This window comes from Sturnira hondurensis, unplaced genomic scaffold (genome assembly GCF_014824575.4).
Source record: "Sturnira hondurensis isolate 20B ecotype Veracruz unplaced genomic scaffold, ASM1482457v3 Scaffold0022017, whole genome shotgun sequence".
Classification (NCBI taxonomy): Eukaryota; Metazoa; Chordata; class Mammalia; order Chiroptera; family Phyllostomidae; genus Sturnira; species Sturnira hondurensis.
Window position 1 is genome coordinate 311,256 of NW_028094648.1, and position 1,153,433 is coordinate 1,464,688.

The 1,153,433-nt window shown below is 35.7% G+C and overlaps 1 protein-coding gene and 3 pseudogenes across 10 annotated transcripts; 1 reads left to right on the forward strand and 3 right to left on the reverse strand.

Annotated features, from left to right (window-relative positions):
* Nucleotides 1-42,470: 42,470 nt before the first annotated feature.
* ADGRL3 (adhesion G protein-coupled receptor L3) lies at nucleotides 42,471-804,212 on the reverse strand. 10 transcript variants are annotated; one of them, XM_037034102.1, is made up of 29 exons: nucleotides 802,813-804,212; nucleotides 802,377-802,486; nucleotides 629,185-629,253; nucleotides 534,479-534,699; nucleotides 512,685-512,888; nucleotides 444,763-444,976; nucleotides 366,005-366,114; nucleotides 322,773-322,787; nucleotides 319,846-320,646; nucleotides 266,867-266,947; nucleotides 192,104-192,406; nucleotides 189,910-190,013; nucleotides 181,322-181,507; nucleotides 178,302-178,340; nucleotides 156,910-157,093; nucleotides 155,896-156,018; nucleotides 150,988-151,196; nucleotides 150,132-150,308; nucleotides 130,180-130,389; nucleotides 127,598-127,818; nucleotides 114,797-114,863; nucleotides 113,143-113,234; nucleotides 85,216-85,242; nucleotides 82,468-82,636; nucleotides 75,998-76,123; nucleotides 70,736-70,832; nucleotides 51,876-52,004; nucleotides 47,191-47,208; nucleotides 42,471-45,308 (listed from the first exon to the last, which is right to left on the reverse strand). In XM_037034102.1, exons 4-29 carry the CDS (start codon nucleotides 534,531-534,533, stop codon nucleotides 44,509-44,511), a joined length of 4,761 nt encoding a protein of 1,586 aa, XP_036889997.1. In that variant the 5' UTR covers nucleotides 534,534-534,699; nucleotides 629,185-629,253; nucleotides 802,377-802,486; nucleotides 802,813-804,212; the 3' UTR covers nucleotides 42,471-44,508. The 10 variants fall into 10 exon arrangements, with proteins under 10 accessions (XP_036889997.1, XP_036889998.1, XP_036890001.1 ...); XM_037034103.1 differs by lacking the exons at nucleotides 47,191-47,208; nucleotides 51,876-52,004; nucleotides 85,216-85,242; nucleotides 802,377-802,486 and adding an exon at nucleotides 68,046-68,087; XM_037034111.1 differs by lacking the exons at nucleotides 51,876-52,004; nucleotides 85,216-85,242; nucleotides 802,377-802,486 and having other exon boundaries at nucleotides 44,846-45,308; nucleotides 47,157-47,208; nucleotides 192,104-192,391.
* LOC118978587 (60S ribosomal protein L29-like) lies at nucleotides 456,003-456,595 on the forward strand (annotated as a pseudogene).
* A 95,874-nt stretch (nucleotides 804,213-900,086) lies between the features above and the next one.
* LOC118978591 (high mobility group protein B1-like) lies at nucleotides 900,087-900,770 on the reverse strand (annotated as a pseudogene).
* A 77,288-nt stretch (nucleotides 900,771-978,058) lies between these two features.
* Nucleotides 978,059-979,206, reverse strand: LOC118978570 (keratin, type I cytoskeletal 18-like; annotated as a pseudogene).
* Between the last annotated feature and the right edge of the window lie 174,227 nt (nucleotides 979,207-1,153,433).

Below are 1,153,433 nucleotides of genomic sequence, written 5' to 3' on the forward strand. Positions count from 1 at the left end.
TATCGTCCAAATAATTCTTAATCTTGTCCACTTTACTCCTTCAGAATTGCCATTTTAGGATAAAGCCACACTGTCGTGTTTCAGTCATATGTCTGTAATGGGCTCCACACCAGCTAAATCAGTCTATCTCCAGTCTTGCCATTTGCCCTTTTTCCATTGCAATATGCGTGAAGAATAATTGTGCTGAGCCTTCATCTTAAAACTAGCACCCCTCTTTACAGGAGGCCCTTTACTCTTTATATAAAAGGTACACTTATTAAAGTGAATCTCAAGTTTCTCAGACGCTGGCTGACCTCTCCTGTCTTCTCTCTTCCCATTCTCCTATCATACCCAATGCTTCAGTGAATTTTGCTCAGAACTTTACACACGCCATTCTCTCTTTAATTCTCCAAGTCTTTGTACAGGCTCTTCTTTCTTCTTTAAACACTGCATTCTCCTTGCAGTCATGAATCCTGTCCTCTCTCTGTTACCGAACAAAGGGTCCGAGGGGGGGGCAATACTTGGCCCACCGAGGGATGCCAAAAACTGCTACAGAAAACAGGGGCCCCTCCCAAGGACGATACTCTAATATCTATAGGGTTCTTCTGTCCGCCGCCAATCGGAAACACATCTCTCAATGCCAGAGATTTGTGAAAAGGAAACAAAATGTTTATTTAATGCTATTCAGGCCTAATGCCTTCCTTAAAATATTAAAGTCTTTAAGGATATACACCTACACACACACACACAGCGCTCCCTTCTCCCACTGTCCCAACTCCGGGTACCGTAAATCAGGAAAAGAGCACACGTCCGTTTTTCTCCCAGGCCGCTGGCACGTGAGCTGTGTCGCCTGCCTGTCCAGGCAGGATCTCCAATTAATCCAAAGTCATGTGGCACCTTTCACTGGCAAGAGTTCTTTGTACCAAGTTCTAGTCAAAGTCTCTCCTGCTTTCCAGGCTACTCAGCCAAAGGGAGCACGCCAAAGCCGTGTGGGCCTCTTCTACCAAAGCCGCGTCTTTCTTCTTCACCTGGCCGCAGGGATCTCCATTCTGGCAAAGTTGCGTGGTTTTCTCTTCCACCTGGCCAAGAGGGGGTCTGCACTCTGCTGAAACTGCATGGCTCTCCCTCCTAATGGCTACAGGGGTCTACATCTTTCCAAAACAGCGTGACTCTCCCCCTCACCTGGCCAAGAGGGGGTCTTCACTCTGTTAAAGCCACATGGCTCTCTCGCAGGCACTCACTCCGAGAAGCAGCCCCAGTTCCCAATTCCAGCCTGGTTAGCCCCCACTCTGCTAAAGCCACATGGCTCTCTCTCAGGCACTCTCTCCGAGAAGCAGCTCCCAATTCCAGCCTGGTTAGCCCCCACTCTGCTAAAGCCACATAGCTCTCAAGCAGGCCCTCTCTCAGAGAAGAAGCCCCAGTTTCTAGCCTGGGTAGCAGCCACTCACTTCTCCCTAGCCCAAAACTTGGCCACCGCTATTTTACATATCTATGAAACCAGTTAAAGGTTATAGATATGTTAAATGCCATTCCAGAGGTTAGCTACAAAACTGCTCTCAATGGCCCTGCTCCATTCATCCCTTCCCCCAACTGACACCTGGGGGTGGGGGTGAGGATATCTTAATATTTCCTCCAATATTCCTGTACACTTTGAGTTCTGGACACCATTCCAAATCTTTCCTGGGCACCCCCTTGGCTGCACCCTGTATCATCTCGACAAACAAAGTGTTAGTCTAAAGAGAGCTGATACTGCAAATCAGGGTCAGTAGTCTCTCCTATTTGTTTCCATCCATAGTAACATGAATATCATAATTTTGGTTATACCACCCTGAATTATAATAACTTATTTGGGGGTTTTGGAACTTATAATACGTAATACTTCTTGGGCAAAGATTGTGGCTCTCATGTTCATCAGCACAGGCCTCATGTACATGAGGTGTACACTAGGTTTTTAAATAATTAGGCATGTCCTGACTCAACAGAGAAATCACCACATGTTTGGCAAAAGGAAAGCTTTCATCTGAATCATCTGTTACTGAGGCAGCTGATGGTAATGTCCCCCCAATTTAGCTTAGGGAAATTTCCTTGAAGTGCCTTCTGAGGGAAGGCTATGTCATTTATATGTTAATTAATCAAAGAGTGTACAATATAAGTAAAAGTATAACAACAACGACGAAAAGAAAAAAATAGATACCTACGGGAAGAAACGGGCTCAAAACTGGGATCGAATCATTGGAGTACTGATGACAGAAAAGAGTATGGCATCTCATCCATGTCTGAACACTAATGGTGAGCGGGACAAACCCAGTTGTCAGGGACAGAGCTGAGATGCATTGTGCCAAAATGTCAGGGACACAGGAAAAGGCAAAGGTGGACATTTTTGCAGATCAAAAGATCAAGAGTGAAAATCAGAAAAGAGCTGAAAGAAGATTTAAAAGCTGGTTATAGTGTGAAACAAAGTATCATAGAATACAGAGGCATCCTTTTAGGATCATGTGAGGAAAAGAGAAATTTGGGACGTGTCTGAAAGCCCAGCTGCGCCACTGTGTGAGGCTCAGAGACAGGTAATTTTGATCTGTGTTGCTCTCATCATCCACATTCTTTGAATGACATACTATGCAATGGTGTGCCTTTGAGAGAAGAAAGTGATATCTGTGTACATAACTGTAACTTGGCCATATTTCATAATAATATATTTGTTAGCATTTTATTGAGCATTTACTGAGAGCCTGGCAAGATACAAAGTACGTTATGTGAGTCAACTCATTTGCTTTAAACTGGATAATGGCTCCTAATTATCTATATTCTAATCTCCAGGACCTGTGACTATTTCCTAGTCTAGTAATAAATAAATAAATATATATATATATACATATATATATATATATGTATATATATATATGTAAGTAAGTAAATAGACTTTTAAAATAAATTAAGTAGCTTGATATGGAAGATGATTGTGGATTATCTGTGTGTCCTAAATATAATCACAAGAAATGCAGATGGCCACTAGAAGTTGAAAAAAAGCAAACAAACCAACAAATAACAACACAAAAGACCTTCCCCTCAGAGCCTCTGAGGGAAAAGCACCAGCTCTGCTGACACCTTGACTTTAACCGAATGGAACTGATTTAGCACTTGCGAGTCTAGAAGTGTAAAAGAATACCTGTGTGTTGTCTGATGCCACTTCCTTTGTGGTAATTAGTTACAGCAGCAACAGAAAACTGAACCACTATTTAGTTCCCGTAATTACAAACTATTATTGGAAGCACAGTAAAGTTAAGTAAACTGACAGCAGGATCCGATCCAGATGGTCTGAGTCCCATCTCTTGTTCACCACTACACTGTACTCCGTGGTGGAAAAACTGACTTGCCCAGGGTATATCTGTGGTTGGTCCAACTACTTGTGGGTTTTTGATTAAACAATACCATAAGAATTCAAAAACAGAAATGAGCATTTGGGAAACTTGGTTTGGAAATGGTTTCAGCTATTCTTGAGCTTCAGTTTCTAGCTTGTCTACTATAATGAAATAAGTATTCCTTCTATTCTATTAAAGATTTTGAAAAACCATCATAAAACATAGCAATTCATTACCTATTGTAATCACCTCATCATCACCTTCTCAAAAACAACATGCCCATTAGTCATTAACACGTGACTCCATTTCTCAGGGAAAAGGACTTCAAGAAGGTTCAAAATGTGCATAGTTGTGTCTTAGAGACTGGAACCCACAAGCAAGTCTTAGAGACTTGAACCCACAAGCAAGCAGATATGGATTTCAGCAACAGGTTTGTTCCTCGGAGCATAACTTGTAACCTCGTCTGCTTCCTTGATCTGTAGCATGTGGATTTGGCCCTATCAGCAGCCATGTCCCTTTTACAAGATTCTGAGTCTGTGAGTCGGTTTGTTCCTCAAGCCTGTCAGTGACACTGCATTTTTCCATATAAGATGTTTCATTTGCCTTCTCTATAACACACTGCTTGAAGTTTGAAGCTTGTTTCTAAACAGAAATTCATCCCTGTGTTGTATTAAAAGCTCTTCTGGTCTAGTGGGAGCTGTGATTCAGTAGCAGCTGAGGCATTTTCGTGCACGACATTGCCTATAGAGCCATTTACTGGAGGCAGTGGGAGAACATTTATTGAGTATTTTGTATACATCAAGTACTTTTGCATATCATCTTTTTAATCCATAGAGTAACCCTTCAAAACAAGTGTAGCCCACTAATTTTATATTGAATAGATGAATAATTTGTCAGAGACACTCAATTTTTCCACAAAGATTTTTATGTTCTAATTCCAAATCCTTGTTTTTTCCCTACAATTCCATACCATATAATATAATAGTGATAGTAGCTAATATATTTGAAGCTATAAGAAGTATAGAAGACTTTGTTTTCTCACTATGGTCACATGAAATAAACACCAAATTCAACGTGTTCTTCCCATCAAAGGTGGGGTTCCATGGTATCCGGGTGGGAACTTGGTGCTTTAACCAACACGGTATGGCAGAATGATCTTATGTGTTCCAAGACTAGGTTCCCCAATGGATGCAGCTTCCACTTGGCACTCTCAGGACACTAATGCTTACAACCCATGGGAGAAAGCCTAAACTAGCTGCACCTGGAGACATTCATGTGAAGAGTTGCTGAGAACTCCAGATGGCAGGTAGCATCTACTCTAGGTGGACGGGTTGATTGCTTCAGGTAAATCCAGCCTCCAATTCCAGGTCTTCCAGCTAGGACCAAGGCCATTGCAGAGCAGACACAAACTATCCCCACTGTCTTCTTTCTAAATTCTAAGCTCACTGAACCCCTCAGTGTGTTTTAAACCATTAAGTTCGAGGTGGTTTGTTTGGAAGCCCTAGTAACTGAAATAAGTATGTATCGTATACACAGTAACTGAAAAAGTCCCTATTTTACAGAAGTGAAAATGAACTCCAAGAAACTGACCCCAAATTGCAAAATTAGTGTATAAAGATATTTGGATTAAAACTCAGGCTGTTTTTGTTTTGTTCTTCAAAACCCATGCCCCATTCATTATACTATACTATCTCCTATAAATATTGCAATTTGGAAGTACTTTGCATTTTATGGGTAAACTAACCAGCCGATGAAATACACCATGTTTTAATATGATATTGCATTCATGACATTTGATAAGTTTGAGGCCATTCTGTATCTGTAATCTGGTACATCAACAAACAAAAGCACAAAATGTGCTTTTAAGAGACCACATTATTTCTAGGTCATTTATATCTTTCACATATTTTATCAGTTTCATTGACTTTAAGGTATATTTTTATTTTGCTATCTTACATTGAAAATAGTTTTTTTTTAATTTTGAGGGTTTTAGCTTTCACAAAAAATTCAGCAATTTTTTAATATATTACTGAAGCATTGCAATATAACATTGTAACTTAAGTTCAGTGAATAATGTGACTACATTAAAATTGATTTAACAAGAGCGTTTGGAAGTCTGTGTCGTTGGTTGCCTCTCCAAAACCATCTCATCTTCATCCTTTTTCTCAAAAATCTGATTTGGTCAGTATTTATCAACCCACTTCCCTGCTTGGGATAAACGATTTCTTAAAGTAAAATGAATTTTCCTAATTTGTTTTTTGTCTTTCAGGAAAAAAAATCTTTCAAAGAAATTATAATGCACACTTTTTTGCTCCAATTTTTGAAGGAAAAATAAGGATGTACATTATACATGGGTATAGTAATTGTATACTATGGATATAATAATGGGTATAGTAATCCAATGTATAATTCACACAAAACATGACAGACAATAGACAGAAAACTGTACTTGAAAAATAATTAAATAAATTTAAAAAAACATGGGTGCACATCAAACACAAGAGCACATTATTCATTGCAAAATACATATATGGTATTACTTGGGAGAAGGACTGCACTAGTAATATTTTAAAGTAAAACTTAAAATCACTCTAAAGATTAAATATATGCCTGGTCATTTATTGTATTCTAAGCTCAATCATTTTAAAATAGTTCTCAGTCTTTTCTTTTCATGGCATTATTTTTATAATTTGTCTCATACTTTAAAGGTAGTTTATTAAACAAGTCTTCTTTTTAAAAAATGAAATTACTGAAACACTAGGTCAACCAAAAATGAATATGTTGTTCTTATAATTTCTTTAAAATAGTCTTTCATAAAATGCCATTTTCATTTATTTTCTAAAGTCAGGCAATTTAAAAATTGTTTTAAAGTCTCTTTGGAAATAGCTCAATGATTTTTATTAAGATTAAATGTTGATCTTAGTTGTTTTAAATGTGAAATAGAAATGATAGCATATAGACTCTCTAAAACTTTTCTATACCTTCTCAGTTACAATACACAGGCTTTTTTAAAGAGGAGAATATTCTTCTCAGCATAAATCAAGTGTTTTGATTGGTGCAAAGGATATTTGAGATTAGTTTGAAGATGTTGTGCCCTTTAGTAGTAATTTAATATATTCAAGTGCCAGCTAACTTCCTGAGAAATTTTTGTCAATGATAGAATCTGGCTTACAATGAATGAAATGGTTGGCGTTTTTAAATCAAACATATGTTTCTAATAACACTCTTGTGTATTCAGCGCAGTGCTTTCAATGAGATGAGGTACTCTGGTGACATCATCCTTTAAATTCCCTTTAGGTAAACCAGATGGTTGAACGTGAGTGCATTAAGAATGCTGTTAAACTGTCCAGAGTGAATAGTTTAATCATCTTTAAGAATGTCACTAATACCCAACATGTGTATTTTAAGTGGATATTTATATTGGAAAGAACTGATGTCCCTGAATCTGTTTCAGACAATTCTCAATTAAACTAAGTGATAAAAGCTACAGTTAAAAAAAAAGTCTTGGAAACCACAATTAAGATATAATATTTTATATACTAGAAACTAATTTTGTTACCTATTACAAAATCAATAGCAGTAAAAGTTGCACCATACCACAAATAGAAGGGTGGGCAAATGTAGGTTTATAGTTGTTTATATGAAAAATAATACAATAATTAATAAATTATACAAAAATAAACTTTGTGTTTCATGTACTTATAATGGTAAACCTATTTTTGTCCAACCTTGTTTAAGAAAAAGAAAAAAGGCTAAAAAAAGTTTGTAGTTGGAACAAATTGGAAAAGAGAAAATGGAGGGAAAACAGAAAAGGAGAAGGATAACTTAAGCTTCTTTGTCCACTCACGAAAACTTAGAGCCTAGAGATTTGAAAAACAAATCTTGTTTCCAAGGCTTTCTTATGCATTCCATATACACAGTGTCACAGGAAGAGATTAGCTTCTTACCGTGCTGTATAACTCAAATTGGGGTTGGAGATGGAGGAATCAAAGTGGAGTTGATACAATGAAGAGAAAAAGTAAAAATAAATTTGATACTTGAGATTTTTTATCCATGCAATTTCATTGCAATTAATGGTTTGCTTTGGATCCTACCCAGTGAGCTTCCTCTAACCCTAGAACTATTAAAACATTAGAAAGTTAAGCAAAGGAAAATACATGAACTTAGAAGAGGTTTAGAAAAGAAGGCACATCCTTAATTGTCAATGATAAAAGGGATTTAACAGTATTTTATTACAAATTCAAAGTTCAAATATGTTTGAATTCATAGTTCTAAGCATTGGGCTAAATTTTACTTTTCTGAGGATATTACAAATTCTCATTTAATCTTACATAAAATATGAAATAATAATTAAAACATTGCACATGAACAAATTATCATTAGTTTCTGAAAACTACCCTGACTGTTACAATGCTATTATTTACCAGTGCCATAGTATGTCTTCAATTCCACAGCAATACTCAAGTTTTGTGGCATCTCACCTTGAGAAAAAAAAATGGAATAGCCCTGGCTGATGTAGCTCAGTGGATTGAGCGTGGGCTGCAAACCAAAGGGTCATGGTTTGATTCCCAGTCAGGGCACATGCCTGGGTTGCAGCCGGGTCCCAGTGGGGGCCATGTGGGGGCAACCTGACATTGATGTTTCTCTCCCTCTCGTTCTCCTTCCCTTCCCCTCTCTCTAAAAATAAAAATAAAAAGAATTAAAATATTTTAAAAAATAATGGAATAAAACTCAAATTAGCTTCATCATAGAAGAAAGAATGTTTTTTCTGATGATGACTCTGGAAGAAAGAACTGAATGTAAGTCTTTGGGTAACTTTTGTGCTTCCATTTTGTCTGCAAGAGGCATGTGTTCTGGTGTTTTTGCTGTCTCATTCATAAAGGGGTGGGGAAGATGTCTGGTATATCAATTCTGGAACTATGTAATTTCCCATTTTTAAATAAATTTTATTTATTTATTTCTAGAGAGAGGGGAAGGGAGGGAGAAAGAGAAAGAAACATCAATGTGTGGTTACCATTTGTGCACGCCCAACTGGGGACCTGGCCTGCAACCCAGACATGTGCCTTGACTGGGAATCAAACAAGCAACCCTTTGGTTCACTGGCCAGCACTCAGTCCACTGAGACACACCAGCTAGAACGTAATTTTTCATTAGTGAGGTGAGTTAATCCAATACAGAGATGGATTACTAATAAGTCAATTTACCCTTCTATCTAAATTCATCTTTTCCAATTAGTAATGACAGAAGTGAATATGACATTCTGTTCTTTGTTTCCTCTAAGGCTATCTCTCAGTTGCTTTCTAACTTGAGAAAAAAAAACAAGTGAATAAACAATTGACAAATGGATAAATAATTCAGTGGTATTATGTGAGATACATTTTACCTGAATTTTCATCTTATAAAATGTATGAGAAATAATAAAACAAAATATTGAATCTGAATAATATTCTCCCTAACCCAATGTCATACAGAGACATTAAATGATATTTGCCAAGTTCTTTAAAATCAATTTTTATGAGGTTAAGGATTGCCTTTATGTTTATAGGAAGGCATAAATTTACCACAAAACTTCTAACCTGAGGGTTCTGACCTCTAAAATGCTGCATGGATTATCTGAGGCAAATCTAATACTGGATGAGGAAATGAGGAAGCTAAAGTTCTATTTATGGAAGGAAGCACCACAAAAATATCTACAAACGGCATCAAAGGCTGTCATCTATGTTGATTTTTCCCTGCTTACCTGTTTCTGACATAGTATATATTCAATAGAGTAAAACTACATGAAATTAACCTAAATGAAGGATCAAGTTAAAAACTACAAAAGGACTTTACAACCAAATACAGGTAACACAGTATTTTCAAGAAAGAGACCTAATAGCAATAACCCTCTCACCGAAACCAGCCACAGGCTGACTAAAAAATAAAGCTTTTCTCCCCAAGTGGTCAGAAAAAATAAAACTGCTTTCCAAAAGCAACATGAGAAAACTTGTCATGAACCAAATGAAATTAAGGATGAACATAAAATCAGGTAAATAACTATAATAATAATTGATCTTTACTGATGAAAACTCTATGCCAAGACACATCAATTTTCTCTTCTAATTCTCGCAACTCTGTAAAAGAATTGTAATTATCATTTCCACTTTTCAGAGGGAAAACTGATGCTTAAGGAATTGATGTAAGAAGCCCAAGTATATGCAACTTATAACAGGCTGAACCCAATTTCAAATCCAGGTCAGTCCAACTCCATAGCCCAAGCTCAAGTGGTAAAATCAGAAAAGAAAACCTAGCTAAAAACAATTATATTTGTAAAAATTTACTTATGGTAGATCATAATCTGCACACAACCAAATATGAACCAGAAAAAAATCTATGTGAGTTCCTTAGAAAAGTTTTAGGCATTGTAATAAGCATTAATAACATTTAACTAATAATATTTTATTTCATACTATATGATTACATAAAAATTAAAGTATGATACCTAAGAGTTGAGGATTTTTGTCATACACATCTTTATCAAAGTTACCTGGATTAATTGTTTCATCTGAGATGTCCAATGAGCCATATTTTTCGTAAGTAATATAAATATGTCATAGCAGTAAAATTTAGAAATATTACAAGTACATTTCCAGTGGATTTATTATACTATCCTTCATATATGAAATTGGAACTATTGGTTCAGATTATTAGAATATGAAGTGTAAATTGTTTGATTTTTTTCATTAGTGGTAATGAATTTGCAACGATCTATACATTCTCAGATTGCCTTTATAAACTAACATTTTTTATATGTGTGTATGTGTGAATATACATATATAGAATGAAATGTTTGTCATATGTATGACAGTTAATAGGGATTCTGCCAAGGATGCAAAGGGTTAACACAGGAAATTAAAGGATTATGTCTGATTAGGAGTAGAATGAACCTTGAAATCAGACCTATTTTTTATACATCTGGCCTTGACTTTTTAACAGAGCAGAACCATGTTATAATATTTAACATGGACACAAATCACCTGAGGATCTTCTTGATTTAAGTATTAATTCTTAAGGGATAAGGTTGGTCTGAGAGTCTAAATATCTTTTTTTCTGTTTTTTTTTTTTTTGTATTTTTTATTGTTCAAGCACAGTTGTCTCCCTTTGCCCTCCGCCTCTCTCCCCTGCCCCACCCACACCCACTTCCAAACTTCAATCTTATCCCCTTTGGGCTTTGTCCATGGGTCCTTTATACATGTTCCTTGATGACCCTTCCTCTTCTTTCCCATAATACCCTCCTCCCACCCCTCTGGTTACTGTCATTTTGTTCTTTATTTCAATGTCTCTAGTTACATTTTGCTTGTTTGTTTTGTTGATTATATTCCATTAATAGGTGAGATCATATGGTATTTCTCTTTCATCAGGCTTATTTCACTTAGTATAATTCTCTACAGATCCACCCATGCTGTTCCAAAGTATAGGAGCTCCTTCTTTCTTTCTGCTGTGTAGTATTCCATTGTGTAAATGTACCACTAGTTTTTGATCCACTCATTTACTGATGGGCACTTAGGTTCCTTCCAGCACTTGGCTATTACCGATTGTGCTGTTATGAATATTGGGTTGCATAGGTTCTTATGGATTGATGTTTCAGGGTTCTTAGGGTATAATCCTGACAGTGGAATTGCCAGGTCAAAAAGCAACTCCATTTTTAGTTTTTTGAGAAAATTCTGTACTGTTTTCCACAGTGCCTGCACCAGTCTGCATTCCCACCAACAATGTACTAGAGTTCCCTTTTCTCCACTGCCTCATCAACACTTGTTATTTGTTGATTTGTTTATGATGGCCATTCTTACTGGTGTTAAGTGGTACCTCATCAGTTTTAATTTGCATCTGAGAGTCTAAATTTCTAGTAAGCACCCTGGTAGTACCAATGTTGTTGTTCTATTACCCAAATATTGGGTGACAAAGAATAAGAACTGCAGCCTCTGAACATACACAAGAGACACATATTAAACCATCTTCTAGGATCTCTTTCCCGGGAACATTCCTCCCTCTCTCCATCAGCATGTCTACAGTGGCAGCTATCTTGATCACACTTGATCCTCATTCACACTGGTGGTGAGCCCTTTACTCAACCAGTTGGTTCCTTTTCAAATATTAAGAACCGAGACCCGAAGAGAGTCAGTTCAGCGTTTCTCAATTACTTCCTAACTCTACATAAATTCCAGAGCAAGTGTTGGTTGTCATTTTCTACCTAGGGACAGGAAAAAGAAAAACTGCTTTGCAAATAAAGGAGAAAAAGCACCTTATACAGAGAGAAACAGACATGAGAGGCACCATGAGAGTAGCTTAATGCATTCTTTAGTGTGTTCCCTTTCTAATTCTCTTCTCATGGCCCAGGTATGTTGTTCAAGTGGAGCCAGTTTCCATCTCTTACCACCTCGGGAGTGTTAACTTTATACTTTACTTTAAAGTATAAAGTACTTTACCTCTGTGCATCTAAAAACACATGAGTTTGGGAATCATAATCACAGCCTCATTTATAAAAAGTGCTAAAAATCTGTGCTAAGCAGGCGCAAGTATATACATAATAATATATTGCACACATGCACATTATTCTAATGAAAATTTGCATCAAGTATATTATTTAAGTACATCTGTTACTTTAGAATTTGATTCTAAATAAATAAAGATAGCAATAATTAGACTTACAGATGTGCAATGACAGAAAAATCTATTAAGTGACATATGCGTGAATATTATATATCCATACTCTGAGAAAACTGCCTTTTAAAATCATTCATTTTCCTTTCAGAAGCTCGGTAGTTAATTATAATGATGAAAAGTCTTATATTAAATACATATGTTGATTGCTAACAAAGGCACCAGAATGACATTTTCCCGGAGATAAAGGTAGTTTAAATTACTCTGGTGCTTACATTATTATGCACACAGTGTCCATTCATATTTATCTGCTAAAGGTTTAGCCTAATTAGGCAAAATGTTTACAAATAAGCACTCTCATTGAAACATACCCAGTTTTTGGGCTCTGGCCAAGTCAACTTCCTGTAAACATTCAATGATGAATTCTCTAACTGAATAGCTAACAGACCCACCTAACCTTAAATCTTAAACTGAACCCACACATTTGTAGCAATCAGATCATTTCAGTAACACAGGTGTTATAAAGCTTTCACAGAAACGAGGAGCTGAAGGAAATATCAGGCTTCCTGTTACACAAGTACGTAGAGTAACTTCAATGAAAACTTAAAGTCTAGTTGTTAATCCTGAACACAACCAATAGCACTGTTTAAATGCTCTTAATGACAAAAATTGAAATAATGACCATTCTAAGAGAAGGAAATGGACACAAATCTAGGCTTTGTAAGGGGCCAGTTTATTTAATTTGCAGTTCTCTAAGAAAAACAAGTAAGAATAAATTAAAATTAGGTATAAATTTTAAAATTTATTAGAATGAGAGAAGAAGCCATAACAAAGTACAAGTTTCAAAAAGCTGATAAACACCATTATCCAAAATAAATAAACAAACAAACCTTTAAGAAATTTCCTTTGGACACACCTATATCATACAGTATTTGCCTAAATTTTTTGCTGCATACTTTTTTATTACTCTCCATGCAATAATAATTTTGAAAAATTTTTAATAAATAGAGTAGAAGTACAATTCCTGTTTGTAAAACCTGACCAATATATGTTTTTAAATATTGGTATTAATGAAAGTTCTAGTTTTATGTCTTTTACTAAAATGTAGATTTTTTAATAATTTTTGTCAAAATTAGAAGAACTTTTCTGAATTTTTTTATATATGAGCTGTGAGACTTCAGGGCATTTAAAAAATACTTGTGCAGGTAAATAATATTAAATAACAGTGTACTCATTAACTGAATTATTGCTGATAGACTTATGGTATAGTATATTTTATGACATATTCACTAATGTTAGTATTTTGGATCACATCAACAGAAAAGAAATGTTTTTAAATATGAACCATATCATCTGGGACTTAAAGGACAAGATACATCAAACATACTAACATGTGTTCCCATACATCGAGGTGCAAAAAACATAAAACTGAACACACTGATATTCTGATTTCTACGTCTGTAGGTTAGTGTCCTATGAAACAGGTCTAACAGGTTGTATCATGTAAGACACTTTTTAAGAAACATGTGTATTTAAAATCATACATATGAATTACTAAGTAACGTGAATTACTGAGTCAGTGATTTACCTGATACAAGAGAGCTTCTGTTTTGACTAAGCATCAAAAATAACCAAATTCTCTGGTTATAATGTTAAATCTCTTTGATTGGAAGAATTTTCCCCAGATGAGTTATTGCATTTATACTTCTCAGAGCTTATTTCGCCTCTGGTTCACACACACTTTTTGTGCTGGGCACGGTGTGGCAAGCTCACACAGCAGTTCCCCTTCAGGGCCCCGAGTTCTGTGCCCTGATGCAAGGTGCTTCAGCCCAGTGCGCCACCCACAGGCTCCGACAAAGCGTTCCAAAGTGGCAAACTAGAATTAAGTATCCAGAAAACCATGTCTATAAACCACACTAACGCATTCTTTAACATCTAAAGTACTTACCACATTAGCTGAGCCCCCCATTCCCACAGCCGCTGCATTGCCACGCAGCAAGAGGGAACGTGTGGCAGAGAAAACAGTGGAAAAAGTAGTGATTTTAAACATTTACCATCAAAACACCTTATACTGCAAATTTAACCAAACATATGACCAATGACTGTGTCACTATGGCCTTTTTAAGAGCCTTGCTACTTGTAAAAGAAATATATTGAATTGGAAAACAAGAGAGTAGAAAAAAACAGGTTTTAAAAAGTTATAATGAGACAAATCTTTGTCGAACAAAGCTGGCATCGCTACATAAATACTAGACAAATGACCCTCAAGTCGAAAAGTACAGGCAAAGATGATTATTAATGGTAAAAGGTACAACTCGTCAAAAAGGTATAGCCATTTAAATTTTAATGAAATTTTACTTTAGGTGTAAAAACCTAAAATGTAATAGGAAAAAATAAATTCACATTGAGGCAAATAAAATTTTCTTATAAACTTCTGAGGTATAATTCTCATGTTGCAAAAAAATATCTCGTCTGAAGTATACAATCTAGTGGTTATTAATGTTCACAGAATTTTGCAAACATAACTACTATCTAATTTCAAAAGATTTTTATCACTCTCCAACAAAACTTCATTCACATTAGCAGTCACTCTGAATTTTCCCCTTCCCCTGCCTTTGGCAACCATTAATCTACTTTCTACTTTTATGGATTTACCTATTCTGGACCATTCATATAAATGAATAATATACGTAGTCATTTGTGACTGGCTTCTTTTACATAGCACCATAATTTTGAGGTTTATTTATGTTGTAGCATGTACCAGTACTCCATTAGGTTATACGGCTGAATAATATTCCATTGTATGAATATACCACATATTGGTAAAACATTAACATTAACTCTAGGTATTCATTTCAATGAGCAGGATGCACAGGATCATCTGAAACCATGTAAAAATTATTATATTCTAATTAAGACTGTTCTGTTACTTGAGTGAATGTCTCCTTGTACTGCAAAGCCACCTCCTGCCAAAAGCCTTCCATTCAACCGAGAATAAGGCCACGTGGCATGTCTTCCTCTTAGAGGCAGTGCTCATGCACACTGGCATGAGCGCCACAAGTTCAATTCCACTAAAGTAATGAAGTAGGAATGTCAGTACAATTATCTGCAAACAGTTTGTGTCTGTTTAAGTTGTTCCACAGTTCAAGGTAATAACCGCTGCAGGCTAATGGAATTGCTCTGTGCAGCTGCTGCACGATGTTTACGTGGGCTTTAACCCATTGCTGCCTTTTTCTTCCAAACAGAACCTCAAAAGTTTACCTCCAAGATAATTTGGGTCTCAAAATTAGTTATTACCAATGAAATAGATTTTGTCCAATTCACAATATTTAGAGAGACTACAAAAAACAACTTTTTTTCCAGTGTAGTAGTGGTGATCATGGAATTGGAAATAGGCTGTCAGCTTTTACTAGATGTATGACTTGGATTCTCTGTGCCCTGGCGTCCTCAAATGCAACAAGGGGAAAAGGGTTTTAGATTCTGCCTGTAACCTTGTGCAAATACTAAATGAGGTAAAACTTGTGCAGCATTTAGTTCTGAACTAGACAGACTACTAAGATGATCTCTAATGACTCCTGCTTCCTGCTATTCATGTCCTTTGTATGATACCCTCCACTTTCCCGCGAGATGAGCCCAGTGACCTGCTTCTCATGAATCGAATACAGCGAAGGTGATGGGCTGGTACTACTGAGACTAGGTGAAAATCTGACTGCCATTTACTAGTACACCCACCTCTTGTCTTCTTGCTTGCTAGCTCTCATGGAGCAAGCCGCCATGCTGTGAGGTGTGCCATATACAGAGAGGTCCAAGTGACAAGGATTGAGGGCAGCCTCCGACCAACTGCCAGTGAAAAACTGAGGCCCTAAATTCTGTCATCCACCTGGTGACTGAGCTTGGAAGCAGTTTCTTAACTGAACACTACAGTGACTGTGGACCTGGCAGACATCTTGATTGATTACAACTTGAAGCAGAACACCCACTTCAGCCTCACTTGGATTCCCGACTTCCTGAAACCATGAGATAAAAAGCACTGTTATTTTATCCCTGGCTGGTGTGGCTCAGTGGATTGAGAGCCGGTTTGGGAACCAAAGGGTTGCTGGTTCACTTCCCAGTCAGGGCACATGTTTGTGTTGTGGGCCAGATCCCCAGTGGGGGCCACGTGAGAGGCAGCTACACATTGATGTTTCTCTCCCCCTCCCTCCCCCTCTCTCTAAAAAATAAATAAAATCTTAAAAAGTATATATTGTTGTTTTAAGTCACTTTCAGTGTAACAATGTATGCAGCTGTAAATAACTATTATAGGGAGAAAAGATGTGAAACCTGAGCCTCTTTTCTAATACATCAAATAATATTTAGATGGGAATGAGGGAACATGAGTTAGGAGTTAGGACTTTTATGTAAGAATTCCAAATGCAATTGTTCTGTAGAAGACATTACACTTACTGTTATTTTTAAAATGTAAACCTTGCTTCTATTCCTTTTTGAAGTATTCATCTCCTATAAAATAGTTGCAGCCAAAAATTATTTTAGGTATTGTCTCTGTGCCCAATTGATATATTTATGATATTAAAAAGGACTACTTTTATGGATTTAAAAGGCTTTATAAAGGTTTAAATATGATTTTCTAGAGGGAAATTGGCAATAAAAAAGGATAACAATAAGATATTAAGCCATAGCTCTTAAGTCCAGAACAAAGTAATTTATCTTTGTAGCCTTAGCACTTAGCACAGAATCTGGCACATATGACACACCACAGATTTATTTTCCTGCTGAATGAAAACAATTGGATTTTTATAAAAGAGGAACTATGTAAATAGAGCATACATTTTGAGTAGATTTTATTTCAAATGCTGCCTCTACCCACACCTAGCTACATGACCCAAGGGAACCCACTTGTTAACTTTGAACATGAAAATTATAGTTAAATTTCTATATTAAAAATTTAGAAAAATGTGTTGAAAGGGATATAGTTTTATAGATATTAAACCATATTATAAAGATAGTAATTTAAAATGAATAGAAGAGCAGACAGTTCAGAAAATCAGAATTGAATGTTCATTAGTCAACCCTTGTCATTACAAGGACACTTTTGTAATTTAAGAGTGAGAAATATGGGATTTCAAATCACTGAAGAAAACAGAGAAATTTTAGATAATAGAATGTTTAAATAATAGGCTATTTACAAGGAAGACATACTTATATGAATTACTATATTAAAATTCTCTAAATAATCTGACCAATTTATTAATATATTAAAATAATAAACCAACACAAAAAAATCCACCAACCTGTTAGAAATGTGTTCAAAAGATATAAGGTATTCATCCATAAGAAAACATACATAATTGTTTCCTACATCCATGATAATAGCTCAACATATCTCTTCTTTCTTAATTTGCAATCACAAAAGGCAACACAAAGGAGCTGTTAGACTCCAAAGATGAAAAGTAGTGATACTATCTGAAGTTAGCCATAGTATGGGAAAATGAACTGTCATAAACGATGTGTGAGAGTACCATGACTAAGGTTTTACTGAGGAATATTTGTTACTATCTATTAAAATTAAAAATCCACACACTCACTCTTCTAGAAAATTCTGTAAGATGGCTATATTGGCATAACATTGGTTCTTCCCAAATTCCAACATAAAAATAGACACAGAAACAAGATAGCAAAACCAAAGTGTCACAGCTAGCAACTACAATAAAAATGAGAAAGAATCTTCATGGACTCCAAAATACAAGCAAAAGGGTATGAATCACCAATAGCTATAAAATTACATCTATTGGAGGGTTAGGAATAAAGCAAATGGGCATCTAAATGACTTGAACAGAGGAGAATCCCTGAATTCTAACAGATCTTCACCAGAAAGCACACCCACTGAAAATACCGTGAAAGGTATTTTCATTGTTGTACATTACATATCCTGGGTGCATGAGTTGCATGGTGCGTCTTGACAGGATAGCTCAGTCTGATTGCTGTAAACATTCAAAACTACCAATCAAAACTTCCTTCTAGGACAGAGTCCCACACTGAGAAGAAACTGGTGGGAACAGAATCCAAGTTGGGTAGGCAGGGATGACACAGGCAAAGAAAAGGGAAGGTACAGATAAAAATAGAGGGGGACCAGGCCAGGAAGGGTAGAAGGGACAAACCCATAGTTATTAACTATAAAAACAAAGAGGAGTCCTATGAAGCTAGAAAAAATACTCTGACCCACTTCTTTCTAAAAGTTCAGGAAAACTTATTTCACATAGATATGGACTTCAGTTCATGATTAGTGTGAAACCCAAAGAGTTCTTGGAAGTAGTAACAGAATGTGGAGCGGAAAACCTTCTGTAGACAAGAAAGAAGCTAAACATGCTCAAAAAATGTGAAAATTATAATCTAAAGTTTTTATTTGAACTCAAAGACATAATAAAATGATAGAAGTTATGAAAGAACAATATATATCAGAATTTGAAAAGTTCTAATAAGGTGATTGAACTTAGAACAAATTCAAAGAAAAAGAATATGCAGTAATAAAAAATAATTATAGAAAGTATCTGAGTGACTAAACTCAGATAATTTCTTCAAAGAAATACAATGAAAAGGATTTTTTAAAATGGGAAGAACAGATTAATAAATGTTGAGGGAAAAGACATATAAAATATACAGAGAAATAAGTTTCAGTATATCTTTAATAATATTTGCTACACCCTGGCTGGTGTAGCTCAGTGGATTGAGCACAGGCTGTGAACCAAAGGGTCACACGTTCGACTCCCAGTCAGGGCACATGTCTGGGTTTCAGGCCAGGTCCCCAGTGGGGACCTTGTGAGAGGCAACCACACATTGATGTTTCTCTCTCTCTCTTTCTCCCTCCCTTCCCCTCTCTAAAAATAAAATCTTTTAAAAAATAATATTTCTTGAAGAAAAAAATACAATGAAAAGACAGTAAGTTTCAATATATGTATAATAATGTCAATAAGCAAAATCAATACAAAAAAAGAATACTAAAAATTATAGTTCAGGAAAACTCTCCTGAAATAAAAACAGTAATGAAAAATTATACATGCTGAAAAAGTTGACCCAGAACTGCCGACACTGAGGACATATTTTAATGATGCCACAGGAATTTGAAGAAAAAGAAAAAAAAACTATAACTATTAAGACAAAAAGACCAAGTTGTTTATGAGGAAACAAAAATCAGATTGCAATCAGATTTTCAAAAGCTGCACTTTATGCCAAAAGAAAAAAGAGGTAACATATTTACCATTTTACATACTCAAGAAAAGCAAACGTAAATTAATTTTTATAGCCAAACTGGCTTTAAAATATGAAAAGGCACAAACTTTTTAAAACATCTATGAACTCAGCAACAACTGTTCCTGTGGATCTTGCTTGACAAATCCACTAGAAAAATAAGTTCTGGGTAATGAAAATGATTGGAAATATATTGACATACAGTTTGACGTGTTTATCAACATGATTATCACTGGCTCCTAATAGCGCATAAAGGGAGACCGCCAGGTATCATTTGGTTCCCAGTGAAAGCAAACATCACCAGTGAAGAAGTCTTGCCAAGCAATTGGACCTGGATCCAACTGTTATTGTAGAGATAATGTAGAGAATGGAAGAACCTGGAAATAAATATCACAGTGATGCATAAAGCAAAATCCATGTTGTTCTAAATTGCACAGGGTAAACAACATGTTTTTTTTAATAAATAAAAAAACTAGAAAAAGAAAAGACTTAAAGAGACCTAATCAGCCTTGGTGATTGAACTACATGTGCTTCCTGATTCCAAAAAAACTATAAAATAATTGGCAATTGAAAATATGAACACTAATTAGATATTTGAGAATTTTTTAAAATAATTTTAATTTTAAGGGGCACAAATGATATCAGTTATGCTTAAATAAAAACAGTTGGTGTAACATAGACATTCAGATATGTGTGGATAAAATGACATGATTTACTGAACAAAAATTTAATTCATAAAAAAATTTCTTCAAAATAAAATGGGAAGGAGATTGATAGGGGTATAGAGAAGACAGTCCTGGACAATTGCTCGTAATGGTTGAAAGTAGAGAAGATTTTATATTTATCTGTGTATTTTAGTATGCATTTAAAATATTTCATAACAAGTCAAAAATGCACACACCTTTGACTTGGCTATTCTACTTGTAGAAGTTTATCTACAGATACACTAATGTAAGTATAGAAGATACATGTAAGAATAATACCAAAAAAATAGAATTAACTTAAACTGGAAGTTGAACCTGCTTGAAAAACATACTGTTATAAAAATGATGGATTTAATGAACAAACTGAACTAACAAGCAAAATAGACAGACACAGAGCTAGTGAGCAGGATGACTGTAAAGATGGGAGGGTACGGGATAGAGATGTTGAGTAAAAAGGAAAATAGACTCATGGACATGGACAACAGTGTGGTGATTGCAAGAGGGGGTAATATAGGGGAATAAGTGGTAATAAAAATAGTACAATAAAAATGATATTAAAAATAAAAATTAAAATGATAGAAATATTTATGTATTGGAGGAAGCTATCTGTGGACTTCTTGTAAAAATCCATTTTCATAAAAGTATTTTTCATAAGTAACATTACATCTGTAATAAAATGTAGTTTAGCAAAAATATATGATTATAAAATGTGTATATATAAATACATGTAGTCATAGATATATGTGGGTATAAGAATATACACAATCAAAAATATACATTGGCATATCCCTAGAAAATTTTTAGAATATGCACCAAATTGGTTTTGCTAGCAAATTTTACAAAATGCTATTTAAAATATTTTTATTATTGCTTATCCATTCATGTGCTCATTTATTTAACAGATATTTATTTAGTACCTACCATATGTTATGTATTATTCTAGGTCCTGGGAGTAATACATGAATGAATGACGCAGGCATAAATTGCTACTGTCATGGAAATGTAACCTGGAGAGACAGAAAATATGTCAGATAAATGAATTAAAATTAAAATGTGACAAGAAAAATTAAACAAAGAGTTAGGAGAAGATTCCTGAATTTTTAGAGGGGTTGCCCATCAGAAGAATCCCTGAGGAAATGTGGGGAAGCAGCCGGGCATTTTCCTGGAAGGAGCTCTGCAACAGAGGGAACAGCAACTGCAAGGTCCCCTGGCAGGAGGAGCTCCTCTTCTCTGAGGACCAGCACGGAGAACAGTGTGGCTAAGAGGAGAATGAGGGCAAGAGTACAAGACATGAATTCAGAGTGAAGAGGGGAGTCTGATCATGTCCTAGTAAGGACTCACTTTTTACAATGAGTAAGATGGAAGAGGCCATCACACGGTGTTCGTGGTTTTTGCAATACTAGCTTTGGGAATTGTTTTTATGTAGTTGTCTTGTTGCAGTCTTTAAGTGGGTATTGTTTTCATATGAACATACTTATAAAAATATGTCTACAGTTGTCCTCACTTAACTTGGATGTCTGTCCATTTCCAGAAAAAGTACTAGCCCAAAGTACTAGCATGACCGCAATGGACAGTAATCTGTTTAAAATCTATCAAATGAAACCCTGAGTCATTTTTAGGAATTACATGTTTAGCTCTAATAATCTTCACTTTTTTTTATGTAAACCACTTGCTAAAACTAGTTTCTTCACCTGCCACTATACCTAATTATATTCTTCTCATTGGCTTTTCTTAATTCCAAGTAATAGAGGTACCTGTATGTGGGCAAAAGATGGAGAATGTAGATAGGTACAGAAATGTCCATCTAAACTATATTTTACCAAGTGATTTTACCAATAAGATAACCACTCTTCATCTATAAGTGGTCTATACTTCTAGTCATGGATGGCACCCATTACTTGAACAGAGAGTTACATTCTACTAAAGTCTTACAGTAAAATAAAATGGTCTTATCAAGAGAAATGTTAAAGGAGGTGATGGTCACCTATGTTACCATCGCCTCCTTAATAGGATCATATAGGGCATTTGTTAACTTGCTCCCACTCGAGGTGTGTTTGCCATTTTGGCCCTTGCTAGGCCTTATCTCGTGCTGGTTTCTGACTGAGAAGTTAAGAGTTGGCATAGACAGGTTTTATGCATGAGTCAAGAAAGAAAAGAAAGATGTGTGTTGCTATCAGGTTTTAATTGAAGCACATTTTACTATCTTTTGACTAAGTACTTCATTACCATTACCATAATGACTACAACCTTGAGGAAACTCTTCTGAAACTGCAGGCTAGTAATGGGAAATTATGCTGTGGTGGAACAAAAGGAGAGCTGCGGTTTCCCCCATAATAATGCATAATCCATGAAGAGATTAAAATTAAATGGACGTATCCTGTTTTAAGTGGTCTGAAATGAGACCTTGATGCAAATTGTCAGTTGAATGTTGAAATCCAGAGCCTTGTCACTCTTACATTTAAAAAAATGGCATTATTATTACTTCTTCCCAACTTGGCCAAAAAATAAAAATAATATTTTAATTGATATGCTGCTCTATCAATTAGGAATTACATTTAGTTGCATGTGATGAAAAACTCTAAAAAACAATAATTAAAATAAGATAGGAATTTATTTTGGTTCAGATAAGTAAGATCTGAACATGAACAATTCAGGGCCACCCAGAACTGGCACACTCAGCAGAAACCGATGTTCCAATGGGTCTCTCAGCTTCAACATCTTTAGCATATAGAATTTTTTTCAAGGTTGCCTGATGGTGCAAGATGAAGGCTGGAGTTCTGACCATCATCACTCTATTCCAACAAGAATGAGGAGTCCAGGGAAGGAGTATAAAACACACACTGCTAAGCTGAGGCAGCCCCCGTCTAAGAAGACTTCCCAGCAGCAACATTATCGATTATTTCTACCTATAGCTCACTGGTCACCTTTAGCTACAAGAAATGATTGGTCACACAGACTTTTAGATTGGTCATAAGGACTTTTAGTTGCAACCTTAAAATAATATCAGAGTTTTATTGGTAACAATACTTTACTATACACATTGTATATACATCAGTCACATTTGTGTATCACAAGCTCTGAGTGATTTCCACTGATTAACTAACATGTTATCATATGAGGTAGATAAAATTGTTATTTATGTTTTTCAGATGAGGAAACTGAGGGTTAAATTACTTGCCTGAAGTCAGCAGTGAAGCAAGATTTGAAACTTCCCTTTCTGGTTCTGGAGTGTGTATCCCTAACCACCAATGCAGAGTTTGCCAACGCTCCCTTAAAAAGGACCAGTTACTAAGTATTTTGGACTTGTCAGACAAAAGTCTCTGTGCATGTATCCAACTCTACCCTTGTAGTGGAAAGCAGCCATAGATGACACCAAACACATGGGCATGACCATTGGGACAACAGCTACAAGCCATACATTGTCCCCTGCCTCTCTGAGAGGGACAATGATGACTGTGTATGTTACTGAACAGAGGCCCAAGGGGGGCAATATTTGGCCCACCCAGGGATGCCAAAAACTGTTACAGAAAACAGGGGCCCTCCCCAGGACAGTATACTAACACCTACTGGGCTCGTCTGTCCTCCGCCAGAGGAAAGACCTCTCTCAGTGCCAGAGGTTTGTGAAAAGGAAGAAAAGGATTATTTAAAGCTATACACAGATTTAAAGTAGTGACCCAGTGTCCCCATTAATATATCAAAATCCTTTAGGATAACCACAGATGCCCACAGCACTTCCTCCCCCCCTTCCTTAATTCGGGGTACCGTATCTCAGGAAAAGAAGCACATGTCCATGTTTCCAGGCCACTGGCACCATCAGCTGTGTCACTGTCCAGGCAGGATCTTCAATTAATCCAAAGTTATGTGGCGCCTTCTCGTGATTTACTGGCAAAGAGTTCTTTCCCCCTTCCTCCAGGCAAAGTCTCTGCTGCTTCCCAGGCCACCTGGCCAAAGGGAGCATCCCAAAGCCCTGTGGGCCTCTTCTACCAGAGCTGCAGGGGTCCGCACTCCACCAAAACTGCGTGACTCTCTCTCCAATGGCTGCCTCGTCTGCGTTTAAACCCCCAAACCAGTCCTCCTTTGCAGCCCCATTTCCGACTCTTCCTACAATCAGTTACACCCGCCAGGACTCCCACACCCTCCCAGCTTTATTTGACTGCCATAGTGAGTCTGGGCAGGTGTGGCCCCATGGCGTGGAGCCAATCAACTCCAAGCTCTCACACAGGCGCTGTAACTCAGGAGACCAGCCTTCAGTTACATCCCGGGTAGAAGTCACTTCCATACCCCTGGCTCAAAGCATGGCCACAGCTATTTAACATATCTATGAAACCCGTTAAAGGTTATAGTCATGTTAAATGACCATTCCAGCGGTTAGCTGTGAAACTGTTACTATGTAAAACAGCTCTCAATGACCCTGCTTCATTTGTCCCTTCCTCCTTGGGTGAGGGAGGTGAGGACATCTTAATATTTCCTGGACACCTTGAGTTCTGGACCCCATTCCAAATCCTTTTTTAGGCACCCCCTCCTGGCTGCACCCTGTTACATGTAGGCAACATGCATTGTTTATTCACCAAGCAGTGAGTCACTCCTCTCCAGCATCTAACTTTTAACATTGGCCATGATTAAGATCCTGCTGATTGGGAACTAGGTTTAGAAATCAATGGGTCATGGATATAGCAATGAATCTCTAATGTTCTCTCCTGTTTGATTCCCTTCTTTTAAATCCCATCATTTATCCTCTTCATGTTTAGTTGATGCTTTCTTTGAAAAGACTCAAAATAAAGGTCAGTGTAGTAGAGCTTCTGTGAATCTTGCAGTTAAGAATTGTGTTCAAATTTGCTTAATCAAATCTCTTGGAATTTGTTTGACACACAGAAGTCCCCCTCCCCCTTCCTCACACATACAATATCTCAATGAACAGAAGCTTGTCAATGATTTTGGGAAACACTGACTCAAGTCTTGGAGTCACTGCTTGTGTTTCATTGCTGCAGAAATGTCATCACGATAGACATTATTTTGAAGCCTTCGTAACTTTTTCTAACCTTTTTTTTGAAACAAAATTTGTAACAAAAACATCAATTTACTGGGGAATTTATAAGTTTGGTTTGAAATCAGTAGATCATTTTTTTCTCTTTTCCTTTGAGGAACTACAAAATGGAAATAGTTTTCAGAAGGCTTTTTTTCCTCCAGTCCTATGTGCCTCTGTTTTTAACAGTCAACATTCTCTTGCCCAGCTTTTGGCAGAGAAGATAATCCTGCAGGATGTGAGAAAAAAAAGACAGTGTTGCTTATAAGCAACCCTCTACATTCTTCCATTTCTGTCACTTTCTTTTCCCAACCTGGCTTAATGTAGATTGGGGATCAAGTTAAAGTTCTAAGTGGATCACTATAAGCTTTATTGTAAAGAAGATCAGATAAAAGCAGTCTAATAAAATGCAGATGAGGTCATCCATCTTCTCATTAATATATATATATATATATACACACACACATATATATATTGAATGCCTATGATGGGCAACTCATTGTTCTGGGCATAGTGTTAAGTGATTGGGAAATAATGGGAAATAATTAGTTGCCTAAGCTGTTTCCATCTAGCAGTGGTTATGTATTTATTACTCCACCAAATTGTAATAACATATTGTATACCGTAACTTAATATGTGGTAGTAAATAAATATTTAATGGGATAATTAAAATGCAATAGGAAGTGATTGCTGAGTAGCTTCTAAAACACTGGGGACACCAGGTCTTCAGCTCATTTAATCAAAAAGGTTTCAGTATTTGCATAGACAGCAGTTTGCATTTTCCCTCTAAAGAATGATCTTCACAGCACCTCTTTTCTCTAACAGCCACATCAGGATTTATTTGTAGTACAATACTCTTAGTTACAGTAGTCTGGAGAGTTATAATCCTTTTAAGCACTTGTGTCTCTTGAAGTCATTTTCAGACACTTTGGGCATTCGAATTATATACGCCCCGCATGTGACTTAATCTGGTTTGTTCTCGAAGTTGTTATTCCTCTGAGAGAAGTGAAAGTACTGCATATGTTGACTTTGTATGCTGTTAGCATTTATGTAGGGTGAGGAGAAATGGTTGATTACTCTATCACCTTAAACATATTAGGGTCCTGAAATTAGGCTTTACTACATTAATATAAAGCCTTTACACATTAACAAAGGAGTAGGAATCTTTTTTTAAATAAATAACTTCTGTAATTTTGAAATGCAGGTTTTTGCATCTAGTATACCTTCAGCAAAGTAATATTATTCAATTAGAATTTACACTCTGTAAAATTTAATCTTATCTGTAATTAAATCAAAATTAAGCTTTAATTATCCTAATGAGAGATTTGTAGCATTTTCTTATGGTGATCTCCCCTGTAGCTCGTTTTAAATTAAATCTACTGGAAATAATTTCTTCTGATGTATGTCCAAGTTTCTGTATCTCAGCCTTGAAATTATTCAACATATTTCTCTTTTTTTAATTTAAACTCCTCAATTACTTTTAACATTTATCTAGTTTTTAATATTTGTGGAAATGTTTAAAAAAATAGAATATTAGTGTAATTTTTAGTTTGTTTATCCACAAAAATCTCAATAACCATACCCACTTAGAATAAAACTGAAGGTACGAAGAAATAAAATACAACTCTGCATACACAGAGATCATGGAGCACAAGAAGCCAACATGTAATTCTGTCTTGCTTCTGACATTCTTCTGATAGCGCTGGAAATCCTATGGCATTCTTATATGAAGACCTGGGACTTCTTGGCCCAAGGACGTGTAAGACCCCAGGGTATGTTCCATAAACATTCATCCTCCAATCTTTGTGAACTTGGCAGGAAAATGCTAGGATTCTTTTTTTGCTGTTGCTGTTGTTTTGTTTTGTTGCTATAATTGTATATATTTTGTTCACCGTTTTCCCTTCCAATAATTATGTGTGCGTGTGGGCATGTGCATGCATGTATCTGTATTGGAAGACCAGGCCAGCCATTCATACTCGAATAAAATACGTAAGCGCAAATTGCATACCTGGAAAAAAATTCCCACAATTCTATCTGAAAGACTGTTTCAAACTGGTGGTGGCATTCATTCTTTCAAATGTAACTGTTCTATTATTTATTTGTATGTGTTGTAGTGGAGTGTATCCTTCAGCTCTAAGCCTTCAGGCTTGATAAGAATAACAGCTTTTCCGGCTATCTCTTGCACTAATCCTGGATTAAACCTAATAACTTTTTTACTTCTACCCTTTTTTCCTTCAAAAAGAGTTTTCATCAAAACCAATTTAATTATCTTTTCAAGGACACATAAGTGTTTAGAAAAAGTGGTGTTTCTCTACTTGCAATTTTCAATCTTACAGACTGAAACGCAGGACTTTGGTAAGTGGGAGAGAAGAGTAGAAAAACTAAACATTCAGTTCTGATTTTCTAATATTTACCACTGAGGATTATCAAGGAAAGGATCGAGAGTAATTGTAGCCAGTAGAAGCCAGCTTTGTAATATTGATTGGATTGTGAGGTTAATACTTGCTTTTGATTAACATTTCACTGATGGGATAGAAATGGATCTGAGTACAGATAAACAAAAAGTTAAGGTCAGTTGGATGGGCAGCGTGGTTTGGATATGAGACAGTGAATTTTATGAGGCTCATGTTTCAGACAGACTGGGCGAACTGGACCATTGCATGAACTGATACTTACACAGATGTGTTTATCCACCTTTCTCCTTGAGCCAGATTCTGTTAAGACTGCTGTCCCAGCTGTAGACATATGATGAATAACCTAGGATATGCCAATCCTGGTACTCAATCCCCTGGGCAAAACTGGTATAGAGTCAGGTTAAGAACCAAGCATGAGCCCTTTCTGTGGTAGCTCTAACCAGAGCGTTCTTTCATGTTTTCATGGAGCTATTTGACTGCATGTCCATAGCTGCTGCCAATACGATTCTGTCTACAAAAAATACTGTCTTGTTGCAACAATAAGAATAGGACACAGTTCTTGAGCGTTTATTATGTGTCAGGCACTGTTCTAAATACTTTAGTAACTTATGCTTTTACCTTTATTATCTCAATAACTCCATTTGGTTGATTTTTAATTATCCCCATTTTACAGAAGAGGAAACGGATACGAAGAAGAACATGCTCAAAATCATAAGACAAGAAAATGGGGGGAGAAAGCTTCTAACTCATGGTCTAGATTCGATGTTTAGATATTTGACTGCCATAAAATACCACCTCGCTGTAGGAAAGAATCAAACTAGCACACAGGGAAAAACAGAAGTCAGATATGTACAGGGTGCATGCAGAAGGCAGGGAAACTAATTGATGTTTCTCTCTCACATTGATGTTTCTCTCCTTCCCTTCCCCTGTCTCTAAAATAAAAAATAAAATAGAATTTAAAGAAATTCTGGTTAAGTGCTGAGGCCAAGGCTGACCTGGGAATGTTAAGAGAAAGAAGGCAAACAAGAAAAAGGATTGACTGATGAGTAAATCTCAAGACCAAGTGAGAGAAGATGTTACTGATTTATGGAACAAATGAAAATCAGACAGAAAACGAATGACCTGTGTGGAACACAGAAACAAAGAGGGGGGGGGAGTGTAAAGTTTAGAATAAACATAACAGGGAGACTGAGAATGAGGTTGATAGGGAGATTTAAGAAGAAAAAAGAGATCTCCTATTTCTATGACATGGGATGGCGTTTAGTCTGAACCTGAGGGAGATGGGTCATGGATGTGGTTAGATGGAGGTGATCATTGGCTAGAGGAGAGGAAAGTTTAATTACAGCTTTGTGAAAAATAATAGGAAGGAAAATTACCCATGCTTAACCCACTAAGTAATATACAGCAAGCTAAGCTGGGAGTTATATTGAATAACTTCCATTTATTATTTATTATGCACTTCAAATAATAAAAAATATCCTTCATCAACTCACAGTTTCATTCTATGGCATATAGGCAATTACAAAGTGCAGAATTTTGGATAGCTGTGACATTGTATAAATGCCAAGTAGATATGCAGTCTGATAAGTTAAAGATCCAAGGACAAGTTGTCACATCTTTTGTTCCATGTAAATAATTCCTGATATCTGTCTGTGAATCCTGCCTGATGTAAAATGAATAACTGACTTCTTTCTAATATGATAGTATTCATGCACCTTGAAAATGGTGACAGAAACCCACAAGTTTTGAATAAGATTTTTTTTTTCAGAGTTCAGCATTTTACTAAATGTGCTACACAAGAGGTGTAATAAAAAAGACCAAAGCCCATGTCATCATCAGACTCCTCAGATGCTTCTTGGCTCACAGGTTCTTTTCCTCAGCTGGGACAGGTCCACTGCCCTTGAGTTGTAGTTGAAGCTCCCCATGTTGACATTGGCCAGAGCCTTTGTGAACAAGCCTGGCCAGCAAGGTTCAACATTTACACCAACTGCTTTAATGAAGGCATGGGTCTTATTCTCCATCACCATCACCTCATGGTCTGCAGGACACGGGCTGAGTAGATGCAGGCAAACTCCGCAAGGAGGCCATGCGTGAGTGCTAGGGGGGCGCTGCTGGGAGTGGTGCTAGTTCCCGGATGAAGTGAGGGCCTCACCCCAAAGCAACCATGGCTTCAAGGACAGGACTGAGCACCTTAGCAGTAGCTATGAAAAGGGGCTGAACAACAACTTTTGCTCTATGATTAAATTGTGAAAATATGATTTAATAATTCAATTGATTTTTATTTGAGCGATATATAGTATTTATCATTTTAAATTAGGAGAAAACCTTATTTTAGGTCATTAGCTAGAGTCATCTGAGGATAAGAAATTTTTCTGTATTGGTCTTTCCTATATATCTTTCATACTTTAAAAATGTTTTACAATATGTTGAGAGTATTTAAACATGATTAGTGAAAATATTTACTCAATATTTCATAGACAGTTAACTCTGTGATTGTCAGCCCAAATGGTGCATTGAATTACCTGTGCCCTTTAAAAACTATTAATTAGCATTACTGATACCTGGGTGTCACCCCAGAGTTTCTGATTTAATTGGTGTGGAGTGAGTCATAGGCTACTTTTTTTTTGAACACAGTTTATTTGAGCCACTGATGTTAGGTAGGATAGATAGCACACAAAGGCAGGGAGGAGGAGGGAGACATGTCCCAACCCCTGACTCAGCCGTCCTTGACATTCTTTTACATTATCTGAGAAAGTTAGTCCTTGAAACTCTGCTTTTTCCATTTTCTGAGAAATACAGTCTTTGAAACTCTGCTTTCATTCCAAAGCCTGAAAGGCCTGAAAAGGCCCATAGAGCCTAAAGGAAGAAGCCCATTCATACCTTTGGATGTTCATGACTGCCCCCCTCCTGGAAAGCTATATGTAACTTCTTCATCCTGCCCCATGCCACCAACAACACAAATCCTCGGGACCCAGGATCATGTTGTTTGGCACTCTTGGCTCTCTGGCTCCCTGGCCAGACTGTTCCGGCCTCAGGCCCCGTGGCCTCTGGCAACACTCCCACTTGCCACCTGGCCCTCACCACCCCTATGCTTGTTACCCTGGCTTTTGGCCACCCTTACCTTTGCACCCTTTACCCTGCTTCACCCTGAACATATGACTTTTACCCTCTCACCCTGACCTTAGGGAGGCCCACTCTCTTCCTTAAGAACAGATCAATAATAAACTGTGCCTGCATGCTAATAGACTCGCTGACCATTAATTCTTTACAGTATTGGCAAGGAGAACTGAGTTGCTGAGAGTTTCTCCTGGAACACGGACAACATATGCTAGGGAGCAAGATCTGAAATGCTCCAGAGAATAACAGTTTTATACCTTCTTTTATGCATTTAAAATTAAGGAGGGAGCCTAAGGAAGATTACATGGACGTAGGAGCAAACAAGGTGGGGACTAGATTACAAGACAGTTAATAAAATTATATGCTCTCTTGAGGGTGGTTGCAGCTTATTTCAAAGTTGTGTTAGCCTCGATGCACAGCAACAATAGCCAGAGCTTTCTTAAGGCAAAAATAAGGATTTTACTAAAGAAATTATATGTCTGGGGAATGACCATTACCATGACCTGCCCAGTTATGAATTTATAATCAGGTCATCCTGTGAGGTTACTTTCTACAAAACCCACTTTTTTCATCCACAGTTCCCCCTTTTGGCCTTAAATCAGTTTGAAGCATGCATTGATGACCAACCATTTGGTCAAATTGTGGCCTCAGGGCCAGGCAGTTTCATTCCTAGGAAGTCTCAGTATTGGTATTACCTTCTTAACAATTGGAGATGGGGAGATACTGTAACCATGCGGTCTGAGTTAAGGACCCAGTTTTCAGAGAAGGGAAGGACAGGCAAAAGGAAGGCAGTCGGGTCTCATGACTTTCACTGTGAAAAAACAAAACAAAACAAAACACCCTGGATGGTTGCTATCCTTTGAACTATCATGATCCGAGTTTTGCCTTCTATCTCATTTCCTGTCTTTGGCATCTTTAGTATTATATTTACATAAACCAGGGAATGAGCATTAATACTTACTTATGCATTTTCAGTAATCATAAAGAGTTGGACTATATAGAAAAACCCGAAGAACAAATATAATGATTATTGTGACTAATATCATTAGCAGACAGCTAAAACCAATCAGACAATTGGCTTCCGAGTTCAGTGTTAATCTCTGAGGTATACAGGCCTCCTAGATGTCTTCAGATAGCTGTCAAGCTCTGATGTCAATGGCTTCTCATTCTCCGTGAATCTTTAATGTCTGTAGACAGGGGTCGAAGTCCACGTGCAGTTAGGCATCTGATAAGTTTCTTTCCAATGAGTTTAGTGAGTGTCTTTTATCTGACGTCCTTTCCCATAAACTTAATCTTCAGTTGGCAGTCAATGATCTTTAAAGTCTTCCTTGGTCTCGGAAGTTTGCTACGAAAGGAAGAAGTTACCAGCTTGACATGTTCCTGAAGTGAGTCTATCAAACCTTGGCAATAGGGTAAGATGTCTCCTTTCAATAATGTCAACTCATAAATTCCTTCACCTAAGTCCAGCTAAATGCACTGCAATGCATAAAAGAGTACAAAAAAAAAAATAGAGGGCCGTCAGGAGCAGGGAAGAACCAAGTAGCCATCTTGGGTTTCCCACAAACTGACAATTTGTTTAATTTACAACCATTTTTTTAAACCTATACAATATACCCTAGAAATTTTTATTGCTTGTTTTACAATCTTTGCCATGCAATTTCAAATCTTTTGAGGTGTTCCAGGAACACTTCTGAAAGATCACAATGTTATTCCTACATGTACTGAAATTTTAATGCTTAAAAATCTCAATGTCAATTAAAAATGAAGAAGTAATCAATAACTATTCATGGCATATTTATGAAAAAATTTATAACCTCTAAAAACATTTCTTAGACATCGAGTGAATAATTAACATGGGCTGAATTCAAAGACGTGTCTGTTTTACTTAAACCAACAAACTTAAGCTAGTTTGTATTACTGAAGATTAAATTTAGATCACATGAACTTAAAATGCATTTGAATAAGTTTCTATATTTCTGAGAATTTTAAAATACCCAATCCTTACAAATTATTGCCTTTAAATTAATTTTAACAATACCATCTGGAGGTAGAAAATTGTCTCACATTTACAATGTATGTATATAAACCTACATAGAAAGACACACACAGAGAACATTTGGAGCCAAATTCTCTTTAGGAGGCATCTTACAATTTATATCTGTGCTTAACAAGTCAAGTTCCACATGGCCTTCCCTGTTTTAGAACCAAGACTGCCATTTTAAATACCTTAAAGAACTGAGTTGACACTTAAACCACATCATAGATAGATTCAGTTATTTAAACTCTTTATCTCTCTATCTTCTTTATAATAATAAATATTTTTACATAGTCTCATTTTGATCAGGGGAGAAAGCCTTTTTAACTTCTGAGACAGTTTTTAATAATTTTCTTTCTATTAATTCTGCATAATTTTATAACCAGCTTTTTCTAATTGCACAGGGGGATAGGCTGTGTTACTCATCTCTGCCACCTCCTATTTGGGGTCTGAAACAACTGTCATCACCCCATTGGCAATTCAGGATGAAGAAGCAAGTGTCCTTTTCCCTCTAGCTAAAGAGAGTTAAGTCTCTCATTTAATCAGCAAAGACTTTGCCCAGACTGTCAGCCAGCAATCCAATTAAAAGTTGAAATGAAAATCAGCAACCCATTTTTTTTTCACCCTCTGGGTTATTCCACTCTTATCCACCTTGAGGATTTTCTAAGAACAGTTCAAGGTCATGCCCCGCTACTTAAAACAGGAGGCCTGTAACACCAAGAGAAACTCACTCAAGTCCACTCCAGGAAAAGTGAAGAGCCAGTGAGGTACAGTGGGCCCTTACCTAGCACCAGGTCTGGTCCAAAGGGTGGAGCTCAATGGGCTTCTTCAGAATCCTGCTGTCTACACCAAGTAAGTATCCATGTAAAAACCATGCAAACCTGTAGAGAAGTTTTATGAGTTTATTTCAGCCAAACTGATGACACATGTCAAAAAACAATATCTCAAATACTCTCTTTAAGAAAAAAATGCTTTAGATACTTCTTTTAAAAAGCCAAAAATGAGAAACACTGACCTCATTATTCCATTGGCCTCACAATAGCACATGAAAATGGGAAGATAAGTTTATTCATCCTCTTTTCAAAATAAATGAATAAAACATAACACTGGATTATTGTGTTCTTCACAGAGATTTAAATTAGTCTTCACTCCTCAATTTTAGATATTTATAACATTAAGTTTATTTCAACCTGAAGTTTTAAAACTGAAAATATCATTAGTTATTATAGTGAATCTTTTAGTCAATTTATGTATACATAGGTTACAACTGTAAAACAATTACCATTAATTTAAATATTTTATATTATGAAAACAGCATGCTATACTTCAAAATGAAAATTTAAAATAAAAGACTAAACTTACAAAGGAATTTTGTATTTTTTTCAGTTTGAATCTATCTCTTCTCTGTTTTTCTGAATTAACTGAAGTAATGGAATTCTGATTTTATCACTTACAATGGAACAGTGAAAATTAACACAAAAGGCTTTCCAAGATTGTGAGAAATGATTAACTTTAAAAAGTATAACATTCAAGACAAGGAGCTTATATTTTAATATACCTTATCTTTTTCCCAATACTTAAAAACAACTGACAATATTTGGGAGGGAGGTGGGGAGCACTGCAGGGGGTGGCAGGGCTGGGAATATAAGACAGAAAACTGTACTTGAACAAGAATTAAATAAAAAAAACTGACAATATTTGGAATATGGCTTACTTGGTAGAATTAACATTATATACTAAATATAAAATACATTTTCTTACATATTACATAAGCAAATCATACATTTCAGAACATAAAAGAGTTTTAGTGAAGTTTCTTTCTCCAACCGAAAATGCACAAAATTAATATTTTGGCTATTCAGACACGAATCTTGTTTTTAGAGAATTGTGATTACCTGAAAGATCCCATTCATGTGAAAGATCACATGAATTAGATAATAAGGATTATCTAATCCATAACTATTCATTTTTTAAAATATTGAGATGTGTTTTGACTCTAACATACAATCACCAATGTGCACTAAATCTTGTTTCAGTTTATGCATAAAATTTTCAGAACACATTAATGAACATTCTTGATACTTCATTATTGATACTATAAAACATGTTTAATTACTAGGTTTTGGGGGAAATTTTTGAAACAGGAGGAGGGAGAAAGAAACATTAATTTGTTGTTCCATTTATTTATGCATCCATTGCTTAATTCTTGCATGTGTCCTGACTGATGATCAAACCCACAACCTTGGTGTACCTTGACAATGCTCTAACCAGCTGAGATACCAAGCCAGGGCTAACATTCTTCATACTCTCAACTCTGACATGTATTTTTTTCTGCTGCTGTGACTGGGAGTAAATCCTGGATGAAGTGCTTCAGGTCAGCAGAGAAATGCAAGTTGACTTTTGTCTTTCCCTGGCAATAAATGTTGTAGTGTTGTAATGAAACACATGCAGCAGGTACTTGTAGGCCAGTTTAGATTGAAGTCACTTCATATAACATTGATGAGACGCCATAGGAACTTAATTCCTGTCTATGTCAATTAGCCTTTGGTAAAATTGGTTTTGTTCTGTCGTTTGTCTTAAGGTTGCAAAACCTATTGATTATTTTAGGTGAGAATATACTGCATTTAATTATAACACATTTTTAGAAATGGATTTATCAATAAATTTGAAAATACTGTTACTTTTTTGGAAATTCTTTAATTTTTCATTTTGCCATGATCTATGTGATCATTCCCTACTTTGCATATAAACAGATCAGCAAGTATCTCCAATTGCCATAGTAAGATCCTTCACATACTCAAAAATTAAATTTCTCTAATAACTATTTCTAGTGTGTTTTCAATGGGTGTCTATTAGAAAACTATCACTTTGCTAAAATCTTTCATAATAAACAATTTAATACACCAAATGAAAAGATAAGGTGTATTAAAACTACATATATATATATAGTAGTTTTGCAATGTATAGTTTTGCAACTATATATATAGTTGCAATTATATATATATATAGTTTTGCAATGTATAGTTTTGCAACTATATATATATATATAGTTGCAATTGCAACTATACATATATATAGTTTTGCAATGTATACTCCGAAATCCTACAATAAAAATTAATTTTGTTTAGCCCTGGCCGGTGTGGCTCACTGGATTGAGTACCGGCCTGTGAACCGAAGAGTCACCAGTTTGATTCCCAGTTAGGGCACATGTCTGGGTTGCCGGCCAGGTCCTCAGTTGTGGGGTGCAAGAGGCAGTCACACATTAAAGTTTTTCTTCCTCTCTTTCCCTCTCTCTATAAATAAAATCATTTTAAAAATCTATTTTGTTTACCCTGGCATCACCTAAATATGTTTAACTCAAAACCATTTTTTCCAAAAAATGAGACCTACTGAATACTTACAAAATGCTGCATTTGAGCACTAGTAGTTGGTAAAACTGTTGTGTACAGATAAATATTAAGAAATTGAGTACATAAAGACTAAGGAACTTGCAGTTATTATACATCCTCTAGTAATGAAATGAACCAGTCATACTTAAAAGGATTGAATTTAAACTAGAATTTGATTTAGAAATCTACTGTTATTCTTTAACTATTATGTGTATGGGAGTGGGGGAGTGTAATAATAGAAACAAGAAGATAACATGCACAGAGTCCATTTAATACTGAAGCAGAATCTGTTTAAGACTTTTCTGGATGAGAATTTCATGTCTGCCAAGTGCAGTGTATATGGCATACAAAATAGGTATTATATTTACTTTAGATCTGAGTAACACTATTCTTACAAAAGCAATTTATTCAAAGATATAGAATTGAGTGCCCCTCATTCTTTCTCAACTGGCTAGTAAAATACACTTTAAACTTTGAGCTCCTTAAAAGCAGGCTCGATGTGTTTTCAATGTTTCCTTGAATGCCAGTTATTTTCCCTTATTTAAATGAAACGGGATGGGCTAATTTCTTATTTGATTTAGTATAAGATGGTTAAAAAAATAAAATGGACTTTAGACGGAGAGATTTGGGATTCAAAATTCACTATCTCTATGATTGCAAATCTGAATTTAAATTTCCTCTGTAAAGTGAGCCTAAAAATTTTAATGCGTCATATTATTGGGAATATGAAATGAAACAATATAACACGCCAGGCACATAGCAGGCGATCGAGAACTGCTGATCTCCAGTATTTCAGAATATTAAGCATATGCTGTCTGTCTCTGTGACCCAAAACATGGACTGGTACTTACTGTGACCTTCATTCGCAGAAGAGTGGCATGCCATAGCACCAATCTCCAAACTCCCCTTGGGAGTGGAGGTTCAATGATGACTGAGGGACCTCCTCCCCAATTTGCGATGAGGAGAAGTAAGATCAGGCAGAGAATGTAAGATGACATTTGCTTATACCTCATTAGTGGCCAACTTTAAGGGCAAACATTAAGTTCTTAATTTAACTTCCTACCTTCCTGAAATGAACAATTAGCCTTGTATCACAGCAGTTCTCGGAAAACATAATTTAGAAAAAGACCTCACTTTTATTTCCAGTGTGCGAAAAGGACTGTAGTAGGGTGTGAGGAAAATGAGGAAACATGTATTAGGAGTCCAACAGTTGGAAACACTGTCCCAAAAGCAAAACTTTGATACTGCCATATAATAAGAGTGACTACATCACTTATTGTTTACTGACACTTTTTATTGAGATTTGTAGCTCATGATTTTACATGTGATTGTACAGAGCATTAAAGGGGAAAAAAAGTTGGAAAGATTGTACAAGGAAAAAATCCAGTAGATTGAAATCTGTAGGTGTATAAGATTAATGCCATGTGTAAATATATGAGAATACTAAGAGACCAAAGCCTGCAATAGCTATGTTCTTGTTCCTAAAAAGTTATTTTTCTTATCAATGAGAAATAGCTTAATTAGTTATTAGTTTTTAAAATAAACTATCATTTTTTAAAAAAGATATATTATCTTGAATTAGATTTAATGATTGGCGAGTGGGAAAGCAGTATGAAAATCTTTTCCAAATTCCCTTTCTACTTTCCCACGCATTCACAGAGGCCAAAAGAAGAGAAACCAAGCTCTTTCTACAGTTCTGCACAATCTGATTCTTTCGTTCATTAGGCAGAAACCGGTGTTAGAATATACAAAGAGGACTTGTTTCCGAAGGAACACGGTCTGACTGTCCACAGCTCTGCTCTGAGACACATCATCCTTTATTAGTTAGGATGGGAAAGGAAAGCTTTATTCTCAAGTGAGGCATGACAACCAACTTTAAATGTTTTTCTTCATCTTTCTTAATTCATAATGGCATTCAAAACATAAGACATTGTGACAACTTGAAATTCAAGGCATTAAAAAATGCTCTAGAGGACAAGACAGTGGTCAGCGTAAGGGGACACTCTTCTCTAGGCATCGCGAAAGAGTTGATGACATTCATGAATTTTGCCAAACATTTGTAGAGGTCCATGGTATGTCTCATTTTGAAGCCAGGATCATTTTGCCAGTTTTACCTTGAGAAGAATCAGGGGATTCTTAAACTTTCAAAAGCCACTTTAGGTATGAATTTTAAATCTATTTTCTCACCAATGGAGTGTGAAATTCTGCAGTGTTGGGCTTGTTGAGACAAACTTTACACCTTTAAAATTTAAACTTCTCTGATATTAGATTAACCATACATCTTTATTAACCTCTCCCTTAGATCACAGAGTAAAACATTCTAATTTTCAAAATTATTTGTTCTGAATGACAATGTGGATATAAATTAAATCCTTAAGAGTTGGCTTTACTCTCATCTTTCAAGTTCTTTCCTTGTGTATTCTAGAATGAAGATAATTGGGAATACTTTTAGACACATTTGGATTATGGAGTACTCTGATAGCACATCACGTGTACAACTGTCTGCAGAATTTTATCAATTGACTACAACAATTGAATAGATAGGACTTGAGAGCAATATTTTCAGAAGTGAAAATTAATTTTAGCCTCCAAGTAATATTCACATATATAATGAGTTACCTGGTCATATAAATATTGTTTGGCTATGAGTTCTTTTGCACAATGTACATAATTCCAAGTTAATATTAATCAATGTTTATTAGAAAGATTCATAATAAAGCTCTAAAAGGTACAAAGCTACAAGTAGCATTAACTGTCTTGACATACAATAGAGTAAGCAGATTAGAGAGTGAAGGTGAATTGAGGCAAAGATACTTACATTTAAGTAATATTTATAAAATATTTATGTTTCCTTGAGAGAAAGTATAGCTAGACAAGAAATATTTAGTGTTAAAAGTGTTTAGGGTTTGCTGTGGAGTCGGCAGGATAAATTTATAATATGGTAAATTCCAATTTTTTTTCAGCACACCAATAGAATTTCACACCGTGTTTAAAATTTTTACCACTCTTAATTATTTTATTATTTCTTTCCTGGAATTTTTTATCTGAAACTCTAACTTAGGACCTGCTACCTTACTGTAAACTTGCCAACTTGATTCCACCCTCCTTCTGCCCATATTGTGACTGAAAAGACTTGGTTATCACAATAGTTTTTTTTTCTTGTATAGTCTTCCTTGACATCTGCATATAAATCAGAGTTCTCTCTCAAGACTTCTTAATAGGCATACTTTGCCTTTAACCTTGAAGTACTCTAGTGGGGCATTTAAATGAGAAAAATCTGCATGACCTAATATTAAAAGAAAGAAACATCAAAACATAGTTGAAATGAAGACACTTGAATAATAACTTAAAGGTCTTAAATGTTAAAGAAGTGCAGACTTTTAATTGTTTTTTTAAAAAGAACAAACAGCAATAACTTTATTCCAAATGACAATATGCAAAACCATAGTAACTACCTGTTTTATTGCAAAATGGTAAAGTTCATGATATGTAAATAAGCTATTTCCTCTGCACTCTAAAAGGAAACAGAGTAGGTGGATGTGTGTAAAGTTGAAAGTCAAAGATCGATTTCTTTTTCAAAGCAAAGAGGAAGTAATCAGGTTAATTAGCAAATAGAAAAGATTCTTCTTATGGCCTAAGCAGGAAAGAAGCAGCTATCAGCGCTTTTTAATTTCTACTAGCCTAAACAAAATTTAGATATTTAACAATATTTTTCAGATGGTTTAAGAAGACATAATGGCTGATTACAAAATTAAATTTATAGCGGGGATCCGTCAAATCTATATTATGAGCTCACAGAGGCTTCTTGTGCAGGGTTCATCTGCACAAAAACGCTTCCACAAACTGTTTGGTGAGGTCGCTGCTTCACTGTTGTGCTTCCATGCTCCCTAACTGACTCATGGAGGTGCAGAAATCGAACATCCGTTTAAAATGTTAGGAGTGCATAGTACTTGTGTGTGTTTTAAGTTATAGTTATGAATTACTAAACATGAACTACTTAAATTTAATATCTTGGTACTACTACAATATTCTGGAAAGATCATACATATGGTTATTTTATCTCAAGTATTTTTGTTAAAGAAAGGATATTATGTCAGTATTTTCAGAATTGCTCAAAATCAAATTAGGGTTGGGTACTTTTTCTCGCTCTGAAATTGAATTGACATGCAGAGTAGGTCCGTAGTGTTTTATTTTATTTTTCTCCCCAAAACATCCCAAACAGTAGCACTTTGGTACAATAATGATAGGCATCTTCTAGGAACTGATTTCTCTCTTACTAATAGGAGATGATTATTGATTAATTTGAAATTAATGTTTGGACAACCCAGAAAATATTTTCCCCTCCCTTTTGGACTATAATAATATAAAAAGTCAGTCTTTAAAGTTTTTAATATATTTTAAAGTGAACAAACCAGCCAAAAGGTTTGAACATATGTGGGGAAAGGGCCCAAAATCATTGCCCAAAATTAAGTTTATGGGTTTGTTATAAATATTACTAATTTACATATATATGCTTATCTCCATTATTATGAAAAGTCTCATCACATCCATTATTAAAAATAAAAAAACTAAATTAAAAAGATTTAATATGTCAACATTTTAAGATTACTAGGTCTTTAAAAATACAGATCATAAAATACATTTTAATTTAGAATCAATGTAAATTTTTTTAACAGGAAGTTAAGAGTACTTCCATTACTTGCATTTGATGAATTTTACTGATTACATTTATTTCAATATAATTATTCTCATGCCAGGATTTTGGCATTACCATTATTTTAGTATAATAGTTTATTGTTCTACTATTGAGTTCTAAACTTTAATAACGTGGAAACAAAGAGAGATGATAAAAAAAATTAATTGGATTTCCAACCACTTTCTCCTTCACAAAATTTAGATTTCTCTATAAATATTATCAATTAGGAACATGAGCTGTGCAATATTTCAACAGTTTTTGAATCAACTAAACATGCAGTCAGTCCGTGCCCTGATGAATTTGCATGTGAAATAGGCCTTAGAGAGAAAAAAATTCAAGTGTAAAATGATATAAAAACATTATTTCACTAAGAAGTAATAGTTTGTTTCATTGACATCACTTTTATAACTCTCAGATAATGTGTATATCTGTTTATGCAAATTTACTTCTTAATGGAAAATCAGATATACAAAAGATATATGCAGATAAGGTTGTGAATGTCACAGGGTATTAAAAATAAGAGTCAACCAAATGTAGTAATAAGAACAAGACATTTTTCAAAATTATGAATTTATCAATAGTTACATATGAAAATGCATGTAAAAAAGATTCAAGTTCAGGAATTCAACCCTTGCTAATGCAAAGGGGACTGAATAACTATATTATAGATATACACAAATTTCTGTTGAAATGGATATAGTTAACTCCTTTATCCAGTTTGTTTTCCTTATCTTTGCCTAAAACTTGGGGGAACAATCTTTTCTTGTGAAAGTCTTGGGATCTTAAGTATCTCAGAAAGTGCACCAGTTAATAATGCATGAGAGTTCCAAAACCTTACCCTTCCATCTTAAGATCTTGGTCGTAACTGAAAGTACTGAAAGGCCTTCTGCACCAGTGCATCTGTTCAAGAGATTTTCTTCTACTTGGTCTATGGAGAGCTGGGGAGTCTACCTGCTTCAAAGTTCCATACAATGAAACAGAAAAGAATAGTGGGCATGGAGGTAGCAATATCAGAAATTCAGAATTGGCAGCATCAGCAAACTGAACTGAGGTAGTTTCCTCACTGAGCTGTGAAACTAGCTTTTTTACTGAGATTACTACTCGATTGGCAAAACAAGCTTAGGTACTCAGCACCCACAGACCGCACTGCTGTTTTCCGAAGTTATCTTCAGTACGTCTAAAAAGGCTTTCTTTCATTGCCAAATGGATTCTCTGTTCCAGACAAGCTAACCATCTTTCAGGTGCTAATATTACCATAGTGTCATGTGAGAAATCTAATATCTGCTAAAGTTTGTGGTTCTCCTAAACTTTACCTTTTAAAGAAAATCTGTAGACAAAAATTACTCATGTCAAGGGACTAAAAAAAGAATGATGTGTACAGTATTTTTAGTTGATAACAAGGTTCTGATGTACTCTGACCCAACACAAAATGTTTTCTTTTGTTATATATTTTAAACTATATATATGTGTGTGTGTGTGTGTGTGTATATATATATATATATATATATATACACATATATAAATAATTGGCAAGTCTCTAAACTACTCCTTCCCATCTTAATTTAAGAAATCAAACTTATAGGTGGATGGTGTTTAGATTTCTGAGGAATGTAAAAGAAAAAGAAAAGGAAATCACCAAGATATTCCATACTACAGGAGAAATTATAACTTGGCAAATTCATTCTAGCTTTGCCCTAGGGGAGCCTCCATGCTTGGGCATTGCTGATAAATGTTCTTTACTAATGGAGATCTAGAAAGTTTATCTGAAAGGACATTTTTCCTTCCATTTTTGCCTTATATATACATTAAGAAAAATAGCATTAAAATGTCTTATACTATCTTTATAAACTGGATATTCACTTTGCTCTTTTGCTTGCAACATTTTGCCAATTGCGTGAATTTAAATTTCTAGCATCAAAATGGAGTTTACAAGGGAGGAAAAACTATGATCTACCTCCACTCCCCCCAATTTAATACTTAAATCTCTGATGAGAGTGGTTTTTATAGTAAGCACATGGAGACTGCAGCTAGTTTACAAATAACCACATAGTAACCTATAAATTAACCTGCTAGTAAGTAAATTATGCATCTTATTTCAGCCAACATAAACATGCCCATCCCATTTTTTCTGGCTTAATCCATCTGCAAAAACTGTATAATTTTGTGCTTAGATTATTCATTTAAGCAGATTGATTTCTTTTTCATACCTCATTTGGGCCATAGAGGATTAAGTAAGTTTATGTACCGAAAACAGAAGGAAAGAAAGGTGAGAAAAATAAAAAGAATAATTAATCATAGAGTACATACATCAATACAATATCTACTAAATCTCAATCAGTTGTTTATTGGTTGGCAAACAAGTTTCACTTTTACAACAAATATTAGTAATGAGGTCATCCAACTTTGAGACCATACAAAATGGATCATAAATTTAAAAAAAAATTATATGTGCTGCTAATTTACCTCTTGTATTCCTACATTACTTAAAATCCTGTCAAATAAATAAAATTTCCTGTTAATAAACAGAAGAGGTTTTTTCCCCCCCAAAAAATCACTTCAAAATAACTTGACCTTGATTCTTACTACAAGGGAGTGAATTTCCTTTAAAAAGTGGTAGTGCAGGTACCCACTTGGGTTCAGACTGAACATCCAGTACTTTAGTGCCTATAGGATACCATATTTCTTTTTCACATGCAGAAGCCCCACTAGTTCTATTGATACCTCTTGACTTCTAGAACCATAGCTACCATCTTGGTGGATGAACTGCTTGCCGAATAACTTGCATTACAACAGATGTGCACTGTAAACATAAAAGTTTGTCCTGCTCTAATTTGCAAAAATGCTCTTGGAATATTCTGATTGAATAAAGATATATAGTTAGGGAAGTAAATCTAATTTTATTTATTTTATTTTTTGTAAAAAATAATTTGTTTGTATTACTAGAAAATGATTCTTATAAAGTGATAGTTTTATTTATTTATTTATTTACTTATTTTTTGCCAGGTGACATTTTAAAGAAATAAGCAAAAAAAAAAAAAGAGAAGATAAAAAAGAAAGAAAAAGTGAAGAAAGAAAGAAAACAAAAAAAAGAAGAAAACTTTGCTCTCTTACTGGTAGACAAACTTGCAAGACCAGCACGAAAGAAAAAGAAAATTTCTCTCTCTCTTTTTTTTTGCACTACATTAACAGGACTCAAATTCTGGAGGAACAGAAAGCAGACTATATGTGCAATGCTAGTATCTGTACATTACATAGAAATTGTTCATTTTTTTCTGCCATTAGTTTTATCATCAGTTAATACAGCAAATCATTACATATGCATTTAGCATATAATCCTAGAATTCCCTTCCATTTTGTTATTAATTTTGTTGTTTTATTTTGTATACCACAGCTTTTACCACTGTGATGAATTCAGGTTGAGAGTGACTAAAAACCTCTATGTGATACAGTTTTGCTTTGCTTTTATGTTTGTTTGTGCAGCATTCCAATCTAGATGCAGCATTGTTACTAATTTCCAACAACTCTTCTGGCCTTCTAAAAATCAGGTCCTCGTAATTATAGTAACAGAGCATCAGAGATGTTAGAACAAACACAACATAATTCAACAAGGCCACAATGAGCGCCATTTTCTTCATATCTCGTTCATTAACATAATGAAGTCTCCATCTGAGCGGGGAAAGGACAGGAAAGGATAGGGTGCCGGGGAATTTCAGCAGTTACCTTTCTCCCCTGGGCTGACCTAAAAATCCCAGTTGAAAAAAAAAAAAAAAGAAGTCTGAGAGTTTGTGTTTGTCATTCAAGAACAGCATAAAGATTTAGGAGTACACATATTATTACCACTGCTTATAGCAACTCAGAACAGTCAACCAGGTGTTAGCAGTTTTGTTGATTTAAATTTCTCTTTCATCTTCTATAGACTTGTGACCAAATGAGCAGGTCCTTTTGAACTTCCCTCTGGGGGGGTTCCATCTTTGTTTGGAGGAACTATAAATCCATCGCTGCTACCGCGACCTAGCTGGTAGTAGGTGTGCAGCTGATGGATGTGGTTTCTGGAGCCTAGGTTTGGCATGCTTTTGTAGTAAACATCTTCGGCATCACCACATTTGGCCGGTGGGGGTTCGGTCTGGGTGCTGGTGGTAACACTCTCCGCGGGAGGCACGCCAGCCAGTGCCGGCATGCTGGTGTAGCGAGAGTCCCTGTGGGGCGACTGGAGATCTTCCGTGTGCTCGTTGGTTAGCAAAGGGAAAAAACTTTCACTGTGGTCTTGGGGGATCCGCCTTCTGGTGTAATGGTGTGGCTGGTGGTTCTCCGTGGAGTAAATTCTTGGGGGCAGTAAGGGAGCATCCGATTCCTCATGAATGAGTTCCAGACCCAAACTCTCCTCGTGGCTAAAGGAAGTCGCATCATCCAGGACAATGGCATCATCTTCACTCCCACTGCCGAGGTTATTAACCAGCTTGTTCATCAGATTCCTATTCTGTTCACAGGAGCGCTCGTGGTTGTTCAGGTAGGAAGGTATACAGTTGGAAGTGAGTTCCTTCAGAATCTTTTTTTCTAGGGCGGTCTCGTTATGGTTATAGCCTCGGTCTATGATTTGCACACAGTTGCTCAGGTATTCGCCGCTGGCAATGCTGTAACTATTGCCATGGTTACCATTCAGTGGTAGAGTATCCATGACACTTGTATCCCTGGCATTGTTCAGAAGCCCCTCTGGAAAAAAAATGACAAAACACTATGACATTTATATCCAAGTACCCGAAGAACACATACAAACACAAAAGCAAAAACAGATGACTGTGAAGCATGTATAAATTGCTAGCATTTTAAATTAAGTATAAAATGTTTGGAAGTAAACAAAAAAGACTATTAAGTCTAATGTACATATCTATCTATATATTTGGAAAATTGATAGAAATCTTATAAATGGAAAAGATGGGTTTTAAATAAATGTTAAAAACTATGAATTTCCAATTTATAAACAAATACTGCCTAAAATTATTTAAAATCTATTTCATTAGAAGTTAGAAAAAATAATGCAAAATGCGGTTTCAGCTTTTAATTTATACACATCAAAGTAAATGTAATAATTAATTACCTTTGATTTAACATGTTGTTTTAACATTGAAGTAGATATAATAGTAACATAATTTTTGTGTGGCACTTTAAATATACTGGTCAAAGTAAAAGAATCAAGCAGTTTCTAATAATTTGATATATAATTTTATAATACTAAAAATAATCCCTACATAGAAAACCACAAAAGGATTACTTTTAATTTGTCAGAATGATGTAGTCATAAAATAATATTTAGTCAAATAAATGGCACATAAAAATAATTTGCACTAGGAACTTGCAAAACAAAAATATTTGTTATTACTTTCTACTTTTTTTCCTGCTACAAGCACTTTGATGGCTATTTTATATTAACCCATTAGTAATTACTTAGGGTCATTAGATAATACTACAAAAGAATGTGTAAAGACACAGAATTTGATTTCTAAAAACATAGTGTTTCCATTTCATAATGAGTGATGACCTTGTGTATATATTAAACTTTGGGTCTAAAAAGAAAGAGATTAAACATTGTATTTTGGGAAGGAACAGCTGTAGTGAAACAAATTTCAACCCATGCTTATTCAAGTTTTTTTATTCTTTTAAAGGAACAGAAATCCAAGAATCTATAATAATTCCATAACTCATTTCAAATGCAACCACAAAAGAAAATCAAACAAACATTCAATTAAGTAGTGGTAAATAAGCAAAGGTATTTCTTTACAGAACAATTAATTGAAGAATTCTATTAAACCTCTCAATATACTACTAACTTGTGAAAATACAGCATTCATTCTATGTCTGTGATGCAATGATGTTTATCCAAACTGAATAGGTCACTGCTGGTTTAAATAAAGTGCCCCAAATATGTCAATTTTTACATACACTTCTGATGAGTACTCTGTATTCAAGTCACAGTTTTCAAAAACAGCAATGCATAAAACACACTAAAAAGCAACCATCACAGACATAGGGTGAAGCAATTTATTTTCATGTTATAAGATATCTTGTAGACAAATCCACAATGTTCAGAAAAAAAAGGAAATGCTTTTTAAAGGGCCGTATGTGATGGGTGATTGTTGCTGCAGAGTATGCTTGATGGTTATGGTTGAGCGACTGATGCATTGAAACATTTTTATCTTTTCTGTTGTCAATGCATTAGGTACAGATTGAAAACAGCCATAGTAAAAATAAAGTGGGCATGTTGCATATGACATACATTTGTGTGATGGAATGCACCAATAAAAATTAAAAGTTTGTGAATTCGCAAAAATAAATGCTTAATTTAAAAACAATTTAACTCACACAAACATTACATGAGACTTAACAACTATGTTGATTATGTGACACAGTAAAAGAATCAGACAACAAAAGCGTCTAATCTCTATTAACATATTAATATCAATCGGTTTATAGGTTCTTTAGTTTTTAAATTGTGAGATGAACTGTTTTTAATAACTACATCATCTATATGTGATGCAATAAAAGTGAACTAAAAAAAATTACATTTGATATGCAATGTTTAGCTTTACTCCCATACTTGTCTCTCTGTAGGGCTCTAAACGACAGCATGAAGAAAAAGAAAGAAAAAACAACAAGTAAGCTTACAGCGACAGTAGAAGAAACATGAGTAAAAAGCAAATTGATGATATGCAGAAAAAAGAGTCAAAGGAATAATTTTCACTGTCCCAAAATTTATGAGTCTGTGTTACATGGTTTATCATAATTAAAAATACTGAAATGTTAGTTAGAAATAAGAACCCCCCCTTAATACATGCTAATAAAATGAATTTTTAATAGCATTCCTGCAGTTTGTAAATTTCAAACAATACACATTTTTTAAAGACTATCATACCAACCAAAGAGAGTAAAAATATGAGGGCAAGTCATGACTATTTCCACAACTATATTTTAATATTTTATATATATATGTATATATATGTGTATGTATGCATGTTAGAAAAATGCCTGCTTCTAAGAAATGCCATTAAATTGAAAAATTTTCAGTAAAATTATAGTCTTCAGCTTATATACAGACAGCAAACTAGAGTTGAAGGTTTTCATTTTTCCCATATGTATCTTCTCTTTCCATTTACAAAGATCATTTTTCTCCTACTGTACTTCTACAAATGTTTTTTTTCATTTGTGAACAATACTGATCAATACTGTCACTTCCGGAGCTCACATTCAAGAGTTGTTTAACTATGAAGAAAAAAAAGGTTAATTCCAATCATTATTCTGTATCGAGAAAACGTGAGGAGGGGAAACATACCACCATCGATACTGATTTCTTCTGAGTAGTTGCACAATCATATGCAATCAAACTTTTTTGAGCTGACTTACTGAAAACAGTCCTAGCAAAATTATTTTTTAAGCCCCATATTTTAATCAGGTCAAAAGAACTGCTCTTGCTGATTTTGTTTACAGGAAGGTAAAATCATTCCCTTCCCTCCAAGAAAACCCCCAAAACTCCAGAAAAGTCACTGGGCTAGATCATTTCAAGAGATTCTGACTTGTTACAATTTAACCACTGCTTTTGAAATAAGGTGTTTGTACTTTAAATGTTTATTTGCTTCTCAGCAAAAGGCTAACAATATTTCAAAATGCAGAGGGATTTCTTTATGTTTTCAAAATAGCTTTAAAAAGAGAACTGGAAATCAAAAGCCAAACAATAAAGCACAGAAGAAAATCATTTGCTGATTCATTATGGCTCCCTCCTTAAAAGACAGAGTTTTAGAACTAAAAGTGCATGAGAGATAAGAAGTTCAATTTCTGCTTTTCAGAGATGAGGAAACTGCAACCAAGAGAGGCTAAGCCTTCTCTAGCACCCTGTGAATAGTGTCAGAAGTGGGGTCAGACAGGGAATCTTCTGGGTTTGCTCTGGGTACTATCTCTTTCTCTTAACATCTGCCTTAGGCTTTGAATATTTATTTATATACTTTATAATGTAACCTTGTATTCTTACAAACTATAATCTTTAATATATTTATCACTCTGTCCCATCATAAGGATATGTGTCTAAAATTTTAGAATTGAATTAAATTACTTTAAAATATAAATTATTTTATGAAATTTTGACTTCCTCCTTATATCATATTTTGTGAACAAGTTTATCTATAATTAAACTGATCTTACAAAAATGGAATTGTTCCGTTTCTGCAGAAGATAATGGCCCAGAAATACTATGCATGAAGTTTTAAATATTTCCACAATGTAAATCCAATATGATAAAAGTATATTATTCATCTTCAATCGTAATTCATTACACTTCAGTAACACTATAAACACAGCTTTACATATTTTAAATAAAGGCCCTACAAATAAAAATGGATACTTTAAATCTGAATGCTTCCCTGCTTGATGGCATTGGTGCAACTGAATCAGAGGACCCATAGAACAGAACCAAGTGGCAATTCAATATAAACCACTCTAGTACATACCGAGCCACCTATATTTCATGTAAGATTTCACCTTGCCAGTAAGAATATAAATGCATTCATCTGAAAACATAAGGTTAGTATCAATATGACAATCACCAGTTAATTTTTGGATCGGTGGTAAAAATAGTTATTTTAAGCACTACCATAGTTTAACATCTTAAAAATATTAAAACATCACATAGCTGAACCACTGCACTTCTGACTCTGAAAAACAATAATAAAATTATTTACTATATTTAAGAAATTCGGTAAAATTTATTTAATTTACTGGCATAAACTACAAATCCATTCACAAGAATCCTTTGAGTATTAAATGGTAGTCTTAACAGCAATGTCCAGTAATAGTTCCATACGAATAAAATTTTAAGTCTATATATTATTATTTTAAACTTTGCATCACAAAAATTTTAATTTGAGAGTGTTTATAGAAATGTTCCAACCTTAGAAAAATCTACTAATTTAGAATATCAATGAAAATAAAATAAGACAAGAAGGTAGGTACTGAATTAGAAAAAACATATAAAATGGTAATTGTTAATTTTTATTACATAAACACTAAAATTATATCAGAATAAGCAAAGAAGCTGACTAAAATGTAATCTAAATTGATTACTTGTTTTAAAACAATTTCCAACAACTTTTTGTGTGAATACCGTAAAATGGTTTCAATTTGTGGATATGCTATAAATCTTCATTTAATATCTCTCAAAACTTACTATGCCAGCATACTTTGAAATGTTTATGATGATGCAAGTAATACCATTTGTCTCATACCATTTTTTATAAAGTCCATTATAAGGTCTGCTAAACTGTTCTGTCAAACCATGTCTGGTGCATTGTGTAATGTACAGTTTGTTGAAGGACACAATGAAATTGGGACATTGACAAATGAAAGAAAATTTAGGGGAGGGGTGACCATGAAGAAAGACCTAGAAACTACCTCATATGGATGCTACTGAGGTTATGTTGTTAGGGACATGGAGGACTGAAAGAAGACAGGTTAGCTGCTTTCAAATATTTAAAGGATGGCCAAAAAGAGCATAGTTCTTTGCTCTTTGCTCTAGAGGGCAAATCTTAAGTGTCATGACCAGAGGCAAATTTCAGCTCAGTGGAAGAAAAAAATAGATATGCCACAAATGGAGCATTTCAACAGCTGAATGCAGTTGACCCTTGAACAACGTGGGTTTGCATTGCATGGGTCCACTAACACATGGATTTTCTCAATACATACTGTAAATGTATTTTCCCTTCCTTAGGATTTTCTTCACAGATTCCTCTAGGTCTACTGCAAGACTACATTATAAAATACATAGAACACACAAAGTATTAACACATTGCAAATGTAATCGATAATGCTTCTAATCAATAGCAGACTATCCGTAGTTAAGTTTTGGGAGAGTCAAAAGCCGTATGTGAAGTTTGGGTGCTCCTATCCCCTGATATTCAAGAGTCAACTGTATATGAAATCCTGAGCTGGCAAGGGTCCCATTAGAGAAAATACTTTAGCACAGGCGGACAGAATTCCAGCAATGTCGTAAAGAAGACCCAATGAGCTCCGCTCCTTCTTCTGATTCTAAAACTCTGATTCCTGATGTGTGGGCCTTAAGAAGGCTGATCAAATTTAAAGTTGGCTTAATTGTGCTATCCTATTGACAAATTACTGACTTTGGTATCCAGAAATAATTTAAAATCATCCTTTGTATTTGGCAAGGTATCAAGTGGAAGCTCAGATTGTTTTAGATAGCCAAAGGCCACGTTGAAGCAAACATGCTTTTCCAGAATAAGGATTCACACCAGATTTTACAATCTCATGTCCCTAATCTTTTACCTCTGACTAAGAAAGAAAAACAAACAAAAAACTCCTTCAGACATTCTCACAGAAGGTAATGGAAATTTATTCAAAACTGTCTGGAAATGTAAAATACTGCTAATCTATCACATCCAAATAGAAGGAACCTTGGAAGTTTCTATATAAAACTTGGAAGTTTTACATAAATATTGAAATATTTACAATATTATAGATTTAAACCATATGTAAATGTTTTAAAGAGATTTATGCTTACTTGTTTCATGGACAATTAAATTTTATATCATTTAAAACCAGAGGATATAGAGGAAGCATATTCACAAGCATTGTTCTGAATACGTAGACACAATAAAAACCAGGTTTTTTTAACCTTCCTGAACCAGCTCACATGGGCAATGGAAAGCTGGGGTAGATAGAGCCTGACCAGCTACGTCCTGTTCACTCGTCTTTGCTCCGTGTTTCAGATCAGTGCAATGCTCCCTGGAGTCAGTATAAATGCTTTCCTCAGTACTGATGTTTTGTGTTGAGAATGTGCTTCATCGTATAATAGTACAATTATTTACTTGATCTTGGAACATTAAGACTAGTGGCTCAAGTGTTATCCTACTTACCTTAGGTAAATATCTCATTTCTCAAAATAAACGCATAGGTATTTATTATAGAAATCAATCAACAACAAGAAAAGTATTGACAAGTCACAACACATTTTGTAACATTACAAAGAAACAAACGCATATTGATGAAACGAGTATTTGTTTATCAGAAGGAAGGACTCCATTTCTTGGAAATGGAAATGGAAAGCCTAAGGAAAATGGAAAATAAAAGCACCAAGAGGGATGGAAAGTGAAAGAAATCTGTGTGTCTGCTTCCAAAAGAAAGAAAAGGCAGGAGGAAGGAAAGAAAAATAGAATGTGGCCATAAAAGCTACATAAAATGGGACTCTCACTTGAAAAAAAAACGAGATAAAGTCCAGCACACCTTGTGCGTTGTACATGCTGGCAGAAGGGTTGTTACAGACCGCCGGTTCCCCAAGCAATGTATTATAGGGATTGTTAGTACCATGCGGACGAAGCAGAGCATTGCTTATAAGATGATTAGCCATGGCTCCTGGAGCAGCCCCATAGAAAGACAGAGAAAAAAAAGGTCAATCAGGCAAATGTGTTTGAAAAAAAAGAAGGAAACATTTAGAATGACAACAGTTGATATAGCCCTGATTACAGGCAGGCAGCTAATTAGACTAAAAAATACAGGCTGCTAAAGCACACGTTTCCAACAATGCACATATTCGCGTCGATGGGAAAGAAATAAAATGATTTACAATGTTGATTAAGCCACATTTAGGGTGTTCTCTTTTCCAAAGTATAAGCAAGAGTATATTCCCATGCTTGCTAAAAATAAAAATTTTAAAAAAGCAGAGTCTTTCACACAAACAAAAGACAAAACACAGAATAAAAGTTGAAAAGAGTTAAAAACGAAGAAAAGCTAAAATTAAATAAAATATACCCTTATTCACAGAAACCACTGTTTTTTTTTCAATAAAAGTAAAAAAGCATAAATAGCAACATTTACGATCAGACACTCATTTGGAGAGCAGTTGTTGACACAACAGAAGATTCTGACATATTTAAAAATTGTATGAAGAGTAATTATTTAAATTAAAATGAAATAAAATATAATCACTCTCATTAGTACACCATAGTAAGCATACTAATTAAGTGAATATACAAATCTCATAAAGTGATCATATGGATATTATTTTAAAATACTTAAAATAAAATATTAGCTTTGTGGTATCAAGCAAATATATATAATTCTATTTTCCATTTTCCAACTGGTTGGACTTTGGCAGACCAGAGTTACAAAGTTAGATTATTTCATCTCTTGTGAACAGAAGATATTCTTATTTTCTAACATACCATCAGTATGAGTTGCAACCTCCTACCCTTAAAAGCTACTTAGTCAAAAAGCAAAAAAAATCAGAGGAGCCGTTTTATTAAATATAACTAGGGCAGGCATGGAAATGAGAGACAGACAGAATGTATTAATGTTAGATGATGAAGAAAGAAAAAATGACTGAGGAAAAGAAAACACATTGTATAGAAACAAGGGAACGTACTAGTAGATACTAATTTAGAAAAGAATGAATATATAATCTATAGATGAGATGAAAGTATTTGAAAATTACAAATATTTGCAACCAACGAAGAGTTAGTATCTGGAATATAGAAAAAAACTCTCAAAGTCAACAATAAAAACCAACCAACCAAACACACAAAAAATTTGCAGTTAGAAATTGGGCAAAGGCATAAACAGACACTCCATGGACGAGCATGTAAAGATGGGAAACAAGCTCACGAAAAGAATTTCTATTAGCTATTAGGCAAAAACCTTAAAATCACAATGAGACATCATTACATAATTAAAATAAAAATGGTGATAATGGCAAGCAAATGCGGGCAAGGATGAAGAGAAACTCGATCCCTCAGATTTTGCTGGAGGGAATGCAAAACAGGATAGCTACTCTGGAAAATATTTTAACAGTTTCTTATAACACTGAAAGCACAATTACCATACCATCCCCCAATTGTACACTTGGATTTTCATTGGAGAAACAAAAAATTAATGTTTACATAAAAGCCTGCAGATGGATGTTCATGGCAGATTTATTTGTAAGAGCACATAATGGGAAAGAGCCAAGATGTCCTTTAACTGGTGAACAGTTTAACAGTCTGTGATGCACTCACACCATGGAACACTACTCAGTAATAAAAAGTAAACACCGAGGCACATAATAGCCGGATGAATCTGTAGAGAATTACACCGAATAAAAGAGATAATACCAAGGTTATGTACTGTATGGTCCAGTCATTCATCCATCTATCTATCTACCTATCCACACATGTATATGTATATATGTAAGTACACATATACACACATATACATACACACATGTACACATATATATATTCTGAAAATGACAAGATTATAGAAATGAAGAATATGTTGGCTATTGCAAGGGGTTAGAGATGAAAGGGGGAATAAGGGGGTTTGGTCATAAAGGGCAGCACGAGGCATCCTTGTGGTAATTGGAACTACTCTGGATCTTGATTTTGGTGGCATACAAGGTCTGTCTGGGAAAAGTCCAGCCGTTGTTAATACACTGAAAACAGTTTGTGCAACATCCATGTAACCTGGCAGTCAAGGAGAGTGGACTGGAATGTGCATGCACGAACAATGACAACTTCACTTTACTTTTCAGTGGGAGCAGTAGACACTGTTGAGTGACCACATATACTACGTGGCCATCATATTTAAAATAACTAAGCAAACAGAGCAAGGAACCTGCATTAAATTTTGTGTTAAGCTTGAACATTCTTGCCCAGAAATGATCTGGATGATTCAGAAGGCTGCAGCTATGAAGCTGGTGGTTGGTGGCTTCATCATGACAATGCTCATGCATCATGTCTCATGCAAAGTTTTTTTGTGAAACATAGAATCACTCAGATGACTCAGCCCCACTACAGCCCAGATTTGGTGCCCTCTACTTCTGCCTTTTTCCAAAACTAAAATCACCTTTGAAAGGGAAGAGATTTCGGAACATCATTGAATTTCAGGAATATATGTCAGGGCAGCTGATGGCAATTGGAACTGTGTGAGGCCCCAAGGTGCCTACTTTGAAAGGGATTGAGGTGTCATTATTCTATGTACAATGTTTTTTGTATCTTGTATCATATTTAATAAATGTTTCTATTTTTCATATTACATGGCTGGATACCTTCTGGACAAACCTCATATATTACAAAAACATACTCTTGTGATAGAACTAAACACACAAATAGAGATAAATATTTTAAAAAGTGAAGAAATCTGAATTAGATTGGAGAATTGTAATAATGTCAATATCCTGGTTGTGATATTGTAGTATAGTTTTATAAGATATTTTTGAAGGAAACCCAGTAAAAGGTAGATGATGTCTGTATTATTTCATATGACCGCCAGTGAATCCACAATGATCTCTAAGGAAAATGTAATTGATATTGAATAAATAAATAAACATTTAGTCATTTGTAGAGTATGTTAAATAAATGAGAAGAAAAAATTTGTCCTGGGAGTAATAAATTATTGAAATCATAGCTTTTTGCTATATGGTAAATTCTCAGTCAAATAACAAATATTTTAACCTCCAATCTGTGTAGTTAACACTTCTTCATTTAAAGGACAATATAACTTGTCAGATCTGTAGAACTGGAAAGCTTCAGTTCAGAAAAAAAAAAAACATGTGTTTGCATCTTATACATCTGACAAGAATGAGCATAAAACTAGAATCAAAAATTTTAATATGTGCTAATGACTATTGGCTGATATTGTACAATATTTTTATACATTGCAAAGGAAGATCATCAATTTATCATATAATGGATGTAACAGGATATTATTTCCCATTAGCAAGTTAAATATATAAAAATTAATACAAAAAGCTACAAAAGAGTTGGCTATAGTGCCTTTCACTTAAGAAATGAAATATTATAAATCTTAAACATATATTAAAATTTCAGATTAATTATTAGATATAGGATTTTGTCTGCACAAAATTTTTAAAAAGCAAATTATATAAGTTATACCTGCTACTTCATATTTATTATTCTGGTCCATTTTGCAAGTAAAAGGGAAAGTTATTTTCTAATATAAATCTAACATGACTTAAGCATTTTAATAGAAAATGAAATATATGAGTAACAATATAAACTAGGGTAAAAACCTTAAAAATATAAAATAGTTCATATTCTTTACAATCCATCACAGATCAAAAAAGGGGCAAAATCTCTGTGGCTGGGATTTATATACACATCTCTATATATTTCTCTTCATCACTACACATCATTTCATTTGAACTAATTGGAAAACAAACAGTAGGCTGAGAAGATTGCAGGCTACTTTTTTCCCCCTTTGCTTTATACAGTTTATAAAATAAAAGATTCCTTTGTTTTATATACATTTTTCCCATGCTGATGTAAAGGAAGGGAAAGAACACTGTAAGTGTTCTCATCACAAGAAAAGAAATTTTGTAACTATGCATGATGACAGGTGTTTACCAGACTCATTGGTGTGGTCATCTAGCAAAATAAATATGGAATCATTATTTTGCATTCTTATAACTAATATAATGTACCTCAATAAAAATAAATAAAATATAAAATACACTTAAAAAAAGATGATAATCTGTGCTTTAGAATAAAGAAAGCATTCAGTTGTGATGAACCAAGCAAAAGCAAGAAGCTGGTGATTTAATGCTTTGGTTTTTGTTTATCATTCAATTTATGAAAATCTAAGAATAGCAGAACAATGGCAACAACAAAACGTAATCATACCAAATGGAATAATAAAATTATAGTGAAGCTATCAACATTGTCCTACAGAACCAATCTGGTTATATCTCTTACAGCACAAAATTCCTTTTCAGATTTTTCTAACTTTAAAAAAACGTTTGGGGATGTACTTTAAAGTACTTTTATCTGTGAAACTATTAATGTAGGAAGACAGTTTTTTTTCCCCAAACATGATCTGAAGATGTTTTTTTCAAGTGACCCTCCTATTTTGTAGAACTGTGGGATGACAGAGCTTCAAAGTTCATTGTATCTATGATCAGTCCCCGGTAAGGCAGGAAGGCCAGCAACAACGGCAGAAACACTATGGGCACACAACCGTGCCATGACACAATGTCGGCAGAACGGAACAATATTCAGTCTTGGCGACATGGCTTCGGTTGTGTGCTTCCTCAAATCTAGGTATGACGCAGGATCAGTTAAAACTTAATGAAACATTGTCCTCTTTATCCTTGGCATTGAAGACCTTTTTCCAATAGAAAAATAATCATACTTTATTTTTTACTACCACTCACTATTATACACCTTGTGTGCACTGTCTGAAACCAATGCAATTAAGGTTACTGAAACTAACTTCAGTCCTGCATATGGAGAGTTATAATTCAAGAGAGGCCTCAGTAACAGGAAATCCAAAGTAAAATGTTGAGTTTGGTGACTGGTGTTTTGCATGGAGTATAGTTACGGAAAAGCTCTATGGGGTTTGTTGGTTCTAAAGAAAGAGAGAGATGAGCCAGTAGCCAACCAATTGTTCATTCGATTCACTTGTTGAAAGAAGTCAATTCTTTTTCATGCTTTTTCTGGACACTCAAGGCTTGCAGTGACTTAGAGAGATCATTCTTTTTGTTATTCTCCAAAACAAGTGCAATTTTCCTAGAAGTTATTACCACATGGTTCCTACTCTCCCTATTCACCTTTAGGCATTTCAATCATACCTTGAAAGGTGGCAATCACTGTGTTGAAAAATAAACAGCTTGTTGCCAAAGCCCAGGTCTTTCACCCCTAAATTTGTAAAGAACCTGTCTTCCTCTGCCTTCTATGTGTACTTACTTTTGATTTTTCTCTTGAGCTACACTGCATTTCACTTGCCTCCTAAATTCTGTTGTGTTTATCTCTGGTTGTCTCACAGTTTACTCAGGACTCTTTGAATACTGATGCTGTTTTCCAAGATTCTGTCCATCTTGTCTATTCCACTTCCCTCCAACTAACTTCTGATTTGAAAAACTTTCCTTCTAATAGCTGTGAAATTGGTGATGACTTCCAAGATCATTGTTCACAGACCACCTGTCACTGTTTTTCAGGTGCAATGTTAAGTGTACTGGTTAGTCAGTGTGAAGACAAAAATAAATTGATGCTGGGGGTGGAGAGGAAGAAAGTTATAACTCTACATCGTGAAAAGAATGTGTGTGTGCAAATTTCACTAGAATGTAAGCTCCAGGAAAACAGGGAGTATGTAGGGTTTTTTTCATTGTTCTATTCCAAACATCTAGAATACTTGCTATAGCTCAATGGGTATCTGCTTAATTAATGAAAAAATCTTAATGTGAAATCTATGGCATCAAGAAATACAAAACCAAAACAAAGTCATTTTAATCAACTATGAGTAGTTATATAATTTGAGCACATTTTTAAGGGTGACTATTGTGCAATTCCTAATGTGATTTATTTTCTTCTAACATTATACCAGGTCTTATGATAGTGAAACTTTTAAAGTAGAAATAAACAGTCAATACTAAATGTAGTTAATAAGTAGGGTGAAAACCATGAATCAAAATAAAAAGCTCCAATTGGAAAAAGAGGCAGAAAGTGAAAAGCTTGAAGTAGATATGTAAAAATAGTCTTTCCTTAATGATCTGAGTCAGTAAATCCTGTCTGCAGTCTAGTGATACCTGCCTATTAGCCATGGGAACCAAGGGTGAGCTCCACAGAAAAGGAATTAGCATCGAATTTCATTATGTGTGAATCAATTCCAAAGTAGTCGACAAAAAGCCAAATCGTGTAATCTTTATTTCTGGTGAAAGTGTGATACAAAGCAAACGGGGTTTTCATATTTAATATGAAAACCTTAGGAATATTTTTCTGACAATTACTTGAAAGTCAGACCCTAAAGATACTGAAAAAAAAGATTAAGTGCAAAATCATACTCACTTAAAAAGTCTTTTTCTTTTTATGTATTTATACCTGAAGATGGAGAATGATATAAAAGGTTTTCTTTTTTTTCAATATTTCATTTATTCATTTTTAGAGACAGAGGAAGGGAAGGAAAATGGGAGAGAAACATCAATGTGTGGTTGCCTCTCATGCCCACTCCCTACTGGGGATGACCTGGTCTGCAACCCAGACATGTGTCCTGACTGGGAATTGAACAGATGACTCTGTGGTTCACAGGCTGGTACTCCATCCACTGAACCACACCACCCAGGTCTGATATAAACATTTTTCAATGAGAGAAATGTATATGGAATAATAATGACTATGCTGTTTTTGAATGTACAGTTTCACCACAACACTGTTATATGTTTTTCTGCATGGAAATAAAATAGGTGTTTTGACATTGGAAGGCTCTGAATGACAGTACTGTCGAGGCCAGTTCACTGTGATACATGTAATTGAGGACTGAAAAAAATAATCTAAGGCAGATCAGTGTGCTTTGAAATCATGAAGTAAAGAACAGATCTGAAAAAAGCTGACAGTTGGATCCCACTTGAGTCTGTATTGTAGCACTCAGAAACATAATTCAAACAACGTTTCTTCCCGACAGCAGGCTAACAAAAGGGTACTGCAAAGCTCTTAAAATAACTTGAATTGTCATTCTGCTCTGCCTCACACACTTCTCTTTTAAAAGTGTACTACATTTAAAAAAATGTACTTACATTCTTATTGATCATATCAAATGGCAAAATTCTGTATTTCAAGACCATGGTGATCTAATGAACCAAATTAATACAACCATTCCTGAGCAGTCACGTATCAATATACCTCAATTTTCAAATTCTCGCAAGGTATAAACACACAGGATGGTAAATGTTCTCTTTATTTTATCTCAGTAAAACACATTTAACTAGATAGTTCTTTCTTCCTTAATATGCCTCATAATATACTCCATCCTCCATTCCATTCACTCTCCCTTGGGAGAGAGATGATTCTCTCTCCCTTGATTTGACATATTTTTTCATTTATGAAGTCATCTCCACACTATACACTGACTGACATACATAAACTAAGAGATATAGAAACTAAGCAGAGTTACTATTGATTAGTGCCTCCCCTTTTGATTTCACACCTTCATTTTGGTCCACAGTGGAGACTTCATTTTGTGCAAGTAAATACAGGGTGGGGCAGAAGTCAGTTTACAGTTGTGAAGTGAAAGAGTTCATTCCTGTATTATTTATGTATTGTATTACTTTCCATACAGAAAACTGTAAACCTCCTTTGGCCCACATTGTAGAGTGTCACCAGTGATGGTGTTTTCTATAGAATTAGAACACCAACTTCACTGTAAGACACAAGGCATTTTACCGGGAGACAGCATCTATGACATGAGGAAACTGTCACAACCACAGGTAAAATGCATTAGGTATATGTGTTATATAAGCTGTATAACATAAACAAATAAAAAGAAATGCAAGTATGTAAAAAAAGGCTTCCAGAACTATGAAGAACTGATTCAATAGGCATTGCCTATTTTAAGTATGTTGTTGCCTATTTTTTTTTGCTTTCCTGTGTAACAAAACAATATCAGGAAAGACAGTTCAGACAATGATCCACTTCAAAGATCACTTTATTTACAAGAGACAGCGATATAAATCAAGACGCAGCTGTTCATAATAACAAAACTAACGGAACCTGAATGCTATACTCAAAAGTTAAATAAAGTAACTTTAAAAACCACAGACACCATAACTTCATATTTTTTTTTACTCTTAGTGTCCAAGCAATCAATGAAAATACAAAATGTCAGGGAAGAAATATTTTCTTGAAAGCCAATGACTCTTTCATCATTTTTTTCTAAAGTCATAAATTGAAGAGCTGACATCTTGATTTATCACACTGTGTACTTTTAATAGCCAACACGTTTGCTATTAAAATTTAATCAACCTGCCTATTAAATTTCTTTCAAATGTTTCTGAGATACTTTAGGTTCTTTTAATAGCTAATTCATTCACTGTGAATCTATTAATATGGATTTCAGTGACATGTTTTCTCCAGAGTACAGATTGGGTTATTGTTAGTTCAATAACAAATGAAACATTCTTAGTGGAGAAGTAATGCCTCCATTTTAATATATAAATTAAAAGATTTAGAGTTGTGAACCCTAGATTACCTAGTTTATTCCCCCCTTTTTTTGCATTAACTGCATTTATGTATGTTTTGCTGTCCAGACACATGCATTATTCTACAACACATACTGTACTTAGAAATGAAATGACTGTCCCCATTTTCAATGTCCTACATATGTCAAATGCTGCCGAATGTGTCTGTGCCAGTTCACAGGTCCATGAGCAGTGTAGGTCTCTCTAACTGTGGCCAGGACTCACTACTGATGGGCTGACATGTTTGCCAATTTGATAGTGTTACATGTTGCATTTCCCTGATTACCAGAGAGATGGGGTAATTTTTTTGCCTTTTTATTGGCAATAAGGGTTTCCTATTCTATGACTTGCCTGTTTTTATCTTTCTCCCACATATATGTGTATATGTTGGTAAATTTTGTTTACTCAGTTTTAGACATTCTTTATACGATAACCAACTAACACTTTGTTGGTCATCGTGAGTCGCTACGCCTTCTCCCAACATTTCACCTGTTATGAGTGGGGTTTAAATTTTCAGAAAAGAACCTTACATGCCTTTTTCTTTTAGGTATGAATTTTATTTTGTTTTTTAAGAACTCCGTTAACTAAATCTAAAATATTTTCTTCTAAAAGCTTTACTTTATTGTTTTTATATTTTATTAGATATTTTTGTGGCCATGAAATGCAACATGATTGCATTGCAGATGAAGAAATTGGTGCAATTATATAGCCATTGTTATATTTTGCATAATTAGCTAAAAGCAAAGCAGCTAAAAGGTTTTTAATCTTTTAATTGCTCAAGCCAACACAGGTGGAACTGGAACACAGAATTCTTGGTAAATCATTGCTTGAGAACAGAGGAAGTTGTTAGTCTGAAGAAGAAATAATGACCTATACTAGACAGTCATTCATCTCTAAGAGTCATCTTTTGTGGTCAAATGCATGTATTTTTATATGCCATTAATTTGGATATTTTGAATACATTGGCTTAATTCAAAACAAATAATACTGAACCTAAACCAAACAGACCAAGTTTGCTTCACCACAGGCAATACAGTAGTAAATCACAGTTATTTTTAGGAAGAATACAGTATGTAGTGTTTTGTACATAGTGAAATAAGTTACATGTATTTGTAAATCCCACGTTGCTTCTGCATATTTTGCTGAGGAAAACAAAACTCAAAACAAAGAGAAGTATAATAACTCTCTAACAGTATAAAATAATTTACCAACGTGAGGAAAACATGACTTTTCATATTAGTCTCTGCCCTATATTAACGTGCTTTCTGATATTGTGCCAATTATCTGAGCATACATGCAGAAGATCTATCATGACTAAAACTTGAATTTTAAATTTGGCACCTACATTTGAAAAAAGTAGGTCTGAGCAAAGCAGGTAAGAATTCTAAAAGGTTTCTGAGAATAAAGATATTCTTGACAGTGCTGTGCAGAGAAGACTTACATCATAATCATAATCAAATCTGTTTTTAGACTGAGGCTGTTTCAGGAAAGTTATATTGTGTCTACTTTTCTAGATCAAGATTAACTATCTTCCTTCAATCTGTATATCCTCTCAAATCTTTCTTAATTCACCAGTTGTTTTCTGGGGCTGTAAATTACTTTTTGTCAATGCCTTAGTTCTTAAAGCACTGTCATTCCTTATAATGATAAATTATGAACAAAGCCTATTATGAAAATTGTGGGAGAACCTATCATATAAGCACTTACTTTTAATATATTTTTAGGGAGAGGAGGAGGAGCCATGGAGAGAGAGAAACGTCAATTTGTTGTTCCACCTATTTATGCATTTGCTGGCTGCTTCTTGTGTGTGCCCTGACTGGGAGCAAACTCACAAACTTGGTTTGTTGGGATGATGATCTAACCAACAGAGCTATGGGGTCAGGACTAAACACTTCCTTTTACCTAGCATGCAGTATATAATAAAGTTGAGTTATGTGAAATGGAAGTCTTGGTATACAATTCAACATGTCCTATTTTAATCAGATACCACATAATTACTGGTAATAACAATTTATCTTGTCTTCTAAACGTAGATAATATTCTTGCTAAATGCAGATTCCCCTTCCACATTTTAATTTGTCATGCAATTGAATTATTTTCTATGCATTTTCTAAATATCAGATATAAGTTAATATGATCTATTTCTTAGAAAAATAATCTGAAAAGTGACCATTAATTATTATATATTGCATTTTATATCATCACAAGTTTTATGTTTATAATAGAGTAGGGATATTTTTTCAGATGAGAGGTATAGGTAAGTTTTGCTTGTTTCTAGATTTTGAATTATAAGACTTTTCAGTTTTTGTTAAAACCAAATTAGCACATACATGTAATAAGAAGTTCAGTGTATAACATCATCACTGTCTATATAAAGTCAGCTCAAACAGATTTTTTACTTGCTCTAGGCATCACTCTGTTGTCCTGACAGAGAACATAGTTTCAAGGAATATCAGGTTCAGGAGTACAAAGATCTGGGGAATGTTATATATTTGGTTTTATTACTAAGTGATTATAGGCTGAAGTTATTTGTCTGATTTATTAACTAAAATTTTCCCAACTAAAATGTGCATCCTTTTACTGAAATATAAGAAATTACAAATTAATATAAAAGGATTTTACCAATAAAATACCTTGAGTGCTTCCAGGAAAGAAGAATGATTATAAAATTTTTCTTGCAACTTAAGTGTTACCAATGAACAATAATCTATAGTAATTCAGCATCTTCCATATCAAATAGTTTTATAAAAGTCATATGTATTGGCAAGTCTATCCCCCCATATAACCACAGTATTTTTTCTCGAGTATTTTATTTTTTAAAGATTTATTTATTTATTTTTAGAGAGGGGGGAAGGGAGGAAGAAAAAAGGGAGAAACACATCAATGTGTGGTTGCCTCTCCCATGCCACCTATTGGGGACCTGGCCTCCAACCAAGGCATGTGCCCTGACTGTGAATCAATATATCCACAGTATTTTTAAGTTTCTTTTTTCTTTCTCTAAATGATTAGGATAAGCCCACATTAAAGAATTATACTTAGGAAATAATTAAGGAAAGGAAATAATTAATGGAAGAAAAATAAGTAAATGTATGAATAATTATGCTGTTAAGAATATCTTATATTCATGCAAGGTGATAAAAATCATTTTGAAATAATTCTTGGAAAACTGTCTTTATTCTAAGCTTTAGCTAGATTCATGAAAAACATTTAAAAGAACAGAATAAACATTTTTGTTATCATGAGTAGGGCTCTGTGGTCAGAAAATCTTATTTGGATTCTAGACTTTGCCATCTTATCTTAGACAAGTTAGTAAAAAAACAGCTTCTTTATAGATATAAAGATAATGGATAACAAATAATTAATAGTGTGCAATAGATAAGTGGTGGAGAAAGGAGAAATCCCAAGTTTATGAAGAACTATTAAAGGGGCAATTGTATTCTATTAGAGAAAGGAATACCAGCAATTTCTGATCATAAGTTGGAGTATCCACATTAAGTTCTAAAAGAGATGATATTTTTAAATTATCACATGCTTAGCAACTTATATGAAACAAAATAAGTGGTATCTCATTGTAGCTGTTTGATGATAAAGAAGTAAGAAATACTTCCAATTATATAAGGCAATAATATAATGAATGACAAAATAAGAAATTTATTCTACATAGATAAAGAAGTCTCTTTGTGAAGAAGTCTATGAAAGACATAATAACAACAACAGCAATAATGATTCTCACTATTGAATAGTTGGCTATGAGAGGCTGGACACTTTGAAGAATTCATGTCAAAGAGAATATTAAAAGTAAAGCACCGAAAGGCCTCACTGGGTAAGCATTTAAAACTTTTTATTTTTCAGTTCCTGCTAACAGTTTATAGCAAGAACATTTGCCTCTGACTGACTAGAAATCAGTATTTAATATTTTTCATTTTTAAAGGAGAGTTCATTCTGAAAATTATTCAGTCTTCTTGAGTTAGAAATCAGGTATTAATAGCATTGTGTAATTATCTATTTGGCACAGCATCTCACTTAAAATCTGTGCCTATTTTCCTATTGTGCCGTTGAAATGGTTTTCCTAATGCAGATTTTCTTATTGTACGTTTTCTGACTCTCTTTCTTGATGGCACGTGCAAAGGAAAGAAATTAACAGTACTGTTGCCTCAATCATGAATAAAAAATATAAAGGTAAAATAACACTAGGCATAAATACAATGACAAATCTCAAATGAAATATTTATACATGCTCTAACATACTATATTTGCACTCGTATCTTCCTAGTGCTTGCTCAGAACAAAAAGGATCTCATCATAGAGGCCACTCTGATTAGTCAGCTCTGCAAGGACTCTCAGGCACATCATTAACTGCTGCTAAACATTTCACAAATGGGTGTCTGATTCTATTAGGACCTGGTTAATATTTACAAACAGTGATTTTACAATCCTTCCTAACAGCAAGGCTTTGGGGCTGTGTGACATATTTCATGCATATGAGCCCAACTGTATTTACTGACATTAATAAAGGGAATGGGCAGGAGTGCTTCACCCTAGTGGCTTTAATTTATAGAAATAACTAATTATAGTAAAACACCACTTACATGTTTTCATTTGCATTTTTCCTCAAAAACATAAAAACAAAATAGGCTTAGCAGCTTGAATATTAATGAGGTGGCAGGTGATGTATTGTGGAGTTTCTTCTGTCCCAGGGACCAGCCCGCTGGGAAAGACAATACAGGCTCAGAGTTTAAAATGGGAATGAGTCACAGCTCTGCTCCACTATAGAGCTGGTTATTCAGCAGGGCTGTCTGAATCGAACTAGTGTTCTGGAGGGCAGGGTAAGGCCTGAACGAAAGAGCAGAAGACAGGGCTCGCTTATATCATCGTCTGAGGCAGGAAAAAGAGATAGTTTACCTGGGTTTCCTACGTGCTACAACAGGGTCGCAAATCAGAAGTGAAAAGTGTAACTAAGGCAGATGATTAACTTCTGATTTAGAAGAGACAGTTCAGTTTTATTAGTTTGTATCTTTTTTGTTACCATCAAGGGTAGCAACACTTTAAGTAAATTATTTCTTTTACTTGGTATTCATATAACAATCTCATTCATCTTACCTATTAGTAGAAAATTTAAAAAAAAAGGAAAGGAAACCTTCAGTAGTGAGTGACAAATTTTAACATCTGATTACTTAAGATCACTGGCAAGAACCAGTTTTCATTTGTAGAAAATTTAGGTAAACTTCTGAATAAAATAATGACAATAATGTTTATGTTCCAGGCACTGTTGGAACCAATTAACATACATTAACTGACTTAGTGACCTCCAGGTGCCCTTGAAGTGGGAATTACTTATACTCCTATTGTAACTTGGCTGCTAAGAAGTTAAACGGTTTACTGATACCTCTGGGTTAAACTCCATTCTCAAAACTATTTATTGTACATAAGTCAACTACTTGCAAATGTCTACTGGATGGCACTTTCCTTCTTTTTATTTACTATGTTTTTAACAAGCAAGATCACTTTTCAGTAGGTAATGTGCCACTGAGAATCTAAATTTATCCTTAAAATTTATGAAAAGATGGCCAAAGGCCATCATAATTTTACCGATTGCATGAATTTACTGAGAATGCAGGTACAGATTAACATGACTCTGAACCTCCAAAGGAGAATGCATTAGTGTTGATAAGTAAGTGCTTCACCTCTACAGGTAAGTCTTCTGCCACAGAACATTTAACTCGGGCTTATACAAGTGTAGCATTAGTGGTCAGCTCGCCATGTACGAAAATCCACACTGTACTGTGTGGGAGGTTGATGAGATGGACGATGAGAGGTAGAGGGAAACAAAAGTCCATGATGCTGGCCAAGCCATCCTTCCAAAAGAAGAAATGTCTTTTTCTTAAATCTGTCACACAGGTGGGGCATGGTTTTGCAATAAATCCACACTGCAGTGCAGGTGGGGAGCACCTTTTTCTAATTCACAAATCCATAACATACTGATGGCAGCTACTTAGCAAAACTTAATTTTATACTGAAATTTTTGATATCAATTCAACTAATTAAATAAAAAATGGCTTTCGCAATTACATTATTCATGATGAAAAAAAAGCCTAATAAATTCTAATTTTACAAAACCTCCCAATTTCTACATAGATCCACAAAAAAGTAAATTTATTTAACAATTGAATGACCAGAGAAATTTCTCAGCAAATGATTGATTCGTGGGTCAAACTTGAGTTTTAGAGGCAATGTTAATCAAAACCGTTCAAGAGGAGATTGGGCCAGCAGGCATTGTGGGTAGGGAGTACAGACGTGAAAGATTACTTTAATTACATATTGTTTCTACTTCTACCACAAAATTGGAGCTACTAGATATTTGGATTAGATTTCCAATAGACCTGAAAGGAGCTTGAAGATTGAGGAATGACTTTGAGGTGTGTGAAAATAGTAAATATTTAAGTGAACAACTGAATAAACCCTATGGTGGGGTTTGTGAAACTCGGCTTACTTGAAACTCTGTATTTAAGCATCACTTTAGGTCTCTTGCAAAGTGCCTTCTACCTGTGTGTACACAGTGGCATAGGAGAAGTGAACCTGGTAGTCGTCCTAGGGTATTGGGCTTGGAGTTCTGGATCTGTGTGAGTGTGTAACATAGTAGCAGACAAGTGAGCAGGGGGAAACATAGTTGAAAATGTACAGGAAACATCTGGAAATCACGTTCATAAGTATAGATATCCTAAGGGCAGATGCAATGGAAGGTTTTAAGGGGATGAGATGACAAGTAACAAAACTCCAAAGAGAATATATAAGAATGATTACACAAATAGAAAATGATCAATAATCTTCCAAGGTCTCCTATGATTCCAAGGAGTAAAATCCCAATAGTAATAAAGTTTATCACATTGGGAAATGTAGACAGCTAATCTGATACATAAGAAAGCAACAAGATTGTTCAAGAACAGAATAATAGAAATGGTTTAAAAAAAAAACTACTGAGAAGGAATCTGCACTGCATGGTAGATACTTTATTCTTAATGGATCCCAAAGATGATAATGATGATTTCTTTTTCAGAAGAATAGACGATACGCCACACAGAACTTTGAAACAATCACTCTTTTGCTGAATTAAGCGGTGGCAGGAATAGGAAAGAAAACCTGCAGTGAAAATGGGAGTAATTTTTAGACAATGTCTTGTGGTTTTCAAAGGCCAGATCTGTTCTAATGGCAAAAGTAAGAGATTTAATATAACCCACTTAGAATGTAAAATGGTGTTTGAATTTAAAAACATGCTAGCTGAAAGAAACTAAGAATGAATGGAAAGTTAAAACATATGCAGATGTAAAGATGCAGTACCTAACATTTTTATTTCAATAATAGAGAATATGATCTGTGGAATAAACAGAGGTGCATAATTATGTTGCTGAGGTGACTGACGTGTTTATCTGGAAAGGTGAATCTTGGATGCCACATACCTAAATATGAAACACACGCCTGAATGCAGGGAAGATAGGACCCTGGGAAATAAGACAAGATTAAAGAAGGAGGTTAAAGACTATCTTCAGAGATATAACATGAAGAAATAAAATTTTAAAGTATTCCACTCATCTAAGATAAAAATAATGAGATGAGGATAAATTGGGGAGTTTCTGAATTGGGGAGCTAGAAAATTGGTGCGGGAAATCAAGAAGATCGCGATGATGTCCATCCCCATTGAAGCCACTGGGTGAAAGGAAGCATCTACATGCTGAAGGGGCAGATGGCGGCCTGGACACACTTCAGTCATACATTCAATTTAACTCTCTCCCGAAGTCATCATTAAGGGGACTTACCAGATGTCACAAGAAATGTTATACTTTCTTCACTAACTTTAAGAAATACCTTTTAAAACTAGGTTTTAAAAATAGATCAGTTAATATCTTATTTTCTATAAATGTATTTCAAATTGATCAGAGTCATTTGCATTTTATATATTCCCAGTTGATAAAATTCTTGAGAAGGGTCTAAAAAGAGCTCAGCAATATTATATAATGTGATTGACCTTAAAATGAAGGTCATAAAAATTACCATTTAAAATAGGTTTTGCTAAATGTATATACCTCATTATTTTTACAATAATTTAGATCATTTTGCTAGACAAAACAATTTTACATATTTTATCTATCATCACAGTAGGGAAATAAACAGTTTAAAATCATATGATTTCATTTTTGGCTTAAACAATAATTATTCTATGTGTTCTATAATCATTAGATGCAAGTTACTTCTGAAAATAAATCTTATTAATAAAGATAGTTTCTTTCTAGAAACATACTGTAAATTTTCTCTCTATGGGATTATCTAAAACAAAGAAAACCTGTCACTATAGAAGTCAATTAGTTCTTAATTTTTTGAGGCATTTTTAAGTAATTTGTTCTCTATAATTTGAAAGTTTGTCAAAAGTATTCATATTTAAATAAAATTTTACAAACTAACAAAAAAATTAAAACTAAATGTTAAAAGAGAAGCATATTTGACTGATAGTATGTAAATCAAAATATTCTAGCAAATAAAAAGATTAATAATAAAACAAAATGTAAACAGAAAATTATTTATTTTACTATATTTTCTTCATGTTTGGAGGTACATTAGTATTCTGTTCTCAGCTAAGCAAAAGTGATTCCAACTATTCAATATCATCATCAGATGACTGTAACTCTATCACCACCCAAGCAACATGAGGTTGGTTATATATACCCCACCTCATGGGTATATATACCCAAGCAATTAAGGTTATATATAACATGGACCCCTGTATCAAATTCAACTTGAGATGCTACATGTCCTAACTTCTTTTATGCAAAGAAGATACAACTTATTTGAGTAAAAGTAATTCAAGAGCATGAGCATGTGAATCTTTCTTCACCATAAGCTATAACTTCATTAAATTATTTATTTGCGTAATTTTTAAAAATATTTTATTTATTTATTTATTTTTAGAGAGAGAGGAAGGGAAAGAGAAAGAGTGGGAGAGAAACATCAATGTGTGGTCGCCTCTCTTGAGCGTCCCCTACTGGGGACCTGGCCTGCAACCCAGGGATGTGCTCTGACTGGGAATCAAACCAGCAACCCTTGGACTCACAGACTCATGCTCAATCTACTGAGCTACGCCAGCCAGGGCTTTGTTTGTATGTAGAATATTTTTAATGTAACAAGAAGCTGACAGACACAGGTATCAGACAAACTGATAATCATAGCTTGGTAAGAAAAAATGACAATGTTGATCATAAAGTAACTTCTGAATATATGCATCAAAAATGTCTCTTTTAAAATGGTGTGATTGGAATAAACATACGAATACCACCTTCCTAGATAAAACTATACCATATTCTAAATATCTGCCATCACTGACTATAGTGTACTCTGGTTCTCCACAAATAATGCCTCTATGCATTTTTATTGCAGTAAAATTAATTGTAATCTCTCTCACACACACACTATAAAAGAGTAAGAGAGAGAGAGAGAGAGAATAAAACATAAATCAACCATAAACAAAACAGAAACAAAATAGCACATTAAGTGAACTCCATTTAAAAATACTGAATTATGCCCTAGGAATATTTTAATTGAAGCACATGCACACAAAAAATTATAACATATATGTATCTATAAAGTATTTTTCTTTTAGATCTATAAATATTGCATATTTTCTGAGTAAGTCTTTTAGATATGCAGATGTGACTTTTCTCCCCAAGTACACAGGTTGCCTTAAGTATGTATTAGACAGTGTATTTGTACTTCCACAAAGACTATGAAATTGCTCAATGTGTGGGACAATGTGGAAGTCTATGATGCTTAGCAGACTATATAGCCACATAATTGCCCATTTTCATTGCTTCCAGCGAGGCCTGACAGCTCATCAGTTTATAGCAGTGGCAGATAACTAGAAAAAAGAAAGTTCTTGTTTTCTAACTTCCTTTCAGAAAAGATTTCCTGAAAATTCAGGATTGAAAGAAAAAAGGCTTATGAATAATGGAACACACTGCTACACTCAACCAGGTTTTATATCCTTGCAATATTCCTACTACATGCAAAAAGGGCCAGAAATTACAAATAAAGCATTGAGTTTAAGAACTTCTTAAAGTAATCACAAAAGTAATAAATATGAAAAACCGTTTCTAATTACCTCTGTTGAGTGATGCTGAACTGTTTATATCCCCAGTGATGAAGGAGGACTCTGACTGCTTTCGGACTGTGTCATTCCACATTCTACGGATCCGGCTCTTGATGGGGGGGAAAGGAAAGGGAAATCAACTCACAATGCAGAGCATTTTGACAAAAATCTTTTTTTTTCTTCTTGAATTGTATGACACCTTTGTTTATTGCATCTGGAAAATATACAATTTCTACATGCTTGCAGTACAGGTGCATGAGAACATTAGAAACTAAATTAATAATAATTGGTACTTATTAAGTATAATTCTAAATGCCTATACCCAAAACAATTGTAATTATAAAAAAGAATAAGTGTAACTTTCTAGTAATTTAAACATGTTGAAGATGTACAGAAATGTACATTATTCTATAGATAGAATATATTCTATAGGCAGAATATATAATTTTATTTTCAAGATAAAACAAATAACTTTTATTGTACCCCTCATGAGAATGGTATATTGAAATATACATCAAATTATCAGTTTTATTAACACAATATTTAGTTCAAGAATTCAAAACTTGCAAGGAAGAGTTTGATGAGAAAAGAACATAGAATATTATAAAAATGCTTCTGAATTTAATTAACATTTCCATTAATTTGTAAGAATACCAATGTTATTTTATTGATTTCATACTATTTTGACTTTTCATTTTTTGAAGATGGAAAGAGTTGATTTATTCTTATTCATTGCTTCACAGTTTTATAGAGAACTGAAAATTCTTCCATAGGTATTTGTATTCTCAAAATCAATATTCTAAGTGTTGGACAATTCAAGAAAGCAGTGAGACATTTTTCCATTTGGGGGGAACTATTTTTCTGGTTAATTTTATTTTGCCATTTTGTTGAGTTATGGATCAAAAGAGTATTAACAATCTTGTGAGGAGGAAACAGAACCTTTCCAGAGGTTTTTTTCAAGGATAAATAGTTATAAGGACTATCCGTTACTACTACCAATAGTGAAACCAAGCTCACAAATGGGTTTTGCACAAGTATATCTGAACTGTTTGAAAAATAGGAGTACCCAATCTAGAAATCGGTTTTATGAATCACGGGACATGTTTATCCTTCAGGAACACTGTCTATTTTGTTATGTTGGGCAGCAAACATACACATACACAGCAAATCCAATAAACAAAGGCACAATAAGAAAACTGGTATAGGATTAGAGACACCGAGAAATTGAGAATTTTTCCACTGAAAAATATTTCAAAGCTTCAGAATGAAATACTGGGAACAAAGCTTCAAACTAAGATGTTGAGAGCAAATATTGAGAACATCTGTTTTATTGTTAATTGATGAATTAAAAATATTAATTAACTTTTACTATATACCAAATACTAACCTTGGAACTACAAAGGAGAAAAGCAAACCCAAAATGTCTAATAATGTGCAGAAATCCCCATAGAAACATTAATTATTACAACCCACAACTATCAACAACCCAAATGACTATCAATGGTACAAAGGATAAATGCATTATAGAATGATTACAAAGCAAAAAAAATTTAAAAAAGGAACATAGCCTCCTGCAGCAATGTAGATGTCCAAGAAAGGAAACACAGTAAAAAAGAACATGTTCTGGGTGGTTCTATGTGAATAAGTATCAAACACATGAGAAACAAAATGTAATAGCAAAGGTTGAGACAGTCATCCTGTTTGGAGGTGGATGATTGAGAAGGGTTCAAAGGGTTTCCAAGGTGCTCCCAATATTATGTTATTTAGTGAGGGGAGGTGTAATAATTCATTGTGTCATAAACTTAAGTTTTGTGCACTTTTGCAAATGTTTGTCATACTACATAAATAAAAATTTTAGCTAGTGCACACAAAATGGGATATGTCCTTGTCTAGACATTCTGAGGATACTGCACAGAAGAAGTGACATTGTAACTGAGAGTTCATGAAACTGTGATCTTGTTAGGTGACATTTATGTGAGCTGCCCCCATTACCTCATTTTCTATTAGCTTCTCCTACCTAAGCTAGCTACACCTGTTCTTTTTCCATTCCTTAGCTTGCCAAACATGCCTCTACTGCAGGGCTTGGCACACTTGTTTCCTTTGCCTGGAGTGCTCTTTTGCCATATATAGGTGTAGGGCTCCTTAATCAGTTTTAAGTTTCTGTTCATATCTTCTCCAAGAGACCTAACGAGGCTACCTTATTTAGAATTGTACTGCATACACTCAACTCAACTATATCTCCATTTTCTATAATACCGTATGTTAAAATAATGAACTTGTTTCTTATATTTATATTTAATGTTCAATATCTAATGTCTAATGTCTGCATGATACAGGGAGCAAAAGTAAATATGCAGTTATTCATATGGAAATACAGCAATTAATAAATGATACAAGAATACATTCTGTTTTTTGTGTACTCACAACTGTAAATAGGCTCTTGCCTATCCCTGTATTTGAGGGTATATACAAATAGATTTTTGTCTTTTTTTTTAAAGATTTTATTTATTTATCTTAGAGGGGAAGGGAAGGAGAGAGAGAGGGAGAGAAATATCAATGTATGGTTGCCTCTCATTTGTCCCCTGCCGGGAACTGGGACCGGGGAACTGGCCTGCAACCCAGGCCTGTGCCCTGACTGGGAATTGAACCTCGATCGTGTGGTTCGCAGGCCTGCGCTCAATCCACTGAGCTACACCGGCCAGGGCCGGATTTTTGTCTTTTTTTAACAGAGCCATCGCACCACTGAAATAATGCCTAGTACATGGCAAGTATACGTGGTATATATAATGCATAGTTTATGTCAATTTTTTATGTTTTCTAGGTCTACAATACAGTCATACCTTGATACTCATCAGCTTCAGGACGTGTTGAACCTTGTACTCATCATGATTTTATGTAAAAAAAAAATACACTAGCATTCAGCACTTGCTCAGGACTCTTGCACTTGCTGGAATTTGTATGAGTCACACAACACCGGCAAGAGAAAATGCTTCATCATCGCTACTTGTCCGTTTTGGCACTTGTCACTGGTTCCAGAATGAATTAACAATGAGTACCAAGGTACAGCTGTTGAGGTTTTTATGTATTCATTTCTTTTTTTTTTAAAGATTTCATTTATTTATCTTTAGAGGGGCAGGGAAGGAGAGAGGGAGAAAAATATCAGTGTGCGGTTGCCTCTCATGGGTCCTCTGCTGGGAACTGGCCTGCAACCCAGGCATGTGCCCTGACTGGGAATCGAACCATGATTCTTTGGTTTGCAGGTCCGCACTCAATACTGAGCTATATTAGCCAGGGCTGTATTCATTTCTTGAAGGCTCAGAAATACTCCCTGAAATAGGTACTCTTTTCTTCATTAGCCATCTGAAGTTCAGAGGCTAATTAAAATGTCCCTTGTTATAGAGCTAGGGAGTGGAATAGCTCATATTTGAATTCATTTATTTACCTCATGTTCTAGGAAGTTAACAACTCAGCTCTCTCTACCACATAATATAATAATTAAATACGAAAATAAGGAAAGGGAAAAAGTATTGCCAGCAGAAGAAAACCATATATAGTATGTGGCATAAAGCCAACACTTAAAAATTCATGGAATGAACCAGGGTGAGGCTTAGAATATGGAGGGTAAAAAAAAAAAGCAAAGTACAGAAGACTACACATTATAAGGTATTACTTAAAATTAAGAATTAATAATGGTATACTAATTAACATCCTTTTTGGAGATGGAAAATATATTAAAATAAGTGGAAAAAAAAGAAAAACAACAGAAGTTTTTCTCTGGTGGAATGGCATATAGATTGATTAGGGAGAAGTTTCAAGAAGGGAAAAAAAGGCCCTGGCTGGTGTAGCTCAGTAGATTGAGCGCGGGCCTGCAAACCACATGATTGTGGTTCGATTCCCAGTCAGGGCACATGCCTGGGTTGCAGGCCAGTTCCCGGCAGGGGACACACCAGAGGCAACCATACATTGATATTTCCCTCCCTCTCTCCTTCCCTTCCCCTCTAAAGATAAATAAATAAAATCTTTAAAAAAAAGGAAGGAAAAAAAACAGACTTCTGGAAAATGCTCTCTTTTGTAACCTGGATGTTGATGCACAAGTGTTCATTTTATTACTATGCTTCTCATTTAATAAATGTTACATGCATTTAAAGATATCAAATATCATACAATAAAAGTAAATACACCTAAAAAGTCAATGAAAATAAAAGATGAATGACAACAATTAAAGGAAGGCCAAAGTGGGAGGACAATGCTTCACACATAATTTTTGCACGCACACACACTCATACAAATCCTACACATTTCCTGGTAAATGAACACAATTGTGTGATTATAGATATTGCCAAACTTTAAAAAGTGATTAGACAGGGAGTAAGTATAGAGGAGCAACAAGTGGACAGAACTTTCACTTTTTAGTCTTGTTGGTAGATTTTTCTTCATTATATACATAGTAGGTATGTGACTTTTATTACATGTGAATGATATCCTGTCACTTCCTTTTTTTAAAGCCATCTCACTTGCTTTCTAAAGTAATCAAAATAAGATCTATTCTTACATCCTCTTACAAATACTCATGGATCTGTCTTTAGACTTTTCCTTTGAATTAGTCTCCCATTCATTTTCTCATCTACTTAACCAACGACATTCTTTCTATTCTGGAATATGTAAGTACTTGCCTGCCTTAAGGCCTTGGCAGGAGACGCTCTAGATGTTCTGTCACCTCGGAACATGGCTGCCAGGTTACCTAACAGTGTACAGACTCCCTGGTGAGGGATAATGTGGCCATTCTATCCAGTGCTGGGCTGATAGGAACAGCATTTAGACCAGTTTGAACAATAAGCTGCTACAGTATCCTTTACTGCCCTGGCTTGTTCTCCAAGTAATCAGTGAACAATATGGTATGAGTTATAACTGTTTTTACTAAACATACCATTTAATAAGTAAATATTTTCAGTATGTGATACACAATCATTACACTGGCTAAAAGAAGCAATTAAAAGCCACATATATAAAATGTTAGTTTTTTATAATTTGGATTGAAGTGCTAAATTCCTTTCCTGACATAAAACTCACTCAACTGAACCAACTGATTTCATTACTACACAGATGGAGACCCTACATTTCATGATTTTATTGCAGATTGGTTTCTTAAATGTGTATTATTCGGTTGATGTGTAAACACTTGGGGTAAAAACTAGGGCTGATCAAGAAAGGACAGCAATCCATAACAAAATATAGGTAGAAGATGTTTCATTTTAATTAACAACCATGGTTTACCTGTGAGCCTGTGGAGTAGCGTCCAGGAGTCCGAGAACCAGATGTTTTCCCTGAGCCGATGGAACTTTCTGTACTTTTGCCGCTACAACAATGTGTCCGCAGGCACTTCCCGTACTCTTTCCTTACCTAGCCAATGAAACATTAGCTCTTGTTAGCGAGTCATTCATTTCTGCTAGGAACTATGGTATAAAATATATGGGTTTCATTTTTAGATGATATAATTAATTCCTTGCCCTACAGAAATAAGAAAGTCTGTTCAGCATATTTTTACAATATAGAATAATGATATTCATACCATCAAGCATGAAATTTTGCATACTTTATCACACACACAAACATACACACACTTCCAATCATACCACAATACTACCTCTTAGTTCAAAGAACCAAAATGTACGAATCCTCTGGCCACTATTTTTAGGTTCATAAATTTAATATGAAGTGTCCTATTGGTCCATCTGACTTTACACAGGAGTCAATGAGAAATGTACAGAGAGAAGTAGGGATACAGAAAAGGAGGGAGCAGTGAGAGAAAAAGAAGAGAGGAAATATTTAAATACAGAAAAAAAAAGAATGTGTTGGGCTTAAGCGTTTTTTTAAATCTGTATTTCTTTGAAGTTTACTTCTTTTAAAAGAGATCAAAATTGCAATTTCAGAATATAAGATTAAATATTTTACATTTGTTTTCATATAATAGTTTTTGATTCAGTAATCATAGAGAAATGTGATTGTTTTTCTTTATAGAATTGCTGGTTAAATTCTTAGTCATGGTTACAATATAAAATCACAGGAAAAGGGAGATAAGCATTTTTAGTGTATGTTTTCAACCAGGAAACTATTACATCTACAATTTTGGGATAACTTTGGTCATATTTAAAATTCATATTACTGCCTATTTGATCAAACAAGATGTAGAAACATAAATAGTAAGTGAATTAAATCATACCTTTACTGTCAACATCAACAAAAATAATCCTAACCACAGGTTCACAACCTGAAATTACGTCCTGGAATATGTGGTCATTTGGCTTCACAGCCATAACTTTATATTCATTATGAAGTAACATTGTACAAATATTGTTCTTAGCTTTTTATACATTGATTTCATATGAGTTTATACTTCCCACAACAGAACAATGTAATTTTATTTCAAATTATGAATAGATGCTTTTTGAGGAATGTTATTTCTAATTAAAACCAAAATAAAGTGTGAATGATATATTAAAATTAGTAATCAAACCTAAAAACTTATGTATTAATATCCTAAAGCTTAATCTATTAAAGCTACAGAAAATTAGAGACCTAGCATGTTCAGATTTATTTGAAGGAGTTATACATATATTGAGTGGTTACTCTGTGACAGGGACAACCACAGGGAGTCAGGCGAATCAAAGCATGGAGGAGGGCTTGCGGACAACAGGCAGAAGGACCAAGAGAGGATTCTCAGAGAAAAGGACTTTCGAGAGAATCTTCAACAGCTATGCTGGTATTAGCCAGTTCAGAGGATGGAGGTAAAAGAAGACATTGACAAGAGACTAGAAGGGATTCCAAGTGTTCCGGACAGCATGAGCAAACTGGAGAGGCATGATGTACCCATGTGTGAGGCCTTTTTCTGGGATGGAATGTCAAATTATATATTCTTCAATATATTTAAAATGACACTGATCTGTTTTCAAATTAATCTCTTCCATGCTACATTTATTACTAATTAGAAATAATTATTTACAAGCCAATTCATGTTTTGTTTATTGTTTAAAATAAATAAGCCTGACCCACATGCATGTGCCCGGGATATGTGTGAGTTTGGAAGGGTGGTAGGATAAAGAAACTTCCAATGTTTGATCATGAAGTCACAGGAATTATGCTAGGCCCTGCCCTCATAATAACTCTGGAAAATAATTATTACCTACATTTTACAGATAAGTAACAATGAAAAGGTTAAGTAAGAAAAGTAACCTGAAAGACAAATAGGTTAAGCTATGTGTCTTATGTGAATAAAATCCAAATTTCATAGATGCTTTATAATCAGAAAATTCTTTCTCAGAGACCATATTTGTAATATTAATACATGACTGAATAAAGCAGCATGTGTTAATACCATTATTATTAAAGTAACCTATTAGGTTATTTCATTTTCTGTATCTGGAAGAAATAAGGACTACTGGTTTAATTAGATTTGACAGAGTTTAAAATAATCTCTCCTCAAAGGTAGGTACTATCAATTACAATTTAGAATTTGTAATGAACTCACGAGAACCTCAACTTTGATCATAACCTATATCCTACTTTGTTTTCCTAATCTACTCAACAAGGAATATTCTTTTTAAACGAGAAAGTGTTTTTTAGTGAAGTGATTTAAATCTAAACAAATATTTTAGAAGAGAGAGAGAAGAAAGAGAGAAGAAAGAGAAAGAGAACCACTTCCCTTCCTATTACAAAGGCAGCAATATTGAATATGTCACAGGAATTCATTGTGGACTATTTACATTTTCTAGCAAAGTTTAAATGTTCTGAGCTGATTATATAAACAGCCAGCAAATCAAGATATCTAGTGATGCTAAGTCCCACATTAAACTATTTTACTCACTGGACCATGACCATGAGATATTTATCACTAGATTACAATAAAAGTTATTGAATTATTCAATCATTTGTGTATTCTAATCCATCTGATATTCTGTCTCACCCCAGTCAGGTATAATATATTATTCTTTCAATACAAGGTTTTAGAATAAGACGATGGGAAAGAAAATATGCCTTACCAATGGGACATTTCTTTTATATACTCAGGTCAGAAATAAGATAATCATAAAACCCTCTGAGATGTAACACATAATTGAACACATAACAAAAGAACAACAGACAATTTTAATGTCACCAGAGGAAATACTAGTGACACAAACATGCGTTCTATACTTTGATAAATGACAACTCAGATTTTGATTTCAGTTAATGAGTTAGCTCCTATAAACCAAAATATCTAACAAAGAGAATATTTTATATTTCTCTAATGAAAACATATGAACAACTACAGTAGCATGGGCATACTGCTGAAATTCAATCAGATTGTTTAAAAAAAATCTGCCTAAAATAATTTTGATGTTAAAGTATCCTTACGACCCAAAGCCATGTTTAAGATTTAAAGCAATACAAATTTCAATGGTATTTTTCACAGACTTAGAAAAAAACCCTAAAATCTGTACAGATCCACAAAAGATCCTCAATAGCCAAAACAATTCTGAAAAGAACAAAGCTATAGGTATCATATTTATTGACTTGCAAGCATGCCATAAAGCTATAGTAATACTGCATGGCATTGTTACAAAAATAGGCGCATGCGACAACAAAACAGAGATCCCAGAAATAAAACCTTGTGTATATAGTTAACAACTGACAATGAACCCAAGAATACTCAGTAGGGAAGAAATAATTACTTCAATAAATAATGTTGGGAAAACTGGATAACTACATGCAGACAAATGAAATTGAACCCTTATCTTACACAACTCAGGAAATTTAAGTAAAAATGGATTAAAGACTTAAACATAATACATGAAACCATAAAAGTCCTAAGAAAAAAGAAAACAGAGGGAAAAGCCCCTGGACATTCGTCTTAGTAATGATTTTATGAATATGACATTAAAAGCATAACAAAAAGCAAAAATTAAAAGTAAAATTACATAAAAACCAAAATGCTTCTAGACAATTAAAAAAAATCAATAAAAAGAAAAGGCAATCTACACAACAGAAGAAAATATTTGCAAATCATGTATCTGATAATGGGTTAATATCCAAAATTTATAAAGAACTCATACATCAATAGCAAAATCTCCAAACTATCCCGTAATAAAAATGACAGAGGAAACAAATAGTTATTTTTTCTAAGAAGACATACAAATGGCTAATATGAAAGATGCCCAAAATCACTAATGTGAGCAATGCAAATCAAAACCACAATGAAATATCATCTCACATTTGTTAGAATGGTAATCTTCATGAAGACAAGAGATAAGTGTTGGTGAGGATATGGGGAAAAGGAAGCCCTTGTGCACTGTTGGTGAGAACAAAAATTGGCACAACTATGAAAAACAGTATGGAGATTTTTCACAAAATAAAAAATGGAACTACTGTATGATTTAGCAATTCCACTTCTGGGTATATATCCTGGAAATAAAATCATTATCTTGAAGAGATACATGCACTCCTGTGTTCTCTGCAGCATTATTCACAATAGGCAAGATATGGAAACAACCAAAGTGTCCATAAATAAATGAATGGATAAGGCAACATGCTACATGTATAGAATGGAATATTTTTCAGCCAGGAGAAAGAAGGAAATCCTGTCATTTGCAACAACATGGGTAGACCTGGAGGGCATTATGCTGAATGAAATAAGAGACAAAAAAAAAAAAACCCACCAAAACTGTATGACCTCACTCATATGAGGAATCTAAAAATGTTGAACTCATAGCAACACAGTAGAATGGTGGTTACCAGGGGTTTGAGGTGGGAAAACGTGGAGATGTTGGTCAAAGGGTATAAACTAGGTCAAAGATGAACAAGTTTGGGAATCTAATGGACAAGAGGATGGTTATAGTTAACAATACAGTATAATATATTTGAGAGTTGCTAAGAAAAGATATTTTAAATGTTCTCACCACCACAAAAAAGTAATTATGTGAGGTGATGGAGGTATTAGCTAACACTCCAAGGGTCATCATTTTGCAACATATATGTGTATCAAATGAATACACTGTAAACCATAAATTTATAGAATGCTATATTTTAATTATATCTCAATTTAAAAGAAAAGAATAAAAGAACACTCTCCTAAGACCATCTCCGCAATTTTAAAAAAGAAGTACATTTTCTTTTTGTTGAAAAAAAGGAGAAAAACAATTCTGTGTTCTTCGTGTTCTTTGATTTAGTCTGTGTTCTTGATGCCAATAAAAATGTCACAAAAATTGAAAAATTCCAAACACAGAATGAATGGAAGAACAATATGTTAATATGTGTTATTATAAAATATAAAAGTAAGCTTCTATATAAAAGCTTGGCAATTTTTTTCATGAATGGCCAGGCAATCAGTATTTTAACCTTTGTAAGCCAAGAGGCAAAACTAAGGATCTTGTTATATACTTATTTAAAATTTTTAATGTAACCATTTAAAATGTAAAAGTCATTTTTGACTAATAGGCTATAAAAATTAAAGGAGGCTGAATAAATTTGTCCAAAAAGCTGTAGTTTGCTAAACTTTGTTCTAAGGAATGAATAACAAAATTGAGTTTGATTACACATTTTTAATTTTTTTCAATTATGTTAAATAAGTTACATATACTAAAAATATTAGACTTGGCTTTGGATCACCGTCCTGGACATCAAATACAATCAAACTATACCAGTGGCATGAATTCGTAGGCACCCTTTCAACTTTTGTTTTTCATGTTGCTAGACTCTCAAACCAAAATTTTAAAGATAGAGGGACATCTTTCCCCTTTTTCCTTTGTGTTAAAAAAATTAAGTATTTTTGTTTATTTTTTAGAAAAAAATGTCCACATTTTGCCATTTCATTTTAACAGCCACCTCTTAATATCTCATAGTTACTGCCCCAGGTCACACCTGAGGAACCTGGAGCATAAAGGTGAGTTACCTGGCCAAAGGCACTTACACTTTAAATGGAAAAACTAGGATTCTGACCAGACCATCTTAGCTAGGGGTCTATTTGATCATAATTATGAATACCACATTTTTAATAGAGTTAAAGAATATATCTTGAGATTTAAAAATGCAACAACAGTATTTAGTTGTTAAAATTAACTTTGACAATGAATAGTTTTAGGTCCTTGTAGATGTGAAAAGTCACAAAAGTACACTAGTATAAAAATTATTTATTGCATTCTACATCACCCAATACCTACATTGTATAAAAGATGCTTTGGAAGAAAAATAGAGACTATTACTAAGACCATTACCATTCATTCAAAAAATAGAAATGAGGTTATCATAAAATGTTTATAAATATATATTTTCTAGCATATAAAAACTAGTTTTAAAGAAACTAATATATATTTTTCTTATGTCATGACACATATATTTATATATAATTTATATATAATGTTTATATATGTATATACCATGACTCCAAAACATCTTAGAAAAGCTACTTCCTATTATAGCAATTTGAGGTATCTTGCAATAAAAATATTAAAGACTATAAGTTCAAGTCTACAAGAATATAATTTTTGTGCACTGTCCAAATAAACAATATTTTGATTTTGTTTTCTTAGGTTAACCACATATACCAACTATTATGCTTATATTTTGTGTCTGTTTTGTCCTTACTATTTTAAGATCAAACCAATGATGTAACTACCTCTTAGAGACAAATATATCAGGAATGGTTTTGTTGTGGCTGCTTTGCTATCATGGGAGGTAGGTCATTTATTCTTAAATAGAGGAATCCAGCTTACCTTCTTTTGTAGAACACAATGGAAAATGAATATAAACATTCCCTGTAGAGAATTGAAAATGGTGAAGAGATACGCCATGATGACTGTGCTTTCATTAATATACATGAGTCCAAAGGCCCAGGTCAATCCTAATAGGCAGAGGAGAGCTATTGCACCTATAACCCACGACCTGCAGAGAGAAGAGAAAATTAAAGGTTATCAAATAATTGGTCCTTAATTAACAGAATCATATCATACCAAGATAATTGACACTAAAAAAATAATGTTACAGTAAGTTTTATCCACAGAAAATGTAACACAGGTGGTAGTAAGTACTTTAACATTTGTATGGGGATGCAAGTTTTTCAGTGTGAGGACACATACACGAAAATGTTATGAAAACAGAAATTCATTTAAGCCAAAGCAGATTTGTGCTGTTAAATTACTCATGTATTTGCAACACACATGTAAATGATATGGAGGTGTAATTAGGGTGCATGGCAAGGGAAACAAGTCTACAAAGCTATGAGCGTCTCCACTGGTCTCATTGGTATGATGACATTTGCTTGATTGGTCTCTTTCCTTTAGTGCTTCAACTGATACCCTTTTACCCCATTTTTCCAGATTTCCTCTTTTCCATACAAATTTTAGTGTTTACTGATAAAAACAGAACTCTTGAAAGAAACAGTATATATATGGAATACATAGATGAATTTTAAAAGTTCCATTTGATACCATAGTTATGTAGAATGTGTGAGGTATAGTGAATGGGGGAAAAATAGCTCCATTCTAGGTCATGATCTGTGTTCTTTCAGCCTTTGGATTGATTGCTCTCTCTCTGCATATACATGCACATATATGCATATATGTACATACATATATGCGTATATACATACGCATATAGTCATATATACATAACTAAATGTTGGACTAGACTTTGGAAATCAGGTAATTGGCAGCTCTGTTGAACAGGAGCTCAAAGGCTCAGGGCACCTTCACCTCTTTGAAGTGTCTGTATATTCAAGGAAGAATATGAAGCTGAGAATGGGGATGGAGTGGTATGAACAGAGTAGTTTAGAAAGGAAGACAAATTCTCAATTGCACTCCATTCCCCTAGTTTCCTCCAAGCTGCCATTCATAATAGCAAACAACCAGTAGCAAAAGTGTATATATTTGTGATTATGCATTATGTATTTACTATCAATATAAAATGAATATTCCCAATAGACAAGAAATCAATAACTGAAAATGGAATACATCTCAACTGTGAAGTATATAGGCGAATAGGACCAAACCAGTCTAGATTGCTATACACTCATGAAAACACCCCACCTTTGCTTTCCCAGCCACACACCGTTCTTGAATAGGGTACACTAATGTTTATTTTCACCAGGCTACTATCCTCCACTTACACTAAGGGTGAACTATTTATGGGGATTTAAACTTTGCAAAATAAAGAGATACAAAATCACATATGTTTGCCATAGTTGAAGCTGGGTTTAATAAAGTTTTCAGAGAGAATTACATCTTAAGAAAGATATGGTCCCAAAGTAGTCAAGTATTGTAAAAGTTATTCAAATTAATCTCAAATATTTACCATTTTTCTTTTACATGAGCCACTGTCTTTCAGATTTAAAGATCCACTAAAGTTGCCATGTGTAATTTAGAACATTAACATTCTTGAATAAAGGATACCTAAGGGAGGCCTGCAGTTGTATGTCGTATATTGGCTTATGTTTTGGAAAACATCTTGGATATTCATATTTTATCCTAGAATTTAGATCCAAATATGGGAACTTTCCTGGTAAAACTCTCAGCTTCTTACAGACATTGGAAAAAAGGAAAACTGGGAAGAATCGCCATTAAATCAGACAAACTGCTATTATCCACTAGAAAATGCATTATGGTCCCAGGAATTAATAATATAAAACTTCAATGAGCCCAATTTCTCAGAAAAAAAATAAGCAAGTGCATGAAAAAATAAGTGAAATGGCATTGGGGAAAATGAAAACAAAGGACTCTTCACCAGAAGAACAAACTGAAAGTCTAGAACAAGGTCACCCAGAGGTTGCCTATCTTAAGTGTTTATTGTTGCAGGACATATAATTTTAAAATGCTTAAATAAAAAAAACAAATATTAACATTAATGTTCATTTTTATTTGATTAGTACAGACTTGTATCTTTGCTTCAGAAATTTAAAAATACATTTATAAACAATTAGATAGATAATTAATCAAGTGATCTGTCAAACAAAGATAATATTAGAAATGCAAATTTTAATTTTACAAGGAAGCATGTTTCCCCTTTTTGGGTATGTAACATAGAAAGTCATTAATACCAATTGTAATTGGGTAGTTTCATACCCATAGATCACTTTGAAAATATCAGAAAACAACTTTAGATGATGTCCAACCGAACAACAGAAATGAGGACATAATGCAGTACAGAGGAACACATCACAGCGAAAGGAGAAAGTTATTAACAGTGAAACCAGTCTGTACCACATGAGCTGCTAATATTGTGGCGATGAAAGCAGGTGATGTCCAATGAAAAAGGTAAAGCAGAATTTTTTTAGTAGTACACCTGCAGCATATTAATTCTGCAAAGAAGTTGTATGCCTGTTGTTTTTTTTTTTTTCCTGCACAGTTTGCTCTTCTGCCTCTATGTGAATGACAGAAGCTCTAATGACTTTTTAGTACAGATCTGACAGCTGGTTCATGGGACCACACTGATAAATGGAATTTATCAGCCATTCAGGTCATTCTTACTTGATGAAGGGTCTGTTATCCTCATAGCTAAAGAATGCATAGACATAAAGACAAGAACACCAACATTAGCATTTTGTGACAAAGAATTTCATATGAAAAATATTCTGGTCTCCAAAAGCCTCTGATCCCCACCTCCCTAAGAGGCAGCATAACCTTCCCTTTATACCAAAAAGGCAAACCCTAAAATGAGCATGAGAACTTAAATAACAAGGAATAAAGTCAATTTTACAAAACTGTAATATCCCTTATGAGAATAAGAAATTCCATTTTTTCCATCATGTGCTCATATTACTTGTGACTTGACAGAGACATTTATTTCTTTGAGATTGCATTTCTCTGGAGAATGAGAAATCTTATGAGCAATCTGGAAAAGGCTTAGGGGCATACTTAAAATGACAGATTTCATGTCACCTTACTCTGTAATATTAGTAGGTGAGATTACTTAATTATGGACAGTATGCTTCTAAGTAATTTTAACTTCAGATAATTGACCTGAGTTAAATTCAAACATTATAGCCCTTTGAAAATAATTGATCCTGACTACTTCAGAATTCTGTTAGTTTACTGAGAAAAATTTGAATAATCTTTAGTAATAATAGGAGCAAACATACAGCACCTGTTCATGATCACTCATATTTACTAATTTTCTTAGTATCACTCTGATAAAATAAGATCCCAGTGCAAACAAAGGTAAGGGACATGTTAGATCATTTTTTTTATAAACACAGATGCTGCTCAGTGAACTGAGAGAAAAGGAAGAGAAATTGCCTGCTCTTTTCTCTTACCTCTTGCCAGAGGCAATGGTTTCTGACATTATGCATACACAAATAAGCTTTCAGAAACACCCCACTGTGATGGATTTTGAATAAAGAGAAGTACTGATGAAAACCTCACTGTCCAGAATGATGAGAGAGTAAAGAATGGAGTGAGAGCTTGAGATTTGAAGCCAGTTTGCTTGGCATTTATACCCTAGCTCAGCCACCTACTAGCTATTTGATGTAGGCAAAAATTTAACCTGTGGTTTTGTCCATTTATCTATCTACAAAATGGTGATAATTGTAAGTTTCTTGTAATAATGAAATGATATGTCACATATAAATGGCTAAAAATAGTGCCAGGCATATATTGTGTTCAGTGAATATTACATAGTGATTATGTTTTTAAAGCTAGAATACAGTTGCATTGAAAATACAAAATTTCTCCTCCTAGAACTAAAGCACCGAATCACAAACATTAAGTATCTAAATTCATTTGAACATGTTTCAGGAGTAATATTATGCAATAAAGTAGATATAGTGGAAATAAGTTTGTAGATGGAGCAGGCAGTGACTAAATGTGCTGCGTGATATGGTGACTACTGGCCACATGGGTGTATTTAGAATTAAATTCACTAAGATGAAATCACGTTTAAGGTTTAGTTCCTTAGTCACTCTAGTCATATCAGAAGTACTCAAAAGCTTCCACATCTACCATATTGGTCACTGCAGTTCTAGAACATTTCTGTCCTCACAAAAAGTTATATTGGATAGTGCCTGACTAGGGCATTAAAAATGTTTAAACTAGGAAATGAAATTCCAAAAGATACTTAAATAATGCAAATGGAGGTGTGAAAGAGAAGAGTTTCAAAGAAATGATCATATTTAACATTGTGAGCTGTGCCTAGAAAGAAAGTCTTGTACACATATTAACATTAAAAAGTTATATAACATGTGATCATTATTTCATTGCATGCATTCTTATTTCATCAGTATATCACATCTGTGACATCAAGTTCATGATTGGAATGACTTTCTACCTTAATTTGAATAGTACAATATCCAGTAAAGAAAGTTACCAAAGTTAGCATACAGAAATACATGCTGAAATGCTCTACAAAACTGTACTGAGCTGTCTAAATGTTTCAAACTATAAAATACAGTCCTTGCACTATAATTGCTGAAGTGAGATGTTTCACCTTTGACGTGAAATATCAAAAAGAGAGATATCAAGGTGTGACACAGCAGATTTTATTGGCAACTGTGGGAATCAGCCAGTTGTGCCAGTCAATAATAAAGATCGTAACTTTGCTCCCACTTACAGTTAGCTATAGCCATGTGTACAAACAGTGTCCATTGGGATGTTCGGGGAAGTGAATTGTGACATTTCTGGGTCTTGCCAATTAAACAGTTGGAATTGGGCTTCCCTTGACCATTTTTCTCTTCACTTTTGCTAGGAAAGTGACAGTAGAGCCTCGGATCTATAAATTGAAGCTATTTATTGACATGGAGCTAACACATTAGATTTACACCAACTCCTAGATTCTTATATAACAAGTTTAAGCTCCCATATTTTAGAGTATTTTTATAGCGCCGTAGCCTGTGTCATAATTAATAGAGCACTTAATTTTACCTTTTACCAGTTCATGTCCGAAATAAAACTTCATGTTAATGAAAAAGAACCTTTCGTTAATTTTGCTTCTAGGATGACATAAATAATATACAATGGTTCAAAATCCAGACATCACTAAAGATCATCTGTAATAAATCAGTCCCTTCCGTCATTTTGTCAGGTTTTCCCCACTGGCTTAGAGAATTTACCTCTTTTTCAATGTCTCTCCACAAATCCAAACTTAAGTGATTGTGATGTTGCCACCAGTGATGCTGGGAAGGTTATGGACTCTTGATTCATTATTTTAATTCTAAAAAAAACCAATCTACAAAACTAGTTTCTAAAGCTAAGTAATTTCCATTCTGACTTACCAGTGTAGGCCTACTGACACAAAATCCCATTCTAGGAAGTAAGACTAAACCAATTGTTTTGCAGCTTCTAAAATATTTTATGAAATATGGACTCAAAGGCCTAAGGCATTTTTGGCAATTCTTAACAAACATGTTATCTTATGATTTATAATAAATTACATGTTGAAAACAAAATTATTTGTACATAAAATTTTGAAGGAACAAATAATAAAATGGGCCCTCCTTTAGTAAATACATTTTCCTTTTGTGAAATATTTTATTATTTTGTTCTTACTAACATCTAAAATTAATAATAATTTAAATATTAATGTCACATGATTATATTTAAAAGTGATCATTAGAAACAAAATTAAATTTTATGGATCTCTACATAGATAATAATAATTATACAGATTTACATATATTCGATAACAATTCAAAAGCACAAAAAGGGCTATTAATATCTAGTCCTATAGAAGTGTAGCTCAAAACACATCTTCAAGAGAATAGATTTCCTGACAAAAATATTAATTTATAAATTAATGTTATGATGTAAAGACTCATAGTATATCAAAATAGACAGATGATGAATGACAAAGTCAAGTTAGTTATAAAATATGCTTTCTCTAACTTTGAGCCCAAAATAAAATATTTTAATCTAAAATTTAATATAAAGGAGATAAATTCTTTTAAATGGTATAAAACTTTTCCTTATATTTTCCTTCTACAAGGTTGGCCAACAAGTCCATTTAATTTTTTTTTCATAAAATAAAAGACACATTTTCATTTTCACCAATGACTTTATTGGATTTGGATATTTTGAGTATGTGGGCTATCTCCTACTATTGGCTTCTGGTGGGTAGGGGCCAGGGACGGTGCTAAACATCTTCCAGTACATAAGGCAGTCCCACAACAAAGGATTATTTGGCAAAATTTTAATAGTACCAAGCAACTTTGCAGACCACTTTTGACACATTTGATCAGTCGCAGCATCTTCTACATACACTGTACAATTTTTTTTGCTCTTCCATTGCATTTTTGCCTTTCTTAAAATAATAAAGCATCATATGCTGAAAATGTGTGTTTTCTTCCATCTTCAATATTAAAATGGCTGCACAAAAATGACCCATTTTGGTGTTTTTTTGTTAATGCATGCTGATATGAGAGCTGCCACAACACAATCTAACAAAATTATTTTGAATGAAGTTAAAGACAACTAAATATTACTAGGGCCAGTGCACGAAAAAATCTAAACAAACTTTTTGGTCAATCTGGTACTATATTTAGATGTTATAGAATCTTTTAAAATAGAGAGATGGGTAAGCTTTGATATAAAGAAAAATGAGCAGATAAGAGGCATATTTGCATATTTAAGCTGCAAGTTAAAAGACCTCATCATTAATAAATCACCTTTAAGTAAGGGAAATGAATGATTAGGCAGAATTGTTGACCCCATCAGTTTAAAGATTGATTCAATCTGGGATCCTCTGGAACTGGTGGGGAATTAGCCAACTGGCTTGTTGACTGAGCTCAATGTTTAGTGGTAAGAAAAAGAATTATCATGCTGTATATCCCAATTAGTATACAATTATTTCCAAGTACACTATGCAGCTACATTTACTTTCCCTGGTATAAAACTAATTATATCAAAGGGATAGATACTTTTCCCTTGAATTTGGTTTGTGTTACTGTAAGAATAATGAACTGATGTGGGTGAGCTTCTCAAGATAAAATTATTCTTTATTCTTCAAAGAAGGAAAAGAGGTAATAAATACTTACATATCTGCATATTAAGTGGGGGTTTCCCTATTTCCCTTCAATCAACAATGAATCTCTCAAGCTGAGGACTAAGAAGACTCAGTTAACCATATTCTAAAAGAAGTCAAGTTAATTGGCTTCACTTAGAAGTGATTTCTGAGACTATGTTTTGCCACAGTACTAGCCCAAGGGTCACCAGTTTTTAAGACTGGAATGGTAAAGACAAGGCCTGTAGGACTGCAATGTTCACAGAATACATGAAACCGTGGAAGCAGGAAGGAAAGAGATGCCTTTACTTAAACCAATGCTCCAGCCACAAATTTTAGCAGGCAATGGAGGAAAAATGTTTTATTTATTTATGTTTTTAAAGATTGTATTTATGTATTTATTTAGAGAGAGGGGAAGGTAGGGAGAAAGAGAGGAAGAGAAACATTAATATGACAAAGAAACATCCATTGGTTGCCTCTCACAGGAGCCCCATCTGGGGCCGGGCCAGCAGCCCAGGCATGTGCCCTGACCAGGGATTGGACTGGTGACCTTTTGCCTTGTGGGACAATTCTCCAGCAACTGAGCCATGCGGCCACGGGCTAGGAAGGATGTTTTACATGGATGCTATTTATTTTTAAATTAATCAAGCATTTACTAACCAGAATAGACTGGTAAAATACCAACATCTAAGGTAACATTACAAAACCTACTAACCAGTAGTTAAGTAAGAGATATTTAAGGTATAGTAGGTATTTATAGTAAATATTATAGTAAATATTTATAGTAAATATCTTAAGGTATTTAAGATATTTTCTGTGACCACTACTCTTGTAGTATAGCTACAAGAATAGTGATCAGAGAAAAACCTAAAAATTTTGTTTGTACCTCACTGTCAGGAAAATGCTCAATTAGTAACATTGTAGAAATCCTGACTGATTTATATTTCTTTCAGATGTAATATATATTCCTGGGACCATACTATCATAAAAATTATATTATTTATTTCCATCTTGTCTCTGTTTTTTGAACCATTATAAGAAGAATAAAAGGAAAAGTCATGAAGAATTTAATTCAACATTTCTGAGAAAAATATAAGTTATATTTCACTACAGTTACATATTTAAATTACTATTAAATATATAAATATATAAAAATTCTTTAAAATATTAAAGTCATGACATGAATATAAAATTATGAACAACAGAGATGATTATTTTCCAATTTTGGATTTTATCGATATTAAATATTACCACCATAAGCCACATATTGTTATGTTTTGTTCATATGAAATTTATTAAGAGGAAAATGAAATGAGGCAAATATATAAAATTAATGATTTAACATATATCAGAAACATTTTCATTTCCATGCCTCAATGTCCCAATAATAATACTATAGATTTCAGAGCACACACCAATATTAAAATTTTAATCACAGGTTTCACACTGCTGATGAATTGAATATGTGAAATTAGGCTGAAGTGAGTATAATAAATTAAGATCAATAAACATTAAATCAATGACTGAAAAAACTTTAATTCTATTATCTCCACAACTCAATGTTATGCAATTTTTTTATTTTTTAAAGATCTTATTTATTTAGTTTTAGAGAGAGGGGAAGGAAGGGACAAGGAGCAGGAGGGAAACATCAATGTATGGTTGCATCTCATGCACCCCCTATTGGGGACCTGGCCCACAACCCAGGCACATGCCCTGACTGGGAATCAAACCAGGGACCCTTTGGTTTGCAGGCCCACTCTCAATCCACTGAACTACATGAACCAGGACAATGTTATGCAAATTTTTTACCTGTATAGAATATGGTCAAAGAACTTATTTATACACATATAAAAAGGTATCGATTATAAGAATGAACAATGAATTATATGGTACACAGACAGCCACAACACATCAAATTTAGTACCTCTATCTATTATAAAAATGTAACAGTAGGTTTCATGAAAATAAGGTATACATTTTTGGAATTTCATATTGCTAGTAAATAATATCACTACAGGATTATTCCTATTGATACAAGAAAGCCCAGTTTATCACAGTGACTGGATGCATGCACTTCTGCCTCAGCCTGCCTGAGCATGAATGCCTGCTGAGCATTCGCAACCCTGGGATAATTATTTAACCCCTCTGAGCCTCAGGCTCCTCATCTGGGCAATGGGGACAAATACAGAACTTTCTTCATAAAGCTGCTGTGTGTATTCAATAAAAGGTTCAGGTTCTTTATATTTTGTTTAAGTGAATTTTATAATGCTGGGACCATACCCTTCTAATGCCACGTTACTTATTTCCATTCTCTCTTTCTTAACCACTATATGGAGATTAAAAAGAAAAGTCCTTTTCCTTTTAAAATATCCAAAGACACAAAAAATTAATATATTAAAGCACTACATAAATATTTGCTGTTAAAATCGATGTTGTATATTGAGCTTCTGAACTCAAGAAAGGGGTCATAGGGCAAATACAAACACAGCACTACACTATATTTGCCTTTAAGTGTTTTATAAATTCATATATTAACTAGAAATCCAAAGAGAAGGATGAAGTCATCGCCGCTTTCTGAAATTATCTTTAATATTTACACTTAAAAAGCCTGTTTCTACAATGTTTCATTTTAAGATTTCTTGAAGCTTAGTAAATGCTAGGAATTTTTATATTTTCAATTGAAATGTGGTATATGCAGATTCCTAATGAACATTAAAAGAGAAACCTAGATTTCTGTGGATTACATGAGAAGCTTAAATTTAATTCCTAAATACAATATACCCTCAGTGTCAAAAACCCAACTAAGTTACTGTAACATTTCACTAGATGTAGTCACTGAACCATATGTTAAAATAAAGACATAGACTCATACAGAAAATGTTCATTAAAGTTCATTAAGAGATATACATTCTAAAATTAAACTTCATTAATTTCTTTTCTTGTAATTTGAAAATTTGAAACTGTGAATATGAATGATCACATAATTGACAATGTACCTATGTAAAGAGAAAGTTATATTTATTTTCAAAAAGTTTATCTTATAATCAAATAAAACAGTTGCTTTAGTAACATTTCAAGATTCATAAAATATTAGCTACAAGTTAACATATTCCATTTATTGATACTTACAATTAAAATCACAATGTTTCCTGGCTATCAATGGGCCAATAATTTGAGTCTCAGAATTCACTGACCCTTTAAAACATATGACTGTAGAGCTGGTAAATTCAGGTCATTGGGATGCAGAAAGATGATGTACTTTAAAGAATATATTACAGTCTCTCAATATTCCTTTTTTCAACTTAGAAGACGTACAAACTTTTACGGTTAAGAAAAATAATTCAGGAAATTAATAACTTTTCAATGTACTCTTGCCAAATGTGTTTTGACAGGTTGAATTGCTGTTACACTTTCTCATACAACATAGTATCATCATCTCTCCTTCCAACAACTTGCAACAGAAGAAACATTCATCGTACTCCCTCTGTGAATAAATACCTTATTATAAACTACTTGTAAGAATACCTAAAATATAAAAGAGCATGACTACTTACAACATGTCTGTACTCACTAAATATCCTAATAAATGGGATCAAGGGAGGCCTTTAAACACAGTTGGGAGCAGACAGGTTTTATTTAATTTTGGATGAGTAGCTAAATCTTAATAAGCATTAGTTTACTCACTTTCACTATGAATAAATTAATCTCACTAGCATCTTTTTGGGAGTCGAATGAAACCAAGGAAAAACAATCATTCTATGACTTGCTAGGTATCAATTAGTAAGAGTATTGATGAGAATTCTGAATTCTTGAATCTGTGACTCACATGGAACAGTGAAAGGCCACTGGAGAGGAGTCACCAGGCACAGAGAGTGAGCAAAAGCCAGGTACTTGCACAGTGAGGAAGCCTAATGAGAGGCCCAGGGTCTCCACTTCAGGTCTGCTTTAATACAGAACCTCTGTGAGATACTGTTCTTAATTAAATGTGTTACTGCAAATTTAAATATAATATCTTAAAATTGTGTCAATGAGAAAAATTAAGAGATGTCATACAAAATTTAAGCAATATAATAAGTAAATTCCATTTTGTTGCTAAATACAAATCTCTAAGTAGCAAAATAACAAGTCTTAACTCTCACATTTTAGGCCAAATGGCAACCTCAATAAAGTACTGAGAATTGACATCAGTCAGAATATATCTCTGATGACAATAGAATTTAATTAGAAATCAATAATAAATATGCATACATATCCATCTGCCACTACATCCCAAAAAAGTCTCCAGCCCCAAAACATGTTACAAATATGATTTCTAATATTCAAGTAACAAATAATCCTTTTTCTTGAGCGCGGGCCTGCGATCCGCATGATCGCGGTTCGATTCCCAGTCAGGGCACATACCTGGGTTGCAGGCCAGTTCCCAGTAGGGGACTCACGAGAAGCAAACATACATTGATATTTCTCTCCTTCTCTCCTTCCCTTCCCCTCTAAAGATAAATAAATAAAATCTTAAAAAAAATAATAATCCTTTTTTCTCTAAAGGTTAAAACTAAATAGAAAAGAAGAAAAATAGTTTATGAGATAACTATAACTTACCAAATAAGTACAGTGTATGAAAATTAAAAAATAAGAATATTTTACTTAAGAACTTAATAAAAATCCTATATAAGCTGCTAAGCAGGAAAATACGAGTGTGCATAAATACCATGATTAATTAAAATATACTCCAGAATTGTAAGAACTATATCAGAAGAGCTTTAAAAACTGATTCTGAAATTTATGTGGAAGAATAGTAAAAGTCCATTAGGATAATGCAATTTTGAAAGAGGTAATCAAAATAGAAGGACTTACTCTAGAAGATTTTAAACATGTTCTGGTACTAATGTGTTAATAGTAAAGGAACAAAGTGTATGTCCAAGGAACAGAATAGAAGACACAGAAACAGAGATTTGATGTAGGACAGCACAACAGCAAAATTCTGGGGAAAAAAAGGATGGATTACTTAGTGAATGATGTTGAAAATTTGGATCATTTAGTAAAGAAAACAAAATGTCTTCCACAGAGATAAAAGAATTTAAGATCTTAATGTGGATTGTAAATCTCTAGGACTAATAAAAGATAATGTAGGAAATAAAAGGAAATAAAGGAAAATATAGATTCTCTACTCTTAGTTTAAAAGGATTTCTATTAAAGGATCTCAAAAGGAGACAACTATAACTGAACAACAAAAACAACAAAATTTAAAAAGACCTCAAACTCACATACTACAGAGGGGAATACTGATGATCTAATTCAAGCAGTTCTCTTTAACAGAGAAAAAATTAAGGGTCATGACACTCTGGAAGAAGTTACACACAATGGTAAAGGAATTCAAGTTGTTTATCAGCAAGTAAAAGAAAAAATACAGAAAAGCTAACAAAAAATGAAAACATTAAAAAAGATAAAAATTCTAGGAGAAACAAATGAGCATAATAATTTTATTAATAGATGTCCTGTGAACACTGAGATGTTGTTTATTTCCTGTTTCGTTATATTGCCTTATGAAAGTTATAGAATGAGAGATCTGGCAATTTTAGAAACCTTTTTACAGTTAATTGAATGAAATATGATAAATTCAAAGAAGGTAGAAAAATCAGAGAACTGCATCGACAATGACTATTACAGAGAAAATGTGCTATTTTTGACTTGGTATATGTAATACATTAATAAGCAAATGTGCTGATACATTTTTAATTTTCAGGCTCATGGCTGTTTTCTTAAACACATAATTAAAAAGTTTTAAATTATAACTTTAGACTATCAATCTCAGTTCTGGAATTGAGAGGGGTTTTGTGTTAGCACATTGAAGTGTCTGATTTAAAATATCAGTTTTTGGCATTCTTCTATATAGAATACATACTCACACAGCACATTTATAAAAGTGCCAGGGCTTTGGATGGCAGACCTTTTAAAAATAGATAATTAAATGCAGTGGAAAAACTCAACAACTAGGACCTAGCCAAGAGAAAATTAGATTAGGAACTTTTCAAGTGCGGATTGAGCAGATAAAGACATCTACCATTCTGCTATACTGTCTGCACTTTTTAACTACACATCTAACTATTTTTAAAAAATATTTTATTTACTTATTTTTAGAGAGAGGGGAAGAGAGGGAGAAAGAGGGGCAGAAAAACATCAACGTGTGGTTTCCTCTCACATGTCCCCAGCTAGGGCCTGGCCTGCAAGCCAGGCATGTGCCCTGACTGGGAATCGAACCAATGACCCTTTGGTTCCCAGGCCAGCACTCAATCCACTGAGCCATAGCCAGGGCCAAGTCCAATAACTTAATATATTGTTTTTTAATGTAAAGTAACTATGGCTTACATGTTTTCACCAATTTCAATGAGGTAAAGAAAAAATATTTTAGCCCTGGCTGGTGTAGCTCAGTGGATTGAGCACGGGCCTGCGAACCAGACGATCACAGTTTGATTCCCAGTCAGGGCACATGCCTGGGTTGCAGGACAGTTCCCTGCAGGGGACTCACGAGAGGGAACCATACATTGATATTTCTCTCCTTCTCTCCTTCCCTTCCTCTCTAAAGATAAATAAATAAAATCTTTAAAAAATATATAAAAAAAAGAAAAAATATTTTATAACAAAGTAACACCTGTTAGCACTCCTAGAAAATATTCGGAGAATGAGTAAAGTTGAAGACCAAAATGTATTATCTTTTTGTTGTTTTTACTTAAATGGAGTATTCCCTTGGAACTGGGGGACACTAATATGCATCCAGGGTAAGTTAAGTTTTTCAGTCCATTTAGTTAGTTTATTACCTTAATTTGCCAATCACTGGCGATCTACTTAGTACCTTTAATCTCAGAGCCCTTTAGTTTCTTTTAAAGAATTGGGTATAGCTTGAGCTATGAGTCTTATCTCCGTAAATTGGTTTTTACCAGAATTTGGGAAGAACATGTATGTCTCCAATGCAGAGTCTAAATAGTGTTGCCATCTTTCTAGGGGACTTTTCCATAGCTACTGGGTAGGACTCTATTGACCACAGTGACAATTGACCGTGAAAAGATAGTAGGTAATACACACGGACAACAAAAATGGTTACAGGTTATGGCTTCCATTTATTCCAACTTTTCTTTGTACATCTCTTTTCTAGTCCACCTTTGCACCACTTCCCTTCTTCTCTAAAAATTCCATCCTGTCCTTTAAACTCACAGTGCAGTGTCAACCAATCCCTCTAAGTGAAAATGAAGATCACACAAGTTCTAGTATTGGTTCTATCACAACCTTCAGTCAGTAGAGCCATTGCTAAGTCATGATTCACCCTTTCTCCAAAACCCACTCTTTTGACGTTCATGTCATCAGATATTCGCTGTCACCTTTTATTCCTTGTTACCCTGTTTACTAACATCTCTACATCTTCTGTTCTTCTCTCTCTCCATTTTCCACGACATATCACTCTCTTCGTGTTCATATTTTCCTCCTTGGCCAGACTAGATCCTATGATCTCTTACTTTCTAATATCCTCTTTCCCCTTGTACAATTTTAAAAACCCCATCCCTGGATATATGAACACCGCTCATATAATACCACACAACTATGATTACCGAAGACATTTTAAATTCATGACAATGAATTTCTAATGGAACTCAGCAGTGATTGATAAGCCAACTCTATTTCCCTAGCACACAGGTTCTCCCATTCTCCATAAGGATTATTTCACCTCTCCCTTTAATCCAAAACCTCCTCCTCAGCCCAACCCCCCTAACAGAATACTGTCTCCTGTTCCCTTAAAACATTAGAAACAACTGGACAGCTGCTGATGCATCCGTGCAATGTCTGGACATCACAATCCCTTGTACAGCTTCTGAACTAATTCTTCCAGCTACTAATTCCAACTAATTCTTACCTGTTAAAGGCTCACCCCTGCGACCTACACATGATTGTCCTTGGGCACTACGGCTGCCATTCCCATACAGCCGGAAGTGCTTGGGAATTTACATTTCACCCCCACCTCCAAGCAATTCTGCAGTCAATTACTAACAGGTATGGAGTTACATCATCCCAGCCCCTTTGTCCCAAAGATAGACAGCTCCAGACTGTAATTTTCACTCCACAGGTCCCTTTAGGATCAGGGTCAGTATGAAACTTCACACAAAATCACAAACTTGCATAGCTCCTTCCTCTTACCTCTCCCTCTCCCCTTATTTTCTTACTGATATCTTTTAAAAGCATTTCTTAATACACTGCATTGAATTCTTGACTCACGGTCTTTTCTGGAAGAACTCAACCAGAATAGTGGCAGAAACGTTCTCATCTCTCCAACAGCAAATCTATCATCTGTATTCAGCAGCACTCACACACTGCCTTCCCTTCTACTATAATGAAAGAAGGGCCTTTTCACAAGGCCAGCAGATCCGCATCCTGATGCTTCTCAAGAACTGTGCTCACGCAGTGATGGTTCTCTCTCCTCACTCAGCACTATCTCCCTCTCTCTGGCTCAATTCCATCAAACAAACAGACTTTAGTGTTCTTTACTCTTATAATCAAACAAACCTTTTTCCTACATCCCATAAATTCCCTAAGAATCCTGTGTGTATTAAACATTTACCAAGGGTTTTCTGTGTTTGTAATCCATACTTGCTTACTTCTTTTATTTTTTAAATTTATTTAATTATTTTTCAAGTACAGTTTTCTGTCTATTACTCCCATCCCATCCCACCCCCCGTGCTCCCCCCCTCCCATTTCCACGCTTCTCAGTTGTTGTCCATGTGTCCTTTATATATGTTCCTCTAAATCCCTCCCCTATTTCTCCTGAAATTCCCTTCCCTCTCCCCTCTGGTCACTACTTCTTTTCTTAAAAATTACTCTATTCAGGTATGATTTCCACAATGCACCTCTCATTGCCAAAGTGTTTTGTTTCATCTCCTCACACTTGACCACTCAGCGATATTCTACAGGTGACTGACTACTCCCTTCTATTTTTGGCTTTGGTGATATACAGTAATGTTTTTACATTTACCTGGCTGACTGTACTTTCTGAGTCACCATTACCAGAACAACATTCCTCTTGGGTAGCAGCATTCAGTAGTTCTGAAATCTTTATCTCTAATCCTGAAAAGACTGTTACAACATGAAAACTTCTGACAATTGCATTTTGCTAGCCTGACTTTATAGTTCATAACTTAAAGAATTACAATAATCACAGGGTTTTAAAAATGGTGCCCTTAGTAATAATGTAATCCAGTCAATATTGAGATTTAAAGATTAAGCATGCATTCTGTCCAAACTGATGCATAACTAAAGATGAAATTGTGTATTTTTAAATTAAACAATCTAATTTACTTACAGATGCACAGTGTGATAGGACAAGGAGTACGTAGGAATGGTTAAGAAAATGGACTCTGAAGGCAGACTGCCTGCTGGAATTGAGGTTCTGACACTAACTAGCAGTGAAGTCTCAAGGTGAGGTAATCCCCCTTTTAGAAACCTCCAATGGCTGTAGCAAAGACTACATTTCCACTCATAAAGGACTGAGAATTGTGCCTTGCACGTGGTAAAACTTCAGTAAATTAACTACTATTTGTCATTGTTTTTTTTTACGTACTTTTAACAGAAACAACACATTTAATTTCAAACTGATGTTTGATTATGTACAGCAATTACAGTTGGCTTGGGGGCAGAACCAGGAGTATCTATCTTTTGTTTCAGAACCTATGACTAAATTTTTACTTCCAGTATTTGACTCAAAATACAACATAATATTTAACTTATTACCCAAACAACTTTATTTTAAATATCACCAGAAGGCATGCAAAACCTGAGTTGATTAGGAATTGGGGGCTAAGATCTTTGCTGCCCAGTATTTCTTGTTCAAAGTTTCTTACAACCAAATCGGTAAGTTTTGGTCAATTTTCAGAAGATTTTATAAACGTATAATCATTGTGCTAAATAACATTTTTAATGAAATTAATTTCTATTATTTGAAACAAAGCTATGTTAGCAAAAGTGTATTTCTAGTTGTTTCTAATTATAGCATCTAAGGCAAACTCGCTAAAACCACAAGAGGATGGTATCAATGAGATTCCCTGTGCACTTCACTCATTTAAGCCTCCGAAAAATTATGACCTTAAATAATCACTGGGTAGAAAATGGCTTCTATATTTTAAAATGATCTGCCTGAAAATAATGAAAAAATGATTCAAATTCCTTTATTTATATTTGGATTGTAAGTTCCCAATCTACTCATTCCTTGTGTAATTATTTATTAGCTGAGACTATATTAAATTAAATGTTAAAAGTGAATGAAATCATTTTAGGATAATATTTTTAAGTTTCACCCATAGTGTGTAAGATTTAATTTTACCAGATCAAATTAAATGGTATTATTAAAGATACATAGCTGCTTTTAATCTTTAGTGGAATGTTTAAAATCCAAGGAAAATAAATAGCAATTACCTGTTAAAAATAAACAAAAAATTAAAACAGAGTAAGTTTAATTTTGTTATCTCGAAATCATAACTATTATGGCTCTTTCATTAATTTAAAATATTTTTTTTAAATATTTTATTTATTTATTTTTACAGGGAGGGGGCAGGAGGGAGGGAGAAAAAGAGGGAGAGAAAGATCAAGGTGTGGTTGCCTCTCAAACGCCCCCTACTGGGGACCTGGCCTGCAACTCAGGCATGCATTCTGACTGGGAATCCAATCAGCAACCTTTTGGTTCACAGGCTGGCACTCAATCCACTGAGCCACACCAGCCAGGGCCCATTAATTTTAAAAATTGTATAAATAAGCAATTTAAAACACAAGAATGAGTTATACCTCACAAAGAATTTGAATACAAATTAATAAATTAAATATTCTCATTTTCATAAGATTTCATTACATTTTCATTATATAGCTACCCATAGTACCATATTCACAATAGAAAATTAGACTTGGTTTTGTAACATTTTTTCAGGGGTTAGTTAGAAATATGGGATAATTCAGAAAAATGATATTCTTCAATTGTTCTCTATAATATGTTTATGAACATAATGGGAGGCAAGCCATTTTTCAAGAAAATCTTACATTCAGTATACCAATGTCAAAAATTCAAAATTGCTGTGGTACAATCAAAATAAACATTTGGTCTTTGTCCTTTTTTTCTAGCACGGAGCTCCTAAAACACTTGGCGCTCTCCTGAGGGATGACAGTGTCTTTTACATGCTAATGAGAGAATGGAGGGGTAGGAAGGCTGGGGAACGTTGAGGGTAATGGAGGGGGCTTAGTAGCTTCAGGATGAGGGCTGGTGTCTGGAAAATCAAGCCAATATTAGAGGATTGCAATTTTCAGGATCCTGTAAAGCAGGGTGTCAAACTCATTTTCACCAGGGGCCACATCAGCCTCATGGTTGCCTTCAAAGAGCCAAATGTAATTTTAAAACTGTACAAATGTAACTACTCCTTAATAGTTCAGGGAGAGCTCTGTCCTGCCGCCAGGTAGAAACAAGGTGCTGGCCAGATAAAACAAGGTGATGGACCAGATTCCACCTGTGGGCCTTGTGTTTGCCACCTGTGCTTTAAAGTATGCATTCACGCACAGATAAACCAGTGGGGGAGTGAGCATTGAGACATACCCCACAGGCCCCAGTGGTGTAAGCAGCAGATGGGACTGCCATTGCTCCTCTTTGACCCCACCCCCACATACAGTGTCACAACCCAGTGACTGAGTTGCCCCGTCCTGGTGAACACCTAGGGCTCCGCTCCTCATACATAACAGGCACGAACAGTCCAAAATATGGCTCAAGAACTCAAATCCCCAGAGTTAATAACTCTAAGCGACCAAGAAATAGCGAACCTTTCAGATGCACAGTTCAAAATACTGGTGATCAGGATGCTCACAAATCTGTTTGATTTTAGTCACAAATTAGAAGAATATATAAAGGCTAAATTAATTCAAATGAAGGGAAATGCACAGGAAACCAATAGTGACAGAAAGTAAACTGGGACTCAAATCAACAATGTGGACCAGAAGGCAGAAAAAAATGACCAAAGAGAAAAATATGAAGTAACAAGAATTCAAAAAAATGAGGAGAGGCTTAGGAACCTCCAGGATATCTTTGAATGTTCCAACATCCAAATTATAGGGGTACCAGAAGGGGAAAAGAAACAGCCACAAGTGGAAAACTTATTTGAACAAATAATAAAGGAGAACTTCCCCGATCTGGCAAGGAAATAGACTTCCAGGAAGTCCAGGAAGCTCAGAGAGTCCCAAAGAAGTTGGACCCAAGAAGGAACACACCAAGGCACATCATAATTACATTAGCCAAGATTAAAATGAAGGAGAGGATCCTAGAAGCAGCAAGAGATAAGGGGACAGTCACCTACAGAGGAGTTCCCCTCAGACTGTCAGTGGATTTCTCAAAAGAGACCTTACAGGCAAGAAGGGGCTGGAAAGAAGTATTCCAAGTCATGAAATCCAAAGACCTACATCCAAGATTGCTCTATCCAGCAAAGCTTTCATTTAGAATGGAAGGACAGATAAAGCACTTCTCAGATAAGGTCAAATTCAAGGAGTTCATCATCACCAAGCCCTTATTATATGAAATGTGAAAGGGACTTACCTAAGAAAAAGAAGATGAAAAATATGAACAGTGAAAGGACAGCAAACTCACAGTTATTAACAACCACACCTAAAACAAAAGCAAACTAAGAGGACAGCTAGATCAGGAGCAGAACCATAAAAATGAAGATCACATGGAGGGTTAGCAACAGGGGAGTGGGAGGAGAAGAAGGGGGGAGAAGGTACAGAAAATAAGTAGCATAGATGGTAGGTAGAAAATAGATAGGGGGGAGGGCAAGAATAGTAGGGGAAATATAGAATCTAAGGAACTTGAGACAGGTGGTCGGTCATAAACTAAAGGGGGGGAATGGTGCAGGAGGGATGTGCAGGGTGGAGGGGAATGAAGGGGGGGAATAGAACAACTGTAATGGCATGATCAATAAAATATATTAAAAAATAAAGTATGCTTAATAAAATTGTATAATATATAGGTTTATATTGGAATATAGCTAAATAAAAGACTGTTTCTAAGGTATCAGAGGTATCAAAAGAATAATCAAGTGATTATTTCCTTTTTTAAAAGATTTTATTTATTTATCTTTTAGAGGGAAAGGGAAGGCAAGAGGGAGAGAAGTATCAATGTATGGTTGCCTCTGGTATGTCCCCTGCCAGGAACTGGCCTGAAACCCAGGCATGTGCCCTGACTGGGAATCGAACCATGATCATGTCACAGGCCTGTGCTCAATCCACTGAGCTACACCAGCCATGGCAAGTGATTATTTCTTAAAGAAAAAGAAAATTTTTTTGCTTGAATAATTTTGTTAAAGATTAATTCTTCTCCAAACTGTATAACCTATTTTTGTTCCTTAAATTCATGAAATTATACATAAATATTACTAAATCTGTTTGAAATACAAAACTTTTACTTGTTAATAAAGTCTTTGGACATTTGCATTTATGAAAAGTATATATTATATAATATAGATACATACATGTGTAGATATGGGTAGATCTTCTAAGAAGAATATTAAGTTTACGACCTGTGTGTGTACACACACATACACATATACACACAAAATAGAGAATCGAAAATTCCTATAATATTACATTTTTTAAGATTATGTAACTTTCCTTCCAGGTAGATGAATATTTCTGTACACAATAAACACTTGCTGCTTCTGAGTCATGATAATTTATCACATGGCTTTAAAGAAAAATATCTACTGCTCAATAAGTTATTATAACTCTGTCATAATTTCATCACATAAAGAATGAACTGTCTTGTCTATTTGTTCTTCTTCTTATTTAATATCTAAGACCAGTCCTCACTTGTACACTAGATCTCACCCTCCCTTGCCTACTCACCTGTAGACACCATGCAATTGTCCCTTCTCCTGTCAACATCAATTGCCCATTTGTACAAGATTAAAAGAGGCTGTATTTTGTCTCTCATGCTAAAATTGAACCAATCAACAAAACAAAAACAAAAAACTAAAGAGTCTCTTGACACAGTTTTTTCTTCCAGCTACTATATTTCAACTCTTATTTACAGGAAAAAATCTGAAAAGAGTTGTTTTTACATGTGCTGTTTAACATCTCTCTTTCCATTTTATTTCCATTCTAACCTATTTTATTTTTAGGGACAGAGCTAGGTAAATGGTTGGTTCTGTTATAGCAAAGATATCAAAATAATAAGGTTTCATCACCCACTCTACCAAAACAGCTCATTGTCAAATGCAGAAAGCATCCTGTTGTGAAATCCAGTGGTCAAGCCTAAATCCCCATTTTAATTAAAATGCTCGATTCACCTAACTTCCAGATCAAGCTTTCTTTCAATTCCACTGGCTACTCTTGCTAAATCTACTTGGCAAGCTCTTCAAGATCCCTAAAAGTTAGCATCACCAAAGATTTCCATACTTGGTATTTGTATTTTATGGTCTATCTTCAATCTCTTTATTTTGCCCAGTCTCATGCATTTAAAAATAAATCTACCCTGACCCACTCTTCCAAGAAAATAGTTAGTTCCCACACTCCTGTAGCTGAAGAGTAGTCAAGGAACAGCTGTTTGTGGGAGGGTTGGTCAGAACTTAGCTATACAGGCTGAAGTGTCCATATCAGCCTGCCTGTGTGTGAGGCCTCACCTGGTGTGGGATAGAACTGGGGGTAGGAGGAGAACGAAGATGGGTATTGAACCAGGGGCCACATCCTGGTATGAAACTGAGGAGTCCAAGGATTCCAAATTTAGACCTGATCTTCCAAGTGCTTTTTAAGGTTTATCTGTCAGAGTAGGAGATTAGAGCCTGTTTTATTTACAATTTTGTACTCTTGCCCTGAGCTCTGAAAATGTTGAGATTGGCTTATTCCTTTCCACAGGGGTTTGAGCCTGTTCCCTTTGCCAGAACATGCTCTCTTCCAAACTCTTGCAATGACAGGTGGTGATGTGATCCAGGTATGTGACCTAGCAAGGAGCTTCTGGGAAGTATTTCCCACTGTGATCATGGAAGAAAAACCCATGAAGAAAGGCTTAGGAAAGGAGGCCTTTTTTTCTCTCTTCTTTCCTGCTTGTGGATTAGGCTGAAGGAATGATGCCTGGAGCTGAGGGAGCCATCTTTGAGCCATCTTTGAGCTGACACAGTGAATGACAACAGCAAACATGGAGGGGAACGATAAAAGATAAAAAGAGCTTTGGTCCTCATTGACACCACTGAGGCATTGAACCAGCACTGGAACCACCTATCTTTTGACTTGATGTTCCATAAATCATCAGCATCATTGTAATTCAAGCTACTGTATGGACCAGCAGGGACCATCTTCACAGAAACATATACTTCAGTCAGAGAAACAATCTGGTGACAAAGTCACTCTCAATTTTTTGCCATATTTGCACACTGCTTTTACTATTATTACTTTTTCAATTATCTCTGTGTCAGTTTTTAAAGGAAATATATCAGTCATAAATTTAAAAAAAAGAATCATTTCCCATTATAGAAGATGATAAAGATATATAAAATGAAAGCAACACTGAAAATAAAATATAAAACAAACACTAAATACAAAATTAAATCAGATCAAATTAAATTTATACAGTTGAGGACTCCAAATTTAAGTCTCCAGCTTTCACTATTTCAACTGCCTACTCAGCATGTACAATGCAGTGTTTATTAAGTGTTTGAAAGTTATGTTTCACTCACTCCCTTCTGATCAACCCCTAATATATTTTGTCCTACAATTTCGCACATTTCAGTAATAACACTTCACCCTCCCAGCACTCTGAACCAAAAATCTTGAAATCACACTGCGCTCCTTTCCCTTATTGCCCATGTAAATTAAATTAGCAAATTCTGTAAATTCTCTTCAAAATATACTCACAATCTTAGCATTTCTTATTAAATAAACTAATGAATAATTAAAGGATACACAATAAAATCAAAGATCATAAATTAGAAAATTAAGTAAAATAAATGTCTATCAGTAAATGAGTAGATCAAAAAACTATGGTTCACTTACATAATGGAATACTAAGCAGTAGAAAGAAAGAAGAAACTCCTACCCTTTCTGACAGCATGGATGGAATTAGAGAGGATTAGGCTAAGTGAAACAAGCCAGGCAATGAAAGACAAATACCATATGATCTCACCTATAAGTGGGACCTAATCAACAAAACAAACAAGAAAACAAGATAGAATCAGAGACATGGAAATAAAGACCACACTGACAGTGATCAGAGGGGAGGGGAGGGAATAACAGGGAAAACAAGAGGATGAGGCAAGTCAAGGAACATGAATAGAGGACTCATGGGTATGAACAATGGGGGGGATTGGCATGGGAATGTAGGAGGCAGGACAGGGGAGAGCAACAGGAAAAAAGGAGGGACAACTGTAGCTGAACAACAGTAATCCAAAGTTAAAAAAATAAAATATAAATCATTGTAATGTAATGCCATTTACAGTGGGAAACTATGTAAGTAATATGAAACAAATGTTATATAGTCACAGTTATTCTCATATGTCTTCCACTCTTATGAAAATTACCATGTTACCATTTCTGGGGGAAAAAGCTAAGAGTCCTATGAATAGTTAGTTTAGATTAATTCTGCTGTGGTGTATACAATTACTTCAGAAATGTTGGTTTCATAGAAAAAACACACAACCTGATTTTCAACCTTTCCTAAAGCCTGAACTTACATTTTATTTTGGATATAAGGTAATCTGAGCCCAAGCCAAATATATAGAAAGAAGGAGCTGCTAATTTTTGTTTTTATTATAAAGAAAAATTATTTTTCCCTTAGGTATTCTTTCAAGCTTTCTCAATCTCAGACTAAAATTGATTCTCCTAAGTCTGATATAAATCTAATTATGCTGACGATGAGTGAAACTATTATTTGATCTCAAGGTATAATGCACAGCAATTCCAGGGTGCCTGTGACAGTCATCCTTCAAACTTGTTTTCTCAAATGTCAGCTCTCAGTGCGTGAAGTACACTGGATACAATGAACGACACATAAAATGCTGGTTCCATGCACGAGAATTTAAGTGCATGTTAAAGAAAAGGCCCCCCATTTTACATTTTAGAAAACATAAAGCTACAACCAAATAGCGTAATACAATGAGATTTGCAGTAAAACATGCAGAAGGCTGAGATTTGTGAATTGATGACTCAAATTTATTTACTAAAGAAATGATTGTTAAATGCTGGAATTAAGTTAATCAACAAAGGATTAACTGCTACCTAAAGAAGCTCTGAACTTGTCTGAAGCAAATCTAGTGATAGCACAACAACACAGAGAGCTTCAAAAAGTGTTGCTTGGATTGTATTACACTGCAAGTGAACCTGAATCATTTTGATAAGGTTACGATGCATTTCTGGTGTTATACACCCATGGACCGAGGGTATGGAGGAAGGCTGGAGAAAATGAGAAAACCGACAGATGATATTCATTTGCAGAATTTCCTTAAACATCGTTTTACTTTATTACAATAAATATAATAAACCTATTCCAGGTCTGACTCTTTCCCAGAATTGAAGGGTTTGGGGTACATATGGGCATGTGGTAGTATACAAAATTTTTTGTAAACACATCTTTAGAATAGTTTGTCAACCTAATAATCTTTTTACAAGAGAGATAGCAGTGTTCAAACACACCTCTAAATATTGAAATTAATTTGAAATCTCTAAAGTTTTCATTTTAACTTAGTGGTTGAGTGGTGAGACGTAAACTATAACACAGTCAATTGAATGGAGATGTAAGCTAATGTTTATGGATTATATGACTATACTGAGCTTCCTTTTTGAAAATGCAAACTAACATGTCAACATTTTATATTATTAGTTAATATTCTGAAAAGAATGGGGATTTACTAAAAATAATTTCTTCAAAACATCCAGAAAATGTTGAAGTGGATGAATATTTTTGTTAACACAGCTCAGAAATAGATATATTGTTCTCAAAAAGGTTCAAACTCCTGGATATTGCTCTAACTACAGTATAAAGATGACACCTTATAAAAAGAAAGCTATACATTAACATATCATTTAATAGTATAAATGATCATTATTAACCTATTATTATAAAGTAGAAAATTTAAAGGTAAAATATTCTTGTGAGATTACTGCATTTTTTATGGTTGTATCAATTTGCTTTTCTAGAACCCTACAACCCTTGATTCTGGAACAGATTAATATAATACAGCTAGTCAAGCTGAATGAAATTCTGACTTAACTATTTCTACCAATATTTAGAAACAGTCCTCAAAATGAAATTTACCTTCTAGAGTAACAAAGTAAGTTATTATGGGTGCATTTTGTATCTTTCCTGAAGTTATTTAGAAGACTTCTTTGATTTCTTTGCATGTGGTAGATGTCCAAGCTCACTGAAGACACTTTTTTCCCCTTCAGAACTAACTACAGAACTTGCTATTTGTTAGTCAAATGAGCATTCCACTCCTGAAGCCAATTCTTTGTGATAGTTTAAGTTTGACTTTAATAAAGAGTTTGACAGAATCATGTCATGCAACTTCTTAATTACATCATACGGTAAACAGAGCCAATAAATTTTAATGGGATTTTAATAAGAGGTTGAGCAAATTTCATGATGAAAAGCACTATGGACCAATTGCAGCAATATATTTCCACACAGAGTATTAAAAATAATAAAACTATTCTATATGGGCATTAAATTATGTGCCATATGCTTTACATGTATGATTGTACCTAATTACCACTCTACTAGGAGCATGTAGATACAATTATTCCTGACACAGAGGAGATACTGAGACAGACAGCCATAATGGAACAGAAATTGTTATAATCCTTACAGGACTGAACAGAAATTGAACCCCAAACGTGTCTGACACTGTAGTTATTCCTCCTCTCTAATGTCTTCCTTTAGCTGCGAGAACCCAGGGAAGAAAGGAAGTGAAAGGTGTTTGTTCAAACCATCTGACAATGTCTTTGCTGACCCATCACTCAGGTAAAACCTAAGTTACAGGGAGGGATCAGATCAAAAAATGACCAGGACAAAATCAGAAGTCTGAATGAAGTCAGTTCACGGGAAAGGGAAGAAGGAGAGACACAGGAGATAAAAATCGAGTACATTCCCCAACCCTCCATACAGGTACCAATTTTCTTTCTTAATCTTAAAAGCTTTTATTATTACTTTTTAGTTTTCAAAGTACTTATGATGTGATTAAATACATTTTCCAAAAGTAGATATAGTTAATAAGTACAGAAACATCATTTACGTTTTAAAGATAAATGTCAAGATTGTCCTAAATGCTGCTCAAGAATTAAAGCTCTATATATCATAATATTTCAGGGATACCATAAGTTAATTCTGTGCTGGTAACATGTCAGTCATTTTTTTAATTCACATTTTCATACATATTTTCAAAATTAGGTTATAGTTCTGTGATGATTACTGTAAGCTCCAATTTCAAATTATCAAAAATTAAACCAAAAAGTTTAAATGATTGGAATTATTTTCTTCTTTCAAATATAATTACCAGTTTTGATGAAAAAGAGACAAAGTACAAGTAAACAAATAGCAAGTAAAATATATTATTTAAATTTAATTATTTTCAGTAAAATTTAAAAACTGTCATACCTCATTTCCTCTTTAATCATATTACATAATTCACTTTATTCGTTCATTTTTTCCAGAGTATAGCATTAATACAGTAATGAGCAAGCCAAATGTGTACTTGAAATCAAATGTGTTTATAATGAGTGATGTAAATTTGGAATTAGAATGTAATTCAATTATTTTTTAAAATGATCATTAAATTGTGGTCAATTGGAGTCAGCAAGGTACAGGATTAGGGAAGAGAACATCAGTAGAAACACAGCAGGGATAGAACACAAAGCCTAAGAAACACATCTAGACCTGCCGGAGGGACACACGGATTAAAGAGAGGCCGATGAAAGAACAGGACAATCGGATCACGAGCAATCATTAGCCCATCGTGGGGCAGCTGGACATTCACGTAAGAGTAACAGGAAGCCACTAAAGAGTTTTACCAAAGAGAGTTGCATGGCCAGATTTAAACTTTTGAAAAGATCACTCTTGCTGATCAAGACAGGGGCAGGAATCAATATGGGGAAAGCAGTGAGGAGACCACGGCCATGGCTCTGTAAGGAGTTGACAGTGGCCTAAAAGGAAATGGTGGCAGTGACTTAGGGAGAAGCAAACACGTTTCCAGTGGAGGACATTTTTGGTGTGAAAGAACATGTATAGTAAAAGCAATACAGATTTTGAAAAATGATTGTTTTAGAAAGACAACAACTTCTAGAAAGTCTTATATGGTATACTTTTCTTTTAATAAACTGAACAAAGTGGTCTGTCTTATTCCTCACTTTATAAAATTACAGAAAAACCAAAGCAAGCAAACATTATTAACTTCTGTGCTCTATCTCATGTACTAAAAAAAGTACATGAGAAATGTACTTTTATACATTTCTCCAGAGAAATGTATAAATGATTTTTATACCTTTAAAAAGAATATTCTCACACCACATATGTCATTTAAAAATACTAATATTTATTTTTGTTCAAAATTTTAAAATGACAAAATTTGTGCTTTGCTTACTGTTCAAAATAATTACTAGTTTTCTTAAATTCTTCTTCCCTGATCAATTATGCCCTATTGATTTCTTTACAAGCACTTCTTAAATAGTTAACACATTTAAAATAAAATGAAATGTCCTTCAGATTCTGAAAAGTTCTGAGATATATTTTCTTCTTTACTATCTCTCTTCAATAGCCCCATATATCCTGTAGATGACCACCTTTCCTACTTCATAGAGAGGAATAGACAGAAATCCCTCAATTAACTGCATTATGCTGGTTTGAACATCACACTTATTTATTTTATACAGTCTCAGTGGAAAACAGTTCTCCTTCCTGGCTTCTGGTAACTCTGGAAAAAGGTCCTTCATGAAATCTAATGTAGTACAGTTGCTTTACTATAGTTCTGGCTCTCATTTCCTATAGTTCCTCAGGTCACAAATGTAACAATAATTCCTTTTCTTAAATTTCTGCCCAATCTAATCCTTGTTCTTTCCTATTTGCATATCCATCTTCATGTCTCCTACATCTTAAAACTACCTTCTGTACCTTTTCTGATAAAGTACCCAATTTCTCTCTTTGTCTTATTGACTTTTTAAAAAGCATCATCACATGCTGTTTGATTTCCTCTGCCCACTTGATGCTTGGGTAGGTTTCATAATTATGCCATTTTAAATAGGACAGGAGGCTCAGTAAGGTTGATAAACTTCCCAAAGTTTCTACAGTATGGAGCAGTTTACACAGAATTCTAATCAAGATTTTCTTATTTAAGGCTCTGATTTGAAATATATAGCTTGATGCCATCCATGCCACTATGTAATTATTTCCTTTTGTATATTTGTTTTTCTAAATAGTAAATCATAAAGAGTTATTTCATACTACCTAAAGAAATGTATATGAATGATGAAAGAACAAATCTATCTTTTAAAATACATGATTGCACTAAGTAGATGACCTTTTACTGATTCTGAACATGTTGAAAGCTAGTACATAAATATCAATGTTTTATTTGCTTATTTTTGGTAGTACTTTAAAAACATGACAAACGACAATCATTATTTTTATATTGTTTTATACTAAAGAATAAGATACTAGGGTGTTGTAAGTATACTAAAGTGAGTAAATGTACATTGTGATAAAGAAAATATGTCATTTAATTTACCCAATCACAGTTTTACCAGGATCATATAGTCCAAGGAACTAAAGCTACATATTTTTGTTTTTTAAGTACATTTTATTTTTTAAAATAATTTATATGTTTATTTTTAGACAGAGGGGAAGGGAGGAAGAAAGAGAGGGAGAGAAACACCAATGTGCGGTTGCCTCTAGCGTGCCCCCAACAGGGGACCTGGCCCGCAACCCAGGCATGTGCCCTGACTGGGAACTGAACTGGTGACCCTTTGTTTCGCAGGTTGGTGCTCAATCCAGTGAACCACACCAACCAGGGCTGTTTTTAAACTACATTTTAAAAGGGCAGTGTAATTGTACACAAATCAACAACATAATGACTATTATCTCAACTATTATTAAGACTTACAAAAGACTATTACTTGCAGTAGATAATTTTAAGTTTACTTCATTATATTATTATTTTCTAATTCCTCAGCTATCCTTCTCAATTAATTTAGGCAGATAATTGATTCAATAAAATGAATCACTTAATGTCAATATATTTTTGTCACTAAAGTCTTTAATGTATTAATTTATTCTGTAGACATTCGTTGAGGCTTTACTATGGGCAAGGAACTATGTCAGGCACTCAGTGTAGAAAGATGGAAAATGGGTGACAAAGCTGCTATCTGAGTAGTTCAAGGAGAATGTCAGCAGCATGTGAAAATCACAGGTGACCTCAGGAAATTTCAGAAAGTACATTCATTTCAACCCAAACATTTAATCAAATTAACACATAGACAAATTATACACAAAGGCAATTTAATACACAATATACATTAATGACTAAATATATCTGAACACATTTGTCTTTCTCAAATGTCATAGACTGTAAAGGAACAAGATAGATATTTTGGTTATACCAAGGAACTATATTTTTTTTTCAGACAATGTAAATTAGCTTATGTTTTCTGTGTATAGAAAGGAAGTACTACTAGGGTAGAAAGTAATGTGAATATTTTCATACATCTGCATGGCTAGGGTTTTTTGCACATAGACAAGTGGGATTTGGGTTAAAAGACAAACCTGGGAAGCTAAAAGATGATTTAGTGACTGCGTAGATTAGTGATAGACATCTGGAGGGATTTACTTCCCATGAGGTAAAAAGGTTAACATTTCAAAGGTGAGAGAAGGCAAAGCCTGGAACCATACATTTATGTTCCAAATGATTTTATATCAGGGAGTTGAAATTTCTCCTCCTATCTCAGGAGAAGAGATAGGCGTCTGTATAACAGTTCCTGTGCAAATGCCCAGATTAATACTTAGGGGGGTCCTCTCTGCGGTGTAGAATCCCCCTTCTGGTACTCACAGATGCCACCATCTGGCTCTCTTCACATAGTTCTGATGGGGACATGGAATGTGGAGAACTGATGCTGTTGTCACTAAGAAATAATACTCTGCCTGACCCCAGAAACTTCATATTTGCTTTCAGAACAAAATAAATAAATGTATATATTAAAATCTTCTCATGCTGTAAATCAGAGTTGGGGGTGTTTCCTTGAAAACAGAGCTTCGTTGGACCCATCAGGCAGATCCAGTTACCTTAATAGTCAATACATGATTTTATGCAGCAAAGACAACACACTGATTTTTATCATTTTGTTATAAGATTTCAATACAACTAAAAGCAAGGATAGCTTAGTGTATCAAAGCAAGGTAGCTTAAAAAAAGGAAAGAAAAAAGAAAAATCACTTACTTGATATTATCAAGACAGCCCGATTCAGGTTTCAGAATGGCAGTATGATGAAACATTTTATACAAAGCAATCCCAAGGAAGATTACATTAAGCTGAAATGTAAAAGGTACTGTTATGTACCATAACTGGAGTAAAGTAAGTCTATTCAGCATAACAGATGAGCTGTTCTGGGAAATTAGCTCTCACTACACTTTTAAAGAAATTGGATCATAGATGATTGCCTAGTCTTAGTAAAGGCAACAAGCCAGTTTGGGGAATTGGAATATCAATGAGGTACAAAGCACTGTTATGCCAAGTACACACAAATACTAAAATCGATCTAGTTTTGAACCAACAGATCAAAAGGGTTATAAAATTCTGGTTAAATTCTGATGTTAAAACAAGCAGGATTAAAGTAGAAGGGGCATGTGACGAGGCTGTTACATTACTGAAGTCAAAGAGAGTATATGATTTAAAATAATACAAAATAAACACTTCCAGTGTAAATTCCATATACCATATATATGTAAACTGTAGAAAACCACCATGTCAAATTGCCCTTGATCACCTTAATTGTTTATACATTCCAGAATTTGGGTTTGGGGAAACTAAGAAAACCCAATACTAAGTCCCACAGAAGCTCTTTAAGTAATATAGGGTTGCAATCTTTTATCACATTCAAAAAGCATAAGAGAGTAAAAGTTTAAAAAAATTCATGGGGTAGTCAAAAAACTTAACCTGAATGAAACCCAGTTGGTGGGAGACCTAATTTGAATGGACATAGGGCTCTTCATGTCTTTATTTTAACTTTTCACATTTTTTTCCTGCTGAATTATTAGTGTCTGGTTGCAGACTCTTGCCTAGTCGCTCCTGTGAGTACTGGCTGATATGTTTGATCTGGGGTGACTGCTTATTTATCACTAGAAATAATATACAATATGTAGTACATGTACCTTATTACCTGTATAAAGTCTGAAAAAAAGGTCTGAATTTCAAAATATATCTGGGATTTCAAAATATAGCAAAGGATTTCAGAAAGGGACTTTTGAATACTTTATTCAAAACCAAGGTTATTTTTTTTCAAAAAATGGATAACAACTTTATATTTTTAATTATCAAATCTGCAAATGATACTAACAATTATGTAATGAGGATGAATAATTCATATTTCAAATCAAGATATTATGCATTTAAAAATGACAAAAAAAAATGACTCCAGAATGCTTGCTTGTGGCATTTTTACATGAAATTGTTTCAAATTTTAAAATTTCAAGATTTATATTAAAACAATCAATAAGCTCCTTTGCCACCTTTCCAATTTTTGGTTCAATTCATATTTCAGATTATCCATTTGGAACTGCAATGTTGGTCAAACCTAAGTCATCACCATTCAAAAATTTACAAAACCAAACGGATTCTGTAAACTCAGGCTCCTCAGGAGCCACAACAGTGCATAAACTTGCAAATGAATGTTTTTTTCTCCCGGTGGTTTTGGTTAAGTATTTTACGAATATAAAAGTAGACTATAATGAGTGTCTAATTGCTTGAGTTATGTAGGGTCAAATAAGTATAGGCTTTACTCAAATTAATCTATGTAAATTAAACATAGTCAGTACAGGGATAGTGAAAGCTTTATTTCTTGACCTGGAAAACATAGTTAATTAGGAGTTCTTACCATAATTATCAAGGTCGCTGGTCCTATAAAACTCCAAATGAAGTAGGTGTCGAGTCGGAGCCAACATCTGCAATGAAACACAAGGGAGAGAGGCATTCAAGGACTGGTTATGGGATATACATCAAGAGTGAGCCAGTGACAGAGAAGAATGTGAGCTGCAAAGCATTCCACTGGGAGACAGGAAATATTACATTGCTTGTTCATTTAAATGCTGAATTACTTGCCCAATTTCTGACAGCACTATTGATGGAGTAAGATAATTACCCCTGGAGGAAGCAGGAAAAAATGGCACAGAGCCTATTTGCTAAAGCCTTTGTCTGTCATAGAAACCTTAAAAAAAAAAAAAAAAGAAAAAGGAAGAAAGAAAAAGCCATACACACAGCCATTAAATAGAGTAGCTTTAAGCTATCCTTTTCGCTCCAATTATGGTGCTACATAACCTGTCTCTCAGCTGTCAGGCAAAGTGACATTTTCCTGTCAAGAAGATCTCAGGACATTCTGTACAAAGAAGAAATAAATTTGCTATCAGAAGATTGAAGTTTAATTAGGTTGGGCAGCCAACCTTTGAGAGTTCTTGAGTCTTAAAAAGTGCATTGTTACCGCTAGCGCTTCTGGGGTCGCAAGTGATCCTTAGCATCCCATGAAGTTGATTCATGACCCAAAGTAAATTATTAATCACTTAATTTCAGCTACATTTAATACTCCCCGATTCTTAAAGCCTCTGGGAAATTACATTTTCATTCTTCGGGATGACAGGAAGACAAAATGCAAGTGACTAGTTAGGAGAAAGATTAATGTAAATTTTGAACAAATTACATTTGATGTTAAAAATCATATCTTGAATTATTTGCCATTTTGCTATATTGGAGGCATAATTTAAAAATAAAACATCACCAGCTGAAACTCTTCATGGGTGACTTGCTAAGTTGTCTAAACCTTATATCTGAAGTATGTAAATATACTGCTTTTGAAATAAAAATGTTATTTAAATCTTGGGAATAATGGAATACAAAAGAAGCTATGAAGAAAGGAATTCATAAATGTCCATCAACAGAGAAATAGGTAAATAAAGTGTTTCCAATTCACATGATGTAATGTTACGCAACACTTAAAAGAAAGTAGATCTTTATGTCAGTAGGATTGATCACCGTAACAAAATTAAGTGAAAAAGTAACATAAATAATGTATACCAAATACCTTTGAACTGCATATACACATACTTCAGGTAATACATTTTTGACAGATACATGTGTGTGATTTTTTTTTATCGAAAGAGGGAAAATAACCAAACTCATTTAATAGTTGCCTCTCACTTGGGAGTAGGAAGGATTAGAAGTGGACCAAAAGGGCTTCAGCCATGTTTTATTCTAATAATTCCTGAAAGCAATGTGCCAAAATACTGATAGTTTTAACATGATTAATAGAAGCAATGATAGTTATGATTTTTTAAAACTTCTTTGTGACTTTTAAAATTATAAAAGGTTCAAAGTCAGGTTTTTAAGCAAACAATTCCCATATTACCTGAAAAAAATTATCTCAAGTTGACAAAATGTGGATGCCATCTAAGTTAAACATATATAAACTAATTTTAATAGAAGAATAATATTTGTGCTCGAATAAGAAAGTGACTACAACCTCATGGTTTTTACATGGACAGATGACTTCTCTTTATTCACAATAGACATAAGAATCCTATTTGAAAAAAAACACTACTTGAGAGACAATTGATACTTAAACTATTAACCATTAGGTTAATCAATTGGTTATCTTTTGTTGTGCTGTTATTAAAAAACTTGGTCATGGAAAGTAAGACTGTGGTGCTGCCAATAAGCAGAAACAAACTGGAGATGTTGAGGTTGCAATATGAACACTGTCTTCATTCTGACCTCTAGAGTAGTTGGAATATTCATGGGTCTCTCTAAGTTCTCAACAAAGACCATATTTTCCCTCAAGATAGGAGGAGTAAAGGACAAAGCATAAAGCATGGACATTTTCCCAGATCAGAACACGCACACACACATACACTTCCAGAATGTTGCTGAAATTACAACATGGTACCCTACTAATATTTCATTTAAGAAGGAATGTTAATAGTACAGGCCCTCTTCTTTTGTAGGTCAAACAAGTTTTTGAAACCCAATCTGAGAATTAAAATAGGCTTGCAGCAAATTCTTTTTAAAAGAAAATGCTTCAAGAACTTCTGAAAATGTTGCAGCTTATGAACTTCTTGAGAAATAATTTAAATTGCATTATTATAGGGTATCTTTGCCTAAGTAGGGAATTTCAAATTATAAATAATCTTACCAAATATTTTCTTAAAATAAAATAATGAAAATTTTAATAAACTAATTAAATTTTAAGATTATAATGTTTTACATCTTTTAAAACAATCTCAGCTTAGCAAATGCTTTATTTGGAAATTAATGTGTTTTTGGCATAGTTATCTCTGACTGTGGATGTGAAATCATTTAGAAGTTACTAATTTTATTCTTTAAGAAAATTCTTCAACTTCTGCTTGCTGCAATAGATTTAAATTCCCTTCAGATTTGAGCACTGAAAGAGGCAATATGAAACACTTAAAATGTACTAAGTAAATCATCCTTCCCTGAGAACTGCCTGGACTTGACTGTCTTCTGAAAGGCAGTGTGGCAAGGGTCCCTTGTCTAATTTGATTGCCATATGGCCACACCTGCTGTTGTTTTTGGCCCCGTGCTGCTTTCTCAAAGCTTCTCGTATTTCTTCTCTTTCCCATTAACCAACTACCTTAAAAGATTTTTCTCTCCCTGAGTTCCCTGTGTGGATGTAACAACAATTCTCTCTGGTTTAAAGACGAAGGTGTTGTCTATTACATGTATGTTACATCATACCTGGTACAGATTACATGCCTGGGCACACATGTCCCACTTCATAGTATTCTGTAACCCCTGACTATTCAATGTCACTTAGATGCAATGCAAAACCACTGGTTAAGACATGGACAGATTAGAAAAACAAATACTAGAAGAATGACTTATTGCACTAAGCACAATAAAGTCCAGCTCACAAAAGGTCAGATAGACCTGCTATTGAAGAACAGAATTTATTTTGTTAAATAATTGATTTTAACATGCTATTCTTGTTAATTTTTAATGTGCCTTTCTTTTATAAGTGAAATTTAGTCATATGTGTATAATCTATAATTTACGTTTACAGTAGTACTATAACAAAAGAGATTACTTGAAATTCAAAAAGCAAGTGAATTCTGACCACACTGCCTGTTTATTTGAAGCAATACTGAAAAGAGATTGTAGTACAACAGAAAGATGTGTTCTGTAATGCAAAGGAGCACTTGTCATATGCCATAAATCTTGAGTTTTTAAAAAGTTTATTTAATACAAAGATGTTCTTAAAATTCTTTTAGTAACATTTTATTTAAATTATAAAAGCAGCACATAGAGCTATATATGAGAGATCTGTCAGGGAAAAGCTCAGCCATTATTAACATAACAAGAACAGTGTGCATGAGATCAGTGTAACCTGGAAGCCAAGGAGAGTGGACTGGAATGCACATGTGTTCAGAACGACAACTTCACTGTACTCGTCGGTGGGGTGGTAGATACCATTCAGTGAGCATGTGTGCTATGTGGCTGCCTCGTTCAAAATGACTGAGCGAGTTGAGCAACACTCACAGTGAGTCGAGTACCAAATTTTGCATTAAGCTTGAACATTCCTTTGAGGAAACTTTAGGGATGATTCAGAAGGTCACAGCTATGGGCAACTGCTGACTGGCAGCTTCATCACTAAAATGTACCAATTTTTCATGCAACCTACCTGTTGCAGAATTTTTTAGTCAAACATCAAACTGCCTAGGAGATTGAGCATCACTACAACCCAGATTTAGTACCCTACGACTTGTTTTTTTGCAAAACTGAAATCACCTTTGAAAGAGAAAAGATTTCAGACCATTGATGAGATTCAAGAAAATACGATGAGGTAGCTGATGGTGATTAGAATTGAGTGAGGTCCCAAGGTGCCTACTTTGAAGGGGACTGAGGCGTCATTGTCTTACATACAATGTTTCTTCCATCTTGTATCTTCTTTAATGAGTGTCTGTTTTTCATATTACATGGCTGGATACCTTCTGGACAAACCTTATGTAATAAATTCTTACTGCATTAATACAAGTTTATGAGCTTAACACACTGAAGAAATGGAGCTAATCCATAAGGATAAATTATTAGTGTTTTCCAGAATTATTCTCTTCCAAAATATAAGAAACATCACTACAAATTAAGTGGTAAAGATGTTGATATCTCGATAAATCTCCCATAAAAATGTAAATTACTAACCCCATAAAGACCGCTTTCCTGTTTACTCAAAATGGAGCAAAATTAAATAAACCAAATTAATTTCCCCAAACAGGGCAATAGAAAATTATACTTTTAAAGTTTATTCTCTTCTACTAGTAAACTAGTCATCACAATTTCATTATCATCAGTCATTTCTAAATCTGTATTTAGGAAAATAGTTAGGTCAGGTCAATTGCCCATGTATATAAATGTCACCCAAAACATACATTTTAAAATGCTTTTAGATACCAGTAACATGTAGTTCCCTATTCAAAGTTAGCGTGTTTAATGTAGTACTATTAAGTTGGCTTGGGACATTGTATTCGCCTGCCTGTTTAAAACACTCTTATCAGAGTAGACATCTGACTAATAACAGATTTCCTGAAGTAATATAAATTAACAATGAATATTTGCTACTTTTTCTAGAGGACCCTAAATCAAAGAGTAAACTACCTTTGCTTTCAAACATAACCAGTAAACACTTTCTGGCTATTATTAGGCAATGGAATTTAAAAGAGTTAATTATATTAGTCTGTTTATGAGAGTTTGTAAACTATGTGATCTTTTTTTCTGTAACAGATGCAAGTGTCCATTTGTACTACATACATCTGTCAAGATTGGGGTGAGAAAAGAGGAAAAGGGACTGATACATACTCCAAGCATAAAATTACTTTAGTTCTAAGCTTATTGAATAATATATCCATTAAGAATTTTAAAATCCCATTTTCATCACAGCATACTCAGACATCTCATCTTGAAATGATTTGTGAACAAGTGCATGAACTGGCAAAAAGGGTTGGCAAGTGATGCAGGAATGGAAAGTGATCGGCTGTAGTCAAGACCGGCATTCGTGGTCCAGCTACATGGGTGGATCTTGGAATTCAAAACTAGCTCCCACACATCAGATATAAAGGATGTTATCTTCATGTCCCAATACGGTATTTTCTCAATAAAGGTTTTGCTATTTTTTTCAGCAAAATAGCTTCTAGGTTTTTATAGTGGATTACAAAGGTGAGTATAGCACTATCTGTTATAAATTATTAAGACTAAATATTGGAATCATTCCCATAGTCCCATGTTGCCTAAATTAATAGGAAGCGATTGTGTAAGAATTGTAATCACTACTCGTAAATGAATGCTTTAAATGCAATTTATTTTAAATTTCATTAAAATTAAAACTGTACTAAATATAAACTTTGCATTTCTGCACTAGTGTCAACCAAATAATAGTACCAGTAAATATAATTCTAATTTAATACATACTTGTATATGTCAGATACATGACTAATAGTTGGTTGAGACTGATTTCATTCTAGTCTACATGACTCAAAAGTGTGTGGGGCTACTGTATGTTTCTCAAAAAGAATAAAAATACAAATTATACAATAAATAAAAACTAGTTTTGTTGAAAATTATATACTTGCAATGAATGGATGAGATATTTATTTGCTGTGTATAAAACACAGATTGTAGAAACATGTCTCCATTATAAATATTAGATCTTTCTGAATATAAGGCCATCATCTCTTGATAGGTTAGTACAAATTTTAGTACTTTCATTTTAAGTTTTGATAGTTTAAAACAGTTGTACTGTAATATCCTGTTGGCCTAAAATGGAGCAGGGGCTGGGGACACTGCCCCTGTGCAGTCAAACATCCTTATATAACTTTTTGACTCCCCAAAACTTAACTGCCAATAGCTTCCTGTTCACCAGAAGCCTTACTGAAAACATGAACAGTGACGGACAAATATTTTTATATTATATGTATTATATCATGTATTCCTACAATAAAGTAAGCTAGAAAATATGTCACTCAGAAAATCATAAGGAAGAGAAAACACACTGGTAGTATAAATACCATATGATCTCACCTTTAACGGGAGACTAAACAACAAAACAAACAAGCAAACAAAATATAACCAAAGACACTGAAATAGAGAACAGGCTGACAGTGACCAGGGGGGAGAGGGGAGGGAATTTCAGGGGAAATAGGGGAGGGATTTAGAGGAACATATATAAAGGATACATGGACAACAACTGAGAAGGGTGGAAATGGGAGGGGGGGCAGCGCGGTGGGGGATGGGCTGGGCTGGGAGTAATAGAAAACTGTACTTGAAAAATAATTAAATAAATTTTAAAAAATTGACACCTCAAAAAATAAAAAATAAAAATATTTAAAAAAAAGAAAAAAAATCTGTTTATACTTGTACATGGGCCTACACAGTTCAAAACCACAATGTTCAGGGATCTGTTCGTAAAGTGTACAACTCAAAGGCATTTAGTACATTTACAGGTGAGTAATGATCACTGTAGTCTAATCTGATAATACTTTCACAGCACCCAGATGAAAAAGTGGACCCACCTACAGTCACTCTCCCCAGTCCTTGCCACCATTTCATATAAATGAGATAATATAATGTGTAATCTTTTGTGACTGGATTTTTTCATTTCACAGAATGTTTTGCAGACATATCCACTTTGAAGAATGTATCAATGATTTTGCTTTGTTTATTTTGATTTCCAAATAATATTCTATCATCTACAAAAACCATATTTTGTTTATTTTTTCTTTAACTGATGGGCAGTGGGTGTTTCCACTTTTTTGCCTAATACCAATAATGCTGCTATGAACACTGTGTACAAGTCTTCGAGTGGATTTATGTTTTCATTTTTCCCAGGAGTGAAATTGCTGGGTCATATGATAAGTTTGTTTAACTTTTTGAGTATCTACCCAACTGTTTTACAAAGTAGCTAGCTGCACCATTTTACAAGGCCACCAGCAACATATGAGGATTCTAATCTGTTTCACATCCTCACCAACATGTGTTATTATGTGTTTCATATGTGTTATTATTGTTTGAATCTTAAATAAATAATATTTGCTTATTGCTTGAATCTTAAATAAATATGAAGGGTTTCATATGTGTTATTATTGTTTGATTGTAAACTTCTAGTAGGTAAAGTTGTGACCTAAAGGAATCTCCAGCTATGTAAGTTATCATACTCTTTTGGTTCCAATAAGAGCTCAAGTCCAATATTCAACTTCATATGTGTCAATACTTCCTCATTATCTTATATTTTCCCACAGACCAAGATGGAGTTGAAGATATCTGGTGATAATGTACCAACAAGGTAGAATATTCACCTCAGTGAAATATTACAAGTAAGAATATTTTACAACATCAAGTAATATTATGTTTAAAAAATATTCCAAATATTTTAACTTTCTCTGAGTGGTTTGCAGTGCTTAGAAACTATGAAATGTGTTAAATAAACCTGTGCACACAACTTGCAGATAACTATCAAGTTCAATGTTCCTCGGCTAGGCTCTTCTTAAATAAACTACAATGTAGTATTTTAAAAAATCAATAATCACTTTTATACCCAAATGACTAATGCCACTTAGGCAATGATGTGAAAACAAAGAACTCTTGGGGCTTTCAAGCAGCAGGGGAGAGGCTGCCCCTTTTAGTACTGGCCTTAATCTAGCGAGCTGGGAGACAAATCTGACTTAATAGATGATTTATACAAATTTTCAGATCATAAAATTTGATTTCAATTACTTTTCTGAGCTTGGCTATGCTTTTAGTACTCAAGGATGTTCTGATCCATTATAAAGGTTCATAACCCAATCCACATCTTCCAGAAACCCCTTACCAATTTCCAAGCCTACACACTTGAACTCGTTGGCTAATCTCTGGGCTTTGCTCCTTCTTAACATGCTGCCTCCTCTGAAACCAACTTCCAATCCTTTTCCAATCTACTCATCACACAAATTACTAGTCTTTCAGTTATGTATTAAGATTACAAGGCAAGTGCTATAAACTATAAATGTGACTTTTTTCTTGAAAAAATATCAGCTGTGCAAACTTTGCATTTTGTGGTAATACTGAGGTAATTAAAATTTAAATGAAAAGATTAGTTTCAGGTCATGATATCAAAGTATTTAGCTCTGAATTTCCAAATCTTTCCTGTCTGAATCACTGGAAAGTCAATGTCTGCCTTTATCTTCTGACAGTATCATATTAGGTGGCCTCACTAAATGGCCATCTATAATGATGTAAATGAAGCTAAGGGAAGATACACAAATAGATAAAATGGAATAAATGCCAATTGTTAACACTGCAATTTAGACCTGTGGCCCACTTACTGGGTGTTAGTATTTTTCAAATGACTCCACTGGTCTTTAATCGAATTTTGTATATGTCTGATTATTGTGACTAAGTGTTAAGTACATTCTCAGTAATAATGACAGTACAGATAAAAAATTTTTATTAAGTAACATCAGAAAATAATAGCAGGCCTCTCTTACAAGCATTGCAAATTGATGGCAAACTGATTTTTTGCAACTGCTCAAAATCACATTAAGTATTCTTCGTGTGTGTGTGTGTGTGTGTTGTACATAATAATCAATTTAATATCCCTAATAACATTTCATAGTAAAACAAATCCCAATCCATAAGTCACATGGAATATGATAGTTACCACTATCTGTACCAAAAATATTTATTTTACCTACCAAAACAATTTTTTCTCTTACCATTGATATAATTTTCTACTAGAAATGTAAGCTATTGCTATTATTAAAGGTTTCAGAGATCAAACTTCATTGTCACTATAATAAAATACAGCCACATAACTTAAGAGGAGAAAAAAGGGAGCCATATCTATTTGGATCACTGTACTATACATTGAATGACTTTATTCTATACACATTCTACATGTTTCAGACTAAGGAGTAAACATTTGATAATGATGAGGTTCCAACAATAAATTAAAGATACTGCCAAGGCATAAAAATCATTGGTCTTCAGAAGAATTTACAGAAAATCGCTGATAATATGTGTCCAAATTCTTGCTAGGTTTAGTTTATTTAAGACTGTGATGTTTACATATTTGTATTAAAAATTTAATATGGCACATGAGAACATGGACAAAAGCAAAAACCTTGAGATAGTAATGTTTTAAAAATCATGTGGTGATGAATGAGCAGGAAGAGGGAAATGCCATTTGAAATAAACAGAAGAGGAACAAGAAAGAATTTTGATAATAAGTAACAAGATATGCATGCAGCCATCCTTCAAGTTGTGAAAAAATTCATTGCTTACATTTTTCTTTGGGAAGATATCTTGATTAAACTCCTGATGGAACATAATCTTCTCATTTCAGCTTCTCAAGTAAATAAAAATGATGGAATGAGTTTTCTTTTTTCAATACCTGCTTTATCAATGGGCAAACAGCATTGTGCAGCTATTGGATTGAATGAAGTCTCATAGAGTAGAAAAACATTTTTTCCATGTATTCTAATGGCCCATATGTGGAAACTTTATTTAAAACATATAAACAAGACATTAAATGTTCTATGCTTGTCTGTAATAGAATTTTTAAATACTCTTTAAAAATGCATTAATTTTACAAACAGAGAGAGAGAGAGAGAGAAACATAGATTTGTTGTTCCCCTTTCAATTTATGCATTCATTGGTTGATTCTTGTATGTGCCCTGACCGGGGATTGAACCTGCAACCTTGGCATATTGGGATGACATTCTAACCAACCGAGCTACCCAAGCCAGGGCTATGATAGAATTTTAATGCAATTACCCTCATCCTTTTCTTTTCTCTACCATCCCTTTTGTCTTTATCTGTTTTACTTCTCTTTGAGTTCAGAAAAACCGTGGTTGTGAAACTGAACTATTATTAAAGATTTTTTTTTAAAATCAGTGCCTGGGAAATAAATTAGCCTCTGTTCCCACAAAGTAATAATGTCAGTAAATGAGAGTTTCCAGTTATGGTGCAGGAAATTAAAGCAATGATGGCCAAAGCTTTAACAAAGTCACAAGGGACTACACATTATTGATTCTAAGAAAAGATAGATTCTTACTACCCAGAAAATGACATGTGTTTCAAAATAAATGACTAAAACACAAAGGAAAAAACTTAAGTTGATTCCCTAAGAGGAAAATTTGCAAATATCTAAAGAGAACAAAAATCAACATAAAATATAAATAAAAACAAATAAGGAGCTGCAAAAGAGCAAAACAAAACTGCTACACACAGTATTTAAAGTAGCATAAGGTCACACATAAGTATGACATTCAATTTAATATCTTAAAGAGGAAATGCTTTAATTAAAACATAAAATCCTATGATCTGAAGAGAGTTATTTCTCACGGGTTTCTTTTTTGGGGGTGATGACAATGTTCTAAAATTAGATAAAAGTGATGGGTGCCTAATACAGTGAATGTTCTAAGAATGATTGAAGAGTGAATTTTAAAGTATATGAATTATATCAACAAAGATGTTATTTGTAAAAATCCTATGATCTATCTAATACCTCTTCCTTAAAATGTTTTTAGAGGTAACGCTAGATAATTTTTTATGTATTCCTAATCTGTTCCACAGTTGTCAGTGGAATCCACAAAACAGACCACAATTCACAATGTTAGATTGAGAGTAATTACTACTAGTTACATTTAGACAAAGGGCTTTCTGCAACCTGTCACTGTGCTCCAGAAGAATATTCAAAAAAAGTGAAATAGTCTTTGAATCATATACTTGGTCTCCCTGCACCAGCAGGTATTCTATTTTAACTATCCCCGCAATAATTCTGGAGTCCTCTTCTTATTGTTTCCTCCTCAAGAATCGTTTCGTGCGGGAAGCGAGCTGCTGCATCACCAGCATATTCAGGCTGCTGACTGATGGCGGAAAAGTCATGAAATTTGGCCTATTAACTCCGAGACAAATGGATGTTACCTAACCTCACCCCAGCCTTCACTATTGCTTGGACATCTTTTTCTTAATGTCTAATGAGCTCCTTAACACATTTTCTGTAGTCCTCATTTCAAAGCTTTCAAATCTCCTGTGCTATCAGGATGACCTCACCTGAGGACTCAGCAGAAGACAGCATTTCCTCCTCGATGGAAAAGCTCTTCCACTCCAAAATTTACCTTACAGGATGGAGCAAAGTAGGTTTACAGTTCTTTGTGTAGAAAAATAATAATACGATATTAAGAAATAATACTGCAAAAATAAATTGTTTCGTGGACTCACCACTGTAAACCTACTTTTGCTCCACCTTGTGTGTATTCTCTCCACACTCATCTCAGGAGACAGGGGGTATTTTACCACCTCGGGAACATCACAGTGTGGTGGAAATAAACATGGCTCGTTTCATCACACACCTGCCACTCTTTAGGTCTACAGTCATATAGGCAAGGCAATGAATACATCTGGAGTTGGTGGATACTAAAGACACTTCAGTACTAAAATCAAGGTTTTTCTCATCTTACATCCAATATTAGGCCTTTCTACCCTTCTAGAAACTTCCCTTTATATATATATATAAAACACATGAGGCATTTTTCTCTGTAGGATTCTCCTCCTTTCAGCTTGATGCTTCACAGACTAGACAAGCTCAGAGCTCCATTTTTTTAATCCTTCTGTATTACTGTTATCTTGAGTTAATATTTTCACTATCTCTCAATCAAATTTCCTTGGGGTGTAGATAATACTTGAACACTACTTTTTAGTGACTTATCTCCTTCCACACATTCTAATTTGGCCTTTGCTTCTAGCATTTTATCAAAATAGTTGTTGCAAAGGTCAAACGATTTTCCCTGGGTGCTTACCTTGTTTGAGTTAACTTTGACAGAAAACACTATGGTTCTGAAACACTGTCTTGAAACTTTCTTCTCACTGACCCCAATCTGGTAGTGCTCTTTCCAAGGCTCTGTTCACCTGTTCTCTCTCCTATATTTATTTTCAGTTTTCAATCTCCAATCTATGTCCTAACTGTGGCTCTTCATCTGAGATCTATCCTGGTCACCTCTAATCTTGTCCTCTTGGATCTTTTATTCATTCTCAGGGTGCCAAATGTCATACTGAAGTGGATTACAAAACTGTTTTTCATGGAGCTCCTTAAGAGTACATTGGGCAGCTCCACATATATATCTCACCGATTTAAAGTTACACTGAAAATGGAAGGTATCACTATACCCCAATACCCACCTGGGGAAAGGAAAGAAAAAACACACATTCCCCACACTCCTTTCTCTCTCTTAATGACGAATGATCTCACCAGGGACTAGAACTGACACGTCTGGAAGAAGAGAAGCCGTTAGGGTCAGGACAGCACTGTCCTCTGAAACGCAGTTTTAATTCCCATTTGACACACACCTCAATGCCCTGAAAAATATTAAGACAATCATCTCTTCCTAATTACTCAGGGTTATAATTAAGATCATGAAAAAGCGTGCTGCTTGAAAACAGCATCAGCCTGAGTCTCAGCATTTCTTTTTTCTTTTTGCGTCATAACAAAAAGCACAACCATGAATTGAGTTACCCCATTTGGTTCTCCAGTTCCTTCATTAATCGCTGTGATTCGATAAAAAGACCTTAGCTATCAGGAAAATCCTAAGCTTTTATTTTTAGTAGATTTAAAAGTGAGAAAAAAAGACTGAGAACATCTACTCACACTTTATCTGTCCCGTAGCTCCTATAGTCCACTGCGGCCGACACCGCCACGATGAGCGCCGGCATCCCATAGCCGACCAGGTAGAAGTACTTCCTGCGTGAATGCTCACTCTCGAACACCTCCACCAGCATGATGTAGAGCTGCACGCCCTCCAGGAACATCCAGGTGAAGGCGGCCAGGAAGAAGAAGTGCAGGAGGGCGGCAAAGACCGCGCAGGCAATCTAGCGGGAGGGACAGACGATTTAGTGGAACAATCCCTCCATGAAACAGTGCCAACCACCGTAAAATGAAAGTAAATATTTATCGAGACTTCAGTAAAAATATAGGTCTGCAAAAGAATAATCTGCATGAAATTCTTAAAATTCAGATGTTAAAACGTATTTAAATAAAACCTGTCTTTGAAAATTATATTTCACATTTTATTAATAATGGCTGGTGGATGACAACATAGCATTTGGAAAGAGTTCAAAGAGCCTACTGATACTTATTGATGGGATTAGTCTAAAGGTTTTACAAATAGATCTTGGGGATTTTTTTTCTTGATCATATCATGTGTGGTCATGTATTAATTATTAGTAAATAAAAGAGAAATACTAAAAGCAAGAAGTTCTTAAAATTAAATAATTACAGTATTTTATAATAGATAATTGATCCATCATTACTAATTCTACTTTATTTCTGCCCTGCCTTATTCCACAAAGGATATAAGGTGTCACTGTTAAGGTTCACACTACATAGATATAAAGTTAGATCTGATTAAAATACAGCATTCCAGATGTGCTTTCTCCCTTAATTTTGTGTTATTGTACTAAATATTGTTCCAGACAAGCTTGGTCAGAAAAGGTAGCCGATAGTTTAAAACAGTGTGAACTATTTTGTTTGGCATATGTTATAATGTACTACAAGGTCCAGCTGACCATATATTAATTTTTTCATGTTAGTTCCTCAAATGCTTACTCTTTTGGGGGGCATTTTCATTTCTTATAAAAAGTCTCAACTAAAATCTATAGCTCCTCCTAGAAAGGGGAGACAAATTTATAGGACTTATCAGATTAGTATGGATTCAATGACTCATGTGATCCTTGAGAAATGAGACAAAAGAGATCAATTTCTTTGGTTTTGAGAGATGATGGGGAGGGGAGGAAGTCCAAGGTCAGAGGGCTAGAGAGAAAGCAGAGCCTGCCCAGCATGTGATGCAGAAAAGGACACCTGTCCAACGGTGAGAGGAAGACAAGTTGGGCTGGCTGCACTCTACCCAAGGTTTTCATATCAAACATTGTGACTTATGCTCTTGTCAGAAATTAGTTTTGTACAGCATGCAATATTTGGTGTGTAACATCAGGAAACAAAAATGAGAATAAGGTTGCTGAATGAAAAGAACATGCCATTTGAATTGCTAGTTAAGAAGAAAATAAAATGCTTTCCTTTTGAAACATAAAACAGTTTTCCATTTCTTGGTTTTTAGTTAGAATTCCAACTATTAATTCTTATCAGAAGGTTTTACTTTTGGGGCAAAAAAATGTGTACTTTGCATATTCATGTGTGTGTGTTTATGGGAAAAGCTGTCTGTCACATTTGTATATGATAACCAATTAAAAGCATAATCAGCATAATTGTAGCCTTTATAGCCATTAATCATGAATGTGTAATCACAAACACAAATGCAATTGCATGTTTATTGTAAAGTACTCTATACATAAGGACACATACTAGAAAATAGCATTAAGTGAATGAATTATTCATTATGCCTACAAGTCTTTTAAAAAAGAAAGTTTTCATTTGCAATTTTAGAGATGAGAACAAACTTCACTATGTTCTTGAGTCTTAAATAAATATGAAGGGTTTCACAGAATCATAACTGGGCATGGCCTGTGTAATATGTGATCTATTATTCACATTTTTGGTATCATTTTACCAAGAATAGTTAGCTAGTACTGTTCCTTCTCTCTCTCTCTCTCTCTCCCTTCACCCCTTCCTCTCTCCCTCACTTTGTATCTCTCTTAATATGATTAAATGCAGGTACCAATAATATTAAAGTATGAAGTTGGCACTTAAAGATGTGAACAGAACTTGAACAAATATAAATTACCAAACAAAATTTGGAAGAGTTATATATTCAAAAATGTACCTGCAGTTTGATCTATTTTCCAAAATATGTCAATTCGAAAAACTTATTTAGGCACACCTTTTTACATCATATCCACAGGTTTTAAACAAAGCATATTATAAACTTCAAAAAAACAATTATATCTATTAGAAAAGATACTACTCCATTTCCCAAAATATTTTATTTAACTTTCTTAATATTCTGCTCTGTAGTTTTTTTCAAAGAATGAAAGATCTAATACACAATTCTTTAAAAAGATTTATAAACAAATTTCTGAGGAAATGTACATTCATACATCCATAACATTTGCTGCTGCCTTATGACAATGGAGCATGACAAGGGGGAAACTGAGTAAGATTTGAAAGTATCAATCTTGGATAACTGGGAGAGAGGGTATTGTCCAACTTGAGTGTTGCCAGCACCGCACAGCTGGAGGTGGAGAAATTGTCTACTCATATCAATGTCAGTTGCTTACCGGTTGGTCAGTTCGGTTGATCCCAATCAGGAAAAGCAGTTCTGCTACAAAGAGGCTGATGCAGAGGTTCTTGTGGATGGTGTTACGGTCACTTTGGAGCCCGCGGAAAAAGCAAAATGTGAAGATGCAAATCAGGAGACAAACAAGGGACAGCAAAATTCCAACCCACGTGATCACATCCAGGAGGAGGTCATGGACTGCATCACTGTGCTGGAAACACAACCGAAAATCCATAAATTGCAAGTATGCAGTGTAACCAGTTATAAAGAGTGACAAGGGCCTGGATTCATGAAGCACAATTTTAATAATGTACTAAATATTCTCCACATACACAATGAATATGGTAATTATTTGGGTTTTCTAGTCCATAGGTAAAATATTTTATCTTTTCTCTGAGGCATTACACCTTTGATATTCAGGGATGTCAACAGTCTCTGCACCTTGAGTAGCTACATACATTTGCACAATATAAATATTTGAAGCAAATCCACTGAAATCTGGACAACGATTTCAAGAAATGTTTAACCCATATCACTTCTAGGCTAATTTTTTTGACAAGTACTATTATGGAAATACGTCATTTAAAAATTAAGCTATACACTTAGCATAATGGTATTTCAACTGTGGAAATGATTTTTGAATGACTGGGAGATTTTTATGAAAATATAATTCTTTTGCCCTATAAATACTTTGTCAGAGTTTCCAAGGTCAAGTTATAAAAGCGTATATTTTTGTAAAGATACCCAGTTAATTCTGATGGATAGCCATATATTCGTACCATTTATTTAGTGGGGGATCAAAAAGAATGAGGATATTCCTGGATTTATATTCATATTGAATGGCTTCAGGAGATCAGGAAGTTTGAACTGTGAGGGTTTTGCATGAATAAATCCTGTTAGACACAGATTCAAAACAAGCATTTAGAATTACTATACCCGATAACAGCATATAGAACTAAGAAAAAGCTCAAGAAAAGTTCTGAATGAAATTGTGGTTTTTTTCCTGTTAAAGTAGTCATGTGAACTCCATGCCTGCCATATTCCTTGGTCTGTCCACTATCATATTTGTCCTTGTTCTAAGATTCAGACCTGGATTTCTGCCCCTACGGTTCCGTGGTTTTTGATTGGAGACTCAGAACCACTTCTGTGAAGCTTCAGAGTTTACAGTGCGCCAAGATGTTGGAGCAGAGTTGAGAAATCATCTGTAACTGTCCATTCCTCTTTTCTTTCTAGGTTTTTTTAAAACAACTAAACACCTAACTTCCATCACTAAGGGAATGAATAAACTAATAATGATTAATTTGTTCTAAAGAGTAGTAGAAAATCAGTATTCTGTATATCTACAGTGGGACACATGGATAACTTCTCAAAAGTCTAATTTTTCAAAAAGATTTGATCTATTTATTTTCAGAGAGAGGGAAATATAAAGAGAAGGAGGGAAACATTGATGTGAGAAACATCGATCGTTGCCTCTTGTACAGACCCCGACAGGGAGGGAAAGTGCTTCCCAGGCACAGGCCCTGACAACTGAACAAGCAAGCTTCTGCTTTGTGGCACACCACCCAACCCACTGAGCCACATGGGTCAGGGCCTAATATTTAATTTTTTTAATAAAAAAACATGTGTACAACAAAATAATATCTATATAAAATTATTAAAATGCAAAAATCAATGGCATTGATTTTTATGGATATGTGCCTAAATACTAACAGTGTAACATATGCATGGACAACTTTTTAGTAGAAAGTAAAAAGATGTGTTTCTAGTTGATGCCTTTTTAACTATGTAAATCATAAACACTGATTTTTAATTTAGGAAGAGAATTACTACATTTAGTTGTTTTCTACAATGCCAACTTTCCCTAAAAATACATAAATATCCAGGCTTTTCATTTTTATTTTTTTATTCAAACATCACACTTTTACATTTTATATAAACCACAGTATTCTGAATGTGAAAATTCTTCTTACAACTGAGGTACCACGCTGTAACTTGAATCACAGCACTTCTCATATTGCCAGATATGACTTCACGGTTGTTATTTGATTAAAAAAACTCTGCTAGAACACTGTCAATGAAACAGTTTTGAAATATTCCTGCATAACTCTAGATATATTTCTCAGAAGGAGCCGAAATCATGAAAGAAAACCACACAAAATTTTGCTTTAACAGCTTTGTTCTCCAGGGGATACCACTAAAAGTAGTGTTGGGTCTCTGATAGCTTAAATTACTTCTACTATTTGAGAGCGGAGAGTGGTTAGTGCTACCTGGTTCCCTGAACAGAGGGCTATTTGCTCTCTGCTTTGACTCAAAGGAAAGATGCTGTGATTGAGTATCAAGCACCAACCTTCAGCACAGCAGTCTTCCGTAATGGGAAAAATCGCAGGCATAATACATTCTCAAATGTATCCTAAAGACCTAAAATACTAAAAGGAAAGACAGAAAAAATAGAAGCAAAAAATCCTGTACTTCTCTGGGTAGTCGCCTTATTAGAGATGTATTTACTTTATTTAGCACCTTCACAGGTCCTTCCAAAACCCCATGCAGAGTTATTAAGAGGAGAATGCCAGATGTCAAAAAACAGCATAAAATGTGCATAGCACTCAAAGAAAACAAAAAGTCTAGTGATTAGTTCACCTTTCAGATATGACTGTGCAGCTCCAAAAACACCAATGCCAATATGTTGTGTATGCTGCCCTGTGACAGTTGTGACTAGTTGTGGGATACAACCCACAACTACAATTTTATCAGTAACATGAAGGGATGAGGACAATGGAGATGAAATACCAGTAAGAGCTGTTAGTACAGCCTTCTTTATAATGGTCTGCCTCTGCCACACTAGAACTTCCAGGGGACCAAGCCATGTAAACAGCCAAACCTCCTTCAAAAGGATGGACAATAGAAAAAAACGCCTAAGTATAGTTTTAACAATGTGGTCATGGACCAAGCATTCCTATTTCCAAAGTCCCGCATTGGTGAGTACCATGCAACTCAATCACCTACCACAAGAATCATATACCATTACGTGCCTTGAGAACTTTTAAATCTTATACCTTTATATATCCATAACTTAGTACTGAGTTTGACACATAAAATTTTTAATAAATATCTGCTTTTGAATATTATAATAATCCCACTCAGAACAAATCACCTTAAAAAGAGCTGACCCTTTTTATGTCAGTATGGCTTTAACATTCATTTAATCTTGACTGTTTAAAAAGGTATCAAAGATTATAGGTCCAAAACTGAGCCCTTCATCCTATCCGATTTCTCCACTCCCCACCTTTCCAAATCTGCTCTTCCCTCTGTTTTCTCCATTTCAGGAAATAGCAGCCTCATTCTTTGAGGTGTTCTGACCAAAAACTTAGGCGTCACAGTGATTCCTGTTTTCCACACACTATGATCAATCCATCAGGAAATCTTGTAGGTCCTGCCTTCTGATTCTGGCAGCCTCTCATCACCTCAATTGTACCAAATTAGTTTGAGCCACCTGATTTTTTTAGTAGTTTCCTAACTGATCTTCCTACTTTGACCCTCATGTTCCCCTTCTACATTCATTAGAACAGTTTCAAAAAAGTGTGTGTCATATAATACGACTCATTGATGAAAGCATACAGTGCCTCCCATCCATATCAATAAAAGTTAAAAAAAAGTCTTTATAAAGGTCAGCAAAGAACTGTAAGCTATGTATCCCTGTGTGTCATTGCCTATTTTCCCCTTTATTCAGTTCATTTCACCCTCGTTGGCCTGCTCTGTTCTTTGAATATGTGAAGCACATTCTAGCCTCAGAGTTTTTGTAATTGATGTGCTCTTGGCCTTGAATACTCTTCTGAAAGATACCTGCATGGCTTACCTACTGTCTTCAGTCCTTCATTCCAAGGTCAGGCCACCTTCTCCCAGAGGGTTTTCCTGATTCACTCTACCTAAAACTGTAAACATCTCTCCCCATTCTGATTCTCCATTATTACTGAACTGTTTTTTCTCCTTAGCACTTGCCTAAATTATACATTTTGTTGATACTTATTTATTGTCCACTAGAGATACACTCTAAGAGAACAAGTTGTTTTACTGCCTCTGATTACCAATGCATCCCTGTTTTCTTTAAAAAAAGTCTACCATAGTAGACTTTTAGTAGATAATTAATATGTTGATTGAATAAATCAATTTCTCTTTAATTATTCTTCTCTTCTACAATAGATTTAGATTATAAACTAGAAGTTGCATCATAATGCCATTGCACCGTTTTGGGGACTCTTCGGTTCTTCAATCACTTGCTCTAAAATCTTGATTCAAACTTTCAGAAAATTAGAACTGGAGAATGAAAAGCTTGTTATACCTTACTATCTTGTCAGATGATTATGACAATGGAGGTTAATTATGTACAGAAATAAGAGAACAATGAAAGTAGTCTTAGCATATACAGACATGAATTTGACCTTGTCATTCTAATTTTGAGTTATTACGTGAACAAACTACTCATCTATCAGAAGCCTCATATACTGAGAAATAAAATAACTCAGGCTTTAGGTTTCTGTGATGAGTAAGTAGGATAATATATATGAAGGCAAAAAAAAAAAGTCCATGCTTCTTTCCTTTATAATCTGAAAATATTCTGGATTTTTTCATGTTTGACAGCAACCTTCATATAAATAACTAAAAGTCTGTATAAATGATACAAGATGAATCAGAAAAATAATAACTGTAATAAATGTCAGTGTTATTTTAACTAAGGACACAAAACACTACTCCAACTAAGTGTTACTTATTTTCACTTTATAACATTGATGCTTAGTTAACATTATTAATACTACTTGTGCTACTGGTAAGTTTAGTCCTGTAAATACCCAAAACACATAAAGGAGGCAGATTTTAACTTCAGAAACTGAATTTCACTTTAATTCTATACAACTGTTTTCATGACTTCTAAATAATAGAGGACTCAATTTCACCTACATGTTCTTCCTTAACTTATAAGAAAAAGGCAAATCAAGACAGATATATATTTTAAAATGTTTCCATAGTTTGTATGATAGACTAGTATAATTTGTTGCAAAGAATGCTTGGAAAGCTCACAAAAATAATAAAAACAGGATTTTTAAAATTAATTTAAGAGAAGATGGGGAAGTATGAGGGAATTTAAGATACTTTTAGGAAGTTCAATGATTCTATATTCTCTATAATATAACTTTTTATTAAAGCAACATGTGATTTTTAGGCTTCCTATAAAGTTTCTATTTTTAAATAAAATGCCAGGCATGTTGTAAAAATCACAGAAAATTTATGATTTTCCTTTTTTATTTTGAAACCAAGGACTCTGCTTCGTTCCATTATTGTGGGTTACCGAGTAACGCAAACACTGCGTAAGGGTGAACTCCGCATTGCAGGAAACCACATGGCTTCTAGCACTTGGCTATTGAAAATTGTGCTGCTATGAACATTGGGGTGCATAGATTCCTTTGAATTGGTGTTTCAGGATTCTTAGGGTATAATCCCAGCAGGAGAATTGCCAGGTCAAAAGGCAGTGCCATTTTTAGTTTTCAAGGAAAGCCATAGTGTTTTCCACAGTGGCTACACCAGTCTGCATTCCCAACAACGTACTAGGGTTCCCTTTTCTGCACAACCTCATTAGCACCTCTTGTTTGCTGACTTGTTAGTGATGGCCACTCTGACTGGTGTGATGTGGTATTGCATTGTTACACTCTATTAGGAGGACTTATTTATTTTATTAGCATATTCAACCCTATAAAACACTACATGATAATACTATTTCCAATTTACACATGAAAAAACAGAAGCACAGAAAATACGTAATTTACCCAATATTACTGAACTAGTATGCAGTAGATACAGAATTAGTGGTAGGCCACCGACTGCCTGGGTTTGCTCAAAAGGTCTTTGTTTCAGTAGTTAATTTTGCATCCTGGGATAGCCCTCTCTAAGACATGAACAAATTTCAGAGATCAGAGATGGGTGTAGAAGTTTAAAAGAAAAGTAAAAATCCATATGAGAAAACACAGGCTGGAAGCAACACTATTTTTAGTCACAAATGGATTTAGTACCAATTATTCACCTTCCTTAGTGACTGCTGCTGTTTTTCACCCTGGCTATATTAATGTAGGCAGTCATGCCTACATTGGACATTCTCAGTAATGGATCATTTATTGTTGCACCACTCTGTTGTGATCCTCAGTTCCTCTTTGACTTTGCATTAACTGTTGTGTTTTATATCAAGACTGTGCTACTTTAATTTATAACACTGTGAATACTGTAATCACATTTTCTAATAGCTCGATGAAACTGAGAATGATATAACATAATAAGGTGATAATACTGAAAAAGAAGGTGAACGTGTTTTACTTTTAAGGACTCGTAGAAGGACATACAAAACTCAATTTGAGAGAGAACCAAAACACAGCATACTGCACAACATGCAGAAGTGATTCTGGGGCACTGCATGACAGCAAAGGTTGTGTGAATGTGGGCAGGGAGGCTGAGTCTCAAAAGTCTAGCATAAGACAGGCCATTTTTTGTAGAATCAGAAGGTTTTTTTCTCATAATCTTCCCATAAAAGATACCAATCCTGAGTTGAAATGAACAGTTGTAGAATAAGCTTGAGTAGACCACAAGAATACACATGCATTATTGCTTTGTTTCTTTGTGCATCAAAGTCAAGTCACTTTTCCTAATTCAGAGGATACAACTAAAAAAAATGTCTTGTGAATAAACAAAAGGTGGAATTTTTGAAACCAATAGTTTGGCTTCTTAAAATGTGGAGCTGATTTTGGCAGATCTTTCTAAAGATCCATGCTTTCTAAAGTATTTCAAGTAATGTGTTGAATCATAGCAAACAGAATAATGTTGTCCTTAGTTCTTGTGTATTTTAATTTGAAAAATGGAATTTCAAACCACCTTCTTGTTTTTTATAAAGATTTTAATGAAACTTCAGAAGACATAAAGAAAAAATTGACAACTTGATGCAGTATAAAGCAGACTTTTCTCATCTATCTGCATATTCAACAAACAGTGCAAATGTAAATTTTGGATAAGTCCACCCAGTATGTATATTTCTTATATAAGAAAATGAACAGTTCATACCTACTCAATGTCCTGTTCTGGAGAACTAGGACAACATCAGTGTGTGGTTACCTCTCAAATGAGACCCCCACTGGAGACCGGGCCCACAACCCAGGCATGTGCCCTGAATGAGAATCGAATCAACAACCCTTTGGTTCATAGGTTGGCACTCCATTCACTAAGCCACACCAGCCAGGGCGAGACAATATGAATTTTAAAAAAGAGAAGAGAAAGATGGAGGCATAGGTGGAAACACTGTGCCTTCTCCCACAACCAAGTTTGAACACAACAAAGGTCTGGAGAACTAGGACACACCCAAAGACCAGAAAACGGAATTATACGGAGTCCGACAACTACGAACCATTCAACGGGGACGGTAAGAGAGGTGGAGCCAGCAGCGGAGCTGGGTCAGGCAGGACAGATCCCCTGACCTAGGCGCGCAGACACTCTGGAACCAGTCGGGGTGTGGGGCAGACTGACCGTGGTCGCACATCTGTGCACAGTGAGACGGACCACACAGGCCCCAGGGGGCGAACCCAGTGGTGGAGGGCTGACGGCGGTGGCACACTCATGTGCAGTGGAACGAAACGCGTGGGCCTGGTGACGGTGGTGGTTGCGGCGCCAGGGCGGCAGGCGGCAGACGGCAGACCGGAAGCCATTGTCCCTCTTTGACCCCGCCCCCCCATACAACGTCACAACCCAGCGACTTAGTTGCCCTGCTCTAGTGAACACTTTAGGGCTCTGATCCTGATATGGAACAGGCACGAACAGCCCAAAAGATGGTGCAAGAAGAACTCAAAGTCCCAGAGCCAATAACTCTAAGTGACCGAGAAATTGCCAGCCTCTCAGAAGCAAAATTCAAGACACTTTATCAGGATGCTCACAGAACTGGTAGATTATAGTCACAAATTAGAGGAACATATGAAGGCTAAACTAATTGAAATGAAGGGAGATGCACAGGAAACCAATAGTGATGGAAAGGAAACTGGGACTCAAATCAATGGAATGGACCAGAAGGAAGAACAAAACATCCCACCAGAAAGGAAGGAAGAAATGAGAATTCAAAAAAATGAGGAGAGGCTTAGGAACCTCCAGGACATCTTTAAACGTTCCAACATCCGAATTATAGGGGTACCAGAAGGGGGAAAGAAACAGCCACGAGTGGAAAACGTATTTGAACAAATAATAAAGGAGAACTTCCCCAGTCTGGCAAAGGAAATAGACTTCCAGGAAATCCAGGAAGCTCAGAGAGTGCCAAAGAAGTTGGACCCAAGAAGGAACACACCAAGGCACATCATAATTACATTAGCCAAGACCAAAATGAAGGAGAGAATCCTAGAAGCAGCAAGGGATAAGGGGACAGTCACCTACAAAGGAGTACCCATCAGACTGTCAGCGGATTTCTCAAAAGAGACCTTACAGGCAAGAAGGGGCTGGAAAGAAGTATTCCAAGTCATGAAATCCAAAGACCTACAGCCAAGATTGCTTTATCCAGCAAAACTTTCATTTAGAATGGAAGGACAGATAAAGTGCTTCTCAGATAAGGTCAAGTTCAAGGAGTTCATCATCACCAAGCCCTTATTATATGAAATGCTAAAGGGACTTATATAAGAAAAAGAAGATGAAAAATATGAACAGTGAAAGGACAGCAAACACACAGTTATTAACAACCACACCTAAAACAAAAGCAAACCAAGAGGACAGCTAGATCAGGAGTGGAACCATAGAAATGAAGAACACATGGAGGGTTAGAAACAGGGGGGTGGGAGGGGGAGAAGCGGGTAGAAGGCACAGAAAATAGCATAGATGGTAGGTAGAAAATAGATAGGGGGGAGGGCGAGAATAGGGGGGAAATATAGAATCCAAAGAACTTGAGACACGTGGTTATAAACTAAGGGGGGCAGAATGGTGGGGGAGGGAGGGTGTGGGTGGAGGGGAATGAAGGGGGGAATAGAACAACTGTAATGGTATAATCAATAAAATATATTTAAAAATAAAAATAAAAATAATAAATAATAAAAAAATAAAAAAAAGAATTTCTCTAATTTTGAAATATATGACAGATGAGAACGAACAAAAAGATTATAGTAAAAGAAATGTATATGTTCTTTCTTTAAAACTGTGTAATAAATCCCAAACAGGCTATAAGGAAAAAAGATGAACTAACTCTACTTGAGCTGTATGAAGTTGTGCAGGTTCAGGACAAAAACTCATACAGAGAAAAAATGACTTATTTGGGGGATTTAAGATTGCTTCCAAAATATAACCAGAAAAGACATCAGATTAAATAGGACTTCCTCATTTCTTTATTAAAACTATATCTTATTTGAAATTCAGTACAGATTCCATAATGCAAAATTACCTCAGGCCTTTAAAACTATCTCCCATGATAGTATTTTACCTAGTGTTGACATCCAATATGCTTGGAAGTATTAGAAAACAATGATCATTTTGGACGCTGGAAGCCTATATGATGAATTCACAGGTGTGAAAGAACTGATTGACAAACAGCTGATCCACCAGAGCAAGCCTATAGGTACAAAGTGGGTGGCCATTTTTAGAGAGCTGGGCACCCATTCCTACAATCCTAATACTACGAATTGGCACTGCTAAGAAATAATAACACATGTGCATCATTACTTGTTACATAATAAATACATTTTTGATCGCATGCTATTTCCCAGGTCCCTCTCTGAAACGTTGCTCACCCCTACTGGTAGCCACATGCTCCATGCTCTAAACGACTTAGTTCTCAGTGGGGAGGACCACAGATCCTCTTCTGTATTACCTTGTGTGACCCAATTACATCAAGCCTCTTACAACTGAGCGGAGCTAGGGTTTCATGGGTATTTCTTCACTATCCTTTGAATGCAATAATTAAACCCAGTGGGTTTTTTTTTTCTTTAAAGTTCAGTAGGGATCATTTAGGAGACTTGCTGATTCTCAAACAAAATGGGTAATTTCTAATACAAGTTTGCTAAATTGATTCTAAGAATATCCATTTGATGCCTAACATGAGTCAGGTACTGAATCAAATAGAATGTGAATATATACACACATGTGCACACACACACATGGACACACAACCGATTTTTACTCCAGTATTCCATTTTCATTTGGTTTTCTTAGCTAAAGCAGTTTCAGGGGAAAAAAAAACAAGGAAATATTTATTATATTTTTATTTTTCCATCCTCTTAACTAAATTTATTATATTTCACACAGAGTAGGGGTCTTCCAGATAAAATCCTTGGGATCTATAATCTCACAGGCCTAGAGATAATAAGTAGGGACTAACATTAAATTTTACAAAATTATCACCTTAAAAGTTCTAAACTTCCTTGAATTGGACTTTTAAATTATCAAGTAATGGACCATGGAAAATCTTTAAATAACAATACTTATGCTTTTAAAATATTTATATAAGTTGATTTTATTGCCTGTCTTAGAAAGTTATATATATATATATATATATATATATAACTTTTGGAAAATGTAGCTTAATTCCTCTAGAGTACAGTAGTTCTTTAGTTTTATCACTGTATTTACTAGACACAGTGGAATGAAAAAGGCCAGGGGAAAAGAAACCACAACAACATTGAATACTATCAATGTTTTTTTTAAAAGGCAAATTTTTGTGACCTGAAACAAATAGAGTACAGTTAGTAAACACATCAACTTAGAACAATTCAATTATTACTGAAAGCAATATAAGAAATTGTGAATATTTTTAGAACATTGGAAGAGAAAAGGGGTTTTATACTTGTTTGCTTGGTTGGTTGATTATACTGTATGAAGCATGGGTAAATTGGGTGAGTACTGCCATTATAGTTAAAATAATTAAAAAGATTTTACTTTTTAGTTAATGTTAAAACCCACCTCACTAATTAAGAAGCAACCCAATCAATGAAAATGTTTATGTACACTTAGTATAAACTTATGATTATATTTAAAATTGAATTTGGAGGTGTTGACATTGTGGGATTCTGCAGTGACTATGTAAACAACCTTTCGGAGAGTTGGGAAGTTATGATAATATCTTGCTATAAATCCATTATTTGATACCTTCAATGTGAAGAAAAAGTCCTGCTTTATAAAAATAAGGCAAAACACTATCTTCAATTTCTCTTTTCAGAAAAAGCTTACCTGGACAGAAGTAGATCAATGATCACTGGTTATTAAAATCTCGACTATTTTTGCCTTCACAGTGATCCTTTCCCCACCCCCTCCAGTATCAAGAGCTCAAGGGCTTTGAGGAGAGTGAAGCAAATAGTGAATTTAACCAATCATATTTGTAGAAAAGCTTATAATTCTTAGTAGAATTTTATTATTCAGTTTCTAAAATAATCCTAAAATATGTTAAAATTTTAATAGAGTTATCTAACTGATTAATAATGAGTTCATACAATCTGCCGAAGAACAACAGGCAATTAAATTATTTAAAGGACAGGAATCAGAATCTGGAGTCTCTTGACTTTTTATTCGTATTCTGACTACCCTTCAGATTACAAATGAGGCATATAAATCATGGTAACATGATTAATAAATCATGGTAACATTGTGTTGTTTTGGATTAAATGAGTTAGTGTAAGTAGACATTAAAAACTGATATTTAATCCTATTAGTGGACATGCTGGGCCCTTCTGAGGGTTGAAGTCTTCACCCAATCTCTACTTTTTAATCTCCATACACTTGGTTGCTTACTTCTAATAAAATATTTCTCACTCTAATTACAGATGCATATCCATCTCTGATTTTAAGTCATACTTATTTAATGAAAATTATTTAAAAACCTAAAAATTGTAAGGATAAGGACCCAAGCTGCATATAAGACTACAGGTCTTTCTCTATTTAAAAATTCTGCTACAAGCCAGAAATAAAAACAATCAGCATTAGAATGTTATTGATACTAAGAAGTATAAAATTTGTTAAAAATAGATGGCAAAACCATAAAACTCTGGCCTTATTTCATGGTGCTTCAACCCGGACACTCTTTTGCTTTAGCGGTTATGTCACTCCAACTACTGCACTTTCCCTGACCCTCCAGGTCAGTTACAGCTGTTCCCCAGGTGTTTCTGCATCATCTTCTACTACAGCAGTAAGACATTTCTCACCAGATGCAGATTTTGCAGATTACTTCTCTACGTCACTAATTAGACGTATGCTTTGCCTGTGACACAGATGGTACTCAATTACTTAAGGACCAAATAAAGGGTGGGCTAAGTATGTCACATTTTTAACAACCTCAGGTGGCTCTTAATTACAAAACATGCAATGTTCCTGTAGAAGGTAACTTTAAGCCAGCAATCAAACTCAGGAAGAGGCCTCACGGTGCAGTGGGAGGTATGCAGCTTCTCCTACATCATATGCCAAATATGTTTGACCTGAATTGAATTATGAAAAAGCAATCAGGAAGATGGCAACTGTGGAACACTCTACAGGACAAATGACCTGGATTCTACAAAACAGCATTTTCATGAAAAATTACATGCAGGAAGGCTTGTACATTAAAGAAGACAAAAGAGATCTGGCGACTAAAAGATATTGGCCCTGAATGGGAAAAACAAAGGTTATAAAGACATTATTGTGACAACTGGCAACTTTTTGTATGGATTGTAAAATACATAATATAACATTTATTTAATTTTAAATGCCATGTATGTTGATAACAGAAGAGAATATCCTTGTTAATAAAACATTTCCTGAAGGATTTAGGAATAAGTATTATAAAGTCAGCAATTTACTTTCAGGAAGTTAAACAATATAGCAACATATTTTGCATCAACATACCCAGAAAAGTGGCAGGCAGTCAAATGTGTCAAAAATTAAATGTAAAGTCAGAAAAAGGGGTAGATGAATGTTTATTGCACCACTTTTCAATTTTTCTACAAAATTCTATAAAATGAGTGATAGAAAAAAGTAATAAATAATTTTTAATGGTTTATACTTATCCAGATCCATAATTTAAGCTGCTCTCTCCCTATAGCTAATTTTGGATATGTCTTTTCCTTTCATAAACTCAAGAAGACATAGTAAAATCTAGGTGCCAGTTTCTCTTCTGAAATACAGATGAAAAAGAACATCCTCTCTACCACTAAGTAGGTTACTTTTCCTCTCTTCCTTCCTGCCCTGTACAGAGATAAGCAGAGGAGAGAATCCATAGAACTTTCTTCTTCTTCCTCCTTTAATAATTCCCCCTACTCATAGCAACTTGCTGGAAATGAATCAAAAAAGGCTGTAGGCAATCCCTCATCCACGGTAGCCTGGGGGGAGGAATATGGCCTCAGCATCCTTTCTTCATGTTATCTGTCAAAGGACAGCAGAGGTGAGGTCTTGTGGTCCTCTGGGGGCCATGGTGGTCGGGGGGAAATTCTCCCATTGCATCAATTCATATTTTGAAATACCTGTCTTATTCCTATTACTCAAAAGTGATAAAATTCTAAAAACTCTGTCTGGAAATTAAAAGGTATGTATTTGCAAGTTTCTGGTACAGGGGAAGGGGTGGGGACAGATGAAGAAGGTGGTATTTGTCACTCTTTTATTAAGTAAAATGGATTGGCGCTTCTCTTGGTTGTCTAGACAAAAACTTAAGCAACTCGAGAATATCTTAAATTGTTACAGACTTAGTTCTAGGTATTTAAGACCCCAGAATAAATACACCGAATGTCTCAGAGAACTTAAAAGTCAGAGAGACTAAAATACATAAAGATAAACTTTCTTGCAAAATACATATTTCTCACTGAAAAATATAATTCACACTTTCAGAGAGTGTATATTGCGTTGACCAAAAAACTTTTATTTCCCATAAGATGTCTCTAGTAACACTTAGTTGTCTTTAACTTCATTCTGAATAATTTTGTTAGATGGCATTGTGACAGCAGTCATAGGGTGCATTAAAAAAAAAAAAAAGACAAAACAAAACAAGAGAACTGGCTGGTGTGGCTCAGTGTACCGAGTGCGGGCCTGTGAACAAAAGGACTGCTGGTCCAATTTCCAGCCAGGGCACATACCTGGGTTGTAGGCCAGGTCCCCTGTAGGGGGCATGCAAGAGGCAATCACACATTGATGTTTCCCTCTCTCCCTCCCTCCCTCCCTCCCTCCCTCTTTTCCCCTCTCTCTAAAAGGAAATAAATAAAATATTTTAAAAAACATCACATTTGGTGAATTTTTATGTAGCCTTTTTAATATTGAAGATGGAAGAAAATAAGCAATATTTTCAGCATAATACACTTGTACAAACACAACAGAAACACAGAGAAAAGATCTGTGTGGTGTATGAAAAGGTGCTGTCACTGATCCAATGAGTTAAAAGTGGTTTGTGAACTTTCCTGCTGGAGGTTTCTCACTGGATGGTGCTCCACGGTTGGGTAGACCAGTTGAAGTTGATAGCAATCAAACTGAGATATTAATTGAGAACCATCAACATTCTACCATGTGGGAGACGGCCAACATACTCAAAATATCCAAATCAATAAAGTTATTGGTGAGAGTAAAAAATGTGTCTTATATTTTATGGAAAAAAAACTAAATAGACTTTTTTGCTAACCCAATATATCACTTAGAGTCAGGGCATGGCTGAAGTTTCCTTCTAAATAAATACATATCTCCTGGTAGATCTCCTTAATAAATGCATATCAAACTGCTAGATGCAAAACATTAAATATATCACATATGTATATGGCAGATAATACGGCTCCTCTGCTCAGAGCTCTGCACTGAAGTAAAATCCACATCCAAAGTCCTTCTGACGACCTACAAAACCTCTTGTCCCAGACCCTCTGACTTGTTCTGCTAACTTTCTCTCTGTTTCCATTCTCATGAGCCTGTTCTCCCTGCAATTCCTCGGAAACATCAGGCTCACCTGAGGGTTCACCAGGGGTCAGGGGTTTGTTTTTATTTCATTTTCTGGGAAGAATCTTTCCCCAGATGATCTGCAAGGCTGATTCTCTCACATCTTTCTGCTCTTAACACTGAACTTGGAGTCTAGTGGAGGTGGTAGCCAATAAAAATTCACACTAGTAAATAAAGAATGTCAAATTTAAATAAATCTATGAAGGAAATGCATCCTTATAAAACTATTCAATGAGAAAAATCCAAGAATAGTTCTTGGTTCGAGAAGGCTGTCAATTGTTTAGTATAAAGTTATTCAAGATATTTAATATAACAAAATACTTCAATTTGACCATTTTTGAAACTACTTTGTTTTTATGAAATAATTCCATATTTAGATGACATTCGGATCATCAGTTATCTAATTTTTCCCTAAATAAATACACTGTTTAAAGCACTATATACCAGTTATGATTTTTAATCTCTACCTTCACCTCAAGTCTATTACACTATAAATGAAAAAATATAAAATTAGCATAAATATTTTGGAATAGAAGTGTATAACCTTTAGCATCATACAATAGACATTTCATGTTTCACTAATAAAGCATTTCTTAAGCTCAAATAACATTTCTTTTGAACTTGCAAGTATAAAGTTATTTTCTTTTAAAAAAATAAGTACTTTCATGGGAATCTTCAAAATCTTACAAGGTAAAAGCACCTCATGTTTTACTCTAGCCTAGACAAAATCTGTCTATGAAATTTTTGACACACTGAATCTATGGTAGAGATTTAAAATTTTTCAAATCGTCATTGTTTGAATCAATACTAAATTAAAAAATCATTTAAGGCAATGTTTTTAAATAGAAAATCAATGCCTACACTTAGACAAGCATGAAGTTGGGGTGGAAGCAATAAGATATGCTAAGCTAAAGAGACAGAGAGAGAGAGACAGGAGTATAAGCATTAAACTAGAGGAAGTGAAGCCTTTTAAAGATAAAAATCAACATCAAGTTAAACTGACAGAAAGGAGTAGAGAGACTTTCTATTTTACTGTCTCCCAAAGAATTACAATTTGAGTATAGGAAAGAGGTGATATAAATTGTCAGATCCTTTTCTAAAGCATTTACCTATAATGGTCTACAAAACCATAGTAGAAATGTTAGTCAGTTTGAAATTTATGCTCCTGTGAACTAAAATACTTCTACAATTGGTGTTCACAAGAAGAATTACTAGTAAGAGAAGAGATACCCATTTCAATTTAGTGTGTGTGACATTCTGCCGAACAACAGAAAAACAAACCAACCTGTAGATCATTCCCAACGATGGAAATATTTTAAAATATCATGAATATTATCTGAGTTTAGTATAGAATCATATTGCCTAAATACCTGTAATGATTAGATCTCTCTCTCTCTCTCTCTCTCCCCTCTTTATTTATAGATAGTTTTAACTATATATATATATATATAGTTTTGTTTTGTTTTGTTTTTTTTGCAGAGAGGGGAACCGATGAAAAGTGGGAAAGAAACATCACTGTGGGTTGCCTCTTATGTGCTCCCTACTGGGGGACCTGGCCTGCAACCCAGGCATGTGCCCTGACTAGGAATCAAACCAGCAACCTTTTGGTTCACAGGCTGGCACTCAATGCACTGAACCACCCCAGCTGTAATGATTATTTTTCTGTCTACAAGAAAAGGTAGTCATGTGTTTCCTTAAACAGTAGACAGGAGAGACCTGGCAAGTAGTTAAAACAGCCGGGTTGGCATTTTGGGACAGAAGCATCCCCCTTCCCTTACCTGCCTATATTGACCTGGCTGTAAAACTCTCTCAGCACCACACTCAAAAATCAGTGGCAACACTTTTCTGCATTGATAAACTATAAATTTGCTGAGGCCAGGGGCATGGTTTTCTTTACTCCCCACAGTCTTTTGTTCGGGTGTGGTGATATGGAATTTTTTAAAAGACAGGAAGGGAAAGCATCTTTGAGAAGGTGACACAGGAGCAAAGACTTTACCGAAATGGCTCTTAAGTACAAGACACCTGATGTCTTTGTGGAAAGGCAATGAGACTGGTGCAGCTGAAGCCAAATGAGCAAGGGGAAGTAGGAAAGGAGGTCAAGAGATGCTAATCCTGCCAGGATTTGGAATTTTGCTGTTATTGAGATGAGGAGTCCTTCAGATGGGATCAAAGGTCTGAACTACCTAATTTGCATCTTAAAGGGGTTACAGAACTGCTTTTTGAGAATGAATCAGAGGGGTGACACAGTCTGACTCACTTTTTAACAGTATCCTTCTGGGCATTATGCTGAGAATAAAGTTCAAGGGACAAAGAGGAATGAAGGGAGACCAATTAAGGGGCTGTGGCTACAAAGTACACGAGAGAGATGCTAGTAGCTTGAATCTCGGTGATGAAGATGCTGAGAAGCTGACAGATGCTGGATCTGGCAGTACACACTCCTAGGGCTGGATGTGAGCACAAGTGAAAAAATACAAAACAAAGCAAATCAAAATTTGGTTTTGGGGCAGGCCATCTGGAAGGCTGTTACTAAGATGAATAGAATCAGATGAGAGAATACCAACAGTGTAGTTCTACAATTGTGACACTCCATAGAAGTCTAGGTGGACGTGTGAAGTTAGCAGTTGAATCTATGAGTCTGTAGTTCTGAGAATCATGAAATGCTGTTTAGAGTCATGTGACTACGTGAGATCACCTAGGGAGAAGAAACAACTTATAGTGCCTAGACTACATCTAGCATAACACTCAGGGTCAGAGCAGTTTTGGGAGATGGAGATGAAGAGGAACCAGCAAAGGAAGCTAAGAAGAGTGAGCTGCTGAAGAAGAAACAAGAGAGAATGGTGACTCCAAGGCAAAGTGAAAAAAAATGTTGTAGCAATGTGGTAAATGCAAATTGTCCAAAAGTTACCTTACAAAGTACATCCACCCATCCTTCAGAGAAGGGTACTTGTTTGAAAAGCTCTGTTAGAGCAGTCCTGCCTTAGTTGGATCCGCTTGTGTCCCTACAGCACAGTGTTGATCCCAACTATTATACTTCTCAGAGTCATGAATGCACCTTCACTTTCACCTTTGCCTTCTCTTCATATATGAGCTCCTTGAGGGCCAGAAGCTTCACTGCTATGTGAAATCTAGAAATATCTCTGGCAGACGGGAGGGGGGAATTATGTTGAGAACACACTGTATAGCAGGCAACTTGTCAGTACCTCTACTCAGATATTAAAACAAATGGTAATGCAAGAAGGAAGGAAGTGCTGGAAGAATAGCAGAGACCACGCAGATGGAAGATGAGGGCAACTCAGTACACACGATGAGCCCTGGAGTGAAGTTCCACGCATCGAGGAACCACAGCTTAACAACAATGACTCGAGGTTAGTCAGCTAACTCTTCTTGCTCTTTTCCCAAGATGGTGAACCAAAGCCTCCAAAATAACTTTGTTTCTATCACCAATTTACTTGCAGAGTTAGAAAGTGACAACTACAAACATAAATAACTGTTCCAACTACCTGCTGTATTTCTCACTGTGCTTGAATAAGTTAGCCTTCTGTTTTAAACATCAGTGTACTGAAGGTTTGGTTATTAGTGAAGTCCAAATTGGTTATTACTTGGACTTCATTGATGTAATAAAGTCCAACTCTTTGGACTTCTAGATACGATCAATCTGCTTGCTTCCTGTGGTTCAAGAGTCAAAATCATGGTATAAAATCAAAATGGGACCAACTGAGGTAATCAGGAGAGTATGTGATACAAGAAATGCAAGACATGCATGCTGTGTGGCTGACTGGTCAAGGCAAATATTGACTTCCACTTATAAAGCTTGTTGACACACAGTAACAGTCACAGTCAAGATTCTTGTATAATAGACTGGGCAGACGTAGTTCTGAAACGAACTGAGCAAAATGGTATTTGTTGTTGCTTCAAATGTGATCTGTTGTTTTTTTTTCTGAGTCTGAATTTATTCTCCAAGCTGAAAAATAGGATCCCAGAGCCATACTAACACACGCCAAGTTTAAAGCTAACATTTGTTAGTACGGCCAAATTGCTAAGCTAGATCAATTTTCAATGCCCTGACAAATGTGTTGTAGTCCTTTGAAGACAAAGATTTGAACGGTGCTGACATAGCGAAGGCAATTTACTCTTAAGGCATAACTGGGCTTGCATTTGGTCTCCCTCTGGGACTCTTGTACCATCTTTAACTTCAACAGTGTCAAAGAAAACTTTGGACGGGTATATTTGGATCAATGACAACAGATAGATAATACTTTGCTACAGTTTTCCCTCTTCTAAATGTGTTACACAGTAATACTTCCTGTATATTTATTGATACTAGGGAGATGAGAATTCACAAGTACCTAATTTTTTGTTAATGACTCATCCATCAATCTCCATAAGCATGTTCATCAGAATGTTGTATTTTTATGTCCTGAGTATATCTAAAATCTAAATCCTCTTCACACCCTCTACAATAGCCAGATCCATGCTGGGAAAAAACTGATATTGCCAAGTCAGTGATGTCTCTGACTTTGGAAACTAGCATGTGGATTTTTCCTTAGGATAGTGTCTTCCTGGATGGACAAAGTCCGTTACATTACGTTAAAATTGCTAAGCCCTTTACATTACTATGCATTTTGCATTGTGCTCAATGACTGCTCTCCTGAGTTATTTCAACAGAATTTAAACCCACACGTAGTTCCTTAGTCTTCCACATACCAGAACCCAGCTCCTAACCTCACCACATTGGCTTTTGATCCTAGGGTCCTTTCTTGCCCTGTTCTTGAGGTCTAACATTTATTCATAGAATATAAAGGCAGGGGAGAGACTAAGCAAACTTCAGTCCTAGGAACTACGTTGGCAATATAAAAAAGAGTTCTTTGAATCATCTAGAAGTATATGGGTTACACCAGAAAGTTCCTGAATAAAAATACTATGGAAGTAGAAAAACTCCGAAGTGAGACATGAGACCAGCTCAAAGAGTCAGGACTTTTTGCAGTGAGTGTCCTGGTTGCAGGCATTTTCATTTCACGGTATGTACCTCACCTTAACTTCCACATGTGCCATCAGCACTGCAAAATTGGTCAGGTGGTTACAAGAGCATGTAGTGTGCGTCTTGTTTGTTGTCAGAAGCCGACAGCCTTGGGTTGACCAATAACCTGTCATCGTGCGCTTGGAGTAGCTCCAGAACGAGCAGTTCGGGTTGAAATTTTCCTCGGACTGCTGCAGGGGAAAAAATCAATAAAACCAATAACTGCTTTATGATCACATAAATTAGGCAGACATATTCTCTATATCAACACAACTTCATACTCTGTTACAATTTCTCTGAAGATGTCTACCGATGTTTTCCTATTAAGTGGGACTCATCATTTCTAAGCAAATTCCTTGTTGTCTATTACCCTCCACTTATTGGTAAGTTTATATTTAAAAAAATTGATATTTAAGTCATACTAATACTAATGTCTCAGCATCACATCAATTAACTTCAAAGTCTCTTGCAGAGTAGAGAAGTCAATTGCTCTAAATGATAAACTTCCTAAAGGATGGTCTTTAGAAATCTGTGTTCAGTTTAGAACATAATCTTAGCACGGCACAAAAGTATATCTATACACTGACATAATTACTTGTAATGTCCTATGTGAAGCCATGTCCAGTTCTACTGAACGTATTGCTATTTTTTTTAATTATGAAGAGGCATTTATAAATCTATCTCTCAATGTTTTTGCCATAAAGCATTTACATATTCAGAAACATTCTCCTTCCTCACTTCAGAAAAAACTACCACTATCATATACTAGGTTTTGAATTGCTATATTACAAAAAAATAATACACTTTTTGTTCATGCTATAACAAATGTAGATAATGAGGGCAACTGAACTTAACATGCCATTTTCTTACCTTAATGTGTTTAACAGTGAACACCACAGGATCAGCCAAATAAACCTTATTGCTGAATTCCTTGTTTATTGCTGCTGTAATAACAGGGGAATTGACAATAACAGAATGATTGGTGGACATAGCTTCTGTTCCCAACTTCATGCTGGCATTCTCCGTGGATAAATAAGGACCCAAGTTGTTATACAGAACAAAGGCCACTCTGATTTCTCCTAAAATAAATGCAAATATGAAATATAAATTGGGGAGACACTGTGATCACTTTGTACATTCTACTTAAATTATATAGTTCTAATTAGATTGTAATCAAATTGGATAATACATATTCACAACAAAAGTTAAGTGTTCATTTTAACCAAAGTGCTAAGTCATTCATTAGAAAAGGAAAATCAAAAGACACTGAAACAACTACATATAAGTATTAAAAGAAATAAACTGCAATCCTTTTCTCACCCCACACTGAAAACTTAATTCAAGATCGTTCACAAACATGAACATAAAAAGCAGAACCATAAAGCTTCTGGAACAAACTATAGAATATCTTTGTGGTCCTAGGGAACACAAAGATGACTTGGTTAGGACCCCAGAAACATTAATTATAAAAGAAAAGAATGGTAAACTGATTTTTACCAAAATTGAAAACTTATGTCTATCAAAATGCAGCAATAAGAAAATGAATAGGCAAACCACAGACTAGAAAAAAATACATATGTGAGTCATAAATACATACATTTCTGTTAATCAACAGCAAAAGAATAAATATCAGACTAAAATGACAAAATACATAAACACACACTTTAGAAGAAAAGATAGATGATAGGCTAAAAGACATATAAAAATGATCAATATCATTAGTAATGAGGGAAATAAGAATTATAATCACATTGAGATACCATTTCATATCCACTGGAATACCTCAAATTAAAAAGGCTATTCACACTAATGTTGATAAGGATGTAGGAAAATTTGAGCTCTTATACATTGCTGAAGAAAGTATAAAATGTTCAACTATTTAGAAAAAAGCTTGGCAATTTCCTATCAAATCAAACCTATATCTACCTTTCCTAGATCAGTGAACATATGGAAAGAAAAAACTTGTGTAAGAATGGTTATAGCATCGTTATTCATAATAGCACCAAACTGGAAACAACTCAAAAACCTATTAATAGGAGAATAAATTATAGCATATTAATATAATGGAGTATAATACGCATCGATAAAGAAAAAAACTACTATACTGATTAATGGAGCATCATGATTGAATCCCAGTAATATTGAGTTAGAGAAGACAGAGAGAAGAGTCCACACTGTATGATTTCAGTTATGCAAAGCCTATGATTTCAGTTATAGAAAGCCTCAGAACAGACCAAAGTTGGCCATATAATAGTAATGAGAAGAGAGTAGTTTCATCAGGTGGGGACAGTGGGTGAGAAGAATTGAAAGAGGCACCAGGAAATTTTCTGGGTAATACAGATTTATAGCTTATGTGATAAGGTATTGTGGAGGATATGTAAAACCATCACATTCACCAACCTAAACACTTTCAAGATATGTGCATTACATTACATAAAAATAAATATCAGGATTCAAAATTTTTACCTGTCTTAAACCTCAGTTATGTTATTTTAAGGTCACTATCTCCATACATCCTCCCACCTTATTTTTTCCCTTATGATAATCTCTCACAGATAATCCTCTGGAAAAGGAACCATCTTTTAACACATTTTAAAAATCATCTTTCCTTTCTTAAAGAAGTCAAGCCTTCTATTATGAATTTACATTGCTCTAATAAGAGGTACTGCCCTGACTACTATGGATATTAAGATAAGTAAAGTCACAGTTTTTGTCAATTAAATTTTAAAATTGAGGGGGAATTCGGGCAAATAAATTATATATTTTTGAGGAGGGAGAGGACTGTCCAACATCTAAACTGTGTTCCCATGTTCGGGAACTGCCACACTCTTAGGGATTTAGACACAAAATTGGCATGGACTTGCTTTCCCAGACTGCCATGCAAAGAGGTTGCTCTGGGCCCCTCAGCCTGATGCAGCCAAGCAGATGCCCTAGCCTCAGACTTAGGATGAGGATTTAGTGACACAGGAAGCAGGGGGTGGAACAGCAGCAGCCTTCACTTGTGACACTGGTGACAGCTATGAGTCTGGGCCATGGTACATGCTGCCATTAGCATTCTTGCTTTTGTGTGTTTTGGGGCCTGATTCTCTAGTCCTCTCAGTGATTCTATGAGGCACGTACATGAGGTATCTATTATGAAAAGGGATACCTAAAGGAAAGAGACATTCTGTAACTTCCAATCCACATCTGTTCACATAGTGCAGAGCAAACAACAGTAATTCACCCAAGACTTTCTGGGTTCTTACAGAACTGAATTTTAGTTCTTTCCTCTAGATTTAGCATAAAAATGCTAATTTTTAGAAGGCTAACAGAAGACCATCTATGTATTTTCCTTCTTGACTATGACAACTTTTATTTCATTGATTTATAAGTGACTGATATTCATACCAATTTCCACTTGAGGGATGGTGTCATGTTGCTGTTACTGTAGGCAGCAGCCAGAAATGAGAGGCCTGAGGAAAAATAAAGTAGGGCCCCCACCATTACAATCTAATAGAGGACTTAAAACAGGAGGCTGGAAACAAAAGGAAGTCATATTTTGCCAATGAACTCAGCAGCACTGAGCCTGGTCCAATAAGATCGCGAGGTGATCCGAACATTACAACCAGGATAGCGCATGAGGAAGGGAGCCCTTGAGACTCTGTGCTGGGAAAGGGAGCCTCAGTAACAATTTCACTAAGACAAAGAGCCTTTACTAACTGAGAAAGAAAGCCTCTGTAGCTGTACATCATTCCCAAGGTTTGGAAGGGGGAGAGAGGGGGGAGTCCAGAAACTGACAATAGTATATAACCCCTAAACCCCAATCGTCAGTGTGCTCAGATCAGTTCTGTGCCCATTTGCAGCCTCGGCTCAAATGTATAGAACAAACTAACTAACAACTCTATTTCCTCTCAACGTGGGGCATTTAAACTAGTCAGGTGCCTGCTTCAGCTTCCTGCTCCTATGTGTCTCATAAACAAATTTGCTATCTCATTTCCATTATGTGTCTTGTCTCTCGCTTGAATTTGTCTTTTGGGAGACAGATAAGAACCTAGAAACAAGCAGGGCTCGGGAGTCCTGACTTTGATCTCTCCTCTGTAACATGACATCTGACCTTATTTTAACAGTGCCTTTGGTGATTTGAGCATATATATCTCATATATAACATATATGTATTTTAAAAATCCTCCACTCCAAAATTAATGCTTCTCTCTCTCTCACATGCATACACATACACACACACTACACTAACTTGGTCAATAAAAGAAATGAACACAAGACATGATACGATTAATATAGACATATATTTCAATCTTCATTGGTTTTGTCTCTGAAAGTTCACATATTTATTTGATAAATTTTTAGTGAGTGGATCCAGGCACTAGCGTTATATCAGTGAATAAATTAGAAAAGGTCTCTGCTGTTATGGAGCTTATGGCTTAGAGAGAGAGTCAGATGATAAGCAGGTAATAATAATAATAATAATAATAATAATAACAATAACAATAATTTTATATGATGGAAAGTGGGTAAGTGCTATGAGGAAGAACTGGCATAAAAATGGCTAATGGAAGGAGTGTCTATCTTTAGGGAGATAGGGAAAACCTTCCCAAAGAGGTAATATTTATAAAGAGCACTGAATGATAAGCAGCTTCTGTACAAAGAATTGTGAAAATTGCATCCCAGGAAGGAGAAAAAAAGCACAAAAAGCTGACACAGGGACAATCTTGGTGGGTTCAAGGAACAGCATCAAAACCAGAGTAGGGAACCCTTGTGCAGCGTTGGTCAGCGAGTAAATCGGTGCAGCCACTATGGTAAGCAGTATGAAGGGTCCCTCAAAAAATTAAAAACAAAACTACCACATGATCCAGCAATTTCATGTTTGGGTATTTATCAGAAGTGGAAACACTAACTTGAAAAGATCTATGCACCAGACCTTCACAGTCCCTGAAGCATTATTATATAAGAGACGAGTCATGGAAATAAGCTAAATGTTCATGAATAGATAAATGGATAAAGAAAATATGATATATACAAATACAATGAAATGTATTTGAATATTCAACCATAAAAAAGAAAGTTTGCCATTTGTGACAACATGGCTGAATCTTTAGGACATTAGCTAAGGGGAAATAAGTCAGACAGAGAAAGACAAATACTGTATAACCTCAATGATGAAGTCTTCCCAGAAAGTATTCAGCCATGTAATATGAAAAAGACACATTTATTGAAGAAGATACTAGAAATGTTGTACATAGGACAACGACACCTCAGTCTCCTTCAAAGTAGGCACCTCAGGACCTCACACAGTTCTCCCAACTGCAGCATGATATTCCTTCTGCTGGCAGAAACCAAGGAATGAACTTGGAATGAACTTGGTTGATTCAAACCAAGGAATGAACCAATATATTTCATGCCAAGATCCTGTGTCAAAAGTCTCTGACACAATAGTTTTTGAAATCCTCAGATCAGCATCTAGTCCTCACACTGTGGGTCCTTTGTGGATTGCAGCTGCACACACTCAACACTCTCAGGTGCTCTGCTCATTGCAGGCCTTCTAGAATGGGAGTCACTGTCAACAGATCTTTGACCATCTTTGAAGCATTTGTATCACACTTTTATTTGCAGGACATAGAAAGAAGAGGAATATCAAGAGAATGAGAATGGTGGAGCAAAAGCAGACATAGAGCAGATGACTTGGACATCATATTTTGAACCACACGCTTAAAATTTTAAGCCAAGAAGCTCTGGGATGCATTGATGACAGGGGTGATCCTACCAAGCTATCCTCTGACATACCATTTCGGCCATTTTGCTTCAACGTATTTGCAGAGAGCTGGATAGTGCTTCCATGAGCCATGGTTTCTGGAAATTTTAAGTCTTCTAAGTTCCCTTCTGTGCTCAGCCTTGCAACTTCCAACTCTGTTAATAGCAAAGAGATATGAGTGCTTGTTTACAAATATTACAGAGCTAAGGTAATTTCCTAAATCACTGGCATAGTTCTGAAATCAAAATATTGAAATTAATCTTCTGTTTCTTATGCTTGCAGTAGTTCAATCTTTTATTTAGAAAGTATTCTTTTACAATCATAAGTTTTTTCGTAATAAAGCAAACAAAAGCCATGAATATTAGGCAAATAAGAATTCAAATGCATCAGTTAGGAGTTGAAATTTAAAATTCAAACTCAAATCCTTATGCTTTGTCATTGACTTAAAGTTTATTTTCAAAATAATATCTCTAGTTTATGCATTATATAAAAATACTTTCATAATCTAGAGCTGCACCGTTTTATCAATATTGATCTATCATTAAATCTAATAAGTTGGAAACAGCTTTATCAAATCTTTTGAAATAAAACTGTCAACTACATTCTTATATACAATAAAATAGATTTATACTCTTTATGAGCCAATAACACAATTATCAAAAATAATTTTAACCCCTAACTTCAATAACTGATTTCTTTACAGTGTGTAATTCAAAGGTACTCCTGTAATAACTGAAGTGAATCATAAGCCCTGAATTATGGAGCTTATGCCTATCAAAAAATATACATTAAATACTAAAATAAAATTAAATGGACCTCACTGTAAGTGATCTCAGGCTAATACATTCAATATTGGCATGTCCTAAGAAGGATAACAGAGATGATCATGAGGGTTTTTTTAAGCCCATGACAAGTGATATCTTCTTAATTATGGGGAAAGAATAGAGTATCATTCATATTATCTAGGCTGCCATAGATACTTTTTTCTTTTCCCTCTCCTGCTGTACAACGGTCTTTGGCCCTTCTATAGAACCAAGGCCACTTACGGATATTGTCTGTGTTCTCTCTGACAATGTCAGTCTTCAGAAGGTTATCAGCCAGCACGAAGGCACTTTCCTCCACGGTGTCCAGCAACATGGTGGCTGCACGCAGTTGATCACTTGTCGTCAGGTCTCTCCACGCGTTCAAGGCTTGTGGCTGGAGGAGGTTGTTAACTGTCTCGACCATTGCCTAAGAGAGGATGAACAGAATGACAGAGGTCTCTAGTGAACCCACCGAGCTGTCAGACATCCAGGTGTACATGTTGCCGAGCAAGCAAGGATCAGCAGTGTGCACGGGTTCAGTATTGTCCCAGCCTCCCCTGTGACATGCCGCAGCAGAAGCATTCATTATTTTGTTCTGTAAAACCTGAGCTGAGACCTTGCAAGGCAAGAGAAAACCCTGCTTTTGTTTGGAAGGACAAAAATATAGCCATGCTTGTTTCTTAGAATGAACAGCAAAGGCTTCAGTTAAGACTATAATCAGAGCTTTAAATTATTTGGCTGGTGAACTGCTGTCAAGTAATTTAAACCAATACTTTTATTATATCATCCACAGAAAATAGTTTTTTTTCTATATATCACCATAAAACTAGATGCTGAACACAACAAAAATTAAAAGGATGTCTATAGATAGGACAATACAGGATTTTTTTGACAATAGGTTGAGGCCTTACTCAGCAAACTATTTTTTATCTTAGCCAGCTGGTGAAATGTCAGAATGGGGAAAATATCAAAGCATACATACTCCCAGGAGCTTTGGATATGTTATGTGTGGAGAGAAACCTTCACACTGTTTACTGTTGTGGAGGGGAATAAACAGTTGGAACTTGCTACTTATGGCCCTCAGGTGTTTTTCCTTAAAAAAACCAGCAGTAGGTACACTCACATGTTGAGATAAAGCACCACATTTCACATTGCTTCATCCAAAAGAATCATCTCTGTAGTCATATTTCCTGTGGTTAGCTTTATGTGCCAGGTTACAAAGAAAAAATAGCTCTCCAAATAAGGCCTTCTTAAGGTTTCATTCAAACACAGAGAATTGCAAAATAGAAAAATACAACATCTGAAGTTTGAATGGAATGGTCCCTGAGCCCTTTGATTATGAAATACCCATCTTTTCCAGAAATGAAGTTGAATAAACAGCCAACACAAGCAACTTCTAGGCAGCACATAGGGTTTTAAAACGGCATTCACATTATTGACAAATTGGTAGAGGGACTGGGAGAGACTGGAGAAGTAGACAGTACACTGCAATGTTTCCTTCTGGTTGGTGTTTTCATAGTAACCAAGTAACAGCTCTTAACCATTCAGCTTCATAATGAAACACCTTGGCTGACAATTAACGCCAGCCTCAAAAACTAATTTGCCTTTTGATAAAAATTATTTTTCTTGAGATTTTTCCCAGTTATTCCAAGTTCTGGCCAAGTATCAATTTCACTGAACTTTTATGTAAAATAGTCTTACTTGGAACTCAAGGACTTTGCATCATTTAAAAAAAATCTTTCATGGGTCTAATGAATGGGAGTTAAACCATGACCCAGAAGCCAGACAAAAGAATCTCCGGATCACACCAAAATGAGCTGCTTTCCAGGAAGCTCTCTATCGGGGTGATGCCAACAGGGTAAGCCAAAGGGTTGGTGCTGGACAGAAAACAAACAAACAAAAGTTTTGTTATTTTCTAAAGCCAAATAAAGAGCACCAGTGTCTTAAATTCAAGGAAGTGTTCTTTCTGGGATTAGATGATCCTCTGAGTGTGTTGGAAATGGTCTGAAAATCCCACTTGCCACAGGAATTATGCCTGTTCTGTAAGGAACAGCCAATTTAACAGTAGTCAGTAATCTTCCATTCATTAATTTTAACCTCATCCCAGGGAAAAAACGTTTTGAGGACAATACAATATTTATGTCCTGGCCTTTATTACTTTTATTTTTTTTAATTAAAAAAAGAAGAAAAATAACAAAAAAAGAAACAACTATGATCAACCCTGCAAAGGTTCTAAATAGGAACCTTTTTATAGGAGACTGCTTTACTTAAAATGCCACGTCTTTGAATTGATAGCAATGAATCAAAGGCACCCCTTACTAATCTATCTTACTTGTGCAACCAAAAATGTATCAAGGGCAATATTCCTTCATAGTTATAAATTATGAGCACATTTCAACTACTGCATCTTCCCCTGAGAGACAGTCTTTAGAGAAATCTTCCACTAGAGCCCCCCAAATTTCCAAGGATATCACAGAAACATCAGACGTAAACTATGGTCCTAAACTGCCTTCTTACACCACGTACAAGAATAAATTCAAAATGGATTAAAGCCTTAAATGTTAGACTCCAAACTATGAAAATCCTAGAAGAAAATACAGGTAGCAAAATCTTGGACATTGCTTGTAGCAATATTTTATCAGGTATATCTCCCCAGGCAGGGAAAACAAAAGAAAAAATAAACTACATCAAACTAAAAAGGTTTTGTACAGCAAAGGAAAATATCAACAAAAGAAAAGACAACCCACAGGATGGGAGAACATATTCACCATTACACCTGATGAGGGGTTCATATTCAAAATTCATAAAGAATGTATAAAACTCAACACCAAAAAATCAAACAACCCAATTAAAAAATGGGTAAAGGACCTGAATAGACACTTCTCCAAAGAGTACACACAGATAGTCCAACAGACACATGAAAAGATGTTCAACATCACTAATCATCAGAGAGATGCAAATTAAAAACACAGTGAGATATCATCTAATACCTGTCAGAATGGCTATCATCAATAAATCAACAAAGAGTAAGTGCTGGTGAGGATGTGGAGAAAGGGAAACCTTTTTGCACTTTTGCTGGGAATGTAGATTGGAGGAGCCACCATGGAGAGTGGTAAAGAGTTACCTCAAAAAATTAAAAATGGGCCTGCTTTTTGACTCAGTGATTCCACTTCTGGTAGGTAATATATATCTGAAGGAACCCAAAACACTAATTCTGAAGAAAATAAGCACTCCTATGTTCATTGCAGCATTATTTACAGTTGCCAAGACATGGAAGCAGCCTAAGTGTCCTTCAGTAGATGAGTGAATAAAACAACTATGGGACATTTACATTTACTTTTATTTGACATAAAAGTCTAGTGGAATACTATTTGGCCACAAAAAGGAAAAGATTACCTTTTGCAACACTATGGAGAACATCATATTAAGTGAAATAAGCCAGTCAGAAAAAGACAAATACCATACAATTTCACACCTAAGTGGAATCCAATGAACAAACTGAACTAACAAGCAAAACAGAGACAGACTCTTAGATAGAGAGCAGGAAGAGGACAGCTAAGGTTGTGGGGGGTTAGGGGGTGAAGGGATTGAGCAAAAAAGCAAAAGGACTCATGGACATGGACAACAGTGAGGTGATTGCAGGGTGGAGGGAAGTATAAGGGTACTAAATGGTAATGGAAAAAATTACAATAAAAATTAAAAAAATAAAGAAAATAAAAATCCTTTGCTAAATCTTAGATAAATAAAAAGTTTTTGTTTGTTTATTTGTTTTCTATGAGAAAAAACATGGCCCTAAAATCTGGGTGGGTAAAGACACAAATATAACATTTATTTTTACTATAAAAACACTTGTGATTATTTAAGTATAATTGCAAGGAAATGTCAATACAAGGCTTGAGAGATAAAGTTCTGTAGAATGAGAATGTGGGATTCGGAACTGTATCTGCTGAAATTCCACCTGGACTCTGCCACTTACTAGTTGTGTGATGATGGGCAACTTATCTAACCTCTCTGTACTTCATCTGCAAATTGGCAATAATAACACAATCATTGCAAGGTTACCTGGCTCTCCTAAATAGTTGAAGAGTAATCTTCATGTTAATTTGACATAAAAGTCCAGTGTGGGAAGCAAGCACAAGTCCTGCCTGATAATCCCAAAATACTCCATCTGAAGTGAGATGTGAAATGCATAACTCTTGTGCAACAAAACCTTCATGAGCAGGCCTTACCCACAACTTAACTTTAAACACTATATACACTATAAGAGCTTTGAGGAATGGGAGAGTATAGCAATGTGTGCATTCAATAGTTAATAACATGTGTTCAAAAGGTTTGAGCAAACTAACATGTTTTCTGCTACTGAGACAGCCCAATTAAGTCAATCTTGATGATAAGTTTATAATGAATACAATTTGTTTAAGCTTTGTAAAGATTGCTGGCATGTTTCTGTTACCAATGTAGTGAAGGCCAATTAAATGGTCACAACTTCTCAATGATAAGAAAAATATATCTATATTTTTTCTTATACATTTATGCATTTGTACATTTTCATCCACAAATGATGACTTCTGATTATAAAATATTTTTGACAAATTGTTATCTACATGGTTTTCATTAGGTCAATACCATCTTTTTAAAAATAGGTTGATTTTCACTTTATTTGATTATAAAGAAATGAGCTTAACTACATGTAGAACAAGGTTGAATAGAAATGTACAAGGAATTTGAGGTACTTGGACATCACTTTAATGTCCATCAGCTCTCAGTGATTTCTCTTTTCTGCTATAAACATTTTTCTGACCTAAAATTTACATTCCAAAATTGTAGGAAATTAAGATTGGTCCTGAATTTATCATAAAGAAATTTATATTCTCATTACAATGTGTTAACCTGGAAAGAAAAAAAAGTCACCTAATGATTTTGACATATAAAGATTGAAATAATCTAAAATTTTGAGACCTGACTTTAATTAACAATGTCCTTGCCAGAATCTGAGTGGTAACTCACTTAGGTAATCATTTTTAAATTATTATAAATTAAATAGGATATGGGCACTGGAAATTTGCATTCTACTTCTGCCACTAAATTTCAGTGTGCTTTTGGACAAACTTATGTTTTCTAGCAAATCGATAAAGTCAACTAACTACACACAAAAAAATGTGTCATAATGTGTCACATGAGGCAAGATAGGGACATCCCATTGTTAGATTACACTCTTCTCATTGTATAGTCCATTCCCTAGACTCTGAAGGGACTTGGGACTGTTTCTAAAAATGAAATATAAATAAAAAACTGTCAAAAGTCACTTAGATTCATACCAGGGACATGGACAAAGCATGTCTTTCTGGACATACATTTACTTTACATAACATTATTGGGTGTCTTATAATTAATTATTCAGACCTTAAGTGAATTCATTTGACTAGTTTTACTCATAGTGTATACCGTATTTTTCGGACCATAAGTGCACCCTCCCTCCACAATTGGAAAGGAATAATGCTTGTTAATGCTGCTGTTGAGTTGTTTACATTTACATTGGTGAAATATTATGTTATTTGTGTCATTAAATATTTTACCACATTCTTTGCTTCAAAAGTTTTTTTCCCTATTTTCCTCTTCTAAAACTTAGGTGTGTCTTACGGTCTGAAAATATGGTAATTGTAGTATGTTTGTTAAAGATAGTGTAAACTGTATAATCACACTTTACATATTTTTTTAAGATTTTATTTATTTATATTTAGAGGGGAAGGGAAGGAGAGAGGGAGAGAAATATCAATGTATGGTTGCCTCTCATACATCCCCCACTGGGAACTGACCTGCAACCCAGGCATGTGCCCTGACTGGGAATTGAACTGCGATCGTGTGGTTCACAGTCCCGCGCTCAATCCACTGAGCTACACCAGCCAGGGCTCACTTTACATATTTTTAAAGGGAGGATTTAGTTGTTTTACTACTGTGAAAATTTTGGGGACAACCAGTTGTCTATATCTTTCCAATAATAACATTTAAAAAATGTTTCTAAGGGCATGTGCTTGTGAAATAGCTTAGGATGCCTTAGCAAGGCCTTTTGTGTATACAAAAGGATCAAGGGTGAGAAACACATCAATGTCAACTCTTACCCAGGAGAGCAGTACATCTCAAACTAGGTAAGCAGAATACCTGGAGAACTTACCTACCCCTCCTCCTTCATTGAAAACCAACAAAATAAACATCCAAATCAGATGAACGCCGTGTGAAAAGATACATAAACTTATTACCACTATATTTTTCAGAAGACAAGCTTTTCAATCATGAACTCATCCAGGTTTTAGCTCAAGTTATCAACTATTCAAAGAGATCTTTCATTATCAGAGTATCTAGGAAGAATGACCCCACTATTAGATCTATTACCTGGTTCGTTTTCTCCGTATCATGCATCCTTATCAAAATTTTATCATATAAAATTTATTTACCTAAATGACTTGACTAGACCATGATGTCCGCAGGGAGAGATCTTCCTCATTTGTGTTTCCCCTGGGGCAAATTTTAGTACCTTCAGATATTTGGGGGTATTTAATAAATGCCCATTAAACAGATAGCCTATTTTTACTATCAAATCATTAGTGACCTTATATAAAGGAGAAAAACTGAAAGCATCCTCTTCTAGTTCTAGAACTTTTTGCCATGTCTTCCAAGACATCTTCTGAGAGACTAGGTGCTCAGATACCAGTATGAAATGGGAAGAAGACAGGCTGAGTTAGAGGGAATTAAGAAGATAATCAGAGTTCAAGGAGAAAAGCAGAACCACAGGTTATTGCAGTGAATGCAGACCACTATGCATGACAATATACGTCTAAATGTCACGTGGGCCAAAGCCCACTTTCCAGGAAACTCAATGAGGTTTTATTAGATATGAATGATAGGCAAAGAATTAAGGAATTGACTGCTTGATGAAAAAAAAAGAAACATATGGAGTCTGCCTCACTTTGCCTAAGGTCCAAGGCAGAAGGTAAGCCCAGAATAGAGGTAGAAACACACAGCATATAAGACGAAAAGTAACAAATTCTTGCTGAGAAGATAAAGAAAAGATCCCAGAAGCTGTACAGTTGTGAGTGAGACACTGAAAGAGAAATACTTTCTTTGATTATGATGAGCAAATCTGAGGCTAAATTAGGGCAGAATTAGCAAGGTGATGATTTTTTAAAAAGGTAGAAAATGTGTACGGTTTGGGATAAGGAAAATATGTTTCGTGGAAAGAATGTTAAAACATCAGTATCCTGGGAAATGGTAGGTAGAAGTCAGATCACTGAAGATCTTCAGTATCATAGAATTTTGGGCTTTATTGTATAGAAAATGTATGACCATTAAAGATTTTTATGGAAAGGAGTTATATGGTTAGGTCTCTTTTTAAACAAAATTTCCTCTGAAAATATATTAAAGGATAAATGGAGAAGAGATATATAAAGCCAAGAAAAGTAACAAAGTAGGGAATAAATTCTATGTAAGTTCACTTTGTGTTAAAACAAAACAAATTTATAAATATGGAGATTATTGTTAGGCAGCCCATCAGAAAATTAAGAGCAATTATTTCCTATGAGTAGATAAATTTAAATTAATAAATAGCTTTCCTGCCGGTGCACGCTGCTGAGTAAGCATCGTTGAAGTCTCTCCCCCTGCATTCGTCATGTCTAAGTCAGAGTCTCCCAAAGAGCTGGGACAGCTACAGAAGCTGCTTATCGAAGGTTTGAGCTTTGGAACAACAGATGAGAGTGTGAGGAGCCATTTTCATCAATGCAGAATGATCACAGACTGTGTGGTGATGTGAGATCCAAACACCAAACGGTCCAGAGGCTTTGGGTTTGTCACATAGGCCACTGTGGAGGAGGTGGGTGCGGCCAGCAAAGCAAGGCCACACAAGGTGGGTGGACGAGTTGGGACCCAACGAGGGCTGTTTCAAGAGAAGCTTCTCAAAGACAGGGTGCCGACTTAATGGTGAAAAGATTTTTTCAGTGCTATTAAAGAAGACACTGAAGAACCTCATCTAAGAGATTATTTTGAACAGTATGGGAAAATTGAAGTGATTGAAACCATAGCTGACTGAGGCAGTGGCAAAAAAAAGGGGTTTGCTTTTGTAAACTTTGATGATTATGACTCTGCACACAGATTTGTCATTCAGAAATACCGTCCTGTAAATGGCCATACCTGAGAAGTAAGGAAAGCCCTAGTCTAAGCAAGAGATGGCTAGTGCTTCATCCAGCCAAAGAGGTCGAAGTAGTTCTGGAAACTTCGGAGGTGGTTGTGGAGGTGGTTTTGGTGGGAACGACGACTTTGGGTGTGGGAGAAACTTCAGTGGTTGAAGGGGCTTTGTCGGCAGCCTTGATGGCAGTGGATATAGTGGCGGTGGGGATCCAATGGATTTGGTAATGATGGGAGCAATTTTGCAGGTGGTGGAAGCTACAATAATTTGAGTGATTACAATAATCGATCTTCAAATTTTGGAGCCATGCAAGGAGGAAACTTTGGAGGCAGAAGCTCTGGCCCCTAGGCTAGTGGAGGCCAACACTTGGCCAAGCCACGGAACCACGGTGGCTCCAGCAGCCCCAGCAGCAGCGGTTGCTATGGCAGCGGCAGAGGGTTTTCATTGCGGCCAGGAAACAAAGCTTAGCAGGAGAGGAGAGAGAGAGAATGGACAGGGCAGCTACAAGCTACAGCGGATTTAGGACCTCAGCCAAGCACAGTGATGGCACAGCCTAGCTGCTACAAAGAAGACATGTTTTATTTGAGACAATACTCATGTGAATGGGCAAAAAAATTGAGGACTGTATTTGTGACGAGTTGTGAAACAGGTTATTTTAGTTTCTGTTCTGTAGAAGTGTAAAGCATTCCAACAAAGGATTTTTAATGCAGTGTTTTGGGGTTTTTTTTTTTTTTTGCACTTATGCTGTTGATTGCTAAATGTAATAGTCTAATTATGGCACTGAATAAATGTGTCTTTAACAAAAAAAATCAATAAATAGCTGACATTTTTGAAATTGCCTAGAAATACTTTACTATTTACTTCCACATTTCTGTATTTTGATACGTTCTGATAGTAATATTTCTTTATCAATATATACTGTAATAATTTTGCTGAACATTGTTGTTTTAGTCTTACTATATGTTATATAGAGTTATGTTTAAATATTTTTCTTCATGATTAAAGATCAGCAAACAGAGAGAGATAAAAATAAATTTTCAGGTCTGCTCTGTTCTCATCTCTTGTTTTATGAATATATTTATGTAGCTAGTTTATAGTTAGTTATAATTTTAAAAAAATAAGAACTCCAAATCTTTATTTTTGTCTTCTTGATATGAAATTTCTCAGTTGAGAATAAAATAAAATAGAGTATAAAGTTAAAATCACACTGAATAGGGAACATGTTCCTTATGTTTGGATATTGACCCAAATCAAAATTTCAAAGGTCAAGTGTTATAAGTCTCCAAAACAGTTTTGAACTTGCAGGTTTTTATTAGACGTCAAGTTAAGTGACTGATATTTACACATCTGATCAATAAATCTAAATTTATTTTTTATAATCACTGTCATTTAATATTATTAAGCATATAAACACTACTAATCTCTTAACTCCCCTTTGTATTACAGTGAAGTGTTGGCATTTTCAAGTCTTAATTAAAATTAGATTGGATAACACAACTGACGTTAATATAGTAATAGGAACCTCTAAGAGTGGAACAAGATGAAACTAAAATTTCATATAAAGCACTCTGTCCCTTTAAGGGACCACTTGTTGTTTTAAAATGATTTGTTTTTAGCAAGCTGTTATTGACTTATTTTATAAATTTGATTGGTAGTTAAATAATTGAACTGTCCCAAATAAATATCTATTGTGTTACAGGAATTAAATGGAGCTACACACTTAATCAAACTTCTTTCTAACTCAACATTCATTCAGCAAATATTAACTAAGTAACTTCAACAGGCATGCTGAAAGAAAAATAGATACATTCATCCTCCCTCAAAATGATGACAATAGCGTGAGGCCAGATAATTAAACAAGTAATTAAGATACTACATGAGAGGCATTATGATAGTGGAAACACAGGATTCAAGCTCTGTATTGGAAAGGTTCCATCAGAATAATTCCAGGCTTAAAATACACATTGACTAGACAAGCAAGGGATAGAACATGTGCTTATGGGTACACAGGGGAAAAAGAACATGCACCGTGGAGGAACTGAAAACAGTTCCTTATGGCAGAGCAGAGTGCAAATGGTTCAATGGCCAGATTAGTGAATGAGTAAAAGCTAGTTTTCAAAGAGGCTTGTAAACCATGTTCAGTAAGATATCTGAAATTCTTCCTGAAGGTAACAAGAAGTCAATGAAAAATGAAAAGTAGGGGAGTGATGTAAGTTATAATGGTTAATAATTATTGAGTGTGTTCTAGACTCTCATCTGAATGCTTTCTATCAATTTCTTTAATTTTGACAATAACCCAGTGAGGTAGATATGATTATTACTCTCATCTTGCAGTGAGAAGATTGAAACCCAGAGAAGGAACTTGTTAAAAGATAATTAGCTAACTAACATAAGGCAGAGCCAGGGTTTAAATCCATAACTTCTGGTTCTGGGAATGGAGAAAAATAGAGATTACAAAGATATTTAAAAGGAGCTGTTGATTAATTAAAGTCAGTTGGTGAGAGAAATAACTGCAGTGCACAGAATTTAGAAATAGGCAATGAGGTGGCACTTAAAATGTGAATTAAGGAAGAGAGGCAACTTTCTATTCATTAAAAGGTGGATGGTATAAATGTATTTGTGGGAAGAATGTGCTAAACATGATAAATTCAGAATTGCCTATTTTGAATGCAAAATACTTGAATGGCACCGATTAGAAAGGTTTAGATAAGCCTGGTTGAGGAGAAAAATTCTTTCTTCTACCTTGTTAGGCACTGTGACTGGTCCTGAGAATTAAACTGACATAAGAGAGATTAACAGGAGAAGAGCACAAAAATTTTACTTGATATTATTTGCACTGAGGAACTTTCATAGGGAAGACCTGAAGAAGCAGGTAGCACTTAGAACCTATATCCTTTTTAAAGAAAAAATGATAAATTTGTGGTGTGACAAGATAAAGAAAAATGGTTTAAGCTTCTAGCAGCAGTAAATTGAGGGAAAGTGACTAGAAAATGCATAGTGGAAACAAATGGAAGATAAGAGTTATTTTAGCACGTTCGTTTGCAAAGATCCATTTTGGCCTTGACTGACAGGCTCTAGTGATAAGAGTGTTCTTCTCTGACTGGTACATGGAAAATTTTATGGTCTTGCTTTTAAGCAGAAAGGGGAAGAACATCTACTATTTCTCAATCACCCTCATCTCAAAATAATCAATATGCCAGAGTGGTATATTTGAGGGTGGCATGTTCTTAACTCCTTCAGCTTGCAAGTTATGCAAATATCCGAAATTGAGGTTCAGGCATCATAAATTTACATAAGCTCATGGGAGCCACTGAAATGTCTGACATTGCCCAAATAAAATGAGTACAGAGAGAAAAACTGATGGCTCAGAAACACTAACAATAGGGGAGAAAATGCAGAAAGAATAATGGACAACGGAGATGAAGAATAAGTAGCTAGAACTGTGTGGCAGTACAGAAATAAAGGGAAGTGGGCTACCATCAGCTTCAAAATGAACTCAGACATAAGAGCATCCAAAAGGACCTTCTTTAACTAAGAATAACAATAGATTATTTTTCTGGGTAAGTTGTAGGATGGTTAGAAAATTAAGAGAAAAACCAAGGAAAAATGCTTTTGAAGAATAATCAGTTCAATATTGTAATTTTTACTTTGAAGTAGGATATGTTTCATCAATAAATATGTATTTAGCATTTAATATGTGCCAAAATTGCTTTTAATACTTAGGATACAATTTAAACAAGGTAGAGAAAAGTAAGCCCTAGAGAAACAAAGTAGAGAAAAATAAACCCTGAACTTTCTGGCAAGGAAATGAAAAAATAGATGAATGGTTGATAGAAACACAGGTAGATACATAGGTAGGTAGGTACCTAGGTAGACAGATGCTAAGTACCATATAAAATAAAAGCGAATGTGATAGGGAGACAGACCTAGAGTCAGGAGTTAGGAGTAGGGTTGGGGAGATGGTGGCTTGTTATTTTAAGTAGAACAATCCAGGTGGGCATCATTGAAGAGATAACAATTCAGAAAAGACAAAGTTGTTGAGGAAGTTAACCATGTAGATATTTAGAGGAGATATTCCCATCAGAGGGAACAATCAGAACAAAAGTTGCCTAGTAAGCACATGCTTTGCATGTTCCAAAACTTGAAGGAGGCTGGCCTTTGGAGCAAACGGAAAGAAAACAGTGGGGTGGGATTGAACCACATGTATTGAGAAGGTGAAGACTGAACATAAAACTAGGTGCGGGTAAACATTAAAAATTCAGTTATGGACACATAATGGTTGAGGTGTCTATTTCTCAATAAAATGAATATACTGAGAAGTTTGCTTGAAAATTAATTGAGGAGTTTGGGAGAGTAGTCTATGCTGGAGATAGTATTTGTGTGTCACAGCAGGGAGGTGGTTTTTAAATCAGGGAGATTGTCAAGGGAGTGACCTTGCAAAGAAAAAACAAGAAGATTAAGTACTGAGCTCTCTGGGCACGCCAACCTTAAGGGTTTGGGTGAAAAGAAGGAAGCACCAGAAAAGACTGGAAGAAAGCATCAAAATAGGAGGAAGATCAATGAATGGAATGAGTTTTCATGATCCAAGTGTAACAAGGAAAAGAGAGTGATCAACTCTGTCAGATGCTTCTGATTGGTCAAATAGGAGATTGACAACTGACTATTTAGTTTAGGAGCATGATGTCATTAATGACCTTAACAAATGGAGTCACAGTAAAGTAGTGGGGGAAAATACTAATGAGGTGAATTTAAGAGAAAATGGGAGAGAGATGGCAACAATGAGTGTAGAGACATGTTCTGAGGCAGTGGACGTACTAGTAGGCAATAGGGAATACAAGTCTGAGGCTTCATTTAAATAGTAAATATATAGAGGTCACTTTGTATGTGCTAAACAACAATTTAAATGGTCTTGAGAATATAGAAATAAAAGTGGCCCTGTTCTTTCCAAGGAGCTCAGAGATATAAAGTGATGAGATATTAAAATACAGGCTGATAATTACTATAATAAGAAGAAAACTGAAGGTGTTATAAATTCACATAAGAGGGCATTTATCTAGACTAAGTGGGACAATGAATGTTCAGAGTAATTGACATATAAAGTGGGTGTTGACAGATTAAGTCAAAATTACTGAAATGAAAGGATGAGAAATGAGAATAAATCTAGAAGTAACTCAGGCACAAGGTATTATGACCACAAAGGCCTAAAGACATGAATCGCAAGTACTTAGGTGGTTTCGGAGTGGAGAATCCAAGGATGTGGAAGGGGATGGTTAAAAGTATGGGGAATCAGCAAAAAAAGAAAAGAGTCAAATTCTCAAACACTGTAGTCCAAAAAAGGAAATTTTTTAAGAGAGAAAGAGAATAATGAAGAGTTTTCGAGTAAGATCAAGTCACGACCAGACCTGCATTTTTAAAACACTATTTAGCAGTAGAGAGAATGTATTAACAGAAGTTCTAAATGTGTAAAGTAGCTGGTTAATATTTTTGAGAATCACCTACATAAAAGTGATAGCTGAAGCTGTAAGAATGGACATAAGAAGAAAACTAACTTTGCAACCAAAATAATCTTGCAAAAATATAACATCCCATCCCTAGTTAAACTTTTAATGGTATGCAGAATCTTGACTCCCTTCCATAGTTTCCCTGCACTTGTGCTCTCCTTCAACGGACAGCTGCAGGATGTTGTCCTTCTTTCTATTTTCAGAACTCTCCAAACACTCCTTAGATGACCTTGTTTGGTCTGGGTGACCTCTGATCACGGAATGCTTTCTCTCCTGATAGGCATATATATGGCTGATCTCATACTGCCAGGGCTCAACTTAATTGTCATCTTGTTAGAATGTCTTCCCTGATAAACACAATCTAAAGTAACCAACTAGTTGCTTGGACTCACATGACTCTTCATTCTCTGCATAGTATTTCTGCCATGATCCTATTTTGTTATTTTGATTGACTTACTGTCTATTTCCTTTCCAAACTCCACTCTGCTGAAATAGGCTGTGAGCTCTACAAGAGTAGAAATTCGTTATGTCCTTACCCCAGAATTGTTGTACCTGGAACAGCACTTGAAACATGTGACTGAATCAATAAATACTCTGATGCACTTCTTAAAGTATAGAGGTTAATTATTTTTAATGGAAAGTATATTTTTCTGAAATTAAAAAGGCATTCCTATAGGAAAGTCTAAAAAGTTGTCATAACTAGAGGAGCCCAAAGAGACACGACCATTATAATATTATGTATGTATGTAGGTATGTGAGTGTGCGTGTACATATGTATGTATGTATATATATAATGTAATGTGGTACCCTGGATAAGATCCTAAAACAGAAAAAAAAACAATGGTAAAAACTAAGTAAATCTGAATAAACTAAGCACTTCAGTTAATTATATGTCAATATTGATTGATTAATTGTAATAAATGTACACTGTGATAAATAAAATAAGCTATATTAAATATAAATACTAATATAAGATTTAATAATTAAGCAAAGTATAAGTGTAGAGGGGAAATATGGGAATTTTCTCTAATATTCAGTCAGTATTTCTGTAAATCTAAAACTGTTTGAAAAAATGTTTTTAGTAAAAAAAAATTAAAGTGAATGCTAATAAAGTTACAAAATACAGACATATGTTAATTACCACCTCAAAGTTTATGAAATAATATCTCCACCTCGCCCCAAAGGAATCGCTTTGACATTTTGTTGTAGTTCCCTCCAGACTTGGAAATATTTACACATACACACAGACAAATGTGATCATTATAATAATGTTGTTATCTGTTGGCTTTTGCTTGCTTGCTTGTTTTTACTTCCTGTCACATTCATCTTTCTAACTCAATACAATGGCTATCTTATTCTTCCTATGGCCCAAGAGTTCCATCGTTTATATAGCAGTTTATCCACCTGGTTCCCTACTGATGAAGAATTAAGTTGTTCTGTTGATAGAAACCATGATACAAGTCTACCTTGTGATCAGCTCTTCATGCTTGTTCTTTTCAGAAGCACAAATGTGCCTCATTTGCCACAAGCTAATTCCAAAGTCTTCTTCTTTAGGCAAGGAGAGGAACACTGTTTTGTGGCTGTAGGAGAAGACTCATAAAGAGACATGAAAACATGAATGTGACTTTGAAAATTTTCTCTGTTAGGATATTTAAAAGGCTGATTACAGTGACTGCTTTGAGGAGAGCTGAATGACAGAGAGAATTAAGATGTGAAGTTGCTCTGTGTTGCTCCAAGTGGAGACCACACAAACACATCACAAAGCCAGAGGCGTGTCCCGGAGTTAGGAGTGCAGCCTCCCTATCTTCTGGATTTTAATCCATGTGTCCGTATTAGCAATTCAAAAAGTTACTTGAAAAAAAAAATGCTATCTGAGAATAATTTATGATAATTGTTTCGTTGTTTAAATAAAATGATTGCCCTCAGACTATAACCAACAGAACAATCAGAACACCATAACGATTGTTGTTAGGGTTCAAGTGTAACCATGCTACTGTTATAAATCTATGGTAGGTTTTCATGTGCAAACTAGATGAAGATATCAATGTTTACCATTAAATAAGAATAAAAAGTATTTCTGGTTGCACCTAAGAATGCTAGCCGCTCAATAACTCTCTTACTTTAGGTGCAGAATCACTGGACACTATGCCCAGTTGCAAAACTACATCAATTAATGTAGTGTTTAGCTATTGAGAATGGCTAGCCCATACAATATGGTCAGAAGTATTTGGGTGAGACTTCTACAATGCAAGAGATGAATCTTTGGCTACTTGTCTTTCTTCTGCCTGTTCAGAAATTAGCATGAAGTGATGATTAGAACCTCAGTAGCCACCTTGTCATATTGAGCTCGTGTGCTAAAGCTTATAGCGCAGAAAAACAGATGAAACCCTGCTTTTTTGATGGGGAGTTTTCATGCTAATCTGGGACTGTCACATCTGCATTTCTCTTTTATGTGAGAATATAGCCCTGGCTTGTTTAAGTTACCACAGTTATGTTTCTGTTACTACCAGCTATAGAAAATTCATACATTCGATAAGGGAGAATAACAAAATTATAACTCTGTTGGGAGCGGTACTAAAATATCATTTGTTTGGTTCCAAGCCATCAGGCAACTACTTCGCTGCAAATTACCCCTTAAAATTTCCATTTCTTTTCTGACCTGTACCAGAAAAGTTAATGATACTTCCAGAAAGTAGGATCTTAAATCTGTAATACTACTTTAAATATCTTTTTCCTTCTGGTTTGCTATGTGATCATAAAACTGTTAAAGTAATAGCAAAATAAATTGATGGGTATTCTCATATTTGCATAGAATTATCTACTTACATTCTGTGGATTTAAATTTGTTCTGAGGGTAAACTCATGTTTAGAAAGCAAGGATCATTTGAGTAGACTTTACATTAACAATTTTACAATTAATTAACGACCCAGGCTTTCATCGGGGATTATAAAACAGAAGAGACTATCACTTAGTAAAATAAGTGAGAAAATACTTTTGTTTTCGATGAAAACATTTTAGTTAGAAACAGAAGGCCTTTTGTTTTTTTCATCCTCATTAAATTACTTCCGGAAGCTTTGGAAAGCCAGTACACACAACACAACAGCCAGGGCATTCTGCTTATTTAAAGGAAACGTGTAAAATAGATGAGCCAGTCATAAATGACTTTGCGACTCTGCCATCTCTGCTAACCTGACACATTAACTGCAGAGACTTTGAGGGATTCCCAGAATGACTCTCCTTGCAATGTCAAAGCAGGATTTCCTTTATCAACGTCTGTCACTGTCCTTTGGAGGTTTTTGAATCACTACGTTTATAACCTGACCTGTCTACACTCTTAATACCTGTATAATTTACTCTGCTTACATTACATATGGTTCTATGGACTTTTCAGTCCATAAATAATAACTATAATTTACAGAAGAGAATTCTTATAACTTCTTGATCTAAAGAAAACTACTCTGAATTTGTAGATAGAAGTCCCTTTCTTTGGTCCCAATGTCTTTTAGCAATAGGTTCAGGACACCAGAAACATGCAGGGTACAGATTTGTATTTTCTCTCTTACTGACACAAATCAACTGCAGATTTATCAAGCTGTGAAATATATTAAGTTCGCATGGTTTTAACAAAGGGTTACCAAACCTCAAGAACCCGCTGTGATTCAAACTACTTTCAGATGTCCTTTTAATTATATTAAATGAAAGTTTGGGTTGGCTTTGATGCTTATGGGCAAACATTGAAATCTCTTGAAAGAGCTGCTAAAAGTACTCCCTGTTGCTGTAGTTAATACGCTACAATTTATGCACACTGCTCGCCAATTTATTCTAGCCACTTTAACAAGGATATCCAGCCTGACAGGCCACACAGAAGAGTATCACAAGTCAAGCAAAGCACGAATCATTAGAGAACTCCGAAAGTTGTTTGACATGCACCACGGAGCTCTTTGTCACACAGCCAATTAAGTGACCAAACAAGGAGCTCGAAAATACTCATTAATTTCTCCGTAGCAGTATAAATGGAGGTTAGCATCCTTCTTGTCTCATATACCAAAAGCACACAAGTAAGACTGGCATAATTCAATTTGCACGTTGTCAAAGGTGCAAGTAGCAACGTTGGTTCACAAAAAAGTCTGGATTCAAGACAAAAAAAATTAAGGACTAGGTAAAAATGTTTAGCTAAACCTATAATAATAAATATCTGGACTTTGGAGTTTTTTAAATCAAGTAATGACTTTATTTTTATCCTTGAAAAGCTGCGTCAGTATTTCAGCAGATTCAGCAGCACTTGACATCATTTCCTTCACTACGAAACCTGAACTTGAGCGGACTCCTGGCTGCTTTCCTCTCTAGGTCTTCCTTCTTTAAAGCTGCTCTATCACTGGTTCTCTCCTTCTTCCTGATGTCTCAGTGTGACAGTGTCCTGGGACTCAGTCCTAGACTCTTCCCTCTCTAAGCTCACCGTCTTGATGGATCTATCTACAACGTGGGTTGCAAATGTCACTTAATGTGAAACCTGATGAAATTATTTCAAGTCTGACATCTCAACTGAACTTCAAGCTTGTGTATCTCACTGCACGTTTAACACCTATGTTGCCCATCTAATAGGAACCTCAAAGTTAACACGCCCCAAATAAATGTTTCTGTCCTGTCCAATGGGTCACCAATTAGATCATCTTAATAAATGGTGTCTTCATTCTTCAAGATGCTCAGGCAAAACACTTTCTGTAATTTTAACTTCCGACACTTCACATGCAATCCCTTAGCAAATCCTGTTTTTCCCACTTAAAAAAAGTCCTGAATGTGAATAATCATCTCAGCATCTCATTTTCTATTATAAGGGACCATTATTTTTTTCTTTTTTATTGAATGTATTGGGGTGTCACTGGTGGATAAAATTATTTAGGTTTTAGGTATATAGTTCTATAATACATCATCTGTATATTGTACTGTGTGTTCACAATCCCAAATCAAATCTCCTTTCATTGGCATTTATTCCCCTCCTCTACTGCTGCCTTCCCCAACCCTCTTTCCCTCTGGTAATCACTGCACTGTTGTGTAGGTCTTTCAGGGCTTTGTTTTTTGGGGGGGCGGTTTGGTTAATCTCTTCACCTTTTTTACCTAGCCCCATAACCTCCCTCCTCCTTGCCCCCACAGCTGTCGATCTCTTCTCTGTATATATGAGTTTGCCTCTATTCACTATTTCTAAACTGTAGCCTTGTTTCAGCCCTTAGTTTCCCTGCTATAATCTACCCCTACTTTTTCAATTAATTAGTTCATGTCATCTCTCTGGTCAGAAACCTACAGAGGTTCACACTATCCCTCTGAATAAAAGCCAAAGTCCTTGCAATGGTCTATCAGATCTGGGCCCTTGCCCCATTGCCACCTTTTCCTTCATTTGGCTCCAGTTGCACTAGCCTCATGGAGTTTTTAAAATTTCATTTTACTTATTTACTTCCTTCCTTACTTATTTATTAGTCAGAGGGCAAGGGAGGTAGAAACAGAGGGAGAGAAACATCAGTGTGTAGTTGCCTCTGGAGCACCTGCCACAGGGCCCTGGGCCCTGATTGGGGGTCAAACGGGTGACCCTGTGGATCCCAGGCTGTCACTCAATCCACTGAGTCACACCAGCCAGGGGTCTTTTTTTCAAATTTAATACACAAAGTTCTTCAAGTGTATTTCATTCCTCTTTTATAGAGAGTTCAGCACATGCTCTGAACATAGAAACAATAGTGAACACCAGTGTTTAAAATTCAAATAGACTAAAGTATTATTCACTCTAGATATTCATTGAATAATTCAGACTAACAGAAGTAATGCCATGTATTAATGAACAGAGCACTTTCTCTTCACCAATATTCTGTGTGTATTTGGTGTTTTGAGGATGTTTGGTCAATAGAGGAAACATTTACCTACAGCCAAGCAATTATAACAACAGGAAATCAGCCACTGAATAAACCGTGCTATTAATTTTCCATCTAGGGATTTGTGTTTGAATGACCATGCATTTCATAGATTTACATACTGAAAGGCTAATTATCTCCAAGGCCCCATGGAGGGGTTAGCACAGATTGCAATCAAAAACAATTCTAAAATTGCTCAGAAATGATCTTCAGCTTTCATTGCTGGAGAATACTTTCATTACTCTACTGCACATACTAAGAGGAGAAGTATATATATATATACCTCTAACACACAAAGATTCACTATTTCATAAAGTAAAATGTAAAAACTTATCTTCCGTATCTTCTGTTTGATATTCAAATTATTCCTTCTTTCCTTTTAAATGACTCTCTCACAAAGTACCCTCCCTGTGAATAAACTGATCAGATTTAATTTCTGTTGTGCCAAACTGAGAACCAACAACGTTGGTTTCTGAGGGTATCTCTCTTTATATATGCAAACTCGCCTTCCTCTTTAATATAATATACACAAAGAATAAAGTTCAGAGTCACAGTGTCATATTTTTCTTTCCTTCCTGATGAAGGAGAGCATCATACAGCACCCCAAACTGTTCACTTTGACATAACTTTGAGCTGCAGGTCATCAAGACCAGCAGACTCAGGAACATTTTTACCTCTCCCTTAACTACCNATTTCATAAAGTAAAATGTAAAAACTTATCTTCCTTATCTTCTGTTTGATATTCAAATTATTCCTTCTTTCCTTTTAAATGACTCTCTCACAAAGTACCCTCCTTGTGAATAAACTGATCAGATTTAATTTCTGTCGTGCCAAACTGAGAACCAACAATGTTGGTTTCTGAGGGTATCTCTCTTTATATATGCAAACTCGCCTTCCTCTTTAATATAATATACACAAAGAATAAAGTTCAGAGTCACAGTGTCATATTTTTCTTTCCTTCCTGATGAAGGAGAGCATCATACAGCACCCCAAACTGTTCACTTTGACATAACTTTGAGCTGCAGGTCATCAAGACCAGCAGACTCAGGAACATTTTTACCTCTCCCTTAACTACCCTTAAAGAATTTAGATAGGGAGCCTACATCAGAAAAAGAACTATTACCAGAAAAGTCATTTTTAAAAAAAATTTGAAAGATTTGTCTGCTTGGCAGGGCCAGCATCTGTTTACTGAACATCTGTGCTTCTCATTCTGTGCATTTCCCCCCTCCCCTTTGAAGCACCAGGCCCCATCCCTTTCCATAGCCTAGAATGGCATATAAACCCCAACCGCACCACTGCCTTGGAGTCTCCTGTCTTCCTAGGGCTCCCACACATACTTAAAATTCTTTTTTTCCTGCTAATCTGTCTCACATCAATTTTATTATTAGACCAGCCAAAGAACCTAGAATGGAAGAAAGAAAAATTTTCCGCCCCTACACTGCCTTTCTTCCTTTCTTGTAAAAAGAACTATACAGCTTATTACTGGGATTTTTTGTTTCATACATAACTCGTAAATATTGAAATGGTTTTAATCTTGCTTAGAAACAGACTGCGCCATGTTAACTGCAGAAAAGTTACATTTACTTTGGGATTAATCGCAGCCTTCCTTGGACACGGCGGTACAGAGGCACAGGATAGCAAGTATCCTGGACTACTCCTATCTTACATGACTCCAACTGTCATTCTGATGACTTGCTACTCAAACATTAGCTGGCCCAATATATTAATGAAATGTTTTCATACACACCTCTATGAAGAAATCAGAGAGAAACACATTACACCCAACTCACCTTTTAGTGCTGATCACAGTTCTCATGCCCTAAGTTGCACCCCCTTCTTAGCCTTTGGGTGTCTTGTACGATGGAACATCGGCATTGCCACATCCTTCCAGCACATACCCTTTCAGATGGTTCCTCCATTCCCACCCTTGGGGCCCTCCCTGAAATTTCTTTAGTTAACAGCGTTCACCACAATTTTTTTTTCTTTCAGATGCCCATACATGCTATCACCAGCACAGACAATTCAACAACTTAACACATTTATAAAAACGCAGAAAGTACCTGGACATAGGCTCTGCAAGAGCGCTCTCTTTTCTGAAGCTGAATCCATTAAGACAGCAGATTAAACACAGAATAGAAAAAACAAGTTAGTGACAGAAGGAACAAGAAAAATAAAAGAACACATCTACACAAAACACCGTATTTTGTTGTGCGCTACTTTCCAGAAGAGAATGAGAGCTAAGCAGCAGCAAAATGTAAGCCCTGGCTTGAAAAATAGTGGCCAACACACTTTCCAAACAACCCAAGTGGAAACTTGATGGTGTGAAGCTGTTAATGATGGAAAGAAATGTTGGAATAAACTTAGTAGAAATTAGTAAAAATCAATATACTTCATTCATTTGAAATGATACATTTCCCATCGTGTTAGTTGTTAATTCATGGGCCACAAATGAAGACAGATGAAGTTAAGTAATTAATGACAAAAATTTGGAACCCACTTTTCAAAGATAGGATGTCGTTTGTGGTTTACATATTATATAGATGTTTAGCATGCAACCACAAACTATGTGTTCAAACATACAAAAAATTCTGTTTATCAGAAAAATAGAAGTGCTCATTCATTACATCTATTTGATTCTAAGGGACAAATACCAAGAGATAAGTAACTTCTGATTAAAAGACTGTAAACAATATCCTGATTTACCACTACTTTTATTTCTTCAATAATTCCTTTTGACAGTTCTGAGCAAATAAAAATGTATACATTTTAGAAACTTCTGGGGGATAAGAAGCCTGTTTTTACTTATATATTTGCATACACAAAGATGTTTTACTGAACAAAGATTAACAGCAAGTCATGTTCAGTCCCAAACAAACATTTTTTCCAATAAGAAAAAAGAATAAAAAAGCTTATTTGCACTATTTCAATAAATCACCCCAAATTACATACATTAGATTGCGGGTTTCCTACGCTTTCTTATTTTTTTTTCCCTCCATAGCCTTGATTGTTGCAGGAGAAAATGACTCAGTTTTGAGAAGCAGTCGCTGTGAGGCCTTTGGTGTGGCTAACACTCTCCCAACTCTAGTGCAGGCATTCTTCAGTGGGCAGTTACAATGAGCTGTTACTCCTCTAAAGAATCAAGTGAGGAATGAGTGCAAGAAAATTACCAGCAATGTCATTTGGATCACTGACTTGCATCTTGAGTTCTGCAGGACTCTAAACCCTCCAGAATTTCAACATGGAGCACGATTGATTTGTAAGGAGTTGACTTTGCAAATATGATGGGTTATAACTGTTTCAGGGAACAGTGCAAACCACAGGAAATGAGAACAAGCCAGCAAGCAGGTGAATAACCTTTGCCCTCCCATGTCTTTACCGCACCATGCAAATTAACATATGACAAACCACATTATAGAAACAATTGAAAAGAGCCAAATGGAAAAAAAAGAGAGCATTAAAAAGCTTCACAAATGGAAATTTGCCCATTATGTAGTTATTTGATATTCAGAGAAGGCAAGCTGATTAGCTGTAGCCAGTTAGAATGTGACATTAATTGCCAGCTTTACCTGATATTTTCAGACATCAGCACTACTTTTAAATAAAGATACAAAGTATTGCTATAACAAGTAATGTTATGGATATGTAACATTAATAGAAATTACTACTTGCAGTACATTATGATAACAATAGCTGGCAGCAATATTCATTAATAGCATCTAGTCAGCCTGCATAATAACATTAAAATCACAGCACGCCCAGATTACTTAGGCAACTGTAGACTATATTCTACCAAGGGCTTGGCTGATTTTATCATGGATTTAACTGACAAAAATAACTACTTTATGCTCTGTAAAAAATAATAATGTTATCTAAAAGATAAAACTGAGTATGTTTTCTGAGAATGAAATTGCAACAAAAAAACTTGCCAGATAAAAATCAGGCTTTCTTATGTCATACCATCACTATTTAAAAAGTTTCTTCCATCTTAATGAGTGACACCCTTAGTTTAATAATGCACAAAAGAAATATATCTATCTATACACACACACACATACCATGCTGCAAAGTCGTTTTTCATTTTAAAAGGAAATGTTCATTTAGTGAATTCCATGAAGGACATTGTCAGTGCCAAATTCTTACTGTTTAAGTAGTAAGATTATCATGATAGTCAGGCTTTAAAATCCAGTTTTAATAACTAATCATAAGTTATTATCATCTTTAGCACACAATTACTTTTCAGAGAACATAAGTCATTTGATGGTAGCAATTCTAATGTATTTTTACCATGAAGTTGATTCACCATGTGATATGTTGTTCCATAAATTATATTCATTATGAATGTATAAAATACATTTTATATATTTATGTAAATAAGGTGCTCGTATAGTATTATAGGTTATACACAATAAATATAAATGCTTATATGTGTGTATAATGTATACATTTGCATTTATAAATATAAATAAAATATATAAAATGTATGCTTTGTGAAGCTTGAATTATTTACTATTAAATTTGCCAAAATGCATTAAACCTTTTAAGTTTTATTGTAGTGATGTAAAATCTTAGTAATTTAAATATCAAAAGGAAATAAAAATTAACACCTAGTTACCTGCCTGGAGAGTTTTTAAATATAATACTAATTAGATTAAATTATTTCATTTTTTAAATACCTAGAATGAATTGCTAATATCCTTTCTCATTGTTTATATTTTCTAAATTTCGACTTATTGATTAGACATTTGTTTTATTATTGATCATTTTAATATAAACATTTGAAAGGAAAAAATAGAAACAAAATAAATTACATTTACTGATCCTGTCAGAATTTAGCACACAGAGCAGAGTAAACAGTATTAAAAAATAGAAGTGTAAATTCAAAACATATATGGAGAGATTATCATTTTGGGGTATTAAAAGCCAAACAGAGTCATAATTATAATGAGATAGTGAAACAAACTGACTAGGTAACTGGCAGTGCTCTTTAGAATGATCTGATTTTATCGGAAAAAGAAATTAACCAAGGAAGTCTCACTGACTTTCCTGCAACTTAAAAGTTCTCTATCACTGAGGTCTTTACCTTGTTCAAGCTGCGTGCAGCACTGTCTTTTCCACCTGGGGTCAAGTTCCGGAGCTGGACGTCCAGGAGGCCTACCAGCTGATCCATGGCACGGACAGAGTAGGTGATGTCGCCAGCATTCAAATGATTCCGTGTTTGTTCAGCCAGCTCCCTAGCAATGTTGGCAGCTGTCTCTCCAGATTTCAACTGCAATTTTGAAAACAGAGTAAGAAGAAAAACCATCTTAAGTAATTTTATTGGTCTCTGTGGATAACTGTTTTGCATATAAGTATAATCATTGAGCCAAGAAATAGTTATGAAACTCCATCTTCGTCTCGAATACATTCTCTGAGTTTTCCTGTTAATCCATTTTTCTCTACAGCACCTGATTTGAAATTCATGTCTTTATGAAGCTCTCCTCCTGAGGAATCTAACTGCAAAAACTTGTTCGTGCCTTAATTATCCATTTGGGTGGCTAAGTCTATTTGCCCTATGATTTTTCTAAGTTTCTAAATTGGATGTTGATGAGGTTGCATTATGAATCCCCAACCGTATTCTTAGTTCTCGGAGGCAAGTACAAATTTTCCATTGTGCCTAATTCAGCACTTAGTATACAATGAGTACACACAGCCTGCTAAGCTCCATGAAATGTTATTCTAAATAAAATCTCAGCTTTTCAAAGTGGTCTTCATCCTCTTAACTACTAAATAGATATTTTGCTCCTAGTGCCCTAGGTAGCAAACTATTGCTGTTTCTGGCATTTTTCCTTTTCTGAAACTGTATGCTGATTTTTCAAGTACATTCTACAAGAATATATCAAATGCCAAAATTCCAAAGATGTTCAAAGAGATAAAGGCTAATCCCATAATCACGTGAAGAAAGCTCATGGCTGTGGATAATAAGAAGATAGAAATACGTTGCCCCATTATAACTTAAACATATTATTGTCAGTATTCAGCAGTTATTTTTCTTTTTTTAAGTCCAGTGCAATATAGAACTTAGGGTCACGAACAGAAAAGTCCTCTCTTTTCAATGCAGTCTCGCTCATGGGTATTCGGAAAGCTCTTAAAACCGTAACTAACACTCCTCGTCAAGGAGGTCGTCACTATCCACTCGGGGATGTTCAATGAATGCTTGCGGCGGGATTGAATATCAAACACGTGAATAAACTGGAGTGACGTGAATATCAGAATTGTTACTCGCCACATCCTCAAGTGCATAGAACAGTTTCATTCACAACATTAAAACATTTACTAACATTAAGGGTTGGCAAGGATTTGGGGAAATGTGTATGTCTCTCAGAAACTACTCCTGTGCGTTTGCACAGCCCAGGTGGAGCAAATCATCAGTTTAATGTATTTATTATATTTTATGTGACATATATAAAAATAAGTTTAATGTTTTTGTAGAATCATTATTGTTTTACTTTGTGAATCACTGTGGTCTTGTGTAGTTGTTTTATTATCATTGATGTTGTTGTTCTTGTTATTATTACATCGTTTTTTTCCATTGATTACCACATGATACTGCACTGACTTTCATCACACCTATCAGGGAACATTGTGAAAGGCAAATTAGTTATCAAACAGAGGAAAAAAAGAAATAATAGCACTCATATTTTCATAATCTAATTTCATTTTTCCTGTTTAGATGTACATCGTTTTTGTTATTAATTATTACAATACCAGGTGGAACATGATAAGCTAGAAAATAAGGCTTATGTAATTCCTTTATGCAAAACTTTAAACTTTTTTATATATACAGTGAGGAAAATTGAAAAATGTAAAGAAAAATGAAAAGATTACTAATAAGTTAAAATATAATTGTTCTCAGCTGAAAAGATAATGATGCTGACTACATATGTATCAATAGCAGATAAAAACAGTGAGTCAAATATGAAAATTACTAGTTCAGCATCTGAAAAATCATAGCTACATGGCAGCATCCAAGAAGTACTCCTTTATGAAGAATAAATCTAATTAACTCCGCAAAAGGACTCTTAAACTCAATATGCACCAACAAGAAAGCTGTAAAACATATCCCCAAAGTATAAATTAGTTATAAAACTGTTTATGATAAAAAATATGAGAAGCGTGTTTTTAAAGTAAAATAAAAATCATGTAACCACTCATCTGGATCCCATTTTTCCTCTTATGACTGAAGAAACTACAGTAAAAATCTTTCGTTCACTCAGTGATCATTTGGGCACTTGTTATTCCTTGGGTAAATGAAAACAAATGTTATATAGCTTTTGTATTCAGGAAGCTCACCCTCTGCCAGTTGGGGTTGGGGCGGAGCATGAAGAGGGTAAAGACATAATATTAATTCAATAATGCAATTTTTAATAACAGGAATGTGTAGGAGGTATTATGGAAATATAGCATAGGGGTAACAAACACCTAGAAATGGGGTGGGAAGGCAACAGCAGGTAACAACCAGTGAAGCCGCAGAGGAAGTTGAAGGTAACCAAGGAAGATGGAATACTGTTCTGGGCCAGTGGAGAGGAAGCCAGGCATCAGCTATACAAAAAGGAAGCTCCAACACAAGCAGGGTTTGGGAAGGCAGGCTTTCCCACACCAGAAACATGGCTTGGGAAAAATACATTTATTTTTACCTTCAGAATTCCATATTGATATCTACATAGCATAAGTTGTATAGGTATGTAGTAAATATATATTATACCCAGTTTTTAAAAAAATAGTATGAAAATCTCTTTTTCTACCTTTAATTTCAACAATTATTTATTCTGTCTATATGTTCACTTGCCTTTTAACCAAATTTGAATTTCTAATAGAATTGTGCTATCCATAACTTCTAATAGGCTACAAAATGGTTCCCAATAACATTAGGAGCTGACACAGCAGCATGGGAAAGTGCTGTTAATAAATCGCTTGCAGAAGTATTTAATTTAAATTTTATGTAGTGCAATACAGAATCTCAGTTTAAGGGCATTGTAACCTGGTGTATGAAGTCAGGGAATAATTTCAGGAATGCCTCTCTAAGGAAAGAAGAAATTGGGTTGAGATGAGGGTGGGTGTCTCCAGGTAGAGAGAACAGCTTTTGTAGGGGACACTATAACAGGTTTAAGCAGCTGGGGAGCTGAGCACGGAGCGGATTAAATAGCCCTTCAGTTGCTATGAAGATTTTGAGATCCACGCCAAGAGGCAGGTAAGGCACTAAAGTGTCTGACTGACGAGGAGCGGTCTAATCAGATCAGCCTTTGAAATAAAACTAGGAGAAAGAGTTAGAGCAGTGGTCTCAACCAGCTGGCACCGGTGTGCCACAGAGATTTTTAAACCTGCCATCCTTGACTATTTAGTCAGGGGCACTGACCTCTTTTCCCTGACACTGTCAAATGAAAAAATGAGAACAGCCAACACAACAATAGCTGTCCAGTGTGAACGAATCAAGTTTGTACTTATTATTTTTTGTCAGACTGGGAGAAAATACAGCACATGTTTTGGAGAGTTGCAGAACTGTAGTAATTAATGTGTGCCGTGGCATGAAAGGGTTGACAACTGCTGAGTCAGAGGGTTCAGGGAGTGAATGAAAGGAGGCCTGTGGTGAGAACAGGGAGACAGGAGCTGCTGTGGGTCAGGGTGGTAGCAGTGAAAAGGGGCCTGACAGGGAGAGACTCGCAAGTTCATGGACAGGCTTGCCTTCTGATAGGGAATGGGGGAGGAAGGAAGGCCAGGCCCAGGCTTCTTGTTTCTGTGAGTCAATGGCGTGCCCTTAACCGAATTCTCCCACAGCCACTGAGACCTCAACCTTCAGGGCTCAGTTATAGGCTGCCTTTCCAGACCAGGCCTTCAATGGCCATATTCTTTCCACTGGCGCCTGGAAGCTACTCTACTGTCTTTCCGAGACGGTGCGATTCCTTTTTATCCCCATTGTTATCATGGACAGCAATTATCTTATTTCCAATAAAAAAATATGCATGTATCTTTAATCTGCCTCAAGTCTTCTATGCAGAGGCAAGATCGAAATAGTTATCCTACATTTCCTAGCTAATAGATCTTGTTAAAATGTCTATCTCTAATATTTCTTTTACCAAATTCTACTAAAATTATTTCTGAGAAATAAGCACATGCACGCCGAGATACTGCATGAGTCTTCTGAGGGTTAGCAAATTAATGCCTATATTGAAATGGTGGGATTGCAGCTAAGACTCAAATAGGTGAGGGGGAAATCCTGCAGCTTTACCCAAGGAATATAATCGCGACAGAGATGGATATCTCAACTTAGTTACATTTTAACTTTAGACAAAAGTGAAAACAATTTTCTTTGAAATAAGCTTGACACTTGATGAGGTTTATTACATTCAACATTAATGTGGTTTCAAAACAATTCATGAAGGATTTACTCCTAGTGTTTAAGTATATGGTACTATTTCACTGAAAGATCTACCTATTTTGCTATGAATCTGAGCCACATAGATATGTAAACAATTAAATGCTTCTTTCTTACACCTGAAAGGAGGTTAAAATAAGTCTAAAGTCTTGAAAACCCCACCAAGTTCTGATAACATTAAGAAGTAATTTACTTTCGTATTATATTAAAAAAGAATGGAGGAATAAAAATCTAGGTAGCAGAATTGAACCTAGTTTTCCAGGGCAAGTAACTGGCTTATTTCACATTGTAAAATGGCAATCATATTTTCTACATCTACACATCTTTCCTTTAAAATTGCAGGAAAAACCCTACTTCCCTCAGAATTTGTCAATGTCTTATGTGCAAACAAAAGAGACAGTTCAGTTTGCTAGAAATAGACTTTTTCTCAGTGACAATTCAGGTATTTCTTTTCCATACAATAGTTGGACCAGGTAATGAAGTAGGAAGCATACCTCACTTTACATGCAAATAAATATGAACACTATTCAAAACTATAATCACACAGAATTTTAAATTGAAACAGAATGGAAAGATTGTAAAATGCAATAAAGTCTTTAAAGGTACGCAAACCAGAAAATATAAACCTTTTTTGAAAATATGACTCTAAGCAAGAGATCAAGCTGAAGCTGGAGACCATAATTTTAGTAAACAGTCGTTAAGAAAGGTGAGAAAATAGAATATTTTGCCCCCTCATGTGTGTTTGAGAAGACAGAGCTCTGGATTAATTTGTTGGCTTTCAATTAAAACTTAGAAATATTTGTAAAACATTAACATGAAGATGTAGCTATCTTCTCATCCTTCCATTTATTTTTACCCGCCTTTCCTTCTATCTAGCCTAACATCTCTCTATCTACCCCCTACCAGCTTTTCTCCCTCTCTCTCCCTCCCCTTCTCCCCTCTATTGTTGCTGAGGTAAAGGTCCCTTTGTGCACAATTTTTGCCTTTCCCTTTCTGTATAAATTATGCTTTTAATTTAATTTCATCACTCTGAAAACATTCTGGCTAGTTTGTTTATAATAAATTTCTTCACAATAATCTGATTTTTAAAGGCTTACATTTCTCTCTAGTAAAATGTAATCTACTCTCTATTACCACATGAAATTTAATTTATAATGCCACCACTATAAAAGTGGCCCGAATTCATCTGTGAGTCAGAAGCCATCAAGATTCTTTGCCTGTTTTCTCCCTCCTGGCTTGACTACAGGGGAAAAATCATAACTCATTTCTTAGGAAAAATGAAAATATAAAGTTTGCTCTTCCCCGCTAAAGTAAGCATCCTGATCCATTTATTTGTGTATACTTCCTGTCTACAATGCCTGACGTACGTGAGCAAATATTATCGATAATGAAATGAATGATCTTCCCATAGTGCAGACGCAGGCTGTGACCCAGAGCTGTCCTTTCTTTTCAAGCCCTCAGAAGTACTAGGAAGCCAGAAAGGAGGTGCCTCACACTTCAGGGTACGTTCATCAGCAATTCCTTGCAGAGTGGAAACTGAATGCGCTGTTTCAAGAAGAGAACGTCCCTCTCTTTTCTTTTTTCACCTATGCTTTCATGGGGGTAAAAAGCATTCCTTCACTTTAAAAGTCTGAAGTTCACAGAACTACAGTGGAGGAAGGAGGGGAAGAGTGGCTCATTGAGGATTTCTATTTCACTTTAATTTTCCAACATGGCATTAAAAAAATCCATTAGAGAAAAGGGTGGGGGAGGCTAGAGCAAAGGGCAGGGGGTGGGACAAGGAAAAGGAAGGAGGGAAGTTGGGTGAATGAAGAGAGAAAGGGAAGAGATGGGGATGGAAAGAGAGGCAGAGTATTAGAACAGGAACTAAAAACTGAGACACACTGGGTATTTTCCCTTTCCTAGTTCAAGGCCACTTTCTATCCTCCTCCATCGAGTTCTCTGTCTTAGCAGGAGGCCTTACATGTACTTAATATTAAGAATGTCCCTCTTCTCTGGCTTCCCTTTGGGTTTGGCCAATGAGGAGCTTGGGAAGGCGAAAAAGCAAGGGGGAAAGTGAGGTCAGGGATTTATTACCCTCGATCTGTTTTTGAAATGTTTCCTGAGCCTATGCTCTATCTCTTGTCTATACATCATCTTTCCTCTCAAGGACACCCTACTTTCAATTTCTAGTCATTCCTTGGATCCGGCAGCCACAGGCCTGAGTTTGGGAATAGCTTTACTCCCGTTACTAGCTCTGGATTCCTGATCGGTCTCTTGCAGTTCAGCCTCACTCCTCGAATTCACTCCTTGAAACTGTAAACAACCAACCCTCTTACAATGCTCTTTCTGACTGTTGTTGAGGCTCTGGCACCGAGGGAGGAAATGAGCAAATGTACAGATTTGGAGGAAGATGCTTTGGGGAAGAGGGAGAGAAAATACAGACAAATAATTTTGTGAACATTGCATACTAACTCTCTTTTAAGAAGAAACCTGTGCAAATGCCATTTACATCCAATGAGTAGTATACATATTTATTGGTATGCGGGACACACCAGGCAAAAGGGTGGGAAGAAGTGAAAGAGACTAGGTCAGTGAGTATGTGATATAAAGATATAAAGGCAATCATAATCTATTCCCAATTAGCCAGTGTGGGGGCTGCACATGAGGTCGTGATAAAGGCGGACCCAACTAAGACACCAGCTCCAACACTGACCATGGGTTGGTTACATAAGCCAATCCTCTGTGCTCTGAAGACTACTGTTATCCTTTTGAAGATTTTATAAATTTAAGTAATCATGCAAAGGTATTATTATAAGTTCCAATAGCCTAAATCCTAGAACTTTAATAAAATTATAAGAGCATAATTTTACCCTTCTACAGTATTAAACAGAAATGCTTGGGAAGAATGGAACATATTTGTTAGAAAACAAAAGCACCCCATCCGTAAATCAAATGGACAACAACAGCTGTCTAGTCTTTGCAAGGAATTATCTCTTTTGTCATAAGATTAGCAGGTCTGCAGAGGAAAGAAGAGAATTGAGCATTATTAAAGTTGCCCAGTAATTTCTGCAATAAAATAGCTTGACCATATTCAGGAATTGTCGTGAAAACTACTCAGGGTTCTAGGTGAGTTATTACTGAATTAATATTAACCCCTGGGCTAAGTATGTAGGGAGTATTTCTTAAAAGACAGTAATGTAAGGAGATAGGCTACTAATCTCTTAATCTGATCACATCTAGCAAGAGTTATTTGCCCTGGGGTCTGAGCTACATTGTAATAAAAATCAAAGGACATAAAGACTGTGGCAGGAACAGTGCTGAAACTGGAGAAGATCATTATGAATAGCAACAAGTATGGAGATGCATATGTAAGAGGGTAACTAGAGTTAATATAACCACTGCTCTTCCATGATTTAGGGTAAATAGATAGTTATGGCTCATCTGCTAAATGATCTACTGGGTAGATATTTATGGATTATTATACAGTATATTATTGAGGATCAGCCTAGTTAAAAACAAATAGAGGAAAGAGCAAATGGCACAGACAGGCTTTTAGTGAGACCATCATTTGTAATATTTCTCAGGAAAAGTCTCTTTCAGAAATTCCGTAGCATAGCTAATGTGCCATAGAAGGACTCTCCATTTTGGGAGTGAATAAATCCACACAAATTGCTATAATAAAGATTCATCCCACAGCCCTTTTGGCATAAATGCACATCTGGTCTCTGTTTGTAATGAAATCAATTCGAAGCCCCACAGTGCATTAATAATAAAAATGTCCAACATATTGCAACCAAATAAGCCTTGCAAATTTGAGTCTGCAAAATTCTGTCACACATGTGTACACTTTTAACACTGATAAATGATCGGGTTACAGGACATTTATCAAATGGCTTAAATTCCAAAGGTAGACAGTTTCATTGTAATTATTATTTCCACAGGGACATCTCCATGTATGTGTGCTAGAAGCTTTTGCATGCTTGATTTATAGTATCTCTTGGACTTTTTTTAATATCTCCAGTCCACAATACCACAGAAATTTTATCAATAATAAAATTATTATGAGTAATACTGCCTGGCTTAGATAAAGTTCACAAATTTGCCCTTTAAAAAGAACAAAATTCCAGAATTAACTTATAGAATACCAGAGGTTGTCATTAAATTGTAAATGAAATTAAAATGAGATAATTTTTACACATTAAAAAAATCTTGACTATTTTGTTTGCAGACACAGGCCCCAGGTTTAGCAAACCTTTTTAGTCAGTCCCACAACTTACCTTCTGTGTGATATGGTTGACCCAAGGAGAAGAACAGTTGCTCAGATCTGGTCCTTGGGGGTCCCAGATTCCGTCAGGAGCCAGGCACAGATAAGTTGATACTCCTAAAATAATGAGAAATGGGTCTTTAGATATTCAAACCATTTTCCTTACAAGGCCAATAAGCATACGTCCACATTATGCTTTACTATGAGCAAAGGTAAAAATGAGATCATTAAACTGAGATAACGTCTATTTTAACACCACGTATAGCAACTGGCTGTGGAGAAACGTAATGCAACAAACAAAAACACTCGATATTTTGAAAGCACTCGCTGGCAACTCTGCTGGGTACAGGGAACCACTGAATGAACAAAATGGCTGTGGTACCTGTCTTCATGGGCTCCTTGCTTGAGGTTTCGGAGGCAAGGGAGCAAGTGAGTCTTACAGCAGTTTGCAGGTTTTTCAGGAGAATAATGTGGGAAAGGGCATTTGCTGTGGAGGAAAAACATGCTGTGTTTGGGCAACTTCAAGTGTTTCCAACTGAGGTCTTCTGGATAGGAGAGTGGTTTAATGGAGTTGGAAAGGTAGGCAAAGCCAGACTATAAACTCCCTTGTCTGTCTTCTGTGTGTGCTGGGAAATCAATGAAGACCATGAAGCAGAGGAGAGAAATGAGCTCATTAACAGAAACAACTGTGGTGGCCTCATGGAGGATGATTTGAGGGAGCGACGTGGAGGCTGTGGGCCGTGGTTCAAGCAGTCTGGGCCTGAACAACAGCAAGGCAGAAGGGACCAGGAAAGGCAAATGTGAGTCCCTAGATTATGAACAGTCATGTGGGGGTGAGGCCCCTGAAGACTTCCTTTAAATCTCTTCCTCAGTTTTCACCGAAAAAAATCACTTATTTCTGAGGGCAAAGTGCTTTCAAATAAAGTTACCTCACTAACTTTGACAACAAACATCAGACGTAGGGAGCTGTGATACCATCACTGAGAAAGGAACTGAGGCCCAGAACCTTCTAAGGGGACAGTGTGAAGAGTGAAGGATTCAAACTGTTTTCTGATTCCGTTACCACAGAACACTTTACAACTAAACATGGTGTCCCTTCATAAAGGAGGGGTAAATTTCTGAACAGTTTTAATCACTCTGCTGAAAAAACTATAAACATGCACCTTTGTAAAAGCCAATGTACCTCTATACTTCCCACAAGTTCATATACGATGAGATTCAGAATGATGGAACTTTGGAACTTCTCTTAGAGAAGTGGATACTCTTAGAGTCTTAGAGAAGTAAACCAAACCAAGGAAGTAACCAAACCAAGTAAACCAATAAACACTCAAAGATACAGCCTCTTAGAATGCTACTCCAGTGACATGTATTGTGTATTTGTTTTATTTACATACATGGAATAATGCAAATTTTATTCATTGTACTAAGAAAAGTTTCTTGAGGATCAATGCATGTAACAATAAGGAAATCAGACTATTTCTGGTTTAAAAAGTGTACGTAAAATATAATTACCAATTGAGGATATTATGAATCATATCAGTGAAAAAGGAGTGAAGAGGTAGTTAGTTCTTAAATATCCCTTGGAGAAAATGCAGGATTGCTCTCTCTGTAGTGAGTGTTTAGTAAGCAGGACTCTGGCTTCTGCCTGCATGAAATGTGACAATGTTCAGAGCTTCTGACCATTCAAGGATAGCTACCATGACTGGTAAAAAGAATAGTCAAACTTCTACTTTCCTAAAATTTAGGCAGTCTCAGTGCTTGTCTTCTAACAGAGAGGTGCTGAACTTCACTTTTTGCAATTGATATTTGAGGCTGGTAACAGACATGAGCATGAGCCTGCAGAATTCCAGAGCTTTCTCTCTAGCTGTTACACAGAAGAGCTGTCTCCCTGGAGTAGCCTGGACATCCACAGCCTAAGGGTAACTCCATCCACAGACCACACACCATGGGAGAAAAGTGCTGTTCTAAACGTGTGCCCATCAAATTCTCACCTGTTTTCTCTATAGAATGCATTTTCCAATTTTAAAATACACTGCTTTAAATTGACATTTTAGATGAGCCCAGCATTTAAGTAAATGTGAAGTAACCAAAAAAAAAAAAAAGAAAGAAAGAAAAGAAAAGAAAAAAGAAAGAAAAGAAAAACATGTTAAGAAGAGCAAGCCAAAGTGACAACACACCTTCAGCTTAGCTCTGCAGGGCAGACGTACCTATAGTTCCCGTGGGACACGGCTGCTTTGCCATCTGTCCTTGGCGGGTCTTAAACCACGTGATTTCTCGGGCTTCCACAGCCTCACAGCTCTCTTCCTGAGCTGGGATTTGGGATGATGCTGATGGAAGGTGTGTGATAATGTCTTCAAGCACTTCAACAGCTGGAGATGGGGTGCTGGTACTCCGGTTTCTTCTTCCTGACACCGACGGGGTGGTACTCCTGCCTGAGCTCCAAGTTGTGGTCCGAAGGGTGGTACTGGAGGTGGTACTTCCGAGGCCAAGCGGTCCTGAAGTAGAAATTTCTGTAATAAAATTCAAAAGAAAATTCCTACATTGCTTGTTCATAGTAGGACCTCAAATATGTCCTAACACTTTATAAAGCATTTTTAGCAGACAGTACTGTGTCTTAAACATGGGAAAATAAGCCAATTCCAAGGTCTCAGAGTGGTGTTCAAGTACCAGTGCAGCCATTTAACCCATACCTACCATAGGTTTGTTTATGGTTCTTCTCAAATCAAGAAAATAAATTACAGCAGAATTCAGCTCTACAGGAAGTTTCTTAATGTTTCCTGCCTTTTATATAGTTACAGGATTATAATTTAAAGCCCTTTCCTTGGAACTTTCAAACTTGGTATAGAAAGGGAGATGGCATATACAATATTCTCTTTTTTAAAAATGTTATTTACTGATTTTTAGACAGAGGGGAAGGGAGGGAGAAAGGGAGGGAGAGAAATATTAATCTGTGTTTGCCTCTCAAGCGTCTATACTGGGGACCTGGCCCACAATCTAGGCAAGTGCCCTGAATGGGAATTAAACCAGCAACCCTTTAGTTCATAGGCTGGTATTCACTTCACTGAGCCACACCAGCCAGGGTACAGTATTCTTTTACATTAAATGTAACACGAGTATCTAAAGGTACAACAAATAGGAAGAGGCAAAAAAAAAAGGAAGAAGAAATTAAAGGGCTCATGAACTGAAAAGTAAATGCAATTATAGTATTCTTAACACAAATTAAAGTAGCTTGATAGATCTACCCTGATGCTTTAAAGCTTACCCATGTTATCAAAACATTCAAACTTGACATTTACTAATGTGAAATGATAAGTAGTTTCAATTAATTATGTCCATAAATTATTTTTCAAGATTATTTTAAAAGGGGGAGCATGTATTTTAGGTTCCACATAAAAGTAGTTATGAAGCTTGATGAGATAGCATGGGTTATTAAACCAATAATGTATTCAAAGGAATGTCCTACCACACTATGGAAGTAATCACTGTAGCAAATCATTTTTCTGGAAAAATATACTCATATTCTCACCATAAGAATGCAAGAGTACACACATACGTACACTGCATCCCTCACTATAAGATGAGAAACTACTGTAGTACTCATAACCTCAGAGACTGGCAGGAAGTCTTAGGGGAAGTGACTCCAGCCAGATTCAAAGTAACTCAGGTTTAAGGAACTGCAAGGAATCTTGCATTGAGCTTCCTGATGTTTGTTGTTCATTGTCTTTCTTTAACATGCCCTCAACTTGACTGGGCTACCCCAGAAGTGCCAAGTCCTTCACAATGTATTTGATGTACCTAAAGCTTCCAAAAACAGTACAGAGACAGCAGGGGGAAGTGGGCGTGAATTTCCCCGTATAGTGATTCATTGAAATGGTAGCATTTTCCAAATGATGCTATTTGTTACTTGTCTTCTTGCTTGTTCTGTTTCCTTCCCCTTTTCTCAGCTTCCTCCTCTTTCTCTGTGTTCCCTCTCTGTGTGAATGATAATGTGCATAAATATATTTATTCAAAGTTCACACAAGAAGCAGAATATCTTTTTTCCTCTTCTTCTTCCATAGAAGGCATCTGCCTCATTCACTTATTTTGGTCTCTCCCCACTCACCATATTCTGCTCAGCTCACCATCATCAATGGATGAAAATAGCACTTAACCTTTTTGGCTAATGAAAACAATATCAGAGTGAAATGCCAATACTGGCATTTCAATATCTATATTTGGAAAATAAAAATCCAGAATTCATAAATAAAGTACTGACATGAAGCACTTCACAATTCAAATATAAAATTTAACATAACATTTTGAAATAAGTATAATTGAATTCTTAAAATTACATCCAGTAAAAATATGAATATAAAAATATTGTATGCTTCAAAAATGTTTAAGTGTTTCAAAAAGAAAAAACATACAATTAAGAAAATTTAATGACAACTGCAAATATATTAATATCAAAATTAGTTAATAAAATAAATTGATATCAAATAAATATTATTTTTATTGATATTAACCATTAGCCCTAAAAAACATGTGTCAGTGGTATTGTTGTTAGGATATAAGCATGTATTTTGTGCAAATTTTGCAGCTAATGGAAAAACTCTTTGATTTCATACTACTTGATGAAGTATAGTTAGGCAAGAGTTAAAAGTTAACTGCAAGTATTTTTTCTGCCTCCTTTAATTTAAATAATGTCCTATCCCCTTTGTACTCTTGAAGGGGCCATTTCAAGTAATCTGATTTTTGACAGAGGCACTGAACTCTTCACTGATAATGAGCTACAGTTTTGTTTCAAACAGAGCATTTCTAGCTCTTCTTTGTCTTATTTTGTCCTAACACATAAAAATAGAGATTTATTGCAGTTAACTAGATTATTTAACTAATGCTCAAAATTTAGAAAGTTCCTGAAGCACAGTAAAACTATATAATTCACATGCAGTGAAAAAATTTGTTAGCCCATTGTCTCAATCACACAAATCACAGACAATTGACAATGACATATTATCACAAGATTTTTGCTCACTGTGAATTTGTACTTGGACAATTTTGAATAGAGCTATCACTTATCATAGAGTTCATATATATATATACACACACACATATACATATGTCCCTCATATATATACATACATCATATATACACACATATACATGTATGTACACAAATGACATATATCACTGCCCAATATTTAAGTGACCTAGGTTTTGGGCTTTTAAAGAGCACACTATGACACCAAAATGGACTTAACATCAGCACCACAAAGTAAAAATCAATGTCCTTTATTTTTCTCTAAAGTTAGCCTATCCAACCATTCTCTACCTCGTGCCAGAGACAGCTTATGTGCTATTAATTGGAATATGTTACTCACCAGACTTACATCCCTAAATGGTTTCTCTCTGTGTTCCAAAGGCTGGGCTCCTTTTCTCTGCTCCTAAAGCTCTTCCTACATCTATATCTCCAGTTTGTTCATAATACTTCTTCATCCTTTAACTCCACACTTAAACCAAAGCTACCAGTAGTTTCCCAAGTGCACCCTTTTCCTTCTGCCTCAGGCTCTTTGAATATGCTGTAGTGTTCTGACCACGTTTCCACCTACTTAATTACCATTTATTCTTCAGGCTTGGAATGAATGCCCCTTCCATCAAGGGGCCTTTCGAATTCACCAAAGTGGGGTTTTATACGCACGTGTGTTTTGTTCAAGATTATTTCCTGTTAGCCTTGTGCCTGATCAAGAACCAATAAAATCTCATTCAAGACAGGTGAACATCAGGGATGTCAAGAGAGAAGAGAGTGTCTAGTTGTGAAATTTCAGAAAAGAAGGGAAAAGATAAATAGAGAGAAATAGTAAATAGGGTAGCTAAAAGTTCCTACAGTTAATAGGATAAAAAAGTTGCTTATTTATTTATCCATTCTCATCTGAGGATATTTTTGTTGTTGTTGCTGACTTTAGAAGGAGATGGAGGGAGAGACAGAGAGAGACAGAGAGAGACATCACTGTGAGAGAGAGACATCCATCGGTGCTTCCCATTAGCACCCTGACTGGGGATCGAACCCACAACCTAGGGGTGTGCCCTGGCCAGGAATCAAACCCACAAACCTTTTGGTGCATGAGAGAATGCTCCAACCAACTGAGCCATCGGGCCAAGGCCTGGTGAAGTTATTTTATAAATGCATTTTTCTTTACATTAAAAAATCACTAGAAATCTCAGAGAGAAAATAAGCAGGGATGATACTAAACACCCTCTTTCTCAAAATGATTCCATTGTACAACCACCACATTTAAATAGACTCTTTGTAGTCCTCTTACGAAGCACTAACACTGACAAAGAGGATTTTTTAAAAGTCCAGTTTGGTGCGGCATACGTTGTAAGCACTTCATTTAATATAGACATACAAATATTAAGGCTCAGAAAGGAATGCATTTCCTTGGAACAGTGCCACAGAGAGATGTCTACACGCAGGGTCCTAGCATTCTGTTTGAGTTTAAGCAGAATAAAAGTCCATTTTAAAAGTCGTCCTTAATCCCCCACCTCCCCTTTCCATTGACTGCTGTGTAAGACTCCCAAGGGCTCTGCTCAATGCCACCTTTCTGCAGAGTACGTACTCGTGATATTCAAGTTGTCCCCGGTGCCCCAGAAAGAACTTGTGCTGTTGCTAGATGCTGCAAATAAAGATCTAGATTCACTGAAGAGTCCCGGCACCACCTTGGCGAGGCTCCAGCCTGCATCACACACACCTCTCGGGTTTGTTTCTCTGTTCTCCAGCAGTGGAGAAGCTACATGATACCAGCGCTTCGGATGTATACTCTTATTAAATCTTACCTGGTGACATTTCTACTAATAAAATTATATTGTATTAAGTATCCCATGTGCCTGTATATCAAAGAAAGGTCACTGTGTAAAAGAAAATAAGTTTGAATGACCACTTACACATAAAACCTTATCAAAAATTATACAGTTTTCTTTATGATTTTGTCATTGTGCTCATGCCCATTAGTGTTTTCATAAAAGTAACTAAAAAAAATTCAGCTAACATTTTCCTCTCATAATTCACCTTGTTTCCAAAAGAAAATTTTAATTATCCTGTCCCCTGAAATGTATTGCCCATGGCATATTTCATTCTTTTATTTTGATTTGTTGTATTTTTTTGCCTTCAGTCTGCCTTGAAAAGAATAAATATCATTTTGAATACATCTACAGGTTGTAAGTTTGTGTTGTATACTAATAAAAAGCAGTAAATATAAGCAACATTTCTATAGTGTTTTACCTTTTGCAATGTTTTTATTTACCTTTATTATCTCATTGAATTCTGAAAAGAATATGTAGAATAAATGCAAGTATGAATTTCTACTATTACAAATGAGAAAATGTAAGTTCAAATAGTAAATGTGTCATAATCATACACGCAGTAGGTAAACCACTGTTCCCAGATTCCATATTCTGTCATTTGCACAATAAGGCATTGAAATGATATTCCGGGGGGCACTAGCCTGCTGCCTGGAGCAGCTCTCTCTCTGTGGGGCAACCAAGTGGGTGTGGCAATGCCCTGGCCTCCCTTTGCTCCATTGCGGGGAGCAAAGAAGACCCAGGTGACCTAGATGGGAACGTGAGGCAGTGATCTTGCAGTTTCTCTAACAGTTTCATTTCTGTGTTTTATCTCGTCTGGATGGGGAGTTCTGTAAGGCCAAGTCAGACACTGGGCTAGACTCTAGGGAGAATCGTCACATCGAAAGGCCCTGGTCCCTGCCTTCACGGGGGGGGGGGAGGGGGGGGAGATTGGGGAAGGGAGGAACTGAGGCACAGAGAGATTAATTTCACAAGGTCACACACCAAGGTATTAATTTCACAAGGCATTACCATTTTCAAAAGGACTTGCTTAAGACATGGGATTTTAAACTGCAATATCTGAAAATGCCCCAAATCCCTTTTCAAACTTTGATCTATCTACAGCTGTGATATCTTTGGATCCTGGTTTGTCTGCTTCATTTTTGAACCACTATTTGAAAATGGTAACAGAGGCTCCAGTGGTGCCCAGCAACCAGCTGGCAGGGCCCACAGATCTGCCTGCTAAATTTTCAGAAAATTCTTAAACGCTGTTAGACAAATATATTATTACTAGTAAACTTTATAAATTTACAATGAAAGAAATGACATCAAGACAAAGAAAGACAACATTCTGAATTATTTCATACATTTTCTGAGCTTTCCATAAAAAAAGAGATTGAAGAAAGTAATTCTAATGAAACATTATCCTTGAGCACAAAATATATTTATTATTTGGGAGGGACCTTGTTATGGATTTAATTGTTTTCACCCCAAATTCCTATGTTGAAGTCCTGGACCACGTGCAGCTGGATGTGGAGATGGGAACTTTAATGAGGTAAGATTTCAAGGAGGTCGTGAGGGTGGGACCTAATCCCATAGGACTCCTGTCCTTCTAAGAGGAGGAAGAGTTACCAGGGATCTATGAACAAAGAAAGAGCAGAATCCATGGGAGGGCACAGTGAGAAACCTACCATTTGCAAGTCAAGGAGAGGGGCCTCAGGAGAAACCAATCCTGGCAGCACCTTGACCTTAGACTTAGCTGCCAGAACTGTGAGAAATGAATTTCTGTTGTATAAGCCACCTAGTCTATGGTATTTTGTTGTGGCAGCCTAGCAGGCTAATGCAGGCATTTATAAAAACGTGGAATTTAAAACAATATAAAATACAATAAACTTCACAATACTGTTTACCCTCGATTCCTAAAGTGCATGGACTTTCTTCCTGATTCCCTTTCATCTTTTTTCCTTTCCTCTTTAACGTACGTACCTCCCTCACAGTTCTCCCTTTAGGAACCTTTATTTCGTTTTAACTTTCTTCCAATATACCATATTTTTGCTGATTACAAAAGCAGTTCCTTCTCCCCATCCTCCAAGTATTTATTTAAACCCAAGGTCAACTATTCAAGAAATCTTCCCAAGGGCCTGATTGAGGAAATAAGAAAACTAAAACCACAACAACACTGCAAGTGGCTTCTGGCCACCTGTGCCAGGGCTCCGGGCAAAAGACAGAAACTCTGCTTGGCCCCATGGACATCAGGAGGCAGCAGCAGATTTGACTGCACCTCATTTTTGTTTTTGTTTTAACATTAATAGTACCGGTAATAAAATGATATCATTGTTTTCCAAAGACATTTATAGTACTTGGCTTTATGGCCTCTCAAGACAGTGAAAATTCCACGTTACCAGCCATGTGAAAGTATCTGTATTTCTGTAATTTGAGCCACTTATATTTTCTGATTTTCTCACAAGGTACATTCTTATTATAAACAGAGGAAACTATTTTTTCTAACCAACCTGACCTTGCAGGGGCCCCATCATGTAAATTTATAAGCTAAAATATAGAATTTGAGGGCATCTTATTAAAATTATCTGAGACATATTTGGCCTCTATCATACCAGGAACTCTGTTGTATGTGTTATATATTTGCCCTCATTTAATATTCCTAATAACCTTTGAATAAGTATTCTTCATTTTGGAGAGGAAATAAATCAAATTCATTAGTTTTTCCAAGCTTACATAGCTGACAAATGATAAAATTCCCTTTCCATTACAACTGTATGCTGTAGGTAAAAATGTGTGCAAATGTAATGACAGGGACACCTGTAAAACCTCACAATGGATTTGGAAATTAATCTGTCCCAAACACTTCCCACAAACACTTTTAATGGTATTGGCACGGCCCAGACCTGTTGGTACTCATTGACTGCTCATTATGGACTAGGGACTATTCTGCACACTTTCTAGGAACCGGCCCATTTAATTAGGACAACAAATTCATGAGTAGGCACTATTAATTATCCTCATTTTAGAGATGATAAAACTGTAGTCTCAAGAGATTCAGTAAATTTTCAAAAGTTAAAAACATAGAAATAACTTAAGCATTGTTACAAAGACTCCCCATTCTTAACCACACTGACTCGCACAGAATATTGAGAAACTCAGTGTGATCTGCAAGAAAGCAGCCTGCTCACGGCTGATGAGAGGGGAGGGATGCTGTCCTCTTAGGGCTCATTTCTTTCTGCTCATGGCATTTTTCATTCTCTAGAAGTAAGGATTCCGGGCCAGTTTAGAAAACACTGTAGAATCCAGAACACTTAGTACATTTTCAGCACATAACCAGGCAACAAATCAGCAGCAAACAATACTGTGAAACAATAGCTGGCTTTTTTCATGCCCATATTACGTATCAGGAAGTATACTAATGCTTTACATACAATTGAGATACAGCGAGGTTAAGTGAATTCCCTAATTTCACACAGGTGTGAAGTCATTTTTGAAAGTGAACGGACTGCGGCGTATATTATTTGCCTATAAGAGAGCTCAGCTCTGAAAATGACAAGATTATTTCATTCTGTCCATATTTATTAATCAACTACTGTATGTCAGGCACTGTATGGTGAATAAAGTGTTGAGTATAGATACCATGTTCCTTGCCTTAGAAAAGCCTTCTCTACGAGGCTTTATAGAAGTTAATGAAGATAGCAAATAGAAAAGAGAAAGAGGAGAAATATACTAACCATCTTTATGCATTCACTATATATCTTCTGGCGTTTCTCTTATGTTACACTTTGTGCTGGGCATCAAGGATTCAGAGATGAAGCAAAGGGACTTCCTCAGGGAGGTTTTGACACACCGTATAGTAAGGAAGGTACAGCAACAATCATTCTGTGTAGGACTTAGAAAAAAATCTCTGCGAATTTGTCTCTGACAGGCCTTCAACAGCGAGGCACACTCCAACTTAGGAAATGATAAAAGGTGAAATTATGAGAATCTTCAAGTGGATGAAGTACTATAATAACGACAGAAATGTATCCTTATAATAAAATGAGATACATAATCATTTAAAAGAGATGTGACTTAGGACAAATAATACTTCTCTGTGCCTTAGATTTATTTCTTTTTTTCACTAAGTGGACACGTAGGCATACCTCAGATGCTGTGGTTTTGGTCCCAGACTACCAGAATGAAGTGAATATCAGAATAAAGCCAGTCACACTATTTTTTGTTTTTCCAGTGCATGTAAAAATGTTTTGTACTATAAGGTAGCCTATTAAATGTGCAATAGCCTTGTGTCTAAAGAACAATGTACATGACTTGATTTAAAAAATACTTCATTGCTGAACAATGCTAACCACCATCTGAGCCTTCAGTGAGTCGTAATCTTCCTGCTGGTGGAGGGTCTGGCCTTGGTGTTGAGGCTGCTGTCTGAAGAAGGAGGCGGTGGCTGAAGGTCGTGGTGACCGTATGGAAATAAAATAACAATGAAGTTTGCTGCATCAGTTGACTGTCCCTTTTGTGAATAGTTGCCCTATAGCATGTGCTGTTGTTTGAGAGCTTTTCAGCCACAGAAGAAATATCAAAATTGGAGCCAGTTCCTCCAAACCCTGCCACGGCTCTATCAACAAAGTTTGTGTAATATCGTCAATCTTTTGTTGTCATTGCAACAGTCCTCACAGCATCTTCACCAGGAGTCGATTCCCACTCAAGAAGACACTTTGTGTGCTCCTCTCTAAAGAGCAAATCTCCATTTGTTAAAATTTATCATGAGATTGCCGCAATTCAGCCCCATCTTCAGACTCTGCTTGTAATTCTAGTTCTCCTGCCACACTGGCGCACTCACTGAAGTGGCACTTTTAATTTGCTTCAAGATCCTTTCCTTTACAGTCACAACTTGGCTCACTGGGGCGAGAGGCCTAGCTTTTGGCTTTTCCGATGCTGACGTGCCTTCCTTACTCAGCTTAATCATTTCTAGCTTTTGTTTTAAAGTGAGAGATGTATGACTCTTCTTTTCACTTGAGCACTGAGAGGCCACTGTAGTGCTATTAATTGGCCTGATTTCAATATTGTTGTCTCTCCGGGAACAGGGAGGCCCGAGGACAGGGAGAGAGACATGGGAATGGCTGGTTGGTAAACCAATCAGAACACACAATGTTGACAGATTAAGTCTGCTGTCTGATATACTTTGTGGTGTTCCAAGACAATTACGATAGTAATACCAAACATCAATGATCCATATAACAAGTATAATAATAATGAAAAAGTTTGAAATCTTATCAAAATTACCAAAATATGACACAGACACACGAATCGAGCAAATGGTGTTGGAAAAATGGCACCAATGTAGGGTTGCCACAAACCTTCAGTTGGTAAAAAAAATTCATCTCTGAGTTAGCACAATAAAGATAAGTATAATAAAATGATGCATGCCTATAATAATATACATAAATATTAAAAATGGCCATATGAATTTAACAGTACTTGGCAAAGTACGTGACAGAGAATAATGGATTAATAAATGTTTGCTATAAGTAATAACATTGTTATTTATTTCTTAATTCAACCAAGGATTATTCATTGCTCGCTGTGTGCCAGCTGCTATTGCCAATGATGGGGACAGAGAAGGGAATGAAACACCGACAACACTAACAACAAACTCCTGCCCCAATAAAGCTTATGTGTTAGGAGGAGAGCTAAACAATATGTACGACAAAAAGTTAAAATATAATATATTAGATATTGCAAACCGCTATGGATAAGATGAAGAAATAATGCAGGGGAAAGTAATGGGAAGTGTTGGGGCAGGGTCACTGCAATTTTTACAGTGTATCAGGCATGGTCTGGTTGTTAAGATGACAAGGAAGACCTGCTGGGAGGGGCTGAGTGAGAGATATGAGTAACTGGCGGGGCATCCCAGGCAGAGGGAGCAGCGTCTGCAAAGGCTCAGACACAGTGAAGTGGCCAGTGTGGCTGGACCAGAGTGTGTGAGGGAAAAGAGGTATATAAGGGGGTCAGAGCAACAGTGGAAGATAGTAGCACATAGGACTTTACAGGTAATGATGAGGACTTTAATGATAACTCCATCTGGCGTGGGAAGCCACTGGGAAGTTCTGAGCAGAGGAATGAAGTGATCTGACTTGCGTTTGATAAGATCACTTGGCTTGCTGTGTTTAAGAGTGACTGAATGGGAGGAGAAAGTAGGGAGGGCAATGGTCTATTCAACTATATATCTGAGGTTGCAGAGGTGATGATGATGACTAGAATGTCATGGGACCCATTCATACAAAAAAGAGCATAGTGATGACCCAGGAGTATAGGCAAAAATCTGAGACTCTAGTTTATTAAATATTAGAGATGGGAGGCAAAGGCTTTTGAATATGAATACTATGATCCTCACCAGCATATAGTAGATGATCAGTAATTGTTGGTCAAACCGATATTTTCCTTTTTAAAAAACATTTATTTGTTTGTTTGTTTATTTTTAGAGAGCAAGGAAGAAAGACAGAAAGAAAGGGAGAGAAACATCAATATGTGGTTGCCTTTCACAGCACCCCAGCTGGGGACCTGGCCTGTGACCCAGGCATGTGCCCTGACTGGGAATCGAACCGCAATCCTTTGGTTTGTAGGCAGGCACTCAATCCACTGAGCTACACCAGCCAGGGTGTCCCTTGTTTTTTTTTTTTAAATAAAATAAGACTCAGAGTCTTTCTCTTGTAAATTCTCCAGTTCCCTCTCAATTACTGTTATTTATTTAAAATTGAAACAGCCATGTAAATATGTACTTCACACAGGAAGTTTTCTAAATTTTCTATGAGAACATGCCTAAGGATTCCTGACTTACAAACAGTAAAGTTACATTGGTGTTCTCATTACTGTAAAATTTCTATCAACTGTTAATTTATGTGAATATCAAGTAAACCTTGGTGGTGAGAAATCAAACAAACAAATAAGGGCGATAAATTCATCTGAATTTCAGTTTACTGATTTCTTCACAACCAATAGCACATCCAAGAAAGTAAATAGTTGAATTGTTGTTAGTATTTAGAACAATTTCTTACTCCTAGCTTTGATATTGTAATTTATTCCCCAGTTTTGACGTTAATGTTATCTAGTTACTGGAGTTGTTGCCTGATATCTGCAGTGACATATGTCTTATTATTAAGTTGTGAATTGTAGTTTCCCTCTGAAGATACAATGATACTGAGCTATAGGTGTTATGCATGACATTTGCAAGTATGAAGTTAAAATAAATTTTTAAAAACCATTCTCTATTTGGAAATGAAATATTTAAATTGAACAGTAAAGAAGAGCTCATCATTTAAGCTCTTGTTTACTTAAGAATGCAATGTTAGAAACTTTGATTCATTGCAGGTGCTTAAAATGTATATTTGTCCATCCTTGTTACAAATGCAATGGTTTCTGAGAAACTGACAAAATATAAGGCCCTGTTTTAGGGTAGCCACTGTTATTTGTTTTGTTGTTAATAGTTAAAATCTAGGGGGGAAAGGATGATATTATATTTCTTTTAAGTGCCTTATATATTTCTAAAAAATAAAAACAACTCAAGCACCGATTTTTCCTCAAATAAACCTAAATGTGACAAAAAAGAGGAGATCCAACTAGCTGCTAGAATGGGAATACCAGGTTGCACAACACAGGTCCCACTCCTAACAGAGCTGATAAGGCCTGCAGGCTGGTGAGTGGTACCAGCCAAGTGTGGCTGTTCGCTGTGCCCACCATCGAACACTGGTAAGCCAACCAACAATTTGTCAGGTGATCTCAATAATACAGAGCAAAAGAGAGCTCCATATAAATAATTCTTAATTTCAAGTGAAACCACAAAAATATTAGAATTCCTTTGAGATCACTTAATTAACAGCATACAGATTATAAACTTGATAGATAACATCATCCTGCCAAAAATACATTTATATTCTGCAACAGCAATTTTCAACCTTTTTCATCTCATGGCTCACATAAACTAATTACTAAAATTCTGTGGCACACAAAAACATACTTTTTGCCTGATTAAAAGTAATAGGTACAATTTTGCTTGCTTTAGAAAAAATGGTATTAATTATCTGTGGTTTTTTGCTCCACAGTGACTTTTTAAAAAATCAGACACCTATACTTGTGTATATGGATTTCTGTTACAAAAATTAACCAATACAATGCAAACTGATTTTGTGGTATGACCAATCAGATGTAACTCTGTTATATGACCTATGTGTTTATGGTTCAAAATAGGACATTCATGCCAGATGGCTATGATTGTGTTGGCTGTTGTCGTTTTGAGGGTATTTTTTGTTTTGTTTTGTTTTTTTTTTTAGATTTTATTTATTTATCTTTAGAGGGAAAGGGAAGGAGAGGAGGAGAGAAACATCAATGTATGGTTGCCCCTCATGAGTACCCTGCTGGGAACTGGTGTGCAACCCAGACATGTGCCCTGACTGGGAATCGGACTGCGATCGTGTGGTTCGCAGGCTTGCGCTCAATCCACTGAGCTACAGCAGCTAGGGCTTGAGGGTGTTTTTTGACAATCTAAGGGAAAAGAGGTCAGTGCCCCTGACTAAACCATAAGGTATTGCATGCTTTAAAAATCCTTGTGGCACACTGGTTGAAAACTGCTACTCTATAACTCTTCTTGAGTACAGAAAAATTTGACATTCTACTTTGTTTTCCATGCACATATGCTACCTGACATAAACACTCAATAATGCCTGATGGGTAAGTGGCAGAATGAATATCTATCCTGTATTCTGAAAAGTATTTTCAGTATAACTATGTATACTACTGTACCTCAATTACATTATTAACTTAATAAAGTTGGATTGAATAATTTAGTCACCTGCTTCAGATTAAATTTTGTAAGAGGGCTTAATATACTTAGAGTTTCAAATTTCTTACTTACATTATGGCTAAATATCAATAGCCATAATATGAGTATCAGAAGTTATAGACCTAGGCTCTCAGGAAACTTAAATATTTATAGATACTACTAATTCATAATTACTTTCACCTAAAATAAAGGAAAGGCTATGAACTGTCTATGTCGAACTGAGGATAAGTGGTTGAGGGATTTGGCCAAGGTGTTTTCTGTTACAGATTCCGGGACAGAATTTGTGACATTTATCTCTAAGTCAAATGTTTTCGACTAATCCTCAAGTTGAGAATTTAGCAGCTGCTCCTCACTCATATGTGCGCAAAATAACTTATTTTCTTTTAACATTCATGCAAACCATGCCTACCCATCACCTTCCAAATTAATAGAGTAACACAAACCTCCCCATTCTGCTTTCTCCTGATTATTCTCTGTTCAAGAGACTGGAGCTATGCACTCCACAAACAGTGAAAAAGGAGTCTAAGATGCCATTTGATTCTGTGAGGAAATCTGTCCACAAGACAAAACTTTTCATATTTCTCTAGAAAACAACAACAATCATGACAGACCATCCAGACATATACATATGTACACACAAATGCGTGCACATCACATATATACTTCAAATTGCTAGAGAAACAAATAAATAAAATAGATATTGGTTATACTGGACTCTTCTACTCCAAAAAAACTTTGTGTTTGAAAACCTGTGAAGAGACCTTGAAATCTTCCTAAAACAGTTCATTTACTGCATTAATAAAAAAATAAAAGGCAGTGAGGAGTCCTACAAGGAGCATTGATTTTAGGTTCAAATATCAGATACTTATCTACTAGCAAAAGTGTGGCTTTAAGCAAATTAATCTCCCAGAAAGTCAGAATTTCCTTATGTTTCCCAGTGTGGTGATTGCAGCGATTGTGAGGGTGGGGAGAGATGGGTGGGAGGAGGTGGAGAAAGAGGAGGAGGAGGGCATAAGGGAGATAAATGGTAATGGAAAAACTATAATAAAATATTATACTGGAAAAAATATGGACTTCTATATTTACTTTGACATACTGACATATAATAGACATTCAGTAACAATAACATTATTATAATCAAATTTAATTATCCAAGGATGCCATCAACTCTGTTTCAGGAGAGTTATAAATAGCCATCTAACTTAGAAAGGTGAATTATTTTCTGCATTTATATAATAAGAAGGCAAGCCAGCCTGAAGTAAAATTATAATGCTTATCCTTTTCTGTTTTTGTTGTTCAGTTACAGTTGCCCTGTCTTTTTCCTCATTGCTCTCGTCTACTCTGCCCCCACTTCCACAGTTAATCCCCACCATTGTCCATGCCCATGAGTTCTCTGTTTGTGTTCCTTTGCTTGCCCCTTCCTCTTCTTTTCCCCGTTATTCTGCTCCCCTCTTTCCTCTGGTCACTGTCAGTTTGTTCTTTATTTCCAAGTCTCTGGTTTAATTTTGCACATTTGTTTGTTTTGTTGATTATGTTCCAGTTAAAGGTAAGATCATATGGTATCTGTCCCTCACTGACTGGCTTTTTTCACTTAGCATAATGCTCTCCAGATCCATTCATGCTGTCACGAAGGGTAGGAGTTTCTTTTTTTCTGCGGTGTAGTATCCATTGTGTAAATGTACCGCATTTTTTTGATCCACTCATTTATCGATGGACACTTGAGCTATTTCCAACACTTGGCTATAATAAATAATGCTGCTGTGAACACTGAGGTACATAAAATTTATCTTTTTCACCTCAGTCTCTGAAGGACATTGAAAACCCCAGTAGTAATCTACTACCTACTTTACCCAAACCAGTTTAAGAAGATGTGTCATCCTGTTATCTCTCTACAATGGAAGTGACTTGTTTTTTTTAAAAAAATGAATGTAAATAAAGAGAAAAACATTTCTTCAAAATCATTTGCTTGCTATGTGGTATTTCAAATTTTGATATAGAATTTGGAGGCATATAGGGTATAGCATTTTTTAAAATTTAGTATTTAGCATCAAAAATAAAATAGAGGAGGATCCGGGACAGGAAAGGGGCATTTTAAATCAATATTGAAATGTGTAATATGAACAAGACCCAAGTATTGCAGAATTCAAATTATAGATGACCCATATAATTTTGGAGTTCACAAGTGATAACAAAGTACTACCAGTAGTTTGATCTCTTGGAAGCACAGAATGGTCTTTAAATAGAGGAGGGTAGAAAATTTGTACGGCACTCTCCATAGGCCAAACTTCAGAGTCTTTTTGGCAGCCCAGAGGTCTGAAGAAGGATTGCTGCTGGCTTGCTAAGCATCCATCCTCAGTGCCTCGAGCAGCAAGGGACACAGAGGAGATAATTAATATTTTGTGTATACATGCACGCTAGTCAACTTCTTCAATTCACTTCTATTTGATTGTAACAATGTTTTGTAAAATTATTTTGAAATATGTATAATCTCACAGGAAGATGCAAACATAGTACAAATAATCTTTTTCCTCAGCTCCCCTCAATGATGAAAACTTACCAAGCTACAATATAATATCAAAGCCTGGAAAGAGGCTTTGATACATGACTGTTAATTTGACAAATTTTTAATCTTTAGTCTTCACCATTTTTAACTTGTAATCATTTACACATTCATGCGTATATGCGATTTTATCTCATATACAGATTTGTGTGACCACCACCACATTTAAAGCACAGAACTTATCTTGCACCTTTACGTAAGAAATGCCTTGTGCCATACCTCTACGTATCCATCCTCACACCCCCATTCCTATTTCCAGGTAGCTACTCATCTACTCTCCATTTCTATAGTTTCCTCTTTTCAAGAACACTTATATAGTAAAATCACAGGCATGAACCCTTTGGAGACTGACCTTTTTCACTAAGCACAACCCTCTTGAGGTCCACCCAGGGAGCTGCAGCTGTCAATACTCGGCATCTCCCTGCATCATTCCGTGAATACCCAGAATCTGTCTTTCATCTTGGACCTGAAGTGATCTCTGAGAAAAGTGATATGGTGCTGTGGCTTCTTAAAAGCTCCCACCTGGTCTTATTAGAAATTTGAAATCTTTAAACATGGCTTAAAAGCTTGCTAATCCCCATGCTGCTGCCTCTCAAGCCTCCACTTAAGCCTCCCAGCCTTTGCTCTCTCCCTTCTAACCACCAAATTTATCTCCCGTGTCCCAAAAAGGCCCTTTCTCATCTTCAATGGTGCAAATGTTTCTTTCTGAAGTATTTTCATCTGAATCTTAACTACTTTCTCTTCCACGTCACACTCCCCTTGAAATCACTGATTCTTTCAATATATAGTCTATAGTTATCACAAACAGAAAATGGGAATGAGTAAAACTGTTATTCTAGGTTACTCGTATTTGAATAAAAATATATGTTTACTATTTTTAGAGTATAACTTAGAATAAAAACTAAAGATCTTATTATTCCTGGGAGTGACAATTTTTTACACCACCAGCTAGGCAGCGCCACGTGAAGGGGCATCTGCACATGAGTGCCAGCGCCTCCACTTTCTAGGGGAGAAACAGGTACCTAAACCAGGAGGAGTGTTAGTTCTACACAAAATATCAAGTAAAATGCAATTATGAATAATAATACAATATTGTACATCTAGTACAGTTTCTGACACGTATTATGTGCTTAATAAATATTGGGTATACCTGTGAGTATATAAGATACACAAATGGTGCAAATATAAAAGAAAGTTATTTGAAGGAAACAAAAGAAAAATCTATTTGACTATAAAATTTCCATGTTCCTAAAAAGTATGCACAGTGCATACAACTTTCTCCTATGCAAGTGAGAAGCACACCTGGTGTGCACCACAGCAGAATTTCAGCAGTCATCATACATGCATCAAACAGCACAGAATATGTCTTACAGTGCATCTAATAGTGAAAATATCTAAAAAGAACTAGTTATTTTTATATCTTACAAGAACACAAATGGATAAAATTCAATGCAATCATACAACTCTTATTATTCATTAATACTTGTGCCTCCTTGCTTAACGATGAATTTCTTTAATATTTTAACCTTTGTGGTATCACATTCTCACCATTGAAATTAATTTCCAACAATGTAAAATTAATTTCCAATACTGTGTATAAACTAATCTGGTTTGTACAAAAGACAAAGGCAAACACTTAAAGTAAAAGTAAACAGAGAAAGTTTCCCAGCAAGGTTCTAGCAAACAAATTTTGTTACAACAAATTAAATTTAATTTATGGCAGAGGGAAATTCAATACTCATTTTTATGTTATTTAATTCCCATTACTTTTGGTTATTGTTATTCCATTTACCCTATTTGCAACTACATATTTTAAATGTAGAAGAATCTTCATCAGTAGAAATGAAGAAGAACCCAAGATGTCTTTTCCACTTCCCAAGGCCCCAATCTCCAACCCTCCATCTAATGTGGAAATTCTTAGTACAGAGCTAGAAACCAAAAAAGATGGGGGAGTAGGCAAACAATGATAAAGTACAGGCTTGCAGAGAAGCAGGGCACTTTGATGTCAATGCAAATATTCTACACAAATGAAAAAGTAGTGTGACAGTCATCTGTGGCCTCCCCTCTAGATCCCTCTATGATAGTATGCATATTTTACAGGCAAGTTTTTAACAGTCAGCCTATTAACTTTTAATAAATAGCAACAGTTTAAAAAATGCAAAAACAAAGAGACAAGAACCTCCTTCTGGCAGACAGATTTCTAAACATCCCCCATGATCCCTCCCCACTGGTATTCACACTTTTAAAATTTTGTTTACCTTTGCATGTGGGTGAGATCTGTCTTTGCTTCTACCTACAGAAAATGGCAAACATGGTGGGATGTATGTGAACAAGTGCACAATCGATCTCACTTATAACTGTAATGTCTGTCTTGTGAGAAGGCTTTCCCTTCTGGCTTTGAAAAAGCAAGCTGCCATTTTGTGAGTTGCCTGTAGAGACGGCTATGGGACAAGGGGCTGAGGACCTCGGCCAGTAAGACGATGAGACCCTCAGTTTTACAGTCCACCACGTACTGAGCGCTGCCAAGGACCACATGAACTTTAAACAGATTCTTTCCCAGCTGAGCATTCAAATGTGAACTCATGGCATTACAACTGTAGCTTTACAGAAGACCACCTAAGCTGGGCCTGAACTCCTGAACCAAATAATACGTGACATGACAAATGCGCATGTCTTAAATATCAAATTTTGGGGAGCATCATTATACAGAGTGGGGCAAAAGTAGGTTTACAGTTGTTCATATGGAAAATAATATGATAGTACATAATAATACAAGAATAAGCTTTTACTTATAACTGTAAGTTATAAGTAACTTATAAGTTGATCAAGATTAACTCCTCTTGATCCATCCTGCATACCAGTAGATAATACAAGGCCTAAGTCTTTCTAGAGTTTGTGAATTAGAATGAAAAATTTAGGATATGATTTGTATTCCTATCTTTATTTAGAGAAGTAATTCCCAATCTTAATGCAATTAACATTTTGGAACACACAAAGACTTTGCTGGGTGGGTGTGGGTGAAGGGGGTTGTCCTGTGCATTTTGGATACCTACCAAAATCGTTGGACTTTACACACTAGATGCCAATGGTACTACCTCCAGTTGTGACAACCAAAAATATCTTTAGAGCCCTGGCTGGGATGGCTCAATGGATTAAGTGCTGGCCTGCACACCAAATGGTCACTGGTTTGATTCCCAGTCAGAGCACATGCCTGGGCTGCCAGCCAGGTCCCCAGTAGAGGACGTGTGAGAGGCAACCACACATTGATGTTTCTTTCCCTCTCCCTTCTCGTCTCTCTAAAAATAAATAAGTAAAATCTTTAAAAAATATATCTCTAGAAATTGCCAATGTTCTTTAGGGGTAAATCACCTCTGAGAACCAGATGTACAGGCATTTATTTACCTCTACTTTGTGTTTGTTCATGACAGGGCTACTGTATGCTGATAAAGTTTTTAGAATCTTTTAAAGATACATTAAATCTAAACATGAAATGGCTGGATAGTTGCTTTTCAAGCTGTGAAATGCCTCAAAACCTATAAATTAGAGGAAGCTGAATGGCTTTCATAAAACACAGATTATGTCTTTTCAATTTCTAGTGATTCAAATACTTCTAAGACCCACTTCCACAAATCACACATTAATATTTAAAATGTGGTTTTCTTTAGCTGTTTTACTTAAGGACAACATCCCAATTGCATGCTTGAACAGGGTCAAGGATGAGCAAGGGGACTGGTAAGAGAAAAAGAAATTGTAGTAGCTTCATGCTTTCTGATTTCGGCGATTACACTGCACAGAATGAACTCTGCTACTCTGTTGTTTAATAGGTTAAGTCTGCCTTCCAGAGGTGTTCAAATGCCTCTCATGTCCAGTTGCTTTTTCAGTGACAAATCTGAGAAGGAAACTTCTTGCTTCATTGCCACTTCTTCATTCAATGATCACAAACTTGTAGCTTTCACATATGCATACCTCATAGATACGTTCTCAAGTTAAACATTTAAGGGAAGAATCATCAAAAACAAACAAATCTGCTCTCTGAAACCAGTTTGCTTCTTCCCCTTCCTGTTTATTATACACTTGGAGTCACATCATTAACATGCAAATCATACTGCACTACAGTGCATTTTAAACAAAGGATTGAAAGCAGGACTTGTGATTTCTATATGGGTTGACAAAAAAAAATTTACCTTAAGAGCATAAGATAAACTCTGATCCCTTTGTGTTTACATTTTAGAACGAAAACATAATTTTAAAACTGAACAAAGAAAATTAATACTTCTCTCACCTTGCCCATAAACAGTATTTAAAGTTACCCTGATCCCAGTGTGAAAATCTAAATACTGCTATAACCAAGGTAAACAAAAAATACTGATTGTTAAAATGCTGTGTACTTTGTTCTGGGAGGCAAAATGGTTTACCTTGTTTGAATACTACACATTTTTTAAAATAAGGTAAACATTGAGACTAGCAACTGACTTGAGATGGAGTAAGTAAAAATCTGAGCTCGCCCATGGGAAAATCTAAAATAAATAATAAACAAATGCAAATCATCTTACACATTATATATCTTTAGTGTCAATAGCACTTCCACGTAGATGATAACATAAACTAGCATGGAAAGGACGGGAAAATTAAAAGTCTCAGAGACTCCATTCTTACTGAGAGGGAGAGAAGTTTCCTTGCCCCTAAGAAGGCCACACAACTAACAGCGATCATTACCTTCTACTGCTCACTTCCCTTCCAGGGTTCTTCCCTCTCGATAGGCAACACATCCCCTTAAACTCCTTATAGTGCCTATAATGGACCCTTTGTAACAGGACTTCTTTCCTCAACAGCCTTTTTGATAATCACGTCCCATTAACTACCCTCTGACCCCGTTTTTCCTGGTGTCTAAACACACCAGTCTGTCTGAGATCTGGGTGTGTCTGTCCCTTCCTTTATGTGACAGAACAGCATGAATCAGTACTTCATTCGTTTGAACTGCTGGGTTATATTCTATTTATGAATGTACCACATTGTATTTATCTGTTCATCTGTTGATGGGAGTTTGGGTTGTTTCCATTTTTTGTCTGCTATGAATAAACGCTGCTATGAACATTTGCGTGCACTTTTTATGTGAACATATGTTTTAATTTTTCTTGGATATACACCAGGAAGTGAAATTACTGGATCGTATGGCAGCGCTTTGTTGAACCATATGAGGAACTGTCAGACTGTTTCCCAAAGTGGCCACAGTGTTCTGTAATCCCACCAGCAGTGTATGAGCGTTCCATTGTTTCCATATCCTTGACAACACTTAAAGTTATCTGCCTTTTTTATTACAGCCTGCCCAGTGCTTATGAAGTGGTATTTCATTGCAGTTTTAAGTTGCAAGTCCCTGATGGCTAATAATGTTGTCCATTTTAGCATAATATTGATATTTTATATTTTCCTTGGATAAACGTCTATTCAGATCCATGGGCCAATTATTAATTGGGCTATTCGATTTTTTATTATGGAATTGTAAGAGTTCTTTATATAATATTCTGAATACATCTCTCTTTTCACATACATGATTTATGAATAATTTCTCCAGTTCTGTGGGTCTCTTTTTACTTTTATAACAGTGAGATCTAAAGTATAATTATCTCATTTTAATGAAGTCCAATTCATGTATTTTTCTGCTCTGCTTCGACACTCTCTTGGTGTCATATTGAGGAAACTATTGCTTAACCCAAGGTCATGACAATTTATTCTTGTGTTTTCTCCTAACAATTTTACAGTTTTAGCTCTCATATGTAGGTTTAGGAGTTAATTTTGTATTTTATAATGTACGAATGGAACTCCATTCATTAGGATGAGGCGAATGAATTCTCCCGGCAAGATCTGTAAGAGAGATTACTATTCTTTTCCCATTGAATTGGCTTGTCTATAACTTTTTGTGTCTGGTGTACACTTCCTCATCACTCACAGAAATTCAAGTTCTACTCATGCTGTCAACAATCACAGAACTGTGTTGTTTTAAATCTTAAATCAGTGAAATGAGTACCACAAGAACAGAAATTAAATCTTTCTTCCCCCATTTTGAAACTCTCAGTGCCTGCTACATAATAGGCATTCAGTAAATGTTTTGTAAATTAAAGAAGAAGCTTTTCCAGGTTGATCTGGGATGACTGGCAGGATTCTGATGACTAATACTATGAATGGGAGGCATTTAAATTTGGGTGGAAAAGCTACAAAAGTAAGCTGAAGTGATACTTTCCAGTATTTTGATTGTCTCGCTAAGGACTTTAATTGCCTACTAAATTAGCTAGAAACTAAATCTACTACTGAGGTTTAAAAGCAGAGAATGAAGTTCTGTTTTAGGAAGATTAATTTGGCAATATAATACAGAAGATAAGAGAAAAGAGAAAGAAGTAGAACAGCTAGTAGGTTATTACAATAAACAGCAAGGCTAAAGGACAAGAGGGTCACAGTGGCACTGGTAATGGAAAAGGTCGCGTGCCTTTTAAAATGCCTTCTTCTTATTAGTTTGTTATCCAGACAGAGCTATCAAACAGGGAATTAGAAATTCATTACTGGAGCTCAGGAAGAGTTTGGGTTATAAGAGTTTGGGTAGATTTGGTAATAATCTACTCAAATGTGCTAATGATAGATGGGGGCATAGATGAAGATAATGGGGAAAGAAGGAAGAGGGAGAGAGCAGAGAGAGAGAGAGAGATTTAGAAGACTCAGAACTGGAATTTAAGATTTACTGAGATCCAGAGGGGAAGAAAAAGATGGAAAAATGAGAGAAGCTAGAGAATCTTGTTGAAAGGCTTAATCCCTAACTTTTTTTCATATTTCTAGGGCCTTTACAAATCAAAGACATATTTTATTTATTGGCAAACAAAAGGAAAATACACATATCCTTGGAAACATTTATGTTCCAGCTCCTCCTTCTGTTACTTGTACATGTCTAAATCACTGACTGAGCTGGATTCTCCATAACTAACTTCAGTGAAAGCAGGATTTACAGTAAGTTTCAAACAAAGGAATCTGGGCTACAAAATAAGTAACAGCATACAGAGAAGGAAATCCTTTTTCTTTACATTCCTGCGTAAGGGGCACATCGTAAGAAAATTTTACAAAAGAAATCCATACATTTATATAAAGTAATGCGTGTTTTGTGTTGTTACTAGGGAGGAGATGTAAATAATACAAATATGCACAGTATGAGAATCATGTAAGAGGCTTATAGATTATTGCCACTGAAAATGATAAATAGGCAAGTTACACAGAGAGATACTCACGAGTTTGCATAAAACACATTTAAAAAATGTAATAAGTATAAGACCTGACATGTGACCAGTTAGTATTACCATGTAAACACTGAGTAACTGGTATAGCACTGGGATGGAGTATAAATAATAGTACAAAACAAGTACTATTTTACATTTCTGGATTGAGTTACATATATCCGTTAAGTAGTCATCATATTATTCTGCATGGAATGTTTCATGTTCCTTGATTTCATCTCAAGATCCGTAAGTCACTGGGGTATAATTTTTAGTATATTTATAGATACAACTTTATATAGTAATGTTATCAAGAATAATATTAAATTTATCATAGCAGTATGGTATCATATTATAACAAATTATCTTATATATTGAGTCAGAAGGCCCTTAAATAAAAAATAAACCTTACTCTTACATATTGCACTGACCTAAATATAGAATTGACATTTCATGTTAACCTGCATATTATGAAAGCCACTTAGAATGTAAAAGTCATTTTAAAAATTTCTCTGGGTCACCCTTTCATAACATAAGTTAGTTATACTCCTTTTTTGGAATATGGCCCATGTTCATATAAATGCACTATCAACCACACTCTCATCAGAAACACACAAGTAGGATTTTGATTAAGTGACATTTCCTATAAAGAAGAAAAGGTATAATAAATTCAAAACAACAAGTACCCATTATGTCTTACAAGTATTCCATATGTATTTAGTAAAACTCCAATATAATGGTTATTCAAAGGACTTCAAAAAATAAATAATAATGTTCTTCCCCACTGGAACAACTTCAAATAGCAAAACAAACAAACAAACAGACAACTCTTTGCTCACATTCTACCATAAATATTGGATGCATTTGCTAGTTTAATGTGCTGCTTAAAATATTCTACAGCCCTGATGCACCAATCAAGTTCCATTTCACAGCCCCCACTTTGAAGGATGTGCACTATCTGATCTTAGACTCGACTGCACGCCCTTAAATTGAACTTCACTCAGATTCTTTTGTTTGGTAATGTTTCGGGAAAACGTACTTACAATGCCATTTTGGAAGGGCGATTCTATTAACTATCAAAAACAGCTGTATACTTAGAAGTATTTCAGGGAATCGGAAGGCGAATTTTCTCCACTCAGCTGGGAGCAATTTGGTCCTAGGTCATCAGCCAGAATACCCTCTCACAGGTAGGTGTACCTTCTGGGCTTCCTGCCTCTCTTGCTCTCATAATGGTCTCCCCTCTCATTAACTTTTATGTTTATTTAATTAACTATTGGGTGCTGATATGCTTATCTCAAAAAGTCATTTACATTTAGATGTAAGTTTCTGTTGGTTTAATCTAAGCAGTAATAATGTAAATATTCCCTGGCATATCTGTTAGGAAAAAAAAGATATGACTTGATACCATAATCCTCTTTCTGTTATTTTTAACCTAAGAAACAGATTTGAAGGCCAAGTACACAAGAATTTTCCATATTGTAATCAAAAGAAGCTTGAGACAAAGTCAGTAAGATCCCTATAGAATCTGTGCATAATCTCCACTGCGCCTGCACGTGCCTCTCAGGGAGTACGGCTGAATGTCAGGAGCTTCGGAAGAGCTCAGGAGTCTTTCTTTTGTCTTACTTAATTTTGTTTTTCAACCGGCATGTGGAGGGTTGATCAATGTGACACTACTTTTAGTCCCTAAAACAGAATTGTAACAGACATGAGAAAATAATATTCCCTCGAAGAGGGCTGGGGGGTACACTCAGGGGAGGGATGCATTTGAGTTCAAATGCCAGAAAGTGAAAGGAGTCTTTGGTCAAAAGACTAACTGTACAGGGAGTTCTTTAATTATGAGGTTTCAGAAAGCATGCTGGAAAGCTTGGAGGCTTGGAGTGTTTTCCAGCCTCACTGTTGACAGGAAGAAAGAATGAAATAGTTTTGGGCCAGTACCAATTGTACCTAAATTTCTCCTGACACAGAAAACATATATGCTGAAGACAGGCTGACCAGCTCCAGAGAACAAATGTGATGTTACTGAAGATTGAGACCCTCCGAGGAAGTTCACTGCGCTGCTGCAGCCGGTGTGGTGATGTGCCTGTGAACATACGTGTATAAGAAGGGGGACATCTGCCACCACCGAATCTATTAAAGTTACTGAAGGGCTGGGCTGTTTGCTTTTTCCTCATTTAAACCTAATGAGAAAGAATTCATAGGGGCTGAATATGTATTCCCAAATTTGGGGGAAGCAGAGGAAGAAAGGCCAAGATACATTATGAGTTAGCTATAATTCTACTTTACATCGGAAAGCAAGGCTGCATGAGTTTCTCAGGAGCCAGGGGTCAGCCTGGCCTGGAAGTCCAAAGGGGACTTTGTGAAGGTAAAAAAGTTGTATCAGCAGGAGACCTGTACAACTGGATTCCCAGGGGCAGAACGAGGAAATGCAGGTAGACATCCAGCTGGAAAAACATGTATTACTCCATTTTCCATAAAGCACACTCAAATATTCCTCAATGGGAGCTTTCAGTTTCAAAAATCAGCCCAACCTAGAGATTCATCTTTACCCTTCCTATAAAGAAACTTCTTTTTAGTGCCATCTGAACCTATCACATAAGAAATTGCCTGCGTGCCTTCTCTGCCCTGCCTTCTTTTCCTCACACGCCTAACCACAAGGAGCCAGAGGCAATCTGGCCAAGCCTGAGCCTCAAGTGGAGAAATGGACAGGAAGCCCAATAAGCAGCCATTTTACATTACAAGCTTCCCACTTACAGTACTGAGGAGAAGGTGAAGTTCTGAAGAAATTTTACTCTCAATGAACTGCAGAAATCCTGCCACCATATGGAACTGTGCATTGAATTTTAAATATGGGATTATTGTGTGGCAAAGGCTACCCATAAAGGCAGGAAGACTTGTGGCAGGATTAAAACAAAGTCCTTTCATGATTGGACACGGGATCCTTCTCTAACGTGCTGATTACAGTCTAGTTGGTTACACTGTGAGGTTGCAAAGTTGAAGCACAGCTTTGCAGACATAACTTCTGTTTCAGAAACATTGTCAAGAGGATAGCCCTACAGGCTCCAAGCTGGTGGAAAGAAAAAGCCTAATAAATTTTTTGAAGTGACTGGGGTCTGAGATTTAGCGAGTTTGTTTGTTTGTTTGTTTGAAGTAACTTTGTTGGGAGGGTTGGGATGGGGTGAGGGTAGGGAATTGCTGCTGTTGCTATCTACAGTTACTAGTCAACCAAACATGTCTTAGATACTGCTTTGTTCCACAGAAAACTGACTATGAAATTAACCGTCCACCATACTGATGATGTGGGAAAAAAATCTTGTCTAGAAACAACCATTACAAAAAGAAATGTGAATACTAGTACACTAATCAGTCTTCCTCAAATATAGTCTAGGAGTTGGTAGATCTGAATGGGGAAAGGGGCTTCCTCTGGGGACATTTGGCAGTATTTGGAAACATTTTTGGCTTTGACAACTTGGGGAAATGCTACTGCTTTCCAGTGGATGGGGGCCAGGGTTGCTGTTCAACATTCCAAAATGCGGAAGACAGCTCTCCTCAACAAAGAATTATTCTACCTAAAAGGACAAATGCCAAATGGGCACCTGCTCAAAGTATAGAGGCTGAGAAACCCAGAAGCAGCCAGGAGGGGAAGAAATATGGATAAGCTTTTAAGAATTAATATTTTACTATTAAATACAGTTGGTGTTTGTGTCTGTTGTTTCAGGGATATTTGGCAATCTACCTGTTAGCTGAAATGACACAGGATGAGATGCATAAAAAAAAAGTTATCCTACATTAGTAGGACTAGTAAAAACTAATTTCCACTTTGTTTTCTTTGCTAAATATTTGTTGTTTTTGCTTCCCTGGCTTTTCCTCCCTCCTTTTGTGGAAATACCTCAAGTCTCCTTTGAGATGCTTTCCTGCCCCTACAAACTTGTGAAATGCCACTCAAGGTGCCCTGCTCTGCCCTGGTCCAGAGGTGCATCTGTGAGTTAAGCTAGGCCAACCATCCTTCCGGGCAACCTGTATCTTTGGTAACGTGATACCAGGACAATAGAGAGCTACCCTAGGCCCTGAAGAAAACGGTGTCTTCAATTGTTTTTTTTTTTTAATTTTTCTTAAATAGTTTCAAGATTCTCATCTAAAATATTCACTTTATTATTAAGGCCAAAATTTAATTTCATATTTTATGCTTACTTTTATAGCAACCTCATTCAGTGAGATATAAATAAAATACTTAGCAAATTACAAATAGTCATTCATAAATAATAGCTTCTATATTTTATTGAACAAGCCAAAAGTCCCTAGTTCTGCATCATTAGACATTTGAGCCATTCGGGGTCAAAGTAACAAACTCATGACAGTGTACATCCCCCAATCAAAACAATAAGAAAACACACTGAAACCAAACATTACTTACTACGCTTTTGATTACTGCATTTTGTTTCAATGGCTTCACAGTTTTACCAGTTTTTCTAACCTATTCCTTTTATTTGTCTGTGGGGCACTATTCATAGAACTCTCTCAGTTCAAATAAATGTATAATATCTTTTTTTTTCAGTCAGTTCAACACCAGATTCAAAAAATCTTGCTTGAAAATTCCATTATTTGCTCCAGCTTCTGCTAGTGACCTTAGGTTGATTTGTTGCCTCAGAAGTATAAAGTTATTCTAACCACAAATAAAAGGGAATACTAGATCAAAAGCCTGACCTTCCACAGCCAGCATTACTAGAGTTTCTGCATGTGTCTTAGGTAGAAAGTGTCTTTCATAATAACATCTGAAACGTGGCTTTCTGGTGATCTCAGTTTAACCTAAGTATCTGATACTCTGGGGCTTTGAAATGTTCGAGTCAAAAGTAAGGCAGGGAAGAACCAGGATTTCATGCTGAACATGTGAATATTTACTGAGACTCATGAACGGCCTTTTGCACTGAGGAGAATGCTAGTTAATGCCCCTTCTTGCTCTGATTAGGAGTTTGAATTCAGTACAGAAATTATTATTGACTTAGAGAAGTCCTCTTTGTAGATCAGTTTCCAATATATCCTGCCGACTTACTGATAAATGAGAATGCATGAAAGTCATTCACGAGTTAACTGATTTGAAAAGATCTAAGCAGATTACTTTAAGTTTTTGAAACTATGGACTTTAACTGAGGAACTAGGACTCCAAGGATAAGCTGTGGGGACACAGTGTGCCCCGGTAACAGCTCAGAGTACACCGTCTTTCACTTAAATGTATGGGCGCTACTTTCAAGGTTTTGAGAATAACCTGCTAGTCATACAGAATACAGTTTATAAAAAAGTTCGTCTATTTAAAAACCACTTTCCTTTTGCTCTCTTGCAAAACTAGACAGAATAATCAGTGCTGCTCAAACTCTCATATGGATGACTGCAATACAGCATTTCAATCCAAACACCTGTTAGAGCCTAATTAAAATATGCTTTAAAAATCAGTCTTTCCTAAATATGCCACACAAAAATCGATGTTTATGAAGTGATGCTTGTAGAATTGCAATTGATTCAGACTAGGCCTCATGCTGGAAGTGAGGTTTTGTGTCTTTTCTCTCCTTTTTTTTTTTTTGCCAATAGGAACTTACTGCCCTGGAGTTACAAAACATCTAAATTCCTCCCACAACTAATGTGATATATTTATAAGACCTGCATGACATAATGTTTGAGAATAAAGGAATGACCTGTGTACCTATGTGTGTGGCTGTGTGTATACTGCTACCACCACAGATATTCACTTTATCATTCTTCTTTAAAGACAAGGGACAGAAATTCCTGAGAATGAATGACATCCAGACACGACGTGCAGTAGAATGTCTCCTTGTCAATAATGCATTGGTCTTTGTCAGTGAGTTCAGGGTATCACGCATATTACAAATGTCAGAACAGAAAAGGGTCATACTGCGCATCTGGTTCACCTTGCCCTTCTCAGAGCAGAGCTGCACGATGCGAAATGGCAAAGCTGGACTGCAGATGCCGGCCTCTGAAATCCAAGGCCTGTGTTTCTTCACCTATCTTATGTCTCCCCAAACTACTAAATCAGAATCATTATGGTGATGGCACCTAGGAAGCTGAGTTTAGTCTGATCTACGATTTATGTCCCCACCCCACAAAACTTGTTTGTATGCACCCCCAGGATGAGAACCACTCCCCTAGTAGGCATGTTGTGTTGTGTTGTGCTGTGTTGTGCCGGAGGAGTGCTGGAGCAGTGCCTCTCAGATGTGAGCGAACATCAGAATCCCCTGCAGAGCTGTTTAAACACGGATTCCTGGGTCACCTCGCAGTGACTGATTTAGCCAGTCTGGGACAGAGTCCAGAAACTTGTAATGCTCCTAAGGGAGGCTGATGCTATAGTCCTGGGGACACAAGCTTCTATGGAGACTAAGGCCACAAGTGTGTGCAGAAACTCAGAGCAGAGGTTTCTCTACGGGTAGAAGCTACTACATGTAACAGCAAAGACCATGCGTGAAGGGACAACAGTGGGCTTTGTTTCATCCAGGGCCAGATTAGTCAGTATCCTACCAGAGGCCAGTCTCCTTCTATTCTAACTCAATTTGACCATGTCTAGTTAAAAGTGAGCCAACCCAGCTGAAACATGCGAGTGCTTGTGCTCGGGCTGATCTAGATTCTGGCTTGTCATAGATACAGCCCTGCCCCCTGATTTCCATCTTCGGTGCATCTTTCGAATGTGGCCCTGGAGTAAAGAAAGTAATCTGCTCTGGTTTTCCTGCAACTTTCCCAGTTTTAAAACTGAAAGGCTTATGTCATGGTAAGCCCCGAAGTCCTGGGGAAACCAAGAAGATTGGCCACTCTTCCTTGCCATCCCCTGCCATCAAAAGGGAGAGTCTGATTCACCTCCGTTGAGTCTTTGCTGTCCTTGTGACCTTCTTGTACCAACAGATTATTCCTGAAGGGATGCTACACCCCTTGCAGGACAAGGTCGTAAAAGGCTGGGTGGCTGCCGCTGTTCTCTTGGAACACAGGAACACCTGCTCATCTAAGCGACGTGGGGCGTGCTCTTCCCGAAAGCTGACACCACGCTGGGAGAAGCCAGCCCCGCGTGGAAAAGCCACATGTGAGCATCCCAGTTGTCAGTTCTAGGAACGTTTGGACTTCAAGTAATCAAGCCCTGTAATAAAGCTTCCAGATGATTCCATTCCTAGTCATTCAAATCACCTTCAACGTTCAAGTCTTCTCAGCAGGTGGGGCCATGGACATCACAAAGCCAAAATAAACTGATTCCCCTATGCCTTGGATGAATGGCTGACCCCAGAATTCATGAGCAGAAATAAAATGACAGTTTATGTTACTAAATTTGGGGTGATTTACTATGCACCAATAGGTAGTCATAACCCCATCTAATTGAAAAGGTATCATCTGCGTCCCGATTTAGATGTGGCTCTGTGAAGACTGCTGTTCAAGCATGTGGTTTCTCAGTTGAATGCAATCTTTCATCCCTTTGATTCTTTAATTTATTCCAACCCAGTAATCTAATCTTTCAGAATTTTTTTTCAAAACAAACCTTCATGCACACTAACTATTCCTCAGGCATTACTTTAAATCAATAACCTATATTATTCTATGCAATATTCACAACAACCTGTGATGTCTTATTTATTTCCCATTTCCCAGATGCCCAGGTTGACACTTTAAAGCACTGGATTCTGTTTCACTATGAATCCTTGTTTTTTGATGATAATGCTATATTCCTCGGTTCCCATCTTCCCCTGGTCTTTCCCTAGTAATCCTGAAGCTGGTTTTCTTAATTAAAACTATGCCTAAAGAAAAAAAGATACAATTTTTCTTGTATACCCATCCTATTTCAAAATTGTGTCTCTTGCACGCAGCAACACCCTATACCCTCACTATACTAGAAAACAGATTTTAATATTTTATATGTAGAAATACCCGCCGATTTGACATGAACATGTGTGTGCTTTAACACAGTCGTATTTGGTAGTATAATGTAGGGAAAAAACAAAGACCCAAGGGTTAGAATGAACACTGCTCTTACCCAGGTTCCGTCAGGTTTTGTTGCTGAATATGTCACTTTATGCTTTCTTAGACTGTTTCCTTATTTGTAATAAAAGAATGATGATAAAAAAATGATGAAGATAATAACTGTCCCATAATACTACGATCATTATATGAGAAAATACCAAGTGCTCAGAAGAGCAGCTTCCACATGGCAAGCTCTCTCCTTGCAGCTACTAGTAACTTGAAGAAGCTCCGAGAGACCTGATGCAAGAACGGGGTGTTTCAGTGTCCCCCCAGGGTAAGTACTGCAGATGGAGCAGCGAGGCTGACGAGGTTTGTACGATGCTGGCACGCACAAACGGGCCCAGCCGTTGGCGTCCGCACACGGTGCTGACTGCCAGCATTGGAAAGGTCTTCTACTCCACCCAGATACAGAGAGATAAAGGGATTAGTTGGCAGCTGCTATTATCCTATGTCTGCTTGTGGGCAAATTTGTTCATTTTCAGATCAACAATGCAGATAATTCCACATCCCGCTCCAACTCTGATAATGTGATTTTGGACAATGCCAGTAAATAAAAGGGCGGAAGTTTATCTCCACATTGCTAAGGCAAAAGACCAAAAACAAAAAAAAAAGAGTAGAAATGTGGGTCTGTTCTTCAGGTTAACTGGTCTAAGCTGGATGCCGGCAGTTTAGGAAGAAGGAGGCCAACAACCCACACAGGCATGTGAGAACTGCACACACACATACCCACCCGTGTTTCTCAACCCAGAGCTGCATGTCAGGAAGGGCCTGGGAGACTTTAGAAAGGACGTGTGCCGCCACCCTGAACTTAGTGAATCAACACTCAATTCTGAATCCACATGCAATTCTGAAGTGTGCACACTACAGTGTGCCCTGTAGTTGGAAACTTCGCTCCAAAATAATGAACTCAGAGATGCACCTTTATTTCTGTTTTTTAAGGCTAGGATGAGGACTTCTACCTTGAAAACCACCCACTAGCTCTTCGTTTAGTGTTATTAGTCCAAGAGCAATGAGACCACGCATCTCTAACTCAGACAAGCATCAAGAAAAAGAGATAATGTCATTCTATTTCTTCAACATGAATTATCAGGCACTAACTTGCTTTCTTTAAAATTGGTTTCACTGAGGAGCTAACTGAGCCCTTGTCCTGGCTGCCTCTTTCATAAGAATAAGGCCCCTTTAAGACTATGTGCTGCAGAACAGATCATTACTGTAGACCCATTTTCACGGTTATTTCCCAGTGTTTAATCAGAACTAAACGATGAATAACTTCTAATAGTGTTTCTAATGTTTTTGACATTTGAATTTCTACTTCTTACAGAACTGCATGAAGTTACTGTTGTTTCTAGGTCATGCTTTCAAAACCTTACAAACTGGAAAGAGAAAAACGCTTTTGAGGAAATGTGGAATAAAATTCACTAAAATCTACTTAATGGTTAGGGTTTTTATGAATAAATGTTTTTCATTAATCATTTTCAACATCAAGGAATTAGGAAAAACAAACAAACATCATTTAACACCCTCATGACCAGAGTATGAAAAATTTACATTAAGCCACTAATTTGCCATGTTACCATTATTAGTATTTTTATTATTACTTGATCTTCAAATTATTTCAGAGTTCTAAGCATTTCCTTTAGTTTCCTTCCCACTTACCTAAATTAATAGGTAGAAAAAACACACCGCCCACACTTACAATGTTAAACAGTTCTAAACAAAATGTTTAAAACCTTTATTAACCATCCACCCCTTAAATATTTTCAAATGCCAGCTCTATCACAAGCAGCCCAATAAGCACTGAGAAGTACACAAAAGAATTGTTACCAAACAGCAAGTGGGGTCCCACTGCCTGCCACCACCCTCTAGGCAAAATTCTAGAGACAAAGGTTTGGCCATAAAGAAAAGGCGTCTTTACTCAAAAGCTATACAATATTTGAATACCAACTTTCCACAATGCATTAGCCACTTAAGCCTATCTATTAAGGCTAAACTCTTTAACAACTCAGTTTCCTTATCATTCCCCCTGTTAGTGTTTAATTATTATCTCATGGCTACAGGGTTAGTTTACAAACTAAAATAACAAAAGATACAAAAGCTGCACCATTTTTGGAAGAACAGCAGGCTTCTGCCTCAGAGCTCATCCCCTCTGGAACAGCCAAAGAATAAGCCTGCCACCCTCTGCCAGGTCAGCCCAATCCTAGGCTGTGCCAGGAGTTTTTCTCCCATCCAAAATCCATCCAAAATACCATCTTTTGGGAAACACAGGCAGCTGCAGCATGCTTAGCCAGGCATCCTCTAGGAAGTGAGACCCAGAGCCGGTCTCTGTCCTCTTTTTATTTTAAATCTTCTGGCCCATAAATAACGATGAGCCATTCAGCTTCTCAGCTAATCCCATCCTAGACTGTTTACTATCGCCTCCGGCAACCTCTTCCTACGCCTTTCCAGCTCCTCCTTAGTGATCTGATCAGATTTCTCTGTACCAGAATCAGCACAGAAGGGCTAATAATATAATTCATACACAGTAATTTCATACATGTATTTCACACAACTAACATATGTATAGAATATTAATATGAAATTATTTATAACAATACAGAATGGTTTTTCCTTCCAAGTCTCATTTATTGAGTCTTATCCTGTACGTTCTGGCAGTTCCATAACCATATTATAGCCATACTTTCTTCTCCATTAATCCACACACACGACCATATTTACAGTGATCACTTCAGACTTCTCTCTGTATATCGATACAAAAACATTCCTATTTCTCACCCCAACTTTTTTCTAGACCTTGGGTAAGAAATAAAGGACCTTGGACTAAATGTGCCCTGCAAGCTGATTTTGCGCAGTCCATTACTGCAGATTTTTCTAGTTTTTAATGATTTTTCCATTTTTAAAAAATACTTTACTTATTTATTTGCAGAGAGAGGGGAAGGGAAGGAGAGAGGGAGAGAAATATCAATGTATGGTTGCCTCTCATGTGTCCCCCTCTGGGAACTGGCCTGCAACCCAGGCATGTGCCCTGACTGGGAATCGAACCGTGATCCTTTGCTTCACAGGCCTGTGCTCAATCCACTGAGCTATGCCAGCCAGGTCGACTTTTCCGTTTTTTAATGAGGGGCAGAAGAAGACTGCTTCATGATGTGAAGATAGTACGAAATTCAAATTTTAGTGTCCATAAAACTTTATTGAAAAGCAGCCACAATCATTCATTTATATATTGTCTATGGCTGCTTCCCACTGCGACAGAGCTGAGTAGCTGTGATAAAGACCCCACAACACCTTCCCAGACAGAAACACTGACCATCTGGTCCTTTACAGTAAACCTTTTCCGACTCCTGCTCTAAATCATTTCATTTACTAGCCTTGTGGGCATGGCATCTCTGCATCCTATAGGTACGGCAAACTCATATGCTCAAAGTTAAGGCGTTATCTTTTCTCACAAACCAACTTCTTTTCCTTTCAGTAAGGAAGCAATTTGTGACATCTTTACTTTTACCTCTTATCAGTGATCAAGCTCCAAATGATCCTGCTTGGTCAATGTTTCTCACATTAGCGGTGCTAGGGTGACACCGAGTTAAAACATGCCCAAGACCTTCTGATCGACAAGTCACCTTCATGGTCCTTGGTAAAAATGTACTAGAATTACTGATTATCTTACTCCCTGATTTACAACTCTAGTCAGTTTTATAAACACCCCTATAACTGGGCATATGCCTGCATGTCCAGATATTTCTCTTATAGAACCCTTTTTATTTCGAACACCAGCAACTGTCTAAATTTAATGTACTGTTCTAGGCCTGTGACCACACCCTCGGTTTCCAACTATTTTGGTGTGGTAAAATATGCTTAAGCTCTGGAATCACCTGTTCTGCAAAGCTTTTTCCAACTGCCCAGATCCTCTGTAATTGATGAATCTTTCTTCAATGTTCTCAGTGGAGCCAGAAAAATAGTTCCCTTAATTACTGTTATTGATTAAGTGCTCACTGTCCTTTACCGGACTGTAACCTCCTCGAAATTAGGAACTAAGTTTGTATCCCCAGAGCCTAGCATTTGGTCGGCATTCAACAAAGATTGGCAGGGAAACAACAACAACAAAAAAATTAAAGAAAAGAAAAACAAACACAATCAAACAAACAACAACAATACACACAAAAAAACCCTGAAGGAATTAAATCTATCATTCTGCAGTGACTATTAGGTATTTTCTTTATTGAAAGCTCACGACCCTCATACATGATTTAAGATGGATTATTATGTCCCAAAGTGCATTTTATTGGTGACAAGTTGCTGATATCTGAAGGGACATATTTCAATCTGGCATGATACTTTCAACAGCCCACTACAAATTTAAAAGTGAAAAATAATCTTCACTCTTCTTCCCTATCAATCTCAATATTCTTTATCAATAGTCAACTCACTCACTAAACAATGTCTTTTATATCAGAACGCTTATCTATTGAAATGTAAAGCAAATACAAAATGCTATTCAGAGTTACTGGATTTGACTGCTTTTAGAAAATAATCTTCAAAACAAAACTTAGTCACTAGCTTGTAAATGTGAGACTTTTGGTTTTGTAATTTTCTTTTAAATTAACTTGTTACTTTATAATAAGAAAGTGGTTTCTAGCTTATTACATACATTTTGCACAGAGAACATTGCAACAAGTTTCCTATATACCCAGCACTCAGTTTCTCTTATTTGTAACATCTTATATTACTATGGCACACTTGTCAGAGCTAATAAACCAATATCAATAAATTATTATTAACTAAACCCCATAGTTTATTTGGATCCCATTAGCTTTTTCTTAATGTCTTTTTTTTTTCTGTTCTAGGATCTAATTTTACATTTAGTTGCCATTTCTCCTCAGCTTTCTTTATTTAGACTGCGACACTTTCTTGCTCTTTCCTTGTCTTTGAAGATCTTGACAATTCTGAGGAATGCTGGTCGGTCAGATATTGCATAGAATGTCCCTAAATTTGTGCTTGTCTCATGTCCTTTTCTCATGGTAAGGCTGGGAATGTGAGTCTTTGGAAGGATGACTGCACAAGTGAAGAGCCATTGCAATCACATCACAGCAAGTGCATGCACTGTTAAACATCTTATTGGTGATGATGTTTGTGTTGGTCATCTGACCGAGGTAGTCTTCCCCAAGTTTCTCCACTGCAGACTTATTTTTCTTTATCATTTATATATTATATTCTTTGGTGTCTAGTTACTAAGTGTAACCAGCCCCCACTGAAGGTGTTGGAATTGAGTTCCATCTCTTTGGCAGGGGATATTTACACAAATTATTTGGAATTCTTCTTTGCGGGTGATTTGTCTTTCTTTCTCCATTTATTTGTTTAGTAAATCATTTGTTTTTATCAGTATGGACTTGCTGATACTTATCTCAAATTGTAGGTTGCAATTTAAATTTGTGCAATTTAATCAGTTGCACAAATGATTTTAGCTTTGGCCATAGGAGTTCTTTTGGGTTGATCGTTCTGGTCTTTCTTTGATATACCCTCTTCATTTCATTTTTTCAGCATTTCCTTACTTTTTGTTGCTATGAGACTCCCCAAGCTTATTATGTGTATTTTCTGCACCAGCCCAGTGGCGGACTCTGTTCAGCAGAGTTCACCTGTTGTGGCTGACAACAAGAATAAATGCACAGGCAACAGCAATCCTGTGGAGCAAAAGGGAACTGCACGATTACTCTGTCAAGAGGGGAGGGCCCCGACCCTTGCCTAGACACACTTTTATTGTTTTCCTCAGGTCTTACATAAGAGAAAGACTTATTATCTATTACATGGAATATTATTGTCTACATTTTAGGTACAGTCAAGGAAGTGAAAATAACATGCAGAGGGGAATGGCGATGAGTGGATTAGTTCTGTCTTTGGGAAAATTCACACAGGCTGTGGAAATTACCTTGAAGATTGACAATACACATTTGTCGTTTTAGATCAGGGTGATGGAGTTTTAGCAATAGCAAGCCATAACAATCTGTATGCATTTTCTAGGCCTGATTCCCATGGGAAAACTTGGTTTGAAGGTCTGGCTCCTGCCCACCACTTCGCTTCTGTAGGTTTTCCATACAGAGCTGAGTCACATTTGCCAGGCCAAAACAAACCGGTCCCCTACACAGCCCCAGAAGAAGACATGTCTCCAAGGAACCTGGTTCATTTTAGTGGAGAATTGTATTAAAAATGAGGAATTGGGAGCTAGATGTTTTTAGATTTTTGACTTTAGCTTGAAATTTGTGAGAAAGGTATTGACCCATCAACTTTCTGGATGACCATTTCCATTAGATTCTAAGTTCCATTAGAGTCCATCACTCCTAATGAATATGAATACAAGCATATTCACATGCATATGCATTTCTACCAATAAAGAGGCAAACTATTCCCAGATTCTCTGGCTTATAATTATACAAAAAGAGAAGACTTCTTAGAAAATAAACCAAACCACATCTGCAAATGATAACTGTAATGTAAAAGTATCCATAACTACTCAAAAGATTTAATATGCTTTCAACATCAAGTAATCAATCTCAGATATAGACTATAGAAAAGAGGTTATAAAGGAAAACAATTATGTTCAGGAACCATTATAGCTCATACTTCCCATATCTAGCTCTCCGTTGTTAAATTTTACAAATGAGTCTGTCCCTTGGGGCAGCAACTGGGGATCCTGGAAAGTACTAATAAATCTCAAATATTAGGAACTATATGTAAACATCAATTTAAGAAACACAAATCATGCAAAGGTAAACTGCTTCAGCAGGTGGCTTTGAGATTCAGTGGGTGGGAGACAGAAGACACCAACATGCTTTTTCAATGTTTCTAGGAGAGAAAGGTTCTTCTCCTTAAGACATTCTAGAAGAGAAATTAAACTAATTCATGTTTTATAGACATAAAGCACTTTTTAATTTTCCCAAGTATTTCCACAGCCATTATGCTGTTGCCAAAGAAATTTTATATTACACCAGAAGAAAATTACGAAACGGTGGGGCAGTAAACACTGGAAGCTCACTGATGGTTTGGGGAGAGCAAACTATGGTAATCACACTCCACTCTCCTCAGAATTCAAACTGTGGTGTAATAAAACTGCCTTTGGTCATGGTCTTAGTTCCTGGCATAGATCTCTTAACCCCTCAGATAAGGGGGTTTTTGGTTATTCATAATGAGTCTCTATACCACATAGAAGTTGATACTAAAGAGGTGGTGACTCTGGGTGGGGCCCTATGTAAGGCTAGTTAGGAGAAAGACCAAACACGTGCTTAGGGAGTGGAAACTTTCAACCTCACCCCTCAACCTCCCAAGTGGGAAGTGAGTGTCTGGGAATTAGCTCATAAAACTTTAAAACAAGGACATTCAGAGAGCTTCTGGGTTAGTGAACACGCTGAAGTGCTGGCAGAGTGCGCACCCAGCCAGACAGCTCCTGAAGTTCTGCCGAACCCCACCCTCGATTCCCTAGTGCCTTATACATCAGTTCTACTTGGCAGTTCCTGACTCGTACCCTTTATAATAACGTTGTGATCCTAAGTGGAGCACTTTCCTGAATTGAGAGTTCTAGCAATTGTTCTACTAAATTATTGAAACCAAAGTAGGGGTAAAGAAGTCATGGGAACTTCCTGAATTCGTAGGCAGCTGGGTAGAAGTGTGGTCACCTACGCATCTATTTGTATCTGGTGTCAGATGGAGACAGTCTTCTTGGCTGAGCTTTTCAGCTGTGGAGGCTGCTCTTATTCTGGGAGTTAGTGTCAGAATTGAATTGAATTGTTGGATGCTTTATTTGTCAGAAGACACAAACAATATGGAAACAATCCTTAAAAATTAGAACATTTATTAAATATATTAACATTTGGTCCCTAACTACTCTCTAATTCCAGATTATTTTTTAATTTGTGCCTTCAGTTCAGTGGTAAGAAAAACAAATAAAACCAAACAAATTAACTATAGTCATTAATTTGAAATAGCAACTGAGAGATTCTGTTTTTCTTTCTTTTAAAGATAAGATTAGGCACCAATGGCATCTTAAATATGTTTTTAGCAAGAAAGGAGAGTAACAACCCAAGAGTAAAACACTAGGAATATATAAATTTATGTTTGTAGAAATACAAATACTTATTTTTACATAAAATTTAAAAAAACACTGGTGAGGATACAAAGTATTCCCCACCCTGAGAGGAAATGGTGCTATGATGTCACAAAATTTTGAACTCTAAATGGAATGTTAACATGGTGCATCACCTCAAACTTGTTGCAAATTTAAAGAAAAGTATTTTATAAGTAAGTTTATAAACAGGAAATAAGGAATTAGAAAACTCTTAGAAAAGCAGAGTAGGTAAGTGCCTGAAAGAGTGGCTCTGGGGAGCCTGTGCAGGAAGGAACAGAGTAGAACCATCCATGTCCCTTTTTTCCAGAACTGAAAAAAGGTCCCTTTATTCTGAGACTCTGACCTTCCATCATTCTGCTCTTCATCATTGGAGAAAGATATAAAATATCATTTCCTCTTATGAAATGAAGGCAAAAATAATTTTGTTTAAAAATATGTATGAAATGAATATCCTTACTTGGCAGAAAAATTTTTTTAAAAGTGTTCAATCTTGTGTTTCTCAACCCTTATTTATGGATAGATGTATTTTTTGTCAAGTTTTCCTTTAACTTACAAGAAGTCTCCTTTAGAGCATGTAATCTGAATTGTTAGGGTAGTTTGGGTGAACTGTGCGAAGGATAATAGATTAAGTAATAAGCGTGGAGCATAGAGCTAGATAAAAACCATCGGCATTATTTATCACCAAAAAGCAATGCATTCATTCCAGTCCTTGACACTAGTTAATAACAGGTAAATCTGAATGGGGACTGTGGACGTCTGTGCACATCCTTGCCTGGGAAGAAGTGGTCAGTGCCACCAGAGGGTTTAGCGTGATTTAGACCAATGAGGGAGGGGACCTGCCAGAAAACCTGAGAGGATCTTTGTTTGATTTGTGCATTAAAAATCAATGCCATTCTAATGAGAAATAATGAATTCATTGTTTAGCAGATATTAGATGGAGCCTGTAAAATGTATATTTTAGAGCAGTCTGTTTTATTGTTTTGTTTGCTTCACCTATCTTGTGAAAAACCCTTGGGACCTTTACCAATTGTTAAATAAATGGTAAGAGTTTCATTTTAAGGCAAGGGGTTTCCATAAATTCACTTATTAGTTTTGTAACTTTGGGCACATTACCTCACTCTCTGGGTTTCAGTTACCTTGTCTATAAAATAGGGAGAAGTAGCATGTACTACATAAAGTTGTTGTGAGTCTATAAAAACTGTACTTTATAAAGTGTACACAGTGTTGCCTAGCACATAGCACATTTAATAAATAGTAGTAACACAAACTGTCAGTAACAGAGGTAACATGAGAGACAAGAGATAAAAGGGTTACAATTACAAAAATTTCCTTAATTTGCTTACAAGTGCATATTCTGCTTTGCCACCACCAGACTACATAACCAGAATCTCAGACAGATACTGCGCCATGGCAAACGCATCACCCCAGGTTACTATTATGTATCTGAATGTGATGCTCACCTCACCCCTAAGTTGAGACTGGTTTATATTAGTCTCCATGTTTATGTTTCTTTAAGATATATTCATTGCTCAGGGAAATCAGTGAGTACTAGATTATTAAATCTTGTCCTGGAGAGTTCAGACTGTAGACCAGGGATGTAAAGCTCATTTTCACCCGGGGGCCACATTGGTCTCACGGTTGCCTTCAAAGGGACAAATTTAATTTTAACTCCTTAACAGTTAAGGAGTAGTTACATTTATACAGTCCTAAAATTATTTTGGCCCTTTGAAGGCAACTGCAAGGCTGATGTGGCCCCCAGTGAAAATGAGTTTGACACCCCTGCTGTAGATTTTCTGCTAAATAACAATAGGAGAAGAGATCACAGAAGGGTTAACTGCTGGTAGGGACACTCCTCTGGGGGACAAAATAAGCTTCTTTCTTCTACAGACAGAGGCTGGTGATGCAAAAAAAAAAAAAAAGGGAGTCGCACGTGTTTAAAAAAATAAGAAGCTGAGCTTTAAAACAGACTTCTTCTTTGAGCAAAACTATTTACCTGGTAATTCCACACATGATGAGACTTGACTCGTAAAGATTTTTTCATATTTAATTTTATATATTCTAACTAAATGCAATGAACAGACCAAATAAACTAACTATGGCATCTGCACTCTTAAAAAGTTTTTTTAAATTATACCATATAATGCATCAGTGTAACATCAATGTTAACTAAGCAGAATTTAGAGAAAACAAAACAAGCTATTTTCTTTTTTAATATTTCAAAAAACTTCCCTAACAAGTAAATGAAAACACAGTAATATGGCCACCCTCAAATTTGTTATTTTTCATCCTGGGGGGCCTCCCAACATATAAACTTCCACATCTAAGTTTTAAATTGCTTTGGAAAAAGTTATATACTAACATTATATATTTAAGCTATGACTTTTTTCTCCATAAACATATGCGTAACTACAGAATCAGTTTTGGACAAACTAAAAGCTCTTCCATTTTTCTTTCCACTTGTATAGCAAAATAAGTCTTTACTATTGCACATTCAGAATGTCTTTCAAGATTTAAAAAGTAAACCATTGCATCCATTATGCTATGCCAATAACACATAAACAGTTTCATATGTCATTGGAGAGGAATATCTCAAAAAGAAAAAAATAACTTTAATGTATTATTTCTGGAAACACTAGTCTAGAGAAAAATTCTTCAAAAATCTCTACCCAAGTTACTCTGTAGTAACTGTCCTCTAAAATTGACACTCAAATGCATTGAATCAAGAACCTCAATTTGTTATGCACATTACAGGTACCTAATAAATGCTCTTGAAATAAATACATTTCCCTTTCTGAGCTTTACATCTTTGTTCAGCTAAATTACTGCTAAAGGTTTTCATAATTTCTTGACATAACATGACTTTTGGTTAAATAACTATACTTAAAAAGAAACAGATAAAAATTAGAATTAAAATAATATATGTGATAATAGTAGATAACATGATAAAATTATATGTGTTTCAGAATAACAGATATAAAGCATTTAATTCAAATTTCAATTATGAAATTATTAAAAATGCCATTGTGATATTTGAGGGGAGGTGGATGTAAGGGGACTAAGTGGTAATAGAAAAATTACAATAAAGATTAAAATTTAAAGACATGACATTTGGTGCACTTCTTTTTTTAATACATTTTATTGATTATGCCATTACAGTCATCCCATTCCCCCCTTCATTCCCCTCCATACTGCACACCCCCTCCTTCACCATCCCCCCCTTTAGTTTATGTCCATGTGTCACAAGTTATTTAGATTCTATATTTCCCATATTATTCTTGCCCTCCCCCTATCTATTTTCTACCTACTGTCTATGCTACTTATTCTCTGTACCTTCTCCCCCCTTCTCCTCCTCCCACTCCCCTGTTGTTAACCCTCCATGTGATCTCCATTTCTATGGTTCTGCTCCTGATCTAGCTGTCCTTTTAGTTTGCTTTTGTTTTAGGTGTGGTTGTTAATAACTGTGAGTTTGCTGTCCTTTCACTGTTCACATTTCTTGTCTTCTTTTTCTTAGATAAGTCCCTTTAACATTTCATATAATAAGGGCTTGGTGATGATGAACTCCTTGAATTTGTTCTTATCTGAGAAGCATGCTATCTGCCCTTCCATTCTAAATGAAAGCTTTGCTGGATAGAGCAATCTTGGATGTAGGTCTTTGGATTTCATGACTTGGAATACTTCTTTCCAGCCTCTTCTTGCCTGTAAGGTCTCTTTTGAGAAATCCACTGACAGTCTGAGGGGAACTCCTCTGTAGGTGACTGTCCCCTTATCTCTTGCTGCTTCTAGGATCCTCTCCTTCATTTTAATCTTGGCTAATGTAATTATGATGTGCCTTGGTGTGTTCCTTCTTGGGTCCAACTTCTTTGGGACTCTCTGAGCTTCCTGGATTTCCCCAGAAGTCTATTTCCTTTGCCAAATTGGGGAAGTTGTCCTTTATTATTTGTTCAAATAAGTTTTCCACTTGACGCTCTTCCTCTTCCCCTTCTGGTACCCCTATGATTTGGATGTTGGGACGTTTAAAGATGTCCTGGAGGTTCCTAAGCCTCTCCTTATTTTTTTTTTTTTTGAATTCTTGTTTCTTCATTCTTTTCTATTTGGTCATTTTTTCTTCCTTCTGCTCTACTCCCTTGATTTGAGTCCTAGTTTCCTTTTCATCACTATTGGTTTCCTGTGCATTTCCCTTCATTTCAATTAGTTTAGCCTTCATTTGTTCCTCTAGTTTGTGACTAAAATCAACCAGTTCTGTGAGCATCCTGATCACCAGTATTTTGAACTGTGCATCTGATAGGTTGGCTATTTCTTGGTCGCTTAGAAGTACTGGCTCTGGGGCTTTGAGCTGTTCTTCTTGAGCCATAATATTTTGGTCTGTTTGGACCTGTTACATATGAGGGGCAGAGCCTTAAATGTTCACCAGAGATGTGACACAATCTGGCTGAATGGTTTGTTGTTGTTGAACTTCTGTACAGTTCAATTTTCTGTGTCTTGGTTGCGTTTTTGTTACTAAAACTTTGTTGCCTTTAAACTTGGTTGTGTGAGAAGGCACAATGTTCCCACCTATGCCTCCATCTTGGCTGGTAGTCGGTGAGCTTCTTAATATACTTTCATAATTAGGAAATTTGCTCTATCTAAAATTATATTTTGACTTTTCTTGTGTGTTGAATAGGTGACACTATCTAAATAGTATACTGACAAACATTTTTAGAGTTTCCTTCTGTATTTAAATTTCCACTTAAATACAATCTTATATAACATGGAAGGTATTTAATGCTGTTTACAAGAAGTAATAGCGCTGTCCAAATAGAGTATCTATTTTAAGTGTAAAATGCTGCAGAGAAAATGCCATCTAGAGAGATCCCAGGGAACTAGTATTTTTAGGTTTACATTTTATCTGTCGTTAACAATACAATTTCCCTGCACAATCTGAAACTATGGCCTAGAACAAAATTAGGCAAAGGGATCAGAGTATTCCCTTAGTTACTCAAGTTAACTTCATTACCTCACTGAGAACAGTAATAGAAACTGAAGTCTGATAGCAGAACCCATTCTACCTTCTTTATTTCACTGATTATAGGCATGCAGTAAGTTAGATAACAGCATTTAGAACTGGGACAAGAAACTCAATTATTTAATTTACCTGAGATTCAATGTCTATACTTTTAAAATAAAATAATAATAATCAGTCAAATCAGTTGTGAAGATAAAAGAAGTTGAAAAACAGAAGGTGCTTAGCAGAGAGCATATGGCCCGTGGCATGGATTCAATAAATATTAAGAAAAGGTGGACTGACCACCACAATGTTCTGGGTCAAAGAATTCCTCTAGTTATTGTTTTTATCAACACCTGAATCAATGGGCACTGCTACATGCCTATTAGGAGTTAAGATTCTGATGTCTGCAAGAGGAGAAATTAAAAAAATTGAATTATGTTGAAAACCTGCCCGAATATGCTAGATATTATTATGTCATATAAATCAACTGTATATTTTTTCAAATCAATCTGTTTTTGCCAAAGCATTCTGTTTACATGTAATGTTTTTATACCTAAAATACCCACGGCAGTGTTTACTGAAATATGAAAATATTTTAAGCAGTCCTCAAATTAGGAATAAACTAAATGTGTTTGGTTATGTTGATTGCATTTTCTCTTTGTTTATAAGAAATAAAGTTGCAGCTGGCATTTAGATATTAACTGAGTATAATATTTGTAAGAAAGAACTGGAAATTTAAACTAAAGACAATTGAAATCAGAAATGAGAAACAGAAGATACAGAACTGTTTGTAAAGCTTACATACCACTTCCATACAAAATGGATAAAAAGACCCCTCAGAATGCTGCAGAGAGAATGTTTAATGGGGTTACACAGTAAGAGTTAAGATAGGTCAGTTTGTAGCCAATCAAAAAAATCTCACAAAATCTATACAAAATATGCTTTTTTTTTGCCCTGGCTGGTATGGCTCAGTGGATTGAGTGCTGGCCTAAGAACCAAAGCATTGCCCATTTGTTTCCCAGTAGGGGCACATGCCTGGGTTATGGGCCAGGTTCTCATCATGGTGCACATGAGAGGCAACCACACATTGATATTTCTCTCCCTCTCTTTTTCCTTCCCTTTCCCTCTCTCTAAATATAAATACATAAAACCTTTAAGAAAGACTTCTATTTTCTCAGAAAAGCCGAAAACTAACTGGAAGCCATCCTACTGAAACAGAGAGCTTCAGCACCGAGTGAAGCTGGGGAATAAAGACAGCACACAACGTTTAGAAGTTTGTGCCTTAAGGGGGCAAATACTTGGCAAAGCAATGCTAAAAAATCACTGGATTTAAGTGAAATTGGAGCATCTTTATAAGGACACTGGAACTTATACAAATAGCAGTAAGGGCCTTAAGTAAAAGAAAGTGACATCCCATGGTGGGCTCCTATGAGAAAAAAATACAAAGAGAAAAGGATCAATAGAACTTAAAGCAGGGGAAACAAATTGTACCCGTTTAAAATAAATAACTGGTTTACAACAGCAGCTAAGACATTTCACTGGAAGAAGACTGGTTATTCTTATCACGTCTTGAATGTGTGTTGCTAAAATCTGAACTTGTTAAATGCATATACTTCCTACTTATGTGAGTTGGTTAAGTTATTCTGAACTACTTAGACAGCTTCATAAAACATTTCTGTAAATATTGTAATGGACTGAGATCTGAACGAGCTGGAACTGTCTTCACTGCCTTCTGCTGTGAACGAGACACCTGTCACGTCAATAGCATGTCTCAGAAAATCCTCAGTGGATTTTCATTTTGCTGTTACATATTTGTATATAAGATTCTGGAAAAAACAGTGGTCATAGAATGCTAAATTAAGCCTTTTAGAAAATTTAGTCATTCCATTAATATCTCTTTGCATAAGGTCATAGTATTAAAATTATTAACCTATAAGTAAGAACTACTATTCTCTCATTACGAAATGCACATTATAATTTTTGGAATAAAATTTAAGATACAAGAGGTTATGGGTAGGAATGTGTCCTCCGGAAAGAGCTTGGGTGAAGTTCTAATCTTGGTACCTGTAAATGTGGCCTTACTTAAAAATAAGATCTTTGCAGATACAATCAATTAACACCGGTTCATGCCACAGTAGGCTGGGCACTCAGTCCAATGGGACTGGTGTCCTGACATGGAAACACATGGAGAGAAGACAGCCATGTGAAGGGTGGAGCCAGCGATCGAAATTATGCTGCCTCAAGCCAACGGATTCCGGGATTACCGGAAGCTTGACGAGGCAAGGAAGGATCTTCTACAGGCTCTGGAGACATCACTGGTCAGCTGACATCTTAATCTTTGGACTTTAGGGTCCAGAACTATGTATAGAATAAATGTATGCTGTTTGCAGCCATTAAAATATGTAGTGATTAGTTATAGGAGCCCTAGGGAGCTAATATACTTGGCTTCAGCTTTAGAAGTAAGAATTATTGTATCTCATTATGTTACTGGAAGTTGGGGTTTCTGAGTACTGAGGGCATGAAACCGGTTAAAGAAAGTCTTCAAAAGTGTCCAGGGTCACTGTGAGGACATTGAGTTTTACAGCACAATGCCAGGATGCACTTCTGCCAGGGCGTGAGGCCACACTGCCTGGGTAACCGTGCACATGCCTTGTGAACTCCCCAGCCCTGCCACTGTCTCCCTGCTGCTGCCTACAGAAGCCCGGTCCCTCCCACTGAGGCCTACCCCAGTGCTGCCTGAGGAGCCATGCAGTTTCCAGAGTTCCTCTGCTTAGGCCCTTGGATGAGTTGCTCTGGTTGGTGGGTCTCAAGTATGGGCAACTCACTGCATGTAGGAGCTAGGACTTGGGAGGAATGGAGTTGAAGGGTCAAGGGAGTCTCCCCACGCAGCCAAGAGGGTGGCAGGGGGAGGTTCTTACATTGAGCATGTGCAAGGCTGGCAAGATAACTGGATAAAGAAAAAAGCCCTCCCAGCTTTGGCACCAGACTAGGGGTGACACCAGGAGAAAGCAAACATATGCACCATAGAGGTCAAGATGGTGACAGGGGACACGGTGCACCAAAAGGACCTATTAGTATAGCCTAGGAAAAGAAGAAGGAATTGGTTGGGAGGTAGACCCACCTGAAGTGTGAGAAAACTTGGGACTTTGATTAGTCATTTTGAGAAAGCCCCTGGCCTGCACCACACCCAAGCCAATATACACCCGGGGGGACAAAAAACCTTTCTCTCTTGCTTGTGGCTCACTGCTTGGGACCTGTACTCAACAGCACACTGGTCTGTTTTCCCCATGGCCATGGGGCCCATGGCCTCCAGAAGCAAGCCTCTCTTACCCTCTTGCAGACCTGGTAGTACATTTGCCTGTGTGTTTGCATACTGTCCAGCCCAGGAGTACGCCACCTTTCAACCCCAGCAGCCATGGGGCCCATGCCTGCACAGGTTCCACACGCAGCCCCCAAGAAGGGAGCTTGAAATGGGCAGCTGCTGGAACAAGCTAAGCCACCTAAATGACCCGCTTAGCAGCTGCCCGATGGCTTCAAAAGCCTGTGCTTGACTTTGGAGCGGGAGCTCTGGACACTGGCTTTTCCATGGTTTTGCTCAGCAGATGGGCTTTGAGACGAGGAGTCCACCATTCTTCCAGATCCCCTAAACCCTCTTTCCTGTTTCACTAACAACTGCCTCACAGAAGTTTGGCTTTCATGGCCGCGGGAAGCCAACTCCACCCTTTTGTTCAATAACATTAACCAAAAATAAGACTATGATTTATAAGATAAAATTTTAGGTACGCGATTTAGAAATAGTCTGCCCTTCTATCACTATTTAAGTATTATTAATTCTTTTCATTTAACATAAAGTCCTCATTTGGGGCTTTTAGGCAACAAAATCCTATGACAAAAGTGTACTGATTCTTCACACAAAAAGGGTAATGTCTGCTTTCATGTCACACACACACACTCAAACTCACTCTCCCTTTAATATGGCAAACTTTTTCAATGGCTCTATGGAGTTGGTGAGATTTAGGGGCAAGCCCTGCCCCCGCACCAGATACCGCTACTCAGATGGTGAATTGGTATAGTATTTCTGTAGTACAATTGTTCATGAACATTTAAAAAGATGTTACAGCATGTTGCTTAATCTTTAATTGAGAAATTCCATTACCTAGGAATTTATTCTAAGGACACAATTATAGGTATGTACCAAACATACAATCACACAATTTGTGAGAGTATTCACTGCAGTGCTATTTGTAATACGAACTAGTTGGAATCATCCTAAGTATCTCATAAAGATTGATTTAACAAACTACCTATACTCATATAAATGAAATACTACACCAACATTAATAATATTGTAGAAAAATATTTATTGATATGGACTGTATTTTTCATGAACTATTTTACATATCACAGTACAGAGTGATAATTGTTAATAAAAGAGAAGAAAAATATATAATGGAGATCTGACCACCAGTCATGAGTACTTTCTTAAGAGATAGTCTGAAACATAGCCCTGGCTGGTATAGCTCAGTGGACTGAGTGCTGACCTGTGAACTGACAGGTTGTCAGTTCGATTCCCAGTCAGGGAATATGCCTGGGTTGTAGACCAGGTCCCTGGTTTGAGGGGAGGGGCATGCAAGAGGAAACCAATTGATGTTTCTTCCCTTTCTCCCAGCCTTCTCCTCTCTCTAAAAATAATTAAATAAAATCTAAAAAAAGTCTGAAAAATAATAGGTAGGGGGAGATTCCAAGATATTTTATGCCTCACAGAAAATTAAAATGCAAAAAAAAAACCCTATCAAAACACACAGTAATGAAAAAGTTTATTGTACATACTAGAATATATTCGATGACTGTACCTATCCACACAAAATAAAATACATATATATATGTATTGGGAAGTTGGCTTGCTGTAAGAAAAATCCTTTTTTCTTTCCTAATATTTAATGAATAGCTACTGTATGCCTTTTAGACACACAGATGTCCTGTAGGATGAATAGTTCAGTTGCTTTTGACTGACATGTTAGATATAACTGCACAGGATATGGTTAAGTGTTAAAGAGATATAGATACATAATAGCACAAGAGAATGAGGGGGTCGGTAAGAGAAGGGAGAGAAAACAGTCCAAAGGCAGCAAATGTAGTTTGACTGTCTAGAATTGCACCATCGAAAGATGAGTATTTGCAAAAAGCAAGGACAGTTGAAATGGGTACGAAGTCTGCATCAGTGGCATGGTGTTCAAACTATGACACTGCTTGTATTGCCATTTTCACTTTCAGCCAGGGTTTCCCCAATTTACAGAGAGAAAAAAAGTAAACATATAGACTTTAATTATTTGCTCTGAAATATTTGCTATTTTTGTTTTACTGATACAAGTTGCTACAATAAAACTAGCACAGAAAAATATAAGAAGGCAAAGATGGAAGAGAAACGCAGACAAATGAATTTTAACAATTTTCTGTAGTTTGGAGAGGCTGAGACTCTCATGAATGTAATACAGGCACCGTCCACTACTGGCATTATTACTGGATCTTATGTGAGAGTATGATAGGATGTTTAGCTGTTAGTGACAGAAAATCCAACATAATAATGGCTAATTCAAGAGATCACTTCATTTCTCTCTCGAGAGAAAACAGGTTTCCGGGCTACAATGGAATCAGGCATCTTCTATCATGTTCTTTCCTTTCTTTAATGCACAAGTGTCTACTTTGTGTGCTCACAGAATGGCACATATAACAAAGAGCCAGTCAGAATAATGATAATAAAAGGAAAGAAGAATGTCACCCTAATTCAAGAACAGCTCCTAGAAGTTGCACACAGCCCCTCTCTTTATGTATTGTTGGCTAAGACATGCCTTAGCTACAAGAGAAAAATCTCTTTATTCCCCATAGCAAGAGTCCAGCTAGAAACGAGTGCCCCACTACTGAAGAAGGAAAGTGCTAACAGTTAATGGTGGGTGTCTGCTTGTCTCCACTACATGATTTTGCATATCTATAAGTTTGTATCTATACATTTAGAAATGACATCAACGTGACCCAATTTCTAAGAGTGAAGGGAATTAATAATTTCTCAGCATGACAAATACATCTGCCTCTGTGCTATCACACGCTTCCCAGCGAGACCCACGTTTTAAAATATTTGATTCCCTGGTGTTCTGATTCCCGTTTCCACTTGAGTCACTCAATACTTGTATAGATGAGCTAATCGTCCTAAGCTTTCTCAGTTCGCCTTTTTCTTTTCTTACATGTGTTTCCTCATAATTTACTACTGCAGGCAATTTGTAACCACCCTTACAAAACCAAGGCTGGGACACCTGTTTCCAATCTCTAACATATAAACTACATCTCCGGGGCAGACTGCAGGCATTCATGACTAGAAGCCTCCATTTAGCTGATCTTTTTAAGAAAATTATACTGAAGTCATCAGCTATTGAAAACAGCAAATGATACAGCTTCATACAAAACACAAATTGCTTTTGAGTAGAGTTTATATAGAGTCATACTTCTGTTATAGGATTATGACAAAGTTGATGGATTGCATTCACCTGGAATCTATACATTAATAACATTTTGATTTTTAAAAATAATACCGTGAATTATTACTTTTTTTTAAACCAGGAACACCTGAGAAGATGGTTCTTTGGGTAGATGCTTTTTCTCTCTCATGGGAAGATGACTCACAGTGCACAGCTGTTTTCGCGCCTCCGTAACCAAATGCAAAGGAAAACCTAGCTCGCTGGCCTTTCAGTCAACCAGTTACCTAAATCTAAACCCTGAAAGCACTAAAGCAGAAGGCCGAAAATTTTATAGGCTTTAGAGATACCCCTTCAGTTGTTCTAAAAGCAAATAGATTAAAAAACACCTTATATGAGAACAGAATGTAAACTTGATTATACAATTTGCTCCATAGAAAAATCCACAGGAAACAAGAAGGGAGGGAAACAGAGAGTGTAAAAACATCTTCATAGCCAAAATATGATTTTCTTAGTCATCTGAAAACATTTACGTTGGTCTCCTCATATGAAGAATATTTAAACCTACATAATTTACTTTCTTGTTTCTCGGTAAGATATTGCTTTTGGTATTAGAAGGTTTAGATTGCATGGTGTTTTATTCACTAGTACCTTTTAAAAGTCTCTGTATTATGAAATTCTGTCATACATAGACAAACAGATTTAAGTTAGGCTTTGGGAGTTTGCCATTTCATAAGATTTTCCCTTAGGAGTTTCAGCTAATTAAACAAATGATTTTAAAATACCTACCTGTCAACTTCGCTGGCTCTTAACTATGGACAACTAAAGCCCGATTTCAGGCTATGCACGCTGGCCTCTTTCCACGCGCTCTCCCTCACTCAATGGAAGTATGGACTATAATAACAACGTGTGCAAGGGTAAGAGCAAAATCCAGGTAGCAAGGAACTCAGTCAGAACTTGCAGGAAAATACTAGGCAGGTACAAAGGATTTCACTATTCATTCAGTTATTCAGCATGGAAATGACTTTCCTCATGATAAATATTTTTTATCCTGTCCAATACATTTTTCTTCTATTCCATAAATTTTGAAATTATTTTATGGTTGTTTTCCTTTACCTCCTCAGAGAGAATTTGTCCTTCTTTGAAACACACCTGTCCTGTCTTCTTTCACACCTTTTTCTCATTTTGGTCAATGAGTGGGCAGATGCAAAGGTGTGGAGAAGAGAAAAGTCAAAAAGAATTTCTTTAAAAACCCAGGCTATTGTGGTTTTGACTTGAAAATCACATGAGCATATTTGTAAGCCCTAAGGATGTATATGGAAATTTAAAACACTAAATAATTTATATGCAAATATATAAGCGAGCCTCCAGCTTGTTGGAAACCTGTGGTGATCTACAATTTTTTAGGCAATTTTTGCCTAAGTTTTATGATAATGTAAGTTTTCCAGTGTGTACAGTGTGAACGAGGATTTTCATTGTTTTTGTTTAGGCAAAAGAGGAGAAAAAAAGGAGATGGCCTAGTGTAGGGAAGGCAAGAAAAGAGTAAGAGGAGGCTATCTAGTAGTTCATCTTTTAATGGTATGTCTTCTATGAGAATGTGGAGTACGTGATTTTAAAAACCTTTGCGATGTGAAATTTTAATGTACACTGAAAAACTATAGCTAGATTTAATTATTACTCTTGCTTGAGATTAGAGGATGTTCAGGGAGCAATTATTTATTAAGACTTTGAATAGAAAAGAAGGAATGGGAAAAGGAAACAATTCTAAAAGACACAGATCTAAAACAAAAAACAATCTCGTCTTCTTTCACTGAAAACAGAAACCTTTCCCTCAGTAGCATATTAGAATAGATAATCCAGAAAAAAAGGCAATTCTTTTAATCCTTTCTTCCCAAATCCAGATGCGAACTCATGAACATTGGCTGTTTCCAAAAGTATCTGGCTCATTCTTTTAAGGAAAAAATGTCTCATTTTAAGAGAGAGCAGCAAGACAACTAAACAAACAGAAAACAAGAAACACATTTATTATAACATCCCAAAGCCCCAACCACAGCAACTAGTAAAATAAACTCTTAAAAAGAGAAAAGCAAAAATAGAGAATTTCAGTAGTGTTTGACCAGTTAAAGACAGTAGTACACAGAGATGCTGATGGAGTTTTAGAGCTTGAACTCAAGCTTAAATTCACAAAGGATACACTCAAAATGAGTTATTGCCAGTGGTAAGATGTTAGAGCTTCTGTTTTCTTATAAGCAAATAGGATTTTTATATCACTTAATGTGTATTTGTGAAAATTAAAGACACAAACTTGTTAACGGTTAATTCCTTAAATACAAAAGTTAATATTATTCTATTCCATTACATGAAACCCTGGATTTGCCTTTTTTCAGACTAGTTTTTCATATGTCTTATCTACAAAACCTAAAACAAAATCAACAACAACTAACAAAGTAAAAGGAAGGAACGATCTCATAAGTTATAACAAAAAGAAAAAAATTACCACATTAATTTTCTTGTCAATTAATTCAAGAATCACAATATGATTATAAACTTTGTAGTTCTGAAGGGGGACCCCCCCCAAAAATGAAATCAATTTCTATAAGGAAGGCCTCTTATAGTAAAAGCTCCCCCTGCTAGGTGAGTGTTCCAGGAACTCATCAGCATCAGTGTACCAGCTGGTGGTGGTGTTTAAGAGGTTGCATTCAGCTTCAGTGAATTTTTTTCTTCAGTGAATTTTTTTTAACACCCTTGCAATGCATTTGACCATTTCATGATGGGCAGTTTATGAGCACACCTGCTCACATCATGCTGAGTGTTCAGCAGTTTTTGACCAAAAACAAACAATATGATTTCTGTAACTCACCTTCCCTATTCACCTCCTCTTGCCCTGAGTGACTTTGTTTGGCTTCCCTGGATGAAAAAAGTCCTCAAAGGAAAACGTTTTGCCACTATGGAAAAGGGTTACAGATGCATCCAAACTGCATCAAAAACTGTTTTGAGCAGTGGAAAAAATGTCTCCGTAGTTGTATTGCATCAAATGGAGAACACTTTCAAGGTGACTGAAGTTTAAATATGCAATAACAAATACACAATTTTTGATAAATAAATTTGGTTTGGGGGTCCTTCTTCATATATAAAAACAAAGAAAAACATGAGTAGGAACACACATTTTAAATCTACTACATAAAGCAGTAGATAGGTTTAAACACTCCAGCCACCGTCATCCTCTTTTTTTTCATTTTACCACTCCACTCTAACAAATTTCTTGAACAGAAGTCACTCGACCAACACAGCTCTCTGTATGATTCTGAAGATCACTTTTGTGTTAGTTAACTAGCGTTCAGTTCAGATTTCTTAAAGGATCAATTTCATCTGCTCTCCGTGCACTTAGACAAATGAGTAAGAGTGAAAGTACACAAACAGCTTTTAGTTTTCATTAAGTTGAACCAATCCCTTTATCTCATTCACAATTAAATACAACAAAGGGGAAAAAAATAAATGAATCGGCATCTTCAGACCTTGTCTTAAACGTAAAAGGCACAGACTTTTTTTTTTACTTTAAGCTGAAGAAGTTACAGTTTTCATGTGATAAAACTTCACTCAGTGATACAACAAAGTGGTTGATTCTTCAATTTTTCTACTGTAAGATGTGACACACCTAGTTATACATAAAATATCTATCTATACTTAACCAAAGTTAATGGGTTCAGACATTGGCTGTGGATTGTTGTGAGCTTAAGGCAACCCAGACCCTCTGGACGCAGGAGAACTCCTGCCCCTCCCCTAACCACCCGGAAGACTAAATTGGACGCCTTGCCCACAGTAAGATTTATTACCAGAAATAACATTTTTATGACCTACCTATGTGTCAGGGCAAACATCTAATTACTGAACACCTGCTCTTCTTATCACCCTGTAAATTACTGTCTGCCCCTCTTCAGCCTCAGGGCTTTTACCTCATTCCTTGGATAAGAATGTCAGGTGCACCTCATTGCACCTTTCTCTCCCTGCTCATCTCCTGTATTGAGTCTCTGACTCTCTCACACAAGTGGGATCCCCGTATGTATGTATGTAATTAAAGTTGGTTATTTTCTCTTATTGATCTATTTCATGTCGATGTAATTATTAGACCAGCCGAAAGAACCTAGAAGGACAGGAAAAACTTTTCTGCTCCCACAAAAGCAACTCATTTGTAGTGTTCTCACGTAGTTCTCATTTACTTCATACCAACAAATGTGAAGTGTCAACAAAGAGAAGAACAGTCTTGAATTGACCTACTTGACAACTTTATACTAAATAGAATCCTAAATAAGACAAATGCTTAACTACCATGAGAAATCCCATAAAACATTTTCCTGTTTATTTTTGTTTCCTTTTATAGAACAAGGCTCATATTGCTTCTGGTAAGTAATTTTAAACCACTATAAACACATCCTTGAAATAGCTCTGCATTTTTCTGAAACTAAAACATGCGGTTTCTTGATTTAAAATTTGATATTTATCTTTATGAATAATGAGATGGCCAAAGTGGTTCATGAACATTTCTTCCTCTTTCCCCCTGTGGTAGAATCCAACAAGTGTAATTATTACTAAATATTATCACAATGTTGTTTACATTTAGTCACAGATTGGGGTCTGGGTAACTTGACCCATACTAATGAGAGTTTGATGAGAAACAACAATGAAAATCTTTGTCAATAACAACAAAACACAACCTAAAGCTTACTTCTAACTGCATATAAACATAATGACAAATGGAATTCAACTCATTTCATTTACCTTTAAAATAATAATGCAATGCCTCCCCCCAACTCTACCTCTGGGAAACAAAGCTTATTCACTGATAATGATGCATGATCTTTTCTTCCTAGAAGGCTATGGTAATTGTGATTTGTAAAGCTGTTTTCTAAGAGATGCTAGTGTTTCCCCACTGGTACATCATTCACTGACTATAAAAGCTTAGTTACTGCTCAGAATCTGTTCCAGAGTCTTAGCTCTAGCGCTTGATAGCTGCATAACCCTGGACGATGTAACTCATCGTCCCTAAGCCTCAGATAAAGATCTATAATGAGGATAAAGATACATACCATCCCAATTTTTCATAAGAATCAGAAATAACCCATGTGAGGCACCAAACAGTATATTAGGCTTAAAACTGCCGTTCAGTCCGTGGTAACCTTCCTTGTTTTTTATTTTATTTTATTTGCTGACATTTTTAACAATATTTCCTAAATCTTAGATTTCTATTTTTCTCCCTTTATTCAGCCTTACTCCTACAGTTACAATGGGATAGACACTGAGTAAAAGTCATGTTTTAAATTACATGTTTATAAAGGCAAAGATTTTGTGTGACAGAACAAATGGAAATCGCTTACCGATTTCTTTCAATATTAAAAAGTTCAACAGAAGTAAATTTGTTTCATGATAAATGCAGTTATTTAAAAAATGAAATGTTAATAAGTGCTATAATAAGTGCCCATGAATAATATTTTATTCAAGGGAAAATGCTAGCATAAGGAAGACATTTGGGTTTTACATATTTTTGATTTGAAATCAGGGTGCTTCAAGTTCACATAGTCTTCGAAATACACAGTGTCCTGAATCTCACACATTCAAATTTGCTGGGAAAATTAACAAGAGACTATGAAGTTCCATATCCATTCTTTAACACTACCTTCTCTACACTGCAGATCCCACACACACACAAAAGGAACAACTCTAGTGAATTTTACAAAGGAAACACTGCACTTAAATGGTTTCCACTTGGCTCTTCTGACTTTAATGACTGCAAGGTTTCAGTGATTTGCATTACAGATGTCACTCAACAGTGCACACAATAATAGGTTTACACAGTTTACTAGGAACCAGTCATAGAATCTTTTTCTCAGTTATCATAGAATTTTGGAGTTTTAATGTGATACATAGTTTTTCTAGTTTAGAAAATGAAGAGATTAAATCACTTAACTTATGTGAAACATAGAAAAAGAATAAACTCAAAGTGAGGTGAGAAAACTTGGCAGTAGTCTCCCCGCCCCCTCTTATCTACAGTTCCGCTTCCGTATTTTCAGTTATTTTTAGTTAACCAGTCTCAAATATTACATGGAAAATTCAAGAAGTAAATTATTCAAATGTTTTACGTTGTGTGCTGTTCTGCGTCGCATGATGAGGACTTGTGCCATCCCACAAAGTCCCACCCTGGAACTGCGGAAGGGTAGGTCCAAGTCACCCCTCAGCCACTTACTAGCTCTCTAGGTTTTCAGACTAACTGTCCTAGGATCACAGTGCTCTTGTCCAAGTAACCGCTATTGTGCTTACTAATGGCCACGACACACAAGGGCAGTGAGTGGTGCTGGAGATGCCAAAGAGAAGCCATAAATGCTTCTTTTAAGTGAAAAGGTGAAAGTTTTCAACTTAAAAGAAAAATGAATTTCATCCTGATGTTGCCAAGATCTGTGGTCACAAAGAATCGTCTGTCTGTGGAGTTGCCTATTTATAAATTAAATGTGATTATAGGCATGTGTGGATAAGAAAAAAAATATAGCACACATAAAAATCAGTACTGTCTGAAGCTTCAGACGTCCACTGGGAGTCCCAGAACATGTCTCCAGAGGGGCAGCGTGGAGGGACTGCTGCGGGGCATTTTCCTTTAGATTAGATATCCTTCAGTTTCTGCAAATGAACCTAATTATTGTTCCCAAATTCCCAGCTGTTTAATGGATCTGATTTAATAATAGTTCTAATTATACCCAAGAGGAAAAAGAGAGCTGCTTACATTTTAGAATTATTTTATTCCTACTGAACTGAAAGCAATTTACATTTTTGTTGCTCTATAGCTTAAAATAGGTGCCATGTCTCAAAATTTTCTATGAAATTCGGCAAACATTTATTCAATAATTAGTGTTCAAAGTAAGATTTGTAAACACCATTATTTATAGTCTTTTGATTGTGATGGTATACACCCTGAATAAATTATAATTAGGCCATGGACTTCTCGGATGTTGCTATTATAAATTTATACATTACTGTTTATAAATTTATAAATTACTATTTTCTACCATGTGTTATTTCATTAAAATTTAAAAAATTACTCTCATTAACATTTTCTTTTCTATACAAAGATTCAAAATACTTTAAAGTATATTTTCCTGAATTTGCTTTGTTCCTTAGCAGAGGTTAAGCCCAATTTCAGTGAGTAAGATAACTGCATCTAGTATAAATAGGGCTGGAAAGAAAAAGGCAATGTGTTCACCTTTGCACATTTTTAAAAATGTAGTAGAACCATGTGCCCTTGCAAGAATCATGCTAATTATTTTGCATAAAAATCCAGTGTGGCCCATCTTTTTCCTGCCACGTATGCAATATGCTATATCTTATTTTCAAGTCAGACTTGGCATAACCAGCAAAAATAAAGTGAATTTGAGGATAAAGATAAAAATAAATGTATATTTTTCTTCTTATTTTCAGATAGTGATGGTTCTTACTGGTTTTTATTTTGCCCACAAAAATACTCACGATCTTGCCTGCTGGGTACCACAGATAAATATGTGGCTCTGCATGAACCTGATGGTCAGAAAGGTGAGAAATACAATGATTCTGAACTAATCAAGAGATTCTAAAGCCAGGTTTTCCAGTAAGGTCCAAATGATCAAGCTAGATTTTTTTATGTGACAAATCCGATGAAGATGTGAGAAAAATATGCATGCGATAACAGGAAAGGGAGGGTAAATGACCAGAGGTCCCTGCCAAGGACCAGTTTGGTGGTTTAGAACAGGCACTGAGGTCTAGTCAGCTATCTAGTGTTTGAACTTCTCTGTGAAGCCTCCTCGGCAGGTTTTGGAATTTGTCGCCAGCCAACTGGGCCTTGCTGCCAGCTCCCCTTGGATTCTGGCTGCACTTGCCCAGGGATTCAGCTCTGTAGAAGGCAGCAGTCTTGATCAGTTCCCTGGGGAGCCTGCATGCCTGGAGCATCCCAGCCAGAATCATTCTGAGTCACCTTAGGATGAGTTCTCACCAAATAAACCTTGATTTTATTTATATTCATCATTAAAAGATTACCTACTAAAACAAGAGCACCTTAATGGGCCTTCCTGTCATTCAAGTCAATGAGGCATTCTATATGCTAGTGTGTCTACTGACCACTGGTGTCGACACAGAGAAGAAATCAGAGGCAGCTCTGTCTACATGCCAATTACACATGTATCCATGTAGTGAGACTTTGCAGTTAGATTCTTTAGCAGTATCAGAGCTTTTTAAAATTCTTTAGGATATTGGGAATAACTCCCTGTTGTCTCCACCTATCATCTAGGCCTTATTTCTCCTTGATGACATTTTTTAGTTGTGTAAAAGTATATAAAACATCCCCTCCAAAATGCATGGTTTATTTAAGTTTACAACTCCAGTGAAAAAGTTAATAATCCGCCACTGTGTTTCCAGTGTGAGCAATACCATGCACCACACTGAGAGGGAAAACTGGGTGGAAGCCTGCAGGCCCATAACACTATGATATCTGCACTGCTGTCTTGTTAGTAGCTCCAGCCTTTCCAATGGTAAGACAATCCTAATATGGTGTTGGTACTAATGTAGATGCATCCTCACACCATCCAACTCTGTTATCAGCTTATTTAATATTTTCTTGTCTGCATTGTTCAGGTTCCTCCCCCCCAATCTGGAAGGGCTAACATTTTATTGACTGCAAAACTGTCTTTGAAATTTCTTTTCCAAAGATTGGTCCCACCATCGCCCCAGTCCTAAGGACCTCATTAGTCAGCAGCTGAGATAACTCTGAAAGGAACTTTTCCAGATAGTTAATTTGATCGGGAAGCTTCCCAATAACTGAAGCTTTCTCTAATAGTAACCTTGAAAACAGACACAGTGAGACTCTGACTGTATGTTTCTAACCCCAAACAAAAGGGCCAGAAGGTCCTGAAGGGCCATTGCGGAACATTAGTTTTGAAGCGCTCCGGCTCTTCTGCATTTCCCTCAGGTCCTCTCTCCCAAACCTAAGCTTCTTTTTCTTTTCCCCATCTCTCTGGTGGGTATCTTGTTGATAGTGATACAGATGAATATAAACGTGTTTATGTTGTCCAGTGGAGACACATCATTTTATTAGTATTATTGAACAAAAATACATAAAATGAAATTTACTTTCTTCAAGTTTTAAACGTGCACTAAAGCATTGTTGACTACATGCACACTGCTGTACAACAGATCTCTAGGGAGTTCAGTTCCGTTTTCTCCCCAAGAGCATTGTCACTTTACTGAGATCAAATTTAAGTTCTATTTTAAAGGAAACTAAGGAACTGCANTCCCAAACCTAAGCTTCTTTTTCTTTTCCCCATCTCTCTGGTGGGTATCTTGTTGATAGTGATACGGATGAATATAAACGTGTTTATGTTGTCCAGTGGAGATACATCATTTTATTATTATTATTGAACAAAAATACATAAAATGAAATTTACTTTCTTCAAGTTTTAAACGTGCACTAAAGCATTGTTGACTACATGCACACTGCTGTACAACAGATCTCTAGGGAGTTCAGTTCCGTTTTCTCCCCAAGAGCATTGTCACTTTACTGAGATCAAATTTAAGTTCTATTTTAAAGGAAACTAAGGAACTGCATTATGACTGCAAAAAGATATGTCTATTAACACATGAAATTTTATATCACATGTAATTTACATTTGCCCTCTTTTAAAATTTCATAAATATAAACACAATATCTTGTATTCTAAATTCCCAAAAGGGGATGTCAAGTTAATTCCATGTGTTTACAAAAGGGACCAGAATTAGGAGTAGGAAGTTTATCTTCAAAGTGACATGGATGGACCATTCATTTGTATGGCCACTAATTCCATAGGGCAACTGGTCATAAATTAAGTGCCTGACATTCAGTAATAGATGATTATATCTGACATAATGAAGTTTAATGGAAGGTTCCCGCACTGCCTGACTATTAAGTGCCCATTTATTGTCCCTGCACCAGGTGTGATGGTGATAGGCTATACAAATCACCCAGAAGAAATGTCAAAATAGGCTCCTTTGCTGATAAAGCACCAAGCATGTTTATTAATAGAGCAGCTTGTCTTAGAACTGGCCCATCTGCTCACTTAAAACAAGTATTTTTCCTATAAATATGTTAAAGTTAAGGACATGACCACGAGTAATGGTTTTAGAGTAACAGGAATGGATAAGGAAGAAGAGAAAAAGGGGAAGAATTAGAGCTTCAATAAAATAGTATGCTCTTTCCTCCACCTTAGATAGGTTTAACAGTGGACAAGGGATTTGCTTTAAATCGGCGTAGCAAGGGCGCAGTCCTTCAGAAAAGGCCCAGGCTCCGACAGTTGCTGGTGCCACATGGAAGGTGGCAATTTTCACCAATGTTCTCAAAGTACACATTTCAGTAAAGTGCACCATGAGGTACTCAATGAAGAGATTCTCCTGAGTAACAGTTCATAGGCATTTAAACTCATCCCAAAACATTTCTAGCAGGGTAGATTTTATAAAGAAAGATAATACCACAGACTTTTCTGGGGGGAAGATTTTAAAACTGAGGATGTGCTTCTTAAAACCCATTTCCTATAAGACACCAACATTACATTTTTATATAACAGGGGGAACAACAGAAGCAACACTTAAATGCTTGCTTCTTTGTACCCTCCTTTTTTCCCTTTAAGAAATCAGAAATGCAAGGCTAACACATTTTCCAGCTGGTATTCCGTGCTTTTACAGTTTCATGCACAGGCAGGGCAGCCAGCAGCTCTGTGCTCTGTCTCCAAGAATGATTTTCTCTAACAAACAAGTATGCCCCGAGATGCCCTTCTCAAATGAACATACGCATTTGAGATGAAGAAGTAAAATTGTTCAAAAGAGTGGAGCAAAGGAAAGGCATGGGCCACTTGGTAACCTGAGGTGGTTTTCCCTCTATGGCCATGGCTTTATTTATTCATTCATTAACACTGAAATAAAATCTGGCAGGCATGCCTTTCAGGTTCCAGACAAGAACTTCATCAAACTCACTATCACATAAATCCACTAGTCATACTTTTCTAAATAAATTACATCTTGAAGTAACTATCTGGTAACAAAAGGGCTGATTCAATTACCTGCAAAAAGCTAGAGGCCTCGGATACCCCTGAAATTATTTTTTTATATCTCTGATAAACTAAAAGAAAGCAATTTCCAGTCATATTTTAAGTTATTTTATTTCCAAAGAATTAATAATGGATAATTTTTAGTTTGAACATGAAAGTACTCATCTTCCAGAACAGTACCAGTATCTATCCAAATTGATGCAAATTAGAAATCAAGGAATTATCTTTTTTTTCTTTCTCAACATATCCAACCAATCAACAAGATTTTTTCTGTTTTATCTGTAGTACCTAAGACACCCTGTCTTCTTTATTCCCATTGTTGATGTCTTTTAATTTACACTCTCAAGAACCAGTTCTTGAACTAACCTACTAATTCTCTCTGCTCTCAATCCATCCCAAACACTGGAGTCAGTGGAGGTTTCTATGCAGGAGTTATATTAACGCCTTCTGTGCCTGAAGTCCTCTGTGGTTTCCCAATGTCTACAGGATACTCAGAATTGCTGGGCTTAGTACACAAGGATCTGTTATGACCTCAGCTACAAATCCTTTAGTCAGTTTCTTCCTTCCTAGTTCACACCATGCCAGAATGGACACTGAAGCCCTGACCAGTTCCAGAGGGGGGGGCAGACTAACCTGACCAATAAAGTAACGGCCTTCCAATCACCATCTGGGTCTACAACAATTCCTGTTTTAACAGGATCAAACTCAGTGTGCCTAGAATTTTCATCCTTAAGGACTCAGCAGAAACAGTCTTTTCCCTGGTTATCTGCAAGCAGCCAGTACCCTTCCTTCCTGCAGGGACTGTACCTCTAAGGCACGAACTGGAATCCAGGCATGTGTTCCCTCAGATCTTGCTTCTAAAGGGCTTAGCATCCAGCCCCACAGCTATCTGAATTTTACCTGTTTCCAAATTCTCCTGCTGCTTCTGGAGCAGAGACGAGAAGTCACACTCAATGACAGGGCAGTAAGGTGGAAAATGGAGGGGAAAGAAGGAAAGTGAATCTTCAGAGAATTTAACTGGTTAAGAGGGAAAGAATTCCCTCCTGTGTAGGTGAAATTTTAAAGAAAAACCACACCAATATGATGGAATTTACCTCTTTCTAAGCCATTCTCCATTCCCCATGTAGCTAGAGGCATCTTTTAAAAATTGAAATCAGATTATGTATTACTCTGTAAAAACCCTTCAGGGAGCCTCACAGCTCTTAAAACCCCAACTGCTTTTGTGGCCCACAGGCTCACAAAGATTCTCTGCTTGACCAAACTTCAATTAGGCTCCTGAACCTTCTCCTAGGCCCATCTGTGCAGTTCCTTATAAATCCAGTTTTAGCATGACTCTCCCTAAGGCAGTTTAACCAGAACCCCCCCCCCCCATATCTGATTGCCCTCCTTACATGATCTCACTCCTCATTCCCTACCACCCTTTGGTGGTATCTGACCACCCTGCCCTGTCTTCAGCTAAAATCCCATCAAATGCTTCCAGAATCCACTTCACTCCTGATTTTAGTAATTTTCTATCCAGTGACACCACCCCTGCCCCCCCCACACTAAAATCCTTGGCTATAAATTCCCATTGGTCTATGCTATATTCAGAGCTGATGCCCATCCTATTCTACAGTCTCTTTGGGAAAAACAAAACAAAACAAAACAAAACTGTTTTTAATACTGTCTAGCTCTTTTTTTTTTTTTCCTTTAAAAAGGCTCTATATAATCTGAGTCCTGCCTAAATACTCTGACTATATCCCTAGTACCCACCCACATGCACTACGGTCTGGAAATTATCATGTCCATCTATTTGTTTATTTTTATTTTTGTTGATTTATAGTTTATTTCCTCTGTCTGGAGTGCTGCTTCATGTGAATGTAAGTCTAGACAGACTTGCAAACTGCTCAAGTCCATCAAGGCTGACACATAACAGGCCCTGATCATTATTTGCTTAGTGAATACACACATTGACACTTTTGTACTTGGGGACCTTTGATTACTCTAGCCTTCAAATTTACACTTGACCAACTCACTCTTATCTTCATAGTTCAGTTCACTAACCATCTCTCTTGAGTGGTTTTCCTTGATATATATCTTTATATATATATACCTAAACCTTAACTTATTCATAATCTTGATTGTTTAATCCACAACTAATCTATTGGTTAGCTCCCTCCCGGACAAGGCAAAGTCCATGAGGGCAAACGTCTTTTCTCTCTTGTAATTCACTATATTTCCAGTACCCTGCAGAGTGCATGACACATAGTAGTAACTCACTATAGTATAGTCACATGATAATTAATTTGACTTGCATTAAACTATATACATTAAAAAACTTGTGGGGGAGATTTCATTTTCCATTTTACTCAATGAACTTATGGCTGGGGCTGTAGAGATAAGGTTCTCTTAGTTTTATGCCTCCCTACACCACTCATCACATAAGTATCCCTGCACCCATGAGAGATTTGGGATTTTTGTGTGTCCACATTTTCTGATATTATGAAATAACTCACTGCTGGAAATATCATATATTATGGACAATTCAGAGGACTTTTTCAAGTTGGGGTTTGTTTTTTTGCATTTTTCAGCCTTTTCCACTAGCCTCAAAGTCTAAACCATGCCTGAGATGCAACTGCATAGAAAATATTAATTGAATACCGAATGAAAGTTCACCTTTTAGGAGAGCATGGAGAAAAGCCGCTGTACAGTTTTACTGTCTGGTGCACGCTTGAAATTTTAAATGTAGAGACATTCACAGAGAGTATGGTTATTTTTCATATAAAACTGTATTATAATGAAACCAGTAGGATTTAATGAGGATCAAAACATGGCAAACTCTCTTGAGAACTTATTTTCTTGATCTTAATGTGCAATGAAGAGTCTTAAACTAGAGCAATGAAGTGTTGCTACTAAATTATATTAAATAATATTTGTAAAGAATTTGATAGGGTTTGGAGTGCTTTCACATGTCATATGATATCTAATATTTAACAATCCTGGGGAAGAGGTGGTTGTTCTGGCTGTGAGATTTGTCCATGATCATACAGTTAACACACTGCAGTTATCGGGTTTAAGTGTAAATATTACTATTCAAGTTTCACACTGCCATGTAACTCCACCCAGAAGAATGTGATGCCAAGCACAAGAGGGACACCTGCTCCCATGAGGGAAATTGGGTTTTGTTGGACTCTTAAGATCTGAAAACAATTGCTATATTCAGGCTTGTAACAAACAAAGAGAACAGTTCAATTATTGAGAAGGTGAAGTAGTTTTTAGTGTGAAGCCAATGCTGTTTGGGGTGTTATAGGACGGATGATAACCAAAGTCAGCACTTCCCCTACAGAAGCATATACCTTTGCACAGTTGAGGACACAAGCCCTTCATCCTTCAAGTGGTGATATGAAGGTGGATGTTGCATTTGCAACAGTACCAACCCTTGCTGTGCAGGTATAAAAATGCATCCATAGAAAAAAGACTTTTAGCTAATCTCAGACAGTTGAATCCAAGAGGAAATGATATTAAAAAATAAATTTATCAGATATAATTTTTATAATAACCTATATTCTAAATCTATTGTTCAATAAGAATAGCATATTAAAGAATATACTTCTAAATGATGTGCATGCCTGTGCATATGTGTACACCAAGGAATTGGAACCTTGCAGCTGTGAGTATTCGACAGGTAGATGTGAGGGTAATGGTTATTTGGAAGTCAAGGTCAGTTTCTTCTTCACCCCATCCCAGGCTTTGGTGGTGGCAGAAAAAGTGGCAGCAGTCAACAGAACCATTCACCAACTGTCTCTCTGTTCTATACAGTAAGGTCATTAATTTTTCATATACATGTAAAAATTATTTTCTGGTAATTACATAAATATTACCACATTGGGGAGAAACTTAAAAAATAGAACATTTCATCCCAAATAAAACATAACATTTAAGTACACTGATATATAAAATACTATCAGAATGGCTGACTTCTTTTTCTACAGTATGATTTTACTGTCTTTGGAGACAAACAGTAAGACATCCTATGAAAACAGTAAAAGATAACAGAGCAGCAGTAGAATAAAGACTTTGTGTTTTATAAAAGAAGACATAGACACACCAAAAATTTTTTTGCCACTTGGAAATAAATAACATTAGATGTTTAAACTCTTCGTGTCAATTGTGTTATTGAGATGGATAATAAAGATGGTAAGTGATTTTCTTATACTATACTATGGATAGTCAGATTGCTCCCATCCATGGCTGATAATATGTTTCATTACTAATTACTTTCTTCAGTATGGAGTTTTGGAAACTAAGTCAAAGTTCCTTTTGTATAGCTGAAAACTGCCATAGAAGGTTTTTATACATGCCTGAGTCTGAATCCTGTTGAATCTGGTTCTAATATTAAATACTTGTCTGATCGTTATGAAGATAAAAAACAAAAAACAAAACCCCAAAAAACTCTGTCTTAGTTTTTCCTCCATCATTAAATTACTATAATAAACCTAATTTCTTCATGCAATTGGCAAATCATTGAAATAATAATCCATGTCAAGTGTTTAAGTGGAGTTGTATAGATGTTAAATATTAATATATAGCATTCATAGCAAGTCCACTGAAAATGGTGGTATCTATTAAAATGTGCTGAAGAATATTATGATAGGCTGTCTTTGGGAACTGGGAGAGAAGGGGTCCTATATAGGTAATTTTTAGTTTGAACGTATGATTTTAAGTTAATTTGCTAAATAAATGTTAACTATTATTATTACTGACTGGCAATATCTCAATGTGAAAAGTTCTGACATTTAGAAACACAAAATATTTTCTCTTTGAACAAGACAAAGTAGTTTTTATTGTGAATGAAAATAAAGACTAACAGACCAAAAGGAGTATGTCCTGGAACCTAGAGTAACAATATTAGGAGTGGGACAGGGAGCTGGGAAGGGAGGATATGTGAATTTCAGAGAGCAGAACCCTGAATAGCTGCGTAGAGACATCCTAATTCCCATGACCTCCCTTCGCCTTCAGCAACAGTCCCATGGGGAAACCATCATATTCAAGTCAAGGATCATTCTCATGGGGTCTGCCATCTGCCACGTCGATTCTGAAGGATGACTTTCAAATCACAATGCTATGGAGTCTGCATTTAACGTCCTTGGAACACTAAGAATATCATTCCATGAGCCAATAAGGAAGTAGAACTCAAATCTGATCTCTATTCACTCAGGCTTATGGAGAGACTGCCAAGATATGTTGACTAAGAACCTAATGTAAAAAACTACCAGATCACACTACTTCCTAGAATAATTATTTTCAATATATGAGGAGTATGCCAAGTTATTTCAAAAGACAAATGTTGGCGCTTAAGCAATAACAATACATATTTGAAAGTATAATTTAGAAAACCCTTACACTTACTCCTAACAATACTGAATAACATGTTCATTTTACTGTTAAATTTATATCTAAGTTCACTTAAATTCAACCCAATTTCAATGATTACTTCATATTACCACAATAGTATGTTTGATGCTAGAAATACAAGCTATACTCACTTCTTCTATCTTGTAGTTATTCACAGTATACTTTAAACACAGCAAAAATGCTTGGCATTTATCAATGTAGGAAACTAGTGTTTATTTAACATGGTTAAAAAACTCTTCTATATGCAGGGTGTGGTTTTTTTTTATGCCTTTGAGTTAAGAGTGGCTAAAGCCAGGGAATTATATTCTACCATATAATGTCTGCTAACCAGATAAGTTATTGAGGCAGAGAAACACCACTATGAATATTAAAGAACAGGCTTGGAAACTCCTCAATAAGAATGCCAGATGTCTTGTTCCTATTTTATCTTAATCAATTTCAAATGTTTTTACATTTTGCTAGATAATGTCATGTGTTAATACCTCTAATTTGTGATGCTAAATCTTTGGTTATAGCCTATTTTTAATATAGATGCAGCAGGAAGGACCATCTGTTTATTTTAAATGTAAAAAAAAATATTTTCAGCGTGTGGACTTGCTGAACGTAATTCAGTTTGCACATGGAACTTAATGCCTGGCATTATTCTAGCTCGCTGATTATGTGCTAACTAAACAATGTTTGTATTACTCAGTTATTATATAAAAAAGTAAAAACATAGATGTAGTTTTTCAAATGCCTCCAAATATTTTCAATTTTTCCATGAGTATAAATGGTAACTATCAACAATTACCAAATGCATAAATTATATTTAGTATCAGGCTTCTGATTAATTATAAGACCCTACTTAAGAAAAATTATACAGATATCATCCAGATTAAAACAATGCTGTACTCACCAGCTTTACTACTAGCGGTTTACCACTTTGGAAGGTGAAGTGTATCTGGTAACTGTCAATTTTTTTATGTAGCAGAACATAAAGATATCATCTTAGTAATAAAGATGGAGAATGCTTTTCAGAAGTTCCTCTTTTTTTGATTATTAAAAGGAATTTTTCTGACTTGAATTGCTGGTTATGTGATAAAGAATAACTGGGTTCGGTTCTATAATTGGTTGCTAAGATTGTCACCAAATTCTATAGGAAAGCAAAGAAACAACACAAGGCCAAAAACAACATAACAAAGCTGCAACGGAAGGGGAAGCCCCAACTATGTATTTGGTTGTCAAATAATGTCATCATCTCTTTAGGATTCTGAGTCAGCTTCCAACACACAGTCTTGCCCAGCTACCTTCAGTGAGTGATTCTGACTGTAAATAGACACAATTCTGGAGTTTTCCAGGTGAATAGCTGGGAGGCAAAACAAAGGTGGGGGAAGAAAGGAGCGTTGATGAGGGAGGACACAGACCTTCGGAACTGCAGTACTTAATGAGCCCTCCCCAGAACTCCATTGTGCTTACTTACAAATCCACTACATAACTATCGAAGTGGTCTTTCACTTCTAATTATAATATATAAAATTGGGAAATACATCTGAAAAGCATATAGGACTTATTTGCATATGGAAATATATAATCAATCCCATTAAATTAATAACAAAATTGTAACAAGTTATTTTCATAATGAAAGGGTTTGAAAATAATAGTGCTTATAGATAAAGCTAGTTTTTTAAAGTCCTAATTATTGAGACTTATGGCAAGAAGAATTACTATAATGGTGAATGCTGATTCAGGATCTTTTATAAAGTAGTTTATAGTGAGGGCTGTTTTTCTATTTATAGTGGCAGCTCTGGTTAATTACCTTGTAATGTATTGTGACATTAATGCACTAGTAAACTATTGGAATTTACACCCCCATTCAGTAATAAAATCTGTAAATTGAAGAAAACATATAAAGTCACCATAGACATAAATTATGGGACCAAACGCCATGTAGGATCACACTGGAATTAAAGAACAGAATCTCTCAAATTTACTCATCAGTGGGTAAGAGCCACTGAATGGATGTATTTTGGCTGCTTTGAAATGCTGATTACAACATTTTATTCCAGGCTACTTGGTAACAGTACAACATTTTCCATATGGTTACCAAAAGCTTGTTGGCCACAGCTAAAGTGCATAATTCCAAAGGAAAATATACTGTGACAAACAAATATATTAATTTCCCAAAATATTTCCCTAAACAATGAGCAAACCTGAAAAAAATCAAGAAAATTGAAAGGAGGTAGAATTGTGAAACGTGAATTAAAACCAAAATGTTTCATATGCGACATAGAACTGAAAGGGGCAAAAGAAAAAGAAATAAAATACTTATATCTATATATATGTATATTTTTAAGCAATTATATATTTATTTTTCAAGATAGGGCTTTAAAACACAATTTCAATGTTACCAATAATTAGATCATTGTCTCAAATACTCAAAAAACAATCACTATTAAAAAAAATGCTAGGTAATCCAAAATACTTCAGATGAGAACAGAATGGTAAAATACCTGAAGCAATATAATGTGTTATTGTATGTTAAATAGTTGATAATTTCTATTTCAAAGTTCTGTTTGCTGATATTTATAACTATATTAATACACTTAAATTTTTTGGCTAACTTGATAAATATCAAAAAATTAAGTATGGTTTCCCTGTAAAAAGCAGTCAAGACTGTAAAATATACAAGAATTAATTCATAAAGCAATAATTCCCAGAACATTAACAAACATGTGACAAGAAACAAAATACAAACAGCTACAGGTCAATGTGGGAGAGGGAACATCTAGCTGTACCTTTTATATTTAAAATTACAGCAAAAAAATAGAAAAAAAAAGCTAAAATGAGTAGTTAATGTTAGTTTTCAGGCACTTTAGAGGATATTGCTATATAAACTTATAAAAAGTTATTGGAGGTAAAATTCCAAATTATTTAAAGAAACTAATTTATCTTATTGTATTAATTCAAATAAAAACCTATAATATACATGAAAGGTGATCTCTCTCCTCTGTCTCTGTATAAATAGATTTATAGCTAGATATAGATATAGATAGACATAGATAAAGATATATAGATATAGTCTGTCCAGAAAAAAGCCCAGCACTGTTAATATAATGAGAAGAGTTTCCATGCAACATCAATGTAACCTAGCAGCCAAGGAGAGTAGACTAGAATGCACATGCATGAACAATGATGACTTCACTGTACTAGTCAGTGAGGGCAGTAGATGCTGTTGAGTGGGCATGTGTACTGTGTGGGCATAGCATTCAAAATAACTGAGTGAGTAGAGCAATGAATCTGCATTAAATTTTGCATTAAGCTTGAACATTTCTTCATGGAAACTATTTGGATGATTCAGAAGGTCATAGCTATGGGCAGCTGGTGATCAGCAGCTTCATCATGACACTGTGCCCACCCATGCATCACCTCTCGTGCTAAGTTTCTTGGCAAAATATCAAATCATCCAGGTAATTCTGCCTTACTACAACCCAGATTTGACACCCTGTGACTTCTGGCTTTTTCCAAAACTAAAATCACCTTTGAAAGGGAAGAGATTTCAGACTGTCAGTGAGATTCAGGAAAATATTATGGAGCAGCTGATGGTGACTGGGAAAACTGTGTGAGGTCCCAAGGTGCCTACTTTGAAGGGGACTGAGGCATCACTGTCCTATGTAAAAATGCATACAATGTTCCTTATACATTCTCTCTTCTTCAATAAATGTCTCTTTTTTTCATATTATATGGCTGGATAACTTCTAGATAGACTAATATTTTTAAAATATTTTATTTATTTTTAGGCAAAGTGGAAGGGAGGGAAAAAGGTAGGGAGAGAAACATCAATGTGTGGTTGCCTCTCACATGACCCCTGCTGGGGGCCTAGCCTGAAACCCAGGTAGGTGCCCTGAATGGGAATTGAACTGGCGACCCTTTGGTTCACAAGCTGGCACTCAATCCACTGAGTCACACCAACAGGAGCATAATATTATTGATATAGATATACATAAATAGATATACAGTATAGTTTATTTATAGCATTTATAGCATGTAAATTCCAATAACAGTTTACAGTATAATTTAAAATAGTAAATAAAGATAATGGGTGATAGTTGAAAGTTGAAAGGGAGTACTCGTGTTTCCAAGGTAATGGTATTATGCCCTATCTATCCCATTCTCAACATTATTTTAGAAGTAAAATACCAGATGTAATAAAAAAGCGCACATTTTTGCAATGTTATTTTGGTGATTTTTACAAACCTCTTGACCTAATTATTATTGTTTTTTTAACTATAGGACTATAGCACATGAGCTAGTGACTATAGCTCTAATACTATTAGTCACTGTGCAGTTTAGGGGGATCTCTGGGCCAGTGTAAGCAGGGAAGTGATATGAGAACTAGAAGGTATCAAGACAATCATTCTAAAGTCGTGCTGGTCTGCTTGGATCCAAAGCCCAATTTCTCTCCATGTTCCTCCCCAGTGAATGCCAAATTACATAGTAATAGCCACATATTATCTAGGGCCCACCAGATGCCAGACTTTATTCTATATTACCCCTAATCTTCACAAAAAGTCACCGTGAAGTTCTTATTTCTATCTTCTGTGTACTAGTTAACTAAAGAAAATTCTAGGATTCCCAAGTTTAAGTGTATTAGCTCTAAATCCTTTCATTTTATCAGTCAATTTTTGTCTTACTTCATTCTCAATTTATTTTATTCTTTATCTGCCTAATTATGGTCGTTTGAAATGGTCCCCAAATCCTCTCTTTCTGTATTCAAGTTCCTTTGGGTTGTGAAATGGAGTCTATTTCTACTCTCTGAAGTCTGGGGTTGGCTGACTTGTTTTGGCCAATGAGACACAGCACACATGACACAAGCAGAGTCCTGGAAAATGTCTGAATGCTGGGACTTTCCTAGGTATTGCTGAAAATCCTGCCACCATGGGACTATGCCTGGGCGAGTCTGTTCGATAATGAGAGCCATATGGTCCTCAGCCCAGATGACATCCAGTCGACCACCACATGTGAGTTCCCTCCCCTGCAAAACCAACCCGCCTGCCAACTGCCAAACATCCAAGTGAGAGCACACGTGACTGGAGCAACTCTGAGAACTACAGCAAATGTTTCTGGTTTAAAGCTGCTAACTTGTAGCGGATTACTACACATCCTATCCGAGACTTTATAGTACTCTTCCCAAACCAATACTGAGATCATGTCTGAAAAACTGAATTACATTAAGGTCACCCACTTGCATAAGTAGCCTTCCATCTTTCACAGGAACAACACACTGCTAAGAATTAACGTATCGAAGACAACACATCAATTTAGAATTCATCTATTCCTCATGGTGAGGGATTATGTCATAAGCATCCAAGCTGTTAATTAATGTAAAAGCCTGAGAGGCATTTCTCTTTCTTTCTCCAGTCTCTTCAAAATATTCCCCAGAGCTGCCATTGCTGACAACACAGTCCTGCTTTTCCAGTCATCCTCTACCAGTCCTACTGAAACAGCCTCCCTCTGCCAGTCTCTCATCATCTATTCTGATGTCACAGGTATTGTCTCATATCAAGAACTGCTAATGCTCTGATGGTGCTATGATGTAACATCCCACTGACTTAGGAAAAGTTTGCAAAAATTAACAGTATTTCATCATTTTCCCCAGGGTAAAATACAAACTCCTTCACATGTGATACAGAGTCCTTCATGAGCGGCCCTATTACACGTTTCCGGTCTTTTCCTTTGGAACTGTTCCCATCTTACTGTGCATTTAGCGTATTTCCTTAAAAATACCACAGCGTTCACATATTTGTGTTATAGTTCATTCTGCTTCCCTCTTCTTAGGATTCTCCTGTTGTCCCCACTCCCTCTTCTCCTTGAAAACTGATGGGTAAGCCTTCAGAACCTAGGTCGTCACCTTTAATTTTAGCCACTTAGAAATGGTAGTATGAGTGCTTTACTATGTACCAAGCACAGGTCAGTGGCTGGAGGAAAAATAATAATGACACCCTCTGCCTTCAAGGACCTTACAAAAGACAAAGGGAAACAAGCACACTGAAAAATAAAATACAATGTCTTACGTGTAAAAACTGAGCCAAGCACAGGGGGCATTTGAGGAACAGAGGCATTCACTTAGCTCCTCCCTAGTAAATAGTCACAAAAGCTTTAACAGAGGACAGACTGACAGCAGTCAGAGGGAAAGGGGGCGGGGCAGTAGGAAAGAAGGTGAAGGGATTAGTCAAAGAACATATATGCAGGACCCAGGGACAGGGACAATGGTTTGGGGATTGACTGCCTGCGGGAGGAGGTGCTGGGTGGAGGGGGACAAAGGGGAAAAAACAGGGACAACATTAATAGCATAAACAATAAAATATAAAGATAATAATAATAACCCTGAAACACTGGTAAAAACTTAATGGCTATAAAAAAAAAGAGAGAGACTCCTGGCAGAAGAAAAAGCATGTATAGAAAACATGCTCATAAAAATCAAACCTAATGGCTTTATTGCATCAAGTAATTAATACTTCTGAAGGTATAAGAAAATATATTACCTTATTTTAACATGAAAAATTAATCTTAGGATATTTGATATCAATAAAATAAAAAGACATGTCTATATCACATGAGCTTTACTATAAAATGTTTGAAAACCACTACATATTTCTTTTTCTTTTTTAAAAGATTTTATTCATTTATCTTTAGAGAGGAAGGGAAGGAAACAGGGAGAGAAATATCAGTGTATGTTTGCCTCTTGTGCATCCCCTGCCGCGAACTGGCCTGCAACCCAGGCATGTGTCCTAACTGGGAATCGAACTGCAATCCCTTAGTTTGCAGGCCCATGCTCAATCCACTGAGCTACACAAGCCAGGGCTCCAATACATATTTATTAAAAGCAGAATGACAAATTCTGTATATAGATTATGTAATTATAAATGTTATTTCAATTTTTATTTTGACCAGTGTCTTGAAAAAATCTTAAACAGGTGGTATCCACTTAAACTACATGATTTCAATTCACACATTTTAAAACTAAATGTTACTAATACTAAAGTAACTCTTTAAGAGAATAATCATAAGATATAAAATATAAATTTGTAAGGAAAATAAATATGTCAATAACTTAGATTAAGCTTTCTTAATTTATAAAAATATAAGAAAATATAAGAAGAAAGTTCCAATAAAAATGTAATGGTGATCTGCTAATCTCTAAATCTAGGTTGGTCTGCAACTGGGCTTCTACTAGTTGAATCTCTATGTGTCCCTAGTGCTTATTTTGCTTTACGAACATTTCTCAGGACCATATTTCACATTTTAGCATAGTTCATAAATGAGACTCATCTGTCATCAGATTTCTTACACACCATTCCCCCTGCTTTTTAAACAGGTTCTACATGGTAAAATACATATTTACAATTATCTTTGACTTAATTGATTGCCTTCATCAAAGAACAGAGTTCCACTTTCCTTAAATTAAGAAGAAAAAAGAAAAACTCACCTCTAATAGGGGGCCTTTCTAGCTCAGAGTCAAGGTGAATTGGTGGAGAGATGTACGATACCTGTCCATGATGTGCCTGTCCTGTGGACCCAAACATAAACATTAGAGACAGAGCCGTTATGTCCTTTTACGGTTTTCTGTTTTATGATTCACATTATTTCTCTCTACACTGAATTAGTAGCCATTATACAGTGTAGACAGGTCTATCCAAACATAGAAACATTGTGTCGTCCAAACATCAACCAATGAAATCAGTCTTTCTTACACAATTCAGTTTTTGTTGGTGGTGTTGTTGTTGTTAAATTATAATTTTATTGTGGAGTAATATTTAAAAATACAATTAAAATGATTTAAGAAAAATGAAATGGAAAAACCAAAACCAAAGACATACAAATTACAAGTCCTAATGTTTAATTGTTAGATTCAACAAATACTAAATACTCTATGAATCTGTGATACATTTTTCTAAACATTCTTTATTCCTTCACTTATTCATTGCAGACTAGCATCTATGTCAAATAACACTTTGAGTAGTACTTGCGTTAATAACTTTACAATCCTAATTAACTTTTAATTTTAGGATATACTTACATTCTTTAATAAAATATTACTTTTGCTTATGACATTTGATGAAGAAAAATAACCAAAATATAAAAAACAAGTAGACGAAGCCATTCTCTCTTGCTTACAATGCATTCTGCAAGCTCACATGTTTGTAATGTACTTTCTGTCTTATGAGCTAAAGTATTAAAGTTGATTGGAAGGATGAGCATCTTATTAAAACAACTGCAATATCAAAACACCCCCAAATTTTTGCTAATGTTCAAAGCAGCTATAGTTTGTATAATGATGATCCAGCAAGCAATTTAGATTTCATAACAAGAAAGCACAAATGCAGAATCAGTTCAGTTTCTGAAGTTACTTTATATAAAGAAGGTCTGAGTAGAATTGGAGGACCCACTACTTTCTACAATGGGAATATGCAGTTATACTTTACACATTTACTGCAGCAATTTACAGGGCTGTTAATCTCTTTTCCTAAACAAGGAAAGTTAATGATACATAGACTATGATAACAGTTAGAGTAACCTTCCCATTTAAAGTAATATTCAACTTGTAATAAACTGCTGATTCCTCTTATGAGGCACATTTCAAATAATTAATATGGCTCCCTGTTGATAGTAGCTGCTGTTGCTCCCAGCACCCTTCCAGCTAACAGCAGACACGGTGGAGTTGCTGTAATATACGGAGCCCCTCATAATTATAACTAGAGTATCGTGCATGCACTGGCCACGTTTCAGTGGAACAATAAAGGTACTATCATAAAGGAAATAATACAGCGATTGTGCATTGTTAGCAGTATGTGTGTAATATAGCTTATTGAAAACTTCAGATTATCTTAATTATAAAAACATCTGACGCTTACTTATGTTGCATATTTAGTTGCAAAAACAGTTTTGTTTTTAAGTTCCTATGTCATTACCAATGAATTGGCTTGAAACTTTACTGATCATGTAAAGGAAAATAAGAATCATTCACTTTATATGTGTTCACCATAACCTCATCTTATAAAATAATATTGATTTCATGTCTAATCAAGAAACATGGCTTTGTCCACAAATAATAGTAACTGCCATGCACTCAAAAATACCTCAGTTCCTTTTATGCAATGAACATCACTATGAGGATTCAAAGGTAGGTACCAAGTTAACATTTTCATACATGAGAAGGAGAGGAAATTAAGCAAATTGCTCAAGCACATGCAGCTAGTAATTAGCAAGGCCAGAGGCATTTTGACTTTAAGTCTATGCTAAACCTAGAAGAAGTATGTATAAATTTTAGTGATTAAACTTTGACAAATACAGCCTTTGAAAACGCTAGCTCTATGTTCCAGCTGAAGTAGAGTCCCTTTAAGTCCACATTAGTCTCTGGTCTTTAGACAAGCATGAAACGCCGAGTGCTGACCACAGGTACTTCAGGCAGCACTAGATCACAGTGTGCACGTTCTGAAAGGGAAAGGGGATATTAAAGAGCCAGTAGAATAGGGTGGACATTATTGATAATCAAGTCTTAAACTTACACTGCTATAATTTTCATTCTCTCTCCAAGGAGAAATCTAGCAAACTGCTGGGGAGAGGCATGGCAGGGAACTCCACCAGGGGAAGAAATGACTGAAACTGTTTAAGATTTAGAGGGAGGTCTGAAATGCAGTAATGGATTTCAATTTGAGGATGGAAATTTCTGACTGAAGAATAAAAACTAAAAATTACGGACGTTACTGTCAATTGACTATAAGTATAAGAAAAAGCTTTTTTTGGTGCTTTTTTCTGCTGTCAATACTTTACTTGCATATCAGAACATAGATATACTTTTTCAGAACCACGGAATTTGGAGGCAGAAAGATATTGGACAGGGCCCCAAACCCACATTTTAGACTCAGGAAACTATCTTGAGAAACTGGTGACATTCAAGAGTGAAATGAGGTGGCAGCTGTCAATCCTGATGTCAGAGAATAGGAAGAAAGGCAATCCTCTACAGGAGCCTATAGAAAATTGCCCGCAACCCTCATCCTCTCTTACCTTGGAAGCCTTTGTCAGTGAGCCATCGTGTTCAAGGCACGATCTTTCAGTAGTGCCGAGACACTAAAAAGAACCAGAGCTAGTTGTGTATGAGAACATGAACTTTTCCCATTAGGCTTTGTGTATAAACTAAAGGCAGTTTAGCATAGCAGTGCCTGGGAAACATAAATGCCTATGTCAGTGTCTGGAGTGTGCCACTTTTAGCCATGTAACTTAGCCACAGAAGTTAGTCGTTAATGTCAGCAACTATCAAACTGTTTAACTTCTATGTGCCTCAGTTATATAAGGGGATTATAATAGCACTGACCTCATAGGGATGTTCTGAAGACTAATTTTACACTTCTGTTGTAATTAGAACAGTGCTTAGTACTTAGTACAGTACTTAGCAATTTTAGCTGTTATTATTATACATTAATTATTTTCTTCATTAATTCATTAATCAATATTACTTCAGTGCCTAATACATGGCAGGTGATTTTTTAGTTGGTTGACACACATCACAGAACAAAATGAATGATGATCCACATCCTTATGTAGGGGAAGACAGCAAAAAAGCAATTTCCATAATAAATATCAATGATATTATATGCAATGGAAACAAATTAGAATAGGCTAACGGGGACCAGGATTGAGAGGGGTAGGTTGTGATTTTAAATAGGATGATCACAAAAGGCCTAACTTAATTTCCATCAGCAGTATTTGAAGAGTTCAAGAGAAGACAAGAGATGATATCTGACTTTCACAGAAAACTACAAAGATAAAACTATAGATCAGGGTGCAAACCTAAATTTAATAACTATGAGTAAAATAATAAAATGGTGCTGGTAGTGGATGCTTTTTCCTAACAGATTTATTTCAAATTTTACACATATTCATAGTCATTCATGTGACCAGTGAATAAGACAGATAAAATATGAAGATATATGATTAGAAATATGAACACAACTTTTTTTCCTCAAGTAGAAACAAATTTTACTAGCACATAGCCCTCACTGGTTTCTCTGCTTATACCATTTTTTCAACTCATATTTTACTCATTTAGTGTTGTAAACAAGTTTAACAGTTTGTGTCCCTCCTGGTAGATTTGATGCCTTTGTTTTGTTTGTTTGCTTTAGAATTTCAACTTCTGATCTTGATTATATTTTCTATATTACATTTCTCCTCCCTAAGAAAAATAAAGTAGATATCAGATTTTTGCTCTTAGGGTTTTCAATATTACCATTTTCCTTTATCATATTTAGTATGGTAGGCAGTTCCATCTTTACATCTTTGCCCTACTACAACAATCCATGCGGATTGAAGGAATTTATACTAAACTATATTTAAGAATAGCATGGAGAATTTAAAGTTTTTCCAATACTCTGAAAGTAACTAAGCCTCCTCGAAAAAGAGTTTATTTCCTCATTGAGAATAACCTTAGCTACTAATGAAAAACACCAAAGGTCAGTGTCTTGTTTGTGCCGATGGCAAGTTGGGCATGCCGAGCATTATAGCAGCTTGCTTTTTCTGTCTTCAAATCCCAGTCTGACTATAATCATCTGGCCTTTATAAAGTTAGTTTTCAGGTGAAGACGTAAACACCAATCAAAAGTAATATTAAAGAAAAGATTTGTAAAGTTGCCGATTGGATACTTATCTTTTCACTCAGGTTTCCTTCCCCCCTTCATCTTATTACTCATACCTATTTTCAGTGAATTTAGTAAAATAAGAGGTAGCAAAGAAACAACTTCATGCTTGACTTATTGAGGATATAAAGTCATTGATGAAGAAGCAAAGGTCAGTGATGGGCTTCTCCCCAGTGGATATTACTTGAGACACAGAAAACAGGGTGATGCAAAATTAAAGCAACTTTTTTGTGGTGTGTGTGTGTGTGTGCGATTTCAATCAGCAAGTATTTCTTCAGAACCCACTCCCTCTGTGTGGTCAGTAATAACGATACCATATGAACAAGACAACAGAAGTCCTCCACTGAGAAATTTAATTCTAGATGCAAGGTTGGGTGATGACGATGAAGTATGACATGTAGCCTTGATAAAGATGCTAGAGAGGGGCACGGCAATAGCATCTAATTGAGGTAAGTGACAGGAGGAGCAGTACCCAAGGAGGCTGAGCCTGAGGGAAAGGCAAGTGGTACTTCGTGAAAAGCTAGGGCTTGCGGGGGCCCCAAAGGAACGTTATAGGTGGATGCCAATAACATTTTGCTCACAGATACAGGGTGAGCAAAAAGGTGATTAAAATGATAAAAATATTCAAAAAGGTACAAAAACAGAAAGAATGAAGAATACACATGAAGGGAAGCAGAATATGCCACTTGAAAATATGCCACTCTGGCTTATTGGTTATTTTGAATTAAAGTTTCTTGAGAAAGAGCAAGTACAAGAAGGACCCTCTGACCCTGCTATGTCCCCCTGAAAATGGGAAATAAATCTCCCGTGTTAAGGTGCCTTCCCTGTACCAAGAGGGCAGAAGGCATCCTTACCAACAAAGGTAGGGAATTCAGGGCCAAGAAAGACATATACGCAAACCTCGCCACTTCTTCACCCACCTACTTCTCCAAACCCAAACTCCTTTGTCCTGTCAGTTCTTCGAAAGATATGGTTTCTTAGTTTAAAACACATGGAGGGTTAGCAACAGGGGGGTGGGAGGAGGAGAAGGGGAGAGAAGGCACAGAAAATAGCATAGATGGTAGGTAGAAAATAGATAGGGGGAGGGCGAGAATAGTGGGGGAAATATAGAATCCAAAGAACTTGAGACACGTGGTTATAAACTAAGGGGGGGAGAATAGTGGGGGAGAGTGTGCAGGTGGAGGGGAATGAAGGGGGGAATAGAACAACTGTAATGGTATAATCAATAAAATATATTTTTAAAAAAGCCCACAAGAAATTAAAAAAAAATAAATAAAAGCTTCCTGCTATGTTCACTCCTTTGAGTTTCATAGTTTGATGGGTCTCCTCTTCATGAGAAATGAAATCTGTCTTTCTCCTGTTCATCTGTCTAATGTCAATTTAATTATTCGACAAACCAAAGATCCTAGAAGAGAAGAAGATGAAGTTTTCTACCACTACCTGTGCCTACCATCAGCCTCATCAATGGTTGTCAAAATATAGTCTATACTGTCCATGCCCACACCTCCTTCCCCAATTCCAGAATGTGTTGAAGCAGATCCCAGACATTGGATGATTTAAGTTGGAAGTTATTTGAGTATGTAGCTATAAAGTAAAAAAGTTCTTTAAAAAACAATAATCATATCATTATGGTGCTAAGATACATTATGAAAAAAATGAATTTAATATAAAATTTAGTGCAACAATTTCCAGAAAGAAATCAGCAAGAAATGAAACCTTTCAGCCTGCAAAATATCGCATTTGTCCTGGTGTTGAACTTTTGTTGAATGGAGAAATTCTTTATATTTATGGTGAATTTCAGGTGCTCACAAATATAGAGGGAAATATAGTGTATAAAACCATACAAATGCATTTCTTTCTTTCACAAGCATGAAAAATAGACTTGGTAGTCAAATGACAAACACTGCATTTTGGAAGCACCGCTTCAGAACGATCCCATGAAATCTCAAAAACCTCCTGTAGCAAGCATTACAACCATAAATTAGAAGAATATATGGAAAAAGAAGTCAGAGCCTTTATCATACCTGAATTTCTAGTTTTTTATAATCCTTCAAAAATAATCAAGAATGAACACATTGGAAAACTGAAGACCACATTAATAAAATGGCTATTTTCTAGGAGCCTAATACTAAGAAATAGTGTGAGGTAAACACTGCTTTCCATTAAAAAAATAAAGTTACTAAAGCTCCGGAAGGTTAAGTGTATTTTCAAGGTTACACAACAGTGTGGATGGGAATTAGGGTTCAAGTCCAGAGACCATGTTATTAACTACATAGCTCACTGCTTCCACATCCAAGGGGGTGAGAAGAGAAGGAAACTATAATATAATTTCTACAACTTTAAAGATATTTAGTTCTCTATTTCACAGCTACTTAAATTACTAAAAGACTACATCACAGTACAATCGGGATTCTAAGATGATGTTTCTCAATGTATAAAATGTTACATTCTATGAGAGTAAAGTATATGATCCTTTTCTTGGCATTTTTTTTTAAATGGAGGACTTAAAAAAACATTGGGTTTTAACATGTATAAAGGACCCAAGGACAAAGCCAAAGGAGGGTAGGATTGAGGGTAAGAGGTGGGGATGGGTAGGGCAGGGGAGAGTGGTGGTGGGAAAATCAAGACAACTTTACTTGAACAACAATAAAAAGAAAGAAAAAGCATTAGGTTTCAGTAATACAGATCTATTTGAATTATTTTGATTTCTAGAAGCTGGATAAAGGACTTCTGAAGTGGATCTCCCCACCCTCCACACACATACATGTTAACCTATTTTATATTCTTTTTTAAAATCATGTTGAATTTACTGGGACAACATTAATTACCACAATTATAAAGGTTCCAGGTGTACAATTCTAAAACACATCATCTGCATATTGTATTGTGTGTTCACCAACCTAAGGCAAGTCTCCTTCCATCACCATTTATCCTTCCTTTACCCCCTTCTAACTTGACCAACCCCCCTTTCCCTCTGGTAATCACCACAATGTTGTCCATGAGTTGTTTATTGTTCCTTTGCTTAGTCTCTTCACCTTTTTGACCCAGCCCCCTAATCCTCCTTCCCTCTGACAGTTGCCAGTTTGTTCTCTGTATTTACAAATCTGTTTGTATTTTGTGTGTTAGTTTATTTTTTCACTAGATTCTGCATATCAGTGAAACCATATTGTACTTGTCTTTCTTTAACTGGCTTATTCAATTAGCACAAACTCTCCAGGTCCATCCATGTTGCTAAAAAAGGCAAGGTTTTCTTTTCTTTTTTAATGGCTGAGTACTATTCCATTCTGTAAATATAATACAGCTTTTTTACCTACTCATGTACTGATGGACACTTGGATTGCTTCTAAATCTTGGCTATTGTAAACAACACCGCAGTGAACACACGTGTGTATATATTCTTTCAAATCAGAATCAGTGTTTTAGGTTTCTTCAGATATATTCCCAGAAGTGGAATCCTTGGGTCATAAAACAGTTTCATTTTTAATTATTTGAGCTAACTCCATATTGCTTTCCACAGTCGCTGCACCGGTCTGCATTCCCGCCGACAGTGTGTGGGGTTCCTTTCCTCCACATCCTTGCTGACACTATTCAACGAACATCTTTCCTATTCTTTATCACCACTGTACAAAGCCCAAGTTTGTCATATAGTGGAGTAAGAAAACAATAATATTGAATCCATTAATATTAAAGCCTATTCCATTACGCATGTGAGCATTCAGGGTGGGGACCTGTGAAAAGCTGGATTAGAAATATCAAAACTGTTTAACAAAGATAAACCTAATCAGATAAACTATGAACACAATGGTCAGCGATTATAGTTGGTCAATTGGTATGGGACATACAAGGAGCTGTTCCCAAGGCTCCTTCTTGGCCAGAGCAAGTTTGATGTAGGAATAAAAGTTACCTCAAAATTTTGCTTATGACTTATGGTAAATAGATTGATAGTCTGCTGAATATGCTCGCCTCCTAACTCCCAGAATCTGTGAATATGTTATCTCACATAGCAGATGGGACTTTGAGGATGTGATTAAGGTTGAGATGTGGAGATGATGCTTGCTAACTACAGGAGCTCTTAGAAGTCAAAAAGGAAAGCAGAAGAGTCCTTAAGAGGGATGATGGGTGAGTAAAACTAGACAAACTATTGTTGACTCTGAAGATGGAGGGAGGGGAAGAACCAAGGAACGGGACTACTTTTAGAAACTGAAAAGGACAAGGATCCTTCCCAGAGTCTTGATGAAGAACTGATTTTAGCCTGCTGAGACTAGACTAATGTAAGATAATAAATTTGCATGGTGTAAGCTTTAAATTTGTTGTGATTTGTTCCAGCAGAGATAGAAAACTAATACACAACTTAATAACTGGTATTCACTTTCATTCTAAAATTTCTGTTCTTATTAACTGTACTAATTATTTGAAGAGGTAGCAGAAGCACATGGTACATACTGAACTGGAAACAAAATGACAGCATAGAGCCAACCCGATGACCTTCCGCAGACGGCCTCTCATTCCTGTTGCCTGCATGTTTCCTTTCTGGCATTACTCCATGCTCTTAAACAAATTCTCCTCTCTGCCTCTCCTTCTTTCTCTGTCTCAAACATGTATTTATTCATTTGAGTTGTTGCTATTTTAAAACATATGGATATTCTGCAATTTGTCAAGCCTGCTCTTACAGGTAATTCAGACCTTCAATTGCTTATGATGCCTTCCAACACATTTAGATCCTTATATTAAGGATCCAAGAATGTGATATGCAATATTAAGAATGTACAACATCATAAAATAATACCAATAGCACAGATAACACAACATTCTTTTAATCAGAAATAGGAGAGAGTTTCACAAGTCAGTGTAATAATTTGATGACTGCAACTAAATATAAGCATAAAACACAATTATACATATAATGAAATAGTTAGTTAGACAAAACAAAATATCAAAAATGGAATGGTTTCTTTATAAATCCTCTAACTCAACTTGTATAATTTATGAGTAAATAAAGCCAGACAATCCACAGGACACCCCTAAGGTCACTCTCTAGCACAGGGCAGAGGCAGACATAGAATAATAGTTATACAAATCCTAGTAATGTGTTCTTTCCTCTATACTACTCTATTTATTTTTCAAAAACCAATTGTATTAAGCCCTGACTGGTGTAGCTCAGTGGATTGAGCACGGGCCTGTGAAGCAAAGGGTTGCCTGTTCGATTCCCAGTCAGGGCACATGCCTGGGTTGCAGGCCCGGTCCTCAGTGGAGGACACATGATAGGCAACCACACATGATGTTTCTCTTCCACTCTTTCTCCTTTCCTTCCCTTCTCTCTAAAAATAAATACATACAGGGCCCTGGCTGGTGTAGCTCAGCGGATTGAGAATGGGCCTGTGAACCACACGATCATGGTTCGATTCCCAGTCAGGGCACATGCCTGGGTTGCAGGCCAGTTCCCAGCAGGGGACTCATGAGAGGCAACCATACACTGATATTTCTCTCCTTCTCTCCTTCCCTTCCCCTCTAAAGATNCACGGGCCTGTGAAGCAAAGGGTTGCCTGTTCGATTCCCAGTCAGGGCACATGCCTGGGTTGCAGGCCGGGTCCTCAGTGGAGGACACATGATAGGCAACCACACATGATGTTTCTCTTCCACTCTTTCTCCTTCCCTTCCCTTCTCTCTAAAAATAAATACATACAGGGCCCTGGCTGGTGTAGCTCAGCGGATTGAGAATGGGCCTGTGAACCACACGATCACGGTTCGATTCCCAGTCAGGGCACATGCCTGGGTTGCAGGCCAGTTCCCAGGAGGGGACTCATGAGAGGCAACCATACATTGATATTTCTCTCCTTCTCTCCTTCCCTTCCCCTCTAAAGATAAATAAATAAAATTTAAAATACATAAATAAATACAATATTAAAAAACAATAGTATTAAGACTTTACTTTTTTTACAGTAATTTAAAATTCACAGCAAAACTAACAGGGACGGTACAGAGATTTCCCATAGACCCCCCTACCCCAGAAGAGGTATACCCATTATCAGTGTCCCCACCACAGTGGTACATGTGGTACAGCTGAGGAACTTACACTAATACGTTGTAAGCATCACAGGACTGGGGCTCACTCTTGCTTTGTATATTCTATGGGTTTGGACAAATGTACAATGATATGTGTATATCATAATGGCATTATATATAGTATTTTCACTGTCCTAAAAATTCTCTATGCTCCACCTATTTATCCCTGCTCCTTTTAAATCTTTTTTTAATGATAGAAAATGTAGAAATTGCATAACATCATTGGCTAACAAAATAGAGCTAGGAATGATGTATAAAAGTAAGATTCTAAGTCAATTCACTTTTTTTGAAATTATATAGGTAACAGATTTACTCTGAGAATGCAATTAATAGTGAAATAATGATTATTAGTGTCTACTACAGAATCAAGTTTCATCAGATATGAGTTTCTTTACCCTCACTACCCCTTTAATAAATATTTCCTTTTGGGTCATTTCATTGCTATGGTGTGCATTTCAGACAGTTTTAACAAAAATGATAAATGTAAGGAATAAAAGTAACTTTTTAAAAGAATTTTTGTCACCTAATTTTTAGAGAGAAGTTAAGACAGTCATTTTGGGTCAACTTGGAATCAGTCTTAACCATAATTTCTGGCAGTCAAAATCTGACTGTGTAGTGGGAGACTGAAATGTAGGCAAGCTTAGCTATTGCTTCAGAGTTTCTAATATATCAGCTGCATTGCTCATAAATATTCAGATATTTCATGGTGTTTAAATAACACTCTGTGCGGGACTATGATAATGAAGTAGATATGATCTTCCTGATGATATATTTTTGTTCAAGGATTACTCATTCTAAAATTGTAAAATTTAAAAATAAATTATTTAATGTTAGTTTTATAGCAGTTACTGATTCTGGAGCTTGCGGAGACAGAGTAACATAAATCTTCACCCCGAATAATGACAAAAGAGAAAGGAACTATGAATGAGATTTCGTTAATTTCCTTTATTACACTTTCATTCATTAGGACGATATTTAATGAGTGCCTACCAGGTTACTAACATCAGGAATAAACCAGTAAAGTGTCAACTTTTGGAATTTACAATCAGAGATATAAAATTATAGGCTTTAATTGGGAGATTCATTTGTTAAGGTAGGTCTAATAAATATTTGTGTGACTCACAGTCAATGTTCAGTAGATATTTTTATCTATAAAAAGGACAAAAATAACCTTGATAATTGAGAATTAAATTTCCTTGGGTGACTCAGGAAAGGTTGACAGCAGAACGAACACAAGGCTGATGTTGCAATTCCGTAAGGATGAACTTCTCTATTATGTTCACGCTGCTAATTCGCTTGTGCTATTTGGAAACATGATTCACCAGATTACAAAGTACTTTGGAAGAGAGAAAAAGATGAGGTATTGTCCATGGTATTTTATCTATGACATAATTTCATAAAGAACCCAGTGTTGATTTAGCGAACACATATTTTTACTTATAATTCAATTCACCTGTCAAAATAAGTAAACTAATATTTTTTAAGATACCAATTATTTAACCTTTTTCAACATGAAGCATAGACAGCAAATTCCAAGATAACAAAAAAGTGAAATAGACTTTATATTCATTATTTCCATTACTAAGAGTTGTATAATATTGAAAAATTTGTGTTCCCCAGCAATTGTGTTACATGGGAAAATGTGAATAGCAATTAAGTGCATATATTTTATAATGATATTTGTATTTATAGTTATAAGCGCACATAGCTTGGCTTCTCTCAAATTATTCTAGAATTCCTTAAATTTATTTTACAATTTGTTAAAGTTTTAGAAATAACGAAACCAAACCTTCCTTTCACATCTCTAACCTGCCTTTATTGAAGGAGTAATCTAAATGAACACGTTTAGTGAAGATTTTACATAGACAGTTCAGATATCAGAGTCCATGAGGACGGGAGGCATAGCAACTGGTTTCCATGTCTTCTCTGTCATCCTCAGACACACTAAGGTGCATTAGACATTGTAAGAACTCAATGCATTTCTGGTGAATATTCCTACGAGTAATATTAAACACATTAAAACATGTTAAAATGGCTAAAATTTTGGGAAATCTTCTCTCAAAAGTAGAAAGAAATCCATAGCACAACTAATTTTGTTTAAATGGGAAATGTTATGAATTTGATTACTATGATAAGCTTGTCAGCCTCTTCATTTCTAGCAGACAACATTCACCAGGTTCTTGATGGTCTCTACCAAATGAGACACATCCCAATTCTCCCAAATATACTTTAACCAAATGCATTCATGTAAAGTAGATATATTTTTGTATGTTCTTCTAGTGTATTTTATCAATTTCATTTCCCTGAATAATATACTTATTAAGTAGGTGACAATTACATCATTACGATAAACTGAAAAACTTGGATAAACAGAACTGAAAACAGTTGAGGCCATAAAAGAAGACTGAAACTATGTGTACAAAAGAAAGGGTTCCGGTGCTTGAAAAGCAATATTAGAATTACTTCAAAGGAGAACTAGCAGGCGAAAATTTGCCTCTAGAAAACCACAGGAGCAAGCAGCACGAGGAAAAGTGTAGACACGAATATTCACCACAAGGAGGTTTGCTCCCTAGAGTACAGAGCCAGGAAGCTGGCCTGCTGTGCTTATGTTTTTAAAGTTCTGCTTCAAAGCCTATCCTAGCATGCTAAGAAAAACATGTTAAGTGTTCTTCTTCTCCCTGCTGATAGATCAGAAAACATCCAGTAACACTAACTTAAAAAAAAAAAGCTTGTTAAAGGTATCTGACATAGGTGGATAGAAAGAAAATGCTAACACTTCTCCCTAAGCCCCCACTCCCAAGGATATGAAAACCAGCAGCTGGGTTTGATGAAAAACATCATCAATGGAGTAGTGTGACAATATAGAGCTCAGAGTAAAAGCTACTCTTTGCACATTACTTGCAAATGGTGCTCATTGGGTACTTTCCCTCTGGGGTCCTGACCAACACATCTTAGAGAAGAATCATAGCAGGCGTACCTCAGAGAACAATCAAAACTTTCAAATACTTGATATACTCCTGACAGATTCAGTGTGCAAAGAAGTATTTCACATGTATTGTGTTATTGTTAGGGAAGACAACAATCAGAGGAGATTTTTATAAATATACACATGTGGTTTGTGATATTAACTGCTCTTTTAAAGAAAGACAGAAAGACATTTATTTTCCCCACAATTAGGTCAGAATTTCTCCTTTCTTTTCATCAATCCACGTGACCTGTGAGATCTCTCAGGAAGACATCTCAGCAGGACCCAAGCATGCTCATTTAGTTCACAGAGACTAATAGATGCCCCCAAAGCCCTGAAATGAGAAAATTCCTTGCAAACATATTGCATGTATAGGCTGACAAAAGCAGAATCAGAATGACCCAAGCATAATAAGACTAAATTGGCACATGCAGAAATAAAAGGATATGGATATTGTTGCAGGATGATGACAGTGAATTTTGCCATGTAATTCTTTTCAATAAACTCTAAAATATATCATTGCATAGAATAAAATTTCCTGTAGTGAAATTCTGACAGCTCCCTTCTGTGTGCTAAAAGGCTGTCAGATGAAAAATCTGAACTTTTGTGAAAATTGTTCATTTTTGACATTTATTCAACTTTTTTGTTTGCAGTCTGAATCAAAGGAATTTGAAAAAGTTACAATCCAGCTTTACACTCAAAGAATAAGAAGCACTATTAGCGTAATTTGAAGGTACTAGGCATTTAATTTGAAGTTACCTATAAAAAGTGGAAATGTTTATAAAATAACAGTATAGAATTTGACTGATTTTAAGATACTGTATATTAGATATTAATAGAAAATATTTTTCATAAGTTTGCCATTTTATTTGCTAGTTTTATGTTTTTCCCTTTAAGAGATAGAGATACTATTTTCATATTTCTAAAAAGTCATCTTATTTTTTATTGCAATATCCTGTATAGTTAAATGAATCCCTTGGATCCTGTTATATCTCAATGTTGGTGAAAATTTTGCATAGCACAGTCTTATTTTTTTTCCTTCAGACTTCACAAAATAGCATCTGATAAGAGATATTTCACCTTGTCTCAAGTGAGATTAAAGTGATACTAATTATTCATAAAGGATTATATTTAAGATTTCTATTTGGGGAAACAGCAAAGAAGCAATAAATATTATTCCAATTTTATAAAAAAAACTCTGCTAATGTAAACTTAGATGATTTTATGGTATGTAGAATAATATGTCTATTTTCTTTTCCAGCATTCTTTTGTTTCAGGATACATATAGCATTCAATATTCATCCTCTTCAGTTTAAACACATTGAGAAGGCTGACCCTGTCCGGTATCATCTAAATTCTGAGATGTGAGTTCATCACACAGGTTTGCTTACTCAGAGGTTCTACATATCAGAAGACACCTTCAGATTCCTCCCTGGAACTTGCTAGCACTAATAGGGAGAAAAGACACTCGTTCTATCAGAACCTGAGCTCCATGAAGAATATAGGCTTGAAGATACCAGTGGTCATCTGTGGCTATGTGGAAGGAGTGTATCTGGAAAGTGGGACTCTCAGAAGACGGAGAATTTAAGGAGTGATATAAGGCCCTTGATAACAGAATATAAACACTTCCTTTTTTAGGCCTGAAGCAAGCCTTACTTTTTGGATGTCTAGTTAACTGGACATTCAACTCTTTCTTTTAGTGCTAGATAATTTGAATTAGGCTTCTCTTACTTTAAAACAAAAGCATTTCTGCCCTGGCTGGTGTGGCTCAGTGGATTGAGTGCCAGATTGCAAACCAAAGGGTCACCAGTTTGATTCCCAGGCAGGGCATGTGCCTGAGTTGTGAACCAGGTCCCCAGCAGGGGGTGCTTGAGAGGCAACCACACATTGATGTTTCTCTCCCTCTATTTCTCCCGCCCTTCTCATCTCTAATAAAAATAAATTATATATATATGTGTGTGTGTGTATATATGTATGTATGTATGTGTGTATATATATATATACTAGAATATATATACATATATACACTAAGATTTTATTTATTTATCTTTAGAGGGGAAGGGAAGGAGAGAGGGAGAGAAATATCAATGTATGGTTGCCTCTTGTGTGTCCCCTGCTGGGAACTAGCCTGCAACCCAGGCATGTGCCCTGACTGGGAATTGAACCTCGATACTCTGGTTCGCAGGCCCGCACTCAATCCACTGAGCTACACCAGCCAGGGCCTAAATAAAATACATATTTTAAAAATCATTTTAACTAATACCGTGTGTACAAGTGTGTGCATGTTGTCTGGGAAGCAGAAATATTTTCTTACTTTAATAAGTGTACCCCATAAAAGAAAGCTAATTACTTCAGCTTTTTTCCTTTGACTATTCAAAAATTTACTAGTATCATTTCAAATCAGTTAATTCAGCCACATATAATTCAACTAATACATTTTAATATTTTACATTACTTTTTTGAATAAGAACATTTGGAGGGTTAACATATGATTCTTTTAATGCCACACATTATCAATTACTCAAGTGCTTATGAAGCAGTAACAAAATAAAGACAAATTGGAAAATTTAGATAGCAATGTTATAAAAAACTAGAAAAAGAACTTGCTAAATCATTAAATAACATATAAAACACTTCATATGTTAGTGAGGGAGAAACCTTTATGCATATTAATTTACATATATTCAAAATCATGAAATCATCAAGGAGCACTGTTATGTGTTGATAATGCTTAGTGTGGACATTAGGCATCATGCAAGAATCTTAAGACAGCCTGCTATGAGGATCCATTGCTTATACTACATGGGAAAGCTAGACTTGTTATTGTATCCTCCTTCTATATAGAAGGAACAATTGATGCTAAGGCATTATAATTATTTTTAATACTCACCAGAGGACATACTTACTGATTTTAGAAAGAAGCAATGAGAAAGAGGAGAGAGAGAATCATAGGGGAAAAGGGGAGGGACTCACATGAATAAGTATAAAGGACACATGGACAATAATTAAGGTGGGGGGCGGAAATCGGAGGGAGGGAGGGAGCACTGGGGGGGGCAGGGCAGGGAATATAAAACAGAAAACTGTACTTGAATAAAAATTAAATAAAAAAATTTTAAAAAGAAAGAGGAGAGAAACATCGATGTGAGAGTTAAACAGCAACAGATTGCTTTTGTCGGCACCCCAAGCAAGGGACCTCTCCTAGGTGCCCCAATGAGAGACCAAACATGCAACCCAGGCATGTGCCTGGATGGGGAATCAAACCCATGGCATTTCAGTTTACTGGGCAGTGCTTCAACGGAGAAAGCCACACTGGCCAGGGCTCTTTTCCTTTTTGTGTTAAACTGCCACAGGGTTTAGAATGTGGTAGTCCAAAGATCTACTTACAACAAGAAGCTATGGTTTCAATGAAGGGATGTTGGTTTTTTCACTTTAATGTAGTACCCAACACCTTACTTTCATAAAAGTAAAATTCTATCAAAGAATAAAAAAGATTAGAAAATGAATAGAATTTAAACCTACTCTTAGTTAAAATATGTTTCATATTATGATATTCATGTCATTTTATTAATAATATTTTACATCAGTTGCTGCTGGTATATTCAAATATCATTGAGATTCTAAATGCTTAATTCTCATACAAATGCTAGGCCAAGTTAAAAAGTCATACAAAACTATCAGAAGTCATAATCTATAGCCTCCAGTTTCATAATAGCTTTACCAAGTAATGATCAATGATCTCATTTCTAAAAATGAACATACAAGCTCTGTCCAGAAAAAAGTCCAGCTATTTTTAATGCAAGGAGAACAGTTTGCATAACATCAACTTAACCTGGCAGCCAAGGAGAGTGGACTGGAATGTACAAGTGTGAACAATGACAACTTCATTGTATTAGTCAGTGTGGGCTGTAGACGCTTTTGAGCATATGTACTGTGTGGCTCTTGCATTCAAAATGACTGAAGGAGTAGAGCAACAAATCTGCATCAAATTTTGCATTATGCTTGAACATTCCTCTGCAGAAACTATTCAAATGATTTAGAAGGCTGCAGCTATGGGCCACTGGTGACTGGCAGCTGCATCATGAGACAATGCACCTGCTCGTGCATCACATCCTGAGCGGAGCTTTTTGGCGAAACATCAAATCATACAGGTAACTCAGCCCCTCCTATAGCCCAGCGTTGGCGCCCAGCAACTTCTGGCTCTTCCCAAAACTGAAATCACCTTTGAAAAGGAAGAGATTGTAGAATGTTGATGAGATTCAGGAAAATACAGTGAGGTGGCTGACAGCAAGCGGGAGAACTGAGTGAGGTCCCGAAGACCCTGTCTTGAAGGAGTCAGGCTTCATTGTCCTGTGTACAATGTTTCTTGAATCTTGTACCTGCTTCCATAAATAACTCTCTTTTTCATATTACATGGCTGGTTACCTTCTGGACAGACCTCATATTCTCAAGCAGATTATTTTTCAGAAGGCCAAATAGCCTTACCAACAGGTGCCAAAGCAGAAAAGCGATGTCAAATAGTAATGGGCACAGTCATCTGTGACTGAACACCTTGGGTGACTCTGTGCTGTCTTCATGGAAAGTTTGAAGCTATTGGACTTTCTTAACCTTTTTTTCAACCTAATAAAATCATAGCATTAACTGTGTACAAAAGCAGACTTATCTAGATAAATCAGGTACAAAGGACAAGATCTGGAAACCTGGTGACAAAAAATGAATAAAGCAATCGGACTTATTTACTATAAAGGCAAAACATTAAATTGTTATTCCAGAATATTGTCATCACAATATCTTGAAAATATTATATACATGGAGGGATCACTTTCATGCACTTCTCCTCAGGATTTTGCTCGATGGCCTACAATTGGCTCTGATATGGAGTAGGCTCTACAGGAGTTTAGTCCAAACCTGGCTGTTCATGATAACCCTTTACAAGAAATTACATTGTTAGAAAAATCACCAAAAATATTCAAACATATATTTTCTGTTATATTTTAGGATAATTCAAGGAGAACTTCTTGATTTTAGTAGGTTAATTAAAACGATGTGAAGGGTTCCAAATTCTACCTGTAGCCTCTGCTACCATCAATGCTGCTTTGAGTCAATTATTTTCAGTACACAAATAGCCAGATATTAACTTTTTCTGACCACAACTGCACTTATCTTTCTCAGTCCACATAAGTAACTTTAACTATGGTATTCTTATCTAAATACCACTTTGCTTTGTATCAACAAGCAGCTAATGACTTCTAGTGAAGACAGCAGCCAAGGCAGAAATGGCTCATCTCCTCCAACAGCCACAACCAAATTATAATTAAAATATAGCACAATGACTAGTCAGAGCTGTCAGAATTCAAGTTGAATGGAAGTCTAACAATTATGGAATTAAAGAAACCACATCTAGCCCTGGCTGGTGTAGCTCAGTGGAGTGAGCGCGGGCCTGCAAACAAGAGGATCGCGGTTCGATTCCCAGTCAGGGCACATGCCTGGGTTGCAGGCCGGTTCCCTGCAGGCCAACTCCCAGCAGGGGACGCACGAAACGCAACCATACATTGATGTTTCTCTCCCTCTCTCCTTCCCCTCTAAAGATAAATAAATAAATAAAATCTTTTAAAAAAAAAAAGAAACCACATCTAGCCAGACTGGTGGTGGTGAGGGTAAGAGAGGCACAGATGCAGAATGTGTTGGTCCCACACCCATGTGTGGTGGATAAAAAATCAGGAGAGATATCTCAGGAACAAGGAGTCCCAGCCCCACGTCAAGTCTCCCAGACCAGGGTTCCAGTGACATGAAGATATGACCCCACAACTTCTGCCTGAAAAAACCAGGAGGGATTGAATCACTGGAAGAAACTTCTGGAGCCCCAAGCAATTCCTCTTAAAGAACCCACACATGGACTTACATACTCAGATTACTAAGCAAAACAAGAGGAACAGAAAAAGAATTCTGGAAAAGGAGAGCATTCTGATGGTTGCTGGATGGTGGAGGGGTATAGAGGAATGGGTGAGGAGGTGAGGGGATTAAGAAGTACAAATAGTCGCAGAACAGCAATGGGGATTTAAAGTACAGTCTTGGAAGTGGAACAGCCAAAGAACTTATATACATCACCCATGAACAATGGTGAGAGGATTGCCCGAGGGAGTGGGGGGCACTAGGTGGAGGGGGTCAAAGGAGAAAAGTCGGGACAACTGTAATAGCATAATCAACAAAATGTAATTTTTAAAAAAGCAGCCAAAAGACATGCAGACAACAATAAAACCCCTAAAGCAGACCCATGAAAAATCATTTGTTAACAGTTTTTGCCAAGTTCTCTCAGTGTTCAAAAGTGTCACCCAGTATTCCAAAACAGAAGCCATTCCTGCTTAATCTCATGTGGATAGCTTGGGTCCTGCCTCAACTCTACTCACCAGGGAAATGTTATACATACATATAGCCACACATACATGTGTACATATCTACATACATGCATATATCCATATATGTTTCCTGTTTCACTTTCACTTCTTTGCTCACTGTCACTGAGTTGAGATAGGTTTCACTCATTTAATCAAAGTTGTGCATCCCAGAACACATGAGCTTCAGTGGTTAGGTGACATAGTGCTATGGTTAAGAATACAGGTTTTAATTAGTGGTCTTGTAATACAGTTTGGTATCAGGTATTGTGATCCCTCCTACTTTGCTCTTCTTTCTCAAAATTGCAGCTGCTATTTGGAGTCGTTTATGGTTCCATATAAATTTTGAAGTATTTGTTCTATGTCTGTGAAATATGCCATTGGTACTTTAATAGGTATTCCATTGAATCTGTAAATTGCTTTGGGTAATATAGATATTTTGATGATGTTAATCCTTCTGATTCATAAACATGGTATATGTTTCCATTTGTTTATGTCTTCCTTGATTTCTTTCTTCAGTGTTGTGTAGTTTTCTGCATACAGGTCTTTTACCTCTTTGGTTAGGTTTTTTCCTAGGTATTTTATTTTTCTTTTTGTTATATTGAATGGAATTTTTTCTTGATTTCTGCTTCTGCTGTTTCATTGTTAGTATACAAAAATGCCTTTGATTTCTGGATATTGACTTTGTATCCCACTGTTTTGCCAAATTCATTTATTAGGTCGAGCAGTTTTTGGGTGGAGTCTATAGGATTTTCTAGGTATACTATCATGTCATCTGCATACATACACATGGACCAGTGGAACAGAACAGAGAGCCCAGAAATAAGCCCAAGTCTCAATGGTCAATGAATATTTGACAAAGTGGGCAGCAACAAAAAATGAAGTAAAAATAGCCTCCAATAAATGGTGTTGGGAGAGCCGAGAGCCAGACAGTTATGTGCAAAAAAATGAAACTTAAGCACTAACTTACACCATACACAAAAACAAATTCAAGGTGGATAAAAGACTTAAATACAAGCCATACCACCATTAAAGTTCTAGAGGAGAACTCTGTGATAGTTCACAAAGAAAATGTGATAATTCGCACAGCAACATTTTTACTGATATGTCCCCTAGAGCAAGGGACATAAAGAAAAAATAAACAAATGGGATCTCATCAAAATTAGAACCTTCTGCACAGCTAAAGAAAACTGTATTAAAATAAAAAGAAAACCAACCATATGGAAAAACATACTTGCCAATGATACCTCAGACAAGGGTTTAATCTCTAAAATATACAAAGAACTTACACGACTCCACTCTAAGAAGACAAGCAATCCAATTAAAAAGTGGGCAAAAGACTTGAACAGACATTTCTCCAAGGAGGACATACAGGGGATCCAGAGATATATGAAAAGATGCTCAATATCGCTAGCTATCAGAGAGATGCAAATTAAAACCACAATGAGATAGCACTTGACACCAACATCGGTCAGAATGGCTATCACAAACAAAGCAACAAACAACAAGTGTTGGAGAGGTTGTGGGGAAAAGGTGACCCTAGTTCACTGTTGGTGGGATTGCAGACTGGTACAACCACTATGGAAAACAGTATGGAATTTTCTCAGAAAACTAAAAATGGATTTGCCTTTTGACCCAGCAATTCCACTGATAAGGTTATACCCTAAGAACATTGAGACACCAATCCTAAAGAACCTATGCACCCCAATGTTCATAGCAGCACAATTTACAATAGCCAAGTGCTGGAAGCAACCTAGGTGCCCATCAGTAAATGAATGGATCAAAAAACTATGGTACATATACACAATGGAATTCTATGCAGCAGAAAGAAAAAAGGAGCTCCTGCCCTTCACAACAGCATGGATGGAACTGGAAAGCATTATGCTAAGTGAAATAAGCCAGGCAGTGAAAAACAAATACCACATGATCTCACCTTTAACATAAACCTAAACAACAAAACAATCAAACAAGCAAAATATAACCAAAGACACTGAAATAGAGAACAGGCTGACAGTGACCAAAGGGAAGAGGGGAGGGGATTTCAGGGGAAAAGGGGAGGAGTTTACAGGAACAAGTATAAAGGACACATGGACAAAAACTAGGGGGGGGGTGGAGATGGGAAAAGGGGAGTGGTGCTGGGTGGGTGGGCTGGGATAGAAGTAAAGGACAGAAAACTGTACTTGAAAACTGTACAGAAAACTGTACAACCATTTAAAAAACAAAATAAAATTACTGACATTAAAAAAAAACAGGTTTTAGACACAAGACCTGTGTGTACTGATTACAGTGACATCTGTGGTATATTAATCTTAGTGTCAGTTTCTTCATGTGTAAAATATAGACAATGACAATCCCATATCATTGATGGGATTGTGGTAAGGGTTTAAGAAAAGAAAAAATATATATATCTGAAGCAAAGCGCCTGCCACAATATAAGCACCTTGATGTTGAGCTACTGCCATCGTCATCGTTTGCATCATCACTAATTTACACTTGTTTCTTCTGAGGCAATGAGGTAATATCAGCACAGTTAATCAAATCCCTTCTGAGCCATAGGGTATTTTAGCCTGATTAGGAGGTAGTATTTACAGATGATAATCTTAGCAGAGGATCAAAGCACTGTCTTCATTGGTAACAACGGGCAAGTTGGTTGGCCTCTTGGAGATTCCGTTTCCCCATCTGTAACACAGTGATCATGATAGATATTTCATAAGCAGGGGTCAGCCTGTGGTGGGCTGTAGGTCATCAGATGGTGCCCTGATTTTGTGTGACCTGTGACCTAAGAATTGCTACTTTATTTTTTAAAGGTTAGAAGAAAAAGAAGTAGAAGGAGAAGAAAAGAAGGAGAAGGTGGACAAAGAGCACCAGCAGCACCATAGGTAGCAGGCAAAACCTAAAATATTTACTGTCTGGTCCTTTACAGAAAAGATTTGCTGATCCTTATCTTTGGAGTATTGTGAATATTAAAGGAGCCAATATTTGAAATATGCTAAGCAGAGAACTTGGCATAATCATAGTTATTATTCTTGTTACTAACCTTCTAAGCCTTCATCTAAATGTCACATAAAGGAAGCAGTAATTCTTCTTGTGCCACATTTAACTGCTGATGTGGAAATATCTGGTGTTCTAAACTCATTAGAAAGAAGCTTCCAAAAGGCTTCTTCTTTTCCTGCTTAAAGAAATATGCTAAATAAGCAGGGGTGGAGGTATGATGTTATCTTTGCCAGGAATTTTTTGGCAAAAATAAGTTAGATAATTTTGATTGATGTAGCTGCATTTATGGGGACTTAGTCCTACATCAAAGATCACCATTCAGGCACATATACACACAAACACGTACACACAGATAAATTATTGTGGGTGTTGCTTTGTATGTACCTCCTGTTTGCTCAATTTTATCATAAAAGACAGTCACATACTACAAGATGAAGAAACAATAAAAGTTTCAATGTGATTTCCTATGATTACATCTCTGTGGAGTTTTTGAACCTAGTAATTGTTGATGGTCTCTCTTGCTATTTCATTAGTGATCAGTACATATGGTACAAGTCAAGAGGCTGGGAGTTAGTTGCTTCAGAAAATGCTTGCTCCTGGCTTTGTCCATAAGGTACAAAGGTAAAAATGAAACAGCGTATGAATAATAAAGATTGAGATACATTTCTTAAGCATCATTTGATCATGCTAATCCTTCTGTTTGCAAAAACTAATAGAAGGCGATGCCTCCCACTGTTAATAGATGGTGTTCCAGTGACTTTTCTAAAGTCATAAAACAAGTCTATAGAGGTAGATACAAAAAATACAGCAGTAACCAAAATGACAACACATTAATTAGTTAGTGTTAATAATGACATGGGTCCTGATATACCATATGGACATGAAAGAAGAAATCCATTCATTAAAAGTCAGAATTAATATATATGATAGTTAAATTTAATCTAAATAAGATATATGTTTTGGGTTCTTTTCCCTTGTAGATTGAATATTTGGCTAAACATTTAGACTTTTTTGTTCTGATCTTTTATTGGTTTGTGTACAGGTAAAGTTATAACAATAAAATAAAACAATAATAATGATAATGTTGATATTTGTGGACAAGTTAACTCTGTGCTAAATTCTCTGTTTTTGTCCTCACAACAAATCAATGAGGTAATCATTGTAGTTCATCACTATTTAACCAGTGAGAAAACTCTCAGCTTAAATTGTTTTTTACCCTATAGAGTCTGCCTCAAATCTGGGGTAATTTCAGAAAAAAAGATGACCCCCCAAATTAATACTAAGGATTTTGGTTTAGAAATATGCTTTTGTAGGAAACTTAATTTTCATAATTATCTAAAAATTAAATAATTCATATTTTGAAAGTCATCATGCATCATAAAGTTCTAAGACACCAGATTGCTAGCCAAAACTATGACTGTCTTGTTATACAATTACTTTGGTTAGTTTCCCTGTGAATGCAAAGCAATGAAAGAACTGAAAGAAGAAAAGTACCACCAAATTTCCTTTGAATTGGCCACGTCAAAAAAAAAAAAAGGCAAGATCTACTAAGAAATCACCTTAATCTTTTTGAGAAGCAAAGAAGTTTTGTATTTGAGAAGCAATGGTAGATCCATCTTGAGAGAAAATGAAGGCTGTGAATGATGAGTTTCAAAAATTTTAAAGAAAAGAGGAAAAAAACTCCACCACACAACCAAAATGTTCAATTAAAATCCCCAAAATATAGAAAGAGTGCAAAATATTTTTGTTGTTTTTTTTGCATGTGAAATTTGGTTCTATTTTGCTAGAATGAGATCCATTAATGTTAAAGCTATTTTAAATTAAAAAAAATAAAATTTTATCTGGTAAATAACTAACAATGCTATGTAAAAACTAACACTATATAAATATAAAAAGACAGGCATTTAGACTAGCATGAAAAAAAGGTAAAAGAGAAATCAGTAAGGCTATTTTCAAAAGTATAACATTTAATCAAGTACTATTAGAAGACATTCTTTTAGGCCCTGGCTGGTGTAGCTCAGTGGATTGAGTGCGGGCCTGCGAACCAGAGTATCGCGGTTCGATTCCCAGTCAGGGCACATGCCTGGGTTGCAGGCCAGTTCCCAGCAAGGGACGAATGGGAGGCAACCGTACATTGATGTTGCTCTCCCTCTCTCCTTCCCTTCCCCTCTAAAAATAAATAAATAAAATCTTAAAAAAAAAGAAGACATTCTTTTATTAATTAATCAACAAATATTTATTAAAAACACATCATGTGTTAAGCCAGTGAGTCTCCAGTTCCATATACCTCAAAAGTACCATCAAGGCATTTGTAAATATCGTAAGAGCTCTGACTTTAGTTTCTGTTTTGTTCCTTTTATTTCCAACTCAGAGGGAGAGCTATTCTACCTCCACCAAGAATTACTTTAGTAATGAGGCACAGCTACGGATGAGAGGAGAAAATCCCTCGGATACACTGGGGTAAAAAAAACTGAGTTCCCCTATTTAAAAAGTATGATAAGGATTCAAGGGAACTTTTGGCCACAATGGAAACATATGTAGAAACACTTTTCTTCCTTGCACAAACAAACAAACAAACAAAAACAACAACCAATTTAAAAAGAAACCAATTAAAAAACCAAATGGAAGTCTGACATCCAAGATTACTCTATCCAGCCAAGCTGTCATTTAGAATGGGAGGGCAGATAAAGTGCTTCCCAGATAAGGTCAAGTTAAAGTTCACCATCACCAAGCCCTTATTCTATGAAATGTTAAAGGGACTTAACTAAGAAAAAGAAGAGCATCAAAACTATGAACAGCTAAATGACAACAAACTCAGAACTATCAACAACTGAACCTAAAATACAAAAACAGAAACAAACTAAGTAAACAACTAGAACAGGAACAGAACCGCAGAAAGGTTGATTACACACAGGGTTATCAGTGGGGAGGGCGTGGGAGGAGAATGGGGAAAAAGATACAAGGAATAAGGAGCATAATTGGTAGGTACAAAATAGACAGGGGAATTTAGGATAATATATGATAGAGAGAAGCCAAGGAAAATATATGCATGACCCATGAACTAAGGTGGGGAATGCTGGAGGGAGTGGGGATGAAGGGTGGAGGAAGATAAAGGAGAGAAAAAATGGGACAATTGTAATAGCATAATCAATAAAGTGTACTTAAAAAGAATTCAAAATGATTACGGCATAAAACTCTTTCTAAAACATTCCATTCTAATAGACACAGGCATGTATTTTAAAAAAAGTTTACAGAGTGTTCAGTGTCATATCAGAAGTCAAAAGCAAAAAAAAAAGGAAACAAGCATCTCTCTTTGGGAGAAAAGCATCACAGAAGAGATAAGCTCCAGGTGGGTCTTAAGTAATGTGACCATTCTGCCCTGGCCCCACTGACACCTGTTTTCAGACTTCCTGTTTGGTTAGCCCACCTTTTCTTCTCAAGTGTCCCAATTTGAATGGTAAATTACATGATCACCCCAATCTTCAAAGGTACATTGGAGTCTGCCTTCTGAATAAGGGGAGACAGTGTTAAGGTAGCAGCCAGTGCAGAGGTTAATTTGCCTGAAAGAGCTACAAGGACACCAGATTGTGTTGGACTACAAACTGCAAGAAGTTAAGTGGGGTAAGAGATAACAAAATAAGCAGAATCGGCTTACAGCGGTACTTTCAAACAAGGCTGCAGAACAATCTGTTTAGGGAGTCAAGTAAAAATGATCTTTTACGAAACTATTAGTTCGTTTGGGTTTCTCTGGAAATCAACACATTTCTAAGAAATAATGTATATTTGAAAGTTATTCCTTTAAAAAGTATAATAGGTAAGATGGAAAAGTGACTTTTCCTTATGTATACATATGTTTAACATGAATAGCTGAAAAGTATTCATTTGCAGATGGTCATTAATAAGTTGGTAAAATGATCATTTTCTTTATGTATATGCATTTTATTTTCCAAATTTACATACTATGTGTAGTCTCCAGCCAGAGTTAAATGGAAATGAGTTAAAATTATTTTTGTCAAGGTCACATATGAACTGAAAAAATGAAACTTAAGAATTCTAATCAGTACTTGTTCTCTAATCATTCTTTGATCTATCTGTTCGTTTTCAAATCTAGGTTGAGCTCAAAAGATTTTTTATTCTGTTTTAGAAAATAGCTGTTATTGTTTCTATAAGACATACAAAAAGATCCAATGAATAGCTCTTCAATTTCTCCTCAGTGTCCTGACATAAAATTATTCATGTAAAATGCACTTATTTCATAAGAATTTTTGAGCTGCTTAGGCATGCAAAGAGGTTAGGGGATAAGAAGTTATTCATGTGGAAATAATTTTAATGGCCATAAGTGACTTTAGAAAATTTGCAGTTGAGATCTATTCTGTGCTCAAAATGTTCATTAGTTCACAAGCAAATGTGACAGGAAACTGAAGGAGCCATCACCTACCACTGGTTTACCTCATTTAGGCCCTGGGACTCAAAAATGAGCAAGTGCCTCTTAGGACTCTGCTACCCTATTCTTTAAGTCAGTCAATCATCACCAAGTGCATTTGAGTTCCTCTTCACTAAGTATGTCTCCACAGGCAAGTGAACAATCACTTGTCTTTCGTTTCCAGGAACCTCAATAAAAGGAAGCTTCTATTTGTTTCAAATTGGAAGAAACAGACAACTAGAAATGAATCATGGCTATTCAATTAGCATTATCTCAAACTGAATTCATGGGAAAACATAACCCTCATTATTTAAGACGAGACAGGTGTTCCCTTTACAGATTAATTAGTTTAAAAGCCAACCAATTTGGTCTTTTCAGAAAGTGTTACAAGCAGAAATTTCCTTCCGGGTTTGAATATGTTAGTAAATGGCATCACAGAAGTATAAACTCCTGCAGTGGGAAAAAAATACTAAAGACAGGATGTTACGATAATTCATCTCCTTACAACGTCCTTACCTTGCGAGAACAACATGACCCACTTGCAAATGTTCAGGTCGCAGTGATCCTTCCACCACCTCTGGTAAAACAAGTTTATAAGTAGATAAAATAGCTAAATGACATTTTTGTGTATTGTCAACTAACCTAGGTCACATGTTTAAGTCTCTTGTTACTATAAAGTAAATACGACTTATCTGGTTCTTTCAAGGCAATATAAGCTTACCAACTACGACAGTCTGCAAAGCAGGCTTAGCATCACAGGGATGGCACTTCGCATTCTGTTCTGTAAAATAGATTTGCCGTGATTTGGTGTGCTGACCACTCTATATTAAGGGCTTATTTTACGTTCTCTTAATCTTTGATGTATGTAAACTATTTTTACTTAAGCTTAACTTAGTATATATACATATTTAGAAATTACAGGGTGGAACAAAAGTTGCCTTAGAGTTGTGAGGATGCAAAACACAAGTTTATTCCTGTACTATTATTTCTTAATTATTGAATTGTTTATTTTTCATGTGAACAACTATCCACCTAATTTTGCCCCACCCTGTATATAAAATGCATTCTCAACAACAGAATAAATTTAGATGAAATTACGACTACACATTGTTTATGGTTCAGACTATACGTTGGGGTCATATTTCTCATAAATTTTAGAGTGTTTATCATAAAAACAATAGAGAATCAAGAAAATGAACTACAGGATTTAAGTTACTGTTTTGAGTTGTGGAAACATCTGGTAGCTTGAGAACAGCCTGAGAGGGGGAAGCTAAGGGGTATGTTGAGTCTGGAGCCTGAGAGTTCAATATCTGTTGCATAGAATAAGCAAGTGATGTTTGGACCAATACTTCTGGGTCCAACAGTTCTGCTTTTCAGACTCCAAATACTTAAAGGAAAAACACACATGTATGGGAAACAGCGACTCCCACAGCAGCCATTGGAATTACATAATGTATGTTCTAGTGTATAAACCTATTTTGGCAAAAGCAAAAATAATTAAAAACTACTGCAATTACACCTGACTGGTAGTGAAAATATATTCCTTAGAGAATTCTTTCAAAGAAAATTATCATTTTTATTATAAAGTACCAATTAAATACTTAAAGTTTAAACATGTCAGCTAAAAGAAAGTTTAGTATACTATCATGTGGCAATAATACCTCAAGCATAATTAGAAAACCTAAACAAACAGCAATACATTTTTTCTAAAGAAAAAAGAAAGCTTCAAATGAGTAAGATTATTGTAAATGATTTTCCATGTATTTGATAATCCTTAGAAAAAATGATAGTGGAATCTGAGATCTTCCTTTAACAAGTCACAAAACAATCACTTTATTCAGCACATTTGGCAATAAGTGGTCAGCTTTTAAATGTGTCATATAAATCCCTTATATGACAGTTTCTCCTATGAGAGTTTCTCCTTTTGTGAATAAAGGCCAACTTATATCCATATTTTTCCTGACATCATTAAGTAAACACTATTCTAAAAACATAAAATAAAGTAAATAAATACGAACCTTTCATTCCAATAATTGGTATAGTCTAAAATTTAAGGTATAATTATCTTAAAAATATTTTGAAAATAAGTGGAAAAATAAAGTCTAGGTAAGTAGCAACCTTTCATGCATGCATTTTTGCCATAGATATATGAATTTCTAATATAATGGCTCCTATTAAATTTTATGAATGGCCTGGCTGGGTAACTCAGCTCGTTAGAACATCGTCCTGATATGCCAAGGTTGCAGGTTCAATCCCTGGTCAGGGCACATGCAGGGCGCGTGTAATAAATGCTGAATGGGTAGATCTACAAATCTATGTCTCTCTGTTTCTTCTTCCCTCCTTCTCTCCCTCTCTCTAAAGTTGACAAGTAAAAACATTAAAATTTATTAAAATGTTCTTATTCTCTAGCTCAACTTTAGAAGCGAGGAACTGACTCTATTTAAGATCCCATAATTGGATTAAATTTAACTTTTAAAATATACAATAGATTGTACAGATATATAGGGTAGGGGAGGCCTAGTTCGATATTTCACATAAAGAAATCATACTTTGGGCACCTCCAGCAGTTTTCTTAGCATAAACTCATCATGAATCAATAAAGGATATGGACGCTTAAACTTTAAATACACTCTCAGTCTATATTAAAATGGCTTAATATTCAGGTGTAGATTGAAATCCTGGCTCTTAAGTTTTGGAGTAGTTTAAGATTTGCCACTGCAGTTTCTTTACCTGTAAAATGGGGAAAATAAAATTATACAGTTCATTGGAGAAGCTCAATGAATTTTTGTGGTTACTGTTGATGATAGTCAAACCACCCCTACACTGACCACATTATAACTTTACTTTATACCTAGTTTTGAGAATGAAAGTAGAAAAGGAGATAAGTCTGAGAACCATGTCATAAAAGATATGTAGTGGAAAACTAAGGATGCTCAGGCTGCAGAGTACTGAAAAGGGATAATTACTAAATTTGTGACAGGCTAATGTATTTAAAGGAAAGTTGATTTATTGCATCCTGTTTTCAAGGGAAGTGGAAAAAATCAACTGTATGAAATGTACAGAGAAAAATATTGATTCAGTGTAAGGAAGGACTTATTACACTGGAACAATGGAATCAATTTTGAGCAGTACAATCCATTCTTCCAAACTGGAACCTTTTTCACACAATTAGAAAGAGGATAGCCATCTACACAGAAATTACAGCAGATATTTCCATATAAGGAGAAAATCTGGATACAATGACATCTATTTAGATATTTTTAAACTCTTAATATTTGGTAACTCAGATAAACAATTTTTGGCATATTCTCCTTTATAGAAACATTTCCTAAGCATCAAAACTATAGCCAGGTATCGGGTTACATAGCATGCATTTTTAGCCTCATTACTTTCTTTGTTTTGTCTATTGGTTTTCTTAGTTTTTCTCAGTTTTAATTTATATGCTTTTATTTTTTTTTACGTACCAGTGTGAGACTTAGCTTTTTTTCTGAATATTTTGGGAACTCTTCTATGTCTTGATTGTGGTGGTGAATTTATGATTGAGTTTATTGAAAGTTACAGAAACTTACACTAAAATAGGTGAATTTTACTGTACATAATTTATACTTTAATTTTACAATATGGAAAAATTTTTTTAGAAATAAGTTTAGGTCTTAATAAAATAAAAATATGTATTTTAAGGAGTTTTGGAAAGCTTTGGATTGGCAGCACACTGAAAGAAAAATAGAATTGTTTTGAATGATTTTGTTTTGTGTATTAAATTCCATTGGCATCATTTGTTTTCTCCCTTCATAGCAGACCCTAATACTGACATCTCCAAAGACTCTGTGGTGTTACTCCGTTATACGGTAAAAAACACACAATAACATTTCAAAGAACACAGTGCTAGACATAATTGGCAAAATATTAATACAAGTTCACTATCATATGTACCTGTGATTTTTTGTAATTGAGAAATTATTTTTTATTTTCATTTTTTGCTTTTTTATTTTTAAAACATTTTATTATTTTATAATTTTTTGATTTAATTATTGTTCAAGTACAGTTTTCTGTCTTTTACTCTCATCCCAGCCCACCCCTCCAGTGCTCCCCACCGCCCTGCCATTTCCACCCCCCTTAGTTGTTGTCCATGTGTCCTTTATACTAGTTCCTGTAAATCCTTCCCCTTTTTCCCCTGGAATTCCCTCCTGTCTTCCTAAAAGATTTTGTTTATTTTTAGACAAAGGGGAAGGGTGGGAGAAAGAAAGGGAGAGAAACCACAGTGCGTGGTTGCCTCTCCTATGCCCACTACTGGGGGACCTGGGCCGCAAACCAGGCTTATGCCCTGACTGGGAATCTAACCAGCAACCCTTTGGTTCACAGGCTGCCACTCAATGCACTGAGCCAATACCAGTCTTAATTGTTGATCAAGTACAGTTGTCTCCTTTTTCCTGCAACTACTTTGCCCTGCCCCACTCAACACCACCTCCCACCCTCAATCCTTCCTCCCTTTCGCTTTGTCCATGGGTCCTTTATACATGTTACTTATGACCCTTCTCGTTCTTTCCCTGATATTGCCCTCCCCCTTCCCTTCTGGTTATTGTCAGTTTGTTCTTTATTTTAATGTCTCTGGTTATATTTTGCTCTCTTTTTTTGTTTTGTTGACTAGGTTCCACTTATAGGTGAGATCCTATGGTATTTGTCTTTCACCGCCTGGCTTATTTCACTGAGCATAATGCTCTTCATGACTTCTATGTTTATAAAATGCTGGAATGTTTGACAAATAATGTGAGAATAATGGGACAGTTTTACTGAATTCTAGTATGCCCCAAACTACCTGGATACATATGTAATTAGTAGAAAACAATAATTCATCTTGCATGACATATCAATTCTAGAGAAATGATACCTTCTATTGTGATGTTAATGAGTTATTCACAAAATTTGTCATTTATAGCATAAAACAGCAACCCCTTGCCCTTTCCCTCGCCTCTAACAACCTCCTAGGACATATCTAGTACAGGAAATAAAAAAGTTAATACATTTATTTTAATTAATTAATTCTTATGCCAGATTTCTCTTTATCTTTTATGTGCTGATGAATGCCATCAGTACTAGCACACCAATTTTTTGAGAGGTTTTATTTCCTCTTTTTAATACTGAATAAACTTTTATATAATCAGAATAAGACTTCACGAAGATGTAATTTTAGTTATTGTTATGGTAAAATGAGAGTCATTGAATATAAAATGTTTGCTTTTATCAAAAAATTAATAAGCCTCTCTTGACTGTATAGATTATTATGATTGTAACTCAGTGATTATTTTGGGTACCAAAGGATAAGTTCCATTCTGTTTTTCAGAAAGCTAAGAGACTTTCATAGTCAGATTTAACAATGGACTGAGAAAGAATAAATGTGTTAAAGTACAATGGGCAAATGGAATATTTCTCATACCCAAAACTCATTTAAGGTAAAACATCCTATTACTTCATAATTTCTTTTGGGGGAAAGAACTATGATTTTTTAAATTCAATGTTTATACTTTCCAATATGATAGCTTTTCCAGATAAGGCATTTGTTTAAAAAGTAGAAACAAACAAAAACTATGGGAAATGTAATACTCTGTTGGCAATAGCCATAGTAAATAAGATAAGGGTACCTCACCAAATATTTTACATCATCTTTCTTTCCCATGGTCCCTCATATATTTTAAATGTTTGAGTATTATCCCATCACTTTATTAGTTTCCCCCCATACTTTTTCTGTTTGATTTATTCACTTAAAGCCAGTGTTCCCCACTGGACTCCATTCATTTTGGGTAAGAGTCGTAACTTATATACATTAAATGCACTCATTGGGCCCACCAAATAACCTCCCTCAAAACAGAATGATTGAATTAGTGAATCAATGTGTAAACTATAGGAAGAAGAATAAGAAAACTATTTACCAAATGCTAAACCCTGACTCCTTACCAATCACAACTCAAACCTTATACATCTCTAATAGGGAGATATTGGCCTTTTTGAAAACAACAGCTAAGCCACATTGAGTGGCTTTCTGTTAGCAGAATGTAGATATTAGCAATGGGGACATAAACTAAAATTCTACAGATAAAGCTGTAAATATTATCCATCTAGTATATACAACTATCTTAGGTATATAACCTTCTGATTTATCAGAAAAAAACCTCTGTTGTCCAATTACATAATGTTACACACCTAGTATCTGAGTCACGGTGTCAGGAGATGGGGTGACACTTGTTTGTCTGGATTACTTTGCGTGGCCCAGAAATACTGTTGGCTTAGCACGCCTGGGGAAAAAAGTAATTCTCTTTTAAGGAAGTACTTTCCAGAAATACCATTTCAAAAGCACCATGGTTTCCTCATAGCCAGGGTTTTACTCTGAAAATGTTATACTACGTGAATGTTAGCAAAAGAGGTTTCACTAAAACCATTAAGGATAATCAAACACTAAGTGAAGGATAAAGTCACCGCAGTATAACCAGTCACTATAAGAAATCTCTGATAATGCTAGTAACAACACGGCATTGCTGAGATTTTATGTATTCGAAGAAAAAGAGAGACTAAGAAAATGATCGGACTTTGTTCAGATAATGTCTGACAGCGGAGCTCCTGGAACAGACAATGACTTATGGTTTCCACTGTAAGTCAGCTAAATTACCAGTCAGTAGGCAGTCAAGCCTGGACTGGACATGTGCTCAGGCTCCAAATCCTTTTGTTTCCACATTAGGCCTTGAAAATAATTCTGAAATGTGTTCAGATCTTAATAATACTGCTACCTGCTTCATATGAAAAGTGTCAAATCACAAAGTTGTTAATGCAAATTCTGCATCATTTTGGAAATGACCAAAATCACAGAAGGAGAAGAGCACTGTCAAAATAAAATGGACTTAATTAAAATGTTTTAAAATTATATTTTACAAAAAAATTATAATTTGTCTTCACCCTGTGAAGATTTTTTCCCAAGTTTTAAAGATTTTATTTATTTATTTTTAGAGAGAGAGGAAGGCAGGGAGAAAGAAAGAGAAACATCAGCTCATGGTTTCCCCTCACGTGCCCCTTACAGGGTGAAAGAACAGGCAACCCTTTGGTTCGCAGGTCAGCACTCAATCAACTGAGCCACGCCAACCGGGCTTGTCTTCACCCTGTAGTTTCTAACCACTTATTAATGTTCCCTGTAGGAAGAAATGTATGAATACTCACCTTCAGATATTTGAAGACACCTCCTGATTTAGCTCCTAAAGCCTCTTATTTATTTACCTATCAATGTCTATGTATGTATGTATCTATCTTCTATCTGTCTATCTATTCTCTACCTACCTATCTAGCCACTTACGAATTTTTAGCACTTGTCACTTATCACGCCCCATTCATTGTTTTATGTCGGGGCCTAAAGACGGCGGATGCAATCTTTTCAAGAAGATAGCACCAGGAGGGCTTGGCTGAGGCAGCCGAGCCAGGTAGCCCCCACCCTTGGGGGCATCCCTTGATCACGAGTACTAACTACCAATCAAGATGCTGATCAGGCGCCCACCCACCAACCGTCGCCAAGAGCATGCAGTGAGCATGCACAGGACAACCTATCAGGACCACCTCCCCTTTTCCCCTGCCCCCTATATAACAGCCCCGCCTAAAATAAAATTTGCAGCTTGATCAGAATCCTTTGTGTTGCTGCCTTTCTTCGCACCTCTTGTTCCCATCCCTATTCATCCGTTTCAGGTAGACTTGGGACCCCAGTTGACTGTTCCGCGGGATGGAACAGTTTTAAGTGCTTTACAAATATTAATTCATTAACTTTTCTGAACAAATCAGAGAGGTATGCAGGTACTGTTACAATTCCCATTTTAAAGGTGAGGATGCTGAGGCAATCAGAAGCCAAGTCATTCGCCTGATGCCACACTACTAGTGAGTGGAGGAGCCGTTCTGAAACCCAGACAATCAGATTCCATAGCCTTTCATTAAACACCCTGATCCATGAGCCTTTCACCCAACAGAGCCTAGTTCCCCAGAATATTCAACAAACCAGGCATCCTTCACTGGAGGAACCCTCACATATCGACAAACTGGTGCCAAGAAGTTCTAAACCAAATTCTTAGGAAAGGGTTTGCCCAAATGGGAATAGCATGAAATTTTGTCCTTTATTCGCCTTATCATCATCATCTTCCTCCTCCTCTTCATCATCAACACAGTTGAAGACTTCATTCATCCTTACAATCCCAAACCCCAAACTGTTGATATAAATTTAATCTGTGCGCCCACCTCCATCACCCTCAAAAAGCCCTGTAAGCTTGTGAAGATAGGGACTGACTGTTTGGGTCATTGCCTTGCCAGTATGATTTGCAATGACTGACAAAGAATGAGTCAACTAATATGTATTTGATGACTCAGAATGAGCTAAATGTTTTTTTGTTGTAGTTGCTTTTTTTTTACATGAACAACTGCCTAGCAATTTTTTCATTTAGAAATTATGGGATAAGCAAACAAGCCTAAACAGAGGACTCTACATTTATCTATGTTAGATTTCATCCTTTCTGCTTTACATCATTAATCAGATTGTCCAGAACCACTTGATTCTTGGTTTTACCATGTAGTGTATCATTCTCATCAGTCATCCAGCAATGTGAATTGCTATGTCTTCTATGCCTTCATCAAAGTTCTTGATTAAAAACAGTGAGTAGGAAAGAGCCGATGACAAAACTTATTACATGTCCGGAAGACTACCTCCTACACTCTGATAAATCAACATATTTATTTAATCTCATTTGGTAATTCAAACTATTTATGAAGACACTACATTATATTAGTTCAACTCATATGGCGTTGGTAATTTTGTACATCAAAACTGTCAAATATTGGCAATTTTCTATAATTTAAGATACACTAATCTAATCCACACCACTTTATCTTAAGAGTGTTGGGTAAAATTTTGCAAAATGCCTATTTAAATAAAACTAAATCCATGCCAAACATGACTTTGGAAAGATTTATTATTTTATTTATTCATTTATTTATTCATTTATTTATTGATGTTTTTGGCATCCATTTGGTAAGTTTTATTCAAAAAAACTAAAATATTTGTTTATTTGGCATTATGGTAGGCAAACAGACACGAGCAGAGCAAGGAAGATGATGGGCCACGTACAGAAGGTCACCAGGGCTGAGGTGCCTAGCAATGAGCAAAGCTGGAAAAACAAGGACCTCCCTTATCCAGGGTGACCTTTCCTCCCCTAGCATGGTCATGCAGTTTAAACTCCCTGATATTTCATATTGCTGGCCCTGCAGTTTGGACTCTATCCTGACCTTTCACATAACGGGTCATGCAAGTCAGACCCTCCCCTGACCTTTCCTCTTTATGATATTAGTTGTGTAGTAGACCCCTCAGAGGAGGAAAAGAGGGATAGAAAATAGCTTTGTACAATGCCCATACAAGGCCTTGTATGACCACTTCCTCAAGCTGTAAGCCATAGATACAATGTCTAAGCTTCAATTGCATTTCATTTCCGGGCCCCCCAAAACAGCAAAACCAGATGAAGTGATGCCACAGCTGACATCAGGATTGGCTGCATGAATAATGACACCCTCTCCTGGCACTGACCAATGGGTGAAGATCACAGCCCTGAAAGGACACACCTAGAAATAATGAATATTCTATTGAGATCCTAGGTTGGGACCTCCCCTAAAATCCCTGGCCATAAAGCCCTTAGGACAGAAGACCAAGCTTGGTTCCTTCTCTCTCTCTTTTTCTCTTTCTTTCTCTCCTCCCCCTCTCCCATGCCCATGCCTTTCCCCATCCCCTTTGCCCAGGGCATTTTCCTTGCCTCTCTCCCTCTCTCTCTCAAGCTTCAAAGGCCTTTCTTTTGCCTCAGTAACTTGTTTCCTGAGCTCATTTCTGACTTTCTAAATAAACCTTTTTTATAGTTTGAGTCTTAGCTGTAAATTCTTTCTTAGCTAGAACTCAAATACCGAGGTTGCTGAACCAAGTACTAACACCTGGTTCCATTTCACCACCTCGAACGTGACTTTGTTCAAGTGTGCTTCTCTAACTAAAATTTTAAGTTTATTATCTACAGGGGCAAGGCTCTTACTTTATGTCCCACAACATTCAGTAACACATTTTGCACATGATGAACATGCACTAAATGTTGAATAAATAAAATATTTTGAGTGTGGTCATAACTTACAAATAAAAAAATCTCCATTGTTAGGCTTTATATATAATTTCCTGGATCTATCTCTTTTCAAAATATCTCCTATAACCAATCTATCTTCTCTTGGCTTTAATAACTTTTGGCATTTCCCACTCATATGAGACTCCTATCAGGCAGGTACAGACAAGGGAAAATACTTTTTCTCATTAAAATGACCTCTTCAGACCTGTGGGAACTGAATATATACTTAATCACCTAGTCGGCTTGGCCCAGATAGGAAGATACTGCTGATGGTGTACAACAAAAGAATAAGGCAACACCACTTGCCACGATCATAATGAACCCCCCAAATAAGTTATAATATCACACCCTAAGTTACTGTTATAAGAAATGTGTGTTTAATCTGTCTGGCCCTCAGGCAAAATTGATTCCATATTAAAATACTCTGATATTAGCATTTCAAATTATTGTACCAGATACTATATGACTCTAATGCACACCCAACAGAAGTGCATTTTCTGATAACACCAGGTCTAGTCAATGGAGCCTGAGAATACTTTTTTTAAAAATCAAAATCCAGAGTTCTTAAGTGCACTTATGAGACAACAATGTCACTTATAATTAGAGGAATAATATCAGCAGTGATTATGGGATTCTTTCCAATTATGGATTTGCCAGTGCTTGAATTAAGACTTTTTGGCTCTAACAGGAAGCAGACGAACACACTCAGACTATGTCTGTCAATATTTCTGGGCTGGAAAGCTCATATAATTCCAGGATTCTTGGTAAGCTGTCTGCCTCCTTGACTGGCAGTGTTCTTTTTCTATGGGAGTTAATTGATTATTAAAAGATAATTGTTTATCTTCTCTTAAAGTTGTCTTTCATTTTCTACCCATGTTGTAGTTTTATGTTAGGGGGAAAACAGGGAAATTACATAGACTGTCTGGATATGTGAAGGAGTATGTATTTATATGAACTAGTCTTTTAAAATCAAAAGCCAAAGGATTCAGATCCTTTGCCCATCTCCAAGGAGGACACACATAGGGCCCACAGACTTACGAAGAGATGCTCCACATCACTGGCTATCAGAGAGATGCAAATTAAACCCACATTGAGATATCATAGCACACATTTCAGATTGACCATCATTAATAAATCAACAAACAACAATTGCTGGCGAGGATGTGGAGAAAAGGGAACCCTAGTGCACTGTTGGTCGGGATGCACACTGGTGCAGCCACTGAGGAAAATAGTATGGAATTATCTTTAAAAACTAAAAATGGAACTGCCTTTTGACACAGTGATTTCACTGCTGAGAATATACCATAAGAATCCTGAGTCACCGATTCAAAAGAACTTACGTGCCCCAGTGTTCATAGTAGTGCTATTCACAACACCCAAGTGTTGGAAGCAACCTAAGTGCCCATCAGTAAATGAATGGATGAAAAAATGTACATTTACACAATGGAATACTAAGCAGCAGAAAGAAAGAAGGAACTCCAACCTTTTGTGACAGCACGGATGCAACTGGAGAATTTTATGCTATGTGAGAAAAGCCAGTCAGTGAAAGACAAATACCATATGATCTCACCTATCAGTGGAATCTTATGAACAAAATAAACTAACGAACAAAACAGAAACACAGGCATGGAAACCTGGAGCAGACTAAAAGTGACCAGAGGGTAGGGGTGAAAGGGACAATGGTGGAAAGAAGGGGAAGGGGCTACAGAAAGAACACGTATGATTGACCCACGGAAATGGACAACAGTGTGGGAACTGAACTGTGGGAGCAGGGCTGTGGGATGGGAGGAGGAGGGCAATGAGGGAAAACTAAGACAACTATAACAAACAATAAAAAATGATTTAAAAAAGTCAAGTGATTCTAATGTAATTTTTCTTGTAATCTGATGATTTCTCCTATTTGTCTGAGGCTTATTGTGTTTATATGTAGATGACTATTGTAATATTTTTAGCACTACTTATTAAAAGTCATCACTTGAAGCTTTGCGCAATATTGCTAATTTATTTCTTCATTACCAAAAGCATGCTGCTAAGCACACTACTGCCATAAAATTTTTAAATGAATAAGCAAAATCATGTAATATAAACAATGAAACAGCTGCTCATTGTTTATACAGCCCAACAAAGAACAGCCAAGTGCCACAGACTGAACAAGTGAATATCATTCCTACTCATTAATGGAAAAGGAACTCAATTTCATGTAAGCTGTGCGTGTAAAAACCAGGGAGCTCACGTATGTAGGAGGCAGGCAGCGCTGTGCTTCTGCCTGTGGTACCCAACCACACTCTGCCAAGTGATGCCTGCATCCTACTCATTGCATTTAAAACAGTGCAGTCAGTCCACTTTAATACAAAAAAGAATGCCTTTTGAGTTAAAAAAAAATCTATTCTATAACATAGTCATTCTGGTTCACTTTAAATCTTGAGTAAAGAGATGAGCAAAACACTGAGAATTCAGTAAGTATTTGTTAACAGAGCAAACTGTATAAAATTTTTAGCCATATACACAAAACAACTCCACATTATATACTAAAAGGACACCACATTATCTTCTAGAAAATATACTTAGAATCTAAACATATAATCATGGTGGCTATTAGTGAGATAAAAAATGGATCCATATTTTAGATTTTCCTTTTTCCTATAGTTTACAAATGCAAGAACATCCAAGATATGTAAAGCTTTACAACATTTTATTGATTTTACTATTTCATATTATTTTATTTTATTTATTTTTTATAATATATTTTATTGATTATGCCATTACACTTGTCCCATTTCCCTCCTTCATTCCCCTCCACCCTGCACACCCCCTCCCACTCACATTCTCTCCCTTTAGTTCATGTCCATGTGTCATAAATTCTTTAGCTTCTACATTTCCCATGCTACTCTTGCCCTCCCCTTTCTATTTTCTCCCCACCATCTATGCTACTTATTCTCTGTACCTTCTTCCCCACCCCCCATGCCCCTGTTGCTAAACCTCCATGTGATCTCCATGTCTATGGGTCCACTCCTGATCTAGCTGTCCACTTAGTTTGCTCTTGTTTTAGGTGTGGTTGTTAATAACTGTGAGTTTGCTGTCCTTTCACTGTTCATATTTTAAAGAAATAAACAATACAAATATGAATATTTCATATTATTTTAAATATGAACAGGAACAGAATTGCTTTGCATCCTAATCGAAATACAGTACAATTTAAATTGATAAATCAAGTTTGATGCAACCAGAATTAATGACTGTATTTTCTGTTCTAAGCTGAAGAAAGAGAGGGTCAAAGTTTTTAAAATTACAGGAAATTGAACAAAAGGTCTCTGTAATGAGTAACTACCACACACTCTAGTCACCAACATAAGCATTTCTAGAAATAACTCTAATAATGCACACAAAAACAAAGAAGTGAAGCAAAAATTTAACATAGTTTCTCATAAAATGGTTATTTCTTTAAGTAAGACATCACTTCCATGCACAATTTTAATTTAAAAATTAAAAATATATAAATGTTTGAATCCCTTTTAAGCATACTGAGAAAATTCACATCTGAAAACATGCTTTTAAACTTTATAGTCTTATTGGGTCTAAGCCACCAGAGGTTTGTCTTAAGAGAGAAAAGTGAGAGCGGCGGGGGCTGGGCCAGACCGAGTCTCCACACTGGCCTGGTTCAGGGCGGGCGCATTGTCTGGGCTCACTCTGATCTCAGCTGGCAAAGCTGAGTCTATTCCTGCTGGCCTTGCACCACCAGAGTAAATTAACACAGTCAGGAGGAGTGACTGATAGCAGGCATTGGGAAACAGCTCTGCATCTGCAGTGTTTAGGAAAGTCCGAATGGACAGGAGTCATGTGTTATGGCCTATGCTTTCATATACTTGAAAAATTATAAATAAATGAAACATTCGGAAATCTACCTACTCCCAGTTTTGAATATGAAACATATATTTCCTGTAAACTAAACTAGGGAAGTCTGAGGTACTGGTTATTGTGAGAATGAGACTCTACTGGTGACTACATTCCTTAAACTATGTGACAGGTCTAATTTATTTTCTTGCCCATTGTTCACCTTTTTGTTGTTGTTTGTTTTCTCAAAACATGAACAGACCACGAGCAGCTGCAAGGCCCTGTGTGACTGCCTAGTCTCAGCGCTCCTCTCAGCGCGCTAATTCATTCCAGCTATTCAAGGTGAAGATGAATGGCACCTTGCTTTGCCAGGACTAGTCTGAGAGGCGACGTGTCCATCCTCTATCATACTGCTGCTCTTTTCTGTCAACCACACAGGTAGTAATTCTATGAGGACACAAAACAGAGTCATTTAATAAAGCAAAGTGATGCATTTCACTGCCAAAGCAGCCCTAGCCCAGAGATGGGATAGTTGGTATATATCGCTCCACAGATTCTTAATGCATTAAGACAGTATTTATGCTAAGATAGAAATTCTACTGAAACACTAGGGAATCCAAAGTAATGATTATTTCTCAAACCCAGAATCACCTCTTAAAAATACTATCCTGGGGCTTCACTTCACATCCAGAATCAGTATCTTAGGGCTATAATTTGGTGGAATGAGAAAAAGACAGAAAATCTGCATTTTGACATGCTCCTAGGATTATTCATGCTTCTTCTTTGCAGGAGTCATTAGAAAATGTATTGGGAAACACTTATTTAAAGGCAATCAACAAAACTACTTACAGAAATTTAAACATGAAAAAAACAGTTTAATGTTATACTCTGTAGTATATACTAATCTAGTAGAAATTAGGCATTATGGCCTATACAGTAATTCTTAAATTTAGCAGCTTTTTAAAGCAGACAACTGAGATACATCCCAGAGTTTCTGATGCAATCTGAAATGGGGACTGAAAATTTGTATTCATAACAAGTTCCCATTAGAACACATTTTGAGATCCATTATCCTATGTAACCTAGGAATCCGTTACCTATAATCTATTTGCACATTCTTAAGTTTTATTAAAAAAATACATATTTTAAAAGCCTTCTAAATCACTGAAGTATTTAAACCCACTCATCACTAGAACAAAATTATTTGCCTCCCAAAATAATTACAAAAAATATTGTGGTAAATCATTCTAATATTTTCTCTACAAATGTTTTTCAATACCATTTCAATATGAAAATGACCCTTCTCTTTCATTAAAAATAGTCATTGAATATCTAGTTTTAATGGCTAATAGTTAATATTCAATTAACATACTTATCTACTGATTCCCAGAAACATAAGCATGAACATAAAAATATATACCTATATAAATAAAAGATAATATTGAATATTTCAGATGAGCAAACTTATCTATTTTACTGTCAGGATAGAAAGTTTTAAATTTCACCTCTGATTAGAATGGTTGCCTCTCCTTTCACTCAAATTCAACCTTGGTATATTTAAACTTGTGATTTTCGTTTTATGTTTTTCCTTTTGCAATTTTTCTCCTTACAAACAACTGGTAAAAATTGATGGTTTGAACAGTTAAAAGTGAAAATCAATAGAGAGTATCACTAAGCCAAATAATGTAATGGGACATTAGAACTATTTATTAAGTCTCTGGAGTGAAAGATGAGCTTACTCTGTTATTCTATATTCCCATTTAAGAGTAGATTCAATCTTGTGTAACACAATGTAAGACTCTGTAATCAAGGAGTAGAAGTAGTTGCTAGGAACACCCAATACTTTTAAGAACTACAAATATTTCTTCCTTCACAAAGAAAACTACCTTAGAAATGAGAAAGGTTCCTCTCTTACTCTTATTCTCTTGCTCTGGCACTTTCTTATTTGTATGTCCGAGTTACAAGGAGTAACTACGTAGTTAATTAGGTAATTCTCCTGAACAAAATTAGAAGGACCTTTTACATTTGAAATAGATTATCAGTGCTGTATTCTTGATGAAGATTAGGTTAATTTTCATGACTTTGTTTTGCTATTTCAAAAACTGGACATATTCACTTGGACATATGGTAAAACCCAGAAAAACTGAAATTTAAAGTATTCAAGAATACCATTAAACCTTTGGATCATATATATGCTTGTTAAAATAGGTACTCCATGTAATAAAAATAGGCATATCCCAAAGTAATCATTTTAAAAGCATTTCATAGCGATTTTAAAATACAAACAATACTATAGAATGGATAAATATGTAAATTCCAAATCATTTAAACCTAAGTTTTTTTAAAATCAGGAACACATAATAAACATCTGTCATCCAATCATCTTATATCACATAACTGTTTAGTTGCACTGTTGAGACATTTAATAAGTGAGCTAATAATTGTATACACATTTAACGGAAAAGTAGAAATCAATATATTCATGAAGAACATACACAGTGTATGGGGGAAAGTTCTCACAGTAAGTATTGATCTGCACAGAATACCTATGGAACTCTCTTTGCTAATACAGAGGAGTTGCATTATAAATACATTTAATTTACATGAATTCAAATAGCTCTGTTATGAATTAAAAGACTGTAAAATTATGTTTTGTAAAGGCGATTTTTATCACAAGAATTTTACTATGTATGATATAGCACAGAGTAATATGTAATACTTCCTCTATACTCTATAGGAATTATTAAAACTCACTATGTTTTATAAACTATTCAAGGAGTTTGAAAAATTATTTTTGATTATTTAATTATTTAATATAGGACTTCAAGCTCTAACTCCAGTATACATTTTAACTCCACTAGATGATTATTTTTTGTGTTCCTTATATTAATTCTATCCTGAAATTCAATATTTTGTGGCATATACTGACTGACATATCTTGTGACATAAGTCAGTCATATCTTATTGACTGACTGACAATATTTTGTGGCATAATTCTGACTGACTTATCTTCTGCAGTAGTAGTGAATCAGATAAATAAAACCCCCACCTTCATTTACATATACTGTATTTTTGGACCATAAGACGCACTTAGGTTTTAGAGAATAGAAAAAAATTGAAGCAAAAAATGTGGTAAAATATTTGATAACATAAATAACATATTTCACCAAGGTAAATGTAAACAGAACTCAACAGCAGCATTAACCACCATTATTCCACCCAAATTTGAGCCGGGGAAGAGAAAACAAATGCATCTTATAGTCTGAAAAATACGGTACACTTTCTTGTTCACCATTAAGTTTTAAAATTTTAGCCTTTTCATGCTTAAACCTATGTTTGGGAATTTCAAATTCTTAACGCTGGAACATGATCAGCCAAGTCATTAGTCTTGTTCATCCACTGCAGTGCTTTGCCACGTTGCTGAAAGCTTGAAAATTATAGTTACACTAAAAGCTATCACAAGGATTTGGAGTGTATAACAAGTCAATATATTTACACTTAAGGGAAAATTCAGTGAAGATGATATAATCAATGATTTTTAGGCATTTAAATTCTTAAGAGTTATTTAATATATGCAGTAGCTAAAACACATGATAGTTACTATTCCAGTCACAATCAGTTAAAATTTCAGAGTAGAATTTTCCTTTTTGACAAGAAAGGGCTTCTTTTGTTATCAATTTTGTGATTCATAGAAAGAGTTATGGGCAATGAAGGTTGCTGATGCTTGGGAAGTTGTAATCCTAGGTCTGTGAGTTATGAAAGCTAGCTTGATGCCCCGTGGGCCTATATTACCTATATTACTAGAAAAGGGAAATTCCAATGTAAGATCTTTTCTCATCACTTCATAGGTACCAATACTTGACTTGGTGTATTCCTTTCTATGGAATAGCTGATCATGTATAGCTCCCTGTACTCTCCACACTGAGCAGGATTTTAAAATTTCTGGTGCTAGTGCAGACAGTTGTTCATGTATATCTCCTATTTTGGCTGCTTATTATTCACAAACTGTGTTCTGTCTTCCTTCCCTAACCTATCCAGTGTCTTCTCCCCTACTGTGGGGCAGTGGGGCGTACTACATTTTTATGTTATTTTAAAGATTACAACCATGAACATCCTTGTGCAAGTCTCTCTGCACAAAAATATGACTGTTTCTCTTGGGAGGAAAGTTAGAAGCATTTTGCTAGTATATTATGAATGCCAGTAACCTAGACATAGGTTTCATTAGATGTAGCCAATTTGCTCTCCAAAGTGGTTATAACAATTTCCATTCCAACCAGTAAGGTATAAGCATTCCACACTTTGTCCTTAATTTTACCTTTAAACACAGGTAATTAAATAAATCTTGGGAAATAACTTATTTAAATTTTATAGTGTGTGGTCTTTCATCAACTTTGTTAAAAAAGGGGAATCATTCATTTCTGATATTTAGTTTTAGTAAAAGTTTATTTATTTCCATTTTATCCCTCTCCTCTCTGTCTACTTTCTTTCTTTGTTTTACTTTTTCAACATTCTGCCAGGCTTGCTCATGGAAAGGAACCATGAAAGTATTGCCAGCAATATATAAATTAAGCAAATGGAAATAAAATATGTTAAGTAGAATTAAATGTAATTGTACTTTAGAATTTTCTAAACCTTCTAAATCTACTTCTTTTTTAAATTAAATCTAATAAAAAGCCAGCCCCTGAGTCTCTCAAGTACTTCATATTGCTCAGAATTTCTGAAAAATTTTCATCTTCTAATCCTCCAACAATTCAATCTGTTTCTTCAAGCATTACCTAGACACACACACACACACACTCTCACACTTACAAACACAGGCACACTGCATTACATACATTCACCATTATGTCACATTCTATTGTACAGTTATGTGCATATAATATTTCCCATTGTAAATATAAAGTGTTTTGTCTTCGTGATTTAAACTTATATAAACCTAGGTTTCTTCGAAGCCCACACTTACATTTACAAACTTGTATTTTCTGGGCAGTGACTTTACATTTTTGAGTCTCATTTTCTTCATCTACACCCACTGGCATTTTTTAGGGGTTAAGGGGTGTGTGTTCACATCCCAGGCACAAACCGGAGGGGATGGTGAGACCTGTACAACATTAATTACTTTGTGCTTATTCTTCAACTGACTGAAGGTGGGCAGGTCCTTGCTGTCTTGCATTTGCTACCTCAGCTTGCCAGCCTTACTTACATTCTAGTATGTGTACACTATTTTTTCTGTGTCTCTTCTTGCTCCTTAGCTGTGCAACCTATAACCCTTTTAATCACTGATGACATAGACCTTTGCTATGACATGACCCAGCAGAAAGTCAAATTAGGATCTGTTTCCAATAGACTGTCCAGAGTGCCCGGGGAGTCTCGCCCATCAGCCAAGATATTTTTGACATCTCCCTCCTTCCTTTTTTTTTCTCATTTGTTATTCTGTGAGCCCTCTAAGGATAGGATCAATGACTGCCACGATCATAGTTGTAACCGCAGACCATAACATAGTGCTTGGCCTCAGCTATGCTTAAATACATGTTTTTTGTTTTTTTTTGTTTTTTTTGTTTTTTTGAGTAAAGGAAGGAAGAAAGGATGCATGAAAAGAGGGAAGGGGCAGGAGAGAAACAGAGAAAAAGTGTGTGACAGAGTAGTGGTTATGGTAAAAAAAAGAGAGAGAGAAAGAATCATCAATCAACCAACCAACGGCTTCTCACTTAAGCCTAGTTTTGACTTCTTGCTTCTGCTTTCTACAGAAGATCTGAATTTCACTGTTCAGCTTCAGCTTTTGCTTAGTATATTCAATTACACTTCCAAGCTTTTTCTCCAGAAACCATTACCCCTTATGCCTCTTAGTGAGCTCTCTTTTTAAAAAAAAGTCCAAACTTACTCTTTAATATGTAAGTATATATGTTATCATTGATTTTGAACTGTTCAAAGTTTTAAAACCACAGTCTTTTATATTTTTCTTAGCAGAGTATTTTCAAAGACAGTACCGTTTTCTTTTTTCTCAAAGGTAAAAGTTTCTTCAAAGACAATTCTTCTTTTTGAAAAAAAATGGAGTGGGTGGTCATTCTAAGTCACGAAGCCAACAAATGCTTAAACCTTCACCTGCCTTTGTATATTTTTGCTGAAATTAATTTTCTGACATTATTTTTAACAATACATATTTTAAAGCTAAATACTTCTATAGCAGTATAGAAGTATTGCTTCAGAGAGAAAGCACTGAATAATTTTCATTTATGTGTTCAACGGGCTAAGATGCAGAGCATTTGGTCATGAATTTTTACTATTGAAAGACATAAAGATAAACAGCCAGAATACTTATTAAGTGAAAAAAGATATTTTTCATTATTTTCAATGAAATCTGACATGTCTCATGCCATAAAATTATAGAACACAGTAGCTTTACCCTGCCATTTGTGTATCATAAATTATTTACTCATTAATCACTGCTATCTAAGAATTTAGCTTTTCACTGGAAAAGCAGTTATAACAAGGGAAGATACCTTTGTGCTTAAATGCATACTTTCTCTTGTCACTTTATTATTCTAAGGTGCTTGAACACTGTAAAATTCTAAAACAGAGATTCAGCAAATGTTAGCCTTCAGCACGTGATAAAGACAATTCTCACTTTTCTGTGCTAATATGGGGAGAAGTTGAAACATCCTAGATAATCAGAAATTTCATTTTAGCCCCCTTACAAGTATGCTGATAATGTGCCACAGAACTATTTCAGTCCCAGCTGCCTGCCCTTGGATGGGTGTGTTAATGAGCAGGGACATGGCTACAGGATGGACAGCTGGTGTGAGTGGGAAGCTTATTCCCAGGGAACTCATCTTTTTCATTCATTCATTCATTCATTCATTCATTCATTCATTCATCCATTTATCGAGAGAGGGGAAGGAAAGGAGAAAGAGAGGATGAGAAACATTGATGTGAAGGGAAAAATATCGATTGACTGCCTCTTGTACGCACCTCAACTGGGAGCAAGCTGGCAGTCTAGGCATGTGCCCCGATCAGGAATTGAACCATTCACCTTTTTGGTTTACAGGACAACATTCCAACCAACTGAGCTACACCAGTTAGTGCAAGAACTCATCTTTTTATGACTGTGCCTTACATGTAAAATATGATTTTGATTAGTTTTCTCATAATTATACATCAGGGACATTGCTGTGTAAGAAAAAAATAAATAAGTGAGTAACATTTGGGAAATCTCTTTTCCCTTGTATCTTGTCAAATTTATTAGTAAGGTCACCTAGAAGTTAGATTGATGGCTGACACTGGGCTCAGCTGTAAAAGCTAGGTCCAGCTTTGCTTTGTCCATACAGGAATGTGATTTTAATATTAGGAGCCTGAAAACTAAAAAGTATCATTCTGGAAAGGTTTAACTTTCAATTATGAAGAAGGAAAAGTACAAGAAAGGCACAGAAAACATAACACAATTTATCTGATGGTATGTGGCAATGAAACAGCCACTGCAAAAGTGGCAAGTTTTGCCTGTGCTACTTGAAAACTCAGCAGAAGCAATGCCCTTGAGGAGGTGACTGCCACTATAGGTGACGAAGAAGTAAGAATTAGAGAGAAAGAGAGAGGGCTCCTTAAGGGAAACAGCTGATGCATAAAAATAGAGACCAGCACGAAATTAGCAACAAGTAGCCGACTATTTTTTTTTTTTTTTTGGTAAAGTTCACTCAGCTACTAAGACAGATATAAATTAAATGTTAGAGAAAATGTGGCATCCCAGGTGGAAATGTGAAGCATTCATAACCCATAGGCTGAGAACAAGTTTGGTATAAGATCCCACTATTTTCTAGCTCTTTTTGTGTTGAGGGTGCACCGTATTGAACTACACCACTCAAGAAGCAAATTCAGCTACCTGTTAAACATGTCAGTTTCAAAATGTTCAAGATTCTCTGCCTAGCACTCACATTACTCAGCTGTCAAAGTAAAGGGCTCAGATATATAATGTGAAATTACATTTTAACGAGGTGTCATGTGTGTTTAAAGTTCTTATTCATCATTACATAGCCACAGCTTTTACTGGAGACACAGATTCACTTAATTAGCATATTATAAGGACAGAAGGTTCACCTAATCTGCATTGCTAAACTGTTGTATGTAGGCTTTCTGTGGTTATTTTAGAGTCTACTATCTTCAGCACATATAAGAATGGTCACATTTACATGATCTCAAATGGCTTTCATGAAAATGTGGATTGTGTTTGGGAAGCAGAAGAGTAGGTACAAGACAATAGTTACATGTCTTCATCATTGGGTTGTTGTACTCATCACTTAATATGTTTCACTAAATCCCAACCAACAGATTTTTTTTGATCTCCTAGAGGCACTAATTTTAGGCAAATTTTGGAACTAGACTTCTTTGGCTATTCTTGTTATCAACTTGAGCCTATTCCCTCCCTCTTAGGTAAGAAATATTGGAGAACATTTGTATATTTGACAAGTTTATATTTTTATATGAAGAGCCTAGAAACAAATTGGAAAAGTCAAGAAAAATACCTCACCTCACTCCTATTTATTGATGAACAATGAATAGTGAACTGGCACAAGGTAGTTTGAGACAAAGAGCTAAATAGTGAAAGTCAACAGCAGTCACTAACAGATAAGGGCAAGGGTTGGAATCACGTGATTCTCCCACACTCTATAGATCGATATATAAGGCAGCAATTTTCAACCTTCTCAACTCATGGCACACATAAAATTAATTACTAAAACTCTGTGGCACAACAAAAAATATGTAACCACTTTTGCCAACCTGACAAAAATAGGTATAATATCAATTCATTCACACTGAATGGATATTGTTATGTTGGCTGTAGTCATTTTTTTTTGAATTTGAGAATCTATAGGAGAAGAGATCAGTGTTCCTGACTAAATAATGACGTATCCCACGTTCTAAAAATTCTTGAAATTTGCTGATGTAAGGTATGGCTTTTGAATCACAATGCCAACCTGAAAATCACTCAAACCATCTGTGACGTAGCCAAGTATTATTTGGAGGTTTGCAATATATATCTTACAACAGAGAGCCAACTGAAGACAATGATGAATCTATAATTTATATCATATCTTGTAAGATAGGAAAAAGGCTCACTTAAAAGTTCTTTTGAAGAAAATCCTGGACCGGATATTTCTAAATTTGGTGCTCTTCTCTGGAAAAGTAGAGGAAGCACTTTCACATTTGTATCAAACTTGGGTGCCAATGCTTATAAGCACGTAGGTGTCCCAAACTGAATCACCTGACCTCTACACAAAATGTGTTTTTCAATAGAGCACAACGTTTACTCATGTCTTCATATACTATACTTGCCACTTTCTCCCAGTTGAAGAAATTCCTGCAATTCATCAACTGAACAATCTGAGACTGTATCCTGAAGACAAAATTCATTGAACAGTTGCTCACTTTCTTCCCTATTGTTTAATACCAGTAACTTCAATTTCTTCTAATTATTTCTCGGAGAAAAGCGCATTAGGTCTTAATGTGCTTTGGCAGTTCTCCCTGTTGCCTGCTAACCTTCCTTCAGGTTACCACAGCTCACCACAATCTGAGCAAAGAAAGGAAGAAGGTACGTGTGGGAAATGGGGGTGGGAATAACTGAGGTGACTTATAAATCCTCTAGATTATATTTAAGTGTGGGGAGATATAAAGATACATCTAATCTAAATAAAACAAAATTTAGGACTAATTCCCATAACATTCTGAAGAAGAAGATTTCAAACATACATGCATATACAGGATCCAGCACAAATAACACCCCCTTTTTATTACAAAACCTTTTACTACAAAATCTTAAGTGTGTAACATAACAATATCACACTCAAGCACACCATATGACATTTTAGGTGAAATGTTCAAATTAAAACTATAAATTATTACCCCCATATTATTATTACCCTACTAACCACACTCAAGCAGGCCTTATTTCTGTCAGGCCCTGTATATAATTCATTCATTTCTCAAAGTACTCAGCAAATCCTGAGAGATCACCTATTATTTATTAGATACTCACTAAGAATCTGTAAATAATAATTACTAAAACAATATCAATGTGATTGGTTCAGTATCTGTTGAAGTCTCTCTAGTTCTTGAACAAGCTTTTTAAAAATAAAAGATTATTTTATTTGTATATTCTTCAATGCATGAGATCAATTATATTTTTAAAAATTGTTTCTACAAAATTTACAAATATAAACTATGTGTATAGCAATACCAAACAAGTTGTGATTCATTTTCCCACTAATTTCATGCTGGAAAACTTCAAATAAAGCTGGCAAACATGAATTTAAGATAATGCAGAATAACTGAAGTGAATATAATGTTCTGAAAATGCTTTAAGAGTAAAGTGAGAACAAGTTTTAGACTTTTCAATACTCTGCCCAGAAGAATAGGCCCATTAAAGAACTCTAGAATGCAATTCCAGGCAATTATCTAATTGAGAGAACTACAAATTAGATCCGCATCAGTAACCATTCTTTCCACCACTGGTGTCACAGAAGGGAGCAGGAACCTAAAACTGGGCTGCACTGTAACAGATGGAAGATTTCTGACTCAATTATATCCTGGAGTATCTCAGATCCCTCATTTAGAAAATATGGGTAATGATGTTTTTTGTAGGGCTGATATGTAGCTATTAGCTTATCACATTATTTATTATTTCTCTGGAAACAAGTAGAAATTACTTCCTGTACCAATTAGAAGTAAAAATAAACATGCCAAGGACTACTCATCAACAGAGTTTTCTTTGTCAAAATAAAAATTGTGATCAAGAATATCACAGTTCTGAAAAAACTGTTTTCCCACAATACTCTGGATGAATTGATTTTTGCTTAGGTTTTCAATTGAAAGGTGTACTGGTTTAAGAAACCTTACCTGCACAGAGGTGTCTCAGGTGCTGACCTTGAGTTCAGATATTCTAGAGGACTGTGTAAAGAGAAGTTGCTTTTGAAGCTCTTACATAGTTGGGACTTTTTCCATAAAGGCAATTCTAAATAATATCAGCACAGTTGGCCATGGAAAGAATGCTGTCATTCTGAAGCCTCTGAGGCATTAGAGAAAATGCTACCTAATTTGGCATTCTATTATGGTAAGAAATGAAAAGGAATTCATTCATTCATATATTCATTCATTCATTCATCAAAGAGTTACTGAGTATTTTTGTATATGCTACATATTACACTAGTATCTGAGAAGGCAGAAATAATGGTCAAATTAAAATATAATGAAAGGCTGGGTAAGACAAGGTTATTGGACATATGGGATTTTGAATCTAGTTGTATAAGAAGACACATTTATGTGTTGTAGAATTATGCACCTGAAACCTATATCATTTTATATTTTCATTAAATAATATCACCCCAATAAATTCAATAAAAAGAAGATACATATAAAAAGGAACAGAGTAGAAAGCAGATTAGATTAGCTTAATAGTAAAATTATGGTAAAAGCAATAGAGAAAATAAAAATATTAACATTTAAGCACCGAAATAAAAAAATAAACTTTGAATTGCTGTGAATATATTGTGCAGGACTCCTGAAGCATTAATACAAGCCAACCCTTTGATGTTTTCCAAGTAGAGAACACTTGTGAAGGCAAGTCACAGTTAATTAGACAGACAGCCTTCTATCTTAGCAAAGACTTTGTGTACTACACTACACAGGAATTAATCAGCTGATAATCAAAATGCCCTTCAAGAAGGGCTAAATATTGAATTCTAGCTGCTCAAAGGAGAATCAGTTTCTTATACATTTTTATAGCTGAATGAAGGTTAACAGCAACATTTGTTTAGACGAAAAGACAATGAACCATTTTTCACTACATAGGCCAGAAAAAAGAACACAAAGACAGTGAAATTGAAAAGTACAATAAACTTGGTAAGAACGAACTGTAAATATTTTCCTGCTTGAGAACGATTAAAAGTCAAACTTACCTGATCTACTATCCAGAGGTCCAAAATCCAAAGAATATTTCACGACGTGATAGTTATTCCATACGTAAAGCAGGTTGTCTCTGGGGTTGTAATCCACAGCTGCTATGTATTGGTATGAATTGGGAAAGGGTACATCCACCACACTGTCCTTACTTTGATCTGTGTTGTAAATGTAGTCAATCTTATTCCCTGTGGCCTCGTTGTCATCATCCTCATACACAGATTTGACCACATACAGAATCCCACAAATCATAAAGGCGTTGGAAGCTGACCTTTTATCATACGCAGTATCCCATGTCCCTTCGATCCGTAGGGTGTAAGGATTCAATTGACTAATGACAATTTTACCATTGTTTTGTTCTGTTGCATAGATGACCCACAGCCCATTCTCATCCACTGCCAGGTCTATGTCAGATTTGCCTCCCCATCGGTAAGGGGAGGTATCATGGTAATTGGCATTTGCTATGATAGCCTCTCCACTCTTTATCCTAGTCCGCAAATCAAACTTTACTATGTTCCTGGTACGCTCTTTGTTGAAAAACAGAGCTCCATCATACACTACAAATCCAGTACCATCCACCCTGTGAGGGAGCTTGTAGGTTGTAGTTGGCCTTCCAGCAATGAAGTCATCCTTGGATGAGTACTCAGTTAGGGTATCAGTTCTGTATGGTGTCCAGGGCATGTAATAAATCTTGTCAGAAGCCTGCAGAGGGTCTTTGCACCATGCCCCAGATTGGTGGTCAGACTCAAACAAATGTTCACTCTGGTAAACTCCTTTTAGTAGTCCAGGACAAAGAAAAACTGTTGGAAGGGAGAGAGTTAAAATAAGGGATATATTAACTTAAATATTTTGACATTTATTATTATTTTTCAGCAACATGAATGCAACTCTAACAAGAACTACCCACCACCACTTAATTACTTTGCTGCATTCTTCTGAGAACATCATATAGTCATACACATTAATTTTGACTTTTGTTTAAAGTCATTTTGATTTCATTTGCTGAAAAAACATGGCCTTTTTATGAGTAGCTGTGCTTTCCTTTGGTTTTTACCTTTGTACACATGTATTACAATATTTTGGGATATATTTCTACAAATGTGATGTACATATTCCATAGATATAGCAAATGCTAATGTTTACACATGATGGTTTTATTTGTCTTATTTAAAATTTTCAAAAAATATTGTTTTCATTCTGATGATATTCAATATTCATCATTAGGAAATACGTAATATGTAGAAATCCAATACTAATTAAATGTAATAACAAAGGAGGAAAAGCCCTGCAAACAAGCCACTGAGTCTTCTAGCAAAAAAGTTCTTCAAGCTGCTAAAGCACACACAGAGCATGCAACCCAAACAATTAAAATGAGTGATGGATGGATACTGGAAGGCAAAGGAGAAAGGAAGAGAAAGAACAGAAAGAAGAAATAAGGAAAGAAGAAAAAGGTGAAAAGTTACAGAGAAGAACCCAAGGTCTAGATTTTAATCAGTTAAAAATGTCCTGTTAAATACAGTAGTATTGGAACTTAAAAACATGTACCTCTTACTGTTACGTGAGAAGAGCATTAAAAAAACAAGATTACTTGCTGTAATATTTTGCTGCTCATACTTCAGACTGAAATGGGCAAGAATTATCTGATGCAGTTGATTTTTAGCATGACTCAGTAGCACATCGGGTCAGTGGTTGTGGAAGAGCTTGGCTGATTGATCTGTAATGAAGGGGCTATAAAGCAATGTTTCCCAAAGGGTGGTCCTCAAGGCACCTGTTTCTAGAAGTACAGCTGCATGTCACACAGAGGGGAAAAAAAGTATCCTAAGCCACATATAAACCCATGCTGTGTTAAATAGAATAGTGGAGGAGATTCCAATAGCTTAGGTACATTAATGAATCTCCAAAGCGTGAGCAAATTTTGGCTACTACTTTGATCATGACCCTTTCTATAGAGCCTCTTAGTAGTGAAGTATTCTTCTGAACCTGCTGTGGGAAACACTGCTCTGATATTTTTGCAAAGCAAACACACTGAAATACAATCATGCAGTCTACTGTTATGTTTGAAATGGTAATAAGTGTGTTGGGTGGAGGAATTAGAAATTCACAAGGAACTTGGATGTTTACCTGCATTTTAATGATTAATGAAAAAGGTATTATTTTCTTGATATTAGTCATTAGCTCTAACAAAAACCACAAGCCTAGACACAATAGAAAGAGCCTAAAATGAAACTCAGCTAGGATTGGGGGGTTATTAAAAAGGAAAGTACATTATTCAAGTGCCCAAAGTTTTACTTCAGGAGAAATTAAAAGTTTGGGGGGAAAGTTGACCATCGAACTCTTACATAGCAAGGGTCAAGAGCCATTTTCAATTTGTACTCAATAATAAAACTGAGTAGAATAACTTCTCAAGATTTTTAATATGATGACTGTAATTATAAAGGATGGGTAGGCATTGTTGTCAAAATTGCATGTAAATTTTGTTAGTTAATAATCAGCTCTTGGTTATTCAACTGGTTTATTTTAAGGTATTTCAAGAAAACCATCTCCCCTTTCCCTCAACAGTTAAAAAATAAAGGAAGAGGGGAAACCATATCGGAGCTATGGAAAACCAGAATAGAAAAAAACAAATCTGAAGCACTCACTATCCACCACCATCTAATGGATTTCTAACTACTTATTTAAAAATAAAGAAGAATAGAACACACAGGTGAAAAGTTCACACTATTAAATGGTTTTAGGATAAAAGAATTGAACGAGCACTGGTCAGTATAACAAATTACAGTGAAGCTGAGCAGCAGAAGTGGTAAATAAATTTTCATAAATAGATGAGAATTAATAACAAAATTAATTTAACTAAATGTTAAACTGTTAAATAACTTAGCCTATAAATAGATAAATAGTATATAATTTATGAAAGGTATTTAATTACCTTTTTGTTCCACTTCTATTGGAGAAAGAGAAGTAAAGAGAGAGAAAGGAGAAAAGAGAATAGATTAATGGTACGGTATTGGCCAAGCACTTTTTAATCACCTCTTCCAAACGGAAAGTAAATAATTTATTTCACTCATACTTGCTTTATTGAACATTATATGTGTTTTCACAAACCCATTCCTCTAGCAAAATTATTTTTTAAAAACAATCATAATATAAGCTTGAAAATATAGTAAGTATAAACTTGGAAAAATAAGGCAAAAATTAATCAAGCTAAGATTAAGTAAAAATATATATTTTTCAGCTCTATTAATTGGAAATGCAATATTCATAGTAAGACCACCAAAATTTCAATTTGAAAGGCATCTCAGTAATATACACAGAAAGCTTTTAAATTGTTTAGCTAGACTCATTTTTGAAATACCAAAGTTTATACTACTACTTATTATAATAGTATCAATCACATTTTATCCATCTCAGAAATGAATCTCTTCAGAAGAAAGGACTCTGACTCATTTCCTAAGGCCTACGATTTTCCATAGCTTGTCAGTCATATGAGAAATGCAGCTCATGAGGCTACCCATTAACAGGGAATGCTCTCACCATGAAAAATGGATTTAGAATCCTATTGAAGAAACTCTCTTCCTCCCACTCATCAATATTTTATAATATAGTAGAAAAATACTGCCTTTCAGAAAAACCTGTATTAGAAGTTTGATATGAATAACAAGTCACTGCTCTGCCCTTTTCTGAAAATCTTAACTGAGTCTTTCAGCACTCATGTAGGAATAAATTGAGATCCTCAAACATGGTTACATATCTTTCAAATTAGAATCCATTATTATATTTCAGGTACTGATCTATAAAAGTCAGGGAAAATTCTGGGAAACTGTAACATATTCATGAAACTCATCAAGTAGCAGTAGCTTCACTATCCTATAAATATTTGCCTCATCATGGACAATTTTCCTAGATCACAACAAAGGAAAAAAAGAGAGCAATGGAAAAGAGAGGAAAAAAGTCAGGGAAGAATGGGCCCATATTACAAACTTGAAAATTAAAAAGCACAGATCTGAAGTTATAGAAATCAAAGATAATTTCGGAGGAAGTAATAAACTGAGATATTATGCACGACAAATAAATTTAAGGTTCTAGGAAAGTTTCAAAACAAGGGAGAAACATTGTTTTGTGTAATTATATTTGGGTGAGGTTTTTATGTTTTGACTTACACTCATTGGCCTCAATTGTTGTCAAAGTTATACTCACTTCTCTTCATTGATTTTTTGAAACCTCAATCATATTCTTATATATCAAGTTATGCTTAAGAAGTTAAAAATGGGTTTATGTTTTTTAGACTCCTTATCTCACTAATATACAAACCTCATTTTTAACAGTAAATATTTCTAGGACTTTAAAAAAAAACGATTCCACTGGTAAAATTTATCATCATCCTCAATTATTCTTTACTGAGTAACTGCAGGGTTTTCTGACTGTAAGAGGTTTTACCTAATGAAATACACTTCATGCTATGACTGGAATACTAACAAACTTGGGTTCAGACTGGCAACTGGAAGCATAACTAAGGGCCTTAAACAATTATTTAATCAATAGTTTCAAAGGCTTGGACTTGAGGCCCATTGCAATATAGAAGCAGGGAGTAGAAAACCATACTGATATGGACATTTCCAAAGACTACCCCACAAAGAAATTTCTAGATTTGATTTCATTCTTTGAAATAGCTCTAAATACATATCTTTTTGAGAAGTATAAAAAAAGGTATTTATATTCTAAAATATTAAATGTATACTCACACAACTTTATTCTTATTTCAAATAAAATTCTTAGCTGCTCTTATAGTTAAAAGCAAATATCCTAACTTCTTGGTGAGTGGTATTTCTCTTGTCAAGAAATATACTTAGTGGAGAAAATGAAATATGTGATAGAAGGTATTGTTAAGGTATTATAGTCTGTAAATACTGTGTTACACTTTAATGAATCCTTTTTTATTTTTCAAAGACCTTTCACCTCTATTTTCTTAATTGTCATTAGCTAAAAATTTGCTTTTAATTCTCTGAACCTAACCTAATTTCAGAAATATTGGCATAAGCTCTACCATAAGTAACGCTTGCCTCTGTTATTTGCTGGTTACTCAAAATTAAGATTTATTTGGCAGTCCTATTTTGGAGAAAATTATTATGGTCTTGCTTATGTCATGACTGGTTGTAGCTCATTTATCTATCATGTATTTGCTATTTTCAAGATGAAAGTAAAACAATGTCATAATTTAAGTTGAAACAAGCACACACAAATCATATTCTCATAACAAAAACTGACAAGCAAACAGAGTTTGTTGTTGAAAAGCTTAGTTACATTTAGAATTAGCCCGTCATTTGTCCATCATCTAATTCTAGAAGCTTCCTGTCCCTGAAAACAGGCAAACAAACAACCAAACGCTTTGCACAGGTACAAAAAACATGATCACCACTCTATCGTTTTACAACCTCAGTGCCTGGCACATAATAAGTTCTCAGTAAACAGCTACTGAATTAATACATAATTCAAACAAAGATGATTAATTCTGCTTCTTGGTATTTTAAGCATATAGTAAAAAGAAAAAAAGTGGCAAAACAGAATCTGGATTCACTATATCAAACCATATGTGCAATGCATAATCTGCAAAATATCTTTAAATATTTCAACGGTCAAGGAAGGAAGTAAAATGAATGAGCAGTTTGTATCTACAACTCATTAAACAAAAGTGGAGGGAAAAAGGAAATGAAAAAATGTATAGATGGTTTGGGGGAGGCAAGAAAAATGTGTTGCTATAAAAGAATCTGAAATGATCTAAATATGTAGTCCAAAAATACTTCTTTCTCTCCCCTCTGTATTAAGATCATAAATAAATGAATTGTAAGATGTCAATTGTGTTAGGCTTTCTTCAAGACCTCCTGTCTTTTTGTCTGGGCTAATATCCTGACTTCTAACATTATAGCTGTCATTATTCATTTCTAAACCTCTTTGGAAATAGTTTCTCTCTTTCCTCTCCTCACTTTTAATCCCCAAACTATTTTTATTACCCATTCAGCCTCTGCAAATACATTTATATGTTTCCTTAAAGCGATTTTGTTGTTGTCCTTTGTCAAACTTAACATCATAAGCTATATCTTGTGGTTAGAATAAATGACAAATTCAAACTAAGGGTAATTTTACTCTGTATAAAAGGACGAAACAGTAAAGAAAAAGACTCATGCAATTTCCCTTCACTTCCCAACAGTTCATAAAATAAATGTAATATATAGTCATGTCACTGTTTAGAAAATAAGATGTTATTAGTTCTTTCCATTCCTGCACCATATGTACTACTTTTCAATTGCATTCTTTAATTAGAAAAGGTATGGATGAGAGAGCATTGCATACATTGCCACGCGTTTTCTAATTGCACTGAGGATTAGAGTCAAATAAAATTGGTGTGTGCCAAAAATTGTTAGTGCCATAACTAAGACCTATGAAATTGTATATAATTCTAATATAGCTTAAGTTTTCTTTTAAACTGTAAGCCATACTATATATTTTCTTTTTTTTTCTTCTAAGGTATATTTTTAAATTTATTTAATTATTTTTCAAGTACAGTTTTCTGTCTATTACTCCCATCCCAACCCACCCCTCCCTGTGCTCCCCCCTCCCTCCAATTTCCACCCTTCTTAGTTGTTGTCCATGTATCCTTTGAATTTGTTCCTCTCAATCCCTCCCCTATTTCCCCTGAAATTTCCTTCCCTCTCCCCTCTGGTCGCTATCCCCCTGTTCTCTATTTCAGTGTCTTTGGTTATATCTTGCTTGCTTATTTGTTTTGTTGTTCAGCTTCCTGTTAAAGGTGAGATCATATGGTATTTGTCCTTCAACACCTAGCTTATTTCACTCAGCATAATGCTCCCCAGTTCCACCCATGCTTTTGCAAAAGGTAGGAACTCCTTCTTTCTTTCTGCTGCATAGAATACCATTCTGTATATGTACCATAGTTTTTTTTTTACCCACTCATTTACTGATGGGCACCTAGGTTGCTCCAGCTCTTTAAATGTTTAAAGTACAAAATGTTACAATCCAATGATACCTTTTATTTTTGCAATATAAAAGTCAAAAGCTAATTATCAGGAACAAAAGATGGCTATGATACTAAATAATTTATAAACAAGTATTTTTTTCACTAAAAATATAGCAGTATTTTAAACAGAAGCTTTTTCTTTTACATTGGCTTAGACTATTAGAATATATTTGGGTACCCTCATCACAGGGTCCCTGGGCAGCTAGGGAAATGACAGAAGGCAAACTAGTATTTATACAATAAAAATTTAAAAAATCATTCCTGCATGAAAATTTACTGGTGAATCAACCACAGATGAAGTCATCCATAGGTGGATAATCAAAAGCTCACAGTAATAATGTATACCTTTATAGCAGTTTATAATTAAAAAAATGTGTTCACAGGAATACCTTGCTTTAATTCTTTAAACAACCTCGTGCTGTTGTATTTATTGTTTCCGGAGCAGAGATAAGCCCACCAAAACTGAAAAGCTGAAAGGACCAAGATCGACACCCTGGTAGGTGGCAGAGCATCATCCACTGGTTCTCACAACGTGTCGACCCGATGCAACATTGCTGCATTCTGCTCTTCATTTCCTCCCCGTCACCACACCCACCTAAGAGCGTGCTTTAGAGGAGATGAGAGACATCAAAGGAATCTCCCCGTGTCTGTTATAAGAACACACATTTAGCATGCATCACATGCCACATACTGCTTTCAAATTTTGCCTGCAGTACCATTTAATTATCTTCCAGAAGCTTTATGAGGTATGTATTCTCATTATCTTTATTTTTCAAGTGAGGTAACAGGTACAAAGATGCCTGGCTCTTGTGTTCCTAAGTGGTAGGGTTGGAATTCGATCTATGTTTTGATCTTATTCATTATTGCATTTCCAGTGCCCAGCACATAGAAAGTGTTCAATTAATGCATGCCTCCACGCAATGATGACTTGCACTGTGGCTTTTCTACAGAAGGGGCTGAATGTAATACTTCCCAGGGTTATCAACCCTGAGACTAGTGATACAATGCATCCCTCCCAAGAAGATACAATAATATTTTAAAAGGAGTTAGTTACTCATTTCTTTGCCAAGGAAACAGGATATTTCTTATTGCCCAAAACAAACTTAGGCAAATACCTCATGTCCTATTAATTCTTATTGTTCTGAAACAGAAAATTCCCTTTTATTCCATTTCTCTGCCACCAAGAAAATACAGAAGCACTTCAGTAAAGAGAGATCAAAATCTGTAAAGTTCATCATTACTTTTTGTATACTGCATATCAAAAATTCTGACAGACATCTGTCTCCTTCAGTAAATAAAGTGCTAATGCTTTATTTGATGAAAGACAGGGGTAATCATTGTGGCTCAGCTGCTAAATTATGTTTTTCAAATAATACCTGTGCATCAGTGAATAAAAGTGACACTCAAGAACCTTGTATTATATTGACTTTATATAATGTGTTTCCAAAATTAATACCTCCTAATGAATTTCATCCTGGAGTGTGTAGATTGAAAATGTCAATAATTTGTAAAATGCTTTCACTAGCCACAATCTAAATTCAACACTTACATTTTGGTATCTGTATCACCAAAATGGCCATACTACCCAAAGCGATTTATAGATTCAGTGCAATCCCTATTAAAGTACCCATGACATTTTTCACAGATAGAACAAACATTGCAGAAATTTATATGAAACCATAAACTAATAGCTGCAGCAATTTTGAGAAAGAAGAAAAAAGTAGGAGGGATCACAATCTGATATCAAACTGTATTACAAGGCCAGCATAATCAAAATACCCTGGTACGGGCATAAAAACAGACACATAGTTCTGTGAAACAGAACAGAGACCCAGGAAATAAACCCAAGTCTCTATGGTTAATTAATATTCAATAAAGGGGGGGAGCATAACATGGGGTAAAAATAGCCTCTTCAACAAATGTTGGGAGATCTAGACAACTACATGCAAAAAAAATCAAATTCGATTACCAATGTACACCATACACAAAAATAAATTCAAGGTGGATAAAAGACTTAAATATAAAACCAAAAAAGTCCTAGAGGAAAACATTGGCAGGAAAATCTCAGACATTCTACACAGCAACATCTTCACGAATATGTTCCCTAAAGCAAGGGATATAAAGGAAAGAATAAACAAGTGGGGCCTTATCAAATTAAAAAAGCTTCTGCATGGCTAAAGAAAACAGCATTAAAATGAAAAGAGAACCAATTATCTGAGAAAGTATATTTGCCAGTGATACCTTGGATGAGGGCTTGATATCCAAAATATATAAAGAACACACACAACTCTACTCCAGGAAGATAAAGAACCCAATTAAAAGATGGGCAAAAGACTTGAACAGATATTTCTCCAAGGAGGACATACAGAGGGCCTAGAGACATATGAAAAGATGCTCAGCATCACTAGTCATCAGAGAGATGCAAATTAAAATCACAATGAGATACCACCGCACACTGGTCAGAATGGCCAACATAAACAAATAAACAAACAAGTGTTTGCAGAGGATGTAGAGAAATGGAAACCATAGTGCACTGTTAGTGTATATGCAGACTGGTGCATCCACTGTGGAAAACAGTATGGAGTTCTCTCAGAAAACTAAAAATGGAACTGCTTCATGACCCAGCAATTCTACTGCTGGGATGATACCCTAAGAGTCCTGAAATACCAATCCAAAAGAACCTATTTACCCCAATGGTCATAGCAGCACAATTTACAATAGCCAAGTGCTGGAAGCAACCTAATTGCCCATCAGCAAATAAGTGAATAAAAAAACTATGGTACATTTACACAGTGGAATTCTATGCAGCAGAGAGAAAGAAGGAACTCCTACCCTTTGTGACAGCATGGATAGAACTGGAACAAGCTAGGTGGTGAGGGACAAATACCATATGATCTCACCTTTAACTGGAACATAATCAACAAAAGAAAAAAACAAACGCAATATAACCAGAGACATTGAAATTAATGTCTAGCCAGAGGGGAGGGGGGAGGGACAGTGGGGAGAAGGGTTTTCAGGAACTGCTGTGAAGGACACATGGACAAAACCAAGGGGGAGGGTGGAAGCAAGGGAATAAGGGGGAGGGGGAAGGAGAAAATGCAGACAACTGTAATTGAACAACAATAAAGTAATTAAAAATAAATAAATAAAAGGCAAAAAAACAAACAAAATTTGATATCTATAGATGATGCAGAAACTAAGATCGCTTTTTATTTTGTATTAAAATTTTTCATCCATTGATAGATATGTAAAATCTCTCAAACAATTTAGTCTTTTCAAAGAAAATGGTGCTATTAGTAGAATCTTTTGAGGATCTGTTGGTGAGAGCTTTAGTAAAAATAATCATTTTCAAAGTTATTATTGGTAAAAATTAAAGTCAACATTACATTTCATTTAAGGATGTACCTTTCATACTCAGTTTCATCGATATACAACAACAGTGAGGCATTTATACTTGCTAAACAAAATACAAAGAGATAGTCCTTCAGAGTGGATAAGTGTGTATGTGTATACATATATATGCATGTGGATGCATATATATATATATATATATATATATGCTGTTGATTACATTTCTCATGTGCAAGACCCTCAAAGCTATGAATACAGAGACAATAATAAACCACAGTACTTAAGAGTTACTGAACATGTACTATGTGAATAGTTCACCTGTGCATTATTTAATCCTCAAAGAAACTCTGGATTTGGTGGTGCTATTATGAACATGCTACAGAGGACGACAAACTGAGCCCTGTCTTGGGGATGCTTTCAGTCTAAGAATTTGTGATTTTCAGTATACTGCTTTAGCAACATAAGCTATTTTCAAAATCTTTCAAAGAAATCTGTATAAATAGATTAAAAACAGACAAGAATAGACTTGAATGACAGAGACAGGAGGAATAGTTAAGAGAAGCTGAAGTTAAAAACACAAAACAATCCAAAATGAAACTTCTTCAGAAAATGTGCTCCATTTGTTCCTGAGAAATATATAGCTACTTGACTGTGACTATAACTAGATTCTATATACCCAGCTCTGGATATGCAATAAATTAGACATTAAAAATTAACCTATATCTAATAAATACTTTATAATTGATATGCCTGGGGTTTGGGCACTGAAATATATTTTAGGTGTCAATGAGTTCCAGCTGATATTTTACAAATAAAAAATGAAGCCAGAGAATTAAGATATTAATCACAAATCAATTTTTTAGCTTGACAGAATTAAACACAAATAAATATGTGATCATTTTTGATTCACTTAATTTTATGTATTTTGAGGGCAGGAATGACTATCCTAATTTTACTGATGAGATAAACTACAAGCTGAAAGAAGTCAAGTTACCCTACTTCTGGCTAAACATTGTTCTTTTAGCCTTTGCCAGAGCTCTTCAAATATTGTGAATTAATCTCACAATTAAAGGGTCTTTTTTTTACAATCACTTGGTACAAAACATGGAACAAAACACAAGGAAGGATTAAGTAAGGGATCAAACCCCCAACATTCTGAGGAATAGATCAGAAATCTGAGGAGCTACTGCATACTCCGCTACTTGGTAGAAGTCTTCCAAATAGTTCAAACCACTTGAGACTAGATTCACACTAGCCAAAGAGCAGAACATATTTTTATTTCATAATAATATGGTTAATGATATACATATGATTTCTACAACTGCAAATAAAAACCAACACAATTAATTTCAGAATTCACAACATCCTTACTCACTTAGTTTTTTGGCCTTAAATAAAATTAGGATGTGAATACAAATTCATCTAAATAAATTCCAGATTTTAGATTCTTTTCCAAAAGTATTTCTTGTAGTATTCTTGTAATTTTGTGCCTTACTAACCCTATATGCTGACTACATTCTTCACAATGGCTTATTAATTTTTGTGGTATATATTCCACATTCCACACCCAAAAGTCATCCCTCAACCCTTGCTTATATGGTTGGCATGGTTAGAACTCCTCATGTCTCTTATTCCCTAGTTAAGCCAAACTCTTTTTTTTTGGCTCTAAGTTATTATTTTTTCATGAACACTACTTTATTTACTAGCCATATTGAACAACTGTGTAATTTTAACATAGTTTATGGGAGAGTTTTTTTTAAACAATGTTCTAGTTTAGGGATTCACAAAAATTTTCTGCAAATGGCTGGATAGCAAATAATTTAGGCTTTGTGAGCCACATACAGGTTGCGTAGCACAGATGTTGTTTCTTTGTTTGCTTGTTTGTTTTACAGCTCTTAAAAAGATAAAAGGTATTCTTAGCTGATAGGCTAGTACAAAAGCAAACCAGCGGATGTTTATCCTATGGCCCTAGTCTGCCAATGACCTAGTTCATGTCACTTATACTGCCTCATTTACTATTCTCTTGGTACTTGGTATTTTTACCTTCTCTCTGTCTTCCTTCTAGAAATACTTGGAGGTCCTTGCAGGCAAAGAACCCTGTATCACTCACCCAGGCATCATCAAGTGCTAACTCAATGTATTATTGTAACTGCTGGTTATTAAATGTTGGCACAGAGATGCTTTCAAGATCACAAAGAAATGGCTTCAAATATGAATGTGGTGTGGTTTGTTCAACGATGTGAACAGGGAGGAGACGAATCTTAATAATGGAAAGGGATGGTTTTTACTTCTGCTAAGTAGGCACATAAAATCCTCCTGAGGCTCTAACTCTTACCTCTCTATGGAGTCCATTACTTTTCTCATTATCTACTTATATACCTACTCTGCAAAAGAATCATTCTACAATCAACTGTAAAGAAATATTTTTCAGTCTCTGTAGCACTTCTACTTAATGATACTGAAACAAGTTATTTTTGGTCCCACTTATTTAGCATTTAATAACATAAAGGATTTAGCAAATATTAGTAGCAATCAGTAGAACTGGTATTTGAACTTCTGCCTACACTCTGAACCTCTATGCTATGTTCTCTAGCAAATAAAAAAAAATGAGAGTAACTAATATTAATTAGGTACTTATACTTACAATTTTTCTTACCCCCAGAAATGAAATAACAACATTTTGATGACTTATTTCAAATGTCAACAAATTTAAAAAGTAGATTCAAATGCATGATATTTTTTTAAGATTTTATTTATTTATCTTTAGAGGGGAAGGGAAGGAGAGAGGGAAAGAAATATCAATGTATGGTTGCCTCTCGTGTGCCCCCTGCTGGGAACTGGCCTCTCGTGTGCCCCCTGCTGGGAACTGGAAGCATGTGCCCTGACTGGGAATCAAACCATGATCCTTTGGTTCGAAGGCCTGTGCTCAATCCACTGAACTACACCAGCCAGGGCCAAATATATGATATTTTAAATTAAATCTCAAGTTGTAAATTTTGACTATAGAATGTTAAGAAAAGGTTTAGATATTTTAGATTTCCCATGGCATCTTAAATGACAAATCTTTTCTAAACATCAATTCTCTTGTTAGAGAGAGAATTGCATGCATAGCATGGATTCACAAGACCATTGGGAGGTCCCATGCTTGGGAGACCTACAAATTTTGGAGAACAAGAGATTTTTGATGGAAAATTATAACTGCTTAGCAACAAATATAGAAATCAAATGCTTCTTCTAGAAAAGGAAAAACAGAACGTAAAAGTCTGGTGTGTGTCAGTACTATGAGAATGGGGTTTTCCTTCTTTTTGAAATCAAACATATTTTCTTCAACCACTATAAAACATATGTCTTAATATAACATATAAGTTAAGTTTAAGCACTTAGAAGAATCAGCAGTTTTTTATGAATGTTCAGCTTAGTAAACCATACATTGCCTATTTAAATTCAGGACCATTAAATTCTTGCAAAGTGTTTATTGCACGACACATATTATTGGCCCTGTCACTGAGCAGTGCCCTCTCTCCATTTTGTAGCCAATGTAGCATTTCTCCATGGCATCAATAGATTAAAACATTTACTACTAGAAAAAGTATGTGAAAATGGAACAAGTTCCTTTTGCTACAAGCTAACCCAATAAATCTGTCTAGTTCGCTGAAGTTCACTTCCATTTAAAATCAGTGCATGTTTATCTTGAAGTCAGAGAGATAAATTATTTTTCAAGAAAGCAATGCTACATTATTATCCTTAATATATGGCAGTTTAATAGGACCAGATCTATATTCTGATATGCATTTGGAAATATTTAGAAAAGGGTCAATGACGGGTATACTAAGATTCTAAGAGATTCTACTGTTTCTTGAGCTACTCACATCACTTAGAAAAGAAAGATATTTGGATTTTAGGTTAGTTGGATATCTTTCTTAAATTTATCCCCAGAACAACAGGTCATTAACAAACCTATTTTATTTCCAATTGGATAAAATAAAATAAAATAAAATAAAATATATTCCTATGCATTATTTTTAAGATCTTAATTGAGAAATAAACAAAATGTTTGAATATAGTCAGTAGTTCTCATGACAGCACTGTAGAGCAAAAGAATTTTATACTCTGAAGACAAACTCTTGCTTTTTCTAGTCTCTTGTGTCCCAGAGTAAATGGTAGCAGGTTGGGCTTATTAATTGATCCCTTAGAGCCATTCTGACCAATTGATCAAGCAGCAGTATTTTGAATAGACGCTTACAGCAAAACAAACCCTGCTCTCTCCCAGTTCTGTCTGTCACTTTATCCTTGGTTATGACAATACAATGGAAGTGCTGATGTTTATTAGACCGGATTATGCCCACAGCTGTAAAATGCCATACTGTATTATCTACATACCTACCAAGAGCACCAAATATTTCTCTCAGATATATGTCAGACTTTTTATGACACACTTGATTTTACTTCTGAAAAGCTATGTATAAATGAATGTTTTCTTTCATTTTTATAGATTGGTTTATTTCACATAAAATTCCCTTTCTCCCAAGAAAACAGACAAGCTGGTTCTAGAGATACTCTCTCCCTCCGCCTCTTCTGGGATGAAACATAACTCTCTCATACCTGTGCCCCTGCACACATCACTTATGATTTAATACCAGCTTTCATGATCTGCAATACATTGACCTAAGACTGGGTGAAATTCCACTCTTCTACGAAGTGTCCAAAAACTTCCTGTGTGACTCAACTATATGGAAATCCTGCTTTTGAATGATACACCTTGGGAAGAAAGCTTTTCTGAAACTGGGAGACTGCCTTGGGAGATCCGGAGCAAGACATCACTCCAACTAGTACATTAACAAGAAATGCAGTGATCAGTACAATGCCAGAAAGAAGCAGATTTTCTGTAATATCAGCCAACTGATATTTCAAACATGTAAACGTTACTTCACCAACCAGATTGCAGCTGCTCTCCAGGAAGGTAGATAACATATTAAATGTTAAAAGAGGTGGTAAGATTATTAAAATTTTGTCAAACCAGATTTACAAAACACTATGTGATATTTTTGTAACACTAAATAATTAAATAGTTGTTAAATACTCATTGATTGATGATGCCTACACATGTTTTCAGTTGCTCAAATATAATCCAAATATTCCTATGGGTATAGTGTCCTAATATTCCTATGGGTATAGAGCAGAAGGTGAGACGATTTTGATGTGGGTAGTTTATCTGGGAGGTGATCTCAGGAAAGCAGTAAGGAGGAACAGGAAGAAAGGTGCAGAAAAGGAAGGAAAACCACATTCTGTGTCATCACTGAATTTGCCGCTGTCGGCAAGGAGGACCAAGTTCTGCCCACATCTCTGAAAAATGTAATGCAGAGGTAATGGGGCATGAGCCCTTCTTCCTTAGTGTTTAAGGAAAAATTCACTGGCACAAACTCCTCTGAACACAAGCAGAAGGCTGCCAGGCTGAGCAAGTTACTGGCCTTGGGGAAAGCCTTATGGCTGAACATTAAAAGACAGATAGAAGCGGTTTGAAGTGAGAACTGGGTAAATGAGGTAGACCTGACTGCGTATGAAGTAGTTCCAGGTCTGGGTAAAGCCAGAGCTGAGCTTACTCTATGAGTGCCAGCCGCGTCTACCAAGAGGGTAAAGGTGTATGTGTGTGTACACATGTAAACAAAACAGTACCTAGACTTTAATCTTTAACTTCTATAGTCTCATGAAAGTGACTTTTCACATTTACTTAGCACTCACTTCAATTTTAGACACTGCCAGAGATATTGTTAATCTCATAGTTTTTTACATGTCAGCTTTTTTTTACTTTTTCCAATAATTTATTTTTTATTACTGCAATGTTACTACTGTGTTTTTATTATGCCCTTTCCAGGTACATAGCAGCTAGAAGTCTAAAACTTATACATTCCACAGAAATTCTGCTCAAGACCTAGAAAGGGAACAAATAGAATTTGTTGTGGCAGACCTGTCTATTCTCGTGTTAATCCCGGGAATGGGGAAAGAGAAAGATAAATCACTAAGATCATGTATCTTGAGTTCATAGGCAGCTAAACCCAGCTAACAACTAGGGCTTTAGCAGAGGTAATAATTCTTTTCTATCACTTTATTTTACGCTGTGATAACATTCATTAAAATTTAGCCTTATTTGGATAGCCCTTCCTATTTGATAAGAAAATGTGTTTAGACCGACCTCCATCATAAGACTCTATCATAAAACTTGCTAAAAAATGGCCATTTTCTATGTTATTTGCTGGCTTTACATTATGTCATACAAAGTAATATATGTCGTAGAAAGTTACATTAAGAAATTGTCTGCTGTTCAGTATAGTTAAAAGGAGTCCATGATTCTTGAATAAGAAGAATGAAAGAGATGACAAAGAATTGAAATTTCACCTCATACATTTGAATTTACCAACTTACACATAGAAAATGAGCCTTTGCAACATTTAGTATTCTGAGAATAAAATTTATACCTAGAACTAGAACAGGCTCAGTTAATCTAACACAGAAAATTAGCAAGCCATCTGAAATATTTATAAGTTATTTAAAAGCAAAAGAATGTATTGCTATGTTTCAATGAACACAATATACAATAAACACTTTATGACTGATTAACCTAATGAACATAATGATGAATTAATAAAACTGACCTCTGGAGAGAGGAAGAACACGCAGAAAAAATGTGAATGTACTCAGTGCTCATGATACAAGCATAATTGGCTACAAAATGTTTTCTCATTGAAGGAAATTAGCACGAAAGGCCATTAACAACTGGTGTAATTAATATAAAAGACAGGATGTTTATTAAGACAAAACTAGGCTCCACAATCAAGCTGGTGATACAATAATATGCACTCATACTTACATACTTAGATATTGATAACATCTCATCATCACATGTACATATAATTACTGTTTAATGAGTGGGGTACTTGGCAGTAGCTGCAACATTAAGTCCTCATCATTTTCCACATTTGTGGGTATTACACAACTCAGATATGTACCTGGGTTTAACTGACAGGACATCCGGAAAGCATATGACAATCATTTTTGTCCAAATGGCAATCTTAATTTTAAAATAACACATTTCAATGCAGAAACGCAGAACATAAGTGCATAGAGAGAGAGCTACATCAAGAGACAAAAGGAAACAAAACCACAGTGAAGATTCAGGCACTAGTTGCCTCCAGGCAGACGACAGCCAGCTCTTGAATTTCAATAGGTAACAAGTATGCTCACACAGTGGTATCAGTTATGCAACTGTGGACCATAAAGAGGATTTGCATATACCACTGTAACATATGGAGCATACTAAATATTTTAATCTGAAGGGCTGTGAGAAAAAAAAAAAGTTGCAAGAAGAACTCTTTGACCTCCCTCTTCTTCCCTGAAGCAGGTCAAAAGTCCCTCTTTTTGAGAGGTGTCCTACCTATCCTGTGAAGAATGAAGCATCCTCATCTCTGAAGATGGAGGGATACTGAGAGGAATCCAAGAAGAGAACTAAGTTTTCTTCAGTGCACTACAACCCTTAACTCCTACCCTTTGTCCTATCATGGTTTTCTGCAGCTTTCTACTCCACCTAATTTTCTATTCAAACCTAGAATAAAAACAGTCAGGTTTAACCACTAGCTCAGGGCCTGAGCTATAGAAAACAGGAGGGTAGAAGGAAAAATAATGTTTTCTCCTTCTATAACCATAAGTAAAATCTTATGGAAATTTGGATACATGGTAGTGAATTACATACTTTAATTTTTAAATTCTGTTGCAGTGATTTCTGTACACTTGGCATTGAGTTTAATATTTCACAACTCATTTATTCATCTAGTAATTACCTTCATTTTGCAGATGAGAGATCAGAAGCTCAGCAAAGTGACTGCTGACTATGGGTCTAAGGACACATAGCTCACAATGGACAAACTTGGGTTTTCAATTCAGATTTGTAACATTCCAAAACCTATATGCTACAAAATATGCTGATACTGCTATTTGTGGATATACCAGAGGATAGAATGGAATTCAAATGTAAAACATATGTTTTTTTGAATGATCCCTAGAAATCTCTGGAAATGTACTTCACTGACTGTTCAAAGTTAGTGTATTCTATCTGAAGGACTGACTGAAACAGTGGCATCAATTTGTTCTACTATTGCACTGTTATAGCAAAATCTCTAAAAAAATATGTTTCGAAATGGCACTGTCAGTTTCATAGTATCTGCTGTTGCCAGCTACACCCTAACCTCAGCAATGGACAGAAAGGACAGAAAGAAGCTCCAGGAATCATTGTATATTCTTTTCATAGGAGAACTCAATGTTGCAAGTTAAATATCATTTATAAGGAGTGCAATGAAATATATTTTCCCAGTGAAATAGCCACAGTCAAATAATATGTGTTTCCATTTCCTGTGAATGCTGACGGTGGTGCTACAATACGTATTTTGTGATAAAATCGACCACTGATGTAAGAGGAAGCTGTGTGCAAAAAGTTCTGCATCTAACTAGAAGCATCTCCTGGGTGGAAAGGTAAATCGTGTGGAGTCATGAGGTAACACGCGGGGTGTGATTACTCAAAATACTGACAATGCCAAAACACCCCAAACATGCAAACATCAACAAAAATAAAAATGAAAACAGTACAAAACAAGACAAATCAGTTATATTTATTTGAAATATATGACCTCTTCTTGACAAGTGTATATAAGTATAGTAGGTCAGTAAATAGTTATGTTGAGAGGGCAACAAAATAAGTGAATATGTAATGCTGTATTTGTGAAATTTAATTCATTCAACAGAACCGGCAAGAATCCGGTAGTAGTTAGGTATGTTTTAAATATATATACTTAAATATACAAATTCAGGACCCCTGACAGATGCTCTAAGCATTACCTAGAATACCCTTATTCAGTGTACAGCTGACCCTTGAACAACACATACTTGAACTGTGCAGGTCCATGTATATGCAAAATTTTAGTGACTGCTATAAATGTTTTTTCTCTTTCTTATAATTTTAATAATATTTTCTTTTCTCTAGCTTAATTTATTATAGAAATTCAGAATATTATACATAAAACATACAAAACGTGTTCACAGACTATGTTATTGACTGGCTCTTGGTAGCTAAGTTTTTTGGAGATCAACAACTACATACAGGTACATGGAAATTTTCAACTGCACAGGGTTTGGTGCCCCCTAAAACCCACAGTGTTCAAGAGTCATCTGTCATCCTTTCAAAATCCTATTTAGGAATTCAGAAATTCAACAAACTGCGGTCCCATTGACCTGACACTGGAGCAAAAGCATAAGTGGATCCCCATCCACAACAGGAGGCAATGGCTCCAGTGGGGAGGCGTCTGGGATCCTGCAGGGAGGGGCGTGAGGAGAGTGCAGGGGCATCGTGAAGAGAGTACCCTGAAGGCCAGAGCCTTCCCTCCCTGCGTAAGTTTAAGAATATTTTAAATGTCAAGACTGTATCAATGCCCAAGTCCCAGGAATGACTCGCTGGCTTTTCTGTCAAAACCACTTATTGTTTCCAAACAACAAAGTTATTAATAAACTTTCTTTTACAAATATAGAAATACAAACTTCATACAGGCTTTGCCTCCAAAGCCTGGGACAAACCTACCACCCAGGCACTGCCTTCAGAGTTACTTTTAAGGACAGCATCTACATATGTGGATAAGACAAAGAAACCTACCACATTTTCAAACAACCGTAGAGTCACTTCCATTAAATAATTTGTTTTAATGAGTTTTCCATGGTAATCATTTCAAAGCCTTAGGCATAGTAAAGTCAAGTTGGCTATGATAAAAAAAAAAACTCAAAAACATATGCTTCTTTAAATAATTGTTATCTAGATCATAGCGCTCCCACACACTGGTACAGTTCACGGGGACTTAACCAGTAACCTAGGAAGTTGATGGATTTACCTACTTAAACTCTATACTATCATGTAGTTTAATCTCTATCCGAACTATTAACTCTCCTGAATACACCAAATTTGATCGTAATCGTTAATAAAGTTCAAACTAACCATTATTGGCAGAATTCAGATGGATCCATTTAAAAATAATTCATTCAATAATATCTCATTGAGTGGTATTTTGAGGGGTCAGAGTATTGTAATGGTTGAGAAAGAGACTTTTAACTCATTTATTTTCAAATGGGTTCAAATTCTGGCTCCATTACTGTGTAGCTATTGGGTGGGTTATAGAATCTCTACAATTCAGTTTCCTTGTTGTTAAATCGGAGTACAATAAAAGTCCATACCTCCCTGGTTTATTGTGAATTCTTTACTTTAAATTGTGAACCTTAAACAGGGTCTGGCACAGAGGAACTGCTTGGCAATTCCCAGGTATTGTTGCTGGTGTTGTTTTTGTTACTTTATGGAAAATGACTCTCATAAAAGGAGGACCAATTCTAAACACAAAACAAGGAAAGAGCCTTCCTTTGCTCTCATAGTTTTATAATTTTACTAAAGACATGAGTCGTGCTCATTGAAAATTAAATCCATAGGCCGATTAGGCGACATTTAAATGTAAAATAAAATACCCTCTGAAATATCAACTGGGCAAAAATAATGGGCTCGATTTAAAGAGCAGACACAGTGTGCTACAAATGGTCAGTAGGGTATAATACCAAGATCACTGACTCTTTATGAAAGTTCTATGGGTAAAGTGGGTCTTAAACTGAAAGTTTAAGAATTGTTTAGAATTAAATAGGCAATTGTTAACTGTGATCAATTTTTATGTTAACTTATAAAAATACAAGTAGAAAATATCATGTGTTTCTTTGAACTTTACAGAGGTGTCCTATTCCTACTTTTAAAAAAATAGGTCTAAGAAATTATAAATTTTCAACTTAAATTTTTTTCACTGAAAATGCATCAAAGACATTAAGATGTTAAACAACAAGTAAGTTAGTAAAAAAAAAAAAACATTACCTTTAAAAACATTAACAATCTTCAAAGCTTTCTTGCTAATGATATAGAAAAAAAAGGAAAAGTACCCAGTAACTACAATTAAGGAAAGGAATTTGAAAGGTAAGATTTATGGCTTTGATACTTTACTTAGAATGAGACGATTTATTACCGTTCTGAATCTCCCTGCAGCCGAAACGACACTTACTGTTGGCACAGCGACCACTTTCTTCCAGCGCCAGTGTAAATTCACATGGTATTTTTCAGGAATAAGCATGAAAGTGTCATCGGTGCTAAACAAAAAGGACATGGCAAGTTTGGAAACAATCCAATACCTCTGCCAAATGACCCACGAAACTCAGATTTCCGAAGGGAAAGTCTAAACTATGGGTAAATTGAAGGCAGCATTCTGAAGGACCTTTCGTTAAATCCCACAGTATAACCACGAAGGAAAGGAAAGAATAAAAGTGAGACGGGATGACCCACACAGAGTCTGAAATAGATTAATAGAAGCAGTGGCAGGGTGAAGTAAGCCCTCTGCAATGCTGGTAATGGGGTCCTTTCAGGCTTGCCTCCGGTCTGCTAGCACATATGGGCCTGCCATCAGGGGGTTTCTGAGCAGCAGAGCATCCTGCGTACCACGGAGGACGTGCTGGGATATACGTGAACAGAGATAAGTACACGAGACTCTGGGGCTTTCATTTCTTTTCATTATTCCTCATTTGTTTAAAAGTATTCTCGGTGCTGAGAGGTATTGCTAGGTTCTGATTAGAAGACTAAAAATGTCCATGTGCTTGAAAGAGTTACACTCACATAGCTTTAAGGAAATCAAAGCCAAACACACACATTTAAAATTAGTTTAATAGATAGAAGTATTAATACATTAAAAGATAACAAATATTAAATTTTAACTCAAAACTCTGACTCTGTAGTTTACCTTTCTTTGACGGTATTAATACTCAAAATAAAAGGGCACATCCCCTGGAAATGCTTACTTATTGGTAAGTGGAGAGACTATGATACATTTTTTCAATGGATCTTAGATTTCCTGTGATATCAAATAACAAAGCCTGGGCAAAGGTTTTTTTAGCAATCGTAATTTTTGTGCCCCCATTAAAATCCTTCAGCAGTAACAGTGTTGTCCCATGAAGCACTGTTAATTAGATTTGAAAGACTGTTATACACTAGGCCTCTAGAGAGCATAGGTACTACCCCAGAGAAAGAGTATCCTGTTCAACATTTCTGAATTAAGTGATTCTGAGCCCATACTGACAACTGACCACCTTCTAGAACACAGATCCTGTTCTTCATAGGTTCTCCATTTGAGCCTCTAAACAAACCTTTTTTCATGAAAAAGGGAAGTGATTAAAATAGACATCAAAGCAGAGAAACAGCAGATCTACCATAAAGGAGCATCACACAGCCAGGTGGAGGAGGGGGTGCGTGATGGCGGTTTGCTCTTTTTTTAGCACCACTGTCTCTGTCATCTGCCTCTCTGAGTCACTGCCCAGCAAGACCGTCCTAATTCCCTCTCCCTAACAATGGAGATGACAGTCTTTATGTCTATGTCTTTTACAAATTGGTCCACTTTCCCTAAAACCATACTCTATCTTTCCGATACTGGGAATTTTAACTTCAAATTCGGAAAGCTATTTTCAGATGTTGGATGAATCAACAGAACCCTCCATTAATGCATATTTTAACTGCATAGGTATCTCCCACAAGCTGTTTATGTAAAAATAATTAAATACTAAGTTTGCAGCATAATGCTTTTTCTTCTCAAGCTTAGTAATGGAAAAAAAACACACTTTTGCATTTATCAACAATTTATAGTTCCCCAAAGCACTTTTCCACTAAGGTTGTAAATTAGCTTGACTTCTTAGTCAAGACTAGGGTAATAAAAAGATAACAACCAAGATTTATTAAGCTTTTACTTTGTGTAAGATATAGTCTAAGATTTAAATCCTTTAAATTCCCACAACAGTTTTATAAGGTAGATACTGCAGTAACCCCCATGTTACTGATACAGAATCTGAGATGCAAAGAACGAGCAAATTACTCTAGAATCCAAAGCCACTGTGATATACTAATTCACAAATAAAAATAATAAAACAAAGAAGACTTACGGGGAAACAAAAATACAGGCAAATGCTGTTTGTCAAAAGGGAGAAAAGGTATGTTTGGAAAAACATACTTGTGATACTAGGTTAAGGCACTAGCAAGATTCTAGAATGAATGAAGAGATGGCCACTAAGTACCCAAGTATGAAAATAGAATCAGAAATTACATCAAATTAATATCACTTTCTTTACAGATAGAAAACCAGGAAATGCAGGAGCATAAAGATTTCCCTGGACTCCACATGATTTTGACGAAGTTTATGTTAGTATATAAGTGGGCAGATTGTAGAAATAAAAGCAATAGTGACGATCCATTGAAGAGGACTCAGAGTTGTACGCAAGGAGCTGAGCACAGGTAATAACTGTACCCAAGGAGATTCCCAGGTAAGATTCAGTCGGACAAAGATTTGAGTGGCTTGCAGCGAACCGGTCATTATGAAAGGCATGACAGTAAACTCTCCCATTCCCACAAAGCTAGGGGCTCTGATGAAAAAGAAGTCTGAATGAGGATCTGTAGTCTTTAAAAGCCTGGCAGGAATAAAGGGCTGGAAGTAAGGGAGCAACAACACAAATGCAACACAAAAGTTATAAAATAACCTTGAAAAGGTGTTCTATTCTCGTGCAAATGTTGTATGGTCACTAGAGGAATTATACAAATTCACCTGAATCAGATAAATTGACCAAAATTCAAAGGAAACAAGACCACATGACCTCTTTTCATCGTGCTGTCAAAAGAGATAAACCACACAGTGTGGAGGAAAAGAAAATGGGAGTGCTGTTTCCGTTTCTGAGCAACAACATGTTCTCAGTGCAACATCATCGAGGTGGACTAGTCCAGAGATTGATACAAGACAGGGGTGGTGTCTGGAAACCATGAAAAAAAAGGGCTGGAGCAATTTGCAAGAAGCAATAATTCAGGCCCTGGCACTCCTACCATGCCCTCTAGTGCATCTATGGTCAGCCGGGTACCCATCCTGGTTCTGGGGTAATTCTAACACACACTGTCACTTATCTAGTGGTCTTTCTGTTTTATTCTAATTCTGTAAAACCACAATTCTCAGTCTGTTTCATGACTTTTCTTTATTTTTTCCTCCAATTTTTATGCTCAGATTTATGCTTTTCTTTTATCTCCACACTATTACCATTAACATTCTTCAGATCCTGGTAACTTGAGGAGCCTTTTATCTGATTTTTCATCCTATCCCTAAATATGATTATTTTCTTAAAAATACGTTCAATTCTGTAATTTATATGTTAAAAAATAAGCAAAGATGATGCCTAATCTAACATGGAGTCAATGCCCTGACTTAATTAACTCCCTGAACCTTAGCGTGCTAATGCGTGCTGTGATTCCAGAAGATTAGAGGGAAGCAGCACTGGCAGCTTATTATTAGGCTGGTCGAAACGTTCATACAAGTTTCTGCAAAATAAAAGACAAGTTTTTCATTTTTACCACTAACTTTATTGATTTGGATATTTTAAGAATGTCAGCTGTCTCCCACATAGTATAACGTTGATTGTTCTCAATTAATGTTTTGACTTGATCTCTATCAACTTCCACTGGTCTGCCCAACCCTGGAGCATCATCCAGCAAGAAATCTCCAGCAGGAAACTTCGCAAGCAAACTACTTTTGAGATGTTTGATCGGTCACAGCATCTTCTCCGTACACCACACAAAGCCGTTTTTGCCTTTCAGTTGCGTTTTTAGCTTTCTTTTCAACAATAGTGCATAATATGATGAAAATGTCGTGTATTTTCTTCCATTTTAAATATTAAAATGGCTATACAAAAATCACCAACTTTGATTTTTTATGCAGATATATGTGACAGCTGCCAAAATAAGCTAACAAAATTGATTTGAATGAAGTTAAAGACAACCAAGCATTACTAGAGCCATCTTACTGTAACAAGTGAACTTTTTTTGCTAATCCAGTATTTCATGTCTTGCAAATGTAATCGGCAATAAAAGGAATCTATTGCCCACCAAACATATCGAGTGGCTAAAAATTCCATAAGTGAATGTGCTTCTTTTTCTTTAAAGTTTTTTTCCTAGTTTTTGTGACATTAGGTTCTTTCCTAGATTTTGGTTGCGCTGCTTTGAACCTTGACATACCTTCTCCGTACACATCTTCAGCTCGTTTTCCTTCTCCAGACCTGCAACTTAACTAAACTTTTGCTCTATACCTTTTGCTTAGTTATTTTCAGATATCCCCACAATTCTCAAACTTTTCATACAAATCATTCTCAAATGCTTCCTTCCTTCCTCAGTGGCAGCATGTGAAACAGGTGTAATCACTCTGAAGGATATCGAACCGCAGGTCTCCACTGATTAGCTACAGGACGTTGGGTTTAAGTAATATTTGCTCAAAAACTTTTGAGAATTGAATTAGGTTGCAGATAAGATGACTCAAATACTTCACAGCCATTATTCTTCTCTCCCAACCCAGCCTTTCCCTGACCCCAGGCCATCAACACTGTTGACCCCTGTATATTTCACCAGCACCTCAAACCCATGAGGTTGAAGGCTAACTCCTATCACCACATCACACAACTTTGTAAAACAACGTGTCTTGGTTTTTCTATTTTAAATACTGGCATCAGCACTTATACAATCACCATGCCTCAACCCATTACTGGATTTTTACTGCATTCGAGTATTTGCTGTTTCTGTCAAGTTTTCTTCACTGCCTTGCCCCCATCTCAGTTCTTCCCATCACCATAATCAGTGCCATAGGCACACTGGAATTGCTCAGCGTCTAGACCGTGGCGTTCATCTGCTAATTCATTTGCCTATTCTTTTCTAAGAATCTAAGTCACTCTAAAAGTAATAGTATTCTCTGAAATTGTTCTGGTAATACTGTTGTCTTCTTTAAAACCAACAAAGGAAGATATTTTTTCTTCTATCAAAACTTGCTATCTTAATTTCTACTGTTTTCTAATGTACAATCTACATAGGTTCTATAGTTGAATTAAATTTCTTCTTTCATATCCCCATTTTGTGGTACTTACGGGACTATGTCTAGTACTAGAGTTTTCAGGTTATTCTTTCTTCTAATAAACCATATGCACTTGAATGCAGAAACAATGTTTATGTCTATACACTCTATTACTTTGCATAATATTTGTGAAATGACACCATATTTGTGAACTTATTTGTATACATTTCCAGAGATTATTATCTCATGTTAGACTCTCTATTATTGATCATTTTCTCAAGGGATGACTTCTTTTCAGAACTCTTATAATATCTTATCTAATAACACAGGAAATAGATACATATAACACACGTATATACATATTCTTATTAACTCAGCCCATATCTGAACTTTCTTGTCAGAATATAACTTCTTGGAAGCATGACTTTCCCACAATACTTTCAAGTTAAGTATTTTTTAAGTAGTTCTTGAACGAATGAAATAGTATATTTTATTCTAAAATGTAATACATTGAACATTGCTTATTTTCGTATAATGGAATGTATTTCTGTAAGTGATTGTTACTTGTTTGGGAACCACTGAGCGTTCAGTCAAGAGATAAGAGCAAAAACCACTAATATACAATGTTAGAAGTAAAAATTGTAATGAGTTTTTTTCTGTTCACTCTCTTAAATCCCCCATTTCACATTCAATGAAAAGTAAGTTTTAAAAAATAATCCAAAACCTGATTTAAGCCTTTCACCAAACTTTCCATATTCCTTTGGAGTACATTTGATATTCAATTTACTCCTATCCTGTTTTTCCGTCATTTTTAAATGCTTATGACATGATATCTTAGTGCCCTCTGAAAATCGCTTTTGGGGAATTCCGCTGTTCTCTTTCACCTGATCTTTCCATTTGTAAACCTGAAGGAATCCTTCTCAGCTTGTGACAACATCTCAGATGTCACACATATTAACAAGGTCATATTTGAAAGTGCTCAAGACTTCTTTACCCAAAAGCTTTTACCAAATATAAGATTAGTAGGTGCCATTACTGACAGGACTGCATTCTGAATGGAAACATATAAATAGGAGCTCCTAGAGAAGTACACGAATAGTTTAAGACACTGAAATCTCAAGCTAAATCAAGTCAGAGCTCCAGAATTAAAGAGAAAGTAAATTTAACTGGATTAAATAATGCCACCCATTGCATGAGAACAACCTGGCATTTAAATAAGATAAAATTTTAGAGTGGATTTTCTAGAAGTGTATGTAACACACAATTATATCAGTTTATAAGCTGGGACTGGAATCAAAGAAAGTGATACCCAATGACTTTGGAGAATTACACACCAAAATCATTATAATACATAATCACACATGTTTCTTAAGATAAACTCACCTACTACTAAAATTCGGTAAATAATTTATTTAATGTATAATTAGTGGAATTTTAATGTATAATTAGTCACCAGAACTTGAGTGGCTGTCATAAGAACTTAAGTGCAAATCTCACAAGAACTCTTTTCCACTCTGTAAGATCAGTAACCAACTATTTTTTCATATCAGCCTTATCTTTTCACCTAATGCCTAACACACAGAGCACTGGAGATTAGCAAAGGTATTTTGAACAAATCATGGAGTTTAGAAACATTAATACTATATGACTCCATTGGAAATAATGTTACAAAATAAGAGATGCCCAACAGAGAAAACTAAGATGAGTCACATTCTAATTCCTAAAGGTACGAAGCCCCCTGAAAACTATTTATGTATTCAAAATATTACTCCATACCTGAGAGATAAAGGTATAGGTTAGAATAATCTGCTATAGCCTAATGATCTCTCCTGGGCTATATGTGGCAGAGATATCTTTGTAGTTTAGTGGTAAATAAAGCAGGTAAAGTAAATTTCATTTGCTTTAAATTAGTAAGTGAGGTTCCATGCTAATAGCATAGGCCCTCTGAGAAAGAACTAGTACAAAACTTTTCTACTTCCTTTGTGGATTTCCAAAGAAGACAGTAGCTCAAGTTCAAAGACACAGCAAAATCTCCTAAAGTTAACCAAAGGCCAACTCCTGGATAATTCAGAAATGAACAAAAATCCAGATGATAGTGTTTCCTTAGTAATTACTAGGGCAACTCCTGAAGAATTATTATTAAGCCAACTCCTGGAGAATTTCCTATAGGGCTCTCTCTAATATTTCATTGAACTATTTGATGTCCCCATCTACTTTTGTCAATTTTTAAATAATATCAAATATGTCTGATTCAAAAGGGTTCTTGAGGCTCATTTCCTAACTCATTCACCACCATTATGTGTACCTCAAAATCTTCATTTATATTTATATTTTGAATATTTCTCTCAACTTCTATATATCCTGGTACATGATTTTTTGTTGTTATTTTACACATTTAGCACTATAGTAGTTATTTGTATTATTTCACCTATTTGGTGATAAACTTTTTAAAAATATTGAGGTAATCTTTCTATTTAGTTTTCAATTAAACATTTAATCAATCCTATTTAGTGTCTGCTATATTTTGGATAATGTAACACATAATGGGATATGAAAAAACAAAATATAGGTTTCTTGACCACATAGAACTTGAGGAATATAAGTCATTCATATGGAAGGTACTTAATAAATATTCATAGACTGTAGATGAGAAAACTTCCCTCTCCCCACACCCACCCCTGTGGCAGTTGGGATTGTAAGATACAGCATCTGTTGCAATTATAATTAAAATATAAACTAGTTGGACTTCAATTCTACTAAATAAATTACTGAAATGTCACCTAAATCCATAATAGCAGTGGTAAAAAAAGAAAGTAGATAATTAAAATAACATTTAATATACTATTTTTTTGTCCTGGCTCGTGTGGCTCAGTGGACTGAGCGCCAACCTGTGAACCACAGGGTTGCCAGTTCAATTCCAAGTCAGGACACATGCTTGAGTTGCCAGCCAGGTTCCCAGTAAGGGGTGCATGACAGGCAACCACAAACTGATGTTTCTCTCCTTCTCTTTCTCCCTTTCTTCCCCTCTGTCTAAAACTAAAATAAATAAAATATTTTTAAAAAATATACTATTTTCTTAAGGAAGAAAAATTAGCATGAAGAATAAATATCACTTGTAGGTAACTGTCAACTTCTAGGCAGGCAAAACTATGTCCTAGAAATTACAATACTTTCTGGAACAGGATATCGCCCCTGACTTTGTAGACTGAAGTCAAATATTGATTCTGAAATGATAAATTTAATCATTGAGTGAATGTTGAGTGAAATAAGTCAGACAGACAAAGAAAAGTGTCATATGATTTCACTAATATGTAGAATCTATAAAATAAAATAAACAAGCAGGAAAGAAGCAGGCTCCTAGATACAGAGAACATTTTGATAATTGACAGATGGGAAGGTAGGTTGAGGAGGATAAGAAAAAAAAATGAAGGGATTAAGAAGTACAAATTAGTAGTTACAAAATAGCTATGGGGATGTAAAGTACAGCATAGGGAATATATTCAATAACATTGTAATAACTATGCATGGTGCCAGATGAGTACTGGATGTATCAGGGTGATCATTTTGTAAGTTATATAAATGTTTCATCACAGAGTCATACACCTGAAACTAATATAATATTGTAGGTCATCTGTAAGTGAAAAAATTTTTTAAATAATTAAAAATTCTACCCCCCAAAAATTACCACCCAATGCATATGTTTTTTTACCATTTCCTTTTTAATTGTATTTACCATAAACATAGCTGATACTTGTTTGTATTTAATGACTTCGTACTACACTAGGAAGAAAATACTGTAAGGGCAGAAAAATGAGGTGATCACATGATGGGTGCAAATAAAATTAGATTACAAATAAAATGTGCATAGAAAACATACCATTCTGAAGTCACTATCACTTGCTTTGTTCAAAAATAATATTGAGAATTATATAAGGTATACATTTTCCCCAATAGTTGAAGTAGAACACTACAGCTTATCAAAAACCAGTTAGAAAATGCATATCATACTTAAGACCTACAGACATGATTTAATTTTCTAACTTTAGGAGACTACAGAAATTATTAACTATCTTGACAAAACTTTTGAACTTGCTAATGCTCCTCTAAATAGACTTGCAGTATATCTGTTTCACATTACTGTAGATAATCTTTACCAAATTTCACAAGATGATATTTAATATTAACCTGCATAAGCTGACACCACCTGTCCTTCCTTGCCAAATACTGGAAAATTGAATTAAATAGACATTTGACTTCAGGAAGGCAATGTTGAAAACTAAATAAACTTTATCTTTTTAACCTTATTGACTGACCAAAGAAGCATGGAAACATCAATACCTCATTCGCATTGAGAACTCACAGTGGATGAACTTGGTCTCTGTCAAGGATATGATTACTAATGGGGCTGGTGGAGCCAGACTTAAAATCAAATTACTCTGATGTGACAGCTTAATCTGAGACTTAACTTAATCTTTATTTTACCGCTTTGAAACTTCTTGGTGACTTAATGATACTGATTTTAAGGGTCTAACATCATAAGCTTTGGGCCTGCCAGTTAGCATTCTGGCTTGTTATACCTTTCGGTTGTCTAAAACACAAACGAAATAATTGAATAAAATTATTCAATATTTGGTTGAAACTAAAGTTATATATTTCCTTTGAAGCTTTAGAAAACTGAATATGATAGTTGAAAGGTTAATCTAGTTACTTATTGTAGGAAACTAAAAAAAACAATGGATAATATTTAGTTAAAGCATGGTAACAGAGTACAGCAAAAAGGCACCTTTTCTGTTATTATTCCAATCCTTGCTTTTCTTTTCACACAAGTGAAGATTATTAGATCTTACAAAGCTAAGAATGAAAGAATTTTAAAAAAACTGTCCTTAACTGTAAGTATTCTTATTCATGAATTTTGACATTTTCTCTTTAGTTCTAAAGTACTTTCCCACAGGGTAGCATTATAAAAGATAAAATTATACGATAGTTTGGGGATATGAAAGGATGCTAAAGATCAAACAAATTAGAGCATAATCATTTTCAAGAGAAGAAGTCACATTTTCCATGTGACTAGCCAGGAACATGACCAGTCAGAAACAGTATGACTGAAGTTTTCCACTGTTTGTTGAATATTAGGATCATGGAATTTTTCAAAGAATAATAAATTTAACAAAGTAAAATAATAATTGTAATATGAGATTCAATTAGGAAGGGATTCTTCAAAATTGAAAAAAGTGTTGACACTATCAATATGAGAGACAGAGAGAACAACGGAAAGAATAATGATCAGTTAAAAGGCAAATAAAAGTCAACAATCTGGTCCCTGGTTGTACAGTTCCTTATATGGGGTTTGAGGACAAAGAGGAAAACAAAAGGAAGTGAAGAGGATAGAAAAGGATTTCCAAAATGAAATAAAAAGAAAACTGAGAGGTGCAATTAGAGAGACACACACATAGAAGATAATATTTTTACTCAATGCAGAGGAAATGCTTGGTAAAGGACAAGAGGGTGAATGGTCATATTTACTGCAGAGACACTAAAGAATGATTTCTGTAAAACAAAGTTTGAGTCAACGGAACATTTCAAATGATTTCTGATAAAGTATTATCAGTAAATTTGTGGAGGAAAAAGATAGACTGCCATGATGTACCTACTAACTGCTTACAGCATAAAATTAAGATAAAAACCAAAAAATAAAATCAAACTTGCAGCCCTGCTGTCACTGCGGAAATGAAGTCATATATGCAATGGTCCTTCCTTCTCTGTGTAGTTCAAAGCCACCTTGAGTAAGTGAGCTGTACTACCTGTGAAAAATGTTATGATACTCCCAAAGTTTATTAAATAAAACCTCTCCAAAGCAAGTGACTGTCCAGATATTAAAACAAATGTCTCAAACATTGGCAAAGGCTAAGAATTGTCGAGGGTGTTCGGTCAGTCACTCTGGTGAAGAATTAAAGGTCACAAGTTCAATCCCATTCAGCTTTACTCTATAGCTTGCACCATTAGCTCTAGTCAGCAGACAGGTTCTCCTGTGTGAAGTGCCTCACTGATGTTTGAAAAGATGAAGCAAATGATTCTTAGTAAACCAACCAAGACAATCTTTCTGGAAAATATTTAAACATTAACCTTATTCCATACAAAGCTAAATAAAAAATCAATTTCCAAAAAAAGAAGAATGACAAAATATCATCTACATCTACATCAACCTGTAAGCTAATAAAATTCTATTGGCTGACTTGTGTGAAATTCATAAGATATTGTACAGTGAGAAAAGCAAGATGTATATATAATATGATCAATCCTGTGTTTGTAAATGCTTACACACAAATCTATATGCAGGCAAAGGTCTCCAAAGAGCACTTGAATACACAGAGAACTGTCAAGAATATACAGTAAATTGTGTGTGGGAGTATGTGTGTGTATAAATCCTATTCTTGTAATATCACACTTTGTGCATGAATGCATTAAGGCAGGCCTAAAAGAATGCTCACTACTAAGCTAGTTGAATTTATCTACAGTGGTAAAAAGTCAAGTAAACTTCACTGCCATCTTCACACAAATTTTTGAAGTATTTTTATTTGGTTATTTATTTTTTATTTATGTAACCAGAAAAAAAAGACATTTTACTGTACAATAATAAGGCAAGTGCCTTGGATTGAATGTAATCCATCAGTCTGAAATCAGCCATGAACTGCCCATTTTCTCCTAAATATTCATATACTTATTAAATAATCACTGATAACTCAGTTATCAGATATACATCCTCATTAAAAAACAGAGCTTTACATGTGTTCTCTACTGAGTTGTACTTTTTAAAACAAAATTTTTACTTAATTTAAACAAATCTGAGATAGGCTAAATAAAACCCTCCCAACTGTTCATGTCTTCATCTCCAGAATGTGTGAATGTTGACCTTTCCTGGCAAAAAACACTTTTACAGATGTGATTAAATTAAAGACTTTGAGCCCTGGCTGATGTGGCTCAGTGGATTGAGTGCCTGCCAGCCTACATACCAAAGGGTCACTGGTTCAATTCCCAATCAGGGCACATGCCTGGGTTGCTGGCCAAGTCCCCAGTAGGGGGGCACATAAGAGGCAACCATACATCAATGCTTTTCTCTCTCTTTCTCCCTCCCTTCCCCTCTATTGAAAAACAAATAGTCTATGGCCATACCACCCTGAACGCGCCTGATGTCGTCTAAAAATAAATTAATAAAATATTTTAAAACATTAATGACTTTGAGATGATCCTAAATCACCCAGGAGGGCAAATCTAATCCCAACATCCTCAATGAAAGGGATGCAAGAGGGTCAATGACAGAGAGGTGGTGTGAGAACAGAAGTAGAAATTGGAATGAGGTAAAATGAACTTGAAGGAAAGGGAGACGTGTTGTAGAATGCCGGTGATTTGGGGAAGATTAAAAGACAAGGACTTGGCCCTGGCTGGTGTGGCTCAATGGATTGAGTGCTGGCCTGTGAGCCAAAAGGTCACTAGTATGATTTCCAGTCAGGGCACATGCCTTTTGGGCTAGGTCCCTGGTGAGGGGTGTGTAAGAGGCAACAACACATTGTTTCTCTCCTTCTTGTTCTCCCTCCATTCTCCTCTCTCTAAAAATGAATAAACAAACTCTTAAAAAAGAAGACAGGGACACAGATTCTCCCATGAAGCCTTCAAAGAGAAAGGCACCCTTGAGAACACCTTAATTTTAGACTTTGAACTACTACACCTGTAATAGTATAAACTTGTGTTGTTTTAAGCCACCATATTTGTGGCAATTTAATGTAGTAGCAGTAGAAAACTAGTGCAGAAACTTCAGAATTATTAATTGCAAAAACACCTTATGACTAAGATTCAGTTCAGGGCAAGGGTTACAGAATGAGTGACAGTGATCACTGTCCTCATCAACTGTAGTATTTCTGCCTCCTTGTTTCAGCATTAGGTTCCTGACCATGATCACTACCTTGTGATGAAAAATCAAGCTAAGTTCTGCAGTCAAGCTAAGTTCCACAGACTTCTGCAGTCAAGCTAAGTCCCACAGACTTCTGCAGTCAAGCTAAGTTCCATAGACATTTTAGGCACCAGGCCAGGGCATAGTAAAATATTTTGCAAAAGATAGGTGTATAGCCTTGTTAATTCTCAGGCAAGAAGATATTTTATCTACTTTCTTCAGCAGAATGAAAAAGAACAAAATCACATGAGTCACAGAGACTTGCATGCCATTCCTGCTATTTCCACTTGCCACTCCTCTAAGCATGGGAACTTGGACAAGCTAAGGACTTAACTAATATTTCCGTCTTCCTTATTTTGCAGTGAGAACAAAATGCTATTCTATACAAAGAATTTAGCACAGCGTTAGCACTTGGAACTTGTTCAAAGAACAGTACCTACTTTTAGAAAAATGCTCACATTTTTCCTCCAGAAATTTCTCTTTCTTTTTTGATTTTGACAAAGAGTTAAGAAAATCAAGTGAAGAATTTATAGTCTATTTTTATTAAATACCCCAACATATTCTTTCTCAATCAGTTATTTTCTGGGACATCAGCTTCAAAGTCCCCACAGTTTCCACTACAATCAGAGAATAAGCTTCTAAAAACTTAATGATTAATTTGCATCAAATCATTAGCTAGCAACCATCACTAATATAAAATTAGACCTGAGTTTCTATAAAAAATTCTATAATCTACTAAAAGAATACTGAGTAATGTCAGAATTTTTACTCTTAAAAACACATCTGGAATATCTCAAGTGCTTACATAAGGAGTGGACAATACTTTTTATAACTTGGTATTCAGAATTTTATGTTTTAGTGTCTTCAACAATAAGCTACATACTCTATCCAAAATGTATGAAAAACATTAAAATAATAATAGTCAAGTTTTATAAAGCACTAATTCTGTGCTAGAAACTATTTATTCTGTTCTGTATATTATTTATTTGAATAGTCAAACATTTTGAAGAAAATGCTTGCATTAAAGAAGTAAATGAATCACATTCTGAAAGCATTAGATTCATTTGGCTATTTCTAGTAAACAATGAGACTCTTCATCCTCTTATCCATGAAAGAGGAAAACAAGGTCCTGGCGTTCAACTACTTGGGTAAAATAAAATGGCCATTACAGGTTGGTCCCCACAAGCTCCAGATCTCCAACACTTTTAATACTAATGATAACGAGATTTTTAAGGGAGAGTTTTTACTGTATTAAAGCTACTTCCTGGGGACAAATAATGTATTTCAACATTTTAGAAAATACCATTTGATACTTTCAAGAAGCAGCAGCTGGTAAAATTCAATGAAATAATATAACTCACCATAGACTCTTAAATTTTGCATTAGAATCAGTGCTAATCAGAAAAACAGGCCAATATTGAGACATGACAACGATTGCCAAGTCCTAAAGACACAGAGTAGCATTATATTTCATGCTTTACACTTTCACTCATTCTTAAAAAGGGTAACATGTGCCATCTGTTGTAGAGCATGCTATTCATAATTTATAAGACCCAAGCTTGGATTAAACTCTCTTAATATTAGCATTAGTAAATGAATAATAAGGCAGAATTAGGATTCTTAGAGCTTTGCTTCAACAATATGCCCAATAATACTCTCTTACTAGGTAGGTATTTTATTGAAGTTAAGCTTGATGAGTCTGGATGAATAGCTCTTCTTGAGTAACACATAAGGGTAAGACCGAAATACTGTCATAGAACACACTTCCTGTTGGACTCTGACATACATAAGCGACTGGCTACAAGTTTTGTCACAGCTTTAGCAAACAGAATGAATCAGAAGAACAAAAATGAAACCCTTCTTGCAAAAATAAATGAACTCTGTTTCCAACAAATTTGAATGTGATCTTTCTTTCCAAGCCTTCCCTGTTATGTTGATAACACAAATGGGCTCTCTAATTGGTAAGGAGAAGGGGGAGAGAGCAAGTCCAGGGAATGGTTTCCTACCATTCACAGAAAAGTAAGTGGTAGGCTCTCTCCCTTTTGGGAGAGATTCATTCTTCTTTCCATAATTCCATAGGATTTTTTTAAACTGCAAACACTTTTGGAATCTGAAATATCGGTGTTACTGAGTACTGTACTTATTCCAAGCTACTCTAAAAACTGAGACCAGAAGAGAATTGCCACACAAATTTGAATGCATGTATGAAGGCTTCCAAAATAAATGGTTAATGTGAAGATAAAAGCAAGCTGCATATCTCAACTTCTCTAAAAGGTTCACTTATTGGTAATTGTGAACTAAAGTTATCAGCAAGGCCATAAGGTTTAAAATCAAGATTACTCTTTCTTGCTTTTTTAAATTATATTTTGTTGATTATTCTATTACAGTAGTCCCAAATTTCCCCCTTTGCCCCTCTCCACCTGGCAACCCCCACTCCCTAAGACAATCCCTCCACCTTTGTTCATGTTCATGGGTCATGTGTACAAATTCTTTGCTGCTGCATTTCCTATACTATCCTTTTCTTTCAAAATATTGAGAAAGTTGTGGGGTTTTTTTTTCTGATATCTCAAAATTCCATCATTAATTTCACTAATTATAAGGAATATTGAAGGCAAACAAATACCAAATAACAAAACAGTCACACTAGTGTCATTTTGAATCCTGAAATCTTTATGGAAGAATTTGAATTAAAATGAGAAATTGAGTTTGAATGCCAAATGTCAATTAAAGGGAACATATTACAATCTTTTTTTTTATCTTTGAGAGTCTTAACCACTCCTTCCATCTCCAGACAGTGGTAGAGAAACTCCTTTGAAATTTNATAAGGAATATTGAAGGCAAACAAATAACAAATAACAAAACAGTCACACTAGTGTCATTTTGAATCCTGAAATCTTTATGGAAGAATTTGAATTAAAATGAGAAATTGAGTTTGAATGCCAAATGTCAATTAAAGGGAACATATTACAATCTTTTTTTTTATCTTTGAGAGTCTTAACCACTCCTTCCATCTCCAGACAGTGGTAGAGAAACTCCTTTGAAATTTAAAGAAACAGAAAAACTTGTTGGAAAGACAACTCAACCAGCAATTAAGAGTCATTGATTTTTAACTATATGATCACTGACTATTTCATTTATTCCGAGTCTCAGTTTTTTTACCTATAAAAATTAAAAGATGGGTTTAAATTTCTTTATAATTAATTCACTGTTACTGCCTAAAATCAGCATGTGAAGACTCATAAAGCAGTTGCTCCACCATTATTTGTTGAGTGAAATAAATGACATGACCAGAGTCCACCTGGAAACATTTGAGGAGACTGGCAGCTTCTCATCTATTGCTGTCTAACTGGAGAAATGGGGTCGCAGATAAACCAGTAGTAAATGCTAACACCAGTAGGGAAGTTCATGTTTAAACTTAACAGCAGGCTTGGGTGTAATTCATGCAATTACCATTACCAGCAGGGCAAGTCCAAGGGGTATGCAGATTAGGGAATGTAAATGAGAAGAGAATCCACAGAAACACAGTGGATTGAGTGTGGATTCAAAAATTTGCCTGATCTGTCATAGTATCACTAGGCATTAAACAGAACAATCTCTTAAGTGAGATCTGGAATGAGCACTAAATCATATAGAAAATGCCCTTGTGCCCTGCCTGGTGTGGCTCAGTAGACAGAGCTCCAGACTGTGAAGCAAAGGGCTGACAGTTCGAGGCCCAGTCAGGGCACATGCCTGAGTTCCAAGCCAGGTCCCCAGTAAGGGGCGCGTGAGAGACAACCACACATTGATGTCTCTTTCCCTCTCTTTCTCCCTTCTTCTCTCTCTAAAAATAAATAAAATCTTTAAAAAAAAAGAAAATGCCCTGTGACTAGCTCTGAAAAAAATTCAGAATCCAGAGGTGGTTCAAAATAAAATAAATAGATAAAGACTTAAGACAGAGGTCTTATCTGCAAAATTATACAAATAGTTAAGAGCATTATACAATGCTTTGATGCCTGGGGCTCTTCAAATCCTGGGATAAGTTAACAGTATTACATAATTCCCATCCCCAGTGCACAATAGCACTGATTGTCAAAATACTTCAAAAAGTGTTGAAATTCAACAGGCATATTAATTTGAATGGCTGTAATATACTGAGTGTTGCTAACATGAACATCACTGTACAGAGCTTTTTACATATATTTAATTTTAATTGTCATGGAAATTGTGTGAAGTGATTATCATTCCTATTTTCTAAGTGAAGAGACTCATTCACAGAGCAGTAAAACAGTTTCATTATTATAACACAGGTGGTAACTTCAAGGACAGAACGGAAAATCTGAGGCTCTGACTCTTAACCACTATGTAACCCGTTCTCAGAGGCAAAGAAAGGGAAAATGTGGCAGGACCTGACAGAGACTCTAACCAAGAATTAGAAATATACCTTTGCCATAGGCACGTACTTAGAAGCAGCCACTTCTTATTTCTCCGTGTCATTTACTGTTCTATTCTGCATTGGTTGATGTTGTCATTGAAGCAACTAGTGTAGTGAGAAGAAAATATATACTGATAAAAACTAAATACTATTGACTCCCCTTTCCTGTCTTTGATTTTATGTTAATCTGATTACTTGAAGGATGATAGAATGACGAAGAGATTACGGGTTCTTGGAAATTAGGAACCAGTCACATCTATATCATTTAGGGTATTTGGACGTTGTATAATGTTTTAAAGTTAACTAGGTCTTCACTAAGTGCTGGTAAACTAAATCAAATTACTAGATATGGAGCAGACTTGGAAATCCATAAATATGGACTCCGTTCAATGTTTACAGGTCAGTCATTGTGAGAAATTCCTTTATGTTTAAAGATGTAAGGAAATGTAAATGGACACTCACTACATTTATTCATCTCAGTTACCCAGCTCATATATTAAAAATCCACTTTTTATTTTCCCATTCACTATTTTAGCTGCCTTATATAAGTGGTAGATAAATGTAATATAGTAAAATTGATTTTACTAAACATTCCCTTGACTTGGGTTTGATATACTCATAAAGATAATTAAAATGACTTTTGCCTATAATGATATATTGCACAATCTACATCCAGCCGGTCCAAGAGAGACTCACCCCCATCTTAACTGGACTGCATCAGGTATTAGACGAGGCCAACCTCTTCCCAATCTCAGGGTCTTTGGAAGTGACAGTCTCTCCTCTTCCAAAGTTCTTTCCAAGGCTCCTTGCCTGAGTGTCTCATTCTCATTCGTTATGTTTCAAATACCCTATCTTATAAGCAGACTTTCATTACCATACCTAAGTTGCCCTTTCATTACTCTCAAGATCCAATAATCATGTTCACTTGCTTCTTGCATTTTATCACTGATGAATATATACATTGGTTCATGTGGTTATTATTTGCCTTAGCCACGAGACTGCCTGCTCAAAGGGCCCAAATCTGTTTCTCTCCAGCACTTAACACAGTGACTGACCCATAGCAGACACTGATAAACTTCTATTGGCTGAATTATTGTTGGTGAAAGAAGTTACTGTTATCTTTTCAAATTAAAAAAATATATGTAGTAATGATTCAGACTGCTTTTACACCTATTAGCATTGATTAGATCCAGCTCTAGAACAAGAGTTGTAAATGTGTCTTCAGAAGCCAAGAGACATTTTAAATGATTGTGGTGCACCAGATATAACACAATAAGTGCTGGGAAATACAGCAAGTAGCAAAGAACAGGCCCTGTTTGAAAAGGGCAGCACCTCCTGAGCCCTAGCCTATCACTGCCCAGGAGAAAGCAGGCTCAGAGCAGCTCCAGACTTTATTTGACTTGTAGCTATCAGGGAGGCCTGAGGAAGCCTGTGCAGGCTGAGTCTGGCCCAGAGTCACCAACCTGCACTCCTTGCTTGCAAATCCGCTGAGGTGCCTGAGGCTTTCTAATCACTTGTGAGCTCTTTGCCAGTCCCATTCTCCTTCCTCGGAAACAACACCTCATCCTGGATCTCATGCAGTCTCAATGACCCAGCATAGATCATTACAGGAATTAGATTAGAGGGAGCAATTTGAAATTCATCGCAACACGAAGTCCTGAAGAGACTGTCTACCACATGCTTCTTGCTCCCTAGATCTCTGGACAGCAATTTTTGGACCTGGTTTTCACCTTTCTTTCCTTTGATTCTAACTCCCCCTTTGAATCTGCCCCCCTCACCAACCTCCCACTGGGAAAATGCTTTTTGTAACTTAAATTAGTCAAAATTGTTTTTTAAAGCTTTCCAAACAATCATCGTATTAATATGACGGTTAATTACATTCAGAAATAGTTTCTTGTCTCTGTGCAACACGCTGTGATGCATAGTAAGTCCCAGAGGAATCACGGCATGCAGGAAGTTTATGATTTCCACCTTGAGTTTTCTATTTTATACAGGCAACAGACTGCTCTGGTTTTACATTTACCAGCTTCTTATCTCACATTGTTCTGACTGCTAAAAACGACTGTCCAACTCACAAAAGTATACTCATTAAGATTCAGCTCAAGGGTCATCCGTAGAAAATCTTCCCTGAAGATTCCCATACAAACAGCCACTCTGGGATGTCTTCTCTGTAAACTGCTACTGCGAAACGTTGGATTGCTTTGCTGAGCTAGTAACACGGTAACTTTGGAACCTAGAGACCCATTTGACTACATTCCTTAAGAGCTGAATCTTCTACTCTAATCTTTAGCCTATTTCCTCGTCTGCAATAGATGTTGAGTGATGGAAGAAAGATAAGGTGCAAGGTATTGAAAGCAAATGATATAATGTAGTTGAGAATAATTTTCATGATCATTTGAAACAGCCAGCCGAAAGTATGAGAGAGTTTAGTATGAGAAACTCCAAGAGAATAAATATAGCCCACCTACCCTTCCTGGTTTCTAAAGTGATGAAGGCAATTTCTCATAAATACATAATATTTTGGGAATAAAACATTTAAGTTAAATACTAAGGAATCACTGATCCCTTTGCAAAAGCTTTGTGGATTGTCTTTTAGGTGTAAGATATTGTAAACTAGAAACTGTTTGACAGAGATAGAAAGGAACTGGTGAGAGAGAAGAAGGAGAAAACAAATATTGCTCCCATTGTTATAAATATTCTAAAATAGAATAATTCAGATACTGACACTGCTCTTATAGAAGGGGTGATATTTAAGGGCCAATACTTGCTATATTAGATGGAGGTATGTAGAAGGCTATGAAAAACAAATTGTTTGCTAGCAGCACTGAAGAATATAACCACAATCACCAAACAACTTGGAGAAACTAAAATTCATATCATCTGCATTTTTGCAATAGAGCTTCCCTTTGGATTAATAAGGTCTTGTTTGTAGATAAGGATTTCTTATATTCATTATTTTAGTAATGGATATAATACTTCTGGAGCCATTTAACTAAAGTTCTGTTTTCCTTCCAATCATGCAATATATATATGTATTTAATGTTTTCTATATGTCAGAAACTGAAAATGATATTGAGGTGCATTGAGGATCAGTTTATATCTTGCCATTTGTGTGATATTTTATTTATTTATTTATTTTTTTAAAAAAATATTTTATTTATTTATCTTTAGAGGGGAAGGGAAGGAGAGAGGAAGAGAAACATCAATGTATGGTTGCTTCTTGTGCATCCATCCCCTGCTGGGAACTGGCCCCTGCCAGGGAACTGGCCTGCAACCCAGGAATGTGCCCTGACTGGGAATCGAACCTCGATCATCTGATTCGCAGGCCCGTGCTCGATCCACTGAGCTACACCAGCCAGGGCCTTTGTGTGATATTTTAAATATTAAACATATGGTTTCCTTTAAGCATAACACAGTTTTAAAATATGTAATTACTTATTTCTAGAATAAAAACCAAAGTATGCATATATTAAAATATGCACTTATTTGAACTTTATCTGTAATGTAGTTATTTATAATTATTTAAAGACTTTTGCCTGTTTTAAATGCTAACAATACATTTTTTCTTATAATTAAGAAGCTAACCTAAAAGATCATATATTTTTAAAAAAATATTCAACTTTAATAGTACTTATTTTACACATCTTTCCGTAAAGACAATCATCCCCATAACTCTTCAGATGGCTAATATAACTGGTGAGAAAGTCCCCAAGTGCTATAACATAAGAGTGATTTAATCAAACACTGCTTTTTAGTAGCTCTAAAAATTGAACGCTTCCTCCCTCCACTTCTGAAGAAAATCCATCATGATAGAAGGTTGTTAGAATAAGTAATATGTGCTTTGTATTTCTGAAACAAAGAAACAAAGAGTTGAAGAGAAAGGCATGATTGTGAGAGAAGATGAGCACTTTCTGAGTTTAATGTGCGTGAAATTGTATGCCTTGGAAGAAAGACAAATTGTCAGCAGGATACAAAGTTTCTTTGCTCAGAAATACTCCATATAGGTGGTTAGTTGTTTTATTGTTTTCTCCCTAACAGGAGTTATTTCTGTAAACTGGGTAAATGAAAGAAGCTCTACTTGAAGGAGCCACAACTTCAATCCCAAATCTCACCAGAAGGGAGCAGGGTAGAATGAGAAGGAGGAAGCTAGGAGAGCAGAAATGGGGCATTTGTCAATGCTGAGGTTTAATTCCTGGAATATCTGTGTCATCTCCTGGGGAGAAAATATCACTAAGGAGAAAAATCAAGCCTCAAAAAAAAAAAACACACACACACACACACACACACACACACACACACACAAAGTCTGGAAGTCACACTGGAACTAAGGTGTGACAGGAACAGAGGAAAGTATCCATTTGTCTGTCCCAAATTTGGTCACAAATTGGGTATCTGTGAATCCAAACAAGAATGTACGGACAGGAGGAAAAACATTAAAAGATTAACTACAGCAATTCAGAAAAGCTGAGTGCAAGACACTCAAAGAAGGTAGCCTCATTAAATTGTTTTCAATCTTTTTTTTTCTTAATTTTTTTCGGGCCAGTGTCTTTTAATAAAAGCCATACCAAATGTTTGATTCAGTCTCAGTTTCTTCTAAAACTACCATCGCTAAATTATGTACCTATTCACTGACTCTTAAAAATCTGTATTTACAACACAGCTTCCCTTTGCTATTTTAACTTTATATTTTTTTCTGTGTAACACAATAAAATTTGTTGAATCTTTGTCTTAATTACCTGTGATATGCTCAAATATCACTGATAGTAATATATTTTCCTAAATATTTAAGTGTTTTTCTATATTTTCTTTTTTTCTCTATTTTTCCTTTTAAAAAGTATCACCTTAAAAATCAATATTACTATGGAAATGCACAGAAAGAGTATGTTTAAAAGAAAATATAAACAACATGTGTCCAAAAATAAATATTAAGAAAACATATATCACTATATACAGTAAATTTTGTTGTCTTAAATTCAAAAAGAAGCTGGATATTACTGAATTGTATAAGAAATAGCACTTAACATTATTTCTTTGTTTACTCAATTTCTTCAATTAAAAAATGGAGACAACTGTACTTGTAGAACAATAAAAAATGAAAATCTTCAAACATCAATTAACCTAAACTCTTAACTTGATATTCTAATAATGCAATAGAGATATTTGAACAAGTGTTAAGCACAAAATTTACTCTTACAATACAGGTAACTTAAAAAACTTTTTAATTTACTACTTTGCTAAGAGCCTAATTCTAAACAGTGAGTAGCATTTTTTTTTATGGAAAATAACTACTTTCTGTCATAAACCTTCATTACATGTTGAGAAAAATAAAAGTTTGCAGTTTATCCAATTGCTTTTAGAAAGACATACAAACCTCTTAAAAGTAAACAGCAAAAGAACTAAGAAAAGGGGACTGAATCTTCAGAGGACTTGCTTTCAGCCTGTGTCATTGCTGTACTGATACAAAATTATAAGTCAAATATTGAAGATTTACCAAGTCATAAAAAATATAAAGAACAAAATCTCTGAGGACAACCGTAGCTGGGTCCTTAAGCATAGGTATTAATGACAACTCAAGTCTTGGTTCTGCCATTTTCTAGTTAATCTGCATTTTCCAAGAGACATTTACCCATCCAATGGAATCTCAGTTTCCTCTCCAGTAAAATGGTGATACTCATACCTAACAGTGAGGATAGGGTGAGAATTAAATAAAATGGGCTATGTAAATACTTAGTCCACGTTGTTAATGGCATGCAGTAGGTGTCAATAAATGATACCTATTATAAATAAGTGGATATTTTCAGCATTGGGAAAGACTATTTGCTTTCTGCTAGCAATAAGAAAAAGAGCTCAGTGTTGGTCAAACTCAAAATTTACTGCAGATCAGGGAAGATCTATCTACAACGTGAGATCTAGAAAATTTCATTAGCTTACCTGAACTAAAGGACCCAAGTTGTGAGTTGCATAACCACACCCAGGCTTCCTGATCTCTGGAGATCTTTCTCCTAAATCAATCTATTTTTTCAGTGAGTCCCTATAGTTCATTTGAATGGTTTATATTTTATTTTGGATTATCTTTTAAATTAAGTTAAACTTTCTAAAGGTATTACCAATTATGCTTTTAACTGAAACATACTAAAGATAATGTAAACAAATGCAACATGCAGCACCATGTAAGTTAAACTGGACCTCAAATAGTATTTCCTTAAACTATTACTAAATAAAAATGTCAGTATAAGCTTCCTATTTTCATAGAAAGGTCCCTGAGATAACAATGTAACAAGCATAACCTCAGTTGATAGTTCAGCCAAACCTACAAACCGACATTTTTTATAACTAAAAAAATCAGCTTTATAAAATTTCACTGAACTTTATCTAATCAAATGCACTAAAAAAAGGAAAAAATAAAGCTTTGTCTTGTTTGCTTTCAGTATTATTTGAAAAAAATCTGTTCACTCTTTGCTGGTCAAATTGTTCACTTATAACTCATGAATAATGTGCTGCTTCTTAAAGAAGCAGGAAAGAGACAAGCCTGTAGCTGTCTCTTGGCAGTCATCTTGCTTATCTCTAGACATTTGGCTTCTTCTGAGATGTCAAAGGAAGTTGGAACTTTGGTTCTGTTTATGATCTCAGGTGTTTTGTACCTCTGGGATTAACTGAATCTCTAATAGGAGAATGCGGGATTCCCTGAGTGAGCTTCACTAAGGAACCTCATGAATAATGAACTAGAAGGCTCAAAAATCTTTTCCTTTGAGATGGTGATATTTCCCTTGGGTAAACTAGTCAGAACATGTTTCATTTTTCATTGTTTGATTCTTCATTATTTCTAAAATAAGTTGTTGGTATATACCAGATCTGACATAAAGGTTGCAAAGACCTACTTATTGTGGCTGTAAAAGATACATTCTGAAGAGTATTCTAGTTCTTGTAATCCTATTATTCTCTTTTCAGTCTACTCTCCTTTGATGAATGTTTTTATTCTTGAAATACTGACAGCACAGGAAACCTAAATAGAATTGCTTCTATCAAATTCAAAATTTGTCAATTTCTATACATATACTAAATATATATTATATATATGATATATATATATATATAATATTATATATATGGATATTATTCATGTTCACTACCTTTTACTTTGACCTGAAGCAATGTTTATTGGCATACCATTTTCAACCTTTTTAAAATGTTTCACATTCTTACATCAAGAAGTGAGTTTTAGAAGAGATGTCAGTGTACAGAAATGTATAGTCAAAATTAAAAGCTGCATTATCATATAAGCAACAGCTAATCCTTCCAGTGGTGAGAAGAGGTTATGATCTTAAAAAATTAAAATTACCCAGCTTTTTCATATAATTTCTATTAGTTTATTGTTTTCATAGAGAATTTTGTCAATGCATGCAAACAAAACTTAGTATCTTTTCTTTTTACAAGAAAATGATAGAAATATACATACTGTAAGGGACACATTCATACTGCACTTCAAGGTATTTATAGGTTCCTGGACACGGGTCTGGGAATACATCAGGACCTGCCACGACCGCACACTGGGTTCTGTTATTGCACCTGAAGTGAAAAAAAGAAAAAAGAAAAAAGAAAAAGAAAGAAAGAATGTGCTTATGCAAATTTAAATCATTATTAACACCAATGCTAATTTTAGTTTGGTTCCTATCACAAATATTTAGAATTTTAGACGTACTAAGGAAATTATCTCATATACTTTAAAATAAACTAGAGGTAAATATTAATTTATTCAGTTTACTCATATTAACTAATTTAATATCTGATTGAACACAACATGACTTTGATTTAAAAGTCAAATACTGCTTAAGCACAACTCACTGGCCAAAAGAATATTGGTAGGAAAGACTCACTCTCATTATATAATCAAATAAAGAAAATATAACCACAACGTTTTATTAGACAGTTGTAAAATAAACTCACTGATTATCATGACAATCATTTTAAAGACAATAAAATATGGTGTTAAAAATGTTTAGGCAAACAAAAAATAGTAAAAAAGTTAATATTTAAATACTAAAATACATCTAAAACCTTGATTTATAGCAATGAATAATAACCATCCCAGAAGTAAAACCATTTTCAGGAATTGATTCTCTACAACCTCTTCAATACTTATTATTACTTGTAATGTTGTCAATAGCCATTCTAACAGGTGTGAGGTAGCATCTCTTTGTAGTTTTAATTTGCATTCTTTTTTTTAAGATTTTATTTATTTATCTTTAGAGGGGAAGGGAAGGAGAGAGGAAGAGAACATCAATGTATGGTTGCCTGCCATGGGTCCCCTGCCAGGAACTGGCCTGCAACCCAGGCATGTACCCTAACTGGGAATCAAATAGTGATCCCTTAGTTCACAGGTCCGTGCTCAATCCACTGAGCTATACTAGGCAGGGCTACTTTGCATTCTTTAATAGCTAGTGAAGTGGAAAAAAGGGAAACTTAATTCACTGCTGGCAAAATGTAAACTGGCATAGGCTTTATACAAAACAGTATGGGGATTCCTAAAAAATTAAGAATAGAGTTACCATATGACCTAGCAACTCCACCTTTGGGTATCTACCTCCCCCCAAACTGAAAACATGTATTTGCAAAGGTATACACACCCCAGTGTTCATTGTAGCATTATTCTTGGTGGCCAAGACACAGAAACATCCAAACTGTCCTTCAATAGACAACTGGATAAAAAATATGTGGTACATTGGAATACTACACAGAAGAAAGAAAGAAAGAAAGAAAGAAAGAAAGAAAGAAAGAAAGAAAGAAAGAAAGAAAGAAAGAACTCCTACCCTTTGTGACAGCATGATGGGAACTGGAGAGCATTATGCTAAGTGAAATAAGCCAGGAGGTGAAAGGCAAATACCCAATGATCTCACCTATAAGTGTAACCTAATCAATAAAACAAACACATGAGAAAAATAAAACCAGAGACTTGGAAATAAAGAACAAATTTACACTGACCAGAGGGGAAGCTGGAAGGAAATAATGGGGGAAAGAAAAGAAAGGGTCAAGTCAAGAAACTTGTATAAAGGACCCACAGACAAAGAAGAAATTGTTAAAGAGAGTCATTTATATGGTGATTGAAAAAGACTTCATTGTGGGTGTAAACATATGATCCAACCTGCATATGATGTATTATAGAATTATACCCTTGAAACTTACATAATTTTATTTATCAATGTCACTCCAATAAATGTAATTTAAAAGAAGAAAAAAAAGAAAAGAATTCTCATTTTCTTATGTTCAGCCAAATAATGACACTAAGTTTACAGATTATTGTCCACAAATGCCAATATCCTATAATTTAAAATAACTTGAAATCTCTAAAGAGAATAATAAAATATTACTATTGAAACCAATACAAAGTAGACATATTTTGTGGCAATAGAGCTAAACAGAATTGGGTTAACCTGATTTAATCATGGGTAAATGCACATGTAATAAAATTGATTCCTACTCTGAAAAAGGCACATATTATATATGTTTTAATATTTTATTTATTTTTAGAGAGAGTAGAAGGGATGGAGAAAGAGAGAGACAGAAATATCGATGTGTGGTTGCCTCTTAAGTACCTTGCACTGGGGGCCTGGCCTGCAAATCAAGCATGTGCCCTGACTGGGAATCAAACCTACAACCCTTTGGTCTGCAGGCTGGGACTCAATCCACTGAGCCACACTAACCAAAGCTGAAAAAGACTCACATTTTAGAGTGGCTTTGTTATGGTAAATTTTACTAAAAAACTGTCAAAATTTAATAATTTATCAATCAATAGACATTTCTGATGAAAAATAATTATTTATTTTACCCAAAATGTTGACACTGAGATTATAGAATGAGACAATCTACTTATCCTGTGTTTATGTTCTTATTTATTCATCTCAGAAATATTGTACCTCAGGACTAGATTTTTGTACTGCTTTCTTAGAGATTCTTCATTCTCTGAAAAAAAAAACAAAACTATACTCTTGATTCCTTGCTAGCATACTGTCAGAATAGGGAGCACTTAGGGTAGAACTCATTTTGATTTAAAGTAAAATGCTTTGTGATTACTTGAGACTACTACTTGTCAGGCTTAATGAGGATTTTATTTAGTCCCTAAATTAAAATTGATTCTTTATTGAACATCTTAAGCTAAAAAATATAGTCTGTGCTATCATTGAAAGATTAATAAAGGCCAATATTCCATTCTCATCAGGCAATTGTGCACTGCAACTAATCCTGAGAGTCAACATACTCTGAAGTTCTGTTGTGTGGATTTAATGTCTGCGGATGACTGTCAGACCACCAGCCATATAGTCGCAGTAATGGGCATGTGGCTGTCATCACAGGTACTGCGAACAGATAGCCTGGCACTTTGGTGTACTCAGATTTTTGAAAGAATAGCAGTACATGCAAAACACATATCAGTATGCTGTCTCAGATTAAAAGACGTGCTTTTGCAATTAAAGTAATATAATTTTAACATTATACCTTAAATATAAACTCAGAAATCTGAGGATTTCATACAATGAGCAGCTACATAAACTGTTATTCTTATGATTACTATAGAAACTTAGCTTTTATCAGGAACACATATAAAATATAAATAATTAAAAAATGAAAGAAGTATATACAATAATATGTGATGATATGTAAATAGTTCGTAAATATCATATCATTGTTGATCTCCAGTTTTTGGTCTACTGTTGTTTTACTTCATATTAATCATCTTTTTTTCTAATACTATATATCTAATAACAAAATTCATTTATAAGCTGTGTCCATTCTTGTAATGTTCAGATAGAAACATTTAATTGTAAATCTTTTATTATTTAAACAATCAATGTTTAATATCAACAAAAAAGATTACTATTCACACATATGAGTAGGGCATAAAGGTTAAAATTTATAATTATGAAAATGTTTATTTTACAGGAAGCTGTTTTGAATCAAGAAGAATTTCAAGTGATTATATTTGTATAGATTGGATTAACAAGATTGAATTAAGAATATAATATGGGCACTATACACATCGTCCATCTGCTCAATTATCTCAACACGTGCATTGACCAATGAGCATATTATTTAAGTTTTAAAAATACTAATGATTGATGTATATATCAGGAAAATGAAACGAGCAGCCATTTGTTACAAATGGGACAGTGTTGTGACATGGTGTATGGGAAGGGGCATGCAAACCAAAACATGCTGGACCAGTAACATGTTGCAGTCATTGCCATTGCTACTTGATAGGAAACAAAAATAACGACAATGACTGTAATATATTACCGGGGAAGCATGTTTTGGTTTGTATGCCCCTTCCCATACACCATGTCATCGCTACTTTAGAGAAAACCAAAATGCTTTACAACATTCTCTTCTAAACATAATTTAGACACCACCACTATTTCTATGTCAAATACTTTTTATAAGTTAAGATTCTGAAAAATGAAAAGAGAAAGCTAATCAATCTCTGGAATATTATTTATCTATAAGGTGCATTATAAATTGATTATTTAAAGACTAGCTGTATTTTTAAAACTAGATTTTAAATGTCTATCATTTTCTTTTTTCATGGTTTCAATTACTGTGAGTGAAAATCAAATGTCTTTAATATTAGAGCAAAGATTATTAATCAATTTACAGCAGCAAGAGTACCTTTACAGTTCTACCAAAATTATCAAAAGCAAACTCATTAAAAAAATATAATAAAAGTTTGAAAAGTTAAATGCTTGTATCTGATTTAAACTCATATTTTCATAATGCATTTTTAATATAAATATAATGGTTATTTCTATTATCCATGATATTAAAATTTTTTTCAACATACAATATGAGAAAAAGACTGCAATAATATAGTCAAATACATTCTAATCTACTAATAGTCAGAGAAAAAACTCTCATAATCTATAGAAGTATTAAGGCTTATCCATGATGAAAGTCTCAATATTTTTCATCAGAAAGTTCATTCAATAAAAACTTTTCTTCCCTGAAAATTGGCAGTTTATGAATGAAGTACAAGCAGGTGACACTGACAAATACCAGGTAGAATTCTCAAAGAAATCTGGAGTTTCACTTGTCATGTACATTACATGCAGGCCAGTTATTTTACTGCTTCCTGAAGTTGATATGCTTATAAAATTCATAAAAATGAAGAATATCTATAAATAACCACTTTGTTATTGTAGTTATTATCATGTTATCATTCTTAACATTGCTTCATGTTGGGAACAGGAAAAACAGTCTCAGCCCCAAGGAGCCTGCGTCCCTAGCAAACATCCTGTAAATTGATTGCCATCTGTTTAGTTTCAAAATTTTCCTATCAGTTGAGTCAGACCCCACCCTGTTCCCCGCGTTCGGGCTCTGTAAGCCAATAGCTAACCTCCACATCTACTTCTGTGCAATGCTTGCTTGCCTCTATATAAGGACTTAGCTGTAAGCACTTCGAGCGACTCTCATTTGCAGCCCCTGTGGGCACAGTGTCTCCGGACACTTTGAGAGTTCGCCCCTGCGCAGGTTAAACTTGGCCAATAAAGTAAAATCTTTGAAACCCTGAAAGTCTCCGACATTTGTTCTCGCGGTTGGTGGATGCAACACTTCATAGTGGATTAAGAACACTTCGCTCCAGATGGATTGATGAGCCTTTTGAGAGAAACATAATACAGAAGAAGGGACACACAGAAAAAGACATAATTTTTTTGAGAGTAGAAACATGAAAACACTCATATTAAGAACAAACTGTAAACCCTAGGTAATTAGCTACACACAAACTACTTTTCCTGTGATGCCCTAACTCCAAGATTTATAGAAACAATGCCCTCTACCTGTGTAACCTTTAAACTAAGAAAGCATGTTCACAAATAGTACACTACTTGTTACTTCTTTTTTGAAATGAATATCTTTATTCCCAATTTCATAGAGAAAGGAATGGATGTAGAGACATTAAATGACTTTTCAGAATCTCAGTAACCAAATAATAGCCACTAGACTCCAGAATAGCGACCTGAAAACCACAATCTTGTCTTGTGGGACCATGAGTCATGCATTGCACGGTCACTCTGGGAAACCGATGTAATTTACTGTGGGAGATTCTCAAGAGTTCTGTGATGATCTGATGAGGTAAACACCAGCTGCGAAATATCCAAGTGGCCCAGGATTCATTCAGTCATGGTGTGTTGGTTCAGGCGTTCCAAAGAGGCTCTGAATTTGAAATAACATTGCAGAACCAAGCTCTCTTAGTCAAAACTAGCACGCAGCAATTAGAAAGATCAGTCTCTGAACATAAGGTGGAAGGAGTAATAGGATGAATGAATATGTATTTATGTACATAAAGTATTCTGAAAGAAAAATAAACTAAAAAATGCCATTTTAATTCAGCCCATGTATAAAACTCCCAGTTAAGTATAGTTGCCACCTATTAAGTTTATTTAATAAATGCTATTTAATTTATTGAATGCTATTAGTAGCAATACATTGAAAGCAATATTGTTTAACTTTAAACAATAAACTAGTCATATCTTACGATGACTGCCAGGAAGTACACATAATCACAGGATTAGTAATAGGATTCAGAATCACTTGCTGCTGACTTATTCCTCATATAAAAACAAAATTAAGAGCAGTGAAGAACGAAATTAGTTAAGAATGATAATGAAAAAGTCAACGCTGGGCAAAAATGTTCCTCTATTTGCCACAACATACAATAAAAATGATATTGCTGGCTTTATGAACTATTCAGATAAGCTCTTAAGATATATAAAAATAATGAGTCTCTCTCCTGCTAAATTCAATAAGGTAATATTGGTTTTAATTTCCATTATCCAAACAAATATTAGCAGCCTATTATCTCATATTTGGTTATAACACTTATAAATGAAACATATAAAATAAATTTCTAACATAACTAAATTTTAAAACAATCTCATATAATAGACACATAAGCATGGTACTGGGGAGTTCCACAGCTCTTGTTATCAAACTTGGTACCATTAAAACAATTTAAATAAATACTGTTGTATTTATGAAATGGGAGTGTTAATTCACAGGGGTTCTCCATTAATAAAACCTCTTCAATCACCTACTCTTATTACATTCTAAAATCAATGTGTACAAATAAGCCATTCCTGGGAATGTTAAGAAACTGCTCAATTGATTCTTCAGCCATGTAAATATATAAAACTTCACTGAAAATCACTGGAATGACAAACATAATATACAAGCGCTTTGTATCTTTTTGTTAGCAAAATTAGTCATATGAATTTACATCAGCATTTATTTATCAAACAACATTTAGACAAAATCATCTGTGTTGAAAAAACACACATACTTAGTATCCCCAAGTACTCCCCAGGATCTAACGTGACAAAGCAGTGTTCCCATCATAAAAGAATAAGACCCTATGATCTAACAAGAAAATATTTTAAAGATGTCTGTTAAGGCAAAAAAGGCACCACCATCACAATATTGTAATGTTTAAAAACTGAAAATGGTTTAAGTAATCAGGGTAACTAGGAGTTTTTAATTCTCAGGAAAACATGTAGTGAAAAAAAAACATGATTTCCTACGTGAATAATAATAACAATTTCTCAATGCCAGTGAAAAGAACAACTCTCTTTTCCTGCTCAAGACAATATAGTATTTCCCTTATTTTATGCTCTCTGACACTCTGAGACCTGCTGCATTCACTGTCAACTCAGAAGCCTGAGAAGGCTAAGGCAACTATCTCACAGTGAAATATGAATGCATACATCATAAAGGGATCTAGATTTCAAATGGTAAAAAAAACTAAATGGTCAGAGAAAAAAATAAAACAATCACCATGATTTAAAAATAAATTATCTCATTTTTATATTGTAGCTGTATGCCTAGAAAGAATATTGCCACTGTTGTTACAATTTAAGTGGCAATTTAAGATGAGCAAGGTGATAAGCACTGATAATTTTTTTAAAAGATTTTATTGATTTGTTTTAGACAGAGGGGAAGGGAAGGAGAGAAACGTCAATGTGTGGTTGCCTCTTGAGTGCCCTCTACCGTGGACCTGACCTGGCCAGCAACCAAGGCATGTGCCCTGACTGGGAATCAAACCAGCAACCCTTTTGCTTCGCAGGTCTGTGCTCAATCCACTGTGCCACACCAGTCAGGGCAGACTCATAATTTTCCATCCTAAGCCATAAACTAAAACTATTGTGGGATCTTACATTGTGACAATGCATGTAATCCAAGTTATGTAATTCATATGATGATTCTTTAGAATCATCTCAGGTCTTTCATTTTCTTTTTTTTTAAATGTTATTTCACAAATATTCCTTCATATTAGAGAAATGTAGTTTAATACAACCAAGTGAAAACGTGAACAAAGTAAATATATGAGTAGTGAGTGAGTGAGTGAGGACTACAGAAACTAATTAGCGTTCTTGTGGTTTTTGAAACAAAATATCATAAACTCTGGGGCTTAAAACAATGAAAATATACTGTATTATAGGTCTGGAAGTAGAAATCCAAAACAAATCTTAATGTGATTAAAAGCAAGGTGTTGACAGAGTTGGTTCCTTATGGAGGACCTAGTGAAAATGTTTTCTTGCTTCCTCCATCTTCTAGAGGCTGCCCCCACATTCCTTGGCTTGTGACCCCACCTTTTCTAACCCTGAACGTGATGTGATACTACTTTGTCTTCTTTGACCTTCTTGCCTGCCTCTTAAAAGAACCCTGTGATTACAGTTAGGCCTCCCTCCAGAATCCAGAATAATCTGCCCATCTCAAGAACCTTAACTTCGTCACATATGTAAAGTTCCTTTAGCCACATACAATAACATCCCCAGGTTATAGGGATTTTGATGCCAATTTTTGGGTGGGAGGCATTATTCAGCCTACCAGAAGCACTTAAGTAAAAAGACGTATTGAAAACTGGGTCTCCTGAATTGGGCACCTTGCAAAAGTCTTAGAGAGTTACATGCATGTCATGGCAGCAGAGCATGGCCATGGAGTTTATTGTCTCCACAATAGACAGTTCTATTTACTGAAAGGATGTGTATTTATTAAAGGGTTGCATAGACCACCACTTACATATTTATATTGTAGTACAAGTCAATGTTCTTAGTATAATTTGGCTAAATGACATCATATGCTTTGTTTGATCACAATGCAATCTCAGTTTTATAGTTTTTAATTTACAACTTAATGAACCTTAAAGGCTTATTCCTGGAATTTCCCAAATTAATTTGATAATGTTCTGAAAATATAGAAAGATATTTAAAAATGTAATAATCTCACCAAGAAATCCAATTCCCAAATATCCCGCATGCTTTCTGTGTAATATTTCATAAAAACATTATTATGATCATCATTCAACATCCATAGAATATTCATGGAGCCCATTCCAAATATAAAATTATTAGCTATGTCAGGCTAATAATTTCTATGACTACAACTCATAGAAACATGCATCCAAGAGAAATGAAAATGTGCTTTCAAAATCAACACATTCACAAACATTGCTTGGCAAAGCATTTCAGTCTGGAGTTCTGCATCAATGATGTCTAAGCTGTAGTCTTCTAGTTGTACTTGAACGCTATGACAAAGGCTGTACAGAATAATGAAAAAGTTTTCATTTAAAAATAGCTGCAACTGCAACTGTTTTAGTTTACTACCATCTTTGTGTGGAAGCACATCAGAGCTAAACATTCCTTACTTGCATGTATGGTTAACCATGTAAATCAGAGTATGTATCTGCATTCCTTATCTGAAAGTGTAGCAGATAGAGACCCTGCTTGTTTTCTCCTAAATAAAAAAGGCGCAATACTTTATGCATACATTTTATATGTATGTATTTTTTATTTTAATTTTGAGGAAGTGAGAGGGAAGGAGAGAGAGAGAAACACTGATTTGTTAATTCCATTTATTTATGCATTTATTGGTTGCTTCTTGTATGTGCCTGGACCAGGGATCAAACCCTCAACCATGGTGATCTAACCAACTGAGCAACCTGGCCAGGGCTGTATGTAGTATTTTTTTGAAGTGAATATAACATCCAGTTTGCTGAAAGTTAGCTAGAAAGTTAATAAGACTACTTGTTTATTTATTTAAGTCACAGACAAATTTAATTCACTATACTTCCTGAGAACACTGCAAGGCAGTCTTCCCTGAGCTACAAAAAATATCTTATCTGCATGAAAGGGCTCAGAGGAAGGATGTCACACAAAGTCATTTAGGTAGTTTTTTTTTCTTGTCCATATGTGGTATTTACAGATCAAGCTGTTTATATATGAAAAAAAAAAGAAATAAAATCAAACTGTGAGAAAGAGAATTGGGGAGATAAAGGGATTTTACTAATTTTGGCTACGGAAGTAAGTTCCCATCAAAATCTATAAAGAAAACAACATGAAAACAGCCAGAGAAATGCCACTGCCTTCCTTACATTTGCTTTTTCCCCCCAATATAAAAAGATAGATTTTTATTGTACTGTTATTAAATTATGGTCGTAATTACACACGCACATTTGCTTTGAAAGTGCTAAATGGGAACAAACTACCAAATCTGTGTGTGGGTGCAGGTGCCTTGCGCCCACCTGCAGACACAAGTGAAACAATCTCCTATACATATTAGAAAAGACTTCAACAGCAAGATTATCAAGAGAAATGCATGTTTGTGCCTAACTCTGTCCTTACATTGATACATAGATTTTTGGAAGAAGTGCTGTGTTTTAATATTACAGAAAAATAACTTCAGTTGCCGGTGTGCTTTGTAAGTATAATGCAACAGACAAGGTGTTCATACAAACTACGCAAGAAAGCCTGCGTGTGCCAGTGCCTGAAGACTGATCATTCTCATGAGTCCCTCTCCTCTTAGATGCCTCTCTCACTGCTGATACTGGGGCTTGTTGCACTGGCTCTGTTAAGTGATGTCCATTCATGACCCCAGAGAGACTCATTCCCAAGCATATATTCTATCTGTTTTGATTTATGGTATCATCAGAAAGCAATAAATGGAACAGAAATTGCAAAGGTATTTCTATTTGTACCAGAAAAAATTTAGCTGCTAAACGACAGCAAATACAAATTAATGTGGCTAAAGGTAAGGACTGTATCATTTCACATATAAAAAGTTGGAATATGAGCTGATTCAAGTTGATAAATTCACCTGGTTTACAAAGTCATGGCCATGATTTAGAGTCTACGAAATTATCTTGGACTTTGTTCTATAGTCCTAAGATGACCAGTGCATTTGCAGGTGCCACATGGAGAAGATAAAACCCAGAAAATGTGAAGTGTCTGGTGTCTCCTTTTAAGAATAAGGATATTCTACATATGAGCCACTCTGTAAAACATAAAACACTTCAAAAACAAAAACATTGGTCCATATGAGCCAACAGGTATGCCTATGCCCTAAAGCAATGACATAAAGGGAATGACCTCCACATGGCTAGTTTTACCCAATGACGGTTCACCATCACAGGGCCAGAGATGCACCTAGTGGTGAAGCACCTAGCCACTTACAGGAAAGTGACCAAATGAGGTTTGTGTTAGTGAGGAAGAAGCAAGGGGTGCAGTTAGGGTATCGGTTTACAGCAGGCAAACATTGTGATATACTATTCCCTCAGGATTCCTTCTCTAGAAAAAGTAATTCATATTAAGATACTAGACAGTTTAATCATGGCTGGATAGTTCAGTCATTTAGTGTGTCTTCCTGATGTGCCAAGGTTTGGGGTTTGATCCCAGATCTGGGCACCTACAAGAAACAACCAACGAATGCATAAATTCATTGCATGAAGTGGAACAACAAATAGATGCCTCTCCCTCTAGAAATCAACAAATAAAATTTTAAAACAAAAAATTACAAAGGAATTTCCCCAAAAAAGACATTAAAACGCAATATTTGACTTTGAAAATCTACGGCACCAGCATTTTAATGTATGGAATCTGGTTAAATACATTAAAGCGCATCCCTTGTATGTGATGCTAGACACCATTGATGATGATGAAGTAACACTTTTCTTTATCAAACGGGAAAAAAATGGTCCAAACTGGAATGTAAAATAAAAAATTAAAAATAGTTATGTAGCTGTATGTATGCATTCATACAGAGAACAGCAATGAAAAATTTGCAGTAACAGTGATTATCACTGAAATGTAAGGTAATGGTAATTTTCAGTCCCTTAGTACCTTTTGTCCTTTTAAAACAAAGTGAACACTTCTTATGTCATGATCAGTCCAAAGCATATTTAAAATTTAAATAGAATAGAATAATTCTTTCCAGACTATCCATATTAATTACTTCATATTTTGAAAGCCTTTTAACTCAATTTTTTCAGTTTTTTAAATTTAATTTATTTTATTGTTGTTCAATTACAGTTCTCTGTATTTTCTCCCCCCCCCCCCCCCCCTCAAAACCCACCTCCCTTTCTTGCTTTCACCCTCCCTCTTGGTTTTGTCCACCTGGCCTCTATAGTAGTTCCTGAAAACCCTTTTCCCCACGGTCCCCTCGCCCCTGGCTATTGTTAGGTTGTTCTTAATTTCAATGAATCTGGCTATATTCTGTTTGCTTGTTTGTTTTGTTGATTATGTTCCAGTTAAAGGTGAGATCATATGGTATGTGTCCCTCACCACTGGGCTTATTTCACTTAGCATAATGCTCTCCAGTTCCATCCATGCTGTGGTGAAGGGTAGGGGATCCTGCTTTGTCCCTGCTGCATAGAATTCCATTGTGTAAATGTACCATAGTTTTCTGATCCACTCATTTGCTGATGGGCACTTAGGTTGCTTCCAGCATTTGATTATTGTAAATTGTGTTCTATGAACATTGGGGTGCATAGGTTCTTTTGGATTAGTGTTTCAGGGTTCTTAAGGGTATAATCCCAGCAGTGAAATTGCTGGGTCATAAGGCAGTTCCATTTTTAGTTTTCTGAGGAAATTCCACACTGTTTTCTACAGTGGCTTCACCAGTCTGCATTTCCAAAGTGCACTAGGGTTCCCTTTTCTCTGCATCCTCTCCAACGCTTGTTTTTTGCTTTGGTCATGATGGCCATTCTGACCGGTGTGAGGTAGATAAGTCCTTAATTTAGAATTCCAAATAAAATAAAACAAGTTCACAGGCAACGAAGTAAAGCATTCTACCATCCAAACTGCAGTTTCCCCTCTGGCTCATCAGTTTCAATGTGGAAATGACCCTGAGCAGAAGGAAGTCAGTCAGCACTCCCTATTTCCCTCCCTCCCAGCGGGTGCCGCCAGCTGAAGTTATTAATAAGTAGTGATCTTTACATCACGATGGCATTAGATTTTACTCACGAACAGCTTCGTTAACATACTCTTGATCAATATAGACAAAAATAGAAACCGTTTCTTAAGGGAGAATTGTGATGTGCAGTAAAATCATGGCCCTGTCCAAACACAAACAATATTTTCGTCTATCTAAAACCTTCCTGAAGCCTGATAATGATTAAAAAACATGATATTTTTTTTTTTGTAGTTAAATGAATGAAAACTTTGTGGATGTAGTCAGAGAAAGTAAGATTAAAATTACATATATGCCTTAATAAAAACATCTGAATCAAAAGAGTACATTCAAAGTAATAACTGTGTAAGCCAACCATTTATCCTTCTGAGTTTTACTCACTCATGTGTAAAACAACTAGAACAGGCTTCACCTCCTTACATCCAAGGTCACCTAAAGTGGGAAATGCTTATGGAGATGTAAATATTTTATAATTACAAGGTTTAATAACTTTAATAGAGGTTTCACTGAAGTTTACCTGTATAAGAATGTAAAGCTTCCTACATTTAGTATATTTACCCCAAATTATATCGCTATATCAAGGTATGAAATTTTAGATTCCATCATCTCTATAGCCTCATATCTGGCATGGGATGAAGTATTCAAAATTCATTCAACAATGTTCCCTGATTCTCCCCCCACTCGCTCCCAACATCCAATCAGCCCCATTACTGGTGTGTGCTCCTTCCCCCATCTCTAGTGTTTTCTCAACCAGCTGCTTAGTTCAGCTGTTCTCATAATTCTCAATTATTTTCCATGACCCTCATTCCCTCCAGGATAAGGACGAAACATGACATACTAGGTTCTTTAGAAGTAGCCTTTGCTCTCTGATTAACCGAAGTCTCTGGTGGGTCTAGAATGGAAAGTACAAAATATAGATACCTGAAAGTGAGTCTGGAAGCTGTAACTTTCTTCATTTGTATTTTATAGACAAGCATGATGAAATTAAGTAATTTCCCCAAGGCAGTACTCATAATGAGGACCCTGGGAAAAGAACTAAATTCTCTCTGTTCTTGGTTCAAAGTATTTCTATTTCTGTTCTCTTTGTAGTAATTTAAAAATAAAAATTAGATTATTAGGCATTATGCGACATTATTAATCCTTGTAATCTTTTGTATCATAAGACTTGCTTTTTAAACAGTGAACAATGATTCGTTCATAATGGGTGTGTGTTAAAAGTCCACTGTGTGCCCTGTGCTAGGAACACAACGATGGCAGATAGATGAGACATGGAACATGCCCTACAGAGCTTGAAAGCTAAAGGAGACAGACACATGAACAGATTATTAACATACTATGAATTTAGTGCACATGATAGATGTGTGCATGCAAAAGTAATATGAAAGTACACATAAGGATCAATGTTATAAGCTGAATTGTGTCTTTCCCAAAGATATATTTAAGTGGTAAACCTGGCACCTCAGAATGAACCTTATTTGGAACCAGTCGTGTTGCATATGTACGTAGGTAAACCGAAGTCAGACTGGAGTAGGGTGGCCCCTTAATCTAATACGAGGAGCATCCTTTGAGAAGAGGGAAATTTGAACGCAGATACAGAGATGCACGGGGAGAACAGCATATTACGACAGAGTCAGAGACTGGAGGGATGCAGCTGCCAGTTGAGGAGTACCAGGGATTTACAGCCACCCCCGGAAGCCAGGAAGCGGAAAGGAAGGACAGCATTCAGTCTCAGAGGTGGCAAATCCCTGCTGACATCTTAGCATTTCTGGCTTTCATAACTTTGAAAGAATATATTCGTTATTTTAAGCTACCTAGTCTGTGGTACTTTGTCAAGGCAGTCCTAGTAAACTAACAGAGACAACCTGAACAAGATAAGGGATATCAGGATAGGTTTCCTGGACAAGGTGACATCCGGATTGAGTGTTAAGAGATGAGTACCTCACCTTGGTGAAATTAATGAGAGAACAGAAAAGACATTTCACTAAGGAAAAAAGAGAAACAGGATTGAAACAGGTCTAGAGGCCATTTGGTGCTTTGGGAGTAGAAGGTACAGGCTAACGAGAGAGGAGGTTAGAGACTCTGATGGCGAGATTTTGCATAACATGTTAACAAATGATAATGGCTAACACATATTGATTGCTTTCTCTACGCTCTACACTGGGCAGAGTGCTTTATGGACATTATCTTGCGTAGCCTTCACAACGACCCTAATGGGGCTCTGTACGTGTCTAAATGAGAAAACCAAGGCTTTGAGCAATTCTGTGCTTTATGGAAACGTTACCTAGCTCATAATTAAATGAGCCTGGACTTGGTCTATTTGGTTAAGTGAAATCATGGAATATGTAATAAGCAAGGAGGTAATAACCTCTTATGCTTTTTATATAGGTTGATGTGCCACTTGGAGAGAAAATAAATCCGTGGAGCACAAGCTTACAGGCATAGGGATCTTATAACAGAGATGGCAAAAACATAGGTGAACCCAAGAAATATTTAAAGCGGTAAAAATGGAAAGGTCTTGACAATTATTTGGAATGTCAGGAATTACAAGAGAGGCTGACTCCAGCTTTGGAAATTGGGTAGCTAGAGGTACAAAGAAAGACGATACAAAAGGGGGTAGAAGTTGCAGTGGACCTAAAAGGAGGAACCGGTTGTGTGTAGATGTGTACACAGAAGGAGCCCTCCACGGCGCAGGCCAGCCTCCAGTGCCCTCCGACAAGCACCGCTTCTCTGCTCCTCCGGGTGCCTCCGGGCTGTGATGTGTGTGTCACCCGAGGAGACAGCCGCATCCTGCTACCAACAGACTCCTGTCTCTGGCTCTCCAATGTTTATTGTTATTCCCCCCAAAGATTAAGATACAAACCTAAACCTCAGATGTCAAAATAAATAACTTTGCCATCTTTCTTTGATTTTAATATGTAGTCTAAAACATTTAGCCACGTCCTATATGCCGTAGCACAGACGGATTTCTGTAATCAGAGTTGTGTTTTATCATCACTGTTTGTTCTTTCTCCAAAGAAAGAGATGTTTTCAGAATTAGTCAAAATACTCAAATTTCCCAGAAGAGCAAATGTAAGAAATGGCTTAGGCAATTGTTTAGCTAAAGAATTAAAAAAGACAACCTTGTTTCTTAGCTCTTACCGTTAAAAGGGAATTCTTTACACCATATTTTTAAAAATAGAGTCTCTAGAGAAAATACTATGTGAATAAAATCCCCATACTGTCAGATATCGATTTGAGTTACCAGCAGTTGGCAATATATTTTCGAACATATGCAATTACAAATAAACATTTATTTACCTAAGGTGTACATGTATATCAGAGAATCTAGCTGTGAAGGGTGATGAAGTTCGAATGTGTTGTGGAGATGACAGTCCCTGAAGGAGGGGAAGGAGGTGGCTGTTTCCTTCTGCAGTGTTCCCTGTGGTCTAATTACAGAGTGGTACTTGCATCAGCTTGAAGGAAAGCCGCTCTGGTGGCTTCTCAGCTGGAAGCAAGTTACATTAAAATGATGGAAAGTCCAGAATGGACAGGAGCAAAGGGGGAATAGCACATATGCTCCTCACTGGTGGCCGTATTTCAAGCATTTTAATCCACTTGATAAGCAAACACATTTCAGAAACAAAAAGTATCACAAGAGTAGACATTTGGCAAGTGTATGCAAACTGAAGAATGTGTTTGCTGCTTTTACAAGGGACAAAGAATACTGGGAGACTGCCACGAATATAGCATGCCCACTTAGAAAGGCAATGGGCAATTACAAAGAAAGAAAACAGCAGAGGATGGAAATTCAGTATTTGTAATGGCTAACTGAACATAAAATGCCTAAATGGACAGAAGCAGGCAGTTAACTAGCGAGCATGATGGGATATGCTGAGCGGACGGAGGGAGGAAGAGCTAGGAAAGTCACGTTTCAGCTCTCTAAGCCTTGCATTAGCTTTCTTTCCATCAGAGGAAAGAGACGCCACTCTAGGAATGTCGCACCCACAACTGCTGCACCTCAACTCCAGAAAGTCTACAAACAGTACGGCAAAAATACAACTGCACACTCGAAACCTACACAATTTTATTAACTCACACAACTCGAATAAATTCAATAGAAATTAAAAGTAATAATTTTAAAATGTTTTATTGACTCGCATTTTACCTAGGAACCAAATAATTCATTTATACAGTCATGTGTAACTGTAATTGGTTTTTAAATTTGGATTCCAAAATTAAGGAGTGTAGGTTCCAACACATATTGATGCTAACCTTCAAGGACTTCTTGAGTTCACTACATGCAGCAGTAAGCACAAATAGAATACATAGAATATATTCTATGTTAAATAGAATATATTTTTGTATGTTTCAATCAATTCATGTACGTCCATTGTTTTTCTCACTCAGCAATGGTCACATGCACATTTAACCTCATAAAGAAAAACTAATGATTCCTATTAAACTTTACAAAAATAATTTGTATTCTTAAATTACATTTGACACACTATACTGGTTTTGAGTGTGCAACCCTGTCATTAGACATTCACATAACTTACAAAGTGATCACTATGCTAAGTGCACTGTCCATATGACACCATATCATATTATTATATTATTACAATATTATTGACTACATACCCTGTGCCGTACTTTACATCCCCATGACAATTCTGTAACTACTAATTCATACTTCTTAACCACTTTTTCATTTTTACCCATTTCTCCCAGACCCCTTCCCATTCAGCAATCTTCAAAATGTTCTCTTTATCTATGAATCTGTTTCTGTTCTTGTTTATTTTGTTTTTAAGATTCTACGTAGAAATGAAATTATATGGCATTTATCCCTTATATTGATCTTTTAAAGACACTGAGATTCACAAACTTTGTGTCACTGTCTGCTGAATAATAAAAAGCATGCCTCACTAAAACCAGGAGTGTCTTTTTGGCAATAAAGTGACCGTTTCATGTTATAGTTTAACATCAGAACCATGTGATTAAGAAAGTTCATCAAAAGCCCCTGGAGGAAACCCACCTGAGGGGACTAAGCCAACCACCAGTCTCGAGTTCTACACTGACAAGGCTGCAGGTATTTTTCTTTTCTGCCAGTGAGCCAAACATATTTCAAATGCATCTAGAACATCAGCAATCCAAAGAAGATGCATGTTTTTACTCAAAAAGCTAAAGTTATAATGACATTATATTTGTTTTAATTAACTTAAATCTAAGTCAACTATAAGAGAAATCTAAATTTTACCAAAAAGTTACAGTTAGTGTAGTTTTTCCCCCCTCATAGAATATTTTTTCAATCTGTCATCGCCAAAGGCATTCTTTTTAGTTCAAAAGATCTCAAAGATTCTTGGGGGATATACTAAGTTTATGAAATTGGAACATCATTGAAAAGTCTCCCTAAAACAACTTTTTGGGTTAATTGAATGTAGTCCACGTCCATTTGCCCATTTGGCACCTGGTCAGGGGCTGGTTGAGGGGTAGCCATGCAATCCAAGAGAAGCCAGTCATATCCAAACTTGAAATTTTTGCTGAAAATTCTGAAAAGAAAAGATTCTTAGAATCTAAAACTCAGATTAAAAAAACAAGCACAGAAGCCTTGTGCTGCTGAGGCCATTATGCTGATACCTTTCAGTGCTGCCTAAACCAAAGGCCCAGAGGATTGGAGGCAGACCAATTTCTGACAGTATCACTTGAGAACCTGTATGAAGAGAGACCTAAAGTCAATTAAATCTGGGCCTTTTTAGTTAACAGAGTGATTCCTTTCTCTGTAAGTCATTTTAAGTTAAGCTTGAGCTCTTAACAATCAACAGATCTCAATATGGTTGAGTTTCTTCAGGCCTGACTTCCTCGTGTCTCCGTGCAAAACACAGATGCTGAGTGAGTCTCACTGTTTGTGATTCTCCCACTGGAGGCCCAACATCATTTACTTTTACAATGTTAATGCTAATTTTTCTTTGTTCGTGGTAAGTGTTTGGTAATGGATGAATATATTAATTAATAATTCTCTTTAAAGTTCATATATGAAAAATGCTCATACATAAAAATGAAGGGGGTTATAATTATGAAAGAAATATAAATACAGTGGGGTCAGGGAAGTATAAAAGGAAAAAATCTTAGACTAGCTTATACATTCTCTACACAAACATTTTTCTGCAAAATCATTTTTAAATATACCATAATATAGTGATATCATATATAATGTATGTATGTATGCATGTATTTCTTTGAGGTCAGCATAACTTTTCTCTAAAAGATCAGGCAGTATATATTTTAGGCCTTCTGGGACTGAAGGGCTCTTGTAGCAACTATTCAACTCTGTCACTATAGCAAGAACATCTCATACACAATAACTACATAAATAAGTTGTGCTGAAACAGACCTGATTTGGAAGGAGAGCTGTTACTTGCTGTTTGCTGTGGTAAATCTATTCAAAGAACCTTCCACTATGATTTCGGCAACAACAGCTACCTTTAACTTTCATACTGGGTAAAAAAAGATGAAAATAATTATTAAAAGCCTATGTATACTATCATTAAGTAATTTTAAAAATTCCCTAAATTAATTAGATAGGCTTTACATCCATATATGTGGTGGTATTAATATTCTTTTCAAGTTATCTATATTATGGGTCATCCCTTACCTATCCATTTGCCAAAACACAGAATATAAATTATTTTCTCTTTTACATTTTCCAGTTCTGGTGGAGGGTATTAAAGAAATTCTTTTATGATATGCTGTGCAAACTTTATCAAAAGGATTGGTTAAAAACAAATACTTAACCCAGCTACCACTTTTTTGTCTTAATAATATTTTAAAATTTATGTGAATAAAACTTATATTTTTAAAACATTACTAAAATTATCTTAAAAAGTAAAAATAATTTACTTTAAAAACATTACTAGCCCTGGCTGGTGTAGCTCAGTGGATTGAGTGTGGGTCTACGAACCAGAGGATCGCGGTTTGATTCCCACTCAGGACACATGCCTGGGTTGCAGGCCAGTTCCCAGCAGGGGACACACAAGATGCAATCATACATTGATATTTCTCTCTCTCTCTCCTTCCATTCCCCTTTAAAGATAAATAAATAAAATCTTTAAAAAAATAAAAAATAAATAAAAACATTACTAATATTTTAAACCCCTAAAAGAAATACTAATCTCTCTATGAAGAGTTTTCATTCCAAATCTCAAAAGCACTACCACATATATTTTCAAATTCGCAGCTGCTGAATAAGGCTATTGTATATTAGAATGCTCCCATGTAGCAATTAATGACACAGAAATGTTAGTAATTTAGCGCTTTTTTAACTGACTTAAGAAACAGTATATATTATACTATGTTTAGTCATATATATATTTATATATATATATATATATATATATAAAGTGACACATAGCATATATAATTATATATGCAGTGATATTTATTTTTATAATATACTTAGTTATAGTGATTTAAGAAACAGTATAAATATAAAAGATATATATATAAACATCACCCAATTTGTGCTGTTTGGAATTGCAATTATTCTTGCAATATGATCCAAACAAGTCATTTTTGCTTTGTAATGGATCACTGATGATTTGCTAAGATTTCTAAACTCTTTCTTACATGGAAAGTGCCTTCATAATCTAAAATTTTTCCTCTCAACATTTTAAAGCTACCAAATTAGTAGAAAAAATAATTCATTTTGTCCAAAAATCACAGTAATTTAGGCTGATTATATATTTAAACCTCCTTGTCCTTTCATTGATCTCAAGATGTATTTTTCTATTATTCCTTTTTATTTCTCTTAAACAGGCAATCAAAAAGATTTTCAAGCTATACCTGTCGTTAATTAGTTATTATTCATGTCCAAAATAAGCATGAATTTTGCCAACTCACTCCCACTTTATATATAAATATTAAAATCATATTAACTTTAATTATTTTCATATTTAAATTTATTTAAATCATTTTATATACTACAGATAAGGTAAAGGAAGGTAATCCTGTAGTCAGCAGGTCAGATTATCTTCTTTAATTCATAACAACTCAGATCAAATTACTGACATATAATCATTTATGGCAAAATATTCCAAAATATCAACAAAAACATAGAAAATATGTTAAGAGAAAACATTTTTTTAATTACAAAAACATGAAGGCTAGTATTTAAAGCCTATTTATATGAACAGAGTGGTAAAAGAGTTATGATTAGAATTTATGATTTAAATTTTAGCAGTATATCATCACAAAAAATATACAATTTAAAATCTTCGGTCAAGTGTTAATAATATGACTACATAATGAACCTGGTAAAATCTTTGGAAGCCTTGTAATATGCTTTCATTTAATACATTTTCCTACTGCCAATGAGTATGTATTAGCAATGATTATAATTTACTTTAAAAAAGTAACAAATATTTGAGAGAGGATCAATCAAATTTAAATTTTATTATAGTTTTTGAAATAGCATTTTATTTTATTGATTATCTTGCTTAATAAATTTTATTGTACATCATGATAACATGAGAAGATATATGATAACATTGACTATTGCTCAAGACAAAAAATAAAATCTCTTATTTCTCTTGGTAGATATAGTCGCTGCGAGTTGCTTCTCCAGTTTCACTTTTTTAGCTGTTTACAATATATATTCTTGTTACTGAGTACAATTCTCTTCTCACCAGACAATAGGTGGCAGCTCCACCTCTGACTGCCCATTTTAAAAAAGGTCACAGGGAAGCTTAGGGAAGGTTGGTTCAGTAAATCTTTGTGACCCTTCCTAGAACAAAAATCACAATTCCTTCTGAAAATATGAAGGCTCACCATAACACTGAGAGAACTGAGACGTGGACTAAGATTCATAAACATACACACAGGTGAGGGAGCAGATCAACAGCGTGTAGAGGTGTCACTGACATAGGAACTGCAAACCGCAGGTGCTTGTACTTCCCCTGCCTTTGTACCTGACAGGCTGACAAATCTTGGGATTGATATAATAATTTTCTTATCTATAAAAAAAGAACTGAACCCTCTCTCTCTAAACTTTCATTTAAACAACAAAGGCTGTAAAATGACAATAAGATAACCAATGTTTAGGACTAGTCCTGGAGAGTGTTTGTGTTTTTCTAATTGCTAAAATAAAGGATGCATCATTAAAGAGATGGGACAAAAAGTTAAACTCACTACAAAGTACACAAGTAAACTATAAATCTAGCAGAAGTAATAAAGAGGCCCCTAGAAAGTAAAGAATAACATAAAAAGGCAAAGCAAAGTTCCACCTATAAATTTACTGAGGATTGAATGCATACAGGTAAAAGAGAAACACATTCTGGGAATGAAGAGAGACCTAAAGCCTTACATTTTTATTTGGCAAAGTTGTATGATGCTATTAATAAGGATAAATTAATTATAGACCTACATCTTATTAACAGAATACTTAATAGAGGAGGAATACACAACTTGTTATAAAAACTTATGAACTTGATTTTTTAATTAATAAAAAGTGAAGGTAGATCCACTTATAACTTAAAAACAAAGAAACAGCATTATATTTCTAGCATACAATTCTGCAATTTACTTTAACTGCAAATATCTTGTTGCAGAGCAATAGATACAGCAATATTTCATTTTCTTACATGTGGTAAATATATGTAGCATTAAAGTATTACTGTTTAAAGTGATTACTTCTAAGCGGTCAGATTTGATGTTGGAGAACTTTATTTCTATAAATTAAAGAAATTAAAAGAGAGAAATTATATAGAGTAATAGAAAGAAATAACTGAAAGCACATGAAACTATTCTTTATATGTTCTTAGTACTTTTAAGGTGTAAAACTATAAAAAAACAATCACCATCCACTAGGCCCCAATTTCCTCATCAGTAAAATTGGAACACTATCTAAATGACAAGCTATAATGGGGAGTAGTTGACATGATATATATAAGGTGCTTAAGAGTTTCTGGCACACGGCAGCTACTAAAAAAATTCTAGTTTGCTCATTTTCCTCCCAAGTTCACTGGTGAAAAGCCATGGTGTTTCATATTCTACACCATTCTTTCTTCTCTAATTAGAAAATAGAAACATAACTTATTACACATTTAGCTTCACAGACTTGAAAGAATACTTAGCACAGGAAAAAACTTTTAAAAGCTAAAAACACAACACAACAAAAAACCTAAAACCAACTGTATCTGTGATGGATAAGAATGAAAATGGAGACAAATCCTTAACTAGATTAATTTACAATGTAGAAAGGAGTATGCCTAATTCCAACACAGATGCACAGGAAATCACTCATTAGGCATTGTCGTCAACTGAAAAATATATGCAGATCTCATTCCTGAACTCTTAAATGCTACTCATTAGAATACTAGATTAAGTATAAAACATTTAAAACTCCTGCTCTGTGAAAGACAATGTCATCAGAATGAGAAGGCAGTGCACAGACTGAAAGGAAATTTTGCAAAAGGCACATCTGATAAAGAACTGTTGTTCAAAATACAGGGTGGGCCAAAGTAGGTTTACAGTTGCTTATATGGAAAATAACACAAATATTAACAAATAATAATACAAGAATAAACTTTGTGTCATGTGTACTCACAACTGTAAACCTACTTTTGTTTCACTCTGTATACAAAGAACTTAAAAGTCAACAAAAAGGAAACAAACAACAGGATTTTAAAAAATGAGCCGAAGACCTTCAAAGACACCTGACCAAGAAACAATGCAATGCAAATAAGGACATGAAAAGATACTCCTCATCATATGTCACCAGGGAATGAAAATTAATATAACAAGATACCACTACCTACTTATTTGAATGGGCAAAATCTGGACCACCGACATTAAATGCTGAAAAGGATGTGGAGCAACAGGAAGTCTTCATACAGCACCAATGAAAATATAAAATGGTAGTCAGTTTGGAAGGCAAATTGGTGGTTTCTTACAAACTAAACACACTCTTACCAAAAAATACAGCAATTGTACTCCTATTTACGTAAAGAAGTTAAAAACTGATGTCCGCCTTAAAATCTGCACAAAGATGTTTATAGAAGCTTTTATTCCTAATTACTGACACTTAGAAGCAACGAAGATGGCCTTCAGAAGCTGACTAGATAAACTGTACTCATCCAGACAATGGAATATTATTCAGTGATAAAAAGGAATGAATTATCATGCCATAAGAAGACGAGGAAGAAACTTAGATGCATATCACTAAGTGAAAGAAGACAACCTGTAAAGACCATATATTGTATGATTCCAATTATATGACATTTTGTAAAAACTAAACGTATGCTGACAATAAAAAGATCAGTGGTTGCTGAGGGGAAGAGGGTGAATAGACTGAGCACAGAGGACTTTTAGGGCAGTAAAAGTATTCTGTATGATATTTAATGATGGTTGGACATCATTATAGCTTTGTCCACACCCACGGAAAGTACAAAAGCAAAAGAAAACCCAATGGTGTACTATGGACTTTGGGTTTTATGATTTGCTTTGATTGTGACTTATAATGTAGGTTCCTAGGTAAAAAAAAAGTATCATTCTGGTAAATGATGTTGATAATGAGAAAGATTAGATCAGGGTTGGGCAGGGGGTACAAAAGTAATCTTTGTTCCTCTGAATCTTATTATAAACTTAAAACTGCTTTAAAAATAACGTCAAGTTTTTTGAAAGATGTATCAATTAATCCAAAAGACTAGTATCTGAAGAAAATTAAATGGAACCCTCCCCTCTTAAACTCTGGTTAGTTCTCACACATGCACACAAAGTAAATTTATCCTAGAAAAACAAAATGTTTTTGTTTAAAAGAAATAAAAAAAATGAGGCCATCCAAATAGAACTCAAGAATGAAAATGAGACTTGTTGACTAAATTGTGTAAAAAAATATTTAAAATGATCTCTTTTTGTAAATATAAGTGGGTGAAAGTCAGTATTTTTTAAATAAAAACTGTTTAATGTAAATAATAATACACACCAAGTGTGTAATACACACCAAGGCCTGAGCCACAGATCACTGTCACCAAAAGGTAAGTTAATACAAAGCAGTTTTCACACTCTTCAAGTTAATACATGGAGAAAAGTTAGGCATAAACAAATAAATCAAAAAGGATGCTGGAGATGTGTCATATCTACAAAGTCACATGGAAAATAGTGTGAACAAGGGCTTGCCCACAGAACCCCACATAATGAGATAGACGGTCTGCCCTTAGAAGGCAGTTCTGGTAGCTGTGTATACAGGAATCTTCTGCAGGACATCATTAACCTTTTGTAGCTTCAGTCCACAGAGGGTGAAGGTAGCCTGCAATGGATGATATCAGTGGCAGAGAGACCTGTTATATAAATTACTCTTGAAAGATGATAACGGGTAAAAGCATGAAATTACTATTTAATTAATCTTTCCCATTCAAAATAAGCCACATCCAGTGATTTCTTCTTAACCACATTCTGCTGATTGAACAGCCTTAGTTGGTGGCAGCACCATGGTCTAACCTGATTATTTGGTCACAGCAGGTTAAATGATTTTAGCTAAGTCAGTTTGCCGAAAGTAAAAAAGAGGTGGCCACTGTTCTGCGCACTTCTTGTTTAAGGAGGTAAGGACATAACACTCTGAACCACTCCCTAGTGTCCAGCTGTCAGAAAGAAAGTCAGGAGTAATTTATTCAGACAATCCCAGTCTCCTTCAATGAGTACATCACACGGCCTCTGTGAAATACACATGGACTCGATTGTTTTTTCCTATAGCCTGTAACATGAGGACTAAGTAGCAATCCACTTAGATAACAAAAATTATTTGAAAGATGGTCAGTATTAATTAGGACCTAATATAGGCCACATGACTGAAGTTTAAAAACTATGGTTATGAACACATAATTCTGAATGAGAAATATGCAGACTCATTTTCTTTAATTTAGCCCACTATTGAGACTACAATTTTAAAATCCTTTTTAATGAGATTTTATGGCCTTTATGCTACTTCAGTTTATACTTGACTTGCTTCAGTTGAGTCTTAAGCAAGATATTATAATATATTTTATTAATTGAGTAAAATAAATTCCCCTAATGAATCAGTCCTACTTTGGATAATAAACCTACTTTCCAGAGAGACTGTAATTTATATTCACCCTTTACTGCATGGAGTTGCAAAAGTAACTCTTGAAATGTCTTTTATGAGATCTCCCAAGGATGAAAGTTTTCACAACCAATTTCAGAACACAGCAATAATAATATTTAATCCAATCTTAAAGAAGGCTTTTCTAGCTTAAAAAATGTGCACAATCATTTTATAAGGACATGAAACTACTCACATAATACATTAAATGTCACTTCAAAGTCTTATCATCTTTCTATGAAAGTTGTGGAGACCTAAGGCCTCAACAGCCTGAGGATCTTTCAACCATCATCACCACACATCCGTCAGCCTTGAGGAGGGGGAAGAAGTGGGGATGGCAGAAAAATATGGTTGGCAATAACGGGTTTGCAGTGTTAGAATACAAAGACACACTGGGTTGGCATTTTGCTCACTTCTAAGACTACTGCATAGGCGTAGAAAATAGTCTTTCTTGTCATTGGTCTCTTGTCTGCCTTCAATAAGCAGGTTTCACTCTGCTTATTGAAGAAGCAGACATAAAATCTGAATACGACGGATTTGCTCAGCACGCACAGACAATTCAACAGGTCACTAAGTCTTACGCCACTTGATGCTCAAAGAGAACTACGGTCTTTACAAAACAGACCAAGAACATGTGACATAAGGGCAGGTTGAGTAAGACGCAGGGAGGAATTACATTTATATACCGGAGCTTTTCAGAATCATTCACTGATGGGAGTCAAAGCCAAAATGCCATCATTTAAGATTTGTCCTGGCCACTGATCCCCTCACTGCTGCTGGATAAATAAACATACGAGTGACATCATCCCTCTTCAGAGTAGGAGAACCATACTGAGCCTTTCCTGTTTAACTTAGAGTCTAATTGTTAAGCATGAGAAAACACTATGTATATAGAGCACTCTGTAAACTAAAACTTGGAGTATAAATATTAATATTAAATATTTACGGTAGTAGTTTACTAGAGAATGAAAACATGGGGCAGACTGGTTACTAAAAAAAGATAAACTCAGTTTAAAAAAGCTTGTAGGCCACACCATAATACCACAATGAAGCACAGGATATTCACATTACCCTAGGTCTACTCAATCCCCAATTCACTAGCTGAGAAAAATAACTCATCTGATTCTTACTGGCAAGAAATCATACAGTATATCCTTTGTGGTGTCTGGTTTTTCATTCAAGAATTGTTCATCTGTGGCACATATCAGATTTTTTTATTGCTAGTGAGTCATCTCATGTTGTAGGAATAGATCACAGTTTGTTTATCCATTCTCTTATGAATGAACAGACTATTTCTTGTGTTTGGCTATCATAAATGAAGCTTGTATGAATATCCTTGCACAAGTGTTTTGGTGACTATGTGTTTAATTACTCACAGACAAATATTTAGGTTTAGAATTATGAGGAACTGACAAACAATTATCCAGTCTGACAATTTCTTCCATTAAATTGGAGTGTTTGGCCATTTACATTAAATATAATTATTACAATGTTTGGATTTAATTCTACTATCCAGGTGTTTAATTTTGTTTCATCCAATTTCTATTGTGTTTTTCTTTTCCTTCTTTCTGCCTTGTTTGGGACATGGGTTAATCTAGCATTTTCACTATTCTATTTTATCTTCTCTACAGACTTTTTACTTGTTCCTTCAGAGTCTGCTTAGGGCTGCTTTAACACAATTCCACAAACTGAGTAGCCTAATAACAGATGTTAATCGTCTCACAGTTTTCAATGATAGTATTCTCGCAAGTTCTTTCTGAGGGCAATGAAAAAAACTTGTACTAAATCTTTCACCTGGCTTCTAATGTTTTGCAAACAATCTTTGGTGTCCCTTGGTTTGGAGAAACATCAGCCTGATCTCTGCCTTTATCTTGACATGTCTTTCATCCTGTGCTCATGTTTATGTCTAAGTATCGTTTTATGACAGAACCCCACATAATGAGATAGATGGTCTGCCCTTAAAAGGCAGTTCTGGTAGCTGTGTATACAGGAATCTTCTGCAGGACATCATTAACCTTTTTTAGCTTCAGTCCACAGAGGGTGAAGGTAGCCTGCAATGGATGTCATCAGTGGCAGAGAGACCTGTTATATAAATTACTCTTGAAAGATGATAACGGGTAAAAGCATGAAATTAGTATTTAATTAATCTTTCCCATTCAAATAAGCCACATCCAGTGATTTCTTCTTAACCACATTCTGCTGATTGAACAGCCTTAGTTGGTGGCAGCACCATCAGTCATATTGAATTAGGGGTCCACTCCACACCATCATGATCTCATTTTAACTTATTACGCTATTTCCAAAAAAAGGGTCACATTCTGAAGTACATGGCATTAGGACTTAAACATAGAAATTTGGCTGAAGAAGACCACTATCAACTTATAACAATGTCTCTCTGTGTTGACTTCAAATATTGCTCAAAATGTTAGTATATGCATCTTTAATCTATCACAGCCTACTTTAAAAATATTCTATTAGTTCATAAGGAAGACAAGAACCTTACAACAGAATATTTCCAATTATTACCCATAGGTCCTTTGTACTCACACCATATTTTATTTCTACATATGCTACGAACACATTATATTGCTATTATTTTTCTTAATCAGGGAAATGTCTTTGAAATCTTAACAATACATATAATCGATATATACTTTGTATATACAATATTTCTATATATTGTTGGGAACCACCCTGCCTGGTTTCAGGAATTGTAACTGCCCCCCATGGCTAAGTGAGCGACCTCTGGAATGCAGGCCACAGGAGACAGAGCTTGTCTCTGGCAGCAAGTGTGGCTTCTGCTTCTTCCCCTGCCCCCAAAGCTTGGTCAATGTCCATGGTGGGTACGGCCCCTCAGAGAGGGGTAACCTAGGCCAGACACGATCACTTGGGAGGCCATCATGGAAGGACTCAGGGGGCTGCAACAAAGAGGGAGCGATGGACCCTCATCCCCCCAGCTATTGTGACATAGCCTGAGTCCCCATTTTCGTCTGGGAGAATCGCTTCCTGGCTCTAATCCATTTAAGCCTAAAAACCTATGATGGGGAAAGCACGCAGCCCTGTGCTAGAAAGGGCGGGTATGGGGTTAAATCAGGCATAAGAATATGTAAAAATCCTGTGAAACCTGCTTTGTTTAGAATGCTTTCATTTAAATGATAAGGGTCCAAGCAAGAAGTTTGTTCCTCAACATTTTATGGCTCATTAGCTATCAGACCCTGACTGAGAATAAGCCCTCCTGGTTCTTTGAATGATATTTATTGTTTGATCCTTACCTGTATTCTTGTGCAAACAAACTCCATAAAAGCCTCTTGAGCAAGGTGCTCTTGGCCCTTCCCCTTTAAGGAATCAGCAACCTTTCCTCCCCAAGCAGATCATGTCTTGGTAGTGTATACTTTCATCCGTGGCACAGGGGTGGATTTTCGAGGAAAGTCACCCCCACAATATATTATGTATTGTATTATTAGTCCTATATATGTCCAAATATTCACATATTTATGTCAATTAAATAAGTTCTTTTATATTTATTGAAATATGATTCTTTGAGGTATTTTTCACATCAAAGATCAATAGACAAATAAATCTCTGATATCATTTCCATGAAGTCTGAAGAATTTTTTTACAGCATATCTGCAATGAAGAAATTTTAGAGAAAAACCCAACTTTTTAATGGAAGCAAGTGTCTTCATTTAACCTTCTCTTTGAAAACTATTCTTTGGCATATGAATTTTCAGTTGATAGGTACTTTTGGTAAAGATGGAGGCACAGGTAAACACAGCTTGCCTCCTCGCACAACCACAGCAAAAAGTTCAACTCAATTATGCGACAACTATCACCATAACTGTCAGAAAATTGAGCTGTATTTGTGAGCAATTAAAGAACCAAGGAATTAAAGAAGTCACATGCATTTATTTGAGTAGAAGAGACAGAGATGCAAAGACATGGAGACATGGAACAAGTTGGTCCCACACCCATGTGTAGTGGATAAAAATTGTGAGGGATATCTCAAGAGCAAGGGGTAGTCGCCCCACACCAGGCCACCCATCACAGGGTTCCAGTGCCAGAGAGAAAAGTCCCCATAACTTCTGAAAACCAGTGGGGGGTTGGGACAGAGGAAAAAACTCAGAGATTCTCAGGTGTCTCCTCTTAAAGGGCCTGCAGTAGACTGAGGGCTAAGTCAGACTCACTCCCTCTGGGCTCCAGCATGGGGATAGCAGCTTGAAGGGTATCAATGATATATCGGGAGAAACTGAAGTGTCTGGCAGCAGGGATAAGGCCTGGGGACATCTTCCTCCCAGAAAAAACTCCAGAGATCATGCAGTGGAGACTGTTCCTCTTTTGCGCCCTCCTCCACACAGAGCCACAGAGCAGTGGAACCATATCTGAGACTCCATCAACCTGGCTCCCATGCATTGCCCTGCTCTGGCAGTTGTATATGGTTCTGCCTGATCCAACTGAACACTCACTTTTCTACATTATTCCATGCCACTAAGACAAGGGGTCAAAACAGCTCTACCTAATACCTAGAAACAAACACAGGGAGGCTGCCAAAATGAGGAGACAAAGAAACACAGCCCAAATGAAAGGACAGATCAAAACTCCAGAAAAATAACTAAATAAAACGGAGATAAGCAATTTACCAGATGCAGAGTTCACAACACTGGTTATTAGGATGCTCAAGGAGATCATTGGGTACTTCAACTGCATAAAAGAGACCCAGGCAGAAATCGAGCATACACTAAGTGAAATAAAAAAATATGGCGAATCAACAGGGAATGCATAAAATTAAGAATTCAATCAATGATATGGAGCATAATGGAGAAATAAACATTCAATCAGAACAGCAAGAAGAAGAAATTATCCAAAAAATTAAAGATTGGATAAGAAACCTCTGGGACAACTTCAAATGTACCAATACTGGAATCATAGGGGTACCAAAAGGTGAAAAAAAAGAGCAAGAAATTAAAAACTTATTTGAAAAATAATGAAAGAAAACTTCCCTACTTTGGTGAAGGAACTAGGCATACAAGTTCAGGAAACACAGAGTCCCAAACAAGATGGAAACAAAGAGGACCACACCAAGACACATCATAAATGCCAAAGGTTAAAAGATAAAGAGAGAACCTTAAAAGCAGCAAGAGAGAAGCAGGTAGTTACCTACAAAGGAGTTCCATTAAGACTGTTTTGATTTCTCAAAAAAAAACTTTGAAGGCCAGACAAGATTGGCAAGAAATATCAAAAGTCATGAAAAGCATGAATCTACCCCCAAGATTGTTCTATACAGCAAAGCTATCATTTAATATTGAAGGGCAGATAAATATCTTTCCAGACAAGAAAAATCTAAAGGAGTTCATCATCACCAAACCATTATTATACACTGTCTTAAAGGGACTTACTTAAGAAAAAGAAGATCAAAACTGTGAACATTAAAATGGCAATAAATTAAATCAATACAACTATCAAAAATGGAATCTATAAAACAAACTAAACAAACAACAGAAACCAAATCATGGATGTAGAGATCATTTAAATGGTTACCATTGGGATGGGGAAGGGGAGAATGAGGGGCATGGTGCAGGGATTAAGAAGTACCAATTAGTAGGTACAGAAGAGGCAGGGGAATGTTAAGAACAGTATAGGAAATGGAGTAGCAAGAGAACTTTCATGCATGACCCATGAACATGAACTAAGGTGAGGAAATTGCTGGAGAGGATGGGGGTTGCTGGGTAGAGGTGGGCGAAGGTAAAAAATTGGATAGCATAATCAATAAAATATATTTTAAAAAATTCTAGGTGGAAAGATACATCTTTCAGAATTTTAAAGTTGGTACACTTATATCATGGCTTCCATTGCATCTGATCAGAACCTGATCATCATTTATATCGCATGCACTCCAGGAATGTCTTTTGTCTCTGGTTGCTTTCACAAGTTTTCTTTATCATCGATTTTCAGTGTTTGATTATAATTGGTTTAGGTGTGGTTTTTGTTTCTGTTTCTGTTTTGTTTCTGTTACTGTAGACAGAGCCCCCAGGAGCCCCCATCAGCCAAGATGGCGGCAGAGGAAGGTTCTTAGAATGAGCACACCAGATGCTATCTAGATGATTGGGTAATAAAAAGGGATCTTCCCTCCTCCACCTTCCAGTACTTAGATTCAGCGGTAGAACCAAGAGAAGTCAGGCACATGAAGTCAAACCCCATGTAGGGGAAGGTACTGGACCAAAGAATTCTGTTAGCCCAGCCTGGGGATAAAAGGGACTGGCTGGGAGATGGACCCACTTGAAGAGTGTGAAAGTTTGGGAAATTGATTGGTCATTTTGGGAAAGCACCTGATCCATCTCACAGCCAAGCTAATATAACCCCAGGAAAACAAAGAGGCTCTCTCTCTCTTGCTCATGACCTGCACTCACTGACATCCACCTATTCTGTCCATGGGCCACGTGGCCTTAACTGCCATGCGGCCTAGTGCCTCCAGGAAGAATTCTCAGTTTTTCTGTTTCTCTCTCTCTCTCCACCCCCTCACCTGGAGATGCACTCACCAATGCATTCACACACTCTCTGGGGAGTATTGTGACCTTACGGCTCTAGCAATCAAAATGCTCATGGCTGAGCTGGTTCCATACACAAACTCCAGGATGGAGTCTGAAATGAAGAGCAGCCAGGAAAAAGCTAGGCTACCTGGATGAGGACTGTGGCAGCCACCTGCTGGATTCAAAGCAACGTACTTTAAATTGGAGCAGGGACTCTGGACACTGGCTTTTGTCCTGGACTTGCTGAGGGGACGGGTTTTGAGATGGGAGTCCACCGTTCCCCCAGACTGTGCAGCACCTGAATAAACCTCTTTCATTCTGCAGCAATATCAGCCTCACGAGTTTGCCTTTAGTGGTGACAGGGAGCTGAATTTCCTGTTTGTTTGGTTGGTTGGTTGGCTGGTTTTTGTTCAGTTACAATGCAAGAAGCATTCTCTGTTTTTTCTGATCTCGGAGTTTTTCATGAATTTTGTAAAATTATTAATTATTACTGAGGTATTACTTCTATTTCTTTCTCTTCTCCTCCTGGAGCTCCAATTAAACACAGTCACATAGAAATTAGTTACTCTATTTCTTCATGTGTTTTAAGTTAGAAAATTTTCTTTGTCCTGTCTTTGGTCAGATTTACTAATATTTCCTTTCATGTTAGATTACTGATAAGCACATGAGAGAATTGTATATACATATATGTGCATGTATGTGTTATGCAGTATTTTCCATTTCCAGCTTTACATTTCATTCTTTCTCATAACTTCTATCTCTCTGTTGAAATCACCCACCTATTCATACATGTGGTATACCTTTTCAAGTACTTCACATATTTATTAGACACATCTTTAAAGATTTTATTTATATATTTTTATAAAGATGGGAGGAGAAGGAAAAAGAGAGGGAGAGAAACATTGACATGTGAGAGAAACATCGATCGACATCTCTCACATGCGCCCCAACTGGGGACCTCGGCTTACAATCCAGCATGCGCCCTGACCAGGAACCCAACCAGTGACATTCTGCTTTGTGAGACAATGCCTAACTGAGTCACACAGGGCAGGACTATTGTAAGTGCTTTAAAATTCTATCTGGTAATTATAGCATCTTGGATCTGGGTCTATTGATTCAATCTCTTTTCTCTAGGCAAGCAACCAGGTTTGTTTCCCTTTTCTGTATCTTATACTTTTTTGATTGAAGTGAACATTATGTTTAAAAGAACAGTAAGGCCTGAGGTTAATAATGTTTACACACAGAAAAAAAACACATCTCTTGTTAGTATACCTGTCTGAATCAATCTACTTTAGGGACATGGTATGAGGTAAATGACCAGATTTTGCCATGTGCAATGTACACCCACATTTCTGTGCACACTATACATGGGATTATCATACCCATTTGTATACCCATGGTATGTACCCATTATACCCATGTATAATGTGTATCCTTATTGTTCCTTCAAAAATTTGGGCAAAAGGTGTGCATTATGCATGGCAAAATATAGTATGTCATCTCTAAATTTATATGTTGAAGTCTGAAGTCCCAGTACCTCAGAATACTATTGTGGTGGAAAATAGGTCTTTAACTGGTTAAGGTTTTATGAATTTATTAGGGTGGGTCCTTATACAATATTCCTGGCATCCTTAAAGAGGAGGCAATCTCTGCAGAAACACACAGTGGAAAACCATTGGAAGACAGGGCGAAGACAGCCAGCTATGAGCCAGAGAGAAAGGCATTGGAAAAAACCAACTCTGGTGACACCTTGATCTCAGATTTATAAGCCTCCAAAATCTTGAGAAAATAAACGTTTGTTGTTTAAGCCACTCAGTCTGTAGTTGTTTGTTATGGTATACCAAGGAAACTAATATAATGGATGTGGGCTTTTTTGTTGTTTCAACTAAATTCAGTTCACCACAGCCTTACATTACAAGATAAAACCAGAACATTCACTTTAATGTCTGTCTGAAGGTTCGGTCTTAGTTCTCATACATATTCTGTCATTGGATATCTCGCAGGTGTATCTCAGCAATCCATTTCCTGCCCCAGTGGTACAGGGCCATTTCCTGGTGTTAGATAGGACGAGGGTGTCAAAGTCTAGATCACTCTTACTAAATGCTTTTTACTAAAGGCTAACATGTAGCTCATTATTTTGCAGACCATCTGCAAACAGGAAAAGCACGACAGGAATTCAACTGAACAAATGTAGCCAACTACAAAGAAGAAATCAATGCATAATTGACCAACTAGTATATATAAGCAATCTACGCCTCCCTTTGGGATGTGGAACTTGAGATACAAATCTCTTCTCCTTTACTTGCTGCAAGTAAATGACAGTCTTGCAACAACCATGTCTATTTCTTGAGTAGGGCATACCAAAATGTTGAACCCCCTGAATTCAGAACAATGGTATTCACAAGAACCTGGGGTGCCTGTGGGGGTTCTCTGAGTTCTCATCTCAACCTCCACTCCACTGCTGGCACCTCCTCCTGCTCCATCTTCAGACTTCAATCAGTAGATTCTCTGCACCTGTGTCTTAATGGACTTTTCTCTCAACTTTCTTTTGTTTCCCTCAGTGGGAGATAGACATTGACGCACTCAGTGAAGAGTACCTGCAAGAACTTCTTGGTTCTCCCACTGCCCTCAAAGGTAGGCAGGCTGTGTGGGAAGTCTTAGCTCTTCCCTACCACACCTCCAACACAGCTCAAGGTACAGCCTTCTGCAAATGCATCTTCCATGGAGTTGGGGGGGGTCATCTCTCCTGCTCCTTCTCCTGTGGCAGGCTGCCTCTGCCACTAGTTTAATGTAAGGCCCAGCATGCAAAAGTATTATTTCTCCTAGTTCTCATTCTTGAGACTCTGTCTACAGCAGAATCAGTGTGCCTGCTCCTCCCTGGACACACTTTTCAGCGCTTGCCCTCACCCCAATCTTTGCCATGAGCTCTCAGGGAAAGCCAATGTAAAAAAGATGGGGAATGAGTAAAAATTCTCCTTGTATCTAGGACTCCTACAATTCTATTCAGGGATTAAAAATTTTAAAGTTCAGCTGTTTTATTTTTACTGCATCTATCGTGACTTACTCCTCCAACATTTCAAAAATGAAAGCAGCCGTGGGTCCTGTATATCTTAGGAGAGGTTTAAAAAAGTTGGCTTTTAATTTATGCAGCTGTTTTAGGCCTGACTCTTTGATGAGCTAAACTAACTGATTTTGTAGTGTATTCAGTTTGGCTTACTATTAGGTAAGGTGGGGCATTCTCTTGTAACATCCTACATCCTAAGAAGAAACAGCATACCCATGGCATTTCTGTTTGTCTTTTCTCATGGTCTTGTTTCTTTACATCTTTATTTCCCTCTCTACTTCATGCCTGTGTATTTTGATGTTGCAGTGGCCTCTACATAGATTGAAGTTTTTGTTTCATTATTTTATTTTATTTTTTTAATATTTCATTTATTTTTAGAGGGGAAGGGAAGGGGAGAGGAAGAGAAACATCAATGTATGGTTGCTTCTCGTGCATCCTCTGCTGGGAACTGGCCCCTGCCGGGAATTGTCCTGCAACCCAGGTATGTGCCCTGACTGGGAATCGAACCGCGATCATCTGGTTCACAGGCCTGTGCTCAATCCACTGAGCTATACCAGCCAGGGCGTCATTATTTTTTCATAGCTAAAAATTAGTGTGTTTACTAAGTCGACATACTGCATTCAAGGCATTACACCAATTATGCTATTTAATATTCAGAATAACTGTACAAGGGAAACCTTTAATGGTACCCCCTTTCCAAGTAAGAGAAATGAGTCTTGAGTAACACAGGCAAGGTCACAGAGTTTGGACAGGGCACATTTAAAACGAGGTGGGTTGACCTTATGAGGAGCACTTGACTGGTATAGTGGTTTAACTTCCCAAGACACTGATACTTGTTTCTTTTCTGTGCCCTTAGAATACATGAAATGATACGCTTTCAGAAGGTAATTCAAGCGATTTGCAATCAGCATTAAACCCAGAATTCTGCTCACTTTAATCATGCATTATGGAAAGGAACACACAAAAGGTAGAATAAACTCTGGACTTGTACATGAAATAAAGGCTAAGCCTAAGTTTGAGTCCCAAACAACATCCATACTTAAAAACCCAAACTACCACATGGGTCCAGTTTTATCAAATTATTACCTCAGGAATAAAGGAATAAGAAAAACTAGCCTTTGGAGTCCCAGCTCCAAAACTTACTATGCGTATGAGAACACAATGCAATTGACCCTCCAAAATGCAGTTCTTCCCTGTGTTATAAGGAATAATACCTCTACTCTCCACAGAGTTGCTGCAAGGAACAAATAAGATAATACATGTGAAGGCACATGTAAAAACCTGTAAATGACTTTTAAAATTTAAGATATAAACATCGATGTTATTACTGGGAAGCTCCAAACTTTAAAAGCAATAATGATACATCCTAAAGAAAGTAATGAACCTATTGAACAGACTCATATATAGTACATCAATACCAACCACATACGAGAGTTCAGCTAAGGTGAAAAACACTCTAGAAACTCAGGAAGGTCATCTGCCTCAGCTAATAATTACAATTGATTAATAATTTATATTTACACCTTTAAGAAAAGCAGTAAGATCTATGGGTAATTATCCTTAGCAAGAGCAATAAATTAAATACAAGAACAAAAAAGTTGTCTGGGGGTAATGAGGCTCTGAAATAGGAGGCCATAATTAGCTTCCTGGTATGAAACATCAAGGACCAGTATCTAGATTAGACTCAGACACAAGTTCATTTTCATCACGGGCTTAACCAGCATGACACCAGACTCTACATCTAAAGGCTAAACAAAGACTCTTCCTAAGGTTCCAGGCAGGGGATAAATTTTTTAAAGTGGAAAGAACAACACAGAAGGCAGTTCTCTCATTGATTTTTAAACAATATATGCTTTGATGATGACTACCGCTTCCTTTTATTAACTTAAAAGAACAAGCTAACACTGAGGGAGATTTAAAGACTCAGTAACATCTTCTCATCCTTAAGGTGACTTTTATAATGTGCACAGACATTTTCTGTAACATGGAAAAATGATTACAGCCTTAAAATTTCTAGTGTACAAAAGTGAATGTTTTTCTGGATAAGAATATAAAATGCAGACATTTCCTAGCATCATCATTTAAAATAAAATAATGTTTGTAGGTATAGCCACATAAATATTACTGAAGCAATGATCAAAATCAATAGTTTGGTTTGTCCTACTAGAAATTATTATTTTTGAGTGGCTGTGTGTGTTCTAAGAATCTCTCCAGATATTTTCTTTCATAGTTCCCTTAGGTATCTAGTTAAATAAATAGTTTTTAAGTGAAACAATACTACTTAAATTACTCTTTTTGAAATTAACTTAAGCTTTTTTCAGGTAACAAATATTACATTTTAGCAACTACTTTCTGATTTTAATTAACTCTTTTTCTTTCTCCTCTAGGTAGTTATTCTAGTAAATATAGGTTTAGTAACTATTTTCTGTATACCCATTACATGGTGCCATTTCATAATTTTTATTTCAGGATTGAATAGAATTCAAAGACCATGAAAAACAACCAAGAATCGCATCTAACAGTCTACCTCAGCAACTCCCAAACACTGATCTATGGAACACCAGTCTCGTGAGATACTGACAGATATTCCATGAAAGTGGATTCATGGTCAAACACTTTTTTAAAATGTTGCCATAATCAATATTACACGTGTTTCTTTACTGTGAAACTTTTCAAAGCACTAGTGTGCATTTCACATTTCCAAAGGTTGATATAGTATTGCAGCCCAAATTTATTTAGCCTTAGAAACTTTTCATTATTTTTTCCCAGAACACTCATTAATATATGACTGGGTATGACTACTTCACAAAACCAAATTTAGAAAGTGCTGATCTAGGTGAAGTCAGGATTAGAGAGATGTCCCCAGAAATATTGAGATACATACAAATTTATTAATCACAGCATAGAAACAACAACAACAGGAGAAACCTTTAAGCACCCTGTAAACAAGCACACAGGAGAAGCACTAGTCAAAGGTAATTGTAACACTGGTTTTAGCCTGGGATTCGGGAAAATAATGGAATGATCAACATAACTTGAGACACTGCTGGGTATACCTACCATCCCTTACCTCATACATTAAATCATGCCATAAATATTTATTTAGCATTCATAATGATTTAGGCTATGAAGGTGGCTAGTGAAGGAAAATCTATTATCCCAGTTCAATGACAATAGCTTAATAATTGAATTACAGTATGCTCTAAAAGATAATGTAAGTAGGCATCTTTCAAGGTACATGCCCACCACTTCTTTGAGAAGTACCACCTACATTCCTGTCTAGTAAAAGGCACCACAGGTATATATGAACTTTGCAGAAGTTCATACATCTACTCCATAACCAAGATTTACAACCTAACCTGAGGACTCTTCCCCCAGTGTTTGGCTAGCCAGCCTTGGCAGGTTTTTTAAACTGCTGACATGCAAACATGATTTCAATGATTCTTTTGGGGGACACTTGCATACTCTCACTATAAGAAATACTGAAGACTGAGAAATTAGAGTGGTAAAAGGGGAAAGGATTATAAAGAGACTAAGGGAAATAGAGAAGCTGAGAGGAAGGGAAAGCTATGTAGCTTTCTGGGTCCCATATATCTGTACTATTCTTTATTCCATGACAATATCATGTCAGTTGACAACACAATGTTTTTTAAGAAAAGATGTTTCAATCAAGATATTCTTTACAAATCATCCTATTACTTGTAGTAAAAAACACATGCAACAAATACAGAAATGCCATGCATCATTATATGCAGTTTTTATAACATTAACAAATAAATTACTCCACTTTCAAAGTAATATTATATTCAAAACATGCATTATTTTCATCCTACTAACCAGTTTGAAAGGTTAACTATGTCTGAAATAATGATGTGTGTAAACACAGTATAATAATTTAATGGCCAAAGTTAAAAGAACTAATAAAACACTCCTCCAGTCTCTATAGTACACTAAGATCCATAAAAAGTATAATATCTTTGAAGCATGGAATTCACAGGAGTAGCGTTTCACATTTCAACAAGGTACATATACAAAATACATAGATGAAGAGAAGTAACATGTTGCTCTCACTCTGGGGTGTGCAAATGGCAGTATGGGGAGCCATTTGCCCAGAGATTGGCATGAATTCTGTCAACGACTTAGCACAGTAATTGATGGGAAATCCAGAATGTTTAGACAGAATTGATTGGAATTAGTCTCTAAAGAATATCATGCCAACACATGGGGTCAATTAGCACACATGTTCAATGCAAATGACTCTGAGTCTGGCAGTCTGCATGATGATTTTTGGACGAATCCAAATTGCTTGGGCTTTTTTAAAAATGGAAGAAAAACAAGTAGTATGTCAAATACTACCAATTTATGGCCCTGGATAAAGATGAAAGATGTATGCTGTTAAACTAAAAATACAAGTCAAAACCTAATAATAGAGACAGAAATAACTAATCTCACTACATTGCCAGGAAGATATATACTATCGCATTCCTAATAGTATCAGCATCAAGTTTCCGTAAATAGTACATGTTTTCATTTTAGAAAATGAAAATACCAGTAAATCTATTCTATTTCCATAACACTTTAAAGGCAAAGGAGTTTCTAAAAGGGGGAGAAATGGGGAAAAGGAGGGTGAGGGTTATCAATGAACATATAAGGACCCACAGACAAAGACACTGGGGGGAGGACTGAATATGGGAGGTGGGGGTGGGCAGGGGAGGGGAGAGTAATGGGGGGGAATGGGGACAGCTTTAATTGAACAATAATAAAAAAGGGAAAAAAGAGTCTCCATCTGTATATGGTAACTCTCACTCATTCTCACCTTGCTGATCTGCAAATCATATTATTCTCCCTAACGTCTCACTGATCTTTTCAGCATCAATTTGTTAATCAAGTATGGCAGCAAGTCTCCAATTCCACCGACTCAGAGGCTGCTGGTCACACAGGCAAGGTTGCATTTGTTTCGTAGGAACAGGTGTGTGCACACAGAAGGTACCACTGATGTGAATTGGCAGCACCTACTCTTCGGTGGTTTATATACCATCAAAGCAGACTGATGTCCACTTTCATCTTCTCTAACACTGAGAATCTCAACCAGGACTGTCCCTAAGCTATATTTTGAAGTAGAAAGGGTTAAGTTTGGGCCAAGTAGTCCCCAACCTCTATACAGCGATCTCTTTGAGAAGTGAACACTACAATTTAAACATTTTATCCCTTTTTAATAATTAAATTAATCATCAGTGAGATGCAGTGTTAAATGGAATTGCTTAATGAACATGACCATGAGTAAATCATATTTTAATTGCTCATTATTCCTCAAGAACAACTGTGTTTTAAAATACTTAATCAAAGAACTCAAAACATGCATTATTTTTGTCCAATTTTGTCATGAAGTCACTGTGGCACAGGAGCAGGAGTAGTTTGGGACAGTAAGGTGCATTAGGTTGGCTGTGCAGGGTAACACTTAAGAGCAGAAAAACCTGGCTACTTAAATCTGTATCCAGGCTTCTCTGCTTCATGAGTGTGTGATTACTGACCAAGTTATTAAACCTCTATGTCAGAATTCTCATACTGTGGTAACAGTACTTATATAAGGACTGTTATAAAATTAAGCAAATTAATAGCAAGCCTAGCACATAACTGTATTAAGTATTAGCTGCCCATTATTATCATTATTATTACGCTGGCTGCCTCTTCCTACCATACTATCCAGTTAACTACAAAAAGAGCTACCATGTGATACTGCACCAGTTTGGCCTAAGAGCCACTGTTAGCCAAGTGTGCTCTCTAGGTAATACCCTTGGTTTTCTCTCTGCTCCTCGCCCTATGTCCCCCTATCCCACCCAATCACAGAAGGTCAAGATGCAAAATTTTGTAGAATAATAAAATTATAATGCCCTTTGATATACGAGGAAAATAAAAATAAAAAATTAGTATTAATCAGAAGCAACAAAAGAGCATATCTACATTAAAATAATAATGAAATAATAAACAGTACCAGGCCTGTCCAGAAGGTATTCAACCATGTACTATGAACAATAGAGACACTGTGGAACAAGATGATACAAGATACAAGAAACAGTGCACACAGGACAATGACACCTCAATCCCCTTCAAAGTAGGCACCTCGGGACCTCACAGTTCCCCCAACTGCCACCAGCTGCCCCGTCATATTTTCCTGATCTCACCGAAGGTCTAAAATCTTTCTTTTCAAAGGTCCTTTTAGGCTTGGGAAAAGCCAGAAGTTGCAAGGTACCAAACCTGGGTTGTAGAGAGGCTGAGTCACCTGGGTAATTTGATGTTTCACCAAAAATCTCTGCAGGAGATGCGATGCATAGGTGAGCATGTTGTTGGGATGAAGCTGCCAATCATCAGTTGTCCATAGCTGCAGCCTTCTGAATCATTTAAATCGTTTCCGTAGAGGAATGTTCAAGCTTAGTGACAAATTGGATGCAGATCCATTGCTCCACTTGCTCAGTCGTTTTGAATGTGGCGGCCACACAGTACACACATGCCCTCTCAGTGGTATCTACTACCCCCACTGATTACTACAGTGAGGTCATCATTACTCAGGTCTTCTCATTCCAGTCTAGTCTCCTTGGCTGCCAGGTTACACTGATGTCACACAAACTGTTCTTGTTACATTTTGTCTATTCATTAACAATGAATAGATCTTTTCCAGACAGAACTTGTATATCATTACTTTCGGTAGTCATACATAATGTTACATTTCTACTTTGATAAATGAGGATGATAAGTAAAAAAAAATTGTGCACTATTTTATGTCAGATACCTTTCAGAGTGATAAGTATTTGAAATTTCATGTAATTTTCATAGAAACTATATCATTGTATTATTATTATTCCCATTTTAGAGCTTAAGACAGTAAATTTCAGGAAGATTAAATAAAGATAATTTCACTGATAAACAAAAATTGTTATTAAACTATGATTTAAATGTTGATATCACTCTAAAGGCTGTGTTCTTTTATCAACCCCAAACTACTTTCTAAGTTTGCTTTCATAAATATATAACAGAAAATGGAATTAACATCTGAGTGGCTTATAAGGATAAATAAGGAAACATCCTTGGATCTGAAATAAAATTTTTAATTAATGACTAATTTTTTGCTGTCCTCCATCCCTCCAAAAGAATGAATTTTACTATTTCAATCTTGCCACATGGAAGACAGTACTAACAGGATAATGCAACAGAGATATAAAAGAAGAAATCTTTTTAAAAATGTGGAGAATAGTGCTTGCTGATGTGGCTCAGTGGATTGAGTCCCAGTCTGTGAACCAAAGGGTCGTGGGTTTGATTCCCAGTCAAGGCACATGCCTGGGTTGTGGGCCAGGTCCCCAGTGAGGGGCGTGTGAGAGGCAACCACACATTGATGTTTCTCTCCCTCTCTTTTTCCCTCCCTTCCCTTCTCTCTAAAAATAAATAAATAAAATCTTTTTAAAAAGTGTGGAGAAGATAGGTAGCATACTCTCAGTGACTCCAACTTGATTTTTACCCAGCTTTGTGTTTTAAGAAGTATGCTGAATTCTCAATTATATGCAAGCATGAATACTTCATAGTAAGTGCTTGAATCCAAATCAATAGACATCTGGAGAAAAGGAAATGGATTTAAAGACTTATAGACAAAAAGTATTCTGCATAAAACATTCTTTTAACTGCTACCACAGTAATATTTCTAAGTAAAATGAGTCATTACATTGTGTAAAAAATAGTTTTTTGATTCTTTGGATTTTAAAGTGAGAAAATATTTAACATTTCTATAAATAGCTTTCTCATTTGATATGAAGATAAAAAATGCCATGTAAACTTGTATTGTAACTGTAAAATGCTGTAAAAACATACAATTTAATGGCATTTAAATTACTTGACAAGCCGAGTTCTACCTAATGGTTACACATTTGCAGAACCACTTGATCTTTGTTCTACGGTATGCACAAATATGTTGAATATAAAATAGAGCATAAGAAAATATTGCCAATTAATACAATATTTTCCTTTTTGTATGTATTATAAAATTAATTTTGAAGATGACAAAATGCCCACCCCCACACCTCTATTTAGTTTTACTGCTCCTTCAAGCACTTTATATCTTCTTTGAGAAGCCTTGCTCACCACAGCCATGCCGAGAGACATGCTGTACAAGTGTGGTCTTCTACACTGTGTGGACCCGTCCAAGCTCTTAGCGTTGTGTTATTCATTTTCGTATATCTGCCTGACCTCCCTTAGGACGATAAGGTCTGTGAAAGGACAAATGATCTACATTCAAAACTTTCAAACTGGTAAACACCTAAGCCAAAATAACTACCATAAAAGTACCTACATTTCATAAACTAAATCCATGTACTTTTTTGTCTCAAATACAATTGATTTTGTTGATGAATCTTTAACAAAGACTTTTCCAAATTCCCTATATAAACAGCAACCTGACCTACCCCACCCACAAACATATACTTCATCTGGTTTGTTCATTGCTTTACTCACTGTTTGGCACATACCGAGCACCAAATAAATAATTATTGAATGACTGACTGGATGAAAAACAATACTTTACCTTAATGTAATTGCATCTCAAGTTCTGAGTTCAGATGGCATTATTTCACTTTTCACATTTCATTTTCAATATATAACGTTTTGTGGGGCCTATATCACTGCCCTGGCCATTTTCTAAAATAATTTTTAGTTCCCTGCTTCAAAGATAATAATGTATACATGCTTCTAAAAGAGTTGTAAATATGTAAAACTGAATAAATTTTTCAATGTAAGGGAAAACTCGATCTCTAAATAATTTGAGAAAGTGTATATTAATGATGTATATCTACTATTCTAGTGTGATTTTAAAGAGATATTCTATAAGTTTTTAAAATATATCTCTTAACTACATACAACAAAATATGTAAGCTGTTGGGGGGTACGTTTGCTATTATGTGAAATAAAGTTGGTATAGTTGATTAACCTTGTCATGCCAAAGATTTGTTTCTTCACTTCAAATGCTGAAAAACATCTCATATTCATTACATTCCAGACATAGGTAGAATAATGTCTGGCATAAAATAAACCAGTCTTTTTCAAACATGCTTCTGGAAGATCATTAAACCCTACATAAAATGACTTAATTGACTATTTTCTCAATTCTTTTGAGGATGTTACAAGACTAGTATCATTCCAGGAAAGATGTAATTCAGTACATACAACAAACACATTAAATGGCATTTAGGGCTCAATTCTTTCAAAAAACCCAGGTTGGGAAGGGGTTGAGTAGGCATGCAATAAGTATTTGTTGAGTTGTCTATCCAAAACTGATCTCCTTTCAGTTTTTACTTTTTTACTGTCATCTATTGAGTAATGGAAACCAAAAAGCCCAAGGATTACCCTGAACATACAGCTTCACATCCCATATGCCATTCACCCTTCTTGTCCAGCTATCATCCCTCCATAGGACTCCAATACCTACAAGAGCTGTTTTCCAATTTCAGTCTGAATATCCCCCCATCAAACTGCACTCTAAAGCCAAATCTTTTCAAATTGAAAAATCTAACAGATTATTATGCACCTTTGTTTAGATCCTTTCAACATAGTTACTGGGGTTTTTTTTTTAGTCCTTATCTGAGGATATGTTTTTACTGATTTTAGAGAGAGAAGAAAGGAGAAGGAGAGAGAAACTGGTGTGAGACAAAAACATTGACTGGTTGCCTCCCATACCCACCCTGACCCAAGATGAACCAGCAATACAGGTATGAGCCCTGACTGGGGATTGAACCTGCAACCCTTTGGCATTTGGGACAATGCTCCAACCATCTGAGCCACCTGGCCAGGGCCAGATTGTTACTGTTTTTATGTATAAACCAAAACGTTGCAATGTGCCCAGCAGGACCTTTCATGATCTGAGATATCCTGTATCACGAGGTGCACTGCCTACTCATTTACAACCCGAAACTCTGAGGGCCAGTCACACATTTTATATGGAATATTTAAGTTCTTCGAAAGAGCCTTTGGTCTACTCTTTCCTCTTCTAATCACCTTCTGACACTTCTCCTGTGTTTTAGCTCATCTTTCTTTTAGGGTGGTTTCCCATGACCAGTTCCCACCCCCTAAGCTACCTCAGATTCCCTTTTTTTTTTTTTTAACAATCTTACATACAACTTCTATCTGACTGGTGAATATATTTGTCCAGGTTGTTATTTGAGTATTTGTTTCCTAGGTAGAGACTATGTTTTTCCTATCACCTAGCACAATGCTTATCACATATCAGGGACATAGTAACTATTTGCTAAAATTATTAAAATCAGGGAAAAACTGAATACAATTATTGGCAAATACAGGTAAGAGTAGAAGAGACTAATTTAGTCCCCAATAGATTAATGTGTTTTATTTTAGGAGAAATCTATAAAAACATATTCCAGAATGACTGATTCCTAAAATTGAAACTTAATGAAACATGATAACAGTATTTTAGGTTAACAACTCAGTCCTACAAAAATCTTTTTTAAATTATATGGCTTTAAACCATCTGCTTGAACATAATTCCTCTTTTTAGTTTTTGTTAAAGTCACCTTTTCTTTTGCCCACTTTTGAAATGTCCAAAGCATGCAGACTGTGATGGCCTACAGGAAAATGAAGACATTAGTGAGTAAAAACAGGTTTATCAGGAAGGTTTGAATGGAGAACTGAGTCAGGAAAGGGCCTAAAGTTACAAAAAAAAAGTCAAGTGGCAAAGGGAAAATGGAGAAGCAGAAAGCAGTTCAAGGAAGACGAGACTGGGTCATTCCGACCCACTGCAGAAACGTTACTCTCAGCCCGCTGTTTTCACATTTTTATCTCATGGTTCACATAAACTAATTACTAAAATTCTGCAGTACAGAAATGCGGCAGCACTGCAAAAATATTATATTTGTTGATGATCTGACAAAAATAGTTATCATGTTGATTCAATTGACACTGGATGGCTATTGTTGTGTTAGTTGTTATTCTTTTTTTTTTACTTGACAATCCAAGGGAATAGACGACATGTCCCTGACTATAGTCAGGTGGTGTGTGTTTTAAAAAGTTTTCACACCAATTTAAAATTGTTGCTGTAAGGCACAGTGGGAAAGAATGATATAGTAGCTGGTTAAAAAGGCAGACAACTTCAAGTTAGCTTTTAAAACTGTTACCTATTTAGAAGACTATTAATATGATTTTGGTGAGATACTAAACATTTTTTGAAAAAAAATCTTTTTTTCCCATTCTGAGATGAAGAGACTAGAGACTGAACAGCTATTTTTCTCAATTTTTGATTAGTTCTTCCTGAGAAAAATGGCATCACCCTAGCTACTTTGTGATATGAGTAAACTCGCTGTTGAGGAGGAGGAGGAGGAGGAGGAAGCAGCGTATCACAGGTCTTCGAGAGGATTCCTGAAAATGATTTCTTTGATTTCAACCGGAGCTCCTTTGATTATAAGCTGTGTGACTTTACAGAACATTTCCAAATTCTCTCTGGTCTGATTTTTAAATGGAAGCAAAAATTTTTATCCACATAAAGCAAATACCAGAATGCCTGGCAGAAAAACTATTTAATAAATGGTAACTGTTCTTTTTCTTTGCCATCATTATCATTGTATTATTAGTAGGATTATTTTCATTACCATTATTTTCATTATCCTGCCACATATATTTTTAAAAATCTTAACTGATTAGACTGAATTTGTAAAGAAAAGCTGAGGGGAAATGGGAGGTAATGGGGAGATTGCTAAGATACGAGATCTATTAAAATCCACTGAGGACATTATATGGACTTTTCTTTTTTAATCCAAAAGCCATAACACCAATCTTAATATTGGTTTGGGTTAATATTTTCTTATCTTAATAAAACATCACTAATCTGAATAGAGAAGAATTTATAGAGTGTTTTCAATGGAAATGAAGATATTTGGCTTACTAATACCAAGTCAATTAATGTGTAATAATTTTCCTTTAAAGTACTACTTTTTGGCAATACTTAAAAGACATACAGTTCCAAAATTTTCTTCATTTTGTATACATGCCTGAAACCTGGTTCTGCAAACTCTCAGAAAACAATGAGAGCGGCACTATTTTGATATAAATATCTCAAGAGCTGCCATAGGCATGAATGCAGGCTCTTGAATAATTACTGTGGTCTAATTGTCTGACTCAAATTTTGTTTACGAGTACAGACACAGATGAATACAATTTCTTCTACCCTTGATCTTCATTTGAATAAAATTTGCTGATAAAGAGTCATTTGCCTTTCCCCTTTTAAAGCAGGAAAGAGGCACCATTGATTTTTTTCACTTTAATTTTAAATTTCACAGCAAAAATTAAAACTACACCAAACACACGCACACTCTAAATCTGCCTTGTTGTACTCAAATTAATTAGTTCTGCTGTCCTGGTGGCAGTAAGTAAAAGAAAAATTAGCTGCTTAGAATAATTAACTAAGTACTACTGAGCAAAACAAAGTAATGTGTTTATACTGGGAACAGTTAATACACAAATATAATCTTAAAATTGCTTAGATCACAATATTTTTTAAAGTTGTGAATAGGAATAAAGTATAACACATATGATAAAATCTCGATATTGAACATTTTTCAAAAATAAATCAAAATTGATAAAATTTCTTTTTCCATTCAGATTTTACTCATTTACCACAAAACAGTCTCACAATCATAAACGCTAAGAATTTTCCAACAAAGCAACTGCACCTTGAGACTGATAGGAGGAAAGAAAGGAGGCACCATCTCTCTCAGAAATTATCGATTATTACTACATGTTTGCCATCAATGTTATTGATTAAGCTTCATATAAAAATTTAATCTGTGATACTTTCAGTGCAATCTTTAGCCTTCAATCCATTCAGGTGATTAATACAAAGTATATGAAGTCTGTCTGGAAAAAGTCCAGCCATTGTTAATATAACGAGAATGATTCATGCAACATTGATGTAACCTGGCGGACAAGGAGAGTGGACTGGCATGCACATGTGTGAACAATGATGACTTCACTGTACTAGTCAGTGCAGACAATAGACAGCATTGAGTGGGCATGTGTATTGGGTGGCTAACTCATTCAAAATGACAGAGCAAGTAGGGCTACTGATCTACATCATATTTCACATTAAGCTTGAACATTCCTCCACACAAACTACTCAGATGATTCAGAAGGCCACAGCTATGTACAGTTGGTGATTAGAAGATTCACAATGACAACATGCCAACTCACAGAGTTTTTGGTGACACATCACATCACCCAGGTGACTTCTGCCTCCCTACAGCCCAGATTTGGCAACCTGTGACTGGTGGCTTTTCCTAAAACTAAAATAACCTTTGAAAAAAAAGATATCAGACCATTGATAAGATTTAGGGAAATATGATGTGGCGGCTGATGGCAACTGGGAGAACCGTGTGAGGTCCCAAAGTGCCTACACTGAGGGGGACTGAGGCATCGCAATCCTATGTACAGTGCTTCTTGAACCTTGTATCCTCTTCAACAGTTGGATACCTTCTAGACAGGCGTCATATAATAGAGATATAGGTAAAGAAGTAATTAAAAATAGAGAAAACATGAAAAAATATTTAAAAAGTAATCAAATTAAACAAGGCTGAAAGTCTACTCATTTAAAAAGTGCATTCTCGAATGAGGACAATCCTCCTAGAAACCCTAAGGAAATTGTATTGCTCCAAACAAAAGAAAAACAAAAATGAAAAGCAAAACAAACAAAGGCAACAAATAAACTCATAAAACCATAAGAGTTTCAGATATGGACTATCCTTAAGGAAGTACAGCTAATTTATTATATTATCTATACCTTACATGAGGGGAGGAAATAAGTCATCTAAACCATTTCTTTGCCTACTACTGAAGAAGAGATGAGAAAAAGAGATAAAAGGCATGTAAGAGACACTTGAGTAGGTTTACATATTAAGCACCTTTGTGAGTGTGGCTTATTAAGTAGCTTTATTTTTATTCTGTTTCTACTTCCAGAGAGACATGGTACTAGCAATACCTTAGACCTTTAGATGGCATTAGTTTTAGACTTTCTACTATGTTGGCTTCAAACTGCAATTTTTCAGGTCTGTCTGGTCAATTAGTACTCAACCATCTATCTTCTAGTTTCCAAAGTATCTACCTGTTCTCTTCTTTATCATTCTTGCCATTGTTGTAAGCACTATATCTGAGAAATTTCTTTACTGCCATTTTAGTATGGGTTTCAGAATGGGGAAAAATTAGTTGTATGAGTTAAATGTTACATTTGTTGGAAAGTGTTCCTGTTTGTATACATGTATTTTCTATAGATACAGATACCGACAAAAAAGTTCCCATAAGACTGTCAGTTGATTTCTCAAATGAAACCTTATAGTCAAGAAGGGGCTGGAAAGAAGTATTCAATGTCATGAAAGGCAAGGACCTATGTCCAAGATTACTCTATCCAGCAAAGCCATAATTTAGAATGGAAGGGCAGATAAAGTGCTTCCCAGATGAGGTCAAGTTAAAGAAGTTCATTATCACCAAGCCCTTATTATATAAAATTTTAAAGAGACTCATCTAAGAAAAAGAATATCAAAAATATGAACAGTAAAATGACAACAAATTCACAAGTATCAAATACTGAACCTAAAAATAAAACAAAAACAAAAAATGAACTAAGCAAACAACTAGAACAGCAACAAAATCACAGAAATTGAGATCACATGGAGGGTTATCAGTGGGGAGGGGAAGTGGAGATAATGGGGGGAAAGGTACAGGGAGTAAGAAGCATAAATGGTAGGCACAAAATAGGGGAAGATCAAGAATAGTATGGGAAATGGATAAGGCAAAGAACTTTTATGTACGATCCATGGACATGAACTAACGGTGGGGGGGTGATGGTGGGAAGGGTACAGGGCAGAGGGGAATAAAGGAAAGAAAACTGGGACAATTGTAATAGCATAATCAATAAAATATATTAAAAAAGAAACCCCCATCTATTTTTCTAAAGAAAGAATCATAAGCCTAACCTTATTAAGCATTTGCTTTTATCCACATAAGCAGTGGATCATTTTTGCTAAGGCTTCAGTAACGTCCAAAACTTAAATTTGATTTCTCTAGAACATAAAGTCCTTTAAAGCAGTAATACTGAGTCCAATATTAAATATTTTTAAGTGGCAGTATCGAATCTATGTTACTAAGTTGAATTTGCTAATAAGTTCTTGAATTTGGCTGATATAGAACAGAGAAACAATAGGTAGATAATAGAAGTGAATAGTTAAGATTTATAATAAAAACAGAGGACAAGAAGGAAGGAAATACTGAGGATGCCTTCAGATTTCTAGCTATATCAATAAGATTCATAGTTCAAGAACTAAAAAGTAAATTTGTAGATCAAGAAACATTGGAATGATGGGAGTATGGGCACCTGCTGTTTGGACACTGCTGCTTCTTCCTTGACCTTTTTACTTGTTTACAGCTTTGAAGGAGAAGTTTCTTTCTGATTGAGCAGCAAAGGAGTTTGTCTTAGATGAAGCTCCCATAATAATTTTCAGGGGAAAGCAAGAGTTGGAAGTATCAGATGGTGATTGCCAAGAATAATGAGAGGAATAAAAGACCTAGAAAGAAAGTGTTTATGAAATGGCTTTGAGAAAGTTAACTGTTTTTGAGTTACGAAGCTTAAGAAAATGTAAATACTGCAATAAAGAGAAAGGTTAAAATGAAGATAGAAGAAAATAACTAAAGTACAAATGCACTTAATCAATAACCAAAAATTCTGAAGGCCAGCAATTGTCATAAATAATATATGTATCGAAGTTGATAGCCATTATATTAAATAAAAATGCTATGCCTTATATATGTATATGGTTATATTCTCATGTATTTAAAATGTGAGGAAATACCATTCTAATGAACAATGCAGACCATTTGCACTTTGTGTTCAAATCTCTTAACAATCAAAATTAATATTATTCCCACAAAACTACCCCTGAAAGTTTTGATTTTTATTAAATGTCATAAATATAAGATATGGTCCCTGCATCCTAATTTTAAAATTTTGCTCTAGGAAGAAGTCAGAAATTACAAAATCATGGTTAAGTATGACAAATCCATCCCAATTAATAATTTTTCTGGATTCCATTACAAATTTGATAACACCTCAATTCCAGGGCTCACAATATTAAGCTGAAATTATCTGTTGACATGACCTTTCTGGAGACCAAAGTAAGTGAATATAATTCATGTGTAACATAATAAATAAAAGCACAGTCACATTTGAAGTACAAAGAACAGAACTGAAAGTTATAAATTAGTATTAGAAATCTGAGCTTTTCTATTCCAGATATTGAGTAAAATTATACCAGAAATCTTTGTCAGCATAAGAGCATGTGGTCAATAGTTGGATAGAGACTACCTATCCAACTGGCAAAATAGTGTTATAAAAAAAAAGAAGGAAAGAATCTTCTACCAATCAAGTTGTTAGTAAAAAACAAGCAGTCCATATAATTTAATTTAAGATTAATTAAATTACTCCATATAATTTAAAAAAGATTTTTGCAGTCTTTGTGTTGTTTCAAATTCTACATGTCTTTAAGGATAATGCAATTTAAATTCCTTTCTCTTGATTACTGTAATGAAAATCAATCTCCAGTAGTGATAAAATTGTTTTGCCTACTAAACTATACAATAGATTTTCCTCTCAAAATAAAAATTTTAAAAATACCTTAAATTATATTTAAAAAATGCTGATTATATGAGTTTTAAGCATCTACTAATCATTTTTTTTGTATTTTCAGTAAAACTCTGCTTTTAAAAAACTGATTTCTAATAATACTTTAATTTTCAACAAATTCTTAAGCCATAGTTATTAGGTAATTACTAATAATTCTGATCAAATAACTTATTTAGGTCCATATTTTTCCAACAACTTACATTGTCAACCTTTAAAAATAAATATGTCTTGGACCATTGTCTCTCCATGTGTAATTTCCCCATAATTTCCCATGTGATCTTTATGTATTTCTATATCTAAAGTATTTCCTGTGATTTGATAAAACAGCTGGATTATTGAAAGTTATATTCTCAGATTCTGTGAGTTATAAATGCGTCATACCCATTATTTCCTAAAGAACAAGTTTGTTCCTATGCCAAGATGTCCCTGAAAGAGTTTGAACAGAACCAGACCTTGATTATATGTAATTATGCGGAGAAAAAATCAGACTGATAAGTTCAAATATATATCTTCAATGAAGAAAACATATGATAAGTTAACTAACGCAAGTGTTGCAATCAGCTTCAAACTATTGATGCAGCAGAAAGAAGGAAACCCTACCTTTTTGTGACAGCATGTACGGAACTGGAGAATACTATGCTAAGTAAAATAAACCAGTTGGTGAAAGACAAATACCACATGATCTCACTTATAAAAGGCATCTAATGAACAAAATAAACTAACGAGCAAAATAGAACCAGAAACATAGAAAGAGGGAACAAACTGACAATGGCCAGAGGGGATGGGGGAGGAGGATAATAGTGGAAAGAAGGGGAAGGGACTTAGTCAAAGAACATGTACGAATGTCTCGTGGACATGGCCAATGGTGTGGGAATTGACTGTGGGAGCCGGGGGGATGGGCTGGGAGGAGGAGGGCAAAGGGGGAAAACCAGGACAACTGTAACAGAATAACAAGAAAAAAAGGAAAAATAAATATTTAGATGAACTGATATGATGTCTGAAATTTGCCTCCGAATCATAAAGGATTGGAGAGACCATGGTATATTAAACATTATCTTATTTCATCAGAAAAGAAAAAAGATTTCTCTGTATAAAATGACATATTATTTAGACTTTACGAATTGGTTCACTGGAATAGACTCACCCTGCTACCCTCACCTCCACACTTCTAATCCCCCAGCTTTCCAGGTGAGACAAAACTGAATTACAGACCACTTACAGTAAAAGGTCAAACTGAGACAATTCCCTGAGCCATGGTGTTTTTCTCAAGGTGTCTGCATTGAGCAGTAACAGCCCAGGCTCTCTCCCAATGACATTGTCACAGCAACAAGAAAATATATTGTGTTTAAATCCAGGAAATATATTTCCAGAGGGGAGGAAATTTCAAGGGAAAAGGGAAGGATTCACAGGAACAAGTATAAAGGACACATGGACAAAAACTAAGGGGGGTAGAAATGGGAGGGAGGTGGAAAGCACTCTGGGGGGTGGGCTGGGGTGGGAGTAAAAGACAGAACACTATACTTGAACAATAATTAAATTTAAAAAAATGCAAAAAAAGAAGAGGGGAAAATTGAAAATAAAGAAAAAGACATAAAAAAGAAAGTCTAATAATGTTTCGATGTAAGCCACAAATTCACACACAAACACACACACACACACCTGATAAATTACCAAAGTGTATGAAACATTCTTTTCATTAACACTGCTATTGCCTTAGCTGAAGCTCTCATAATTTATTACCTCTAATGGCATGTCCCAAAGCATGTTCCTCTCAGTCATGGTCCCATAAAAGAACCAGTCTCTAAAGTCCAAAGGCATTCTCTATGTATTGAGTTAGCTTCTGTCTCTATATACATTTAGACTGGTACTACCTATGAATTATGATTGAAAAAATTGCCAAAAGACACACTCAGTTTTCTGTAGAGCTTAATTTTCTCACAGAAGACCAGTCAAGAAATTGACAAACCACTAGATCCAGTGAAAATTCAAGAGCGTCATGTAAGATTGGGTGGATGGAAATTGACAGGAGGAGAAAATGTAGATGGTTCTGTGGCCAATCATGTTTGGAAACTTCTGTATGACATGCCCCCATCTGAGAGATTCACAATGCATATAAACATACTAAATTTGCTAAGAAGTTCTGCAACAATACTTACAATACTACTACTAATAATAACACAAATAATAAACCTCGTTGGCTTTATTTAACTTAGTATTTCCAAATGTAACTTATTGTGCAATCCTTTTTCATACACAGTCAATGACATCCCCTAAAACCAGCATTCCACTGAACAAACTTTGGAAAACACTGAACAGCTAAGATATTAATGTCGTACCTTGTCACACTGTCTCCCTGCCATCTATCTGTCACATTCTGCCTATAGAAATCATAAAAAAAAAAAACACAAGCCTTTTCAAGTTGTATTTTCTTGCTTAAAATGCTTTGACAGCTTCCTATGACCTAGAGAATAAGATAAAAATGTATTCTCTAGCCAGGTATTCAAAACCATAATTTATTTCCTCTTTCTCCATCAGGGTTCACAGCCATCATGCCACATCACACACACACGTGTACACATACACATACTCACACATGATTTGAAACAGAATATATAAATTCTTTCTCACATGTTTTGTTTCTTTTTCTCTTTTTGAGTAACCAACCGACAAAGCCCTATCATATTTCAAAATTCAACTTAAATAGTACCACTTTCTTTTGAGAAAGAATATGGGGAATATGACAAGGACTTTCCACTCTTTTAATATGACAAGGACTTTCCACTCTTTTTTCCCACAGAGCCTTGTACTGGCTTCTAGTATAACATATACATTATTGATTAATATATTTTAGTTGTTCTTGATTCCCTTTATACTGTGAACCGCTGAAGACGGGTACATATACTTTATTACTCTTCTTATGNAATGTATTCTCTAGCCAGGTATTCAAAACCATAATTTATTTCCTCTTTCTCCATCAGGGTTCGCAGCCATCATGCCACATCACACACACACGTGTACACATACACATACTCACACATGATTTGAAACAGAATATATAAATAATTTCTCACATGTTTTGTTTCTTTTTCTCTTTTTGAGTAACCAACCGACAAAGCCCTATCATATTTCAAAATTCAACTTAAATAGTACCACTTTTTTTTGAGAAAGAATATGGGGAATATGACAAGGACTTTCCACTCTTTTAATATGACAAGGACTTTCCACTCTTTTTTCCCACAGAGCCTTGTACTGGCTTCTAGTATAACATATACATTATTGATTAATATATTTTAGTTGTTCTTGATTCCCTTTATACTGTGAACCGCTGAAGAGGGGTACATATACTTTATTACTCTTCTTATGCCTATTGTCTAGCACAATGCCAGGCATATTAAAGATAATTTAATAATTATTATAAACAAATACAGCAATCATAATTTGATATAAATTTTCTAAAATCTTCATCCTTAGACATAACAAATTAATATCAATGTTTCTTTCCTTTCAAACAGTACTTATCATTCTCTACAAAAAATAGCTTCCTTTCATTGGAAAAGGTTCTCTGTAAAGCTCTTTGTATATTCAGATTGCTTAGAAAATTCCTTATACTAGTTCCAATGAGAAAGAAGGACAACCCCTGGCTAGTGTAGCTCAGTGGATTGAGCACGAGCCTGTGAACCAAAGGGTTGCTGGTTCGATTCCCAGTCAGGGCACATGCCTGGGTGGCTGGCCAGGTCCCCAGTTGGGGGCACATGAGAGGTAACCACACAGTGATACTTCTCTCCCTCTCATCCTTCTTCCCTTCCCTTCTCTCTAAAAATAAATAAATAAAATCTTTTTTAAAAAGAAAAAGAAAGGAGGACAATACATTCTTTCTTGTTCCACATCTTTCAGCCATTTTATCTATGTCCCAGGCACTGTTTTAAAGACTGACATATACAATGAGCTAAAAACACAAAGTCTCCACTTCACAGGGCTGACAGTCTAATTGAGTCTAACGCTTTATTTAGTCTAATTAATTAAAATAAATAAAAAACTTAAATACATTATAATGACCGATAGTCATCTCTGAAAAAAAACCAAATCAGACGGTGAGACAATAAGTGTGTCTGATGGATACGTGGAGGCAGTGTGATTGCTCTTTTCAGACACAGAGATCAAGGAAGAATTTTTTCACAAGGTGAGTTTTAAGCAGAGACTAAAAAAAGTGAATATTTTTCAGGTGCAATAAGCCCTTTCTTGGCACCTTGCATTTTTTGTGTCTATTAGACTTGACAAATTTACCTTAACTCTCTTAGAAATATGTGATGGCTATGATACAGGATGCTTTCAACTTGGTGTGGCTTGTGGAGACTATCAGAAGCTGGCCTTTACATTTTACCATCAGGCCTCCAATTGATAGTTCACATCCTGCAGTGAAAGTATTTGCAGGAGAAATGAACGGAACATGAACTAAGCAGTGACCTTAAGCATCAGCTGCCTCGTGCCAGACAACAGCAGTTGCTTAATAAGATCAATCACTTTCGAAACGGCATGCTACAAAGTTGGGAAAGAGATCCTTCTGAAGTTCGCCACTTGGGATAAATTCAATTTTTTGAGATTATTCTCAGTGTAAGCATGCATAATGCTATTAGTGAGAGTACTTTATCTACTGAGTGGTATGCTGGCAGCCTTTGAGACTGCCAGTGACAACTTTCACTTCTGTGCTGGCTGGTGACAGTGACTGTGATATTGCAAATGCAGTTAGCAGTGTTTTTACTTTGTAATATTTTCTTGAGCTCTAGATATTTTATTTCCTTTGTAAAAACTCCTTTTTCTACCTTGTTAAAAATTAAATATGTGGAGAATAAATTCATTATCCATAAAGTATCCTAAACAATAAATTTCTAACAAACTCACACTGATAATTTTGATGCACACCATTTAGGAGTTCTCTTTCTTCACATGTGGAATCTTCTACTCAATAGTATCCAGTAGCAGTGTTGCCATCACACTTTGCATTTTTACATACCATAGATTCCCCAGTTTGCATCTCAGTTTATGTGCTTGATTTAACAATGTACTACCGTTATTACAACTGAATCTACTACTGTAACATATCTACCCTTGACCAATTTATAAGCATACAACAATGTTAAGAAGTAACTATGGAAGTTTTCAAAAGAACACAGAATTTTACACATAGATCTCCAGTATACCATTCTCTGTAGAAAATAATGAAAAAGGAAAAATGGAAAAGAGAAATAGAATGTATGTTCTCATTTAAGGCAGTTTCAAAACTTTTTCACACCAATATACAGAACAATAACAAGAGAACATACTCAGAGCCATAAGCAACATATAGGTAGACTTTGGTGAGCAAGGAGAACATGGCAGGGGATGAAGTCAGACAGGAGTTGGGGTTCACAGGACATTGAGCCTGGAAGGCCATGGTAAGGCAGAGGATGTGATTACTGAATCATGAGAGCTACTATGTCCCTCTAACAATTTTGCTAAATTAATACAACTCCATGAGGTTAGGGACTTTGTCTCAATTGCATATAGACATCCTACATAGCTATTTAGGATAGTAAAAAGGGAAAACAAAACAAGTAAATTCCTGTGTTGAGATTTTTAAAAGTGTGAGGATTTGTTTTCCACTTTCTCCTGGAAGAACAGACAGCAACTTTCAGTCATGCCCTGGGAGTCACCAGTACTAAAACCTAATGTGGGGCTGCCCATCTTGCATTCAAATTGGCTAGACAGACCATCTCAGACATCACGGAAATAACTGTAAATAATTTAGCGGTACTCAGAGTAGTGAAATCTATAAATGGCCCTTTATTCTGCATACTAGGTTGCAAAGGCCTAAATCTATCATTTTTTTGTAAACAGCAACACAACCCATTTTTCCAATAATAAAAAAGAATGATTTTGTACTTAAGGATTTTAAAAAGTACTTTTACTCTTTAATTCTCTCTCAAGCTGTGTTACCGTATATACCAGAGGTAATAACCATCCCATAAAAGTAAGGAAAATGTGATTATCTCAAGTGAACTCTGTAGAAACTAGTTAAATGTCTTCATATTTTAGGTTGATAAAACAAATACTGTCTATAGTTGCAGGACAGAACACAGGAATAACCATTGTTACTTTCACCATCTAGCCTCTGGTGAGTCTTTGACTATTGTTTCTTGTTTTTAGTGGGTATTTTAGTAAACTATATCACACAGAAACGTTTTAGAGGTGAAGCAAGCAGGCTTTCCACCAATAAGTGCTCCATCTGATACAAGTGACTATATCCTCATTGCTGAACGACAAAATGATATCAAAATGCTGCCAAGCAAGAGCTGTATCTGTATCGACTTTCATTTCTAAAATGAGTATTTCTAAAATATTCATTCTATGCTTAAATTGGCCACATTTCAATTTCACTAGAGTAAAGGAACTCTTTTTCTTTCTTCATGTGAATTAGTGGGAACATTTTCCAACAGGAAAGTAAAACAAATGCTAGTCCATATTTTCAACCTTTATTCTCTTTAAATGGTCAAATTTCCATTTGGTAATGTACTAAGTGCACAGGAAATGCATATATAGTTTACACTCCAGCACTCGGGTAGACTAGTTAGTGGTTACTAAAATACTTTCCCATTAATGTATGCACAAAATTTTTTAAACACAATTAATATTTAATCAACTAATTCATGCACATGGTATTAACTTAAAAAGTGAAAAAGATATTCACTGAAGATACGCTTACCTCAGGGACCCAGTTTACCTCCCTGGATATTTTACATATCCTTTATTCCAGGATGCGGAAGTGGCCGCCTGGAGAAACTACAGACGAGCAGCAACCCTCATCAGGCATGGCTATGTGATTCGTTCTTGCCAGTGGATCATGACTAGACACAACTAATGGCCATTCCAGACCAGGGTTTTTTTTAGATTTTTAGCATCCCTCTGCATCTAGTCCATGCCTCCTGCCTGTACTGAGAGCTGAATACAGGGGGCTCTTAAGCCCTAGGGGAAGTGAGAATCACAAGTTGGAGAGCTGCTAGATTTCTGGATAACCATACAAAAGAAAATCACCTGCTAAAGCATCAACTGTGAGGCTGTGTACGGAAAAGAAGTACACATCTGTCTGTGAAGGCACTGAAGGCACTGAAAGGTCGGACTGATTTATGAGAACCTCTAGCATCTCCCTCACACTGAAATTCCTGCACATAAAGACATTTTGACATGATGGATTTAAAGGACACAAACAAATAAAAAAGAACACTTACTCTATGCCTAAAAAAATTACAAAATTTTGATAAGTATAATTTTGTCACTTTTTAGTCAAGTTACTAATGCTGATAATATGTGAACATTCTTCATCTCACTATCTCATCAGTGTTTATTTTTTAAACCTCTAGGACATGAATTTCTAACATGAAGGCAACAAAAGTCTTCCCCTTTCAATGTAGTAGTGTAATGTTCTGTTACCCATGGTCAAAATATCTTTGTTTCTTTTTTCTTCCCACTGAAAAGCAGATAATATGTTAGAAGAATAAACTGAACATCTGAATGTTTGTCTATATTCTTGCTAAATATCAAGGAAAATATGCTATGCCTTTAGTGCACTGACTATCTCACTCTAATCTCAGTGGTATTACTTCCCGAGGACATCGCAAACAAATACTCAGACTAAGGTTATTCCTTTCATCTGCCAGATCATTTATACAACTGAAACATTAAGCCGTATTCCCCAAAGGTTGAAAATAATGTTTTCCTCTTCCTGATTTCCTTTAGAGATTAGTCCTGATACAAGAAGGTGACCTATCATGTCTAAATTTGCAATTATACATCTTCTGAACTGCAGCTTGTTGACCTACCCCTGGGCAATCTTTGGTAATAGAACCCAGCAGAGTTGAAGAAACAATGCCTTACTCACAGAAGTCTAAAGTTCAGAATGAAGTTCCAAAATGTGGCACTGGTTTCAAAGGGAACTAGGTTACACAGCTAATGAAAGTGGATGTTAAATTTTTGCATCTGGTGTCCTTTTATAAGGGGTGCATGTATCACCCTTCTTATTTTAACATGAAATACTCATAAACATATTATTAATTTTGGTGGATAACTTCCATCCACATGTTCTGGTTAGTGCAGGACTCTCTGGTATATACTCTTATGATCTTGACATAATTCCTAACTGCAATGACTTTCATTTCAAAAGTGTCTCTGTTTAGACAAAAATACAGACCACCCTACATATGACACATCTTTTGTTGTTTGTATAGAAAGTAATATAATAATTAATAAATAAAAATTAAGAATAAACTCGATGTTTCGTGTACTGACAACTGTAAAGTTATATTTGGCCCTACCCTGTCTGTGTATTTGTATCATTTGAATTTCTTTTGGGGAGAAAGTTTATTGAAAGTAGCAAAAGTAACCATCAATGATATATGAACGTTTTATTCTATATATTTAAACCAACTATGCACAGATCATTTTTTATAATTCAGATCAGAAGCTGAAGGGTCCTAATTTGATATATTTGTTGCCACAATATTATACATTTGAAAATAAGATGGGGCATGGCCCAAGAGAAAGGATTAAGGCATAACAATATCAGGTGAGGCTGGGCTGTACAATCAGGATTGGGCACGCAAACACAGAAAAAGGAAATTCGGGAGAAAGAATCCTAACATACTAAATATGGAGCAATTGAACTAAATAGCATCAGTTAAACATGAAACAGTTCTTTGAAAATAAATTCCAAATATATTTTGCGTTTTCTTCTTTAACTTTAAAAAGAACCATGTTTACTTCTTTAATTTTAAGAGCTAGGCTATTATTAAGTATTACTAGCAAACAAAATTAATTACACACATTCTTACATATAAGTGACTTTATGAAACCTAATAAAGGTTTTAAAATAGTTTTTAGAGTATAGTACAAAATAGTATATATAAAAATAGTATATACGGTGTATTATACTTTGTTTTTTAATTATGTATTTGCACAAACTAGTTCATGGTAGTCAATGAAATAATAGTGTTCCCAAAAAAGATAATAATCTTTTTGCAAGAACAATTGTCACATGACTGAGCTGACAAGAAGCCACTAGCAATACCCTTAGTTATAATGGGTTGGCCAGAAATTTTGTTTGAATTTTCTGTAAGATGGTTCTATTAGTACTTAGTTGTCTTTAACTTAATTTGAAATAATTTTTGTTAGATTGCATTATGACAGCTGTCATTCAGAGTGCATTAAAAAAAACTTATCAAAATTGGTGAATTTTTGTATAGTTGTTTTAATATTGAAGATAGAAGAAAATATGCAACATTTTTGGCATATTTTCAAGAAAGTTAAAAACACAACTGAAACACTAAAGAAGATTTGTGCAGAGTATGGAGAAGGTGCTGTGACTGATGGAACATCTTAAAAGTGGTTTGCAAAGTTTTGTGCTAAAGATTTCTTGCTGGACTTATGCTCCCAGGTCATGTAGACCAGTTGAAGTTGACAGTGATCAGACTTAGACATTAACTGAGAACGATCGATGTTACACCATGGGGGGCATAACTGACATGCTCAAAATATCCAAATCAATAAGGGTGTGGTGAAAATGAAAAATGGATCTTTTATGGAAAGAAAAACTAAACAGACTTTCTACCCAACATAGTATTTCTAATCTAAATCATATCTTTATGATGTTGCATATATCAGTGATTTAGACTATTCTCAAATAATAATATAAATAAAATTAGAGTGAATTCCACATACTTATGACCTTGTAATGCTTCCCATAAAAGAACTAACCCCATAAAAGGAAAGCAGACACATGTTTAAAAAGATAAAATTAATAGATGAAAATTTCCCCTCCTCTTCACTCATTCCCTCCTGTACACATATAGTTAAATAGGTAAAAAGACCAGCAAAACAGCCAAAGCAATACAGGAATAACCAAGTAACAAATTTGAGGTGTTTGGTGCCGGATAACAAAGTTATATTTGGAAATTTACAAACAGTTACATTTCTATATTTTTCAACTATGAAAATCAATAACAATGTGTCCTCACCTCATTTGACTTAATTAGGCAACATCTCAAATTACTATTAAATGAAGGTATAGCATTTCTAATGATGTCATGTCTGAGGAAAAACAATTTCTAATAAGCCTATAATAATTTATTATTTTACTATCTGGTTCTGACTAAATTAAATTATAAAAACTCAGCTTTGATATAATAATTTCACATTGTGTTACAAACTGTTATAACCTGATTTTTTAACTTCTCCTTTCAAAACTTCCACCCAAATAGCCTTGCAATACAGTATATGCTACAATTTTTAAAGTACATACTGAAACAAACTTTGATATTGTCTTTTCTTAATTGGAGACTGTTTATTCTAATTAAAATTTCTGGGTGATTAAAATAAAGTTTAGTAAAACATGAAATAGAACCTCACTCATTGACTTGAAGTAATCGCCATTCATGATAATTCATACGGCAGTACCTTCAGACACTAGTAGTTAAAGTACAAGCTAAAAATCTTCTTCAGGTATATCCTGTTTGACACACACAGTGTATTTTTGAAGATACCCACACTTGAGAATTTAGGTGATTTTCATAAAAATTCAACTTCTAATTTCTCTTTAATAATAAAAAGATCTGTGTATGGCTAGCACTTCAATAGTGCAAATACTGTTCACATATACTCACTTTAACAGAGTTCTATCTATCCCACCTGAAGCCACCAGACTTATCTTTGTATGTCAATAAATATATAAACACACAAACATTGAATGTGTTTGCAAAACACTGTTTCCTTTTGCACTTCTAATATTTGTCTCCATATTGTTTGATAGCTTATTTTTTTGTCCTCCAGTTATTTATATCAAGGGTTCTTAGAAGTTTTTCTTTCTCTTTTCTCTCTTTTTTTTGTATATACAGTTGAAATCATCTATAGCATTTCACTGTAAGTTAATGGGAACAATGTTTATGCTGTTAACTTGATCAATGGAGGAATTAATAGCATTGTTAGGTGGTGCATGTCTTTCATGTTGAAGGACACCATGATGGCTGGATAAGAAGGGCCAAGATTGGAAGTACAGTGAGACAAGACCAAAGACAAGACCAGCTAGCTGCAAGTGTGCATTGGAGGGAAATTGGTCAGCTACGTAGACCTTACAGATAGATACCACCCCCTTATTTGTTCTTGGCATCCATTTTCCTAAGACAGAAGGTAGGGATTTATGATTCCTGGCAAAGTAGTGTATGTGGAAGCATCTTTAGCAAGAGTTTATGTCTATGGTTAATGTGAGTCTGCTCATGCTATCAAGCTTGGCATTGCTCAGCCTCAGCTTTCAATACTCAATTCACATACATAAGCTTTTAAGAATGGCCTACTGCAGTAGAGAAACCCTGAATATTTTTTTTGATATTTGAAAAGAAAAACATGAATGTTTTGTATCAAAGTAATTTTATTAGCAAAATAAAACAAACAGCCTTTGTTTTTTCTCATACATTTACTTTGAAATCAAGAATCTTGAACTACCCATAATTTAATCGTATCCTTAGACTATAAGGAGAACTACTTGTATTTCCTTGTTTATGAAGAATAGCAATGACTGAGAGTGCATATTCTTGAAACTTATTATGATCGACTCAAGTGGAGTTGCCAGATGCTTCTAGGAAACAGCATCACATTAGCTATTTAGTTTTGCTACAGACACACATTTGTTATTGACATTTCTCATAAAACATCAAGCTCTCATAAAATTAACAATCTTTGCTCAAAACGTGGAAAAGATTATTTACTTTCTGAAGATCCAAATTTATATGAAAAATACTTCCTCATTTTCTATGAAAGTGAAAGTCATCATAATATAACTTCAAAGGTTCCAAAAACCAGAATAGTAAACCTTTGATTTCAACTTTAGTAAGGTAGTTTCTTCCTACAAGTTTTCTATTTTTTTTGCAGGTTAACAGCCTCCATGTGTTTGGTTACTGTTAAAAGCTGCACACACATATGTACATATATACACATGTGTACATATATGTATGCGAACACACACATGTATTTATACACATATATTTTTCATTTAAAACGAATATCATTTATGATGCAATATCTAACAATGGTTCACTTAGAGTGTTAACAAATAAGAGACGTTGGTACTCTTTAAGGAAGCACCCGGGCCTCACGTCAGAAGCCCCAGGACACACTCAGGAAAGAGCATCAGCCCAGGGCTTCCCTGTTAGTCTCAACAGACCAGTGATGAAAAGAGTAAGAATTCACAAAGGCTTTAGATACGAAACTTGTAACAAAGGTAAAATCTTAATTCAAATTTAGTCAGTACCAAATATCTCTCCTTTTATGCAGGATCTCCATCAGATTATTGGGCATCCAACGCTCTAAGCACTGTTCTATTTTTAATCCTCACCCAAGGATATGTATCTTGATTTTAGGGGTATGGGGGAGAGAGAGAGAAACATCGATCAGTAGCCTCCCATATATGCCCCAACCAGGAATTGTACCAATAACGCAGGGAAGTGCCCTAAACAGGAATCGAACCTGCAAACTTGCAGTGTATGGAAAGATGCTCCAACCAACTGAGCCACCTGTTCTGGGGTAGCTTGCTTGCTTTTTTTCTTTCTTTCTTTCTTTCTTTCTTTCTTTCTTTCTTTCTTTCTTTCTTTCTTTCTTTCTCTCTCTCTCTTTCTCTCTCTCTCTTTCTTTCTTTCTTCCTCTTTTCCTCTCTCTCTTCCTCTCTTTCTTTATCTCTTTCTTTCTTTTCTTCCTTCCTTCCTTCCTTCCTCCCTTCCTTCCTCCCTCCCTCCCTCTCTCTTTCTCTTTCTTTCTAATTTAATTCTTGTTCAAGTACAGTTTTGTCTTATATTCCCAGCCCTGCCCCCCGCAGTGCTCCCCACCTCCCTCCCATTTCCACCCCCCACCCTTAGTTATTGTCCATGTGTCCTTTATACTTGTTCATGTGAGTCCTTCCCCTTTCCCCCTGTGATTCTCTCCCCTCTCCCCTCTGGTCCCTGTCAGCCTGTTCCGTATTTGAGTGTCTTTGGTCATATTTTGCTTGCTTGTTTGTTTTGTTGTTTAGATTCCTGTTAAAGGTGAGATCATATGGTATTTGTCTTTCACTGCCTGGCTTATTTCGCTCAGCATAATGCTGTCCAGTTCCATCCATGATGTTGCAAAGGGTAGGAGCTCCTTCTTCCTTTCTGCAGCATAGAATTCCACTGTGTAAATGTACCCTAGAGCTTTCTTTATTTCTAAATCGAAACACCACCATGTGGGGACATTTGTCTTCTTCAGTTGATTGTGTTTGGTTTACATGGAGGGAGGTGGTCCTGTAGAGACTTCTGAGCTTCTCAGATTCTTTCTAAGTGGCACTGCCATTGCTAGTAAAATGCAGACCATTTTCTGAATTCCATGCAAAATACTAAATTGCCTTTGGAATAGGGGATAAATAGTTTTGCCTTATCCTCCCATCATCTATTTACCTGTTTTTCTCTCAAGAACATACAGATTTACTTTTGGTGAACATTCTTATCTGATTTTTAGGTGTATGCTTTGCTTGGTATTGGAACCATTTTTAGGCATTGGTGACCTTAAACTAAATGGCAGGTGCCAGAAAAAAGGAGGAGGAACCAAGATAATGCTATTGTTCTGTGTTCAATGTTTCTTTCTTTTTTTAAGATTTTATGTATTTATCTTTAGAGAGGAAGGTAAGGAGAGAAGGAGAGAAATACAAATGTATGGTTGCCTCTCATGAGTCCCCTGCTGGAAACTGGCCTGCAACCCAGGCATGTGCCCCGACTGGGAATCGAACTGCGATCTTGTGGTTTGCAGGCCCGCGTTCAATCCACTGAGCTACACCAGCCAGGGCTTCAATGTTTCTTTCTGAATGTCTTCCTAGTGCTGAGAGCTGAGTCTTCCTCCCCAAACCTGCATGTGTATATAAAGCATCAACTTAAATAATTATGGTTCTAGAACCATAATAGAAAATGGAGGAGGGTCTTTACTAGTGAAGGAGATTTCCGATACTTTTAGGCTTTGTGGTCTCTATGCCAACCACGTATCTGGCTGTACTACAAAACACAGAGCAACAAAATACATGTGAAGAGTCCTGAAGTCTTCTAAAGGCTGAGACAACATTGTTCAGTAGGCATTTCCTTACAAGAACGCTTCTTATCATTTTCAACAGTAACAAACTTTGTATGGAAACCCTTCCCTCTGATTCTGAATACTTTCTATCCCACAATTCAGCCTGCTTAAATTTAAAAATGCAGCTTGCTGCGCACTGTGTCAGTTACCTCATTAAGAGAAAAAAGCTGGAGTGATGACATTGCCCATAATCTCTCCTAAAATGCTGTCTGTTAATTACCAATACAAACAGTGTGTGGGGGTAACTGTTTCTTATGTGATCTATCAAAATGTCTTCAACAATATCGGTAGGATGAAATGACCTGGTAACCTCCTTCTCTAAAAACCTCTACGTCCCTCTCCTCCAAAAGTCGACAGAGATCATTGTCTCATGCATCTTACTCAAATGAGGCCTGATGTCTGGGAACTTGATGAGGCGAAAGCCCCTCCCCCAGAACAGCAGCAGCTGCATCAGCAACACTTTCTGGTTTTACGGGCGAACTGCAAGTGATATAAGGATTTCCCCACAACCCGATGTCTTCACCAAAAAGTCATAAAAGAAAAATAAGTCGAGAGAAAAAATTGCTAGCCTGAATCATCGTGAACTATTTTTTTTAGAACATGAAGCTGATGTATTGCTAAAGACCTCATGGAGAGAGACTCTTCCTAAGACAGGAATTCTTTAAACACACTTTTATTTTTTAATGGGAAAAAAAACAATATCAAAATCCAGAAACATGTCCCGTATCCAACAATAAGAGATCATGTAAAAATATATACTTCTAGTCATAATAATAATGACCACTTTAGCACTGTAGGGCTACACATATGAAAAACAAATTTTTTTGTTCTCATCAGGGCCTTCCATATTGCTCAGTGCCAATGTGCCCAGGGCACATGGCTTTAATTTCAAACCAGTCTGCTGCAAAGATTTCAAAGCATATTCTCAATCTACAAGATAAGGCACAAGTATTTGAAGAGGAGGGGGTGATTTCTTCCCAAAATGAATATAACTTTGAAGCTCCAAGAGACATCTCTTTCTTTAAAAAGTCTTCACACAACTGTTAAGTATCCCATTTCCAATTTATGTCCTCTTATAACAATTTATTAATTGTAAAGTCCAACATTTTAAACTAAGCTTTTTAAAAAATTTTGCTAATAAATTAAAGGTATACTTTTATCCCATAATAATGCAGGCCAGTTATTCTGCCTTCTAAATTAACTAGTGATGAAAATAGATTTATATAGTTAAATTTAAAATAAAGTCAGAGTTGTATTGAACCTTACTTAATCATTCTACCTGTTTAACCATCAGTATTTTCAACAGTCAAATAAAATAATTATGTCTGTTCTATCTTCCCGACACACATTTTTAAAATAAATCAGTAAGAATCATATTACTCTACTTCTTAACAAATGAGAGAAAAATTAAAGTCTCTGAAATAGTGAACCATTAGATAACAATGTAATGGAAAAATATATCATTTTTTATTAAAGTAATCTGCATCCAGAAATATACATTACAGTTACCCTATACAGTTATGCCTCAGAGGCATGTGCCCATTTATTTATATATATGAGCATATGTGTATGTGTACACAAATTACTATGCCACATTACTGGCATAGTAATTTCAAAGTTGCATCTCTAAGAATACATTAAGTACGTGTTATAACCATCAAAACAACATGTTCTTCAATTATTTTCCACAAGAAACTGGCACAACACACTGAAAGAACCTAGGTATAAGATTTATGTTGCAATTTCTTTTTGTCTTTTGTTGCTCACATCCTTTTATAATTTAACAGCTGCCATCACATATGTATTCTGCTGCATAGTATCAATAATAGATTTTTTATTTATACATACTAATGTATAAAATTTTAGGTATACATCATGTGCCTAAACTAAGACAATCTTAATCTTTTCTATGGTTTTGTACGAGGCTTATACTCCATTCTAATACTCACGTGGGTTTGTGCTGCTTCTATTAATTTATGTTTTTCCATTTCTATCACTTTCAGTGAAGGACTATAATACACATAATATTTGTTGTTATAGTTGTGGTATTTTTAAAATGTTACAGCAGAGAACTAAACAAAATGGAAACAAGCAAGCTACTAGATGTAGAGTTCAAAACAGCAGTTATAAAGATGCTCAAGGAACTGAGAACCTCAACAGTATTCCTGTCAGAAACAAAGGACACACTAATTAAAATAAAGAATAATTTACATAGAATCAACAACAGAGTTGTTGAAGCCGAGACTCAAATTAGCAATTTGGAATATAAGGAAGCAAAAACAAACAAACAAAAAATCGAACAAACTAGCAAGAAGAGAAAAGAATCCAAAAAATGAGGGTAGTGTAAGGAACCTCTGGGACAACTTCCAGCATACCAACATCCACATCATAGGGCTGAGGAAGCAGAAGGAAAAGGCAAAAATTGGAAACTTGTTTGAAAAAATAATGACAGAAAACTTCTCTAATTTGGAAACATCAGCGTCTGAGTAATTCATCAGTATGAAGAATGTTAACTGAAAAGGTTTCGTTCAGTTTAATTTTCATCTAGTCACCTTCAAACCTACAATCATCTAGTTTCCTCTTTCTGAAACAATCATCTCTTCTCCTTTTCCTGATTACCTTTGAAGTCTATTTCCCTCTTTTTATCTTGCAACATTCCTCTGCATTAAACATTCTCTTCCAAGTATTATTTCCTCAATACCCTAACAAGTCTGAGAAACAGCTCCAAATGTTTATTTTCATGTGATTGATAGTACTAATAGCTATGAATGTTACCATTTTTGGAAAGGCCTCAAGTCTTTCAAGCCAAAACACCCATACATATATATTGAAATGAGCCATTGTGCATGAAAAAACATATTGTGCTTTTACTATTTGGTAAACCTGGTTACAAAGAAATATAATTTACATATAGCCCTGCTAAACATGTAATAAACTAAATATCTAATTTTAAAAAACTATTTCATGACAAGTATTTGAGTATTATTGCCAGAAAACTCATTTTAAGGCAGAAAATAAATACCGGATAATTTAATAATCTCCATACCATGGCCTCATATTTGTATGTGGAGATAATAAGCAACATGTATATGAAGGTTAACACACAGGCACACACACACACGTGCATATTCTTTTTGGTAACAGTGACTGGTTCATACTTGCTTCCTAGGTCAGTCCTATTTATTAAAACCAGCACTCATTTTAGACACAGTTCAAAAGGCAACAGATTGGAGTAGTTATCGTGGATTTTGGAACTGGACTGATTAGGTTAAAATTGCAGCTTACCCAATCACTGTGTTACTTAAACTTTCTTTAGTTCCCCTTCAATGAAGTAAGGATGATAACAGTACCCACTTCACGGGAGTGAGGGAAGGATTCGATGAGTTAATTCATATAAAGGGCTTGGAAGGGGACAATTCATATTGTCTGGCTCATAGGAACTTCTCAATAAATATTGTTAATATATAGTTATAGCTGGGAATATTCAGTAATATAATCAGCTTTTTCCTATCAAAACTTGTTTTTTCTAAGAATTATTACATTATCCAAGAACACTTTATAAACAAAATTGATTAAAATAAAAAAGGGGTTTAGAGGATAGAGAGTTTCAGACTAAAATGATATTAATTTTTATCAAAAAATTCAATAATAAAATGTGTGCATGGCTATAATTGAATATTGATAAAACTTGAGCCAAATAAATTTGATATTTGGTTAAGTGTTTTCATGAGAGGAAATGAATGTCTTTTCTCACCATCATGGTCATGATCAGATGCAGTTTTTAACTACTCTTAAAACGTCATCATTTACTCAGCCTTGCTACAGTACACAAAGCCCCGAATCCCTCGAATAAGTCATGTGTTGGGTTAAAAGACTCAGCAAGTAAATTTCTAAGTGCTTTAATGACCCCATTGGCACAGTGTAAGTAATAACAAAATGTATTTTCTTAGTGCTATGGGAAGGATTAAAAAAAATAATGAAAGGTAAATTCTTTACTTGAGCAGATTGCAAATAAAAAAACATACAATAAATGTTGACAAGTATTATTAACAATCACAACTGAATATGCTCCTTATTAATTTAAGAACATTATATTTTGGCTATAAAAACTCCAGCTAGTGGAAAGCTGCCTCATTAATCTGAAGGCAAAGACAGGACACTTTCCCGAAGATAAGCTAAATGGCTGTATTGATCAATTCCATAGGCTTGGTTTCATGGTTCCATGAAATGTTCACTAATTGCACACACCTGGTAACCAGCCCAGGTCAAGAATGAGTATTATGCACTGTAAAAATAATGAAAAACAAACCATAACTAACTGATTTTCAACCAATAAGTAAAAGTGAAAAAAAATAACTGTATTTGTAAAAACATCAATACTCCTACCTTGTCTCATAAAAATTAAGATTCCAAAAGACTACTCATTCATGTGAGTTATATTGAATGATATTTACCAACTTAGAAATTAAAAGTGAGAACAAATTTTAAAGTACATTGTTGCTACTGCCTTGATCCCAACTGAGGTGCCAACAATTTTACCCACCATTGCTTTTACACCACCAGTGCCTGTAACTAATACAGTGAAAAAGGCAAAGAATGTGCCAATATTGTTATGAAAATAGTCTGGACCTCCAAATAGCAAATTCATGGAGAGGATGTAGGGATTCTGAGTTCCGATAAAAGAAGATTAAAGAATAGCTACACAAAGGATGAGTATCTCTGATAGCCCATGAGAGATCTCAACACGATTCTCTTTAATATTTACCCCAAACTATGCTTGAAATATTTGAATCAGTTACTAATTTTTTAAGTTTAGAATTACACATACAGCCCTGGCTGGTGTGGCTGAGTGGATTGAGTGCCAGCCTGTCAACTGAAGGGTTGCTGGTTTGACTTCCAGTCAGGACATGTGCTTGGGCTGCAGGCCAGGTCCCCAGTGGAGGGGTTGTGAGAGACAGCCACACATTGATGTTTCTCTCCCTCTCTTTCTCCCTCCATTCCCCTCTGCCTAAAAATACATAAATAAAATATTTAAAAACATATTACACATATATAACCTAATTTCATTCAAAATTAAATTAATAGCAACCCGTCTAGGATGCATTTTAGCAGGATAGTATCAAAATGCAGTCTCAGAATTGCAAAGAGCCAAAATATTAGAGTAGAAGAAATGAATAACCTCCAGATAGGGAAGTTATTGTCCTTCCTTCTCTCATCTCACCCCCCAACTCTTTTTAAAATAAACATGCACACAGCAGTAATCCTTAAGGCACTGGGTTATGGATGATAGTTTCTATGTCTATCTGTTCTTTTTCACTGCAAAGAACATGAATTTAATGGAAAAGTCTCTGATATGAGAAATTGTTTTTGATCTGTTAAAATTCATAAGAGAAACATAAGACTTAATGTAATGAATCTGTCAAAGGAGGAAAGGAGAATACTCACACTGAAAAACTCATGTATACATACACACAGTTATCGCAGACCATTCACTCAGCTATGTACATACAAAAATTGCCAGTGGCATTTCTGCTTCTACTGCTATGGAAAGGCTTCTTAGCTTCACTAGGAATGAATGCAACAGAAACCACGATCTTTTGTAAGCAGTAAAATCCCCTGCAGTGGTACTGATATAAATTGAAATATAACTTTTTCAGAAATGTGAGAAAAGATTTTTCCTCCCCCTCTTTTTTTTTGCATGTCCCTGATGTGACTATGACACAAGAAAATGTAATATTGTTAAAATACTCCAACTTTATACATTTAACACCTCTATTTGATGGGAAACTCTATAAAGATGGAACTTTTAATAATGCCTAATTCAAAATGTAAGCAACACACAGGGTGAGACAAAAGTAGGTTTACAGTGTGAGCCCATGAAACACAGTTTATTCTTGTATAAATATTTATTAATTATTGTATCATTTTCCATATAATCAACTGTGAGCATTCTTTTGCTCTATCTTGTATTTACCTCCATACCTCCAGAAATAGCTGGTAATATTTCCTTGATATTTTCCTCCCTGCCTGAGAAACCCATTAAGTTTAACTTGATTTCAAATATTCATTTTTTTAGCTTAAGAAGTAAATAATGCACTGAAGGTGGTCATACACACAGAAAACAGATTAGTCATTGCACGGGGTAAGATCGGAGATAGAGTTTCACAATAATGGGTGTGCAGAATCTCATGATGGTGATGGAATTCTCTAAAATTGATTTATGGTGATGACTGCATCATTAATCAATTTATTAAAAATATTATACATTGGAGATGGGTGAACTCTGTGGTATATAAAAAGGTTTCAATAAAGTTAAATAAAAAAATGAATGCATTGAATGAGGGAAGTCTGACACACACACAAAAAAGCATGTACTACATGAATCCATGTTTTAATTTAGAAAATGAGCAAAACTAATTTAGGGTGTTAAAAGTCAGAATGGGGCAATTTGTGGGGAGGTGGGCATATTGCTAGTACAGGGCACAAGGTGGGGTGTCTGCCATATTGTTACTGTTCTGTGTCTTCATCTGGGCCTTAGTTGAAAGAACTTGGTGAAAATCATTGAGATGTACATTTATGATATGCACGATTTTGCTGTTGTGCTCATATGCATATTTACATATGCATTCACAAATGCCTTTTTAATTGGAAAGATCTGTGCAATTCTATGTAAAGTAAGCCTGCTATATCACATATTTAAAATATGAGTCATCAAAAGATGCTCTAAGGTACCATAGTATATGGTATTTAAACTTCCCACACTTACACAATTTTTTTCCTGTTTTTAAGGATTTCAAAAGAGTTTTTATTGGCAAGGGGATAATAGCATAAGCTAATTATTGAGGCATTTTAAGATCACATGCAACATATCTCTGGGGAGTACTTGGGCCCAGAGGGGTGGGCACTGGTTTCAAGCAGTGGCATATTAGGAAGAGGCCTTGGAGAGATTAAACAGTGCCCAGCAGAACACCAAAAAGCTTGTGCAGCCATGATGGAAAAGGTTCGATGAAGGGTAACTGAAGGGAAGCTATTGTTTTGTATTCTTTTTGTCCATAATCCACTAATGTATCTAACACTACCTTCTTCGTCTCTTTTGGCTCCATTAACGCTATCATGCTTTAAAAACCAGCTCACCACTTCCTCTCCACAAACATTTTCAAACACATAGCTCAAAGAGTGTTTTTTCTTCTGGTTTTATTTTTTTAACCCTTCAATAAATGTAAATGAGATAAAAATAAAATAGTGGGCTAATGATACAGTTGTTTGTTATTTATCTGCTCCAGAAAACAATAGTTTTGGAGGCAGGAACAATGTCTGACTAATTTATTGACCAAACCCAGAGTAATTGTCATGGTACTCTGCATTATTATTGACTTTCAAGTGTTGGTGAAGTTAAAAAGGGAAATATTCCCATTCATGTCTGGATTAAATATGAAAACCTCAGTTTCATTCATAGTGCAAAATTTCTGCAGTTACCAGTTGCCAGCAACCATGTTCACCTTTAGATTGCAATGTTATATGAACTATTTTAAAACCTCTGAGGTGTGTGAACATAAAAAGAAATCAAAATCACTCAGTTAATAGAATTAAGAAAGTTTTTAAGTGACAAAATTGAAGAGTATATTTTTTCAGTCATTTATACTTCATTACATATCAAAAGTTATTTTTAGATAAGATGACCAGAAAGCCTGACCTCTAGAAGCCTACAATGTACTTTAGACAAGGCAAAATGTGACAATATAGGTTCATAAGTATTTAGATATAATAAAGATGGATATAGATGATAATGAGTGAGATTAGAAGTTCTGAGAAGAGGAAATACGTGTGTTCTGGCAGCTTAACACATCCTGTGGGATAATGTTAAACCACTAACGCCCAGGACACCTGTGGGGTGTGGGCAGGAAGGCAGAGGATGCACTTGGATTTGAGAGCAGGAGGTGCAATCAGAACAGCAGGGGAAAACTGGCTTCTGTGGAGCAGGTACCACATTGCCTACTTCTCCTGGGGGAAAATGTACAAATCAAGTGCCACACACTTTTTGATTCAAGTCCCCAATTTTTCACCTTTAACTAACATGTTAGTATACACACTGTTATGTATGCATTTGTTCAATTGTATGCAAAACATCTGCATATTATAAAAGTGTTTCATGTCTGTTCTTGCCTGTGACTTTTGTCTGATTTATGAGTATGAAACAAGTTACGAAGCCTTTTTAACAAGATTATGTAGGGATACACAGATGACTTTTATTACTAATCTTCCCATCTAGAGACATGATTAAGATATTTTGAACCTGATACAGGATCAGATTTCTAGACAGAGAAAGTGAAAGAAAACGATTCTATTGAGCACAGGCCTGCGAACCAGAGGATCGGGGTTTGATTCCCAGTCAGGGCACATGTCTGGGTTGCAGGCCGGTTCCCTGTAGGGGAACTCCCAGCAGAGGACCCACGAAAGGCAACCATACATTGATGTTTCTCTCCGTCTCCTTCCCCTCTAAAGATAAATAAATAAAATAAATAAAATCTTAAAAAAATAAATAAAATAAAATAAATTGTTTAAAAAAAAGAAAACGATTCTTAGCCTCTTTTAGAAAAGATATTTGCTGTTATGATTTAAGTTCAAATGCATTAAATTATTTATATCATAATTAGGAATTGTTAGTATTATTTAACACTTTGTCAATAGCATGACTGAAAGTTCATTATAAAGCAGCTTACAATGTGGACATGGTGGTTCTATCTCTTAGGGGATTAAAAATTGGAACCCAATTTCTTCTCTCCTCGAGTCAAAAGCATTTATTTTGGGCAAGTCCCAATGCAAGCAAGGAACTTGCCTCCACGGAGAATTAACCACAGTTATTTCAGCTAAGTGACAATTCTTACTTGAGAAACCACCAGGAGAGTGTCCACAAATGATTTACTCGGGGTGCTTTAAAGCAATTCTACTTGCAGATTTGTCACTTTACAGCTGCATCCCATGTAATTCAGGAGGTCTAGATGATTTTTTTGCAATAATTATAAGATTAAGGGCTTATTTGGGGAGCCATTAACAATATCAATGAAGAGGTTAAAACAATTTCAATGAAAATCATGTTGTGCTCAAAGACCTAGTGAAGTTAGTGCTTCCACTACATTTTAAATGAAAACCTAACCCCAGGAAAGCAGAATCTCCTCTTCCATCTGCACCCCAAATGGATTAAAAAATTCGGTGGTTTCTGACAGAAGCTGTACCCATCCCTTACTACTCGTGGAAAACTACTCCTGAATGATCATTACAGTATCTACATGAAATGAAACGATTAGACTTCTTTTAGGCATAACAGTAGAGAACGTAACCAGAGCTGGTATATGTCAAATATATAACAATGAAAGAGATACCCAAGGAGAACCAAATGAAACCAAACTAGTATCAAATAGTATCCGTAATTTTAAGATCCTACTTCTTATAAAAACTCACCTTAGCATGAGCCAATATTTTAAAAATAGACAAACAAAAGCCTTCAGATTTGCCCAGAGAGACTACCATCCTTTATGTATATCTCACATGTTTTGATTATTAAAACCCTGCCACGTTATAATTTCTTTTATTAATTGATCTAATGGAAATTTATAAAAATAAGATATTGCCTGTACCAGTTTATTAATCACATACAAACACATGTAGAATTTTAAGTATATCAAGAAGACAAAAGGTTAAAAATAAGACAGGTCTTTCTTAAACACAAGAAAGGAAATCCTTGAAACCTGTTGTTTTTACTTTTATTCTTTAATTTGTGTATCTTTTCATATGGTATGATCCTCCCCACATTTTAAGAAATCTTTAAACAATAGAAGAAATGTCTTATTAATGTCTTATCAAATAAAATGGTTGATAATTTAAAAATCACTGTGACCAAGTCTCAGATAGCAAGAAGGCTTATATAAAATGAATGACTTCCTCTCTGATTTCTCAGGAGTCACAGGGATAGTAAATACAAATGCAATATTTAGTAAATTTATAAAAAATTAATATAGTTTAAACATTCTATATTATGGATCACTATTGACCAGTCTCTTTAAAGTTTAAGATTTTCTTTTCCTCATCCATTAATATTATACGGCACCTTAATTTATACTGCTTTAATATGGTAACATTTTAGAAACCTTAAATATATTAAATGAATTAACTTATATGTTAATTATTAAAAGAATATCTTTTTCATTGTTTCCAAGGCCAAACAATCTGTGATCAAATCTGTTACTGTATTTTGATTAATGGTTATAAAAAGTGCCTGTTAATTTAATTTTCATTGTCTTCTTCCTACGCTGACAGAAAATAATTGTTAGCATTAAGATCATTTTTCTGTAACTTCTGGAGACAAATTATGAAATTCTGCTTTAGTAACCATAAAGAATAAATTTAGTTTCTTAACTAATGAACCCAGTTCTAGAAAATATATAACAGATTATGAAACTGAATAAATAACCTAATGAATTTTAATAATTTCCCAAAGGCATTTGCAATTTTAATACTGTCATTTCAGTGATATGGGGGATAATTTGATATTGAAATACTAGTTCAATTATCCTAAAATAATACAATATTTACTATGTTCTTATGTATGCTGAATATGTCACACAGACACATACTGGCAGTTTGTGTTAAATACACAAAGAAAAGAATATTAGAATTTATTCATGTGTGTGGCATAAAAAAGTGGTTTAGTTCCATTTTTCTGCATGTATCTTTCCAATTTTCCCAACACTATGTATTGAATAAACTACCTTTAGGCCACTGTATGTACTAGCTTCCTCTGTCAAATATTAACTATAATAGTATAGTTTTATTTCTGGGATCTCTATCCTGTTTCATTGATCTATGTGTCTGTTTTTATGCCACTGCAATGCCGTTTTGAGTAGTATAGCCTTATAGTATAGTTTGATATCAGATAGTATTATTCCTTCAACTTTGTTCTTCTTTCTCAAGATTGCTGTTGCTATCCAGGACCTTTTGTGGTTCCACAAAAATTTCTGAAAATTTGTTCTAGTTCTGTAAAATACAACATTGATATCTTGATAGGAATTACACTGAATCTATAGATTGCTTTGGGTAGTATGGTCATTTTAATGATGTTAATTCATCCTATCCATGAACCCACTGTGTGCTGCCATTTGTTTAAATCTTCTTCAATTTCTTTCTTCAGTGTCTTATAATTTTCCAAGCACAGGTCTTTAAGAATCAACTTAAAATAGATTAAAGATTTAAGTATTAGACCCAAAACCATAAAAACCCTAGAAAAAAAACATAGGCAGTAATATCTCAGAATTTAATTGCAGCAATATTTTTCTGCTATGTCTCCTCAGGTAAGATAAACCAAAGAAAAAATGAGTAAATGGTACTACAAATAACTGAAACATTTTTTCCAAGCAAAGGAGACCATTAACAAAAGAAAAAGACAACCCATGGAATTCTAGAACACAATCACCAATGACATCTCTGACAAGGGGTTAATATCCAAAATTTATGAAGAACTTACAAAACTAAACACCAAAATACCAAATAAGCCAATTAAAATGGGTAGAGGACCTGGGTAGACACTTCTCCAAAGAGGACATACAAATGGCCAACAGACATATGCTCAACCTCACTAATCATCAAATAAATTCAGTTGCTCAAAAGATGCTCAACCTCACTAATCATCAAATAAATTCAAATTAAAACCACAATGAATTACTACCTCACACAGGTCAGAATAGAAATCATCAATAAATTAATAAACAAGTGTTGGTAAAGATACGGAGGAAGGGGAACCCTTCTGCATTGTTTTTGGGAATGTAGATTGGTGCAGCCACAGTGGGAAGTAGTATGGAGTTACCTCAAAAAAATCAAAAATGAAACTGCCTTATAACCCAAGGATTCCACTTTGGGAATTGATCCAAAAAACCCAAAAGACTAATTCAAAGGAATGTAACTACTCTTATGTTGCCTGAAGCATTATTTACAATCACTAAGATTTGGAAGCCATCCAAGTGTCCATCAATAGATGAGTGGATAAAACAATTTGGTACATTTACACAATGGAATACTATGCAGCTGGTAAAAGAGATGAAACTTTTACCATTTGCAACAGCATGGATATACCAGGAGAACATTATGCTAAATGAAATAAGCCAGTCCGAGGAAGAAAAACACCATATGATTTCACTCATCTGTCAAATCTAGTAAACAAACTGAACTAACAAGCAAAAAAGAGACAGACTCATGGATAGAGAGAAGGCTGACAGCCCTGGGGTAGGGTTAGAATGTGGAGGGATGGAACCAAAAGGAAAAAGAACTCCTGGACATGGACAACACCGTGGTGACTGCAGGGAGTGTGGGGTGCTGGGTGGAGGTGGAAGAGTGTATAAGGAGGATACACGATAATAGAAAAACACAATGCAAATAAAATTTGAAAAGAATATTAGAAGTATCATACCTTTGAGACATAATCTTATAGGCATCTGGCAGATAGCATCGTATATTCTCCATCTGAGCAGGGTCAGAGTCACAGATTTTGTCATCAGTCCTCCCATAGTTGGCACTTTCAATCATGATGACATCCGTTCCTGGACAGCGCAGCTCTATGGGGTAACTCTCACAGGAGAGCTCTCTGCGGACCACAGCCATCGGTATTGGGGCGCGGCTGAAAGCTATGGGAAGGGGGAAGAAGGAAAGTAAGTCCTCTTTATTACAAAGAAAAGTGCCTATGTTTTCTCACCCAGTGTTTGGGGTAAGCCAATATTAAAGAAGAAAGCTGTTGCAATTCATAATTTTAATTGAAGTGAGAGAGAGAATATCTTTCACTTCAGTAACTTCACAGCTATTATTTATTCTAACAACAGTTATCTCTTTAAAAATCCTTGTTAACAGTTTTTTTTTTCTTTATACATGGAAAAAGGCACTGTGAATTTTCTGAAATGATGGCAGGTATGTGAAGTAAAGATTATGTAGACATTTCCAATTTGCTGCATAAGATTCTCAGGTAAGCCTCAGAAGTATTAAGTGTGCATTTTGTTTTTTGTTTTTGTTTCTTTTGGAAACCATTACCCAAGAAATTACACTGTTCTTGTGTTTGTAAGTATACTTGGTGTTAAATAAACTGTCCTGTTTCAATTTTAAGACACAATTATACATAAGTATATAGTTTTAAGTAATAATTAATGTAATTTGTATACTTGGTGAGTTAATTATAAAAATAATGAATGTTCTTTATTTAAGAAAAGGAGATGTGTATAGAAAAATATTTTCCTTTAGCTCATTCCTCAAGTCTTTTTAAAAATGTCAAGAGGTAACGAGTGAACAATATGATAACCTTCCTATTAGAAATTTCCAAAGGAAAAATGGACATTAGATGTTCCCTCCCACCACTCTTTTAATTTTACTCAAGTAAATTTTGCTAAGATTATATCACACTACACATATTGTCTCATACCTTAATTTATTTTATTCATGAATTTAACAATACATGATGAAAATATTTTCATTTCTATATTGTATCCCTCATGGTGAATGGCTACATTATTTTTAAATATCAAATATTGCTTAATTGGTCTTATGTCGATAAACATATAGAAATATCCCAGTGTTTTTTGTCATATCACTGCAAAAAAATTACCATATTGTGTATCATGACTATAATATCTTGGAAAAATAAAATTTTCAAAATATGTTTAATGATATAGTTCTAAAAATATACTTTAAGTTTGGTAAATCCCAATAAATAAATGTCAAAACAGTTAATAAAAATGTATACTTTCACCAGTATTACTTTTCTCTTCAAAACTACATATTACCAATTCTTTTAAAATTTTTCAAAGTGCTAGACAAAATATGATATAGTATCCCTATTTTAACTTTCATTATTTTATTTGTTCAATAAAAATATTTTCATGTTTATTCACCCATCATATTTCTAAATTGGTTGCTTAAAGTCATCTATAGTTCCATTTTAAAATATCTTGTTGTAGAAAAAATGTAAATGTGCTCTTTATATTTGTGGCAAATGTTTTTCCAGTTTGAAGTTGATTTTAGATGTTTGCTGAACTTATATATTTCATTTTTATACACCCAACTATCTGTCTTTAAATTCTAAAACTATGTGAAGTTTTAGAATTTCCTACTCCAAAACTGTGAACATAATCAGTACAGTACTGGAAGACAGTCAGATATTTAATTATAAAAGCTCAGCGAGACTTCTTTTAAAGTGCACATAAGTTAAATTCTAAGTTGTTTGCCAACAGCCTAATAAAGTTGATTTCCACACAAGAGAATTAATTTTAAACATATGTGACATTTAGAGATTATGTGACAGCTATAAATTTGTACTGATTGTTTAACTCACATACATTATAAAATGTATTTAAATACATATACCATATGATATCACCATTAACAGGAATCTAAACAACAAAACAAACAAGCAAGCAAAATATGACTAATGACACTCAAATACGGAACAGGATGACAGAGTCCAGAGGGGAGAGGGGAGAGAATCATAGGGGAAAAGGGGAAGGACTCACATGAACAAGTATAAAGGACACATGGACAATAACTAAGGTGGGGGGCGGAAATGGGAGGGAGGTGGGGAGCACTGGGGGGGCAGGGCTGGGAATATAAGACAGAAAACTGTACTTGAACAAGAATTAAAAAAATAAAGTAAAAAAAAAAGAAGAAGTGCAAATAAGTAGTTACAGAATAGCCATGGTGGTATAAAGTACAGTATAGGAAATGGAGCAGTCAAAGAACTTATATACATGACCAGTGGAAACAAACAATGGTGTAGGGATGGGCTAAGGGAGTTGGCAGTGCTGGGTGGGGGATAGCAAAAAGAGAAAATCAGGACAGCTGTAATAGCATAATAAATAAAAAATAATTTAAAACAATAAAAAATTAAAATTAAATAAATAAATACATACATGTGATTTTTCTTGTTGCTTTTTTATTAAACATGAAATGTGAAAGGAAATGAAGGGAGAAGAGAAATAAGGAAGTAAAAAATAGAAATTTTATTACTATAAATATTTTTACGTGAAACTTACAGACAATATTGATTTGGTTTGTGAAACCAGGCCTGTTATTTTAAAATTGGGGATGACATTACTTTTGACCATATTTATTCTGGAAAAACTATAACTGTTCCATAGACCCATGCATAACTTCTGAGCAGCTCACTTAAAGTTCTCAAGCTGTGTAGTCATTTCCATTCTGTATGCCATTCAATGTGTTGTTTGTTCTCTCTCTCTCTCAGCACATTAACAGTGTTGATTAAAGAGAGTTAGCAAAATTAGAAGTGGCTGTAACATTATATAAAACATAGAAAAGGGCACTATGTATCTATTAAAGAAATATTTTGACTAAACGGACTAACCCTCCAGCCACTGCATGAGGGGAAGGTACTCAAACAGTTACAGGACCAGTGAATCAGGCATTCATATATATGAAGCCATCACTGCCCTGTTTAAATCTGGTTTATCCATGGGACTCTTCTGCATCCTGAAGGATTCATGCAGAAAATAAGGCCTGCAGCTTAATCTGAATTTAGAAGAGAATGAAATCTCCGGCCTGCCTTATATGTTTGTTTGTTACGATGCAAAAACATTAGCAAAACAGGCTACGTTGGTATTCAGTTTCCGATTTTTACCTTTACACTCCATTTACCCCAAATTGCGTATATTTAAATAAAATCAAATTTACTAGAGAAAAAATTAAAGGCGTCAATAAGAAAATGCATATTATAAGGCTATTTTGAACAGTAAAGACAAAACGGTTGCTTTATATGAGTAATGGCAGAGAACATATTTCATCTCTGTTTATAAAAAAAAGTACATCATTTGATGATTAAATATTGGGATAAAAGAAAGGGGAGCAAGGACGACTACTAGGTTTCTTGCCTAACCAACAAATGCTTGGATGGTAGTTCCATAAACAAAATCTGGATGCAAGTTAAATACAGGTCAACGAGTCAGAAGAGAGGTTTTATGAATCTGAGAATTATAAGTTAGTACTTAAAACCAAAGTAGAAGAGAAGATACCTAGAAAAGAGTATGGATTTTATTAAGGAGTCCCATTAGGCAGTTTTAGAATATGTTCACAGTTCCGGGGTAGAACTTGGAGGACCATTTGTATTCCCTTTCCCCTTGAATGTGGCCTTTACGTAGTGAGTCTCTTCTAATGCACACAGCACTGTAGAAGTGAGTGTGATTTCCCAGACTAGTTCATTAACAAGGCACTGTAGCTTCAGCACCTCTCTTGGACCACACACTCTGCACAAAGCAAGTCACCATATCTTCAACATACTCAAACCCCAGGGCCAGATCCAGACACAAACCCTTGAGTTCTCTCCTGAAAGCCCCCGTGAACTTGCAAGGCAGGTGAGTGAGGCACCTTGACAGCTGATCCTCCAACCACCAGAAAGCCTTCCTTTGGACAACTGAGCGAGAGCACCTAGTGAAATTACACCCAGATTCTAATCTAATTTAATAGATCATATTCTAATTTATTAGATTAGAACAGATTAGGTTTTAATCTAATAGATTAGAATAGATTAGATTCTAATCCAATTTTTATGCCACGGACGATAAGAAATATTTACTGTCTTAAGCTACTAAGTTTGGGGCAGTACATTACTAATTACAGAGAGCCTTCAGTCAAGCCTGAAGGAATGTTTAAAGAGTGGACTTTGAATATGTTAGACAGATATTGGAAAAGACCAACTAAATCAAAGAAAAATAGGAATTACCCACACAAATATTCTAATATGACCATCAATACAAATAGGATATACACTTTTTAAAATTTAAATATATCAAATGTTTTATGTATTACTGATATATGTGTATATATAAAACATATTAAATCAGTTTTCAGCACTGAAAACTGGTTACTAATAGGTGTTAAAAACATCATTTTTCCAGTGAACATAGGAAGCAGGGAAAGGCTCTTTCGAAAACTTTAGAATGAAAAAGAAACAGATCTGGGTCCTCCTGAGAGAGAAGCACTTAAACTACTTGTAAGTCAAGGCTAATGACTTGAAAGGAGTTTCTTAATTTGAAGAGGGACACTTACAGATCTAAAAGTGGGCTACTTTGTCATAATTATCAATGCCTTTTACTAATACTTCATTACTTAACTGCTGCCAAAAAGTAAATATCCCTAATTTTAAGCTTGAACAGAGCCTATAACATAATTTTCAGAATGATGTGCATTTCTCTGTGCCATTTTACATGCCAAATCATTTATCCAAGTTTTTAAAAATGTGCTCCAATAATCTAGTCCAAAAATTTGGACAGTAAAAATAACACTGGAAACCCAATAGAATATCCCCCTATCATCTACTTTCTTTAAAAGTACATCTGCTAACAATAAGGTTCTAATAAACTGAATTTCAACAAGTTTCATTCAACAAAGAATACATTTATGTACATGCTATTTTAGTATTTAATCATGTTTAACACAGCGACAATCAAAACAGACAATGACAATTATGTTCTAAGGCAAAAAAACGAAATTTAGAATTTCTGAAAATACGGGGCGGGGGGAGTTATACTGAATTGAATATCACAAGAATAATTGTTGCTCAGCTATCCTTTGACTTACAGACCTTCAGCAAGAAAGTAGCATTAATTATTCTTTTTGAAGATACACATATACAAAGTGGTGGCCTTCAAGTAAATCTGTCCACACAATTTTGCTTTAAAAAGGTAGCAAGTATTTGAATACATGAATTCATATCTACTCATTTAACTTCTCAATATTTAATAAAATTATATTGCACAGTGCCTCCTAAGTATATTCACGAGGGATACAATTTCTAAGATGGTTTCAAATTTCACATATCACAATTATTCCAATGTTTTTCTAAACATCAGAAACTCCCAACTGGCTGTTAAAAATGTTCTCAGAGTAAAAATTATAATTTCAAGAATCCAGTAAAAAAATTACTCGATTCAAAAGAAGTAAAAAGATATACTAGTTTAATACATATTAATCACCTACAGAGCGTCTGCTGGGAGACAGTAAATATAAGACACGGGCATTGTTTAAATGATCTCTCCACACTGGGGGTTATCTCAGGCCTAGGAGGAGTCCTATACAGAATGGGATTCTGAAATTGTCAAAGGGTTCTTCTGAAAAGTTATTACATAAAATGAAGAAAGTGATACAAATTAATGTATTACAGTTAATATTGCTTGTCAACTTGACTGGGCTAAGAGTTGTTCCATTAGCTAGAAACACAATCTGGAGAACACTGACTAATGGTGTGTGGTAAAGTCCCAAAAGTCAAGAGTTGATATCAGTAACAAATGAAACCAAAAGGTTACAGGGTAATGACAAGATAAGCTGGGCAAAGGCTTGGAGCAGGGCAGTGAAGATGGGCATCTGACCCTCCTCAGCATCTCTATGGGACTCTAGAAGCTTGTAGTTGGATAGGAAATGCACACATCTATGCAAGGTTTTTACATGTCATAAAGCACAAAGAATTATGTGGAACAGATTAAAGAGTACTGAACATTTGTTGATTAACATGTGTGTGGGTGCTCAAGAAAGATTTCTTGAAGGAAATAATCATGAAAAACTGAAATATTATGTGAATATAGAAGAAGAGACAAGATAATTTAGGCAGAAATTCTGAACAAAGAAAGATGTACTCAGAGTCCTGAGTGAGGGTCTCAGAGAGATATCTGCACTCGCATGTTCGTTACAGCCCTGTTCTCAACAATCGAGACATGGAAACAAGCTGAGTGTCTATTAGTGGGTAAATGGATAGGGAGGCTGTAGCACATGCAGGGTGGGGCACAACTCGGTTTATAGTCATGAGTGCACAAAACAGTTTATTCTTGCACTATTATTTATTAATTATCGTGTTGTTCTTTTTACAAACAACTGTACACCTACTTTCACCCCAACTATACATACAATGGAATATCATCAAGTCATGTAAAAAAGAAAATCTGTCATTTATGACAACATGGACAGACCTTGAAGGCATTATAAGTGAAATAAGTCAGAGAAAAACATATACTATATGATCGCATTTACATGCGGAATCCGAAAAAGCCAAAGTCCCAGAAACAGAGAGCAGAACGTGGCTGTCTGCAGGAGGAGGCTGTAGAGCTTGGGCAGGTGTTGGTGGTCAAAGGGTACAAATGTCCACTGAGAAGATGAATAATTCTGGGGTCCTCATGCACAGCATGGTGACTAGAGTCAATAACACTCTATTAATAATACATAGTTGAAAGTTCTTAAGAGAGATCTGAAATGTTCTCACCACACACACACACGTACAAAAAGGGCAATTTTGACATGATGAAGTACTAACTAAGCCTTCTGTGGCAATCATTTCACAATATATGTGTTTTACATCAACCCATGGTACACCTTAAATTTACACAAAATTTCTGTTATATCTCAGTAGAGGGGGAAAAAGAGAGATATATTCAGTAAAGAAATAAGAATAGATGGGAGACAGAACTAAAGAGTAGTCAGACTGAAAGAGCCTTAAAATCAGATTCAGGGTGTAGGTGCAATTATATAGGAGAGTGGAAGAATACATTATAATATAATAATATATATAAAACTGTCTTTAAAAGCATTAGACAATAGATCAAACAGATTAGAACGAAAGATAAAACAGTCTAGGAATTATCGCAAAAGACACTGTGCTCAGCTCTTTAGGGTGATGTGACCACGATAATTGCTAACAATAATCAAGTGCTTTCCACATGTTGGTGGTAGAAAAGTATTTTGTGTCCAACTGTAAACAGTAACAACTCGGCAATGTTTTCATCCCCACTTCATACACCAGGAAACTGCAGCTCAGCCAAAATGGTAAGGCTGGGAGGCTTGGACGGGAAAATCGTATAGGTGAGCTAAGAGGCAGAGATCTCTGTGCGTCACAGAGACAGAAAACACAAGAAGGGGACTTATTTCAGGAAAGACATAAGGAGTTGTGGGAAAAATTGCACTAATCATATGATATAAATTCCAGTGAAATAAAGTCTAGTTCCTGAATATAAAATGTTAAATTAAACATTCCATTTATTGTGTTTGACAAGGGCCTTTTAAATAAATAGTACAAAACATAACACTATTACTATTTCCAGAATTTCAAGTATTAATTTGTTTAACAAACTGATATTATAACTGAAAAATTAATATGAAGATTGTTTTTTGTGTGAAAATATACTGTGTAAAGGTGAAAAATTGCTGATTTTAAAATGTAGCATTAAGTCTCAAATGTAGTCAGTATCCTTTTCTTGCAGTATGTAAATACAATTTGTGAATAATATATTTAAAGTTTGTGTCATTCTTACTATAAAACCAAGAAAATCTATAGTCACGCAGATTTTAACAGAAGAAATATACAGAAAATTTAATGAAGGATAAACATGTTTTGAATAAACCAGCACCTGTTTACATTCTTTCCCTCCTTTATCCTTTCTCTCTCTCTTCCTCTCTCACTTAATTGGAAAGCATAAAGAGCTTTCGGTGGCCTGTAATTCAACAGCATACATCTACAGAAGAGAGAAACCTTGTAATAATAACCTCTTTGTTAATAACTTAAACATTGAAAAACATATACAATGATGTTTAGGAATCCTTTATCCATAAGCTTTAAAACAGCCTTATATATCCAGTTAGTGTTGAACTGTGTCTACACAATCCAACTGTCAGCAGAATAAGCCTAACCGTAAAAGAGGCTGAGCAAATCTGTCCCTCCACATTGGTATTTATTCTAACCTACGTGTTCTCTCATCTGTTTATAGCATCTAAAAGTTAACATTCATTCCAGTAGAACATATCTGCTAGGAATGAGTTTGTAAATTGAATATGTTGCTTAAAAATGAAATGCTTATTCTTTATTCTACTCCTAATGAAAACTTTTATTGGCAATATTTTCAAACAAACATATTTTTATTAAGAAGTTAACTAACACTAAACACTGAATGTAAACCTTGGTTTAAAAACAGTGAATATCTACCGAGTAATATTAGTGTATTAGCCAACTAAATCTCTCAGCCTAAGAAAGTCCAGATATAGCCATAACATCAAAATTTGGAATAAAAAGAGTACGCAACTAGTTTTTATTTTGATAAGCACTAAATAAAAGAATGTCATTTTTTTTCCTTTAAAGCAGAGAAAAATCAGGAAGACTAAAAATCTAGCCAAAAGGAAACTATAAACCCGAGAGGGGAAAACAGTACACACTGAATAATTCTGGACACTAGTAAAGATGTTCTGAGTGAAAGTGAAATCTGTTGGGCTAGTGCGGGCGTGAACTCTCACCTCTCTCCAGCTTTGTGGGGCAGCCCTGGGAGAGTCCCACATGAATAGAGTTTTATCTCCTCTCTAACAATAAAAGAAACCAAAAAATATTCTGAGAGGCAGAAAAGCAGCTCACACATTTAAGTTTCTAAAGCCATATAAAATGACTTCTAAAACCACATTTAAAAAAAATCACAGGAAACAGGTGATAAAGGATAAGCCAAGGATTATTTATATATGTAGGAAAACAGTTATGAAGTGACATAGAGCACACACAGCCCTCAATTATACTTGTTCTGTTCAACCACAAAATACACCATCGAGGTTAGTAAAACACATTCTTCCACCTACAATAAAATTTAATAGAAACTACATAATACATTTGCAGGGCCACACAACAGGTTTCTCGAAATAGATTAAAATGAATGTTCCAAACACCCACCTCAATGTCTCCTGCAATCATTAAACAAATAAATTATGAAATAAAAACTAATCTTCAAAGTGGTGGTTGAGAAATGCCTCTTTTGACATGCCTGAATGATCAATATAAATCCTTCACATCAGTGATTAAGTTCATTTTTTTTTCAACACATATAAATTGAGCACAAGGGAAGTGCCAGATATTTCCAGGTTGTGGTTATTGAAGAAAACCAGGTTTGCCACCCTGAAGCTGCCTTTTTTGGTTTATGGGTTTTAACTTGTTTATTGAGAAACAAAAGACTCAGAAAGAACCTTTCATTCCTTCCCCACTTTTTGTCCAACTGACTCAGACAGAGAAAACTCCTTCAGGAAGGAGATATTAGAATGCTCACCACAGTGTAATTTGAATTAGGTATGATAAATAGGATGGCTTTAGAAAGGGATCTCAGGTAAGTCCCCAATGTGCCCTTGGTTTCTGGGTTTCCTGCCATGTCTGTCCCCCTTGTCCTCAACTCCCTGTAAAACACCCATTCTCATTTCTAAAATCTAATCCCCCTTCCGCCTTTGCCCAAAATGCCATATATGCCCAATGTTGCTCCAATATCTTTAGAATTCCCATGCTTATATGAATGCCCCATGTGCATGTATGAAAATTTTGATTTTCTCCTGTTAATCTGCCTTTGTGAATTTGGTTGCCTAAATGAACTTCAAAGGTGAGAGGAAAAGTAGTATTATTGTTTTAGCCCCACAGCCCTCAATGGTCAATAGAACATTGACTCATGACCTTATGGATTTTACAATAAAATGGGGTGAACCTCAAACATAATTAAATACACAATAATTAAAGAACCTCAGAATGACCATATGAACTGTGATGGAAAATGAAAACAAAACAAAATATGACACTATGAGAGAAATAGCACAGTTTCACCAAATGACAGCTTGAACAACATATCTATTTGTGAATTATCCCCCAAAGTTGGGAATGTTCAAAATGACTTTAACAAGAGTATTTTTTAAACTACCAAAACACAAGTTTAAAATCTCATAGTGCTTCATGTTATTCAAAATCATTTATTAAGTCTTAGTCAAACTCTTAGTAGAAGACAATGAAAATGTGTTATTACAAACAGACATTAACTTGAATCAATAAGTTGTTGAAGGGGAGAGCACAAAGCATAATTACATTCACAAATGGCTTTCAGTGATTCACACCAAAACAAGGTAGATGAAACCATAAAGTACATTATTTTTCCCAGTTTAATCAAACCATATCACTTTGCAAGAATTTCTAAACAAATGAGGAAAAAACAGTGACATTTGTAAAAAAGATTTTCAGATCTTTGATTTAACTGGTATAGAAAAAAAATGTTGTTGAGAAAGCATCCACAAATATATATACACTACCTTTAATAAATATTATAGGGGGATCTTCTAATATTAATAATTAATGATACACTAAGGTATTCTAATATGAGTTTGCCAATCTATTTCTAAAGAGTTTACATCAGCATAGATATCTTGCAGATTTTAATAGGTCTCCAAGTTATCATCTCAGGATTACAAAGTAAACTGAAGGTTGTTTTTTAAAAAAATAATCTCTTTAACTCTTAGAAATTTGCTTGACTGCAGAAAACAAACCGATCGTTAGAAATCCTAAATCCAAAATGACTTCCTGGTGTGACACATCCTCCTGTCAACCCCATCAGACCGACTGAACTTTCAATATGTCTCGCTTATCATCTAATTTCATATTTTTATCACTTGGAAGTCCACTAGTATTTCCTAGATCCTTGCTTTTAATCTTGACTGCTTTGGCTATTTTTCCTTATTATCTAAGTAGTATTCTTTTAATATCTGAGGCAAGTTTTGTTTGTTTTTTGTAATTACCTTGTTCACTGAATTTACACAGTGTGTTCAGAGGCACTTTGCCATCTCTATTTAAAAACTAAATCTTCAGTTCTCTTCTGGTCCCAGGCACTTGGAGGGTTCATGACCAAGTCCAAGAACCATACCATGCATATCCAGTCCCGAAAATGGCATCCAGAAACCCTGATCACAAAGATACAAATCTCTCAAGGGGGTAGACCCCAAGATCCTGAGGAACATGAGCTTTTCCAAGAAGTACAACAAGAAGGGCCTGAGGGAGATGTAGGCCAACAATGCCAAGAACATGAGCGCACACACTGAGGCTATCAAGACCCTGGTCAAGCCCAAGGAGGTAAAGTCCAAGATCCCAAGGGGTGGCAGCTGAAAGCTCAGTGGACTTGCTTACATTGCTCACTCCAAGCTCAGAAAACATGCTCATGCTTGCATCATCAAGGGTATCCAGCTATAATGGCCACAAGCCAAGGCCAACGCCAAGGCCCAAACCAAGCCCCAGGCTGCACATGCAGCTGGGGCTGTGTAACTCAGGCTTCAGCTCAGGCTCAGGCTCCCAAAGGTGCCCAGGTCCCTGCAAAGGCTCCACAGTAGAGGCCTCTGTCTGCCCATGTGAGGACAGAAGGACTGGTGTGCCCCCAGGGCTGGGGTCCTCCTGTGGTGTTTGTGCAAATAAAACTGAGGCAGGGTCTGTCTGTCAAAAACAAAAATAAAAACAAAACAACCAACTAAATCTTCAAAGTAATTATTGAATTCTAAAGTTGCATGTTAGTAAATAATTATGAATGATGATTCTATACATATACCTTACTGGAATTACTACCTAGTTATTTCCTATATTTACACTTGTGTTATCAGTATATTCAAGGTGTCATAAAATCTCTCTCTCTCTCACACACACACACAACACACACAGAGTTGCTACATAAAAAATGTGAAATTTTAAGTTTTTTGTTTTAGTACTGCTGATGGTTTAGGTCTGATGAATCCATACTCTTTATCTCAGTTTGATATGAAATACGCTTTCAAGGTGACTGGTTATGAGTAAATGCCTCAGTAATAAAATATATTTAAGCTGAATGATAGAGTCCACTTGGTTTGAGAATGAAAATATTTCATTTTAACCTAATAATTTAAAAAATTATCATATGCATTCTTTATTTTTCTTGTCCTACCCCTGTTTGGCCAACATTTTATATTTTTCCCTCACATACTCTTTCAAGAAAGAGATATCAAAGGTTGTTTTAAAAAATCATCTATCAGTTTATAATAAAGTCCATAATGTCCAATTATTCACAGTTAATAAGCTTTCTCTGGTTAGTTTTACAAGTGTCTAATTTTATAAAACAGTGAATGCAGTTTAGTAGGCTTTTGAAAAATATTTTGTTTATTTTTAGGGAGAGGGTAAGGGAGAAAAAAAGAGAGAAATGTCAATGTGTGGTTGCCTTTTGAGTGCCCCCTACTGAGGATCTGGTCTGCAACCCAGGCATGTGCCCTGACAGGGAGTCAATGCAACAACCCTTTGGTTCACAGGCCAGCACTCACTCCATTGAGCCACACCAGCCAGGGCTAGAAGGCTTTTTATAGATATTTGTTGAATGCAAGTTAGAAGTATTTTTTTAAGTTTTTGTTTACCATTTTTTTAATTTAATTATTGTTCAAGTACAGTTTTCTGTCTTATATTCCCAGCCCTGCCCCCCCCAGTGCTCCCCACCTCCCTCCCATTTCCACCCCCCACCTTAGTTATTGTCCATGTGTCCTTTATACTTGTTCATGTGAGTCCTTCCCTTTTTCCCCTGTGATTCCCTCCCCTCTCCCCTCTGGTCCCTGTCAGCCTGTTCTGTATGATTTTATTTATTTATCTTTAGAGAGGAAGGGAAGAAAAGAGGGAGAGAAACATCAATGTATGGTTGCCTCTCATGTGTCCCCTTCTGGGAACTGGCCCACAACCCAGGCATGTGCCCTCACTGGGAATCGAACCTCGATCCTTTGGTTTGCAGGCCCACACTCAGTCCACTGAGCTACACCAGGCAGGGCTGTTTACCAATTTTAATTGAACAGGTTCTTTGTCCAAAGTCTCTACCAAACAACAGATCCTAGTCCATAACTTCATGGAAAAATATTAATCACTCAATTACTATTTTACAGACACAATTTAATATTACATTAATATCAATTTAGAAGAAAACTATTTTATTACGAATATAAAGGATTTTGCTCAGGGGAGCCATAAATCTTACTTCAGAAATGGTCCAAGAATTTGGCACAGAAAAAAAATCTGAACTCTTGGCAAAAGATGATCATTTACATAAAGATGCTCAAGGATTCAAAGTGCCAAAAGCATCTCTTTACATGGGTGGTCTCAAAAGTGAGGTCAGATCACAGAATGGACCTTAAAAATACATGGAACACAAACATCTGTAATAATTATAAGTCTCTGCAGTATTTATTTAATATGACCCACATTAATGCATTGTCATTTATGGGGCAAACAAACTGTGATGTAAATGAAGTTTGTATTAATCACAAGTTGCTGGTCTATTATTTAATTTATAGAATTTTGAAATACCACACTGCTAAATCACCAGTCACATAGTTTAAATTTTCTAGGGACTGGGAAATGTATTTTTCAACATAGGTATTAAAATAGGATCCTCTGTTGTCTCTTAGATAATACATAATGACTCATAAATTGCTCTTCTAAACTATATGCATTTATAACACTGTTTCTTTTCCCACATCACAACATCTGGGTAAGCTAAGAATTTCACTTCTAAATCTAAGAAGACACTGAGCTATAAATTGGTTCACAGAACAAAATAGAAAGCCATGAGAAGCTGAATGAGTGGTGGCTTCCACTGAAACAGAAAAAAAAATGACTCAAGTAAGAGTAACTCTGCACAGATAGAATTTACTAAGAGTTCAAGTTCCTTCCGTACTTAGAGTTCCCCAATCAGTTTCTGTAGAGGAATTGTTAGCCTACTGAAATAATATTTACACTTAAAAAATTGATGAATTGCATGATTATAATATTCTCTATAGTTTATGGGCTTATTTACCATAACAGTAAATCTATTAAAGCAAGTTTTGCCAAGAAAATGAATTTAAAACAGGCCAAAAGAATTTTTAAAAACTCTCTAACAGGTATTATTAATTTTTTTTTAAATACTCAAGCAGTTCATTTGGGAAAAATCATTTGATGTGAACCTCTTATTATTTGTAAGTTAATACAATTTATTTATTTATCTACTCAATCATTCACTCAACAAACAGCTGTTGAATTTTATTATATGCCAAGAAGTAAGCTTTTTTCTCCAGGAGATGAACATGAATGTACTGAATATAAATATCATGGTTCCCATCCAAAAGCTATTTATTCATGAGCAACTTCCTTAAACTTGAAGGAACAGTTTTTCTGTATTAAATGAGGATAATTTAAACCTCTTTCAAAGAAAGCAAATCACTTGTTAAGTATATAATAAGTGTCAATCAAAGTTGCATATCAAGTATGTTTTGATATTGCTACGGTTGAAAGTAAAGATATAAAATATATACAAAACCATTCTGAACAGAGGGAATGATATGGATAGAGGTACAGAGAGCTATCTGGGGGTCCTAAGTACCCATAGATTCCAATAAAATTACGATTTGCCTCCATGCTGCCCCAAACCTCCACATTCCTCCTATCTGAGCCCTTGAATTGTCTCGTTGCCAGCATATGTATTTTCTTATGTTTGCAGTCTCTTCTTGAATACAAATCTCATTAGATTTTATACTATTTCTTAGACCACATCTTGTGTCTTTTTTATGTCTTCACTGCTTAAAGATATCTTCTGCAATAACCTTGGCTCAGGCCCACTTTGGTCAAACTTCTCTCATAATCCTGTGCCACAGCCCTTGGCCCAGTCATTTCCATGCTCACCCATTTCTCCATTTGGCTTAAATTAAAATAAACATAGAGGTGAGAAAACATAGGCTTAGTCAGGAAACAGCAACGTGTCTAGTTTTTTTTTTTAAGATTATTCATTTACTTATTTTAAGACAGAGGGAAAGGGACAGAGAGAGGGAGAGAAACACCAATGTGTGGTTGCCTCTCACACACCCCCTACTGGGGACCTGGCCTGCAACCCAGGCATGTGCCCTGACTGGGAATTGAACCAGGGACCCTTTGGTTCACAGGCCGGTGCTCAATCCATTGAGCCACACCAACCAGGACTGAAAATGGCAACATGTCTAGTTTTGCTATAGCAACTGCTGCATGATATAAGACAATATATGTCACCAGTGAAAATATATTTTAGATTATGTTAAAGAGAGCACTGTGTTTGATTTTTACCTCATTCAACAAATAATGATTGATTCCCTACACATAGTGCAAAGGGCTGGTGCATAGCAGTAAACTAACAGAAAAAGAAAATCAACTCTAATGAATCTTAATTTCTCATTGGGGACACAGAAAATGAACCATAAATTCATGGTGGATCCATTACTGGTAAGTGGTATGGAGTGTGTGTGTGTGTGTGTGTGAATTTCTAACATTTTTTATTATAGTGACATGCTTGACCTTTAACTTTTGATTGCCAAGGCATCCATTTCATAAGATATCATCTTCAATAAGCACACTGCCACAGCTATGTAACACAGCTATTAGCAAAACAACCAAATAGGGAACTAGACACTCCTACCTAATATCTGTCCTTCAGAAATCCCAGGGCAACTTAGATAACCCAATGCTTGAGGGACCCTCTTTCTCCCTTCCGGAGGCCTGATTTCCACTTGCACTTTAAATTAGCCAATAAAGAATGATCCTACAAAACCCTAAACACCCATTCTGAAACCCTAATAAAGACAGAACCCTACTCCATACTCTCTCTCTACCCACAGTTTCCTTGTTTGGCTCATGAGAGTGTTGTGTCCCCTCCAGCACCCAAGACTAATCACTCCTTTTCCTCAAAGTTTCTTGATGGTTGTTGCTGAAGTGAACCCTGAGATCCTAAAAGAACCACAAGGGCAGGCCCAACCACAACATTGCAGTACAAGTAATGCAGGCCAGGGTGAGTGCCTCAGGCGTCAGCTGAAAGCACTGCCTCAGACAGGCAAGGGCTCAGGGCACACAGACTACGAGGGATAGGGAGGTGTTTCAGATAGGAGGCATTGCTATCTTTGAGTGGAGTCTCAGTTTGGATATAACCGCACAATAGAAAAAATAATCTTCCTGAGATGAACAACATGGACTTGAGAAAATTTAGGGGAAATACAGTAAAAAGATTAACCAGATAATAATGTTAATCACCCAGAAAAAAGGAAATAGCGATATTAGTGAAGATAATAGACAGTGAAGCTCTAAGAGGCTTGTGGAAATTAGTTGAAATTTTGTGTCCTCTCAGGATGTGGGAAGAAAGATAGGAAGATAACAAAGTGGAGAGTGGTGGATGTATCAGCAGCAGAAAAAAGAACTGTCAGGGGTACTTAAGTTGGTGGGGAGAAAGACAAAGATAAAGTCAATTTTAGTTATGTCTTTACATACAAAAAGCTCAATAACAATTAGCCTGTAAATCTCAAGCACATATACAAAGTCAAGAAAATATAAATGATGGTTATCTGAATTAAAAATGAAATACGAAGTCTGTGAGTTAAAACAGATTGCCAACAAGACTTGTATTAAATATTCATAGCAGCAATATTCAGAAGAGCCAAGAATGGAAATGACCAAATGTCTACCAACTGAGAAGTGGATAAACAAAATGTGGTATATTCATACAGTGGAGTATCTTTCGGCTATAAAAAGAAATAAAGTAGATGACACAAATGTTTTAGAACTTGATATGTGTAATAGCTTCACATCATTGTGAATGTATTAAATGTGACTTGCACCTTAAGAGAAAAATTAAACTAAAATACTGACATACAGATACATGCTATAACTTACATGAACCTTGAAAACACTATGCAAAGTACAGAGAACCAATCACAAAATACAACACAATGGATTATTCTATTTATATGAAATATCCAGATAGGTGCATCTGTAGTGACAGACAGTAGATTAGTGGTTGCTGAGGACCTGGGAGTTTGAAGGAAAATGCTGAGTGATTGCTAACAGGCACACAATTTCTCTAGGAGAAGATGAAAATATTATAAATGTTTGATTGTGGTGATGGTTGGACAATTCTGTGAATATAACAAAACCACTGAATTGTAGACTTTAGGAAGATAAATTTTATGGCATGTGAAGTATATCTAAATGAAGCTATTATTTTTGTTTTTAATTTCCAAGGAAGGTGATCTAGGCAGATGTGTTTCTGAACCTTTTTTGACCATGACCCTATAGTAGTACGCACAATTTTAACTTTATCTCAACACAACTCACACACTCAGTCACACAAAATGGAAACAAAAGATTCTCCAAACAACAGCAGAGCTCACTTATAAGGTGAACTGTATTCTGCTTTACTAAAATAATTTTAGTCTCAACCCATTAAATTGATTTTAAAATTCCATCACCAGTCATAATTCATGTTGTGATAAAAACACTATTTTAGAGAAGAGAAGATAGCTAAGGATTATCCCAAGGATTAGAGCAATTTTAAGGGAAATGATAAAAATAGAAGGAAGCATGAAGAAAAATGGAAAGGGTTAAAGAAGCAGAGAGAGAGCCATGGTTATGCTTTACAGAAGCAAATGAAGTAAAGGGGATCATGAAGTAACTAACAATCAATGTCAGATAATGAAGACCTTTCAATGACAATGAAAACTAAAAAAGACCATTAACTTTAAAGCTTTAGACTTGAAAGCATGTGTCCCCACTACCCACCACAATCCACATATTGAAACTTAACCCCTGATGTGATGGTATTTGGACGTGGGACCTTGGAGACATAATAAAGTCATGGGTGCATAACCCTAATAATTAGGATTAGTGGCCTTATAAAAAAGACAACAAACAGATTACTTCCAACCTGTACCATGTGAGAACACAGCAAAACAATGGCCATCTATGAACCAGAACACTGGCCTTCATCAAGCAATGGATCTGCCTGCAACTTGATGTTGGACTTTCCAGTCTCCAGAACTAGAAGAAGTAAATTTCTGTTGTTGAAAGTCACCTCATCTATAGTGTATCTACCATGCAACCCAAACCATCTAAGATATTTATTTAATGGACTTTGTTTCAGTTTATCACAGTGGGACTGACATAAAGAAATCCTTTGTTACAGAATTCTGACTTCCTCACTTGTATGTAAAACCATGGTATAATTTCTCAATTCCTCAGAGCCTCAAGTATGAATATAAGCAATCATTACACAACAACTTTCTTCTATAGTTTCCATTTATGAAGGACTGGTTCTACAGCATGGTCTGGGGGTGTCAAACTCATTTTCACTGGGGGCCACATCATCCTGGCCAAATATAATTTTAGGACTCTATAAATATAACTATTCCTCAACCGTTAAGTGAGAGCTCGGTGCTGCCACCTGGTAGAAACAAGGCGGCAGACTGGATAAAACAAGGTGGAGGGCTGGATTCAGCCCGTGGGACTTGTGTTTGCCACCTGTGCACAGTGGGAAAGAAAGGAAAACCTGAGGCCCTGGCTGGTGTAGCTCAGTGGATTGAGCGCGGGCCTGTGAACCAGAGGATCGCGGTTCGATTCCCAGTCAGGGCACATGCCTGGGTTGTAGTCCAGTTCCCTGCAGGCCAACTCCCAGCAGGGGACGCACAAAAGGCAACCATACATTGATGTTTCTCTCCCTCTCTCCTTCCCCTCTAAAGATAAATAAATAAGTAAATAAATAAATAAATAAATAAATAAAAAGAAAGGAAAACCTGAATTTGGAGCACAAATGATAAACAACCAATTTAGTTACAAATTATTAGTATGATTTGAAAAGAAGTTTCAAAGGAAAATATTTTGAAGGTTACTATGTTGTACAGATTTTTAGAAATTATTACCACTATTACTTTGTTTGCTTGTTTGACCATGTGTTGCTGAAAAAACCTTTAAAATGTTTGTAGATACTTGGTGTGGAGCCATGAAAAATATTAAAAATGAAAGATGGTAAGATCATACACTAATACAGAAGAAAATTCAGATAAAGAGAGATAATACACTAATAGTATAATTGAGTATATTAAAAGATAAATTAAAATGGAATGAGAAAAATATGACACCAGGTAAGTGGAAAAACCACAATAAATTGATAATTAAACTTAATTTATTTCTTGCCCCAACAAGAATAGTGTACGAAAGACATCAATGAATTCAGTGGATGTTCTAAAAGGAACCGAGGAATGCATAGATTGCCGCATTAGATAGTGGGAAGACAGAGGGGGTCATGTCTTCAAACTTTAATACATTGTCTTCTTCCTAATGACCGGCCACTTGCTATAATAGCAGTCCAAATTAAGTTGTGACTTGAATAGTCTGAAGATTGCAGACACTCTGCCTATCTCTCCTACTGGTGTCTGTATCTCCTTCAGTATGTTGTTCCTTATATCTAGAGTTATTTGGAGGTGATGAAGATTAGTGAAGGTTACCTGAAGGCCCCTAAACTATCCCCTTGACACTGACCTTGCTTGAACTGATTTAGAAATCACTGCAGTAGTTAAACCAGTATTCTTTGTTTTAACAGGTTATTTGAGTATATTTTATTGATTATGCTTTACAGTTGTCCCATTTTTTTTTCCCTTCGCCCTCTGCCCCTGGTAACCTCCCTCCCTATAGCAATTCCTCTCCCTTTAGTTCATGGCCATGGGTCATGTGTGTAAGTTCTTTGGCTTCTCCCTTTCTTACACAATTCTTAACATCCCCCTGTCAGCTTTGTTCCTACCAAGTCTGCTTCTTGATCCCTGTACCATGCCCCCTTTTTCCTCCTTCCCTCTCCCAGCTAATAACCCTCCAAATGATCTCCATTTATAGGATCCTGTTCTTGTTCTGGTTGTTTGCATAGTTTGTTTTTGGTTTTGCTTTTTAGATTCAGTTGGTGATAACTGTGAATGTGTTGTCATTTTAATGTATAGAGTTTTGATATTCTTCCTTTTCTTAAATAAGTCCCTTTAACATTTCAGGTAATAATGGCTTGGTGATGATGAATTCCTTTAGTTTTACATTGTCTGGGAAGCACTTTATCTGCCCTTAGATTCTAAAAGAGCTTTGCTGGCTACAGTAATCTAGGAGGTGGGTCCTTGCCATTCATGACTTTGAATACATCTTGCCAGCCCCTTCTTTCTTGCAAAAGTTTTTTTTTTTTTTTTTTCCCAGAAATCAGCTGGTAGTCTTATGGTAACTCCTTTGTAGGTAACTCTCTGCTTTTATCTTGCTGCTTTTAAGATTCTCCCTTCATTTTTAGCCCTTGGCATTTAAATAGGATGTGTCTTGGTGTGGACCTCTTTGGGTCAAACTTGATTGGGACTCTCTGTGCTTACTGAACTTGCATGCCTATTTCCTTCACCAAATTAAGAAAGTTTTCTTTCATTGTTTATTCAAATCAATTTCCAAATTATTGCTCATTCTCTTCTCCTTCTGGCACACCTATGATGTGGATGTTGGACCTCTTGAATTTGTCTCAGAAGCTGCTTATACTAACCTCATTTTTTGATGTCTTTTCTCTTTTTATTCCGATCGATTGTTTTTTCTTTCTTTCTTATGTTCCAAATCATTGATTTAATTATTGGCTTTAACTATTCTACTGTTGTAAATTGTTCCCTTCAATTAGTGAATTCTTTCACTTCTGACCAGATCTTTATTATGCTGCAGAGGACCTCACTAAGTTCATTGACCATTCTTACAATCAGTGTTTTGAACGCTGCATCAGATTGATGGCTTATCTCCATTTAGCTCTTTTGCTGGAGTTTTGATCTGTTCTTTCATTTGGGCCATGTTTCATTGTCTCCTCATTTTCAAAGCCTCTCTGTGTTTGTTTCAATATATTAGATAGAGTTGCTCTGATTCTGTGTCTTGGTAGTGTGGCCTCATGATGCAGTTGTTCTGTAGGATCCAGTGGCACAGCCTCTCTTATCATCCAAGCTGAGTACTTGAGGTGTGCCATTTCTTTGTGTGGGCTGAGTACACCATCTTCTTGTAGTTGAGCCTTGATTGCTATTGGCAGATCAATGGGAAGGCTATACCCAGGCCAGTCGGCTGCAAGGACTGGCTGTTACCACTGACCACCCACTTCTGCCCTCTGTTGAGGCTCAGCTGTGCAGGACCAGGGAGGTGGTGCTCCGGAGTGGTCTGTAGTTGTCCAATGAGTGGGCTAGCACTGAGGTTTCCCAAGTGGGCCAAGGTCAGCCCCCCCCCTTGTGTTTTGCCCAGGGCCACCCTCCCTCAGCTATAAAACAATCTGAGAAGGCTGCTACTTGTGCTGGTCTTGGAGATTCCTAGATGAAGCCAAGCTGTGAAAGTAATCTGCTTGCTACTAGTGTCCAGCCTAGAGTTCACTGAGACCAGATGTTGCTTTTTGATAAGATTTAGGAAGTTGTGAGGGATGCACCAAGATCAGCCATTCATATGGAAAAGCTGCTTGAGTGGGCCTGTAATTTGGGTGGGGCAGAATCCCTGTGCTTCTCCAAGGCAGATCAAAGAGTTTTATCCAGGTTCAGGGAATCTCAAGTATGGCACCAGCTGCCAGCCCCATGGCTCTGCAGGGAGAAGGTTCTAAAAGGGACAATGGCTTCTGCTCACCCCAATGCCAGTATTCAGCCTCTCCCACTGGTACCCTTCAAGCTGCCACCCTGTCGCTAGAACTCAGAAGGAGTGAGTCTGAGTAACTGAGTCTGTGTGTGGGTTCCTTAAGAGGAACTACTTTGGGCTACAGCCATTTCTTCCACTGACTCAATTCCTGCTTTTTTTTTGCAACCAGAAGTTGTGGGGACTTATCTTCCTGGCACAGGAACCCTGGGCCAGGGAGCCTGGTGTGGGGTTGGGACTCCTCACTCCCCAGATATCCCTCCCAATTTTTATCCAAGAGACTAGCCCATACTGTTTCTGTGCCCATCGTACCAATCTGGATGGATGTGGTTTCTTTAATTCCATAATTGATAGATTACCATTCAACTCAATGTCTGACAGTTCTGGGTGATGGTTGTTTAAATACATTTTAGTTGTAATTGTAATGTGGCTGTTTGAAGAGGAGAGCCATGTCTGCCTATGCCGCCATCTTGACTGGAAGTCTAAACTAGCATTCTTACATTTATTTTATCACTAAACCAGCTGTATGACTGCCATGTTATTTAACTTCTCAGAGACTTAGTTCCCTAATTGGAAAAATTACAGAGCTGATGAACGTGCACGTCATTTAAAAATTGTAAAGTGTGTTGAGTTTTTATTCTATAAATTCTGGTTCTGACAAGTCAGGAATTTATTTCCTTATCATAAAACACAGGAAGTGAAGTAATGATTAATAATATTCTTCAAGTTGAGTGGGTGATTGATGATACAGTACTGGCAATTCCGTGTTATCTAAGTAATGATGTTTTAAGTTTTGTTGAATAAAAATAGATCAGTGTTCCAAGAAAGAAATAAAGAGAGAACAGGAGGGCAGGAGAAAGGGAGGGATAGAAGGAGGAATGGAGGAAGGAAGGAAGGAAGGAAGGAAGGAAGGAAGGAAGGAAGGAAGGAAGGAAGGAAGGAGGAAGGAAGGAAAGAGGAAGGAAGGGAGTATATTTCTTACTTTTTAAATGATAACAAAGAGAAAAATAAAATTGGCACACATGTTGCTACTGAGAGTATAAGTGGTACAAATTTTATACTCAATCTATTATTTAAAATATTGTTTAAGTAAGCCCAAACTTTCTTGCATAAACTTTCAAAAGTGCATGTTACATTTGACTCAATTTTATTTATTAATCATACATGTCTTAGCTTCATCAATCACACACATTAAAAGTATTGAGTCTATGCCAAAACATATTTTGTTAATCTCCTCTAATATAAAACAGATACCAAGAGAAAAGGTTTATATTTTTAAAAAGTTAATTCAAACAGCAGACACAGCCCTGCTAGTTGAAATTTAAATTTTCCTTCCTATTATTTGTTGATGTGTGTCCACTGCCAAAATTCCTATGTTAAAGTCCTAACCCTCAGTTCTTCAAGTATGACCTTATTTGGAGATGGGATCTTTACAAAGATAATTAAGTTAAAATAAAGTTATTAGGATACAACCTAATCCAAGTGTCCCTTTTATAGTGTCCCTATAAAAGGATATTTGGACATAGAGACACACACAGAGTGAAGATTCCATGAAGAGATACAGGGACAAGACAGCTCTCAATGAGCCAAGGAGAGACAGGGGCCTGAAACAGATCCTTCCCTCACAACCCTTATAAGGAGCCAACACCCTGTGGAAACCTTGATCTCAAACTTCTGGCCTCCAGACAATGAAAGTATAAATGTCTGTAGTTTAAACCACCCAGGTGATGGTACTTTGGTCCTGCAGCCCTAGCAAACTCATAAACTTTCTGTAGCTCAATGGGGCCAAATCCTCTCTTTGCCCTTTCCTAGAATCAATATACTTTTATGCTATTCTCTACAAAACTGTAAACTAGAAATAATTGAATAAATGAATGAATGAAATAAATGAATGCCAAGAACACAGTTTAGAAATCCATAAAAATCAAACCAATAAGGGAAATAAGACTTATTCTAGCAGTAACACAATTAATATTAACAGATCCCTAAATCTAAGTAAGTTGAAAGGACCACATGCCCAAATGGATATATCTGACTTCCACTGTCTTGGCTTTCTATTTCAGTTCCAATTTATTGTCAGATAAGATTTATTACCCTGCAGCACCAGTACCAAAATAGCATAGGATTAGATATAAATTTTAAGTTTATTTAAAACACTAACATAGAGTTAGGGCAATCTTATGAGAAAAAAATTTTTGAAAGGTGGAAAGCCTGAGATTTTTAGAATTGCAACAGATGATATGACAAGAACAAGCAAACATAATAGAAGTATAAATACTGTGTGTGTGTCACGAAATAGGATCCCCCAGCTAATATTAATTTCCAAAGTCAGCTTCAATGATAGTTTGTATTTACACACTAAACATTTCTGAGATTTATGGATTTTAATTTCTAAATTTCTAAGGAACAGAAATGGAACAGTAAGTGTGTTTCAAAATGGAGAGAAACGTGCAGAGCACACTGGCTTTCTTAATACAGGTTTATTTAGCAAAAAGCTATGGAAATGTCAGGCATTCAAAAATTCATCCTAAAATATTGGGATGGCCAAAATATGTTTTTTTCCACAAAGTAAAAGACACATTTTTTTTATTTTCACCAAAACTTTATTGATTTAGATATTTTCAGTATGTTGGCTACCTTCTGTTATTGGCTTCTCGTGGAAAAGGGATAAGGGTGCTGCTACACACCTTCCAATGCATCAGAAAGCCCCACAGCAAAAAAAATCACTTGGCCAAAATGTCAATAGTACCAAGAAACTACGCAAACCAATTTTGACACTTTCGATCAATCATAGCACCATCTCCATACACTGCACAAATCTTTTTGTGTGTGTTCCAGTTGCATTTTTACCTTCTTGAAATAATACAGAATAATATGCTGAAGATGTTGCATATCTTCTTCAATTGTCAATATTAAAATGGCTGCACAAAAACTCACCAATTTTGATTTTTTTATTTTATGCTTTTGAATAATCATTCATCTTCTTATTTAGTCCACAAACATGAGTTTCTGTCTGCTGTATGCTAAGTGCAGAAGTAGGTGCTAGAGATGCAAATACGAGTAGCCCATATTTTGATTTTTGGGAAACAGAAATGGAAACAGTATAATTTGCTAACTGTTTTAGTGGTTCTCTGAAAACATCAAGGCAGAGATTGCAACTCTGCTTCGGGAAGTTAAAGTTGCAGATTCTCCTTCTGCTTTTGTTTATTTATTTATTTTTTAAGGTTCTGATGCTTGATTTTATTTTTTTTTTTATTTTTTTTTTATTGAGTCTGGCCGGTGTAGCTCAGTGGATTGAGGGTGGGCTTGTGAACCAAAAAAACACAGTTCGATTCCCAGTCAGGGCACATGCCTGGGTTGCAGGCCAGTTCCCAGTAAGGAACGCATGAGAGGCAACCATACATTGATATTTCTCTCCCTCTCTCCTTCCCTTCCCCTCTAAAGATAAATAAATAAAATCTTTTAAAAATATTTTTGTTGATTATGCTATTACAATTTTGTCACTTTTCCCCCTTTTACCTCCCTACACCCAGCACCCCCTACTCACTGGGGCAATCTCCACACCATTTGTCATGTCCATGAGTCATGCCTATAAGTTCTTTGGCTGTTCCATCTCCTAAACTGTATGTCATCATGGCTATTCTGTAACTACCTGTTTGTACTTCTTAATTCCCTCACATCTTCAACCATTTCCCTACTCTCCCCTTCCATCTAGCAACCATCAATACATTCTCCGTATTCATAATTCTGTCTCTGTTCTTGTTTACTTTTTTTTTTTACATACAGTTGTTGATAGGTACATATTTATTGCCATGGTTACAAGTTTTGATCTTCTTTTTCTTAAATGAGTCCCTTTAACATTTTACATAATAATAGTTTGGTGATGATGATCTCCTTTAGTTTTTTCTTGTCTGGGAACCTCTTTATCTGCCCTTCAGTTCTAAATGCTATCTTTGCTGAGCAGAGCCATCTTGGCTATAGGTCTCTACTTTTCATGACTTTAATACTTTCTTGCTAATCCCCTCCAGCCTGCAAAGTTTCTTTTAGAAATCAGCTGGCACTCTTTGGGGAATTTCCTTATAGGTAACTAACTGCTTTGCCCTTGCTGTTTTTAAGATTCTTTGTATCTTGATCTTCGGTATTTTCATTATGATGTGTTTTAGAGTGGGTCTTTTGGCATCCATGTTGTTTGGGACACTCTGTGCTTTTTGGACTTGCATGTCTATTTCCTTCACCAAATTAAGAAAGTTTTCTTTATTTTTTCAAATAGATTTCCAGCTTCTTGCTCCTTCTTTTTTCTTTCTTTCTGGAACGCCTATGATAATAATGTTGGAATGCTTAAAGTTGTCCCAGAGGCTGCTTATACTATCCTCATTTTGAAGGATTATTTTCTGCTCTAATTGTTTTGATTGGTTGTTTTTTTTCTCCCTGATGTTTCAAATCATTGATTTTATTCTTGGCATAATCCATTCTACTCATTTCCCTGTAAATTGTTCTTATTTCAATCAGTGTAAACTTAGTTTCTGAGTGGCTATTTTTTATGCTGTTGATGTCCCCACGAAGTTCCTTGAACCTCCTTATGACCAGTGTTTTAAACTCTCCATCCGATAGATTATTTATCTCCATTTTCTTTAGTTCTTTTTCTGGAGTTTTGATCTGTCCTTTCATTTGGGCCATGTTTCTCTGTCTCCTCATTTTGGCAGCCCCCTTGTGTTTGTTTGTGTACATTAGGTAGAGCTGCTATGACTCGCTATCTTGGTGGTGTGGACTAATTTAGTAGGTGCCCTCAGGATACAGTACCACAGCCTACCCTATCATCCAAGCTGGGTATTTGAGGTGTACCTTTCATGTGGTATGAGTATACCCTCTTCTTGTAGTTGGCCTTGATTGCTGTTGGAAAGTCAATGTGAAGGATTTACCCAGGCCAGTCAGCTGCAAGGACTGGCTGTGACTATTGACCAACAACCTCTTCCTCCTGGGAGAAGCAGCTGTGTAAGGGCAGAGTGGTGTTGTTCCAGAGTGGCCTTTAGCTGTCCACTGGGTGCACAGGCTCTGGGGTTTACTGGGTAGTGCAGGCCAAGGTAACACTCCCCCTCACCATGTTCTGTCCAGGAGCCCCCTGTATGAATTATAAAGCAAACTGTGATGACTACTACTTGTACTGGGCTTGGAGATTCCTAGGCAAAGCCAAGCTGTGAATCTAAGCTGACTGCTGCTGGTGCTAGGCCTTGGCCCACTTAGCAAGATTTATGGGGGTTGAGGATTCACTGAGGCAGCCTGCTACTTGTTTGATAGGATTTAGGAAGTTGTGAAGCATGTCCCAAGACCAGCCATTCATATGGAAGTCACTGTTAACAGCTTCAACAGGTGTAAATTAGGTAAGACAGAGTCTAGGGGATCTCCAGGGCATGGCAAGCAGTGTTAGCCAGGTTGATGGAGTCTCACATATGATAATTGCCTACTGGCTCTGTGGGGGCAGGGTTCAGGAAAGGGACATTGACCTCTGCCCACCTTTCTGTCTGGAAGAAAGCTGTCCCCCAGCTCTTGCCTTGATGCCAGACAATGCAGTTCCAACCTGTACACCATTGGTGCCTTTCAAGCTGCTTCCTCAGTGCTGAAGCTCAGAGGAAGGGAGTCTGATTAAGTCCATGTTTGGGTTTTTTAGGGAAACCCCTTGGTACTCCAGCCATTTCTTCCACTGACTGAATTCTTGCTGTTTTTTGCAGACAGAAGTTATGGGGACTTATCTTCCTGGCACTGGAACCCTGCAATTTGGGGCCTGGTGTGGGGCTGGGACACCTGACTCTGGAGATATCCCTCTCAAATTTTATGCATCACAAGTATGTGAGAAACTAGCCCGTTCTGTGTCTCTGCCCCTCCTACCAGTCTGGATGGATGTGGTTTCTTTAATTCAGTAGCTGTCAGACATCTATTTCAGCTCATTTTCTGAGTGGTGGTTGTTCTATATGTTAGTTGTATTTTTAATGTTGTTGTGCAAGGAGGTGAGCCATGTTTACCTATGCTGCCATCCTGATTGGAAGTCTCAAGTTTTTTATTTTAATGCACGCTAATATGACAGTTGTCACAATACAATCTAACAATATTGTTTCAAATGAAGTTAAAGACAACTACATGCTATAAGAGTGCTTGTACAGAAAAAAATAAACAAACTTTTTGGGCAACCATAGTGATCAAATATCCTGAAGATGCTTTTGTCTCTCCTTTTTCCTAAGATCCCTGAAACACTTGTTTAAAAAAAAATAGCAGAAAATTAGTTCTTTTCCTTCTTGCAGAAGAAAAGATGTGTCAGGAAACCTTCCAATGTACCCAGGCTGAATGAGATCTTAAATAATATATAGTTTGAAATCATTAAACCTCAATCAATCAGAAGTCTATCATCTTTCAAGACACGCATTATTTCCTCAACAATTTTCCTAAACCAGAGTCTGGTAATGAAATTCATGTTCATTTAGAACTATTTTAAAATGGCATTGTTGCCCCTTGGATCTACTATGAAATAAGGTATTCGACATGGAGAAGTATGTACTAATAGAAACGAGTCTTCAATGGCAGAATTAATTTTACCTGGGTGGCACAAAGAGTTAATAGAAGAGTTTGCACTGTAAGTATTAATCAATATTATTAGTAAAGCACACTCATACTCTTTAAGCACCTTGACAGTTCAAATAAAGGATATCATGTTTATTTATCTACATAAGGCCCACTAAACCTTTTTCAAGTTATTTGCAACCAAAGCTGCCATGACATTTTGCCTGAAAGAAAATTTGACAACCTTAAACAAATCAGAGCAACTGTGTTTTAGTGAAAATGACAATGAACATATAACTGGAGAACAGGCTCATCCCTTTCCCACTGTCTTGCTGCTGCATTGAGGGAAATCCACACATATTACACCGTAAGTGGTGTGGGAGGCCATATCGAGTCAGTCAGGTGGAGACAAGAGACTTCTTTAGGTTCCTAAAAATGAGTATTTTATCCTCCATTTTAAAAAATAACATACAAATTTAAGAAAATTCAATGGGATTTGGAATACTGGGCAGATTCAGTGGGACTGGGTTTTTCCATCTGCATACACTTAGTGACCTCCTATGGTGGGTATCTACCATAGTAACTTCAGAGACACAAATTATTCCACCACTTACAAAAAGATAAACCAATCATCACAGCAATTTAAGGACATAATCACTTGACCTAGGAAATTTAGCTTCCCCTAGTCACTTAAAGGTCATCAGCAGATACACATTAGTTATTACAATATCTATTTTGAAATGCAGGAAAATGATATTATAGTCTAAGTGATTTCCGAATACATAAATGATACCTTATTTAGCCATTATAGTCAACAAGCATTGTCTCATGAACCAAATAATTATTTATTACATATCACAAACTGGTCCGCATACTAGGCACCAGAGATTTAAAGCAGCAACAAAAAGGCATTCAACAGTCCCTCCGAATTTATGCTTCTATTTTGCTTCCAGGCAAATGATCAATAACAATGTAATAGGCTAAGTGACTAAGTAGAACTGTACGGTACAGTCCCTGGGAGCATAGAGGGAGGGGTCTTGAATCTTTAAGGATAATAAGGAGTTTGCCTCGTGAATCAGAAGGAAATGGTTAAGCTGCAAATAGAAAGAATATAATTCCATGTGGATGGAATAGGCACAAATGAATATGGCCTGTTCAGGGAGTATCCAAGAATCATATTGTATTCCTTCAGAGTTAATTCTGTTCTATACAACATACATAACACTGGACTATTAAAACATGGTTATGACTATGCATAAATACCTTATTATTTCCTCTTGAGGTCAGTAAACTACACAGGCTAATATGAACATAAGCAAAGAGTAAAAAAGCCATAAATATTTTACTAATGCTCTTCTTGTTTCCTACATTTTTAGTCACACTTTCATCCCCTTATAGTACTGCCAGAAAAAGTAACACACAACAAATATGTCCACACACTAAGTACAAAATATTACAAAGCATGAACATTTGTGCTGAAAAAATCTACTGCCAAGGTGACAGACACACTGACTATTAGTGTACAAGTCAGAGCCAAATTCAGACTAATCATATTAAATGTAGGTGCAATCCAAGCTTTTATTCATGAACTTTTTAATTTTCTAAATTTTATTTATCCAGCCAGGCCATAAATATAAGCAACATATATTGGTAAAGGGAGGGCAAATGGCGGCTGTCATTTAAGTCACATTGCAAAAATTATTGGGAACCAGCCCTGGCTTATGTGGCTCAGTGGATTGAGTGCTGGCCTCCAAACCAAAGGGTCACCGGTTCAATTCCCAGTCAGGGAACTTGCCTGGGTTGTGGGCCAGATGCCCAGTAGTGGGTGTTCAAGAGGCAACCACACATTATTGCCTCTCTCCCTTTATATCCCCTTCCATTCACCTCTCTAAAAATAAATAAATAAATAAATAAAATCTTTAAAAGATTTAATGGGAACTGAAAAACAGTCCATAACCTCTGACTCGTTTTTATATAAACAGATTATTTTACTCATTATTCAAAAAATAAAATTTAAAATTTTACATAGTAGAAAGTTGCCAGTGGTAATGCACAGTGATGGTGACATTGATAATTAAGGAGCAACCATTGGAGATAGCTTCTCTGTACAACACAGAACTGAATGTATTACACAATTGTCTCATTTATACACAAAATGTGATGATGATAATAATCCATAAGTATAACTAAGCACATATTCTGCACCAATGCCTGGGTTAAGTATTATTCTCATTTAATCTTCAGTACAACTATTATTTACATGTAGTATTCTCTTTTAACTCTTATGATAACCCAAGGGGTTATCTGCATTTACCACTATGAAAACAGGAGTCTAAAAATTCAAGACATGCCCTCACTGTTCAACAGCACTTTGAAATTTTGTCATGTGATTTTATATGTCCAATGTGTCCTTTATGGCCCAGAAAAAGGTGTCATTTCTGCCAGATGTTTAATGGAATCCCTCTTTAAAATAAAATAGTACCATAACAGTAGGACTATTCAATGTTTTTTAAAAAACAATTTAATAATAATGATTATGTTCATTAAGCATTTCTAAAGTCAGGGAACCTAGATATAAGAATAAGCGGACAGGTAATCATGTAGAAAGATTTTTCTTTTCTCTGATACTGGTAAGAGGCAGTGGAAGCAACAGCAATAGTATAGATTAGAGGTTTACTAAGGGCTAAACATCTATCTCAAAGTGCTTCTTTCCTTAGCCCCTAAAATGGGCATCTGATGCAGACTGGAAATGTCCATTAAGAAAGAAGCCAGAAATATATAAGAAAAATGATTTTAAAATACTACAATTCTATCAGAACCTCCATTCAACTAAACTATCATCAAATTTTATAGTCAGAAAATTCAGGATACTGTGATGGGGGATAATATAAATCAATAACTTCATATTTTGAACTCAGCAGGGGTACTAAAATGCAAGATATACATTCTGACATTCCAAAAAAATTTCTAGGCTATATCAAGATTGTTGTTTTTTACCCACAAGTTCTGCATAGGGTTTTCAGGTAAATTCCCGTATTACCTCAGCTGTTTTGTACCTGTTCTTACCCAGGCAACCTGTTATTCCTTTTTCATGAAAAATTGCTGGCGTCAACCATAGTTCTTTAATATCCCTTATAAAACACAGGCACATGTGCACAGTTTGAAAATCTGATCAATGATTTAAGACAATTTTGCCAAAGTCTATACTCTCATACTAAAGGAATCACACTCTGTGAGAGATTCCCATGGTTAGTTCCTCAAGGTTCTTATTAATTAAAACTCTAGGGACTTAAAGCATCTGAGCACCACAGAGTAGAAGACAGGCAGAGGGCCTGCTAGATCCTTTTACAGTAGTAATGGCATAAATGCCACTGCAAGGCAGCTCTGTACACCGGAACTGGCAAGGCCGTCATTAAACTGGCAATGTGTACATAGAGGGTACACATTGACGGCAAATGGGTTTTTGATGTTCATTGCTTTACTTTTTTACTAAAACCACATAATGGGTTTACAAACTTTAACAATTCCTGGTGTCTAACTGCTGTGACTCAACGATGTATTTATAATGCAAGTGACTGTATCACGCAGCCATTAAGGATCCATGAGGGAATTTGTTTTAGATTAAATATCTGTGTACACATCCTGCTATTAAGAATTAACTATTCCAGTGTGTATCCCTGTTAAGCAAAAAATGAATATGATAGCCAATTAAAAATTTTAAGACAAAAAATGCATTAATTTAGATCATACCCACATTTGGATTATATCTAAATATTTTTAGAAAAAAAATGATAAAACTTTTGTCTGAAAAGATCTGAATTTAGGGAGATCTCTCTCCCTTCATCTTTATCTTACCTATCATTTACCAGGGTTGAAACTGCCTGCTTTATCTTCCACTGATTAGAAAATGTACTCTATAGGCATCTAGTGAATCTAACCTTCAGAAATGCTTTAATCATCCCAGAAAATAGAATTGGGCTGTGGAGTATTGTAAATATATATTAATATTGATACAGGCATGTGTTTCTCAATAACAGGCATACTTTCTGAAAAATGCATCCTTAGGAAATGTCCTTGCTTGCAAACAAGGTAGAGTACACTTACACAAACCTAGATGGCCTAGCCTGCTACGCACCTGTATATGGTATAGCCTACAGCTCTGCAGGGCGGAAAATAATTTTCCCTCTCCCCTAACAAGTTCTTGGCTGAGATATCCAGGTAATAAAAGACAGACTAACAAGTCAAAGTACCTGAAGCCATCACCTTAAATACCGTCTTCAGCTGAAGACCAAGGATGCTGGGGTGAGGGGAGGAGGCGGTCAGTCATAGAAGGTTACCAAGAAAAGCATGGTAAACAACAGCAAGGTTGTTTTTGCAGATTTAAGTTATTGTCTTCTATACTGATGAGAAATTTCTTTTTTTTTAAATATTTATTTATTTATATTTAGAGGGGAAGGGAAGGAGAGAGGAAGAGAAACATCAATGTACGGTTGCTTCTCGTGCATCCCCTGCTGGGAACTGGCCCCTACCAGGAACTGGCCTGCAACCCAGGCATGTGCCCTGACTGGGAATCGAACCGCGATCGTCTGGTTCGCAGGCCCACGCTCAATCCACTGAGCTACACCAGCCAGGGCAATGATGAGAAATTTCTAGATAAGGCATCACCCCAGTCTTACTGATATAGCAGGGAGACAACCAGCAAATGAGATTTCCTTTACAAATGTAAATATCTTTCACGAAGGATAACTTCTACTTGGTTTTCAGAGCTTCTCCCATGTCTGTAGTTTCTTCAAATTAATGAGCCTAAAATAATTCTTATGTCAAAAAGATGTATTTTAGGGTGACAAATTATGTTCCCCTACAGCTGCTAGGCTATAAACCTGTACTGCATGTTACTGTGAACAAAAAGGTTATGTACAAGTTCAGTGACCAAAAGTAACCTCACAGGGTGATCTGATCATAAATTCCTAACTGGGGAGGTCATGGTAAGTAGTCAGGCCCCAGGTCTATAAAAGGTTTTTCTTTGTCTCAAGCCTGCGCTGTCCATAATTCTTGTGTACCTAGGTGAACTCACCTTTGAAATGCCAGAAGTAATCCTCTTTTTCAGACCCCTGGGAGGCATAACCACCCATAAGGGAGCATTTAATCTTGTTAACTATATTGTAATCCAATCATAGAGATTTCCCCGGCTTGCTTTCTCTTACCCTCATGTAATCTTCCTCATACCTGCTTCTTGCCTTCCAAATGTATAAAAAGAACTGTTAAAACTCTCCACCTCTGGAGCATTTGAGATCTTGCTTCCTGGCATGTCCTCAGTGTGGCTCAAACAAACTCTCAGAAAAATTCTCTACAGGTGTGTATGTTATGTTGGCATTACTCTGCTGAGTACCGTAGGTAATTGTATCACAATGGTAATTGTTTTTGTGATGCATTCTGCTATGATGTTAGAACATCTATGATATTAATAGGAAACAGTAATTCTTCAGCCCCATTATAAGCTATGGGACCATTGTCATATGCACGGTTCACCTTTGACTGAAACATTGCTATGCAGTGCATGACTGTACTTTAAAACACTTAACATAAAAGTTCATATTTTTAATATCTGTTGAAAATGTGAAGACCTAGCAACACAGGCTCATTTTGCCACATTTTAACAACTGGAGAGAAGCAGTGATTGCCACACGAAATGGGCATGCTCAACCAATTTGCTGCAACCTCCATCACTCCCTGGAATCCACATCACTGAATACCTTCTTGCCTTTTATCACTGGTACATTCAGCTGTGTTCACTGCTAAGTTTTCCTCTTTTACATTATCTACCAGTGAAACCAAAGGTCCTTATAATGTTGATCTCTCACTATAGTTTTAGAAATCATTTTTTCCCTCCTCTCTCGGCACACCTTTTAGACCTAGTCTTTCCCCTGCTTAATCGCTAACTCTTCAGGCAACAGAAGACAATAGCCCAGTCCTGACGAAAGGTCACAAGGTTCAGTCCCAGGCTAACTAAAGATAACATCTTGACCAATGTTCTGTTCTAGCATCTAAGCCCTAAGGTGCAATGACCTCCTGGATACTTTCGCATGAAACTAGAGGGACTCTGGAGCTGACTTCAAAGCTACTCTTAAGACAAGAAGAAATGATTTATTACCCCTACTTCCCATATGACAAATGACTTCCTAACATGAACCTGAACCCAAACCCATGATGCCTTATGATTTTGCCCTATATAATCTGTAACCTGCATGCTACTGGGGAGCTGGGTCTTTCAGGGAATAAGCTCATGTTACTTCAGTGGTATTACAGAAAAATAATTTGAGGGCCACTCACAGAGGAGGTGTTTTAAGTAACGGTGGTGAGATTTATTAGAGCAAAAATAACAGTACAACCTCAGAGACGGAGAGTGGGCGGGCTATTGTAGTGGCAGAGACAAAAAGAAATTGTGCTCCTGCTGCTCGCTGCTCCCCCAGTTGCAAGTCTCATGCAGATACTTGGACTTTAGGAGAAAAGAAGGCAAAAAGTGTATGCAACTGAGAAAAGGGCACGGGTGTGCTCCAAGAAGGGCACATGCTTGGTTCATGATCCACCTTCCATATATTTCCTCGATTAGAGAAAGAGCGGGCTCTCTTTCCAATATCCAGTCTCTCTCCTGGATTTCCCCAAATTTATGCTTGTGCCCTCCCTCTAGTCCATCTCTTTTTCCAAAATTTTCCCAGGTGAGCATCCTTCCCCTTTTATGGTCACCATTTTGGCTCCTACTGCACATGCCTCATAGTTCAGCTTCATCATTTGACTTCTGCTGAGCAAGTACTTAGTAAAAGGAATTCCCTCCAGTGATTTCACCCTCCCCCACCATGTTAACCCGAAAGAACAGTGCGGTTACCTCCTTGGCGGGGTGGTTGTAAAGCTTTCTTTCCTGGATAGAGTAGGCAGGGCGGTTTGCTCCCTTTGACTGAACAAGGCCAGTTCCTACACTCCACTGTTCCATTCACTCCTCCTCTTTCCTGAATATCTAACTAACTGCCTACTCTAACAATGTGTTCTCCAAACTGGCCAGTCCTATAACAAACTCCTTTCTTTCTCCACTGTAAAATCCTGCTTGTGCACTGCTTTTGGCTGATGTATGTATTTATGTGGTGAACTCTCACAGTGAGGTTCGGTAACACTGCCCATGTAGGCATCTGTGAGCTTTAGTTACAGCAAAATCTTTCATTTCAAAATAAGAAAGGCCCTTCCCAATTGCAATCTATTCTCTATAAAGCAGGCAGGATGATCCTTAGAAACAAAAAAGTCAAATCACATTACTGCTCTGCTCGGAGCTCTCATTTTCCTCTGATCCAAAGTCCTTGCCCTGCCCAATCTAACAGACCCAACACACAGTGACTCCAGCTTCCGTAACTGTCCCATTCCCCATCCCCCATCCCCTTGCCATTCTGCTTTAATCACACCAGTCCCCTTGCTATTTCTCAAATACACCTCTGTTCTCACATCCTTGTTGTTTATCATTTGTTCCTTCTACATGAAATGCTTTCTCCCAATATATGCCAGTGATCGAAATTCACTTTTTTATGGAGATCTTCTTTATAGTTTTTATGTTTGTGAACTCCCCACATACCAGCAATATCTCTCCCCATTTCCTGACTTATAATCAACACAGCGATTTTGAATATGACATACCATATTTTTTAACTATATATTCATTCTTTTCCCTCTATCTGTTCACCCTAAACTGCCTTTCCATGAGGGCAGAATATTTTCTGTTGCTCATTCCTATCCTGTTGCTGTGTTCTCAGCATCTAGAACAGCTTATGGAACATAGTGATACTCAATGTTTATGAAAAAATGTGGAATGCATGTAGCAATGGCTTTATTTCTTGCACAGCTTCATTTGTCATTTCATTTACTAGGATTTCTGCAAAGTTTAAGTGGGAAATGGAAAGGTAAAGTATACAGTATGCTACAAGTAAAACATGCTAAAAAAAAAAAATTATGCTACTTGTAGCATACTGTAATGCCATTAAAGCCAATGGGCATTAATGGCATTCTAAAGCAAATGAGAGGGATCAGAATATATCAGCCCGAAATATGCCACATTGGCGTAAGGATTACTTTGATCCAAAACAATTAAGGTAGTAGCAAACACAAGAGGAGTTCTCTGCCTTTGCACTTTCTACCTAAGAGCAGGATATAAACTTTCCTTTTCTAAAAGAAACTTATATCTGTAAAGAAATTTCCATTTGCAAATGTGTCCTCTCCTTTTTCAGAAATAAGAGGACTACTCTGGAGACAACTCTTCTCACCTAAGGGACACTTATTACTCTAGATTTCCTACTCACTTTCCCACTGCCACGTCCCACAGAAGCCCAACCACCCCTGTCTTTATCTTCTCCACAGGGGTTAGCCTTTCCTTAAAATGGTATATAAGCCCTCAGGTCTGACTCCTCCTTTTCTGTGAAGCCTGCCATGGGCAGACAAAACAAAATTTTCCTCTTGCTAATTTGTCTTCTGTCAGTTTAATTGGGAGGCTCCATCCTCTGAATCTAGTGCAGGTTTTTTATCCCTGCACTAACATGCAATTTAATCTACCTCAACTACTAAAATTATAGTGCAGAAATGTCACAGTTTAAAAACTTGGGTTAGTCAGTAATTGTTTTTTAAACACATATGATACAAAATCATTTTTTTCCTTTATCCCTTTTTTGGTCTTTCTCCCTTTCTTTCTTTTGTCTTTCTCTGTCTCTCTATCTCTTTCTCTCCCTCCGTCTTATAGATTCTCTGGATAAATAAGGAGGTGGGGTGGGATTCTATGGAAAGTAATCTCTCTCTCCCTCCTTCTCTCAGGTACTCAGTGAATTAAAAAAAAAAAAAGAGGAAAGAAGAAAAGGGGGTGGGATTCTGTGGAAAGTAACCTCACAGAGGAATCTGTTTATAAACTCCTAACTGGGTAAGTCATGGTGGGTAGTCATGCCCCACAGGCATATAACTTCTTTAGTGGAGGTTTTGAGCCAGCCCTGTCTGTGATTCCTGGGCATCTAGGTTAACCTTTGAAACACTAGAGGTACTATCTCTGGAAGGTGGAAGGGGGCACCTAATCTTGTTAACTATCTTGAATTCCAGTCCCCACACAGCCTTTTCCAACCTTTCAATCTTCCTTAAGTCCCCTCCTTTATTTCAAAAGCATAAAGGAAGCTGTTATTCACCAGCACATTTGAGAACTTGCTCCCTGGCGTGTGTTGTCATTTCGGCTCAAATAAACTCATAAAAGTTCTCTACAGACTTATGTCTCTTATATCTATTCTCTGTATCTCTCTGTCCCATACACACTCAGACATACACAGACAAAAACAGATGGTGATTATGAAATAGGTGGTAGAAAATATTAATACAAATGAGAGACTCAAGCACATAAAATTAGGAGAAAAATGTCAAAGTAAATGGGATCAAACATTTCAAATGTAAAAAAAAAAAAGGTCCATTTCTGATCTACCATAGAAGTCTGTGGGTAATATGAACTTGAGATTCTTACTGAAGAACTATCATTTCAAATTGGTTAAGGCTAAATATATTTCTTTTTTTTTAAGATTTATTTATTTATTTATCTTTAGAGGGGAAGGGAAGGAGAGAGGGAGAGAATATCAATGTATGGTTGCCTCTCATGCACCCCCTGCTGGGAACTGGCCTGCAACCCAGGCATGTGCCCTGACTGGGAATTGAACCGCGATCGTGTGGTTCGCAGGCCCGCACTCAATCCACTGAGCTACACCAGCCAGGGCCACTAAATATGTTTCTTAATAATACAGTGAACTTCTAAAACAACGACTGACAACAGGCAATGATATATATATATTTTTCCTTTTAAAAGCTTTCACTCAGAATCTTTCTCCTTGGTGCTCCAGTATGTAGAGGCATGGAGGAAATACTAATTTCAAAAAAAATTCACATGACATCAGCATGTAAATTATGATTGTTTCATCTCAAATACTTATTTGCATATACTAATTTTAAAATGGGCTGTTAACTCTGCATTGAGTTAAAAAATCCAAAAACCTAAAGATGTCAGTTAAAAGAGTTAATTGAGAAGTTTAAAAAATTCTCACCAAGTCTAGAAAAAATCCTGTTTCCTAGTCACCGATTAGCCAAGTTCTTCCCCTGGGTGAGATGTTTAGAACAACAGGGCAAGTAAGCACTTGACAGAAAAACGCCAAGTGACTTAGAATCATCATGATTCCCTTTTATGTCTGCACTTGTTCTTAAGAAATCATTCCTTTTATTATATTTGAGGTCAGTAAGTAGCCAATTAAGTCCATATGAGGAATAAAAGTTAAATATGATCCAAAAATCACACAACCAGTCAGTTGTGTAATCAATAGGAAAGGTTGAATCTATTTAATGCTAAGTCACCTAAGCTGTTTAGCTTTCTGTATTTAGCATTCTGGGAAGTACTATATAATTATGGGAGCATAATTAATAGTTATGCTATTGTTTTCTATCTTAAAACAACCACATCCACACACACTACCCTTTACCTTTCTCCTCTGCCTCAAAATCTATTTTTCTATTTTGTCTACTGCATTGAAACTTATTTATACTTTTTTTAAATTATTTTTTATCTATGTTTCCTGTTTTAGATAGAGATGCTTAGGCTCATAGACATGTTTTCTCTGGCTTTGCAATGCCAAGCTAAAGGAGAGTGAAAATATAGAAAGAGCAGCTGTTACACCTTTGTCACAGCCTGTTGACAGGAGACTTGATTAAGAGACATTTGGCCAGAAAACTTAGTAACATACCCAAAAGTGAAATATGTATGTATTCCCATTTCCAAGTGACTAAAGGTAGCTTACACTTTATATGGCACAGGTGTAATAAACCAAAGGACTTTAATATGCGTTGAAATTACCTGCGTTGTTTCCTTTTATCAGACAAAGATTGGCGGTACAGGTCTTTGTTTCTCAGAATGCAGTGTGGTGTCACTGTCACCGCCTTGCAGGCTATTAATAAGTATTCATATCAACAGACACATGCTTGAGGGTCAGATAGAATGCAAAGAACAAAAAGAAAGCAGGAAAAGAAGATAGACAAAGAATTAATTTTGATATTCTTATCATACGAAGTCTAGTAGTTTTGGCCCTGATATAACAGAACTTAGTGATAGAAGACATTAAAAAAGAAAAATATAATTCAGTTTAGTAGTAATACTGTGTGATGCAGTTTGTTAATCTTCTGAAAATTTTCCTCTTTAAACAAATGCATTTAAATAAAAAAATTTGAATTGAATGTCTGTAATCAGTCACCTAAACCACAGATTAGAAAATAAAAATTGCTGCGAACCACAGGATCACAGTTCGATCCCCAGTCAGGGCACATGCCTGGGTTGCAGGCCAGTTCCCAGCAGGAGACTCATGAGAGGCAACCATACATTGATATTTCTCTCCTCTCCTTCCCTTCCTCTCTAAAGATAAATAAATAAAATCCTTAAAAAAGAAAAGAAAAACTGGCAATAAACTCTGAGACAGATGATGATGAAACTATACTGGATAATTAGTAGGCGTTCAATAAATTTTGGTAAATGGATTAGTAACATCTGCAAGCCTTTTATTGTTACTAAGCTGCTGCTCCATTTACTGAGTTCATTCCCTAGACAATCACTTATTCCATATTTATAATCAATATATAATTTAAAATAAGGGAGAGCAGATTACTGAACCCCAAAATGTACCACTTAGTCATGTGGATTTTTCTAAGCTGAAGGCAATCAAGACCCAGGAAAATCTTTTTTTATTTCCACCTTAACTACCTAAGATTAGATAGTGGGCCTGTATCAGAAGAAGAGCTATTACCAGATACATTTTGGTTTTTCTAAATCTGAAAGATTTCCCTGGGCAGCAGGGCAGGTGTCTGCTTTTCTCATTTTCCTGGGAACTGCCTTCTTTCCTTTGAAGCTCCAGGCCCTATCCTTTCCCTCAGTGCAGGATGACATGTAAGCCTCATTTGCTTGACTGTCTTTGAGTCTAATATTTTTATGGTGCTTATGTACATGTGAAATCAAATTTTTTCCTCTAGTTAATCAGAATTATGTCAGATTAATTACTACACCTGCCAAAAAACCTAGAAGGAAAGAAAAAATTTCCACCTCTATGCCTTGAAATTACAGTTGTGAGTGCACAAAACAGTTCATTCTTATATTATTATTTATTAATTATCATGTTATTTTTCCATATGAACAACTGTAACAACTGTTACAATAGGTAGCTAGTTAGATATTAGCCAAAGAGGAAGGAGCCAGAAATCTCATTAAGCTGCATTAACTAGGAAAAGGCAAGCTTTATAGTCACTGGAAATAATTCAGTCATTGGAAAGACTGCTTTCCAATCTCCCCAGGGAACAACCCCACCCCACAACCTAGAGTAATGGGGGGAGTCATGTGAGGGGAAATTCCTTTGCTGAGGCACGTGCAGAAGGGAACACGGTGCAGGGGACAGGAGCGGGGGTTCCTTTTATTGAGGCATACACCACAGGAGCCAAAATGCCAATCATGAAGGGGAGGAGACAGACATGAGGAAACAATGAATAGGCTAAGAGCACTGGCGCGGGAAGATCCACGTAAGGGATAATTTAAAAGAAAGCTACTCTCTCCCAAGAGCAAGGAAATATAATAAAAACTTAAAGGCCTCAGAGTCCTTCTTGCTGGCTCTTCTTTAGCAGCTGCGCTGTCCAAAGGGCAGTGCTGATCATGGGTTGGCAGGAAGAGAGACTGTGCTGAACTAAGGGAGGCCCAGATGCTGGACTAGTGGCAGGCAGCTCCAGGTCCTGCCCTTCTCCCTGGGCTTGGTGGGAAACAGAGTGGGCCTGTGGCCACGGAGGCTGGAATTCTTCCACAGCAAGAAGGAGTTGAGCCGCCTGGTTGTGGATGAGACATAGCCTGAGCCTTTCCTTTGTTTTTGCTCCCCCAAAACTTGCCATTATATAGCAAATCCTCCTAAGCACATATCCCTAAAATGCAATTTTTGCAACACTGTAGAAGAATCCTATTACCTTTGGCAAGAAACCTACTTTTGCTCCACGTTGTATAACCCATCTAACAAAAGGAGGTGGTTTCACTTCTCCTTAGTGGACTGGTAACTTCCACATTTCAGTCAAAATTATGAAGAGCAGCAAAATGTGCCTTTTGGGATAAGAATTATTTTCAGAAAGAGCTGATGCAGAAGTTCTAAAAACAGATAAGTTACTCTTTTGTAAGGGGCATTTCCACCTATAAAGGATGCCCCCCTTTGTAAGGGTGTCTCCCTCCCTATACCAGGAGGAGAAGGATGACTAGCAAGAGCATCTTACTAATGGACTGGTGCCAGTTCAAACCTGCATAGAGACTTTACATTTGATTATCTTGCTTTTCCTGGTTACCTCTTAAAACTGACACCCCAATAAGCATACACTCACCTCTCTTCTGTCTTTAACTGAGAATAACATTTATGGTGGTGGCTCAAGCCACCTCTAAGGGTCGCTCATTTTTTCCTATTTCCCATGTATACATGAAGTATACATGTTAATAAACTGTTTATGTTTCACTTTTTAATGTGTTTTTATTATAGGATGTAGAGGGAATTTTGTTTCCTAATGTATTTATGTAATGAAATCAATTTACAATGTATTCACATAGATTCTATATTATTATATAAATATACATAATATGTAACTATTTCTGTAATATATAGTTATATAATGATATATTATATATAACTATAGTTACATATATTATATATATTACACATGCATTTATATATTACAGATATATAGTTATACATGTGTAACTATATATATATACATATATATACACACTATTTATAAATTCAGCATTTCCAGAACATTACAAAATATTTTCTTGCTTTGACTAGCAATATAGATAAAGGAATTATCTATATTTAGATAAGTCCTAAAGTTTTACTTATTCCTCATCAAATTGTTCCTCTCTCTGATTCTTGGAGTAATCCAGGAATGAGTCTATTTGTTTGAGATGAATATATGGCACACAGCACATAATATATAATCACTAATTATTACTCTGGAATTACAGATTCACCAACCCTAGGGGTGAGAAAAGATCTTGTTATCCTAGCTAGAGGAGTCATACCAAACTCTTTATATAATGAGTTTGATATAAATGCAGTAACAGCTGGTATAAATGCTGACATTACCTCATGTAAATACCATAGTTCAGTGTTGCTCAGCTGCCCCCAGTGTTAACCCCTGTGTTCCTGAAGCGATCACAATTCCCTCAGTCTCCTCCTGAATTATGACACAGTTTTGATATATGATGAAAACAAAGCAAAGAAGAGGCAAATGATAGAAACACTTTTTTATCATTAAAATGTCCAGTATCATGACTTTTTAGAATATATATTTGAAAATCTAGCTAAAATGAAGAATTCTGACTAATTATGACCTTTGAGAAATCCTTTTTATTACATATATAACTCTTTCTAATTACACAAAAATACTATGCATCTGCTAGTATTTGATAGGAAACTTTTGAAATGATTAAATTTCAAAATCTGAGGAATTACTTTATAACTACAGACAGTTACACTTGTCTCAAGTACTGACACTGGAGAAATATCCTCAGAATCCTTAGTTTAATCTAAAAGGAGTATGTGCAGTGAGACTTGGGTCAAGTGTTTAGCTGATATGAATGAGGACAATGCTGCTACAATGTGATTAATATCACCAACATAAAAATCTTACAAGTGTCCAGTCACACATACACAAGCTTACAGTGGAGAACTGAAAGGTCTTAGGACCAGCTCAACTTATAATATAAATAGTGAGATAGCTAGGAATTACCTAGATTTATAGTGCCATTATTAACAAAGCAACCACTTAGTTGGCTGGCTCCCTAGATTAATGATCCATAAATTAATAAATATATCATGGCTTTAAAACTATGCCTTAGCTATCCTCTCAAAATCAATTAGCCTCACAAGCAAGAATACTTCTTCAAACATATCCATTTTCCATCCCTTGTTATCTCTTGACTGCTGCCAGTATCTCTGATTCATCACACACCACAGCAAAGTACCTAAACAACCTTGTATGCTGTTGCACGAAATGAATCAACAAAGACTACAGGCCACTGAAGTCATCTGTATTCCTATACGTTATTGTCATATCCAATTAAAACACAGACACATACTTGCATGCATATTTGAAGTACTATGCGAGTAAGCATGCCTCTTTCTGAAAAAGTACATAGATTCAAAATTCTCTTTTCTAAGAGATGTGAATTATTTTAATACCATGTGGTATTAAATACTATTTTTAACAATATTGTCATTTTAGCTCCCTCCATGAATCTACTTATCTTTTCAACCTCAATTGAATCCCAAAGTAAAACTATTCTCATCAAAACTATTTTTACAAAAAAGAAGACATAGTATGACTTTGAAAAATTAATATAAAAGCAAACTCATTTGATGTACTTCAAGCCCAGAATTAGCCCCAATGTAGGTTTACTCCAGAGCAAATATGCTAGTGATCATTCCTGCAAATCAAAACACAATAAACCTTCATGTGACATACTTCACGATATTTCTGCATTTTGCCAATAAGTAGAAAATTTTATTTCTTCCTACAGCACTATAATATGATAAAATACTCTATAAATAATATATTCATATCAATATTAGTGTTGATAAACAATATCACCCCATTTGAGTATTAAATTCAAACACTGATCTTTAAATGTACAACTTCTAAAATAAAAACATCAAACACTTGTATTTAAATATAAGAACTATTGCCAGATTTAAATTTATATTAATATTGCTTGAATAAACAATTTTATAAGTCTCTTAAATAGTCACATCATTTAATAATCATTAGATTTACAATCTATCTAGTTTTAACTATATTAATTAATTTAATTAGAGCTACTTCTTAGTGCCTAATAAATGCTAGATATTGTTCAAGGCCCAGTGATTAAACCAGACAACACAGAATCCCAAGTCTCATGTTATTTTATATTTTACAGGGATACAACATGACAAACAGTATTTAGCTTTGTGGAGAACTAAAATAGGACTATGTAATAAAGAATGACTAATCTTAATTTTTTTTTGCCACAAAAGGTCTATAAAAAGGTGGCAGTTAAGCTGAGGATTGCAGAGGGACTGCCTATGAAAAAGTGAACAGTCTCGACCCAGGGTATAACCAATGCGAAGACCCTAAAGGTAGAACAGGGGATGTTAAAAAACAGAAGGAAAAGAAGTGGGAAGTGGATGGAAGAGCAGTGGCGTGCTGGTAAATGCTTAACTATCTTTCTAGAATAACACTTGTATATATATAAAAACATACATGAAGTTTATTATACATTTCACCAATGTAAAAGATTTCTAGCATACCATGTGCAAACAATAATAAAATACACAATACCCAATGATATAAAGTCTATACACGTAATTATCTTCACAGAACTATGTTGCTGACTTTCGCTGAATTGTTTTATCTGAAGACAAACTATGGTTGTAACTGATGGATGAGTATCATTACAAAATAAATGTTGACTGATTTCTATTCACTTTAATGATCAAGATGAAAGTAAAGCAACAAAAACATATGTTGAAACTTTACTCATTTGTCAGTGATATGAGTAACTTCTTTGCTATTTTGCACAATAGTTTCTAAATACTGGAATTTATACTCAACTTTTTGTGCTATCTGCAATGTAAGAGTTAGACACAACACACTATTAAGTTTACTTTGCAGTAATAAAATTTTCTCCAACACTTTAAGTCTACAAAGTCAAAAAAAACATTAAGTAACTCTGATATTCAGTGTTTGCCTACTTCTAGGGTGTAAATACTCCCTCCAAGGTAGATTTCAAGCTATCAAATCAAGCTATATGACTTCACTCTACATAAGTGGGGAAGAGATGTGAAAAAGTAAATCATTATATAGTATTTCCATCACACACAATATGTATTTTTAAAAACTTACCCAAGAGCATAGAGACTAATAAAATGTAATAAAATAATTAGGAAGTGATTAGCTTCAAGAATGTATTGCATTTGTCTGCAATGTAATTTACTTAATTGTAAGATGATGCAATATTTTTAATAATTGGTTTTAAAACTTTGCTTGAACAGTTCCTGAAATTGTATCTATTGGTTCTCACAGGTGAATGCGAGCTAAGTCCAGCACACTGGCTCAATACAGATGCCCTGATATAAATGAGGCTGCAGGTGCAAAGAGGGACATAGTTGGCAAGGACCTTTTAAACCAATGCAGAGATTTTTATTTCATTGGAGGCATAGAGAAAAACCATTGTAAGGTTGAAATCCAGAGAGAGATGTGACTCGATCTGTGCTTTAAAATGTTCCCTCTTAATACTCTGGAGAATACTCTGATTTCAAGAAAGTGAGAATAGATTCAGGAATGCCAGATAGAAGCTACCGTAAAAGTCTCCATAAAACATAATGAAGGCTTAAGAGCAGCTCAGTAACCAAGGGTAATTACAGATAGAGGCTCACAAGGGGTAAACGTGCTCTACAGAGCAGAGGAAGCAAGCCTGAGAACTAGCTAGTGGGGCTGGGGTGGGGAGTAGAATGTAGAGACTGAATGAAAACTCCACAGACTGTGCAGCAGAAAAATGAGAGGAAAGATGGCTGCTTTTGTCTTGTTTTTCTCAAAGCACCTAGAGTCAATGTGTAGGCAGACAGTTTCCTCCCTCCTTTTCTTTTCTTAGAAGAGCCTAGAACTGTCTAGAAATCCTGGAGTGTAAAAGAGGCATTGCCCACCCTTGTCTCCCTTGTTTGATTTTGTCAGTTCTACCTCTAGAGGGATCCTGAAATGAATCCATCTTCCCACCTTTTCTTAATAGGCAGACAGATCTATCTTCAAGTTTATCAGTGTTGTCTTTAAAATAAGGGGAACTCCTTTAGCCTCTAGATTTCAAAAAAACACGGGGAAAGTACTGGGAATAGCTTGATTTGTAACTCTTAACTAGGACGTGTAATATGAAAGCTTCCATTTACACTCCTGTTCTAGACCCCATAAATGTTAAGAGGAATGTGAGAGGGGAGGGAAAGAAAAAAATTAAATCCAAGATGATTTCTAGATTTTCAAGTGGATATGGGTGTGGTTCCCTTTATCAACTTCACACAAATCAATCTAAATTCAATAAATTTCCAATTGAAATCTAATCATAAATTTTAGTAGGAATTTGACAATCTGGATTAAAAATTTTTAAGTCAATTTTGAACAAGCATTAAAAAAGACATTCCTGAGGCATTAGTCAATGTTGCAAATCTAATGTGGCATACTGGATTCGATACAGGCTAAGAACCAGCGAAAGAGAATAAAGAGGCTACATTTGTCATATAGCAGTAACATCACAAACCACTAGTGAGAGCTTGCATTATTTCATACTGTATATTTTAAAAAATGACTCAATATATCTAACAATGTTTTTCCAATTCATAACATAAAACTTCCAGTTAATCTATTTGAATTCTAAGCGCAATTCTAAATGCAAAAGGTACAATATTTATGATTGGGTGAGAAACGGTTTCTTACACACCTGCAAATCACAAAACGAAAAGTAGAAAATGAGATATTTTATCTCAATGAAAGATTCTGACACAAAGGTTTTTAGAGGATGGTGAAAATGAAGAATGTATTTGCACAACTGCAAATGGCAAAGGAGTAATATCAAGAGTTCTTACAACCTAGGGGTAAAAACAGCTTAACAGAAAAATAGGCAACAACTATGGGGAGACAATTTACATAAGCCATCCAAACAGCTAATTAGTATTGAAGGAGGATGTTCAATCTCTCTAGTAATCAGAGCAATGCAAATTAAAACAATGAGATACTACTTAGGATCTCTCAGGCAGACAAAATCAAAACAAAATCTCTCAGGTTTTTGTTTTTGCGGCAGCCTATAAGAAAGGGAAGCTCTCCTCACCTGTTTGTTCAAATGAAAACTGTTGCAACCATTCTGAAAAGCAATTTACCAGTGTTTAATGAAGTTACCTATGCATGTAATCTACCTCAGAATACACTCCCAAGGAAATGCTCAAACTGATTCTCAAAGAGGCATCTTGGACAATGCCTGGCACGTCTTTGATTATGAAGAATTTGAAGCACCCTTAGTACCCATCACTGGAGAAGTAAAAAGTGAAACATCCATCTGATGGACTGAGGTCAGCGGACAGAATCACTGGAGGACTGGATAAAAATGATAGTACAATCACAACTTCAGTAAAAGAGACAGAGATTAAAAAAAGACTTTTACAAATCCATGAAAGTCTTCATAGTAATTGCCTATAGCAGGATGAGATAGGATTTTTTCTTTACAATTTTCCTGTTTTCTCAATATTCTATTATAAACATAAATTATGTTTTTAATTCTCAGAAATAATGTCAATCTGTAGACATAATAAGATTCCTCAAATATGCTTTTATCTGAACTACAAATAAAATGTAAAATATCTTACTTCAAAATGTCTATGGGTTCACAATAAAGATACTGCAAAACTTGAATGAGAATGAACTGGGCTTCACCACATTAGAGATGGCCAACTTCCTTGACCCTCCTAGGCCGGTCTCCTCATTTGTAAGTCATTGGATGTTAGTTGTGACCTCAAATGTTCCTTCTACCTTAAATGTTTTATGAGAATATCCAGATTCAAATTACATTTCTCCTTCATAGAGTCATCTTTATTTACATAAAAATCTATGTAATTTACTTACACCAAAAATTATCAGAAAAAAAAGCAACTTGTCTTGGACCACTCCTGGTAATAAGGGTTTTTTTTAAGTTCGGATAAATTTGCCACAACCTCACAGCATGGTATCAACAAATAGGTTCACAGGCATGAATAGGCTCAAACAATTTACAGTGGTTTCAGAAACACAACCAGCCCTGCTACTGAAACACAGTTGTACATATAGCAAAGGCTCAGTATAACCATTTGTCTGGCTGGTTAGCTCTCTTTCCAGATTGTTTGCTTTGATAAAAAGGAAGTCCACCTGTCCGGACTCAGGGGAACTTGGGATCATCATCTATGGCAGTTTTCTAGCAGAAAGTGGCCCCTGGAAATAAGCACAGGAGCTGCTCTCCAGGTAATCCAGCTGAACAGGGCTCACCTGTATCCATTCTGAGGCTTTCCTGGGAGCTGACAGCTTTCCTGCCAAGTCACTGTGGCATTTAGCCATGAGATGGGAGCAAATCAACCTTCCTGAAGAATATCAATACTTAATTTTCAATCCTTCATTTACATTTTCTTGGACATATCAGCCCTGAAGGATACAAGAAACGCAGCACCCGGGCATGGATTAGAGGAAGGACCGGTACAATGTGTAGTTAAAACAGTAAACTACATGTGACCTGCCCAGCTGTCAGGAAAAGAAAAAAAGAAACTCTACCAGAAAAATAGCATCTGCTCTACCCCTGCCTGCACTAACAGCCAGCTGTTTTCCGTTATTCTCACCTGCTGGCCAGGTTCTCTCAGGATGAACTCTCACCAGGGGTGAAGCAAATAAAGACAGCCAAAATGAGCAGTCAAGCTGCTTCAGTATTTTTTTTTTTTTTTGGCTGCTGGGGCCATGAACTCCTTCTGCCCATATTGCACCGGACCTTTCATTTCCCATGATTCCCCAGGCTGCCAGCAGTTTCTGTGAACTTTGGACTACCCCTCTTACTCAGCCTGAGATAACAATGTCCTCATTCGTTCTGCTTGTCAAGCCCCTGGGTCATTGCCTCCCAGCCCCGTCCAGCTGATCCTAATTACGCTGTGCATAAAAATGTGTGACTACTTTTTTTTTCCTTTGGGGGAATCTGTCTTATACCAACATTAACCTTAGATAAAAGTCTAGTCATAGTAATGTTGTATGTTTTACTTTCTTTTCTACACCCACAGATGCCCCCTTCTGTCACTAATCAGTTGTAGTTATTAGTCGTAGTCATTCAATATGCACTGATTGTTTTTTAAAAAATATCCTTTAATATCTCAACCTAGGCATTGAATTCAGGTTTATTTTCAGTGAATTCAATGATACAATTGTGTTATATTCTCACATGTTCCCCCTCAAGATTTTGCTTTACTTAGTTCAGTTTTAGGAAAGTGTTTAATAATTCTAATATCTAAACCATATGAGGATCTTGGATGTCTTAAAGAAAGTCCATTGCACTTCACTCAGTATTAAAGTATGGTATAGTGATAAAGATGGCAGATAGCCTGAGTTCAAATTCTAGTTCTGCCATAATTTTGGACAAGTCATTTAGTTTTGTTGTGCCTCAATTTCTTCATTTGTGAAAGACACAATAATGGTATCTACCTTAGGTTGGTTATGAAAATTAAATAAGTTAACAGATGAAGTGCTTAAAAAGAGTGCTTGATACGTATATTTTACATAAGCTATTGCTATTGCTGTTCATTTGTACCCACTTTTTGCTAAAAGTGTCAGCAATAGTTTTAATTTCCTCATTATTAAGTTATTTTTCTAGGAGAACCTTATTGGACACTAAAATGCAAAACTATACTTTAGAAATCATATATTAGAAAATTCACCAATAGGGACCAACAAAACCTAGGTAACCTAACTAATCATCTGAAGGTGTTAAACATGGCAAACAAATAATAGTGTTGTGGTTGTGGAGAGGCTAAGGTTGGAGAACAAAAGAAGAGACCCCTTCATTTAAAATGTTATTTGATGATTCTCATAGTAACTCAGGCCAGTAATAGTAACAGATAGTTTAAGTAACGGTGACAGAGAAATGCTGAGATGATGATTTCAAAAACTGCAGTTTCCCAAGAATCTGACATCATCCAAGTCGCAGCTAACCCTATATTTTCACAGGTGAGAATGCCGAAGCCCACGGGGCAGAGGTCATGTCCTGACCAGGTGGTTGGGAAGGAAACCAGTCAGCATTAGAAGCCAGGACACCTTGTCCTACATCCAGAGATTCTGTTCATCCCATCACAATGATTTCACATGTTTGAAAACTTAGGTGGAAACCATCAAGGCTACATTTTAAAAGCTTCATCATATATATGTTATACTGACAAGATTTCCTGAAGAGCACAAGGTATAATTCTGAGACTTAATTTTCCAGAAAAGCCATTATCATAACAAAATCTACCAACCTTCTTGTTGATTTGCTCGTTCTTTGTTTTCTGACGGATAGCTTTTTCCTGATTAAGTCTCCTTTCAGATTACAAAGATTATGCACTACACCTTGAGAAAGCACATCCCTTTTTCCTAAGAGTCCCATGTTCTTAATATAGAAAGGAACTGAGGCAAAGAAACTGAACATAATCCAGTCCTTCTTTTCCAGCTGAGCTTTCATTTCATACTTCACTACAGTTTCTCTAATCCCCACTTTCTCTCTGGGTTGCAGTGTATGCCAAGCACACAGCATGTTTAAAATCCCTGCTGATCCGCTGCGATGCTACACAGTGCGTGACAGAGTTTGGCAAGCATGTGTATTTTTTTCTTTTAGTTGAAACATCTAAATAAAACAGAGCCTGCATTACCACCAGTTTTACTCTGTTTTTGAGTCCCATTACATCTTCTTGCTATTCCCAGGAATGCCCCTGCATCGAACAGGCATCAGCCTAATTGAGATCTGACCAAACAGCTGGGTTTACACGGAGGCATCCCCCACAAGTGGATTCCTTACATACAGGCGCACACACACGCAGAGCAACCTGCAGAAACAAGACTTACAAATGAGTGCTTGAAGAGTCATTTCTCACTCTGACCCCTGGAGCCAATGATGTCAGAGAAACTATTTCTGAAAAGAGCTGGAGGGTGGGGGTGAACAATGGGGAACAACCATAATGAGTGGCTCTTGAAGGTCACAGCTGCTGAGCAGCTAATTGTAACTTGAAAAGCGGAGTCCCAAGTTATTAATGAGCTTGCTGATAAACTTTTTTCCCACTCCAAGTCACACAAGCTTTTTATTCGAACTTCCAAGATAAAACAAGGGCTGTGGAGGCTAAAAAGGCAAGACTTTTGCTGTCTCGACGCAGCCATGCATATCTGGCTGCATCCTCTCCTTCCATACCCAGGATAAACTGGTGACCTTCATGTAAATTGAGGTAGGCCTTCTAAATCCAAGATGTCTCTTAGGGGAAGAGATCACCAAGTCTGCCAAGCATTTGTTTTAGCTTGTTAACTGCTCAGTATTGTAAAACAGACGGAAGGAAATAAGTAATATACTCAGAGAGCCAAAATGATCCTTCCCTTACTTTATATGCATGTGGTAGAAAACATATCACTTCCATTTGAATCACAGACACTATATTACATACTTTACAGTTGGGTTATGGGAGGTGAAAATAATCCTTTCACTGGCTAACAAAAATATAGAGCTTCATAAAAAGAACTGTCTGCTTTTCTCAAAAAACACTAAGGGCAAAGTTGTGCAGACATAAAGAAATATCAGGCGTACTATCAGAAAATTAGAGAGTGCACGGCACGTGGGAATTCTACTCCAACAAGCATGCCAACCCCCTCACGATGACTTCAATCCGGGCTGCTCTCCTGTAGGCTTCATTTTACCTTTCATCTACTAGTTTGTAATTTCCCCCCAAGTCAGAAGTGAAATCTTCAGATTTCTATTGTTTATCGAAAGAGAGTCATTTATTTACACACAACAGGTGCATAGGAAATGCTTGCTGAATAAAGGAAATGAAATGCTTTAATTAGGATGCCTCACCACAGCAGCCACGGAGGTTCTTGAATGAAGCCCTGAGGCAGCCCCAGAATGATGCAATGCACTCACCTTTCCTCACGGTCTTCCCCCAGCCCCAGCCCCAGCCCCAAGGGAATTAATGAGCAGCTTCCAAAGTCTCTGAGGCAAACAAGTCAAACAGCAGCCATTAGTATAGTACAAGTTAGCCTGGGAGAAAACGACTCTCTCATAGGGGAGAAGTGGGAGCAAAGCACCTGATCACTTTACTGAGATTCAGGTTCCTGAAAGAACATGTGTGCAAATATTCACATGCTTTTTCTTTTATTTCCTTAATAGTTTTATCAGGAATACTCCACACAAGCACGCGGATACTTTATTAGCTACTCTTGCTTTCATATTGCAGATCACACTTTGCTATTCGCATTATAATTAACACAAAATTAAAGAAATATCCATTAGGTACCATGAGTCATAATGTTAAGAACCCTGGCAAATACAGTTCCTTATCTCAAAAATGTATAATCTAGTAAGGAGGAAAAGGCACACGTATATTTAACTGTAATGGGATAGTCCTGTAAGTTCCCTAACACATTTAAGTGCCATGTGCTGCCACCTGTACTAATAATCCTTCTTAGAAACTGCTAATAATACAAAGATTAATACATTTTCATCACCCCTGTTTCTTTGTACACCTACATAAACAAGAAAGTTTTCACCAGGCTCAAATCTCTTGATATTTCTTTTGAAAATGAATGTGGTACCGCAGCAGGCTGACAGGGCCATTTTTTTTCAGCAGTATCAGATCACCTAGGCAGAGGGCAGGGGAACTTAAACAACAACTCAAGTTTTAATCCCACCCCCACGGTCTGTGTTCACCAAACTCAACAGTGAGTTATGAAAGTTTCTAGCTGTAAAAAAAAATGGAAATAAGCAATGTTGCACTACATTAAAACACTCAGCCATCCATGTATTCTGGGAAAAAAACATTTTTTGGAGCAGGGAACAAACCCAGTCACTCTATAGTAAGATTTTTAGTTGTCAGTCTTGAAAGACTCTGGGAACAACTAACATTCAAAAACAGAAATGCCATCCAGAGTTTCTTCCCTTCCCTCTAAGTCTACACTGACCCTTCCAGGACAATTCACATATTTATGTAATTTTTTTTACCTCTGTGGGTGATATCCAAATCTATTGCTAAAGATCTGATTTACTTGAATTCCTAACATCCTTAAAATCCCTACAGAACTGGCTCAGGAACACCTGAAAACATATCATAATGAAAACTAAAATCATTACCTCCTCAGAAAGCAGTATTCCTTGCCAACTATTTAATTCAATGTACGGATAAGGAATACACGCATAGATTGAACTCACAACCATAAAATATTTTTAAAACCACACATAGTGATTTAAAAGCTTTTTATTTAATATACTCCCTTTTTAAAGAAATTAATAAAAGTGCTTTTAGTTTTTCAACTTTAAAGACCATGGACACAATGTCTTAAATATGTTGCCCCAAATATAAATTAAAACTGTAATTTTGCACATTTCAAAGTAGTTAATGCATGCATTTATATGCAATTTGTATTTAGATCTATTTTTAATGGAAAAAGCACTTGTCTTCAGGGTAGTAGTCAGGAATAGACTCAAGGAAGTAAAAAGCTTTACCTTTTTTTCCCATAAATATCAAAGAGGTTTAGATTTGGCAAGGGCTTTACAAATAACAGCCAATCCGCTAATGTTATAGGTGGGATATTATGCAATTTACCTCAATTCACACAGTTTTACAAGTAGCAGATGGTGGATTAATACTGAGGTGACTATTTAGATTATCACCCAAATCAGGACGCTTTTGAGAATGAAAGAGGACACTAGTTGGGCCAACTGCAGGACAACAGGTGTGCACTAGGTCTCTCTGGGGAAACCAGGACATATGGTTAGCCAAACGATAACACGTGCAATGTGCATTTGCTGTTTCAATGGAGAATTTTCAATCTGCTATAGAGATAAGAAACAAATAGGATAGATAGAACTTAGGTATTAAATATACATGATGTAGAAGCAAGTAACCTGGGAGACACAGGCAGAATTCAGAAGATGTATGAAGAATAGAGAGCAAGATAGTAACCACAGACATATTATAGAAATGAACATAGGTCTGCTGAATATCAATAACAAAAATGAACAAATTAGAATGTTAATTAGAAAGGGTTATAATCACCATTCATAAAGCTTCTAGGTCAAGTTATTCATTCCTAAATCTGCCTTCTTTAGTGACATCCATTATGGCTCCTTTCTGACCCTGTACGTTACCTGCTTGAAAAACAAAGATGAAGCCAGAGCAGCTCAGCTTGTTTAGCAGTGAGCTACAGCTGTGGTCAGGTGTGTGGGTCTCTGCATCTCTCCAACAAAGTAAGCCTATTTTACTATTGAGATTCCTTGCTTATCTGGTTTTGGTAATCACGGCATCAACAGAAATAACTGATGCATCAGAGAATGAATTGGGAGATGGCAACATCGAACAAAACAGAATTAAGAAAGTGCAATCCATTCATCCCTTGGACTCTATGATAACTGTTTATACCTATCCAATAGCTTTTTTCCTGGGCTTCCAGCCTACTCCTGAATAAATAAACCACATAATTCCAGAATCTTAGCATCGTGGTCTGTGAGCCTTTCAGTTCAATGACCTTTGTTATAGCATGCCTGGTCATTTATGTAGAGACCATCATTTTGTTGATAAAAATATCCACACAAGAGCTCATCTCTCAAAAAATCCCATTAATTAATATGCTCATTCAACAAATCTTGAGTACCTTCCACACAGCATACTCAATTTTAGGTGCTTGGGATTTAAAGATGAAAGATAAAGCCTTTGTTTTGAAACAGAGTCCAAGGAGGAAACCAGATGAGTAAACAGACAAAGTATAATAGTGTTGTCCTAACCCAGCCTCCAGGAATCAAGGAAGGCTCCCTAGAGGAAGTGACTCCAGAGAATATATTAGGATAAAGTAGAACAGAAAAAAGTAAGACTCACTAACTCACTGCTAACTGTATGCTACAATGTTTTTAAGTAATTGATATGGGTTAACTCATTTAATAGAACAACCCTGTGAGCTGTTATTGTTATTAGTCCTGTTTGAGAAATGAGAGAAGAAAAATGAGAAGAGAGGCACACAGAGATCACACATCTAGCAAGTGGAGGAGGCAGGACTCAATGCCAGGCATCCTGGCCCAGGAAACCACCCTCTGGGTTACTACATTACACTGCCTCATACTCAAAGTGCCAAGAACTAAAATATAACCTGGAGTTAGGAAGGCAACAAAAAGGCAAGAATTACATGGTAATGAGAACACAAACTAAGACAACTAACTGCCCTAGTTCAATCGCTGGAACAAGGCATGGGTATGAGAACTGTAAGAGATGAAATGAAGCTGCTAAATTTGGCAGGGCCACAGAACAAGACTACCAACGCTCTTACCAAAACACCCTGTCACATGGCCCCATAACTCGAAGTCAGCACCACAATCTTATAAGGAAAAATAAATATGACATTATGTAGCATGAAAAACAAAAGCCAAAAAATAGGCCTTGAAATTTTCCATTAATATTTTTGATTGACAGCAATGTCTTATAAAAGTTCCACATTCTCTGAACTACAATACATCACATACACAAAAAAGATTTTAACAGAATTTCCATCTAGAGTGCTATTCATGTGTTGACTAACCAATTCTGCCATTTAAATCTCACACATATACTTGTAATTACAGGTAAGCCTATGGATTTGCACCATATATATGCAGGTCAGCTAAAAATGAGGTAAATGCAAAAACAGACCTCATACAAGTAGCTCTTCAATAATGCTATGCTGTCATAGATGTTTATTTTAAGATGGTAAACAAATTTGTAAAACAGAAAAATTAAAATATCAGTAAGAAATAAACAGATATCCTCATAGGCCATTCAAACAATATCTTCTAATTATAAATAGTCACATTATTTTATATTGTTATAAATAATCATATTATTTAATATAGATAAATAAAGCATACAATTTTCCTTTGAGAAGTGAAACTGTAGAAATAAATTACTTTTATATGACTAACAGTTTCTAAGAAACTTAAGCCAATTTGTTTTTGAATTCTTAAATTTTTAAAAAATGAAACTCAATGTATTTACTTTTGAAAATAAAAATTAAGGTGGATATAGATATTTTTATAGATAAGAAAGTATGGTACAAATAATGTTAATATATTTTTCTCATATTTCAAGGCTAGTTTGATGTACCTCTCATTAATGACAAATATTTTCACTATAGTATAATTCTTAAATCTTGAAATGATTTAAGTATTTAAACAAGTCTTCATATTTTGCTATAACCTATACATAAAGATATTTACATCCATCCACTTAAAATGTATTATAATATATAATATTTAGTTTAATTATTAACTTCCAAGTCTGATCCAAAAACATATCAGTGGTTTTCAACTAATCTGAAAAAGTAGCCCTGGTGGGGTCGCGCGGTTGGGTGGAGAGTTGCCCCACACACCCCTGGTTGAAGGACTGATCCCAGTGGGGACACATCTAGGTCGAGGGTTTGATCCTGGGCTGGGGTGTGAACAGAAGGCAACCAACCGATATTTCTCTCTCACATCAAGATTCTCTCTGTTTTCCTTCCTTCCCTTCTTCCTTCCTTCCTCTCTCTCTCTCTCAAATCAATAAACGTGTCCTCAGGTGAGTATAAAAAAAGAATTATAATATCCTAGAAATGAACATTTTTAAATATCATATACTTTTAATGAGTGATCATGCCAGCACGACTTTATCCTGACAGTTTACAATTAACCAATGGCCAAAACGAAACAGGGGCCTTAAATTTCAAAAATGGAAGAAATTCACTAAGCTTAGGCATATTTTCTCAATACCGTTGTGTATTCTCATAAATCCAAACCCATACTAATTGCTCTACTTATATAGAGAGAGCATTTGAGAAAGATCACTGCATCACTAATTTATCATTGAGAATCAAAAACACTTTCACTTTCTCATGCTCTGTCATTATCTTATTACATATGTATGAATGTTGTGTGGATTAGCATTAGCAGAGGCTGCTAGAGAGAAAAAGCGTAAGAAAACTTTGGGACTCCCTTTCAATCTACCAAATGTACCAACACATGATTTGATCACTTTCAGTGGCTCAGTTTGCCTTCTCTCAATGTAAGGACAGGCTCATTCTCTTGTCTGCTTTAGCAATCTCATAAAACTCAATCGCTTAACCTATCACCATTATGCTGAAAATTTCTTACTTCTCTTGATATTTAGATTCATATATAAGAGTTCGCTACATATTTACAACTCTAACTCAGTATTTCCTGGGCCAAATTTACCATCTTTCCCCCTAAAACCAAAGCTTCTTCTTGAATTCTAATTCTGTGAAGGGTACCACCCAGTCACCTAGGCATCTTTGATTCTTCCCTCATCCTCACTTTCTACATCCAAGTAGTAGCCAAGCACTGCAGATCCAGTCTCTGTACATTTCTCACATCACCCTTCTTCTTTCCATCCCCATTGCTACCTCCCGGGCTCAGGCACTCATTACTTTCTGCCCTACAGCACTAACCTAAATGATCTCTCTACTTTCAAGTCCCCCTCTACCCTAAAATTTCCCACACTATCTCCACAGGTTCTAAACTGCAACTCTGATCAGGAGCTTTCAAAGAGTCCCAACCACAGATAAAATCACGTACTAAGTCTCACCCTGGCATTTAAGACCCCTGATAAAAAAGCTACAACCTACCTTTGAAACTTCCACCCACACTACTTCATTCTCCATGTTCTTATTGTTGGTTAAACTAGACTATTCACTGTCTGAGGAAAATGTCATAAGTTTCTCCAACTATAAATCTGTTCACATATAATTCAATTATAGAACATCTTCCTTGCTCTAGCCCCTCCCATCTATGCTTGTAAAGGAACCTAGAGGTTTTTCAATAGTTAAGACACCATCTTATTCTCCCCTCTTCCCTATCCCCACCCCACACTGAGAATGCCAGTTTCTCCTTCTTTAAAGAACTACATACAGCACGTGCATGAGACAACATTTCACCAAATCAGAGTCAAATGCATATGGGTTTGGCTACTCTCTCTATCAAGAACAGCAGACTATAATTCCCTGAGGAAACAAACAGCCTTATAGAGCATTCTGTGTACATTATAGGTAAAACACATACATGAATTAAATTGAGTTATTTTTCTCCTAACCATTTATACGCAATGTTCACTTACCCAAGCTATGAGTGCATGAATGTGCCCAAAATATAAAGGCAGCACTTCAGAACATTGCTTTTTTCACCTTTTTCCTTTTTTGCTACATCCTTCCACCTCTCTCAGCAGCCCCCCACTCTCCACCCACGATGGCTGTTAGCCTGAGTCTATGAATCTGTCTTAAAAACTCATGAACACGGACAACAGTGTGGTGAGCGCTGTGGGGAGGGGGGTTGGGGGAAGGGGGGAGGGTATAGGGAGGATACATGGTGATGGACTGGAGACTTGACTTGGGGCGGTACATACACAGGACAGTGCACGCAGATGATGTGTTGTAGAACTGTGCACCTGAAGCCTGTGCGTTTTTGTCAACCGGTGCTTCCCCAGTAGAGTCGATAAAAAGGAAGAAAAAAGAATGTGGCTTGTCTCATCTCAAAACTAAAAAGAAACATTTAAGAGTAACTAAATAAATTCAATGAAAAATTTTTATGGATCATCCACTAAATACCTCTGGTATGGTTATTATTTAAAAAAAGCCTAAAGGGGTACTGGTGGGGGTGGTATATGGTTATAGAAAATACTAATTAGATCTTAAGAACTAAATGCTTAATTATATTAAATAAATTAATATAGGATGCCTAATGATCACAACAATAACATATGTACTTCTATTATCCCAGAATACAGATGAGATAAAAAAGATTTTGAAAATGTAAGCCCCTGGCCTTGGTTAAGACAGTTAATAAATAGTAAAGCTATGAATCTCTCCAATCCTGAAGCTCACACAGTAATGCAATTCTACATTACTGCTCTCTCTGTAGCAGTGAAAACAGAACAGTAAAGAATTAAAGATGTATCCAATAACTGAAAAAAGCAGTTTCTTAAGTAGTAATAATTAATAAAAAACAACATCAATTCAGTTAACTATACAGATATATATATGTAAGGTCGAGTTCCTGCCAAAATGTCTGTTCTTATGCACCATAAGCCCTATATGAATAACACAAAATCTAAAAACACAGAATCAAGCCTACCTACCAAAGTATGATTTTATATGCACAAGGATACTTCCCCCCCCTTTCATCTTAATATGGTGTTAAGGCTTCTGTAAATGTAACGGAAGTTCCCTCTCTTTATTGGATATACTTCAGGTCTCTTTTCTTACCACACATTGTTTGAATTGGAAGGAAACAGAAGACAAAGGAAGGAATTTCCTAGTAATTAACTAACTGATTCTGAAAAGTATCTGTCACTAGGAGTTTTAAATTTGCTCCTTTGGAACATATATACAATTATCAGCATGTGACAGATAATTAAGGGAACAACTTGCAACACACTCCTAATTAAATCAAGGAAATAAAATATTTTTGGCTGAAATGCCAAAGTTTAACATTTATTTTCCATTATTCACATCCTTTGTAACAAGAAAAATGTAATGATGAGAAATATAATTCCCACATCATTTTGAAAAGCTACTCACATACTTCTCAGATAGAGAGGGAAAATAATTTGTAATTGATGCCAATAGAAACCAAAGTTTACCACATTTTTCTGTAAGTACTTGAAGGTCAAACTCACTAAGACATTATTTTCAATTGGATACATTATTTTGATATTTATACCTTTGGGGAAAAAAAACAAGATGCTTTAGAATGCTTTAAAATCATGATTAGGACAGCGAAAAAAAAATTTTAAGCTCAATACTTCACTTCCATATGTGCCTATTATCATTTTTCTCACATGAAAATATAAGGCCCTAAACGTACATTATACTTTTAGGAGTGATGGGTAAAGAATGTATTTTACGTATCAATTAGACCTGCCATTTTGCACAAACTGGCAAACCTCACTGAATGACACAAATAAATGTGAACAAGGCTTTGATCTGAAATAATATTATATTGTCATATAAACCAAGAAGGGAACAACACATTGAAGGCCACATTATATTATTCTCTTGCAGTAAGGTACATCCAAAAAACTGACCTTGTTAAAACAGAAGGATGTCCATTGCTATAGCAACATTAATCTCTGTTCTTCTGTTACAAGTTCTTTCACCTCCTTACCTCCCCATAAATTCCTAGACTTCACCTACACACTTCAGACTATAATGTATTAACACAAAAAGAACCAGCTTTTCCAAAAATTTGGGAGTAAGAATATAAGAATATACCACAAGTTCAACTCATCAAAGCCAATATAAATAACTCCAATAAAAATATATTAAGAGTAACAAAGTCCCAGATTTTTCAGTAATCATCAATCATATGAAACTATAAAAAGCCAGAAACAAGTAAAGATAAACTGTTTACATCATGTATATACACAAGTTTCAGGCCACTCTAATTCAGAATTGGGGGAAATTAGAAATTGTCTGTCAAGAGCAGACTTGGGATGGGTGAACGTGGAGGAAAATCAACCCAATTCAACCTGTAGCAAATTTTTAGCTGAGCTGAAGAGGTCCCAGGTGGCACAGAACATTCCAACCAGCAAAAACAATATAATTTGCCAAAGATCTAGAAGGAAAGGGCTATGGTTTGTCTAGTAAATTAACAGAACTTCCTTGGAGCTAAAGGCTAAGACATGCAAGGATGTGGTTTGAAGTCAGAGAAAATGTGTTGCCTGCTAATATTGTTTACTGCATGTATGTGTCCAGGCTGATCGATCTTAAAGCACCCTGAATTACCTCTCCCCGTTCTTCATTTATTCCAGTGTCCATGACTTATCTAGTAATGTTGGTGAGTTCACACAGTATAAACAAGAATTGGGTCCATTCCCAAATCACGGTGTTACCAGTAATCCAACAAATGCACTTGGCCACCCCTTCTCTGGTTCTATCCATTTATTATAACGCATTTATGTGTACAATTAAGTGAGCTCTGCAACTGTTGTCTTGGATCTAAAACTTTAAAATTGCTTTTTTAAATTTCTTTTTTTATTGATAATGCCACTATGGTTGTACCCACTTTTTGTCCCCTTCCCCACTGCCCCCAGCCCCACCAACTCCCCTCCCTCAGTCAATCCCCACATTATTGTCTGTGTCCATGGGTCATGCATAAATGTTCTTTGGTTAATCCCTTCACTATCTTTTATCCAGTTCCCCTCTCATCTGGACATCATCATTCTGTTCTATGTTTTTATGCTCCTGTTTCTATTCTGCTTGGTAGTTTATTATGTTCATTATTGTAAGTGAGATCATGTGGTATTTGTCTTCCTGTGACTGACTCATTTCATTTAGCATAATATTCTCCAGGTTCATCCATGCTGTCACAAAAAGGTAAGAGTTTCTTCTCTCTTACTGTTGTGTAACATTCCACCTAGAAAATGCACCACATTGCATTTCATCCACTCATCTACTGATGGACACTTGGGCTGCTTCCAGATCTTGGCTATTGTAAACGCTGCTATGAAGTTTGGGGTGCACACATTTGTGTGTGTGTGTGTGTGTGTGTGTGTGTGTATGTGTGTGTGTTGGTGTTTCCGGATTCTTGGCATACATTCCCAGGAGTGGAATCACTGGATTAAGGAGAAGTTCCAATTTTAATCTTTTGAGGATGCCCTATACCATTTTCCATAGTAGCTGCACAAGTCTCCATTACCACCAACAGTGGACTAGAGTTCCTTTTTTTCCATATCCTCAACATTTGTTGTTTGTTGATTTACAAAAGTGCTTATTTTTAGTGCAACTTTCATTTTCTAGATTCTTAACCAATGAGAACATTAACCGTTTCCTTAATAATGCATAACTTTACAATGGCTTCAAGGGATATGGGTATTTTAACAATTATTGTTAATCAGGCAAAAGTTATATGAGTCAAGATTCCTTTTTGAGGCACTCTAAAAAGGCACATAGACATTATTTTTGTTATATTTTTATTAAAATGTGTGCTATGTTACATCATTAATGACTGTAAATATGAGGAGATTACTTTCCAGCTTCTTTTCAAATTTTTGCATGCAAAATTCTACGGAGAACTAAACCAACGTCAAATACATCTAGTCCAGCAGATCAACTATCTTAACTTTTTCAATCTATCTTCTTTTCATAGTACTGAAAAGTATATAATGCAAGTAGACATACTTTATAATAAGAATCCTTTCAGCATACCGGAAAGTACAAAAAAAGATTGAATGAAAATTCTAGCAGATATTCCTTTGTTACAGAATAGCTTATCACACCTAAACCAAAATAGAATGCATAACAAAGAATAGTAATAACATTTTCCTCTTTGATGAATAACTTTTGCCTGACAAAGAGCATTTTTTCAGATTTGTATATTATATTTAAGTTATGTGTTCTTAAATTTGGGACCAAAAATTTGAGTTTCTGCTCAAAGGAGAATGTTGAGTAAGTCATTTGTAAATGTTTGGGGAAAATACCATCAATCCTTACCCACATTTTCTGTCTCCTCTTATTTTTCTTATCTGAGTAAGTGCTATTATCATTTATTATACAATCACTCCAGCCAGAAACTTGGTTGCCCCTTTTGGACTTTTCCTCTCTCTTACTCACATACCCAATGAATCTCTAACTCTTTTCACTTGGTCCTCATTATCAGTAATGTCATTCACTCCTAAGGCAGGACCACCATTATTTTTTTATCTAGGTCAATAGAATAACCTCCCCATCTCCAGCCTTGAAACCTCTAGTTCATTCTTCAAATCTAGGCAGGAGATCATTCTTTGCTTATTCCTCTAAGAATAACTTAATTATTCCCTTGTTACCACCAGAACAACTCCAAATTCCTCATAATGTTATATAATACCACACTGATCAGCTCCTTGATCACTTCTCAAGATCATTCTGTACTAATGTCTAGATGTCATCCTTTGGAATTCTACTCTCCAAATACTGAACTAGGCATTTTTGCTATTGTTTCCTCTATCTATAATATAATCTTTCTTCTACCTCTGTACTTAGCTGACTACTATTTGCCTGTCAGGTCACAGTTTAGATATCACTTTATATTCAGCAGTACTTTCTCTGACCCTCCAGAACTGGTAGATATTCCCTCCATAGTATTTTATACACAGCCTCTGAAATAGGTATTACTGGTATTGCTTCTTTGCTACACAACTGCCTCTGTGTGGATGTAGGCCGTGAAATGGCCAGTGGCGTTAAGAGTAAGATCAGGGATACTGACCTAACCTCATGGGGATTAAATTCCCTTTATTGGAAATGTAAACTAAAGGCAAGAAGAAAGTGCCAATTGGTGGTCAGTACCAAGAGGAGGGTTGTACATTTGGGGTGACAGACAATTCTAATGAACAAAGAAACCTGATGGAAAGTTAGAAAACCAAAGAAGAATGAGACCTGTTTCCAGGGAGAATGTTGGGGAATGATTTCCTGATATTATTTACTGATATTCCCTGATATTATTTACTGATAGCCAAGGTCCAGGACTTGAGTCTTTAGATTCCCATGAGAATTCTGTATTCTTACCAACACAGTTCCTACACTGAACACTCTCCCCTAAAACACACACACACTCTCCATTAACTACCATTTACAAACACAGCTCTTGCCTCTTTGGATGCAAGAGAGACGTATCCCTTAGCAAGCATTTGCCACATAGTAGTCTTATCGTCTCCCCATACTCCCTGAGAAACCAAAAGTTTGTGAATTCTCCATCTTTGTCTTCCTGGCACTTGGTGCACTACCCAACATGCATCTGCACTCAATCCGACGTTGTTAAAAAATGGTAAGTGAGAACAAAACTAAATGAAGGAACCTCCACTATTTAATAATTCAACAGCTGGCTTTTGTGTAAAGTACTAAAAAAAAAACAAATGGAGTTTCCCCCTTGCTTATAATTATCATAAAAGCATTCCCATCTATAAACTTAAGAGCCCAGAAATTGGGGTAAATGGGAAAAATATTGATTGTAGAGTTTGATGTGATTCTCCAAAGGACAGACGGAATACAAAAGCCCCTTGGAAAGGCATTTTGGCTCTTGCAAGAGGTAGAGTTTATGACTTGTCAAGACTGGAGTGCTTTAGCTGCATTCTGAGAAAACACTTCGTAGGAATCCTGTACTCTCTCTGTGTGCCTGGCGGGAGGGTTGTTTGTAGATCATCCCCATGAACTTTTTATGCATCTGCATGAAAACCACAATTAAAGCAAGGAAAGTGCTGATAAAAAACACATTAACATTCTTTTAGCTTCAAGTAAGTCTTGATATCTAGTCATTAACTGGGCAATCTGCCCTCAGACTTCCTTCTGCTTTAATATGCTAAGGAGAAACATGTCTTCTGAGAACAAAGTTTTTTTTTTTTTCTTCCCATTCTTTATGTTTTTTGCTGCTCTGCTATGAAGCCCTAACTCCTATGAACCCAAACACTCATTAACTCTCCAGAACTACTATTACTATCTGGAGTCAAATGAATATAAAGGGAAAAATGGGCAAAGTGTAATTTCAAACCAATATAAAGGTTTGTGTCATGTTATGTCGTTATGTCTGTTTTTGTTGGATTTCTTCCTTGCTTGCTTGGCTCTCTATAGAACAAACAGAAGTTAACATCTTTTAAATTACTAGTAATCCATTTTATTTTTTCAGTCAGATTTATTAATATCAGTCTTTATCATTTATATGTATTTCTGAGTTTTCTGTGTCTTAAGTTATTTTGTTTCTAGAACAGACTGTTGTTTTTGTTTTGAGAGGAGTGGAGGAGAGGAAGGAGGAAAATGGAGTTTCCTGACATTTTCTTGTCTGCACTCTTCCATGCCTTTTCAACTGGAACAGCTCAAGATAATGTGGTATCTCTTCTTTCAATTTCACTTTTAATGCCTGACCAAGCACTCTAGCTGTATGCACCATCTTCTATACCAAGAAAGATTATGTCCCTATCATATTTGCTCATTCTTCTTTGTTTTTTCTACGAAGCACTCAAAGACAACCTTCAGTTGCCTCTGTCTCACTGATAAAATAGTTTTGCACAAATGCAACTTTCAAAAAGTATTGTCTCATAACAGATTAACACAATTCTGCTGGTTCCTTTTAACAACATTTACCTCAGAGTCCAGTTATGAGGTCAAATGAGGGTTGCCTTGGACCCTCATTTCCATTTCTGTCCAAAACAGAACTTAATTTTCCTCTCGGTAAATTGAGAGAGAAACATAATTCATAACCCATTATTTTAGTGCAACCTCCCTCATACATGGCAAAAGCAAAAGTGCATAATACAGAAAAGTCTTATTAAGCTTGAAAAGTTGGGGAACCCTTAAATTCAGCCAACTACTTAGTAAAAGTTCTATAGGGAAAGTGTATTCTAATTGGCTAATATTCTTAATTTTTTCACAAGACAGAATTGCCATTGGGTAGGGTGTGTGTGTATGTGTATGTGTTTATTAATGTTCATTTCTGACTTAAATACTTACAACATCTACTCAAAAATGAAACTTCATTCCTTCTACTTCATTGGTACTAGAAATTATGATGAATGAATATGCACTGGAGTAAATTAATTAATGTTAATTTTATATTATTATTTTATAATATACATCAAAAGGCAATATCATGATGAAAACTTTGTGATTGTTGAACACATTCTGCAAAAAATACAACTGCATCCAATTCTGAGACTTTCAGGTTTGACATGGTAACACAAAACAAAAAGCAGAAAAAAACAAACAATGAAGTTCTTGAAGAATAATTATTATATATTCTTGAATTATCAGAACACATAGGATCCATTTCTACATGCTTCTGTGGATATATATGTACCTACCCCCATTGGCCCCCACACCAATCATCACCACCAGGGAAGAAACGCTCATCTGAACAGAAAGGTTCTAGGCCATCAAACGAATGTGACTCAGTGGACAGAGCCGGTGTGAGTACCATGTTTCCTGCAGACCTACTCTTTTTATGTGGCTGCAGTCATTGAAGAGTCAAGTTTAAAACTTACTGGTTTCTTAAATCTCAAGTGGATTTATGATGCATCAGCTTCCCTAGGCCCTGAACTGAAGCAAAGTATTCCAACTTGTTTGATCAAAGAACTCTCCAATGGAGCTTAGAAACTCAACCACTACCGTGGCATTTCATGTTCCTTTGCCAGTATTTCTTGTGTAACTTCTTGGGGAATTATGGAATAGGAGAGGTGACTGAGTTTTGGGACAAGACCTGATACTGATGGTTCAACAACCCAAATGCTTCCTAGCCTATATCACGTGATAGAACACAAAGAAAATTTTAAGTATAATATGGCATAATATGGTATCAGATGGTGCATCAGATGGTGACTGTGCATTCAAAATGACTGAGCAAGTACAGCAACAAATCTGCATCAAATTTTGCATTAAGCTTGAACAGTCCTCTGAGGAAACTATTCAGATGATTTAGAAGGCCACAGCTATGAGCAACTGGTGATTGGCAGCTTCATCATGACAATGCACCTGTTCATGCATCACATCTTGTGCAGAGCTTTTTAGCAAAACATCAACTCACCCAGGTGACTCAGCCCCAATACAGCCCAGACTTCTGGACACCCTGTGACTTCTGGCTTTTCCCAAAACTAAAATAACATTTGAAAGGGAAGAGATTTCAGACTGTTGATAAGATTCAGGAAATATGACTGGACAACTGATGGTGACTGGGAGAACTGTGTGAGGTCCCAAGTCGACCTCAATCACTTTGAAGGCTAGTGAGGTGTCACTGTCCTAGGTATAGTATTTCTTGTATCTTCTTAAATAAATATCTCTATTTTTCATATTACATGGCTGGATACATCTGGACAGACTTCATATATCCCATATTATATGTAATTATATATGGAGGCAAATGTTGGTTTACAGTTGTGGGTACATGAAACAAAGTTTATTCTTGTTATCATTTATTAATTATTGTAATATTTTTCCATATGAACAACTGTAAACCTACTTTTGCCCTACTATTCCCTGGGGTAAATTAGAGAAATGAACGTGACTATATAGAGTTTAATGAGAAAAATAAAAGTTACATTGCCTAAATACCACAGATAAAATAAAATATAAAATATCGAGGGGAAAATAGCATTGGGTTTTGTGCAAACATGTAATTGTGTCCAGTGGAGTTTCATGCGCTGCAGGCACTCCCTGCACTGGCCAGCTGCAGAGACGACAGTACCAACCAGGCACTTCTCCTACATCCACACGGACATTAGCTTCTGTAACCACCACTTTTCTATCAGGTTTTACGCTTTAACTGCTTACACACAATTCCTCACCATGATGTTTTCATCATCATCTCAAATTCTGGTAGGTCCCACAGATGAATTTTTTTTTTCAAATAAGCAGATAACCAGAAATGTTAAAACTTGTATTTTACAACCACTTGAATTCCACAAGAGTTGAACTTATCACTGAAAGTAATTTTAAACTTCCTGTGATGATGGAAAGATATTTCACATCCAATGGAAGGTCAACATTTTGAAATAATGATAAGGCTGGAAGGTAGAACATGCATGCATTGTTAAGCAGCTGGCTAGGATACAACTAAGTGCAAATATTAGCCACAAATACATGAAAAGACACATTAGGGGCACTGCCTGGGGCCAAGCTTCCCAGGAGCCCCTGCCCAGCCACCCCCAGCCCTCTTTCCCCACCACTGGCCGCACCTTGGGCTGGGTTCTGGGCTCCTTGGGCACCTGGACCACGAACTCCTCTGGTAGCTCCACGGGGCCCTTGTCCACGATGAGCAGTGGCGCGCTCTGCGGCTGGCTGCTGAAGGAGATGTCTGGGTGGTAGCGCGCCGCTGGGGCTGCGCTCGGCATGTCGCAGGGGAACAGCGAGGGCTGGATGTCGCTCATTGTGCTTGGCACCTGCGGGGACCGCAGGGCGCACCATCAGACTCCGCTCAGCTCAGGACAGCCTCAGAGGAGCCCTGCTAGAGCCTATTCCCCAGACCATTCTCAGCTGCATGCCACAGGCCACAGGCCTGGGGCCCTAGGCACCAGCCACCCCAGGCCCCGCTAAGACAAACCTGGAGCTGAAGAGATCCTGTCTCCTGGTCCCTAGTGTGGTAATGACAGTATAATTCTGTCCTGCTTAAACACTATCTTAAGTGAGCCCAAACCTCACCCTGGCCCCTAACAATGATTAGAAAGTTAGACATAATTATTAAAAGCAGAGAGAGTTAGACATAATTATTAAAACCTGAAAAATACAAATATTATCTATATTTTTACAGATTCACAGCATTTTGTTTGCATCGATTATGGGCACTCATATCAATAAGTGTAACTAGAAATATTGGTTATTGAACTAAATACTTTCAGGTAAAAAGCTTCTTAAGGTAACAGGTGAAAAAAGGTTTGGAGAGGTTGTTGTGTTTTTTTTTTAATTTTGCTTTGTCATATTGTTACACTTACATGGACTGTTTTATATTTATTTATATGTATCAGGTCCTTTAACACTTTTTGAAGACACTGTATTAAAATCTGTGATGGACACTGATGTGAAGAGGATAGGCACACATTTTGTCATTTATATACACAGTGACTTACTGACAAATGCACATATTACATAAATGAGTAAATATGAAAGACCAAGACAATAATGAAAAAATAAAATTTCACACATATATATATTAATAATTCACAAAAAATCATACAGTATACTATGAAAAACAGCTCTTTAAGTACAGGCTTTTTCTGCTAAATTGGTACATTAAACACATATTTTACTACACTAATCGCAACTTGTGTAACAACAGGATTGGTATTAAAAATGTTCCTGCTAGAGACAGGAGAAAACATACAGAGAAACAGATTTTGCTTTACACTGCTATTTTTAAAATACTATAGGATGCATATTTAAAAACACATTAATAATGCTATATGACCATCATTCAATAGTCAGGAGAGAAACTAAGGAATTTAATAATGCAAGAGAATTTTATAATCATCTTTCTAATACTGGAAGTTTATACCATGGGGCAACAATTTCTTGACATAAAAAATATTTGCAAATTAAGAATGAAAATACAGTTTCTTCCAAATCATAAGAAATAATAAACCTTATAGAAAACAACAGCAAAAATAATATGAGAAATCTTTCAAACAACATATTGATAATGAAAAAGTTTAGATTATAAGTAGGGAAACAATATTTTTTACTTAAACTCATTATAATGTATGAGTACCCAGCAAAATATAGTCTAAATGCTATTTTGATAGTTTGTGTAAATGAAAAAGGTGTCAAAAAAGGAAATGAGTTTTGAAGCCAAAAAAAGTTGTGAAAATCAAAATCTCTAAGTAAGTGCTTCCTTTAACGTTTAATGTTTAAATCCAGCGACATCTCTTCTGATTTTGTGACTTCTGAAACATTACTCTCCTCATTGCACCAAATGACAATATTAATTATTCTTTACATAAATACATATAGGCATGTTTTCCTAACATCTTTATAACAACTCTATGACATGAAAATAGCAAAAGAATATAGTGACGTATTATCCTACAAACTTCAGTTACAATAAAATTGAAAGAGTTCACCAGCCATCAAGTTAACCTATAAGGACATTTGAAGCGATGAAGTGCTTATATATTCATTCAACAAATATTTATTGAGTTCCCAATATATCTCAAGTCCATTTCTAGGTGCTGGAGATTTTGGTAAACAAAACAGATCACGTACCTGCTTTAATAAATCATCCCTTCTTGTGTGGGAGACATAATATACACATCGAAAATTTGCTTTAAAATACCATATATAGATGAGTTAAGTTACAGAAGGTTTAAACAGGGCAATACGTAAAAGCTTCTCTAATTAGGTTTCTATGGAAGGTTTATCTATAGGAGTAAAATTGAAGCTGAAGTCTCAAGTTGACAGTCATGTAAAAATCAGGAGTAAAGAGCACTCCAGGCTTCTTCAGAGCCCTCAGGCTGGAACCACCTTAGCCTGTTCAAGAAATAGCACAATGAATCTCACCTTTAACAGGAAGCTAAACAACAAAACAAACAAGCAAGCAGAATAAAACCAAAGACACTGAAATACAGAACAGGGGGACAGTGACCTGAGGGGAGAAAGAAGGGAATTTCATGGGGAAAAGGGGAAGGATTTACAGGAACTAGTATAAAGGACACATGGAAAAAAACTGAGGGGGGTGGAAATGAGAGGGAGGTGGGGGAGCACTGGGGGGTGGGCTGAGATGGGAGTAAAAGACAGAAAACTGTACTTGAACAATAATTAAATTTAAAAAAAAAGAAATAGCACAATGGCCCAGGAAGCTGTAAGTGGTTGGCTGGGAAAAAGAATGGTCAGATATGAGATCACAGAGGTAAGCAACAACTGGATCATTAGCTTTGTAAAAGAGTGTATGTAAGTTTAGTTTTTGAGCAATCAAGCATCTGTTTAAGATACAGAATAAAGTTCCTGGGAAAAAAGAATAGAGCAGGATAGAGGAAAAATTGGGAATAGTTACCTCTTAGAGATCAGTTATTTCAGGAAAGGTCAAATTCTAGAGTACACAGAAAATGACTATTGATTTAAAATGTATATATAGTAGAATCACCATTAATTGAAAAATATAATAGTGTCTGTATTAAATGAAATAATCTTAATTAAACAAATAAAAAATAAGAAGAACATGCTCAAACTAGAATGAGAAAGCTAGGTCTACAAACCTAGAAAAAGTAGATATGAATCAGAGAATAAAACAATCCTATAGGGTAAGATTAAGGAATATAAACACCAGGAAGCTTAACAGAATTTGACTGGAGGAGTTAAAGGAAAATAGATGCTGATATGTTCTAGGAACATAGAACAAGGAATATCTTGCATCTGTAGAAGAGACTCTTCTTTAAATTCACTATCTCTAAGAAAGAAATCCAGAATCATCTGTCAGTGAACGCCAACGTGGAGGGTCTGTTACACTGTCCTCATGGAGAAGGGATATTAGAATGGAGCCAACATCTTAACTTTTGTTATAACAACGTATCACACCTGTCAAACTTAAGACACTGTATAACTTTGGAGGAAATATTTTAGTTATAAACATAAATCTTTCTTCCTGAAGCTATTATGAAACTATGTCTTCATGATAAACACCATTATAAGACTGTATTCCATTAAGAACCATGGAATCTCAAGGCTGGAAGGAATCATTTAACTATCATGCTACCTATTAACCCTTAGTTAACCCTGCTAAAAATCTCCCACATTTCACACGAAAAGGCAGCGATCATTATGTTCTTAAAACACTCAGTTTCATTTGAAACAGCAAGTTCTTCCTCGTGTCAAGAAAGCAGATATTTACATACCTTGGCATTCCCCATGCACTTGTCTAAATTCTATACAAATGGGCTATGCAAAACAGATCAAGCTACTCCTGGAAGGTACTTGTCTCCAGATATTTGAAGCTAGCTTCACAATATAAACGTCCCTTTTCTTCTCCAGGTGCGTAAGGGACAACATTTCTTTATAATTTGCTATAAAAATACCTCAGAATGTTGTAGCATTAACTAAAACTTGGAGGTCCCTACCCCTTATACTCCTTTCCGATCTCCCGTGGAGGCCACATTTTCAAATTCTGTTACGTAAAGTTGTAAGATGTCTCAAAGGCATTTGGTGCTGGAACGTAAAGTAATGATAAGGCCAACACACTTTGTTGCTTTCCCTAATCTTCTTCAGAGAAAAGCATTCTTATATCCTTTAAAAACTGTAAGTCTAACACTAAATTTTTTGAAAAAGAGATAAAGAAATTGATCCCATTTACAACAGCATTAAAACAATAAAATACTTAGGAATACATTTCAGAAGGTGAAAATATCTACTCTAAAAACTACAAGATGCGAATAAAAGAAATTGAAGAAGACAAAAGTATACTGTGCTCATATATTGTTAAATGTTAAAACTACCAAAAGTCATCTATATTTTCAATACAATCCCTATCATGACTCCAAAGATATTTTATAGAAATAAAAAAATAAATACTCCTAAAATTGTATTACTTAGTGAATAATTAAAGAATCCTGAGAAAGAACAAAGCAGGAGGCATCATACTTCCAGACTTCCGCTATACAATAAAGGTAGAGTCATCAAAACAATGTGGTACTGAAAAAAAAAAAAAAAGAAACCACTGACAAGTAGACCAGTGAAACTGAATTAGGAGCCAAAAATGTATTCTCAACTAGTATTTGGCAAAGGAGTCAAGACAACTCAATGGAGAANGAGTCATCAAAACAATGTGGTACTGAAAAAAAAAAAAAAAAGAAACCACTGACAAGTAGACCAGTGAAACTGAATTAGGAGCCAAAAATGTATTCTCAACTAGTATTTGGCAAAGGAGTCAAGACAACTCAATGGAGAAAAGATGGTCTCTGTAATAAATAGTGCTGGGGTAACTGGATATTCACATGTAAAAATGAAAGGCAACATCATATCTTATACCACTCATAAAAATAATTCAAAATAGATTAAAGACTTAAATGTAAGACCTGAATCCATGAAACTACTAGAATAAAACATGGGAATAAATATCCTTGACATGCATCTTAGTAATAATTTTAGTATGTTGCCTAAAGCATGAGCAACAAAATAAACAATGAACAAGTAGGACTATATCACACTAAAAAGCTTCTGCACAGCGTAAGAAATGAGGAATAAGTGAAAAGACGCCCTACTGAATGGGAACAAATATTTGCAAACCAGGCATGTGACAAAGGCTTAATATTCAGAATATATAAAAACTCATGAAACTCAATAGCAAAAACAAACAAACAAACAAAAACAAATAAAAAATACACAGAAAAACCACACAATGAGAAATCACTTCCTACTTGTAACAATGGCCAGTTTCAAAAAGACAAGAGATAAAAAAATGTTAGCATGGATGTGGAGAAAGGAGAACCCTTGTACACTGTCAGTGGAAATGCAAATTGGAAGAGCCACTATAGATGATTCTCAAAAAAAATAAATAAATAAAACAACTACCATATGATCTAACAATTCCGCTTCTGGAAATATGACCACAATAATTTTAAAAAACCTAACTTATAAAGATATTTGCTCACCACGTTCAAAGCAGTATTATTTACAATAGCCAAGACACCGAAAAAACCTCAGTATCCATGAATGAGTGAATGGATAAAAAAGTGTGCTGTGTATATACAATACATACACTATTGTTCAACCATGACAAATTAGGAAATCCCACCATTTTCAACTGCACTGATTGTCCTTGAATGCACTACGCTAAGGGAATGAGTGAGACTGAGAAAGACAAATACTGTGTGATCATACATGTGGAAAACAAACAAACAAGGAAGCCCACATAGATAAGGAGAGCACACTTGTGATTACCAGAGGCTGAGGGATGAGGAGAGTAGGATTTGAAAAGAGGTGGTGAAAAACTACAATCTTCCAACCGTCAGCTAAATAATGACTAGGGATGCAATGTATAACATGATGCCTGGTAGCTAACACTGCTGTAGAATGTATAAAGAATCTGTTAGAAGGGTAAAGTCTACAGTTCTCATCACAAAGATAATTTTTTTCCTCTTTTTTTTTCACTTTTACTGTGGTGATCATTTTACGATATAGTAAATGAAACTATCATGCTGTATGCCTTTAACGAATAAAGTGTCATGTCTCAATAAAACTGTAAAATTATTTCTCAATAAAACTGTAAAAAATTGCACATCTAATTAAGAGTTCAATTTTCCAAAAAAAAATTCACTATTTTTTAATAATTGAATTCCTTTAATCATTGAAAAATGGTTAATATTCATCAAAAGTAATATGAATTATTGCCATGATCAAGTTGTCCACATAATTACTTCAGATATTCTCCATACTTAAACACTTTGATTCTGCTGTCCTAGTGGGCAAGCACTCAATATAAAAATTAATATTTTATAATCTTCCAAATGATCAAAATATTTCCCCCATGTTTATGCATAGTCTCCAAACATCAAAGGGCATCACAGCATCAAAGTTCCTGAATTTTGGTTATGAGTAGATATGAGATAAGAAAAAAAGTTCAAATAAAAAGCATTTAAGAGGCAAAATATTTATGATAGTAGTACCATAGTTTTTATCTGATTTGTGGAACTAATGATTGAAATAAATATAAAAATATCAGATTTGAATGGTATATACTTTCAGAAATCAATATTGATTTATAAATACTAATTTAAATAATAGTAAATGGGCACTATTTCTAACCAATTCCAACTGTTTCTCTTTTCTTGTTTCTTATATAAATGAACCATTATGTTATTCAGTCAATTATTTAGCCTCTTTTCCCAAATATCTATTGATCATAATATTGAGCTTGGAATCTAGACAGAACAATCATCTGCAGTACTAAGATATTTCTAAGATGAGAAAAATGTTGAAAACAAAACACCACCTGAGTTCATTTATCAGTGTTATAAGTGATTTACTTTTTCACATATTAAGAATGCTTCGCAGAAGTCACTGGTTTTTGTGTTTTATGGTAATATTTTACCATATCATTTAATTAATTAATTAATTAATTAATTATGGCCTTGTAGGGTTTTAAATATACTGTATTCATTTATTTTAAGTATATTTTATTGATTATGCTATTACAGTTGTCCCATTTTTTCTTCCCCTTTATCTCCCTCCACTCTGTACCCCGCCACCCACCAGGATCCCTGTCCCTTAGTTCATGTCCATGGGTCGTACATACAAGTTCTTTGGCTTCTACATTTACTATACTATTCTTCTCATCCCCTTGTCTATTTTGTACCTACCATTTATGTTTTTTATTCCCTCATTCTGCCCCACCTCATCTACCATGTGATGAGGTGATCTCCATTTTTGTGATTCTGTTCCTGTTCTAGTTGATTGCTTAGTTTGTTTTGTTTTTGTTTATGTTCAGTTGTCAATAGTTCTGAGTTTGTTGTCACTTTACTGTTCATAATGTTGATCTTTTCTTTGATAAGTTCCTTTAACATTTCATATAATAAGGGCTTGCTGATGATGAACTCCTTTAACTTGACCTTATCTCTGAAACACTTTATATTCCCTTCCATTCTAAATGACAGCTTTGCTGGAGAGAGTAATCTTAAGTGTGAGTCCTTGTGTTTCATGACTTTGAATACTTCTTTCCAGCCCTTTCTTGCCTGCAAGGTTTGTTTTGAAAAATCAGCTGATAGTCTTATGAGGTAACTGTCTCCTTTTCACTCTGCTTTTAAGATTCTCTCCTTATCTTTAATCTTGTGTAAAATAATTATGATGTCTCTTGGTGTGTGCTTCTTTGGGTCCCACTGTTTTGGGACTCTGAGCCTCCTGGAAGTCTATTCCTTTGACAGAGTGGGGAGGTTCTCCTTATTTTTTTCAAATAAGTTTTAAATTCTTGCTCTTCCTCTTCTTCTGACACCCCTATGATTTGGATGTTGGAACTATGACACTGACCTACATATTCAGTTCTACCTTTCACTATTAATTTCATGGATACAATACCTATTTTTCTATAAACACCTGCCTAATCCTTTGTTCACACTACCTTCTTGGTAGGAAACCCTTTCCCCTACTTCTTAGGCTTTCCAAATATCCTTAAGCTATTCACTATATATATATAGCTATTCACTATATATATATCAGCTTCCAATATCACTATTTCCCTTCCTTTTGTACAAAAACAAAATTTTAAGTCTACCTTTAAATTAAAATTTAATTCTTCTTATAATTTAAAATGTGTTTTATATATTTAAGATTAAGCCAATATAACACTTTTTCTTAAATAAAAATGTATAATTTTTACTTGTTTTATTTTGTAATATTCTAGCTCATTCTCCTATATGTGTTTTGGTTGGTTTATTTCTAATTAAAATCAAAGGTCTACAAAATAAGGCAATGGCTCAGTAGGTTATTAAAATGCTTTTTGGAGAAGTTTCCACAAGATGGCTAAGAGATTTTGGTTCAAGATTCTTTTCTAAAAAACTATTTTTAATGCCATTGCATCATTAATTTGATGGCTCTGAGTCTATTTTTTATCTAACCTATGATATTACTATCTATGACTTGCTGAATTGCTACAAGTATTCACACAAAGCTATTGTGTGTAAAAGTATTTAGCCAACTACATAGTGTTATGTCAATGCCAGAAATTATACTGAAATAAAAAATGGTTGGTTGGTACGTAGTGTTGAGTGTTGAATGGAGTGTTGAATCCAACCTCTGAGCCACACTATATACATAGGGCTGTTGAAATGAGAGAAGAAAATAGTCTCTCTCAGGGAGAGACTACTGTTTAACTCTTTTCTTGTAAGCAAAGGCCTTTTTTCCAATCCTGTTTCTTTATGGGTACCTGGAAGGCTCTACTTTTTCCCCCAGCACCTTCGTTTTGGCCATATAAAAAGATTACATCTTTCCTAACTTCTCTCTAAGGTATATGTGACAGCTGCATAATTTCTTTATAGGCTGGGTTGTAATCTCTAACAAAAGTCATAAAAGTTTCAATTTAAGCACATGACTAAGGATGCCACCAGGCAGAAATTACTACATGAAATTTCAAACACAGAGAAAAATATGTTTCAATTCTGGGCCTTATAAGAATGTGGCTCAATAGTGATTAATTGCCCACCTGTGTATGATGAAGCAACTTTCATAGCATACCTGGATATTATTCAATTTAACTCAACAGACTCATTCGCTAGTCTGCATTGTTTCATTAAGTGTTGATATACCCTATGTGGGTTATCAACTCTCCCTTCAAGATAGGTTGTTCACTCTTCTCCTATACAACACAGCTTGTTACAGTGATATAAAACATATTTTGGGTTAATTTTCAGTCATCCAAAGACTAAACAGTCAAGTAATCAAAGTTTCTAAGAATAATGGAAGAGTCAAAGATTTGGTTATGAGTAAAACTAAAAGGAACTTTAATTCCTAGTGTTAAAAGTAAAAGGAATAACACTGAAAAATTACTTTTAATTGGCTTCCAAGTCTGCACCTTCCAAGTCCTAAAAAGAGATGGAAGAATTGTGGTTTATTCACCATAATGGTTGCCTACATTGTAGTATCTCAAACATTTGTTAAAATGAGTAAGCAGAGAGTAAAGCTTCTGTTATATAAACTTATAAATGATAATCTTCTTCTGGTAAACAGCATTTTCATTAAAATCAAACAAAATTCATGCTACATATCTTATTCCTCAAAGAGTAACACTTAATAGTTTTTCTTTTCTAACTAAAAATGCCTCCCTATCTGTAAATATATATTGCAAGCTGATTTAAATTCATGGCAACAAAAACAAAATTCTGAAATGTATTATTTGAAGAATACTAACTTTTTTTTAATTACTTTCCCTCTACTCCCCTCTCTAAGAATATAAATTTTTAATGGTATAGGAAACTGTGCTTTCAGAGTGTTGCAAAATAAATTGTTTCTTAAAAAAATCTCTATAACTATAGTTACGAAGCATTTTCCCTTAATCACACTTCCAATTATACTTGATGTGTGGGAAAATCCAGTGGGGGGAAAAACACATTTTGACAGAATATCTGTCTTGTTAGTGAGTTCTTTTTCCCTATACTTAGTAAATCATAACTGGCATCTCTGAAGATAGTTGAGAAGAATGAAAGCTTTTTCCTTTTTTTCCTGGTAGTAGAGATTTTTACTCCCTTTATTTCCTTCTCAACACACAAACAAAATGAAAGCAACATGCTGGTTAACGAGAAAGCGGATATGTTAACAAGCTCACGTGTCAAAATGATCGATTACATTATGTTGGTAGTACACACAGAGTGTGATTATTATTGGACACCTACCTTTAAATTTGGCATAGTGTTTTTGTAATCTGTGTGCAGAGGTGGGACCTCCAGCCTGACTCCCAATGAGAGCCTGTGACCTGTAAAACATCTGGGCTATCACAGCTATTCCCACTGTCCTGAGCTATTGTGACTAATCTAAAAGGCTGCCTTTTAAGCAAATGTGTATTGTTCCCCCGAGGAGCAGCATCATACCAGCCCATTGCTTTGAATGTTGCGTATATTTGTCCTCGTTATTAAATCATTTGCCCTTAAGGCTTGCATGGTTTCACCAACTCCACTATCAAAGGGGGGAAAGGGTCATGGTTCAATACTCATCACCATTGTTGATTTGTAACAATAGCTACAGGAAAGAACAGTCCTAATCTAAATCAGGTAGTGTTGAGAACTACCACTTTCATGATAGAATTATATTCATGATAGAATTCGAACAGCTTGCAGAGAAGCAGTAATGTGTGAAAGATGGCTATTTGTTGTTTTTTAATATATAGGTTTTTTATAAATTTATATCATCTAATCATAACTAGATTGGATTTTATTTCCCCCACTCCATCTATTGCTCACTAATGCCACAAAATTATTCTGTGTTAAAAACCTTCTGAGTCCAACAAAATATTAGTCATTGTAAAATACTATTTTGATTTTGCATACTATTTTTATCTTTTCATTTCACCAAAACAATGATTTCTCTAATTTAGCTCAATGTATTCCTCCCCGTTAACTTCACATTAAACTAATAATACCAAAGTAAGGTACATGTATCACTCACTATTCAAGTTTTTCAAACCTGGGGTGAATAGTGAACACAGGAATTTTACTTGGCTTACAGTCTAATTAAAAGCAACAGGCTTGTACTCTGAATAGCCTTTCAACACTCTTCAACATTTTTAATGTTGATCTAAGCTTAAAATCTTCATTAGTAACTCATTAAAGACTTAGTTACAGTCCAGTGGGTGAGTCCCAAATATAATGATGGAGTGTGTACAAATGTGTAGGCTCATAATCAGGGAAACTGTCACAACTGGGGATTAAGAACACACAATGAAGTCTCTGAACAACTCTATGGAGAGTAGTGACCCCAAGATGGTGTTATATTATAAATTTTGCTTACTATCCAAGTCATTTGTTGTTTGTTTTTTTTTAGTTTTAATTCCAAAAGGTATGTTTTAATGACCACATCCTCCCAGGATTAAATGAGTGAGGCTTTGTGTTAGGGTTTTTCTACACATTATTTTACTTAATCCTCATACTATAACAAAGTAAGCCTAATTACCCATTTAACAAATAAGGAAACTGTGAATCAGACTGGTTAGGTTTGTGCATCTTGGAAGCAACAGAATTGGAATTAGACTCCAAGGTTTGAGGTCTTTCTTTTCACTCAATAGAACCATATAAATTAGGATTCTAACATATCTTAGATTAGACAGTATTGTAAACTTCAGGGCTTTTATGTAAATACTACTTTCTACATATACGGACATCCTTCTCCACTCATAGTTAACTGCAGCATGTGTTCAGTATCAATATTTGGAATTCATTACTTTCACTTACTTTTTTCCTAATTTTTTCCCAAATGGTAATATTTCAAATAAACCCCCTTGCCTGAAATAATGCAATTATGCCAGGATTCATGCCATGTAAAACCTCATGTTTTCTTCTGATTCTCATTTTTGTTTTTGGATGCAATGTGAATAGTCACAAATATACAATAAATATGTCTGATAAAGAGACAAGAAGAACTGCAGAACTTTCTTGAGATGCAGTAGAAGACATCAGCAGTTTTCCAATATTAAAGACTCAATATTTATAACAGAATTTGAGCAAAAACACAAAATAAAGAAGTGAAATAAGAGGATTTCCAAAGTCTGGAAGAATAAAAGAATTCAGACTAGAAGAAAAATAGAAACTTTTTTGCCACCAAAATTAAAGTTGAATGTTCTTTACCATTTTCTTAGGGGGTAGTGATTGTAAGCTACTAGAGGAACAGAGTAAATCACCTTGTTTTATATATAAATCACTGCTATACAGTTCACATATCACAGTAAAGTTTCAACCATTGTCAATTACTAGTTTTTATCATCATAAAAATCTGAATTAATGAACTACTTTAAGGAATCAAATATGTAAATAAAGGGGCAGGTTGAGTGAGGATAGGAAAATGGTACATGATTTCAAAGTGAATGTAAAATAGACAAGATTTAAACGGGTAAATCCAGGCAAAAAATCTCCCTCAGAGTATGCAATCTGAAGAAGTCATACATCTAAATGCATCCTAACAATAATATCCACTAGTCTTTTCTACAAAAAGCATTTCTATAAAGAACACATAGAACTCAATAACGAAAAACTAAACATGGAAAAAAGGTTATATGATATTTCTCCAAGTAAGGTATAAGTATGGCCAATGAGCACACGTAGCAGAGCTCAACATCACAATGCACGAGGGAAGTGCAAATCAAGCCATGGGGTAGCCCTTCATCTAGACTAGGATGGCTGAAACAAAAACAAAAAAAAAACAGTGAGTGTGGGTGGAGATGTGGAAAAATGAGAGCTCTCGTATTACTGTCAAGAATGTGTAACTGTGCAACCACTCTGGGAAACAGTTTTGCAAGGCCTCAGAAAGTTAAACATAGAGTTATCATGTGATTCAGCAATTCCACTCCTAAATGTATACTGTATATGAAAGAAAAGTAAAACTATGTCTACATTAAAACTTGTAAATAAATTTTAATAAGAAATTATGAAGAATAGAGAAAAAGTGGGAATAATCCAAATTTCCATCAACTAGTAAGTACAACATGGGATATTCATAAAATATAATGTCATTTGGCAAGAAAGTAGAATTGAGTATTGATACACATTTGCATCACGCATTTGCAACAGCAGAGGCAAATCCATTGATTCATAAAGTACCAATACAATGGTATTTGCCAGGGATGTAGCTGAATGGGGAGACTTGGTGTGAGTCATAATGGCACAGGGTTTCTTTTTGGAGGACTAATAATGTTTTAAAATTCTGCTGATGGTCGCGCAATTGTGTACACACTGAATACTACTGAACTGTACACTTTAAAAGGGTGAGTTTTATGGTATGTTAAAATTCAATTTACGCATTAGTCCTGGTAGGTGTGGCTCAGTGGATTGAGTGTCTGCCTGCTAACCAAGGGGTCCCCAGTTGAATTCCCAGTAGGGTACATCCCTAGATTGCGTGAGGGGCAGGTCACCAGTAGGGGGCGCAAGAGAAGCAAGTACACATTGATGTTTCTCTCCCTCTCCCTTCTCCTCTCTAAAAAAATAAATAAAATATTTTTAAAAATTCGATTTATGCATTAAAACATACTAGTGCCCTAGATTCCTTAAAAAAGCTATGTGGTATGTTTTATAATTATCTTCTTCCTTTATCACAAGAGGACTACACTTTTCAGACTATTTCACAGGTGTGACAATGAGACTTAGGTTTTTGTTGTTGTTGTTGTTGTTGTTGCTGTTTTTTAATGGAAGTGGAAACAGATACAATGTGCACTACTTCCAAGCATATCGATAAAAGTTTTCCATTAGAATCTCCACAATGCTCATTCTTCCTTCCTGTGGATGAGAATGGCAATGACCCTCAGAATGACTTTGTATGCCTCATAGCATTAGCCTAGATTTCTGAATAACTATGAAAGCAACAGAATGACACACATCTCCCACCCCTCACTCCATTACACACACACTGACCAGAAACACCTACGTGCCTTGGAATGTTTGGTGAACAAGAAATTATTCATGGAAGCCATGATTCATTTTGCAACCTATGGTGACTACAGACTAGTTTATCCTAATACATTTGTTCAAAACTGGAGATTAATGTAAGCAGCTCAAAGAAGTCTTCCCCTGGAAGCTTCATAATATATAATTTGAAACAGACACACACAATTGATTTGATCCCAACTTAACTACTTTGTGTTCTAGACACTTGATTTTCTGAGGAGGCATTTGTATCACCCTGAAACAGAAATAAACAGACTGCAGCGGTGTTTCAGAGATTTCATTTTTATAATAGACTTTTATGATCAACTGGGTGAGTGCCTTACTATTCCTCTTAATTTCTATTAACTTTTCTCTTATTTAATATTCAATATATACCTTACAGATTTTATTAAATTTCTAACTAGAAAAGCTCACATCGGTACAATGAATGCATTTGTGTAAAAATCTTTGGAAATGAATTTAAAATATTTGTGCATTTTGTTGACCTCAGACTTTTAACCCAGGAACATGGTATATTGCATGTCTTCTTTTATAACCCCCAGTAAGGTTTCAGAGTTTTCATTTCATAGGCTCCATACACTTCTTGCTATGATATTCTCAAAGTCATGCATTTCATTGCTTTTTTGACTCAAATGAGCAATGAAATGAATGAGTTACTTCATTACAGACAGTACGTATGTGAAAATCACCTAGCTGAATCAAAGTGGTCTCATTAAATCTGAGAAAGTCAGTATTTCTTGAATCTACTGAATGTATATCGTCATACTCCTTCAAATATTAATTATATCTTATATTTGAATATCTATCCTTCATATCTTGTTTGGTTCATTGTTAAAATAGCCAGAAGTTGTGGAATTCTTTTAAACAGATCATAGGAATAACTAGCAAGGTCATATTGATCATTTCCTATCATTGAGATAACATAGTTATTTTAGTTAATTAATCTGAAAAGAAATCATTCTTTAACTTTTCACTTCTCAAGATATTTTCTTCCAGAGATACAAAGATGTAGTCCAATTTATATAAAAGCATGTTCCTTATAGTGCTATGTGTAATGGTAATATACCACTGACTTTCACTGCTGAGGCATCACAATATGGTTAGACAAACCCTGGTCCTTCATCTGAAACAATATTATAATTTAAAAAAACTTAATGACAGTTTAGAAATGTCTGCATTTTGAGGGTAAGTCAAATGAAAGGTAAGTTTTATTTCTAACAACATTACAGTGTAACAAAATATATGCGCCCACAGGAAAGGAGGAAAATCTAACAAACATTAATATTAATTATATCACTGGGTCATGAGACTATTGGATTTTTGCTTTCTAATTTAAATTTCTATGAGGTGAATTACTCTTAAAATAAAGTAGGTGACTCTAGTAATGACAAAGGGATCTGTGAGACTACGTTCTTGTACCTGAACAGTAAGCTACATCCTTGACTTCAGGACATTCAAATCCCAACAAACTATATTAGATGATGACAGGCTGTTTTTGTTCAAAGCCCTGCATCTCTTACTTTTCTATGTTTAACTAGTATATTTCTCTTGCAAATCTTTAAGTAACGTAGCTTATTTGATGATTCTTTCATATATGATCATTTTCATTTTTCTGATAGAAAAATTTCTGTAGTTAAAGAAACTAATTCTGCTGATGGCAATATAAAGAACATACACATTAAATCAAATCAAATAAACGTAATTATTAACAAAATTGGAAGGCAAAATTACCCATAATCTGTACAAAGATAAACCACCATTCTTTGAATACTATTTTTTTTTAATTTCTGAAGTGACTTTTTCTAATTCATGTTTTGTCATTAACTTTATCAAACCCATCAATTGATCAATTAAAAAGTAGAGAATGAACTAACCTTATTTTCAACAGGGCCTTATTCTCAACCACCAAATTAAAATAGAACACAATACAACACATAGTCTCTATTTAGAGGACAAATCAATGAGACCCTCTCCTATTGCATTTCAATTGATTGTTCACTGAAGAGTAACTTCCCAATCAGAATAGAGGAAATAAAAGCATGAAAAAATGCACCACAGCTACTTATATGAAATTAGAAAAGTAAGAGCATTCTTACATTGTGAATGAAAGTAAAAAGCAATGCAATAAAGAAGAAAACAGATTAAGTACTTATATATTATATATCCAAGAATTTTTAATTAATTCAACATCAAGCATATGATTACCCGACTGCAGCCACAGTCCACCCTGTGTCCAAAAAACATTTTAAAAAGACAGGATTGTAGCCCTCCCTACCCAAAGAGGCAAAATATATAAAAACCAGATATAAGAAAATGCTACCTTACTCTCAAGGTATACACTGGTCACTCATGAATATCACTACAATAAAAACATCTAACATGGTTTGCAAATACAGAAGCAAAAGGAAACGCTTTTCAAATTGCTAACTGCACACTGAATGCGTAGGGAAGGTTTCTAAACCCATTCTCACAAAGGAAAAGCTATCAGCCATGCATGTTTGTGCTTTCCATTGTACTATCAGAGACTGCATCCTTAATTTACAGAACACACACATTTGAAATTCAGTACTATGTGTCCAATGAAGATGATGTTGGATGTCTTGGAAAGAACCACATATATCATGACCATGACAAAGCATTTCTGTATAACATATTTGACCATAAAATAGTGATATTACTGCAAACATTACCATTTAACTAGTGTGGCAAACATTACAAACATATTAAGGATGATTAATTTCTGAAAATCACAAAATAACAAAGTTTAGTAGAGCTTAGAAGGCAACCTGGCTTTCTCACACTTAACAAAATATAACTTCATAAAAAAGAATTATATGGTAAGATGTTATATAGTAAAAGTAATTTTCTACTTTTTCAAGCTTCATATCTTATTAAAAGTTTAAAAAGTATGAGTAGTAATTTAAATCACTGACACATTAAATAGTATTATAACTGTTAAAATAGATTAGTAATAAAATTCAAATCCCATAAGAAGTACAGTACTAAATAAATATATAGGTATCTATATATACATATAGATGTATGTTATTTGGTTTGTCCCTGCTAAGAACTGCTTATTGTAATTACGTTGTTGAACATATTACCTATATTAAGACCCTGTATTCTACGCAAATGTACCATAAAAATATTGTTTCCCATCACTCATAGTGAGCTCAAATAATCCTGTTTTCTGTCTTTCCAATAAAGACACAATTTATAAGTACAGTTAAAATAAAATTAGATACATTTAAAATATCTAAGCACCTCAAACACCGTCTCAGCTCCAAATCCACTGTGGCATGGGTGAAGTCGCAGCCCGACCATGTCTCCTAGCCCAGGTCCAACACTGGACCATGGTATTCCTTTACAGTCGGCATGAGCCGCAGGTGCCCATGTTACCATTGTGTATTGTTCCCCAATTCCACTATTTTCACTTGTTTCCAACAGCATCAACAGAACCAAAAAAGTCCTTTATCTTCAAGTAACAGGACATCAGTTAACAGCAAAGAACTGGCCATCTGCTTTTGCCGTTTTTCTTTACTTCTGCCAGGTCTCACTGCATAACTGATAAGGGGTTTTATGGCTGCACAGGAGGAGGGCACAGTCATGGAAAACAGAAATACAGAGGCACATGGAGACACAGAATATGGACAGAAAAACATAGAACTAAAGACAATTCCTCATTTAAAATAATTGTGTATATATGTATATATGCATAATGTGGATATACTGATTAATTTTGTTTTCCTATATAAAATACTAGTCTGAATTTTTAGGATGGTGTGAAGATTATTCAATTAATGTAAATGCTATTCAGAATTAATTCTTTAGCTTGGTTTCTAATTTTATCCATGTAAACATCATGCAAAAATGCATCATATACGACTATTTATGTATTACTACCACTGACAATTACATACTCATATCACTGATAATTAATTATACACTATAATTATATTTTTATATACTAACCATTACATACTAAACCTTAGAGTACCTACTAAATATATACTACATTTTGATACATATTGGTTTAATAATAGTTTTGTTCAGAGAGCAGTATTTAGAAATTTCTGGCATAACTTGAATACTGAGGTTTAAGTAGAACAAGATTCTTTCGATTCTCAGGGCAAGAATAAGGATAATTATTCATTTTCCTTATCAAACTCTCAGAGGTTTAGCTCTATTTCAAGATAGTTAAGAGTAGAAAAATCAAATACAAGGGAGATTTACCAAATGCCAAGCACTGTATAAGCAGCTATATGTAGTATATTATTCTATCCATTCTTAAAAATAACTCTGCATGGAATATATATTTATTTTTATAGATGAAAATTAGGCTTATAAACTTTTAAATTACTGAAAGCTCCTGGGGGGAAGAATTAAACATATTTTTTCACTACCATATTTTTAGCAGCTAGCACAGATTTATGACTCACGGTGGGTGAACCTGTATGGAACTAGTTTAGCTAGTGAAAGGGTTACAGAGCTGGCAGGTGGCAGAGTTGGAATTTTATCTCAGGTTTGTCAGATTTCAAAGCTCAAGCTGTCTATGCCCACATGACGGAAGGGGCGGGTGATCTGGACTTCTGCCTCACCTCTCCCCGATGACCAGAAGAGGCGGTACAGGATCTTCTACTGGGAAGAATGGCCTTGATTGGAATCCATTATCCACTGGCAGTCAGATTGAAGCTCACAAAACCCCTTGATTTTAAATCCCCTCTGAATCCCATAAGAGCTGTGCAACATTAGTCAAGTTTACCACTCAATAATTCAATATTTTACCATAAAGAGTTGATGATAAAGATAGTAGTAATAAATGTTGAAACCATAAGAATGTTGTGTGAATTAGTTGTACCAATAATCTAACATGCATGGGTATAAAATCATCATGATTACTTGCTCAAGAGAAAAGGATAGCTACTCAGCCATATCCAGAAAAGTTAATTGTCCATGGTCAGGAGGGCAAATAAAGCCAGAATCACACCAGCAGCCAAGGTGATCGCTATCAGGGGAGGTTTTGGAAACAAGCACACTTCTATAACTGTGAGAATCATTTTAATTCAGTCATCTGTGGCTTTAAGTTATGCAGTATTCCTGCAAGCCAGGATCGGTGAAGACTCTAAAAATATCATCTGAATAGATTTCAGCATTGGTGAAAGGTTAACGCATTCCTCTATTTATGAGTAAGCCGGGTATAAAATACAGAGCTCTTTATTTACACGTCAGGAGTGGTACCACATAGGCAATGGAGCAGCCTTCTATGGAAGGTAGACCACCGTGAATGGAATTTCCTTTGGTGCAAGTTTTAGAATACCTAAGCACAGTAACAAGGATAAAGTTTAAAGTAGAAAGCTTCCACACTGTTTACCCATATATGGTTCGAGAAAAAGGTAATAGACAATAATATACAGTAAAAAGGATTATTTACATTTTGTGCCTACATTTTATATATCAGGTCAATTTCATATGTCCCTACTAGGGGATTTAAGATATTTCTCAGTTACCTGGAAGAGAGAGAGAGAGAGAGAGTGTGTGTGTGTGTGTGTGTGTTTGGGACCCAATAAAATACATAGAAGGTACTATCAGTTTTGGGAGACCAGACATTTCAGAAAAAAATAGTATTTTTACTAGTTCCACTATTTTAACCTATTTTCCTCAAGCAAGTATAATTTTAGTCTAACTTTAAAAAAATAAATAATATTGTGTATATATTCTTCTCCCCTTGAGCATCAACATCAAAGCAAACACTTCTCATGGTAAGATAATTTCTGAGCTAATCCCTGGTTGTTAAAATTTACTGGAACTAAAAGCACAGGGACAGATAGTATGATGAAGAAAATTAACATGTTTAAGCACTTAGTATCTGTCATGCATTGTGCTAGAATTTTTGTACCTGCTATTTCTTCAATTCATAAAGGAACCTTATGAGTAAAGCATTTCTACAACATCAAAAACCTAACTAAAATCATCTTTAGATATGTATTAGGTTGGCCAAAAAGGCTGTTTAGTTTTTTTTGCTTAAAAGACTCACTTTTCATTTTTTCACCAATAACTTTATTGACTTGGATATTTTGAGAATGTCGGCTAACTCTTGCTATTGACTTCTAGTGGGTAGAGGCCAGAGGTGCTGTTAAACATCTATGAATGCACAAGACAGCCCCACAGCAGAGAATTATTTGGCCAAAATGTCTACGTAGCAAGAAACTTTGCAAACCACTTTTGACACATTCATCAGTCACAGCACCTTCTCCATACTCTACACAAATCAGTGTGTGTGTTTTAGTTGCATTTGTACCTTTACTGAAATAATGAAGCATAATATGCCAAAAAGGTTGCATATTTTCTTCCACCTTTAATATCAAAATGCCTGCATAAAAATTCAACAACTTGGGTTTTTTTTAATACATGCTGATATAACAGCTATTGAAATACAACATAACACAATTATTTCAAAAAAGTTAAAGACAAATAAACCCTACCAGAGTGACTGTAGGGAGAAAAACTAAATGAACCTTTTGGTCCCTCTAAAAGATAATGAGAAAAGTACTTATTTAAAGTGCCATAATTATTTGATTGTCCCATGTCACAAAATGTATGTTCCCAAGTGTGTGAATGTACTGCACCAGTACATAAATTAAGTACATATTTTGAAATTTTTGACAAAATTTATATTGTTCATGGTTTTATAATTTCAGTTTCATTTTAAAAAAGTACTACCCTGTATTATAGTGATTTGTTAGATGTAAATGCGTGAAATCAGGGGAACTTTAGAGAAAAACTCAAAAGAGACAGATTACTTTATCCAGTTCTTACAATGACAGCGGAATGCAATTCAGTTTGAAACTCAGGACCATAGGCCAAATTTGGAATTGCAGCCTAATGAACTACAATAGATTTCTATAATCAATTAAATACCAAAAGTAAATGAAAGAGGATTAAAATTCATTTCCACTGCTTGATCCATTATGATATTCTGAGACCTTCTAAGCACTGGCATGTAACGCTGTGTTCCCTTTTCTTTGCTTCAATGACCATGAACTAGGAAATAGTGGCTGTATTATCCCATTTTCTTCTTAGAGCAAAACCAATGGTAATTAGTAGAAATCTTTAAATTGTGAAAAAGGAACCTACATGTAGACTTTTCCTTGCCAGTTTTAATTGAGATTCAGTGAATGTTATATACTAAGTTGCATGGAAATTGTCTTGCATACTCACTAAACAGTCATATGTCTTGTACCATTTACAAAGGTATATAATTTCTCACATATTTGTGTTGTCAATACCAACATGTTTAAATAAACAAAGTTTACAGCCTTTTATGAATATATTATCGTGTATCTGTAAAATTACCTTCTGTATTTCTTCATATTATTTTGATGTGTTTGTTTCTATTTTGCATTGAAAGATATATGACAAAAATAAGGTTCCTTTTGTGAGAGGTTTAGTTTTTATCCTATGTATTAAAGATTAAACAGAACAGTAAAGACTTACAAACAAATGATCACCCCATCTGGGAAATCAGATTTTGGGGGTGTTTTCTTTCAAATGTTCATACTTACTACATTAAAATAATTTTAATTACAAAAATATATAAGTGAAAATATTCACAATGAGTATTACAGTTTAATGATTCAGCTGAATTTTCCTAAGTATGATATAAATAAAGAATAAAATACCCAAGTGTTTTTTAAAACCTTTGGTTATACATACATTTCAAAAGTTACCTTAAAAAGTAAAATTCAAACTCATATTTATTGCAGCTATGGTTCATATTGTGGCCATTTACTCTAACTTCTATTAACATAGGCTAGGCAATGGCTGCAAAATTCTAGAGAAAAGATTTATAGAAAAGGAAGCAGTATAACTGAGACAACATTAAGCATCACACACAAAAAACTAATTAAAGGCCTTACCGTGAACTATCGGTACTGAGAGCATCACGAAGACAAGTAGCTGTGACGGCCACATGGTTGTATGGTTGAGCGTGAAAGTGCCTCAGGAGTGTTTGAAACGTGTAACAAAGGAGTGTTTCAGGTTCCTCTTCCGTATTGCAAAACCGATGATTAAAAAAAAAAAACAAACAAACAAGAAATATTCCTCAAAAACAAAAACACCAATATCCCAAATCCGAATCCTGCAAACAAGAAAAAAAAGAGGTTAGCAAATAGAGGTTTTCTCAATTCCTTGGAAATTTATTTCCTCACTAAAATATCTGTTATACCTCATTTCATTTTAAAGAGTACAGGATTCATATATAAAAATGAATAGATTACCTAAATGATCATGCTTATGTATATATATTAACAGTAGTTATTTCCCAGACCCCCAAAAGATGGAAATGAATAATTCAGTATCACTGGACAAGTTATATAAATAATTATATTAATTTTAGTGACTAATGTGTATGATTCATTAATATGTATAAACATATGTGGCACTATGTATAGATATTTTCAACAAATATAATTTTACAAACTTTACTAAAACATTCATTCATTAGCATTACTAGGAGCCTAATTTCCTTTCTTTATTGGTTTTGAGAGAGAGAAAAACATTGACTTGTTGTTCCACTTATTTATGAATTTACAGGAATGGAGCCCCCAAACTTAGCTTATCGGGACGAGTCTCCACCCAACTGAGCACCCAGCCATGGTCATTAAGGTGAATTTAAAATAAAAAAAGTTAAACACATGAGTTTTACTTTTGTTCTTGGTCCTGATATTCATTGAGAAATCGTTCTACATATTAACTACATTGGTGTCCAAAGCATCTTTGTAAGCAAATCTGTGAAGACCATAGATTTGTGTTAATTAATTATGCTCAAACATAATTAATCAATTCAGCAGTGGTTTATAGAGTACTCACTGAAATACAAAGCACTGGACTAGGATACAGAATACTGACTAAAACCTGTGACCTCTTCTCCAGGATCTTACGACTTAAGATGAAGAATCTTGCTTAAAAGCATTAAATACATCCATAGGAGGCATTAATATATTTAAGCATTAAAAATTACATTAGTGAATCAAACTGATATACCTGCCTCCCCCTAAGTACACACAGATTTATTTTAGAGAACAAAAATACTGAGGGAACATGACCCAAATTTTAATGATTCTGTCTTTCCCAGCACCTCTAAAACGGATCAGTCATGCAGGGACCGCATCTTCCTTCTCCCTCTTTCTCCTTTGTACTCTGATGATTAATACATATTTCATGTCATCTCATATTTCGAGTATGAATTTATTTTTTTCTGGAGAGGGACATTAAAATAGAGATAACTGACTAAAGACTATATTATAAGCCTCATTTTGACAATATGCATTCCAAACTATTTCTGAAGTCCTTGCATAGGTTCTAAGGTGAAATCACACCTATTGGTCTGACTTCCTAGCACTGTGGTTTATAGCATGGTAGTTAAGAGCAGCAACTGGGGCAATACCACCCTATCTCAGTGACTAACGCTCCCAGTACCACAACCTTGGGTTAGTCATTTAAGCCCTCAGGGCCTCAGTGTCCTGTCATATAATGGGAAATAGAGATATTACTTAATACATTATGATTACATGATCATTAAGCTAACATTTGTAATTTCCAGTTATATAAAATACATTACAATATGTATTTTCCAGAAGAGTCTAGCCTGTAAAAAGTGCTATATGTATTACCACTTATACATTGCATTAGTTTTCAGTTTTATCCTGTTAGCATGTAAGAACAAGATCATGTTATAGTTTAGCTAAAAAATATTTACTGAGTCACTAGTTTTTAGATGGGTTCCAAGAACCATCAGTTTGGACACAAAGGATATTTAACAATCCTCAATCTCACAAATTGTATGTAAAAAATGCAGCACATAATGGATATACTGAGAGTATTTTACCCTTACAAACAGGAAAAGCATTAACAGGAAAAAATGTGATTTCGATAAAACCAAAACTATGTGGAAAAGGATCATATGAAACATTTTCATTTCATTTTCTCTCATTCACTCTCTGACTCACAAAATATATGAAGAACTTATTTGTTGTAATTATATAATTCTTTTCAAAAATAAAATTTGGAAGAAATTGGTAATTTAAAACAATATTATTTAACATGCACATAATAATTAATGGATATTTAAAGAATACTTAAACTGCTTGATAGACCAACAAGCAAACAATACCCGCCACCATCAACATGCAGGTATTGTTCCTTTTTTCTCTACAGCCACTGAGTTTGTGTGTGTCAAAAGCTGACATCAGTGGATGTGTGTACACATACAGACCCATACATAAATTACATAAATACACACAAATAAGATAAACACATACAGAACTATTTAGCTACTGAAAAGTTATGGGTAGCCATCCAGGTAAATTATTCATTCATTATCCCAGAAATACACACTAAATATCCTTGAAAATACAAATGAAGTAGAACAGTTTTTGTCACAACTCACACTGTAGTGTGAAAAACACAACATAGAAAATAAAGTCACATAAAAAAGAGAAGAATGAACATTTCTTTAGTATATATCGTATGCCAACCAATGTTCTAGAAATTAAATAATTTTCTGATTTAATTTTCCATTCAAATATGTAAAGCAGAAATACTGTCTCACATTTACTGAAGAGGAAAATCTGATGTTATGCAGCAAGAATTTCAAACCAAATGTCTGACTTGAATATCAGTGCTCTTTTCTATTTATATAGTAGAAATAAATAAGAAACTGTATGATAGCAATATGTTTATTAGTTGTACAAAAGAGGGAAACAGTGCAGCAAGTTTCCGGATAAACTTAGGCCTTGCTGAAATACTTTCACTGTGAAAAAAGAACCTGAATAATATAAAAGTGTAAGGACACAAAACAGAGAAAACATACAGGCTTATAGTTTATAAAGCATAATTACATAGTTCCCTTTGGAGGTTCAGGGAATATTATTCCCAAAGAGAAATAGGAGTATCGCTATTGTAAAGTTTCACTTTAGTGTAAACCAGAATAGTTTATTTTATAAGATACATAGTTTCACATTGATGAAGCAATGGGAGGAAGTTATCTTATAAAAAAGGAAAGAAACTACCTGTGTATTATTTATAATGGTTTAAGATTGCAGAAATGGCAGAAAGGCACTTCTACCATGATATTTTACCTTTAATTTAGGTATAAGTATTTGTTTTCATGATTATTGTGTAAATTGAAGTAGAAAAAAGAATTTGGAGGAACAGAAGTTATTATTTGAGAAGGGTAATATGCTCTCACATTGCAGCCCCAGGGCCAGCCTATCTCTCACACACAGCCCCAAAATAATGGGCTAATTTGGGAGCACATATAATAAAATTCCACCACTTAAACTACATAAATTTTACTAGATAAATGAAAGACAAGATTGCTCATAACCTACAGGAAGAAAAACCCTCACTCTTTGAATAGTAACATTAAAAAAATAAGAAAATTCTCTGGAATTTTCCCCCAATGTATGTGTTATCATTAACTTTACCAAACCAATCAGTTTTCATATAAAAGGGATGGATCTTCACTCAACTCATTTCTAAAACCTACCCTTTCAAAAACACACAGACGGGGGAAAAAGAAACGAGAAGAAGCATTAGAGACTCATTTAGTTGCATGACAAGATAATCACTCATGAGAGAAGACCTACTAAAGATATAAAGCATTTAACAGGTGAATTTCAAGAAAATTTCTATCTCCAATACATTTGTCTCAGCCTTGTCTGTGTAGAACGCTCTGTGCTGACGCAATGAACACAATGGGGAGAGCGTGGCTCCAGGTCTGAAATGTGACCGCCGTTTTCAAATGCCTTGCAGTGAAATATGAACGCCAAATAGTATGCTCACCAATAAATCACACTGCTGTGCAAAATGTGATATGTGGTATGTGAGATGTTCTAGAAACAGAATATTAAAAAAAATGACAGGTTTTCTTTTGTGTGTAAATCAAGGGATTTAAACTCATGCAGACCTAATATCCTGGTGCTGGCAAAGTCGCATACCTCTCTAAATCTGTTTCTTCAACTTTAAGACAGCAACCAATATTCATCTGGTAGGTTGACTTTGAGCATTAGAGATAAGTACTCCATTGGCTGTCACATGACCGTGCATCTCTGTCAGAGTACAAGCCTGTCATTCACCAACTTCCTTTGTTTCCTGTGTTGTGTCAAAACGACCAAGGCCATACGCCCCTAACACCCCCTCACATACATGTTTGGGAAACTAACAAAGCTGCCTAGACATGTATGATTTCCTTGAAAATTCTAGAGATGAACAATTCATACTAAATATGAGATTTTATAAAAGATTTTCAGTATTTTTGTTTAAAACATACTTTATTACTTATGCCACTAATATCCATTAAGAAATAAATATGGTAATACTTAAAAATTATTTTCAAAAGATGGCATTTCTAACTTTTGTCAGAAATAATCACAATATGGCAATTTTGCCTTATTACCTCAAGCCAGGCTTGGAAGGACTATGTTTCTAGTGGAGTCCTTGATTGGGAACTTGGAGTTTATATGTCCTCAAATAAAACTACCTAACTTCACTATTCTTCACTCAAAATTAAAAAGTAAGGTTAAAGTATCCTGATTTGCATCATTCATATTTAAGATTATAATTACAAAGCTGTGTAATTTGAGTCAAGTTCACTAAATATTTTTTAAATCAAAAAATGAAAAAAATGCTATAAATGTATAGAAAACCACTTATTCATTATATTTAGACCAAATTTCAGTTATAACTAGTGCTATTATACACTAAAATTATTTGAATTACATTTCTTATTTATGAATTTAAGACATTAATTTTACTTTTGGGGAAACTACCATAAATTCTCACCTTAAATTCTCATGTCATAATTTGTTTCTCCTGTTCGTATTCTTCATATCAAACCATGTTTGAAAACTTCTATTTTTATTTTATACGATAAATACAAAATCTTATTTCTACATAGATTCTATACCCTTTCTACAACCTAAATACAGATTAATATTAAACTCTGCATGCCACTCATGTTGAAATTGTTTCCTTCATTTTAGCTTTTTTTAATCACATTTCTGTAAAGTAACTTATTCTAAATATTTTCTCAAGCTGTATTATATCTTTCTCCTCATAATAACCTTCAAAAGATACTTTAATATCTCCATTATAATACTTTAAACTTTCTGAAAAAAAATTCTAATTACAAAGTTTATTTCATATCAACTTCATATGTTTTAATTTTATATTTTATTTTGCATCTTTACTTGTTTTTGTCATATAAGTCTTCTTAGAGGTCATTTACTTTTACATAATTGGGACCTGCCAAATGTATAAAATGCCCTGCAGTAGTCTTTTAATTATTAATTATTATACAGTTCTATAACTCCATTGCTGATTTCAATACTGTAATTTTCCATTTCATGTTTCCTTTTTCACATTTAGAGAAATTATATCTATTGCAAAAAAATTCTCTTAGAAATGTTTATAAATATTATTTGGGTGTTATCTGTATTACTCCAGTGTTAGTATATGGATTTTAACACTTAAACCGCATTCATTAACAATCAAACATTTATCACATTTCTCCAGAAATTCACTTTTCAGTGATATAAAATTGACATATGGTAATTTATGAAGAGGGATGTAAATTTCAAGTAGATTTATGTAGTTATTTCATTTTATCATTTATCACTACTTTAACAAGTAAATTCCTTTTATCTTAACAGAGCATCTAGGTAATTATAATTGATGTGAACATGGCTCACTACATTTATAAGTAAGACCCATCCATACTAAGCCAAAGAGCCAAGTATTTCTGACAAATATGTATTTAATAAGGATGGAAAGCATGTTTCATAGACAGTAATTATGCATAGATGCTTAGACCAGAGATTTTAATGATCATTATTCAAATTTAAGATCACCCTATTTTCATGATTTACTAATATTGTACAGTCAGAAGCACATATACTGCAATGCTTTATTGCCCATGCCCTAGGAAATGAAGGATAACATATTTTTCTCTCAAAATGTCTTTCCACAGCAGTTCTATATAGAATGTTCTTTCTGATGTGAAGGGAGATCTATGATATATTATCTCTTAAGGTAAGGATGAAAAATTAGATGACCATAATACAACTTTCTCCCATTACTATCCTACAATATTTCAAAATGTTTGCTGTGATGATCACCAGGTAGGAGCAAAATAAGCTTTAGACAAGTTTAAGCTGAGTAAAATATATATTGATAATTTTTAAATGCCAGCTATAATTTACAATGTCAACAAGCCAGAAAAATATCTTTCCTTTAAAGTGTTCTTATTGTTTGCTAAAATAACATGTATTAATTCTTTTATAAGTGAGTACTCTTTTATAAGTGAGTACACTTGAATATACTATGTGAGCATATTATGAAATTAAAAAGCCACCCTGGCTGGTGTGGCTCAGTGGAAAGGTCGCTGGTTCAATTCCCAGTCAGGGCACATGTCTGTGTTGCAGGCCATGTCCCCAGTTGGGGGCGCGTGAGAAGCAACCACACACTGATGTTTCTCTCCCTCTCTTTCTCCCTGCCTGCCCCTCTCTAAATATAAATAAATCAAATCCTTTAAAAAAGCACTATGTTGATTGTACTATTGGTCATAACCATAAAAAAATTAAATGCTTTCTCATAACATTTTGGCTCTGAAGCCTAAAACTTATTGCTTAAATAAGCTTACGAAAGTTTCTTATTACAATAACGTTCAAGCACCTTTTCCTTCAATATTTATGAACTTAAAGCACATTATATTAAATATCAAGTCTAGTAACAATAAGAAACTGAATGTTCTCGAAATCAATACTTTTAAAAATAGTAACAAATACCTTGAAGATTCATAAAGGGAAACTTCTCAATCATCTTGTTTAATATTTTCAAGAAAAACTGAGTTGAATCAAATCTCATGTGTTTCTGTGGCAATTAGTGTGCCAACAGATCATTATTTAACTCAAAAAAATGTAAACTGAGTTTGGTCATAGAGGGTGTCGGAGATATGTATAGCACAATGCTTGTGTCAAAGAAGGAAGAGGAGAAAAAGGAGAAGAAAAGATAACTGAGGAAATGATAATAATAAAATACTCCAAATATGATAAAGAAGAGAGTATACAGAAATAGATGAAACCACATGGCTTGGAAGGTCTGAAAGACGTGAAAGAAAAGAAAGATAGCTGTGCCTGAATTGGAAGAACGGTCACAATTTCATAAAACTGTACTTGGAAGAGGGGTACTCTGGGTTTTTAAAGAAAAGGATGAAGAGCTGGGAAACAAACAAACAACTGAGAAAACAGAGCCTACTACAGAATGGCGAATGTTTGTAAGGTCTAACGAGGGAAGAGCAGCGGAGGAAGTAAAGCAGACAATCCAGCAGGGGAGAACGGAAAGGACTTTGAAGGCCATCCAAGGGAAGTTTAATTCAATTGAGTTACTTTCAAAGCTTCCAATCTGAAATATTTAAATAAGATTTGGTAATATTTGAAGGCACACATTACATAAATACACAGAGATCACTGCAGGTAATGGGTTTTAAGATAGAGGATAAATATTTATAGTGAGGATATTCCAAAAAATTTTATAACCCTCTAAATTACTCCTAAATACTTGAACATTTTGTTTTCAATTTCATTTGTGTATATTATTTTTGGCTTCAAATAAAGAGCCTGAGTTAATAGAGGTATTAAGCAAAATAGAGGTATTAAGTGAATCATTAAATTTAAAAACTAACTGGTATTTAGCTAGTACCTAACATGACACCACACAAAAATAATGCAGCCTTTGCATTTTCATAATATGATAGTTTTGTCTGGGTTCCAAACTTGCCTAACACTGCTTAACAGCTATTATGTTATTTGAGATCAAATATTGATTCCAGAGAATTACAACACTTATAGATACAATGGTATTATTATCCATTTGGCAGTGTATTACAACCCAATCAAGGCTATAATTGGACTACTTATCTGTAGAGATGCATATTTTATAACACATTTAAGTCAAATACAACATAGAAGATGTTTCATACACACTAAGTATGCATTTACCCTGACCTAGAACTGGATCTGACAATGTTTCTTTTAGTCTTTTATTACTAGACAGATCTTTAAAAATTCTAAGCTTCTGTCACCAAGTATTAAACATAAATTAAGTCAGAGTCATCAAATACACCAGGAAGAGAAGGCAGGCAGGACACAAAGTTTTCACTGAGAAAAGACATTTAATTCCTCTCTCTTCAAGCTGTATTCCATATGACCAAAAGTAGATTACTTATATTTTCTAATGTTCACACCTGAAATTAATGCTTATTAATTCCACAACAATTGATAATAATTATCTTTTATTAATATTATTCCACAACATGGTTATAAGGTGATATGTGAGAAAATCCCAGCAGTATAAATAGCGAACACATTACATTTAATTGTAAATGGAACAGAACAATATTTGATAGGAGCTTGTGAGTGGCTGGGTAAAAAGGGAATAGAATGAGAAGGTACATCATAAATGCTATGCTTTTACAAGATCAAATCAGTTGTCGTGCTATATGGGAGAAAGTGGAGAGGAAAGAAAAAGACCACAAGCTGATGGTGTCAGTAACAATATTTGCCAGAGTTAGCATGGTGGGAGTTCACAGTCATCTAGTTTAGGTGGTGATTTAAAATATAGATTATTTGTAGAAAGACAGGAAAACAATTTTTCAGGTTGTAGAAATATCACAGTTATGTGTTTCATTGGGGTGGAAGAAAAAATAAGTCAGGATAAACAATAGATGGGAAAAACCAAGCATGGGTACAAAAGATACAGAAAAAAAGTTAAATCAAATTGGAAAGAGGGAGAGTAGTTCAGAAATAAAACTACATTTCCACTAGAACTTTCACTCAAGTTTCCACTCTTCCTTCATTCTTTCCTTATTATCTGCTCCAAAAATTTCAGAGAGATGAGAGAAAATACATACTTATTTGTTTAAAGTGTGACAACATTTTTGAGGCAATAGAATGCTAGATCTCTGCACACTGTCCACAACACTAATGACATTTTTATTGCTTGAGTAAAACACATTTCCCCTTATATTTTAAACATAATTTGATGCCACAGTGGAAAAAAAGTCATCTACAGAGGTAATAATAATAAGATAATTCTTTAGAGTATAAGTCTCATCTAATTGTCTTTCAGATAATGTTATGATCTAATAAGGATCTGTTAATGTTTAGAAACAAATTTGGATTTAATGAGCATGGCTATTTTTAGCTTTAGGGCAACATATCATTTAACCATGAAATAGATTAATGTTTTACACAGGATCATTTTCTCATGAAATATCCTTGAGTTAACCTTCTTCCTAGAGTTTCTGCTAAAAACTCGATTGGAGTTTGTTTCCAATAGGTTTTGATTAAGATAATTTTTGGAACTGTTCAATAGAAAATAAAATCTATGAGTCCGAAATTAAGCTAAGTATAAATAATTACAATGATACAAGTAGATTGGAAAACAATTCAATTGCTTAAAATGAGATAATTAAAATTAAAACATAGGTTTCATACACTTTTGTGTATATGATTTATAAAATAGATGTGATTTGAAAAATAGATCCCTCGCTTTGCTTTTCAAAAATTGAAATGCTCATAAGCATTCAAATTTTTTATCACCAATGGTAACTATTAAAAATAATTATAAATGCACATAGCTATTATTTAAAATGATATTCTAAAGTCAACAATTGCTTTACAATATGTCATTTCTGACAATAACTAATAGCTGATTCCTATGGTCTTAGGAAAGTAGAGATTAGTAAGGTCAAGCAAGCTACAGCTAAAAAATTCTGAATATAACAGATGTCTATTTTAAAGGAAACAATTCTATTTATAATAGGAACATGTTAATCTATTCCAAAATCTACAGAGCACAAGGCAAATAACAGTCATCCTTAAAACAACAGCTAACATTCATTGAGCCCTCACTACATTAGGCACTATTATAAGAGTTTCTTACATATGTATCATTTAACTGATTTTATATATACACATTATTGTCAATCCTATAACAATTCCAAAGGATGAGGCTATTATTATTCACAAGTGAAAATAAGGAAACAGAGGGACCAAGAGGTTAAAGAGCTTAGTGAGGTCATATGGCAAAAAATAAAGGAGCCAGATCAGTTCCTAGATAGTGACCCCATGGTTTGGGCTGTCATTCATTTGAATCAACTGCTTTTTCATCACATCTATTGACTAGTGAGTCTGCAGCACACCTATTATAAACTCAAAGCTTGTGTCCCTCCAGAATTCATATGTTAAATATTAATCATCAATGTGATGGTATTTGTAGGTGACACCTTTGGGAGGTGATTAGGTCTTGAGAGCTGAGCCCTAATGAATGGGATCCATGCCCTTCCTTACAAAGGACCTCAAGGAGCTTTCTAGCCCTTTCCCATGGGAAGTTCAATCAAGAAGACAGCTGTCTATAATCCAGAAGGTGGTCTCTCACCAGAACCCAACCATGCTGGCAACCTGATCTTAGACTTCCAGTCTCCAGAACTGTGAGAAACAAATGTCTGTTGTTTATCAGATACCTGGAGTATATATATGGTACTTTTGTTACAGCAGCCTGTAAGAGGACAACACTTTATGTAAATGCAAGGAGCTTATAGCTAGGTGTGATTAGTAGGTTGAGCAGAGTAAGATGAAGATTTAGAGTGCTCTAAAGTGTTTAAGCAAACTTCAGATTGAGAGAATTGTCATAAACAGAAGGCCTCCATCATTTTCCCTCCTGAATAATTCCTACCTAGCATCACATATGTTTTTGGTGCATCTGAATAGATACCAAGGACCCATTTTACACATGCTTGTATTGGCTGAGTGAGGGGCAAGACTATAGACTTCATTAAGCAAGTAACATGGAAATGTTTCAACTTAGATGTTCTTAGGAGCCAAGAAGGTACTTCTTAAAATATACAAAATGTTGAAAACAATCAGAAAATAAAAAATATCACCCAAATGAAATTTTTAAAAGACTTTAAAATCTATGCAATTCCAATCAGCATGATTATTTAATTCTGTACCTATTTTTTCCCAAATAGAACTAAGATATTATGAATGTTATTAAGGAGAAGAAAATACATCATTGAAGTAGAGTTATTTGTGTCTGTATCATACTGATTTTAACTCCAAGAATGAAACTGAGCATGCCGGGTGACTAGCTCAGTTGGTTAGAGGGTCACCCTGATATATCAAGGTTGCAAGTACAATCTCTGGTCAGGGCACACACAAGGGACAATGGATGAATGTGTAGATAAGCAGAACAACAAAATGATGTTTCGCTCTCTCTAGCGGCATCATGACTGAGATAGACTAGTACTCTCTAAATTTTTTCTCTGTGGCAATTTTATAACTGAAATTACCTGAGTATATTATGATTGACAATCATGACAGTGTATCTACTATAAGTTTGTGTTATAAGTGAAGTTCCAGGGTTTCATTTAAAACCCAGCATAATCACATGTTCTCCTCTAAAATTCTAAAATGTATTTTTATCTTTGCAAATAACACTAAATTAAGACTGTTGAAAAAGTTATTGCCATAGCTGGGACAATAAATCTTAAATGTCAAATTAAATGACCAAAATTGTATCAAGCAACAGTATGGGTATAGGACACTACACTTGGAAAGACCTTATTTTTTTTCTTAAATGTATTTTGCGGATTATGCATTATAATTGCCCCATTTTCCCTCCCTTTTAATCCCCTCTGCCCTGTACCAAGATCACCCGCTTAGTTCATGTCCATGGGTTATACATATAAGTTCTTTGGCTTCTCCATTTCCTATAATTAACATGATTTCTCTGAAAACAATGACTGCTACTAAATAACTGACTTAAAAATAAAGCCTGGAATAAAGAAATAAGAATCAAGATAGTAATGTCAAATTCATTCCATTTCATTTCCTTCAGACAGATAAAGGAAAAGTGGGGATGGCTGGGATGGGGGGAGCAGTGGAGGAGGAATGGAGACAACTGTACTCAAACAACAATAAAAAACTTAAAATATATATAGATAGCTTGTCAACAGCTTATAAATTTTTCTTTCTAGTCTATTATAATATTAATTAAATTTTAGTTTAAACTAGAAAAAAAATACTCTCTTTGAAGTCTTCCCAAACCAAAAGGAATGCAGGGAAAGATAATTCTCAGTTTGAGCTAGATGCCTACATCAGAGTCCCAAGGTGGTTTTGGTTCTCATGACTGGTCAGTTGAATTTGTCTCTTTCACGTAACCAATTTGATGAAACCTTGCTATTTACATTTCTTAAACATTTAAACAGATTTCTTAACACAGTGTAAGTATTAGGAAAGAGATTATTGCGAAATAGTGGAAAACTTTAAAATAGTGGAAAGAGATTATTATGAAGTAGGGTATAGCAGACAAGGTCTAAAAGTAACTCCTTTAGAATCTCCTTACACACAAAGGATATTTATAGGTGTTACATATCTTGTTCTTGAGATTATGAAAGAAATCTATTATCTTTTGTGATACAAAGAGTATTCCAAGATAGCTGTCCTACATTTCATTCCTTGCAGTTAGTGCAACAGTAACAACCATGCAGGAGAGAAAACACACACATTTTGAAATTATCTCATCTCAGTAGGGTGCACCTGGATAGGCCTCAAATTAAACGTCTTCCCTTAATGGCCCATTATGGAGTATCAGTGCCTAAAATACCCAAAGGGAGTCAGGGACCATCGCTGCCATGGGAGAGTTTCTAAGGTTGTGGTGTATGATGCAATATTTCTCCTGGAGGTGTAGCCTGACTGGGAGTTTGTTTAAATATACATTTAGAGTTTTCAAATCAATAGCCACAACAATAAGATTTAGCATAAACACAATGACACATTTAAAAAATCAGTAAATCAATATATTTTATACTAATGTTTTGATAATGAGCGTTTATAGGTTACTAGCAACTTCAAAAAATGGTCATTTTCTAAAAGTTAACTTTAAAGATAGCCACTTGAACCCCAAAGTATATTATTCAAGGAAAATGAATAAAAGCCCTAAAATAAATTTAATCTTTAGAGCAGAATGCACATAATTAAGTAGGAACAACAATCATCATTACAGCTAAGGGCTAACACACTGACAGCATTTTTATTTTTTATCCATTATTGAATTTACTTTAACTGTAATAATATAAAACAAGTATAAGTTGGAGCTATCGGCATTCCAGCTTTCAGGATAAAAAAGCCAATTTCATCATCAGAAATGTGTCCTCAACTTCTGGGTTTTAATAGGTAGGCAAAATGGCAAACAGGGAATGAAAGGAAATCAGAACAAAACCATGCATTTGTTTCACTCATCCTGTTTCTGTTAGTTCTATCAGCTAGAAACTGACCTGGAACTGCATTACAATGGAGACAAAAAGCACCAATTAAATCTAAGGATAAGTAATCACAAGGTTATGAGGAAAGAAAACACTAAAGAAAAAAGAAAGAAAGAAAAAAAAAGAAGGGAACATTTCTAAACAGAATTCCTTGGAATGAAAAAGGAATCACTAAACTGGTTTGGCTAATACATTTAAATGCAGAAGAATAAAGGATGTATTCAGAGAAGAAAGATACAGGCAAAGTACTGTTTAGATTCCCATAATTAAAGAATTCTATAACAGAACATGTCATATGTACTCATTAATATACTAATTTATCCATTCACAAATGTATAATGTATATTTTATATAACTACATATGATAGCATATAATCATTTATTACACAATTCATTTTTTATCCAATAAATATTATAACTCAAAATCCATGTGATTTTAATAACCTAGTACAGCAATAGAATATCTAGGATAAAGAATTCAAAACTATCATTATTCAACAGATTTCTCTCAGGGTACCCTCTGTATATTTGGTATATTTTATAATGGTAAAAATGTCAAGCACTTGTCACTTCAAAAGATACACTGAATGACTCCTAAAGATACCTATGCAAATAATGCTATATTTTTTGCTATATTTCTGGAGGCAGACAGATAAATCAATCAAATATACTGATAATTAAGACAATTGGTAAGCATCAAAGAAATTTTTGGTAAATGGGAAGAATAAGACTTGAAAAATAACAGCCTCACTGAAAATCTGAAAGTGTGTGAAGAGCTACCCACAAAAAATGAGCATACAAATCTCACCTAGCAGTCTTTCCACTGCATTCTCCACGCGTCCAATCTTTTCAGTGTTCAAAAACCAGAAACTTCAAAGAAATCATCCCATGGATTTGAGCAAGATAGTATTCTATAGGGTAACTGTTTTTTTTTTTTATTTCTCATTAGGTAACAGGATATGTTCTATAATTATCTCCAAATTAAATTTAAATGAATTTAGGCCAAACAGCACCCCATTCTAAATAGAGATTTATGCAACTGAAATGTATAAGGAAAGAAAAATTGAAAAAAAGAGGCATAAAAAGGGCTGTCTGAAATTATTCTGAAAAAGATTATTTAAGATAAATGTGTGTAAAAAACTTTTTAATAAAATTTTATTTTCTTACTAATCAAGAAATCTAAAATATCTCAATGTCTCCCATTTATTTAAACATACCACTGTTTTGATCTCCCTTTTCCTTTAGGAAAAATGTCTTTTGAGTTACATAGTTTGAAAATTACACGGATGTTTCAGTACATAAATCCTTTCTTCGTTCAACTGTTTCTCAGCAAAATGGTGATTCGCAAGGACAATTCAGGATCACAGAGATTCTAAAGTAACCAAAATTGGCAATTTGTACGCAAAGATATATTGTGTCATTGTTTAACACTTGGCTCTAGTTAGAAATAAAGTAAGGAAACACAGTTTGACCATAATGAAAAACCCATCAGAAAAAGCCAAGCTGGCAGATTATTATACATATGCCATTTTTTAAACTAATATATTTTTTTATCCTCACCCAAGGATATGCTTACTGATTGCACTGAAAGAGGAAGGAAGGGAGGATATTAGGGAGAGAAACACTGATGAAAAAGAGGAACAGTGATTGGTTGCCTCTCGTTCACACCTGGACCTAGGAAAGGGACTTGACCGGAAACTGAGCCCAGGATCTCTTGGTTTATAAGGTGATTCTCCACCCAACTGAGTCACACCAGCTAAAGTTTAACTAACATTGTATTTAAATATTCTTATAATTTATTTCACAATGATGGCACAAAAGAAGCCAAAGTGATAATTCACCACTATGGAAAATGCTGAAACACTTTTCAGTATTTTTCTTTTAATTTAAGAACTGTTATTGTATTCACTTTTTGGAGAGTTAAATAAATTTGGAAGTTACAATAGGAAAAAAAAACCCTTTCTTTTACCTGTTTTTAGAATCAATACTTATCTAAGTTTGCTTTGCTTTACCAAGAAGTCTGTAATTACTGAGCAAGATGTAGTTGGAAGCAAACCAAAGATAATTTTCTCCTTGCATTTTAGACACTTATTTATTTTTAAATAATTTTAAAATATAAGGTGTTCCCTAAAATATCTCTAGACAATTGCATTCAATAAGAAAATACAGTCTTGTTTTTCTGAAGATTTAATATACCTATGATTTTTAAATGTTATGCATAAAATGGCAATTTAAACAGGATTTATATCCTTTATTTTGTATTTTCTAAAAATGTTAAAATAAAGAGAAGATAATTATTTTTCTTTGTGAAAGAGCGAGATTATTTGGTCAACTAAAACAGAGGCCATCTTTCTTGTTCCTCTGTAATATGTTTTAATTCCACCTTTAACGGAAATGTATATTCTAATATATAGATTAGAATAAAACACAAGAAAACATATTTTTAATCATCACCTGAGGATAGGTTTACTAATTTTAGAGAGAAAGGAAGAGAGAGATACACTGACCAATTGCTTCCCAAATGAGTGCTAACTCGGGGTGGAAACCAGAACCTAGGTAACTCACCCTCATCAGATACCTAACCTGCAACTTCTTGGTGTAAAGGATGACACTCCAACCAATGGAGCCACCCAGCCAGGGTACAGTAAGCACTCTATCTCAAACTGCCACATGGTCTGGAAAAAGGACTTTATTTAATGTATAATGTTTGTCTGGAAGAAAGTCCCACCATTGTCAATATAACAAGAGTGATTTGTGTGGCATAATTGTAACCTGGCAGCCAAGGAGAGTGGCCTGGCATCTGCGTGCGTGAACAATGACAACTTTACTGTACTAGTCAGTGGGGGTGGTAGACACCATTGAATAAGCATGTGTACTGTGTGGCCATCACATTCAAAATGACTGAGCAAGTAGAACAACAAATCTGTATCAAATTTTGCATCAAGCATGAATATTCCTCCATAGAAACTATTCAGATGATTCAGAAGGTGGCAGCAATGGGCAACTGAAGATTGGCAACTTCATTATGACAATGTGCCCACTCATGTATCATTTCTGATGCAGAGATTTTTGGCAAAGCATCAAATCACCCAGGTGACTCAGCCCCGCTCTAGCCAGATTTGTCACCCTGCAATTTCTGGATTCTCTCAAAACTGAAATTACCTTCAAAAGGAAAGAGATTTTAGATTGTTGATGACATACAGGAAAATATGACAAGGCAGCTGATGGAGCTTGGGAGAACTGTGTAGGTCCCAGGGCACGTACTTTGAAGGGTACTGAAGCATCATTGTCCTCAATGTTTCTTGTATTTTGTATCTTCTTCAATAAATGTCTCCACTTATCTTATTACATGGCTGAATACTTTATGGACAGGCCTCATATAAATCTCGAACATTCCTAACATGAGGTCTCTGTGTATTTATTGTATTTAATGGTGCTTCATAATTTGTCTTCAGTGTCATTTTATCTTAAAACACAGCATCATTTTTGTCCCTAGGAAGGACATGTACATTTGTGGTAGGTTTTGTTGGTCTTTTAAAATTTGATAATTCCAAAGTCCATTTTCCTCCAGCAGCCTGAGGGAGCCGAGAAAACCCAGAACTTGCACTACTAGCATCATTAATCAGTACATGCTATTTACAGAATATCATAATACCTTTCCTTCAGTTCTTTGTCTTTCCTTGTTATTCTTTTATATGCTTGTTTTATAAATAAAGCCTTACAATTACTACTGATTTTTACTACAAATAACAAATGTATAAAATCTTTTAATTTGATCAATCCCAATACTGAGTTTACTAATTAACATATTAATTAGCTCATTGACAATTGTATAATTTCAAACTCTAGTTGTTGAAAATAAATGACTGGTCACTACCACACCAGTATATTATTAAAAGAATGTAAATTTTATAAATTATATAATTTATAATTATATATAAAATAGCAAATTGAACATGATACATGGTTCAGCAATAAGTCAGTATCTTTCAGAATAATACACTATGACTTAAAATTAGGAATTATGTGTACATAGAGATCTAGAAAAAGAAGAAACATAGCTCAGAGTTAGTAGAAGGGAAAGAATAAGAAGGGTCAGAGCAGNAAATTTTATAAATTATATAATTTATAATTATATATAAAATAGCAAACTGAACATGAAACATGGTTCAGCAATAAGTCAGTATCTTTCAGAATAATACACTATGACTTAAAATTAGGAATTATGTGTACATAGAGATCTAGAAAAAGAAGAAACATAGCTCAGAGTTAGTAGAAGGGAAAGAATAAGAAGGGTCAGAGCAGAGGAAATGAAATAAAGACTAAAAAGAGAATGAAAAAGATGAAAAAATTCAAGACCTGGCTCTTTGAAAAGACAAACAAAGTTGACAAGTATTTAGCTCAAACCGAGAAAAAAGGGACAGTGCCCAAATGAAGAAAATCAGAAAGGAAAAAGGAGATATTACAACTCATACCACAGAAATACAACAGATCATAAAAATTCTACCATAGACCAACAAACAGGATGAACTGGAAGAAATGGATTAATTTCTAAAAACTTAAAACCTTCTAATACTGAATAATGAATTAGAAAATCTGAACCCATAACTACTAGTAAATACATTAAATCAGTAATTAAAAAACCTTCTATGAACAAATTACAGGACAAGATAGCTTCCCTGATAAAATCAACCAGTCAAAGAATTAATACCAAAACTTGTCAAACACATCCAAAAAATTGGAGCATAGGAAATACATCCAAACTCACTTTATGGGCCAGAATCACTGTGATATCAAAAACAGATGAGGATAACACAAGAAAGGAAAATTATAGGCCAATACTCCTAAGTAACTTAGATACAAAGCTCCTCAACAAAATATTGGCAAACCAAATTAAACAACACTCTAAAAGAATCCTTTTCTATGATCAAGTGGTTTTTTCCAGAGATGGAAAAATAGTTCAATATTTTAAATCAATCAACAGAATATATGACATTAAGGAAAAATTATATAATCATCTCAATAAATGTAGGTAGAGCATATGACAAAATTCAACACAATAAACATTCTCTACAAAGTGTGTGTACAGGGAATATGCCTCAACATAATAAATATTATATTCGACAGTCCTAAAATTAACATAATACTTAATAGTGAAAAACTGAAGGCTTCTCCTCTAAGAACAAGACAAGATACTTACTATCACAATTTATATTCAGCATAATAATTGGTCTTAGCCAGAGCAATTAGGCAAGAAAAAATAAATAAAAGAATATCTATATTGGAAAAAAGAAGTAAAACTGCTCATATTTGCACATGACATGATACTATGTATAAAAAAAAGTCTAAGAACTCCCCTAAAAAGCTGTCAGAACTAGCAAATAAATTCAATAAAGTCACAAGATACAAAATCAATACAAAGAATTTTGTTGTGCTTCTATATACCAATAACAAATTTTCAGAAAGATAAAAAATCCCTTTTATAATCGCATCAAAAAATAAAATGCCTAGGAATAGTTTAAACCAAGTAGATAAAACACCTGTATGCTGAAAATTATAAGAAGGTGATAAGAGAAACTGAAAAAAGACAAATAAATGGCAAGGTATTCCATGTTCATGTATTGGAAGAAGTAATGTTGTTAAAATGTTCAACATTACTCAAACCAATCTATGGCTTAAGTGCGATTCAGATAAAAATTCCAACACTATTTCTCACAGAACTAGAAGAAACAATTGTAAAATGTGTACGAAACCACAAAATAGCCAAAGAAATCATCGGAGAGGGGAAAAAAAAGCTAGAGGTATAATGCTCCCAGATTATAATACAAAGCTAAAATAATCAAAACAGTGTGCTATAAGCATAAAAGCAGGCTCATAGATCAATACACTAGAATAGTCCAGAAATAAACTCACACATTTATTATTAATTAATTAAAACAAAGAAGCTAAGATTATACAATAGGGAAAGGACAGTCTCTGCAGTATATGGTGCTGGGAACATGAGAAAAAATGAAACTGAACCACTATTTTAAACATACACAAAAAATTAACTCAAGTGAATTGAAGACTTGAATGTAAGACCTGAAACCATGAAAATCCTAAAAGAAAGCATAGGCTTGATAAGCATCTTGATATAGCTATTGCCAATATTTTTTTTATTTGGCACCAAAGAAAAGGCAAGCGATGCAAAATGAATAAGCAGGACTACATCAAACTAAAAAGCTTCTGCACAGAAAACAACAACAACAAAAAGAAACCATCAACAATATAAAAATCAACTTACTTAATAGGAGAAAATATTTGCAAAACATACATGTGGTAATGAATTAATATCTAAAATACCAAGCCATACAACTAAATAGCAAAAACCTGTATAAAAACAATTTAGTTAAAAAAAATGGGCAGAGGATATGAATAGACTTTTTACCAAAGAAGATACACAGGGGGCCAAAGGTATGTAAAAGGATGGTCATCCTCACTAATCATCGGGAAAATACAAATCAAAACCATAATGAGATATTACCGCATATCTGTTAGAATGGCTATTTTGAAAAAGACAAGAGTTAACAAGAAATAAAAATGGAACCCTTTTGCACTGCTGGTGGCAATGTAAATTGGTCCAGCCACTATATAAGACACTGTGGTGCCACCATATAAAGTTGAAAATAGACCATCATATGATCTAGAAATTCCACTTTAGGTATTTAGCTGAAGGAAAAAAGCACACATGGAAAAGAAAACATATATGCACTCCCATGGCCACTGCAGCATTATTTATAAGAGCAAAGATGTGGAAACAACCTAAGTGTCTGTTGATGGATGGATAAAGACAATTTGATACATGTAACACACAAACACATATACTAGAATATTATTCGGCCATAAAGGGAATAAAATCTTGTCATTTGCAAAAATATGGATTGAACTTGAGGGCATTATAGTAAATAAATATCAGACAGAAACACAAATACTATATAATCTCACTTATACATGGAATATAAAACACATCAATCAAGATCATAAAATACAGATTAATAGACACTAGAGGTAGAAGGTGGGGTGGGAAAAATGAGTGCAGGGAGTCAAAAGATACAAATCCCAGCCATTAAGTATAATGTACAATGTGGAGACTATAGTTAATACATATTTGAAAGTTGCTAAGAGAGTAAGTCTTAAAAGTTACCATCACACACACACAACCCCCCCACAGATATGTATGTATGTATGTATGCATGTACGTATGTAACTATGTAGGGTGATGAATGGTAACCTGATTTATCATGGTGTTCATTATAAAATATATACAAATATTGAATCATGTTGTACAACTGAAACTAATATAATATTGTATGCCAATTACACTTCATTAAAAAAATATCCTGCATCTTTGCAATCACAATTACAAAAGGGAAAGAAATGACATTATTGAAAATAATATTAATATATTTCACAAATTTAGCATACTAATAAATAGTATAACTCACATCACTCCTTGACATATATGTTACTAGAGAATTTACACTATATTTTTAGCCCTCAAATTTCCTAAATTACATTAATCAAGATTTATGCACCATGGTGTTTTCCCCAATATGAGCTCAACAGTTTCTGATTTACATCTCCAATTTCCTAAACATTTCATATTTATAGAAACAAATTCTTGAAAGGTTTCCCAAGAACAGATCCCTTTACCAGTCATTGTAACAAGTCAGCAGGGAGGGTAATACCTACAGTGTATAATTGTATAATTTGAGGAAAGCCTATGGTCAATCTTATTTTCACCAAGAAATGACATAGGAAGAAGGTAGTTAGGTACTATACCCAAATATTTCTCGAGTATCTGCCTTCCACCCGTGCATGTTTGTGTATGTGTCTTTCACTTACATAAAGTTTATATATGTCTAAGTAACTGTTCATAGGTCCTTTTTTATATATGTAAGTTTAATTGCATGAGTAGTTGCTTATTAATGTCAATTTTCTTTTAATAGAAAGTAAAACTTGCCCTGGCTGATGTGTCTCAGTGTATTGAGTGCCAGCCTGTGAACCAAAGGGTCACCAGTTTGACTCCCAGTCAGGGCACATGCCTGGGTTGCAGGACAGGTCACCAGTGGGGTACATGCAAGAGGTAACCACACATTGTTGTTTCTCTCTCTCTCCTTCTTCCCCCTTCTCCTCTGTCTAAAAATAAATAAATAAATAATCCTTTTAAAAAAAGAAAGAAAAACAGTTGTTTAAAAAGAAAATAAGTAAAACTTAAAAAGCACACACACGTATATTTAAAAATTTTAGATAGAAAGGTTTATTATAAATCAACAGTTAAAGGCAAATTTGATGAATACCGCCAGTGTCAAAATCACTCATCATTCACATCCAAGAAATAGATATAACAATAACCCACTTTTTCTCAAACAGAAAAATAGCCCCATACTGGATTCTTCAAATTTTTTAGAGATTTAAATATAAACACTTATAGCAGAGTCCAGAAAGAAATGTGACTAGACTGGAAATTTTGAGGACATCAGTGTTCCCTATAATTAAAACAGTTAATGTAATGAAAACATTTCTTGTAATTCTAAAGAGCATTAATACATTTCAGAAATCAGTAAGACAAAAAAAATCCATTAGCTACTCTCTGACACAACTCCATCATATTTCCTTTTCTTTTTCCTCTTTCCTTTCTCTTTCAGTTTTGTTGACTCAGTGTTCCAGGCCAGTTAGCAAAACTTCACTAACATTATTACCAGAATCATACCAATATCAGTGAATATGCCTTTATAAAAATATGTAGCTCATTGTGAGCCTGTGTACTTTAAAGTTAAACAGAAGACCAAATTATCTGGAAGACATGTAGCATTAATCCTTTTAGTATGGAATTCATCCTAGAAACCCATAAAAATTATTGTGACATAGATCAACTTTTTATTAGCTTTGTGAGATTTTGTTCTAAATGAAGTGATTATTATTTTATGTTCTATTCTTCAAGCAAATTTATAAATAAAAATGAAACATGTGACTCAAGACATTTTATGGAGAAAATAACTAAAGTACAAGTTTAACATAAAGTACAAAGTCCATATTTGGGCTATTATGGTATATCAGAATCAAGGAAAACTTAGAATTATATACTTCATGCCTCCTTTTAAGGAAAAATGGAATTCATTAAACACTACTAGATTTTCCCACAAATTCTCTAGTACAGATATATTTTTGAGCCAAATAATTAAAACATTTTTAAATAATAAAGATATATATATATATATATGGATCATTTTTATGGCAGAATGTACTGATTACAACCCCCAAATAAACTCCAAGGCACATTTCAGTAATACACAGCCAAGTGAGGAGGAGATGTTACGCACTTCCCTAAGCTCCGTGCATCCTTCCTCCCGCCACACTTTTTACCACTGGAATACGTTTGCCAAATGTCTATGAGAAAGCGAAGAAGTTATAAAATATGAGTACAGTTGATGAATAATTTTGAAAACAAGCAGGTAAAGGGTACACAGTCCAAATTCCTGATTCCACATATTTTTGTACCAAGCACTTTTGTCCGGAGAATTTACTGATTCATGCAACATTAATATCATTATTTTTTAAAGTAGACTTTTGATTCAACTCTTAAAAATTTTTATTGTTCGTCATTGCTATTTTAAATACAATATCACTATTTTTAAAAAGTAATTGCTACTACAGTTAAAAACAATGAAACAAAAATGATCATCACACCAAGCTTGACCAATTGCCAGATGAAAACTCTAGCCATGAATAATCTAACAGAATAATGTGTAACGACATTAACTTTTCTGGTGCAGTTAACTTTTTTCATTTCAAATGAAATGAAATTAGAGGTTTCATTGAGGTTGAGGTTTCAACCTCATCTAGAGGTTCAAACTGTAGTTGAAATTAGTTTAGGTGTGCTGAACTTCAAAATTACTAAAAAGATGTGAAATACAGATTTTTAAAAATATGTATCAGCTATATTTCTGTGTAGTGATTTTCCGACCACAAAGAGTGAGATCTGGTACAATATCTTTTTATTTTATTTTCTATATTTCTTCAGTGTTTTCAAATGAACTAAGTACAAATCTTTTACTTAACAAATACATAAAGTAGGAAGTAGGAGGGAGAAGAAAGAAGAGTCCCAGTGATCATAATTACCCTTAACAACGACTGATATGCAAGGATATTTGTTGAAAGCTGATTATGGTAACACGGGGTAGGAAGAATACTTAATTTAGAAAGGAGTCAGCCAGATGAGAGAATACTATGACTACTGTGCAACAGAAAATTGGACTTATCAACACAATAATAGATATGAGGAGTGTGGTGACCCAAACTGAGAACAGCCCACAGAAGTGACCTAGGGCCCAGAAACGGTGTAATGCTGCTAATTTCCTCAATTTCTTAAAAAGCTGTTTTATCTTTTAACAGTAAAGTCTAAATTCTTAACTAAAGTACTTATGTAACATCATAGACTTTTTGGAATTAATGACTGCCATTATCTTTTCATCAGCATTATGATATGCTTCACAATGAATCTGTAGATTTTAACACTAAATACACATAGTCTCTAAATCTAAATATTATTACCCCGGAGTAATGATATTTAGAAGTTTTATTTATCCCTGATTTAATATTCTTGAATTGAAATTTTAATCCATGAAATATTATCAAGACTCCTGAGGAATCTCTACAATCATTGCAATTACATAAGATCTTGACAAAACAGGTATTTTGACAAAACAAAGAAAATGTAGGATATATTTTATGAATATCAATCAAGACTTGCACTTGGTAGTCATAATTCATCACTGTTTTGAAAAAGCAGAGTGGCTTTGCTTACATTTCCCAAGCCCACCTTTAAAATACACCTTCATAGAAGCTATCTTGCCAGGAGCACTGTTTCTCATGTACTTCAAGAAGGATACAGTACCCTGGGGACTAAGTGGACTGGCAGAAAAGACACTATAAATCTTTGTCATGTTCAGAAATGAGCTCTGAATTCACCCAGAATAAAGTATTTGCCATCTCTCTTGGGCGAGGTTACATAGTAGTTTTGTTAATGGTATCCCAGTTTATTTTATCCCCTTCAGATTCTGATAAAATAAGATGAAAATTGTGTGATTCTAACAACTACCCTTGTTTTTTGCACAGTTAAGGGATCCTGTGACATATGGAATGCAATAAATACTACTGTAGAACACCTCAATGATAAAGAAGCTTTAAAAAATCCCCTAGCTTGTGAAAACCATTCAGAAGTTTCAATTAGAATACTGTGGGATGATATTTATTTCACATTTCCCTCCCCATTCTAAAGTAGTTTTTTAGATGGGTCTAAAATGGTTTAATTGATTGTTACAGACTGCGTATACATTCTTTGGTGAGAGATTAATCATTTTAAATTCAAAATATAACTTTATACAATTGGACACTAGTGATTTAATGAGAGTTGGACAGTAATTTATATTAATTTAACCAGCAACAAAATCTTGTGGGGAAAATAATTTATCTTTGCAGAAGATACACTACATTTGGATAAATACGTGAACTAAAATAGCGCTCAAGTGAAATATATTCATGCTTTAGATACTAAAGAGCTGGTAATTACTTAGTGCTAAAGCTATGAGATGTGAAAGTTTATTCCTGCTAAAAAATTTATTTATCATGTTGCAGATGAAGTCAACGTATTCATTGCTGTTTAGATTTAAAAAATTATAGAAGGAACACAAGAAGAACATTCCTCATTTTTTGTTTATTCTGCTACTTGAATTGTTCTTAGTGTTCCTTCTTATTAGACAAATTTATATTATAGCTTGTTATCGCTCTCAAAAAAATCAATACTTTAGGGCAATGATGATACTGCTTTGGTTTTATAAATTTACTAATTATGTATTATAAATTCCCTGTATTCAACAAATAATGTAAAAAAAATAGAGCAATAATATCAGTGTCCTCAAAGTCGTATATATCAAGGTGAGATTTGTTTGTTTCTTAGATGTACTTAAATTTTAGAACCTCACATGGTAGACAGGGAGAACAAAGCCTCCCGCAGAAAAGACAGATTGATTTTTTTCATTATCATTCACAAAAGGTGACAGGATCTTCTTTACATTCTTTTCTTTCCCCTGTTTGAAAGTTATTCACATATGACACATAAGACTGCATCTGAATATTTCAAAGGGATTCTACGGGCTGTCTTAAATTCTCAGTGTACACCAAAACTTCTGTCAAATGTTCTGTCTGCTGGCTGTACTGTAAACGTAGTCTTGTAGAGACTTCCTAAATATCTATATTGCTAGTCCATTTGGCAATCTCTTCCCATCATAGAATAATCCCTACTTCTATAATATGTATGGTCATTTTTTTCCCTGGAATGTTTTTCTGACAATTTCTCAAAATATCTATTCATAATTTTTTCACAATTCTATCACAATTCTATTACACTCCTTGGTTCACGTATGTATATCTCCTCCTGGACAACAAGACCAAAAAGGGCAATGTCATGTTTTATACAGTTTTTATGTTCCCACCAAGTGGCATAAAAGCGTGGCACCTAATAGAAGGTCATTACATTTTTGCTTAACCAAACTGCAGTGAAACAAGCCAATAACTAATATTTCAGTTGAAATATTAGTTAGAGAAATTACAGTTGGTTAGGTCAAACAGAAAATGCCTAAAAATTACTGTATCCCAAATAAAACCATGTATTAAATTCTTAGCATATCTTATGCCCTGCTATAAACATTATATATCTTGAACTTGTCTGTTTGTTTTTTCTTCATTTGTTTATTGTACAGTCTGGAATTATGCCCATTTTACATGTGGAAAACATGATACACAATAACTTTAAGCAAATTGTTCAATCCATGAACATGGTATACACTTTCATTTATTTGTATCTTCCTCAATTTGTTTCCTCAGTGTACTATAAATTTTTGAATACAGGTCTTTTACCTCCTTGGTTAAATGTATTCCTGGCTACTTTATTTTTGTTGTTGTTGTTGTTATAATAAATGAGATTTTTTCCTAGTTTCTCTTTCTAATATTTCATTATTGGTGTAAAAAATGCCATCAAATTCTGAATATCAACTTTGTATCCCACTACTCCACTGATTAGGTTGACTAGTTTTGAGGTGGAGACTATAAGGTTTTCTATGCACACTCTCTGTCACCTGTGAATAATGACAGTTTTATTTCCTCCTTTCCAATTTGGATGCCTTTTATTTATTTTTCTTGTCTGATTGCTGTGGCTAGCAATAGAAAAATAGAACTCCTAGTACTATGCTGAATAAGAGTGGTAAAAGTGGACACCCTTCTCTTCTTTCTGATCTTAAGGGGGAAACTTCTAGTTTTTGCCTGAGTATACTGTTGGCTATAGGTTTCTCACATATGGCTTTTAATACATTGAGATATGCTCCCTCTATTCCCAGTTTGCTGATTATTTGTTATCATAAATGGATATTGGATTTTACCAAATGTTTTTTCAGCATCTATTGATATGATCGTATGATTTTTGTACTTCATTCTGTTTATGTGATATATTACATGTATTGATTTGCAAATATTCTACCATCCTTGGATCCTTGGAATGAATCCCACTTGATCATGATGTATGATCTTTTTAAAGTATTTCTAAATCCAGATTGCCAGTACTTTGTTGAGGATTTAGTATCCATGTTTATCAATACTGGTCTGTAGTTTTCTTTATTTGTTGTTTTGGAATTAGGATGATACTGGCCTCATAAAAAGAGGCCAATTTGTGCTCTTTTAATATTTATTCATTTTTATTTTTATTCTTTTATTTATTTTCATTTTTATAAGACAAGTTTCAGCATGAATGTGGAGAAAAGGGAACACCAGTGCACTGTTGGTAGAAATGCAGACTGGTGCAGCCACTGTGGAAAACAGTATGGAATTTCCTCAAAAACTAAAAACGGAACTGCCTTTTGATCCAGCAATTCCACTGCTGGGAATATACCCCAAAATCCCAAATCTCCAATTCAAAATAACTTATGCACCCTTATGGTCATAGCGCTGTTTACAATAGCCAAGTGCTGGAAACAGCCTACATGTCCATCAGTAAATAAGTGGATCAAAAAATTGTGGTACATTTACATAGTGGAACACTAAGCATCAGAAAGAAGGAAGTCCTACCTTTTGTGATAACATGGATGAATATGGAGAGTATTATGCTAAGTAAAATAAACTAGTCAGTGAAAGATAAATACCATCTTATCTCACTTATAAGAGGAATCTAATGAACCAGACAGAACCACAGGCATGGAAACATAGAAAAGACTGAAAGGGACCAGAGGGGAAGAAGAAGGTAGATAATGGTGGGACAAAAGGGAATAGAGTAGACAGAGAACATGTAGGAATTACCTACAAACATGGACAACGATATGGGAATTGCCTGTGGGAGTGGAGGGCAGGGATCGGTGGAGGAGGGCAAAGGGGGAAATACTGGGACAACTGTAACAGAATAACAATAAAAAATAATTTAAAAAATAAAAGAAACTTGTTCAAATATATGTCACCAAATGAGTAAGTGCTGAAGCCAGTATTCAATCTAGGCAGTGTCAGCCTAGAACCTGCTTACTCATATATCTCCTGCCTCCAAAGATTATTGAAAGAAAAGGTACTTTCATACACTTATCAGACCCTTATCCTGTGTTTGCTTTGCTTCAGCACTGGACAAAGTAACTAGGGCACATAATGAATAGGAATGAGGTTCCTTTTTATTCTTGGTCTCTACCTTTCAGAAGAATATATGAAAGTCGCTCATGCTTTAAAAGACACACACACACACACACACACACACACACACACACACAGAGTCAAAAACATAGAAATAGGTGTCTTTTTCCTTTCTCTATTAAGATTTTCAGCTTAGCAACCAATACATGTTGGCTCCAATACCTCATAGCCACTTCAATTTCTAATTATTTGTAGTATAGGTTCTGTCGCTTTTTCTCACTGAAAACCATCAGAAAAAATTCCCTAGTGGCCTTATTATAATTGTTAAATCCAATGGCCTCTTCAGAATTTTTGCACTGCTGACCCTGTTACACAATAGAATTCCTTGGCTCCTAAAATTCAATCAGATACAAAGAATAAAAGGAAATGATACCAAATAATAAAGAAACCTTTGGTATAATGGAGACCAACAGCTCACTTTGCAAAGGGAAAACCTACAGCCTAAAGAAGGTAAGTTCACTCAAGGTCATATCTTGAATTAGACACAGAGCCATGGTTAACATTTAGCGCTATCTCTCCAATGTTTATTCATACTTTTGTAAACATAGTTCTTTCTTTCTAATTCTTCCAAATCTCTATGTCAGACTTTTATCTGTGGTGAAGAGACTTAAGATAGACACATTGGCCCTGGCTTGCAGGTATTCACACTGTCATGTAATCTATTCTCCTTCAGGGTGGAATGGACTTAAGACTCACTTATAACAAAAAAATATGGTAGAAGTGATAGAAAGTCATTTTTGAGATTAGATAATAAAAATACTGTGGCTTCTGCCTTAGCACTCTTTTTTTTTAAAGATTTTACTTATTTATCTTTAGAGGGGAAGGGAAAGAGAGAGGGAAAAAAATATCAATGTAGGGTTGCCTCTCATGCACCCCCTGCTGAGAACTGGCCTGCAACCCAGGCATGTGCCCTGACTGGGAATTGAACTGAGATCATCTGGTTCGCAGGCCAGCGCTCAATCCACTGAGCTACACCAGCCAGGGCTGTCTTAGTACTCTTTATTGTATATGGCTCACTATGGAGGAAGCCAGCTATCATGTCAGGATGCAGAGAGACTACAGAGTAAACTTGGAAATAAATTCTTCTCCAGTTGAGCCATCAGATGAGACTGTAGCTCTGGCCAACTGGCTTGACTGCAACTTCATAAGAGACATGGAGCAAGAGACACTAACCTAAGCAACACTTGGGCTCACGACCCACATAAGTTATAAGATAATGACTATTTTAAGATGATAGAATAATTTTTCTCATTCAGCAGTGGAAACTAATTCAACATCTTATCTCAAATCTACTGCAGTAAAATTTTTTCCACCCCAAAGCATTTTGGATTGTTCTACTCCTTCATCCTTCCAACACCACCAACACAGCGACCATGATTTTCTATTAATCGATGTCTCCTTAATATAATAGAAAAACAATGATATGTTAACAACACTTAAATTAGTACTGAAAGCAAAACACAGTCAACTACTGTGTACTAACTGCTTTACTGTTTCTCAAATATATCGAGCAGTTTCCTTGTTCTTTTGGATCATGCTGTTTGAGACCTTCGAACAGATAACTTACAAGAATCCTCAGAATTAGTAAAAAACTCTGCTCAATAATAACTACAGTGACCACTTCTAGAATTCCAGCAAATGGCTGTTATATGAATGCTTTGGTCAATCAGATAAAAACTGTCCTGTTTATTGCTTCTACTGTTACTTACAGTCATTACTTACATAGTTAATACCGGTGTGCCCATTCTGGGAATACAAAGACTCTCTAAAAGGTATGGGTTCCCAGATAATTTTCACGTAATACATTTTTTAATCCTAAAGTTCAACATATTCTCTTTTTTAAACATAAATCTGCTTTGGAAAGTACTGGGAATCAAGATTTTCTTCCTCAACCCCTTTAAAAATCAGGTTTTCTGATTAGATTTTAAAAAATAAAGGCTTTTCTGTGGGCTATCTGGAATCTTCCTATGACGTAGTGTCTAAAAATACGACAAATAAAGTGCTTGAAAAGGAAAAGCTGGATTTAAATGACCCTTACCCATTCAGTGTACATTATGGGAGTGAAACAACCAGAGCATCCAGCTTTTAGGAAACATGTAAGTTGCATGACATTAGTGTTCCTAAGAAAAGGCACAATGACATTCATCTTTATTGGGGTATAAATAACGATAAAAGGATCGTTTTCCCTCCTAGGCATTCATAGTCAGGAGCCTTAAAGTTATATTTGAATTTTCAAACACATCATCCACATCTACGCCCTCAATAAATTTCCATATTGCATATTCTCTTGGCACTTGTACTTTGTACAATGTTCTCATGATGTAAACTATAAATGGCCTTGAAAGGAGATGACATTTAGAAGGTAGAAGATTCATAAGGCCAAATATACTTATCTGTTTTTCTATCAGAATCAACCTTAAAAGAGTGAATAAGAATATTTTACAAGAGATAAATGTTATTAGGAAAAGAAAAAAGACACATTTTAATATAAGATTTGAATTTACAGATTTAGAAACTGAGGCACAAACCATTTCAATAATTTTCCAAGAAGATATCACTGTTCATCCACAAAGTCATATGCGGGTAAAAAGAAAGAGACTCAACCCAGGCAGGGTGGTTGCGGAGCCAGAACTCCAAAACACAAGGCACTACTGCCTTTCTGTGATCCAAGGGCTGAGCAGGAGTCAGGAAGGGGTCATGGTAGCTGGACCTCCCACCAAGAACAGAGAAAGTGTCAATACTGTAATGCTCCCTGGAGTTAGGACAACTCTACGACAAAACCCAGCCAAGTAGAGCACACAGTGCAAAACTCTGAGTCTGGCTCAAGGAACACATAGTAGGAAGAGTTTAGTTATAACTTTTACCTATAATTTAGTAACCTAGTTTACTGTTACTGGAGAAATGGGAGCTCTGTTACTGGAGAAATGGGAGCTCTGTCAGCACAAAGGGGCAGTTGTGTGGATAGTGACTAGAGAAGTTAGGTGCCCTTTCTCCCTGGTGGAGACTACACACTCTACTAAAAACATTCACTCCCATTATGCCAGCCACTATAACAGAGACTTTATTATTGAGTTCCTTAAACAAGAAACAATAACTTCACACAAGTGTCAGTAATTAACCTCCTCCTATTTCCAGCCTCTGTTCCAAGAGTCTCACATCTCTCCACTGTTTGCATGCAGATTCATAAGACTATTATTCTGGACAAAGGACAATAATTTTTAACTCAGTTGAGGTAAAGGTTTTAATAAAGTAAAATCTTAGCTACACTTTAATCATCTTGGATATTACAGAATATTTAGGACACTTTGAAAAAGGCTTAGAGAAAAATGGTCCCCTTCAGGGTGATTTGAGGAAAGCAGACCAGTTGAAAAAAGAGACCCTTCTTAGTCACCCAGCACTGGTATTCCAGCTGGACCTCATAAGGATTCACCAGAGCCACAAAGTCAGAAAACAAGCACAGACGCTCAGGTAGCCGGCATTCGCATGCCTGGCAGTAAAACAGAGACATGGTTTCTTAAAAAAGTCACCTCGCTATTGCTTCCTAAGTGATAGTGACTGCTACATGGGGAGGGGTGTGGGTGAAGGGATGGAAGAAATCATGCCACTGGGGTTTCTACTTTGTTTGATTCCCTTTAATGTTTAATTCTTTTGCAGCACCTGTTGCAAAATATGCTGCAATGATTTAAAGAGCTGTTAGCCTGGAGGAATTTTTGTAACTATAAAGACTACAGGGGAAAGCTTGTTAGAGTCTGGCTATTTGTTGCTGCCCCAGCACACAAGTAAAAAGAAAGTGGTATGTGTTATGAATGTGCCAGACACAAGTTTCTATATGTTAAATGATTTAATCCTAAATTATTGTACACTGTATGTAGCATAGAAATGTTATATATGGAATTTCACAATGCATTATTTTGTGAGGATGATAACAGATGTTTAAAGAAGATAAATAATTTGATATAATTAGGACTTTTGCACAGATATTCAATGCCATTTGAAAGTCTCCTCAGGTCACAAATCAATCATCATTAAAATCTGGAAATATTTTGAAGCTCATACAGAATTCTAATAAACTTGTCAAAATATTTACAGAAGACAAAATACCAATATTAATGAAAAGTATTATTAATGAGGAGAAAAATCAATGTGATTAGCATTCAAATAGTCTGCCAAGAAGGAAACTAAGTTCCACTAAAACCTCTAAGTCAATTTATTCTACTAAGGAAATTATTTAGAAATGTTTCCATCACACCTTCTATTTAATAGAAGATAAAATTTCTAGTGGTTATTATTCCATAGCAATAAGGATTTAAGTTCATTTTTCTTTCCTTTGATTTTTTAAAATACTAAATATTGGAAATAGGAAATCAATGTGTTCAAAATAAATCTATCCAAAGGGTGCTATAGCAAGTCCTCAGAACCCTGGTAAAGACAAATGTACTCCCATCCAACCAGTACCACCAAGGCTTTTAAAGTGGTCCAAAGAATTATAAACCAAGTGTTCCCTAGCAGTTATTACTGCAAAAGGCTGGAAAATAAAGGCAACAGCCTTAGTAATAATGCTTTATCTCTTACTATTAGCAAACATTCTCAATTGAATAAAATTTCACACAAGATCACATAATTATACTTAAATACCTGGAGAGTACTTTTCATTCTATCAAAAAATTCCTCATGGAGCCATAATTTTGATATATTTAAATATGCATCACCTTAAAATAAACATTCAACGCATGTTGATTTTAGACAATTCAAAATTTAATTTGGGTATAATTAGATCCAAAGGAGCTAATGCTATTAAAGTTTTTAAAGCATGCTACTAGGTATATAAACTTTGAGTCATCTCAGTCCCCTGAGAATATCTACCCCTTCATCCCCAACCCAAAACTCTTGGTTAAAACTTGCATGGAATTTCAGCTTTGGATAAAATTACCAATTGCAATACAAAACAAAATAAAGATATATTTCTGTAAGTATGGGGGGAGAGTTGTCTTTTTAAATGTAGTTAATAGTTTTAATTGGAAGACTGACCCACTCATAAACTGTCAGTATAATTTTCCCCAAAACTTTAATATATTCAGAGAACATATGTTTGAGTGAAACAAGATCATGCAGATTAACACTGAATATTCTAGAATGTTTCACATCTTCTTTCATTGTGAGGAACGTTTTTGTATTTCTTATAGTAATTACTCTATCAAAGAAGTCAGGTCATCCCTTCAGTTTTTACATTACATTTAGAAAATATATTAAATTGATTATTAATTGTTAGAGCTTAGAGGACAAAATATGATCCATTATATATGCCTTGCATAGCCTCCTAATAGGGTTTTTTTTCCTTGTTGTTACAGTTTCACCTTCCTCCTACAAAAGAGGCATTTGACCAGCCAAGTTACTTCAAAATTTCAAATACAAGCATTTGTCTCATGCAAGTTTACTGAGTAAACTGTGATTTACTGGGTAAATCATATCCAAGGTGGCCACTTCCCTCTTCTCCAGTTCATCCCTTCAACACATAGAGAGAAACACACACTCTCTTCTCTGAACTCCTGTGTTCTTCTCCATGTCCCTTTCAGTCCATTGCCTAAAATATCATGGTGCACTTGCTTCAATCAGGGTCTAATCTGTTTTTCCTTTGACAGAGGCTAAAGGTATGACAAACCACATTTAAGTGACAAGAACATAATTTTTCCAATGATTACAATATTTTCCCCTGGTGATTAAATCAAATCAGTGATTAAAAGGCAGATAAAAATAAACAGACATGTAGTCATAGTCATAAATAGAGAAAAGAATATATGTGAGTATTAATATCTATTTTCAATATTTAAAAAATAAAAATATGAGAGACAGAGAGAGAATGAGAATTAACAATTTCTTAAATAAAAAAGGAAAATTGAAGAAAAGCAAAATCTGCAAAATTTACAAAAGGGATAATGAGGTGTCAAATAATTAGGAGGTAATTTAGCTATATTCACAGAAACTGTGACATGGAAGCCAGAGATCACTTCTACTCCAGAGTGTTTCAACTTTAAATAGGAGTACCCTTCAGTGACACACTTTTTAAAAAGTTGTTCTTCATTTATATCACATACATGTGTCCACATATGCAATGAAATCAAACTTCTCATTCATTCATTCATTCATTCATTCATTCAAAAGCAAAGATCCAAGTAGTGGTTACTGAAACAGCTCTAAATAATTCAGGCCCAAATGTGACTAATCTTTAATCTCTTTGGTGCAGGGATTGTGTTGTGTATCTTTGGCTGTCGGTCTTTGCCAAGCAACAGGTACTATACAACCATTATACTCTTTGAATGGTGGCTGTCTCTCCTGGCCAACACCAGAAAACCTGGCTTGGCTGAGTGGCCCAACATACTAGGCCAGGTCTAAAACAGAACTCTCAACTTTCTGTCTACATTTCCCCTTTTTAAAATTTCTTTACAATACTCAACTCTATTACTTCTTTCTGGGAAGTGACATTTAAGAAATAGTTTGTCAATGGTCAGTAACCCTATCAAGTCATTATATCCATTCTAGTTATCTTTTAAGATATAACATGTTTTTCTACTGATTCAGTGAAGAGGACCAAACCAAACCAAAGTCACCCAGGTTCCTCCAATTTGCAGCTACTGTTTCCACATTAATAATTTCCTTTTCCCTCCATAGGCCCCCTTTTTCTAAAACTCGCAATCTTTCTTATCTGTTTTACATAAGAAATAAAGTGTTAATGCCTAAAGCATAAAGTTCTGCTAGGGTTGAAGTTGTCACCCTTTCTAGGAGCATCTGCATTTAGTAAAAGCCAAGAATTTATTTTACTGGAAATTTCACTCACCTGAAAAATTAAGATATTAGTGGATCCAGGGGCTTTTGACATTCTTGAAAGGACAATAAATACAGACACAGACAACAATGTACTGTACCTACTTTTTAGTTCAAGCCTATATTGGAAACACTTTAAAAAATCATGTTTTTTTTTCTATACCCATTTATGTATCAAACAGAGATAACCAGGGCTATTAAAATGAAAGGTCAAGTATAAATTTTATAGCAAGATGTTATTTAATTGCATATACAGTTAAAATAAATGCTTAGGCATTTTGATGTTTTTGTTTGTTTGATTTTTTAATTACCTTTTTAATTAGAAAAAGGCAATATCTCTAAGCAGATGAATAACAAAATACAAAGGATACACTTGTGAACTACTTCAGACCAGCTTAGAGGCATGGAACTGAAACCGCTATAATCTTGATGAAAATCATTGATCAGCCTGGGTTTATTTTTTATATAACAGTGTTTATATAAAATGTGAATGTGAATGCACTTAACATTTAGGATTAAATATGTGTCTTCAATATTTAATATGACAATAGGTTTTGAAAAAGCATTTGACAAAATCCAGCACCCATTTATGATAAAAATGTTCAGCGAAGCAGGATTAGAGGGAGCATACCTCAACACAAAAGGCCATATATGAGAAACCTACTACCAACATCATATTCAATGGGCAAAAACAAAAATGCTCCCCTTAAATCACAAACAAGACAAGGGTGCCTGCTTTCACCACTCTTACTCAACATAGCACTAGGAGTCTTAGCCATAGTGATTAGACAAGAAAAAGAAATGAAAGGCATCCAAACTGTTAAGGTGGAAGTAAAATAATAATAAGAGTATTATTTGAAGATGCCATGATAGTGTACATAGAAAACCCTACAGTCTCCGCCAAAAATCTACTTAACCTAATAAGTGAATTTGGCAAAGTAGGTGGGATACAAAGTGGGTAATTAGAAATTGATGGCATTCTTATATACCAACAATGAAGTATCAGAAAGAGAGATGAAGAAAAATTCCAATTTACTATAGCAACAAGAAAAATAAAGTACATAGAAATAAATTTAACCAAGATGTAAAAGACCTGTATTTGGAAAACTATAGAACACTGAAGAAAGAAATTGAGAAAGATGTAAATAAATGGAAGCATGTACCATATTCACAATTTACAAGAACTGTTAGCATTAAAATATACATACTACCAAAAGCAATCTATAGACTGAATGCAATTCCTGTTAAAACACCAATGGCATATTTCACAGATCTATAACAAATATTCCAAAAAAATTATAAAATCAAAAAAGACCCCGAAGAGCCTCAGCAATACTGAGAAAAAAAGAACAAAGTTGGAGGATATTAAGCTATGCTACAAGGCCACTGTAATCAAGACAGTCTGGCACTGGCACAAGAACAGACACTCAGATCAATGGAACAGAATGGAGAGCCCAGAAATAAACCCATGTCTCTGAGGTCAATTAATATTCAATAAAGGGGGGATGAGCATACAATGGAGTAAAAACAGTTTCTTCAATAAGTGGTGTTGGAAGAACTAGACTGGTATATGCAAAAAAATAAAGAAATACATAAACTAGACCACCACCTTATACTATACATTAAAATAAACTAAAAATGGATAAAGAATTTAAATATAAGTCAAGCCATAAAAGTCCTGGCAGAAAACATAGGCAGTAAAATTTTAGACATTCCAATATTTTTGGTGATATATCTCCTAGGGCAAGGGATATAAAGAAAAAATAAACAAATGGGACTACATCAAATTAAAATTTTTCTGAAGGGCTAAAGAAACCATCATCAAAATGAAAAGGGAAGTGACTATATGGGAGAACATATTTTCCAGTGATACATCAGACAAGGGTTTGATCTCCAAAATATATAAAGAACTCACATGACACAACGCCATGAAGACAAACAATCTAATCAAAAAATGGGCAGAGGAACTGAATACTCACTTATCCAAGTAGGATATACAGATGGCCATTTGATATCTAAAAATGCTCAACATTACCTCACAGCTGTCAGAATGGAGATCATAAACAAATCAACAAACAATAAGTGCTGCCAAGACTGTGGAGGAAAGGGAGCCCTAGTGTACTGTTGGTGAGAATGCAGACTGGTACAGCCACTGTGGAAAACAGTATGGAATTTCCTCAAAATATTAAAAAAATGGAACTCTCTTATGACCCAGCAATTCCACTACTGGGAATATACCCTAAGAATACTGAAACGCTATTTCAAAAGAATTTGCATGCCCGTATGTTCATAGCAGCACTATTTAGAATAGCTAGGTGTAAGAAACAGCACTAGTGCCCAACAGTAGATGAGTGAACTAAAACACTGTGGCTCATTTACACAATGGAACACTGCAGCAGAAAGAAAGACAGAAGCCCAACATTTTGTAACAGCATGGATGGAACTGGAGACTATTGTACTAGGTGAAATAAGCCAATAGACAAAAGACAAATACCTAGTGACCTTACTTATACTGAAATCTAATGAACAACATAAACTAATGGAAAAAAATGGAACCACAGACATGGAAACGTGGAACAGACTGATAGCCACAGGAAAGGAGGAGAAATTGGTGAATGGTGGAAGGAAGAGGGAGGGACTAGTCAGAGAACATGTATGAATGACTCACGGACACGGGCAACAGAGAGGGCATTTACTGTGGGGGAGGGCAAAAGGAAAAAGAGAGAATTGGGACAACTACTATAGAATAAACAATTAAAAAGAGAAAAAGAAAGAAATCCAGGCAGAAAGCCCAGTAGATATTTTGGTCACGACAAAGGCATCCAGATAGACCACTAGCTGATATAGGCAGGGCAACACCTGGTATTTTCACACTCAGGAATAGTTCAGAATGACTCTGGAGAACTTGGTTGATGTGTCAGAAAATCAGAAAGCCATTTGCAAAGATAATCATCAAGAACCACGTTGCTACAGACTGAATATGTCCCTCTATCTTCAATTCAAATGTTTAAACCTTATTTCCAACCTAACTGTATTAGGAGATGGGGCCTTTCGGAGGTTACTAGGTCATAAGGGTGGAGTCCTTATGAATGAAATTAGCGCCCTTATATAAAAGATCCCAGAGTTCTCCCTTGCCCTTTTTGCCATGTGAGAAAGCACCAAAAAGATGGTTCACTGTGAAGGAAGAAGTGGGTTCTTGGTAGACACTAAACATTCTATTACCTTGATCTTGGACTTCCCTACATGGAGAACTGTGAGAAATAAATATTTGTTGTATATAAGACACCCTCAAAGTATGTTTAATGTAACAAATTTATAAAGGTTAATTCATGCACAGTAGAACATGAGCTAAAGAAGATAAATTAAAACTCTTTTCTGTGATGTAAAATTCATCCATTCAGTTTAGTAAATGCACATTTATTAATAACCTACATATATGATTCTGTATCTTATCTCCCTCCATAGCATTTTAAAATAAATGATATATTACTTTATTTTCAATAAATTGCTTATTGCCATCCCACTAACTAGAATATACATTGTAGGAGGACACAGATTTTACTTTTCTATTGCCATATATAAATTACTGTATCTGAAAAAGTATCTAATCAGATATCATTAAACATTTATAACTAAATAATACATGAGTATAAAAACAGTATAAAATTCAGTCTCTGTACAAACATATTTTTGATACCCATTTAGAATGCTTCAGTACAGAGTATACATGATATATATATTTTTTTATTTTGCCTCTATATTTAACAGAATATGAAGAAAATAATCTCTTTAAATCTTAATGTGTTTAATACTCAACAGAATTCCTAAAAAACATTATCATCAGTTTTCACAAACATGAAAATTTTTTGAGCAAATAACTTATTGGTAATATTTTAAGTGCATTATTAACTCCTTTTAAAGAAAGCATGATTAATGAAAATTAGAAAAATAAATGGAGTTGAAATTCTGAGACCGTAGTGTTATGCAAATCACTTTAGAATTTGACTATTTCAAACTACATATCTAGAGAACATATAGAAATAATAAGCTTTCAAAATAGAAATAAACGCTTCATATTTTAAAATATATTTGCTATATAATTAAAATTAATTTTTGTAATATTAGGTATTTCAACCAATTTGTGTTGAATAATTTGATGAAGTAAATACAATCTCTTGACAAGAAAGCAATACATATATATAAATTTACATATATAAATTTAAAAATTAGAATAAATTAATATTTAAGATCAAATCAAGAATTTATTGATTCATATTCCTATTATTTTCCCAAATTCTTCTATTACAAATTATTATTTGGAAGCTAACAAAAATATTATTAGACCACACTCATATCTTTAAAAAATGTGCACATCTAGTACATAAACAACCATCACTGAGGGTGATATTTCTGATACTAAAATTATTAACCTTTCTGATTAAACAATTACTAATAACAATTTTTATTACTGTATAAATCTCTTTTTATATCAAACTAATTCATTCATCTCAGATTAAAAACATAAGGAAAACAAATTATTATAGGTGAATTGAAAATAATTAACAATTGCTTCATCATTATTAATCATTAAAACACTAATATTTAATTGTATCTATGGACATATTTAATTATGTGTTTTTACTGCCCAAGAAAGAGATGTAAATCAAACAGCAGTGATCCAAAACCATAGTGCAAAGTACCCAATCTATAGGGACAAAAAGGAAGAACTATTGAAAGCAATCTATTTTCAGACGGTTACTATCTACAAACATGTTAACTCACTGACAAAGCATCCTGACAAATCTATAACAAAAACAAATTTCATGGTATTTGAAGAACTCCAAAAAGAATGAAAATTAATTCATCTTTGCAAGAGATTGTTGGGAACCATTCTGCCTGGTTCAAAGAGTTGTAACTGCCCCCCATGGCTAAGGCTGAGTGAGCCACCTCTGGAATGCAAGCCACGAAGGAGACAAAGCTTGTCTCTACTTCCCTCCTGCCCCCAACAGCTTGGAAGGTTAGCCTAAGATGGGTATGACCTCTGGGGGGGGCAACTTAAGCCAGACACAATCACTTGGGAGGCCATCATGGAAGGACTCAGGGGGCTGCAACAAAGAGGGAGTGATGGACCCTCTCCCTCCACCCTCGGCTGTTCTGACATAGCCTGAGTCTCCATGTCCTCCAGGAGAAGCACTTCCTGGCTCTAATCCACTTAAGCCTGAAAACCTATGATGGGGGAGGTGGTGCAGCCCCTTGCCGGCTAGAGCAGGATCCAGGGTGATCGGGCATAAGAAAGAGTTCCTAAAAGTCCTGTGAGTCCTGCTTTGCTAAGAGTGCTTTCATTCATATTATAAGGTTTTGAGCAGGAAATGAGTATGTCCCCCAAAGTTTCTGCAACCCCCTTACCTGACGGACACTGATTCAGACTAAGCCCTCAGATTTCTTTGAAATGTTATCTACTGTTTGATCCTTGCCATCTGTATTCCTGTGTATTACAACCCAATAAAAGCCATTGAGGAAGGGGCTCCTCAATGGAGCCGCCTTTCTCCTCTGAGAGATTGGCCACCTTTCCTCCTCAAGCAGATCATGCCTTGGTAGTTTCACTTTCATCCGTGATGAACGGGTGGACTTTGCGGGCAAAGCTGCCCCCCCAAGAGATCTTAAAAAGCAGCAGTTGTTTGTTTATTCTTGAAGATTAGGAACTCCAGGACAAAAATCTGAACATATACACATGATTTTATACAGAAACCCAAGGCCTTCAAGAATAACTAGGCAATTCCAACCCTGTCCAAACTAATTCCTTTATAAGTCGGTAAAATAAAAGATGTTAAATGACTTTCCTAATATCGTGCATATGGTAGCATACCTTAAAAGGGAACACAGAAATCTTAATTGCCAGTTCAGGTCTCATTTAGAATAATATACTGAATCTGATCTGTCACAAAGAACAAGAAACAAGTCAGAAGGGATTAAAAATGTAAATTAAAGCCCAATTAATTGGATGAAATTCCCATTATTCAACAGTATGTAATTTGCATTTTAACAGAGGTTTTCAAACTAAGCTACTGCAGAACATGACTGTTACATGATTTAAACTCAGAATTCTGCTATCAAAACTGTATTCACAGAAAAGAATGAGCTACTGAATAGAAATTTTTGAATTTTAAATTTGTCTCAAATATTTTCTTAATTTATCAGAATGTAAGTGATTTAATAAAATTCATATTTTTTTATTAAAGAAGCATTTTATTTTTTTTATTTTTAAAGATTTTATTTATTTATTTATTTATCTTTAGAGGGGAAGGAGAGGGAGAGAAACATCAATGTATGGTTGCCTTTCGTGCATCCCCTGCTGGGAGTTGGCCTGCAGGGAACCGGCCTGCAACCCAGGCATGTGCCCTGACTGGGAATCGAAACGCGATCCTCTGGTTCGCAGGCTCGTGCTCAATCCACTGAGCTACACCAGCCAGGGCTAAAATTCATATTTTACTACATGTTTAATAATCAATTTCCTATAAGCTCCCAAATTAAGCACCATGACAACCAGTTACTAGATATAAATATTTGAGAATGACTATATATAACATTGTGAAATATCTTTTAAAACTATTAAATAACCCTATTTTACATCTAGAAATAAGTATCACTGTTGGGTAATTATATTTTTTAATTGTGATTTAATGAAGGGAGACTGTTTTTTAGAAAGAAATAAAAACCACAAGTGAATCATACTCCAAAAAATATTTAAGGTCTAAGAGGATATCTCATAATACATAAATTTAAGTAAAAGACACAAGCTGTGCATCTGTTCATGTATTCTGGTCCATAAACACTATATAGTGGGGAAAAGTCATAGGTACATATGGTTTCAAAAGACTAAGAAGTATATATAAAATCTTGAATTTTACCAAAATAAACTTTATGTAACTAAATTTTAATCAATATATGGAAAGTCATTTCCAATTTTATGATAAGTTTTTAGTGAATATTTTAAGATTCATCTTAGTACAACTCAATTCAAAACTGTTAATAACCTCATGAACCCAAAACATTCTCTACATACAGTTTTACCTGAGCCAGTTCTCATTTTGTTTGCCCTTATACAGTTCCCCAAACTCTAGGGACCATGTTTTACTTTATATTTGTTCTGGCTAATTCACATGGCAAATATGGGCATGGAGCATCTTTACAATTTGCTTTATAATTTTTCATTAAAATATCAGGTTTGTTTTATTATTAAATTTATGTGAGATAAAGAATTTGGTAGACATCAAGTGAATGAAACATATAATTTCTAGTACTTTCATGAGACTGTTTTACTTTCATTAAACAACTAACCATATTGATAAAAGGTATTTTATGACTCATTCCAAAATAAGATATATATTAAAATTTAAATATTTTGATATAAAATGTGTTTACATAAAATAAGGCTATTATCTGGAAAAGTCTTTTTTCTTGATTAATTCAGAATCTAGTAAAGAATAAAATGGAGTAAAATGGTATGACAGAACCATTTCTAGTGGAATAGAGTGGAATGAGATAGAACATAGCTGAATAGAGTAGAGTAGAATTAGAATAAAAGAGAATAGCAAAGTAGAATAGTTGTAGTCTATTAATATAATAATGCTATTTGTTATAGTACATAATCATTTACTTCCCCTGAACAAATATATATCCCAAAAGAACATATTGTCTGTGTTGATCATACCTACATAATCAAGGTCAAACAGGGGTGTCCTATCTTTTGGTGTCTCTGGGCCACACTGGAAGAAAAAGAGTTGTCTTGGGCCACACATTAAACCCACTGTGACATGTAATCACAAAAAAAATCTCAGAATGTTTTAAGTAAATTTACAATTTTGTGTTGGGCCACATTCACAGCCATCCTGGGCTACAAGTAGCCTGTGGGCCACAGGTGGACACCCTGAGTCTAGCACATGGCTGATGATTAGTAAATTCACTGAATAAATAAATGTTTAGACTACTGTGATCTCAGCCTCCAGCCTCAGGCTACAGATAAGCTCTTATTGTATTTTTACTTTTTCTTGTTTCCACTGCCCACATCTATAACAATTATCATAGGAGAACATTTTCAGCTTTGAAAATATTCCAAAGTTATGATTAATTCTCCGTTTTCCACTTTTAATAATGTTACTTTGATGCTTTTCCCACTATGCTGTCCACTCCTCCAGCCTTCATTTGATCTTTTGGCTTCACGAGTCATCACTAGTTAGAAAGTAACCTCTCTTCAGTATTTCGATCTAAAACAAAAGTCTTCCCCACATCACCACTACTATTTTTGAGTGGTTAAACTTAGGTATACAAAAGGAGATATAACTAAAACTTAGTCAAGATTTTAAAGTGGTTTTTAAAGGGTTCTTTTTCTTCAACCAACAGGTAAAATATATACTAGTAACCACATAATCAAGTTTCTTTAATGTGAAACATCACTGTCACTGAATGAGGATTTCTGATGTGAAAGACATCCCAGTCTCCTGGCCTCTAAACAAAAGAAATTTCAGACATAGATAGTCCTCTCACTTGCAGATTAAGAGAAAAATAAAACATCTCCCATTTTGTCCAGTCATGTATTTGTATTAATGCATAGCTTGTGATTTAAAAATATTTGTATGAGTCTACATAGACAAAAGACTAAAGACTGCATTTGTGTGTATGTGTGTATACATATATGTACATGTACATACATATATATACATATATATGTGCACACAAACAAAAAGCTACCACTTGTTCAGCCAAATTCATTCTGACTATATGCAAAATAAGGTAGTACAAATCTCTGAAGCAGCTCACTGTCATAATGCATAATTTATTCATATAATTATCCCAGGTTATAAATCAAGCTCTTCACACTCCAGTACACTGTAATAATACATCATATAGTGTATTATTTCACCAAAAAAGAAATCCTCTTTGCATACATTCACATTGTTTTATTTTAAAAATGAATTTTTATTTTGAAGTACATTTAAAATGCAAATATTGGTGTCATGTTAAAAGTTATCTGAATATCATTCATAAATATAGGAATAAAACAATTTTTACAAACCTTATTTTTTATAAAGATCCTCTCCTTCTGTCTCTCCCTCCCCCCCTCTCTCTCTCTAAAACCTGAATTCAGAAAGTAGTACAAATCTTCTTACCTTCCTTTCCAAGGCTACTAAGTTAAGCTGAACCTTAGTCATAGTTGTTTAATTAAAAACTCATGCTACTCAAAGGAAGACCAATTCAAGGACAGGGCACCATGGCAGATAAAACTTTCTATTCTTTCAGGCACTGTGCTGAACACTGGATATGTGCTATTCCACTCAATACCCACAAAAAAAAGTTACAAAGCAAGGATTCATAGTATCCCTAATCTGTATGTAAATAAGCGGAAGAACCGGGAAGGTACTGACTTGTCCAAGGCCAATCATCAGCCGGGTGCCGAATCCAGGTTTTGAAATCTGGTCCACATCATTCTCTTCACTAATACATCTTACTTCCCCATTACAAATCTTCCTTTGAAATTATGTGTGACTTTAAACTTCTATTGCCCTGTATATTCAACACCTTTTAAAGAATATTTTATATTTTACTTGTTCCTCCCAGTCAATTGATATGTCTAGATGTGGGTTTTCATGTCTGTTTGTGACCAAGTACTTTTTTCTTGGAAAAATATAGTAGTATTGGATTTTTCAAACCAAAGTTTCAAAACGGTATAAGGTCTACATATCAGCTGCTATTCTAAAATGATCTCTTAAATTGCAAGCAGAAAGCTATTACTATCTTAATGAGCAATTTTAAATCCTGAAACTTTCTCAAGAGCCTTTTATTATTGTCAAATCACATAATTGTTGATTAAAGTATTTTATTAAAAACATAAGCATTAATAACTTTGTTATCCTAATCAAAATATTAGTTAATATGGTGATATATACATGCAATTAAGGATAATTGACAGTTCAGAATAAACATAGTATAAAGTGTTGCTTTGTATTTACGTGAAGCTATGAAAAATAGCAAGCCATTATAAAGTCATAGCAAGCCTGACACCCACAGAACTAGCTCAAGGAGCTGCTATTCACAACTAGAACTGGGTGTTTTTTTCCCCAATAGAATTATTAGATGAGTGTAAGTTCATGCCACATGTTTTAATAAATGTATCTCTGTGGAATAATTATAATTGTCATTGAAAAACACTCAGATGCACCATATCTGTGATACAGTATTCAATTATATTATCTAATGCTATTGTCTTCTGTACATTAGATAAATGCCAGACCCAATCATTCAGGGCTGCTGCTAGCCAAGAGGATAACTTCATGCAAACTCATTCAAAAAAGACACTCACTCTGGGCTAAGTACAACCCCATACTAGAGCCTGGTTAAACCAGTTAAAGCCTAGTTAAACCAGAGTCTGGGGTTCAAACTTTATTTGCCTCCTTGATTTGCACAGCAAAAAAATCTCACATCTGTACATTTCAAACAGGTAAGTGCTAAAAAGTGATACAATGAACAAGTTGTCCCAAAATATCATGTCACTAAATATGTTTTTATAGGCTTTGAAAATACACTAGTATGAGAAACATCAAATGGAACACTAGCAGAAAGAGAGAAAAACTCAAAATAACTATTCTATATACTTTCTAATCCCCTTTTCTGTTTCATTTTAGGTAAAGTAGAGGCAACTCATCAATCCATACTCCATCATTCTTAGTAAACTGTGCACTATACAGATGATTGGCACCAGAGGTCAGTGACTAGGAAATAGTTTATTAGTTTCCCTACAAGTACATTTTTATCTGGTCTGACACATTCAAACAATATCATTCCAAACTCTCAAAGTGACTTATCAAGATTTCTTACTAATCATTTATCAAAAGAGGTAAGAATCTAGTTCTAATAAAAAAAAACTAAGTGAAGGCTTCAATGTAAGTGATGTGTTAACTCATAAACCCCCAACGACCTTTAGCAAAAGAGATGTAGTGCCAATTTCAACACTACGCACAATGTCCACAGCCCACTGCCATCATTGGCCTTTAAGGCTGCTAGTAATATATATTTAAATCAAATTTCAACTTAGTTACTTAAAGTCATTAAGATATGAGGTATAACACCGACCAAAAGCTGAAAATGCTGAGATGTGCCCCAAGCACTTCATACACATTTTGTTATCTATAAAGTACATACTTTCATTATCTTCATTCAACAGATAAGAAAAGAAATGGAGACACAGAGATGTAATTTGCCCCAAGTCCCCCAAACTCTAATAGACTAGGATTCAAATCAAGACAGGTTAATTCTGAGCCACTAGGCTGCTTATAATTATTTCCCCAAGCCTTTTTTCTCTTAATATTGTCCCTATTTCCACTTATCTTTTCTTTTTCAGCTTTGTAACAGTGAACATTTTGCTAACATTGTTTTGTTCTAGTCTAGGCTTACAAGAAGTTAAATAAATACACCACTGACTACTTACAGCTGGAAAAAAAAGCCGGGAGAGATTTTATCAGAACACCATTAGTGATTTCAACCAATATATATTACTGTGGATTTAACAAAAACAAGATTGCCCTTGCCTTTATATAAATCTTCTCCAACTTTCAGTATGCTCATCTATATTTTCTCCAACTACCCCAGACAGGACAAGCAAACTGCCTCCTCTCCTGGAGCTGGAGCCTAGGTGAGGGACTAGATTTCCGTCCAAGGTGTAGAACCTAAAACAGTAAAGAATATCTTACATGAAAGTACCATGTTTTAATAATTTGATAGATTCAATCTTGTGTCGCAGATTTGAGAAACCTAATCCAAAATGTTTGCTCTAAAAATCCAGGGGTTTCTGAAGAAAACAAAGCTATAAAACCTGGTTCATGATTAGCTTATAGCCATGGTAGGGCCTGAGGCAACATAGGTCAGTGGGTTAGTTGAAAGCTTATAATCAATCACAAGACAAGAGCAGAGTGACTGAAATGAGAAAATGACCCAAGGGATGTCTATAATCAAAGATCAAAATACAAAAGTAAATGTTATACAGAATGAAAGAATCACCAAAAAGTAAGCCCCCAGTGCCAAGACAGGATTCCTGGAACTCATGTGAAGATTAGGAAATAAGCAAATATCATGAGATCTAGTCTTGCAGAAACTAGAGTGAGGGAACTGACAATTCCTTTAAGACCCAAGCTATCTTAGCAAATACTATCCAATGTCTAATAATAGAATCATTTGTTTTTGGGGTACAGGTATGCCCATAAGTAGGCGTTAAGACAGTCACTGAGATTGGTTGATTCTATGGCAGCTACACAAGCAAACAACTACACAAACTTGGCCACCTACCTTTTATTGTAATCTAATCATTACTCTTCCGTTTTCAGGGGGAAACACAATTAAAATGGGTAAACTTCCAAAACAACATTTTTTGGACACCTACCAAGTATGATACCAATTTCTGTATATCCCATAATATTAGACAAGCCTATTTCTCTCCTTTTTCTCATTATATGTCCCCAGGCTGATAAATTAGACTTGGAAATTCATATTCATAAACTGTGACAGCCTTTTTCTTGACAAGATGAGCCAACATATTATCTTAATTTACACAATTAAAACCAGGCAATCAGCCTTGGCTGGTATGGCTCAGCTGGTTGGTGAGCCATCCTATAAACCAACCACCTGACTGAGAAGCTCTGTCAACAAGAAGTGACCTAACTTGAGCACAAAACATTTTACGTTCATCAACAGTTGTTAGCTTTAAAATGTACTATGAAAGGTAGGGCAACATCTAATTCTGAAAAATAAAAGCCTGCTTCAGTAATAAAAAGCACACTGAGACAACGTGAACTCAAGGCAAAGGCTAGCTCCAAATACCAAGACAAAAACCATTCATCAAACCTGGTGGTGGCTGAGGAGGTAGGGCAGCCCACAGCCAGTGCAAGAGTTTGGAAAGGAGATCAAGGCAAGGGATTGCACAGAACTGGCAGGCTGGGGAAGCAGCATGAAAGGCTACGGCCACCAACAAAATGAAACACCCAGAGCTTTACTATTCCTAAAAGCTGCTCATCTGTAGGAACTAAGCCAACAAATAGACCAAGTAAAGAAGAATGCAAATGCATCTTCATAAATGGAAGAGTCCATCCCAGAATCTTATGATAGTAAAGGCATAAAACGGATTTGATATTGTGAACTAAGAGTGCCTTTTTATTCCAGCAAATATAGCCCTTTTGCACGTGTCACAAAATATAAAGTAAAAGTGTCATTGTTCTTCATTTAATGGCACATGATGATTCAGGCATCAGAATCAAATACAGTTGCAATGTATTTAAAATGACACCCATTAAACATGAAACTACCTATGAATACACCTAAATTAGTGAATATATGAGTTGTCATATAAATCTCACATAATTTATAGTGGAAACCTACCCTGTACCCACCACCACTTTCAATGAATTATAAGGAAAGGTTTTGATATTTGGATTTAGTTGTGGCTTATCTTCACTCTGCTTTTGCTTTGAAAAACTGATATAGGATTTTCCCATTGAATAGAGAGAGTGTAAGAAAACCAAAAAGTGCTGATTCTGTATATTGCTCCAACATCACTGGTCTGGAGTCAACGAAAACCGTGATTCCATGAGGTGTACACATAACACACAATCACCAATATCTTCAAATTTAAAGTAACATGAAAAAAACTGAATTCAATGTGGGATGTAAACGTGATTATTTGGGCATTTTAAGGGTTTCCATAGATAAAAGAATTGTTAAAAAATTAAGCAGACAGTGATAATCAATACCCTTGTTAATGGTAAAACGACATAGCTCCACTTGCTTGGAAAAAGTAACTGTTAAGTAAGATTAAATAACAAGTACTGAAGTATTCTTTAGAGCATTAGTTCCTGTAAGTCCTCATTTCACATTTAAAAATAGAATGATTGTAAAGAAATAGCTGTGTAAGTAGCAATGGAATTTGGAAAATTACTTCAGTTGCTGGTAAACAGACTGTGTTGCATAAAACAAAGACTAAGTGGCCTTTAGTGGAGAAAACTATATGACTTCACTGATATAAAACTGACTGGATTTGGCCAAGAAAAGGCTTAGAAAGAGCGCACTAAATTTAGAACAAAATGTTTTCATATCTGTGTCTCATTACTTCTGTTTAAAAAGCTATGCAGTCCATTTTATGTTTCCAAGATGCATCATATTAAACATAATTTAGGACAAAAATGGATTTAAATTGAAAAATGCCCCATAGCAGTGAGTGCCTTGATCAGGAGTATTTCACATTTCCCCGTTCTAGCTATTAAAAACAAACAAAGAAACAAACAAAACAACCACAACCTTCGGATGGAAAACTCTAATAAAAAATACACGGTGACAAATTTACCACTAATGATCACTTCTTTACTTTATGTACAAAACTGTGTACTTTTTAAAGTACAAATTATTAAGATGCATAATCATGTTTAGACTTTGAGGAACTTAGACATAAACCTAAGTGTTTAGTAAGCTTGTAATAGATTCATTATAATTGCTCCCTCTCCCAAGCTCTTCTGCTTTCTGTATTAAATTGGTAGCATTATCAACCACCCAGTGTTCAAGATTAGCATTAAAACCAACCTCTAACCCTACACTCAGCTAAGCACTACTTTCTTTTACTTGTCACACTACCCTCCTTCCATTCTTATTCCCTGCCCCAGTCCAAGCATTATATGCTCCCCTAGATTAATGGAAGTTGTTTGTAAACGATCCTCCTTCTCAGTTACTCCCTCTCTTCAATCTAGCACTTTCAGTGTTCTACTATGATCTTGCCATTTCTCTGGTTTAAAATCTCCAATGGCTCTCTTTATCTTTTCCAATCTAGTTTTTAAGCCTAACCTTTTGTCATTTTTCTCTCCTGTATCTGATTCTCTAACCTCATCAGCTCCCCTGCCTCTTTCCCTAGTGCAATATACACAGTCACTCCTCCAAAACAGGTTTACCACTTTCCCCTTTACTTGTACCTTCTTTGATACATTCAGATTTCTACTTCAAGGTTCAACTTAGCTATTACTCTGCCATGTGAATTAACTAACTCTCCCATCTACTTCCCTAATACTTTAAATGATGTTTGATTTTAAACATAGATAGGGGGGCCTTATGTATCTCTCAGGCACTTAGTAAAATGGACACTCTAAGTGCTCTAAATATTTTCTCAAATTCAAACTGATTGAATCAATATGCTTTACTGACTTAAGTAATACTTCAGATAGAATAAAATAAACTATTTACAGTTTTAAGGAAGAAAGATTCTTGCTCCCTGGAATTTAATTTATTTGTTTAGTTGAAACTGTTATTCATCATTTTCACTAGGTAGCATTAAAATATTCTCAATTTTTAAAAAAGGAATCTGTGAAAATCAAGTTGAACCGCACTATCTATTCCAAAGTGGTGTTACTAGAAAGAAGGAATCTTCAACTAGTAATCTCACCATCAAAATCAATATGATTCTGGCAAACACAGTGCACGAAGTGAACAAAGGGCTGCAACAGTATCTGTACCTTAATAGATTCGCTTAGAACTTGAATCAGGCTTTTTCGATTCAATAAACATTTGTGGAACATCTACAATCCACAAAGAGAAAGCTGCACCAGGCATGGTCCACTCAACCATAGAAAAGACCCCCCCCCCCATTGGGGAATGTCATCTGAACAGAATGAAGGAAGGATAGAATTCAGAAAGACAGTTCATACTGGTGCATGGAGAGCAGAATATTCAAGGAAGTTAAAAGAGCCATGAACAAGAACCTGGATGTACTAGTAGGTAATAAAAAGTGATCTTGTTGATTGACATTTATAATTGGTGAAGGAGATTTCTGGACATAACCAGTATTTGTCAGCATGCAATTCTAAAAATCGTGAACACCAAGATGGCAACGGTATCCTTTATAATTCTTTTAAAGAAATTATAAAGAACAGGCAGTGAAGACTGTTGAAATACAAAAAAAAAACTTTATAATGAATTCAGAAATATTCTTCAGCAGTAACATGTATGAGTAATTAGTAGGGCTATTTGCAAGCTTTAGAACATGCTGAATAGCAAGGATATTTAATAGAACTTTATGCACTTGTGAGATATGTGGATATAGAACAATGAAGGAAACTAGGAAATGGGATAAAAATCAACATTTTGGCCTTCTATTTTCTAGGCAGCAATTGAAAAAAGAATAGAAACAAAGCAAATGTTGTGAGTCTGGGTATTTAAGAGGATAATGATAATATTAACCAAGGGGCATATGGATCAGTATTGGTAGGAAGCCAGTACTATTTCCAGAATATTTTCAGGTAAAGGCATTAATCAGATATTTGTAGATACAGGCTGGAAGTCAGAAAAAAGACAGGGGTGTGATTATAAATACAAATTTAAGAATTATCTATGAAGAGATAAACTTGATACATACTCTGACAAGAAAGATGAAGTATAAAAAGCAGGGAAAATTAATTTTAGGTAGTCACTCTATAGGCTCTCAGACTTGAATTTACTCATTGGTTTTTCCTTTATCAGTTATACGATGTTGGACTAATAATTCAACCTAAGTCTTGCAAAGTTGTGAGGATCAAAAGGAATAGTGTTCAAATTAAATAGCACAGGACTTATTATACATTAGGACCTCAATAGTGAACTATGATTCTATTATTGTTGTGATTATTGCTGCTGTTGTTGTTATCATCATCACCATCGCCTCTACTACTGTTACGAAAAGAAAAAGAGGAAAATGCAAGGAATGATGAGTATCAGGATAAGGTAGCACAATACAAATTGTGATAGGAGAACTGAGTAGAACATCCTGTGTTAAAAACAACATATTGTGTTCAACTTTTCAAATACTAACTCAACTTCTACCATCTGCAGATGTTAGACTCATAAAATCACACTCATCATGCTCTCTTAAGAAAAGCCACTCACAAACTATGAGAAATCTACTGGCATGGTTGATAAATCTGAGTCCCTTGAGATAACAGATGGTGCTTTATAAATAGTCTTTTACAACTATTGAATCACCTGTTACATGACTTGAGCAGCCCTATTACTAAGTGTTTCTTCTAAAAGTTATCAGTTTTCAAAAGAACTGTGGAAAAAATATTCTAAATGCAAGAACCATAAAGTTATATTAGAAGAAATACAAGACAGATACATTATTGATGGGAGTAGTTAAATTTCAATACTTTAATTGCATATGACACATGTATACATCTCAAACCTACTCCTGTATGTGTGCTGTACACTCATGTATGTGTACAAGTGTATAAGAGGTGATGAAATGAGAAGAAAAAGAGGTGAGGGTACAGAATGAGTAAACAGAAAAAAATAGATTATTTTTTTCAAATGTATACTTATAAAGGTCATCATAAGATAAATAAGAAAGCTGTTTAACACAAAAAAATCAGCAAATGTCATATTTACTCATATTTTTGGACTATAAGACACACTTTCCCCCTGCAAAATTAATGGTTGTTATTGCTGCTGTTTAGTTCTGTTTACATTTACATTGGTGAAATATTATATTATTTGTTATTAAATATTTTACCACATTCTTGCTTCAATTTTTTCCCTATTTTCCTTTAAAACCTAAGTGTGTCTTATGGTCCAAAAAAATACAGTGTATCTATTTCCTTAGCAAGAAAAATGTCACCTGTGATTTATAAGTGGTCAACCCCAAACATTACCTGAAACTACATCTGGACAGATGTTTGAGCTAATAATAACTTGTTCTTATCAAATACTGTCTTTCAACTTCCTAAGTTCTATTTCTCCTCTTCCAATGATTTTAAGTATAGTGACATCAAAGTGAAGACATCTCAGATAGATTGAGAGAGAAGCTTCCTTCCCAAATGCGGTCCACATCGGGAAGTTTTAATTGAATACTACACAACAATATAATGATTCTTTCAGAAGCATCTTGATTTTGCTACACTAGTATAATTTATTCGGCTAAAAATCTTTCTCCTGGGTTCCTCTTTCCTCCAATTTAATGCCCAGTGAATGAGAGTAACATATCTGTACACGCTATCTTAGGGTATTAATGTTATATGTTGTTGCTTAGTTAGTTAATTGATTACTTCAACTGTTGTCTATGAAATGACAGATACAGTGCTTATGCTGGGAACATGGTAGTGAGGACAAACAAGTCTCCCACAGAGCCTAGTTTGCATACCAGATAAATAAAAGGGCAATGTAATAAATAACAAAGTTACCTCGGATAACTTAGTGCTCTGAAGGAAATGAAGTGGGTGAATGTGAAAGTGACAGAGTGATTCAAATGCCTATAGATGGTTTTATATTTTTATATGAATTTTAGCATGAAAATTCCTAAAAGAAGCATTAAAATATTTATACCACCTTTCCATTCTGTCATAATCATATCCATCACCTCACTGAGGGCACACTGGCTCATCACTCCATCAAAAAATGCTTAAATAGGCCCTGGCAAGATAGCTCAGTTGGTTAGAGTGTCATCACGCCGAGGTTGTGGATTCGATCCTCAGTCAGGGCACATACAAGTATCAAGAAACGAATGCACAAATAAGTGGGACAAATTGAAGTCAGCCTCTCTCCCTGTCTCTCTATCTCTCTCCCCCACCACTCCCTCCTTCCTCTCTCTCTAAAATTCAATAAATTTTAAAAATGCTTACAGAAAGACTATACTATAAGTAATGAGCACAGGGAATTCAAAGAAGTATACAATGAAGTATATTGTATACTTCAGTTGTATACAAAGATGTATACAACTCACCGCCATCCCCTGGTGAGTTTTCCAGGCAGCAAGGAAAAAGAAGGTATAGAGGCCTGAGAAGCTTGTACTGAAAGGGAAGTTCCCTTTAGGAGAAACTTATTCATGATGCAAGTGGTCTTTTACAAGACTCTGGGCCAGTATGTGATTTCATAGTGGAGGATGAGAAAAAAACAATAATTAGAAAGTGTTAGCTTTAATGTAAACTCAAATAGCTGTGTGAATAAGAAAGCCACATATGAAAACTGTTACAGATCAGACAAAACACAGTGACTGATAAGATGAGTAGCTTACAAATATGAAAAGAGGGAGTTGTCAAATTCATTATCATTGCCAGGAAAACAATACAGAGCTTCTGCCTTATTGCTAGTAATATAATGGTACATTAAGGACCACTGTTGAATAAACTTGGCAATCACAAAATTGCAATGAATATTTTTTAGGAAGTCTTCACATTTTTTAACATATATCCTAAAGATTTTCAAAAGTATTCATTGTGTTGCATAGGTTTTATGTAATAATATACTCACATTTTCAAGTCTTGGAATACATTTTAACTATAAAATAAATTTCAGTTTTGGATCAATGCTGTTCTGGTCATTACTTTCTTCACTTCAAACATCATTTTCTATATTCATATATAACAATATTTTTATAAACTCATCTGTTTCCCTACCTTTAGGGTACTAGCAACATTATTTAGTCCAAAATTACTCTGATCTTCAGATATTTATGCATTACAAAGAAACAAATTTGTTAACTGTTAAAAGTTCCAAACCTTTAACTGGAAACGAACAAGCTCCAGTTTCCCAAAAATGCCAATCACAAGTTTCCTCTGCTACCTATTTGCTAATCGATCCCGAATGTTTGTCTCCAGCCTAGACCTCACGCTCCAACATGAAGCTCCACATGTTTAAAAAAGTCTCTGTAATACACGGACAATGGCTGGGATCCCACCCTGTATTTAATATGAGGTATGAATCTTCTCATCTCTTAATCTTATCACTAGGGTTTCCAGAAAACTGATCTCAAAAGTTACAAGAAGATGGCCTTACCGCCATACGTTTAACTTTGGGGGCCACCGTACTGTTTCACACTTCTGTGCCTTTGAACATATTGTCCCAGCCTGGAATGAGCAATTCATAACCCCCTAGGACTTGCTTTCTCTGTGAACTTTGGCAAATTGCATCACTCTCCTACATTTCAGAAATGCTCCTTGTATATATACGTCTCTTGAGGAACTGAATGCATGTCCCTGTAACTATTTCTTTACAAGTCAGTCTTCTCAATTCAACCATGATCTACTGAAGTATGACCTACTTGAGAGTAAAAACTGCCGGGCCAGATGTGCATGACAAGCGGAGGAGACAGTCACAGTTGACGGAGTAAACAAGGAACATGATTTTGGTTATTTTAGGAGATCCAAATTTATCAATGGAAATTAATCTTCATTCTGTCAATTTCAATCTTAGAGATAGTATTTCTTCTCAACATGTATTAGTAACCACTTTCTAATCATCATTGCAAAATGTTAAAGATGTCAAGATAATCATTTTTATTATTAGACTATGTCAAATATTTTATGAATAATTGAGGATTTGAATTAAAAACCTTTGGAACACTGGACCACCTAATATTCCTTTTTTATGTCTACACAACCATTTATTGCCTATGATAAGGACCATGTTCAGTCCTAAATGGACTACGTTAAGTCCACTTAGAAGCGGCAGTACTAGAGCAATTTTCTGTATTCCGATAGCTCTCTATGCTTTTCATTTTGCATTCCCTATATCTGGTGTTGTCCATGTTTCATATGTATATTCTGGGCTCGTTATAATATACAAAGATAGCAGCTCGTATATTCTTCCCATTGGAATGTTTGGCCCATGGTAGACTGTCACTTAGCAGAAGTTTTAAAACTTCTGTTAAATATAATTTACCAACTTATACATAGTGTGTGATATATTTAGGTTTTGTATTAGATGGTGAAATATTTACAAAGGCATGAATTCTGATAATTTGCAATTCTGGGATTGTGAATAGAATTTCATTTAAATTAATCTATCAAGTCAACTCTCTCCCCACCACCACTGTAAATTCTCTGTTGCTAAATATAATGGATAATTTTCAGTTCCATCTTACTTAAGTCTTAGTAGTATTCAAAGTATTTAATGAAGCATTTTTTCCTGAAACACTTTTTTGGTTTTTAATATTATGAACCAAATCATGTCTCTTGAATTTTCTTTTCAGCTGTATATAATATTACCTGATTTTCCTCCCTTACCTATTTACTGAGTGTGGTCTTTTGCTTTACTATCCTCCTTGACCTCTTATATTCCAATTCTGTAAATACTGACTCTATGCTACTGACTCAAATTTAGATCAATATGGGCTTTATTTGTTTTTTTTACCTCCAGACTCATATATTCATCTTGACACATCAACTTGGATGTCTCATAGTCTTCTGAAAGTTAACATTTTCAAAAAGATTTTTAAAAATCTCTCTGCCTTCCTACACTGTTCTACCTCCAATGTTCACCACATCAATAAATAAGTCATCTATGATGCCAGAAACTATTACATCACTCTTGGTACTTCTGTCTTGTTCATTCCAGAAGCTATTCTTTCATGAGGTCTTATTAATTTGACCTTCCAAAATATGTCTCAAATGAATGCATTTTTTAAAATTCCTAAATACCATCTACTTAGTTTTCTAATTCAGTCTTCTTCACTATAATATAAGCTTATTGTTGGCTGGGGTTAGATGTGCTTTATTTCTTTTTGTTTCTTGTCATTTTTCAAGTGATTAGACCAGCATCTCTGAATACGAATGACATTTAAGTAAGATGAGAGTGAAAGTTATTCATCATATTTGGCAACAGAGGAGTTGATGGGGACAGAGTTCCTTTGATAGATTAATTTAAATAAAATTCTATTCACAATCCCAGAATTACAAATTGTCAAAATTCATGCCTTTGTAAATATTTCACCATCTAATACAAAACCTAAATATCTCACACACAGTGTCTCAGTTGATAAATTACATTTAACAATTTTTTTAAACTTCTGCTAAGTAACAATCTACCACGAGCCAAACATTTCAATGAGAAAAATGCACAAGCTGCTATCTTTATATATAATGAGCCTAGAACATAATAGTATGAATAATACATATGAAACACAGACAACACCAGATATAAGGAATGCACAGTGAAAAGCATTGGGGGGTCACTGGAATATAGAAAATTATTCATTTAATCTATCTATTCTATGCATTTTTGCTCTAGTACTCCAACTTCTAAATGTTAAAATAGCCTTTAAGGCTACTGGTTTTGTAGCACACCTTGCTTCTGAGCTTTAGGAAATTAACTTCATGACTAAATGAAGTAGCAGAAACACAGAAAACACAAAACATAAGAAAAGTGTTATAATTAATAAGACACTTGCAACAGAAAGAATTATGAGAAATTACAATGTACTTGTTACTTATTAGACTTTATTTGTCTTTTATGTTAAAGCCTGGCTTATATTAAAACCTTACTGCATGATGGGTAATTTATGAATATCAAATGGACAAACATGGATGAGAAGGGAAGAAATGTCACACAGAACAATCATAGCCAGGTTAACATGATATAATAACTTGAGTTAAAAGAATCAGCTTTTTTATCTTTACAATTGACTACAAACAAAATTTTATGACATTCATGAAATCGTAAAAGTGGCAGTGCAATTTCAATTACTTCTTGAAATAAGCCAGTATCAAGAACATGGTCTCACATTAATTCTTCAGAGAAAAAGATCAATTAGTTTTCCAAACAAAGCAGGAGATTCTTCAAAAGGCTAAAGGAAAGGCAAGTAGGTCGAGGTTGCTATTATTAATGATTTTAAAAATAACAAATATTTAACTTAGTGTTAGAGCCCTTCTGAACTCAACATATATTGACACAAGCACCATAAAAAAGCTATGAAGCAACTACTGTTATTGCCATTTTAGTTATGAAGAAATTAAAGCAAAGATAAATGCATTAGCTTATCATAGTCACTTAAGCAAGTAATATTATTGCTATTATTATATTTTATTAAAAGCTTGTTATTTAAAAAATATTGTGATAAGTCACTATTAAATAAGCTCATTAAAAGCTACTATTGACATCACTAATATGACCTACAATGCCTTCCTTTCTCAGAGAAATTTAATATTAATCTGTCTTTTCCGATTTCCTTGCTCCTATTCTATCCCAATTATTTCATATATGGTGATATCACAACAGAAATGTGTTCTAGTACAATCAATTTGGTTACCATGTAGTTTGCTCTCTGCACAACACAAAATAATTTAGAACAGTTCAATTTCAATGGAATTTGTTAGAAGTGGCAGCAAACTGGTCTAGTTACCTGAGACTGAGGTAACTCTTATAAAACACAGTTGTCCTCTATCTCAGTAGGCCATCTCCTATTGAGTGGCCTCAAAAAAGACGACTACTTTTTCTGAAAAGGAAGGGGTGCCTATTATCCAATGAGAGAAGCCAATTGTGGGATGGGGAGCAGAGCTGCAGGCAGATGGCCCTCACATCGACTGGTCTTGTTTTTTAAAGGGATTGTTTAAAGCACTTTCCTAAAGACCTCATTTTATGGGTGATGCAGTTCACCCCAGACACCTCACAGAGACAGTGTTTTAATTAAAATAACAGAAACTACACAGACTGCATCCCTAGTCCACCTCTTTCTTTGGTTACAAGTGATGATAATAATGATTACAATGACAAGCCATTTAAAATGAAGAGAGAGCCAGTTTAACACACACTAGCTGTGGCTCCAACATTTGGGGAAAGGCCAAGACTTATGGAAGGAGAATGGCTATTAGTGGCAATCAATGATTATTGGAACATCAGACACTGAATACGAAACTACTATTTAAGACTCATTACTCTTTTAATAACTACCTCGAGGCTTTCCTGAGCTCAAGGTTTTAATGTCACTAAACTTCTGCTAGCCTTACTATCAAAATACTCACTGGAATATACTCCGATATTAATGTATCAGATACGATGGTTCATTCACAAGAAACAAATTCATTCTAAGTAGTCAGTTAGTGATGGATTCAATTTCTTAAGTCCATAATTACTTGAGTAAGGGGCATTGAGAAGCAACACCTTTATAAGGAATAAATGGCTAAAATTAAGTGCTTCTTTCAAGTTTTATTTATTTATTTTTGTATCTCAGTTTTTTGTTTTTTTTTTTATTGTGGCTTATAAGTATAAGCAATGTTAACGTGTGCACTGCAGTAGGAATAAAATATCTGGGCTAAAAGAAGAATGAAAAGTAGGAATAAATTTTCATTTGAATCCAATATTGTAAATGCAAGTTGCATGTACATAGTCTTATTCTCCCTACAGAGGTTGTACTCTGAATGGAAGTTCTAGTTCATGTTTATTTGATTCTCAATACCAATCCTTTTAGGTCATAATTAAATGCAAATGAAAAGAGAAGAACTAACCTGCATCAATGTGTCCTTCTGAATGACAGATCCTTCATTCCTGCAAAGCCATCCCATCAGCTAGACTATCGTTCTCATACTCATAAATTTGACTAGTTTGGTTGATTGCCTTCCAATCCCATTTCCATTTACAAATATGGTAGTAGCCACATACCTTATTTTTGTATTAATTTGCAAAGTGGCTCAGTTATGAAGAAAGGCAAAATTACTTGTTTGATGCCAAAGCACAGGTTCATAGTTTAGCTTGATTATCTTTTTAACTCATTGTGGATACAGAGCTTTTGAATATAAATGGAAGTATAAGATAGGTTTTGTGGTGTTTTGAAAGGCAAAGCATATAGTTAGAAATCTCCAAAGCAGTCAATAGGACCACCTTTTAGTAGGGTCAGTGAAGCTAAAATATAAACAAAATGATTCATCACTTCAACTCTACAAGCCATAATTTCTAATTAAAAACTATCCCATAAATACCTATTTTATTGTGATATCTGTGTGGTAAATAAATTCAAGCGATCAGTAAAACACTCACCAAGGAAATTACCTTAAAAAATTACTTCATTCCCAAGTGTATCTTCCTAATTAAAATGACTATTTCCCATTCATATTTCTGAACTGTAATTTATAATACCTTGAGAGTCTCTGAATATCCAGCACTTAGGAAAGCTATTGCCCTAATTTCTTAAATCATACTGCCTAAAAAACAGAAACTTTTAAAACTATTTATTGGATTTTCAAAAATGTGTATGTGAAAATTTATAAAGCTACTCTCTAATGTTGAAAGAAAAAAAATAAGCTGATAAAAGTCCATAATCATTTTCCCCACCTCTATTCACAGCAGTGAAGATAAAATCCATTTCAGTTACATTTATCGTAAAATCATCATGTGCAGTACCTAAAATATATTATGCTACATCAACCCACATATTTATGAAGATTATAGTCCAAAGTGTCTTCTCTCTACAACTACGTACTTAACAAACGCTTGATTCTTCTTCACCTCTAACTTTCCAGGTTGCATCTATCCATACTTTCTTTTCCAGAGAAACAACGTGGTGCAGTGTGAAAAGAACTTGAAGACTGTGTTTCTTTAGATACAGACAGGAGTCTTCATTTTGCCATTCAATAGCAGTACTTCTTCCGGGAACACCATTTCCTCTGACAAAGTCTCAGTTTAAAATTGTCAAGCTACGGTTCCCTTTATTTCCTACGCTCCCAAGTCAGCTCTTACCTAGGATGTTATATAAACTGTCTCTCAAAATCTAAATATGAGCTGTATTTTCAGACAACACAGTCTTTTCAGACCTAACTTTTGTGACCTTTGAAACTGTTATTTTCCCTGAAATACTGTTTAATGGTATCTCCTGTGACATTGTCCTCTCCTTCTGTGTTTCCTTCTGTGTTTCCTTCTGAGTTTCCTTCTGAATCTCTAATTAACACCGACCCTTCTCTCAGCTTCCCTAACACCTCATTCTCTACTTTTTAAAATGGAGACATTCATCAAAGTCCTATTTTAGAAAATGTTCTTACTCTACAATCCTTCTCTGGCTTATAACTACTATAGACACATTTGGCCCAACTCTTATCTCAAGTTAACCTTGCCTTTGCCTCTATGTTCCAAAACAACGCATTCCCAAGGGTATCATCACCAACAAGCACAAGCAAGATTTTCAGGTCTTACAAGTTTGAAACATCCCATGGTCATGACCACTCTGCTAATAATCCCAGCTCTATATCCCCTATGGTTTCAATACATTAAAATAGAACCACTAGCCTTCCAGTCAGCCACATCACACACTCTGCTATAGTGTAGGAGACCTTCCTCTTCCACATTCCTCTTCCTCATCTGATCACGTGAATTCTTTTCAACCCACTCCACGATGTCTCTTAACACCATCTCCTTCCTTCCAATTCTAGCATTCTACAAGCTCAGGGTCTTGTGAATCCCTGCTGGGCTCCTAATTGGAGTCTTCTACACTGCCGCCACACAGGCCTACTTGAAATGCTTCCCCCTACCCAAGTGTTCATCAAGCCTCAGATGACTTCATGATGCTGTAGTGTAAATCCCAATTCCCTACCATAGCATTCACTGACTCCTAACAATCAAACTTAATACATCTTTCAGACCATCTCTGGCTAATCATCCCCATAGCAGATTCACATTCCCTGAAATATCACGAAAGTTGATGGCCTCCTAACTTTGTCTGTTCTGTTTCCCAAGTTCTGTTCCCACCTATTCCTTCTCCGTTTATCAGAATCCTAATAATTCTGTATCTGTTTCTCTACTGAAATGATCAACACTTTCCTAGCTCTTTTACTGGAGTAATAAACAATCAATTTTAAGTTACCTCTCCCCAGAATCTTCAACTTCCGCTGTACAGAAATAGTATGTAAGCCTGATAACTGAAATGACTCATTTTGGGAGTAATCAAGATGTACCCAACTCAGAAAAAAATTAGAGAGTTTTATCTCAAAAGTCTATCTAGTTATTTGTCAATTTTTAAAAGCTTTAGCCACACCCTCTACCAAAATTGATGTCAAAACTCATACAATACAGTCCCCTTAGATTTTTCAGCAGTACTTCATACTATTAAGACTAAGAATTAATATTTTATCTATCATTATGTTTATTAAAATTTCATTGTGAAAATAGCTATTGTCTGTTATCTGCTTAACATACATTTTATTAGTTAACCAAGACAGCAACTCAAAATTTCTATTGAGCTAATCTTAAATATCTATCTATCAATCTGTCTCCCATGTATAATTCATATACTAAGAATATATACATTCATTTTATTTGTTATTGTTGCTCAATTATAGTTGTTCCCATCCCCCCATTGCTCTCCCCTGCCCTGCCCACCCACCTTCTCCCACATTCAATCCCCCCCACCATTGTCCTTGTCCATGGGTCTTTTATATATGTTCCTTGACTTGACCCTTCCCCTTTCCCCCATCATCCCCCTCCCTCCTCCCTTCTGGTCACTGCCAGTTTGCTCTTTATTTCCACGTCTCTGGTTCTATTTTGCTTGCTTGTTTGTTTTGTTGATTAGGTTCCACTTATAGGTGAGATCATATGATATTTATCTTTGACAGCCTGGCTTATGTCACTTAGCAGAATACCCTCTAGTTCTATCCATACTGTCATAAAGAATAGGAACTCCTTCTTTCTTTCTGCTGTGTAGAAAATTTGTAAAACCACAGTTTTTTGATCCACTCATTTACTGATGGGCACTTAGGTTGCTTCCAACCCTTGGCTATTATAAATTGTGCTGCTATGAACATTGGGGTGGACAGGTTCTTTTGAATTGGTGTTTCAGGATCCTCAGGGTATAATCCCAGCAGGAGATAGCTGGGTCAAAAGGAAGTTCCATTTTTAGCTTTCTGAGGAAATCCCATACTGTTTTCCACAGGGGTTGCACCAGTCTGCATTCCCTCCAACAGTGTACTAGGGTTCCTTTTTCTCTGTAATCTCATCAGCACTTGTCATTGGTTGATTTGTTTATTAGGGCCATTCTTAAAGTAAAATCATATAACCAAAAATTTTATGTAACTGAAAATTGTGTTGGCAGAATTCTGTTAATTAATATGATAGTGTGATACCCTCTAATGGAATTGATTGACCTTTATAATATCAATGACTTAGACACTATGAAACATATATATTAGCATATATATTAGTCACAAATATTTATTTGCAGATAGTACACAGAAAAGTAACTAGGATGTGTTTTGTTTTTTCATGTTTAAAGAAAATATTTTAGATACCCTAATACATGATATAACCAAATATTCAATAAGAGGCTCCATAACAGTTGCATTTTATCTTATCCGTGTGTATGTATAAACATCGTATGTTTGAGAATATGTTAGTATACACTGAAAAGCATAGTAATGACATCTGGTTGTCACAGTTTCAGCTGAAAATACATGATGGAAAATCAATAAACAAGAAATTAAAAGAAATATTATTTCTTACTGAGAAAATTGTAAATATTTAGGAATATTTTAAGGAATGTATTTTAAAGATGACATCCTAGGTGGTTACCCTTTCAGATACTAAAGTAATACTTGCATAAAGGCTTACACATTCATTTGAACTCTAAGGCTCTAATGGTTACTTTAAAGGAAAGATTCTCAAGACCCCTTACCTTCTACACGTGCACTGCAATTTGATAATGGTTCTACTTCAAACATGAAAAGACATGGACATACTCACTACCTGCCTTTGTGGGGGACATTTTTTTTAGTACATCCCTGTGCAAGTTACAAAAGTTATGCAAACTAAAAGGTAAGTTAGGAAAAGATTCTCAAAGGTGGTAATATCTTACTGACAATTAGATGTTTGTCCCTTAATATCTTAAGGGACAATTAGATGCTTTCAGGCCAAGAATTAATGATGGAACAAGTTATGTCTAAAGAAAACTCATGTCTGATTATGAACATTGTGAATCATAGTTAGTATAAATATATGAGATACTTATCCCAAGTTGTATCTTTTCTGATTGAAAATAGATACAGTAATCCTTTCTTATGCGTTTCTATGGAGGACATATGCATTTCAAGACCCCCAGATTTTACCAGTAGGATGCAACTCAATACAGACTATGATTTTCCTATATATACATACCGTTTTCTTAATCAATGTCTTCTCTTCTACGAGAAATGTGGCAGCAGCTTCTTCAGCAGCAGATGCAGCCACCACAGTATTTTCAGTAAACCTATTCCTGTCTGTGTAACCATCTCCTACTTCAGTGAATGGCTTGGTGTCACTAGTTTCAGAGGGTCTCTGGCTGAAGTCTTTGTATAAGTTCAAAATCTTCTGATGCAATACGTGGCCATCTCAGGAACACGTTTTCTGTTCGTGTCTTCCACCCACAAATGCAATGCCTTTTCCATGTTAACTAAAACTTGTCATACACGGTGGCCTTAACTGTTGCAGTAAAAGTATGAAAGCAAAACTAGAAAACATTTATTTTTCCTTCCTCAGAACTTTGCAAACAGAAGACTTGTTCATAATATACAATCATGTTACATTTTTCCTTATTAAGTCAAGAACTTTCACCTTTTTACTTCAAGAAGCAATTTATAGTTTTTATTTGGAATATCCAGCTGGCCAGCATCACCAGTGTTGCACTTCTGGGACCTGGGACAGTATCAAGTAAAAACAAGGGTGACTTGAACACAAGCACTGCAAACTTCAATGTGACTCAGGCGCTGGCAGCACACACAGTGTGGAGACGCTGGGCAAAGGGACGATTTGTGTTCCCAGAGGGACACACACACTTTCATCGAGTTACTCAGAACAATCTGGAATTTTAAAATTATGAATTGTTAAAGATTAACTTTTTTAAAATAGTAAAATTACGAATTTCCTATCTCCAGAATTTTCAATTTAATATTTTTGGACCATGGTTGACAAGGGGTAACAGAAACCTCTGAAGCAAAACCAGGAATGAGGGCAGACTACTGTACTTTAAATCAGTCCCATCAAGGCGTTCTGATTCATAGGTACCAATCACCTTTGTAAAATTATCTAGCATCATACAGTATTAATACCTATTATTTAATTATTTGATGGAATATTTCAATATATATATATATAAATTAAGCTTAATTTGTAAAATTAATACATTGGAAAATTTAATTTAATCATGCTGCAAGTAAATTTCCCTACCTGTATTTAGCATCATAGCAAGTAGAAATATTTTTCATGATTTCTGTGTATAAAATGTAAGACAAATAAGAAGGTCAAATGAATAAGGAACCCAGCAATAATAAATAGTACTTTCTAAAAGTGCCATAGAGATATAAATTATTCTTGTTGTTGATACTATTATTAGACCTCTAGTGCTTTTCACACACATCTAATTTGATCTTCACAGCAGTTGTGTGAATTTGTTAGTAAGATGGCATTTTCCAGTTTTATAGAAAACTGGTAACAGACAAGCATCTTGCCCAAGGTTATACAGTTCTTAAAAGACAGAGCTAAAGCTTGAATACAGGTCCTTTCATAAAGCATTTCAAAATAACTAGAGTGGGATTTCCTATCAGGGGAAAAAATTTCTACTTTGAGATGGGTGATAGTAAAAGAAAGATTTAGAAAATGAAGTTCTAATTCACCTCACGAATAAGTGGCTTTTTCAACTTTGGGCATAAAAAGCAATATTGACTATATCAACATTTTGTAAAAATGATTTTAAAGCAAAGAAAGTTATCACAGGCAGACAGGGACAGTATATAATGATAAAAAGAAATCAGTCCAAAAAGAAGATATATCAGTCCTAAATGTATCTATGCCAAATTACAAAGCTTCAAAGCATGTGAAAATCTGGTAAAACTAAAAAGAGTTATTGACAAATCAACAGGTACAGTTGAAGACTTTAACATCCCATTCTTAATAATTGATAAAACATCTAGGCCAAAAAAATAAATAAATAAGCAAGGGCATACTAAAACTCAACTAACATACTCTAAATGACATTGTAGAATATTCCACCCAAAAGAGCAGGATATATAATCTTTTGAAGGACCCACAAAACACTCAAAAAAAGACTATATCATGGCATATATAATAAACATAATCAAATTTAAAATAATTGAAATCAAACAGCATGTGCTCCCTCACTAAATGGAATCAAACTAGAAATAATAACAGAAAGATAAGAGGGTAAATTTTGAACACATGGAATCTATAAAAAACAGACATCTAAATAATCAAAAAGATCAAAAAAGAAGTTTCAAGATAAAAAACAGAAAATACTAAAAGTTGTAAGACACATCTAAAACAGTGCTGAGAGGAAAATGTAGAGTTAAAAAAAACGTTTATATAAAAAGGCAAAAAGACACTCTTAGCTACCACCTAAAAAACCTATAAAAAATATGAGTAAAAAAAAACTCAAAACAAGCAGAAGGAAGTCATAATATAGATAGGAGCATAAATCAATGAATTTTTTAAATTACAAAAATACAACAAAAGATTGTTCTTTAATATGAACATTAAAATTGACAAACTTTAGCAGACTGACACAAAATACAGCACAAATCACCAAAATTAAGAATGAAACAAGTCATATCACTAAAAACCCTATATTCATAAATATGATAACAAGAAAATAAAAACAACTCTAAGCACAAACTTGACAACTTAGATGAAATAGACAGATCTTTAAAAACAAAAAAACAAAACAAAAAAATTAACACAATTCAAATCAGTGTTCCTTATATCACTTGCCTCCTGATAATGATCACTGAGAACAACACATGATTTCTGTGCTATTCCTGCCCTAAAATGTATAATATGAATCTAATCATGAAAAAAAAATCCGAAAAACTCAAATCAAGGGACATTCTATAAAATAACTATCCTATATTATTTATAAATGTCAGTCATGAGACATAAAAGAAAGATTGAGAAAATGTTCTAAATAAAATAAAGAAGTAAGATCACTGAATGTAACAAAGGATTAGGGATTCACTTTTGCTATAATGGACATTTTAGGGACAGGTGACAACAGCTGAATAAAGTTAATAAACAGGGTTGGCTTAATGGGAATGTGACCTCTGCAGTCATATGCGCCCCACACTCAAAAGGATCAAAGTTGGGGTTAAATGGCCTTCATTAATCATTCTGAATTATTAATAACTTTATCTCTGGATTTATTTGTGAGGCCTAGTAGAATGAGAAAGCATGTGTAGTATCACTGTGCTAAATAAAACAGTTGTCTATTTTTTTAACAACTGTGCCAATAGGTAAAATTTTAATATTTGGGGGAATATAATGGGAAGATATATAGACATTCTTTGTATAAGTCCTGCAATATGTCTAATAAAGTAAAAATAATCCATTATAGCACATCATCAAATATTACTCATTTTATAACTCATGTTTAGAGGATTACAATGATAAAGTTATGGAAAAATTCAAGTTATTTTAAAATGCCCAACCCTAATTTTTTTTAAGGAAATCTTACCTTTTATGAGAGTATGTATGGACCTGGAGAGCACCATGGTAAGTGAAATAAGACAGTCAGAGAAAGACAATTACTATATAGTCTCATTATATGTGGAAACTTATGAATAACACCAATTATTTTAAAGTAATAACTGAAAGTAACTTTTAGAATTTTATTTTTATTTCTTCTTATGTGTTTGCCAAAGTTCTGATTTAAGCAAGCTTTGTTTTTCATAAAGAGTTTAAATATACTTGTGTACACAAAAGCATGGATTCATTATTATAAAAATCTAGTATATCTGTGTTCATACACAAAAATGTAATTATAATATGTGATTTCTATCCTAAGCTTCCCATTCTGGGATTTATTAATTAAGTATCAAGCCAAGTTTTAATTATACAAAAACTGAATTCAAAAAGTCCATTTAAAATATAAGGATAACACTTCTTTAAAAGAAAGGTACAGCAAAGACTTCTAGTCAAGATGGCGGCATAGGCAGACATGGATCACCTCTCACACAACCATATCAAAATTACAACTAAAACATAGAACAGTCATCACTCAAGAACCTCAGAAATAAAGCTGAATGAAAGTCTGACAACTACAGAATTAAAGAAACCACATCCATCCAGATGGGTAGGAGGGTTGTAGACAAGAAATAGGGTGGTTCAACACCCATGTCCATAGAAGTTTGGGAAGGATATCTTGGGAGCAAGATAGCCCAGACCCACACCAGGCCCCCATTCCAGGATTCTAGTCCCAGAAAGATAAGTCCCCACAACTTCTGGCTACAAAAACCAGCAGGGATTGAGTCTATGGAAGAAATTTCTAGTGCCCCAAACATTACTCTTAAAGATCCCACACACAGACTCACCTACTCAGACTAACTCCCACTGAGCTCCAGCACCAGGGTAGCAGCTTAAAAGGCACTAGTGATACACAGGGAGAAACTAAAGTGTCTAGCATCAAGATGAGCAGAGGCCATTGTGCCTGTGCTAAACCCTCCTCCCATGAAGCCTATAAACTGATGCCATATCTGAAACTCCACCAACCTGGCCTCAATGGTTTGACTTGCCTTGGTGATCCCTAGAAGCTCTGCCCCACCTAATTTATTTTTTAATTAGGCACATCCAAGTTGCTTTTCCATCCAAATGGCTGGTCTTTGCTCCTAAATCCTATCAAATAAGCAACAGCTGATTTCAGTGAGTCCCAGGCATGGCACTCGCAACAGCCGCCTTAGATTCAAACCTCCCAGCACAGCAAAAAGAGCAGCCATCTCAGATTGCTTTATAGCTCAGGTAGGGTGCCCAGGGGAAATCACAGATAGAGGCTGACCTTGGCTTGCACCACCTAGGAAACGCCAGGGCCAGTGCACCCAGTGGACAGCTGCAGACCACTTTGGGCCACTACCACCCTGCTTCTGCACAGCTGATCCTCCACAAAGGGTGGAGGTTTGTGGTCAGTGGCCACAGCCAGTACTGGCAGCTAATTGGCCTGGGTAAATCCCTCCAGTTGATCTGCCAACAGCAACCAAGGCTCAACTACAAAAGGAGGGTGTACTCACAAAGAGGGCTCACCTCAAGTTCCCAGCTTGGGAGATAGGGAAGGCTGTGCCACAGGATCATATAGGACACCCACTACATTAGGGTACACTACCAAAAAACGGAGTCAAAGCAGCTGTACCTAATACATAGAAACAAACAGGAAGGTGGCCAAAATGAGAAGACCTGGAAAAATGTCTCAAATGAAAGAACAGATCAAAACTCCAGAAAGATTGCTAAAGGAAGATAAGCAATCTATTAAACACAGAGTCTAAAACAGTGTTAATATGGATACTCAAGGAAATTAGTGAGGACCTCAGCAGCATAAAAAAGACCCAGTCAGAAACAAAGGACACACTAATTGAAATAATGAACAATTTACAGGAAAACAACAGTAGAGTGGATGAAGCCATGAATCAAATCAATGTGCTGGAACATAAGGAAGCTTAAAACAACCACATAAAACAAAAAGAGAAAGAAGAATCCCCCAATATTGAGGATAGTATAAAAAGCCGCTGGGACAACTTCAAGAGGTCCAACATTTGCCTCATAAGTTTTCCAGAAGGAGAAGAGAAAGAGTGAGAAATTGGAAATCTATCTGAAAAAAAAATGGAAAAAAAAATTCCCTAATTTGGGGAAGGGAATAGACATGCAAGCCTAGGAAGCACAGAGAGTCCCTATTACCACAGACGCAGATGCGCACTCCAAGACACATCATAATTAAAAGGCCAAAGGTTAATGATAAAGAGAGACTCTTAAAAGCAGCAAGAGCAAAGAAGTTAGGTACCAGATGGTTGCCAGATGGGGGAGGGGAGGAGGAGAATGGGTGAAGAGGCAAGGGGATTAAGAAGTACAAATAGGTAGTTACAGAATAAACAAGGGGATGTAAAGTACAGTATAAGAAATGGAGTAGCCAAAGAATTTATAGCATGACCCATAGAGATGAACAATGGTGGGGTGATTGCTGAGGTTGTAATGGGTGCTGGGTGGAGGGGGACCAAAGGGGAAAATCAGGACAACTGTAATAACATAATCAATGAAATACAATTTTTAAAAAGGCAGAACAAAACCCATTCTCTTTTTGGGTTACTCTTATAAAGCAGATCATTATCAATATTTACACTTTAATAAAAATCAATAAAAATAGTATAATTATTTTTTAGAATCCCAGTAAAGGTTGTATGATTCCATGTTTACAGATTATTTTTTTAAAGTACAACATTTAATTTTGTGGTTCACATTTTTGTTTTAAAAAGCTTATGGTAATATTCTCTTTTTAGATGCTGCTAAAACAGAGTATATGTGAATTGAGGTGATTTTATCTAAAACTGAAACATTTACACCCCTACACAGTTTTGTTTTCTGATTCCATTCTTTGGTTCATGTGGACTAGTACTTTGGGACTATAAATTAATTCAGGTTATCACAATGCCCATATTTAAAATTAGAGAAAATAAAATAAATGGTATGTATCTTGCTTGGTAAACATGAAAATGAATAGCTAGGGAAAAAATAAACATAGATATCATAAAACTTTTCAATAAAATGGGAATTTTTAGTGACTGTTTCTGTAGCATCACTTTGCTTTAACTAAAAAGTAACTGGAAAAATAAATTCATGAACCAACTAGAGTTAGTCTTAGAGCAGAAGTTGCCAGTACCACAGCAAAAATCATTGTTCTTATAACATGGTAGGATTCAAGAAGACAAAATTAATAAGAAAATTGCATTACTTAGAACTAAAAGTCAATATATTTTAGCTGATGAACCAACAACATTTTCATTTCTAATATTTTTTAAATTTATTTATGAAAATAAGTATAACTCTCTTAGAACAAGCTTAGTAATAGCCTGTTAGATATAGCAAGAGGCAATACACTTCATTAACACACAAACTAATGTGTTCTTATTAAACTTAAAAAATCCAGCTATCACTGAATTTGGATTTGAATCTCAGTCTAAAATTATACCTGTTCATTTTGAGAATTTTAAAATGTACCATTACTGACTTTATATAGATAAATTGAATAATCTAAGTTAAAAATTAATTTCCAACTCAACTACTGAGAGGGTAAATTTTCACAAGGCTAAAGGCAGAAAACCAAGTTATAATCCAAAGTTAGTCTTGATAATAATAAGAGCTGGAAAATACATGTGAGGTTTCTGGTAACTTATTCTCATAACCAGAGACAAGTCAAATTAATCTCTTTACAGGCTGCAACAAGGCAATTTACAAGCAGTACAGGAAGGGAGGAAAATGGACAGCAGCTAATACCCCCAAGGGCTGCAAATACCCAGGTGCAAGGTCGGGAGATTAAAATAGCCTTCTCAATGGCCAACTGGGGCCCAGCAAGATAAGTATGGGCCAAGCTAATAAGTTTGGCACATTTGGAATCCATTAGAGACAAAAAGAAGGGAAAACTTTCACAAAAAGAAAGCATACAAAATACAGTATTTATTTAATGCAGTCTTTAAAATACCCTTGCCGGGATGTTAAATTTTGTGACGTTTCTCTGAGATCTATAAATCCATCTTATAAGTAGTACTGGGACCCTTCATTTTAAGATGTTTTATTTTCCTTTTCTTCTTCCTCTCACTGGCACCATCTTCTATTCCCAAAAATTATGTAATATAGACTCACCATCAGTCATATTTAGATGTTTATTTTTCCAGATGCATTAGTCATAAATGTAGTCTAAAAATGTTTGTTATGAAATGGAAAACACTTAAAATTTTGAGTCTATCACTTAAAAAGCATCCTTTCATTTACTTATTTATTCACTTGTTCTCTAGTGAATTCATCCATTCAGTTACAGAATGTACATATTTACATGAGAATACAAGCCAAAATCCAAAATAATTTTTGTAACTATAAATATAGTATTTGTGAAATTAATGGGACATATTAGCTAACCCAGTCTCCTTTAGCCCTTGGGATTTGGATCTCAATTGCTTTTTTCCAATCCTTCAAGATGTTCTATAATGATAACAGAAAACTGTTGTTATAGAGCTTTGCTTGGAAGGTAAAATAAGATGCAATGTAAACTAAAAATTCATTTACACAGCTGCCACTTTCTTTTGTTTCTTGTGGTCAATTCTAAGACACCATCAAGATGTTACAAACAAAATAAGATTGTAAGACTCTCAAACCTTACAGTCTGAAGACTTCATAGAACATGAAAGGAAATTAAAGGATGAACTATTATATTGATTTTATTGTGTTTTCAGACTTTGCCTTAATCTTAAAGGGCTGGGATTATTCCCTCATTATATATTTGAGAAAAGAGGAAATTAATATGTGAAAGACAAATGACATACCCACTCTGAAATATCAAAGCAAGTCTTTTTTTAAAGCTATCATTTTAGTATAATTCTTTAATGTGGTATTTCCATGTGACTATAATCTTGGCTTCCTCCTGGAAAACAGTTACCTCAAATTACATTTACTGTTAATTTTGAAAAATTATACTAAAATATTATAAGGTTTCATTGTATCAGATTTAGGCATTACATATAAATTTTACCACTGAAACCAAAGAACAGAAATCCTGCCGGATTACTTAAACAATTACTCGCCCAACTCAAAATGCCACAGCAATGAAATAAAATTATACAAATCAGTCTAGAGTAGTCATATCCATAACATTCTATTTTGTTATTTTTAATCTTAGTTGTAACATAATACCTTACACTGTATTTCATGACAGTGTAAGGTACCATTGAGTGATTTTCCGCATACAGCATACTGTTATTAGCAGAAGGAAACACCAATGACATCATTTAGCCTTTACAGGAGATAAGGTTACCTATTAAAGAATAATACTAACAGTGTTTTATATTTGCACTGACCTGGCATGTTGAAAAAACTGTACAGAGTATTTTCTCCTAAAACTACGTTATAGTCAAATATATTTGAAATACTTGCCTTTTCAAATATAAATGGGTACTCTTACAAAGGTTTGATAGCTCCTATGACTTATCAGCCAGTAACGTATCTTACTGAGTTTTCATAAGTAAGTACAGAAAAATATGCAAATTTAAAATAATACTAATCTGACTGTGGCTGGTGTGACTTAGTGGACTGAACACCAGTACGAACACCAGCCTGGAAACCATAGGGTTGCCAGTACGATTCCCAGTCAAGGCACATACCAGGGTTGCAGGCCAGGTCCCCACCTGGAGGAACACAAGAGGCAACCACACATTGATGTATCTCTCCCTTTCTTTCTCCCTCCTATCCCTTCTCTCTAAAAAGTAAATAAATAAAATCTTTAAGAAAAGTAAAATAATACTAATCTGGAAATGAGGTAACATTCACTTAATTGTTTATGAAAGTGCATTATCTAACAACACAAATATGTTCAAAATAATTTTAAACACAGTGAAATAAAATGTATATGTTCACCAGAGAAAGACATCTTAATAAAATGCTGTCTTATCTATTGTTCTTAATTACACATATTGTCTATGTATTTAAAGTGTGCTAATTCATAGAAGCAGCCTGTAGTACCTCATTAAATATTATAAGAATTAGGTCCTTTCATCTGTGCAATGTAGCCACTCAGGTCGTCCTCAGAGGCAGAGTAAAAGTAGGCTAACAACATAGATGGAGGATTCATTGTGTAGCATTTTGGTCTCTGCTTGGTTTCGACATTAGTTGTGTGACCATTCATGACCTTTTTATCCTCAGTTTCCTCATCGATATCACAGAAAACAAATACAATGCTCTTACAGAGTTGATGAGAACATTAACAAGGCATTATAATATATATGCAAATACAGGGGTCCAGGGAATTCTCAATAAATGTGAACTATTTTCATTATGAATGATTTTACCACTTCGGTAAATGAATATATAAATGGTTTGAGGTTTCTGTATTCATGGTAGTATCTTTGACTTCTTTTCAAGTACATTTGCTGAATAAAATAAAATGTAATGTAACCATAAGTCACATCTGGCAAAGTGTACTTGTGGTAGGCTTAGCATCACAGTGTCAACCAGATGTTGAATTATGCAGATGACAATGCATTCTTTTTCTGCTGTGGCTGACCACTACACTGAGTAATGCTAATTATTTAGAAAGCTGAGCATTTGGCAATGTGAACAACATGTTTTCACTTAATACAAAGCAGCCTCTCAAGATGGCAACATTAGGGTCAAAATCTGATCAAATTCCACTTTGCATTCCTAAATATAAAAAAAATATGTACATCTGTCCCATAATTATTACTAGTATTTACCCATAATTTTACATTTTATATTTTTTCTTCAGGATTAAAGGGGATTTCAATCAACTACAATAAACTATATGAGCCAGAATAGAGTTTGGAATTCCAGTCAGTTTACTGGACAGTTCTCTTGCTTTGAAAATACAACAAAAGGTTTTCTTTTCATCATATACCACAAATTAAAGAATCCCTTTGGGTATTATTACAGATATGTATCTAGACAAGGCAGATGATAACCAATGCAATTAAAATTCAGTATTAGGACTTTACAAATAGTACCTTTTATAGAATTGTGCCCTTTACTTACAGTAATTAGAAATGCAATTAGTTACTATAATGCTAATTACAATTAAGACTAAGTTGCTGACACACATAGGAAAAAACTGTCAAAGCATACAAAACGTTCCTAATGGAATCCTTTATTCACAGTAAAACGATCATTGTTTTTTAATCTTCCAGTATTTTTGTATTCTCCATAATAAACAAGAAGCAATGATCCCAAAGAATCTTGACATCTACATTCTCTCTTCAATTAATTCCATCTCTTTTCAAATATGTAAGTAGGTACTATGCAAACTTTCCAAGATAAAGTCTGCAAAAGGGTTTAGCAAAGAGCTCCTGGTCAAATGGAGTGCATTGTGAGTGTACTCACCACATGTCTGTTCACATCTCAGCTGTCTATATATATCCCATCATTTGCTGTGTTGGTATCATAAATATTCCAAATATGTAGATTTTCTTTTGTAATATCAGGACACAAAGTTTATGAGGCTCCAAAAATGGACAATATATTTCTTTCATGATTCTGATACTTTCTGACATGATTATAGAAAACATAAAGAGATTTTCCCTTTTGACTGACATTAACCAGACTTTTTTTAAGAAGACAAAAGTGAATATGGTATCAATTTATGCTAAACTATTTATATACAGTATGAAGATTTTTACTTTTCACTCAGTGTGGTGATAAAAACGATGAATCTAAGAATCTATTTAGAAGTGATACCCAAGTGAGGAATCCGCAATGTCAATAAATATTAATGCCAGAATAAAGAAGTGTCAAGCAATATGATTCTGAACTTTTTTCAGGTAAGTTGTTTCAAATTCAACTGAGTAACTTTTATATACCATGGACTCATTCTTGTATTTTCGCATACTAAAAAGAAGCAAGTTGTAACTGGAAAAGAGCAAGATACTTTTTTCCTTCATAGTAACTGAATGGGAAAGATTACAGAAACACGATCCCTACAGGGACTAGGTTTTCCCCTCCCCAAACCTGATTCCTTTCTCAAGAATATTCTCCTCCTCCATCCTCAAGGAGGGCTTTTCTGAATCTTCCTGGTCAAATTAGGTTCTTTATATCACATATGTATTCTGTATTATTATAATGGTCTCAAAATTACTGTTTCTTTCTTCAGAGAACTTATTTCAGTTTGCTATTATATATTAATTAGTAAAATTATTTGAGGAACGTAGACTGGTATTATAATGTAAACATCATAATACCAGGGACTTGCTGACTAATATATATTTAGTACCTAGAAAAGAGCCTAGCACAGAGTAGGTGTTATGGACTGATCTGTGTTCTTCCAAGATTCAGACGTGGGAGACCTAACCCCTGATGTGATAGTACTTGGAGACGGGGCCTTTAAGAAGTAAGTTTAAAATCATGAGGATGAAGCCCTTGTATCCAGTAGAATTAGTGCCCCTACAAAAAGAGATGCCGGAGAGCTCCCTCCCTCCCTCAGCCTCTCATGTACAGACTGTCTGAGGACATAGTAAGAGAAGGCCATGTATAAGCCAGGAAGAGAGCTCACACCAGGAAACGAATAGACACAATGAGATGGAACTCCTATCCCCCAGAACAGTGAGAAAATACATTTTTGTTATTTAAGCTACCCACACTCTGGTGTTTTGCTATGGCCGCCTGAGCAGACTGAGACACTAGGTCACTACGAAGATGTTTTGAGTGACTGAGTTAATAAACAAATGAATACAATATGGAGGAAAAAACTTACTCCCCTAAGTTCATTTCTTATAGGAAATAACAGCATTTAATGTAACTCTCCAGCATTTGCCAGCCTTTCTACACTCACTGTGCTGAAATGAAAAAAGTGACTTCCCTAACTGATGAGTTTAGGAGAGGGATCTGTCATACCCAGCTAGTCTCTCCCCCGTCCCCTCTGTGGGCAGCCAGGAGCATACAGGAAACAGGTTCTAGTGTATTATTCCATCTACAAAATGTACAACAGCATAACCCTACATGGGGAGACCTAGGTACCCCTCTTAGCTTGAAACTGGTTATTTCTGGGATGCAATACCAGGGAGCTCATCACAGCCATATGTGGGAGCTACATACTCCAAGCCCTTTATTAACATTTCAATCTGCAGCCACAAAAATTCTTGTTAGCTCTCAGTTTGATTAAAACTAACATGAGGAAAAAACATGAAATTACTTGTAGCTTTACGCACTATTTTGACACCCAGAACAGCTACCTACCTCTCTTATTCATGTATTTTCATATGTTTTGTTAATCTCATGAATTTTCACTTATGTATAATTTATTATAAATTTATTTGTTATGAAAAACACTTGTGTTGGTATCACACTAACCTTAAATAAGTTTTTTAATTGTTGTTCAAGTACAGTTCTCCATCTTTCCCCCAACCCTTCCCCACCACCCCAGCCCTCCCCACCTCCCTCCCCTATTTCCTTCCCTTTTTTTAATAGTATTATCATCTTCCCAGTATTAGTCTTCCCACAAAGGCATATTTAACATATACAAAATTCATTAATGCTCTTCTTTGTGTTTTAATAAAGTGGTATAATATCTTTCATATAATCCATAACCATTATTAGGTGTATTATTTGGTGTATAAATTTGTTTAATCAAAAACACTAAGTACCTAGAACATGTCGATATAGTATTCNTGTATAATTTATTATAAATTTATTTGTTATGAAAAACACTTGTGTTGGTATCACACTAACCTTAAATAAGTTTTTTAATTGTTGTTCAAGTACAGTTGTCCATCTCTCCCCCAGCCCTTCCCCACCACCCCAGCCCTCCCCACCTCCCTCCCCTATTCCCTTCCCTTTTTTTAATAGTATTATCATCTTCCCAGTATTAGTCTTCCCACAAAGGCATATTTAACATATACAAAATTCATTAATGCTCTTCTTTGTGTTTTAATAAAGTGGTATAATATCTTTCATATAATCCATAACCATTATTAGGTGTATTATTTGGTGTATAAATTTGTTTAATCAAAAACACTAAGTACCTAGAACATGTCGATATAGTATTCAAAAGTAAAGGATAGGCCTGTAGAGCAAACATGAACATGAACTCTATTCTAATGAAGGTAACAGCCTAGTGGAAGAGACAATATTGAGTAAATAATCACACAAATAATTATAATGGTGAGATTGCAAGATGCTACAAATGAGTGGGACATAAGATACTGTAATAGAAAAATATGACCTAATCATAAGATAACATTAATTATTCTGTGTTGATTGATTACTATAGGATTTAGTTACCTAGAAAAAGCTGCTGGTAAATGGAATAATCGGTGCCCATGCTCTGTAGTAAGCTGGATCATGGATAAAGGTACAATCCATGCCAATCCACCCAGAGATGTCCAGGTTTGTCCTTGCTGTCCCAGAATAATTATTAATGCTATTACTCTCATGCTACTTATTGGGCCTATGAAATCCATGTAGATGATATGACCACTGTTTCAAAATAGAATGAATCATCAAATTTTGAATCATTAATGAAAACTGTGTTGAATTTTGACAAATAAATTTGAATAGAGAAGCATTTAATTCATGTTACTGATTTGAATATGTTACAACTTTTTGAAGTATTTCATGAGAAATTTCATGCAAAAGTAAAAATTATGTGTCCTTATTTTTATTAATTCTCAGTAAAAATGTCACTAGCTGCTATGCTCCTGAAAGCGTATAAATGCAAACAATGACAATCTCAGCATAACTAAGCTATAATAGATGCTGAGTAAAGAAGTAATGAAATACATGAAACATTTCTGATCTGAGCCAGCCTCTGATGGTCCTACACCACAAACAAGAGTTTCCCATCATGCCTGCATAATACATATGTGTACATTTATTTGTATAACACATACTTGTTTTTCATTATATATTAAATACAACATTTCTAGAAAATTGAGAAAGGAATATAAATAACAGTTTAATATTTATTGTACCCATCGTTAACTAAAATGTACTCTTGGAAAACAAATCTTCCATCCCTGGCTGGTATGGTTCAGTGGATTGAGCAGAGGTCTGGAAAAGAATTCACCACAGGGGACATGCAAGAGGCAACCACACATTGGTGTTTCTCTCTCCCTCTCTCTCTCCCTCCCTTCCCTGCTAACCAAAAATAAATTTTAAAACATTTTTAAAAAATGCATCTTCCACAATTACTTTTCACTTTAGAGATCAGCATCTTCAACGCCTTTCCACTGTTACAATGGTTTTGCAGATCGAATGATCTACATGCCCTTCATCCGTCAATCTCATTTCTTGCTTGTGCTTGGTTTTGTGTTGGTGATAAAGTTATTAAAAGTGAACCTTAAGTAGCTCCTCAAGCCAAATATTCAAACTGAAAGCTTATATGCAAAAATGCAGTGTTACAATTGTATTCACACATTTTTTAAGAATAAGTAAAAAAAATTTTCTTCCACATGAATGATCTTAAGTTCCCTGAAGTCAAATTTGTACATATTTTAAAAATGAAAATAATAAATTTTAAAAACACAAGTGGTGCTATTGAATAACCATTTCAAACCTAATGAAAACACAGCATCCTCATGAGAATTACAACAGACCTTCAGTGTACTGCGCAGACACGTGACATACTATTAAGCAAATATAATTAAGAACAAGGGAACTGGACTTTTTTTTTTTTTGGTAACTTTAGCTGCACATATGGAGCATTTTGTTTCACTTCTGGTTTACTTTCTTTTAATCAAAGCCCCTCACTGTAATGCCTTCACACAGGGCTCAGTGTTACGGTTACCATGGAAACCATAATTCTGAATGTCCTAACTTGTGTGATTAAAATTTAACACAAAGTAACATTGATAGTCTCCCTCATTTCCACTACCACCAGTATCCAATTCTAATTAGCAGCACAATAACTGGTTTGGAAGGGACAAAGAGCTCTGACTACTGTAACCTCACATTGCCAGTAATTCACAGGCCATCTCACGGACAATATATAGTGATGCTTCTCTTTCACAAAATGCCGGATTTAAACAGAGGGATTATCTCTAGTTGAATTTCCAGTCTCCTCTAGATAATAAAGTGTATTTTTTTCTTATTTTTATATATGGTATGAGAGTATTTTCTATATATTACATGTGCCCGTTTGACTAGAACAAAAGCTTTTTATGATGGTCTAATATACTAGGGTAATAAAGAAAATTATATGACATTCCAGTTCCTCAAGTCCCCTTGTACTAACTGTATTCATTTCTATAACTATTACACTTCTAGTTTTAACATAGAATTAATGCTTCTATATATATCTCTAAGATATAACATATAAAAACTACTTTTTAAATAGTCAGGATCTTTTCTGGATCTTTTCTCATTTATTCCTTTTTCTTTAATGAGCATTTTAATAGGAGCTGATATGCTGTCTGGCTGATTATTTTCATTTGCAGAAAATCATATTGGCTCAGGGGCACACTTACACTGGTCATGTGCACTTTACTCATTGCTTATACTGTCACTAAGTACAAATTAATTTTGCAGTAGTCAAAACAACATTCTAAATTTCAAAATCATATTCTGTCATTCTGAGTGAGCTTCTTGTCTGCCTTATCATATATAAGAGCAAACATGAATGACATTCCTCTCCACGCCTAAAACCCCAAAGGAAGATATTTAAATTTATAGAGCAAGAGGGATCATTTTAAATGTTAAACATTTAGAGTCAGGAAAATACCTTGGTGATTAAGTCCAATGCTCTCAAAATTTAGGGTAGAATTGAGGCCCATAAAAGTTAAATGCTGCCCTTAATACATCAAGAACTACTAGAAGGAGTACCAGTAGTTTTAAGTATTGATTTAGAAACTTAATCCATTCATTATAGAAGAGTGATACTTCTCTTATTATTACTTTAATTCTTTTCCTACTTTTTATTTATTGACTTAAACACCTTAAAATATAGAGTATATCTAGTATTTGTAAAAAATATGCCAAAAATTAATGGCATTAACCCCCCAAAAGAAATAGGTATAAATTAGCAATTTTGTTATATATGATTTATGTAACTAAAAAAAAATTCATACTGAAAATAATGTTTTAAAGATTACATTTTAGCCATAAAACACACTTTCAAATAATTTCTAAACTAACCAGCAGTACCCTTTAGTAATCAATATTAATACCTACTGTGAAAAATATGAAATATCTTTTCTATTCCTGAGTATTTGCACAGTTCATTTATGCAAAGGTCTGACTATTAACTGAAGTAAATAATTTTTACTTAAAATACCACTTTGAAATTTGCATAAGTAATAATTAAGTACAGTTTGACTCTATGGACAATTCCTATTTCTGTATACATTCTCCTTACAAGTAAGGGATTGTGTTGTTCTATAAATTGTCCATTCAGGACTTTTATGTGCAATTAGAATATGTGAATAAATTCGAGTAACCCTAATATAAGTTATTGTTTCCTTTACAATAAGAAAGAATAAAGGAAAGAAAAGTATCAGCACCAGGGGTTGGGAAGACACTGTGGATGGAGGACAAAGCACATGCAAAAGAGAAGAAAGGAAAGAGAGGAGTCCTTCATTTACATTTTCTGCATCTCATTTGGTTTTAAAATAAACGTTAGACTTTGAAAGGTCCTTTAATTATGCTAGTTCATATTTCAGGAGTACACCAAGAAAGTCGAAATGTAAAACAAACAAACAAAAACAGTGTTCTGTACCAGAGGCTCCACAAACAGAGTCAGTGGAGAAAAGCCAGATGAGGCATAGGAGCCATTACTTTACAAAGTAATAATGAAGCAGATAAAGGTTGATAGAGAGAATTATCATGACTTAAACTTACTAACCAAGTCTGATGACTTTAAATAAGAAATTCTTTGCCATGTTTTAAGTGTTAATAGATAAAGAAAAAGAGAAGCTAGCTTATTTCAGTAAAAAAACATATTCTCCAAGTGAATCTGTCATGCCATTTACTGCCACTACAGTTACAGTGGGTAATAATTTTCACTCTATGATATCTCGGGAAAGATCTACTAAAATGGATATTTTCATTAAATCAACATCCAAAATTCAAAGCTAAAATCAAATAGTTCTTATCTTTAGAGTTCCACAGTCTGTTTCTTCATTTTAAAAATCATTTTATCACATTCATTGCAATTATTCCTTCATTGGAATTCTTGGAAATATCCAAAAAGACAATGACAAATTTTCAGGATTAAGGTTTTAGTGAAACATTGTTCAAATTTTTTCAAGGCAAAACAAAATATATCAAAACTAACATCACTTTATTCTGTCATCATTCAGAGATGAGTCTGCTGGGTGTGATAAAAATGCTTCTAAAATAATATGAAGAATTATTCCCTCCAGAAATTTCAGCAGAGTATCTACTTACAAAATCCGGATTTACTTACCCATTCAATGTACAGAATGTTACAGCTCTCCACGGACTGATTTATAATTCACCCATGCTGTTTCTAGAACTACCCACACAAGAACCATCTTTGAGTATAATAGTAAAAGTAGATTCTTTAATGTAAGTTGTAAAATAATGTCTTTGAAAATCAAATGATTCCTACAGATAAAAGATTCAACATAGCCCTCAGGAATGTGAAAAGAACAGTTATGGTTTTCTTTTTTCTTTTTGTTTTTTTTTTCTGAAAATTAGTAAGTCCTGCATTTTCCCCATGTTTCTGAGACAGGTACTCATATGGAGCACTTAGAACTAACACAAGGAACAGAACAGGACTAGTCTCAGCCAGCATCTTGGAAACACTGATGGTCTAGCTCTGTTACAAAAGAGGTGAGGAAATATGGGGCCTGGCTATCTACAAATGCAGGAATAGAAAGATGCAGTTCTCTGGGGGATTACAAAAGTAACCCATCAGATGTCTAAAAGTGATGTGCTCTCATACTCCCCTATCACCATATTCGCCCTCTCCCTTTCAGACAGCTTGTCAACTCTGTTTTTAATACTAGCCAGGCCAGGAAAATGGAGAGTCTCCGCTTCAGTCACATCCGCCCCAGTTCTTAAACCCTTTTGCAAAATTATGCAGTCTTCAGAAAGTGTTGTGAGAATAACAAGAAGGCAAAATTGCTGCAGAAAAACATCTGGATTAATATGCAGGTAAGGAAAACTTTGTTGTTTAAAAACCCTAACTTTATATAATCTGTAATAATGGATGAATTATATGACTTGATATTTTCTGTAAAAGTTAGCTCATAGAAACTGCGTTATTATTGTTACATATTATAGTTTCAGATATTTATTGTTGAAAACTGATGATGAAATATAAGAGTTTCTACTATATCAAATTTCCATTTCTCTCAGACGTAAAAATAATCTCTCCCTCACTAGATTCATGGATCACTAAAATAATTACATGAAAATATGTCTCATAGTACCTGATACATAACAGATATCCAGGGATGCAAATTTGAACAAGAGGAGTATCAAAATGCCAGTCATAGCACTATATGAATATATGTTACTAGTGTAAATTTATAAACTAAAAGCTGAAATAGATTTATGGTAAATTTAATAACTATATAATATATCAATATAACAACAATAAACATGTTTCTTCCTTAATGAGTTAAACCTGGAAGTGACCAAAAAGGCAGTAACTGGAAAAGAAAGAAGTGTATTGTATTCAGTCAGAGAACAAAGCCCTCCAAACGATAAAATGCCCAAGAACTCAGTTCAAATGAGTCAAGTTGGCAAAATTTCGAAATGTAAGCCAAAACAGGAATCTCTCTTTCTGTATTACCAAAACAAGGATCTTTTAATATAATTTGCTACATGTTCACTCCCATAAAAATTAAAAACAGGCAACAATGTTGGTTGATATAGGGCATTATAAAAAATAGAAATAATTTTTCTCACTTTAAAGACTTTATCACTTTTAATGGCAGAAATGAGCCATTATAATTGAGTTTGTATTCTAAAATTTCAAACATGAATACATAATACTGGGAGAAATCTAATAGTTTTTATTAATTATAAACTTTGTTAATAGTTCACTTGCTGCTATAGTTGAAGCTAAAAGAATTTCATCACTGGACACCATATATGTACAGAAAATGTGAAAGCATTTGGGTGAAAAGCACGCTGTAGGTAGCACTTCACAAATAAACCCTTCTCCTCATTAGCTAGAAATAGGCTACAGTAAATGCAATTTAAAAATGATCTCAAATCAGATGTGGTTTTCAGTTTATGGTGAATAGAATTTGGTAGAGACCATTAGTTCATTATTCCTCTGTCTCGACATCAGCACAATGCGCTCTCTCGAAGATGGAATAAAAAAAAAAAACCATTAGTAACAATTGAGCTATCCCCTCCATATCATTGTTTTTCAAATTGATTTACATTAAACATATTCCTTGGCATTCCACTGTAGTCCATGGCAGTTCAAACTTTTCCAGCTATCTTATAATTTTCTTATCTATTTTGAATGGATTACAATTGGCTATTTTTTAAATAAAAACTGCACTCTGTTGTGATATTTTGCTGAATGGATTTAATAACATATACTAACCATCGTATTTTTATTATACTTATGGCACTGGATTATCCTAATAATGTGTTTTATTAACTGCAACAAGGAAATACACCAGTTGAGATAAAAAGCACCTGTATTAACAAAGTGTAGGCAAACCTAGTTATCAGACATGATCCCCACAGCCTTTTGCACTGGAATAACTTTTCTTGGAAAAGTATATAATAAGCAATGATTCCTATTATATGTCACTGTATCTATAGCAAAGGCATTTGACACACGTTCTCCTCTCTCTTCCTACTAGCAGTGCTTTTCAAAGGTGGTATCCGGGGGAGCTACTGCTACACTATTTACTGACAAAGGTGTAATGACCAAGCACATTCATTTTCTTTGGATATTTATATATACTGAGAATAAACTTTCATTTCAATAACATTACTAGGTCATCCATAAATAGACATTCCAAAATATTGCTAATCTGGTTTATTTAATCAAGGATGGTATCATATAGAAATAAAAAAATCTGTTATCTATCAAAAATTCATTTGTGGAATCACTAATAACAAACATGGCTGACAACACTAACACTCAATATAACAAAAAGCATGTACTAATTTGAATTTCTTCATTGAAATTTATAATGAAGAGATTAAATGTTTATACATGCATTACCATGAAGGTAAAAATCTAGTCATTCACAACTTTTGGCAACAACATCAGCAAATAATTACTTTTTTCCATGATACTTAAAAACCAATTCGAGAAGATACTCCCCAGAAATTAAATTTTGTGGATAAACATTTTAATTAATTGTATTATCATTCTCAGAACACTGAAGGCAGCACTAAACCAAACCAAGAGATCCACTTTCTTTATTTCTTTTTGTTTCCCAAGCAATCAAATTCTTTTCCACTAACATATTTTAGGACCTAAGAGGAAAACGCATATACTAAATATTAGATGGATTGGAAAGATACAAAAGAAACTTTTACTTAAGTAAAACATTTATAATGTTTTAAAGAAGAAAATGTAGTCCTCCCAGGAAAAATAAGTTCTAAAAGTATATATTTCCAAGGTGTATGTACAAGTGCGGTGCTGAGAGCAATGATGTTCTGAACAGCTCACAGAGCACCGAGGCTACTAGGCCTAGCCCTCTATTTCATGTTCTGTATCTGTCTTATCCATCTTCAGTGCAATGCGTCTCTCACACATCCAAGACATGTTGTTCTTTAAATAACAGTAACACATTAACACTTGTGTATAATATATAAAATGTTGTTGTAATATGTAAAGATATATTCGCCAGAACAGATTATTATTTTCTAATGAACACTCCGACTTTGCCAAAACCATTCTCTTAAAATGTCCACTCTTTCTTCTCTAATAGTAAAATTCTTCTCATATGATACCACTTCCTTAAAGCTTTTCGAAGGCCTTTTATTCTGAATTAATTACTCCCTCTTCTCATATTTCTATTATAGTATGCAACATATTATAGTATATCTACTTACACATGTTTCTGTGCTCCCAACTAGGCTTGATGTTCTCTAGGTCAGAATAAAAATGCAGATAACTATACCTGAACCACAATAAAAAAGGGCATAATCATTACCTCAGAACATAGTAGAGGTCTTATGCACGCTAGATACTAATATAAAATAAATAAAATTTAAATAAATTAAAACATTTCTAATTCTTCCTCATCAAGATTTATGATGACATTCCTTAGTCTTTGGAATATGTTGCTTAATGAAGTAGGAGTTATTCTACATTAAACAAATGTAACCAAAGGAGATATTTTTCATCTACTTCCTCTTCTTGTGAGTATATTAAGCTTGAAATTGTTCAGAAAAATGCACATTTACTCTGAAAAATGGTTAGTGTATTCTGAAGCCTGTCTCATAGTAAAGAGGAGGTATTAATTAAATAAATTTTGTTGACATTGAATTATAAAACTTTTTAAATACAATTCTCAATAAAATGCTATAATAGTAACAGAAGGAGATATGATTTTCCATTTACCTTGTATTTACTTAATATAAAACATCTAGAATTTTTTAAGTTATTAAATATTTGAAGAACAGTAGATAAAGCAATGATTCCTACTATATGCAAACTTTCTGAACTACTTAGTGGATTTTTTCCAAGCACAAAAACTAGTTTTCAATTTAAAGTTTCTAAAAATATTATATATAGTTTTCTAACAAATTAGATACATACACTACTTTCTTCTTCTCAATGACCCAAGATCATCACAGAATTGCAGCATCCTATTTTTTAAGAGCAAGAATGTCCTTTATGGATAATCCAGCGCAGTCCTCATTAATTGGACAAATGAGAATTCTGCGATCCAGAGAGATTATCCAAGTATAATGCGCCCTGGGCCTCAAAGCAGGTTAATGGCAAGACCAGGACAGAGTGCAGGTAACTTGACCCAGCATTCTTCCTAATAAAAACCACATTCACAAAATGTGTATTGCTCAGAGCCTCTTAGATACATAAGAAAATGTTTCTCTGATATAAATAGATCCAGCTGGCTATATTTTCTAAATTTTTATGACTTTTAATAGTTATTTGGTACCTATTTAATATATTATGTAACATTAATGTTTAATTTTCAGTATTTTGATTTTTTGAATAATTTGGTGAATTCAATCTGCTGTGTCTTAGGTGCTAGTGACCATGTTTGTTAGAACGTATTGTAAAATATGTTCTGAATGAGGGCATTTTGTTTGTAAAAAGTAAATGAGCTTTAGTTTGAAAAAAATGAGCTAAATTACATCCACCGCAGAAACAGTTAAGCTGCAGTTACTATGGTTGGTTGTTTTGGGATCATTCACTAAAGGATTAAAGACACACTCCTCTAAAAAAAAATAAAGTGAATATCAAGAAAGGGAAAAATCATAAAAGCTGCTTTTTGTACTTGGATGATGTAATTTTTCCTACCTCAGTTCAGAGACTAATAAAAGCAGGTCTTTCCATAATCAAGTTAGTGTTTAAAAAATTCATAATTTAACTCAGCACAATTCTGGTTTATATAATAACAATGGCACTTAAAATAGAAATAAAATGAAACAGGCTCAAAATCCAGTAAGAGAGACAAAACATAGAAATGATTTAAAAAATTAATGTATACACTTGCTATATGACCCAATTCAACTCTTGGTTATTTACCATTGAGTAACAAAAAGTTATGTGCACACATAGCACATGTATGTTTATAGAAATTTTATTATCACAAAAAATGAGAAAAAATCCAAATGTTCTTCAACAGGTGAAGGGATAAATGAACTGGGATATATCCACAAAATGGAACGCATAAATGCCTAACATAAAAGAACAAATAAATTATTGATTACTCCAAAACAAGGATGAATCTCAAAGGTATTATGATGGGTGAAAGAAGTTAGCCTCAAAAGGCCACCTCCTGTATGATTAATTTAAAGGACATCCTGAAAAAGCTAGAAATACAGGCATAAAAAACAGATGAATGGTCCCCAGGGTTAGGGGCAGAGGCAGGGAATGACTACAAAGGGGCAGCGTGGGGGAATGTTTCGGTGATGAAAATACTTTGAACCCTACTCCTGAGCAAAGCACAATTCTATCCAGACTCACATCTCAGACCTATACACAGAAAACAATGCAAACAAACAAATAAACAAACAACTACAAGTACAGATAGATGACATAGATGCAGACAGAGCTGTCACGGTTATGTGAAAATTCCTCAAACATTTACAATGGGTAATTTTTCAAAGTGTGCTCAATAAAAAATGTTAAATATAGACACTCAGTTTAAAAAATCATGAACAAATCTTTGCCCTACAAAAAAAATTGCCAATAATAAACTGCTTTTACCCTTTAGCTGCGGTACAAAATCCTCAACTATAAATATTTATGGCTTAGAGCAGCTCTCACTCTATTCAATATAGCATCCCTGATTCAGACAGAAATGAACAGCCTTTTCTGAATCACAATAAATTTTTTTCAATGCCATGGGTTAAAGGCAACAGAGGACAGTTTAAGATAAAGGAGATCTGGTTAAGCACAAGGATGAGGGCACAAGTTTCCATCCGGGCCACCGCTAGTTCAGGGTATACCTGTAAAACTAATAAATAATGGAAAGTGACCATCACAATCACCTTAGAGGCTGGACTTCCTACATAACACCCAAACTCAATTTTAACTATTTTAGCAGTAAAAACGCTGTCTCTCCATACACCATGTTTATGCTCAATGAGCCTTTTTTGTTTTATCTTTCCAGTACTGAGCTAAATAAAACGTTTGGGTATTTTCAAGATGAAAGAACCCAACCGAGCTTTGGTTGCATCCCCAAATTACGGCCGTCAACGCCCTCTTTGCCAAAGCAGGAAGATAAGCAGGTGTTTGAAACACCCAGAGATGTAGTGTAAAAAAAAGAAAAACAGAAGATGAGCAATGGACTTTCTTTGCTCTGACAGTCCATCTTATACACATTTTATGTATAATCATTTTGAATGTTCCGAGTTTTTTAATTGTTTGTATTATTTTTAATTTCATTTTAGGTTATCATCAATGTTCTGAATGAAACACGAATATTTTAGTTTTAGGTTGACGGTTGAGGTGAGTGATAAGGAACAGGCTGCTATACAAGGAATTGAAATTTGTAATAATAATCAAAGAAAATTAATTTTTAAATTGAACATTATTTTTCCGCCTTAGTTTTAATAAAGTATTTAATAAATAACAAGCTTTTACCAGACATTTAAAATATAACTTTTAAAAATGATTTAAAATATAGAAGGTGAGGATACAAGTAAAGTGACAGCTTGTGGAAATGAAACTTGAAATTTTATATGTATGAAAGACTTTAAAAAGTCATACACTTGGACCCATTAATTTCTCTGCTATACATAGCTATTCCAGGAAATATTATGCACCAAAAGATTTATGTAAACCTATGCCTATCTCAGTAGTATTTATGAGTAAAATGTAGTATGTTGCTAGTAAAAAAGGTACTTCTGTATGTTAAGAGGCAATAAGTATGTTCACTTATTTATTTAAAAGATAACTAAGAATTTACAATAAACCATTAGTCATGGTTTTCTCTGGATATGAGATTATGGATAACATCAATATTCCCTCTTTGTAATATTTTCTAAATTTTCTATAATGAGTATACGTCAATTTTATACTATAAGCTATAAATTAAGCACTTATGGTTATATGGTTAGCTTATAAATTTAGTCACTTTAAAACAAATATTCTAACAGGAATGTTTAGTGAGAAAGGCCATTTACACCAAAAATACTCATCTAGGGATATTCAGTAATTGGTTATACTTCTTTAGCTGTTGTAAAGCTATTAAAAATGGGTTTTGTTTTTGTTTTGGTGAAAAAGGTGTTGCTTTGTATGCACTCCATTTGCTGTTCACTGCTTCAAGGCCAATTCCATGGTTTAAGCAGTGGCTGACAACATTTGATTTCCTCAACTGACTGGCAGCTATCATTCGAATGCCAGACTTATCTTTATGCAAATTTTCCAAAAGGTCACCATTTATGTATGTAAATTCTGAAGGGCACTAACTCTACAGCTGACAGAGTCTGACAGCCACTCTATCTCCAAGAACGGACTAAGCAGGGATAACTGTCTGAATAATTAATGTGCTTTTCCTCTGCCCATGGCCAGTTTTTACATCCCGCACTTCCTAACTGTATTTTTTAACTTAATTAGAAAATGTAATTTCATAGGAAACCAAATTTTTTTTAATTTCCATAAACATTGAATAAAAATGTGAGACGCCTTCAGTTTAAAGTGTTATATTTATAGAGATAACTCTAACCTATATAAAAATTAACATTGAGCTCTGGATATTATTTCTTTAAAAAACAAGCACTTCTGTAAAAAAACATGATTTTGTAAAACAAAACAAAACAAACAAACAAAAAGCACATACACTACCCTGATCCCTTAAGGTCAGTAAATCATGCCACAGCCATCAGGGTGCCGGTTTCAAACCTCAGACTCACTCCACTGAGACTTCAGCTCCTGCTGTTCAAATGCAATCAGACACAAAGACCTCTCCGTTCCACTTTTGATTTTTTTTTAATTTATTTATTTATCTTTAGAGGGGAAGGGAAGGAGAGAGGGAGGTAAACATCAATGTATGGTTGCCTCTCTTGAGTCCCCTGCCGGGAACTGGCCTGCAACCCAGGCATGTGCCCCGACTGGGAATCGAACCACGATCCTCTGGTTCGCAGGCCCACACTCAATCCACTGAGGTACACTGGCCAGGACTCCATTTCACTTTTGAATAGTCCCAAATGTGTTACTACTTCCTGATCCCCAATGCTGTTGCCTTAAAGCAGATCTTTATTATGCCTCATCTGAGTTATTCCCAGTATTTCCCAGATAATCCTTCTGCCTCTAGTCACAAACCGTAATCCCCATATCTACAGTTCCATTTTTATATACTATCCAAATCCATGAGCAATAGCAATAAAAACACACAAAAATTGAAATTCAAAAATACTATAAGGGGAATATTTAGAATATATTTAATTAATGGGATGAGACAATATACAAAATTATATGGAATGTGGTAATATGTGCTCTGGAGAATAGTAAAGCAGGAAGACTGGACAGAGGATGTCTGCAAGAAGTTTCAATTTTAAATAGGATGTTCAAGGAAGGCTGCCTTAAAAAGAAGCCTGGGGAATAATCCATAGGTATAACTAGGGAGAATGTGACTGGTAGAAGGAACAGTGAGCTAAGGTAGAATGGCTTTGTGTGTTTAGCAAATGGCAATATAGCCAGGGCAGCTGGAGTGGAAAGGAGGTGGAAAAGAGAACACTACTCTAAAGGAGGTACAATGAAAATAGTGCAGCCAGGGGCAGGGGGAAGGGTGTTGTAATGCCCCAGGCAAGACAGGACTGTGCTATGGACCAAGGTAGTAGCCAACGAGGTGCTCAGAAGTAGTCAGACAGAATGTAAAGATGTATGTGCAATATGTCTCAAAGAAAATTCAACAAATACCCCAAGATTTAATGCCTAAGGATGTGGAAGAATAAAACATTAGCCAAAACTTTTTTAGGGTAATGATTCTAAATAGACTTTGTAATTTTAAAAATTACTTGGACACTGTGGTTAAATATATTTAAAGAGGCCATCATTTACAGTGGAAAATAATTTTCCAGTATATCTTTCCTTTGAGGTTCAAGAAATTATTATAGAAACACATAGTGTTAGAAATGCCAAACTCTATTTCAAATGCTGTGTGGTCCATAATTCTGTCAACCCATACGACAGATGTGGAAGTTGAAGCACAGAGAATAAGTGACACCTCCAAGGTTACATATGGAACCTGTCTTCAAAACTTGACCACTTTAATCTGCTTCCTCTCAGATTTTCTTTCATATCTTATTATTAAAGTAGAATTTGAGTTTCCTAAGGGTAATGGTGGTGGGAAGGAGCCGACAAAGGCTCATGAGAGAACTTCGGGGGGTGATGGGAATGTTTTTTATCTGGATTTTGGTGGTAACTCACACAAACCAATGCGCTGATGGAAACACAATTTTGTATTAAAGAGTTTAATAGACATAAATTATACATCAATAAATGATTTAAAAATAGCCTAGCAAATATCATACATTGCCACATGCTGGAAATGTATACATTTTGTCCAAATATAAAGTGAATGTCTCATGCTACAAAATTTGTTCTAAGACTTATTTCTTTTCTGAAAAAGCAATGTTCTTCATGTCACCCTCCAACAGTATTTACTGATAAAGTAATAAATTTTTATTTGTTGCCATATAATTGTTTTTGCATGATTTCAGCCATATTTATCATAACAGGAAGAACTAGGGTTTTGCCTTTATGATCTTATTCCTTCCCTGCAGGAAATCTCAAATAATTCTACTAAACGTTTGTCATAAAGTTCAGTGGAATTTTGTTGATGACTCAAATGAACATGACTTTAAATGTTGCTGAAAATGCTAGTCGGGTTTGCATTTGCATTTCAGATGTTAAGGTATTAAGAATGGTGCTATTCTTGCTGTAGTATGCTATCATTAATTAACAACTCAAGACAAAATGGGTTCTCAGGATATGTTTAATTGCTTATGATACAAGAGACAAAGCCCTATTTCATAGTATTCTTGATTAACATTTTACTTGCTGGATAATAAATCTGAGATTATCAATGTTTATATCAGATAATGAATCTGAAAAAAAACCTGTAATACGAATGGAAAAATAGTCAATTCTATAATTTTCTTAAATTATTGACTTGGGCATTATTCATCAAATAATCTTCATTTGGTAATTTTTATTTAAGACTTCATAAAATCAACTGTCTAAATATGAGGACTAGTCTAATTAAAAACTGACAATAATTCCATTAATGCACTTATCCAAACACATGCAATATCAGCACACTAAAATATTCTCAAAAATAAACAGTGCCATAAAAATCCAATGAGATACCACTCAGCATCCATTTGGAGGCTATAATCAAAGTGATAACTTTGGGAAGGACGTGGCGAAACTAGAACACTCATATATTTCTGTTGGGAATATAGAACGGCGCAGCCACTTTGTAAAAATAATGTTGACTTTCCTCAAATGGTAAAACACAATCACATATGACTCAGCCAGGTATGTATCCAAAATAAATGAATACATGTAACTAGATAAAACTTGTGTACAAATATTTATAGTAGCATTATTCCTAAAAGCTGAAATGTGTAAATACCCAAAAGGCCATCAACTAATGAATGCATAAACAGAATGTGATACATCAATACAAAGAAAGTAAGTACTGAATTATATAACGAGGGTGAAACTTGAAAACATAATATAGAGAGAAAGAACAGATACAAAAGGCTACCTATTGTGCGAGTCCATTTAAATGCTAAACCCACAGTGGGGGGCAGGGGATATTTTAGTTGCCAGAGGAGGGACAGAGGAAGGGAAATAACTGCTCAGGGGCACAAGCTTTCTTTTAAAAGTGACAAAAATATTTGGATTAGACAGTGGTGATAGCTGTACAACTCTGAGCAAGTATAAAAACAAACCCCCTAAATTATATACCTTAAAAGGGCAAATTTATGGTATATTAATTTTATCTCAATTAAAAAACAAACGGGTGCCAATCATCCAATATTATAAAAACCCCTACGATTCCTTCAGGAACTTCATATCTGGGAGCTTATACCAGTCATTACATTAAATGTTATAAGGCCTTAATTTTTTCTTATTTGCCTAATGAAAATAAATGTCAGGAGAACCACTCTGGAGATTAGGCTGGAAAATTAAGCTTGAGTATGGCAAATCTGATATTTCATGGACTGTTCCAAACCTACTTTTCCAGATTCATCTCTTAACATTGTCCAGTCACATGTGGCTAATCCTTTAGCCACACTGGAAATATCAGTCCTTCACTGGCCACCCCTTGCTCCTTGATGGGCTCTTCACAAGCTATTCTATTGGTCAGGAATGCATGACTTCACCTTCCCAGCCTTACAACCCCCTACATGAATCTCACAGCTTCCATGAAAGTTTCAACAGCCTCTCCCTAAGGTGACCTTATACCACCTTTCTGTTCCTTTAGAGTTTGTCATTGACTGTTTTAAAATGTACATAACAATTTCCATAGAGGATCAATTTCCCACCCACATTTATTTTCTTCAGAGCAAGCAGATCAGATCTAAGTCTCGCTTGCCTTCATTTCTCTAAATGATTCAATCAGCCTGTTTTTCTTTATTTGATTTACTTATTTAATTAAGTACCAAAAATTTATTTCACATGCAATCAGTAACAGAATGTCTAAAAATGCATGTTAATGTATAAATAAGCTAATAAATACTAATAAAGTAGATTCAACCATATCTACTCTGGAAGATAGAATAATACCGTTTGTACTGTGAATGAATGTGTAAAGGAAAGCGGTGACAAAGAAATTCAGGTAAAAATATCAAAATAAGGAATAACAATTGGAAAACTTAGTGCCTACAAAGGTGAGTGCAATATTGTTATAGTCTATATAACCCAATACCTTCGAGTAAAAGGAAAAATAAAAAACTTTCGCAAATGGATTGATAGTAATTTATAATTCATATCAATGATATCAGTAATTTAAAAGGAATTTGAAGTATTTTAACATAAAAAGTAACAAAGTCAATATTTCTAACTTTAGCTGTATACTTATAATTTACATTACACACTTCATAATGTCACTCTACAGAAATTAAGTTTAGTAACTTCAAAAAGAAATTCCAACTTTGCTGTTGACTGTTTTGTCCTCAAAGGATTTGCTAAAGAAGATACGTGTATGTGTGCTGGCCTAAGCTTATGTTCTCTGGAGATTTTTATGTCATACTCTATAAATATATTTGTGATAAAAAGCATTACCCTAAAAATAATTAACTGTATATTAAACAGTGTGTTGCTATAAAATGAATACACTTTATTTTCTAATATTCACATTCACTGTTGGATATATAATTAAGAAAAACAAGACAGATCAAACAAAAATCACTTTAATTGATTGTGTTGTTATACATGCACAAATTAAAAACACTTTGAATAGTTATTCAATATTAAACATTGAAGAAGGTAATATGGTTATTATTAGTCTTTCCAAAGAGGTGGAGAGCCAGTAATTTTTTTTTATTTTTAGTTGCTCATTTATGTTTAATATAACTGGAGTATACTTCCTCATGACAGCAAATACTTTGAATTATATTATTTACAAATTTGTTCACAAGAGATGTCAACTGACTTTCCAAAAAACATATAAAATTCAACTTCAGTAACACATTAAACAATATAATTAATTTTCAATGTGATACTCATAAAGAATATACTAACTTGAATATAAGTATTTTAAAGACACTTGGATATTACTAACAAATTGATTAGCAACAATAATCTACTATTACCTTAACGTGGTTTTCAGTAGCTAAATATCCATGTTTTCTTCCTCCAATTTACAGAACATTTGAACATTTCTGTAGGAAAAAACAGACATGTAATTAATGGTGAAAAAATATTTCATGGTTATAGTTGTGGAACTACTTGAGTTGGTTTTAATATTTCTTATTGTTTGCCAGTGTATTTTTTCCCCACAGTGCTTAAGGAAAACAGAAAAACCACAGCATGAAAACAAAACACAATTAACATATGTCACATTTTCTTCCATGATCTGATTTCTTATAATGTTCACTGAGAAAAGGTAATTAATTTGGTAAGAATTTAAATATCTTCCTAATTAAAAGAGCACATGATTTTCTTAAATATACTTCAAGATTTCCAATAACTTTGTTGCTTTCCTGAAACTGGCACTTCAAGCTAAGATCCTAGGATACATCAAATCACTTTTACCTTAGACAGAACTGCTGTGGGAAAAAACAAAACAAAACAAAAGAACAACTGGGAAATTCCTTAGTGCATTTCGCTCCCTAAGCACACATACACACAAACACACACTTATATACATGCTATGTACTAATGTATACATACACTGAGACTGTAAATATAACAATCTAAACATAATCAATTTTAATAATATTAGGAAGAAATAAAAATACAGTTCATTTAAATAGTAGATTTACAGAGGAGGTTGTCTTCATGTTCTTTAAATTGTCACATTATTTTTCTACATCTTTTATTCTTAAATTAATGATCAACATGTCATACATTTTACAGAAAAAAATGATACGATGTTCTTCAAAGTATTTCCTTTGGGATTCAAGTCTTCTAGTGTTTCCATAATTGGTCATATCAATATTTGAACTTTCTAGTGAATCTTAAGTGCTTCACACAAGCATCAGCTACATTAATCATGATACTTTGTATTATTCCATGCTATTAGTAGTATTATGCTATTATGCTATTTGGCATGTATATGTACCAAAACAATGATGATTCATTATCTATTTTAAAGTCTCACCACCAGTTGGATAAGGATATGGTAAGGCATTGGTTAGCATAAAATTAAAATTGAGTTCTCCTTTACAGAATCACTACTGATTACCATCACACACACACACACAAATTAAAGGAAAATATTCACTAATAAAAGTACTGCATTTTGTCTGAGTGTTTAAAAATATTAAAGAGAGCTCACTGAATGTTTTCTAGTGAGTATCCATCCATGCTTGGCCAATTTGTGAGTTTGTCCGCAATCTAAGTCCATGTTTGAATGGCACTCTTGCTACTTAAAAAAAGCAATGAACAGCAATTATTTAGTCAACTTCTTGGGTTTTCCTGCACCATGCTTTTTCAATAAATCAAGCATATTCAATAAATACTGGCCATTAACTGAGGGTATTTTCTCTGCTTGTGGAAGACCAAGCCTCTCTCTTCATGACTGAACAATCAGGTAATAACAGCACAGAGTGTCCTACAAATGTCTGCACTTTTAGACCCTGCTCTCCCTTTAGAAAATACATCCTGAAATCCCAACATTACCATTTCCACAGAGTTTCCCTGGCATATTAGCCCCACTGCACCAAAGACAGAACCCGGCAGGCCTTCCCTGATACGCCCACACCTCTTTGCATATCTGCCCATCCCACCAAACCCTACACTGAGACATGAATTGCTTGAGAACAGGGACTCTGGCTACTTTTTCAGTTTGTACTACCCCTCTTTCAAGCACTCAAGATGGCCTCAAAAATGCTAACTAGGTAAACAAAATATTTACTTTTTTTGCTTAAAAATATTAGCTATTGAAAACCATTGGCCTCGCATAAATCAAAATCAAGATCAAAAATCAACCATTATATGTGCCTTTGAATTTGTTTATCTAGCTATCTTTTTAAGTCCTTTTGCCTTTTCTGTTTGTACAGAACAATCTTAAATTTACAGCTTGACCATTCAACATCTCAGTGATTCATTGACTCACTCTCATCCACTTAAGGCATGTTAGAGTTAGTAGACAGCTAACTAACTAACTAACTAACTAACTTACCTTTAGAGGTAAAAGACAGGAAAAGGAAAGAGGTGGCAGTGGGGAGAGACAACTAGGAAGAGAACTAGAAAACCAAACAGGCAGGAGAAGATATTGTATCAAACTACTCTATCAGTATGAAGTAATAAGGTAAATTTCTAATTACTGAACAGTCTAAAAGGAATTGCAAAAATGAGCTATCAGAATTGTTTTTTGAGCAATGTGATGACAAAAAAAACACTAACAGAGAATATAAAAATTTGGTGTGTTTTATTTTTTTTTTTTTTTTTTATTTATTTTCAGAAAGAGAGGAAGGGAAGGAGAGAGGGAGAGAAATATCAATGTGTGGTTGCCTCTCATGTGTCCCCCACTGGGAACTGGCCTGCAACCCAGGCATGTGCCCTGACTGGGAATCGAACCGTGATCCTTTGCTTCACAGGCCCGCGCTCAATCCACTGAGCTACACCAGCCAGGGCCAAAATTTGGTGTGTTTTAGATAAAAGTTAATCCATACAAACATATTTTCATTATATTCAAAATGACATAAAAAGCAATTCCCTAGCAATTAGCATTGCAATTGCTTCTAGGTCTTTTGAATTATATGAAATACTTTGGTTATCAATACTGAACTGCTTTAATGAAAAATTAAACTTAAATTAATCCAAGCTTTAGATAAAATGTCAAAATTAAACACTGTTTAAAAAACGAATACTAATAAAGATGAATTTTCAAGGTAAGTTTTTCCTAATACAGAGATAGCAAGTTTACAAAATAGAGGAACTTCATTCATTCCACTCATTCATTCATTCATTCATTAACTACATGATCAGCACCCAGGCACTATTTTAAAGTGCTGTGGATTCAGAAATGACCTGAACAGACAAAAGTTAACACTCAGAGAGTTCACATTTACTTTCTCAATGGGAAATAAGAACAGTATGTGAGAGAAAGTAGCTAGGTAGGTAGGTAGGTGTATAGATAGTAAAAGAGACAGTGATTTTATACTCATTTTAAAGATTTTGTTTACATTTTAAAAGTTTTTTTTATAGTCTCAGTTAATCTTAAAAATGTTTTAAGGATTTAAACACTTTGCTTATATTCTCATTTAACTTTTGCCCCCAACTCTGAGATTCTTATAAAGAAAATCTTTGTAACAAACCAATCTTCCATGACATTGACAGGTAAAGCCAGAACTTAAACACAAGTATCCCAAATTCAGAGTCTATACCCTCAAGCTTCTTAAACAGCACTACACTGATGACTCTCTGATAAGAGAGTATTTATAAGTAAGGTAAAAAAATGAGCTTCCTGAGTAGAATTTTCAAAAAATAATCATGAGAATTTCATAACACTGAACAGTATTAAAATGAAACTTCACATTCTCGTATTTAAATGAGATTCTAAAACCCAGTAAAAATTAGTCTAGAATTAAGATAAAAGGTACTTATTGTCTTTCTATGACATTAATTACAAAACCATGTGACATTTCCTACTAAACTATTCAGTAAAGTTTCATGAAACAATGAAGTGTCATGTACAAATACATTTTTAAAAGATCATTCTGGTGTCAGTTAATAGATGGTTTGACGCCTAAGATGATAGCAATATTTTTTAAAAGATCAGCAAGGACTGAGATGCTTTTAAATAAATATCTTTATCCATGCCATTCACATCATTTTCCCAAGCATCTTTTTTCAGTCTCTCTACCCACCTAGTCTATGGGCTCTCTTCAAATATCAACTACTGTCATTCCTTATTGATAACCATCATCGTGTGCTACCATATTATCTCTGCAGAGTGTTCAGATTTGTTTTTCATTCTCTCTTCAATACCATCATCCTTCCAGGTTTGTGAGCGAGGCAGAGAAGAAATACATTCTGTTTTACAGATTAGAAAGCTGTAACTTACAAAGATCACCATGGTTATCAACTGATAGTGCCAACACAAGCTTCCAAGGCATTGTCCCCTTTGTGTGGCCCTACACGTTATCACTGCAGTGGTGTGTTGCAGTGGTATTCTTATCGCATCATTCTATTTCGTCTCAAATCTATTCTGGTAACAGTTCACAAGGTAACCTGGGACCTCATTTCTTCACGATGGTTTTGTGCTCAGCAATCCACAAAAACACCCTATTGCTATCCAGAGTCTAGTTTTCAAGACCCTGTCTCTATAGAATGAATACTTTTTGATGCAAACATTTTTTGGACACTACTGTACCAAAAAAGAATTTCCACATCACCCAGTTTGCACTGCTGACTGGCCTCCCAAACAGATTATAACAGACACAGCGGTTTGTTAAAGCAATCCTCTGTCCCAGGAATGCTCTGGGCACTTGTCTACATTTAGACATTGAATACCACGCTAATACAACATGAAGGTCTCATCCTCTCAGGAAATTAGCCTCAGTATTTTGAACACACCAACCCCTGGTGTATTTTAAATTGGGACTGCAGAGTTTCATTCTAAATGTACCACATTTTCCATGTGTGATATTTTATGGACCCACAAAAAGTAACCCATTGTAAAAATCTTTTTTAAAAGTGCCTTCGGGCATAACTTTTACATCAGTTACAAACTGGACAAAATTGCCCAAACCTACAGTTTCAGGACTATAGAAACCAACCAGTTGTGCAATAAAATCAGTGTTTCTTTCAGACACATTATTCCTCCTGGTAATGAGTGGGGATTCTGTGGAATTTCTTCCTGGGAATTCTCCCATTTGCCCCTATCCCCTGCTGGGCTATTAGGTCATAAAACAAGACACTTTTGAAGATACAATAGAGGACCTTGATAAATTTAAAAGAATTGAAATCATACAAAATGAGTTGTCCAAATAAAAAAAATTAACTTTTGGAAATCCCTAAATATATGGAAATATAAATAAACTCTGCTAAATATCCCACACATCAAGAATAAGTAACAACAGAAATTAGAAAATATTTTTGACACAATCAAAACTAAAGCATAACATACCAAAATGTACAGACTGTGACTAAGACAGTGCTAAGGTCATTTTTTTCTTTAGCTTTAACTATCCATATACTACTCAGGCACAAAAAAAGGAGAAAATTTTATCCTTTGGTACATTATGTCTGGACCTGGAGAACATTATGCTAAGTGAAATAAATCAGTCAGAGAAAGACAAATACCATATGATTTGACTCATATTTGGAATCTAATGAACAAACTGAACTAACAAGCAAAACAGAAACAAACTCATAGATAGGATGACAACTAAAGGAAGGGGGCAGATAGGGGATGAAGAGAGTGAGCAAAATGGAAAAAGGACTCATGGTCATGGACAACGGTGTGGGGATTGAGGGGGAAGGCAGGTATAAGGGGACTCAATGATCATGGAAAAAATACTATTGAAAACATAAACTTAAAAAAAAAGCTCTCAAAGCAATAAACAAAGCCATTGCCTTAAGCAAGTAAAAAAATAGCAAATTAATGCAGAATTAGAAAATAAGAAAAATATTAAAAGAAACAAAAAAGAATGTTGATCAGAAGACCAATATTAATATTGAAATTCTCACACTAGTCATTTATATTATGAAAATCCTTACCTTTGCTAGCCCTTAGTATCTTCATTTTAACATAACAATTAGAAGGAATTACTCATAACTCTCACAGAAAAAAATTTTGGAATAGCCAACATATCTTTAAAGATATAAAAAATATAAAACCTATGAAAAACTTGTAGTTTATTATTAGGAGAAAAGAACTTCAGATACTAATTCCCAAATCTTAATCAATGTATTACTCAACATTTTACTTACAAAAGACTGAACTTGTACATTTGGTATAAATGAACATCAGAATATGTTATAATTCATACACAATAGGAGATCTATTGTGGTGACAGTCAGTGTGCCGGCCTGAACACGGAGGATGGGGCGCGATGAAATGGGATGAGCTGGGGTGAAGTGGGGTGGAACGGGGACGCAAAGGGAAGAACCCTTCATTTGTGCCCACAGTATACCCAGCCACTGTGTAATATCGAGGGTTGGAGCAGTATAACTCAAGTTCCAGCCCTCAAAGAGAAAAGCATTTATTTCTTAAAATCAAAACAAAAGACTAGGCCTTTCACTTATTTCTTTTGCAATTCAATTACCGAGATGTGTCTGTCCCCATAGATAGCAATGTCTTGATTAATCCGGTAATCAGAAGTCCATGGCACATATAATATCAAAACTCTCATCCCAGCAGGTATTTTACTAAGACATTGTACATAAGTGTCTCATTCTGCCAAGGGCTGCTTTTGCTGTACCTTCTCAGTCTTGATAGAGATACTAAAAGGCAAGGCCATCATTTTCTTCCAAGTATCCCAATACACCCAAAGCTCTCACACCCACAGCTCCTCTCTTTTGAGTCTGGACTAGGGCTGATTCACAGATGCTGAGGCCTGTTCCTATGTAAGAATCTATGCAGCTACTGCCTTGTGCTGTAATAAAGGAGAAAATGTGACCTGCTGTGAATCATTTGCACTCAGAAGGAGTTCTAGCATTCTGTCATACAGAGAAAAATGAGATGCTGCCTATGATGGGAAAAAAGGTAGTAAAATATACAACAGAGTTATTCCTGAAAGCCAGAAGCAATACCTACAAAAGGACTTAATGCTTAGTGGAGAGTCCATGCGGTCAAGATGGATTAATGGCTAGGGCCAAAATAGTTTAAGCAGCTCACTGCTCTAACCCTAGGAAAACTTAGTTAGCTTCCAGGGGAATCATTTCATTAGCAATGTACATGATGAGGCAAAAGCAGGTGTATAGTTGTCCACATGGAAAATAATACAATAATTAATAATAATAATAATAATATAGGAATAAATTATCTGTTTCTCATACTCACAATTATAAAACTAATATTGGTGTAATTTTTGCTTATGTTTGAGAAATAGCTTTGAAGTTAATAATGTAAAAAACATTCAGTTTAATATTTTCACCCTCAAAATGGCTCTTATCATTATAATTATACATAATATATTTGCATCTTAATCAAGGCTTCCAAATACAATAGTAATAGGAATTATCTAGCCTCTTTCATTTCCAATAAAATGTACCCACTCTCTATACTTTTTAAACAAATGTTTTATTTATTTTTAAAGAGGGGAACAGAGGAAGAAAGAGAAAGAAACGTCAAGGAGTGATTGCCTCTCACCCATGCTACTGGGAACCTGGTCTGCAACCCAGGCATGTGCCCTAGACTGGGATTTGAACTTTGGACCAGTGGACCCTTTGGTTCACAGGCCAGCACTCAGTCCATTGAGCCACTTCGGCCAAGGCACTACTCTCTATGCTTTTAAATAGCCATTTTCTAGTAGAATACACTGAAATCTACCATATGACTTATATAATAAAATAATAACTGTTAAAAGTACATTTATATGTTCTAGGACAGAACAGTTCAAATTTGAGCAGTTCGCTTTATAAGTAATGAAAATATAATATTTTAGTATTTAAGAAGTTTCTAAATTAAGAGGATTATACAGATCAATGTTCATCTGTTTAAATTACAGTATCAATATACTGAATTATTAATAACAAATATGTTTCAAAATACAGAACAGTTAAGAAGGAAAAAACATGGTCTCAAAATTCCTGTTAAAATAGAAAATTGTAATTTGTAAATTATATAAAATTTTCTAATTATACCCCAAGCAAGTGAAAATAATTGTTATTGGTTTTTTGAATATGCATAGTAAAGCTCATACACTATTTTTTGTGGACATACCAAAAGGAAAACTACAGTTACCGTATTCTTTATAATAGATGTAGTTTTGAAAGATTGCATGAGAATTAATTTACTTTGAATGTACTGGAAGTATTTGCTATTTAAATGATATCTACATAATTTTGAAATACAATGCTCAATAACCACCATTCAATGTATACATATTATTAAACACTGTTCTGCATTACCCTTCCTTTAATACCAGGGCATAATACGAAGCAGGGGTGCTAAGACAGCACCAACGAGAATAACTGAAGAGAGCACACTTTCTGACTCATATGAGAATTATCTCGGAATTCTGAATGCAGGAAATCTTGTCACATTTTATTTAATGTTCAAATCTAAACATAAAACTTTAAAAATACATTACCCTGTCCTTAACTGTCAGGCTTTGCGTTCACAAAAATGTACTTTCCTTTCATGACTAATTTGGACAAATAAAACAATTTAATCTCAAGCTATTAAATGTAGGAAAATAGCCTAAAACTAAGTTGTGCCAACACACACTACCTAATAGTTTCCACAGACTCCTGATTGATTTTTTTTTAAAGGAGTCACTGAAATTTTTATATATTCATGTAGCTTCTGACTCTCGGTTCTAAAAAATGATTTTTATCTCCCATGTCTAAAAGGCCCAATTGTCAGCTGATATCAATCCCAAGGAAAACCCAACATGCCAGAATCCTAAGTTTTACTGAGTCTGAGACTGGTGTCTAATGACGTGTTCTCAAAGGTAGAAAAGAATTTGGATTGCCAAGCCAGACACTGGATCTCAAATGAGCTCTTTCCAAAAATCCTCATTCCTTGGTCATTAAAAAAAAAATCAATTAAGTGTATTCTAACTAAAGTTTAAAAGCTTTTGAGAAGTGACCTCTGCCAAAGTCTTTTGGGGATGTTCCAACTGTGCAGGGGGCAGTGGGATCAAAAGGCAGAAAGAAGAAAATAAAGAGACGCTTCTGCACAGTGAAGAAAGAATCTGGCTGGAGGACTAAGGGATTAGCTTACATATCTAGTATCAGCTTTCCAAGGTACGACTTCTCTCCTCGCTCCTCTTTTTTCTGTCCCATTCTTACACTGCCTGTAGTTAGTTCATGGCATGAAGCTTTATTTCTCATTTTGTGTAAGATTTCAAGCAGAAAATCTTCAGTATCAAGATCGTTAAAATGGTGTGCTTCGTATTCCACAGTAATAAGTCCCTTAGCTGAGACTCCAACATCTAGAAATCATACTAATCTAACATACAGTCCTAAATCAGGAAATATGTTTTTTTTTAAAAATAAAGTTGCATTGTACTACAAGTCCTTAAACTTGACTCATGGAAAGGCCTTCAATCAAGACGTAGTCATTATTTTCTACAGACTTCTAACAAACAGAATTCAGAAGAGGAGAAAGCATACCGACAGATTAACAACCATCCCAAGTACCTAACACGCAGAGGAAAACTGAAATTTACCTAGAAAGAACTGTGGGAACAGTTTTTTTTCTCCTTTTTTTTAAACTTCCAAACACCTAGAGTGATGTCAATTTTCAAAAACTTTTTCTCTATCCTAAGAAACTCTCACCCAAACAAGATTCTTTACCACTGAAGTTTTACCCAGGAATAATTAAAACTAATTATAAACTAATAAGCTCAAATTATTTTGGTATAGGCAATTAAAGTTATAGACAATTAAAAGTTAATATCCATGATGAAATTTAGAGGATATGCATATATGTGTGTATTTTACCCATCCTTTTTTTGGGCTTTAAGTATATCTATTTTATTTCTATATATCATTTTAAGTTATCCCCATATCATAAACCATAGGGAGAAATGTTTATCACTCCTTTGAAACAATATCCACTAGAATTCCTTTTTAAATTAGTTGATTCTTTGGAGAGAAAGCCTATTTATTCTCAAATTTATTAAAAATTATGAGTTTCCCAAAAAACAGTCAATACGACTCTTTAAAAAGTAATCAAATAATTAGTCAAAAACATAACACAAGGCAAATTACTTACCTAAATTAAAATATTAAGTTTTTAAAATTTACTTGGTGTGGAATTAGTTTACATTCATATTGAATATAACCAGTTTATTTTATAGTATTTAGTGATCTATATTACATTCAGGCGATCTAAAGGGCATAGCTATAGATAAAATAAAAAAATTGTTTTCTATTTCTTCTTACATTTCCCATTAATCAGGTAAGAAAAGCCAGATGTATGGCTCTGTTTTCTATAAAGCATGTTTTCTTGGTTTTAAATACTGTCTTAAAAGAATAAGAACACGTTCTAGCTGGTGTAGCTCAGGGGATTGAGCGCAGGCCTGAGAACTAGAGGATCAAGGTTCAATTCCCAGTCAGGGCACATGCCTGGGTTGCAGGCCAGTTCCCAGTGGGGGACTCATGACAGGTAACCATACAATGATATTTCTCTCCCTCTCTCCTTTCCTTTCCTTCTAAAGATAAATAAGTTTTAAAAACTCTAAAAATACATGTGTATATATATATATATAAGAATAAGGACATAGAGAACTATAATATACAGTTGTAGGTAAAGTTGTTTTTGCATATTCTATCCCATATGAATTTCAAATTTTAAATTTATTGGTTAATATGTACATATGATAACTGTAAGACTAGCATGCTATGTTATTACAGTAAAAAATGAAGATCACACTTGAACAAAGTATTGCTGGGAAAATGGCAAAGAACGTTAAAAACCTAGGCTGAAATCATTTTTCACCCTCAAAATCATTTGTTTTTCTTCTAGAGCTCAGCAAAATTATTACTAAAAGGCAAAAACATATAAATTCTATATTTTAACTTGTAAGTTTAACCTTCATTCTATTAAAATGAATAAAAAAATAAAACAGATTTTAAAAGCAGGTGTAGCTAACACAGCTACAAAATAATCAGACAGTATTCCATTCCCGGGACACTCCCAGGCAATTGTGAAAATTGTCAGCAATGTGCAACATTCCTGGTTTGAAAAGGTTTCATTAACAGCACCAGCGATAAGAATAACAATAATATCAATAACCAAAACAGAAGTAATCATTTATAAGGCAGCTAATTTAATCAAAGCACAATTTAGATTATAATCTGGACAACCTGTATTAAGATCACAATGGAATACAAAGGTAAATACACTAAAACACTACATAAAATATTAAACAGCAAATAAAAATAAATATGTTCTCTACTTCACTGCAGTCCAAGTCAAATGCAACTTAATCAAATTAAGCCAATTTAGTATATACAACTACTTAAAAGCCTGAGCAATACCAAGTGATGAAGGCTAAATGGAGTCAATCCAAATCTGCTTTATTTGCTTAGATGCTATTTATTATGGCCACATTTTATTACACAGCACTAAAAAAATTACAAGGCTACGTCCTGCTCCTTTCCACTGGGAAAAATGATACAGATGCACTAAGGAAACGCAGCATCAGCATCAACAAGGCAGGCTGCATTCCACTTGTGCGCTCTCAATGCGTCTTCACACATTGATGTCTCTGCCTCTGATAATAAAGCCAGACAAATTACTGCCTCTTAAACGTGCCATAAAATTGTGGCTTTATAGACATCTAGAACCTTTGTAACATCTTTAGTGACATATTGGAAGAACAAGAGTTGTTTCAAAATAAATCAACTAAGCACCTTTATTTCTTTAAAAAAATAAAATAGAATTTCTTCATTTGTCTGTAACTTGACTGCCCTATTTTCAGAAACATTAGCTAGCCTATCATCAAACTGTAAATTTTAAGCCCTAGTTCACATCAGCCGTCTAATTTGTTGAGAAAGTGAATGAGCTTTACAACGGAATTAAGATAATAGCTTTTCTAAGCCCTATAAATATCATCCTTACTCCCTTCATCAGTATTCTCATCAATCTGCATTCATTGTATGATGAAAATGTTGCCGGCATTGTATAGAATTCTAACCACGCAAAATAAAAATATTCATTATTTTTTGTTAGTTGAGACAGAGCACAAGAGAAAGAAGAGATTAAGGAAAATTGGTGGTTTGGTTAATATTTCCAGCTTCTAAGGATACTAACTGGTTTTCTACAAGTTCTATACACTCTAGGCAGGAAAATATGGTGCTGTAGAGCTTGATGAGTTCCACGAATTGCTTTTAGTTTTGAAATAGAAAAAACTCCATGTTTGCTGTGATGAAACATTCCCTCAAAACTTCTGCCAATCTTAAAAAGCTCATGGTCCCCGCCTGCAACGCCACCACTGCCAACTCCCCTCCAGCCAAACCACGGGACAGTGGACAGCAGGGAGCTCATCCCTCTTGCCACCAGTGCATGGACGGCGCCATTCCTGTTGAGATAGTTTAGCTCTAATGATCTTGAACATCAGGTAGCCTGTGTTTGCTGAGAGTCTCCTCCGTACCTTTTCCATTTCCCAAGATACTGGTCACTTCAGCAATCTCTGTAGAGCTGAAAAAATTATATTTTACGTTTTTGAGAAATCCGTTGAACTTCCCAAGGGGTAGATTGTAAAAGTTTGTTTTGTGTTCTATTCTGATGCTGTGATCTCCAAAGTCGTGTAAACTTGATAGTACCAATCTCCCCTTTATTTCTTGCTTTTTTTGTTTGTCTGTTTGGCTCTCCTGTTCAGCTAGAGCAAACAACTTTGGTTTGGAGGATGCCTAGGCAGCAGCATCTGCATGACAGTCATAATATTATTACCATAGTTTTATGGCTTGGGCATAATGATGTTAGTCTACAATACCCATCTCATCTCTACCCACTAAGCATTTTTGTGGGGTCATTTAGAGAATATCCTACTGTTTAAAGTTCCCTGTAGAAATTCAACCTAAGGCCTAAAGAAAGGTTTGTCATAATTGCTACAACAGCTTTAAGAACATCAGAACAGAATTTTTCTTTATTACATCTTTTACAATATCATCACAACGCAGCTGTTCAAAACGGGCTGGTGACATTGCAGAATGGTTACTGCCGAGGAGAAAACACCACCGCAAGTCACACATTGCAGTAACCACAGCTATTACTGAGTCTTGGCGACCTCTCCAAGGCCCCATCCTCAGCTCTACTTCCGACCTGTGTGCAAACAGTGTCCCAGAGTTAGAATGTCCCCCTCTGACTCACCATCCACATTAGTAGGTTCACTTATTGGATCATTCATGCTGCAACATTTATTCAAAAGCTGCTGGGGTCTAGATGCTGCACTATTCTATGTGTGACACAAAAATAATGAGACCCCACTTTCTCAGAAGCTTTCTATCCTGTGGAGGAAACAGCTGTGTAAATAATTATTCAAAAACATGAGGTACATATTTTGGTTTTCAAATAAAAAGGACTGAAAGCACTGGAGATGCACAAAAGGTTTCTATATGAAACAAATATAAAATAATGTTGCCTTGTATAGTCAATATTTCACATTGCATTTAATCACCCACCACATGATAAACCCAGGGAAGACAGGATATGCCATTTATTGAGTGGTTTGACCACTTTCCCAGTTCCAGTTATTTTTCATAAATCACACATATAAATTATAAAATATATATGCAATAATAACAAATATTCCATAAAGCCCAGCCCTGGAGACAGGCTATTTAATTACAAATTCTAACTCTGACACCAGCTGCATAAACTTAAATGACCTGAACTGGTTGTGCCTCACTTTGCTTATCTATAAAATTGGAACTATGAATTATCTTAAAATGTCATTGAAAATATTAAAAGTAACCTATGTAAGACCCAGAACTGTCTTGAGAACACAGTAGGCACAGGACTTTTTTTAGCTATTAAAGCTGTAAATGTTACAACAGATGTTTTATATTTGTTTTTAAAAATTGTAAGTTTTAAAGTAAATAACACTACACCATTCCAAAGATGATGACTTTGCAGCACAAAAAATGTAAAACATTGTCAACATGAAAGAGTTACTAAATGGATAAGTCATAAGACAATATAGATCCACAATATTAAGAATGACACAAATGAATGTCATGTTATTTGGAGCCTCCTAACCTATACGCTCAAAACCGTTTCAAGAGATAAGTATCACTTCCAGAAAAAAAGGTCACAGAGTAAACAAAGAGCAAAAATTTTTGAAATGTTAAAAAATGTCCTAAATAGCTAAATATAACAAGCTTTAATTTAGTGATTTTTTTAAATTGGGGCCTTTATCTCAGGAATTCTGACCAAATGAAGTATAGAAATCAGTATATCCTTTATTAATAAACAAAAAAGAAAATTATATAATCACTTCTAATAATGTTTTGTATTATGGGCATCATGAAATAATGAAATTTATATCTTCAAGTTTTTTTGGAAGAAGACTATGTTGTATACAATTTAGATAGAAGAAGGCATGCCAATTTAGATGTAATTTTGCATCTACTTGTTTTTGTTTCTTATATTAATCATTTAATTAATTCATCAATTTAGTTATTTCGTTACTTAAGTTCATGCTAATACCTTTTTCCTGTAGCCCTAGAATAAATAATTATAAGATGTTCCAACAATAATTTCAAAAATACAGTAATCATTTCAACAATTAAAACAAAAGATTCCCTTCATAGGGGTAGGAAGTGAGAAATTCTCTAAAAGTACCACTAATTACCTAATTATTATTATCACAGTTATCTCCTGTAAAACTAACATTATTTACAAAAAGCGTTACTCATACACAAACTGCTTAAATAAAGAAGCCATCTTTCCAGTATCACAGGGAGTCAACAGAGTTCTAAAAGACATATTTCAAATTCATCGAGTTAGACAGTTGTGTCAAGAATACAGAATTGAGTGGATTGAGCACAGGCCTGGGAAGCAAAGGATCGCGGTTCGATTCCCAGTCAGGGCACATGCCTGGGTTGCAGGCTGGTTCCCTGCAGGCCAGTTCCCAGCAGGGGACGCACAAAAAGCAACCATACATTGATGTTTCTCCCTCTCTCTCTCTCTCCTTCCCCTCTAAAGATAAATAAATAAATTTTAAAAAAAAGAATACAGAATTGTAACTCAGGGCACAGGCAGTGAAGGGCTAGTCAGGGGGAAATGGTGTCAATGGGTTATGTTTTGAATTAAAATAGAGGAGAGTGAGGTTTCTGTTGGTAACTGGTTAGACAAAGCTTTGAAAAATAAACATGAACAATAAGCACTGGGGTATATTACAGCAGAAGTGTTGAGGAAGTAATCATTTTCCTTAAATATTTTATATACACATTAAAAATAGGGTTTTTAAATATATACTTGTATCATACACTATTCCTCCTATATTCAGTTCACCATAGTGATTTCATAATTCCATTAATTGTTTTGAATATTTTCTCCCATTTTATGACTAAACATATGTTTTAAAATGTATACTTATTTCTAAAAATAACACTGAACTACAGTATTCGTAGTAACAACTATAACATTTTTTGCTCATGCTCATTTACAAAAGTCTATTATACTTTTCAATATCTCATATTCTTTTTCTGCCAATGCATATAATTTATTGCTGTCCTAAAAATACAAGTCAATTCATGATAAAAATCGCTAACTTACTACCTGCTAGGCCCTGTTCTAAGCCCTTTTGCATACAGTCACCCATCCGCTCTTCACAACATTATGAGAGTAGCAAAGATCACTGTCCTGATTTTAAAATGTAGTGGTGGAGACCTAGACATTTATCAGTAATTGGCAGTGCCTGGACAAGAAATCAAGCCATTTAACCCCACAGCCCAGGTTCTTAACCACTTCATTTTTGCTCTATCCTTTCTTTGACTGGTTTAATGCTATTTATATTTCAAGGCTAAAATCAAAAGCAGATATTTCAATAAAGCTCTTGGCACTCATGCAATCAGTCAGTCAAAACAATGCTTTTCTCTGTCTTCTCATAACATTTAGCTATTCTTCGCTGACCCTTACTGAGTATTCCCTATATGCCAGGCATTGCTTCCATAAATGAGTCACCTCACAAATGATACAGGTAATATAACTTTCCCCACTTTATAAATATAGGAAATCAAAGCCAAAAACAAAGAAGTCCCAGGGCTGGCAAAGGACTCACACCAAGCCGCTGGGCCCCATATCACGCCCTGCACACAGCACTCTGCCCCTGACTGGAAAGAACAGAACTGGTTTGGGAGTGCAAGGCCCATACCTGGATCAGCAGGCTTGTGTTAGATTCACGGCCTTTGGTGGGCTGCAGTTCCTCCTAGCCTTAGTTTCTTCACTGGTAATAATAAAAATAAGGTCTACCTTGAAGCATTGTTTGAAGAACTAAATGAGAAAATAAAAGCTCACCAAAAAAATTAATTAATTAGCCCTGGCTGGTGTAGCTCAGTGGATTGAGCCCAGGCCTGTGAAGAAAAGGGTCGTGGGCTTGATTCTGAATCAGGGCGCACGCCTACATGCAGGCCAGGTCCCCAGTAGGGGACACACAAGACACAACCATACACTGATGTTTCTCTCCCACTCTTTCGCCTCCCCATCCCCTCTCTCTAAACATAAATAAAATATTTAAATTAATTCATTAATTAAAGCCCGTAAATTTAGCAGCTATTATTATTACTCATTTTCATCTTCTAGAAGAGCTATTTTGTGGCATTTTAGTTTTAATTAATTTATTGAATTTATTGTGGTAACATTGTTTGATAAGATGATACAGGTTTCTGGGGCGCGGTTCTATAACACATCATCTGTACATTGTATTGTGTGTTCACGACCCCCAGTTGTCCCCTTCCATCTCCATCTACCCCTTCTTCACCCTCCCTCACCTCCTTCCACCCCCCATTCCCTCTGGTAATCAACTGTTAGTGTCTATGAGGGCTTTTTTTCGCTTAATCCCTTCACCTTAGAAGCCATATACTCAAAAATGTCATATCTCTAGTATTCATTGTGCTACAAAAAGATGCCCATAAAAATCTAAAGGATGTTAGCCTTTATTATTTGCTACTCTACAACAGAAAAGTTCCATTGAAATAGGTTGCATCCAGTGGCTAATTTTACTCATCTAAAATCCAAATTCCTCTCAGAGTTTAGCTTATAGATTCATTCCAGGAAAAAGCAAATATAATTTTATTTATAACATATCTTCATATTTAAAAACTCTGACTTTAGGAAATTTTTACAGTTTGGACTGATGACCATTTCTTAATTTCTTTTGCTCCATGTTTGGTAAATGCAGAAATTATTTGGTCAGTGCCCTCAGTCATGTACTTGAAGCTTGCCATTTCTCTCCTTAGGGCAGAATGATCTCAGTTCCTTCAGGAGTTTCACATATATCATTTCTAATGATTTTTATCACTTTTAGAGTAATAAATTGCTCATTTTACATTGGATTGAATATTATAAACTGTACTCGGTTATCTTAGAAATATTTATAATCTTTCAAACTACAACACAGAACTATCTAGCTCCCAAGTGTTCCTCAAGCCCAGACTATTATTCCCTTTGACAACCCTCTCAGGGATCTCTGTGGAGTCGTAGGTTTTATTAAATGAAAGGTTTTATTAAATGAAAGAAAAAACTACCCTCACTTCTATGCCTCTGTCCACTGATAGGAGGGTACCAGGTAGGTAATTTATGAGCTACTTCTTCCATAGAAATATAATCAATATGTAATACTAACACTGAAGATAAAGACTATTCAGTACTATATATAACACTCTGTATTAATTAAAACATTAACATGATAGTAGTCCAAATTATGAACTGAATATGGACTAGGTAATTTAAAGTCATTCATTCAATCAAAACTTGATTAATGCAACAAATATATTGACAAGTGTCTTCTATGTGCTAAGTTCCCTCCACCCCAGGTGCTAGGAATAAAACAATGAAGGAAACAAATATTCCTAAGCTTCAAGGAACTTAGATAACAACAGACGCTACATAAAATATATAGTATGTTTCACAGTGTGCATGATAATGACAGTGTGTAAGGAGTTTAAGTGTTTAGAGAGTATAACAAAAGAATCTTTTTCTGAGAAGATGACATTTGAGGAAAAACCTGAAGGAACAGGACAGAGGTAGCAAGCTGTGTGGGTATCTAGAGCCAAGGGCATTCCAGGCAGAGGCCCTCAGGCAAGAGGTGAAAAGGATGTTTAAACAGCAGCAAGGAGGCTGAAGGGCTGCAGCAGAGTGAAGGGGGGAAGGATGGCAGGAGGGACCAGAGAGCTCACAAGGGGCTAAATCCTCATCCTGGTACACTTTGCAGCCTATTATTCATACCCCGTCAAGTATTCTATGAGAGAGAAATCTACTGGAAATTTTTTAGCAAAGTAAAATTATATGACATATTGTAAAATGATGACTTTGGCTGTTGTGTTGAGGACAGACTATAGGGAGTCAGGTGGACTAGTTAGAAAGGTACGATAATAATCCAGGTGAGAGTGGTGGGTTAGTTGCAAGGCAGTGGAGGTACAAGCAGTAATAAGTGGTGCAATTCTCAGTGCACATAGGGAACAGCCAAGAGGATTTGCCTGAGAACTGTAGACGACGTGTGCAAGAAAGAGAAGTCTGCGTTTTTTACATTTGCGACCAAAAGAAAGGAGTTGACATTTTTGAGACTGTACAGGCTTCAAAAATGTCATTTTAGGTGTGTGGAGAGAAAGTACAATAGAAGTTTAGTTTTTGTTGTTGTTGTTGTTGTTATTCTATGGGTTTTATTTTATTTTATTTTATTTTATTTTAATTATTTAAGTATCAAGTACAGTTTTCTGCCTTTTACCCCCATCCCAGCTTACCCCCAGCCCTCTTCACCTCCCTTCCATTTCCACCCTGAATTGTTATTGTCCATATGTCTTTAATACTTGTTCCTGCAAACCCTCCCCCTTTTCCCCTAAGAAGTTCATCTTCAAACACATTAAATTGGAGGTATCTATCGCAAAACCTCGTGGATCTATTTAAGAAAATATGAAACCTAGTGTGTATGTGACGTAGAGCTCCTGTAAATGTTTGGGCTAAAGATAGAATTTGGGAATAACCATCATTTATATAATATTTAATACCAAAATGGAAGAGATCGCCAAAAAACTGAATACAGGCCAAAAAGAGTAAAGAAACAAAAACTTAGCTCTGAAAATCTCTGAAATTTACAGATTGTAGATGAACAGAAACTCATGAAGATAACTAAGAAATACGCCAGAAAAAATACACAGGAAATTTGGAAAGTAGGGTGACCTGGAAGGCTTTTTATACAGTTCCTCTCTCCTTGAAAGACTTTATCTCTTGAATTCATAACATGATCGTTGAAAACAACTGTTTGGGTAGGATGGTCAGAATTTTAACCTGATAGTAATGGGGGTTTAAAAGAGAATAAAAGGAAAAAAATGCTATCAGTACCTTTTACCACCCTAACTACACATGAGTTTCCAGGAGAATGCAGCAGCAAATTAAATAGCCCGTAAGTAATCATTCTGGTTCTAAGGTCTGCCTCTTAACCTCTCTACAATACTGTAGCTTCCTTCACATATCATATGTAAGTGAACTGCTGTATATACACTTTAATACATACATTTTAATATATGCATTTTATATATATTAAATATTAGCTCCTTGAACTGTTTATTGATTTTCCTTTTTTCAAACAAAATCAAAGCATTTATTGGTTTTAAATAACTTTCATACAGTATCTTAAAATAGTCATATCTGTATATTTTAATCAAGAGGCTCACCAGTTATTAATAACAAATTGGTACAGAAAATGTGGCTTTTGATGCCTAAATAAAACCATCGCTAGCACGTAAAATTGACTTTAAAATATTTCTAATACAATGGAAACTAAATAAATCAGGAAATCAAGGTAGATATATGTAATATTATAATTATGCTTTTTAAAAAACATAATTATAATGGGCCAAAAATGGCTGGTATGGCTCAGTGGATTGAGTACCAGGCCGTGAACCAAAGGATCACAGGTTCTATTCCCAGTCAGGGCACATGCCTGGGTTGTGGCCCAAGTCCCCAGCAGGGGGTGCATGAGAGGCAACCACACACTGATGTTTCTCACCCTCTTTTTCCCTCCCTCCCCCCTCTCTAAAAATAAATATTTTTTTAAAGATTAAAAACTACAAAAAGTGTAAAATAAAAAATATAAAATATTAAAATTTGGTGACTTTGTAAGTGAAAAGTTCTTTTTTTCTTATTTTGTTTTTGTTCCTTGATAGACATGATTAATATGATAAAAAGACCAACATGCTCTACTATTATCCTGCAATATGACAAAAAATTCTACTTCATTATTTAGTTCTTATTATGTATACTGACAACCATGCCCTTAAATTTTTCTTATTGCATACTATTTTACTTAACATCATATACAAACTGAAATATAGATTAAATTTTATAAGTAACAATTTTAGTACATTCTAATTATAAAATCAGAACATACACAAAGAAAGTTATGAAGCTCTGGCCAGGTGGCTCATTTGGTTGGAGAGACGTCCCATGCACCAAAATGTTGCCAGTTTAATCCCCAGCCAAGGTACATACCTAGGTTGTAGGTTTGATTTCCTGGTCAGGGTGCTTATGGGAGGCAATGGGTTGATGTTTCTGTGTCACATCGGTGTGTCCCTCTCTCTCTTTCCCCCTTACTCTCTCTCTAAAATCAAAAAGCATATCCTCAGGTGAAGGTGTAAAACATGTTTAAAATTTCTTTTAAATATAATTTAAAAGAAATATCCCAATGGGTCATAACTTTCCCAAATCAACACAATATAATAAACTTTAAAATTCTTTTTTTTAAGACTTTATTTATTTATGTATCTTTAGAGGGGGAGAGAGGGAGAGAAACATCAATGTATGGTTGCCTTTTGTGCATCCCCTGCTGGGAGTTGGCCTGTAGGCAACCAGCCTGCAACCCAGGCATGTGCCCTGACTGGGAATTGAACCTCAATCCTCTGTTTCGCAGGCCTGTGCTCAATCCACTGAGCTACACCAGCCAGGGCAACTTTAAAATTCTTTAAAGCGAATGAATAATGAACTGTATTTGTAATGATGGGATTTAAAATTAATGCCACTATAATTTTACAAGTCAATCACCTTTGCACAAATAATCTAATTATTTTATTTTTTTAAAAATACAACACAACATATCCTGTCAGTGAATCGTATCTGAAAATTGCCAACTGCCAATGCTTAAGCTGACACCCAGCCTGAAAGTGTCCAATGAGGAAAAGTGCCCAAACAGAAAAAGCAGCAAACAGAAAAAAACAGCCAATTCAGGGCAGGGCTTTGCAATAATGGTATTTTAATTGGCTATTTTTTATACTTATCTTTTCCTGCCTATTGATAAATGATAAAATGCATTTGCAAGCCACTTCATTTATGAAAAGAAACAGCAAGGAAAATTTTAATGTTTGTTTTTAATTTAAAATGAGACTGAGCAAAGAAAATTAAGCAAAAACTGAAGAAGCTATTTAATGCAATGACCTTGCCAAATGTTCCATGGAATGAACTGTGTTTGCTTCACTAGAGTATTTCAAATGCTTACAAAAATAAAATAAAAACTAGGATTAGCATTATGGAAATGAACAAAAGCTATTGTACATGGTCATTAGTTACATAACTGAATTTTTCCTCTTTGAGGAAAAATAATATTGAATTTTTGTCTTAATGTGTAGAGTCATTTTTACTGCATTAAGAGAAACAATGTTCCATTTCACCAATGATATATCAAAGAGAATGCCCCAAGTGTTCTGCAGAATTTTACTCAATTTATTTCTTGAGGCTTAAAAGTATTTTTTTCAACATGATTTTTTAGGAATGCAGAAATCTGTAACCTTACCAATGAGAATACTTGTAGGTTAACAATCTGTAGTTAAGCTGTGGCAAAACCTTTTATGTTCTTCCACTTTTGGGGGGAAAAGGAGTTTATCAGAGATAAAGAACACAGAATTGTGATCAACTTTGTACAATCTACTCATCACATTCTGCAAATAAGAATATAGTATCAGAGTTTTTATGTGAAATAGCACCTACATATTTATTTTTGTAAGGTCTAAAAATAAATTATTAAATTGTTATCATCACTAAGTTTTAAGTTAATGAAAGCAACCAAATTAATACCACCTTAACTAATATATTCAGGATTATACTTCGACGGGCCATAAAGAAGATAAAAATTTTAGACAACATAAATGGACCTGGAGAACATGCTGCTAAGTGAAGTAAGCCGGTCAGAGAAAGACCATATGATTTCACTCACATATGGAACCTGATGAACAAACTGAACTAACAATCACAATAGAAGCAGACTCGTAAACAGCAGGCTGATGGTTCGGGTGGACAGGAGGTCGAGGGGGTGGAGCCAAAAATAAAAGAACTCATGGACAGGGACAGCAGTGTGGTGACTGCAGGGTGGGAAAGGGGGTTGGATGGAGGTGGAAGAGGGTGTAAGGGGATAAATGATCATAGAAAAACTACAATAAAAACTATTTAAAGGGATGTTATACTTCAATAATAAAAATAAAAATAACTTGACTATTATAATGCACATTATTTCTGAAGCCAAGACTATCCTTGAAACATAAATCATTCTTCATTCACTTAACCACCATTTAATGAAAACTGCCATTCCTTTCTTCGCTGCTAGACAGATAACTCTCCAAACAAGGATAGCATAGCTGTGCTGAGAGGTAAAATGGTCAGCAACTAAATACTACATATAAATACACATATTTTGTCAAAATAGACATGGAGACAAAGTAACATACCCTACAAAGATTAAAGATACCCAATTGAATTTTCAAATCACCAACTGTAAAAAAATAGGTTAAATCAGGTTTCCATTTATATTTTGCTTTATACTTTCTCTTAACAACTTAAAAAAATGCTTCTAAACCAAGCACAATTGGTGTGTTTATACATAATAGGAGCCAACTCAATTTCTGCAGAGTAAATAATACATTATTATTATTTAAGGATGAAAAATTATCAAAATGAATGGGTAATGCATTATTCTGAGAGTAAAATATCTGTCTCCGAGAGGAATCTTTTAGAATAGACTTAGTGTTAATGAAAGAATATTAACAAAAATCAATTATAATAATATAATAAACTCAGATGTGAGACCTGTTTATAGCTTATGAAACTATTTTATTTTATTTGACCCTTACTACATTTCTGAGCAGTAAACAGATTAGATTTCATTTTATTGAATTTTAAGATGAGAATATTAAATCTTAGTCATGCCTCATTTAATATTACCTATTGTGTAGTTAAAGCTTAGGTATTGAAAAGGTCTCTACACTCCTATTTTCATAAGATGAATCTAGTCTTTACATTTCTGACTTTTAAGAGCTGCAGTAAAGGGCCACAGACAAATTATTCTGGTCCATTGACCTTAAATATTCTGCTCAATTCAGATTGAGAATGTAGCAAAAGTTGAAAACAGAGACTACCCCCTCCAGCAAGTGCAAGCTAAGAAGAGAAAGAGGCCATAAAACTACACCAGTGTTCAAACCAAGGCAGAACAGAAACTCAAGGTGAATGCTAGAGGCTCTTAAAGAGTCTTAGCAAGGTCATGCTGATAAATTGAAATGAACACAACTTGGAACTACTAATAAATCATGCTAATTTCTTCAGAACCCACTGTCCTGGCCTCTCTGAACCCAGAGGTAATAGGCAGAGCATTCATATTCCTGATTAATAATTTTGAAATTTTTATATATGTTACAGTAGCCTATTGAGTCAGAGTCCAAAGTCGGTATTCTATTTGGGTCACTACAGCATCAGAAAAGAAAAAAAAGTTTTATTCTCTCTGGGTATACAAGCCTTTGTGCTTCATTTGCCAAATGAACAACCTTAGTCACTAAAATTTCTTCTCAAGTTAACCAACCCTTCCTTCATTTCCGGAATTATTTGCATTACCCTTCACATAACGTTTTCTTAAACAATTTTGTTTTTGAAAGTCCATTTTATATTGCATGTATTTACTTAGAACTTCTAACTATTTTATAGAAGCAGCACAGTTTAGAGGTAATAGCATGACTAATGCTAATGTAGCGAGACGTCCTAGGATCCCATTCCTGACCTGCCAACTACTAGGACAAGCCACTTAGTTTCTCTAACCTCAGTTCATTCCCCTCTGAAAAAAGAATGTATCACTGCCTCTATCCGAGGGTTGTTGTGAAGATTAAGAGTTAACACAAGTCAATCACTTAGACCCCATAGCACACAGTAAAAAACCAAGAATTATTTGGTATCATAGTTATTATTTATATATTAAATGAGTCTGGAATAAAAGAACAGAGACAAATACAAAGCATGGCTGTGTACAGCCTCTACCTAAAAAAAAAAATGTAAGACTATCTATTTGTGGTATTAGAAAGAAGAAAACCACACTGGCAACCCTTAATTACTTAAAAAATTATTGAGTCAAAAGTGCATTTAGTGCACCTAACCTACCAAACAGTATAGCTTCCAGAGCTCACCTTAAAATGTACTAAGAACCCTTACATTAGCCTACTCGGACAAAAGCATCTCATCGCCCCTGCCCAGCACCTTTCCTGCATATTGCTAGCCCAGGAAAAGACCATATTGAAAGTATGGTTTCTACGGAATGTTTATTCTTTCACACCACTATAACGATGAAAAACATAGGTCTATCTATTGTAAATCTGGGAACTTCACCACTTCTAATTTTTTTGAGGAACCTCCATACTGTTTTCCACAGTGGCTGCACCAATTAACATTACCACCGGAACTGCACAAGGGCTTCTCTTACTTGACATCCTCACCGACGGTTGTTACCTCTCACCTGTTTCGATAACAGCCATTCTAACAGGTGTGAGGTGCCATCTCATTCACATTTTGTGTCTATTTCCAGAAATGGATTCTTTAGGGTAAAATAAACAAGAGATGAAAAAAAGTATTGCTTTCTCCAAGGTGAGGGTGACACATCTGTTACTTTTATGTGACAGAGAACCACAAGACAAACAGGAAGTCTCAGGCATTCTAGTCACTCCACAGACAACTATTTATTGAGCACAAACTTAAGAGTCACAAACAGTAGGTTACTCTAAGGCATAGGATTCTTCCTTTCTCACTAAAGGAATCTTCGTGAGAAGATTAACCATTAATCAATGGTTAATGGTTAACACCATTAAACAATTAATTACTCTCTCACTATAGTTTCATTTAACATTCTTCTTAATTTCCAATGAATTTATGTTAAGAAGTATGATGGGAAAGAGAGCCTGGTTAAGGAGGGGAGCCTTGTACATTCTGCTTTCTCTCAAATCAGGGTTTTACCTCATCCTAGCCTTTACTCTCTCCACTTCCTATGCTTCAACTAGTTTAATATGCCAAAGCCACCAATTAAAATTTTTGAACCACACAACATTTTGTTCAAGCTTCTTTGTTGCTCTAATTATGAATTATTTTCAATTTTTTACAAGTTTCTATTCTTTCCAATATACCTGCAGAAAAAAAACGCACAACTTCTCAAATCAGTCCCACAGTATTTGAGTTTTACCTATGCTAAAATTTTGCAAGTCAAATTATATGCAGTAATGTCTCATATTAAATTCCTCTTTTGCCAATTACCCCTTAACAAATTTGATATCAAAAACATAAGTATTAAAATTAAAATGATATATGAGAACACAGAATTAGTTGCTTTGCTTTTGTCCCAAAGTAGTAAGTGATTTACTTAGAAAAGTGTATATAATTATTTAGAAAATGCATAGGCAAACATATATAGACATTTATATGAAAATGTTTTTAAAAGATAAAGCTATCTATTAAGACATCCCCTTGGGATGAAAGTGAGAACTAATATTGGTCATTTTACATGATGTTTTTATTTATGTCTACAAATGTCTAAATACCATGTTTTCCATGGAAACACACATAACATAAAATAAAATGCATTAAAAAAAGAATCTGTGGGCCTGCAAACTAAGGGATTGAGGTTCAATTCCTAGTCAGGGCATATGCCTGGGTTGCAGGCCAGTTCCCAGCAGGGGACTCACTAGAGGTAACCGTACATTGATATTTCTCTCCCTCTCTCCTTCCCTTCCCCTCTAAAGATAAATGAGTAAAATCTTTTAAAAAATAAAATAAATATACTATAATGACATTACATGTTGAAACATTAAAAAAAAAAAAAGGAGAAAAGAAACTGTAGCCTGGCTGGTGGTGTTCACTGGATTGAGAACCGACCTGAGAACCAGAGGGTTGCCAGTTCAATTCCCAGTCAGGGCACATGCCTGGGTTACAGGCGAGGTACCCATTGGGGGGCGCATAAGAGGCAACCACACATGGATGTTTCTCTCCTCCTCTTTCTCCCTTCCCCCTCTCTAAAAATACATTTAAAAATCTGAAAAATAGCCCTGGCTGGTGTAGCTCAGTGGATTGAACATGGGCCTGTGAAGCAAAAGGTCGCTGGTTGGATTCCCAGTCAGGGCACATGCCTGGGTTGCAAGTCAGTTCCCAGTAGGGGACACATGAGAGGCAACCACACATTGATGTTTCTTTCCCACTCTTTCTCCTTCTCTTCCCCTCTCTCTAAAAAAATAAATAAGTAAAATATAATTTAAAAATTGTCTTTATTTTAAAAAATCTGAAAAATAATAGAAACTGTATAAGTCTGCCAAATGTAATATATCCACAGATATATGTGTATGTATATATAGCATACATGCTTCTCATACACACATACATAAATATGCACACATACATAAATATGCACATACATGTGAACATATACATATAGTTGAACAACATTGTTTTGAAGTGCACAGGTCCAAGTTACAAGTGGATTTTGCTCAATAAATACAGTGGGCCCTTCCTATCTGTGGGGTTCACTCATATTCATGGATTCAATAAACCATGGGTAGAAAACTGTATTTTCACAAGCCCAACCATGAATTCTCAACTGCATACCCAAAAGACTGTTTTTGATCCATGGTTGGTTGAATCCTTGGATGTGAAAGGCTCAATGTAGTGAAGATTTCAAAGAGTCAAACATTATACACAACTATTTAACTGTAAGGGAGTCCGCACCCAAGTCCTCCCACTATTTAAGGGTCAACTGTATACAAATACATATATAAGTATAAATTTATTTATTTGCTTATTTAAAACAGCACACAAATAAATGGTAACTCAGACCCCTTGGACCACTCTGTCTGCACAGCCCATCTGAGAAAGGCGAGAGCCTATGTCTCGAATCTAGATTAGTTTCCTGTCCTGGGGTTTTTGAACTGGGGTCAACTACATAGGAGAAGTGCAACCACATTCAAGACATCTGGGAACTAACAGGCATTGAATATTTTCAATTCATAACTTACTGAAATCATGAGGCACCTGAATGTGCTACAGTGGTAATCAGGAATAAAGAGTACTGTATCACTGCTCCTAATTTTATACTTCTGGAAAGGCAGTTACTACAAAGGTCTCCGTTTGCCTAGGCAGAAAGGATTTACTCCATTACAATATTTTAGAAGAGGCATACCAGTTCATAAAAATTACACTCTGTACTTGATATTTACTCTTCACTCTACAATGGGAAAGCCAAAAAGGACCACGGTGGCCGTGTTAACTGAACTGCAAATCTTACACATACAGAGCATGCTCTGTGGGCATCACAGGACCCAAGATTACTTTCTCTGATCAATATCAACATCATGTTTAAACTTTCTCCCTTCTCTAATCTGATCCCCTTATGACACGTTTTCTACAATACTGGCCTATACATAATAGATGTTCAAGATATCTGTGAAACTAATAAAGTTTAAAAATAACAAAATATATTCTAACGTACTGACAACATTAGAGTGAGCCCTGGTTGCTAGTGACTACTCAATAAATGTGTAGGGTAAATGTAAGGTGTAATGCATGTTTATGTTTTTAATGACTAACTCAAACATGAATAGGAGCAAGGTTTAGTATGAAAACACCACCCGTAAAACATTCAGTCATCCATTTACTGATTCATTTAACAAATACTAACTATGGGTAAGAAGCAATTTTAAAACTCATGGGTACGATCGCGGTTCGATTCCCAGTCAGGGCACATGCCTGGGTTGCAGGCCAGTTCCCGGCAGGGGACACACCAGAGGCAACCATACATTGATATTTCTCCCCCTCTCTCCTTCCCTTCCCCTCTAAAGATAAATAAATACAATTAAATTAAATTAAAAAAAAACTCATGGGTAAATATTACAAAGCCATACTGATCCCACAATTTAATGGAAAATAATGACATCTAGTATCTTTTTGCAATTCTTAGTTTATAAAGATACTGGTATTTGTCAATCTTCATTTAATTTAATCCTCACAACAACCAACATATGTGAGGATTAAATGAAATAGGTAAACAGTTACAACCTGGTGTGTGACACAGCTAGAAGTTTGGAACTGATAAAAGTTTACAAAGGGCCATTGTGTTTCATGGTGTGCTGAGCCTTAAAGAGATACTATGGAGAATTCTGGTACAACACTTAGGAAGCAGAAATTTATGGTTAAAATAACCATGTGTTATTAATGATGTGTTATATTTTCTATAACAGAAAATACAATTTGTTATATTTATTTTATTTTCACTCACAGTAAAACAATAACCAAATAGTTGATTATTTAAATCATTATTGTCTTCTGCTATTTAGTGAAGACCTTGTAAATGTTCAAAATTGTGGAGGAAAAAATTCTACATATTGATGGGAGGCATCTCTAAATACCAAAATAAGAGTCTGTTTATTATCAACTTTCACTACTTCATAAGATTCAAAATGGCTTGTTATTTTGTGAAATGGTGCTGCCATTTTGCAGATTATAACTAGTAATAGCGTAAAAAATTTACTTATGACTCAATCATAATCAGTTCTTACAAAAAACAAAATAATTATTTTATGGCAGTTAAATATATATGTCTAAAATAACTACCCTCCCAAAACTTCCTCTTCTAATTTTTTCTGAAATTATACCAAAATTTTTGCTGAAATAGGTTTTACTTTTTATGTCCAGAATTTTTTTACTTACATTTGTATTATTAATTTGCCAAGACTGTGCAGAGTTCCATATTCCTTAAGACAGATTAGCTAACTACTATAATAGAGACAAAGGAATGATCTATTTAAAAAATTAAAAACTGAATATTAAAAGGCAGATTTATCAGATTGCCAGGTCTTCCAGTTTATGAAACAATGTCAAATAAAATGGCAGAGTCATGATTTAGTAGGGATTTTAAATTCATTATTATATCTACCATTTTTTATAACTTTGACTAGTCCCCTTCACACATTTAAGCTTTCTGTATTACAGAAATTTATTTGCACCCATTAAATAGCCTTAATTCTGTCTTATAAAAGTTTAATTTGAGAATAATGCTTCCACATTCCAAAGAATAAAAGTTTTGTTCATTTACTTGAAGAACATATATTTATTCTGGCAATACTACTAGGATATCACTTGAATATGTCATGTTTCTTTTCTCATGACTCTGCTTTGTAATCATGAAGACTATTTATTGCATGATCTCATTGAAGTACCCATGGAAGAATAATTAGAGAATGTTAAAAAAGCAAGCTGTGATTCTTTTAAATAAAAAACAACTAACAAATGTCTTCATACATATTTTTAAATTACCCTCATAGCAATTTCAAATTAGGACATAAGTGCATTCAAAATGAAGAATCACTTACATAGAAAAACAATCATAATGTGATCACTTTGATTACAAACATTCACATGTACATATAGAAATGAAAGTGTCTCTGAGTTTGGGGGTCTGATTTGATTTAGTTTGTTTTTGGCAATCCAGGTTTTCCCTATGTTCAATAATACTTGCTTTTATTATGTATATAAAAAGGGATAAAATTAAGAGTACTCTCATGTGGTTTTAGATAATGAGGAAACATTAACCAATCAGCTTCTCTGCTTTTAATAAATGATAAACACGAAATGATTCATTAGGGGAAGATAATTAACCAACAGAGTCTGTTTAGAGAAATGAGAAAAAAAAAGATCCTAATATAGTCTGTTAGAAAGATACAGATAGAATGAAGATATAAATTTGCTAATAGTAGTTCAAGAAGTGTCTCCATCTGATGTTTTACATGCAATAAATGTACATTCTGCATATATAAAATGTATAAAAAATATAGTAATGAAGAAAGATATGATGGCTCAAACTTCTAAATCCTTCTCTTTTGACTTTGGTTTTGAAGCTAGAACAAAACTTCCATGTTTTTCCTCACAGAATATGCAAGACTTCTAGTAGCTAACTTATTAAAAAAAGAAATCAACACAATAGGTCCTTTCATTTGAATCAAGCTATTATCGATGCTTTCTCTGGGACTTCAAATTGTGAATCAGGGGGTTTAATCTCGGCAGACATTGCACTGGCTTTCTTCCTTTAGGGGAATTCACACATCATACTGTAGGACTGTAGTTCACAGCACCATTCTAAGTAACTGTGAGTTACATACTGAAAACCAGAATGGTATATTAATAGCACGATGGGCTCTGTTACTTCAATAACACATTGAATGATACCTGCTGGCCTTAAAGAGCTCATGTGCCTTCTTATAGCTGTAGGAAGTGACTTAGTCACCAGAAGGAATCAAATTTAATATACCTTCCTACGTGTAGCAGAAAAAAGAATAAAAACAGTACTTCCTTTTTTTTAATTCCTGAAGCTGGAAATTGTTATTTGGGTGTAATGAAAAGTACACAAACAGCTTAAAACAATTCTCTTCACTACCAATACTGAAAAATTTTACATAGCAATAGAGATGCTTAAGGTTCCTACTACACTCACCTTAGGTGATTTAGGATGCTCTGAAAGTTGCATTAACTCTAACACTCTGGAAATTTATAGGAGGGCATAGAATAGTAAGAGCAAGGACTGTGGCATCTGCAAACACCCACAGAGCTGGCATACCTCCCACGGGTGGTCCAACCTCTTGGCATCTCTGCGCCACACTAGAAGAAGAGTTGTCTTGGGCCACAGATGAAATACACAAACACTAATGAAAACTGATGACCAAAAAAACAAAAAAAGGCTTTAAGCAAATTTACAGTTTTGTGTTAGGTCACATTCATAGCCATCCTGGCGCACACGCGGCCTGCAGGTTGCAGGTTGGACACCCCTGGTAGGCTAAACAGCCTTTCAGTATTTCTTTATATAATATGGTCTAGAACATCTTCACCACCCTAACTTTTCATAATTAGGGGCTATTTTTTATGTTTCTTTCTGTTTGATATAAATATAACTACCTTATTCTGTGTATAGTATTAATTGTCATTAATGACACCACCTTTACCACATTGTGAAATTGTGGTGAGGTAAATGGAAGCTCATTTTCCAAACTTTCAAAGTGGTGCCCATGGTTGAAATGACTTAATTTGTCCCTATAAAACTACTCTAGTCTGACAGATCACCTATGCTATTGAACTGTACCACTTTGTATATATCTATTCTGCTATTCTACATTCCTGGAGGGCACAAGAGCAGCTGAGCCTAGCAGGTAGGAAGCCTTCGGTCGGGTTTGACAAACGCTTAAAAGGCTCTCATCTCAGTCTTATTTCACATGGAGCAGCTCCTAACCTATGTCCTCCCGCCCCAGTAATTCCTTAGATGGTTTCTCCAATGAAAGTAAATAAGATACCATAAACCTCTTCTTCAACTGGTGAAGCTTTATACCCTGCATAGACAAACTTGGGAATTTATTCTGAAATGTAATACTTTGCTACCAAATAAGTGCACTCTGTAAATACAGAGAAATTTCTTTTGATAACTTTGTTCAAGGCATTCATGGAATGTCAAACATTTTATAAGACGACAAAAGAGACAGAAAAGTGCAGTGTGCCCCAGAAAACCTGCTTTCAGAAAGTATCACTAACGACTGTCCTCCAGGGACAGTTCTTGCATCAGTTAGTTATATGTGTAACTGGCCTTATAGAGGACCAAAACGTTTATTCTTTTCTGTGCAATAAACATCAGATTTTACCATGGGCTTTTTGTTTCACTTAGAAAATGTTTCCTATAAAACAAAAATCAATAAATTAAGTGACTGAGAACTCAATCATCATCACAGCCAATAAAATAATTAATTTTTAGAAATAACAAAATATGTAATTATTTAATCATAACAGTTATCAAAATTAAACATAATTTAATTGCTTATTCAGAGTCATTAATTATGTAGAGTTGAAAAATTACACTATTGAAGCAATCATTTAATCATTAGGGCTAGAAAAAAATTTCTAAGTACTAATTCATTATTTCTGCTATGCTCTTGGGAAATTATATCCCGTATTTAAAATAAAACCAACATAATTATTTTAAGATGCATAACTAATGACATTGGCATGAATCTTTAACATGCTAGTGATATAGAAAAAATATAAATGTAGAAATATTTCCTCACAACATAAATTGAAGACAATGAAACAAGCAAAAAACTAAAGGGAGAATGTATAGGACCTCTGATTCTCATGTAGTACACTTAGTCAACTTAATTAAAAGCTAAATCATTTTATTAGGCTCAACTACTATTCTCACCATTCTCACGTTGCTTTAACTTGTGAAAGAAAAAAAAACACGACTTATAGCTCTCTTGACTGCTCTGATGCCAGGAAATACTGGAATCTGAAAATTCTCTTCAAGGGAACAGTAGACAGAAGCAGGACTTTGGCTGACCTTTTAGGGGACATTATTCAAGGATTCATATGGTGCAGAATTACAATTAGTCTCTGACAGTGACTTTTGTTAATCAAGTTTGCATTTCCTTTGAACTTTACAATCCTCTACTTGCATGTGTCTGTTTAACTTGTACATATTCGAGCAACCTATCAGAATCACTAAATTATGCAAAGTAAGTATTGGCAACTATCTACACATTTCCTACCCCTCCCTCCCCCCCAAAAGCTATCTACCTTTTCGTTTAAGTGACTTTGAAATAAGGTCTTAAAGAAACCTTCATTTTCACTGAGTGATAACGGTGGAATGAGAGATTACTTGCCACGCTGGAGTTAATAAATCACACACATTGTTCTTTTCTTCCTCTGATAGAGCATATAAAATACTGCTGACCTCAAAAGAATGCTTCTTAAAGAAGGGCCACTGTCAACGCACTATTTTATTTCTGGGTGATGTGTAGCATAAATCTGCTTCACTGAATTGTGAAGATGCTAAAGTGTGTCTATCCTAGACACTCTTAGTGACTGAACAAGCCCAAAAAGTGGATTAGAGAAACTAAGATCAAAAATAAATAATGCCAAAGACAATATAGCCTAGCACTTCTCAAACTGCATTTAACTAACCTCAGAGTCTGCAGATATGAATTAGTTGCATGAGTATCTCTAATCAAATAGGTTGAGAAAAGCTAGGTTTAATAATGTGCATTGTTTTTTCCTCCCTATAGGAATTCTTAGAGCCTTTAAGATGTTGTTAGGACTGTAAATTTGTAGAGGGAATAATATTCTGTGTTTGCCAAAATCATTTGACTGTGAAACTCTTTTTATTCATGTAACATCTGGTTTTAGGGTCTGTTATATTTTAGAAAAGAATGATCTAGTCCAAACACTGCAATTTATATAGCCTAGATTACAGAAGTAACTTGTGGAGGTGGTTATACAACAAGCCAGCATGACAGCAAGGACCAGAGCCACACTTGGACAGGGTCCTTCCTACACGTCACTTTTGACACAGGCTGAAGCACCTCGCCAGGCTGGTGTGATGGGATGGGGAGAAGGAGCAAGGTTTTGAGAGAGCATTTGCAAAAATGAAGACCCCAGGGTCTAACATGGATAAAGAAGAAAATTAATGCATTAGTGGCATTGATGCCATATGACAGTATCCGAGAAAGTAAGTTGAAAGAATAAGAGACTGTAGTCAGAAAAGTAGGTCTGATTTTTGTGGTTTTGAAAGAAGAAATATCTGGTAATCATTAAGATTAAGGATAATCATGTCAGGAGGGGAAAGTAATGAGATAGCTAGGCCCTAAACACTGAGGTTCATTAAATCCATGACTGTTTGAAGTGACTGAAAACAAAGATAAGGGTTTAGTGAGTGGAAAGCTCTGAGACTGACCCTAATGAGAAAATGATGAGATCAGGCATGTCAGGAATGAGAAGAGAATAATGACCAGTGACAAAAGTCTCAAAAGAATACAGTCTGTCATACACACAAGAAAAGGAAAATAAGAGAGAGAAAATGGCAACCTAAGACGACACTTATCCCCTTTTCCCACCAGACGTACATGGGACGTGTGAAGAATGGATGCAGAAGACAGTCTTCTCACGGGTCACCCGGAAATATAAGCACTAGAAAGAGATCTGTTTATACGGCATTCATCAGGAAAGAGCCTAGGTTTTCATCATCACTATTAATTATTTATGTAATTCATAGTTTTGTTGGGTACCGCTCTGCCTGGTTTCGGGAATTGTAACTACCCCCCAAGGCTAAGGATGAGCGACTGACCTCCAGAATGCCAAGCCACAGGAGACAAAGCTTGTCTCTGGTATGGGAGGCCGCCTCAGTTTCCTCTCCCTGCCCCCAAAGCTTGGTCGGAAGTCAGAGACGGGGAAGACCCCTCACAGCGGGGGCAACCTAAGCCAGACTCCATCCCTTGGGAGGCCATCATGGAAGGACTGGGGGGGCTGCAACAATTCATGTAAAGCTATACAATAAGTAAACAGTCATGAACTGTTTAATAATTCTGGCCAACTGTTAGGCTCCAGAGACTTAGCCCAAGTTGTAACTATAAGCCAAAACTACAAAGTGCGTGTAGCGAGTGAAAAAATAATACTCTGGGACTTAAAGAAGTGAACTGAATTGTAGCCCTTTAAGCGCCATAAAAACCCTTCAGCAGCAGCAGCTGAAACAGGCACAGTCTCATCCCAAGGTTGCAATCGGTGCAGTTTTTGTGGAAAACAATTTCACAAAGGGCATCAAAATCCATGATAATATAACTACTATTTGATCTAATATTTCTATAACTTTTAATATGCCCTAAGAGATAATGCGTAATACAGAAAAGCTTTACGTGAAAGATATTTACCTTATTATTTATAATTGCCAAAAATAAAGGCATTAAATATCAAAATAAAAATAGATATATATTTAAAGTATTATGCTAGTCGTATATAACAAACTCAGGTAATCAATACGTTGGTATTTCAATGTCTCTAGTGACGCAGGTATAAATGCCTATAATAAAAAAGTTAGAGAATCAGAATATAAAATTTGAGATACCAACGTAGTAAAAGTTATGCCTATGAAAATATGGACTAGAAGTAAATGTATCAAAATAGCAATAGTGCTCGCTTCTAGATGGTATATTATAAACTGTTTCTAAAACTATTTAACAGTTCTATAATTCTAAATTTCTATAATAAATATACATTATTTTATATTCAGAAAAAAGTACCTGCCCTAAAACATAAATTCTTGGTTTTAAAATAACCATGTATAAAAAAGAGCTCCCATATTTTAGAGAGTGTTTTTGGCAAAATATTCACTTATATGAGATCTGTCAGAAGGTATCCAGCCATTTAATATGAAAAATAGACACCTTTACTTAAGAAGATGCAAGAAACATTGTACATAGGACAATGACAACTCAGTTCCCCTCAGTGTAGGCACCTTGGGACCTCACACAGTTCTCCCAATTGCCATCAGCTGCTTCACTGTATTTTCCTGAATCTCATCAAGGGTCTGAAATCTCTTCCTTTCCAAAGGTGTTTTTAGTTTGGGGAAAGGCCCACAGATGCAGGGCACCAAACGTGGGCTGCAGTGGGATTGAGTCACCTGGGTGATTTGCTGTTTCACAAAAACACATGATGCATGAGCATTATCATGAAGAAGCTGCCAGTCACCAGCTGCCCATAGCTGTGGCCTTTTGTATCATCTGAACAGTTTCATGGAGGGATGTTCAAGCTCAACGCAAAATTTGACTCAGATTCATTGCTCTATTCACTCAGTCATTTTGAATGTGATGTCCACACAGTACATGTGCTCACTCAAAGGCATCTACCACCCCCACTGACTAGTACAGTGCAGTTGTTATTGTTGATGCATGCACATTTCAGTACACTCTCCTTGGCTGCCAGGTTATACAGATATCACAAAAAACATTTGCATTATATTAACAATGGCAAGACTTATTTCCAGACAAACCTCATATATTTCATAATTTCCCCTGTAATTTCTCTTTTACATACATAGTCCCCCAAAATACTTAGACCAATAAGTATTACCATGATATCTACTGCAGCTAGTTATATACAAAGTAGGAAAAAATGAAAACAACATGTAAGTCAAGTATATGGTATTGAATAAGTAAATTATGGACTTTGTATATATGAAACTATAGAACTGATAAAAAAAGAAATACCTACGTACTAACTGAAATATTACTAAAATAAATTTTGAAGCAAAAAAAATACCTAAAAACATTCTATATAATTGCTCTATTTTAATGAATTAATAGTTTACATAACAGATATACATAGACATATACTGCATATATAAAAACAGCATCCTATATGTGACTCAGTAAATACAGAGAAAAGTCTAGAAAAATACATATTAAATCATTTACCGCATTTCCTCATGGGTAATGGAAGGGTTCAGAGGTTTATATTTTTAACTTCATATGTGTCTGTAGTCTAATTTTTTAAGTATGCAAAAATGACTTTTGTACTAATATATTAAAATAAAATTTATCTAAAGGAAAATATTAAGTATATTCCCATGTTAATAAATAACTCTATAGATCAACAGCTTTGAAAATATGAAAATTTAGTTATTCTTCAAAATTATATTGATTTCTGCCGGGTTGGTGTGGCTCAATGAACTGAGTGCCAGCCTGCCAACCAAAGAGTCACCGGTTCAATTTCCAGTCTAGGACACATTCCTGGGTTGCCAGCCATGTCTCCAATTGCAGGCATGTAACAGGCAACCAGACATTGATCTTTCTCTCCCTTTCTTTCTCCCACCCTTCCCCTCTCTAAAAATAAACAAATAAAATATTTTTAAATTATATTCATTTCAAGCAATCATACCTTTTACAAAACAGCTTTGCAAATAAAAAGATGAGAATACCCACACAAAACTCATTAAACTGAATGTAAGGCAAAACACATGTATTTTTAAAACCTCAATTTTATTTTGCCAAAATTGCATCTAAGAGAGTGTACATAAAGCAAACTATTTTAAAAGAATTATTACGTCCATTTTTCCCTTCAAAGTTACAGTGGTTTCTCATAGTGGTATAACTGCCACCATCGCAAGGGTCATCCAAGCTCCCATGCACACAGACACAATTCAAAGAAAACAGAAAAAAACAAAACTATGAAAAACCATTCAGCAAACCGAAAGAAAGACCTTTGGCTCTTGACAAATTGTTATTTATTTCTGTTGTTGCTAAATACCAGTGGAAAAATGCTTTATAACAGAGTCTTTAAAGGAGAAAGTTGAGCAGAACTCACCAGATGAGTAGCAATATTCCAGAGCAAGACAAATAGCTAAAGAGAGATGGTCTCATATAAATCACACTTGCTTAATGTCGTAAACGTGGACAACGGCAGCACTGTTCATTCAAGGCCAGTGATACTATATTAAAGCCTGCCTTACAAAAAGGGATTCAAACAATATATTCATTCATTTCACTTTTATTAAGCACTTAGTTTGTGTCCCTGATATTATACTGGGAATTTGACAAAAAGTAAAGCTGTACAGAAAGAGACAGTGTGAAAATGCCTATCTCACTCTCTTTGCACTTCAGAAGTGAGGGAGAAAAAATTAGAAATCACATATTGCTATAATAATGAGGAGCATAGAAGATATATGGTAGGAGAGAGAAAGGAGAGAAAGGATTTGCTAAGAAGGTGATATTTGGGCTGGACTTTAAAATGTGGATTAATATGGCTAATCGGGCCACCTGCAGGTAAGCAGCAAGCAGTCAGATATGAGTGGAGCAGAATTATTCCCTAGAGCAGAATGTCCACTTTCATTTGAATCTGAGGGATGATGGCTCTGATGCATGTCCTATCTAAAATGCAAGCCTGATCACCACATCACAGCTGCCAAAATAAAGCCCTGTGTCCTCTGATGGAGTACGTTGTACAGTGTAGGTAAGCACAGCTAGGTACTCGTGCCACGTCAGCTTCCTCTTTACAAGGCAGCCAGGGCCAATAGAAAAGGAATCATCTTTAACAGTGTTTCCAATAGTGTAGTTTCTCAGTTATTTTGACTGAACTGACTCCTCTCTGTGTGAGGAGTTACTGCCAGAGTTCCTCCTCTGAGAATACGCCAGCTGGCAGCAGACTAGCTCCGAAACACCAGAGCCTCACAAACCCGAGGACCAGGAGATCCAACACTGCCCTCCACCACCCACGCCCCACCCCGCCCAGGCTCCTTTACCATGCAGAACCACTGCCAAACTATGGAACCACCTTTGCTAATATATATTAATATACAAAGGCCAAGACAATTTTAGCAACAAGGTGGTTTAAATATATTTGTAGCTATAAGTTGTTACTAGACCAAATTAGAAGAAAAAATACTTTGAAAATTAAGTACAAAAGAAATGTATTCCTACCAATATTTAAAATACACACAGAGCTATCTTGCACAGTGCAAATGGTTTTCAACTGGGTGCCATTTGATGACAGAGACCTTAACCTCTGCGAGTTAAGGCACCATAATTTGGCATTTAAAATTATAGTAAGCTTGAAGATGTGTGTTCCATTTCAGGATCAAATACACCAAATACAATGCCAACTCATTCATCATTCTGTATACATTTCCCTCGGTGTCTGAAGAGAAAGATGGGGGCATGGATGTTTGCTTAAATGTCTCTCAGATCTCTTTTAGTGCAAAATAAACTAAATGGAACTGCATTGTTGAGGTTAACAAACATCTAAATTAAACAAAACTCTGATGGTACCCACAATCAACAAAATGTAGACTGACGTGTTTCCTTGACACTCTTGACACCTGATTAATCATTTATGGAAGGGTTAGTATGTGTGAAGCACTGTGCTATAGGGCTTGTGTGTATATATTTTCATCAAGGGTGCAAATAAACCTATGGCTTTGGAATATTCTTGTAATTGTTTAATAGGAAGCACTAAGAAATTAATATTCTGAGCAAACACTAGAATGGATCAATCACTGCTAACGCCAGTCTGATGGGACAGCCCTTCAATATTATATTGGTGAATATATTAAGAAAATTTTTAAATCTCCCCTATACTCCCATCAATACTAATTAATGAGAGCAGGGGCATGGGTTGGGCATTACTGCAGATGTGTGAAATGGAAGAATTATGAGTCAAGTTTGGTGACACACAGAAATGGTCTTATTCGATAAGCTCAATATAATGTAAAATATACTTTCATAATACTGTTCCATTCCTTTTTTGGAGTTTTTCTTCAATGCTATTTTTCAATCACAGGTTGCAGTCAATATAATTTTGCCTTAGTCTCAGGTGTACAGCATAGTGGTTAGACAATCATGTACTTTAAAGTGTTCCACCCCATATTTCTAATATCCACCTGGCTCATACATAGTTATACAATATATATTGTATAACTATATATACTGTATAACTATATAACTATGTATAAACTATATTCCCTATGCTGCATCCCTGAGACTAATTTGTAACTACCAAACTGTTACCGTTATGTTCTTTAAGTTTACCTAAAACTTGTTAGAAGTCTAGAATAATACACCTTCATATAAAATGTTCATTTTCATTTACACACTGACTTTCACTTAATAGCCATTCAATAGTTTTTGAATAAGAATGAAAACCAACATATGGTGTTATCTACATAATATTTAGCACATGACTTAAAAATGAGAATATGTATAGATTAAAGTGTTCTTCTGCTGACAAAATTTAGAATGCACAGTGAAATCAGCTCCATTGATGAGCAGAGAGAGCCTCATAGAGAATAATACATTTGTAAGGTTAGATGCCGCACATGGTGGCTTTTCTCAGAGATCCTCAAACTGTGGTTTCTGAGTAGCTCCTTGCATGAAAATCAACATGTTTATTTAACTTGCAAATCCCTGTGCCACAACAGAATACCTACTATGTCAAATCAAATCAATCAATCTCTCTGACACACGCACACACCGATGAAACATAGTCAAACTTAATTTTGAGAACCACCTAAAAACAAACACACAAAAAACAAGAAGACAGAATTCCTCCATTCTATATCGTCTTGGAAGTCTTTAAAGAGCTCCTCTGAAGATGTATTAAAACTCAAAGTTAAAGAGACCATGATATAATGAGAATTTTTTCTTTTAATTACTGGCTAAAAACCTAGGGCCTGCCCTGAATCCATCTGTACTTGTTATGATGTTAGCCAACACTGCTATCTTTAGAGAGGGTGTGTGTGGATAAATATATATAAGAGTTTATGCAGGTCAATACTCTGCCCAAGCAACCAAGGTTCAATAATGTAAACAGACATATATGTCTTAAAATGCCAAAGAACCTTCAAAGGAAGCACCAACTTTCATGGTCATGTATAAGCTCAGTTAAGAGAGAAAACAAATGGGAAGCAGATTATTAGAAAAATGCTTAATACTATAATGTGATTATCTGAATATCAGTTTACACTAACTTTTCACACACGGAAAGGTGAATATATCATTTCCCTCTACACCACACATTCCAACAAAAGAAATGAAAAAGGTGGAAAGAAGAGAGCACCTTGATCTTCACAAAGCTTCTGCAAGTTCCCTGGAAGGTGCAAGGGAGAACCAGAGGCATGGTGTTTCCCTGGGTTTGCTTTAGCATCACAACTGTGTTGCTCTTCTCAGTAACTCTGGGCTTCAATTCCATCTCTAACGCAATGGGTGGAAGTGTGAAGGGAAGGAAAACAAACCTTCCCTATTGAATTTGTAATTGTCACTTGTTGGCTGATTGATGATTCTGTTATTTTTATTCTCAGAACTACTTCACACACCCACACACAAGAGAGAATAAACAAAAGAGGCTCGGAGGAGGCAACCATAAAGAGGTCAAAAGGCACCTCTCTCTGAGAGGAGAGAGTTCAGGGTTAAGAATCCTACAGGAGTGCTGAGAACAAAGCAGGAGCTCACAAGGATCAGAGAGGCACTTCTAAAGCACATGCCAAGAATAATCAATGTGGCCACCTGCCAGGAAAGGTAACTGCAAGAAAACAAAGGACAATTCACCTACACCTTCAAAGGTGGAAAATTAGCCTCTTAGAAGCCCACTTTAGTCTAAGAATAAATCAGTTTTTAAAATTATAAACCTCTCCCCATCCCAATCACCACGATATAAAACTATGGCACGGTGCAGTGACTGCATGTGTTTTCCTTCCTATTTCCAGAAAATTCCCTCTTCAAAGCTAGCTGTTTTGTTTTTAGGGGGGATTATAAGAAGACTAAGAAATACAAAGGAACCCTTTGTGGCTCAGCACACTGTTTATACCCAGATATCATGAAGCTTTGCATTCAAACCCCAGTTGTAATGGAGTTCCACAGTAGAATGGGTACAGTGAATGCCACCACCATGAATGTTGGCAGATTATTATACAAAGAGCAGTTATCCCACTGAGAGGGCTGGCCGGTTGACAGGGGACCAACAAACGAATAAACTGAAAGGCATAATGAGCCTGATTTCCACCCTCACGCCGCCCCACACACTTACACCCTGAGGAAAATAAGCCACCAAAATACCCTGCTACCCTCCACACTCTTCATTCTGCTTCTAGAGAAGGAAGCTCTGAACAGGTAGACTTTCTCAGGACAGTACAGACCTACTCAGAGAATTAAAATCAAAGAAAGGGCCAGGGCCTCTTCCTCACTGCCCCTACAGGGCAGCACAGACTCATCAGAATCTCACAACATGGGTGCAGAGGAGGGCATTCTTAGTGCACGTGGAGGTGATGAAGAACCCAATCACTCCTCAGGTCCAACAAGTTCTGAAATGGGGGGAAAAAAGGTCATCCTTATTCATTCTCTTACAAAAAGGAGAATTTTCAGAGATTTGACAGGAAGTTTATTTGGACTCGATGTCCAAGTTGGAAACTGTGCAGCTTGTGTAGTTTTCATTAATTTAAATAACATGTACAGTACTTTAAAAAGTGAAAGGTGTACAATGTGATGGCCTACATCTGTACACAATGTGAAATGATTATCACAATTAAGTTAGCACATTCATCTACAGCATTATAAAGTAATTTCAATGTTATAGATATATTATTCTTTTACATATTATAATTACGTACTTATAGATTATATCTTACATCTGTATTATTAGTATATGCAACCCTTGTTTTCTAGTCAACATCTTCTCCACATATATATGATATCCTTGATTTCCTCATTGCTAATATTTTCAAAAAACAAAGTTCTAATTATCAATGAAAAGCATTTAATCACAGAAGTAAATATTTAGATATAAATAATACATCTAAAAACTTATTTCATGCACTCACAATAATATGCTGGTTTGCAGTACAAAAGTCACTTAAGAGTTAGATATAAATAGTTAACTAGAATGAAGAAATGTTTCTCAAAACCTGAAATTTAGAAACCAGACGCAGCTTTTGTTATATGTACACACGGATCATTCTGATCTGTGTTTCCAGTCTCCTCACGCATTGTCCTAAAAACAGAAGCGGTGGGCACGCTGATACATATTTGAATGTTTACTCCTATTTCCTCAAATCATCAGCCAGTCTTTGCTCTGATGGCAACAACTGTCGTATCTGTTGCTTTTTTGCAGAGTAAATTGCTCTAAGTGAAAAAAGGAACCAAACATTCTAGTCTTTAAAAAAATGACGCTTTCGACATTTTGTGGTGTTAATAGATAGATAAACTGTACTACCAGAACATTAATCCTGAAAGTGAATTTGACCTGAATAGCCATACACTGCGCTCATGCATTTATAATTATAGTAGGAGATGAATGAGAAAAGATGAAGTGAGACCATTTCTCAAGATGCATGCTGTGATTTCTCATTACAAGAACAATCCTAAACAGTAATGATATTTCTTTAAAAGCTGAATAATTTAAAGCATAAAACAGAATAACAAGGAATCTATGCATTCAGTACTGCTTCTGTAGGTATCCTCCATTTATGAGGGGCAAGGCCACCTCCATAACCCAGTACAAATTCTCCGTGAGGACATGATTTGTTAAATGTCGTTTCTTCAACCAAAATTAGATAACTAGTTATTAACTCAATGTTTTATTAGTTTTTAATAAACTAATTTATTATTCTAAGCAAGCTTGCCCATGAAAAGCAGAAATCACACTATCTTTTATAAAAATAGCTTATTAATATTCTTTCACAAGGGAAAATTATGAATTCAAGTCATATATAATAGTCATCCTTTTATGTTTAATGAGGAAGCAAATGTATCAGCTATACACATTTGCAAAATTGTATTCAATATTATGTTGATACAACTCAAGACTAGATATTTTCCCCATTTAACCTATTAAAATGACAGTTGCCTTTCTAAATCCAATTTGATAAATTAAAAAAAAAAATCCCACCAAACCCACCTCACAAACCTAATTCAATTGAATTCTAAAAAGACATTTTATAGTGTTGTATAGGAGTCTTATAAAAATACACATCATAAAACCATCTATTCATGCTTGTTGTTCCCAATCCCCTAAAATGAGATTAACAGTGTAAAATGCAATTGGAGACATCTGCAAAAGTCTTCCCAGGATCCTAAAATACAGCTAGGGAAGCCTGGCTTTTTAGGCACATTTTCCAGACCTGTGGAAACTGATTACAGTTTGTATCAGAAAAGGAAGGTTGCCCCAACAACATTTCACGATGGCACTATTGATAGTTAGCACTCTGATTTTTGCTTTGAAAGCATTAGGTATCTAATCTGAATTTGAAAATGCTGTCTTTTACTTTTATTCCATGCCAAATATACCCCTTTAAATTTTCCTGTAAGTCATGAATGTCCACCACACAGTATTCTTTTCAGCATTTCTTCTTTGATAACTCCAGAGCGAAGAAAAAATTTACAAAGTTCCAAGGGTGGAATTTCTCTCCCTCATCCTCACTGTTCCATAAAGTATATTCCAGTTCTGGAATTTAGAAATAAATTTAAATTATTTGTAAACTATGGGGATATTTTTAAAATACTTTTGCAACTGAGATTTTATATTGAAGGATGCTGTGGTAATAAAAAGTTCAGGAAGGTCGATAAAATGGAAAGTTTAAATAAAAACTGAACATATCCAGAATAGATGAAACAACATGTAAGTGACATACTCAAATAAAATTAAGGCAGCTTTTAATTTAATATATTTCCAGGAGTCTGTGTGTGTGTGTGTGTGTATGTTTTCTCTATACCCTAAACAAACGAACATTAAATAAATTAGAATTCCATTAATTCAGTTATAGGTATTCAAAAGTTAAGAGTTCAAATTACATCCCCTGAGTCATTACACCTCTATGTGGTAAAATCTTATACAACCCAGCTAGTTTACCATTTATCATTTATCATTTACCTTGCCTCATTTCCCCACAGCAGAGGAAATAAATCTCATCATTTCACTTCTTTGTACAGCATACTATTTGTCACGTGGGTGAGAAGTTCAGTCACCAATGGAATGCAGACTCTCACCATGTCAGAAACCCAACTATCAGAGACTTCAATCACAATAAATTCTTTAGCCTTCATCCAACATATAATAAAATGTTTTCTCAAGACAAATCCAAAGTTTGAGATGACAGTTTTATTTTTATTGGTGTTTACGGTATGTATATTTTCAAATTGAAATGAATTATATAAAGAACATAAGAACATCTTATTTTATTAGAATTATAGTAACAATTTGATTTATAGTAATATTATAATAATAATTTGATTTTCTTTACTGTAATATATATATTTATTTATAAGCTAAAAGCAAGCTCAGAAATGTGTATATATATATATATATATATATAATAGTATTTTATTAAGTCATATTTTTATGTTTCTCTCAACCTTTAACCATTTACTTATTTGAACAAAGATTCCAAAGTTCATTTTGGTCATTAGCATTGATCAGCAAAAGAGCTTATATTTCTTAGACACATTAAAACCTTAATTATCAATAAGACCCAATTAACAATCAAACTTTTTTATTAGACATAATTTATAAGAGACAGGAATAAGTCACAAGAACACATTACAAATTATTCTTAAAACATTATTATCCATAGTAGATCCTGGAGGATCAGGAGATATGCCACATGATTTCATTTATAACCGACAGTTACAATTAAAAATTTCATATTTCAAAAACTGATTCTCAGGCACTAAAAGATCCTATATCAAATAAGATATATGATTCTTATAATGTTCTCCCTATAAATTAATATGCTAAGTCATTTTAGAAATATTTATGATACAACTGTAAAAGTGAGGTAACTTACTCACACTGTATCAATTTGAATCTAAAAATTCTTGACTACCCAGAAATGTCCTTTGTCAGTGACTTCTTGCACTTTGGAACTTCAAATATTTGTGTTATTTATAATAGGTGCACAAGTCTACTAAAGTTCTCTTTGGGGGATTTAATTAAGATATAGTTTGCATGTAAGTCAATTTATGTAGTGCAAGACAGAAATAGAAGTCACTAAAAAATTTCCAAGTGTTCTCTCTTACTTGTGGGTGTTAATTCCTATTCCTACTTTACTTACAAAGTCTATTTGGTTATATTCTACTTTGAATAAGTTGCTTATTTAGAACAAACTACTTAATTGTTTTTTTAAGTAGAACAAAACTTTTGCAGAGATCAAATTCTAGCCTTATGATCCATAAAACATGTCTGTTGCCAAACTTGATAATAGACTTAAAAGTTCATGATGGATTTAAAACCATACAAATATCTCTTTTGCGAAGAGGACATACAATAATAAGATTTTACAAGGTTTATTCCAGTACAAAGAATACCAAGACACAACCCACTGTTGGGATACTTTGAATTGGTGCAAGGGGCAGCTTGCTGCAAAATCACTCTCAAAGTTTTTACCCTGGTGAAAGAATCATCAAGAATAGTTCCCCAGATGGGGGAGGGGGGTCCCAGTGACCAATGGGAGGGAGGTGGGGAGCACTGGGGTGGGGGGGCGGGCAGGGCAGGGAACATAAAACAGAAAACTGTACTTAAATAAGAATTAAATTTAAAAAGGTCTATGAAGTTTTCAGCATATGGAAAAATGTGGAGAAATATCTAGCTGAGAACATCCTTTTCAGACTTAAATGGCTCATCAAAAATATACTTGTAAGGAAGAGTCCCTGTAGGGACAAGAAACTGTACTGGTCTAGTAAGAGGAAACTACATTACAATAAAAATTTTAAAAACAAAAACAAAACAAAAAAAGAATAGTTCAAACATGCATTTAATTCCAATTACAGGGTAAGTACTCAATAATCTTTTACTGATGTAAACATTGCCCTGTATCTTCAAGGATCAAACAAGCAAGAGGGAAAACAAGATCAGAAAACTGACATACAGTAAGAGTGGGAAATGCCTTAAAAGCAACAGAGAGAGGATATTCTGGAATTGCAGAGGAGGAACTCTTTCCCCTACCCCTTGGGCTTCAGGGAAGACTTCCAGGAGGAGTAAGGACTGAACGCCACATTTAAAAAGTGGGTTGGATCTACTGAGGTAAAGAAAAATGGGAATGCCATTGCTGGTAGGGAAAAGAATGTGTGACCCAAGAGAGAGTCACTCAAAAAGGGCACAAGTGCAGGGTTTCCCTTGGTGGTTAAACGTCAACAGAATACAGAGGGACGGAAGGAAGTACTTGGTGAAATATTCCAAGAGGGAAAAAGTCAGATAGTATGAGCAGATTATGATGTAAAATCTAGAGTACCACCAAGGCTTTGGATATTCTCTTCATAAACAAATGGGCCTAGAATTAAAACTCTGGATTAGATGATAAAGGGTGGTAATAGCTATTGTCCCATTCGCATGGTGGCTCTTATGTGTGGCTCTATGACTCCAGGAAGTTTTCAGTACATATATTAAAGGACCAATGCTAAAAGGCATTGCATACATTTTACTACGCAGGAATAATACAACAGGAAGAATACTGCTCAGAGATATCACAGGAGAAAATAGTGTTTCTCAGTGGAAGTGACAATGGAAATATGTGGGGGAAAATTCTTTATTATAGGGGGCTGAAGTAGCCATTGCATAATGTTTAATGTTCTGGTACCCCGATCACTAAATACAGGTGGTAGCTTCCAGTCAATGTGACAAATGAAAATGTTCTTGCAAATTTCTAAAACCTCGAGGGGGGTTGCCATCCTAAACATGAATCATTGGCCTGCATAGCACAGATCTGCTAAAACATGCTCTTCCCAATTAGAAATCACGTTTCTAGATCACAGGGTCTGTATCACTTTAATATGTATATGATATAATCATGGAAACGAGGAGTTTTAAAAATGACAGAACTAAATTCGCATTTTAGTTCCATTATATACTAACTGTATGATGTTAAGAAAGTTAGTTCATTTCTCTGAACTTCAGATTCTCCACATCTTAAAAGCAGGCACTAACGTCTATCTTACAAGTTTGAAATGATAAATAAGTAAAAAGCACATATAAATACTCTGATAAGGTATAGATGCTCAACACATATATGTAAAAATTACAGTTCCAATTGTCTCGGTTTACAGCAGACGAAATGAAACCACGCTATTTAAAGAGACTTTACTCCAACAGAAGAGTGAAGGTGCCCGCATTTTTATAAAGAATCACATGAGCCCTGGCTGGCGCGGCTCAGAGGATTGAACACTGGCTTGTGAACCAAAGGTTTGTCAGTTCAGTTCCAAGTCAGGGCACATGCCTGGGTTGTGGGCCAGGTCCTCAGCTTGGGGGCACATGAGAGGCAACCACACATTAATGTCTCTTTCCCTCTCTTTCTTCCTCCCTTCCCCTCTCTAAAAATAAATAAATAAAATCTTTTTAAAGTTTTTTTTAAAAAACAATTACATGAGACAGATTCAAAGTTTGTGCTCCTAATACCCCAAATTAGGAAAGAAAAGACTGATTTACATTTCAACTCATTCATTCAAATCAGAAAAACAACTAACTCTGGAAGTAAAATTTTTATATTTGTACTGTCAATTTATATGTAGCATAATTAGAAACTATGATTTATAACTAAAGTTAGCCTTGAGAATCTATATTCCCTCAAACCCAAATTGTCCCACTGATTAATAATTGAATAAATTTAAAAATGTAATGTCTGTATAGCAAAACCATCATAAACAAGATAGAAAGTCAAAGTGGGAAAATAACTTACAATCAATGATATACAAAGTATTAATAATCCAAATACTAAGAAAAAGCTCCTATGAATTGAACACAAAAGACCATTAAAATTAGTCTACAGAAATTTAAATAGAAGAAAAAACACTGGGAAATATATGTAAAATATTTTTAACCTCACTGTTAAAGAAATTTTATTCAAACATAATTAGTCATAATTTTTTGGCTATTATAGGTTTTAGGTTAAAAGAGTGACCAATAAGTAGTGTTGGTGTAAGCATCATGAAAAAAAAAAAACATTTCGGGTACTATTGGAAAGAATGTCTGTCTACTTTAAAACCCTTGCTGATCAGCAATTTCGCTGGATATGTTAAAATTTATAATACATACATTTTACCTTAAAATCTTCATTGTAGGTATTTATAATCACATAAGCACTGAAATACATCCATGCACAAGTATGCTCTCCATCATCACACCTTCTCACTAAAAAGCCTGCATCTATACTATCTCAGTTGTCCCTGCTAATTGCACAAGCTTTGCTACCCCTCCGTGAACCTAACTGAAGAGAAAAATCAAGAGCCACTTCACCGTGTTGACCAAATGTTTCTCTTCTTGGATTTTGGAAATAAAGTCATACCTCAGTACTCATCTGCTTCAGAATTTGTCAAACCCTGTTCTCATCACCTTTTGATGAGAAGAAAAGATGTTTCAGTACTCTGCACTTTGCTTGCCACTGAGCACCCCTGTGTCCTGAAGAAACAGATTGTCAGTCCCAGGGCAGCTGGGTAACAGTTTAGCATTCCTGGGCACTCTTTAACAGTTCTGGAAGGAATTAAAGATGAGTACAGAGGTACCACTGTAATGCTAAAAATTTTAATCAACCTTAATTTGTGAGGAAACTTAGTAGGAGAGCACTCATTTCCCATGAAATTCCCAGATGCAAAAACTGCCACCAGATGCCAAAATGAAGCTGAGGATGAAGTGTGCTCACAAGAGACCCCAACTTATTTCCAAGTACTAATGGATGCGCAATTCCAACGAACACCCTTAAGTTGCCTAACATGGGGCTGTCCTCTGCTCACACATCTCTACATGCTCAACTTGTATATCTCTGTCCTAACACCAACAATAAAAAGACATAGTTATTACTCCGCTTGGATTAGGATATTACAAAAATGGGAACACATTCATATGCCCACCATTAGAAAATCAGTGAAGTAACTGAATCCTATACAGCCATAAAAAGAAATACAGACCTGTAATTATTAAAAAGTGGTAATGTTGAGTAAAGAAGAGCAGCTTATTTTACAAACATCATAAATTCAATTACATGAGGGCAAAGAGGCATCTAAAAGGCACAAAGAGATATCTAAAAGGCATGTAATCTAAAGTTAACAAAATTTATTTTGTAGAGATATGGGGTGATTTTATTCTCTATCATTTCCTGTATTGCTGACTTATCTTTAAGCATCTTTTCTTTAAGATTTTATTTATTTATCTTTAGATGGGAAAGGAAGGCGAGAGGGAGAGAAATATCAATGTATGGTTGTCTCTTGTGCGTCCCCTGCTGGGAACTGACCTGCCAACACATGAATGTGCCCTGACCAGGAATCGAACAGCGGTTGTTTGGTTCGCGGGCCCACGCTCAATCCACTGAGCTACACCAGCCAGAGCTCTTTACGCATCTTTTAAAAAAATAAACTAGGAGAAAAACTAATTTTAAGCAAATAAGGAAAGAAACAAAAAGCAAAAAGAAAAGCTTCAGTGAAACATCGAAGGACTGATTCCTCATTTCAAACAAAGGATGGTTTGATCCCTATAGGAAAGAAACTCTGAAGGTTACTACCGGGTTGCATGAGCAGGTACAAGCAAAAACAAACACTCAAAAATGTATTTGGCTTTCTATTCCCTAGGTAAATATACTTTTTTCTGTTATAAAACTTGATTCATTTTATTAAATGATGTGAAATCATATCAGGAAAACTTGTAAGAGTAAAGGAGTTTTTTACTTAAATATGAGAGGAGAGCCTTTAAATTTCTGTCCTATCCTCTAGCTGCTGTGAAGCAAAGGGGAAAAGAAATCAATAAACCTCAGTCCTTCATCTCTGCTCAATTTAGCTCTTTTGGTGAGCAAAGAATTCCTTGTGGCTAACATCCAAAGCATCCAAATTTCTGGCAGCTTGACAGCCCTTTCAACCAGGTCAGTCCTGATAGAGATAGTAATCAACTCCCCCACGACGAATTTCATTCACAGAGCGGTCCTGATTATGGAGCGAGTTGAATCACACTGCACACTATCGACTGGAGGTCAATTTTCAGGGACTGTGGAGAACCGTACACAATAAGGCAGGAGGAGGACCAGGGGAATTCAGCAGTGCAACAAACTAAACCCAGTAAGACTCTCTTAGTAGGAAGAGAGGCCAATCATATTGCATAATATTCTGCTCATATTTATGAGGCAAGTACTCTACTTTAGGGGGAAAAGAGAGCTGCAAATACACAAGTAAGATATATCTAAATCTTAAATTGCCCAGATCATATCCGAAAAAAATTAACTGTAATTCTAAATAAACAAATAAATAAATCCCCAAAACAAAAACAAAAAATTCCTGCAATTCCGACTAGTTTTGCCTGTGATATATGGTATTTTCTTTGTCATATCCTTGTGTATGCTGTCAGTACTTGTCTATGTAAAAGTTGTTTACAATGTCGTATGCTGTGTTTCTATTTTTCCTTTCATTGCAAGGAAAATACTCTTTAATATTAAATTAAACAATTGGCATAGGCCTTACAAGTTTTGTCTACACTGTGACAAATCATGGGGTAAGTGTCACTGGATCCAATTATCTCAGTAATAAATGTCAAAATGTTTCTGGTCTCCATATCATCCAAAATCCTAAAAGCTTTCTATGATACCCCAGCCTGTCTACCCAATAGATTAGAATTAACAATTACTAGGCTTAATTCCTTCTACCTATAAATAGTATATCTTTTAAATCCTAGTTTGCTGGGCAAAGCTCCAGGGCATGCCTATTGTCCTGGAGTAAATTCTAATAGCCTGTTTTCACTGTCAGAGATGACCCATTTTGGATGGGTCATTTTTGGACTGTAAATTAACACATTTTCCTATTGAAAAGTATACACAAATCTTGCCCCTACCAAATAATCAACTAACAATATCCTCCTTTAACTACTGCTCTATATCATGGTACCAATGTACTTATTTCTTGTTCTCATGGCCAATTGGACATAATTTCTGAGAGTTTTAATGGCAGCTTCCATTTCTTCATTTTCCATTCACACTTCAATATTTAAGAGCCTAAATTCTCTTTCACACTCTTAACCACATTCATGAATTAATAATTGACTTGTCTTTTCTTAGTTGTTACGTCAATAGCACTAGAACACTAGATATTTGATCACTTCATCTTTCTTAAAATTGTTTCTTCTTTATATCTTATTTTCACAATCTCTTCCTAAATCTTCAAATTCTCTTTGTACCCTTTCCCTTATGTGTATTGTTTCTGTAGACTTTTCACCTCGTATTCTGCCTGCTTTTCTTCAGTGATCTAGTGCAATCTTAGAATTTCGAATACCACTTGCATGTTCCTGACTACAAGTCTGTCCCTTGAACTGACCTCTGCCAAAATGACAGACTTCCAATTTTAGTCTGAATAGGAGATACTTCTTTATGGCATATAAAGGTACTTTGAACTAAAGAAGTCCAAACTAGTTTGCATCCCTCTTCAATGCATTATCTCTCTCCAATTCCAAGTGCTTTATTAGTCATTCTAGAGAAGTACTCATGGTGATTTTACCCAACAGTAATACTGAATGGCATCATTTGTGAATGAAAGTGTTCTCGACATAGGAAAAGCTAAATATTTTAAATGAAGCCTACTGTGGAATTAGTCTACGTTTCCTCTACCAAAGTAAATATAATACCTTCAAAACGATCCATTTTTTAACTCAAATGCTATATCACTGTGATATTCTATCACATTTAATAATATTTTCATATTATATTTCCTTCTTATATTTCTTCTGAAACTTCCTATATTGAAGTTCTTTCAAACAAATACAAAACAAAAGCAATCAAAGCAAAACTCAAGATGATTCTTACTTGGACTCTATTAACCAGAAAGTATTAAATAAGAAATATTTTATCATCACTGATCCACCAATAATCAAAAATGATTTTTATTGACTATTTTAAAAGTCACAAGTTTTTACAACTAAAGAATATCATTCTAAAACAACACGTAAGAGAATAAAAATCTTACAAATTAGCCTTACAATATGTTTGAATTTGTCTAAATTAAGTATTTAAAAAAGGAGAAGTGGCAAAGCATTTTAATGATAAAGCATCTATTTGGAACATAAGGAAGCAAAAAAGAACTAATCAGAACAACAAAAAGAAAAAAGAATCCAAAAAACAAGGATATTACAAGCAGCCTCTGTGACACCTTCAAGAGATTCAACATTTGCATCATAGGGATGCCAGAAGGAGTACAAAAAAAGCAAGAAATTGGAAACCTATTTGAAAAAAATGAAAGAAAATTCCCCTGGTGGAGGAAATAGATATGCAAGTCCAGGAAGCACAGAGAATCCCAAAAAAGATGGACACACCGAGACCCACTCCAAGACACATCATAATTAAAATGCCAAAGGTTAAAGAGGGAATCTTAAAAACAGCGAGAGAAAAACCGTTACCTACAGGAGAATTCCCATAAGACTTTCCGCTGATTTTTCAAAAGAACCTTTGCAGGCTAGAAGAGATTGTCAAGAAATATTCAAAGTCATGAAAAGCAGGGACCTACGGCCAAGCTTTCTCTACCCAGCAAAGCTATCATTTAGAATTGAAGGACAGATAAAGAGCATGCCAGACAAAAAAAACCTAAAGGAATTCATCATCACCCAACCATTATTTTGTGAAATGTTAAAGGGACTTACTTAAGAAAAAGAAGATCAAAACTATGAACAATAAAATGGCAATAAATACATATCCATGAACAATTTAATCTAAAAAAAAAACAAGCTAAGCAAGCAAGAAGAGAAGAGATAGGATCACGTTTATGGAGAGTGTTTTGATGGCTGCCAGATGGCAGGGAAACGTGAAGAAATGAATGAAGAGGTGAGGGGATTAAGAAGTACAAAAAGTGAGTTCCAGACTAGCCATGGGGGTGTACCGTACAGTACAAGAAATGGAGTAGCCAAAGAACCTACACACATGACCCAACAATGGTGTGGGGATCACCTGAACGAGGGGGGTGGATGGGGGCAAAGGGAAAATATTGGGACAACTATAAAAACATGATCAATAAAATATAATTTAAAAAATCGATTTGTACTAAAACAGAAAAAGGAAATGAAGCTGGGGCACACTCCACAGGGTATATGTATAAGTACTTTGCCTCAACCAGCAAAATGAAGAGGAAAAAAAATTGAGTAAAACTCAACATGTAGCTTATACTAGATAGAATATTCTTGAAGCCTTCAATGTACTTAGATTAAAAATAAGGACAATGGGGAAAAGGAGAGAAGCTCTAAGAATACTTCTAACATATGGCATTACATTAACAAATCCATTGGGTGCTCTCAGTTTGTGCTGTAGTGGTTTCTTTTCAGAATCATAGCAAGGAGTAAAATAAAGTCAAAATGAAGCATAGCATCTCTGTCTTGTTTGAAGTAAAATGCATAGTTTAGCTCACCAAACACTATTATTTTCAATAGTAAGAGGTAGTGTATTAGATTGGAGCTCTATATCACAATTCATGAAACCCTATATCAAAAAAATATTTTTAAAACTATCTAAATATACATTTATATGGTGGACCATAATAACTCTATTTTAGCATCCATGATAGCCAAAAAACTGCTCAAACATTAGGGGGTACATTTTCTTCACAGCATGACTGGATTTAGCCCAGAGATTCCCATTAACTTCAATGAGAGTTTCATGGTTCAATCCTAGCACACACTGTGTTGACAATTTACCCCAAAGCAGCTGAGCAAAAGCTCCCCCAAAGAAAGGAAATTTTTAATTTTTCAAAAGAAATCTAGCTTTTTCAGTATTCACCATGTTTAAACTCATACGATAACCTTATACTATTTCCCTTAACACTAGTTGTTTTATCTTCAAAGCAAAAATAAACTGGTTTAGTGGTAATTTTTAATTATGATGAGTCTGTTCCTCATTAATATTAAACTCATAATGAAAAATCTTCCAACTACTTTAGGGATTTCGCTGAAAATAATGTACTGTCAGATGGCTAAAACAGTCAGTCTTGTGCTAACCAAAGTGCCAACTATGTAGCTCTCTGTTGACAGTTGGTAACCTTCAGTACAAAAAGAGTACCAGATGTTTCGTGCCTTACTATCTACAACTCTTACATATTTTCCCAAGTTTGGGCTCATATAAATATAAATTCATGCTTGAAGTTAGAGCATATTGTATAAAATACAAAAGTAGGTTACCAAAAAAATGCCATTCTCAGATAATACCAATTCTTAGACAATTCTTGGCTGGATATATTTGAACATCACACTTTGAATTCTTTGTTTTAATTACTCTTTGAAACTGGGTAATTGGTTAGCTGCATATCAGTAACACTGCTAAAGAAATTCATCAATCACATTAAATTGTTCTAAATAAAACCTATCTAATAAAAGTTCATGGGTTTTTCCACATTAAGCCATTAATGGTGGCTTAACGGTAAGTTATATTAGAAGTAATATTAATTTGCTGCCTAATTTTTTCACTTCTATGATTTCTTTTGTAATGGTTCTAAAATAAATTAAATTAATATATAATTATAAACAGTTCCTCTGGTCTAAACAGCTAATAAAACAAAACACAGCAAAGGACTAGATTTCTTCTAAGGACTCTGAGGCAGCATTAAGTGAAGTGAACATATCTTAAAATATTTAGCTCCTGAGGATAAGATTGGCAAATTCATTTTCTTCCACCCAGCACATGGCAAATAGTAACTACACAAGTAGTGCTTATTGTAAAATCTTGTTTAATACATAGCGCTTTTTAGGTTAACAAAATAAGCTTTTCTCACATTGACAATTTTTTCAGGTATATAAAAATTAAGGAGAAAAACTCACCAGTAAATTTCGACTACAAAAAATGATTTCATGCTTACAAATACTCAAAATTAAATTTCTCAAAAAAAGTAACATGTATTTGCTTCCCTATACTATTCTCAAAGATTTAAGTGCATATTTTGAAACCTATATGAAAAGCATATAAATTTCCAAGAATTCCCTGAGATACACACAATGAGTCTGTTTTCTTACTTGCATGTGGATTCCAATAGGTTATAATGGTTCTGAGGTCAGAGGGCTCCTTCTGTGTGGTAATACACACAGTGTGTCCAAAGAGACTTCTAATTCCTCAGAACACAGTACACATTAACAGCACACAGACAGTAGACTCATCTCACTGAGAACAAGTAACTTCCAAACCAAGTTGCCAGCTTTCATTGGGGTTAATAGTACTTAGGTTGGAATGAACCACCAGGTCACCTGTCTCAGCAGGGGGCTCTACTTCCTCACCAGTATAACCACAGGCAAACAAAATTTAACTCTCTAGGTCCCAGTTTCCCTGTAGTGCTTTCTTGATCTGCTCCGTTTCTGACCCGGGCTGGTTCACACCTCCCTCCTTAGGCAACCTGGTGGCCCCCAGCTCCCGGGAGGTCAGCATATTGATGCCGAACTTGGTGCAGACACCTGGTCGGCATAGCGCACTGCAGCCCAGAACTCCTGGGCTCAAGCAATCCTCCTGCCTCAGCCTCCGGAGTAGATGGGACTACAGGCTCACGCCACCGCACCGGCGCTGTAGTGCTATTTCTTAGCGCACTGTATTAAGGTTGTACTTTTCAAGGTAAATAGTGCTCATATTCCTAAAGGGACATAATGCTCCGTAATACAAAAGTAATCAATAAATTTTCATTCTCTCAGGGTCCCCTCTCTCTTCCTATTTTATAGTAAGCTATTTAATCCCATTAGTTTAAAATTAGCTTTTTACATAATACCTTATTATTTTAAATATGCTTTTACCCAAATAACTTAGACTTCGTTTTGAAACACGCTAAAAAATATTTGTTAAATTTAAAAAAAAGGGAAAATGAAAAGCCTGTTAAATGAGAAGTCACATGCAACTTTCAAAGTGATAGTTTTCTGTTGAGCTACCTAAAAAGTTCTTCTACGCACACTTTAGAAGCACTTCTGCCTTTAGCATATGACATATGTTAATATCCAACTATTGTACAATATCATAAATAAGACAACAAAATCTGTGACAAATTTTGTACATGATATCTTTAAGTAAGGCCTTCAATAAAGTAAACTGGAAAGTCAGAATTCCACACAATAAGAACTCTACTATCACAATGATAATAATGTCATTATTTAGGCTGTCATTGAGGCTTTCAGGATTTGCATCCCCTTTTATGTATCACTTAATAGATTATATAATCCATGTGCTTGGTTAACATTTAGCTTCTCCCTATCTATACCAGTGTAAATACTAAATTCACAATATTTTTCATAAACAAGAATTGTAAGGGTCAGGGCAGAAAAATACAAAAAAAATTTTAAAAGTTTAATATGTGTCATTGATGTCAAAAATCTTAAAATTAAAAATACAAACCAAAACTTTCTGTGAATATTTTCAAATTCAATATAAAGAAGATTGCCTTGACCAGTGTGGCCCAGTGGGTTGGCTACCACCCACAAAGCAAAAGGTCTCTGGTTGGATTCCCCATCAGGGTACATACCTTGGTTGCAAGTTTATCCCTGGTAGGGGCAACTCCTTGATGTTTCTCTCACACATTGATGTTTCTCTCCCTCCTTCTTCTCCCCCACCCCTCTCTAAAATAAGTAAATAGAATCTTTAAAATAATCATTGGTAAAATACTTAGCAGATTACCTCTCATTTCCAACAAGAAAACTACAAACACAAATCTATGCCTGAAGTCAATTTTGTCATCAAATCTGATTTTGCTTTTGATTTTCTATAAGAAAACTTAATTATGTATAGTGCTATATAGTCTTAAAAATAATCAATCCTATCTTACCATATCATTCTCAGACTCCCACCTCCTCCTTCAAATCAAGAGAAAGCCAGAACACAATAAACCTCTACTTCAAGCACTTGTTTTAATATGCTCTTTAACCTTGTATTTCCATTTCCAAGTATGAAGTATCTTTTATTTAGTAGGTACATATGCATATATAAAAAGGTCACAGTGCCTCTAGATTTCAAGATAACTTAAAACAGAAGTGGGTTATCCTGGATTGTCCCAAACCTAAAGAAAAGCCATGGAAGAAACTAATAATTAGATGGAAAGCAGGATGGCAGCTAATGGGGTCTGGGGAGGTGTGGGGTGGAGGGATTGAGCAAAATGGGAAAAGAACTCATGGACACGGACAACAGTGTGGTGATTGCTGGGGGTAAGGGAGTTTAGGGGATAAAAAAAGAAACTAATTATTATTATATCTATCTCCTTCCCCCCAACCAATGACATTACTTTAAATTCTCTAAACCAACCACAGTTGAAATCTGTAATAAAAAAAAAAACAGATAAATAAGCCAATTCCTCGATGTGTGCTAGTCACACTTTTAGGTGCTTTATGAGTTATCAACTCAGCCTCTCAAAAACAATTAGATGAGAAAACTGAGGCACAACGCAGGCACCTGCCAGATGAGCTCAGATAGGAAGAACTGAGACTCAGTTGGCAACCTGAGGCTGCCAACTCAGGTTGTTTCAACGAAGAAGGTCTGTTCTCAAGAATTATGACATGCTTCTTTGCCCACAAAGATCTGTTGGTGAGGTGAACAGAAGGATGCCTCCTGCCAAGACATCCTTGTCCTAAACCCCAGAACTTGTGAATATCTTATTTATATGGCAAAGGGGAACTAAGAATGCAAATGGAATTTAGGAATGCAAATGTGCTGACTTGCAGATGAGATTATCTAGGTAGGGGCTAATCAGAAGGGCCTTTATAAAGGGAAGCAGACAAATGAGATAGAACTAGGGATGGTGTTACTGTAGGTAAGTAGCTACTTATTAGTAAGAAAGAGGGCAAAGATATTAGACATTGAATTTAATAAATTGGAGAGCATGAGCCTTTTGCTTAGCAAGGAAGCTGCAGCTTCATGTACTCTAGGGGACTGCCACTCTAGGGGACTACACTTAACCTAGGAGCACAGGAAATCTCCCCAGGAGCACTGTCCGCCCTCAGGTACCACACTTTGAGGGGATGCAGGGAGCGGTGGTTGAGCATAGAGGCCTGTCAGTCTAATTATGACGTAGACCCATCATAAGCCCTCAAAAACTTGTTGATTGGTTGGTTATTTTTTAAAAGGTCCTGATTATAACCCCAAGGAAACAATCTCTTTCTCTCTCTCTCTCCCTTAGTGACCTGCATTAGCCCTAGTCATTTGTTCGCTCTCATCTTGCCCAGGAACACGGGACTGTGTGGGTCTAGTAGCCACAGTCTGGCTACAGCAGACTATGCGGGCTGCAAAGCCCTGAGCTTTAATATGAAACAACAACTCTGGACACTTCTGTTTGCTGTAGCCTTACTGAAGACACAGTTGGACTTTTTCCTTGGTGTAAAAAAGGGAAATGGGGCGTTGGAAACCTGGGGTTTACTCTGCCATCCAAATAAACCTTGCCACGTCATGATCGCCTGTGTTCATGTGCTTTGAATGCTTTCCTCACAATCCCATGGCTCCAGCAGCAACAATGGCAGAAGAAAGACAGCTTTGAAGATGAAGCGTGGAGGCCAGGAGCCAAGGACTGTGGACAGCCTCTAAAAGCTGAAAACAATAAGGAAACGGATTTTCTCCTAAAACCTCCATAAAGCCAGCACCTGGTGTTTAGGCCAGTGAGCACTATTCCAGGCTTCTAACCTCCAGGCTGCAAGGTAACAAATCTGTATTGTTCTAAACCGCTAAATTAGTAGTAATTTGTGACAGCAATGTAATGGTTACATATTTATCTTAACTTAGCTCAACAATGATGACCAACAATTTGCCCGAACACTAGCATAGATGTTCTAAAGGTATTTTTATATGTGATTGAAATTCAAAATCAATGAACTCTTAGAGAAACATCTCCCTTCACAATATGGGTGGGCCTCATCCAATAAAGACTAATAAGCAGGGGTGTCCAATCCAGGGCCCAGGATAGCTATGAATGTGGCTCAACACAAAACCGTAAATTTACTCAAAACTTTTTTTAAAAGATTTTATTTATTTATCTTTAGAGGGGAACGGAAGGAGAGAGGGATAGAAATATCAATGTATGGTTGCTTCTCCTGAGTCCCCTGCTGGAAACTGGCCTGCAACCCAGGCATGTGCCCCAACTGGGAATCAAACCACGATCATGTGGTTCGCAGGCCCGCGCTCAATCCACTGAGCTACACCAGCCAGGGCTACTCAAAACTTTTTTGCTCATCAGTTTTTGTTAGTGTCTGTGTATTTAATGTGTGGCTCAAGACAATTCTTCTTCCTCCAGTAGGGCCCAGAGACCCCAGAAGTTTGGACACACCTGGAAGGAACAAAGGAATGAAGAATTCTACCTCTAGGCTGTAACACAGAAATTCTACCTCAGTAACCACTCAAGATTGCAACATCAACTCCTACCTGAATCTCCAACCCATGCCAATTCTTTAAAATCAATCTCTCTGACTCTGTCTTTCTATACCTCTCCATCTCTCTCTCTCTCTCCATCTCTCTCTCTCTCTCTCTCTCTCTCTCTCTCTCTCTCTGTAATTTCCTACCAGTTCTATTTGTTAGAACTATTTTTAGGTAAATTAGTGTATCAAAGGGGCATATTAGTTAGCTTGGCCTGCCATGACAAAATACCACTGACCAGGTGGCTTAAACAACAGAATTTTTTTTCTATTGTGTTCTGGAGGTTGGCCAGTCCAAGATCAAGGTTCTATCCATTTTGGTTCCCAGTGAGCCTTTCTTTCTGGCTTGTAGACAGCTGTCTTCTCACTGTGTTCTCACAGTGAAGAAAGAGTTCTGGTGACCCTCCTATAAGGGCATTAGTACCATATTGAATGAGGGCCCCAAACTTATGACCTCCTCTAACTCTCATCACTCCTTCACAGGTTTATCTCCAAGGTCACAGTGGGGTTAGGGCTTCACTATACGAATGGAGTGGCGGGGTGCTAAGGAGGACATTCTGTTCTTAACAGAGAAAAGCAATTCTTTAAAGCATGTGTATATAAAGCAAATGCCTTTATGTATACAATGTAAGAAACTTTAACAGACATGAGCACCTTACTTACTCAACTACTGGGGGTACATAGTTTATTAGATAATAATATAATTAATTATCTATATAGCATTTAGTAGTTTACATAGCACTCTTAAACAGATCACAAAAACTTTTTTAATAGTCATTTTCATTTTTATATATGATCAAATTTGAGCTCAGTGGAATGAACTGAATCTCAATGCATTAGTCTCACAAACAGTGTGCCAGGGTTGAACCTACGCCCACTACTTCTAAGTGTGATAAGCTGTGTGTGTTCAAAACCGCACATCAGCTACAACAGGTGGGATAAGGGGAAAGAATTTCTGGCTTAACACACTATGGTGAAAGCAATTTTTAGGAATTACCCAGATATCCCCATCTTTTTCTTAGCTCTCAGTATAAACATGTAAAATATACCAAGGGTTTTAACAGAATAAAAGATAAACTTTAAATATTTGGGGCATATGGGACAGAGAGTAATACTGATGTGAAGATTTCTGTCAAATTACTTGGTGATTTATTACAAGTGGTTGTAGAGAGGAGGAATTTTTCTTTCACCAAAATGCAATGAAACTAAAAGATTGTCATGTGTTTTCTTTGAGTGGTGTTTTTTGAGTTTCTAAAAATGCTACATATCTACCTTACTCTTTCCTTAGGTTTTCACACACAAAAAAAAACCTGGGTTGTAGAATAAGGTAATATTTCGGGACATATTTTTTTCCACATTTAGAATAATAACTTAATTAGACTACTCAAAACATATCAAGCTGAAGTATATTTGGAACTACATATATCTTACAGATACATTAGAACATCTAATGTATATTATCAAGTTGTCTACTTCAGGTATGCAATATCTTTTTGAATTGAATTTATTAGGCTGACATTTCTTGTATTAAAACCAGACAGCCTGGTCCAGGCCCTGGCTGGTGTAGCTCAGTGGATTGAGCGCGGGCCTGCGAACCAGACGATCGCGGTTCGATTCCCAGTCAGGGCACATGCTTGGGTTGCAGGCCACTTTCCGGCAGGAGCCAGTTCCCTGCAGNCTTACAGATACATTAGAACATCTAATGTATATTATCAAGTTGTCTACTTCAGGTATGCAATATCTTTTTGAATTGAATTTATTGGGCTGACATTTCTTGTATTAAAACCAGACAGCCTGGTCCTTTATTACACGATTTAAAAATGTGTTGTCACCTGGACCAGTTACTTAATATCTCTAAGTCTTACAGTTCAGTTTTTGAAAATTAAAATAGACATAATAATGCAAGATTGCTATAAGGGTTGAATTTGAGAATTAATTTATAAAACTTGGCAAATATCTGATAGCTAATAATTGCTAAATAAACATGAAATTTAATTAATAACATGACTGTCAACACAATTCTACTTATAACATTTTATAGTCTCCGAATTATTAAATTTGTCAAAAAATAAAAAAAATTAGCTGAGGGAGTTTTCATTCTATGAAAATTTTACAGAGTTTGTAACTGGGCAAAATAGAAGTCTGCACTATACTTGTTGGTGTATCATATTGGGTGATGAGGGATACTGATGCTGCTTCTGTAGAGATAAATTCAGAGTGCCTTTTCATTTTGTGGACTAGCATAGCTCACTCCATAAAACACAATGAGAAGACTTTAGCAGACAGTGTAGTATGGGTAGTTCATTCTTCTGAAAAGGAGCGATGATTCAAATCATGAGAACTATAATGTCATTATGCTACTTCACAATGCACAGACTTTTCCAAGCATTACTTAATTTGATCCTCAAAACAATCTTGATATAAAAGTAAGGCAAGTATTCGATATTTTGGCAGTTTGGGCTGCTGGGGGGATTGGAGTTCTGAAAGGTAAACTTTGGTCCATTAACAAAACAGAGTTGAATTTTTTTCTTGAGCCCTGGCTGGCGTGACTCAGTGGATTGAACACCGGCCTGCGAACCAAAGGGTCGCTGGTTCAATTCCCAGTCAGGGCGCATGCCTGGGTTGCTGGCCAAGTCAGGTCCCCAGTAGGAGGTGCCATGAGAAGCAACCACACATTGATGTTTCTCTCTTTCTCCCTCCCTTCCCTTCCCCTCTAAAATAAACAAATAAATTTTTAAAAAATATTTTAAAAAATTCTTTTCTTGAGTCTCCTTGTCCAGGGTTACTTCTAACAATCTTCTTCCAAAGTTAAAAAGAAGAAATTAAAAAAATAACAATTTACTTACCATAATATTCTATATATTTTTTCTTTTCATGAACAGAAAAAAAATAGCTCTTTGAGTTTTTTTCCTTTTTTTTATCCTCACTAGAGGATATTTTTTTCATTGCTTTTAGAGAGAAAGGAAGGGCGATTACAAGAAAGAGAAGGACTGATTGGAAAGCCTTCTATATGCTCCCAGACCGGGGATTGTACATGCCTGTACTGGGGGATCGAACCCACAACCCAGCCATGTGCCCCAACAGGGAATCAGAACTGTAGCTTTTGGGTACAGGATGATGATTCAGCCAACTAAGCCACACCAACCAAGGCAGTCTGTTGTTTTTACATCAGAATGAAAAAGAGTGAAAAGTTTTTAAGACACAATATTTTACAATTAATACTGAGGGTGTGGCAGATTGGAAAGCTAATATAGTCCCTGGTTACCCCATAAGGATGGAAGCTACAATCTTTCCTTTCACTTCTCCTTCCTCAGTCAAAAAAACATAACTGAGAAACAAGCTACTTCACTCACGACTAATCTGCATTCACATTTCACAATTTATTCTTACTGTGCCCTTCAAAAAAGTACCAACCCCAATACACAAAGAAAAACCTGCTAATGTATGCTTTATGCAAGAAGGAAAAAAAGACCAAGTTAATAGCTTTTGATGTAGGGAAATCCATTTCCAGCCTTTTTGTAAACCCCTTAAGGGTCCTGGCAGTACATAATGAATGTACTCGAACCACCCCTTGAATTACGACACGGTGCAGAGTCTTTGTAAGGATCCTATTAATTTTGGCTCAGAAGTGCCTTATAATATACAAGGGCACTCACATGATTCCACCAAAAATCTGCTTTGTATTTTAAAAAGTTAAAATAATTGATGCTACTTTCACAAGTACCAGTAGCTAGGGTAGTAATCTGCCAGATCCTCTTGCAGATTTAATCCTAACAAACATACTAATGTACTTGAACAACATGTAATTCAGCCTCGTGATTTATAACAAAACAATCACAGTCAGAAAGTGACCCAAGTTTTCAGAGCTGTAAGGGAATTTAGAAATCAATAGTGCTTTCATCTACAAGTTTCAGGATTTACTTCTCTTTTATACCTTTTCTAGATAAAATATAAATACCCACAAAAGATTAAGCCCTGGGTGGAAGCTTAAAAGTTTCAAAGCCTTAAGGAAAAACTTCAAAAGAAATCAATTTACACTGTTCAATTTCTGTATTACCTAAAATTTTACTATAATCTGTAATAAAATGAATCTTGAAAAAGAGACATTAGAAAATTTGCTTAAAATTCTCTACTTCCCTTTACATAGTTCCCAGAAACATAAAGAAGGAAAGAGAAGAGAGAGAAGAGAGCCCTCACTATTTATAAGACACTTAATATGTTATAATACATTTTTTAATAAAAATGTACTCAAATAATCAAAATGATCCCCAGGTAAACAATTCTAAAAACATGAAAATGACACAGAACTGAATGGAGCAATTCCAAATCATTTTTGTAATCACACTAGTTCTTTTCATAGTTCAATTCTAGAAATTTATTATCTCTCACCTAGAAAACTGATCTGCCTTCTACTCTTACCCCAACTCACCCCATATCATTATCCAGCCAGTAACCAGAATGACATTTTATGGTGTGAATCAGATGTCATTCTTCCTTTTTATAACTCTTCAAAATGATTTGCAAGAAAAGAAGACAATTCAAATTTCCTACTGTGGCATTTTGGGATCTTACATAATTTAGACCGTGCATATTTTTCTAACATTATATTTTATCCCACTTCACCTACCAAACTAAATGCCAGTCAAACCGACCTTTTCTGCCCCTGAAATAAGGCAAATTTGTTTGCATTTCAGGCCTTTTTCATGTGTTCTTCCTCCAGATCCTCAAGAGGCTTCCTCTCTCTTATCATTTGGATCTTATCCCAAATCCTACTCCTTAATGGGGAGCCCAGGTGAACCTCATTCCCAGATCACTCAGCATACCCTTACCTTGCTCTATTTTAATTACATATTTAATAAATATTATTAATTATGTTATTATATTTGTACCAATTTTTCCCCTGAGCCCCCCTCTGCCCAGTAACCCCTTCCCTCCATCAATACCTCCCTCTAAGCTTAGTTCATGTCCATGCATGCAGGTATTTTGGCTTCTCCATCTCCTTCCTATACTATTCTTAACATCCTCATCTATTTTGTACTTACTAATTATATTTTAACCCCTGCATATTTTCCTTCATTCTCCCCTTCCTCGTCCCAGATAAATAATATCCATAGCTATGATTCTGTTCTTGGTCTGCTTGTTTCTTAATTAGCTTGTTTGGTTTTGAATTCAGTTGTTGATAGTTGTAAGTATATTGACTTTTTAATGTTCATAGTTTTGATCATCTTTTTCTTAAATAAATCTCTTTAACATTTCATGTAATAATGGTGTGGTGATGATGATCCTTTAGCATTTCCTTGTCTGGGAAGCACTTTATCTGTCCTTCCATTCTAAATGATAGCTTTGCTGGGTTGAGTAATTTAGGTGGTAGGTCCTTGCTTTTCATCACTTTCAGTATTTTTTGCCAGTCCCTTCTTGCCTGCAAATTTCTTTTGAGAAATCGGCTAGTAGTCTTATGGGAACTCTTTTGTAGGTAACTCTCTGCTTGTCTCGATATTTTTAAGAACCTCACTTTATCCTTAACCTTTGGCATTTTAATTATGATGTGTCGTGGTGTGCTCTTCTTTGGGTCCGATTTATTTGGGACTCTCTGTGCTTCCTGGACTTGAATGTCTATTTCCTTCCCCAAATTAAGGAAGTTTTTTTTCACTATTTTTTCAAGTAAGTTTTCAGTTTCTTGCTCTTCCTCTTCTCCTTCTGGCACCCCCATAATTCAGATGTTGACACCTTTGGCAATGCCTCAGATGCTTCTTATACTATCCTCATTAATTTGAATTCTTGTTTCTTCTTTCTGTTTTGGTTGAATGTTTATTTCTTCCTTATATTCCAAATTATTGATCTGAATCCCCACTTCCTTCCCTTCACTGTTGGTTCCCTGTGTATTTTTTTTAAGATTTTATTTATTTATCTTTAGAAGGGAAGGGGAGAGGGAGAGAAATATCAATGTATGGTTGCCTCTTGTGCGCCCCCTGCCGGGAACTGCATCCCCTGGTGGGAACTGGCCTGCAACCCAGGCATGTGCCCTGACTGGCAATTGAACTGCGATCATCAGGTTGGCAGGCCCGTGCTCAATCCACTGAGCTACGCCAGCCAGGGCTTCCCTGTGTATTTTTTTCTTATTTCATTTAGGGTAACCTTCATTTCTTCCTTTATATTCTTGCCATAATCTATGAGTTCTCTAATCATCCTCATCACTAGCGTTTTGAACTCTATATATGATAGACTGGCTATCTCCATTTCATTTAGTTCTTTTTCTGGGGTCTTGTTCTGTTCTTTCATTTGGGTCATATTTCTTTGTCTCCTCAATCTGGCAGCCTCCCTGTGTATGTTTCTGTGTATTAGGTAGAGCTGCTTTGACTCCCTGTAAAAGACACCTATAAATTGTATGGGGCAGAGACTTTGGTAATAGTCAGAGTGGGCAACTCACTTCACTGCTTTATGGCTCTGTTTGGGGGGAGGGCTCAGAGTGGGGACTGTGCAATTGCCTGGCTTCTAGGGCACTGCCGAGCACTCACCCCTTTCCACCACTTCACCCACTCCTGGTATATGACTGACACCCTTCCAGCTGTTGCACTGGTGTTGAATCCCAGAGTGGATGGGTTTACATACATTTTAAGGCAGTGTGGGGCCCTTAAGCAGTTTCCCGAAAATCTGCAGTTTCTTCTTCTGCCTTAAACCCCACTCATTTTTACAGCCCAAAGTTAGGAGGATATATCTTCCCGGTGCTGGACCCCTGGGCTGTGTGGTCTGGCCTGGTGCTGGGATCTCTTGCTCCCAAGGAATCCCTCCTGATTTTTATCCTCTGTCCATGAATGTGGGACCACCCGTTCCCATTCTGCAAGCGCCTCTCACACCACACCGTGTCTTCTTTCCTCCCCACTTCATCTCTGTGTCTCTGCCCTTCCCACTCGTCTGGATGACTCGTCTTTAACTCCTTGGTTGTCAGACTCCCATACAGTTCCATTTTCTGACAGTTCTGGGTGTTACTTGTTTTGAGATTCGGTTGTAATTCTTTTATTCTTTTTGTGGTTGTGTGAGGATGTGAAGCATATTCACCTATGCCTTAATCTTGACCAGAAGTTTTTAGTCCACGTTAATTAAATTTAACATTATCTGGAATTATTTTATTCACTAAGGTAATTATAACTCTTTTCATAGTCTGTCTCCCTCAAATAGAATTAAATTTCAAGACAGCAGTCATAAATTTTCATTTCCTGTTACATTCCAGTGTCTCAAACACATTTGGCACATAACAGATGCTCAATAAATATCTATATACATAAGGTTAAATTATGATATTCTGGAACTGTATTTATATACATGACACATATATGAAAATGGGAGAAAAAGAGATAAAGTTATCTTCTAAGTCATTGGGCATTTAACTTGCTACTAAGAAGTATTATCATCTTGAGGACTCTTTACTAAAACTGATATGTCTGAAAATGGTTTTATGGCAGTTTAAAAAACAGCAATCACAGTGCCATGAAAGTCAAACGAGTTTGGCTCCTGTTGTGGCTCTGGGTTCCTTACCTTCTTTCATGGTTTCCAGAAGCTTCTGGTAAAAGGAAGAATCCTATTCAATCTATATACCTAAAACTGAAACTCAAGCCCAATCTGGTTACTAACCTCTGTAGCCTCTTGTTAAGATCCCTTGAAGTACACTTTGCAACACTGTCACTGGAGTCTGGCTCCTGACCTCATACAGAGCCAATGCCTAACATCCTGAGGCTTACTACCAAGGTGTTGCTGGCCAATCTAGGCTGGACATCAGAACATCCTATTAATAACTTTAAGTAATTTATGGGAACCTATGAATCACAGTCCNTAGAGCTGCTCTGACTCCCTGTAAAAGACACCTATAAATTGTATGGGGCGGAGACTTTGGTAATAGTCAGAGTGGGCGACTCACTTCACTGCTTTATGGCTCTGTTTGGGGGGAGGGCTCAGAGTTGGGACTGTGCAATTGCCTGGCTTCTAGGGCACTGCCCAGCATTCACCCCTTTCCACCACTTCACCCACTCCTGGTATACGACTGACACCCTTCCAGCTGGTGCACTGGTGTTGAATCCCAGAGTGGATGGGTTTGCATACATTTTAAGGCAGTGTGGGGCCCTTAAGCACAGTTTCCTGAAAATCTGGCAGTTTCTTCTGCTGCCTTAAACCCCACTCATTTTTACAGCCCAAAGTTAGGGCGATATATCTTCCCGGTGCTGGACCCCTGGGCTGTTCTGGCGTGGTGCTGGGATCTCTTGCTCCCAAGGAATCCCTTCTGATTTTTATCCTCTGTCCATGAATGTGGGACCACCCGTTCCCATTCTGCAAGCGCCTCTCACACCACACCGTGTCTTCTTTCCTCCCCACCTCATCTCTGCGCCTCTGCCCTTCCCACTCGTCTGGATGACTGTAGCTTCTTTAACTCCGTGGCTGTCAGACTCCCATACAGTTCCATTTTCTGACAGTTCTGGGTGTTACTTGTTTTGAGATTCGGTTGTAATTCTTTTATTCTTTTTGTGGTTGTATGAGGATGTGAAGCATATTCACCTATGCCTTAATCCTGACCAGAAGTTTTTAGTCCACGTTAATTAAATTTAACATTATCTGGAATTATTTTATTCACTAAGGTAATTATAACTCTTTTCATAGTCTGTCTCCCTCAAATAGAATTAAATTTCAAGACAGCAGTCATAAATTTTCATTTCCTGTTACATTCCAGTGTCTCAAACACATTTGGCACATAACAGATGCTCAATAAATATCTATATACATAAGGTTAAATTATGATATTCTGGAACTGTATTTATATACATGACACATATATGAAAATGGGAGAAAAAGAGATAAAGTTATCTTCTAAGTCATTGGGCATTTAACTTGCTACTAAGAAGTATTATCATCTTGAGGACTCTTTACTAAAACTGATATGTCTGAAAATGGTTTTATGGCAGTTTAAAAAACAGCAATCACAGCGCCATGAAAGTCAAACGAGTTTGGCTCCTGTTGTGGCTCTGGGTTCCTTACCTTCTTTCATGGTTTCCAGAAGCTTCTGGTAAAAGGAAGAATCCTATTCAATCTATATACCTAAAACTGAAACTCAAGCCCAATCTGGTTACTAACCTCTGTAGCCTCTTGTTAAGATCCCTTGAAGTACACTTTGCAACACTGTCACTGGAGTCTGGCTCCTGACCTCATACAGAGCCAATGCCTAACATCCTGAGGCTTACTACCAAGGTGTTGCTGGCCAATCTAGGCTGGACATCAGAACATCCTATTAATAACTTTAAGTAATTTATGGGAACCTATGAATCACAGTCCTTAATTCTTTGTCCTGGAATTGGGATCAAGAATCAAACACTTCCTGCCCATGCCCAGCCATCAGACTAGATACCAGATCAGAAGTAAGGGAAGGGATTCAGGGAAAGGGCCCCTGTGAGTTAAGATCTTGGTCAAGAACGAACAGGTTCTTGTTTTGAAAAGTTGGGTCTTATTCTTGTCAGTCTCGGGAGTGTTAGCTCAGCTTTGAACACTGTTCCTTGGCCACACCCTTTCCCACGCTACTCTTACAGCTTTATCTCTTATCCTTCAAATCTCAGTTTAAATACCCCTTCCTTAGGTAGATTTCCCTGATAACCCAGGTAATATCAAGTCTATATTTACATATTCCTGCTTACAAATATTAATTAAAATATTTTATAATCGTAGTTATCCATTAAGTATCCAATGACTGAATTACTGAGTATGCAGATGATTGCACAATAGGTTCCATTTTCAACAATGCATGAAAAACAATAAGGCTAAGCAGAGTTTCTTAACCAGAGTACTCCTGACATTTGGAAACAAGTATTTGCTTGTTGTGAGAGGCTGCCGTGCACATTAAAAAGTGATTAGCAGCATCTCTGACCTCTACTACCACACACACACATACACACCCTCAACTGTGATCATCAAAAATGTTCCCAGACATCGCCAAATGTTTCTTGGAGAGCAAAATGGTCCCCAGTAAAGAACCTCTGGGAGTGAGTAAACTACTGCAGCAACATGGCTTCTCATGGTATTCCGGAAGGAACATCATCAAAATGGAAGCAACCTGACTCTACACGTGACGAGGAGAGAAATGCCCAAGAGTATCACCTAATATGCACTTTACACAATCAAGAAACAAGTCTTTACTGTTAAAACTTTTCATTTTTCACTGCAACATAGTCTCTGCTATCCTGAATAATATACCAAAAATAGTAGGTTGGGATTGTATTTGGATTTTCATCAACATCATTCAGCAGTAAAGATGAGAAGCTCAGCAAACAGACTTATTTTCCCTACAGTTAAAATCCAGAACAGAGTAGAATGTTCTTGCCTAGGAACCTGGATACCATTTTAATTCCTTTCATGTCAAAATGATACAGATACCAAAGAGATGAACTACTCATCTGCAATCACAACCTACACTGGAACATACCCATTCTACTCTTTCTAAGTCCTACAGAGCATACATAATTCATTCAGCAGCATTAAATTTGTAGGGTCCACAAGCACTCAGCCTGAGGTGATTCAATCATTTTTCCCTGAAGTGGGATAAATAAAAGGCAGCAGATGAAAGAAAGAGGAACAAAGGAATTCTAAAAAAAGATAAGCTGATCTTAGAGGACATGGAAAACGGCTTTCTTAGAAAGTAGTAAGTGTAATGAGGATGCTCAGCATTTTCATATGATATCTTTATTCCCCAAAAGCTCAAAGGATTTCGGATCTGATCTCACAATTTCAATACACATGTGACTGCTTGGGAAAACTAATAATTCTAGCAAAATATTCTCTTTGAAGGCACTGAAGAGCAGGACTTAATTGTGCGTCCCGATGGACTGAGCACTTGACTACACCCTGAAACAACCCATGCCCTTGGCAAAGAATGAAAATCAGTAGTATTCTTCACATGAAAAAAAAAGATAAAATAGATTGGGCATTTAGTCCAAAATTCTGGAGAGGCACGGAAATTGTACATATATCAGAAGCCAACACCGTGAGCAGAGTTCACCATGAGCCTACGTACTCTAACTCCTCCATGACGCTGGTCATTTTATGTCAACAATCATTGAATGGGCAATCAGAATCAGGGTCAGTCCATTTTACACATTTTTTATACATTAGGTTTTAGCTAGGGAAAAGAAAATCTCTGCTTTCCTGAAAATTCTCATATTCTGCTCATGACCTTAGAAACTGGGCAGCAGGAGAGACTCCCTAAAATACGCTCTAGATTTTAACCATTCAGTGACTTTTTAAAATACAGCAAGCAGAAGACCCTTTAACAAAAATGGCATTTATACCTAATGTTTAAAGATTAAGCGATGCACATACCATCAGCACACATAATTTGTGGTCTGCACCAAGTGCCAAAAGATAACAACTTAGATCTCAAAATGAGTGAGTCTCTTATATGTAAAATTGCTTAGAAAAGAAGCAAAACAGATAAATTAGCATAATTCCTTCTTTCCTTAATATCCTTGGCAGCAGAGAACAAAACCCCCTACTGGTAAAAAGCTGCTCCATCTGCCATCCTACAGCAAGAACAGCTTGCTTTCTTGGAAAAATGATTTATGGACAACCAAATCCTGTCTTCCATTGTATTTGGATAGGACATTGTGGTAGTGAGGATTTTGTGGACAATGACCATCTATTGTAGGTCCACTGGTGAAAACAACTAGACACGCATACTCTGGACCAATGAGTTATCACAGTCTACCTCCTTTCTTCTCCTAGACTTTTTAAAGCGTGAGTTGTTATTCTTATCTGAAGATATTGCTATGCTACACATGATTTATTAGGAGAGCTGTGTACATAAGGATGGGATTTTTTGTGTGGATAAATGATCGTGTCTACATAGCAATGCAGGAGTATTGTGGTGGAAGTAGCTGTCTTGCTAATTTTCCACACAGACAACGCGTAGATAAGGTGCAAGTAACAAGCCCTTGTGCTGACCCTCCTGCATTTTAATTTGTAGAGTTTGGTAGGGAGGAGAAAAAAGAGAAGGAGGAGGAAGTATGATGAAGAGGGAGGAGGAGAAGGAAGAGGAAGAGAGGATTTTTAAACAATTTGACCCAAATCCCTACCGTACAACTGTGCCAGAACCAAATTATAGTACCAGATGTCTTGACTTCAGATCCTAAACCATACAGCAGACCAAGGCATCTCTTAATTCATTGAATTCAAATAGATTTCCAGGAAAGAAATGGACAGATGTGACTTCCTTTCTTCCTTTACCTATTCCTCCCCTCTGGAAAATCAATTAGAAATTAGCAAATTTAAAGATCTACATGTTCATGACTCAAAAATAAATTTTGATCTCTTGAAATTTACTCCGAAGCCACACAATTTGAAGCAGTTTTCTTGTCTAGAGGGGCAACAAAAATATAACTTGACAAACAAATGTATCTTTTATTTTATTGTAGAGAAAAGAAAAAGGGAAACATTAAATAGTATTTTCCACTGCATTATCTTTTTAAGAAAGACAGTTATCAGTACACCCTATCATCAATTCAGTAATGTTAGCTGTGCAAATTCCTACTCAGCTGGCCTCACAACCTTCACAATCTATTGCAGTCTATCATTGACAGGAAAGTTGCAGAGACCCTTTTAAGACAAGGTAAATCTTCAGAACTATTATTTCATTTGGTTTGACATGTGCATTTTAATTGTTTTCCTTTATGACTCCATTAATCTTTCATTCTTAATAGCCCCCACTTTTTACTTAAAGTACAAGATTTGCAGACATTATTTTTATTAATAACTGATGCTTTCAGTAATGGTGTTTATTTTATTATGAATTCAAATGCAGCTATGGTACCAGGGTGAATTAACACACTAGCAGCAACTTCGAGTGAAGGAACAGGTTAGGCGTGGTTAAGTATTCCCTAAGGAAGTCTTGAAATCACTCAAGTATGAGTATACAAACATTTTGTGGTCATTTACACTAAAACCTCAAGGTGTATACTACAAGGAGCAGCAAATCAACATGGATGTGACCCTCCCCTCCCCCATTCTCACCGCCACCATCCAGGAAAGTGTCGGTGTTCCCTACTACTTACTACCTTTCCATTTCAGGAGCAGTGTTAGAGCGGAAGATCCGACCCTCTCTCCATCCCCTCCTTGTTCCCAGCAAAGGAGTGGGAGAATTCTAAGAGGCCGACGTTCAGTGAGTAATACTGAACTGAGAAGAGCGTTTGTGCCAAGGTCATTGTTCCTACATGGGGCCCTCTCTGGGTCCTTTCCCTTTTGCACAGACCTGCACGACCACAGGTTTTCTTCCCACCAGGAAGTCATCAGGATACGTCCCGTGCGTGCGCTCAGGAAGATCTGGATTCTCCAGCTTCTCCCTCTACAAACTGGGTAGTGACGTTATTTTAGGGGTAAAGTTAGACACCTCCCTTTTTCAACTAAGCTACATTTTCTAAGTCAGCCTTGTCAATTCTAAATATAGCAGTTTTATTTTAATTTTCCAACTGCTTCACAAATAGAAGAAAAGGTACGACTAAATTGTACTATTCAATCCCCAGCCAATGGCATAAAAACTCAAAATTGCTAATCGTCCAATCTCTGGACTATGAAACTCATCCTTCAATACAATATGCTGTATTCTTCAATTACACTTTAATTTTTTCTAACACTATGTGATATGAGTATACAAACCATATCATTTTTCATTAATATTGTTTCCATGCCTTTGAGAACACTATATTGTTCCCATACTTTCACAATTCATATCATTGATATCTATAATTTACGAATATTTGTCACAGGATAAATAAATAACTCATCAAAAAAGTTTTCTTTCAAAACAAAATCAGTGATATTAAAATATAACAAGAAATTACTTTCATAAAAAGCACAGTATTTAAATTTAAAGACCCCAATCTAAATGCCAGCTCCTTTGTATATTAGATATATAAATTTGGGCAAGTATCTCTAATACCTATTTTTTAAATCTGTGGAAATAAAAATACAAATAAGAATATGGCCTCATCAATGTGAGTGTAGGGTTAGAAACGGTAGTTTAGAATGGTGTAGGCAATTCACAAATGATCAAGATATTTTAGGTATCACCGTCATTATGTGGTAACAACATATATAACCATTTTCATTATTATATGGCTTTTCGAAAATATATTTCAAATCTAATATGGTAACAGGAAAACAATCTTTAAAACTATGGTTCTGGTTTTTCTTTCGCACCTTGGCCACTAACTGATGTTGGGAAAGTCACTTTTCAATTATGAACCTCAGTCCCTACATCTAGACAATGGTGCTTTAAAAATTTCAGAATTCTGCCCTGGCTGGTGTGGCTCAGTGGATTGAGTGCCAGCCTTCAAATCAAAGGGCAGCCAGTTCCATTCCCAGTCGGGACACATGCCTGGGATGCAGGTCAAGCCCCCAGTAGGGGGCACTAAAAGGCAACCACACATTGATGTTTCTCTCCCTCTTTCTCCCTCCCTTTCCCTCTCTAAAAACAAATAAATAAAGTCTTTTTAAAGAGCTACAGAATTTTTACACACAGAAATTCAATATGGAAATAAAGTTGCATGGAGTAAGCCTGAAACATTATTTCCTTTCCCTCTTTTCCTTGACCACAGACTTGAGTTTGTCCAGTTTTCTTTTTTTTTTAAGATTTTATTTATTTATCTTAGAGGGGAAGGGAAGGAGAGAGAGAGAAATATCAATGTATGGTTGCCTCTCCTGCACCCCCTGCCAGGAACCAGGAACTGGCCTGCAACCCAGGCATGTACCCTGGCTGGGAATCGAACCTCGATAGTGTGGTTCACAGGCCTGCGCTCAATCCACTGAGCTACACCAGCCAGGGCTGTCCAGTTTTCTTTTAGCAGAAGACAGCAATGGTAGCTGCAGCCCATGGGCTTCATCTGATGTAGAGACATGATTTCTTCACCCTTTAACACAAAGGTCTAGAAAATGGCTACACAAGCAGAGGGTGGGGAATCGACTGGGAAGAGCCAGCAGGGAACTTTCTGGGGTGATGAGAATGTTCTAAATCTTGCTTTAGGTGGTGGTTACACCACTGTCTATGAGAGTCAGAAATCATCAAACAATTAACAGGTGTGCATGTTATTTTATGGTAATTATGTCTCAATCTTTCAAAACCCAGATCGATACGAGAAGAAGAAAACCAAAAGGGTCTATAGAAAGATACTGTACATCTTTTTTCTTCTCTATGAGCCATTTATTATTAAATGAATATAGAAAAAATTTGACTTCATAGGAAAGTACCCATGGAAATCTAGATGCCCTACTTATTTTTAAAATCAGAGGACCTGGAAAGAGTGAATGTACCTATCCCCGAGGCAGAAATCATCAAAGCTGACTGAAGGCTGACCTGTTAGAAACGGCTCCCCCAGACCTACCAATGCCATTGTTTCCTGCACCAACTGCACACACTTACACAAACAGAAGCCTCACCGGTGTCATCACTCATTCTACAACACCATATATAATAGTTGCTTCGGTCCTTTAACATTGAACTCTCCTAAAAAGGGCAACAAGATGCTTTACAAGTTCTGTAACAATATAATAATAAAAAGATTCTAATACATGTGACATAGTACTGAAAGCCAAAATGTGGACTAAAACCTATTTTTCCAAGAAAGAAATTCACAATTGAAGGGGGTGTGTCCTGTTTATTACACAATTAAAGTGAAATCATTGAAAAAGGTATTTGTAAATCTGCTTCTTCAAAGAACTACTTCAAATTATTCCTGAAAATGGTTTATGTAAGACACAAGGCTTATAATTAATAGCAAACACTAGTTGTTCGATTTTGAATAATACAACCTTGTTTTCAGAATCTAATTATTCAATCATGTCTCATGACTTAATGAGATATACAAATGCCCCAGAACTCTGCTTTCTTTGCCTCCAGCTTGGGCAGTGGTATCCAAAGCAAAGGATTCCACACAGGCACCAATGCTGCCCTTTGTAAACAGGGCACTTCCAGGTCATTCTTTACTGAAGATGGGAAGAACCTTCCTATCAGACAGAGGTCTATAATGCTCCGAGATTTCAGTAAATACTCACTATATTAGTGATACTCATTAATAAGGTGTTAAATCAATGAGAAGACACCCAAGAGAAGTTATTCCAAGGCCCTTTGGAGCTTGTTAAAACAGACATGATCAGATCCACAGAAACATGTTATTATGTACACCTACACACACTCTCTCTCTCTCACTTCTAAAATAAAAATCAGAAAATGATAACAACCCAACACAAGAATAGAAACAAAATAATAAGTATACAAAAGCCAAAAATATTCATACAATAATAAGTGTGAGAACTCACAAAAGACTTCAAGTACAGAGCTTAAAAATATTTTTAAAAGCCTCTTCAGTGCCCGTTGCCACGCAAGAGTTTGTTTTTCAGTAGCAAAACCCAAAGGTGGAGTGAGGTATTTAATCACTTTGCCGAATATTACAAACCAACCAGCTGGAAGCCTTGATGCCTAAAGCTCACTGAGAATTTCACCTACAATAGTACAGTGGGGATCCCCTCCAGAGGGCACAACTATTGAATTAAAAGCAAATGCATTTCACTACAAAATGGGAAACAAGAATTGAATCAACTACCTGAAGGCAAAACCAATCACACACTGAAGTCTTTACCACAGGAATGCAGAAGAGCAAGGTAGGAGGGCCACTGCACACACATTCAACAATTATCAGCAGAGGCTGCACAAACAACCTTGTAGCTCTCATTTACCTGGGGTCTGCCACATCTGTGCACAGCAGCCGCAGCTGCTACCCAAGGCAGAGAAGGAACATGTTCACACCCTTGAAAAAACAAGTCATCCATTATCATCTGTTAATACTGAGCATGCTGCCCTGTGAACAGAGCAGAGACTGGGTTCTGTTTAAGCACATTTCCTTACAGTGTGATTTTTCTACAAGGTTTAAGATATCTTTCTCCTTCTGTCCATCCATGTTTCATAGGACCATCCAAAATAGTGAGAGAATCAAACTGTATTTACTATTTATGTTTAAGAACACAAAATTCAGTGTACAGATGATGTGTTGTGGAATCGTGCAACCAAAACCTGTTAACCAGCGTCACTCCAATAAATTCAATAAAAAGAAAACAATAACACAAAATGAACATTAAAACCTGAGAAAGACAGCTGTGCTAACCTTAAAAATCCCACATTTCAGATACTTAATGCTGCCACTCGATATGTTAAGTCCATAAACAGCTAATTAAGTAGTCTTTATTACAAAGGGTAAGATTCCAAACAGTCAAAGAAAATGACAGATTTAGTCACATAACAATTCTTTTCCAGAAAGTTTCTGTCACAATTACTTTCACATGAAAACCACAAAGAGGACCATTTAATATTAAATTTGCTACTAAGGGAAAATAAAGACACCTTAATAATAGCCAACTTTAGATAACATTTTCTGTGTGCCAGGCCCACACTCCACACACACTAATTTATTAACCTTTATTAATTTTGTATAAATATTTTATTATTTATTTATTTATATTAGAGGGAAAGGAAGGAAGAAAAACAGGGAGAGAAACATCCATGTGCAGTTGCCTCTCACGCGCCTGGCCTGCAACCCAGGCTCGTGCCCTGACTGGAAGTCAAACCAGAGACCTTTTGGTTCACAGGTCAGTGCTCAATCCACTGAGCCACACCAGCCAGGGCTAATTTCTTAACATTTAAAACAACCTATGAGGAAGACACTATTACTATGCCCAATATACAGATGAAACTGGATTACAGAAAGATGAAGTGATTTTCCCACTAAGACCATGGAGCTAATAAAGGATAAAGCTGAGCTTCCAAAACACGACTTCTGTCTCTCAGGCTCTCAAAAGTCAAACTTCTGCACAATTAGTATCTAAGCTACTCTCCCAAGAAGCAAATACTTGGTGTGTTAACTCCATAAGGAAAAATTATATATACTCTGGTTTCTCTTCACAGTGTATTAAACCTGTCACCTTTCACTAAAAATTTCCATGGAAAGGAAAAATTTTAAATTTGGATAGTTACATAAATTGGTATTAGAAAATCCCTTATTTTTTAAGTGTTCATTAGAATTTCCACATAGTAAGAAATGTCCTTGTAGGTTGCCATAAACTTCACGCCATAACACAACAAAATTTCCACATATTTATAAGGACATATTGGGCCTCTTCTTTGAATGTAGCACTTCTGTTACAATTCATCTTCATATTCATTAATCAAAACATCAGTAGTGGAGCAATGAGGTGCATATTACATTTAATATTATATTCCTATTTGGGGGGAGCAAATTTCAGATTTTGAAATGTCAAAATATATTTTGAGCCAAACTGAGTGAGTGACAGAACTAAACACTTTATGTAGGTTTTTGCAAAGCAGTGGAACTTTCTCATCCATTTCTGGTTATACAGACAATTCCAATGAGAAGTTTTAAAAATGATTCAGCAATATCTTATCCTCATCATAAGAATAAGTGTATAATTTTCCAAAATGACTACTTTAAAAGAATACCTAATTTGCACTAATCTCACTAATTCTAGAAATTTGGGTTTTAAAAATTACATTATCTTGTACTTATCCCATAATCTAATATGAATGAATTAGAATTTTATTTTGTGAATATTGTTTAAACATTATTAATATGTATAGTGATATCTTAGCCATTTTTGAACGTGAATAATAAAAATTCACCAAACTTTGGGGGTAAAATTAAATATTTCAAACACTATCCATGACTAAAGGAGTTTTTTTCAGAGCTATGAAAAGAAAAGAAAGAGGGAAAACTGTTCAAGTAAATAATATGGAGTTCCACAAATTCCTCAACTTTTAGTAAAGGAAATTCCAAATACCTATTTGTTATGGAAAAATAAACAACGACAGAAGAGATTTGCAATCATTTACTTCAAAGTGTCCACTCAGAGACCTTACTTCACCATCTCTAACTCTGGGCAAATTCTCACTCTCCAAGCAAACAAGTCACTTCTTATCCTCTACCTCACCCTCATCCTACTGACCCTTCACTCTTCCCCTCACCATCCTCTCCCTATATTGCCCATCATCAGTAACCCTTTTAATAAAATCCTCCTAGTCTAGGAAGCAAAGCAAAGCTACAGCTAATCTCATCTAAAGCACAATCCTCTTACGTTAGTAACGAAACCATGCCCTTTGGAATCGCATCCGCCTTAAAGAAAACTACTCCTTCCGACCACAGATGGTGAAACAATCTTTTCACTGCAATCTAAGGATGGAGCACATAATTATTGTCCAGTGAGTGAGTTTAATAGGTATCTTCAAATGGTTTTCAAGGTATTTACTTCTTGCCCCTGTCAATCTTGATTTATAAGTTTCTGAAGGTCAAATTCTGGACTTTCCTTCTTTAAGAACAAAAGCAAACAAGAAAAAGTTCTAGCAATAAGGACTAAATAAATAAATTCATTGCACAAACAAGTATCTGCTGAACTATTCATGTGCTATATGATATTATTTTATATTTTTCTCATGGTTGTTAATGTTTATGCTATTTTAGATTTGTCTTCATCTACAAATTGAGATTTGCTCTTACTCCTAATATCCAAAGATGTTTCTTTCTCTACCAAAAGTGCTTATTAGGCTATTTCACCACTAGGGGAGTATTCTCGTATAGGGAGGAGAAGCTTCAAAAAAAAGTTGTCTGTTGGTCTTTTGGGGGGAAAGAGAAATTTTAACACCAGTGAAGATGGTTACAAGTGAATTTAAAATATTGACACAAGATTGGCAGCTGCTCACATGCTGCCTGAAAGGTTTACGACTGGCAGGAGCTCCCAGCAGCTGCTTGTTTGAAACGTGAGAAAACATTTGGACAGTTAGGGTAGCCGGATTTTCCCCTTAAAAATCTGTTCGGCAAAACTTCTTGGCAGTTAATATGATCCTGTGAAAAGGCTTTTTAAAAAAATGTTCATATATCTTCACAAAACTTGTTTTTCCAGTATAGTCCATATTTGTTTAAACTCCCAATCTTTTCACGCTGGCTAATATTTTTCTTTATTTAGCCAGTACAAATGTAAACTGGGTCAAAAGGTTTGTTCTTATACTTTAACAAATGGGTATATGGTCCATAGTGAAACATGTCTAAGAGATTACCAGTATCCTTCATGACAGTCAACCGTCTTATACCAAATTGAGATTAGAAGGGAGACCGTGATTTACAGCTTTATCAATGAGTTCCAAATCTTTATTAAGAAAGTACTTCAATGACGTGATGCAGAGAACTGTTTCTTAAACCTCGGGGCAAATCTGCAGGAACAGGGCCAGCATCTTCACTCAGTTCTGCAACAGCCACAGGGTGAAAACCAGCATCGACCACCTCATTGGTCCACGTGCTCCACGTCAAACCACCACGGCCCTGGGCAGCGTAATCTGTGCACTCAACTTTTAGAATAATTTTCTGAGCATTTCCTTTCCTTAATGGGTGTTCTTCTCTCCCTTTAACTGCTTTTCTCTCATCACTTTCAAGTATGTCGTGGCCTCTACAGTGCTACCCTTTATCTAAGGCAGAGCCATCTAAAGGATATTGATTTATGATGGCTATGTAATTTACACACTCTGCAATTTTCCTGTATGATTTATGCAAAAAATAGATTGTACATTAAGCTTGGCATTCATTAGGCCAGCCTATTCCAGTTTCATATTAATCCTGCATCAGATCTGTTTGGAAGATTTATGCATTAAGAGTACATATAGTTGTTTGGCAGATTTTAAAGTATTTGCAAAATCATAGTAACCCTTTAGAAACATTTGCCTTGAAACAGTGAATGAAAGCCATGACACCAATAAACTGGGGTTACATGGTGATAAAATCTTGGCATTATACACAATGAGGTACTTAGTGAACATGACCTCTAAGCATTTGTTAAACATCACCTAAGTTCATTCTTTCATTAAAGTAAATAAGAAAATTGTGAGAATTATTCATTATAAAGCGTAAGAAATACATTCTTAACTGTAAAATATATCCACTCTTCAGCACACTATTAACTTTGTCTACAAAAAGAAAACTGGATCTCTCCCAATATGTGATGATAACTAACACAATAGATACAAACTTGAAATGAAATAATAAAATAATAATAATAATAATAATAATAAACAGATGCCATATGCATTTTTTACCATAAACAACAGAATTTTCTCAGTAACCTTTCAGGATATCATCTCTATTGCTTTGAATTTGCTAATGAACAGTGACCTACTAATTGTTAAGCTCTTGCCTGCAATATTAATAACTCAGCAAATACACAATATAAATCTTTAAGGACAGGTCCCCAGATCCTTACTAACAGCCTTCACATGCATCCCAGAAAAAGAACATGAGTCTTCGGGTCATCTGACATGTGCATCTTTTTTTTTTCCATATAACTCAAACTGAATTTAAATTCACATGCAGCCCGTGGTTTGTTCAAGTCGATACTGACTCCAAAAGTAAAACAGATCTTTTCCAAGATATAAAGTGTTCCGCAGATGGTGGCAACATATAGACAGATGCCTCTAATTCCATATGTGACTTAAAAGCACATTGCCAGCAGCCTAATAATCTGAGTCGGCATTTACATCTTATTTCCTTTATTTTTAGAATAGGAAGGAAACTACATGAGAATACTAACAAAAACGTAGGCCTTTCCTTTAAGACACATAGTAGAGAAGAGTAGACGGAGGACATTTAAAATAGCAAGAACCTGACATTACATACACAAGTTCTTCTTCTCCTTTTTATTGAATTTACTGGGGTGACACTAATTAACAACATTATACAGATTTCAGGAGTTCTAGGAAAGTGTCCCTGACACAGCCTCCTAATGATGCCATATAAATTAGTATTATTATTTATACTCCGATTATAATATATGAGGTGTTATTTCAGCGTTCTGAACATTGCCATACAACGCCATAACTGACACACAGGAGAAAGCGAGGAAAGATGACGGGGAGGCTGAACAGGGTGGGGGTGGGGGGGTCATTCCAGCTGCAATTGAAAGTAATTATTTCCTAATTCTATCACACATATATCACATATTCAAAAGCAAGCTAAATGTTCAACCTGTAATGTGCTTTTTTATGATTAGTGGAGGAAAGTGGATGTGTGATATTCATGTGCATAAAAGTGACTTCAAAATTTATAATTATTCAAATGGTTCGAGGCTTTTGGATTGCTCACTCACCAAACTACAATAATGAAAGCCAACATCTGATTAAGTTATGGTAGCCTGTAATAAATCACTTGAAGTCATTTGTTTGGCAATGGAACCCTTTGTAACCTTTTCTATTATTAAAACATATCAATCTAATCAATTTAAGTTTCAACACAGATATTGCTTTTCCCTACCTGTCAAAATGTACAATGGGATTTCTACTGAATGTAAGTAATTAACGTTTAACTACAGAAGTAAAGAACTCTGCTATTTAAAATTTTAATTGTATTATTATTTGTAATGTAGCAACGGGTTATCTGGATGGTTATATTATTCGGCTGAATGAATTGAAGTGCGCCTCCCTGGACAGCTGCTGACATAATGACTGATTGTGTGTAGAGCAGAGAATGTGAATGATACATTTGAAAGGCTCTGGAATTTGTGAATAACAAAAGTAGTCACACTTCCTAAAACCTAACCATTTTTTCCCCAGGCAACAAAAGAAGACTCAAAAGCTTTTGTTTAATGAAATTATTCAAAACCAGGATACAGAGGAATGAACAGTTATCGCTACCAGCACCAGGCAGCAAGCAGCTTGTGTGCCTAAGTAGACGGACCACAAACGTAGGTTGGTTAAATGGAATTAATCTGACAATGTTCTCCTTAATTTTATCATAACACATTCATGATAGCTTTCTTGATATAATCATGCTTTTTAGGGGGAAAAAAGAAAGAAAAGAAAAAAAGGAAAGCACACAGAAAAAGTCATTTAGATATATCCTTTGCATGGAAAGGTTTTTAATTAATTCAAGAATATCCAATAATAATTAAAACATACACTCAAATTAGTTTGCAACAAAAATGGCATAAATGTTAAAAAGATTTTAAAAATAGCTAGAAGCCTTAGCTAACATATACAACAGCTGTATACCCTTTAGGAGTTGGTTCTTTACACCTCAGTTTCCATATATATGTAAAAATAGCCATTTGGAGGACTATACAAGATTCTGCAAGTAAAACACATAACAGAAAGTCTGGCAAATGATAAGTATTCTAACACAGGACAATGGCAGGGGCAGCTGTAGTAACAGGGGTCACAGTACTAAGTACCACTGCTGTGACAGTGTATCTGATTTAATCCACACAGGAATCTCTTATAATAATTAAAACAAACCATCCAAAGGGAGCAGATTATGCCACCGCAAAATAAGACTGTAGGAGTTGAGGACATCCCACCCCAAAATATGCTGCTTGAAAGACTGATAATTTTGAGCTGAATGGATATATACACACAACAAAAACAGCAGATGCAGGGAGAGGCTTTCTCTAAACACCCTCTACCTACCACCTAACGACAGAGCCTCCCAGAGAACTCAGCTGTCAGAAATCCTCATCCTTCTGCAGCAGCCAGGGAAGCCTGACATTGGTAACAGGGGAGGAAACTACAGTTGACATCTCACCTGGACCTACTTCGGCACAAACAATCATACCCCCCACCTATTCTGCTCAAGGTACTGTTCATCTTTCCTAAAACTCATCTGTTCTCCCCTAACAGGTCTACACCACCCTAACCTTCTACTACTAAGATGGTACAGAAGACTAAATTCTTAGCCACCTCGGTCAGTTACTCATTTTTTCCCCCTGGGTATATCCCATGAGTACATTATTTATACACTTTCATAAACTTCTATTTGTTTTTCTCTTGTCCATCTGTTTTAGTACAGGGGTCTCAGCTAAGAAATCAGAAGTGTACAAGGAAAATTATTTTCCCACCCTTGCACTCTACATCAGTAACGACAGAATAGGACAATCTAAGGTAAAAAGGAAGGTGGATATGTAGTGCCTTTTCACGCCAAAGCCCGCCTCTCCCCCAGGATACTGTATGTTCAACTAAAAGGATATGACTCAAGTGAAAAACAGAAGGAAAAATAATATTTTCTTAGGAATAAGAGCTATATGTGGGGTGAAGTGAGATATAAGGGAACTAAGTGGTAATTTAAAAAAAACAATAAAAAGTAAAAGTAAAATAAAATAACAAAGTAAAAACTAAAAAGAATTTAATTAAGAAGAAATACAAGACTATACCCTAAAGCTTTGCAAAGGTTCAAGGGAGAAACTAAAAATGAGGCAAAATTTTATCACCACTATTAATAAATTAGAAATTAGGCCCTGGCTGGCATAGCTCAGTGGATTGAGCGCGAGCCTGCGAACCAGACGATCGCGGTTCGATTCCCAGTCAGGGCACATGCCTGGGTTGCAGGCCGGTTGCTTGCAGGCTAACTACCAGCAGGGGATGCACAAAAGGCAACCATACATTGGTGTTTCTCTCCCTTGCTCCTTCCCCTCTAAAGATAAATAAGTAAATAATAAAAAAAAGAAATTAACTTCCAGTGTTTTTGATTTTCCCAGTTTTTCAAAGTACATATAGACATCCCTCTTCCACTGACAAAAGCTTGAATACTGCAATTTAGCATCTACAAGGCATAGGACCAAAATCACACACTGCTTGGTGGGTGGCAGTATATTCCATACATCTAAAGAAATACAAGAAAATAAACAAACAAAATAAACTCCCTTTTTCCAACAATGTCTCTGAGATCTTTTTAGTAATGGTTTTCAGTGTTGCCACTCAGAGATCAAAATCATCCATTTTATGCAGACAATAAAACAGATCAGTTTTAAAATAAACTGTCTACAGTGAAAGAAGTACAACAGACAGTGTCAGACTCAAAAACAGGCACATTGATTTGACTTAACGAGTCAAAGAGACACATAAATTACATATTTGAGCACTGCCACTTTTACAAAGTAATATTTTATAAATATAACTCGAAAAGTTTTGCTTTGTGAAAAGCATGCTACTTACTTTCAGAAAAAAAAGGTACATAAAAGTATATGCTACAATAATAATATATTTTGGAAATATGAGAGTCTTCATTTCCAAATGAGGTTTCAAGTAAAGTCTTCTGCTATTTACACTTTCTCAAGACACTGTTTTGACATGAAGTAATCGCGGTTTTCTGGGAAAAAGAAGACCAAATAAATCCCTTAATTCTAATTCAGTATGTATCATCCTTATGCAGACGGATTTTAAATCCTTATGCAATTTATCTATCAAAATATAAAGCAAGAAAATGACTACCAACTGCTGTTTTTTATTTCATATACCTACTGAATTTACAAATCCGTTGAAAAGCACACCAGGGTATCAGAAGCCCCCTCATAATGAGGTTTGCAGACATTTACCCTGAAAGGGCAATGAGTCAGTCTGCGTCCAGCCCCAGGCTCTCACTGAACCGCAAGGTTGGTTCTGAGTGAAGAGGGGCTTTGCCTTGTTTCACATCCTGTGACTCCCAACGTGTCCTGCTCTGGCTCTGATGTTTCACCACTGCACTCAAACACAGGTCTCCCTCATCACATAATTCTCCAAAGAAATAAAAAAAAAGTTATTAAGCTGGCTTTGCTGTTGTTTGTTATCAAAAGAGAAATAGCCACTATTTCACAATATCCTTTTTTGTACTACACATATAAATTACACACACATTCATACTATTCAGCCACAAAAAATTGGTTACCTTAAACGAGAAGCTATAAAAATATCCCTTTAAAAACACATAACATATACTATCAATGCCATACTTGATTCTTATTTTTTTTAAAAACTGATGTATCATAACAAAATCAGCTGTTTTATAGGAAACATGGTTAGGTATTAAAATAAACCATATCAAATTTATCAAAATCATAGCAATAACTTGATGCTCAGTTATAGAAATTTCAGTACTTCTAGTACTTGCTCTACATTTGTGAGGCTTATATTCCATTCATCAAAAATAATTTTTAAATATGTACAAATACATTTACTTATTTCAAAAACAAAAGGAGCCTAGATTGAAACTTAGATAGCCATTATGATTAAAATAAAGGCTGGCAGCACCAAGTAATAGCTTCACAGAAAAGGAACAAGAATAGTTAAAGAGAACCTATTTCCATATCCTTATGATATTAAAACACCTTTTATTAAAGGGCAGAATATTATTTTATATGCCATCTTATGAATCATATTTCAACAAATGTAAGATGAAGATGTCTCTGATTATAAAACAGAACATAGTTTTATGTACCATTGAAGAAAAAATGTTGTCATTTAAATTCACAGAATATTGATTATTATGAGGCATCCAATTTCACATGTTAAAATATGTATATAATGTAGAACTTAGAAAGGATAAATTATATTATGTTCTGAACACTGTGTGAAACTTTTAAGTTCATTAATCTATTTCATCCTCAAAAACCACAAGACAGCTTGTCATATTTATGAAGTGGAGAAACTGGTGAAAAGGGATTTAGTTACTTGCTCTAGTAACAAATAAGAAGATCAGAGCTAGAATTTAGAAGTAATCACACAACAGTTGACCCCTCCTCAATGTTCACTCTTTGCTAGGTCTGAATTCTAAAAAGTGAGTGAGCAAATATTTGCCCTGGCCAAGTGACTCCATTGGTTGGAGCATCGTCCCCTACATCAAAGAGTTTGGGGTTGGATTCCTGGTCAGGACACATACCTAGATTGTGGGTTCAATCTCTGAACAGGGCATATACAGGAGACAACCAGTGAATGATTCTTTCTCACATTGATGTCTGTCTGTCTGTCTGTCTGTCTCTCTCCATTTCTACTTCTAAAAATCAATAAATATATCTTCAGGTTTGGATTTTTAAAAAATGAGTAAACAAACCTTTGGAACCAGTAGCATTAATCAGGCTCATAACTGAGTCCATTAACTTCTGATTATGAATGAGGTTGTGATGTGTTACATATAGTAAGGCATTCGCTAAGATTATATTCAGCACAAACGTGTAAACCATAATAAGCAAAATAAGTCATAAGTCTGAGTCTGAGCATCTCAGCTATTTATATACTTCCATTTACAGGAAAAGGCAGAGTTTTAATATCATTGTGAAGAAATAAAAATAAATCAGTTTTAGAAATGTCTGAGCAACTGTTTTAAACATATGTTTGCAGGTAAAATCAAGAAGACCTTATTCAACAGATTCAATAGAAATGTAGCAGAAATCGTGTTTTATGCCAATACCTTTTAAAATGCTCCAGGTATCCACCTTCTCTTCTGGTAAGTGAGCTCCTGGCCCTTTTCCCCTTAACAGAACCAGCACTTGAACTTGACTTTGGTGTCTTGAACTTCACAAAACCTCCAGCTGCTACACAATATGTCCCAGCAATTTATCAAAAGTTTTCTGCTCATCTCTGCCCTTCTGAGGCAAGTGTTGTGTGTCTAAATGTAGATGGGGCTGAACAGAGGAAGCTAATAAAAGCATTCACTTTGGGTTGTCTGTGAAGTCCCTTCTTCCTGTCCCTTTGGGGCCTCAAATTGGCCAGGTGATCTTAAGAACTTATAAGTCAGAAAGATATAGTCAAACCACTCAGGTATACATTCTGTTAAAGTGATTCTTAGCTTGTTGGTCAAGAAGGCTCTTTCCTATGGTGTAACCTGAAGAAAGAAGAGCATTTTGAGAATCGGCTTTTCTCTGCATGGAAAGTTACCTACCTTCACTTCATCCACCTAAGGTTGCACCTCAGTGTTTAAACCCAGTACTCCCTGCCTTACAGCTCACTACCTCCCAGCTATTAGGATTCTCTCTACTCGACTCAGGTCTCTAACAGGTGTTATTAAAAAAGACAAGCCCCCGGGCAGACCCTCTGCCGTTGGTATCACTCACGCCAACACTATGCTTTGGAGGTATAGCATTGTATGGACTGTGAATGGACTATGTGTAGGCAATCTTAAAATCCAGTTTTTGAAAAAAAAATGCATTATGGATACAAAGATAAACATAAACACACACATGTTTCTATATAAGCAAAATAGAATTATAAATATGTACATGCTGACTATATCTAGTTAAACAATAATCTCATTTCCATACCAGTAACAGGGCCTTCCAGAAAAGCTGTAGTAAATATTACTATTCTTATAACTGTAACTGCAAAACTCTCAGGGATTGTTTGGCTGTTGTATTACTTCTTGTCATCAAATTGAGAAGAATTTATCATTGAAATAAACAAACTTGATTAAATTTCCTTTTTTCTCCAACTAACAGGTTATACTTTAGCCATAATGAAAAATGAATATACCTCAAAAGTGTTAGGTTTACTGTAATTATAAAGAGATTTGGGCCTCTCTATAAGTTGCACCTGTTTATTTAATGGAGATTCATGCTGACTTCATTATTAATTGTGGCTTTATACTTCTGACTACAAACTTACACCAGTCAACGGACACTGCAGAAAAGCCATTTTCCATCACACTTACTCAAAAAGGAGATATCTGCCCCTCCTTTCTTAGCTGCATGATTTAAAAATTTAATGATTTTTTTTACACTGCCCTTTTTTTATAAATGAGAGCTTAAAATTATACAAAGAAAAGCGGTGTATTTTCAACTGCCAAACATTAAATGATGATAAGTGCTAACAGTTACTAAGTGTTTACTATATTTTATACGCTAAGTATTTACAGAGATAATTTCATTTAATCCTCATAATAGTCATTTTATAGAAAAGACGGAAGAAGAAGAGCTCAAGTAAGTGACCCAAGGGTCACAAAGCTCTTAAGAGGTCAGCTGCATTATCAGCTTAGAGAGTCTGTCTTCTGCTTCCTGTTACTATCTCCTTATATTATATTGGAATCACTAAATTTCCCTTTATTCCTTCTTAAAAAAATTATCCAACCTGAACAAAGATAATAATCATGAAGAGACTCTTTGGTATATCAATACTCAAATATCTGCTTAGTTCAAGAGTTTGAAAATTGATTTAGAAGTTTTGATTCTCATGACATGAGAAAAAAAACTATTTTGTTAGAATTTATAAATGGGTGCCTTACTATAACAAAGCTTATGACCATGCCATAAAGATAAGTATTGCCATAATGTATATTCCGATAACTTACCATGCAGCATGCTAATTACCTTCTAATTTTGGAAATGACCAGTGAAACAATTTTTTTTATGTCGTAAGTATTTAATTCTGGTACAATGATAAGAATCTCATTAGTCAGAGATAAAGTGTGAAAAAGAGAAAAATGATGCAAGCATTTCTCTGAGATGATGCTAACATTTTCTATGGATGAAAATGTATCTAAAGCATTTTGGGCTAATACACTATGCTGTTGACATAATTCGAATGGAAAGACAGTGTTACCTATCTGGATCTATAAAGAAGAAAAGCTTGGAAGTCAGGATATTAAAAGACAATATAATGAGGCAACTTTCAATTACTAGAATTCCTATATCATGAAAATGTATACCTCCACTACACATGATACCATGTACACATATCTAAGTACACTATTCTGTTTGCGTATATCATATATGTACACTTTTAATTTTCTACACTATTTATTTTGATGCATCCTGTTTTTACTACTAGTGCCCTAGATGAAGAGGTACATGAGGATAACAACATTAGCATATCTAACTACAGTTATATGAAATATTTTATTAAAATGACATTATCCTACAAATTCAAAACTATTGAAATAGATATAGGAACTAAAACAGAGAAAGTGGATCTCATCACAAAGTGTTCAGTGTAGGACTGGCCTCTTCTTTCCATGACTCTATAAAAAAATCAAAGGAGCCATCTATGATTTCCTTTACGGTATTGTAGGAGACAGTGGCCACACAACTATTCTAATTAACATTCTCCCCGCACAGTCCCTACTAGAGGTATTGAAACCCTGACATTTATCAGTCTGTCTTACAATCAGGAATTATTAGGTGTCCTAGTTGCAGCTAATGAGGTAGAAAGGGGTTTTCCCAATTGACTTCAGAAGAATATTTGTTCAATCCAGTGTACTTCCGTCTTTGAATCTTATGTCAGGACCTGATGACAACTTATCTAAAAACAATCCTATTACCTACAGCCAAAAAACACACACACCAAAGATATTGAAGAGAATGAGTCTTTGATAATTCAGTTGCAAGGCCAAACCACCATAGGTATCACCTTCTTTTGGAATTGTTATTAAGTAAGTATCCTTTTGATTAAGGTCCCTGCTTCTGTTCTGTAGAGAGGAGAGCTCCGAAATGACTCAATGAAGCAGAAGTTTTTATTCGGTGAAACAAAATGATCTTAGAAACCAGATTTTGTAAAAAAATGTTCAGCGAGAAGAGCATTGCAGATAGACCATGGAGCAAGGTTTTCTTTCTTGAAAACCTTTCGGACTGTTAATGGTAGAGAAATGTGAAAACACACTTCTCCAGGCAGTCCCAGGTTTAGAGGAGGTCTAAAAGAAGTATGTTAAAAAAAAAAAAAAACTGGCAGTCACAGAATAGTCATGGGTATGTAAAGTAGAGCATAGGGAGCACAGCCAATAATATTGTAGTCACTGTGTTTGGTGTCAGATACGTACTAGATTTATCGGAGTGATTACTTAGCGAGTTATATAATGTCTAGTCACTGGGTTGTACACTTACAACTAATATAAAAATTGTATGTCAATTGTAATTGAAAAATAAAAAATTAAAGTGAGAAAAAAAATAAAAAAATAAAAGAAGTATGTTATATTCCGCTCCAGTTATATAATGTTCCATTCCACTTTTACCAATACACTGTATGGGTGGATTAATACGAATGAAAAGATCTAAAAACTAAGGTGGAGGTGTTAATGTCACTGTCCAAAAGCCTAAAAACGTATATGCATCCCTCTCAATCCATCAATAGTCTCAGACTCCAGGAGCTACAAACATGAAACATGTACCCTTCCTGCAGTGAAGACCTGTTGGTTGCCACTCTGGCAGCCATTAGTTTTTCTAAATAGTAGCCCAAATATCCCAGCGATGGGAAATTGGCCTCACACCATTTAGACATCAACCAATCAGTACATGCCATCCTCACTGCCCTCTAGATGGATTAAGGTAGGTATACTCTCTAAATCAAGCTGGTCATAGACAAGGGCATTGGTCCCAGGATATTTATAATATGGGATGAAGACCTTCCCCCTACCTATCAGAATTTGAAAGAGAAAGTGTGCAGTCAAGGCTCTAGTGACCACCATCCTTGGATCACTTCTTAACTAAAGAAGTTAAGATCAAGAAACAGAGAAAGAGGTCCTAATCATACCTCTTGAATCTTGTTTAAAACTGCTGTTGAAACCATACCCCTGCAATTAATTCATTAGGTAAATCAATACAATCATATATCTTATTAAGTCATCTGGGTCAGATTTCTGTCTCTAAAGTCATCATCACTTTATTCAACTAGGGTATCTCAAAAAATTATCTCAGCCACTTAGCAAATATTAAACAATTTGTTCTAGCTTACTAAAGTAATATATTATAAAAACAGGTAATATTCCTCAAGAAGAATAAGTGTTTCTCAAGTTACCAAGAATATGAATACATAATCCTATATTATCAGTTTCTTTAAAAATGTAGAGCTAAAAATGGTACCTTGAAAAAAAGTCAGGTCAAGCAGACTCTGTATGTCTGTTTCCACTTACCATTCGGTAAGTTGCTTAAAGAATTCACTTACACTTTAGTTCATGTACATACAAGAGTTATATTTATGTGAACACTTCTATTCCTATAATGGAAAAAGTAATATATTAAATTACCTCTAACACCTTAAAGGGGACTTTTTATCCTTTTTCAGGTACTATTTTTAATGTTTTAAGAGCACATTACAATTATATTCACCAGACAGATATAATGCATTAAAATACATTGGAACAGAATACGTCAACTTAAGATCATCAAGCACATTTATACTCTGGGAGGCCATGCTATAGCATCAAAGAAGACTGCATTCATTGTAGCTGTCTACTGTTAAAGTCCTAAGATATTCAAGGGGCACATGGTGATCAATGCACAACTACTATACTTCTACAATATGACTATAACTACTATGAATAGAGTGATGTTGAATCATTAAACATAAATTAGTGAAAGTACAACTGGACAATGTTTTCCTCTAATAAAATGAGAGTGGCCTTTGATTTTTATAATTACTAAAAAATATAGACATTCTGTTTACCAAAAATAAGAGTATAAAATTTGAAAAAAAAAGAAATGTACGTAAAACTAGTGACCTCTATTCAAAAAGAAAAGTGATGAATTTTATAATTTTTAAAGAAATATTTTTCTGATATCTCTTCTGCCGCAAGGGAAACAAACAAACAAAAAACATAAATGGGACTTCATCAAACTAAAAAGTTTTTATACAACAAAGAATGTCATCTACAAAACAAACAACTTATTGAATGGAAGAACATGCTCGCCAATGATACATCCAATAAGGGTTGATACCCAAAATTTACAAAGAACACATAATTCAACACACACACACACAAAAAAAAATTCGATCAAAAAAATGAGCAGGGGGCTTGAACAGACAGTTCTCCAAAGAGGACATACAAATGGCCAACAGACATATGAAAAGATGCTCAACATAACATTGTCAGATAAACGCAAATGAAGACCACACTAAGGTGTCACCTCATAACTTTCAGAATGGCTATCATCAGAGACTGCTGGTCAAGATGGAGACGTAGATAAACATGCTTTGCCTCTGCACACAATGACAGCAAAAATTACAACTAGACCACAACACAAATATCTCCCAGATTTGTCAGAAAATTGAGCTGTACGGACATTCGAAAACCAAGGATTTAAAGCAGGGGTGTCAAACTCATTTTCACCAAGGGCCACATCAGCCTTACAGTTGCCTTCAAAGGGCTAAGTGTAATTTCAACTCCTTGACAGTTAAGGAGTAGTTACATTTATACAGTCCTAAACTTACTTCAGCCATAAAGCAATGAAAAGGGTTGTCCCACCCTGGTGATTACCTAAGGCTCCACCCCTCACAATTTGCAGGTGCCTTTTCTACAATAGTCCACACTGCTAAGTCTTCCTGCTAAGACAGGGAGTCAGAGCAGCTCAACACAATACAGTAACACAGGGAGTCTGCCAAGTAGAAGAGACAAAGAAATGTGGCCCAAACCAAAAAAACAGAACAAAACTCCAGAAAAATAGAACTAAATGAAATGGAGGTAAGTAACCTATCACATGCAGAGTTCAAAACAGTGGTTATCAGGATGTTTAAAAAAATCAGTGGATACTATAACAGCATAAAAAAGAGCCAGGCAGAAATCAAGTTTGCATTAAGTGAAATAAAGAAAAATCGACAGGGGACCAGCAGTGGAGGGGATGAAGCCAAGAATCAAATCAACAATTTGGAACATAAGGAATAAAAAAGCATTCAATCAGAGCAGCAAAAAATGGAATTCAAAAAAATTAGGATAGAATAAGAAGCCTCTGGGACATCTCCAAATGAACTAACATCCCAATCATAGGGGTGCCAGAAGGAGAAAAGAAAGAGCAAAAGACTGAAAACTTACTTGAACAAATAATTAAGGAAAACTTCCTCAATTTGGTTAAGGAAATAGACATACAACTCAAAGAAGTACAGAAATCTCAAACAAGTTGAACCCAAAGAGGAACACACCAAGACACATCATAATTAAAATGCCAAAGGTCAAAAATAAAGAGACTCTTACAAGCAGCAAGAGAAGAGAGTTGCTGACAAAGGAGTTCCCATTAGACTATCAGCTGATTTCTCAAAAAAAAAAAAAAAATCTCGCAGACAAGGGGCTGAAAGAAGTATTTAAAGTGATGAAAACCAAGGACCTACATCCTAGATTACTATAGCCAGCAAAGCTCTTTCTGAATTGATGAGCAGATAAAGTGCTTCCCAAAGTAAAGTTAAACGAGTTCATCATTACCAAGCCATTATTACATGAATGTTAAAGCGAATTATGTAAGAAAAAAAGGATCAAAGCTACAAACACAAGGGAACAAATTCACAATTATCAACAACTAAATCTAAAAAACAAATTAAGTAAATAAGCAGAGTAGAAACAGAGTCATAGCCATGGAGATCATTTGGAGGATTAGCAGCTGGGCAAGGGAAGCTGGGAAGGAGGGAAATGGTGCAGGGATTAAGAAGTACAAATGGGTAGGCACAAAATAGACAGGAGGATGATAAGAATAGTACAGGGAATGGAGAAGCCAAAGAACTTACTTGTATGTACCACCCACAGACATGAACTAAGAGAGGGTATAGCTGGAGGGAATGGGGTACCAGGCAGAGGTGGGCAAATGGGGGGAAACTGGGACAACTGTGATGGCATACTCAATAAAATATATTTAAAAGAAAAAATGTCTATAAGTCCACAAATGACAAGTGTTAGTGAGAATTGGGAGAAGAGGGAACCCCTTCGCACTGTCGGTGAGACCGCAGATTGGTACAGCCATTATGGAAAACACAATCAGAGAATCCTCAAAAAATTAAAACTAGAAATGCCTTATAACCCAGCAATTCCACTTCTGGGTATACATCCAAAGAAACCTAAAACACAAGTTTGAAAGCATATATGCACCCCTATGTTCACTGCAGCATTATTTACAATAGTCGAGCTATAAGGCGACCCAAGAGTCCATCAACAGACGAGTGGGTAAAAAAGTGGTAGTAGCCTTGACTGGTATGGCTCGATCGACTGGGCATTGGCCTGCAAAGCAAAAGGTCCCAATTCAATTCCCGGTCGGGGCACATGCCTGGGTTGTGGCTTCTGTCCAAGCTGGGACACATACTAGAGGCAACCAATCAATTTTTCTCTGTCATATTGATATTGTCCACCCTTCCTTTCTCCCTCCTTTCCCTTCTCTGTAAAAATAAAGTCTTTAAGAATAAAAAATAAACAATAAATAAATAGGTGGTGGTACAGATAGAGAATGGACTATTACTGGACCATAATGAAGAATAAAAATCTTACCATTTGCAACAGCATGGATGGACTTAGAGGGTATAACGCTAAGAGGAAATTTTGTCAGAGGAAGACAAATGCCATATGATTTCACTTATATGTGGAATCTAAGTAAGAGAATAAATGAACAACCAAAATTGAAGCAGATTCATAGATACAGAGAAAAAAACTGATGGCAGGCAGAGGGGAAGGGGGTTTAGGGACTACATGAAAGAAGTGAAGGAGTGAATGGATTAAGAAATAAAACTTGGTAGTTACAAAATAGTCACAGAGATATAAAGTACAGCATAGGGAATACAGTCAATAATGCAGAATAACTATGTACAGTGCAAGGTGGGTACTGGAAATATTGGGGGAAACACTGTAAAGTACATGATTATCTAATCTCTATGCTATATAACTGAAACTAATACAAGATAATATTGAATGTATACTTGTAATTGAAAATAAAAAAATTTTTAAAGTGTGTGTACAGTTTGGGGTCCCCCCTTTTTCTTACTTTATGCAAATTAGGATATCTACAAAAATATATTGACTTTTTAAAATTCAGGAAATATAGTGAATTTAAGTAAGAATTTACAATCATCCAGCCATCTACAAGATTTTGTCTCCCTCTACATCTACAAAAGAGGAGAAAAAATCATGTCAGACTGAAAAATTATATTTAACTACTTGCATAGTTTCCCAATTCACTGGGTAATTATATATAATTCTCCAATATGCTTTAGTACATAAATACTGTGCCATCTTAAACTGTCAGACTGAATTTATCTTTTCTTATTTAATGACTTCAGTCACCCATCTCAAATGCTCTAAAATTCTCTAGAAGAAAATTAAATTTTACTTCAGAAAATAAATGACTGTCAAAAATCAAGCTTTCTTTAAAAATTTCAAGGTTGATGCCAGCCAGCTTTCATGACTAGGTGAAAATCTTAATTGTTGAAAAAATACTAAACAAGTGACTCCAATATTCTAATCACAAGATGAACATCATTGTTTTCTGAGGATGACATGAATTTGGCATTGGAACCCATATGAGATATTCTATGGGTTCAAATATTTGAGCCAAAAAATAAATCAAGTTCCAAATAAGTATATTTAAAAAATACATTATATATCCCCATTCCAAGGTACTGTAAAATAGCTGACCACAAAGAGAATTAATTTTGCAGCAGAATAAATCAAAGTATTTTAATACATTTAAGATTTAGTTTCATTCTTTTAAAGGATTCTGAGGGAATTAAATGGTCTTCTATAGATCTCCTATAAATGAGCTGGAAGAAAAGGAAAAAGAAAAGGTAAAGTAGAAGCCTAAGTCAAAGCTGTCAAGTAAAAGCAAAGTTTTTTTTTTTTTTATTTCCCAATAGGGACTAGTCTCCTCTCTATGCTTATTTGGTACCCACCTTATGAATTCAAGTTCACTGGATGTAAGGAGAGTGTCAAAAGGTCTAAGCATTTCACAAAATCTGGAACAGTTTCTAGCAGAATGTCTCACCCCAAATTGGGTACTTTTAAATCCCTAAGTAAGAATAGGTTAAAATGGGATTAGAAAACACACCGTTTCCCTTTGTTTACAACAGTGAATGACTGTCCTGCTTTACCAGCCCAGAACACAATTGACCAAGTGGCACACAACAGTGCTGAGATTTGGGATTTGCAAAATGTGAATGTGGGACAATGTTGCTCAATGAAAACTTCAGTATATTAATGGCCAAACAAATGGGCTTGTCAGGAACCTAGGTGCATGCGTAGTCAAGGAAAGTTTAAAAATACTGATAAACATTGAATACTTTAGAAAATATCTTAAGTTTAAGATCAATAAAATTATTAAACTACTTCTAGCCAACATAAAAAAAAGTATAATAAATATATACATCTACCCCTCACTCTGTCTCTTTCTTATATACAAAAGACTTGAAACTCAGCAGTATCCTAGAGAGGAGAAATAAAACTATAGATGTCTGAGCTCCCATTTGTTGATAAATATTCTATATTTTTACTTAAGAAGGTAAATTTATCATTTATTTTCAAAGGTCAGTTTAAGTGGCGCAAGAGGTACACTTTTTGTTGTAATTAACAACAGACATGGTCTTTTTTAGTGTGGTTACAGCATTATACTACGTAAAGCCAGAGCCATATTTATTTCTTTCTCTACAGATTAGGTCATTCTTTCATTGCCAGAAACCATGCATTACCTATGGCCAACCATCTCACAAATACATATTTTTGGACATGAAGGTCATCAAGTTATTATAGAAAGATTAAAGAAAGCCCTTGCCACAATACACCAAAAAATAGAGAGAATTAAGTGTTGGGGTCGGGGATAATTTGCTTGAGATGGAGAAAAGAGGAAGGAAAGAAGGAAGGAAAGGAAGTATAAACACTATCTATCAATTCACACACACTGATATTTGTTCTACTTTGATTTCCCACCCCGCCTCCCAGTATGATGCAATTTCACCATTTGTTTAGGTGTTTTAAAAAAAGGACATATTTTTCAAAAAAGTCTTTTATTACACAATATAATAAATAAATGCACCAATGCTAAAAATTCTTGCTGTCACTCCAATTACTTTGACATCCAGCCAAAGTTCAGTTAAGAGCGTTTACACTGAATTTCTCAAATTTCCATATTAAAGAAATCATTTAAAAATACATAACTCCCATTTCTTTAGTAGACAGCAAGTTGAATAAGCTTTAAAACTCTGCATACTTTTAGACATAGGCAGGTCCATCATATGCAGCTTATAAATGATACTTGGTAGATACCTTGAGTAGGTGCTAAGCTTTTATTTACATTTGCATTACAACTTTCTATACCAATGGGTGAAGATGTTGGCCCTATTAGTTACGTTAGATTAACAGTAAGCAAACAACTGCCCATTCTAAGGTCTAACAGCAGTACAACAAACTGGTGCAGATATTTCAGAAGGGGTGTGAGTAATCTCAGTGGGTAAAGAAGTGGCTGTACCTCTTCAATGGGTGACTGCTCTATAGAATGTGTTAAATTGTTATGATGAGCTACTACTTCCAGAGAATGTTCTATGACTGAAAATCACTGCTTCTTTGACCAGTTGTTTGCAGGAAATCTGGAAATAACAGAGTGAAAATCACTTTACATCAATAAAAAGGGAATTGAAACAGGCAGGTGATTGTATCAAGGATAGACAATCTAGAATGTACTGGGCTCAGTAATGTACTTGGGACAGGACCCCAACCTTGTGGTTGTGGACACAAGCAGGTATGGTTGTATAGTTGTAGTTGTGAGACTATGAGGAAGGGGATGCTCTGGAGTATGGAAACAGTACTAATCATGTCAACATTTGGAGAGATTAAGGTCTCTGAGCATGACCCTCCGAATTCTGGGCCATAATACAGAGGCAGTGAGATGCTGGAACCATTCCACTGGATAGAGAGTAAGCAGTTCCCAGCATTTTAAAACAGCTAAGAACTAGAAGACCCTGTGAATACACTTAAGCCTTTAGGATCTGAGATTTCCTTAACAACATTTATAAATTACTATATTTGTTTCCTTTGTTATCCTTGAACTTTAGCAGTGAAGTCTGAACCATTAGTCTGATCTCTACTGTATTTGAAGAATTAAAGAATTGCTACCATTTCTGAAAGCAACTTGTGAATAGGGAGAGCAAGGTCTTTCATCTTCTATACTACAGAGGTGACATTACGTGTGATCAGCAGAGCTGAGGGAATGAACAAAGACATCAGCCCCTTGGCCATCAGCCCCTGAGATAGCTGCTGTGGAGATGGGAAGGAGAGGATGAGAATCAGGATGAAGGGAAGTGGGGGAGGGGACAGGGAAAAAAAGAAAAAGCTGGGGTTAAAAACATAAGCACAGTGAAAGGCAGCTCCCCTGAATAATGCTCAGTCTTAAGGGGCAATTTCCATGCAAGCTAAGATTTTGCCGTCAAGCCAGTAGTAGCTACAGTACTCATAAGCAAGAAGACTTATCAATACATTTGTTGCTTAACTTGCAAAGAAAACATGAACACAGAGTAAAAAGAGAGGAATACTTTTATTTGTCCATATCTTTTTGGTCAGTACCTGGTACAATTATTGGTAAACTTATTGAAGACAAAGTGTGATTGGCTATTTGGCTAACCATAACCTTCTATTATGACTTCTTAACACTCCCTTTGGCTTAAAAACATACAAAGGAAAACTGTGTAAAATTTTTTAAACCAGGTGGAGCCATGATTAAACAAGAAATTTGATTTGTCTTATGAAAATGTATGTTTCATAATAAGAAAAAGTTCTTCACATTTGCGTATTTGAATAGATAATAAAATTCTGAGTCCGCCATGTAAGAGTGAGTAAAGGAAACGACTACTGGTCCAGGCAAGGGGTGTCAACTGTTGATTAAATTCTGAGTTTAAACGCAATATCAAATCCCAATTACTAGGGAATTTCAGATTTTTATTTGTATCATTGCTACTTATTTTAAATCTATGACCAATATTAACTCTCAATAAACAGTTACCTCTACACAGTATGAGGTAAGATTAGAAGGTAGGAATTTAAAAAATAACTTACTATGGAATTTAAAAAATAATTCACTATATTAAATAAAAAAGTATTGGGGTCTCCTTAACAAAGCCACAACTCCTCCAAAGAATTATTCAAAAAACTAACAAAATATCTAAGTTGCGAAGGACCTTCCACTAAGCATACTACCACATGTGCAAAAATGCCCTTACAAAATTATCTTATATGAGTGTTAAAATGATTACCAATCAATTTAATTTAAAAATGTGGACTTTAATGTGATGTAAAACCTCATTACGGAGTCCTAAACTTGATCCTGTGAAAGCAGTCATTAAAAACAACCACAATTAAAATTATGAAACTCACACTTTGTAATCCTCTTTAACTAAAAATTCTATTATCAGCTGTCAGTATTTCAGAAAAAGAATGGAGGCATACTAAATGGCATTCTTTACAGACTATTTATGAAGCCTTCTACTTTAAACTTCAACAGGCAAATTCCCCAACTTCATCTTAATGAATAATTACAGGAAAGCGAAATCACAACTATTTATTTTATTTTAATGTTCCATTTTAGGAAGGTAAGCAAAAACAGCAGTCAACCACCCTATTTAGAGTCTAGATAGAAAAATGAAAAGTAGACCGGATGTAGTTCCCCGAGTTGGAAGACCTACAGACTAAGGGCCAAGCACAGAGAAACCAAATGTGTAGTTTCAACAATTTAATAATCACTTTGGCGATTCTAGAAAGGTGATATTGACAATAATAAACTGAAAAGATTTTCTAACCTTGGAACATACCTACTTTTTAAATCTAATATTCCCTATTAAATTTTTTCCCACAAATCAATATAAGAAATGGAGTTCCGTACAGGATGAAACCAGATAAACAACCAATGCTCAGCCGAGGTCAGCCAACATATCCAGATCTGAAAGTCAAATTCTACCCAATTACTTTGCCCTATTCTCCCCTGCCCTTGTTTTATCGGCATTAAAGCATTTAGAAGTAATCAAAGGGAAGGAGAACTTCAGTCTGAAGTTTCTGAAGTCTAAATCCTGCCTTCTTTCCCACACCTGTTCATAACTTAATGCTTCTTCCAAACACCAAGTCCCCATTGCTGTTTACAATGATTAACAATTACTACTGTATAAAGTATAGCAACCTATGAGTATATGCATCCTCTTAAAGCACTTAGTTCCTTATTAGAATACCACCTGATGTGCAAGAGATTTTACTCTTGAGGTGCCAAAAAGTTAAGTCAGAAAAATTATCACCGGATTCATAACAAACAGAAGCTTATGTGTGAAAAACTTTTAAATAATAGCAAAAATGAAAATAACTCAAATCTGGTTTTGGATATCAGAATCTTACTGGTCTTTGGAATAGCACCTAATTCAGACAATGCAGTTCACACAATCTAATCTTTTAAAAAATTGAAAAGAGCTTTATTGCTTTGTCTGACAGTAAAGTACAACTTTCTAACATTCAAAAGTCTAGACATGTCTAAAGGTATATATAAAAATAAAAAAATATCAGAAATTACTAGAAGCCTTAACTAAAAATAACATTTTGATGTACTGTGTTTCAGAACTTTCTATATGATGGTGTCATTTTATTAAAAATTAGGTCATTTTACATGACCCATCGTTCTTATTCAGTAAAATATTTCAAGTATTTTCCAGGTCAATAAGTGTCAATTTCGCAACAACACTCTCAATTGTTACAATGCATTCCACTAAGTGGAACTATCACAATATATTTAATTAATCTCTTTTTGCTAAGTATATAAACTGATTCTGATACCTTGCTATTAAACTATACATGGACTTACATGACTACTTGTCTATTTCCATTTTAAAGGGTACGGGATACCTTTTCAGTCATTAGACAATAAAAATATCTTTATAATTTAGAAAGCCAATCTACTCTGAAATAATTTTCTCAGAAAAAAATAATCTCAGATAATAAAAACCTGTAACTGGGAGGGGAACTTTATTTTTCAATATTTACCTGCTATTAAAATCTCCCAAAATAACAGTATATTTAAGAGCAATATAACATATTAGGGGTATGACGGATGGAAAACAGCACCCTATAATAGGATAGGATCTTTTACTTTCATTAGATTATCATTTTTCTTAAAACAACTTTAAGGTGATTTTAAATAGCAATAAATTGGGCTTCATATCACCTGCAAGAGTGTCAGCTTCTTCTGTGGTAAAGGTACCCCAACATATATTTTCGGCCTATTTCTACCTCTCAGAGTCCTTTCGCATGTATCAGTACATTTAAAACTGCAATGCTACTTGTTTTGTAGTGCTCATGGAAGAGCTGCCACACATAATTACCCTCGTTTTACAGGTGAGGCAACTTTGGCCCAAAGAGGTTAAATGGCTCGGCCATAATCACAAAACCAATATAAGAACAACGCCCTGATCTCCTAAACCCAAACGCCTTTGTCATGAGACAAGAGGGGAGGTGTTAGGGAACAAAAATGAAATAAACAGCAGATGGAATAGGAAGGGATGGAAACAGCAGCACAAACCTGGAAAGTGCTCAAACTGGAAAAGGTGTGAACAAGCATGGTAAAGCCAACCACAGGAGAGCATTCTATTAGTCATGCGCACATGGAATTACATACGTGACCTTAGATATCATGAAGTCCAGCTGCACACGGGTAAGTCTAGCTTTAATGTCTTAGGTCTGAGGTTAAGTATTATCTATTTAAAGACGCTTTCCTCCTCCATACTCCCGACAGTCTCCTGTTATATCACGGTTATAAAAGAAGTGTAGTAAATATTCAGAATGCATGAACAGGAAACCAGTCACCCAACTGACAGGAGAAAGGGAACCTTGTTCAGGAAAACAAACATTGTTATCTAGTAATCACAAAACAAAACACCACTTAGAAATATTAACGAATACCCAGCTTTTGATATAGCAGTTTCCTTTCTTACAAGTAAACTACGTTTCAGAAATTATACCTTTTTGGCTTCGAGACCCAGCACAAATAGATCTCCGTACTTCAAAAGGAGCTGCCTCTAAGCTGAAATATTCCAACTTCCATTACCAAATAATGCAGTATCCTTTCTGAGACCAGTCTAGACAGACAGGATCTTCTGGAGTCTGAAATATTTTCCTTTTATGATCATGAACAGACATGGAGCAGCAATGTTTAAGGCACTAAATTGTAGCCACACAAGGACTTTATTATTAGAGGAGTTTTGTTCAATGTGAACTACAGTTGGCTTGTCTGCATGCAAAACATACAAAACCGGTGGCATAAACTGGGTTTCGATACTGCACTGTGCTTACACGTGCTCCTTTCCATATGTGCTCAAAATCGACTCTGCAGCTTCTTTTCCCTTTGAAATATCACTGCAATGTTTCATAAAATATGTTACAATTTGCTGTCATGATTCTAATTTTCCACCCAAATTCTAGCAGAGATAAGAAACATTTAATAGTCTCAGAAAAGCTGAAATTAAACTTGTTACTGGCTCATTAATATGTTTGCTCAGAACGCCAGAGTTTTGATCTAAGGAAAATATACCTTTGAGAAGAAAAAAATACTTTCAGCCTTAGCTGCCTGTTGGAGGGCAAGAGAAAGGGCAGATGAAAGAGACCATCTTTTCAGAATATAAACATGATTCATGCTATGACTACAGGCAGCCAAACTCAGCTACAATAGTTTTAAAAAATGAAAAGATCAGCTGTGTCTCAGTGGAAAAATTTCAAGTATAAAGATCCAGGGGAAACATTACCCAATTTTACTTTAATCTGTTCTCTTAATTTCCTGACCAGCCCTTTGGAAATTGTTGACTGCTCCCAGTCGCAAAGCCTCACAAGTGAAAATTTACCCAGCAGGTATAAATTCTTGGCTGTCTCCCCTCAGGGGATTAGGCCACCACTGCTTCTTCTACAGATCTGAAGGTCTGTCTATCTTCTCCCAAAGGGTTCCCTCCTAATACTTACATTGTTTGGCATAATAGGAAGAATAACAATAGAGCTTATAATGTATTAATTTATTTGACCCTTACGACAGTCTTTCCAGGTACACAAAATAGATATTATTATCCCATTTTTATAAATGAGAGAGGGGGATTTTAGGAAGGTTAAATAAATTTTTCTGAACAACACAGCTGGCAAGGTGTGGCTCTGGGACTGGAATTACAAATTTTGAGACTCCTTTTCAAAGATTCTTGTGACTTTAGATTCAGGCTTCTTCTAGTCAGTTCTACGCAAGATGTTGACTGTACCAGAGCAACTGAAACCCTGACTTTTGTCAGGGTTTAAAGTAAATACTTATACTGTAACTTCGTAAGAAGGGGTAAGGGAACAACACGGGTGTCTGCCTACACAGATCATGCCCTATGCTGGTACTTCACATATTACCTGCACTTGTCCCAGTAAGGAACAGCAACCATTTACTGCAAACATACATATATGAACCCAGGAAGTTTTAAATGTCAAAAATATAAATGGCTTAAAAATGTCTATACATACCCTGGCCGGATAGCTCACTTGGTTAGAGCAACATCCCAATACGATGCCAAGGTTACCAGGTTGATTGCCAGTCAGGGCATGTACAAGAATTAACCAAGGAATGCAGATAACTGGCACAACAAATCAATGTCTGTCTGTCTTTCTCTCAACCTCTATTCTTCTCTCTACCTTACTCCTTCCCCCTCCTCCTGTCTCTCTCTCCCCGTCTTCCTTTATCTCTCTAAAGTCAATTCAAAATGTTTTAAAACATCCATACATACAGATGACATGGATCTAATGGGCTTGGGGAAGCTCTGGAGTAACCATGAGTAGAGAGCCCTCTTTCTTTAGAAAGCAACATTTTGAAGATGCTGAGAAAAATGTATTATTTTCTGTCCAGCAGCATGACCTTTATTTAAATGCACTGGTTGATGAATAGGAAAATCAACTTCTTTTGTCTAACAGCCTTTGCACTCAGGTACTTACTCTTCCTTCTGCCAGAATAAATTGCCCATTTTTCTGCTTTTGGCCCACACTCTTATATAATGGACTGCAGTGCCAGTTTATTGTCTTTTCCCTAACACCTGTCTTTGACCTGTGTTACAGTCTCAGACCTAATGCTTTAAAAAATGTAGGGTCACAAATATCTACTTCTTTAATCTTTATTTAGTTTTCTACTTCTATTTTTAAGAGAATAAATAGATTCAACAGAGCCACCCCTGAGGCCAACCGACATCACTTTGATTTTAGATACGTAAGTCACCAAATGCCCAGTCTGATCTGTCTGCACAGGGTTCACACTCAAAGGCCTGCAGGAATAAGGCAGGTTATGGAAATGAGCCAAGCAGCTGGGTAAAGCAACAGTGAGGGCTATGGAACGCTACAGCATGCATGCTCCTTTAAAGTGATCTAATTTAAATTGTGAAGTACTCTGAGAGACAACTTTGCAGACTAGATAAACCCTACAGGATATTCTGAGATGCCTGAAGAAAACAGAAGAACCAGAGGCCCGGTGCTCCCTTTGGGATCACACAGTGGCAGGACAGGAAACTCCTTATTAACAAATATGAACTCGTGTATGCACGTCCTATCAGACCAGGAGCAAATATGCTTCAGCTACAGTAGTTGGGTGCCCTTAGAAATATAGTTATGAATAAAAGATACTTTTTTGTTGTTACTGAAGAAATTACTTCATCAAGTACAAAAAAGCACTAGGACAGACACCGTCAAAGCTGATAAAGACAAGATCTTACCCTTAGATAAACTTACAGTGTGATGGAGGAGATAGTCATCTGATAATAGAAGGAAGTGAGGTGTAAGTCTAAATAGTACAGCCAGCTATACTGATAACAGAGAAGGGTACCTTTCCCCACCTTGATGGACAATACGTACTTTCTAGGAATAGTATAGCAGGTTGATTCTCTTCCCTTTATGACGTTCAAGCTAAAAATATCCTTGAGTCACAAAACTAGTTACGGGCAAAGCCAGGAGCAGGTTTCTCCTTGTCCAGTCAATGTTCATAACTAACTTGCACTCTACCTTTGATAGCCAAGGAAATCCACAGAGAAAATATATTGTGAACCCTCAACAGGTTATTTTAAAGTCTATCATTCTGATATGATAAATACAATCTTCATTCAAGACACTTACTGAGGAGTTCTAGGCTGGATATAAGGGTGTACGTTGTTAAATAAAAGCATAAACAGATCCACCCCAGTGGAAATTCAGTGTCACAGGAAATTAGATGTTTGCAATGTGGGGCCGACATAGTTTAAAGCTCATAACACGTTCTTCTCTTCTTGTCTTCCACTAATGGGATACAATTTGGAAATCATCAATCTCATACTGGAGAGGGCAGTCACTCCTGTGGTTGATATAATAGTGTTAGCATTCATCATTTTTATATTTGCTCATTAAACTCTTGGGGATTCTTCCTGTTGAAAGGTAGGGCAAAACCATCTATGCCAGGACTCTGTCATCAAACATTTCTCTGACGTTCACCCTTTAGCTGACTTGTTCTTGCCGAAGCGATTCAAACCGCAGCAGCTTCTTCCTTCAGCACTGCTACATCTGCACTTCAGGGTTTCTCCATTCTGCACTCATTGATTATGGTGCATTCACATTCTCCTTTTAGTAAAAAGCCAAAGGTCATTTTAGCATCCTTTATGATAACTCAGATTGCTGAAAACAGATTATGTAGTGAGAAGTCAGAATTTTCACAATTTTTGAAGTCATTAATATTTATTATGTGAATTTCTCTTAAAATAGCATTCTTTAGGCCTAAGAACAAACACAGTTGTGAGGAAAATAGTTTTAAAATACTTACTAAAATATATATTAGGTAAAGATCAAAGTGCCATTAAGACTTCTAGCACACATTGCATCTGGGGGACAGACACTAGTGGACGTAGGAAGAATTCATTAAAACCTCTGTTTGCATAACATGCAGCTGTGAACCCGTGAGTTTGAAATGGTGAGTATGGAAGTCCTGTTCCTCTCACAGGCCACATGTTGGAGGATGAGGGTGGGAGGTTATAAACAACACTTTTACCATGGCTTTTATGAAATGATGTTTTCGTTTTCTAATGCCACTTCTCTTTTTTTATTCTTTGTCTTTTAACATTGGCTAAGAAACAGATGGTAGCAATTCAATGCACTAACTGCGCCACAAGGCCTTTCCATACAAGCCCTGTTTTCATCAGGCACAAGATACCTCCAGCTCTACAGCAATGGCTGGGCAGATGGGCCCTGGTGGGCAAAGAGTGGGAGTGGAAGACATGAGGCTAGCGTTCTTCTCCAGATCCAGGACGTGGCAGCGGCTTGCCTTTGCCAACAGCAGAAGGCATACATTGTGCAATCTCCTCCAAATAACAAACTTAAGAAAAGAGAGGTTCAGATGGATAACAGTGGTCCTATTTAAATATTTTCCTCTCCAAATCAAATGAACTCAACACAGTAAACAAAAATATGGTCCTGAGTGAGTCAACAGGTGTCCTTTCTCTTTTGTTACAAACAGTAACAACAAAAATAAGGGAACTAACACTTGTGCCTGAAATTGTATTAAGCTTTCACGTGCCCCTTCTCATTCCATATCCAAAGCAAACAAAGAAAGGAAAGAAGAACAAAAATAATTAGATTTTGTTATTATCCCTGGTTTACTGCTGAGGATGGCGAGACTTAGAGAATGTCACTAATTTACCCCAAGTCATACAGCTAGCAAACAGAGTAAGAAAGAAAATCCAGGCTATCTGATATTAGCATCCATTGGACGATACACTACACCACACCAGAACACCACATCATAATTTAAACCAGAATTTATTTATCTTCATTTGCAATCCAGGGAGAATATACTTTACACGGCACTCTGAATTCTCTTCAGTGGGTGTTGGCTGTATAGAATCTCCCAAGCTTTTACTTTAAATGATGATTCCCTTCTCACAAACTATCAAAATAAATTAAATATTGTGGACCATCACGGTCATTCAAAACCTGCCTTTTCTTCTAAACATTGCATACATCAACAAATCAGCAGAAACGAGGGCTGGTTTTCAGGAGCAGCACGCTGTGGCACCCTGCAGAGGCCAGAGCTGGATTCTCACGGGCAGTGTGTGTCAAGCTGAGGAAGTATTTGAAGTGAGCATTTCCGCTGAATGTGCACAGAAGTGCTATGCATGTATGAAGGTTTTATTTTGTGAATTTTCTCATTTATTTTCAGATCTGAAATACTAAAAATCTTTAACAACATCCTTATTAGAAGCACCAAAAGCTCTAGGGTACTTACCAAGAATAGAGCAAAAGTAAGTTTATAGTTGTTCATTGAGAAAATAATGCATTAATTACTAAATAACAGGACAAGAATAAACTGGTTTGTGTAATTACAATTGTAAACCTACTTTTGCATAGTCAACAATGCATAACCTCACGTGAGATATGTTTCAAAAGTTGGGTAACATCTAATTCTATGAAGTCTTTTTATTTTAGATTTTATTTATTTATTTTTAGAAAAGGGAAGGGAGGGAGAGAAACATCAATTGTGGTTGCCTCTCGCACGGCCCCTACTGGGAACCCAGGCATGTGCCCTGACTGGGAACTGAACTGGCAACCCTTTGGTTCTCAGACCCATGCTCATTCCAGTGAGCTACACCAACCAGGGTTGACTCTGTTAAGTTTGAAGGGCATTGACTTAGACATTCAGTGCAATACAATAGTAAAGAGCAAACATGTACAATCCATATACATTTCACAATTTCACTGCACCTTGTTTTTGCCTAAAGACATGAGTTGGCAGACCTGACTCGGACTTTAAAGTCCCAGATTTGAATTCTTCTTCTACTACTCGTCTGTATTCCCTGGGCGTTAATGTTGTACAGAAAGTACGACAGCTATCTTCTGCATTTTCTTAGAGAAGGTCTCATATATGCCTCTCATATAAGACATACACAATTAAGTGTTATTGCTTTTCTGTTGTTTCTGTTAAACAAAAGTTTTCTCAGTTTATTATGAGGCAGAGTTTCCTAGGAAGAAATATAGCAAAGGAAGATTACCATTTCCTATAAGCATGATATAAAAAGCATTTAGAAGTCACCCGCATCCGATGTTCCAAATTAGATCCTGACATAACTATGGTCAGTGAAGGAATTGTGCAGAAAAGTCATAAAAAATAAAAACAGGTGTTTCTGGCACAGCAAGCACTGGCTCCACCTTGAAGGAAACGCTGCCTTTCTTACTGTATCTATTAGCTGTTATCAATAGCAGGCGTTTAGGACAAATTGCCTTTCCTGGCCATTTTTATGTTTCATCTGCCAATGTAAAGCGATAATAAAAATATGCTTCTGATAACATTAATTTCCTGTTGACCTCTCCAATGGCCTTTGCATTTTATTCTTCTTTCCTCTGACACCGTGTTACATTCGAAGTCTAACCTAGGATAAGTGCCCCTCTCCTGGGATACTTAGGACCACCACAATTAGACATGTACATGCTTCTAGGGACGTCCGATCTCAGGTAAGCAGGTATGTTTTCTCATTAACAGTGATAGCTGCAAAATCATACAAACCATGTAATTCCAGCGTGGAAAAGACCAATGCTAGCTGCATGTAAAATTCTCTCCAAGCTCCACCTCCCCCTATGGTATTTAATGCCACGCAATAACATTCGGTGAGCACTTAAACCTTTAATATTTGCATTTAAGAAAACAGAGAAGAAGCGCACAGAATCCATGCAATCGGAAATCTACAATTTTAAGTGTAGGGTTAGAAGCTGTAATATTGTTCCTGGCTTCTAACATTTAACCTTTGCATACGAGTATTCTGACCTTTCAATGTGATTGTTCTTCCAAGCTCCACAGGTCTAAATTATTTGTACTCTGATAATTCTAAGCAAATTTTGGCCTGAAAACCAATAGGTTTACATGAATTTTAAACAATTAATATTTCTTATAAACAGTAACAAATCTCTTTGACATGATATTTTGAAAAGAAGTTAGGGGAACTGGCTTTTCTGGCTTTTTTTTTATTTTTATAACCTTGTACTTGTCACTTAATTTCTCTTGGTCTCAGTTTCTCCATCTATAAAACAAGCAGCAGACCTAAATGATTTGTAAAGGTTCCTGCCAGCTCTCAAATCGATGATCTCACTTGAGTCTTTTACTTAGATGAATTAAATGGCAAGTTAATAAATCATCTATTAGATTAAATGTGATGATCTGCATAAGTTTTTGCTGGGGAATGACAAGGACTTGCATTTTGGTTTAATTTTTAAAATAATAGCTCTCACCAAATTAGAGCGAGTCAAATCTGACAGCTTGCTCTGTAAGTGACATTAATACTTGAATACAGCATTAGGCCATATTTGGAAAGTGCTTTAAGTAACAAAGCAAAACAGATTTTTATTACGGCTTTATTTAATACCATGCTTCAGAAAAAGCGCAAATCAATTTCATTAAATTTAAACACAGATACATCTAAAACTTGGGGAAGATGACTATGACAAAGAAAAAGGATTATTTCTCTACCTCTCTGTTATAACCAGTCTGTACACTACCACAAAAAGGTTTAATCTACTGAAATTTGAAACAAATGGGTTTTGTCCAGAGTTCAAGTGCATGGTAGTTAAATTTCTCAAAATCAGGCCCATTGTTCTCAAGCTCCCTTTTAGAAATCTCTTCTAATAGAAGCACACGTAGGAGAGAAGGGAGGAGAATGCAAAATATACTAACAAAGCACATGTGCTATTAAAGAGAGAGAAAAAACGTCTAATTAATTATAATGTTACAATTAGTCATACAGCAGACACTGCACCTGCCAGCCACAAGTTCATAATGAACAGAGAGACTCACTGCAGTCTCTTACCAGTGTAGTTCCCCTGAGGCCAAAAATATTGATCCCTTTCATTGAATAAATACTAAAGTAACAACAAGAATCCATTATGTCTGACCTAACAAGAATTTTTAATTGAACAAGTTCCTATCTGAATGCCTAAGACACAGTGGATATAATATCACTTACCACTGACTTCTTAAAGTTCTAGGTAGGAAGGGTAAATAACAAATGAGTTGACAAAATTACTCATTTTCCTAAGACTGCTCTCCAAATTAATGCCCTCAGTTTCAAAGAATTAAAAGAATTTTCCCATATGAAAAATTTGATCATATACTTGCCATAATATAGTATCAGTGTTTCTCAAACAATTATTTTGCCCAATTAATAAATGATGTATTATAGGTTTAACACTCAACTTTATATACTCTCTCTTTCCAAATTCATCTCATATTTTAATATGGCACATACAACTGGAATAAAATGAAAAGAAAGGCCATTTCTTTCTCTTTAGAATAGGCTATTAAGCACTAAAAAGGCATGCTGGAAACTTGATGTTAAATATTTCATGGAGCATTTCCACAGGACATTGAGATACACGAGTATCTTTCTTAAACCATAAAATTTACCTCAAAAAATAAAGGCCAAGTCCAATAAAGTCTTATACACTTTATTAGATCCCATACCAAAATATAACTGATAGTAAGAAGTGGTAGATTTGGTCAGATTAATCAGCAGATAAAGGGGATAATTATTCTTGAGACGAAATTTTATCTCAATTTTATTCTTCATCTACATGGAGGAAAAAATGAATGTAGTAGAAAAATGGCAATTATTTCAAATTGTAATATTAAGCCTGTGACTTTTACATTAAGAACTTGACTCTGCCCAAAGTACAAATAACTTTCAAAAGAACCAAAGCAATATTAACTTACTAAGACACAGTTATTTTCCCTAAATACATTTTTCATTTTGATCAGTTAGTAAATTGAATTCATAAGAAAAGCAAAACACATTTTACGGACTCTCTCAAAAGTGAATCCATATGTTTTAGAAAATCAATCATACATTTACATGAGATCACAAAAATGGCATGTTGGCCAATCTAATAATTACACATACTCATAGGTTTTAAAGTCAGCCATCAATCTTTCCTTACTGAGATTTTGGAGTAAGAGCCTGTTCACATACTTCCACAAAATTTACTATATTAGGACTCTGTGTTTTTACAAGCATTTCAATACCTCCTTGTAGATACCTTTGCACTACTTACTGTATAATTTCAATAGTTTAATCAAAATACTGACATAAAAAACTGAAGACAACTAAAATAGCCCATACCCTATTCCAATGTGAGACAGACGTTGCCTTCTCTGAAACAGATTCAGTCAACAGAAAGCCTACCTTTTAATTGAGTGGCATAGAGGTTTTATGAGCCAGTGCATGAAAGAGAGGGATAGATAAAAAGAAGGCACCTTTTTAAAATGCTTATGGAATCATGATATTAGAAGAGAAATAGCATCTTGATTTACCAAACTTACAACATCAACTCATGCTTTCCAGTCTGTGCTAGAACACTGAGAGAGCTTTTCATGTAAGCTGAAACCAAAACAAGGATTAGAAAACGGACACTAACTGCAAATGAATCAAATCTGGGCTTTCGCAACTCTCTCCAGCTCATGTAGCCCTGGAAAATGGGTTGGCCAGTCTCTGAGGTCAATGACAGCACACACTGGTGTTGTAAGTACTGCCTCTGTGTAACTCTTACTTAAAGCATGCACAATCAATCTTGGGGGGCAGGGGACAGACTTTTATTCATGCTAAATTGAAACCGTGACCCTCACTGCAAATAAAAAAATGCTGATTACTAACTCTTAAATATCACATGCCGGTAATTTATTAGATGAGACATCTGTTTCGTTTTTAGAAAAAAAAATCTTATAAATATATTTCAACAGCTAAAAGCATCATTTTCCAACTGAAACTGTGACTGGTGAGCTACAACTGGAACTGTGACTGGTGAGTAACAACTGGAACTGTAATTCACTCATGCAATTTGTTGGTCTCTGCTTATCTCTCAACTATATGTTAAAATACGATATTCACTACATCAAAACTATTATAAGTAAGTATTATAAGTATTATAATACTTACAAAGTATAATGCACCAAAACTAAAAATATTTACAGAAGAAAATTTGTAGAAATGCTACTCAAAACAATTAAAATTCATTTATTAGCAACAGTCCAGCACAGTTCCCTTACTGAAAATACACTCTGCACACTAACTCTCCATGGCCTAACTCCAGTAACGTTCCTGGGAATTTATTTTAAAGAACAAAGACACTGACATTAGTCAACATGGGAGACACTACAGAAAATTCCCTGTCTACAAATTGTCTGAAATATCCAGTAACAATTTAGAGAATCAAAGCGGTATTTGGCAAATGTCTAACAGAAATAATTTTAAAATTCAATGGCATGCTCTCAAGAGTCCAGAATCCTTACTCTATAAAAAAAGTATCCCCCCCAATAAAAAAATAGCTTCATATTCTGCCTTATGAAAGGCATGGGCACAGTTTAATATTTCTAAAGTATCTCTAAATTCTTCCACAGAATAGTAGTGAAATACAGAAAAAGCCTAGAAAATGAAGCTCTGCCTAATGTAGTCTCCAGCAAGAAAGACCATAAAATGGAGAGCCGAGTTCAAGGTCAGAAAGACCCTTAGGATATAGTTGTGCAAGGTCCACAAAAGGAGGAAGCCCTGGGAACTCTTCTGAAAATGGAATCACTTTATACTCACCATAAAAATAGTAATCTAACCTGAATTGGTACAAATTACTGTTGAGTTTGTTACCAAATTCTACCTGCTTTAATAGAAGTTCTAGAAACCTAGGACGACTAAAAAATGTAAATTTCGAAAGTCAATAGAGAAGAATTCCTTATTAAATTGACACCGCTGTGAATAACTTTCCCAAAATATCTATGTCCATCGATCTATGTGTTTTCACAAGGACTCAGGGAAAAAAAATCCACAATGCAAATTTTGCAGATCTTTTTTTTTTAAAGTTTACCTCTCTTAACTTTGAGTGAAATTGCATTGAAGGTCAAAAATCTGAGACTGAAACTAATTTTTCCTATTATCTTACCGTGTGTGCCAGGACCTTCCACTTACTAGAGCTGACCTCCACAGTATGTTATATTGCTTTGATTCAAAAGCCAGTTAGATTCAGCACTTTTTATCATTGTTCAAGGCTAGTAAATTTCAAAACTTTTCCATTTTAGACAATTATCTAGCTTTTTCCTCCCTAACAAAACCCTGATGCTATATTTTTTCATCGTATATTAGTAAGAGCTTTTGCCCACAGAGATAGAGGATATTTACAACACGAGGTAAAACTGCTACATTCTTTCACCACTGTTCAAAGCCGCCGTACAACTGCTCTCCTTCGGTTTAGCCTGGGGAAATGGGGGGTAACTGCTGCTATCATGAAGTAAACAGAAAACCAGAAGGTACAGATTAGAACTGCCAGGTATGTGCCAACCCTGCCGTGGAGCTGGGGTAAAGTCAGTCAGTCAAAACCAACTTGGAAATAATCTTTTGAACTGTGAACATGATGAGTAAAGGTCATCAGCAGATAATGAAGCTTCACTTACAAAACCCAGTATCTATAGCAATGTCACAAATGCATTTCAGCAAGTTGATTGTTGGTAGATCCTAACTTCCCCGAAATATAGAAATATTATTTGAGTTAATGCGACTAATAAAAATTAGCTCAAATATTCTATATATGGAGATAGTATCTACTATTGCACCTTGAAAGGAACATGATTTGAAGAGCTTGTCATTTTGTCTTTCTACCTTTCCCAGGTAGAGATGGGTGGTTGTGAAATTGCAGGAACACTTTCTGCCCTCTTACTACAATGATCAAAAATATAACTTTACCTGTGACTGGCTGCAGCCATGACATGTAGATGCCTTTTATTGTCATACGTGGTTACCAGGACCAATGACCTTGGCCTCTCTAGCTTGTAGTGGTTACTTACTAAGAAAGTTTTTTTTTTTATTGAAGGAAACATTTTTTTTCTGGTCATAATGTATACTTTGAGCACAGTGTGTTTTTTCCTTCTCCAGAGAGCACTCTAGAGAGCACAAAAGATAAACAACGAAATCTCAGTACTGGCAGTACTGGTCATAGGCCAATCATTCCACTCTGATAACGTCCATTTCACCAGAAAAAACCATGTGTGACCAAGTTTCTGAATATACTGCAAGCACAATATTTAGAATTATGGATTTATAATTTGACAAAAAGAAAGTATACCTTTGTATAATACCCATGGGTTTTATTTTAGTTGAATACACACAATAGTGACTTTAGGATAGAAAGGGAGAATCTGAATTTTAATGTGATTTAGAAAAACAACACCCTTCATACTCTTCCTGTATAACTCAAATCTATTTTATAATGTCTTTCAAGTTTACAGTAACTCTGAGCAAAATCTGAATCCAGATACCATGGTATTTTGCTTTGTTTGCCCATTTGGAGTTCTGTGTAGAGAGGGTACTTTAAGGAAAAGGTTAATTAACACAGCTGAGGCCTACATGGAACATTTTCTAGGCTAAGGCAAATTCAATTCAGTTCCCCTAGAAATCAGTTGACTGCAATTCTTGGCTATCTCCCAGGCAGTTTCTTAAAAAGGTTACTGGCTTAATTGAATGAAATCAGTGTCTGCAACCATCAACAATTATCTATAGAGCAATACTTGTTATTAGACTGAATAGAATTAAAGTTAGAAACCAACCCCAATTATTTATGGAGCAGTAATTCGCAATATTGGACAGTTTGCATCTGCAACTATTATGGACACTTCCTGAAATCTACTTGCTTCTTTTCGTGGCTAATCAAAGACACCAACAAGCCCATCTCAAAGTGATTTCCGTTTATTTCAAAGAAAGTCAGAATTAACCTGGAACAGATTTTAAAAATTCTCCTAAGTGGATAAATCAACAAAAGCTATTTTATCTGCAACAGTGAAGCTCTCTGCATTACACTTGCCATTGGCCAGTTGTACTTTATAGCAAGTTTGTTCTTCACTAGTTCACTACTTATGTCCTCCTGGAGCTAGAAACTTTTTCAAGTCGTTTGAGGAACAAGTGTGCCTGGTTTCGATAGATAGAGCTTGAAGTGACCAAATAATATTGTCATAAGCACATTGCACGGAATGCTTCATTAGATGACTAGAAGCACGTGACATATCATTTAAGTCTTTTTCTGGCACCTCATGGTAGGCAGACACTCCATCCAAATGGGAAGGGTTTAGAAGGATTTATTCTTCCTGCAAAATGAAGGGCCAAAAGTATACATAAAAATTCACAGAGATCATACATTTCCATGGTCTTTTCTAATGTACTATATATAAAGATAATAATTCAATGATTTATATTTAATTACAGCTAATATAAAAAAGATTAAACCCCAATCATCAGGTTCCTCTCATTAGGAATAGCCCATTCTTTTAAATGGCAGTGAATTAATACGATATTTATTTTAAATGCCTTTTTTCTGGGAAAACCAAGGCTATCTTTACTACAAATTCCAATTGCTATTAAATGATATTTTATATATTCTAAATTTCATTCCAACTATTTTTATTTAATAATGTTAATGAAATGATCTATATTATATTTAAGAAATAATACAACATGGAACAAATTAATGAAGAAATGTTTCTGCAATGATTTTACATTTGTCTAACTTTTTAATGTAGCCATTCATTATCCTCCTAATGAGTATATCTATCAAAACTGCATTCAACAATTTTCAGAAATCTTAAATGTGAAACTTTCACCTTGCACTGGAGTCTAAACTCACCTATATACACACAATTCTTAATGCATCTGTGCACTATTTATAAACCTCCTCCCTCACTACCTGAGGCCTGAGGTGCTGGTAGTTTGCCCAGGAATTTTTTAAAAGACATATTTTTTAAAAGACATAACCACATATCTGTGGTTGAGTTACAGCAGTTTTTTAAGAGTATTGCTGGTGTATTCCAACACAAAGATAATAAATTGGTTCCTCTTTATTTAAAATAAAAATAGAAAGAAGTCAATGAGTAGGTGCCACTATATAAAGTGGAACATTAGAAAAAAGAGACAGTAGTCCTCAACTCCGACTTTCCCTCTCTTTTCTCAATCAGGGCAAATGTTCTCACCGTTGACAATGACATCACAACAGTGATAGGAATTTAGGGCCCAAAATAAAGACAATGGGAAGCAACCAAGGAAGGTATTTTAAATAAGTTCAGGATGCTGGCCCCAGCAAGAAGCATCTCAGGTTATCCAAAGTTCTCACAAGTGATGATTACTAACACTACCGTTCAGAGAATGTAAAAACAAACACTGCAAGGATTTAGAAATAACACAATAGTGAGATTAATATTTCATCCTGGTAAAAGTGAAACAGCTATAAAACAGAATTTACAAAAGAAAGGGTCATTCCTAGGACAGTTGTGCCAAAGAAACTTTATTTTCTAATTTTTAAAGAGTTACTGTTATCGGGCAGAATTCAGATACTCAGCACACTGAATTTCACAAAGGTCTTTCTTTTATAAAAAGTAATACACATAGTACATAAAAGAAAAATGTATTATCACTGCATGGTTATAGATAGCCGAACCTCCACAGCACATAAACAGAAACGGCTACAAGTGACCACTGATTTCCCAGAATCTGAGGCACTGCTACAAAATAAAAATAATTTATGACTGTTGCATATTAAGATGACGTTCCCAGATAAGTTTTGGAGTAATGTTGGAAGTCAAATCTTCTAAACACGGCTTAATAAGCCCCTCCCTGATGTCTGTTTTACTGCTTCACTCTTATCTTTCCTCAACATCTCTATCTCCCAGGGAAGTGTAAGATTCAGCCCCCCTGGGGCTGAACTAACTCAGTTGTTTGAAAGAATAATCCTCCCTCAGCTTTGAACGCCTACACTTGTTTCTTTCTGCCACAGATACTCGTGTCCTCTCACTTCGCTGGGCAAATCCTAGTCTTTCAGAACTCGATTTAGATGTTACTTCTTTTCAGAGGAGATGCTCCCTTAACCCCCCGGGCTGGTTCCAACGACCTTGTAAATTCTACATTGAAACACTGTATTATGCTTTGTATCCCACTTGACTGATATTCTTGCATTGTTTTCCTTCTCTTTTATTTAGCACTGTGCTTATAATAAGCCAGCTCTTGAAAGAATAAAGATGCCTGGTTTGTAATGTTGGTCCATTTTCACGGTAAATATTCCTCCCACCACGGCCACCACACACACACCCATAGCCAATTTCAAACCCCATCATTTGAAATCACCTTGGTAAATTGCTAATTTTCTCATATATGGAGGAAGAAACTAGACTCAGTTGCATAAGACTACAAAAAACCTAAACAAGTCTCTTCATTCAAGTTACAGTCAAATATGTACGAGTTCAGGCATATTCTACACCACACACTCTGCTAGGCACTTTTTCCTTACCTTACTTTTTACAACCACCCTGAAAGACATGCTTATGGATGAAAAAAATTGAGACTCGGTGATATTTTTTTTCCAAAATCAGAAGGGTAGTAGCTACCAGAAATAAAATTCAACATCACACTGTCTACACCAAAGCCTTTCTTCTTATCCTCACACTCTGCTTCTGACATTAATTACACCACACTACACTGTTTCTAGTACTTTCATGGTTTATTAATAAGTAAATCAAGGAGCGCCCAGGGAAAAGAATAGGCAAAAATGCACACTTTTCATTCTTCTTATAAACAGTTGTTGGCTCACTACTTCGGTAGAAGATGGAAAAATAACTGTAGAAGATATACAGTTCATTTGAGTCTTTAGTCCGTCTCTCAACCATCGAGTATAAAACAGCCAAACCATTATTCAGATCTAAATACTCTTCGAATGTTTTTTTTTTGTTTTCATAGGTTAATATTCAGCAAAACAATCTTCCAGTATCTGAAGCATTCTGATCTCTTCTGACTCTGACTTCGTATGGTATTAATACATAGTATGATCACCACATATTTTGACATTTAATCATACACATCTCATAAACCCCAATAAAATCTGAAGTTCCTTGATTGTGAGAAATAGTTTTATCTTACTTTAAGAATCCCCGAAGTCTCTGGCACGGTGTTAGACACCAAGAAGTTATTCAAATGTTTCCTTAATTGAATCATAAAGTAATGATTTTTTGAAGTTGCAGAAAAAAGGAAATCTCCTATGTCACTGGCAAATATCTTGGTAACCTATCTGAGTCTGCCTTGATTTACATCACTTTACAATAGAATCTCAAAGATTTCCAATGAGAGTATTTTAGAATATAAACATGTTCCAGGAAAAAAAAAGAAGTATAAGAGGAAGATTCATAAGCCAACCTGTGGCTCGTGTCCTTTCGCTCACCATGTCCGTGAGATGTCCAGCAATGCGACCCCTGCAAGGACAGCACGGCAAGGACTCTCAGCTGTGGGGAACTGCTTCGTATGGGCTCCTGGACTCAGGGAGGCCACTGACCAATTCTGGGGAGTGGCGGTCTTCTATTAAATCGCCATTCGTCTTGATTAAAAAATAGTTAAATGTGGTGACAATAAGAAGATGCCGGCCAAAGATTTTATTAGGATGCATTATAAATTAGTTTTGAGATAAGCCCAAATGATGGAGAAGCATTCATGAACTGATAGGGCTAACGAAACAAATGTGGGACAACATCAAAATCGGGGAAGGGGAGAGGAAAGGCCGAATCAGCATTTCTTATCTTACATATGGGATTTAAAAAAGCAAAGTAGATTATGGGCTATTTTTATTCCTATTGCTGTTTTCAGTGTTATCTAATTATACTTCTGAAAGTGAGTAACTTTATTTTTATGACATACAGAAATATTATTATTGCTGAGGTAGTTAAAATGTATTGTTTATAGACTTTGATGTTTTAGAAGCTACAAAAGATACGTATGAGTAGTACTCTAGGTTTACTCATTCATAAGTTAGACATCTCAGGAGTGTCAATGACAATTAATTAATTTCAATAACACTGAGCCCTTACTAGGTGCCTGATACAGCACTAAGCACTTTGTGTGCATTGTGCTATTTAACACAACAAAAAAGTCAGGAGGCAGATACTACTTGTGTTGCCCTTCGACAAGGAAGGAGAGAGATCAGGGAAGTAAAGTAGCATCCTCAAGGTCACACATTCCAGAGGAGTAGATCACAAACTTCACCTTAAGGCCCCATGAACCACCTTTGTGATAATGTAATACAAGCCACACGCTTATGTAGCACAGGGGACCCCAAGGGGTCCCATACATTAGAGGAGTCCAATACAGATGGAGAAGTCATCATCAGTACCAAACCATCACAACCTGCAGATCAGAGTGTGTCCTCATTTGGGAAGTCCCTGCCTTTGTAAAAAGAAGGAGGCTTTACTTTTTTTTTTTTTGTGCTAGAACCCCGAGTACAATTTACCAAGTCTGGGTCCATTCAGTTACAACCACCAAGGTTCCTTGGGATCACCAGTATTTAGTCTTGGGTTCACATGCTGACACCTAGACCCACTAAGGTACATGAAATGCATGGGTCCTGGGAAAGCAGGGTGGAGGTAGCTAAAGTGAGGTCCTTGGGGACCCTAACTTGTACCCACTCACCTTCTCTTATTCTCAAAGAAAAAAAGGTGGGGGGAGGTGGGACCACATACACATTCCACAACAAACTGCTGTGTCTTCTGCCCAAAAGTCATGTGTGCACACATACACCCCTCTGCCTCAAGTAAGCCAAATGTATCCCAAATGGCTTCAAGTGAAATATCTTTAATAAATTCATATAATGCACTGCACAACAGCAGTGATAAAATGTAACGTTAAAAAGTTTTCTTTTGCCCTGGCTGGTGTAGCTCAGTGGATTGAGCGTGGGCCTGCAAACCACACGATCGCGGTTTGATTCTCAGTCGGGGCACACGCCTCGGTTGCAGGACAGTTCTCAGCAGGGGACTCACGAGAGGCATACATTGATATTTCTCTCCTTCTCTCCCTCTCTCCTTCCCTTCTCCTCTAAAGATAAATAAATAAAATCTTTTTTAAAAGTTTTCTTTTTTTCAGGGTTGTTAATTATCATCCAAAATACATCAGCTATGGGATTTTTCAGTTGGCTTTTAATACTCATCACCATCTTTTTTTAAACTGGCGCTCATACTATACATTTAAAGTGTTCCTGAGCCACCCGTGTTAGTATGCCCAACACCAAATTTAAAAAAAAAGAAACACTGACCTTTTAATATTCACATTTCATCTATGGACTTAAATAGGTTCACTGGCCTATACAATATAAACTTGTTACCAAAAGTTTATACGGATTTTTAAAATAATAGTAATAATAATAATAAATAGCACTAATTATAAAACACGAATAGAATATTAAAACAGTTGTTTTAAATAACTGTCCTTAGTCTTCACTCCAAAAACTGGAAGGAAATGAAATTTCTTATTTCATCCAACAGAGCTAAAAATTGGACCAAGATCAGTTTCCCGACACTGTGACCTATCACAGACTACAACAGTATTACTCATAGGAGGGCAAATGTGTCAGGGATAGACTTGGGAATACAGATCTAATAGAAATACCTCATTTCAATCCCAAAGTACTCAAGATATTAGGAGATGAAGTAAAATTACTGAATATATTTTACAATGAAACTGATTCTAAGGGCTATGGCCAAGATTTGTCATTGGCTTTGTGAAATGTACATTAAGATTTTTTCTATATGCTTTTGTGTTCAGCTGGGAAATATTGCTTTAGAACTTTCATGTTTCAATTCACGCTAAAATTTGATTCTGTGTATGTGTCTGTGTGAGTGTATAAAAGATCTCAAGCATAAGAAATAAAAAAGGGGGTAACAAAAGTGTTAGGGTTTTCAAAAGGAAAAAATATTAAATTCAGTTTTTCAAAAGTAGAGCTTAGGAGGGAGACCCCCATAAAATGGAATTTATTAAAAATTGTGTATTTCTTCTTACATGTTTAAACTTCAGTCACCTTCAGCCCTGGCTGGCGTAGCTCAGTGGATTGAGCGCGGGCCGGCGAACCAGAGGATCGCGGTTCGATTCCCAGTCAGGGCACCTGCCTGGGTTGCAGGCAGGTTCCCTGAAGGCCAGCTTCCAGCAGGGGACCCACAAAACGCAACCATACATTGATGTTTCTCTTCGTTTCCTTCCCCTCTGAAGATAAATAAATAAATAAATAAATAAATCTTAAAAAAAAAAACCTTCAGTCACCTTCAAAGGACTCTCCATGTGATGTAACACACCTATCAAGACTTCTCCACTGTTCAAAACAGTTTTAGACCTCGTTGATTTCAATGCCTGCCTTTCAGTGCTTCTGCTGTTGTTGCACGTCTCCCACATGGGCAAATTGTTTCCCTTTGAGGACTTCTTTCATTTGGGAGAAACAAAAAAAAGTCCCTTGGGGGAGATTAGGTGAATAGGGAGTCATGCTTTTCTTTGATCAAAAACTTCTGAACATTTGGCTCCGTGTGGGCATGTGTGCTCATACATCACCCATCAGGAAATGCAAAATATGTTGAAAGAGTCTTTATAAAAATTCACTGACACCAAATGCAGCCTCTCACAACAACTGCAGCTGGTACACTGATACAGATGGGTTCCTAGAACACTCACCTAAGTGGGGCTGTATTGCAGGGGGTCCAGCCTCCAGAAGATAGTTCTAGGTTCTGGGGCGGGGGCGGGGGGTCATCCTTCATATTCTTCCACAAATACAAATAACAGAATATGAGACTACAGAGTGTCAAATGTACTAACTACAACCTTAAGTAGGTTAGAATGTTAACAATGGGATTTTATCCAGAATGTTCTCAGTCATCCTTAGAATTTAGAAACTCAATTTGTTTCTAGATTACACTTATGGAAGGTAAAAAAATAACATAAAGTGAATCATTGGCAAAACAGAAAATGTGCTTCCTATGCTTAATTTAGTGTTCGTGAACTCACAGTACTTGCCCCTCCAAAACAAACAAACAGAAGACGCTAACTTCCAGAGATTTATCTTGAAGGGACACAAATGATGTTCCTGAAAATATCAAGTCTTTTTACTTGTTCATGCTGAGAGAACCAAAAAAAAAAGTTAACAATTATGGTACCAGGTCTTTGAATTTGTGTAAAATACACTCAGATTTGTAGAAGAGATTATTTCTGGTTTGCTTTATCAGCTTGATACCAAAAAATGTTGCAATAATTTAAAACCATATGCAAACAGCCACAAACAAGAAAAGAAATAAGACATATTTTGATATTAATGGTATGAAAGGTAAAGGATAATATAGAGGAAAACAATTGATGTTCATTTTGTCTCAGAATTCCCTGTCAAAGAAAATGACCGCTTAACTGAAAAGAGCAGATACAAAAGCAGTCAAAAGGAAAAGTGGAGCTCAGAAAGGAACATGTGTTTGGGGGAAACACCTGGTTGCTGGAAAAGGATTCCAACCCCCTGGACCCTTTGACTCAGAACCTGATTTTTTGAGTGGGCTTGCAAAACAGATCCGACACCCACAGTGATCTCTGAAGGAACTTGAGATTGGAGAGGGGCCAGAAGATGGCCGGCACACAGACCAATACGTTTTCAGTTTAGAAAAGAGAACAGGAAATTTTTCAAAATATCGACACAAGAGTTTTACATTATTCTTTAAAGACCTTCCATAACAACTTATGAGGAGTCAATCTGCATGGTGGTAGAAAAGGAGTTATTGTGTACAGGGGTACCCTGGCTACACTACCCACGTATTATCTGAAACGAAGGAGTGAGAGACACACAGTACAGCGGAATGGGGAACAGTGAAAGCCCTGTGTGCAAGCTCCCAAGACCAGTTTGCCACCTGTGGAATATGAGCAACTTATTTCCACTCCTTATATTTTGGTTCCCCTTTGTCAAAAAGTAATAATAGAACCTCTTCACAATACTGCTATGAAAATGCATACTTAACAGACCCCCAGGAAAACATAAGATAAAAATGCAAGTTTCCCTTGGAGAAAATAATCCAAACAAGTGTCTCTAATTCCACCCTTTGAGAACATATGGAACATGCACAGAAAGGAAATGCAGAAGACAGTTTAACTGGTTCCAAAAAGGCAATTGACAAGATCACACATGACAATCTAGTTCATACAGTGGGAAACACAGAAATAAAATCCAATGGATGTTTAGTAAGAGAAACCATTTTCTAAGAGGACCAGCTGAGTCATTTCAGGAACTCCAGGACACCAGTCTATAAATACTGTAACTTCTGTGTCTTAAGCGTGACTTCAGAACAGAAGCGCCTTTCTTGAATACTCCCCACTTCGGAATCTCAGGGAAGTGAGCAAGTCTGTGTTCACGAACAACGGGAAATCAACTCTGCTGCCAACCCGGACGAATGCCGTTCATTAATCCGACGTGTTGCCGCTGTATCTATGGGGCAGTTTGAATTACTTTGGGTGCATTACTTTTCAGTAATGTAAAAGAATGCAAGTGTGTTAAACACCATAAGAAGGGGCACCTCAATGACAGACGTGAGAAGACAGTGAGAAGGAAGGAAACCAATGTGCTGACACGTGCACTGGGTCAAGAACAGGGATGACTCTGAACGAGTGAATCAGAAAACATGTCAAAAGTTCTGGGCCCAGAGGTTAGAAAAGTGATTGGCCAAAAGAAGAGTTTTGAGTGTGTGGATAACCAAAGGATCAGCATGAATCTGCGATGCCTGTGAACCTGAGACTCGAGAGATAGAAGTTTGTCCAGGAACTTAATTAGCATTGGAACTGCGACTGAGGGACTCCTGTAAAATCCAGGGATAATTATAGTTCCCAGGCAAGCTCATACTTGTACAGCAGAGCAGTGAGGAGTGGAGATCCCCGAGGGCAGGGTCTGCTTGCAGGAGTGATTCCCAACAGATTACCTACCAGCAAGGAACCAGAGAGCATGTCTTGTTTACAGTAGGGGTGAACGAACTAGTACACCTGGTCTTATAGAATCATATAATTTTTTTCTTTTTTTTTAAATTCAGAGTTGTAAAATAATTTCAAACACCACTAAGGTAGTGGGTTTTTAACAATAAAAATCAGTGTTTCTGGATTCTGAAAAAAATAGTCTAAGGATACGACAGCACATGCACAATATATGTCTCCCTCTTAATGACTCCTGTTTGGCCCTTGAAGCTTCTGAGTTTAGGATTCTGTGTTTTCAAACTTCCAAAGGACTGAACCTCACTTCAGCACAAAGGGAGTGAACAGGAGACTGAACAGTGAACATTTCTTAGGCACTCTGACTACACACAAAGATTGTGAGTGGAAAGGAACTCCTGAAACTGAAAAAAAAAAAAAAACACAATAAGGTCGAGAGTGGTTTGGAATAGGAAAAGCTAAAGGTAGAAGAAAGCCTTCTTTTTCTCAATCATGGATATTGATAATGCTACTTAACTGCATAGCACTTTGATCAGGGAGATTTTTACACTTAGAATTAAGTAAAGGTAAAACATAAAATAAGATGCTTAATTTTGGAAAAATAATCAGGATCACAGAATCATAGGGATTGAGAGCCGCAAAAGCCTTTGGAGATCATCTGGTTTGATCCTGGTAGTGTTAGAATTAAGTAACTGATACATAACATTTCAAAGCCTTTGAAGCTTTAATTATAAAGCAGATGATAATTCCAGACATAAACTTACTAATTTGTAAATGCATACAAAGGCTGACTATATACTACACACTAAATCATAAATACATACAAGTACGAGCGACAATGAACGTATAAGCAAAGTTGTATGCACGTCCGCACTAGGCTCCTCTCAGCTCTCTTGGCTCTCACCCCATGGACCAGGCGAGATGTTCTAATGAGCACCCAAGGGGACCCCGCAGCCTAGTGTATTCCCTGGCCTGTTTGGGAATCAGACAACAGTCCTCCTTGGAATTAAGTTGTTGGCTCCAAGATTTTCCTCTCTATTTTCCTGGCAAATGAGAACTACATTCACCACTAGAGTAAGAGAACACTGGTTACCTGCCTCCAATAAATACTACCCTGACCCAGCACCCTAAAGGTTTGAGACAGTCAAGGAGGCTGATAACGAATATCCTATTCATAACACAAGTACAAAAGTAAATTACCAAATAATAAATGCTGAATCTTTGGAATTTGGAATGGCCCGGTTAAAAAAAAAAAAGTCTTGTGCATGAGTCAGAATCATTAACATAGCATTTTGGTGTCTGCAAATTCCAGGCAGGTTAATTTTTGATAGCTGAGGAAGAGCAAAGCTCTCAACCAATTTTCTAAACCGTCTTTCAGCAACACCCAGGGGCAATCACCTGTACAGTCCTGACTGGAGGCCCAGGTATGTTCTGAGAAAAAGTCAGATTCCTAAATGTTTTACAAGGTTAACTGCCAAAGCTGCTCTTCTGACTGGCTTAGACTGAGAGTGAGCAACTAAAAAGAAGCGTGGCATTCTTAAACCTCAGTGTCCTCACCTCACGCAGAAGGGAACAGCACCAAGATCAGGCATATCTACCCTGGCTATTCGAATCATTTTTAGACTCCTAACTATGCAAGTTGCTCCTAGCACGAGGTCACCAGAAATAAAAATGAGGTAGCAGGCTTGATGGTGAGCAGAAGAGAATATGGTCATTCAGATGTAAATATATTTCCTTTTTGCTTTTAATAAGTTTAGAATAGGATCATTAAGCACTAAGTGCTTTAATCTTAGATTTCTAAATAAGCTATCAGGGCCCTTAAAAAAAGTTCATTTAATTTGAGAGACGGGGAACACAAACAAGAAATGATCCAAAATAAAACAATCCTAACAACCAAGCTATTAACTATTTTTGATGATATGCTCTTGCTTCCAAATAAATAACAGAGATCAATTTGTAAATTAATGAGACACAACTGAAATATAATTATAAATACAGCCCTTAAAAGAATATTCATTCGCCATCATTAAATAAAAAAGGAATCACTAGTGAGTGGACAATGAATTTTGACCTTTAAAAATATTTATCAAAATTAATTTTTTCAAATCTTTTGACAAAATATGGTAGTGATAATCTTAACAGTACAGTATTGATAAATATTATATTTACTTAAGAATAATTTGCTCCCTATTATTCCTTATGGCATTTTAAAAGGGGTTTACAGGTGTGTGTACACACACACACACACACACATATATATAATAAACACTTACTTTGCACTTATAGTATATCTGGTACTGTTCTAAGCATTTTAAAAATAGGCAATTTAATCTTCATAAAAATCTGGGGAAGAGAAAAATTTTATATGAGGAAAATAAAGTATGCTGGCCTGAGAACCACAATTACTTCTAAACTTTTTAAAAGAAAGATTTATCCTGGATTTCAGATTACTAGGATTAACAATAAAGATTATATTGACTGATTTTTAGGCCTTTCATTAAAAGCTTTAGCAGTCTTCCCATATTAGATGGTTACTTTTGGAAATAGTTTATAGAAAAAACTATTTCCAAATCAAATCATGCTCATTCTTTGTCACCTTTCATCCTACTACAGGGAACATCGGGACACTGGAGATAGCCCCAAGGTCTCTGAGACTCTTTCCAATGGCATGTAAAGTCTATGCTTCTTTTTCTTGAATACAAAAAGCTTACAAATGCTTCAACAAACAGAATGTACCAGAAGTGATGGTATGTGCCTTCTGAAGGGAGGTCATAAAATGCCATACAGTAGCGACCAAGGGGAATCTCTACACGTTCCCCCTCCAAACACAGCTGTCATGCTGGGAGAAGTCCAAGCCACATGGCGAGGCCGTGTGTAAGTTCTGGAGTCAACAGTCCAGCAGGACACAGCCTTCAAGTCACCGCCACCCAGAAACCAGACTCAGAAGCCTCCAGATGATCCATCCAGGCCTCAGATCTGAGGCGCACCCATCTGTGGAATCTTCCTCACTAAGGCCCTAGACAACTGTGCAGCAGAGTAAAGCCGTCACCTCTGTGTCTTGTTCAGAATTCTGTCCACATAACTTGTTAGCATAATAAAGTGGTTGTTGTTTTATGCTATTAGATTTGGTATAGTATGTTAGCAGAGTACAGACAGACAAATGGACTATCACCCTAGTTAAATTACCTAGCTATCTAAGTCCATTTCCATAATAGTAACAGTAGGTGTGCCAATATAAAAATAATAATTATAATACTCTCTTCCTCTAGATATATTGTTAACGCTTCATATTCATGATTTTATCTAACTCTCATAGACTTATAAAAAAGTATAATAAATATTCTCATTTTTACAGCTGATAAAATTAGTCTTTGAGAGTATGAGTACACTCCCAAAGACAGAGAACTAGATATACCAGAACCAGTATTTACCTGGAGTTATTTAGGATAACTTGATTATTTGTAATGCACTGCTCATATGGGGAAAAAGCACCCAGTTCCTTTCATAAGAGTGCATGCTAAAAATAATTATTGTAAAGAACAATAACCAATTCTATAACCATTTTACAACAAAAAGTATTAATGTATAACTATTTCATTCTCAGAAATATTTTGAGTAGTTAAAATCTAAATAACCTGCAACTCCCAGAACTCAAGAGAAGAAAACAAGTCAGTATTATAAGCATTAAAAGCATTCAAGTGTGTAAAATTGTAAAGGCTCCTTAAAGCCCTCCAGATCGGCCCCTCATTGTTCTTCTTTATGTAAGGGGTAGCAAAGACCACAAGAAATTACATGGTCTTAAAGTATCTGAAGAGAAGAAGATTCCTACAAGCACATGAAGAGTTAAGAAGAACCTCAGGGATCAGCCAATCCAATCCCTCTCCCTGGACAAGAACAGCAGCCCTGCGACTTGCCTAAGGCAGCCCTTCCATTCTGACTCCCACTCCATGCCCTGTGCTAATGAGTAGGCTGCTTCCATAGATAGACTGTTTCAGTGAACTCTGTTGTCCCCAAAATTTCAGTACAGATTAATCACTGCTGCCGCTAATCTTTTTCTAATTCAAAGAGTGACTAATCCCCAGTTCTCAGTTATATGCAGGGCATGAAGATGCAAAGGATCCATGCTGTGAAAGGCATAATGGAAGAGAAACAATTGGAAATACCAACTGCAAACAGAGCGCATAGTCCCAAATGTGAAATAATTTACAAGTTAATGTGGGTCATCATATGATAAGACTCCATAAAGCTTTGAGACTTCCTGCGGCTCTAATGTTACAATAATTATAAGGGAAATGAGAATTAGCAAAGCAACCACAATAATGTTCACTGTCCTCCAGAACTAAGTGCCATTAATGCAGTATCCCCCTAAACCATCATACAAACACCATGCGCAACATACTCTTATGCCCATTTTACAGATGAAAAAACTGAAAATTGGAAAAGTAACCAATCATGTATATAAATAATGATAGTAACTGCTAGTTACACATAAAATCCATCTGGCCCTTTCTTCTTCATCTAAAGGGGACAATGCACCCTGTTAAAGACTAGTTCTTCCAACTAACTACTCTTTCAGCTAGGTGTAGCCAGGTTATTATGTTCAGTCTATGACATATTAAAGTGTGCTGTGGACTTTCCTGGAAGGCTGTTGATTCAGCTAAAAAATGCATTACTTTCGTCCTCCTTGCTTTGCTTTGTTCCTTTCTGCAATATGGAGTGTAGAGGCGACAGCTATAGCTCCAGAGGCCATCTGGTAACATGAGGGGATCCTGACGATGAGAGCTGGCGTAAAAACTCTCCAAGAAGGAGACAACAGCCTTGGCCTCTGAAGATCATGAGGAGGACATAGAGGTTTGCATCTCTTACCCATAAACTTCTTTTACAGAGTGAGAAATTCCTACTGTTTAAGCCCCTACTACATTGGATTTTCAGATAGATGCTGTTAGATACAGCTAATCCTTCCTAATGCATTACCTTTACAGGAAAATGGTGCCAAACAAAATGTTGAGCGTGCCTTAAAAAACATCCATTTATACCTAATAGTCAACTTCACTGTAATTTCCATTTCATCCTGCAAAGGACCTATATTTTATTTCAAGACTGAATGTACACATTCAAAGATGGACACTGAAGACTATAATCGTCTGAACGGTGTAATTCTCTTGGGATCATACTGCAGGCAGGAAGGTTCAATGGGGAAAGGAGCTTGGCAAGAAAAAGACAGCCTGAGAAAGAATCAGAAGTGCTACAGTTAGTTGACTCTATGCTGTGCACGTAGAATACAACCAAACAAGAAATTCTACCTATTATTTACACAGTGACAGATAAAGGAAAATGAGGTGTAGCTCGATAAACAAACTCTCTCCTAAGCAGATTTAGACACGATTCATCCCTTCTTTTCAGGCTAGAAGCCTGCTTAGCTGGAACTGTAAAATAAATTCCAGCACTCAGAACATTTCAAGGAGGAATAATTTTCGAAACTCACTCCGGCTTTATTTCCTTCACCTTGACATTGATTAGATGTGCTGTTAAAAGAAAAATTGGTCGGTGTCTCAAAGAAGAGTATTTTCGTAGTTTAGACAAATATAAGGTAGATAATTTTAAACACTTTAGCTATTAATCATTTGGGCCCAGGTGTCACTAACCCACAAACAAATCATGTCAGCTTAGGTTTTACAGCAAATCAAACTGTTTACCAAAAACTAAAACAATCAATACTTTTATATTAACCCAGTGTTTACCATTTAGCCAACAAAATACAATAGCAGTGAAAATTCTTTTAGAGTTCTTTAAACAAGCAATAAATGGATGAAGGCAGTGGAAATAAAATCACTCCTGAGTTGTTTGGTAAGTAATGGAAATCAAACTCAATACTTGAAAAGAAATGTTACATAAGTAGTAATTTAATTTAACTTTCCAATTTAGAGCATGCCTAGTCATATGTAACTTTCCGAAATGAAGCATTTCAACAACTCGCCAGGAGTCTGTTTTAGAAGATAATCTGAAATCTATAAGAATGACAAAAAAATTTATAGCAGCGCTTGATCTAACTGCTCAGGAAGCAAAGACAAGGAAAAGAGAATGTTTCAATTTGGGTGAGTCTACACTGCATTTCACACATACCACAGCTCACCCCTCAAACTTTCAGATGGGGCTCAAATGAAGTTACTACACTCTTCCAGTGGGGGACGTCTACAGTAAATAGAAAAACTCTAAAACATAAAGCAAGCTAATTTATTTGAATGGTTCATGTTTTCAAAGGATTACTAATAAACTGAAAATTCAAATTGTGTTTCCTTAGGAAAAATCATGGAAGAGAGTCAGCAGGCAGTACATAATTTTTGAATGAATAATGAGTCAAGGGATGATGTACCAGATTATGTTCTACAAGATCTGTGTATTCCAGCTCTGGTAATAACTGGTGGAATGACTGTGGTAAATTTACATGAGAGAGACACAGTGGTATGTAGGGCAGAAAGACACACCAAGGAAGTTCTAGAGGCAGATCTGCATTCAAATCCTGATGTAGCCAAGCAACAGGGAAGACATTTACCATGCCTGAACTTTAATTTTCTCAAATGTAAAAAATGGTTATCAATCATGCATAACGTCCATGGCTACTGTAATATATAGTTCCTGGTGTTGTTCCTGAGAAATATTTGTTCCGAGTCTATAAATGACAGTCAGCAGCAGCAGCAGCATCTTCATCATGGATAGCTTTCGAGTATCATTTAATTACCTAAGAAAGGGGAATAATAATTTTTGGTATCCCACTTGTATCCCAAGTTACAGGGAGGTTGTGAGGATGTGATCCTTTCGTTTTATATGTGAAAACACATTTAAAATATACAACTTCAGAATGTAAACGACAGCAGAGTTATTCTTTTGTGGATCAACTAGAAACCCCTGTAACTGACTGAAATTTGTCAGAAAAGTGTCAGTGCTTAAACACAATTCTGGGGCAGGGAAATGAACAAATGTGAATTACATAGGTGAGGGATATGGTTAGAAAAGAAGCCTGTGAAATGTTTTTTAACTTCCACGCAAACTATAAGGTAGTCCGAAGCCCACCTAACTTTTATGATTTGGACCATCCAAAAGTGATTGTCCTGTGAACTTTTAGAAAAGAGCTAAACATTTTGTAGAATTCAGGAACACACAAATTGCCATATTCATCTTAGTCTGTTTACAGAAGAAAGTACAAAGGCAAGATTTCTATTTCTAAAAGCATCCTTGAATTGCAATGGACTTTATAAAGAAGAGTCTTTGTGTTGTGCTAAACTCTCTGTCCCCAAGATATATAGCTCAGTGTCTGAGCTATATAACAAATACATGGTAAAGTAATGGCTAAATGAATATAGTTGAGACAAAGTGATTGCTTTTCATCATGTTTTGAAAGCCAATATGCTCATGGCCATAAGTATTTCTTTCTCTTTAAAAAAAATCTCCATCTCAAATTGCTACATTATTGTACGTTTGCTTAAAAGATAATAATTAGTAGCAATATTCAATTTGTTGTCTTACATACTGTAACTTGAGTATCTTTCCTGTAATCACATGGTAAAATCTGAAGCCACAGAATGGGTAATCCTAGTAAAGAGCATCCATCCTAATTCTGAATCATTACAAAAAAAATTGAAACCTCATTTGGTTTCATAAATCTATCGTTCAGGACATAGTGAATCCTCATTTATTCTTTACAAAATAAAATTCAAATAACATGACAAAGACAAATAAAAACATGTAAAATTCACATCAAATCAGGTCATCTTCAAAGCTAATATTCCTAAATTTCAACCTAAATTACATAGTTAAATTTACCTGTATGAAAAAAGCCAACAACTTTGGGTACATGCAAATAACCAGGTCCTAAAAGTCTGTGAACTTCCTTATGAAATCACCCTCTTTAAGAGTAGTCCTTCACCTGACTCCTAACACTGGTGCTTGATCCAAATTCTGCTGGACACCACCTAGCTTCCCCAGAACTAGTCCCACTATTAATCACCCTGCAAAACCTCTTCCCTGGTTACCTGCTACAAAACAGAGAGCAGCTGGGAGACTTTCTGTAATAAGGAACTTGGGTTTTCAAGATGGTGAGGGAAAAGAACCAGAAGCTTGGCGGCCCTGAACCAGTGGCCCCACCCTTTCACTTTGTATCAGAAACCAGCTGTTCCCTCAGCAGCTGGCAGGTGGCTGATGAAAATGAGATCTGAAGATAGTTGTCCATCTTCTGTAGGAGAGTTATAGTTAGGAGGCCATAGAGAGTAGCAAAGAGGTGAGAGAGTAAAAAAAAAAAAAAAAACCACACAGAGAAAGCTAATGTATTAATAAGTAGTCGCACACAGATGCTAACAAACTGTGCAGAGACTGCTCACAGTAATTAGGGGAGCCTGCAACCTGGGAAACCTTGTTAAAAAATAAGAGAGTAGCTGCCTGAAGGTATTTTATTGCCCTATCTAAAATTAGAAAAACTGGATTATTTTTTGAACGATTTCCTCCTCTCCCATCTGTTTATCCCTTCATGGCATTGTGTTTAAAATACAGTGCAATAATCATAAACAGGAAGATACATGTGACCGATGTTAACAGGATGGCGATGATGGTGAAGACGATGATGATGATGACAATGACGACTCTGGCTTCCCCAGCAGACTGCATTTTGAAACTGACAACAACACATCACAGGCTTTGGTTTACTCAGTAGAGACTTACACAGGTAGCAACCCTGCACCACACACCAGGCCAGATGAAAGTTAATGAGGCCTGGGCGTGGCCTCCAGTGATTACATGTGGGGCAGAAAGGCATAAACACTTCCAACACCACTGCCTATGAGATGCTAACAGCACACAAAAGAAAGACAGTAAAGCTGCTAGGGACAAGACCTGGAGACAGTGGGCAGGAGGAAAGGGCAGACCAAAAAGCTTCCTAAATTAATGTTACATTCCACCTAGTCTTGAAGGATCTGAAGAAGAATTTTTTTTAAAAGATATTTCATGAAAAGAACAGTACATGCAAATACAAAGACGACAAAAGGGAAAAGGGAGCTGGAAGACCAGTGAAAGGAATTCGCTGAGCAGTGCTCAAGGTTCTGCCGGGGCTGAAAACCTTACATGTGTAATAGCACTGATCCAGGAGACTATCTGACTTATCTCTGGCTGTTCCTGACAGTCTGGCACAGAAAGCAGAAGTAAAGACAGCAAAACTGAATGTGCTTCAGTTGGAACAGGGCAAGAAGAGGAAAAATGCCCGAGATGTTGTCTCTCCATTTACCACGGCCTAAAACCCACTCACCAGTCTGCTGCCCTGTTCCTCACACCAGAATCTGCAGAAGGGAAGCAGCTGGAAAGTCCCCCTTTAAAAAACCCTTTATATCTCTTAACATTTTTCATTAAAAAAAAACAGTATAGAGCATAATAATCACAGATGAGGGGCGCCAATAAGAGTAGATAAAGCAGACAGGTGGAACGGATCATCCAGTGAAGCCACAACACAAGGTTTAGTGCAAGTATTTAGCTGAAGATTGCTGGGCTACCTGCTTCTCCAACCACTGCAAAACAGTCCTGATACCACTGTATCTCTAGGAGAGTCCATAACTTTGAGACTGGACTTTATGGGGCTGATTCCATCTGTGCATTCCCAATTACTGACTCAGGGTACATCCGCTCCATAGCAAGAAATCCAGAAACAAGCTTTATTTGGCTGTACTTTATGTTTATTTTGTTACTGCATAATAATCTAAAAGATTAAATGCTAGTTTTATTTTCTTAGGATTATAGATTTAAGCTCACACAATAGAACATACCGTTGTTATATATTTAACGCTTGCATATATCTGAGTGAAAAAGAAACAACAGTTTTATGTTTATTGCTTGTGTAGACTTTAGGCTTCAGGAAGGGAAAAAATTAGTTCAGCAACTCTTCTATAATACCACTGAAATGACTTTTATTTCTATTCTATTACATGGGTATTAAAACATTTTTAAAGGGAAATATGCCCCAGAGAGTGGATGACCCAAAACACAGGTTTATTTCCAAATATGCTTTCTGATATGTAAAACACAATCCTTCCCCTTTCATCATATTAACTACTGCATGAATCAGTCAACTAATAAACTTTCATAGCCAAAGTTTTCATACTAATATCCACAACCCACAAATATCTGCTCTATAAAATATGACAGATAGGGAACGTTAGGTAGATCCGAATAGCAACAAACGACCCTAATCGAAGCATTCCCTCCATGTATTGTATTTCACATATCCAATATAAATTTACCTTTACTGTCGGGGAAAAAACTGTAAGTCTAAGCGCGAGGCTGTCTAGAAAAAGTCCAGCTATTGTTAATATAATAAAAATGATTTGTGCAACATTGACGTAACCTGGAGGACAAGGAGAGTGGACTGGAGTGCCCATACAGGAATAATGATGACTTCACTGTACTAGTCAGTGGGAGCAGTAGACGCCATTGAGTGAGCATGTGTACTGTGTGGCTAACTCATTCAAAATGACTGAACAAGTAGAGCAACAATTCTACATCAAATTCTGCGTTCAGCCTGATCATTACTCCACAAAAACTATTTGGATGATTCAGAAGGCCACAGCTACATGCAGCTGGTGATTGGCAGCTTCATCAGGGCAATATGCCTCCTCATGCATCACAGCTCGTCCAGAGCTTTTTTGTGTAACATCAAATCACCCAGGTGATTCAGTCCCATTACAGCCCAGATTTGGTGCCCTGTGACTTCTGACTTTTCCCAAAACTAAAATCATCTGTGAAAGAGAAAAGATTTCTGACCATCAATGAGATTAAGGTAAATACAACAGGGCAGCTGATGGCAACTGGGACAACTGTGTGAGGTCCCAAGGTGCCTACTTTGAAGGGGACTGAGGCATCATTGTCCTCTGTACAATGTTTCTTCTATCTCGTTATCTTCTGCAATAAATGTCTCTCTTTTGGTAATGCATGGCTTGATACTTTTTGGACAGACCTCATGTAGTATTTCACGAAACTATTTCAGTAGTAAAGTAAAACTGGATTTAAATCAATATTAACAGTATGGTTAGCTTTATTACATCGCACTGTGAAATAATGTCCTTTAACTTCTTTTATGATGACGATATTAATATCAACCTTAGGCTTCATTCACAAGTCACACATAACAGCCTTTTAATATTACTTGCCAAAGATTTCCACTAATACAAGCCTGACTTCCCTTTAAAGATCTTTGAAGAAAGAGGAACCAAAATGGATATTAAGGAGTTTTCCTTCAAAACAAAAAGGTAGCTTTAAAGAAAAGCCAATGTGAGAACTAAAATGTCCTTATTTAACTCTCGTAAGTACATATCAGTTAAAACTGAAGCCCATTTTTATTAAGATTATACTGTTAGGGGGAACCCTAATCCCCTTTCTCATGTTTAAACTTCTACTCCTAAGAGAAAACACATTTGGCCATTTCTTCATTCCTTAAGTCACTGCTCCCCATGAGAGACACCAGAGATCACATCAGGGGTAAGACCCTGAAGAGTCTACATGGACATTGACACTCCATTTAGGGAGAGAAAGGTATAAAGAGTCAGAGTGAGCAAGGTTTCTTTTCTCTCTTGGTCTAGATTAAGTTTAACTCCAGGGAAGAAGGTTTGGGGGAGACCATTTAGCCTCCGGTCTAGACACTGGTTCCTTATTGAGATCTACCAATTACAACGCAGACGTTTGATGTGTACCTAACGCTTATGCACAACTCCCATTCGGTGTGAAATCCAACCTCCTACATCAAACACACAATGGGATCAAGGTGTTCTCACCAACCCACCTCCTGAAATTCTACTCATCTTTAAATGGGCATGTTTAATGTCACCCATTTCAGCGAATATTCCAACAACCACTGAAATTGTTTTTCTTCCATGGCCTCATGGTCTTTGTAGTTTGCTTATAGCACTTTACTTATTTCCTTACTAGATTACATATAAACTCCTTGAAACTAGAAACAATAAATTATTGATATGCATTTTAAACAGTGCTTTGCACAGAACTTTCAACAATAATTTGTTATAATAAACTCTAAAATTCATATATTCCTTAATTTTAAAATATTAAAATTAAAGAACATATTTATGAAGTATAAGGAGAATGACAATCTGCAAAAATAAAATCATCACATATATTCTATTTACCCAACAAATAAGAGCACATTTTAAATAGTTCAGGGGAAACTGTTAGCCAACAGCCTTCAGGCAATGATAACTTGAGCACGGGGAATTTCTATGTATTTGCTGCACTGCTAGTTCTAATGGTCATGAAAAATGCATGAAACTGATTCACTGGAAAAATCCTCACTGATAAACCCAAGGCCTGGTTTTTCTTGGGATTTCAGACATTAATCCTCATTTTAAACTTACATATAGGTGAGACTTAATATTTAAAGTAAGGCACATACCCATTGCTTCAAAAATAAATCAAATTATGAGATTCAAGGAAATTGCAGAAGCACTTTAATACATATTCACAGGCCTCCTTGTGGCAATTAACAATCCTGTCTGTTTAAAGAACAGTGAAGCACAACTCCACTGGTCTGGAAGACATTCATTCACCTCATTTAACAGATATTTACTGAACACCAACTACATCCCTGGTCCTCTGCAGGGACTGGAAGTACAGCTGTGCAACATAACAGACACAATCCCCATCCTCAGTAAGGTTACAATTGGTGCAGGGAATCAGATATTAAACACATAATCAAGCAAATAAAACCATAACTGTTTCTCAGGAAAGGTATAGGGAACCTGTCTGTGTGGTATGGAGAATGTAGCCCAGCCCCTGATTGAGAAAACCTATGGGGAACAAGGTCTGCACACAGGAGCCAAATCCATCTCCCGTTGGGAATCAGGCCCGCATTATACCTAGGCTGCTATGAGGTTTGCCATTGCTAAAACTCCCTCACCCTGAATTGAGGCAGGAAATGTTTACTGCATATCTTTAAAGTAACTTCCTAACGTCTGCGCTAAACCTCCCAAGTATGGAGTATAACCAGTTCAACCACTTTTCCCCTTGATCTGCAACATCCTTCTCTTTTAAGTAATTAGCAGCATTCTTTCCTTTCTTATCTGTAAAAGGTAAGCACCTACATCGAACCTGTGCATAGTAAATGAGGACCATCCTGATGCGTGCGATGTGCCCAGAAAAGCAATTAAAGCCTGTCGAGGCCGGGGTCCAAGCCCTCTCTCTCACTTAGAGAGTGGCCGTTCTGTCCCTTTTCCTCCACAGGATTTCTGTAGTCCGTGTGAATTTGTTTGTCACAGCCACAACACACAGACCCCATGGGCCAGAGTCCACATCAAGTAAGAGAGGTGAGCAAGACATTACCTGTTCAGATATATCCTGAGAGTCCAAATATGCCACATACCCTCACAAATTTAATAATTTTTAAATTGACATATTTTGTTATAAAAAATAATTTACTAAAATTTCAGTGAAAAATAGACAAGGATGTAAGAGAGGTTACTCCCAGTTCAAACTACATATTCTGTTTATAAATAACTTACACATTTTCTAAAAATTACATATAGAAAGCACATTTTTAAGAAGTTCATCATAATATTCATCTAAAAAAGAAGAAACGTAACCTCCTTCAGAAGCATTTTCAAGCCACTTATAGATCAATTTGGCTAACACAGGTATTGATGAAAGTAGTTTCAATATACTGATGCCTAATCCAAGAATCTGCATGGCATCCAATTTCCTGACAAAGTGAAAAAGCCTATGCCCGTCATTCAAGGTGTTCTGGAATCTATCTTGGCCTACATATTCTCTTCCAAAACATTTACAATAAACATTGATATAAGCCACCATAAATGTCATAATTCATTCTCATAATGTCATTCTTATTATTCATCTCATCTCTAAACTATTTCTATCCTTTAAAGCCATATGTATAAGATATATGTACTCTATCAGGTGATTTATCAATTATTCCCAGAACTTTTCAAATATTTATACTCACTATTAATCTCACCATATGTTTTATATCAGCATGTGCATAAAGATATGTTTTTACCTAAAAACAAGAATTACAGAACATAATTAGTATGATTTAAATGAAATAATGGATAATAGCAAATTCTCAATAAGTATTATGTTATACATAGATAGAATATCCAAAAACAATTATCATTAGTTTCAACAAAACTTCCATTAATTCACTATACAAATATTTATCAAGGTGTACTATGTAAAGCATTGTAATTAACAAGATAAATTGAATTTGTCTCATAAAACTGAAATTAAACAGGTTAAGTAAATTCATGAACAGAAAATTACTTCTTTTGGCAAGTATTAAGAAATGAGCATTTATAAGTAACCTGCTGGTAGCTCTTAAGTGTATCCCTACCAATATATCTTATACATAGCTCTATGTATCCACCAAACTGCCCTAATATCCGCTAATATGAAGTTAGAAAACATAGAAGTGTCACCTAAACCATACATTGATGTTTCTTTCCCTCTCTCCTTCCCCTCTCAAGATAAAGAAGTAAATAAAAATCTTTAAAAAAAAAAAGAAGTGTCACCTAAAAAACTAAATTTTGTTTTAGCACTGAAAGAGCTAAAAAAAGTTTAAGATAAAGATCTTTACATGTTTTACATATGGTCAAGTAAGCTTTACTTTATTTGAAAAAAACTGCATATTTCTTTACATAGAACTTATGGAAGAGAAGGTCCTACTTAGAGATGGGAAGACAAGGCAATCTTGTGGATATATTCACATTAAGGGAATTAAGTTATCCTATAGGCATTTAATAAGAATAGCCCTTGCTAGGCTTATCCAAGCTAAAATAAATCCTTTTTCTACATTTTTTAAAAATGTAGGTCATAAATGGATACTACTTAATATACATAGCAGATTTTTAAATAACAGTAATAGTTACCAGTTACTTAATGTACTCTGTGTGCTTTCTGGAAAATATCCGTTTTAATCTTCACAATAATTCTATTATAATTTTAATGGTACAGAGCAGAACACTGAGAACTAAACCATTAAATAATAAGGTCTAGGAAGTGGCACAGTAGAGATCTGAATTTAGGCTTGGACCCACACCCCAATTCTTAACTCCTTCGTTCTCCCGTCTCTTGCTGGGCCTCATTGATTTAACACTGGTTCTCATAATAACTTCGGGAAGAGCGTTAGTGTTACTGAAATAAATACAATCTGGAAACCCAAACTTTGGATTTTTTTCAGATAACTACACATGTATGTATACACATACATGAGTAAGAATGCCTACATATATAGAGATAGCATAAAGGGACTGAGAACATTTTTCTGTTATGTGAATTTTTAATTCGTTAAAATGCTTTTAGTGCCACAGGGATGAAGTATTTCGATAATTTTTACCCTCTCTTATAAAGCAGATCTAAAGAGCCAATGCAAAGACGATGCCTTAGCTCTATCTGCTGCAGCACTTAGTTTGTGCTCTCCCACTATAAGAACAAATGCTAATTACTGTTCAGCCCTAATGCTAATCTCAGCATCTGCTAATTAAAAGATCACATCTTCTGCAAAGTCAGCATTACCATTCAAATGACAACATTAATCAGTTTGAAAAATTCAAAATCAATCACTTAAAAGGAAAAAGTTGTTGGCCTTCAGAGCAAACTCAGGAGAGCAAAAGAGCGGATCCACACACACGCCTCAGCAGCCCAGTCAGTGTTACAAGCTACTCCCACACCGTGTTTTCCTACTTTACCCTGCCCACTCATTGACTGCATAATATTTTTAGATGCAACAGCATATCATCTGGCTCGTAAAGAGACCTTGTTTTACATTGAATGCACTACAGATGTGATTACTGGACCAGATTTTAAAAATAGATGTTGCAGAGTTTTAAAAAAAACAAGTGCGACTTGGTGAGATATTTCCAGCAGAGTAATAATTGCAGAAAAGTTCAACTGCGTAAGTTATTTTACAGCTGTTTGTTTTTCTTTTTTAAAGCTAACCAATAGGCCTACTTAAAAAAATCCTTATCAATTTCAGACTAGAGTTATACCTCAGGTCAAAGTAAAAACAATAGGAGGCTTCTCAGTTTCACTCACACAGTTGTCACAGACAAAAAAACTCTTGAATTATGTTAGCAGTGACCTCTTCCATCTCATTTCTTACACCACCCTGTGTCAGAGAGCAGAGACTAACCAGAACCTTTTCTCTGTGTGTGAAACAATGTGCAGCTAACTTAGCTCTATTAGCCAAAAGGATATTTAAATGGCCAACAAAAACTCATCCTACAAAACTAAAAATCATGACATATATATAGATAACAGCTGGCAACATACACATAACATTTTATGTAATGCTTTTGATGTCTTAAATTTGAAAAATTTAATATACCTAAAACTTCTGGCAGCCCAAATGATTATACATTTGAAAAATATAAATATCCCTAACATTTTCAGAAATCTTATTGTTCATGAATTAAAAGAAATGCTTTAGGGAAAATAACATTAAGCTATTTTACTATCCATCAAAAATAATAAAGTAAAATACAAAACTACAAATTCAGATAGGCTACAACTAAAAATAAGTAAATAAAGTTTCTTATCATCTCGAGAAATAAATGAGTAAAAATTATGTGTAAATTCACATATAGAGCAAAAGATACTCATGTAGTGATATCTGAAATAGAAAGCCAAATTCATAGCCTTGTTTATCTAAAAAGAGTGGAAGAATGCAGCCTTGGACAGATTTACAATAATGATTTCATCAAGTAGGCAAGAGTTTTGATATATACCACACTGAGGAAACTTAGCTCTAATTCACTGTATTGAGCTATGAAATAAATAGTACTTTTTCCAAAACAACTTCATGTGACCATCGTAATTCACAGGAATTATTACTAGAATTCACCATGTTTTCTTACACTTAAGACAGAAAACATGAACTCCTATTTCTTACAGTGGCCTCTAGTTACAAAGGCTAAAAATCACTAAAAATGGTTTGCTGTTTTTATAGCATATTGATGCATGCTCATAAAACTTATTTCATATATATGCAACTCCTAAAAAGCTTCATTAGAATAACATTCATATGTAGTAAATATGTTTTCATATAATACCGAAGAATAAACAAGAAGAGCTTTCAGGCCCTGTGACTCAGTGGATTAAGCACTGGCCTGTAAACCAAAGTGTCACAGGTTTGATTCCCAGTCAGGGCACATGCATGGGTTGCAGGCCAAGTCCCCAGTTGGGAGCACACATGAGGCAACCACACACCGATGTTTCTCTCCCATTCTTTCTCCCTCCCTTCCTCTGTCTCTAAAAATAAAATTTAAAAATCTTTAGAAAAAGAGCTTTCAATGGTAGAAATTCTTATTTCCATGATGCATACAGTAGAAAAATGGTTGATGTGTTCACCAAAGATGCCTCAAGGTATCTCTGCATTGACCACATTCCAGAGAAAAGAATTCTCACATGCTTAAAAATACTGATGAAGGCTGCGTATGTAGGAAAAAAGCTATCTAAAGAGCAGACTCACTTTTTCTAAACCCACAGAGATGAATATAAATAAATAGAATGCCAACTTATTAATTTACAAAGAGATAGAACCCTCACAGGAACCACACTACTAGAGGTCTCAATCATCAGTCTACTCTCTATCCAAAGGTAGAATTAAGGGAGAGTCAAATAAATAAGGAATCAGAACAAGAGAAACTAATTGACTAAGGTATTTAAAGTATTTGGTAGTCGATATTTGATAGTCAAATGATTTATTAACAAAGACAATGGTCTTACCAAGGGGAGCAGAATTTATTTTCTATGTTTCAACAGTTAGCCAGTTCTTCTGAGTGATGCAGTATTTCATTAGACCTAATAATAATTCAACTCAAGTCCTAAAAAGCTTCAGGCTGGGAAGCAGTTCAGTCACTCTGAGATAGCTTTACACACCTATACTTTTTTCATTCTGTGCTCATCTCTCTCTTTAAAGAATTTTTATTTCCCTTCCTTGTGACTTCTTTAAGCAACGTGTCACTTCACAAGCTCTAACATATGGTACTATCATTCTGAACCATAAGCATTGTATTAGTAAAGCTTTATACAATCAGTGACCTAACCAGGAAAGATTTAGCTTTAAAAAAATTAGCCAAATCAAAGGTTTGGACTGCAAATGAAGAACTACAGATCAAATGGTTCAACCCTTTTCAAGCTATCACAAATGCAGGGTAAGTAAAAGCATAATGCAGTTGAAAGCTTTCCATACTAAGTGCAAACTCTGACCAGCAAGGCACATTTTTGGAGCGAGGAACTGGAGGTTGAATGAACCTAACATTTATTGAGTGCCTATTACCACTAGGCATTTGACTAGATACACAAGAACATATTCTGTCATTAATTCCTTACAGTCATAAGATAGTTACCGATCTCTCCACATGCAGAAGAGCAAGGCAGGGCTCTCCTTGCATCTCCTCAGGGAGCTTCTGTTGTTAGTCCTTCTACCTCTTGCATTTGTACTTCTGACTTTTACAACTGAATCACACTCCAGCCTCTCACATCTCGAAAGTACATGTTGGGCAAGGCAGTAAACAAATAAAAATCAACACACACAGCTGTCTATAATTCTCCTTTGTACAGAGCCAAATTTTCTCTTTTCCTGCCCCCCAAATGGGGAAATAATTTATACTTGCTGTCTGTTCTTACCCTCATTCAATCTCCAAACCACTGCAATCATCTTTCGGTCAACACCGCTTTTCACTTAAACTGCTCTGGAAAAGGTCACTAATTACATTTCAAAGAGAACTTCTGAAACTTTCTTTCTTTGCTTCCATTATTAAATTGAAGTGTTTCTCCTCCCTACTCTTTGACCATTTCTCTGTGTTTCCCTTTAATATTTTTATCCATCCATGTCAGAGTTCCCCATGGATTTATCCTTGGCCATATTCTACACACACATTTTATGTCTCCTAGTAATTTAATCCATAACCTTGGCCTCAACCCCCACTCGAAAATGCCAAAGTCTATTTCTCTAGCCTGAATCCTTCCCTTAGCTACAGAACTCTGAATCCAGCCCATTGCCACATTTAAAGGAAAGAAAGCCCTTACTGAACACTGTATCTTTCTCACCAACTATTTCATAGTTTTGTAAGACCATAAAAAGGCACAATCTTCTCTATCCCTCAATTAAGCAATATGTAAATCAATCTTGACTTTTCCTTTACTGTTGACATGTAATTTAATCATCAACCACTGAATATTTTACTTCCTCAGAATTTTATGCACCAGTACACTTCTCACCATTCCCATGCATACTGCTTGACTCGGTACTTAACATCTTGCAAAGTGACAAGGGGCCTCTCATCTAGGACGAAAGCTCTCCACTCATACCCTTCACCTGCTAACTGCAAGAAAGCACAAACTCCATCAGAGTGCCAAGGTCAAGCATCAGGCTCATACCTACCTCTCCAGCTTTAATTCTCAGAATTCTTCCTGATCACTCCTAAGAAATTCACACCAATATACACACATAAAATTCATTCGAAAGTACCTACTCTTTCTGCCACTCCACACGGCACAATATTCAGGTCAGTGTCACATTGACCCAACATCTAATGCGGTCTCAGGAAACCAATTTCAACTTCTCTGTTGACTGGTAAGACCCACAATATATTTTAAAACTAGAGTATGATTACTAAAGTTGCATAATTCTCTTCCCAGTTAAGCATCAACAGATAGTTCTCACTTGGCCAGTTCAGATGGGCCATACAACTCCCAAACTACAACAGCCACCATAACAAGAATTCTGAACAGTGTAATATTATAATATTATTCTCCATCATAAATTCAGAGCTTTTCTATCAATAGTCACCATTTTTAACAGATCGCACCCTTTACTGCCAAGGCTTCTGGATTAACGGGCACTTTTAGCTCACCATAATAATAAACCTCTACACTAACTACATGGTAGTAATGTTACTTAAGTTGGGAATACAGAATATGCAGCTAATGTGACTCAGAGTTATTAACACACAGTTCTGACACCTTACATCTTCCGGTGTCTAGAAACAATTTACATGTAGTGCTGAACCCCAACATTCACTCAGATAACACTTCCATGTGCAACTGGATGCCAAAATTGATGTACATATAATTTAAAATATATTCAGTAACTATCATACCAAACACATGTTAAGACATAATTAATGTACTATAAAACTGATGAAAATTTAATTTTTCAAAATAGAAATTTTTTTCTTCCTAAATGACTGTTATCATTGTGTTGGTGAAGAGGATGCTGAAATTCTTAATCTAAGCAGGTCACATATCTATCATCCTCATTCTATCAGTAAAAGCTACCTTTCTAGTAAATCAAAGTTTTCCCTAGCAAATACACTTGAAACTCTATTTGTCTATAGAGCACGGTTTATATCTGTAACTGTTAATTGTGTCCTGCCCAAAAGACAGAAATAATGAGTAATAAATTTCCATTTCCACATTCATTTTCTAATTTCTGTGCAATTAAAAGTTGTATAGAAGGTTGAATTAAACTTCCTTATATCCTCTTTAAGTGTGACCTTCTCAGTGAAGCCTACCCTGACCTCCTATTAAATAAGACAATCTGGCTTCCATCCCCTCAACTGTCACTCCCATTTCCTGTCCTGCTCTGCTACTGTTTTCTCTAGCACGCTATACATTTCCTTTCTAGAACATTCCACTAGGACAGGTTCTGTTGTTCATTTACGATCCCATGTAACCAAACCAATGCCTGGTTCTGAATAGGTATTTGAGTAAGTATTTGTTAAATGTTAAACACACAATTTAAAGTCACCTGTTTCATAGTCACTGGTGAATAAGCATTGTAGGAATCTCTGATGAATGTGACCCTGGCATCACTGGGACATTCCCATGGGCAGCACCATGGCGACCATCCTCAATATAACTTCTCCTCTATTGTGTGGACCACCCCCAGAACTCTCCTCAACCTCCTTCTCCGGGGTCCATGGGCTCCAATCCAAACAGCCTTCTGCCTGCCACAGGGGCTTCTCAGCTGAGCCAGGAGACGCAATGCCTTTCACATTAACTTCATTATTGCCATTTGTTCCCTTGGGAGTATTCTAACAACTAATTTTAATCTTTCAACAACTTCAACTGCTTGATCTGTAAAACAAAGTATTTGGTTGGTAAATGTCATATTTTGTCCAGCTCAAAAATTTTAGCAACATAGCCTGGGAAGAACAGGAAACACACGTTGCAGTTAAAGAGGAGAAGGAAAAAAATATAAAAGTAGTATATGGTAAAAAGAGTAGGGGAGAACACGGCCTTAAAAAGAGAGAAGTATGAAGCAGAGGAAACTACAATAGAGAAGATGAGGAGATTAATTTGAAAAAGAACTGAAAGAACTTAATCCACATGACTTCAACCACTCGCAATTGCCCAAATAGTTGGCACAGTTCTGAGTAAAATATGTGCATGGAAGCACTTTAATAAAACCTAAGTTTAATATATTAAATATGACTTTATAATTATTATTAGGGGATATTTACACTGCTATCCATGTATTCAAACAAATTAGAGAATGGTTTTTATCATAATGAACTTTAGTACTAATTACAGAATCAGTTTTAAATAAATAAGTATTAATTTAACTAAATGAGTTTTAAAACAGATGTTTTAAAGGTCTATAATAAATCCTCAAGCACATAATTCTGCCATGAAGCAGAATTACAGAATTCCAGAGGCATCATCTCTATCCACATCCAAGCTGACTTGGAGGCGAAGTCATCTTGACTGGTCACAGCCGTGAATAAGCCACAGTGCTTGTGACAGTTCCACAACACAGTATGGCTCTTTGGGCCATATTCTGGCGAGTGCCCGAGGGAAAGCTGAGGGCCTATTTCTAACATAACGTTTTGAGTGTTTACCTGGAACAGTAACTTAGTGTTGTATAGCACATTCTCTAAGTGCCAGGCACTGTACTAACCACTTTACACCTATTAAGCAATTGAATCCTTATAATAGTCCTGTGAGGCAGGTGCTATTGTTAACCCAAATATAAAGATAAATAAACTTATTTTCCAAAGTGACATTGCTAGTAATTGGTAGAACTGGAAGTCAAACCTAAGCAAAAAGGCTCCAGAATCAATATTCTATCTCTTTAAATCCAGATAAGAATAATATAGAGTAATGTAATATGAATAAAAATACTTGATCACTTAGTCTACAAAAAGCATTAGTTCTGGGTGTTTCATATACATCATCACACTTAACCTTGACACCAATCCCAGGTAGGAGATATCACCATTCTCTCCACTCTTTTCACATTAGGAAACTGGGCTTTGGGGGTTTAAGTCACTGCACAAGGTCATATCTCTATAATTTCCCCATCTATCTGTCTAGTGATGCTTGTCTCAAACAGTGTTCCCTTCACGCCCTTATTCTAAGTTACTGGTCTCATTCTGGCTTTGTAATAGTATGGCACAGTTGACCTCCTCATTATTATATATAAATATTGACTCCCACCCAGATACTATAAATTATCATGTAGATTACATAAGACTATGGATACCTTCGATTAAATTATAAGTTTCATGTGCCAGGCCATGGGCTGGACCCAGAGGATCAAAAGAAGAACACAGACACTATTTCTGGGAAATAAAACAAGTTGCTAGTGGTTACAAAAGCCCTGATAAGTGCTGCAGCTAGGAGAGTGCAGTTGCTAAGGAAACACATAGAAAAACAATGTTATTCAGATTTGGAGAGGCAGGTCTAACCTGAGACCTATTTCAGGATAAGCCTGAAATAGCCAGGTGAACAGGCAAAGATGAGGAATGGAAGGAAAGTAAAGTATTTCCAAAGAAAGAAATGGATAAAGATGCAATACTGATATTGTTTTTGTTGGTTTGTTTGTTTGTTTTCTACTCTCAACAACCTCCATACATTACTTCTCCATTAGTAAAGCTGTTGCCATTAGTAAGCTGTTGCCCTCTTCCTTCCTCAAACTCTCTCACCTGGAATCATAAGATTATCTTCCAACTTCAGTTTCTGCCCCACCCAATTGCCAGTGAAGAATGAGAACATAACAAGAGCTTAAGTCCACCCACTGGACTCACATGGATTTAAGTTTTATTGCCACATATTTGGCCTCCCTAGGTCCAGCCCTGGGGACTGCTGTGACCATCTCATCACAGACATCCTCATTGTGTCAGGCCACTCCACACACTTCTGTTTCCTTCTTTGCACAGTAAACACCTGTGGGGACCAGGTGCCTGCATAAGACAAAAGCCTGGCTTTCCTGGGCCCAGGCCACCCTGCCTAGTTCTTAAAAGCAATTTCCCCCCAAAAGGATGTGGTCTTTTAACTAAGACTAAAATCTTTGAAACTGATTTTCAAGTTTGATAAGCCTCGAGATATTATTAGACATATCAGGTTATAAACTTCTAACTAGTACACATAACTGTTTGACTGAATAGATAAGTAAAGCTATACGACTATAAAACACGTATCACAGGTGGCTGGGAAAATGATAATAGCACTTTTTTTGTAAATATAACATGCAAATAAGAGAAACACACTGAGAAAGAAGGTTTAAAGAAACTGGAAAAATCTCTCTCATTAAAATTTTTAATAACAAGCTATGAAATCCACATTACAACTCAAAAATAATAAAGACTACAACATTTAAAATATTTATAATACTTTAGAGTTCTACTAAGTAGTGTTTCATTGTAATCAGACAGGGACTATCCTTAATGATGTAAAAGAACTCAACTGCAATACAGTAACAATAATAACACAACAACCAGATGCTGAGGAGGTATTATTTGTCAACAATTATGTTTCTGTAGATAGTACTGGTTACTCATTACTCATCCCCTTTACCTAAGTAACACTCTTAACCATGTTTAAGGTAGAAATGTGCTTATTTAAAAATTACTTGCTTCCCCAGATACCTTGGTAATTAGGGGTAGCCCTAGGAAAAGGGGGGAAAATGACTTTTTCCCCCCTTCACGTGGCTAATAAGAAGGTCTGGAATATGAGGGGCTGAGAGTGAGGCATCCACATTGTAACCAGGAGGACCCATAGGATAGAAGGGTGACACGAGGATCAGGGACCAGAAAGCAAATGGAGCTCCAAAATTTTACTACTTTCGTGAACCCGCTACACTAGGCTTGGCCAACTCACCTCAGGGTTTATTACTGCATGAAAAAAGGAAAGCTCAATTTGGTTAAATTTCTTTATGCATATGTGCATACATTATCTCTCCTGAATTTTTACTTTGCTGGATTTAGTGATATTCTTATTCTGTAGGAGACTAATAAAATAAAAATGCCTCTATGGTAGCATTTCTTGTACTATGGTACAAAGGAGAATTTTTATTAAAGTCGCTGTTATTTTATGCCTTTGTGTTTTCTTCTTGTCATTATCACTCCTAATTTACTGCCATCCCTCTCCCTCCCCTACTCCTCCCTAAGGCTGGTGTGACTGCCTGGTGAGCCGCCCTGGCTGGACCGTGCTTTGACAATCTCTAAAGTCATTCAAAAGTAAATTAACCAATCTCTTCTTCATTTAAAAGGAAACTAAACACATACCAAAATCAAATACAGTAGACCCTTGGTTCTTGAGCTTAATTTGTTCTGGATGGCTGTTCAAGAACCAAATTGTTTGAGATGGGAGATGTCCGGAGAACTGGGGTCAGATTGTCATAGGAGTTTTAATACTGTAACTTCTAATTACCCAGCAATGATAACTCTGCTAATTTATCCTCACTACTATTTCAAAATATTATTATATGGCCATGGCTATTTAAATTTCCAAAATTGAGGTCTTCCTTTAAAAATTATAAAAATGACTAAGTCTTTTTTGAAGATGAAATACTGCGCCATGTGCTTTACATATATTGCCTCATTAGTGTAATATACCTAATTAGTGTAACACTATTGATGGAAGCCCTATTTAGTGTCCCCAATTCTCAAAGGACTCAGGTACATGGCAATGTCATACGTGTCATATTTGCTACAGCCAAAACATACACTCAGGGCATACTAACTTCCAGACATTAGTAACCCTCATGGTTACAAACACTTAAAGATCTGACATAAAAATAAGTTTTAAAAGTACACTGTAGAATTCTATTGATAAAGTCATTTGAGGTTTGCCTGGCTTTAGTATACCCATTTACAAAATTCAAATCGCCACATATATAGTTTAAAAAAAATAACTGGAAAAAGCAATATTTCCAGTGTTAATCTGAAGATCAAGCAATATTTTATTTAAAATTCAAATCTAAAAAATCCTTGCTAGCCAAAAAATTCAAGGTTTCTCAAAATAACATTATGAAGCTTATATTATCTAGATAGGGCTACCAAAATAATTCGTTTCATTGTCTTATTAATAACTATTGGAAAGCTGTACAACAAAAATTTCCCATCTATTCAACTCACTTGGCATAGGCCATTTTATAATTGCTCATTATTCATAAATGAATAAACTAGGCTCTGATAAGTGCCTAAGCAAAGACCCAAGCACAGGAAATGCTTAGCATACTGGGCCAGCAGCTGGTAGTACAATATCACTGGGTGGCAGTGAGAACGGACTAGAAATCACTTTAAAACAGTCAGGGCCTGGGCCTCCAGGCTAGAAGATGAGAGAGCAGGCTTCCACACCACCATCTCCTCCAGTAAACATGCACTGTGCTCCTCCCCGTGCCAGATGCCACTCAGCTACGGCATGTGGAGATGAATGGGGAACGAACCTTCCCTCAACAAACTCACCATCTATTAACTGCTGTTGACAAAATAAGAAGGATTCAATTTATGCTGCAGCATACGATCAGCCATAGAGACAAAGTTCCCCACATAACAGGTTGTTGAACATGTTAAGGACTAAGGAAGACCTTTTAAAAATGATCCAATTTTTCATCAGTCAGGGTTTACTGTGCATACAGTTCCTTTCAGTCCTGTTTATTTCTGAAAATTTATGTTTTACCACTTTTTGTTTTCTACTGTAACACTGGTTATTATGATTAACAAAATTAATGAAGTATATAGCTTTTATAGTCTTACAGATCTGAAAAACAAACTAGAATATTAAACTTGATTCTATATACACAACCACTTGGAAATACTGGATTTATCATGCTATTACAAAGATCATTTCATGGGAATACAAGCAAAATGTTAATATTGACAATATTTAAACACTTCCTAAAATAGTAATGGCATTCCTTTTCTCATATGCTAGCGCCCAAATATGTAGTTCGGGATAAGACTAAAAGAATACCATTCTCATAGCATCATGTACTAAAAGAAGGCTTGTTGCAGTTTAGTCATTACTATTTTAACAAAGTAAATAATGTCCCCAAATTGTCATTCTCACATTGCCCCAACTGTAAGTCACTCCACATTTTTAAAACTCTCTAGACATTAGTGGAAAACAGTCCAAGTTTGAACAAAATTTGCAATTCAGTATTAGTTAATGGTGTTGAATCCATATTAGTTTTCAGATTTTGACTGCCGAATTATAGTCATTATTAGTTGGTTCGGGATGCTATGTCGAAAGGCCGGATATGGGTAGCTTATAAATAATAGAAATGTGTTTCCCGCAGCTGTGGAGGCTGCAGGTCCAAGATCATGGTGACACAGATTCGATGTACGATGGCACTTTCTGGTTCATGGCCTGCCTGTCTTTTCTGTGCCCTTGCAAAGCAGAGGGGAAGAGCCCTGTGGAGTCTCAACTCAAAATAGCACAAATACCAATCACATGAGGGCTCCACTCTCAAGATCTAAATGCCTCCCAAAGGCCTCACCTTCTAACACCACCACAAAGGGCCTTCTGATTTGAACATATGAGTTTTGGGGAGACACAGCAGTTATATAAATCAAATAGGCAAACCTGATAAAGGGATATATGGGAACTCTTTTTACTATTTTTACTTTATGTTGAATATCGATTTGAAATAACATGTTTAAAAAAAAACTGAGTTTTTTAACATACAATTTTAGAGTGCTAAGGAGTCCAGATGTCACAGAACATCAAATGATGACCATTTCAAATATTCAAAGCTTTAGAATACCAGCACATCACAACTCCTACTCACTGTGTTTAACGATTAGGGCTTATTAACCTTTGGTTTTGACAAAAGAGTGGTTTTACAAAGATAGATCCATGAATAAAAAATTAAAATCTACTTTTGAACTTCAGAAGAGAAACACTGTATTTCATTAGTTATAAAATTCCAAAGCACAGCTCAGTCCAGGAAAGAATTAAAAATGGATCATTCTTTTCCACTATGACTGTAATATAATTCTGAGAGATAAGAAACACTTTATGGGAAAATGTGTTGCCAGAATCAAAGGCAAAAATTTCCTAGACCATCTTCTGTGGACATCTTTGCGAAGGCTAATCTCGTTCAGGCCACATGCGTTTGGGAAGCGCGCACTGTGGCCTGGGCACTGGAATCCATGCTGAGATCCAGGAAAAAAAAATTTAATCAAAATGTTCTATGATCGTTAAGATAAATAACTTACCTCTAAAATACAGATTAGTAAAATAATATCATTCTAAATAGCTAACAGAGGTCAAATATAATTTCTCAGTAGGCTATCTTTTTCATTTCTCTTTCATAGAGAGTCCAAATACCTCAATTCACGAAGATAACAAAGTTCCATTTCCATATGCTTCTATCTCTTCCAGGGATAGTAGAAAAGACTTGGATTTTGTAGTTTTGGGTTTTTCTATCAGTTGTTTTTTTTTTAAATCTCCAACTAACTCCAAAGTATCTCCAGAGTGGGGTGAAATTGCAGCTTCACGCCACATTCCCACTAAGCTGCCCCTCATGTGGTCTGATGGCAATTTGAAGCAGAAGCAGGAAACCTCTCAGGGTTTTCAGCTCCTCCATGTTCCCATGCAATAAGGCCAATAAACAAAAGTCAATTATATTCCACTTATACATAAAAGATTATTTACCTCAGCAGTGTTACATGTACTTCACCTACAGCTAAGAATATGAAAGAGACCCATAAAATGAATATTCTGCCATACACTCGTGAAATCTCAGTGCTGCTATTAAGAACCCTGAAGTTAAAATAATTAGACATGCATAGAAAAAAAGATTTCTGACATTAGGGAAAGTAAAAAATTATTATTGTCTCCAACACTTCAAAATGAAATGATTCATTTGCTCTTACGCAGAAGAAAAGTTGAAAGACTGTCTCGTTATGGCTAAAATAAAACTGGTGTGTTTTCTTTTAAAGAAGTAGTCATCAATCTCAGCCAAGAGGATAACTATAGATTCTGAGACAATCCTCACCAAGTTCAGAGGAATGGCTATGCTAATGTCTGATGGGAACAGTGATAACTGTAACTGGGCTTAGAAATGTTAATGTTTATGCTAATATTTAAACTGAAAACGAAATCTAAGCTTGGCAAAAGTGACTCACCCCTAACCCAACAAGAGTCTTCATAAATTCTAGTTGGTAATTCTCCCACAGACAAGGACTCGGGGTGAGGAGCATTCTGAGAGGCTGTTATGAAAAAATAAGAACTTGAGAGCTTTTAGAAAAAGAATTCGGAGAACAAGAATTTTAAAAAGCAATGATGGAAAAGATATTAAAGGGAGAGCAGAGAAATAGTCACTGGATTTTCACTCCGACCATGGGCTAGGAAAGAAAATAGAGAACCAAATCCAAAGAACTTGATGCTTGAGGGTAGTCACTGAAAGAACAATTTTGACAAGTGACCTTGCGTCTCTAGGAATGCAGTAAGCTTAGCTCTGGAATTAAACTTGGTATCACTAAAAGAGCAGAAGGAAGTAAAAACAGAGAAGACTATTAAACAAATGTCTGTTAATATATAGTAATCTATATTTTGCTAATTTGAATAACACTGTCATTTGTAAATATCTGCACAGATAAAATATCTTCACTAGGTTATTGGGACGGATTTTCACACATCCTGCAAAATGAATCATATTACTTGATAGTTAAATGATATTGTGTTTATGCCCCTCGGACAGAACTGAGGATGAAGAGGATCAGGTGGGAAGAACAATGTCTGTACCAGTATACAGATAAGAAGGGGAGAAATGAAAAGGCCATGCATTGCCTCAGTAGCTACAAGCAAGTGGGTTTGGTGGGAAACTAGTCCACAATAGCATCCTGAAAACGTCAGGTCACAGCTTGTTACTAAAAGAATGTGCCCGTTTCCACCCCTGGGACCACTGGGCTATCCCTCCACTCAGCTATGCTGAAAGCACAGGTGTGCACATGGCTAAATCCCAGGCATGAATTACAACCTAGGGGTGAATGATAAAACTGATTTTTCCCTTCCTTTTGCCAAGGGATAGAACACAAAGCAGATCTGGAGAACAGAGTGAAAGGAGCGTGAAAGACAGGCACTTTGCCCTTCTCCATTCTCCACAATGTTAGGGGGCTCGCGCTGGCAGGGATGGCTGGCTTTACATTTAGAAGGTGGACTGTAATGAACAGGAGGACTGCTCCCTTTTTGTCTACAGACTGTTTCAAGCTCCACTGACCTTGCAGAGGCATCAGAAATGGTTAAGTGTCGCTATCCAGTTGGAGTGCTTGCCGAGCCTGGGAACCCACCATGCCCACTCAGGGGCCCTGTCAAGGATTCCCAACTGCCTCTGAGCCTAGGCTGGCACAGCCGTTGGCCAGGCTGCTGATCGAGTCTGCAGAGGTCCAGGCAGTGTCCTCCAGTGAGCACTTGTGTGTTCATTTCTGCACCCGAAGTGACCACTGCGAGTTTCTAACCTCTATTCATGCATTTTAAACGCCACCATTCACTGGGTATACACTTTTTTTCTGTCCTTAAAAAATGTAAGGTTTATAACACAGCTTTTCTTTATTTCCTCTAGAGAAAATCTGAAAGACCCAGTCCACTTTACTTTCTATTTGAGCTTTTTCAGTTTAAAAAAAAGCTCAAATACATGATGCTTTTTACCCAAGTGAGAAGAAATAAATCTGTAAAAACTGTAATAAGTTTTAAAAGAACAAAAGTGGTTTCCACATTCATGGAGCCTACATTTTAATGTCAATAAAGACTCAAACAAAGGCATACAAACAAACTTTAGACATGTATGTCTACCCCCAAAATTATAACTATCAAAAATAAATCCATTTAAAGCTTCCTGAAAGCAAGAATAATGATAAAAGTAGTTTATTAGATATAAAATTTTCATCAGTCCGACTCTGAGAACTACTCAGGTATACACAAAAGTTAACTCTGGAAAAAAATTAAAGTATAATTTTTAAAATTTATCTCAAAATAATTTTTATTAACCAATATAGAGATTTTATGAGTACCAAAAATACTGACCAAGTAAGCAATGCATCAAGAAATTAAAATGAAAGGTTAACTCATTTAAAGACACTCACCTAGTACTTCGTGAACTTGCATTTCTGAACGCAACACTGGGTCACTTTCACAAATCACTCATTTACAGTCTGGGATCTGTTAGCACTTTGCCCTTGGAAGTGAATCACTTTCTTTCTAAACTGTCATTTCTTCACAAGGCATAGGGAGGCAGAAAGAAACTAAACAATGTAAGAAGGACAAAGTAACTCAAAACAACCTACCTCTTCTGCACAGGTAATCACCAAGTCACAAACACTAAGACACACACCCTCAACACTATGGAAAAAAAAACTCAAATACATGTTGTTACCTCATAGTGTGTGGGCAAAACACCCACGACGCTGACATACAAATCTCCCACACAAGTGTGCATTTGACTGAAGTCACTGCTCGCCAGTCTGGTTCTACACCTACATTCAAAACCACTGTGTTCCAGGAGAATCTAGGAGTACTGTCTTACTTTTAATTCATCAGGTCACTGAAGCAAGAAGGTCAATGAGGAACCCATAAAAGAACAATTTTGTGTCACTCTTTCCTTATTGCTCATATTGTAGGCCATATTCATAAAGAAAGAGAGCCAATTAAATATGCTTTCTACTCTTTCCTCAAAATGCCACAGTAAAAATAAGAGGCGATAAAACTCTATCTCTGATTTCTACCTTTTCTCTGTCATTCTACTTCCCCAAATAAAGAATTTTGTGAAATGCTTCCAACCAATTTTCTATCCACCAATTAAAAAGAACCCTTTCAATACCTGCTTTCTGAAGAGGACACGATAAAACCTGACACTTGAGTCCTGAAGAATTATTCTTACAAATGGAAACCAAATTTGGACTTCAACCTTTATTTCTTATATTTCCTCAATAAATACACAAGACAAACAGCCACATAGAGTTGAACAATCAATTAGCCCTGGTACTTGTTACAGCTTACAGTGGTTTTCTGCTGTGCTAACAATTGTCCCTACAAGCTTTCCAAACTACACCAATCAACAATTATACCCATAATATCAAACACCTTACAACAGTCCCTTGTATATAACAACACTGGAGGCCCCTACGATAGAATATAAATGCAAATTCAAAACTCTTATTAGTATTAAAAGTGAGGCTGTTGCTAGTAATTTTGTTTAATAGATTACTCACTTTAGGGTCTGAGTTTTCCTTTCCACCGCTCTTGACTGCACAGTAAGAAGGCTAGAATACATAAACTCATTCACTACCAGTTTGGTCCCTGTATCTATCAGGCTTTCCTGCCATTCTTCTCACTGGCATTTCTAATGAAGCTTTAAATTTAAAGCTTTAAATTTAAAGCTTTAAATTTTTTTGGCGTTATGTCTTATTTTATTTTGTTTTCTTAGTCTGGGTTTTGTTTTCTGTCAATGTTTTACCTTATGCACATTTGTCTGACAAGTAAGCACAACTCTGGAAACATTGTATCCTTAACTAATGCTATAGAACGAAACAGGAGATATATAAAATATTAATATCCAAATTTCTCCCATGAATGACAACATATTTAAAAGAAAGGTAAAGATACAGGTTTAGGTTTCGGAGGCAAAAGGATTGTTGACCTTGCACAGCATTATGTTTGAGAATAAACTATCCAAGAGTGTTTTAACGAGTATAGCTTCAAGATACTACAAGATTAGCACAACCCAACATGGACCTCTATAACCTGAACGAATCTAATACAATGTTTCCAGAAGGATAAAAAGACGTCAAATTCATAAAAACAAAAAATCTAAAAGGCTTCTCTGCAATTATGGTTATGATAGAACTGGCCTAGCATGGTTTTAACCACATAGAAGATTAATATTTATTTTCAACAAATGTAGCTAGAAAAGTGTTATTGTATTTCCTCTTTTTCCTTCCACTGGGAGCATGCTGATTGAAATGCATTCATTTATGTGAGCTGACAGCTAGACAAAACTACATTGCGAATATTTTTTTATCTCTAATTAAATAAGAACTTAGCATCATCTGGTTTGCTACAATTACCCAAAATTATTCCAAATAAGTTTTTTAATATGCTTTACTACGTCATACTGTGTTTAACAGTTCTTTTCAATCCAACATTCAAAAAAATTAAACAGTTTAATTATGGAAGATAGTCTTAATTCCAATAAAATACTCAAAAACTCACGGAAAAAAATGTTAATTCACTTTTAAAGACGTTAGGACTGTAAGTTTGATTAGCCGGAACAATAACTTTAGGGTTTTTACGCTCTTTCAAAAAATCCTTTCAGCTGTCAAGAAAGGTTTAAAATTGTATCTCCCCTACATACTATAATTAGAGAACAGAGAATTTCTTATAACTGAAACAGCAGTTCCTCAAGAGGACACAAATACTGACATCATCATACAAGAGTACATTTGAGAGCAAGTTTTCACAAGCCAAGTGCAAAGGGCACCAAGTCCTAGTTCATTCACATCTGAAATTATTTCCAGAACTCCTGACTCCATAATAGTTTTGAAAACTACTTTTATTGTGTATGTTAATAATTTTTCTTGAAAAGTGTCAATAAATTTGCTGAATATCATGTATTATTCTTCATTGCATTATATGTGTTTATAAAACTGAACTCCATTCAACCTGAAATTCATTCAAGATAAAGGACTCTGAGCTCATACTCTATGGAACATGCTTTTTTCTGATGTCATAGTATTTTTTTAATTGTCTCTTTTAAAAGAAGTAATTTTCCACAAATCCTAAAAGTAGTTGATTAAGGGAAAATGCACATTGAGAAAAAGGGAAGACTCAAACTGTGACCTGAAATTGCTTATAGTCTCTGTATATGCCTACAGAATGTATGAAAAATAAGTAATAAAGGCATTTCTGGCATTCTTATCTGAAAGTGCTTGTAAGCATTCTGGCTTCCATTTGTATCTCACGAATTGCAGATAACCATTCCTTTCAGAATATACCAGAGATAAAAAAAGAAAGATAGTACGGTGTGTACACAAAGTAACATGACAAAATGATTCCAGATGGAAGACCTTGAAGGTTGAAGGAAACATAAAATGTGGCATTAATCTAACAAAAAGTTGGGGAGCAAAGGAAAAAAAGAGATGGATTGAATCATTGTTTTCCACTCCTTCTTATGTGGTACAAGGGTGAAAGCACCTGTTTTTCTCATCTGAGTCTCATAATGAAAATGACCAAAAGTCACCTACCAGTATGTGCTGCACAGCAGTTCCAAGGTTTAGGCTCAAGTTTATCTCATCCTAAATTTCATATTCGAAATTACTGAGTTGTTAACAGAGTCAAGTTATTAGCATCTGAACTAGTAATGTTTTAAATCATACAAGATGCATTCCATGCACAATGTTTATTTAATATATTACATCTCATCATTAAAAACAACCAGGCTGTCAACATGAAACACAGACCTCAGTCCCAGCCTTTGGTGAATTTGAACTTGCATCAAGGTGTAAAACAAGAAGAGAAATAATCAAGACCCATGGCAGAATGTTATAATCCCATAGGAGATATATAACAAAGGGCCACAGGGAATTAGAAGGCAGGACGCAAGAAGGAAATAAAATATTTCAATTAGTAACAAAAAAAACATAAAAGTAAAATGCGTTAAAAATTTTTTAAATAATACCATCAACGTTCTACATTTGTCACTGAGACCACAGGACCACTGTTGCGTCTTTAGAAACACTTGCTACCATCTTTTCAGATATGATTAACACAGGAGTTGTTTCAAATCACTTCAGCAATGAGGATTTTAAATAAGTCACTTGAAACAAAAGGAAAGGACTTTGTAGTTTGCACCCTCTTTACTAAATTAAATGGAGTTCCAACATCTGACTGCCTGTTTCTACTCAGCATTTAAAATACAAACATAGAATAAACTCTAGTCACGTCAATTATAGGTCTCCAAGGAATAGGTTCAAATTTTAAGGTAAAAAGTAAGTTAGATTAAACAAATACAGCATTACAACAGCATATCCACAGGTAGATCATTAAAAATTAACAAGTTCTGGCAAGGTCATTTATAAACAATGATCACTATCACTTAGCTTCTCCTTATCTTTACAATGAAATTAGGGTGGAGTTTATCAGAGTCTGATAAAAGGATATTATTTAATACAAATTCCTTCTTTACGCATGAACCAGCTGAGGCCAGAAAGACAAGAGGAAAGCTCTGTCCCTCACTCCCAGCTGGGAAGCGGCACCGGAGGAGCTCAGGCATTCATCTAACTGGACTCTCCTCATCCCCCACCAATGCCTCCTCCAATTACATCTACACAGAACGGCTAACCTGATCTCTGGAAAATGAAAATCTGATCTTATTATTGCCCTGCTTAAAACCTTTAATGACTTCCCATTGCTCCTACGATAAAGTCCAAAATAATTAACCTTAAAAAAACAGTACAAATTCTACTCCCACTGACTTCCCTAGCCAGATTTCACGCCACGTCCTCTCTCAATCCTTTCATTCTAACTATGGGATGCTCTCTGAGTTTTGCACTTGAACCAAGCTCGTTCTTACCCTAGCCCCTGAGACAGGAGATTTCGTTCTCCGTCTGCTTGGCTGATCCTTACATATTCTCCAGGGCTTGGCAGGATGAGAAAACCTTTCCTCTGGCATGCCTGAGGTCCCTGAGTCAAGTGGTCTCATAAAACTCATTACGTCCCTTTTCTAATATTTAACACAATTATTTCATATTTTTGTCATAGGAAGCATGCAATAAATATTTGTTGCTAAATGCATGAAAAAGATGAGTGATTTCAAATTTACTATCTTATTATAGTACTTTCCCATATTAAAAATTTTGTTCCAGTAAGACCACACTAATCATTTTGCCGAAATTCTTGAACTAATATCATTTCTTTTCTAGAACATAATTTACCATCATTTAATTAATATTACATGATTTACTCTAAATAATAACAAAATCAGCTTTACCATGATATGCTATGGAAAACCTCCCAAAAATTTAAATAATAAATGTAATTGAATAACTCTGTCTCTACTAAATGAAAATACTACAATTCTCTTAACAATTGCTTTCCAGATTGGTATTTTGCTACTCTCCTTTGACAAGAGTCATAATCATACCACTGCCAAGTTCAGCATCGTCATACCTAAAGAGTCCCTCCATTTCTACAGAGTTCCTCAGGACAAAAAGACACCAGACACTCAAAAAGCCAGTGGGATGGGAAAAGTTAGAGTAAGGATTAACAGAAACCAACTTTCTGGACCTAAAACTCCCCCTCAGTCACAAACACAGACATGTATCCAAAGCTAAACTAAGAAATCTTTGGTTTCTACTATTTACATAAATCTTCAGAATTCTTCTCATTTCAGTCTACAGTGTCTGGTCATTCTTATGGCCAACAGTTAGGTTTATTTTATGACCTTCTGAAATCTAATATTACAGGCAGGAACTGATATGCAAACCTTCTCTATGTTGATTCCCTTTCTCTGTAAAATGAAAAATCAGGTGTGTTGTTCCTATTGCCAAACCAAGGCAACTATGCTCAATTTTCTTCCCTTTGCTCAGCTGCATTAACTTCCTTCACTGGACCATGCTTGGAACTGGGATCAGCTTCTGTGATGACAGAATTTGAAGGGGGCAGTGAACCAGCACATTCTCTAGGGCCACCTACTCAACCTTCTGATCTCAGTGCAAATGTTATTGGATTTTGTATGTATTTCCATATCCCACTCACCCTCCAGCTCAGACAAGGTGTGGTCCTGCTGCCGTGATACTCACAGCATCCTGGGCTTGACCTCCGTCACACTTACCACAATTTTAACTAAATAATTAATGATAGATACATTGCTTATTAGCTCTGTATTTCCATGATTTTGTAAGTCCTATTAAATCGGAGGCTCTTTCTGCCATGCTGTGTTCCATACCCCCCTCGTCCTGCAGAAACTTGGTGCTAACGAATATATAGCAAATGAAAAAATTAATGACTCGGTGAAGCTGGTGTTTAGGGAACTGCAGAAACAAGCAGAACAATTTAGAGGCACATTTAGGAGAGGACTCCAGTTTCAACAAATCAAAACAGTAACACAAACATTCTATAAAAGCTAATGGTGAGCTATATGTTTTATGTATGTTATCTCATATAGTACTCACAATAACTCTGAAAGGTATTATTTATATTCCCATTTTACACATAAGGAAACTGAGGCATGGAGAGGCTAAGAAACCTTTTCCAGGGTCACACAGAGACAGGGTTAGAAATCATGCATCTGACTCTCAAGCTGATGCTCCCTTTCTAATTTCCTTTTTGTTCCTCAATAATATATATTTTATTCTGCATGTTATATTTCTCTACATGTATCTTTATTACTTTCAGTAAAAATAATTTAATGTAGAACTAAATGCAAGTTAGTCCTTAATCCTCAAAACAAAATGTAATAATTCTATGTAAGTAAATTCACCTTAAAAAAAGGAAAGTATTTGATATTCAATGAATACACTTCTGCTTTATAAATGAAAGAATGTTATAGTTGTTTTGACCTAAGATAAACAGTACCATTGAACCAAAACCCTAATAGAATTTACTTGATGGCTACATAAGGCAAAGAAAACTGATATAAGGAACTACATAAAATCACGTATTGTCAGAAAAGAAAAAAATTAGTAGTACCCTTAATAGTAGACATACAAAATATAGAGAAATGTGAGAGAAGCATTTTTAGAATCTTAATGCTTTTAAAGGTTGTAAAATAATTTTGTGTCAATTTCTTTTTAAACTTCACAAAAAAAGAGGTCTAACCTATTTGAGTGTTAAAATATGCTATTACCACACGCACTACTGTGCCCTAAGTCTATAAGAAGGATGTGTTATGGAAACTTTTATAAAGTCGACTGCCTACTCATTTAAAATTTTTTGAAAAGATAAACTTTCAAGCAGAGATATTCTATCACAATGAGCTTTTACCATTTTATTATCTCCTAGCTGTTTTAGAGAGAAAGGACCCAAATCTTACCTCCTATTTACATAAGAAACTAAGGAAGTTATTTGATCCATGTGATACAGCCACTTAGGGACAATGCCATGCCTGAAATCAGAAAAGGGGACCTTCAAGGGCAAGACAAATCCCTTGAAAGAAGACAACAGAAGCTGTTACACACCCATGTCACTTGAGCAAGTAACAATTCTTGACAATTTTATTTTAGTTTTATTTTTATGTGTTCTTACGGTGGTAAGAACACAACATGAGATCTACCCGCTTAACAGATTTCTAAGTGTATGATACAATACTGTTAACTACAGGAACAGTATTATATAGCAGATTTCTGGAAAGTCCTCATCTTCCATAAATGAAACTTTATCTCCCTTGATTAGCAAATGGGAAATTTTTTCATTGTTTTTAATATTTCCCTAAGAAATGATTGTGTGCCTTTGAAGATGCCTTCCGAGGCCTTTATTATCCCACATGCAGGTGCAGAGCAGTTTTCAACAGCACTTGAACTTACCTTGCAACAGTAACTTCAAAAATTGCTTTCACATTCAGTTGTCTCTTCCTGGACCATAAAGCATATTCATGCAGCTATACACCCATTTATTAATCAACCATTAAACTGCTCTATAAGTATGTTCGGATGCAGATTTAAAGAAAATATAGAAAGGGAGGTGAAAATAGACTCCCAATCTGAATGCTGAAAATACACCTTAAATATTTGGCTTTATGACTGGAAAAAGTCACAAAGATGATGTTTAAAATAGTGCTGTTATTATCACTGATCGAAGAGTGAGTTAATTAAATCAATTTCAGTAGGTACTGCATTACTGTAAAAATGATAAAAAGTCACACTATACAACTGCTGCTTTTCTTTTCCATTGTCCTTATGAGTTACTAAACACCTCCTATTTTGTACCTCACTCTAATTCCTATTTACAGATCTGTAACTGACCTTACATTTAGCAAAACTTGAGTGCATATTTACTGATTACTAGCCATAATGTTCTGTTTAGTTACTTTACTGACCTCCCTCTCATTCTATAGACAACCTTCAATTATGATAAATGTGTTCATTAACAGTTTACTCCTACTTTTTATACTTACATTTTTGGGTTGCCCAAACAATGCCCACCAGTATTCTTGTTCCGTAAGAGCTTTACTAAAGGACTTTAAGTTCATATTTTAGATGAATTTAAGAGATAAGAGGTTCATTCAGAGCAGAGAACTAAACTACAAAAGTTTATGGGCACATAAAGCGGATGGTGGACTTCTTAATTCTTCAAAAATCAATTTCATTGATTAGTTTTGTTTTAATATCATGTTAAATTCAAAGACATTAAGCACCACCCTATTTAAGTAGCCAGTAAATTTCATTTTTTACTCCTATTTTACTGACCTCAGCTTTTATACATTAATATACATGACAGTAATTCTTAAGAATCACCAAACCATCATTAAGTTACTAATCTTTACCAACTATACATAACTGAGAGTTAGCATTTTTTTTAATTTCTGGAAATTTAAGAGGACCAGTTATACAAAGAGGAAAATGATGGACATGAATCACTGTAACCAAATAGTTAACATCAAAGTAATTATTTGCTCTTAGTCCCAATAATTGTACTTCGACAACTCTGTGCTACAGAAATCACCAGAGGATGGGCCAAGCTTGACATTACTTATCTTTGCAAATATGACAATCCACGTGAATAAGAAAAGTTTAAATAAATCATAGGTATTCACATGATGAAATATTTTACAATATTAAAAAGGATGCTTTCAAAAATGACATGAAGAAATTGAAGAGAATTACAAAAAGTATATATGTATATGATATAGAATTTTACCTCAATTTGTATTATATATAACAATGTGGTATATATAGTTTCACCTCAATTCCCCAAAATCAAACATACATACCTAAAATAAAGTATATTACATGAATAAAATACATGGATAATCAAGTTAAAAATATGTGTGAAACAATATCTGTGAACAATGTGAGGTACCACTGTAGTATGAAATATTGGATGACTTGTTTTAGTTCTATGTATCTCTGTATTTCACAGTTATTCAACATGAGCAGAAAAAATGATTACATCACAATCATTCAAATGTAGAATAAGCTGCACTGGGGAGAATGAATGGGAACCAAAATTCTGCTCTCAGTAGCTGAAATTCCAGAATAACATCCACCAAGCTGAGAGAGAGTAGTAGGAGAGGAAATTAACACAGAAATATTAACACAAAGCAGATGGACTAGCATACTATCCTCTGAGAGTGATACTATGAATCCCTCATACAGACACTTCATTCATTTGTAATAAAGTAGGTTAAGTTCTCGTTTATAAACTAAATGTTTTCTTTCATACCCCATTACTTTTTTGTTGTTGCTTTATCTCAACACCCCTATATTCTAGGAAGAGAACACACATACACACCAGTGCAATCTCACTGTCATCCATTAATTCAAGAAAGGTCTCATTGAATAAATGTCCGCTCAGAGGCTCTAAGCAAATTTCATTTCTGAACACTACTGTCAGCAGCCCAGCAGGCTATTTCACCAAGATAAGATCACACATTTAATCAAATGCACCTAAAAAAAGGAATGCTCGCAAAGTTTGCTTAATAATGTCAAATCATAAAAACACAATGTTGACAGCCTACTAATTTTTAGTGCTCTCTATTTTTCAAGGATTTGCAACAATAAGGAAGGTCCATGGGAGTTCTAATTAAGATTTCTTTCTACTAACCTTTAAGCATTCACCAAATTATCTTCTGCATTGCTATTTATATTGGGTTGGTACTAAAGAAAAATGAAAAGTCAGTAGAATTTTCTGTTTTGAATAAAGAAAAATAAGAAACAATAATTTCAGGAGGTGTCCCACCTTATACAGATAATACCTCTAATGCACCATTTTACTTCAGCTGGTCAAGTATCAGCACAAAACACTACCCAGACTCTAGTTTTTGTAACAATGGATCCATATTAAATGTCTGTCATTTGAATAATGTTATTACTGGATAGATTGAAGTATGTTTTCAATGGGTTCTTTAGACAGCTTTAAAGTTATCCATACTCAATTATTTGAAATATCCCACTTAATGTACTTTTGAGAATTCTGCATCTTAACATAAAATTTGAATAAACATATATACCCACCGGTAGCATGACATAACAGGTACACTAGAAAGAGTAAAATAATGAGATGTTTCAGATAGATGGACTCATATCTGCAAATGCATTGTTTCTACTTTTGCTTCTATTTGCATTTATTTTATGCTGCATTTACTCTTACACAATATGTTTCTGTTTCTTTAGTTTCTTCTGGGATAACTTTTCCCTCTGTGCAACCTCCACTTCTGGTTTAGAAACAATGCATTCCTTTTCTGTAAGAACCATCTTAACGTGGCTGGTGGAGCTCACACATGATTAATCCAAACATGAGCTCTACAGCCAATGGTATATCTCGGGGGGTTTGTTCACCTGGAGGTAATCAATGCCTAAGTAACTCACATGTAAACATGCAAGACTGGCATTACTTTCTGCCTTTTTAGGCATGAGTAGCCAAAATTCAGCATTCTGCAAGCCACCATCCTTTTGTCCAGTGCCCTTCTGGCATTGTACAATGGCAACTCCAAGATGGTATGATGGAATGCCATATGTTGCTCACGAATATGACATTGTTCAGATATTTGGTGGCTTCTCAGATATTCACAGCCTCCTTGATAATCTGGGCATTTTCACAGGTGTTTTCCAACCTAAAGATTTGAATCCCTTAATTTGCATGTTTTTGTTGGGTTCTGGGTCAGGTGAGTAAGAAACCATTTTCTATGATTTCTTTGGCTGCTTACAGAAAAAGAGTAAACCCATTTTTAATGGTTTTCCTAACCAATTCTTCTAATGCCTGGTCTGTCTCAGTTAACAAAGGATCACTGTACTGGCCACTCAGGTTTTATCAGGCCCTCTGTCTTTTCCTGTGTACAAGACCCCTCCCTAACTGAGCCTTTCTTTCTTCAAGCTATTTTTCCATCCACAGAGGAACCGCAATATCCCTACTGACTCCCTCCACTAAGCTGATAATAATAGATTGGTTTAAAGCTGGGTACCTAACTCAGACTATGGCAAAAGGGAAAGAACCCAGTAGGCAGAAGAAAGGAAAAGTGCGAAGGGATAGGCAACTGGAACAAAACCCTAGTAGTATTCAAGGTAATTTTTTTTCTGATGCCTAGGTAAACCACCTTCCTTCACCAAGATTCCTTAGGTGAGAAAAATAATAACCTCCCAATAAATTAATCATTTGGCCTAAAGCTAGTTGAAATTATTTTTGCAACTAAAAGAGAAATAATGAATTGCCCCAATCTACTAATATTTAAGTTGAACTTAAGTCCATATGACAACTGAGATGTTGCAGCATTTGGAATGACTGTAAAATAATATTTAACTCTTGCACATAAAATTATTAAAAATTTACATGAAACTCAACTGAAAATGCCTAAAGTTTAAAAATGATTGTGTTTTGTTTTAAAAGAAAATGACTGCCTAAGGTCTTCTTCCAAAGTCAAGTACAGTTAATAACATGATTAAAACTCGAGAGATTCAACAGTTAGAGTCAATACAAAGAAGCCTAGATATATACACATGCCTCATGTAAACACAAAACTATTTCTCAATAGAGTCTTTGTCCACTCCTTGAAGTCATGATCAGTATTCTGAGTCAAGGTTCAGACAACCAACATCAGCCACTGACAAATCAGGAAAACTGAAAATTGGAATAAAACAAAAAAAGATATAAATGTAAGCCAGCTGTGCCCTTCCATTCTCACCAGAAATAAAATCTCATACAAAAGATGACCAGCAGGACCAACTCCTCTTACTCGAAAGAATTTGGAAGAGTTTGGAGGAAAGGAAAGGAGGTAAAAAAACAAACCAAAACAAGAGAGGGGACTGTTGAAAAAGCTCTTACAGGGTCAGCTGTCAATGGAATGCGTTTTAGTATTCAGCTTATCCACCCAAGCAGAACATCAAAAACCGGGCTTGAGTCTCTCCCCCATTCTCACAGGCTCAGACTACTGTGGAGCTGCTGGGGCTGTCTTGAATAGTAACGCACTCTGCCTCTGTGGGACGCATAAACACCAACACAAGCTGAGGAAACAGAGGGGGGTGTCATTTCTACTTGACTTCCATTTTCTCTAATCTTTAAAACACTTAAGCCTGATACAATTTAGCAAGTCAGCTGTCCAATGTGCAGCCTATTTTTTCATTCATTTTCACTACCTACCACGTTACCCACTCTTCATTTTAACAGAAAGGCTGGATAGCAACAGGTAAAAGTCACATCATTTAGGAACTTTTCTTATCAGCAAATGTTGCTGAAATACAGATGTTAATTCTGAAAATCGGACTTATTTATAACCTTTTCCATACTTGTAAGCCTTTAAAGCAGCGCTGGGATCTGAATTTTAAGGGTTCATCTGCATTTATAGCACTCTCATGCAGACATGAATTTGGGGATCATAAATCTTTAAAAAGGATTAGAATCCTTAAATCTTAAATTTAAGGATTTAAGGATTGATTTGGTGACAATATTGTAGAAAATTCTGATGCACTTAAAACTTAAGGAGCTGCTGACACCATGTAAAAAGATGACCAGGAGTTTAACTTAAAATGTCTGAGGTTAAATTGCTACTTTCATCGTATATGTGATTTAAAGTCAGTCTTCAGGCACAGCACTTGGCGGCTGTCAAAAATATTTCCCCATCAGGATTATGATTTTTGGTGGGAAATTAGTAGCAGAGCATAACAATTTAAGATTAAGAGCTGAGAAATTGGTACTTAACAAAATATTTAAAATAGGAGAGAGGAAAAATCATGGTAAAGATAAAAATATAAGAGAAACCTTTCTCAACTACTTAAAAAAATAAAGCTATGTTCACAGCTCATTGAGAACTCTTCAATTAATAAAACATTTGATTTAGCTAAATTTTACTGAGAATGGTGGTTAACACATTTGACATTTCTAACAATACTACAGCTTCTAATGACAGTTATCTTTCATTAAACGCTGAATATAAGAGGTACTTTTCTATTTACTTCCTATTTCTCACCCCACACCAGCAATGTAGATGTCATTAGCTTTACTTTACAAATAGAAATGATAAAGCTAGAGAGTTATGGAATTGGGATTGTATTTGAGTGTCTCTCATTCCAAAGGCCATTTTTGAGACATTCATAATTAGGGCAGCCCCCTGCAATGCCCATCTGAGGAGTAAAAGTTTAATTTTACAAGTGTAAATCAGGATAAATCAAAATACCGAAAAAGGTAAGTGCTGCGGTACTAATTTCATTGTGACAGGTACAAGAGAGATATTTAGCCACGGATACATATAATCTATGACGTTTTCAAATAGATGTGTAAGTACCATTCAGAAGTATTACAGTTCACCGTTGAGCCAAAGTATCTAGCAAAACTAACCGCTATATGGGAGCTTCTGTTACTCATTAGGCACGTTACCACTCACAAACAACCTGACCTGTAGCACATAATTACCCCACGGATCCTTTTCCCTGAAAATGGCCTGTTGTGATGCTTAGATCGTGATTAACAGACTACGAGTGCAGGGAGTCGCACTGATACCACTTCAGAAAAGTGATTTCCTCCCTAATAATTCCCAGGATACATAAATATTCAATAAGGGTCTTTGAAATCTAGTTTTAATTGGGCATTTATACTCTACCCAACTGCAAACTTAGCCCAAGCTAGGAAAGGTGTTTTATTAATTCACAGTACAAAAAAATCCCAATAACTCTTCATGAGTGTTAAAGTAGGAGGGTAAAATAAAGCCAAGATTATCATTTCTAAGAAATTTTCAAATTTAATAGCACTTTAAGCAATGACGTGAAACATAACTACATATCTGAATCATGTAGGGAGTTGACCAATGTTTCTTGGGGCCCTCATGAGACCTCGTAAATAATAATGATAATAATAATAGTGAAAGCAGCAAATGCTTGCATATGTATTATGTGCCCAGTACTATTTGGAGCACTTTGCATATATTTTCCCATTAAATCTACACAACCACCTATGAATTAGGTACAACTGTGATACTGATTAAAGCATATCAGGAAACTGAGGCCTAAAGAGATCTAGTATCTTGCCCAAAGTCAAGTAATTTATCAAACCTAGGCAAACACCCCCCACCCCCCCACCGAGTCCTTTTCCCACACCATCCTGCCTCTCAGATATTAGAATATCAAGACCTGGGATGTAGATTTTAAAATTTCCCAGTAGCTCCTTTACTACTGTGAGGATATCATGGTGGAGACCTGGCAGAACTTTTAAGTTTCAGTTCCACTGACTGAGGACCCATACAGTTAAAGACAAGCTTTCGATGTTGGAAAGAAAATAATGAAGATGACAGGTAATAAAATTTCCAACCTGCTTGCATCTTTTTGAAACTTGAACAATGCACTTATTTTCTCATCTTAGAGGGCTTCTTATATGGATAAATGGGGTGACATATGTGAGTACAAGAAGGCAGGTCTTAGAAAGTCAGTATCAGTGGTTCTCAGACTACCCGGTCTCAAGACCCTTTTATATGCTTAGAAAATGATGACCTAAAGCAATCTGGATTATGTTGCTTGTAACTATCAATATTTATGGATTCCTAGTTAAACTGGAAAAATCTTTAAGCATGCTGTATGCTTAAAAATCAGAGCAATGATGTCATCACACATCACGTACCTTCTGGAAAACTCCACTGCACACTTGGTAAAGTAGGAGAGCAAAAGACCAATAACATATTAGCATTATTTTGGTAATGTCTTCCCTTAACAGGCCTGAAAAGGTCTTAGGGACCCACACGTTTCCCCAGAACACACATTGAGAAGAGGAATAATCTGCTCTTCAAAATAACAGACACAAAAGTTTTACCAAACAAAAGTCCTCACTTGGGTGATTTACTTTTCCATCCCCGTGAAAATTTTCATGATAAATAAGATTACCGCCAACAATATTCAATTGTAACTCTTGAATAATATAGATGAAACATTAACTTCTAATGCATGTAGTAATCACTCTCACAAAGAAAATTTTAATGTTAAATTCTTGTTTCCAGTATCAACACCACACAAACAGGACATACATTATTAAGATCTATAGAATCTGTCATGACCAACTTTCAGAAGAATTCTCCCCTTTCACCCACTCCCTAAAACAGTGGAGAAGTTCAATTAATTCGGAGGAGGAAGGCTAATGTTTAAATATACTTTGCATTTGTGAATATGGAAACATACTTAAACACACATTCTTAAAAAATACACCTGGCTACTTCTGCAGAAGTAGAATGGATTTAATTGGACCACATAGAGAGTCAGATGAGGGTAATGACATCTACACAGTTGGAGGGAATATGCACATCTTCGGACTCATAGTTGCTTTCAAGAGGCATACTTACCTGCCTTCTCAAACGGGCCAATAAACTTCAATGTCAAAATCACAATGAATGAAAAATCTGGGTTTTTCTCCCCACTGAGGAACAACTCCCTAACTACACACAGACACACACAAACACACACAGGATAACAAAGGGGAGATTTCAGAAGGACCTTACTCATATTTGAATGTTTTACATTTTACTATAAAATATGGTATTCTATAAAGAAATGCATTTGCATAACAGAAAAAGACATCACTGCAATAGTAATCTAAGTATAAACATGTCCTTGAAGGCAAACAAATGCTAAATTACAATACAGCTTCTGTCTATGTGAGCAAGTGCCTATTTTGAATGTAATGCAAATCTAAGAAATCAAAGGAAAAATAGCCATTTGCAAAATTTAAGGAAAGAGCCTGTCCCTCTAAGTCCAATTGCTCTAGCCATTCATAAGACGCTAAATTAAGGCTGCAGAGCATTTCTCAAAATCATTCTTTGTTCTTAAATACAAAAATCACAACCAGTTTTCCTGAATTTGAGGCAAAAATGTTCCACTTTTAACACTAACTGTCACTCCTACTCAGCCCTTTTCAAAGACAGTTTCAGCCAGCGGTTAAAGTGGCCCCAATAAACCTGAAAAACAATTCCGTTTAGCATTACATATATTATTTGACTAGCATCAATCCTTTTGACTTTACAGCCTTTTTAATTTTCTATTTAGGGTCTCCTTGGCTATAGTTCCCAAGGAATCAAAGGTAAATCAAGTTCATCAAAATTTTGCCTGTTCTAATTACCAGAACCAATGCCAGGCACAGTAGCTGCAGCCAGTAAATTTCATACTTTTATTTGTAGTGAACAGGAATATTTAAATCTCCAAAACGTAAGAAGATCATTATAAAGAAAATCATTCCTAAAAGATCCTCCATGCATATTGAGAGGAGAGCTCCCAATATAAAAGATAACCAAACTAAACAAATTGAAATGAGACATCAAAAGCATTTATCCATCAGGCAAATCACAGGTTGGCTTATCACTCCTCCAGCCAAGGATGCCTGACGCATCCTAACCTATCTGTCTTAAAAAATGTAAATAGTTCACGTAAACCTTTATACTAATCATCCGTCATACCCAGAGTTCACAGAAATAGTCCAATTAGCCACATCCACCAACGGGGCAGGTTCTTGGACATGTAGTGATGAAGAACTGCTATGGAATGGCATTCAAGCACTCTGACACGTTCACCTTCAGCTAAAGACAGCACAATGCCTGGACAGACACTGTTCTAATGACATCAGGACCTGTGGAATGTACGACTGCTAGGAAACCTGCTGCTAGGAAACAAAGAACAGATCTGATCAAACCTTCCAGTAGAAGGACTTGGAATCAGGGCGATTAGATCTTCTAAAATGAGAGGACAAGCATTCTTTCATCTTCAGAAATACTTGCAAATGGAAAGACTTTAACACATACTCTCTAGAAATGAAACAAATATGAAGCTAGATTCTCATGAATTACATCACAATTCTCTAAGTTTTCTTTGAAGATGACCACCACTAGCAATATCTCATAAAAATACAACTTAATCAAAATCAGGTATCAGTGATTCTATATTCCCTTTTTTTTCAACCTGCGCTTTTTCAAAAAGTCAAGATGTTAAAAGAGAGAAACCTAGGAATTACAGTACCTGGAAACAAAGTACCCTTTTACATTCACAGTGCTACACTTTTAAAACAACACAAAATATAGCCATCGACAACAAACACAGAAGTCAGAGGTAACCTACAAGTAAGGAATATAATCTTTATCGTTTTAACCAAAAAGCAGTTTCAACTTTTTAAAACTGTTTATGTATGTATATTTTTAACCCTTGCTTTGGTTACAAAAAAAAAAAGGATGAAAGGATGGAACGAGGCTGAGAGATATTTCAATGCAAATATCTTTTTAACCCCTACACGAATTATCTGCAAACCTCTTTTCTTCTGAGGATACTATAAAAGAGTTGACAAGTCTGTCTGGAATCCGTGTACATGCAAACTGGGTGCTAGGAACTCCAGGTCATTTGGTGTCATTACAGACTGAAAAATGTGCCAGGAAAATCTGGCTAAATTCTATTTAATCTCATGGGGGAATAAAGGACATTCTCCAATCGAGAAATGACTAAAGAAGTGTTTCTTTGCAGATTCTAAAATGAAATTCTCTAACTAGTGCCGCTAGACCATATGACACTAAATTCGCCTATTTACTTCAGAGCAAAACCCAGAAGGCAATCTTTCCTTCCTGCCACAGTCTATGCCTCTCATTTCCCCAGCAGCTGGCTGAAAGGATGTAAAATCAGAGGTGCAAGACTTATACTTCCTAATGAGTAATCCACCCAGGAAGGTAAACACTACAGACACCAGTAGGTCCGGGTGTGAAGAACACCGTAGCAAGGCTGCTCACACTGTTGTTTACAATGCGCTCTAACTACCGCAGACAGGATCGCATACTTGCACGGGGAGGAGACACCCAGAGGTGGCTCGCATGCCTCGTGTTCGCCCAATTGCTGCGATATCTCTGATCATAAATAAAGCAGGGAATGTATCTATCCGAGCGAGGAAAGTGGCCAGAGAATTCCAGGGACCAGGGGTTATGCTGGCTTCACCCGATTGTTTCAATCTTCCAGAGAGAGATGACTACACTGTCCCTTGGTCCTCACCAGGGCCAACCTGAGGTGCGAGGAGCGCTGCACCAGAGACACGCGCCGCACGCATCTCGTGGAGGTGCTCCTCCACTGGGGGAAAAGAGACAACGCGAGGCTTCCCCCCAAAACCCTATGGGCCCCCGCGGCCTCCTTAAATCAGATTTTACAGTTAAGCAGATCCTAGGCGACTTGGACAAGCAGGCTTTGCCATCCCCGCAAATATCCCCCGGCCATCCCCAGAGCGTAGGAACACACACACACAGGCGCGCGCGCGCACACACACACAGACACGCACACGCGGTACCATTGCCAACTAACCGTGGTAGGGAGGTCGCCCCCTATACACGCCCACCCATACTGCGGGGGGGGGGGGGCTGGCACACTTAGCTTCCCTGAGCTCCAGTGGCGGGGGCGCAGTAGCACCCTCGCTCCGAGGCAGCCCGAAGCCTCCCCTTCTCCGGTGAGAAGCTCCGGAGAGCCTGCCCTCCTACCTGTAACCTAGCCGACTGCGGCCACCAATGCTCTGCCCACCCCGCCCCGCTCCCCGGCCACCTGGATTCCTGCAACATCCCCACCCACCCTAACCCGTGCACACTCCCAACACCGCGGCGCCCTGGACCACCCAAGAAAGTGGCACCTTTCTCCAACCAAAACGCCTAATAAAGCCTGGACAAGCAGGTCTAAGCCAAACTGCTGTGACGGGGACCCAACGGGCGGGGTGAAGGGAGGCATCTCCGCTTCAGGATTCAGGGGCGCGACCTGGGCAAACGCGGCCACCACAGATGCTCCAGGCAGATGTCTAGATTCGAGAGCGGCTCGCTCGCCATCCCGTCCTCCCCATCACCCCAGAGCCCAGCTCCTCACCCGGGGTCTATCGGTCCTCTAGCCTGCGCTCGCCTCCAGCAGCACCGGCTCCGGGCAGGCGGAGAGAAGGCGCCCCCTGGTCTGCTTTCAGCCCCCTCCAGAGGATGACACTGGGGTGAGAGAGGAGGGAAAATTCCCAGGGTGGATGCCGTTCCTATTCCCCAGCGTTTCGGACTGCGAATGCACCGGGTCTGCTCTCCCCTTCATCCCGCTTGGCCGCCAATCGCCCAAGAGCAGGAAAAACCTCAAACCGGTGCCAAACACCAGCGCCCACCAACCAAAAGGCTCCCTTCCCAACCCACATCACAATCGGATGAGTGTGTGTGCGGGCGAGTGTGTGAGTGGCAGAGTGAGTGTGCGTGAATCCCGCACCACCACCCTGGGTGCCCGCCCCGTGGACGCCGGCCACCACTATTGGGAAGTAAGAATAAATTACCTTTCGCAGCCGCCGGCTCCTGAGATCGTCCCATCAGTTGCTCAACAACCTGCAGCCGGGTGCAGTTTCCACAATCCAGCCACGGAGCCCGGGGCAGAACACCGACGGGCCCCAGCGAAGACACCCCTACCACAGTCGGCAAAGAATGATAACCAACGCGCAGAGAAGGCAGCAGGAGGGTGGAAACCCCAGCCAAAGAAACAACAAAAAGTCTCTCCTTCTCCCTTTCTTCTGTTACACAGCTATGGAGAAGGGGGGGGGGGGGGGAGAAGAACCAAATGCTTGTCTTTCTTTGCGTTTCCTGGCTTCACACTCACCGAGGGGGTAAAAACGGAGCCAAGAGAGAAGAGGGTTCAAATGTCTCTCCCAGTGCACAGTTGCACAACTTCGGAGTCAAGCTCTCTCCAGCAGCAGCCGAGGGACACAGGCGGCAGCTATTAACATGCGGCAGTCATAGCTGGGACTGCTTTTCCTCCCGCTGCTGCTGCCGCTTATGAAAAGACGCTGCTGAAGAGACCAAAAATCTTCCACCATCCCCCCCAGCCGATCCTTAGATCCAGTTCTCCCAACCCCACCCCCTTCTCTTTCTTTTTCTTTTTCCTTGTCCTCCCCTTTTAGGTCCGAGAGCAGGAGCGATGGAATAGGTAGGGGGAGCCGCAAGGGCGACGAGTGGCTTTTCCGCCAAATCCTCTTCCTTCTCCCTCTCCACTCGAGGTTTTCTCCCCGCCAAGGGTCTCCTTTCGCTCCGGCAACCTGCGCCAAGAGCCGAACCGAGGGTCACCAAACTCCTTCCCGGGTGCACAGCGGCGTCGCACGGGGCGGAGCGGGCGCCTGGCCGCCGAGGGCTGTGTCCGGGTGGCCGCGGAGCCCGGAGCCCGGGAGTTCGCTTATTAGCTCGCCGGCAGGGCCGGGCAGCTGCGGGCATGTGGGTGCTTCATTGCGCGGCCCCGGGCTCCGCGCCGCCGCCTCTTCGGTTCTTTCTCTTCTTCGGCTCCCCGAGAACGAGCAAGGCTCTGGCGCTCTCCAGACACGCACACTCACACACGCGCACACGCGAGAGAGCTTCTGCCAAAGCAAACCGTGCAACCCCCGCGCGCGCGCGCAATCGGAGAAAGAGGACGGAGGCAAAAAGAGAAGAAAGAAAGGGGAGGGGGCGAGTCACAGTCGGCGGCGGCAGCAGCAGCAGCAGCTGCGGGAGCGGAGGCAACAAGCAGTCCAGAAAAAGCCAGCAGCGGCGGCGGCGCCCACCCGGACCAGCGGCAGCATCTGCATCCCCGCTCCAGGGAACTGGGGCGAGCGGGGCCGGGCGAATAGGCGACCGGGGGACGCTCCAGAAGCCGGTCGGGGCGCGGGGGCGCCGGGACCGTGCAGACTGCGCGTGGCGGGTGCAGCCGGGGCCGCAGCCAAGGCCAGAATGAGCCGCGGGCCGGCGAGCTCCGAGAGTGCCCAGAGCCTGGAGGGGGCTCCTACCCGGGGGAGGGGTGGCAGGCAAAACCCGGATCTGGAGTAGTCCCCGGCTCCGCCTCGCAGGCTCCACCTAGCAGCTCGGTAAATGCTTGGAGGTGGGAAGGAGAGGGCTGCCACAGAGGCTTCTCTTTCAGGGTTTGTCAAACAAAGGGTACTTCTCCTGGCGGCTTTGAGGTATCTCTCTCTCCCCGCTCCCCTCTCCCCAGCACCTCACCCGGTCCCCCGCCCCATTCCACTCCCCCTCTCTCTCCTCTTCCTCTTCCACTCCACCCCAGGTGAGTAAACCACATCAGATTCAAAGTCCTGACAGTGTCTCTTTTTCCAGGTGCTAATTATTCTGTAATTCCTTTATGCAGGTACTGACTCCCCTTGCGTTTTCTGCCTTCGGTCCATTTTATGTTCCTTCAAACTTGCCCTAGTGTAGAAGTTCATTGCAAACGTTAAAGTATGCTTCTCTGATAATGAGATATGGGGATCCCATAATTTTGTTTCATAATATCAACAACATTATCATAATGGACATAGAAAGGTACCGGTTCCAAAATAACACCTCCTGGTACAAAAAAAAAAATCTGCTCAAGTTAGCTGAGTGACCTTGGTCAATTACTGAACCTCTGTGTCCCTGTTTGTAAATGAGAGGGCTAAGTAGGTAATTTCTAAGATATTTTCTTGCTCTAAAATGTGATGGTTTGAAATAGCTAAGGTGTTACTTTCTAAGTAAATTCTAGTTATGATTATGAGAGAAACTAAGATTTATTATAAGTACCCAACAAGCAAATTATCTCTAAATTGTAATGAAATGTATATATTCAGAATGATCTAATACCCTTCCAGAGCTCTTAAGGAGGTGACTTCAACTTCAGCATATCTGAGAAACCTGAAACCTCATTAGAGTTAACAGACCATACCCAATACAAGGGACTATCAAAATCTCATTCATTCTTCAGAGCTGCGTTCCCGTGCCAAGTGCTCCAAAAAAGCCTTTCTCACCAAACCAGATCAAAATAACCACCCCTTCCATTACCTTCCGTAGCACTTTGGTGATAGCTCTACAATAGTATCTATTTCATTCTGCCTTTTTCTTGTTCTTTTAAAACAGTTGCTTGTCTATATGCCTCCTCGGATTATAGGATCTTCCTTGAATGCAAATTCCACATTTTAATAATCTGTGTAATATCTTATTACCCTGTATCCCCAGTACTTTGCACACTGTTCTTCTTCTTTTCTTTTTTTTTAATGGAAAGGGGGTGTTAATGATGTTGAATTAAAACCAACTAGATTTTCACAGGTTTATGTTAGGCTACTTGAATTTGCCTAACATAGGGCATCCATGAACTCATCTAAGTATTTAAAGAAAATATAAAGTGACATTTGGAGTCACTTGTTACTTAAATAATTTTGGAAAGAGGAGACTAGCCAGTTATGACAAGAGGCTCTTATTCGTAAAAGATGCAAAATGAAAACTACTCAATTCATTTCTCAAATGGATATATCTAGAAAAGTATAAAATAATTGAGTGGGGAAGAAAAATGCTATGCAGATATTAAATGTCATACAGGTAGCAGATGAAATATAAACAGAACCTATGGGCCAATTTTTTGAATCAACGTTATCACATTTTGACAGGTCTAGGAGAAAACAGAAAAGGAATTAAAATTCAAAATGAAACTGATACATTTATCAAAATATGTAACATCAACTGAAAACTATACAAAGTTAAGTAATTAAATATGAAATGTGAACTGAGAAGGAAGCATTTAAGTTAAATAAGTGTGGAAAGTATTCATCAAAGACAAGTCTAAAAAAATCAAAAATAAAGAGGAAGAAAGAGCCAAAAAAGAAAAAAATGAGTAACAATAACTGATGGTTAAAGAACAGCAGGCGGAAAAAGAAAGTGAGTTGTTTATAAGATTTAATGAAATGTTAAGACAGGAATTTTTATAGTAACTACCTGTATTTTAGACTCAGACTTCATATTTTTAAATTATTTTTAATCTGTTGAGCTTAGTCTTTCATATTTAAGATATAAAATATTCCACTTTATTGCTAGTAAATCCTTCACTCTTGCCAATGTTTTTCTAAGGTAAACCTTCTACAAAAATACAAGTAAATCCTGTGCCCTTTTCGCTACACAACTATATTTAACAGCTTCTCAGGGACAAGGTAGCATCACAGATGTCTGAGCAAATATACTGTTCTATGTGGTAGCTTTGTGTGCTAGAGTGGTTTTTGAAAAAGATGGCACTGTTCTCTTTAATTCCCTTAAATTGAAAAAATCAATATTTACCAAATGGAAAAGAACTCCTCAAATTCTTTTAAAGCTGAATGTCCAATCAAATTGGATTACCAAAATTAAACCATTTTACTAGCCACCAAAATATCCTAACCAAAGAATTATTTTCAAATTAAAAAAATACACTAAGATCTTCAACATCATGAAAGTCAAAAAAAGAACTTGGATAACCTGTTCACAAAATAAATTCAAATGACTAGTAAATATAAGGAAATATGTTCTGCATTACATAAGTAGATACAGAATCACCAGTTCCATCATGTTTCACCCATGAAATTAGCTGAAAAGTAACAGTGACCTACCACTAAACTCTAACAAAAGTATATTGAGATAGGGATGCTAGTAGGCTACTGATATACACTGACACAATTTTTATGGAAAGAAAGTTGACAATATGTATCAACTGCCTTGTAGAATATATGTGTTATTAATCTAATATTTCTATTTACAGATATCACATTTACAGGGGAAAAACGAGGTATGGGTAAGAATTTTGCACAATGATCTGCATCTCAGTCATAATTGTTATGTAAGGGAAGTGAGTATGTAAGATACATAGATATTCAGAGTAATCTTGTTTTTTCCTACTTAGTAAAAGCTTTCTTATCTGATTATAGTTGATAGTTATTCAGGTAAAGCAGGGGAGTGGGTTAAGGCAAAAAATATTTCTGAAATGATTCATGCAGTCGATATTGACTAGGGTTTATTTTGGCTGCAAGCAACAGAAACACAAAATAACAACAACCTCAATAAGACAGAAGTTGATTTCTTGTTCAAGTGAGAGCCTAGCCATTGGTGATCCAGTACTGTTATGCTGCCCAAAGCAACACAAAGTGAACGTCTCCTTATCTTCTTGCTCAGCTGCCTATGGCCTTTTCTCTCAATTCTAATTCTAGCAATCGTGTCTACATGGCAGGAGCAAAGAAGCAAAGGGAGGGAGAAAGTCATACACCCAACAACAGTTTCCTAAAGTTGCACATTTCTTTTCCCCTTTCATTTTATTTTCAGAAATGGTGAGGTGGTAACAACTACAAGGTTAATAGGAAAGGTTGACTATTCCAGGAAGTCATGTATCAAAAAATAAATAAGGATTTTTTTCATGATTTAACTCTTCCTCGTGACTTAACATCATGTACCACCTTGGGCTGAGCTTACATACGTTTGATTTTCAGTAACAAAACGAATGGCTGATGCAGACACTAGACAATGCCATCTTCATGTGAAATAACCTTCAACCAGATGTAAATGTTTACAAGATTTCTAACTACTGAGCTTTTCCATCAAGAAAAATACCCTCATAACCTATCAGATATCAGCAGACAGTTTCATCTTAAGTGTTACTGGACCAAGATACACTGATAAATCAAGGTAATAAGGGTTAAACCACCTCTGCAAAGAAGGCAAAAAAGGCATAGTACTCAGATTCCAAGTGTGCTACGGCATAAATAGAATCCTAAACAATCTTAGGTTCACTAGAATAATGACTCAAATATACTAGGAATAATGGCTCAAATATCAATTATATAGACAATCAGGACATATTCACCCTCCCTGCTGCATAGCTTACTTCTAAGAACTACCCAGAGATGTTCTCTGTTCCCTGGAATATACATCAAAGGACCATTTATATGTGGACGCCAGTGAACAGACTGAACTAACAAGCAAGACAGAGACAGACTCATGGATAGAGAGCAGAATGACAGCTGCAAAAAGGAAAAAGGACTCGGGCACATGGGCAACAGTGTGGTGATTGCAAAGGGCAGGGAGGTGTAAGGGGGTTAAATGGTACTGGAAAATACAATTAAAAATATTTTAAAGGACCATTTATAAAGATTGCAAAATCTTACCCAGAGATTACCTTTGCTAATTTTTTTATCACCTATTCTCCTTTGTTTAAGCAAGTCACACTTGTTTTTTTAATCCAAAAGAGGATCTCTATATTCTGTATTCTTAATGACCCAGAGGCTTACCTGTAGATCTAGCTAACGTGAACCTAGATCCAGATTTTTTTAAATAGCCTCTCCTAAGTAAGTGGTTAATGTTTTCCACGTCTTGACTTTTCTCTTCCCCATGGGAGCGTCTCTACTAAACTCTTTGTCCTGATGTCTCTGTTTGTGTACATGCGTGCCAGTTCTGGATGACTGTGAGAGAACAACATTTCGTCTTATTTTATTTTTCTGCAACTTTTCCAGCTTTGTCTTAGACCCATAATTAAATTACCTCTTATAACTCCAAATTAGCTTCGGCACCAAATGCTTTCAGCCACTTACTATAAATGTTAGCAATAGGACACTGGCTTTTGCAGGAGTACTCAACACTCACACAAACAGAGTGGACTTAAAAGCATCACATCACACTGTCTAGATTCTAGTCTCCAGAAATCTGAGCATATTTCAAAACCCCACACTTCTCTTAAGGTGTCCCTCTTATAAAGGCAAATGTGCTTTTACTTTACATATGAAAAGATCATGGTCAATCAGATATTGTCAATAATGACTGTCATAACCTGGAAAGGAAAGAAATAGACTATTCATTTCTCTGTAAATTATTATTATTCCCCTAGGATTTGCTTCTCAGCCCTGCTCCTTTAAGACTATACCAGATACCAACAGTAGTAGATACCTGACTCATAAGTATTTCCCCTTCTCTGGGAGTGGTTCCTACACATACATGCGTGAGATGGCTTTGGCCAAGGTGGCCTTGCCCCTGACCATGGTTGATTGATCCTGGTAAGGGCAGCTGACCCAAGCATGGCTACTCAGAATCCTACCCCAAGATTTTTCAGATGATAGTATACAAGGGGTCTCCATACATCCCTGATGGTAGGAGAGGCTCAGTAGCTATTCATGGTTACATTTTCTACTATAGGGAGCTATGTAAACCTGACTTGGTACAATATTTTCCTGAAACATACAATCAGATTTTTAAGACACTGCTAGCCTTGCTCAGAATATTCTTTACTTTTGCATCTCCCAAATAAGCTGTGGTGTGGCCCTCTTCTCCCTGCTATATTAATTCAAGAATCTGAGGCAGTTCACTTTTGATGGGAGACATGGACCATGGTATCACCAGAACTTGCTTTAAACTGCCCCACAGAAGTGAACAGAATGCTAATCTAAGGAAAAAAGCATAAACCATCTGTTCAGATATGAGCCTAGATAAAATGCAGAGAGAGATTTTGGTGGCTTTCTGGACCCTGGTTCCATTTCCTTTCTGACATCCAACTACATTTCTGTACTTAGATTCTGGAAAACAGTCTTGATATTACAGCTCATTCTCCTTTATTGAGGAAGCCAACACAATATTGTAGTAGTTATCGATGGGCTCTGTCTGGTCATTTATCTCTTCCTACTTCTGGAAAAGGCAAATCTCTTCATTGAGTGACTTTCTCTCTTGACTTCCTATATTGGTAATGATCTATCCATTGTGGTATCCAAACCACAAAAGGAAAGGAAATGATGCAGGCAAAATTAAACACAGTAACTAGCTCTACCCCAGTGATTTGTTATAGATCGCTAGATAATGTAAGCCAGGCTATCCAGACTCCATCCCAGCCAATTTTTAATGACACTGGAATATAGATATTTTCCCTCCTTTTCTAGTGTGTTTCAAAGTAGAAATTTTATAAATCTGATATATATATATATATGAATTATATAGATGAATATTATATCTATATTCCCACATTGTCTCTCAGAGATTTAACAAATAGAAAAATAGAATATAATTCTCTCCTAATTCATCTCACAAAATGGTGGAAAGACTACACATACACAAGCCAAAAGCTTGGTATCCTCTTACCTCAAGTTATTCAATATTAGATTTAAATAAGAGATGTTAGTTATACATATGTGAAATGTCATGAAATAAAATCCGAACTTTCTACTGCGTCTCTAACACTAAAGCATTCCTGCTGTGCTTCTGCTTCTCTAACAATTAAGGTAATCCTGGACCAGGACTCTAAACTACAGTTGAGGGCGCTTCTGTATTGGTGTCTTTGCCCCTTTCAGGCTAATGAAGATTCCTCCATCTTTATAAAACACATCGCAGTTGAGGTTGGTCAGAACATGAGGAACGGAGAAAGGGGATGATTTCTCCTCATTTTATGTATAAGCCTGCATGACCCTTCTCACTTTTGCTCCTATTCCATTCATAAGAACTCAGTCTTATGGCTACACCTCTCTGTCGAGGAGGCTGGCAAATGTAGCAGAGCTTTGGGTCCAGGAAGAAATCGACATGAGTTTGGTAAACAACTATGCAGTTCCTGCCACACACTCTTTTGGTGGTTTGGAAATAATAGTATATAAAAGAATATGCAGATTGCGTAGCCCAATCCCTGCCACATAATTGAAGGAATATTTAGGCTCTATGACACAGTACAAAGAGCTCAGGACCTGTATTCATATTTTCAGTTTTGTCCTGATCACTAAATTGTTGTGTTTTGGGAAATCACTTGATATTTCTAGTTTTTATTTCCCCTATCGGTAAAAGCTACATGTTAAAATATCTGTTCTACCTACATGACAAGTTTATTGTGGTCACCAAATTAAGTATATTATAAATTTAGAAAGCTATTCAAATGAAGGATGCTTGCTAAGACAAACACACACACAACAATACCACATACACACACAAACTCCCATGGGCTATACTCTGATTCTCATGTTGCCCCACACCATTTGAATCTGTCCTCTATAAATGCCATATCTTCCTTCCCGTATGCAATGGCCCACCTTGTATATTCGTTCTCCCCAGGACTGAACTACTCATTTGCACCACTTGAAGAAGGTAGGTTGCTCACAGGAGTCCCTCAAGTATCACCCACACTCTGCTGAAGGTTAATGTCTTGTTCAAGATTATGCTCCCTCCCTGGGAGTCAGCCCACAGTTGATACCAGTCCTTCACAGGGTGCTTACCAGTAGGCCCATTTGCTGCTTCTAGATGACTCTAGATGAGTGCATTGCCTGAGGGCTCTACTGTAGTTTGACTTTTCTCTCCACCCCAGTCTTGAGTACCTCATTTTCCCTCCTCCCCATGCCCACCTCTGTTGCTCCTGAGAGAACTCCGGGATGACCCCGGCAATTCTCTGTCTTAGGATCTGCTTCCCAGGACACTTGACCTAAGATAGTTTCCTGGTTCAAACCCATGCTTTCACTATAGTTTATTCTCAACACTCAGCCAGAAAGATGGTGTTCGGACAAAGTGACTGTATTCATTTTCTAAAGCTGCTGTAACAAAGTACCACCAACTGGTGGCATAAAACCATAGTGATCTATTTTCTCACAGTTCTGCTAAAAGTTGGAAATCAATATGTCAGTAGAGTAATGATGCCTCTGAGAACTGAGTAAAATCCTTCCTTGCATCTTCCTAGTTTGCAGTGCTGGGTGTCACCCCTCAGTTTGCAATTCTATCACTCCAAATTCAGCCTCTGTCTTCACACAGCACTCTCCTTGTGTGTCTGTCTTTATATGTTTGCCTTTCCTTATAAGGACACTGGTCACATTGGGTTAGGGCTCACCCTAATGACCTATCTTAACTTGATTATACTTACAAAGACCTCATTTTTAAATAAGATCATAGTTACACCTGGGGTTAGGACAGCAACATAATTTGGGAGGTATACAATTCAAATCATAACAGTGACCCTGCCTCAAATCCTCCAGTTGTTCCTTATCACACAGAGGAAACCTGAAGTGGTCTGCAAAGCCATATACAGTCTGACACCTTGGTGGCCTGGTCTTCAGCTCCTCTCTCCCAGGCCCCTTTGCTGCAGCCATAATTGCCTCCTTGTTACTCTTTCCACATGCTGAATACTCCCCCTATCTCAGGACTTTTCATCTGCTTATCTTTGCATATACAATGCTCTTCCTTCACTTAGAGACCTGCATGTATGTCTCTTTACCTAACCTCCTTCCATCCTGTGCACAAAATTTCCTTCTCAGTGATGCTTTTCCTAATACTCTCTTTAAAATTACAAACAAATTTACCCCACACTTTATCATACTTTCTTTATTTCCACACAAATTCATACCTTCTAATATAGCACATAATTTTCTTATTGATTGTGTTTATTACCCATCTACAAAATAACTTCTGTGGTCTCAAGGCCCTTTTACCTTAGTGGGCCTCTTCCTCCATAAAAAAAAAATATTTAAAATGATATTTTGTTGATGCTGAATTTTGAATTCAGTAACCACTACATTAAAACAAGAATTCTGATCCATAATGATTTCTGCCAGAGAGACCTATATGAAAATGATGAATCCATTTTTTAGGGGAAATGTAGACATTTACGGTGACAGGTAGTGGTCCATGGGATTTTACATCACTTTTACGTCTGTTTGTCATGTCCTGGTCAATTGTAAAAATGATTCTACTGCTTTTAATTTCTGTGTGTGTTTCTTTACCTTTTGTGATTACTTTCACCTGTCTCCTTTAGTCTTACAAGTCTCAGCTTCACTTGCATTGTTGATTTTTTCTATCTTATTTCTATGAATTTTGTGTATCTCCAATGTTTCTTTATATCTTCTCAATTTTTAGTTCTCCAAAAAGACCTTATTACAATACTATCTTTTTAAAAAATATTTTTACTGTCTTATATTTTAAGACTTTATTTATTTATCTTTAGAGGGGAAGGGGAAGAGAGAAGGAGAGAAATATCAATGTATGGTTGCCTCTCGTGTGTCCCCTGCTGGGAACTGGCCTGCAACCCAGGCATGTGCCCTGACTGGGAATCGAACCGCTATCGTGTAGTTTACAGGCCCGTGCTCAATCCACTGAGCTACGCCAGCCAGGGCTGCAATACTATCTATGTGATTCCAAAAAGTCCCATTTTAGATCCAGTGTTTTGTCTCAGATTTCGAGGCTAGGGAAATATCTCTTTTCTGATAATTTGGTTTTCTACTTTATTAGCTATTGAGAGCAATGTATCCTTTATGTTCCCTTTTACTTTGAATACCTGAAAGATAAGCATTTGGTTTTTTTGCACAAGAGAAGTCGTTTTTCTAGACTTCATTGTCTGGGATGATTATTGTTCTCATCATTACTTGTCTGTTGTCATCGTTTAAATGATGTTACCATGCTGTCATGTGTGACCTTAATTCATGAGATAACTCCCTTCCTTATTGAAGGCAAGCAAGAAAAAAAGAAAAAGATGAGGAAAAAACTGAAAGAGAAAGAAGTAGGAAAATGAAACATCTCATCAGTTTTGCTTCAAGTCTGGCTCTGCCCTGTTTACTTCAGTTTACCTTAATGATTTCCGGCCTGATTCGTTGAATAAGTTCCTGCTCAGTGTCTAACTTGGAGTAGCTGGAACAGCTGCTTTACTCTTTTGTGTGCTTGACAACATGCCTTTGTATCTCTATATTCTGTTTGACAAACTTTTTCTACAGCCTCTCTTCTACCCTGATTGGAGCCCTCTTTCTGAATGCCAGGTTTATACATGGGATCCTTTTACCATCGAGCAGATAACCCCGATTCTAAACGTATAGACTTCCTGTTCATCTGTATGTTGCTAAATGTACAAACACACACCTGTATGTGCACAATTTTTCCCAAACATGTATATTAGTGGTATTAAGAAAGACCAGTAGGAGGTGCTGGTCTGTATTTGTATTAATGCTAACCACTTACCTGCTCTGTTTCTGTTACCTGCCCCATATTTTAGTTGGTTGGCTTTTACTTCTGTTTTTTTTTTTTTGCAAGGTGCCTTCTACAACTCAACATCTATGTCCAGTTTGAGGATCATGCCCATCACTGCCAGCTTTAACCCATGGCATGTGTTCTTCTTGTTAAATAATCTGTTTTTATTTTAAAATTTTTGATCACTATAAAAGTTAGAAATAAATATTGCTTTATAGCCCTTTAGTTTGGTTTGGGTGTTGATGCTATGAAAGAGGACCTCCCAAAAAACTGGAATTATCTTTTGGACGTCAGGCCCCTTGTAGTACAGGTGAGCATACTCACCCCCACTAGGTGAGTGTTCTAGGAACCTATCTGTATCCATGTACCAGCTGGCATTGTTGTAAGAGACTGCACTTGTGTTCAACTTCAGTGATTTTTTTGAAGACTCTTTCAATGTGTTTCCCCATTTCATGATGGGTGTTATGAGCTCACCTGTCCACATTGTGCTGAGTGTTCAGCAGTTTTTGACTAAAAAAGGCATCCCCCCATTCACCCGATCTGGCCCCAAGTGACTTTTTGTTTGTTTGTTTCCCCAGATGAAAAAAGCCCTCAAAGGGAACATTTTGCCAATGTGGAAGTAGGTAAAGCAAAAATGGCAGAAGCACTAAAAGGCATCAGAATCGATGAGATCAAAAACTGTTTTGAGCAGTGGAAAACAATGTCTTCATAGTTGTATTGCATCAAACAGAGAGTACTTTGAAGGTGACTGAAGTTTAAACATGCAAGAATAAATAGCACAATTTTTATTAAATAAATCCCAAGGTATTTTTTCAGTAGTAGGTTAGATTAACCTGTATGTACATGCATACATGTTTACATATATATGTTTATATTCTGGCTTGTCCTCTGGAAAAGATATTTGTTTCTAGAAACTAGTTGTGCCACTAACATATTATCTGTCTCTGATTCAAGTCATCAGACGTTTACTATGTGTCTAGTAAATATCAGGCACTATTCCAACTCCATCGTGCAAATATGGATTCTACATGGTATATTCTTTATCAAGTCACAATCAGTGCTAGAGACAAAATATCTATAATATGAGCAGGTAAAAATATGGAGCTTGACAAGGACTAAAATTCTGTGACTGAACATGTTTCCTAGTGGCACATTCCTCAAACAGACCTAGGGATTTGTGTGAGTTCCTGAACACTAGCTCTCTGACTTTTTTCTCCCTACTTAGTGATGGTGGTGGATTGTTTTAAGAATAATCTTAAATTCAGACCATTGTTAGCCAACTATGTGAACCTTAATATAAGTTACTTAGCCTTTCTGTAACTATTTCCTTATGTAGTAATATACATTTATTGAATGGATGAATACATGTAATGTATGTACCTGTCACAAAGTTATTCTAAGGAATACATTGATGTACAAGACAGACAAGTTTCTGTTTGATGAAGATTAAATTTGAAAAGATGACCACACTGGTCACACACTATAGTAACATATAGTTACATATGCAGTATAAAGTATATTAGAGTAGTGTTTTATGTAATTATGATAGCATATTTGAGATATAATTTAACTCAATATATTCTTTGTATGTGTTTGTGTTTATAGGTAATAAAAAGTGAATATTTTCTTGCATCACCCAGAAATCAAGGTGGCAAAGATTGTTACATATAATTATTGTGTATATCATAGAGTAGGGGTCCCCATCTCCCTCCCTCCCCTTCCGTAGACCGTGCAAGTGGCATTACCACTTGCACTCTGCCTCCTGTCTTCCCTGCCCCCAACCGGTTGGTGGAAAAATTGTCTTCCACAACGACACCAGTCCCTGGTGCCAAAAGGGTTGGGGACGGCTGGAGTAGAAGAGAATAAGTCTATATGGCAATTTCAGTCAATGCAAAGATGTCCCGGTTACTGGCACGTGCTGCCTGATCTGGCATTCCACTGACTCTTGAGTTTGGTAGTTAAGACAAATACCAGAGTTTGGCATGTGCTGTGTCCTAAGTTTTAAATCACTTTCTGGCTCCTCTATTATTCTCTGAACTTACTAAGGATATTATGACCATATGTTTTCCAGATCTCATAAAGCATAAGGAAATGCAACCTAAGGTGTTAGAGGAAAGAGTCGGTAAATACCTCAGAGTGGCCCCTTTGTATCTTAAGCACACCGCGTGGGATGTGAACGTAGATGCAGACCTCTGGACTGGCTGTTTGCAGAGATGAAAGAAATGTGTGTGTTGGGGGGGGGGGGTGTTTTAAACACAGTCATTAAAGATCCGTCAGGCTTTCTACTATTCTTTCATCTTTTACCCAAACCTATGAGTGTGAAAAATTGTGCCACTAGATGGCTTTTTCAAAAATGTAAACAAGTGAGATATGCTTAATCATACCTTAGGGAGTTTCGAACCAGTAACTTTTAGATTGTTTTGGTCAGTGAGAAGAACAATGTGTGTGAAAGTAGATATATTAAGCCTCAGTTTACTTATCTGTGAAATAGGGGCAATAATAGAGGGTTCTTGTGATGATTAAATAAGTTAATATATGTTATATATATAATATATGTTGTTATATATATTTAGTGTTTAGAAAAATACTTGGCACATAAAGAGCAATATATTATTCCTAGATTGTTAAAAACCAGAATACTTAAGTAATTATAAAATAGCTTCTTGAAGGATATACATCAAAATGTTCACGGTTGGTCTCTGGATTATGTAATTATGGGTGGTTTTTATTTTTCTCTCTCACCTATCTGCATTTTCTAAATTATCTATGATCAATTTGAATTTTACTTATAGAATAAAAATATTATTGAGAACATTATGCTAAGTGATATAAACCAGTCAGAGAAAGACAAATACCATATGATTTCACTTGTATGTGGAATCTCATGAACAAACTGAACTAACAAGCAACATAGAGACAGACTCATAGATGGAGAGCAGGATGACAGCTAAGGGGGATGAGGGTGGGGGTAACGGAATTGATCAAAAAAGGCAAAAGACCTCACGGACATGGACAACGCTATGGTGATTGAGGGGATCAGTGTAGGAGGTATAAGGGGACTGAATGGTTATGGAAAATATGCAATAAAAACATTGAAAATACTTTTAAACATTAATGATACAGATAATCTATTAGAAAATATTAAATATATTATTATCAAGGGATAGCCAAACAGTCAAGAACTTACGGGGCAAAATAAAAAAAGAACAAAATTCTTGATTTTAGTACTCCACTGTACTTCAAAAAGGAAGAAAGTGAGCTAAGCCAAAGGAAAAATACAAGAAGAAATCCAAGTAAACCTTTTTTGCTGCTGCTTTTTCCAGAAATAAGTCATTTTAGATTAGAAAATACCAGTTTTGGAAAGGATGATATCTTTGCAGTTTACCAATCAGATGTTTTATAATGTATCTGTTACTGCATAACAAATTACCCCAAGCCATAAAGGCTTAAAACAACACTTAACAATTCCTGGGAATCAGGAATGTGGGCTGTTCACCCAGGTCCTCCAACCCAGGCTGTGTCATGTGGGCACAATAAAGTCAGTATCTGGAGCTGAGGTCGTCTCAAGGCTTGAGTGGGGTAAGATCACCTCCAACTTATGGGGGCTGCTGGCCAACCTCAGGCCCTTGCTGAGTGTGACTGGAGGCATCAGTTCCCTGCCATTAATGTGTCTACTTAGGGCATTTACCACCTGGCAGCTTGCTTCCCTTAGAGTGAAGGAGAGAGTAAGAGAGAAGAAGGAAAAGACGAAGAAAAAGGAGAAGGAGGAGAAGAAGGTGGAGGAGGAGAAAAAGGAGGAAGAAAGAAAGAATAAGAAGAAGAGGGAGAGGGAGGGGGAGGGGACTGGGAAGGGAAAGAAAATGAAGGAGGAAGAGGAGGGAACCAGAAATTCAGAAATCATGGAATTGAGGATTCAGAATTCAGGGAATCAGAATGTTAGGAGGAAAAATCAAAGGGAATATTTTTGTGAAACCAAGAAAAGTGAATGTTTCAAAGAGGGCATTATCAAGGATGTTAAATGTTGTAGAAAGAGCAAATGAAATAAAGATAAAATGACAAGTTTGCATTAGGATCGTCAGTACAAACATGACCTTCGCTGGAGTAGTGAAGGTGAAACGTAGGTCAGACTTGCAGAGCAATGAGCATATGTGGAGGTGAGACAATGAGGATAGTGAGTAGAGACATTTGAAAGTAGTTTGACTGTGGAGGGAGAAGTGTGAAATAGCTGGAGTGGGCTTCGAAGAAATCAAGAGAGAAAAAGTGGCTGGTGATGCAGAATAGAGAACAGATAAAATGAGTGAACACAGAAGTCTTCCGAGAAACCCTAAAGAATGGAATCCAATAGGCAGGACAAAAATTTACATTTTAATCTGAAGGAAAGTGAAAAGGATAGATGATGCTACAATAAGATGCAGAAATATTTTAAGTAAAAAGTTCATGCTTTTCTGATGTGTTTTATTTTTTTCTCCAAAGAAGGATGTGGAGTCAGCTGACTGAGACTAAATATAACTGGAGATTTGAATAGAGTCTTCGTGATTTTAAGCATCTTCAGAAACTGGAAAGGCAGCCGATTGTAAAATGAAAACACAACACAGGTCTCCAGCTTGGAGGACACAACTGAGGTTGGAGATCAAACCCTTACACAGATCAAAAGCACTAGAATTTTGCATACTCTTTGATCCCCGCTGTTTGGAGTAGAAATTTATCCTAAAGAAGTAATTATGGATGTACTCAAGATAAAGCTATTAGAGTACCCTAGTAGAATTTGTGATAGTGAAAAACTGAAACCAATTTAAATGCCTATTGATAAGGTTCATTTAAAAAATTATGCTACATTCATAAATATTATGAAGCCACTAGAAATTGTGTGTTAACTTATTTTACAGCCTAGAAATATGTTTGTAATAAGTATAATAAAAACTGGAGGTCAAAGAACCTGCAGTGTGATTGTTTCTTTTATAAAAATGAAAGTAATACATACAAAAATGACACAAAGTGTAACAATGAGATTACATGTGATTTAAATTTCTATTTGTTCTTGCCTATTTTTATGTCTTTTTAATAAGCATTTATCATTTCTATCTTTCAAAATACTTTATTTTTGGAGGATTTATTGAAATTTGGCTGACAATCTAAAATTCGATAGGTTAATCAAATACCAAATAACCAAATAACCTACCAAATACCTAAATTTGACAGGTTAATAGGTATCTGTGGGGAAAAGTGCTTGCATACATTTAGAAAACTGTGTCTTAAGGTTTTACAGGTATGATTTTTAATGGTAGAAATACAAAAACTTCTAATATTCTAATTTTCATTGATAATCTTCTTTCCCAATTTTAATTGACGCTGAATTCTTTTTGCATGAAGTTTTTATCAACATTTTTTTCAAATGAATGTTTCTTATGTTGTTTTCGAAGACAGTGTGTTAGCGTAAGCGTTCCTAAGGCTAGAGATGGTCTCCACCATTGGCACTTACTGACAAGCAAAAGCAGGAATGTGAAATTCTATGGGCTGATAAAAATGGTCAGTTTTTAGAAGTCTATCTTTAAGAGTACACTACTCAATATAGAGAGTTTGGTTTTTCTCATTTCAGAGATAGCTTTTTTTTTAGGTGACAGAACTTTTGTACTGCTTCTGAAATGCCACCCTTGTGCCTTTTACCCAATTTAAACCAATAAAACTATGTGACTGAACAGTGCTCATAAAAATAGTTTCTGAGAGATAGGCCAAACTGTTATAGAAAATGAAGATATATAAAATGTGCTAACATAAGACTTTGAAATCTAAGCTTTTTAAAATGCATTTTTTCTTCATAGCATGAAGAGAAAGTGTGAGATCAAAATGAAGACTTAATTATATATTTGGTCTTTAAATTTATTTAAGATGCTTTATCCTGAATCTGTGGAGATATGTTCATTCTCCTCATGCTTATTGAAGCATATTTATTCTCCTTGCACTTATTCAAGTATTCTACTCACCATAACCTACTTCTTATATTTTAAATAAACATATGCCAAAAGTGCTATATGATTTATTAAATAATGAGGAATACAGTGGGATGTTGTGATCAGTTTGCAGAAAAATCCAAAGAGCAATCCATAATATGCATTCTAACAAATTTGCTTAATAGATGCTAAATTGGCAAAATTGGTCATTAGGCACAAAGCAATAATTGGCTTCATTCCACTAAACTTAATTAATTTGCACATCCATGGTCAAGACTCATTTTTGTTATTTTGACTTATAAAATTATAAAATATAGTTGTCATTCTTTATTCAGTTTCACTTTCCTTGGTTTGTTTCCTGTGGTCAGCCACAATCCAAAAATATTGAGTGGAAAATTCCAGTAATAAACATTTCATAAGTTTTAAATTGTGTGCCATTCTAAGTAGTGTGACGAAATCTCATTATCTTGATTGGCCAGCTGCGTGACTCACCCCTTCCTTTACGTCTCCACGCAGCACAGGCTCCTCCTCCATTAAGTAGCAGAGGGTTATCAGATCCACTGTCTCAGGATCACATTATTTGTGTTCAAGTAATACTTTTTTTACTTAATGATGGCCTCAAAGTGCAAAAGTACCGCTGATGGCAATTTGGGTATGGCGAAGGGAAGATGTAAACTGCTTCCTTTAAGTGAAAAAGTGAGCACAGTATGATGAAGTATTTTGAGAGAGACCACAGTCACATAACTTTTATCATAGTATATTGTTGTAATTGTAGTTTATTATTAGTTATTGTTGTGAACCTGTGCCTAACTTTTAAATTAGACTGTATCATAGGCATGAGTGTATGTGTAGGAAAAAACATTATTTGTATAGGGTTTAATACTATCTGCTTTCAGACAGCCACTGGGGGGTCTTGGACCTAAGACAATAATATGTGGGAAATACTACAGGTCAAAGACAAGGAAAAGTACAGACCCCATAGAGTCAGATACCCATAAGGGTGCACTATAGATAACACAGTTTCCCATTTAATATACCTACTAGTTATTTTGGTACCTTTCGAATTGTTTCACAAGTCTCCCCTTACCTTGTAATCATAATAAACACAGAAATATTTTCTTGAGTACGAAATAATGCTGGTCTCACTAGGTTAGCTCTGATTACTTACGCAGGTGCTGTAAGAGTATGCATTTACTATAATAGGCATTCTTAAACTTTCTGCTAATCAAGATCCATGTAATATTTAACAATTACAAACACCACCAGGTTAACTTTTATCAGGAAATTTTCATCAGTAACTTCAGCTTTCACTTATAAAAGCTCTTAAGCCCAAAATATCTCTTCCTTTCACATTACTTCACTTTCAGAAGCTCTAACTTTGGGTGTTTTTTCTCTCATAATGTAAAGGGGTGCAGAACCTAGATGCTCTGAAAATAGGGGTACCACACATCCCCCCAAATCCTACAAACAGGTGTAGGGTGTCAGGGAAAGAACGCCCCCAAAATGGAAAGTACAGCCTTTAAGGCACATTGCATAACAAAGGCAAATTAACATCCCATGCCTTCCTGAAGGGTGGAGCCCCTGAATCTGCAAATTGTATACCTGACTCTGAGAATGTGCACTGGCTGAGTGACTCAGCAGAGTGACTTGTGACATAGCCCGGGGGTGTGGAATGAGCTCATCCAGCATTTGCTGGAGCTTCAGGAACAGATTCCCACCATGGATGCCCATACATGGTGGGAACTTTTGCCCTGACTAAAGATGAAAGCTGGAAAGTAGATCAAAGAAGTTGGGGAACTGATGAAAATGGCAGATACTAATGCACTGTTGGAAGGGCTGGACATTCGACCACTCAGGTAATTCTGAGCCGAGCATTTAAATTTGAAGTGGGCTGACAAACTGGAGTTCTGCCAGGAGGCCTGCCGCAAAGTCTGGAAGTCTGCCGGAAGTCTGCCATGTGTGGGGGAAGTCTGACACAAGTATGGGAGGCCTGTCTGGAGGCCTCTCTGGGGGTCTGCCTGTAGAAGACAGCAGCAGAGCTGGCAGAGCTGGGGGCCTGCCTGACCAAACACACACACGTGTGAGAGGTGCATGGAGCTGAACTGTGACCAGGAATGCTGAACTGCAGACTTCTGAGTTTCTCAAGGGTGGCACTTTAAGTGGCATATTCTGAAACTGATCTGGCTCAGCTTGACAGAGGGAGACAGGGCTATCCATTTTTGGGTGATGTAAAGGGAGCAGGACTTGCCCTGGCTGGTGTGACTCAGTGGATTGAGTGCTGGCCTGTGAAGTAAAGGGAGCAGAACTTCATGTCAGAAATCTGCCATCATTCTAAATCTCTCTAACCTTCAAATAAACAACCCCTGTCCTTGTTCACCAAACTCTTGCCTTGACAATATGCTGGTTGGTGGTGGCCAACAGAATCTCATAGCTGTTCTAGAACAACATTGGCTGCATTCTGTAACAGCAATGCTCCAAATTTTCTAAGACTCTTGACCTAGTAGGAAGGAATCTTTCTTACTACCTGTAAGACTGGACCCTCCAAACCAGTTATCAGACAATTCCTGAGAGGGTTTTGTAGGCATTGTGTTTCAAATAAAGCCAACCTTTGTTTCTTAAAAGCAGCTTGTCGTATCTGTTTAAATGAACATTGTTCTCGAGATAAATGACACTTGAGATAAAGCCATGGTTGTATAATCATTTTGTTCTATTATATCCTGGCAAAGAGAAGCTTTTTCTCATCAAACCTATACAAATAAATATTGTCATAAAAATAAGGAAAAGTAGAAAGAATTTCTGTATTTAGTGATCAGTGAGAATATGTATGATTTAAAATATTTTATTTCAATTTTCAAAAGCAGAGTTTATTCAGTTGTTCTGGGTTTCAGATGTCCTAACAAAAAGAAAATACTTTCTTACACATTCAGGAAAAGGGGCATTAAAGCAATATTAATAATATTCACCCCTCAAAGAAAACATTAAATTTCCCTGATCAGTTCACTTAGCCGTACATAATTCATATTTTTTTGGATGGTGGGTCAGCATTTTCATGAAGCCGTTTGCTTCTCAACTAGAAAGAGTTCTGGAAACCCTAACAGTCCACTGGTCAAGTCTAAAAGTGATCTTAACAGTATCAGGTCAGAAGCATGCTCCCCACTTCTGTTCTTTGACGTATCAATAGCTTGAAGTACCTAGTATAATCCTCTCCCACAAGCATTTGAGACTGTCCTTTGTTGAAGGAGACTGATCTTTCGTTCCTTTAAGGAAGTCAGTGACTGTCTTGACTGATTTCTAAAACATGGATGGACTTTTTAATAGAAGAAAAAAGATCTTAAAATGTAACATATAAAATCTTGTAATATATATATCAAGAGTATATATTCTTTGATATATTATATATATATAGTTTGTTGTGCACCAAACCATCCTTTGAACCACGAGCCTAGAAAATGCTAGATTTAAATGAAAAGAGATGATGGTTTATGGACATTTTAACTGATAACTGAAATTATGACTGATAACACCGCATTGTTGTTGACTAATATTATCAAACAAAGCACTACCAGAACTCTGACAAATACAGGAAAACTTATAAATACTGTTTCTGAAAAGTTTTGATCAATGTTTTCCCCGAAGTCAAAACATTATTTAAAGCAATGGCATTAACAAATACCCAAAGACTTCCATGAAGTGTAATATTTCTAAAATGTTTACATTAATAACATTGTACCAATATTAATTTAACCTAAAGAAGTTTTAGGGTTTCATCTGATTTGGCAATTATTCCCATGCAGCTCATCAAACAAACCTGGTTAGATACTTCTAGCTACCATTTTAAAAAAGTAAAAGAACAAGTTTTTGTAATTTCTCAGCAAACCTCTGATAGAATTCTGATTAAAACCTCTGATTAAAAATTAAACTTAATTTTTTAAGTTTAAAAAATGAAATTCTTACTTACGTTTTAAGTGTAAAAATATCCAGAAAGTTTTATTATATTTTCTTATATGTAAAATTAAATTTTTCAAGAGAAAAAAATAACCCCTTTTTTCAGGAAAGATTTGGGAAGATGCTTAACCATTTAAGTAACAATAATGCCTTAAAAAATCTTGATGGTGGCATTATTGTAAAGGAACCTTAGTTTTCAATAAGTGAGAACTTTGGTTTTCTTTTTGTTTTTTCTTAAGTAATCAAGAATATAATAAAGTTAATATAAAGCACAGGAAATTATTCTGGTAAAATGTAGAATATTACAATGCAGGTAGATTACATGGAAGGTTAAGAATTACCTTTCATATTGAGGCAAAGGTATTTATCAGTAAACCAGAAAAGCAAGCCAATCAAATTGAACAAATTATTCAATTTCAATATATTTCATAGCTTATCTTCAACCTTAGTTATTATAATTCAAGAAAAATAAAATTTGCCTTTTAAGTTTTTTTCTTTATATGCTTTTTCATATTCTTGAACTAACACATTACTTTAAGGACAGCTCTTGGGGAATCCACCAGTTAAAAAATTTCATGACTATATTAATGTTTTATGTCAAGATGCAGTGTAGTCATCATTATGGTCTTCAAATAAAAATATTTTAAAATAATCACTTTTTATTTAATCAGTTTTGATTAAATATTAATAACTATAATTCACATGAATACAAGCTCTTAGGGATCCTCAATAATTCTGAAGATTGTCTAGACTCTAAAGACCCAAAAGTTTGGGAAACCTCTGTTTTGGGACCAGTTACTCTTTCCTTAAAAAACAAAAACTTGAATTCTTAGTCCTCATTGTAGTGTTGTCTGAATTACTTACATTGATTATGATTTTTAACAAAGGAAACGAACTTCTGTTTGATAGAGGACACTGGGTAGGTGGGAGAGAAGATGATAGGGACCCATCTGCCTTGCATGAGCATTTTAACAGATTAACAAAATTTGTGAAAATAAATACATAATACAGATTTTGATAGTTATACATCCCTTTTACACTCCCCTAAATTAGAAAAAAATGAATATTTGTTAGTATCACCCCCATAGATAGCCTCTATAGCATAGAAAAATAAGTAAATCATATAAATTTTAAGTTGTGAGTATTAATCAGTGATTTGGATGTTTCAGTCCTCTACCTTACAAATTAATTAGGTATCCAATGGATATTCATAATTAGCTCAATTTAATATCATTCTAAGTTTTTAAGTTACTTTAAATGACTTTGGGAACTATTTTAAAGTTGACATACTACAAAATATAACTACTATTGAAATTAAAATTACCAAAATAACAATTCAATGTAGTTGAACATAAATTTACATTTTAACATTCTTAAACATTATGTGGGAGTAAAGTTAGCTTATTTGATAAGGTTTAAAAAAAAGTAAAACCTGTTTAGGAAAAGCAAGCCCAAGTGTTGGAAACTTCCCTGCCTGGTTTCAGGAGTTGTAACTGCCCCTCATGGATAAGGCTGAGTGAGCGACCTCGGGAATGTGAGCCACTAAGGAGATAAAGCTTGTCTCTGGCAGCAATGGCTGCTTCTGCTTCATCCCCTGCCCCCAATGCTTGGTCTGTTGGTCAGAGAAGGGTAAGACCCCTCAGAGGCGGGACCCGATCACTTGGGAGGCCATTAAGGAGGAACTCGGGGGCTGCAACAAAGAGGGAGTGATGGATGCTCACCCCCCAGCTATTCTGACATAGCCTGAATCCCCATGTCCTCTGGGAGAAGCACTTCCTGGCTCTAATCCACTTAAGGCTGAAAACCCATGACTGGGAAGGTGGTGCATACCTTTGCCAGCTAGAGTGGGATTCGGGATGATCAGATTTAAGAAATAATTTCTAAAAGTCCTGTGAAGCCTGCTTTGTTAAGAGTGCTTTCATTCATATGATAAGAGCCCAAGCAGGAAATGAGTATGTCTCTCAAGTTTTTGCAACCCCCTTGCCTGACAGACACTGACTCAGACCAAGCCCTCAGATTTCTTTGAAATGTTATCTATTTTTTGATCCTTGCTGCCTGACATTGATTGATGAGCTTTACCTGTATTCCTGTGTATTACACCAATAAAAGCCATTGAGGAAGGGGCTCTTGGTCCTTCTCCTTTGAGAGACTGGTCACCTTTCCTCCTCAAGCAGATCATGTCTTGGTAGTTTCACTTTCATCCTTGGTGGATGGGGGGACTTTGTGGGCAAAGCTGCCCCCCCCACACCCAAGCATAATAAAATGTAACCTTGCACTATGCTCAAAATGAAGAAAAATTGAAAACAGTGTCAGAGAAAAGACATAGTTGTTTTTATTAAGCAAAAATTATTAAACTGTTCTTATTTGCCAGTTACTTTAAGTTTACCAAGTTCATATACTTTAAGTCAATTGAAGAAAATTATCTTAGATTTTTTAAACAGTTATGAGTTAGTGTATATAAGAACACAAATAAACCCACTTTTCTCTCAGTTCTCACACAACAGAGAATAATTCTCTGTAGTTTACTAATCCATTTTCAGAAATGATGACACCAACAAATAAAACCAAATAAAACCAAATTCTCAATCATTGCTGCCACCAATGGGTAAAAATTTATCCTCTGTGGGCAAAGCAAAAATTAAATAAAACACAAAATTATCAGAAAAAAAAGAGATAGAGAATTGGAAAGTTCTATTGATGTTTGTGATTCATCTCAGAGAGTTTAAGAAATGATGTGCATGGGTTTAAGCTATTTATTAAGTGTGAAATTATCTGGCAGCACGTTGTACCTGCTCTTTCATGTGAAAGCATTGGGCATCTTGGTAGATAGTTTTTAAGAATATAAAATTAAGCCCTGGCTGATGGATTGAGTGCAGGCTTGCGAACCAAAGGGTCTCTGGTTTGATTCCCAGTCAGGGCACATGCCTCAGTTGCATGCAGGCCAGGTCCGCGGTGGGTGGGGTGGGGCACGAGAGGCAACCACACATTGATGTTTTTTTCTTTCTCTTTCTCCCTCCCTTCCCCTTTGTCTAAAAATAAATAAATATTTACCAAAAAGTATAAAATTAAGACTTTCATGGAAATACTTGTATAAAATAAATGTGTCAATTTTTTTTAACTCATTACTGATGGAAGACACAGTAAGATATTAAAATCGTTTCTTATGCTATTTTTGTTACTTCTTTATGTGAATTACCCAAGTTTTCTATTGATCTATATACTTTACTACCTTTGATTCCATATTTTCAGTCTGATTTCCTACTTTTGTCACTTGGCTATTTATGATTAAAATAAATCTTCATTTTAAAGACAGATTTTCTATATTATATAATGTCTCTTGTTTGCTATTCTCGATGAATTTCTATTGGGGTGATATAAGAATAAGTAGCATTCAGAAAATAACAGAGAGGTATTGTAAAATCTAAGGTCTCAAGTACACAAAATGAGGTAAAAATATTGCTTTGCTTTCCTTCCCCTACGTTCCCTTTCCTCTTTCCCTCCCCCATCTTCCCTTCCTGTTCTTTTCCTTTTCATTTTTTTCTTTTCCATTCCTCCTTCCTTCTCTACTTTTCTCTTTCTTTTCCTTTCAGCATTGTCATTCATTTGTCTTACAGCAACTCTCCTTTTAGATGGTCTCCTTCTTTAAAACAAAGTCAGCAAGGTGTTCAATTTGTTTTTCGTTCATCACTTAGTGGGCACTCAATACATGTCTGCTGAATGAAATGGCAGACATTTTATACACGGCCACGGTAGAGTCTGATTTCTGTGAGTTGTAACTTTCTTTGCACTTTCAGGCTTAAGTGAATATTTTTTAAAGATTTTATTTGTTGTTTAGAGAGAGGGGAAGTGAGGGAGAAACAGATGAATAGAAATGTGTATGAGGGAAACATCAGTCAGTTGCCTCTCACACACCCCTAACCTGGGACCTGGTCTATAACCCCGGCATGTGCCCGGACTGGGAATTGAACCAGCAACCTTTCAGTTCGCAGGTTGGTCCTCAGCCTACTGAGTCACACCAGCTGAAGCAAAAAAAAAGGGGGGGGGAGGTACTTTTAACATTCATACATATTTAAGTATGTATGTGTTTATTTATATTTATATTCTTATATAGTTACAAAAACATTTTTAATGGCCGTATGGTTAATTCTTAATATAAAACAGGCAGGGGTAGATCCAGGCTTTGTAGATCCTGAAGCTAATAAAATTTTGTTTTCTCATTAAAAAATAGATAAAACTATATATATAAAAATACCATATGATTTCACTTATATGTGGAGTCTAAAGAGCAAAATAAATAAACAAACAAACAAAACAGAAACAGACTTACAAATACAAAGAAAAAACTGATGGTTTGTAGGGCAGAGGGGTGGGTGAAAAAGGTGAAGAAATTGAGAAGTACAAATTGGTAGCCACAGAATTGTCACGGGATGTGAAGTGCAGCATAGGGAATATAGTCAATATCTGATAACTATGTATTTGGCCAGGTGGGTACTAGGCTTATCAGGGAAATTGCTTTGTAAATTACATAAATGTCTTAGTACTATGCTGTACACCTGAAACTAATATGAAATAATATTGAATGCCAACTGTAATTGAAAAATACAACTAAAATATTAAGTATGTAAGTGAACATTTATTTAGAATATCACAAGATCATAAACTCCTGAAAATTGAAACATCTTCATTAATTACATGTATAACACAATTCTATATTACTTTTTCTTTTGTCTTCATACTCTTTGATGACCTCTTCAAATGACAACAATTATACACTATCATTTTCTACAGAGATCATACAAAGATAATTTAGTCATCCTTCTAGCAAAACTAATTGGTTATTTTTTTAATTGACAGTAGCAAAACTTCATTTAGCATCACAATTCATTATTTATAATGCCATGTAAAAGTTTTGGACTGTTTTCAAAGGAAAGCTTTTATTAACTTTATTTCACATTAAACTGCAAGACTTGAAAGAATTTTCTAGAAACTAACTTTTGGTTGCATACATTTCAAACCACACTTCTTCTTAACTACCCACATACTTCCACTGTCAGACGCCATAGGACAAGCTCGCTTTGCTACAGGACAAATTTATCTTCTCTCCCTTCATGGCATGTGTCAACCTGGTAAGCTAGGTATGATCCTGGAAGGCATACCATCACTAAAATAGTCAGTAATATATTTTTTAAATATTTTATTCATTTATCTTTAGAAAGGAAGGGAAGGAGACAGGGAGAGAAATATCAGTGTATGGTTGCCTCTCTCATGCCCCCTGCTGGGGACCTGGTCTGCAACCCAGGTATGTGCCCTACCGTGACCCATTGGTTCCCAGGCCCACACTCAATCCACTGAGCTACACCAGCCAGGGCACTAGTCAGTAATACCTTCACTAGGTATTATCCCACTGAATCTAAGCCCATCATGTCTTCACTTCAGCTTACCCTCAGTTGATTCTGAATGCCCAGGATCACTCCAATTCACTTGGCCTGAAATAAAGTTGATGAAGGGAGAATTGGAATGGAAACAGGCAAGTGTCTTTAAGTAATTATGGATAGTTGTCTTATTTTTGCATATTTTCAAAAAGATGAGAGCCTGCGAAAATATCATGAGGTGACTTTCAAGACTGGGGATGGGCGATGCAAGGGCAAGTACCTAATGCTAAGGTTTAGATCTTCATGGGAAATCCAACTCTGCTGTCAGACATTTTCCTTTTAAATGTTTTACATACATTAGCTTGATTACTAGTCACATTAAATGTTATGGGATTATACTAAAGAGAAGTGAAAGATGAGGAAAATTGAGGTACATATGGGTTGAGAAACTTACCCAAATTTGGCTATCCTGTGGCTTTAGAACCAGTGCTGTTAGCTATTGGTTTATTACTGTGCTTCCTTTCTTATTACACATTTAAGTCCCTTTTTAGTATCACTAAATTTTAACCTATAGAAATATAGGTACTGTTATCCTATGAAGTTGTCAGGTATCACCTGGCACACCATATACACCTCTTAACCATCATTTTAAGAAATATGGACAAAGGATATGGTAGTGTTTGCCTTCCATTACTAAAAAAAATGCACTCATCAGGAACTATATGGCTCCGCCAGTTCTGCACTTGTATGCAGCACCAAGAAATGTATCAGTATCTAAAACTATTTAATCTAATGTCAATATTTTGCTGATTCAGGTCTATAATGTTACATATTGTTTATTTAATGATATCATCTATTACCCCATATCAATCAAACACAATACTTAGAGTCAAGTGTATCACTTGGAATCATGAAAAAGAAGAAAAAAATCTTGTTTACTTAGTAACTTTTTTAGGTATTTTTAAACAAAAATCTTGACCTTTCAATATTCTTAAGTCACAGGTACATCCTAGATCTTTGGAATCTTAAGTAAGTTTAAAGAAGGCATCATTTACTGTCTGGTGTTAAATATTTTATTGGTTACCCTGCCATCATCAGTGCTCCTGGTGCAAGTCATACTTGGTGTTCCTTGGCTCATGGTGTCTTATTCCAATCTCTGCTTCCATAGTTACATGGATTTCTTCCCTCTGCGTGGTTATGCATCTCCAAGTTTTTCTGTTCTCTGTGGGGCACCAGCCATTGGATATAGTGCTCATTCTAACCCATTACAACTTCATCTTAAGTTAATTATATCTGTAAAAGTTTTATTTATAAATAAAGTCACATTCATAAGTACCAGGGGTTAAGACTTGAGCGTATCTTTTTTTGTGACATAATTCAATGCCCTAAGTACTCCTTCACTCTGGAGAGTTCAATGATACTCTTCTCTCCATTTTGACTTATCAACATATTTACACCTGCTTTCAGACTTAACTCGGGTATTATCTCATTTTAATCCTCCCTCATTTTTCAGTTAGAAATACTCCTAATTTCAGAACTCATGGAGTAGTCTGTTCTATGTCTACTTTGTGACTCTACTCCTTCGTTTTATTCACTCAGTTACATGTTAAGTATTTTACTGAAAATAATTACCTATGATATATACAAAGTCACTTAAAAACTGGTATTTATTTATTTTAAAATTACAACTGACATACACTATTATATCAGCTTCAGGTGTGCAATATAGTGATTAGGCATTTCTATCACTTAAAAAATGAAAATAATGCCCTGGCTGGTGTAGCTCAGTGGATTGAGCACGGGCCTTCGAACCAGAGTATCGCGGTTTGATTCCCAGTCAGGGCACATGCCTGGGTTGCAGGCCAGTTCCCGGCAGGGGACGCATGAAAGGCAACCATGCATTGATGCTTCTCTCCCTCTCTCCTTCTCTACCCCTCTAAAGATAAATAAATAAAATATTAAAAAAAAATGAAAATGATCATTTCTTATATGTCTCTGTGGCCCATAATGCCTAGTTCCTAAGTAAATATAATATGCATTCAATGAGTTTTTTTGTTGAATGGATTAAAATGTCTTCACTTGATAGTGGAACTTTTCATTTAGCTATTTCTAGATTTTGGTATAATTTTCATTTTAATTATCTTTTAATTTCAACAGATTATTTTAATTTAGAAACAAGAGATTTCTACAGGTGTTTGGAAAATGTAAGAAATCTTCAAATTATTTAAATATGGATAGTAAATATTAGGACTACTTGTTATAATCTTTAAACTGTCATTATCTAGAATAATAAATCACTGAAGATGGCTAGGAAAAACCAACTTTACTAACATATTTTTTGTAGAATGTTGTTCAATTTATTCACTTAACATGATTCAATATACATTTATTGAAATGTTACTATTTTAAAAAGTATAGAGATATGATCAAATGACAACAAAAAGAAATAGAAAAAGAAATACCATTATGTATAAGGAGATTTGGTACTTTGAAAAGTGAGTATAATATTCTATTTGATGTGTAGAAAATTAGATTTATTTGGGATTTGGGACAGAAGACAGACCAGTATTTATAAAATACAGATTAAATTTCAGAAATTAGTCTAGATATCTTTTGATAAAATATCATACTTAATTCATACAATAATCCTGGAGTGGAGTATCATCATACATGTTGTAAAAATTAAAATTTAAAGAACACAATAATAATATTTCAATAATATAATTATTATTGTTATTATTACTATAAAAGCTAATATTTTAACCCATTTGCTATGTATGAGTAACTGTTTTAAACATAATAGAAAATACCTGATTTAGTCATCATAGCACTTGTATATTAAACAAAAAAAAAATATCGTCATCTCCATTCTATAGATGAGGAGAGAAGGAAACAGAGGTTAGGTATCATACAGTAAGGGAGCAATTGAACCAAGAATAAGATAACTATAAAAGGTTCCTAGCAATGCTGTGAGAAAAACAAAGGTTTCTAGCGATGTTGTGAGAAAGGCTTCAGCCCTCATCTAAGGCCGAAATGGGCTCCAGGCAAAAGTGTCTTCAATGCTGAAGCAAGAGTCTTACACAGGATAAGACCTGCCAAGGCCCATTATGAAAGCAATTGATGAGAAATTCATTGCAACACTTGTATATTAGCAAGAGGAGATGTTCATTGCAGGACTGGATTCTAAGAGGCAGGGCATGCCATGACTTTTTTGAAGTATCTTTTATTTATTCTGCTATTACAGTTGTTCCAGTTTTCCCTGCTTTGCTCTCCTCTACCTAGTACCCACCTTCCCTCCAGCAAACCCCCATTATTTTACGTCCAGGAGTCAAAGACTTAAGTTCTTTGGCTTCTCCATTTCCCATACTATTCTTCACCTTCCCCTCTCTATTTTGCACCCACCAATTATGCTTCTTAATCCCAGTTCACTTTCTCCCATTCTCTCTCTTCCCCTTTGCCACTGATAACCCTCCATGTGATCGCCATATCTATGATTCTGTTCTTGTTCTAGTTGTTTGCTTAGTTTGTTTTGTCTATGTATGTTTTTTATACATTCAGTTGANCCTAAGTACTCCTTCACTCTGGAGAGTTCAATGATACTCTTCTCTCCATTTTGACTTATCAACATAGTTACACCTGCTTTCAGACTTAACTCGGGTATTATCTCATTTTAATCCTCCCATTATTTTATGTCCAGGAGTCAAAGACTTAAGTTCTTTGGCTTCTCCATTTCCCATACTATTCTTCACCTTCCCCTCTCTATTTTGCACCCACCAATTATGCTTCTTAATCCCAGTTCACTTTCTCCCATTCTCTCTCTTCCCCTTTGCCACTGATAACCCTCCATGTGATCGCCATATCTATGATTCTGTTCTTGTTCTAGTTGTTTGCTTAGTTTGTTTTGTCTATGTATGTTTTTTATACATTCAGTTGAAAGTCAATTGTCATTTTACTGTTTAGAGTTTTGATCTTCTTTTTCTTAAATAAGTCCCTTTAACACTTCATGTAATAAGGACTTGATGATGATATATTACCTGTTACATTTCATGTAGTAAGGATTTGATGATGTTTATTACATTTCATGTAATGAAGGACCCCTTTAGCATTACCATGTCTGGCAAGTACTTCATCTGCCTTTCAATATTAAATGACAGCTTTGCTGGAAACAATAATTTTGCTTTTTATCAGTTTGGATACTCCTTGCCAGTACCTTCTTACCTGCAAAGTTTCTTTTGAGAAATCAGCTTGTAGTCTTATGAGAATTTCTTTGTAAGTAACTCTCTTCTTTTCTCTTGCTGCATTTAGAATTCTCTCTTTATCTTTGACCTTCAGCATTTTAATTATGATGTGTTTTGGTGTGGTATTCTTTGAGTTCAATTTGTTTGGGACTCTCTGTGCTTCCTGGGCTTGAATATCTATTTCCTTCCCAAAATTAAGGAAGTTTTCTTTCATCATTTTTTTTCCAATAAGTTTTCAATGTCTTATCTTCCTCTTCTCCTTCTGGCATACCTGTGATTGGGATGTGGGCACATTTGGAGATGTCCCAGAGTCTTATACTTTCTTCATTTTTCTGAATTCTAGTTTCTTCATTCTGTCCTGATTGAATGCTTATTTCTTCCTTATGTTCCAAATCATCAATTTGAATTTCAGCTTCCTTCCCTTCACTATTGGTTCCCTGTATATTTTTCTTGTATCACTTACTATAGCCTTCATTTCTGCCCTTGCATTTTTGCCATACTCAATGAGTTCTCTGAACATCCTTACAACCAGTGTTTTGTATTCTGCATCTGATAGGTTTGATATCTCCATTTCATTTTTTTCTTTTTCTGTGGTTTGTTCTCTTCTTTCATGCAGGGCGTATTTATTTTTCTCCTCCATTTGGCATCCTCCCTGCGTTTGTTTCTGTGTATTAAGTAGAGTTGCTTTGACTTACTGTCTTACCATACCTGTTAAGTTGTATGAAGTGTAGTCTCAAGTATTTTTCAGGGCAGGACAACCTTGCTTCACTGCTTTGTAGGTCTGTGTGTGTGTGAGAGAGGTATCAGAGAAGGGGCTGTGCTGTTGCCTGGATTCTGGACCCTTAACTGGCACTCGCCCCTTTCCAGCCACTTCACTTACTTCCTGTGTATGACTGGCGCCCTCTTAGCTCTTACTCTAGTAACAGCTCACCCAGTGGTCCCCAGACTGGGTGAGTTTGCATACATTCTATGTACCTGTGGACCCTTTAAATGGCCTCTCCTGCGACACTGGCAGTTTATTCTGTGGTCCCAACCCTCCCTGATTTTTACGGCCAGAAGTTAAGAGGCTTTATTTCTAGGCACTGGGACCCTAGGCTTTGCTGTATGGCCTTGGCCGGGATTGTTTGCTCCCAAGTTGTCCCTCCTACTTTTCATCCACCATGCCGGAATGTGGGACTGCCCATTCTGCTGTCACCAGGGCTGCCTCTCTTGTCTTGTGCAACACCACGTCCTCTCCCACCCATCTCCCTGTCTTCACCCCTCCTGCTGGTCTGGGTGAATATGGCTTCTTTAAATCCTTGGTTGTCTGGCTTCTTCTATACATTTTATTTTCTGGCAGTTCTTGGTGTTTTGTATTTTGAGGTTAGTTGTGATTCTTCTTGTGGTTGCATGAGAAAGTAAAGCATGTCTTCCTATACCTCCATCTTAACTGGGAGTCCACATACTGAGAATTTTAAATTTAGTCATTTTACACATGCCTCAGATTTACCACTGCTCAATGTTGTTTTCTGTTAATTAACTATTTCATGCCACTGAGCAGAATATATGACAGTGAAGGACTAGGACATCCAGGAGTAAGTACCATTCACTGAATGCCTACTAAGGGCCAAGAGCTTTAAACACATTATATCTATTCCTACGTAGGTAGTGATATGTACATGTATATCATTTTGCCAATAAAGAAACTCAGGTAAAAATAAATTGATTTGTTTAATTTCTAAAATTAAACAAAGAGGTTAAACAAAGCTAACAAGAGGCAGGAACAGAAAAGGAACAATGATCTATTAATTCCAAGGCTCATTCTGTTTAATCTGTATTAAGCCGAATCCAAGGAAGGTTTTTTTTTTTACCCTAAAAGTTGAAAGGATTTCAGGCCAACTAAAATGTCATTTTTTTTCTCGCCTTGCCTAGTGTAAAACAGAGCGCAAGCCTCAGGCATCTTAGACATAAAAGTTATATAAGACACAAACCATATTTAATCATGATGAATATGAGCAATATATTTCTTGAATATTATCTCATTTATTTACTGTTTATTAGTCATGCTTTAACATAGCAATTAAAAGCTGAGATGAAAACCTCAATGATATTTGTTTCTCCAAGTCATTTTTAATATACACTTATGGTACACAGTTTAAGATCTAGTTCAGAAATAAAAACCATTCTGATACCGATGTGAAATTTTACACTCACCAAGCTTGAAATAAACACAAAATGTTGAATTATGGAAAGCATTCAAAATGCAGAAGAGGTATTCATGGTGGTGTTGAAAGCACAGGTCTTAAATGTTTCACAGGCTTCTTTCTTTTTAATGACTAGTGCTAAAAAAAAAGGAAGCTTTGGCCAAAAGTTCATTTTACGACATTTCAAGAGACTTATCTTTGTATTTAATGATGGCTGTAGGAGAAAGTATTGGCTTGTTTTAAAGGTAAAGATGTATAATTCATCTGTAAAAACATACTTACAAATTACTTATTTCATAACAATGTACTATAAACTTATATTTGTTATGATTTTCAAAATGATTTTGTGTTTCATTTTAACTGGATTATCATGACGCCTTTTCTAATTTTATTTTATGTAAATGTATTAAAATCCTGCAAATAATTGATTATGATAACACAATTATTGATTGATTTTGTTTATTGAGAAAAATAAAGTTATGGTCTTTTGATTACTACACACCTGTAAATACCTGCATAAATTTATTTTTATTTGAGCATTAGTAATTTTAAATTTGCAATAATAATATTAGTAAATATTAATTATAGCACACTAGCTCAACAATCCTGAAAGATGACTTTTAATTATGAAAAACAATCTTTCAGAAGAAAGTTGGCATCATTTTGGGTTTGTAAAACTGTCCAAACTATAAATGAAAACAAAAAAATGTTTAGCCCTGGCTTGTTTGGCTCAGTGGATTGAGTGCGGGCCTGCAAACCAAAGGATTGCAGTTCGATTCCCAGTCAGGGCCCGTGCCTGGGTTGCAGGCCAGGTCCCCAGTTGTTGGCGCATGAGAGGCACCCACACATTGATGTTTCTTTTCCTCTCTTTCTTTGCCTCTTCCCCTCTCTCTAAAAATAAATAAAATAAATCTTAAAAAAAGGAAGAAGTGTTTAGTGTTCACTTCTTCTTGTTATCCTTATGTAAAACATTGAAGCATTTTAGCTAGTTAACATGTTAAAAAGCTTCAACGTTATATTTAAGAACAAAACAAAAAATTAATGTGTAAATGAATTCAATACCTCATAGGTAAATGAATATCTGTGTTTTCTTGGATCAAGTAGAATCTGTTCATTTTCATGGAGCTGTTTATTTATTCTTAAACATTTTTCTGAATTCCTTTATGATCAGACATTAATCTTTGGACTAATTTCTCACATTTCTGAGGGAAATGAAATGAAAGACATTTCATAATAGGACATTGTGACAGGCTTCATGAACTTGAAGAATAGTTATTAGGAGTATCTTTCAAGATAACTATTAAATTTTTAATTTTGTTTTTACCTGAAGTCCTCAGGGAAGTTTAACTTTAGATATATGTGACTTCTGAAACATCACCAAACTATGAATTCTTGTGCCTTCAGTGTTCCAGTAAATTTAGTGGTAAGGCTTGGGGCTTCTCTTGGTTAACTGCTATTTTATTTTCTAGATTTGAAGAACCAACATTGAGACTTTTCCTGGGTATAGTTGAACATAAATCACTTAAATAACTAACAAGCACGGTTTATCCTCTTGCCATGAGGAGGAATTTGGAAATTGGTTCCTAGGGAGGATTGTGTAAAATCATGTTATAATTTTTAATTAAAAATGAACTACTTAAGCCGAGTAATGACTATTTGGTTATTTTTATTCATTTTAGAGAGCACTGACATAAATTTTCTCATCAATAATAGGAAACCATCTAGGATGCTTATTTTTAGTTATTGTATTGTTTAACTTCAAAGCTTCTACATGACTATATTTTTCCTTAGTTAAAATGGTGAAATTCTTCACTTTATCTTAGTCATTTATTTTGTAGAACATATCAATAACAGGTATTTTAAAGATTTTTATTAACTAACTAATATCTATATCACTGTTAGATCTTTTTTATTGTCTATTGATTGTCTGTGGTTTTCAATCAGGTGGTCCCGACCTTGATGTGACTAGTTACGTTTGATTGATCGCAGGATATTGTGCAGATACCAGATGATATTACCTTTCTCTGAAGAGGTTTTTCTCTTTTTAGTAGCTCAAAAAAAAGGCCCCTTAATTCATTAGGTATTTTACCATGTAGAGATGGTTATAGTGCTGATAAGCTCAGTCTGTTTCTGATTCATCTATATCTGTCCAGGATTTTCAACTGAGAGTCCAGTTAGACTTTCTTGGATCTTACCTCTGTTTTACTTACCTGCTGAAAAATGTGATCCTTTTTTCAGAGGCTTACCACTTAATTTTTAGCATATTACTCCACACAGAAACTGGGTACACATTTAAAAGTCTAAGAAGTCTCCACCGAAAGCGTTTTGGGTTCTCTGTGCAATGGCCTTTCATCAGTATAAATAACCAGATTCTCAGCCTTCTGTCATTGCTTAGAATTTCTGCATAACAAATTATCACAACTTTAGCAGTTTAAAACAGCACCCACTTATTAGGTTATATTTCTGGCCATGGCATGAAAATTCCTGCTCAGTTTCACCAGGCTGACATCAAGGAGTCCACTACTCATCTGGGGCATTGACTATAGAAGGATTGGATTTCATGCTCATCAGGCTGTTGGAAGAATCTAGCTCCCTGCATTTGCAAGTCTGAGGTCTTTAAATTTTTGCCTTGTATGTTGGCCAGGAGTTACACTTAGCTCTTACAGACTGCCTGCTGGGCCTTCCATTTTTAAATAGAGCAAAAGAGAGTATTTCTCATTACCTCTCACATCTGGATTCTTTCACCAGGAACGTCCAACCTATTTTAAGGGCTCACATGCTTAGATTGAGTTCATCAAGAATATCCTCCCCTGCTTAACATCAGTTGTGCCATGTAGATAACCCAGTCACAGGGGTGATAGCTTTCATAGTCAAGGTCCCTTCCACACTCAGGATTGGCAAGTGCTCCTGAGTGACAATGGCTATGGAGGTAAACTTAGCTTTTCAAACTCCTCTTTCTGAAATTTTAAGCCCCCCGATTCTCATTGTCTAAACAGCTCTCTGAGCTTCCTCTGTTAGCCAGCGTTTTTGGTTCTTTTATGTGGGGCATGGATCTACTGCAAGTTCCTCCATGAACTTTAAAGCAGACATTCCTATTAAGTTTTTAAAACTTGAATTACAAATTTCAAATCACAATGATATAAGTGAACAGTGATTTAAGTTTGTATGTGCATAACCTCACAGTTCACTAAACAAAAAGTGATTTTTCAAAGACATCACTAGATTTGTTGCTTTGGTAATTTGCTCTGTATAACTCATTGTATCAGAATGCTAGTTTGTCAAATAAGGTTGGGTGATGTGGATCCTGGCTGGCAGGATCCATATGTGTTGTAGCTACTGTGAACAAATACACACGCACTACAGAAGTCCTGCGGAGAAAAACGGACCGCATGGCTGCTGTCTAAGTGAGAGAAAGGGCCCCAGCCCCTGCCTGGACAGGCTTTTATTGCTTTTCTGGGTATACTACATTGAGGATGGTGTTCATTTACTATGCACAGGTTTGCTGCAGGTGAACCTTTTCCAGGTAACATAGAAAAGAATGTTGCTAATTACCTCAAAGAGAAAGATGTTGCAGACTAAGGGGAAAAGTGGTTGGACTGGTTTCACTCCATACTTGGAAGGTTTAGCACAGACTTCAGGAAGTTGCAGTAAGCCCTTCCTGCCTCAATTCAGGGTGAGGGAGTTTTAGCAAAAGCAAGGCTCATAGTGGCCTAGGTACAATGCAGGCCTGATTTCCCATGGGAAAACCTATCCGTGGGTGTTGTCCTATGTGCTGATTCACTTCTCACTGATTTTCCACGTGAATGCTGAGCTACATTTTCATGCCATGTGGAACGACTCCCTATAGTTGGGTTTTAATGCATTTATTTTATATAGATTTATAATATTAAAAAATAAATACTTACAATCACAAATGCATATGTATAAAATTATGTTTGAACTTTGAGACTTTTGAATTTTTTTAAATTTTCAGTTTCAACAAATTAAATGGAAGCCTCTATTACTAATAAAAAAATCTCCAATTGTATTTAGAAAGTAGACAAATATCTTTAAAAAAGAGGAGTAAAAGCTGGGATAAATGAATTGTCTCAACAAACTCAGTCAATGGGATCATTAAAGGATCCTTAACTAATTTAAGGATCTTATGACCTTATTTTAAAGTTTTAAAGTAGTTAGTTCTAAGCAAGTTGCCACATTATTTTACCTCAACTATATACAATTAATTTGAGAAGAAATTTTAAAAAAGAATAATAAAAAAATTAAACTTCTTTTAAAAAATATTTTTATTTATTTATTTTTAAAGAGAGGGAAAGGGAGATAGAAAGGAAAGGAGAGAAATATTGATGCGTGAGAGATACATCAATTGCTTGCCTGTTGTATGCCCCCAGTTGGGGACCTGGCATGCAATCCAAGCATGTGCCTTGACTAAGAATTGAACAAGTGACCTTTTGTTTTGCAGATCAGCACTCAATCCACTGAACCACACCAGCCAGAGCTAAAAAATTAAATTTCTTTACTAGCTTAGTTGAATTAGGTGAGTTATATACAAATGCGATTTTTGTACTGTGTTTAATTCTTCGTGGGAATATATGCTAAATGCCTACAGGTACATAAATAGTAAAAAAAATCAATAAATGATTTAATCATGTTAGCATTGGAATGCAGTATAAAAACAACATTACAAAGTTGTTTAGACATTATACAAATTTTTTATAAAGTTTTTTTATAAATCTTAAAGTAAGGCATTTAAGTGACAATGCTATAAGCAGATATATGTGAAAATATCCCATATTTTACAGCAAGCCTCATTTAAATTCATTGCAAATCATTGTATCAAAATAGTACTTACTACATGCCACTTGCACTTACTAGTCTGGTAAGTATTTTAGACAATGTCTTCTTAAGACAAACGATATTTTTCTACCCTCAAGAAAGATTTCATTTTGAATTTTCCTTTATAGAGGTTCCTAATCTTAGCTTTGTGGATGACCATTGTAATGCTAAAACCTTACAATTATCCCATCTTTTTAGCCCACCCTCCACAAAATCTGCAGAAATATGGAGAGGCCTTTGCTTTTAATGAGACTGTAATAAGAACTGTCTTCATTTGTACAAATTATACTTTAAATTTATTTGAGAAAATATTTTGCTCTGAAAAAGTAAAAACTTATTTGTAAATGTGTTTTGAAAGACTACGCAGGAGATCATTCAGATAACAAACTATAGTTAGGAAAAATTTTAGTTTTTATTTGCCTATTAAATATATGCATGTATAATGTCAAAGACAAGGAAAATACCGATGAGTAATAATACAAATGTCTCATAGTCATAACATATGTGATAAAAATACAAATGTCTCATATAGAGACAATAATATTTGCACTGTAATAATTATATTCGGGACCTAGCTGGCATAGCTCAGTGGATTGAGCACAGGCCTGCGAACCAGAGGATTGCAGTTCAATTCCCAGTCAGGACAATTCCCTGCAGGCCAACTCCCAGCAGGGGACGCAAAAAAGGCAACCATACATTGATGTTTCTCTCCTTCCCCTCTAAAGATAAATAAATAAATAAAATCTTTTAAAAAAGTGATGGATGTATATTGTACATATATCTTTAAAAATAATAATAATTATATTTGGCTTAGTAATCATGTTATTTTTAACTTCATGTGATTGTTCAGTACTGAAATGATCAGAGAGGTACATAGTTCATTATATTCACTGTCTTTGAAGCAGTGTAGTATATATAGTGGACGAGAGTCTGAGCTGCAGAGGCTGGGAGTCTGGTTTTCATCCACTCTCATTTGTAAAAATAGGAAGGTAAGACCCATCCCCCGAAGGACTGTGAATAGTCAAATACATATAAATAAAGCAGCTGGTGAAAGCTATATGCATGGTCTCAAAAGCAATCATTATTTAATTGAAAGTTTTGGTAAATGGACATGTTTTGGAAAACAGTTTCGGTTCAAATTTAAAATTTACTGCCTTCCATTCATTCATTGGACAATTAGATTTATATCCTTATAATGTAAGTATTCCAAAAATGTATTTATTTTCATAAATTGTTTTAGGTATATCACTGCAATAATTCCAGGAACCAGAATGAGTTTCTGAATATCTGAGGATATTTTTACATAGTCCCACTGTACTTTACACAGCTATAATTTTAGTTTCTCTGTTGACATTAACTTAATATATTGTTTTGAGTCTGAACTCTGATATTTATGAACTCTCAATGTCTCTAAGGATAGAAGCTATAAATTTTTGGCGACCAGTTCTCTCTCTTCCTTCTGGAAGACTGAGAACCAGAGTGCATGGTTACAAAGACTATGTGTATATCTATATGGGTATGTATGTTTTCCCATTTTTATTTTATCATTCACTTTAATCTGAACTCACCAAAAGAACAGGACAGGGAAGGAGAGCTAGAGGATTGTACTAACGTTAAAGTTGGGTATGTGTGCACTTTCAAGGTTGCATTTTATATTTCTCTATTTTCTGTGTGATTAAATTCAGTAACATTTATTGAGGGTTTATTATGTGATAGGTAGTATGCTAGATAGGGAAGAAAAGGGAAAAAAAGAATCGGGAGGCTGTCATTGCTCTCTTATTTAACAGTTAGATAGAAACAGTTGAAAAATATGCAATCAGTTAGTCTGATTTCCAGAACTACTATAAGGGGCTTATATCCTTTTAGGGAACAGAGAAAAAAGGAGTGATTACTTCTAATTTGGTAACTGAGAAATGTCCAGTGTTACAGAGGAAGTAGCTGATCTTAAGGAAAATTTGTCCCTTGGAATTTTTTGTTTAATCACATATGTATTTCCTTTTTAACTTCAATATTTCTGATACTTCAGTCCTACAGTTAGTTTAAGCTCTGGTAGGAAGATCTGAGAGAAAGACTCTCCTAATGTGAACATGGATTGGACATGTTCACGGTAGGAGATTGTTAATTGAAAAGCCCTCGTAAATTGCCTTGGAAAATGCAATGCCTCTTTTCCTTTCTTGGTTCTTTCCCCTTTTCCTTTTCTTTTTTCTCTTCCACCCTCCCTCCTCCCTTCCCTCCCTTTTTCCTATTAAAGGAATATATTTAGCAATTATCCAAGGGCTATAATTTACTCAGTGTTAGTATATTAATTTGACACATTTATTGGGTCATCTCTTATGTTTCTGGTGCCATTTTAGGCACAGAGGATATAATTGTAGAAAAATAGACAAACTCCTTGACTTGATGAAAGTTACATTATAGTGGAAAGTATTAAAACATAAAATGAAACAGAAAAAAGCAGAGAAAGTGTATTTCACATGTGTGGAAGTATAGGTATATCTGGGGAAAGATCATTTAATGTGGAGGAAACACAGAGACCCTGAGGTGGGAATATGCCTATTGCACTTGAGAGATGGCAAGAAAGTGTATTTGCCTCAAGGTTTCAGGAGAGAGATCAGAGAGGACTTTAGGACCTTAAGATTGTGCTGAAGATTTTTGGCTTCTACTCTGATAGGGTTTGAAGGTTAAAACTGAAGAATAACTACATAGGATTTTTTTTAAAAAATCACTGTATTGCAATTTATTTTGAATATCATGAGTTTGAAACCAAGAAAAGATAACAAAAAGACAGTTATAATATACAAGTTTAGAGTTCAAAAACTACCCTATATTTGAAATAACATAATTTTTAATATAGCATTACCCACCTTAGTCTTATGAGAAAACTTTTCATTGCAAGTGGTCAGTGCAGATGCTCAGATAAGGATGGGTATAGACATATTGGGTTGGCCAAAAAGTTCTTTTTTCTCCATAAGCATATGAAAATTTGCTCATCATCACTAATAAGTAGGGTAATGCAAATCAAAACAACAGTGAAATACTACTTCCCACTCATTGGAATAGCCGGTATATACAATAATCACAAGTACTGGTGGGAATGTGGAGAAATTGGAGCCGTTGTGCACGGCTGGTGGCATTGTATAATGATACAGCTGTTGCAGCATAAAATGGTATGGCAATTTATAAATATTATAAATGAAAGTAGCATATGATTCATCAGTTTCTCCTCTGGATGTTTACTTCCCCCTCCCAAAGTAAAAGCAGGAACCTAAATATTTGTATAGTTGAGTGACCCAAACATGGAAGCAACCCCAAAGCCCATTGGCAGATAAATGGATCAGCAAAATATGCCTTGTCCACACCATGATATGCCACTCAGTCTTTCAAAGGAAGGAAGTTCACACACGTGGTGTAAAATGGATGCACCTTCATAGCTTCATGCTCAGGGAAAGAAGCCAGCCACAAAAGGATAAATATTTTATGATTCCACCTACATGATATGCCTAGAGTAGTCAAATTCCTAAAGCCAGACAGTAGAATGGTGGTTGCCAGGCCCTGGGTTGGGGGGGAGGTGGGAATGGGGAATAGAATTTTGGTTTGGAATAATGGAAAGGTTCTGGAAATTGGTGGTGGTGATGGTTTCGTAATAGCACAAATGTATGATACTTAAATGCTACTGAACTGTACACTTAGAAGCGGTTAAAATGGTAAATTTTATGTAATGCTATCACTTTAAAAATATAGTAGATGTGCAAGAAATGTTTGTTCAATTAATAAATGGTTAAAAAATCAACAGGATTTGATAGGATGAAGGAAAGGTAAGGGGAAACATTTAAAACCCTAGGTACCATTGAAAGAAACTGGTAATGGTAGAGATTTTGATTAATTTGCTTTCAATGATGTATTAAGTTGGCCAAAACATTAATTTTGTTTTAAAGTAAAAATTAAAAAATACATTTATTTTTTACATTATACATTAAAAAATAAAAATACATTTTCTATTTTCACCAATAACTTCATTGAGCAATGTATTCACTGCTTTGTTCCACTACTTTCTGTAGTCTTTCCAGAAACTTCAGAATTCCATCTTCCCCAAATTTTCTATCTTTTTGAGCAAAGAACTGTTCCAGATGCCTTTTGTAGTCTTCTAGGGAATTGAATTTTTTTTCCATCAAGAGAATTCTGTAAAGACTGAAATAAACGGAAATCTAAAGATGCAGTCGTCTGGTGAATATGGTGGATGTATCGGAACTTCTCAGCCAAGCTGTAATAACAGTTTTTGCCTGGCCATCAAAGGAACATACAGTTTTGCTGTATATTATCCCAATGGAATATTATATGTTTTCTGTTTACTAATTCTTAAAGCTTTTTGTGGAGTTCTGCTTTCAGTTGGTCTAATTAGCAATAGTGCTTATTGGAATTAGTTATTTGGTTTTCCAAAAATAGCTCATAATAGAGGACTCCCTTCCAATTCCACCATATACACATCCCCTTCTTTGGATGAAGACAGTCGTTGGTGTGGTGGTTGGTGGTTCATTTCACTTGCCCCACTGTCTCTTCCATTTCATATTATTCTAAATCATCTGCTTTTCATCACCTGTCACAATTTGTTTTAAAAATGGAACATTTTTGTTACATTTAAGGAGAGAATCATATGCAGAAATATGGTCAAGATTATTTTTACTTATGTAGAACCTAAACATCAAAGTGATTAACATAACCAAGCTGTTGTAAATGTTTTCAAAGTTTGATTTTAATATTTTGAGTATGTCAGCTATCTCCTGCATGGTATAATGCTGCTTGTTCTCAGTTCAATTAATGTCTCAATTTGCTCCCTTTCAACTTCAGCTGGTCTACTCAACCATAGAGCATTGTCCAGGAAGAAATTTTCAGCACAAATGTTTGCAAACCAGTTTTAGCACATTCGATGTTACAGTCACAGCACCTTCTCCATACACTGAACAATTGTTTTTGCATTTCAGTTGGGTTTTTACATTTCTTGATAATAAACTATAATATGCCAAAAATAATATGTCATTTCTTCTACCCTCGATATTAAAATGGATAGCTCAAAATTCACCAATTTTAAGTTCTTTTTAAATGCAAGTTGATATGACAGCTGTCACAATGTAGTCTAACAAAATTGTTTGGAATGAAGTTAAAAACAACTAAGTGCAACTAGAGCCATTATAGGAAAAAAGTGAATGGACGTTTGGCCTACCCTATATTAAATTAACATTAGCTTGTGGTTTTCTTATCTTCACATCTCAGTATGTAGTACATTGCCTTTCACAAAGAAGATACTCAATAAATGATTGTTGAGTTGAATGTGTGTATATAGATCCTAGTTTACTGATTCTTTGACCTAACATTTTTCTTCAGTGAGGAATAATTGCCAGTCATCAAGTCATTCTCTTTTACACATTTATTCTTCACTTATATTATCCCTTACTATTTAATAGCAGCATACCTCTGAAAGACAATTTTTAGAACAGTGTTTTTTGGGCTAAAAAAGGTTTTATCTTGAGCATAAATTACCCCCTCAGTTGTGGGAGGTCTAAGTGGAGGTGATTTGTCAGGCTGCTGCACCAGTGTGTTAAAACGTCACCCTAAATGTGCTAGTCTTTTGCATTGTAAAGATTTTTGTGACATACACTCCGTCTGATTAGGGAAATAAAATGTTTTCAACCTTTATTTAAGTGAAGTTAACATATATTTTGATAATGCATTAGAAATGGAATTGTGCACATAAATATTTCACTGTGCATTGATTATATTGATTATATTTAGACCTTTAGAGCCTAAGAGACAAATATGCTGTCGATATATCCTTAGGAGTAGAAAACATTGACTGTATCATCTTTTTAGAAAGGTGAATAGTCATTGTATCACCTGAAAAGGGGGATTAATGGCTACATGTCTACAAATTAGAGAAATTTATAGAAAAAGAGTTGGATTTGTCAACACTAATACAGAAAACCATGGGATGCTGAGGGGCACGCTAAAACAGGTCAACCATAAATGTTTAGTGTGCAGTAAACTTCTATGAACAGTCACCTAGGTTGTGAATCTGCTTCACGCTTGTGAATGAAGTGGTACCCCAAGTAAAGGATCTAATGCAGCACCTTTCTGGTGAATATGTGCTTTACATGACAAACTATGTATGAATCCTAAAATTCCAGACCCCTTATTATTCATGGTCATATTCAGATAGGTATGCAGACACCTAAATGTAATGATTATTTTTGATACTTAAATTCTGGAATTCTTCTCATTTTTCTCTTTTCTTCAATTCTCTCCCACTTTTTATTGCTTAGAAGTCCATTTTCCTTTCAATTTAATGCCTCAAAATATGAATGTAAATAAATAATAATAAACCCTTTTTTCAATATCTCCTAATCAATGCAGGTTTTTCTTTTCCAATCTCTAATTAGTTTTTAAGGTAATATTAGTGTTTCGTAAAAGATTTTTTTCCTACTCTATCTACTCCTTTCTTCTTTAGGCCTATTATGTGATTCTTCATCATAATATTCTGACAAAGACTTACTTTGTAAAAGTATAAATGGCAGGGAGAAAACTAAATGGGGAAAGAGTACATTCTCTGTATTTAATGAAGTTAAAATACTGGAAAATTCATGAATTAAAATTTTTACCCTATTAACAAATTTACCCTTGTCAGTCTTACAGATGCCTCCACAGGCAAATCTAATATTTAAATGGGACTTTCAAGTGGTCCTTTTATTGACAAACTATCACAGGGTGACTAGCCTTCCTTCCATTCTTTCACTGGGGTCTGGCGAGTGCTGTGTCATTCATCTGGAAAATCTCCAGAAACACTGACAAGCGGTCCTTACAGTCCCACCTCTCCAACTTTAGGCTGTGGGCAGGGGGAGTAACCCTTTACTTCTCTCGCTTTTAGGTATCAATGTACAGTAGTTTGACAAAGAAATGTTTATGTCCTTGATTAAGAATATTAATACTTCTTTAACACTAAAAGATGTTTTTCTTTGCCAAAACCAGAGCAAATGCCTAACTAATTCTGCCCCAGCTGAATTCTGAATGGCCAGCCAGACAAGCACGATGAATTTTGGGGGTCTAACCCTAACCTGTAACTAGTGGAGTCCACTGATACTGATTAAGACCTGGGAACCTGTTTATTTCAGCCCACTGGGATCTTTCACTTGTTAAAGGCAAAGACAAACTTATATCCCTTTTGGTTTATCAGATTCATCTCTATACCTCAGTTTGAATTTCTTCAGATGATTCAATTTCTTGATAGCTTCAAATTTGTTCTCATTTTCCTCTTCTGCTCTGATTTCACCGACAGTAAGAATCCGGGCGATTTTGAAAGAGCCATAAATAACAATTGAGTTTATGAATTCTTTACTCCAGATCACTTCATTTTACCGTATTGCTGAGCCTCCATGCCTTGCTATACTGTTCCTTGTGAAACTGTCCAGTAGAGTTCTAAGACCTATCCAGGAGGCTAAATACATTCCCCCCGGTTTTAATGTGCGTCAGTGAAATTGACAAAGGCAAAAGGCTCTTCTATTCTGTTATATTCTTGTGCTAGTGTGGTGGCTGCCAAACTTTTTCTGTAAAAAAACAGAGAGTAAAAATTGTAGTCTTTAGAGGCCATATGAGTGTATAGTTTCTGTTCCAGCCTCTCAACTCTGGCCTCTAGTGCGAAAATAGCCACAGATATTATATAAATGAATGAGTGTGATGCTGTCACAATTAAAGTTTTGGACAGATGCCAGAATTTGAATTTCATGTAATTTCAACAGGTCACCAAAATAATTTCTCCTTTTTGATGTTTTTTCCAACCACTTGAAAAATGAGAACCATTATTATAAGTGGTAAGAAAATGTATAGGAGCCATATTTGGTTCCTGGGCCATGGTTTGCCTACTCCTTCTCCACTGCAGTGAGTTAATACTTTCATTGGAATATGATTCTTTACAGCTTTAAGTCCCAACACAAGGCTAGAAAACGAATTAAAAACAGGCTTTTCTCTATGTGTAATCTTTTACTTTTCTATTCAGTGTCCATGATATTTTTGTTATGGCTCAACATCTTATTCATTTTGTAAAATACTACGTCTTACCTGCTTTTCAAGTTCTTTAGGTAAATAACTTGCACAGGAAACTAAAAATTTATTTCAGTTCTAAGTCCCTTGTTAATTCCAACATCTCCCCCGACTAAAGGTTTGGTTTTGACCACAGATGGGAAGAAGCCATGCATTTTTCCATGCAAGGTGGATCTGAAACTCTTCTTCCAGTTAGGACTCCAGTTTTCTCAGAAATTTACATGTGGATGTGTGGTGTGTGAAGACTATGTGCTATTTCACCATCTGAAGGGGATATTTTTAGTTTCCTCAATGTAATGGACAATGTAAAGCTGCATTTGTTTAGACCTATAGCTAGAATATCTACTTCGAAATAGATATTTGTCTCAACTTTGTACCCCTGACTTCATTGTATTGTCATCTTCAGGGTAGTTCTGTGTCTTTCAAATTCAGAGACTTTTGATTGTATCATCATTCTAAATCCTTCTTAGTTCCGATTTTTGTATCAGGATTAGCTCAAAATCTTAGATGAGCCTTCTAATTGTGCCTCTTTTTTGATTCCTGGACCCACATATCTGGAAAATTCCTATGTTGGGATGATAAAGCTTTCTGTAATAAAAAAATCAATATGTAACCATGGCCTGTTCTCACTCTGGGCTTCAGTTACCTTCACCACCGAACATTAGAAAATATTTCTCTGTCTTCACGCTACACCAGCCCAGTGACTTCTCCCTACCCTATTCCCCTTTTTCTTTCAGGTTCATTTTACAGGATGGGGGAAAAGTAAGCTTACAGTTGTTCATATGGAAAATAATACAATAACTAATGAACAGTAATTCACTAATAAACTGTGTTTCACATCCTCACAACTATAAAACAACTTTTGCCAACTCTGTATGGATCTACTTGGCTTTTTCTGGCAAGGTTTTCTTTTTCCATCTGCACAATGTGAGATTCTGCAGCTCAAAAGAGCTGGATTATGCAAATTATTTGTGATGGATATGACCTGGAATGTGTTCAGAATGCTAGGACCATTAGTATATTATTAACTTTAGAGTTCATTACAAAGTCAAGAATTAAAGGAGGAGAAAACCAATAGCTTCTAATGATAATATCAGATCATACATATCTGCTCATGTTTTTCAATTTTGTTTTTTCCCAAAAACTATCTCTGATTTTAGGAAGTATTTTGAGAAACTACCTTTCACCTCTCAGTTCAGAGGTGTATACTCTTGTTCGGGTAAATATCTTGCTTACTTGCTATGAAAATACAAATAGTAGGATGATTGCTTTATTTACTGTTTTCTATTTACAGCAAGAACATCATGTGATAAACTCCAAGAAAACAATTAAAATGTATTTTCTTTTAAAAATGGAAACACTTCCATTAATCCATGAGGACTAGGGTGAATTTAAAGTAAATATGCCTTGAATGTTAAATGAAACAGAAAGCTGTAACACATACAAGTCTGGAGGACTTGAAAGACTGTCCGAATTGTGAACCCAGACCTTACAACACTTGCTTTACAGTTTCTCTTCACACCTAATATAAATGTCTGCAGCAACTTTTGGGGTTCAAATATTAAAGGTCTGTAAATATCAAGCAACTTGTATGTTAAAGTGTAGCAATATCACCAGGATTTTATTTTGCAAAAATTGTGGTTTAGTGTTCTAGTTTTAAAAGCTAGCATTTCAATCTAGAAAATTTTTATATGACTGCAAAAATTTCCTTTTGTTGGCCTGCATGGGCCCTACCTACTTTTTTAATCCTCCTCTTTGCAAGTGTCCTGAGGGGAAACGAAGCTTAGTATTCATACATTTTCTTCCTGACCATCTTACCTTGAGGCTACTTGACCAGGTTCAGCCACACATCCATTTTTCTGATGGCAATTAATCCACTCAACCAGTAACACTTCTTGTTGGTTTGCAGACTGAATTGTCAGACACTTTTTTCTAGTGTTTATCTTTTTATACCTCAGCAATTTCAACATATAGTTATTTTCCACTTTGCTCTGCCTTTTCTAAGCAAACATTTTCTTTTTTTTCTTTTTAAATCATGCTCACAGTAGAGGTTTATTACTGTGAGTGAGACAAAGAAAAATCAGAAAAAGAAAAGGAGCATGGAGCAAAGTCCACCAGAAATTAAGAGCATGCTTCTATGAATCCTCTTCCCAGGAAGTCACACAGGATGCACTTAATTTCTCCAGCATCAAATTGTGACAACACATGTACAGTCCTGTCTACAAGGGAAGCTCATTGACAACTCAGACCGTATTTTTTTATTGGGGGCTGGTCACATGGGAACCCTTTGCCTGGCATGTACCAAAAACCAAAATTCCAGACTTCCAGAAGGAAAGCAAGTGCTCAGCACAAACCATTTACAACAGTGAGCCACTCCGACAGTTAGGGAGTGATGGAAATGTTCTCCCCAAATCTGCGAATCTAGATGAAAGCCAGTGGTTGACTTTGCACACCTGCCTTTTTAAGAATGGCAGCCTCCAGCCTGCTGTGTTAGCACTTTTCTCCATACCTACCCATTACCGTTTCAGATCTGCACTCCCATAGCCATTCCACTCAGAAACAGATTCTGTCATTGTGGTTCTATACGGCCACAAACTCGGATAATCCATCCAGCGATAGATGGACAGGTGGGAGGCAGGGAGATGTCTAAGTTTATATCAGCATAAGGAAGTATAATTATTAGTGCCTTCTATAATATCAAGTTAGGTTGAGTTCAAAAAACAGTACTGAAAACTGGGTTGGTATATAAAGGGAAAAATAACCTCCTACCATAACGTACAATAACAATAAATGAGATTAAGGCTAATACAAGTCAAGGAACTAAGTTGGTTTCATTTCTTTTTTAATTTTTAAACCTCATCTGAGGACTTTTTTCATTGCTTTTTAGAGAGAAAAGAAGAGAGAGAAATATCAAGCAAGAGAAGCATTGATTGGCTGTTGTCCATTTATTCCAGAACTGGGGATCGAAGACACCCAGACTAGGGATTGAATTTGCAACCCAGCCATGTGCCCTGACAAGGAATCAAACCCACAGTCTTTTGGCTATGGGACAATGCTCAAACCAAGCCACACCAACCAGAGCTGGCTTCATTTTCTTTAGAGAACTCCCATTCAAATAAATACTTGTTAAACCCAATGTTATTGATTAGAAGGCGAAACCAATGGTTTCCAAAAGAAGCCTCTGGGTCCAGTAGAGGTTGGAAAAGCAACTTTTGTGGTCCCTCTCAACATTCACTTCTGATAACAAAAATCAATATTGGAATGTTTACAAATGTCTTGGTTTTGAATTTATGTTTAAATAGGATAGAAAATCTTCATTGTTGTCTGAAACGGGTTTGTTATACAAATATGATGCCCAAAATATTTATGGCAATCTGCTACAAACATAAAATATTTTAGACAAAGAAAATCAATGTAGCATTTTGTTTTCAAACCATTCCACCAACTAGGTGTCAAAGTGCACCCAATTAAATTCTTATTTTAACACTTCTAAAGCTCTGCAGTAAGGTAGAATTGACCTTCAGTTCCAACTAAAGGGTTGTAATAAATCTGAATTAAAGAGAGAGGTGCAATGTGAACTTGGCTTGAGTGAAAATTAAAAACTACCGTTCATTGAGCATGTACTATCTTAGCCAAACATTTTTCTTAAATGAAGCAGTTGGCCTGGTGAAGGCAGAGAGATGCCCAAGTGGCTACAAAACCAACTCTTTGTATTGAGCTGTGCTTTCCATGAATTCTTTCCTTTTTCTCACTATGACTTTAATAGGCTGGTGTTATTCAATCCTTATTTCAAAATGAGGAAAATGGTGCTTAAAGGGGTGATGTCTCTAGTCAAATGTAATATAATAATACATGAAGGAGATTGGAAAACTTGACTCTAATTATAATCCTGCTATGTACCACTGACTGAACTCTCATAGTAACTTGATTCATGAACTTGCGCTAAGTTCCTTAACTTTGTGATTTTCCAATTTTCTGAATTTGTAAGCAGAGATAACAATGTATTTTCTTCTTGCTTCACATGAAATCAAACTGACTACAAAATGATAATATGTAAACATCCATCAAATGTAAAATAGCTCTGCCTCTTTTTCTGTTTTCACCTTTTTCCCACAGGGTACACTGTTTTTCTTTATGTCTTAGCAAAAAAAGAAAGAGAAACTGTTTCTTACCTATAGCTATGAAAAATAGTCTTACTGTTCTGAATTTAAAATTTATAGCAAATAATCTCTTAAGGCCCTTGAAAATACCAGGAAATGTCACTTAAAATACTTATGACATGAAGTAATTCTGTTTCTTTTAAATTAAAAACAATTTATACTGAACACCATACACAAATACTTTTGTTTGAACATTTGGAAATAAACAGAATTTCTTGTCTTTTACTGGAATTGGGACTAGGGATATACTTATAAATGAGTCTGTGCTCTCAGCACACATACCATCGAACAGAAGAAATACACCTACATACACAAATAACCACAAATTAATAAAAATCAATGCTAAAATCAAGTGCTATATTTACCAAGTAAACAGGTTTATCCAGTACAAAGTATTTCATACGAAATTTGGAGGGGGTCAAGTGAAAGGGGAGGGGAGGGGTTAGGTGTTGGGAGGAAGAATGTAGAATATTTCAAAAAGGAGGTGACTGATGACTTGCTTAAAACGACGGGGCAAAAAAGGGATGAGTGAATTAGTGATTGAATATTCTATGATGATTAAATTAAATAAGGAACTTTACTATTAAACGTTTACTATAACTCGGTTATTAAGTCTTTGAAAAGTGAAATGATTTTAAAAATCCAGGAATTCACAAGTTTCATAGGAGCCATCAGATGATTCAGATGGTGATTTTCACTTTCTTTAATGGGATATTGGAAGAAAGACTTTAAAGTTCATGTGCTTGAACTGATATGTACAACTCATGGACATGAACTAAGTGCGGGGAACGCTGGGAGGTTGTTGGTACAGGGTGGAGAGGGGATAAATTGGAAAAAAATGGGAAAACTGTAATAGCATACCCAAGAAAAAATACTTACAAAAATAAAGTTCATGTTCTTGAGAACTTCATTGTTTTGTTCAAACCTGGCCACTTCCCCAGGACTGAGCTGTCTCTGTTGGCTTCTCTGGGTTTGGGTCTATTCCAGATTGTGGATCTAGGACTGGACAGATGGTGATTTCAACCCCCAGTGAATTACACGGTTTTTGAGAATTGACAAATGGTCAATTTGACCTTGAAGTTCTTGAGTGTGGGAATTACCCTGGATAGAGACAATGAGTCATGCTTAATCACTCATTCACTCATTCACTCATTCATTCATTCCTCCAGTTATTCATTTTTCTTTCATTTGAAATGCAGCAAGCCCTTTAGCCAGAAGCAACAGAGCTCAAATTTTAGTTGTATTTCATGTCAGTACATACCTTCATCACAGTGGGAATTTTTCACTTTAGAAACAAGTAGCTTTTTATAGTCCATATAGAAGAGACTGGTAGGTACAATGATCTTTATTTCCCTTCCCCTGTCATTTATGTCTTTTAAACAGAACTCATTATTATTTGAGGGTCGTATGTGGCATTCTCTCAAATACCACAGCACCACAGGGAAGAGCATGTGATCTAGCCCTGGCCAATCACAATCCATAGTCTTCCACAGTCACATTGATTGGGTCAGGAAAAGACAAATGCAGTATATCTTTTGGCTGGGACAATCAGTGTTCCTCTGGGACACATTTTCTTCAGCTATAGGTGAAGAGACTTTTTTTGATCTTTGGTGTCTACCAAGTAATATGGGAGTTTAAAGCTGTTCTAAGATATCATTTTTGTCACATGTAAGAGAATCTGCCTGAGATTAAAGCCAAAAGAGGGGGAAGCAGAGATAGGGGATAGAAATAGAGAGAGACAGACAGAGACAAAACTGGGGAGAGAGAGAGATAGAAACTCATGGATCTGGCAAATACATTCAGCTTTCACTGCTATACCTATTGTCACTTCCCTTCAATTGGTTTAAGCTGGATTTTGCTTGTTGCAAGTGTATTGACAACTTCAATACATAAAATGTGCTTTAATAATGAAAGCTGGGAAACTAACTCACCTACTTTTCTTATCATAGTAAGTACAAGGAAGAGGCACTCTTTTATTTATAATCTTAGAAAAGAAAATTTTTTAAAGAAATGTGTGTTTCAAATTTTGGTCTCTATGGCTCCTTTTTGGATCAATGTAATTTTTAATATATTTGCAAAACTATAATGGATTTGAATCACACCGTGTTTTAAATTGGTATCTACGTAATTCTTTAAGGGTTTTTTCATGTTTTTGAATTTTATTAAATTTTGGCCAGCTGTTATGATTAGTATTGGGTTTAGAAGTTAATAAGTGAAATAGTTAACTATGGAAAACAGCAGTGGTACCTTAATAATGAATATAGTCATGCCAGTATGAAACTAAATAGCATTTGAAAATTTTTCTTGAGAATTATGAAATATAGAAAAAGCCTAAGAGTCAAGGACAAGCTTTATACATTGCTTTAGATCTGTATGCACTATATATACTTTATTTTCATGGTAGAATAATGGACATAAGAAACAGGAGTGGGAAATGGATTCAATAAAGACTTTGAAAACAAGTAAAGAAGCAGAAGTTTAAGATCACTGCTATGAAGGTCAAAGTCATTCCATGGCTCTCAGGGATCAGAGACAAACTGAAGGCAGAGGGTAGAGTACTGGGGACCCTGAATCATGTAGAACTGACAGCCAAGATAAAGACATAAGAGGCTAGCAACTGCACAAAGGATATATACATATACATTACATACATAGTATATAATATTTGTACAGTGCTAGGGGAGAAAAGAAGTGAAATCCATAAAAGGAACAGTTGTGTTATACTATTTTTCTGGACTATAAATATACCAGAGTCTGGGAGCTTGATATCTACTGCTATTTAAAATCTTTCTATAACTGCCAGATTAATTTAGGAAACCAAGAAATGGAGAGCCAAGCATAAGGGTTGGGATAGATGTGCATGAATCTTACTTAGGGAAGAGTAAGGGTACCTTCTCCTCTCACGTAGATAAACAAAGCAAAGGTGTAAATGAAATCTGTAGGGTTTTGCATTACCAAGGCAGAAAATTGACTTAGCTTGGTTTAACACAATGATTGACCAACATGTTCTGTAAACGCCATATTGTAAATATTTTAGGGTCCGTAGGTCATAAAATCTGAGTCCCAACTACTCAAATCTGACATTGTGGTGTGAAAGCAGTAATAGGTAATACATGAAGGAATGTGTGTGGCAGTGTTCCAATAAAACTTTATTGACAAAAATGTCACTGTAGTGTGAGGATCAGATAGATCAGACAATAATATGTGAGGGGTATCCCTGAGGAAAAAAACAAATGACTGGGTGGGATGTCTTTGCTGATTGCCATGATCAATTTTAAACTACCTGTGATTTGAAAACCTATTTGTAAAATTTCTTTAAATTAACAATCATCACTTGAGGGTCCATGCAAGATAGTTGCAGGACACCGCAAAAGACATCCTACTTACATAAAAGTAGAGGAGGTGGTGTCCTAACCATTAGTTTTTACATTTCTGAAATCTTACATTGCTTTCCATCCTGCCATGTTTTCCTGCCTTGGACCCTCAAATCTGATTTCTGAAGTCACATTCCCCAAAACTATCGGCAAGCAAGCCTTTGGCTTGAACAAAACCCAAACTCAGAGTTATAACATATTTATATTTTGTATTCCTTTTAAATTTAATGGCTTACTTATACTTCCTTAATACGAGTAATAAGATTTTTGAGCAAGTACTTTTATTGTCAATGGGTTATTTAAGGAAATAAATAACCCATAGAGATCTTTAGCTAGAGATCAGTTGAAGAATTTATAGTTAGGCATATAACAGAAATTACTACTTCTAATGAGATGTCCACAATCAAAATAAACACAGTGCAAACAGAGTATGTTCAGAAGGAGACCACAGAAGAGGCTGAAAGAGAACCTAATTATAAAACCAAGAAATGATGAGAAACAAGCATGGGCACATTTAGGAATGAATATAAACTCTACGTCCAACTATTTGTTATTAGACCATTTTCATAATAACACTATTCCAAAAAAAAAGTCGAAGTGGATATGCACTTGCTACTAAATGAGTTTAGAAATAAGACACAGCGGCGAGAACCTTTTATCCTCCATCAAATTAGAAAAACCAAGTAGGTCTTTGTTCTTGTAATAGTCTATTTGCTTAAATACACAGACAAGTGGCAGGGGAATCATTTAAATGTTTGCAAGCAGTCAACTGCACTAAAGAATCACAAGAAAACAGGCTGAACTCTCCAACTGCCAGCTTTATTCTAATTAATAACCCTAAATTATGTAGCTACTCATGGATAGCTATATTTGGGAGATACAAACGTTGAGGTTAGATGCTGAAATTAGTGGCAAAACAAAAACCATCACCATATCTGAAATTTTTGGCAATCCATGTAGAGGTAAAAAGATTGAACATCTTTTGACATTTAAAAATACTTATGATATGAATAGTATGTGGCAAACAAAATACTTTTGTTTGGCAGTTATTTTACAGTCCTATCTTCACATGGGCTTATCCTTCAATAGTCTGTCATGGACACACTGTTATTCATCTAACAAGAAGTTACCTTTCTTAAATGTTGCTTGTAAATGCAGTGTATGAGAATGGGGTACATGGTCTGCAAAATAAGACTATTTAGTATTTTTTAAATGTGTGAAATCCTGAGTGGTTAAGGTAACGAGATTCAATTCTTGCATGTTAGAAACTTACAGTGTCTATCTTCACTTCCTGTTTCACTTTCAGGGCAGGTCTTGCTGCAAGCTTTAATGAAATAAGGGTTATCACAAAGCAGGTTGTAATTTTAAGTTGTAAATAACAATTATTCCTGCCTCAGTCAATTTGAGCTGATATAACAAAAATACCATCACTAGATGGCTAATAAACGACATTTATTTTTTACAATTCTGGCAGCTGGGAAGTCCAAGATCAGGATGCTGGAAAATTCAGTGTCTGCTTGAGAGCCTACTTCCTTATCTCTAGCCCTTTTCTCATTGTAGTCTAACAGGTTGGAAGGGGGTGAGCTTTCTTGGCCTCTTTTATAAGGGTATTAATCCCATTTATGAGTGCTCTTCCCTCATGATCCAGTCAGCTTTCAAAGGTCCCATCTACTAATACGTTACTTCGGGGCTATGAATTTTGTGGGGACACAAATATTCAACCTATAGAATTTCCTAAGGGCTGATAATGTGTCAGGTCCTTTCACTCCTCCCTCCCTTTGGATACTCTATCTTATCAGAGTGCTTGGCTCTTGGTGAGAAGTTAACAATTTTTTTTTTTTAAAGATTTTATTATTTATTTATTTATTTATCTTTAGAGGGGAAGGAGAGAGGGAGAGAAACATCAATGTATGGTTGCCTTTCATGCATCCCCTGCTGGGAGTTGGCCTGCAGGGAACCGGCCAGCAACCCAGGCATGTGCCCTGACTGGGAATCGAACCGCGATCTTCTGGTTCGCAGGCCCGTGCTCAATCCATTGAGCTACACCAGCCAGGGCCAACAATTTTTTTTTATAATTTAAAAATATTACACATACATATTTTATATATAATAACCACATGCTTAATTTAAAAATATAAATTGTTTTTAATGAATTTTGAATAAGTAGTTGGGGGTTCAAATAAGCAAGTGATTATACTACAGTGGGACTACAGCTTTAATATATGTCTCTTCCAGATGAGAGATTTACAGTAGCAGCCTCAAGATCACAAGGCAATGTGCATTTAGATGAGATTCCACTGAATTTCAAGAGTCTCCTTTCTGTGCTCTTTCTTTCCATATCAGAGAAGAAGTGCTCAGAGTAATTTGAGAGAGAACTGGTAGATTTTGATGAAGGAAGTGTGATGGTAAAAGGAAAAAGGACTGAAACAATGAAGTTTCTGAAAAAATAAAGGGCCATCTGACGGCCAAAGAGGAAACCTTTACTATCTGCCTTGGAGCATGTTGGAAGCATTAGCCCACAAGTCAGATATCCAACCTTCTGGTGTCTCTGGGCCACACTGGAAGAAGAAGAGTTGTCTTGGGCCAGGTATTAAATACACATACCCTAGCAAAAACTGATGAGTGAAAAAAAAGTTTTAAGAAAATTTAGGATTTTGCGTTGTGCCGCATTCATAGCTATCCTGGGTGCATGTGGTCTGTGGGCCGCAGTTGTACACCCTTGTGCGATTCTAATCTGTGTATGCAGTCAGCTGGATCAGTTGGACTCCCTCCTCTGGGAATTTGCAGTTAGTGTTCAGTAAGAGCTAGCGGATCTCTACAAACAACTGAAAATGGGTGTGTGATAACTGAAACTCGAAGAGCCTTGTGGTGAGAGGTCTGCAGGAAGAGAATAAAGCCGATAAGAAGAGAGAAGCAAAGAAGAACAATGGAGAGATGACAAAGCATTGATTGTCTTTGTCCTTAAAGGCTTTCTGGGCTCTGATTTGAGGGCATTCTGGAAGATGAGCTAAGGGCCTTTCCTGGGTTTTATGAGATTCCACTTTGTTCTCACTTTAGTTTCGATAGGTTCTTATTCATTTCAAATTGAGTTTTTATTACAAAGTTGCAACCTAGGTGTTTGTCTTATAAATTTTCTCCTTCATCCCTTTGCCCAAAGGTTACCTTTTCATTGGGGCCCCAACTTGATCATGGCATTTAAAATTCCAATAGCACTTTATGAGCTGCATTGTGAGCCCATCAAAATTTATTTGTTGAAGTTCTGACCCTTAGTATCGCAGGATGTGACTGTACTGGTGAGAGGATCATCAAAGGAGTAATTACTTTAAAATGAGATAATTGGGGTGGGACCTAATCCAGTGACCGGTGTCCTCATAAGAGGAGGATACTTGGATGCAGACGTGCACACGGGGGGAAACCGATGGGAAGACACAGGGAGTGGACGGTCACTCGCAGGCCAAGGGGAGACAGATCCTGATCCTATGGCCCTCAGAAGCCAACCCTGCCGACACTTTTGTCTGGGACTTTCAGCCGCAGAACTGTGAGATGAGAGATCTTTGCTGTTTAAGCCTCCCTGTTTGTGGCACTTTTTATGTATGGCAGCCCTAGAAAACTAAAACACAACCCCCCAAACTGATTTCCCAGACCTTGTAGTATTGCATTATTAAACACATTTCTTTTTTACTTTCTTTCCTTTGTCATTGTAATGTAAATGTGATAAAGGCAGGGAATTTTGCCTATTTTGTTCATTGATGGTTTCCTCAGTTCTTAGAACAATGTTAGACACATGCATACATACCGGTATGCATAAATGAGAATTTTTATTCATACATAGTCTTTTAGGGTACTAAAAGTAGTCCATGTAAGTACTAAATGAAGAATGGAGATCAATGTGTAACTGAGTAAATCAACTCCATTTATGAGAATCCCAATGATCTCATATGTAAAAATGAAATGCCTGGGCTCTTAACATATAATCTCATTTTGTGAAGGTGAGAATATTCAGGTTTTACCTTTTTGCTACTAGAAAAATATTTATCTTTTCTACTTTGAATGCCTTTGATAAAGTTTTTTGAATCCAGAGACTTAGTTTCTTCTGTTTTTCTGTAAAGATCCCAGGGCAGATTTGTGTTTCTCCCACTTTTTAAGAAATTTACCAGTGAGTTTACTAAATGGTGACTTGGTATAAATAAATATACCTGTATTTAAATTCTTAACTTTATTTGCAAAATTAGTGGTAAGTTGAGAATTCTTGTTAGATTGGGTAGAACTTTAATTATTTTCAAATAGATCTTTAAATTAAAGATTTAAAATTAATTTTCTTAAAACTTTTTTCAATTAGAGTTATATTCAATATTATTTTATATTAGTATCAGGTGTACAGCATAGTGGTTAATCAGTTACTTTATGAAATATTTCCCCTGATATTTTCAGTATCCAAACAGAAATTTAATTTTTCTTGAAGAAAACCTTTCAAGGCCACTTGTAAAAAGAAATGATTATTATAGAAAATTAGTTTTCATAGAGCTACATAATTTCCTAGTCAGCCTAATTGGAGTTCCTTTCTTTTTTTATTTTGTAAATTAACTAGTTAGCAGACATTCCTTTAAGCTTACCCAGCAATTATTTTGGAAGGAGTTACAACTTGCATTGCAAGGTTAGTTCAAATTTTATTATTCATTTTATCCTTGACCTCAGTGGTTAAAACTATTAACTAAAGTAATGCTAATTGTGGTGGTTTTTTGATTTAGACACTTGTCCACTAGGAATTGGACTAAGACCAATTCATTTCATCCTGGCCGCAGAAAAGACATCATGTGGTAATGATTTTTGGTTACTGTTCAAAAGTTTGCATTAATATGAAGAGCACAGAGGGTAAAACACAATCATAAATACTACGTTAAACATTTATGTAGACATTTATATACTAGGTTGTGTGAAGTAATAGGGAAAATTATATATATATTTTAATATTTTGCAACTCAATATGAAGCACCATTATGCATTTTGTTCTCATTACTTTTATCTTTTTCATCATGTAAAATGGCAGTGCATATACATTTTTTATTAAAATACTAAGACAAATTTACTTGCTTGATTCAACAAATATTTGACTGCCTAATATCCTTAAGGTATTAGAGAAATAATAATAAAATATTACAAAGTGAGAAAGCCATGATAATGGCCCTCAGGAGGTTTATGGTTTAGTAAAGGTAGTGAGATAAGTAAATGGATAATAAATGCTAGATTTAAGATAACTGATAACATTTATTGAGTACTCACCATGTTCCAGGCAATCTTTTAAAATATATCTGCATATCTCACCAAACTCTGAAGTAAGTATCATTGAATAGGTAAGGAAACTAAGTCACAGAGCTTTACAGCAAAATTCCAATGTCATGAGTTAATAAGTAAACCTGTTAGAATTTGAGTTTGAGTTGGTTCCTGAATACATCCTTAATCTCTTTATTTAGTCTTTAGGGTAAATTCCTTAAGACCAATGTAAAAATAAAACCACCCCAACTGCCCACAAATTTGCTTAGTGGTTCACATAAGGCAGAAATCACTTGTGTTGGAAAAATCCAGAGTTTCTTAGGAAGGTTGTGATTTTTGTCCTCAGAACGTGGACACGTGGAAGTCTGGAATGCGATGTTGTCTTAAGGCAGAGACTTTGTCTCAGGCCAGAGAGCTTTCCCCCAGATCTTCTCCCCCAGCTCAGAGCTGGGTTGCTTTTCTCACTGTCTCTTATATATAGGTGTAACCATGTGGCTGAGTTCTATCCAAAAGGGTGTTTTGTATAGACATTATAATGTGTATAATGTACAATGTATGAGTGTGGATACCAGCAAAACAGAATTTATTTATGAAAAAATGTTTATTTATTCTTCCATGTTTAAACTTCAGTCACCTTCAAAGTATTCTCTTTGCAATCCAACAATCTCTCGCAGCAATGCCAGCTGGTACACTGATAGGGATGAATTCCTAGAACATTTGCCTAGTGGAGGAAGCCTGCATTACAAGAGGCCTGCCCTCCAGATGGAGGTACATAAAACCTCCCGTATTTTTTCCTGCTGTTCATCTTGTTGTAGATGGTCCATAGATCTCAGAAGCCAAGTGATAAGGATGAAAGATCACATTCACAATAAGGAAGAGGTCTAGGTCCCTGGATCATAGCCTGAATGATAGCCACCCACTATTTAAGAAAACCCATCAGAGGTATTTTAAATAAGAAATAAATGTTTACTGTGGTAAGCTACCGAAATTTTGATGTTTGTGGACTATAGCAGTTAGCCTACTTTCACAAATACAGGGAATATAAGAAGCAGAGTGTCTAGGAGAACTTTTTTACTCCCTAGTAGATGAAGGGAAGTGCAATGTTGGGTTCTAAAGCCAGTATGAGAGGTTGAAACTGTCATTAAATTTCCCTATGTGATTTGACATATACAACAGAATACAATATAAAATATAGTACACATAGCTGACCTTATACAAACCTATAGGAGACTATGTCAGTTCTCCTTGCTCTTGCATTGTTAATGTTTTTCTAGTGGCATCTTATTATTCAACTTCTTCCTTTAGGATATTGATGAAACTATTACAACTTAAATTTGACCACCTGTACCATATGTTCTGCTGTGAAACTTGGGTAATTAATTTAAATATTCTGAACTTCTGTTTTCCAATTAGTAAACTGCACTTAAAAATACACATTGTAAGATCTGAAGATATACACATATATTCATAATAATGAATATTTATTGAGTACTTAACATGTTGCATTTTCTGAAACAATTGCTCTATCACAAGTTTGTTACATTTGCCAGGTTTCTGTGTCTTATTGACATTGGTTTTAATCTGTACAATCCACACATTGTGTTCAGCGTTTATAGAATTCCTGGCTCAGGAATAGACAATGTTTTGGTTTATCCTCTTCTCTTTCTCTCGTTTTTCTATTTCTAGATTTTTCACTTACCATTACAGACACTTTTAACACATTTTTAACTCTATTTACTCTATCCCCTTTAAAACTGATCTCTTATATTTAAAAAGATCCTTTTAATTTGATATGTAAATTACTAAAGTATTTAAACTTTGCACTGATGGCAACCTCAGCAGCAAGTTAAGGATAGTGCTGTTCTCTTCATTTGACAAAAGAGAGTAAATGATGTGCCTGATGCCCCATTATTTAGTGACAAAGTGGGGACTAAAACACTAATTAACAATTATTGAGCACTTGCAAGTTGTCTAGCACTTTTCACAAATTAACTAATTTCATGTTCATAAAAACTATATGAGCTAAGTACTATTATTATCACCAAATCATAGGAGAGGAAAAGTAGGCACAAAGAGGTTGGAGTAGATTACCATGGTTACATAACTACCAAGTGATTGGTCTGCTATTTCAACTCAGATATTTGCATGTCTGAGCCATTTTAATATGCTGATTTTCATTAGAGTATATACAAAAGACGTTTTAATTGGACTATTCAGTAATCTGAGAAGGTCAACATAACCGAATCACCCTGTTACTGTGCAACAGAGAGAAGTTTCTAGGAAGGTATAGTAGGCATCCCCATTCAAGACTTTGAATGTCCTATTTTGCATCTGAATGCTTAAAAGTTAAATATTATTGTTTAATTTTTATTAACTGGAATTCATAAAAGATAAAAAATGTGTAGTGCACACACACACAAAGTCTTCAATTCTAGAACTGAACCTAAAAGTAAAGAATACAGGGGCTACCACAAATAATACCCTTTTTATTATATAATCTTGTTACAAAATCATAAGCATGTAATTATGTAATATAATAATATCACACTCACGCATACCATATGACATTTTAGGTGAAATGTTCAAATTAAAACTATAAATTATTTTCCCCTCATTATCACCCGACCAACCACACTGAAGCAGGGATTTCTTCTGTCAGACACTGTAAAATAACTTCTCCATTGTATATTTATTAAAATATTTTTTCTATGTCATGGAAAAAAATTTCAGCTTTTGGAAAAAAACCTAAGAAGTAAAAGAAAAAATAGATGACTTAAACTAAAAATTGTGATGTGATAATTTTTGTTTTATATTGAATATTTATATTATGAGAATCTATAACTGTGTGATATATGTTAGCATAGTGAGATTAATTTAGACAGCTATATGTGTTGGTAGGCAGGGAGAACTCTTCTGTCACATTACAGGTTCCCTTTCTAGCTCTGGCTGAAATCTGAAATGTATTAGAAAATACACTATCAATAGTTTTATGTTTAACACCAGAAGAACTCATTTACAAGTTAAAGTTTATCACTTTCCTGCTGATGCTGTGGTCTCCACTGAGGCCTTGGGAATGAGGCTGTGCTGCTTCTCTCTCTCACACAAGTGTGACAGACATGGATTCTGTGGCTGGAACACAGCTGACAAATATGGTTGTAATCCGGTATGGTCACAGAACTAGTTATGCTGATTGCAAATGCATGTTTTTAAAAAAGTGACTTCTGTCATGTCTTTGTGTATGATATGCACTCCATTTATTCATAACAAAACAATTCTTTCTGCTATTTAGACATGCATGTAAAAATTTTGTATTTTATATAATATATCCAAATAAAATCTACTTCTCGGCTTACTTATAGTCTCAACCCACCATCTTGAATAAATGCTTGTTCCTCAAAACCTTTATTTGCAACAACTTGTCATCCAACCAGTAGGAGGATTAGTTGTGGGTCAATGAGAATATTATAAGGGAAACTGGATAGCGGTTTGGCTTCAATCAGATTCTCTTCAAATATTTACGGTTTATTATGCTCAGAAAGCCCTAGAATTAGAATTGATTCCAGAATATCCTTGTGGGTGGTGCTTACTGACTGTAGTCTGGTCAAAATCAGGTGAGGTTAGAAGGTTTGTACTGATACTGTTTTTGCATAACATTTTTGTTCTTTACTTCGATTATAAATTGATAGGGTACAGATGGGGAACAGTGAGAAATTATGGTAGGGGCCACAATCCCAGCTACTCATGGGCACTATCACAAACTAGAGGATACAAAAATAATTAAAACATTTTTCCCCTGCTCTTCAATCTACTGATGGAGAGCACAGATACACACCACTGACTCTAGGATTGTGAATTCATGTTGAAAGTGTAAACTGAATGTCTAACTCAGCACAAAATGAACAAGTAATTCCGACTGGTGAATTATGACCAGTGTCATCAAAAAGGTTATATTTGAACTGAATTTTGAAAGATAAACAAAATTTCAAAAGCTCAAGAGGAGGAAGCAAACACAGGCCATAGCCTTTTCTGAGACACAGAGGCGTGGCAGCATGGGCTTGTACAACAGGAAGCTGTCATTATTAGAGAAAGATACAAAGTTGGGTGGGAAGCATGGATTTGTGGGACATCATTTCAGAGGACTCAGCCCAGGGACTATCTTGAAAACATTCCTTTCATTGAAATGTCCAGGTTTTGAGTAACTTAGGCCCACCGAGTTAACCCTTTCCTGTACATGATAACTCCAAAAATAGTAGAGGCTCACTAAGGTCCACAATGCTGGAGTCTTGTCAGAAAAGCAGAGCAAGACAGATGAAGGCGGAAGGAGTATGTTACAAGAGGAGAAGTGGGAGGTGGGGACTGGCTGAAAGAAGGTGAAGGGTGCAGCTAAAGAGCATATACGTATCACCCATAAACATGGGTGATGGAGTGGGGATTGCCTGAGGGAGAGGGGTAGCTGGTTGGAGGGGGGCAAAGGGAGAAAAATTGGGACGACCATCATGACATAACAATGAAACATTTAAAAAGATAAAATTAAAAATAAAGTTAAAAAAAGCATGTGAACCAGGAGAAATTATGGTAGGGGCCACAGTCCAAGCTACTCATGGGCACGATCACAGATTAGAGGATATAAAAATAATTGTGAACCAGGAGCCCATAGTGAGGTTAGGCGAGCTAGCAGGTGGGCTTGGAGAGCAATGCAGGACCAGCATCGTTGCTTAGCTGTCATCTCTGATTTGCTTTTATGAGCTTACAGGGACCTGATGCAAAGTTAGCTTAATAGGGGCAGAAGCCAAAAAATAAGTCAGGGATAAAATTGAAATCACCAGAGAAGAATAATTAAAGGTCTAAAATTTTGCTCCATCTTATTTTCCCCTGGGTCTTGTTTATTTTTTTTCCCAGGATTCCTAATTCCCCTGAGGATCTCCTCTCAGGATACCCAGAGGTAGGTGAACTACTCTCTCTCTTGACGACAAGGGTAGTCAGATCTGAGGCTGCAGGATCAGAGGGTGCTGTTTACAAAATACATTGATTCTTCCCCATCATTTGCTGGACAAATAGGGTAAAATTTGAAGATTTTAATTTTATACCATAAAGTGAAGGAAACGATATTCTTTCAAGTCCACATTTTCCTAGTGCGTGCATAGAGAAACACTAGCCGTATGAAGTAAGGAGGGACTATTTGTTCCATGGAGCCAGAGACTGTGATGTGGAGTGGTAGACACTAAATATGCACCACTTCACCCTTTTGCATGGGATCGATCCTTCTTTTCTCCATAGCAGACCAAATCCTGTCTTCTTTTATTATATTCCCATTTCATTCCGATGTTACTTTTCTGACCTGTAAGCTCCTAGCCAAAATACTTATTCCTGACCTCTTCTTGATTGCACACCTAATTTCCTAATCATCGATTGCTCTGCTGATGGGATGCTGATTGTTCTATATCCTATTTTCAGGAGCACAAAATTCATCAACGGAACCAGAACAGATTCTGTTTCATGTGAATGAACGTTCCAAGTGGTTGGATAGATAAGCTCTCAGAGGGATTGTAGGGAGGGGGTCGAACTGGGTACGCTTGCTTTGGAGTGACTCTCTTCTTTTAAAAGTGTGACTAATAAAGTACCTGACACGCAGCTGCAGCTCAGTAAATGTTTATTGTTGTTCATCAAGGCCAATGACTCCTTAAGTAGCTTATAAAATAAAAGATCCAATAGAGCAAAATGCTTGAACTGTCTAACTGTCCTCAGTGGAGGAATGGACCAGCTGCAGCATGAGTATGTAGCACGCAAGAACAAAATAAAAATATTATTTTGAGATTTATTTGGGAAATAGCTATGTTCCAAGGCCTTGCAGATTGTGGGCCAGATTTTAGCCTTTGAAAGTTTGTGTGGTAGCTCTCTAATTTGCAGGGATCAAAATACAATAGTTCAGGACAAGGCTTTGATGTTTTATATGAGAGCAACTTTCATTATTAATACTTTGCAACCTCCCAGGATATTGAAGTATATGCAAATCAGCATATACTCAACAATTTTTAAATACTATGATGACTAATCAGTGAGTTTTAAAGTTTTATATTATTATAATAGAAAAGACAAACTGACAGATGATAGGAAGCATTAATTGAAATTTAGATTTTTTTTCCAGTTTTTGATTTTTAAAACACATATATATATATATATATATATATATATATATATATAATTGATAAGGATCTTTATCCCTAGCAAACACTTCGGAAGTTTTCTCATTAACCTTTCTTATGGTTAGAGATTCAAAGTGGTCATTCAAACCACCCAACCAATGAAATGACATAAATTCAAATGAGACTATGAAACCTCCTTTATTACCTTCAAGATATGACAGTGCCAGGAAGTTGCAATAATTTTATTTAGTTTGCCTACTCCTTTACTTTACTATCTGAACAGTCTAGCTAACAAGACAATCTCTTAATGAGTATAAAGTTATGGATTTTTCATCATAAACTATTTTATGGAGTGGTTCTTCATTATACATGATTATAGCCATGATTTTTAGCCCGTTTATAAAGATGAACCAAAAACTATTTGAAAGTCTTTTTTCTTCTGGCCATAAATTTTTTTTCTTTAAAAACTGGGCTAGAGCAAACAAGTTTACAAATAAGGGATAACTTCTTAGAGAAAAGCTTATCTTCATTGTTATAGAAATATCCATTTATATTCAAAAGGAACTATAACTTAACACACTGTGTACATTATGCTTTTTTGTTGTTTCACTATTCTAAGTGAGAAATGGATTAGCAATTAACATATGGCAGCTCTCTGATGCCTTAATAAATGGAAAGGAGCTTTTGCTCAAAGCTGTTGGAGCTCTTTCACAAATTAATTGACCTTAACATGTGGATGGAGTGTAGTCCCATATGCCAGAGGGGGAAGGGGTGGAGCCAGTTCAAAATAAATTCTAAAGTTGCAGAACATAACTGAAGATAAATACTAGTGAGAGGTGAATTTGGGGACAGCTTTACATTTTCCTGTCTTAGCCTGGTGACCGAGGCACCACTTCTATCCTTTCATTCTGACCTCATGAACGATGGAATTAGTTTTATCTTCAGTTCCAAGCCTGTGGACAGGCATCTAAGCTGTATTTCCACAAAGCTACTTTAATGAATTCTGCTTGATTATATTAAGGGTATTTTGCTTACTCTCGTCTTACTGACATACAGTGTCTCACATGTAAAGGTTACATATTGTATATTTCATTTTGTGGTATTCTGGAAAAGGCAAAGATACAGTAAGAAGAACAACTCGGTATTTGCCAAAGGTTGGGGCGGCTGTGACTACAAAGGGCAGCTCTAAGGGGATGTTTGAGGGTCACGGAAGTATTCTGAATCCAGATTGCTGTGGTGGTTACCAGAACCTCTCTCTGTGTTACAGCTTCTTCAACTAAACACAGGAAAGAGTCAACATTCCTGAAGTAAATTTGGAAAATTAAAGAAAAGTTTAAACAGATGATTTGATTTTTGTTCTGTCAATTTTAATTTTTATTATAAGTGTTAAAATAAGTTTAAATCACTTGTACAAAGAGTTGGTGAACTGTTTTTAGCAGTATGCATAAATTCCCGAATCTTGAAGTACCCGTGCATTTCGCTGATGACTGAATGGATACTGTGAAATCTTTCTGTAACACAGGCCTGGAGGGATCAGAGCAAAAGATCATCTTAGAATTCAAATTCTGTTACTTCATTCACCTTCCAGGCTTCTCTGGTAAAATGCAAAGTGAACTTTTCCTGCGAGTTCTCAGGATTAAAGCATTAGAGTGAGATTTAAGTGTATTTTGCCAACCATTTTTCATATTTTTTGCCACTGTGGTGGGAAGAATGTTCTTATATTTTTAAGTTATCTTTTGATTAGTTCTTGATTCTTATATATCCAACATCATTTTATTTACCTTCGCAAACCCATATTTTTTTATTTCTCCATATTTTAAAACCTGATTCATATATTTCATGTTAAGATAAAATATACAAAAATGAGAGTAGTTTATAAACAATTAAACGAAAAATAAGGTAAATGGCAATCCAACCCAGGCAGTGAATTTCAAAGTGTGCAGCTTTCAAGTTCTAAGTGAACTGGATAATTCAGCACTTCTTTATGCCTGCCTGCAGAATGCACCTAAGAGCCCATCTCTTTCTTGAATAGTTTTGATAAACAATTAAATATTTATACTGTATTTTATAGCATGCTGAAATTAGATGATTGTTTAGTCATAATAGGAAACTCCGGCTGTCTAGATTTTTATTACTTATGAGACTTAGAATTTTCTATTTATATTAAAAGGTAATGATTTCCTTCATCATTTAACATGTATCAGTTTCCATGCTCAGGTACTCAGTTTGTGGCAAACTCATAATGACAGAAAAAATTGGTTCCTTTATATACATACATTCTAATGCTTAAGGCTGCCCTAAAATTTTTAAACAAAAGGAAATAAATATATCTGTAGAATTTGCCAAGGATTTAGATAAAAACACAGATTTTAGGATTTACATTGGTTGGAATAAGATTAGGATTTCCAACCAATATTCTCTTTCTCTCTTATTGATTCATTTGCTTTTTTACTGAAAATCTAGCTCACAATCTTCAGGAATTGTGAGTATTTGGTGGTTTTTACCAATTCCATGTAGTTTTGGGTTGCTTGTAGAGATTTGCAGTGTGGGTGTTGATGCAGAATTATCTCCAGAAGAAAGGCAGTAAGTGAAAGGAGAAGATTGAATGGGAGCAATTTGTAAGAGTGGAATGATTAAAGAGCCAATACTAGTTAGTTCCCTTTTGGACCTCTTTGGTTAATTCACTGTTCATTGTAAAATGCTTTTAAGTTTAAATATGCTTATCTGAAGTGAGTTTTTCATTGTTTAGTAGATGTTTTTTTCAACATGGTATATATTGTGAATTTTTCCCCTCAAGGATCCTCCATGCATATCATTTGTCAAATTGCACTCATCATTAATTGTGTTGAATTGAATTTGTTTTTCTATGCTTTTAGAGTCTTTAGTGGATCAGCAGGTCTATTGTAAAAACAAAAACAAAAAAGATGTGATAGGCAGAGTTCCCTTTGACTGTGGGTAGGACCCCTGGATGCCGTGGGATATCACTGCTGTGATTACGGGACCTTACCTGGCAAAAGAGATTTTGCAGATAGAAATGAGATTTCTAATCAGTTGACTTTGAACTAATCAAAGAGAGATTTTCCTGAGCGAGCCTGATATAATCAGGTGAGCCCTTAAAAGACGTCAGAGTCAAACAGTAGATTACCCTCCTGCCCTTGAAGAAGCAAACTAGAATATTGTGTGTGTCTAGGAGGTGGGAGTGTTGGGCAGTCTTGAGTGGCCTCTGGTACTTGAGAGCTTTCTGACCTAAGCTAGCAAGAAAATGTCCCACAGCCTCAGGAGATTATTCTGCCAATGAGAGCCAGTGTGATCCCGTGTCTGAGATGAGATTCCAGTACTGGCTGCCACCTTAATTTTGGCTTAGTGAGACTCCAATCAGAGGTGCCAGCTTACCTGTAGTACTCAGATTCCTGACCCAGGGGAAATGCAAGGCAATGGATAGGTATGGTTGTAAATAACTAAATCTGTACTAATATGGGGTACAGTAATGGAAACTGACTACATTACAAATGGGTTATTTTTAAAAGGGCATACTTAATGAAAATAAACTGTCATAGAATACAACTTTCGAAAATTAGAATTTATTAGTATGGTTAAAGATGTGCTTTAAAAAACATTAAAATTCCTGTGCTTGGGGCACTTTGACCAAGGAAGATGTCCTCAAATTTTTAGGCAGACTGGTAAAATTCCCAAGATGAAGGGTCGAATTACTAGGCTAGAGACAATTGTATATGGGTATAGAAATTGCCTCACCACTAAAAGGTACAAAGTTTGAATGTAACTAAACAAAACGTGGAGTTTCGGCTTCCTGTCACCACAAAGACAAACTTGTGAGGCAGGTGCTTGTGCAAAAGGAAAGAGGTTTTATTCAAGTGTTGTGTGATCTGGGAGAATGGTGGACACCCATCTCAGAGACCATCTCCTCTTTCTGCTATGAAAAAGTCCAACTGTGACTCAACAGGGCCAAGACAAAAGCTAGTGCCCAGAGGTCCTGCTCCATTTTAAACTGTATGCCTTTGGAAGCCACTGACATTCCAAGCAATGTTGGTCCCCCTCCTCATAGTTGAGCTTGTGCCCAGATGCTGCAGGCTCCCTCCTGGATCCTGCATGTGTATCCATCATAGCCATGGGTCATTTAGCTACTAGGGATGCAAGGCTGTGTACTCCCTGGAGACAGCGTGCAAACGCACTGATGAGGGTATCACCAGGTAGGCAGGGGAAAGAGAGCCAAGCCCTCCCCCACCACCCCAGGCCATGGGCCACATGGCCGCTAAGGCTCCATGGAGAGAACAGGTGAGTGTGCAGTGAGAGTCCAGGTGATGAGCAAACGAGCTCCACTGTTCCCCTGGGATCCTATTAGCTTGGGTGTAGGATGTACTGGGTGCTGTCTCAAAATAACCGTAGACTCCCCAAACTTTTGTGTACTTCAGATGGATTCCTCTCCCAACCAATCCCTTCTTCCTCAGGCCAGATTGACAAGTCCCTTTGGTCTCGCGCCACCCCCTCTGCCACTGACTTCTATGAAGCATGTGCCTGCCCCACCCGCGGTCAGGTACTGGGTCGTGAAAAGGACTTTTCACTATCCAATTATTTTGCTGGCTTTTCACACACTTGGTGTAACTTCCCACTGCCATCATCTCGGCCTATTGGGGAGGCTCCCTGGTGCTTTGACTGACTGTTTTACAGTAACAAGAAGTTGGTAATTACCTTAGTATATGGACTTTTATTATGTATCTTTGATAAAATTAAACTATTAATTCTCAAATAAAATATGATTCATATTTAAGTGCCAAACAATTATTCTCGCCATGTTTATAAATTAACTACATTTATTTCATTAGAAGTGGTTGGCTAAATTGTAATGCTTATTTACATGATATAATGCTTTGCACATTTTTTTCTGTGTATGGGAAAAAAGTAGAGATGAGCTGTAATATTCTGGCCATAATTATTTAAAACTAAATTGTTTTTGTAGATGAAATAAAATTATAAATACATGTTAATCACAAATGCTTTGAAATCTATTCACTGAGATGTTTTTAATTGTGTTCTCTTCTTTGCTGGAAGATTCATATTTATGAAGTTGTAATATACCTTTAAATTATTGTTTGAAGTAGTCATACTTGAATACCTCTTCTAAATACTTAATTCATGATAAATCTACCACCTGTATCCTCATATCTAAGGAACAAGCAAGGTGATTTGAAGAATGATATAAACTTGCTTTATAAGTGAATGCATTTATAGAGTTGCAGAAGAATATTAAAACATTGGTAAATTAGAAAATTCTCTGTGGTGGATTATTTTGTTGTTCCTAACCATTTTCTTCCCTTTCTAATGAAGGACTACATATTACCCTTCTCATCTCCTGGCTGTTCATCTCATTTGGTTTAAATACACTTTCTGAGACTTGCCTTCTTGGCTGTGTGACTTACGGGAGCCAACAGAATTGGAGCCAAAATGACCTTGTTTCAATTTTACCAGAGACTTTAAGAACATTATGGGTTGCTGGGAGTTTTTTTTTTTTTTAATCCTCACTCAAGGACATGTTCTTTTAAATAGATTTTAGAGAGAGAGGAGGAGAGAGAGAGTGAGAGACAGAGAGAGACATCGATTGCTCGCCCCCTGCACACAGCCTGACTGGGGTGGAACGGCCGGGAGCTAGTTTTGCTGTGCCACGGGAAGAGCACGCCCAGATAGGAGCTGCTCCTTCAGCCTGGTCTGAAGATGGAAGAAATCCTGGGGAGCAGAAGTGTATCCCCACAGCCAAAACTGAGTTGCCACTGATCAGCAGCCATTCACTTACAAACTTTTTGTTGTTTTATTAGCTTTTGATGTTTGTTTTCACAACACATCTGAGCAACATGTTCTGAAATGTAATTTTCTAGGAAATAAAAAATGAGCATTCAATTTCTCTAATTAGCACTTCCATCGTTTCTGTTGCATTTAAAGACCAAAGTCTTCACTGACCTGCGAGATCCTGTATGTGTAGCCCCCTACTGGATTTTTTAAATAGTTTCTAGAATTTACAATATATGGATATTCTCCCTATGTCAGGAATTCTCCTATACTTCATTGAAAAAACAAGAACAACATATGCAAAGAACTTATAGTAGCGTATAATTCTATATGTGAATAAGTGATTCATGTCCTTTTCCTACTTCATTTTTTCCAAGGTAATAGGATTGTGTTGTTTTGTTCACTTTTTATCAACCATACCTATCACAGTGCTGAAACATAGAAGTCTAATAAATATATGTTAAATGAAGCAAAAAATGAAATAAATTTGTTTAATCTACCATCTTTATCCCCAAAAGCATCAATTTTGTTCTCAGAATTAGAGCTATTTCTTCATTTAAAAAATGAATTCTAAAGACTCCATAATGTTTCCATAAGAAAGGTGCTTTTAAATGTTATTAAAATACTTATGAAGTCAAAAGTGTAGCTACTATGTCTCATACCCCCCTTAATATTTTTTCTCATGGAGCAAGAATCCATTTTCACTTTTTATAGCCTAAGACTAGTTAAATGGTTTTCTGTTGCCATAGTAACACTAGTTGGTTTTTACAGTGCTCTTCCGAAAATTTTAAACAGTATATTATTTCATTAATGAAACTTAAGAATTTTGAGAAAAATAATATTGCCGGTTCTCAATGTCAAATACACATAATTTCATATACTTTCTCATGTATTTAAATTTGACTTTTAAATTATACTTATTTTAATGTAACTCCACTCTTGTGTTTTGAGCTTTATGTGTTCCAATTTTCCGTCAGTCTTCATTCTTTCTTAAGTTTATTTTTCTCCGTATGTGTTTTTAATAAAAAAACACATTGCTTTAATCCATCAAATTTAACATTTAGCTATTCAGATCTGGAAAGAAACAGCTTAGTACAAGGTGGGTTCAGGGTAGACTATGAAGCCATTCTGTGAGACGTACTGAGTTCCAATAAACTAATCAAAGAGGCGGAGACACAGGGCTAAAGCAGCAGTTTCAACCTTTCTCATCTCATGGCACACATAAACTAATTACTAAAATTCTGTGGCACACTAAAAAATGCTTTCTGCCAATCTGATGAAAATAATGATAATTTTTATTGATTTACGAAAAATATAGTAGTTACCTACTTTTTTACTTCAAAGTAGATTTTTGAAAAATCAGGTGCCCATAATTGTATGTAAGGATTTCTGCTACCAAGAATTAACCAATGAAATGCAACCTTATTATGCAGCATAACAAATAAGATACAACATTATCATATGACTTATATATTTATGATTCAAGACAAGGCATTCACACTCCATGGCTCATGATGTATTGGCTGTTGTCATTTTTTTCTTTGACAATCTAAGGGAAGAGAGGTCAGTGTTCCCTGAATAAATGGTCAGGGATTGCATGTTTTGAAAATTCTTGCAGCACACTGGTTGAAAACTGCTCGGCTAACGTGTTGAAGGGAATGTTGTTTGATACACCAAAATGAAAGTGTAAAACATGAAGAATTATGGATGAACATGGAAATTCTTACTCATAAGCAGACATTGCCAGTGCTTTCCTTATTTTTAGAAGAGATCTGTGTAACATGACCAAAGAGGAAATGTTGGGAAGGGGACATAAATATGGTTACATATGGTTGTGGTTGATCTTTCCACAAGATAGACTTTAGGGTCTTTTTATTTATTTTTCAATCTGACATAAAGGTATTCAATTCTCTACCTTGATAAGACGTCTGGTATAAACTCATAATTTGTGATTTAAAAGTTATTTATCTGATTTTCTGTGTGTTTGGTGATTCTATTTTGGTTCTGACAGTCAAATTTTTACTTAAGTTTTGAGTCAGTATGTTGGGTGTTTGTAAAGATGCAGCTATGAAAATTCAGCAAAGAGGTCACTCATGAGTTGTTCAGATTTGGGGGGCAAATTTTTATACTTGAGAGGGCTTGTTTGATGATTTAGCACTTTAATTTTAAATTGACGTGAAATTACACCTATTTTCTTCTCACAAACAATACTGTAATTCTTATATAGAGTAAAGAAGTTTTTGAGACTTTTTTTAAAATAAAGGGACTCAAAAATTTTTGGAAAAGAGACAGAAAAATAAAAAATGAAATAGGGGAGAAAGCAAATTGTTCTATTTTTGGAATATTGAATGAAATGTAAATTTTGGAAATGAAAACAAAAAAGAAAAGCAAGCGAGCGAGCAAGGAAAAAAGTAAAAAAATTGGTTAATTTACCTTCGAAGGGTACAAACTTATCACTTGGATATATAAGTTTAGATTTTGCAGAAAAATAGTGTAGTGTCATGCTGATAGAACCCATACACTATAATGGATGATATTGTGGTCATTCTCTATTTTGTGAGGCATTTGTGCTAGGAGATCCTTGTATTCCCCTGCAATTGCTTTGGGTATTCTAATTAATTTAAGGCTCATAAATAAGCAGGTATTATTCACAAACTAAAAAACACATATCTGTAAAATGTGCACATAAATGTTAAATTATGAAATTATTCTTTTAAACTTCATTTTATTGACTTGAATACTACTGATGGTGATGATAATAAGGTAACAATAGTCTATTATATGCCTAATATGTACCAGGTACAGTGGGGTAAATATTCAGCTCCAAATTTTCCAGTTGTGAGGACTGAAATGGAATGAGTTATTTAATCTTTCATAAAGATCAAAAACATTATAACAAGTATTTTTATAGATTTGAACAAGTATTATTTGGGATTTCCATGCTCTTTCTGTTATGCCACATTGTCTGTTTAAACGCAAAATTAACAAATGTAAATGAAGAAAATGGTAGAGAGAATGCTAGTTACCTGTCCTAAAGCATGTTGTTTTTAGTACACTAAAAATGAATTTTTAAAATTGTATTGATAACATAATAATATTTAGGGGAGTGGAACATTTTTCTTCTCTTCCCTAGTAGTTCTTCCAGCTGGCCTAAGAATTAAATTGACATAAGACAGATTAACAGGAGACAATTACCAAATTTAGTAATGAATGTACATATAGGTGTTCCTCCCCTCCCTCCTAAATAGTTAATGGGTTTATATGGTATTTATTCTTTGGAGCTATATTTGGAACTAAGAGGTCAAAGGTTATCCATTCAATATTTATTTAGAACTGTTTTGCACAAAGCATTATTTTAGGTCATGGAACAGAAAAATTACAAAATAGCTCACCCTAACCAACAAGATCATTTTGCATAAATTTTATCCTTCAACAATTGTGTGCAAGTGGAGGGCAGGTTATCCTCATTTTACGTGAAGGAATTAGAAAACAAGTAGCAGTCTTATGAATCAGAGTGGAAAATCACGTTTTTGAAAAGATACATTTGGGATTAAGAGCAATATGCATGCAATAGAAATATGAAATGACCTGGCTGTTACAGACCTCTGAAAATTAGACTGTTGTTTTCTAATATGTAGATCATGTGGCTTGGGGTAAAGATAAGTGGAAGTTTTGTAGGAGACCAAAAGCTTTTTAATTTGATGGCCTGGATGACTAATTCAAGGGACAGGGTGTATTGGCTAAATAAAATTCAATTTTATTAATGAGGTAGCCTTGTCTAGCTGTGGAAAGTTCAGGAGCTTTGGAGATGCATATAATTTGCAACATGTATGTCTTCAGGGAAATGTCCTAAATCTCTCTGAGATTTAGTCTCTTTGGATAATGCTTAATATATGATAGTAATACTTAATATCTAAAGTGTCAGGCACATAGATTTTCGATCATGCTAGCTCTAATCTTGCCAGGTCTCTTCACTACTTGCTTGATTTCTGCTTTTCCATTCTTTATGTCAGAATCTCCATTTTCCCTCTTTTTTTCATTTTTTTACTCTCAAAAAACATGGCTTCATTCTTTCTCCAAACATTTCAATAGTATATTTATCGAATGTGACTATCATGGAAAATATGAAGATGTTTATGTCGGCACTGAGCCAGTTTGGTTTCTTTCTTGTACACTATTCTCAAAGACTTCAATAGCATTAACTTTTTCCACCGTGTTAGATGTGAGGAGAGGAAGAGAAATTCTTACTCCATATGTAGAACTGACAAGGAGGAAAGCAAAAGGCAAAAGTGAGATAGAGATGAAGATGAAACTAGAGCTGGAAATAGAGAAGTGGCAATGGAGATGATGGAGCTGGAAGTGGAGATGGAGAGGGGGATGATGGAATGGAGATGGAGAGACATGGGGAGAGAGCAAGAGAGAGAAGGAGAGAGAGAGAGAAAGATTGAGACTGAGAAAAGTAGAGAGAGATCTCAGCCTCCATTATTGAACAAGAAGTAAAAAATGTGACTGGGGAGCTTCTGAGACTTAATTATAGTGGGAATGTTTAGGGTTATCAATATATGAAGTGGATACAAACTCATTTAAATAAATGGAATATGTAAATCAATACTTAAACAAAAACCACAATCATTAATTGTGAAGTAGTTTATTTCAAAACAATATTTTCTGTCACATGGTTGGACACAGACCAGTCATACAGGGGAGGCTGCTTGGAATGTTTCTGAACATAAGGGCTGGTGTTTAACTTTGACATTACATCTGTGACAGAAATCATGAAAGATATTTAGGTGAAGAGGTAACAAAATTAACCTGATTTTTAACATATATTTTGTTGTTCATTGGAATATTATGTCAATATATAACTTTACTGTTTTCAATAAATTAGATAAATCATATCTCTAATTTGCAACTTAAAATTATCCATTTGCTTGAATGTTTGACAATCTGATTAAAGAAATTCTACAATAAAAAAGGTTTTAGGTGGCTAACTTAAGCTATCAAAATACCAAAAATAATCTATAATCAGGAACATTTGAATTTGAAGTAAAAACATTTCTGGATTATTGATAGCTAACATGGCAATTTTCTATGAAGAATGTCCAAATGAGATTGGGAAAACAACTAAACTTTTCTGAGCACTAACTTTCTGTCAGGCATTATGGTAATAAGTTATCTTATTTAGTTTATTATGTTATATCATTGCTTTGAAAACAGTCTCTTGGAATCCACGCAACAGCAGGGGAGAAGTAATTGAAGTGTTTGGCAGTATTTGAAGAGGGGAGAAAAATGCAAAGATACCACTGTGTCCTCAGACTTTCTTAGTACTTTAAAATAATTTACTTAAATGCTTATCTCTATCCCCAAATTTCAGGAGTACTTTTGTTTGGCTGTATAAAGACACAACTATGCCAGGAATAGATTAGAAGCCATTACCCATTTTGGAAATCATTATACCAGCTATATTTTCTTGATGCTTATGCGTAACTTCCATTAGTGTTAATGAGAGTTGCATTCATGCATGGAGTAGAGAATAGATCCATTATCTCTAAAGGGCAGTTTCCTTTTTAATACATTACTCAAGTTTTATTACATGTTTCCCTTTTGTTTATATTGAGACTCACTTTTTCCCTTATAGCAAGGGGCATCTAGCTGTAGGGCGGAACACACCTTTGTTGGAGGGTTCTTCTGGTCAGTTTTTAGACGAACAGAGTGTGCAAGTGTTGTCTTTTAAAGAATCTGTTCTTATAAAACTGTTCCTGTTCTGGATTCATGTAGAGCCAATTAAATAGTTTAGATTTAAATCAAACAATCATTCCGGTAGTTACTGTGTCAATTGTTGACATTTGCAATTATTTTTAAACCTACTAGAAGTAATTTCCCCAGCAACTCAGTTTGAATAGAAGGGAAAGAAAGCTATTGGTGAAAGTTTAGTTGTTTCTATAATGTTGGGTCAAGTTATACAGTCTCAAATAAAATGTTTGGAAATTTTGATTATAGGTTAATAGTCTCTAAAAAGAAAATAAAAATACATGAAAGTAATTGGGATGTTTTGGACAATTGTTATGTGATTAGATTTAAATAATGGTAGGAAATAATCATACAGAAGATTGTCCAGTTTCTCCTCTATTCACCTACTTTCATGTGGATTTCCCCTCAGACATTCCCTCATCATTGGTGTGGATGAAGAAATGAATGAGCCTTGAATGAGATCATTGTTTGCTGATGCAAACAATAAAGTGTTCATCTGTTTCTGTCTCACGTAGAAGCACTCTATTTCACAGTTGTTGAGCAGGAAAGACATCTAGTAGCAAAGGTGGTGATGGCAGGGGGCCTCTGATGCCTAAAACTGAGACGGGCAGGGAACTTTCTTTTTGATCAAAGGACCTGGGCTCTCAATAGAGTGGGGTAAATCCTGTTGCTTTCAGTCTCCCTCCATCCCACGTTGACTCTGCTCCATTTGCAAGAAGTGTGTGGCAGAGTGAAGTAAATATAACCCCAGACTTCTGGATGGAGGACTGAAAAGGAGAGCTCTAGGAAACTGAAACGTACCAGGAAAATCATGAAGGGGAAGAATTTTGAAAATCAACCCACATAAATTTATTATGAACTTTTTGAAATCAACCCTGGGAGGTTATGCATGGGTTTGATTCGAAACAGCATACCAATGCCTTTGAAAACTGAACTAAGAGAATCCCACTAAAGCCCCAGGCTGACCAATAAGAGGCACACACACAGGAGACATACAGATAGCACTGTAAAGGCTTTAAAAACCGATGTGATAATGAAACCATAACCCATGGAATGATGAGATCTTGTTCTGGGTAACAGACCATTGCCATATGTATATAATTTGTCTCATATGTATAATTAATAATATTGTATTATTATTATACACATATAATTTGAAAAGGCTTTAACCATCCATTCTGTGTGCTGAATTTTTACTTTTTTGATAGTGTTCTTTGAATCACAAAAGTTTTGATGAAATCCAATTTATTTATTTTTTCTTTGGTTTTGGTGTTATATCTAAGAATATTATTGTTTAACCCAAGGTCACAAAGATTTATATTTATGTTTTCTTCTAAGAGTTTTATAGTTTTAACTTTTACTTTTAGGTTTATGATCCATTTGGAGTTAATTTTTGCATATGGTGTGAGGTACGTGCCCACATTCACTCTTTTGAATGTAGCCACGCCTTGTCCCAGTGTTCCTTGATGTGAAAAACAAACAAACAAACAAAAAACCCCTCTTCTTTTCTGATTGAATTGCCTTGTAGGAATCAGTTGTAGAAATCAATTAACTATGAATGTATGAGTTTATTTTTGGATTATCAATTTTATTTTATTAATCTCTATATGTATACTTAGTAGCACACAGTATTATTTATGAAGCTTTGTGGTAAGTTTTGAAATTGATAAGTGTAAATCTTCCAACTTTGCTCTTTTAGAAGACTTTTTTGCTTATTCTGGGTTCCTTGAACTTTCTTTTGAATTTTAGGATCAGCTTGTCAATCTTGGTAAAAAAAAAAAAGCCAGTGGAGTTTTGATGAAAGTTGTATTGCCTCTATAGATCTGTTTTGGGATGTATTTCTTTTAAAGTTACTTTTCCTAGTATATTCCATAAACTGATATACTTTTTAAATATACTACAGTTTCATTACATAGGAATAAAAGGAGACAAGTTATGGGGGGATAATATGAAATAAATGGTAGCTCACAAGTGGCATGTGAAAGGGTAGTTATGAATACACTTTTGGATGAATGTTCTAAAGTAGTTTTTTCCAAATGCTTGTGGAGCACTATTCTCACCATAAAAATTGTTATCTTTGCCATGAAACTAAATATCATAAATGTAAAGAAATTTCTAACTAAGAATTTTATGTCTTACTTTTTCAGTATTATAGTGTCATATAAAATAACATAACACTGAAACATCATATTCAGATATCATGATGTGTTTGCCAGCTGTACACTGATTCCATAAATTTTTATTTTCTCTTTTCTAGTAGCTCGAAAGCTTAAAATTCTGGAATGTATTTTTAAAGGACCTCTGTATCAGTCAAAATTCTCACTGCTAAGAAACATAAATATCTCTGGATAATTGAAAAAAAAAAGAATGGATTAATTGAAAGGGTACTGGGTAGTTCATTAGCTAGAACACTGCCACCATGACCGCACTGGTCACATATACTTATTATAGTCTACACCACAGGAAGTTTCCAGAAAGACCCTGGTAATCACATTCTGAGAATATGATCACAATCTGCCACCATATTTTAGTGTTAAAAGCTGGAGCTTATAATGGAAACTTTTTAAAGGTCTAGTTTAGTTTAAAGCTCTCTGTGATCATTCCATTAAATTAGACAAATGTGCCTTGACCACCCACTATGAACACTTGGCTAGGCTCCGATCATGAATGCTGCTATGTTTGACTTGGCTTGCAAACAGCTTAGCCATGTTAAATGTTTCTTGCCTACCAGTGAATGAGTAAGGGGAACTCTCTAACTCTGTTAGGTTTTGATACTAAACAGCACATCCCTCAGAGTCCTGCTGTATCTGATACATACACAGAGAACAGGAGCAAGAGTAATTGGCTGTGCTTAAGATCAACCAGGCAGCACAGTGCTAATCAGTGCATTTCTGCACAAGCTTGTGATGAGAACTTCTATTTATTCACAGCAAGATGGACAGTTTGTGGGAAACAAACAGCCTTTCCATGCCTTTCCACTCTGTAGTGCCCCCACTTAAAAAAAAATCACAACAAATTAGGAGTGTAAAAGTGGTTTCCTATGGTGTTAAATACAGGGGATATCTTCAAGATGTTGCACTGTGGAGTTCTTTGTGGCAAGCCGAAGCAGGAAAAACAATGCACTCATACATTTGTTTATATGTTATGATAAAAGCCTTAGCCAAGAGGTATTATGTGTTGATGGCAAACTTATTTACAGGTTTAGTGTCAGATGCAAAGTTCTTTGTGGTTCCTGAGACTACTTTCATATAAGTCAAAATAAGAAAGTTTCTGTTGGTAGCATAAACGGTCTGAGTCATGGAAACACCTAATGTCTGAGAGAGAGAAAATGGATTGTTTTTTAATAATATACTTATGTAATAGAGTTTAGACTTATTATTCTTGGTAAGTAGTTGCTAACCATTAAAATAAATTCATTTTGGTATAATGTACAAATATTTAAATAGAAAAATTAATTCCTGTCTTTAAGAAATGCAGTTGTTTTAGCAGATTATATGTGTATTGAAAGTAACTAACAGGACATTATTGAGAGAACATGAATATTTTCTGAGTGCACTTGGAGTAGAAAAATAGTATTTAGAGTGTGTTTTCCATTTGTATATACACAAATGTGTCTGAGGGCTTGTGCATGTGTGTTTGTGTGTGTCTGGTGAGGTGGTAATGGAAAAATGCTTTTTCATTTGTAGAAAACAAAAGTTTAAAGGTCCTTAGTGCTGTATTAGCTACCTATTGCTGTGTAAAAATTACCTATTAAATTAACTTATTAAAATTATAAACATTTATTATCTCACAGAGTTCTGAGGGTCAGGAGTCTGGGGGTAGTTTAGTGGGGAGCTCTGATTGTGGTTTCTCAGGAGGTTGCAATCAAGATGTTAGAGACTTCTGGTCAAGATGGAGGCATAGGTAGACACACTGTATCCTCATGCAACCATAGAAAGAATTATAGCCAGATCTCAAAACTAGTATCACCCAGAAGTGTCAGAAAATCAAAACTCTATGAAAATCAGAAACTCTATGAAAGTCGAACAAGAAAGGACTTAAAGAAGATACATTCATCCAGACAGGTAAGATCGGCGGAGTAGTGGAGATGGTTTGAAAGATGAAGTGGCGAGGAAAGTCAGTGGCAGTAGCAATGGAATGGATGGGAGGGACACCTTCCCTGGCACGCGAACCAAGTGCTAGGCTGCACAGTTCAGGGTCCCCACACCAGGAAAATAGATCCCCATTATCTCTGGCTGTAAAAAACAGTGGGGGTTGGGGCGTCAAAAGAAACTGATGCATTTTCACCACTTAAAAGGCCAGCATGGTCTTAGAACATCTGGAAACCAACCCACTCCAAGATTCACCACTGAGGCAGCANTTCATCCAGACAGGTAAGATCGGCGGAGTAGTGGAGATGGTTTGAAAGATGAAGTGGCGAGGAAAGTCAGTGGCAGTAGCAATGGAATGGATGGGAGGGATACCTTCCCTGGCACGTGAACCAAGTGCTAGGCTGCACAGTTCAGGGTCCCCACACCAGGAAAATAGATCCCCATTATCTCTGGCTGTAAAAACCAGTGGGGGTTGGGGCGTCAAAAGAAACTGATGCATTTTCACCACTTAAAAGGCCAGCATGGTCTTAGAACATCTGGAAACCAACCCACTCCAAGATTCACCACTGAGGCAGCAACTGGAAGGGTGTCAGTGGCACATGGAGAGAGGGTGAAGTGACTGGAAACAGGGTGAGTGATGGGTGAACTGCCAGAATACAGGCAGCAGATTTGTCCTCTCTCTGAACCTTCCCCACACAGCCACAAAGCGGTGAAGCAGGTCCTTGACCTGGCAATTACCTGAGGCTCAACCCCACACAATTTACAGGTGCCTTTTTGACAGGGGCCATGCTACTAAGACAGGGAGTAAAAGCAGTTCTACCTAATACACAGAAACAAACACAGGGAGGCTGAAAAATTAAGGAGACAAAGAAATGTGGACCAAATGAAAGAACAGAACAAAGCCCCAGAACAAGAACTAAACAAAATGGAGATAGACAACCTATCAGATGCAGAGTTCAAAACACTAGTCAGTGAGCATTAGGATGCTCAGAGAACATTTTGAGTGAGGCAAAAAAATAAAGGAGGAAATGAAGGTTACACTAAGTGAGATAAAGAATAATCCACAGGAAACCAACAGAGGAGAGGAAGCTGAGATTCAAACCAATGAACTGGAATATAAGGAAGGGGTGAACATTCAACCACAACAAAATGTAGAAACAAGAATTCAAAAAAATGAGGATAGGCTTAGGAACCTCTGGAACATCTCCAAATGTGCCAACATCTGAATTATAAGGATGCCAGAAGGAGAAGAGGGTAGCAAGAAATTGCAACTTACTTGAAAAAATAATGAAAAAGAACCTTCTCTAATTTGGCAAAGGAAATTGACATACAAGTCCAAGAAGCACAGAGAATTGCAAACAATTTGGACCCAAGGAAGGACACACTAAGACGCACCCTAATTAAATCACCCAAGATCAAAGACAAACAGAATATTAAAAACAGCAAGAGCATAGCGTTACCTACAGAAAAGTACCCATAAGACTATCAGCTGTTTTCTCAAAGTAAACTTTTCAGGCAAGAAGGGACTGGCAAGAAGTATTCAAAGTACTAAAAAGCAAGTACCTACAACCAAGATTATTCTATTTGGGACAGCTATCGCTTAGAATTAAAGGGCAAATAAAATGTGTCCCAGACAAGGTAAACCTAAAGGAGTTCATTGCCACCAAACCATTACTACAGGAAATGTTAAAAGGACTTAAGAAAAAGAAGATCAAAATTATGGACATTAAAAAGGCAACAAATTCACAACTATCAACAACTGAATTTAAAAAACAAGGAGCGAACAAGGAGAACAGGAACAGAGCCACTCTGGCTGGTGTAGTTCAGTGAATTGAGTGCTGGCCTGTGAACCAAATTCCCAGTCAGGACACATGCCTGGGTTCTGGGCCAAGTAAGGGGCCATGAGAGGCAACCACACATTAATGTTTCTCTCCCTCTCTTTCTCCCACCCTTCCCCTCTGTCTAAAAGTAAATAAATAATTTAAAAAATTAACAGTAACAGAATCATAGATGTGGAGATCATTTGGAGGGTTATCAGTTGGGAAAGAGAAGGAAAAGAATGAAGAAATGGTGCAGAGATTAGGAAGCATAATTAGTAGGAACAAATAGAGGGAAGTTAAGAGTAGCATAGAAAATGGAGAAGCCAAAGAACTTACATGCGTAATCCATAGACATGAACTAAGGTGGGGAGATTGCTGGAGGTAAAAGGGGTACCAGACAAAGGGGACAAAGGAGGGAAATTGGGACAACTGTAATAGCATAATCCATAAAATATAATAATTAAAAAAAGACCACTTAGCTGAGCTCCAAATGCTAGAACTAATAGAAAGGTGGAATTGGATGGGAGAAGACATTTGCCAATGATACATGCAACAAAATGTTAATATCCAAAATATATAAGGAACTTATACAACTTAAAAGCAAAACACACACACAAATAATTCAATGGGCACACACACAAAAATGGGAAGAGGACCTCAATAGACATTTCTCCAGAGAGAATATACAGATGAGCAATAGACGTATAAAAAGACGCTTAATATCACTAATCATCAGAAAAATGCAAATGAAAAACACAATGAGATAATTGCCTGACACTTGTCAGAATGGCCATCATCAATACATCAACAGACAATGAGTGTTGGTGAAGACTGTACTGTTTCTGTTCTGCACAGAAAAGGGAACACTTGTGCACTGTTGGTGGGAATGCAGATTGGTGCTGCCACTGTGGAAAGCAGTACAGTGTTACCTCAAAATATTAAAAATAGAATACTCACTTAAATTGCCAAACCTCCAAAGTTTTTCACAATTCCAATAAAGATATAGCTTAAAAATTCAGGTAAGAACTGGGAATACTGTTCAAATACAGAAGACGGGTGCCTTTTTTTTTCTTTACATGTTTCTATGACTTCCCATATGAGTGTATGTTTAGGAAGCCAAATAACCGATTTTCTTGAATGTCATGTTTAATAAATATCTATGTTACATGACTTAAAAAAAATAAGGTGTCAGCTGGCATTGTATTCATCTGAAAGCTGGAGGATCCACCTCCAAGATGGTTTGTTCAATACAACTGCTGTCTGGAGGATTTAGTTATTTAACGGCTATTGACAAGATACTTCACTTTTTAAATATAGATCTTTTAATAGGGTTGCATGTGTATCCTCACACATGGCAGCTTGTTTGTCATGGAATAAGCAATTGAAGAGAGAGTGTAAAACAGGAGCCACTGTGTCTTCTATCAGCTGGCCTTGACATTTGCACTGTCATAGTCTAAATACCTACTAGATACGTCGTACAATGAGGTCTGTCCAGAAAAAGTTCCAGCCATTGTTAATATAAGTTTGTATGACATTAATGTAACCTGGCAGCCAAGAAGAGTAGACTGGAACACACATATATGAACAATGACAGCTTCACTGTACTAGTAAGTGGGGGTGGGATACACTGTTGAGTGAGCATGTGTACTGTGTGGCCATGGCATTCAAAATGATTAAGTGAGTAGAGCAATTAATTTACACCAAATCTCACATTAAGCTTGAACATTCCTCCATGGAAACTAATTGGATAATTCAGAAGGCCACAGCTATGGGCAACTGGTGATTGGCAGCTTCTTCATGACAATGCAACGATTGTCTCATGCAGAGATTTTTAGTGAAACATCAAATCACCCTGGTGACTCAGCCCCTTTACAGCCCAGATTTGGCACTCTGGTACTTCTGACTTCGTCAAACTAAAATTACCTCTGAAAGGGAAGAGATTTTAGACTGTCAATGAGGTTCAGGAAAATACAACTGGGCCACTGATGGTGATTGGGAGAACTGTGTGAGGTCCCAAGGTGCCTACTTTGAAGGGGACTATTTTGAATGATGCCTTTGCCTACTTTGAATGATGCCTTTGAGGCATCATTGTCCTATGTACATTGTTTCTTGTATCATATCTTCTTCAGTAAATGTCTTTTTTCATGTTACATGGCTGGATACCTTATGGACACACCTCATATCAGCTCTATCCAGTGTGGCTAGAGCTATATTGGGCCATGAATATGGGCCTAATATAAAAAGTGGGGAGTCCCTGAGGTTAACTTGAAGGCTGACTGTCACAATAGGTACCAAGGTTTTAACAGGGGCTTCAGTTCCTTTCCCATCTGTGGGTTACCCATTCTTAAGATGCTCTATGCTTGTCTACTGGACCAAACTGGTTTTTTGAAAGAAGCAAAAGAGTAATAAATCCTGAACCAGTCTAGGTTACACAAAGAATTCATTGTGCTGCACTGTCTAAATGAATGACATATAGCTTTGATTTTCTCGCATTGTAAAATAACTATCTCTCTGTGAAAAACAAATAATATTGTCAAACATTCGTAAAATTGAGAAATATTTTATATAAGATTGTTGGAACTGTAAGACATAGTGTCTACTGTTTGGTATGTCTTCATTACTTTTTAAGGAAAAAAATTACCACATTACTTTCTGATTTATATGTATTAATAAAAAATAAATTTAAGCAACAAGAACAACTGTGTGCTAAGGGCCTCTAAGCTATACATTTATTGGTAAAACTTGCAACAGAAAGATGTAACTAGTTAGTTCATTGTCGGAATAGCTGAGTAAGTTTATAGTAAGATAAAAAGAAACAAAACAAATGTTGTGCTTAAATCTTTATTATATTCAGGAGGGCAATTCTTTTTATCATCAAATATATGTTTTACTCCAAATGAGCCAGCAACACAACTACAAACATTATGAAGTTTTCTCATATAAGAAGTTCTGTTTTTAGTTATAAATATTTAAAATTTTCCAGTTTTTATAATTAGTTTTTAACACATTTAAAGCTCTTGCCACCTGTAAAAACAGTCTTAACAAAATATTGTGTCATCATGTAATTTTATCAGAGTTCCTCATTTTGAGGGTTAGATAGCTGAGATTCAGGCTGCAAGGCTTTGGAATAGTAAACAGATGATCCAGGACTATCACTGAAGTGGTTTCTGACTCCAAATTGAGTTTTCACACCTCCATTGGGAATATTACTGGTATTTCTTTGTTCCTAGCATACAAACTATTGCTAGGGTAACCAAGCCTGAAACAGTTGTGTCATTATTTAGTAAGGCATAATTTATTCAACTTTGTTGTTCATGTCCTATTTCTTAACATGGTGCACTTCAATTTATATATATATATATATATATATATATATATATATATATATGTGTGTGTGTGTGTGTGTGTGTGTATACATATATAATTTCTACATATATGTATATATATGTATATATATGTGTGTATATATATACATATATAATTTATCATTAACATAGAATAATATGTGGTCTTGTATTTACATTGAGCAAAAATATGCCCCAAAGCATTGAAAAATATAGTACTTTAAGTTTTGTGAGTACACCGATCATTCTTTCTCTATCAAATTCAGTTTTGTTGAAAGAATCCACAATTCAGGATGCCTTAGATTTAAAAAGAATAGCAACTCGCTAGGTTTTTCTTTTTAAAGAAGAGCTAGAGAACAGGTATAATGGCACATTTCTGGAAAAATTGCAGGACAATCTTACTTTTCTTCCCTCTCTGTTCTTCTCCTACTAGAAGAAGGATAAATTGGGAATAAAATATCTGTATTTTGGGGGGGGAAGATTCTCACAATATAACAACTCTTTAGAGAGGACATAAAAAATGGCCTAACAGCCTTGAAAGTGTCTTTTAAAGTCTGTTAGATTCTGAAGTATTATTTCTAAATGGAAAGCTTTTTTTCTTGCTTGATAGCTTTGATTTTCCAATATTGTATATGATTGCTTGCCTTATTGTGCAAATTGAAATTTCAAAAGGCATTTTATGTTTCTCCAAGAACATTCAGGTTGTGTTTTGTTTTGTGTTTTAACTTTGGTTTGATTTCTAGTCAGAACATTAGCATTTTAGAACATGATTTTCAGGTGTTTATACTTTTCAAATTTTTATTTACCTTAATATAATTTCATTAATAAAAATACTTCTTTTGAATTGAGGAAAATGGATGGAGTGGTTTCAAATGTATTGTAAGTTAATCTACTTTCTGACTTTTTACTATTTTCCTATTACCTTAAATTTAATGATATGTTTAAGTTTATTATTACAGATACAGAACATGTATCAACAAAAGGAATAAATTCTAAGATATTGTGATTTTGATTTTGATTTCAGTACTACTTATTCTAGGCTTCTTTATCCTTAGATAAAAGTGGAACAGTTCACCCTGGCTGGTGTAGCTCAGTAGATTGAGCGCAGGCCTGCAAGCCACACGATTGCAGTTTGATTCCCAGTCAGGGCACATGCCTGGGCTGCAGGCCAGTTCCCAGCAGGGGACTCAGGAGAGGCAACCATACATTGATATTTCTCTCCCTCTCTCCTCCCCTTCCCCTCTAAAGGTAAATAAATAAATCTTTTTTTAAAAAGTGGAATATTTCTACTATGTTAGCTAAATCTGTCTTGATCATATGCTTTGAACGTAATTAATTCCAGAAGGATCCTTGAACATGGATGATTGGACTATTATTATTTGAGAACCTTCCGCCTCTCAAATCTCACAATGAAGACGATAATAAAAAGGAGACACTTTAGAATGAGCAGTGTCTGAGTCTGGTTGGAGTTTGTATACATTCCTCTAACTCAAAGTTACCTCCATTGTACCTACAGATAGTGAGCAAAAGAGAATGAAGTTTCAGATCATACTTGGGAGACAGATCTCACCAACTCTGGTAGGCTCTACTAAGAAATTTTGTTTTCAATATGATATCATTGGAAAGCCATTTAGTATTTTTAATTAGGGTTAAAGTCATGAGACTGATATTTTTAAAAGATTGTTTCGACATTGTATGGAGGCGCTATTAATAGATAGGAGTGTAGTTGAGGAAAGCAGAAGTTAGAAAAGTATTACATTATTCTGGGTAGTACAAGTTGGACAAGGGAGGTGGTGCTGTGGATATGGAGAATAGTGAATAGATCCCTCAGGAAGTAAATTGAGAGAATGTGGAGATGAATTTGATAAACAAAGAAGAAGTTCAAGTTTGCTTCCAGAAAATCTCAAGCCTTGTCTTTTAAAAATTTTTTTAGTCTTAAAAATCGTTTTTCATTGTTGTTCAAGGGCAGTTGTCTCCATTTCCCCACCACCACTCCCTGGCTCCTGGAACGGAGCGGGCCTTTTACTTTTTGTATGAAGAAACCTGGAAAGCTCCTCACCAAGAAGGTACATGTGATCTTCAGCATAATTTTGTTGTGAAAAATTTTCAAAATATACCCATATTATTAGCATAATGTAGGAAAAATTCATAGGTAGACTATACTTGTGGAGTCTTCAAATTTAATTTTAAACTGTATTAAGTAGATTATTCCAGGCATACAATGACTTGATTTTTTTTTTTAATAAAATAAGTGGCTGTTTTATCTGGACTGAGGCTTAGTACTCTTTCCAGAACCGTCAAGCAAATCTTATCCATTTTTTATTGTATATTTTAATGCACATAATGAAATTCAGAAGGTTGCTGGACATAACTGTTGCTTGTCAAATCGTCATTAAATGTGTTTCAGAACAAATAAACCACATTTTAGGTAGTGCTTCTTTTATTGATTTTGACATCTGTGAATGGGTCCTGTCTTTAAAAGGAACTCATTTTTCTTTGCTCACTATATACCATGTCCATCCCTCCCTAATAAAATAAGCTACATCACAGCACTCAGGAAAAAAATTCCTTAGCCATCTCTTGCTTGAACATGTTTGTTCTCTTGCCACTTAGGAATGGCTGTTGGGGCAGATGAAGTAGGTGAGGTTATAGAAGTCATAACATTCCTTTACTTTTCCCCCATGGTGATTCCTTTTCTCCCCGTAACATCTGGCATTAAATACTTCTATCAAATCAGTGAAAACAAACACACTAATATTTTACCCCAATGTATATAATCTTGAGGTCCACTTACAATTGCTAAACAGAGATAAATTGATAAATTAAGACTGTATTATTACTTTATTCAATGAGCTCAGTGTAGTATTTTTCAGGTTCTCCTTCATTTTTCTCCTTAGGAAGACTAGTTTATCCTATAATTTCAACCAGACAATCATTTATGCATGCTTTATTTCTATCTAGTGAAAGGCTGAACTTTTTTACTTTATGGTCAGTGTTCAAGTAAGTACTTTTCCAGTTTGAGTTCTAACTCTACCACTCATTTTCGTTTACAAACTGTTTGAATCAAAAAGGCCTTTAAAATCTGACTCGGTGCCCTACCCCTGCATCAACCACAAGACTTTCTAGTTTACAAATCTATCTTTTCTGAATTTCAAGCCTTTAGTGCCAGCTTCAAGCTGTATACATATTGCTTGATCCTATATTTAAACAATTATTATTTGAAATAAAATGGGAAAAATAATTAATAGTTGGCATCCAAACCACCCTTGGAAAAGAATCTAAGTTTACCTGAGAAAAAACAGGTACATATTTGCAAGTAGAATAAGAGTGTGAAAATGCAGGATATCATGGTGATCATTCTACAAAACAGAGGATAAAGGATTTGTTTGTTGCCCCAGAGAAGGCAGGAAAAGCAAACATAGGAAAGAGGAATCAGTGAGCTGCTGCAAAGTCATGGTCATAAGCCCTGACATATAACCTCTACTTATTCCCCTCACCTCAACGTGCACACACACACACACACACACACACATTAAAAGCAAACATAAAGAAGAACAAAGCAGTGAACACAAGAACCTGAGACACGACCCTGGGTGTTAGTAGTTATTGGGAAGTAATTTCAGTTGGCCTGTTTGAAGAATTAGGAAGACAAGATAAGGAACGTTAACAAGGCAATAGAAGATGCGTGTTCAAAACTCTTAGAGAGTCCCACTTGGAGGACAAGGTTGATGGGGAGGCTGAGGTAACGACCGAAGTTCTCTCCCTATTCATTTGAGGGTCCCAATAGCTTCTGCCAGGTTTCAGAATTGTGCCTGTGGCAAATCCTTGATGCCAGTGACTGAACAGGAAGGGAGAAAAGGCATACCAGTGGCCCCTCAGCCTGCTGCAGCCAGCAAGAACAGAAAACTGGTTTGGCCAGTTTGCAACCAGCAAGAGTTTTTTTTTCTTTTTTGTTTGTTTGTTTGTTTGACTTTTTTAAAGTAATTTTTATTTTTAATTTTTTATTATTTTTTATCTCTCAATTCCTTTTGCTTCTCTTTCCTTCTTCTTGTTTTATTCCTTCTTCCTTTCTTTCCAATTTTATCTCTTCTCCCTTCCTTAGTCTGCTTATTTCTTCAAATACCCACAAGTGAGACAGGAAAAAAAAAACTGGAACTGTGAAAAGACCAGAGTAGGACCCAAAGAGGGGGCATCCCAACAGCTGAGACAGAGAGAAAAATTCCACTTTGCTATTACAGAGAAACTGCGATATTACATATTTATATTATTATTTTTCATTATTCTAATATCTTTTATTTTAATAGTATTTTTGTATTCATCTTCTTTCTGTTTAGTCTTCTTTGCTTGACTGGTTATATTGTATCATTTGACAGGATTTCCCTGTTCTCTCATTCATAGTGTATTGCTAATTTACTGTCCTTCACTTCACCTGTATTCCATTAACACACTGCTGAAGGTCCTGTTCTCCCTATTTTTGTTATCTAGATCTCATAGATTTTGTCATATGATTGTTGCTCTAATATTATAAATAATAGCTGTCCCATACTATTGTAAATGCTACACAAAACCCTTCCAGATTCTAGCCCACTTCATGGTTTCCTGAACTCTATTACTGTAGTGGATAACTCTATTCTCTCACATACTACACCTATTTACTATCCTTTACTCTCACCTTACCTCAAAATCTGACCTCCCACAACCTCACTGCTTTCTAGATACAACTCACAATCCTTCCCTCCCCCCAAAAAGTCTTAGCTTCTTTCCATCCTTTCTAAAAGGTGGCTAGTTGGGTGGAAGATCATGGTTAACACTGTACATAGACAAAGGATCTCTTATCTCTTCTCTACCAGCTGCTACTGTAAATAGCATAGAATACCATCTTCCTTTACCCCTCCAACTGATCACAAAAAAGAGTAGGTGGAAGCGGTGAACACCAGGATACCCAAAGGAGACTGCATCACTGAATATCACAGGTATTCTACCACGGAAGTTCATAGCATAAACCAAGGTAGCCAGAACAGATCAATTTAAGAAGGTGAGGCTAATAAGAAGAGTCTCACAAACAAAGGGAAGATAAAGAAATGATCCCCAAATGAAAGGAAATGAGGAAGCCTCAGAAAGAATGCTAAATGAAATAGAATCAACTCAACTATCAGATATTGAGTTCAAAGCAATGGTTATCAGGAAGCTCCATGAGCTCACAACAAATAACCAGAAACTACAATGAACTCACTGCAAACCATATCAACATAAAAAATGAAATAGAAATTATCCACAAGGGTGAAAAGGAAGTTAAGAATACAATATCTGAGCTGAAGAACGCAGTAGAAGGAATCAAAAGCAGGATCAATGAAGCAGATGATTGGATCATCAAGCTGAAGGACAAAGGAGAAAAAAACACTCAGAAAGAGCAAGAAAAGGAAAAGAGGCTCAGAAAGAATGAAGAGGGATTAAGAGAAATACAAGACAATATGAAACATAATAATATCCAAATAATAGGGATACCAGAAGGAGAAGAAGAAGAACAAGGGATAGAAAACCTATTTGAAAAAGTAATGATGGAAAACTTCTGTAATTTGATAAGAGAAAAAGTCACAAATCCAGGAAACACAAAGAACTCCAACAAGAGGAATCCAAATAGGCCCACTTCAAGACACATCATAATAAAAATGGTGAAATTCCAAGACAAAGAAGGAATCTTAAAGACAGCATAGGAGAAAAGAAAATAACATATAAGGAGTCCCAATAATGTTAGTAGCTGACTTATCAATGAAAATGCACCAAGCCAGAAGAGAATGGCAAGAAATATTCTAAGTAATGAAAATCAGAGACCTGCAACCAAGGCTACTTTATCCAGAAAAGCTCTCAATCAAGACAGAAGGCAAAATAAGTAGCTTTCCTGACAAAAGAAGTCTTAAAGAATAGACCTCCACCAAACCAGCTCTGCAAGACATGCTAAAGAGACTGTTTTAAGGAAAGGAAGGAAAAGAGTGAGACAGAGAGACACACGGGTATGAAAATGACAGTGAATAAGTACCTATCAATAATAACCTTAAATGTAAATGAATTAAATGTAACAATCAAGAGACATAGAATAGCTGAATGGATAAGAAAGCATGACCCATGTCAGGACAAAACACCTACACAGACTAAAAGTGAAGGGCTGGAAATAAATTTTCCAAGCAAATGGACAGAAAAAAGCTGGGGTAGCAATACTCATATCAGACAAAATAGACTTCAAAAAAAAAGGGCCATAAAGAGAGACCCAGAAGGTCACTTCATAATACTCAAGGGAAGAATCCACCAAGAAGACATTAACATCGTAAATATAGGAGCACCCAATACATAAAATCTTAGAGGACTTCAAGAAAGATATTTACAGCAACACAATTATAGTGGGGGATTTTAACACCCCACTGTCAAAAATGGACAGATTTTCCAAACAAAATATTAACAAAGATATAGCGGGATTAAACACCACCCTAGATGAAATTGACTTGAGGAATATATATAGAGCCCTTCATCTCAAAGAAGCTAAATACATATTCTTTTCAAATGCACATGGAACATTTTCAAAGATAGACCATATGATAGGACACAAAACAAGTCTCAACAAATTCAAGAAAATTGAAATCATACCAAACATTTTCTCTAACCACAAAGGACTGAAACTAGAAATCGACCCCAAGGCAAAAAAAAACACCAAACACTCAAAATCATGGAGATTGAATGGGATGCTATTAAACAATGAATGAGTCAAGAATGAAATTAGAGAAGAAATAAAAAAATTCTGGAAACAAATGAAAATAAACTTACAACAACTCAAAATTTATGGGATACAGCAAAGGCAATCCTGAGAAAGAAGTTCATAGTGATACAGCCTTAACTAAAACAGACAGAAACATTTAAAACAAACAACCTAACCCAATGCCTACAAGAACTCAAGGAACAACAACAAAGACAGCTCAGAGTAAGTAGAAGGAAGGACATAACCAAGATCAGAGCAGAATTAAATGACATAGAGACTAAAAGCACAATTCTAAGGATCAATGAATCCAGGAACTGGTTCTTTGAAAAGATAAACAAAATCGACAAACCTTTAAGAAGGCTTATCAAGAAAAAAAGCAAAAAAAATCCAAATAAACACAATCATAAGTGAAAAAGGAGAGTAATCTTCCAAAACTCAATGAAGAAGAAGCAGAAAGCCTGACCAGACCAATAACAGCAGAAGAAATTGAAGCAGTAATCAAAAAACTCCCAACATACAAAAGCCCTGGACTGAATGTCTTCACAGGAGATTTCTACAAAACATTTAGGAAAGAGCTAACCTTTCACAGACTATTCCAAAAAATTCAAAATGAAAGAAGACTCCCAAACTCTTTTTATGAAGCCAGCATCATCCTAATCCCCAAACCAGACAAAGACACAACAAAGAAAGAAAACTTCACACCAATATCGCTGATGAACACAGACGCTAAAATCCTCAACAGAATATTGGCAAACCACATCCAACAATACATTAGAAAGATTGTATACCATGACCAAGTGGGATTCATCCCAGGGATGCAAGGATGGTTCAATATTCACGAATCAGTAAAAGTAATACACCACATAAAAAAAAGCAAAAATAAAAAACACATGATCATATCAATAGATGTGAAAGAAGCTTTTGATAAGGTACACCGCCCATTCATGATAAAAACACTCAGCAAAGTGGGAATAGAGGGAGCATTCTTCAATGTAATAAAGGCCATGTATGAGAGACCTGCAGCCAACATCACACTCAATGGGCAAAAACTAAAAGCTTTTCCAGTAAGATGAGGAATAAGACAAGGTTGTCCACTTTCACCACTTCTATTCTATATAGTATTAGAAGTTCTAGCTACAGCGATCAGACAAGAAAAGGAAATAAAAGGCATCCAAATTGGAAAGAAGGAAACAAAACTGTCATTGTTTGCAGATGACATGATAGTGTACATGGAAAATCCTATAGACTCTACCAAAAAACTGCTCGACCTAATAAATGAATTTGGCAAAACAGCGGGTTACAAAGTCAATATCCAGAAATCAAAGGCATTTTTGTATACCAACAATGAAACAACAGAAGCAGAAACCAAGAAAAAAATCCCATTCGCTATAGCAAAAAGAAAAATAAAATACCTAGGAATAAACCTAACCAAGGAGGTAAAAGACCTATATGCAGAAAACTATACAACACTGAAGAAGGTAATCAAGGAAGACACAAACAAATGGAAACATACACCGTGTTCATGGATTGGAAGAATTAATATCATCAAAATGTTCATACTACCCAAAGCTATTTACAGATTCAATGCAATGCCTATTAAAGTAACAATGGCATATTTCATAGATATAGAACAAACACTTCAAACATTTATATGGAACCATAAATGACCCTGAATAGCCGCTGCAATTTTGAGAAAGAAGAACAAAGTAGGAGGGATCACAATACTTGATACTAAACTGTATTACAAGGCCACTATAATCAAAACAGCCTGGTACTGGCATAAAAACAGACACATGGACCAGTGGAAGAGAGCCCAGAAATAAGCCCAAGTCTCTATGGTCAATTAATCTTTGACAAAGAGAGCAGCAACATAACATGGAGTAAAAATAGCCTCTTCAACAAATGGTGTTTGGAGAATTAGAGAACAATGTGCAAAAAAAATGAAACTCGAGCACCAACTTACACTATACACCACAATAAATTTAAGGTGTATAAAAGACTTAAATATAAGCCATAACACCATTAAAGTCCTAGAGAAGAACATAGGCAGGAAAATCTCAGGTATTTCATGCAGCAACATTTTTACTGATATGTCCCTAAGGGACATAAAGGAAAGAATAAACAAATGGGATCTCATCAAAATAAAAAGCTTCTGCACAGCTAAAGAAAACAGTGTTAAAATAAAAAGAGAACCAAGCATATGGGAAAACATTTTTTCCAATGAAACCTCAGACAGGCGTTTAATCTCCAAAATATATAAAGAACTTACACGTCTCCACTCTAAGAAGACAAGCAACCCAATTAACAAATGGGCAAAGGACTTGAACAGACACTTCTCCAAGGAGGACATACAGAGGATCCAGACACATGAAAAGATGCTCAATATCACTAGCTATCAGAGAAATTCAAATAAAAACCACAATGAGATACCAGTTCACACTGGTCAGAATGGCCATCATAAACAAAGCAACAAACAACAAATGTTGCAAAGGTTGTGGAGAAAAGGGAACCCTAGTACACTGTTGGTGGGATTGCAGACTGGTACAACCACTATAGAAACAGTATGGGATTTCCTCAGAAAACTATAAATAGATCTGCCTTTTGAACGAGCAATTCCACTGCTAGGATTATACCCTAAGAACCCTGAAACATGAATCAAAAAGAACCTATGCACCCCGATGTTCATAGCAGCATGATTTACAATAGAGAAGTGCTGGAAGCAACCTAGGTGCCCATCAGTAAATGAATGGATCAAAAAACCATGGCACATTTACACAATGGAATTCTATGCAGCAGAAAGAAAAAAGGAGCTCTTACCCTTTGCAACAGCATAGATGGAACTAGAAAGCATTATGCTAAGCAAAATAAGCCAGGTGATAAAAGGCAAATACCATATGATCTCACCTTTAGCAGGAACTTACACAACAAAACAAATAAGCAAGCAAAATCTAACCAAAGACACTGAAATAGAGAACAGGCTGACAGTGTCCAGAGGGGAGAAGGGAGGGGATTTCACGGGAGAAAGGGAAGGATTTATAGGAACAAGTATAAAGGACACATGGACAAAAACTATGGTGGGGTGGAATTGGGAGAGAAGGGGGAGGGCTGGGTGATTGGCTGGGATGAGAGTAAAAGACAGAAAACTGTACTTGAACAATAATTAAAATTAAAAAAAGAAGTTTAAATGATTGAAGGAGCTTTTAAAAAAGAGGTATCTCAGTATTTCATTTTATTTTGTAATTAAAGCCATAAATTAATTTTAAAAACTTTTCTACACAGTCCCTGTTCTCAATAAGAAACACTGGGAATGGCAGGGCCCTGAAAGTTGCATATTTGTTTTAAAGGGTAGCTGCCACTTAGTTCAAGTAGCTAAACTCCATTGAAATAGTGTCAGTGAAACTGGGGAAATCTCTTCTCTAGTTTCTTCATTTTTACCCCTGTTGTTTTCTGATATAGTTCCAGTAATTAGAACAGTGCCTGGCTCATTGTCAAAACTCCATAAACATTTGATAAATGAAAGGATAAATTGGTTATATGAGGGAATGCAGAAACATTGTTTTTGGATTTTTGAAATACGCAATGTCATATTTTTAAAATATGACATTGACTCTATTTCTGGCCATGGTTTTCCATGCCAGAACAGACAAAAATGGGACATTGGAGGGGGATCCTTTTGATTTTGCTTCCTGAATAAATCTTACCATTAGATCTCATCCTCTTTGGTGGGTCCCTGACAATGCTTTTTCTTTTTTTAGTTTTTATTTTTATTTTTTTAAAATTTAATTCTTATTCAAGTACAGTTTTCTGTTTTATATTCCCTGCCGTCCCCCCACCAGTGCTCCCCACCTCCCTCCCATTTCTGCCACCCACCTTAATTATTGTCCATGTGTCCTTTATACTTATTCATGTGAGTCCCTCCCCTTTTCCCCTATGATTCTCTCCCCTCTCCTCTCTGGACCCTGTCAGCCTGCTCTGTATTTGAGTGTCATTGGTTATATTTTGCTTGCTTGTTAGTTTTGTTGTTTAGATTCCTGTTAAAGGTGAGATCATATGGTATTTGTCTTTCACTGCCTGGCTTATTTTGCTCAGCATAATGTCCTCCAGTTCCATCCATGATGCTGCAAAAGGTAGGAGCTCCTTCTTCCTTTCTGCAGCATAGAATTCCATTGACAATGCTTTTTCTCACAACACCACAGGAACCCCACTCTGACTGGCAACACTCACATCCAATGTGTTCTTTCCTTCAAGAATTTTCCTCCCAACTGTAGTTCACCTTGTGAACTACAAGGTGAATATCTATTTACTCTTTTCTGAATATCTAATGAACTTGTAACCTTTCTTTTTAAAAAAACAAAAATATTTATTTAGGAGCATTCAGAATGTCAACAAAACAGCAGTGATTTTTTTTTTTTTTACAATTACAGAGTAGTATTCAGTTAAAGGAACAACAATTATTTTGTACAAGGAGCATCAGCCTGAAGATTTAAAAAACCCTTCCATCCCCATATATACTGATTGCTGCTGCACACCAACAAGAACCAGCTTTAAATGTCCAGACCAGTTTATCATCCTCATACCACACCAGGTAAGGTTAACCAGCAGCTTTTGAAAATACTACCAAGAGAGAGCTATCTAAAAGGCACATTCAAGTAATGTTTGTTACCTGTACAGAAAAAGGCACTATAGAGCTTAAAAGCAAACCTTAAACAGCCTTACAGTTCAATATTTTTTTTAAAGTGTGAGCTGTGTACATGGGGGATTAAATGCTTTATAGGCAAGAAAAACCTGCATTAGAATCAACTTCTTCATCTTCATCTTCTTTGTCTTTCTTCTTCTCATCCTCTTCATCTTACTCTTCCTTCTTGCCTTTTTTCAGCTTTGACACCCCCCTTTTTTGCTGCATCAGGCTTTCCTTTAAGCTTAGCATACAGTAAAAACCTTTTCATATTTCTCCTTCAGCGTAGCCACCTCCTTTTCGTTGGGCTGTTTGTCACCCGCGGCCTTGTGACTCCACATCTCTCCCAGGTGCCTTGCAGCATCATCAATGGACAGGCTGGTACGCTCCCCTAAGACTTTTGGGATGATACTCAGAACAAAACCAGAAAAAGGCTGAAGTAGGCCTGTTGGGTGCATTGGGATCCTTGAACTTCTCTTCTGTTTCCCTTTTAGGAAGGCTATAAACCTTTTCTCTTTCAAACCAGGCCTTGTCCGTCTTTGCCATGTCTTCACATTTTCCTTTCTCGTTTGCCGAGCTGGTCTGCCAGCTCTCTGAGAACTTTTTAGAAAACCCTGAGAACTTGACTGAAGCATCTGGGTACTCCTCCTGGAAAGTTTGCCCAAAGAAAGCATATGAGGACATTTTGCCTCTCGACTTCTTAGGACCTCCTCTGCCCGTGTTTAATTGCTCTGCCTCAGCGAGCACACGGTCACGCAGGGTCCAGCTGGTTGGCATTTGCTCCAGCGCTGTCTCTGTGGAGCTCAGGGTACTGTGATGGTTGGGAGAGCAGGAGCCAGACACAGCCAAGTTTGTAATCTTTATCACACACTTTTACAGTCTTGTTGAGAAACTATTTATGTATTTATTCAATAATATTTAAAATTTCTTATGGACTGGCACCATTTAAAGTTTTTTTTTCTGGATTTTATCCAGCACCTAGTATAGCACTGGCCTTATATGGGCATTTATTACTTATCTGTCACAATTCATTCTGTCCATATCTGAACAGAGGGAGACACAGCTTTTTAGAAAACAAAAACATTTTTTCCCACTTGACTTTTTCATCACTGTTGGAAGCATACCCATTTCCTATAGCTTGCAAACATGAAATCTTAGATTAGCCCTTGCTTGTTGAATTTTTTCCCCTGCATTGATTTCAGGTGAATTCAATTGCTTTGTTCTTCTTAAGGCCTGAGTCTGAATAATAAATGCAGGAAATTTCAAATTAATTTTTGATGGTTTATCTTCTACAGGTTTCCTTTCTTTGTGGTGCAAACTTATAAAATATATTTTTTAGTTTTATCAAATCTCTACATTCCTTAATATATTACAGCTCCTCTTTATCAATATCTGAATGAAATTATTTGAATTTTATACAATTTAATTTCCAGTCTTCTCATTGCTTATTTTATTTTATCTTATTTATTTTTTCTCTTAGCCTGGTACCTTAAAAGCAAGCAAAATGGCCAGCTAGGGCTTCTTCTCACCACATTCGATCTTCTTTCCTAAATTCCAGAATACCAAGTTATTAATTTTTAATAATAAATTTAGTTATTACTTGGTAAGAATACCTCAATTGCAGTTTTGTCTCTTGGCAACTGGCATGGGAAATCACTCTATAATCTAAGCCACTTACTAATTTTGCCATTAATTGTTGTCACTAAAATGATAAATACTCTAAATCCTTTTGATCACCACATTTTTCCCTGTTGCAGAACCACGGGGAAGCCAATCCATAGTCAGGAGGTTGCTTGGTAAGTGTGAAATTAGAACAAGTAGCTTCAGATGACTCAAATGTTCAGTGGGGTGAAGCTAAGATTGCTTCTGAGCAACTGTTGACACTTGCAAGTTTCCCTAACAGTGTGTCCTGAAATCTGGTTCGGTAGAAGCTATAAAAACTGTCATGTAAAAGCTATAGGCAGGTTCTGTAACAGGTAAAGACTTGAATACTCCTTTGAAGCCGACTGTTCCCTCACTCTGGGGAAACCGCCTGAATACTCATTCTGTTGCACAGATGTAAAGCACAAAGCACTTCTGAATTATGCCTTGTTCTTGGAGAAAAACGTGGTGTTATTGTTCATCCAAATAAAAACATTTTGGACTGTAAAGCTAAGTGCGCTCTTTGCCAATGTATGGCTTTCTTTCAGCCTGTGCTTAGCAAACCTCTCTCAGCCTGTTTCCTCTTCATTAGAATGTGGACAATAATATTTGGGAAGGTTAAAGTAATACAAGTAAACCTCTTCGAATCTTGTCTCACATCTTACTTACTATTAGTGATGATGATATACCAGAATATCACTGCATTTAAAAATAAATATTTTATTTCTTTGTCTGAGTTGAGACTGCACTTTGCCACTAAATGGGTTTTTGCTCTTCCTGGAGATGTGTGTACTTTGGAAAGAAGATGGCAGAATGAAATCCAAGTCTGATCCTTCCTGCATGCAGGAGGAACATGTATAAAGCATGGGTGGTATGTGCAGGATGGAATTGACTGTTGATTCCACACGTGATTATCCTACATGTGTTGGATGTAGTGATATGCACTACTGTGCTTTGATATGTTTGCCTGTCCCTGGAAAGGAGTTTTTCCTTGAATTGACCTTTCTTACCATAACTTTCTAGAGCAGAAGATTATCCTGGAACAGAAAATTAGAAGGCAAGCTTTTGAGTGAAGTGGAAGGGGAATTTTTTCTTTGATTAAAGGACTCTTTGGGTGTCTAGAGGTAAGGTGGATTGTCACCCTTTTGTGTGGGGTGGAGTATAAATCAGTCACAATCCCATGAAATTAAGGTGGGCTCAGGCTAAGATCTATTATGGTGTGAGCAATATTACTGCCTTTTAAAATGCCTTCTCCCCTTTTTCCATTGGAATTGAAGTGTTGGGCAAATGGTCAACCAGCTACACTACGTGCCCCAGCAATTTTTGCAGTTAGATATTGCCATATGCCTGAGTAATCTCTGACTGAACATGAGTGGAAGTGATGTGTCCCGCTCACAGACCTGGCCTGTAAGCCTCCATAGCATTTGCCCCACCATTTTTCCCTTCTGCCTAACTAGCATGACAATAACCAGGGGATCTTGGAACGTGCATGTGATTTAAATGGCAGTGTCACCATCAGACTAATGCCCAAATGGCTGCATGGAGAAAAGCCAGAGTTGGCCTGGAACCCCTCTGATGTGAGAAAGACATATTTTTAAAGCATTGAAATTTTGGTGTTTGTTTCAACCAATTTGCCTGCTGTAACCAATCCAGAAATTAATGCGTGGGCAGTGGTGTCACAAGCTGAAAAGTTGGAGAAATACATGATATCATGGCAAAACATTGACATTTATTAAAGCTATCTCCAACTACAACTTGGAATGCAGACCACATGCTCATATAGTTTTAGGTGTAGTGGTTGGAAAAGAGCTGGAATGTTTATACATTTTGGCTGCTACTCATTGCTTCAAGTAAGGTACTGTATTGCAAGAATCGGCTAGTTTGTGCACAGAGATTGAAGGGGAGAGAGAAAGTTCACAGGCTTCACAGGACTGGAAAAGCTAACTGCCTCTGAAACCCAAACAGGAAATAGGACTTAAAACGCCTTCAAATGCAAAGGCCCAATAAGACGGCTAAGTAAAATTAAGGCACTTAACCTTGCAGCAAAACTCTGATCTCTTACCACCCAGCCGTTTTAGATGTCCTCAGGGCGGCTGCTGCCGTTAAGCCTACACACAGTTGTGTGAGTATGTGCGTGTGGACATACCAGCTCCCGCCACTCACATACACACACTCTTCAGGGTATTAAAACAAGAGCCGACTAAAGAATTATGTCTAAGAAATTATTTTGAGTGTGAACATTGGTACTTGGAAGGGATGGGAAATAAATAATCCAAGAACTTCATTTTTGAGGGAGTTGTACTGCCAAAGAAACCATAAACCTCACCTGAGAAAGTTTTTGATTCTTTGGCCTGTGGGAAGGGCATATACTCAGTGTTCATTATGGGTGCCCCATGGAGGGTGTCAGAGAAGGAGGAACTGTTCAGAGGGCAAACACAGGGGTCTCTGAGTTTTGGGGACAATGAGGCTTCTCCCAGAATCTGAATCATGCCAGTCTGGGGATCCTGTCTACTCTCAGGGCAGGATCTCACACAATACTCACCCAGAAGGAGTTGGTTGTTCCAAAGAATTGTGATTGCTGTATCTTTGCCAGTCTTCTCTTTAAGAAAAATAATTTCTTTATTTTTGGAGCAGTTTTAGGTTTACCAAAAAGGTGATTGGAGAGTACAAAGAGTTTCCATATAACCCCTCACCACATCTCCAAAACCCACAATTTCCCTTATTATTTCCCCTATTAATCTCTTCCGTTAGTGTGGTACATTTTTACAATTGATGAATCAACATAGATACATTATTAACTAGATTCCATGCTTTATATTAGGGCTTGCTTTTTGTGTTGTACATGCTATGGGTTCTGACAAGTCTGTAATAAAATATACCCATTATTATAATATAATGCAGAATAGTTTCACTAAAATAAGAATTCCCCATGCTCCAGTTATCCATCTTTCCCTTCTCCCTTAAACCTCTCTCCACCCACCTTCCTGCCCTGCCCTAGGCCCTGGTAACCACGTAATTTTTTATTGTAAGCATAGTTTTGCCTTTTCTAAAATGTCATATACTGATAGTTGTACAGTATATGTCTTTTCCAGATTGGCTTCTTTCACTTAGTAATCTGTATTTGAGGTTTCCTCATGTCTTTTCATGGTTTTATAGTTCCTTTCTTAAAATCACTGGGTAATGTTCCACTGCATAAATATACCACAGTTTGTTTCCCATTCACCTATTGAAGCATATCTTGGTTGCTTCCAGGTTTTGCCAATTATAAATTATTCATGTGTAGGTTTTTATGTAGATGCAAGTTTTCAACTCATTTGCTATATCCTATGATAAGAATATGTTTACTTTTTTAAGTACCTGCCAAACTGTCTTCCAAAATGGCTTCACTTTGCATTCCTAGTAGTAATGAATGTTTCTGTTTCTCTACATATTCTTCTCTTTTTTACAAGAATTTTATTGTGGTTATCTTGCTCCATTAACATATAATGATGGGCGCTCAAGCAGAATGCCTTCATTTTGGCATGGGGTGAAAAATCTAACCCTTGTGGAGAATGTTCACATTCCAGAGATACCTGGACTTTGGACTGGATGCAGCAACTGGATATGACTTTGAATTGTCCCCTTGGGAAGGGAACAGGTCTATTTAATGTAGGTACAGATATTTGTCGGAGGGTTAGATGGTGTGGAGATGGCTCTCTTTCCCTTAGAACATACTTCCCCTTCCTTCCATTTTAATTGGGGGGCTAGTCAAATGACTTGTTAACTACACCATTTCCTAAGATTCCTCACACTTAGCTGTAGTCATGAGACTACACTCTTCCAATGGATCCACTATTCTTCTATTCGAGTAGAAGTAATGTGTGCCATTTCTGAGGTTGGCTATAAAAAATTCCAGAGATACCCCTCATGTTCTTTCTAATTTTTTTAGTCATAAAGTGGTGGTGATCAAAGGTGACTAGAGGAACATTGAAAACCCTGTGTTATATATGACCAAGCCCTGTAAGTTTGGGTCCCTGAGTATCAGTATTGAGGAGATTTATCCTGCTGACCGAAATGCTTCTCTCTGGACCGTTAAGTGAATAAGTAATGAACTTCTACTATATTTCAGCTAGGCTTGGTTCTATTTGTAACAATACTTTGGTTCTAGTTTTATGTATTTAACTAATACGAATGCATAATATAAAGTACATTATTTTTTGTTATTCTAGGCACTCATATGTAGGCTATTTTTTTTTTTAAATAATGATGCTGGGCAGGCAGGTCACAGTCACATTCTAAATTGATTCTTTTCTCAATGTCATTGATGGTCTGGGATGCAATGCAACTTCGAAGTAAAGAAGTATGCATCAGGTAGTGTCTCTACTTCTTATATCTACCTATATTTAAATGTCAGATTTTGTGAGCTTGGGCAAACTTCTTTAACTTTTAAAACTTTCATTTACTTGTCTAAGTAAAGGGGATAATATTACTTACTTCATAGGTGTTTGGGAAATTAATTGAAATAAATCATGTGAATCATTAGCATGTCACTTTGCACTTAGGTGGTGCTCAGGCAACATTATCTGTGAGCTCTCTCTAAACTCTGTAAAGTTAGATTTTATACCCACATTTAGTGGAAAGGCTGGAGTTTAAAATAAAATAAACAAAAAAAAATTCCTGTTTCGCTCATAGCCCCTGGGTAAAATACCTTTTGACTTTTGTCAGAGTGAGAAAATGAGGAAGTATAAAAGGCAGGAGTTTTGTTTGAATTCCTGGGGGAATAGCCAGTTTCCCCGAATACAGTAAAATAATAGCACCTCCCACTGGGCAGAGAGTTTGTAAAGAGAATTGTTGAACCTCTTCATACAGGAAAATCCAGCAGTTAGGGCAGATGCCAGAAACAACACACAGGGGTAACACAATGAATTTCAAATGTGTACAGAGTTCAGCAACTGGCAGCCGGCATGAAAACTGCAGTGAGCATGTGTTGCATGCAAGTTATTGGCAGATCAAGTTCAGCAATCTAGAAGCAGCTGAATCAGTGAAGATAATAAACAGTTTAAATTGACAACCAACACTTTTACGGAACACATACACGTAATGAGAACAATACAACAGAGAGTGTGAAGGAGAGTGAGAATGGGCCTGACTGGATTCTTAGAGAGGTCACCCAACCTAGACCTCAGGATTACCTGACCGTACATCATAGTCAAGGGTTTCTGCAAACCTCCTACACCGCAACAAGAAAGAAAGTAGAATAGAGAAACTAAGAACAATAAACCAAATTTTACTTTGAAAAAGAAGACAGTAAAAAAACAATTGGAGAGACTTTCCAACTTCCTAGGTAAGGAAGAATTGATGATCATACCCAAAATTTGAAGAGTGTGTTTTTTTGCATTGTGAATTCATTTTACAGAATGCTTGAGATAGTCTCAGTTAAATTACCCTTTATTAGAATTCCCAGTTCATAAACTTCACAAGAAATTATTCTGTATGCAAAAACATGCAGAATTTGGACCCTAACAAAATGTTTCACTATTGTAATACCCAGCCAGTGATGATTATATTGAGCTGAATCTATCACTTATTACCCTAAAAAGAAAAAGGTGAGATAAGCTTAACCAAAGCTGAGTTTAAATTCTTGCCTTGTATTTTGTCAGTCAAGTGATGGTAGATAATGAATCAAATTTAAGTGCAGAAAAATACAATTTTGTAGGGGTATGCCATGAAGGAGCAATGATGGAATGCTCTTCTCAAAATATTATCTTTCTCTAAGGAATGTACCCTTTTGGAGACCAGATACAGTCTTTCCTATTCTGTTTGTTGTACAGCAGGACGGTCTAATAAACCTTATTTTTGTTTTAGCTAATCTATCTTTCCTACTGTTTCAGACATGAAACTTGTAGTCTGGGCAGGCTGGCTGCTCACTTTGGGTCACGGCGACCACACCCATGGCTTCCGAACCCACCTTCTGCCCTCACACTATTTTAAGTCATTCTGTAAGGGTTCTCACTGTTCTCTCCTTCCTCCAAAACCTTGTTCATGTTTTCAGAGCTCAGATTAAATCCTCTGACCTCACTGAACTCATGTAGCATATAATTCTTTGAACCCCATAATTTAGCACTTTATTTTATGGCTCTTAAATCATTTCATGTATGTAAATCATATTTTGCCAATAAGATGATAAATCCTCTCAGTGAAGGGCACAGGTCTTCTTTAGAAACATGGTAGATATTCAATTAATATTTATTTATTGATGGCTTAATATGCTTCCTATTACATGTATAAGTTACTCTTCAGAAGTAATTATACAGTGAAAGACTCTTACTAAAAAAAGGTACAAAAGGAAGTTGAGCTTAAATAAAGCTCTGATAAAAACAGAGCTTACATTAATGGTAGCAAATGACATGATTAACACCTTTTCTGGCAGGCTTGCAGCTTGAATTTGATAAAGGAAAGTAACGTCTTCAAAGAACCAAATGCTAAATTGAATGATTGAATTTAACTCCATAGTGTAGGGCTATGTTAGTAGATTTTTAAAAAGATGACATTTGAGTGTAATTTAAGTGCAATACATCAATCTGCCATTGAGCTAATGAACTTCAAGTGAAAAAAATCACTGAAGAGTTGGTACAGATGACTCCTTCAAGTATCCTTGGGGAGGCAGGATGCATAGGTAATTGAATGAAAATCTATCTTGACTGACCCCAGTGACAACAGTGTTCAACTCACATTACAAATCACTTGTAGTTGTTAGTGGGCTACTTTTTAAATTGGTTTGAAATTATTAATAGTGACTATAAGGAAGCATAGTGTTTCTTATTTATCTATACCTCCTTAATAAAATGAATTTTTAGTGCTTTCTTTCTCTAATACTAGGAGTTCATAATAAACTTCAGTTGCTCTAGTTTAAATTTCATCACAGGGGGGAAAATGCACATTTGGTTGTCGTTTATTTGCCTAATCTTTCTGTCTTTATGAATGCCTTGAGATTATGGGATCAAATTAGTTCAACTATAAAATGTGGGAATAAATGGGTAATTGGTGACTGTAAACTAATAAAAAAGAAAATAAAACAGAGAAACACCTTCTCCTATGAGTTCTTGTAGGCCTGCATCCAAGTTCACAGCTCAATTAAAATACAATTTTCTGTTTTTCTGAAGGGAATCATAAATGTTTAGAGACTGTTAGGCAAATAATATATTATAAAACTCATAAAAGGAATACATTTTTGAGAAATGGTGAAAATGCAGTAACTGAACAACATTAAAATGTGTAGTAATACTTCTAAAAACACGGAAACCATAGTTAGAACATTTAAATTAATGCTTGATCAAATGTGGTCTTGGGGTTGATTGTCAGAACTACAGGATGTTTGAAATACAGATTCCCAGATCACACCCCAGATCTACTGAATTTCTAAAGGTGAATGATCATGATCTATACTGTAAAATAGCATCTCTGATGATTCTTATAAATGCAAGAGTTAGAAAATTAGTAAAATCCTCTTGAATTCTCAATTCTTGCCATTCAAAAATGTGTCTGGAAGATAAACATCACACATTACTGATAGCATTAAGTACTGGCTGGAATGTTGAAGGAGGGCAAACTCTCACTTTTTAATTATAGATCTTTGCATTGCTTTCTTCCAAAGATACGCCATCCTTCAGTAATAAAGGGAATATATGTTATTTGATGTTCTGATATTATGAGTTGCATTTTGTCTATGAGCCCTCCCATCTTTTCTTAAGGAAGCATATGGGGTGGTTGTGGTGTTTCAAGTCCAGCACCATCTTAGTTGGCTCAGGCCGACACACGTAACAAAATGCCACAGAATGGGTGGCATAAACACAAGCGCTTTATTTTCTCACAGTTCTGGAGGATCAAAGTCCCAGATCAGGGCTTGGTAGGGTCGGTTTCCGGTGAGAACTGCCGCTCTGGCTCGGAGATAGCTACTGCATCCTCACGTCCTTCCCTCTGCGTGCGTGCAGAGAGAGCTTACTGCCTTCTCTTGTTTAAAGGACACGGACCCTGTGGGATCACTCATCCTTATGACCCCATTTAAGCTCAAATACGTTTCCTTTTACTTCAGATACTGCCATGCTAGGGTGTAGGAGTTCAACATATGAATTATGGTGGTGGGGAGACCCACACATTCCATCACATCATTGAGTGAACTAACATATTTGAGTGCATTATGGAGGGAGGAATTGGGGGTGAGGATCTTCATTAAAATCCTCAAAGGGTCAAAATGTAGACACGAAATGCCAAAGTTTAAGGGGTGGAAATAAAGTAATAGAAGGAAAATAGAACGGCAATAAGGAATTGGAAGGAATAGGCTTAACATGAGAAGTACCCAGAAAGATGATGAGAACTGACAGCCGATTCTTCAGTTCACTGAAAGTTTTATGGTTAAAGGCTCAAGAGTTGGGGATGGTCCCGAATTTGTTAGCCTTTTTACTGATTTAACTTTCTGAATCGCAAGATGAAAAGAATGTTTAATTCATTTGTATTTTAAAGAAAACTATGCTGCTTAGTTTCGTTTGAATGCTGTGAAGTTATCGTTGAACATCCAAGTTCTTGGGTCTAAACATTTCTGAATATAAAGCAGTCTGTTAACAAGAGAAACAAGAACAATCTGACTTAAAAACATGACTAGTAAGAATTTGGAATAATCTTGCTATATCCAGGGGCATAACCTAAGTAGCTAAATTTAGTTCGTCTTGGAAAATCTTTAGTGGAAAAACACACAAAGAAGATGGACACTTGGGATGTTCTATTTTTGACTTTTTCTATCACTTTCTCTCTTTCTTTGGATGAAGGTATGTGCGATAAGAAGGCTCTTCCTGCACTAGAACAAGGAACAGCTTCGTTATATACGTGGGCGAATGGCAATGTCTGCCTTGCCCACTCCTGCTCAGCAGCCTTCGTGTGAAGATGCATCTCTGCCTAGTTCCTGAGCTCATGTTGATGAACACTAGGAACACATTTGTTATTTTGATCCTACGGATGTGAGAGGGTCTAGAAATAGTCGGATATTATTCATTCAGGATTTCATGTGTCTAAATAAGTTTCTTGGACCTACCTGCTTTATCAGTCTGTGTCTTCCATAGGGGCTTTATCAGTCTGTGTCTTCCATAGGGGCTTTATCAGTCTGTGTCTTCCATAGGGGCTTTATCAGTCTGTGTCTTCCATAGGGGCTTTATCAGCTGCCTAAATTCTGCCCTCATATAAGTACTGGAAAGAACCAATTTTCTCCCAGAGTTAAGTGTGGTCCTGAATGGCTTCCCTAAAAAGAACTCTAATGTTTTGATTCGTTCTTGGTACTGCCATAACATAAGAAACTGTATTTTACTATTGGAATAGGCATTTTCCATATGTTCTCTTTTGAGTGATTAGATAGCCTGGTACCAGAACCCTGTTATAGACATGATTTCAAGTCTTGCCTGCTTCTTTGAGCCTTCATTCTGTGTTCTCATGGAGTCACTTAGTGTTTGGTGGTCACTGATACAAACCACAGCCTCCTGGGCACTATTCTTTGTACAGTAGGTCCCTCTTCAGAGCCCTGCCTAAGGAAATGTCAGTTGTTGTTGTTTTTTCAGTTCTCTCTCTTTCTTTTATTGTCTTTGTTTCTTTCCCTTGTTCACTGGCAACATTTCCTTTTCATTATGCTTGCCTTGAAAACAAGCCCATTCAACATCGAGTTAAATTTTTTTTTGAGTTATGTTTCCCAGATGTACCATGCATGGTAAAAGGCTTCTGGTTCCATGTGAAGGATGTGTATGTTCTGTAAGAATTCTCCAGGACTTAGCAGCCTCACATTATCAGTGGAATGGGATATTTAATTATAAAAATTCAGGAGAGAAAAACATTTCCTTGAGGAACCTAGCCACTAGAAAGTATCTTTCTTTCTAGACTAGTGTTCTGGGAGAATGACGGATCTGGTGCTGGTGATTATTTCTGTCTTTAAGAGCATGATGCAGACCTGCATGTACCTCCTCCCTGGGCAGTCTTTGCTGTTTCATTCTATGTAAGATCTAGAATGAAATGCTTAAAAAAAAAGAATGGGAGGTTTTATGCTCAGGTTCATTCTCCACTCTGCATTTCTTACTACATACCTGGAGTATAAGACAGCAAGTCATAAATACAATTTGTATGAATCTTTCATAATATTCCATTAGGATTTTTGTAATGCCTTTGTTTTTGGATACAAACCTAGCAATAGCATTTCAACTTTATGTCTATTTACTTTTAATGACAATTCCATGCTTTTTCTAAATGATTTCAAATAAGCTGCATGGTTTTACACATTCACACTGAAACAGTGCTACTGGCAGCATCCCTCCTGTGTGAGACCAGTTGTGTTCTCACGTGCTTGCTGTGCACTTCTGCATGCAGCTTCCTGTTATGACAGCGTTGGGGTCCATGTGGGTTCCTTTCCCCTTTTTCCTTTCTTTCTTTTTTAAGTCCTGCTTTATTTATTGATTCTGGGGTACCTTGAGCTGTTGTGTTAACTATGTTCCCTTTGCCTTAGTCACAAGGAACCATTTTTAAGTAAACTCTGAATATTACTTTTTTCTCCTTACCTTCTTTCTTAGAACTGGTGGTTTAGCCACTGGTCTGTCTCCTTTTCCTTAGGCTTGTTTTAAAAAGCATTTTGGTACAAAACTTGGAGAGATTATATTCTTTAGATTCTTTATGTGTCTGTGCTTTTTAGATTGTAAAACTACCTCAATTTTTAACAAATGAGAAACATTGAACTTCTGAGACTTTTAAGTGACTTCCTCAAGGCCCAATCACCACAAAAGACAAACTCAGATAAAAAAAAATCTCTTTTGATTTGAAGTCCAATTTTCTTTCAACAATATTGTGCATTAATAGGTCGGTATTTTCTTTTTGACTGTTTTATTTTGGGGGAAAGTAAAAATATGAGTGTATAAGCACTCACTGACTTTTGAGGTGGTCATTCTATGCAGCTGCTGGACTCACTGAAGGATGGCAGCAGAACCTCAAGCTGCAATCCATTACTGTCTCCAGTCCCATCATGACTCTCCTTTGCTGAGGTCTTGATCTAATTAAATTGTCATCACCCTGTTAAAGTATGGTTCGAGGGCATTTTATGAAGTTTAGTTGAAGAGGAGGATAAAATGAGGAGTTAATTATCTGACATAACAGTATCACAGATTTCTTTGTTGACGCATAATTTGAAGGTTAAACCATTTCTAGAAAAGAGCAAGAGACATGGGCATCCCACCGGGGGAAAACATTTTCACATAAACCTAGAGTTTAAACATCCAAATAACAGTTTAAATATCCCATTTTTACTTATTTTTGATGGGGTGAAGAACTATTGGAAACATGTAAAGCTTATGACCTATGTATTTATATTTGTAGTTGACGATGACACAGGACAGATATAAGGGTTCGGCTAGCGCTAGAATTTCAGAGGAGATAGTTTTGTTGAATACGTATTTCATTATTTTTATTAACTCTGTGCCAAGTTAAGTCTAACTAGAGATATATAGGGCTAGGTAAACCAAAATTCCCGTGGAACTGAGTTATAGACTAGGCTTGGGTCTGGATAGATTTTTAGACTTTTAACTGGTTAGGTGTGGTATCATGCAAGGAGCATCAGTCAATAATGTAAGCATATTATCACTGGCGATTATTATTGAAATTGTGTCCACGTTCAGATTGAAAAGTTTGAAAAATAATCTCATCCTCATACTCTTTAGAGTTAGTAATGAATTTGTCGTTAGCTTATACTTTAATCACTTTAACCTGGGTCATCATGATGATCTTCTAATTGATCTCCTTGCTACCGGTCTCTCTTCTTCAAACCTGTCTTTCATACTGTTGTCAGATTAAGCATGCTAACGTATCACTTTCTTCATGTCACTCAATTAAAATGATCAATAATATATAATGAGTTTGGGTATCTATAAAAAACCAGGTGGCAGTATTGAAAAATTGGTTGTGAAGTTCAGAAGAGAGCTGCCAAAAAGATAATTAGGGGTTATAGATAGTTACAAGAGAAGAAAAAGTCAATATCATAGCAGGTGTAAGAATAGGAACAAGCAAATTAAATTGAGAAAATATAGCTCTAGAACCAAGGCTTGCAGAATTTTCACCATGACTTTGGATAAGAACTATATTTTGTATTTTGGCTAGGTATATTCAAACACACCATAACCCATCTATACACACACACACACAAAAAAACCCCAAATATGTCAACAATTTTTATTATAATTAGTGTTATACATCTGTTTTCAAGTTAATTCTATTTTATTTTAGCAAAAAAAATCCACAGCAAATTAGTGTCCTTGATCTACTAATTGACTTCACTACTGCGTCTTGACCCATAAGTTGAAAAATACTTCTACAGAGGAAATTACCCGCAAGTGTAGTGCCATTAAGACCTGGGATGAAAGAGTTTCAAGGAGTGATTAATCAATGGAATCGAAGAAGCAGAGAGAGAAAGATAATAGTGAAAAGGCCTCAGATGGATTTAATAAGTCATAAAGTGGTATTATGGGGTGCCTATTGCAGTGCTGATCCCAGGGATTACAGTGGGATGAAACCAGACTGTTAAAGGCTAAGAAATGGTCAAGAGAGGAAGAAACTTTGAAAAGTCGTGTGAATATCATTTAACTACATCTTACAAATGAGGAAGTGAGTTCACAGAAGGTAAGAAATTTACCCACTTGCACAAGTAGTGGGAATAGACCATCATTCAAACCTGGTCAGATCATACTCTGAAACCCAAGATTTTCTTTCAGATCACAAGGGAAGATGCTGACGAAGCCCATGGCAGGATTGATACTTTGTCTCTATCTTGCTCTGCATTAAGCTTTATCTGTTCATCTATCTACACCCTTCTTTTGAGCATCTATTGAAGACTGTTTTTTTGTAGTCATTAGACACTTTTCAAATACTGTGTTTTACCATAATTATTGTACATCTCTTATTTGCCCCACCAGGCTTTAAGTTGCATTTCAGCAGAAGTAATTCCTTATTTTGTGATTTTGTTGGTGATTGTGGCCAGGGACTAGATTTGGTGTGTTACTCTATCACTCAAAGCACTTAGCATAATACCTTATACTTAACAATTATTCAGCCCTGGCTACTGGGGCTCAGTGAACTGAGTGCCAGCCTACGGACCAAAGGATCACCATTTCTATTCCCAGTCAGGGCATGCACCTGGGCTATGGACCAGACACCTAGTTGGGAGCACGTGAGGGGCAACTGCACATTGATGTCACTCTGTTTTTCTTTCTCTCTCTTCCCCACTCTTTAAAAGTCAACAATAAAATAAAACCTTAAAAAGAGGTTTAAAAAGTAAAATAAAAAATAGTCAATGAGCATTTGTTGAAAAGAACGATATGCTGCCTAATTTTTTAAAAGATTGTCACTTTGGGAGTCAGTATGGGTTTGTTATTTCATAAGCAGAAATAACATGACTATATGCTCTATGACTACTAAATAATGCTAAGTTATTCACTGCTCTTTATGATTTTCAACAACTTTATAAACACATAGTCTTTTTGAAAAATTTCTCAAAGAAGCATATTTCATCTTTTCTGTTTTCTTTCTGAATGTACCTTTAACTCAACTTAGTTAAGGAGAGCAGTGATTTTTCTCTTTAACGAGCCATCTGTATGTCCTCTTTGGAACAGTGTCTATTCATGTCCTTTGCTGATTTTATAACTGGATTGTTTGGGGGGGTTGGTGTTGAGTTGTGTAAGCTCTTCATACCTTTTGGATATTAACCCTTTCTCGGGTGTACCACTGACCTGATGAATATGTTCTCCCACTCTGTGGGGTGTCTTTTCACTTTACTGATGGTTTCTTTTGTTGTACTGTAACTCTTTAGGAAAAAACAGAACACAAAACTCATTAAGCCACTGGGTGGGGATGAGAAAACCCAGACTTGAGGCTCGTATGGTTCAGTGGGATGAAAGCCTGCACACTAATCTGCAGTCGGATTTGATAGGGCAACATGACTAGATTCTGAAGTTTCAGTTGAAGAAAAGATAAAGGAATTTTAAAAAATGTTTGATTTTATTTGGTTTGTGTTTCAGCAGTGTAGAATTTCTGTCTTCAGAAAAATTCATAAAAATACTTTAGTGGAATACTTTATAAGACCACAAGTAAATTTTACTTGGGTCTATCATGCATAAAAAGGGGAACATACAAGAGAAATGGTAAAATCTTTCTATACTGGGTTGTTCTTTTTTTAAAATGTATTTTATTTTAAAATTTTAAAGGTTTTATTTATTTATTTTTAGAGAGGGGGAGAAATATCAATGTGCCTTTCACACACACCCTACTGGGGACCTGGCCTGCACCCCAGGCATATTCCCTAGACTGGGAATCGAACCACCGACCCTTTGATCCACAGGCAGATCCTTATTCCATTGAGCCACACCAGCCAGGGCTGAATTGTTCTAATAGGCATAGATGGAGATGACCATGAGGATCACCCTTAGGAAAGACTGGGTCTTAATATCAGTGGGCTGTGGATCTACATTTGCAATCTTGATTTTAAGAGGCAGGGAGATCCCAGTTGATACCTGGTTTATGGTTAGTGAAATAACTTTTTATCTAAATGAATTTTGTATTTGTTTCCTATCCCTGCACAACAAATCACCACATATTAGTGACTGAAAGCAATACAGATTTATTATCTTACAGCTCTGTGCTCGGAAGTCTGACATGCCTCTCCTTAGGCTAAAACCCAGTGGTCAGCAGGGCTGGTTCCTTCTGGAGGCTCTAGAGACCAGTCTGTTTCCTTGCCCTCCCCAGGTTCTGGAGGCCAACCGTGCTCCTTAGCTGGTGGCCTCCTTCCAACATCTCTGAGGCCGACGTTAACGAAGAGAGTCCTTCTTATATCTCAAGTTTCTGACCCTATTTCCATAGCCTTGTCTCCTTCTCCTTCGACTCGAGCTGGGAACAAGTCTTGGGTTTAAGAACTCATGTGATTAAAATGGGCCCACTTGGATCATCCTGGCTGATCTCTCCTTTTAACATCCTTGCCCCGAGTCACCTCTGCAAAGTTTCTTTTGCCACGTAAGGTAACACATTCACAAGTTTCGGGAATTAAAACTGGGACACGCTGGGGTTGGGGGCAATATTCCACTTACCACATACACAAAAGCTAAAATAACAGAGAGTGAATGTATTATGTACTTAATATTACTGATTGATGAGAACCTTGGCATTTTAATAATACTTTAAAACTTTAAATATGAAAACAATGGACTATTGTTCTTTCCGTGATAATACCTTGACAGCAAACCTGTTAAAGTCCATTTTCCCAACTATCAGGAAAGGCTGCACTTCCCACCCTAGGAACTAGGTTGCTGTGTATGAAGTGCCTTCACTGTGGAGAAAGAGCAGAATGTATTTGGGGGGGTCTTGTTTACAGACCTGGTGCTGAGATGTGTTCAGGAATTAATATCTTCTGGACGGTTTCCCACAGTGGGACTTCTATAAATGGTGATTAGGAGCTGTAATACTATTAATATTTCACTTCAAATGAGTTCCAGGTGAAATGCACTTATATCGGCTTATTTGCCTAGAGGCACAATGTTTTTCCCAGGAGAAGATGTGCAATTTCTTCACAGCTGCATTGTACAAAAGCACAAGCTTCGTCTGTTCAAAACAACCTATGTTTTTAACCCCTGCGTATGTATGTAAAGACATACATGTACATAAGAAGAGGTGATGTCAGACAATGGGAATAGCCCCTGATTGGGAGGTGGTACCCCGAGTTCAAGCTCCACTGCTCAACAGCCGTGGAGGAAAGTGGACCAGAGGATGACCTGACTCTTCTGTTGGAACATTTTATTCTTCTCTTTTAATTATTTAATAGCAGAAATCAAGGGCAACTTTTAACTCTATTCTGTAGTGAAAGCCCTAAGCTTCACTAAGATGCTGCTGCAAATTTGTCAGTTTTCAGAATAATTATTAGGTGTAGCATCTCAAGACATCACCTATTTTTTATCTTCTTAGACTTAAAAAATACTACCCTCTTCATTCCCCGATCTATTGGTACCAGGACTTTCCAACAAATCTAAGGGTAAGTAGGATAAGCCTGAAATATGTATTTTTCTTAAACTGGAACTTAGGCTCTTGATTGCATTGGAAAACATAGCTATTAAGACTTGAATTGAGTGTTGAACACTAGAAACCTCTTTTTATTCTACCAGTGGGGGCAATAGGCGGTAAACAAGTGAACACTAAAAGATAACCCCAGATGGCGGCATACTCCATTCAGACAATTGTAGCACGTGGAATGCAACGGGGGCCGGCCGTGCCAGAGGGTCAGGAAGGGGTTCCTTCAGGAAGCTGTGCTTGAACTTCTGAGTCATATGAAGGAAGCAGCCGTAGGAAGGTCTGGGGAAGAATATTATTAACCCATTAAGTGCAAAGGCACTAAAATGGAAAATCTTTGATATCTTGGTGAGAAAGGAATAAGAACCGGGTGACTGAAGAGTCAGGAATTAGGAGAAATATTATGCAAGATGAATTGAACAGGTAGGGTGGCTTGTGAGAACTTTTCTGTTTGTTTATTTCTTTTTTAATATGAAACCTTGGAAAGTTCTATCACAGAAGTGATATGACCTTAGTTATTTTTAAAGAAAGATTACTCTGGTAGCTGCATGTAGGAGGGACAAAACAAGGCAAAAGGGGAAGCAAGAACACCAGAGAAAGAGGCTTTTGCGAAAGTACAGTTAACTGACTCTGGTGAGGCTGCCAGCAGCTGAGATGTCCAGATGTTGTTAGTGTGAAATGTATTTTTCAGTGAAGTTTATAAGATTTTCTGCATTCGCCCCCTTATCTTTTCCATTCTACCTTCTTCCTTTCTTCCACACCCACTGGAAGGCAGGGCACTCATACTAGAGATCCTACTGTAGTTACAATACACTTCCTGACCTTAGAACAATTGAGACAGCGGTGGGGAGGTGCTTAGACGGGGTGAGAGTGCAAGAGCAGACTTGTCAATGAGGATGTGCCATGCGCTAAATGTAACATGATGCTGTTTACGCCATAATGGGGCAGCGATGATTCCACCGGGGGGGGGGGGGGGAGGAAGGAGGGGTCTGGAAACTCTTCACAGAAAAGGTATTGTATGAGCTGCGTTTTAAAAGATGAGTAGGTGTTTGTTTGCCTGGCACAGATGGCAAGAGCACTTCTGCCCGAGGGAGCAGCATGTGCAAAGGTAAGGGAGAATCCTGGCGTTTTTGAAGAACTGCAAGTCATGCAGTTTTGTATATTTTGAGACTGAGAAGAGTAAGGTGGGTGAGTGGGTAGAAGGAAATGGGAAGCTAGATGGGAAAAGTAGCTGAAAAGGTTGGCTGGTGCTTGGACATTGGATGTCTGGTATGCTCTGATAAGGGGTTTGGGCTTTGTCCCTTAGGCAAATGAGAACCTCTAGTGGGATATACAAATAAGGAAGCTCTTGATCAGGTTTGATTTCTGTTTTAGAAATGTCATAATGTTAGCAGCACAGAGAATGGATTAGAGGAAAAGGCAAAATAAGAGGCAAGTAGGAGATTTAAAAAAATTAGTAGCTTGGTTTGTTTCAAAATCAATTATTAAATTAGTTATTAATTAGTCACAATTCACAAAAATTATTTTTTATTGTCTTATCTTACATCTTCATGTAAATCAAATTAAAATGAAAGAAACTTACTTTTTTTGTCCAGGTGTAGTGTTAACTTATAGAAAAAGTTCAAATTGTATCATAAATGTTAGAAAACTTCTGTAGCTATGTTGGGACCTGCCAGCCAGGTGACTTCTCAAGTCCCTCAACATTCTGCGAGCTTGAAAGTGAAATCAACACATAGTTCTTTCTCCCTTCATTGATGTTAGAGAGAGGTCTGGTTAAGATAGCATCTATGCTGATATCACCAGCTACAACCTTAGTAAATTAGTTCTCAGCAAGTAAAATGTGCTTTGAAGTTGCAGCAACCAAACTCCATCCATGACTGGCAAGGTTTAGGTATAAGTCATATGAACACTAGGTAGAGATAGGTTTGTTGTCTAATGATGCTATCACTGGAAAGCAATGGGAAAATTGACTCAAGATGTGTCCTTTGGAAGTTCAACAGTAATAATGTGACTGCAACTACTGTTTTTATATTTGTATAAATTTTTTGCAAGGTACCTTTACAAATATTTCATAGATTCCATATGAAACAAAACATTTACAGTCCTTTTTTCTCATCTGTGTTTCCATGACACCAGATTTACGTTTTGGTGAATATTGAGTGATAAGACAAAGTCAACGTAATTAACAACTTGGCCCTAGAACAGCCAATTTGTGATCACCCAAGCCACAATATTTATAATTCTCATGTGCTGGCTACGGCATGTGTGAAAAGTAGAGTACAGCAGACTATGTGAACACCTGCTTCAGGTCTTAGTTCAATTGGCATTTCAGAAGTGGCAGGAGAAAATGTTGATGGAATTCTGAAACCACAATCCTAAACCATAAGGCACAAGCTCTAGATAACTCTGAAGCAAGTGCAGCTGGAAAACCAGCAAATAAAGTCAGGATCAGCTCTATTGGGAAAAATGACCCATCTGGATTATAGATGGCAGCTTCCCCAGGCATGGTTGGAGCAGTCACCAAAGTAGAATCAATTTTGCTTGTCTATAGGATGGAAAGGGCTGTTAGTTTAACATCCTCACGTTCCATCTTTCTTCTACACAATGTTGTTGGTTTTTCTTTAAGACCCAAGACAAATGCCATTATTTCCACATTCCAATCTAACAGGAAGAAATAAGTTGTCTTTTCTCATGGCAGGCACTCTCTGAATGTTAAGTGAATTAATGTTATCTAGGAAAAGACAAACAGTCCTATCTGTTCAGATATCTTTAATGTTATATTTATACATGTATAGGACTTAAATCTGAATGAATATGCACTCGCCAATTTGTACTATGTTAAACTGTTTTTTCTTGTTCCATTTCAATTCACTTTCTTCTTTTGCAATTTTCCCTTTTTCCTCAACACTGTAGCCAGACAGTTACCATATTCAGATGTGCAATTGAAGACTTTTATTTCTATTTGCATTCTCTGGTCAATTCTGAGATGCATGTCTGCTTTGCAGTGATTAGTGTGGAGAAGCAGCAGCTGTGAACAGGGAAGTGCTGGCGATGAGAAATTTGCTTTTTTTTTTTTGCTGTTGGTAGAAAGTGTCTAAATAACAGGTGTCTATCATCATAAGTGTGAGAACATGTTATTTTTATGACTACGAGGGCCAGATCCAGCCTCCAGGTACTTATCTAAACTCAAAAAAATAAGTTAGCTGTGCTCAGAATCCCTGAAAGTACATTTGTCCTATACGAGCCTGTGTTTTGCCCTTCAATTGCTTCCACATGTAAAAATTACACCCCTTAAGCATTTTCTCCCAATCTTTGCCATAAATCTCATGAACATAAACATATCATTGGCTTTGACATAATACAAAACTTCCCTTCAAAATGAAAACAGACTATTGGCATTTAACACCTACAATTATAAGTAGCAGATGAGGTAAATTCAGTCATGAAAAACCCCAAACTTCTGTCACTATTCTCCCACCCAGCCCTGAAAATACTGGATGTTCAGTTGAGACACTTTCCCATTCTGAAGACCTATCTGAAGCATTTTTATGCTAGTGGAAACACAGCATTAGCAGCATGCACGATTCTAAAACCCTTTCTTATTAATTATTTTAATATAAAGTGACTAATTGTGTGGAATGGGAAATCCTAGCGCATGAGTGCACAGAAAAGCACAGAGCTGCGCCCTGTGCACGACTCCTCTCTGCACACTCAGAGTTCAGATGGCATAGCAAATTACTCTCTTTCCAATCATTTAGGTCATCAGAATCCACTTGCTGTGAGTACATCGCCTTTTAATTTTTCAGTGCAGCTTCTCTACCTAAAACAGCATGATCCAAGCAAACTATGCCTGTAAGAAAAACAATGTGCTGATTGCTAGTCGCTTCAGCATGTTTTGCTGAGCCACGACATGAAAGGAGAAAGGAATATGACTGCTAGGTATCATTGGGCAAGTATGGAGACAGATTGGAAAGTGGTATAATGATAACCCCCAACTTACTGAAGATGAAGTGGATAGATGCATACTTTATAATCTCTGGTAGCTTGTTCCAGGAGAAATTATGTTTCTCATTTAGACTTTAAATTACTTTCTGCCAATAGGACATTTTGTGCATTTGTGTGTAACCACCTTTTATTCTTAGTGGGGCTGTGCTCACGGTAGGCATTCAATAAATGTATTACTTGATCTAAAATCATTACCTAAAAATTAGTTCTCTAGTTAATTATATGTCTCCTATTTTTAGAAGTTACTGAGAGAACAAATAACATCTTTTGTGTTATCTGTAAGGATGATCAAAGTGCTTTGCACATAGTAGGCTCATAACACATATTTTTAAATACAATTTTATTGTATTAAAATTAACAGAGTTTTTGTTTTCCGTGAATTTAGCTAATAAGTGACTTTAGTATGCATCTTATTTTTTTAATTTTTGTTTTTCTACAGATATAAATTTCATTGCTTGACTGAGACTTAGAGTTAAACTTGATTCCTCCTCCTCCCTCATCGAATATAAAACAAATCCTGTTTGTTCTATCACCAAAATGTAGCCTGCACTTTCTATTTTTCTCCATCCCATTTAATTCCTACTGTCCTAGCCTGAGCTACCCTGACACTATCCCTGAGAACTGCAACCACTTTTCCACTGGTCCCTGCTCCTACACTCCTGTCCTCCTGCAACCTGTCCCTCACACAGCAGACAGAATCATCTTAAAAAAAAAAAAGAAGGTTGTTTCGCTCTCTGCCTTAACACCCTCCACTAGTTTCCGCTTTAAGTCAGAATCAAATCTGAGTTCTTTACCAAGGCCTAAAAGCCCTACATCACTTGGCATACTCTTGTTCCTCCCTGATCACCTTTTTCTCGCCTCCTCAGTCACTATACCATGGACACATCAGCCATCATTCAATTCTTCAAATCTTCTAAACCAGGGGTGCCCAACCCCCAGGCTCAAGGACTGGTACTTGTCATCGGTCTGTTAGAAACCTGCCCCCAGAGAAGCTCACCTGAGCTCTGCCTCCTGTCCTGCACTCCCCCTGCCCCTGGCCCCTGCCATCTTCCAAGAACCTGGTCTCTGGTGCCAACAAGGTTGGGGATCTCTGTTCTAAGCTTATTTCTACTTTAAGGACTTGGAATTTGCTCCTCTTTGTGCCTGGGATACTCTTCCTTTGGGTCCTTGCATGGCTAGATCCTTGGTGAAATTCAGGTCTCCACTCGAAGGTCATCTCTTCAAAGTGGACTTGCTGCTCTCCTATTTGAAGTGTCATTCTATCATCCACTCCCTGTTCTGTCACTGTGTTTTGTTTTCTTTGGGGTACCTGTCTTCATATAATATTTATTATTTTATTTGTTCATTTTCTTTTCTCTTCAACTAAAATTTAAATTCCATGAAAAGGGAGACTTGGTTGATATTTTTATGGGCATATAAGAGGTCTATCCAGAAAAAGTCCAGCTATTGTTAATATAAAAACAATTTGTTCAACATTAATGGCAACCAAGGAGAGTGGATTGGAATACCCATGTGTGAATAATGATGACTTTACTGTATTAGTTAGTGGGGGGTAGTGTATGTCATTGAGTGAGCATATGTACAATGTGACTGTGGTATTCAAAATAGCTGAACAAGTAGAGCAGTGAATCTGTATCACATCTTCCATTAAGTTTGAACATTCCTCCATGGAAATTAATTGAATGATTCAGAAGGCCACAGCTAAGGGCAACTGGTGATTGGCAGCTTTATTATGACAACATGCTCACTCAAGCATCACATCTCATGAAAAGTTTCTTTGGTGAAGCAGCAAAGCACCCAGGTAACTTAGCCTTTGTATACCCCAGATTCAGCAACATGTGACTTTTGACTTTTCCCCAAACTCAAATCACCTTTGAAAGGGAAGGTGTTTCAGATCATTGATGAGATTCAGGAAAACATGACAGGGCAGCTGATGGCAACTGGGAGAACTTGCAAGGTCCCAAGGTGCCTACTTTGCAGGGGACTGAGATGTCATTGTCCTATGTCATCGTCCTTGTATCTTGTATCTTCTTTAATAAATGTCTTTATTTTCCATACTACATGGCTGGATACTTTCTGAACAGACTTTGTATAAACATTAAACAAAAATTTGGTGCATGAATGAATAAATGTGTATATTCAAAAGGCAAGTTTGACTAACCAGTAAAGAAATGTAATAAAAACATACTATTTGTGGTGGTCAGCTCTGAACGCAATCCCCTCTGACGATGATGGACTTGCAAGGAATTCTCAGTTGTTTTCTTTTGATGTGCTGGGAATAATATTATTAAGTTTTCCAAAATATAGTTTTGAAGACTTTTATATATTCTGAGATATATATTGAAAAGTTTTGAGAGATTTGGCATTGAGTTTCCATATATACAGTCCTATTTGCAGACTTGGGAAAAAGAATGAGGTCAATTGCTCTCTAATTTTGTTTAATGTTTTAAAATATTTTAATGAATGACCAAATTTAAAACTGAAGGGTACATGAATAATAGCATAGATTATATATAGTCATTCATATATTTACATATATATTTAAATTATATATATTTACTCTCATTTCAAGATGGGGCAAAGGTGGGTTTACAATTGTTCATATGAAAATAATACTATGATTAATAAATAATAATACAAGAATAAACTGCATTTGGCATATTCACAACTTTACATCTACTTTTGCCTCACCTTGTATATATTTATAAATATATATTTTGATATAGTATATGTCTATGTATAATTTAAACATATGTATATATTTATATATTTAAATTATTTTTATTATCTTGAAGAACTGGTCAGAAACACACTAAAATTCAGCAAGAAAAAAGGTACAGAGCAATATGTTTTAGGATTCAGTGAATTATGTTATCTTTTTACCCATTTAGTAGTCTAAAGCCATTCTAAAACATATTATGCCAGATTTATATATTATGGTAGATAGTTACATGCATAATGTGTTTTGGGTTTAAATATATTTTATAGTAGAAGAAAATATAAAGCCTTTCTTACTACATCTCCCCATCCCAATATATTTTTATATGGTGTGATATACTGTCTGAAATTGCACCATTGCAGTGTTATTGCATTGGGTTTAAGTCTTATTATTCTAAGCTCTCCATTGAAAACACAACTTCTTTCTCTTTCTGAAGTAGTTTATCAGAGTTCTGGGGTCCTAACCTCAAATTTTGAGGAAAGTTAAAAGAGAGTCAGGGAGCCGAATGGTATTCATCGCAATGGGGGGACAGCGGCGGGGCAGTAGGCCACCTGTGGTAGGACTGAGTGCTAACTGCCTGCAGGAGTAGGTGTCGCTGGGGATAAACTGGGTTTGGGAAAGATTGGTCAGCAGCTTCTGAAGCTAAATTCACTTACCTTGCAATTGTGCCTTAGGCAGGGCCTGCCATTATGCTTCTTTTGATGCTAAGCCCAGATCTGTAGGGACTGATTAATGCTGAGTACCTTATGGTTCTTATATTTTATGATCCTACTCAGGTATCCCACTATCATGTTCCCTTTCTTAACTACAGTCCCACACTGGTGACCCATTGTCATCTTATCTACTATGATCCCTAATCCTTTTTCTCCACACTCACACATCTGGTCCTATTTCACCTTGTAATTGGGCAGCCCTTTTATCTGAAGCAGCAGTTTCTTTTCTCTCACAGATATTATTTTAAATGAGAAGACCCGCATACACGATTCTGTCAGTATAAATTCTGCTTATTATAAGTGGAACTGACAACCTGAATGAAACATAAGGAGTTAAAGATCATAGTTTGAAAGTGGGCAGTCATATATTCATCCAGTTTCTGAGTGCTGGGGATTGGCATCAGGGACAAAGCAGATTACAGAAAAAACAATGGGCGCAGGGATAAACAGTGAGAAGCAGCGGCAGACAGCCCATGTAAGGTATACGATAAGAGAAACCCAAGCAGGTGGCAGGTGAAGGAGAGGCAGGAGATCCCGCTCACTTTCATCCATCTCCCATTAAAAACCAAAACCAAACCCCAAAATAATTAATAAATAATATAAAGAAAAAAGAGGAGAGAAAAAAATTGAAAAACCCTTATTTCAAAAAAGAAAGAGTGAATTTGAGATGCAAAAGTAAACTCCTTCCTGGCCTTATTAATTTGATTCTACTAACTTCACAATATTTCTACCAAATTAATCTTTCTAAAGGACAACCATGACTATGTCTTGCACTTGATTAAAGTGCTCTTGATACATAGGTGCAGGTGCTCACACACATAACACAAGCATTTCACTGAATGACTTCTTTTACAGCGGGCGGTTCTGGTCTTATTAGCAAAATTTCCCTTCTCGTTCTAATCAAATCGTTACCAGACTGTGAACTTTATAATGTAGAAAATCCTTAATATTTATCATTTTATTGCCAGTGCAAAGTTCAGTGTCTGGACTATGGTAGAATAAATGTGCCTGACCCTTTACTGCTTCCAAGCTTTTGCTCATTCAGTTCTCTGTCTGGATTACTTTCTGTCAATTATCTGTAGAGATGTTAATTACATCAATATTTCCAGACCCATTTCAGTTAGTCTTTCATGATTCTACCCAAATAAATGTATTCTGGGTGAATCATGAAAAACGATTAGTTTCCTCTAATCATTTCTCTGTCATTTTAAAACATACTTTTAGTGTCTATATCCATATTCTATCTTATGTTATAGTCATCTGTATTATTGTCTTTTTGCCTTGCAAGTTTTTGAAATCAAAAGCCTGTTTCTTACTTTTGATATCAAATACATATTTTTTGTACAGACAAATGTGTTCATTATTTTTTTATAACGAACTAATTAGTTGACCAATACAGAAACAGGGAAAAGAGGCTCTCGGTTTAAATAAATTATTGTGTTCTGAAACTACTCTGGGTTTTTTAAAAAAATTATTTACCTATTACCTAGTAATTCAGGCTTCTAAAGAGATAAATATTTTTGAGAGCCCTTCTATTTATTTGTACAGAATTAGGAATTTTAGGGTGATTTTCATACCTTCTAAAATAAAAAAACAACAACTGTGAGTCATTTCTTAGTTGTCTTCCTAAGATAAAAAACTTTCCTATTAAAACTAAAACAGTATAAAATAATCACTCTTCAATTAAGACAAAAGGTTAACTAAAAAAGACACTGGAATGACGCCATTAAGTTTAATACACATGAAAATACACTTTACACCGTATTGTAATGCTGTATAATTTGGTAAGCCAATGTAGAACTTCTAATTTAAAACAAAATAAAAGCAACTTAGAACTTGCTATTAAATCATGAAACTTTAAAAACACTAACTTCTAAGGACTACAAGTAACAGCCTTAATTACACTCTGGGAAGGCCAACATGAATATTGTCAGGAAACAGGATGCAGGAAATACTATGCAGAGGAGAGCACCATGCTGCAACATGGCTGGAATTAGTCTTTCAGACACCCAGAACCGATTTGTGCTGCCACCATCTTGGCAAGACAAGACAGTAGCCATCCTCAGCATGTGTTTCTTCATGCTAGTTTTCTCTACCTCACTGTTTCCCAATGTTGCTTAGTCTGTGAAACAGCTGTGACCTTTCCCTGACATGGAGAGAGATGGGATTAAGATAAAGAAAAACTGAGAAAGAAAGGAGATGACAACTAGCAGCTACAAAGGTCTACAAGAACACAGGGGTATTCATGTACATCTGGCATCCTCCCTTCTCACATCACGGTGGTTATCACCACTCCTATTGTCTATGTTCCACGCTCTTGGTTAAAAGAAAAAAAAATAAAACAAGGAGTATGAAGCAACCCAGAATGTTAAGATGTCCTAATATATTTCTTAGAGTTATCAGTCCCATAAATAATTTTTAAAAAGCCTAATCAATCTTCTAATTAAAAACAAAACAAAAACCTCTAGTACTTGTTATTATTAATTAAAAAAACTTGAAAAACATCAACTTCTAAGGAATCCAAATAATGGACTTGCAAATTAAAATCCAACAGAGAAAAATGAAAATAAAATCCCAAAGAAAACTGAAATCCAACTAAGGGCAGTTGGAAAAACAAAACGAAAATATTAAACAGAAATTCTCAAACTAAGATTGGTATTCCAGAGAGTTTTATGCTTCATATCCTGACTTAAGGTGGTATTTATTAATATTTTTTATGAATATAGCTATTTTATGCCTGGATATCTTTCTGTCTTTATTGAAAATAAAAGTCTTGAAATGAAAGAATGTAATCTTGCAAAGCACTTTTGAGTTCTTTAGAAAAACAAAATGGAACGTGAATTTAATGTGTAACTGCACTGTGAGTGAACACATTGTAAAAGTTCTTTGCATTCAAATATTTTCTCAAAGTGTGTTAGACAATAATTGAAGAGGCATTGACTGTTTGTTGTGTTTGCCTTTATGCTTTTCAAAATGTACTAGTTTTATTCATCCCACTGTAATTTTGTTGTGTGAAGTTTCTGGATATACTCTATATTTCAGGGAAAGGTTGTAGCACAGTCCTTACCTGTTTTCTCAGCCAGTGCTGGATATAGAGACATTAAATTACTGATGGTAAAATAAATGCTTTCATTATATTTATGAATTGGTGGGCCTTTCAAAATGCAAATGTTTGAGTATTCCTCTTTGACCACATAGGACTGTGTAATATACACTCTACCGGCTCAAAGTTTCAAGGCGTAGAATACATATGACTAGATACTTTTTATTTGCCATGTCAATTCTTGCTCTTTGTTTTACAAAATTTCTTTTCAACATTTCCCAAAAGAGTAAGTGAGTTGCTCCAGGTAAAACAGTTGATTTCTTTTCAAATCCAGTCTACACTCTAGCTCTATTGACTTCTAATCCAGGGCTCTTTTGACTACATTATTCTGCCTCCTACTTTGTAAAAGAGGATAGAGACAATTTTTTTTTGGTAAAAGACCTGAAATATTAAACATTTCTCCAGAAAAATTTCAGGTTTTTAAAATTAAATTTTGTCAGTAAAATCTTAGCTTTTTCTTCTTTGTTGCCAATATTTGTTTACTTGGAAGCAGCTATATTTTCATGAAAACTATCTGGAAATGTCATTCTATTTGAACTATGTAAAATAGTGTCTTAAATTGTGCATTTTCAGCTTGCAAGAAACCAAAAAGAGGCTTAGGGAACTGCAGATGGTGGGGCGAGTCAGGCAAACAAGGTGAATGGTGACGTAGCATACAGAGAATGGGCCTTTTGAAACCATTTTTCCTGAGAAAACCTACAGAGACCAGAACCATAATAGTCTACTGTTGACCATCACCTTCAAGGACAGCAAACCAGTGCCAGCAGTCTGCCTGGAGTATTTGTACCTGTTTTACATCATGATTAGGAGATCACCAGTCCTCGCGGCTTGCTTGATCAGGAGCTGGGATTCCACAGCAACATCAACAAACGGCAAACCCTGGTTTTCAGTTGTATTCCATCACTACAGTGAGGGGAGCACCAGATTGTCTCTAGATGTGATCATTGGAGGGCACATGTCAATATTTTTATTACAGGTTTCTGTACTAGTGAGTGGACAAGTTTCCTGGTAGCCCACCTCTATACTCTACTGGGATTAATTGCTTTATGCACTCAGCTGGAGTCAGTTTCCATGGAACTCTGGGAGGCCGGTCTGAAGCTGAACAGGAAGCTTAATCCTTACCTCTCATGCAAGTAAGAAACACACAAGATAATGTCTGAGCTTACTAAACTAGGTCACATTGAAGTGCAGTCTTGTGCAGGTAGAGCAGAAAGTTGGGAGATGGAAGGACAAGACATCCTCAACTTCAGTGTTCATAATGACTTGGGCACATAAGTGAAACAGATTATTTGTGTGTTTGGAATATACAGTTTCTCAGAGAAAGAAGAATTTTCTTTTTTTAAAGGGTCATCCTGATAACCTTCCTCTATCTTTAAATTATCTTTATCAAGATTGTACAAAACAAGTATTAGAGGTGATTCTTAGACTAACAATTCTCTTATCTGTAAAAAGGATTGTTTTTGTATGAGGTCATTACAACGTCTTAGAGAATACGTTTTGAGTTGTTTAAAATAACTATTCCTTCAAAATTACCCAGATCTACTCCTAGCCACAAGTTATTAATCGTAGCTGATCCATGGCTGGGGGTATTAAGTGCTTCTTCGATCACTCAAGTCTCCACAGCTGAGTGTGTTTTTCAGGAGCTGCTGATCAGGACACCAGGTCCTGGTAAAACCACCCGTTTCAGCCCTTGTCCTGATTGATGTCGGTTACATCAGCCTAACTGTGGTTGATTTCAGTTGTGCTGACTGAAATAATGGGTGATTGGTTGGACCACAATCCATACATTTCATATGTAAAGACAAGACTTTAAATGATGTGAACAGAGGAGGAGCTGACACTCCAGGCTAAGGTAAATTGGAAGCAATCATGATGAAAAATTTTGACTTACAAATGAATACTTTTTTCTGCACTATTGTCACATTTCAATTGGAGGATAATACTATGTAATATGTATATATATAGTCTTTAACTTAAAATTGTATTTTTGTTTTGTTTTGTTATGTTTTATGTGATTTTAATGCTACTGTCATGGCATCAAAATGCTAGAATTCTAGGATTTTGGCAATAATGACTTCAATAAAAATTTAATGTTTGATAAGACATTTATGACAAGCTTGTCAAAGGAAAATTTTAATTTCCATAACACAGCATCTTTTGTTTTCCAATCTAGAATTGTAAAATCAATCCCACTGAATCCAGTGGCAGAAAGGAATTATAGCTGGAAGTTTTGTCTTCCCAGTATATTCACCTCCGGTAGAAGAATATAAGAAGCAGGAAAGAATCCGTAAAGAAGCATATCATAGAATAGACTGAATTTTATTTTTATGATTTCTAGTTTTGTTAATGGGTTTCAAGTTATATTATGAATTAAAAATAGCATTTAATAGTCTAATGGGTAGACCAGATTAACTTATCACTTTATTTAGTTAAAATTAAAACCTGCTCATTGAATGAGTGTTCGAGTAAAAACAAACTGAAGTTTTAAGAATAGTGTACAATTTTCCATCTGTATCATTTATCTCTTCTTTCCTAATAAAAATTCTCATGTGTGTTGGAAGAGATTAAAATGGGAAAAATACAAAAATATTGTTTGTTGCTTTTGGCTAAGTATCACCATCTATTGAGATATTATACATTTTTTAACTTTTAGAATTAGGTATTTTTGACAAAACCCTACCATGGGACCAACGGCATGGATTTTTATAAGTGCTTAACTTGTTGGTACTATAATAGCATTTCTGCCCATACATCGAGAAATGGAAAATTACCACCAAGAGAAGGTTAAAGATAGTTTTGTGGCTTAATATTCTTAGAAGAACAAACATATAACATGCCATGTTCTGGTCTACTCTTTTAGAACATTATTCTTTTGGCATTATTCGTAGCTGTGTGGCCTTTCTAATTGCTAAATATGTTGATCATTTTATGATCCTTAAAGCTACAGGAAGGTTTACTGATTTTTCTATAGTATGGAGAAAAGAGACTCAAGCTAGACAAATAACAGTGTTTTCATTATGAGATAGTGCCTTATTTTATTTCAGAGGTATTTAAAAAAAACTTTTCATGAGGAAAAAAGGCTTCTGAGCTGAAATAATTTTGAGAAACATGAAGTTCAATGGAGTTTGTAAAGTTTATTTTTGTAGGATTTCTTTGAGACTTTACTATGCTAGTGTAAACTATGAATCATCACCACAAAATATCTGTTGGCATTGGTGTTCTGAGCAACAACACTTTAGTAAATATTTCTTAAGTATAGGAGGTAAATGGGCTGGCATAGATTTTCTTATATTTTTAATGAATGACTCATTTAATTAAAGTTTGTATTGTATGTTTGTGATATGCCAGACAAAATGTTAAATGCTGGTGCATTAGTTCTCTATGGTAGCATACTTTATTATGATAGATTTGGAGGTTTAAAGCAACACAAATTTATTATCATATAGGTCTGTGGTTCAGAAGCCTGACTTGAGTCTCCCTACACTATCTATAATCAAGGGGTTGGCAGATTTGCCTTATTTGCTATAAGCTCTGGGGGAAAATGCCCTTGTTCATTGCAGTTGTCAGAAAAATTCAGTCCTTACAGTTGTAGGACTGAGATTGTGTTTTCTTGTTGGCTGTCAGTTCAGCTGAGGCCTGTTCTCACCATCTAGGGTCCTCCCACATCCCCTGCATGCATCCTGTTTTTGAATAGCTCCTCTTTCTATTGCAGCTTTTTAAATTTCTATTTATATTTAGAGAGAGAGGAAGGGAAGGAGAGAAACATCAGTGTGTGGTTGCCTCTTTTGTGCCCCCAAGTGGGGACTTGGCCTGAAACCCAGGCATGTGCCCTGACTGGGAATCAAACCAGCAACACTTTGGTTCGCAGCCTGCGCTCAATCCACCAAGCCACGCCAGCTGAGGGCGTCTATCGCAGCTTTTTAAACCAAGACAGGTTCTCCACTTTTAAGGACTCAGGTGATTAAATTGGGCCTGCCTACTTAATCTAGGATAATCACATTTGCAAAGTCCCTTTTGTTATGTAAAATAAAATATGCATAGGTTCCAGCCATTTTTCTGCTTACCACAGCTGGAAACAGAAGGTTGAATGAGACTCAGATTCTGCCCTCCAGGGACTCCTGGTTCCTGTGGGTCCCATGCTACCTAACCTCGTAAGTGAACATTAATCAATTTATGTGATACTTAAGACATTTATGATGAGATCCAAATACCAAAGTACTCATACACTTCCTCACTATCAGAATATATGAGAAAGTGCTAAAGTAGTCACATGTTTCCGTGATAGGCATACGTAGATATTCTTCAGGAAAACTCCGCCCTGGACGCTCTTCCTCTTCCCTCCTGCCCTCCTGTTACCAAACAGAGGTCGGTGGAGGGGGGCAATATTTGGCCCACCCAGGGATGCCAAAAACTGCTACAGAACAACAGGGACCCCTCCCAAGGATGGTATACTAATACATACTGGGCTACCAGAGGAAAGACACCTCTCAATGCCAGAGATTTGTGAAAAGGAAAGGAAAGGTTTCAAAGCTATACAGACTTAAAGTAGTGACCCGATGTCCCCATTAAAATATCAAAGTCCTTTAGGATACCCACAGATGCCTACAGTGCTTCCTTCCCCCCCGCCCTAATTCGGGGTACCTTATCTCAGGAAAAGAAGCACACGTCTGTGTTTCAGGCCACTGGCACCATCAGCTGTGTCACCGTCCAGGCAGGCTCTCCAATTAATCCAAAGTCACGTGGCACCTTCTCATGACTTACTGGCAAAGAGTTCTTTGTACCCATTTTTCCAGACAAAGTCTCTCCTGCTTCCCAGGCCATGTGGCCAAAGGGAGCATCCCAAAGCCACATGGGCCTCTTCTACCAGAACTGCAGGGGTCTGCACTCTGCCAAAAGTGTGTGGCTCTCTCACCTGGGCAAGAGGGGCTCCTAACTCTGCCCCAAACTGCATGGCTCCTCTCTCACATGGGCAAGAGAAGGTCCTCACTCTGCTAAAACTGCATGGCTCTCCTCCAATGGCTGCCTCATCTGCTTTTTAAATCCCCGTGCCAGTCCTCCTTTGCAGCCCCATTCCGATTTTTCCTACAATCAGTTACACCTGCCAGGACTCCCACACCCTCCCAGCTTTACTGGGCTGCCATAGTGAGTCTGGGCAAGTGTGGTCCCATGGTAGGGAGCCAATCAACTCCAAGCTCTCACGCAGGTGCTGTAACTCAGGGTACGTGCCCCTAGTTACGTCCTGGGTACAAGCCACTCCCTTCTCCCTGGCTCAAAACAGGGCCACAGCTATTTAACATATCTATGAAACCCGTTAAAGGTTATAGATACATTAAATGACCATCCCAGAGGTTAACTGTGAAACTGTTGCTATGCAAAACAGCTCTCAATGGCCCTGCTCCATTTGTCTCTTCACCCTGGGGGGAAGGTGGTGAGGACATCTTAATATTGCCTCTACATCTTGAATTCTGGACCCCATTCCAAATCCTTTTTTAGAGCCCACCTCCTGGCTGCGCCCTGTTATACTCCCTCTCCCTCTCTCTCTCATTCTGAGAGTTGAATACGTGGATTTGCACCTGGTATGCTTGATGGTGAGATGTCCTTATATACAAAGCACTCTGTTCACAATCCTTCAAAGCGCATTTCTCTTCTCAGTCCAGATAATAGGCATAGGATTTGGCAAAGACAATGTTGATAAAACTACACTAAAAAGATATTGCTTTTTACCTTCTGTTTCTGCTTTTCATGGTTAGACATCTCTCCCTCTTCTGATGCCATCTCGCTCACCCATCTCTAAAGAAAAAAGATTGTATTTACTAATTTTAGAGAGATTGGAAGGGAGAGAGAAAGAAGAGAGAGAAATATTAATATGTGGTTGGCTCTCACATGCCCCCTACCTGGGACCTGGCCCACAACCCAGGCCTGTGCCCTGACTGGGAATCAAACCAGTGACCCTTTGGTTGCCGGCTGGTGCTTGATCGACTGAGCCACATCAGCCAGGGCTCATCCACCTCTTTGTTTTAGTTGTATTAATTTGCTAACTCTTTGAGTACTGAGTTTTAAATAAAATGGGGTAAAAACTTTGTTTTTCTGAACATGCATTTTATGGACTAGAATGAACTCTTTCTCTAGCCAGATTTCATTTCCACTGTCCCTGGGAAACACTGCATAAACACGTCAACTTTTCTTTTTTCAGGTTGGCCTTTCTTAACCCTGTGGACCCTCTCCCTGGGGTCAGTATATTCTCTCAACTTTAGATATGGAAATGAGTTTAGTTATCACCTCTTAGGATTATTCCCTGGTCACTTAGATTAGAACTTTTTTCTTACAAATTATAGAAGTAACTTTTGTTACTGCTATATGTCCTTAAGCTCAGGGAATGCTTATATAACCAACTGAATTATGAACATGGAGTAATTTAGTCTCATTCTGTCTTAGAATATGGAAGTCTCTATCAAGCATCACCTTTTTCATGTTTTTCAAATAATATTATCTCTCCAGCTTCCATCACTTTATTTTCTTGGAAAAAGCGAAAACAAAAACAGCCTTCTCTGTTACAGAAGATCCATACATTGATGGATTTTCTGAATCCCATGAGGTTAGTTATTGCTGACTAAACTTATAAGAAATATTGTTTCTAATAAGGAATTGACCAGGTGTACTACAATGAGTCCTCAGTATTGGCAGTATTTAAAATTAATGTTTTTAGAGAACAGGCAAGCTATATCTGTTCCAGGTATTCTCACCTTACACTGTTATTCATTTTGGTTAGACCCATAATTCCCATGGAAGTTTTGGAAATTAGTTATCTGGAACACGTACCCAAGGTGAATCCTGCACAGTGGGGAAAATCAGCAGAGTTCCTGGCTATTGAAGAAACAACCACTTGTTCTACTTACCAGCTCTTTGAGATCTGTCCATTAGGTGTTAAATTATCATACATCACATAAAAAGAAAATAAAATTAGGCAAATGCCCTCAACTTGCTTATTTAATTCTGAGCTATTTAAAGCTTCACTCTAAATATATGCTTTAAAAATAACTTCTTTGTTGATAACAGATTGGTATCCACAAGGAATTTTTGACCAACTGTTACAACGGAAGGGGCTGCAGTGTCTTTAGCGTGAGAGCATTGTCAGAGACCCTCCCTGCTCACCGGTGCCAGCACTCCAGTTACGCCCAGTAAGGAGTCCTGGTGGGACTCTGGGGTTGTGGAGAGGAAAAGAGGCACTGAAGACATCAAATAACCTTATGAACAAGGAGTCCAGAAATATGAAATCCTACTCTCTATCCCCAGGAAGAAATGGAATGAAGACAAATTTTCCGATTTGTTTTTGCCTTACATTCTAATGCAGAGAATTTGGTTAACTTGATCTGGATCCCTAGAATACTAACTAAGGTAGGTATATTCAGACCAAAGTGATGAGATAACACCTGCTTTATTTCACACTCTCACCCCCGTCCCCACCCATTCTCTCCACACAGTTTGGGTCTCAGATATTTCTACATTGCACTGGGTAGAGGAAAGAGGCAATGGGGCTTACCTGCTTTCCGTGGGATACCTCATTTAGCACTAATTTGGCTGCATAAAAATAACATGTGTTTAAATAACATAAAAATTTTATTTCTCTGTCAAAATTAAAAACATGGCCGAGGTGATTTTCAAGGCTGATTTGGTGGCCAAACAGTCATCAGGGCCCAGCCACGTTCTGGCTTTCTGCTTCACCAGCCTCGGTGCAGGGCCTCTGTTCCCAACATTGCCTCAGATTAAAATGGCTGTTGGAGTTCCACCAGCATGTCTCCGTTACTGGGGTAGGAAAGAAAAAAAAAGGGGTCTCTGTAAGCAGGCATCTTAAAAGTCTCACCTAGCATTAATGCTTAGATATTAATCACCATATCTAGGTACCAAGGAGGCAGGAAAGTTAGTTTTTAAAATCTATGCATTGCTGCCAAAGAAATTTCAGACTTTTTCTTCTCTAAAATTCTAGATTTTTNACGTTGCCTCAGATAAAAATGGCTGTTGGAGTTCCACCAGCATGTCTCCGTTATTGGGGTAGGAAAGAAAAAAAAAGGGGTCTCTGTAAGCAGGCATCTTAAAAGTCTCACCTAGCATTAATGCTTAGATATTAATCACCATATCTAGGTACCAAGGAGGCAGGAAAGTTAGTTTTTAAAATCTATGCATTGCTGCCAAAGAAATTTTAGACTTTTTCTTCTCTAAAATTCTAGATTTTTCTATGGTCTGTTTTGAAATTATTTAAGAAGATTTAAGAATTTTATGGTATTTTAAAAGTTAAATTAATGCTAACCTAAGAAAAAAGATTTATAGATTTGACTTTCATGGTTTTGACCATCATTTTAAAATCTAAGGCAAGTCACCAACTTAGGGTGCACCATCCTGTCCACTACATAGATAGAATCACAGTACTTGATTGCTTAGCAGCTGTCAAAAACATTGCTATTGATGAATAGCAGAAACATTTCTGCTATTGGTGAATGTCATTTTATGTATTGTTTTAAAAGATGGTGATTTGTTTTTTTTATTGCCTTAGTCCCAGTCTGCGGACATGCATATAAATTAAATTATGTTAAATTTTGTGATAGTTACCAGAATAGCATTTATTAACAAAAATATTTACTATGTATCACTACTATTCTAAGGAGTTTTTATGCATATATATATATATATATATATATAGTCAGCTTGAATCATTAAAACTACCCTTTATAATGAGTACAATATTATCCCTATTTTATAGGTAAAGAAACTGAGGCAGAGGAATTATCAACATCTCATACAAAGTTGTACAAGTAGGTTCTGTTATTTGAATGTTATTTGAACACAAGCAGTTTGACTATGGAATCGCATGCTTGTTATCAATGCTTCAGAGTCTCTAGAAATACATGCTTCATTTCTAAAGCATCAAACTTATTTTAAAAACACTCTGTTACTCTTTTAATTAAGCACAATAATTGTTTTTAAAATTTTTTATTAAAAAATTTTGAGTGTTTACATTTGACATGCCATATTATATCATTTATAGTTGGCACATGATATTATACTACTTTCAGGTGTATGACACTGTGCTTCAACTTCTACATACCTTGAGATGTGATCACCACGGTAACTCTGGCAACCATCTTTCACTACGCAGCAAGCACAGCAATTACTGTTTGATAGTACAAATATAGAAACTTCAGAAAGAATAGGTGAAATGTTCGGTCTTAGCTGATAATGCCAGTCACAGCTGTAAATAGAACTCAGGTTTCCTGACTTCGGACACATGCTAAATTGGCAGGATCCCCCTTGTCTATTGCAGACAGCAATACTCAGGACATTCTTCTACAGAAAAGTACACTCTGATCTTTAACAATGAACTGTTGAGCGATGAAAATGTGAGTCCGAATGCTTTAACCTTATTTTCTTTTCTTTTTATAAACTTAGTGATTTTTTGGTTACAAGAATACTATACATCATGAGGTTATAAAACAAAGATTTGACAGGAGAAAATATGCTTCTATTGTTGCTTACTAGTTTGCATTTGAAAACAAATTACTGGCAGTTTCATACCTAGACCCATCTGAAATGAATGATATCTATTATCCAATGAATGTTTATATTTATTATTTGATTTACTCTATTGCATTAATGTTTATTAAGGATTACATACACAAAACAATAAGGCAATGGTACATCTAACACTTGAAAAAAGAACAAAAAACGTTTTTGAGCCTAATGAATTCCATCAGCTTCAAGCCTTTTCAAACATTTCAGATCTTCATGAAGAAAAGTATGAAATTAAAGTGCTCACAAAGCATTAGCAGCATGTGTTTTACGAACTTTGGATTTTGTTTTAGGAGCTTCTGAAACGTTGTTTGCAATCTGTATCTGTTATATAATCAAATAAAAATAATAAAAGCGTAGTTTATAGAAACGGAATGAAAAGGGAAACAAACAATGTGTAAAAAACGCATGTGTTTCAGGATGGAAATGGGGTGCCTTGAGGAGAAACCTTGACTGGAGCTTTCAAAAAGGCCTAATAAAATGACATTATTTTGGTGATTTCATGAAGGTTCAGGGTGTCAACAGTCTTCACGGCATCTCTGACGAGACTTGGGGATGCAGATGAAACAATTCAATTTAGAAGACATTGGAGTATACACAATATCTGCTAAAGCACTGCATACACTGTTTTTGTTCAAACATAAGTAATATTCCCTCATGGGATTTAGATACATCTGGAAATTTCAGTCACAGACTGTGTAGGCAGGGCATCCACAGCTGTTTGTGTGAGACATCGAGAAGCTTTTTAGGAAAGAACACCTCCTAAGGGAAGAGAGAGTTCTCAAATGGGAGAAACGATTCCGAGGAGAACGTGACACATACCGTGCAAGTTAATCCCCATCCTACCTTCTGTGCACTTATGTCTGAGTCTTAAGTCAAGAGAGCTGTGATTAACTAATGCAAAACATTGGAGACCATAGCTGTGCTGTTTAAATATCCTCTTTGAAGAGGGCATTGAAACAAAAGGGAAGGAGATATTCATCACTGGAAGCTAGAGACTGGGATAGAACTTTGACTTCTCAAGGACTCCCATGTAACAGCAGTAATGGGAGGGGGAACAGCAATATATGCCAGAAGAATCAGTTGTTCCTTACGAAATGATGGCATATAATGAGGAGGCAGCTGTGTTGGGGTGAGGTGATTGTACAGAATCCACAGCGAGTGGTGGAGGTTGTCACCGATGGAGCAGTGGCCTGAAGAAGTGGTGCTGTATTAGAGCCGGGAGCCTTACCTAAAGGAAGCACGGGGGGAGTACGCAGTGTGCACGCAAAGTGCTGACAGGGCCTCATGGAAGACTGGCTATTGGGCAGAACTGGAAGAACAGGTGGACAGCAGTTTTTCTCTAACTGTGAGAAGCAGCAGTGGTAGTAGACGCTGTTTGTCTTTCTCTGCTCCTGTTTACCGGCAAAACACTTATCTCCCAGTTGCTAAGTGTTATTTTATTTTAACTCACAGATGCTCCCTCACTTACCTGTAGCATTGCCCTCAGCCAAACATATTTCTTATTATTCCCAATATGCAGCTACAGATGAACAATAGCTCATAATCACAGTCCATCATTGTCTGTATGGTAGCTCTTTTGTTTTGCTTTCTCAAAGCAAGTTCTCCATTTGGGTCATTGTAACTTCTACCCCTTGGTTCCCAGACCCATGTATTCTAATTACTGGGGATACACCACCACAACTGCCATTGGTTGAATGTATATACTGGATTCTGAAGAGCAGCGCCTCATCCTCTCTTTGGGAAGAGAAATGATGTCTGAGGCAAGTGTATATACGGATTCCTGAGAAGTCTCAAATTTGCTTAACTTGTGATCAGTGGCTTGGAACAATAGCAAATTTGAAATATTAGAGACAAAAAGGTCTGGAGAAGAGGCACGTGGGTGGACCTATAAGAGTAGGCACAAAAGTTGAGCATTTTATATCACATACTAATGCCCACCGAAAGGGATCCACCGCAGAAGAGGCATTACAGTATCAAGTGGACAAAATGTCCCAGCTAGGGAATAACAGCAGCCTGTGTTCTTGGGCAGGCCAGGGCCTGTATGCTATGTTGGCTCTGAAGGAGGCTATACGTGGGCCTAAGAGCACGGGCTCCTTCTCATGTGGGCTGACTATCCAGCCTGCCCACAGCAAAGAATTACACTGAGCCCCACTGCGGCACCATTCCTGGAGGAGGCCAACTAGTATAATGGTGTCAAGGGGATTATATCAGACCTTAAACACCATGGAAAGGGATATGGTTCTCACTGGGACTGACATGATCAGGATGTGGATCGCCTTTCTTTCCTACAGTACCTCAGTTCGCAATACTATTTAAGGGATTGTGGTATTTGAGCTAACAATGTGGGGTTTTGTAGAACACTCTCTTGGAGCAATTTCTTTACTTGTATTAAGTAAAGAAATTGTAAGCAGTGGACCCTGAGAGGGTGTTGGCCTGACAGAATCAGTTTGGGCAATAATTCTAGAGATGACTGGGTGTTGTTCTGTAGGATATCTTACACTAATGGCTAATGTTTAGAACTCTGTATCTGATAGTTAAAATACATGGCTCTAGGAAATAAGAGTATCTACTATTTCTCCTGATGTCTTATTTATGGATTTGAGATGTTCCTCCTTGCAACCTTAGGCTCTATAGATCTGATTTGGGATTCTGATTTGCTGAAGGACTCTCTTTCACAAGAGAACATAGTAAGATTCCCACCAAACTTACACCTACAGATACTACTAGGTCACTTTACGTACCTCAAGCCAGTAAATTACTAAACAACAAAATGAAGTAATGTACTGGCAGGGATCATTGATTCTGATCATGAGGAGGCCTAGTTGCTGCCAAAGAGTGGACATCTCTATGGCTGTAACTGAAAATGGGCAAGAAAAGCAACCATCTTCTGAAAAAGACATGGCAACCCAGGATCCCAAAGACCTCAGTGATTGCAGTCAGGGTCATTACCAGCCTAACCAGAGATGCCAACAAGCAAGAGAGCCTAGAAAGGGGGATGGGAGAATGAGATGATTCAGTTATGGGTTTAGGACTAGCTGCAGCATCAAGGGAAGCAGTACATCCCACTCACCCTTCTTTTAAAGGTTTTCCAGGAGCCCTGGCTGGTGTGGCTCAATGGATTGAGCATGTGTCTTCCAACCAAAGGGTCGCTGGTTGGATACCCAGTCAGGGTACATGCCTGGATTATGGGCCAGGTCCCCAGTAGGGGGCACACGAGAGGCAACCACACAATGATGTTTCTCTCCCTCTCTTTCTCTTGCCCTTCCCCTCTGCCTAAAAATAAAGAAGTAAAAATTTTTTTAAGTGTTCCCAGGAAACTTGACTAAGCAGATTCTTAGAGAAGCTATACCCAGATAGAGTATCTTTAATGTGACGAATCCAGTTCTCTTTGCTATCACAGGTACCCATCTGCCTGCTGCTCTGAATGTTGGCTATTAACAACCCATAGACACCCCTTCTTCTCACAGCAACCATCATTGTCTAAACAGAAGCCACCTCCTGTACCCCTTGCAATTAAACCTTGGCCAATGACTGTGGGACATGGTGTTCAAAAGGGCAGCTTCTTGCCTCTATTTGTGTAATTCTAACTTCAGAATTCCACTTGGGGATCAGAAGGAAGCTAGTCTCTAGTGGAGACACATCCTTGCTTAGTTTTTCCCCAGGCCCTATCCTGTTTTTCTATTCCACTTCTCATAAAAGTACTCTCCCAAAACACCACTCAAAAAAGAATCTTCGACTCATGTTCTGCTTCTTTGCAGCACAAACTAAAAGAGTAGTAAAGTGCCTGCTTGCCTTTCAGCAGGGACGGGAGTGTTACCACTAGTTAGACTGGAGGCAAACCAAAGCAAATAACATACAAATGGTGTAGTCACATGGTTACCGAGGAAGACTGCCTGTGAACACAGGAAGACAGCTGTTGGGGCATTCCCATTATAACTGGAACAGATTCGTTCAAGAATTGGAGAAACAAGAATAAATAAAATTCACTGTTATTGTATCTCCATTTTATACCCAGGACGAAAGGGCCTGGGAAATGTGTTACATTACCACATAAAATGGGTATTCCCAATTACCAGGTTCTTTTAAACTTCTATTCAGATTACCACACCTCTTGTTACATGCGGGAAGTCACCGTGGTAATCCAAACAAGGCTTATTATGCATGCACTTAGAGCAAATAGAGTAAAGGATTTTGATGCATATTTCTTGTGAGCCGTGGTTGACCCTGAGGAGTGATCTCTACACGATTGTGTGATTTACCTGCATAATACTTTTAAATATTGCAAACTTGAGTCTTGTTTTGGAATAATTTTTCTATATTGTGCTATTATATTTCTCTTCATCAAATTTTTTTCTAAATATTTTATTTGATTCTTACTTTTTAAATTTGAAAATTACAATTCAACTTCTCTGATATATCATTTAGGCCAAATTGTCTTTGTTTATTTTTATTTTTATTTTTACATTCTTAATGTTCTTATATACATTAGTCATATACAGACAGACAATATCTAGGTTTATTTCCACCAAAGCTACTGACATTTTCTTTGTATGAATTTTTTCACTGGAATATGAGAACAAATTTACTTCTTTCAATTACAAGTCTAAGTGTACAACTCACTTTGTTTTCCTTCTCAAATACCACTCATCCCTTTAAAAAACTGGGCAGAAGAAATAAACCCATGTCTCTCTGGCCAATTACTATTTGACAAAGTGAGCAGCAGCATAAAGTGGAGTAAAAATACCCTCTTCAACAAACTGTGTTGGGAGAACTGGACAGCTACATGCAAAAATATGAAACTTGATCACCAACTTATACCACACACAAAAATAAATTCAAGGTGGATAAAAAACTTAAATATAACTTGTGGCACCATAAAGGTCCTATGAGAGAACATAAGCAGTAGAATCTCAGATATTCCATGCAGCAATATTTTCATGGATATGTCCCTTAGAGCAAGGGACATAAAGGAAAGAATAAACAAATGAAATCTCATCAAAATGAAAAAGCTTCTGCATGGCTGAAGAAAATGAAAATGCACTAAAATGAAAAGAGAACCAACAGTATGGGAAAACATATTTGTCAGTGGTACCTGGGACAAGGGTTTGATCTAAAAAATATACAAAGATCTCGCATGACTCCACTCCAGAAACAAACAACCCAATTAAAAAATGGTCAAAGGAGGCCTGGCTGGTTTAGCTCAGTGGATTGAGCGTGGGCCTGTGGACTAAATAACCACGGTTCGATCCCCAGTCAGGGCACATACCGAGGTTGCAGGCCAGTTCCCAGCAGGGTACCCATGAGAAGCAACCATACATTGATGTTTCTCTCTCCTTCTCTCCTTTCCTTCCCCTCTAAAAATAAATAAATAAAATCTTTAAAAAAATGGTCAAAGGACCTGAACAGACACACTTTTCCAAGGAGGACATACGGAGGGTCCAGAGACACATGAAAAGAGGCTCAGCATCACTAGCCATCAGAGAGTTGCAAATTAAAATCACAATAAGATGCCACCTCACACTGGTGAGAATGACCGTCATAAACAAATCAACAAGCAACAAGTGTTGGAAAGGTCATGAAGAAAAGGGGACCTTTAGTGCCCTGTTGGTGGGAATGCAGACTAGTGCAGCCACTGTGGAAAACAGTATGGAATTTCCTCAGAAAACTAAAAGTGGAGCTGCCTTTGGACCCAGTGATACCACTGTTGGGATTAGACCTTAAGGACCCTGAAACACCAGTTCAAATTTGGACATGCCCAGATTTCATCAGCTGATAAACAGCCTTCCATTAGCAAGTCTGAGCAGATTTTCTGGGACATAAAATTAAGAATTTTAACTAGTACACATTCATCTTAACTCTATATACATTGATCCATACAAGTAAACTTAATTCTGTATTGCTACTGCTGATTATTATGTGTATATATATTCCTTTTAAAATAAAAATATTCTTGAAAAAGGTGAATACAGTAACCTGCAGTGTCCATATTCATGTTAGAAGTCCTTGTGGAGGGTGCTATATGGTTCATTTGCTTCTGGATCACAGGGACTGGAGAGGCAAAATACTTTACAGAGGTAGAATGTGACCTGGATTTGGAATATAAATACCCAGATTTTATACTAAACTAGTGTTTCCAACAAATAGCCCCCATATTGGCAGCATATGGGAGATTATACAATGTGCTACCAAAAATTATGTATTGGTCATATAAGTCTGAAAATGAAGTTAAACAAAGTTTGAACAAAGAAACACCTTTTTCCCCCTGCAACATATTTTCAAAGCTTCTAATTGTGCCCTAATTCTTTGCTGTGGTGTAATAACCACAATACAACCTAACCAAGGAAAACCATATGATTTATTAACATCTCCACAGAACACTGTTTGGGGAATGCTGGACCAGTCTTATGTTGCAGATTGGGAGAACGGTCCTTAGGAATATTATTATCTCATTTGTTCTGATTTAAAGTCTTAGAAAGAAAGAAAGAAGAAGAGGGCCAAAAGGAAAATGGCATTTTTCCCCTGTGCAAAACACTCCCAGATAAGGACTCAAACAAACAGCCTCGGTGCTCAACATCCAGGGTGTTAGATTGAATCACAGAGAAGCAAAGCCCTAAGCCAAATAAATAAATCTCTAGTGATGGAGCCATAGTGACTTGAGAGGCAAATCTGGAAGTATTCACAAATAAAAGAAATTTCTTAGTTCTAAAAAAGACTGATACGCCTAGAGTCAGCAGTCTATGGGTCTTAACTGATAAACATCAACACTCTGGTAAATGGAAATATATTCAAGCTGTTTTAGGTATTAAGGGTCTCTTGATTGCTATATAGTTATGAAATGATAGTGATTTTGAGAGAATTATAGTATCTTTAGCTTCTAGAGTAATCCTAAAATATAAAGTAATCATTTTTAGTTTAAAGATAAACTAAAAAGAGATCAAATCTTGGGCTTGCAACCATTCAGTTTAGTAGCGGCCTGAAAGCCTGAAGATAGACTAACAAGCAGCCTTGGAAATCCTTGTGATCAGTTTTCTTAGATTAAATGCACTGGTATTTCGCTAGAGATTGGTGTTTACATCATTTCTTTATTTCAGCTCTGCCCAGTTTTTTCTTTTTTTATAAAAAAGGGCGCCTATTTTATTTCATTTTTTAAAAAATGTTTTAAAATATTTATTTATTTTTATTGTTGTTCAAGTACAGTTGTCTCCATTTTCGCCATACCATACACCCCTGCCCCAGCCATCCCTGCATGCCACCTTCAAACCTACCCACTTTGGCTTTGTCCTTGTGTCCTTTACACATGTTGCCTGATACTCCTTCCCCTATTATCGCCTATTATCGCCTATTATCCCTTTCCCCGCTCCTCTCTGGAAACTGTCAGCTTGCTCTTTATTTCAAAGTCTCTGGTTGCTTTTTGTTTGCTTGTTTGTTTTGTTGATTAGGTTCCACTTAAAGGTGAGATCATATGGTATTTGTCTTTCACCACCTGGCTTATTTGACTTAACGCAATGCTTTCTAGTTATACTCATGCTGATGTGAAGGGTAGGAACACCTTCTTTTTCTCTGCTGCATAGAATTCCATTGTGTAAATGTACCATAGTTTTTTGATCCACTCATTTACTGATGGGCGCTTGGGTTGCTTCCAGCACTTGGCTATTGTAAATTGTGCTGCTATAAACATTGGGGTGCATAGACTCTGTCCAGCGTCCTATCCTCTGGGGTAGCCTCTGCTTACTTTGTTTTCTCTTACTCAAAAAGATTTTTCCCATATAGGTTGAAAGGTAGCAGATGCCAGTAGTCCCCAACTCATTCTTTAAACTCCATGACTTCAAGTAGATGGACCCTTTCTTTTTTTTCTTTTTTAAGGAAGAAACCTCAGGACAGAAATCTGTTTGGACTGTATAAATTATATAACAGTACTGGACCGATTACTCTGGTCAGATGAATTGACAAAGTGAATCTAGACCTGGATTATATGTCTACCTTTTAAACCTGAAAAGTGGGTTATTGAATGTCTTTGAATTGAAGGACTGGTTCCCAAAAGGACAGGAAAGTGAGGCAGAAAGAGGAATGAGGGAGTTCCTGAACAGGTAAAAATAGAAACAGACATATTTACAACTTTCAACAAACAAATAATCGGAAGCAATGCCCATACCTAAGAGAAGGCAATTAGTTCATACGTAACTGAAAAAAAAAAAAAAACATTTATTCTCTTCCTTTGGGACACCAGGTGAAATCTCGTTCAGTTACTGAGCTTAGAATCTCTCTGTGATGTTCGGTTTTCTTAATGAGATCTGGGTGTGCCACTTCGGGATCTGGGCATTCATGATATGAAGGAGTAAAACCACCTCAACATATTCACTTCAAAATAAAAGAAGGAAGACAAACAACAAGATCTCCTTCTTAGAAACAAGGGAAAAGGAAAGCAATGTGTGATGATCAGAGCTCCAGAATACAGATTTTATTCTAGTACATAATGGTTACTAAATTATTTTTCCATTGGTTGAAGTGTGAATTCTATAAGGGGGCAGCCATATTTCCTAAAAGCAACAATGGTTGGAGCTTGTGTCTTCCGATATCCTCCACGAGGACTTTTCAAAAGGATATTGGGAGAATTCTCATCTGTGGGCAATACCACTTTGAAAGTCCTTTTCCTATTTATGAATTTTGGAGACCTTGGAATTGCTTTTAAGGATTAATTAGTCACATGTCTCTGATAGCCAGGCTTGGAGGCAAATACTTTACAAAGGTAACTGATTGGTTGCAAATCAATTTTTCCCCCCCATCTACACTTATTTCCTATGTGGCATCATGTATTTTCATTGAGTCAATACAGTTGTAGGGCCAGATGAATATCTTTAGCACATACATTTCAAAGTCCTTAGAACCCCCCCCCCCAGGGGAAGTTTACATTTAACGAAGCCAAAATGATGGATCTTTACACATCTTAGTATCTAGTTTTATGATTCAGGCTAAAACAATCTCATCAATCTCACCCATAAATCCAAGTTTATCCTGAAACTGACTACTTTTAACCACTTCATACTGCCATTGTTTAGTTCAAACCAGTATAGGTTTTTGCCTGTACCAAAAGTTTCATATGCAAAAGCTTCATAAACTAGCCCCCCACTGTTGCTCCTGACCACGCAATTTCACTAAATGACAGCTAATATAGATCTTCTTTTAAAATATACTATCAGATTAAGGAAACTTTCCTGTTTAAACAACTCTGTCTTCTGATTATTTAAAGTAAAATTAGAAATCCTAACTCTACTCTGCAAGGCTCTGTATTTCTGGGCCATGACCGTCACTGAAACTCCGTCACTGAAACTCCATCACTGAAACTCCGTTCTTTGACAGGCTTCACTTTGCTCAGGCCATTCCACCCACACTGGTTTGCTTGCCATTCATCAAAGAACACTTCAAGGTCGTAATGCCCCAAGGTTTTTGCGTTGCTGTTTTCTTGTCTCTATCTCTGCCTCCAGCTGTGAACATGACTTTCGTTATTTCTTTCAAGTTGCTCCTCAAATGTCACTATTGCCTATGTTGTTTTTTCCTAGTGCTTATATTTACCTGATACTATTTTTGTGTATTTATTTTCTGTAACTCCACCAAAATGCTAGATTCTGATCTCTTTTGCAAAATGTCTTTCTCTATTTTGTTCATTGTTGTTTTCTAGAAAGGTGTCTGAAACATTTTATCTATCCGTCCATCCATCCACATATCCATCCATCCATCCATCCATCCATCCATCCATCCATCTATCCATCCACATATCCATCCATCCATACATACATACATACATATACATATACATATGTATAATTATATATATTATAATACATTATTATACATGCAATTATACACATCACATAGTGTGTGTATAGTTATTTTTATAGCCAGTAACCTATGCTTAACTTGTATCATTTAATTTTGACTTACCATTGGTTTTTTAGAAACAAGCTGTAACAGGATCTGTTTTTAATCTTATTTCTAAGTCTAAAACTGGGTGGCAAGCTCTGTTTTAGCTGTCTTACATTCATTCATTCTTCTCCATATCCCTACAGGGTGGGTAAAATAGTATTATTTCCATTTTCGAATAGAAAAGTGAGGCATAACTTACTTTCCCAGGTTACATGGCTAATAAAAAGGTGAGTCAGAATTCATGTGAGGCGTCGCGGTTCCTGAGTCTGTGCACATGACACCCTCAAGACACTGTGCCTGGCTCCTTCCTTGGAGCAGAGAGCCGTGAGCAATGCTCAGCTGTGAGGGGAGTGCAAGGGAACACTGTCCTGGGATGAACTCCAGGGACGCTTTCTCAGGAGGCTGGGGCCTGGGCTGGGCCAGGAGCTTCAGGAGTTCTCATTTGTCCTGGCACCATCAAGAGCTCAGTCGTCACTTCTAGTTGAAGTCCTACCTTCTTGTTTTTGCTCATGTAAAACTTAAGATAGTACAGAGACTCAAACTACTGTAATCATCTAAAGTCATGATTGACCTTCAGCAGTTTCACGGTGTGGACCCCAGACAAAAAGTGTCTTTTGTAGTGAATTTCCATTCTGTTTCCATTCCTGCTTACTGTTTGGGTCACCTCAGTTTTGGTTCTCAGTTCTGTTTGTACATTTGAATAACCTGGGGCACTTTTAAAAATACTTGCTCTTACCACATAACAATTAACTAAGAATCTCCGAGGATGGATCCATGGCAACCCTGCATTTTATAGTTCCCTTGGTAATGCTAACGAGCAACCAGGGTTGAGAACTATGCCTTAGATCCGTGGTTCTCAAACTTTAGCATGTGTCAACATCACCAGGAGGGCCTATTAAATACTGACTGCTTGGCCCCACCCCCAGATTTCTCAGCAGGGCTGGGGCAAGACAGAAGAATTTCCTTTCCCAACAAGTTCCCGGATGATGCTGATACTACTGCATCCAGACCACACTTGGGGAAGTTCCTGACTTAGACTGAAGCCTGGTGCTTTTGCAGCACTTTATTGAGGTTTTTAGAAAAGTCAACCTTCTCCGATGCTCATATTTCCTACCACGTCTTCTAAATATCTAACCTTCACAAGCACACAACCTAAGTACCAATACTCAACCGATGATATTTTAACCATTTGCTGAGAGAGCCATGTCACAAATTACCAAATTGATTATTTGTTTTGTCTCTAAATTTCTATTATTACCAATAATGCCCAACAAGCATCCTTGAACATATATTTTATTTTCCTGTGCAGTTCTGAAGGCTAGTCCAAGATCAAGGTTTTGGGAGATTTGGTTTCTGGTTAGGGCTCTGTTCCTGGCTTGCTGACGTGGCCTCCTAACCATGTCCTCAGGTGGCCTTCCCTTGGTGCATAACAGGCACAGAGCTAAAGAAAGAATGCTCTCTCATTTCTCCTCTTATAAGGATAATATCCTAAGAAATCAGGATGCCAACCTTATGACCTCATTTAACTTTAATTACTTCCTCAGAAGCCCCATCTTCAAATATACACATACTGGGCATTAGGGCTTCGACACATGCATTTGGGGGAGATAGGAGATACAAGCACTCAGTTTGTGGCAATCCCTTATTTTATTTATTTACAAGTCTCAGAATTGTGGGTGAATTCTAATAGTCTTTTATTTTTATTAAATAGATTTTCGGTTAGCGAATGGTTTTCCAAAGCTTACACAAACTTTGACCTCCTGATTTTCATGTTGTGTTGAGTTTCCCAGATCTCATGTTGCTTTTTTTCTCCTGATTACTTGCTGTGATATCAAAGGTATGTTTTGATTTTGATGATGTAAAATTCAATGAAGATTATTTGTTGTTTTAGAAACTGAGACACTGAATCCTGTGAGCAAAAGAGGAACCCATGGGAAGGATTATGAGTTAATACTGAGGGGCCCGCTAACCCATTTCGTGCTGGTTCAAGAACTTTGTCATCAGAGATGTCATCAAATGTCTTAGCTGCAACCCTGTTATTGAAGTTTATTTACCCAAGGCATGTACAACAATCAGAAATGATTTCTGAGAACTTTTTATTGTAGATAGACATGGAGATTATGTTCTAGCCTACAGATACTGTAAGAAAGATAGTAAAATCAGGGGAAATTTTAATTTGTGTTACTTTCTATATGCATATGGATAGATATATCTATATTCACATGCATATATTCCATATGCATATGGATGTGTTATATATGCATATGAATGTATAAGGGAGTGAGTATTTGCATAACCCTATGGGAATAACAGGGCTATTGTGAATGAGTGTAGTATGACAGCATGTCCAGCTGCCAGAGGTGCCACTAATGACCAGTGTCACACCCCACACAACCTGTGGTGAATATATTAGCTGTTTAAAGTAATAAATAAAAAAGGAAATTGAATATTTTGAGAAGATAAAATATGTGACATTAGGAACAAATCAAAATTCTATAAGTGTTTTATTTCTGGCTGACATACAACTAATATTTTTATCAATAAAATTACATTTTATAGAAAATAATCTGTCATTATAGCTTTTTTCTTATTTTTCTATTTATTTTTCCTACAAGGTATACATCCAAACAGCTTTCTGGTGATTACTTCAATACGTGTATTAAAATATTTCATAGTAAAGTAGTAGAAATTATTAAAGTATTTAAGTAAAGTTGATATACAGTTCTTTTCCCCCCAGTGAACTTGTAACCTGAATTTTAATTTTAAAAAGCAAATTTTATAATCTTTTCCCCCCAATCATTTGAGTGAATAGCTGTTTTTTTTTAGAGTAATGACATTAGGCATTAAAACCAGATTCTTCTCAGAACAATCATTTCCCTCTAAAACAATCTGGACAATGGAAACTAACTTGAAATCTAAACTGATCGATTTATTTTCAATTCTAAACATATTTTGATGTCAATTTTAATTCCAGCAGTCAAGGTCTCAATGTGTATTAAATCCCCAAAGTTCAGAGCTACATTATTTAAACATCACTAAGGGAAGCACGCTGTGCTCTAAGGTATCTTCCTTGCACCAAGCCAGGGTTTCTTAGCAGTGACGCTATTCACTTTGGGGCTGGGTACTTTTGTGTTGCCCTAGGGCAGGAGGGGCCAGGGTGGCAGAATACTCAGGGAAGACCTGGTTTTTGCTCACTAGGTACAGTTCACATGTTCCCCAGTCATGCCAACCAGAAAATGTTTCCAGGCATTGCTACATATCCAAAGTGTCACTGTTTGTCAGGACAGAGGGTACAAGCATGGGGACAGCTGCACATTGTCCTTTTATGCTTCTACTTGGAAGTCAAATGTAACCTTCACTTATATTTTGTTGGGTAAAACAAGGCACATTTAACTTCTTGGAGATAGAAAGTATATTTCTACCATTTTTCTCTAGAGGAGAATAAAACAAATGAGGGCCCACACTAATGGCTACCAAAGTCATATTGTACATCTTGATGTGAAAAGAAATATTTTTGTGGCTGAAAAAATAGTTTATTTCTGACAATGGATCACTGACTTTAATCATTAATCGATTCAGAAAGACACATTAAATATTGTAACTATCATACCTTTGTAGATATCTTAGAAAATAATTACTAAAGAACTAGTAATTATATACCTGTAAGATCAGAATTTATAATGAAATAGTACATCATCTTCCTTACATTTTGTGTTGACTGCGTACCATGCAAGGAACTGCCCTAATACCTGAGGTTTATAAAAAGAAAAAAAAGAAAGAACACAATTTTTGAGTGTCATGCAAGATGGTTATTTTTATATACTGTATTATTTATTTTTCACAAAATCCTTTGTGGGGGGTATCATTAAAACCTTACATCATTGAGCAGTTCGGGGATCAGAGAGTTTGAGTGTGTGACCATGTTTACTGAGGTGGTAAGAAACACTCAGGATACAGATTCTGGATCCTTCTACCCATCTCTGTGCTCCTTTTGCTTTATTGCATCTTAGCTTTGCATCCCCCACAACCAATGAGTTTACAGTTTATTTAAAAGATTTTATTTATTTATCTTTAGAGGGGAAGGGAAGGAGAGAGGGAGAGAAATATCAATGTATGGTTGCCTCTGGTGTGTCCCCTGCTGGGAACTGGCTTGCAACCCAGGCATGTGCCCTGACTGGAAATTGAACCTTGATCATGTGGTTCGCAGGCCCGCGCTCAATCCACTGAGCTACACCAGCCAGGGCAAGTTTATAGTTTATTTAGATATGATACATATGCAAAATATCTAGCAACAAAATGTTTAGAAGAGCTACCTCCTTGTACTTGAAGTTATACTAGAAGTTAGAAAAGTTTGTTGTCTATTAAAGTTAGGGAGAATATTAAATGCCATTCAATAAAATTATTCACTTTAAAACTGTTGTTGGAGTATATAATTATAATTTATCATCTTCACTTCTGCTTACTTAAATTAAATAAATAATGTTACATAGAAAATATCACAAGGTATAATTATACTGCCTAATTTCTTTCTTTTCTTAGTTAAAGATATTTAATAATAACAAACTAAGAAGAATAGCCCAGAAGACAGACAATATAAAAAACATCTACTTGCATGTAAGACAACTCAGTTAAAAAAGTATAGTGAATGAATGGAATCTACTATATGATAAAAATGCTCTTATGGTTGCCACTAATATAAAATTTACTTTTTAAAAACAAATCCAAATGCTGGAATTGTGTAGACTAATCAATAGGTTTATTTACAATTATTGTAAATTTGAATTGCTGAAACTTTTTCACAGAAACATTTTGACTTGCACTAGTATCTATGTCCATGCATTTATATTAACATTTCACAAACAAATAAAGATGTTTTGAATGAACAGCGAAGACCTGATTCCCATCCCCTATTTTTTTACTTGCAATCATATTTAGTTAGGTACTTTTGATTAGTTGGGGGGGGATGTATTTAATGTTCAGAACTCCTGATAACAGGAAGAAGAGAAAATCGTTTTTCAGAACTTGATCAATTACAGAGTTTAACAGTCTCTCATTAGCAAGGCCTCCCCTGACAGGTGCAGGAAAAGGAAACAAGCTACTCCAGCAGCACGACAGCTGTCATCTGGGTGTCCTTTAGGGTCAGATATATCATAGACCGTTTGACATGCTAGCATTTGCAAGTATCATTTCAGCAAATGATGTGTCCACTCAAATTAACCCGAGAGCCACTCTGGAAGATAGTTTAGTTGCTCCTCAAAAACAAAATACACATATAGTTACCGTATGACACATCCATTTCATTTCTAGATATGTGTTCAGGATCACTGAAAAGGGGTCCACACAAAAAGTTACATAAGCATATTCCTGCCGACATTGTGCATAACAGTCAAAAAGTAGAAATGACCCATGTATTTACCGACTAGTTTATTGATGACCAGAATGTGGTGTGTGTATACAATAAAATGTTATTTTTAACCATAAGAAGATTTATTCATTTTTTCTGTCATGTTTGCATTTTATTGGACATTATTTTTAAAAGGTCTGAATGCTTCCTTTTACTTTGTGTCAACAATTGGAAACATTCTTTGTACAGTGGTGTATCAGTTAGGGCTCTTTGTTAAAAAATTGAAATTGAAAAAAAAATGGCAGCAGAGTAGGACACAGTGACTCCAGTTCGTGTACCCCTGGGAGAAAATCTGGGCAGATCTACTGAGGAACAGTGCAATCAATTCCCCAACCAACAATTCCCCAGCATTTATGAAAATAAGAGACCAGAGATAGTGACAGACCAGACAGCTACAGGTCGGTGGGGTCTCAGGGACGTGAGTAAGGATGGAGGCGGCAGGGCCAGCGGCCCTCGCCCAGCGCCAAACAGCCTAGGAGCCGCAGCTGCCGCCTCGGTTGGGGTGCAGAGGCTTCTGTCTGCAGCCAGCGTGGGGGAGGTCTGCCACGGAAGACTCATCGTCGGGAACCGGCACCTGGTGGAGCCTTGGGCCAGCTGCGGGGTCGTTGGAAGAGAGCTGGCTCTCTCCCTCCCCATCTAGGCCCGGCTGGGCAGCAGTGGGCAGAGACCTGTCTGCCTAGGTTTGCAGGGAGGGTGACAAGGACGGGGGCCCTGTTCAGTTGCGATCTCTGTGGTCGCCAGCCTGCCAGCAGGCCAGCCCAGGAGATTGGAGAGGAGCATTGTCTTCACCGGTAAGGTTGGGGATTGGGCTGGGCTGAGAGGCAGGCTTTCTGGAGAAGTTTTTATTGGAAAGTGGACTGAGGTGTTCTCCTTAGAAGGCAACTTGCCTTGCTTCTCACCCAGCCACAGGACTGGGTGTGGGGGCCCGCCAGGCCACAAGGGGACCAAGGACAGAGTTCTCCACTGTGAGAATGGTGGATGAACTTGGTTTCTGGTCCCTGGAGCCGGCGGGTACCTTGACACTTTCCTAACCTTCTAGTTCCCAGCCTTGAAGGACACAACAAGACCCTGGCACAGGTGTCATGTTCCCAGGTGGTTATGAGAACTTCTTGCCCTTTTGATAGCTTAAGGGAGTGCACAAACTTTGAAAAACAACATTGTTTCTAGTTCCCTGCAGTCTTGCTTTAGGCATTAACAATTTGTATATAAGACAGCTGTCCCTTGAATAAATTTGCCATTTGCCAGCAGAGCACTTGGTCCTCTCCATTCTTTAAGTCCCTCGCCTCACCTCGCGACCACCCTTGCTGCTGCAGGCAGCGGCAACTGGGAAGGACCACTACCAGATTCTGTGGGACCCAGGCTGCCTGTTGGGTGGGCGGGTGCACATCAGTGTGGTAGCCTGGCTGGCGCATGGGTGTGCACCTGTGCCTACAACCCAGCCCACAGAGGGGTCCGGCTGAAACCAGAAAAACTGGATTGGACAGTTTGAAACCAACAAGGGAGAGTGTTTTTTTTAAAACTTTTTTTTCAGTAATTGTATATTTTTAAATTTTATTATTGCTTTATCTTTCAATACTTTGTTCTTCTCCTTTCTTTTTTCCTGTGTTAGTCCTTCTTCCCTTTATTCTAAACTTATCGCTTTTTCCTCCCTTGTCCTGCCCATTTTTTAAATGTTTGTTTGTTTGTTGCTTTCTATACCACTGTAAATGCTTCACAACACATCTCTCAGGTCTTAGCCCACTTTACAGGTTTCTGAATTCTATTACTGTAGTGATTAACTCTATTTGCTCACATGCTACACCTATTTACTATTCTTTACTCTCACCTTACCTCAAAATCTGACCACCCACAACTTCACTGCTTTCTAGATCCAACTCACAAGCCTTCCCTCCCCAACAAGAGACTTATCTTTGGTCCATCTTTTCTTAAAAGTGGCAAGTTGGGTGGAAGATTACGGTTAACACTATATATAGCCTAAATATCTTCTATCTCTTCTCTACGGGCTGTGACTATAAATATCATAAAGTACTCTCCTGCTGTCATAAACCATTTTGCCTCCCCCTCCAACTGATCACACACACACAAAGAAAGGAGTAGGTGGAAGCAGAGAACATCAAGATACCTGCAGGAGATTGCACCCCTGAATCTCACAGGTATTCTACTGTAGAAGTTCACACCATAAACCCAGGGAGTCAGAACAGATCAATTTAAGAAGCTGAGGTTGACAAGAAGAGTCTCACAAACAATGGGAAGACAAAGAAACAATCTCCAGATGAAAGAAAAGGTGGAAGTCTCAGAAAGAATGTTAGATAAAATAGAGGCAAGACAACCATCAGATATTGAATTCAAAGCACTAGTTATCAGGAAATTCAAAGAGCTCACAATGAGCTACCAGAAACTAGAGGGGAGCTACAATGAACTCTCCGCAAACTATATCAACATGAAAAAGGAAATGGAAACTATCAGCAAGAGCCAAGAGGAAACGAAGAATACAATTTCTGAACTGAAGAACACAGTAGAAGGTATAAAAAGCAGGATTGATGAAACAGAAGATCGGATCAGCGAGTTGGAGGACACATTTGAAAGAATCTCCCAGAAAGACCAACAAAAGGAAAAGAAGCTCAGAAAGAATGAAGAGGGATTAAGAGAAATGCAAGACAATATGAAACATAATAATATCCAAATAATGGGAAAACCAGAAGGAGAAGATGAAGAACAAGGGATAGAAAACCTATTTGAAAGTGTAATGATGGAAAATTTTCCTAATTTGATGAGAGAAAAAGTCACACGGATTCAGGAATCACAGAGAGTCCCAATCAAGAGGAACCCAAAGAGGCTCACTTCAAGACACATCATCATTAAAATAGCAAAATTCCAAGATAAAGAGAGAATCTTAAGGGCAGCAAGGGAGAAAAAGGAAGTAACATACAAGGGAGCCCCAATAAGGCTAGCTACTGACTTCTCAATGAAAACACTCCAAGCAAGAAGAGAATGGCAAGAAATATTCCAAGTAATGAGAACCACAGGCATACAACAAAGGCTACTTTACCCAGCAAGGCTCTCAATCAAGATAGAAGGCCAAATAAAGAGCTTCCAAGACAAAAGAAGTCTAAAAAAATATGCCTCCCCCAAATCAGCTCTACAAGAAATACTAAAAGGACTGCTTTAAGGAAAGGAAGGAAAAGAGAGAGACTGAGAGGAACTCAGGTACAAAAATGGCAATGAATAAGTACCTATCAATAATAACCTTAAACGTAAATGGATTAAATGCTCCAATCAAAAGACATAGAATAGCTGAATGGATAAGAAAGCATGACCCATACATATGCTGCCTATAGGAGACCCACCTCAGGACAAAACACCATCACAGACTAAAAGTGAAAGGCTGGAAACAAATTTTCCAAACAAACGGACAAGAAAAAAAAGCCGGGGTTAGCAATTCTAATATCAGACAAAATAGACTTCAAAAAAAGGGCCATAAAGAGAGACCCAGAAGATCATTTCATAATACTCAAGGGAAGAATCCACCAAGAAGACATTAACATCGTAAATATATATGCACCCAACATAGGAGAACCCAAATATATAAGGAAAATCTTAGATGACTTCAAGAAAGATATTGACAGCAACACAATTATAGTAGGGGATTTTAACACCCCACCGTCAAAAATGGACAGATCTTCCAAACAAAATATCAACAAAGATATAGTGGCATTAAACAACACCCTAGATGAAATGTACTTGACTGATATATATAGAGCCCTTCATCCCAAAGAAGCTAAATTCACATTCTTTTTGAATGCACATGGAACATTTTCAAAGATAGACCACATGATAGGACACAAAACGAGCCTCAAAAAATTCAAGAAAACTGAAATCATACCAAGCATTTTCTCTGACCATAAGGGACTGAAATTAGAAACCAACCCCAAAGAAAAAAAAACCCAAACACCCCAAATCATGGAGACTGAATGGTATGCTATTAAACAACAAATGGGTCAAGAATGAAATTAGGGAAGAAATCAAAAAGTTTCTGGAAACAAATGAAAATGAACTCACAACAACCCAATACTTATGGGGCATGGTCAAGGCAGTCCTGAGAGGGAAGTTCATAGCAATACAGGCTCACCTAAAGAAGATAGAAACATTTCAAACAAACGACCTAACCCTATGCCTGCAGGAACTCAAGGAACAACAAAGACAGCCCAGAGCAAGTACAAGGAAGGAAATAATTAAGATCAGAGCAGAATTACATGACATAGAGACTAAAAGCATAATTCTAAGGATCAATGAATCCAAGAGTTGGTTTTTTGAAAAGATAAACAAAATAGCCAAGCCTTTAAGTAGGCTCATTAAGAAAAGAAGAGAGAGGACGCAAATATACACAATCAGAAATGAAAGAGGAGAAATTACAACTGATACCACAGAAATAGAAGGAATTGTAAGAAATGACTATGCAGAATTGTGTGCCAGGAAATTTGAAAACCTAGGTGAAATGGATAAGTTTCTAGAAAAATACAATCTTCCAAAGCTCAATGAAGAAGAAGTAGAAAGACTGAACAGACCAATAACAACAGATGAAATTGAAGCAGTAATCAAAAAACTCCCTTCACACAAAAGCCCCGGACCAGGTGGTTTCACAGGAGAATTCTACAAAACTTTTAAGGAAGAGCTAACCCCTATTCTTCACAGACTATTCCAAAAAATCCAAAATGATGGAAAACTCCCCAACTCTTTTTATGAAGCCAGCATCATTGTAAATCAAAAACCAGATAGAGACACAACAAAGAAAGAAAACTTCAGGCCAATATTGCTGATGGACATAGATGCTAAAATCCTCAACAAAACATTGGCAAATCACATCCAACAATACATCTAAAAGATCATACACCAGGACCAAGTGGGATTCATCCCAGGGATGCAAGGATGGTTCAATATTTGTAAATCAGTAAATGTAATACACCACATAAACAAAACCAAAGACAAAAACCACATGGTCATATCAATAGATGCAGAAAAAGCTTTTAATAAGGTACAACACCCATTTATGATAAAGGTACTCAGCAAAGTGGGAATAGAGGGAACATTCCTCAATATAATAAAGGCCATATATGAAAGACCTACAGCCAACATCATACTCAATGGGCAAAAACTAAAAGCTTTTCCACTAAGATCAGGAACAAGACAAGGTTGTCCACTTTCACCACTTCTATTCAATATAGTATTAGAAGTTCTAGCCACAGCAATCAGACAAGAAAAGGAAATAAAAGGCATCCAAATCGGAAAGGAGGAAACAAAACTGTCATTGTTTGCAGATGACATGATAGTGTACATGGAAAATCCTATAGACTCTACCAAAAAATTGCTGGAACTAATAAATGAATTTGGCAAAACAGCGGGATACAAAGTCAATATCCAGAAATCAAAGGCATTTCTGTATACTAACAATGAATCAGCAGAAGCAGAAATCAAGAAAAAATTCTACTCGATATAGTAAAAAAGAAAAATAAAATATCTGAGAATAAATCTAACCTAGGATGTAAAAGACCTATGTGCAGAAAACTACACAACATTGAAGAAAGAAATCAAGGAAGACACAAACAAATGGAAACATATACCATGTTCATGGATTGGAAGAATTAACATCACCAAAATGTCCATACTATTCAAAGCAATTTACAGATTTAATGCAATACCTATTAAAGTACCAATGGAATATTTAACACACATAGAACAAACACTTCAAACAGTTATATGGAGCCATAAAAGACACCGAAGGGCAGCTACAATTTTGAGAAAGAAGAACAAAGTAGGAGGGATCACAATACCTGATATCAAACTGTATTACAAGGCCACTGTAATCAGAACAGCCTGGTACTGGCATAAAAACAGGCACATAGACCAATGGAATAGAACAGAGAGCCCAGAAATAAACCCAACTCTTTACAGTCAATTAATATTCGACAAAGGGGGCAGTAACATAAAATGGAGTAAAGATAGCTTCTTCAACAAATGGTGTTGGAAGAACTGGACAGCTACGTGCAAAAAAATGAAACTTGAGTACCAACTTACACCATACACCAAAATAAATTCAGGGTGGATAAAAGACTTAAATATAAGCCATGACACCATTAAAGTCCTAGAGGAGAACATTGGCAGGAAAATATCAGATAATTTACACAGCAACATTTATACTGATATGTTCCCTAGAGCAAGGAATATAAAGAAAAGAATAAACAAATGGGATCTCATCAAAATAAAAAGCTCTGCATGGCTGAAAAAAACAGTATTAAAATAAAAAGAAAACTAACTGTATGGGAAAACATATTTGCCAATGATACTTCAGACAAAGGTTTAATCCCCAAAATATACAAAGAACTCACACGACTTCACTCTAAGAAGACAACTAACCTAATTAAAAAATGGGGATAGGACTTGAACAGACACTTCTCCAAGGAGGACTTACAGAGGATCCAGGGACACATGAGAAGATGCTCAATACTGCTGGCTACCCAAGAGATGCAAGTTAAAACCACAATGAAATACCACTTTGCACCTGTGAGAATGGCTATCATAAACAAAGAAACAAACAACAAATGTTGGAGCGGTTGTGGGGAAAAGGGGACTCTAGTCCACTGCTGGTGGGATTGAAGACTGGTACAACCATTATGGAAAACAGTGTGGAATTTTCTCAGAAAACTAAAATTGGATCTGCCTTTTGACCCAGCAATTTCACTGCTGGGATTGTACCCTATGAACCCTAAAACACCAATATCAAAGAACCTATGCACCCCAATGTTCACAGAAGCACAATTTACAATAGCCAAGAGTTGGAAGCAACCTAGGTGTCCATCAGTAAGTGAATGGGTCAAAAAACTGTGGTACATATACACAATGGAATTCTATGCAACAGAAAGAAAGAAGAAGCTCCTACCTTTTGTAACATCCTGGATGGAACTGGAAAGCATTATGCTGAGTGAAATAAGCCAGGTGTTGAAGGACAAATACCATATGATCTCATGTTTAACAGGAAGCTAAACAACAAAACAAACAAACAAGCAAAATATAACCAAAGACATTGAAATAGAGAACAGGCTGACAGTGACCAGAGGGGAGAGGGGAGGGAATCTCAGGGGAAATAGGGGAGGTATTTAGAGGAACAAACATAAAGGATACATGGACAACAACTAAGAAGGGTGGAAATGGGAGGGATGGGGGAGCATGGAGGGTGGGTTGGGATGGGAGTAATAGACAGAAAACTGTACTTGAAAAATAATTAAATAAATTAAAATGATTGAAATTGAGTATGTAATTTAAATAAATATTAGTTTGTTGAAAATACATAAAGGAACTCACAAAACTGACAAAGAAAATAACTTGAACAACCAAGCTGTGGGAAGAAGAGAAACTACGGCAGCTTCAAGTATCCCAAGTGACTTTTTTTGTAGCAGCAGCTTCAATTGTCCCCAGATTCCACCCCTAAACTCATATGTGATAGATTTCACATATTATTCAATCAACCTACTAGTACAGAAGCCTAGAAACAAAGAGAAAAAACAATATTTTTCTAGTAAAACATGTTCAACTGTCTGGATAATGGGGGACTTCTAAGTTTATTGTAAGTTGCTAGTGACTTTAATAAAATATAAGCGTGTGTCATTTATGTATAATTCCTTTTGAACACAACTTGGTTCTTTTCCAATGTCTTGCCAATTGTATATGATTTTATTACTCATTTTCATGTGAGTCTATTGGGGAATGGAATGATTCTGCCTTTATCTGTTGTCCAGCAATTTCTGGTTCCTGAAAGTCTTGTGGGAAGATATAATGATGGAAGAAGTCTACTGCACACACATCAGTGGCAATTTCAACTGTGTTTATAACTCACGTCATTTTGCTCGAGATGCAAACACATAGGAGAGAATTACTGATTAGCCTGGTTTAGAACATATGCCAATACTTGTCCAAGGGATTTTGACTGCTCCACCTAAATTGCATGAAAGAAGGTGGGGTTGTTTCCAAAAAAAGACACTATACCCCAGGAAGGCATCAGGTGGCAGAATTGCTTCTGAATTGGCATCATTCCATGTATGCGTTATATCATTGCCAGGGTTACCTAACACACCAGTAGTCATCAGGAAAGGTGCAATTTCACTAGTGAGGAAAATGAACCACATCTTCTTCTAGTTTCACTTTAGTTTACTAATGGTTCACAATTAGGAAACTTCGTGTTCTCCAAAATTTAAGGAAGTGCAGAACAGGCAGTTTTAGTGTAATTGCTTTAGATAAAAGAGATTCTTGAGATGGTTCATAAAAACAAAATAAAACAAAACACATTGCTTAGAGCACTAGAGCGTAAATAATAATTGTTCAGCAAAATCACTTTGTAAGCATGTAGCTCATATATAATTTGCTGTATTTTTGTCTAGATACACAGGGAACCCTGTTCTGCTGGAGGTGGTGGCACGGCTTCATTAAAGAGGCAGGGAACGAGGTTCTTTCACTTTGTCATTTCCTTCCTTAGTTATATTGCAAAAAATGATGGTGTTTAGGGCTCATGACTTTGTAGTTATAGGCTATTTTTTAAGCCCATATATGTTCTTACGGAAAACCAGAATTTTTGGATGTCAAAATTATCCAATTATCTTCATTCTTTTTTATAGCCTGCTTTTATTCATGTACTTAATTTGTGCCTATCTATATTTTTCATCTTTTTCTTATGGATTTTTCATAAAACTTTAGGAAATAATGATTTCCCAAATGTTCATTACACATGCTAATAGTGCTATAATATGTAAAGTTTATTTCATGGGGCCTGGTTATTTTAATAAATGCAATTAATATATACAATATATTTTTGTGATTTTTGTTTCACTTATGCAGAAAAAATATGGAATTCTCCAATATTAAAATATTTCAGTGGTGATAATTATAATAACTATGTAAAATATATATTACTCCTATGAATTAGGTAACATCATCATTTCTATTTATAAATAATTAATTTAGGGCTTAGAAATCTGCATATATTTTACATGTATTAAAGACGATTGTTAAATTTCAAATATAGCAAGTTTGTTCCAAGACCTTAACAGTTTTAAAGTTATGAATATTATGGCTTTAACACAATTTTAAACAAGTACTAGATATTTCATAAATATCTGTTGAGTTGAATGGAATGACTTTAGTGCACATCAATTAAAATATGTGTTAACAATTTCCAACACTCTGGGTAAAGAAAAGTTTGCCAGTCCTTAAGTGATAAAGCAAACTTACTCATCTACACCTGTCAATAACTTGCCAAAAATAAAGCTGCCTATCCTGAGAAGAGTAGCCAGTAGCAACCATCTTTCAATGGTATTTTAGAGGGAACCACTTTATCATTAAGAAAATGAGAAAGTTCTTAAATGATAAAATGACCTTCTTCAACTACACCAGTCCTTAAGTGAAAAAACAACCGTATTCATCCACATCAGTCAATACATCTTGCTAAAAGGAAACTGCCTTTCCTGGAAAGAGCAGTAGCCAGTAGCAATGATCTTTCAATGATATTTTAGAGGAAACCACTTAACATTAAGAAAATGAACATTTTCTTGGTAAGAGCTGAGAATTCCCTAGATGCAGCAGGGGACTCCCAGAGATGCTGACGGTCAATAAGCTTCAAGAAGAGCAAACAGCAGCAGGTCCCCCATTTCAGCGACTCTCAGCAATAGAAATCAGTTGCTCCACACACCTAGGGGGTAAAACAAAATCCAGTACTTCCCAGTTGTCCAGGCTTCCTCTCTCCACCCGTGGCAATGAAAAGCAAATACCGCTACAAGCAAGACTGAAGAAGCAGCAGCAGTAACACTAAGAGGGAAGGAAACATGAATTGTTTTGGGAAAAGGATTGTGAGCTAAACACAAGTACTTAGATCGATGAACCTTGAAGGAAGTATCTGAACCTAGTTTCACAGGCTAAGAAAAGATGTATCAGTAATCAAGTAGAAAGTCCACTTTTCATAAGGTATGAATTCAAAGCTTTGTACTAACTCTTTTTAATGATCTCATATTATTTTCAATTATATTTATAGAAGGAAACACTTATGCACAGAAAGAATCAGTAAATGTGAACACTGGCTAATGGAATTGTATTGTAGAGTACAATTCATTGTAAATATATTATATATAATATCTATATATAAATTAGATATACATGCATAGTAAAATGTATGTATAAATATACACATAGTTATATTAAGTTATGTAAATTCAAACACACATAAAGATATATTAAAAATAACGAACTGTGAATGCGTAGCCAGTGTGATGATAACAAGTTGTCAAACATATATGTAAAATCAGAATTTCAGAGAGGGAAGATGAATGAGGCAGAAAATTATTTTTAAATGGCCAAACATTTTACAAATTTGAAGAATATCAACACAGAGACTCAAGCTGAGCCAAACTCAGGTAGTATGCATACAAAGAAAGGTACATACAGAAATGTTATATTCAGAAGCTGAAGACAAAGATGTAGAGAAACACTTGAAAATGGGCAGAGGAATAAAGGACATGTTACCACAGAGAAAGACGAATCATGTTTGACTTGTCATACAGCAAGAAAGTGGATGCCAGAATACGATTGAATGAAATCTTCACAGTGCTAAAATGAAAGATTGAGCTTTGTAAATGGAACTTTTGTCTTCTACAAGTGGAGAAAAAATAAAGACATTCTAGATAAATGAAATTGAAGAGTATAAACATATTCCAAAAAATGTTTATCAATTTGAAAAAAGTGTCAAAAACAAAAGTTGAATCTGGAGAAAAATAATTGAATAATGTTGAAAAATGTAAATATTTAGCTAAATATAAGAATTATCTTCATATCATTTTAGACTTTTTAAAAGACAGTAGAGTATTGAAAACTAAAAGAACAGCAAAGTATTGTGAGGGTTATAACATATGTAGATGTAAAACATATGAAAATAGAGCCAAAGAATGGGAGAAGAAAGTACAAATACAATGTTGTAAGGTTCTTACACTATACCGCAAGATGTATGTTTTAAAGGTAGACTATGATAAGTATATTTATCATACATTTATCATCCAGGTGCTTCAGCCTAGCTTTTGGCTTTCCCCAAAACTAAAATCACCTTTGGAAAGGAAGAGATTTCAGATCGTCAATGAGATTCAGGAAAATATTACAGGGCAGCTGAAGGCAATTGGGAGAACTGTGTGAGGTCCCAAGGTGCCCACTGTGAAAGGGACTGAGATGTCATTCTCCTGTGTACAATATTTCATGTATCTTTTCTAATAAATGTCTCTATTTGCCATAGTGCATGGGTGGATACTTTCTGGACAAACATTTTACATATCTATATCTATATCTTTATCTATCTATATCCATATTCATATTCACATCCATATCTATACCTATATCTATCTATATCCTATTGCAAACACTAGAACACTTACTAAAAAAACAAAGCAAAACAAGACAAGCATGTGTACCTCTAATAAGGGAATACTGGAGAGAAAATGAAACTAAAGCCCTGACCAGGTGACTCTGTGGGTTGAAGTACTGTCCCGTTCACCAAAGGGTGGCAGGCTCATCTGGGTCAAGCCACATGGTTAGGTTCTAGTTCCTCCCCTCGGTCAGGGCACAGACAGGAGGCAACAGAGCCATGTGTCTCTCTCACACTGATGTTTCTTCTCATTGATGATACTCTGTTTTTCTCCCTCCCACTTCCTCTGGCTCTAAAAACATCAATAAACATAGCATCAGGTAAGGGGAAAAGAAAAGAAAAGGAAAAAAGGAAATAAAAGAAAGCAAAGAAAAGAAGAGAAAAAGAAAAAAAGCCTTAAGTCTTCAATTTATCCAAAGGAAAGTAAAATACAAAAAAATTAAAACAAACAAACAAAAAACCAAAGTTCAATTGGGATGAATAGAAAAATATTAGGATGGTAAATTGAAATGCATTCATATCAATAATTACATTGATGTAAAAGATCTATAATCTAATTAAAAGGCAGAAATTGTCAGATTGGATACAGAAAGCGTAGTGTAACTGCTGTCTACAAGAAAATTCACTTTACATATAAAGGTATAGACTGAATGAAAGAGATAAGATGGACTGGAAGTAAATGATAGAAGAGTATATACAAAAGGAATCTAGAGATGGTTATACTAAAATTGGACAATGTAGTAGAGGACAAGAAATATTACCATGGACAAAGAGGAAAGTTTCAGTATGATGAATCAATTCATCAAGAAAACAATTCTAAATAAATACTCATAGAAATATGGTTTTTGAAATATTTTTAAACTCTGAGGAGAATCTGTACACTGCGAAGTATATTGTGCAATATTTTTAAAAACCTAAACAAAGAGATATCCGAGGTCCATAAATTGAAAGACTTGCTATTACTAACCTGTCAATTTCCTGCAAAATGGATCCATGGATTCAAAGGAACCCTACTCAAAATTCAAGCAATTTTTTAAAATTTTATTCATTTATCTTTAGAGGGTAAGGGAAAGAGAAGAGATAAATATCAATGTATGGTTGCCTCTTGTGAGTCCCCTGCTGGGAACTGGCCTGCAACCCAGGCATGTGCCCTGACTGAGAATTGAACCATGATCGTGTGGTTCGCAGGCCCACACTCAATCCACTGAGCTACACCAGCCAGGGCTCAAGCAAATTTTTAACTAGAAGTTGACAAGTACATGCTAACATTTATATGAAAAAGCAAAAGATCTACTCTGTGAAATTATTTTTGAAAGAAGAACAGAAAGGTCTTAAACTATGTGATTCTAAGATTAATTCTAAAATGATAATCATCTAGGCTGTTTGGCATTGCTGCATGGATACTTTGCATAAATGGACAAGGAGACACCCACACATGTATAGTTAATAGATTCTTGATAAGTATGCCAAGTCCATTCAATAAGGATTTTCTCAAAAGCATTCTTTTAATAAAAGTCTCCAAACACCTCAACATTCTGTACTATAAAATTCCATTTACAAAATTCCAGACTAGTCAGTGATTATCAGAGCCTGAAGTGAGGGCAAAGATTGACTGCTGGGAGGGAGAGGGGCGCAGGATAGTGTTGGGGATCATGGAAATGTTCTGTCTCATGACTGCTGTAGCTACTGCAGTCATTTAATCAAACTAGTTGTGGATTATCTAGTTCTGTGTTTTAATCAAACACTTAATTTTGTGGATTTTTTAAAAAAAGTAAGTTATATCTCATTAGCACTATAGTTATGTAATATAACTCTCCATATTTACAGAATAAAGAAAAATCAGACATTGTAGTAGATACAAAAAAAACCCTCTAAAAAACAAAACTATACCTCCCCCAAATCCAAATTTGATGAAATTCACTATATTTGATAATAGAAAATCTCAGCAATTAAGAAATAGAATGAAATATCCTCAATATGATAAAACTCATCTATAGCAATTTTTAGTTTGCATCGTTCTTAATGATCAAGTTTTGAATTAATTTCCTTAAGATAAGAAAAAGGGTGGGATTTCTGTTTTATTACAATATTGAACACTGTTCTGAAAGTCCTACTAGTTCAACAATTAAAAAAATAAGCATAAAGATTAGATGTAACATCTTTCCATGATATAAGATCTATATATATGAAAAAACAGCATTTCTCTATACCAGCAACAGTACATTGCTGCATCGCATAGTAATATATAGCATTATAGTACATTACTGAGAAAAATTAAAGCATACATAAATAAATGAAGTGATATATTGTGTTTGCTTTAAGAAAACTAAATATATAAGGAGTAAATTTATCTACTTTCATTTTCAATGAAAATCCTACATACTACAATAAATGCTTTTATTTTTTTTCTTTAGAGAAGGATAAGCTGGTCTGAATATGTATAGGAAAATGCAAAAGCTCTATGTCAGGGAAGTCAAAATCCTTTTCACAGGGGGCCACATCAGCCTCTTGGTTGCTTTCAAAGCAGCAAAATAATTTTAGGACTGTATATAAAGTTAACTACTCCTTAACTGTTAAGAAGTTGAAATTACATCCAGCCCTTTGAAGGCAACCATGAGACTGATGTGGCCCCTGGTGAAAATTATTTTGACACCCCTGCTCCAGAAGAAACAAACAAAAACAACCAAGAAGACTTGCTTTATTAGTCAGTTGTTGGGTTTACTTTAAAGCTGCGATAATGAGGACAGCAGGGTATTGGCATTAGCACAGACAAATAGGTCAATGGACCGTAGTGGGCATACAGAAGCAGATCCACAATACAGGTTCAAGGTATTTTAAAAAAACGTACCTGCAAAATCCAAAGGGGAAAGGAAAGCTTTTAAAACAAATATTTCTGAGACAACTGCATACCTATGGAAAAAAATGGCTAAGAATGTCGACTCATGGATACCATTCTTAAAATTTTAGTAAAGACACATCATAGACCTGATCATTTAAATCTCAAACTTAAAAAAGTTTTAGGACTTGATTAAGCAAATATATCTTAGAAAAATTAAACAAAAATAAGTGTATTTAGTGAAAAACTTTCCTAATCAAAAGACACCTTTACCAACAATAACAACAAACAAAAATCTATGTATCTGACAAATGACTTTTATAAACATTCATAAAAAATTTATACAAGTCATTAATAAAGAAAAAACACATCAATAAAAGAATGGGGAAAGACTTGAGCAGATCATTACAAACAAGGTATAAATGACCAATTAGCCATGTAAAGATGCTCAAAATGATTTTTCATCAGGGAATTATTAAATAAACTGTAAAGATATATTTCTCATTTTTCTAGATTGTTAAAATTTAAAGATTGAGAATAATAAATGTTTATGAGTGGATGGGATACCTACAATGCTTATGTATTTCCAGGGCCTACAAAATTGTTCATTTGCTTTAGAAAAGTGCATGGTAATTTCTTATAAAGTCAAACATCTCCTAACTTTTGACTCAACAATTTCACTGTTGGTTATTAATCTATAAGAATGATAGCATATGTCCTAAAAAATGTTGACAAAATGTTTGTGGCAGCTTTATTCATGACAGCTTTAGACATAAAATAACCCAAACATCCTTCAAAAAAGAATGAGCAACTTCAATCCACCATGCAAAAAAAAAAAATACTTCTCTCAGAAGAGAAAGTCTGAGAGAAGTATAGGAGAGAAAGATAGTGCAGAATACATAATCAAGTCTATTGAATTAGTCTTAAAGTTAGAATATGGGGTACTTCATTAAAAATCTTATTGAAGTTAAATTTACTGAACATAATGTTATGTTATAAGAAAACATCTATTTTTAGGTAGTCTACTGAGTATGTACTGGTAAAGAACCATGGTGCATGTAAGTTCTCAAATGTCTGAAAACATTTTGAGATATATCAAATGTATATACATAAATGATTATATACATGCATACATATGTGTTTATACTTGTATGTATGTGTGTGTTTGTCTAAAACAAGAGATAGAGCCCGTGCATATGTTAGAATAGATAAATATCTTCAACAAATGAATCTGGCTATGAGGTATACAGGTTTTTGTACTCTTACTCTGATTCTTGTAAATTTTCTATACATTTGAAATTTTTTCCAAACAAATATTTTTTAAAAAGTCACAGCTAAAAAGCACAAGAGTAAATCTAAAAAGATTATTTTGAATGTGAGAAGTTAAGCACAAGAGTGTGCTTGCTGTATGACTCCATTTTGGTGATGTTCCAGAATAGACAAAGCCCACCCATGACATTAGAAATCAGAACCGCGATTGCCTGGGCAGGGAGCACAGGGGAGACTTCATTATTCACTGGAAACGAAACAAGAGACCATGCAGAAGCGATGGGAACATTCTATATCTTAACTTTGTTGTTGCATGGGCTATATATCTGTTAAAACACACTGCTGTTTTAGGACCTGTGCATTTTACTCTACGTAAAAGATATCTCAGTAAAAAGAGATAATTATAAAAAGTGCATTTATAAATTATCCTAGCAGACAATGTAGATAGGCCAAAATTAAGTGCCTTTTTGCTCACATTGAATTGTCTATATTGAAAATTTGCTTTCTGGGGCTAATACTAACATCATTAGCCAGCTTAGCCTGACCCTAATTATTTTGTTGTTGCATACTTTATTTTATCCATCAGAAGAGGCTGTATATCTGAATACATAATTCACAAAAATATAATTAGATTTCCAGGAGTGTACTGGTAAATTAACAACTGGCATTGTGGGGAAAAGGGAATTATCCATTTAAATACTCCTGCCATGGGCGATTTCTAGCTAAAGAAGCAGGGATAGGAGAAGATAGTATCAGTTCTCATGCTGACTCCAGCACACTCCTGGGTTTAACTATATACATACTGTATCTACATATGTAACATAATACATAACAAAATGTGAAATGGTAAATAGAAGATCACTACCCACTGACTGCTGTTTAGCAGTTGAGCGATGTATTTTGGTGATCACATATCCTATTTTGGGTCTTTTCTTTTATAGTGACTTGTTTTTCAGCTGAATTTCAGCTTCTTTACTTTTGTAAATTTTGCAGCAGAAATCTGAGTAAGGGTCATTTAGGCCGGTGACTAGCTGAATAAGCACTGGATACTGCTGATGGTGATTATTTTTTACCTGGTGGCATTAGGAGATGTTTGCAGACACTGACATTGTCAGGATACTTACCCTTTACTGCAGGTATTTCCCTGAAAAGTCTTGATTTTGTGTCATCTCCGATTAAGGAGAGCCCATTCTCTTCTCGGCACGTGAAGCAGTTCTTCATCCAGCGGATTTCAAACCGAGAGCTTCTTTGAAAAATGTGTGGGGAAACGTCTTCTTCTTTCCCCAATTCCTCTCTTCTGTCTTAACTCTGGTTTGTCTTGCTTAAAGAAACATATACACCAGTCGTAGGCCAGTGGAAAGGTTCAGTGTTTGTTGTTATTTCTTTTTCTTTAAATGTTTGTAATATATGTTGATAGACAAACTCTAAATGCATCTATGATTGTTAATAAGAATTTTGCCAATATATCATCTGATTGACAACTTAATTTTGTATTTCCTTCTTTATTGTAGGTTTTTTAAAAACTTAAGCAATTTTAAAATGCTTGTTTGGGTCTGGCAAATGTTTCCTGTGTGCATATTTTGAGGCAATGTCTTTCTCTTCTATTATCTACACTGGTTATTATATTTGTACTGATCTACAATATCATTTAGAACAAGCAAGTTATTTTATGAAGTCTGCAAATATACCTCCCCCCTTAGTATTTTTCAACAATAAGTGTAATTCATTTTAATTTGATTGTTGAAATTTTGTATTTTATAGTTGTATGGCAATGGCTCAGAAGACAAAATAATACATAGAAAATACATAATTTAATTTTTCATGAAGAAAATTGTGAATACATATAAAAATAATTTTATGAAAGTTTATCTTAGCATTATTTATATTTGTAAAATTTCCATCTAATCTAAATGTAAAATAATGGTAGGCTATATAAAATCACTCATTTTGTATGAATTAAACTGCAGACATGAAGAATGATATAAAATATTTATGTTTTACTTTCATGTTTCCAATTTTAACTTTATTTTTATTCAATAATACTACTAATAATGTAACACTGTAATAATAATACTGTAATGCTGTAATTATTAATACTGTAACTAATACTGTAATAATACTATTACAGTTGTCCCCATTTCCCCCTTTGTCCAACTTCACCTAGCTCCCCACCCCCTTTTTGTCTAGCTGTCCTCACACTGTTGTCTGTGTCTGTGTGTTATTACATATATCTTCTCTGGCTAAACATTTTATCTTCTTTCATTTTCTGTCCCTCTGTTCCTCATCTCCTCTGACATCTGTCAGCCTGTTCCATATATCTATGCTTCTTTTCTATTTCGTTTGTCAGTTTATTTTGTTCAATACATTCTGTGTATAAGTGAAATCATATTGCAGTTGTCTTTATATGACTGGCTTATTTCACTTGGCATAGTAATATTCAGGCCCATCCATTCTGTTGCAAAAGGTAAGATTTCCTTCTTTTTTATGGCCATATAGTATTTCATTGTGTAAATGTACCACAGCTTTTTTACCTACTCATTTACTGATGGGCACTTGTGTTGTTTCCAGATCTTGGTTATTATCAATAACACTGCTATGAACATAGGGGTGCATATATTCTTTCAAATTGATGAAAGACATGGAATATTATTGATATGCTAATGAGTGAAAGATCAAGTTACAGATATTGTTATTCTGGAGATTATGATTTTACTTTTATTTAAAATAAATGCAAAAACATTATGAGTGACCACCGAGTGGTAAGATTATGTAGGTTTTTACTTTTTCTTTGTGCTTTTCAATACTTTCTAAAATTTTCAACATGAACATATTTTTATATTAAGGAGATACTTAACTAGGTGAAATAATTTGTGTGACACGGTAAGAGAACCTAAAAACAAATATACCATATTTTTCAGACTATAAGACACACTTTTTTACCACATTTTTTGCTTCAAAAAATGTTCCTTATTTTCCTCCTCTAAAACCTAGGTGCATCTGGGGTCCTCATCATAAAACACGCCTAGGTTTTAGAGGAGGAAAATAGAAAAAAATTTGAAGAAAAAGTGTGGTAAAAAGTGCATCTTATAGTCTCAAAATATGGTAATTATTTTAATTTTTCTTCTTTTTAATTAGCCAACAAATAAGTGGTACCATTTTATCCTTAAGTGGTCAGTTTTTCTCTGCCATTACTACTATGCCTATAAGGGTTTTCTTATTTTCTGAAGAAGGAACTGAAATTTACGCAAGCTATGTGTTCACTAGACAATCAGCAAAATATAAACTATCAGGTCACAGACAAAGCAGGAATTGTAGAACTATAAAAAATCTAAAGATTCTTGGAGGAAAAGCAGAATCTAAAATAAAAGAGACTCCTTATCAAATAAAAACAGAAATCTTGATTTCTTCAAGAACTTCTTTCCTTCTTCCTCATATGCACTTTCTCTCCCTTTATCCCTTCCTTCCTTCTTTCCTGCCTCCAATACTTTCATCTTTTCATCATTCCATTACTTAATATCTTACTGACTTCTTACCATGTTTAAGCACTGGGGACCAGGCAAGGTTCCTGCCAACATTCTCATTGAAAGGGAACACAACTGACCTTAAGCAGTAAACAAATATGAGAACTGCAGTTAGTGACATGTGCTTGAAAGAAAATAAAACCAGGTGTTGGGTGAGTGGCTGTGAGAAAAGTTGAGGGATATTGAAGGTGCCTTAGAGTAGGTGGTTGGGGAAGTTCTTTCAGGAGAGCTGACATTTGATTAGAATTCTGAATGAAGAAAAGATCTGGAGACAAAAGATTTCAGGTACAATTACTAAGCAAGCAGGAGGGAAATGTGGTACAAGATGTGTTGAAGCAGTAGGAACTGGGTAACTTATGTGCAACCTTAGATTTTATTATTGATACAATGGGAAGTTGTTGGAGGATTTTGAACTAGGATGTTAAGTGCATTTTGTTAATTTGCATATTTTATGAAAGCTAGTATTAATAATGATGAGATATGTCAAAAGTCTTAAAAATATCTTTGCAACTTGTGTTAAATCTAGTAGTATTTTCTAACCAGATTAGCCAGTGAGAGTGAAATGTGAAGTACTAGCCATTCAACATACACTTTAGATAGCCTGTTTCACCGTCTTTCTCAGTGAAATATTATTAATGATCATAGTCAGTTCAGTTTTTCCACATCACTGGGATTTACTTTTTAAAGACTGTATCTCCAAGTACATATAATAATAACTTAACAGTTTATTTTCTGATAAATACGTAAGTAAATAAAAATACAAGAAGCCAAATAATAGAAATGCAACAGGTTGCAATGTGAGGGGTCCCCGAATTAGAGTATTCCCCACGGCCCACAGTTGGGGCATGAAACAAGGAACTGAAACTATGGTTAAAGATGCTTTTCATATCTATGGCAAGTTGGTAGCTCGTTCATAGTTGTGTTACCATGCCGGGTAAAAAGACTATTTGACTTTAAGAGCCTTTAGGGACTTGTGACATAGATGAGGGGGTTGGGGCTATCTTATAGATCACCTCCAATGAGAGGCAGGGAGGCAGAGGCTACAGTGTCATGGGGTACTCTTGCCCTGACTAAAAATGGCAGCTTAAAGTAGGTAAAACATACAAGGAACTGGCAAAAGTAGCTCACTGTAGGAGAGGCCCAATATGAGCTCACCTAGGAAGCTCCTGGTCAGCATTTAAAATAAGGGTGGGCAGGTATCAAGAGAGGGGCTACTTCTGCTTCTCTGAGAATCCCGTCATCAGGGTGAGCTAAAAGAGAGGGCTGGTCTACCAGTGGGTGGTAAGGACGCAACAAGCAGCCATACTGGTTTGTAGTGAAGAGGGCAGTCAACTGAGAGCGATTCTGCCATGCTCCCTGTAGTGAGGGAGGAGCTATGTTTGTTCTTCTGAGGATTTGATCATATGACTTGGGCTTCTGAGAAAGAGGTAGCAGCCATGAAGAAGGAGCAATGAGGTCTGAGGGAGGAAGCAGCAAGCAGCAGTACAGTTTGTAGTCAGGATTCCACCATGTGGCCTGGTGTAGTAATGAAAAAGTCCTGTGGTCTATAGTGAGGAATGACCTGGAGCAAGAAAGAGACCAGCTGGGAAACCTGCCTGGAGAACACAGAAGCAGAACTAATGGAGCTGGGAATTGTGGGCATCTGCCTAACTGAGCACAGGTTCATGGGAGATTCCTGGAATGTTGAACTCTGGCTGGAAATGCTGAGACTGTAGACTTTCTTTCTCTAAAGGATGTACAGAGAAGCCCCTTTCTTGGGATGCGTGCTTTCTTGGACTTCACCACAATCCAGTGCAACATAGCACACATTACCTGGACATTACATGGAGGCTGAGAACAGCATACCCTGAATCCTGAAGGAGAGAGCTGCTGCAAGAGGATGGCAACTATGAAATCCACGAGTGGACCTTCTAGAGGGGCCAGAGAACTGTTTACTCAGCCAGCTTAAGAACAGATAAGGATATGGGAAACAATTGAGCTTGATTTTGGTTTATAGCCTGGTGGGGAGCAAGGCATATGCTGGGTCTCATGGGAGAATAGAGCTCTGAGCAGGAATACTCCTACTACCCCTGAGGTTGGAATCCTGTAAATAAAAACCTGTTTCCCTCAACACTAATTGTTGGGTTATGAACCAAGATTTCACATGCATGAGCCCTGGTTTGCTTGGGTAAGGAATATTGTTTTTATTTTTTTTTTACATTTTGAAATTATTGGTATTTTTTCATTTAACCAAAAGTGTGTGCGTATGTATGTGTATATATATATATACTTTATATAATTTTGTATTAGTTTCAGGTGTACAGCATAGTGACTGGACAGTCATAGACTCTACAAAATACGCCCCTCCGATATTCACTACCCACCTGGCACCATGCATAGTTATTACAATGTTATTGACTATATTCCCTATGCTGTACTAAATATCCTCATAACTATTTTGAGGAAGATTGTGTTTAAAAATATTGGTGATTTGTTTAATGTGATATTTAGTAACAAATTTTGCAACATATTTCTAAAAGCAATTTGATTAACAAGACTGTATAATAGCACATGTTGAGCACAAAACACAACTGAAGAACCCCCTGCAAACAGGAGAAAGTATAACTCTAACTCACTTGTTATTTTCTATTTCTTGGCCAAGTCTGGGCTCTGTAATGTACTCTTTCAACAACCCAATTTTTTGCCTAAGAGAAAAAGCATTGTGTCATCCATTTTAATTATACGTCTTGGGTCTGGCAGTGATGCTGCTGTTGGTACTGCCAACACTGTGAGTCTCTTTACAAAGATATTCCTAGGGATTATGTGCAATGTTATGTGTGATTGGATCAGAACTGGGACACAGTGAATTTTTGGCAAGATTTAAAGATTTCATACAGATAAAAGGAAAAGAATTAAGTTATAAGTGTTTGCCTGTTTTGCTCTGTGGGGCTGATTGGAATAATGGGTAAAGATAATTCATTGAAATCTGAAAAGGCTTAAGTTGATCTACATAACAAGCAGCTGAGTATGGAGGGGTGTGAGAGAGCCTGGAACAATAAAAGCCAATGCTGAAGCACTGAAGGGAGTTTGGGAAAAAAGATTTTTGGAAATCAAATATAGGGTCAGAAAGAAGAGAGATTTTCTAAGCAAATCACTGTGTATGCTTGGAAACAAAAAGTAGCAAAGAGTTGTTTTAGAGTACATTGCTCTGTGTCATGCAATGTATGGCCATTTTAAGAGACTTCAATAAAAATGTATTTCAGCGCATTTGTAATGTGGGCTTTTTATCACTTGAATGGTATGCTGATGGGAAATATACGTTAAGGCAGAAGCAAGAAGGCCCAGCTGTACTCAGGTTACTTAGGAAAAAGCACTAGGCCTGGAAGGCACCTCAGTTTTTCACCCTCATCCACCCAGGAAGAGAAGTAAGCCCAGAGAATGTGAAATATTTTGCCCAAGGGAGAATTAAGCCCTGGCTGGTGTAGCTCAGTGGATTGAGCACGAGCCTGCGAACCAGACGATCGCGGTTCGATTCCCAGTCAGGGCACATGCTTGGGTTGCAGGCCAGTTTCCAGCAGGGGATGCACGAGAAGCAACCATACATTGATGTTTCCTTCCTCTCTCCTTCCTTTCCCCTCTGAAGATAAATAAATAATAAAATATTTTTAAAAAAAGAGAATTATTTTATTATATATTGAATTTTAAATTATTACAAATTAATATAATATAAAACATGGTTGTAGTTAAAAGGATCATAACTGAAATAAATTTTAATCATATGAATTTATCCTCAGAAAATCTTATTGCATGTAAAAAGTCTTCTCATTTGTTTTATCTCTTTTCTTTTATTAACTTTATTTTTTTGTTGACGCTATCACAGATGTCCCCATTTCCCCCCTCCCACATTGCCTAACTCCACCCAACCCCCACCCCACACTCCCTCTGGCCATAGTCACACTATTGTCTATGTCTATGGCTTATGCATATATTTACATTTTAAATGTAAACTTTTTTATTTTTTAATTTATTATTGTTTGGTTACGCTTGTCTCCATTTTTCCTGTGTTTTTCTCCCCTGCCCCATCCAACCTCGGCTCCCAAAGACAATACCCTCCCCATACTTGTCCAGAAGTCCTTTGGACATGTCCCCTTTTTTCTCATTATCTCCCTCCCCCCACTCCTCTGGCCCCTGTCAGTTTTTTCCATATGTCCATGTTTCTGGTTCTTTTTGCTTGTTTGTTTGTTTTGCTGATTAGGTTCCACTTATAGGTGAGATCATATGGTATTTGTCTTTCACTGCCTGACTTATTTCGCTTAACATAATGCTCTCCAGTTCGTCCATGCTGTCGAAAAGGGTAGGGTTCCTTCTTTCTGTTGTGTAGTATTCCATTGTGTAAATGTACTGCAATTTTTTGATCCACTCATTTACTTATAGGCAATTAGGCTGTTTTCAGTCCTTGGCTATTGTAAATAATGCTGCTATGAACATAGAGGTGAATAGGTTTTTTTGAGTTGGTGTTTTGGAATTCTTAGGGTGTGATCCCAGCAGTGAAATTATTGAACCAAAAGGCAGTTCTATTTTTAGTTTTCTGAGGAAATTCCATGCTGTTTTCCACAATGTCTGCACCAGTCTGTATATCTATCAACAAAATCAAAGTGTTGTTAGCCATGTTTTAGTGCTATGTATAATATTAATTAACGCTACACAGTTGCATAGTATTCATAGTATTAATATATTTGGTTTACTATTGATATCATTAACAAAATTGATGAAAAATAGTTTTAATTGAATGTAAGTGTTTGAGTAAATAATAAATAATAGTAATAGATCTACCACTTGCTTTCTGCACAGATTAACAATGACAAAAGATAGTGTGCTACTAAGATACCATCATACAACTTCCAAAAACCACTGAGAATTTAATTGCTGGTTTAATTGACAGCAACAACTAATTATTGGTACTTGGCTGAATTACTTGCTTTACTGATACCTTTGACATTTTATACTTGTCAGTCAATTATTAATATTTATTCAGCATTAATTATATATTTATTTATTTATATGATACTTTCATTTTGCTTGATGTACTTACTGAATAGCAATTCTCTGTTACCACACACTCTCACCACTAGATCTGGGCAAGCAACCTTTTACTTTCTGTTTCTATGAATTTGACTACTTTAGTTATTTTCTATAAGTGGAATTATGCAGTATTTATCTATTTCTAACTGGCTTATTTTGTCGTGAAGATTCATTCATGTTTTAGTACATAACAGGATTTCTTCCTTTAAAAAAAGCCTGAGTAATATACTATTGTACATATACATGACATTTGCTTTATCCATTCATCTGTTAATGGGTGTTTAGGTGTTTTCCACCTCTTGGCTGTTGTGAATGATGCTGCAGTGAAAAGTGAGTGCAAATATCTCATGGAGAATATATATTTTTAATTCCTTTGAATAAATACCCAGCAGTAGAATTGCTGGGTCATGTGATAGTTGTATTTTTAATTCTTTGAGGAACTTTCTTATATTTTTCCATAATAGCTGCACTATTTTATATTCCCAGAAACAATCTACATCTCTGCTAACACTTATTATTCTCTTCCCTCCCTCCTTTCCTTCCTTCTTTCCTTCCCTCCTTCCTTCCTTCTTTTCTTTTCAATAATCTCTGAACTTTTTATTCATCTCTTGCCATCCATGGAGTGCCCTACTTCTCCTGCCTTAATGCCTCAGAAACTTGGTGTCATTGATCTCAGATACCACTTTGCCCATCCACCATGCTGTGGGGGATGGTTTTTTGGATGGAGATGTATGGAATTGCTGTTGTCCAGGGTGTCACCAAGATCAAAGATTGAAGTTCTCCCCTTCTCCCAGCAGGCAGTGGAAGGTGGTAATCTCAGCCTGCAGCTTGACCTTGATGTTCAACAGAGCTGCTACTCCTGGGCTTGCCCTTCTGCCCTTGCCAGCTCTGACTCCAACTGCAGCAGGATCTTGTTGAGCTCTTCCATTAGCATGGTGGAGTGTGTCTCTCTCTCTCTCAGGCTGGTCTCCAAACTAGCCTCCAGATTTCTCATAGAATCCAGGTCTATTTCCAAGGACTGTATATATGTCTCGGCTCTGTGAGTGTCATCTTAGCAGCTCGTAACTCAGCAGTCTGTGAGGTGATCACTGCGGTGCTCTTCTCAATCTTCTGGGACCAGAAGATTGTCTAGCTCTTCTGGGTTCTTCCCAGTTAGCTTGTCAGACTGTCCACCATGACCTTGCTGAAGTCCTGAGATTTGGGAGCATCTGAATCCATGGTCAACCCAGAGTTGGCAATCTGGTTTTATGGACTATTTACTTCCTCTTTGTAGTTCTTCTTCATGAAGAGAAGCTCCTCCATGAAAGACTTGATCTCTGTCTCCAGCTGCAGCTGAGCGACATTGGTGTCATCAGTGACCTTTGGGAACCCATTGATGTCACTCTCTACAGATTGGCTCATGGTCAGTTCCATTTCATACTTGATTCTGCAGTCATCAGCAGCAAGATGGGCATCATCAATCTGTAGAACAATGTGAGCATTGTGCACAGAACTTGTAAGATCTGAGCCCTCATGTCCTCCATGGTCTTGAAATAATGACTCCAATCTCTGACCTGGGAGCTCTTCTTCTCCAGGTGTTCCTAGATTTTGCTTTCCAGTCTCTTATTATCAGTTTCCAGGTTTCTCACCCTCTCCAGGTAGGAAGTCAGACAGTCATTTAGGCATTACATAGTCTCCTTCTCACTCTGGATGCCCCCCACATGTCCATCAGATCCTCTGCCATTCTCACAGACAGGCCCCTGGACCTCTAGCTGTCCTGCACACTGATAGAGTAGAACCCAGAAATCTGGGAGCTTAAGTCCTTGGTGCCTCCATAGACCCTGGCCACATGGCCAGCCAGTTGACTGGACAACTGCATGGAACCCAAAGTTTGGTAGTTTGTGGAGAAGCTGGAAAGGGTGCTGAAGCTCATATTGCTCAGGGAAGAAGGTGAAAGGTCAGTACTCAGGTTCCAGCAGCAGCATCCCTTTCTTTCTCTTCTTTCCTTTCTTTCTTCTTTTCTCTTCCCTCCCTCCCTCTCTCCCTTCCCCTCTCTTTCTTTTCCTTTTTATTGTTTCTTCCTACCTTCCTTTCATGACAGGCATCCTAACAAGGATGAGCTGAAATTGTTGTAGCTTTGATTTTCATTTTCTTGGTGATGAGTGATATTGAAAATCTTTTCATATACTTATTAGCCATTTGTATGTCTTCTTTGGAGAAATAGCCATTCCATTACTTTGCCCATTTTTTAAAATCAGGACATTTGATTTTTGGTGATTGAGCTGTAGGAATTCCTCATACATTTTGGGAACTAACCCTTTATCAGATATAAGATTTGCAAATATTTTTCTTGTTTTGTAGATTGCCTTTCATTTTGTTGCTTGTTTCCTGTGCTGTGCAGAACTTTTTAGTTTGAATAGTCCCATTTGTCTATTTTTCCTTTTGTTGCCTGTGCTCATGGTGTCGCATCCCTGAAATCACTGCTAAAATCAATAGCATGAATCTTCTCCTCTGCTTTCTTCTTAGAGTTTTAGAGTTTCAGGTGTTGCATTTAACTTTTTAATGAATTCTGTGTTGATTTTTGTGCATGGTATGAGTTAAGTGCCCAGCTTTAATATTTTGCTTATGGATGTTCAGTTTTTTCAACACCGTCTGTTGAAGAGACTGTCCTTTCCCCATCATGCTGTCTTTGTCACGCTTGTCTAAGATCATTTGACCATGTATGTATGGGTTTGTTACTGAGCTCCCTACTCAGTTACATGGGTCTGTATGCCTGCATTTATTCCAGGATCATAATGTTTTGATTACAATAGCTTTGCAACACGTTTTGAAATCAGGAAGTGTCATGCATCCAGCTTCGTTCTTTCTCAAGATTGCTTTAGCTATTCAGGTCCTTGCTGATGGCATACAAATTCTAGAAATGATTTTTCTACTTTTATAAAAAATGCCATTGGGACAATGATAGAGATGGCAATAAATTTATAGATCATTTTGGATAGTGTGAGCATTTTGACAATATCAAGTCTTTCTGTCCAAAGGAACACAAATGTGTTCAGTCCAAAATGAACACAAGTGTGTTCATTTTTATATCTCCTTTAATTTCTTCCAGCAATGCTTTGTTATTTTTAGTGTGCAAGTTTTTTTGTCTTTTTGTTTAATTTTATACTTAAATATTATTTTCTTAAATTCTTTTTCTTATGGTCATCCATTAATGTATAGACATCCAATGACTTTTGTATATTAATTTGTTATATCATACCTAGTGGAATATAGTTACTGGTTTTAATGATTTTTGTTGGAATCTTTATGGTTTTCTACATATAAGATCATGACCTGGCAAACAGAAGTTTTACTTCTTTCTTTCAAATTTAGATGTCTTTCATTTCTTTTTCTTACATAATTTTATATAGCTAGCAATTCCCAGTACTGTCTTAAAAATAACTGATTAGAGTGGGCATACTTGTCTCATTCCTGATCTTAGAGGAAAAGTTTTCTTTTAGGTTTTCACTGTTGTGTATCATGTTAGTTGTCACTTGCCATATATGAACTTTATTATGTTGAAGTAATCTCCTATTCCTAGTTTATAGAGAATTTTCATTATAAAGCATTGTTAAACTTTATGAAATATTTCTCTGCATCTATTGAAGTAATCATATGGTTTTTATCCTTCATTCCATTAATGTAGTATATCACACATTGAGTTTTATATGTCGAACCATCTGCTTATCCCAGAGATAAACCCCACTTGATTATGGTGTATAATCCATTTAATGTGTTGCTGAATTCAGTTTGCTAATAATCTGTTGAAGACATTTGCATCTTTGTTAATCAAGTTTATTGGCCTATAATTTTCTTTTCTTGTAGTACCCTTGTTTGGACATGGATCGGCATAATGCCAACCTTGTAAACTATGTTTGGAAGTATTTCCTCTTCTTAAATTTTTTGGAAGAATTGCCAAGGATTACAGTTCATTCTTCTTTAAATATTGGTAGAACTCTCAGGTGAACCAATTAGATCTTGGGATTTTCTTTGTTGTGAGGTTTTGATTACTATTTCTAACCTGTTATTGGTCTGTTCAGATCTTCTATTTCTTTATGATTCAGTCTTGGTGAATAGTATGTTTCTAAACATTTTCTATTTCTTCTGGGTTACGAAACTTGTTTGCATGTAAGTGTCATAGTAATCTCATAATTCTATTTATTTCTGCAGTATCCATTGTAATGTTTTCTTTCATTTTTAATTTTATTTATTTGAGTTGTTTGTCTTTTTTTCTTACTCTAGAAAAAGTTTTTTTAATTTTGTTGATCTTTAAAAAAATCTGTTTCATTGATTTTTTCTGTTGTTTTCCTATCTTCTTTGTTTATTTCTCCTCTAATCTTTATTACTTACTACTTCTGAATAACTTTGGACTTAGTTTGTTCTTTTTTCTAGTTTGTTGAGATGTAAAAATCAGCTTGTTTATAAATATTTTATATCAGAATACTTAGTATATAAAAATACAATATAGGTAGTAATATGATATACCAATTAATTGTGTTAATATAATTATTACATTGCTGGCAAAAATAATTATTACATTGCATTTATACATAATTATATATTATATATAAATAATAAAATAATATAAATTAAAAAGTTTTGTGTTATAAATCTGTTGTGAATTTAAGATGTCATTAGTTGTATATTTCCTTATCCTAGAACACAAAGCAAATAAAAGCATTTTTAATTACTATAACATTGTTCTTTCTTACACCATAGAAGTGTTACTTTATATTTACTGAAAAAGCTGTTTTAGGCTAATTTTTGACATAGATTTTTTCATATATCATTTTATGAATATATTAAAACATTTAAATTGCCTTATTTCTTTAGTTATTTCTAAAATGTCTTCACATTTAGCTCTTTCAAATCACATTTAGCCCAGTAAGCAGGGTCTAAAATTTCCATATGGTATTGACCTCTGTATCATCAAGAATATTGATGATGCAGTAATTATCAAATAACCCTTCACTATTGTCTGCAGAGCTTTCTAACAAATAATTGTTGCCCGTACCATAACTTTTCGTGTTGCTCATGTTGATGTTAGTACAGGCTCTGACAATGAAACTCTATCACTGACTACTGCGCAGTGGAGGAGACTATGAGCCACTATTTGATTTTGGGTATGTTAGGATGTGAAAAAACATAGGTCTTAGAATTAGTGACATACGGTAGCTGAAAAGTTGTCCCTGGAGTATATGATTACTATATCAAGGCCAGCTTGTAAGGAATTTTTAATGTATTGAACATGCCTACAGCCCTGTCCTGTTCAAAATAATCATTGATATTCTAGATGATATGAATATCAAAATTACATTTTATAAGAAGCTGGAGTGAATGGCCAATAAAATATTCTGTATTATCTAATAACACAACCAAACAGGAAGAATTCAGTGGGGGTGTACTGTGGAGCTGTGTGTACTACTGTCTCTGCTCACGGAGAGATTTCTGATTGTTTCAGTTTAGTTTGCTTCAGTGAAGGGGCAGGATATTTCCTTCAGGCCCTCGGTCCAACATGGAGCATCCAAATTCAAAACTTTGTTTGGGGAAGGTAAGGAGAATTCACACTTTCACACTTCATTAGCAGATTATAAGCATGTGATAGGTTTATAGACAAAACTCCATGCTAAAGAACAACTACCAGGCCTTTTTGACTCATAGTAAATCAAATTTTCCTTTAAAAAATTCTCTTTAGTAAGACCTTTTTTCTTCGTCTATATCTATTGAAACATTTTTATATTTTTAACATCAGTGAGTCATAAAACTAGTTACTTACTAAATACATGGATATCTGAATTTAGAGTGATATCTCACTTTGATACTTGACTCTTATTTTAGAGTCTTGGCAAAAGCTTCCAATTTAGCATTTTGTTACAGGGGTACATTTAAGACGCTGCACTAAAACATATAGACTACCGTTGATCAAAGTAGAAAGAGAACTGAGTAGACAATCAGCAACTTCAGATTCTGAGCTTAAATCTACAACAATACTTTATATTAGAGGTTTTCAACATTTTTACTGTTATGTCAAAATGCATGTAGTACATAAAAATAGCTTATGTGATACATTCTCACATGCAGTTTTCAGCATCCTAGTCATAAATCTAAAACTTTTGCACCTATTCAAAATAGCATGTTGACATTCAGGTGAGAGAGAAATATATAAATATAGATATAAGCTAATACATTCTTTGCTCTAGAACATTGAAACTAATTAACAAATTTTTTCCAATTATTAATAAAACATTTCTTGCAATAGGTTTCAAAACTATTAATGACAACAGTGTATTGAGAATCCTTGTTGAAAACTCTTATTCTATATAATCTTGATGAAGTTATTGTGATCCTTGACTGTTCCCTTAATTGAAAATAAGGAGTGAATAGGAAGGTTCCTTTCAGTCCCAAGATAATTTATTGCTGTATATGTAAGCTGAGGAGTTACAGTTAATTGAAAAAGATCTGAAAAATGTGTATTTTATTTGATTTATATGGCTATGCAATAAAAATATTAAAAAATGAAAGATAATTATATACGGCTTTCAGTATTTAAGACTCATTATAATTATTGATATTGAAAGAAGAAAAAATCTACAAGATTAATGTTAAGATTTTCTTCTATAACTTTGATTTCTCATTTTAAGATTGTTTAAGTAACATCTTGAGTGCTTTTGAAAGAGAGAAAAAGGAATTTATGTTGTAATTGAATTTATTACTTCTGAAAACTGCTCATTAAGAACTATCACCTCATCTAGTTTGATGGCGAAGCTCCTGGTCCCTACTGAGAGCTCTTTAAAGAAGTTAGTTTTTTATAATGCAATCTACGTGATAACATATAACATGAAGAAAATAATCAGAACATTGAAGATTTATTCTTTAGGAAACTATTATTAGACTGTTTTATTCTAGGTTTTATATTTTCATATGATATTTTGCATTCTGTCATCTTTAATATTATTTTATGTCACAAGATAGCATTGTTATAATTTTATAGTGTGGTTATAGTGAGATACAATGTTACTTAAACAATGTTTTTATTCTATACACCTTGACAGGTCTCACCCTTGCCTGCAACACTGCATTAACCAGAGAAATCCTTGGAAAGTACTGTGTTCCCACCTCACAGATCCCATTTCTTTGGTGGAAGATGGGGACTAGATATTAAGGTGCTTTTGAAAAGTTCCTCATGTAATTCCAATATAGAGTGTGACTGGGATCGACTTCTGGAAATATTACAGATTCTATAATCTGTCATCATTATTTGTCTTTTTCTCATGAAACCAGTCCATAAATTTCTGTAATTTCTAACACAGGATCATACTGTGAATAAATTTCAAAATATTTCTCAATCAAATGAGAATTTGAAAACATATAGTGTTAAAAAGGACCAATTTAGGAATTGAAAAAATATAAAAATACCTTTATTTTTATATTTTGTAATTTGTAAAAAAATATTTATAGGTACTGTAGTCTGAATATGATATTGTTCCAAGTCCATGATATCCTATTACTTCCCTGCCTAAAAGGTCATTTTTAAAAAAAATTTATTTATTTACCTTTACAGGGGAAGGGGAGAGGGAGAGAAACATCAATGTATGGTTGCTTCTCGTGCATCCCCTGCTGGGAACTTGCCCCCGCCGGGAACTGGCCTGCAACCCAAGCATGTGCCCTGACTGGGAATCGAAACGCGATCCTCTGGTTCGCAGGCCTGTGCTCAATCCACTGAGCTACACCAGCCAGGGCCTAAAAGGTCATTTTGCTATTTTAGCTAATGGCATTTAAATAGAGGTCAAGGTGGGCTATTCTGTGATTGAATTCTTCAGGAAAAATAGTTTTGTGTATTATCCTGATGTGATATATTATTACATTCTGTAGAGGATATATATGCTTCTGGCACAACTAGTTTATTTCATGTTAATATTAATTTGCTTCTTTGGTCTTTGCATAATTATAGTCATTTGCTTACTATTCTCCAGAAGCGGTTGGGCATATCTGTCCATATGTAAGCTAAGTCCCATCCAGGACCTAATTTTAGGGCAGGATCGGAATGATAGAAATCAATAGGAGATGCTTTTTAAAAAAATATTTTTCTCTATCCTTGTATTACTACAAGAATGGAAAAAATAAGAGTATTTTTGTCATTATGTTATTATTTTATTATCTACTGCCAGTGACTTCTATTTTCTGAGAGGGGATTTATGACTTTATTCATTATTCTTTGTGAATGAAGTTTAAAATAAGAGATTGTTTTCAGTTTTGTAAGTCTTAATTGAATACCCATGCACAGATTTTTCTCCATGAGGATTAAAAAGGTAATATAACAAATATCTTTTTTAAAATTTTTTTATTTATCTTAGAGAGGAAGGGAAGGAGAGGGAGAGAGAGAGAGAGAGAGAGAGAGAGAAATATCAATGTATGGTTGCCTCTCATTTGTCCCCTGTCAGGAACCGGGAACTGACCTGCAACCGAGGCATGTGCCCTGACTGGGAATCAAAGCGCGATCGTGTGGTTTGCAGGCCCGCACTCAATCCACTGAGCTATACACCAGCCAGGGCTAATATAACAAATATCTTATACTCAAATGCCTTATAATGATAGGAGATATATTTTGGTACAGTTCAGAATGCAAGGAGAACTGTAATAATAACATGATATTTAATATTATCTCTAAAACAACCGTATCAGTCTTATATTTTCAAAACTAACAATATAAACTGATGAATAGAATAGAAACAGAGGCACAGATACATGGGGCAGACTGATAGCTTTTAGAAGGGGAACTAGATAAAAGGTGAAGGGATTACCCAAGAACTTATATGTGTACCCCAGAGACACAGACAATAGTGTGGTGATGGCCTGGGGGAAGGGGGGCTGGGGACTGGGGGCTGGGTAGCTGTGGGCAAAAGGTAGAGAGAGGGAGACAACTGTAATAGTGTCAAAAATAAAAATGAAGTAAAAAAATGCTATTAGAAAATGCAATTCCTGCTCTTAAAAATGACTGCCAGATATAGTTGATTTTGACTACGCAGAACAGCGTATGATTATGTGCCTCACATATAAAAGATACTCAAGCCAATCATGTAAATATATATTTAAACTTATAATATTTTGACAGTTTTGAGATTTGTTTTTAAACATGAACACAAGTGTATATTTTGCACGAGATACACTTTTGATATTATAATTGTAGGCTTCTTACTAACAAGAGACAAACTTTTCTAGCTTAAAAAAGTCATATTAATGAAACCCGAAGAATGATAGTTTCTGCCTGCTATAAATGTTTGTTGAAGTCCTGTACCTCAGTGACTCACCTGCTATTGCAAAAGCAGTAAAATTTCCAGTGTGTTGCTGGCTTCTTACCTCAATTGGATGTGATTCTTATCTCTTTGCCTGAGGGTGTTCTCTGGCATGGTGCAAGCTTGTTTTCTGGCACAGGAGCACATGGGCACATGAGATAGTGACTATCTTCACAGCCATCCCTCATCCAGTGGGGATGGGCGTTGTAAATAAATGCATCAGTCTTTGATGCATGGCTCTGATGCATGCATGTTTCCTGTCATTTCTCTGAATGTACCCAGAGGTCTAGAACTCTACAGCCCATAGGAGTAAACAACTTATGGGTGCTTTATTATTTTGAGGTTTTCTTCTTACTTTTACCGGTTTCATTATTTTTGCTCCCTGAGATCGTTATCTAAAATCAGCACATATTTTGGCGGAAGCTAAAACAAAGATGTTTGTTCTTACCTACTCTCTCATGAATAGGAATCCTGAGTTCTGGCTGGGCCACGGCTTTTCAACAGTAAAGACAAGATTTCTCTGCCCTCTCTGCAGCCCTCCATGATCGTGTCACAAATCTTTGTTAAATAGAACATGAGTAGAAATTTTGGTTGCACTTTCCCGGTTGTGTTTTCATTACTTAACCTATTTCTTTTTAGAGAGGGGAAGGGAGGGGGAAAAAACATTTCTGTGAGAGAGAAGCAATCGGTTGCTTCTCACATACACCCTGACTGGGAACAGAACCTGAAACCCAGGCATACGACTTGACTGGGAATCAAGCCAGTGACCTTTCACTTTTCTGGATGATGTTCAACCAACTGAGCTACACCAGTCAGGGCCCAGGTTGTGCTTTAAAAGGTAGGGACATCATGTCATTTCCCCCCTTTCTTCTTTCACTACATGGTGGTGAGCCATCTTGACTACAGACGAAGGCTTACCACCTCTGCAAATTTGGAAAACAGAAGCCTGGATACCACACATTGCAGAGGCTCCGTACCAGTGTACAAGCTTGTATTTTGAGCTATTACATAAAAGAGAAACAAGCTTCTGTCTTATTTTTGTATCTTGCTGTATTGTAATTATTTTATAATTACTATATTGTAATTATTATATTGTCTATAAAAATGCATATAAATGTGTGGGTTTGTATCTAAAAGCAGAATTATAATTATTGTAAGCATAGTGGAAAACATTTTTCTTTAGTAATATATATCATACCTAGATAGAAAAATTCTTACTCTGGCTGGGGTGGCTCAGTGGATTGAGTATTGGCTTGCAAATGAAAGGGTTGCTAGTTCAATTCCCAGTCTAGGGCACATGCCTGGGTTGCAGGCTAGGTCCCCAGTGGGGACATGAGAAAGGCAACCACACGCTGATGTTTTTCTCCTTCTTTCTCCTTCCCTTCCTCTCTCTAAAAATAAATAAACAAAATCTCAAAAAAAACCCCAACCCTTTGCTCATGGGCCTTTAAAAAAAAGGAAAATTCTTTAACAGGTGATGCTTACCTCATTTTGACCACACTAAATGTGAGTATTTTAACTGAAATTGTCAGGTACAATTGTATCCTTCCAGGAACTTCCTAAAACAATAACTAATATAGTTTTTAGCTCAAGCATTAACAAAATGATACGGAATTTTAAAATGTCACTGAATCTTCTCTCTAGAATGAGAACATTATACAATTTGTGTTGCATTAGCTTAAGCATACACACCTTTAACAACAATAAGGGTAGTTTGTTGGTCATGATGTGAACTTCCTCTTCTTCCCAACTAATGACTTGTGGGGATGAGGTTACTGATAAGTCATCTGCACACTTCTTTTTCTTTTTTTTCCAAAGTATACCTGTCAGGTTAATACATTTGTATTTTCAAAAAGATCATCGCCAGGTATTTGATGAACAACAGAGGATGAGAAGCAAGACATTAATCAGCAATGCTGAGGGTTCTTTGAGAGTTGGCTGTGCTATTAGGATTCTTATGTTCACAAGAGACAAAGTTTTCAGCATATTTTTATCTCTGATAATACTTTGTTTCAAGCACTAAGTTTTATCAAAGGGTTTCCATGAGCATTTGTTCCCTGAGATATTGCCTGTAAAGTGCCTATGATTACTTAATTTGAGAATGGCTTCTCTTGAATTGGAATATGCGGTTCTGTATTTGTGTTGATTGTTATTTTCTGTATCCTATGTGCTCTTGGGTTGATCCATAGTATATTCATTCATTCATTCATTCATTCACTCACTCCTTTATTCATCCATTCATTAATTTATTAAAAAAATTCATTCATTACTATTTTGGGCACAGTAGTAAGCAATGTCACTTTCCGTTGGGGATCAAACTAAAGGCAATTCCTTCTTGTGGAAGCACTATGCCATTGCATTGATTAATATCCCAAACACCCACTTTGCGGCCCTGGTGATGGCGGCATTACTTTTAACCATTTTCCGGCCATGAGGTGTACTTCATTTGTTCTTCTAGTCCTGCCCTTGGTGATCATGTTTCTACTGCAATAATAAACTAACAATATTATTTTACAACACATGAGGTTTTAACATAACTCAAAACTAAATTTTCTTATTTATCCTGGACACATTATTGTACAATTTGTTATTATAACTTATTTTCACCTTGACATATTTGAGATTTCTTTTGTTTGTTTTTAATTTTTTTATTGTTGTTCAAGTACAGTTGCCAATTATCTTTCTATATATAGTTTAAGATATTATTTTAAAACGAAAGCACTCATAAGCCTAAAGTTCTTGGGGCTGCATTCAGGATGTTAATGCCACATTAAATTAAAATAGGAAACACAGAGTTGCTTTTATAAGAGATGAACTGAGACAGCACTAAACTTTTGATGTTGTCTTTTTAGTGAAATCAATGAAGAAGCCAAAAGGAAACAGAATAATTTGTTTTGCATTTTGTATTTTAGTCTGTACATTTCTGTTAATTAAATGCCCTTTTCTTTTTTATCCTTATGGTACTGCTTAAGCAGAAGCATTGTATACAAACTAATTCTTAGGTTAACAAAGAGATTAACAATAATGTATTTAGGAGCACTTAATAATAAAGAAACCAGGGCTCAAAATAATCTTAGCCAATATAAATCATTGACCTTTCCAGAACACAAACTTTCTATTAATGGCTCTGTGTATTCTCCATGGCCCTATTCTACCAAAAACCCTGTATTTTCCTTCTTTAATTTGTTGAGAAGGACCAATATGCTCATCTTTTTAATTTAACAGAAATCTCAAGACTTTGAGACTATGAGACTGACATACTGCCCATGTCAGGTGATCATTTTGGTCCTTCTCAACAAGTTAAAGAAGGAAAATACAGGGTTTTTGATAGAATAAGGCTCTGGAGAATCCATAGAGCCATTAATAGAAAGTTGGTGTTCTGAAAAGGTCAATGATTTATATTGTTTGAGATTATTTTGAGCCTTGGCTTTTTTTATTATTAAGCATTCCTGAATACATTATTGTTAATCTCTTTGTTAACCTAAGAATTAGTCTGTGTATGATATTCATGTTTAAGCCGTACCATAAGATCAAAAGAAAAGGGCATTTTATTAACAGAAATGTACAGACTAAAATACAAAATGCAAAACGAATTATTCTGTTTCCTTTTAGCTTCTTCATTGATTTCACTAAAAAGACAACATCAAAAGTTTAGTGCTATCTCAGTTCATCTCTTATAAAAGCAACTCTGTGTTTCCTATTTTAATTTAATGTGGAACTGACATGCTGAATGCAGGCCCAAGAACTTTAGGTTTATGAGTGCTTTAGTTTTAAAATCATGTCTTAAACTACATATAGAAAGATAATTGACTTACATGATTTATTTATTATTTTCTCATTATAATCTTTTTCAGTCTGATATATGGATGTGGTGTCCACTAAGTAATGCAGGAGCGAAGAGTGTGATAAACACTCATTCTGTTCTTTACGCTACCTGTGATACTATTCAATGAGGATACTCGAGGTGCATGAGGTAAAAGAAACTTCATCTTCTAATACATTTAAATCACATTTCAAACTGCCAGAAGGGGTTCAGCATCTCTTCTTTACAGCCTGGCAAATTAGGCTATTTTAATGTGATAAAATATAGTCTTGATGAAATCTTTTATTTATAGTTTGGTATCTTATAAGGAAGACTTACAAAATCACTGTGTCTGTATATGTGAGTGTTTGTATACCCCCATATGCTGTCACAGGCAGTTGGCATTGCCTTGGCAACTTTACAGGATCAAATTTCTGCATTCAGTATTCAGGGAAAGAGAAAGCAGCACTCCCCATCTGTAAGTGAGAGAAATCACTCTCTGTACATTTGAGTCATTTGTGGTAGTCATACAGTTATAAAGATCAAGGTTCCCTTTTCTCCACATCCTTTCCAGCACTTGTTGTTTGTTGATTTATTAATGATAGCCATACTGACTCGTGTGAGGTGATAACTCATTGTGGTTTTAATTTACATCTCTCTGATGATTAGTAATGGTGGACCTTTTTTTCATCTGTTTATGGGCCATTTGTATGTCCTCTTTGGAGAAGTGTCTATTCAGGTCCTCTGCCCATTTTTTGATTGGAGTGTTTGTCTTCCTGGTGTTGAGTTGTGTGAGTTCTTTATATATTTTGGAGATTAAACCCTTGTGCAATGTATCATTAGAAACATGTTCTCCCATACAGTCAGTTCCCTTTTCATTTTGATGATGGCAAGGATGTGGAGAAAAGGGTACCCTAGTGCAAACTGGTGCAGACACTGTGGAAAAGAATATGGAATTTCCTAAAGAAAGTAAAAATGGAACTGCTTTAAGACCCAGGAATTCCGCTGCTGGGATTATACCCTAAGAATCCCATAACACCAATTCAAAATAATTTAGGCATTGTGCTGTTTCTAGCACTGCTATTTACAATAACCAAGTATTTGAAAAGGCCTAAGTGGCCATCAGTAAATGAATGGATTAAAAAACTGTGCTTCATTTACACAATGGAATTCCATGCAGCAGAAAGAAAGAAGAAGAAATTCCTACTCATTGCGACAACATTGATGGAACTGGGGACTATTATGCCAAGTGAAATAAGCCAGATGATGAAACACAAATACCATATAATATCACTTATGAAAGGAATCTAATAAACAAAATAAATTAATGAGAAAAACAGAACCAGAGACCTGGAAAAGGAACAGACTGACAGCTGCCAGAGGAAAGGGGAATGGTGGGAAAACAGGGGAAGAGAGTAGTCAAAGAACATCCCCGGAAATGGACAACAGTATGGTGATGGACTGTGGGAGTGGAAGGTGGGCCGTGGGCAGAAAGACGAAGGGGGGAAATTGGAACAACTGTAATGGAATGAACAAGAATAAAAAAATAAAAAGAGAAAAGAAGAAAAATTTTAAAGATTATAGTAAGCTCATTTGGGGCAGGGAAAAGTTTATTTGATTTTGTATGAACAGTGCCTTGCTAGTGCATGACTTGCAGGGGAGGTGCTCAAGAAGTCTTTCTTAATCAATTGATTTTTTTAAGGATAATTATATCATTGTTTTTAAGTGGGGTTCAGAAGTTTTAAAAAGTGCAGTAAGCTACTTGGTGATGATCGTAACCAAAACTAAGGTGAGTGATTCCCCGGAAGCTTCTGCAAATTCTACTTTGCTTTTCTTCTTCCTTCCAAATCTAAGAATGCCTACTACTTGTGGGAGTTAACTCAGAGGTTCTGGAAAATGTAGCGCTTAGACTTTCAGACCCTGTGATACAGGGATGAGAGAAGTGGGAAACTTGCTGAACTAGCGAAAGGTAATCTAGCACAAGAAGTTCGAGGCGCAACTCTTATAAAATGTACTTGGAAATGATTGCATCAGTGTCAATCAAATGATAGAACTCAGTATGACTGGTCCAGGCCTTAGACTTGTACAAGGATTGATTGCATACACATTTCAAAATGATCTCATTTGAATGTTTCACAATACGATTTGAGATGACACTGGTATACACAGCAATTCTTGTATGTGTTGTTTGGGGATTTCTTTACAGGCATATTCACTGAATTGTCACTTTGAGGAGTTCTTGTAAATGTGGGCTAGTTATGGGAAAACCTTGGGGAGATCATTCAGGGCATTGAGATTTTCTGACATTGATAGTTACGTTTTTTCTTTTGGAGAAAGCAGAGTAACTGCCGATCTTCATTGGTTAAACAGGGTCCGAAGATCTCCTCCCTCTTCCCCTGGTTCAGTTAAGTATCTGCAGAGAGGGAAAAGCATTTGTAACGGCCACATATTTTCTCTTATAGGCTTGCCTTTTTGTTGGTTATAATAATAATGATCATAATAATGATTGTTTTTATTATTTGAAATTATTTAAATTTTTAGAATGCTTCCGTTCAAAACTGGGAGAAATGTGTCTTCTTTCGTGTTGTGAATGAAGCATAGGGGGCCCAGGCCAGCAGTCTCTGCCCCCAGAAAGTAGTAAAAGGAGTTTAAAAGGAACTGTCTGCCTAATCTTGACTAGTGCCCAATACACAGTAGGTGCATATTTTGTCAGATAAATGAGTGAATGAATAAAGTAACACATTCTTATTGTGTCAATAAGGGTGCCAATATTTAGAATGTTTCCACCTTATTTTATTTTGAAACACTTCATTGATGTGGCTGGTGGCAGGAAAGTTAGTGTGACATCTTTTGACGTTATTCTTCAATGTTGACCCAATGCTACACGCTGCCTTCTAGGAAGTCATCTTTCTGGGGACCCAGTAAGACCTACTACCAGAGACCCTTTTTTCTATAGATAGGAGTGTGATGTTTTGGGAATTGGGGTATGAATTAATGTGATAGTGCTTCAGGAAGACAAACAAGTTGCAAGATTTGCATTATGAACTGGTTTTTACCTGTCAGGACTCAGGTTTCTATGGTTTAGACAGTTCCTTATTTATATTCATAGTATTTTATAGTTCCAGCCTCAGTTATTGCATGTTCATTTTATTTGACTCAGTTTATCCATATTTTTAGTGCCTGCATTTCATGACATGTTATACCAAGATTAGCATACAAATAAAAATATAATATCATATCTCCCCTAAAAATTGCCATTAATTGTGAAAACAGATAGTAAACCGACATTTTAAATTTTGGATAAAATATTTAAACAGAGATAACCATTGGCTACAGTGAGAAACAAACAAAATAAACTAAACTGTATTTGTTTATTTAACATTAAACTTTATTTGTTTAGATTGGGCTGTGGGACTGAAAGAATACATTATTCAATGTTTACCTAGTACTAATTAATAGGCTTTCAATTAATGCATTGTTTAATAAATTCTGAGCAACATTATTAGTAGTAATGAATAATTAAAAGTATATTTTCTATTTATCTAATTGTCATGTGACATAATTTTAAGAACCAATTTTAAATATTTATGATGGATACAATTTTACACTAAATTCTGAATTTATCCTATATACTCTGTTTTTATATATGTTTCAAGAATACAACACTATAATTTGACATCTACATATATACTCTATTCTTTTCAAACTGAAGTTCTTTTGTGCCCAGCATGTTAAAACCCAGCACTGCTTCTAAATTAGAGGCGGATTAGGAAGTTTGCTTTCATTCCGTGGTAGTGATGGAAGTGCAGTGTTTCCATATCTTTGAAAATTGCTTCCCACTGTGCCTCCATGGCTATTTTTGCTTCGTGTTTAACTCTGAAGGTAATATTGGAAGCAATTTCCTGGATTTTTTTAACAGGTGGGCTCAAATCTAATTCAAGGTCTACGGAGAATAAATTTTGCCCCACTTGAGGAAAGGAGTTCACTGCCTGTTAGGCCCACACTCAATTCATACTTAACTCATAACTGATGCATGCATGTTCTTGACACATCACACCACCCTCCTACACTTTTTCTTCCCGCAGCACACTACCAACTCCACATGGCCCTACACCACCGCTCCTTAGGCCAGCAGGATCACTGTAATATATTTTTACAAAGATATGCAAGGAAGAACACACATGGCTCTCCCACATATCTTGAAACAACTAGGCGGAATGATGCACAATTTATTTTGGTTTTATATCCCTGTTTTCCAAAGGTGAGTAGGCAGATACAAAGATGATGATGCTGTAATAATCTTTATGGTCAAAAAAAGATTTTTAAAAATATTCAGCAAGTACATTGCTATGGTTATTCAGTCTCTAAAACCAATTTAGTTTAGTTGATAGGAATCAATTCACCCACTATTTTTAAAATAAATGCTAGGCTGTTTTTGCATAAATTCTTCATTATCAATTTCATTACCTTATAAAGGTACCTAATCTTGATGGTTAAGAAAAGTTACTCTTGCATTTCAAACGTCTGGAAGCCTTATTATTGCCAGCATTTGAATCCCTCTTAAAAACAAAACAGAACCAAGACAATAAGTTAGGCACATCCAAGTCAGGACACCTCACAGATACCAGAAACAAGAAGGTAATTGAAATGTGGGCGGATGTCCTTTAGGCATTCAGGTCCTTACAGGTTACCTCCATTTCAGCGTTCATATTTCACGTGTACTCTGCAGCAGTAAGCTGTCAGCCAGGACACCTGGATTTTCATCTCAGATCTGCTGCTTTGTCTTTGTGTGACCATCCACAAAATCATCTTAGTTCTTGGTCTCAATCATCTCCTAAGTAAAACTGGGTATTCACATTTATATAATGCCTCATAAATGTAATACAAGTCAACTGAAAAACACACACTCATGCACACATTTTTATTAGATACAGTTATAGGGAACAAAACATCAGGAGGAGAGTGTGAGGAGAGATGACTTGTATTGAATATTTGTTGTAACCCCTTTATGTAATCTGCAAGACTACTATAGTGTTAAGTCTCCCCCCCCCCACACCTTACTTACTGGAAAATCCAACCTAGAAAATAAGAATACTATGTATAATGTTCCCAAATTAGTACAAGGTATAGCTAAAAGCTCAAACTCTTATACTAAACTATCCAAAATTATCATTCTTTGAGAAAGTATTGTTATTAGAAGTTACGAGCAACAGGTACTATGTAAGTGGAAACTATAAGAAAGAAGGCAGAGTCAAGGTCATAGGAAAAGTGGAAGCATGGCCCAAGGGCACCTGAGTCGATTAAGTGAAAGAGCAGTAGAGACGATTGTACAGAATCTGCACTGTTGGAGGATGGTAGCACAGCAGGGACTCAGGCATGTCTTCATTTATCTACAGGAATCCAGGTGCCAATGCTGACTGCCTTGCTGCAATCTCAACAGTAACTAAACGGTGTCCTGGGTCCTTGGAATCTTGGCTGTGGGGTCATTCCTGTTTTATTCTTACATTCTCACTTACTATTTAAATTAATGTGTATCCTTTGGGGTAGTCTCATCATGCCTCTTCATTGCAATGTGAAAATATTTACAAGATAATCGCTACCTTTTCTTTTATTACACTCCAAAATTTAGCTTGCTAATATTTTGTTTTGCAATTATGTACCATATTTATAAGCAAGATTTGACTAATTTTGTTTGTGAATATCACAGAGGGGCAACTGTCTGCTACTTCTTTAATTTGGTCACCTCAGCATTCCATAACTATTGAGAGTGATCATTACAAAAAACAATGATACACATAGACTTGAGGTTGGTGAACACTTAGAATATATGTGTTTTCCCTCTGAAATGTCAAGGCTAAGAACGCATTTCAGAATTGTAGTAAAAATAATATGTTGTATTTAGCAAATATATTCCACTGATTTAAAACAATGTTTTATCCTGATCATATTTGATTAAGTTCTTCAATGTAAGCAGAACTAAATAGTTACCACATGGAAAATACAAGACCGTTTAGCAAGATATTTATTAAACACCACTAAATTTTTAAGAACTGCATTAAGTACTAAAGAGTCTAAGATTCATGACTGGTGGCCTCTTATAAAACTAACAACTCTGGGAATGGAGAAAATATATACATCATTCGTTACAATACAGTTTGAAAGTGCTTTGATAGAAACAGGTATCGGATGCTCTGGGTTCATGTGGAAGTACACTCTGAGTACTTACCTTCTCTTTCTGTCCCAAGCCCCATGGCAAGTAATTATAAGAAAATCAAGAACAGTGCACTTTGGTGGCTGGGATATCTTCATCAGCTAAATAAATTCTAAGTGTTTCACCAATTATTTCTGTGAGTGGAGGTAAATTATTTAAACTCTGTGATTCAGTTTTTCTTTCTGTAAAGTGGAAAAATAATACATTCTTCATAAGATTATTCTTAAAGTTAAATTACTTAATGCACTGAAATGGATCCTAGCATATGATGATCATAATATAATATTTCCCTCTATTATGAACATGAAAAGGAAGAAAAAGAGAGAAGGTGGAGGTAGAGGAAGAAGAGGTAGGGGCTGCAACAACAGCAGCTATAAATGAATAGAAGTATTAAAAAAGCAGAACATTCAAACTGCATAAAAATATTGTATAAATAGGGCCAACATAGCACATAATGTTATAAGTGAAACAAGGATCAACAAACACTCCTCAGAGACAGCAACTTCTTACTGAATCTTCCAGGAGGAGTTGGGTTCAATGCGGTCACCTTGGCAGGAAAGGTCACTATGGGATGAAAGAGAAGATTCTGTAATTTACCAGAAACAAACAAAAAAATGCATGACTGGAGCATTGAGTGTGAGGTTGGGTTATTATAAGAACTGATGTTGGTGATTTAAGTGTGGACACAATCAAGAACAATCTTTATGTTAGGACTTTCGCTAGTTGCAAGTAAAAGGAAAGCTAGTCCAGAATAATTTAACAAGAAAAATTTGAGGTCCTACAACTGAAATCCAGGAATAAAGCTAATGGAGCTCAACGTTTCTCTGGGTCTCATCTCCCTTTGCCCTTCTGCTCTTTTTCTTCGGGCTTGTATTCTCTTTCTGGCTGAAAAGACTTAGCCTCTCACAGTTTCTAATAGAGCAGAAAAGACAATCCTTTGTCTTAATCACTTACCAGGGGTTGGAAAAGTAGGGTCTGAGGGCCAAATCAGTTCCAGAGCATTTTATTGCATGGTCAGCGATTTGGTCTGAATGTTTGTGTCTCCCCCAAATTCATGTTAAAATCTTAACCTCCAGTGTGACGGTACTAGGAAATAGGGCGTGTAAGAGGTGATCAGTTAGTTCCTGAAGATGGAACTCTCAGGAATGGGATTATAGTTTGTGAAAGGGACCTTAGAGACCTGTCTCACCTTCTCAACCATGTGAGGCTACAATAAAAAAAAAAAAAACAACCATGTACAACCTGGAAGAGAGCCTTCACCAGAACCCGATTATGCTTATGTCCTGATCTTGAACATGGAGCCTCCAGAACTGTGAGAAACAAATACCTGTTGTTTAAAAACCACCTATTCTATGGTATTCTGAATGGACTGAGCTATCTAAGCCAGCCAGCTAAGAGTTCTCTTTTCATTCCTGTGAAAAAGCTATAAACAAAAACAAAGATAAAAATGTAATTGAGGCAATGTATAGCTGGACCCTCAAAGCCTAGAATGTTTGCCATATGGCTCAAAACTCTTTCTTAGGTGAAAGTCCTGTGCTTATCTCTGAACCTGACTGACTTGGTCTGGGACATAGGTCCTTCACTCGGTACTCACACTGGTCATGTTCAGATTGTTTATGTTTAGGCTTCATGCCCATCCGTGGAATTAAAATGAAACCAACTTTAACTGAAGCACGTGGACTGAGAATGGAAGAGGCAGAGTTGCTCTGAGAAAAATCAGAAGGAATGGGGGCTATACAATAGTAAACATCCAACAAGGCTTTGTACGCCACGCTGAAAAAAATGTGCTCTCTCCTGAGAGCATCCGGTTGTCACCGAAGGCTTTTTATGGGGTGGACTGGCAAGCTTTAGTTTGTGTTTTAATATATTCAAGTGCCAAGATTCATTTCAAAATTTCTAACTATTGTTTCTCATTAGCTACTCTGTCCCTTAGCATCACAGAATTCTTTCACCTGCAGCTCGAGGGCCTTTTCCCTTGCCAGATAACTCTGATAAGTGTGACTCACAGATTTTGGAAAGATAAACAGAGATGAAGACAAAAGAAGATTCTAGCCAAAGTTCCAGACAGGAAGATTTAGATGCGGGCTAGCAGAGCACATTTATCTATATCTAGATACTAGATAAGATTCAGAATGAGCAAAGAGGAAGAAGTCACGTCAATTGAAACAGAAGGAATGCCACTTAATTTTGGAAGATGGTGCCGAGCAGGGCAGGGTCCATTAGTAGAAAATCTTTCTTTTAGAAAGAAGCATCTTAAGCTTTCATGTACATATAAATATCACCTAATACATTGTGAAAATACATACTGAGTATGCTTTGGATGAAGCCTGAGAATATGCATTTCCTTCAAGGTACCAGAAGGTGAAATTGCTAGTAGTCTATGGACCCGACTTTGAGTCAGCAAAGGTTATAAAGCAATAGGTATTTTCTTGGAAGTTGACTTGGTGACCAACAATTCTTCTTGTAACTCTCCAGGGAGAATTAAAATCTGTAGTGATCATCCCATTGGCAACCAATTTAAAGTGACATTTGCCACACAGCCTTTGCTTCCTCTCAACTCCATCACCTGTTAATCGTGAGGAACCCCCCAGAACAGATGGATTACAACTTTAATTGGGCCCTTTACTAGAACAAATAGTGGAGCTTTATATAATTTTGTGGTGGTGGTAAAATGAAAGAAAAATCGCACTTAAATGTTCAGTATATGGCTAGCTGTAATCAGTCTGAAATTTCCCTCTCAGCTGGAGTAGCGGTAAACATAATGATCCCTTTAACACTCTAGCTTCAGTATGGGTGATGGATTGGAACATGAGGCAAGACAGGGAAAACAGACACAGGATGCTGTAATATTCTAGAGGAAAAATGACAGTGTTCTAAATTGAGATTGAGATAGACAATTGAAATAGAAAAAAAGAGAGAGAGAGAGAGAACCGATCTGGAAAGATGTTGTCAGTAGAATTGATAGAATTTAATCCTTGATTTCATGAAAGACATCAAGGAAAGAAAGGAATCTTGAATAATATCCAGTCCTGGGATTTGGGAAACTGTGTTTTATTATTGCTCATTAAGCTAGAAAGCATTTATGAAGGCCTAGAATGAACTGTTTGGTATGAAATATTCAAGGAATATCTATGATGAATGAATATGGGGTAGGGACTTGAAGGAAGAGTGGAAATTAGAAAGAAAGAGAAGCAGAGCTGGCAATGATGCTTTCAACAGAATGAATGGCATGTGCGAAGGTGTAGGATTATGAAATGAGTAGCTCACTCTATGACTGGCGATGGGCATGGATGGGGAATGAAGCAGAGAGTAAAGTGAGTTTTGAAAAGTAGGTAGAAGTAAGAATCTCATAGTTTTTTGAATGCTAAACAAAGATGTTCAAATTGTTTTTAAAAATTAAAGCAAGACATTCAGGACTATAAATATAGAATAACACAATCTAATATAGAATTAAGGAGGAGAGGATGGGTACCATCATTTCATCAATGCATTTTATGTAAAAGGGTTTTATTAATTATCTTATTTTAGCATGGAAGATAAATAGTATCGGGCTTCTAAAATGCTGATGCTTAATTGCTGTAACTTTATTCTTAGGGCACAGGGAAATTTTTCTTTAAGAGGTGCACCATGGGTTAGTATTCATTTTCAGGTTGAGCTCTGTAGTCAACTATAATTATATTATCTTTTATTTTAATTTTAAAAGACTTTATTTATTTATTTTTAGAGAAGTGAAGGAGGGAGAGAGGTAAAGAAACATCAGTGTGTGGTTGCCTCTCACACACCCCCTACTGGGGACCTGGCTCACAACCCAGGCATGTGCCCTAAACTGGGAATTGAACCTGTGACCCTTTGGCTTGCAGACCAGCAATCAATCCGCTACTCATACCAGCCAGGGCTCTAATTATATCTTAATACAATGACTTGTGGCCCCCCTGCACACCTCCACTGAGTTAATTTTGAGGGCGGAAAGTCTTTTATTTAGCTGTCATTAATATACTTCAAAATTTCTGGAAAATCTATCATGCTCCTGTCAATAAATTTACTCACATTAGGTCACCCAGCTTTTCTTGGAGAACTCTCTCTTGGATGTGTTTACCTATTCAAGAAAATACAGATTTCACTCAAGGCTGGAATACAGAAGCTGTTCGATGCTTCCCACTGTCTTAACTTTGGGAATTCTCTTTCTCCAGTGTTAAATTTCCTGACTCCTAGGTGCCATCTCTTCCCCTTTTGGTTCACTCCTACATTATAGTAAAGCACACCTCTTAGTAAGTTCTTGATAAGTGGTAAATGAGAGATATAACTTTTTAATTATTGAATGTCTAAATGTTTTTATTCTTTTGTTTCCTGACTAAAATTTCAGGTGAATATAGAATATTATATTGCAAATATTTTTTTTTCACAAGAAAGTTGGAGATAACTGATCCATTATTATTCTAACTCTAGAGTAGCTGTTGATATGTTCTATGCCTTTCTGACTTGGTGAGAAGTTTTTAAAGAAAAACTTAAAGAAAACCAGCTATTGTACCTGATATTTTAACACTTTTATTTGAATGATCTATGTAGTCCCAAAATTTATACAATGTTATGAAATGTTGAGAACGTAGTTTAAATTACTCAACTGGACTTGGATAGGTCTTTTCAATCTGAAAACATTTTTCTTCTAGGAAATATTTTTGTATTATTTCTCTTCTAAATTTATCTCATTTTTAAATTTATTCATAGAATTCATGATATTTAGATGTTAGAGCTTCTGGACTGTGCCTTTAATTTTTCTTATTTTTTCCATTTTTCATACTTTCTGGGATATTTTTTAGCCCTACTTTTCAAACATTCTATTAATTAAAATTTTTATTTGATTATAATTTTAGTTTTTAAGATTTCTTTATTCTCTTATTATTATCTACTATTTATCATTGCCTATTTTTGTTTCTTGAGGTCAAAGATTTCTCTTAGATGTTAACCATAGGTACTCCTTTTGTAGTTTTCTTTTGCTCCCTGTCTTGTCACTATTTCTTTTGATTTTTTAAAATTTTCTTAGTCATTGCTGTTTTCTCTAAATCTACTATATGGATTTTTCCCTAATACCTGGAGATATTTCATGGTGTAGGCACCAATTCTAGGATGGCCCCCCAAATGGCAGAATTCTAAGATGGCTCCCAAATTCTTGTCCTGAGTGGGTGTACATGCCTTGTATAATCTTCTCCCCTTGGATGAGTTGGGACCTGTCAGTATGCACTCCATTGAGTAGTATACATAATACTGCAAAGATGGTAGGATAGTCATACATGAAATTAGTTTATGTTATAAAAGACTCCATCTTAGAAGACTAGAGAAAAATTCTTATGTTGGCTCTGAAGAAGCAACCTCCCTGTATGGAAAGGTCCACAGGCTAGACCCAGAGGCTAGTCCACATAGCAGACTGGTCTTCAATCAGCTCAGTGAGAAAACAAGGACCTCAGTTACACAAACACAAAAAATAGAATCTGGCCAACCACCTTAAGGGTCTTCATAATGAATTCTTCCTTATTCATGCTGTAGATGAAAATACAGCCTGGATGACAGCTTCATGTCAGTCTTTTGAGACACTGAGCAGAAAGTACAGTTTGAGCCATTTCTAGTCTTCTGACATAGAGCACTGTGAACTAATAAATGGATTTTTTAACTTGCTAAATTTGGGATATTTCATACAACAGCAGAACATTAATGCATCTTGTGTTCATACTTTTTCTTTTTCTATTTAAGAGAGAAACACCACAAAGCACTTTAGAAACTTTGAGTACAGGAGCAGGTTATAGTTACTCAACATGTTTCTTGTCGAACTTTACAAATAAAGATTGTCCTCTATTTTATTGCCTTTTCAAAGTGGCAATTCTGACATTTCATAAATTTGCTGAAAATAGTAACCAACACATCCAAGAAGCTTAGCTAAGTCCAAGTAGGATAAATAAAAAAGGTAATCACAAGGTATACCTTGTAGTCAAAATATTGAAAGCCAGAAATCTTTGAAATTGGAAAGAGGAAAATAACTCATTATATATAAACAAACACCAATAAAATTAACATCTAACATCTCTTCTGAAAAAATGGAGATAAGAAGGCAGTGGCATAACATATTCTATGTATTCTAAGCAATGAAAGTAAAAACAGAACAAAAAAACTGTCATCTGAGAAGTTTATATTCAGCAAAACTATCTTTCAAAAATGAAAGTGAAAGAGACAATCTCAAATAAGTAAAAACTGAGAAAATTTCTTGCTAGCAATTTAACCTTCAAAAATACTAAAGCCACACTTCAGTCTAAAAGCAAGTAACACCAGACAGTAATTCAAATCCACATATATTTGTAAAAAGTGTCAGTAAAAGCAGTTATGCAGGTAATTTTATAAATTACAGTGTAATTGCAGGTTTAGTCTCCTTTTCAAAAACTCACTTAAAAAGTGTATATATATGCCCTGGCTGGCGTAGCTCTGTGGATTGAGTGCGGGCCTTTGAACCAGATGATCACGGTTCGATTCCCAGTCAGGGCACATGCCTGGGTTGCAGGCCGGTTCCTTGCAGGCTAACTACCAGCAGGGGACGCACAAAAGGCAACCATACATTGATGTTTCTCTCCCTCTCTCCTTCCCCTCTAAAAATAAATAGATAAATAAAAATTTTTTTAAAAAAAGTGTATATGTATAATAATATGTGTGTAATTATATTGTTGAGATTATAACATAGAAATGTAATGTGTGTGACCAAAAGAGCACAAAAGATGTGGGTATGAACAAGGCTTTATTTAAATATGAAAACGACACCAGATGGTAGCTAGAATTCATAGGAAAAATAAAGAGAATTTAAAATGATAAATATAAATGTTAATGTAACAAACTCCATAAATATATATTTAATCTTACTTCTCCTTAAAAGACATAATATTATAAAACATAATAATTATCCTAATGTATTGTAAATTTTTTAACATATATAAATATAATATGTATAGCAACATCACAGTAAAATGTAGGGGGTGGGATGCAGCCATATAACAGTAAAGCTTTTATATATTGCAGGGATTAAATTACCATAAACCTGAAGGAGATTTTGGAGGTTAAGATATATAGTCCTAGAACAATCACTAAGAAAATAATTTTGAAATATAATTAAAATTATTAAAGGAATTAAAATGTTACTAAAAAGATTTATTGAATATAAAGAAGGCACTAAAGGAGAAAAAGTGATACAAGTCACATTGAAAAAATGTAAAATGACAGGTGTAAATCTAACTACATTCACAGCAAAATTAAAATGAATAAATTAAATAATCACATCAAAAGTCAGATATTATCATGTAGGATTTCTATGGTGTCACAGCTTACATTTAAGTTTTTTATTCATTTTGGGTTTATTCTGGTGTATGGTATAAATTGGTGGTCTAGTTGAATTTTTTTGCATGTACCAGTCCAGTTCTCCCAACACCACTTATTGAAGAGGCTGTCTTTACTCCATTTTATTTACTCTCTTTGCCAAATATTAATTTACTGTAGAGACTTGGGCTATTGTGGGTTCTCTATTCTGTTCCATTGATCTTTGTGTCCATTCTTACTCCAGTACCAGACTATTTCGATTATAGTGATTTTGTAGTATAGTTTGATATTGGGTATTGTGATCCCTTTTATTTTGTTCTTCTTTCTCAAGATTGCTAAGACTATTTAGGGTCTTTTTTGGTTGCATATAAATTTTTAAAATATTTGTTCTAGATCTGTAAAATATGTCATTGGTATTTTAATAGGGATTGTGCTGAATCTATAGATTGCTTTGGGTAGTATGAACATTTTATTGATGTTGATTCTTCCAATCAATGAACACAGTATATGCTTACATTTGTTTGTATCTTCCTTAATTTCTTTCTTCAATGTTCTATAGTTTTCCAACTAGCGGTCTTTTGCCTCATTGGTTAAATTGATTCCTAGGCACTTTATTTTTCTTGTTGCTATAGTAAATGATATTTTTTTCCTTAGTTTCACTTTTTGATGCTTCATTGTCAGTTATGAAAATGCCATTAATTTCTGAATATCGATTTTGTATCTTGTTATTTTGCCACATTCACTTATTAAGTCAAGTTTTTTGATGGGGACTACAGGGTTTTCTATGTACACTATCACCTTGTCTGCAGATAATGAGTTTTACTTCCTCCTTTCCCATTTGGATGCCTTTTATTTCTTCTTCTTGTCTGATAACTGTGGCTAGAACTTCCAGTACTATCTTAAATAAGAGTGGTGAAAACATAGGCAGTAAAATCTTAGATACCCTTTGCCAATATATCACCTAGGGAAAGGGAAATCAAATAAATAAATAAATAAATAAATAAATAAATGGGTCTACATCAAACTAAAAAGCTGTTGCATAGCTAAGGAAACCATCATCAAAATGAAAAGGGAACTGATTGTATGGGAGAACATATTTGCCAAAACATATAAAGAACTCATACGACTCAACACCAGGAAGATAAACAATCCAATTTAAAAAATGGGCAAAGGACCTGCATGGACAATTCTCCAAGGAGAACACACAGATGGTCCATGAAAAGATGCTCAACATCATTAGTCATCAGAGAGATGCAAATTAAAGCCACAATGAGCTATTAGTTCACATCTGTCACAATGGCCATCATTAATATATCAACAAACAACAACTGGTAGCAAGGATTCAGAAAAGGGGGAACCCTAGTGCACTCTTTGTGGGCATGCAGACTGGTACAGCCAGTGTAAAAAGCAATATGGAATTTTCTCAAAAAAATGGAACTACCTTTTGGTCCAGTGATTCAACTCCTGGAAATATAGTCTAAGAATTCCAAATCACCAACTCAAAAGGACTTATGCACTTCTGTGTTCAAAATGGCACTATTTACAATAGCCAAGTGCTGGAAGCCAAGTGTTTCCATTTTGAACACAGAAGTGCATAAGTCCTTTTGAGTTGGTGATTTGGAACTCCACTCAGTAAATGAGTGGATCAAAAAACTGAAGCACATTTGCATAATGGAATACTGTGCAACAGAAAGAAAAAAAAAATAATAAATGAAACTCCTACCTTTTGTGAGAGCATGGATGGAACTGGGGAATATCATGCTAACTGAAGTAAGCCAGGCCATGAAAAACAAATACCATATGGTCTAATTTATAAGAGGAATCTAATGAACAAAATAATCCAAGGAACTAAGTAGAACCACAGGCATGGAAACCTAGAACAGACTAAACATGACCAGATGGGAAGGCGGGGGAGTTAATGGTAGAAAGAAGGAGAAGGGACTAGATGAAGAATATGTATGAATGACCCATGGAAATAGAAAACAGTGTGGGAACTAACTGTGGGAGTGGGAGGTGGGCTTGGTGGAGGAGGGAAAAGGGGGAAAATTGGGACAATTTTGATCTTACATGACAACTGTAATAGAATAACAATAATAAAATGAGTTAATTAAAAAGGTCAGATATTGTCAAATTAAATTTAAAAGAAGACCCAACTATGTGCTGTCTATATGAGATACACTTTAGATTGAATAATACAAATAAGTTATAAATAAAAAGATAGAAATCATGTACCATGCAAGTAGCAACCATAAGAGAGTTAAACTTATTAAACTCTGTAAACTTTCTCTTTTACAGAGAAAAAGACTTGAAACAAATGAATCATTAGATGAAAGGCCACAGAGTGATTGAGTACTGAGTATGGTTTTTCTGAGGAAACAAATTGCAGTTGCTGAAGGTTTTTTTTCTGGTTGTTGTCAGCTATTCAAGACAGGAATCTTCCAGTTCTCTCTGGAGCAGTGTGGGGCTAGGTTTGTCGTGGTGGTGTGGTCAAAACTTCCTAGGTAACATTCTGAGAGCTTGGAGGTAGGTGCCCCAGAAATGGACTTCATCATTTTGGATGTGAATTCTCTACATCCCTTTTTCAAGATAGAATTTTTCTTCTGCCCTACATGGTGCCAACATTCTCAAGACTAGAGTTTTTTCACGTTCAATTTCTCTGTCACCAGGATCTCTACTAGGTTGAGACAGACTAATTTCCTAAATAGGGAATGTAGACACAGGGATTTAGAAGAAAATTTTAATGTTTTCAGCCTTTTAAAGATTTTAAAAAATTGTCTTTTTAAAAACTCTCATACATTTCATTCAGCCTTAATCTTTTCTGGGCTCTCCAACAAAAATTTCCGTTTGCTGAGGTGCCATGTCAATTACCCACTATCTGTTTTACATTTTGCAAATATTTACTTCTATATATTATCTCCCTCTTTCATCTTTGCTCTTGGTCTTCTAAGTTTGTGTTTTTGTTTTCTTTGCTATAATCTATGGAATTTTGGAGGGAGCAGAGANGATTTTAAAAAAATGTCTTTTTAAAAACTCTCATACATTTCAGCCTTAATCTTTTCTGGGCTCTCCAACAAAAATTTCCGTTTGCTGAGGTGCCATGTCAATTACCCACTATCTGTTTTACATTTTGCAAATATTTACTTCTATATATTATCTCCCTCTTTCATCTTTGCTCTTGGTCTTCTAAGTTTGTGTTTTTGTTTTCTTTGCTATAATCTATGGAATTTTGGAGGGAGCAGAGATAAACGTAATTATTTAATCTACCATTTTGATCTTACATGACAATTCCTTAAATATATCATCATAATAAAAACAATACAACTTCCAGTTAAACAAATCTTGGTTGAAGTACTGAATCAATCTCACACTAATAATAAACAGTTTACATATTGTCTTTGAGTTACTATTTTCTCAATAGGAAGATAGGCATAATGCCTGTCACAGGTCTTCCATGAGAAAAGATATATGCAGTGTTTTCCTGGTTTGCTTCTTTGTGGCTGTCATCATCATCATCACATCCTCATCATTGTATCCTGGCTTCAAATAAAAGCAATATGGCTTAAATGTCTTTGATCAGTGTTTGAATTTTTTGTGCTACTTAATCATTTAACATTATTCAATTTGAATAAGAGTATTAAAATAACCAAGGAACCAATATATTTTTAGCTGTTGTTCTGCTTCTTAGTTAGAAAGAATTTGCTTTGCAGAGAACATGTATCACAATTCTATTAAATCTAAACTAGACGTGAAAAAAACTGATTTAGTTTTGACTGTTGGAGTGGACTGAGGTGATTGTTAATAGAATTCCAACATAGTTTTAGTGGTATAAGGGAACTTAAATTCTTAAAATACGAGATTTATGAAATATAATGACATGTGAATTTTGAAGAAGAATTAAAGATATGAGTTTTTTGTCCATTTTTCAGCTAGTTGCATTTAAAGTTTTTGCATTATTTTCTTATTTTTGTGTTAGGTTTTTACTAAAACATCTTTATGACTTTAATTCTGTTTGATTAATACTACTTGTTCATATTAATGGGTGTGTTGACTTTAGTAATGAATAATTCATTTATAAAATAAGCATATCCTCATTATTCTAAATTAACCACATGGGTATTAAATGGAAAGTTAAATATTTCCTTGACATTCTTATGAACCAGTAGCACCAGAGTAGAATATGATTGGCAGAGTTTATAAAAACCAAGAATAATAAAATTTACTTAAATTTTTATGAATCAGAAGAAATAAATGCAGCTGTCATATATAATAAAAGTTTGTATTCAATTTTTAATATGAACATCAATGTATTTTAAAGTGTGATTAGTATCAAAAGTAAGACCCTTTATTTGTATAGCATTCTTTTGTGAACAACGGCCTTCCAGTCTGCATGTGCCTCATAAATGTTCTCTGTGTGAAGAGAATTTTATTCCAAGAAAATAATTTTTGAATGGAATTTTATCTGATTAATTAAATATTTTTCATTGTCTGCTTTGCACACATTTCATGCTATCGGATTTAAAATTGTGTTTTAATACTGATGAATAAGGTGTCCATATATTTTGTAAATATTTTCAGGGAAGAGAGTCTATAAAATAGTAAAATTTCTGAAGCACAAATATTTATTCTGATCCAATAAGATTTGATGTACTCTGTAAATACAATATGATATATTTTATGCTTTCTCTGTTTTTGGTGCAATACACATTCAATTCTTTCCCCATGAAGTGAATTTTACAGTCAGCAAATATCTCTGTGAACAGTATTTTGCTAGGATGCCTGCAGTGAGTCATCATTATTACCTCAGACAACCTGAACCCATGTTGTTCATATTTTGAAATCATGCTTCATATATAAGCTTTACTTATCTTTAATTTCCATATATCTATCATATTTATGTACTTTTCTCCTCCACTTACACTGAAGAAAGTATACCACTGGTTATTCTAACAGCTTGTGTGGCATCGTAGACAGCAAAGTCAAGTTCAGTACAGGGTGAATTAAAAGAAGCAACAAAATGAAGGAAAATTTGTCTCAGTTTTTAGTTTTGCGTGGCTAGGAGGGAAAAGATATTTTTGATTTTTCTAATTGCTTCAAAATCCAATTTTACATAATTCATGTATATATAGTGAAATATTTGATAGATGTGTGCATATACAGGTATGCACAATTACATATTTGCTATAAGATAATAAACCTGTTATATTAAATAAATTAAGATTTTTGAAGAACAGCCTTATTTGATAAAAACAGCTGGATAAGGAATTGAGCTTTAAAAATCCAAATGCCAGTTCTGTCACTGACCTATTGTGTGATCTTTCACAAATAACTCATTTGGTTTATTTTTGCCATAAAAAAGAGATTGCTACATCAACTCAAGTACTCATTTTGTGAGAGAGAACAATAAAAAAATAATAAGTGAGTGGCCTGAAATGAAAGGGTCTCTAAATTATTGCTTTTACACATATTTGAGTTATTGGAGTATTTTACATCAAGTCTTCATTATAAACATTGAAGGCAACTGTTCCTGAACTGTTGGTTTTAGTAGAAAGAGCATTAGTCCTAAGGATTTGATGTACTGAGTTCTAGCCCATGCGATGCTGCCAATTCTGCAGGGTCATGTGATACTTCTAAAGAAAACATATTTCCTCACTTGAAAAGCCAGGAAGATTTTCCTCCTTACTCATGTTGTTATTGTGAGGACCACAATGTTTTGAAGGCTAGGAAAGTTGTTAGGAAAATGTGAAGTGTTATATAAATGTAAGATGGTATTTCCAAAGGTAATAACTTTTTAAGTGCATTTCAGAATCAAACTTATCATAGGGTGGTATTCAGAGAACTGCAATGACTTTCACTTCAAGAATGTTCATATGTATAAGTTTTAAGCTTAAAATCATTTTCCTTCTTCTAGGAGTCTTAACAGTGCTTATTAATACTTAGACCGTGATTTCATATACTTCAAAGTCCAACCACCCAACCCCTATCTTTCCTTAAAATAGTAGTTTGTGTGTGTGTGTATATATTTCATTTTTCAGTACTCATACAATCCTCATTCTTTTTAAAAAACTATTTTATTTATTTTTAAAGAGAGGGGAAGGGAAGGAAAAAGAGACAAATATCAATGTGTGGTTGCCTCTCACACACCCCCTACTGGAGACCTGGCCCACAATCCAGGAATGTGCCCTGAGTAGGAACTGAACCTGCAACCATTTGGTTCATAGGCTGACACTCAATCCACTGAGCCATACCAGTCAGGGCATAATCTTCATTCTTTACCTGCCATGATATAGTCTCCCAATTTCAGTAAAGCCATTTTATGGTCACTAAAAGTGTTTAATTCCTAAAATTAAACAATTATTTTCACTTCTTTTTCTAATTACATTGTCTAAAGTATTTGAAACTTGATCTTTCCATGTTCTCTATTTCCTGAAGATTACATTTGCTTGCTTCCTTTAAAATGGTTGAAGCTGGTATGCCAACAAATTCTTTTTCCACGTCTTCCTTTCCTTTGCATAACTATTCCTTTGCCCCTGAAATATAAGTAACAATCAAAGTCTGTCTTTATCTTAAAAGAAGTTAACTGCCAATTCTGTCTCTATGCCTAATCTCTACTTCATTATTACTTCCTATTATATCCCAATATTTCAATCAAATTATGAATTTACTACCATATCATCAATATGCTTTCCTGATATTTCTAATCTCTGTTATCTGTGTCATTTTCTGCTTTTGACCTTAGCTATTGTCCTATCTTTGCATGACAAAATACTAGAAATTCAACTGCTGCAAACATTTTATGATTTCTAACATTTTTATCAATTAAATTCAAAAGACCAGAAATTAGCTACTAAATATTAGTATACTGCACTTTAAATATAGTAAGTTATAAGTTTTTTAAATTATAAAAACATAAAAATAAAAGCATCATAGGCTGAAGGTTTATATTCAGTTTTGCTCAGTTTTCATGAGGTGACTCTAAGTCTTGGAGAGTTGATATTGATTTCTGTTTTTGGGGGGAGAGGGAAGTAATTATATGAAGAGTCAATATTTAATCCTGATCTGCAGTACATTGTGTTAACTATATTTTTCTTTTCTCCTATTTTGTAATGAAAGAGATGAATTTATTTGTATCATTTAAAAATGTCAAATAAATGCTTAAAGGATATGTCAGAATTTACTAGGAATTTTGCAGGATATAAAAAGACACTCAGTTTTTATGTCAAGGAACTTAGGGTCTTGATGTAAACTTATGTGAGTAGAAATATGTAAAAAATATTTATAGTACTAGATAGAGTGAAATAAATGCCTTAAGCAAGGGAGAGATAAAGTGCTCCATGGACTTTATGATGAATAGTAAAATATATGTGGCTTGATATCCATACTCATACACAAACTGAAATTTGTATCTTTTTTTTAGATGTCTGCAGTTTTTTGTATCAAGAAACAGAATGTGTACTGGCTAGGCTCATGATCTCTAAGGCCAGACTGCATAGGTTAGACCATCAGTTACTTAGGAGCTAAAATAAAATAGATATATACGTAAAACACTGAATGATGTAGTGATAAGTACAGAGAGTTCAATTTCTTCATGATGTTACTTCTGTTTGTACTTGGCTTAGATTATAAATGACCATATTCTGAAACTCATTTTTCTTCTAAAACTTTAGGGTACTCCCATTTAAGTATCTGATAATAAGCAATGCTCAAAAGTTTTGATGATAAAAACAGGCAGATATCAGGCAGATTTCATCTAAAATTGTGGCTGAAAAACACCTTATTTCTATATAATTATATACTATACATGATACGTTTTTTGATTCCTGAAGGTATAATTCAAGAAAAAGGACTGTTAATGTTAAAATCATAAAAAGAGTATTTTCCCATTCTTTCCATCCTCAGTGTTGTCATAAAGTATGTCATCTAGCTTTTACAGAAATGTGTAGAAAGAGCCGAGACCCCTATCAGTATGTGTCTATGCCCACTTTCGCACCAGAATCTTTCAAGTATCAACAGTTCAAAATGTGAGAATACAATTTCCCTTCTCACACTTAAAAAAGAATTAAATCAAGTAAGAATCTATGCATTTATTCTTATTTAATATTAATCTGTATTTAATATATTTCAAATGTAGCAGCAACTTGCAAGAACTTAATTGAAATGCACTAATCTTGATTGCATATAGCTATATTTAAAAGTTGAATTTCCTTTTAGTGTTTTAACATATAATTATTAGAACTTCATATAATGAGATATGACAATTATTCTTTATTTTTTATTTCTACAGTTCAAGATTAATTTTGTAACATTCTCTATATTAAAATAACATAAAAGAGGAAGATTTTGGTAACAAAGTATATGTAATTCATTTTTCAGTTATTGATAATTTGTATTTGTGAATTAGCTGTTGTATCTGACACTGCTGTAATTATTAGCACTTTAAAATTTAAAAGAATTTGAGATTTGTTCAAAAATCTTATATGCATCCATGAAGGAAAATACATAATAAATGTGTACAAATAAAGAGATAAATTCCACAACATCCTTCTAATCATGTAGAGGAATAGTTGTCAAATCTTTAGCTAAGAATAATGCTTTTTATATTATTATAATAAAATATATATTTTCAAAATAATATATTAATTAATAGACAGTTTTATTTTTTGAAACTATGATATATGATTATATACTCTTAAGGCATAATATATAAATAATTATATGATTATATAAAAACTTAGATATGGTATCTATATGACTAGTTATCTATTGGTATTTTTAAAAATTTCCTCAGAAATAAGTCAGAACTAGATTTTAAGAACTTGTTTGAAAGCAGGGCGACTGAAAATGATGAGTGAAACTAGAGACTTTCAATATCCATGTGACTGAAAGTGAGGATGACCCCCTTCAGGGACAGAGTTAATCTGAAGTTGTCTTACAGGCAGAAAGAAGAGGGGTGCAAAGGAAGGTAACCTTGAAAGAGAGAGTAGTAAAGCAAACGATTTAGCGCAAGGTTATGATAGAAGAGACCAGATAGGTGCTACCAATGATGATGTACCTATTAAACGAAAAAATGAGAAGTGTCTAAATATGTTTATGATCCATACTGATAAGGATACAGAAAATAATTACAGAGTATTAGAGAGGATCATTAGCTGTCACAGGCTATAAAAGACAAGACTTGAAACAACTCTGAAATAGTCCCAGATGATTCTCACTTTTTCACCCATGTTTATACCAAAACAATGAAGTAGCTCAATACCCTCACTCATCCCCTTCCTTCCTACTTTCTTACCAAATGCATTTTTAGCTATTAATTGAATTAAATTATTCTAAAAATCTATAAATTTTAATATGTCATGTTATGTATGATGGCTGCCTTTCATTTTATTTGTTATGCTGACCTTGTGGCTAATTCTTTCTCTTTCTATCTTTAACCTAGAATTCTAATTCCAAGTTTTGGACCAGTTAACTAAATTTATGTATAAGTGACTCAATATGCATAACCTTCATTTTATCCACCTGTAAAATGGGTTGCTTATCGAGTTATAATACCAAATAAACTTTAAAAAATTAAGTTTAAGTCAAAATTATAAAGGAAATAATCAAGAAATGTTAGTATACCAGACATATCAGAGTATTTGTAGTTTGCAATGAAGAATTATATAATTTATGTGAAATTGGTTAAAGGATATATTGTATTCCAGGAAGTTCTCAATTATGATAACCAGGTCAATTTATTCTGCCTCTTGACTTGGTCTGACTCAAAGGTTCTTTGCTGGCATACTCATTCTACTAAAATTATTAAGAGGGACAGATTATCTTATTTATGCAAATGATAGAGAAATTTGATTTTGTTTACTTTACAGAGAATAAACTGAGAGTTATAGTTTGTGCTTAAACACAGGTGCACCAAATACCGTGTCTCTCAAATGCATAGATGCCAATCATGTTTTGAAATATCTCATACCTATTTTTTTCAAGCTTAAAGATTTTTACTAGAAATTATTGCTATTAGAGATATTTTAGCTTAGATTTAATTCAGTCATTTATTACTTTTTGTTTATCCATGGATTACTTATTAATTAATTTACTTGCATTTTCTATATTAGTAGAATATTTTGGTAAATAATTGTAAAGATAGATTACTTCTTTTGAAGAATTCCAGTGAAATAAAAGGGGAAGTTTTATGGACTACTAAGTATTTAAAAAATACAGGCTTGGGAAAAGTAAATTTATCACTGTTTTTCTGGAAAATAATACAGCAATTAATAAATAATAACACAAGAATAAACCCTATGTTCCATGTACTCACAACTATAGACCTATATTGTACAACTCTATATTTCATAATGGTGGTGATAAATTTTTGTTTTTTCTTCAACTATAGTATCATTTCAAAGTAAACTTTATCCAACCTTCAGTGTTATTTTAAATCAGATTTAAAAGAGAATCTTGCACTAGCTGGTGTAGCTCAGTGGACTGAGCACAGGCCTGTGAACTGAGGGATCGCGGTTCGATTCCCAGTCAGGGCACATGCCTGGGTTGCAGGCCAGTTCCCAGTGAGGAACACATGAGAGGCAACCGTACATTGATATTTCTCTCCCTCTCTCCTTCCCTTCCCCTCTAAAGATAAACGAATAAAATCTTTAAAAAAATAAAATAAATAAAAGAGAATCGTGATTTTTACCTTACAGTCTCTTTCTTACATTTATATAAATTTGAAAATAATTTATAAAGATGATGATCTGGTAATGAATTCCTTCTTAAATGCTTTATAATAATTTTAGAGTTCTTCCACTTTAATATTAATATACACATTTATTTAAAATATTTTTCATGTTTTTTCTTTTTTAAAAGATTTTATTTATTTATTTTTAGAGGGGGAAGGAGGGGAAATAAAGGGAGAGAAACATCAATGTGTGATTCCACTTCATGTGTCCTGTACTGGGGACCGGGCATGAAACCCAGGCATGTGGCCTGACTGGGAATCAAACCAGTGACCCTGTGGTTCACAGGCTGGCAATCAATCCAATGAGCCACACCAGCCAGGGCAATTTCTTTTTCTTAAATTACAAAATGCATTCAAAAGGGGATAAAACTAAAATGTGATAATTGTACAAGAAGCCATGGATTTGTTACAAATGAACGATCATTTAAATATGTTCTACTTGACAGGTGACACAAAATTTGTTTTGCAAACTGGGCTGAGATATGCTAACGAAATCACATAGCACATGGAACAGTAATTTTGTTCGCTACTTTTCACTGTCACTGGTTTTAGTTTCAGGTTGAATCAAGAAGATTCAATGCCTTTTAAAAATCCATGTTTAATTCTCTTAATATTGATTGTCTTTCCTAGTATATAAATCCTTTATCATTCAGTCAGCATTTCAAAGTTTTGCCATTTTTAAAAAATCAATAACATTGCTTTCTAAAACATCTTCATGAAAGTCTCTTAAACACCTCTTAGATGTTGAAATATATTTAAAGGTATATCAAAGGATACTGTTTTTTTAGGTCTGAGGAAGCAGCAGAGAAAGACTGTATGCTTTATCCTTAGTTACAAATCTGGAATAGTGTGAGTAATTTAGAAAAGATAATTCAAGGAATTATTTCCTTTCAAACAACGTACTAATTATTTAACAAACGAAATAATTATTTCTGTCTCCCTTGTCTTTGTTGTATTTTAATAAAATAAATTCCATGTTTTGAAATGAAAGTAAACTGGAAATATGTACCTGTACTATTACAGGAGGAAAAAATGTGTTTTTTGTAAATTTACTAGAGATTGTCAAAGCCTATTCTCAAGGAGATCTGGTTTAAGTCTGTGAAGAATTGGACTTGAGACCATGCAGTATATCCTCATTGTTTCCTGTGAGTGTTCTTCATAATGCCTCAAGATTTGTGAAAACTGTTGTCCAGGAAAAGCCATATGATGTTGCCACAAGTGAGTCTACAGTGCTGCTGACTAGAAATAATGTATCGGGTCATCTCAGCCTGATTAATTTACACTCAAATAATAAGATCTCAGTAAAGTTTTACCACAGCTGGTATGATTATAATTCACTTACTTTCAGGAACTATAGCAATGTACTCAGCAATTATAGCACAGGTATTAAGGAAATATAATGTTGCCTTAGAACTAATGAGTTAATAGTATGGATTCTTTGAGATGGATAGATCCATAGGGAGCAATATCAGGTATTAATTTACTAGATTCTTTCATGCTTGTATTCAATGAAAATTTTGAAAATCTCTACAATTTCCATTGAAAAAAAATGAATAAGACAAGCCCCTAGATTTAAGGAGGTCAGAGTCTATGGGGACAGCCGTCTCTAACCAAGAGTTATCTCTTGAGTAGGCACAGTAGTGGAAAAGATAGGTCCCATATGAAGTAGTCAAGGAGGGCTGTGAAAACATTTGTGCTAAAGGTAACAATGAAGGGCATGAGAAAGCAGCTCCTATTTTAGGTACACAGGACGTGTGCAAAGAAAGGCACAGAGGTGAAAGGTACCCTCCTGGCAGGGTGGCAGGGAAGGAGTCGATGAGCCTGAAAAGAGAGTTCAAAGGGTTTGCAGAAATATTTGAATGGTGAGTTGCTTAGACTTTGTTTAGCATGAAATAAAAATTCACAAACATTTCAATAGAAAAGTAACATCGCGACAACATTCTAGAAAGCTAAATGTGGTGTCGGAGTGGGGAAGGGGGAGTGAATAGAGAACACAGAAGAGAGGAAGAAGTTAGTTTTGACAGTAGGCTATTGAAATACGTAATATGAGCAGCTACACAGTTTTCAAATGAGGATGTTATAGGAAGAGCAGAAGAGACATGAACACATGGAGGTGACATGGAACAGAAAAAAAGTTTTTAATATTTCTATCTGTTGGATAAATATCTTATCTTGAGTGTGCCAATCAATCATATTTGTCTCACACATATACATTTGTTTAAACATGATTTTGTTCTCTTAGAAGAGTCGCTAACCTTCAGTGATAAAATGCACTGTCTCTAAGTGGGTTCAGATGAAGTAGAATCAGGATAACCATAATGAATGAGACAAGAATATAGTACCATCAGTTCTGTCTCAGGGTAACTAATAAGCTGTTCAAGTTTTCTAGAGATTTCTCTAGAGCTGAGGTTACCTGGAACATTACTCCAAAGTCTAGTAACAGTTTATGCAATTGGAATTCACAAGTATTGAAATAAAAAAATTAGTTGCCTAAATATTTTAGCTAAATATTTTGCCCTGTTGTATTTCAATTGGTAAAATTAGAAAAACCTTAGCAAAGAATGACTTTGACTCTGATAACAAGAAATTATAAATATAAAATATGGGTTCTCTTTCGACTCTGTCGACATCAGAGTGACCTTTGGCTCATCTTGCACAGAAGCTTCCAGGCATGTTGAGAATAGATTGTGGCACAATGAGCTTCTTCTCAACAAACTTAGAGTCAGCAGATCTCAGAAGGGATTCCCTGTGGAGGGTGTTGTAATCTCTCACTGGATAGTTTTTTTTTCCCCTTTTTCTGTCTTCTTTTCTTTCCTTTGAAGAGCTGGACAGGAAAGGTATCCATGCTGAAAGCTGAGTAAACCTGGAGGGCAAGTGTTCACATTCACAAGATCAGAGTCAGTCTTGCAAGAGCTAATCAGCAGGGTAAAGCAGTATGTTATAGCTTTAATAAATGAGACTAATGGACATGGTATCAGATCGATTAGTCTGAACACTTTTCATTTTCATACACAGCTAGTAGTCACTGATCTCTCTTTATCACACAATTAATTTTTTCCAATTGCCGTTGCTTTTTCTCCCAGTTAACTTCTCCATCCACATAAACCAAAGGTAGCATTCTAAAATGTGGTTGATTACCAACATTCTGTTGATGGAATATATTCACGCAACAGGAGGGTATTAAGTTGTTACTGACATTTCTACATAGAAAGTGAAATTCTCGGCAGCTGAAAGACTAAAGGAGTTTTCATTTAGTAAACTCTCTAAGAGTGCAAGAACTTCCTGGTGATATCAGATACTGCAGCTTCAGAAATACAGACTTAAATGAGTAAATGACAGTTTTGAATATGCTGTGGTGCAGAATTCTAGCTCTCCAGGGAGTGTCCAGTGTCCTACAAAAGAAGTCACATGAAAGGATTAAAAATAAATTAGGACAATGCATTACTTCTATTTTATTCTTACAATAAGAGCTTTGGAAATGTAGAGAAAAGGTTATTTCTTAACACTATTTTCAGCCAAGTTTCTATTTAAAAAGCTAGATGAGCACTATATGTATGAGAAAAGTCTGTAAAAGCAACATATTTTAGTTAATAAGCATTTCAATGTCACACAAAGCTCAGATTTAGTTATAATCCAAGATTATATCAGCAGAGAAATGCCCCCCGTGATGTTATATTTGATTCTGTCCACTATGGTAGTCTTGGATAGTTTAAATGACTTCAGATATGTGGAAATATTGTCATTGCTATAAATTAAGAAAGGAAGCCTTTTCCAGCCCGGCCATTTATATATTATGATGATATAAACTGAACAAATTAGAAATCATCCTATGGTAACTTTACATTTTACAATGGACAATGTCATTAATGCCTTGGAAAATCTAGATGTTTTATTACAGTTTTTAGTGTAATTATTAAGTAAAATAACATTTGTTTTTCCTACGCTGACCCAGCTAGAATTAGGCAAAATGTATTTCTACAAATTTGTGAAGTGATTCATGTCTAATAAGGATGATTAATTTTTTTAAAAAATCATCGTTGTTGAGACTTCTTTTCTCAACTTTGTGGTGTTTTAAATATCTGGGCTGATATTTTGATGATATTATTATGGGGCTGTCTTCTGTTTGTAAGCCCTTCAATATAGCTAAACTGAAGCTTCTGTTGGTTTTAGAGGGTGGATAAGCGCTATTAGGATTTTATGCAGATATGACAGATTAAGATAGAATTAGTGTTTAATTTCTTAAAACCAAAAAAAGAGAGAATTTTTCACAAAAAGATTTGAAGGAAGACTTTTGAACGAATACTTTGTAAAGTTTTTAATGTACCTATGCTCAAACATCAATGGTACAGACTTCTACATTTTTTTTTCTAAATGTAGGGAGGGCACATCTTCCACTTTCATGGGTCATTTATGTGGTTTGATACCCATGGTAGGGACATATGATGTAACATCAATAAATAGATATCTCAGAGCCTGTGCTTTCTGATCCCAAGACATTTTGAGAAATAAAAAGAGAGAAAGGCAAATTGGTGATGAAGTGAAGAACCTGGGCTCCAGTCTCTCATTTTCAGACTTTGTCTTGGACAGAAAGAGGTATTGTTACGCAAGTTGATAATGCCAAAGCTAAGAGCTCTTGCCTAGATTTCTGGAACTGCAAAAGGAGATTCCTTCTCAGGTGGCCATGAAAAACTAACCTTTGGAACTCAGGGTGGTTAGGCTGAAGAACAGATATGGCTTGGGTTTCCTGAGTCATTTGCATGACCTATGAATATGAATAGAATGCACTATTCTTGCACGAGCTTACTCACAGTGGGAAATATTAAAGTAATGTGACCTCACTGCAGTGGTTATAGGTTAGAGGTGGGTTGCCTACTCCAGGCTCTGGATGGAAGTTGTAGAAGAGATTCAAAGAGATTCACGGTACTAGCAAGGCTGAGGAGAGAGGCCTTATCAGTCAGAGCTCACCATTATGTCTTGCAAGTGTTGAAAGATGCTAAATTAGAGGAGGGGACTCCAGCAGGAGAGCAGCAGCTACAAGATGAGAAACCTCCTTAGAGCCCAGAGGAGCTGAAGGGCCCAGGGTGTTCAGGCACTGCCTCCCTCTGGGGTCCCAGACCAATGCAAGCCTCCTAGAATAGTCCTACTCACTTTGAGGCAGGTAAGAATAAAGGGGCAAGAATGTAAAGATGTAGTATGGGTCTAGGAAGTCTGAGTAGTGAACAAAAAAGACTCTTTAAAACAATTCTGTGAGGGATTTGGTCTTTAACACATACAACCAGGAGTATAAAAATCAGAAGAGACTGACAGACTATTATTTGGCAGAAGTAAATTTGCTTCTGTGCGGAATAGACTTTCGCAGAAGATTAGGCCAGGTTTAGAGAATATAGGAGCTAGATGTTTCTATGTACCTCTGAGTGCATTGTGAGAAAATTCAAGAATCCTCCACATTTACATAGTGTTCTGTAACTCATATGGGTCTGAAAACCACAGCAAAATATTACTCATAGTATAAAACAAACATTTGCATTATTGGGAATCTCTGCATTAAGATAAGGACAGTCTATTCATGTACTAGGATTCTATTGCTTTAAAACAAATTATTACAAATTTAGGACCTTAAAGCAACCTAAATTTTTTAGCTCATAATTCTGTAGGTCAGAAGCCTGGGCAAGCTCCAATGGGTTCTTTGCTTAGTAACTCAAAGGTGAAATGAAAGCACCAGGTAGCCTGGAATCTCATCTAGATGGTCTAGATGCTCAACCTCAAGCTCATTCAGAATGAGGGTAGAATCCAGTGCCTTGGGGATTGTAGGTTGGAAGTACTTGTTTTCTCACTGGCTGTCATCCAAGGACTACTCTGTATTCCTGGAAGCTACCTGCGTTCTTTCTCCTGTGACCTCCTTTATCGTCATAGCAGCAAGGGCAAATCAAGTCATTCCAAGCATTGAATCTTTCTATATCCTACACAACTACCAGTTAAAGAACACTCCTTGCTTTTAAAGTGTTCATGTGATTAGATTTGGTCCACTCACTGAAATAATCTCCATTTGAGTTAACTAAAAGTCAATTGATTAGTGACCTTAATTAAATCTGCAAAATTGCTTTTGTTATGTAAGCTAACATAATCACAGGCATTATATCTCATTGAATTCCCATTCCAAGTCCTGGGGATCAGAGTGGGAACCATGGCGTATGAGGTGAGAAGAGGAGGATCATTTAAGAATTAATTCTACCACTATCAATTTTTGTATACCTTTTCATAAAACAACAAACACTAATAAAAAGATACTATTGATTAGGAAAACAAATAATGCTATCTATAACAGCCAGGACTCAATTACTAATTATTAATAGTCAATATTTCTAAAGATCTGTAGACATTATGTATTGCCTATCATGAAAAAGTATTATGAACTCTGCTATGGGCTGAGGGTATGCCTAGGCAAACTGGACACAATGCCTTTTTCTAGAAACCTCACAGGCTACAAGGGCAGACAAAACTATAGATAGATGATTATAGCACATTGAAAAAAATGATCATATACAGGCATATGAAAAATGCTAGGGAAGACAGTATCATGCGAAATTATTGAAGAATTCATTAAGAAAACCACCTGGAAAATATAAAAGGGAATGAAATAATAATCACGTATAATAACACAATTTAAAAATAACCTTTATTTACATGTTGACATATTTTCCTCTATGTCTGATTTTATACATGTGTTTTCTTTACAAAGTTAAGATTGGGGCATCACACTTTAGAATGCCTCTTTTATATATAATACATTAACATTTTTGTATAGGAGAACTTTATAAATTTTAATTCAGTAACAATCATGTGGAAGGGCCAAATTTTCATTATACTTGGATATTTTAGTTGTTTCTGATATTTTATAATTATAAAAACTTGAAGTCTACTGTTTTTTCACATCATGGTTGTATTGTAAAAGGAAAATCCACTTTACATTTGTCGAAAATAATTACAAAGAATCACAGACCATTGGTAAAAATCAGTACAATTAATTTTACATATAAAGGACTATATAATTTAGTATAGTCAAATAACTTTTTAGCTGAAACAATTATATTGGATGATAGTACAAAAACTTTCCACTCAGTTATTTGTTTTTCTCACTTGTCTAGACTGTGTTAATTAGTATTCTCCAGAACAACCAGTAGGATGAGTACATGTACATCTCGTAGCTTGGTGTGTGTGTGCGTGTGTGTGTTTGTGTGTGTGTGTGTGTGTGTGTGAGAGAAAGAGAGAGAGAGAGAGAGAGAGAGAGAGAGATTATGTGGAATTGGTTCGAGTGATTGTGGTGGAGGCTGGCAAGTTCAAAATCTTCTCTGCAGGTGCAAACTCAACGAGGAGTTGCAGTTCTAGTCTGAAGGCCTTCTGTTGGCGGAATGACTCCCTCTCTGGGGTGAGGGAGGGGAGTCACTAGTGGGAGGCACAGCTCAGTCTTTTTCTTAAGACCTTCAACTGATTGCATGAGGCTTACCCCACACTGTGGAGAGGAGTCTTACTCGAAGTGCACTGATTTAAATGTCCATCCGATCTAAAAATGCCTTTACAATGTTAATCAGCTTAACAGTAACCCACAACCTTCGGACCAACTCTTACAACAGCATGGATGGAACTGGAAAGCATTATGCTGAGTGAAATAAGCCAGGTGGTGAAGGACAAATACTATATGATCTCACCTTTAACAAAAAGCTAAACAACAAAACAAGCAAACAAAATATAACCAAAGGCACTGAAATAGAGAACAGGGAGACAGCGACCAGGGGGGAGAGGGGAGGGAATTTCAGGGGAAATAGGGGAGGAATTTAGAGGAACAAATATAAAGGATACATGGACAACAACTAAGAAGGGTGGAAATGGGAGGGAGGTGGGGAGCACGGGGTGGGTTTGGGTTGGGATGGGAGTAATAGACAGAAAACTGTCTTTGAAAAATAATTAAATAAATTTTTTAAAAAGATGAAAAAAATTAAAAATAAAAATGCCTTTACAGAAATATCTGGAATGAAATACATGGTTACTGTGGCCTAGCCAAGTTGATAAATGAAAGTAAACTTCACAGAGTCTAATTATGAGCCGCCACTGGCAATGGACAGGGTTGCTTGAAGTTTGTGTGTGGGTTTTCTGTGTTCCAGAGTTGAGCAGACTTTAGACTTCCTGTCTAAGACACATAATGACAAGAGATGAGAAAAAGTCTAAGCAATAGAAGGTACAATTTAGTATCAGTACAGAGTTAGTAATAATAAATAGGACCTGCAAGTGTCCTTCATGAACAAAAACATTTTCTGCTGTTAACTGTCCTGTAGGAAAATTAAGTATTATTTACTACTTTGTTAAAAAATTTATCCAGTAGGGACTTTCGTAGTAAAGGTCATTTGAATAAATTATGAATTGAATTAGACAAAATTAAAACAAAAAATAATGTTTTAATTTTAGAGGTGTGCACTTACCCAAAGAGGAGTAACTGAGAAAACTGACTAGCCTAGAATGTTTTTTCTGAGTGCAAACCATGTCAGAACTTTTAAAATAAATAACTAGAAAATATTGTAATAATATATTTCTATACATGAATTGCTTGAGAAACTCTCAAAAATTGGTCTTTGACTTATTGCCCTTGTAAAGCAAACTCTTAGCTATTTGTATACCACACATTTACAGAATCTGAAAAGGTTTGCATAGATAAACTAAGGTAAAATTTATTTCAAATTCCTTCTAAATTATTGAAAATTTGGAGGGCTGTGCATTAATAAAATTTATTGTGTTTGTGTTAATCTTTGTAGTGCATATTTTTTCTCACAGCAGAATTGTGTGGCTTGCTTTTCATCAAATAATTTTCTTCTGAATATGAGATATTTATATTAGATAGCACAAATAGATTTTGCTGTTGAAAAATAAATTAGAAAATAGCAGCATGTAATGTGATTTTTGGAAATTTGTTTAGAATTTTATTCTTATGTATAGGAATATATTTTAACTTGAGAATGAAAGTCAACCAGCCATTTTAAATTGACCTTATTTAATGTCAAGCTGCATTAATTGAAATAGATCTTTGATAAATTTCCCCCAAGTGAAATGAATTATTTATGGGAGATGATAAAACCATTACGAAATGGATTTCATAAAATAAACTTCAAAATCAGTAATGGAATTTTGGGTTCCCTGACTAAACCAAGAACTTCCACCTTGACTAGAGCTTTTTAGTTCTTCTTCCTACATTGTATGTACTTGATCTGAGGAAGGTAATAAAAGGTTAGGATATTAATATAAGTCCTATCAGGCATGTAACAAGTTGTATACTTCACTTCTAAATAATACTTAAAAGTTGTTTGATTATTTAAAAATAAGGGTTAAGACCTACCTTCTCTTAATTTAGAATTTAGCTACTCTGTTTTATGATTTCAGAAACTGCACATGTATCATGAATGATACATCATACATTAATCCTAAAGATTATTATTTCTTTTTAACTGCTTTTGGGTTTATGTTTCAGAACAATGTTAATATATTTTAAAGTGGAAATGAGGAAATTAACATCTGTTTTATTCTTTTTTCCAAATTATAAATGTTTTTCTGACCTTTCAATAGTAATGAAGGCAAATAAAATGAGCATAAAATATTTGCCTTAATTGTTTTGTGTTTTGTTGCTTCATTATGAATCTTCTCTCCTTAACAGTTTAATTATTCCCAGTGTTATTGTAAGAGGGAAAATATCAAGTGGACCACCGAAGGGACATTGGGAGTTTCAGAACAATTTCTAAAAGCCAGAGGATCACAGAGGCAGCACTATTTAGTAATATAGATAACTGGACTGGATTACTCATAATGTAGCAGGGTTACTATTTTTATATCAGTGTATTGGGGAAAGAGGGAACAGCTTTTCAAAACATTCTTAAACAGTATTTTTTAAAAGATTTTATTTATTTATTTACCTTTAGAGGGGAAGGAGAGAGGGAGAGAGACATCAATGTATGGTTGCCTTTCATGCATCCCCTGCTGGGAGTTGGCCTGCAGGGAACCGGCCTGCAACCCAGGCCTGTGCCCTGACTGGGAATTGAACCGCGATCCTCTGGTTCGCAGGCCTGTGCTCAGTCCACTGAGCTATGCCAGCCAGGTCAAAACATTCTTATAATAGATAAGTTACTCCTTCTGAGGCTGCCAGTTTCTCACAAGAAGTTGTAATTTGGCAAAATATATTATACTTTTTGAGTAATTTTACTGTAAATGATAAATATTCTCTTTGAGGGCCAGGGAGATCACGAACATGAGTTCTTTATCTGTGAAGTTTTATATAAATATATATTTGCAACTAAAATCTTAGAAATTATCTCCACCTAGGGAACCCAGGATTTCAAGTAATACAGAGACATTTGCTTAGGTTATGTTTGCCATGCATTTAAAATGTGCTTTTCCTTTACAAAGTCTGGAACTATATCAGCTATTTTAAAAATGAGTGTTTTATGTATGTAGTATATTTCTGATGGGTTATGGAATGACAGAGAAGGACAACCCACACACCAGCTATAACTTCTTGAATTATGTAGCGAAGAATATAAAAAGGAACAGAGGCGAGGTGCCTACACAGAGCGGACAAGGATGAAGGCTGTTGGTATGATACTCCCCTGCCCTGTAGCACCTGCTGTACTATATGGGTGCTCTCAGGGTGGAGGAGTTCTACCGTTTGGGGAAGGAAGGCAAAAGGAGCTTTGTATCTTCCCTTTCAGTCTCAGATTTAAAATAGCACTCATGAAGAAAGTATGACCATCGTCCTATCTCTATTTAATAGTAACAACAAAAACAATAAGAATATTGAATAAATAGAGGTACAATTATAAACACTAACCTTACCAATGACAAAGTTAACTTCACATTTACTATATTCCAGGCACTGTTTTCTGGGCCTTACATATATTACCTTGTTTGATTATGAAAATAATCTTAATTGATAAATACTGCTGTTAGTCTTCTGTGTTGCCTGGGAAAAGAAGGCACTGTGAGCTGAAGTAATTTGTGCACAGTAACTCAGTTTGAGTGGCTGGTTGGAAATATCAGCCTTGTAAAATTCATGAGTTAAACTCGATATTGCCCACAAACAACATAGCTTTTGCATCTGAGAGAGATGCATCTCATTGTAAGTTCTCTGCCCAGCAGCAGCACCCCTTCCCCCTTCCCACTTTCTGTCACCTGAATCTCCAACATGTTTTCCCTTCGAATTTGCTTTTGCATATACTCTGCGACATATACAAACCAATTTTGGTAACGCTAACAGTGATGGTCAGTCTGGGGCCAACTTGACTAGGCCATGGTACATAGGCTATTTCATTCTAGATATTTTGGTGAAGGCATTTTGTTGGATGGGACAAACATTTAAATCAGTAGTCTTTGATTAAGGTACTATTTTGTTTTGCTAATTTTTTAACTTCATAGACATTTATAATACTTGTATGTAGTTTTAGTTTTCTAAAATGTATTTTTAAAACCTAAATTATTCATCTATGTTGTTGAATATAGCTGTAGTGTGTTTATTTTCAGTGTTCTATAATCTGCCACATGAACACGCTATAATTCTTAATCTGCTCTTTTGTTTATAGACATTTACACTGTACCCATATTTTGTACATTTTTGTAATCCTAATTATATATGAGTTTCTTGAAAGATACCTTGAAATCAAATTGTTGGGTAGTAGGGTATGTGAATGTATTTTTTTCCAGAGAATGCCACACTGCATTTCATGGGCAACATACAAGTGTTTCCACGCATCCACATACTTTCCAAATACAGACTTCTTAAATTTTGCAAAGCAAATAGATGTAAAATGGAATCTGTTTGTCTTGTTCTTATGATATGTAAGTGTTCTTTATTCTGGATAGTAAAATCTTTGTCAGTGATGTGTATTACGAGTATCATCCACTTTATAGCTTATTTTTCATATTCTTTGATGTATTCTTAAAAAACTGAATTTCATATAAATAGTCAAGTTTATAGCTTTTTTTGGAGGGGGAGAAGTCATATTAAAAAATGATTCCTTCATTCCAATCAGAAAGATATCTTTTTTAGACGTTGTCTACTGGATATATTTCATTTATTTTCTATACTTTTCTTTTGCAATGCAGCAATGTAAGAATGTACATTGCTATTGATTTTATCATCCCACAGTCTACTCTACCCTCAACTCTCCAAAAATACTGAATGTTTTAAGTATTTAAAAATAGTTATAACCAATTAAGTTAATTTTAGTTTCTGCTTTGTGTTAGGTTCTATGATAAAGAAGTTGAATAATTCATAATCGTAATTCCAAGCCCATCAAACTCATATTCTAGTGAGAAACAAATGCATAAACCAGACAGTTTAAAATCTGGTAGCATATGCACTACAACACAAGAAATAAAATATAGCATGGGAACACAGTTAAATATCTTTTTAAAATATATAATCTTTATTATATTTTTTACATCACCATTTAGTCACCTTATACTACCTTTACCCCAGCAAGCACCACACCGTTGTCCATGTCCATGAGTCCTTCTTTGTTCTTGCTCAAACCCTCTGACCCCTCACTCCCACTCGCTGCCATCTGCTCTCCATCTACGAGTCTGTCTCTATTTAGCTTGTTAGTTCAGTTTGTTTGTTAGATTCCACGTATGAGTGAAACCATATATTTGTCTTTCTCTGACTGGGTATTTCACTTAGCATAATGTCCTCCAGGTCCATCCATACTATTGCAAGAGGTAAAATTTTCTTCTTTTTTATGGCCCAGTAGATTTCCATTGTGTAAATGTCTCATAGTTGTTTTATCCACTCATCTACTGATGGACATGGGCTGTTTCCATATTTTGGTGATTGTAAATAATGCTGCAACAAACATAGGGGTGCTTATGTTCTTTTGAATATTTAAAGCGAGAAATGAAAACAGAAACAAATATGTAATTACTGAGGAGATATTTTGAAACGCCTCAACTGTGGTCATTAAAATGGAAAACAAAATTGCTGCTTTTGCACCTTAATGAATTTTGATGGCCAGGGGAAATGAGAAAACTTTCACAGGTAACTCATAAGTTTTGCTATAGCATGTCAACTGTATCATTAGAACCAAGTATTTTGTATTTTAATTTCCACTATGATTTCTTCTTTGACTTAAGAATTATTTTTTCATGTATTTCTTATTTGTAAATGTATAAAGAGTTTTAAAAATTATGTTTTATTGTTAATATCTAATTGTGTTAGGGTTCTCCGCATAAACGGAACCAGAAGGATGTATTTAAAGCTCATGTGATTTGGGAGGCTAACAAGTTCCAAGATCTGCAGGGTGAGTCAGCAAGCCGGAGACTCGAGAGCCCCTATCTTGGTTGAGTTGGAAGGCAGGAAAAGTCCACGTCCCAGCTTGAGAGCAATCAGGTGGGCAGACTCCCACTTCACTAAGGGGAAAGTCGGCCCTTTCCTTCTATTGGATGAACCCACCCACATTCCGGTGGGCAATGTGTTTTACAGAGTCTACCCATTCAAATGCTAATCTTTTCCAAAAATATCCTCTCGGACATACCCAGAATAGTGTTTGACCAGTTGGTTGGGTACCCTATGGTCCAGTCGAGGTGACATATAAAATTAATCATCAAACTACCCTTATTTCATAATAGTTATACAACAGAATGTGATCTTTATGACAGGTCTTTGAAATTTATTGAAAATATATTTTTGGCCAATTTATAATATTTCATGTGGGTTTGAAAATAACATGTATTCTCCAAATGTTGGATATAAATTTTAAATATACATGTATGTGTGTATGTGTGTTTATGTATATGAACATATGAGTTTAAAGCGAGGTAGTCATTTTAGCAAATAAATATCTTTGAGTCATTTTTATATAGAATTTATTGTGGTTAAGAACTTCAGAATTCAAACCAACAAAAATGATATTAGATTCCTGGACTTAGTTATGTACTATACTTTAATTAATCAAGTTTTATATTTGAACGCAATTAAATATATATCTTCTATTTATTTATTCAGCATTTTATATATGATCTTACCTGCATGATCATTATTCTTTTTTTCAGCCAAGTGTTGTTTTCTGGTTTCTTAAAACATACACTTTGGAAACATAAAAGAGGGAAAGAGACACTTAGACTCTACTATCTGCAATTATAGCTATTCTCTGAGGCAAAGAATACAGAACGGACAATGTGACAGAATGGCAAGTTGGAGTAATCCAGGGGAAAGAGAAAAGAAAGTGAAAAATAAATCCTAAAATACTTCTAAAAATTACTTAATTGGATGGGAGTTTTCACACAACGGAAGTAAATTGGCCATTCCTGTCCTCAGTATATTCCTTATTGTAAATATGCCTTCACAAACACACATCCCTTTCACATTTTCTGTGGAAATCAAAATGAGCCAGAGTGTGCCTGTATCCATTTGGTTCATGTAGGGCTGAGAGTGTAACATAAATTACTAGGAAAGTGCCTGCGAGCAGCCTGATATAAGGACCCTGTTGTCACCAATAACATGAATCATACTAATTTTAAAACTGAAACATAAGCAAGCAAGTCAAACTCATGATGTTCTGGCCAATATTGAGACTAAAACTTCTGTTCTTGTCTTGCTGTGCCTTAACTGGCAACTTCAGTTTCAAAATAAAAGTCATCATTGAAATGTTTTAACCCTAGGCTACAGTGAACAATTCCATGATTTAATAGTTCTTTTCATGAGAGCATTACTGATTTGTGTTTCTGATACAGCTTAATCACACTTTGATCGTATCTTTCCTTTTGGAGTCTCCGGTAGATACGCAAGCTTGTTAATTGTTTTAAAAAAAGAGAGAGAGCATAAAACTCCCTATATACATGTTTATTTCAACTCTGACAAATAACTACTGGAAAATTACTTATTTTTCAGCAATGTTTTTTATATTCTATCTGCCTAATTTTAGTCATGTAAAATGTTATAATTGGCCAAATTTAGATCTCAGAATGCAAATAAGAGTAATTTTGCATACGTCACTCATATCTCCTCAAATTCCTCTTTATCGTGTTTGTGTTTATGGAAGACACTTTTTATTTTTCTTGTGCTTTCAATCGTTTGAGGCATTTAAGGGGGGCCATCTTTGCATTTTGAGGCCTCTGCCTATCTGAATGATGCTCCTTAACTAATGACTGGTGGGGCTGGACTAGCCAGTTTCAAGCCCATTGCCTCAACTCAGGTCAACTCAAAAGCACACTTTTTACTCCAGGATATTTCTGTGGGGTAAGACTGAAGCTTACAATCTGGGACATGGGCTTGAGTGGTCAGCTTCCTCTACTGCTTCCGTGGCTTCCCCAAAAGATTTTTCTTATAAATGACTTGCACATAAATTCTCAAATCAAAGGCTGTTTTGGAGTACTTAGCATAAAGACATTTAAGCTTAAAATCACAGGTAAAGTCTGTCTCTTGCTTCAATTTTAGTTTGATGGAAAATATAATAGTTTCAAAATTTCTTTTTTTTAAATTTAGTTTTCTTTTTTTTAACTTAAATTTATTTATTTTAACTGTTGCTCAAGTATGGTTTTCTGTCTTTTACTTCCATTCCAGCCCAATTTCCACCCCCTTTAGTTTTTGTCAATGTGTCCTTTATGCTTGTTGCTGTCAACCTTTCCCCCCAATTTAAAAAAAATCCTCACTCACGTACATGTTCACTGATTTCAGAGAGAGGGGACGGGAGAGATAGAGAGGAAGAGAAACATCGATGTGAGAGAGAAACACTGAGTGGCTGCCTCCTTCATGCACATGGACCAGGGACAAACCACAACCTAGGCATAGGCCCTGACCAGAAACCAAACCCAGGGCCTTTCAGTCTGTGGGATGGTATTCCAACTAACTGAGCCATAGCAGCAGCCAAGGCTGAAATTTCATTATTGCAATTCAAATAGTAACACACTTTCATGCTTTGTATTTCATTCAAAATTTATTAAGTAATATTCCTAATATTCAGATGATTCAAAAACCATAGCATTTCAAAGTCTCGTTTTACCTATACCATTATAATACACAGGTCTTGAGTACCAGTGCATACTGCAGAATGGGTGGTCACTCATTCTTGTCAAATGCTATGTAAAAATGTGAAATTCTTTCAGACTCCACTGCTATTTTCAGAATTCTCAAACTGTTTCAATACAATGCCAGTCCTATTAGCATTAATATAGCTAGATGGGTCTCTGAGAAAAATTTCAAATAAATAAATAAACAAACAAACAAACAAACAAATAAATGTTTTACTTTGGAGAATTTTTTACATAGTATATGGCTGGGGAAATGGTTCTCCAAAAAATAAAAATAAGTAAATTAGTCATTTGATACTGACTAAGCTCAAATATCTGTAGCCAACTCAGACTTAGCGGTAGTTTCCTAGGAGGGTCATGTACTGCTAGAAAACCAAACAGGAGAAAAGCTGTTTTGGGTTTATTTCTTTTTTTTTTACAACTGATTAAACTGTAAAAAGATAAAAAAGAGATCACACACCTAAAAATCATTCACCTACTGTCACAGAGTACAAGGGAGAGAGGAGAATAGACAGTAGGAAACGAAGAACAAGGGACAAGTAAATGAGATGAAGGCTGTTGAAGGTGCATGGCCAGATGGGAGAGATATTTATTTTAATTTATGACAGTGGTCATAATACTATGATATGGACAAAAACTTATTATATAATTAAAATCACTCTTTTAGAAATTAACTCAATTTTATTTATTATAACTCCTAAATTACATTTTCCTTCCAAACATCTGCACAATGTTTATGAAGATTTTTCTACTCAGGCCTCAAAGAATGTCCCAATAAATTATAAAAATTCAAGTTATATAGGTCATGTTTTATATTATACAGTTATATTATGAGTTAATTTTGAAATAAAAGACAAAGATCTACTGGGTTAAAAAGAAATTACAAACTATATTAAGTTGCAGGCTAATCTTTCCTTCATTGTAAAGCATTCAAAACTTGATATGTGCATAATTTGTGAAGAAACATAATGTGACTCTATATCAAAATCATATAAAAAGATATAATTTCCTGTTTTAGTTAAAATTGCATTATATATCCACTTGTTTATTACATATGTATATGATTTTATTTATAAGTAATTTAGCAAATACTGTGGTAAGAATAATTCTAAGATTGTTCCCAATAACCCTCATCCCTGTACAATATCTTGACCATGAGTGTGGATGAAATCTATGAATTTAATGAAATATCACTTTCATGATTATGTCATATTGTACAGCAAAAAGAAAATAGTGGAGATTAAGCCTTACCTAATCAAGTAAGGTTTTTTTGGTCTGTCTGTTTGTGTTTAAATCAGAGGACTTTCTCTGGCAGTTGGCAGACAAGGCAGTCAGAAGGTAAATTCCTCCTGGCCTTGAGAACACGAATTGCCTAGTTTTGAACAGTCTTTGAGGATCATGTATCAAGGAGCCATGTAAGGCCTCTAGGACTGAAGAATGACCCACAGGATAGCCAATAAGAAAGCAAGGACTTCCATTCTCTGGCTGCAAGTAGACAATTCTGCCAAAACCCCAGTGAACTTGGAAGCAGAATCTTTCTGAGACAAGCTTCTAAATGAGACTGCAACATGGCTGACAATTGGATTTCAGTTTTGAGACCCTGAGTAATGGACCCAGCTAACTTGTAGTCCTGACTTACAGAAACCATGAGATAGGAATTTAGTGTTGTTTTAAGTTGTCACATATATAGTAATCTATTACACAGAGATAAGAAAACTAATGCAGTTGGATAAATGGTCTATTTTTTACATTCTTTGCCAAATTCTGCTTTTGCTTCTTTTGAATTCATCACATAATGTGGTAAGCCTGAATCAGGCTAGGAAGGAAGTTTTTTCTGGGATACATACAAAATGTAATATTGATTATTCATCAAAATGGTATTTTGGAAGTATATTTTTGACATAAAATATGTTCCCAGTACATTGTTAATTTAAAAAAAGTTCCAAACATACTTAATGGTTAATTTATTTTTATTCTACATACATGTTTATATGATCATGGGCATATGTGTGTATGAATACTACATACACAGATAACATTTAACAGGTTAAATACCCAAAGGTTAGTGACAATTATACAAATAATATCTACTGTAGAAGATTCAAAAACATAAATCACCTAGATTCCATCAACCATTGAAAATCCCAGACACTGTCTTTCCAGGATTGTATGAAATATAATGTGAGGTCCTGGACCTTTTTTTCTTTTCCAAATATTTCACTGTTTTTATTTTCATTGAACTACTAAATATTCGTAATATCTGTGTGATAGAATTTTCTAGAGAAATGCGGTATATATGGAGATCTATTCTAGGAGTCAGATCACAGTTATAGAGCCCAGAAGGACCACAGTTTTCTGTCTGACAGCTGGAGAACCAGGACAGCTACTTGGGCAGTTTTATCTGAGTCCAATCATCTGAGAACCATGAGGTGGAAGCTGTGGGTTCTGCATTCAGAAGGATCTATATCCAAGAGTTTCAGTATTCTAGGACAAGGAAATGTAGACATGCCAGTTAAGAAGAGAGAAAGAAAAATTGCCCTTTCTTCATCTTTTTCATTGTATTTGACCCTCAATGGATTGAATGATGTCCACCCATGTTTGTGAGAGCTGATCTTTTTAGTTAGTCTACTAGAATCAAATGCTAACCTTTTCTGGAAACATCTTTACAGACATGCCCCAAAATAATATTTTACCAGCTATCTGGGCATCTCTTAGCCCAGTCATGTTGACACACAAACTTAATCAGCACATTCTGGCTAATATATCAGGGTAGTATGTATGAGTAGGGCTTACCTGTAACCGCATATTGAACAGAAAGGCCACAACATGAGTCCCATTGTAAATCTGTCACATACAAATCAATAGCAAAAATGTATTAATGCCTCTATAGTGCCCTAATAAGTATTGCAAACCAGAGTGAGGCGATGTGTCCTTGTCTATCTAGTTGACATTAGAATACTGTTTATGCACAGTACACATTTCTTTGTACTGTATTTACATAGCTTAATGGGGTTTTGAAAGGTCAGAATCAGAGCTATAGACATTTGGAACTGTGAATTACATACAGAGGCATTGTTGAATTCTTAATCATATTATTAAAGGGTTTACACAAGGTTAGTTTCTACCAAAAAAATAAGATTGCTCTTGGTATATATTACTTAAAACTTATATTTTCACTTATTTTTTCAGACCTTTATATCAGATGAGAAATTATGTGCCAGGATCATATCAAATAAAAATATGGTCCTCCTGCACCATTCTGTATTTTCTAGTTGTATATGTGACTTCTTTCTCTCTCTCATTAGTGAATACCAAGAATTAGTTAGCATTGGAAGGAGATGACTGTGTTTTTTGAAAGTATTGTCAAAAGACTTCAGAAATGGAATGTTAACTGAATAAAGATACTAATTACTTTTAAATTTTTCATTCCTTTTTTTAGTTTCTCATATAAATTTTAAAATAACCCCAGAAAGAGACCATAGAAATAATTGAAGTAAGTACTGAGCAACTTAAAAAAATGACTATAGTAATGGGAGTTATGCAGAGTTTGTAACAACAAAGCCAGCACAATTTCTCAATTGTGGTGACTTTATTCTCTTTAATGTTGGTTTCTGTTACAGCACATATGAGAATAGAGTTTCCTACTTTTAGGTGAAACCACATTATTTCCTGCTAGGAGAAGTTTGCTCTTCATCTAGGAATCTAATGAATTGGAAGAGAATACATAAATAAGTCAGAAAGTGGGTCCTCACCAAGTAAGCTATTTCTTTGCAGCTTTAATGGAAAGTGAATGAGAGGCAAATTAGTTTTCAAAATTTTAATAAGCTTTGCCTAACTACTTTTGGGAGAATAAAACATAGGATATTTGGGTAACCGTAGGCTGACCATTAGATTGAAAATATTGTTTTGATTCAAGAATAAAATATTTATGCGCAAAAATTATTTGATAATAATGGCAGTATAGTGAGCCATACGATGCTAAAATAGATAGCTAATGCATAAGAAGAAAGAATAAAATTCAAAGGCTTTTGACAGATAAAAGTGAATGGGCCCTGGCTGGTGTAGCTCAGTGGATTGAGCACAGGCCTTGGAACCAAACAACCATGGTTCGATTCCCAGTCAGGGCACATGCCTGGGTTGCAGGCCAGTTCCCAGCAGGGGACGCATGAGAGGCAACCATACATTGATGTTTCTCCCCCTCTCTCCTTCCCTTCCCCTCTACAGATAAATTAATAAAATCTTTTTTTAAAAAAGTGAATGGGATAAAATTTAACATATATAATATATGCAAGATCTGTCCAGAAAATGTCCAGCCATTGTTAACATAATGAGAATGGTTTATGTGACACTGATATAACCTGGCAGCCAAGGAGAGTGGACTGGAATGTGCATGTGTGAACACTATATTAGTCAGTGGGGGCAGTAGTCACTGTTGAGTGAGTGTGTGTACTGTGTGGCCATCACATTAAAAATGGCTGAGTAGAGCAAGGAATCTGCATCAAATTTTATGTTAAGCTCCATGGAAACTAATCAGATGATTCAGAAGACTGCAACTATGGGCAACTGGTGATTTGCTGCTTCATCACAACATGCCTACTCACACATCATGTCTCTTGTGGAGTTTTCTGGCAAAGTGTCAAATTATCCAGGTGACTCAGTCTCCCTGACAGCTCAGGTTTGGTGCCTTGAGACTTCTGGCTTTTCCTTAAACTAAAATCACGTTTGAAAGGGGAGAGATTTTGGACTGTTGATGAGATTCAGGAAAATATGATAGAGCAGCAGATGGCAAGTGGGAAAACTGTCAGCACCTATTTTGAAGGGAACTGAGGCATCATTGTCCTACATACAATGTTTCTCGTATCTTCTTCAATAAATGTCTCTACTTTGCATATTACATGCAAAAGTAGAGATACCTCTGGACCGACCTCATATAGTGTTGTACATAGGTCTAATATTATAACTATGAAGTAAAGATTTAAGGAGATCTGATTGACAAAAATTTGTTTGAAGGAGTTGAATTTTTCCATTGTTCTTTGACTCTGTTACTGCAGCAATATTACTAATATTAGCAATCTAAGCACATGCCAGCTTAAACTACATTAGTACTAGAATGGTCTTTACATGAAGTGGGAAAATCAGCTCTCAAGGATCTGTACCACAGATAAACCGGACTTCCGCCAAGATGGAGGCATAGGTGGAAACACTGTGCCTTCTCCCACAACCAAGTTTGAATACAACAAAGGTTTGGAGAACAAAGACACAGCCAAAGAACAGAATATTGAATTATACGGAAGTCCGACAACAACGAACCGTTCGACCGGCACGCGTCACAACCCAGCGACTGAGTTGCCCTGCTCTGGTGAACACCTAGGGCTCCGATCCTGCTACGTAACAGGCACGAATAGCCCAAAAGATGGCGCAAGAAGAACTCAAAGTCCCAGAGCCTATAACTTTCAGCGACCAAGAGATTGCCAGCCTCTCAGAAGCACAATTCAAGACACTATTTATCAGGATGCTCACAGAACTGGTGGATTATAGTCATAAATTAGAGGAACATATGAAGGCTAAACTAATTGAAATGAAGGGAGATGTCCAGGAAACCAATAGTGATGGAAAGGAAACTGGCACTCAAATCAATGGAATGGACCAGAAGGAAGAACAAAACATCCAACCAGAAAGGAATGAGGAAATGAGAATTCAAAAAAATGAGGAGAGGCTTAGGAAACTCCAGGACATCTTTAAACGTTCCAACATCCGGATTATAGGGGTACCAGAAGGGGGAAAGAAACAGCCACGAGTGGAAAACATATTTGAACAAATAATAAAGGAGAACTTCCCCAGTCTGGCAAAGGAAATAGACTTCCAGGAAATCCAGGAAGCTCAGAGAGTGCCAAAGAAGTTGGACCCAAGAAGGAACACACCAAGGCACATCATAATTACATTAGCCAAGACTAAAATGAAGGAGAGAATCCTAGAAGCAGCAAGGGATAAGGGGACAGTCACCTACAAAGGAGTACCCATCAGACTGTCAGCGGATTTCTCAAAAGAGACCTTACAGGCAAGAAGGGGCTGGAAAGAAGTATTCCAAGTCATGAAATCCAAAGACCTACAGCCAAGATTGCTTTATCCAGCAAAACTTTCATTTAGAATGGAAGGACAGATAAAGTGCTTCTCAGATAAGGTCAAGTTCAAGGAGTTCATCATCACCAAGCCCTTATTATATGAAATGCTAAAGGGACTTATATAAGAAAAAGAAGATGAAAAATATAAACAGTGAAAGGACAGCAAACTCACAGTTATTAACAACCACACCTAAAACAATAGCAAACCAAGATCAGGAGTGGAACCATAGAAATGAAGAACACATGGAGGGTTAGCAACAGGGGGGTGGGAGAAGGAGGGAGAAGGTACAGAAAGTAGCATAGATGTTAGGTAGAAAATAGATGGGGGAGGACAAGAATAGTAGGGGAAATATAGAATCTAAAGAACTTGAGACATGTGGTTATAAACTAAGGTGGGGAGAATGGTGGGGAGGGAGTGTGCAGGTGGAGGGGAATGAAGGGGGGAATAGAACAACTGTAATGGTATAATGAATAAAATATATTTTTTAAAAAGGGATCTGTACCACAGATAAACCGCATCTGACCTATTGCATTTAATTGTGAAAAGTTAGAGTTTATACAGGAAAATGCAAAGAATATTGAAAACACCATAATTTTTTTTGCAGTATAACTGGCATACACCATTATATTAGTTTCAGGCACATGAGATAATGTTCAATATTTGTATATATTCTAAAATGAATACCACAGTAAATCTGGTTATCTTTCACCACACATAGCTCTAATTTTTTCTTGTGATACACTCCAATTATTGATACATGAAATATAGTTGAATAAAATGCCCTTAGCTGAGAAAGAAAGAATTAAAGATTATGTATGAGCTGTATCACTACAACAAAATATTCAATAGTTAGCTTTAAGAGCTATAGAACTAGGATTTGGATATAATGCAGTAACACTGAGGAAGTTGTTTAACCTTTGGTAAATTAATACAACATCCTTCCTTCAGTTTCCACATCGGCAAAACACATTAATAACTGAATCTCCTTTGTAGGATTATTGTTATCATTAAAAGATATGTGCAAAAGCACGTAGAATTTTTCCTGGAACAAAATATTCAATAAATTTCAGTTATTATTATTGTTAACACAATTGTTATTAAATATTAGGGCAGAAGTTCATGTAGAAATAAACCAACAATTCTACTAATTTCAGAGGGCAGAACCTAATGGCTATAAAGTGATTAAGATACTTTTATGTAAGAACTTTAACACAAAGAATCAGGGTCTTCCTAAAGAAATGATGGACTCCTGTTCCCAGATGATTTTTAAAAGCAGAAATTAGGAATTATATATAAAGAAATCCTAGAGTGAATGGAAGAGTCAAGAAGATAATTTATGTAGTTAATTTCAATATTGAAGATTCCGTGTTTCCCAATGTTCCAGAAAGCCATTTTTGGCTTGGGACAATATATATTTATAATATAAGTTATATTCTATGTTTCAGTTATACATCAGTAAAGCTGGGGAGAACAAATACAATAAAATCTATAGTTTTATAATTTATAGAAACTAAAATAATACATATTGTGACAAAAATATACGTCATTAAAAAGCCATTAAGTTGATATTTTATGTTGAGTCATGTTGTTATGAAGAATTTGTAGCTTAGGCCATGGTAAAACATAGATGATGATGATAAAGCAATGCTTCAGATTGTTGCAATGAGGCTGAGTGAAGAGTTTAGTTCACAAAGAGAGTGGAAACTTTTTTCAACAATTATTTTATTGTTGTTTAATTACGGTTGTCAGCATTTAGCCCCCACCACTCCTCACACCCCAGTCAAACCCACCTCCCTCTCTTGCTTCCACCTCCCACCTTGGTTTTGTCCATGTGTCCTTTGCAGTAGTTCCTGAAAGCCCTTCTCCCAACTGCCTCCTCTCTCCCCTCTGGCTATTGTTAGATTGTTCTTAGTTTCAATGACCCTGGTTATATTTTACTTGTTTTTTTCTTTTGTTGATTATGTTCCAGCTGAAGATGAGATCATATGGTATTCGTCCCTCACCACCTGGCTTATTTCACTTAGCATAATACTCTCTAGTTCCATCCATGCTGTCACAAAGGATAGGAGCTCCTTCTTTCTTTCTGCAGCATAGTATCCCACTGTATAAATGTATCATGATTTTTTGATCCACTCATTTACTAGTGGGCACTTAGGTTGCTTCCAGCACTTGGCTATTGTAAATTGTGCTGCTATGAACATTGGGGTGCATAGGTTCTTTTGGATTGGTGTTTCAGGGTTCTTAGGTTTTTAGTTTTCTGATGAAATGCCATAATGTTTTCCACAGTGGCTGCACCAGTCTGCATTCCACCAACAGTGCACTAGGGTTCCCTTTTCTCCACCTCCTCTCCAACACTTGTTTGTTGATTTGTTTATATGGTCATTCTGATCAGTGTAAAGTGGTATCTCACTGTGGTTTTAATTTGCATCAGAGAGAGGAAATTTTGATTCTGCATTGTTGAGTGGTTTGAAGAACCACATGTCTGAGTATAAAAAACAGCATACATAAAAACTATTAAATGATAACTTTTCCAAGTTCCTTGAAAAAATAGCAATCATATATACTATTATTTCTTACAGATGACTTTCCTATGTATTTTCAGATAGTTCCATTGAATAGCAAAACCCTTTTCCTTCACTCATTTAAACTAATTAATTTCCCCAATGGGATTATCAAGTAGAAATATAATAATCTGCATACATAGTTAATAACATATATTATAGCTTTAATTGGGAGGATGAGTTTCATTTTCAATAATGAAGACATAGGTCTGTAACAATAGTAGAAGAACAAAGCAATGATCACATGCTGTGTATAAACACCAATTTGTATGTACAGTTAGTATCATCTGTAACACACACATGATTGCCTATACTAGCTAGAGAAGACTTCAGAATGATATTAATAAACTGATGGTATTGTTGAACTAATTAGTATATAATTGCTCTTAAAATTTTCTGTAAATAATTTTTATTTCTATTTTTTATTAAATTTAAATAGATTCATTGACAGAGAATTTTAATATTCTAATCTCAAATTTTGTTTTCTAGGGCATTGGAGACAGCTGTGAGACACCATTACAAAGAATAAAACAAATAGGAGATTATTGTTCCACAAAACTAATGGTTTTGTAGGTGAAAAGAAAAAGAACTTAGAAGATACAGTTGATTTTTAGTTTATCTGTTAATTTATACAAGCTTCTCTCTTTAAAGCAATGGAAACAAAACCAGCGGCTTGGCACCACACACATTACAACCAATAAAGAGAAAATGAACTAACTCCCTCAAAGGGATATTACCCTTTGTCTGATTGAGCTCTGTGTAATGCTGTGCTCCATCGAAATTTTAATAGTGTCACACAGTGAAGCAAGCTAAGGGTAAATAAAATCCCATACCTTGTCTGTGCTCGAACCATAACCTAACATTGATCTTTCTGCACTGCTATGCTAACTGCATGTGCAATCATGAGATTGAACGTAATTTAGCATGCGGACCTACCCAAGAATGAAGTTCATGTCTGGATGCATTCTAAACTAATGCATTTCACATTTGCATCTGAATAAGTATTTACCATCATACGTTTGAGGTCTACATTGTGTTATTCTAGTATAGCACAATTTCAGAGACTCATATGAGAATTGCTTACGTATTGAATTATCTTTGTACTTTTTTCTGCCCTCACAGAGCTGCGCCTTCCCTTTGAGATGCGTTGCATGTGGGCAGATGTTTAATTTGGAATGATTTCCAGTTGGTTTTTTAATAAGCTCTTTATCACTGTGCTCTTCATTTTGTAAAACTATACCAGTAGAAACAAAGATGCAGTTGGATCAAAAAAATCTATTCAAATAATTCTTTTTGTTTTCTGGTAGAAGGAAGACTAGATATTGAACATATAGAGAAAGCTTGCTGGAAAATAAGGCTTTGAACATAAGTTTTTTTACAGTTGATAGCAATTAGTTCGGTTTCATACATATATGACGGTTCTAATACCTCATAATTTTTGACTTGATAATATTAGACTAAGATTTAATTTAAAGGCCAGAATTAATTCAGTGAGGTAAATTAAACTGTAAAACAAAAGTTTGAAAATTTTATTCTGAAAGGAGTTTGAACAACTATATTCTTTAGTAACAACTGAATTAATATTTTATTGAACTAAGAAAATGGTGTTTAAATTAAAAAGATTAGAAAAAAATCCAAATGCCCAATTTAGTTAGCTCAGTCTATTTGCATAGTGGCTACAAAATATTGTCAATAACTTTGACATCTGTTACCTTTCCAGTGAATTACTGAGGAGAATTGTATTATTTCTTCTTTTCACCACTGCACATTTACCTATTCATGCATTCATACAGTCAATCAACAAGTATTTATGCGATGGTTAATGTATGTAGTGTACCATAGTAATTCGCAAAATAATTGGCCAATTTTCTGCAGTTGCATCCACTCCTGTTGCAATATGACTTTGTAGCTCTATCATGTGTTGGAGTCTATTCTCCATTCCTTGAATCTGAGTTGGCATTGTAACTTGCCTTGAATAACATAATGTGACAGAAGAAATATTGTGCCAACTCCTAGTATAGGACTCCAAAGGACTTACACCCAAGAGCCTCTCTGGAAAGCCTGTCTGGCTACCACAATAACAGAATTGAGAAAAATCCTACCAGAGGATGAGAATGACATGACACGGCCTACACTGTTTCCAACCCCACACATGACAGCATGAAACCCTCCAGAGTACAGCACTCTCATTGTTTGCAGGCATGTGAATGAGCCCAGCTGAAATCTAGAGAACGGTCCAGCTCTGTTCAGACCTAGCTGACCCACAGATAAGTGAACTAACAATAGATGTTATAAGCCACCAAGTTCCTGGAAGGTTTGTTTTGCCTCAAAAGCTAACTGATAATTACTCTACTCTTGTAGAAGGTACTGCATATATAAATCACTAGATAATTTTACTTTTGTAGCTAGGTTTTGTACATCATACTTATTGAAACATTTTACTTTTTGTAGTGAGGATTATAATTTTAGAATTTAGCAAATAGGTATTTGAGCTCTTTTTTTTCCTTTGAATTAAAGTTAATGTGGAGAAAAACATCGCTTCTTCCTAGAATTGTCACTATTTTCTCACCTCAGGGAGGAGTTTTCCTCATATAACAGGGACAAAATATACTCAAAACTGTAGCTGAGCACATATTATGTGCTATTCAACAATTCTGGAAATAACACAGCCATTGGTTTATATTTCTACTATATGAGATCAGGAATAGTTTATCTGTTTATATATGCTCCTACTTGTATCCATTAATCTAAAAGTAAAATGAAGAATTTTGTGTGAACATTTTTTTAAAAAATGCAAACATATGTCAAGTTATTACTGTATTTTATTTTAAAATCTATTTAATTCCATTTCAAAATATTATATATTAGAAAAATATTTATTTTGGGGAAAACAAAATTTGAAAAGAGGCAAAATATTGAAAGATAAATTGTAATATGTGAAATAAATTACATAATAAATTCTCACAATCAGCCATTAGTTTTTATAAAAAACTCTTTTAAATTTATCAATATTATTACAACAGTAGTTTATAGCAGAAGGTATAAAATCTGAAACTGAGAAATATGTGATCTTCCCAAATATTTGAAGGTTATAGCTTTGTAAAAATACCTATTGGAGATAAGTAATCTACAATTATATGTGAGTAGTTGATTTTGTTTTATTCTAACCAGTGTTTCTTATAATTTGTGTATTTGTTCATTGATTTATAATATTGCTATATACATTCAGTTAGTAATGTTAATGTTCTTGTTAAATGTGCTGCAGTTAATAGAATTAAACTGTTTTTTCTATTATAATATAGTTGGCAAACAATGTCATAAGAGTTTCAGGTGTACAGCTTAATGATTCAACATTTCTACACCTTCTAATGTGATCACCATGATAAGTTCAGTGAGCATCTGTCAGTGCATAAAGTGATTATGACACTGATGATATTCCCTGTGCCGAACATTACATTCTAGTGGCTTGTTTTGCAACTGAAAGTTTGTACCTCTTGTTCCCTTCGCCTTTTTTACTCATCATTCTCCCTCTCCCCTCTGGCAACCATTAGTTTGTTTTCTGTATATATGAGACTGTTTCAGTTTCATTGTTAATTTTTTAGATTCTACATGTAAATGAAATCACATGGTATTTGTCTTCCTCTGACTTATGTCAATTCCTGTCTTAACAAGAGGCAAAATTTCATTCTTTTTGCATTGCTGAGTCATGTTCATTGTGTGTGTGTGTGTGTGTGTGTGTGTGTGTGTGCGCGCGCTGCTTCCATGTCTTGGCAATTGTAAATATAAGGGTGCATATACTCTTTTCAAATTAGCATTTTCGTTTTCTTTGGATAATTATGTAGGGATGAAATCGCTGAGTTGTATACCTTCTTTGTTTCTGTTATGAATGTAAATGTAATATAAGCTTTTGTTTGCATTATCCTAGAATAATGATGGACAATGTGGATATTTTCAAGTGATGTTATTTTTGGTTGAAATTTTAGTAAGATTATACCCTCCTAAAATACCTTGAAAAGAATAGTGGTGAGAAAGAATTGAGGATGTTGAATGGTGTTGGTGTTTTGTCTATAAATGTGGAAGCTCATGTGCATCAGGTAATGAAGAAAGAGAACAAATCCAAGTAGAAGTCTTGTCCTTTCTCGTTGTAGAAAATACCGGTAAGATTTATTTCCTTTATTGATAGATGAACTAATTATAGTTTTATATAAAATATCTGAAACAGTCTCTGATTTTAGTTCTTTGTGCAATGTCTTTGTTATCATAATCATTTCAGATAATTTCTATCGTCACATATGTTCCATGTACATACATTAAAGTGGCAACATAAAGAAAGACGTCATTCTGATTAGCCAAGTTGGCTAAGACTCCTTACCTTCTGATGTGGGTTCCATTTTAATTTAAGTAGCAAGTCATATATTTCATGTTTATATTTTAAAATCATAAGGAAGACATGTTAACACATTATTACTTTAAGTTATTTAGCAGGCCTTCAAAACTTTGAGTGGCTTTGCATCTTGAAAGGTTTTTTCCATGCCATTTGGAGAAATATTAAGCTTCTAAAAGATATTTTTCATGGAAACAGAAATACTAGAATTATCGAAAATTTGAATATGTCTTTCTAGCAACTTAAAAGTTAAATGATACTGTCAATTTTTTAAAACATTTATTTATTTAGGAGTTCAACCTCAGACAAAGTGGTTATTTGATATAATTTTATTTGGAAATTTATGTTTAACGGGTCTTGTTATGAGGATCTAAGCACTAATTTAATATTTTATAAAGCAGAATTTTGTTGTCCATTTTTTTATGTTTGAAGAAAATCATAATTTTCCTAAAGGTTGCTCAAATACAACTTTTTTAAGGCAAAGTATTTTGAAAAGCAAGGTTGTGTGGTTGTCTTAAAATAATGTGGTATCTTAGTTAGAAATTAAGCATAATTTAAAACTAAGTTTATAAACCTGGGAGTAACTTGTATTTTTATTTATTTTATACATAGTTTTATAAACTATTACATATGAAAATTCTTAGTAGGACAATCTGCTGATTTAGATACTCAAGAGCAAAGTGTTCTAGCATGTTTACTTAAAAGCTGTATCTATAAATAACTATAAATAATTGTGACTTAAAAAAACCAACAATGATTTTATACAGTAAATTAAGAATACTTAAGAAAATTTATAGGTCAGAGTTGGACAACACACCTTTAACTCCAGTCTTCACTCAATTCTCTAAAACACAAAGACATATGTTTTGTCTTTTTTTCAATCATCTTTCCTAAATTTTTTAAAGAGGAACATTTTATGAGACTTTTTAAGGAACAAACTAAAGGTATATATGTGTGAATAATACTCTTCCTGGGGCAAAATGAAATGAAGTCAAAGAACTAATATCTGTAGTGTAACAACTATTTGCCAGAGACCGTGACAGGCAGTTTTTTATATGAGACATTTATGATGTGGTTTGATGGATGAAGAATGAGAAGGAAAACGATATCTATATAGGGGTTGGGGTCAATGATTGATCTCCATTTTAAATCATTTTTCTGATAATTATTTCCTCATTTTTATGTTGATATCCCCAAAACCATTTCTGTAGAAATAAAGCTCTATCCATGGTTAAGAACCTTGAAAAAGAGCTAATTGTTGAAATCTGCCTAAATTTCAAATTTTATTACATTGCCACTTTTTCTTGGTCCTATAAAGAGAACTAAAACAATTGATGATGTCTTTGGTGAACACTTTCATAATGATAAGATAAATAATAATATGTAACAATGATGTGGACAATAATGATAATGGTTTCAGGCAGCAAGTCTGGTATTTAAATAACAAAAGGTTGTAATAAAACAATTTTGAAGCAAAACTCTTTGACAGACTGCTGTTTTTCTGCTTGCTAATATGTATTTCAAAGCCTATTTTGTAATGCCACCTGTACTCATTTGTAAATATTCAGGCTAAGATCACATGTTTTGTTGTCACAAACAGGGTAATAGCTTGCACCTGGACCAAAAAAAATCACTAGACCTTGCTGGAGAGGAATTCAGCCTGTGAAGGGGAGGCTTGGGTACTTCGTCCTCATCATGTCTGTGGTTACTTATGCCTCTTTGGATAAGGGGTTAATGTTCTCCCTTCATGATTATCCAGCCAAGACTTCAAGGGTAAAAAATGTTTCATTTTTTCCCCTTTTAGTCTATCTACTGGAATGTATCATACTCAATGCCCGGCCAACACACACACACACACACACACACACACACACACACACACACGTGACAATAAAGCCAAAACATGATTTCTTGGTGTAGTTTACCCCAAGATCCAAGTCCTTTAGAATTATGATGGTAAATATAAAACTGAAAATCAGAAATGTTTCTTTTACTGACTGTGAGTTGCTCTGTGTTATTTTTGGTTGTTTTCCCTTTGCATGTTTCAGAGTGGAAATGCAATTATCCAGTGATTATTCTGTAGGTGGGAATGGGTGTTTGACCAAAAGTTCTCAAGGGGCTCAAAACGAGAGGGAGCAAATCAGTCCCCGGGATATATTTTTCCTTTCCGAGCTGTTGTGGAATGTTCTTTAGTATTGCAACTTCTGGAGTCCAATAAGCTGACTAATAATTGCAGTCATCTCTGAATAGCTCAAGTGGGAGAAGTTGCTTCTCACAAATTCCCAAGTAAAATTCTGTAGTTACGAGCTGCTTCATTCTGGGTACACATCAGAATTTACAAATGCTGGGCTTTAGCAAAGAATTGATTGTTCTTGTAAGAAAAGATGAAGGTGTGGATGAGAACTTTCCCAAAGAGGGGATTAATAGCCAAACTCCTCAGTCACCTTTTCTATTTTCCTTTGTCACACAGCTTGTTTTGGTATCAGCAATTAGGGAAAAAATAGTAAAATAAACAAACTTGATTGCATTGACTGGCAACCGAGCTGAGAAAAAACACAGGAGGAATGGGAAAAAAAACAAAAATAAATACTACTGTAGAGACACAGAAAATCAACACATCAGTACCCCTGTAATTTAGAGATTAGATATGCTTAGAAGTTGCAGGACTGCTTTTAAAGTACTGCTTTTTATAGTGTTTAATTTAAAATATATATTTTAATACCAGTTTTCCTCCATCACATGTGTGCCTGCAGTAAATTATGACAGACCATGGAGGAGGATTGATTAATCCATGCTTAAGGGTCCAATTCTGCTTTCTATGTTCTAGGACCACATGGAGTCTGCAGATGGTACAGAATGCAGCAGGCTTGAATGACTGGTTAGAGCTGTCAACAGGGAGATCCTCATCTTCCAGCCTTATATCGCCTGCTCAGAATTGAATTCTTCACATGTTAGGACACTCAATTAAATAGCACCCAGTGGGACAAAGCCAATTAATTGGTCATATTCTCTCCTTCCTTACCTTTTAGAATTTTTATATTCATGATCTTATGATATAGTCTAGCCAATGCTATAACAGCATTATTGCCATTGAAGTATTTGAACAAATTATATTTTAGAGAATATATGCTACTGATATCACCTTATTATTAGTAAATTATAAAATCCAGCTGAGCTTGATATTGACCCTGCACATAGAACCATGATAGCTGGCCAATTATATGTTTAAATATATTATTAGGCATATTGGGGACTAAATATGCTCAAGGCATTATACCATATATGGGTATAGAGGAAAAGCATAATGTCTTAAATCTCATGTGATAATCAATGACATTTACATAAAATATCCATACCTTTAAATTATTTGTGGGATCTTTGCTTAACTCATCATTATCTTTCTGTATATTGTTCAGGAACAATGGTATTTGGAATGAGTAGATTAATTTATGGTCAACTTATTCATTATTGTATCAAAAATGAGTTTAATACCTAGGGGATGTGTAACAGGTGTCATATATAAATATATTATTACCTGGGCATTATTAGTTAAAAATAATGGTAAAAATACCTCGAATATTATTTAGACTTGGACATATTTTTTCATCACACATTATTGTAAAATATTGGCCCATTTATGTATTAATATTTCCTCCTGGAAATAAAAAGCATTTTAATTTTCCAAACCTACAAAGCGATCTAAGATGTTAAAATATAAAAAAGATATTTAAAAATAAAAATGTTTCAGCATGAAATCCCTCATAAGCAATTTGTTTACATACAAAGGTTCCTATAGCTTATAACTTATGGAACATCAATATTAGTTTACTTTTCCCTAGAGATACATTTGATAATACAAATATTAGTTGCTTTACAGCTTAGAAATTCAGTCTACTTGAACCAACCATCTGGCCTATTTAGGTCTTCAAGGATAAAACTCAGTTTCAAACCCATGCGTATCCTAAGAAATCATTGATATTAATACTCGATAAGATATTTGGGGAGAAGTTTAATGGTCCCCACTGGATATCTTAATGATTTCCAACAGCGTGCTGCCACAGATAAAATAAACACAACAGCCTTTACTCATTATTTCACAGTTGAATATGTGGACAGTTCTTGAGATTTCCTTGGATTAATAAGATAGATGCATAATTTGGATTTCTTTGGATTAATAAAGTATATGCATAATTTTAGATGTTTGGCATGTAGCTTAGTGGTTGTGTTGCTTTGGTCATTTCATGTGCCTTCAATAAGCATTAGTTTACTCTTCCTGATAGAAATGGTTATGAGCATAAAGATGATATGTGCGATGTGTGTGACACTTAGGGAGTGTTTCCTGTACTGTCTGTTATTACTGCACACTAATTAGAAAACACACTGGAAAACAAGGGCACATAATCAAAGCAACAGACAAATCAAAAGGCTGTGCACTTCGGTGTTGGTATGCATTATGTGTTTGTCTAGGTGTTCTAAATATATATTTTTCTATTAGCATTCTACTTTGAGTAATATCACCATTAATTTGCTTTCTTTGACTACGTGCCAACCGATGAGAGAAGGTTGTATCCTGAGTGCCAAAGTATTAGTGGCCATTGTTAAATGATTCCAAGGGCACTTCATATCTGGGTTGTTAAGAATAAATTATACATTCCTGTCAATGCATATTACCAAATGCTGCAAAGATGGTGTGAAACTGGTCCACTCTCACCTTGCATCATCGGCACCTGTGGTAAGGTATTGCCCTCCTTCGGTGAGCAGTTTAAAAAAAAAAAAACATTTTCGTGCTCAGCTCTGCATACAATGGGTGCTAAATAAATAATAAAACGATGAAGTAAAGAAGTTAATTGTTAAATCAAAATTTGTCTTATCACCAGAATAAGTTTCATTCATTTTTTCTCTCATGGGTTACTTGTTACATTTAAGGGATGATTTTTCTAAGCAACATCAAACCCTGTTTATGCATTGGTTGTAGGTAAAGAAATGTGGCCTCAATAGATGTAACTCTGTTTAATTAAAGTGTATGACTGGATTAAAATAAAGATTTGCTTCTCAGAGTTTTACCTGATTTTGAAAAGGATGGCAGAATATTTTAGATTTGATACAACAGTATATATTCTTACCATAAATGGGAATGTGACTCCTTTTTCCTCCAACCTTGGCACAAGGTGTAAAAACTAATGTTTCTACATTCTACTGCCATCTGTTGTGTGGCATTAAGATCAACTGCCCTATTTTTCTGTGCATGGTGCTTTTTAAGGTTTTTCTTTGGCACCGGGGTCATACCATCTGATTTTGCGGCTCTGTGCCCATGGGTGGACATCTGGACTAGTTGTGCTTGTTGGTGCTTGTTGCTAGTTCTGGTAAAGACATCATTCTCAATGGTTATTTCCTTAGATTATCGGTTGGAATAAATTGGTTTATTCCAGTAGAATATCTTCCATTTCACATTCTTTTAAAGCCATCCAGTCTCTTGTGTAAGATTTTGGTTTCTTTCCAGCTCTTGCAGCTGTAGGTTAGTAACAAGATTACATTTGAGTTGAATATCCTCAGTGTTGTATCTGTGTTTTTGGTTTTTGTAGACCTCACAAATAATTAAGGAAATAGTTTGGCCTTTATTCCGAACAGTATTTTTTCTATGGGTCTATGACATAAAGTGAGTTAAGTTCCAGATTGATGTTAATTTGGGGTCTGAAGAGTGGTTTTGCATAATCATGAGATTCAGTAAGGTAGTTTCATTTTGTGACTGTTTTGCTAAATTTAATATCATTTGATTTTCTCTGTAGCTTGCTTCAAATGCAATTTCTGATTATATATAGCTTCTTTGTAACTCCCTGAATACTCTCCTTCTCATTCATGTCAACATAAAACAAGAATATTCTCCATTTGAGGGTTTGAAAATAAGTGAACTTAGAGAGTCAGCCTAGAAAAACAAGGCAGCAAAGTGAGAATAGGACTTTGCTACCACAGATCCCCTAAGAGGGAAGTATAGTTTCAAGAAAGCCAAGGAAAAGGAAGGTTTTAAGAAAAAATAGCTTTTATTATGTATTTTGTACTTCAAAATATTATTATTGTTTTAGACATTTCTAAATAATCAGGAAACTATTAGTCCCTCAGTTCTCAGAAATTAGATTTTTCTTTTAAAATATCTGAGCTATATTGGAAAAAACATCTGAAATAAAAATGTAAATACTTGTCTCAGAGCAGTGCCTGAATACAAACTGACTTATCAATTGATCTGCCCTGAATTGACCACCACCACCAACAACAACAACTGAACCAGCATAAAAGGAACAAATATTCTTCTGTTGACATGGACACTAACATCTTTGAACAGCCATCATGGTTTACACTCATTATGCTACATGAGCTCACAGGGTGTTGATTTTCTGAATGTTACTGGTAGTTTTTTATTTGTTCTGCTTCCGTTTACTCTTCATAGGTGAAAGTTAAGTATTCTCTGTTCTGCCTATATTCTTCTTCTTCTTCACATTAAGTAAGTGATTTCGATTGTTGATAAAACCATTTCACTCCTGTATTATGTACTTCAAAATAATAGCGATTCAACCGTCCATCTACCACTAGGAAATCCTAAGTAATAAGTCAACAACAATTAATTTTAGCATATTAAAGAAATTATATGAAGATAGCCTTAAATAGGAGTTCTCATAATGATTTCAAGACATTTTAGGTATTTTTATTCAGTCAAAATAAAAATTCAACATTTGTTTTGCATTCTTATATTTTCAGATGGGCAGGGAAAATAGAAAAGTCTTCTTTCCAATTTTATTTCATTTCTACTAATTTACAAGCTAAACTTTTGAATTGAATAAATATTCTAACATTCATTGTTAAAAGTAAACAATTTACAAATGTAAAATTCTCAAAAAAAGTATGTGTCTTTGGCCTAATCAGAGCACTACTTTATCCCTGATATTTCTTTTTGAAAATATGAAAAAATAAAAATCTTGGAATCTCCTGGGTAATTCTAACGAGCATACCAGCAACTGCTAAAGACAGGAAGTGACAGAAATTAAAATTTTATAGCAACACTAGTTCTATAAATGGTTGATTGTTATTATGTTATCCCCAGGAGATGTTTGATTATTTCAAAAGTTGGAATAAACTTCCCACCATTTTTTAGGAATAATTAATTAAAATGTAGAGCATCAAATCATTACTTTCAAAGTCAAACATCTGTAAATTTCAAACTTTTAAAAGATAAATGTGAATTCAGAATTTAAAAAGAAGAGTGATAATTTGTATAATACAAAATTTTAAGGAAAAATATTATTTACACACTGTTTAATCTCTCCTGTTGAATAAATAAGTGTAAGGCACTTGAGGTGAGAACTTTGAATATGTATGAGGAAGATGCTATTGTACTGAATCCAGTTTCTGAAGAAAATTGGGTGATGATATTTGTTAATTCATAAGGATGGTATAAACAATAAAGGGTAAAAATAACTTGGTAGTCAGAAGGATTAAGTAAAAAATGTATACATGTTACTTCTGGCTCTTGTTATGGGGAGCTGCTATGGGACAGTTTTCTCAGTCCATACAAAGGATCTAATGTATTTGTTCAGGGGAAAGTAATGAATTAAACCCCCAGAATTGAAACACTAATCATATGGGACGGTTGTAAGAGGAGTTTCTTAAGAACCATAATTATTCTGACTTAAAATGTAATGATGTTATAGGTATCTGATTTTTAGGAACATTATTGCTCTAGATAATGAATATTAAACATTCCATTTATCATATTACCAGAATAAGGAGATAAATTTAGTATAGCTTTTAGTTTATCTCTAAAAACTTAAATTGTGAACCATGTGGGTGATATTACTTCTCAGAAACACCTTCCTCGATATTCTAGCACCACATACTCTTCTAGAACCATGCTGCTTCTACTAATTTATAATCCAATCCAGTGGGTTCTGCCAAACTCAGCAAGCCAATTCATGTGTTATTTCAAGTTACTACCTTGGTATGGCTCTTTACATTACAGTTTTAAAAATATAGGTTGTATTACTATTTTGGTGAGGCAAAAAGTCAGGAAAGGACTGACACTGGAAAGCAGAGGGACCTTCCATGCCACAGAAGGACACAGGGCAAAGCACCCGAGTCTGAGAGGAGGTGGAAGGAAGAAACATGTGGTCAGAACCCATTATGGTGGTTCCTCAGGGAGGAGTGGGCAGGTAAACAGGTGTAAGATTGGTTAACTTGAGACTTCCGCCAAGATGGAGGCATAGGTGGAAACACTGTTCCTTCTCCCACAACCAAGTTTGAATACAACAAAGGTTTAGTAAACAAAGACGCAGCCAAAGAACAGAAAATTGAACTATACGGAAGTCCGACTACAACGAACCCTTCAACCGGGAAGGGTAAGAGGGGCGGAGCCAGCAGCGGAGTGGGGTTGGGCTGGAAGGATCCGCTGACCCCAGGCGCCCAGGCAGCCCCGTGTCGGGTGGACCCAGTGAGGGCGTAGGGCGGCAGGCTGGCCGCGGCCACACATTCGTGGGCAGATAAACCAGCAGAGGAGTGAGCAGTGAGACAGAACCCGCAGGCCCCAGCGGCGAACCCAGTGGCAAACCCAGCGGCAGCGGGCTGACCACAGTCGCACATTCGCTTGCAGTGGGATGGACGGCGCGGGCCCTGGGGGCCACCAAAGATTTCCTCTGAACCCACCCCCATATACAGCGTCACAACCCAGCAACTGAGTTGCCCCACTCAGGTGAACACCTAGGGCTCTGCTCCTCATACATAATAGGCATGAACAGAGCCAAACTATGGCTCAAGAAGAACTCAAAGCCCCAGAGCCGATAACTCTAAGTGAAAAAGAGATAGTGAACCTTTAAGATGCATAGTTCAAAATACTGGTAATCAGGGTGCTCACAGAACTGGTTGATTTTAGTCACAAATTAGAGGAACATATGAAGGATAAGCTAATTGAAATGAAGGGAAATGCACAGGAAACTAATAGCAATGCAAAGGAAACTGGGACTCAAATCAAGGGGGTGGACCAGAAGGAAGGAAGAAATGACCAAACAGAAAAAAGTGAAGTTACAAGAATTCAAAAAAATGAGGGGAGGCTCAGGAACCTCCAGGATATCTTTAAATGTTCCAACATCTGAATTATAGGGGTACCAGAAGGGGAAAAGAAACAGCCACGAGTGGAAAACTTATTTGAACAAATTAATAAAGGAGAACTTCCCCAGTCTGGCAAAGGAAATAGACTTCCAGGAAATCCAGGAAGCTCAGAGAGTGCCAAAGAAGTTGGACCCAAGAAGGAACACACCAAGGCACATCATAATTACATTAGACAAGATGAAAATGAAGGAGAGAATCCTAGAAGCAGCAAGAGATAAGGGGACAGTCACCTACAAAGGAGTGCCCATCAGGATGTCAGCAGATTTCTCAAAAGAGACCTTGCAGGCAAGAAGGAGCTGGAAAGAAGTATTTCAAGCGATGAAATCCAAAGACCTACATCCAAGATTGCTCTATCCAGCAAAGCTTTCATTTAGAATGGAAGGGCAGATAAAGTGCTTCTCAGATAAGATCAAATTCAAGGAGGTCATCATCACCAAGCCCTTATTATATGAAATGCTAAAGGGACTTATATAAGAAAAGGAAGATGAAAAATATGAACAGTGAAAGGACAGCAAACTCACAGTTATTAACAACCACACCTAAAACAAAAGCAAACCTAGAGGACAGCTAGATCAGGAGCGGAACCATAGAAATGAAGATCACATGGAGGGTTAGCAACAGGGGAGTGGGAGGAGGAGAAGGGGGGAGAAGATACAGAAATTAAGTAGCATAGACAGTAGGTAGAAAATAGATAGGGGGAGGACAAGAATAGTAGGGGAAATATAGAATCTAAAGAACTTAAGACACATGGACATAAACTAAAGAGGGGGAATGGTGGGGGAGGGGTGTGCAGGGTGGAGAATGAAGGGGGGAATAGAACAACTGTAATGGTATAATCAATAAAATATATTTTAAAAAAATCGGTTAACTTGAAAAACTCAGTGGGCTCTGTGGCAGAGATGTCACCTCTAGTGGTCTGGGCCTTGGCCCTGAAGCGACTAGAGCAGAGGAATGCTGGCTCTGGAAGTGTGGGGCTTTGGATCGGATTGCTTAGTTTTGAAGGTAACACTCAAAAGTGAGTTATTTGCTATCGCTAGGAATTGGCTAGCACTGGGAAATGCAGATCCTCCAGGAAAGGGAGAGAAGACTGAATGGGTAAGGGGGTGGCTGGAATGGGTGGGAATGGTGGGGGGAAAATGGAGACAATTGTACTTGAACAACAATTTAAAAAACAAGACAGAAAAGAGAAAAGAAAAGAAGGACCTGGATATCAAAGTATAAAAATACAGGAAAATAAATACTCATGGTTAATAGAGTAGCACTAGACAACCAAAAATAAATATATGTCATAATTATAAATATATATACTTTATGTATAAATTATTATAATTTATACATGTCTAATTTTTCCAGAAGTGTTACTTTAAGGGATCCTTAAATTTAGCCATCTTGATCTGGGGTTGTGGGGCAGGCACAACATGGAAGAACGAAAGGCAAAAGGCCCGATGGCATTTGAGTTGGCTATGGATGACAGCTTAAAGAGCTAAATTTACATGTTATTGAAACCTGGAGACCAGGGAAAGTGCGTGTAGTTGTAGAAAGTTTTACAACAGTTGCCTGCAGTAATGTGGAAATAGAAAACGTAACTATGAACTGGTGATGTAGCTAAGGAGATTTCTGGCAGGGTGATGAAGGTTTTTCTTGTCTTTTTTTTCACTGTCTAATGTAAAATTTAATAGGAAAAGATAAGCTGAGAAGGAACTAGTGAATACAAATGAAGAAGTACTTGGTAGTCTGAAAATAAACTTCCTCCTTATTCCCAGCCTCTCCAGATGCAAACAGTACAAAATTCAAGAAATTAAGAAAGATTGTGTCAGTGTACTGTCATAAAAAACATGATCTAGCAATAAAGACATAATGTATAATCCTTGTTAACCAGAAGGATTTAAGGTAGTACTGATCTGACAGAAATTCCTTTTTTGTATCTCAGAGATTCTCTCTGTTGAAAAATAAGTCTCCTAAGACTCTAAGGAACATTTCCCTAAAATACTCTCATAGAAAATCATGATGCAGAAAGTCTTCTTTCACGGAGATGAATGAGCATGGATTTTATTTAATGGAGTAAACTACAGTAAGATTTATAAGAAATCCATAGGCTCTTTAAGAGAATAAGATTGGTGGAAACACTTCAGCTTAAACTAAAAGACAAAGGTAGTACCCAATGAAAAAGGGGACTTTGGGACTTTAGGACTCCATCCTGAAATTAATGCCATAATCGATAAGACTCTCAGAGATATTTGGGAAGGAGTGATGGTATTTCGCACAACAGGGGTATAAACTGCTGTGAGCAGAAGTAGACTGTGGTAGATTATAGTTTCCACAAATGGTCTCAGCAACATTTCCAATCCCACATGGTCTTCCAGAACCTAGCTTGTTGTTTAAGCTGCTAAATGTGGGATCATCCTTATAGTTTAGTGAACTAGAACAGACTGATAATTTCCATGTAAATTACATAAAAATTCTCCTCCTTTCTTACACTTGTAAATGTGTAGTTTTTTTTAAATTTTATTTTGATGGCTAGTTATAGGGTGTTTAAGTTATACTTGTGAGCTTTTCACATTTTGCATCTGCTGGGTCCAGGATTCAAATTTAAGCAATGTTATTTCAGAGGCCATGCTCTAGTAACTAAGCTTGCTGCTTATCATTTATCAAACACCTCTTTTATATCCAGCACTATACCATTTTGCAAATAAAGAAAAAATGCTGTTGTCATTGTTATTATTATTATCTTTAACAGTTGAGGGGAAGCAACTACAAAGAAAAGTAAATTTATTTGCTCAAAGCCACATAGCAGGAGAATGGCAAAACTAGGTCTTGAACCCAGGCAGTCAAGCTTAGAACTGCTGCTTTTAAACAATGTCATGTAGAGCCACTAATGGTTTAGCTTTCTTATCTTTTTTCTTCCCAGCAGATCTCAAGTTCATTACTTTCTCTGCAGAAAACAAAACAGAAAGGAAACTACAAGGGTGGCAGCACACTTTGGCCGTCACCTTATTTCCCTTAATCATTGATCCTGCCCTGGTGTACAGATGAAGTTCACCAAACAGCTTTTCCAGGAGGCCCAATGTTTTTTTGTGTGTGTGTGTGTGTTTTTTTTTTTTACATTTAGGCATTGTTTAATGACCACTTAGACTATTAAATATATATAGGCAGATTTCTGGCAATTGAGTGAAAATAGAAAGGTCATGGATCACAGTGCTGGTCATGGAAAAATACACCTCCTCTGAATTGCTCTTCAGACTGAATCTTTTTCTGTGCTTCTTTCTCATGTTCTTTATGAACTAAATTTGTTTGTTTGTTTATTTATTTTAAGAAAAACACAGATCCTAACTGCTCTACTAGCTTGTAAAAACTTCTCAGTAATCATGGTATCCAGAATGTAAAGTTTCAGTATAAATTTGATGAGTGAGTGGATTAATTCATGGTTGAGTAATCAATTACTGTATATATAAAATGGGATTAATACCTCTGGAAATGAATTATGTTTATACATGTTATTTTATATACTTCTCTACATGTCTATTTTTAAATTTAAGAAATACCTTTAGTCCAGGCATTCTTCTAAGTGCTTTATAAATTTTAACACATTTGATATCTAAAATTATCCTGCAAAGTAAGGGCTATTATTATATTCATTTTAAAACAGAAGAAACTGATAAATAAAGCATCTATTAAGCAATCTACTGAAATTCACAGCTTCTTATTCACTGAAATAAGAAGCTAGGTAAGTAGGAGACTCAGTATTTGAACCAGACAGTCTGATTTCAGAGTCGGCATTCCTAAGTATGAATTACTGCATGATGCCTATGAAGTGAATCTTACTATTCAATTACCAGTCATTAGGTAAATATATTAAATGGGTTATATTTTTGATCTTTAAAAACTTTGATTTTATCTTTTCATCAATAATAGTTGAGGGTATAATTTTACCAAAAAAGAGTAAACTTTTATTTTCTGTGAATAAGAGTCACAGTAAGAATGAGGAATAAATAAACAAGTTTTAAGGCAGTATATTCTCTAACGCCCAATGACAGCTGTGTCTTTAAAAAGTGATGAAAAGAGGAATTCTTTAGTGTCTCAACTTTCTAACCAATTTAACAATCCCAAGGATGGGCAGTGAGAGGAAGCAGCACAGACCATAATGGGTATGTAAACACAGCCACCGCCATTTAGCCTATTTAAGAGTTAAAGACTGCTGGAATGCTTTACAATTAGAGGGAAATCCACAGTCAACCAGGATCTGGGGGCTGATTGATCAGCTGAAAACAAATCCCTAAACCTGTAGTTGTTTTCTTGCTAGCGCACCCTAAATTCAGCAAGAGGTACACAATGGGCAAAAAAGCTTTCTACTTTGGACTTTATAGGTTGACGACAGTCCTTTGCTTTGTTTTCATTTTGACGTGAGATAACTTATTTTTCCAAATGCTAAGCATTGAACTCTCCCATCTTCCCCAAATCGCAGCCCAGAGGTAAATACACAGGGTCTGGCAGAAGTAAGTTCTGCTTGTTTGTGGTTGGTAGGGTAATAATGTGGATGTAATAATTTAGTTTTAATTTGAACATTTCACCCAGAATGTCGTATGGTGTGCTTGGGTGTTACAGAATTACATGCTGATGGTGTTGTAATAAAAGATTTGTAATTAAAAGGAACATTATTTGTGCTGGACCCTGTGTTCTAGGGGAGAGAAGTGCTGGGTGTTTGTGCTTCTGGAATTAACTTGTGGCTTTCTCACTTTCTTGAAAAACAGTATGACCTTGAACAAAATTCCTATTTTTTGTGTTGGTATCCTCAATTCAATTAATTTACTTGATTTTTCAACTACCTCAAAACTGATCATGTGATTAGTGATAGAGATAAGGTTTTAGCTATAATATTGACCCTACACTCAGGGGGAATTAATAGGGGAAACAGAAAATCTAGACAGAATATATATGCATCTATGTTTCAGAAAAATGCCTACAAATATGTGAAATAACAAGGATTTCTTTTGGGGGGGGCAACATATAGTATAAATGTTATGGTATTATAAAACAGAAAATGTGAGTGACATAATAACAATATGTTATAACAATAACAATATGTTATTGTTATAACAAATAATAACAATATGTTATTGAGCCCGTCCTCTGGGTAAATCTCTACTTCTCATCTTGTCTTTGAAGTGACAATCACCACAAGCTTCTCTCATACTGCGGCATTCAGCGTCTCCCTGTGATCCTAATGCTGTTAGCCAAGGTTTGCAGGGGTGATGCTGCTATGGAACAACAAGCATAAGTAAGATTTAGAATTACTAACATGGCATAAATAATTAATGTTTAGTTTGATGAGAATGAAATGAGAAAATAGATTTTGCACAAGAGATTAAAAATAAGCATTGACAGTGAGTGTAATGAGAAAGATGAATTAGGCAAAATGTGTAGAAGTATGTCCTTGTATACTACATAGAATAAATGCCTGAATATGTAGCTTATTGATGTGTCCATAAATTAAAATATATCCATATATTATTTTAGGTGTCAATTTATTTATAATCAAGATATTGAGACATTTTTTACATAAGGTTAAATATACCTGGATTCAACATTTTTTTCTTAATAAAAAAAACCTGAGGAACCCTTGCCCCGCAAAAAAAACAAACAAACAAAAAAAAAACAACAAAAGAAAATGAAACAGAAAGCTAACAATCTCAAAGAAAAGCAAGGAAATTCAACTTGTAAGTAGCACGAAGAAAAACAATTATCTGCCAAAAGCATATAAGGGAGTAAAAAAGATTGACTAAGAAAATGAGCCAAGTGTTTAAGGAGCATGAAATGAAAAACACTATACAGTATACTGTTATAATGTTTTTAAGCATTATGGATTTTATATTTGTGTTCATAGCAACATCTAATCTGCAATAGAAACTTATTTTGATATTGTCTTGTACTCAGGATGCACGTCAAAGTAAGTTTTTGTCCTCCAGTCTATCAGAATGAGGCTCAGCAATAGATGTCACATCTCAGTACCCTCAAATGTGTTTTAATCAGACCTAAACTATGATTAGGTTTTTGGGTGTTGTGTAAGAGGAATTAAACAATTATGAATTTTAATTACAAAAAGCAAAACATAAACATGTTGGTGTGTAACAGTTATTGCTGAAATCTTGATTGAGATATTTCAGCTGACTTTCTGAGATTTTAAACTACAATAAAAGTAAACTAGCAATGACATGTAATACTTTCCTAAGTGAATCGTAGCTCTCTATGGGTCTTTCTATAGAAGTAATAATTATTTACTTATTGATGAATTTTGAGTGGTATACTTAACAATAGCCCAGCACTAACTACCATTTGCTAGTTTCATTTTTAGTGGAAGGTGCATTAAAATTTTTAAATATTATTCTGATTATCTCTTCCTGAACACTTTAAAATGGAGACCAGCTTATGATAAAGTCTCACCCAACATCATGTGAGCCTAAAAATATCCTTTGCATTCTCTGAAAACATAATTTAATTCAGCTTCAGTTTTACAGATTTATCAATGAGAATTAATCCAATTAATTATAATATGTGTGATATAGTTTAAATGTTACTATCAAGCTTTTATAGCATAATTCTATAGTAAGACAAACTAATGTATTTTAGCCCCAATTTATTACTATTTATTTATAGACTCTAAAGTGGGTTCGGCAATGACTTTCTAAATGTAGAAATATCAAGGAAGAAAAAATGTTTTATCTTTAAAAAATATAAGCTATAATCTTTAGTCATTACCTATTATATATTTTATATATAAAATAGCATAAGTTCAAACTTGGTATTAAAATAAAATATATTTTAAATAGTGACAGACTGTAAAATTAAATATATTTCTTACCACATATGTGACCCTATGATCAAACCTGTCTGCAAAGCTTCAGTGCCTTCGNTTAATTATAATATGTGTGATATAGTTTAAATGTTACTATCAAGCTTTTGTAGCATAATTCTATAGTAAGACAAACTAATGTATTTTAGCCCCAATTTATTACTAGTTATTTATAGACTCTAAAGTGGGTTCGGCAATGACTTTCTAAATGTAGAAATATCAAGGAAGAAAAAATGTTTTATCTTTTAAAAAATATAAGCTATAATCTTTAGTCATTACCTATTATATATTTTATATATAAAATAGCATAAGTTCAAACTTGGTATTAAAATAAAATATATTTTAAATAGTGACAGACTGTAAAATTAAATATATTTCTTACCACATATGTGACCCTATGATCAAACCTGTCTGCAAAGCTTCAGTGCCTTCGTTTTCTTGGTTAGAAGTGAAGGACCCAGCTTTTTAAGTATGAATTGACACTAGCAATAAATATATATTGTTTCTCGCTAATTAGGCATATTTTCAAAAATGCCCTAATTATTATTGTACATTTAGAAACAAATCCATTGACCTGTTAAATTATCCATCTATAATTAAGAATAATTATATGTAAATGTACAAAATAACCAATACTCTCACAAAGGGCTTAGTGAACTTTGATTATACACATTAGATTATTCTGTGGGTCTTTCTAATGGAGGCAAAACAAAGTGCTGAAAAGCATATGGGACCTAGAAAATGGATACATTAGAGCGAGTCTTCAGGGTTCTAGTTCTGGTTCTTGGACTGGGCATTCTTAGATAAGTTATGACTCCTTTCTGATTCATATGGACCTGGCTTGTCAAAGAAATGTAATTAATAAAATAATATACTTGAAAAATCTTTTAATTGGCCAAAGATTAAAGAGTTTAATAAATATAATGAAATATGACTAAATATCTATCAAAAGTGTTCACTTTTTGACTGATGTTTCCTGAATTATCAAAACAGAATCACAGGCAGGAAAACTACGTGATTGCAAGCCTGTACCCAGGGTATGATATACCAATTTTTCTTTCGATATCTCTCCATTTCTTTCTATGCTTTTCTTCTGCTCCATGTTCACATACCTACAACATGATCTCATCCAATGCCACCACCTCAAACATAATCATGTGCCTATGTTCAGATTTATATCTTCAGGACAAATCCCTCAAACTGACCCTTAAATTTATATCTTCAGGCCATATCTCTCTATTTGTCAGCCTCACACATTTTTATTTTCCTCATAAAACTTAAAAAGTATGGCTATTTAATTTTTCATGTGCTTGTTTTTGTCTTCCTCGCTGTAATATAAACACTGAGCTTATGTGGTTCATAATAAGCAATAATTACAGACACTTCAGAAGGTAACAGGCACAACATTGATTGCATTTCCCTCCCATACTTTCCTGTCCACCAAATCTTTCGCTCACTGAGTATTTATTCCCTGAGTACCCGAAACCCCACAATTAAATTAGTGGCAGTTTTGGTCGTTAATTTATCTCTCTTCTACTCCCAGTCCATTATCAAGCCCCATTAATTTTATCTTGAAGATAGTTTCTGTAGAGCATTGTTATTTTCTCAATCTAGGAAACTATCCTCTCTCCCCTAGATTATGAAACAGTTTTCCAGCTTGCTTCATTTACCTCTACACTTACTAGCTAAAATTCACCTGCACAATATCAAGGGTGAGTCTGTTACATCTAAACATAATCATGTTTTCCATGCTTAAAAGTCTCCAATGGTCATGCACTACACTAAGAAAAAATATTCCAAAATGGTAATGATGGATGGTCTACAAAATTCTGTTAGATTTGTAAACCCTCTTTTCTTTTCCAACGCCAACCCGTGCTGATCGTGTCCAGTCATGCTGTGCCTTCTCTCTGTTCCTGTAACAAGCTATGCTTTATTCTGCCTTAGTGTATTTGCATACATTATTCCTTCTTCTTACAAAATTCTTTCTCCTCTGTCTTCAAATGATGATTTCTCTTTCATCTTAAGGGCCCCAGTTCAGTCTTAAGAGATCACAGAAATCTTTGCTGATCTTCTTTTGATTAAGCACACACACACACACACATTGCTTGTTTCCTTTATAAAACTCACAAAATTATCATTTTTTGCTTACCTGTTTTGTTCTTGTCTTTCTATTACATAAATTGTTTGAGAGTGGAGGTCATGTTGATGTAGTTACCTTGCCTTATAGTTATTAATAATTATTATAGAATGAATACATTCCTGAATTCCTTCTGTCTTGTGGTATGCTATCCAAAAAACCCACCAAAGGAGCCCCCAGTGGATTTATGAAACAGCAGAGCCATACATACAGTGGACTTTGGAACGTCCAATTAAATTGTAGCCATAATATCTACCTGTCACATAATGTAATAATAGTATAAGTCAAAATCCCTTCAGTCACAAACAGAATCAAACCAAGTTTAATTAGCAAAAAATTTGAAATTCATTGTTCAATATAATAAGACAATCTGGGGGTTTGATTTTGGGATGTTTGGATCCAGGTGCTCAGACAACCTTATCCAGGTTCTAATTTTCCTCCTTTCCTGTCGGACCTGCTTGACTTCCATGACGGGATAAAAATTCTGTGACTTCCCTAGACTTATGTACACAGCAATGATACATTGAATAAACTAGATTTCCAGGAAGCTTCTAGATGCTAATATGTAAGTCTAAAAATTGTAGGAACAATTAAGAGCATAATAAAGTGGAAGAAAAATATCTTATGATTGTTTTCCTCCATTGTGGCCAGTTGTATTTTTAAGATATCTTTCTTGTAATTGTTTTCTATTATGGGCAGTTCTCGTTTCAAAATGGGAAGTGAAGGTTATAAATAACAGAATGATCTATTTTCATCATTTTAGTCTTTCCAGTGAGAATGTGTTTAACCAGATCTTGTCTATGGCCTTTATATATACCCTCTGATGGAATAATATAATTAGGGACTTCTGTATGGGTTTTTTTTGAAATTTTGTTTCTAAGTAGATGCTATTTACAGTTTGTGGAATAAAATGAATTAAATTTGTAAATCACCCTCCAAGAACACAAGTTTTGTTGGCTGCCATGTTAGTAAATCAGCTCACCTAAATAATCCTGAGACTCTGACAATGATGTAGGCTCTGGGCTTGGAGTTGTAGCCATTGCCTCACTGCAAATTTGATCTTCTGACATTGTAATGGATTGAGGTCCCATTTCTGATGGTTCATTTTATATGTGGACATAAACTATTTTGAGCACATCAGAGCTGAGAGCAAGAGCTGATGTTCACATTTGGAGTCAAACTGTCTGTCCTCTGTACTGAGTGGGGTAAAGCGAACATCTAAAGAGTTTTCATTACGTGTACAATTACTACACTAAATAACATCATGTATACATGTACAGCAAAACAAAGCGAGGCAGAACCAAACAATGGATGCCCAGGAGGAGATGATATGTTTCCAGGAACTTACCCTATCTTTTCGAGTAAACTAACTATTATTTATTTATGGTATACGTATGTGTGTGTCTGGGTATTAAAACAAAAACGAATGTTGTTACTTCAAGGCATAAAAGCACCTTCCAAGAACATGGAATGTGATGTTTGGAGTACTTTAATTCTACTTTCTTCCTAGTGTCTGGAATTGTTTGGCAATAAATTGTATTTTATGTGGCTTCAATTACTCAAGACATGATCTGCTAAAACTACATCTGGAAGCAATGTCATTCTTTGTGTTTGCATTTGAAAGTTAGACTTATGTTAAATGAATACTTTTAACCACAAAGCTCTGAGAAAAAAAAAATTAGCATTGCCAGACACTTTCTACGGATTTAGCTTAAAATAAATTGTGTATGCTAGGTATTTGTTCAATATTTATTTTTTGAACTGCTTATGCATGTCTCTGCTTTTGTCTTATCCTCATCTGTGTATCTAACCATAGTTTTGCAGATAACTACCCCTCTGGTATTAAGAGCCGATCTGGTATTTTCTATTCATCAATTTTACATACTGAGAACAGTATGCAAACTATTGAACTTAACCTTTTGCATGTCAAAGGCAGTGGAGGGTGTTCCTATTCAATAACAATTTTAATTTTGGAAATAACACAGGATTTTTCGAAAAAATTGGTCTGATGAATTAAAATATATGCTTCTGTTCAGCCCGTATTTCTTTGGCCTCTTCATAGAATGTGTGGTGAACCTGGCTCATACCACACACAGTGAACACATCAGTGGGACAGATTCTGTAATATTTTGGACCCTAGATTTCCTTCACACGTTAAGGATGACTGGGCTTTAAAAGATTACTATGTTAAATGCTTTTGTTTTGCTTACTTGGGAGTGCATCAATCCAAAGGTAGTAGTGATATAAAATTAGTAGTATTTTTAGTTAAATGTGTATCTTTAGAAACTAAGGGTAATCTGGATACTAGAGAAAGAGGATCAAATTTGATACAAAATAAGATAATTTCTATTGCCTCTTCCCCCAGCTAATAGCATTATTTCTGATGTGCTTAATTTTTAATAGTTTAGTAAGAGCCATGATTGTGTGTTCTATTTTATCATAATATTAAACATTTTTGCTTTAACAAGAAAATCTGTTTTATCAGAAACTCTCTGTTTTTAAAAGTGTTTCCCTGAGTTTTAAGCAATTTAACAAGGCTATCCTTGCTATAAATTGACATTAAACTGATATCATATTAAATTGATTGAGGCTAGAATTGGTGATTTATAAGCTGGAGTTAATTAAACTTGTTAGTTAAAAAGGAAAATAAAATCAGAGAAATGTGAATGACACCATCCACAGCAAGAAAGACAATTTTTTAAAACAGTTTATACTTCTGAGAGTCAGCCCATTGATAAATAAAGCTTACTAAAGAATCAGCACTATGTGCCATTTAGGCACAGTAATTAATCTTATATTTGACAAAAACTAGATGTTCATTGTTCATTATGGAAGATGATCAGTTCATATCTTTAGAATCTACCAGCTGCATGGCAAGACATGCAGGGTAAATTGTTCATAGTGTTAATTGTATCAACAGAGTATTTCATTGTTATCAGTCTATCCTATCCATTCAGGGATATTTGCTTTGATTGTAATGTATGCCTTCTACAGTTGAATCTGTTTAAAATCAACACTGTGCTGCAGTGTAGATTGCATAAATCAGATTACCTTAATAGATCACTTACCAATGGGAAATAATTTAAGATTGAATGGTCAACAGAGGTCCTCTCTTTGAGCGCAACACTTCTAAGCATTAGTGAAATTATTCATGGCTGAGGGATGAAAGGACAGATATCCTGATACCTGCGTTTCTAGTACAATTATGCTGCAATTGAAAGCATTTTCTATAGAGCTTGTAAAATTTATCATTTAAAAAAGAGCCAGTGCTTCAGATAAATAATGTTCTGCAGATACTTGAAGAGACTCTCTGAGGAATACATTAGAGTCGTTTTCCTATGTTTTCTGTTAACTTTAGTATGTATCTGTAATGTTCTCAGGCTGTCATGAAGAGAATGCTATTGGTGTTAAGCATTTAATGTATCAGAATCCCATGTAATAAATTCTTCTTGGACTTATAATAATGAGGTAATACACTATTTTCAATATGAAAAAGTAGTGAGGATTTTAAAATTTCTAGACTTCTATCTATTTCTTGTTTGTGGTGAAAAAAAAAAGAGTAATGAGGACAAGTTTACATGCCTGAGTTCAGTGACCCAGATCAAATAAAAGTTGTGGACGACACTGGATTCAATGCAGACGATGGATTCCTCTCAAACAAGGAGGGAAATGTGATGCTATCTGAAACAGAAAATTGTGGGATATGGAGATGTGGACTAAGGAACATGCATATAAGCAACGTATTTGGGCTTGTTCCGTTGCTACTCAGATTTAACTGCATAACTTCTTTCTGAATTTGACTTAAATGAGCACAATAAACAAAGTGAGTATGTTTCTTTATTACTCACCATACTGGCATACAATGTTGACTACACTTACTTTCATTTGTAATGAATTTAAAATGGAACATTAAAGAGTAGAGAATATTAACATGTTATAGAAAATTTCTGAAAATTTATTGTAATAAAAATGATATTTAGCAAGCAGGTAATAAAGATATTTCCTACGCATGTCTGCATCATATCTCTGCAATGTTTACCTTGAATTTTTTTTAGATTGTTACAAGATTATACCATTCCATAGGTGCAAGAATGTGGAGGTGTAGTAAACATGAAGTAAAATGATATCACGAGGAAACATAAAAACAGTGCATTTATAACTTATTTCACCAATCTTCTTTATTCCCATTTTTTTCAAATAGAAAAAAAATGTATTTTGTTTGACTAACCCACCATCTCATACTGTACCTAGAATATTACTGTTTAATGGTAAGAAAAGAGTTGTTAGCCCATATAAAAATGTACTTTAACTGTACATTTTATTTGCCTGTACTAGTTAGTGCATGCAAATATTTATTTCTTCTGTCACTAGTAGTTCTTTCAGATTTCGACTTTTAGTTGGTTTAAGAATTGTTTTTTAAATATATTTTTGAGCTACTCTCAATTTTCATTATTTGTTTCTCAGTGTCTCATTTCCTTTGGAGGAAATGAATCTGTGTTCAGCATGTTTTCTTCTGCTTTCTGATGGAGAAAAGGGGGTAACACATCCATCCTATCTTCCTTTTCCATTACCCAGTTGCCTTTTGGTTTCCCAAGAGGCAACAATGGCTCTCATAAGTTTATCGTTGCTTCATTTATCTGAAAAACCTTTTATCCTCTATCTCATTGCCCCTTGTGTTCCCCATTTCATTCTCTGCCTTTACTTTTGGATCGTTTCCGTGTGTTCTTTAAATCAAACAGGCTGTTTCTGCAAGGTTAATATCCTATGTACCTTTTTTTTTCCTTGGTCTTTGATCATTTTCTCCATTTCCCTGGTTCTTCATAAGGCTCATTTACAACTTCACATAAAAGTTTATTCTTTCGAATTCCCTAAAATCAACCCGTGAATACTTTATGTTTGCTCCTCGGCTCTATTCCACTTACAATTCCATTTTTCAATGCATTTCCTTTAGCAGAACACGTATCTATCCCACTGTGCCTTTTTCCTCTTGGAGTTTGTTTGGTTCCTCTTAAAGGACCTTGGGCAGAAATTTCGCTTGGGACTAACAGATTCAGATTCCATCCAGAAGGAAAGCTCTTGAGGAGTTTTATTGTATTTCAAATGTATTTCTTCTGCGGCTGCAGCAAACATTGCAAAATGACTTTTACCTCTTTCTTACCACAGAATAAACATCTCAGGCAGGGATGAGACCCCACATTTTATATACTCTCTCCTGCTTCCTTCCAAGTAACAGATATTAGAGCAGTGCTCAAAACTGTCTTTACCCAGGGCATACAACACATGCAAATAATGCTGATGCTTTTATAATGCTATGGCTAAAACTTTTAGCTACCTTATGGTAAACTGGGAAAGAATATTTCTCTAGAGACTATTACAGACTGACACATGATAATAATCTTCTTAGACTAAATGAACTGTGAGGTTGTGTTCAATTCTCTTTCATTGACAACAGAGGAGGAATCGACTGAATTATAACTGAAATAACTTGCAATCAGACTTCCAGAAAATTGTGTGATTTTAGTCATGAGTGTGTGAGGTTATGAACTGCATCATCACACAAAGATATTGGAGAATTATTGACACTGGTGATTTGGGAAAGCAAAGAAGGTAAATGCTTTTGGAAGTTATGGAATGTCTCTATCTTTGGGGAATTTTATTGTTCTTTCTAGCACTATAATTTTTTAAAATTTATTTGGATAAAAGTTTTCTTGATGGTGAGCCAGAAATTCTGTGTGTAAATTTTGCTCTTGGGACTATGTTCCAGCTGCAAGATGCTGAGTTTATGCTTCTGTCAAAACACTTAAATTTCTAGGGAGTAACTTACGGACTAAGAGAATCTAACCAACGGAGTCATTAGCTTTTCCTAACTTCATTTATCCAATATCTCTATTTAACTATTGTAAACCCCAGTAAAAATAGTGTTCTTTTTAAAAAATCCACGATTGATACTTATTTCCACATTTGCCGTGGGTGAGAGATTAGATTTTTTTTATGTTTTCCTCTTTGGTATTTCCTGGGCCAAAAGTTTAAATTTATTTCCTTTATTTTTCTTTAAGTTTATTTGCTAACTTTAAAGAAATCATAGACAGTCTTAAATATTGAAAATGCCTTCATTCAATTAAATTTGTGCGTTTCTAACATTGCATTCTAATTGATTCCAGCCACAAATAAAATGCAGCTTTTTATTTGGTAATTTAGCTTAATAGAAACATAGAAGCATTTGTGTATGCATTATTGATAAAAATGCAAGTTTATAGTATTGTTTTTAATTGAATTCTTTCCATAAAGAATAATAACTCTATGAATATTGAGCATAACACATCTCTGTAAGGACACACCAGGAAATGTTGTTAATGGCTACATTTAGGTATGTGACTACAGATCATGTGAAGGGAATAGAGAAGAAAGATCATGTTTACATAACTTTACGTACATCTTTGTATTGTATCTTACCATGAGTGAGCATTGATTTTATAATTTTATGAATTTTTATTACTATAAAACAAGACCAACTTTAGTCATCGCTGTGTCAGCAACTAATTTTCAGTAGGAGCTTTTAAGGCTCCTTTCCCACCAACGTCAACCAGAGAAAAATAAAAAAAATAGTTAAAGCATTTGTTCCTCCTATCCCTACCTCAAGAATGAATTAAAGGCAGAATCCAGTCACTGGCATAGCCCTTAACCCCTTCTAAATAAAGCAGGTTAACAATAAAGCTAACCTATTCCTGTAAGTTTTCTTCTTTCTTATTTTCTTTCAAAAGCATTAGCGTGAAATATCAAACATGGTGATGAACAAACCCCTTAGTTATGGTCATTAAAATTCAGGGCTGAGACAAAAGCACCTGACAGCTCTTAACCTGATGCATTTGCTACATTGGAAAGCAGTTCTGGGTAGTTACTGCTCTCTCTCTCTCTCTTTTTTCCCCTTCAGATCTGCATCTGCTGTTGAACTTAAGAATGGGGAATGTCTCTTCTCCTCATCTGTCAACGCTCTAGGTGGGCTGGATGGGAGAACCTGGGTTCTGAATACCTGTCAGGTAAAATAGAGTGATGATGGGTCTCAGAAAAGGCCAAAATACACTTCCATCTTGTTTGAATTTTAGCTGCAACAAATTCTTTGTTTACAGCAGTATGGAGAGGGCAATGGAAATCTTGTGCTATAACTTATTACTACTCCTTAGAAGTGACCTCAACCTAGACTCCTGGCCCTCATTATAGCTTTGTAACTAAATCCAGTTACATTTTCCTTCACTACAAAGGCCCTTCCTCTTGGTTTGGCCCTAGCTCCCAAATATACAACTCTGCTCAGTTTCATTCCTCTAACAGGAATGTGGAATTTACTCTGCTTTAGTCATCACTATAAATGTCAGGGAGAGTCTTGGCTTAATGCCTTGTGCAAAGCTTGCCTCATTCTCAACTCTTGTCAGATGACATTGGGAAATTTGAATGGAAGTTGGAAACTTCACTTGAGTTTCAAGAACAAATACTTTATTAATCAAACTGCCTTAAGAAAATAAAAGAAAAAACTGACCTCAGAAAAAAACTGTTAGTTGAGAAAAATTCAGGTTTATGAATAGTGTTTATATATGAAATATCACTTTTCTTTTCCTCAAAGTTATAAATTAATAATTCCGTGTTTGAAGGACATAACATCATTGCATAAAGCCAATACAAGTATCTTCAGCTTGTGTACTAGATTTAAAACGAAACAAAAACTTTTTCCCATCTTGCTTACAGATCCATTTCTTTCCAAGAACACAAATTTGTAAGAAAAATAGTTTCTATATTAAAAAAACCATTTAATTATAACCACCTTAGCTTAACAGGCAGAGTCAGTATTCTGACAGTTTGTCTATAAAATACACAAGTGTACAGATAAAAATAGACAAAATTGGGTCTTGAACATAGATCTAAAATGCGAATGGACATGGTAGAAGTTCCGCAATTGGCAGCTGACACCTTGTATCATATTCTCTTTTCAGCTGTACCTTGCAATTTGATGTCATTTAACCGATTCTATATAACTATACAAAGACAAGATACTTGCATTAGAGGAAAGTAGGACCATTGCAGTCTTAAAATGGGATAAATATGACACATTTATTTTACTACATGCTTTATCAAAAACAATAATGACGACAACAACAACAGCAATAAATATATAAATCAACAGAAAATTTTCATTTGAGATTTGAAAGATTTAGTGGTAGGTAAATCAATGAAACTCTTCCAAGGTAGAGAGCCCTATAGTCCAGTGCTGAGGATTTAAAGACTTTGCAAAAATGTTGCAGTGAACTATATTTTACACTCCCTTATTTTCTCAATCTCAACTGCAGCTGAACTCTTTAGTTGTTATAGTAACCTCCTCGTTGACCTTCTTGTTTCTATCTTGCCAGCACATCTTTCATTCTCCAGAGCAATTAAATCATCTCATCTCATTCATCACATATGGAATAAATCTTAACACATTTACTGTGGGCTGCAACCCTGTAAGGAGTTGTACTACTTATCCTTTCAGTCTTACTGTTGTGTGTCCCTTCTCCTGCCTCAGATACTGCAGGGATAGCTACCCTGGTAGATGGATAAGTTCATTGAGGTGCATTGACATATAGCATTATAATATTTTCTAGTATACTACCTATGATTCATTATTTGTGTACATTGGAAGCTGATCACCACAATAAGTCCATTTAACATCCATCACTATACATAGTTACAGATTTTTCTTTGTGTTGAGAACTTTTAAGTCTATTCCCTTAGCAACTTTCAAATGTACAATAAGTATTATTAACTATAGTCATATTGTTCAATAGAGACCAAGAAATTATTTCTTTTATAACTAGGAGTTTGTGTCTTTGATCCCCTCCATTTATTTTTTCTCAACCTGGCAATCATCAGTCTGGTGTGTTATTTGTATTTATGAGCTTATGAGCTAGTTTTCTTTTAAAATTCTGCATATAAGTGAGATCATATGGTATTTATTCTCTGTCTGTTGACTTATTTCACTTATTATAATGCCTTCAGGTTCTCTTTTCATATAATTCTCACACACACACATATATACATATATGTATGTGTATATATATAGATAGATCACATTTTTTCATTCACTCTTCGATGGATGTTGCATATATCTTTTCAAGTAAATGTTTTCATTTTCATTAGATATATACTCAGAAATGGAATTGCTAAAACATATGGTAGTTTTGATTTTAGCTTTTGGGGGGATGTCTCTTATAGTGGCTGCACTAATTTCAATTCCCACCAGGAGTGCACAAGGGTTCCCATTTCTCCACATTCTGTCTACTTACTTCTTGTCTATTTGACAATAGCCATTCTAACAGGTGTGAGGTGATATCTCATTGTGATTTTACTTTGCATTTCCCTGGTGTTAGTGATATCGAGCACCTTTTCATGTACCTGTTGGCTACCTGTCTATCTTCTTTGGGAAAATGTCTATTCAGAGCCCCCATCCATTTTTTAAATGGATTTTTTTTGCTATTGAGTTGAATAAGTTCTCTGTATATTTTGGGTATTGATCTCTTATCAAATACATGATTTGCGAATATTTTCTCCCATTAAGTAGGCTGCCTTTTAAACTTGTTGATGGTCTCCTTTCCTGTACAGAAGTTTTTAGTTTGATATAGTCCCACTTATTGATTTTTGGTTTTGTTGCCTTTGCTTTGGTGTCAAATCCAAAAAATCATCATGAAGACTGATACCAAGAAGTTCATTGCCAAAGTTTTCTTCTAAGAGTTTTATCATTTCAGTGTCATGTTCAAGTCTTTAGTACATTTTAAGTTAATTTTTGTGTACAGTATAAGATAGTGATCTAGTTTTATCCTTTTGCAAATGACTGTTCCGTTTTCCCAGTAATAGTAATTAAGACAGTCTTTTCCCTATTATATATCCTTGAGTCCTTTGTCATAAATTATTTGACCATATATGCATGGGTTTATTTCTGGGTTCTCTATTCTGTTATGCTGATCTATGTGTCTTTCTTCATACTTATGCTATACTATTTTTATTACTATACTTTTGTAATAGGATTTGAAATCAAGGAGTATGATGCCTCTTGCTGTCTGTTTTTTTTTTTTATCAACACAGTTTTGGCTGTTTGGGTTCTTTGTGGTTCCATACAAAATTTAGGATTATTTTTCTTATTTCTGTGAAGAATGCCATTGGAATTTTGATAGGGATTGCATTGAATTTGTAAATCGGTGTGGGTAGTATAAAGATTTCAACAATGTTAATTTTTTTTTTCAGTTCACGAGTACAGAATGTTTTTGCATTTATTTGTATCCTTTTCAACTGTTTTTTATTAATGTCTTACAGTTTTCAGCTTATAGATCTTTCACTTTATTAGTTAAGCTCTTTCCTGTTTTTTTTTTTATCTTTTTAATGTAACTGTAAATTGTATTGTTTTCTCATGGCTTATTAGTGTATATAAACACAAACAGGAACCATTTTTATATTGATTTGGTATCTAGTTGCTGTTTTAAAAAGGACTGCTAATTAATTCTGCCTTAGATGCCTTCCTGATATCTGAATGTTCATCTGAAAGATCTCTGTGGGCTGGCAGCTCCTTGGCATTCAGATTTCAGCTTGATGACATCTTCTCAGAGAGGCCTCCTGTCACCTTCAGACTAAGGCCGNTTGGGTAGTATAAAGATTTCAACAATGTTAATTTTTTTCAGTTCATGAGTACAGAATGTTTTTGCATTTATTTGTATCCTTTTTAACTCTTTTTTATTAATGTCTTACAGTTTTCAGCTTATAGATCTTTCACTTTATTAGTTAAGCTCTTTCCTGTTTTTTTTTTATCTTTTTAATGTAACTGTAAATTGTATTGTTTTCTCATGGCTTATTAGTGTATATAAACACAAACAGGAACCATTTTTATATTGATTTGGTATCTAGTTGCTGTTTTAAAAAGGACTACTAATTAATTCTGCCTTAGATGCCTTCCTGATATCTGAATGTTCATCTGAAAGATCTCTGTGGGCTGGCAGCTCCTTGGCATTCAGATTTCAGCTTGATGGCATCTTCTCAGAGAGGCCTCCTGTCACCTTCAGACTAAGGCCGTTTCCCACCCCCATTTACTTTCCATCACAAAATCTTCTTTTACATTGTTCAAAGTGTATCATTGTGCAAACCATTTTTTGTGTCACAATTCGATGTGATCCATTGTTCACAGTCTTCCACAACTCGAATGCAAGAATGTAAGCTGCCTTTGGGGAGGGCGTCTTCTCTGCTGTACGTGCCAAGCTTCTAACAGTGTCTGACACATAACAGGTGCATGTTACTTGTTGAGTAAATGAAACTTCATGAGGATTCAGAATCCCTTCCAAAGGCTGCATTTTACCATAATCATGCCTCGTTTATCAAGTATCTGCTGAAATACAGACTCCAAAGCGAAAATTGATGCATAGGTGTGCTCTTTAGCTGTTTATGGTTTTAAGTGGATAAAACAAATACTGACAAATACAAAGTAATGATTAAAAAGGGGAAATAGAGTATACACATATCAAAACATCAAGTTGTACAATTTAAATATATCATTTTTATTTGTTAATTATACCTCAGTAAAGATTGCAGGGGTGGGGGGAGAAATGAGGTAGATCTTTGTATTAGGAGATAGAAAAAGTCAACATTTCTGTGGAAATTGTCATGCACCGAAGAAGCAAAATTTGCAGCATGTTGCAAAAAGTATGTTAGGGTAGAATAGGAATGTAGGAGAGCTGGCATGATCCTGAGGTAAGGAAATCCTTAAGTGCATGTCTGCTTGAAAATGAATAATGAGGAAGATCTAATATAAGCTAAACTGTTAGGCACAGGTGGATCAAACAAAGCACTACAGCATTTAGAATGGGAAGAAAGCGTCTTCTTATATATTAATGTATAATGCAAGTTATGGTATTGAAATACTTATATATTTTGAAATTTCATGATCAATGTGAAGTATTCCATATGAAACTGGTCATTAATTGTAATTTGGGTCATCTATTTAATATTGTGTTTAATATCAGCTTTTGCAATAAGTCTAGTATAACTAGTTGAACTGATTCACACTTTTCTCTGGCATTTGATAATAATAAATAATGTTTTATTCTTGGATAAATAATTCATTCCTGCTGCACAAACAAGTAATGAATAAGAGAATGTCACAAGTGAGACAACATTGGTAGAAGACAAGGTTCAGAATAAGTTGGAATTCATAAGGTCAGAGAGAAAGCACATGAGGATGTAACAGGCTCTTCTTGAATTATATTCATTGAGAAAATGGGGGACTACTATATCATTCTCATTGTCTGCACACAGTGTTACAACAAAGTGGAATAAAGTTAATGTCTTCAAGGGAGAGAAATCTGTCATTTTCCTGACTGCGGAACTGCATCCACAACTCGATCAGGACGTCTTACAACTTGAAACATATGGCCGACAAGCGCTGGCATATTGCTGAAAGTAATCTGACTGAGCAGGCAACTTTCACCTTTCTGATGAAAGTAACCATAACTCCTGGAGTTGATGTAATTTCGTGATTTAGGAACCAATCCTAATCATACTTGCACATCCTACTGCTTTTCCAAAAGCACTAAGGAAATTGTGCTACAGTGTCTGTCCAAGTTTTTTTTCAAATTGGATGTGAATACAACTTAATGTTATATTTCTCTTGGTCTGGAACTAATATGTTTGTATAGACTTATGAAGAAAAATATAATTTTAGAGAGTTTATTACTGTGAAATCCCAGCTCACTTTGAGAGGAAGTGGATGGTGTTGTTGATGTACTTGGTCTGAGTAATGCAGCCTTTGATATTAAAAAGACATAAAATTTTAATTCAGATCTGAGAAAGCTAATAGTCATTTGAGAGTAAAAAATAAAATAATCACCTACTTTTATACACTTTCTTATAATAGAAAAATATGGTAGAAATGCTTCATTTATATTGATAAAATATTTCATTCTTAAAGATTTCTGAAAAAACAACTTAAAAATAATTAATATCTTAAAGAAAATTTTAAAGTTATCTTTTAGTTATTTAAAAGGAAAACAAGGCAAACTCAACTGTCCTTTAAAATGTAGGACCTGGACAAATAATTGACACCTACAGATTTATTACCCTCTTATTTTTGTTGTTATCTGATTTTTTATTAACATGTCTATAACGATACCTATTTAATAGCTACCTATGAAAAATTGAAGAAATATTTAATGCTACATTTTCATCAGTTTATCATAACTTTATGAGATCAATGGGTGTTTTGCTCTAGACTTCATTATCAGCTTATATTATAATATAAAAATACCTTTATATTAAAAAATATGTATTGTAGCTTTTAAGGCCAAGTGCCTTGTTGGAGCACGCAGGGTGAAAGGTGGAGTATTCAGTGGACTGGTTTCCTGAAAGGGTTGCCAAGTCAGATTTGAGTAGTACATCCAGACTGCTAAAAGGTGACATTAACCAAGAGTGGAAATGGATGTGCTGGATTGTGAAAGCTCAGCTCCAACTAGGAAAGGCAGTTGTTGGAAATTTCAAACCAAAACAAGCTAACAAACACTAACAAGTTCTGTAAGTCCAACATGAAGTAGCACAAGAACTTGAGTTTGGAAAAAGGAAGATCTAGTATGGGTAGCAGATTGCTGGAGTCTGGGATACATTTAAGAGAACATTTTGAACAAAGTGAGCAGGTTTTAACAATTTGCTTTCATTACAACATGCCATTATAGCTGTTAAACTATTACTAAAAACTGTATAAATGTCTTAAAATATATGCTCTGAAAATATTAGTATATCTGGAATATGTGAAAAATTGTGTCCAGTTTTGAGTAGACAGGAAAGAATACCCAGCAGGAGCTGACATCATAGAGGGACACCGAAGAAACTGTCCTGAACTGGAGAGGGCAGTTCTTTGGATCCTCCCTCCTTCTCCCACACCAGTCACCCCTCCACACTTGAGTTAGCTACATTTTCCCAGAAACTTGAGGAAAAAAAGACCTGAAGAGAGAGTAGATCTTAAAATGTTACCTCTAAGGGGAAACAGGAAAATTAATGATAGATGGTGCTATTCCTTGACTAGTATCTTATTGTCTCTCTAACAAATTGCCATACACTTAGTGGCTTAAGATCACATGTATTTACTATCTTGCAGTTCTGGCTGTTAGAATCTGAAATGGGTTTTACGGGGCTAACCTCAAGGTGATCACAGAGCTGAGTTCTCCTGGAGGCTTAAGGGGAGAACATGCACCTTGCCTTTTTCATCTCCTAGAAGCCATCTACATTCCTTGTCGTGTGATGGCACCACTCTGACCTCTGGTTTCATCCTCACACGTCCTTCTTAGAACTCGGACTTTCTCACCTCCCTCTAATAAGGACTCTCATGATTTCACCAGGCCCATCTGGGTAATCCAGGACACTCTCTACTTTCCAAAATGCTTAACTCCCATAATGTTTCTCTGCCATATAAGCTAATAGATTCATAAGTTCAAGAAATTATAACTTTGTGACACTTTGGACAGGGAAGGGGAGTGAGAGGGCATATTAACCTACCATATCCCTTTTCCAAATTTGTTAGGGTATTTTGGTATTTGCTTATTATCGAAATGTGCCACATTATAGAAATATAAGACATAAACAGATTAATATTTTCCTCTGTCTTGCTATTTGGAAATGTTTGATTCCCAAATATGGGCAGCCATTGCTTTTTTAGCAGATTTTAAATGCAAGATCTAGAGTAAATAAGTCATCAATATTTATTGAATTAACTTTCTCAAATCAACCTGTGACAAAAAATTTCAAGAGAGAATATATACAAAAATATGGTAATAGTAATCAAGACATTATTATTAAAATATAACTAGTGAAATATACAATATATAAAATACATATTATATAACATGTAATATACATAACATGCATTATATAAGATATAACACATATAATATATAACATAGTATGTAAATATGATTACTGAGCATTTACAGAAAAATTTAATACAGAAAAGCAATTTATTACAGAAAAGCATTTATAGAATAATTTAATAGATTATTTGCACAGTACTATTAATTTCATGCTATTCTATTAAGAATTGTACTAAAAATGGTCTGTACCTTCAATAGGAATCTCATCTACCGAAAATCTTGGCTTATGCTAAAATATGTTATTGTATTATACATATTTATTAAATAACAAATAAAAGTTATCATCAGGCCAATTTCTTTCAAGGGTTATAAGCCTCAAATTCCTTTCCTTTAAAACATTTATAAGAGACTTGAAGTTTATGCTATTTATTTTTATTTCGCCTCCCAGATTTTTTTTTTTGATTCAAACTCTACACTCTCGATGTAAGATGTCCAAGGCTAAGTACCTTTATGGTTACAGTGAGCATAGATGAATGGATTTCAATGCATAAACCCAAGGGTAATATTAGAAGTTCTCATATCTCTTTCCATGCTTATTTTTAAGAGCAGATGTACATCCATTTCATGCACAGATTGTAAAGTGTTAGGAGGCAGGGACAGGGTCTGTGGAGCAAGTAGAGGTCCAAGTATATCCAGGGGGCATCTCTTTATTCAGGAGGCATCTCTTTATTCAGGAGATATTTAAATGCATATGTGTGTAAGGAAAGAAGCTAATCTGAAAAAGCTACATACTATATTATTCCAACTATCTGACATTCTGGAAAAAGCAGAACTATGGGGACAGTTAAAAGATCAGTGATCGCCAGATAGGTGTTTGGAAAAGGAAGAGAGAAGGTGAGAGAGGATAGTTGAATTTCTAAGGCAGTGAAACTATTTTGTATGAAAAAATAGTGGTGGATAAATACCATCATGCATCGTCATAACTCACAGAACTATAATACAACACAAAGAGTGAGTTTTAGTATAAACTGTGGACTTTAGCTAATGATAATGGATCAATACTGGTTCATCAGTTGTAACAAATGTACTACCCTAACGCATGTTGTTAACAAGAGGGAAAACTGTGAAGAGTGAGAAAGGGACATATGGGAATTTTCTGAAAAAAGAAAAAGTGCATAGATGTGGCTCTTGTTGGAAGTGATGTCATAATTGCAGAGTTGACCCCTGGACTGACACAGGGATTCTGTGCTCTGCCAAAGGAGATAATTTCCAGGTTGAGTTTCAGTGGCATATAATCTTGCTGCAAAGGATCATAATAGAGCTTGATTTCTTGTCTTTATAGAACATGACTCTCTTTCAACTTTTTGTTACTGCAGTTTGGATGGTCTCGTCACAGATTATTGGAGGCAAATCACTGTTACATCCCTCACTGATCTCTTCAAGCAAAGAGCATATTCCATGAACTGGAGGCATTCCTCTTTGACTCCCTGTACACTCTACCCTTAAGGAAGTTTTATTAAAGTATTTAAAAGACCTTAAACATGGTGGCTGTGGCCCACCTAGGACCATATTTACTCCTTTGTTGTGCCACCTTCTTACGGTCACAGTCCTCAGATTACTTCAAATATCTTATTTGGGGGACATTGCTGGTTCTCATTAATTGATTTGTTAGCCCTCTGCAAGGGGATGAAGTTTCCATTGTTGATCAAGTTGTATCCATTTTGCTGCTTGAAATATGGCTAAATAAGCTGAGGATAGGAGAATGCTGTCATCAATTTCACTAAACATGTGTGTCAGCCAGTACTGCTGGGTTAAGAAACCTACAAAAGTTAAAAGTTTTATATAAAAGTTAAGGTTGTGTTCAGGGCGTATTTACAACATGAGAAAATCAGACCGAATTTTTTGTTTGGTGTGTTTAGATCTGTAGATATGACAAAAAGTTCTCTTAAGAATTTCTTTTATTGTGTTTTTTTAAAATTTTTATTTAACTCTTGTTCAAGTACAGTTTTCTGTCTTGTATTCCCAGCCCCGCCCCGCCCCCCCCAGTGCTCCCCACCTCCCTCCCATCTCCAGCCCCCACCTTAGTTATTGACCATGTGTCCTTTATACTTGTTCATGTGAGTCCTTCCCCTTTTCTCCTGTGATTCTCTCCCCTCTCCCCTCTGGTCCCTGTCAGCACGTTCTGCATTTCAGTGTCTTTGGTTACATTTTGCTTGTTGTTTGTTTTGTTGTTTAGATTCCTGTTAAAGGTGAGATCATATGGTATTTGTCTCTCACTGCCTGGCTTATTTCGCTCAGCATAATGCTTTCCAGTTCCATCCATGACGTTGCAAAGGGTAGGAGCTCCTTCTTCCTTTCTGCAGCATAGAATTCCATTGTGTAAATGTACCACAGTTTTTTGATCCAGTCATTGACCGATGGGCATCTAGGTTGCTTCCAACTCTTGGCTATCGTAAATTGTGTTGCTATGAACATTAGGGTGCATAGGTTCTTTTGGATTGGTGCCTCAGAGTTCTTAGGATATACTCCTAACAGTGGAATTGCTGAGTCAAAAGGCAAGTCCATTTTTAGTTTTCTTAGAAAATTCCATACTGTTTTCCATAATGGTTGTACCAGTCTGCAATCCCACCAACAGTGGACCAGAGTCCCCTTTTCCCCACACCCTCTCCAACACTTGTTGTTTGTTTCTTTGTTTATGGTAGCCATTCTGACTGGTGTAAAGTGGTATCTCATTGTGGTTTTGATTTGCATCTCTTTGATAGCTAGTGATATCGAGCATCTTTTCATGTGTCTCTGTATCTTCTGTATGTCCTCCTTGCAGAAGTGTCTGTTCAAGTCCTTTCCCCATTTTTTTAATTGGGTCAGTTGTCTTCTTAGAGTGAAGTTGTGTGAGTTCTTTGTACATTTTGGAGATTAAACCTTTGTCTGAGGAATCATTGGAAAATATGTTTTCCCATATAGTTGGTTGTCTTTTTATTTTAATTCTGTTTTCTTTAGCTGCACAGAAGCTTTTTATTTTGATGAGATCCCATTTGTTTATTCTTTCTTTTATATTCTTTGCTCTAGGGGACATATCACTAAAAATGTTGCTGCGTGAAATATCTGATACTTTCCTGCCAATGTTCTCCTCTAGGACTTTAATGGTGTCACGGCTTATATTTAAGTCTTTTATCCACCTTGAATTCATTTTGGTGTATGATGTAAGTTGGTGCTCGATTTTCATTTTTTTACATGTAGCTGTCCAGTTCTCCCAACACCATTTGTTGAAGAGGCTATCTTTACCCCATTTTATGTTACTGCCCCCTTTGTCGAATATTAATTGACTGTAGAGAGTTGGGTTTATTTCTGGGTTCTCTATTCTGTTCCATTGGTCTATGTGCCTGTTTTTATGCCAGTACCAGGCTGTTTTGATTACAGTGGCCTTGTAATACAGTTTGATATCAGGTATTGTGATCCCTCCTACTTTGTTCTTTCTTAACATTGCAGCTGCTATTCTGGGTCTTTTATAGTTCCATATAAATTTTTGAATGCTTGTTCTATCTGTGAGATGCCACTTTACACTGGTGAGAATGGCTATCATAAACAAAGCAATAAACAACAAATGTTGGAGAGGGTGTGGGGAAAAGGGGACTCTGGTCCACTGTTGGTGGGATTGCAGACTGGTACAACCATTATGGAAAACGGTATGGAATTTTCTAAAAAAACTAAAAATGGACTTGCCTTTTGACCCAGCAATTCCACTGTTAGGAGTATATCCTAAGAACTCTGAGGCACCAATCCAAAAGAACCTATGCACCCCAATGTTCATAGAAGCACAATTTACAATAGCCAAGAGTTGGAAGCAACCTAGGTGCCCATCAGTAAGTGAATGGGTCAAAAAACTGTGGTACATATACACAATGGAATTCTATACTGCAGAAAGAAAGGAGCTCCTACCCTTTGCAACATCATGGATGGAACTGGAAAGCATTATGCTGAGTGAAATAAGCCAGGTGTTGAAGGACAAATACCATATGATCTCGCCTTTAACAGGAAGCTAAACAACAGAACAAACAAACAAGCAAAATATAACCAAAGATACTGAAATGCAGAACGTGCTGACAGTGACCAGAGGGGACAGGGGAGGGAATTTCAGGGGAAATAGGGGAGGGATTTAGAGGAACATATATAAAGGATCCATGGACAACAACTGAGAAGGGTGGAAATGGGAGAGGGGGGGAGCATGGGGGTGGGATGAGAGGGGAGTAATAGAAAACTGTACCTGAAAAATAATTAAATAAAAAATGAAAAAAATAAAAATTAAATAAAAAGATTTTTTGATTTTTATGGAAAATTAATTTCATATTTATACAAGGTGGAGCAAAAGTAGGTTTGTAGTTTTATGTAGGGAAATAATATAATAATTAATAAATAATAAGTAAGAATAAACTCTGCTTTGCATATATACTGCTATAAACTTACTTTTTCCTCACCCCGTATGAAATCAACATTAATGGTGTTCTTTTCTTTAATCCATACATAAATATTTATAACAACTTTTTTTAAATTATAAAATTGCAAATATTATTAAAAATAAAATGAACAGTTCAAAGAAGCATGTGGTGAAATATAAATATTTCTATCCTAAATTCCAACTGCCTAGTTATATTTCCCAGAGTATTTTCTATGGAATGATTTCTAGTTTATCTTTCTACAATTACTTATGCATATATAGGCTTATATAAGCGAGTATGTAATGTATATCTTTAAAAATATGATGAATCACACACACTATATATAAACATATTTTGACATCATCACATGTAATGCTTCATCAATCATGAGTATGTGTGTATGGATATGTGATGTGTGTGTATAATGAGTATGTTTTTTGTGGTTCAGGAATAATCTTCTGGGAAAAAAGTGCAGACTTGCCTTTAATTATTGGAATGTACCTCTAATGATAATCACCTGATATAGCAAAAAGCTTTGTCTAGAGCCATGTAGCTTATATCTTGAGAACAGAGTATGAGTTACAGCAGATCATTAAGGGCAACAATGGATTTCCTGAACCCATGTTAGTCTTGCAAGACTTGACTTCACAAATTTATTGCAGGCGTGGAGGGCTCTGACATGACACAATACTTCAAAAGTTTACATCTGGCCCTTGGCCAAATAATACAGTTTTAGTTTGACTCTCAGTGGAAAATATTCAATTAGATGAATGCACAGTGGAATGAGCTCTTCCTACAGGATTCAAACTCACCAAAATATTGCCATGTGATTTCAATAGGACTCAATTTCTCATACAGCATTGCCTCTCTGAATGTTAAATGAAATGAAATACGCTTTATTTTCTGGCAATAGCCTTATTGGTAGATTATAAACCTACCCCATTCCGAAGATGTCTTATTTTTATGCCAGAAATTCAGAATTAGAAGGCAGAAAATTGTGGTCTTTAAAATCCTCTGGAGAGGCCTCAGCAAATGGAACTATTTGTATTTTTTGGCTAGATCATAGGCAGCTTAATACTACCCAGTAATGTACTCCATTTTTCCAAATAAGAAACCCTTTGCATATTGGTATGGTTTGCAATGGGAAAGTACATTTAAAGATTCATTCATGAATAGATCTTTAAAAGATCTATAATTCTAGCCAAAGTTTATTTGCCATGCAACCAAAAGTATTAATTATTTACTCTAAAACCAGTGGCTTTTATTGACCAACAGAACATTTTTTTCTTTCATGCCCAGGGTTACTCTATGTAATAAATTAAACACATACACACACACACACACACCAGAAGTGATTAATGAGAACTCAGTTTTTCATAGTATGAATAAGACTCATTTGTTAAAAAGGAAAACCATAAACTATGGAAGTCATGGTAAGTGAAAGGCTTGCAGTCGCCTGTGTATAGTTTAATTTCAGGTTGCTTTGAGTTTCAGATATAGAACTCTGGATGGCAGGATAACAACAGGGAAGGGGAACATAAATGATTTGTGAGAAGAAGCTGGGGGTTGGATAGAAGGTTGTTTTTCATTCCTTGATTTCCTTTTTTTGCATGTGAGATTCTTTTCTTGTATCTTTCGGCTTTTTCAAGCCACAGTTACACTGCTTGATGTCATTTTATTGTTGAAACAGCCTGAAGAAATGGCATTTCCTGACTCTGGAGACTGGGAAAAATGCAAAGAATTGGATGCTTTCTTCTACTAACAGGTAAAATGCAAGATATCTGTTTCATAATTTTAACACTAGTGTGGGATAAATAGGAGAGAGCTTCATCAGCTTATACTTTTCATGTGAAAAGTCCATCCTCTTTTTTAAATGTTTCATTTATTTTTAGACAGAGAGGGAGAGAGACATCAATGTGGGATTGCCTCTCACGTGTCCCACAGCTGGGGACCTGGCCTGCAACCCAGGCTTGTGCCCTGACTGGGAATTGAACCAGCGATCCTTTGGTTCACAACCCGGTGCTCAGTCTACTGAGCCACGCTAGCCAGGGCCAAGAGTCCATCCTCTTAATTCTGGCTTGTCCAAGGTTACTTTAAATGTTGTATGGCAACCCAAAATTTAAATAGTAGGCTTAGCTACTGGTAAAAATTGGGATGTTGGCAAATTATTTTCAAAGTGTCTTTTACCACCACCACACATCTCTCCTTTCTTCACCAAGGACTACCCAATATTTTGCTTTCCTGACCTTCTGTAAATTGACTTGTTCTACATACATTCCTTGATCTTCCTGCAATTGTAAAAGTACTTCAGTAATTGTCCAGTTAATTTTACATAATCCATGTTGGAATGCCAGTGAATGTGGGGCCACTGTGAGCTCATCACCCCCAGAGGCCCATTCTTTTCTCTGATTTTTCTCTCTGTTGGAATACATGTGTATAAAACCACTTAACTGTAAGATGCTAAAGAGGAAAGATGCATAAAGTGGAAGTCTTTACATTGTTCCATTTCTGAGTGATAGCATCTGTTAACAATGTAATGTTTTCCCTTTAAGAAATTTTCTTTATGCAGAAATAGAAATGAAATAAAGATATATATATATTCGCTGTATCTCTTTTCAATTAATCCATTTTGAATTACTTTAATATATAGAAATCTTTTAAGTTCTTTTTAACTATTATGTTACATTTTGGTGTATAAAGGCATTATGTTTAATGAACCAATTTTCCATGAATAAGTATTTAGTTTCTTCTTATGTTGTCAGCTAACAACAGCCATGAAACCAACAAAACCACTATTGTGACTATAAATCTCTTCATAAACTTCTCTGAATATTTACTTAGTTAGACACAGTTTAAATTACTGAGTCAAGGAAGTACATAATGTTAATTTTGTTACTTATGATCAATTTTCCCTCCAGAAATTTTCTTCTTGTTTATACTTCTATGTGCAAAATATTTTTCAGGGGTTATATGAAAGGAGAAAATTTTAGAACTCTGTAGATATTTGAGACCAGTTAGTACAAGCATTTTATACATTAAACAAAACATCCGTGCCCCTTCAGCTTCCCTAGTCTACTTGGTACGTGTGCAGGGAGGTTTGCCATGAGAAGGTAGTGTCTCCCAGACAAGAAACTTCAAAGCAGCAGTGCTTTGAGAGGTCAACTGATCTTTGGTTTTGCACATTGCTAACTACTAAAAGGTCCATGGGTTTGAGGGTGAAAATCAGCAGAGAAAGCCAAACGTAGACCTTGTCAGTATGGCAAGTGTTTAATACGTCCTTTGACTATTGAATGAATTTTACTGGCTCAAGTGTCAAATATGTACAGTGAAAGGCAGCATCATTGGGGGGTATCTTGTTCCCAGAGTATATTAGGTTGACACCAAGAGCTGAAATCCAGAATGTGTTTCAATGTTATGAGTTGGCGAATAAATAGCTTTTCTGACTGGACTATATGGCTTAGGAATATATTAATACTAAATATTGTGACTCCATTAAAAAGAAAGGAAGGGGAGAACATTTTATGAGAAGGAAGTTACATCCTCTCCTTCAAGAAAATTAATGAAATCTTATTACATAAGGACAGGGATTCCTGCCCCTGGAGCTGCAGACTCGTACTTGTCTTCACCTGCCCATCAGCAACCAGGCCTCCAAAAGGCTGGAACTGCTGGCATAGGACATTTATATTCTGTTTTTTAATAGATGATAAAAGCTGAAAGTTTGTTTTAGTATGGTTTTGAACTCTATATGCCATTTTCTACAATTTTCCCTCTTTGGGGAATTTTGTAATTTCACAAATATTAACAAATATGCTCAATATCAGAGATCCTGTGATAGTTAAAGTTAAGGGTGAGGTTTCAGTGTTGTGCTATTGTTATTCCTAGGAACTCACAAATGCCCGAGTCATGAATCCTGCCAAAGACCTCTCCCTCAACTCCATGACGTTCCTGTGGAAGCTGTTCAATGAATTAATTTACTTATTTGGAATTATCTAGTCAATAGCTGTGTAATTTCCTAATTCTTTAATGCAGATTATTGCTGGGCGGGGGGGAGGGGGGACTGAGCCAGAGCTTTGGCATAGGCCTGGGGTTCCAAGTGGGATCTCTGACTTTGAATACGCCTGATGCTATTAAACTTTCAGGGGGCACAGTAGGCCCAGAGAGCAACTGAGGCGGGCTGCCCCAGGAGGTAGGCATGTTCTCCTCCACAGCCACCATGGCAAGTACAAAGTTTGGGAGAAAAGGTGGAGCAGGGACCCTGGTTTTTAAGGCACAATGGTAAAAGAAGATCCACAGAATGCCCAGGTTCTCTTCAATCATACTGATAAAAGTAATGCTGAACTACATTTCAGAAATTTGTATGGAACCATAAACAACCCTGAATATCTACAGCAATTTTGAGAAAGAAGAACAAAGCAGGAGGGATCATAATTCCTGATATCAAACTGTATTACAAGGCCACTGTAATCAAAACAGCCTGGTACTGGCATAAAAACAGTCACATAGACCAATGGAACAGAACAGAGAGCCCAGAAATAAACCCAAGTCTCTACAGTCAATTAATATTTCACAAAGAGGGAAGAAGCATAAAATGGAGCAAAGATAGCTTCTTCAACAAATGGTGTTGGGAGATCTGGACAGCTACACACAAAAAATGAAACTTGATCACTAACTTACACCATACACAAAAATAAATTCAAGGTAGGTAAAAGACTTAAATATAAGTCCTAACACCATAAAAAAAAAAGTCCTAGAGAAAAACATTGGCAGGAAAATCTCAGACATTCCATACAGCAATATCTTCACAGATATATCCCCTAAAGCAAGGGACATAAAGGAAAGAATAAACAAATGGAACCTCATAAAATTAAAAAGCTTCTGTCTGGCTACAGAAAACAGCATTAAAGTAAAAAGAGAGCTAACCGTATGGGAAAATACATTTGCCAATGACACCTTGGACAAGGGCTTGATCTCCAAAATAGATAAAGAACTCACATGACTCCACTACAGGAAGACAAAAAAAAAATTAAAAATTGGCAAAAGACTTGAACAGACATTTCTCCAAGGTGGACATGCAGAGGGCCCAGTGACACACAAAAAGATGCTCAACATCACTAGCCATCAGAGAGATGCAAATTAAAACCACAGTGAGATACCACCTCACTGGTCAAAATGGCCAGCACAAACAAATAAACAAACAAGTGTTGGAGAGGATGTGGAGAAAAGGAAACCCTAGTGCACTGTTAGTGGAAATGCAAACTAGCATAGCTACTGTAGAAAACAGTATGGAATTTCATCAGAAAACTAAAAATGGAACTGCCTTTTGACTCAGCAATCTCACTGATGGGATTATACCCTAAGAGCCCTGAAACACCAATCCAAAAGAACCTATGTACCCCAATATTCATAGCGCATGATTTACAATAGCCAAGTGTTGGAAGCAACCTAAGTACCCATCAGCAAATGAGTGGATCAAAAAACTATGGTACATTTACAAAATGGAATTCTACACAGCAGAGAGAAAAAAAAAGGGGGCTCCTACCCTTTGTGACAGCATGGATGAAANGGCCCAGTGACACACAAAAAGATGCTCAATATCACTAGCCATCAGAGAGATGCAAATTAAAACCACAGTGAGATACCACTTCACTGGTCAAAATGGCCAGCACAAACAAATCAACAAACAAGTGTTGGAGAGGATGTGGAGAAAAGGAAGCCCTAGTGCACTGTTGGTGGAAATGCAAACTAGCATAGCTACTGTAGAAAACAGTATGGAATTTCATCAGAAAACTAAAAATGGAACTGCCTTTTGACCCAGCAATCTCACTGATGGGATTATACCCTAAGAGCCCTGAAACACCAATCCAAAAGAACCTATGTACCCCAATATTCATAGCAGCATGATTTACAATAGCCAAGTGTTGGAAGCAACCTAAGTACCCATCAGCAAATGAGTGGATCAAAAAACTATGGTACATTTACAAAATGGAATTCTACACAGCAGAGAGAGAAAAAAAAGGGGCTCCTACCCTTTGTGACAGCATGGATGAAACTGGAGAGTATTATGCTAAGTGAAATAAGCCAGGTGGTGAGGGACAAATACCATATGATCTCATCTTCAACTGGAACACAATCAACAAAAGAAAAGAGTAAACAAAATATAACCAGGGTCATTGAAATTAAGAACAATCTAACAATAGCCAGAGGGGAGGGGTGGAGGGGACAGTGGGGAGAATGGTTCTCAAGAACTACTGTAAAGACAAGTGGACAAAACCAAGAAGAAGGGTGGAAGCAAGGGAGGGAGATGGGTTTTGAGGAGTGGGAGGGAGGGGTAGGGAGAAAATACAGACAACTGTAATTGAAACAATAATAAATAATTTAAATAAAAAAGTACTGGTGAACTAGTGTATATTATGTACTCTAAAACATTCATACTCTATGCATGCAGTCTTCTAGGCACCTCACATACAGCAACTCAGGTAATTGTCATAACAACTCTGCTAGGTAGGTGCACAGAAGAAAACAGATCCAGGGATGGTATCTGCCCCCAAATCATACTACGAGTTGGGATTTGAACCTAGATGGTCTGATTTCAGAGCTGATGCTTATCACCATTTTGCTAAACTTTTTCTTTAAAGGAGGATGTAAGGGTAGAACAGGTGAAAAAGAATTTGGTATTGTTTGATAGAAGGTATGTTTAATTTGACAGGAGAAAATAATTTTAATTATATTTAAAATTGAGTCCTTATCACGTAGTTGGTATCTTCATTTAATTCTCATAATAATCATTTGAAGCAGACACGTACTGATCTTATTTTGAAGATGAAAAACCTAAGAAGAGGGTGACTAAAGTGACACCCAAGGTTAAAAAAATGATAACGTGTGAAATTAGGAAATATTAACTATATTTTTCATTCACTCTGCCTGGCTTTTCTGTTAGGCTATGTGAGGATGAAAGCTTTCTTCCCCAATGCCTATCTTCTCTTGTGAGTACTATATTTTGCTGTTGTAGCAGTCAATTTTTGAGTGACATTAATTGTCCTGATCCCACACATGATTTACTCTTGTCTATATTTTTTTCAATACAAATGGTATCCTCCATTTTTACCCTGGGTTATAGCAGTCTTTCTTCTGGTATCCTCACTGAGCTAACTAGAGGGCCATTCTCAACAAATTAATGTGTTTTAATTGACATTTCTAAATTTACAATATGTTGAGCAGTACAGACAATGAAAACAATGAGATTATTGCTACCCCACAAAGTTGTGCTTCCTTTCTGAACATCATTTTCAAAGCCGTGGTATCTTTTATTAGCTTTTTCAGAGTCATAAGAAAAATACTTTCTACTTTTTTTACTTCTAAAACAATGGTTCCATTTCTCAAGGCTTCCATTTTTTCAGGATTTACCCCAATCCTGACAAAAGTGTATGTTTGAAAAAGTGCAATCTACTTTTCAATTGCACATATTTCTTTTTTTTATTTTTTTGACAGGAAGAATAGCATATTACTGGTAGAATTTAAAATGTTTCTTTTTTCTTTGTTTGGGGCTTAGACATGTATCCCCTGTACACACATTTCTATATTCTGCTTTGTCAGTTTTTGCAAGAGCCAAGGGTTAGTAGGTCTCTCCAAAGCATCTGTTACATTAAGCAAACAAAACAAAATTAAACAAATACCTCCCCATTATCCTCTTCCCAATCGTAGCATTTTTCACACAGGAAATAGACTTTTACAATAGGCTTTGACACATAGATTCATCTGGCCCTTTTTTAGTGGATTTGGTCATTTTTATATCTTCCTTCCACTTTCCCTGACACAGGGCAGAAGTGTTTCTCCATGTGCAATCACTAGATCCTTTTGAAACTACTAAGTAGTTTCAAAAGAATTCTTCCCGATGGTTTCAAGCTTTTGCTATTCAAGTGCATTTACATTTAACCAAGTTGATCCATTATGAAAAAATAAGTTCCCAGTCGTTCCAATTTTGAGCTATTTTCTATGCTTTCAAAGAGAGAGCCTCAACTGTTTCTTCATCTGTTTTTCTCTTGGTAAATCAATTTGAGCTTTCTTTATGAAATCTTACCAATTTATTAAATCAACATGAGTCTTAGGCACATTTCTTAAGAAAACAATTAGGATATCTTTATTTTATATATTCTTCTTTAGAAATGATTGTAAGTGGATATAGCATTGTGTCTTTTTCGTATCTGTCTAGCTTGGTCTCTAAGATCTCTAACTTACACCTAAGAAAATGTCTGTCTTTCCATAGGTCACTTACTGTGTCTGCCTTCATTTTTCTCACTGTTCCTCATTTTTCTTATTGAAAATGTATGACGTCTTTTTTCTTCAGTGTTTCATATTTTAGTCAGTATGAAAACTGAAAAAAATGTGAAAGACAGAGATTGCTGGCTTTCTCTGTTCTGTACCTGACCGGCTGTGATCTAAATTGGTTGCTTAACATTGGATTGATCTAAACAATGCACTTAATTAAACTATCTAGTTTGTACTTAGGCGTGCCTATTGAAAGTTTTAATGCCCATTGTCTTATATCTTGACCTAAGATGCTAAGAGAGTTTGATCTACTTTGATTGCTTTCTTCCTTAGAATTGGATTCAAATGATTGGAAATAGAAATTTATCAATATTACCTTCTAGAGCCTCAAACAGTTTACTGGGTACTATTCTGCCTCCTCACCATAACTGAAACTCTGAGGACTAATTTCCCGTATAGCAAATTTAAATGGATGTTGTTTCTCTTACTATATTCCATGAACCTTGGGACCAAGAAAAGAGGGTGGTAATTCTCTATTGCTGCTTCCAGTGATTTTTCCTATAATTCCCTTGTATTAGTTTGCTGCCATAACAAAATACCGCAAACTGAGTAATGTAAACAACAGAAATTTATTTTCTCACAGTTCTGGAGGCTAGAAGTCCCAGATCAAGATGTTTGCAGAGGTTCTTCTTTTTGCATGGATGGCTGTCTTCTCACTGGATCTTCACATCATCCTCCTTCTATGGCTGTCTGTGACCTATTGCCCACAGGCACACAGGTCAACTGGACTAGGGCTCATCTTAATGACTCCATTAAACCTTCAGTGCCTCTTTAAAGACCTTGATACTGAGGGTTAGAATTTTAACATAAGAATTGCAGGGTGGGAAGCCATTCAGCCCACAACACCCTCCTACTCATTCTTGTACATTTGAAAATCAACTTCTACTGCCCTGTTACTCTCTTAGTTACTGATAATCACTGACCTGAATGTTCTTATGTATTTATCAAAAATTTAAGCACCTTATTTACAAATCTAGCCCTCATCTTGAATAATTTCAGAGAAATTATTTCAAATTTCAGAATAATTTTCATATCAATATCCCACCTTTCAATAATCTGTTTTAGGCAGTTCTTCAAATGCCTCACTCCTCCTCTCTTTCACAATCACCCTTTGAATCCTGTCATCACCTGTAACTGCTATATCCAAAATCTCTAAATCAAATGTCACTGTTTTTTTATTCCACTTGCTTATTCTATGACTGTCATTTTAATTCCTTCTCACCATCATGAGAAACAATTTGAACTCTAATTTTTACCAATATTTCACATTTCTTTATGCACTTTTCTTCTTATCAAGAATGAATTTCATAGATAATAATTTTAGTTGTACTTTTACAAAAACTGACCAAACATCCTGTTTCTCTCTCTTTTTCACCTTACTTGTACAACAAACCCTCAGCCATGGATGAACCCAGTTATAGCTTTTCTATATCGCAGCCCTGCATGAGAAAGTTCAGTGAGTACAAGTTCTACTATAAATGTGAGATATTTACATCTGCATTGCTTGTCCACCTTACTGTATATCTCCAGACTGCTCATGTGTTCAAATATAAAAAACTTAAAAAATAATTCTTCATATACTTCAAGTTAGTTTATTTCCTGCTCCATCTCTGACCTTATCTTCCACGTCACAGAGAATATAGGAGCACTCATTTCTTTGAGGCCAAATATGAGGTCTGTCCAGAAGGTCCCCAGCCATGTAATATGATAAATACAGACCTTTACTGAAGAAAATACAAGGTACAGAAACATTGTACATAGGACTATGTTGCTTCAGTCCCCTTTAAATTAGGAACCTTGGAACCTCACACAGTTCTTCCAATCACCATTAGCTGCCCAGTTGTATTTTCCTGAATCTCATGAATGGTCTGAAGTCTCTTCCCTTTCAAAGGCGATTTTAGTTTTGGGAAAAGCCAGAAGTCACAGGGCACAAAATCTGGGCTGCAGTGGGACTGAGTTGCCTGGGTGATTTGATGTTTCACCAAAAATTTCTGCAAGGGATGTGATGCATGAGTGGGTGCGTTGTTGAGATGAAGCTGCCAATCACCAGTTGCCCATGGGTGTGGCCTTATGAATCATCTAGATTTTCAATTGGGGGAATGTTCGAGCTTAACATAAAGTTAATGCAGATTTGTTGCTCTACTTGTTCAGTAATTTTGAATGTGATGGGCACACAGTACACATGATCACTCAAAGGCATCTACAGCCCCCACTGACTAGTACAGTGAAGTCATCATTGTTCATGTATGTGCATTCCAGTCCACTCTTCTTGGCTACCAGGTTACATTGATGTCTTGCAAACTGTTCTCATTATATTAAAAGTGGCTAGGAGAAAGAAGGACTCTGTGTGTTTGTGGGTATTTTAAGGGACTTTGGGATTTTAATGAAGACATTAAGTCATTACTCTAAGTCTGTACAACCTTTGAATAAATAATGTTTTTCTTTTTCACCACCACCACCACCAACAACAAAAAAACACCCTAAAAAACAATGGCTGGACTTTTCCCAGACAGATCTGGTATACAAATCTATTGGGACCACATTGTATCCAACTTCCTATGAGATCTTTCTTGTTGTAAATTTGAGTAGAGCCGCAACAATATGATCTTTCCCCACATAAATCTCTCCTCCTTCCAATGTTACCTTTCTCAGTGAGTGGTGGTTCTATTCGTATAGTACAATATAGTAAACCAGAAATATCGATATTCCCCTTCTTCTCCCCTCTTTTTATACTTGCCACCTAAGCTTTATTGATTTTATCATCTAAATATCTTTATCTATTTGTCTCCACATTTACTTCACTTTCCTACTGCTAATGACCAATAAATACATCTCATGTAAACTACTCTTCTACTTGTTTCCTTAACAACCCCCTTTTCTTCACAATTCTAAAAGAATAGCCTTTTTGAAACACAAATATGTTAATGATACTACTTTTCCTCTTCTGTTTAAAATTGCTCGAAGTTTGCCAGTTTTTCTTTGATTAATGGTAAGGATTGTATTGCATATAAGACTGAGGGTGGTCCCTCCAGCAGCTCCTTCTTGCATCACATTTCCTTGGCATTTCAGTTCCAGTTTTCTACCTTCTTTTAGTTAATTGTACATGCTGGCTTCCTCTTCTGACATCTGCATGTAGTATTCCTTCTTCTCATCTATCTTTTTCAACTAGTTATATCCTCTGTGTGCCAGTAAGTGTGACACTAGAATATGCTCAAGTACTTGACAAATTCATGACTANAATGATACTACTTTTCCTCTTCTGTTTAAAATCGCTTGAAGTTTGCCAGTTTTTCTTTGATTAATGGTAAGGATTGTATTGCATATAAGACTGAGGGTGGTCCCTCCAGCAGCTCCTTCTTGCATCACATTTTCTTGGCATTTCAGTTCCAGTTTTCTACCTTCTTTTAGTTAATTGTACATGCTGGCTTCCTCTTCTGACATCTGCATGTAGTATTCCTTCTTCTCATCTATCTTTTTCAACTAGTTATATCCTCTGTGTGCCAGTAAGTGTGACACTAGAATATGCTCAAGTACTTGACAAATTCATGACTAAATGAATGCATGAATGACACATGGGTCAGTATCTACATTTTGGAGATGCAATAACACATATTTTAAATTAATAAAGCAATTTTATATACAGAAATGATAAATCCATGTTGATGATTGAGTTGTATAATAGTGAATTTGAATTGCCATGTAGATTTCTCAGAGCCAACTATAATATTCTCTTAGCCAAACTCAACATCAAATGAATCATAATATATTTTTCTTATCTCTTTTGATTCACTTCACATCAATTTACTTTTTTTTTTGTCTTTAGAATAGTAATGGCCTTAGTTGGAGACACTATTCTTTTTCATCTTATTTTCTAAAAAAAATCCTCCTCTTGTCTCTCTGATTCTAGTCTTATTTTTACATTATATTTTTCCATTTTTTGAACTTTCAATCAGAATGATCTTACTAAAATATAAAACATATCAAGTTACTTTCCAGTTTAGGCACACTCAGTGTCTTTGTCTATTTAAAGATTTTATTTATTTGTCATTAGAGGAGAAGGGAAGGAGAGAGGGAGAGGAATATCAATGTGTGGTTGTCTCTGGTGCATCCCCTGCTGGGAACTGGCCTGCAACCCAGGCATGTGCCCTGACTGGGAATCAAACCATGATCCTTGGGTTTTCAGGCCTGCACTCAACCACTGAGCTATGCCCACCAGGGTCACACTCAGTGTCTTTGTATAGTTTTCAGGATGAACTCAGTAACCCCTAACCATGGCCTCTCTTCTCCCTTTTTCCTTATGTTGAAATTGTCTGTTTTCTTATTTCTTCTCTAGTTGATGAGATCCTTTATACTTATTCAACATAGCCAGGAGAGAAAAATGACACATAACAGGTGCTCCATAACATTTATAAAATAAATTAATAAATTTGAGATGTTTGAAAATAATAAAAACACTATTATGAAACATCAAGGCTATTTATTTTTTCCTTAATTTTGTGATAAATGAAATGAATTGCTCTACCCTTTGAATGGCAAATTGTCTTGCTAGCTTTTATTGATGGCACATTCAGAACTAGCGACTTAACATTAATCTTACATATATGTTATTGGTTACCCCAAACTTATCCTTTGTCAAACAAAGTGAAATAAGACATATTCTCTGTACCTTCAAATCAAGCTGAAATTAATTTGCCTTAACTCTAGAAGCCTAATGTTCTAATAACATGTTTTCACATGTTAGTGGAGTGTCTTAGACATAGAAGTTACTCATAATTGTGTATCGAGTAAAAAAGAAATAAAAATGAATAAATGAACTAAGTGGGTTCTGTCTTAGTTTTATGTACAAATCATCAGATGATTATTTTAAATTTTATAAAGATGAGTCTCAAATTCATAATTTTTGCTTATTTTATTTAGGTTTATATACATTTTTTTCCTATTTTTCTTATTTGCTCGCCGTCAGGGAGAAAATGAAATATATGTTTAATAATAAACAATTTTCTTTATCTTTTTGAAGATATTTAAACTTGATTAAGAGATGGTCTTTAGTTGCTAAATCATTTAAAAGTATAGGCAAGAATTGTACAATTCTTTTAAAGAATGAAAATAGAAGTAGTGGTTATATATGTGAGCAAGAGGCTGGAGGATTTAAAAAATGACGCTTTTTAGTTTAATAATGGGATGGCATGTTTTTTCTTTTTCAAAAGATTTTATTTATTTATTTTTTAGAGAGAGACAAAGGGGAGGGAGAAAGAGAGGAATAAGAACATTGATGTGAGCAAGAAATAATGATTGATGGCCTCTTACATCTTCCCAGCTTGGAGGCCTGGACTGCAACCCCAGCATATGCCCTGACCACGAATCAAGCCCATAGCCTTTGGATTACAAGATGACACTCAACCCATTGAGCTACACTAGTCAGGGCAGCATTGTTTTTCCTTGAAAGGAGAATAGTCATATATAAATTAAAGTCAATTTCTTGGTAGCAATTCCAACTCAAAACAAAATACAGCGAATTTTATAGCCCCAAATCTATACTGAAAATGACTTCAGAAAACATAAATTTGAAGTGCATGATTACTGATCTTCTCTGTCCTAATGCTTACTTTGATTTTTATAAGTCTGCTGAACTCATTAGACTGCCCTTTAAAAATCCAGTGTTGGGAGTGCAAATATATAAAACTTTCCTAATCTTAAACTCTCTTTGATTGCCCTTACTTGTTGATTTCAAATCTTGACATTTTTGGCATTTGTTATATAAATATCCAATATTTTAAAGTTATCTTTTATACAGTTAAATATTATTATTATACAAAAATCCATCAAGAAATTTAAAAACCAATACAACTTTGAGAAGGCTGAATTTAAATTTATGGGTGAATTGAAAACTAATCATATGACTGAATATAAAATAAGATAAGAAGCCTGCCTAGATAAAGCCCAGCCTTTGTTATTACAATGAGAACAGTTTGTGTGACATCAAAAAATGTAACCTGGCAGCCAAGGAGAGTGGACTGGAATGTGCATGAGTGAACAGTGATGACTTCACTGAACTTATCAATGGGAGCAGTAGATGCCATTGTGTGAACATATGTACTGTGTGGCCATCACATTCAAAATAACTGAGCGTGTACAGCAATGAATCTGCATGAAATTTTGCATGATGCTTTAGCATTTCCCTGCAAAAACTAAGCAGTTGATTCAGAAGGCTTTCAGGGACGATGCAATAAATGCAGCACAAATAAACATGTGGCACAAATTCTTCAAAGACGGTGGAGGATCTGTTGAAAGTGATCCGTACTCTGGAAGGCCTGCAACAAGCAGAACATTTGAGTGTGTTGAAAGTATATGGGCTTCAATCAACAACGATCGGTGACTAACAGTGTGGGAACCAGAAGCTGATATGGGGATTCCTAAAACTACTTTATCTGAGATTGTGACACAGAATCTTGGCATAAAATGTATTGTGGCAAAATTCATTTCACAGATTCTGCTACCATAGCAGGAGGAACATGGTGTTGTTGTTGCTAATGACTTGTTTCAAACTGGTTTACCAATAAACCAGATTTCCTCAAGAAAGTGATAACTGGAGATGAGTTGCAGGTCTATGGTGATGATCCGGAAAGGAAGTCCTAGTTTTTTCCATGGAAGTTGCCTGATTCTCCATGCTTGAAGAAGGCACGGTAACATCACACCAAGATCAAGAACGTGGTAAATGTGTTTTTTGATTGGGAAGATATTGTCTATCATCAGTACACCCCTCTAGGCTGAACAATTAATTAGGAGCACTACCTCAATGTTCTTCGTCAGATGAGAGATGCAATATGTTGAAAACAGCTGTAGCTGCGGGCTACTGGCGACTGGTAACTTCATCATGGCAATGTATCTGCTCATGTATCACATCTGATGCTGAGTTTTTTGGCTAAACATCAAATCCCACAGGTGACTCAGTCCCCCTTCAGCCCAGATTTAGTGCCCTGTGACTTCTGGCTTTTCCCCAAACCAAAATCACCTTAGAAAGGGAAGAAACATCAGACTATCACCGAGATTCAGGAAAATACAGTGAGGCAGCCAATGGCGATTCCAACAAAGGATTTTGCAGAGTGTTTTGAACAGTGGAAGAGACACTGGGAGAACTGTGGGAGCTCCCAATGTGCCTATTTTGTAGGGCACCGAGGCATCATTGTCCTACATACAATGTTTCTTGTATCCTGTGTCTTCTTCAATAAATGTCTGTTTTTATTACATGGATGGATACTTTCTGGACAGACCTTGTCATGTATTACTTTGTCCTTCGAAGTATTGCAATGAGAAAAGACAATTTCCAGGGCGAAAACTACTAGTATTCTTTAATTTTAAATTCTCATTAATTAAAGGGTTATAAGAGAAAACATCAATAATTTATTACATTTACAGATAAAATATTAAATCCGTAGAAATGAGCTTAGGCTGAGTCTAGTTCAGATGAACTGTCTAATAGGTAGCTAGGAGAATGGTAGCTGCTTGGGAATGGGAAAAAGATACCAACAAACTGAAGAAGCACGGGACTCGTAGACAGATAACAGTACATAAAAAGAATCATATTCAACAATAAAAAATAATATATGAGAAACATTTGCAACAATTAGAAATTGCTTGACAAAAATACGCAATCACTGATGGAATAAAGAAACAGTAAAAGTACTGCTTTTCAATTACTTACTGCTAGAGAATTATTTGTGGTAAAGCAAAAATAATTTGTTCAGTGGCTCTTCAATATGGACATGTTCAGATTTCTCAAACCAGAACAATAGAGGGATGCTCGGGTGAGGTTGGGAATGTTGGAGGATATAAGAGGTGGGGGGGGCGGGATTTGTACCATATGCTCTAATTTGGATTCGGACAGCTTTTTGGATGTCTTTATAATAAACAGGATTTCTGCTTTTTGTCTTCATGATGTAGGGTTTACATTGGTGGGGAGACCCTACTAGTTTAAGGAAACAAATGAAAGACCCTCTGGTTTGAATATTTATTTTAATGAGAGGAAAATCCATTTGGATGAGAAAGGTGAAGAACAAGCAAGTTTACGCTCCCCTGATGTGTTCTATGATCACGTCTGTCTTATTCAGCTCTAATTTTCTTTGATTTTAACTCATCTGTATAACCAGACATCTGTGAGTATTTATGTCTTTTTTGGTTATGTGCTGTCCCATTCTGGCTATCCATCAAATCCAGAACAGACTTCCCAGCAATGTTTTATACAAAATGTAGAGTAGAATGATAACTGATTAGCATTACGTGATAAATGGACATTCTTCAGCTGAAACTATAAAGTGCAAAACAGCTGAGACAACATATGAGCAGGAAATATAGTGCACAGACTGTCTCTTGGTTCCTGTTCACACAGCTAATTTTTTACTGCTACAATTCAAAACTATGTACAGCTCAGTCTCTGTATATTCTATCCAACAGATATAAAAATATGATATTGCCCTTTTGTCTGCACATACTTGGGGGAAGAAATGTTGATGACATATTACTAGGATGATGTTTCTAAGTGGCAAATAGAAAAAGGCAATAGTCAAATTGCTGATTTCAAATCTTCTGCTACAATTTCTGAAGACATAGCTCGTTCCAAGGAAATGCTCTAGGACCAAGTCTCATGGTATTTTATTCTCTCAACTTAGAGTAATTAATGAATCACTGAAATAGAGAGGGAAGATTTACAAACCCAAGTCTGCAAACTAAATGAGAAAGTATGGCTGGGTGGACACTGAGGTATGAACTCCTGCTCTGTCTAAGGGTCTGGCTCCTCATTACCAGCTAATTGTTCCTCTCTATTAATGAGTATACTTGTGTTTCAAAGCTTTCATTTTTATTCCTAGAGAAGTTACAAATCCATATTTTTAAAATTAGGTCTCCTAATTTGAAAAGTTTGTATATTTTTCTTTTAAACACGATGAGCACTGAACATTGTCTGTTGAAGTCATTTAACTTACAGGCTGCTGGTTTTTTAACCTCTATCTTAAATAGTTTTTTAAAAGCTTACAGTTCTATAGTACTAACAGCTGACAATGAAATATATGGAAACATATACCAAGCAATTATCAAAATTTAAGCATATTCTTATACTACATTGTATTAATACCAACTTTCTTAGTTGATCTATTAAATTATGCATGTATAATAGACCATTAAATCAAGCAGTAGTTTATTACAATAATTTTTCATCAATTAGTACTATATCAGTTCAACTGGGAGAATCCTGATAGGTTCTGTTATTCAACTCACTCACTGCATAAATGAAAACAGAGTCAAAGATTAGGTGATGAGACCAAAGTATTAGGACAAACAAACAATAAGCAAAGCCTTGAAACTAATTGTTTCTCCCACATTTTCTTTCAGTGCCCCTGTCTTTTTTTTTCTTTTCACATCAAGCTTCTTAATTGTAATAATAGGAAAAGGGTTATATTATAACTTAGTTTCAATCATTGCATTAAGTTTTTCTGTTTGTAATAATGCAACAATGGTTAAATTAGGGTTTACCTAGTACAAAGTGTGAGGACAATTTTTCTTTTTTTTTCAAACACAAGCAAAAGCTTATTTAAAAAGTCATAGAGATAGAAGTGAGCTGTGGAAGAAGTAAGCCATCCATGGTAGACATGGACTCAGGAAGCAAGTTATGGTGGCAAAAAAATGGCCTTGGAGCTTAGAAGAAAAGAAGGGAAGATACACACCTGGAGGGAAGAAAGTGGGGTGGGCAAAGTTGTGGGTGTGCCAGAGACAGGGAGAGAACATGTGTAGATGCATATGAGTGGCTGAGTCCTTTGTCTCCAGAGCTTTTAGCTGTTTTCCAAAGGCTGGGGATTTTAGGGGAAGTCTAAGGGGAGGAGCTCAATAGAATAATCATCAACTTTCCAGGTGTGTCCTTTCAGGGTTGTGGTTTCTACTGATTGGATGGCACCAGGTCACAGGTTTATTAGTCATGCAGTTGGTCCTGATGTCAGCCATAGCGTTGCCCTGCCTGGCCTTGCTGCTTTTCCGGGTCTGGAGCTGAAACACAGCTGAAGTTTAGGTGGTATCTCTAGGGCTTAATGCTTAAGAGGATGGTCAGGCAAGTGTTTGTATGAGTCCTATGAGGAGGATATTTTTCTGGCCCCCTTGTCCCTTCTCTAAAGGGTGTCTACCACGTTAATAGCAACATGCCAGGGTAGGAAAGTTCAGGGGAGGGGCTAAACCACTTGACCAGCCATATGCAAGGGGAGGAGAGGTCACCCTGGGAATGAGGTCCCACCCTAAAATACTTGTATTCCCAATTTTGCCTGTTGCTAGTTTTCTGCCCTGGTGACCTTCTGTACCCTGATTATTCTTAAGCAAATAGCCTGAGGCAATATCAGTGAACATGCTTACATCCTCATTAAACACTCATTAATTTTAAGAACTTTAGGTAATTCTATTACAATCAGATCCTAAGAATGATTGGATCATTCTTTTGTAAAATAAATACATTTTTAAAACTTAATAAATTGCAATTCTTGTTAACTTATTTTAAGTTCATTTTTCTTAAAAGTTATACAACTGAATTTCTCTCAATAGCATTTTAAACCTAAGAAATGCTAAGTTCAAGTGTATAGATTAACCTTTTTATCTAATCAAAATTGAAAATATTTCAATTTAAAAAATTGATCTGTATAATTAATATGTATTTTGCTTCAGACATTAAACAAGTCATGTTTGTTATCATAGTGGTCCATTCATTAATGTCTAAAAATATAATAACTATGCCAAAGCTTAAATGTTTCTAATTGTTGCAATTCTTGAGTGGCCTTTAATTGTTGCAATTCCTTAGTGGGTGTTTGTTTTGATCTCATGGAGTAAATTAAAATGTAGAGGATTACATCCATTTCATCAGGAAAAAAATTTTTGTGAAACATAACACTAACATATCTTTGTGCATGAAGACTGTGGACAGGTAAATTCTAGTTAAATTATATACTTCCTTTCATTCATGGCCTCACTAATTTCAGTTAGAATTATACTAGATATTGTGCATATTTGTGGTTTGTTTTGATTGGAGAACAATTTGTAAAAGCATTTAAAACCTTTGTAATGTTTTGCATCAAAATTTTGAGGGTGTATTTAAGTCTGACACTCGATCTTTTAAAAAACCTATATTTAAAAATTTGTTAAAGCTTTTTAAAAAATATTATTTCCCAATTTTTTTCTTTTTGTAATCTAATAAGATTTTTACTAAGCCTATTTTTGTTCTAAAAATATTCAAGACAATTTATTATCATGAGCCCATTGAATGAAGTACATAGTTTTTGTGCAGGAAAAGAGGATTGTAATCACACTGACATTTTGTCTTTTGAGGTACAAATTGTCTTGTGTTGCCTCAGGCCTTCCCAGGCACCATGTTGTAGATGCCTTACTTTAAGTGTGATTTATCTTCTGGCCCTAACCTTTACCTCTACCGCTTATTTTGTGCCTCATTTCCAAAGACTACCTAATAAATCAATTTTTAATATGCTAATGACTATAAAATATTAGGTCAAGTAAGCTTAATAGTGGATATTCACAAATAGTGCCTTAATTTAACATAGAAATCCAGTTTTATAGCTATGCTAACCTTGAAGGTACACCAGGGCTGTTAGCTGCCAGATATTGAAACATATCCTCTACCTCTTGTGTAATATAGCCAGTCCCCAGTATTAACTATAACCTTATGCTACCTTGTGCTCTATATCTCGACCTGTTTCCAAAATCTTTGGCCACTAATATCATTAATGTCATGGATCTTACTTTATTTCCTAAACTTAGGTTTACATGTATAATGTGTCTCTTGTCTGCATCTTTGGCTTCCCTCCTTGGCTATGACTTGTACTAGTTATTTGAACCAAAGTAGGTCTGTGTTAGGCAAGAAAGATGAGAAAATAAATGCAAGATCATTATGCTGAGTGAAATAAGCTAGGCGGTGAAAGACAAATACCATATGATCTCACCTTTAACAGGGATGTAAACAACAAACCAAACAAGGAAGCAAAATATGACCAAAGACACTGAAATAGGGAGCAGGCTGACAGGGACCAGAGGGGAGAGGGGCGAGAATCACAGGAGAAAAGGGGATGGACTCACATGAACAAGTATAAAGGACACATGGACAATAACTAAGGTGGGGGATGGAAATGGGAGGGAGGTGGGCTGGGGGGGCAGGGCTGGGAATATAAGACAGAAAACTGTACTTGAACAAGAATTAAATAAAAAATGTTAAAAAAAGAAAATAAATGCAAGATCAAAATAACCAGCAAATTTTTAGAGAAATAATATAGAAAATTAAATCATGGACGCTCACTTTTGTAGTATCATGTGATATTTAGAACATAAACATGTTTGAGCAATTGAACTCAGCTCCCTATGTCAAAGATTTATATTGATTTTATGGTGACACAATGAATTAGTTGCTTATTTTATGAAATGGTTTCAGTGACTTTTCCAGAGGAATATAAGCAAAAATATTCCTAGAGCAATGTATGAAGTATTTGTCGCCTCTTTTCTAAGATTACTAATCTTCATAGGCTTTAAACAATGACATGTGGTGATATTTCATTTCAATGCTTAAACTTTCATTATTACTGATTCCAGAGTCATATTATTTTGGAACTTTGATTTTACTACAAAGAAAACTACTAATGTTTTGTATGTAGTGTTGCAGAGGTTTATTTTTTCTCTAATCCCAAAGTAATTGCTTCAGCTAAGCTGTACAGTTAAGTGTATAGTGGTGTAACAAACAGATGTGAACTTCAAAGATACAGAAGAAGCAAACCTTCGATATTCCTTGCATTCCTTTCTCCCACATGTTACCTGCGGCGGATGGGTAGGAGGTGTTGCCTAAACATTGCTGTTGTGTTACCTCATTCTTGCCTCATTATTTTCTATTATTTCATAATGATCTTTATTGTTAATACACTACATGTTATTTTCCACCTGGTTTGTCCTCACATAAAAGGTCAGTACATAAACAACAAAGACACTTTTTGTTGATGAATATGTACAGCTTTTCAGTAACATGCAGGGACTAGTGTATTCTGCAAGAGGATAAAAGAGCAACCCAGTACATATTTACGTACGTATGTGACCGTGGGGTTATGCCAAAATCTTTCAGTAAACTGAAATCTTCCAGACCATGTACGCTTAGTGCATGAGAATTGCTCAAAGACTGCCTTAGATATAAGAAAGGATGAGAAATCAAAGATATCTCTGAGGTTCTGGAAGGCCATATACTACTGTCCCATCCCCTGCCTCAACTATCTACTTTTTTTATCCACTGATCAATGCTAGAAATTCTGCTCTTATAATTTAATTTCTAATTTACAGCTGTTTGGCTTCTTAACAATAAATTATTATCAGAAGATTAATATTTGGTTGGCCAAAAAGTTTGTGTGTTCCGTAAAATAGAAGACATAGTTTTCATTTTCACCAATAACTTTATACATCTGGTTATTTTGATTATGTCCACTATCTCCTGTGTGGTACAGCATTGGCTGTTCTCAACTGATGTCTCAATTCGATCGCTATCACTTTCAACAAACCACTTTTGGTGTGTTCAATCAGTCATACCCCTGTCTCCATACCCTGCACTAATCGTTTTGCATCCCAGTTGTGTTCTTAACTTTTCTTGAAAAATAAAACATAATATACCAAAAATGTTGTGTATTTTCTTCCATCTTCAGTTTTGAAGTGGCTATAGAAAAATTCACCAATTTTGAAAAGCCTTCTTTAGATGCACACTGATATGACAGCTGTCACAGTACAATCTAACAAAATTGTTTCAAATGAAGTTAAACATAAATAAGCACTATTAGAGCCATCTTATGGAAACAAAACAAACAAAAAAAACAAAAATGAAAATTTTAACCAACACAGTACCTTAAGTGCTTTATTTTTAGTAAGGAGCTTATGGAATGATTATGGGAGCCTTAGAAGTCTTTGAAAAACCAGGTGCTAACCATGCTTTTGTGAACATTAAGGAAATAATGAAAGGAGACACACTGGGCTGTTAATACTTCTCATGAGGTTCAGTTTTGACTGGTGTGATGGTGGAGGGGGATGGATAAGTGAATTTCAAAATTTATGGGCAGAGGACTTGAACAGACATTTCTCCAATGAGGACATACAGAGGATCCAGAGACACATGAAAAGATGCTCGATATCGCTAGCTATCAGAGAGATGCAAATTAAAACCACAATGAGATACCACTTAACACCAGTCAGAATGGCTATCATAAACAAAGAAACAAACAACCAGTGCTGGAGAGGTTGTGGGGAAAAGGGGACCCTAGTTCACTGTTGGTGGGATTGCAGACTGGTACAACCACTATAGAAGACAGTATGGAATTTTCTAAGAAAACTAAAAATGGACTTGCCTTTTGACCCAGCAATTCCACTGCTAGGATTGTATCCTAAGAACCCAGAAACACCAATCCAAAAGAACCTATGCACCCCAATGTTCACAGCAGCACAATTCACGATAGCCAAGAGTTGGGAGCAACCTAGATGCCCATCGGTCAATGACTGGATCAAAAACTGTGGTACATTTACACAATGGAATTCTATGCCGCAGAAAGGAAGAAGGAACTCCTACCCTTTGCAACATCATGGATGGAACTGGAAAGTATTATGATGAGCGGAATAAGCTAGGCGGTGAAAGACAAATACCATATGATCTCACCGTTAACAGGGATCTAAACAAAACAAACAAGCAAACAAAATATGACCAATGACACTCAATTACAGAACAGGCTGACAGGGTCCAGAGGGGAGAGGGGAGAGAATCATAGGGGAAAAGGGGAAGGACTCACATGAACAAGTATAAAGGACACATGGACAATAACTAAGGGTGGGGGGCGGAAATGGGGGGGAGGCGGGGAGCATGGGGTGGGGGGCGGGCGGGGTTGGGAATATAAGACAGAAAGCTGTACTTGAACAAGAATTAAATTAAAAAATTATTTAAATAAAAATAAAAATAAATAAAATTTATATATTTTGCATTGTTTTCCTTGTTATAATAAACATGTATGATTTTATAATAGAATATAATAAAGAATGAAAATAAAAGAGAGATTGGGAGTAAAAAAAAGGCCATTAAGTGGGAAAGGACCCTTTATGGGAGAAATTGATCCTTACAGTTTTTACAGTTTTACTCAGAACTAGTCTCTGAATGCCACAGGGTGGCTATCAGATAAATTTAATGTGGCCCATTAAAGAAGATTTAGTGACTATGGAATGTAGGTTGGAAGGTTCAGCTAGGACGATTCTCCAAACAGAGGGCATTAGAAATCATGCTGGAGCTCTGCTGGTTTAAGTAGCCTATTCTTGCACACCATCATCTGGCACTATAGGTAGAGCCCTTTGGGAGGGCCCAACTTTGGGAGGGCCCGTTCCTGTGTAAACAACCACAGCAAAACCAGTAATGAAGCTTTGACATGTAAGCACTTTTACCATTAAAAAGAGAAGAAAAATTTGCCATGATAATATAATATTTTTGTGAAGGGTGGCAAATTTTTTACACATACACCAATAGCATACATACACACACACACACACATATATATATATAAGCACTGGTACTAATATTAGTACCCCAGATTCATGTAATCAAAATTTAAAAAATTAAGCCAATTGTTAACTTTTTTGGAAGCTCATAAATAACTTTTTAAAAAAGGTAGACGTAGCCCATTTCCTTACAGTCAAATGTATGGTATTTGACTACATAATTACTTTGAGATACTGCCTTCTTAAGTTTATTATCTTAAGGGTTAAAAGTTATAAATGCTAAAAATATTTATTTATTTATCACTCCACTACTACAGCATAATTATTTTTTTTTAACATTCACTTTGATCCTTATCCTTTTCCATATAAGTTCAATTGTGGTACACACAAATACACACACACACACACACACACACACACATATGTAGTTATATATAGTTATATAGTATCTTACAATGATTCATTTTGTGTTTTGAACGAACTTTGCATTGCTGGGATAAATCCTACTTGGTTATGATGTATAATGCTTTTTATGTTACTGTAATAAAGTTGCCTAGTGTTTTGTTGAATATTTTGCAACCATTTTCACAAGAGATATTTTAGGAGGCCCTTAATTAACCCTTCTGTAAGTAGCTTCTCAACACTGGCATTTTTAAAAGAACTCCTCAATATTTTTAGTCTTATTTTAATGAGCAAAGCTGGTATATATATATATATATATATATATATATATATATAAAATCACAAATTTAAGCCATGCTTATTCTTTATTTAGCAAGAACTACATTTTTTTTATTGAGCCAGACAGTATTTTAGCATAGTTTAGAACCATTAGGATTTAGTTTTCTTCTTCATTCCTGAGCAGGTCAAACATCGTTATCATGTTTATCCAGTACTTCTCTCTTGCCATTTTATCTTTACTTTGGACTTTCTTTCTAATTGAAATTATGCCAGCCACAAAAATGTTAGAATATATTTTTATAGATCAGCCTATCTTATTTTATTTTTGCTGGCATAACCTAGCAATATTATTTTACTCATTACAAATTATTAACCTTGATCCTGAATGCCCTATACATAGTTTCTAACATACCGGTGTGTTCATGTTTGCTTTTCTGGGGAAAAGAAATTGTGCAGGAGTTCTTCAATGTTCTTCTGCATTATTTACCTATGTGATGTTCCAAATTAGTCCAATGTGTTCATTGACAGAAGAAAACCCTCTTTAATTGCATTGAAAGAATACAAAATTATGCCCTGGCTGGTGTAGCTCAGTGGATTGAGCGTGGGCCTGCGAACCACACGATTGCAGTTCAATTCCCAGCTAGGGCACATGCCTGGGTTGCAGGCCAGTTCCCAGAAGAGAACTCATGAGAGGCAACCATACATTGATATTTCTCTCCTTCTCTCCTTCCCTTCCCCTCTAAAGATAAATACATAAAATCTTTAAAAAATAATGCAAAATTAAAAATCATTTCTTTTATTATTTTTAATTTGCATAAAGCTATTTTCTAATTCTTCTGAATCATGTTAAAGTATCAGAAGTCCCTCTGCTTCAATATGAAATCTTGTCCTTGCTTATTAAAGAACAAACTTCAACCCCGAATAGCTGGTGCAATTTTGTAAAAGAAGAGCAAAGTAGGAGGGATCACAATACCTGACACCAAACTCTATTACTAGGTCACTGTAATCAAAACAGCCCGGTACTGGCATAAAAACAGGCACATGGACCAATGGAATAGAACAGAGAGCTCAGAAATAAACTCAAGTCTCTATGGTCAATTAATATTCGACAAAGGGGGCAGTAAGATAAAATGGAGTAAAAATAGCCTCTTCAACAAATGGTGTTGGGAGAACTGGACAGCGACGTGCAAAAAAACTGAAACTCGAGCACCAACTTATACCATACACCAAAATAAATTCAAGGTGGATAAAAGATTTAAATATAAGCCATGACAACATTAAAGTCCTAGAGGAGAACATAGGCAGGACAATCTCAGCTATTTCAGGCAGCAACATTTTTACTGATCTGTCTCTTAGAGCAAGGGACATAAAGGAAAGAATAAACAAATGGGATCTTATCAAAATAAAAGGCTTCTGCATGACTAAAGAAAACAGTATTGAAATAAAAAGAGAACAAACTGTATGAGAAAACATATTTGCCACTCATTCCTCAGACAAGGGTTTAATCTCCAAAAGAACTCACACAACTCCGCTCTAAGAAGACAAACAACCCAGTTAAAAAGTGGGCAAAGGACTTGAACAGACACTTCCCCAAGGAAGACATATAGAGGATCCAGAGGCACATGAAAAGATGCTCAATATAATTAGCTGTCAGAGAGATGCAAATTAAAACCACAGTGAGGTACTACTTGACACTGGTCAGAATGGCCATCATAAACAAAACAATAAACAACAAATGTTGGAGAGGTTGTGGGGAAAAGGAGACCCTAGTTCACTGTTGGTGGGATTGAAGACTGGTACAACCACTATGGAAAACAATATGGAATTTTCTCAGAAAACTAAAAATGAATCTGCCCTTTGACCCAGCAATTTCACTGCTAGGATTATATCCTAAGAACCCTGAAACACTAATCCAAAAGAACCTATGCACCTCAATGTTCATAGTAGCACAATTTGTAATAGCCAAATGTTGGAAGGAACCTAGATGCCCATCGGTCAATGACTGGATCAAAAAACTATGGTACATTTACACAACGGAATTCTATGCAGCAGAAAAAAAGAAGGAGCTTCTACCCTTTACAACATCATGGATGGAACTGGAAAGCATTATGCTCAGTGAAATAAGCCAGGCGGTGAAAGACAAATACCATATGACCTCACCTTTAACAGGAAGCTAAACAACAAAACAAACAAGCAAGCAAAATATAAACAAAGACACTGAAACAGAGAACAGGCTGACAGTGACCAGAAGGGAGAGGGGATGGAATTTCAAAGGAAAAGAGGAAGGGTTTACAGAAACTAGTATAAAGGACATATGGACAAGAACTAAGGGGGGGGTAGAAATGGGAGGGAGCTGGGGAGCACTGGGACAGTGGGCTGGGTTGGGAATAAAAGACAGAAAACTGTGCTTGAACAACAATTAAAATAAATTTAAAAAAATAACAAACCTATTTCAAGTATGTTAATCTAGAATTCCGTTTATTTTGTACTTTGACTACTTGCTTAGGTACTAACATCCCAAATGGGACAGGAATGTTTGAGCTAGAACTGTGACAGCAAAACATACCATGGGAAAAAAAAAAGAAGAGAAAGAAGAGAAATATGCCGCACTTTTCAAGGGATGATAGGTCGAGGATGAGGATGGGAGTTGGTGGCAGAGTTTTGGCTGCTTTATGAGTATCTTGCAAATCCTCAGTATATATATTCTCAGTGCAGTTGTGAGAAATGGCTCCATTCTACTCTTCAGGCTAAAAGTCACCCAGTGTTCTGAAAAAAGATTCCCCATGCATAAATAGATAAATAAATGCCCTAGAAATGTCTCAATGGAAATATGATTTACTCCTGCAAAATGTAACAATAGATAAGTCGTCCTGATTTCACCATTCAAATAAAGGGATTAAAACAAGAAAACCAGTGGAAACCAGAAGGTTAAAAAATACCCAATAATAGAAGAGCAGTAGCAAATCTCTAGGAGAACAATCAAAGAGTTAAGTCTATTTTTGCAAGTGGGGTTTTCCTAGCCTGGCATCTCTCTTTCCTTTAAAGTATTTGCAAGTTACTGGTGGAAGAAGTCCTAACAGAACAAGACAGAGAAGGACTGGGAAATGCCCGTTACATAGGTATTTGCCTACTTGTTATTTCACAGTTTCCCTGGCTAATTTAATTTTTTCAGTTATTATTTTTATTCTATGGATTTTTTCACCTCACTGTATTCTACTTCTGAAAATGCTCTTGCTAGATCAACAATGACATCATTGTTCAGTGTAGTTCACACTTCCACTCTATTTTATTTAATCTCTACCACCTTTAACACAGTTGATCCCCCTCTTCTTGAAATCCCTTCCTTCCTTGGCTTCCAAGCCCATATTATTTCTCAGTCTCTTTACTTTTCATTTACAGCTCCTTGTAAGACTCTGACTTTTCTTCTCTTATGTTCTTTAATTATAGAATACTGAAAAGTTTCACCCTCCATTCTCTTTTTCTCAAAATTCACCTGGTTGTCTAAAGCTAGTGACTTCCAAATTGCAGTGCTTAGACTAACATTCTTTCTGAGCTCAATGCTCATTTTTTCAGTAGTCTTTTTGACTGTTCCTTCTCAATAATAAATGCTATCTTATATCTAACATTGAACATTTCTAGGTTCCAAACCTGCCTCTCTTTTTGTGTTTATTGTTTTGTTTAATGGCACTAATCTTTAACAAATCAGCCAATTTAGGAGTATCTTTACCCTACTGTTTACTACTCATTTTCCACATCCAGTCACTAACCAGGCCATTCTGAGTCTCTCTTCTTTAATAGTTCTTAAATTCACTCCCTTCCTTCACTACTATCATTAAAATAAAATTTCTGTTAAAAAAAATTAATGGAATATAAGGAGTGGGATTGAGGAGGAGTAAAGCAGAGAAGGAAAGAGAACCAGTTAGTGGACATCATACCTAGCTGGCGAAGTGTGAGTACTAGACCTTGAGAATCTATTCCCTGAGAAGTCCTATAACCCGTCGTACTTAAGGACTGGGGAGGAGACAGGTTAAGGAAATGATGGAAAAATTTATCAACTTGATTCCACATTCTGTTGCTCAAAAACTTGAGGGTCCGGGGTCTTTGTAGCATCACACATTTGGGTCACATAAAAGTAGGTATCTAGTGGGACTGCAAAAGTCAACACAAAAGTCTCAGGACTAGAAGGACAAGTCATGTGACCGGGCAAGGCCGTGTGAGAAAGTGCTGTCAGATTATAAACAACTGAGGTCAGACAGAGCCATGCAGAGGCAGGTAGCCAAGCCTAACAGGATCTGAAGTGTTGCCTCATAGGTGTCTAACATACTTTCTCTTATCCCTTTTAAACCTCATCTAGCCCATTTTCTGCAAAGCCACCAGCCTGATATTTTAAATTTCAAAGCCAACCAATCCGGTGTTAAATTTTTTCAGTGATTCCACAAACCTCATATGACAAATTTAAAATTTCTTAATATCTAATGCACTTATCTTTGCAGCATTTGGAATATTTATGTACATTTCTGCTAGGGGGCAACCACAGGGAATGACCGATAGTTCATGCCTGTTTGTTGACTTGGGGATTCTTCTGTTTCGGAGTCTAATATTTATTCACAGTGGCTCAACTGACTTTTTATGTGATACCTTCTCTGCTCTCTCTTGACATGACTGAGTAGACTTTCCCCTAAACTTCTCTAACTTCTGGATCATAGTCAAATACAGCATATAGTAAAAATGGCGTAAGAATTTACGTGCATGGGGTAGAGTTTGCTTTCTATTCACTTTAGTATTATCTAGGATTAGCAAACATTCTACAACATACCAAAATGTACTTTATGAGGTAGGTTTTATGAAGGAATAAGTCTTATATTTGCCTCTGCAAAAATCACCTTATTTTGAATTTCAATCAGCAATAATCAACCTTTGCCTTATAATTCATACACATTTATCACATTTATGTGTTTTTATATTGTATCAGTTATTTGCTTCCAGTTGATCCATTTATGTTCCAATGTTTTGATTCTTCAGCTGGATTTTAAACTTCTTAAGAATAAGATGAATTAAGACTTCTTGGTGTTTTTCACAACATTGTGCATAGAAAATAAGCTCAGTAGTCACTAATGTATTAATTCAACAAGTGAATGAATAAAATGAGTATTTCATTTGTATTAGAACTTTTACTTAAATTGTTCTGTCTTTTTTTTAAATTCAAGAGATGGAATTGAGTCAAGGAACCATTCTTTTTCAGTTCTTTTTTATCTTAGTCATTCTGCGTTATCCCATTTGTGAGTTGGTGAAATTAGCTCTGAAATATCACGAGCAGTTTCTTCCACACTCTATGAGGTTTTTAGGTGTTGAGCACCATTTAGCAACCACATTAAGAGAACTGTGACAGTATTTTCATAACCCTGGGGTGAATTCAGAATTTTTAAGGACCTGTGTAATAATTGATGAGAATTACTAACCATTACAGAATTGTAGGACTGAGTTATTGCTCAAGGACTTATTGTGCATAGTATTTACACATATATGAAAGATAAACTCTCAATATTTGTGATATAAAGAAGACACTATCGCATTCTCTTTCTGAATCAATTTATAAAGAATTTGTATTCTTTTCACTTCAGTATATAGAACAATATAAAAAATATCTCTAGAAAAATTTATATGCCTGATATGTGAGAGAGAAGCAAGGCTAATTAAAGAATTAATTCTCTTTACAAAGTGAGGCCACTAAATATGAATACACGTACTTTATTTTTTTAATTTTTACTGTATTTTTGCATTACCATTTAGCCCCTTATGCCCTGCTCTGCCCACAGATCACCAACTGTTGTCCATGCCCAGGAGTCCTTTTTCTTTTTGGCTAAATCCCTCCACCCCCTACCCACTCCTATCTCGTCCTGCTCTCTGTGAGTCCGTTTCTACTTTGCTTGTCAGTTCAGTTTGTTCGTTTGATTCCACATATGAGTGAAATTTTATGGTACTTGTTTTTCTCTGACTAGCTTATTTCACTTAGGATAACATTCTCCAGGTCCATGCAAACTGTCACAAAGGGTAAATATTCTCTTTTTTAAGGCCTAGTAGTATTTCACTGTGTAAATGTCCCATAGTTGTTTGTTTTATCCACTCCTCTGCTGATGGACACTTGGGCTGCTTCCATATCTTGGTGATTGTAAATAACGCTGCAGTGAACGCAGAGGTGCTTATGTTCTTTCACATTAGTGTTTCGGGTTTCTTCTGATATATTCCCAGAAGTGGGATTGCTGGGTCAAAAGGCGTGCAAGAATAAATTCAAAATGGATTAAAGACTTAAATATTAGACCTGAATCCATAAAAATCCTAGAAGACAACATAAGCAGTAAATCTCAGATATTGTTCATAGCAATGTTTTATCTGATATATCTCCCAGGCAAGGCAAATTAAATAAATAAATAAGTAAATAAATAAATAAATAATCAATGGGACTACATCAAACTAAAGTGTTTTTGCACAGCAAAAGAAACCATCAACAACAAACAAGAAAATACATGGAATGGGAGGACATATTTGCCGATACATCTGAAAAGGGGTTAGTAACCAAAATTTATAAAAAACTTATGAAACTCAACATCAAAAAGCAAACAGTCCAATTAAAACATGGGTAAAGGACCCAAACAGACCCTTCTTCAAAGAGGACATACAGATGGCTAATAAACATATGAAAAGATGCCCAATGTCACTAATTATCAGAGAAATGCAAAATATTTTTTTAATATAATTTTTATTTAATTCTTGTTCAAGTACAGGTTTCTGTCTTATAATCCCAACCCTGCCCGCCCCCCACCCCATGCTCCCCGCCTCCCTCCCCTTTCCACCCCTCACCCTTAGTTATTGTCCATGTGTCTTTTATACTTGTTCATGTGAGTCCATTCCCTTTTCCCCTATGATTTTCTCCCCTCTCCCCTCTGGGCCCTGACAGCCTGCAAATTAAAACCACAATGAAATAATCACCTCACACCTGTCAGAGTGGCTGTCCTCAATGAATCAACAAACAACAAGTGCTGGTGAGGAAGGGAAGAAAGAGGAACCCTTTTGCGCTGTTAGTGGGAATGCAGTCTGGTGTAACCACTATGGAAAGCAGTATGGAGAAACCTTAAAAAATTAAAAAAGAGTAAGTGTACTTTAAATTTTTTTTACTTATAGTAACAAGTACCTTAATTATTTAGAAAGATACTTTGCAAGTTAGAGAACATACAGTACCTATAGTAAAGTTCATGAGCCCTGAGATTAATTAGTGAAGCTATCGTTGTGTGTTTTTAAATCCCATGTTAGAAATTAGGAAGAATGATTTTTAAAGAGGATAATTTTTTCTCTTTCCTGCTTTTGTGCTAATATAATACCAAACAAGTAAGAAACTTTCTCTTCCGCCTTATCTCTTTCCTACTCTGTTTTCTTGTCTTCCCCTTGTCTTCTGTGAGGAAAAGATTGATTTAGACAGCTTATAGAGAATAGGTCATGAAAGGCTATCAAAAAATTAATTATTTGCTTGTAAACTCTGAATTTATTCCAATGTATCATGTTTGGATTATTTATTTTTTAATTTATTACTTTTGTAATTATCACTGTAGGACATGCTTATAGATTTCACAGTGAGGGGAAGTGAGGGAAAGAGAGAGGGAGAGAAATACTGATGTGAGAGAGAAACACTGACCCGTTGCCTCTCACAGACACCCCAACTGGGACTGAACCCACAGCTGGGCATGTGCCCTCCCTGGGAATTGTGCCTTTCAGTCCTGAGGATCACATTCCAACCATCTGGACCACACCAACCAGGGCACAGTTTATTAATTTACTAGTTTTTTATAAGTAACTGGTAATTCATTTATCATTATTTTTTGATAGCTCCTTATATGCAGGAGGTTATTTCTTTCACTTGTTTTTTAAAGAGGTTTTATAGTTTAAAGCAGTGATTTTTAATTTGTGTGTTACAAGAATTTCTAAAACACTCAATACCTGATTCTTTAGCCAGAGGTACTGACCTCTTTTTCCTTAGATGGCCAAATAAAAAATGCAATAGCCAACACAACAATAGCCATCTGATATGAATGAATCAAATCATATTTATTTTTTGTCAGATTGGAAAAAATATAACATATTTTTGGTGTGCTGAAGAATTTTAGTGATTAGTTCATATGTGCCATGATATGAAAAAGGTTGAAAATCACAGGTATAGAGAAAAGAACTAGAAAAAACTGGAAAAGAATCTCAAAGTCTATGTCAGTATTTTAATCAAGGAATAGGTAGTACTGCTTGGGATTACAAAAAAAGGCTAATACAAAGTATCTTATTAAAAATGGTTTTTAGTTAATGTTGGAAGGCTATGCAAACATTTTCACTTCCATGACGACTAAACATTAGCAGAACATTTTTCTAGTCCTATCCAGAATATGAACTAAAAGACCTGTAGCTGTAATCGTCCTCATTGATGAAAGGTCCATGTTGGAATTTTAAAAATATATGTGTGTTGCAACACATCCATACAAAAAATAAATTAAATGATAATAATTTCATTTGAATGACTTAATGAAATAAAAGCAGAAATGAGTATCAGGATGTGAGTGAATCCTGTCTGACATATTCTATCAAAATGTGTTGAAAGAAAATCATTACAAATATGTAATATAGAAGTCACTGAATTTAATTCAACTAGATTTGTTTCAAATTGGTAAGTAATTACTTTTGAGGCCAGGTATGGGAATTAAAGAAAAAAAACGGTGAATACATGATTAAGAGAAACAAACAAAGCTGATGTGAATAAGATGAAATTAATCTGAATTATCTTAGAGGGACTGGTGTAACCACATAAGCAGTACAAAGCAAAACAGAAAGACAGGAGAGTGAGTCCTGCCCCTCGGAAGGGGACTGCGGAGTGATCTGAAGCAGGAGAGGAACTCAATCCATGGTTGGAGGGAGACCACGTCGAAAGCATCTGAAGAAATATGAGGGTCTATAGGCGCAAAGAGTCCCTCCCAGCAAACAGCCAGTGAAGAAATAGTCATCAAGAAAATTTAGCAACAACCTGAATAAGCTCAGAGGAGCAGATTCTGCCTAGAGCTCTTCAACGAGCCCCATTGACCCAATACATGAATTTCATTCTTATGAAACCTGGAGCAGAGAAACCAGTCAAGTCAGCCAAGATTCCTGACTTAAAAAGAGGTCACACAATAAAATTTTCTTACTTGATGCTGCTGAAGAAAGAGAACAACAGTCACGACAACAATAAAACATTTGTGTGGATTCCATTTCCTGGTGCCGTGGCTCAATAATATAAACTGGTACGTACACAGTTAATCTCTTGCAACTCTGAAACCCATTGTTGGGAAATAATTCCAAATAAAAGTGCACAAGACAATAGATGAAGACAGAATTGAATAATTAGATCTAAATATGAATGAAGGCTCATATTTTATACTCGCAGCCTAAAATTATATGATGACAACTGTCATTGAATCATAACCTTAAAATCAAGACGTGCCCCGTCTTCCTAATCCTGACCCATCAGTGCATGGGGAACAGTTTTCTAGTCACAAAACTTCTTGTGAATCGTGGATACCTCTAATTTTTTTTCTGTAGATAACCCTTATATTTCTTTTAATATTTAAATTATTTTACACTTTCAATGGACTAATTTACTCTGTAAATAGACTTTACATGAGCATAAATGAACCATTTATAAGCCACATTGATTTTTTTCTGTCACAATCATAAATGTGGCTCCAGAGTCAGGTACCGGTGGTTACTATTGTGCACTCCCTAGGCACTAACACTGTCTGATCGAGGAGAATGTGTGATGGCTGCAGGACAGAAGTCACCCTGATTCTTCTTCTGCTAACAATCTATCTATCCTTTAACGCTCTTTATCGTATATTGTTTTCAAAGGTTTCCACGACATGCAAATGTTACAGTGAGTGCCTTGGCAAAGACATTATGTCAGGATCTTTCATTTATCTTCTCTAAGGACTCCAAAATAATGCTTTGAACTCTGCACTCTGCATTGGCAGACTCTTACCTAGCCATCACATTGGCACGGGCTCTACATCATAAAACCTACAGTAAAAATTCCTTAATTTCTTATTCAAATCTTTTTTGCTTTTAAATCCCATCTCAGTAAACAGCAATGCCGTGGAATTATTTAAACCATAACTATTTTTCCTTTTTTATTCATTCATTATCTAATCCACTTCCTCAAATACATGTTCTGTATGTATCGACTTTTTTCACCTCTGCAGCTACTATTTTAGTTTCAACCGCTCTCATCTCTCACCAGGAGAGTTCTGAACTGTTCTCATTAGTTCCCCTAACTCGACTGACACTTGCCACCCCTTTCCTCCTGACCACAGCAGCCAGAGTGACATTTAAAAACCAAAATGAGATTGTCATTTTCCTCTTAAAAACTCTCCAGATTGTTTCTCTTTGGATTTAGAGTAATGTTCAAACTCCTCATGGTGGCTTTTCAGGCTCCACTTAAGCTGCTTCCTAAATAACTCTCTTTCTTTCCTACTTCTTTTGCCCTTTGTTGAGTTCAGCCTCATTATAGTTCTTCCTTTTCTTCAACTGTAACAATTTTTTTTTTTGGATTTCACTCTGTAAATAGCAGCTCTTCAGAGACCATCCCTGACTATCTTATCTAAAGTAGCTTCATTCTGTACCCATTGTTTGAATTCATTTTTGTTAAAATACTCTATTATCTGATTATGCTTTTTTATGCATTTTCTATCTCTGCCCCCTGGAATAAAAATTCCATATTACTAGTCACATTGTTTTTGTTTTCCCTGCTATGTCCCCAGTTCTTCTCACACCAGCAGTCACGTGGTAGCTTTCAATAATATCTGGTAAGAAAGTGCATCAATATTCTTAGAGTAAATGTCTGTGAGTGTAATCCCTGGTTCAGATGGTATAAGTTTATGTTTTCTTTTGTAAAATCACAGCTACATTTCTTTCATAAATACTATTTTAACTTTTAATTCAATGAACGAGAGTATCTTTTTTTTAAAACACACATCAAACAAAAATAATTACATTAAGAAGAAATACTGTCAACTTATTGGGTAAAAATATCTTATACATTTTGATTTTTTTGTTACTATTGAGGTTGAATAATACATTATTTTTGAGGTGTTTCTTAATTTTGGTTGAACAGGAAAATAACTTTGTAGGTCAAAAAAGCACAATAATATGTAAGTCACATTTCTAAAAATTCTGATTTAATTTGTTGAAAGTGGGCCCTTGTATTTTTTTAAAGAGAACTTCAGGGGTTAATGATCTCTAGTCAGGGTTGAAAACCACTGAAATTCATTAATAAGTATTGTGTGTGCTTATACATGCAACCTCAGAATTGAGCCTCCTTCTATGAAACTGGGAGAATAAATACTGATAAAATACCTTATCAGAAGATCTTCATAATTTCATTCCATTTTTAATGTGTGGCAATTATTAAGCTATTGTCTCTCAGCTTCAAACTTACTCTTTCATACTCTACCTTGCAATGCTAAGACAGATATTGCAAAACATGTTTTCTCCTTTGCCAGCTGGTTCCTGTCAGGTTCTTCCGGTGGTGGGGAGGGGTTGTACCACAGGAGTATGGGAGGCTTGGAGGCAGAAGACATTTTCTATTCCTGTTAGCATCTGCTATGCAACACTTCTTCACCTAAAGGCATCAGTTTGCCACAGTTGAAGCCTTATATTCCAGCTTATTGTGTACCCAGCAATCAGAGAACCAGATTCAGTAGAGACATTCCCTTCCAATTCTAAATCCCAACTCCTTATGGTCTTTCATCTGACATCCTGAGACTCCAATAATACCCAAGCAGTGCCCCCTTATCAGAGGGTCCGAGTCCCGGTTCCATGGGGCCCCTTTTCCAAGATTCTACCTGTCAATCCTTCCAGCCTTGTCCTTTTGTTCTCCCAGTGCTGGGTTAGCATCTGCTTCTGCAGTTACTAGTTCACGATAGTTCAGTGTCCGTATTTTCCTTTCAGTTCTCTCATACTGCTTAACAGTCACCCACATTAAATTCTCCTTGTTAATATACTGTGTGTGGTCTCTATCTAACTGGATTCTGACTATGAAAGTAGGACTGAATCATTGGCATGGGCTAGTTAAAATGTCTAAGGTACAGGAAAGGCTGTAGTTCAGTTTCTAATGGAACCCTTAGGGCTATGGCAGGAAAAAGTTAAGTGGCCTTAATTTCAACCCTTTGGTAAAAACAAACAAATAAGCAAAAAAAAAACACATCCTTTTTTATTGTGGTGATCTCATTCCAGCGTCACATTAATGTATTCTGGAATTGTCTGGTGAGCTCCTTTGAAGCTCAGGTGATTAATGAGTGACGTATGTCGTGATAGGGTGCAATACAGAAAAAAAACATGAAGAGATTATAGCATTAAAAAAAAAGGAATCAGTTGTGTGGGCTGTTACCAAACTCACACAACTATGTTTAATTTATATTTGTTTATTCTTCTTTTTAAACATTAAAGTAGGTATTTTTGCCCTACTTACATAATGCATTTTTTAACAAAATAAGAAATCATCTAACTAAAAATATTTTGAGAAATACAAACTGCTACACTAAAAATTAATACAAATTTTTTAAAAAAGAATTTAAATTGTATATAAGGACAGTTTGTTGACTGTTTAATCGCTTCTCACCTCAAACTCAAGAACTACAAAGGCAGTCTTATTTAGCATCTCTTCCTATCAAAATGCCTAAAGGCATTAGTACAGAATGAATTACTGTTTGATGTAGCAGTTTCTGGAAGTCAAGGACTTTATCTCACTTTCTTACTAAAATTCTTTGAATAATACACTCCATATCATAGAGGAAAAAAGTGTTTTGTCATGGTCATGATTACTGATCTACCCCCCAAACTGAGTAGGGGTCAGAAATTTGTATGGCAACTTCCAGGAAAAGACGGAAATGATATGTGTGTGTTTAGATCCAAAACCAAATACAAAAATAATGAAATTGAAGTACCTTCTAAGGCAATTGGCCCTTCATAAGCATTTAAAAAATAATAAGTTCCGGCTGGTATGACTCAGTGGAATGAATTTGGCCTGTGAACCAAAAGGTCACTGGTTCGATTCTTAGTCAGGGCACATGCCTGGATCGCAGGCTGTCTTTCCAGTTGGGGGCGTGCAAGAGGCAACCATACGTTGATGTTTCTCTCCCTCTCTTTCTCTTCCCCTCTCTCTAAAGATAAATAAATAAAATCTTTAAAAAGTAAAAAAAATGTTAAAATGTTAGCTTCTAATGCTATTAACATTTGTTCATATTTGGAGAAACACCAGTGTGACAGTGTGGCAGTTTTAACTCTCTCATCAAGGCTGAGCAAGTGGGGCAGTACAAGAACGTCTAAGGACCTGAACCTAAAATGTCAGTGGTCCCATCAAGACACAATTACCTTGGTTGTCTTGAGACAAAGCCTCTTCTTTTTCTCTTAGAAAAGATCAAAGCCTGCCAAATGCTTCTGTGACATCCTGAGAGTTTGAGAGACGAAGCATTTAGAAGGTGCCTTTGTACATTATTTTACCTCCTTCCTGTTTCTGAGCATTGGCCCTTGGTATCTTCAGGGCTTACCAGCTGTGGCCGCACCAAATGGAGCCACAGGAGGCTCCAGTGGAAATGTATAAAAACTCTCCATTTGGTGCACACATTCTGTACCTTTGCCAGATTTGGTGCCAAGAAAATGAAACAAAAACAAATCTGATTGCAATATAGCACACCAACTACAGGGAAAAGTCCTCATAAGCTCAGCAGAAAATATTATTTATTGAATTTGTGATAATCCTGGGCTTTTCCTCATGTCATCCTTGATAGCCTGATGGGCATGCTTGGATGAGAATTAATATTTTCCGAGCAAGAGGCATTTGCAACAGAACAAGACACCTGACATTCTCTGTCCCTTCCTGCCAGGTGAATCTGAAGACTCTACTGTTGCCATTCACTTGGTCGTATTACCTTCTGTCTCCATTTTGAAGAGGCACTGATAGCAACAAGCCCCTGTTATTGCAGTTGTCTTGGCACGAGCACTCAGATATTTTATTGTCTGGCTGCTCACTCTTACTATTGGCAGACAGAGGATGAACAGGCTGCAGAATCAACCCCGTTAGTGTCAACCTAATCCCCTGTAATGGGATCCACACTGGCCAAGATCAGGCAACATTACCCATCCCCATGCTCATGTAGTATGCCTTAGCCTAGCACAATATCGAGCAGTTCATAGAAGGGATGATAGCATTGCATTTACCACCACCTTTTGAAGAAAACCAGAGCAATGCCACCGGGAGTTTGATGGTGCACATGCAAAGACTGGGGAAAAAACTGTGGTTTTGTAGTGAAGGGAAATTATTCAGATATATTTACAATATATATATATATATATATATATATATATATATATATATATTCCCAGATATACTTTTTAAAGAACAATGTTCTTAGAGCTACTGCTATTGTAGTGGCAATATTCAAGAGAAAATATTATAAGCTTCTTGAGTAGAATTGTGTATGTGTGTATATTCGAGGGTGAGAGAGACAGAGACAGAGAGAAAGAATAATAATGAACACTTGTAACACACTTTTATCAGAGAGGGACAGCAGGAGGAGAGAGCAAAGTAGACATTTAATTCGTGTTTGCTGGGGATGGCCACTTTGAGACTGATAAGAGATTATATATAACATTTCTGATTATTAAAAGTCCTTAGAATCTTCTATGAGGTTTTAGAAGAAATTCAATTTTTAGAGTAAGTTATATTTTAAGAAAAGAGGATCATCTTGAAGAACCCCTGCAGCACCTTACCATAGGGTTAAAATAGTTTTTTACAGCTCACTAGACATGTTTGCCCATTTCTTCCTTTCTGGTTCAGGTCATTTTGAGCATCAGAATGCACCAGAACATATAGAAATCTGTTCCTTTGACAATAACACACAGCACCCAAGTCGAAATATCAACAGAAAAGTAATAATCACCTTGAGTGTTGTTTACCAAGGACATTGGCCTTGCATCCCCCAAATAAAAGGAACACAGAACAACATACAGAGAAGCATCAGAGGATGAACAGCTTGCTTCTGGAATCCTCAGCAATGACAGTCATAACCCTTGAAATGTCCCCCTCTGTTTATGGAGCTATGATCCTCGCGGACAAACTCCAGTGAGCCCCGGACCCCTTCTGGCTCAGCTGCTCCTTGATGAAACACCTGTGTACGCACTGGTGGGCCTAAAAATAGCGATCGCCGAAGCTGCGTGGAAATCAAAAGCAAATCCTGTAGTGCTCACAGTTTGTGTTTCTATCTAACTTCTTGTTAGGACACCCACTTAACATATTTTGGAGGCAGCTGCAGCATTGCTTTCAAATTTCTTTCCATGAAAGTTACTTTTTCCTTTAAGAATTTAAAGTGTCAGAGAACTGACTCCTATTTGCCTAAATTTTAGGGTCATGTGATCGTCCTCTGGAAACTTTACATAATAAAGGTTTTTAATTGGGAGACATTGGGGATGGTGGACAGACCGAAGTTTCTGTAATTAAACATAACTGAGGCCCTCTGTTTGAGACATCTGACCTCAGAGAGAAGAGCCACAGAATATACTGGAAACATTATTCATTTAGCTTCCAAAGCCTAATCATGGTTATTTAAACCAGGAAGAATAGAAAGAGAATTTTTGCTTTAAGTGAAGCATCTACTCAGGACCTGCAGGGAGAGTCCAAATATCCTTGTAGTTAGTATCTGTCCCTGGAGTTTAGAATCATTTCAGCTATGACTCCACTTAATTCTGGTCAGTGGTTGAACAAGTGGATGTAAAGGAAGTTTTAATTTCTAACAAATCTTCCCCTTGTAGCATGAATGTATGGTTAACAAAGGTCTCAGCACTATAAATAAGATTTTACTAGAGACTCTTATTTTCAACTGCAACACCCATTTCTTTTTAATAAAAATCTTGCCTTGTCCTTCTGGAATTCAGCTTTGGGATAAGAACTTTGAAAGAATTACAGGCTCATGAGCAGATTATATTTTCCTTTACCTTCCACCAAACACACACATACACACAAGGGCACCCTCCCCAAAACTTCAGAACAACAAAGGTGTTCTTTGGGTCATCTCCTAAATGGTATTTAAAAGGCAAAGATGGTTTTAGAAACTGAAGATGCTTACAAGTAGCATCATGCTGACAGAATACAGCGAAACTGCATATAACTCCTCTTCGGCAGTCCCAGTACTTTCTATGACATCATGAATGCAGAGATGAGAAACATTGTACTAGAATAATCTGATCTGAAAGAAAATTGTAAAATACTCCATAGCCGTATTTTGCCTCTTGGTGTAATTATAATTAAAGGGAACTGGGGCCACAGACAGACATTTGTGATTTCTTACTGCATATATTATTCAATCAAAATGATATTAGATTTCTTTCTTGTGTGTAATTGAACATAATATTTTAGAGATTGTTCCATAGTGTTGACTGAATCAGAAGCTTATTTTCAAACTTCTTACTAGTACTATAACGTGTGCATGTGCCACCTAATTGTTCATTCATTTGTTGGACATTTCAGTAGTTTCTAGCATGTGACTGTTATGAATAAAGCAGCTATAAACATTTTTTGCACAACTCCTTTTATGTGTAGATGTCTTTGGGCATAGGGTAGGTGATAAAGTAGTTTTCCAAAGTAGTGCCACTTTATATCTAAACACAAATTTGAGTGTTTAATTTTGATGGAGCTCAATTTATCCCTTTTTTTAATGGTTATAGTTTTCAATTGCCTCTCAAGAAAATCTTTGTGTATTCTAATGTTATGAAGACATTCTCATGTGGGTTCCCCCCAAAGTTTATATTTTTCACTTTTATGGTTGGGTCTGTGATAAATTGCAAATTACCTTTTGTATATCATATGAGGTAGCTTTCGCGGTTCATCTTATTATCCAGTTGTTCCAGTGCCATTTGTTGAGTTCCCTTTCCCCACTGAATCACACTGCATTCGATGGAGACCACATGTCCACCAGTTTCATTTCTGAACCCTCTATTTGGGTCTAATGAATTATTTTTCTCTCCTTATACTGATACTACATTGGTTGACTGCAATAGCTTTGATGCTGGTAAAATTAGATTATATATATATATATAAAGATTTCCTACTTTTAACATGAATAAGTTCTAGGGATATAATGTGCAGCATAATGATTATAGTTAACAATACTGTATTGTATATTTGAAAATCACTAAAAGATCTTAAAATTTCTCAACACATAAATTATAACTATGTGAAGTAATAGATATGTTAATGTTATTATGGTAATCATTTTACTATATATCTATATATAATATAAATAAATGTAATCTCTCTCTCTATATATAAATATATCAAATAATCATGTTATATTCCTTAAAATACACATTATATGTTAGTTATATCTCAATAAAGATGGGAACAAATAGTTTTGTTTGTGCCATATCTGTGCATTTCTATATAAACTTTAAATTCACTTCTGAATCACTAGCAAAAATTGTATTTGGCTTCAGATTGGGACTATATTAAAATATACAGATTAAATTGTGGAAACTGACAAATCAATAATACTAAGTCTCACAATCTATGAGCAAGGTATATATTTTCACTTATTTAGGTCTCCTTTAATTTCTCATAACAGCGTTTTGTAGTTTTCAATGTACTTGACGTTCATTAAATTCATTCCTAAGTATTTTATGTCAGCTTATAAATTTCCTTTTCTTAAGGTACATGGTCTTGAGATACCTAGTCTCCAAAGTAGGAAAATAGTTACCTCATCTGTTTGGCCTCGTGTTGTATTTGTTTATTCCCGCGGGATGAGTCTGACACCAGCTGCTTTCTTATGATCAGAAAGGAAAGTGCTGAACAATCATTTTGTAAGAGAAAACATTTTATGTCTCCCTGTATTCAAAACCCTGCTGTGGCTCCCCATTTCTAATACAGTAAGACAGTCTTACAAGTCATCTTAGGTCCCACACATTCACTTACTATCCCTCCCTGGCCAGCTCATTACCTCTCCTTCTCTTGTCGCCAATATCTAGTTACATAGCCTCACTGTCGTCCCTCAAATTTTCCAGACAAAATCCAATAGGCCTTTTATCAAATGTCTTTTCTGCCTATAATAATCCCGCAGAGATATCTGTTCGGCTGATTTCTCTTCTCCAAGTTTTGTCTCATGCTCCCAGTGGGGTCTACCCTGATCACCATATTTAACACCAGAAACAGGCTATTCCCTGCCTGTAACCAACAATCCCTCTTACCTAACTCTACTTCTTTTCTTTATACCAACAACATTTGTAACTTTTAAATAAATTTGTAGTTTACTTTTTTATAATGCTTGTCCTTTGTTGGCTGTCTTAGTATAGCATATCTGTCAGAGTCCTGCCTATATTTAGTCGACCCTTTATTCCTGCTCATACTCAGTGCTAGTGACCGCATCTCTGGGCCTCATGGCTTCCATCTGAATCTGTGGAAGGCTGTTCTGAATGTGATGGACTGAGTGTGCAGAAAAATTAACACCCCCCAAATCAGACCTCAGATAACTTATGCAAGTTCGTCTGTAAACATGCTGGCTTTCTTGGTCCTCTTGTGGATAATTCACAAGGCTGGCTTTGCATTCTTTCCCAGAACTTTTGCACACAACTAAACGGCAATCTCTCATCACGATAACTGATATAACTATTCATCTTTGGTTGGTTGCCTTTCTATTTCTATTTCACTTGCCCACTACATGCGTTTTGTCTACTAAATAAACCATCCATTTCTAAATAAATTATTTTTCTTTGAATACCTTATTAAAGATATCTTTCTGAGGGAACCCAAACTAAGACATCGAGAGTATAAGTTTCATGAAGGCACACTCTTTTTCTTTATTATTAAATATTATTATTTTAATTGATGTCTGTACAACATTAGGTGCAGAGTAAAGGATGTAAATATTTGTGGAAAGAATTAATTAACTTAGTAAATACTTTCTACAAACATTCACCAGAATTCTAAGTGCCAATTTTAGAAGAATAAAAGTAAATTTCATTGTTATGTGCATTTTATCATTTCTTTAATAATCAGCAACTTTTCATTTTTAAAGATTTCTTGTGTGCTTTATATTTATTTAATGAGTTGGCTTGTTTTTTATAATTTTTCTTTTAGAGTGATGAAATATTTTTAATGTTTATTTTTTGGAAATGGTTTCCTTGTCCATATTTATCTTTTAATACATTTTATATCTGGAAATACATGTAGTTTGATCAACTGATCTTTTTGTGATTTTTTCTATACCTATACTCAAAACATCATGTTTTTTCTTAGTGTTTCCTATCTTTTTTAATTGCTGTTTACTCTTATTTTACCGAGGATATATTTTTATTTCAGATAAGTGTTTTCCCTTTGATATAGATAACCAATTACCACTGTTTTTGGATATACTGAATTGTATTTTGAAGAATGATCAGGGATTAACTGTGTAGACAAGAAAGGGAAGGAATTTTCAGCAAATGGAATCACATGATAGAAGAAAAATTATGATTAAGAAAATAGTGAGATCTGAGGCCTATAAATAAGTTAGCATAGTTGGAAAAATCATCTGGGACTCCATACTTTGTTCTGGACCCTGTTTTTATTACACTATTGCACTCCTAAAGGAACTGTTGGTGCCTGTGGCTCACCAAGGAGTGAGGGCAGTGCTGACCGAGAAGTACACGTCTCCCTTCACATCCTTTGTCATTATGTTAAAATCATGCGGTTGGTTCTGTTCAAAGAATGTGAGTGGAGATTTAGTCAATCTTGACTGAAGCAGTACAATGTCTGTGCCTACTCCATTCCTACTTTCTGCTTATGTGTTTCAAATGCTGGTTAAAAGAGGGCAGAATCTTCATCATCTTGAGATGAAATAGTCAGAATCCACAGACACTATGTGTGGGACACTTAATAAGCATGAAAAAGAGACCTTTATTTTGCTTTATTTTTAAGATATGACAACTTTTTGCAGCATGATTTACCCTACTTGGACTGAAACTATATCTAAAGCACAAAATTAAAACAGAGTTCATTATATTTCACTCCAAAATGTATTTCTCCCATCATACTTTGTAATTTATATTAGTTTCCCACTATTTCCTTATCTACATAAGAATGGTCTGAGAATTAAATAAATCAATACATTTGATGCACTAAAATTTAAGCAACTATTCCATAAGTGTTTGTTATTAATTATTATTTTATTATTGTTAGTTACTCTTGTTGTTACTATTGTTAGTTACTATTATTGTTGTTATTATTTTATTATTGTTAGTGCAGAATCTTGGACTTGCTTAGGGTTCAGCCTTATTTTTGTTTCAATAATTATCAATGTATTTACTCTCCTAAACTTAACATTAAATCAAGCTTGCTTCCATTTTTCCCTCCTGCCACCTTAGTTCAAGCTTAACTTAGTCTATTGCTATAGTCTTTTTTGTATTCAAAATTTTCATGACATTTTGTGCCAATAGAAACTTTTTAAAGGTAATTATACATCAATAAATAATAGTTAAATTGAGTTCCTGAGAAGAACCTACCACTTGGAAATGTGGTAAGAGTGCTGTAAGAACTACAGTATAGGCTTATACCTGTTGTTTTTTCTATAAGATTAGTTTTCTTGTTATACAATCATATTTTTCTCAAATAGGTCAAACATTTGAAATCTTATTGAAGGTCCAATTCAAATGTTACCTCTTTTCCAAAGTCTTCCATGATGTTCCTAGTTCAAAGAAACTTCTGTTGGGTTGTTAAAGCACATTGAATTATTCCTCTACATGCTTTATTGTATCTGTAAGATGCTACATGTTCAATATAGAAACTCATCCTTGGCTTTTATCTCCACTTAAAATAACATTCTAAATCTCATTAGTGAATAACATGTTTCTTGAACATGGGTATGGGTGAAAGTCAAAAAATGATAAGTTAGAAACATTGCATTCCAAGTTCTGCAAAATATGTTTTTTTTTCAGAATGTAGCTGTTAGTTACTTATTTATTTGGGGCCTATTTTTTAGTCAGTTCATTGAATTGGGTCCGGTGCATTTTATTAATTACTAAATAAAACATTTAAGTTATCTGCTTTAACTTTCCTACAAGGTGAAGTTCATGCCATTACTGTCTTAAGAGAAAAATCAATGACAGACTTAAATTTCTTTTGTAGAAGGGCCTAGATTAAGAAAGTACACTTACAAAGGCAACATAAAATAGCATACATTAGAAAAAATGATTAGGGATATTGAAGATAAATACTGATATGCTTTGGGAAGAAGGAAGCATGAAAATTTCTCTAGAGCAGCTGCAATGAAAAATGTCAATAATAATCCATAAAAGCACTGTAAATGAGTCTTTTAAGTGGCAGAGAAATATAATAAATTGTGGTAGTCTGGATAATCACAATCAGCAAAATGGAGAATAATTAAAGAAATTAAATGAGATCACATGTAATGATAAATGAGGGTAGGCTTGTTAAAGAACTGTGTCATTAGCAGGTTCATTTTGCAGATGAGGAAAAGAATAAGGAGAAAGAGAATTTCTCTGTGCAAATAAAAGATGGGCACCGATGCCCTGTGACACTTAGTGAAATGGTGGCCTAACGATGAGCCATGCACAGGGATGAGAATCTACAAGTAGGCAAATGTCCTGAAACCTTCTGGGATGCAGCTTCTGTCTGATGCCTGCCATTCAAGTAAGTACCTGGGAGATATTTGTCATTAAAGATGACCCTTTCTCTGCTTGTGTTTTCCTTTGCAAAGTGTGGCTATGAATTGCACAGAAGGGAAGGAGTTTATCTGTGCTTATTGACACTCCAGGTTGATCACATATGGTTTCTAATACCTAAGGCTAACCATAGTAACTTTTCAGAATATTTCTAAGGAAACAGTGTCTTATAATATCAATACTTCTTAAATATATGCCTACAATGATATAAATCATTTGAGTCATTTCTAGATATTTCAAAAACAATAGAAGAATGAACTATTGGCCTAGGAAACATAGCTTAATTCCAAATCCCCAGATTTGTGTTGTTTTCACACATAATGACCTCTGAAATAATGGAACTGTCAGGCCTCTGCCCGGAGCTTTCCAAAACTGAGCTTGTCAGTGCAGTCTGTGTAGAAATGGGAGTACTGGCTTGACTTATTCAGTTCTTCCTGTTCAAATTAAATTAGAGTCACGGACTTAACTGACTAAGAAGTCACAGTTATGTGTCTACATTTCACAGGCCAACAGCACTGACCTCCAGACACTGCTTTTCCCAGTTGCCTACTGTCTTAGTGGCTGATTTCCTGCTACAGTTGCTTCAGTGTGCGGAAGACATACTGGTCAAAAATATGCACAAGTCCTAAAGGCATAGATTTTCAAGAGCATGTATAAAAGACACATGGACAAAAGCAAAGTGGGGTAAGATCAAGGGTGGGAAGCTGAGATGGCTGGAGTGGGGGGGAATGAGAGGGGGAAATGGAGACAACTGTACTTAACAATAAAAAATTGTGAAAACCAAAGAAGTCCTATGCTGTTTACAGGCACTAAAAATTATTGAGTTCTGTTTATTAACAAATTATATATATCTCCTCTTAGCATAAGACAAGCTTTTATTTCATTATTTTCCTGAAAAGAGTATCTAAGCTCTGCTCAACTATCTGATGCCATTTTCATGCCTATGATGGATAGTTACCCCTACATATATTTATGCTTAATTCCTGCAGCATGTATTCAAAATCTCTTATGAGAGAAACACTGTTTTGGGCATTAGGTATAAAAGATCGACTAGGATGCACAAGGTTCTGCCTCAAGTTTATATTTAGTAGGGAAAACAGTAAATGAACAAATTGATAAATATAAAATAATAAATATAATATGTTAAATATAAAAGAGGATAATGTGCTAGAGATAAGTAGAGAGCAAAAGGCCTTTCCTCCTGGAAGAGAGAACATTTTAAACTAATTCCAGAATTCGGAGGAAGCATACGTTCAACTATCCCAGAACAAGGTCCTAAGGTTTGAATGATATTGATATATTTGAAGAACAGAAAGAATGTCACCACGGTTAGAGTGCGCTGAGCAAGGAACAGAATGGTAGTAGATGTGAGCAGAAATTTGCAGGGAATAGATCTCAAGGTCTTCTGTGTGTCCATATGCTCTATTTTAAGTGTAAAGGAAAGGTCCTTGTTGGTTTTGATCAAAGAAACCGTATGGCCTGATTTATGTTTTAAAAAGCCTGGTTACTCTGCTGAGAATTGATTGGAGGGGACAAGAGTGGAAGCAGAGAGATTAGAAGTCTCTCATAATAATCTAGATGAGAAATGATGGCTTGGGTGAGAAGTGCAAAGAGGATGACAGGTTAAGCTCATCAGAATTGCTGAAGAGTGGGGTGGGAGGAGGAGGAAAACCGTTCTATTAGAAACCCAAATGGATGTGTTTAACAGACAGTGAGGTATATAAGTCTGCAATTTCAGGTAAGACCTTAAGACTAAGCGTGTTTATTTGGAGGTCAAAGATACACCATTGTGTTTAAAGCCATGAGGTAAATGAGATTGTCAAGAAAGATATGGAGAAAAAGATGGACCTTATCCATAAGGAGTGAGAGGTCCTAATAGAAGTGAAGCCAGCTCAGAAGTTGGAGAAGGAGTAACCTGTACAGGAAGAGGAGAGCTAGGAAAGAAGTATTTTGAACTCATGGGAAAAAATTACAAAAAAGAAAGGATGGCCAGCAGTGTCAAATATTACTGAGTGGTCAAATAATAGAAAGAGAAGTGATACTAGGACCGATGAGGGGGAATGGGATAGTGATTATAGGAAGACATGGCGTCCAGGGTGGGTTTATTGTATTCAAGGTTCTTTGCATGCCATCGGCAATGCTCTCATGAGAGGAATTGCTGCTGGAGAAAAGAAAGAATCATTACAGTTTAAATTTTATAGAGTACCTCTAATCCCAGGGATTTGTTTTCCCTTGGCTGAACTGATAATTTTGAGCCTCTACACTGCAAATATAAAACAAAACTCAAAATTGCCCAGCACAGTATTAATCCTATAACAACTAAACGAGAAAGCCAGCCAATGTGATTCACTACATTTGTACAACAGTAGGCACTGTGAATATAGTTGGCATAGATTAATTTGTCATCCTACAGAGTGCTAATTTTGTGGGATAGAATGAGTACTCAAGTTGTGCTAATTTTATATTATTTAATTAGAAAAAGTAATATAGTCAGGAAAGAATTTTTTGAGTTTTAATACAACTTAGGGAACATCTAGTTCTACCATCTCAGATTTTAATACGAGGAAACTTGACTGTAAATTGCCTAAAGCCACATAATGCAGCTATAGCTGGTAGAGAGGTTCTGGAAACATGATCTTCTTGTAGTCAATCTATTTTGCCTCTTACCTAATACTGTGTACATGTCGAATACATGGGCTATGGTGATTCACATCTGTGAGTCTTATAAATCTCCAAATAATTTTTTTGCAAAACATGTTTTTGTTTACTGTAAAGAATTATTTATATATATATATATATATATATATATATATATATATGTCACAGAGTTCAGAATTTTTAGTCCTTTTCAAATGTTTTTGCAATATATATTTAGAAATGTGTTTTCAAAAATGCAAATTATTGTTATAAAATGGTAACAATATCGAAAGACTGCTCTCTGAAGTGCACTCTTTACTCACCAATTCCGTTTTTTTTAATTTTTTTGAGCAGCCATTTATTGAGCACTTTCATGCTGCTGTGTGTATACAATACCTTGAAACTTGAAAGTAGTCAGAAATGTAGGTATTACTCTCAGTTTTATTGAGCGTGGAAATAGAAATTCAGGTAGTTAAAGTAAATTTCCTCAACTCACTTACATTGTTGTTGACTGAATCTAGATTTGAACTTCTGTATGTCTAATGTGAAAAATATCATTTTTTCTTTTTTATAAGTTACCACCTTTATTAATGACTGAATTTCACATTGCAGAAGATTATGTAGTAGTATACAAATGTCCTTAGATTTGGATCATTTTGCATAATTTCTATTCTGAGAGAAATGAGTAAAAAAGGAATACTTTAAAAATGTGAACATTTTATTTTATTTTATTTTTATGTAATCTTTTAAAAGTATATTTTATTGATTATGTTATTACAGTTGTCCCATTTTTTCTCCCCTTTTTCCCCTCCATCCAGTACCCCTGTTCCTTCCAGCATTCTCCCACTTAGCTCATGTGCATGGGTTGAACATGTAAGTTCTTCGGCTTCTCCATTTCCTATATGATTCTTAACCTCCCCCTGTCTATTTTGTATCTACCATTTATGCTTTTTATTCCCTGTACCTTCCCCCCATTCTCCCTCTTCCCCTCCCAGCTGATAACCCTCCATTTGATCTCCATTTCTGTGATTCTGTCCTGTTCTAGTTGTTTGCTTTGTTTATTCTTTTGTCTTTGCTTTTAGGTTCAGTTGTTGATAGTCCTGAGTTTGTTGTCATTTTACTGTGCATAGTGTTGATCTTCTTTTTCTCAAGTAAGCCCCTTTAACACTTCGTATAAAAATGGCTTGGTGATGATGAACTTCTTTAATTCTGCCTTATCTGGGAAGCACTTTTATCTGCCCTTTCATTCTAAGTGATAACTTTGATGGATTGAGTAATCTTGGATGTAGGTCTTTCCTTGCCTTTCATGACATTGAGTACTTCTTTCCAGACCCTTTTTGCCTGAATGGTTTCTTCTGAGAAATCAGCTGATAGTCTTAATGGGAACCTGTCCCTTCATTTAGAAGTGCCATTGCATTGGAGAGTGATGTAATATGATAAGTCATGTCTGGGTTTGTCTCCTAACTTAATATGGGTGCAATTTTAGGCAAGTCCCTTTAACTCTTTTAATCTGAGTACCTCATCAGCAAAAGCTTGTTATATCAACTGCTTGAGAGTTTGTACAGTTTATACATATTATGAAAGAGCATAAGGGCATAATGTACTAATCCTCAAAAATGAGGATAAACTTATGTTGTGAAAACAAAATTATAGACAATTCAGAAATAAGATTAATCAGAGAAAAATGACTGTATGATAGTAATTTTATGAAGCATACTAGAAGATTCAAATTCAAATCTAGCTGTAGACTCTCTAGGTTACAGCCTTTGTTTAAAGGGAAAGAAGTTGACATGAGGGAAATCACCCACAGAATGATTAATTAGAACTATTGAAATAAGAATTTAGCCTCCTTTTTTTCAGTTTAGTCTATGAAAATGGATTTGAATATTCTGACCATTGATAATGTGTATATTGTTGAGATGTAGAGATAGATATCCAGACATTGTAACCTAAATAAAATATGTTTTTAAGATTATTTTTTGTTTTGTTTTTAAATTTTATTTATCTTTAGAGGGGAAAGGAAGGAGAGAGAGAGAGAAATATCAATGTATGGTTGCTTTTCATGCGTCCCCTGCTGGGAACTGGCCTGCAACCCAGGCATGTGCCTTGACTGGGAATCGAATTGCAGTTGTTTGTTTTGCAGGCCTGTGCTCAATCCACTGAGCTATACCAGCCAGGGCTCAAGATTATTTTAATGTATTATAAGTAAAGAAAATGAATATTGAGTAAGATCACACTAGAATTACAAGAAACGGACTGGACATGTATTTCGTTTTCTTAACAGCCACGTTGAAGTATAATTGACATACTGAAAACTGATTACAGTATATAATTTGGCAAGTTTGGACATATGTGTATACTTATGAAACCATCAGTAAATCAAGAAAATTAATACCTCCATCATCCCACTAAGGTTTCCCCATGCTCATTTGCAATTCCCTTCTTCTGCTCCTCCCATTTCTTTCCAGTCCTCAAACACTCCTTTGCTTTCTGTTGCTGTAAATTAGTTTGTATTTCCTATACTTTCACATGAAGGGAATCATACAGAATTTACTACTTTGCCTTGGCTTTTATAATTATTTTGAGATTATCTGTGTTGTATGTATAGGCACTTCATTAGTTTTTTTTATAGTGGAGTAATATTCTATGCTGCGAATTTACCAAAATTTCTATCCATTTGTCTGTTGATGGATATTTGCACTGCTTCCAGTTTTTGACTGTTACAAATAAAGCCATTATAAAGGTTTATATGCAAGTCTATGTGTATTCACATGCTTTCACTTAAAAAAATGCCTAGGAGTGAAAATAATCAGTCAAAAGGCTTATGTATATACATAATTGTAACGTGCTTCCCAAATATTTGCCGAAGTGGTAATAACATTTTACATTCTCAACAACAGTGTAGGAGAATTCCATTTGTTCTCATACTCACCAACATTTGGTATGTTTGGTGTTTTCAATTTTATGTCGGTAGGTGTGTAGTGGCATCTCGTGGTTTTGATTTGCATTTTCCTAAAGTCTAATGGTGTTGAGCATCTTTTCCTGAGCTTATTTGACATCCTTCTGTCATCTTTGCTGAAACATCCATTCAAATCTTTTGCCTTTCTTAAGTTGGGTTGTCTATAGTCTTATTACTCAGTTTTGAGAGTTATTTATACATTTTGGGTAAATGTCCTATATGAAATATGTTGCTTTCTTCTCCTCATGGTGACCTTTCTTTTATTTCCTAATATAGTCTTTCAAAGTGCAGAAATATTTAATTTTATAAAGTGTAATTTATTATTTTAGTGAATTGTTCTGTTGATACAGTACATAGCTTAGATAAATACCTAACAAGTTTTTTTCTTTATATTCATTTATTTATTATATTTTATCCTCACCCAAGGACACACTTATTAATTTTAGAGAGAAGATCAGGGAGGGAGAGAGAGAGGGAGAGAGACATTGATGTGAAGGAGAAACATTGCCTCTTGTGTGTACCCCAACCAGGGACTGAGCCTGCAACCCAGGAATGTGCCCTGACTGGGAATTGAGCCCACAACCTATTGGATTACAGGACAACATTTCAATCGACTCAGACACACAGGTCAGGGCTACTAGATTTAATTTTTAAAATATTATGAATATTAAAACATAAACAAAAGAAAGGAATGTGGGATGACGACCTGCCATGTTTTCATCGTCCTTATTAATAGTAATTGACTCATGGTTGATTTTGTTTTATCTGTGTTCCTTCCTACATCTGCATATTCCCAAGTTGTCAACAGTTTTAAAGCATTTTGTTTATGTTTACAGAGGAATCTACAAATCATAAATATGTAGCTCAATACATTTCCATAGAGTGAAAACACTTCACTGTGTGTTCCATTGTATGTATGTATATTAAGAATCCCAGTCAAGAAGTTAAATATTATCAGCTGCCCAGAAGCCCCCTCATGTTCTCAAAGAAATCTCTATCCTTACTCTTAATCCCATGCATAAATTTTGCCTTTGGTTAAATTTGCATAATAGAATCACACAATATGTACTCTCTCATGTCTCAGTTCTTTGGTTCACCATATGTTTATGAACTTATCCATGGTGTTTCGTATAGCAAATTATTTCCTGATATGATTTCTATTTAATATTCTACTTATGAATAAACTGCAATTTATCAATTCTGGTGTCGATGGGTGTTTGGATTGTTTTCACTTTTTGACTCTTACATACAGTGCTGCTCCTAGCATTCTCATACATTTTGTTGTTATTGCTTATATTTGTACATTATTGTTGGGTACATATAGCTAAAGGTGGAATTGCTGACAGCTTAAGTGTATATATGATCAGTTTTACTAGACAGTGACAGTTTTTATAAGTAGTTGCACAAATAATATGTAAAGAATTATGTATATATACATTCTATATGATATTCTGGAAAATATTTTAATCCCCTAGTTGTCTTATGGTATATTCCTGCACCTGTAGCCACTGGAAAAAAATACTGTTTGATTCTTTTATTCATTTACCTACCAACTGCACTATATTTCATGAGTTGTTTCTGTGGACTTGCTCAATTCTTTGGTCCCAAATTTCTGGAACTGCCAAGCTGAGGATTGAGTGGATCTTTAATTGAGGAAACTGGCCAAAGTCCTTCTGCTGTCTCAGATTTCAACAGAGCATTGTTTAGTCTTCCTAGATATTGTTTTTGCTCATTTGCTTATAACTGCAATTTTTTAAAAAACAAAACAATGAAAAAACAAAGTACTATCCTAAAGCCTGCTACACAGATGTACTATAAAAGTGATTCTCTTATCTTCTCTTACAGTAATCTTTCTACAATTTCCTTTAGCCTTTTCATTATTGTTAACATCTAGACTCTTCCAAAAAATGTCTCTGTAGTCACACTTTTAGTGCCACCTAGACTAAAAAGTAGGATTCCATTGCCAGGTAAGCCTTCAAGCTTCAATGGCAAATCAATACCACATTTCTATGAAACAAGTACATCTTAACAATGTTTTCACAAAGGACCTGGCCTATCCCATCTCTGTGTAAGTTGGGGAACAATCCAAATACCAGTATAGATGTGAGTAAAATGTTCCCATTCTAGGAAATGCTGTTGAAGGCTCTGAAATAAGCTCATAATCCAAAGTAAAATGATCATTTTGGAAATTTGAATACCGTGTTTTTGCAATTGCAAATAAACCAGGTACTAATTCATAGGTTTCTGTATAGTAAACAATATTATTTGAATTGTACAGGTTAACTTATCTTATGCTTAATTAGTTATTATTTCAAAAATTGCATTCTTATGTGCTCATACTTGTATTAATTTGAAATGTATTCCTGCCAAATGACAGAGGCCTGAGAACTTAGTGAACACAGAGTAGGCTGGTGTGGTATTCTGTACGACTTTACTAATTATTACCACTTGTGAATAAACATTTTCACCTTGGGTAATGAAAGGCTAAATTGATTACAGGTTACAAACTAATTAGGTGGCCCTTAAGTGACTGGGGAACACAGATTAAAGCTGAAACAAATATGGAGGCTTATTTACATACAGATGATGTAACCAAAGTGGATGTTATTATCAGTTAAGTAAAGCCACTTACCTTCCTTCCAAGTCATTCACTAATTTATGTTTGTCAAACCTATTGCAAAGCAAAGGAAGAAAATGGTAGAACTATATCCTTTGATATTTATCAATCCTAAGTGGCTACTAATTATTGTTAGAGGTGCTCTTGGAGGAGAAAATAAATAAAAAAATAATGCCCCTTTAGAGAGCTTATTCTTCATTTGATTATGTGTAGTATGTACTTATTTTAGGAGAACATTTAAGAAAATATACAAAACAATGTAGAGTTTTTGCTGTGTTGACTCTAATGTTCATTTTACTGAGTTTTTAATGAGATAGATCAACTAATGTATTCTCTTTAGAAATTAACCTATTTTTAAAAACCTGAATTAGTCTGTGGTGTAATGACTTTAGGTATGTTATAATAGCTATTCAATAGACCAGTTAGGTAGCACCTATAGAATTATTACTCTGTCTATACAGCAAAATGACCTGCACAACTAGTAAGAATTATAAAATACAGATCCCTTAACTTTATACCTGGATATTTAGGTGTAGAACGTTTCAGACAGTAGATTAGGCATTTGTATTCTAAAAACAGCTCCATGGGGAATTATGATTTAAAACACTAGTTTGCCATTCAATCAATTCACTTTTTGTCTGTGCCTGTACCTACCATATGTCTGTAGCAATACATTCTAGTACATGCACACCAGAATTATTGTTCTTGACAGACTATTGCATTTCTCAGCCTCCTTTACATTAGGTACAGTCATGTGGCTGAGTTCTAGCTAGCATGGTATGAGAAAAAGTGATCTATGATTTTAACAAAAAAGATATATTTTAAGGTCTTTCATTCTCTTTCCTTTTGTTAGTTGGATGCTTTTTTTCATGACCAATTTTATAGCTATAACTTCCAGACAGTATAAGCTCATGTTTCTAAATCAATGTGTGGAGCAGACACTTCCTACTGACATGGAAATTTTCCTGAGCAAGAAACAAACTTTTATTGTGCTTGAGCCATTATTTAAATTTGGGGTTGTTTGTTATAATTGACCCAAACCATCAACTACTTACTAATATAATAAAATCAAATGACCTACTGACTTCTAAATTATATTGAAGAAGGCATTGTTTCTGTCCTGTAAGGAGACCAAAGTCTTAGAGTAAAATAAGTAGAAAAAAATGGTGATATAATGCAAAAATCATCATAATAGGGTGAAAATGCAGATAGAAAAGTAACTTTTATGAGAGTGGGTGGGTGGTCAAGAGAGTCAGAGAGCTATACAGGAGAGCAGGTGTTTTTGGAATGCAGCCTAAGGAATGAATAGGACTTTGCCGGGTATACAAGGCCCTTTACATAGCTGTTAGGCATGGAGGACTTACAAGGATTTGACTGAACAGGAATGAGACATAGCAGTAAGGGCTCATGGCTAGGAAAGAATCAAATTTTGACCTTTATATCATGCTGTGAAATTTGGAGTTTATTCTATAGTGATCAGTAGTAGACGTCGTTTTAAAAAGTCAACAGAATTAACTTGTTTTTGAGAAAAAGCACACTTACGGAAAAGGAGAGACTGGATACAGAAAACATGACTGCACAGGGTTTTTTCTTATTGTTGCTCAGTTACAGTTGTCCCAGCTTTTCCCCATCGCTCACCCCTACCTCGTCCACCCCATTCCCACAGTTAGTCCCTCCGGTTGCCTGTGCCTGTGAGTCCTCTATTCGTGTTCCTTTGTGGTCCCTTTCCTTTCTTTACCCCGTTACTCACCTCCCCTCTGGCCACTGTTAGTTTGTTCTTTATTTCCATGTCTCTGGTCTTATTTTGCTCATTTGTTCGTCTTGTTCACTAGGTCTACTTATAGGTGAGATCATATGGCATTTGTCTTTCACTCTCTGGCTTATGTCACTCAGCATAATGCTCTCTAGTTCCATCCATTCTGTTTTAAAGAGTAGGAGCTCCTTCTTTGTTTCTGCTGAGTAATATTTCATTGTGTAAATGTACCAAAGTTTTTTTATCTTTTAATTTATTGATGGGCACTTAGGCTGCTTCTAGCACTTGGCTATTATAAATTGTGCTGCTATGAACATTGGGATGTACAAGTTCTTTTGAATTAGTGTTTCAGGATTCTTAGGTATAATCCCAGCAAGGGGATTGCTGGATCAAAAGGCAGTTCTGTATTTAGTTTTTTTGAAGAAATTCCATGCTATTTTCCACAGTGGTTGCACCAGTCTTCAGTTTTAAAAAAAATTTGGAAGTAAGTGATGAAATTACACCATTAATAATAGGATGGAGAGAAGACAACAGTCACCAAGAGATGTTTGAAAATAGAAGAGGAAGTAAATATTTAGTAAGTGACAGAATATCTGGGCAGTGAGGAATTTGGTAGAATTACTTCTCAACATGGGTATATGCACCAATATTGATGGTCTTCACTGAGAAGGAGAATTAACAATATAAACAGTAAAATTGAAAATGGCTCTCTTTTTATCAGTTGCTCAGTATGCCCTGCGCTCAGCAATTTATATGTATTAACCTAATGAAACATCGTATCTACTTTATGATGTTAGTACTATTCTTTCTGCACTTTGCAAATATGGTATCCGAGGCCTAGAAAGGTAAAAAAAAATTGCTCAAGGTGAAAATAAGCTGGTGCTGGTGGAGCAGCGTGGACAGAGTGTAGCTTCTGAGCAAGCTTTTAATCAATCCCCACACTCTAGTGCCTCCCAAAAGAAAAGACAGAACAATCATTTTTGGATATGTTGAATTGGAGATGCCTGTGAGTCATTCGGCTGAGAATCTGTAGACAGTTTATATATAGCTGTGTGTTTTGTGAAAGAAGAGCCTCAAGCATATCTTGATATGCTTGAATATGCAAAAGTAGATGAGATTTCACAGTGAGAAAATTTATAATGAAGAAGAAGAGGAATTGAGGACGGTCCATTAGAGAATGCAAGTATTTATGGACATGGAGAGAAAAGCAAGGAAGCTTGAGTGATAAGTATGAACATACCCTGGATCAAGTAATTAAAAAGATAATCAGAAAGGGCAGAAGTTGGTGTCATGGGCAACTAAGAAAGGAGAGTTCCTAAAGGAAGGGAGGCTAAAATGCCAGATATAGCCAAGATTTCATGTAATATGAAAATAGGGAGAAATCAGTGGTGACCATTACCAGATTAACTTTATTACGTAAGAATTTAAATGAAAGGAGTTTAAAATTTCTTTGGGAGAGATGAGAAAATGGATGCAACAAAAATCTTCCAAGACTTTTGAGGAGATGGAGGTTTCTGAGGATGAATGGAGCTCAATCTCCCAGTGCTCTAAATATGTCCAGAATTTTGAATCCAGGCTACATTAATTGCTTATAAAATCTATTTGTCATATAACTGTCAGTAATAATTCTTTCTGTTATTTTAATTATCTTACTCTGCAGTTTTACTCTTGTGGTTTTTTTTTTTTTTTTTTTACCTTATATGAGAGAACTGGCAATTGTCCCTAATCATTTGCCTTGTCTGGAACATTGCTGATTTCTACTAATTTAAATCAATTTCCTGAGGTAAGAAAATGCTAACTGGAAAGAGTTTAAACCTAGTGGTCCATTATAAAGTTTTAATTTAAAAACAGAGACAATAAGAGATTAAAACAATCTGGAATAATGAGAAAAGCAGGTAAGTAGAAACTTAGACTTAATGAATTAAAACACATTTCTGAAAAACAAAGGTTTATTACATTGTATAAAGCCTCTCAGAAATAATTAGTACATTGGCAATTGAGCTATTAATAAAGAGTTATGTCTCTAAAACTGTTAAATTTTATCTCTCTTGTTTAATATGTAACTAGACTGGTCAAGTGAAATGATATAAATGTGAAAATTCTAGGAATTTTGAATAAAGAAAAATCTATGTACAAGATTTCCTTGGAAGTTAACTTTCACTTTTGGCTTATATTTTGGTGTGTGGAAGCAATTAAGAACAAAAATGGTACTCACAAAATAGGCAATTTTCTTCATTGTCAATTTATTGTTTGATGTACTTATTAATGATAATCAATTAGGTCACAGAAGTAAAAATGGAAAGATGTTTTTGTCTTTAACAAAATTGTATAATAATAGAAAAACCAAACAGGTTTTTCTTAAAAAAAAAGAAAGAAAAGGATTTAACATACTTTAGGACACATGGTATAATGTAGAAAATACAGAGATAAATATGTTCTGAATTAAATAGATTGGCCCCCAGTAGATTCTCTTGTATTTTCAAAGGACAAACTGAAACATAGAACAAAAACCTCCATAGTTAATTATATGAGGATCTAAAAGAATGTGGCGGGGCGGGGAGTGGCACTGAGAAACAAACAAGAAAGATGCTAGCCAATCTTAGTTCCAAGCAAGAGAGTTTAAGGGTCTTGAGTATGACATCTGAAATTTCAGGAACAGGAAAGAGAAAATAAATAGCAATTCCTGGGAAATGAGGAAGCAATGAAGAGACGTTGGCAGGAATTCAGGTGAGAAATGTTGGAAACTGAGCTAGTAGTGAAAGTTTAGAGGAAGAAAAGGAGGACTAGAAAATAAAAGCACTTATATATCAATAGCACTGGGTTACAGATAAAACTAACTTGAGGGAAAGGAAGATACCCAGAAACTCCTAAATTTCTCTCATGGGTAGTATTAGATGCAAAGGGAGATATGAGTTTGGAGGAGATACATTGAGCTGGAAGTACCTGTGGGAAACCTGAATGTTGGCTGTCTTTGTCCATTTGGGCTGTTATAACAAAAATACTCTAGAATGGGTGGCTTAAACAACAATTTATTTCTCACAATTCTGCAGGCTGGGAAGTCCAACACCCAGGCACTGGCAGAATCAATGCCTGGTAGTAGCTTACTTTCAGGTTCCTGGACAACTGTCTTCTCACTGTAACCTTATGTGATGAAGGTGTAGAGATGTTTAGAGGCACCACGAATCCTCATTTGTGGATTTTGTGTTTGTAGATTTGCCTAATCCTTAAAACGTATTTGTAACCCAGCAATGAGTACTCGTGGTTCTTTCACGGTCATCTGAGGACACATACATGTGCACAGCAACAAAAACTTGAGTTGCCCAATGTGAATATTACAAGCTGAAGTCAAACAAGGAGACACTTTGGTTTTTTTTTGTTTCAGTCCTCATTCTGTTAAAAAATATCTATTACATGTCTTTTAGTGACATATTTTTGTGCTTTTTGGGTGATTTTGTTTTGTGAAATACTTCCTAGTTGTAGTGTTGAAATGTCATCTATTGTTTCTAAATGGAAGATAGTGGTGTGTGTTATGAGAAGATACATGTATTAGATATGTATTCATTCACATATGAATTATATATATAATGCTGCTGCTGTTGAGTTCAATGTTATTAGATCAGCAGTATATGTTAAATGAGGTTTCTTTAAACTGAAAGACAAATACAACAAGGTTATGCATTGATTGGGTAATGAACATGTAATCTGAGGCACACGGGAACTGAACTCTGTTTTTCCCTTAGAGATAATGATTCAATATTTATGAATTCTGTTTTCCCCTCAACTTTAGAAAACAAAAATAATGCAAATAACAAGAATTGTTTGTACTTGGGGACTCAAGTGATTATCCTTTTTTGAAATCATATCCAAAGAGTGAAATAATAATGATCAACCTCACAAACATAATGTTAGACAAAGGAGACCAGACATAAAAGAATGCATCCAGTATGATCATTTATAGAGCGTTCAAAACCAGGTAACACTATACTCAGTGGTAGAAGACAAGAGAGTGGTTGCTGTTGTGGGGGGCATGTGACCAGAGATGGCACAAGAGCATCTTGAATGTGGTGATGTTCTGATATAATAATGCTTGAACCATAAACACATTTTGTTTCTGAAAATTTGATGAGGTGCACAGTAAGTTTGAATATGGCAATCTGATTCAAGAGATCATCCACTTAGCATCAACACAGCATTTCTGGAAAGGCCTAATGGAAATAAACCTGTCTAAGTACATCATATTTGCACTTGTAAGTATAGAAATTGCTGTTAGCATGGGTACTCTACTTGCCTTAAAAACATATCAGCTTAACCCAGGATTAACCCCTACTACATGTACAAGTTGATTTTTACAATTTATCCTTAATTGTCTTTGAGAGTGAATGTGTTTCATTGCATGAGGACAACAAGCACAAACTAGCACTGTCCTGGTCACACTGGGACATGGGGCTATCATACATGAAATGTGACTTTGCCCATTGACCGGAGATCATTCTTTTCATGGGTATGACAGTGGTGCTATTGCTTAATGGATTTCTTAATCCGGAAAGGAATTCAGAGGCCATTGATTTCTATTTTTTGTTTTATAAACAATTTATTTTTAAGGATCAGGGACATGAAATTATTTGCCTAAGGCCTAAGAAAAGAACTGGTTAGTACTTGAGCTAGACTAGACACCCAGTGAGTTTTTTCTTTTCTTTTTTAATATTCAATACTGCTTTGAGGCAATATGTGTATTTTTTTCAGCATGAACCAAATGGAAACACACTGGAAGGTTTTTAAATTTTTTTTCTCTTTTAAACTAGAGACCTAGGTTATAAAATTGACCAAGACTTACAGACAGTTCTAAAAAGCATGTTAGAGAAGGACCACGGGCAGTTTTATGGGCTGTGGAATCAGCGTATCCTAGATATAGGTTGTTAGCTTTGACCTTGTCATTGTTTAAATCAATGACTTTTGATAAGTCACTTATAGTTTATAACTCTTAATTTCCTCACATTGAGAGAGGGGACATGGAAAACCTCTAAAGTCGTTTTTGGTTTAAATTTAATGAGAACACAGTCTGACTTTGTGGAATGCTACTTGGTAAACAGAGAAGTGAAGATACCAGCAACTGATTTCAATTTTGCCAAGGGCTAGTCATGAGTCTATTGCATGTAAATCACATAGTTCTTGAAGTGGATTAATAAGTAGGTAGATAGAGATATTGATTAGGACACTAGTGATTATCCAGTAAATTATGCATGACTGAGTTTGAGTAGACCAACAGCATACTTTTGGACCATTTCCCACAAGACAAGCAACACTGACAGCTCATTTTCTAAAACCATGTGGGACTACTTAGGGCTTTACAAATGAGCATAATGGGGACTTTAAAATTTAGATCCTAAAATAAAGGGCAACCAGGAGACCAGAAATGAGTCTTAACATTATGGGGGTCTGTGAGTTATTAAGACCTCTATATTGTATATATACTGATTACAGTATATAATTTGGCAAGTTTGGACATATGTGTATACTTAGGAAACCATCACTAAATCAAGAAAATTAATATCTCCATCATCCCACTAAGGTTTCCCCATGCTCATTTGCATGGGGAAAAATGAGGGGTGGGTAAAAGTAGGTTTACAGTTGCCAATATGGAAAAATACATAATACAAGTATAAATATTAATACGAGAATACCGTATCTGTCTTCGATGTACTTACAACTATAAACCTACTTTTGTCATCCCTGTATAATACGAAATAATTGCTAAATGTTTATGCCATTTAATATTTGGTAAAAATAGTAAAATCAACATAGGTAAATTATTAGTGTTCAATTCTGGGTACAGATAAACAAATTTAAATAGTCGCCTGCCTGATTGAGGTGATTGTGGTGAGAACTGGATGAGGAGATGTATGTGAGTACACAGCCCCTCTCAGTGTGCTTCAGCTACGTTGGCTTTCTTTCCATTCTTTGGCTGCATTACACCCTCTTCAGCCACAGAGAGTGTTGAAAGTATTGTAGATTACTTCATTCAATCACAGTTATCTCTCTGGTAGCATATACTTTCCTTTAAACCAGAGACTAAAAAGCTAAAGACTGCATTTCTTTGATTTCAGTGCATTAGGATTCCAGTGAGACACTCTTCCAGCAAATAGACACACATAAACCAGACTAGGAAGGCAAAAATCAACACTGGGGAACTATGTTCCCGTTCATAAATATCGTCTTGGAAGCCTTTTCTGCCTACAATGTCCGATAAATGAATGTATGAATCTTTGCTTTTTATAACTGTCGAGCAGCAGTGATAATATCAGTAACATTTCTGGTGTTGACATTGGGTGTATCTTATGGTTGGGTCACTTGGGCTGTTGAGCATCAAGCACAGTTCCTTGGGCTCCTCAAAAATTCTGTCAGTTAGTTACTAAGGGCCCTTCTGCTTAAATCAACCAGAGTGGACTCTGTTATCTACAACTAAGAATCCTGAGGTAACAGAGCTGTTTTAAAAATTGAAAAAAAAAAGAGCCTCATTATGGTTTCTTTTTTTAATTTAAATCTTGTCCAAGTACAGTTTTCCGTCCCCCACTCCCATCCCAGCCCACCTTCCCATGCTCCCCACCTCCCTCCCGTTTCCACCCCCCTTAGTTGTTCTCCATGTGTCCTTTGTACTAGTTTTTGTGAATCCTTCCCCCCTTTCCCTGAAATTCTATCTCCTCTCCCTTCTGGTCCCTGTCAGCCTGTTCTGAATTTCAGTGTCTTTGTTCATATTTTGCTTGCTTGTTTGTTTTGTTGTTTAAGTCCCTGTTAAAGGTGAGATCATATGGTATTTGTCTTTCACTGCCTGGCTTATTTCACTCAGCATAATGCTTTCCTCATTTTAGTTTCTTAATACAATAGTCTTTATTCATATACATCCATCAAAATAATCATTGAGCATAAAACAATTGGTTAGGAACTACACATAAACTCGTGTATCAACACAGACTTAACACTAGGTATGGAAGTTAAAATATATTAGAGGAGACATCATTCACAAGTCAATCAACAAGTAAATATTTTCTCAAATAATAATAAGTGCTATGAAAAAAATCAGTGAAGTATAGTGACATAAAAAAAGCAACCTCTCTAGATCAGAAGCAGTTCTCAGGGGGATGGAAAGAGGCAGCTCAGAAGAGGGCAGGAAGCGCGTGTTTGTAGGTCTGAAGGTGAGAATGCATTTGCACACAAAGAATTCCAGTGAACTTTATAATCACTTGTAAAATAATATATAGTTAAATAAACATGGTCAAATAAGTAAAATCCATAGTTTGGCAGAAATCGGTGTCTATTTAGTTAACAAAGTGCAATTCTGATGACTTAGCAAAACCAGCAATGATGACATTTCTAACTGTCTACCTACATAATTATTCTATCCAAATGTAAAGGACATAATTTATTTTAAAAAGGGGGATGGATTATTTCTTAGATGACTAGAGTCTCCAGTAAAACATAACTCAAGTGAATGTTATACTTTCACTGAAGTTCTGTAACATCAATAGTGTGGAATTCCTGTGATCTCACATGATAGAAAAACAAAATGAGGAAGTAATGTAATTATAAAGAGCAAAATGAACAGGTTGAAGAATGTAGAATGGTCAAGTGTACATGATCATTTAGCTCCTGTCAAAAGACTGTAATTACTAATTTTTCTGTACCTTTTCAATGACGTTATTACTTTTGCAGATTAACTTTTATTATATATTTTTTCCTCTTACAAGGACTTACTGCTCTTAAAAGTCTAAAGTGATGTGCCAAAGAGCCATCAGTTAGTTCCTGTAGTTTAATGAAAGAGACCTGTAATTATCACAGTGAAGAACAAAGTAGATCAAATGGTCTAAAATTTTTCAGTGTGTACAGTTCACATGTGGTGTCTTCAAGGACCAGGTACATTTACTTACCTTATTACATCCATTTGCACTTTAACAAACTCTCTTTCTAGCCTCTCTTTGTACCTTTGTCCAGCTACACCTGGGAGAGCATCTTGTGAATGGGCACACTGCCATCGTAGCAGATGGACCTGGGCAACAAGATCAAGAGCCAGAATGTATGTTGTCTTTGACTGAGAAGGGCGCCAGCCTTCCTTGACACCAGTGTGTGGAAAGAACATTTGGTGTAAAATCTTGCTCCCTGTGGCGGAGGGGATACGACCTACCACCCTAGCTGAGCAATGAATAAGCTTGGTAAATAGAAAACACCTGAGTCTAATCACTAATGAGTTATTTTCCCAGGAAATTAAGGATAGAATTCAGGGCTTATTGGAGGAGAGAAATACATAAAGCTTTGTTCCCAGGATGTTTTTAGAAGAAAATATTAGATATAGATATTTCTTCCCCAAAAGTATTATTATCAACCCAAATATTATATAGATCATTTAATCCATTCATGCTGCTTGTCAGGTAGTACATCTTATAAACTATCTTTCAGAGGAAAGATTTATGGGTTTTCGCTTCACATAAGCACAAACACATTATCTGAGCAATTTTATATTTTATATCTCTTTTGTCTTTATATAACCTATTAATGTATCTAGAGCTATTCACTTCCATTTCTTCAATTTTGCCTTTTGTCTCCAACTGCTGTACTATAATTTACATTCCACTTGGTCAGAAATGAGTGTTTTGAGAAAGATGTTTTAAATCATTGTCTACCTCACCTCCATCCTCTTAATCCTTCCTCTCTTGTAATCTCTGCCAATGATATGATATATGTGCTGGTTAAAAACAAGGTCATCTTTAACGTTAATGTATCTTTTATCTCCATATCTAATTATTCTTCAGCATTTGCCAATGATATCACCAATTTACAAGTTTAATTAATTCTCTCCTTTCCATACACATTTCTGTTACTTTAATCCTTAGGCTCATCCCAGCCTAAGGGAAGCACTTTCAAGTATTTGGCATAATAGCTTCAAAGTCAGACACACCAGGTCGTAAATCTTGGCACAAGTATTTAATGTCTGCTGGATCCTGAAGAATTTACTAAATAATACTTATCTCTAAGGAATGTGAAAAGGAATAAAATTGCATTGCAACTATGAATATAAATATGCAGATATTACCTGAACAAATGGTTACTATTTAAGACAGCATCATTCTCATCATTATTAATGTTTTCTGACTGTCTACCACATCATTTAGATGCTGCATCTAGGCATATAATGACCAAACACTACTCCCACCCCAGTTCAAATTTATCTAAGATGATCCCTTACATTTGCAAAGTAAAACACATGTATCTTAGCATGTACTACAAGAAATTATGGATTTTTTGTTGCTTAAAAGATGGGATTTAAATCAAAGCATTGCCATTTAGTCAACAAATATTCATTGGTGACCTGTTGTATACTTGGCACTTTGTTGAAAACTGAGGGTAGAATAATAATAGTAAAAAAAAAAAAGGATACAAACACTCCCTATTACAGCTACTTAATCTCGATTTTCTTAACCTAGTTTCTTCATTTGTAAAATAAGAATAAAAGTAACTAGATTTGGGGCTTGTTTGAAAGGCTTGAAGTGAAAAGTGATGTGATTATTATTGTTATTATTTTAGAAAGGAATTTCCAGTGATAATTGTGAGGGGAGGGGGAGAGGGATAATGGAGAAGGAAGGGGAAGGGTCTAGTCAAGGCACATGTATAAAGGGCCCATGGACATGGACAAGAGGGGACTGATGAGGGAGGCGGGGTGGGGAGAGCAACAGCAGTGGTGGCGGGATTGGGACAACTATAACCGAACAACACTAGAAAAAGAAAATTTGGGGGAAAAACAAAAAAATTGACCTTGTGTATTTAACAGTAACATTGATTAGTTACTATGACTAAGTTTCTGGATGTGTACATTCTGATTTCCTGATGTGTTCATAACAGTTAAGGCAAGTGTTTCCCAAGCCTTACATACTATTTAATAATTAATTTGAATTATTAATGCTATACTAGCACATGAAGTTATATTTCACTCTTCCTTATCACAGTTTCTATTTGTCTCTCTGTGTTAGTGTTTATTGTTCACTTCTCTCACTGGATAATATCTCTATCACAATAAAAAGTGTCTGTTTTAACAACCATTTAAACTATGACAGCTAGACATGACTAATGAAGAAATGACTCTGATGCTGATGCTTGATACTCTACTACACATTCTCCTACTAATAAAAAAATAAAGTTTCTGTATTTTCTTCTTAAAAAAAAAGTAGTAATCAGAGTGAAGTCAGAAATAAAAAAAAATAAGATCGTAATATTAAAAGCATATTCCAAATGGAAGAAAAAAACAGGATGGACATTCTGTGCTCACAGGTGTAAAAGTGGTCTTCTTACTCAGTAAATTGCTTATATAACTATAAATTGTATAACTATGGGTTCATTGATTTTTAATATTTATTTTAAAGCAATCCTGCCTAATATATGTATGTTTATTTTCCTCACATAATTTAGTATTTTCAATAAATATTTTAGTACTAGTAAACTTACATAGTGTTCTTATATGTTTATATAAAAATAAAACATACATACAATTAGAATGTTTTAAAAATATAAATGAATTAATCATTCTTTCTCAACTTTTTGGAAAGACAATAATGTGGAGCATATTGTCCTTATGAAATGGGAAGGGCTTGTTTTCAGGAGATGTCAGGATTACAAGAAGCAATGAGGATAAAGGAAAAAATAAAGGAAGAAATGGGGTCATTAGGAGAGAGACAGTGGAAGGAAAAAGCAGTTTATGTAAGTTCACAAAAAAGCTAAAGCACTTTTTATTTCACATATATGGCATGGTATAAAAATAACCTTTAATTTAGGTTTTCTTTTAAATTTCTAGAAATAATTTCATTATTTTATTACATATTCTCTCACTCTGAAAATATTATCCTGAAATTTCTAGAAAGAAATGAATAACAAAAAAAGGTAATGCTTTCAAAGTCAAGGTGTCAATTAGTTGGAAGACCTGAAGTAGAGCTTTGAATCTCCCTCATTCTGAAATACTCTATTGGCAGTGGTGATCATCAGAGAAAATGGGATGTACTATGAGAAAGTCTTAACACAGCTGAAGTTTACATGTGCTCATATAATTTGTTTGTTAACCTGTGTTTCCCTTACCAGATTGTCAAAAGATAAGGGATTGAGAAAGTTTGGCCACTATCATATTTCTATTTTCTACCAGAGCTTCTGGAACTACATAGTCAATTCATAGAATTAAAATCCAAATTTCTTATCACGGCCTTGTACAATTTCTAACATTGTCTTACCAAACAAAAATGTTTGACTGTGTTTCCTACTACTTCCTTCTCTTTTAGAAACTGTAGTCATACTCTCCTCCTTCTTGTTGTTCCTCGAAAACACCAAGCGCACACCTGCCTCATTATTTTTCATTTTTATTTTCTCTTCCTGAACTCCCATCCCATGGATATCTGAATGGCTTAGCCCATTATTTGATTCAAGTCTGGGTACTTGTCACCTGTTTGGAGAGGCCTTCCTTGACCATCCTATCAAAGATACCACTATCTGTCATTCTATTGGTTTAGCTGATTTGTATTTATTCACAGATTTTTATAATTATTTTATTTACAATATGTTTATTGGACACCTATCTATCAGATAATTATATAAGCACAGGGGTAAAGCATATAAAAACATGCAGAAACCCCTATGCTTGTAGACCTTAAATTTAAAAAAGAAATAGACAATATAAAAGGTTGAAAATATAGTAGATTATATTTTTGTTAGTGGTAAATGCCATGGAAAAAAATAAAATAAAGAAGGGAGATAGGAAATTTCAGGTGGCCAGGTCAGCCCACTTAAAAAATGACATTTGAGTTAAGACTCAAAGAATGTGGTAGAACAAAATGTGTAGTGATCTGGCAGAGGAGCTCTTGAGGAGGAAGTAATAGCAAATGAAAAGGTTCTCAGCTGGGAGCCTAATAGATTTGATGCAGGATCACAGAGTAAGCCCCTGCAGCTAAAGCAGTGATTGAGGAAAACATATTAAGAGGTCGGGTAGGAAGAAAAACTGGATTTGAGTCATGTAGGGCTTTGGAGATCATTGTAAGCCTGAATTATGTTCCTCTGAGATGGTAGAGTTTAAAATAGAGAATTAATATGATTGAACCTGGCCCTTAATTGTACCTCTCAGGTGACTTGGTAAGAATCAAATGATGTGGGGCAAGGCAGTAGTATAACCCTCAGTTAGGAAGTTCTTGCAGTAACCCAGAAGAAGGCGGTAGTGGGACCAGTAAGAAGTAGTGATATTCTGGGTATATTTTGAAGATAGAATGAATAGATTCGACGTGGAGTAGAAAGTAGGGTTTGAGAAAAACGAGAGAAGGAGGACTCCAAGTGATGAAAAGAAAGGAATCGCCATTTAGTAAGGTGGGTTGCACTGTAGATAAAAATAGACTGTAGAGGGTGGGGTGGGTGCAAAAAAGTGCTCCAAGTAAGAGCAAACAAAAGCAAAATAAGTATCCAATATCATTCAGTTTATGACCTACTAGGGAAAATAGACAACACATAAATGTTTACTCTATTAAATGGCAACCAGGGGTTTTCTATTGCACATAGGATGGCAAATCATTTGTAGTACACAACAGCTCCCATAACAGATAAATGTTGAAATCTCAGTGCTTTTTCCATAATGAAATTTCTTGTTCATTTATAAGTGTAAATGGTGGCATTTGTGGTGACAGTGAGGTACAATGCTCTTCGAAGTTATTCAGAAACCTAGACTAATGGAGACTCTATTATCTTAAAGCATGGTTCCTAATGTTACTTACCTTGAACATTTATACCCAGATGGCTGGTAAGAGAAGAAAATGTAGAGATACCACAGATTTTGTGGAGCAGGCACAGACATGATGAACTTTAACCCCTCCTTCATTCCAATGGGTATAATGTAATCCCATGGTTTCCTTAGCTGCAAGGGGACTTGGGAAATGTAGTCCACATCTGGGCAGCCACTTGCCGGCAACAACTACATCACATTACAGGAAAACAGCCTTTGGTGGAGAACTAGCTCTCTTCACTACATGGGAACAAATTTATTCTGGACTGAGAGGTTACATTTAAGCAAAAACATGAAGAAAATGATAGAGTGAAACATGCAGCTCTTTATAGGAAGCAATCTTATGCAGAGAGAATAGCAGATGTAAAGATCCCAAGCAGGCAGGTGGTGGTGTTCTTTTGGGGCAACAGCAAGAAAGTCAGGGTAGTGGGCACGCAGCAGCCAGAGGGAGAGTTGGAGGAGCAAAAGCCGGAGGTGACCTGGGCAGATTCTAGAGCTTTTTTTTTTTTAATATATTTTATTGATTATACCATTACAGTTGTTCTATTCCCCCCCTTCAATCCCCTCCATCCACACCCTCCCTCCCCCACCATTCTCCCCCCCTTCGTTTATAACCACGTGTCTCAAGTTCTTTGGATTCTATATTTCCCCCACTATTCTCGCCCTCCCCCCTATCTATTTTCTGCCTACCATCTATGCTATTTTCTGTGCCTTCTCCCCTCTTCTCCCCCTCCCACCCCCCTGTTTCTAACCCTCCATGTGTTCTTCATTTCTATGGTTCCACTCCTGATCTAGCTGTCTTCTTGGTTTGCTTTTGTTTTAGGGGTGGTTGTTAATAACTGTGTGTTTGCTGTCCTTTCACTGTTAATATTTTTCATCTTCTTTTTCTTAGATAAGTCCCTTTAGCATTTCATATAATAAGGGCTTGGTGATGATGAACTCCTTGAACTTGACCTTATCTGAGAAGCACTTTATCTGTCCTTCCATTCTAAATGAAAGTTTTGCTGGATAAAGCAATCTTGGCTGTAGGTCTTTGGATTTCATGACTTGGTATACTTCTTTCCAGCCCCTTCTTGCCTGTAAGGTCTCTTTTGAGAAATCCACTGACAGTCTGATGGGTACTCCTTTGTAGGTGACTGTCCCCTTATCCCTTGCTGCTTCTAGGATTCTCTCCTTCATTTTGGTCTTGGCTAATGTAATTATGATGTGCCTTGGTGTGTTCCTTCTTGGGTCCAACTTCTTTGGGACTCTCTGAGCTTCCTGGATTTCCTGGAAGTCTATTTCCTTTGCCAGATGGGGGAAGTTCTCCTTTATTATTTGTTCAAATACGTTTTCCACTCGTGGCTGTTTAAAGCTATGGTCAAAATCTTGGTTTTTGGTTTGGATGAAGTAAGAAGCTATTGGAACATTTTTAAGTGAAGAAGGAAAGTGATATAATTTTGAAGTGAGTTACTGTGGCTGCAACTAATTTATGATGAAGGCACGTGTGCAGGAGCAGGAAGAGGAGTTATAAGGGCTTCAGTAGCCCAGGCAGGAGGAAACAGTTATTAAGAAGAAGTGGGTGGGTTTGTTGAAGGTGGTAAGAAGTAGTTAGACTCTGGAAAATACTGTATATTTTTAGAATTAGCATTTCCCCCATACTTGATATTTTAACATTTTAAACCTATAAAATGCTTAAATAATTGCAAGATAAACAACCATATACCTTTCATCTAAGTTCATCAACTATTATTTTGCTATACTTGCTTTCTATCACTCTCCTTACTATGTGCATAAATATGTATGTATGCATAGACACACATCCAAGTCTTTTCCCAATTCATGGAAAAATCATGACATGTATTCCTAAATACTTCAGTGTGCAACTCCTAAACGGAGCCTAGATAGCAATGTAGGCTACAATACAGAAATATTTTCAAGGCAAAGCTGATAGGATTTCCTGATGGAGTGTTTGGGAAATTTCAGAGGAAAAGTCAAAGATGTTCTCAAAGATTGTGGCAAGAACAACTGGAAGTGCGGAGACTCTATTCACATAGATGAAGAAAATTGCAAGGCAGCCTGGTTTGGGGTCATAGAGATTAAATGTCCCACCATTCTTGTCTAGAAATTGGTTGGGACAGGACATTATCTAAAGGTTTGGGGCATATAAAGTTTCTTAAAGTCAAGGAAATACTGTGTAGGGTAGGGGGAAAGAGCAAAGCCCTATGCCAGAATGTTTTTAGTGAAATAATTTAACAGGAATCTTAAAAGGAGAATGGAGCCATTTCACTTAGTATGCTTTGGCCGTCTGCAGCAGTACATCTCGGACTGCTGCACAGTTAAGAAAACACGAAAGTTCCCATGTGAAGTAGAGCAGAGTGGTCTCCCTCCAGAGCTGGCTCAGTTAAGGTGCCCAACGACCCATGTTTTTTCTAGTTCTCTGTTCCATCATCCTAACAGTAGACTTCACTGGTACTATTTCCCATCGTATTTTTTAAAACAGCTGCTAGAAATACCCAAGGTAATGTTCCTTTGTTCATGTCCAATGGAAGAGCAAAGAGAGAGAGCTCTGCCCCAAGCATGCATCACAAGTCTCTCTTGTAAGCACGCTTGGTCCGCTGGAGTTGTCAGTTCAACAGTTACAGGTTCCAGGATCCATGCAATAGGTAGTCATTTAAAGTACGGCTTTTCTGGTTCTGCATAATGTGTATGAGATTTATATATGTTGTTGCTTTATGTATTGACCCTTTCTATTGTTTAGTAATACTCTAAAATACCACGTTGTTTTATAAAATAAAATATATGAAAATATCATATGGACATTGACTTGTTTACATTTGTTGGAAACTTTGGATAATCTATTGTAGTCATTGTGAACAGGTCTTTGGGGACTACTGTATTTTTTCTCTTTTGTAAAAGTACCTAGAAATAGAATTTCTGTGTCATAGAGTAGGTGTATGTTTAACTTTATACAAAACTACCAAACCTTCCTTCAAAGTGGTTGTACATAGCCACTTTTAATATAACAGAGGCAGAAACAAAGTCTACAGCTTTAGCATTTGGGTTTATGAATTTGTAAAATAAAATTGAAATTTTTATTAATTAAGTCTTTATTTTTTAAGTTGCCATGTGTAGAAAGATGAGGGTGACATA

Excerpts from the sequence above, each read along its gene's own strand:
- ADGRL3 (XM_037034102.1), bottom strand. The coding sequence starts at position 534,533 with ATGTGGCCGTCACAGCTACTTGTCTTCGTGATGCTCTCAGTACCGATA. Across the intron at positions 113,235-114,796 it reads CAGCGACCTTGATAATTATG|CTTAATGTAATCTTCCTTGG; the intron begins GTAAGAACTCCT and ends TTTACATTTCAG. Across the intron at positions 76,124-82,467 it reads ATTGTGTTCTACAAAAGAAG|GTAAGGAAAGAGTACGGGAA; the intron begins GTAAGCTGGATT and ends TTCATTGGCTAG.